This window comes from Penicillium brevicompactum (assembly GCF_028827555.1).
Source record: "Penicillium brevicompactum strain IBT 35665 chromosome Unknown utg000009l_segment0_segment0, whole genome shotgun sequence".
NCBI classification, from domain to species: Eukaryota; Fungi; Ascomycota; class Eurotiomycetes; order Eurotiales; family Aspergillaceae; genus Penicillium; species Penicillium brevicompactum.
In genome coordinates, this window is record NW_026623212.1 from 590519 (window position 1) to 1656831 (window position 1066313).

At 49.9% G+C, this 1066313-nt stretch overlaps 406 protein-coding genes across 406 annotated transcripts in view; 196 read left to right on the forward strand and 210 right to left on the reverse strand.

Annotated features, from left to right (window-relative positions):
- Positions 1–2269: 2269 nt before the first annotated feature.
- On the reverse strand, positions 2270–4920 carry N7506_011669 (beta-glucosidase; the record flags this gene model as incomplete). The annotated part of the gene is made up of 3 exons (XM_056960960.1): positions 2270–4115; positions 4186–4792; positions 4851–4920. 3 exons carry the CDS (start codon positions 4918–4920, stop codon positions 2270–2272), a joined length of 2523 nt encoding a protein of 840 aa, XP_056805494.1.
- A 730-nt stretch (positions 4921–5650) lies between these two features.
- On the reverse strand, positions 5651–12710 carry N7506_011670 (putative THO complex component (Rlr1); the record flags this gene model as incomplete). Its single annotated transcript, XM_056960961.1, has 2 exons — positions 5651–7838; positions 7894–12710. The coding sequence occupies 2 exons, from the start codon at positions 12708–12710 to the stop codon at positions 5651–5653; spliced, it is 7005 nt and encodes a 2334-aa protein (XP_056805495.1).
- A 1738-nt stretch (positions 12711–14448) lies between these two features.
- Positions 14449–14847, forward strand: N7506_011671 (GFA family protein; the record flags this gene model as incomplete). Its single annotated transcript, XM_056960962.1, has 1 exon — positions 14449–14847. One exon carries the CDS (start codon positions 14449–14451, stop codon positions 14845–14847), a length of 399 nt encoding a protein of 132 aa, XP_056805496.1.
- A 271-nt stretch (positions 14848–15118) lies between these two features.
- Positions 15119–16992, reverse strand: N7506_011672 (retromer subunit VPS17; the record flags this gene model as incomplete). The annotated part of the gene is made up of 3 exons (XM_056960963.1): positions 15119–15978; positions 16044–16497; positions 16567–16992. The coding sequence occupies 3 exons, from the start codon at positions 16990–16992 to the stop codon at positions 15119–15121; spliced, it is 1740 nt and encodes a 579-aa protein (XP_056805497.1).
- A 529-nt stretch (positions 16993–17521) lies between these two features.
- Positions 17522–20203, forward strand: N7506_011673 (mitochondrial elongation factor MEF2; the record flags this gene model as incomplete). Its single annotated transcript, XM_056960964.1, has 1 exon — positions 17522–20203. The coding sequence occupies one exon, from the start codon at positions 17522–17524 to the stop codon at positions 20201–20203; it is 2682 nt and encodes an 893-aa protein (XP_056805498.1).
- A 406-nt stretch (positions 20204–20609) lies between these two features.
- N7506_011674 (GTPase-activating protein GCS1) lies at positions 20610–22140 on the reverse strand (the record flags this gene model as incomplete). The annotated part of the gene is made up of 4 exons (XM_056960965.1): positions 20610–21005; positions 21068–21841; positions 21967–22035; positions 22099–22140. The coding sequence occupies 4 exons, from the start codon at positions 22138–22140 to the stop codon at positions 20610–20612; spliced, it is 1281 nt and encodes a 426-aa protein (XP_056805499.1).
- Positions 22141–22811: 671 nt separating this feature from the next.
- N7506_011675 (Nucleotide-binding alpha-beta plait) lies at positions 22812–24103 on the reverse strand (the record flags this gene model as incomplete). Its single annotated transcript, XM_056960966.1, has 3 exons — positions 22812–23141; positions 23214–23793; positions 23904–24103. The coding sequence occupies 3 exons, from the start codon at positions 24101–24103 to the stop codon at positions 22812–22814; spliced, it is 1110 nt and encodes a 369-aa protein (XP_056805500.1).
- Positions 24104–25983: 1880 nt separating this feature from the next.
- Positions 25984–28075, forward strand: N7506_011676 (DUF2985 domain-containing protein; the record flags this gene model as incomplete). Its single annotated transcript, XM_056960967.1, has 4 exons — positions 25984–26644; positions 26697–27092; positions 27145–27219; positions 27273–28075. The coding sequence occupies 4 exons, from the start codon at positions 25984–25986 to the stop codon at positions 28073–28075; spliced, it is 1935 nt and encodes a 644-aa protein (XP_056805501.1).
- A 3001-nt stretch (positions 28076–31076) lies between these two features.
- N7506_011677 (hydrophobin family protein) lies at positions 31077–31523 on the forward strand (the record flags this gene model as incomplete). Its single annotated transcript, XM_056960968.1, has 1 exon — positions 31077–31523. One exon carries the CDS (start codon positions 31077–31079, stop codon positions 31521–31523), a length of 447 nt encoding a protein of 148 aa, XP_056805502.1.
- Positions 31524–33313: 1790 nt separating this feature from the next.
- On the forward strand, positions 33314–34806 carry N7506_011678 (MFS transporter; the record flags this gene model as incomplete). Its single annotated transcript, XM_056960969.1, has 4 exons — positions 33314–33359; positions 33424–34106; positions 34160–34262; positions 34319–34806. The coding sequence occupies 4 exons, from the start codon at positions 33314–33316 to the stop codon at positions 34804–34806; spliced, it is 1320 nt and encodes a 439-aa protein (XP_056805503.1).
- Positions 34807–35238: 432 nt separating this feature from the next.
- On the forward strand, positions 35239–36453 carry N7506_011679 (agmatine deiminase family protein; the record flags this gene model as incomplete). Its single annotated transcript, XM_056960970.1, has 1 exon — positions 35239–36453. One exon carries the CDS (start codon positions 35239–35241, stop codon positions 36451–36453), a length of 1215 nt encoding a protein of 404 aa, XP_056805504.1.
- Positions 36454–37746: 1293 nt separating this feature from the next.
- Positions 37747–39278, forward strand: N7506_011680 (type III PLP-dependent enzyme; the record flags this gene model as incomplete). The annotated part of the gene is made up of 4 exons (XM_056960971.1): positions 37747–37987; positions 38085–38480; positions 38547–39137; positions 39187–39278. The coding sequence occupies 4 exons, from the start codon at positions 37747–37749 to the stop codon at positions 39276–39278; spliced, it is 1320 nt and encodes a 439-aa protein (XP_056805505.1).
- A 427-nt stretch (positions 39279–39705) lies between these two features.
- Positions 39706–41164, reverse strand: N7506_011681 (putative clock controled protein (Ccg-8); the record flags this gene model as incomplete). Its single annotated transcript, XM_056960972.1, has 2 exons — positions 39706–40937; positions 41032–41164. 2 exons carry the CDS (start codon positions 41162–41164, stop codon positions 39706–39708), a joined length of 1365 nt encoding a protein of 454 aa, XP_056805506.1.
- A 958-nt stretch (positions 41165–42122) lies between these two features.
- On the reverse strand, positions 42123–46330 carry N7506_011682 (RNA dependent RNA polymerase; the record flags this gene model as incomplete). The annotated part of the gene is made up of 2 exons (XM_056960973.1): positions 42123–42375; positions 42408–46330. The coding sequence occupies 2 exons, from the start codon at positions 46328–46330 to the stop codon at positions 42123–42125; spliced, it is 4176 nt and encodes a 1391-aa protein (XP_056805507.1).
- Positions 46331–46885: 555 nt separating this feature from the next.
- Positions 46886–48755, reverse strand: N7506_011683 (putative amino acid permease; the record flags this gene model as incomplete). The annotated part of the gene is made up of 5 exons (XM_056960974.1): positions 46886–48152; positions 48211–48371; positions 48423–48429; positions 48506–48563; positions 48611–48755. The coding sequence occupies 5 exons, from the start codon at positions 48753–48755 to the stop codon at positions 46886–46888; spliced, it is 1638 nt and encodes a 545-aa protein (XP_056805508.1).
- A 597-nt stretch (positions 48756–49352) lies between these two features.
- N7506_011684 (aromatic alcohol reductase) lies at positions 49353–50623 on the reverse strand (the record flags this gene model as incomplete). The annotated part of the gene is made up of 4 exons (XM_056960975.1): positions 49353–49730; positions 49802–50128; positions 50197–50481; positions 50537–50623. The coding sequence occupies 4 exons, from the start codon at positions 50621–50623 to the stop codon at positions 49353–49355; spliced, it is 1077 nt and encodes a 358-aa protein (XP_056805509.1).
- Positions 50624–53019: 2396 nt separating this feature from the next.
- N7506_011685 (uncharacterized protein) lies at positions 53020–53964 on the reverse strand (the record flags this gene model as incomplete). The annotated part of the gene is made up of 1 exon (XM_056960976.1): positions 53020–53964. One exon carries the CDS (start codon positions 53962–53964, stop codon positions 53020–53022), a length of 945 nt encoding a protein of 314 aa, XP_056805510.1.
- A 962-nt stretch (positions 53965–54926) lies between these two features.
- On the forward strand, positions 54927–55744 carry N7506_011686 (uncharacterized protein; the record flags this gene model as incomplete). The annotated part of the gene is made up of 2 exons (XM_056960977.1): positions 54927–55669; positions 55696–55744. The coding sequence occupies 2 exons, from the start codon at positions 54927–54929 to the stop codon at positions 55742–55744; spliced, it is 792 nt and encodes a 263-aa protein (XP_056805511.1).
- A 566-nt stretch (positions 55745–56310) lies between these two features.
- On the reverse strand, positions 56311–57308 carry N7506_011687 (putative carbonyl reductase; the record flags this gene model as incomplete). The annotated part of the gene is made up of 3 exons (XM_056960978.1): positions 56311–56558; positions 56611–56994; positions 57056–57308. The coding sequence occupies 3 exons, from the start codon at positions 57306–57308 to the stop codon at positions 56311–56313; spliced, it is 885 nt and encodes a 294-aa protein (XP_056805512.1).
- Positions 57309–58561: 1253 nt separating this feature from the next.
- On the forward strand, positions 58562–61495 carry N7506_011688 (uncharacterized protein; the record flags this gene model as incomplete). Its single annotated transcript, XM_056960979.1, has 1 exon — positions 58562–61495. The coding sequence occupies one exon, from the start codon at positions 58562–58564 to the stop codon at positions 61493–61495; it is 2934 nt and encodes a 977-aa protein (XP_056805513.1).
- A 450-nt stretch (positions 61496–61945) lies between these two features.
- On the reverse strand, positions 61946–62911 carry N7506_011689 (Voldacs domain-containing protein; the record flags this gene model as incomplete). Its single annotated transcript, XM_056960980.1, has 2 exons — positions 61946–62561; positions 62643–62911. 2 exons carry the CDS (start codon positions 62909–62911, stop codon positions 61946–61948), a joined length of 885 nt encoding a protein of 294 aa, XP_056805514.1.
- Positions 62912–63791: 880 nt separating this feature from the next.
- On the reverse strand, positions 63792–64384 carry N7506_011690 (uncharacterized protein; the record flags this gene model as incomplete). Its single annotated transcript, XM_056960981.1, has 2 exons — positions 63792–64303; positions 64369–64384. 2 exons carry the CDS (start codon positions 64382–64384, stop codon positions 63792–63794), a joined length of 528 nt encoding a protein of 175 aa, XP_056805515.1.
- A 233-nt stretch (positions 64385–64617) lies between these two features.
- N7506_011691 (MFS transporter) lies at positions 64618–66245 on the reverse strand (the record flags this gene model as incomplete). The annotated part of the gene is made up of 6 exons (XM_056960982.1): positions 64618–65145; positions 65197–65500; positions 65568–65853; positions 65906–65965; positions 66023–66080; positions 66144–66245. The coding sequence occupies 6 exons, from the start codon at positions 66243–66245 to the stop codon at positions 64618–64620; spliced, it is 1338 nt and encodes a 445-aa protein (XP_056805516.1).
- Positions 66246–66540: 295 nt separating this feature from the next.
- N7506_011692 (class I SAM-dependent methyltransferase) lies at positions 66541–67410 on the reverse strand (the record flags this gene model as incomplete). Its single annotated transcript, XM_056960983.1, has 1 exon — positions 66541–67410. The coding sequence occupies one exon, from the start codon at positions 67408–67410 to the stop codon at positions 66541–66543; it is 870 nt and encodes a 289-aa protein (XP_056805517.1).
- Positions 67411–68051: 641 nt separating this feature from the next.
- N7506_011693 (sulfotransferase family protein) lies at positions 68052–68898 on the reverse strand (the record flags this gene model as incomplete). Its single annotated transcript, XM_056960984.1, has 2 exons — positions 68052–68758; positions 68817–68898. 2 exons carry the CDS (start codon positions 68896–68898, stop codon positions 68052–68054), a joined length of 789 nt encoding a protein of 262 aa, XP_056805518.1.
- Positions 68899–69211: 313 nt separating this feature from the next.
- Positions 69212–70862, forward strand: N7506_011694 (cytochrome P450; the record flags this gene model as incomplete). Its single annotated transcript, XM_056960985.1, has 4 exons — positions 69212–69250; positions 69297–70412; positions 70478–70644; positions 70697–70862. The coding sequence occupies 4 exons, from the start codon at positions 69212–69214 to the stop codon at positions 70860–70862; spliced, it is 1488 nt and encodes a 495-aa protein (XP_056805519.1).
- A 1005-nt stretch (positions 70863–71867) lies between these two features.
- N7506_011695 (NmrA/HSCARG family protein) lies at positions 71868–72968 on the forward strand (the record flags this gene model as incomplete). Its single annotated transcript, XM_056960986.1, has 3 exons — positions 71868–72122; positions 72177–72330; positions 72382–72968. 3 exons carry the CDS (start codon positions 71868–71870, stop codon positions 72966–72968), a joined length of 996 nt encoding a protein of 331 aa, XP_056805520.1.
- A 980-nt stretch (positions 72969–73948) lies between these two features.
- N7506_011696 (non-ribosomal peptide synthetase) lies at positions 73949–77050 on the forward strand (the record flags this gene model as incomplete). The annotated part of the gene is made up of 1 exon (XM_056960987.1): positions 73949–77050. One exon carries the CDS (start codon positions 73949–73951, stop codon positions 77048–77050), a length of 3102 nt encoding a protein of 1033 aa, XP_056805521.1.
- A 1323-nt stretch (positions 77051–78373) lies between these two features.
- N7506_011697 (uncharacterized protein) lies at positions 78374–78763 on the forward strand (the record flags this gene model as incomplete). The annotated part of the gene is made up of 2 exons (XM_056960988.1): positions 78374–78494; positions 78576–78763. 2 exons carry the CDS (start codon positions 78374–78376, stop codon positions 78761–78763), a joined length of 309 nt encoding a protein of 102 aa, XP_056805522.1.
- A 743-nt stretch (positions 78764–79506) lies between these two features.
- Positions 79507–79747, reverse strand: N7506_011698 (uncharacterized protein; the record flags this gene model as incomplete). Its single annotated transcript, XM_056960989.1, has 2 exons — positions 79507–79630; positions 79656–79747. 2 exons carry the CDS (start codon positions 79745–79747, stop codon positions 79507–79509), a joined length of 216 nt encoding a protein of 71 aa, XP_056805523.1.
- A 1818-nt stretch (positions 79748–81565) lies between these two features.
- On the forward strand, positions 81566–83501 carry N7506_011699 (serine/threonine-protein phosphatase 2B catalytic subunit; the record flags this gene model as incomplete). The annotated part of the gene is made up of 5 exons (XM_056960990.1): positions 81566–81683; positions 81758–82089; positions 82150–82407; positions 82465–83381; positions 83444–83501. The coding sequence occupies 5 exons, from the start codon at positions 81566–81568 to the stop codon at positions 83499–83501; spliced, it is 1683 nt and encodes a 560-aa protein (XP_056805524.1).
- A 381-nt stretch (positions 83502–83882) lies between these two features.
- Positions 83883–85972, forward strand: N7506_011700 (uncharacterized protein; the record flags this gene model as incomplete). The annotated part of the gene is made up of 3 exons (XM_056960991.1): positions 83883–84324; positions 84426–84561; positions 84628–85972. 3 exons carry the CDS (start codon positions 83883–83885, stop codon positions 85970–85972), a joined length of 1923 nt encoding a protein of 640 aa, XP_056805525.1.
- A 2250-nt stretch (positions 85973–88222) lies between these two features.
- N7506_011701 (DUF1996 domain-containing protein) lies at positions 88223–89963 on the forward strand (the record flags this gene model as incomplete). Its single annotated transcript, XM_056960992.1, has 3 exons — positions 88223–88397; positions 88458–88614; positions 88670–89963. 3 exons carry the CDS (start codon positions 88223–88225, stop codon positions 89961–89963), a joined length of 1626 nt encoding a protein of 541 aa, XP_056805526.1.
- A 1354-nt stretch (positions 89964–91317) lies between these two features.
- N7506_011702 (uncharacterized protein) lies at positions 91318–91773 on the forward strand (the record flags this gene model as incomplete). Its single annotated transcript, XM_056960993.1, has 1 exon — positions 91318–91773. The coding sequence occupies one exon, from the start codon at positions 91318–91320 to the stop codon at positions 91771–91773; it is 456 nt and encodes a 151-aa protein (XP_056805527.1).
- A 929-nt stretch (positions 91774–92702) lies between these two features.
- N7506_011703 (uncharacterized protein) lies at positions 92703–93857 on the forward strand (the record flags this gene model as incomplete). Its single annotated transcript, XM_056960994.1, has 3 exons — positions 92703–92814; positions 92863–93017; positions 93075–93857. The coding sequence occupies 3 exons, from the start codon at positions 92703–92705 to the stop codon at positions 93855–93857; spliced, it is 1050 nt and encodes a 349-aa protein (XP_056805528.1).
- Positions 93858–93952: 95 nt separating this feature from the next.
- N7506_011704 (SDR family oxidoreductase) lies at positions 93953–94881 on the reverse strand (the record flags this gene model as incomplete). Its single annotated transcript, XM_056960995.1, has 4 exons — positions 93953–94219; positions 94270–94473; positions 94533–94780; positions 94836–94881. 4 exons carry the CDS (start codon positions 94879–94881, stop codon positions 93953–93955), a joined length of 765 nt encoding a protein of 254 aa, XP_056805529.1.
- A 906-nt stretch (positions 94882–95787) lies between these two features.
- On the forward strand, positions 95788–96378 carry N7506_011705 (chorismate mutase; the record flags this gene model as incomplete). The annotated part of the gene is made up of 2 exons (XM_056960996.1): positions 95788–96041; positions 96171–96378. The coding sequence occupies 2 exons, from the start codon at positions 95788–95790 to the stop codon at positions 96376–96378; spliced, it is 462 nt and encodes a 153-aa protein (XP_056805530.1).
- Positions 96379–96890: 512 nt separating this feature from the next.
- Positions 96891–98685, forward strand: N7506_011706 (Zn(II)2Cys6 transcription factor; the record flags this gene model as incomplete). The annotated part of the gene is made up of 3 exons (XM_056960997.1): positions 96891–97667; positions 97723–98520; positions 98572–98685. The coding sequence occupies 3 exons, from the start codon at positions 96891–96893 to the stop codon at positions 98683–98685; spliced, it is 1689 nt and encodes a 562-aa protein (XP_056805531.1).
- Positions 98686–99073: 388 nt separating this feature from the next.
- Positions 99074–104563, reverse strand: N7506_011707 (putative nicotinamide nucleotide transhydrogenase; the record flags this gene model as incomplete). The annotated part of the gene is made up of 9 exons (XM_056960998.1): positions 99074–99205; positions 99287–99439; positions 99511–100390; positions 100440–100544; positions 101101–101128; positions 101183–101257; positions 101309–101497; positions 101553–104450; positions 104503–104563. The coding sequence occupies 9 exons, from the start codon at positions 104561–104563 to the stop codon at positions 99074–99076; spliced, it is 4521 nt and encodes a 1506-aa protein (XP_056805532.1).
- Positions 104564–105356: 793 nt separating this feature from the next.
- Positions 105357–107546, reverse strand: N7506_011708 (putative amino acid permease; the record flags this gene model as incomplete). The annotated part of the gene is made up of 10 exons (XM_056960999.1): positions 105357–105574; positions 105624–106026; positions 106083–106205; positions 106260–106603; positions 106653–106773; positions 106841–106875; positions 106926–107192; positions 107243–107291; positions 107350–107370; positions 107433–107546. 10 exons carry the CDS (start codon positions 107544–107546, stop codon positions 105357–105359), a joined length of 1695 nt encoding a protein of 564 aa, XP_056805533.1.
- Positions 107547–108432: 886 nt separating this feature from the next.
- On the reverse strand, positions 108433–109302 carry N7506_011709 (uncharacterized protein; the record flags this gene model as incomplete). The annotated part of the gene is made up of 3 exons (XM_056961000.1): positions 108433–108721; positions 108781–109148; positions 109216–109302. 3 exons carry the CDS (start codon positions 109300–109302, stop codon positions 108433–108435), a joined length of 744 nt encoding a protein of 247 aa, XP_056805534.1.
- A 2277-nt stretch (positions 109303–111579) lies between these two features.
- Positions 111580–113380, forward strand: N7506_011710 (uncharacterized protein; the record flags this gene model as incomplete). Its single annotated transcript, XM_056961001.1, has 3 exons — positions 111580–111715; positions 111783–112560; positions 112624–113380. The coding sequence occupies 3 exons, from the start codon at positions 111580–111582 to the stop codon at positions 113378–113380; spliced, it is 1671 nt and encodes a 556-aa protein (XP_056805535.1).
- Positions 113381–113494: 114 nt separating this feature from the next.
- N7506_011711 (uncharacterized protein) lies at positions 113495–116143 on the reverse strand (the record flags this gene model as incomplete). The annotated part of the gene is made up of 2 exons (XM_056961002.1): positions 113495–116011; positions 116066–116143. The coding sequence occupies 2 exons, from the start codon at positions 116141–116143 to the stop codon at positions 113495–113497; spliced, it is 2595 nt and encodes an 864-aa protein (XP_056805536.1).
- Positions 116144–116356: 213 nt separating this feature from the next.
- N7506_011712 (glycosyltransferase family 15 protein) lies at positions 116357–117727 on the forward strand (the record flags this gene model as incomplete). Its single annotated transcript, XM_056961003.1, has 4 exons — positions 116357–116498; positions 116577–116840; positions 116897–117515; positions 117571–117727. 4 exons carry the CDS (start codon positions 116357–116359, stop codon positions 117725–117727), a joined length of 1182 nt encoding a protein of 393 aa, XP_056805537.1.
- A 757-nt stretch (positions 117728–118484) lies between these two features.
- On the reverse strand, positions 118485–119503 carry N7506_011713 (cytochrome c oxidase subunit VI; the record flags this gene model as incomplete). Its single annotated transcript, XM_056961004.1, has 4 exons — positions 118485–118600; positions 118677–118794; positions 118942–118987; positions 119124–119503. 4 exons carry the CDS (start codon positions 119501–119503, stop codon positions 118485–118487), a joined length of 660 nt encoding a protein of 219 aa, XP_056805538.1.
- Positions 119504–120938: 1435 nt separating this feature from the next.
- Positions 120939–122079, forward strand: N7506_011714 (elongation of very long chain fatty acids protein; the record flags this gene model as incomplete). The annotated part of the gene is made up of 3 exons (XM_056961005.1): positions 120939–121349; positions 121405–121687; positions 121742–122079. 3 exons carry the CDS (start codon positions 120939–120941, stop codon positions 122077–122079), a joined length of 1032 nt encoding a protein of 343 aa, XP_056805539.1.
- Positions 122080–125163: 3084 nt separating this feature from the next.
- Positions 125164–126478, forward strand: N7506_011715 (uncharacterized protein; the record flags this gene model as incomplete). Its single annotated transcript, XM_056961006.1, has 2 exons — positions 125164–125828; positions 125872–126478. The coding sequence occupies 2 exons, from the start codon at positions 125164–125166 to the stop codon at positions 126476–126478; spliced, it is 1272 nt and encodes a 423-aa protein (XP_056805540.1).
- Positions 126479–127080: 602 nt separating this feature from the next.
- Positions 127081–127492, reverse strand: N7506_011716 (uncharacterized protein; the record flags this gene model as incomplete). The annotated part of the gene is made up of 3 exons (XM_056961007.1): positions 127081–127134; positions 127187–127278; positions 127336–127492. 3 exons carry the CDS (start codon positions 127490–127492, stop codon positions 127081–127083), a joined length of 303 nt encoding a protein of 100 aa, XP_056805541.1.
- Positions 127493–127919: 427 nt separating this feature from the next.
- Positions 127920–129518, reverse strand: N7506_011717 (tyrosine--tRNA ligase TYS1; the record flags this gene model as incomplete). Its single annotated transcript, XM_056961008.1, has 7 exons — positions 127920–128416; positions 128499–128583; positions 128718–128843; positions 128891–129054; positions 129109–129151; positions 129215–129323; positions 129385–129518. 7 exons carry the CDS (start codon positions 129516–129518, stop codon positions 127920–127922), a joined length of 1158 nt encoding a protein of 385 aa, XP_056805542.1.
- A 375-nt stretch (positions 129519–129893) lies between these two features.
- N7506_011718 (phosphoribosylformylglycinamidine synthase) lies at positions 129894–133976 on the reverse strand (the record flags this gene model as incomplete). The annotated part of the gene is made up of 1 exon (XM_056961009.1): positions 129894–133976. One exon carries the CDS (start codon positions 133974–133976, stop codon positions 129894–129896), a length of 4083 nt encoding a protein of 1360 aa, XP_056805543.1.
- A 2592-nt stretch (positions 133977–136568) lies between these two features.
- N7506_011719 (MFS transporter) lies at positions 136569–138345 on the forward strand (the record flags this gene model as incomplete). The annotated part of the gene is made up of 4 exons (XM_056961010.1): positions 136569–136989; positions 137047–137650; positions 137705–138036; positions 138089–138345. The coding sequence occupies 4 exons, from the start codon at positions 136569–136571 to the stop codon at positions 138343–138345; spliced, it is 1614 nt and encodes a 537-aa protein (XP_056805544.1).
- A 920-nt stretch (positions 138346–139265) lies between these two features.
- Positions 139266–140105, forward strand: N7506_011720 (ankyrin repeat domain-containing protein; the record flags this gene model as incomplete). Its single annotated transcript, XM_056961011.1, has 2 exons — positions 139266–139564; positions 139622–140105. 2 exons carry the CDS (start codon positions 139266–139268, stop codon positions 140103–140105), a joined length of 783 nt encoding a protein of 260 aa, XP_056805545.1.
- Positions 140106–140360: 255 nt separating this feature from the next.
- Positions 140361–141269, reverse strand: N7506_011721 (uncharacterized protein; the record flags this gene model as incomplete). Its single annotated transcript, XM_056961012.1, has 2 exons — positions 140361–141089; positions 141117–141269. 2 exons carry the CDS (start codon positions 141267–141269, stop codon positions 140361–140363), a joined length of 882 nt encoding a protein of 293 aa, XP_056805546.1.
- A 756-nt stretch (positions 141270–142025) lies between these two features.
- N7506_011722 (TOM13-domain-containing protein) lies at positions 142026–142473 on the forward strand (the record flags this gene model as incomplete). Its single annotated transcript, XM_056961013.1, has 2 exons — positions 142026–142307; positions 142363–142473. The coding sequence occupies 2 exons, from the start codon at positions 142026–142028 to the stop codon at positions 142471–142473; spliced, it is 393 nt and encodes a 130-aa protein (XP_056805547.1).
- Positions 142474–142819: 346 nt separating this feature from the next.
- On the forward strand, positions 142820–144417 carry N7506_011723 (membrane insertase OXA1; the record flags this gene model as incomplete). Its single annotated transcript, XM_056961014.1, has 3 exons — positions 142820–142877; positions 142964–143712; positions 143770–144417. The coding sequence occupies 3 exons, from the start codon at positions 142820–142822 to the stop codon at positions 144415–144417; spliced, it is 1455 nt and encodes a 484-aa protein (XP_056805548.1).
- Positions 144418–144853: 436 nt separating this feature from the next.
- N7506_011724 (RTA1 domain-containing protein) lies at positions 144854–145604 on the reverse strand (the record flags this gene model as incomplete). Its single annotated transcript, XM_056961015.1, has 2 exons — positions 144854–145083; positions 145148–145604. 2 exons carry the CDS (start codon positions 145602–145604, stop codon positions 144854–144856), a joined length of 687 nt encoding a protein of 228 aa, XP_056805549.1.
- A 433-nt stretch (positions 145605–146037) lies between these two features.
- N7506_011725 (fungal specific transcription factor domain-containing protein) lies at positions 146038–149012 on the forward strand (the record flags this gene model as incomplete). Its single annotated transcript, XM_056961016.1, has 11 exons — positions 146038–146071; positions 146674–146777; positions 146829–146844; positions 146895–147113; positions 147164–147429; positions 147478–147492; positions 147552–147743; positions 147791–148254; positions 148316–148649; positions 148714–148819; positions 148966–149012. 11 exons carry the CDS (start codon positions 146038–146040, stop codon positions 149010–149012), a joined length of 1797 nt encoding a protein of 598 aa, XP_056805550.1.
- A 646-nt stretch (positions 149013–149658) lies between these two features.
- Positions 149659–150270, forward strand: N7506_011726 (uncharacterized protein; the record flags this gene model as incomplete). The annotated part of the gene is made up of 2 exons (XM_056961017.1): positions 149659–149699; positions 149763–150270. 2 exons carry the CDS (start codon positions 149659–149661, stop codon positions 150268–150270), a joined length of 549 nt encoding a protein of 182 aa, XP_056805551.1.
- A 392-nt stretch (positions 150271–150662) lies between these two features.
- Positions 150663–152243, reverse strand: N7506_011727 (uncharacterized protein; the record flags this gene model as incomplete). The annotated part of the gene is made up of 1 exon (XM_056961018.1): positions 150663–152243. The coding sequence occupies one exon, from the start codon at positions 152241–152243 to the stop codon at positions 150663–150665; it is 1581 nt and encodes a 526-aa protein (XP_056805552.1).
- Positions 152244–153200: 957 nt separating this feature from the next.
- N7506_011728 (acyltransferase family protein) lies at positions 153201–154788 on the reverse strand (the record flags this gene model as incomplete). Its single annotated transcript, XM_056961019.1, has 3 exons — positions 153201–153874; positions 153965–154592; positions 154663–154788. 3 exons carry the CDS (start codon positions 154786–154788, stop codon positions 153201–153203), a joined length of 1428 nt encoding a protein of 475 aa, XP_056805553.1.
- A 1312-nt stretch (positions 154789–156100) lies between these two features.
- N7506_011729 (transcription initiation factor TFIID subunit 11 family protein) lies at positions 156101–157334 on the reverse strand (the record flags this gene model as incomplete). Its single annotated transcript, XM_056961020.1, has 2 exons — positions 156101–156773; positions 156829–157334. 2 exons carry the CDS (start codon positions 157332–157334, stop codon positions 156101–156103), a joined length of 1179 nt encoding a protein of 392 aa, XP_056805554.1.
- Positions 157335–157979: 645 nt separating this feature from the next.
- On the reverse strand, positions 157980–159464 carry N7506_011730 (adenosylmethionine decarboxylase SPE2; the record flags this gene model as incomplete). The annotated part of the gene is made up of 1 exon (XM_056961021.1): positions 157980–159464. The coding sequence occupies one exon, from the start codon at positions 159462–159464 to the stop codon at positions 157980–157982; it is 1485 nt and encodes a 494-aa protein (XP_056805555.1).
- Positions 159465–162013: 2549 nt separating this feature from the next.
- On the forward strand, positions 162014–162920 carry N7506_011731 (uncharacterized protein; the record flags this gene model as incomplete). The annotated part of the gene is made up of 3 exons (XM_056961022.1): positions 162014–162427; positions 162506–162776; positions 162826–162920. 3 exons carry the CDS (start codon positions 162014–162016, stop codon positions 162918–162920), a joined length of 780 nt encoding a protein of 259 aa, XP_056805556.1.
- Positions 162921–164311: 1391 nt separating this feature from the next.
- On the reverse strand, positions 164312–165745 carry N7506_011732 (TATA-binding protein-associated factor TAF6; the record flags this gene model as incomplete). Its single annotated transcript, XM_056961023.1, has 3 exons — positions 164312–164851; positions 164900–165318; positions 165376–165745. 3 exons carry the CDS (start codon positions 165743–165745, stop codon positions 164312–164314), a joined length of 1329 nt encoding a protein of 442 aa, XP_056805557.1.
- Positions 165746–166645: 900 nt separating this feature from the next.
- On the forward strand, positions 166646–166928 carry N7506_011733 (uncharacterized protein; the record flags this gene model as incomplete). The annotated part of the gene is made up of 2 exons (XM_056961024.1): positions 166646–166666; positions 166692–166928. The coding sequence occupies 2 exons, from the start codon at positions 166646–166648 to the stop codon at positions 166926–166928; spliced, it is 258 nt and encodes an 85-aa protein (XP_056805558.1).
- Positions 166929–167127: 199 nt separating this feature from the next.
- Positions 167128–168429, reverse strand: sfh5 (CRAL/TRIO domain protein; the record flags this gene model as incomplete). Its single annotated transcript, XM_056961025.1, has 2 exons — positions 167128–167764; positions 167834–168429. 2 exons carry the CDS (start codon positions 168427–168429, stop codon positions 167128–167130), a joined length of 1233 nt encoding a protein of 410 aa, XP_056805559.1.
- A 1476-nt stretch (positions 168430–169905) lies between these two features.
- On the forward strand, positions 169906–171637 carry N7506_011735 (uncharacterized protein; the record flags this gene model as incomplete). The annotated part of the gene is given in 6 exon segments (XM_056961026.1): positions 169906–170017; positions 170089–170284; positions 170391–170481; positions 170501–171194; positions 171252–171399; positions 171478–171637. 6 exon segments carry the CDS (start codon positions 169906–169908, stop codon positions 171635–171637), a joined length of 1401 nt encoding a protein of 466 aa, XP_056805560.1.
- Positions 171638–172525: 888 nt separating this feature from the next.
- On the forward strand, positions 172526–173424 carry N7506_011736 (RTA1 domain-containing protein; the record flags this gene model as incomplete). The annotated part of the gene is made up of 2 exons (XM_056961027.1): positions 172526–172694; positions 172745–173424. 2 exons carry the CDS (start codon positions 172526–172528, stop codon positions 173422–173424), a joined length of 849 nt encoding a protein of 282 aa, XP_056805561.1.
- A 1113-nt stretch (positions 173425–174537) lies between these two features.
- Positions 174538–175570, forward strand: N7506_011737 (RTA1 domain-containing protein; the record flags this gene model as incomplete). The annotated part of the gene is made up of 3 exons (XM_056961028.1): positions 174538–174712; positions 174776–175018; positions 175071–175570. The coding sequence occupies 3 exons, from the start codon at positions 174538–174540 to the stop codon at positions 175568–175570; spliced, it is 918 nt and encodes a 305-aa protein (XP_056805562.1).
- Positions 175571–176088: 518 nt separating this feature from the next.
- Positions 176089–178649, reverse strand: N7506_011738 (putative alpha-L-rhamnosidase C; the record flags this gene model as incomplete). Its single annotated transcript, XM_056961029.1, has 2 exons — positions 176089–178284; positions 178347–178649. The coding sequence occupies 2 exons, from the start codon at positions 178647–178649 to the stop codon at positions 176089–176091; spliced, it is 2499 nt and encodes an 832-aa protein (XP_056805563.1).
- A 1088-nt stretch (positions 178650–179737) lies between these two features.
- Positions 179738–180742, reverse strand: N7506_011739 (PP1-complex regulatory subunit GLC8; the record flags this gene model as incomplete). The annotated part of the gene is made up of 3 exons (XM_056961030.1): positions 179738–179846; positions 179902–180616; positions 180676–180742. The coding sequence occupies 3 exons, from the start codon at positions 180740–180742 to the stop codon at positions 179738–179740; spliced, it is 891 nt and encodes a 296-aa protein (XP_056805564.1).
- Positions 180743–181579: 837 nt separating this feature from the next.
- N7506_011740 (uncharacterized protein) lies at positions 181580–186366 on the reverse strand (the record flags this gene model as incomplete). The annotated part of the gene is made up of 3 exons (XM_056961031.1): positions 181580–184727; positions 184788–184897; positions 184960–186366. The coding sequence occupies 3 exons, from the start codon at positions 186364–186366 to the stop codon at positions 181580–181582; spliced, it is 4665 nt and encodes a 1554-aa protein (XP_056805565.1).
- Positions 186367–187207: 841 nt separating this feature from the next.
- On the reverse strand, positions 187208–189250 carry N7506_011741 (putative chromatin assembly factor 1 subunit A; the record flags this gene model as incomplete). Its single annotated transcript, XM_056961032.1, has 3 exons — positions 187208–187307; positions 187364–188481; positions 188540–189250. 3 exons carry the CDS (start codon positions 189248–189250, stop codon positions 187208–187210), a joined length of 1929 nt encoding a protein of 642 aa, XP_056805566.1.
- A 995-nt stretch (positions 189251–190245) lies between these two features.
- On the reverse strand, positions 190246–191292 carry N7506_011742 (uncharacterized protein; the record flags this gene model as incomplete). The annotated part of the gene is made up of 1 exon (XM_056961033.1): positions 190246–191292. The coding sequence occupies one exon, from the start codon at positions 191290–191292 to the stop codon at positions 190246–190248; it is 1047 nt and encodes a 348-aa protein (XP_056805567.1).
- Positions 191293–194422: 3130 nt separating this feature from the next.
- On the reverse strand, positions 194423–196441 carry N7506_011743 (peroxisomal biogenesis factor 3; the record flags this gene model as incomplete). Its single annotated transcript, XM_056961034.1, has 3 exons — positions 194423–195768; positions 195832–196157; positions 196284–196441. The coding sequence occupies 3 exons, from the start codon at positions 196439–196441 to the stop codon at positions 194423–194425; spliced, it is 1830 nt and encodes a 609-aa protein (XP_056805568.1).
- A 666-nt stretch (positions 196442–197107) lies between these two features.
- Positions 197108–197835, forward strand: N7506_011744 (autophagy-related protein 101; the record flags this gene model as incomplete). The annotated part of the gene is made up of 3 exons (XM_056961035.1): positions 197108–197186; positions 197243–197596; positions 197648–197835. 3 exons carry the CDS (start codon positions 197108–197110, stop codon positions 197833–197835), a joined length of 621 nt encoding a protein of 206 aa, XP_056805569.1.
- A 1164-nt stretch (positions 197836–198999) lies between these two features.
- On the forward strand, positions 199000–199557 carry N7506_011745 (uncharacterized protein; the record flags this gene model as incomplete). The annotated part of the gene is made up of 1 exon (XM_056961036.1): positions 199000–199557. The coding sequence occupies one exon, from the start codon at positions 199000–199002 to the stop codon at positions 199555–199557; it is 558 nt and encodes a 185-aa protein (XP_056805570.1).
- A 1334-nt stretch (positions 199558–200891) lies between these two features.
- Positions 200892–201925, forward strand: N7506_011746 (oxidoreductase; the record flags this gene model as incomplete). The annotated part of the gene is made up of 3 exons (XM_056961037.1): positions 200892–201154; positions 201220–201279; positions 201322–201925. 3 exons carry the CDS (start codon positions 200892–200894, stop codon positions 201923–201925), a joined length of 927 nt encoding a protein of 308 aa, XP_056805571.1.
- A 415-nt stretch (positions 201926–202340) lies between these two features.
- Positions 202341–203363, reverse strand: N7506_011747 (uncharacterized protein; the record flags this gene model as incomplete). Its single annotated transcript, XM_056961038.1, has 1 exon — positions 202341–203363. One exon carries the CDS (start codon positions 203361–203363, stop codon positions 202341–202343), a length of 1023 nt encoding a protein of 340 aa, XP_056805572.1.
- A 576-nt stretch (positions 203364–203939) lies between these two features.
- Positions 203940–205964, forward strand: N7506_011748 (Aldo/keto reductase; the record flags this gene model as incomplete). Its single annotated transcript, XM_056961039.1, has 3 exons — positions 203940–205475; positions 205543–205706; positions 205766–205964. 3 exons carry the CDS (start codon positions 203940–203942, stop codon positions 205962–205964), a joined length of 1899 nt encoding a protein of 632 aa, XP_056805573.1.
- A 1013-nt stretch (positions 205965–206977) lies between these two features.
- N7506_011749 (HD domain-containing protein) lies at positions 206978–207599 on the reverse strand (the record flags this gene model as incomplete). Its single annotated transcript, XM_056961040.1, has 2 exons — positions 206978–207419; positions 207481–207599. The coding sequence occupies 2 exons, from the start codon at positions 207597–207599 to the stop codon at positions 206978–206980; spliced, it is 561 nt and encodes a 186-aa protein (XP_056805574.1).
- Positions 207600–208038: 439 nt separating this feature from the next.
- N7506_011750 (sulfotransferase family protein) lies at positions 208039–208833 on the forward strand (the record flags this gene model as incomplete). Its single annotated transcript, XM_056961041.1, has 1 exon — positions 208039–208833. One exon carries the CDS (start codon positions 208039–208041, stop codon positions 208831–208833), a length of 795 nt encoding a protein of 264 aa, XP_056805575.1.
- An 810-nt stretch (positions 208834–209643) lies between these two features.
- N7506_011751 (peptide synthetase) lies at positions 209644–213465 on the forward strand (the record flags this gene model as incomplete). The annotated part of the gene is made up of 1 exon (XM_056961042.1): positions 209644–213465. One exon carries the CDS (start codon positions 209644–209646, stop codon positions 213463–213465), a length of 3822 nt encoding a protein of 1273 aa, XP_056805576.1.
- A 671-nt stretch (positions 213466–214136) lies between these two features.
- yop1 (putative membrane biogenesis protein (Yop1)) lies at positions 214137–215113 on the reverse strand (the record flags this gene model as incomplete). Its single annotated transcript, XM_056961043.1, has 6 exons — positions 214137–214260; positions 214316–214373; positions 214427–214490; positions 214609–214617; positions 214685–214891; positions 215060–215113. The coding sequence occupies 6 exons, from the start codon at positions 215111–215113 to the stop codon at positions 214137–214139; spliced, it is 516 nt and encodes a 171-aa protein (XP_056805577.1).
- A 1423-nt stretch (positions 215114–216536) lies between these two features.
- N7506_011753 (uncharacterized protein) lies at positions 216537–217605 on the forward strand (the record flags this gene model as incomplete). Its single annotated transcript, XM_056961044.1, has 8 exons — positions 216537–216547; positions 216611–216642; positions 216720–216746; positions 216813–216892; positions 216946–216968; positions 217024–217052; positions 217105–217114; positions 217185–217605. 8 exons carry the CDS (start codon positions 216537–216539, stop codon positions 217603–217605), a joined length of 633 nt encoding a protein of 210 aa, XP_056805578.1.
- Positions 217606–218051: 446 nt separating this feature from the next.
- Positions 218052–219862, reverse strand: N7506_011754 (putative 3-methylcrotonyl-CoA carboxylase, beta subunit (MccB); the record flags this gene model as incomplete). The annotated part of the gene is made up of 2 exons (XM_056961045.1): positions 218052–218346; positions 218418–219862. 2 exons carry the CDS (start codon positions 219860–219862, stop codon positions 218052–218054), a joined length of 1740 nt encoding a protein of 579 aa, XP_056805579.1.
- Positions 219863–220371: 509 nt separating this feature from the next.
- Positions 220372–221891, forward strand: N7506_011755 (isovaleryl-CoA dehydrogenase; the record flags this gene model as incomplete). The annotated part of the gene is made up of 5 exons (XM_056961046.1): positions 220372–220549; positions 220598–220685; positions 220762–221092; positions 221150–221427; positions 221477–221891. The coding sequence occupies 5 exons, from the start codon at positions 220372–220374 to the stop codon at positions 221889–221891; spliced, it is 1290 nt and encodes a 429-aa protein (XP_056805580.1).
- A 134-nt stretch (positions 221892–222025) lies between these two features.
- Positions 222026–223035, reverse strand: N7506_011756 (uncharacterized protein; the record flags this gene model as incomplete). The annotated part of the gene is made up of 2 exons (XM_056961047.1): positions 222026–222883; positions 222964–223035. The coding sequence occupies 2 exons, from the start codon at positions 223033–223035 to the stop codon at positions 222026–222028; spliced, it is 930 nt and encodes a 309-aa protein (XP_056805581.1).
- A 723-nt stretch (positions 223036–223758) lies between these two features.
- Positions 223759–224352, reverse strand: N7506_011757 (GFA family protein; the record flags this gene model as incomplete). Its single annotated transcript, XM_056961048.1, has 4 exons — positions 223759–223790; positions 223843–223963; positions 224032–224193; positions 224245–224352. The coding sequence occupies 4 exons, from the start codon at positions 224350–224352 to the stop codon at positions 223759–223761; spliced, it is 423 nt and encodes a 140-aa protein (XP_056805582.1).
- Positions 224353–224788: 436 nt separating this feature from the next.
- N7506_011758 (uncharacterized protein) lies at positions 224789–226292 on the reverse strand (the record flags this gene model as incomplete). Its single annotated transcript, XM_056961049.1, has 3 exons — positions 224789–225590; positions 225647–226119; positions 226209–226292. The coding sequence occupies 3 exons, from the start codon at positions 226290–226292 to the stop codon at positions 224789–224791; spliced, it is 1359 nt and encodes a 452-aa protein (XP_056805583.1).
- Positions 226293–227428: 1136 nt separating this feature from the next.
- Positions 227429–228924, reverse strand: N7506_011759 (glycoside hydrolase family 76 protein; the record flags this gene model as incomplete). Its single annotated transcript, XM_056961050.1, has 3 exons — positions 227429–228010; positions 228074–228765; positions 228828–228924. 3 exons carry the CDS (start codon positions 228922–228924, stop codon positions 227429–227431), a joined length of 1371 nt encoding a protein of 456 aa, XP_056805584.1.
- Positions 228925–229050: 126 nt separating this feature from the next.
- Positions 229051–229281, forward strand: N7506_011760 (uncharacterized protein; the record flags this gene model as incomplete). Its single annotated transcript, XM_056961051.1, has 1 exon — positions 229051–229281. One exon carries the CDS (start codon positions 229051–229053, stop codon positions 229279–229281), a length of 231 nt encoding a protein of 76 aa, XP_056805585.1.
- A 1924-nt stretch (positions 229282–231205) lies between these two features.
- Positions 231206–233650, forward strand: N7506_011761 (acetyl/propionyl/methylcrotonyl-CoA carboxylase subunit alpha; the record flags this gene model as incomplete). The annotated part of the gene is made up of 5 exons (XM_056961052.1): positions 231206–231345; positions 231392–231590; positions 231646–231743; positions 231800–233423; positions 233600–233650. 5 exons carry the CDS (start codon positions 231206–231208, stop codon positions 233648–233650), a joined length of 2112 nt encoding a protein of 703 aa, XP_056805586.1.
- A 717-nt stretch (positions 233651–234367) lies between these two features.
- Positions 234368–235609, forward strand: N7506_011762 (uncharacterized protein; the record flags this gene model as incomplete). Its single annotated transcript, XM_056961053.1, has 4 exons — positions 234368–234791; positions 234839–234908; positions 234955–235380; positions 235429–235609. 4 exons carry the CDS (start codon positions 234368–234370, stop codon positions 235607–235609), a joined length of 1101 nt encoding a protein of 366 aa, XP_056805587.1.
- Positions 235610–235813: 204 nt separating this feature from the next.
- On the reverse strand, positions 235814–237922 carry N7506_011763 (uncharacterized protein; the record flags this gene model as incomplete). The annotated part of the gene is made up of 9 exons (XM_056961054.1): positions 235814–235906; positions 235959–236284; positions 236336–236378; positions 236432–236609; positions 236682–236995; positions 237049–237054; positions 237105–237386; positions 237433–237759; positions 237854–237922. 9 exons carry the CDS (start codon positions 237920–237922, stop codon positions 235814–235816), a joined length of 1638 nt encoding a protein of 545 aa, XP_056805588.1.
- Positions 237923–238307: 385 nt separating this feature from the next.
- Positions 238308–239538, forward strand: N7506_011764 (glycoside hydrolase family 88/105 protein; the record flags this gene model as incomplete). The annotated part of the gene is made up of 2 exons (XM_056961055.1): positions 238308–238782; positions 238841–239538. 2 exons carry the CDS (start codon positions 238308–238310, stop codon positions 239536–239538), a joined length of 1173 nt encoding a protein of 390 aa, XP_056805589.1.
- Positions 239539–241282: 1744 nt separating this feature from the next.
- On the forward strand, positions 241283–242591 carry N7506_011765 (uncharacterized protein; the record flags this gene model as incomplete). The annotated part of the gene is made up of 3 exons (XM_056961056.1): positions 241283–241385; positions 241440–241642; positions 241692–242591. The coding sequence occupies 3 exons, from the start codon at positions 241283–241285 to the stop codon at positions 242589–242591; spliced, it is 1206 nt and encodes a 401-aa protein (XP_056805590.1).
- A 719-nt stretch (positions 242592–243310) lies between these two features.
- Positions 243311–244000, reverse strand: N7506_011766 (MARVEL domain-containing protein; the record flags this gene model as incomplete). Its single annotated transcript, XM_056961057.1, has 1 exon — positions 243311–244000. The coding sequence occupies one exon, from the start codon at positions 243998–244000 to the stop codon at positions 243311–243313; it is 690 nt and encodes a 229-aa protein (XP_056805591.1).
- A 1005-nt stretch (positions 244001–245005) lies between these two features.
- N7506_011767 (uncharacterized protein) lies at positions 245006–247031 on the reverse strand (the record flags this gene model as incomplete). Its single annotated transcript, XM_056961058.1, has 2 exons — positions 245006–245892; positions 245951–247031. The coding sequence occupies 2 exons, from the start codon at positions 247029–247031 to the stop codon at positions 245006–245008; spliced, it is 1968 nt and encodes a 655-aa protein (XP_056805592.1).
- Positions 247032–248751: 1720 nt separating this feature from the next.
- On the forward strand, positions 248752–251022 carry N7506_011768 (uncharacterized protein; the record flags this gene model as incomplete). Its single annotated transcript, XM_056961059.1, has 4 exons — positions 248752–249332; positions 249547–249945; positions 250005–250270; positions 250325–251022. The coding sequence occupies 4 exons, from the start codon at positions 248752–248754 to the stop codon at positions 251020–251022; spliced, it is 1944 nt and encodes a 647-aa protein (XP_056805593.1).
- A 2540-nt stretch (positions 251023–253562) lies between these two features.
- Positions 253563–255452, forward strand: hexA (putative Woronin body protein HexA; the record flags this gene model as incomplete). Its single annotated transcript, XM_056961060.1, has 2 exons — positions 253563–254008; positions 254441–255452. Coding segments are annotated over 2 exons (1458 nt in total), but the record flags the coding sequence as incomplete, so codon positions are not given.
- Positions 255453–256964: 1512 nt separating this feature from the next.
- Positions 256965–260903, reverse strand: N7506_011770 (uncharacterized protein; the record flags this gene model as incomplete). The annotated part of the gene is made up of 3 exons (XM_056961061.1): positions 256965–258206; positions 258253–260739; positions 260859–260903. The coding sequence occupies 3 exons, from the start codon at positions 260901–260903 to the stop codon at positions 256965–256967; spliced, it is 3774 nt and encodes a 1257-aa protein (XP_056805595.1).
- A 755-nt stretch (positions 260904–261658) lies between these two features.
- N7506_011771 (alpha/beta fold hydrolase) lies at positions 261659–262830 on the forward strand (the record flags this gene model as incomplete). Its single annotated transcript, XM_056961062.1, has 2 exons — positions 261659–262505; positions 262532–262830. 2 exons carry the CDS (start codon positions 261659–261661, stop codon positions 262828–262830), a joined length of 1146 nt encoding a protein of 381 aa, XP_056805596.1.
- Positions 262831–262957: 127 nt separating this feature from the next.
- N7506_011772 (copper acquisition factor BIM1-like domain-containing protein) lies at positions 262958–263778 on the reverse strand (the record flags this gene model as incomplete). The annotated part of the gene is made up of 3 exons (XM_056961063.1): positions 262958–263164; positions 263208–263521; positions 263568–263778. The coding sequence occupies 3 exons, from the start codon at positions 263776–263778 to the stop codon at positions 262958–262960; spliced, it is 732 nt and encodes a 243-aa protein (XP_056805597.1).
- Positions 263779–265699: 1921 nt separating this feature from the next.
- Positions 265700–265912, reverse strand: N7506_011773 (uncharacterized protein; the record flags this gene model as incomplete). Its single annotated transcript, XM_056961064.1, has 1 exon — positions 265700–265912. One exon carries the CDS (start codon positions 265910–265912, stop codon positions 265700–265702), a length of 213 nt encoding a protein of 70 aa, XP_056805598.1.
- A 2395-nt stretch (positions 265913–268307) lies between these two features.
- N7506_011774 (uncharacterized protein) lies at positions 268308–269294 on the forward strand (the record flags this gene model as incomplete). The annotated part of the gene is made up of 2 exons (XM_056961065.1): positions 268308–268676; positions 268824–269294. 2 exons carry the CDS (start codon positions 268308–268310, stop codon positions 269292–269294), a joined length of 840 nt encoding a protein of 279 aa, XP_056805599.1.
- Positions 269295–270242: 948 nt separating this feature from the next.
- On the forward strand, positions 270243–271124 carry N7506_011775 (SRR1 family protein; the record flags this gene model as incomplete). Its single annotated transcript, XM_056961066.1, has 2 exons — positions 270243–270657; positions 270769–271124. 2 exons carry the CDS (start codon positions 270243–270245, stop codon positions 271122–271124), a joined length of 771 nt encoding a protein of 256 aa, XP_056805600.1.
- A 523-nt stretch (positions 271125–271647) lies between these two features.
- bgt3 (uncharacterized protein) lies at positions 271648–273525 on the reverse strand (the record flags this gene model as incomplete). The annotated part of the gene is made up of 2 exons (XM_056961067.1): positions 271648–271792; positions 271838–273525. 2 exons carry the CDS (start codon positions 273523–273525, stop codon positions 271648–271650), a joined length of 1833 nt encoding a protein of 610 aa, XP_056805601.1.
- Positions 273526–274365: 840 nt separating this feature from the next.
- N7506_011777 (uncharacterized protein) lies at positions 274366–277972 on the reverse strand (the record flags this gene model as incomplete). Its single annotated transcript, XM_056961068.1, has 7 exons — positions 274366–274517; positions 274621–275112; positions 275181–275273; positions 275726–276823; positions 276939–277185; positions 277288–277467; positions 277919–277972. 7 exons carry the CDS (start codon positions 277970–277972, stop codon positions 274366–274368), a joined length of 2316 nt encoding a protein of 771 aa, XP_056805602.1.
- An 8878-nt stretch (positions 277973–286850) lies between these two features.
- N7506_011778 (uncharacterized protein) lies at positions 286851–289095 on the reverse strand (the record flags this gene model as incomplete). The annotated part of the gene is made up of 2 exons (XM_056961069.1): positions 286851–287101; positions 287172–289095. 2 exons carry the CDS (start codon positions 289093–289095, stop codon positions 286851–286853), a joined length of 2175 nt encoding a protein of 724 aa, XP_056805603.1.
- Positions 289096–291236: 2141 nt separating this feature from the next.
- Positions 291237–291557, forward strand: N7506_011779 (uncharacterized protein; the record flags this gene model as incomplete). The annotated part of the gene is made up of 1 exon (XM_056961070.1): positions 291237–291557. One exon carries the CDS (start codon positions 291237–291239, stop codon positions 291555–291557), a length of 321 nt encoding a protein of 106 aa, XP_056805604.1.
- Positions 291558–292389: 832 nt separating this feature from the next.
- N7506_011780 (DHHC family palmitoyltransferase) lies at positions 292390–293941 on the reverse strand (the record flags this gene model as incomplete). The annotated part of the gene is made up of 5 exons (XM_056961071.1): positions 292390–292930; positions 292996–293021; positions 293086–293209; positions 293259–293757; positions 293827–293941. The coding sequence occupies 5 exons, from the start codon at positions 293939–293941 to the stop codon at positions 292390–292392; spliced, it is 1305 nt and encodes a 434-aa protein (XP_056805605.1).
- A 1362-nt stretch (positions 293942–295303) lies between these two features.
- On the forward strand, positions 295304–295750 carry N7506_011781 (uncharacterized protein; the record flags this gene model as incomplete). Its single annotated transcript, XM_056961072.1, has 1 exon — positions 295304–295750. One exon carries the CDS (start codon positions 295304–295306, stop codon positions 295748–295750), a length of 447 nt encoding a protein of 148 aa, XP_056805606.1.
- Positions 295751–298288: 2538 nt separating this feature from the next.
- N7506_011782 (uncharacterized protein) lies at positions 298289–301598 on the reverse strand (the record flags this gene model as incomplete). The annotated part of the gene is made up of 4 exons (XM_056961073.1): positions 298289–298488; positions 298800–299055; positions 299114–300960; positions 301013–301598. 4 exons carry the CDS (start codon positions 301596–301598, stop codon positions 298289–298291), a joined length of 2889 nt encoding a protein of 962 aa, XP_056805607.1.
- Positions 301599–302192: 594 nt separating this feature from the next.
- Positions 302193–309574, forward strand: N7506_011783 (type II myosin; the record flags this gene model as incomplete). The annotated part of the gene is made up of 4 exons (XM_056961074.1): positions 302193–302630; positions 302689–302832; positions 302891–309070; positions 309131–309574. 4 exons carry the CDS (start codon positions 302193–302195, stop codon positions 309572–309574), a joined length of 7206 nt encoding a protein of 2401 aa, XP_056805608.1.
- A 554-nt stretch (positions 309575–310128) lies between these two features.
- N7506_011784 (uncharacterized protein) lies at positions 310129–311985 on the reverse strand (the record flags this gene model as incomplete). The annotated part of the gene is made up of 6 exons (XM_056961075.1): positions 310129–310551; positions 310618–310950; positions 311010–311132; positions 311184–311521; positions 311627–311724; positions 311780–311985. The coding sequence occupies 6 exons, from the start codon at positions 311983–311985 to the stop codon at positions 310129–310131; spliced, it is 1521 nt and encodes a 506-aa protein (XP_056805609.1).
- A 9347-nt stretch (positions 311986–321332) lies between these two features.
- N7506_011785 (alpha/beta hydrolase family protein) lies at positions 321333–322773 on the reverse strand (the record flags this gene model as incomplete). Its single annotated transcript, XM_056961076.1, has 2 exons — positions 321333–321668; positions 321748–322773. The coding sequence occupies 2 exons, from the start codon at positions 322771–322773 to the stop codon at positions 321333–321335; spliced, it is 1362 nt and encodes a 453-aa protein (XP_056805610.1).
- A 2127-nt stretch (positions 322774–324900) lies between these two features.
- On the forward strand, positions 324901–325443 carry N7506_011786 (carboxymuconolactone decarboxylase family protein; the record flags this gene model as incomplete). Its single annotated transcript, XM_056961077.1, has 2 exons — positions 324901–325302; positions 325366–325443. 2 exons carry the CDS (start codon positions 324901–324903, stop codon positions 325441–325443), a joined length of 480 nt encoding a protein of 159 aa, XP_056805611.1.
- A 619-nt stretch (positions 325444–326062) lies between these two features.
- Positions 326063–326909, forward strand: N7506_011787 (pre-mRNA-splicing factor ISY1; the record flags this gene model as incomplete). Its single annotated transcript, XM_056961078.1, has 2 exons — positions 326063–326065; positions 326160–326909. The coding sequence occupies 2 exons, from the start codon at positions 326063–326065 to the stop codon at positions 326907–326909; spliced, it is 753 nt and encodes a 250-aa protein (XP_056805612.1).
- Positions 326910–327102: 193 nt separating this feature from the next.
- N7506_011788 (putative GTPase MTG1) lies at positions 327103–328177 on the reverse strand (the record flags this gene model as incomplete). Its single annotated transcript, XM_056961079.1, has 2 exons — positions 327103–327858; positions 327914–328177. The coding sequence occupies 2 exons, from the start codon at positions 328175–328177 to the stop codon at positions 327103–327105; spliced, it is 1020 nt and encodes a 339-aa protein (XP_056805613.1).
- A 770-nt stretch (positions 328178–328947) lies between these two features.
- N7506_011789 (uncharacterized protein) lies at positions 328948–329718 on the forward strand (the record flags this gene model as incomplete). Its single annotated transcript, XM_056961080.1, has 1 exon — positions 328948–329718. The coding sequence occupies one exon, from the start codon at positions 328948–328950 to the stop codon at positions 329716–329718; it is 771 nt and encodes a 256-aa protein (XP_056805614.1).
- A 482-nt stretch (positions 329719–330200) lies between these two features.
- Positions 330201–330780, reverse strand: N7506_011790 (uncharacterized protein; the record flags this gene model as incomplete). Its single annotated transcript, XM_056961081.1, has 2 exons — positions 330201–330379; positions 330447–330780. 2 exons carry the CDS (start codon positions 330778–330780, stop codon positions 330201–330203), a joined length of 513 nt encoding a protein of 170 aa, XP_056805615.1.
- A 3626-nt stretch (positions 330781–334406) lies between these two features.
- On the forward strand, positions 334407–335253 carry N7506_011791 (uncharacterized protein; the record flags this gene model as incomplete). The annotated part of the gene is made up of 2 exons (XM_056961082.1): positions 334407–335130; positions 335219–335253. 2 exons carry the CDS (start codon positions 334407–334409, stop codon positions 335251–335253), a joined length of 759 nt encoding a protein of 252 aa, XP_056805616.1.
- A 1901-nt stretch (positions 335254–337154) lies between these two features.
- On the forward strand, positions 337155–338952 carry N7506_011792 (DUF3176 domain-containing protein; the record flags this gene model as incomplete). Its single annotated transcript, XM_056961083.1, has 2 exons — positions 337155–337782; positions 337874–338952. 2 exons carry the CDS (start codon positions 337155–337157, stop codon positions 338950–338952), a joined length of 1707 nt encoding a protein of 568 aa, XP_056805617.1.
- A 378-nt stretch (positions 338953–339330) lies between these two features.
- On the reverse strand, positions 339331–340804 carry N7506_011793 (alpha/beta hydrolase; the record flags this gene model as incomplete). The annotated part of the gene is made up of 4 exons (XM_056961084.1): positions 339331–340201; positions 340258–340366; positions 340421–340559; positions 340616–340804. The coding sequence occupies 4 exons, from the start codon at positions 340802–340804 to the stop codon at positions 339331–339333; spliced, it is 1308 nt and encodes a 435-aa protein (XP_056805618.1).
- Positions 340805–341270: 466 nt separating this feature from the next.
- Positions 341271–343071, reverse strand: N7506_011794 (cytochrome P450; the record flags this gene model as incomplete). The annotated part of the gene is made up of 5 exons (XM_056961085.1): positions 341271–341899; positions 341960–342203; positions 342279–342766; positions 342823–342973; positions 343024–343071. The coding sequence occupies 5 exons, from the start codon at positions 343069–343071 to the stop codon at positions 341271–341273; spliced, it is 1560 nt and encodes a 519-aa protein (XP_056805619.1).
- A 2406-nt stretch (positions 343072–345477) lies between these two features.
- On the forward strand, positions 345478–346639 carry N7506_011795 (aldo/keto reductase; the record flags this gene model as incomplete). Its single annotated transcript, XM_056961086.1, has 5 exons — positions 345478–345558; positions 345645–345655; positions 345704–345761; positions 345819–346000; positions 346054–346639. Coding segments are annotated over 5 exons (918 nt in total), but the record flags the coding sequence as incomplete, so codon positions are not given.
- A 209-nt stretch (positions 346640–346848) lies between these two features.
- N7506_011796 (uncharacterized protein) lies at positions 346849–347181 on the reverse strand (the record flags this gene model as incomplete). Its single annotated transcript, XM_056961087.1, has 1 exon — positions 346849–347181. The coding sequence occupies one exon, from the start codon at positions 347179–347181 to the stop codon at positions 346849–346851; it is 333 nt and encodes a 110-aa protein (XP_056805621.1).
- Positions 347182–349599: 2418 nt separating this feature from the next.
- N7506_011797 (zinc-binding alcohol dehydrogenase family protein) lies at positions 349600–350832 on the forward strand (the record flags this gene model as incomplete). Its single annotated transcript, XM_056961088.1, has 3 exons — positions 349600–349929; positions 349988–350560; positions 350620–350832. 3 exons carry the CDS (start codon positions 349600–349602, stop codon positions 350830–350832), a joined length of 1116 nt encoding a protein of 371 aa, XP_056805622.1.
- Positions 350833–351572: 740 nt separating this feature from the next.
- N7506_011798 (zinc-binding alcohol dehydrogenase family protein) lies at positions 351573–352619 on the forward strand (the record flags this gene model as incomplete). Its single annotated transcript, XM_056961089.1, has 1 exon — positions 351573–352619. The coding sequence occupies one exon, from the start codon at positions 351573–351575 to the stop codon at positions 352617–352619; it is 1047 nt and encodes a 348-aa protein (XP_056805623.1).
- Positions 352620–353941: 1322 nt separating this feature from the next.
- Positions 353942–354931, reverse strand: N7506_011799 (acetate uptake transporter family protein; the record flags this gene model as incomplete). Its single annotated transcript, XM_056961090.1, has 3 exons — positions 353942–354259; positions 354324–354486; positions 354570–354931. The coding sequence occupies 3 exons, from the start codon at positions 354929–354931 to the stop codon at positions 353942–353944; spliced, it is 843 nt and encodes a 280-aa protein (XP_056805624.1).
- A 1362-nt stretch (positions 354932–356293) lies between these two features.
- N7506_011800 (phosphatidylinositol 3-kinase VPS34) lies at positions 356294–359068 on the reverse strand (the record flags this gene model as incomplete). Its single annotated transcript, XM_056961091.1, has 2 exons — positions 356294–358928; positions 358977–359068. 2 exons carry the CDS (start codon positions 359066–359068, stop codon positions 356294–356296), a joined length of 2727 nt encoding a protein of 908 aa, XP_056805625.1.
- A 276-nt stretch (positions 359069–359344) lies between these two features.
- On the forward strand, positions 359345–360796 carry N7506_011801 (non-structural maintenance of chromosomes element 4 family protein; the record flags this gene model as incomplete). The annotated part of the gene is made up of 3 exons (XM_056961092.1): positions 359345–359660; positions 359723–360559; positions 360615–360796. The coding sequence occupies 3 exons, from the start codon at positions 359345–359347 to the stop codon at positions 360794–360796; spliced, it is 1335 nt and encodes a 444-aa protein (XP_056805626.1).
- A 1283-nt stretch (positions 360797–362079) lies between these two features.
- On the forward strand, positions 362080–363226 carry N7506_011802 (glycosyltransferase family 32 protein; the record flags this gene model as incomplete). Its single annotated transcript, XM_056961093.1, has 2 exons — positions 362080–363133; positions 363198–363226. The coding sequence occupies 2 exons, from the start codon at positions 362080–362082 to the stop codon at positions 363224–363226; spliced, it is 1083 nt and encodes a 360-aa protein (XP_056805627.1).
- A 2726-nt stretch (positions 363227–365952) lies between these two features.
- On the reverse strand, positions 365953–366459 carry N7506_011803 (uncharacterized protein; the record flags this gene model as incomplete). The annotated part of the gene is made up of 1 exon (XM_056961094.1): positions 365953–366459. The coding sequence occupies one exon, from the start codon at positions 366457–366459 to the stop codon at positions 365953–365955; it is 507 nt and encodes a 168-aa protein (XP_056805628.1).
- Positions 366460–367109: 650 nt separating this feature from the next.
- Positions 367110–367816, reverse strand: N7506_011804 (MARVEL domain-containing protein; the record flags this gene model as incomplete). Its single annotated transcript, XM_056961095.1, has 5 exons — positions 367110–367143; positions 367198–367244; positions 367298–367482; positions 367532–367703; positions 367754–367816. The coding sequence occupies 5 exons, from the start codon at positions 367814–367816 to the stop codon at positions 367110–367112; spliced, it is 501 nt and encodes a 166-aa protein (XP_056805629.1).
- Positions 367817–368970: 1154 nt separating this feature from the next.
- Positions 368971–369907, reverse strand: N7506_011805 (uncharacterized protein; the record flags this gene model as incomplete). The annotated part of the gene is made up of 2 exons (XM_056961096.1): positions 368971–369653; positions 369778–369907. 2 exons carry the CDS (start codon positions 369905–369907, stop codon positions 368971–368973), a joined length of 813 nt encoding a protein of 270 aa, XP_056805630.1.
- Positions 369908–370456: 549 nt separating this feature from the next.
- On the reverse strand, positions 370457–371834 carry N7506_011806 (uncharacterized protein; the record flags this gene model as incomplete). Its single annotated transcript, XM_056961097.1, has 3 exons — positions 370457–370963; positions 371105–371380; positions 371436–371834. The coding sequence occupies 3 exons, from the start codon at positions 371832–371834 to the stop codon at positions 370457–370459; spliced, it is 1182 nt and encodes a 393-aa protein (XP_056805631.1).
- Positions 371835–373984: 2150 nt separating this feature from the next.
- N7506_011807 (Helicase C-terminal) lies at positions 373985–375447 on the forward strand (the record flags this gene model as incomplete). Its single annotated transcript, XM_056961098.1, has 2 exons — positions 373985–374092; positions 374146–375447. 2 exons carry the CDS (start codon positions 373985–373987, stop codon positions 375445–375447), a joined length of 1410 nt encoding a protein of 469 aa, XP_056805632.1.
- Positions 375448–376599: 1152 nt separating this feature from the next.
- On the forward strand, positions 376600–377955 carry N7506_011808 (glycoside hydrolase family 43 protein; the record flags this gene model as incomplete). The annotated part of the gene is made up of 2 exons (XM_056961099.1): positions 376600–377178; positions 377230–377955. 2 exons carry the CDS (start codon positions 376600–376602, stop codon positions 377953–377955), a joined length of 1305 nt encoding a protein of 434 aa, XP_056805633.1.
- A 389-nt stretch (positions 377956–378344) lies between these two features.
- Positions 378345–379895, forward strand: N7506_011809 (homoserine O-acetyltransferase family protein; the record flags this gene model as incomplete). The annotated part of the gene is made up of 1 exon (XM_056961100.1): positions 378345–379895. The coding sequence occupies one exon, from the start codon at positions 378345–378347 to the stop codon at positions 379893–379895; it is 1551 nt and encodes a 516-aa protein (XP_056805634.1).
- A 1404-nt stretch (positions 379896–381299) lies between these two features.
- Positions 381300–382044, forward strand: N7506_011810 (sugar O-acetyltransferase; the record flags this gene model as incomplete). Its single annotated transcript, XM_056961101.1, has 3 exons — positions 381300–381433; positions 381499–381898; positions 381958–382044. 3 exons carry the CDS (start codon positions 381300–381302, stop codon positions 382042–382044), a joined length of 621 nt encoding a protein of 206 aa, XP_056805635.1.
- A 120-nt stretch (positions 382045–382164) lies between these two features.
- On the reverse strand, positions 382165–383150 carry N7506_011811 (uncharacterized protein; the record flags this gene model as incomplete). Its single annotated transcript, XM_056961102.1, has 3 exons — positions 382165–382482; positions 382532–383075; positions 383131–383150. 3 exons carry the CDS (start codon positions 383148–383150, stop codon positions 382165–382167), a joined length of 882 nt encoding a protein of 293 aa, XP_056805636.1.
- A 713-nt stretch (positions 383151–383863) lies between these two features.
- N7506_011812 (WSC domain-containing protein) lies at positions 383864–384864 on the reverse strand (the record flags this gene model as incomplete). Its single annotated transcript, XM_056961103.1, has 2 exons — positions 383864–383875; positions 383911–384864. The coding sequence occupies 2 exons, from the start codon at positions 384862–384864 to the stop codon at positions 383864–383866; spliced, it is 966 nt and encodes a 321-aa protein (XP_056805637.1).
- Positions 384865–385514: 650 nt separating this feature from the next.
- N7506_011813 (uncharacterized protein) lies at positions 385515–386584 on the reverse strand (the record flags this gene model as incomplete). Its single annotated transcript, XM_056961104.1, has 2 exons — positions 385515–385778; positions 386156–386584. The coding sequence occupies 2 exons, from the start codon at positions 386582–386584 to the stop codon at positions 385515–385517; spliced, it is 693 nt and encodes a 230-aa protein (XP_056805638.1).
- Positions 386585–388186: 1602 nt separating this feature from the next.
- N7506_011814 (tRNA threonylcarbamoyladenosine dehydratase) lies at positions 388187–390032 on the forward strand (the record flags this gene model as incomplete). The annotated part of the gene is made up of 3 exons (XM_056961105.1): positions 388187–388534; positions 388607–388709; positions 388774–390032. 3 exons carry the CDS (start codon positions 388187–388189, stop codon positions 390030–390032), a joined length of 1710 nt encoding a protein of 569 aa, XP_056805639.1.
- A 171-nt stretch (positions 390033–390203) lies between these two features.
- On the reverse strand, positions 390204–396431 carry N7506_011815 (non-ribosomal peptide synthetase; the record flags this gene model as incomplete). Its single annotated transcript, XM_056961106.1, has 1 exon — positions 390204–396431. One exon carries the CDS (start codon positions 396429–396431, stop codon positions 390204–390206), a length of 6228 nt encoding a protein of 2075 aa, XP_056805640.1.
- A 47-nt stretch (positions 396432–396478) lies between these two features.
- On the reverse strand, positions 396479–397330 carry N7506_011816 (uncharacterized protein; the record flags this gene model as incomplete). The annotated part of the gene is made up of 1 exon (XM_056961107.1): positions 396479–397330. One exon carries the CDS (start codon positions 397328–397330, stop codon positions 396479–396481), a length of 852 nt encoding a protein of 283 aa, XP_056805641.1.
- Positions 397331–398700: 1370 nt separating this feature from the next.
- On the forward strand, positions 398701–399630 carry N7506_011817 (uncharacterized protein; the record flags this gene model as incomplete). The annotated part of the gene is made up of 1 exon (XM_056961108.1): positions 398701–399630. The coding sequence occupies one exon, from the start codon at positions 398701–398703 to the stop codon at positions 399628–399630; it is 930 nt and encodes a 309-aa protein (XP_056805642.1).
- A 1497-nt stretch (positions 399631–401127) lies between these two features.
- Positions 401128–401769, forward strand: N7506_011818 (uncharacterized protein; the record flags this gene model as incomplete). The annotated part of the gene is made up of 1 exon (XM_056961109.1): positions 401128–401769. The coding sequence occupies one exon, from the start codon at positions 401128–401130 to the stop codon at positions 401767–401769; it is 642 nt and encodes a 213-aa protein (XP_056805643.1).
- Positions 401770–402652: 883 nt separating this feature from the next.
- Positions 402653–403795, forward strand: N7506_011819 (uncharacterized protein; the record flags this gene model as incomplete). Its single annotated transcript, XM_056961110.1, has 1 exon — positions 402653–403795. The coding sequence occupies one exon, from the start codon at positions 402653–402655 to the stop codon at positions 403793–403795; it is 1143 nt and encodes a 380-aa protein (XP_056805644.1).
- An 813-nt stretch (positions 403796–404608) lies between these two features.
- Positions 404609–406590, forward strand: N7506_011820 (ankyrin repeat domain-containing protein; the record flags this gene model as incomplete). Its single annotated transcript, XM_056961111.1, has 2 exons — positions 404609–405722; positions 405785–406590. 2 exons carry the CDS (start codon positions 404609–404611, stop codon positions 406588–406590), a joined length of 1920 nt encoding a protein of 639 aa, XP_056805645.1.
- Positions 406591–407687: 1097 nt separating this feature from the next.
- Positions 407688–409098, forward strand: N7506_011821 (putative serine/threonine-protein phosphatase; the record flags this gene model as incomplete). Its single annotated transcript, XM_056961112.1, has 3 exons — positions 407688–408225; positions 408295–408782; positions 408856–409098. The coding sequence occupies 3 exons, from the start codon at positions 407688–407690 to the stop codon at positions 409096–409098; spliced, it is 1269 nt and encodes a 422-aa protein (XP_056805646.1).
- Positions 409099–409286: 188 nt separating this feature from the next.
- On the reverse strand, positions 409287–410321 carry N7506_011822 (zinc-binding alcohol dehydrogenase family protein; the record flags this gene model as incomplete). The annotated part of the gene is made up of 1 exon (XM_056961113.1): positions 409287–410321. One exon carries the CDS (start codon positions 410319–410321, stop codon positions 409287–409289), a length of 1035 nt encoding a protein of 344 aa, XP_056805647.1.
- Positions 410322–411609: 1288 nt separating this feature from the next.
- N7506_011823 (alpha/beta fold hydrolase) lies at positions 411610–413102 on the forward strand (the record flags this gene model as incomplete). Its single annotated transcript, XM_056961114.1, has 3 exons — positions 411610–412071; positions 412139–412271; positions 412363–413102. The coding sequence occupies 3 exons, from the start codon at positions 411610–411612 to the stop codon at positions 413100–413102; spliced, it is 1335 nt and encodes a 444-aa protein (XP_056805648.1).
- Positions 413103–414208: 1106 nt separating this feature from the next.
- N7506_011824 (uncharacterized protein) lies at positions 414209–415317 on the forward strand (the record flags this gene model as incomplete). Its single annotated transcript, XM_056961115.1, has 2 exons — positions 414209–414542; positions 414602–415317. 2 exons carry the CDS (start codon positions 414209–414211, stop codon positions 415315–415317), a joined length of 1050 nt encoding a protein of 349 aa, XP_056805649.1.
- A 400-nt stretch (positions 415318–415717) lies between these two features.
- On the forward strand, positions 415718–416905 carry N7506_011825 (SMP-30/gluconolactonase/LRE family protein; the record flags this gene model as incomplete). The annotated part of the gene is made up of 1 exon (XM_056961116.1): positions 415718–416905. The coding sequence occupies one exon, from the start codon at positions 415718–415720 to the stop codon at positions 416903–416905; it is 1188 nt and encodes a 395-aa protein (XP_056805650.1).
- Positions 416906–417114: 209 nt separating this feature from the next.
- Positions 417115–419093, reverse strand: N7506_011826 (LCCL domain-containing protein; the record flags this gene model as incomplete). The annotated part of the gene is made up of 2 exons (XM_056961117.1): positions 417115–418597; positions 418651–419093. 2 exons carry the CDS (start codon positions 419091–419093, stop codon positions 417115–417117), a joined length of 1926 nt encoding a protein of 641 aa, XP_056805651.1.
- Positions 419094–424481: 5388 nt separating this feature from the next.
- On the reverse strand, positions 424482–425767 carry N7506_011827 (cAMP-dependent protein kinase; the record flags this gene model as incomplete). The annotated part of the gene is made up of 4 exons (XM_056961118.1): positions 424482–425168; positions 425233–425357; positions 425423–425512; positions 425581–425767. 4 exons carry the CDS (start codon positions 425765–425767, stop codon positions 424482–424484), a joined length of 1089 nt encoding a protein of 362 aa, XP_056805652.1.
- A 376-nt stretch (positions 425768–426143) lies between these two features.
- On the reverse strand, positions 426144–427151 carry N7506_011828 (Vacuolar ATPase proteolipid subunit c; the record flags this gene model as incomplete). The annotated part of the gene is made up of 8 exons (XM_056961119.1): positions 426144–426258; positions 426338–426423; positions 426479–426563; positions 426616–426722; positions 426788–426909; positions 426957–426969; positions 427029–427046; positions 427104–427151. 8 exons carry the CDS (start codon positions 427149–427151, stop codon positions 426144–426146), a joined length of 594 nt encoding a protein of 197 aa, XP_056805653.1.
- A 755-nt stretch (positions 427152–427906) lies between these two features.
- On the forward strand, positions 427907–431770 carry rom2 (putative Rho guanyl nucleotide exchange factor (Rom2); the record flags this gene model as incomplete). Its single annotated transcript, XM_056961120.1, has 5 exons — positions 427907–428206; positions 428253–430659; positions 430713–431143; positions 431197–431628; positions 431684–431770. The coding sequence occupies 5 exons, from the start codon at positions 427907–427909 to the stop codon at positions 431768–431770; spliced, it is 3657 nt and encodes a 1218-aa protein (XP_056805654.1).
- Positions 431771–433514: 1744 nt separating this feature from the next.
- On the reverse strand, positions 433515–434960 carry aspA (uncharacterized protein; the record flags this gene model as incomplete). The annotated part of the gene is made up of 6 exons (XM_056961121.1): positions 433515–433755; positions 433808–434410; positions 434451–434550; positions 434614–434730; positions 434790–434865; positions 434940–434960. The coding sequence occupies 6 exons, from the start codon at positions 434958–434960 to the stop codon at positions 433515–433517; spliced, it is 1158 nt and encodes a 385-aa protein (XP_056805655.1).
- Positions 434961–435536: 576 nt separating this feature from the next.
- Positions 435537–436949, forward strand: N7506_011831 (phosphatidylinositol-3,5-bisphosphate binding protein HSV2; the record flags this gene model as incomplete). The annotated part of the gene is made up of 4 exons (XM_056961122.1): positions 435537–435645; positions 435849–435946; positions 436002–436358; positions 436419–436949. 4 exons carry the CDS (start codon positions 435537–435539, stop codon positions 436947–436949), a joined length of 1095 nt encoding a protein of 364 aa, XP_056805656.1.
- Positions 436950–437452: 503 nt separating this feature from the next.
- Positions 437453–438328, reverse strand: N7506_011832 (IST3 family RNA-binding protein; the record flags this gene model as incomplete). The annotated part of the gene is made up of 2 exons (XM_056961123.1): positions 437453–438194; positions 438273–438328. 2 exons carry the CDS (start codon positions 438326–438328, stop codon positions 437453–437455), a joined length of 798 nt encoding a protein of 265 aa, XP_056805657.1.
- A 377-nt stretch (positions 438329–438705) lies between these two features.
- On the forward strand, positions 438706–440624 carry N7506_011833 (dynein family protein; the record flags this gene model as incomplete). The annotated part of the gene is made up of 6 exons (XM_056961124.1): positions 438706–438859; positions 438968–439138; positions 439194–439576; positions 439639–439732; positions 439802–440418; positions 440478–440624. Coding segments are annotated over 6 exons (1566 nt in total), but the record flags the coding sequence as incomplete, so codon positions are not given.
- Positions 440625–441005: 381 nt separating this feature from the next.
- On the reverse strand, positions 441006–442745 carry N7506_011834 (spermidine synthase; the record flags this gene model as incomplete). The annotated part of the gene is made up of 3 exons (XM_056961125.1): positions 441006–441404; positions 441454–441760; positions 441808–442745. 3 exons carry the CDS (start codon positions 442743–442745, stop codon positions 441006–441008), a joined length of 1644 nt encoding a protein of 547 aa, XP_056805659.1.
- A 288-nt stretch (positions 442746–443033) lies between these two features.
- N7506_011835 (uncharacterized protein) lies at positions 443034–443746 on the forward strand (the record flags this gene model as incomplete). Its single annotated transcript, XM_056961126.1, has 2 exons — positions 443034–443166; positions 443292–443746. 2 exons carry the CDS (start codon positions 443034–443036, stop codon positions 443744–443746), a joined length of 588 nt encoding a protein of 195 aa, XP_056805660.1.
- A 321-nt stretch (positions 443747–444067) lies between these two features.
- On the reverse strand, positions 444068–445419 carry N7506_011836 (uncharacterized protein; the record flags this gene model as incomplete). The annotated part of the gene is made up of 3 exons (XM_056961127.1): positions 444068–444189; positions 444242–444521; positions 444577–445419. The coding sequence occupies 3 exons, from the start codon at positions 445417–445419 to the stop codon at positions 444068–444070; spliced, it is 1245 nt and encodes a 414-aa protein (XP_056805661.1).
- A 1427-nt stretch (positions 445420–446846) lies between these two features.
- On the reverse strand, positions 446847–448208 carry N7506_011837 (SET domain protein; the record flags this gene model as incomplete). The annotated part of the gene is made up of 1 exon (XM_056961128.1): positions 446847–448208. The coding sequence occupies one exon, from the start codon at positions 448206–448208 to the stop codon at positions 446847–446849; it is 1362 nt and encodes a 453-aa protein (XP_056805662.1).
- Positions 448209–448824: 616 nt separating this feature from the next.
- N7506_011838 (ubiquitin-associated-like domain-containing protein) lies at positions 448825–451477 on the forward strand (the record flags this gene model as incomplete). Its single annotated transcript, XM_056961129.1, has 5 exons — positions 448825–448905; positions 448956–449024; positions 449077–449107; positions 449163–451084; positions 451145–451477. The coding sequence occupies 5 exons, from the start codon at positions 448825–448827 to the stop codon at positions 451475–451477; spliced, it is 2436 nt and encodes an 811-aa protein (XP_056805663.1).
- A 513-nt stretch (positions 451478–451990) lies between these two features.
- On the forward strand, positions 451991–452693 carry N7506_011839 (putative nuclear distribution protein RO10; the record flags this gene model as incomplete). The annotated part of the gene is made up of 2 exons (XM_056961130.1): positions 451991–452222; positions 452290–452693. 2 exons carry the CDS (start codon positions 451991–451993, stop codon positions 452691–452693), a joined length of 636 nt encoding a protein of 211 aa, XP_056805664.1.
- A 1188-nt stretch (positions 452694–453881) lies between these two features.
- sho1 (osmosensor SHO1) lies at positions 453882–454864 on the forward strand (the record flags this gene model as incomplete). The annotated part of the gene is made up of 3 exons (XM_056961131.1): positions 453882–453950; positions 454004–454162; positions 454220–454864. The coding sequence occupies 3 exons, from the start codon at positions 453882–453884 to the stop codon at positions 454862–454864; spliced, it is 873 nt and encodes a 290-aa protein (XP_056805665.1).
- Positions 454865–456654: 1790 nt separating this feature from the next.
- N7506_011841 (uncharacterized protein) lies at positions 456655–457357 on the forward strand (the record flags this gene model as incomplete). The annotated part of the gene is made up of 4 exons (XM_056961132.1): positions 456655–456705; positions 456757–456886; positions 456945–457001; positions 457056–457357. The coding sequence occupies 4 exons, from the start codon at positions 456655–456657 to the stop codon at positions 457355–457357; spliced, it is 540 nt and encodes a 179-aa protein (XP_056805666.1).
- A 1559-nt stretch (positions 457358–458916) lies between these two features.
- On the forward strand, positions 458917–461256 carry N7506_011842 (response regulator; the record flags this gene model as incomplete). The annotated part of the gene is made up of 3 exons (XM_056961133.1): positions 458917–460114; positions 460167–460816; positions 460876–461256. 3 exons carry the CDS (start codon positions 458917–458919, stop codon positions 461254–461256), a joined length of 2229 nt encoding a protein of 742 aa, XP_056805667.1.
- A 1302-nt stretch (positions 461257–462558) lies between these two features.
- N7506_011843 (uncharacterized protein) lies at positions 462559–462768 on the forward strand (the record flags this gene model as incomplete). Its single annotated transcript, XM_056961134.1, has 1 exon — positions 462559–462768. The coding sequence occupies one exon, from the start codon at positions 462559–462561 to the stop codon at positions 462766–462768; it is 210 nt and encodes a 69-aa protein (XP_056805668.1).
- A 408-nt stretch (positions 462769–463176) lies between these two features.
- N7506_011844 (mitochondrial 37S ribosomal protein mS45) lies at positions 463177–464535 on the reverse strand (the record flags this gene model as incomplete). The annotated part of the gene is made up of 2 exons (XM_056961135.1): positions 463177–463860; positions 464083–464535. The coding sequence occupies 2 exons, from the start codon at positions 464533–464535 to the stop codon at positions 463177–463179; spliced, it is 1137 nt and encodes a 378-aa protein (XP_056805669.1).
- Positions 464536–464751: 216 nt separating this feature from the next.
- Positions 464752–464988, reverse strand: N7506_011845 (uncharacterized protein; the record flags this gene model as incomplete). The annotated part of the gene is made up of 1 exon (XM_056961136.1): positions 464752–464988. One exon carries the CDS (start codon positions 464986–464988, stop codon positions 464752–464754), a length of 237 nt encoding a protein of 78 aa, XP_056805670.1.
- A 1213-nt stretch (positions 464989–466201) lies between these two features.
- N7506_011846 (uncharacterized protein) lies at positions 466202–468019 on the reverse strand (the record flags this gene model as incomplete). The annotated part of the gene is made up of 1 exon (XM_056961137.1): positions 466202–468019. One exon carries the CDS (start codon positions 468017–468019, stop codon positions 466202–466204), a length of 1818 nt encoding a protein of 605 aa, XP_056805671.1.
- A 1907-nt stretch (positions 468020–469926) lies between these two features.
- N7506_011847 (mitochondrial 37S ribosomal protein bS16m) lies at positions 469927–470556 on the reverse strand (the record flags this gene model as incomplete). The annotated part of the gene is made up of 3 exons (XM_056961138.1): positions 469927–469971; positions 470162–470354; positions 470480–470556. 3 exons carry the CDS (start codon positions 470554–470556, stop codon positions 469927–469929), a joined length of 315 nt encoding a protein of 104 aa, XP_056805672.1.
- Positions 470557–470883: 327 nt separating this feature from the next.
- Positions 470884–471833, forward strand: N7506_011848 (NADHX epimerase; the record flags this gene model as incomplete). Its single annotated transcript, XM_056961139.1, has 5 exons — positions 470884–470895; positions 470950–471058; positions 471124–471189; positions 471238–471332; positions 471396–471833. The coding sequence occupies 5 exons, from the start codon at positions 470884–470886 to the stop codon at positions 471831–471833; spliced, it is 720 nt and encodes a 239-aa protein (XP_056805673.1).
- A 262-nt stretch (positions 471834–472095) lies between these two features.
- On the reverse strand, positions 472096–474597 carry N7506_011849 (WD repeat PLAP family protein; the record flags this gene model as incomplete). The annotated part of the gene is made up of 3 exons (XM_056961140.1): positions 472096–473954; positions 474007–474460; positions 474550–474597. 3 exons carry the CDS (start codon positions 474595–474597, stop codon positions 472096–472098), a joined length of 2361 nt encoding a protein of 786 aa, XP_056805674.1.
- Positions 474598–475757: 1160 nt separating this feature from the next.
- Positions 475758–476988, forward strand: N7506_011850 (WD40 repeat domain-containing protein; the record flags this gene model as incomplete). Its single annotated transcript, XM_056961141.1, has 5 exons — positions 475758–475767; positions 475833–475946; positions 475997–476036; positions 476085–476794; positions 476852–476988. 5 exons carry the CDS (start codon positions 475758–475760, stop codon positions 476986–476988), a joined length of 1011 nt encoding a protein of 336 aa, XP_056805675.1.
- Positions 476989–477827: 839 nt separating this feature from the next.
- N7506_011851 (putative RNA binding protein) lies at positions 477828–479362 on the reverse strand (the record flags this gene model as incomplete). The annotated part of the gene is made up of 7 exons (XM_056961142.1): positions 477828–478487; positions 478550–478610; positions 478680–478737; positions 478789–478823; positions 478881–478918; positions 479170–479268; positions 479324–479362. 7 exons carry the CDS (start codon positions 479360–479362, stop codon positions 477828–477830), a joined length of 990 nt encoding a protein of 329 aa, XP_056805676.1.
- Positions 479363–480123: 761 nt separating this feature from the next.
- Positions 480124–482234, reverse strand: N7506_011852 (alpha-actinin, sarcomeric (f-actin cross linking protein); the record flags this gene model as incomplete). The annotated part of the gene is made up of 4 exons (XM_056961143.1): positions 480124–480309; positions 480371–481978; positions 482042–482108; positions 482179–482234. The coding sequence occupies 4 exons, from the start codon at positions 482232–482234 to the stop codon at positions 480124–480126; spliced, it is 1917 nt and encodes a 638-aa protein (XP_056805677.1).
- Positions 482235–484031: 1797 nt separating this feature from the next.
- Positions 484032–484949, forward strand: N7506_011853 (aldo/keto reductase family protein; the record flags this gene model as incomplete). Its single annotated transcript, XM_056961144.1, has 2 exons — positions 484032–484541; positions 484614–484949. 2 exons carry the CDS (start codon positions 484032–484034, stop codon positions 484947–484949), a joined length of 846 nt encoding a protein of 281 aa, XP_056805678.1.
- Positions 484950–485035: 86 nt separating this feature from the next.
- On the reverse strand, positions 485036–486779 carry N7506_011854 (initiator tRNA phosphoribosyl transferase family protein; the record flags this gene model as incomplete). The annotated part of the gene is made up of 5 exons (XM_056961145.1): positions 485036–485190; positions 485271–485928; positions 486009–486181; positions 486249–486283; positions 486442–486779. 5 exons carry the CDS (start codon positions 486777–486779, stop codon positions 485036–485038), a joined length of 1359 nt encoding a protein of 452 aa, XP_056805679.1.
- Positions 486780–488958: 2179 nt separating this feature from the next.
- Positions 488959–489773, forward strand: N7506_011855 (HAD family hydrolase; the record flags this gene model as incomplete). The annotated part of the gene is made up of 2 exons (XM_056961146.1): positions 488959–488967; positions 489021–489773. 2 exons carry the CDS (start codon positions 488959–488961, stop codon positions 489771–489773), a joined length of 762 nt encoding a protein of 253 aa, XP_056805680.1.
- Positions 489774–490660: 887 nt separating this feature from the next.
- Positions 490661–491780, forward strand: N7506_011856 (MutT/nudix family protein; the record flags this gene model as incomplete). The annotated part of the gene is made up of 4 exons (XM_056961147.1): positions 490661–490708; positions 490824–490916; positions 491237–491477; positions 491542–491780. The coding sequence occupies 4 exons, from the start codon at positions 490661–490663 to the stop codon at positions 491778–491780; spliced, it is 621 nt and encodes a 206-aa protein (XP_056805681.1).
- A 128-nt stretch (positions 491781–491908) lies between these two features.
- Positions 491909–492954, reverse strand: N7506_011857 (putative NUDIX family hydrolase; the record flags this gene model as incomplete). Its single annotated transcript, XM_056961148.1, has 2 exons — positions 491909–492418; positions 492580–492954. 2 exons carry the CDS (start codon positions 492952–492954, stop codon positions 491909–491911), a joined length of 885 nt encoding a protein of 294 aa, XP_056805682.1.
- Positions 492955–495145: 2191 nt separating this feature from the next.
- N7506_011858 (uncharacterized protein) lies at positions 495146–497400 on the forward strand (the record flags this gene model as incomplete). Its single annotated transcript, XM_056961149.1, has 2 exons — positions 495146–497233; positions 497287–497400. The coding sequence occupies 2 exons, from the start codon at positions 495146–495148 to the stop codon at positions 497398–497400; spliced, it is 2202 nt and encodes a 733-aa protein (XP_056805683.1).
- Positions 497401–498749: 1349 nt separating this feature from the next.
- On the forward strand, positions 498750–500071 carry N7506_011859 (dolichyl-phosphate beta-glucosyltransferase; the record flags this gene model as incomplete). Its single annotated transcript, XM_056961150.1, has 3 exons — positions 498750–499477; positions 499533–499650; positions 499727–500071. The coding sequence occupies 3 exons, from the start codon at positions 498750–498752 to the stop codon at positions 500069–500071; spliced, it is 1191 nt and encodes a 396-aa protein (XP_056805684.1).
- A 1832-nt stretch (positions 500072–501903) lies between these two features.
- N7506_011860 (uncharacterized protein) lies at positions 501904–502674 on the forward strand (the record flags this gene model as incomplete). The annotated part of the gene is made up of 1 exon (XM_056961151.1): positions 501904–502674. The coding sequence occupies one exon, from the start codon at positions 501904–501906 to the stop codon at positions 502672–502674; it is 771 nt and encodes a 256-aa protein (XP_056805685.1).
- Positions 502675–503524: 850 nt separating this feature from the next.
- On the forward strand, positions 503525–504799 carry N7506_011861 (uncharacterized protein; the record flags this gene model as incomplete). The annotated part of the gene is made up of 1 exon (XM_056961152.1): positions 503525–504799. One exon carries the CDS (start codon positions 503525–503527, stop codon positions 504797–504799), a length of 1275 nt encoding a protein of 424 aa, XP_056805686.1.
- A 1093-nt stretch (positions 504800–505892) lies between these two features.
- Positions 505893–506702, forward strand: N7506_011862 (putative cell wall protein; the record flags this gene model as incomplete). Its single annotated transcript, XM_056961153.1, has 1 exon — positions 505893–506702. One exon carries the CDS (start codon positions 505893–505895, stop codon positions 506700–506702), a length of 810 nt encoding a protein of 269 aa, XP_056805687.1.
- Positions 506703–507550: 848 nt separating this feature from the next.
- N7506_011863 (ATG3/ATG10 family protein) lies at positions 507551–508694 on the reverse strand (the record flags this gene model as incomplete). Its single annotated transcript, XM_056961154.1, has 3 exons — positions 507551–508082; positions 508143–508277; positions 508375–508694. The coding sequence occupies 3 exons, from the start codon at positions 508692–508694 to the stop codon at positions 507551–507553; spliced, it is 987 nt and encodes a 328-aa protein (XP_056805688.1).
- Positions 508695–509905: 1211 nt separating this feature from the next.
- Positions 509906–511807, forward strand: N7506_011864 (uncharacterized protein; the record flags this gene model as incomplete). Its single annotated transcript, XM_056961155.1, has 1 exon — positions 509906–511807. One exon carries the CDS (start codon positions 509906–509908, stop codon positions 511805–511807), a length of 1902 nt encoding a protein of 633 aa, XP_056805689.1.
- A 1245-nt stretch (positions 511808–513052) lies between these two features.
- N7506_011865 (uncharacterized protein) lies at positions 513053–515070 on the forward strand (the record flags this gene model as incomplete). Its single annotated transcript, XM_056961156.1, has 6 exons — positions 513053–513111; positions 513277–513378; positions 513440–513776; positions 513845–514005; positions 514172–514662; positions 514736–515070. Exons 2-6 carry the CDS (start codon positions 513284–513286, stop codon positions 515068–515070), a joined length of 1419 nt encoding a protein of 472 aa, XP_056805690.1. The 5' UTR covers positions 513053–513111; positions 513277–513283.
- A 557-nt stretch (positions 515071–515627) lies between these two features.
- Positions 515628–517014, reverse strand: N7506_011866 (epoxide hydrolase family protein; the record flags this gene model as incomplete). Its single annotated transcript, XM_056961157.1, has 4 exons — positions 515628–515728; positions 515795–516131; positions 516227–516822; positions 516885–517014. 4 exons carry the CDS (start codon positions 517012–517014, stop codon positions 515628–515630), a joined length of 1164 nt encoding a protein of 387 aa, XP_056805691.1.
- Positions 517015–517908: 894 nt separating this feature from the next.
- N7506_011867 (SDR family NAD(P)-dependent oxidoreductase) lies at positions 517909–518771 on the forward strand (the record flags this gene model as incomplete). The annotated part of the gene is made up of 2 exons (XM_056961158.1): positions 517909–518426; positions 518486–518771. 2 exons carry the CDS (start codon positions 517909–517911, stop codon positions 518769–518771), a joined length of 804 nt encoding a protein of 267 aa, XP_056805692.1.
- Positions 518772–519098: 327 nt separating this feature from the next.
- Positions 519099–520209, forward strand: N7506_011868 (SDR family oxidoreductase; the record flags this gene model as incomplete). The annotated part of the gene is made up of 6 exons (XM_056961159.1): positions 519099–519128; positions 519190–519276; positions 519333–519491; positions 519563–519942; positions 520009–520103; positions 520160–520209. 6 exons carry the CDS (start codon positions 519099–519101, stop codon positions 520207–520209), a joined length of 801 nt encoding a protein of 266 aa, XP_056805693.1.
- Positions 520210–522037: 1828 nt separating this feature from the next.
- On the reverse strand, positions 522038–522373 carry N7506_011869 (uncharacterized protein; the record flags this gene model as incomplete). Its single annotated transcript, XM_056961160.1, has 2 exons — positions 522038–522256; positions 522359–522373. 2 exons carry the CDS (start codon positions 522371–522373, stop codon positions 522038–522040), a joined length of 234 nt encoding a protein of 77 aa, XP_056805694.1.
- A 5550-nt stretch (positions 522374–527923) lies between these two features.
- N7506_011870 (uncharacterized protein) lies at positions 527924–528525 on the reverse strand (the record flags this gene model as incomplete). Its single annotated transcript, XM_056961161.1, has 2 exons — positions 527924–528304; positions 528328–528525. The coding sequence occupies 2 exons, from the start codon at positions 528523–528525 to the stop codon at positions 527924–527926; spliced, it is 579 nt and encodes a 192-aa protein (XP_056805695.1).
- A 3591-nt stretch (positions 528526–532116) lies between these two features.
- N7506_011871 (putative cyclin) lies at positions 532117–533069 on the reverse strand (the record flags this gene model as incomplete). Its single annotated transcript, XM_056961162.1, has 2 exons — positions 532117–532761; positions 532818–533069. 2 exons carry the CDS (start codon positions 533067–533069, stop codon positions 532117–532119), a joined length of 897 nt encoding a protein of 298 aa, XP_056805696.1.
- A 462-nt stretch (positions 533070–533531) lies between these two features.
- Positions 533532–534872, forward strand: N7506_011872 (uncharacterized protein; the record flags this gene model as incomplete). The annotated part of the gene is made up of 1 exon (XM_056961163.1): positions 533532–534872. One exon carries the CDS (start codon positions 533532–533534, stop codon positions 534870–534872), a length of 1341 nt encoding a protein of 446 aa, XP_056805697.1.
- A 566-nt stretch (positions 534873–535438) lies between these two features.
- N7506_011873 (translocon subunit SEC61) lies at positions 535439–537153 on the forward strand (the record flags this gene model as incomplete). The annotated part of the gene is made up of 5 exons (XM_056961164.1): positions 535439–535448; positions 535540–535640; positions 535708–535875; positions 535936–537011; positions 537072–537153. 5 exons carry the CDS (start codon positions 535439–535441, stop codon positions 537151–537153), a joined length of 1437 nt encoding a protein of 478 aa, XP_056805698.1.
- Positions 537154–537841: 688 nt separating this feature from the next.
- N7506_011874 (bifunctional ornithine acetyltransferase/N-acetylglutamate synthase) lies at positions 537842–539271 on the reverse strand (the record flags this gene model as incomplete). The annotated part of the gene is made up of 2 exons (XM_056961165.1): positions 537842–538766; positions 538817–539271. 2 exons carry the CDS (start codon positions 539269–539271, stop codon positions 537842–537844), a joined length of 1380 nt encoding a protein of 459 aa, XP_056805699.1.
- A 717-nt stretch (positions 539272–539988) lies between these two features.
- N7506_011875 (origin recognition complex subunit 2) lies at positions 539989–541659 on the forward strand (the record flags this gene model as incomplete). The annotated part of the gene is made up of 1 exon (XM_056961166.1): positions 539989–541659. One exon carries the CDS (start codon positions 539989–539991, stop codon positions 541657–541659), a length of 1671 nt encoding a protein of 556 aa, XP_056805700.1.
- Positions 541660–541813: 154 nt separating this feature from the next.
- N7506_011876 (uncharacterized protein) lies at positions 541814–542393 on the reverse strand (the record flags this gene model as incomplete). The annotated part of the gene is made up of 2 exons (XM_056961167.1): positions 541814–541966; positions 542046–542393. 2 exons carry the CDS (start codon positions 542391–542393, stop codon positions 541814–541816), a joined length of 501 nt encoding a protein of 166 aa, XP_056805701.1.
- A 572-nt stretch (positions 542394–542965) lies between these two features.
- N7506_011877 (pyridoxal 5'-phosphate synthase subunit PdxS) lies at positions 542966–544087 on the forward strand (the record flags this gene model as incomplete). Its single annotated transcript, XM_056961168.1, is given in 3 exon segments — positions 542966–543100; positions 543120–543302; positions 543458–544087. The coding sequence occupies 3 exon segments, from the start codon at positions 542966–542968 to the stop codon at positions 544085–544087; spliced, it is 948 nt and encodes a 315-aa protein (XP_056805702.1).
- A 5809-nt stretch (positions 544088–549896) lies between these two features.
- N7506_011878 (putative importin 13) lies at positions 549897–553109 on the reverse strand (the record flags this gene model as incomplete). Its single annotated transcript, XM_056961169.1, has 6 exons — positions 549897–550240; positions 550294–550722; positions 550760–552215; positions 552286–552787; positions 552862–553055; positions 553107–553109. The coding sequence occupies 6 exons, from the start codon at positions 553107–553109 to the stop codon at positions 549897–549899; spliced, it is 2928 nt and encodes a 975-aa protein (XP_056805703.1).
- An 839-nt stretch (positions 553110–553948) lies between these two features.
- On the forward strand, positions 553949–556367 carry ampp (aminopeptidase P; the record flags this gene model as incomplete). Its single annotated transcript, XM_056961170.1, has 10 exons — positions 553949–554126; positions 554178–554237; positions 554294–554459; positions 554516–554577; positions 554626–554847; positions 554901–554946; positions 554999–555830; positions 555880–555964; positions 556021–556065; positions 556120–556367. 10 exons carry the CDS (start codon positions 553949–553951, stop codon positions 556365–556367), a joined length of 1944 nt encoding a protein of 647 aa, XP_056805704.1.
- Positions 556368–556844: 477 nt separating this feature from the next.
- On the forward strand, positions 556845–560641 carry N7506_011880 (exocyst subunit SEC8; the record flags this gene model as incomplete). Its single annotated transcript, XM_056961171.1, has 5 exons — positions 556845–557316; positions 557373–557546; positions 557602–558590; positions 558650–558760; positions 558821–560641. The coding sequence occupies 5 exons, from the start codon at positions 556845–556847 to the stop codon at positions 560639–560641; spliced, it is 3567 nt and encodes a 1188-aa protein (XP_056805705.1).
- Positions 560642–561178: 537 nt separating this feature from the next.
- Positions 561179–562507, forward strand: N7506_011881 (putative extracellular cellulase CelA/allergen Asp F7-like; the record flags this gene model as incomplete). Its single annotated transcript, XM_056961172.1, has 2 exons — positions 561179–562009; positions 562097–562507. The coding sequence occupies 2 exons, from the start codon at positions 561179–561181 to the stop codon at positions 562505–562507; spliced, it is 1242 nt and encodes a 413-aa protein (XP_056805706.1).
- A 747-nt stretch (positions 562508–563254) lies between these two features.
- Positions 563255–563663, reverse strand: N7506_011882 (uncharacterized protein; the record flags this gene model as incomplete). Its single annotated transcript, XM_056961173.1, has 4 exons — positions 563255–563348; positions 563429–563497; positions 563558–563598; positions 563649–563663. 4 exons carry the CDS (start codon positions 563661–563663, stop codon positions 563255–563257), a joined length of 219 nt encoding a protein of 72 aa, XP_056805707.1.
- A 625-nt stretch (positions 563664–564288) lies between these two features.
- N7506_011883 (basic helix-loop-helix domain-containing protein) lies at positions 564289–565232 on the reverse strand (the record flags this gene model as incomplete). The annotated part of the gene is made up of 2 exons (XM_056961174.1): positions 564289–564629; positions 564683–565232. Coding segments are annotated over 2 exons (891 nt in total), but the record flags the coding sequence as incomplete, so codon positions are not given.
- A 4017-nt stretch (positions 565233–569249) lies between these two features.
- On the reverse strand, positions 569250–574222 carry N7506_011884 (uncharacterized protein; the record flags this gene model as incomplete). The annotated part of the gene is made up of 4 exons (XM_056961175.1): positions 569250–572260; positions 572371–573331; positions 573383–573562; positions 573632–574222. 4 exons carry the CDS (start codon positions 574220–574222, stop codon positions 569250–569252), a joined length of 4743 nt encoding a protein of 1580 aa, XP_056805709.1.
- A 218-nt stretch (positions 574223–574440) lies between these two features.
- Positions 574441–574743, forward strand: N7506_011885 (uncharacterized protein; the record flags this gene model as incomplete). The annotated part of the gene is made up of 1 exon (XM_056961176.1): positions 574441–574743. One exon carries the CDS (start codon positions 574441–574443, stop codon positions 574741–574743), a length of 303 nt encoding a protein of 100 aa, XP_056805710.1.
- Positions 574744–575838: 1095 nt separating this feature from the next.
- N7506_011886 (uncharacterized protein) lies at positions 575839–577524 on the reverse strand (the record flags this gene model as incomplete). The annotated part of the gene is made up of 4 exons (XM_056961177.1): positions 575839–576683; positions 576738–577130; positions 577183–577381; positions 577435–577524. The coding sequence occupies 4 exons, from the start codon at positions 577522–577524 to the stop codon at positions 575839–575841; spliced, it is 1527 nt and encodes a 508-aa protein (XP_056805711.1).
- Positions 577525–587650: 10126 nt separating this feature from the next.
- Positions 587651–592592, reverse strand: N7506_011887 (ATP-binding cassette glutathione S-conjugate transporter YCF1; the record flags this gene model as incomplete). The annotated part of the gene is made up of 6 exons (XM_056961178.1): positions 587651–587908; positions 587967–588058; positions 588117–588185; positions 588258–588412; positions 588468–592234; positions 592305–592592. 6 exons carry the CDS (start codon positions 592590–592592, stop codon positions 587651–587653), a joined length of 4629 nt encoding a protein of 1542 aa, XP_056805712.1.
- Positions 592593–593347: 755 nt separating this feature from the next.
- On the reverse strand, positions 593348–594441 carry N7506_011888 (protein kinase family protein; the record flags this gene model as incomplete). The annotated part of the gene is given in 3 exon segments (XM_056961179.1): positions 593348–593963; positions 594012–594081; positions 594093–594441. The coding sequence occupies 3 exon segments, from the start codon at positions 594439–594441 to the stop codon at positions 593348–593350; spliced, it is 1035 nt and encodes a 344-aa protein (XP_056805713.1).
- A 273-nt stretch (positions 594442–594714) lies between these two features.
- Positions 594715–595782, reverse strand: N7506_011889 (ankyrin repeat domain-containing protein; the record flags this gene model as incomplete). The annotated part of the gene is made up of 1 exon (XM_056961180.1): positions 594715–595782. The coding sequence occupies one exon, from the start codon at positions 595780–595782 to the stop codon at positions 594715–594717; it is 1068 nt and encodes a 355-aa protein (XP_056805714.1).
- Positions 595783–596076: 294 nt separating this feature from the next.
- Positions 596077–596911, reverse strand: N7506_011890 (uncharacterized protein; the record flags this gene model as incomplete). Its single annotated transcript, XM_056961181.1, has 4 exons — positions 596077–596215; positions 596287–596364; positions 596388–596783; positions 596823–596911. The coding sequence occupies 4 exons, from the start codon at positions 596909–596911 to the stop codon at positions 596077–596079; spliced, it is 702 nt and encodes a 233-aa protein (XP_056805715.1).
- Positions 596912–597694: 783 nt separating this feature from the next.
- On the forward strand, positions 597695–599670 carry N7506_011891 (putative C2H2 finger and ankyrin domain protein; the record flags this gene model as incomplete). Its single annotated transcript, XM_056961182.1, has 2 exons — positions 597695–597743; positions 597791–599670. The coding sequence occupies 2 exons, from the start codon at positions 597695–597697 to the stop codon at positions 599668–599670; spliced, it is 1929 nt and encodes a 642-aa protein (XP_056805716.1).
- Positions 599671–603067: 3397 nt separating this feature from the next.
- Positions 603068–603847, forward strand: N7506_011892 (uncharacterized protein; the record flags this gene model as incomplete). The annotated part of the gene is made up of 1 exon (XM_056961183.1): positions 603068–603847. The coding sequence occupies one exon, from the start codon at positions 603068–603070 to the stop codon at positions 603845–603847; it is 780 nt and encodes a 259-aa protein (XP_056805717.1).
- A 682-nt stretch (positions 603848–604529) lies between these two features.
- Positions 604530–605985, reverse strand: N7506_011893 (AP-2 complex subunit mu; the record flags this gene model as incomplete). The annotated part of the gene is made up of 3 exons (XM_056961184.1): positions 604530–604536; positions 604597–605581; positions 605649–605985. 3 exons carry the CDS (start codon positions 605983–605985, stop codon positions 604530–604532), a joined length of 1329 nt encoding a protein of 442 aa, XP_056805718.1.
- A 520-nt stretch (positions 605986–606505) lies between these two features.
- Positions 606506–612209, reverse strand: N7506_011894 (uncharacterized protein; the record flags this gene model as incomplete). Its single annotated transcript, XM_056961185.1, has 5 exons — positions 606506–607809; positions 608663–611125; positions 611173–611560; positions 611616–611664; positions 611713–612209. 5 exons carry the CDS (start codon positions 612207–612209, stop codon positions 606506–606508), a joined length of 4701 nt encoding a protein of 1566 aa, XP_056805719.1.
- A 1885-nt stretch (positions 612210–614094) lies between these two features.
- Positions 614095–614921, forward strand: N7506_011895 (single-stranded DNA-binding protein; the record flags this gene model as incomplete). The annotated part of the gene is made up of 2 exons (XM_056961186.1): positions 614095–614381; positions 614729–614921. 2 exons carry the CDS (start codon positions 614095–614097, stop codon positions 614919–614921), a joined length of 480 nt encoding a protein of 159 aa, XP_056805720.1.
- Positions 614922–616318: 1397 nt separating this feature from the next.
- Positions 616319–617756, reverse strand: N7506_011896 (pheromone receptor; the record flags this gene model as incomplete). Its single annotated transcript, XM_056961187.1, has 2 exons — positions 616319–617142; positions 617201–617756. The coding sequence occupies 2 exons, from the start codon at positions 617754–617756 to the stop codon at positions 616319–616321; spliced, it is 1380 nt and encodes a 459-aa protein (XP_056805721.1).
- A 1290-nt stretch (positions 617757–619046) lies between these two features.
- N7506_011897 (uncharacterized protein) lies at positions 619047–620322 on the forward strand (the record flags this gene model as incomplete). Its single annotated transcript, XM_056961188.1, is given in 3 exon segments — positions 619047–619168; positions 619183–619341; positions 619449–620322. The coding sequence occupies 3 exon segments, from the start codon at positions 619047–619049 to the stop codon at positions 620320–620322; spliced, it is 1155 nt and encodes a 384-aa protein (XP_056805722.1).
- A 190-nt stretch (positions 620323–620512) lies between these two features.
- Positions 620513–622212, reverse strand: N7506_011898 (oleate hydratase; the record flags this gene model as incomplete). Its single annotated transcript, XM_056961189.1, has 2 exons — positions 620513–621581; positions 621647–622212. The coding sequence occupies 2 exons, from the start codon at positions 622210–622212 to the stop codon at positions 620513–620515; spliced, it is 1635 nt and encodes a 544-aa protein (XP_056805723.1).
- A 4763-nt stretch (positions 622213–626975) lies between these two features.
- N7506_011899 (uncharacterized protein) lies at positions 626976–627972 on the reverse strand (the record flags this gene model as incomplete). The annotated part of the gene is made up of 2 exons (XM_056961190.1): positions 626976–627698; positions 627790–627972. 2 exons carry the CDS (start codon positions 627970–627972, stop codon positions 626976–626978), a joined length of 906 nt encoding a protein of 301 aa, XP_056805724.1.
- Positions 627973–628242: 270 nt separating this feature from the next.
- On the reverse strand, positions 628243–631407 carry N7506_011900 (phosphatase family protein; the record flags this gene model as incomplete). Its single annotated transcript, XM_056961191.1, has 1 exon — positions 628243–631407. The coding sequence occupies one exon, from the start codon at positions 631405–631407 to the stop codon at positions 628243–628245; it is 3165 nt and encodes a 1054-aa protein (XP_056805725.1).
- A 610-nt stretch (positions 631408–632017) lies between these two features.
- N7506_011901 (Dcp1 family protein) lies at positions 632018–633007 on the forward strand (the record flags this gene model as incomplete). Its single annotated transcript, XM_056961192.1, has 1 exon — positions 632018–633007. The coding sequence occupies one exon, from the start codon at positions 632018–632020 to the stop codon at positions 633005–633007; it is 990 nt and encodes a 329-aa protein (XP_056805726.1).
- Positions 633008–633243: 236 nt separating this feature from the next.
- N7506_011902 (bifunctional triacylglycerol lipase/ester hydrolase) lies at positions 633244–634354 on the reverse strand (the record flags this gene model as incomplete). The annotated part of the gene is made up of 4 exons (XM_056961193.1): positions 633244–633308; positions 633356–633573; positions 633651–633835; positions 633890–634354. 4 exons carry the CDS (start codon positions 634352–634354, stop codon positions 633244–633246), a joined length of 933 nt encoding a protein of 310 aa, XP_056805727.1.
- Positions 634355–634981: 627 nt separating this feature from the next.
- N7506_011903 (SMEK family protein) lies at positions 634982–637997 on the reverse strand (the record flags this gene model as incomplete). Its single annotated transcript, XM_056961194.1, has 11 exons — positions 634982–635297; positions 635348–635472; positions 635520–635956; positions 636005–636172; positions 636224–636437; positions 636494–637023; positions 637077–637403; positions 637457–637506; positions 637564–637645; positions 637702–637798; positions 637884–637997. 11 exons carry the CDS (start codon positions 637995–637997, stop codon positions 634982–634984), a joined length of 2460 nt encoding a protein of 819 aa, XP_056805728.1.
- Positions 637998–639337: 1340 nt separating this feature from the next.
- Positions 639338–640715, forward strand: N7506_011904 (DUF914 domain membrane protein; the record flags this gene model as incomplete). The annotated part of the gene is made up of 3 exons (XM_056961195.1): positions 639338–639570; positions 639632–639822; positions 639874–640715. The coding sequence occupies 3 exons, from the start codon at positions 639338–639340 to the stop codon at positions 640713–640715; spliced, it is 1266 nt and encodes a 421-aa protein (XP_056805729.1).
- A 1048-nt stretch (positions 640716–641763) lies between these two features.
- Positions 641764–643282, reverse strand: N7506_011905 (uncharacterized protein; the record flags this gene model as incomplete). Its single annotated transcript, XM_056961196.1, has 5 exons — positions 641764–642404; positions 642603–642821; positions 642878–642982; positions 643092–643148; positions 643198–643282. 5 exons carry the CDS (start codon positions 643280–643282, stop codon positions 641764–641766), a joined length of 1107 nt encoding a protein of 368 aa, XP_056805730.1.
- A 3182-nt stretch (positions 643283–646464) lies between these two features.
- N7506_011906 (uncharacterized protein) lies at positions 646465–649697 on the forward strand (the record flags this gene model as incomplete). The annotated part of the gene is made up of 3 exons (XM_056961197.1): positions 646465–647041; positions 647099–647170; positions 647227–649697. 3 exons carry the CDS (start codon positions 646465–646467, stop codon positions 649695–649697), a joined length of 3120 nt encoding a protein of 1039 aa, XP_056805731.1.
- A 680-nt stretch (positions 649698–650377) lies between these two features.
- N7506_011907 (uncharacterized protein) lies at positions 650378–650620 on the forward strand (the record flags this gene model as incomplete). Its single annotated transcript, XM_056961198.1, has 1 exon — positions 650378–650620. One exon carries the CDS (start codon positions 650378–650380, stop codon positions 650618–650620), a length of 243 nt encoding a protein of 80 aa, XP_056805732.1.
- Positions 650621–650888: 268 nt separating this feature from the next.
- erg1 (squalene monooxygenase erg1) lies at positions 650889–652358 on the reverse strand (the record flags this gene model as incomplete). Its single annotated transcript, XM_056961199.1, is given in 3 exon segments — positions 650889–651157; positions 651210–651690; positions 651702–652358. The coding sequence occupies 3 exon segments, from the start codon at positions 652356–652358 to the stop codon at positions 650889–650891; spliced, it is 1407 nt and encodes a 468-aa protein (XP_056805733.1).
- A 282-nt stretch (positions 652359–652640) lies between these two features.
- On the reverse strand, positions 652641–655562 carry N7506_011909 (pentatricopeptide repeat protein; the record flags this gene model as incomplete). Its single annotated transcript, XM_056961200.1, has 1 exon — positions 652641–655562. The coding sequence occupies one exon, from the start codon at positions 655560–655562 to the stop codon at positions 652641–652643; it is 2922 nt and encodes a 973-aa protein (XP_056805734.1).
- Positions 655563–656076: 514 nt separating this feature from the next.
- N7506_011910 (putative tetracycline-efflux transporter) lies at positions 656077–657903 on the reverse strand (the record flags this gene model as incomplete). Its single annotated transcript, XM_056961201.1, has 3 exons — positions 656077–656165; positions 656215–657664; positions 657733–657903. The coding sequence occupies 3 exons, from the start codon at positions 657901–657903 to the stop codon at positions 656077–656079; spliced, it is 1710 nt and encodes a 569-aa protein (XP_056805735.1).
- Positions 657904–658269: 366 nt separating this feature from the next.
- N7506_011911 (ferrochelatase HEM15) lies at positions 658270–659661 on the reverse strand (the record flags this gene model as incomplete). The annotated part of the gene is made up of 3 exons (XM_056961202.1): positions 658270–658727; positions 658779–659361; positions 659422–659661. The coding sequence occupies 3 exons, from the start codon at positions 659659–659661 to the stop codon at positions 658270–658272; spliced, it is 1281 nt and encodes a 426-aa protein (XP_056805736.1).
- Positions 659662–659946: 285 nt separating this feature from the next.
- Positions 659947–662160, forward strand: akuA (uncharacterized protein; the record flags this gene model as incomplete). The annotated part of the gene is made up of 6 exons (XM_056961203.1): positions 659947–660009; positions 660062–660679; positions 660726–661572; positions 661622–661725; positions 661782–661994; positions 662050–662160. 6 exons carry the CDS (start codon positions 659947–659949, stop codon positions 662158–662160), a joined length of 1956 nt encoding a protein of 651 aa, XP_056805737.1.
- A 3604-nt stretch (positions 662161–665764) lies between these two features.
- On the reverse strand, positions 665765–666412 carry N7506_011913 (uncharacterized protein; the record flags this gene model as incomplete). The annotated part of the gene is made up of 4 exons (XM_056961204.1): positions 665765–665808; positions 665871–666054; positions 666159–666267; positions 666324–666412. 4 exons carry the CDS (start codon positions 666410–666412, stop codon positions 665765–665767), a joined length of 426 nt encoding a protein of 141 aa, XP_056805738.1.
- Positions 666413–667251: 839 nt separating this feature from the next.
- N7506_011914 (uncharacterized protein) lies at positions 667252–667799 on the reverse strand (the record flags this gene model as incomplete). Its single annotated transcript, XM_056961205.1, has 4 exons — positions 667252–667274; positions 667338–667461; positions 667553–667630; positions 667719–667799. 4 exons carry the CDS (start codon positions 667797–667799, stop codon positions 667252–667254), a joined length of 306 nt encoding a protein of 101 aa, XP_056805739.1.
- Positions 667800–673276: 5477 nt separating this feature from the next.
- N7506_011915 (DUF3431 domain-containing protein) lies at positions 673277–674206 on the reverse strand (the record flags this gene model as incomplete). The annotated part of the gene is made up of 1 exon (XM_056961206.1): positions 673277–674206. One exon carries the CDS (start codon positions 674204–674206, stop codon positions 673277–673279), a length of 930 nt encoding a protein of 309 aa, XP_056805740.1.
- A 1453-nt stretch (positions 674207–675659) lies between these two features.
- On the reverse strand, positions 675660–676702 carry N7506_011916 (U2-type spliceosomal complex subunit CWC24; the record flags this gene model as incomplete). The annotated part of the gene is made up of 2 exons (XM_056961207.1): positions 675660–676102; positions 676156–676702. The coding sequence occupies 2 exons, from the start codon at positions 676700–676702 to the stop codon at positions 675660–675662; spliced, it is 990 nt and encodes a 329-aa protein (XP_056805741.1).
- An 800-nt stretch (positions 676703–677502) lies between these two features.
- Positions 677503–682931, forward strand: N7506_011917 (putative nuclear migration protein (ApsA); the record flags this gene model as incomplete). Its single annotated transcript, XM_056961208.1, has 2 exons — positions 677503–677979; positions 678048–682931. 2 exons carry the CDS (start codon positions 677503–677505, stop codon positions 682929–682931), a joined length of 5361 nt encoding a protein of 1786 aa, XP_056805742.1.
- Positions 682932–683492: 561 nt separating this feature from the next.
- N7506_011918 (class I SAM-dependent methyltransferase) lies at positions 683493–684777 on the forward strand (the record flags this gene model as incomplete). The annotated part of the gene is made up of 3 exons (XM_056961209.1): positions 683493–683577; positions 683848–683961; positions 684098–684777. The coding sequence occupies 3 exons, from the start codon at positions 683493–683495 to the stop codon at positions 684775–684777; spliced, it is 879 nt and encodes a 292-aa protein (XP_056805743.1).
- Positions 684778–684978: 201 nt separating this feature from the next.
- Positions 684979–686968, reverse strand: N7506_011919 (DNA helicase ZGRF1-like domain-containing protein; the record flags this gene model as incomplete). Its single annotated transcript, XM_056961210.1, has 2 exons — positions 684979–685303; positions 685356–686968. 2 exons carry the CDS (start codon positions 686966–686968, stop codon positions 684979–684981), a joined length of 1938 nt encoding a protein of 645 aa, XP_056805744.1.
- A 269-nt stretch (positions 686969–687237) lies between these two features.
- On the reverse strand, positions 687238–689227 carry N7506_011920 (uncharacterized protein; the record flags this gene model as incomplete). Its single annotated transcript, XM_056961211.1, has 7 exons — positions 687238–687480; positions 687549–687845; positions 687892–688530; positions 688595–688694; positions 688754–688819; positions 688872–688991; positions 689049–689227. The coding sequence occupies 7 exons, from the start codon at positions 689225–689227 to the stop codon at positions 687238–687240; spliced, it is 1644 nt and encodes a 547-aa protein (XP_056805745.1).
- Positions 689228–690012: 785 nt separating this feature from the next.
- N7506_011921 (uncharacterized protein) lies at positions 690013–691503 on the reverse strand (the record flags this gene model as incomplete). Its single annotated transcript, XM_056961212.1, has 1 exon — positions 690013–691503. One exon carries the CDS (start codon positions 691501–691503, stop codon positions 690013–690015), a length of 1491 nt encoding a protein of 496 aa, XP_056805746.1.
- Positions 691504–691738: 235 nt separating this feature from the next.
- N7506_011922 (O-methyltransferase) lies at positions 691739–692696 on the reverse strand (the record flags this gene model as incomplete). Its single annotated transcript, XM_056961213.1, has 3 exons — positions 691739–691780; positions 691830–692384; positions 692442–692696. The coding sequence occupies 3 exons, from the start codon at positions 692694–692696 to the stop codon at positions 691739–691741; spliced, it is 852 nt and encodes a 283-aa protein (XP_056805747.1).
- A 1070-nt stretch (positions 692697–693766) lies between these two features.
- On the forward strand, positions 693767–695293 carry N7506_011923 (sedoheptulose 7-phosphate cyclase; the record flags this gene model as incomplete). The annotated part of the gene is made up of 4 exons (XM_056961214.1): positions 693767–694114; positions 694164–694192; positions 694241–694700; positions 694751–695293. 4 exons carry the CDS (start codon positions 693767–693769, stop codon positions 695291–695293), a joined length of 1380 nt encoding a protein of 459 aa, XP_056805748.1.
- Positions 695294–695613: 320 nt separating this feature from the next.
- Positions 695614–696532, forward strand: N7506_011924 (uncharacterized protein; the record flags this gene model as incomplete). Its single annotated transcript, XM_056961215.1, has 2 exons — positions 695614–695729; positions 695779–696532. The coding sequence occupies 2 exons, from the start codon at positions 695614–695616 to the stop codon at positions 696530–696532; spliced, it is 870 nt and encodes a 289-aa protein (XP_056805749.1).
- Positions 696533–696825: 293 nt separating this feature from the next.
- On the forward strand, positions 696826–698168 carry N7506_011925 (putative cyclin; the record flags this gene model as incomplete). Its single annotated transcript, XM_056961216.1, has 4 exons — positions 696826–697014; positions 697235–697363; positions 697414–697741; positions 697789–698168. The coding sequence occupies 4 exons, from the start codon at positions 696826–696828 to the stop codon at positions 698166–698168; spliced, it is 1026 nt and encodes a 341-aa protein (XP_056805750.1).
- Positions 698169–699197: 1029 nt separating this feature from the next.
- On the reverse strand, positions 699198–700722 carry cds1 (phosphatidate cytidylyltransferase; the record flags this gene model as incomplete). Its single annotated transcript, XM_056961217.1, has 4 exons — positions 699198–699236; positions 699288–700078; positions 700148–700511; positions 700570–700722. 4 exons carry the CDS (start codon positions 700720–700722, stop codon positions 699198–699200), a joined length of 1347 nt encoding a protein of 448 aa, XP_056805751.1.
- A 333-nt stretch (positions 700723–701055) lies between these two features.
- N7506_011927 (uncharacterized protein) lies at positions 701056–703281 on the forward strand (the record flags this gene model as incomplete). The annotated part of the gene is made up of 2 exons (XM_056961218.1): positions 701056–701439; positions 701494–703281. 2 exons carry the CDS (start codon positions 701056–701058, stop codon positions 703279–703281), a joined length of 2172 nt encoding a protein of 723 aa, XP_056805752.1.
- Positions 703282–703831: 550 nt separating this feature from the next.
- N7506_011928 (uncharacterized protein) lies at positions 703832–704702 on the forward strand (the record flags this gene model as incomplete). Its single annotated transcript, XM_056961219.1, is given in 2 exon segments — positions 703832–704636; positions 704653–704702. The coding sequence occupies 2 exon segments, from the start codon at positions 703832–703834 to the stop codon at positions 704700–704702; spliced, it is 855 nt and encodes a 284-aa protein (XP_056805753.1).
- Positions 704703–705881: 1179 nt separating this feature from the next.
- On the reverse strand, positions 705882–706641 carry N7506_011929 (HNH endonuclease signature motif containing protein; the record flags this gene model as incomplete). Its single annotated transcript, XM_056961220.1, is given in 4 exon segments — positions 705882–706199; positions 706261–706437; positions 706499–706617; positions 706632–706641. Coding segments are annotated over 4 exon segments (624 nt in total), but the record flags the coding sequence as incomplete, so codon positions are not given.
- A 19-nt stretch (positions 706642–706660) lies between these two features.
- Positions 706661–707189, reverse strand: N7506_011930 (uncharacterized protein; the record flags this gene model as incomplete). The annotated part of the gene is made up of 2 exons (XM_056961221.1): positions 706661–707053; positions 707106–707189. The coding sequence occupies 2 exons, from the start codon at positions 707187–707189 to the stop codon at positions 706661–706663; spliced, it is 477 nt and encodes a 158-aa protein (XP_056805755.1).
- A 1003-nt stretch (positions 707190–708192) lies between these two features.
- Positions 708193–709659, forward strand: N7506_011931 (mitochondrial 37S ribosomal protein uS4m; the record flags this gene model as incomplete). The annotated part of the gene is made up of 3 exons (XM_056961222.1): positions 708193–708228; positions 708292–708723; positions 708781–709659. The coding sequence occupies 3 exons, from the start codon at positions 708193–708195 to the stop codon at positions 709657–709659; spliced, it is 1347 nt and encodes a 448-aa protein (XP_056805756.1).
- Positions 709660–710372: 713 nt separating this feature from the next.
- Positions 710373–711731, forward strand: N7506_011932 (uncharacterized protein; the record flags this gene model as incomplete). Its single annotated transcript, XM_056961223.1, has 1 exon — positions 710373–711731. The coding sequence occupies one exon, from the start codon at positions 710373–710375 to the stop codon at positions 711729–711731; it is 1359 nt and encodes a 452-aa protein (XP_056805757.1).
- A 302-nt stretch (positions 711732–712033) lies between these two features.
- On the reverse strand, positions 712034–713482 carry N7506_011933 (pyruvate dehydrogenase (acetyl-transferring) subunit E1 alpha; the record flags this gene model as incomplete). Its single annotated transcript, XM_056961224.1, has 4 exons — positions 712034–712539; positions 712612–713066; positions 713138–713271; positions 713360–713482. 4 exons carry the CDS (start codon positions 713480–713482, stop codon positions 712034–712036), a joined length of 1218 nt encoding a protein of 405 aa, XP_056805758.1.
- A 743-nt stretch (positions 713483–714225) lies between these two features.
- Positions 714226–714948, forward strand: N7506_011934 (uncharacterized protein; the record flags this gene model as incomplete). Its single annotated transcript, XM_056961225.1, has 1 exon — positions 714226–714948. The coding sequence occupies one exon, from the start codon at positions 714226–714228 to the stop codon at positions 714946–714948; it is 723 nt and encodes a 240-aa protein (XP_056805759.1).
- A 610-nt stretch (positions 714949–715558) lies between these two features.
- Positions 715559–715984, forward strand: N7506_011935 (DUF3176 domain-containing protein; the record flags this gene model as incomplete). The annotated part of the gene is made up of 1 exon (XM_056961226.1): positions 715559–715984. One exon carries the CDS (start codon positions 715559–715561, stop codon positions 715982–715984), a length of 426 nt encoding a protein of 141 aa, XP_056805760.1.
- A 172-nt stretch (positions 715985–716156) lies between these two features.
- On the forward strand, positions 716157–717500 carry N7506_011936 (uncharacterized protein; the record flags this gene model as incomplete). Its single annotated transcript, XM_056961227.1, has 1 exon — positions 716157–717500. The coding sequence occupies one exon, from the start codon at positions 716157–716159 to the stop codon at positions 717498–717500; it is 1344 nt and encodes a 447-aa protein (XP_056805761.1).
- Positions 717501–718171: 671 nt separating this feature from the next.
- N7506_011937 (uncharacterized protein) lies at positions 718172–718981 on the forward strand (the record flags this gene model as incomplete). Its single annotated transcript, XM_056961228.1, has 4 exons — positions 718172–718222; positions 718311–718608; positions 718744–718805; positions 718868–718981. The coding sequence occupies 4 exons, from the start codon at positions 718172–718174 to the stop codon at positions 718979–718981; spliced, it is 525 nt and encodes a 174-aa protein (XP_056805762.1).
- Positions 718982–724948: 5967 nt separating this feature from the next.
- On the forward strand, positions 724949–728620 carry N7506_011938 (vWFA and PH domain-containing RING finger protein; the record flags this gene model as incomplete). Its single annotated transcript, XM_056961229.1, has 4 exons — positions 724949–725039; positions 725215–725682; positions 725750–728074; positions 728142–728620. The coding sequence occupies 4 exons, from the start codon at positions 724949–724951 to the stop codon at positions 728618–728620; spliced, it is 3363 nt and encodes a 1120-aa protein (XP_056805763.1).
- Positions 728621–729521: 901 nt separating this feature from the next.
- Positions 729522–733705, forward strand: N7506_011939 (chaperonin-containing T-complex subunit CCT8; the record flags this gene model as incomplete). The annotated part of the gene is made up of 12 exons (XM_056961230.1): positions 729522–730081; positions 730129–730391; positions 730493–730538; positions 730595–730658; positions 730705–730736; positions 730796–730870; positions 730973–731035; positions 731089–731094; positions 731290–731352; positions 731718–731903; positions 731995–732365; positions 732432–733705. The coding sequence occupies 12 exons, from the start codon at positions 729522–729524 to the stop codon at positions 733703–733705; spliced, it is 3003 nt and encodes a 1000-aa protein (XP_056805764.1).
- Positions 733706–734154: 449 nt separating this feature from the next.
- Positions 734155–734871, forward strand: N7506_011940 (mitochondrial 54S ribosomal protein bL12m; the record flags this gene model as incomplete). The annotated part of the gene is made up of 2 exons (XM_056961231.1): positions 734155–734400; positions 734542–734871. 2 exons carry the CDS (start codon positions 734155–734157, stop codon positions 734869–734871), a joined length of 576 nt encoding a protein of 191 aa, XP_056805765.1.
- Positions 734872–735264: 393 nt separating this feature from the next.
- On the forward strand, positions 735265–736781 carry N7506_011941 (uncharacterized protein; the record flags this gene model as incomplete). The annotated part of the gene is made up of 2 exons (XM_056961232.1): positions 735265–735736; positions 735793–736781. The coding sequence occupies 2 exons, from the start codon at positions 735265–735267 to the stop codon at positions 736779–736781; spliced, it is 1461 nt and encodes a 486-aa protein (XP_056805766.1).
- A 226-nt stretch (positions 736782–737007) lies between these two features.
- Positions 737008–738551, reverse strand: N7506_011942 (velvet factor family protein; the record flags this gene model as incomplete). The annotated part of the gene is made up of 3 exons (XM_056961233.1): positions 737008–737406; positions 737454–737970; positions 738175–738551. The coding sequence occupies 3 exons, from the start codon at positions 738549–738551 to the stop codon at positions 737008–737010; spliced, it is 1293 nt and encodes a 430-aa protein (XP_056805767.1).
- Positions 738552–741071: 2520 nt separating this feature from the next.
- N7506_011943 (uncharacterized protein) lies at positions 741072–743060 on the reverse strand (the record flags this gene model as incomplete). Its single annotated transcript, XM_056961234.1, has 1 exon — positions 741072–743060. The coding sequence occupies one exon, from the start codon at positions 743058–743060 to the stop codon at positions 741072–741074; it is 1989 nt and encodes a 662-aa protein (XP_056805768.1).
- Positions 743061–743332: 272 nt separating this feature from the next.
- N7506_011944 (pre-mRNA-splicing factor SYF2) lies at positions 743333–744350 on the forward strand (the record flags this gene model as incomplete). The annotated part of the gene is given in 4 exon segments (XM_056961235.1): positions 743333–743545; positions 743616–743934; positions 743946–744250; positions 744303–744350. 4 exon segments carry the CDS (start codon positions 743333–743335, stop codon positions 744348–744350), a joined length of 885 nt encoding a protein of 294 aa, XP_056805769.1.
- A 155-nt stretch (positions 744351–744505) lies between these two features.
- horA (ubiquinone biosynthesis protein COQ11) lies at positions 744506–745536 on the reverse strand (the record flags this gene model as incomplete). The annotated part of the gene is made up of 4 exons (XM_056961236.1): positions 744506–744927; positions 744987–745327; positions 745379–745433; positions 745491–745536. 4 exons carry the CDS (start codon positions 745534–745536, stop codon positions 744506–744508), a joined length of 864 nt encoding a protein of 287 aa, XP_056805770.1.
- Positions 745537–745839: 303 nt separating this feature from the next.
- yaf9 (YEATS domain-containing protein YAF9) lies at positions 745840–746683 on the forward strand (the record flags this gene model as incomplete). Its single annotated transcript, XM_056961237.1, has 2 exons — positions 745840–745872; positions 745922–746683. 2 exons carry the CDS (start codon positions 745840–745842, stop codon positions 746681–746683), a joined length of 795 nt encoding a protein of 264 aa, XP_056805771.1.
- Positions 746684–747400: 717 nt separating this feature from the next.
- On the reverse strand, positions 747401–748797 carry N7506_011947 (indoleamine 2,3-dioxygenase; the record flags this gene model as incomplete). The annotated part of the gene is made up of 3 exons (XM_056961238.1): positions 747401–747763; positions 747819–748427; positions 748501–748797. The coding sequence occupies 3 exons, from the start codon at positions 748795–748797 to the stop codon at positions 747401–747403; spliced, it is 1269 nt and encodes a 422-aa protein (XP_056805772.1).
- Positions 748798–749499: 702 nt separating this feature from the next.
- N7506_011948 (kynureninase) lies at positions 749500–751057 on the forward strand (the record flags this gene model as incomplete). The annotated part of the gene is made up of 4 exons (XM_056961239.1): positions 749500–749659; positions 749715–750052; positions 750110–750587; positions 750639–751057. 4 exons carry the CDS (start codon positions 749500–749502, stop codon positions 751055–751057), a joined length of 1395 nt encoding a protein of 464 aa, XP_056805773.1.
- A 151-nt stretch (positions 751058–751208) lies between these two features.
- N7506_011949 (C6 transcription factor) lies at positions 751209–753479 on the reverse strand (the record flags this gene model as incomplete). The annotated part of the gene is made up of 6 exons (XM_056961240.1): positions 751209–751658; positions 751713–752605; positions 752653–753044; positions 753102–753157; positions 753213–753366; positions 753418–753479. The coding sequence occupies 6 exons, from the start codon at positions 753477–753479 to the stop codon at positions 751209–751211; spliced, it is 2007 nt and encodes a 668-aa protein (XP_056805774.1).
- Positions 753480–754256: 777 nt separating this feature from the next.
- N7506_011950 (cytochrome c oxidase subunit 7) lies at positions 754257–754972 on the reverse strand (the record flags this gene model as incomplete). Its single annotated transcript, XM_056961241.1, has 5 exons — positions 754257–754277; positions 754363–754394; positions 754451–754511; positions 754588–754666; positions 754845–754972. 5 exons carry the CDS (start codon positions 754970–754972, stop codon positions 754257–754259), a joined length of 321 nt encoding a protein of 106 aa, XP_056805775.1.
- Positions 754973–755158: 186 nt separating this feature from the next.
- Positions 755159–757663, forward strand: N7506_011951 (uncharacterized protein; the record flags this gene model as incomplete). Its single annotated transcript, XM_056961242.1, has 1 exon — positions 755159–757663. One exon carries the CDS (start codon positions 755159–755161, stop codon positions 757661–757663), a length of 2505 nt encoding a protein of 834 aa, XP_056805776.1.
- Positions 757664–758061: 398 nt separating this feature from the next.
- Positions 758062–759240, forward strand: N7506_011952 (uncharacterized protein; the record flags this gene model as incomplete). The annotated part of the gene is made up of 2 exons (XM_056961243.1): positions 758062–758425; positions 758477–759240. The coding sequence occupies 2 exons, from the start codon at positions 758062–758064 to the stop codon at positions 759238–759240; spliced, it is 1128 nt and encodes a 375-aa protein (XP_056805777.1).
- Positions 759241–759436: 196 nt separating this feature from the next.
- Positions 759437–759989, reverse strand: N7506_011953 (thiamine-binding protein; the record flags this gene model as incomplete). Its single annotated transcript, XM_056961244.1, has 4 exons — positions 759437–759503; positions 759564–759666; positions 759759–759864; positions 759936–759989. 4 exons carry the CDS (start codon positions 759987–759989, stop codon positions 759437–759439), a joined length of 330 nt encoding a protein of 109 aa, XP_056805778.1.
- A 902-nt stretch (positions 759990–760891) lies between these two features.
- Positions 760892–761920, forward strand: N7506_011954 (inositol-pentakisphosphate 2-kinase; the record flags this gene model as incomplete). Its single annotated transcript, XM_056961245.1, has 2 exons — positions 760892–761665; positions 761720–761920. The coding sequence occupies 2 exons, from the start codon at positions 760892–760894 to the stop codon at positions 761918–761920; spliced, it is 975 nt and encodes a 324-aa protein (XP_056805779.1).
- A 339-nt stretch (positions 761921–762259) lies between these two features.
- N7506_011955 (uncharacterized protein) lies at positions 762260–762616 on the reverse strand (the record flags this gene model as incomplete). Its single annotated transcript, XM_056961246.1, has 2 exons — positions 762260–762307; positions 762401–762616. 2 exons carry the CDS (start codon positions 762614–762616, stop codon positions 762260–762262), a joined length of 264 nt encoding a protein of 87 aa, XP_056805780.1.
- A 1479-nt stretch (positions 762617–764095) lies between these two features.
- On the forward strand, positions 764096–764684 carry N7506_011956 (nucleotide triphosphate diphosphatase NUDT15; the record flags this gene model as incomplete). Its single annotated transcript, XM_056961247.1, has 3 exons — positions 764096–764195; positions 764242–764444; positions 764535–764684. The coding sequence occupies 3 exons, from the start codon at positions 764096–764098 to the stop codon at positions 764682–764684; spliced, it is 453 nt and encodes a 150-aa protein (XP_056805781.1).
- Positions 764685–764875: 191 nt separating this feature from the next.
- On the reverse strand, positions 764876–765761 carry N7506_011957 (copper acquisition factor BIM1-like domain-containing protein; the record flags this gene model as incomplete). Its single annotated transcript, XM_056961248.1, has 3 exons — positions 764876–765408; positions 765453–765524; positions 765578–765761. 3 exons carry the CDS (start codon positions 765759–765761, stop codon positions 764876–764878), a joined length of 789 nt encoding a protein of 262 aa, XP_056805782.1.
- Positions 765762–766757: 996 nt separating this feature from the next.
- On the forward strand, positions 766758–767454 carry N7506_011958 (uncharacterized protein; the record flags this gene model as incomplete). Its single annotated transcript, XM_056961249.1, has 3 exons — positions 766758–766902; positions 766979–767271; positions 767320–767454. 3 exons carry the CDS (start codon positions 766758–766760, stop codon positions 767452–767454), a joined length of 573 nt encoding a protein of 190 aa, XP_056805783.1.
- A 58-nt stretch (positions 767455–767512) lies between these two features.
- Positions 767513–768093, reverse strand: N7506_011959 (VOC family protein; the record flags this gene model as incomplete). The annotated part of the gene is made up of 4 exons (XM_056961250.1): positions 767513–767531; positions 767582–767673; positions 767728–767890; positions 767951–768093. The coding sequence occupies 4 exons, from the start codon at positions 768091–768093 to the stop codon at positions 767513–767515; spliced, it is 417 nt and encodes a 138-aa protein (XP_056805784.1).
- A 495-nt stretch (positions 768094–768588) lies between these two features.
- On the forward strand, positions 768589–769333 carry N7506_011960 (uncharacterized protein; the record flags this gene model as incomplete). Its single annotated transcript, XM_056961251.1, has 2 exons — positions 768589–769233; positions 769283–769333. The coding sequence occupies 2 exons, from the start codon at positions 768589–768591 to the stop codon at positions 769331–769333; spliced, it is 696 nt and encodes a 231-aa protein (XP_056805785.1).
- A 1319-nt stretch (positions 769334–770652) lies between these two features.
- On the reverse strand, positions 770653–771381 carry N7506_011961 (uncharacterized protein; the record flags this gene model as incomplete). Its single annotated transcript, XM_056961252.1, has 2 exons — positions 770653–770962; positions 771050–771381. 2 exons carry the CDS (start codon positions 771379–771381, stop codon positions 770653–770655), a joined length of 642 nt encoding a protein of 213 aa, XP_056805786.1.
- A 1978-nt stretch (positions 771382–773359) lies between these two features.
- Positions 773360–773890, forward strand: N7506_011962 (uncharacterized protein; the record flags this gene model as incomplete). The annotated part of the gene is made up of 1 exon (XM_056961253.1): positions 773360–773890. One exon carries the CDS (start codon positions 773360–773362, stop codon positions 773888–773890), a length of 531 nt encoding a protein of 176 aa, XP_056805787.1.
- A 687-nt stretch (positions 773891–774577) lies between these two features.
- On the forward strand, positions 774578–776438 carry N7506_011963 (uncharacterized protein; the record flags this gene model as incomplete). Its single annotated transcript, XM_056961254.1, has 2 exons — positions 774578–774621; positions 775595–776438. 2 exons carry the CDS (start codon positions 774578–774580, stop codon positions 776436–776438), a joined length of 888 nt encoding a protein of 295 aa, XP_056805788.1.
- Positions 776439–776492: 54 nt separating this feature from the next.
- Positions 776493–777389, forward strand: N7506_011964 (uncharacterized protein; the record flags this gene model as incomplete). The annotated part of the gene is made up of 1 exon (XM_056961255.1): positions 776493–777389. One exon carries the CDS (start codon positions 776493–776495, stop codon positions 777387–777389), a length of 897 nt encoding a protein of 298 aa, XP_056805789.1.
- A 2198-nt stretch (positions 777390–779587) lies between these two features.
- N7506_011965 (uncharacterized protein) lies at positions 779588–780962 on the reverse strand (the record flags this gene model as incomplete). The annotated part of the gene is made up of 3 exons (XM_056961256.1): positions 779588–779892; positions 780066–780822; positions 780876–780962. 3 exons carry the CDS (start codon positions 780960–780962, stop codon positions 779588–779590), a joined length of 1149 nt encoding a protein of 382 aa, XP_056805790.1.
- Positions 780963–782016: 1054 nt separating this feature from the next.
- Positions 782017–783246, forward strand: N7506_011966 (uncharacterized protein; the record flags this gene model as incomplete). The annotated part of the gene is made up of 1 exon (XM_056961257.1): positions 782017–783246. The coding sequence occupies one exon, from the start codon at positions 782017–782019 to the stop codon at positions 783244–783246; it is 1230 nt and encodes a 409-aa protein (XP_056805791.1).
- A 919-nt stretch (positions 783247–784165) lies between these two features.
- N7506_011967 (nitroreductase family protein) lies at positions 784166–785016 on the forward strand (the record flags this gene model as incomplete). The annotated part of the gene is made up of 3 exons (XM_056961258.1): positions 784166–784597; positions 784647–784761; positions 784811–785016. 3 exons carry the CDS (start codon positions 784166–784168, stop codon positions 785014–785016), a joined length of 753 nt encoding a protein of 250 aa, XP_056805792.1.
- A 130-nt stretch (positions 785017–785146) lies between these two features.
- N7506_011968 (chitin deacetylase) lies at positions 785147–786022 on the reverse strand (the record flags this gene model as incomplete). The annotated part of the gene is made up of 3 exons (XM_056961259.1): positions 785147–785199; positions 785259–785599; positions 785688–786022. The coding sequence occupies 3 exons, from the start codon at positions 786020–786022 to the stop codon at positions 785147–785149; spliced, it is 729 nt and encodes a 242-aa protein (XP_056805793.1).
- A 291-nt stretch (positions 786023–786313) lies between these two features.
- N7506_011969 (CCDC47 family protein) lies at positions 786314–787658 on the reverse strand (the record flags this gene model as incomplete). The annotated part of the gene is made up of 2 exons (XM_056961260.1): positions 786314–787560; positions 787607–787658. The coding sequence occupies 2 exons, from the start codon at positions 787656–787658 to the stop codon at positions 786314–786316; spliced, it is 1299 nt and encodes a 432-aa protein (XP_056805794.1).
- Positions 787659–788184: 526 nt separating this feature from the next.
- N7506_011970 (MDM34 family protein) lies at positions 788185–789902 on the reverse strand (the record flags this gene model as incomplete). Its single annotated transcript, XM_056961261.1, has 2 exons — positions 788185–789502; positions 789568–789902. 2 exons carry the CDS (start codon positions 789900–789902, stop codon positions 788185–788187), a joined length of 1653 nt encoding a protein of 550 aa, XP_056805795.1.
- Positions 789903–791031: 1129 nt separating this feature from the next.
- Positions 791032–793081, forward strand: N7506_011971 (uncharacterized protein; the record flags this gene model as incomplete). Its single annotated transcript, XM_056961262.1, has 2 exons — positions 791032–792602; positions 792652–793081. 2 exons carry the CDS (start codon positions 791032–791034, stop codon positions 793079–793081), a joined length of 2001 nt encoding a protein of 666 aa, XP_056805796.1.
- Positions 793082–793754: 673 nt separating this feature from the next.
- On the reverse strand, positions 793755–797617 carry N7506_011972 (Cytochrome P450 monooxygenase; the record flags this gene model as incomplete). Its single annotated transcript, XM_056961263.1, has 5 exons — positions 793755–793911; positions 794065–794234; positions 794407–795564; positions 796194–797358; positions 797445–797617. The coding sequence occupies 5 exons, from the start codon at positions 797615–797617 to the stop codon at positions 793755–793757; spliced, it is 2823 nt and encodes a 940-aa protein (XP_056805797.1).
- Positions 797618–798095: 478 nt separating this feature from the next.
- Positions 798096–800466, reverse strand: mdr2 (ATP-binding cassette permease mdr2; the record flags this gene model as incomplete). The annotated part of the gene is made up of 2 exons (XM_056961264.1): positions 798096–798581; positions 798634–800466. The coding sequence occupies 2 exons, from the start codon at positions 800464–800466 to the stop codon at positions 798096–798098; spliced, it is 2319 nt and encodes a 772-aa protein (XP_056805798.1).
- Positions 800467–800902: 436 nt separating this feature from the next.
- Positions 800903–802396, forward strand: N7506_011974 (Hsp90 co-chaperone CDC37; the record flags this gene model as incomplete). Its single annotated transcript, XM_056961265.1, has 2 exons — positions 800903–801864; positions 801913–802396. The coding sequence occupies 2 exons, from the start codon at positions 800903–800905 to the stop codon at positions 802394–802396; spliced, it is 1446 nt and encodes a 481-aa protein (XP_056805799.1).
- Positions 802397–802898: 502 nt separating this feature from the next.
- Positions 802899–804009, reverse strand: N7506_011975 (clathrin light chain CLC1; the record flags this gene model as incomplete). Its single annotated transcript, XM_056961266.1, has 4 exons — positions 802899–803250; positions 803352–803452; positions 803515–803738; positions 803787–804009. The coding sequence occupies 4 exons, from the start codon at positions 804007–804009 to the stop codon at positions 802899–802901; spliced, it is 900 nt and encodes a 299-aa protein (XP_056805800.1).
- A 269-nt stretch (positions 804010–804278) lies between these two features.
- Positions 804279–805724, forward strand: N7506_011976 (CTD-interacting domain-containing protein; the record flags this gene model as incomplete). Its single annotated transcript, XM_056961267.1, has 5 exons — positions 804279–804376; positions 804438–804529; positions 804580–804638; positions 804687–804828; positions 804880–805724. The coding sequence occupies 5 exons, from the start codon at positions 804279–804281 to the stop codon at positions 805722–805724; spliced, it is 1236 nt and encodes a 411-aa protein (XP_056805801.1).
- A 754-nt stretch (positions 805725–806478) lies between these two features.
- On the reverse strand, positions 806479–807934 carry N7506_011977 (t-SNARE syntaxin TLG2; the record flags this gene model as incomplete). Its single annotated transcript, XM_056961268.1, has 4 exons — positions 806479–806721; positions 806776–807116; positions 807172–807677; positions 807930–807934. The coding sequence occupies 4 exons, from the start codon at positions 807932–807934 to the stop codon at positions 806479–806481; spliced, it is 1095 nt and encodes a 364-aa protein (XP_056805802.1).
- Positions 807935–808896: 962 nt separating this feature from the next.
- N7506_011978 (calmodulin) lies at positions 808897–809648 on the forward strand (the record flags this gene model as incomplete). The annotated part of the gene is made up of 6 exons (XM_056961269.1): positions 808897–808899; positions 808970–809026; positions 809090–809105; positions 809164–809289; positions 809345–809557; positions 809614–809648. The coding sequence occupies 6 exons, from the start codon at positions 808897–808899 to the stop codon at positions 809646–809648; spliced, it is 450 nt and encodes a 149-aa protein (XP_056805803.1).
- Positions 809649–809940: 292 nt separating this feature from the next.
- Positions 809941–810750, reverse strand: N7506_011979 (uncharacterized protein; the record flags this gene model as incomplete). Its single annotated transcript, XM_056961270.1, has 2 exons — positions 809941–810688; positions 810737–810750. 2 exons carry the CDS (start codon positions 810748–810750, stop codon positions 809941–809943), a joined length of 762 nt encoding a protein of 253 aa, XP_056805804.1.
- A 978-nt stretch (positions 810751–811728) lies between these two features.
- On the forward strand, positions 811729–813696 carry N7506_011980 (glycoside hydrolase family 47 protein; the record flags this gene model as incomplete). The annotated part of the gene is made up of 5 exons (XM_056961271.1): positions 811729–811911; positions 811980–812422; positions 812484–813269; positions 813318–813575; positions 813633–813696. 5 exons carry the CDS (start codon positions 811729–811731, stop codon positions 813694–813696), a joined length of 1734 nt encoding a protein of 577 aa, XP_056805805.1.
- Positions 813697–813765: 69 nt separating this feature from the next.
- On the reverse strand, positions 813766–815403 carry N7506_011981 (uncharacterized protein; the record flags this gene model as incomplete). The annotated part of the gene is made up of 5 exons (XM_056961272.1): positions 813766–814513; positions 814567–814709; positions 814763–814987; positions 815034–815138; positions 815200–815403. Coding segments are annotated over 5 exons (1425 nt in total), but the record flags the coding sequence as incomplete, so codon positions are not given.
- Positions 815404–816626: 1223 nt separating this feature from the next.
- Positions 816627–818571, forward strand: N7506_011982 (putative GABA permease; the record flags this gene model as incomplete). The annotated part of the gene is made up of 7 exons (XM_056961273.1): positions 816627–816782; positions 816839–816909; positions 816977–817090; positions 817135–817217; positions 817272–817673; positions 817733–818058; positions 818134–818571. 7 exons carry the CDS (start codon positions 816627–816629, stop codon positions 818569–818571), a joined length of 1590 nt encoding a protein of 529 aa, XP_056805807.1.
- Positions 818572–820580: 2009 nt separating this feature from the next.
- Positions 820581–822660, forward strand: N7506_011983 (FAD binding domain protein; the record flags this gene model as incomplete). Its single annotated transcript, XM_056961274.1, has 4 exons — positions 820581–820584; positions 820665–821783; positions 821873–822579; positions 822649–822660. The coding sequence occupies 4 exons, from the start codon at positions 820581–820583 to the stop codon at positions 822658–822660; spliced, it is 1842 nt and encodes a 613-aa protein (XP_056805808.1).
- A 1132-nt stretch (positions 822661–823792) lies between these two features.
- Positions 823793–824830, forward strand: N7506_011984 (uncharacterized protein; the record flags this gene model as incomplete). Its single annotated transcript, XM_056961275.1, has 1 exon — positions 823793–824830. One exon carries the CDS (start codon positions 823793–823795, stop codon positions 824828–824830), a length of 1038 nt encoding a protein of 345 aa, XP_056805809.1.
- Positions 824831–829343: 4513 nt separating this feature from the next.
- N7506_011985 (homeobox domain-containing protein) lies at positions 829344–830377 on the forward strand (the record flags this gene model as incomplete). The annotated part of the gene is made up of 3 exons (XM_056961276.1): positions 829344–829439; positions 829502–830179; positions 830237–830377. The coding sequence occupies 3 exons, from the start codon at positions 829344–829346 to the stop codon at positions 830375–830377; spliced, it is 915 nt and encodes a 304-aa protein (XP_056805810.1).
- Positions 830378–839422: 9045 nt separating this feature from the next.
- Positions 839423–841585, forward strand: N7506_011986 (uncharacterized protein; the record flags this gene model as incomplete). Its single annotated transcript, XM_056961277.1, has 3 exons — positions 839423–839643; positions 839745–840608; positions 840661–841585. The coding sequence occupies 3 exons, from the start codon at positions 839423–839425 to the stop codon at positions 841583–841585; spliced, it is 2010 nt and encodes a 669-aa protein (XP_056805811.1).
- A 413-nt stretch (positions 841586–841998) lies between these two features.
- Positions 841999–843979, reverse strand: N7506_011987 (alpha-amylase; the record flags this gene model as incomplete). Its single annotated transcript, XM_056961278.1, has 9 exons — positions 841999–842277; positions 842355–842595; positions 842671–842817; positions 842880–843042; positions 843112–843340; positions 843396–843504; positions 843557–843672; positions 843725–843763; positions 843821–843979. The coding sequence occupies 9 exons, from the start codon at positions 843977–843979 to the stop codon at positions 841999–842001; spliced, it is 1482 nt and encodes a 493-aa protein (XP_056805812.1).
- A 1199-nt stretch (positions 843980–845178) lies between these two features.
- On the reverse strand, positions 845179–848323 carry N7506_011988 (glycoside hydrolase family 31 protein; the record flags this gene model as incomplete). Its single annotated transcript, XM_056961279.1, has 4 exons — positions 845179–846853; positions 846905–847075; positions 847123–847566; positions 847602–848323. The coding sequence occupies 4 exons, from the start codon at positions 848321–848323 to the stop codon at positions 845179–845181; spliced, it is 3012 nt and encodes a 1003-aa protein (XP_056805813.1).
- A 1565-nt stretch (positions 848324–849888) lies between these two features.
- On the forward strand, positions 849889–851752 carry N7506_011989 (putative C6 transcription factor (AmyR); the record flags this gene model as incomplete). The annotated part of the gene is made up of 3 exons (XM_056961280.1): positions 849889–850787; positions 850842–851292; positions 851345–851752. The coding sequence occupies 3 exons, from the start codon at positions 849889–849891 to the stop codon at positions 851750–851752; spliced, it is 1758 nt and encodes a 585-aa protein (XP_056805814.1).
- A 345-nt stretch (positions 851753–852097) lies between these two features.
- Positions 852098–853129, forward strand: N7506_011990 (3-demethylubiquinone-9 3-methyltransferase; the record flags this gene model as incomplete). Its single annotated transcript, XM_056961281.1, has 1 exon — positions 852098–853129. One exon carries the CDS (start codon positions 852098–852100, stop codon positions 853127–853129), a length of 1032 nt encoding a protein of 343 aa, XP_056805815.1.
- Positions 853130–853315: 186 nt separating this feature from the next.
- On the reverse strand, positions 853316–855481 carry N7506_011991 (putative RING and UBP finger domain protein; the record flags this gene model as incomplete). Its single annotated transcript, XM_056961282.1, has 1 exon — positions 853316–855481. One exon carries the CDS (start codon positions 855479–855481, stop codon positions 853316–853318), a length of 2166 nt encoding a protein of 721 aa, XP_056805816.1.
- A 2855-nt stretch (positions 855482–858336) lies between these two features.
- Positions 858337–860771, reverse strand: N7506_011992 (Zn(II)2Cys6 transcription factor domain-containing protein; the record flags this gene model as incomplete). The annotated part of the gene is made up of 3 exons (XM_056961283.1): positions 858337–858437; positions 858492–858570; positions 858630–860771. The coding sequence occupies 3 exons, from the start codon at positions 860769–860771 to the stop codon at positions 858337–858339; spliced, it is 2322 nt and encodes a 773-aa protein (XP_056805817.1).
- A 1636-nt stretch (positions 860772–862407) lies between these two features.
- On the forward strand, positions 862408–864153 carry N7506_011993 (CAAX farnesyltransferase subunit beta RAM1; the record flags this gene model as incomplete). Its single annotated transcript, XM_056961284.1, has 7 exons — positions 862408–862730; positions 862892–863044; positions 863094–863168; positions 863219–863343; positions 863394–863511; positions 863572–863841; positions 863892–864153. The coding sequence occupies 7 exons, from the start codon at positions 862408–862410 to the stop codon at positions 864151–864153; spliced, it is 1326 nt and encodes a 441-aa protein (XP_056805818.1).
- Positions 864154–865727: 1574 nt separating this feature from the next.
- On the forward strand, positions 865728–866235 carry N7506_011994 (uncharacterized protein; the record flags this gene model as incomplete). The annotated part of the gene is made up of 2 exons (XM_056961285.1): positions 865728–865752; positions 865862–866235. The coding sequence occupies 2 exons, from the start codon at positions 865728–865730 to the stop codon at positions 866233–866235; spliced, it is 399 nt and encodes a 132-aa protein (XP_056805819.1).
- Positions 866236–866830: 595 nt separating this feature from the next.
- On the reverse strand, positions 866831–868084 carry N7506_011995 (uncharacterized protein; the record flags this gene model as incomplete). Its single annotated transcript, XM_056961286.1, has 1 exon — positions 866831–868084. One exon carries the CDS (start codon positions 868082–868084, stop codon positions 866831–866833), a length of 1254 nt encoding a protein of 417 aa, XP_056805820.1.
- Positions 868085–869454: 1370 nt separating this feature from the next.
- Positions 869455–869706, forward strand: N7506_011996 (uncharacterized protein; the record flags this gene model as incomplete). The annotated part of the gene is made up of 1 exon (XM_056961287.1): positions 869455–869706. One exon carries the CDS (start codon positions 869455–869457, stop codon positions 869704–869706), a length of 252 nt encoding a protein of 83 aa, XP_056805821.1.
- Positions 869707–870562: 856 nt separating this feature from the next.
- N7506_011997 (uncharacterized protein) lies at positions 870563–871237 on the reverse strand (the record flags this gene model as incomplete). The annotated part of the gene is made up of 1 exon (XM_056961288.1): positions 870563–871237. The coding sequence occupies one exon, from the start codon at positions 871235–871237 to the stop codon at positions 870563–870565; it is 675 nt and encodes a 224-aa protein (XP_056805822.1).
- A 543-nt stretch (positions 871238–871780) lies between these two features.
- N7506_011998 (sodium:neurotransmitter symporter family protein) lies at positions 871781–873916 on the reverse strand (the record flags this gene model as incomplete). The annotated part of the gene is made up of 2 exons (XM_056961289.1): positions 871781–872209; positions 872258–873916. The coding sequence occupies 2 exons, from the start codon at positions 873914–873916 to the stop codon at positions 871781–871783; spliced, it is 2088 nt and encodes a 695-aa protein (XP_056805823.1).
- Positions 873917–874914: 998 nt separating this feature from the next.
- N7506_011999 (aromatic alcohol reductase) lies at positions 874915–875837 on the forward strand (the record flags this gene model as incomplete). The annotated part of the gene is made up of 2 exons (XM_056961290.1): positions 874915–875336; positions 875405–875837. 2 exons carry the CDS (start codon positions 874915–874917, stop codon positions 875835–875837), a joined length of 855 nt encoding a protein of 284 aa, XP_056805824.1.
- Positions 875838–876451: 614 nt separating this feature from the next.
- On the forward strand, positions 876452–877253 carry N7506_012000 (uncharacterized protein; the record flags this gene model as incomplete). The annotated part of the gene is made up of 3 exons (XM_056961291.1): positions 876452–876695; positions 876749–877031; positions 877085–877253. The coding sequence occupies 3 exons, from the start codon at positions 876452–876454 to the stop codon at positions 877251–877253; spliced, it is 696 nt and encodes a 231-aa protein (XP_056805825.1).
- Positions 877254–877537: 284 nt separating this feature from the next.
- On the reverse strand, positions 877538–878138 carry N7506_012001 (putative isochorismatase family hydrolase; the record flags this gene model as incomplete). The annotated part of the gene is given in 2 exon segments (XM_056961292.1): positions 877538–877654; positions 877665–878138. 2 exon segments carry the CDS (start codon positions 878136–878138, stop codon positions 877538–877540), a joined length of 591 nt encoding a protein of 196 aa, XP_056805826.1.
- A 2056-nt stretch (positions 878139–880194) lies between these two features.
- Positions 880195–881189, forward strand: N7506_012002 (Major facilitator superfamily domain general substrate transporter; the record flags this gene model as incomplete). The annotated part of the gene is given in 7 exon segments (XM_056961293.1): positions 880195–880332; positions 880500–880551; positions 880617–880660; positions 880679–880724; positions 880775–880865; positions 880923–881046; positions 881094–881189. The coding sequence occupies 7 exon segments, from the start codon at positions 880195–880197 to the stop codon at positions 881187–881189; spliced, it is 591 nt and encodes a 196-aa protein (XP_056805827.1).
- Positions 881190–882780: 1591 nt separating this feature from the next.
- Positions 882781–884478, forward strand: N7506_012003 (uncharacterized protein; the record flags this gene model as incomplete). The annotated part of the gene is made up of 3 exons (XM_056961294.1): positions 882781–883246; positions 883295–883366; positions 883424–884478. The coding sequence occupies 3 exons, from the start codon at positions 882781–882783 to the stop codon at positions 884476–884478; spliced, it is 1593 nt and encodes a 530-aa protein (XP_056805828.1).
- A 247-nt stretch (positions 884479–884725) lies between these two features.
- Positions 884726–885318, reverse strand: N7506_012004 (uncharacterized protein; the record flags this gene model as incomplete). Its single annotated transcript, XM_056961295.1, has 3 exons — positions 884726–884787; positions 884838–885159; positions 885220–885318. The coding sequence occupies 3 exons, from the start codon at positions 885316–885318 to the stop codon at positions 884726–884728; spliced, it is 483 nt and encodes a 160-aa protein (XP_056805829.1).
- Positions 885319–888729: 3411 nt separating this feature from the next.
- N7506_012005 (Hpt domain-containing protein) lies at positions 888730–889469 on the reverse strand (the record flags this gene model as incomplete). The annotated part of the gene is made up of 3 exons (XM_056961296.1): positions 888730–889159; positions 889220–889383; positions 889437–889469. The coding sequence occupies 3 exons, from the start codon at positions 889467–889469 to the stop codon at positions 888730–888732; spliced, it is 627 nt and encodes a 208-aa protein (XP_056805830.1).
- Positions 889470–893247: 3778 nt separating this feature from the next.
- On the forward strand, positions 893248–894024 carry N7506_012006 (protein tyrosine phosphatase-like domain-containing protein; the record flags this gene model as incomplete). The annotated part of the gene is made up of 3 exons (XM_056961297.1): positions 893248–893708; positions 893762–893901; positions 893951–894024. The coding sequence occupies 3 exons, from the start codon at positions 893248–893250 to the stop codon at positions 894022–894024; spliced, it is 675 nt and encodes a 224-aa protein (XP_056805831.1).
- Positions 894025–894642: 618 nt separating this feature from the next.
- Positions 894643–895905, reverse strand: N7506_012007 (adaptin-binding domain-containing protein; the record flags this gene model as incomplete). The annotated part of the gene is made up of 3 exons (XM_056961298.1): positions 894643–894722; positions 894783–895091; positions 895155–895905. The coding sequence occupies 3 exons, from the start codon at positions 895903–895905 to the stop codon at positions 894643–894645; spliced, it is 1140 nt and encodes a 379-aa protein (XP_056805832.1).
- Positions 895906–896504: 599 nt separating this feature from the next.
- Positions 896505–897214, reverse strand: N7506_012008 (putative small nuclear ribonucleoprotein SmD3; the record flags this gene model as incomplete). Its single annotated transcript, XM_056961299.1, has 4 exons — positions 896505–896610; positions 896728–896857; positions 896972–897032; positions 897158–897214. 4 exons carry the CDS (start codon positions 897212–897214, stop codon positions 896505–896507), a joined length of 354 nt encoding a protein of 117 aa, XP_056805833.1.
- A 308-nt stretch (positions 897215–897522) lies between these two features.
- Positions 897523–898248, forward strand: N7506_012009 (phosphatidylglycerophosphatase; the record flags this gene model as incomplete). The annotated part of the gene is made up of 1 exon (XM_056961300.1): positions 897523–898248. The coding sequence occupies one exon, from the start codon at positions 897523–897525 to the stop codon at positions 898246–898248; it is 726 nt and encodes a 241-aa protein (XP_056805834.1).
- An 801-nt stretch (positions 898249–899049) lies between these two features.
- On the reverse strand, positions 899050–900954 carry N7506_012010 (homeobox domain-containing protein; the record flags this gene model as incomplete). Its single annotated transcript, XM_056961301.1, has 3 exons — positions 899050–900323; positions 900388–900587; positions 900644–900954. The coding sequence occupies 3 exons, from the start codon at positions 900952–900954 to the stop codon at positions 899050–899052; spliced, it is 1785 nt and encodes a 594-aa protein (XP_056805835.1).
- A 2075-nt stretch (positions 900955–903029) lies between these two features.
- On the reverse strand, positions 903030–905386 carry N7506_012011 (transcriptional regulator family TF; the record flags this gene model as incomplete). Its single annotated transcript, XM_056961302.1, has 4 exons — positions 903030–903306; positions 903363–904050; positions 904109–904250; positions 905060–905386. The coding sequence occupies 4 exons, from the start codon at positions 905384–905386 to the stop codon at positions 903030–903032; spliced, it is 1434 nt and encodes a 477-aa protein (XP_056805836.1).
- A 748-nt stretch (positions 905387–906134) lies between these two features.
- On the reverse strand, positions 906135–907378 carry N7506_012012 (amidase; the record flags this gene model as incomplete). Its single annotated transcript, XM_056961303.1, has 2 exons — positions 906135–907055; positions 907103–907378. The coding sequence occupies 2 exons, from the start codon at positions 907376–907378 to the stop codon at positions 906135–906137; spliced, it is 1197 nt and encodes a 398-aa protein (XP_056805837.1).
- Positions 907379–908215: 837 nt separating this feature from the next.
- Positions 908216–909799, reverse strand: N7506_012013 (uncharacterized protein; the record flags this gene model as incomplete). Its single annotated transcript, XM_056961304.1, has 4 exons — positions 908216–908461; positions 908510–908962; positions 909012–909358; positions 909421–909799. The coding sequence occupies 4 exons, from the start codon at positions 909797–909799 to the stop codon at positions 908216–908218; spliced, it is 1425 nt and encodes a 474-aa protein (XP_056805838.1).
- Positions 909800–910447: 648 nt separating this feature from the next.
- On the reverse strand, positions 910448–911642 carry N7506_012014 (UDP-glucuronic acid decarboxylase family protein; the record flags this gene model as incomplete). The annotated part of the gene is made up of 4 exons (XM_056961305.1): positions 910448–911052; positions 911130–911320; positions 911375–911514; positions 911580–911642. The coding sequence occupies 4 exons, from the start codon at positions 911640–911642 to the stop codon at positions 910448–910450; spliced, it is 999 nt and encodes a 332-aa protein (XP_056805839.1).
- An 820-nt stretch (positions 911643–912462) lies between these two features.
- N7506_012015 (uncharacterized protein) lies at positions 912463–916942 on the reverse strand (the record flags this gene model as incomplete). The annotated part of the gene is made up of 8 exons (XM_056961306.1): positions 912463–914330; positions 914434–914790; positions 914841–915581; positions 915646–915811; positions 915859–916170; positions 916222–916284; positions 916337–916565; positions 916617–916942. 8 exons carry the CDS (start codon positions 916940–916942, stop codon positions 912463–912465), a joined length of 4062 nt encoding a protein of 1353 aa, XP_056805840.1.
- A 769-nt stretch (positions 916943–917711) lies between these two features.
- N7506_012016 (uncharacterized protein) lies at positions 917712–918689 on the forward strand (the record flags this gene model as incomplete). The annotated part of the gene is made up of 1 exon (XM_056961307.1): positions 917712–918689. The coding sequence occupies one exon, from the start codon at positions 917712–917714 to the stop codon at positions 918687–918689; it is 978 nt and encodes a 325-aa protein (XP_056805841.1).
- Positions 918690–919400: 711 nt separating this feature from the next.
- On the reverse strand, positions 919401–920625 carry N7506_012017 (CAZyme family GT8; the record flags this gene model as incomplete). The annotated part of the gene is made up of 4 exons (XM_056961308.1): positions 919401–919580; positions 919645–920013; positions 920072–920166; positions 920223–920625. 4 exons carry the CDS (start codon positions 920623–920625, stop codon positions 919401–919403), a joined length of 1047 nt encoding a protein of 348 aa, XP_056805842.1.
- Positions 920626–921109: 484 nt separating this feature from the next.
- Positions 921110–922954, forward strand: N7506_012018 (uncharacterized protein; the record flags this gene model as incomplete). The annotated part of the gene is made up of 1 exon (XM_056961309.1): positions 921110–922954. One exon carries the CDS (start codon positions 921110–921112, stop codon positions 922952–922954), a length of 1845 nt encoding a protein of 614 aa, XP_056805843.1.
- A 156-nt stretch (positions 922955–923110) lies between these two features.
- N7506_012019 (phosphotransferase family protein) lies at positions 923111–924412 on the reverse strand (the record flags this gene model as incomplete). The annotated part of the gene is made up of 1 exon (XM_056961310.1): positions 923111–924412. One exon carries the CDS (start codon positions 924410–924412, stop codon positions 923111–923113), a length of 1302 nt encoding a protein of 433 aa, XP_056805844.1.
- Positions 924413–924971: 559 nt separating this feature from the next.
- On the forward strand, positions 924972–925697 carry N7506_012020 (GNAT family N-acetyltransferase; the record flags this gene model as incomplete). Its single annotated transcript, XM_056961311.1, has 1 exon — positions 924972–925697. One exon carries the CDS (start codon positions 924972–924974, stop codon positions 925695–925697), a length of 726 nt encoding a protein of 241 aa, XP_056805845.1.
- Positions 925698–925825: 128 nt separating this feature from the next.
- Positions 925826–927671, reverse strand: N7506_012021 (uncharacterized protein; the record flags this gene model as incomplete). Its single annotated transcript, XM_056961312.1, has 7 exons — positions 925826–926084; positions 926137–926376; positions 926432–926805; positions 926870–927004; positions 927078–927184; positions 927232–927375; positions 927434–927671. 7 exons carry the CDS (start codon positions 927669–927671, stop codon positions 925826–925828), a joined length of 1497 nt encoding a protein of 498 aa, XP_056805846.1.
- A 1210-nt stretch (positions 927672–928881) lies between these two features.
- Positions 928882–930282, forward strand: N7506_012022 (fungal specific transcription factor domain-containing protein; the record flags this gene model as incomplete). The annotated part of the gene is made up of 2 exons (XM_056961313.1): positions 928882–929784; positions 929863–930282. The coding sequence occupies 2 exons, from the start codon at positions 928882–928884 to the stop codon at positions 930280–930282; spliced, it is 1323 nt and encodes a 440-aa protein (XP_056805847.1).
- A 16-nt stretch (positions 930283–930298) lies between these two features.
- On the reverse strand, positions 930299–931824 carry N7506_012023 (uncharacterized protein; the record flags this gene model as incomplete). Its single annotated transcript, XM_056961314.1, has 2 exons — positions 930299–931409; positions 931433–931824. The coding sequence occupies 2 exons, from the start codon at positions 931822–931824 to the stop codon at positions 930299–930301; spliced, it is 1503 nt and encodes a 500-aa protein (XP_056805848.1).
- A 423-nt stretch (positions 931825–932247) lies between these two features.
- N7506_012024 (uncharacterized protein) lies at positions 932248–933278 on the reverse strand (the record flags this gene model as incomplete). The annotated part of the gene is made up of 2 exons (XM_056961315.1): positions 932248–932927; positions 932984–933278. The coding sequence occupies 2 exons, from the start codon at positions 933276–933278 to the stop codon at positions 932248–932250; spliced, it is 975 nt and encodes a 324-aa protein (XP_056805849.1).
- Positions 933279–933837: 559 nt separating this feature from the next.
- On the forward strand, positions 933838–934755 carry N7506_012025 (NmrA/HSCARG family protein; the record flags this gene model as incomplete). Its single annotated transcript, XM_056961316.1, has 1 exon — positions 933838–934755. The coding sequence occupies one exon, from the start codon at positions 933838–933840 to the stop codon at positions 934753–934755; it is 918 nt and encodes a 305-aa protein (XP_056805850.1).
- Positions 934756–935090: 335 nt separating this feature from the next.
- Positions 935091–935708, reverse strand: N7506_012026 (uncharacterized protein; the record flags this gene model as incomplete). The annotated part of the gene is made up of 1 exon (XM_056961317.1): positions 935091–935708. The coding sequence occupies one exon, from the start codon at positions 935706–935708 to the stop codon at positions 935091–935093; it is 618 nt and encodes a 205-aa protein (XP_056805851.1).
- Positions 935709–936270: 562 nt separating this feature from the next.
- On the reverse strand, positions 936271–937077 carry N7506_012027 (uncharacterized protein; the record flags this gene model as incomplete). The annotated part of the gene is made up of 1 exon (XM_056961318.1): positions 936271–937077. One exon carries the CDS (start codon positions 937075–937077, stop codon positions 936271–936273), a length of 807 nt encoding a protein of 268 aa, XP_056805852.1.
- Positions 937078–937588: 511 nt separating this feature from the next.
- Positions 937589–939375, reverse strand: N7506_012028 (Zn(II)2Cys6 transcription factor; the record flags this gene model as incomplete). The annotated part of the gene is made up of 3 exons (XM_056961319.1): positions 937589–937636; positions 937686–938349; positions 938933–939375. 3 exons carry the CDS (start codon positions 939373–939375, stop codon positions 937589–937591), a joined length of 1155 nt encoding a protein of 384 aa, XP_056805853.1.
- A 1743-nt stretch (positions 939376–941118) lies between these two features.
- On the reverse strand, positions 941119–941848 carry N7506_012029 (uncharacterized protein; the record flags this gene model as incomplete). The annotated part of the gene is made up of 3 exons (XM_056961320.1): positions 941119–941371; positions 941425–941558; positions 941633–941848. The coding sequence occupies 3 exons, from the start codon at positions 941846–941848 to the stop codon at positions 941119–941121; spliced, it is 603 nt and encodes a 200-aa protein (XP_056805854.1).
- A 597-nt stretch (positions 941849–942445) lies between these two features.
- N7506_012030 (uncharacterized protein) lies at positions 942446–942850 on the forward strand (the record flags this gene model as incomplete). The annotated part of the gene is made up of 1 exon (XM_056961321.1): positions 942446–942850. One exon carries the CDS (start codon positions 942446–942448, stop codon positions 942848–942850), a length of 405 nt encoding a protein of 134 aa, XP_056805855.1.
- A 960-nt stretch (positions 942851–943810) lies between these two features.
- Positions 943811–945610, forward strand: N7506_012031 (serine hydrolase domain-containing protein; the record flags this gene model as incomplete). Its single annotated transcript, XM_056961322.1, has 2 exons — positions 943811–943833; positions 943882–945610. The coding sequence occupies 2 exons, from the start codon at positions 943811–943813 to the stop codon at positions 945608–945610; spliced, it is 1752 nt and encodes a 583-aa protein (XP_056805856.1).
- A 192-nt stretch (positions 945611–945802) lies between these two features.
- Positions 945803–946303, reverse strand: N7506_012032 (uncharacterized protein; the record flags this gene model as incomplete). The annotated part of the gene is made up of 1 exon (XM_056961323.1): positions 945803–946303. One exon carries the CDS (start codon positions 946301–946303, stop codon positions 945803–945805), a length of 501 nt encoding a protein of 166 aa, XP_056805857.1.
- A 1360-nt stretch (positions 946304–947663) lies between these two features.
- On the reverse strand, positions 947664–952402 carry N7506_012033 (aminophospholipid-translocating P4-type ATPase DNF3; the record flags this gene model as incomplete). Its single annotated transcript, XM_056961324.1, has 2 exons — positions 947664–952259; positions 952313–952402. The coding sequence occupies 2 exons, from the start codon at positions 952400–952402 to the stop codon at positions 947664–947666; spliced, it is 4686 nt and encodes a 1561-aa protein (XP_056805858.1).
- A 1094-nt stretch (positions 952403–953496) lies between these two features.
- On the reverse strand, positions 953497–955959 carry rfeF (uncharacterized protein; the record flags this gene model as incomplete). Its single annotated transcript, XM_056961325.1, has 7 exons — positions 953497–953970; positions 954022–954089; positions 954137–955046; positions 955109–955507; positions 955621–955668; positions 955750–955869; positions 955954–955959. The coding sequence occupies 7 exons, from the start codon at positions 955957–955959 to the stop codon at positions 953497–953499; spliced, it is 2025 nt and encodes a 674-aa protein (XP_056805859.1).
- A 1367-nt stretch (positions 955960–957326) lies between these two features.
- Positions 957327–958014, forward strand: N7506_012035 (aminoacyl-tRNA hydrolase PTH2; the record flags this gene model as incomplete). Its single annotated transcript, XM_056961326.1, has 2 exons — positions 957327–957654; positions 957710–958014. 2 exons carry the CDS (start codon positions 957327–957329, stop codon positions 958012–958014), a joined length of 633 nt encoding a protein of 210 aa, XP_056805860.1.
- An 838-nt stretch (positions 958015–958852) lies between these two features.
- Positions 958853–960850, forward strand: N7506_012036 (U4/U6-U5 snRNP complex subunit SNU66; the record flags this gene model as incomplete). The annotated part of the gene is made up of 1 exon (XM_056961327.1): positions 958853–960850. One exon carries the CDS (start codon positions 958853–958855, stop codon positions 960848–960850), a length of 1998 nt encoding a protein of 665 aa, XP_056805861.1.
- Positions 960851–961745: 895 nt separating this feature from the next.
- N7506_012037 (uncharacterized protein) lies at positions 961746–963275 on the forward strand (the record flags this gene model as incomplete). The annotated part of the gene is made up of 5 exons (XM_056961328.1): positions 961746–961862; positions 961939–962017; positions 962082–963010; positions 963064–963123; positions 963174–963275. 5 exons carry the CDS (start codon positions 961746–961748, stop codon positions 963273–963275), a joined length of 1287 nt encoding a protein of 428 aa, XP_056805862.1.
- A 540-nt stretch (positions 963276–963815) lies between these two features.
- N7506_012038 (uncharacterized protein) lies at positions 963816–965570 on the reverse strand (the record flags this gene model as incomplete). Its single annotated transcript, XM_056961329.1, has 1 exon — positions 963816–965570. The coding sequence occupies one exon, from the start codon at positions 965568–965570 to the stop codon at positions 963816–963818; it is 1755 nt and encodes a 584-aa protein (XP_056805863.1).
- A 633-nt stretch (positions 965571–966203) lies between these two features.
- Positions 966204–967738, forward strand: N7506_012039 (flavin monoamine oxidase family protein; the record flags this gene model as incomplete). Its single annotated transcript, XM_056961330.1, has 2 exons — positions 966204–967102; positions 967177–967738. 2 exons carry the CDS (start codon positions 966204–966206, stop codon positions 967736–967738), a joined length of 1461 nt encoding a protein of 486 aa, XP_056805864.1.
- A 182-nt stretch (positions 967739–967920) lies between these two features.
- N7506_012040 (RMD1 family protein) lies at positions 967921–970325 on the reverse strand (the record flags this gene model as incomplete). The annotated part of the gene is made up of 5 exons (XM_056961331.1): positions 967921–968192; positions 968251–968436; positions 968487–968951; positions 969053–970196; positions 970272–970325. The coding sequence occupies 5 exons, from the start codon at positions 970323–970325 to the stop codon at positions 967921–967923; spliced, it is 2121 nt and encodes a 706-aa protein (XP_056805865.1).
- A 674-nt stretch (positions 970326–970999) lies between these two features.
- N7506_012041 (uncharacterized protein) lies at positions 971000–973260 on the reverse strand (the record flags this gene model as incomplete). The annotated part of the gene is made up of 2 exons (XM_056961332.1): positions 971000–972647; positions 972695–973260. 2 exons carry the CDS (start codon positions 973258–973260, stop codon positions 971000–971002), a joined length of 2214 nt encoding a protein of 737 aa, XP_056805866.1.
- A 1469-nt stretch (positions 973261–974729) lies between these two features.
- On the forward strand, positions 974730–975509 carry N7506_012042 (isocitrate lyase/PEP mutase family protein; the record flags this gene model as incomplete). The annotated part of the gene is made up of 1 exon (XM_056961333.1): positions 974730–975509. The coding sequence occupies one exon, from the start codon at positions 974730–974732 to the stop codon at positions 975507–975509; it is 780 nt and encodes a 259-aa protein (XP_056805867.1).
- Positions 975510–978288: 2779 nt separating this feature from the next.
- N7506_012043 (putative C2H2 finger domain protein) lies at positions 978289–979721 on the reverse strand (the record flags this gene model as incomplete). Its single annotated transcript, XM_056961334.1, has 4 exons — positions 978289–979059; positions 979117–979256; positions 979311–979579; positions 979642–979721. 4 exons carry the CDS (start codon positions 979719–979721, stop codon positions 978289–978291), a joined length of 1260 nt encoding a protein of 419 aa, XP_056805868.1.
- Positions 979722–985383: 5662 nt separating this feature from the next.
- On the reverse strand, positions 985384–986811 carry N7506_012044 (glycosyltransferase family 31 protein; the record flags this gene model as incomplete). The annotated part of the gene is made up of 1 exon (XM_056961335.1): positions 985384–986811. One exon carries the CDS (start codon positions 986809–986811, stop codon positions 985384–985386), a length of 1428 nt encoding a protein of 475 aa, XP_056805869.1.
- Positions 986812–988702: 1891 nt separating this feature from the next.
- On the forward strand, positions 988703–990793 carry N7506_012045 (signal recognition particle subunit SRP72; the record flags this gene model as incomplete). Its single annotated transcript, XM_056961336.1, has 4 exons — positions 988703–989023; positions 989081–989354; positions 989408–989552; positions 989602–990793. 4 exons carry the CDS (start codon positions 988703–988705, stop codon positions 990791–990793), a joined length of 1932 nt encoding a protein of 643 aa, XP_056805870.1.
- A 158-nt stretch (positions 990794–990951) lies between these two features.
- Positions 990952–991986, reverse strand: N7506_012046 (Gfo/Idh/MocA family protein; the record flags this gene model as incomplete). The annotated part of the gene is made up of 1 exon (XM_056961337.1): positions 990952–991986. The coding sequence occupies one exon, from the start codon at positions 991984–991986 to the stop codon at positions 990952–990954; it is 1035 nt and encodes a 344-aa protein (XP_056805871.1).
- Positions 991987–992953: 967 nt separating this feature from the next.
- N7506_012047 (uncharacterized protein) lies at positions 992954–995493 on the reverse strand (the record flags this gene model as incomplete). Its single annotated transcript, XM_056961338.1, has 2 exons — positions 992954–994488; positions 995442–995493. The coding sequence occupies 2 exons, from the start codon at positions 995491–995493 to the stop codon at positions 992954–992956; spliced, it is 1587 nt and encodes a 528-aa protein (XP_056805872.1).
- A 489-nt stretch (positions 995494–995982) lies between these two features.
- N7506_012048 (uncharacterized protein) lies at positions 995983–996378 on the forward strand (the record flags this gene model as incomplete). Its single annotated transcript, XM_056961339.1, has 1 exon — positions 995983–996378. One exon carries the CDS (start codon positions 995983–995985, stop codon positions 996376–996378), a length of 396 nt encoding a protein of 131 aa, XP_056805873.1.
- A 1269-nt stretch (positions 996379–997647) lies between these two features.
- On the forward strand, positions 997648–998738 carry N7506_012049 (uncharacterized protein; the record flags this gene model as incomplete). Its single annotated transcript, XM_056961340.1, has 2 exons — positions 997648–997753; positions 997822–998738. 2 exons carry the CDS (start codon positions 997648–997650, stop codon positions 998736–998738), a joined length of 1023 nt encoding a protein of 340 aa, XP_056805874.1.
- Positions 998739–999013: 275 nt separating this feature from the next.
- N7506_012050 (uncharacterized protein) lies at positions 999014–999840 on the reverse strand (the record flags this gene model as incomplete). Its single annotated transcript, XM_056961341.1, has 2 exons — positions 999014–999472; positions 999535–999840. The coding sequence occupies 2 exons, from the start codon at positions 999838–999840 to the stop codon at positions 999014–999016; spliced, it is 765 nt and encodes a 254-aa protein (XP_056805875.1).
- A 989-nt stretch (positions 999841–1000829) lies between these two features.
- Positions 1000830–1003859, reverse strand: N7506_012051 (uncharacterized protein; the record flags this gene model as incomplete). Its single annotated transcript, XM_056961342.1, is given in 4 exon segments — positions 1000830–1000862; positions 1000876–1003507; positions 1003558–1003708; positions 1003775–1003859. The coding sequence occupies 4 exon segments, from the start codon at positions 1003857–1003859 to the stop codon at positions 1000830–1000832; spliced, it is 2901 nt and encodes a 966-aa protein (XP_056805876.1).
- A 212-nt stretch (positions 1003860–1004071) lies between these two features.
- N7506_012052 (5'-methylthioadenosine/S-adenosylhomocysteine nucleosidase family protein) lies at positions 1004072–1005529 on the forward strand (the record flags this gene model as incomplete). The annotated part of the gene is made up of 2 exons (XM_056961343.1): positions 1004072–1005092; positions 1005489–1005529. The coding sequence occupies 2 exons, from the start codon at positions 1004072–1004074 to the stop codon at positions 1005527–1005529; spliced, it is 1062 nt and encodes a 353-aa protein (XP_056805877.1).
- A 770-nt stretch (positions 1005530–1006299) lies between these two features.
- Positions 1006300–1007874, forward strand: hcsA (homocitrate synthase; the record flags this gene model as incomplete). The annotated part of the gene is made up of 4 exons (XM_056961344.1): positions 1006300–1006357; positions 1006408–1006634; positions 1006704–1006784; positions 1006846–1007874. The coding sequence occupies 4 exons, from the start codon at positions 1006300–1006302 to the stop codon at positions 1007872–1007874; spliced, it is 1395 nt and encodes a 464-aa protein (XP_056805878.1).
- A 626-nt stretch (positions 1007875–1008500) lies between these two features.
- Positions 1008501–1010363, forward strand: N7506_012054 (sphinganine-1-phosphate aldolase DPL1; the record flags this gene model as incomplete). Its single annotated transcript, XM_056961345.1, has 4 exons — positions 1008501–1008595; positions 1008646–1009123; positions 1009171–1009304; positions 1009352–1010363. 4 exons carry the CDS (start codon positions 1008501–1008503, stop codon positions 1010361–1010363), a joined length of 1719 nt encoding a protein of 572 aa, XP_056805879.1.
- Positions 1010364–1010665: 302 nt separating this feature from the next.
- Positions 1010666–1010947, reverse strand: N7506_012055 (mitochondrial 54S ribosomal protein uL30m; the record flags this gene model as incomplete). The annotated part of the gene is made up of 1 exon (XM_056961346.1): positions 1010666–1010947. One exon carries the CDS (start codon positions 1010945–1010947, stop codon positions 1010666–1010668), a length of 282 nt encoding a protein of 93 aa, XP_056805880.1.
- A 426-nt stretch (positions 1010948–1011373) lies between these two features.
- Positions 1011374–1013650, forward strand: N7506_012056 (SNARE-binding exocyst subunit SEC6; the record flags this gene model as incomplete). Its single annotated transcript, XM_056961347.1, has 1 exon — positions 1011374–1013650. The coding sequence occupies one exon, from the start codon at positions 1011374–1011376 to the stop codon at positions 1013648–1013650; it is 2277 nt and encodes a 758-aa protein (XP_056805881.1).
- A 502-nt stretch (positions 1013651–1014152) lies between these two features.
- Positions 1014153–1015232, reverse strand: N7506_012057 (uncharacterized protein; the record flags this gene model as incomplete). Its single annotated transcript, XM_056961348.1, has 1 exon — positions 1014153–1015232. One exon carries the CDS (start codon positions 1015230–1015232, stop codon positions 1014153–1014155), a length of 1080 nt encoding a protein of 359 aa, XP_056805882.1.
- Positions 1015233–1016257: 1025 nt separating this feature from the next.
- Positions 1016258–1017926, reverse strand: N7506_012058 (uncharacterized protein; the record flags this gene model as incomplete). Its single annotated transcript, XM_056961349.1, has 2 exons — positions 1016258–1017707; positions 1017772–1017926. 2 exons carry the CDS (start codon positions 1017924–1017926, stop codon positions 1016258–1016260), a joined length of 1605 nt encoding a protein of 534 aa, XP_056805883.1.
- Positions 1017927–1018346: 420 nt separating this feature from the next.
- On the reverse strand, positions 1018347–1024841 carry N7506_012059 (putative ubiquitin-protein ligase E3 component (UBR1); the record flags this gene model as incomplete). The annotated part of the gene is made up of 1 exon (XM_056961350.1): positions 1018347–1024841. The coding sequence occupies one exon, from the start codon at positions 1024839–1024841 to the stop codon at positions 1018347–1018349; it is 6495 nt and encodes a 2164-aa protein (XP_056805884.1).
- Positions 1024842–1025454: 613 nt separating this feature from the next.
- N7506_012060 (cytochrome b-c1 complex subunit 9) lies at positions 1025455–1025981 on the reverse strand (the record flags this gene model as incomplete). The annotated part of the gene is made up of 4 exons (XM_056961351.1): positions 1025455–1025514; positions 1025614–1025678; positions 1025711–1025810; positions 1025973–1025981. 4 exons carry the CDS (start codon positions 1025979–1025981, stop codon positions 1025455–1025457), a joined length of 234 nt encoding a protein of 77 aa, XP_056805885.1.
- Positions 1025982–1026237: 256 nt separating this feature from the next.
- On the forward strand, positions 1026238–1026873 carry N7506_012061 (putative RNA binding protein Pym; the record flags this gene model as incomplete). Its single annotated transcript, XM_056961352.1, has 1 exon — positions 1026238–1026873. One exon carries the CDS (start codon positions 1026238–1026240, stop codon positions 1026871–1026873), a length of 636 nt encoding a protein of 211 aa, XP_056805886.1.
- Positions 1026874–1027603: 730 nt separating this feature from the next.
- hem14 (oxygen-dependent protoporphyrinogen oxidase) lies at positions 1027604–1029589 on the reverse strand (the record flags this gene model as incomplete). Its single annotated transcript, XM_056961353.1, has 3 exons — positions 1027604–1028452; positions 1028505–1029221; positions 1029287–1029589. 3 exons carry the CDS (start codon positions 1029587–1029589, stop codon positions 1027604–1027606), a joined length of 1869 nt encoding a protein of 622 aa, XP_056805887.1.
- Positions 1029590–1030184: 595 nt separating this feature from the next.
- Positions 1030185–1031653, reverse strand: N7506_012063 (mRNA-binding protein NAB2; the record flags this gene model as incomplete). Its single annotated transcript, XM_056961354.1, has 2 exons — positions 1030185–1031184; positions 1031244–1031653. The coding sequence occupies 2 exons, from the start codon at positions 1031651–1031653 to the stop codon at positions 1030185–1030187; spliced, it is 1410 nt and encodes a 469-aa protein (XP_056805888.1).
- Positions 1031654–1033494: 1841 nt separating this feature from the next.
- On the forward strand, positions 1033495–1035171 carry N7506_012064 (cytochrome P450; the record flags this gene model as incomplete). The annotated part of the gene is made up of 2 exons (XM_056961355.1): positions 1033495–1034219; positions 1034307–1035171. The coding sequence occupies 2 exons, from the start codon at positions 1033495–1033497 to the stop codon at positions 1035169–1035171; spliced, it is 1590 nt and encodes a 529-aa protein (XP_056805889.1).
- A 162-nt stretch (positions 1035172–1035333) lies between these two features.
- On the reverse strand, positions 1035334–1037331 carry N7506_012065 (glycerol kinase; the record flags this gene model as incomplete). The annotated part of the gene is made up of 4 exons (XM_056961356.1): positions 1035334–1035891; positions 1035945–1036111; positions 1036157–1037136; positions 1037198–1037331. The coding sequence occupies 4 exons, from the start codon at positions 1037329–1037331 to the stop codon at positions 1035334–1035336; spliced, it is 1839 nt and encodes a 612-aa protein (XP_056805890.1).
- Positions 1037332–1038767: 1436 nt separating this feature from the next.
- N7506_012066 (MIP/aquaporin family protein) lies at positions 1038768–1039876 on the forward strand (the record flags this gene model as incomplete). The annotated part of the gene is made up of 3 exons (XM_056961357.1): positions 1038768–1039069; positions 1039117–1039663; positions 1039712–1039876. 3 exons carry the CDS (start codon positions 1038768–1038770, stop codon positions 1039874–1039876), a joined length of 1014 nt encoding a protein of 337 aa, XP_056805891.1.
- Positions 1039877–1040821: 945 nt separating this feature from the next.
- N7506_012067 (GYF domain-containing protein) lies at positions 1040822–1045628 on the reverse strand (the record flags this gene model as incomplete). Its single annotated transcript, XM_056961358.1, has 4 exons — positions 1040822–1041138; positions 1041197–1044860; positions 1044956–1045379; positions 1045534–1045628. The coding sequence occupies 4 exons, from the start codon at positions 1045626–1045628 to the stop codon at positions 1040822–1040824; spliced, it is 4500 nt and encodes a 1499-aa protein (XP_056805892.1).
- A 1449-nt stretch (positions 1045629–1047077) lies between these two features.
- On the forward strand, positions 1047078–1048061 carry N7506_012068 (uncharacterized protein; the record flags this gene model as incomplete). Its single annotated transcript, XM_056961359.1, has 1 exon — positions 1047078–1048061. The coding sequence occupies one exon, from the start codon at positions 1047078–1047080 to the stop codon at positions 1048059–1048061; it is 984 nt and encodes a 327-aa protein (XP_056805893.1).
- A 1563-nt stretch (positions 1048062–1049624) lies between these two features.
- N7506_012069 (NAD(P)-binding protein) lies at positions 1049625–1050536 on the reverse strand (the record flags this gene model as incomplete). Its single annotated transcript, XM_056961360.1, has 5 exons — positions 1049625–1049748; positions 1049822–1050105; positions 1050162–1050268; positions 1050319–1050400; positions 1050453–1050536. The coding sequence occupies 5 exons, from the start codon at positions 1050534–1050536 to the stop codon at positions 1049625–1049627; spliced, it is 681 nt and encodes a 226-aa protein (XP_056805894.1).
- Positions 1050537–1052111: 1575 nt separating this feature from the next.
- N7506_012070 (uncharacterized protein) lies at positions 1052112–1053997 on the reverse strand (the record flags this gene model as incomplete). Its single annotated transcript, XM_056961361.1, has 2 exons — positions 1052112–1053408; positions 1053471–1053997. 2 exons carry the CDS (start codon positions 1053995–1053997, stop codon positions 1052112–1052114), a joined length of 1824 nt encoding a protein of 607 aa, XP_056805895.1.
- A 1910-nt stretch (positions 1053998–1055907) lies between these two features.
- N7506_012071 (uncharacterized protein) lies at positions 1055908–1060719 on the reverse strand (the record flags this gene model as incomplete). Its single annotated transcript, XM_056961362.1, has 6 exons — positions 1055908–1056666; positions 1056732–1058745; positions 1058812–1059703; positions 1059910–1060123; positions 1060184–1060561; positions 1060648–1060719. 6 exons carry the CDS (start codon positions 1060717–1060719, stop codon positions 1055908–1055910), a joined length of 4329 nt encoding a protein of 1442 aa, XP_056805896.1.
- Positions 1060720–1063154: 2435 nt separating this feature from the next.
- Positions 1063155–1063535, reverse strand: N7506_012072 (uncharacterized protein; the record flags this gene model as incomplete). Its single annotated transcript, XM_056961363.1, has 2 exons — positions 1063155–1063247; positions 1063302–1063535. 2 exons carry the CDS (start codon positions 1063533–1063535, stop codon positions 1063155–1063157), a joined length of 327 nt encoding a protein of 108 aa, XP_056805897.1.
- A 1303-nt stretch (positions 1063536–1064838) lies between these two features.
- On the forward strand, positions 1064839–1065877 carry N7506_012073 (uncharacterized protein; the record flags this gene model as incomplete). The annotated part of the gene is made up of 3 exons (XM_056961364.1): positions 1064839–1065130; positions 1065211–1065457; positions 1065520–1065877. 3 exons carry the CDS (start codon positions 1064839–1064841, stop codon positions 1065875–1065877), a joined length of 897 nt encoding a protein of 298 aa, XP_056805898.1.
- Positions 1065878–1066232: 355 nt separating this feature from the next.
- N7506_012074 (uncharacterized protein) overlaps positions 1066233–1066313 on the reverse strand; it is a gene marked incomplete at both ends in the record, with an annotated part of 1328 nt that continues 1247 nt past the window's right edge. The window contains one exon of the mRNA XM_056961365.1: positions 1066233–1066313. This exon is cut by the window's right edge and continues 230 nt beyond it. Within this exon, the coding sequence (XP_056805899.1) occupies positions 1066233–1066313 (81 nt within the window).

Consider the following 1066313-nt stretch of genomic DNA (forward strand, 5'->3'; position numbering starts at 1 on the left):
AAGATATTTATCGTGTGGCACTGCGGCAAACCCTATGGAAATGGCAATCTGAAAAATTAAATCAAAAAAGATTAAAAGAAAATTTTTCAATTGTCCCGCACTAGTCCTATCCAGGGGCTAGCGTGACTTTCTCCGCCACCTCATTGGTGCACATCCTGCTTTCGTCCGAATTGTTCTCTTTTGATTGGTCACCACCGTTGCCATGCTCATTTAGGTTTAGCGTATCCAGTGGACAGCCAAATTCCATGAAGTACATATCGGCATAGTACATTCAATACTACAAGTATACAATTGTTCTCTACTCTCGACTCTCGATTCTCTCGATTCTCTCTATTTTTCTCATTATTTAAAGGGTCTGGTGACCCATTGACGTGTTGACCTCATGATCTGACAATCTATTGACTTGTCAGTCTCTAAACCTATTGACCTGACCGTGCCTTTTTTGAACAATGACGTATTGCTTCTCAACCACATTGTACTTCTATAAAAATGAAAAGAGACCAAAAAGCCATGTACCGAGTACTTAGTCCCAGCTTAATCATCTTGATTTCTTCCTTCAAGATCCAACCACCGGTTGCCACTCCCAATCGGGTGGCGCAGGCCTTCCTTGAATGCCTTATTTTTAGAGTTGACAGGGGATATATGTGCAAACGCTATAATCGGCACAAAGTTTATGCCGAACCGTTGAACGAGTCGAGACTTTCGAGACTTTCACGGTACATCACCGCGGCTGAACTAAGTCTAAGTACAGAGTGTGGAGGTTCAGCTAAACGTCAGCCAGATGTCAGCCAAAGACCCGTGGACTCTCGCCGTGTACTTATACAGAAGTACGGAGTACCGCTGCAGCAAATTTCAAATCTCAGATTCAAAGCGAAGTCAGGGGTAAAAATTAATTAATATGATAAACGAATAAGGCCGTAAAAGGCTGAAGACTAAAAGTACTCGTTTCACCGCTTCTTATCGGGTATCGCGCACATGTGTTATACAAAAAGCCTCACTGGGTGAGATCCGTAATCTTTCAATTTGGTCTTGACACTGTTCCACAAGTCAACGGGGCCATGTGCTCGGAAGTATGGCTATAAGGAATCGGAAATTAATACAGTGAGTCTTATTTACCAGTAAAAGCCTGAGGTAGAGAATGATCGAATTTTTTTTCTTATCGTGCCTTATCCCCCGCGAAAGTTGGGTGGCGAAAATAATGATCGAAACAGCCAAAAAAAGCAAAGTGAGAAGCAAAAAAATTTGAAAGAAAAAGAAAAGAGCCAAAATGAATTACGCAGAAGGCTGAGCTCGGTTCGGAGGTACATCGGTACTTGCGAGGCGTCAAACCCTTTCTCCCCCTTCATTGTCCGCTTACTCCGTATAGAGCGGGCGTTAAGATTCCGAGTCCACACGAACGAATCGGTCACTCCTATTTTTTCTGCTTTCCTTGGACCGGTGGCCCGATCTCTTTTCTGGAACGAAACCAAAAGTTTTCTTCCATATCCTATCCGTGGCGGGGTTTGCCACCTAAGAGGTACCTACGAGGACAAGTCACACCGACGCCGTAAACAAGAGTGACATCACATCACCGCTTGTACATACAGAAGTCTACGTGTATATCATTTATAGTACGGAGTATGTGAATCATCCGATCTATGAAAGTGGATCTGTCATGGCTTTGCCCCAGTTGTTTATTTAATGGGGACTAGGCGAGTCTGAGTCTGCCTTTCGAGTCTACTTTAGGGTTAGCTCTGCCCTAAGCATTGCTTTGTGCATCCCTTTCCTCCGTACCCCGTATACCGCGGGAAAACAAGGGGCCCCGTACTCCGTATATACTTCGCCATTTTTAGAAGCCGTGTAGCTCAGGCCTCCTAGGGGTGTGTCTTGTAGTTGGTGCCCGGCTGATTTCAGGGGCTGGTCGACTCATGGGATACTCCGTGCTCTGCAGAAAGTACAGAGTACGCTAAACATTATTCCAGATCAGTGGTGATTTACAACCAGCGTGTTAGGTATTCTCGGTCCATGTTTACCCTAGAAGCCATACGGAGTACTAGGGAATTGGTGATCGTCGTGGGGAATTTTCTTTCTAGTTCATACGTGATCCATATGAACCTGGAACTTTATTTTGATGCTTAGATCAGATAGATGGTATCAAATTGGTATCGATCATATTTTGAGCAGTCTTCAGCCTTAAAACATCATAAAAACAGAGAAACCCTGTAAATCTTCGTCCATACCCATATCGAACCTTGGAACATCATGGGACAGTCTCATATACGAATCGCAGCTACAGACCGAGCCAGAATCTTGTCTTCCCAACCTCGAATTCACCAAGCAGCTCCTCTGCACCAGTACCAGTGACAAGAACCTGATACTTCCCCTTCTCAGAGATCCACTGCTCACGCTCCTCATCCCACCAACTCGTCGCCAACTTCTTCTCCACAACCAACTGCACAGTCTTAGTCTCACCAGGCTGCAAGAAAACCTTCTGGAACGCCTTCAGCTCGCGTACAGGGCGTCCAACATCCGTCTTGGGAGGCACAATCCACAGCTGGACAACTTCCGCACCAGCCACAGAGCCAGTGTTGGATACAGTGACGGAAGCAGTGACCGGCTCACCGGACTCGGCGTATTTAGACTGCTCGGGAACAGTCTCGATGCGCAGATCAGAGCGCGAGAAGGTTGTGTATGACAATCCGTGACCGAAACTGAAGCCAGGCGTCACATCGCTCTTCTCGAAGTACCGGTAACCGACGTAGATGTCTTCACCGTAGAGAACGCGGCCGCGCTCGGAACGGAAGTTCAGGTATGAGGGGTTATCTTGCAGGCGACGAGGGAAGGTGATGGGCAGTTTGGCGGAGGGGTTGACGTCGCCGTAGAGGACATCGGCTATGCCATTTCCACATTCGTTACCGCCAAACCATGCCTGTACCAGAGCCTTGGCTTTGGATTCCCATGGCATAGTGACTGGGGTACCGGACTGAAGAACGACGACTGCGTTAGGGTTGACCTCCAGCACACGGCTGATAAGCTCATCGCTGCCTGGGGGCAGGTCCATGTGCTCGCGGTCATGGCCTTCAGTCTCCCATTCGAGAGTCAGTCCGGCAAAGATGACGACTTGCTCTGCGGATTTGGCCTGCTCGACTGCCTTGGCGATCAGCTCTTCTTGGCTGTCTTGCTTGCTGGCGCCGAAGCGGAAGCCGCCTGGACCGAAGGCAACGATTCCACGGGTATCCAGGTCTGAGGTTGGTGCGCTACCGAATTGGAAGACGACTTTGTATGTCTGACCGGCGTTGAGCTCTTTAGTACCGCGCTCTTCGATTGTGGCGGTGCCGAAGAAGGCGGAGCCCTGCTTTTGGTTTTTGGTGTTGTCGACGACTACATCGTCATCAATGAAGAGGCGTCCTGTTCCAACGACTGTGACACCAAAGTCGTAAACACCACTCTCCTCGGGGGTGAATGATCCTTCCATGTCGACGTAGTATGTCATGGATTTGATCTTGGGGTTAACGTAGTCCATCAAGAAGCCAGATGATTCAAGCAAATGCAACTCGTCCACGACCTCACGGTCTGCACCAGACTCGGGATGTCCATTATAGACCTTGAAAGTGAATCCAGGCTTGCCATCAGCAGTCTTCAGTAGCGGACCCAAAAGTGGTAGCTCCTTGTGCGAATAAACACCCTGGCTGAACTTGACATCTCCTTTGCTCTTGGCAGATACACCTTGCAAGGGAGACACTGTGTAGTAAGGAGCCAATGACGCCGAACCACCACCACAGTAAGCCGAGAGTTTAGCATTGGGTCCAATAACCAACAATGATCCGTCCTTCTTGAGAGGAAGAATATCACCTTCATTCTTCATCAGAACAACAGATTCAGCAGCAGCGCGACGCATCAGAGCTTGATCCTCTGGTCTGTTGAGTGCCTTCTCAGGTGCGTCCTCTGGGATACCAAGAGGTTCAACCCAGTTGACGAGGTTAAGGACGTTGCGTACTCGCTCGTCGAGTTGGTACTGTGCAACCTTGTTCGACGAGACAGCATGTGCAAGAGCCTCTCCTCTCCAACGGGTCTTGCCCGGCATTTCAATATCAAGGCCGGCGATGATAGCATCGGAGGTACTGTAAGTTCCAAACCTACCCAGAACACCACCCAGTTAACACCATACGATACCTCTCACTATTGAATTGAAACGGAAAAACTCACCAGTCACTCATAATAACACCTTCCCAACCCCACTCCTTGCGCAAGATATCATCAATTATAGCCTTGTTCTCACTGACATGAGTCCCATTAATCTTATTATAAGCTGTCATGACACACTGCGTACGACAAATTCGCATAGCCAACTGGAACGGCATCAAGTAGATCTCACGCAACGCTCTGTTCGTGAGAATGCTACTAACAGCCATCCGCTCGTGCTCCTGGTCATTGCAAACGAAGTGCTTCAGAGTTGCAGCAACGCCCTTGTCTTGCATGGCCTTGCAGAAATGTCCGGCCAGCGTACCAGACAGCACGCCGTCTTCAGAAAAGGATTCAAAGCCACGTCCGCCCAGCGGCGACCGCTGAACGTTAATCGTTGGGCCGAGGACGACATGTGTACCTTTTGCGATCGCCTCTTCACCCATCAAGCTACCAACTTGGGAAAGGAGTTCTGCATCCCATGTGGCACCTAGTGCTGTTGCGCAGGGGAAACAGGCTGCTGGGATGCCGTTGAAGAAGCGTGTGCCACGGACGCCATTTGGACCATCGGACATGCGCAGTGCAGGGATGTTCAGACGTGGGATGGAGGCTGTGTGCCAGAAATCCTTACCTAAATGAAGTATCAGCATTGAACAAACATTGTTCCCATAAGAATATGGGTAATATACCGGCTGTGAGAGCGACTTTCTCGCCGAGCGTGAGCTCCTCAATTGCCTTTTCAACATCGATTCGAGGCATGATGTAATCTGGGCTCGCTGCCAGGAATATGTGCTCAGAGCTTGTTCAAAATAAAAGAGACTCGTGAATATTGTGGGTAGCAAAGTCCGAAATCAAACTATGCCTCGGAGGAGCGGTATGACGATTCGAGATGAGTTGACAAAGGGTCCACTTTATACTCGAGGGTTCGAAGCAAATTCGTTACGAAGCCAACTGGGAGGGGAACCTCTGACGCGGGACCGCCAGTGACGAGATACAAGAGATCGAATCAGAGACAACGCAATGGTGCAGCAGGTCCACCGATCTCTCAATCAGCCACGGAGGGAAATGCAAGGCCGAGGTTTAGCCGACACGCTGGGAGGCGGGGCAAAACACGCGGAAATCGGCCCGCGGAGCCTGTGCTTACTTGGACAGGCTGGAAGGACTGGAAGGATTAGAACGTACTATGGAAAGTTCAGATTGGATGATACGACTAGTGATACCGACGGAGTGGATTTTGATTAATGAGACTGCCAATTGTGTTCATTTAGAAAAAAAAGTACAGAAGTAATTGGTCCCCAAACACCGGGCAGAATGCAAGCAAGATAGATATGAAAGAATTGGGGTAAAGTGAAGAGAGAATGAGGAAACATAGAGAAACAAATTGAACCAGGTATCCCATCTCTCCTTTTGGTGTAAATGAAGTCATTAGGTGAAAAAAGAAGTGCAGTTTACGCTCCTCGGCGAGGGCGCTTGCTGTCATTGCCCATTCTCATGCCGCGGCCACCGTCATTGTTGTCATCGGGGCCCTGTCGAGTGCGCTTGCGGTGTCCAGAGCCACCCCCACCTTCACGGGGGTATCCCGGTCTCGTCGGTCACCGCGACGCTCGCGCTCGCGATCTCGGTTGTCGGATCGAGGTCCCCGATCACCACCTGCGTTGAAACGGCGATCATTGCCTGCAGGCATTGGGGGAGGGGGAGGAGGTGGTGGTGGTGGAGGGGGCGCTCCCTGGGATGAGGAGGGGCGCATATGGCCTTCGCCCTCGGGGGCATTGACACCGGAAGGTGGCCCAGACATTTCAGGGGGTCCGTCAGGGCGATCACGTCGATCTCGGCGTCGTAGTTCCTCGCGGGAACTTTGAACACGACGCAGGCTCTCGCGGGGTTCACCGGTGCGGTCCTTGTCGTCGCGGTTGGCACCGCCTACATCGCTTCGGCGGTTGCGTTCACGGTCACCTCGGCGACCATCACGTCGATTACGGCCGTTGCCACCCTCGCGGCGGTCAGGCTCATTCTCGCGTGTAGGGTCTTGTTCACGGTTGCGGTCACCAGTTCGTCCAGAACGGACGGCGTCAGGAACAACGTTGTCCATCAAATCAGGAGCCCGGCCACCGCTGGGTCGGCTGCGAGGTTGATCTTCTTGAGGTCCTGCAGGGCCCATGGGCGGACGGGTTGGAGTCTGAGCTGGCGGTGGTTCCATGGTGTTCGATTGGCGATTGGCCCCTCTTCCACGGACGGATGGGGAATTCCCACTGCGCTCGCTGCCACCGTTGGATTGCTGTAGCATGTTGTTGAGACCGGCAAACCGTTTATCACCGCGGCCACGCTCTCCGCTAAATCCTGCTCCGGAAGGTCCTGAGGGAGGAGAAGCACCCGGGGTCATAGGTGGCCCTGAAGAGCCAACGGGGCCTCGAGGCGGTTGCTGTGGGCCTGAGCCTCCGCGAGGTCCAGAGGGAACATTGGAGGGTACCTCATCCACAAGGTTTCTGAGTCGATCCGGATGAATCCCAGGGGCAGGTGCTGAGCCCGAGGGCTGCGGCGGAGCAGCAGCTTGCTCAGGCGCTGGGCGTGCATCACGTGCATCGCGTGCGTTTTGTCGGCCAGGGCCCGTAGGCGCCTGTCGGTCGGGAAGAGGAGTGGTGGCATTAGCCGAGCTAGTGACAGGCGGACCTTGTCCAGAGGTGTTGCGTCCATTGCGTCTTCTAGGCCCAGCAGGGATCTCAGAGGGAGGTTCTGGCTGGCGGAGACGACCGTGATTCATATCAGGACCAGCTGGGGGATCTCTGGGGTCACTTTGGCGATCGCTGCGAGGTCCTCGGGGAAGGTTATCAATCCGGGCAGAACCAGTGATAACGGGAGGTCGACGATCATCGGGAGGAGGGAATCGTTCAGGACGATTTGGTAAGTCTGCAGGTCGGGATGGCGACAAAGGGCGTTGAGGGTGCGATCTACGATCATCTTTCTCCGGCCTGGGGATATCTCCACGTCGAGGAAGATCAACAGGTCTGTCCACGGGATCAGGCATCAGCTCCCCTCGTGCGGGACCATCACGTCCCTGGAAGGAGTCATTGGGCCCAGGGCCAGGTCCACGCATGCGCCCCGAGCGATCCATAGGCCAGCCATTCTCTCGGCCTCCGCGAGCATCACGAGGGGGACCACGCATGAGATCATCAGCTGGAGGTCGCATGGGGAAGTCGCGATCACGTTCGCCAAGACGTTCATTGAGTCGACCACGGACATCGTTTGCCGGGCTCTCGAACGAGCGGCCATGGTCAGGGCCGCCTCCATGCCGACCACGAGGACCGAAGTCGGATTGCCTCTCCCGTCGATCATCCAACCCTTCAGGCCGTTGAGGCAGTCTTCCGCCATCGCTGAGGCGTGGCGGAGGACGAACAGGCGGGTGGACTTGCTGACGGATGTCAGGACGTTTGGGAATATCGGCCTGACGCCCTGAAGTAGGTGCCCGAGAGTTGGGCCGAGATCTTGAGCGATCTCCAGATGCGGTCTCTTGGCTCACTTCAGTAGTGAGTGGTGTTGCGGATTTAGTCTGAGAGCTGGCCTCAGCAGGCTTGGTCTCATTGCCCTTTCCTGAACTGACATCGCCCATCTTTGCGTCCTCAATCTCACCATCCTCAACTTCAGTCTTGCCAGATTGATTCTGCTTCGGAGCACCTCGTGGTCTGAAGGTCGCAGGTTAGTCAACGCCAAGAGCGTGCTTTTTGAATTATCACTTACTTTGAGGGACCAGAGGGGTTGAACTCTGGAGCTGAAGCGTTCAAGGCCGCAGGCGTAGCAGATCCCGGGGTTGCGGATTTCGCTGCCTTGTCCGCGGACTGGGGTTGTTGGGCCACTAGATTGAATGCCTGGGGTAGCATCCATTTCTTCTCCCGTCTGTTGAGGTCACCGATCAACGAGGCAGCGGGAATCTTGACATCGTCTCTCTCGTCGTTCTTGCTCAGAGAGTCAACACAGTTGAGGATGTCTCGGCCAATCCAGTTGACAGCAGGGAAGTGTTGGACTACCGCCTTCAGAACACTAATCGCATTGCGAATGTGCATGTATTCACCACCTCCAAGACAGCTCTTGAGAGCATTAGAAAATAGCCGGTGCCATTTGTACAACAGGCGACGGAAATCCTCGAACTCAAGGAACATCACTGGCACACCTTCGGGATCGACGTTTTTCGCGAATCCAGGAAGATCTCGCTTGGCCCCGAACGCCTCCTTCTCGTACACGGCCTTGTCGGCATGCCATCTACCAAGATCACGCAAAACTTCGTTCAAGAACCGGCCAAGGTTGTCTGCTTCTTTCGATGTGCAAAGGAAAATGAGAGCGGTGAGTCTGTGCTCACGGAACAGTTGATCAAGTAGACCAACTGTGCGGAAATTGGGTGTCCCTGAGCTGTGGAGGAACTTCAACATTTTGAAACAGAAGAAGGCGTCGAGGGGGGATAGAAGAAGTCGAGGAATGAAACATTGCTCGAGAAGCGCAACGTTGAGAGAGTCGTGTTTGAGACGCATGCCGGCAAACCACCTTTCCTTCTCTTTCTGGAGCCGAGATCGTGTTTGTCCATACGCCATCAAATGGCTCTTGTTTTCGTCCAAAATGCGGTCCTGCAGCTGGGTGATCTGCTTCTTCTGGAACTCCTTTTTCGAACTTCCTGCCATGCTGAGATCGGAACGATCATTGTTGATAGTCACCACTCGTCGCTTGAGCCTATCAATCTCATCCTCGTAGGACTTTTGGGGGATATGAACGTCGTAAAGAGAAAGCTGCCAGAAGGTTGCGTAGAAGTGTGCTCCGATGGTTTCCCAAGTCTCTGCAGGCAAAGAAGACTTGATGTTGTCGATTAGATCTTGCATGACGGGGTTTGCTGCCAGTGGCTCGGCGTTGACAGCAGGAACTTGAAGGGATCCAGATTCATCTGAATCAGACTTGTCAACTTCCATGGCATTGTCTGCCGGTGCACCATCCGATTTCGAGGGTGTGTTCCCATCTTCAGCGGTGTCCATGCTGTCACCGTTCGGCTTGGAGGCAACATTCTCCCCAACATTCGAAGGTCCCTTCTCTTGTTTTGGTTCCTCTGCCTGGGTGATCTTTTGGGCAATGCTGGGCCGCCTGATCCAGAAAGCAATTTCGGGCTGAATTCCAAAGTCCTTGACCAGTGACGCGAAGTCTGGAACAAAAGAATCAAAATCATCCACCGAAAGATTGCTGCGAAGCAAATCAAGGTACTGAGTGAGAATGCGATGAATTTCATCAAAGATGTTGCCGAGCAGCTTGAGCTCTGAAGATGACTCGTTGTAGACACAGGTCAAACGTTCCTGGGCGATTGCGACCAATAGCTGGCCAGCAAGTCTGGTGCGGGTCAACGATTTGAGCAATCGGGTGGAGGTAATAGTGGATTCGTGACGCTTGTCGAGCAATTGTAGAATGGTCTGAGATTGGAGCACATCACCACCGGCCATGGCCTGGATCTGGGCATCGTTGAAGTCGTTGTCTGAGATGATACCTGCCATTGAGCTGATTAACTGCTCAAGGACAATGAGATCGGTCGAGTTGTTGTGTCGAAGCTGCTCGACGACGTATTGCAAAACAGGCGCTGGATCCATCACAGAGTACCGCTTGTAGACTCGGCCTGCGAAGGTCGAGAGGGCATTCAACCATCGACTGGTCAGAAGGCCGCCTTCCTGAACACGACTTCGTCCCTTCTGGCCAAGCGAGTTGATGAGTGACCAGGACAGAATGTCATAGCCCAGGTAGGTAAAGTAACGAGCGCACTCAACCACAACTTCGATGAGATTCTCGTATGACTCGATTTGACCGATAGCGACGGTGATGACAATTCCGGGGTTTGCGTAGGCAATCTTGGCAAGTGCACGAGCCATGGGACGAATATTGGTCTTGCTGAGTCGCTTCAGGGTGTCCTTGGTCTCTGCCTTGGCTTGATCGAAGGCCTCTTTAATGTCTGGAAGTCGCGATGTCTGTCCTGAGTACCACTCGGCATACATGTTGTATCGGATATCACGAGGGAAGAAGCTGATAAGATCAAACACTTCATTCACAACGCCGGGGTTCGCCTTTGTCAGACTGACAGCGGGTAGCAGAAGACGCTTGCAGAGGTCGCGCCAGCGCGTTCTATTTTCCTCAGACTTATCCTGAATCAAGCTTCCCTTGCCGATGCGAACAAGTTTCGCCAAGAGGCTGGCATCTTGTCCAATCTTGTGGCCAGAAAGCAGCAAAAAGGAGGAACAAAGGGCGAATACATCATCCACAGACTGGCAGACTGGAACGTTGTCGGACCAATCATCCCAGTAGAATCGATAGTCGGTGCCATCCTCGATGTCCTCCTTGTCCAGCTGAGCCCATCTCAGAACTCGTTTCGTGGGAGGGACTGTGAGCGCAATTTGGCCCTTCGGGTGGCTGTGTTGATCGGAGGATACCGTGCACTGAGCCCCGGGGAAGTCGCCAGTGGTGAACACAGGTCGGAACTGTGCATACACCTTGGATAGGGAGTGGTGAAGGATTCGGTGGATGAACTCGGGTAGTTCGGGGTATGCTTCCATCAACCAGGGGAATTTGCTAATAACGAAGAGCGATTCGGGGATTGCGCCGATGGCGAGAAGACTCTTGAGCAAAAGAACCTTCTGGTCTGAAGGATCTGGTAATTCGTCTTCCGGCTTGGCTGATGCCTTCTCGGGTTCTTGGTCTTTCGCAGGTGTTGTCACTCGGGGTTCGTCACGCAGACGGGGAGGAGGAACTGTATCGTCTGACAGAGCACCGGCCATCATCAGAGCGTTCGTTCCGCCACCAGGACGGTTAGCCTTCACACGCTCCGCTTTCTCTTTCATTTTTTCGTCTTTCAGGACATCCATAGTGTCATCAGGGCGCCAAAGGTGGGCGTAAAGGTCACGGAGGGAGATAAAGCCAACCTTGATGAGTAGGGCGGCAAGGTAGATGAGGTTATCAGGGAGGACATCCGCCTTGGTGCGGGCAGAAGAAGAGTAGAATCTGAGCTTGAAACCAAGCAGCTGGGCCGCGACCCGGTTGCCCTTGGGTGGTAATGTGCCTGTCTCTTCGAGCCATGAGCGGGTCACATCCTCATCGAAAGATGAGCCGTGAGGTTCTGATAGACTCTCCTGCTTTTCCTTCTCTGAGACTGGCTTGCGGCCTATCTCGAAAAAGGCGCGAAGTCCGACTTCCCTCACCCGATCCCAAAACTGGCGGTCGCGCTCCTCATTGGAGTGTACAATGGCCAATCGCTCTTCGTCTGTGGTCACCCAGCCAATTGACCCAGGCAGCGCCCAGCTAGGGAGTCCGCAGTGGCCACGGCCATTTTCTGCGTGCTGATAGGTATCTTCCTTGGGCCACCAAGAGCTAGCCCGTAGAAGCTTCACAAAGAAACGGTACTGCTTGACAAGGACTGCAGCAAACACATCCAGTGTAACATCCAACACACGACCGACATCCATATCAAATGCGCCAATCATAGCTTTGACTCGCTCAAATGTGTCTTCAACCACTTCGCTTGACGGCGGTTCGTTGTTGCTGGTGGTGAAAAGTTCGGTCAGAAGTTTAGAGTAACCCTCAGACTCCTCGCGCAGCAGGTTGTAGTTAGATTGCCGATAGAGCAAGTTCGTCTGTTTGCGAATGCCCATTCGCGCAAAGGTGTCGCGAACCAATCCCAAGGACTGAAGCAGTGGTGTCTCCAGCTGAAGGCGCATCAAAGAGGCGTCAATTCCGGTCGCGAAAATGAGCGGCTTTAGGGCGGGGTTCGAAGTATCGGCGTCAGTCACGATGGAGAGTGTGTCGAGGAACAAGGAGCGAGGGTCGAGTTTAGAGGTCGAGGCAGTTCCGCTGCCAGCTTCCATGTCCACATCGTTATGCACCGCATAGTCGGCAATGATCTCTTTGACAGCATTGCCTGCTTCCGATGGCGACAGTCGACCATAGGTAGCAGATCGCAACAGCTCTTGATACACAGATGAGAGCTGAATGAAATCTTGTTGAGCGCAGGCTGCTGATCCATCTCCCACCACCTTCTGCTTTCCGGTAGATGTCCAGTTTTGAACGGCGTTATCGGTCACATATTCGTAATCATAAGGCGCGGGCGGAAGAGAGGGTTGGCGGGGAGCAGCTTCGGAGCCAGCGCGAGAAGGCGGGTTTGCATGTTGCTGAGAAGGGGTATTGGGTGCTGGAGAGGGTGAAGGTTGCAGAGCGGAACTGTCGCCATTGGGGGGTGCTTCCTTGGACTGGACAACGGGTGGAGGTGACATCGCGTTCGGCTCTTTGGGCTGGGAGGTCGAAAAATTTTGACTGTCATGAGATTCGCGTCGGGAACCAGCCCGGCCGAAGTTTGACTGTCGGCGAGATCTATCGCGCGATTCATTCTGCTCGTGGGAGGGGGATTGGTGTAGGGTGTTATTTGGGTGGTGCGCCATGTTCAAGGTTCCGGGGCGATGAGGAGAAGGACGCTGGTTGTCATTGCTTCCTGAATCACCGGAGTACGAGCGCTCAACGCGCTTCCGCTTACCACCGTGCCCAGGCGCCATGGTGCGTAACCGAATTAGACGCGAGGGGTGGTGAAGGTGGGACGGGATACTGAAAGGTAGAGACACATGCAGTCGATTCTGTTGGAATCAAGGAAAAGCACTGGTTAGAGATTCCAATGTGATGGGAGAGCGCAGGTGAAGATAGCGCAAGGCAAGCATACCAGTGGAGATGTCCCGTGCGAAAGAAGGTGTAGAAGCCAAAGGCGTGAAAGGTGAAGATCGAAGATGCTGATGGGTTGAAGCTTGGTCCGCAGGTGCCAGGGGGCCTCAGGTGTCGACCCTTTCACTCCACTCGTTCCTCTCCACTCACTTCATTCGCTCTTTCACGTCACTTGTTTTATTTCCATTCAAAACTACAGTACAATGGTTCTTGAGCTAATAGCTTTTATACACATTGCGCTATATTGAAAAATGAAACATCTCAATGGTCTGAATAATGTCCAAATACTCCACGTCAAAAACCCCAGGTGTCATAGAATCACGTATCAAATGCAACCTGCGCAATTATACGCTGGATATTCCAAGGTTTCTCCAAACAGAACGGTCGTTTCTAAAAGGACAATAGCACTCGTTATTTTAAACGACCTTGGTGCCTCCTGAGATGCTGCTTCCTCCAGGGCCAGGTATCTACACACTGCTCGTATCCTAATGTGAACATAACGCCAGATGTTCTAATACTCTCCGATAATGAAGCCCTAGCTTCGCCCCGACGGAGCTTTAGCTATCCTAGAGGTCCAGAGGTGGATCTTGCTACTGGTGCTGTGGACTGGATCACAAATGACTGCTGGAAAGAGGGCAACTTCAAGACCCACTGGCTAACACGAAGAATGCTCGTTCACTCTGCGATGCCAAAGGTTAGAAGGAAGCTATGTGAATCAGCTCGGCAATTCCCTTCAATTCGTTATTCTGATTGGTTGGCCCATTCCATGTGTCTCTGCGCCCTCCAGGCCTATCATTGACTATGAGGTCGGGTACCGGTGTCAGAAGCATGAACGGATCAATTGCAATGGTATTTCGACGCTGGTATGCCATGGGTATTTGGAAATGACTCGAGCGGTAAAGACATCAATTATCACAGTGGGTAAAGTATGTAGATTATCTTGCGTCGCGAATCTGGACCTCGGGGCACATGGTACGAAGTATACAATGTCAGCTTTCTCTTTGACTTCTTTCGCAATCAGGACGGCGGGGTATAATTTGTCGAGCTCAATTTCAATTCCGGTATATCTGCTCGTGACTTCCAAGGTTGAGTTATCTCTTCCTGGCTACGGACTAAAGAATGGATCCTCCAGTCCGGACGGGCAATGGCAACGGCAACTAGTTAAACCTCCCGCCAACGTAGCCGGTGACTTGAGTACTGGGAATGATCAGGTATGTTCATATCCAGCGCCCCAGGGCTGTGTCAGTGAAAATAAACACTCCAAGGACCAAAAATCAGTCACTGGGATCGAAGACTATAAGAACTCAAAATTCTTGATCACGAGCCCCGAAAGCGAACTTACGTGCTATGGTGCTATGCTTTGAAATCACCCATATATGCGGGGAGTTGACGCTACTCTGCATGCACACCCTCCCGGAATCCTGGTCCATCTGAGAGAATTCGCCTTACTTGTATGTATTCAGCTCAGACACACTGTTGTTGATGCTTCAAAAACCGACGGAGTTCCTCGTATGATGTTAAGGTGGATATGAGTTAACACTACAGCAGCACTCGTCATCATTGAACCCAACAACCACAATGACCTCCGGATCTTGCGCCTGTAGCTACATCAGTTACACGACTTCCAACCCACCTACACGTCTCGTCAATTGCCATTGTGGCACCTGTCGCAAGCAATCTGGTGGACCATATCAGACCTGGGCACATTTCGCGAGTGACGATATCCAATGGCAAGTGAAGCCCACGGAGCGCCGGGCGACGAATACTGCTACGCGTAGCTTCTGTCCGCGATGTGGCTCCAGTGTCAGTATGACTCTCGATCGGTGGGCAGGGCTTACGGGCCTGGCTGCTGGAACGCTCAATGAGGGTCCCGCGCAAATCCCCAAGCCAAGTCTTCACATTTTCCTTGCTGAGAAGGCTAGTTGGTTTGAGGTGCCAGATGATGGGGCACAAAAGTTCGATTTGTGGAGTCAATGATCACTCAAGTGAGGCTTTGTGTGGCTTGGGCTGCAGGTAAATAGATTGGATGTCGGAAACACGCTGCTAGTGACTGGTATCTATAGCTACAGCGGGAGTGATAATAATGGAGTATTCAGAGTGACCTTAGAGCAGTAGGTAACCCATGGTGTTTATAGGCTTAGGTAACATGATGGAAAAACACAAACACAAAAAACAAAGAGAAAGAAAGGGGAATCACAAATCCGTGCCCGGGCTACATGTACATACTCATTGCATACTGAGAGCCCGGTTAAAACGTGCTGGTGGCCAGCCGGCTAGCTGCGTTTCGGGCATCAAGGCGGTCATCATCCTCTTCCGCGATGGATCCAACCTGGCTAGGGGCTCGGTTGCGCCCTTTGCCGGAACCACTGGTTTCGTCATCATCCTCAAGCGAGGGTGCAGTGAAGCTACCACTCATGCTGCGCCCGATATTGTCGGTGCGGCGGGGAACGCCACTCCACGAGTCACCCTTGGGTCCCTGGCTAGACGCCACATTGGCCCGGCGAGCCGTGGGGTGAGATTCGCGACCCAATCGGCTCAGACCACCGGAGGCATCAATGGCACGAATGTCGGGGCGAACACTCTCGAGAGTTGCCAGGGTGCGGCGCTCCGCTTCGATCTGGCGCAGAGTGTACTCCCGCAGACTGGACAAAAGGTCTTGAGTGGTTCGGTCAAACCAGCGGCGCTTCTCTTGGAGGAGGTTTGAGGTGACACGCTGAGTACGCTTGGTCAAGTGATCCTCGTGACTCTGGGCCTCCTCGAGGGCATTGATGGCTTCATCTACCTTGTCAGGGCGCACCGATGAGCTGACCTTCAAGCGGTCAGCAGCAGCGCGTTTGCTTCGGGCGTTTTGCTGGGCCTGTAGTAAATCCCGAAGCAGAATGTGCCGGTTGGTCAAGGTCTCTTTCACGATGAAAGCGTCTGATGAGTGGTAGCTTAGTGGCTCTCCAAGGGTGGTGGCTTCTGCTGTGGCTTGAACGGCGTGGTAATCACCGACGGTCTGAACGACCTTACCGAGCTTGCGGTAGGCGGCGCCCAGGCCAGGGTGGGTTTCCTGGACGTGCATCTGACCCAGCTTCACACCAAAGTCAGATTCTGCTAATCCAAGGCCTGAAAGAAGTTAGTTTGAATTGGTCTGAATGTAGAATAGAGCAGAATCTCCTCAATTAACATACCACGGCGGGCCTTGACCACTCGATCAACCTTGTGGCTTGAGTCCATTGTTCCCAGGTAGAGCATCTTCGCAGTTGGACGAGCAGCCTGCAGCTCAGGGGTGTCATCGGGTGGTGGTGCGAATTGCTTTAGCATCTTGCGTCGCACTCCAGTTGCAGGCTGTTTCATCCGAAGCACTGGGCTATACCCAAAGTCACTCTCCACGAAGAGCACGACCTCGTCATCTTGAATCAGCACGTCATTGTTGAGAACAACATTAAGCCACCTCTGCATTGCCGATTTGATCCGAATTTCGTCTTCCTCTGTACCGGCACCTGCGGGTGTGACTGGCGACGGTACAGCGGGAACGAGGCATTCGGGATTGGCGGACACCAAGTGGTCTGCTAGCTTGACAAACTCGGAATGAGTACGGCGCACATCACGGTATTGTGTAGTGCGGAACTTGGGGATGTTGGTCTGTAGTCAAACAAAGACACAAATTAGCCATTGATCAAGGTATGAGATTGCTTAACAGGGTAGACCTACGTGAACTTCGAAGCGCAGGATGGGGTCTTTCTTGCCCGTCCGCTCCAAACCCGTGATTTTGCCTTGGATCTTATAAGTCGGCCCGGCAGGCCGCGGGGGTTGTCTTTGTTCGGTCTGATGGTGTGCGGGAGCGGGCGACTGCTGTTGGGGGTTCAAGGATTGCTGAGCAGCGAACGGGGAATGTTCCTGGGGGTAGTCCGGATCTCCCAATTGTGCGCTCTGGAGCTGCGCGGAAAGATCTGGGGACTGCGGTTCCCCATTGAGGCCCCGGCCAGATTGATCCGCGAACGGCTCCTGCCCTGGCAGCGGAGAAGATGGGATGTCATTGTTGGAGGTGGGGAACGTCCCTCGCTCAGCGCGCGGCGAACCCCAGGGCGAAGCCTCCGTGGGGTGGTCCGGATCGTTGGTTATCGTGGAGTAGTCCATTTCGTCCGGAATATGATGCAAGGAGCGGGTTCGCTGACAAGGGGGAGGTGCTAAGTTGTCGTAGGCGTCAGTATTCAGATGGCTGGAGATCAGACCCCCCACAGCAACGGCCAGGTAGCTTCAAGAGAGTCAAGACATACCTCGTACAGCTTTAGATTAAGATGGCAATGGAAGAATTGCCTAAATAAGCATCACACGCAAGTAATAAAAGAGAACCGAGGATTGCAAGCGGTGAGGTACACAATTCAAGTAGTCGGAGAGAGGCAAGTGTCCGGGTGTGGAGAGATGCGTGTGCCAAGGCTCGCGATCCCCAGTCCGCTTTGCGCTTCGATTTTCTTTGCTTCGAACAGCTCTTCACAATAAACAAGGGCAAAAAGCATACGTCTGATGTCGCCTTGAAATCAATTGCTCCTTCTATTCATACGGGTGCCTCTCCCTCGGAATGGTTGTAGCTTCACTGTCGCGCTTCCCTTCGGGGATGTGCCGTATGAGGTCAGCCTTATATAGGACCAATCCCAATATCAAGAGCATGATATGTTCTTCACCCAAAGGCTCTCAGTCCAACTACAAACACCTACAGCGATTTTCTACCTCGGCAGCATGTCAGAGCGAAGCGCTGGACAGAACCCGAAACATTGGTATCATCGCTCATATCGATGCCGGCAAGACCACTACTACAGAGCGCATGTTGTTCTACAGTGGCTTCACGCGGCGCATTGGTGATGTCGATGAAGGCTCCACAGTCACTGACTTCCTTCCTGCTGAGCGTGCACGCGGAATCACCATTCAATCTGCTGCCATCACATTCCACTGGCCTCCTGGAGAGGTAGATGGAAAGCCAATTCCGCCGGCAGGACAGCAGGATGGGCCAATTCGGCGCTCTTCTTACCCACACACTATCAATTTGATTGATACACCCGGTCACGCGGACTTTACCTTTGAGGTCATGCGATCTCTGCGTATCCTCGACGGTGCTGTTTGCATTCTGGATGGTGTTGCTGGAGTTGAGGCACAAACAGAAAAGGTCTGGAACCAGGCCAGTACATATAAGATTCCCAGAGTTATCTTTGTGAACAAGCTGGACCGTGATGGAGCTGCATTCGGTCGGACAGTACGAGAAGTGAGCTCTCGCTTGGGTGTTTACCCAGCCGTTTGTCAGATTCCTTGGTTCGCAGGGGGAGATGGCGGCTTCATTGGCGTGGCAGATGCAGTCCATCTCCAAGGGCTGCGATGGAAGGAAGGCGAGGACGGCCGTACTGTGAAAATGCTCGATCTTCAACAATTGGACGCGGAAGAACCGGCTTTAGCGCAAGAGTTGCGAAAGGCTCGTATCGCGTTAGTGGAGTTGCTCAGTGAGCATGACGAGGAGATTGTCGAAAAGTTCTTCGAATGCGAAGAAGATCATCTGGCTGTTTCATCGGCTGATCTCATACAGAGTCTACGTCGTTGCGTGTTAGACCAGAGCAGCCGAATTATTCCTCTGTTTGCAGGTGCCAGTTTCCGGAACATGGGTGTGCAACCTTTGTTGGACTCGATTGTGGATCTTCTTCCTAGTCCACCCGAGGCCCCAGATCCAGAGGTGAGCATTGGTGGTGTAAAGGGAGGGCTTCGAGGCCTATTGTCTGGAGACTTGATCGTTCAACAACAAAGTGAGAAGGCTGCCGTTTCACACAAAGGAAAACAGCATAAGAAGAAGTCTGCATCCTCACAAAGCTCCTCCAACGATGCTATCAGCAAGCTACAAAGTTGCGCACTAGCATTCAAAGTCGTCAACGACGCAAAGAGAGGAGTTCTGGTCTACGTTCGTGTATACTCAGGCTCATTGGATCGCAACAGTCTGCTGTACAATACCAACCTCAGTCTCTCTGAGCGTGCACCACGTCTACTGAAAATGTATGCCAATGACGCTGTGGAGGTAGACTCGATTCCAGCCGGTCACATCGGAGTTGTGGTCGGACTCAAGCAGACCAGAACTGGAGATACCCTCGTCTCCTACGCAGGCAACAAAGCTACACCCCCGGAGCCACTTACCAGTCTCCAGCTTCGGCCAATCGCTGTACCTCCGCCGGTATTCTTTACCAGCGTGGAACCACACAGCCTGAGTGAAGAAAAGCGTATGCACGAGTGCCTGGCGCTTCTCCTCCGCGAAGACCCCAGTCTTCACGTCAACGTTGATGAAGAGTCAGGCCAAACCCTCCTGAGCGGAATGGGTGAGCTGCACCTTGAAATCGCCCGCGACCGACTCATCAACGATCTCAAGGCCAAGGCGACCATGGGACGCATTGAGATCGGCTACCGTGAATCTGCCCTCGGCGTCTCAAACCCAGTTACCAAGATCTTCGACAAGGAGATCGCCGGTCGCAAAGGAAAAGCAGGCTGCACAGCAGTTGCAGAACAACTAGACGAGAACGCTGAGGCCCCGCAAATGGACCAAGACACCCTTCTCGTTGAATCCTACGACGGAAACCAGATCGTCGTTCGCGCTCCGGGCCTACAGGTCGACCGATCTTCCCGCGGCGAGGAAGAAAGCAGCCCGCTTCTCCCACCGGGCATGGATCTAGTCCAGTTCCGCACCGCTCTGCAAAACGGAGCCGTGGCAGCTCTCGCTCGCGGTCCGCAATTTACTTTCCCAATGCACAACACCCGCATCACATTGACCGTCGATCCAGCGACAGACCTGTTCGGAAACGAAACATCCACCTCGGCATTGACATCTGCAGCTCGGCAAGCGACTATGGCTGCACTACGCGATGTACAAGCCGGTGCTGGTACCACGATGATGGAACCCGTGATGAACGTGATTATCAGTGTCGACGAAGCGAGTCTCGGATCTGTTGTGCATGACATCTCATCTTCGCGAGGTGGACACATCATCTCGCTCGATGAGGAAATTCCTCTGGCTGGCACTGATGCCTCACCTACGTCTCAAGCACTTGAGGAAGAGGCGCTGTCGCCTATCGACACGAGCCGTGTATATGCTCCTCCGGATCCATTCGAGACGCAATCCGTTGGTGTTGAGATCCCTGCTTCTGTGACACGGCCGCGCACAATCACGGCCAAGGTACCTTTGAAGGAGATGGTTGGATATCTTAAGCATTTGCGCAGTTTGACGGCTGGTCGAGGCACTTTTGTCATGAGTGTCGACCGTTTCGAGAACATGTCTTCTCAGAGGCAGAAGGCGGTACTTGCGGAGTTGAGAGGTGCATTCTAATTGGACATTTCTCGTGTCTCTGGGGCTAGGACGTGAAAAAGCTGGCGGCGAGTCAAGACTGACTCGAAACATTTGTATAATATCTCATCGAAACATCTCATGCATGTACATCATTCCTATTTAATTCATCCCGGAATCTTCTTCAGGCTTGAAGCTGCTGAGTAAATTTGAGTGATATCGAGTTCGGCTTCGGGGCGTATAGACTAATCATAGAAGCTCTCCTCTCGAGCTCTCTCTCCAACCTTTTGAAAGCTATATGCGAAGTAGGTGAAAAGCGCAAAGAGACAACCTCTGTCAAAGAGGATTCTAACAAGGTATATGTGAAACATTCAAGCATAGGCAAACAGACAGATAACAGCAGCCATGAAAGCACGGCACAAGAAACAAGTCTCAAGTCACCAAGAGACTACCAGTTATCATCCCACTCATCCTTCCCCTTACCTGTAGCCGAAGGTGCATGCTTATCAGCCTCCGCTCCAGAAGCAGCAGGTGTAGAATTAGCCAACGAAGAAGCCGCAGGGCCCTTCCGCATAGCAGCCGTGCCAACAACATCAGACCGCTGAGAGCGCTGAGATCCACTACGGCGGTGATTGGGCGCTTCCTGATCACCCAGAGACGAGAAATCATCCCAGAAATCCCGGCGCTCAGGCTCAACGCGAGCGCGCTGTCCGTCTACGCGGCCATCTTCGCCTTCGACGAAGCGGTTGAATTGGTCAGCCGCGCCGCGGACTCCTGTTTGCATATTCTGGCCGAAGGTTGCGGCGTGGATGCGCGCTTGCGCTGCGAAGTCGGATTCAGCTAGCTGGATGTTTTTGTCAGTATATGGGTCACCCGATGGCAGGATACATTGAATGGAGCTCGTACCTGCTTGGCAGTCGGTTGGAGATAAGAGTCATTGACCTGCTTTGCGCTTTTGCCGACTGTTGACGCGAACCATCCAAATCCTTTAGTGATAGTTCCCATGGGGTCCTTCTGGAGGTCTTCGAACGGCTGTCCTCCACCACCGCCGCCACCACCTCCTCCCCAACCGCCAAAGCCCCCAAAGCCCCCGAAGGCAGAAGAGCGCTTGTCATTCGCAGAAGACTCAGGCATACCACCTCCGAAACCAGTGAACTTGCCGCCCTGCGAAGGAGGGAGAGCGTCGCTGCGCGTAGAGTTCTCATTTCCAAGTTTCGAGAAATAAGCCTCATTCTGCTCTTTCTTGGTCGTAGGGCCGCGAATGCTATCGCCCGAGCGGATAGAGGAAGCAGCAGGGGATTCAGTTCGTCCGGTAGACTTGTTACCACCGACGCTCAGCGGCGTGCTCGACCGCGAGGGGTTATTCTTCTTCTCTTGGCCCTGGACGTATTCGCGGCCGTCGACCTTGCACGCCAGGCGCTCCTTCCATTCCTCGCCTGTTTCGCTTTCGTATCGCTCTTTAATCGTCGAGTCTTCGAATGTGCGGCCTTCCGATACAGTCACGGTGTGTTCGTCGTAGAAGGTCTTCCATGGCTCGTTGCCACCGAGTTCCATGCGTTGGATTTCGGCGTGCTTGAAGGCATCCATTGTAATCGATCGCACGAAGGAGATGTGCACGCCTAGACCTCTGTGTGTACCAGCGCAGTTAAGGCAGATGAAGGTGCCGAACTTTGGGGAAGCCTATTCGAGAACCAGCCCATGGCGGGCGAGGGGTTAGCAGTTGTAGATGACAACCCGGTACTGTGCGATCCAGGGTAGCGCATGTAGCGATACAATGGCGTGGAGTTGGAGGGGAAAAGACGTACCCATTGAGGCGAGGGTGCGCCGCAGTCACAGCACCTGTCATTTCCGTTCGTCTTGGAGATTTGGAGGAGCTGTGCCACATGTCAATACTCGCGGTGACCCTGCAGTGAACACCGCTAGGGGCGAAATCACACCTTTGTCTTCGTCTCCGGATCAACCTCCCACATTCGAGACATCTTTCAGTGATTATACCAAGGCGGCCAGGCGGGGGTAGCGAATGCAAATGACGGAGTGCGCTAAGATCTCGCGAGAATTGACCGACTCGGCACTTTTGCAGTTTGGTCTACCCCTTTTTCGTGTCTTAATTTTAGTCCCTCGGGTAAAATGACGAGGTTCAGAGGACAAAGGCGATGCAATTGATAGAAGGACAGTAAACAATTGACGCGAGTATGTTTTGCCTCTGATCGGCAAGGGTCGCCCCGACTTAGCGTCATGTCCGAACGCTAACTACGAAGCATACTAGTTACTCCATGCTGTATACGGAGTAATGAAAGGTGGAACTACTCATGGAATATAACCTTGGTAATTGCCAGTGTGGCAGATCGTGATCGTTTAGAAAATGGGTGCTAAGATACAATACAAAAGGCAAAAAAAAAGTCGTTAAGGACTGGAGTTCACATCAGCAAAGAAGGCTCCCCAGCATGATCAACTAAGACCATGTCGTCCGATAAAAGTCATCAATCCTCCTCATTTCCCCAATATCCCATGAAAGCTAATATATCCACGGTAGTCTGTGTATTGCGCCAAACCACCGTGACTATACCTGAACAGTCCTCCGTGACCATTCCTATCCCAGACCCAATCAGCGAAGACTTTATTCGAGGTTGTGTAATAGTGGTTGGGTGATTTAAGCCTCGGTGGTGGCAGCAGCAGGGGCGGCATTCTCCTGGGCGGGAGCAGGGGTCTCCTCATCAGTAGGGGCGTTGATGTCCTCATCCTCCTTTCCGGGGCTGTCGATAGCGACCTTGACGGCGATGACGCGGCCATCAATGTCCTTGCCGTTCATCTCGGTAACAGCCTTGTTCTGGAGTTCCTCAGAGGCAAGGTTGACGAAACCGAAACCGCGAGTCTTGCGGCGCTCGTTACGGGCCTGCAGCTTCTTGATCATGAAACGGGGGATAGGACGCAAAGCAACCTTGGCGGAGACGGGCTCATAAGCGGCAAAGATTTCCTTCAGCTGTGGGGGAACAAGCAGGCCAAGTCAGTCTATGGAGGACTGGGGTTAATTTGGGGTGAAAGGGGGACTAACCTTGTCCTCGGTCAAGTCGTAGGGAAGGTTAGCAACCATGACCTTGGTCTTGGAAGCGATTCCGTCCTCGGGAGGACCACGCTGCTTCTGGGGACGGGCAGCACGAGACTTGCCAGCGTCGGAACCAGCATCCTTGTCGTTGGTAGCGTCGGCGAGAGGGGCTTCACCGGCGGCAACCTCGGGGGTTTCCTGGTCATCCTGGGCCTTTTCGATAGTCAGTAACCAGTCCAGAAAGTCCATGTGGGCAGATTCGAGTTGGGAGAGGGATTCTTGACATACAGCACGGCTGCGACCAGTACGGCCACCGCGACCGCGGGCGCGGCCACGGCCACGACCACGACCACCAGCACGCTTGCGACCTTCAGCGCCGCTGGCGGCATCGCCGTTGCTGGCGGCACCTTCCTTGGGCTCGGCGGGCTCTGGCTTGCGGGCAAGCTGCACGGAAACCTTGCGCTGGAGGATTTCCTTGCCGGAGAGGGCTTCGATGGCAGCAGAAGCTTCGGCGGCAGTGGCAAGATCCACGAACGCGTAGCCAACGGGGCGGTTAGTGCGTGGGTTCACCGGGATCGAAGTAGTCTCGCTGAGAGAGAGTCAGGAGTCAGAATGAACCGTAGAAGTGAGAGTATCCCGCAGACTGATCATAACGAGCTGGGGCAGCTTGCGAGACACTCGGCATATTTAACTACTCACATGGTGTAGGACTTGAAGAACTCCTTGAGCTCCTCCTCTGTGGTCGCGTATGCGAGGTTTCCGATGTAAAGACGGCGACCCTCATCGGCGCTGGCGGCAGCAGCGTTAGCGGCCTGAGATGAAGTCACACCGTTGGTTTCGGGCTTGTCGGAGATGGTGGTCGCAGCCACGGAGTCAGCAAGTGCGTCGACGGCAGACATCTTGATGGTTGAGATGCTTGTGGGGATGAAAAGTGTCGGGAGGGGGTTGATTGCAGCTGAAATATAACTTGACGGAGAGGAGCGAGGAGCAGGGTAGCTTCGTGCCCTAGATACCAATTGAAAGAGAAGATGGGTTTGAAGTTTTTGATTCACTGGATCTTGAAGAGAAGGGAAAGAGGATGATGGAAGAAGGAGATGGAAAGGGAAAGGAGAGGCGGTGTGGCACTAGCCCAGTCAGAGCTTCCGATCGCGATCACCTGCGGATCACCTGCGATCGGTGCTTGCTGGGGGCGTTGGGCCCCGCGACTGACCCTGCAGGGGCCCCCCGGCAGCCCCCCCAGCAGTCTCTCTGGGGGGGTCATCCCCTAGGGCCCTCAGCTTCCCAAGCTAAGCCCCGCCATTTCAATTTGTAAACAAGCTGATGTCATTCTGGAGACCTTTCAGGTTGGGTCTTAATGACTCATCAATAGCTTCAACTTCTTCTTTACTTCACATCTCAACGAGAAATTACCCTCATTGTTTCAAGTCTGAACCGTTTCAACTTTCACGTTTAGCTGCACATCATCCGGAACTGGTACCGTACATGTGCATATGTGACATGTTCCGTAAATAACATCGGTGTATCCCGTAGGCTGATCTTCCTTGAGATCCACCTCTCCATGCCTCCAGGGCTACTTTTAATACTCCGTAGTGACTCTGTACTGCTGTGGCCATAAAAAATTAGTTCATTTACACGCACAAGTGATGCTTTTTGAACACCTCGATTTTACCTGACTTGGTCTCTGTGACTTAGTTTGGACTCAGATTGAGTTCGAGTCTCACTGCTTTCTTCACATCATATGATATGTGAGCAGGTACGGAGTCTACCACGCGGTACTCCGTACAAATCTACATGGTTTGACGAAGGCAACCATTTACTGCACTCACATTGTTCACAGGTACGGAGTATTGAGTACCTCAATGGCTTTAAATTGATTAAACACCCAATCAATGCAGACAGCACCTGGGCAGCTTTAGTTGCTTTAATGCATTAGTTGTTAAAAATTATATCTAATCCACCCGTTTAAAAATGACATGTTTTCCCGAGGCCCTTCCAGACCCATTTCAGGTGGGCGCTAAAAAGCAATATATAGATATTTTACACCAATGAACACAAAAGGCATGCTTTCCCATCGCAATAGGTATGGGATACGGAGTACGGAGTATTGAGTACTCCATCTAAGTCAATTCCTTAATACAAAATCACTGCTTGTACCAGTCCAAGTACTAGTCTGAATTTTCAAAGTGATCATGTATAACTATAACCTTGGCAAGACACGCACAGATCCCACTCTATACCTGGTACATACAACCTTGGAACCCATTAGATCTACAGTACAAGCATGATTCAACAGAGGTAAAACCCTGCTACGATCAGCGTTGATCTACAAAGCTCTTGGTGACGTCGTAGGATGGTTGCGATAGGCCGCGTAAGGTGCTTGAGATGCCATATCGACACCTGGGGATTCAGGCCGGAGCCATTCCGATCGCGATGATGTACAATTGACTTTTCGTTGCCACCCTGGACTTGTGTGTGACCCTAGGGCTGCGCAGAACAAGTGAATATACTAGACAACTTTTTTCCAAGATCTACCTACGAGTGCTCACAGGAGACTGCCAATATTGGATGAAGATCGACAGTCTAGCGCCAGACTGACGGACTTGGAGGTCCACTGCGGTCGTCACTCCAAAAAACAAGATTTCCCATGGGGACGCTGAGTCATCCATTTTGCATTTCCCCTTAGAGCTTATCTTCCAATTGTTGTATACCAAGGGGGAAACCAGTTAGATCTCAAGAGAAGTTCAGTCCTTGTGCTTTTGGCTCATCCTGTCGCTTCAACATGGATCCCATCGAGCCGGCCGGGGACCCCGAGCGCTCGCAGGGGCAACCCACAGAGCCCACCGAGTCTCCGCCTACAAGGCCAGGCCCATCTACGCTGCGCACACGATCCAGCTCACGAACGCGACGACCGAGCATCCGTCTGTCCCGCTTCCCTTCCATCCCTCAAATAAACACCGAGAACCTACCGGCGGACCAGACACCTGCCATCGAACGACAGGCCATCCAGTCTCCTCCTCCCAGGGAAGAGGATGAAGTCTCACCCCACGGCCGAAGGCGTAGCAGCTCGGAGCCAAGACCGGGGCGCTGGTCCTCCCCTCCGCCAGATGTTCTCTCGAGGGTAGCGACACCCGGGCGCATGATGCCAGTCACTGAGGAGTCATCGCGCCCAAGCCTGTCAGTGACCTCTCCGCCACCGGTCCACCTCGCCCAGGAGGATGGAGGAGACTACTTCCAGTCGACCGAAACAGAACAACCAGAGGCACCTGCTGCGGTAGCACGGCCCCCGGGTCGGCTTCGACGGGCAAGCCAATCTGCGATGAATCGCTTCTCGCGAAACCGGGCTTCAACGGTCACGGGTGTCCCACCGACGCTTTCGCAACAAAATGAAGAACCGACGAATGAGTATGGGTCCCATGTGGTGGATGTGCTAGATGTGATCGGTAGGTCCTGCTCATGCGCCAAGAAACCCATACATCGAACTAACATGATTAGACCCCGAGGTCTCGGCGCTATCCACTCTTACCAATGTGCAGAACTCTTTGTTCATTCCGAATTTGGGTGGCTTCATCAATCGTATGCCCACATATACCATCACCCGACCGCAATACTCCTCGGATGAAGAGCAGGGAACCACAACGGATGAGGGTGACCTGTCTGAGGAGGCGAAGCTCAAGCAACGTCCGACTCTTGAACAACTCCGCCCATTAACGAGCATGTCGTCTGTACACCGTGGTCCCCGCTACGCTATTCTGCCCGAGGGTCATGGGCTTGAGGGATGGACGAGAGAGGACTTTGCTGAGTTGAACGATCACGTTCGACACATGCTTCACTCTCGACGTTCCAAGTTCAAACGCTCCATGAAAGGCTTCGGACAGTATGTGCGGAAGCGTAAGTGATATCTCTCTCGCTCAAAATTCACTGCTTTACTAACACGGCCCAGCGCTTGGTTTCCTTGTCACATTGTACGCAACCTTAATCACACTTTTCGGTCTGGCTTGGGTACTTTTCTTGATTGGTAAGTTTTCTTAGCTTGTTGCTTCGTGTTCATCACACTTACAAGTTGTGCAGGCTGGATCAATGTGGGCGGAAAACAACTATACGTTATCAACGTCATTGATAACGTTCTGGTCGCCCTGTTCGCCATTATGGGTGATGGACTTGCTCCTTTCCGTGCCGTTGATACATATCATATGAGTTTCATCGCCCACTACACACTTTTGACATGGAAGCTTCGTCGGAAGAGAGCTCTACCGAGCCTCAAGGATAAGAACGATCTTCCTTCGAAGCCGGAGAAGGATGTGGACGTGGAATTCGGAGACACCCCCAAGGAGGATGAACACGAATTCTCTGTCCTCGATGCTCGCCAACAGCTTCGATTGATGCATCATCAGAAAAAGTTCGCCAAGTCGCACACTTTCTACAAACCTCACGAAACCTATACACACCACGCTTTCCCTCTGCGCTTCCTCATCGCCATCGTCGTCATCCTCGACATGCACTCCCTGCTCCAAATGGCTCTTGGTGCCTGCACGTGGAGTATGGAAAAACCTGGAGAGCGATCCCAAACTCTCACCACCGTTATTCTGTGCTGTTCCATCACTTGTAACATCACCGGTGGTATACTAATTATGATCGGTGACCGTCGCACGAGAAAGAAGGACGTTGTCGAGCGCCTCTTCCGCCAGGAACTCACCCAGGAAGCCATGAAGAAGATGGAAAAGAAGAAAGTCAAGGAAGAGCGTCGCAGTATGCAGGCAGAGCGCTCCAGCATGCAAGTCGATCGCCCTAGTACCCAGATTGAGCGTAAAAGCGCTCAGATCGACCGCAAGAGTGCTCAGATTGAGCGTCCACAGCCTTACAATGGCACTTGATCGGATCCTCGCATCTTGTTGCTTACGACCGTCACGAATTAGGGATTGCTTTCTTTGGTTAGACCAAAGAGTTCCCTTCCCCCTTACTGTACAGTTGTCCAGCTGGTAATCTTGCTACTTGCAAAGACCTTGTATATGCTGAGTTTTGGAGTTTGGTTGGATTTTTTCAAAGTGGCGCTGGCGTGTGGCCAGTTTGCCTGATTGGCTTTTGCTAGAGCTTTTGCTAGAGTTCTGCTTTCTAGCATGGAGTTCCATTTTGTTTACATTTGATACACCACATCAGCTGGTATTTCCAGTGCATTTATTAAATATCCCTAATTATATCAGCGCTCCGCAGTTGTACTGTATTCATATATAACCTTGTCAGACACCTTGTATACACATAGTAGACTCAGTGCCTACTATTCTGAAAATAAATAAAAAACAGTTTGAGCCTCTCTCGACCTCTCTCTAGGGCAGTTCACTTTACCACTTCTGATCAGAGGACATTTCCTTTTGATTCATATCTGCAGATAAATGATGTAGTCATAGATTTAAATAGTTATGGATGACCAATAATAGTTGCCCGTTTAGCTCAGTGGTAGAGCGCGCCACTTGTAATGGCGAGGTCGGTGGATCAATCCCGCCAGTGGGCCAACTTATCTTTTTTTGCCTATTTCTACCACGCCTTTGATGTCTTTTTGTTTCGCTTCAAAGACAGCTAAGCTAGCCCAAGCAAGATTCTTTTTGTTGTGACGAGTATCAAAATATATCCCTCACTTTATTCTCATAGGTAATTGCTAAGGTCATATCATTTTTAGACTTCTGCACCTGCCTATTGAGCCCAAAGCCCAACCCGCGGGGGTCGAGTCCCGAGGTCTTGGGCCCGGCCCACCGATGGGTTGGGGGCGTTGGGGCTATCGGCTCCTAGCCCACCTGGGCAGTTTCCAAGGTTGGAAGCAGTCAGCGCAATGCACCTACTCCAGGGTTCAAATTATTTCATTCTGTCATTCGTGGTGAGTATCACAATGTTCTTTTTAGATCATGCTATTTCCATTTATATTATCACCCCTATTAGGTTGTGTCCTCAAAACTTGAAAGTTTGTTGGGTCCTAATCCGAAGATGAGGTTTGCTTGAGTGCGGCGATATATAACCAACCTAAGTGAGAACAACTTTGGAACGACATCGGAACCTTGCGACACCAGGATCCTTAGACTTGTTTGACCTCTCCAAGGTCCACCTCCACAAGTATAAGCTTGGACTCCTTGGAATAACCTTGATACCTTGAAACCCACTCTCAAGGTTCGTTATGAATATTATACTTCGATAGACCGAATAATAACTACACCAAGTCCCAGGGCCGCAAAGAGCACTTTGAAACCAAGCTTGAAAGGAGCTCACTTTCTAGATTGACCCTGGGCAGAGTGAGAAAGAGCATCCATGGACGCAACGTATCGCGTTGAATTAGAGCGAGAAACACAACAAACGCCGATGAAACGTATAACATGGTCTGTATTGAGAAACTCTATGCAGCGACACTTGCTAATCAAAATAAAATTGCTGCCCACATGGGCAGGTTAGCTTACAGACCTCGGGAGACCGATACAATCGCCGTGGGCAGCGAAGGGGACAAAGCCAATGGAGCTTCCAGCTCTCTGGCAACCTCCGTGACTTGGAGTACTAGAGCACTAGAGCATACCTGAAATACATCTGTTTGTAGCATCCGGCAAGAAGATCTACAATCTGTTTGTGTACTACGAAGTGCAACTCTTTTCACGGCGTATGCCATTGATTCTGACCCCAACCAAATTATTCAATCCTCAAATTCTCCATCCTAGAACCTAGAGCCTGACTCACATTACCTGGAGGATTCTGAGTTAGATTAAACATGACCAAAAAGTATGCCCGAAGCATATCTATCTGTAGCGAGGCTTCAATAAACCTGGAAATTCAGTCCCTGTGAGCTATTCGGAGTTGCATCAAGGAAAAAGATCGCAGATCAGCATGGTTGCCCATCGTAACACTGCAAGCTATGTCCGGACGAGGGCCAGAGGTCGGATGTGAGCAGGATCCACAGGGGAGCGTCGATCATAGATTCCCGAGGATCAAGACATGGGCGATTCCAGCGCAGTAAAGTGGGACTATCAGGGAGGCAGGGATCTTATCAGACCCCGGATAAAGTAGGCATACGATGTGCGCCGTACGTAGAACTTCTGCCCCCAGATATCCTATGCCGTCAGATGCTTCGGAATGATTCAATATGATGATCGTATGGCAACGGACGGTTTTATTTTTCCGAAGAACGCCAAAAGCGCCCCCAAGCGCCACAGACATCAAGCATTTGCTTGGCTTACCTAGGGACAGAAGGTATCCATAGATCGATCTGGTTGGACAGAATTCTTCGGAGGATAGCCGTAGGGCTTGCACATGCCCTGCAGCAGTTCTAGAAGCCCCTCGATCTTGAGCCATGGCCCACATCCTACAATTTGTCCTGTAAACTGCATAGCAGAGACAAGTTTGATTAAATTTACAGACCCATAGCGTGAGGCTTGCAGGTGTGGAAATGTGGTTCCCACCTTGAAACCGTTCAATTTCACAATTGACTCAGGAGTAGCGTAGCCTTGACGGATACCAAAAGCAGGGCGGAATGCAGGGCTCGTGAGTCGCGAGGACTGAAGGGGCACGTTTAATTGACCTTAAAATTCCGGAATCAAGGAGTAGCCAATGAAATTGCTAGGAGGTAGATCAAACCAGGGCAGAGTCGGAGCAAGCCCTTGCGTAGGGCATTCCACCAGCAAATATGGGCCTGTTGTTTTTGGTCCTCACTATGAACAGCCGCAGATCACCTCGTGTTGCAGCAGGGCGATTTGTAGATAAAAGGCGCGCATTCGGTGCTCGATTTTTTTTCTATCCATCAGCTCTCTACTTCTCTATATCTCTCTCTACCATTCTATCTTCCAAACCTTCAAACCACTCTTTATATTTTACAAGATTTTAATCTTTAATACCTCTACATTCAAAATGCAGTTCTCCATCACCGCTGTCTTCCTCGGCCTCGCTGCCTTCGCTGCCGCTGCCCCCACTGAGGCCCAGCACGAGAAGCCTCGCTTCCCTGTCCCCGGCGACCTCACCGTCAAGCAGGCCCAGTCCAAGTGTGGTGACCAGGCCCAGCTCTCTTGCTGCAACAAGGCCGTCTACGCCGGTGACACCACCGATGTCAACTCCGGTATCCTCGGCGGTACCCTCTCCAACCTGATCGGTGCTGGCTCCGGTGCCTCCGGTGCTGGTATCTTTGACCAGTGCTCCAAGCTCGATGTCCAGATCCCCATCATCGGTATCCCCATCCAGGACATTGTCAACCAAAAGTGCAAGCAGAACATTGCCTGCTGCGCCAACTCTGGTTCCAACGCCGACAACGACCTCATTGGCGCCGGCCTCCCCTGTGTTGCCCTTGGCTCCATTCTCTAAGCTACTCGCCATTTTGCGGTTCAGCTTTGCATGGAGGAAAAATGGCAGCGACACTGTGGCATACCTTTCTTTTTGTTTTGATTTTCCCTTTTTCAGTTCTGTCACTTCGTCACCTTTCATGAGGAAGTGACATAATATATCTCTAGTTTCGCATAAAATCCATTGCATTTTCAAACAATCCCGTACCAGTAGTGTCATTCATAGATCCGTGGCCATTTAAGAGTAGATCAAGCACTGTCTGTCCCAAACTCGGAATCGCATGTCTAAACCCAATGATTGCTTGCAGGGCTCCGGGACTTCGTTGCAGTTGGCTCCCAAAGTTCATCCAAATCCGATCCCGATCCAATTAGACCGACCCTTCGCGTATTGTCATGGACGACCCTTTAGAAATTTACCTCAACTCAATACCAACTTTGGGAGTTGCCCATATAGAACAGCCCTGCATCCAAATGACGCATTGCTTGGCCTGCCATTCTCAAAGATGCGCCTATCTTTCTAAGCACCTATCTCACCATGAATTATCAAATAACCGAGTCGATCACATCCCACCCGTAGGCCCGACAAACCGAAATTTCGCGGAAAAAAGGAAGCCTAAAAGTGTACGTTGTCCTTTCTCATAACCAAGCCACCTTCTGATGTCACCTGGGTATTCATGGATCAAGTCTTAGCAGGCACTCCTGGGAGCAGTAATGACAGTGGAAATAACCTCCACAAAGTTTTATAGGTTCCGTGGGCGCGATCCGAGCCCCACACTGTGGGTCCCCACAGTCAGGGCTTGGCGACGCCGATGTCACCAGATCTCGAATTACACTTCTTTAAACCCTTTTTTTTGTATGATTGATGTGCCGTAGAATACGAGAAACTCAGTAGATCGGCCATCAGTTTAAAAGCACGGAAATAGACTACCATGATTAATGCAGACTGGTGAATGTCAACGCTGTCCTATCCATCTAACACGACTTGTTGGACGGAAACTGGAATTGAAATTAATGATGTTTTTTAATTGTATAATAAATCTGCATATCTAACTTTATGTTCACTCCATTGTGCTTTCTGGACCCAAAGCCTCCTCCTCGCCCCCGATGCCGTCGAGATTAACAACCCCACTCACCGAACATCCAAACAACTATCATAAACACCGACATCCTTGTTTGAACTTTAGATGACGAGTCTATAATGCATAAGACAACGTCACCCAAGTCTATCTATCGGATTGCCCCAGGAAGCACTAAGTGATGCTCGGATCTCCCTTACAGGAAGTAGCGCAACACCGGATTGTAATTGGAGCTACTCGCGAGTACATTGCCCCTCTTACGATAATCGTTGCCATATCGCACCCACTAATGCATATTCAACTCTGAGCTGCATACAGCGGCTACAAAATAAAACAATAAGGACAGCAGGCCCACCCGCCCAAGCCTCCGTCGAAGGAAAACTTCCACGGTTGTTCATACCGTTTCCCCCGCACAGGATTGTTTCCCTGTCGGACGTCCACTCTACAAGACGATACCTTGAGCTGGTCTCTTTGGTCATGACTTGGTCGAAGCCATTCTTGAGGCTGCGTGATCAGCGACCGTGGCTGCTGCCACTTAGATCCTCGCAGTCTTTTATCGTGACTACGATCTCACTGTCTATGTTTACGGTGAATATTTCGGGCTTATCAATTCAATTATGATATCTCATAGCTAATGGGTGGCTTGCTTAGGATCTTTTTCTCTATGCGATGGTACATTCCATGCTTTTACCGCCATTCTCAATCCTTTCCTGACTGGTTACAGATAGTTCCTGTCATGCCCGATGTCTTGGTTTTGCGGGCTGGAGTAGTATTTGAAGACAGTACGCGATACTGTTTAACATCAAAATCCAAACGGTCACCTCTAACATTTTGCTCTCTACGTAGGGGAGTTTTGGAACAGTGTCCTCCTCATCTCGCAAGCCATTTCGGCACTTACGTGCTGTCCAGTCTTTGGATACATGCTTGATACATCAGGCACACGCCAAGGTCCATACGTGTCTGGACTGGTGTTGCTGTTCGCATCAATGGTGATATTCACCGCTGCACACTCAATAGCATGGTACATTGTCGCAAGAGTTCTCCAAGGCGCAGCAACAGCAATGGTGTCAGTAGCCGGTCTTTCAATCGTGACAGATGCAGTGGACCGAGGAAGTCTCGGTCAAATGTTTGGGTATATAGGCACCGCCATGACACTGGGATTCATGTCTGGTCCGATGCTGGGTGGAGTTGTTTACCAGGTTGGAGGATTTTATGCCCTATTTGGAATGGCCTTCGGCATTCTTGCCCTTGACCTCTTTCTACGACTTGCCGTTGTTGAGAAGAGAATTGCTGAGCGCTGGCTTTGTGTCAGTGAGGGTGAACAGCCAACTCAAGAGAATGGATACATCCCCGAGCAACCGCTATATGGAGCAATTGGTGATGTGGGAAATGGAGCCCAAGACGCACATATTGCTTTGGAAATTTCGAAAGGTACCTTTGCGATGGGTCAGCTTTTGAGACAGCCACGGATTCTCATCAGTCTATGGGCTGTCGTAGTTGGAGCCCTAGTGGTTTCGGCTTTTGATGCGGTAAGGAGTCTGAGACTATGCCCCTGCTTGTCTTTTGCTAAATTAAAGCTAAGACACTTCCAATTTTTGTTCAAAACACGTTTGATTGGGATGTGCTGGGCGCAGGTATGATATTTCTTCCTGGTGCTTCAGCTGCCATTTTCCAACCATTCTTCGGTAAGCACACATGGCTCAACGCTGCGTCAACACTCATGCCTAATACTTCTACCCAGGATTCCTATCTGACCGCCTTGGATCGCGAATCATCACTTTTGTCAGTTTCGTCATTCTGGCGCCAAGTTTGGTATGTCTTCGTTTAGTGGAAGAAAAATCACCAGCACAAGTAGCTCTCCTTTGCGTGATACTAGTGATTGTTGGAATGTGCATCGACCTCAGTGAGCCTGCCCTGCTCATCGAGATGCAGCGTGTGCTTGATGACATGGAAGCCCAAGAACCTGGGATTTTCGGTGGAAAGGGTGCCGTAGCACAAGCCTTCAGTCTGGAAAATATGGCCCATTTTGGTGGTCTTGCTCTAGGGCCGTTAGTGGGAGGATTTGTGGAATTTCGATACGGTTGGAAAGTGATGACTCTCGGGCTAGGGGTCTTGTCAATATTGACTGCAGTGCCTACACTATGGCTCAGTGGTCGCATGGAGGAGGTGTCATGGTCGGAATCTGCTGACGAAGAAATGGAGCGAGAGCCGCTGCTGGGCGAACAATGACAGTAGCACAAAAGTGATGATTCTTTGTTTCAGTCAAGGTCTCTCATGCATGCTAACACTGGATGTCAGCCCACCGAGGCGCATTCCTTGTATCTCTTCAAGCAATCTGCCACCCACCAATGGCTGTAAGGTGATTCGTGCTTACTTTGATCTGACAACCATGTCGGCATTGTCATTGGACCTCAATATCGATGTGCACGCGACAACCGCTTATCAGTCAGTTCTTGGCTCGAGAGAGACGTACCACGAAAGAAACATGGCTTGAGCAGCTTGCGTAACTCGAAAGCGGTCACATCGGTCATATAGTCACACTAGTCCATAGCTGATTGACAAGGGGTCATGAGGCCCAAGGCAGCAGCCGCATTGAATCTTTAAGAAGGAAGCAAATTCCAGCTTCAGGAAAATGAGACCGATTCGGAAGCAATCACCAACATGAAGTTATTTGGGAGGGTTCGAAATTTCCTGTCAAACTTCTACACGGGACCGTGGGCCCGACTGTCGTTTGACCATGCCAAGGGCAGCAATGAGTCCCGAGTTCATCGAGGCCGGTACATCTTCCCAGCGGAGTCAGAGCGTCACGAAGCCACGATAATGGGATTCCCATCAAGATGCTCTCTGCCTCCGGATCAGTATGATGCGGTATGCAAGGAGCTAGCCCAACTGGCTTTGACAATTGCCGAGTTTGAGCCTGTCCGGCTATACGTCCGACCTGAAGATATTCAATTGGCCGAGTCACTAGTCAAAGGCGACGGCACAAGCACACCGAAAATAACACTCATACCATGCCCAATTAATCATTGTTGGGTCCGCGACACAGGTCCGGTGTACGTGCGTGACACGACAGGAGCGTTTCCAAACCGTCGTTTTGCAATCAACTTCCGATTCAACGAATGGGGAGATAAGAAACCTGAAAACGATGGAATCTGCTGGGGCCAGCAGTGGCCCGTGATGAACGACCAGACACTACAAGAGAATACAAACTTTGCACGGTGGGTAATTGAACATGACCGCGAGCCTGTGCCAGTTGAGCGAATTGACGCACCGATACGCGCGGAAGGGGGCGGTCTCGTTACGGACGGCGACGGAACCCTCTTAATCACAGAGAGTAGCATCGTCTGTGAAGCACGGAACCCGGGGATGACCAAAGCTGACATTGAGATGGAATTGAAACGGTTGCTCGGGGTTGACAAGGTCATTTGGTTCCCCGGCCGGCGCAATGTTGACATTACCGACGTGCATATGGACGCTGAGGCGAGGTTCGTAAGTCCTGGGGTAATCGCTTACTCCAAGCCTCACGCAGTTTCGATCGAGCTGTGGCAGGAACTTTCTGCGGAGATCCGGGATATCCTGGGTCGCGAGACGGATGCGAAGGGTCGGCGGTTGGAAATCCATACCATTGAAGAACCGGACCCACGAGGCTTGATGACATCGGATGAAGAGTTGGCGGCCAGTTATGTAAACTTCTATTTTGTCAACGGCGGGCTCATCATCCCTAAATTTGGCGACAAGGAGAGAGATCAAAGAGCGCTGGAGGTACTTCAAGCGTTAGTGCCGGAGCGAGTTGTGAGGCAAGTGTACGCTAGCGCCATCCCGCTGACTGGCGGGGTTCTGCACTGCGTCACCCAGCAGGTTCCGGAAATATTGTAGTCTGTTCTTTTTACCTCTCTCCTTTTTGTTGCTCTTTGCAGCTCTCGGTCGTCTTCAAAATCAGATCGGGATCGCTGTATACCTCGCACGGCCATATTCAAGAGACCTATTTCCGATCGTTCCGACTCCGAATAGTAACAGAGTGACCGCGCTCAATACGAGCAATTCATGTAGACCAGTTACAGGTCACATCTGCTGCAAAGTGACTTGCCAAACGCAAAGGGAACAGTCGAGTACAGCCAAGCACGCTTACCATATGTTGCGCATCCGATCCCGGCACGATCGACTCAAAGTCAGACCCTAGCGCGATCTGCAGTGGAACAAGATCCATTAAGCTGAGAACAGTGGGGTTGTGAGGTGCATGTTGGGCTCAGTTCCTCCGTTTAGCCCACTTAAATCGGCGCAGCACCGTGAATTGAGGCCATCGTTCCTGCATGTCAAAACTTGAATTGTGATTCTATAACATAACAGATATTCAAGTGCTGCGTAAAGCCACTTACTAGCCCCAGTAATTTGTGAAGCTCTTCCCCGTACAGAACCCCTCCAGGAACATCAATACCAGCATTGTTAAACCCATTGGTCCGGATTTCGGGAGAGTTGCACTACTTACGAGTGTAGTCAGTCGAAGTGACATTAGTGTACTCCGTACTTGTGTGACGATATCATTGTTCTAACAGCTTGGGCACTCTGCAAGTACGTGCTCCATATTGCTATTTCCAACTCGTATGTAATTCTCATCGTGACTCCACCTCACGCAATCCACAACTTGACCATGGCCAGCTCACATTCGCTAGAACTTGACTCCAAACGCGCAGAAATGTCTCAATCGCCTGGCCCAGTCACTCAATCGTGCAGCTTAGCTATCCCATGCGTCTCCCTCTGACGAGGAGCCCTCAAATCGCAAGCTGAACGCGCCCGAAGACAGACATAATTGGTTCTAATGTGGCTTGACCGGGGCTTTCAATGAGGTCTTTATGGACATCCCGTGCGACTTTTTTTTCTTTTGCTTATGCTTCGCCGGCAAATCCAACGTAATGGATCGTTCCAATTGCGTGCAAACTTGTTTTTCATTGGTTTTCAAATCCAGTAGTTTCAAAGCGATGATCGAAGCGCGAACGCCGCTATAAGGCCCAATCCTCCGCCCATACTTGTAGCAACGATCTATACATTTCACCCCCGTCGGGAACCGTATATTTGTACCATAGTCTGACCGGTCACTACATGAATATGCTGTTTCAGTTACAAAATTCTCTATCTACCCCAATTTTCCTCAGTCCAGTCATTTCTGCAATTATGGCTTTAATCCCCATTCCCCGCCAGGCTTTCAATATCGACAAGGCTATTCCCGTTCACGGATACAGGAAAGCTGCACCGGGTGATCTAATCGATCTCGCTATTGAGAGTCGGATCGCGCGGATCATCAAACGATTCGCCATCGGCGGCGATGATCCATTTTTCGTCGCTGATCTGGGCCAGATCGTTCGACAGCATCGTCGTTGGATCCAGAACATGCCCGGCATACGTCCTTTCTATGGTATGTTACTCCTGAGTGGAAATTTTGAATCTTGCTCTCGGTTTCTTGTACCATGTATTCGTTGTGTGAACGGTAAGCTGATATAGCTAATAACTAGCGGTCAAATGTAATTGCGATCCCACGTTCCTCAAGGTCCTTGCGGATCTGGGTACTGGATTTGACTGTGCGTCTATTGAGGAGATGCGCGCGGTGCTCAATCTCGGTGTCGATCCGGGTCGGATCTTGTTCGCGAATCCATGCAAGGCCCCCGCGGCCGTGGCCTTTGCGAGAGAGGTTGGAGTCCTTCGAACGACGTTCGATAATATCGATGAACTAGATACTATCAAGGCGCATATGCCGGATGCTCAACTATTACTCCGCATATATGCAAATGATGAAGAAGCTTTCATCTGCCTGGGAGAGAAGTTCGGCGCACACCTGGACACAACTGAGGAGCTGCTTGCACGGGCGTGGGAGCTCGGCTTGAATGTTGTTGGTGTTAGTTTCCATGTTGGTATGTGAAATTTGATCCCTCTCCCAGCAAGGAAATCCATAGGTATGCTGACATCGTACCTTCTAGGTACTGGTGCGACTAACCCGGCCTCATTTTGCAACGCTATTAAAGATGCACGCTTGGTGTTTCAACAGGCTGAACGTCTAGGGTTCCACCCCAAGATTCTTGATATCGGTGGCGGCTTCCAAGATAACTGCTTTGAGTCCATGGCACCAATAATCCGAGATGCCATCCGAGCCGAATTCCCAGCTGGCACAACAGTAGTCGCAGAGCCGGGCCGGTTCTACGCTCGAAGTGTGTATACTCTTGTCTGCCGAGTGATCTCAAGGCGGCGCCAGCTTGGGAGCGCTGCGGCATCGGGCATTCCAGACATGTTGTACCAGAACGATGGCATTTATGGTAATTTCATGAACGTCATTATGGAGAAGGAAATTATGAAACCTCACCTGCTAAAAGCGAAGAAGAGCAAGGCCGCCAATTTGGGGAATCCTAGAACAAGCGAAATAAGCGAAAAGGGGAATGAGATGACCAAATCGACAGAGCACCGTTACTCGATCTGGGGCCCTACATGTGACAGCACAGACTGTGTGGCACGTGAAGTCTCTTTGGAAAACGAGGTCAAAGTCGGAGATTGGTTCAAGTATAAAGACATGGGAGGTGAGTATTCTCAAAGACGGACATCTTGCTTTTCACTGACAATTCCTAGCTTACACGAGTACCACTGCCACCCAATTCAACGGCTTCAGCAGTGAATGTGATATAATATACGTGAATAGTGAAGCATTGCCGGACGTTTAATGTCCATGTGGAACTTCAAAGTCGGCTGGGGTTTCAATCATAGAACTACGAGGAATATGACGCTGATCAACCGTGGTATCCAGAGACCCTAGGGCTGGAGAATATGAATTGATGAATAGCCTGCATTCATTCAGCTTGAGCCAGCAGCCTCTTGCGTAGATAAAGAAACCCATAACCATAACTAGATAGCAGGATGACCGAGCCCGTCCGAAATGAACCCATCGCGCGCTTGAAAAAAGAAAAACAAAAAATACACCATAAATTTCCAAAGATTTTTCCCATCAACCCAAGCGGAGCGAAAACAACAAAAGAGGATATCAATCATAAAGAAAGAGACATGAAAGATGACATGCGATAATGCGGAAATGACAGAGTAAGAGAGCCCGAAAGAAAAATTGAAGGATGTACTGTGAAGTATAAGCAGATATCAAGCCTTCTCCATGCCAGACATCTGAACGTCATCTTGGATAGCGTTTTCCGGGAGAATGGGAGGCTTGAGATCCACGCCGTAAGCCTGGCCGCCGGGAGCAGCCTCGCTCTGCTTCTCTGGGTCATCGGACGAAGTTCCATTCTCAGGTCGCTTCCGTCCTAGTCGTTCACACCAGTGCTCAGCACTGACTAATGTGTCATTGACAACGCCACTGACTTGAGCCATCATGTCCAAGCCCTCTTGTGCCAGAACCAGAATACGGTGAGCACTGATTTTGGCATCCGACGAGGCAGCGGATGAATCTGGGGGAGGATTTGAGGTGGATGCCACCTGGAAGCGGTGCGGCAGAGACGTCAAGTGGCGACGCACGAGGTGACGGGCATTTTCTGGCAGCGCACCTCCAGCGTACTTGGAGACGATATCCACGACCTGTTTCAAGGTCGAGAGGACATCTGCCTTGACAGTCTGGATGCGCTGAATGAGCAACGAGGCATTCTCCTGGCGGCTGTCTCCAGCCTCGACGTCCGTCTGGGACATGCTCTGTTGTCCAGCCTTTTGATTCTCCCACTCGGACACAGCACCGTGGAGTGCTTCAATGGATTTGCCTAATCGTCTGTTGGCCCATCGAAGCCAGGTGAGGCAGTATTGCAAGCTTCGTAAGGATTCGTCGCTCATAGCGACTCCCAGCCCCGACGTTGAGATGACGAGTCTGCTCTGCCATGTCGGTTCGGCACGTCGCCCAGGCTTCTCCTCATAGTGAGGCGACCTCATCTCATCGTAAGGTGGTAGCGACTCGGCCATGGAGAGATCAGAAGGACTGCGCGCTCGCGTCGGCTGAGCCGAGCCATTCTGTCCCCTCTCGACATCCAACGTCCTCGGCGAAACATTGCCATCCATCTTACGTCGTTTGTTGGTCTGAGTTGAGTCCTCGCTGGTCGAATCTCGTCGCTGCAGCGCCCAACGTAAGCCGCTCTCAACGCCAGTCTTGCGACCTACCGTCCCGACGGTATTTGCGACAGGCGAACCAATATTGCGCTCAATGAACTCGGCACCAGACTTGAATCGGGGCGAGTATGATTTGGACGTGGCATAGGCCGAGACTGAGCCGCTGATGGCAGAGGAGATAAGAGGGTGGGAAGATGTAAGCAGAGACAAGAGTGGCTCTGGTGGTGGGTCTGGTGAAGCGATGGGTAGTGATTGTCGTGATGTTCGAGGAGATTGTCCGAAATCTGTAGTTCAATAGTTCCAAATCAGTTCCAGTCCGTCGCACAGCGATCCCAAAGCAGCTAGAGCGACAGAGAGCAGAGAGCAGAAAGAACATACCGGAGCGTAGCCCCTCCAGGGCCTGCGCAGCTTCAAGGTCGTCCATCGATAAAACACTGGCGGCTCGTCGAGAACGATCCATCATGGAAGCATTCTGAGGTGATATCAGAGTGGCGCTCTGCTTCGGTTCCATGGTCATTTCAGAGGACAAACTCGCTTTCACGTGAAAAAGCGCCTGTCACTTCAATATTCCCACTAGTCCATATTAGGAAGGAAGATGAGGTAATCTCAGGTACTTGTCTTCCCCATACTAAACACTATGACATCGTAGGTACCACACTTCACATGTCACTCCCGCGATCCGAAAAATATCGGAGAAGTCGCAAATTTGGGCTGATCGCTTCTGTGTCTTTGTGGAGTACAACGGGGTACAAGTACGAATACCAGTGTAGAACTATCACATTTTCGGTGTGGGCTAATACTTTGCAACTTTGCAACTCGTACGGAGTACAACGTACTACTTCAACTTGAGGGAATCTGCACTGCAAAACCTTTACCTAGGCACCGAGGATGAACTTCATGTACCCCAACATGCGCTAGGTGCTCGGATACGAGACCGAAGGATCCCCCTTGAATCCTTGACATCCCACGTCTCTCCACGTATGAGGAGTACGGAGTATTGTGCACGGTGTTCGGCCTTGGGATATAGTCCTAATAGTACCCTTTTAGGACAAGGATACTCGGAAGACGTTGGTCCGCCCTATCACATGTCGGAACATCTTTGTCATATGCCGATCTGCTTACCGGCGTGTGAGATCTTTTTCGATTCGTGGGGTTTTTGTAATGTTGGGCAACTTTCAAGTGTGATTTGAAGCTAATGAAAGTGTTGGGATTGTCCGCCTGATCGGGCTCTAAAGTAGTCTAAAATAGAACATGTGATGAGCCTTCTAGCAGTGGACTTTTGCAGGAAGCAGAACCTTCGAACTCTCCTGCCGGCAGATAATTTAAGCGTTTAGGCAAAAGGCCCTTGCATGTGAAGGTGGAAAAAACTCTCAGACTCTATTTGCAAGTGTGGCTCATATACGGAGTATCTCAGATCATATCATTCACATATCACGGCGTAATTCGTACATATCAACCGGGGAAGGCTTTCACTCAAACCAGTCCAGGTCCCCTTCAAAAGATACCATAGCTTCAATCGCATCTCCACCTTCGTATTCATCCAAGTCCATGTCAGGCTCGATCCCAGGAACCTCAGTAGCAGTAAGATGGGATACCATTTTCTGGTTCACCCGATAAGTCGCAAGGACATCGTGAATGACCAGACGAGAGGCCTTGCAGGAAGCCTTAATATGGCATAGCGTCTCGCCGAACGCATGGAGAACAAACCCCGTCCGCGGGTATCTTTGATATGTGTATGAAGCTAGCACACGGACCCATTCGTCGTGACTGGATTGCCAAGTATGGATGAGCGGATGTCTGCCCTTTTCCGGGGAGGGATGGCGCTGGCACTTTCGACTGCTTGGCGGGAGAGAGCCGAGAAGCTCTCGCTAGTCGCGTTGCCTGCGTTCCATTGGTCGTACAATTTGCCGATCGATGTCTGGATCCCCTCGAGTGCAGCTTGCAATTTCTCATAGTGCTTGCCTTTTTCTGCGACGGCGTTTTTGGCGTCTTTCCATGGCTGAATGAGATCTTTATCGAGTTCTTGGACATCACTTTCGGGGAATGCGTCGTTCAGACCCGACAAAATTCTAGTCTGTTCCGACGTGGCGACTTCGAATTTGAGGTAATCGACAATATTCGAAATCTTGGGCTTGCGAGTTGAACCTGGTCGATAGGCCGGCAGACCACGAAGTTGAGGACTCAGCTTCTTCCTGAAAGCTTGCCACGCGGACTCTGAAAGTTGCACTCCTCCTTTGCGACTGTCCACAAGATGACTCAACAGACAAGCCAACTCTTTGGCTTTAGCGGAGTTGATGGACTCCTCATATGCCAATTTCTCATGCTCCACAGTACACCGACCAAGGCTCGAGGTAGTAAGGTTGAAATCAAATGCGCTTTGTAGGAAATCCTCCGTTGTTCTCAACTGAGACATTGGGACCGAGTGTTTGGTAAGGCCATAGTGATCAGGAGGATACTCAGATGGAAGCGGAGAGTTGCGGAAATTCTGCACGATCATCGGATCCCAGCAGATCCACGGCGTATCACCATCATAGTCTCCACCAGATAGCATGTGCGCCAGTGGAACGTTGCCTTTTGTAGGAAACACAATGACATCTTTGAAATGGCGTAGGTCGGGTTTCCAGACTGCTCTGCGACGCTGAATGTCTGAAGGGACGTGTGCAGGGAGTCGACCGACGAGAACATCCACACCGTCCAAGAGATTGTCCTCGAATTGACCGTTCGGGTCTCGCCAGTTACTAGAGAAGCCGAAGTGAACTTCGTCTGCTTCTAGCACGCCGTATGGGTCTGCAATGCAATAGGCATAGGTCGAAAGAGGAACTTCAATCTTGAGTTCTTCTACCTGTCGTTCAAGAAGCCACGTGAGATACTTCCGCATCTTGATACGAAGCGGGTAGAAATCTCTAGGAGGGAATCCAGCCTCCGAGAACCGGATGATGGACTCTGCCTCGTTCGCCGTCCATTGGTCTAGGCGTCGCGCTTTACCAGTTGGGTCGTCTCCGCAGGGTCTGAGCTTTTGAAGCAAAGCGCGACATGAGACAGGGCTATTGGATTTGAGAACCTCTAAGAAGTCGTCGTAGAGCTGCTGCACGCCGTTACGAACCAGCTGGGCAATATATTCTTTGACAGGCGCGCCGTGCTGAAGGATTCCAAGAAGCTGAATGTTCAAGTCGACAGGATGCAGCGCCTTGGCCCAATTCACAACCTCAAAGGTCAGCTTCTCCTTGTCAACTGGACCAAACCACTGCTGCGGATGAGGGTGGATCTTTAGCTGGGAATCGGATATTTGGATCCAGATGTCGTCGTCCCCGCAATCTCTTCGCGTATTGTCAATGCTAGATTCGTGACGATCAACCATCCACAAGCCCTTCGCACCTGCTATTCTACCCTGGAAGCAACTCGGCGTAGCAGTGGTGATCCCTAGAGAATCACAGACTTTATTCGCAAGCGCCCTGGACATCAGAGCGCAGCCGTCATTCATCACGGGACGACCCTCAACATCTTTCAGATGGAGGACCTGGCTCGGCTTCAGAGTGACCGTATCAAACGTCTTCGAAAGACCAAGCGAAATGCGCTGGAAGAGCTTACAATTGCTCTGTTTCGCATTGTCTGCATTGGGCATATGCCACTCCAAAAGCTTCTCCACACTCATCGGCGTGGGCTTTTCGCCCTGCAATCGAGGGGCAGATATGGCCGGGAGAAGCTTTCTAGACCAAGGCTCAAAATCTCCACCCGAAACGGCAAAGAACTCAACACGGAACCGCGGCTCACCCTTGACTTTACGCTTCATCTTCACTTCTTCGACATAAAATGCACGCCACTTGCGACCGAGACAAGAATGATCATACCGAGTAAGCCACGTAGCCAAGCACTCTCGAAGTACTGAAGGATCAGTCTTCTGATGCCTGGGAGGCCGAGTGGGCGCAGGAATAGTGACAGTCAAGAAACGATCCGATCCGAACCTTCGATGAAACCGACACGTTCGATCCGTCTTGAGTGGATTCAATTTTAATTTAAAAATACCCGGCTCGGACTCATCGCACCAGTCCATTTCTCCGGACATAATCACGACCTCGGATTGCTTCTTTGATTTGAAGCTGTCAACAGCAGAATCCCAGGCTCGGGCAGATGACTTTTCTGGAAGCGGTTGGTTATTCCTCTGATTATGTCCGCTGATCCAAGTCCAGAATTTATCCAAGGTGTCATGAGAGACATGATCACCGACAAGCATTCTGTTGCAAGGGACGCCCCACGCGCGGCCAACTCGCTCAAGCTCGTACCGGAATCGCAACGGGATCTTGGTTGAGAATGAGCCTTCTAGTGAGAATGGGCCATGAGAGCGCAGCTCACTAAGAACCTCTTGCTTCAGAGACTCTTTCGTTTCAACCGGGTCATGATTGACCATCATGGAAGTAGTAGCAGCGTCGAAGCTTTTGATCATCTCCTCGCTAGTCATCACATCAACGACTGAGTCGGCGTATGTCGTTGACTGTGTGTCCAATGGATCAGAGAACTCGGTCATGACAGTATCGAAAGATTGTTCCATGGTGGTATCGTTGGAAATACCAACTAGAGAAGACGCTCGTGTTGAATAACTGGGAGCGACTGAAGGAGCCAGGGATTGATTAGACTTCGATTCGTCCGAAGCCGCTGTCAGCCTGTCAAGCAATTGAGGCTTTTTGAATTCGAACTCGAAAGTGTCATCCTCATTCTCCTTCGGAGGTGCAGCAACCGTGGGACTCTGCTTCTGAATCCATGCAGAAATTGTGGACTGTCTCAACGGCGAGACAGAGGCTTGGGAAAACTTCGGATCATCCTCCGCTGGCTGGCAGACCTGCGAGTTTCGAATCGGCGATCGAAAGATTCCAGGCGCCTTCGATGGCGACGGAGCACTCGCCTGCACTCTAGCAGGAGAATAAGGACCCGGCTGAGGCTTCGACAGCACTTTCGGAACCCCACGATCTCTCACAGACTGATTGACCTGCACTTTCGGCGGAACAGGGAAAGTAGCCGAATACTTCGCTGGCGCACGACTGAACTCCTGACTCTTCCTCGGCGTGACCCGACCATCAGGCGCCGCCAACGAATTCGAAGCCGCAGAGCCACCGGAAACTTGCGTCCGTGCCTTTGCCATCTGTGGCAGCTGCGGGGCTCCATCTCCATACCTTCCAAGAGGCGACTGCAGCGAAGCGGACTCCTTAGAGGGCGAATTAGGCGCAGTATGAAAATCATCTTCATCATCGGAGATCCTTCGTTTTTTTCGCGATAAGCCCCTGACCTGTCCCAACGGATCACTGGCTAACCTTTTCGCATTTTCCTGACGACCATGACCAATCAGGTATTCCTCGTCCTCGATCAGTTTCAAGAGGTACTGCGTGCGCTCATCGCGTTGGTTCGGGGTGGGGGCTGGAAGCGGGGTGACGTTCCCATGGGCGAGTAGCCCGGCTCTCCCGCGCACCCATTCTTCCAAGTCTGGTTTGAGCGAGCCTTGGAATTTGGCATTGTAGAACAACGGGCGCAAATGTTTGTAGACCTGGTATGGGAGTGTGGTGTTTTTCTCTCGCACGGAAGGCGATTCATAGCCCGGAAGTGGAATTTCCAGTCCGAAGGTGTCATTCAGGTCCTTCACATACTGGTGGAAACTGGGTTTGCGGTGTTTGGGGGTTGTTGGATTCATGGCGCACAGTCCCTACTCGGGCTCGGGACATTGAGGACTGTGGGACATTTGGGAGAACTGACTGCAGTGAGTTGGCTGCAGTAATTAGTCTCATGTGTGGACTGTCGCGGGGGTAAACAAACGAAATTGCATGGGTTTCACCCAGCGTCCTAGAACGAGGATAGCCCAATTGAGGCACGTTGCTGGCAACAAAAAGCAATTCTCAGGCCAATGAAAGGAAGGTCAGACCAAATTGACTGCTCTCATCGCTTGGCTGCTATGCAAAGGAGCTGTTAACTCGGGTAACCACGTATTTTTAGCGTCCTTCACAGCTGTCAGCTCCAGGGCTTCGACTGATTTCTGAGCCTTCACCCCCCTACTCGTATACTCGTACAAAGATACTCCAGATGGTTCTAGCATGACATGAAGATTCAATTGCTCGTTGGTCTCTGGTATCTTCCATGCGTAGAGAATCAATAGACTACCCCACAAAAAGATCATATCACGATGCCAAGCTTGCTGTGCAGTCTGCAGCAGCGTCTAATTCCATGGTGTAAAATACAATATTAAAAAAAGTCACGAGCACGAAGGAGGAACTTCAGTCAACCTCACTTGTCCCTGACCAGCCGAAATCTCAGGCCCACTCTTATCCGTCCACAGATCAACGTCTTTGGGGTTGACATGCTTGCTGTGGACAGCGATCTTGTACCCAACCATGAGCAGTATGTACAGAGGGATACTGATATAAGACGCAATGAAGGAACTGACATCAAACCTCCTCTCACCAGAGTCAAAACTGAAGGAGTCAAAGACGATAGTTACCGAGATAAACAAGCAGAGCACCAATGCAACGCAGGTTCCAGGCAGTCCAAACCGAGCACGGAAGGCTAGGGACTTGTCGGGTACACCTTGGGCTTTTCGCGCGCGCACGAAGGATATATGGGTGACGAGAATGGAGAACCACGTCAGTAGGCCGAGCATTGTGACCATGTCGACGAAGTAGCCGAAGACAAGGGTCGAGTCTTGGTTTACGTTGAGATAGGCCAATGTGGCTAGCAGCGAGCACATCCCCAGTGCGTAGATGGGTACGCCTCTGTGGGTAGTTCGTGACAAGAAGGCTGGGGCTCGGCGTTTCAGAGAGAGATCACACATTGCTTTCGTTGCAAGATAGAGGTCGTAGTTCGCGATTGACAGAACGAACACCAGGATGCACGCATTCAGAAAGTCCGGTAGCACTGAGATGCCGGCGAGATACAATGCTGCCACGAAAGCAGATGCGGCAGCATCGTGGGATGCTCGACTGTAGAAGGCCACGGAAATAGAGTCCTGAGGGATGATCATTCCCAGTAGCGTGATAGCTAGGAGATGGAACACCAGAATCCGATAAAACGTATTCTTGATAGCTCGGGAGGTGGCTTTGCGGACATTGGGGAAATGACACATCCCAGATCGCTCGCTTCCAATGTATGCAAACGTAGCAGATGACATCGTCGAACAAGTGATGTAGAACTTGTCAATCAACCCATCATGTCGATGAGATCCAAACGCCCCAGGATAAGACCAGTAACGAAAGCCTCGCCGATCGTGATCTGGTCCTCCACCCAAAGCAATAATAGTCGACAAAATCATGAGACCAAGCATGACAACAAGCTTGCACGAAGCCATATAAAACTCGATACGACTCGGAAGGCGGTGATTGATACAGTTGAGAGCAACGATAATCGACAGAAAGATCGTGATCCAGACACCGGGGTTGACATGCTCTGCATCGACCCAGTAGGAGACCACCAATGCCGCAGCGGTGAGTTGATTAGGCGTCACGATAGCATATTTGAGCCAAAATCTGGAGGGGTTAGCAAAGCCAACCCTTGGACGATGACCAGCACAGCCGGTCGACCTACATCCAACCCAAGCTGAACCCGAGCGCAGGATCACAGAATCGTACAGCCTGGTCTGCAACGGTGTATGGCTTCGGTAACCAAGAGCCTACCTCACCCAACGCAGAGAGGACAAGGTAGACTGCAAACCCAACGATGGTGTATGAAATGAGGATAGCGGCCGGCTGTGATGGATCAGTTTCTGCACACTGGTGAAGCGGTGCGAATTTACTCACTCCGCTCCTGTGCAAAATCAGTAGGGCTCATTATTGACAAATATTCCACACAAAGATGAACCCATGGCATGTGGTGTTCTTACATGGACAACGCTCTTCCGGTTCCAACCATCAAGCCTGTTCCAATGGCCGATCCGATGGCTGGGCAACATGTTAGCGTGATCAGATATCTTTGCAGTGAGACATACTGATGATGCTAATCTGACGGGGCGTTAGGGAGCCATATATATCGGTGAAACCCAGAGCGTGGTCAGGCGCTGGCGCAGTCGCTGGTGCCGGCGTAGGATCAGGGTTCGGCACGCTGGGTAAGAGTCGTGGGCGCCTAGAAAACATATTCCATCCAACATGCGAGGTATCAAATATTGCCAGAACAGACAATTGTATAGACAAGAGTCAAGATGAAATGCTATAAGAGGGTAGTCAGTGAAATTAGGTTCCCACGGTCCTAAAGGACGAAAGTCCAAGTGCCGACGCAAAAAACGGAAGGAGCAAGGTTGGATCACAAGTCTTTGGGATATATTTTCTATATGCAAAGAGTCCATCTTGGGGACGAGGAGAATGGCATATGAAACAAAAAAAAAAAGTAAAAAGCAAGAAGTGGATAGAAGCATTTCCCATGCCAACTCTATGATTGCCACCAAGCCCATCGAGGAGGCACCAAAAAGCCGGCTAGCGTCTAAATTCCAAAGGCCAGATAAGAAACAAAACGCCCAAAAGTAGTCGCACCCAAAGCACCAGTCGGTTGCAAACTGAATTCCATGTCCCCGTGGGGCCAGAGGGGGAGTAGAGATGTCATAAAGTCTTTATCAAGAAAAAATTACCAAGTGGGATCGGGAACGACTGGCGTTTGGTCTGTAGCGGTCGCTCCCTGGGTGAAAAGGCGGAGGTGGAACATGAGAGATATGTAAGGGTTTTCCTCAAGAATTTCCTTCATCGCGACATGAGCGAGTCGCTAGACTCGGTGCGGGGGAATATGCGGGTGTAGAGGGAATCGCTGGACTCGGTACGGGGGAAGTGTCGTTGGTGCTTCCGTGAGATCACGCGATCGGTATACACACCCTTGGCCGAGCCACGAATGACCTGCTCGAGATATTCACGGAAGTCCGTGGGCTGGAAGTCGGGGAACAAGTCCTGTGTGGTGTGGTAGCCGAGATATTTGGCGTAATCGGGGTTGTTGTCGCCGCGGATTCCCCACGAGAGCTGATATTCGGCCAGGTATCGAGGAATAAACTTGATCGGGTCGAAGGGGTAGGTTTCACTGGCCTGTCGGGCCGCCACGACTCTGCTGCAAATAGTCTCCTCGGGGACCTGTGTTCCGGGAAAGAAAATCATTAGTTACACTCGAAAGTCACTCCGGGCCGAGGGTCTGTGCAACATACATAGTTGCGATCGATCTTCTCTTCGCTCAGCTCTTCCATGAGCTCGTAAATCTTGTTTTGGGTGGAGACCAGGTTGTAGGCGAGGATCTTCTTGTTCAGGGTGCGGGGGTCGGAAATGATCATGGCCATGTAGCGGCCGATGTCTCGCAGATCGGTCAATGCGGTGGGCATGTTGCCATCGCCGATAATCTCATCGTTACCGGATGTCATGGCATAGTCGACACGGCCGGAGGGAAGACGGGGGTAGGCCAGCTGGTACCACCAGCCGACGTCGACGATGGTGTAGGGAACCCACAACTGACGAATCTGGTTGTAGACGATCTCTTTCTGTGTAGGTGAAGAGTCCGGTTAGTCTCTTGAATCTGTGAGTATGGGGGCGAGCGTCTGGATCGAACCTCATCACGGAGCCACATTACACCGCCTGGCGGGCAGACAGTAATGAAACCACAGGGCACGAAACGCTTCACACCCGTCTTTTTAGCCGCCTTGGCGAGGGGAATCTGATCCTGTTGCTCGGCGGGACCGACACAGCTGATGACCACATCAATCCCGGCCAACGCTTCGATGAGCTGTTCCTCGGGGGCCTTCAAGTCGCATTTCCGGACCTGGCAACCCCGATCCTGGAGGCGTGTGATGGCAGGCTTCTGGGCGGAAATTGGGCGAACCAGGGCAATGACGTCCTAGAGCACAATCGGTCAATAACTGGGAGATCTCGGCTCGAAGCTGACCACGTACAAAGTCACCGGTATCCAGCAAGCCGTTGGCGATGGAGCCTCCGGTTTCACCCGCAGCACCGACCAACAAAACCGTGGTCTTCGACATGTTTAACAATTATAGAGGAGATGGGGGAGATAAAAATGAGGGATGGAGGGGAAAGTTGAAGGAGAGAAAGAGAAGCAGGGATTGGGTAACAGGTTTAGGACCTGACGACGTTATAAATTCCCTACCCACTTTCCCATCGGTGGGTCGATTTTCCCCTCGTTTTGGGGGGGGTTCGTTTTTATTTTTTTTAACCCAGTGACATACTTGCTCTCATGACTCGACTTTTCTTGTTTTTTTGTGACTCTCTTTTCTTTTGTGCTATCTCTTCATTATATCCTGATATATATTCATTCACCATATTTACTCCGTCCTGCTCAAGTTCTTCTCACGGGCCGGTTCGGGGACCTCTTACGTCACATGCGGCTTCCCGCTAATCATGATGTTTGCGGCTCGAGGCCCTACTCTGTGTATATGGAGTACGGAGTACGGCGTAGTACTCTCTGTATACAGGTTACTCCGGACCTTGAGGGGGCATGATAAGAATGACAGATGGCATGTCATTGATCAGGAGACTGAAAGACCTCGGGAGCTGAAACACACTGATCAAGATGAGAGTGTGCCACCGGCCAAGCCCGCTGGTCCCCCTTGTTCCCCGTGCAGAATACTAGCAATCCCACGTCACAGATCCCGATCGGCATCACAGCTTACTCCGTATGCCATTCCCTTTTTTTACAGCCCACAGTTGTGGGAGAGGGAGCTCCAGATGTCCAGGACTGTGACGAAATAGCTTAGTCAGGGTCTTTACGGAGTAGTGGCGCCGTAGCCAAAACTTGGAGAGGCAGCCAATCAGAAGCCAAGGCAGCCTATAGGAGGCCGAATAGTAAGCAATAGTAATTATAGTACTCCGTATTGATTGCTTATTGCTACAAATATTTGGGCTGAGGCGCCAGCCACAACCGATCTTAGCCTGCTTGGGCTTTTTCCAAGGCTAGTTCATCGACCACCATTGCTCCAGTCTTCAGCGTCAAAATATTTTCAGTACCTCTGGTGGGGTAAGGTTACTCGCATCGCGAGTTTGGGGATTCCTCCAAATCCGGTAAAACAAGGGAAGATCTCCGGGCCGCCTGGTAATCATCGCGGGGAATGGAGGGCCCAAGCAAAGTGACGTTCTGGAACGAGAATCATGATCGTCGTTATGGGCGGTTAGTTGAAAAGTGGAAAATAGAACGCCTCAGCATGTGACCAAAATTGGATGCTCCGTATTGCATTGTCTCCATATCCTCCATCGTTTATAGGGAGTGAGACTTGCCCTTCAATAATGCCTCATAGTCAGTTCCAAAGGGTCACACTACTTTCATTCCAACCACTTTGGAACTAGACCATAAGGGGGCTTCCGGTCCACTGCGGATATCGATGTACAGTATATCCCGCGGGGGAGCGTGGAAATAGTGTCAGCTCCTCAACTCAGGGGTCGTCAAGAGTGCTTCTGCTTCCTAGGAGAGTCACGTAGCACTGGTGATCTTGAAAAGCGAGATCGGCCATGATATTTGCGATTCCCCTGATTTGATTGGTTATTTGAAAAAGGCAATGCCTCCAGGGCTACGACTCGAGGAGTATATCTCACTACCAAAGCTGCCCAGCTAGGTAGGATGTTGTTACGACTAAACATACCACTTGCCCAGGTGATCAACTGAATGATGTGCAAGACAATGCGCTCAAGACTAAACACACTTCTCCGTACGTACTCCGCGCTTACCTTGCTCTATGTACTCCGTGCATTGTGCATCGTACCTAACCATGCACAACACCGCCCAAAGCAAGGGGCAGTTGCCTCACCAGTGGTAAGCTCTGGACCTCCAAAAGCGCGGAAGTTCTCTATTGCTACCTCTGTCGACGCGAGCGTTCATTGGTCATCTGCTCCCATGATATCTCCGAAATCACAACGAGGCCCTGTATGGGCAGCACATGCTCTTGGCTATGCGAAACACTAAGACTATCTGGTTAGAGTACACATGTTCTATGTACTCCTTACTTCAATCAAAATCACCCTATCGGATACCCGCCCAGGTGGACGTGCCTTGACTGCCGAACATAGGACTCGCTCTCAGGAAACTTTACTCCGTACAGGTTGTTCAGTCAGTTAATGAACTGTTGTCGAAGCTCCCCAGACCTGCAGATCCTCCAATGTTAAACCAAACTCAAGCCTGGCTTTGCTAAAATATTGGCAATCAACCGACTAAAGAAAGCTTCGGCGTTGAAAGATAGGATAACTTGGGATACACCTATTTGATGAATACGTTGCTTGGTCTACATGATGGTCCTCGGGGCAGGATTCCAAAGTTCTACAGCGACAACAGACCAGAAAAAGTTACTCCATGCTATGAGGCTCAATCAAAAAGTCATTATGGGTATCCCGCAAAAAAAAAAAAAAAAAAAGAATTGACTCGCAGAAATATTCAAAGGATATCACAAGGCGTCACCCCAGTGGCTTCAGACTCAGCAAAAGAAGTCACCCAATGAGCAGTCTCGTTAGCAATCTGCATTATCTCTTCCTCCGAAAGAGACGGTTCAGCCCCCGGACTAAATCTGACACTCCTGATAGGAGCGCCTCGAAACCAAAACACCAAAGTCTTCTTCCTCTGCTCCTCCCTCTCCAGCTGAATTCGAGCCCATTGAGATCTCACGATGGCAAGATGATCCTCCCTCTGAGCTTCCCTCGCCTTCCATCCATCGTATTGCTCGTACAGCGAGTTAGTCGGGTCTGATGCCCAGTCGACTCCCCAGTCCGGGTTACTCGTAGCAGCGGGTTCATCCACCGCCGCGACCTCCCACTGCCACTCGTGCAGGTCGGCGATATCTTGCTTGTCTCGGCACATATTAAACACGCTCTGGGTACCCATATAATGCTGCCGGATGTGGCTGTCTACCTGGTAGTGCGCGTATACAACGATAGCCTCGCTTGCTGCCTTACCGTTCGCAGCCTCGGCTTTTTGGATTATAGCATCCACAGCCTCGAAGTATTGGCGTTGTTGAGAATAGGTTATGTCGGACCAGAAGGAGAGGTTGCGAGGTTGGCGTGAGCTTGCATCGAGGGGAGAGATCTCCTCGATTGATTCGAGTTTGTTGGCAAAGTAAGGCGGGTATCGAGAGGTGATGTATATGCCTTCTTTGATATCTGATGCCATTTTGTAGGGGGAAGCCCCCATCTTGCATGTTTTGCATTGGAGAGCCTCCTGCAGCGCGGCATTATGCCGTGACTTGGGTACGTTAGTCAACTGAGCACTGGTGGGTTGGTTGTGATTGGCGAATTGTACCAGTTTCTCCTTGATGGCTTCTGTCCAAAGCTTTCTGGGTGGGGTGCGGGTTTTGGCGACGCAGCCGGTTCTCTGGGAGATTGCCATGGTGAATGAATGAGCAATGAGGTCCGCGTAAAGGCTGGAATAATGTATATGTGAGGGCTGATGATCAAATTGAGTGGTGAGAATGATGTGAGCGAAAGGTGATGCCGTTAGGCATTCATTTATACAATCCATGAACGGCCTTTGTGTTGTCGTGAATAAAGGGGACTGGGTTATAATAGGACTCATTGAAATGCTCATAAATCAAATTGAACAATAAGAGATGCTTGACTTGAATCTCATTGATTCGAGCCAACAAAGGGAGCCCTAAGCGAACAATGAAGTAATTGTATCGCACCTCATAGAGGAACATTCATGGATGGAATCGAAGTTAGGCGACAGGGCCTTCATAAATTATCGAGAGTGAGGAGCTACTTAAATGAAAAAGAATGTTCAGGTATGCGCAGCTTGACGCCCAAGCCCATATGACATACGTGGATTTGAAGGTCATCTGGGGGTACAAGTAACCTTGGAAGCTCGGGGACGTGACTACATCCCGAGGACCGTGATGTTGGATCATCCGAGCGCACTTAAAGAATGTGCCCTTCCCCAGATAATATAACATGACACTGCTTGGTGTCTTCTCTTTATTGGCTTTCATGACTGGAGAAAATCGGTTCTTTCAACCTTACACACTTTGGTACAAGACCCGAGATTTGCGATATGGTATGGTTACTATCCTAGCCCATTCAAACGCATAGAAAGCTGCATCTCTCCAATACTAAATAGAATGGCTTTGATTTTCTTACCGACGAAATGTAACTGTGGTTGGGACCATAGAATATCCCCAAAGATACCTGGTGGTTAGGTGTCAACGATACTTAACCTTGGTGTCAACGCCCCATCACGGTTGTTCCCTCCACGCTACTCTGAGTCTACACTGTAACTCGCCGATCCACCAGCTCGTTTGTTTACCTTCAAGATCTACCTTGTTTCCCGCAACATCTTGACCCGAACGCCACAGCATGGCCGAGGCTTCACTCGTCTTCCCGATATGCTGCCTCACCTTCTCGTTCATCTTCGTCATTTTGTTCTACAGCGCGTCCATCAGGGAGCGTGCTGGCGCCCTGTGCCGCAACATCATCCTTCCCATTTGCGCATGGGTTGAACGCAAGCTCTCCACCCAAACCAACCAGGCGATCGCCATTTCCGAGCCCGCGTATGAAGTGATCAGCGACGAAAAAGACGAGGAGATTGAAGAGGAGCCACAGCAGTCACCCGAGCGACCATGGTTTTTCCCACGCTCTCAAAGTCGATATCGCGAAGCCTCAACCACGGAGATTGCCAGTCCGTCCCCATCCCCAAAGGCGCGCAACCCAAGTCAAACCCAACGACCCTCCGGCATCGTGTTACTCGCTGATGGAATGCTGCCACCTCCCACCGCAAGCGAATCTGACGAGGACGAGCCGGAAGGTGACCGATCTCCTTCTTTGACCCTGTACACCCCCGACGATTCCGATGACGATTGGGACAATGACTCTTATGGATCGAATAACGACAATCGACCCTTATCCGGAAGCATGGGATATCGCCAGAGCAGCGGAATCGACGACTTGCCTGATGTTTGGCAAGCTGAGCTCCAGCAGCCTATCTTTGCAATCAACTCTGCTGGGACATCGGCTTGGGTGGACCGGATAGTTCGCTGGACGGCGCTGACTACTTTTGCTAGCGTTGCTCCCCCTGATGTCCTGGAGGCCATGGATGAGCGGTATGTAACGATTTGAAAGTTTCGAGGATGGCTGCAGCTGTCACGAGCTTGGCGGCGGGCATGGGTGCTCTTTGAAGCGTTGTTCTCCCTTTGTTGTTTGCAGGGAAGATGGAAGGAAGATATCTGTGCCAGTATTTTGATATTCTATGAGTGAAGATACCCTCCGAGGAGGATTCTGTATGTCGCGCACAATCTATCATCTGAGTTGAGGCATCATGATTCTTGACGTAGTGACGTAGTGGCCCGTGACTGGGCTGTCAGATTGCCCCCATTGGCGGAGTCAATGTCAAAGCGCCATGCAAGGGATTTAAAATTGATCTCTGATAGGACTACTCCGTATGGCAAGGCTCACTCTCGGTTCTTAAAATTGAGTCGCTGAGGTCCTGGGTAAAATATCTGTAGAGCACGGTTTCTGTTGGCTGAATTCGGGCAAGTATGCAGCTCAGTTGGCATGGATTATGGGTTGCTCATGATAATTTTTGAGCACGGCTTTTGCTATTTCAACTAATCAACGTATTCTGAATGTCAATCGTTCCAATCGTCAATCGTTTCTCGTGGGAGATTGCCATGTATTCAACCCTCCCACCTGTATGAGCAGAATCGAAAATCTTGATCGAAACATTAGAAATGGCGTGGTTGATCTAGGGCGCACAGTAGCCACCATCAACAATCAAATCAGCGCCAGTTGTGTAAGTCGAGGCATCAGAGGCCAAGTAGAGGTAGGCGCCCTTCAACTCATGGGCCTGACCTTCACGGCCCATGGGAATCTTGTCGCGCCAGATGTTTTTGGTTTCTTCGGGAACGAAGCTTGAGATCTCAGTGGCAATGTATCCTGGAGATACGGTGTTGGCACGGGCGAAGCGAACCCACTCGACAGAAAGAGACTTGCCTAGGAAGGAGTCAGTGAATCATCAGCGATAGCCAAACCATGCAAAACGCACAAAGATGAATCACAGCAGACTTAGCGGCATTATAACCCGCTTGCATCTGGGGAAAGTTGACAATGTGACCACTCATAGAAGCAGTGGCAACAAAGCTACCGTATGTAAAGTTAGTGAGCCTGTTACCATTGGCATCAGTGCCTTCTTCCTTTTGACGGCGCCAGTGATGAGCAGCAGCTTTAGCGCAGTAGAATGTGCCGTCCAAGTCGATGCCGACGACGTCACGGTAGTGTTCGAGCGGGCCATCGACCATGGAGCCCTGGGTCCAAGGCACGCCAGCGTTAGCAATGAAGACGTCGAGTCGGCCATTGAAGTCTTTGACAACTTCATTCACTGCTTCCTCAACAGCCTGTGCGTCGGTGACTTCGACGCGATAAGCCTTGGCTGTTTGAAGATAGTGTGAGAAGTGACCAGGGCAAGCAGACTAAGTAGATCCCACACGTACTCTGAACACCATATTTTGTGGCTATATCTGCAGCTTGTTCGGAGCACTTTGTGTTGCTCCTATACCACATAGCCACGTTGGCACCGGCCTCTGCAAGGCCTTGTGCAACAGCAAGCCCAATGCCAGCACCAGCACCCGTCACGATAGCAGTCTTCCCCTTGAGTGAGAACATGCTCATCAAGCTGGGATGCTCTGGAGCATTTGTATTGTTGTGGACGAAAAGGCCGTTTTTGCTGACTGGATTTGCTGCCATTGTGAATAAGATCCAACCTGGTTAGGAAAAGGGAAGTTGTGGCTCGACACCCTTCTATAGTAGATCTTTTTGAGGGGCAACGAAGCCTCTCCGCAAAGAATACGGTGAGCAATGCGTTGGCGCAGACGGTCGGACCCGAGTCTATTGACATTTGGAGCTGTCGTCCCCATGATTAGACCAGAGGTCACTGCACAAACCTTGGGCACGTTTGATCACGGGTAGTGAAGTATCCGGCTTCGTCTGCTCACAGTCTGTTCAGTGCTCTGGTAAAAAAAGATCATATTCCGTAGTCTTCTCAGCGCCTGATAATCCCAATTGAACACAGAATGGTTGAAACTCACACCCAGACCGTCTGGGAAGGGCGCTAAACCCCATTGGCTCACTGTGGGTCTCCCGAGAAAGTGGAGCATCTGCCGAAAGAACACACTGCGGAGTACTCCGTATCCCCCGATTATATCGTCGGATGAATCAAAGTCTCAAAGACAGCTGTGTCATTCTGCAACAAGACGAGCAGATACCCCGTAGCATAGCCGTGGACGTTCTTGTGGATGAGCCCGGGCAGAATACGAGGCGGTGAACGAGCTCCACGAGCTCGTGACGACTTCGCGGGGAAGTCGTCCAGTCCCCGCGAGGGTGCCAACCATCTCTCGCAATGGCTTTTACCATGATCGGATCAAATGCAGTGGGCTTGAGCCCCAAGCTGGATCTTTGGACTGAGGCTTGGGGCTCAATGGTGGACGGTAATGAGCCATTACTCATATTCCAGCGACCGTGGACGACATGGGCGGACAGGGCCCTCAACCTCCATTCCAGCCAGCGAAGTCGACTCCCAAGGGTACTACGAGTACTCCGTAGTGGTACCCAAATCAACATGATTCGTCAGGTATGTCGTCGTCGAGTTAGGTGAGACGAGGGTAGTGTGGCCGCCAGCATTCCTCACACATCCGATAATGATGGACGGGCATTCCTCGGCTGGCACCAGTGTTTCCATAACAAACGGCGAGCCCCTTGGGAGATGGAAGCTATGCCAGCCTGCTCTTTTGCTCCTGCGAACCCCCATCGCGCCGGATGAAGCTTCCTGAGACGTGAAACATCGATATTATCTCAACATTGTCACTACGAGCGAGACATCGAACACCGCCATCTGGATACGACGGTGCCTTGGCTTCACACATGAAGGATTGGAAAACCAAATCCCCATACTGCGCCTTTCTGTCCCGGAACGAGCCTGGTGACGCGCCAGCGAGGCGACCATGCTGGAGCTGAGCGCCATCGTTGCTATAGCCGCTACTGTCGGGGCTGTCTTCATTGTCGTCTCGGTGGTGAGCATTGTTGTATGGGTGAGGCACCGCAAAGAGCGCCATGCATTGGCGTTGCTTGGCTTCAAATCGAAGGATGGATGTTATACAAAAGGGCTACAGTCGTTCCCTGTTGACACATTGACCGAGCTGAGTCAAGCAGAAGGGAATGTGTTGAGAACACACGGGCAACTGCCTTATGGAAAGCCAACCGAATGGGGTCAAATAACATCACGCGAGAGCCTACTCCGCCCAACGAGCAATTCTGGCTCTTCATTTCCGCTCACGGAGAAAGCTCGCTCCCTTCGCCACTCTCTCTCTCGATCTCGGTCTAAGCGTCTATCAAGATCTTCCCACAAAAGGTTTAGTTCGTTAGCCACTTTGGGTGAATCCAGCCATCTTCCCAGTCCCCCTCCAAAGGCTTCCATCTCGAAAGAAGACGTTCCGCTCTCAGCAGTAGAAGGGATTCTTGAGTTGCCAGCCGAAAGGACCCCCACGCAAACACCTGATCCAAACGACGACGAAGACAGAGGATTCCATCTCGGTATGCGGCCCATTTCAAATGCATGGCCTCTTGCAGGCCCAAAGGAACCTTCGGGTCCCTGGTGTGCTTCCGATGAGGACTCTCCCCATGCCTTCGACCCCCGACCTATGATGTTTGAGGACTCTCCACGACGTTTGCGAGGAGTCAGCATCGCTAGCCAGACGGCAGGTATCATGCCAGGACACTCAATTCCACCGCCACCACCGCCTGCTGCGTATCCCCCAGACCGTTTCAGCTATGCACGCAATGATTCTGTGGCACGAATGTCTAATATGAGCCTGGACACCACGAATAGCTCGATCCTAGATGAGGGTCGACCCAACCCTTGGGCAGCGAACAGCTCTTTCGTCGATGATAATCAGCAAAGCCCTTGGGGACCGACCGCCTCCTCGAATGACAGTCGCCCTAACCCCTGGGCAAGCACCACCTCGGTCATGGACAATAGTCGTCCTAACCCTTGGGCAAACACCACCTCGAATGACAGTCGCCCTAACCCCTGGGCAAGCACCACCTCGACCATGGACAATAGTCGTCCTAACCCCTGGGCAAACACCACCATCACCGGTCACGGTCATCCCGGCACTACCTGGGGAGTCGAATCTCAGTTCAGCCAGCGTGGCTTCCCCTCTGGTGGCACCTTTGTTCCTTACAGTGCTGCCGACGTGGGAATTGAAAATGGCCGCAGAAGTTTCATCACTACCAATACCTCCATTCCTCCAATGCACAACTTTCCTGTGCGCTCTTCGTCGACCACCGAGCCTCGGCATAAGCCTGTCCCTGTTTCCCCTCGGCGAAGCATGACAACTTATCACCGTTCTGAGGCTTCACTTGACAGGGAAGTCGCGGAGCTCCGTCGGACGGACTCTCTGTGCGCTGACATCCCGCCATCCAGGCATGTGTCGCTGCGGTCTGGGACTCCAGTTGGACGACGCATGAATTACTCTGGGTCTCAGATGTCTCTCGCGTCTCAATCCAGCCTGGTCCAAAACAACACTTTGCACGGGAACCAGGAGACCAATATCGACCCCTTCTATGTTGGCGCGCCTGGCAGCGGGACTCTGTTCCAGCCCGTCGAATCCCCTAGCCGCGCTGCAAAGACCTCCAGGCCTTCAAGCCATCTGGAACAGATCAGCCTTCCTTCAAAGACCGCTCTTCCGTCTGCAATGAAAGGTGGGAACTCACAACGCATGGTCAAGGGTCACCGTCGTCAAAACGGTGTTCATGTTCACATTAATCCCCCTATGTCGTTTGGTCCCACTCCCACTGTTGAAGAAGAGCCCGACGATTTCGACGACAAGATGGAGGAGCTGGATCTCCGCGAGAGTGCGATCAACGAGCCACCAAAGCCACCTCCAACATTGCCTCCAACCCCAATGGGCTCCAACTCCTCGCGTCGTGGCAAATACGGCAGTCGGAATGGTAACGGTAAACCATCAGTCTTCGGCTCCCTTGGTCCACTGGTAGAGGAGCCGAATCTGCCCACTGGCTACGAAAGTCCTTTTAACAAGAGGAATCATATCCCGTCTGTCTCGGTCCCCAAAAAGCCGTCCATCAGAGACAGCTGCAACCTCCCCGAGTTACTCACCTCCCTTCCTCCCAGCTACAAAGGGACTGGCAGCGGCCTCAGCCACACCCCTTCTCCCAAACGATTCGCCCCGCCATGGGAGCTTTCTGGAGCCCCGTCGCCAAGCCACGAGAACTTCCCAGGTACTGGCAGCCCACGCCGATCTGGAGTGAAGGGTCCACGCAATCAACCCCAGGCCACCGCACTGCGAAGCCACTCTACTCGCGTGCCTTCAACATCCTCCGATCAACTCCTGAACAGTCCTCTCGGTGACCCTAGCCGGCTTCCTCTTATGTCCAGCATTACTGGCACCGAAGGTAGCGACTGGCGGCGGTCCACATCCTCCCTTCACCGCACCAAGACAAATGCTTCAGACTGTGAATCACGTCGAAGCCGCGATTCACTTGCGTCCGTGGACAAGGATCTTGGTCCCATCGGTCCCTCTTCGGGAATCTTCGGCGCCCGTCGCTCTTCTTTGATGCGCAACCCCGTCACTATCTTTGAGGATGGTGATCGCACACCCACAAACTCCAAAATGCTTCCGCCGGTTGGCACATTCTCTACCCCCAAGGCCTCGCCAACCCATGGGAAAACCAATGGCCCTCGCGCCATGCTAAGCAAACAAGCTTTCCCCCCTCGAACCTCCAACGTCTACGGACTTCCCACTCCCACCTCACCTCAGCGAGGATTCGCTACCCCCAAGCGCAAGAGCATGGGACTGGGAATTGGAACAGCCACACCCGGTAGTCTCTACGATGGTGATGGGTTCCTGCGTGAATAAGTTGTTAATTTGTGAATTTTTTTGACTATGAATCTCTTGACGAGTCATTTAAACGGAGTTCGGAAGCGAGCCGTCCTTTCTTTCTTGTTGGATTATTATTTTTTATCCTTATGCTCACCTCTTGCTTGGCGGATATCCCCCTTTTGTTCGTTTTACTTCATTTTTACCTAGCTTTGAATCTTACTCTTATTCTTGACTAAATCTTCGTTTACGTTGCTCTCACCTGGCGGCCCTGGGATCATCCCATTTATTTTCTTACGCCTTCATGGATTATCGGTGATCTGAAAACCATGAAACTGATAGCTGGTAGTGTTACTTGGATCTAATATTCTCGAATAGCATTTCCCACTGTAAACCGCCAGTTCATAGAATGAAAAGTAACCATAACGTCCAAGTATCGAAACTCCATTCCGGTAGCTTTTGAATTACACCCAGCCCTCGACCCCGAAATCAATCCGTCTTCTGCCACTTAGTCTCATCCTCCTCTCCATTTTCCTCAGCACCATTCTCCTCTTCCCGAGCCCTCACGGTTCCAGCCCCGGGACCAAGCGGGAACGAAGGCGCCTCACCTGCAGCAATCCAATTCCCATCCGCATCAAAGAACTGATCCATATTCTCCGCCGTAATCCACCCAGAGCTCCCATCAACAGGAGGCGGCATACCGCCGTCCCCTAGCTGAAACACGCCCTCGTGATCTTCCGCAGAGATAAACTTCGCTCCATCCTCCATATCATCATCCTCATCACCAGGCTCCACAGGGTCCGGGTGCAGATTCGAGCACGCAGATACAGCTTCGTAGAGCTGCTTCGTGGGTGTTTCCGTCTCTCCTTCTTCGGTAGACGCTTCCACTGTGGCGTCCGCGGGTAACACCACCGTCATAGTGGTGCACTCCTCTTCGTCGTCGGCGGAAGGCGCACTTGGCGTCGCGACCTGCATGTAGAGACCTTGCACTTCGGTAGAGGATTCATCACCTGGCACGCGCAGCCGTTGCAGGGCGTGCAGTGAGATCGAGGGGTAGGGAATTGAGACACCGGCGGATGCGGCGGTGGAGTACAAGAGGAACTTGCTGTATGAGTGGTCAGTGAATGGTCTCTATTGAACAGGTCGCATGAAGACACGTCTGACCCGGACACCAGTGTTAACTTACTCAGATGTCACCCAGATGTCGACGCCGTCAATGGCAACCTCCTTCTCGTCGTCATCCTGTGTCGCGGTAGCGGTGGGTGCGCTCTCGCTGCGAAGCGCGTTCAGTGCAGGGGCGGCAAGTAGTTCACGCTCGAGAATGACGATCTTGCAGCGCTGGCTGTGGTAGTGTAACACTGCGGGGCCGGAATAGAAAGAGCTTGGAGTGCGGGACTGGTGCTCTGCGAGTGGGACGAATGTAGAGGTTTCGGGGGCGCTGGTGAGAGACTCCATGTTGATGTCAATTTCCAAGGTTATATTTAAATGCGCAGGGTCTGTTTGTGGTCTGGATATAATGTGAGGTTGAGGTGAAGTCGTGCTGAGGTTGGAAAGAGCTGCGGCGAGGAGCTTTTCCGAGTGGATTCCCCGATAAGCTTGCATAGGTGGGAGCTCCAACAGCTGCATTCATTGCCATTGCGAACTTGGTGACCTGCGATCAATTCTAAGATCATTGCCTAGGTGTTACACAGTGGAAATTGGTAGGGGAATATGAATCAAAATATCACTTTTTCTGTGATTTTAAGGTCCCAAGGTTAAATGACAAACCAAAGGGTGGACTATATATATTGAGGCTGATACCCAGTTCTTCACGATTACACCTCCCGAATTTTCAAATTTCTTGGAAACACTTTATGGGATGCCAGTAATTGGTGCAAAATGTATAAATCAATTTGACATTGTATTGAGTAGGTGAGCCCCGTGGCGACAGACTTGGGGCCAAGGGTATCTGGTACCCGTCTTGTCGCAGTACTGTAGCCGACCTCGGGACAATCCAGGTGTACAGATTTGATCGTGGCTCAGACAGAGGATATCCAAAGCAATAGCCCGGAAATTTATCTGTATGACAGATTCTAATGATACTATAGAGAGCATAATGCCTGGTCTCGAGGGCAAAATGGGAGGCTCCATGGCCCATGAAGTCGCCGACTTCTTTGATCGGTCTCTGATAGCCCAACAGCCCAAGGCGAGAAAGCCGTGAGACAGTGTGCTAGCTCCCTGTGGCCTGGATCCAGACATCTTCGAGAACGACAGGTAGACCACGCCTAAACCTGCCTCAAAGACTACTGCAGCATGAAAGACGCGTGATATATTATTGCTGGAGCCTTTTCCCCCTTCATTTCACACCAAGTCCACCAAAAGCCCTATCCAACTCCTCCCCCTCATCATGCGGCTGAATGGCAGGCATTTGCGACGCGTTTTGGTCGGGAGACGAGCTATCCAAGAGACTCTGCTGGGCACCGGGAGACATAGTGGCACGACTGGGCTGGAGTAGTTTCTCCTCGCGGTCCAGCCACCCAGGAGCCAAGCGTCTCTTTTCAGCAAGCTCGCGCTGTTTTATTGACTCTTTCCAAGCTTCAATTGCCTGGTCGGCATCGCTGCGGGTCTTGTTCAGGTGCGTTTCGAGGGAGTGACACGCGGCTAGGATATCGTCTGGATGAGCTGCATGCTCACCACTCGAGGAGACGACATAACGAGCTTTGCCATCGGGATTGCTAGGGTCGACCGTTACTGAGGGCGGGAGAATCGAAGTGACGGATTTATATGTGTAGGGTAATGTGACTGAGGTGGGGAGGTTGATGAAGGGTGAGACCGTGAGCGGGACCTGGGCGAGAAGAGGGTGTGGGCCTGTATAGAGGTGTCAGTTATGTCGAGTTTTCATACCGAAAAGGACGCGAGGCAATGCGACTTACGATAAGAGTCGTACATGATGCTGTTTGGATGTTGATGCGGAGTAGCGGAGATGGGGAGTGATCGCGGAAACGTCATCTCGGGGGGGATTTTCGCCAGTTGGCAGATGGTGGGTCAAGCACGCAGTTGAATACCAGATCGGCCTAGCCCGACCACACCTCAAAGGAGAAATAGGTACATTATAGTTTAAGAAGTGTAAATATTCACATTTAATATTGGGCTTGGAATCAATTTCCGAAGCATAGACAAGATTACTTCGTGTTCACAACAAACGACACAAGACCAACGCCACCTGACAAGATCCCCAGCATGAAAGTCATGACACTCCAGCCAAACCCAAGTCTAGTCACACCAGCTATGAGAGGCCCAATGAATTGTCCAGCCGCGATAGCCATGTTGCAGAAGGCAAAGCCGGTGCCCATTCCGCTGCTCTTGCTTGTGTCAATTCCATGTCTTGCCTCAATCTGGCGAACCGAGTCCGACACTTCGGCCATGGTTTGCGCCTGACAAGTAGTCATAAACAAGCCCACAAGGAATATTAGTACGACAAAAAGGAGCTCATGCTGTAGTGTGGGTCCTTCAGTCCACTTGAGTCCTGCCATAGGAAGCGAACTGACGATAAGCTCGATAGCGACGATCTTCCGCCGATCCCAGCCATGCTTGCTGGTAAATGTCGCTAGGGGAATGCTGAGGAAACTAGGGAGGGTCAACCCTAGGAACACGAGTCCAGCATTTGTTGGAGACCATTGATAGGTTTCGATCGTAAACAGGGGTAAAGTCTGATATTGTTATGTCAGAAAATCCAAGCTCAATTGGCATAGATCACATACCGTCTCAAATACTGAATACACAGTTGATATGGTAATCTCGACAAGAATCGTTGTCATAAGACGAGTATCGATGAAGTTGCGGAAAGACAGAGAGGGCCCACTAGAGGGCTTTCGAGCCGCAACCAAGGGGGTTTGCTCATCTGTCTGGGGGGAAGCAGGAGTCTCTGTTTCGCGCGAAGATTCCGCGACCTCGTTGCAGGCTGAATCCTTGCTTTTCTCAATGATCAGGACCCGAAGAATGATATCAACCACCAACATGGCAATTGGCAGCCCGAAGGCGCCAGCCGAGCCAAAGTGATCGAACCTAGAACGTGCCACAGAAACCAGTCAGATCGAAAGATTGAGAAACAGCGACAAGAGAGATCACATACAGGATACCACCAAGAACAGGCCCGATCAACATTCCCCACGTGAAAGAAAGAGAGCTATATGCCATGAATTCTCCTATATTCTCCGGGGAAGCCTTGTCTGCAATCATGGCAAGACCAAGAACCCCGATCACCGCCCCAGAAAGGCCTTGGCACACTCTTGCCACAATGAGCACAGAAGGTGAGCGTCCGAATAAGAAGATGAAAGTTGAAGCAGCAATCGTCAGATACCCAAAGATAAGAGGTGATCGTCGCGAGTGGATGCGATCACTGACGAAGCCGATTATCGCTATATGATATCAGCCAGTCGTCCATACAAAAGTATTCATGGCGAGTCTTACGAGATCCCACCAGCAATGCTGCCCCATAGGCAGCCAGGAGTATGGATGTCCATTTCTGCGCTGCGTTTGATCAGAGCAAGTTAGCAAGGTATAGTGAGATAAGGCTGCTATACATACCTTCTTCTTTCGATATTTGACCATTCTCAAGTAGCAGATATGGAAGGATTGGAACGATCTATCGAGCAAAGCAAAATTCGTTAGATCGTGACACAGGCAATGCTACCTTCGTGAATTTTACCATTCCATAGATGAAAGTATCAGTGAAGATGGCGAAGCACATTGCCACCAATGTGAACCTATCCGACGACCGGATCTCGCGGAACCGATCTACGACGGACATCTTGAATTGAAGATTTCGAAGAAGAATACAAAAAGGAAATCGAGCCCAGCGAAATTCTTCCGACTAGAGGATGGCGTGTCACGTGAGGCGATTTTAGATTCACAGATGGCAAAAGCGTCGATGTACCCGAGTCTGACATTATATGGCAATTTTTGATGAGATCTCCCCTTTTTTGGACTTTTCATGTATGGCGATCACTAGCGATTGGTAGCCTACATAGACATGTTGAAAGTCTTAAGACCAATTAAATGTGCCTTTCGGACCATGCTCCCGAGCTCCTATCTATAACCATCGCTTATGCCGCAGATGCCGCAGATGCCGCAGTTGAAAATACATAGAATGTCTCATGCTTGCCTCTCGTCTTCTCGAGAAATTTGAGACCACTCCCAGGTAGCATTGTCAATAGCTCATCCTCCTCCCACTGCCTCATTTTCATGGAGATATTGTTAGTTTCCAGAACTTGAGCACCTAGATCCGTCTGTTCGACTACCTGAAGCTCAAACGTCACATCTTTGATTTTGTCTTGCACCTCTCCGCGATGATTAGACTCTCGGTACATGATGTTGGGGAAAACGTGGCTTTTGATCTCCGTGACACCCTCAGGTTGATGGAAAGTGACTTGCTCACTCTTTTCGAGGAGCGACCCATCGTATATGGAGACGTAGGCTCGCCCGGTGCCTGGACAAAGTACACGGGAGACTTGCTCCAAAAACTTCTCTGGCTGGCCCTTCTCAGATAAATGGCTGATGGACCCAATAGAGAAGATCAGTAGATCAACCTTTCTATATCCACTTTGAACCATTACGCTCTCAAGGTCCAGTGCAGACCCTAGAATCCAAGAGACATGTTCTTTGAAAAGAGGATCCAGATTATCGGCAGCTTTGTCCAGCATATGCTGGGCATTGTCAACCCCCAGGACTTTCGTATTGAAGAAGTCATCGCCGAGCAGAGCTGCGCTGTTCGAAAGACCTTGGACAACGCGACCGGTACCCGTTCCAACATCCATGATCACGAAGGGCTCCCTGGGCGCCCTGATAAGAGGGGACCGGAGGTCTTGATAGACCTTCCAGTAAAGCGAAGCATCGTCGATAGACTCCGACTTTGGGGCGACTAGGTCGTAATAGTCGACAAGATATGGAGAACTGTAAAGATCATTGGTCGCCATTTTCGCAGGATAATAGCCTTTGAAGAGAAAATCCCTTGAGATACCAGTGAGAGGTGACCTAGGGATGTGGAAGAAAGGGAATGCAGACCACGAATAAGTGAAAGCGCACTTCACATCATGACAGGGGATTTTCTTTCTTGAGCAACATGCAAAATTCGGTCCAAGCAAAATCAGTCATAAGATGAGTGTTATACCAGGAACAAGTATTTCAAGCCACATATGCGGTCAGACATCCTCATAGTGAGATAGCACATCCAGCAAGGCTACGGGGGCCGATGTGATGACAGCGGCAGACGAAGATCATGGCGGGCTGAGGTGCATAGTTCGCTGCTATAGTACGGAATACGGAGTAAGATGGAGAGGGATGGATAAGGCACAGGGCACTGATTTGGGGCCGCGCATCCCAAACTCAGCCACAAACAGGTCATTTTTAAATGCAGCTAGCCCGGATGAGAATCGGGGGGTTGGATCCTTGTGGCTACCTAACAATCAGGGAACTTTACCACCGCTGACTGAATGAGGATATCCCTGCATAGACATCACACTATGTTGCAAATGCACTTCAAACATCTCAAAGGTGATTGGCTGTGTACTTCATGCCCCTGTGATTGAAACAAACATTCTCAATATGTGAGTTTATCTCACTTCTTCCAAACAAACAGTCCTAGTAGAACCCCTGCAACAAGAATGATGTACGCCAGCCAGGTTGTGAGAAGTCCGCCCAGAACAGCCCTGTCAGCCTTAGTTGCCCCCTCATTGAATTCATTCGTGTTGTTGACTCGTGGATATGGTGTCTTCGGCACAGGGATACCGAGGAATTCACACAACGGCTCCCACCCATCTCCCAGCTTCAGCTCAAGGAATCTCTCCGGGCTAACTCCCTTTCGCACTCGCTCATTATGTTCTAAGAAGCGTTGCTTGGCGAGATCACCGGAATAGTCATTGTTGCAGATGACCCTGTACGCGGTCTTGACCATACGGAGCTCGGGCCCCAAACCATTGGGCTCAAAATATTGCAGAATGTTTAGCAATGGTTTTTGAAGCCATGGAATTATGGTGCTGCTGACAGACCGGAACCAGGAGTCGGCAGAGCGCGAGGTGAGAATTATCTTGACATCTGGATAGAGACGGTGAAAGTCATCCCAGAAAAGACAGGCAGGGATATCGAGAAGCGCATCGTATTTGCCTCTGAGGTTATCGAAGTCTTTTCGATCGTAGGTACCGGTTGAGTTGAAGAATTTGCGGTTCATTGCGTCCGTCCATTGGTTGTACATGAGTTTCGGGCTTTCGATGGGCTCACACATGTGCCATGGAGTGTATCCCAGCTCCTTTAAAGCGAGGTAGAGTGCTGAAATAACAGTCAAACGTTAGTAGAGACCAGACTATCTGTTAGGAAAGGCACATACAAGCAGTTCCAGTCCGTGAAAGACCTGCGACTACAAGTCGAAGTGGTTTCTGGGCCTGAGTAGACGATACTGGAGAGCTCATGATTGACCAGGTTGACAGAGCGCGTTTTCAAAATAACAAAAGAGCACAAAGGATGTCAAGATTTCCAAAGGCAAAAGAGCTCGAAGAAAATAATTATCTGCTTAAACGAGATTATGGCTAGTTACGCAGCTGAAGTCTGGTGTGGCGGCCTCAGAGTGCACCAAAACAGAGTGGTAAAGGCGACGGTCTTCGGGTCTAGTCAATCTCAAGATTTCTCCTCAAGATTTCTCCTTACATTGTGACACTTTCACTTTACTTTCCATTCCCCTTTGATCATTCACCAATTCACACTCACACGCTTTATAACCATAAGATGGAGTTCCTCGAATGGCTTGGAATTTTAACAGGCTTGGTAGGGAGTCGTCAAGATCCTCTTGAGCTGTTTTGACATGTCCTAGTTCTTTGCATTTCACATCGGCCTTGCAGTTTACAATGTGTTCCTTCATCCGCTACGAAATTACGCAGGCCCAAAGCTCGACGCAGCATCCCAGCTTGTTTACGTATACCATATGTTGAAAGGCGACAGCTGCAGGTATATCTCAAGTCTACACGAGAGATATGGCGAAGTTGTCCGTACCGGCCCGAATGAAGTCTCATACATGACGGTTTCCGCAAACAAGACAATCTTTGGAAGCAAGACGACCGAAGAAATGGCATTTGAAAAGAATCCGGCCGTCTATATCCAGGGATCTGGGGCAGCTCAGAACATACTATTCGCGAGTACTCGTGAGCACCCGCGTTTCAAAAAGCTCATGGCACCTGCATTCTCAGAGCAGGCTATCAAAGAGCAAGAGCCGATGATCCAAACATACACCAGTCTAATGATTGATGCATTGCGGTACAACCGGTCAGGAGAAGCTTACTATCCCGACAAAGACGGGATCGTGAATATGGGAGCTTGGGTCAATTTCATCATCTTCGACATTTTGAGCTCACTGTCCTTTGGGAAACCCGTGGGATGTCTCCCTTCTGCTGACTATCATCCATGGGCGTACGTGATCTTTGGGGCAATGAAACATTCGCACTTTGTGCAGTGTGCTCATAGGCTGAAGCCATATCACCACCTTCTACAAAGGCTTATCCCAGACGAGATCAGTGCCCCATATGAGACTCATATGGAGAATGCTCGTAGATACCTAAGAGATAGGGAACAAGAAAAGAGCGTGTCTCGCGCGGACTTTGCATCCTTCATTTTGAAAGGAATGACCGAGGATGAACTTTTGGATAACATCAACATTTTGGCTACAGCAGGAAGTGAGACCACTGCGACCACCATCTCTTCAGCCCTCTACTACCTTGTTCACAACCCGGAGAGCTACCAGAAACTAGTCGAAGAGATCCGATCGAGCTATGGATCCGAGGACGAAATCACATTCAACTCCGTGAGCACCCTCGCTTATCTCAAGGCTGTTATTCAAGAGACTTTTCGCATTCACCCGTCTGTTCCAGTTGGTTTGCACCGCATTACACCCAAGTCAGGCAGCCACATTGATGGAAAATGGGTACCAGGAGGGGTACGATCATCCTTTCTCCTCTTTGAACCAGCAACAGGTATTTGGCTTAGCTGAATTGTGTTTAGACATGGGTCTCGGTGGCCCTGCTGGCGGCTTACAGATCTCCGAAATACTGGCGTCGTCCAGATGAGTTCATTCCAGAGCGATGGCTCGGAGACCCCGAATTCGAATCAGACAACCGGCAAATCTGGGCACCGTTTTCTATTGGACCAAGAAAATGCGTTGGAATAAAGTGCGTGAATTTACCCGTAGGAGCAGGGGTTGTGCTGACTTGACCCTATCAGCCTGGCATATCTGAACATGCGCCTGATTATTACTCGGCTGTTGTGGAACTTTGACCTCAAAGCCCGCCCAGACAATGTTGATCCACATGAGATGAAGGAGTATGGGGTCTGGCAAGGTCTGGTTCCGCTGAACCTGAAGCTCCGTGATGCACGCGCTGCCAAGTGATGGGCTGAAATCCTGGGGTGTGGAATACGAGTTTGTGATCTACATGCAGAACGGCCCGAGCGAACAAACTTGCGTGGTACATGAACCTATGGAATTGGCGCTTTTTGTTTGATAAAACAGGTCATAAGAGCTGAAGACAAGGTACATCTGGAGGTCTTCAAGACTCACCGTTCGCTGTCAGAATTTAGCATTGATGGGACGGTAGACGCTGCATACATGCATGGTTGACAGTGGAGCTCTTGAATATTTACAAATAACGGGCGCTATTATATTCGATCGAGTTGGATTCTCATTTCATGGGTGACGTTCCATGGGTGCCCAAATGAGAACTTTGGGTCCCATGAGTAACTCCCACAAGCCCAAATTATCTCTATGCATGTAGCGCTGGAACCCTAACCGTGTAATATCTCGTGCCTCTCTACCCCTTCGTAAGGCTAGATGTCATAAATGATACATAAAACCCCATCAGAGAGTTTGAAATTGCTCTCATCTGCCAAGAGCAATCAGAGAAGATACCAAGCTGCACCCCAGACATTACAGGGGTTGGTATCGTGCGGATCAGTGATGGAGCTTTGTGGCTGGCTGTCACCAGTGGAGGGTAACGGGCCGCATTTTCAAAAGATCTAAGTGACACTAGTCTTCCAGCTTTCACCAGGAGCACTGACACTTTGAATTAATCACCTAAATGACATCCTATAGGCGAGGGTCTGTCTATTAGACTCTTTCTCAAGGCGAGCGGATCTAGACTGACTCAGGTTATCACACTGCATTACAGCCACGTAGAGATGAGTACCTGAGAAAGCGCAGTCTAAATTCTGTTTATTTCGAAAGTAGGGAAAGTCCTTGCTTTTTTTGATCAACGTGTGCAACTTCTATTAGCCGCGTATTCTTAGGTGTTGGGAGGAGGGAGTTGGTTCGTGCTGCCCTGAGCCTCTCTCTATTCATCCATCCCATTGATTCCTGAAGTCTCTCTTACCCAGACTTCTAAAAATTTGACTATCTACGATGAACACTAAAGCGCTGCGTATTACTGTATTTGGAGCCACAGGCAACCAGGGAGGATCGGTGGCTCGGTCTTTGCTTCAAAATCCCACATTTCAGGTCCGAGGCATCACCCGCGACCCCGAATCGGATGCCAGTGATAAGCTTGCTACAGAGGGCGCCGAGGTCGTTCAAGCAAATGGGTTTGACTATGACCAAATGGTAGCAGCATTTCAAGACTCATGGGGCGCCTTTGTGAACATCAATTCCGATGACAAGGTCTGTTAGACTCCAAAGACTATCAATGATTTTGCTAATAGCTAAGCTGCATAGGTTTTTAAAGAAGCGGATGGTCCAAACGAATTTGATATGGGAAAGATAATCGTTGATGCCGCTGTGGAAGCAGGTGTACAATGTTTCGTATTCAGTTCGGGACCACCATGTACCGAGATGACGAACGGCGAAGTCCAAATGAAAGCCATGGACAGTGAGTAAGGCAGACATCCTTTCATTGCTCTCTGATTGACTGGATAAAAAGTGAAACACAAGATCGAACAATATGCCAGAAAGCTAGAAGCCTTTCAGACAGTCATTCCAATCGGAGCCGGCTGGTTCCTGGAAAACTTCCTCGCCAAGGAGGTTGCCCCTGTGTTTGGAGGTTTCCCTCACATTCCAGACACTGAAGGGTATTTGAATTTCCGTGTTCCTTTCTGGGGCGGAGAGGAAAATGTCCCCTGGCTGAGCATCTCCGATGACTTTGGCGATATTGTTCACGGAGTCTTTCTAGATCCTATTCGATGGAATGGGCATTTTGTGCATGGTGTCAGCGATATTCGAACATTTGAGGATATTGTGATGGATTTTGCAACGGCCACTAATCTCAAGGCAAGATTTGATCCTATCTTGCCAGATTGGAAGGCTTTTGATACCCACGGCATCCACGAGTTGGAAGATGTTAAACTCATGTTTGGATTTACTCAGATCACTGGTGGAAGGTACTTTGCGGAGCCCACTGAGAACACCACAGCTGCCGTTTTGAAGCGTGCAGTCGCAGAGGCTTTGGGATGGCCAGAAGAAAGGAAATATTTGGTGACGGCCAGCCAATGGTTCGCGGCTCGGTTTTGAGACTGCAATATCTTCTTTGTCACATATGGTTTGAACACTTGGTCCAGTAATTTCAAATGTTTTATCATTACAATACAGGCGTCGGTATCAAGTCATGCCTACTCCGTTTGAGAGAGCCAGCCGTAGATCCCTTGATCAACAGTAGCCAACGTCCCTGTCTAGTCGTAATAGGAGATTACAAAATGCGGTAAACACATGCATCGTTGTAAGCACCCGGTCAGTTTTGTTAGTGCTCACGAACGCCCTTGTAGATCACTGGGTACATCTGCACCAGGGAGGCGTTAAAGTTGTGCCAGAAGGGGTATGAACACATATCAACTTTTGACAGGGCTCGATAAATCCTTTCACCTTTTGAGTTCAAGGCCCATCACTTCAACGAGAGCTTGTGATAGTGGCGCTGAGTTATAACTTTTGATCTGGCCCGAATGTACCTTGTGTGAACCCTCAGTTATCCAGTCGGAGTAAAGCAGTCAGCCAAAGCATCAACCCTCAAACACCTATGATGTGTTGATTTGATGGCGAGCTGACTCGCTCCGGGTATGATCGGGCAGATGGCATAAAACCTTGGAATCTTGAGGCGGGCTGAGCACAACTCCTGCGCGTGTGTCCCTTTTGGTCGTCCACCCACCCACTTACAGGTGTTGATAGGAATCGATGAGCGGCAAAGAACAAACAAAGCCAAATGCGATCAATGGTATCTCATACTTGGACACACTTGCTCTTTTCATGGCTCAGCCAGCCAGCCAGCCAGCCAGCGTGCCATCATTGCATGGCTGAGAGGAGTTCGCGTTGTGGCTGATCTTGTGCGGGATCAACAGAGACGGCTGGGTCGTACCTAGGCGGCATACAGCGAGGAAATGCAGTCTCAAAAATAGACATCCATGCCAAACTGAGTATATAGCGTGTAGGTCCAGGTACAAGGCGTAGTACAGAGCGCACCATCACGTCTTTTTGAGTATCTTTGACACCACTTGACATCAATGCCGTCGCAGATACTATCTAACTTGGAAGAGTATGAGCTGACCGTTGATCAAAACATTGGTCTCGGTCAGCTATTTTACATCCAGATGAAACGAAACCCTGCATCAATCGCCGTATTTGATGAAAGCGAGCAACTCAACTATCAAGAGCTGCATTCGGCCGCACTGATTATTGCTCAGAGTCTCAAAGAGGAGCAGATCAAGTTTGAAGAGCCGGTTGGCATTATCGTGCAGCATGGCATCGCAGATGTGGTAGCCCAGATGGGAATTATATATGCTGGTGGAAGCTGCGCTCCAATGGATCCCACTCTACCAGATGGCCTCATTCAGACTCGTTTGGAGAGACTCCATGCAAGATGCATAGTGGTAGACGACACCAACAAAGGTCGAAGTCTTAGTTTTCGCCGTCTCGGTGTCAACAGCAAGACACAGGCAACATCCAAAGAGTCATGGATGTCTTGGTTATCAAAATCAGAATTCCCTTTACCGACAACCCTCGAACATCGATCTCATTTGATTCATACCTCGGGGACAACCAGCGAGCCAAAGGCGGTGCAGATTGCTGCGCGTTCCATCCTACAAATTGTGTATCATGCACCCTTTGAGGCGATTGAGAAGACCAATACTGTAGCTCATGTCAACAACACCAGTTTTGACGTCGCGTTGTTTGATATATGGGTGCCCCTATTACGCGGTGCGCGTATCGCAGTATTGAGCAAAGCCACCCTTCTCAACCTGCCGGCCATGGCAGCTGCCATTGACCAAATGGGGATTAACATTATGGCCACCACTACCGCTCTGTTGAACCTTGCAGCCACGACATATCCACGTGCATTTGCGCAATTGAAGACGTGTTTCATTGGCGGCGAAGCAGCAAATGTGACGGCACTTCAGGCAATTTTGACGCAAGGCCCGCCCCGCCAACTGATAAATGCTTATGGCCCCACTGAGTGTTGTATTTTTTGCTTGGCGCATGAAGTTACCCTTGACGACACCTCAAGAGGGTCCGTCAGTATTGGGAGACCAGTGGGCAAGACGGTCGCGCGCATCTGTGGTGAGGATGGAAGCCCTGTTGCGGACGGCGAGGAGGGGGAACTTTGGATTGCTGGTGCCGGCGTGTCATCTGGTTATGTGGACCAGCCTGCGAAGAATTCGGCCTGCTTCGTTATTATCAGCGAGGAGAACAAGATTCAACGATTCTATCGCACCGGCGATAGGGTCAGACGGAGAATCAATGATGGACAGATTGACTATGTAGGGCGTCAGGATCATCAGGTCAAAGTCCGCGGCTACCGAATTGAGCTCGAAGCGGTTGAAGCCGCAATGTTGAGGACTGGTCAGTTCTCCGACGTGGCTGCATTGAAAGCAGAAGCTAGTGAAGGGGCTGGGTCTATCCTCGTCGCTTTCGCGGTTTCAGTTTCCTCAAAGCCTCAAGCCATTTTGAAGGCGACGAAGTCACTCAACCAAGCTCTTCCAGCATACATGGTACCTCAGATTGAATTGATTCCACAACTACCTCTCAACAGCCATGGAAAAGTCGACCGAAAGCACCTGTCTCAGCTTTACCGCAAGCGTTGGACAGATCACAAAGCCCCTAGCGCTCATAAAGGTACAGGTACCACCCAAGACCGGCTGGCCAGTCTATGGCAGGACATTTTGGGTATATCATCTGTACTTGTTGACACAGAGACCGACTTCTTCCACCTTGGCGCCACGTCTTTGCAGGCCTCGCTTCTGATCAGCCGTATTCGTCAGAATTTCAACACAAGCGTCTCGCTCTTGACATTGTACGACAACTCCACTCTCGGGAGATTGGCAATTGTGGTTGAAAGGGCCAATGTGAACGGAGCAAAATCCGAAACCATCCGCCATGAGCAGTCAGTTTGGGTTGAAGACACGAAAGTCGCCGATGATCTCGTTCCACCTTCAGGGCCGGTGGTTAATTGGCGCCGTGATACAGAAGGACGTGTGTTTTTCACCGGAGCCACAGGCTTTGTCGGTGCATTCATGGTGGCAGATCTCCTTCGCATGCGAGAGGTGCATCAAGTGGGATGCTTGGTTCGAGCTTCTGATGTGAACTCGGGATTCGAACGACTCAAGAGTGCAATGGTAAAATACGGCCAATGGGAAGACCGATTTTCTGACAAGATATTGGTGCTCTGTGGCTCACTGGAAGACGTCTATCTAGGCATGGGGTATGAGCGCTTCCATGAGATAGCCAAGTGGGCAAGCGTGGTCTTTCACTTGGGTGCTCGGGTTAACTACACGCAACCTTACTCAATGCACCGTCCCGCAAACGTTGTTGGGACCAGGAACATACTGCGGCTTGCAAGTACAGGCAGGAACAAAGCCTTGCACTACGTCTCCAGCATTTCATGTTTCGGTCCCACCGGTTTTGTGACAGGCACATCAACAATCACAGAGGATGAGCCTCTCCTGAAACATGTTGTGGCGCTCCCATACGACCATGGATACGCCCAAAGTCAATGGGTAGTTGAAGGGTTATTGAGACGCGTCATGGACCGCAACTTTCCCGTGGCTGTCTACCGCCCAGGCTTCATCACGGGACACAGTCGCACAGGCGCGTGTAATTTGGACGATTTCTTCAGTCGATTGATACACTCTTGCACTGAGATTGGATATTATCCGTTACTGCCGAATCAGCGCAAGGAGTTCGTCCCCGTGGACTACGTCAATGCCACCATCTTGCATATTGCGGGATTGCCGGCGAGTTCGTCTTTAGGTCATGCGTATCACATTGTGCCTCCCAGTCGTGAGGAATCAATCGATATGAATCATACGATGGAGTTGGCTGGTGCGGTTTTAGGTGGCTCCATGAAGGGCTTACCCTACTCAGAATGGGTTGATGTGTTGAGTGAGAAAGTTCCCGAGCGGCTGCAGCCACTTCAACCGATGTTGGCAGAAAGGGCGCATGGGGCCATGACTCGGTGGGAGCTGTATGAGAACATGCCGCTGTACGACACCACAAATACTGCCCGGGCTCTAAAGAGTTATCCAGGAGGTCTTCGATTTCCGGTGCTGGATAGAAGCCTTATGGAGAAGTATGTGGGATGTCTCGATGCCGGAGCCTCAGTTGTGTGACAGTCGTGCCGAATCGATTGCCTGTGGATCCAAGCAGTATCTCATTGAGACAGACCCTGGGCATTCATGCCAATATGTTCCAGAAGCGTGCTAAAGCTTCAGCGAGACTTTTTGGAAAATCCACCTCGGCGCGCGAGGACGATCGATTCTTGCCCGACTAGCGATCGATTTGCAGATTGATTATTGTGTTGGTAGTCATTACAGAGTATGAGATGAAGAAAAATTTCGACATAGTAATTCCAACAACGCAAGGAAATGCTGCGCAATAGAGCAACACCTCCTCGCGGTCAACCCTCGAAGCTGTAATCTGTGCGTTTGCACTGTTTGCACAGCAAAGCGGTCAGTTGCTGAGTTGCTGCTATCTTGGGGCTTCAGGCTAGTCTCGACTCTCAACACTCCGCAATGACATTGTTCTTCGGTACCTATTGTTGAAAACGCCAATAATACTTCAAACAGCTCCGCGGATAAACGCCAAGGGGGCATCGCCAAGGGGTACTACCCAACCCCTATTTGGCTCGAAGGCACAAGTCTTGCCATATTTATGTAACAAATACTACCCCTCGAGCCCTAAAGGCTTGATCGATTGAATCATATCCTACAGTCTGCACAATTCTTGCCATAGACAGAGTGCCTCATTGTCAAGCCCCTTGGTATCCATGGATGATCTAGTGATGTCATCTCAGTCTGACATCTCCCTCCTGGATTACTAGTAGCAAAACCTTGAGACATCCTTGTTGATTGGAAATACCCCTCATTCCAAGGTTTAAACTACTGGATTTGGTGACGCCGCCGGGGGTTGTACAACGTTGTTAAATTGTGATGACTTGGACATATATCCGATTTGGTATCACACGTAGTCAGACCCAAAGGGCTGGGCACCTGTTCTAGACTTCCCCAAGCTTAAGCTTATATTGAACTTTAGTCTTTGAACCGCCCTACGAAGCACTTATTTGAGGTATTTGCGTATGAACGGACTTCGTGGGGTTGCTTTTCGCGGGTTGCCCACTGCGGTTGTCGAATCATTTCCGCTCAAGGGTGACATGAGACTTGAAGTCTCCTCTCCGCTTGCAAATTAGGAAATTATGGCAACCTGGTGTTACCTAGAATTAAGAGCTCATGACCGCCGGATAGAGACTGATGGTGCTTGTCGAACCTTAGCATAGAGAGAATGAACATAGATCTCAGTGATAGTGTCAAGGAAAACACATAAATATGTCCAGTCTCGCTAGTGGTCTCGTCTTCTCTTGACCTGACCAGGCACCGACTGTTATACACTTGAATCCTTCCAATAACTATCTCAAAGACTTTCAAGTTTCGAGCAACATGCTTTCCAAAGTTTGCGTGACTATTGGCCTCATCTTGGCTGGAGCCCAGGCTCAACAGGCTGCCAATTGCCAGTACCAGTCGCTCAAGTGTGGCTCAGTGCTGCTTGCTGCCCCATACAGTAAGCCTCGTTCTTTCCATTGTCTGACAGATGAATATAGAGAAAGAGACAAAAACTGACTTGGAAATCTTTCTTGGGCAGGCTATACTGTTGAGCAACTTACTGCAGCTGTGAACGACACTGTGTCGATTCCCACTATCACTACGGCTCAGCTATCCGCGACCCTATTTCACTGCACCGATATCCTTGGAACAATCACTGGAAATGCGTACTGCTTCGCGGGTTGTGACACCAAGCCCGGTGTCAGGAACGACCAGTGCGTCCTGTAATCAATGAGAAATGTCGAAATTTAGGGATGTCTGTGACAGGAATACTGCCCGATTGGCATTTAACCATAGCAGTGACAAGTGTGGACTTTGAGGAATTGCTTTCAATTCTTGATCCATAGTACTAGCCTAGAACATACTCCCTCTATGTCCTACGTATAATTCAGGTTGTCGGTATCGTCAGTCTAGTAGGACTATCAGGCATTCATTCGCTTCTAGACAGACTATGTTAGTTACCAATTTTGTTGAAATTGCAGAACTCTTGCATTGAAGCTTCAATGTAACTTGTAAGTTGTATTCCTAGCTCAAGTCGACCGATATTGAGGTTTAAGAAGGACATATTGAGCATCTCAGTGGCATTTATTTGTGGAATACGAGTGTCAATTTCATAACAAATACCTGAGAGCATTTTCAATGACTGAGTATAACTAATATCAGTGGAGCACGAGATAAATTGCCTGTCGGGAGCAGTGCGCTGTGCCTTGAGGGCTCTCATCTCTCGCTTTTCCCCCTCATCCGTTTTACATCAGTTATGGCCACTTTTGGTCTCCGTTTACCTGATGCATATTATCAAAAACAATGGAGATCAGAGCACGAGCCACTTTGAACTGTCTGGATGATAGCAACCGCTCGGCAGATGTTATGTCATATTACCTGTGTTAAAGCTTCATAGACAACATATAGAACTCATGTATTTATGTAAGCTATTAATCTTTGACGAGCCAACAACTAACATATTTCAAGGTTCAGCCCTTATAATCATTCCACGAATGGGGAGACTGCCAACAAGAGTAAAGATACTGCTCAAAACCAGAGCAAGCAGCGCTCTCAGACTCAAAGCGGCATGGTCCGATGGCACGATCATTCAACCTGATGCACTGAAGATACCTCGTACCTACCACCTGCCAGGTGGTCAGTTTCTGAGGTTATCTGGGACCCAGTAGTGTGGTCATAGTCAAGCCATTTGCCGGTGCGTTCATCATACATGTTGCGCAATTTCCCCCAAAGCAGATAGTCTGACATTGCCTGTAACAGGACACCGGGGCTGGAGTAGTCACTGTGACAGTCACTGTCGTAGAGGCTTGAGAGAGTTTGCATTGGTCATCGCTAGTAGCATCAGGCGTCGCCAGACACCCTCGACGCAGAAACTGTTGCCCACAATACCTCCGTAGATATCTTCACATCGGTATATGACCTGATAAAGCTGAGCCACGGTGAGCTGTGGAATTGATGATGTTTGATTGACTGCCGCCGTCAATTCAGAAATCGAATATCCTTTTCAAATTTGTCAGTTCCCGATCCTTCAACCATCGGTCGTGTGATGTGTTAAAGAGTTTGGACACCGGCCAAGGGGTTCCATACCGTAGAGAGTGGCGAGGGTGGTGCCGCACTTGTCTGCTTGATAGATGCAGGGTCTGACAAACGATTGGACTCCGATCGCGAAGTATAGCGAAGTCAGGGGTATTCCGCTCCATGCGATCCTGCACATCTTGCTTTGCGTATACCAGCACTTTTAGAATAATTGGAAGAATAAGGTGCTTATACCATGGGGTCAGAGGTAGATATGATCTATGAATATGCCCAGTACCGTTTTAATTACTGTCTAGTCAGAAGTCACATTAGTTCTTAGTTGGATATTCCCAAACTCAAGTTCCTATCTATTGCACATTGATATAAGCGTCACATTGAGGAAATGCAACCCCGGAACACGATGAAGAGAAGGTAGTGTCATTGTATTCCCTGAAAAGCCTTCTCATTTGATACAGCAGGGGTTTTCTTTTCTCAGCCTGGAGCAAGAGTGGGGGTTGGGCCCTTCGGGGAAGTTCGAAGGTTTAAATTTCTTGAGCCAGCCCTGGAGGTAGTACTACGGGGAAAGCCCTGGGCGCGGGAAGTCTCAAGGGGATTGTAGTATTGCAAAAATTCTAGCCCAATCCATGATGCAGTCAGTTTTGTTTGGACACTACCTCCCAAGTCACTAGTACTTGTTGGACAAGTACTACCGCTGCCTTTTGCTTGTCGCCGAATTGAAGCGAACTTAATGTCAGCGTACCTTCAACACCTGAAGGATTCAAAGAAGACACATATATCATTGAGGATATCAGTCTCTAGTGAGGGTTCTGAAGTCCATGGGTTGCAGCTATGAGGAATACTGCTCATGCAGATCATCCACCCTGCATGCCTCAGATGTAGCGGTCTAGGCAAATCGGGCCTAGGCAGGTTCAATAAGCTCTGCTAATTGAAGCCTCAACCCAGCGAAGCTTGAGGCTACAAGATATCTGTCAAATCAAGGGTCGGGATGAGCGCCGTCCAGGCAAACATGGAGAAATTGGAAATCAGGTGAATCTGATACGGGTAGCGTGGGGTAAAACCGGAATCAGAGACCGGTGCCTGAGGCACTCAAAGGTCAGCTGTGAGGCTGAAGTCGAAACGAATTCTGTCTGTCAACCCAAAAAAAGAGTTGTTGCATAAGAGCAGAAGACAAACAAGACCGGAGAAAGAAGAATCACGATCGAAGTTGGTGTGATCCACCGATCTAGCAGGACGGCCCAGAAGGCCGCTTATCCAATTTGTTTCTCTTTTTCCCAACTGCAACATTTCCCCAAACACACGACCAACCTCTCCCCTCCCAACTGGGTTATATCGTTATTCTTCTGGTCTTTTCTGGATATTTACATCCGAGATTCTATTGATCTCGTCCTCTTCACCCTGGGAGCTTCCCGCCCCCGCTGAACTCACCCCGCTACGACCTCCGCGCGCTTCTCCTCTTCCCCTTTACTCCAGATTTCATACAATTCAACCGCCACCATGGATCGAGCTCTGGCACGCGCGGTGACCGAGAAGAAGCCGGTACCGGAGATTGATTTCACATTGCACACCATGGAGGACAACACGCAGGTGTCGACAATGGAGCGGGTGGTCAAAGGTAAGCATTGCCGCGGCCTCGGTCGCTTTCGCAAGATGCAGTCCCTGATCACTAACGGCGTTGTTCACTGGCAGAGGTCCAAGCGCCCGCCCTCAGCTACCCTCCGGATGATATGTTTTGGTCGCCCGATGATCCCTCCAAGCCCAATCTCCAGTACCTGAAGCAGCACCTGTATCGTGAAGGCCGCCTTTCGGAAGAGCAGGCGCTATGGATTATTCACGCCGGTACGGAGGTTTTGAGGTCCGAGCCCAACCTCCTCGAAATGGATGCGCCTATCACAGTCTGCGGTGATGTTCACGGCCAATACTATGATCTGATGAAGCTATTTGAGGTCGGTGGCGACCCCTCAGAAACACGATACTTGTTTTTGGGTGACTACGTCGACCGTGGTTATTTCAGTATTGAGGTGCGTCATATATCTTCCTGGGGCATCTAGAGGGCATCCCCTGACATTTTGACTCCACAGTGCGTCCTATATCTGTGGGCATTGAAGATCTGGTACCCTAATTCGCTTTGGCTACTGCGGGGTAACCACGAATGCCGTCATTTGACGGATTACTTCACCTTCAAGCTGGAGTGCAAGCACAAGTACAGCGAGAAAATCTACGAGGCATGCCTGGAGTCCTTCTGCTCGCTGCCGTTGGCGGCTGTTATGAACAAGCAATTCCTTTGCATCCACGGTGGTCTGAGCCCAGAGCTCCATACTCTTGAAGATATCAAGGCCGTAAGTACCTGTCATTTGCCTCGAAACATGACAAATGGAAACTCATATAACAAACAGATCGATCGCTTCCGCGAGCCCCCCACTCACGGGCTTATGTGTGATATTCTGTGGGCCGATCCTCTGGAGGAATTCGGTCAAGAAAAGACTGGCGATTTCTTCATCCATAACAGTGTGCGCGGTTGCTCTTACTTCTTCTCTTATCCAGCTGCTTGTGCATTCTTGGAGAAGAACAACTTGCTCTCCATTATCCGAGCACACGAAGCCCAGGATGCTGGGTACCGCATGTACAGGAAGACCCGGACGACTGGTTTCCCTAGTGTCATGACAATTTTCAGTGCGCCAAACTACCTGGACGTTTACAACAACAAGGCAGCTGTCCTCAAGTATGAGAACAATGTCATGAACATCCGCCAATTCAACTGTACCCCGCACCCATACTGGCTTCCCAACTTCATGGATGTTTTCACCTGGTCCCTGCCGTTCGTTGGTGAGAAGATCACCGATATGCTCATCGCCATTCTCAACACCTGCTCCAAGGAGGAGTTGGAGGACGAGACACCTACATCCGTCTCTCCCGTGGAGACTAACAACCCGATCTCGCCTCCTCCTAACCAAGACCCCGAATCCAGCGAGTTCAAGCGACGTGCCATCAAGAACAAGATTCTTGCCATCGGTCGTCTCTCTCGTGTGTTCCAGGTTCTCCGTGAGCAGTCCGAGAGTGTGACTGAGCTGAAGACGGCGGCTGGCGGCCGTCTTCCTGCAGGAACTCTTATGCTTGGTGCGGAAGGTATTAAGCAGGCCATTCACAACTTCGAGGATGCCCGCAAGGTTGATATCCAGAACGAGCACCTTCCTCCTAGTCAGGAAGAGGTTATTGCCAAGAGTGAGGAAAACCGCCGTGTGGCTCTAGAGCGGGCTGAGCATGAAGCGGCTAACGACGCTGGACTTGCCACCGTTGCTCGCCGGATCAGCATGTAAGTCTTCACCGTTCTGACAACTTTTTCTCTACGAATTCAAAGCTAATCATTATCAATAGGTCTGCTGGGGCCGGCCGCCCTCGTCCCAGATCGCGAGATCCCCCCACGGATGCTTAAAAGGCTGTAAATGTGCCCGATTTGAGATATTATGACACGACCTATTCATTCTTTCTTCCTGTCCTCCAGCGCACACACCCTTTGCCCCGACACGATTGACACGATACCCTATCTATCTGCTTGATCCTACCTCTCCTCTTGTCTGGCGATAAACTCGTGAATCTACAACTCTAGTGATCAATAGGACAGTTCAGTGAACCATGTGTACTTTTTTTCCAAGCCTCGGGGAATCACTTGGACATCATCGCCGAGAGCCCTCTTATAGTTGAGATGTTCAGATTATGAATAAAAAATAGATAGTGAACAATGAACCACACGAAATTGTTGTTGCACAGTAACAGAGGGACTGGCGGATGGCGGAAAATGCCCGTGACTTGTAGAATGATGAGTGCCAAGCCCTGTTCCCGCGTCCACTTCCGCTCGATCAAGTTTACCTTCCTTGCGAGCATTGCCCACCAAAGATACGCCTCAATGGCTCCCAGACTGCGCAGTGCGCTCGGCCTTTCGCGTCAACTGGACGCCAGCGCCGTGTTCTACTGCCCGTCGTGCGCCATCTGGCGACGAACACTGTCGACGCGCAACATCGACAAAGCCAACACCCTCCGACGGAACGGCCGATCTCAAAACACAATTGCTGCATCCAGTCCTCGAGCATTCACTAGCTCGACTGTCATTACTGCAAAGAGCGTTCCACCGCGATTCAAGGACCTACACGCGGCCCTCGAGGGAGTCAAAGATGCCTCTCTGGAGCAAGTAAACCTCAGCAGACTGCAGCTTGCGCTCCGAGGGTTGGAAACAGAGGCGCCTTTAATCAGAGTAGCTGGTGAGTTGTTCTTGGGGGATGGTTCAAAATCTTTTAGCATTGCGGGCGGTTGTTCTCGGTTTGAAATGGACATGGCATTAATTGATCTCTTTGGAATATAGTCCTTGGGTTGAACGATGCAACCTCCGCCCGAAAACTTGTCAGACTCCTGCTTGCAGACCCTCTGATGCCACGACAAAATTGGGAAGACATCCTTGAGACATATGATACCGATACTTCCCGCGGGCTATTGATCAGGTAAGAGCAATATCTGTGGTCCAGCAAATTTCTGGAATTGGCACTGACGCAAGTGTCTGTTCCCAGATATGGCGAAAGCTCAGAATCTATCCCTAACGACCTACTACCCACGATCTCGGTCCCGTCACCCATACTTAAAGAGGGTAACTTGGAGATCCTCGTTAGCACACTCGGCTCCGAAGCCGATCAAAACGCTGCTACTTTCAACGCCGATACCTTCCTCGTTCCCACCGTGACTATACAGACCTCTCACTCGGGTCGGCATAACGCAATTCGGTATCCCGTGCACCGTACTATTGTGTGCGGGAGTGGAGTCGATGGGCTTCTTTCATACAGTACGATGATCGGCCGATCGAACCTGAAGAACGAGGTTTCATCAATTCGCGGGGCCATTGAACTCGCTGCGGCGGATCAGAAATCAACTAGCGAGCGTGTTTCCCTGGTAGATTCCGATCGCGCTAGCGCGGCACTTGACAAATTCCGCGAGTCTGTTGACAATGCCCGGGACTACGAACGTGGATGGAATGGCAGTGGTGTACAGCCGCTTATCGACTGGCTGGCGAACTCTTCCAACAAATCAACCGGAACCCCCATGAACCCAACGTTGCTTCCACTGGTGGAGTCTATCCTCGATTCTGCTGATGCCAGTGTACTTGCCAGGGATGTCAAGGCACTTTATGAACAGACAGCCGGCGTAGCCCCTGAAGAGATCCGATCCAAGTTGGATAGCGGCATCACTACCTGGGCCGAGCGCGCTCACTCCGAGCTCCGAAGCTCCCTCGAAGAAGGACTATCTAGCCCGCGCTGGCGAGGCCTCGCTTGGTGGAAGCTCTTCTGGCGCGTTGACGATGTCAGCATGATCACATCTGAAATCCTGGATAAGAAATTCCTGCGCCGAGCGGAGCAAGAAGTCATCTGGAGTTCGGGCAAGTACCAGCAGGCCGGCCTGTTGGACGAACGGTCAAGCTCAAACTCTGAACAGCCAGTTTCAGCGTCCTGGCCCACTCAAATCCCGGATCTTCGCACTAAGCTCCTCACTACAACTGTGCCATCCCTCCAAGCCCTTGCACAGAGCCTAGTCCTTTTCAGCGTGTCCACGACCACTCTGACCTCTGCCTTGTCTGCTTTGACGTATGTTGCTATCCCCGCGGCAGGTGTGTACGAGTCATGTACGCTTGCTGCGGTGGGTCTCATCTACTCAATTCGCCGGCAACAGAAGAGATGGGACGTCGCTCGCACGTTCTGGGAAGAAGAGGTTCGTGAGGAGGGACGCACATCTCTATTGGAAACCGAGGCTTCGCTTCGTGAGATTGTGCGGAATGGGGGTCAGGCCATTGAAGATCTGTCGGATCCCCGTCCGCGTGAGAGTGTCGCGAAAGCGAGAAAGGCCCTTGAAGACTTGAGAGCTTGATCTGAATTGTTGTCAAGTTGGCTGTATATGTATTGCCCATGTTAGAACAGATACCTAGAGCTATAATGCACTCTGATATGTACTATATTCTACTGATTTGACCCCTGTTATCGTTCTAACAATTTGCCACCATCTCCAGGCGGGGCATAGGGCGTGTTCTATTCGAAAGACAATATTTGACACATCAAAAACGTTGTCCGTTGATATATCCATCACGACTCAAATTATTAGGACAGCGGGTTCCAGACAGATGAGCAACTGGACACATCTTGTATTGCCATTGGTCTTCAGGGTTTTCTTTCATATGCCTTTCTCGGTTCTTTTCAAGGGCCTTTCGATACCATTCCAAGGTTGTCTGGAGCATCTCTAAATATACTTCGGTTCACTCGAATCCAACAAACTAGAAGAGTTCTGAGTCCGGCTACTAGGTAACGCTCACTGTCTTACCCCAGTTCTTTTTACGCTCTCAATGATATGCACAAATCCTTCTACTTCTAGTGGCATGGCAGTGTCATTCCATAAGTAGTCAGTTTGGGCTGTGAAACCTCCACGATGTTTCAGCTGGACGGGAATTCCAGTTTCCTCCAAATCTGATCAAAGCGCAGCACCCGAACAAAGCGAATGAAACTGAGACCTGCTAGCTCCACGGTAGATCTTGGTGATCCACAGCAACCTTTCGCTTGAGCAAATGCCGGTGGGCTAGGGAATACCAAGCTTCACGCCTTTGGCGTGGTCGTTTCACTGTCAGCATATTGATCTGAGACAGACCATGCATTAGCTGGGGCAATACATATCTCGGACCATTGCAGAAACGGGAGATGCTAGACCTGGTCAAACGCTGTTTGTTTGACCTCAAGGCTGAGTGCACGGCCGGCTGTGAGATTCTATGTGCGGCCATTACTTCCAAGCCTCGTATATATATCGTCGAGCACCCGATAGGCGGAGATATAGGTACACGTCAAACGTCTGCTCACCTTTTTCAATTTACTTGTAGATAGTAATCATCATCCCAGCCAAAGCCATGCTATCAGACAGGGGTTAGGAAATTATGGGTCGTTTCAGGATGCGCCAGCCGGTCCAATCGCGAGGCGTAGCGTGGACCCCGAGACGATGGACGTTGTGCTAGTGACTTAGTTCAGGAACGCGCTGTTCGTACCGGCGTCTCAGATATTCAGATATCCAGATATTCAAGTCTTCCATAGCGGGACAACCTCCTACTCGTACCCACGTTATCCACCCGATCTTGGCCTTCAGGGGTTCTGTCCATTCAGTCACCCCTCCTTGACTGCGGACTGCCCCGTGGTCAATTTAATTTCAGATGAACGCCCAATCGAAATTGGGAGGGTTATGGAGGGGATACCAAGCCACTGGCTTAATGGCCACGAGCCTTCTAGTGTCAGTCTAATATCCAGAATATCAAGGGATTGGCCGACTCATTAAACTCAGGCCCATCTATAATGCCCACGGACTAAAGGGGGGCACAACTCGTTAATGAGGCCTTGTCTCCTTTGACCTTCTTCCTGAAGTACTTGATCCCCCTCCATCAACCCGTGGACCTGGTCTCCTTTCAAGGTTCATCTTATTTTCTTGGCCGTGGGCTTTGTCTTCGTGCCTGTTCCTTCTTTTACCCTCGCAGGGCCTGTCGTTCGTTCACAACACTTTCATTCATTCATTTCTTCAGACTTGAAAGTCTGTTTTACATACGGCTGTGTGTGTAGTTACATGTGAGTTTAAATCCTTCGAGAGAAGCAAATAAAATGGTGGCTTATAAAATCTCCCAGGGATCAGTAGTGCGATTTGAGGCTTCCGATCCCAACGTCGATCTTTGTTTACTGACGTCAGAACGCGTTAAGCTGGTAAGTCGCATACCTTTCCTATTTCCTCCCAACTTCGATCACCCCTCGGAAGGGTGGCGGCCTTGAGCAAGGGGCATTCCTCTAATTGCCCCATTGATCTTCCATGCTCTAGAATTGGGGCGTTTGAAGACCAACTGATTGGCTACTTTGTTGCTCCGGTCTGCGACATGAGAAACCTGTGCTCAATGCCTGGACTTTGAAAAACAACGCGTGGAACGCTCAAACTGACATATTGCTTAGCATCGTCGACACACGCCATTGATTCTCACACTCTTTTGTTTGGTGCCTCGCCGATTGACTCGGTGTTTCTGGCAAACTTCCACATTCATTCCACTCTTTAAGACCATTCACTCCTTTATCTACATCTGAGTCGACGCGACTCTTCAATCGCAATATGCAGGACATTCGACTCACGGCCATGTTGATGGCCTGCTTGACGCTCTTTCCATCATCTGCAACTGCATTCTGGCGTCTTCCCTGCCGTGGACGATCTGGTGCCGCCCGGCTCGACCCAATCGTGAACCCTGGCGAGGTTTCTGGACACACGCATGCAATCCACGGATCTGGAAGTGAGTGCATTTCGTCCAGATCGTTGTGTTGTGTTAGAAACACGAACTAACTGTGGCCAGACTTTGGAATGAGCTCCAACCAAGCTTCTCTTCGGGAATCTGATTGCACGTCGTGTGCAGTCACGCAGGATAAATCTGCTTATTGGACCCCGGCTCTATACTTTATGCACACCAACGGCAGTGCCGAAATGGTGGAGGAGGTTGGAGGCATGCTTGCGTGAGTTTGTATTGAGACTCTATCTCAATGCGAGTGTGCTAATTCTTTTGTATAGGTACTATCTTCTTTACGGAGAGAACATCACTGCTTTCCCCGAAAACTTCCGCATGCTGGCAGGTGATCCCTTCCAGCGTAACTTCACTTGGCCAGTTCCGGACCCTCCCAAATCCTCGTGGACTGGTGCGCAGTCCTCGCAGGCTGCCCTGCGCCAAAAGGCGCTCGGATTCAACTGCTTGAACTATCAGTCCACCGCCGAGGCTTCTCTCTACCGTCACTTCTTGCCTAACAAAACCTACCTTGATGAGCACTGCACCGACGGTGTTAGATTCGAGCTCATGTTCCCATCCTGCTGGAATGGCAAGGATGTCGACTCCGACGACCACACATCGCACGTCGCGTATCCATCTCTCGTTATGGATGGTACTTGCCCCGAGGGTTACGAGACTCGCTTGGTTTCACTCTTCTACGAGACCATTTGGAACACCTATGCTTTCAAGGACGTGGACGGCTACTTCGCCCTCGCCAACGGAGATCCCACTGGATTCGGATACCACGGTGATTTCATGCAGGCCTGGGACGACGGCGTTTTGCAGGAGGCCATCGAAACTTGCACAAGCGAGACCGGTCTGGTTGACGAATGCGAGATCTTTGACATCCAGACTCAAGACAAGCAACAGCAATGTGAGTTCAAGGTGCCATCGGCCCTTGAGAACGACGAGGTCTTTATGCACGCCGGTGGATTGCCTGGCGATATGACCATTGAATGGGGACCTGCCTACGCTGTGATGGACATGGGCTCTGGACACGATTCATCCTCAACTTCAACTTCGACTACTACTGCTCCCGGTCTCATCCCGACGCTCTCGCTTCCTTCAATCCCCACCATTTCCCTGGGTGCTGGCATCTCGATTGACCCGGGTCAGCTGCTTGACAACCTCCACGTCGCCAACACCGCTGCCAACAGTCCCACCACCGCCGCTGCTGCCGCCAACGCTGCTGCCGAAACTGCTGTTGCTCCTACAACCACAACCGCTCCGACTTCGACCTCCACGCCTACGCCGACCCCAACCCCGACTACTTCTATTATTGTCGACCCTATCACGGAGGAGATCATCTACCTCCAGCGGGATATCGTCGTTCTAGTTGACGGGCAGGGTAACCCGTACTCCACCAGCACCGGCGATGTCCGCACTGTGTCTACTGCTACCACGACCGTGACCGAAACGTCCACCGCCGTCTCTTACGTGAAGAAAGACACTATTCCGGAGCCCGTAGAAGTGGAGCAACCTTCTCGCCATGCGCGCAGACACCTTCACCATCGTCACGGTCACACACACAACACGGTCTAAGCCAATTTTGGTTGCTGGATGCCAGTGAAAAGTACGCAGAGCGTAATCTTCTATGTCTCGGCAGGGATGCATTACACGGATCTACTCCAGGTTGAGTTGTGGTTTTTGTGACTGTGCCTTGATGATTCCCTTTCACATATTTGTATATCTTTTTTCTGATTTTGGACATCCTCCAGTCAGGGGTGGAGGATGTACATTGGCCATATTATCTTATTTTCGTGATAGAATTTTATATACGTCCTGGCTGGTACCTACACAATTGGATCGCATTAGATCAAGGCGAAGGAAGAGGTTGTACCAGATACAAGTTTCGTTTCCGCCCTACATTCTCAATTTCTTGTTTTCGTCTTTAGGCACCCGGGCCTTCGAAATGTGCTTATCTCCTTTGCAAACCTGGGCAGCATATTTGCTGATGTCATGGAGAAGAGGACAGCATCGCTCAGTGTCTCAGACAGATCCAGACTCGCATACTAGTCCCCGGTCAAAGCATTCATCGTTGGTGGTCTCAGACTTTCCAAGAAGGGCTCAACTTGCATTGCCTTTGTCGGCGAGGACAGTGCTGTACATCATTCTGTGCGACATTTATGTGGGACCGATGGGACATCGCCGCCACTGGACTACGAAGAAGAATGCTCACTCCTGAGACAGAGCCGATGGCAAAGACCACAATGTGACAGTGTCTAAGATAAGACAAGTTCTTCCTATCACAGAATCCAAAAAATATCTAATGAGTGCCCACTGTGTTCTGTGTTGCAGCAGAACCCAGCAGCTCCTCACCGAGCTACCTATCCGTGTAGCACACCAATGTGCACAGCATGCAATTTCTTCCCAATTCCTATGGCTATATCCCCTGAAAACGTTCCGACCAGGCTGATTGCAGGTACATCTGCCATGCTTGCTACCGGAGACTGTTTTCAAGGTAGTTGAGATCCTAATTTTGGAACGCTTTGCTTCACCTCGGGGAGACAATTACTCAATCTACATTCATGTCCAACGACAGAGATACGGCAATTTGGTCTCTGAAAAAGATGCCCTCATTCTACTTATCACACTGCGTGAAGGGTTGCATGCGAAATTCGCTGCGAGGTAGCATGGGCTAAGCCTTCATGTCTCTGATCACCAAACGAGGCGATCAAGATCTTTGAATGAGTCAAGGAAATTGACTTTTCTTGAGCTGTTGCTCATCCAAGAGTCCGAATGGAATCCAATGTGGCAGTGATTAATTTACCGCAATATAAGAAAGATCCCTTGAACTGCTCAACGACTGACATCCCTGTTCTGGAATCTGTTCACAGGTAATTTTGATCGCTGACCCCGTCTAAGATACTGTTTTGACACTTCCCACTTCTACAGAATGGAATTGTTATGTCATTCCTTTGCCTTCTTGATCTTCTTCTGTGCTGCGGCGGCGTTTCCACAGCAAACTCCCATGGTCACCACAGATGCGGCACCGGCAAAGATCACCCAAGGCCCCGAGCTTATATGCTTAGAAGGCCAAACAGCTGTTTACACGACAGACTGTACGGTAGGAACCCCGTTGTCATACTGCTTCAGTCCGGAGCCTCCTATCGAGTGTCAGCCGGGGTCCTTCCCAGGGGTCTGGCATCCCGATCACTGTATGGAGCAGTCGACATGCTTCGCCGCGAATGAACCTTGGATCACGACCAAGTGCTCCAACGGCGCATTCCCATACTCAACAAGCACCTTCTACAGTGGAACTTTAGCAGGCGGGCTATCGACCACAGTCACAGGTGAGGTCCCAGGCACTAGGCTCTTGTTCCCAGTTGAAATCCTGAACTATCAAGCCTGAACCCGAGGCTAACGAGTCGATGGTTTTTATTTGACAGGCCTCTCTTGCTCTTGTGCCACGTCTCAGTGGACTAGTACAAGAACGCACTCTTCTGGCGACGAATTCTTTTGCATGGGGTTCAAGCATTTCTGGTGTCCAGCTGGCATGGAAACTAGCTCTATATTGGAACCAGTCTGCACTTTGAAACCATTGCGTATATGTCCTATGATGGACGTCTGTATCTGTGCCAATAAAGATCAGACACCAGTGTATCCGAGTCCCAGTGGCCCCGGCCTGGAACCCACTGGTTGTTCCTGGTGATCGATTGGGCTGAAAGGGTGGCTTTCTGTCAGTCCCTGGCGAGAAACATGCCGGCCTCGCTGGGACCAAACCTCGTCATGAGTTGAGGGTCGTCCACTGTTACCCCAGGTTGTATGATTGGCTATTCAATTGGGGTGAGGTATTGTTCGACTCTTCATTCTGTGCTTTTCCTCGCTGGCATGTCCTCATGAGTCATGAGTATGATTTCAAGTCAATGCATGGGCGATACAGTAAGTAATAAGTCGAAGGAAAATGAAATCAAATGTCCGATGGCATCACCAGCCCACTTTATGTGCAACTGAGCTTAGTTCCAAATGTGATTGTAACCACATATTGCACCATCTACCAAATCTCCATATTTCGGTGTGCAGAATCACCCCTCAAGCCACAATTCTTAGTCAAAATGTTCCAAGATCTTCCAAAACAATTAGGCTAAACGTGAAATGCCCCGGTTTTCCAACGCCACGGCGGCCCAAGCTCTCTTCGGCGTCCCAAAGAGGCAAACGGAGGAGCAAGTCCCGCGGATGCCGTCTCTTAACCCCGCGTCGGCCCGTGTCTCTCGCCGAGTATAAAAAGGGTCTACCCCCGCATATCCATCTTGGCTTGCATACACTTTTTTTATCTACAAAATGTCTGATGCTCTTCCCGAAATGCAATACCGGTTCCTCGGCCGGACCGGACTGAAAGTCTCGGTTATCTCGCTGGGTAGCTGGCTCACATACGGCGGACATGTCGGAAATGGTGAGTGGAGCCACCTGTCCTGCATTGATTACCACTAACTAGCTGCAGAAACGGCTCTTGAATGTATGAAGGTTGCATACGACGCCGGTGTCAACTTCTTCGATACGGCCGAGGTATACTCCGGTGGCCAATCGGAGATTGTGCTCGGAGAAGCTATCAAGAAATTTGGCTGGAAGCAGAATGATCTTGTTATTTCCACCAAGGTACGCAGGATGATAGCGACAAATGATGAAACGGCTGCAATACTAACCTACTGCCAGATCTACTGGGGTAAGGCTAACAGCGCCAACCCGGATAAGCCACTTAACAACAATGGCCTCTCCCGCAAGCACATCATCGAGGGCATGAACCTCTCTCTTCAGCGACTAGACCTGCCATACGTGGACATTGTCTACGCCCACCGACCAGACCGCGACACTCCAATGGAAGAAATTGTCCGCGGCTTCAACTACCTCATTGACAACGGAAAGGCTTTCTACTGGGGTACCTCGGAGTGGTCCGCGAGCGAGATCTCGGACGCCTGGCGCATCGCCGACAGACTGAACCTGGTCGGTCCCGTCGTCGAGCAGCCACAGTACAACCTTTTGGTACGCGAGCGTGTCGAGAAGGAGTACCGCTGGCTATATGATGCCCACGGGCTCGGCCTGACCGTCTTCTCACCTCTGAAGGGTGGTGTTCTGACGGGCAAGTATAATGACGCTTCTGCCCCGCCTGCGGGCTCGCGGTTGGCGGAGTCAAATGATGGATATGTGAAGAATCTGCGCAAGACCGTGGGCGATGATACGTGGCAGCGTCAACTGGATCAGGTCGCGGCGTTGAAGCCGGTTGCTGAGGAATTGGGGGTTCCTACGGCGCAATTGGCCCTTGCGTGGATCTTGAAGAACCCTAATATCTCGTCTATGATTACTGGTGCCTCGCGGCCACAGCAAGTGCTTGATAACATTCGGGCTTTGGGACTGGTGGAGAAGTTAACGGATGAGGTTATCGAGAAGATTGAGGCGGCTGTTGGGAACCAACCTGCCATTGAAAACAGACGGTTCTAGATATTGGACCTAAAATCAAAACAAATGTGATATACGTTCATTCACGAAGTCAAATTACACCATTGGGATACATGGTATGGCAATTATACAAACATTTAGATACATTTTCCACCGTCGACTACCATCTCAGTGCCATTGATAAACCGGCCCTCGTCGCTGGCCAAATAAAGAACCATATTGGCAATGTCATCTGCTTCAGTGAGACGACCTAGCGGAACGTTTCCGATAAACTTCTCTCTGTTCTCAGGGGTGTCTTCCATCCCAGTGAACATGGAAAAAAGACCAGTTCCAGAGAGGAGGGGGGCAACACTGTTCACTCGAATATTATGGGGGCCGTACTCAGAAGCAAGGCCCTTGGTAGCCTTTTCAGACAATCAGTAGAGCTCTCCATTTTGCTCGATACCCCACTCACATTTGTAACTGCTCCCTTGGAAGCATTGTACCAGACCAATCCAGGCCGCGGGCGACTAGCTCCCGTAGAGGAGATATTGATCACAGATCCACCCTGCCCCTGCTCAATGAAACGCGGCATGAAGGTTTTCGCAGAGAAGTAGATGCTCTTCACATTGACCTTGAAGACACGCTCCCATTCATCTTCTGTGACTTCCGCCGTGGGCTACTCAAATAATCACATCAGTGTCCGGCCTTCCTTAGTATGTATGCATAAGGACCCACCTTATTCCGATAACTGGTTCCAGCATTGTTCACCAGTACATCGACACGCCCGAATTTGGAGATGGCAAGATCCAGAACCGCATTCCAGTCTGCTTCTTGGGTAACGTCCATGCGCTGGAAGATCAAGTTGCCAGGGTTCTGCGAGGCGACACTCTCGCCGCCCTCGACATTGATATCGGCGACGATGACTTTCGCGCCTTCTTCGCTGAAGCGTCGTGCGATTGCTGCTCCGAAGCCTGAGCCGCCACCTGGTCGAATTGCGGGTTAGGTAAAGCCGGGCTTGAATGGGGGTATCTTTCCTACCGGTGACGACGGCAACTTTGCCTTGAAGTCTTGAGCCTTGAGACATGATTATGCGATTGTTGATGTGAGGCGTATTGTGAACGAATTACTTTGGAATGATCACCTTCTTATAAGAAGCTCGAAGGATCAACAAAGAGGGGTTTCGGTAGACAACAATCGGAGTGAAATCCGAAGGTACCTTCCCCGCATCAGCCAACTATACAGCCTTTATCATTTTGATATTTCTACTGTTTATTGCGAGACTCGCTGACAATCTTGGTAGTAAGCCTCTCTTCATTGCCAATTGTCATTGAAATACCGTCACTGCCAGACTGCTTATCTTTCTTCGATGGGTTCATTTACGTAAGTTCTACAACTATAAGCTTTTAAGGATGGTAGAATACGATAACTCCTTTCTTATAAAAAAGGTCAGAAGCACAAATATTGCGATGAGGAAAAAACAAAAGAATATTCTCACTCGCAAGGAACATCGTCGTTATTTAACTTCCAAATTGGTGACTTCTCAGGGAGACCTCGGGATCACTTTGTATTAGGAGCATCTCGTATTCCTGAATTTGCTGCAAGTAACTACGCTGCGTGGATATACATCAGCCTGACAGGTCAAGATGCTATGCTCAACCTGCTTTATGCAGCCTTCTATCTCGTTTTGCAGTATCGGGTATATGAGCATGTAGCATTGTAACGCGAATCCTCCCGTGTTGGTTCTGTGTTCGCGAGCTCGATCAGTGAAACTTCACTGCAAATGAAGATCGCCAGAAGCTCAATTCGCACAGCGATACTCCGTACTCCGTATCTTAAGCGCCAATCATGTACCTCTTCATCAGATGGCTGATCATTGCAATTTTGAGTGGAAAAAGCAAAGATCCCAAACTAGGGGTTCCCGGGCTTCATGGGATCTTCCATAGCGATTGTTGACCTCCGTTCTGTTGATTACTCCAGTGCACCCTTTACCATGCTTTTCATCGGCATCTTAGGGGCTCTGATGCTGCCAGCTACGATCGTAGCAGCCACAGATTCATGCTATGACTCCGACATAAAATCTACGCCTTCAGCAGATCAGCGTCCAGTGCCATGGGGATCTCCTAGTGTCCACTTTTCATCATTGAACGGCACAACAACCACATGCTGCAAATCTCTAGACGAGATCCGCGATGCCTTGGACGAGATCGATGATAGACTCCTAGATTTACTCAACAGCAGGCAAGTGTAGACCTATCTCCCCTTGGTCTTGGCGAGTTTTGTCAAAGTTACTAAAGCGGGCCCGAATGCTCGTCGCAGCGATCTTCGAGGTGACTTGGTTTCATCTCATAGCTGACATTTGTCTGACTCGAGCAGGGCTGCGTACGTCCGGGAAGCAACTCGTTTCAAGTCGACGCGGGCTGCTGTCAATGCGCCTTCGCGTAACGAGGCTGTCTTGAAACAGGCAGAGCAACAGGCGTTACATATTGGAGCGCCGGTGACAGTGGCTCGGGCCGTTATGGGCGCCATTCTGAATTCGAGTGTGGCTTTTGAGCAATGTATTGTGAGTAGTGTTTGGACTTGATGTTAGAGCTGTGACGACTGACGGATCGGCTTCATAGTTCGATAATCATAACGATGATGGGTGAACATAGAACAGCCTGTTGTCGCAGTCCATTCCGTGACCTGTGTTTGGATTTCATGGATAAGTGCAACATGCGAGACACTTTGTGTCATTCATGTTAGTCTGCAGCCTGGTTGATCTGGGCAGTGAGACTCTGAGGCTAGAAGGTGGCCCCGGGGCCGTGGGTACTAGTTAGCTATGACTGCTAGTAGTATGGAGTAGCGGCTCCCTATCTCATTTGGTAGCATACGCAATAGGCGCGATAGATATGCTTGCTATAATCCGTATATAGTAGAACAAAATGACTTCGAAGCAATATTCCACCGGCAAATATGCGCGAGTTGCGCCGTTCAGGGTGTGCCCAGTTTTTCCCGCCTAGCGCCCCTCCATTCCCGCGAGCCTTGCAAGTTTTCCGCGATCATTAACACTCTGAACGTGTCGATGCATGACCACCATCACTCCCTCGTCGCCCGATGGAGACACGCACGGCGGGCACACCCTTGACGGACACCGACACACACCCAAGTGAACGCAAACGAACCCGCCGCTGGCACCACCGAGGCTTCACCGGCTGCTCGACCTGTCGCCGCCGCCATGTCCGCTGCGACGAGGCTTCCCCCGCCTGCAATAATTGCGTCCGACTCGGTCGTGAATGCGATGGAGCCCAGGGCCAGATGACCTTCAAGGTCTATGGGCCTTCTCAGACCTCCGAGTCTGCGCCCGAGACGAAGGCGCCGAAGCGACGGAAGAAAACATCGGTCGCAACCCCGGCGCGAAATGAGACTCTCGCGGTCTCGTCTGTCATAAGGGAAGAGGGGCACGACTGCACAGAGGTCGTGTCTCCCACTACGGTGCCGCCGCCGACTGTCCAATTCCGCTTCCAGGACCCTGTCACGCCGGCTAGTGTGACGAGGTCGATCCAGCGCACCGACGAGCGCTACTTTGCACACTTCATTGACCAGGTGTCGACGCTCTTGATCATCTATGATTGCCCGGACAATGCAAACCCCTACCGGACCATGTTCCCCGATTTCGCCAAATCATGCCCGACAATGATAAACGCGATGCAGGCATTGGGCGCATTGCATCTTGCGAATACCTCGGAAGGATCGCAACGAGATAAACATTCCCAGACAGCGATGGCAAAATACGGGCTGGTGGTGAGGGGGTTCCGCGCACGATACGCAGATCCTAGCCAGCAGCTTGGGCTCACGGATTTTGCGACTTGCCTATTGCTATGCCTATTCGAGGTCCGTTTTGTCCCTTAGTCCTACTATAGGTCATTATTCACTAATCTTTCCGTAGATGATGGATTCCCAGCATCAAAATTGGGCAGTGCATCTCAAGGGCGCTCGCGAAATCTACAATACTCTGTTTTATCCGCATACTGGAACTTCAACACGCGAAGTACAGCGCGTCGCCGAAACAAACCACCCACTCCGCTCATTCCTCGTATCTCTACTCTCTTACCTCGACGTGGCTGGCGCATGCGCGAGTCCAGGGGGCACTGTGGTGGAAGGGAGTTACTGGAAAACCATGGGCGGCGGATGGGAGTACAATCTTGGGACCCCGAGTTTATCTCCTACACCTGACAATCCACTTTTGATCGAGCTGCGTGAAGCATGGTCGAGCTTGATGGAAGTGCAGGCGACGATCAGTACTTTCGCATCAGACAAAAAGACATGGATGACTATGGACCAGTCGGATATGACATACAAAGATATATTCAACCAGCTTGTTGTATGGCGTGCAATGGCACCGCCAAGTCTGCAGCTACTTTCGGATTTGGACGACGAGAGTATCGCTCAATATCCCTATCCCGAGGTCCTCGAATATGCGGGATGCATTGAGGCATACGAGAAGGCTACATTCGTCCATCTCCTTCAGGTTGCCGGAGCTGGGCGTGTGGGTTGGATTACCGATTGGACATATATGGATATGCTCGTCAGTCGGATCCTTCTGTTGATCTGTAATTTATCCAAGGGCGTCGGCCAGTTAGCTGTCCTGTGGCCGCTATTCATCGCCGGACAAGAAACCCGAATGGAAGATGAACAGAAATACGTCCGTCAAACCATGGAGGAATTGAAGCGGTTTGGATTCAAGGTATGCTTACTTCCCATTATCTTGCAAGGCGGATACTCATCTTTGATGTAGAACGTGGACAAAGCTCTCGAGCACTTGGAGGGCGTCTGGTTCAAACGGCGCTCATTCCCTGGCGGCTGGATCCAGACTTTGGAAGAAGTTCAAACAAACATCCTCCTTCCGTGATGTTTCAATACTACATTTTGCTCGATGCTTATTCCAGCATCGTTGGCCATCCTCACACCGCTCACGCCTTGAACGCCGCCATCACGATCGTGGCACTCTCTGACATCTCTATTTTGATACCCCTCGATTCCGAGACAATATTCCCCCCCCTTGGAGGCACTGGCGTCAGGCCGTGTACCTCAAGGCATGTATATTTATAAACGCCTTTACGCACCAAGCTCCAATACCAAAACGCGGTTAAGCCGAATATATCAATCGCTGAAATCTCAAGATTATTACCTTCAGTAAGAGCAGTGTGCTGCTCATGGCTAATCCTATACAATACTTTCCATCTTATACGGCTGACAAGTGAGTCATTCGCCGCACCAGCCCCCAAGTAGACTTCTTCCTACTTCTCTGCGTGCAAAATATCCATGAAATCGTTACCAAAGCCGTCAGCGGGACCGCCGTCACAAAGTAGATCCAAAGGCTTGTGCTGCTTGTTCCACCAGAGCTTTCCTTCCAGTCGAAGAAGGACATGCTGAAAAAAGACTGCAGATCAGAAAACAGTCAGCGCAGTAACTCGACGCCAAAAGCGCAACTGTGCCAGTCTAGTACTCACACATGCAAAAGTCGCTGGCAAGAATATCAATGTCATGGCGGCAATGGTCTTCATCGAAGAGCTGTCGCGCAGGGTAGCTTCGGCGATCTTGGTTGAGCCTAGAGCAAGTTCACGTGTGGCTTTGGCATCCCGCTGGGCTACGAGATTGTATACCTTATATTGTTGTCAGCCAGCAGACTTAGGCTATTGAATCACATAGCTCGCGTGGAGGCAGCCATTCTTACCGCAGTGAATTGATTAGTTATACGTCGGGGCAAGACACTGAAGTCGTATTCAGGAGCGCGACACCGCTGCTCTTGCAAATTCACAAAGCTGCATAGTTTCATGAAAGGCTTTGTGCTATTGAGTCCTGTTTTGTCGCTTCCTTGGGGCGCATTGTCGAGATTGAATTGGATAGATGCCTTCTCGCCACTTCCAATGTGACACTGGATGAATTTAACTTCCTGGTAGTTGCTTGAAGCCTGTCGATATTTGTCGAGAACCTGTAAGATCTCTGTGACCAGTTTCTCCTCAAAGGTCCAACTCCTCTCCAGCTTGATCAGATCGGCATCGCAAATATGAAGTAATCGAATGAGAGAATCAAAGTCTGTATCGGCAGAAGAGTCTCGGACATCCCGTTCAACTGCCTCCACTTGCAAGATAAGCCTGCTGAGTGCCGCGAGGGTTTGGTCGAGATGAAGTCGGAGGATGCTTAGGGGAACGATTACAAGGGGCAGATCTGTTGACTCCCACTCGCGTGGTATTTGCAAAGAGAACGGCAAAGGAGCGATTGATTCAGGGTCGAAATTGACCAGGATGCCTTTGAAATATCTCTTTCCGTCGGCTCTGGTCATCACGCTGGCCCCAAATAATGATACGAGCCTTCCTCTATCCCCTGGAGTTTGCAAGAAAAACCCTAGTTTCTGCGAATTAGTGACAAATTTCGACTCAGCAGTGAGATATTCCTCACTTGATGGCTCTTGCAAGTAGGTCACACCGCCAGCGTTGCTCTCCCAAACAGTCTGATAATCGGCCGTTTGATCCCCTAGTGCCCGCTGAATTTCGTAACCCGCAGCGGACAAGGAGGGTGGTTGGGCGAAAAAGTCATCTGGTTTACAAAGTAAGCTGAACGGTGTCAGTCGTCTCTGTTATTCCTCGGAAAATCCACTCGTACTGGATTCTTAGGGCTATATTGTCCGCTACAACCCCGGGCTCACGGCCTGGGCCATGATAGCGGGTGTTGTTAGGCGGTTCAATCTCATAAAGAATATCAAAGAGACTGGAGTTTACAATGTCAAGCTGGGTAGACATAGTAAACAATGACTGGACTAGAATAAGAAACTTCCAAGGTTGGCCTTTGAGGTAGACAGCTAGCCATGCCTAGGTGTGCAGACTAAATACTTATGTGTTGACCTCAAGGCGTTGCTTTTTCCATTTGTGTTGTCCGTCGACAAATCGCTCCTGTATGCCCGGGTGTGGGCGCCAGCCATGGCACGTTGGAGGGGTTTTGGGCCGAGAAACATGATTGGCGAAGCTAGCATCCTTTTGATAGTCTTTACCCAGCCTTTTAAGTAGACTTTATTGCAGTCTTTTGCGATCACCTTGAGATTTGTCACCTAGTTGCTACAACTGCGGGGAAAAAAACGGCAAAGTTGATACGGCATAATGGGCAATGAGTGCTGCTGTAGCCTAAGCAAAGGTTGATTTTGGCTAGTATATCGAAGAAGCTTCACAAAATAGAGGAGCTCAACTCCACGAGCAGCAAGAGTTGAAAAAATAGCAATGAACCAAAAAGAGCGCAACAACTGACTCAACAAAGACCGCTCTTTGCCTACTTCCGTGCCTCCAGGGCAGATTTAATGGCTGGAAGTGTATGTTAGTACTAGCTGATCTCCGATAGATAGAGGAGACACTTACCATCGCAAGAGGTCTTAGCATCACCAAACAGCATGCGCGTGCCGGGCATGAAGAACATTGGGTTCGGCACATCCGCTATACATCATTAGTCAAAGGCTTGATGCGGACAAGATAAAGCAATCATACCGTATCCGCTAGACATGCCGCGCTTCATGACAATAACCTCCTTGCTCTTCCATGCATGGAGAACAGGCATTCCAGAAATCGCAGAGTCCGGTTCCATAGCAATAGGGTTGACTGTGTCGTTAGCGCCGATGACGAGTGTTACATCGGTATCCGAGAAATCCTCGTTTATCTCTTCCATTTCCAACACGACTAAATATTGTCAGTATCTTAATAGATGGTTAAGCCCATGCAGTAATAGACTTACTATCATATGGCACGGAGGCCTCGGCAAGCAGCACATTGCACTGACCAGGCATTCTACCCGCAACAGGGTGAATAGCAAATCTGACATTGACACCCCGGGCGCGCAAAAGACCAACGATCTCCGAAAGAGCATACTGTGCCTTTGCGACGGCCATTCCATACCCAACTACTATGATGACGTTCTCGGCGCTAGACAAAGACTCCACGGTATCGTCGATGCTAGTCTGCGTAATTTCACCCTCGATCTTCTTTTGGCTTTCGGCCGCAGGGCTCGAGATACCACCGAAGAGAACATTGGTGAGAGATCGGTTCATGTTAACGCACATGATGTAAGAGAGAATCGAGCCACTGACTCCAATCAGGGAGCCGACACTGGTTAGAAGCGGGTTATCGAGCATCAGACCTTCTGCCACGAGAGCAAATCCAGAGTATGCATTCAATACGGTGATAACGACTGGCATGTCCGCACCACCGATCGCGGCGGTTGTCGTGTATCCTTTCAGGAAGCTGAGGATTGTGCTGGTGCCCAGACATGCGGCTGCAATGGCAGGGCTTCCAGGCGCCATGGTTAGGAATGCGCCCATAGTTGCGACGTTTCCGCCCAGCAGCGTGGAGTTGATTACATGACGTCCAGGCAAAATTGTCGGCTTGGATGACATACGTCCTGCCAGTTTCATGAAAGCAACGATCGAGCCAGTGAAAGTAACACCGCCGATGAGGACGCCCAAGTAAGCTGTTGTAAGGTGAAGGGTTGTGATGTCGCCGATATCAGCCATCACACTACCGGCACTTGTGAGGACAGCTGCCAGTCCAACCACTGAGTGGAGAGCAGCGACAGTCTGGGGAAGACCGGTTGGTGTGATACGACGACCGATAAGGCCACCAATAATAGCACCAGTTCCGGCAACAGCTGAGAACTGCGTGAGGGTTTCGGTGGAGAAGCCTACTGCGGCCAATGAGGCCAGAATACCAGATACCACACCGAGGATTCCGAAGATATTTCCCCGGCGTGCGGTTTGCTGCGAGGCCAGACTGGAGATCGAACCCATGCAGAGTAGCGAGCTGACCAGGTAGCCAGCTTGGACTAGACCGGCCATACCAGTGCTTGCAGCTGCAATGAAACCACCACCGAAGACCACGGCAGGGACCGCATACAACCAGGGATACTCAGGAGGATCAGTTGGGCGCTTGAACATATCAAGCATACGCTTCGTGACGACGAAGCCACCAGAGACGTTGACAAATGCCAAGAGTACTGAGGCAGCACCGAGATACTCAGGGATTGTGGTGGGTGTATAGCCACCGCCCATAATAAACAAGCCGCCAATTCCAACCATACCAGAGATCGCGTTGGTGACGCTCATCAATGGCGAGTGGAGGGCAGGAGCAACACCCCATACAGCGCGGTAGCCGACCAGACCAGCAAGTCCGAAAGTCATCATATTGCCCATGAAAATTGGACCGGTGGCCTTGCCAAGTGCCAGGGTGGTTCCCATTGCACCGGTGACAGCGGTCACATCGCGGGTTGTCTTTTGCCAGGGTGTCAAGGCCACTTCCTCTTTCTTGGCGGCAGCTTGCACATCGGGTTTGGGAGCTGGAGGGGGCGCGGGCGGAGCAGCAGGAGGGACAATTTCACCATTGAGAGTCACGATCGAGCCTCGCACAACTTCATCTTTGAAATCGATGCCAAATGACTTCTCCTGGGGAGCCATGGAGAGAAGGTATTTAGTGATATTGTTCGAGTATAGCGTGGAGGACTGAGTGGGAAGGCGAGAAGGAAGATCCGTATAGCCGATGATGGTAACATCCTTGTAGCGGCTCAATTCACCAGGAACTGTAGCTTCGCAATTGCCACCTGCCTCAGCGGCCAAATCAACAATGACGGAACCTGGCTTCATAGCAGCGACCATCTCCTTGGTAATAAGCTTCGGTGCTGGTTTTCCGGGGATCAAAGCCGTAGTGATGATAATATCAACTTCCTTAGCTTGTTCCATAAACAGTTTCATTTCCGCTTCGATGAATTCCTTGGACATTTCCTTAGCATATCCACCCTGACCAGCGCCATCTTCCTGGAAATCCACTTCGACGAACTCGGCACCCAGAGATTGAACCTGCTCGCGGACGGCCGGACGTGTGTCAAAGCCACGCACGATAGCACCCATACGGCGAGCGGAAGCAATTGCACTTAGACCAGCTACACCAGCACCGATAACGAGAACCTTGCTTGGGGGAATCTTTCCAGCAGCCGTAACCTGACCAGTCAAGAACCGACCGAAATGATTAGATGCCTCCAGCACAGCCTTATAACCAGCGATATTGGCCATGGAACTCAGAGCATCGAAGACCTGTGCGCGGGAGATACGAGGGACGCGATCCATTGCAAAAGAAGTAACACCGCGAGCCGCGAGGGCTTCGACAAGAGGCTTGTTCTGGAGAGGATACATGAAAGAAATTACCGTTGAACCTTTACGCAGGGCCTGGATCTCATTGAATGATCCCTCGGACTGTGGACTGCGCACTTTCAGCACGATATCACTCTTCGACCAGATTGCGTCGCGGTCGACCATTGTCGCGCCGGCTTGTTCGTAGGCATGGTCGAGGAGTTGAGCGCCTTCGCCTGCACCACGCTCAATAAGGACGCGAGAGACACCTTTCTTGAGCAACAATGCTACATTCTGAGGGGTGATCGCGACCCGACGTTCGCCGGGGTATATTTCCAGCGGGACTCCGACTGTCAATTCCGAGTATGGAGTGGTGGAGACCGGGTCGGTCGGGGGCTCAGAAACTGTCGCGAATCGTCTGGCGTGGGAATAGGTATACGAAGGGGCGTAGAAAGACCATTGTGGTTGGGATCGAGATATGCGTGAGGTCCGTAAGAGCGAAGCATGCCTAATCGGAGCTATCGTGGGTCAGTGTCAGTATAGCTCCCGAGCTCAGTGGAGAAAGCTTACCCGCGCCCCCAAAGGACTGATGCGCAAGGGCTCCTAGACAAGGCCTCAGAGCCGACCGCATAGAACCTATATTGAGTCATGCAACTCTTCCTCTCCGGGGCTGCAACTTGTTGTCGGGTTTAAAATGCCTCCAAGGGGGAAAAAAGCTAAGAACCGGGGTACCGCATCCGGTTCGGAACGTAACCACGCCACTAGACCTCGGGAGTGAGGGTTGATGGTTCCCCACTCGGGTATTGTAGGGGATCTTGTAGTAGAAAGCTTGGTCTCAAAATCAAAACGAAAAGAGAAGAGAGGACTGAAGTGACTGGAGTGACTGACACGACTTAAAGGTCAAAGGAGGGGAAATGAACAAAGCACCGATTGTCGGCCAAAGATCCAAGAGGGGAACTCGCAGATCTGGAAAGTGATACATTCCCAAGATTGTCGCACTAATCACATCCAAGGACTTTTGGCCTTGGAAGTACGGAGTAGTTACCGAGTGCTCTTGGGCCTCTTTTACCCCTTGTTCCCCCAGCCCCAGAACGCCCAAATCGCGGGGTATGCAGTGTTCCCCGGAAATAGGCAGATGTAGTAATATATGAAAAGATACATTACAAGACATTTGAAATACTTGGGGTGTAGGCTCGATATCAAATAGGAAACTATTATGATAGAAATAGGTACTGAAATTGACCCTGGCCTGGCCGCTATAGACCTCCAGGGCTACGGGTGTGAGAGTCTTTCCCCACAGTTCGCTTTCAAGTTCCTTTACACTTCAATATAATTCGACCGGGATGTATGGACAAAGATCAAATTCATCCAGCAAATAAGATTAGGGAACACATAGTAGTCTATCTAGTTTAGAAATAGGCACATCACATACCAAGCACTACCCGACGAGTAGTACTTTGCTGGTTATGGGTGGAAGTACTCGGCTCACCATGCTCAGAGCTAACTTCCTCGACCGTATCAACAGCCCCCTTACTATCAATAAAGTGAGAGATACGGTCGCGAGGAAGCCACGCACTCTCCGGCATCATAAAGTAAGAGACCAAAGCCAGAATAGTCACACCAGCCATAATAATAGGGGCGTCTAGAGAAGAAATTAGCGACATCACCAGCAAGAATCCAGAAAGACTTACAGTTCAAGTTCTCGCCAGTAACAGGCCATTCGTAAGGCGAGAACAGGATAGCGACCACCCAGCCATTCCAGAACACACCGATGAGCTGGAAGGGCTTGCTCCACCGACCCAGACTCCACTGCGGTGTCGGGAATCGGTTCGGGGTACAGAACAACCGACCCAGGCAGATCAGTCCGTAGGCTGCGGCACTGGGGACACCGGCAGCTGAGACGAGGGAGGTGAAGGCCACGTTGGAGGGTAGGATAGTGCAGGTAACTAGGGCAGCGACACCCCAGACGACGATGACTGCGTTGCGTGGCTGGCCGTTGTTGACGCGGGAGACCCAACCTGAGAAGGGGAGGACACCGTCACGGGCAACGGCGAAGACAAGACGGGAAGCGGCGATGATTGCAATGGCGGTGTTCTGGGAATGATTAGTATAGAAGTACGCATAGAAGATATGGGAGAAGATCGGCTTACAAGCCACAGCGCGAAGACGCAGACGATGTTCATGAAAATATGACCACCTTTACCCAGAACGACGGCATAGAGCGGCACGAAAGGCTGGGGGGAACCGAAGCTCATCAACACGTCCGTAGTAGGCTAAGATGAAAACGTCAGCATAAAGTTGCCATTACCAAATACATTGGAACGAACCGCGCAGAACAGGAACAAGATGATGGTAGCGAGACCACCGAATCCACTGGCAACGGTACTCCAGAAGATACCACGAGCAGCGGTGATTGACGCATTCTTAGTTTCCTCCGCAACGTGACCGGAGGCATCGAATCCGATGAGGATACCCGCAGTGGCGAGGTAAGAAAGACACCAGTTCCAGCCGGCTGGGGCACCGGTGCCGTTATAAGTGGTCATGAACGCCTCATGGGTGGTACGGAAACCCCAGGTCTGTGCGACACCAATGGGCAACCAGATCAGGTTGAGGAAGAAGTCAAGCATGACAATTGCGGCGGAGAACCGGAAGACATGCTTGAAGTAGCGAGCTAAAGCGAGGGGTCAGAGCTGGTTCCCGATAGATAGGACGATACGCACGAGGCATGAAGTTCAGCAATGCGGCGAGAGCAAGTAGGACTTCAGTGCAGATCCATTGCACGGCACGGAACTTGACACTGCTGGTGTCTGATGGGAAGTCAAGGTTGAACACAGTGATTTCCTAATCATGGTCAGCACCAGTGTACTAAGCATAAAGCACAAAAGAAATTGGGAGTCGGAAAGCATACCGAAAGCATGTAGTTAGCAGCCGCCTGGGTGTTGCCTATCGGAGTGTCAGCGTCGTACAAAGCCTCAGGGATGGGACCAACATACTTGCGCAGAAAGTAGTCCAGGCAGTGGTACTCCACCAAGCGACAATGAAACCCAAAAGTCGGCCGAATCGAGGCCCACCAGCTTCCGCAGCCCACAGGTAAATCGAACCCGCAGATGGCGAGGCCGAACAAACCTCGGCAATGACGGCTGCCGTGATGAAAGTGAAGACCATCGTCACCAAGTAACTGGTCCAGTAAGCCAAGTTACCACCGGCAGCGATACCGGTGCTGAAGGTGACGCGAACACCGCCAACGAAATACAGAGCAGCTAAGCCACGGTCAGCCTTGCGCATAGCGACAGCAAAAAGACAGACATACCGAAGGTGGTCGCAAAGTTCTCGAACAGAGTGTACGTTCTGTGCAGAACCTATGCATACAGTCAGTGGGTGAACGCCGATCCATTCAATCTATACGAGTCGGCATACCGGTTTGTAGCCCATAGTCCGCTAGAATGCCCATGTTAGCAATTTGACACCGAGCCGCGCTGCAAAATTGGCATGAGACTTACCAACAAGGCCGCATCATCATGAGCCTTGATCTCGGTTTGATCGCCTTCGACATTCTCGACGCTGTCGCCATTGTCGATGAGGTCGGCGCGACCGCTGACGTCGTGCGGAGCCATTTCCCAAAACGGATCACCCAGCACACAGATATGACAAGAAGAAGTCGAACTTCGAACTTGAGCAAGGGAATTCGATGCTTGTTTACCTCTCGAATGCAGAGGACAAAATTTTTTAGGATAGACTTTTGCTCCGATCACGCCGGTTTCCGCCCCCGGTCAACCTCGAGCAAGTTGACCCACACTTAGCGGGAAGAGTAGGGAGTCCACACGCCTTAACTTGATTTAAACTGGTTTTGAGTGGGCTGGATCTTTGGTCGTTTGTTCCTTCTTCCTTTTCGTTGTCTTTTCTTTTGCTCGGTTCTTGGAACTTTCGGTTATCAGATCGTGCGGGTAAGCATCGCGTACTTCGTACCAGAACCAGAGAAAAGTCGAACCAGGGCGAGCCCAGCGGAAATCCTCTTTAAAAAGGCTAACCACGAGCTAAGATTGAATCAGACGATATCCACTGATTCGTATTGATCTCGGAGCTGTCTAGTCCGTATTCGTCTTACCCCTTCGCTCTGGGAATATTCGTCCGGAAGATGGCGAATATGAGGATATCAAGGTAGAATCGGTCGAGCTGAGATTGAGGAAGTCTAGCGTGAGTGTTCCAAAGGCACATGCGCCCGGCGAAGTCGAATTAGGAAGCTCTTCTATTGAGGTCTGTGCGTGGCCGAAACCGGTTATAGACCCACTCTTGAGGTTCATCTATACTACCCGGATCATTTTTAACTACGGACTACTCCGTACGGACTTATTGCTCTGGACTTGTCGACTGTCCATAGATTCATATTGTGATATCTTTAAGAGTTGGATCTAATTTGATTGTCGCGGCTCACATTCATGATACAGACCATCCATAGTCCTCCTGCGGCAACTGCGGCAAATGCGACATTTTGGTATAGATCTACCACGCTTCAACCTCTCCAGTATAAGAGACAAGTTTTCCACCATATTGCTCCTTCGTCGCCTTGGTGATCAACTCCGCGATACCGCCAGTTGATTCCTCCACGGTGGTCGGGGCGGTACCATACCCCCAGGCCTCTGCAGTTGCGTTGCCCATATCGGTTTGAACCCAGCCAGGATCCACCACGAACGCGTTAAGCCATTCTTCCTCGGCATTGATTCGCACGCCATACCACGGGAGAACTGACTTCGAGGCGCCGTAGACTGCGTTGGGAATATTGGGCTGCTTTCTAGGGTTTGTCAGCATCTGCCGAATTAATTAACTAGCGGGGACTGTCAATCGACTTACTCCAGGCAGCCAGTTCCGGATCCTATCATAGCATAGACGGGGAGAGTAAAAGTAGACTTCTTCAGCAGGTCGCGGGTGGCTTGGAAGAGAGAGACAGCGCTGAGCACGTTCACTTGGAAGTGTTCGAGGATATCGGCTCGCTTGGCATCTTTGACGAGAGGGTATATTTTTGCAATACCGGCATTTGCGACGACATAGTCCAAGTGGTCAACGCCCTTCTCGGTGGCCTCCTTAACGGCATCAAACGCCGATTGCTCAACGCTGGCGTCATATTTCACCACAATGATGCTACTCCCTTCGGCTGTCGGTAGCGTGGATAGCTTCTGAGCAGACTCGTGTGTCGGGTCACGCACTGCCGCAACAACAATCTAAAGAGATCTCCCACGTTAGCTGCTATCTGTGGACGTGGGATGATTGGATGGAAATGAGCCTTACATGGTCTGGCTTAGCAACAAAGTTCTTCACAATGCCGAGTCCCAGTCCGCGGTTAGCACCGGTAATCAAAGCGAAAGTAGGAGCCATGATGAAAAAGTAAAATGTGATATCGAATGGCGCGCTTTGAAGTTGGGGGATCAATGTTGAGATTGGAGAAAGAATTCGAGCTTCTCAATCAAGTGGCGGAGACCTTGCAAGAGATAAATACGTCGGTCCATCGCAATGGCGTGAGTCAATTTTGTCTCAAAGTTGGAATACATTGCCCAATCTATTTTAGCCCCCAATGCCCCTCCGATGGCAGAGCCCTAGCCGACCTAGTCGACCTCGGGGTGTTGTATAGACTCGTCGATTGGCCGAGTCTGCTTACTAACCCTCTTCCTAGCTCCAGGACCCTCCGGGGGCGTATACCCCTGCATGTGTCGCCATGCGGCCTTAAGCTGCTCACTTGATGGACTTTGGGACGAGAGAGGTAGTATGATGAGGTAATGTCGCTTTCCCTTGCCACTTACCTTGAGCATGATATCAATCATGGCAATATTCCAAGGCTCAAACACTGATCTGGAGAAAGAATCGAGGTTTGTTGGACGAAGGGTGTGGGGACCCGCGGTGAACCCGCCGGGGATTCCGGGACCCAACCGCGTCGTAAATGCGGCCGAGTGGAGGGTTTGCTTAGGCTCCACCTGAGCTAACTACAGCCTAGGGATGCTGTCCTTGGCAACTTTCGAAGACTTATGAAAGACAACCATTCCATTTTTCTTCTTCACCTTGTATGACCTAGAAAAGGAAACCCTCTACGTGATAGTCAGCAGTTGGTATGACAGCCTGAATGGATGTTGTTCTTCCAAGCGAACCTTGCAAACAATATCTGACGAGATCAGATGGAGAAGTCACCCCACGTGGGATGAGTGATACAAGCTCCAAGGTTGTGCCATGCTACTTCGTGAAACTTCGACCTCTCAATCTTTGAACACTGTGAACATTCTCTACCGAAACACCAGATGTGACCCCGAGGTCTCCGGGTGAAGATATTGAGAGTGACGATAACGAAATCGTTTGAATGAATCAAGAGCTAATCTGCAACACTCTTAGGGGACCTCATCTTTGCTTCAAGTATTTCTTGTCATCCAGGCTGCCTGATGACTCATTATATGTACCTGGGAATTTGATCAGATAGGCTGCCTTCGAAATTATAAGAAGTTGAATATCCCAACCAGCAGCTGTATCACAACCCATACGCATACATGCCCAGGTGTCCTCGCCAGCGAGAAAGTTGGCTAATTAAGTCCATACTTGAGCCAATAAATACAAATTACATGTGAAAAGCTTGGTATAAGCACGTTTGCAAGTGCACAACTCATGATCATCGTGCCGAATATCTTCCGCTTGGATTTCTGGTTAGTGTGCAACGGAGGAATTTCGTCGGCGACGGCAGTACCCGAGCCATGAGTAATATTTGGTCTCGGCAACCGGTACTGATGGATATAAATTCACTATTTCCCTTGTGTGATCATTTCCAGTCGGACCATCAAGGGTTCCCGGATATTGGATCCTTCCAAGGTTCTAAGGTTGACATCGGGAGTCAGATTCATCCTGCAAGGCCCACACGCGAGACCAGCTTGAGTGACGTTACGGTCGAGCAAACCGCGCGTATGCTCAGGTGTTCGGTGTCGAATAGCCTTCGCGTAAAGCTTCAACACTACATTGTGTAGCTACACACCTCGTAGTTGTCCTACCATCCATTCAAGAGAAGACAACTCAGTACCCCACGCGGGTCTATAGTAGATTCAAGGTAGGCTCAATCTCAAAATAATATTCATAGAATGATCTAGCTCAAGTCTAATTGTTGATTCGGGACTACTTGTCTTCCTCGTCTAGTTATTACTTGTTAAAGGTTTTGGTATTATCATATAAAAAACTATAAACGTCAGCTTTTATTTATCTTGGACAAGAATGAGTCTTTTCGGGCGCCTCAACAGATCATCTACTTTGGAGAATACTACGTCAGGCAGAGACACACAGGACGATAACATCGAAGAAAATGACATTGTCAAATTTCGCGCGCCCTACCACATCCCAATAATCGTTTCATTCTACGCCTGTTGCATGTTGACTGCGTGGTCGATAATATGCGTATTCAGCAGAAGACTCATAGTCCCATTCCCCAGACATCCGGGCGACAACTTAGAGCTGGAAAGTTCCAAGCCCGAAGCAGATGCTCAGTCTTGTATCAATGTCAACGCGCGCTGGTATCGGGCAGCCAGAGTGCTCTGGGGTATCGTCAGCGTTATAACACTACCGTTGGCATCGGCCGTTTGCTCTTTTGTTGCTGTCGGCTATGTGCAAACGCAAAATTATCACAAAAGAATGCCGAATCTAAGACAGACACTCACTCTTGCAGACCGAGGCTGGACTAGCCCTCGCGTCATCTTTTCCATGTTCAGGCACCCCAGGAAAGAGGCCACTTCTTTGCTTTGGGCTGCGTTAGCACTGCATCTGGTAGGTATGTTGCTATGCAGATTAAATCACACTAGTCTCAATATCCCTGAGTGACTGACATATTTTCATAGGGGGAATCATCAGCCCTTTACAGCAGCTTCTTGTTGGTCAAGGAACTGGCACGATCATCTTACCCCAAACAGAGCTTCAGACGATCTTCGACATTGTATCTCTGACTGATACCCATTCACTGGCGTATACTGACTCCGGTACCGCGGTGGCTTTGCTTCGCCCTCGCCTAGTGACAGCTGGTAACGGTGCCGTGTCTGATTACCTGTGGGCAGGAAATAGCTCCTGTCGTCCGAATAAACTCATTTCGCGGGATGCCGATTCTTTATTCAAATGCCAACGCGCGAGTCTCAACTCTGTACCTCACACAGAGGCAAACGTCACGCTTGATCTTTTTACTTCGTCTATGCCATCCACAGCAAACACGGGGATGTTGAGGCAATTTGCCCCCAGAATGAATTCTTCTTTGGCTTGGACGGACATTGACTCGGGTGACTTTCCCAAGAACTGCTCCGAGGGGAACGGATTTTTTCGTAACTACACTTCGCCCACAGACCCAGCCTCGGAAGAATTTTATAGTCTCAGCGTCTGCATGCAAGGGAATCTCAGCCACACTCCGTTCAAGGAGACAAGGGACCGGCAAGACTTTGAAGAAACCATCTTCTTTTCTACAGGTTACTATGTTAGTGGCACGGGTCTGGGAAATGCAACTTGGAGGCTGACACTCTCGTCGACCCTTGGGTATTTTGAATTGCCCAACAAGAAGCGAAAGAATGCATATGGCCCGCTACTAGACAAAGATCCACTGGCAAATTGCACTCCCCCACGATGCAATGGACGGTGAGAATGCCTCAAAACTTGAATCTACAATTATTCCATCTTGCTGACTTACCACCAATGCAGACAAAGACCCTCCTCCATGTCCCCCAATTACGGATACGACAAAGATGGAAGGTGGTATCTCGACTTAGTACCAAGCAAAGGGCCCTTGGCAACTCTAACCTTGGCCTTGTTTGGGAATGGTTCTTTCATTGACACAAACAATCGCAACATATCCGATACGTTCCATCGGACTAGCGCCCAAGACAGCGTATGCTACGGATACAATCCACTCAGCCTAATAATGGGCGAGGATGAAAGGTGCTCAAGTAGCGACTCCTCCGGAGGTAGGGTCGCTACATGGGTGAGTTACCTCTCAGAGACGTCATATGCAATCAGCGCACTTAGCCAGGCGGCTTTACTTGCAGACCATGCTGTTTTGATGTCTGCTAGAGGTGGCGAGACCTTGACCATATACGAGAAGAAAGGAGTTGACTATCCGCGGCCTGAGATTTCAACTGTGTCGATGACGATTCTGTGGCTGTTGATTTCAATCTACCTCTCTGCCCTGATAATGCTATGCGTGTTGGCTACGATGAGTGTGCCGTGGGCTGACTCACTCGATAGTCATGCCATGGTTGCGATGACGGCTTCGCTGTGCAGCAGAGAAAATTCAAGGAATGATGATGGGCTGGGTGAGAAAGCTGATTTACTTGACTACCTTCCTGGTTATGTTGGCGATGCGGAGCCAGACTCGCCTGTGGGGAGACTGGGTGTAGGTGCTGACTCGCCATTGAGATGGAATAGGCGATACTGGAAGAAGAAGGATCTGGCATTTTGATCGCTGCTGTCATATTAAATATCGGTGATGCGCTGTGTTGATTCAGGTATCTGGCTAGCTAGAACGATCTTAGAAGCTGGCTGCCAAGATAATACTTGCCAAGTCTCAAATTTGTCACTTTTGCCTCCACTCAAGCCTTTCAGCGAGAATATCCCAGCTAACAGGACCATCCGCGCGAGCCAGACCTTTCAAGCTATCTGTGACAAATGTGGTGAGGTGCTCAAAGTTATGTTTCACCATGCTCATCTGCTGGGCGTAGCTCGAATCTGTGAATGGGGTTGTGATTGTATGTTCGTGTATTGGTTCATCATTTTCGTAATCGTCGTCGGAATCGGAGTCGCCGTCGGTGTTCTTTGTGCGCTTCTCTGTATATTTCGCCTGTGGAACTTGATCCCCACCAGCGAGAGAGTGAGCGGTCTGCATATCTGCAAAATGGATGCAGAGATCCAAGATACTGATGATTGCTTCGTGGATTGGGGACAAGTCTGCAGAAAGCAAGCACTGAACTTCCACGGAGGAAATAAACTCACGGTGCGTGGAGATCATTGCATCGACATCCCGCGCACTGGTCATCCATTTGAGCAATGATTCTGTTGCGCTAGAGATGACAAAGTAGGTGAAGTGTCCGTAGATGAAATCCAAGAACCAGAGCATGTTGTGGTGGAGGACACTGGCTGATGTACCGGTGTCGTGGGGCTTGTTGCGGGCATCGCGAATACGCTGTTTGACGATTGAATATTTCGCGCGTCGGATTTGCATGAGGAAGATAGATATGCGTTGGTAAGAGTTAATTGCGTCTTCCGTGATGATGTTCGCAACGGGCCAGGGTAGACCGTAGTCGATTGAGATATCATTGAGTTTCAGAACCGATCGCGTAGGCGCGTGAGCGTGTGCAATGCTAAGAGGCTTCACGAGGAGCTTTGAGGTGTCGATGACAGGGACAGGTTGGAATGCCGTTCTTGCTATCTCCGTAAGCAAGAATCTATCCCAGGAACGACCGCGATCCATGAGATCGAAGACCTTGGCATCAATGGCGCTGGTGGAGCTCATGTCTTTCCCGAAATAAACGTGATGGAGAGCCTCGAGAGATGTCCACAGCCCGCATTGCTGGTCGAGTTGCGTTCGCAAGAGACCGGCACTTAGCGAATGATCGGCATCGACAATCTTTTCAAATTCAGACTCTACTAATGCGGGGAATGGGAGCAGGAGTGAGGGTTCTGATGTGTGATCACCTTCATGGGACACAGCACTGTCGGGCAAGGCGATCAGATGGCGTAAGAAGACCGTGCTCTTACCGGCCGTGAACACCTTTTGAACACTAGTTGCGAGAAATTGTGGGATTTTCTGCCCTTCGTCGCCCACATCGAGCACGAACCAGTCATGCCAGAGAGTTCGTAGGTCTCCGTTTTCGCGAATGGCCTTGACGAAGAATGTGCTGTCCAGAGCATCGACCTGACCTGTTTCCATCCACAGACGAGTTGATCTTGTGTATGTGTTGAAACACTGGAAGAATAGCTGAATGAGACTTTTAGTTGAAGTTTCTTCGCCTAGTGCTTCCAGCATACATATCAAGTCGTAAAGTTGATCAAGACAGCGCATGGGTTGTTGGTCGACTGAGTTATTGTCTAGTTTGCAGATCACGTCCGAGAGAAGAGAGAGTTCGTGTGAGTGTTGGCGAATATCGGCAAGGAGTTGAAGAAGACTGATGGTAGACCCAGGGGAGAGGTATTCGCACTGAATGTGAGATAAAGCCTTGTCAAAGGCAAGAAGACGGTCTTCGATTCCTCTGCAAAACGTTTGCATGTATGGTATTTCTTGTGTGATTTTGGTGAAGCTCCGTACGCCGTAGAGCTGGGTGCCGATTTCACCAAAGCATTGCAAAAGCGAGGCCAGAGCTTCGTTGGACGAGTGTGCGAGTGTGTATCTATGATCCACGCTGATGTGATTATCAACATGTCGGAAAATAGACGTGGGAAGCCCTTGAAGCATGAAGATGGTCTCTCGAGCTAGTTGGGATTCCGTAATAGGTCGCGAGGCTTCCGTCTTTCCTGGCGATACTGAGTGATGATTTTGCGGCCTCCAAAATTGAGCTTTCTCTATGGAGGCAACAACGTTGTCATCTTCTTCGGGGATAAAGATATCATCCGGAATCACGTACCCCTCTTCCACAGTTGTGGATGATTGTGGCCTGCGTTTTGGGAGGGATACATCGCTGGCAACAGATGAAAAGTCATCGTCCGAGGAGTCGGCACCAAAGTCAACTTGTTCCCAGATTTCTTCGTCGTTGAACGCAGCCCTATCATCTCTGATATCTGACCACGAGAGTGATTCATTTGCTTCTGGTAGCTTGGCGCCCTCTTGTGGGGGTCTAATCGTAGAGAAAAGCGCCGGACGGTCTGAAAGTTGCAGCAGCAAGCTTAGGATTTCTGGAAGCCAGGGGTTGCGGTGGTTCTCCACTTCTGCGACCCGAGTTTGAAGGGCTTCGGCAAGTTCATCTCTATTCAAGACTTGGAACTTCTCTTGTAGACCTTCCAGTTGTTTGGCGACAGCAAATTGGTCGGTGCGAGTGTGTGCACCGGTTCGGAGAGCTCCTTGAGCCCGGCGTTTCAAACTTTGAATACGCGCCGATCCCTAAACATCGATTAATATGATATTCATCACAAGAAAAGGGATTCCCGAATCTACTTTTTGTGCCGGTGGTACCTTGACAACCGAGGTGATCAAGGCATCGGTAAGTGTGCTGAGGTCAGCTGCGAAAGCCATGTTGAGACAAGCGCCAGCAGCAAGGTTGAAGAAGAGATTACATTGAAGATAACCTGCGTAGATATTTTTGACGTCAAGACTCAAGAGTGAAGCAGCTGAGATGTCGGGATGTTTTGCCTGGATGGCGCTAGTCCCGATGAGGTAAGATGGCCACTGTGATGCGCGGTCTCTCCCTCTCCGACCATCTTCCCCCTTTCAGCACACACCATCATCATGGCTATTGCGCGACCTATTCGCATGCTGGGTGCAGCATGCATTCTTCTTTGCCTATTCCTTGTCTTCCAATTACATCAAGGCTCCTCTGAAGAAGGGACAAAGTTGACCCATGGCATGAAAAAGGATCCTCTTGTAGATCGTGCGTGACCCCGGTTTCTTGCGATGCCTCCTATCGCATCCACCATTTACCCTGTGCCTTGCTAACATTGACTTATAGCGACCGGAGAGCCTGCAGGAAATTTATGGCGAGCTGATGAACATGATTACACCCCGAATAGCGAGAATTCGGCCCGCACCAATGCCGCGCTTATCACCCTCGTCCGCAATGAGGAACTGGACCAGCTCCTACAGACTATGAACGATCTGGAGAAGACCTGGAACGGCAAATTCAACTACCCCTATATCTTCTTCAACGATGTCGAATTTACCCAGGAGTTCAAGCAGAAGACGCAGGCCGCCACCAAGGCAAAGTGTCAATACGGTACGCCGTCCCATCCTATTCGATCCCGGAGGGACTTTGGCTAACATTTGTCGCAGAACTCGTCCCCAAGGAACACTGGGAAGTGCCGGACTGGATCAACATGGAACTGTTCTACGAATCCGCAAAGGTTCTGGAAGAACAGGACATTCAGTACAGCTCCAAGATCTCCTACCACCAGATGTGTCGCTGGAACAGCGGCATGTTCTACAAGCACCCTGCTCTCGCCGAATACCGCTACTACTGGCGCATTGAGCCCAATGTCAGATTCTTCTGCGACGTCGACTACGATGTGTTCCGCTACATGGAGGATGGCAACAAGACCTACGGCTTCACCATCAACCTCTACGATGCGCCCCAGAGTATCCCATCCCTCTGGCCTGAGACCCAGCGCTTCCTCGCCGCCAACCCCTCGTATCTGAGCGACAACAACATGTGGGAGTGGATTACAGATGACGTGGCTCGTCCGGAGCACACCAAGGGTGGCAACGGTTACTCCACCTGCCACTTCTGGTCCAACTTCGAGATCGGTGATCTTGACTTCTTCCGCGGCGAGCAGTATGAGGCATACTTCCAGCACCTGGATCGCGCGGGTGGTTTCTTCTATGAGCGCTGGGGTGACGCCCCTGTCCACTCGCTTGGAATTGGTCTCTTCGCCGATGCCGCCAATGTACACTGGTACGTACTAATATCTCCCGCGTTCAAAGACATTCGCTAACATAACAATTTCCAGGTTCCGTGATATTGGATATAACCACATTCCTTATCTCAACTGCCCGAACTCCCCCAAGTGTTCCGGCTGCAAGGCTGGCCAGTTCTACCAAGGCGCAGACTTCCTCTCCAAGGAAGATTGTCGCCCAACTTACTTCAAGTATGTCGGAACTCACTGAGCGACAGATCTGATCGATCGGTTCTCTTGCGCCTCGACACCTGGAGTGCCTTACTCACGACTCAATCCCTTGCATTACTTTGCATATCCCTACGACTATATCCCACAAAATCAGTGGCTTGGTACTCGGCGTTTGAGCGGACACATACCTGTGTATTGATGATTTTGTGTCCCATGTTTGTCTTCTCATGTTTGTTTAATTCCCCATCACAAACTACGTTCTTGGCTGTACTGCTGTCTCCTTGGTAGATGCAGGGGCCTTGTCTTCATTGTACTTATATCGGTTGCGCATGGTCACTTCTGGGGGTCCTGGTTGTTTGATTTACTTTGTGGGCAGGCTGGTTTATCGCGGCCCATCAATTTGTGATATATTGGCTACTTAGGCATAAAACTGAGGTTCGGTATAGTTCTCAATAGAACGACCTTATATATAACACAAAATTCCAAGAGTACCCCGAGTAGGAAAAGGAACCTTCGATTGAGATTCGGTGTTAGGCGTTTGGAGGCGTAGCTGTAAGACCTCGGGATGATTGAACAAGATGGAATCAGATAGATTAAGCACCAACCAAGTAGGTACAAAAGGACCTTCTAAAAAACAGCGGCATCAACAACACAGGAGATCTCAGAAGTATGTATACAGTTTTCTCTTCTACCCAACCTGATCCTCAACCAGTCAGACAGTGCTGGATAAATAACGTGCAAGGGGGATTGTTTGTTTAAGAGAAAATTGACGTGCAAGAAGAATTTATGATGCGAATCTACTCCTGGGGGTAGAGCTCCTCACGGAGAGCGACGCCAAGCTCCTGGCGCAGACCCTCGAGAGACTCGAGGTATGCCTTGTACTGATCGGGGTTCTCGACCTTGGCCTTGATGCCTGTTCGAGATAAGGTTAGCTTAGTTCCGACGCTATATGCACGATGGCATTGAACTGAAAGATGGCGAAATCGTACCCTCGAAGACGCGAACAGCGGTAGGGTAGTCGTTGACACGGCGGGCGGCCTTGAGGGCGGCAGTGAGGACCTCAACGGAGGGAACGAGATCGTAAGCGAAGCAGTTGTTCAGGTTGCGCTATTGCGAAGAAGACATAAAGATTAGCCATTTGCCAATTGTTGCATATCGACCGCATGCTGAATGACGGGTGTGGCTGATGCCGTGGTGCCATGTATCGCAAGTAGGTCGCGTATGCCTCGGGAGGAGTCAAGGTCAAAAGCATACCTGGAGCTCGAAAACGTCCTGCACACCCTCGAATTCCTTCTCGAATCTGTTATTGGAGGGCCAGTCAGCACGACAGGTCCCAATTCTTGTCCTATTGATTGCCGATGATTGTTCCGGGAAGCGGCTATGTGCGACGATTGTGCTCGCGTTGCGCCGTCCATGGCTTGCGATTGGGTTCGTACCTGGCGGAGAATTCTTCGAAGGTCTCATCCTCGTGGCCGGAGAGGAGCTTGGAGGTGGTACCGAAGTTGGAGGCGCGGACAGCGGACAGAGTGACCGGGGACTGCATCCGAGAGCGGGTGATTTGAGGAGCTCTGTAGAGGCCGTTGGGGCGGATGGCGCGGGTTGCCATGCGGAAGACGGAGAGGGACGACATTGTGAGAGGAGGACCACGGTTGGACCGAACGGGAACAATGGTGAGGGGAGAGGTTTGGATGGAGACGGGAAGGGAGGTGAGAAGTGCTCTAGGATTTTGCGGGTGGTGTGGTGTTGACGCCTGAGGCAGAAGGACGGGTGCTGAGTCATGTTTTAGGTGCATCCGGTCGGGCCCGCGCCATGCCATCTTGATCTCAAATGCCGCCCTTTGATTGGTCGGAGTCTGGTTGCTTTTCAAGATGCCTCCATTGGCTCGAGTCATGACACCTGCAGTTCTAGAATATATCCTCCTTGGGATGTACACAAGTACTCCCGAGGTCCCTACCTTAAACTGTGGTGAATTTATCCCCATTTGAGAAACCTCGGACTTAAAAGGCATTGATCCAGGTACAGATTGATAACCAAAACTTGGAAAGTGGAATCAGGTAAATAGCTTTGGGCAGTAACTATGTATTCGCTGATGTTGGGTTATGGGTATTTGCCCAATGCCTGTATATCCCATGTCCGAGTATGTCTGATCTGGCAATTGAATCATAGACACCTGGGCAATGGGTAGAGAGACAACGATCTCACCTGAATTCGCTTCGATTTTCAAACCTTGAAACCTTGGAATGAGCTATATTATATACACCACCTCGGTATCAAGACAGAGGTAACGACAATCTGGAGTTTGGCCAGAACACCGAAGGAGCACATTCCCCGGTCTGCCAGATGGGAGCCGACGAAGAGAAGTAAATTTAGTGTACCAAAAGGCAATTAGCCACCCTGGATTTATGCAAGAGACATTTCGAAGCATTGATGATCAATTGACTCTCGTCGAAATTTCCAGTTACTACCCAAGTGAAGCAAACTTTTGAGACTATCTGCGTAGCATGGGACTTCGGATTAGTATGTGCATGGGGGCTGGACTCGCTTCAATATTATGACCAGATGACGATGGAGTATATCTTTATAGTCGCAGGAGCGATTCCAACCTCGGGACCATGCCATTGCCCAAACAAGTGCAATTTCCATGGGTCAAGCCGGTAGAAAGCCAGATTCTTAATCCAACCTTTTGGGCATGGATATGGTTCCGGGGATGAAACAACGGCGAGAGACCAAAAAAAAGAGCAGATGAAGATCACCATGATATCTCAGGAACTCAATTGTCAGAGGATCAGATCCTCGGCAAGACCGATAAATTAGGCTATATAGTTAGTACATAGATGACAAGGTGATTTGCATGTGATAGCCCGACGAAGTGCACTAGATCTATCATAGTCGAGTGCTGAATAGACAAAGAGCTTGTCTCCAAGACAATATGGAGTATTCCGTATAGTGTTGAAACAAGTCAATAAGGCTGGGGACGTTAAGACGTCTGCGATCGGAAGGAGGTGGATGTTCCCCTTTTTATGCCCACGCTAAACCCTTTTGGGTTCTCAACGGACGCGCCGGACGCAAAAAGTAGGAGAATCTCCTGTCTTCTCCAGGATCTCTCCTTGTTTTTCTTTCCCACGCCTCCCACTTTCTTTATCCTTTTTTTCCTTTTCTCTCCCTGGGCCATCGAGGTTTTCTTTCCTTTCCATCGAGAGTCGTTCACTTGCGTCGCCATCCTCGCATTGGATCAACAACACTCCGTCACAATGGCGTCCGAAATCCTAAAACATGTGTCCACTCCGACCCTCGACCGCCCGTTCGGTGTGCACTTGTGGCCTTTGTTCGATATGGGCTTCGAGAAGGTCATGGGCTACCCTGCCAGCGAGTTCACCTTCGCGCAGAACGTGACCCCTCTGTCCACCCTGAAGGAGACCACCATGATGCTCATTACCTACTACGTGCTCATCTTCGGTGGTCGTGAGGTCATGAAGAAGTTGCCCGCCTTCAAGCTGAACACCTTGTTCATGATCCACAACCTCGTCTTGACCCTCGTCAGTGGTATTCTCCTGGTGCTCTTCATTGAGCAGCTTCTGCCTACTCTTGTCAGACACGGCGTGTTCTACACCATCTGTGACCAGCGTGGTGGTTGGACTCAGCCCCTCATCATTCTGTACTACGTAAGTGATCCTGGGCTGAATCAATTGACCTGCAAATGTTGACTAATGCGCGCAGCTCAACTACCTGAACAAATACGTCGAGTTCATTGACACCATCTTCCTTGTCCTCAAGAAGAAGCCATTGACCTTCCTCCACACCTACCACCATGGTGCCACCGCTCTTCTCTGCTACACCCAGCTTATCGGTGTGACTGCCGTGCAGTGGGTGCCCATCACCATCAACCTGCTGGTCCACGTTGTGATGTACTGGTACTACTTCCAGAGTGCCCGTGGTGTTCGCATCTGGTGGAAGAAGTATATCACCATGTTGCAGATTCTCCAGTTCGTCATTGACGTCGGTAAGTGGTCGAAGCGCATACTTGAGAAGAAGAACCAACACTGACAATTTCCAGGCTTCATCTACTTCGCCTCCTACACCTACTTCACCTCCGCCTACTTCCCCTGGTTGCCTAACATGGGCAAGTGCGCCGGTGAGGAATTCGCTGCCATGGCCGGTATTGGTATCATCAGCTCCTACCTCGTTCTCTTCATCTCCTTCTACATTGCCACCTACAACAAGGCCGCCAAGTCCGGACGTCCCCGCCGCAACACTGGCCAGAAGTCCCTGGTCGAGATGAGGAACTTCGAGATCCCTCCCACCACCCCCGCCAACGGTAGTGTCAACGGTAGTGCCAACGGCAGCGCTACTGGCCGCTCCAACGGCCCCGTCACTCGCTCCCGCAAGGCCTAGATTCTGAGTGGATTCTAGTCGCCTCTCAACACTTCCCTTGAGCGAGCCCAAATAGCTGCCGCTAGGCTATTAGACCGACCGTCTGACTAGTTCAAGACGAGCCGAATCGCAATTCCACATGCCGCCTGTGGAGAAATAAAGCAGAAAGAACGAGTGACTGCTCTTGGGTGATGCGTCTCTATATTTGTTTAATGAATGACCACCTCATGATGCCAGGTCTACTACCCGGACATGGGGTATGTGCCTCGGAGTTCTCGGAATGCACGCGCCGAAACGTTGGAAACCAGCAGGGCGAAGACCGCTAGGCACTATATACCATCCCGACCCGCGCGGGGTGGTTGTCTTGTCCTAGAGTCTTGTCCTGCTTGTATTTTATAATGTCATTTTTTTCTTCTTCTCCTGTTCATGTTTGTCGTTATCACCCTGTTGGCAGGCCATTCGATTGTACCCTTCCCCCCTTGTTATTAGTATCACGCCCATTGATAGATGTGTGGCCAAAACTAAAATAAATATAATCATGTTTGACTATCTGGATCAGAGATGAAGATGGCGTGGAGATCGTAATCCAACTACCTACACCTGGGCAGTACTCCGTAGATACCCCGACCATGTGTCTGGCCCGTGGTTGAATCACATTGCAGCCGGGGATGATTGACATCCGGACGGCCATGCTATCAGGTTTGGCTCAAACCTTGGAACGACAGGGATCCCGAAACGCAGTCCAGTTCCCAAGCGAAGACCAACCTCAACAAACAACCCCAACTTGTTGATATGGCAACATGAAAGCTTGTCAATTGAATCGTCCAAGCACGTTAGATCAGTTCTCCATACTCCATACATGCGTGCATGTGTGGTATCACAACAGCATCGCCAAAAACCTGAGAGGTCCGTGAAGTATGGAGACCTCGTAGATCGCATGGCCTGTGCGAAAGCACAAACAACGCCACAAAGTGACATATCTCACGGGCCGATTCGTAACACAAAGACAGTTGCACAGTCCAAGGGGAGTTCAAAGAGCCTCAGCCATTCAAGATCAGGGGTTCCGAGGTCAGAGACAGCAAGGCAGCATCCAGCCTCGTACTCCGTACCCAACCTCAAGTTCGACCTTGGGATGACCCAGCCATCAAGAGGCTGGGCAGCTTCTACACCGTATCTTTGATCAATAACGGTACCGAGCTGCATTATTAGGTGGCTTGCTTATGCGAAAAAGGTAAAAAAGAAAGAAAAATCGCCTTGCATCTGCCATGCGGAAAGGATCTTGGTAAAAATCATGCAGACTGCAGGATGCAGCTAGCACAGACCAGATGCAATAAAGAGGCGGGTGGAAAAACAGGAACAGGAACAGGAACAGGAGACGGGAAAAAAAAAATAAAGTAATGGCATGATTAGACGCTAATAACCCGAGGTGATCGACATGAGCAAACGCAAAAGCGTTGAATCATATGGTGACACTCCGTCCGCGGAGCGGGAGAGCGGTTCCAAGAAACCCCGTTGAAGAGTGTCAAGACATTCCGGATTAATATCTGTCCTCAAGGCGATTCGCTCACTTAATCCACCTGGCGATAGTGCGATGTCATAGTGCGCGTACCTGCAGCGAACCTCGACAGAGTGCAGTAGTCAGATAGTGAAGCCGGAGTCCTTGCCGGATACGGCCTGCAAGAAGCAAATGGTGTGGGCAATAGTGGATGATAAAAATAAATTCTGTGGAGAGAATTCGCCGACTTGTGACAGGCGGGTTCGAGGCAAGGGTTTTTTTTTAAGAAAAAACTTGTATTTGGAGAGGCTTGGAAGAACTTCGGGAGGCTGTTCAGGGCTGGTGAAAGGTTTTGCAAGGGAACGGGGTGGTTGCTCTTGTCATTCCAATGTCCTGTCCAGCATCCTGTCCAGTATTCTTCTCATCCGATCCATCCGATCCTACATTACGATCCTTCGCGTCCTTCAGGGCTCTCAGGGCTTTCAGGGCCTGCAGGTCCTTTAGGGTATGACGAAGGATATCCCCCTGAAGGCCCGAGAAAACCCCCTTGGCAAGGACGGAGCATGTCGGTAGCTGGATACTCCGGCGCGAGACGCTACGGTTTGAAGCTAAGACGCCTGGGGGGTTCGTCGTAGCGTGTTTGAGCTATACATGCCCCACTGATCTCAGGCGGCGGCTAAACTTGGCAACTCTTGTGGTTAATGACACTTTAATCAGATCCTACTCTCTCTCTCCACTCCCAATTTTCGGGCGATGTCGTCTTGGAATTCGAATCTATTTGTAAATGGGTACTCCATCCCGCTGGCTTTTTTCCGGGTATACTGTGATTGGATGCTCAGCTCGATTCCCATATTTTTCCGTTCTCCAAGCGCCGTTGGATAGTGATTTTCTCGAAGTGGACTTTGCGGGAATGATACGTAGCCAATCAACAGACGAATTGCATAGTTCGTGTGTTTAGGTGCAGGGGCCCTTGACCAACGACAGCTCACGTTGATATATCAGATTTTATTTTCTTTCTGCATTAAGCCATCTTTACTCCGTACTACAGCAGTTGATTAATTGATTAATTCTTACTGATTTTACCTAACTTAGCCTCTTTTCATCAAAAAAGGTTTGCTGAAACTGCCCCAACCCCCGCCCTATTTGTTCCTCATGCAAGGGTTGATACCAAATCACATCACTCCTTCTCTCTCTGCTACCAACGTAAGTGGCCTTGCTAGCCTTTGCTTCTCTCCTACACGTGCACAGGGCCCTGGAAAAGTCCCTGGGTGGATCATGGCTGGTTTCTTCATGGACTTTTCCTTTCCTTTTTCCTTTCTCCATTTTTTTTAGAATATATTATATTTTGCATCCCCTGGGAGCTCCTGAGTTCCGCTCCCTTTAAAGAGCCTTTACACCCATTTTGCCGCCTAGGATCTCTCCTTTGCATTTTTCTATCTCTGAGGGGTTGTGTCTCCTTGAGCTGGTCTCCTGTATACCCTGTCTTCACTACTATTCATAGAGGGCTGGCTTCTCTGCTCTTCAACTGTTTCGAACCGCCTCTGGGATACGATATTCCTACACGACATTGCTACTTGCCTTTTTTTTACTACTCTCTCTTACTCCTTAATATGGCCATGTATGAACCAACTATCGGCCTACACCGCTTGAGTCGTCACAGTCTCCAGGATCGCTATGAATCCGACGAAGAGACGGTATCTGAATCCGATGCTGGTCCCCAAGATCTACTTTCCTCTCCAGTCGAATCCAACCGCGGAACCTTCGACTCAGATCTCAGTACCGATGAATCATCGCAGATGGACCCTGAGTCTGACCGTGAGGAGCGCCTCTTGTCGCCTCCGGTAACTAAACGACCCAGGCCCGTCTCCACGGACACCATTAAGAGAAATGGCAGCGCGGTCTTTGGCGAGGAGGCATATGTTTTCAACCCCGAGGACCAGATGGTCCTAGAACTACCCTCGCCAGACTCTCCTCTCCAACTGGCATCCAGCATGTTCATGCAACCATCAATCTATGCCTCCCCAAAGCCTCGACTCGCCAATCATAGGTCTCGATCTCCTTCTCCCTCATCCATCTTCTCCGTTGAGGAAGCAGACATTCAAGTTGCCCAGAAGGTCACCTTTATGGAACCTCGCACCCGTCCTACAGTCGTCCTAATCAACGCCCTCGGCTCACGAAAGACCCCCAAGTCTCGTCCCAGCTCTCGCTCACGGGAAAGCAGCAGAACCCGCCCTGCAACCCTCAGATCAGACAGCCGACTGAACCGTCCAGAGCTGTCCAAGCGAACCCCCCCTCTCAGAAATCACAAACCCCCCAAGCCTCCCATTCGATGAATCTCCTTCAGCAACAATCAACCGAGTCTCCGACATCCCCTCAGTTCCCTACCTCCGCACCCAAGATCGTCGCCCCAGAACCTCAAGCTCAGACATGTCCCCTCCACCCCTAACCATCCGACGTGAATCTCGCCGGCCCCCATCAACACGCACCTCTAGCAGCACCAGTGCCCCTTACTCCGTCCCAACAACCCCCTTCTCCCCAGAAGACTCTACCCTGTCTACGATCCACGATCATGATCACGAAAGCCTACCTAGCCTTACTAGAACCAGCAGTCCTGTGTCCATCGCTTCCGCAAAACGCTCAGCAAGCTACAGCGTCTCAAACATCCTTTCCCATCGCTCTCCTTTAATGATGCGTCGCATGACGAGGAAACATTCTTCCTCCAGTGTGGCTTCATTGAGCAGTCTACGCTCCGAGTTCGATCCTCATGGCCCTGCTTCCTCGCAGATCTCAGTCGCTACTCAGCCGATTCGTGCCGATACAAATATCGTGCGGAAGTCGAGCCAGCGCCGCCATGCGCGCCATAATAGCTTCGCGCCTGGTCGTGGATTTCTGGGATTGAAGCTTGGAAAAAAGAACAAGTCTTGATTTGTTCTGCTTTCTATTTCCTATTGTGTTCTTTTTGGAGCTACTTTCACTCCGCTTTTCGTTTGCCTCTGTTTCTGTTCTTGCTTTTCCATTTGCTTTTGATACTTCATATTTGTAATGTCTATGGGTCGGCTTTCTCTTTTGTGTTTTTCAAGTTAAACTTCGGCGTTGGTGGCTATTTCTCGGACTTTGTTATTCAGCCCCTTGTGGAGACCGAAGTGTTCCAGGATGTTTAATGTCTATTTCTTCCATCTCAATGCTTGGGTGGTACTATTTTGGGTGGTTTGTTCTTCTCGAGTTCAGCGACTTGTTTCTCAAACGCCTTTTTGCGATCATGCAACTCCATTCAATAGGAGAATCCATTCCTGCACTCTTTACTTCGTGCTGATTATTTACTCTTTACTCTTTATCCACCCACGGTTCACGGTCCACGGCCAACCGTGTTTTGAATAATCCCCCCGTGTTTCAACCCGAAAATAGCCAAACTTAACGATCTCGATTAGATCGAAAGCTCATGCTCTCGTTTCACGTCGCATTCCAGTTCCTCCATTCCGTTCTCCGTCCTCCGTGCTTCCCGTCTTCCCGTCCGAGCCTCGTATCCCTTATTCCGGCAACACGCAAGCAATGTTCCCCGTCTTCTCTATCTCCGTAACAAGCTACACGGTCCACAAATTAACACAGATCTCCCCATCGTCTCGGCAATCTTACCGGATCACAGCACGCAGCCTTTGAATCCGCCTCGCACGACTCATACGTCGTAGACCCATCCGCCGCCTCGTCGATCTTAACCGCTCTCGTGCCTGGATTCGTCAGTCGTTACAGAAACTCTTCACTTGAAACCCTTTCACAATTCGTACATGTGTTGCCCGTGTAGAGAAAGCTCAGGATCGGGTATTCGACTAGGTCCTTGCAACAAAGACCCGGTGGTCCTGCGGGGATAGGGTTGACGGGCTTGATGCAGGAGAACTCGCTGACTGCGAGGGCGACAAGGCTGGATAATACGAGGAGCTTCATGTTGATTGAGGTGTTGGGAAAAATAGGAGCGGATCTGCGATCTGCGATCGGATGGGAGATGAGATGTGACGTAGGGGTTCGCGGATCCACTCTTTTGCCGGATTGGTGCTACAGTACGGAGTACGGAGTACAATTCGATTGTACGGTCGGGAGCTAGTGGGATTCCATGTTTGAAGAGGATTTAGGGCGTTCTGTTCTAAGTGGGAGACGTATAGAACGTCGACCCAGGGTACGAAGGGCGGAGCCCAAAGTACGGAGTAGATGGAAGAACCTTGGAATGCTTGGGTGGGTCGGTAGTTTGTCCACGCGCTTGGTATAAGTGACATTCAATGCTAAGACACATGTATTCTCTCTTGGTGATTTTTGTCTTCAGACCGTCTGTTCAAAACTCCACTCTATGCAGATGATTGGCTGAAGTACTTGCACTTTAGATGCTTGTCTGAGCAAGCTGCTCAGTAGGAGCATCTTCCGCAGGCTTGGCCTCTTCTGGCTTCGCGTTTTCTTGCTTAGCACCGGGGAAACGAGAGCCGCGGTCCTTGACCTTCTTCACCTTCTTGTGAACCACGGGAGGAGGGTAGGCCTTCAATGTGATCTCCTGCCAATCGGCGGAGGCTTCGTATGCTGCCTGGATGGGGGCCATCAGGCTGACCATGGCAGCTGACACAGCGGGCTTCAGGATTTGAGGAGTCAAGAGATCCTTGGCGTAATCTTCCTTGACTTGAGCGATGGAGGTGTAAACCAATGGCTCGGCGTCCCTGCGCTCAACGCGGAATTCACCGTGGCCGTTAAGAACAGCGGCTGGGAACAAGATGTTCTCGACAATTGAAAGGACACCGTTCTCTTCCACAATCTTGGGGAAGCACTCCGCTTTCTTAATCTTCTTTGCGACAGCCTCTGCTGTGTCCAGCAGGTCGATCTTGGCATCTATTGCTCGTTAGCGGTCGGGTTTCCTATTAGGTCCCCAAAGCAGGGGACAGTCTACGAGCGATTGAGTGATTCAATTTACCTGCGCCGTCAGAAGAGGACATCTTTTGCCCACCGAGTCCAGCCATCATAGGGTTCATGATGTGGGCGCGAACTGAGTATCCGAGCTTGGGGAGCCATTCTGTTGCCGCACTGTGAGGAGTTAGTTAAGCTTGTCGACACGAGTAAGGGATATGCTATGGCGTACTGCAGGTTATGATGTCAGCATTTAACTCTAGAATTGGTGAATATAACAACATACCGTGAACAATTTACGTTGGTCGACTCCTCCAAGCTGGCAATCAGCGTTAAGATGTTGCTCATCGAGCACTTGGAGAATAGGGTAAAGCAATCCAGAGAGAGGCGCATTGCCAGTTTGTTTGACAACCTTTGAAACGTTTAGCGCAAACCAAGAATGTAGAGAAGAATCATTACCTCAGCACCGGCCTTCTTAGCGGCACTCTCAGAGACCATGGAGGCCATGCGGTAAACGTCCATCACATATTCGGGGGATTTTTGGTAAGATGATCCGAGAACGAAGTTCAGCTTTGAGGTGTCGACACCCACAGACTGGACGAGGGCAGTGACGACATTTCGGTCTGGTAGATGTGTAAGTCAATTTATATAGCCGGCTTTAGTTCAAGGATACCCACAGTAAATAGCGCGGTTGTCGACCAATTCGAGGGGTGCTTTCAACTAAATGCGAATGGCCATTAGTTCTCAGTCTCCTCTACGACAGAGTATCCGGGGGAGGCGCACGTTATCGAGGAATCCATGAATATCAGCGAGGAGGACGGTGACCTCGCAGTCTGCCTTGAGGAGTTGCGCGATCTTGAGGGCCGGGAGGAAATATCCGATGTGGGGTCGACTGCATGCGTAGATATTGTTAGGGGCGCCGGTGTTGCGTTCGGTATCCAATTGCTACTAACCCAGTAGTCGCGGTTCCCCAGTACACGCGCGGGGAGCGCTTTTCAATCAAGATCTTCTCGATGATCTCCGGGTTGAGGAACTCCTGGAGGTTGGAGGCGATGAGATCAAAACGGGCCTGGGCTTCGGAGTCCATTGTGTCGGCAGAATTGAACGTGATTCAATGTCCTTATACCAAGAGTCGGTGCCGTAGCGTAGGGAGGGCGATGTCGAGCGTACAAAAGAACTGTGACTAATTTTGTCCGAATAGAGTCACCCCGCCAAGCGATAACCAGACCCACTTATCTGCTGTTATCGGTAAATCCGTAAACCCGTCCCGGCCCGTTGTATAGTGCTACTCTCTATTCCGTACTCTGTACGCAAGAACGAGTGCTTGGAATTGAAACTATAGAAATTTGATTTTGAGAGTCCTATATACCCTAGTGGTCATTCTGATCCTCCTTACGGACCGACTATAGACAAAAAAAAGTGAACATGGAATAAGCTTCGTAAATACATTGAACTACACATTTTAACCGACCCAGCGTCTGGCGCTGTAGAAGACACGTCCCCAAGGACCAATATCTCCCCAGGTCTCGGCATTGGGTGGCAGCCAGCTGGCAATACCGTTCATGACGGTGCGCTCGGGGTGAGGCATGATGGCCAGGACACGGCCGTCGGGGCTGCGCACACCGGCAATACCCTCGGGACTGCCGTTGGGGTTGTAGGGGTACTTCATGGTGGGCTTCAGAGAAGCATTGTCGACGAAACGAACGGGAGCAAGACCCTCGCGAACAAAGTCCGAAGCCGAGACACCCTGAGAGTTGGCGAAAGAGGCACGACCCTCACCGTGGGCAACGGCGATGGGCAGAGAGGTGCCGTCCATACCATGGAAGAAGACACTGGGGTTGGAAGGATCCGGGTCGGAGATGCGGGCCATACAGACACGACCTTCGTATTGTTCACTGGTGTTGCGCTCGAAGCTGGGCCAGTAGCCTGCGCCGGGAATGAGATCCTTGACGCGAGACAAGAACTGACAACCGTTGCAGACACCGAGGGCGAAGGTGTCGGGGCGCTCGAAGAAGTCTTGGAACTCCTTGCGAGTGTTATCGTGCAGCAGCACGGACTTGGCCCAACCTTGACCGGCGCCGAGGACGTCACCGTAGGAGAAACCACCACAGGCGGCGAGACCGGCGAAGCTGGCAAGAGACACACGGCCGGAGATGATGTCGGTCATGTGAACGTCGACGGCGGAGAATCCGGCGGTGTTGAAGGCGAAGGCCATCTCGGCTTGACTGTTGACACCCTGCTCACGGAGAATGGCAACGCGAGGCTTGTTGGCGAAGGGAGAGTATTGGGAAAGGCTGGTCATCATAGGCAGGCCCTTGTCCTTGGGGTCGAAGGTTGGGTTCCAAGAGAGACCGGGGTTGGCGTCATCAAGGATGTTGGCGTACTCCTGGTCAGCACAGTCCGCGTTGTCACGGATCTTCTGCATGGCGTGGGAGGTCTTGGCCCAGGTCTGCTGGAGGCTGGAACGGGTGTTGCGGTAAATCAGAGAGGCCTTGTGGTAGATGGCAAGGTTCTGCTGAGGCTTCTCAGAGACACGTCCAATCTTGTGGATCAGACCAGGAGGAGGACCGCAGGTAGCGAAGCATGAGCGGAACTGGATCTCGTGCTCCTTGCGAACCTGGAACACGGCACCGAGCTCTTCGGTGAAGAGGGACTCGATAACATCCTTGACGTTGAAGGAAGAGCAGATGGTGTCAAGGGAGATGTCAACACCACAGCGGCCAGCGAACATCATTTCGGCCAAGGTGGTCAGGAGACCACCATCGGAACGGTCGTGGTAGGCCAAGACGATTCCAGCCTCCTGAAGCTGCTGGGTAGCATCGAAGAAGTCACGGAAGAGATCAACGTCGTGAACGTCAGGGCACTCAGAGCCAACTTCGTTGAAGACCTGAGCAAGGGCAGATCCACCAAGAGTCTTGCGACCGAATGAAAGGTCGACAAACATGAGAACAGTCTCGCCGACATCGTCAACACGACGAAGAGCGGGGGTCCAGGTCTTGGTGATATCGCCGACGGGAGCGAAAGCGGAGATGACACAAGACATGGGGGCAGTGACTTCCTTAGCCTCGTTGGAGGCCTCGTCCTTCCACTTCATCTTCATGGACATGGAGTCCTTGCCAACGGGAATACTGATGCCAAGCTTGGGGCACAGATCCAGACCGATGGCCTCGACGGCTTCATAGATAGCGGCGCCCTCACCGGGGTGGTTACCGGCACACATCCAGTTGGCAGACAGCTTGACTTGGCTCAGACGCTCAACAAGGTCGGAGGCAGCAAGGTTCATAAGAGATTCGGCAACAGCCATGCGAGCAGATGCGCCCGCGGAAATGAGAGCCAAGGTAGGCTTCTCACCCATAGCGAAAGCCTCACCGGTCTTGGTACCTTGAGCCAAGGAAGTGGCAGTGACCGAGACATCGGACACTGGAGTTTGCCACTTGCCAACCATCTGGTCACGAGCAGTGAGACCACCAACGGTACGGTCTCCGATGGTAATCAAGAAAGACTTGGAGCCAACTGCGGGCAGCGACAAAACTCTCTTGACAGCCTCATCGACAATGTCCATCTTGACTGACAGGTTAGGCAGGTATTTGGCAAGGCTGGAGTCGACAGCAGGAAGCTTCAGCTTGCGCGAGTCGACAGTGCGTGTCATGCGAGGGGTCTTTCCGAAGAGAACAGACAAGGGCAGGTCGATAGGAGCTGGGTACTCCTTGGACTCCCGGTCAAGAAGGATGAGTCTCTTCTCCTCCTCGGAAGTACCACCTCCACGGCCAACGACGGAGAAGCCACAGCGCTCACGGTTGGCAATGGCAGTGAACTTGTTCATGCTGTCCTCGCCAACAGCCATGACGTAACGCTCCTGGGCCTCACAGCACCAGATTTGCATGGGGCTCATGCTGCGGTCAGTGTTGTCGATTTCACGGAGCTCGAAAGTAGCTCCCAGACCGGAATCATGAATAAGCTCGGGAAGAGCGTTGGAAAGACCACCGGCACCAACGTCGTGGATGAACTTGATGGGGTTGTTGTCTCCCATAGCCACACAGGCGTTGATAACTTCCTGGGCTCGGCGCTGAACCTCGGCGTTGCCGCGCTGAACACTGGCAAAGTCGAGCTCAGCAGATCCTTCGCCAGAAGCGATACTGGAGGCAGCGCCTCCACCCAGACCAATGAGCATGGCAGGGCCACCAAGAACAACGAGGAAAGCACCGGGCTTCACAACTTCCGGGTGCTTGATGGCGTGTTGGGGACGAACGGTTCCAACACCACCAGCGATCATGATGGGCTTGTGGTATCCGCGAACCTCCTTCTCGCCATTGCCCACGTCAATCTCAGTGAGCAGAGTACGGAAGTATCCACCAATGCAAGGACGACCGAACTCGTTGTTGAAAGCAGCACTACCAATAGGCGCCTCAAGCATGATGTCCAAAGCGCTGGCAATGTGGTTGGGCTTGCCAACATCGAGCTCCCATGGCTGCTTGTTGTCAGGAATCAAAAGATCCGACACACAATATCCGGAGAGACCAGCCTTGGGACGGGAGCCCCGACCGACGGCACCCTCGTCACGGATCTCACCACCGGAACCGGTGGCGGCACCTGGGTAAGGTGAAACCGCAGTAGGGTGGTTGTGAGTCTCGACCTTGGCCAAGAAGTGGACGACTTCCTTGGTGTGCAACCATTGTCCAGTGGTGGGGTCGGGAGCCCAGAAGGCGGACTCGGCGCCCTCCAGCACGGCGGCGTTATCGCTGTAGGCACTGACGGTGTGCTCGGGGTGCTTCTTGTGTGTGTTGCGAATCATAGCAAAGAGACTGTTTGGCATGGGCTTGCCATCGATGACCCAAGAGGCATTGAACTGCTTGTGTCGGCAGTGCTCGGAGTTGACCTGCGCGAACATGAAGAGCTCGACATCGGTGGGGTCACGGGCAATGGCACCGTTGGGACCATATGCCTCAGCAAGGTAATCAATCTCTGACTCTTCCAAAGCCAGACCGAGTTCCTTGTTTGCTTCCTGGAGAATCTCCTTGGGCGACTTGGTGCTGTCCTTCAGAGAGATGGTCTTGAGCGGCTGGGGAGCGTGCTCAGAGAACATGAGACTCAGCTCAGGTTCATCCTGGCCGATGATCTGGGTCATGCGGTCATGCAGAGTGTCCAAGTACTTCGGCTTGTAGTCCTCAGCACTGCTGCGAAGACATGAAACCTTCATACCCCGCTCAATGCGCTTGACGTACTTCTGCAAACCACAAACGTGGGAGATGCCGGTTGCCTGCGAGCTCCATGGTGAGACGGTGCCGTTTCGGGGGTAGATGTAGAAGGTATCGAATTCTCCGTCGGTCGATTCGAAGGAAGCAGGGACGTCGGTGATGTCGCCGTAACGAAGCAATTGCTCAAGCACCGCACGCTGGGGCTCGTCCAAAGGTTGCGTGGTGTGGACGTAGTGGATCCACTGAGCACGAACATCCTGCACACCAATGCTAGCAGCAATTGCATGGCCCCGAGAACGGGAAAAGGCGACGGAGCCGGGGATGGCCACGAAGGTATCGGTTGAAGTCATTGTGAAGAAAGGTGAGGCGGATTCTCCCAAGTCAGATTGACACAGGGAGACGGGAGGTTAAATCTCCTGATATCGAGGGAGAAAGAGTGGCTCGAGTGCCTCTCTCAAGTGAGCTTGAGATAGATCTCTAGAGTAGACCGATGACTCTATCGCTTTTTTTGTTAAAAAAATTGTCCGCCCCGCACTAAGCCCAATACGGCTTATCGAAGTGGGTCACGTGCCGATACCGGCCGATTTTATAGTTGGCACCAAATAGACTTTTCGGTCTTACTTTCCTCCTGTTTGCCTTGGGATTGATTCATGCTTAAATTCGTCAAAATTAACGTGCAAATTTCATTTTCTTGCTGTAAGGTTGCGTATGTAAGACTTGTGCAGCTCGAACATCACCTGGGCAATACTTTTCTCCGGCTCAAAAGTGCGGGGGAACTCTTGGCATTCGGGTCATGCTATGTGCCGGAACTGCGTATACTCACTGGCCTACGGGTGTTCGAGTGGCACCACCCATGAACAAATAGCTGCTGTATTGATTAGCATATTGTATGTTGTAGACAATATAGTAGTATACGATCAAGCTTTGAAATAGAATGTGTGCTAACGAAAGCTCAGCGGCAATTATCACTCGATATATATGTTGAACTAGTTTCAAGGTCAAAGAAACTCGGGTGTAACCTTGGGGCCTTCCAACTCAATGCGAGCTTAACATGATGACCGGCGTTGAGCGACCACATGGGCAATGAACTGCTTCCAAAAATTGACCCCAAAAATGGATTTTTGAAAACACATTCTTAGGTAATAGGAATGATACGGTCACTTTGCGATGAAGTAGGTATTGACATGAGATGCTATTGTTGAATTTCTGATTCAATCCCGAGGGTTATTTTGCTACATTAAAGTGCATACGCCCGAGTTCGCGGCCACGGTTGCTGGGGAAAGATGTAGATATGAGCCCAAAGCATCTGTCTGGAATATAGTTGAGCGTAATCACCACCAACCTTGGAAGGAACATACCAATTGAGCAGCCACAAGGCTCGAAGTATTGAATGTGCCAGGCCCCATAGTGCTTTGCTAGCAGGGTGCATTCTGGGTAAATTCTTTGTAGAAAAGAATAATCTGGACTAGTTTTCCTTGAGCATGGCCCAGATTGTCTCCCATCTGCGAAACCTTGGAAGCTCTTGATCGGCTTGATCATTCTGCAATTGAGCCCGATCCACTCGCATCAGCTGGAGAGATTCTTTCATTTCGAAAATATCTTGTTTTTTTGGCTTCGAGTCTTTGTTCAAATTATTCACTTATAGATTCAACCGTATCTTTCCAGAATTTCTCTTCATGCATATTGAGCAGCGATTTCTGCACTTTGTGAGACCCAGATGATAATTCCAGCTTTTTCAGTCAAAGGATACGGCACCAACCAGAAAACTCGACCATAGCTGGTTAGGCAGAGAGCGGAATCTAGACCAGAGGTCGCGTGGAGAATCTGGATCCGCATTGCCTGAGGTAAATTCCCAAAGCGGCAATCACAAAAATTTCCTATTTCGGACATATGCTCCGACACCTGCTTGGATGGCAAATTTGCAAGCAAAGAGCAACGGTTCTGTTTCTGATGCGCTGTGGGTCCAGGTGATGGCGTAGGGAGAAACAGAGTTTTCTACAGAGTAGCTTATTGAAGGAAGCTTCACGATCTGTCACACTGCAGTGACATTCAGGGTTGGGATCCTCAGGGGTGGGTGGAACGAAACCAGCTAATAACAATTTATGGAGGCTGGGATATCTTCCGATGGCTGTCTTGACACATACACCGAAATTTCCAGTAAGCAGATTTTACGTCGCTGTCTTCAATTTCCACATTGCTCGGTGGATTTTGCTCTCTTGATCAATCTCACGCGTGACCCTAGCCCAGACCCACTTCGCCAAGATGGGAAATCGGGAAGGATAACAACTATCATGGATTTTGTTGATGACGGCATAACTCTGAGAATTTGTGATTCAAGCTCCCAAAAGTAGACATCATTCGACACGTGATTGTCTCAAAATTTACATTCTGTATAGCATGTATCACTCATAAACTTATATTTACACGATGGGATACTTATTACCGTAAGGAGCATCAAATCCCGTGGGCATCTCGTCAGATTAACGTGGATGATCAAGAATACGGGAAGTTGACATTAGAAACCTTGGAGCATCATATGTAAAGACTGGATCCCTGAGCCAGATTTTTTCTTGGGTAGAACGTGGCAGACTTTGAAGGATAAGTCGACTTTGTACTAGTTGGTTAGTATGTCGATATAAGCTACGGCGTCGTCGTAGCATATTACCGAGTTCGGCTAGCGCCACACTTCCATATCGGGTAATTGATCTTATCAAAGCCTCCCGTCCAGGAACAAGTCAACCGACCAGTGGCTCGTGGCACGACCCTTCCGTAAATGGCCCGTTGATCAAATTTTAGTAGAAGAAATTTTATCGATCATAAGATATAAAAGAATGCGATGCCTCCAGGTGTTCCAAGCTTCACTCCACAAACATCACACTTTATACTTCTATCTGGGTCAGACCCTCCCATATATCCACTAGTCTAAAACGACTTCAATCAACATGGATACACCTCGATCAGAACAGATCCACACCTCCGCGACCAGCCGGACCGCCTCTGTTGGGTCCGGGGAGCAACCCGATTACCTCAACCTACCTGTCCGCGAGGTCAGTGATGGCGCCGACCTTCGCGAATACACCACCGAAACGAGAACGGGGGAGATCATCAAGCCTGTGAAGTCAAATGTCACCGGCAAAATGGAAGATTGGAAGCTCGTCACTTTCACACTCGATGACCCCGAAAACCCCAAGAACTGGTCAAAGGCATACAAATGGTACTGTACCATGGTTGTTGCTTTCACTTGTTTTGTCGTCGCATTTGCCAGTAGTGTCATCACTGCGGACTTGGAAGGACCAATGGAAGACTTTGGCGTCTCTCGTGAAGTCAGCTTGGTTGTTGTCACGGTCTTTGTCGTTGGATTTGGTGTTGCTAAGCATTTCCAGGACCCGATGATTGTGGCTCTGTGCTGACATGTTGCAGGACCAATGGTATTCGCTCCCATGTCAGAGATCTTCGGACGTCGACCACTCTATGCCATTACCCTCCTCATTGCTGTCATCTTCATCATCCCTTGTGCTGTCTCCAAGAACATCGGAACTCTCATCGTTTGCCGCCTTATCGACGGAATAGCATTCAGTGCGCCTATGACTCTCGTGGGTGGCACTCTGGCAGATCTGTGGAAAAGTGAAGAGCGAGGTGTTCCGATGGCAGCTTTCAGTGCTGCCCCATTCCTTGGCCCCGCCATCGGTCCTCTTGCCGGTGGCTTCTTGGGTGATAACTGTGGATGGCGTTGGCTTTACTGGCTCCAGCTGATCTTGGGATTCGTTTCCTGGGTTCTGATCACCTTCACTGTCCCCGAGACATACGCACCCATTTTGCTGAAGAAGAGGGCCCAGAAGCTCCGAAAGTCTGAGAACGATGACAAGTACACCACCGAAGGCGAGCTTGACCCCCGCCCCATGGGAGAGAAGCTGCGCATCTTCCTCTGGCGCCCCTTCCAGCTTCTCTTCCTTGAGCCTATTGTGCTTTTTATTGCACTTTACATGTCTGTCTTGTATGGTTTGCTGTACATGTTCTTCGTTGCGTAAGTCACCCGCCTTTGTTACCAAATGGCCCGAAAGCTGACCTTGAAACCTAGCTACCCAATTGTGTACCAGGGTGGTAAAGGGTGGAGTGCTTCCATGACTGGACTGATGTTCATTCCTCTCGCCATCGGTGTCCTCATGAGCGCAGCCTGTGCTCCCTTCGTCAACAAGAACTACCTCAAGATCTCAGCCCAATGCGGCGGAAAGCCCCCAGCGGAGAAGCGTCTCATCCCGATGATGTGGTCTTGCTGGCTCGTCCCTATTGGTCTCTTCATCTTTGCCTGGACCTCATATACCGATCTTCACTGGATGGGTCCGGCAATGGGAGGATGGCCCGTTGGCTTCGGCTTTATCTTCTTGTACAACTCGGCCAACAACTACCTTGGTATGTTTCAAAGCCCAACATCTCATTTGGATCGCTCCTAACATATTTTTAGTGGATACCTACCAGCACCAAGCAGCATCTGCTCTCGCAGCCAAGACCTTCCTCCGTTCTATGTGGGGCGCCTCCACTGTTCTGTTTACAGAGCAGATGTACAACCGATTGGGCTACCAGTGGGCTAGCTCCCTCCTCGCTTTCATCGCTTTGGCTTGCTGTGCTATCCCCTATGTGTTCTACTTCAAGGGTGAGGACATTCGTCGATTCTCGAAGTATGCCTTCAGCGATGATGAAGAGCAGGCCATCAAAGCATGAGATCTTCAAAAATTGGAGAGAGAGTGAAACGATAGAGAAGTGGTAATTTTGAAGGGAGTTCATCCAGTTTCAATGATTTGATGACTGTTGTTGCTGGCATGACTGATGTGGAAAAGGATTGGATATTTGATGCGGCGTTTGCGATATTTCAAACATTTAGATTACAAAACATAGATATACATATTTTTTAATGCAAATTGATTAATCAACTACATGATTGGCTTCTCAACCCTCTCAAGAAAGAAGGCAAAAGCCTTGGATATGCGTAATACACCAAAACCCCGAGAAACTGCGTGCTGTATTAACCTTGGAATGGTTGAAGAGTAATACTACTTTCAATCTTGTTTTGACGCCACTTCCCCGTCACCTTCTTCGATTCTCCGATCAGGTCGTTATAGAATTCGTTTAACTACGTGGAAAGGATCACAAGGCGGTGCATAACAAGGCCTAATTATATCGCCAGCTACGCAAATTAATCGACTGATATTGAGAAGACTGAAGCAAACATCTTCATCAAACTAATCTTAGTAAGTGGTTGCCCAGGTGTGCAACATGAATCTGGGAACCTTGGAAATGAAGCCTTTTTACAAACATGACATGCCTGCGAACTCATATCAAAAGTAGATTCGTGTAACGTAGGGAGAGTTATTAGTCGGGGGACTTAAGCTACCACCTGGGCAGCTGAAAATTACGTACGACTGTAGCATGAATGGTCACAAATTACGCACTGACATCTATTTAAGCGCCTCGCTCTTTTAAACAATCTTTCTCTTACTCCGTTCCAAGACCGACAAGTCATCTGAACGTTACTCATATATCCTTCACCCACTATGAATATTCTGCTTCCATCAGAAGAGGAACTCGCTAGCTATGGAAGGCTCCAAATTTCTCTTCGAACGCCGCTAGACACAATTGAAAAAATGTGTTCTATGTGCGTCACTGGGGACTTGGAAGGCTTCCAGGATGTGATGGACTCACTGCTGTCGAGGTCTCAACCGGAGGCTTTCAATATAGGAGATCTTCACGATATAATGCTGGAAGCAATTCAACAGAACAGAGTGGAGATCGTCTCGAACCTTCTCTCCCATGGCTTCCCAATGACGCCCCCTTTTGCTCGAAGGGCAGCAGAATGCAAGGCAAAAGGCGTCCTTGAACGTTTCCTTAAAGCAGGATGGGATATAAATGAGCCGGTTGATGTTTTGAGACCTCCTGCACTTTGGTATATCAGACCCACTCCTCAAAATTAATTTCAATAACAAAACATTTATCGTGATAGCTATGCAGTAAAGGACGCCGAGATGACGAGATGGTTTTTGGACCATGGAGCGAACCCGAATGCGCGATGCGAGGTGGACTGCACCCCATTGTCTTACGCTGTCCGAAATGCAAGTCTCAGTGTCATCGAACTGATGCTGAGCCGTGGAGGTGATGTACAAAAGGGGCAGCTTCTTCAGCGTGCCGTATCTCGAGACGAGCAACTCGGAGATGTCATCTCGCTACTGGTCGATAAAGGTGCGCCTTTGAATGCGACAATGTATGAGGATGGCCCGACTCTGCAGCGGTTTTTTCCCATGAGCTTAGGGACTGCATTGCACATTGCAACAGAGCAGGGGAAAACAGACGCGATCCGTATTTTGATACGTCTTGGGGCAGACACTGGCGTGAAGGATGCTAATGGCGATACCGCTTTAGAATGGGCGAGGAAATGGAATAAAACGGAGCTGGTGGAGTTGCTGAGAGATTTGGAAGAACATTCGTAGTCGTGTCATCCAATTTGAACCTAGGAATGAATTGATACCGGTCTGGACACTCTTCTTTCCTCCAAAGGATTTTATCAAGTACTATCTGCACATTTGCTTCTACTGTGGGTAAGCCTTGAGATCTCGTGAACGTGATCGTTCCGTGTACTGATTGCCTCATTATATCATCTGCAATTTTCTTCGCAGGCTTACGTTTATACCCTGTAGGGTTTATTGTACATACAAGTACTTAGATGAGTGAGTTTATATATGATGTCAATCGGACCAAGACGCCCATTGCGAGGCGTAGTGTTCAAATCCATGATCTTCAAGCAACTTGTCAACCCCTGCCCTCCACTCAGTTGGATTGTCTGTGGCTGAATCTTCCAGAATCAGTCCACGGCTTATTCGAAACTTAGTCCGGATCCAACCCCTTGGGAAATATCCAGCAAGCTCCCAGTCAATGATACCAACTGAGCCGGTCTTCGGGATATCTTCCACTATGATATTTCCGGGGCCAAGGTCGGCATGGTAAAAAACAAAAGTTGAGCAGTCCATGCCCATCGATTCACACGCTTGTTGGAGGTTGCCGGGAGAATAGTCATCTTCCGCGCCGTATTTGATAAGATATGGCTCAAGAGCGTTTTTACCATCCACACCACGAAGCACATCGCACTCCCCTTTCTCGAGAAACTTGCAAACATCTACTATGGCGCTCATGTAGTGACGTCTCCATTTTTGATCCAGATTGGGCCAAGCGTCTCCAAGAGTTCGGCCTTGAACCCTGCTCAGAAACAGATATGAGCGGTCATTGTGTTCTGTTTCGTACAAGACCTTGGGGATATCGAAATGTGGGCGCTGGCTATGAACGAACGCCAATGTTGCAGCTTCTGGTGTTATGCCAGGCTCACACAGCTTGACTTTGCAAAAAGCGCTGTTTCCTATCGACCAGACTGCAGAGCTATCCCCGACATCATAAACCAATTTGACTGACTCATTGGGTTGCTATGGTGAGGATGGAGGCGCAGGAACCGGAGCTTTGGTGAGGGTATAACTCATGTCGTCGTCTTGATCATACCAAGTAGAGGTATCCGAATAGCCTTTTGAGCGACGGAGTTGCAGGGGACCGACAAGCAATGTGCTCGCATCCACCTGTTTGATCGACTCCCTGACAGGTTCAACCATATTGTTGACAATCACAAGCTGTAGAAGCGCTCAAGGTTTTTCTCCCCCAACAAAGTGTGGAATTTGGCAGACAAAAGCTTGTAGATTTCAAGGTTGAAGTGAGCTGATATGGAAGGAAGGGAAGACGGGGAGCTTGTGGATATTATACACGTCGATTTAGGTGAAATGTAAATAGCCCTTACGTTGTGGCTAGAAATAGTCCAATCACATCCATGGATGGATGTCAGGCGGGAGCCCTTGACCCAAAGATGGCCCGGGGCGTCTTAAATTGGCCGACAATTGGTCAAACTCTTTAAATTTTTTCCCCAACAGCGGCTGTACGTACGGAGTAGTGTAATGGACAACAGACAAACTGGCCACATAATGCGGAGTCCTACATGGTGGTATCAATAACAAAGTACTCCGTACACCGTACTGAGGTAGCGATAGCAAGGAGGACCATGCTCTTCCACTACAATATGTAGGTGCCTTGTTAGCTTTCAACTTAACCTCTGAATGTGATCAACAGTACTCATTTACTTACACTCGAAGCTCCACTGTTGTCGGCTGCCACACAGAATGCATGCCAAGACCGTGACCCGGCCACCAGATCTGCTGACGTAATCCATAATCCACCGCCGTTCATCGGATCGCATCGATTTGACCAGTCGTCAGTGAACCCTCTCCCAGCCTTGATTCGATACGAAGGGTCAACAGCCCCCCCCAAGCCTCAAAACAAACTATTCTCCATTCATTCAGTCTTTCCAAATCGTCAAAATGGCTTCCGACGCCACTTCGGCCTCGCCCGCCGAGCTCTACGACTCTACCATGACAGTCCCTTCTGACTCGGAGAACTACTCTGCCAACCACGAAATGTCATCCTCGACGCACTCAGATTCAAGCTCCCCAGTTATTCTCTACAAGCCCCCAAGCATCTGGGGACTCTTGCGCGGCGCGGCCATCAACCTTTTCCTCCCTTTCGTCAACGGTTTGATGCTTGGCTTCGGCGAATTGTTTGCGCACGAAGCTGCTTTCCGACTTGGCTGGTCCAATACCAAGGTATGTGCAAATTTGATAACCGCATCGTATGTGACGATAACTGACGTCTTCCCAGATTTTCCCCAACTACCGCCGGTCCCACCCTGTAGGCCCCGGCGTCGAGATGCGGGAGCTACCCTCAGAGCGCAGACGGCCTGGACTGAGGGACACCGCCTCCCTGGAATAAACTTTTAAAGCTTCACATGGTCCTCGAAAAGAATGCATCTCGCGGGACATAAACCGAAGCAACTGTGATTTGGGATTGATACCTGGCTGCTGTGCACACCTTCAGTGATTGTACATAGACCCGCAGAATCGGGGGCGTTTGGCGAATTTAGGACTTGCATCAAGCCAGTTGTTTTATCATGAGCATATTAGAATATTCGAGTCTACATATTTCCCGTGTTTTGGTACCTGATCCCCGTAGGCGTCCGGGGTGTTTACCGTCCGCCCGGCAGAAAAAAAGCCGCGCCGAGAGGCAGGAGACTCTCTTCCGCATTGTCTCCCCGTCACTTTTTATCACCTCAACCATAATGCTGGGATCCCGAGGCCTTAAAGGCCCTAGCGCAGCCGCTGCGATTGCCCGTCAGCGTATGACTGCCGTCTCCCAGTCTTCTCGGTCGGTTCGTTCTCCTACCCCGGGCTTGTAAAAAACACCGAAATTGACATGACTCCAGATCTCCACCTTCCGCTCACAAGCCCTGCGCGGATCCAGTCAACGGGGTCAATTGAAGTCTGCACTCTCTGGAAATGCATCATGGCGCATCGCACCCGCCGCTGCTGGCCCGGCCGCAATCCGATTCAATTCCACCTCCTCCGGCCCTACGCCCCCGATTTCACCCCCGATGCCTCTACAACCGACTCCCTGAACAACTTAACGGACATTCATGATATTACCACGATCCCGGAGCGAATCGGATACCTCAAGGAGCTTGGGCTAGACTACGGTTGGGGCCCCAGTGCGCTCATGCAGTACCTGATCGAGCACGTTCACATCTACTCTGACTTGCCTTGGTGGGCCAGTATCGTTGCTGTCAGTGTTCTGAGTCGTGCGATTCTGTTCAAGCCTGTCATGAATGCTTCTGAGAGTGCTGCCAGAATGACCAATGTCAAGGACAAGATTGACCCGCTCCGAGCCAGAATGGTCGCACTCACGCGTGAGGGAAAGCAGCAAGAGGCACAGATGGTAAGGGCTGAGTTGTCTCAACTCCACAAAGATCACGGCATCAAACCGTGGGTGTCAGCCATTCCTATGCTACAAATGCCCCTCGGTTATGGATGTTTCCGAACCGTGCGAGGCATGACCTCTTTGCCGGTTCCCGGCATCGCAGCTGAGTCTGTCGGCTGGCTCAACGATCTCACTGTCTCTGATCCCACGTTCATCTTGCCGGCTGCCGCTGCGGGTATGCTGGTTCTAACTCTGAAGGTGAGTTCGTGATCTAGTGCTTAGCTATCTTATCGGAGTTCTAACATGAGGTAACAGAGAGGAGGTGAAACCGGTGCCATGCCTATTATGGATTCATCTACCGGCAAGTCGATCATGTATGGTCTTCCTGCCGTCTCTTTCGCATTCATGGCTTTCATGCCCAGTGCGCTCCAGCTTTACTTCGTGGCATCCGGTTTGTTCGGTTTGACACAAACCCACCTTATCAACTCGCCTAAATTCCGCACTTGGGCGGGCTTGACTATCCCCAAGAAGGTGGTTGCCAACGGGCCCTCGGAATCTGTCAAGAACATCCAGAGCAAGGCTCTCCGCGTGACCCTGGAACGAATTGAGAAGGAGAAGGCTGCGAAGAAGAAGGCCGAAGAGCAAAGGCTCTTGAAACTCCAAGGCGAGCCCCAACAGGTTAGCTTCATTGATCGTATCTTGGCAAACGGCAAGGACCTGGGCAAGAACATGTCCAAGGAAATCGGCGAAAAGTTTGGAACCTCATCCTTCGAGGAGCGTGAGATTAAGGAGCAAAAGAGACGTGCTGGTGAATACGAGCAAGAGCGCAGGGACGAGGACGAGGCTTTGCGTGCCAAGCGCAACGAGGCTCGTAGACTGGAACACTTGAAGATCCTCGAAAATGAGAAGAACAAGGCCAGCCAATCTTGGAACGCCAACAAGGCGGGACAGCGACGAGGATGATTGTATTTATATACTTTTTTTGTACATTATGGCGCTGTGGCATTTGCATGTTTGATTAAATGTTAGAGATATGTCTAGAATCTCCACCTGGATATTTAAACTTGTCATTTGGAAATTGGGTGAACCTACCCGTAGACGACGTACTTCCAACCTTGGAAGGTTGATTTCAAGGTTTCCTCTGCCATTTCTTGGCCTTCCCTTCCCTTCCCAGCCCTGGAGGTTTCCGTTTGAGTGCCCAGCAGAATCAGCAGTGAAGTAGCTTTGGGATTCGTTTCCAAGGTTTATCCATGTCAGGCTTCAAAGGTTCTCAAAGAGACACATAGTTAGCAGAAGTAGCCAAATAGATCGTATTTTTTCTGTAGGCCAGGTTGGCATCTAGGAATTCGATCGAAATTCGAGAACGTCGAATAACAGCTAACCAGTCCAGGTTCAGGACCTAATTTAACTCAGATTGTCCAGATCTTGACTTGACGGTGTTCCACCGTCTTCCGATAGCAACTCCAGGATGTAAAATGGTTAACCATAGACAAGCAATTGACACCATAGCTCCATCTAGCACCATTAAAACAGGCTCATTATTTGCCAGACTACTTTCAAACCCACCATTCAGCTCGAAGACCCGGAAGAAAGATCGAATGAAAATAGTGATGGTGGCGGTAGGGATACCTGTTGATAATTCTTGTCAGCATACATGTGCTGCCGATTCTTCGAAGGTTAAGTCATTGCTCACAAATCAAAAATAATCTCCACTTTCGACTTGCCCTGATGTCGAGAAATTCTGGATCGGGTAACCAGTGTGAACCGGTGGCTTTGAGCCTAACCGATCGTATATTTGACCTGATTGTAAAATCAATGCCAAAGGCCATGAAAATACCCATGGCAGCAACTTGAAATGCGAGACCTGCAATCATGATATTGATCCCTTCGTTTCGAACCACACTGTCTTCAGCAGAAGACGTGATTGCACCTCCTGCGGCTTGCAATATCAAAGAGATCACATCGCAAGTTACAAATATGATCGTGTATGTCCGAGGCTTGATGCGTGATATGTTTTCGCCTTCTTGTATAATGATTATTCGACCCAAACAGAGATAAATCGCCGCTCCGAAGAAGGCTGGTGCAATAGTAAGGCAGACAAGATAACTGCGTTGATTGCAACATATTAGCGATATAACTTTCAATTTCATGAGAACAGTAAAAGAAAATAGCGGGCCTTACAGTAGAAAATTTGTAAATCTGAACGGATTACAATGCAATTTTACTCGTCCGACGTATCCCAGCACCTCTAGAATGAGACCGCATATCATGGTAGCAGAGAACGCCCAAGCACGGTAGTGTACTAAAAGTATCACTTGCGCAAGCAAAAGGATAGAGAAAAGAGTCAAGTAGAAAGCATTTCCGGCGATTGAAGGCAGATATTGAATATAAGCAAGGTCGAGAGAGCACGTCTGTAGCGTGCACGCATCAAAGGTCGACATGATCAATTGAGAAACGCGTACGGAAGTAGATGCTTGACCTTCTCACGTACCTTCGACAAGGGAAATGTGAACTTTCAACTTTTTCAAACGGCCAATACATAGTTACCATTATATACAGTATATACCCGGGGATCTATACATAATGAGCTCGGAGTCTATCATCAACTGGGACGCTGGTATGATACCATGTTACGTGACCTGCTATAGTTACAAGACACCGAGGGCCCGAGGACAGTCGATTAGTCATTCAAAGTTCGGCACCGAGAGAAGCACCTTGTCAAGCCCAACGGAACTTGGATTCTTCACAGCTTCGGCCCGGTCTTTTGCATGCTCTCATGCTATTGATTATCAGACTCGGCCTTTATTTTTATTAATCAAGTTATTCTTGGAGATTTGGGGTTTGATCCGAGTGATAATGCCGACGTCTCGGATGGGCAAGTCGTGCTTTCAATGCCGAAATCGCAAAGTCCGATGTCTTGGTATGCTCATCTACCCTCAATTCGTAGCAGAAGAAGTTTCGATAGAATGCTTATTAGATCATAGTTCCAACTACGTCTCCAGGAGAGCCTGTAGCATGCACTCATTGTATTGTACATGTTGTGAATTGAAAAACCTCCAACTAGCAACTCACTTATCTCCTTCTAGAAACGAAATGAAACCTGTACATTCGGCACCGTGAAGGACAGGCCATCAAGGAGGAGCGGTATGCCTTCTTTTCAATAGCACTTGTGGCTTGTTCATCAATCTAAAAGGAAATTGCTGACTTCAGCTTTGGCAGTTAAATCTGTTGACTATGAGCCACCGACAAGCTTGTTCATAGACCGTTTGATTGAAAATCCATCAGAGAGGGCACATCTGTATGATGAATTCTCCATCTTGAGGGTAAGTTTATGATCTCAGAAATTTGAGCAACCTGATTAATGACCACAACAGGCCGATGATGCACGCGGTTTGTTCCCCTGAGCCGACTGCAATTTCTCTTTTAATTATGTTTCTTAGTGCCGAGCTCCGGACTTGCATTTTTCTCAGAGAAAAAGCTTGAATCCCTCGTGAAAAGATTAGGGAGTTCTGAAATAAGAGAACTTGTCCATCAAATCGACAACGAAATCAGAACGCGCTTCCTGGCCAGCACTAACAATGATAATGCCTTCGCTCACGGTGTGCGACCACTGGCCCTCGAGCAGCCCTCGTCGGATGAACTTCAAAGCTACGCAAACAGTTGGTTCAGCAATGCTCTGAATTAATGATTGAGACTTATCCACTTTCAGGTTACTTTGAAATCGTCCATCCTGTATTTCCGTTTTTGGATCGATCGGACTTTGAGGAAAGGATAAACGATGCTCAGTTGTCTCAAAACCTGAAAACTGATTCCGCGTTTTGCGCTCTTTTCTACGCTGTCATGGCTCTGGGATGCCAGTATCATGGGCGCGGTACGTTTCAGCCGGGTGTTGGAGAAGCCTGGAAGTTCTTTCAAACATCTTTCAGTTATGTATCTGGTATTATCACAAGCCAGGCATCTCTGCCCAATCTCCAAGTCAGTCTTTAGCTTGTCTGGTTGTTTTATCCGCTGACTGTTGTGCAGGCTCTCATTGCAATGGTGCGTCACCTTTTTACTCACAACCACCATAATGATACTTTGGATTCTAACTCCCCAAGGCAATTTTTGCGTTGAACACAAGCTCGCTACAGATTGAGAATTTTCTAATAGCGGAGGCCTGTCGCACTGTTCTTACACTCAGGTATCAAAAGTCGATCCTTATCGATTGCAACGATGCTGCTTGTTACCGAGCATTTTGGGTGGTGTATCATATGGAAAAGCAGTACAGCTTTCAAGCGAGAAGTAGCTCGGTACGTCACTTCTCTACCTTGAGTCAGGTCAGGAAATAACTTCTCAGGCTATCATCGATCTTGATGTCGGATGCCAAATTCCTTCGGTTCCGGAATCTGTTGTCAAAGGCTACAACTGGTTCATGGCCTCCATCCGCATCAGCCGAATATTTTCCATCACCTATGATACTCTATTTTCAGTTAATGCGTCCACTCAACCAATAGCGTCCCTGCTTCTGGCAGTTGACCATATCCAGAAACTTCTCGAGGGTTGGAGGCAATCGATTCCTCTTGTTTACAGACCCGGAGAGGTATTACAAAGACTTTCTTTTGCTGATATGAGTACCAAAGAGATCGCCATCCGAACTCATTTCTATTATTTCCACCTGATCATTGCACTGGAGCGAATGAGGCTTCACCACAGTCGAGACAGACAAACGGCAGATAATAGTCTACAGACCATGCTCAAAGCTGCTACAACGGTAGCTGAGCTCACTCGGTTCATTGACGTGGAACCTTATACACCCGTCTTGTGAGTATTCCTGTTTCCAATTTGACATTGTTCAGATCTTTGTGTTTAACTCATATATCAGCATCTTGTCTATCATGCCACTGTCTGCGCTCTTCATACTTTTTGACTTCATCATTCACTGTCCTGCTCGCCCGGATATCCGGGAAAAATTGACTTTACTCGACATTTTGTCTGGTCATTTCAGCATGCTCGAACACGCTTCTGGCGGATTATTACCTGGCAATTATCTGTCTCGCTTTGCGCATATTGCAAGACGACATGTTGAGACATTCACAAGCCAATCGGCTAACAATACCCGAAACGACTCATCTTCGATATTCGGGAGTGAGCAAAATCAGCAGGACACTTCTAACACAGGAGATGTCTCGGTCGGTGGAAATACAGAAAGTGACGAGGTATGTGTTATATGAGTCGACTCCGTTGGTGGCCAAGAACCGTGACTGATAAGATATTCTACAGACCGCTTCCTCGAGTCATCACTATATCAACGACAGCTTTAGCCAAGAGCCCCTCGCTGGTGTTGATGCCTATGATGAATCAGGTACCGAAATTGCCACACCTTATAGTACCGACATATGGCCGTTCCCCCTGCAAATAGAAAGTGAAATTGGATTCAATGCCCTGTTTGCGTCGGCGGTATCATGGGAAAATTTGATGGACTCAGCTAGGTCAGATGCAGGGGGAATAATTAGTGATTCTAACGAACTCGAGTCTATCCGGAGGCCACAAAGATCATTGATCAAGCGAAGGTGCAATAATTTGAATTTTTAGGTTTTATACATAAGCAGGCTATTGGAAAGAGTGGTAAATCCAAAGGTTGAGATGAATATCCTATTACAGGGTTTTACACCAATTAGAGACTCAACACAAAGTTGGCTACTCCGTAACTATTTGGTCCCAGTTCGGCCAGTAAATGTGGAGGAAGTCTGGCCTACAAATAGTGAGTGGGTCTTCGACAACTGGGCTCGGGGCCGAGATTTCCATACTACTGGGAACACCTTCGGCACTGGTTGAATTTGATGCCGAACACATAGATTAGCTTAGCCCAATAAAAGGGATAGAGGCTGACAGCCAAAGATAGCCTACGTTCTCTCGTTTCAGTTTTCTCAACTACCTTTTTGTACTTCAGGTAGTTGAAGGTTCGGGTACCAGCCTCCTAAGGTCACAATGAGCGTAACCTCGCACGAGGCTCTATCCATTGTCATTATCATTTATTTTTGCCCTGCATTCTTTGTTGCGGGGTGGATCTGTCGCTGTCATGGGTGTGGTAAACAGCTCGGCTGGCTTTACATGGCACTGCTTTGTCTTGTGCGTGTTGTAGGATCAGCCTTGCAGATTGCTAGCGAGATCAATCACGAATCCAGCCTTCACACTGCGGCCGGTGTGATTAATTCTCTTGGAACCATGGCCTTGCTGCTTGGAATGCTGGAAATTATCGATCAATTGTGAGTTCGGAATGCTTGAATGTGGCCCTCAATTAGGTACGACTTGTGCTGACTATTCTTTAGTGAATCGACACTCCAATCCAAGCCTGTTCATCAGAGAGCATGGACGTTCCTCCATCTCGCCCAATATGCCGCCTTCATACTCTACGCCGTGGGAATGGGAATGGGAAGAGCGGACCTCAACAAAGCGGCTTCTATTATCGTGGTGGTTGTCTTTGTCGTCCAAGTGACAATATGTGGAGTCTTGTTCCGCCACAAGCATGAGCTTGCAAGTGAAAACAGATTACTACTCGTTGCAATTGCAAGCATCCCGTTCCTAGGAGTACATGTCGCCTATGGGCTTTCAACAATACTCGTTCCCAGTGACAGTGCCTTCACCAATGGGCTGACGAACGTCCTCGTCAGCGCGTTCTTACAATACTTGATGGAGTTCATCGTCACAACACTCTTTCTCTACGCGAGTGTTGTTTTCTTGCCCGGCAAGCAGGTTGAATCTGATAATTTTGGAATTAATTTGATTGATGAAAATCGAAGCGGTGGGAACTATATCAAACTACTCTCCAGTCTTTAAAGTTTGCTGACTGAAATTTCCAGCATCGAAAAACTGATTGTATTTTTATGAATCTGATCTCCAATGGCTATGGGTTAGCTGAGACGCAAAATCGAGATTGGAAGCCAAAACTTAAAAGAAAAATATGGACTTGTAGTACTGCATATAAGCTATTCCGGACCGCAATGTCTGCACCGAGGAGTCCGGGAATAGACTGGGAACCCATCACTAGCATATCAGCTATCCTGGGAGGATGTTGAGAAGACGCTTTTTCTTCGAGCCAAGACGTTGGAGGCTGTCTTGAATTTTGCAGAGGCTTCACAACGGCCCCGAAGCCGCGCACCATGAGTGAAACAGTCCAATAAAAGAAAAAAGGGTACGACGATCTGCTCTCGATTCAAAAACAGACAAGTCTACCTGCTGGGGTCCAATTGATCTTTCTTAGTTCCATATCCTTCTTTGGGCATGTTAATTGGAGGATCATGAAACGGGTTTTGTCCGTCCCCGTACAAGAATTCATCAACCTCCTCTCCAATCCATCTCGCACGCCCTGGAAGAGTGATATCTTGATTGCAGCCAATAGTCACAGTGCGCCGTCGATCTGACCAGAGACGGCTTTCCCGGATTTCCTCGCGCGTCTTTGCAAGGAAAGAATGCCAATTTCCGTTATCCACGAATGTTAAGAAACTTAATCTCACAGTTCGCATAGTCGCAGGTAGCTCTGCAAGGAACGATATCATGTCAGATTCGCTGACTATCAATCGTGATAGCTCAAAGTGTTGGAGTTTGGGCCAGTTCTCAATGGGGAATATGTCATTCAAGGGCACAGGCGCCACGTTGTGCAGATTCTTGTGTTCGTTTTCGGCGTCAATTCCTGTGGTGGCGAGGCTGAGCTCTTCCAGGTCGCCTGCTTCGCGTAAGATATTATGGAGCTTTTCATGGGGGAATGATTGCCATGTTCCAGCGAGAGTAAATGAGAGATCGAGGCGACGGAAGCCTGGTTTCTTAAGTAGCGTGGCCAAGTGATTATATTCCTCACAAGTGTCATCAATAATTGTGCAGTTAATTCCCGTGCGAAGTAGGCGGGAATCTACACTGAACTCGACGATATTATTCTTTTGTTCAGCGAGCGCGCGTACCACGACCCGGAATCCGCGGAACTTTTCTTTGTGCACTTCGTTAAGCCGTTTCCAAGGAAGTGAATACACCTCCTCTGGTTGCTCGTGACTAGGAAGTGGCCACCCGCGGGGCATGGGATAATTGAATCTTTCGGGGAATGATCGAATCATGGGAGTTTGATAAAGTGGGTTGAAAAGAAAGCCATGAGCTGCAGGCGTGACATTCACTTTTGTGAGTGCAGGGAATCGTTTCAATCCATGAATGAATGCTTTTTCGTCGGATTTCCCAACTAAAACATCGTCTTGCTGCCGGATCAAAGTGCGGTGAAACTCCCAGCACTCACTCAGTGGAGGCCCTATCGAGCCCAGCTGTCTCATGGTCTTGCAATCCGGATCTTCAACATCGACCCAATCGTCACCAGCCTGTCGCCAGAAAGCATCTTCAACACTCGCAGCGCATCCAGCCTTGTACCATACCGGACAATCTTTCTTTCTGAATTTTGTACTTCTGCGTAGCTGATCGGAAGGGTCGCCGTCTCCCTCGTCATCCTCATCCTCATCCTCATCTTCATCATCACTATATTCGCGAGGCCAGTCTAGCTCATAGCTTCCCTGAAAACGCGAAATCTCAGTCTCGTTATCACTGATCTCCTCGTCTGATATCATTTCGCTTTCCCAGCCAGGAAGTCTACGACGTATTAAAGGACCCCTGGGAAGTCGGGCATCATCCCAGACGATCTCTGTGACCTGGTGCCTAAACTTCTCATGATCTGCGACAGCACGAAACACTGCGATATTCAAAGGGTTAGCTGACAAAAACACTCGCTGGAGACGTAGTTCCACTGCGCTTGAGAATTGTTTGGTGGCGAGGCGCATGGACTTGATGTCGCGATTTGTGAGATAGGATGTGATTTGGTGTCATAGCTCCAGAGAGAGAGTAATCTGGCCAGTAGAACCCATGACTGAGATAGTCGAAGAGGAAAACAACGGAATCGCTGGGAAATTGGGGGTCGCTTTAGCCTCAGCCCCACCATCCAAGCACCCTGGTATGATCAACGCTGACTAGTTGGAACAGGTGCAATTTCTTGATTTCGGATTCGTTTAATTCATTCACTTTGCTTATTTCAAAATATTGTCTTTGATCACCTTTCCACATGGTCGAAACAGCTTGCTATAGTGGACGCCGACGAAGTAGAGACCGAGCGAGAAGTAACGGCTGAGATACCCGCGCAACAAGACCTGCTTTGGGGGATTGTGCAGGGATAGTTGTATGAGCTCGGCTGAGAATCAGCACTGGTGAGTGTACTGCTACTTCCATTGGCCGAGGAATACCCAGCGTGTCATTTTTGGCCATCGATGGGTTCCACAGAATGAAGTCCTGGCTGCAGTGTTTGCTCTCTGAAGTTCCTGAATGAGTTGGAAGAACGGACCCCGGGGGAAATGTCCCAGACCATGGCAAGGGACCAGCAACCAAGTAATCTGATTTGAGCCCCATACTTGAAGTCCCCACCTGGGCATACCAAAGGTTTTATGCCTGGCCCCGGGGGCCGAGCTACCTAGGTAACATTTGATGATCAGGGCTTGGTGGCAAATGGGCTGGACGTGATCTTCTTGCTTCTTATTTATAGGTAGCTGAGGTAATCTCGGACCTTGTAATTCTTCGCTTTTGAACACTTTGCGTAGGAACTTGCCCATGACAACAGCATTCATCGAAAAACACGGAACTGACTGCACAGGTCCAAGGGTGTCTCCGAACGCCTGATATACATACACATAGACTGCAAATCAATCCAACCAAAATCCACAGGTATTCCAGGGCTGAGGGGATTGAATTTAAGTGGTCTGCATAGGAATCGAAACTGCAGGCAGCGGCAATGTGGTCTTCTCATCCTCGACAAATACAGCCCGCTCCAGCTTCTGTGTGAGAGAACCGCAGAAAGTATCAACGTACGCCGTCCACAACGCCGCTAAAACGTATACCAACCCTATCCAAACAGGAATGCTCACCCCGACCACCCACGCAGACCGAAGAGGAAGCCAGTCATCACGTTGATCATCCGTGAGAGCTTCAGGCCCCTGCCAAGGCTGTCCACTGATTCCATACAGCATCCAGCAAAGCACGACGCGAAGCATCGTGCCATGGATAAGATATACAGCGAAACTTTGCTTGCCGAGCCAGAGAAGCAATCGGCTGGAGAGGAAGTCTTTGGTCGAGGGGGAGAAGAAGATTGCGAGAATGATCAGGTCAATTGCAAGTGCGGTGTAGCGTTTGCCAATGTTGACTTCTGGTGGGAAGATGAAGTGGCTTGCTTTGAACATTAGATTCGACCAGCCTGCCCATTCTGGGTGTTCGCCTGGATATGAGGCGATCAGTAAACCGATTATAGTTAGAGGAATTGTAAGCATTTTTCGACCGCGAGGGTGGTTTTCGATCCAATCTTTCAGGGATTTGCTGTATGAGAAGTCACATAGAAACATGCCGTAGATGGCCTGCAGTTGGAAGGTTTCTAGACGAGTCAGTAGTTGCTTTCACATATGATGAAGTTTCCCAGTAGTTTCAATTCGAGCATCAAGAATGAAGTGCAGGGACAACGAACCTATGTTCTTCGCTGTATTCTGGTGGAAATAGAGCATCATGCCGATGTAAATCAACACTCTAAACCGAAATTTGACAAACATCGTTGCCGAAAGCGTGATATAGACCAGCATCGACGACAAGAGCAGCGGTAGCAAAGCCCATTGATGATCATCATAGGCCATATATCCCGTTGTCCAAGTCGACAAGAAATTCTTTGGCAGACGGACAAGTTCCTTCCAGAACGAATCCTCCAGATCGGGCGCCGCATATCGACACCACCAGCAGTCCGACCTATTCGCAACAATAAACCCCCCGAACTGCGCAATGACCCAGGATATCACGAGAGCAATGGTCGATGGGAATATGAGTCGTGGCGGTCGACGGAAGGCACTTTTTGCTATTGTCACAAATGCACTGGTTGTATCGCCTGCTCGCGAGAGCTTCAGTGGTTTCAGCGCGCAGACGTAGCCGGTCAAGAAGGCAAAGATGGTCACGCCAATTCGGCCTTGCCAGGGAATGCGCAGGATCGGCCATTGGAGGATCCGTGGGGTTGCATTTTCGTTGTCGCGTGGTGAGAATAAGTCATAATCCCATGCTCGCGCGAGATGGGTGAGTACCACTAAAAATGAAGCGATGCCCCGGAGGCCCTGGATCAAGATACTTATTAGACTCCTGTCATTCCTTGACTACGACCTCGGAAATGGATATCTGACTCACATCAATCCACTTGACGCTTTTCCTAGGGTCTCCCTTCACTGATGAATCGCCAGAAGACCATGGTAGAGCTGTCGGTATTGTGTCTATCAAACGAGTGTACAAATGCGATGGCTGGAGGTATTGCATTATCAGTATAAAAGGACGGAAGAATTCAATTTGGAAAGCAGCCAGGCTATGGAGTAGACACGAAGGTCGAGTCGTGACGCCCTCTCCAGCCAGAAGTGAGGATATAAATGAAGGTTTAGGACAGAACACAAACACCCCAGAGACGCAGCCCAGACATAAATCCAAAATCAACAGAAACAGCCACTCGGCGATCGCATCAGCCAAGAAAGAAGGGGGTTGAAGCCTCTGCCTTGACGCGGCCTAGAAGGAAGTTTGAACTCCTAGTATTTTCTACATCCAATGATACCTCCCCGATCCCACCACGCTTTTGAGTGAGGAATTGTCCGTCGTGGAGCAGTCCCACATAACAGCGAGATCTGTTTGTGGGGGTGATCGTCCATTCGCAATTATGGAAACGCCGGATATCCACCCTTGCAGCCCTGCGCTTGGGCGTTCTGCAGGGTCGGATGATCACCCTCATTCCTATTCCTGGTGGCTTGTGCCTGGAACAATAACACGATGTAAATAGATCATGTACTCCGCAGATTTTGATCAGTTGTGTACCTCTTTTCAACCTCACATCCAACTACTCCGCACAAGGTATTGTGTGCTTCTGCTCTGCGTACAGATATTTGGAATGCCAATGACAAACAATACCCTGGGCATGATCTGAGCTATACGATCCGCGCACAGAGAGCAAGGCAGCAGGACAGAAGTTTACAAACCCACCAGTCTCCGGAGTAGCGTCATCTAGGAGGGCGCTCGCGTGCCCCGAGCCATGGTCTGTTACACCAAGGCCGCGGAGTTGACCCGGGTTGAAAATGCAATCCTGAGTTATTGTCTTCAACGAATGGCGAGTGTACATGAGTAATGGATTGCAATATCGTTTGCAAGGACAGTCTCATGACACCGCGCAGTATGGAGTACTTTCAGCAGCAAACAGCTCGAACTAACGCTCGGGGCATTCTTCGCCAACAATGAATCGGATAGATGCGCCACTGCCAAGATCGGACGCCGACCTCCCTAGTCGCATAGGTCAGATTCATGAGAATGCAGCTGTCAATCATTGGAGATAAAGCCCACGGTCTGAAAACAAAGATTGGAAATCGGTCTACGACTTACAAGGGCTGTGAGGCTGCGAGTGGAGACCCGATAGGGAGTCTCAAATGATTTGAATATGTTCCAAATAATCGTGATATCAAACAGCTCGCGGACCCCGTCCGCCCTAGTAATTCCGACGCAAACCCACCACAACCAATATGATTAATAGACATGAAAAGTGAAATAAGAGCCTCGCGCCAGTATGCAATGAAAAAAGAAGTCGCCGTAGAGTTTATCTGAATAGTCGGCGTCCACCCGCTGTTCCTGAGTTCCATGTATAAGATCCTCGAACCCCCATGTTCTCCAAACTCATTCCGGAGTAACCAACACCACCACCCTCGCCATTTCGCTTTGTTCGTCTGACCGCCTCGCGGAGATGGGCGGGTAAAAGCTGGCCTCGATGTGGGTTAGGCGGTGGTCGGAACTCACGCTTTGGGCGGAGAGGGGCTGACGTTGAGTTGAGCGAAGGTTGCGTGTTGTTGTGGGGCGGGAGAGAAGAAGTGGGTGTGCTATCGGAGTCTTGGGGCTCCTTTTTGACGCCATTGGTGCCTGTCCCAGGAACCGGAGTGCCAGCCGGAGTTGGTGTTGAGGTTTTGGAGGCTGTAGCACCCGATGAGGCTTTTGCTTGTGCTGCGGCTTCAGCAGCGGCTTCTTCAGCCTCGAAAGCGTCCCGTGCAGCGAGATCATGCGCGTCGGCCCACTGGGTCTGAACTGTACGGGCCATTTCAATCATCTCACCGGCGAAGACTTTGGTGAAACCGTTGACGGTTGTAACCACGCTCGCCGGGACGGATTGGGAGAGAGCGTGATTGACGATGCGGCGAAGGGTTTCTTTGCGCAGCTTCGCTCGCTTGAAGAGGTCGTATCGCTCTGACTGCATGGGATTGAAGGCATCAACCAGAATCCTATCCATATGTTAGCTTGACAACGTATTGAATGTGTTGAGAATCGAAAACGCACGCTAGGTTCTTTTTCTCGGCCTCTGTATCAGTAGCACCTTCCTGCTGGCCGAAAAGTTCAGCCTCGTCGTCCTCATCATCATCATCCCCGTCGTCTGCACCGCCGCCACCACCACCGCCGCCGCCAGAAGGACCACCTCTCACGGAGCCCTCATTCTCCACAGATCCGAAGCGTGTTGACTCTCCTCCTCTGGCGCTGAGAGCATCCTGTTCCCGTTCGCGCTCCTTCTCCACCTTGCTTTTGCGCCCACGCTTTTTTCCCTTCGCCGCACCAGCAAAGACACCATCTGCACTTGCTCCACCGAGACTACCCGTGTAGCTGCCAGTGACACTTCCAGCGTCACTTGTGCCACCAAAACTGCGTTCAGGATCAATACCGGTCGGGAATGAAGTCTGACGGAGCGGGTGCATGCGCTGCTTTTTGCCCAGCGGTTGCGAGGAAGTCGAGGAGATCGAGGGTCGTTTGAGGGGGTTGGAAGACGATTGGTAAGGCGGAGGTGACGACATTGTGAGATGAATCCGAGTCAACTGGAGGATTCAGGCGCAAGGTGGAGCTTTCGGTACTCTTCACACCTGCGGTGACGCGCCTCCGGGATTGCGAATCGAGAAGCTAGGAGAATGGATTGGCGCAGTTTCCATGCGCGAGAGCTTTGCGCTGGAACAATTCTTAACAGTATGGAATCGCAACGGGGGATGAGTGACACAAGCTACGATGGATCCGAAGTTTGATAGACGCGATAAGGACGCACCTCACCGCTTTCCTTATCTGGGATATCACCTAGCCCTACAATGACGCACGGGTACGCGACTACGTCAAAAGTCTTGTTAAAGCCACGACGAGCGAAGATTATCGAAGTATCTCACTTGACCTAAAGTCTAAGCACATGAAGTATCATATAAAGATGTACAATAGGAACTAAACATGATATTGAACTTGCCAATAGGTGACAATCCACTAATCTGAAACAAAAAAAGAATGAATCGCTCAGCGTGATCATGCAGTGCTGTGCAATATGTATGCTAAGAGAAAGACATTCGAAAAAGACACAAGAATTGAATAAAGCAGCGCAAAGTTGACAGGAAACTGAACAAGTAGAAAGGTCGCAGCCGCGACCGGAAGAAGTTCATTCAGAACCACACATGATGAGGTTCCTAGAATCCCTTCTCTCCAAGTCGAGGTGCCCCCCCTTTCCAATCATTGCGCTCGTAGTAACGGAACACAAGATCATAACCGTTCAGATCATGGACGATGCGGTCGACACGGCGGTAGCCTTCGACATGTTCCATCTTGTTGCTGCGACGAGCAGCCTGGCGCTGAGCGTGCGCTGGGTCGTGGGCGCCATTGGCCTCGTCGACCTCATCAAGAGCCGGCTTGGTTTCGAACAAAGTGATGCTGAATCGGCCGGGCTTGAAGATCTCAATGACCTGCTTGATGATGTCTGCAGTGGCCTTGCCGTTCTGGCTGTGCGGGACGTTGGTCTCAAAGGACGCGTAAGAACACTGAGGCTCCGGGGTGACGTGCACGGTGAAGTAATGAGTTGGACCGTTGTCGGGAGCTGGCACGACACCGTTGGCGGAGAAGCCGCATGGCGTGAAGAGGTATGCGTCAATGCGAGCATCAGGGAACTTGCTCTTGGAGTAGACGTCGGACAAGCCGCACGACTCGGAAACCACAGTGCCCAAGGCGTGGCCCTCGGTGGTGAGCTCGGGCGGCAGAATGCCACCAGTCTCCTCATCCATGTCGGAAGTGTTGCTGAAGACGTCCACATGATCGTCGGCTCCTTCCTTTTCACGGTGGCGCTTTTCGGCCACAGCGGTAGCGTTATCCAGGTAGAACTGCTTGGCGTTCTCCTCGTCAAGATCGGTCATCAGAACCTCGAGAGTCTCATCATGCTCATTGCAATCAGTGCGCGGGGCGGCATCGGGGAAGTTCAGAACCTTAGTTTGGGTCTCTTGGAAGGTGACTTCCTCCTTGGGGCTCGCGGGCGGAGTAAGCATGGTACCTGGCTCAGTGAGGTATAGGTACCAGTGCTCTCCGTTCATCTTGCCAATCATGTAGGCACTGCCATTGACAAACAATTTGTCCATGGAGCGAACTTCGTCACGCCAGCTGCGGTGAGGGCCGCGCTGACGATCGGGGAACAAAAAGTTCTTTCGGCTGTAGAAGACTCTGTACGGAGCTGCTGCCACAGTGATGCCCCGAGATGCAGGGGCAGTGGCCCGAGGGAACCCGGCGAACAAGGCAGCGATCTCCAAGATACGAGGGAGACCGGACAACAATGTGGTGGTGCCACATGTCTTCAGGATCAACTTGTGCGGCCAGACAAACATGCTGGACTCAGAGAGCAGGTACGCATCCATCTCCTCAGAGGAGATGACAGAGAGCACCTGGCAGTTGACAAGATCCAACATGTCCTTCCAGATTTCACCGGGGACCTTTTTGAGACCCTCGGGACCGGCAGCACCTAGTTCGGTTGCAGATGGCGCAAACCAAACCTCGAGCAGCTTCTCTGGACCCTCGAACGCATTTGTCGAGTCAAGATCCTGGGTGGCCTCATAATTGATTGTCAGAGACGGGGTCCCGGTGAAAGAGGATGGCGAAGCAGTGTAGTTCTGTGGAATACCGACGAAAACCATGGTGAATGATGCAGCTTGAGCTGTGGTACTTGTGTGGAACGAAGTAGAAACAGTGACGTCGGACCGCCCTATGAACTTCGATGAAGAAGGCTGTAGAAGCACTGTCTACTTACCCAGACGAACAAGGGGGCGATGCCCGTCTGAGAAGAGAAGGCCCTTGAAAAATTTGTAACTGGTCAGACCAGGCGAATAATCTCCAAACAGACCGAAGGGCTGCTAGGGAGGGCGGAAAGCGAAAGCGAGGAAGAAGCTGCTAAGAGAAATTGTGACTTGCAGTCGGTACCCTCGTTCTGGAAGATACCGATACCCGTCAAAGTATCGGGTCTAGCAGACGAGAATGCTGCTTTGTAAAAAAAAAGACGTAGGGAAACGTGGGAATTGGTGACGACGGGAGTCGTGTTATCGAGGCCTGAGGACAGTATGTGGGTTAGTGACAATGTTGGAAAAGACGAAGGAGAACAAAAAGAAGTGGGCACAAGAGAAAGAAAAATCCGGAGGCAGATGTGAACAAGTGTGACCAGGTTGATGCAGATAAATAGAGCATTGACCATGTAACTTGATCCAATAATAGCACCCCAATTGAGGTATTTTGTGTTTGCGCCGAGACGCATGTCGAAAGAACAAGGGAAAGGAGAACACTCACTTCGCGGGCTTGGTCAATGAACGCAGAAGGTCCTTTGGGCTCATAAAAGGCGAAATAAAATTTCGACTTAAATTGGCACGAGGAAGCTTGTGGCCACAATCGTGTACATCGGCGGGGGTTTTAGGAAGAAGTCTCGGAGAATCTTACCCAGTCGCCCAATGTGTGCCCGAGATCAAGGATTGATTACTCGGGGCTAGCTGAGAGACTAAAGAGATCTCTCGCTTAAATTTGCAAATGCAAGTGTGTTCAGGGTCTTCGGGGAAAGGGACCTCGAGATGAGGGGGAAAACTGCAAAAAAATGTTTGCTGCGGCAGTTTGGTTGGTAATGAGTGATTTTCTCTGTGGGCCCGCGATATAGTGGGGCGCGGGTCAAGTCTGACATCAGGGAAATCGATCAGTAAGAAGTAGCCAAGGAGGAGAGGGTTACACACCGGAGTCAAGTAATCCAATGCGATGCGACGAAGTAGACGCTGCAATGATATGCAGACTGCAATGTACCGAGAACAGCCTGAAAAAGACGGAAAAGAAGGCAAAGTCGGAAGTTGGCGAGGCGAGGCTTGGCGACTTCTCACGCGAGCGGTGATGACCGGCAGAATAGACTTCCCGTTCCTGGCTTAGGGCCAAAGGCGGTGGGGATGATCTCTATGCCCTGGACGACACGCCTTAATGTCTGTGCAACTACACATGCTCATCGTTTCATACTTCATCAGCAAATTCAACTTGAAATTCTCAAGGCTCGCACCTGTGGACCTGGACAATGGGCAGTCCATATCAGTGATGTAAACGGTTCGTCCGCAAAGTACAAATACCACTAGCACAGTATCAGCCGGACCATAGCTCTGGAGGTAGGTAGGTATCTATCATTGGTCTTCGGAGTGGGAAATGAATGTTGATCAAGACCTAGAAGAGCAGCAGGTTCCCGAGGTCCTCGTCATCCTGTTTCTGTGTATAATATATCCATGGATGGCCACCCCGGTGTTAGGTCCATATGCGTAACCGATTTGCAAGGTTATCCGTGACTTCTTGCTCAGGTGGCTCTTCTCTTGTCTATATAGATACTATGACTTGGATTCTCAAGACTGCCCAGATGCGCTGGAATAGTGTCCAGCAGCTAGCCACAATCGGGAAGTTTATAAACTGCGAGCCAAGCCACTGACCATGAAGAGGTACTGTACCAGTGACCCCCCAAGGTTGGATGATGACCATTGATTCTGGAGTCGAAGATTCTTCAGACAGTCACGACGTGTGATGGATGAGGGTCAACATCTCGAGATGAACAGCATAGTCTAGAGGAAGAAAGTAGCGACCTTTAGCATCTCTGGTGAGAATCAAGTGGGACCTCTGCAATGCGGTATGCCCGTGGGCACTAACAGGCCTGATGGCAGCTCCATTTGGAAAGACGAGAACTCTAGGTTGATAGCTCGTCGCGTGGTCCTCTTGAGTCTTTCTCCCGCGACCGGCAACAAAAGGTGGGCTGTTCTCGACATCAATATGTTCTGGAACCCAGTTGAAATGGGACTTATCGGCAAGTAACCATCAAAACAATCTATCCATGACGTCCACAATATTGAGTAGTGTACAGAGTCTGCCATCTTAGATTGGAAGCCGAGAAGGACGGTAAAGTGCTCTACCGTAAGAAGGAGGTAGTCTAGGACGAGATGGAGCGACGATGGAGCATGGCCAATTTCCAAGATTCTTGGAGCGTCTAGATATTAAGCTTCAGGAGGAACAGAGAGCGCTCTCTCTAACTGTCACCTGCGGACTCTCTCACTCTCAATCTCACTTTGCCTCTCACTTTGCCTCGGCCTCCCTCCCTCTCTTAATTCATCTTGTTTACCTTTGGTTCAAGACATAAGTATCCAACAAAGACTGTCTCATCTATCGTCCTTTCGTCTTTCCACTCACTATGTCGCAAACAACTCATATCATCGACCATGATGGTGAAGTCATCATCGTCTTACTCAATGCAAACTCGCCATTTGCAGGGATTGTGGATCTAAGCTCCTCTCCTCCAGAATACGATATCGATACTCAAAGCTCTGTCAGCGAGAGCACCGAAGTGACCGACGATCCAAATTCGCCGATTTTGTCTGCAGAGACAAAGAAGAAACTTGGAGAGCAAGGCATTTTGCAACACCCATCGGCCTCCGGTGCTCTTTCTCTCTACGACAATGCACCCGGGTGCCGGGCAGACGACTCGCCCATCGTGTACATCCAGGTCTCCGCCAAGCACATGATGCTTGCGTCCCCGGTTTTCAAAGCAATGTTGACCGGCGGGTGGAAGGAGAGCGCGCAATTTTCACAGAAAGGCTATGTCGAAGTTATGGCAGACGGCTGGGACCTCAAATCCTTTTTGCTTATCCTTCGGATAATTCATGGCCAATACTATTAAGTTCAGCGCAACCTGACGCTTGAAATGCTGGCCAAAGTTGCTGTCATCGCAGACTTCTATGGGTGCAAGGAGGCCTTGCATATCATGGTAGATATCTGGGTCACAGGTCTGCAGGAAAAGATCCCCGACGAATACTGCCGGGACCTTCTCCTATGGGTATGGATATCTTGGTTCTTTGAACTCCCCTCCTATTTCGAACATTCCACCGCGCTGGTCATAGTGCAGAGTGAAGGCCCGATCAACGGGTGGGGATTGCCAATCCCAAAGGAAGTCCTTGGTAAATGCAAGCAAACCCCCAACGATGCTTGAACTCTAACATCGTACAGGGATGATGAATGAGGGCAGACGAGGGCCCACCGGCAACCTACTCCAGTGCCTTCGCGGACTAAAGAAAGCACTTCTGAGCCGCCAATGGCGATGATTATTCTTTCTACCAAATGTTTCATTTGTTCGGTGAGACATCACAATGTCGTACAAGTGTTAGTTCTTTGGCTAAGGCAACACCACTCAGTAGGCTTTTAAAGATCACTGGTATCCTATGCGAATCACTTTAATCTTAATTGCTTCTCATCCTTCACATTGACCATGCTCTAATTAACCTGAATCTCTTAGTCCAATGGCCTCTGTGGTAACACTTGTTCTTACCGCTGGCGACATGAGCCGAGTATGCCGAACTTCTGCTGAACATCCGCCTGTGCTGTTTGTTCCGCTTGCGCCGCTTGCGCTGTATATGCCGACTGTATGTCCATCCCGACCCAAATAGTATTTGCTGCTGGCATTCATGGGATAACCTACCTAATCTGATAACTTTGTACCTTCCAGATGCCACCTAATTTGTATCTTGTCTTATAGTAATATCCTAGCTGAAAAGTTATCCGATAAAACATTTGGTGGTCTCAAGAGCTACCTAATCCTCCGTAAATATCGACACGTAAATATCGACACGTAAATATCGACACGTAAATATCGACAACAAAATCATCACTCAAGCAATCAAGACATATTCACTCCGCACTCCAAGGTTCGTTACCTGGGTAGACACATCCGTGGATGTTGGCAACCGCATCTCCGGGGCTAACTGTGAAAGGTCCCGCACATTGCTACCCATTGGTTCGGTTGGAATAGTGAAAGAAAAAAAAAAGGGAATCATCATCATCGCCTCCTCCACCGCCAACCGCCACCATGTGTGCCCGCGATAGATCCAGGTCCATCTTCGATCACATCATCATCATCGCCGCCGCCGCCGCCATGTGAGCCCACAGTAGTCATCATCATCATCGCGCTTGGCAGGGGCCCAAGCTATACAGAGGCCGTTACCGCTAGGTAAACATGCTTGTATGCTGAGAATGGCAACTAATTGGATACAAGACTGACACAGATTACCCGATTCGGATAGCAATACGAATACGAGCGGTGCTCCCCGGTTCGACTCGTCGCGCTCGCTTTTGCTCTTCCAAAGTTGCTATCACAAATTACCCAGGGTGACCTGGCGACTTTGTTGAACTACTTGCGCATGTTGAAATTGACTTGGTAAATTTCAGAATACTGGGCCTTTTGCTTCGCCAGAGGTCCTGTCTCTTCCGAAACATCTATGTCTACTGGGGTTTCACAGTGTCTTCGAGGCTTGACCTCTCAACATTTGGGCAACCGTATTCATAATTATTATCTCCAGATTCTGCCTACTGAGACCATTTCAAGATAAAACTTGGCCGAACGGAGCAAGGTACTCAGTCCCCTTGAGTCTCAGCCCTCCTAATCAACGCCAAATAACGCCGTTCCATGTGAATATGGTTTGTTGAATGCGCATAACGATCAAGAATCCAAAAGAGCATGAGCCAGTTGTACCTCGTTGGCCTCCACGATCTTCGCGGCAAAGAGCTCGCCCACCTTTTCGGAAAGTTGCGATCGCAAGTCTTCAGTCACGGTGTGTCCGTTCGTCACAACCTGCTTGTTACCACGGAGGGAGGCCAGGACGGCCAGGAGTGCGTTCATGACTCGTTCAGCAGCTGGGCGACGGGAAGAATCATCCAGACCATCGCTGAGGAGCTTGGAGTATTCGTTCAAGTTGGGCACGACCAGAACGCGCACGACATCGGAGCCTCCAATGGATTGCATTCCGATGACCGCACCGTAGTGGGCACCGAATGGCTTGGATGGGTCAAGGAAGGACTTCAGGCAAGAGCGCACAAGGCGAGGCTTGAGCATGTGGGAGGAGTGTGAGTATTTTTGGGCAATGAGGCTGAGTAGAGAGGACGCCATGTCGCGTAGGGCAAATTGTTCTTCGAAATCGGAGTTTCCGCCGAGTTGTCGGCCAATGAGGCAGGTGAGAATGGACGGAACGAGCGATGCAATCTGAAAGTGTTAGTTGTGGACCTCATCACACCGATGGAGTCGACTCACATAGGGATCGACATATAGGGATTTGTTCTGGACCAACGCCTCTGCCATATGCATCACCTGAGTAAGAACAAACACATTCTTGAGACTGTGGGTGACCTTCTCGGCGACAAATTGCACAAAGTAGGGAACGAGCTGGTGCAAGCCCGGATCCTCCCGAAGACTGGAATATCCGGAGGTACGGTAATCCTCACTAGTCTCATCGAGGAAAGCGCTGCAGACCTTCTCAAAGTAGAGCTGAAGCTCACGGGAGAGCACGTGCTTAACCAGAGGCTTCACAGCGACATCTCCCGAGCCACTCATAGCGGCCAAAGTCGAGTTGGCGTTGGGGCCCTTGGAGACCAGTTCGAGGTTGCGCGAATCAGCAGCGGTAGGGTTCTGGGGGATCGATGGCTGCACGCCTTCCACTGCCAACCAGTGGGCTATCATAGCCATTAATAACTGCCCAGCACATTTCAATAAGGGATATATCCACATACCGGTGAAGGAAACCTCGCGAGGAACCTTGGGCAAAGGCGCATTGATTAACTTCTCGAAGTCCACCTCTTCATCTTCAACGTAGAACAGCGGTTGACCGGGTCCCAAGGAGGCCTCGCCGAATTTCAAGGGCCGGGTTGAGTCGTAACCATAGAGTGGCTCGACATCCAGGTTCCGCAATGCCAGCGCAATGTCTTGTGTAGTGAGAACCGTGCGCTTGCCGTGGCGCATCGACTTGAGCGCTTCCTCAAGGACCTGCGCAACCCGGTATTCAACGTCACGGGCTAGATTCTCGGTGACATCGTGGTTCAGGTTGAGGATACCGACGGACTCGGCGACGTCGCGGATGTTATCGGGATTCCAGACAGACATGGTGGCTAGAGTGAGTCTGAGCTGAAGCTGAGCGATGGATTTGCGGGATAGTGACTATCGCGAAAGCTGAGGTCGTCTTGATAGGGAGCTTGGAGAAGTGATTAAAAGACGAGTCGCATTCTGAGGCAACCGCCAGCGGATCCACAGAATTGACCAAGCAAGCAATGGCCTAATGTCTTTTCTTAAATCCAAAGACAGTATTGAGACGAATGTAACGCGGCCAAGTCGATGGAGGGAGAAAGCTTGTCGATAAGAGTTGCGCGAATGGTATTGCAGTCAACCGTACCAGCTGTTGTTCCTTCCACCGAGCTCCATTGGGTTATTTATCGGTGAACTTGCCATGATAGCCATACCCACTCCGTACAACGGAGTGTGTTTTGCGAGTCTTCCAGATCCTACATAGCTCAGATATTTGCAAGCAACTATGGAACATTCTCCGCTGTTATGGCAGCCTCCCCGACGGGAAAGCGAATCTGAGTCAACGCTTCCCCACTTATGGAAGCCAGAACAGAAAAGTACTTCCAAACAACTCTCATCATGGCAGCCGGTCAGAAGGTCTACCCCTAGACAGTCCTCGCAGCCATGGCATCCTTTTCAGAGAGCCATGCCTATCCGGCTTTCTCCAACACGAAAACCAGTCCATCAAAACACCCCCACCCCCAATAAAACTATGAAAGAAGTCAACATCGAGGTCGCTTCCCCAGTCAAAACCACTACTCAAGATTACAAGACAACACTTGAGAGCAGGTCGACCAGTGTCCATTTCCAATCACTTGAAGAAGCGGAGCAATGTCTACAATATGGTCACTTTCAGAAGGCTTTGAACTCACGAAAGCAACCACAAAAGACGATCGCTACTACATGATCTGCGATCGTGGTTACACATGAGATCAAGCAGCAATGCGGAACGAAGAATTGCGGGTGCATGTTCAGGACCTTACTCCAGTGCCTGCCCGAAGGATGGGCCCTCTCTATCCTCGACGCAAGACATAATCATCCGCGCAATGATACTGCCAATCTAGTGTGGGCACACCGAAAAGAATTGGAGCCATCCCAAGCGATCATCGAAGCGGAGTCCAAACTGCCACCCAACGAGGTTCTCGATATCATTAACCGCAGGGCCCAGGATTCAGGCGTGAAATCTAGTATTCGGATTCACGATGTCAACAACGCTCACGCTTGAGTATCAAGGGAGAGAAAAAGCAGGGCTCGCAATTATGATAAACGAAGTAATAAATTAGGTATGAATAATGATCACAGAATAACAATGTGGTGTCTCCAATCGAGACATCGATAACAATAAACCAGGGAAAACAAGAGTGGGGAGGGTTCTTCACTGCTCCTCCGGGTATCACGAGAAACAGTATCGGCCAAATGCAGATTTACTGGGCTCCATCCTTTGCAGGTTCTTCCTTGGTAGTTTCAACCTTGGGGGCTTCCTCCTGAGCGGCCTCCTTAGCGGCCTCTTCTTTGGCAGCTTCCTTGGGAGCCTCTGGCTGAGCAACTTCTTTGGGAGCTTCCTCCTGGGGAGCTTCCGTGGGGGCCTCCTTGGGGGCCTCCTCCTTTGCGGCGACAGGCTCCTCAGTCAAAGGAACAATTCTGGCGTTATCCTTCAGCTCAGGGCCCTTTCCACCATAGACCTTGGGGAGCTGCTCAAGGATCGAGGGCGAGAACTCGCGGGCCAAGTTGGCGCCGTTGCTGATCGGGTGGAACTTGCGGGTGGTGTTGCGACTCAGGAAGAGTTTCATGGCACTGAACATCCAGCCCATGATTGCGGGAACGTTAACGAAGAACTTCTCGCGCAGGAGCTCTGGGTATGCAGTGGAGAAGACATCGATAACCTTCTTTGTAGCGGTGCGGACGGCGGGGTCCATGCGCAAGAACTTGACGTTCAGGTAGTCGTGCACCTGGAACATCTGGTAGGGATCTTCGCCGTCGTACTCGATGACCTCGGTAGCATCTGCCATCTTCAGGTCTTGCACGGCGAGTTCCATGAGAGCGGCGCGCCATTGGACGAATCTGTTTGTAGCGCATTAGTTTTCGTTTCGATCCTTGCGGTTGTGGCTCATCATCTTTCTCTCTACTTACTCGTCCGCGTTGGCGAAAGTCGCATTCGCATCCTTGACGGCTCCGTAGATGTTCCAAGTAAACACCAATGGCCGACCGTTCTCCTCATATGTTGTCAAGTATCCCAATCCTCCATACTTGGCGGCACTGTACTTGCCAGACTCTGTCAAGGCCTTCGGGTTCACATCCTTGCGCCACTTGAGCGCCTTGCTGAGCTGGTCCTCGGCGGCCTTGACGTCGCCCTCGTTGGCGCGCAGGAATTTGATCAGCACGTTGACAGTGGGGACATCATTATAGTCCTTGAGCTCGACGCCCCACATTTCATTGTGTCCAATGGTACTGAGGATGGATGGGAGGCGATCGAAGAGCTCACCCAGCGCAGGGGTCTTGGTCAGGTACGCGGGCTTTTCGACCTTGGCTTCCTCGGTTTTGGGGGCTTCTGGCTCCTTGGCGGGAGCTGCAGGGGCAGCGACGTCGGCTTCCTTTACTGGCTCATCCTTTGCGGCGCTCTCCTGCGCAGGCGGGTCGGCAACAATTGAAGGCTCCAGGGCCTTCTCCGCTTCCACTCCCTCTCGCTTCTCAGGTACGACTGATGGTTGCTCGATTTGGTCTGACATGTTTGGCACAGGTGTGGTGAAGGTCGAGAGGAAAAGAAAGGGGTTTTAAAGAGGGTAGTTGCCTTGTCAATAATCAACCCCACCTGTCAGGACTAGTTGATCGTTTCAAGATCGACACCTCACTTCTGCTGCTTCTAGGCTTTCGGATGAAAGTCTTTTCTAAAATTACTTCGGCTCGCAAATTATCCTAATCTTAACAAAGTGCCCATTCATCTCAACTCCACACCAGGTTTCGCATTTATGCATAAAGAGAGCTAGAGTACCAGTTTTCATACCTGATAAAATTATTTCCACCCAATATAAGGCTGTCGAGCCCGAGAGAAATTGTTTTCAAGGGGCTAGGGGTATCATGTTCGGAAGATAGAAAGGGTAGGCTATTTACCTCCATATTGGAAGCTAGTTCCTCAATTTAGCAATCTAAAGTAAGGACCGGCCTACCTTGGGAAATTTCAGGGAGTGATCCAGCGACTTAACCACATTTTCATATCTTTATAGCAGCTTACAGCCCTGAAGATCCCAGGGTTGGAGAACAGTTCATGGGCGCGAAAATCCCGTAGGTGGTAGCTCTGTACGGAGTACGCAGTGTAGAAAGAATTGTAAGCGATGTGGAGATTAATGCATTAGCAACCGACTTGAGAGAGAGAGCCTTGAAAAACCGATGAGAACGCGGTCTCTTCTCATCAATACTTCAGATTGGGGCCTTTTACCTCTAATGTCTAAAAGGGGTGAGTTTCACCCTACTCCGTACATCGATCTATCTACTCCGTAAACACTCTGCGATCGACAATGTAGCTAGTAGCCACCCAAAGATTCAGATCTAAGATATAATCAAAACGAAACTTGATACGGGGAATTCAGAGTTCCTTTTGGCGTCGACGATGGTTCATCCATAAATCTTCGTGAGAGTCGTTGATGGGATCATCGTCTTGCCTTCGCAAAATGAAAATCTTAGCAGGGATTTTTATTGGTTGCTACTTCAGCTTGGCTGATGCCCAAGTGGGTATTGATTCGGTTCTATTCCCGCGGGTTTTGCACGGTCCAAATAAGCTTATATCTAATAGCTGCTGGCTCTGTCCTACGTGACCCAAAAAAGGAAATTCCATCAACCTGATGAGCTTTTTCTGGCTGGTAGATGTTCTAAAAGAACTTTGAGGGACGGAACACGACCATTTCATCCGAGACTGGGCTGGCTGGTAATTGGCCCATAGGAAGCCTTCAGCTGACGCCTGCCTTGGGTGACGGAAACAGCTGGGGCGGCTGGGCATGCGCGTCGGAGAAGATGTTTGTGGTGGCAGACACGAAAAAGCAAGTATCCAAGTTACGAGATCGCAGCTGGGGCAGCCTTGGAGACCATATCTAACTGCTTTTCCCGCAGACCGGACTCTTCCAGGATTTTCCCCCACGTCTTTTCTCCCCTCAGATTTATCACTCAAACAAGTTTGATGCCTGTCGCCTTTTTCAAGCCCAACTCTCCAAATGATCACTTTATCTGAAAGCCGGAATCTGGCTCCACGGCCATCATGGGGTTATCGATGGCGCTCATCTGATACTTTCATCCTGAGTAGCATGTCTATGGCATTATTCACTGGTCTGTCTGGAAAATCAATTAACTAGGCTGCGAAGAACACTCGAAGTTATTGACAGAAGTCGATCATCTAGATGAAATGCTCTTCGCCTTTATGGTCCCTTTACTTCCTCATATATTCGAGAATCGCTTAGGATTAGATGCAACTCTCACGCAGCGGTATACATCGGTCTTCCTTGTCGAAGGAGCTCTAATGTCAATAGTCTCGAGCCCTCTAATTGGAGACATAGCCGACCGAGCCAAATCCAAAAAGGTTCTACTGCTAGCACTGTTAGTGTTGACATTGATAAGTGTTCTATGTCTTTCAATGACAACCTCCCGCAAGTCCAATCTGGCAGTTGAGTCCCAATATCAGAGAAATTACTAACCTTTGCAGTGACCTGGTTAATTATCGGTCGCTTCTTCCAATGCATCGTGAGCAACGCACTATACATCGTGGGTATAGCGACCATGGCAGAGAATATAGGGTCCGAACACATGGGCAAGATAGCAGGGCTAAGCTCAACTCTCACTTCTGCTGGGACATGCTCTGGCCCTGTTATTGCTGGGTTTCTATTTGGAATTGGAGGCTATTGGGCTGCATGGTCTGGCGCCGCTCTGTTTCTCGTTGTGGACATTATCATGCGCCTCCTCATGATTGAAAAGCCACTGCGCAAACTTACCGACCAAACCAACTCAAGATCTCTCTGTGCAGAGGGCAGAGGTTGCTCTGAGCGAGAACCGCTTCTGAAAGGGACTCCGTCTTCTCCCCGTGAACTTAACGGCTGGCGATTCTACGTGTATATCTTCCGCCAACCTCGCTTTACGGCCGGAATCCTCTGCTACTTCGTGTTTGCTCTGTTTATTGCTAGCTTTGAATCAACTCTTGCAATGCATGTCCGGCATACCTTTGATTGGGGCGTTTTTCAAGTCGGGCTTTTGTTTGCATCGATTCAAGGACCGGGAATGATTCTCTCGCCTATTGTCGGATGGTTGAAAGATCGAGTCGGGTCTCGCGTCCCCACAACCATCGGGTTCTTCTCACTTGCTCCCTTCCTGTGGCTACTTGGTATGGCAGGTGATGAGCGATTCCCCTGGGCTGCGTTTGGAAACAGGGGAAAGATGATATATGCAACGTGTACCACGACAGTTGGATGTCTAATGTGCTTACTCAATGGCGTTGGAATGATGGAAGCAACTGGTGAGTGTGGCAATCTCAAATCTGGATACCCAATAATAATCCAACTCGTTGATTCAGAGACCATTGATGAACTGGAAGAGCAAACCCCGGGAATGTTCGGTTCTCATGGAGGATACTCACGCGCGGTTGCCATAACAAATATGAGCTGGATGTCAGGCCTTCTTGTTGGGCCCATTCTGGCTGGGCTCATGGTGGAAAGACTTGGGTATTTCGAGTTACAATGTGTCCTTGGTAGGTTTATGCGCCAACAACTTGCCATTTGATCAGCACTAACGACGTCTAGCGGTAACTTCATTACTCGCCAGCATTATTGCCGCGATGCATCTCAGTTCGGCTCATCCCAAGAGCGATGGATGTTTTACCGAAGTGACCAATGTTTCATGAGCCCTCAACAGAGTAATTACTTTATGATCGAGTACAAAGGCCTCCGATGTCCAGGTTGACGGATGACCGATCGGGGAGAGGGGAAAGGGAATGAAGAGGCAAGCAGTATGGAGTGATCCTGCTCGTGCACTGAATGGAAATTTGTCAATAATTCCAGGTCGGCATACCGCAAGAAAGTCCAAATGCAGATATTTGAGGATATTTGAGGTGAAACAGGGTAGTCAAGTCTGGAACGGACCAGGGACTTGGGAGACCGAGCTCAAAAACCAGAATACGAGAATGCGAATACGGATCTGGTCCACTGGACCCTCCAATCACTTGACGATACCTGGTCCTAATATACCCAAGAGCCTCAGCCCTATACTCAGGAGAATAGTAAATTTTCGCTAGCATCGTATAACATGTGTTTTGGGCTTTTCTCCATCCGTCGCTCAAATTAGTGGCGTGGCGTGACAATAATACCATGAAGAATAGGTGCTATTTTGGCATCACATTTGTCTCTTGCAAGCACACTTGCACTTCCAGGTTCATGTAGGTAGCGAAAGATAAAAGGAAACTTTCAAAGTTGATATCAAACTGCTATGACGGCCATGATATTCTGCGGGCAGATTTGAGTATGTGTTCTTAATTAAACCATTGCCCGGGATCAAAGCAAAATTTGAAGACGGTAGACTCGAGGCCATTGGTGGGTATATCCACAGTTTGCAACGAAGTCGATAGCGTGTTAATTCTACAGCCCCATACCTCGTGGTAGTTATATTTGATCTTGGCTTTCCAGAAGCCGACTTCACTGTCTGATTTCTCATAATTCTTCGGCGTTGCGCTCAGCACTCAAAATTGACCATTGCTATAAAGCAGCTGAACCTCGCCCCTTGAAAGAAATTTTGCAGCAAATCTACCTGCTCACAATCTGGGTCGTCCAGTCCACAAAAATCCCCTATATCATCATGGCTAGTACCGACTCAAGCACTCGATCTGGTATCTACCCATATAAACCAAGCGAGATCGCAACAATCATCATGGCTATACTTTTTGGTACAAGTGCCGTCTGGCATTTGATCACGATGGTGAGAAAAAAGACATTGTTTTACACTTCCTTAACTGCTGGAGCTTTTAGTAAGTTCTCCGCCTTTGTTGGCTTCTGAGTTTTCGCTGACAATGGCCAGTGATGACCGCCGGTTATATTGCTCGATATCTGTCCGCAAAGTCACCCCTCGAGCTCGGTCCTTATATCATCCAATCCCTCTTCATTATCCTTCCACCTTCTCTCTACGCTGCCACTCTGTATATGATATACGGTCGTGTGGTTTTTTTCGTCAATGCGCCAGAAGCTAGCGTAATTCGTCCGAACCGAGTTACCAAAATATTCGTTTGCGGGGATGTCATCGCATTCTTTCTCCAAGCAGGTGGAGGTGGTATGATGGCTCAGCCAACAATGGCGAACGTGGGACAAAAGATCATGTTAATTGGTTTGTTCGTTCAGCTTTTGTTCTTTGGATTCTTTCTTGTGATCTCATTGATCTTTTGGAAGCGGATGCGGTCGTCTCCGAAGTCATACATGATCCCGCAGCACGGCAAATATACCTGGAGCGCCTTGCTAAAGATGTTACTGGTAGCTGCTGCCATTGTCATTCTTAGATGCGTCTTCCGCGTCATCGAGTTTGCGCAAGGAAATGACGGCGCCATCCCCACTCACGAGGTGTATATGTACATTTTTGATGCTGCCCCAATGTTCCTTGTTCAGATTTTGTTCCATGTCATTCATGCTGGGGATGTATTTCCTCATGAATCCGTTCCTTCTGTGTCTGCAGATAACGGAAGTTATATCAATCTTTATGAAAGGTAGCTAGCGGTTATGCGAGTGACCAATTTGATGCTACATTGATTGGGATATGTTTCACAGCGATTCTCAATTGACTTCAATAAACCTTGAAATCCGACATTTTAGCTGTGCTTGGGCATATGTAGAAAAGACTTCTGAGGCGACGAATGGCACATTGGCGCTTGGGACTACGGAGACACCAGATTGCACATCCAACTGAATCATCTTAGGGTTTCGAGACTTGGTACAAACTTGGAGATTTCCAATGGTGTCGGACTCTAAAAATAAATTGAGGCAGTTGCATGAAATTCCCAAGCTTGTCAGAACTATAAATTTAGAGTCAGAGCAACTAGTCCACGAATTTTATGTCATCGTATAACTGGATACGGCATCATACTATTTGCTGTGAGAAGATAACAAAGAGAGTGGATATGTTTCTGAGATCACTGTAGTGTATTTGATACAACCTTAGAATCAATGATCTAAGGGTAGGCCTAGAAATCAAGCTGTAGGTCATTTCTATGGGCTTCCTGGTAGCTAGGATGAATGGTATACAAAATAGTCACCGTCTCGCCTCGGTATCATAATTTTGCTATACCCAATGTGGGTAAATTCCAAGAAGCTAAGCCTGACTTTATTAAGTGGCAACGCTAATGCGCCCGGTGGAGTTGGACTCGTTGGGTCGGTACCCCCGTGGCCCCATATCCATCGTTCGCATTCTCGCATTCCCGTATTCTCGCACTTTCGTATTTTCGAGCCCCGTTCCCGGCAGATCCCCGGGCCTTTTTCTCGGTTCAACCACAGAATCTTATAACTAAAGATTCAAGATTATTGGATTGTACCAATTTTGCCGCTTGTGAGCAAAATTTTACTTGTCACCAGTCCAATCAGAAGCCATTTCAATTGCTGCCACGCCTTATCAACCTTGGGTAAGCTATTCTACTGCCTTCGCCACGCTCGCATTCTCGTACATAGATCGATTTTTTTTCTCTTGCTGGCAAAATAAGAGACCGTTGAAGGTGAAAGCGAGGATAAAAAGGAGCTGGACTGCTGCTCACTAGCACTGGTAGTTGATAGTAGCCTATACTCTCGTTCAATATCGGAATTCACTTCGACGATACCCATCAAGAGTTCATTATGAGTGACCAAAGTTATGATGCCGGGTTCACATTCGAACTCTATCGCTACACGCCTTCTATTCCTGCAGCGGTTGTCTTTGCGGTTGTCTTCTTTATAGTGGCAGTCGTTCAATTCGTTTTGATTATCAGACGTCGCACATACTTCTTCATACCCTTTTTCGTGGGTCTTCTTCGTGAGCAATCCTCCCAATTCCGGACTTTCTCATAAAAAGCCCTGATCCTAATGTTCTTTCCAGTCGAGTGTGCGGGATATATCGCGCGCATCTTCTCACACTTTGATACCCTTGCCCTCGGTCCGTATATTGTGCAAACAATGTTGATCCTGGTCGCACCGCCACTTTTTGCTGCCTCGATTTATATGACACTTGGACGAGTCGTTGTCAAGTTGAATGCCGAGGAACTATCTATGGTACCGGTTCGGTACCTGACAAAGATCTTTGTGGTGGGAGATGTCATCTCCTTTTTGCTACAGGTTGCAGGTAAGATTCTCCTAAATTTCCCCATCTATCCCATCATACTAATAGCTCAAAGGCGGTGGCTATATGGCAGCTGGAACTTTATCTGCGATGGATGTCGGTGCGAAAGTCGTGATCGGTGGACTCGCAGTCCAACTTCTCTTCTTTGGATTCTTTGTCATCGTCGCCGCTATATTCCACTGGCGCGTGAAAAAGAACGAGCAGTTTATTGATGCTAGACCACATTCCTATTCATCAACTGTGGGCTCATCCACCGTTGACACTAAGCTGACATGGGAAGGTCTGATGTGGGGCCTTTACATCGCGTGTCTGCTTATTCTCATGCGATCAATCTTCCGTGTTGTTGAATTTGTGGAGGGTAATGATGGATTCATCATGCGCACGGAATATCTTCTGTACATCTTTGACGCCTGTCTCATGGCATTGGCAGCAATCGTGATGACTGTATTGTTCCCCGGCTTTCTTCTGAGAGGTGACAAACTGGAAAGGCCAAGCAAAGCTCAATCGGTATCTAGCGGAGAAAGTCTTTCTCAGCCGAAGACAGAGAGCGCTTGATTTTCGAGGTTCATTCATTTCATGGCGTTATCTATTTGTCTTTTCATCACTAGACTTTTATATTCCATCTATGTAACTAAATGAATTCAATAAAAGCATCAGCATCCATCTCCTCAATCGTCCAGGTCAATGTAGAGTCTGAGAATGAGTTGGATATCTCAGCGTGCAAGCTCGCGGTCTTCAGAACCGGAGAGGCAATGGCAGATCGCATAAAAGCCTGTATAGCAATGTGAAACAAAAGCACTCTTTTGGGTAAAAAAAGCGAATGAATAGTCAACAGGGACCTCAAATAGGAGGGATCTAGGATCGACATATGTATTTCAGATAACTTTATCAAAATCGACATAGACCTCTTGCCAGTCCACGAGTTCACCTTCTAAAGTTGATATATGCCTGTATCTTACAAAACCTAAGACTCAAGTCAAAACTCTTTTCATTGTCATCCAACCTCGGAAAATGATCAAGAACTTCACCTTATCAAACACCAGTGGTGCTTTAACACCAAGCCTCTGTGACCCTCAAAGCTGCTGGAAATGGAAAGTCGAGCCGCCATTTACAGCAAATGTGAGTTCTGATGTGATAGCAGACGAGTTCCCCGAGACCTTGTACCGTATATTGTCAACTGTAGTACGGCCTGGTCGTAATGATAGTTTCACTATGCCTTGGGTACCCACAGGTCCAGAAACCTTCATTTTGAGAGCTCCCATTGCATCGTAGGCCCATTTCACTGCCACGGGCCCATGAGGTGTCGGATAAAGTCCTTCAGCCCATGAAAGCTCGAGGGTCTGTGGAGCTACTTTCCATGTGTCGAAGCCAGCGTCAACAGGTTGGACGCCTAGAACATATTGACTCAATGCAGCTGTAGGTCCAGAGCTCCACGCATGACAGAGCGAAGTGCTTCCTCCAAGGCCCGGAGTGCCCTCTGGCAATAGCGTTTCCCAGAAGCAGCCTGTATAATTGGTTGCGGCTGGATCGGCCATGGGAGCCCAGAGCGAGGTAAGCAGATTCTGAGCAGTGGTGGAATCATTGGCGTAAAGGGCGGCTCTCAGATGGTAGCCTGAAGCATAGGGCGAGACTTTCTGTTCGAATCCAGCGCTCACACTGGAGTTGGAGAACGCGAGTGGGCGACCGCTCGCGGGCAGGGAAAGGTGACGTTTCATGGCGGACAGAACACTGGCAGAGGATCTGCTGTTGTTTCCCGCGGTTGGGACATTGGCAAGGATAGCCAGGGCGTTAGCCTCCTGGGAAATTATTCCCATTCTCGAGAGCGAGAGTCCATAAGCGCCGAGCTCTTCGTTCCAGAAATTAGTATTGATCGCATGACGAAGGTCACGAAGGCGGGTCTCGTAAGTTGACAGGTTTCCAATACCGGCGAAAGACAGCAACGGTAAACATTGCTGCAGGGCGAAGGCATATATGGCATTGAAGCTCATGACCATGCCTGATTGCGCGGGGTCGTAGTAATTCCAGCCACCACCGAGCGTATTGGAGACGTTGAGAAGCTTGTTTGAGTCCATGTCATCTTGAACCGGGACCGTCTGTGAATCCGCCCAATCTAGCAGACGCAGTATTCTCGGTGCCCAGCGGGAGGCAAAGCCGGGCTCTGCAGTCATCGAATAGTAGTCGCCGACGGTAGCTGCCAGAGAAAACGAGTAGCCAATCAGACCCGTGATATTGGCTTGGATCTCTTCTGTGCGTGGTAGCTGTTGGATCTTCGCCGTGGGCGCGAAGAAGCCTGGAGTCAACTGGAAAGAGCCCATAAGCTCAAGAGTTCCGTTGACAAACTTCCTGCCATTGGTACTAGCAAATGAGGAAAGGGCAGCGGTTTCGAGATCGCCAGCATAGGCAATGCGGTCTCTCCGCGACCCATCCACAAGCACGGGCAGGGGATTAGTACCAAGGAGGAAGTCATTCAGCGCAGACTTATCTGCGAGGGAGGACTTGTAAATCTCCCGTCCACCAGTTGTCAAGGACACATTACTGTAGTAAACAGCTTGGCCAAACGAAGCACCCAGACCGAAGCTGCCTAGGAAAGAAGATGTTTGAGAGAACTTCAAAGCCATATGACCATCAATGGAGATAGTGATATCGGTCATGTTAACATCTGCAATCACACTATGCCAGGTACCGTATGAGACTGTCGAGTTCAACTTCATGGAGGCAAGAGGGGCCGAGTCTCGCTCTGTTGAGCCCACATGAGCAGAAATTGATCGACTCTCCGCATCAACGAAGATAAAAATGCCGCTGCCCAGCGTGTCACTCAAGACAGTGAATCCAAACCCTCCAGCTGTCGGCTTGGCAGAAAATTTCAGGGTGTATTGCATCAAGGTAGATCCAAGATCACTGCCCGCCCAAGGCTGGGGTGCCGCACTGTGGACGAAAGCCCCGTCAGGAGTAATTTTCCAGAACTCCGGCACAGAGTGAGCTGGCAGCTCAGAGAGTTGAACGGTGCGGGCTCCAGTTTGCCAAATGCGCGTCAGCTCTGAGTCGGAGCAGTTGAACGAGCCGGGAAGCTGGCTAATGGGGGTAACATCGGTGGTTGGGATCAGCCCGGGGTGAGAGATTTCGATTTCACCGGCGGTAGATAGGTTGAGCTTCTGATACCGGAGGCCACCTTGGACAAGTTCGCTTTTGTATAGTCCAGTTGCAGTGATGTTATAGCGGTTCACGCGATAGGTATCCATTGCTGCTGCAAGTGTCAAAGGCCCGTCGCCCTGCATTCGTGTCATTAGATTGGATAATAACATAGCAGGGTGGATATGAAAGGAGGACCTACCATGTAGGAATCAAGAAGACTAAGAGTCTCACTGTATGTGATTTCAAAGCGGCTGGTATCTCCGTGATGCTGGGAGACTCGGAAGGTAGGTATGCCTTCAACATCTTTGCCATAATCCAGAATGACGATCGATGGATTCGATCCATTCGAAGATAGATGAAAGACTGTTTCATTGTGGACGGGAAGAACCTGCGTTTGGTTATCCTGTGTCCAAGTCGACGGCTTGTAGAGGCTTTTGCTCGTGATTGCTTCGGCAAGAGAAGTCCCAGCAGCCAATATAATGAGAGATTTCACTAGCCACATGATGGTATCGAGGATCTAAGTGAAAATGGCCGAGTTCCATATCTGTAGGACCTGGCCCAGGTTTTATAACCTCCATCTGCTCCTTGAAGAGTGAATATCCGGTTTTGCCGTGAGTTCGTCAGGACTCAGGGTCCACTAACAACGAGCCAAAAAGGAGGTAAGAGAGCATTGCGAATAGTCGTTTCCATACGGAGTAGATTCTGAGTACTATGGACAATGGTAGAGTGGGGCTAGTTTGTTACCTGCCTCGTGTGCTCGTATTCTCGTACTTTCGTATTCTCGCATTCTCGCATTTTCGGGACGGTAAGTCCAACTCTAGGAGAACCTTGGGTTTCAACGAAATGGGCACCACTGCACTTTAAATAGCTGTGGATGGTGAGTTATTTGTCATGTCAGGTACCGGCATGCAGAATGCAACAGCCCTGACGAAGGAAATAGCATAAGGTGTGGCGTTGCTGGTTGTTGACCATATGTTAAATCCAGTGGTTGGGGCTGTCAGCCATCCATGGATATCAGTAAGCCAGCGTGTGGCTTGAGTCAATAGGCACCGAAGTACAATATGGGGGATTTCGTTCGATCGTGACTACCCAGCGTGAGATCCAATGCTTTCTCGACGCAGGTTCTAAGGTATACAATCGGTGACTCGGCACCCGAGCGTGGAAGTTAGCGAGTCGCGGCTGATGGAAAGAGGGCAAGGAGTTCGAGATACATGTCTTGTTGAAGGACGAGACTCGGCACGGATTATGCAGACCTGATGAGCGTGAACGCCCTTGCCTTCATCCCAGAGCCTTTAGGTCAAAGTGCTGAAACAATCGAGGTGTTCTCATGCTAGAGAATCTTGAATCCTGAATTCAGATTGTCCTTGATACTACAAGTTAAACAGTTGTTTGCAATTTCGATCATTTGATTATCAAGACCAGAAGTGACAAGAAGAGATGAAGAGCCCTGTTCAGGGAAATTTCGCTGGGGGAATATACACAGTAGCAGGAAAATAGAATGTGGCACAGAAACAGTCAAAAAGCAACACGGCCACCATGAAAGTTAGAAAACCCAGGATACAAACACAAGCAAGACTAGTGCAAGCCTATTTACTGCTCACTGCCGCGAAAACGCTCAGGCATGGCAGGGACAGGCGGGGGAGGCCCTTGCTCAGCAGCATCATCATCTTCCATCTCCTCATCCACATCTTCAGGATGCCTAAAAAGGATACATTAGTAAGATCTCAAACAAGCCGAACATGCGAATAACTCACGCAAGCAGTTCCTTGATATTCCTCATCTCATAATGTCTCTTGCGCTGCTTCTCGAAATGAGCATGCTTCTCGCGCGCCTCTTCGGTGGTCAAAAGAGGGTCATAAGAAGACTCGTCGAAGCCGTTCGCGTCCTCAACACCAACGTGAACGTGTTTCTCGCTCTTATGAGACTCCGTACTCATACTGCGATCGCGGAAGACACGAGGATCAGATGAAACACCTTGCATATTATCCTCGGGCTCGCCGAGTTCCAAGTCCGGAATCTCGTCTTCAGAGACACCCTTGCGGTGAGAGGGTTTGGCGGACTCCAGCTCGTCGACGACAATACCCTGGGCGTTGATCAAACTTTCTTCGGCCTCGTCCAGACGCATCTGCTCGTCGTCTTCGCTGGGATCGTAGTGGGGAGCGTAGGGGGTCTTGGGCTCGTCGATCTTCATCTTGGCTGTCTTTTCTTGCTCGGTGAGGTAGAGGTTTGCCTCGTCCCACTTTAGGCGGGGTTCGTTTTCGTCGACGGCGCTGGCGGATGACTGGCGGCGTGAGTTGGAGCCTGGGCGGGTAGTTGAGGAGGATCTCCGACGGCCTGCATTTTGCAGTGTGTTCTGAAGAGTGATTTCCTTGGTCTCTTCGGGTTCGGAGATGGTTGAGACGGTGGGTGGAGAGGTGGCTGTCATCGGGACGGAGGCGCCTTGGAAGGAGTTGGAGTTCTTGAGGATACCTGGAACGTAAATGGGTTAGATAAATGGTGGAGTAAGCTTGACTGGGTGTTGAACTTGCCTCTGGGCCGATGGTGCACATCATCGGAGCTGTGCGCCTTAGCCGGCATGTGTGGTGCGGTCGTCATGGTGGGATGATGAAGGGGAAAGTTGAGTCGTCCGGTTTGCAAGTGGACGGCCGATGTGTTAAGAGGGCTGATTTCCAAGAGAAGGAAAACAGGGAAACAGTGTGATTTATTTTAATTCTATCACAAGGCTCAAAATGTTCAGCTGCAGGAAATCGTAAGAGGCTGAGCACTAGGATAGCAGCGGGTAAGTCCGAATATCAGTCTGACTCATATAAAAGTCAGCTCCCGGGTAGTCACAAGAGGAACAGAATGAAGAGAAGAATGAAGACAGGAACCGTCTGCAATATGATATGGTCAAGTGAACGTGGGGTTTCTCGATGACGTCGGCCCGATCATCTACCCGAAGTGGCCAGCTTAGGTAACCCTTTTTGAGGTCAAGATGGTTGGACACCTCTGCAGGTTGGAGCTATCTGGCACTCTCTCATACGTTGCATCAAAATTCCGCTAATGCTTAGAGTCTGGTAGATTTGAACAATGAGCCAGTTAAAGATGCGAAGAGCCTTATTAGGAAATGATATGCACATGATATTAGAACGAAGATCAAGACAAACCGCCCATCTTTCAATATATTCAAAAAATAAAAAATAAAAAAACGCCAGTCATGTTCCAGAGAGCACAAGAGTCTCGGAGATCATGAATGACTTGAAAAACACCAACTAGATCGCCCAAACGGGGGTATATGGATATGTATGCAGAAGCAAGACAAGCAAAGAAAGGTATAGGTATAGATCAAAAGTCTCGAACCAGCGAAAGAAAACAGAAATGAAGTGAAAATGAATGAAAGCGAAGCAATCAAGGACACCAGAAGTGATAGAAGTGTAAACCAACAAAATGGCATCATGCAATGGAATCAAACTCCTCACGCTCACGAAGTCGATTCCGAGCAAGAGTGTCGCCCCCACTGGCAGACAGCTGCATCCAGTGCAGTGCCAAACACATACTCTGAGGATCTGACTTGGAATCCTTGTCTCGGCGATACATCATTTCCGCCTTGAAAGTGTCGCGCGGGAGGGTCAGAGGGAGGGTCACGCGGGGAAGAAGCTCTGGGTGAGTCAGGTAGAGGATAGCAAGTTCGCGTTGTGCGACCGGGTTACCCTCTTTGGCAGTAATAATCCACATACCCGCTGCATCTTGGATGGCGCGACCGGGCTGGGAATGGAAGTCAGAGGCAAATGGCGGATGGCGACGAGATAGCTCCTGGGAGACAATCCGGTCGGCTATCTCAACCATGCTGTGGCAGATCTCCTCTTTGAGGCTTAGTGCAGCGAGGCCAAATTGGAAAAATGCTGTACCTCGGTCGATCTTGTTGAGCTGGTCTCCTGGCACGAAGGCAGAGATGAACTGCAGATCCCTGAAAAGGGTCTTGGGTTTGACTTCCAGGATCAAATCGCGCAGAGCAGACACTATTTGCGACTCTGATGGTGTGGGGTAATCGGAGTGTCTAGAGTCACAAGTGACTGATTCGGGGACAGACAAAGGTGTTGCATCCATTCGGGAGATGTTGCAGGGTGGCACTTCAGAAAAGCTGCGACGAGCAGATCGGCGAAGTTGAGGAGTGTTTCCGTTGTCTCCGTCTGTGGGACTGCGTGTAGTCTTCGAGCTCGCATCTTGTGACGAGATGATTGATGCGATGACCAACGACCTGAGATCCCGTAGAGCGTTCAGCTTCACGAAGGGGTTTCCATGGCGCGAAAACACCTCGATCAGCCGATGGAAGACTTCTTTGTATGAGAACGCCGGCGGTCCATCTGAGTCTGAAAGTGGTTGCGGTAGCTCTGTTGAGGTTTCCATGCCAGAAGCTTTGTTGGGAACGCGGAGGCTGTCCAGAGACCTGCTCCGACGACCTACAAGCGATCCACGCTGCTGACCACGACTCTGGGAACGTTCTTCATAGTCAGCGTAGAATTTCTGCACTGCAGCGCGTCTGCGCATTTCGACCTGGATGCGTCTTTGGCCAAGGGCATTAGTGAACCAGGCATCGGTCTCGCTGCCACAACTCCACACCGGGGAGCCTAAATCGCTGAGGAGAAGACTGGTCAACGTCTGCCTCAACCCATCCATAAACGCGGTCTTGCCGTGTGTTTTGCGCTCGGAATGACGGGGTGGGCGGGCTGCAGACTCGCTGAACATAGATGGTGGCCGAGAGTACACACTTGAAACACTTGCAGCATACATAGGATGTCTCTGCGGCGCAGACCAGAATGTACTGCAAGTGTCACCTGTAGAAATTGATGCAGCGCGACCAGGGGATCCAGCGATCGAAGACATGTCAATTGAAGGAATATCTCGTTGAGGTCGCCATTTGTCGGAAATGATACTCTGAATAGAAGGCTTGTGATTCAGTGAAGGAGTGTCCTGAGAGAGACGAGACATAGGATCTGGCATCGGGAACTTGGCTCCATAGAAGTGAGAGGGGTGGTTTGTATCTTCGCTGGTAGTTGTCGAGGGTCGAGGCGTGCTAGGCATGGACAGGCCCGGAAATGCGCGAGAGCCGTAGCCCTCGAACCTCGAACGTTCTCTTTGAAAGAGTTCGCTTGCCCACAGTACCGGAGTATCGGTCATTGTTTCACCTACGAGTTTATTGATGCTCATGCGCACCTCATAGCAGAACCGATGGATTCGCTCTTCGCCTTTGCAGAAGTTCTCGATACCGTTGTGCGACAACCATTTTCGAGTCAATTCGACTTGCTCGTCGGAAAGCTTGTTCGGTCCACCCTGGCTGCTGGGTGCTTTCATCATGTTCATGATTTGTACTTCCGGCTTCTGGAACAGTGAGCCACCCAGGGATCTTGATCCGTAACGAGATCGTTGTTCTTCGGGATATTGACTGAACAATCGAGCTGAGTATATCATTGTCTTCAAGGCCATGGCAACGTGCTTAGTTTCCTCGTATTTCATCGAGTTCTTGACGTCCGTCATGTACCACATCTTGTCGCGGATCTTAGTAAAGGTGGCGGTGAGGTCTTTGACCTGGCCTTGGAGCCGGCGCAGGCTGTGGTCAAGAGAAACAAAGTCGCTTTCACAGCGCTCGATGACAGCTCGTGATTGGCTCAACGAACGGCTATAAGAGTCATGCATGGGTCCCAGAATCCACGAGTCGTCCGTGGTCTTTGGCAAGCTAGGTGCTGGTCTCTGTCCAAGCTGTCGTGAAGCGTTCCACCAATAGTGCGCACCAACGAAGTCAGACTCATGGTGGCAGCAGAACATGGCTTCGTTGAATCGTTGCTTGAGGGATGCTCCATCTGGAATCTGGGGTGGAAGGTACACATCATATTCGGCCGAGCCCTGGATTCGGTTTTCCTTGACCAGTCGAACAATTGCCGTCTGCAACGCCTCATAGTTGTCCTCGAGTCCCAAGGTAGTGGAATGCATATCTTCGTCACTGTCCAAGATGGGATTTTTGGAAGTATCAAATTTGCTCTGTGGAAGAAGGCTCCAGGTCAGGCCATGGCCATCGGCTGCGACAGAAAAGATTGCCCAGTGTTCGTCCGAAGGGTGCTCTAAGGTCAAGCGCTCGTTAGGATGGTCCAAATCGGTCAGTTCAAAACGGATACGAGCGGCCTTTTCAGACAAGCTTTCCAATGGTAGTGATGAAGGTGGCTCCATGGAGAAAACGGATCCAGTGTTTGACATGGGTCGTGAAGGATTATCTTGCCTGAAACGAGCGAATCCCGAATCTGTATTTGAGTCAGGACGCAGATTGATAGACGGTGTAGGGCTGGCTGGCCAGGTGGGGGCTGCTGTAGATGCCGGTGAAGATTGGAACGAAGTGTGTGTTTGTTGGAAAAGAGCGTCTAAAAGGGTGAGAGCGTCCAGGGAGGACATCATAAGGAACGTCGAAGGGTTGTTTCGTCGAGAGGGCTGTGGGGTCTGTATAGAAGTGAAGTAGTCTATTGGTGTTTCGAGGGGCATTGTGTTCTGGAATCGAGACAACATATTCTCAACATGCTCCCTGACTATTGGACGGGAGATGGAGAAGTTATGCCTTGAGAAGGCAAGTTAGCGTCGACATAGAGAGTGCCTTGGCCAAGGTATTGAAACATACATTGAACGCAAGACAGCAAAAACTTGAGAAAATGCCCGGTGTCCAACCTGGCTCAGCAATTTCTCTCGGGCATCTTTTCTGATATGAAAATCAAGGAGGAGACCGTGCGTCTGTAAATTAGAAGATTGCTGTCAGCTTTGCCTTTTCACCAGAATGTGAAGACCTCAGATACCTCCGGGTATGTTAACGCGCCATAAAGGAACTTCGAAAAGAACCATTGAACAAACAAAAATTCCAAAAATCGGCTGCGGCTCTCGGGGCTGTCCAGCTTTTTCAAAACGGCCTTTGCAAACTGCAGCACAGCGTGAGGAAATCCGCCATCTGGATCGTCAAGCACACGGAATAGGTCATCCACGGCAGAAGCAAAGAACTCCTCTGCAACATCCGTCCGCATGGGATCCAAGGCATCCATGGAATAATCCAGCCCGGGTGGTGTAGCTATAGGTTCCAAAAGAAAAGCGCCGGTTTGCAAAATATCCATTAGGTAGAGCTCAAACTTAGAACGGGCTTTCCAATTGCTTCCAGTGGCCCAGGAAGACAGCACCTGGCCGATCAGGGGGTAGTATCTACTACTTTCGTTGGAGATTAGTTGTGCGCAGACAGAAGACCACACATCCATGCGCAAACGGGATTCGGGCGTCTCTGGGTCCAACGGAGTGGCAAACACGTTAAACAGAAGGATTGATAATGGGTCAGTCCTCTCAAAGGCATAAGCATGGTCCTTGAAAATGGCGGATTGAGCCTGGCTCCGGCTCATGAAAGACTGACCCCGGGATCGGGATGTGGAAGGGAAAGCCGGATCATTGGCATCCAAAGCGGAGGCTGGAGAAGTAAAAGCGGCCAATTGGGAAGAAGACAAGTTTCGCAACCTGCTCACTAGGAACTGAGGATCAGAGCGAACCAGTCGCAAAATCTCCAGGAAGTCCGTCCGGGATTGAGGGCTCAACTGATGAAGGAAATCCGGGAAGCGATCCATATCAGCTCCCAGGGGTATCTCCGCATCCACGGAGTCAATGTGAGCATCGTTCGCAGGCGAACGACAAGATTCCTGCAAGTCATGGAGAGTATGGTATAGAGCCACGAAATTGGGTTTGTCATCGTGTTTGAGGGCCTCGACGAGACCCCGCTGAGCCGTGAGCCCGACACGGATCATGCGGGCCGACAGGCCGATGGACACCTTTGTAGCGCGCAGGCGCTTCTCCAGACGTTTCCTTTGGGCCTGCTTGCGCTGGTTCTGATGGTAGCGGGTCGCAAACTCCTCAAAGGTCACTCGGGGAAGATCCATGGTTGCCACGGGTATGGCAGACGCGGGGTTGTGTCCATTGGCCATGGGGGTCTCGTCCTTGGGACTGGGTCGGGCCGAGCCACCCAACTCACCTGGCCCCGCGATTTCGGGGGGATTCAAGTGACATGGTTGCCGGAGGTGAAGGAGGAAGAGGCACAGATGCGGGATCTTGCGCTCGATGCGACAAGTCACATGGTGGGATATCCTGGGTAGGTGTTTGCACGGCTGGAGCTGGTTAGATTGGGCTGCAATCAGAGAGGTGAGGGTCATCTCCATGGCCACGGCCATCGCCATCCCTCCAACGAGAAAGCGGAGATTTCTCCCCCCAAAAAGAAACAAGACTCACTCATAGACGCCAAAAAGGTCAACGAATGACCGTGGTAGTCAACCATCTCGTCGCAAAACCCCCCCTAAGCGATCCTTATCGCATTCTATCGAGAAAAGGCCAGAGTGACGGTGCACTCAGAGAGTTCAAAAGGAGAGAGGGTTGATTCTGAAAGGTAAAAATAGCTATTGAAATATACGAAACTCGGTCAAAGTCACAATGACCTGCAGAGTTGGCGGTGTCAGAGTGTGTGGCCACACAGAAGCGCAAGGAAGCGAAGGTACTCGGTACAACGGAGACGATGCGCTGGCAGTGCAGGTGTGAGGTGTCCCATCATGCGCCCCTCATTCGCCCCCCTCCCTTTTCTTTTTTTCCTTGCAGTCTTGAGATAGACGTGTTCAGAGTATACGGAGTACTACGTTTCTGCTTTTCCTATTAGACTATTCTCTGAAACTTCATCCGTCTCACTTTTGCCAGCGGTGTTAAACCCTTGCTGTCATGGATACTTCGCACTCGGACCGGCATCCAATCTCCATGCTCGGAAGTATAACACGTCGCCACTTGAACAGCACCCGTTCACGAGTAGTGAGAATCCTAGGAAATGACTGGTAGATCCAGTGGCAATATGCTCATATTCGTACATGTAATAACACTCATCGTGCGCGATACCAGTCTGCATGTTCTGCATTGCATGCAGCTAAACCCGGAACACCCCGAGGGGGAAAAGATGAAATCCTCGAGTTTGTATTCATAAAGGCATGACAAATGCTTTCCGGAACTCCATACACATGCTACAGCTAAACTCTGACATCACCGACACACCCACTTCTTATCAACTTCCTTCTGGCCTACACGAACGGCAACTTGATCAAGAGTGGCTTTAAGCGTTTCCTTGGACACTTTGGGGAATCTAACGCACGGATGAAGGTTAGCGTATGCGGATGAACAAATCTGGGTGGGACCAACCGTTTCTTTAAGATCTCGACCAACCCGATCTTACTGAGATCACTGCCCTCGACCGCCTCTTTGAACTCTGCCAGTTGGTCGGGTGGGAACGGTCGCTTGGCTTTGTAAGGAGGTACCGCGCCAGCGGTTGGGGCTCCAGGGAAAGCGGGAAAGCGGAATATCTCACCCGCCGTAGCATGTGCTTTGCTGGACTGCTCCACTGGCTTTGGCTTTGGCTTCTCCCAATAGGCAGTTGAAAAGGGATCGATGGGGAACTTGACAGCATCGGAGATGGTTTGAATCTGGTAGACTCGGGTTTCTGGGTTCACTCCATCGGCTGCCCACTGGATACCGGTAGTGACAGGCTCGAGGTCACCAACGATCGGACGGCGTTTACCTCCGGCGAGCGCGTCGTCCTCGTCATCGAGGAAACCGTCGAGGTCATCTTCGCCCTCGTCACTACCCTCATCTTCCTCTTCGGAGTCCAGCTCCTCGCCTTCTTCGGGTTCCTCCCACTCCGCTTCCGAGTCATAGTCATAGTTCGTCTCTGGTAGCCCTCGATAGTAAGGATTTCGCGAAAGTTTTCTCGCGGATAATTTGGACACTGGACGCGTATATGTTCCCTGGTAAGGTGGGCGAATATCTTCACCAAACTTCAAAGACTTCATGGTTACTTTACGCAACATGTCCTGGGGTGATGGAGATGACCCGAGACTCGAGTCTTGATCAGGGTGTGATGACTCCTCTGACTTGTGGATCTGCATAACAATATTTCTGACAGTTTTCGTGGGATCGCTGTGACGGCGGTGGAAAGGAATGAGTTGAAAGAGCTCCGAAGGCCGGAAGGGAAGTACCTCGTCGGCGGGGGTTTTGTTAAGAGACGAGTCGACGATTTGACGGACGTGCGCCAATGCTTCAGGATCACGTTCGAAACGATGAGGAGGTGCCACGACAGTATGCGATTTAAGGAAAAATGGAGGAAACTCCCGCTCATAGTCTGACTGCAAGCCTCGAGGAGAGTCTTCCGGAACCTCTGTGATGGATGACTTTCTGGGGGAGGAGGGCACAGCGGTCACATGTCCAGCAGGGGCAGAAGGCAGTGGGGGTTTGGCAAAGAAGGAGTTCAGTTTCATTTGCGACTGGTTTGTTTAGTATATCATCCACTGGCCCAATGCGGTAGCTGCGAAAGGAACTTACTCGGGTCTTCTTCTCCTTCTCCTCGTCCTTCTTGCGTTTCTCTTCTTCTTTGGCGGCTTCTTTAGCAGCCTTCTCATCTTCCTTTGCTTTCTTCTTCTCGTCGCGCTGTTTCCTCTCCTCTTCGCGATGGGCTTCTTTCTTGCGCTTCTCTTCTTCTCGCTCTGTATCCCTCTTCTTCTTCTCTTCTGCCTTTGTGCGTTTTTCTTCTTCCTTCTTTGCCTTTTCTTCTTCCCTCTTGACTTTCTCTTCCTCTTTCTTCAGCTTCTCTTCCGCTTTCTGGCGTTCTTTGGCCTCCTTTTCTTGTTGCTTGGCATCCTGGCCAGCCGATGCGACTTTACGCTTCTTAGAAGCCGGCATGTCAGGTTCAGGGTTTGAAGCCTTGTTCAACGGCGAGGTTAGTTCTTGGGAACGACTTTTGTAATTCTCCAAGTGTCTCGGAGAGCTTCTCACCACAACTTCAACAGAGCGACTAGGTGTCATCATAGACTTCGGAGATTGAGATGTGGAACCCGCATTATCAGCAGGTGGGGGAATGGAAGGATCGCGATTCTCCTGATTTTCACCGGCAGATTCCGTCAACGGTCGCTTGGCGTTTGGCGATGGGACGATATCCTCATCGACTTCATGAATCGAGCGCTTGCGGGTCCCAGCCGGCGATGTGGGAAATGAGGGAACAGGAGGCATCGGGGAGAGCCTCGTTTGAGATTCCATCGGGAACAATATCTTGGAAGATCTTCGAGATCTTAAGACTTGGGAGAGCGGACCTGACAAGGGAGAAAAGAGGGACAGGTTGTCGTGTGACAAGTCGCGACTTCACTTCATGTATCGGAGGAAAGAACGACCGAGGGCAGCTGAAATGAATGGAAGTTGACCCAAAGTATCCAATTGACAGCCAAATATGGTATCTCGACTCTACCAGAATGGAAGGGCAATGGTCGTCTCATTCACCAAAGGAGTTGGGCTCAATACGGAGACGCGTTAATTGTGTCGCGCTCGCGATAAGCACGTGTGGCTTAGTCAACCCCCAAGGCCTCCACTCCAATCTAAATGGCCATAGAGTCGAATCACTACATACAATAGCATTTATCCCAGTACTCCGTAGTATGTCTTGATTTAAGATCTACTACTTGGTCATACATGACCCCAGTCAATAAGAAATCTCGAGATACGGTATTCTTTTAAAAGCCACAATCCGTACATAGACGGCATGAAGATAACAGCACTCGCTACATAGTCTCAGGCCAAGAATGGATATGAAATCTTTGGGTGAATATTAGGATCTCCGAATGAAGAGAAGCTATGCTAAATGAAGATAGAGCAAAATATTCGCCAGCGCAGTTGCATGCAGCCGCGAGGCATGAAAACAACCCAGAAGGCCGATCTAAAGAAACCCAGTGCCATCGAGGATATAAAGCAAAGTTTCTGAAAATAGAAAGATGCGGCGCTTGTAAGCAACAAAGTAAGACAGGGGAAAAGAGGCGTAGGTTTATAAACAACGACGGAAAGGGCGCGTAGGCTGAAACCATCAAGGCTCGTCAGGGGTTGGCAAATATGGCCCATGCGGAGTTGCAACGAGATAGGTATTATGTGCAATCGATGAGGCGGGAAAGTAAAACATGTAGAGATCATGAAGCAATAAAGAGGTATGGCGAATCGAAAGAAAAAGACCGAGGGAAATTGAGATGAGCAAAATTATTATGGGACGCTCAGTCGCTGTCGGAGTCGGGGTTTGCAACGAATAGCCGCACATTGGTCATGGAAGTAGTCCGTTCGTCCACACTTCCTCTTCGTCGAAGATCGGCTGCCTTCTTGGCTTTTTCGGCGGCAGCAGTAGCGGCGCTCGGTGCCTGCATGTCACCAAGAGAATCTTCCTGTTCTTGCTCGCTACTGTGCGTTGTTGCCACATCGTCCTTGATGAGGGACGACAGCCGGCTCTTCTCTTCCTCTTGAATCTCTGCCGTTGTATTTTCGGATACCTCTGGTAGATCGGTTTTCTCATTCGGAGGGGTGCTATTGCTACCCATGGTGCCTTGGGGCCTGGTGTATCCACTAGGGTAGCGGTGGGCGCTTCCCAGTGAGCTGCGGCCACTGCCGGTCCGGCGGTGCATTGCGCCACCGTCGGTGCTAAGAGCGTCATCGTCTCCGTCACCGACCTCATTAGCGCTCAATCGCACAGGGACCTTAGCGCCGACAAGGTTGGAAGGCGAGAATTCAGCAGCTCCCTTGGGACCATGTCTTATCTTGCCGCTGTTCAAATTTCCAGCCCGGGCACCTGATCCGTGCACTTCCAGGTAGGCTCTCTTCTTAGCCCGCAAGGCCTGCTCACGCAGTCTGGCATCCTCGGGCTGAGCACGGTCACACCAGACAGTAGCCTTCTGCCGACGCATCAGGGCCACATATCCAAGCTGAGAGTTGGCAGAGCGCGACGAGGCAGTGCGCCGAATGTCAGATACTCCGTGCCCCGCCTGTGCCATTGGGTGATTGCCAGTAGAAGAGGTTGAAGTTGTAGTGCTAGACATGCGTCGAGATGGAGGATAGTGATTCATTGTCTGTGGGATGGGAGGGGGTGGGGGAGCGCCGTGATATTGCTGAGAAGCGTGGCTAGGGAAGACGCTGGAAGAGGTTGTGCGAGTCCGAGTGTGCGTAGTCTGGGGGCCTGCCAGTTGGGGGCTGATCTGACTGCGAGGAGCATCGTAATTCTGATATCCGTATGCGTGCTGGGCACCACCGAGGGGCACTCGAAACTCGGTCATATTGGGCGGAAATTAGGACACCGGCCTGAAGATCCCACCACGCGCGACTGTTGTTTCAGCGAAGCACACCGGCTCACTCGTGCGTAGGCGGAGATTGGAAGGAGGGAATCCCGGGTTTGAGAGACGAATATTTGTTCCGATGCGCGCGGCTGACGGGTAGGGAGATAATGCGGTTTCAGCGCTCACTTGCAGTATGCAGCCGTACAATCCGTTTCGAGGACTCTTAGGCGGATGGCTGATTTTTGACGCCTTAGAAAAGTGACGGCGCCAACGGGTGGAGGGAGCGCAATTGGCCGATCCTTTTCGGGGTACTTTGAGGCGAGGGTAGGGTAAGAGCGAACACGAGGGCCGTTCTGGAAACTCAATCGGTATACGGGCTCGAGAGGTTGTGAGTCTGTGGCGTACACGAAATCTAACGCAGGGGCAAATGAGAGGCTCCAGATAAATTGTAGAGAGAAGAGGTGATGGGACAGGTCCTTAAGGAGAGACAGGGTAGATCGGGGGAAAGAGAGGACTTTGACCGGCGGTTCTTTGGTTGGGGAAGGTGATTGGACGGATACGGAACGCGGCGGAGAAAGTACTTTCTCTCTCACTTTGGCGGGTGGAGTACATCGTAAAGCCACACTGAGGCTGGGTGAAACTTACCGTTACATTTCAAGGTTTCAAATGTTTCACCTCTTGTCTCTCACCAGCTCGCCTCTTTCAATGGCATCATCTTTATCTGAATAAGCTTTGTTGAATGCTACTCTCACACAGTACTACTGATCTTGAGCATCTGACTACCAGCATACTCATTCTGGGTTCACTCTGTCTATTCACTCTGGTTACAGTATGAGTATGGCAAAACTTACTGGTCAAAACACGCAGCGTGGGCCTTTTCAGCCTTCCCAGCCGACAAATCTACTCTATCGCACACGAGCTGGGGCTTCCAAACTTTGATCAACTCCACCATCTACCCGCCTAGCCAATGTGTCGAGGACAATCCTGGTCCACCTTACCCGCGTCTTCTTGCTAATCCGGGACAAACAAGGAATCAGACGCGCCCGTTACGAGGATACCAACCTCTAAGCTTTTGAAGCTAGACGGGATCTCAAGGACCACGGGGTGGCGGATTGTGAACGAGCTAGCGCCCGAACCTTGGTGTCCCGGGATTATGCAGATTTCCTGCCGAGTTAGAGCGAAAGGGCAATAGTGCTTCCGGTAGTGCCAGCTTTCTCTCGATTGAGAGTGAACAAGCGAAGCATGCCCGCTAGCCCCGTATCTCCCACGCAGTTCACAATATCAGCATCTCACAACGGTATTCATTAACAGAGCAGTGCCAACGTGGCAACAGACTTTGCCCAGTCCCGAGGCGCTCATGGTGCAGATGGTGGAACTCTGACCGCAGGTCCAGACTCTCGACTACTGTAGTCCACGTATCTACTGTTGGAGATGGTTCTCGTCCGCGAACGAAACGATAATCTGCAGGTGTCTTTAATAGGCAGAAGGGCTATATGGGTGGAGCCAGCCGCGTATACCATTTGCTTGAATGCTTGTCTAGACGTCTAGTCCAGTGCTGTTGGGAAAATGGTCCAAGGCTTTTTGTCTGCTCATGTACCATATGTAAACACCTCCAACCTTCATCATCAGGTGTCAACCATATCTCGGTGGTTGTCCAATGTACTTGCAGTGCTGGGATCCATGACCGCTGATCACTGGATTCCATCGACCATCCACAATGCGGGGTACACATCCCTGTCAAAGAACCTTCGAGGCTAACATACCGCAGAGACTTGCCGGTGAACCGGGAATAATAACCCAAAATACACTACTCGCCTGATGACTTTTCCCCTGGATTCGTGCATACAGGTTCGGTTCCAAGCGGTGGCGATAAGCGACGCTCCCACCCCCTTCGGTTAAGTGCAAAAGATTCAGATTCCACCCCTGAAGGGCGCTACGTCAAGAAAAATTCCACCAAAACCCGATATCAATCCGGGATATGGAGTAGTACGCCGTAATTCGCACATTGTACATTCAATACCAACTCGTTTCCAGAATAACACAACTGCGCCACACTATCAAGTGGGCTGATGTTATGTCATCAGCCCAGTGGAGCTGCATTAGGAAAAATGTATAAGTCATGACGTCAACTTGTTTCACTCGATCCGGACACACAAAGAAGACAATGCAAACGTACCTGTGCCTGATGACACATTGACAATGAGAACCAGGAACACTCCAAAGAAGGAAGCCAGTAGTATGCTGCAGAAACCGCAATTGCATAGCACCATTTCTCGAGTACGAAGCAAGTTTTGATGCCATCAGTGGGAAACCCCGAGACTAGCGGCCTTGGCAGATGTGTCCAAATTCACTGCTTTGCTTCCCCATTCGTTGATTACACTGTGCACTAAGAATTTCAGGGTTGGCATGGTGAAAGTCCTTGTTTTTTTGCTTGCATCTCCGCGCCGTTGGCCCCGGGCTCAGTCCCCGCTGCTCCACTCGGTCCGATTCATGGCGTGCTGTCGCCGAATGGTTAGGGCACGTTTCTTGGAGCCTAGCGGATGTCCGGCGCTTGCGGTAAACGACATGTTTTGATTAATCTATTAAGTAGGAGGCTCTGTGTCCATATTTCTATAGGACTCTTCCAAGGTTGTGCCGAACCTAACCGAGTACAACGAACAGAACAATCATTCACAACCTTGGAAGCTCATGAGAATTCTCTGGTCAATTAGCCTACTTACCTTCCAAGGTTGGCGTTGAGATTCTATGCAGGTGATAAGACAATACGAGAAGACATGAGTCTATATCCCGGAACTTCAAAGGAATCCGAGAGCGATCGCCATCCATGGATGAGTTTCTTGGGAATACCCCACACAAATATGGCAGATTAAAGGACCTTGGAAACGATGACCAAGCCAAGAGACATGTGGGTCCATAGGTCCAAATATTCCTTCTGATAGGTGATGTACAACAATCGATTTGACATATATCATTACCATAAGCTGATTCTATCGAGAAGACATGGTATATGTAGCGAAGATAGACATCAGGCTCGAAAGGGGCGTGCAAGGCGAGAAAAAACGCAACAAGGGTATTGTATAGATGATAACTCAGATCGCCTATCACGTATCGAACATAATTAGTTCAGAGATCATTGCTGAGTGTGGGTCTGCTCTGTCGGGAGCTCCTCGACGGGAGAATCTTTGGCGTCATCGACGGCTTTACCCCACGCCTGCTCAAAGGCAGAGTCGGCCAGAGACTCGGTAGCGACTGGCTCCTCGGGCTCAGCGCGGGGCTCAGCAGCCTCAACAATGCTAGTAGATGATTCGAGGGGCTCTAGGACGGGCGACTTGATAGGTTCAACCACAGAGGACTCGACATGTTCAATGACCGAGGGCTCAACCGGCTCAGGAGTGAGCGCCTCGAGTGGTTCAATAACTGAGGACTCAACGTGCTCAACGATGGATGGCTTGGAAGCCTCATCCTCATTCAGGTTTACTTCAACATCAACCTCCCTCTCTACCATAACATGAGAGAAGGATGGAGAAGCCGGGGAGGCATCCGTAAAGTCAGTATCCCGTGGGGGCACCACTTGATCCTTGGCGCCCAAGAGCTCAAGATCAAAATTCGAGCTGTAGACCACGGCAGAGAAAGCCTCAAGCTCGCGAACGTTCTGGTCCATTGCAACCAGATATTCATTCGGCGAATGAGTGCCGTTTCCAATAACATGTGCCTGGCGAGCCATGACGGCCAGGAGATTGGCAAGCTTTGTCTTGCGCTCAGCATTGGCAGCTAAGGGTATGACAGTTGCGATAGAATCAAAGGACTGAGGAGCAGTTTCCGGGGTAGAGGTGGGTGCCTTGAAAGCATCGGCGGCACATCGCTGGTCAATGAGGGTTGAGAAGCCTTCGTTGTTGAGAAGGGTCAACACGTAAGAGAAGGAGGGAGAGTCAATCAAGTCGGCTGTCTCATCCAGGAGATGACGCAGCTTCAAAGCTGTCTGCGAAGAAGATGGGTCTGCTACGCCTTCGACACCCGACTCCCGCAAGACGTACTCTTCCTCCTCTGCCGGGGGCAATAGGCAGGAGAGCCATTTCTGGGATCGCCGTTCGTCTTCCGTGCTACCTTCAACCTTTCTGCGGATCTCCAGAGTCAATTCCGAGAGCTTGGCCAAGCTGATGTCCTCGCGGGGGTTCAGTGGGCCAAACACCTCCTCGACGGCGACTTGCACTCTTTGCACGAGCTCTTTCCATCCGCGGTGGAGCAACCACCAGCTGAATGCGAGGTAGCGTCGGTTGGTCTCAAAGTCATCGCCCAATGTTTGTGTGAGTTCGTCGTCATGGTCTTCGAGGCTGATCGTGGAAGCATTCGCAGGGGGTGTAGCAAGAGAGATCACGCTGGAAAGATAATTGCGGCGGCCGAGGAGGTTGAGTTGAATACGCGTGAAGATGGTGAGCAGGGAGAGTGTGTAAATCAAGGTGAAAGAGCGGGTGATAGCTGTAAGATTTAGTTTCTGGCATTCCCAATTTCAAAGCAGAGGCATCTTGAAACAAAACTCACAGGTAATCTTCACTTCATTCCACAGCTGAGTCTTGTTCCGTTTGGGCCGAGGTTGACCTTCCGAGTCCCCAGCCTGGCTCGTGTGCACGAAGCCTTCACTCTGGAAGCTGGCATCATCCGGTAGACTAGGAGCCACCGAGCTGAAATCCGAACCAGTAGCCTCGCCAGTGTTCAGCCGAGCCAATCTCTCCGCTCGCTTCTGTTGAAGCTCCTTCGTCAACTCCTCCACCGGAAGGGCTTCGATTATGTTCTCGGTGGCGGTCGGCAACAGGGCTAGGACGGTGTATGTGCAATCGGTCTGATTTTGCTCAAATCGGCGGCGTAAACTGCAATTCTAGTCAATGATTACGGTTCGAGGAAGATCGAGTCCAGACGGCGTGTTCCGCTCGGCTGAAGCTCGCGTGTCTAGGAGCGTAGGGCTCAGAATCCATCAAAACAGGGGGGATACTGACTTTTCGCGGGCAATCCGATCACTGCTCATGCGTTCTCTGGCCTCGGAGATCTTGGATAGCACATACTGGCCGGCCAGATAGCCGGCTCCTATCACCCCGGCCCCGATCGCAAGGCCTTTGCGATTGCGCTGGAACCAGCGCCTTGTGGCACCGATCATGTTTTGTGTTTAGTTGAGGGGGTGAAATGAAAGGGTTCAAATCATGATAGTGTGATGGTTCGATGTGGAGGAAAGTCTTCGGGCGCTGATCGCGCAGTTCAGGCGGCCTCGGCTACAGCTCTCATTGTGAAATCACATCAAGCACCGTAAGGTGTACTCCATACATTATGGTACTTTCCCCTCTCTCTGTTGCCCCTGAGAGTATATCTATCAAGTTTGATATGCAGAAGAATTTATTCTCCTACACTCTCCGTTTTATCCTCGATTATTTAAAAATCGCCACGCTCCTCCGCATCGCGTGTACTATATAGTGTATAGTGTCGTTGGAGCTTCCCCCGGATGCGGCCAGTCCATCCCGCAACAACCCGCAGCCGTGTTATTTGGGTTAAGACATTATTTTGTATTGACTGTGTGTTCTTTATTCTCTATTCTTTATGAGTTCCGCATGGCGACAAACCAGAACCCCCGAGAGCGGACCCGATAAGCTCAGGGCCGATACAGGCCGCCCCCCCTCATCACTCCAGATCACTCCATAACTAATCACTCCACCCTACGTCAACCCCTCCACTCAACTTCCACTCCGCATTTCGTGAACTTGTGAACTCCTACGAAGTGTAGAAACCGTCTGTACACCCTATCTTGGTTGCGCGCTGCGTCATAGCGGGGATGGAGCCCCGCAAAACCCCTCCAGAGTACTTTCTGGAGATCTTCGCAGATACCACCCATGTGCGAGATGTGCTGAAAGGTCAGTCAGTGATGGGGATGCGTCGCCTGAATCTCAAGCTAAAACTTGTTGTATAGGTGTCCTCAACCTCATTTTCTTCCACCGGTACTTCCCTTGCATCCGGCCCGTCACGTTTGACGTGCTTGACTTCACCCTCCCGGCGATCAACGACGCAGATCTAGAAACACTGATCGACTCGCGTGTATCGGCTCTGGTTCGACAACATCTTTCCTCCGCAGCTGGAGGCCACGATGGGGCTCCCATTGGCGGAGGAGGTGGCGTGCGAGGCCGCATCGCAGTCGAATTCTACGAGAAGAAGCGACGTCGCTCGGGAAATTGGTTCGGTGGACTGACCGGCAAGGGCGAGGAAGAAGTCTGTTGGGAGATTTGGACGCTGGATGTGACAATTGCGACCCCACGTACTGAGTCTGGTATGTATCACACTGCTTTGAATCTCCTTCATCCTGCTAATCTGGCTCAAGAGCGGGCCAAGGTTCGCAAGGCAATGGGCAACATGCTTCAGAAAGCGGCTTTGAAGATCCTCAGTGTGGCCAACCGCGACAAGGATCATATCCCACCCATCACCACCAGTGACTCCAATCCGTTCCCCTATCGCATTGTCGTTAATCCCCGCCCTGACGGCTGGGGAAACCGCATAGGTCTCTACTGAGCCCAACAACGCACTGGGGACATTGGAGGCGCGGGACACCAATGTTCAGTTTTCTCTCGAATTGGTTCAACCCACTGCATACTTTTAGTTCTGCTTTTGAAACAGCTCAACTGACACATCATGCCGATACGATTTACGAACTTGCCACACTAGAAAAATCCTACCACCCCGGCATTCAACTCTTGTTCTTAACTCGAAGCTTCGGGTCAAGGCCTTGTGGAGTTGTCTATGTCCAGGCTATTTGGAGATTGTTTTAAGAATGTTGGGTGGCTTTTTAGAGCAAGGCCCGGTACTGGAGTTAGGCGCATGTTTTCATTTGGTACAGAACGATCATGGTCTTTTTTCCCTTTTTTCATAAGGCTGTACTCTCTGCATAATCTATTACTATGAAACCCCCAAAAAAATCACACATGTGTATAATTATCCCGAGGCTCCTCTGGAGTCCCCTCCAGAATTCTGACGATCATTCTAGTAGCTCACAGGCCCCAGTTCTTTTGGAACTAGACTTTGCATGAGAGGTGCATATCATGGGTTGGCATGGACTTGTTAAACCAATGATGAATTTTTACCTTTTCTCTGACATACGGTGATCTATATCCAATCACGTATCGTGCAGGGCGTTAACGAGCACCAGGACTCCAGGGCTACCTAGGTACTTCAGTGACTCTTGCTTGAACTTTGAAAAATCAGTAGGTTGAGCCTGCCATCAGCGTTTCTACTAATCTTGTCTAGTGTCTCTCGGAGCCGGATTTATATTCTTGATCTTCCATTCCACCCTCGTTTCCAATTACCAACTTCCAATCTAAACCATCCACCTATTCCAAGGTGGGTATTTTGTCTTTCGCGGTCCTTATCAATGAGATACCGTATTCTCACACGTCAATTTGGATGTCAGATTCCTTTCTGTCAATCATCCACAAATCTCTCTTATTCATTCTTTGGTCCTTTGGCAAAATATGCGCCCTTTCAATCACCCTTCTCTCGGTCCTTCACATCCGGGGCCATCAAACCCCAAGCCATGCTCGACGCAATGAGTCCCGCAACACGTCTACTTGACGAATACCTCAGGGAAGGGGGTATCAAAAATGGGGCTGGGTGATCTATCGCTCCGCATACAAAAACGACGAAGACTGGAACTGCTTGAAGAGGGTAATCACGGAGGCAATGCGCAAATCCATCGAATACCACCAAACTCCAGATCTCGATCACTCTCTGAATCAAAGCCTGAGTTTGACATTCCTTGAGGACCGGCCCAACTTTGAAACCGCATCAAAGGATCAGCTTCGCGCGCACTTTCAGGAATGGGCTCAGCGTGCGTACTATGCTGAAAACTCGCGTCCGTTTGAACAATTTGACCCCGAACTGGCGACCGCACCCAGATACCGGTACTTTATCCAGATTGACGAGGATTCTCTGGAGAGCCTTCTTCGTGACACCGAAAGTGGTCTACGGAGTAATGGCTATGTGAATTTTGTGGATGGCTGGTGGAAGTCATTGAGGGAGCAGTATGCAAAGAGCCAAGATCCAGACCTCAAAGAAGAGATTGATGAGCAACTCGCACACGGTTATCAGTCAATCGAGGGCTGCGTGGAGGAAAATACCGGCTGGACGATGCTACACAGACTTGATATGAGTGTCAGTTTCTACCACTACACAAGTGGCTTTGTAGAGGACGTGTGGCCTCTTTATTACCAGCGTCCGCCTGACATTGCTCTCTGGTAAACGTACACACACACAGCTTCATCACCCTAAGTTTTTATCCTCGAGCGTATACCCAACGCATGTCCGGGATCTTGTTTTAAACATCTAACAGCTCCTTCAATATATTGTCACGGTACAAGCTATCCGAATTCTTGAATTCTGAGCGGATCTGTCAGACTGTGGCTCAGGTAATCTGAGATGACTTACAGAAGTTCTTCCAATGTGCCGCCAATCTACAATGACTGTAGCAAGATGGACCTCTGCATCTTCTTATACTAAGCTTTGACTCATTGATCAATATATAGATCAATGAGCGAACTTCAATCAAGCAACATCATGGAAGTCCTGCCTGAGGGACCCAGGCGCCCCCGTATCATAATAGGGAGCCGCAGCAGCAGATGCTTCAGAGATCGATGTATTTGGCATATTTACCATGTTGAATGATTCATACCTTAAGCTTGGCTTGATGAGAGTTTACTTACTTCCAAGGTTATTGACTTTATCAGTTCATGCATTACAAATTGGAGAGGGAGGATGTTCATTAACAGTCTCACGATGCAGACAGGCTGGTAGGTAGCAAGAAGCCAAACCACGCCGCAGTGGCAGCTAGTGCATGAGAGCCTACCGCGCTGGCATACCTGAGGCAAACAAGGCAAAAACCCAGAAATTGATAATCACCAGGGATGTCTTATGATCGATCCGCCCAGCTCCATGAATAAGAAGCTATTCATGATTATTTGATCTTCACTGGGAATTTGGCTCAACCACAATTGCTACTAGTGCACGCAGTTCTCCCATTACAACATCTCGCAGAACTAAGTACCAGAAGCCCTTCTCCTGATTCTTCTCAAAAATCAAGTTTTCATTAATGAATTTCTTTTCTGAAAGTTTTGCCGTGTGTAACAAAGACCAAGTACTCTTTAGTTAATTATTCCATTTTATCGAACTAGGCAAGCCACATAGTGTCGGTGTAGACCTCAACTATGACAGCATGGGGAACGTGAGACAACTCTCATAAAATCCCCTCTTATGGATATCCATGGATGTACACTCCCTACTCCTAAAGCGGTTAGAAGGTGTTCATGTACATCATCTGCAGGCCAAGCCAGCTGGTTCGATGGGTATCTCAGATAAAGAGAGCGGTGTACCAGGCGTTCCAATTGACAGAGTCTAGTGCTGCAATAGCAAATGCTAGGGAAGATCTGGGCTGAAATCCACGTCACTCGAACACATACCCGAGGATGGGCTTGCAGCCAGCACCTCCTGCATTAGCAGTAGCTGTACTCCGTATCCCATAAGTTTGATATGTTTCGGCTTCTAAAATCCCACAGTCGAAGACAACCACCATCCAAAAAATGACTCGAGAAACTATAGCGCCCGTTGCTCAGCTCAAGACCATCAGCTTGAAGGCTCTGAAAGGACGATGCGCGGAGGAGGTTTCGAAGCTCCTGGAGGCGGCGCAACAGCACGGGGTCTTCTACCTCGACGTGGCTGACGACATCTTGCTCGAGGATGTTGTTTACGATATTGGTCAGTTGAGCCGCAGCCTCTTCGCCATGAGTGAGCCAGAGAAAATGAAGTTTGACGTGGACAAGCTTGGGCCATACAAGCTCAATGGGTGATTAATCCTCTCGCGTGTTAGATTCTGTTAGTCGGAGCCACTGACCAATATAAAGATACAAGCCAGTCGGTCGTAACGTCGGAGGCATCAAAGGTCAGCGTGATGGTTTCGAGAGCTACGCGGTAAGCAATCACTCCACATAGACTGGCTCCTATGAACTAAAGACGGAGATGGGTAGATCTCTTCGGCGCACTGCGCTCCCCGGTCATTGTGGAATATCAGCAGCGTGTGGCCGAATTTCAATCCATCTGCTTGGACTTGGCTAAGGTTCTCTTCGAAACGCTCTCCATCGCCTGTCGATTGCCCGAAGAGAGCTCATTCCAGTCCTGTCACTCGACATCCCCGCTGAACCTGGTGCGCCTGCTGCGGTACCCAGGGGCTATGGGCGACCAGAACTTCAGCATCCCCCAGATAGCGCACACCGACATGGGGTCGCTGACGTTCCTGTTCACGGACTATCCAGGTCTCCAGATCCAGCCGACAGGCTCACCGGAGTGGCTACACGTGATGCCTCGACCGGGGAAACCAATCGTGAATCTGGGTGACGCCATGAAAATCCTCAGCAACGGCAAGCTTGAGAGCGTGCTTCACCGCGTAGTCACGGTGCCAGGAGTTCGGGCGGAGGACCGCTATAGCTTTGCATACTTGATGCGGCCGGAACCGTCGACTCTGATGGCGCCGCTCCCCGGCATGGGTCATGCTAGCGGGGAACCTGTGCGCACATGTGAGGAATGGGTTTCCATGAAGTTTCGAGCGCTACGAGCTTGATTTTTCTGTCCATGGATGGTTCCACGAAGTACGTAAGCTTGATATTGGGTTGAGGGAAAGCGGCCCGGAGCTGGTAAAAGGATACAAGATACAATCAAAGCGAGATTAGTATCTAAGGACTTGTGAGGTTGTTGCCAACTAAGGTCCTTCTGGGGGCTTTTACACCATGTTGTTTTGTTTTGTTTGTTTGCTCTGTTTGTTCTTCTGAGGGGCGCCTTGTTTGAACCGCAGGCTGGTCAACTCCCCACCTACAGTACCAGCATCACTATAGTTATAGCGAGCTGGGTACGGAGTACAGTACTTGACAGTCGATTCCAAAGTTGATCGGTCTATTAGCTGAACAATACGTTTGAAAGAAGTAGAAAAAAAACTTCTTTCATTCAAAGATACCATCTACTGTAACAATCACTTTCAATCAGCGATCACCACTTGGGCAGGCGAGTCTCTGGCTAGAGAGATACTCATAGTCAGCCATGGCTCCCTGAACCCATTGCTGCAATCTCGTCGCGATCAAATCCCCAAACTCAACCCTCCATTTGACAACTTCGTCCTCGATTGAGAGCCCGCGAGATGTTTTGCCCGGCGTGATGCCCGACGAGGCCATTAAAGTTGCGCGGGTGTGTTTCCGAACAGGGTTCTCGTGATCTTGGGTCGATTTTTCCTGGTCGGCGGCCTCCCATTCATACTTGACTTTGGAGGGATCTAAGCCCACGAGGTCACAGAAGTGGCGCGACAATTCAGGGTGATCGACTATGTCATCTGCATCGAGAACAATGGGCGATTTCTGTCCCTCCCACGCAGCGACATACCAGTCATACAGCTTGCGCGTCCAGCGTAGGGTGCAGATTGCCGCTATGTCATTTGTCATGCTCTCTACTTTCTGTTTGTCTCCGCCCTCGAAGGACAGCATGACCCGATAGTAGGACGGGAACGCCAGGGCCGGGTGCCGGATGAGGAACGCGGGCAAACATCGCAGTAACACTCCGTCTGGCAGGACGGTCTCGTTTCCCGGAACGCCTACAGCCCATGGGCTGGACTGGGAGTCGCCGATGTTCACCTTCGATGAAGCATGGGCCTGCCATCGCCCATGGACGAAGTTCGCCTGCACCTGTGGGCAGATCAGGAATGACGCATGCTCTTTGATCACCGCCCGCTTTCCGTCGGCCTCAGCCGAATCAACGAGACTCTGGAAGTTGTCGTAACAAGACTGAAACTTCTGCCACGTAGCCGCTGTCTCCGAGTCTGTCCATTGCTCAGGGAGTCGATCAAGCAGCCTCGCGCGGCGAATGTGTCCCAGGGCCGGAAGGAATAATTGGCCGCTACTTTCCTCCGTAACGATATTCGGTTGCTCTGGCAATGAGAGGATACGCACAAGGAGGTTCGATGCAGAACGCGGGTACGTAATGATCAAAAGTGGTGGCTTGCTTGCTATGGCCATGGTGGAAAATTTCTTGCTCTGTGCAGCAGACCGGAGAAAAACAATTGCGCCGGAAGGATGCTCGTGGCTGGCTGAGTCCTGATCGATAAACCACTGCTAGTAAATCTCAACAGATGGTCTTGTGATCCTTCCATGGGAGATCCTTGCAATATATGCTGATGAGACGCAGCCAAGGCCTCCCTCCACTTGCCTGCAGCCACCTCCATCACCCTGCAGGCCATAGATCTATTTTGTGTGACTCTGCACACATATGCACTACACCGCATCTGCCGATCCTTTCGAGAATGCCGAGAAAAAGACACTTGGGGCAAAGAAATTGGTCTCACTTGCAGAGCGGAATGTCTTGGTGCGACAATGTACGTACCTTATCGGTGCCTTGCTGCACGAATGCTGAATGCGGAATTGATGAGTTCCATTAGGAACACCTGGGTGGACAACAAGCGGTCAGCACAATATCATACAGTGGTAGGCAAGGCCACTGTCCCGGAGAGATATAGCAATCTTGCCTGCCCGCATCAAGTGACAGCCTAGCACGCCATTCCAGCATCGATTTCGTGTCCCTGATACTCTGCAAACATGGGAAGTGACGATAGGTATCAAGTAGCCCTCATCGGGCTCGGTTCGCGGGGCTACAAGACTTGGTTTGAATGCCTACGCGAGAGCTCCTCAATTTCCATCTCCGCTGTATGCGATAGCAAGCCAGCCACGCTCGACACCTTTGCTGCTCGTCACCCCAATATTCCCACCTATTCGTCTCTTGAATCACTACTTCAAGTCCGGAAGCCGGACTTCGCCATTGTCAGCGTCCCCAACCGCCTACACGCGGACTGCATTAGGCAACTCGCCGCGGCCGGTGTCCCAGTTCTGAAGGAGAAGCCTGTTGCCAACTCTGAGGCTGATTTTGAGGAGCTATGTCGTTCCAACACCACCATCGGCGTGGTTTTCCAGCGCCGGTGGCAGGCGCGCTACATCCATCTGAAGAGCTTCCTCCCTCTCGTCGGGCGTATCCTCTCTGTGCGCGCCACCTTAGCCGGTCAGTATGACCCGCCGCAGAATGGCTGGCGCGTTTTGGATAACGTGGGCACCTTTCACGATCTCGGAGTTCATATGCTAGATATCTTGGTCTGGCTCTTTGGACGACCGTCCAGTGTGCTAGGCCTTCGCGTTGAAGACGGCCCGCCACAGGCGCGAGACCGCGAGTCGCACTCCTCTATAAGATGGGACGCCTCCGGTATCGTCGGCCATCTCTACGTCTCGGAAGTCTCGCTGGGCAAGGAAGAGAGGCTTCTCGTACGCGGCACGAACGGCTCGCTGCACCTCGACGGCGAAAGCCTTATCCACCGCGATGTCCAGGGCCGACAGACCTTCCACATGGCCATTCAGTCGCACAAAAGCGACGCCATTCAGGCCATGTGCCAGGACTTCGGCGACTATGTCAAAGGTCGTGCGGAACATTTTTCTACGTCGATTACCCGGATGGCAGATACGGTAGCAGCGGTGAATGCCATTGACATCTCCTTCAAGTCGCACAAGCTGCAGTACCTAGATCCCATTCCCGCATCTTCCGAGATGAATGGCCATCACGACGACCTGGTGCAGCACCGGTTCGAGCTCAACACTGGCAGCAAGATGCCAGCGGTAGGTCTGGGAACCCGCAAGCCCAAGAAGCCAAGACAGACCTATGAGGCCGTCAAGGCTGCGCTGGCCGTGGGATATCGACACATCGACTCTGCGTCCCGGTATAACAACGAGGACCAGGTGGGTGACGCCGTGCGGGATTCGGGGATTCCGCGCGAGGAAATCTGGATCACCACCAAGATTGACAATGCCTCGCAACATCTCGTGGCGGAGTCAGTAGACAAGTCGCTGGCCTCTCTAGGACTTGGCTATGTTGATCTTCTTCTTATGCACTGGCCCATTGCTGTATCGCCCGATGATGCCTCTGCCGCGATGCCGGGCTGGACCTTCACAGATACCTGGCAGGAGATGCAGCGCGCAGTCGCCTCCGGCCGCGTGCGCAATATCGGTGTATCCAACTTCGGCATCAGAAACCTGAAAACGCTGCTAGCTCATCCAGCATGCCATGTGGTTCCAGCTGTGAACCAGATTGAGGTATGTGGCTCCTTAGTTCTTGATATCTCAATTTTTTTACCTTCAGCTAACTGTGTTTTTTCTTTAGCTGCACCCCTGCTGTCCATCCAACGGCTTGGTGGAATTCTGCCGGCAACAGGGAATTCATTGTACAGCGTATTCTCCACTGGCATTTGGGTTGCCCGAACTACATGATAGCACGGAGCTAGCCAAGCTGTGCAAACTTACGTCCAAGACACCTCAGCAAATCCTGTATGCACCTCTTCCATCCCCATCGACTCAGTTTGGCGGTAATTTCTAACAAATTCTAGCATCATGTGGGGTCTCCAGCGGGGGACCAGCGTTATTCCTAAAAGTGTGACGCCAGAGCGCATAGCCGCCAACTTTGACCTGACCGGATGGACCTTGAAGCCGATCGAGCATCGTATGCTGAGCCAGCTGGAAGCCAGGTGCAGAGTCTATCCGGATGACTGGCTGCCGGGGCAAGCCTTTTGGGAGGAGGATAACTAGACTTCCGCAACAAGCCCAAATTCCCAGCCCAGTTTTCCCCTTGGCTCGGGTTTGTTGGGGGGGGCCCACCAAAGCCCCAAATCATACAAATATGTCAATTCTTGGCAGATACACAAGTGATGCGGATTTCTCTAGCGGGTATCTTGGGGTGTCCAATTTACCTCTATCCACCTAGGACGGAGTAATCCGTACTCCTATAATCAAGGAGATAAAATCTCGGAATGAGCAGGTCCACGGCTGAGATAGACTACAAGGAGATAGATCGTACATCAAACCTGCATATGCACATGCATCTTAATACGGAGTACATATGTGACCCTTTGAGGATCCTTGAAAGTTTTTTAGTGCCCAGGTGTGTTATGCAGGTGCCTCCCGCTTGTGGAACTATGTACGATCGTGCATGCATAGGTAATACACATTGCCCAGTCAATCTCATCAAAAGCAGCCCTAGAGTACTCCGTAGCCCAGCGCCCAGTATGGGTTGCCCAAGGTCCGGGCCCAATCCAACCCAGCCCAATGCGGACACCCAAGGACAACCGAGACAGTAAAACACGGTTCTAGCGAACAATTTGTCTTATGGCCTTGATTTAATATATCCTGTTTCCTCCGTTACTGAAACTGGCCCTTTAAAATAGCCCTGGACGTCAATCTGACGCCTATTCCCCCCCAGGGCTGTAATTTTGGAACCCAACCTTGGAAGCTTCCAGGGTTGCAACCAGGCGTGTACCTGGGTGTAAGGTAATCAAATAGATTTCCAAGGTTGAACTTCGAGATTTGAAATTTGAGAATCCCCCCTAAAAAGATGCGCGGCAGAGTGTGCCTCCGGGAAACTGATCTTGCGGGACTATAAAACGAGCTTCGCACTGGGAACTTGATATATTGATTGATTGGAATTGGTTCAATTGACGAGATCTCATCATGATTGCTTCAAATTCAAAGCACCACAACAGTCGGATACTCTCCTTTAAGTTGCACACCTAGATAGAGAACACCCTTCACCCTACTTTCTTTTCCTAGAGAGCCCACTCCTCGTCCCACCACTGAGAGAAAGATTGCAGCCTCTCGGTGCGCACTCTGGCCATCCGTCGGCCGGTTTTCGTCTTCATAAGGCCCTCCAGATTCATCAGCTTCTCCTCAATATGCTCACGGGAGAGTTGCATGCTGGATTGAGGCATCTTTGCTCCGCCAAACGTGAACACTCGTCCAATACCAACCGCCCCAATCGCATCAAGTCGGTCTGCATCTTGCACGATACCGAGCTCTGGATTTTCACTCAGCACCTGTCGCGTCTGCTCCGGGTTGCGCTTCTCGGTCGAGTACGAGACATGGTTGACGACCGTGATAATGCGCGCTGACAGATCGGGTCCGACATTCGCGCGAGCGAGTATCTCCGCCAACTTCGATGCATCATCGTCGTTGTTTGTGTATTTCTTGTCAGTCACATCGTGGAGAAGCCTGCAAGTGGGAGATCAGCCAGGCCGGTTTCCGGTGAATAGAGAGGGGAGGGCATTCTCACGCTGCGAGAAGCACCACGGTGGGATCTTGAGCCTCCGGCTCCGCCGTGAGGATAGACTGGGAGAGTGCAGTTACACGGAGGATATGCTCGAAGTTATGTGAGGCGTCATATGCTGCCATATGCTCTTCCACTGATGTAGCTACCGACTGGAAGACCTCATCCGGGGGAGGGTAAATTGGACGCGAGTGGCCTTCAGAATTGTCGATAGTGAGGGCATGGCGATGTAGGGTGAGCTGAAAAATCTGCGCAGAAACGAGGGCTGTACTCGGGTCCTTTCAATCTCTATCCTGCAGCTGACGTAGCCAGTGTGACAGATAGACCCTAGGAACCCAGCTCTCCTTACTCCATACGGAGTACAGCTATACACCGACTTTTTTTCTTTCTTTTCTTTTTCTTCTCTACACCCCACTTTACAACCGCAGCTCAAAAGTTTCCTCCTTGCATCTACGGAGTACGGAGTACATACTCCGTAGTAAGATGATCAAAGAGGGCTGAAAAGCAAGCCCATGGAAGGAATCGCATGCCCGCCAGCGATACGTTGGGTCAATTCTATCCACTATGGAAGTCCTCAAGCAGCATCTTTACGCCCTTGAGGCGCCATCGCGTCCTCGATCGGTGCCCATGCAAGTCCTCGCCGTCGGGCCTTCGCGATCTGGTACAGGCTCACTGCGAGCGGCGCTACAGCAGCTCGGCTATAACCACTGCTACCACGGGTTTGACATCGTCAACCATCCCGAAGACGACGTCGTCTGGCATCAGCTACGACTTAAACGAGAGCGCACTGGTACTCTGACGGCCGCTGATTTTGATGCTGTGATTGGACACTGCGCCGCCATCACCGACCACGCTGCGGCGGCATTTGCGCCAGAGCTCATTGCGGCGTACCCAGAGGCCAAAGTGATTCTCAATATCCGCCAGGATATGGATGCGTGGCATCGCAGCGTCATGGAGACTCTGATGCCGCTGCACGAAAGTTGGAAGTTCTGGTTTCGTAGCTGGTTCTGTGCTGAGCTTTTTTGGATGCAAGAGAGCTTTCTCAGGGGCAACTGGAACGCCTTTTACCGCGGCAGCTTCGAGAAGAATTCCCGTCAAGTCTTGGTGGAGCACAGCCAGCGTATTAGAAGCCTCGTGCCGCCGGAGCGGCTGCTAGAGTGGGATGTCCACCATGGATGGGAGCCGCTGTGCCGGTTTCTTGACAAGCCGGTGCCTTCGACGCCATTTCCCACATTGCATACCGTTCGTCGGTATAAGCAGCTATTCAAAGAACGCATTGAGCATGCGGACCGCAATATCACCCTGTGCATCGCAGTTATGGTGGGCTTGATAGTCCTGTGGGCGATGGTGCTCAGGTAAAAGGGTGGTTGCTAGAAAGGTGCATGGCGCCTACGGGTTGGAAATTGGTTTGGATATCTTTGTTGAGGTCAAATACACTATAGTTGGTATGATCATACCTGATAATGCCTGATTTTAGTCAAAAAGCATTGGACGCATGGTACCTGAATTACTAGCACACCCGCCATAATCATCAATGTACCATCATCTTCCTTTTTCTCACCTTACTCCCTTCGCACTCTTCTTCCCAGCTCTTGTAGTCTTGCTTCCATCACTGCTGCAGCCTGGTCTCGAGATAAACCCTACAGTACTGTGTCGCTGTACAGCTGTTGAGTCTGACCCCGTCGCCGTAGCTGCTGCTCTATTGAGATTACGCCTGGAATGAAGCTCATCGCCGAGATCCACATGGATTTGCCTTTTTGGCCAGTTTGAACAGGTTCACTATTCCAATCGCCGATTATAATACTTGGCATGCAGTGATGTAAGAAGCGGTCTGGAATTGGGGCATCATCGGGCATCGCTATTTCGTACACAGCAGTTTTCTTGCTTTTTCTTTTTCTTTTTCTCATTATATCCACATGGGTCGTCGGCTCTCGCCTAAGGGTCACATACATAATATCTCCTTGCATATCGGTATATGTATGTACTCCGTACGGAGTAGGTCGATCTTTGTTAATCATGCACGAGAGCAATAAATCCGATCGGGGATGTGCTCCATCCAACACGATCAAAATGGATCTGATAGCTCAATTCTGGGGGAACTGTAAGACAACTTCACCCACCCATTGATTTATTCTCTTGAAGACACAAATTCTCTGATCACACCACACCATGCCTCTGGCTGCCGCAGAGTCCATTACTCTTCCCCGTCCCCCAACGGGGAACCTTACGGCCATTCTGCGGCTAGCGTGGGCGGTTGTTCTCGCTAGTTATACGGGCTGGCGCGATGTGATGATATTGGACACGGCGTGCCACCCAGATGAACGTATCGTCTCGGTGAAGATCCCCTTGTCGAGAGCTACCACCATAGAGGCGGCTTTAAAGCAGGCCATGCAAAGCTCAAATGGGAACGAGCTCGCAGAATCCCTACTGGTGGTTCACGATATACATAGCCAGCACGATCTGTCATGGCCATCACGAGAGCACTATTCAACCGCCGTGCTCTGCGATATCCAACATCACACAGTCACTATCCACGCCGCTCTAGACGGTGCCGTCTGGCTTCCCGGAACGACACATATGATGCTGTGCCAATACCGCCACCTCGTGCATCAAATCTCTACCTCGGTTACGATATCTATAGCTGACTTGAATGGTATCAGCCCCGAAGGACTGGGCCAGCTCGCCAATTGGAACAGCCAGGGCCTGTCGGCGTCATCGTCTAAGCTGGGCTGGCCATTGATCCAACAACGGTGCCGGGAGCAGCCGCAGGCCTTGGCTATTGACGCCTGGGACGGCCGTCTGACCTATGCGCAGCTGGAGCAACATGTCACGGCGGCGGCTGCACGACTCCAGGCGGCGGGTGTGCAAGCAGAGCAATTTACCGCGCTGCTGCTGGATAAATCCCTAGTCACAACAGTGGTCTTGCTAGGCGTGATGAAAGCTGGAGGCGCCTTTCTGTTACTAGACGCAACCCATCCCCCGCGCCGACTACGCACCATGTGCCAGAGAATCGGGGCCAAGCTGGTAGTGGCATCCGCGCAGCATGCTGATGTCGCCGCACAGCTCGGGGTCCCAGTGCTCTCCGCAGAGCTGGTGTCGTCTCCAGATATGCCCCCAGAGGCGGCTACGTACCAAACACCTTCGGTAGAGCCACAGCACGCGCTATACGCCGGTTTCACATCGGGCAGTACTGGTGAGCCTAAAGGCTTTGTGATCACACAGGCGGCCTTTAGCAGCGGGCTAGAGGCCTACCGCCACAGCGTGGGGTTAGATCAACATTCGCGCGTCTTTCAGTTTGCCTCATACGCCTTTGTGGTTAGCATAACAAGCCAGCTGGCGCCACTCACATGCGGCGCTTGTCTATGTGTTCCGAGCCAGGAGCAGCTAGAGAACAATCTTGCGGGTGCTATTCACGCGCAAAAAGCCACCTGGATAGCACTCACGCCATCGGTGGCGCGTACGCTAGACCCTGATATAGTTCCAACACTTAAGACGATGGTTTTGGTAGGCGAGGGTGTGTGTCAGGCGGATCTGCACCAGTGGCGCCAGCTCACCCTGTACTCGCTCTACGGGCAGTCAGAGCACGCCAAGGGGACACTAGTGGCCCATCAGGTCGATGGTGCAGACCCCAGTAATTTAGGTCGTCCCTTCTGCGGTCGTGGATGGGTGGTCGACCGCAACGACCCGCTTCGACTGGTGCCTGTTGGTGCAGAGGGTGAGCTGGTGCTGGAAAGCCCCTGTCTGAGCCGCGGATATCTTGATGCCAGCGAGACCCAGGCCGCATTCTTCGCCAATCCGCCGTGGCTGCTGTCGGTCCGCCCCCATACGCAGGGCCGGTTCTTCCGTACGGGGGATCTGGTACGTCAGCACCCGCGTGATGGCTCGTTCCACCTTTTGGGGCGTAAGGGTACAAGGGTGAAGATCCGCGGCCAACGTGTGGAGCTGGGCGAGGTGGAGCACCAGCTAAGCCAGCTGCTGTCCACGGCCCGCACCGTGGTAACGGACATCATCTGCGCGGCGGACGATATCAATGGAAAGACGCCTATGCTGCTTGCCTTTGTGCAGCTCCAGCCATCTTCCAGCGCCGGAGATAGGGACAGCAGATGTAGTCTGCTCCCTCCAACACACGCATTTCGCCATTTGGCCACACAAGCGCGATGGCAACTCCAGAAGATTCTGCCCAGCTTTATGATTCCTGCAGCTATAGTTGAGGTTTCGAGTATACCGCGGACGGCCACTGGGAAAATACATCGCGGCCAACTACGCGAATGTGCTGCGGCCTGCACCCGTCAACAGTTGCTCGAGTACATAGTGCACCAGGTTGCACACCGGGATGCAGAATCGCGCCCTGAGACGATTCTACAGCAGCTTTGCGCGCAAGTGCTGGGCTGCGCAGCCGGCGATATCGGACTAGACAATAGCTTCATCGACCTTGGCGGCCACTCTCTAAGTGCACGTCAGATAGTGACACTTGCCCGGGCACAAGGCCTCACAGTCTCCCTGGCGCATCTTCTACAACAGTGGCCTCTGGCGGAGGTGGCCAAGCAGACAACAACGGCCTCGCAAGCAGTATCAGATCTGTCCGAGCTGAATTCAGATACTTTTGCACCGTTGCGCGATAGCTTCCTCGCAGATTTGCCCCCATCTCTGGACCGCGATAATATACAGGACGTCTACCCATCCCTTGAGCTGCAGGCTGCATATGCAACGGGTCAGGTCGTCGACTGTTTTCCTTTGCATCTCACCGGCCCTGTCGATGTGGCGCGACTACAGTACGCCTGTCAGGCTCTAGTCGAACAGCACGCTATTCTGCGCACTGTCTTCCACAAATTCCAGAGGAAGGTAGTGCAGGTTGTTCTGCGCCGTCTGCCAGTCTCGTTCACGGTGCACCAATGCAAAAGCGCCGCAGATGCTAATCGCTGGACCGAGGCCTTTGGGGTGAAGGAGATGGCCAAGCGCTATGATATCACCCAGCCGATCATTGGATTTGTCCTTGTGCAGGCGCTTCGGGACCAACACCATATTCTCCTCATGCGGCTCTCCCACGGGCAGTATGATGCACTATGTCTACGTCCACTGATCCACGGGCTATGGAATGCGTACCGGAACGAGTCCATCCCGCGGCACAGTGAGTATAAGACTCATGTCCAGCGATGTTTCAAGCGGCGCACAACACACGCATACACCATCTGGCGTGAGATCTTAGAAGCGGCGCCGCTACCTGTGTTACCACTGACGCCGCCACTGAGCGAAAACAGCGATGCCACGCTGGCTGTGTTCGAGCGAGCGTTACCCGAAGTAAATCCGTTGCCAGGAACCACGCAGGCCAGTATGATCAAGACAGCCTGGCTGGAGACGTTGTGGAAGGAGACAGGCCGCAAAGATGTGGTGTTTGGCCAATTTGTGCAAGCCTGGACTGGCACGGAGAAAGTGATGGGCCCCTGTATGAACGTCATCCCCGTCCGTGTAAAAGCTCGCCCAGAGTGGACACGGCGCCAGCTCCTGCAGGCGATTCAGTCGCAGCATGCCCATACCAGCGACGTCGATGCCCTGGGTTGGCAGGATATCTCCGCCAACTGTACTGACTGGCCCGGGGACACATGGCCAGACTCGGTCGTGCTGCACCAGAATTTCGACCGTCATATCGAGATGCGCGTCGACGAGGACCTAGTCTGTCGCAAGACCATGCCGATACTGTCCTCGTGGCCTGTGTTTCCAGTCCTCCTGGTGACGCATCCAGGGAAGGGGAAGCTGGATGCACTGTTACTGATTTCCACCAAGTTCGGCGTCCAGCAAGATGCTGATCGCATGTTGGATCATTTTGCCGCGGCGCTGCGTCAGCTGGAAGAGGACCCCGATGGTCGCATGCTGTCAAATGCTGAGCATGTAGATGTAGATCCACGGAGATCAATTGGAGCAACACCCATATCAAATCGTCAAAAAGCAACCCCTTTGATCCCATCGCCAAGTCAAACCATCGCGACAGCCTAAGTCCTTGACTATTCCCAGTCTTTGAGATCCTACTCGGGCTCGTGTTGTTGGGCTTTATGGAACAGGGAAATATCATGCCAGGAGAGCTTAATTTTGACTCTGTTCCAATTGAGCTTTTCCACGTTGCCTTTTGTCTGCTAGTGTTGAGTTGAGCATTGAGATATCCTTCTTCGTTAGAAATGAGGGGTGGGCTTTCTGAGGTTCAGCGCAAACAAACGTGCATACCCGTGGACGTATGCGGTCGATGTTAGCTTGAATCCCGAGGTATACGGTTACGAGACCCTACGACAATGCGACAGACCTCGAGAATAGCCCGGAGTAATCGAGAGTAAAGTTGTGAACATAATTTCATACTGCGTTTGTAACATCGATACACGGACCAAAGAACCATACCACTGCTATGAGACAAAACTGCAAGAAAGAAGAAAACAACATGATATTGCAAATATCCAAACCCCGGACCCGTCTCAACATTTCACGGGCCCTCTCTATTTCATCGTGCTACTTCATATGACTATACGTAGCCACGCAACGAAGCTCTGAGCCACCACTCCACTTCGCGCGTGTGTCCCGAAAGACACTGGAAATCGAATCCGCGATCCTACAAATATAGGTGTACACGGAATTTATATTGTCGATGCGATTCCATGCCAAGATAAGAGAGAAACCTCTTAAGTGGAGTGGGGCTTGCTGGCAGCCTCGGCCTGAGCGCGGAGGTTGGAGGAGGTACCGGAGCTGGAGAAGAAACGGCCAACCACGGGCTGGAGGAAGGAGTGGAAGACAATTTGGGCACCGCTGGAAAATTGGTTAGTCACGTAGGTCTTGGGCTGAAACTGGAGAAGCGACATACTTGGTCTGGGGAAGGGCCATCCACATGATCAGGACGAACTTGAAGATGTAGTAGAAGGCTGTGGTCACGTCAGTAAATAATCAAGCTTGGTTTCGAATCGGGATGACGTACGGAACCAGTAGGCGGCGCTGATGGCGCTCTCAACAACAGTCAGGAAGGCGAAGACAACCCAGTACTAAGTCAGATGTTAGTGTCAGTCGCTGTCAAACGTGTCACGTGCACGGCGGTGCGCCGGTCATCTCATGCATCCGCGAGATTGCGACGCAGTTGATGATAGAATTATGGGAACATACAGTGAGCCACTAGAGAGATAATGAGTTAGCGAATTCGACACTGAGCAAATGAGGGGTATAAGGGCAAAATTCTTACCTGGGTGTCATCCTGAGTGTTGGAGGTGAACAGGGCCTGGAGGGAGTAGTAACCGGGGAGAAGGAAACCGGCAAAGTTGACAAGGAACTCTCCGGCAATGTTGAAGAAGACAAGGAAGAAGTAGATGCCAACAAGACCAAGAATGACATAGACCTTGGGGACATTGGTCTGACGCTCAAGGTTGGCAAGGACAGGGTACTTGGAAAGCTGCGACGAAATCAAATTAGCTCCAGTGTACGACGACAGACATGCTCGGCGTTGGAATCATAGCCAGGAAGCCGAGCGATGCGATCGCGATGCGGTGCTGCTGGTGCACGGCATAGCCGGGTGAGGGCTAGACCTGAGGCCCCAGCGAAACACACAATAGAAACGTACCTCCTTGTCGAGCTGGGCGATGGTGTGCTGAGCACGATCCTGGAAAGAAGCCATTTCTGCTGATTGATGTTTGAGGGATCAAAACAAAAAGCTGTTAGGATGACAATGGAGCGAGGGATGGGAATATGAGAATGCAACTGGAGAGCTGGCAAGCTGAGACAAGAGGCTAGCTTGATCACGTGCTTTCATGACGTATTCGGCAAACCAATGTGAGGTACAAGGACGGTACACAAGACTGCGACGGAGTATAAAGTACATTGTTATTGGTCTAGATGTTTATAGTCGATATCCAGTTGCAAGATGATCGGATCGCATAATATTTTGTACATGATATCTATTTAAAGCTCCTCAGTGTGCGCAGAATATCCATTCTTACCGAGGTCAGCACTCTGTTCAATACCAGAACGTGAAACTGGCCTCAACTCGAATTTTAGGCGTAACGCCCGGCTTCAAACAGATGATAGGTTCGTTGTGTGCAGATACATCGACTCGGGGTTTCTTTGCTTTTTGGGTACTAGTATAGTTGGACGTGACGTATAGGGCTTTGCCCAATACGATAATCAATCATAAATCCAGAAAACTTGTATAAACAGATTTATCTGCTGAAGATTGACTCCGTATTCGTAAATCAAGACTCCATTCCCCATTATTATTTCATCATGAAACCGGAAGCAGTTCTTGGTGGGCCTGTCACCCCTGCAGCACTTGGCCCGTTCTCCAGATTTGATGCATCAATTCCTTTGAGCCTATGCTTATTGAACCATTAGTCAATGTGATAAGTTCTCCATACTCACATTCAACACTGAAGGTTAATGTTAGTTCCTCGTGACATTCACTTCACCCAGATGCTGTGTTCGGTCCTAACACTGTGTTCACCTCCCCCTCGGACCGTAGATAGACACACGTGATTTAACACGTGACTCTTGTGTACATAGGGACCTTGTTTGCTGGCAATTGGCAATTGGCAAATTGAAGAAGTGACGGGATTACCGCAGGTTTTATTGCAGACCTCACCGCTTCATAGCAGATGATGTGATTGGGAAGAAGGTGAGGAGAGTTTCGCAACCTAAGGGTTAGGCTAACTCCCGTTATCAGACCATTCTCCTCTCTCCTCCACAAAAATCCCATGCAGAAACGCCTAAGCTTGTTTGGGCCCGCAGACTCTTCACTCCATTATTCGTGAGCCTCAGAGTCTCCAACAGTCCTCGGTGGACCCTCGAATCGCTGCGATCGGGTTATCCGTGCATACAGAAGGCGGGCCAGTGACCGATGTAACCGATCCGCCTCCCTCCCTTTACTTCTCGATATAAAGACCCTCGTGTACGGCATTTGTGGCATTTGGCTTTTTGCGAGACCCTTTTTGAGATCGTCGTTTAGATACCACGTGTGGGACGATCACATTATACTCGACCCTGATCCTCGATTGCTTTTCCGACTCCCGAGTCACAACTAAATAACACGTCCACATACCTTCTCAATGCGGCCTCAGTGAGTCAATACACCCCTTGTTCTGTTCAATGGCTTGTTCTAACAGTGAATCTCTTTATTCAGACGCGAATACCATATCGTTGTGCTAGGAGCTGGTAAGCATAGGCCTCGGTCCGGACAAGTTTACGTGGAGCAATGGGCTGACTGGAGATCTTCCTTTGCGCGATAACAGGCGGTGTTGGAAAGAGTTGCTTAACAGGTCTGTCAGAACCGTTTCTACCTAGACTATGAGCTCCGAGAGCTAACCGACTTTTACAACCTCCAGCCCAATTCGTTCAAAATGTTTGGATTGAAAGCTACGACCCAACGATCGAAGACTCATATCGGAAACAAATCGAGGTAGACGTAAGTTGTCTGTCAGCAATGGGGTATTCACAGCCATTAACCGAGCTTCACAGGGGCGACAATGCATACTGGAAATGTGAGTCCGTTGGTGACTGATCTATGGCACGACACTAAACACCGACAATCTACAGCCTTGATACCGCAGGCACGGAACAATTCAGTACGTATCCTTGTCAAAACTGACCTTGAGATCCTAGCTAACATGCCCCCAGCGGCAATGAGGTAAATCTAGATCTCAGCCCGCGATCGAGCCACCGTTCCCACGAGACACCCCCGACTAACCACACCACAGAGAGCTGTACATGAAACAAGGCCAAGGATTCCTCCTAGTCTTCTCGATCACCAGCATGTCCTCTCTCAACGAACTTTCCGAGCTGCGCGAACAAATCATGCGAATCAAAGACGACGAAAACGTACCAATCGTCATAGTAGGCAACAAATCGGATTTGGAAGAAGACCGGGCCGTTCCCCGTGCGCGCGCATTCGGTCTATCTCAAAACTGGGGCAATGCGCCTTACTACGAGACGTCAGCGCGACGCCGCGCAAATGTCAACGAAGTCTTCATCGACCTGTGCCGCCAGATCATCCGCAAGGACTCCGAAGGTTCAAGGAGCAGCAGCGATCCAAGCCGGAAGCGAGAAGGCCCCAACCGTCATGACCGGAAAAGAGATAATCGTCGTCCGAGGAAGCGCGGGCCGTGTGTCATTCTTTGAAGATCTTCGGACTTTTGTTTTCATGCGATACGAACCCCTGCTACCTAACGTCTCCGATGTTTTTCGACATGTCATATATGACTGATGCTATTTCCTGATGATATGTCTCTCATAGAACCATGCTTTGCTGTCACAGATCATGTATCATCCCCGCTGTTTGGACTGTGCTTTTGAGGTCATACGTTGCTTTTCCTTGTTTGGCATACATGAGATTTGGTTGATCCGGACCCCGGAAAACAAAAATACTTTTCACGAATTGGATAAAAGTGCTTTCTTTCTTTTTGGGATTTGCTGTTTCCGCTTGGCCTTGTGCATATTTCGACTCTACCATTTGCATTTTCTCAAGATACGAAGATCAAAATGAACATCGAGCAAGCCAGTTTTTGCATTTTGCTGTTTAATCATGCCCGAGACATCCATATGTCTTTGTTTCACTTGCCACTACATCACATCCGGAACACACCGAATTTGGTTTGAATATCTGGCTCGGACTTGCCACTCAGCGCAGCCGTCAAACCGAGACCCAGCATCTTCCTGGTCTGAGATGGTGGAATGACACCATCGTCCCACAAACGGGCCGAGGAGAAAGTGGCTTCTGACTCACGATCAATACGTTCTTTCAGAGCTGGATCCGCAGATTTGCCAACAGCCTCCATGACAGCAGAGAGTTGCTCAGAGCCCATGACGCCGATCTTAGCATTGGGCCACATGAAGAGAAGACGAGGAGAATAAGCACGACCACTTAAACAAAACAAGTTAGCCAAATCAGAACAGAATCTGCAGGGATTCTGCAAACCGCAGCGAGCACTCACCACATTCCATAATTACCAGCACCAGCACTAGACCCGAAGACAACAGTGAACTTGGGAACATCGGCACAAGCCACAGCCGTCACAAGTTTGGCTCCATTCTTTGCAATGCCGCCCTTCTCGGCATCAGCACCAACCATGAAACCAGAGATGTTCTGCAAGAAAATGAGAGGAATTCGCCGTTGAGCACAGAGCTCAATGAAATGCGCTCCCTTGAGCGAAGACTCCGAGAATAAGATGCCGTTATTAGCAACGATTCCAACGCGATGGCCATGAATGCGCGCAAAGCCCGTTACCAACGTCGAGCCATAATCACGCTTGAATTCAGCAAACTCGCTCCCATCAACAATGCGTGCAATGACCTCGTGCACAGGAATCTGGCGTCGTAGATTCGTACCAACAATGCCGTTCAGCTCGTTGGGATCGTAAAGCGGCTCTTTGACAACGAGTGAGTCCCCATTTCCGTTTTCCAGTTGTAGTGGCGTCTTAGTGGGAGGGTAATTGAGGTTCGCGACGGAACGACGGGCAAGCACAAGAGCATGGGCGTCGTCAACAGCCAAGTAGTCCGTTACACCGGAGATGCTAGAGTGTAGTTGGCCGCCGCCTAGGTCCTCGGCGGAAACCTCCTCGCCAGTGGCGGCCTTGACAAGCGGTGGCCCAGCCAGGAAGATAGTACCCTGATTTTCGACGATGATTGTCTCATCACTCATTGCGGGTACGTAGGCACCACCCGCCGTGCAAGGTCCCATGACCACAGACAGTTGCGGAATACCGAGTGAGCTCATGCGAGCCTGGTTGAAGAAGATGCGGCCGAAGTGGTCACGATCAGGGAAGACATCTGCCTGATGAGGCAAGTTTGCACCACCAGAGTCAACCAGGTAAATGCAAGGTAGGCGATTTTCCTGGGCGATTGCCTGTGCGCGAAGGTGCTTTTTTACAGTGATGGGGTAGTAGGTACCGCCCTTGACGGTACTGTCATTTGCGACAATCATGCAATTGACACCCTCCACGGTTCCAACACCGGTAATGATACCGCCGGCTGGGACATCTTCGCCATCGTAGACACCGTGTCCTGCTAGTGCGGATAGCTCCAAGAAGGAAGTGCCTGGGTCGACTAGAGCAGAGATTCGGTCTCGAGGAAGCATTTTGCCCCGAGCAATGTGCTTCTCACGTGCTTTGTCATTTCCTCCGCGAGCGATCTTCGTATGGAGCTCGTTCATGCGATCTAAGAGCTCTTGCATCTGTTGGTTGTTTTCTTGATATTCTGGTGAGGATGTGTCCACTGCTGTGGGGAGAACGGAGAGGGCGGAGGCATGGTGAGGGTGTGTGTAGCTTGCTACTGATCTAGTTGCGGGACGAGTGATGTTTGAACGGCATAATGGGACACATCTTCGCGGAGCTAGTCGTGATCCCCAGGTCCGAAGGACGAGCGGGGAAGGGGCGCGCATTGCGGGGAGCGTGGAATAGGTGTGGAATGAGTGATGATTATGGGTCAGGAATAAGTTCTCAGGGGCTTGATGGCCATGTCAAATTGGAAAAGTTGGAAATATACGTCTGGTCTGGGGTAAAGGAGACTTTATGAAGAAGCGAGGCACAAAAGCTGGAGTTTCCCCAGATGCGGAGGTGCGACGATTGCCGCTTCTACCCGCTCCGTCGTCATGACATTGGAGACACAATTGCAAGATATAGCTATTATGTGTAAATAATATTGATGAACTTACTAGTCAGACGATGAATACTCCGAAACAAAAAGAAAAAGAAAAAGGTACACTCGGTGGACGGTGGAAGTAGAAAGCTCGCATGGTACAGTGTTGTATAAGCGCAACGTTGTATACGCGGACCTAGATTGATCGCCGAGGACTGCCGCTCCCGCACGAGACATTGATATTACTTAAAGAGCTCCGTCCTCCGTAATCATTGCCCCGACTTTGCATTCTACCACCACACATCTTCCGCCATGGCTTCTACAAAGCTACCGTCTCTACTTCGCGCCTCCACACGCGCCCTGAGACGCAACCGCATCCCCGCACTCACCCCATGTTTCCGCTCAGTGTCAACGAAACACCCCACAGGCTTCGTCCCCCCATCCGACGATGACCTGCTGGAGCTTAGAGAGCGCGTGCAGGATTTTACAAGTAAGTGACACGTTCCAATGGCGAATTGCCGCTCTAATGCCAGTACAGGGCGTGAGATCTCAGCCGAGGTTGCTCAGCGGACAGATGAGCTGAACGAGTTCCCTGCGGATATGTGGCAGAAAATGGGCGATGCCGGGTAAGTGGTTTCCAGATGTCTTAATTGCAACCTCATTGGAAGGTGCACGGTGATTCGTATGCTGATGGACTCCAAGTTTCCTCGGCGTTACAGCAAACGAGGAGTACGGCGGTTTAGGCATGGGCTACCAAGCGCACTGTGTGGTGATGGAAGAGATCAGTCGCGCATCAGGAAGCATTGGCCTCTCCTATGCGGCTCACTCCCAGCTTTGCGTGAACCAGCTCTCGCTCAATGGCTCGACCGAACAAAAAGAGCGCATTCTGCCTGGTTTACTATCAGGCGAGAAGGTTGGTGCTCTAGCAATGTCAGAGCATTCAGCTGGCTCCGACGTTGTTAGCATGAAGACTACCGCCAAAGAGGTTGGCGGAGGATGGCTATTAAACGGAACTAAGATGTGGATTACCAACGTAAGTTGTGGGATCAGAGTAGCATGTGCCATCTTCAATCAGCTAATACTATTAAAGGGCCCGGACGCAGACTATATCGTCGTTTATGCCAAAACAGAGCCCGAGCTAGGCTCCAAGGGAATCACGGCGTTCATAGTTGAGAAGTCATTCAAGGGCTTCTCATGTGCACGCAAGCTAGACAAGCTTGGTATGCGCGGTTCGAACACGGGCGAACTCATCTTCGAGGACGTTTTCGTCCCCAAAGAAAATCTTCTCGGGGAGGTGAACCGTGGAGTTCGTGTCCTGATGGAAGGGTTAGACCTGGAGCGACTCGTCCTCAGTGCAGGTCCACTAGGGTATGTTATCCCATCAACCATTCTCTATTCACATAATAACCTTTTGCAGAATCATGCAAGCCGCACTCGACTTGGTTCTTCCTTACACCCACGTCCGCAAGCAGTTCGGCACGCCCATTGCCCATAATCAATTGATCCAGGGCAAGCTTGCAGACATGTATACTAAATTGGCTGCCTCGCGCGCCTACACATATGCCACCGCACGCCAGGTGGACAACTCCGCCGTGACACCCGGGGAGATGAGCGTTCGCACCCATGACTGTGCCGGTGCAATTCTTTACTCTGCCGAGCGTGCGACGGAATGTACCCTCGACGCTATCCAGCTGATGGGTGGAAGCGGATACATCAACGAAATCCCCGCTGGTCGACTGCTGCGCGATGCAAAGCTCTATGAAATTGGAGCTGGTACTAGCGAAATCCGTAGGATGGTTATTGGTCGCGCCTTTAACAAAGAGTACGCTTAGCAGATAGAGAAAATTAGTTCTTTTTTTGTTCAACTCAAAAAAGATAGTATGCCGCCGAGAGTACTCCGTAGATGCCTTCGGTTCGTTTCAATCATTTGATGGCCATGCAAAGGTCCTACATATAGAAAACCCCTTCACTTCTTCTGCCTGGCCGACCTACGTACCGGCGCAGACGAATCAGCCCTCTCGCCACCTCCCTTCCGCGACTCGACCCTCTTGGAGCGAGGCTCAGAGTTCTCCCAAGGTGTCTCTTCCTGCACAGCAGCCTTCCGCTTGCGACCCCGCTTCGCCCCCTTCACCGGAGTCTTCACTGGAGTCTTCGCAGGACTCTTAGCCGGACTCTTCTCGGTATCCGCAGAAACCATCGAAATCATAGGAATCACAACCTTAGGCGGCGAAGCCAACTTGTACACACGGGCATCCGGCTCTGGGTCCGGCGTCGTGTTCGACGCATCGCCCGTATCCTCCGCTGAAGCAAGCGAGTCCCCATCCGACATTTCCTCCGAGACAACCGACTCCTCGTAATCTGACATCTCATTATCTGCCTCCTCATCCGGTATAGACTCCGACTCCGCGCGCCTCCTCTTTAATTTCGACTTATCAAGCGCAGGCTGAGAAGACTTGAACACCTCGCGCCAATTCGCCAGCAGCGCGACTTTCTCGCCCGAGTCCGGTTCGTACAGAATAGCGACATCTTCGTCGCGATCTAGGGCGGGCGACTTCCACAACACGCCCTGGAACGTCGCTGTGTCTGGGAACAGGGGAGACTTTGTGGGGACCGTGGTCGTCTTGCGGGAAGGTCCTTTTGTTCTTCGCTTCGCAGCGGCCGCGTGCTCGGTCCGTTTCTTTCGCTCGGCGCTTGTTTCGGCGGTTGGATCGTCGTCGTAATGATCGTCTGAATAGTAGTCCCAGTCGCTGAAATAGTCTTCGACGTCGTACGCTGGGTCTTCGTACAGGGCTGCTTCGTAGTACGAGGAGGCGGCGAGGTCGTCCTGGAAAGGGTTAGAATCTGTAGGGTGTTGTGCTGAGCGCATGCGACCGGCTGGTCGCATGGATTGGGGTTTGTACATACCACCATGTCTGGGACTAAGTCCTCGTACATGAAATCCTCTTCATATTCATAGTATTCTTCGTCGTCGGACATGGTGCAGGTGGGAAAGGGACAACAAAGTATTGGTAGCGACCGTCAAGGCAGTAATGAGTGACAAGCGTCAACTGCTAGAAGCACGAAATATGTACAGTGCTTGGAATGGTGCACAGCTGACGTGCAGACCAAAAGGGCTGATTGAAGATTGCCATCTGCTAACATAAGCCTCACGGGTAGTGGATCCCTCCACGTCCAATCATGTCTCTTTTTGGCGCCCATATAGGCCCTGATTTTGTACTGGGACGTTTTGTTTACTTCTTTGCTCTCTTCATCTTAACACAAAAGACAACTCCATCGGTCTAAAAGTGCCGTGAGGTGAGAGCAATGACAAGTAAATACGCCCTTGAGCAACCCACTCTTGACATGTCTACTTTCAACTTCGTCATGGGTTTGACCTCGACACCTTCTCCCATGCAACAGAACAAGCAAATGCAATAGTCTGACTAAATCTCTCCCACGCTTGACGAAGCGCCCGAGAAAACGCCTTCCAATGAGATTCCAGACGACAAGACATACGTTGGTTATCTTAATCCAATATATTAATACGCCGGGAATTCATCAGAACAGCCTACCGTGTTCAACTCCCTTTTCCCTTCATCATCCTATCAGCTTTCTATTACTATAGATAATTATCACTGTTGCCTACTCACAAATGAAGCAGCGTACGGAGACTTGGATAAATTAATGCTGCAATCTGAACCCATGACATACTATCCTACCTCACTCTTTTACTTCACGCTTATGAAAGACATCTGCGTGTGTAAGCACAACATCACATCGACTGGATTAATGCTGTAAACATACCGGGGATTTCTGGCATCCAGCTCGCTCGCATCTTGCAGAAGAACTCGCCCTTAGGTGCCAATGCCTCCGGATCATCGAGAGAGCCGGCGGTGATGTAACGAAACTTGTCTTTAGCCATCTCCTACAAAGGTCTCAGTCAGCGTTCTCGGTTCGCAGGCTATGTAACTTTCTCAAATTCTCCCCACGTACCCCATACTCCAGGATAAAACTACCACAGGTGTCGCAAAACTCGCGGTAGATCGTCACGCCAGAGCCATTATCGGCGGCATGCTGTTTCGGGCTTCCCTTCGTGTAGCTAAAGCTGTCTTTGGGGACCTTGGTTGTTAATCCGTAGTTAGTTCCGAATGCTTTCTGTTTGTTCGTTAGCCTTGCGATCGGCATACAGGTGTGGAGTCTGATTACTTGACAGTTTCGGCAGTGGCAGAGCGAGGTCCGCGCATCCTCGGGGGACGACAGCGATAGATTGTATTCGATCTTGTGGCAGAAACAGGAGCCTGTGTATTTTGGCATTTTGGTGATGATACGAATCACATTTTGGAAGAATCATTTATGGAAGATGGCTCAGAAAAGCCGGAAGGCTATCATGACGTCACTGTGTACAAGTATCAATGCTGTCGACCTGGTTGATTTTGTGGAGTTGTGAGTGATGTAAGGATGCGCTCAAGTGGTTTTCAACTACAGTATTACAGAATACCCTGTTCAATGGAAGGTATTCTTTGTTCATCTGAATTTCGAACTCAAGTCGCCAAAGGTTCGGATGCCAGCTTGAAGAGTCGAGCAACCACCTACCGATAACCCTAGAAATAAATCAAGCCCTATAGGTCCACAAAGCGGCACGGTAGTCTTCGGCTTTAGGACAAATATGTCTACTTTTGCATATAGTAGATCATTCTGGTATTTTCAATCATGATGCACGCACATATTCCGAGCTAGAAGTAGATCGTATTCAGGCCTTGCAGTAGAGTTCCCAGAGACCCGAGTCATCGAGCCAGTCCAGGAACACTTCATTGAGCCCTTGGCGCAAAAGTTCATCTCCCATATGATAAGACTGACCTTTTTCCAACACAGCGGTTCCAAGTGCGCTCTGAACCGGCTTCCCGATCCTAATCTTCTCAATCGAGTTTTGTAGGTCCATCCACCAACAGCTTTCCGGCATCCACTGTCGCTTCGCATCCGCTGCCGACGCAAGACTCTCAAACTCTGGAAGTGATTGGACAACTTTCCAAATCCTCGGCGCATCATAATATGCTGGCTTGCCAAGGCGATTGATGACTTGTTGGGTGTACTTTGGATCCACCATTTGTCTAGATGTCCTTTGCAGGTAATCGATTTGGTGATCAATGAGGGTTTGTATAGTATTGCTTTCTTGCGCCGGATCATCTTCGGTTTCAGCTTTCTCGAGGAGATATGTCAGCTCGTCTCTCATTTTTCGGAGGCGGTAGTGGGCCCATTCGGAGTAAAGTGAAGATGTGTCGGCGTATGGTCGAACGTTGGTTATGTAACTGGAGTCGTAGACGCCTGGCATCTTTGAGCGATAGGAGGTGATGGTAGAGATGCGTTCTTTCACGCCTTTTGCACGAGCAGCTAGATGGCACACTTCTCCCCCTTGGAGCATGACTGCATGTCCAAGTTGTGGTCCTTCGACCTTCTGAGCTTCTCCATTTCCTTTCTTGATGTATGTCTCCCCGCCAATCATGCCTTCGGTTTCACTAAGCATCAGGACACAAACGTAGGGGTACGAGTCATAGCTATCATGTGTTAGCTCTTCTGCTATCAGAATCATAAACTGGTTCAATCAACATACTGCCAGGGTATGATGGATTTGGTGTCATTCAAAGGATCATATGCTCGATCTTCAGGGCTCAGCTCGAGCTTCTCAACCGATGGCTCGACTTGCAGATTTCCAGACATCTCCGCAATAGTAGTGCCTTGGACTTGGATGTTGGTATGTCCTATCTCCGTTGGCATCACCACCTCCAGAGGTACACCGGCAGCCTCCGAGACAATTTTCATTGTTTCGGGGTGCATCCAGAAGTCATTGATGAATTTCGACCTTTTCACTGCATCGCGTAGTACCAATGTTCCCGGGAAAGGAGAGCTGGCGCAGTTGTCTATCACCTCTTTGCGGAACAGGGCTCTTCGATAAGCTCTGACTCCTTCGGCTGATAGAAGGGAGAATGGCACTGTTCCTGCAACAGGAGATGCGGAAGGACTAGATTCGAGATTCAGATCTTCCATTGTGAATTTCTTTGAAGGTGGGATGTAATGGAGATGGAGCTGCGGAATCAGACGTTAGACATCCTGATTTCGTTTCTCCAGACATCTTCAATCAAACTAATGAAAAGAGTAAGCTCGATTGTACATACTTTGGCATCAAACACATCTTCCTCGGGTGTCACTCCCCAATACCACCTGCTCAACATGTTGAGGGGATTCATCGTAGTCGCCATAGCTTGTTGGGTTGATTTAAGTATTCTCAATGCGATTGATGAGAAATGTTAGCCAGTGGAGAATCTTTGTTGTATTTGTACGAGGTGATGAGAGAGAGAGAGATAAAGAGAAGACAGAAGAAAGTCGACAGCGCTGTCTACCTCCTGACCAGGCGCGGGACTAAATCCTCCAGAGCAAAGATTGTCCATGAAAATCCTTCGAGATACCATGAGCCCAAGCTGTAATTACTCATAGTATACTGACTCAATCCGCATCGGTGGAACTAGACTATTCCTATCCAGGAAGGTCTGTCCCGCGGATATCGCTAAGTCACCATGTCAACGAGGATCGCATCTCCACTTTTAGATGTCTATCATTCGGATCAGGGGGTATACTACCAATCGATGCTCTCTATTGGGCTGTCATTCTATCGTTGCCCCGCAGATTTCTGCACGTAGGGCCCATCTATCCACATCCGGATAGATCTACTTTCCATCGTGTCTTTTGCTGAGATGTAACCCACCATTACTCGATGCCGTCGGCCAGTACGGACTATGTATTACGGGTAGCTATCTTCTCAGACCACGCACTTGATAAGAGGCGAAGCTGGTATTCGTCAGTTCGTTCATGGGGAAGGGGTCCGGGGCACAATGACATCTAGCCGTGGATATCGGCGTTGCTTGTATCGTACCTGGCGGTACTCAAACAAATTCGGCATTTGGAAGTCTTATTTCGTTGGTGTATTTCTAAAGCAAACTCAATCTCCATTTTGCTTATCATTGTTTGTTATGTCTTTGGGCCTATTGGGTTTATCCTTCACCACGCTCCAACCCCAACTTTGCGGATAGTCATTGCAAAGCTCCACCTGGGCAGCTCTTGCAATAGCTCCTTTGGGGTCCTTCGCTTTTCGCTCTCCAGTTGAGCACTTGGCTGACAAAATGCCTGAAAGGCGACCTCGGAAATAAAGCCAAGTGCTATACATGATTCCCAATCTTAAGGTATTCCCAGGATATGCGTGATTGGCTGTTTGAGTGACTGAGATAATTTCGACTCAACTTGGTAGATGAAAACTTCTACTTTGTACCCTGTGATTCTTAAGTTTTGGGGTATCAACAATCAAATTGCATATTATCTACAGTTTCAAATTTGAGTACATTTATGCGCCTTTAACCATCCAAGCCACAGCGCCACCCCAGAACAAAACAAAGATAGCAGTCAATATCCCTGCACCAGCTTTATCACCTGTGGTGATGGGCTCAGGTCCCACAGACCCTTGGGTATTGGTGCCGCCATGAGGGTTGCTCTCGGACTTTCCACCATTGTCGGCGTTGTAAGGGCCCTGGGCCTTGAGTGGGACCATCACGGCGTTGAGAACACCCAACACTGACATTTGCTGCTCCAATCCAGTTGTCTGATCCCACTCTGCCTTCTTCGTCCAGCGAATTCCGCAATGTGTCCCATCACTTCCACCAGAGCATTGCTGACCGGCAGCGACAGCAGATACCTTGAATCTTGCCATCATGTCCGCCATGGTTTCGGTTGGCACAATGAGCGACATAAATCCGAGCCAAGAAGTGAAATAGGCCTTGAATGTTTTCTGGTTGCGATCACACTTCTCGATTGGCTCGCAGGTGATGTCGGATATAATCTGGTTTCCTCCGGATGTAGGGAAGAACTGATCAGATGTTTTGAGCAGTCCTGTAATACCCTCAAGCCACTTGCTATCCTCGCCATTGGTCTAATAGCCAGTCAGTTTCAACGCTCTGAGCCTTCACCTGGTTAGAACAGAAGGGGAACATACATAATTGTGCATATAGCCCGCGCCACAAATATACGTAGCATAGTTATATGTCCACTGGTGATCGCCATGATCTTTGCAATTCGCTGCCACAGAAGTGGTATCGGCAATCACCCAAGTCTTTCTCAACATTGGCGTTGACGCACTCCAATCCCAAATCTTCTCGGCCCAGTCGGCATAGGTGCTGTTCTTGGTATATAACGCCAGTCGTGCTGACAGCTGGAATAAGCCTCCATTGGAAATGGCGTTCTTCAATCCATATCCATTTTGGTAGGGCCAGATCTGCCATCGCAAACCTCCATTGCAACTAGTCATATCCCAGCGCGGAATTTGTCCGTTGAACACACCCTCGGCCAGGGAAACCCACGAGGGCTCGTCGTCTCTTTCGGGGAAATTCAATTCTGCGGCGGTGATTGCAGCCAATCCCCAGAACACTTGGTCGTCGTTTCCCAGGTATTGGGAGTAGTTGCTAGGAAAAAAGTCGTCCTCGCCCTTCTGCCAGTACATTCCCTCTTGGATAGCATCGTTGAACTGGTCATCGCCTGTCAAGTACCAGTATTGAATGAGAGTCATGAACATGGAGCCGCCTTCCCACCAAGTCCCATCCATTTTACCCGGAATATCTTTGGAATCGCGGTCTTCGTAGAACTTCATCATGGCCGAAGCCACGGTCTTGGCGGCATCTTGGAGGGAAGCTATCGGAACAGCACATGTAAGTCATTTGCGGGGGATTCACAGAATGTTTGAATCAACCCACTCTCATCATCAGGGTTAACTTCGATCGCGACGACATTCTGTACGATCAGGCAGGCCAAAAGGGCGGTCAACCACCTAGAAAGAATCACAGACTTCATTTGACAGACGCGGACGGGTGACCGACATCGGAGAAAATATGTATATGGCAGAGAAAATGAGTGCAAGAGCAAAATGCATTGAGCAGAGAAGATGTGCGCATGCCCGAGAACAAAAGAGCAAACATAATGGAACCCATCAGATTCTACCGAATCATCGCTGAAACCAGCCACTTGGCAAAGAGGCGTTGCATGAGCGGAAACACAAAGGAAAAGGGACTCTATCGATATTCCAAGACATTGGCACGCCAAATTCTGCTGCCTGAGCTCGCTCTGGGTACCCAGTTCTACTCAGCACTGCCCAGTTTTTACGCGCTTGGCGTTGAGCCCTCCTTTGGACAGGAGATGAGGGTGAAGTAATGCCAAGTATTCATGGCGCTTTTTACCCCGCCCCCCTTCCCGGCCTAGCCGGGGTAGGCGGTTAGGGGACACAACGCTGCTTGATTAGGCGTATGTATTGGCCTGTCGATTAAGTAGATGCAGTGTAAGTAAGCATGATAGGCAAATCGAAGCTGCATCAGGAGTAGTACGAGGAATATCAAGCAGCTGGGTAGATCTTGAAAGCTTAGATAACCAGGGTTAATAAGCTTCCAAGGAATGGTGGTTGGCCGCAACCAATCAAACTTCAGACAGCTGGGATTGATTCGACAACTTGCCTCAAGTCAGCCTGGACATTGCACAGGACGTGAGATTCAAGGTGTAATTTCTTTCGGATAAATACATGCTTTTACTACATTCAATCAAGCGAGGTTGACTAAAAACATTCCCGACTCATTGCAGTTCGCAAAGCGCGTAGAGATGTTTCCACAAATAAGGGGGCAATTTGCCAAGGAATTTCCGCCGCGCGCGGAATGTCGGCGTCAAAATTGCTCTTGGCGCTACCGTGGAACTTTGAGGCGAAGGTATTTTTAGACCCGCCAAGTGCCGGCACTGCCACTGTCACTTGGGAGGCCTCTTTCTGGGTCACGGGAGATTAAGGGGTCTTCTATTCTGCAAATTGACTATCAAACGCTAGTATCAGCTGGAAATTGAATCTGCGCAGTTTGGAGCAGATATCCAATGGGGTCTAGACTCTAGATTTGTGGACTTTGTACTCCGTAGATTGTTATTTTCCACAAAATTCAGAGTCGTAAAAGGGGACTTGACTGAGAATCACAGCAAATAACTTACTCCGTATCCAGTGGTCAAAATGATTTATTGCATTCACTAATCCAGGATGTTGGTATACTCGAGACCCTTTGCACCGTGCACGTAAAAAGACCCACATAATCTACTCCGTATGGTGTACGATATAGCGATATTGTAAGTATACACGGCCAAAAAGAAAGAAGAAGGGGGAAAAAAGAGATGGGAGAGGGTGTGAGTCAACAGGACTGGTTGAAAGGCCGTCTGCTGAATTCGAACCGGTAATGTCTCATGGCACTCGCTGTTTACATAGGGAATTTACATTTCCCAACATGGTAGACACCGGCCAAGAAGAATGGGGGTAGACAAGCTGAACAGGACAGCAATCGTGGTAGAGACGAGTGCGCCATCCTGCCAGTTGATACAGGTACTATGGCTTTTTGGGTATGTATGCTAGCTTCCCCAGATATCAGGACAAGCCTGGAAGCCGCGCTAGTATCCAGCGGTAAGCTTCATTCGGTCCAAAGACATAGTGAGCAGAGACACTGCAAAGACTATTAAAGCCCTTGAAGTCCCTGGGCCTTGAGGAATAAATTGCACTAATTCTACCCTGCAATCATCCACGGAGTTCAACCTGCAAGCGCTAAGGACCTACCTATATTCCTCCCACCTTTCTTATGTTCCCTTTTCGAACCTCTTTACTCAAGCTATTCTCGAATCCTTATGCAGGCTCTGACCCTTAAGCTGTGGATTTTCAAGCGAGTGCGCTGCAAGATGTACTGTGTTTGTGACCCAGATCAACTTTCTGTCTCGGGAAGTTGTGACCGGGCTATCTGTATTTCGCTTACAGGCATTGACTTGAGTAGATAATTACATGGCCAGTCTGTGACATTGCATTTCACATCACAATAGAAAAGCTCTAACAAGGTCAAAAAGACCTCGGGAGTGCTGGTGGTATAAGTAGCTCCCAAAGCGGCAGATTATGTCATTGTCGCTCGGCTTTCCCCGCAATCTCGCTTTGCGTCGGCTCAACAATACTACCTAGCTCCGAGCGACCTTCTATTTTATCCCTTCGAAAGACCCTGATCATGGTTACCTTGTGATTACTCGACTCTCTGCGACAAACCATCTTACCACAGCAGTGTAGCTGGTCGCCGTCATGACCCTCTCATCCCTTCTCCGCATTACTCCCCGCTTAGCCCCAGCGGCCCGCAGGACGCGAGCTGCGTCCACAATCAATACACCAACAACCAAGCCATTAGACTCAATACTCATCGCTAATCGTGGCGAAATCGCTCTGTATGTGGAAATCTGAGATATCGTGAATTCATTGCTTATTTTCCAGGCGCGTTGGACGCACAGCTGCGGATCGCGGCATCCGCGTGACTACCCTCTACACCGATCCGGATAGCCGAGCACAGCATGCCTTGAGCTCGCCATTTGCTTTTAATCTCGGATCTGTATCGGCGTACCTTGATGGTGACAGAATAATTGAAATTGCGAAGAAAGAAGGGTGTCAGGCTATACATCCCGGATATGGCTTTGTAGGTTGACCGTGGGTCTTGGCTACTATACCGAGAGCTGACAGAGAATTATTAGTTGAGCGAAAACTCGGCTTTTGCACGAAAATGTACCGAGGCTGGGTTGATCTTCATCGGCCCGCCGTACACAGCCATTGAAGATATGGGAGATAAGAGGTATGAGCCCTGTTCTATTCAGATGGTATGGCATACTTACAGGAGGCATTGGATAGTCGTTCCAAAGAGATTATGACAGCCGCTGGTGTACCATGCGTTCCCGGATACCATGGAGCCAATCAAGATCCCAAGTTCTTGGAGGAGCAGGCGGGCCAAATTGAGTACCCGGTGCTCATCAAAGCCGTCAAGGGAGGTGGTGGTAAGGGCATGCGCATCGCTCGCTCCCAATCCGAATTCCAAGCCCAACTTGAGTCAGCGAAGTCCGAGGCCATGAGCTCATTCGGTGATGACAACGTGCTGGTCGAGAAGTACATCACCACGCCACGACACATTGAGGTACAGGTGTTTGCGGACAAGCATGGAAACTCGGTGGCTCTCGGAGAGCGAGACTGCAGTATTCAACGCCGACACCAGAAGGTCTTGGAGGAGTCCCCCGCGCCCCATCTGCCTGACACTACCAGAAAGGATCTGTGGGACAAGGCTCGGGCGGCTGCATTGGCCGTTGGCTACGAGGGCGCTGGAACCGTCGAATTCATCTTCGATAACGACTCCGGGAAATTTTACTTCATGGAAATGAACACACGTCTACAGGTTGAGCACCCTGTGACTGAGATGGTCACAGGTCAGGATCTGGTTCATTGGCAGATCCTAGTAGCCGAAGGAGCCAAGCTACCCCTTACACAAGAGGAAGTAGAGGAGCGCATCTCACAGAGCGGCCATGGAATCGAGGCCCGTATCTACGCCGAGAACCCCGAGCAGGGCTTCATTCCTGACTCGGGCCGTCTGCTGCATGTGCGCACGCCAGCTACTTCGGATGATATCCGTATCGATGCGGGCTTTGTACAGGGAGATGACGTCTCCGCACACTACGATCCCATGATCTCCAAGCTGATTGTTCGTGGTGCGGACCGCGAAGAAGCACTCCGAAAATTGGCGGTTGCTTTGGAACAATACGAAGTCGCTGGTCCGGTGACCAACATCGAGTTCCTGAAGAGCATCTGCAAGAGCCCCGACTTTATCGCGGGAGAAGTGGAAACTGGCTACATTGAGAAGCATCGTGAAGAGCTGTTCGCGAAGAAAACAATCGACGACGAAGTTTTGGCGCAGGTCGCACTGGCTTGTCTACAGCGCGATACCATCTCAGGAGCACACTCTGCAGGCGTCGCTGGCTCAGCTATTGGGTTCACGCCTAGCTACCAAGAGCGACAGCTATCATTCACCGAGTCCTCGGGCCCAGGCTCTACCGACGGATCAACATTCAATGTACGGGTACAGCAAACAGCAGACGACACATTCAACGTTGAAGTCGGTGGAAGAGTCTTTGAGCAAGTCGTCAGCAAGCTCGATCCGACCTCCCACATCGTCACTTCCTTTTTCCCCCACACTCGACTCGACACGACTGTGATCAGAGACGAGGATACTATCATCGCCTTCCAGCGCGGCACACAGTACCGACTTACGCTCCCCCGAGCGAAGTGGATGGAGAAGGCGCTCGGTATGAAAGATGTAACGAACAGTGTCCTCGCCCCGATGCCATGCAAGGTTCTGCGGGTGGAGGTACAAGCAGGCGACGTCGTGGAGAAGGATCAGCCTTTGGTGGTCATCGAGAGTATGAAGATGGAGACAGTTATCCGGAGTCCGCAACAAGGTACTATTGCGCGAGTTGTACATCGTCAAGGAGTAAGTCACGCGCCTTTGCCCCTGACCGCCAGAATGCCGGTCCCAGCGATCTTGTTCGCTTTGATTGGCTTGATACTTTGGTATTGTTTTGTTTCCGACGTGTCTGGCCTTTTCTGCTTATTTGCAATTTTCAGAGCTTTTGACCGATTGAGTTCCATGGCTAACGTACCTTGCAGGATCAATGTAAAAGCGGAACACCGCTGGTTGAATTCGCCGAGTCCTTATAGTTGTGAATTTGCATACAGTTATTTCTTACTGGAAAGGGGAATTGACAAAACCAGATATTTAAAAATGCAAAACATGCTTGCTCAAGGCGCCAACAAATTAAATATCAATTAGCTTGACGTAGTGGTCCACTTCTCCCCATAGTCCACGGGTACGAATCAGTAGATCTGTGGAGGTGCACTAGCCAAGGTTCTCCACAGCGGATCTGTCACAATTCGATGCGTCCGACATCTAAGTACGAGTACGGAGTACAGAGTATTTATGTACCTAGCCAGGGGGCCTGCAGTGGCGAATTCTGACACAAACATGACCAGACCGATCGTGGGGACAGCGTACTCCGTAACTAAGGGATAACTTAGTGAAGCGTATGGATTGTAGGGGGTCATCACAGCGATCAAAGAGATCCTGGCAAACTGAAAGTTCAAGATCATGTTCAAGATCGCTGAGCGCCTCATTTAGTATAGTACCGATGTATGACATTGAGGTACGGAGTACCAAGTCCGAAGTACTGAATATGCACAATCTGACATCACTTACCGAGTACTTCGCCTCTGCTTTACAACGTATCAGCCATGAAACAGGAGATACCCCTGCTACAATTGCTCACCGCAACTGTCACATTCCCCTCGATGCGAAAATAGCATACTTCTTAATCGCCCCTTCCCCGCGATTTCTTCAATTCCCCTCTCCATAACACTACACTACGCGTCCAGCTCACAATGTTCAGACCAATTGCACGATATGCTACCAGATCGATATCCTCTCGTCCTCTAGTGCCTACTCGAGCTATAATACTCACTCGCCCTCTCTCCCTCACAGCCTCACTCAGCAAGAATAAAGATCCTGCAAATGATCCTCACCTCGCGGCCACCACCAAAGCCCCAGAAGGAGCTTCGGGTGAAAATGAAGGCCAATTCGCTCGCACCGATCAAAGCGTGCATATAGAATATCCCCCCGACAGCGAAATGCCCGCGCAACCCGTCGCCCAAGGCCGAGGTGGCATGCATTTCAAGCGCACCCTCGCCCAATTCTCCCTCGAGAAGAAAGTCAGTATCGTCACCGGCGGAGCTCGCGGGCTGGGTCTAGTCATGGCTCAAGCACTCGTTGCGTCGGGATCTGATCTCGCAATCATCGATCTAAACAGTACGTTTACCCGGCGCCATATGGAACTCCTGCTCAACCCATAACAGAAGATGAAGCCGACACCGCGGCTGCCTCGTTGGTCGAGCAGTTCCGAAAAGAGAACCCTGGACTCGAAGAGTATGTCAATGACATCTCAACGCCATGTCAAGCTAATATGTCGTAGCATGCCGAACGTAACAGCACATTACGCGGACGTTGCAAGCCCAGACTCGGTCAGCAACGCGCTTTCCGAAGTCCTCTCGAAACACGGCCAAATTGATAACCTAGTGACGTCTGCTGGCTTTACTGAGAACTTTGACGCAATCAACTACCCTTTTGACCGCATGCAGAAGCTCTGGGGTGTCAATGTCGACGGCACATACCTCTTCGCCACGGGTGTCGCGAAACACCTCATGGAGCGCAAAGCGCCTGGAAGCATTGTCATGATCGGCTCTATGTCCGGCGCTATCGTGAATGTCCCTCAGCCCCAGGCTCCTTACAACGCGGCGAAGGCTGCAGTGAGGCATCTGGCTGCTTCGCTGGCTGTCGAGTGGGCGGGTCACGATATTCGCGTCAACTGCATTAGTCCTGGATATATGCTGACTGCTCTGTAAGTCATGAGTTGGAATTAGAGAAGCTTGTTTGCTGATGAATACAGTACTCGCAAAATCCTAGATGAGAATCCCCAATTGCGGGATCACTGGACTTCCTTGATTCCGGCTGGCAAGATGGGTACTCCTGAAGATTTGATGGGGGCTGTCACTTTCTTGCTCAGTGATGCTTCCAAGTATATTACTGGAGCTGATCTCCGCGTGGATGGTGGATACACCGTGACCTAGATGTCGACATTGGATCTTTCGATTTCCACTGCATGGTTCTTGTATGAGACTGATATTTTAAGCGCTGATACTATATGCATCTGTTGTGTTATCTCTTGCGACCACATTCCAAGCCCAGGTGAATTTGTCGAATAACCTACAGGGCTTGGAATTTGAAAATGGATATCCTTGTCCGATGTCCAAATCCAAGAATCAAAGCGGTATCTAGTAATTATACCGGAAGCTCAAATTCTCTCGGTCGGTCAAGTCATCAAAAGCATTATCCAAATTCATCGCATTGGCACTCCAATCCTGTTCCTGTGAGGTATTAGCGCATTGTAGACCTTAGCAATGACCCTTGGAAACCAACCTGCAAAGCGTCCTTGATCGAATTCTGCCTCTTCAAATGCCATCTTAGCGTAAGAAGCAATATGATAAGGACCCCGTAGCACCCCATGTGGACTGAGAAACACGTAAAATATCTCGGTGCGTCCTTTGATTGGAAAACTTGTGGTCCAATCATGTTTCCCACTGCCCATGCAAAGAAAAGGGAGGCGGTGCTGATAGACTTCTTGGTCTGACCGGCGACATTACGAGATAGGAGGGGCATGAGGAGAGTGGTTGTACCCCAGAAAGAGAGTGTACACCAGTATCCGATGAGAAGGCCGACGCGTGTGGAGTGGGAAATGGGCACAGCTATTCCTTGTCAGCCCTTGTACCGAATGCAAAATAGAATCTAGAGCTTACCCATTAGAACTGCGGTTCCTGCTATGTTTGGCATGAGGAAGACCTATGTACATTCCAAGATTAGCAAGAAAACATGAGATATGTTTGGGTAATTACCAGTTGGAAAATGACAGTCTGACTGAAGCGTCGAGAAAGCCACGCAGAGGTCAAGAGAACAAAACACTGAACGCCTCCATTGACCATTGAAAGCAGTTCTGTTTGCAGCTCGGTAAATCCGAAGTTCTTGATCAAGATCGTTGAGAAGGATCCAAGACCGCCTGTAGGAATCTGAATGCTATGATAGAAGGTCTAGTCAGAGGTCATAACACGAGACTCAATGGAACCTTGGAAATCTCAAATGACTTACATTATTTGAATCAAAACGTAGAGCCAAACCTGTGGATCCCGAAGAGCTTCGATGAGATGAGCTTTCTTGAAGCTCCTGTTCTGAATACCTGTTTGATTGGCTCGAACGCGCTCGATCATGAGCACCCGGTCTGTTTCCGAGAAACATTTTGCACGCATAGGACTATCGGGCATCCACCACATAACGAACATCGACCAAACGCAGGTGATGGAGCCGAGCAGGATGAAGAGAAATTGCCAGGATTTCAACACAGGCGAGTGGACGTGGCTCATTCCGTATGCGAAGAGACCGCCGCAGATTCCTTGGACTCCGTTCTGTGAGTTCGGTTAGACTTGTTGCGCTGTTTGAAGTATATTGCGGTACGAACCATTCCCTGAAGTTGTGTTAGTGAGCAATTTGGATATTCCAGCAGAAGCAACTTACAAACCAGTAAGTAACGATATGTGCTTGTTCCTCGCGCCTATACCACATTGAAGAAAGCAACAAAAAAGTAGGCTGAGAGACGGCTTCGAAGATTCCCAACAGGACTCTAAGAGCAGCTAGAATTGCAAAGTTGAAGCCGAAACAGGTCATTGTCAATGTCAATCCCCATAAGAAGATGTTTGCCGCCAGGTACTTTGCAATAGGCACCTTCTGCACAATGATATTTGTTGGATACTCGGCAAACAATATACCAAAGTATATGACCGTGTGGATCCAGGAATACTGCAAGAGTTAGCATGGCCCAAGATTGAACCGAGGAGGAACTGACATCCTGTCCCTGGAGATTCGCATCTTTCTGAATCCCCATGATAGCAGCATAACTTATTGCGTTCTTATCCAGCGATTGCAGGAAGTAAGTTCCTACCATGACAATCAAAACACGTTTATTGATCATATGCCGCAGTCGCTTGCTGGTGACCTCGTCGACTTGTACATTGTCGGCGGCGACGACGTACTTGCGTAGCTCTTCGTCTATGCCTATGTGCTTTTGTGGCACATCACCGGGGTCGGAAGTTATCCTCTCGACATGGTCCTGTGTTGTCTTGTCCATTTTTGGCCGTGATTTCTGGTCCACTCTCCCCACATCTGCATGCCTCTTATATCATAGCTTTGGTCCACGCCAAGTCTATTTTTGCGGGGTACATCATCTATCAATCGAAGGCTTTTAGCCAATATTTCGTACGAGGGACGCTGTGACCCTGCTTCGCGGCCTCGGTTGGAACGTTCATGTCGTGCGGCATATTCGCAACTCCAGCCATCGAGGAAGACACCCTCTTGATAGATGATTGAGTTTTCAATGTCAACTCCGATTGGAGCTTCCTTGGACCCTAGAAGGAACGGATAAGTCATTCTCGTGCTATTCGGCTTTGATAAACAGCGGAAAAGGTATCGAACCTGCCGAGTGGTGGAGAAACCTGGGGTCGCATCCTGGGGTAATGCGCCAAGGCCGGCAATTAGCATAGTGCACGACAGCTGGTGAGGGGCCTGTGTATGCGATTGCCGACGACCCGGAAAATGAGGCGTTTCTGTGCTCCTATTGATGGAACCTGTCGATATCTTAGGAGCACCCTCGGTCGCTTTTCCGAGTTGGTGGTCTTATAACGGGGAGCATCTTGCTGTTTTTGATTATACAACTTTGCAGCGATGGCGGATAAAATACTGTCAGTCTTTCTGTCTCCCGACAAGGTGGAGAATGTACCCTTCGAGGTCAAAACGCCGCTTGCCGAGATGAGCTTATCCGATACCAAGGCCTTGGCTCTGAAGCTTGTTGACAGTCTTGTTCATCTGGAAGACAATTCAGGTGAATTCCGTGTTCCACTCCCAACAGGCGGTTTCAAGGTTGATTCCAAGTCTTGGAAGAACTGGGAGTGGACTCAGGGTGTCGGCCTATATGGCATGTGGATGCTGTTCGAGATCACTGGCGATGAATCGGTCCTCGGTCATATTCAAGCTTGGTTCGATCAGCAATTTGCAAAAGGCACTCCGACAAAGAATGTCAACAGTATGGCTCCCATGTTGACTCTTGCACATTTGTATGAGCGGACTGGGAGATCTGAATACCGAGCGTATCTGGACTCGTGGGCTGAATATGTTATGGACGGGATTCCACGAACAGAAGGTTAGTCTGAGACTGTTGTTTCGCATCTCATAATTTGACTCGGCTAATTTGCTGAAAGAAAGGGGAATCCAACACATCACATTCCGCCAAGTCAACGAAGGCCAGCTGTGGGATGACACCTTGATGATGTGCGTCCTGCCGCTTGCAAAGATCGGGGTTCTGCTGAATCGTCCTGCATATGTGGAGGAAGCCAAGCGCCAATTCTTACTCCACATCAAGTATCTCGTGGATAATCGCACCGGGCTGTGGTATCATGGGTGGACTTTCTTGGAGAGACATCACTTTGCAGATGCACTATGGGGCAGAGGCAACTCGTGGGTTACCATCGCGATCCCCGAGTTTCTCTCTCTTCTTGAACTTCCTCCTGGTGACTATTTCAGAGACTACTTGGTATCGACTCTTGAACAGCAGGTCATCGCTCTTTCGAAATTCCAGAATCAAAATGGGCTTTGGCATACCCTCGTCGATGACCCTACTTCTTATCTGGAAGTTTCTGCGTCGGCGGGCTTCGCTTTTGGAATCCTGAAGGGGGTGAGACTGGGATATCTTGATAAGAAATATCGAGCGATGGGGCTTAAAGCTCTCGAGGCTGTGATCAACAATGTGAATGAGAATGGATTGGTGCAGAATGTGAGTTTTGGAACTCCCATGGGGGCGACAAAAGACTTTTATAAGGCTATCAAGTTGACAGCCATGCCGTATGGACAAGCGATGACGCTGTTCTGTATGGTTGAGTCCATCAAGCGGTATTTGTGATCAATTCAAGTTAACCATAGACATATCCATCTCATTGAGTTACTGGATACATGTATCTAGCTGCTCTTATCATAATCGACCCAATCTATGCTAGTATTGCAGTAATGTCAAGAAGATTCTTGGAAATTGATGCCTAAATTTGAAGAGCCAACCACTGTGCTCATAGTACCTGAGGCTCCCGGAAAGTCAGGATGCCTATGTTGGGACTTTTGGTTATCTCTCTCCCTCCATTTCTCCCGATGCAAATGAGAATCAATAGTCTGTGGATTCACCTGTTTCCGTTCTCATATGTATTGGGCAAAGTTGCCCCATCTTCCTATTTTGGAAACGCTGCCCAACGATGTGGGTCCAGGTTGGCCACTTCAATGTTGTATGGACTTCTTGAGGTCCAAAGTCAATCAGAAATTTCTATTTATGTCTATTGGAACAAGCTCATCAGCTGTTCCGGTATACGGGGGCGGTTCTATTGGCCTTCAAACCTTGACTAGTTGGTCGGGATAATTTTCATTCATCATCGATAGTGTCAATGACACCAACGCCAGGTGGTTGCCGATCATCGGTGATTTTGATGATCAATTGAATGCTTTAACGTGATATAATCTCAATTTGATTATTTTTGTGCCCAACCACCTGATCAGAACAAATACAAGGGATGTTGAGAAGTATACATATATTTCGATGTAGATCAGTATTAGAGATTGCCATATAGATAGGAACTTTGGAAGAATCAACATTCCCAGGTAATCTGACCCGGATCGACACGGAGGCAATAATCCGTCGATCACCCTGACTCGAAGTGCATGAAGAAAAAAATCCTTTGGAGATCGTTTGCGGTGTGAGCGAGGGGTGGAGCGGATGGGGACAAGACCTCGGACCCAATCACAACCTCCCCCAGCTTTTTCTCCGCATACCACATACCTCCAGGGCTGATACTTGACTCAGACGCGTCGAATCAAGGGGCACGGGGGTGAATGTCACCTCGGCAGAACTTCTCGAATTACGCGGATCCCACAGCTTTCCCCGGGTTCTTGATAGGACGTTGACTCCCTGCTTGCAAGGGCCGCGCAATCGGGAATGTAATGATAGGAACTTGAAGTTCCAGTTTGCCACTCTGATCTTCAATCTCTGATAGTCATATTTTCTTTTTGAGCTACCTTGGGGGTTTTTTCTTCTCGAATTTTCTTTCTTTTGCTTTTCCTTTCTTTTGGGATCCTTTGCGAGGCTGAACGGTGAAGCCCAATTCCGGCCCGTCCCGGGGATCCCGACGATGACAGGAGTTTGACGAAAGACGAGAGAGCTGATCATAATCGAAATCCAATAACGACCTTGGGCTGGTTGGGAATTAGGGTCCAGGTACCTTTGGCGTGGTATCACAGCCCTTTGTTTCAGGTACACCTTCTACTTTTCTGCTTGCCTGTTTTTCTGCTTCTTCTTCTTTGTATGATCTTGCGTATTTTGCTCTGGTTAGATGTTTCTGTTTCTTTTGTTTTTCCCCGTTTGAAGAGAGGCTGCGTGTATCTTTATTGGCTTCCCAGACTGACGCAATCGTGATACCTCAGTTTTCGCCGAAAAGTTTCTACTCGAGTTAAGAGATACAGCAACTTGACCAAATCCAGCTCTAGAGGATGAAAGCAAGTCTTGAATCGACCCCAAGACTGTCCCAGCGACATTCAGGACTGGACTTTACCCCTCCCTGATTTCCACTGTTGCTCTCTCGCTTCTGTCATAGCGTGTCATCGCGGCCATGGACCCAAAGCTGCCGGGCTTGGTCGCCTTGTCCAGCTTCCCTTCTGAGGTTTTGGGACATGAGGCTTTAAGTGCTGGTATCTACAAGAACCTTTGGCAAGGTAATCCCATATCTTCGCATTCATTCCCCACTTCAGCCAGGCTGACAGCTCTAGCATACACCACATCACGTCGAAACAGCAAAGACGAGACTGAACATCGCCTGGAACATCTGTTCTGGAGAATATGGAGTAATCGCGGGCTCTCCAAACAAATGAATACTCGTACTCTGGACCGCCTCATCCTACGAATCAAATCCCCCGAAGTTTTGGTGGGCCAAGAGACGACCGATAAGATGTCTGAGGGCAACAAAGAAAAGGTAAACACGACAGTCCCTCTTCTCCGGCATATGCTGACTGTCACCAAAGCCAATCGAGCAACCGGGACCGTGCGATTCTGGCTCCTGCTCCATTCACCCAATCTTGAAGAAACCGCCACCGGTCGAGCGGACAAAGGCAACCGAAGGTGAATCTCACAAGAGCACCCGTCTCCTGCTCGATACCTCCATCGGCACCCAGATCACACTCGACCCATCCGACTCTCCAGTCGCCTTGGCATCTCCAACTCCCATCCCCGATCCACGCCCAGCTCCCAAGAAGTCATATCTCACCGCAACACGAACTGGTCGTGGCCCACGACGCCGCCCAATATTCAATCGCCGCAAGTCCTCACAGACCTCCATTCCAAAGTCTCCTAATGCAGCCATTGGCACAGCGACTCCTCGCCGACGTTCCGAGCCAGCCGCAACAACCGATGGCGCAGACACCATGTACGAAGACAGCTACGTGGAGCTAGGGCTACTGCAGCACTTGAGCTTCCGCGACGAAGAAGACCAAATTGCGCGCGAACTCGGACGTGAGATTACCCCGGAACCAAAGCCCGCAAAGCCATATGTGCCGCTCTTCGATGAAGTCGATGATGAGATCTTGCCTGTGTCAGGTGCCACAACTTCGGCTGTTCCGTTCCCTCCCGCTGCGTCGCTCAAGCATCCTGCTCTCAGTCCTGATATCTTTGGTGGTGTCAGTGATGTGGATCTGCCTGGTGGGTCGGATCTCGGACTGGATGATATTGACGGAGACTGGTCCGATGTCGATGCGATTGATTCTACACTTCCTATCTCACAGCCGTTTAAGAACCTTGTCGAGCATCGTGAGCACATGACGGATAAGGCTCGTCCCACTGTTCACTCTGAGCTCATTCCCGCTGTCATTCCTGTGGACAAGCATACCCCTCTGATGCCGCCCAGCATGGAAGGTGTCAAGCTCTGAGTGCCTAATTGATGAGCCAGCTCTGGTGGTTGCTGGGGAGGCTCCGCATGTACGAGATGGCTTGACGCGCACCAGGTGATCAAATGAAAATATCAGAATCGGGAAAACCTCCGGATGAGGCTGTCTTCTTGATTCATGGCAGCACTTGTTGTTTTGACCACGAAATGAAATCAACACCTGAGCATCGTAACAAATTCCCCGAAATTTGGCTGGATGAAAGACGGCATACTTAATCTATTCAATTGGCCAGTCTAAATCCCATAGCCATCACAAGACCAATGAAACATTCAGACTACCAAAATTTACTTGACGCTTGGTCTAAAACATCAAGGCTTTGACGTTCTGTGTTGCCAGACATTCTTTTGTATCTTGTATCTCACCGGTGGATCGTTCTCATCAACCTTGATCGAGAGAAGTAGGGAAATACCAGTACATCTACCGAGATCGGTGGAGCGGTCCCACTGTTTGTTCACCCTGACAGACTACTTTTAGAATACTTGGGATTACATTGATCAGACCAGCAGTGAACAGTTTGATAAAGTCTAGCCACGATCACGAAAATAGGCTGAATACCCGTATCTCGAAAATTGGAACCAGCCCAAGAATTCCTAAACAAAACGCCATTTATGACACAGCACTGACTCCCGAGCCATGTGCCCAAAGCGAGGAATAAAGATGCAAGAGACCCCCAACCACCCCAAGAGCATGACCACACGCATCTAAATCTCCCCCTTCTCCACATCAACAGCAGCGCCCTTCCGACTCTTCAACCAGCGCACCAAAACCCACGAAGCAGAAATAACCCAGAAACCCAAATTAATAACATCAATCCAAACAGCATGGCGCATACGATTGATCTTCGAAGCATCAGCAGCGTCCTCCTTCGGATGAACACCAATATACATCTTCCCAAAGACACCGAAAAGCGCCAACCACAGGACACACAGAACGAATTCCCAGACGAACTGCGGGAGAAGCAGGGCCGGATTCGAGGCCACTTTGAGCTTGCGCATGATGAACGGTTTGACGAGGCTCACGAGGGCGGTTGTTGTAGCCAAGAAGGCTGCGACGAGGGCATAGACCCATTGAGAATGCGTTTCGTGGTTGTGGGAATGGTCGTGGTGGACGTCGCGGCCGTAGAGGCCGATTACGGTGAGACCGAAGACGAATTGGAGGAAGCGGAGGGTGGCTGAGAGCATGAAGGCGAGCTTGGAGCCTTTGCTTTCGGTGTAGTCGACTGTTGTGCCTGGGACGGCGCCGGGTGGGTAGCCGCTGAGTGGGTAGTCGTCGGTTTGGTAGTTTGGGGGGTAGACGCCTGCGTCTTGGTTCTTTTGAGCGTCGCGCTTGGCTTTGTACTTTTTGGCTTGGGAGAAGCCCAGCTTCAAGAGGGGGACGGCGAGGAAAGACATTTTGGGTATGTGTTGATGGAAGGTGCAGAGTGAAGGTGATGGTTTTGGATGGCACACTGCGCAGAATTATGTCAAGGGAAATATTTATGGCAGGCCAGATGCCAAAGCTATTGTCAAGAAAGAGGTAATTGAGAACAAAGGAAAGAGTGTAGAAATAGAAATAGAAATAGAATGAAAGCCGAGTCTGATTCAATGCTGTACAGGACATGCAGTTCTTTATAGTCCAGCCCTATAGACCATGTTATTCAATCATTCAGGTCTCGCAAACAATGGAGAAAGCTCAATGCTACTATTTCTGACACCTGCAGAGACGAAACACGGCATGCTTCTTTGAGAGCTGCGCGACTCGCTCTGGTCTCCACTGTGTCGGGTACTACTTCGTTCACAGACAACGAGCTATGCAAGGATGAAACTGCCATGGATCAAAATAGAATGCCCAGCTTTGACATGGGTTCTGAAGAACTAAAGTTGTGGAATTGACGTTGCTTCAGTTCGCGCGCGCCAAGTCGGGTTACATGTCGTTTCAGCGCGGCGCTTGGTGATAGCTCGAGATCCAATCATTTGCGGAGGTCTATTTCAGATCGTCAGTTTGCATTGACGGTACCTGAAAAAGTAATAGTCTTGCTTATGGTTGTGTTGAGCACCAATTGCCAGTGTAGATCCTAGGGTTGATACTCTTGGCACGTTTCATCTGGTCCTACAAGCTACAACTGGACAAAGTCAACATTTGATCATCTCGCATTGATTCGGGGTATGCACATCGCTCAGGGGCGGACATTACAATTACACTTTCAACTAACAGTCTCAAAAAAAAAAAAGCTCGCCAGTCCAATATGCTTGAGGGGGATTTGAAGGGACTTCCTAGTTCCTTCATGCTAAGCTCAACGCCGAAAAAAAGAAAAAATGACAAACGCCCCATCGATCCGGAAACGAAAATGCAATGACAAACTCGCAAAAGAACCAAAGAAAAAGAGAGCGGGACAACTCCATCGGCCATCAGGCCTGTTATGCCGGTCGACTTGCCCCCGCGTCCGCAGCTCCTTTGATGCCTGGAGCGGAAGCCGTTATCTTTGGATGATTGCCGGCCGGGAGCGGGGGTTTGAGATCAGTAGGCGAGGCGGGCGCAGAGGGAGGTATTGGAGAATGTTCATCATCGTACTCGTGACCATTGTATTCGTCGTCGGGAAGTGCCGAGCCGCCAGCGGAGGAGTGTTCAACCGAGGCGCGGTCATATCCCTGTTGGTAGGGCTGCGCATTCTTCGATGCGTTCTTAGTAGCCTTCTTGGTCTTGCGACCTTTCATTTTGGCCTTTTCCAAAAGCCGCTTCTTTTCCGCCAGTCGCTTGCGCTCCTTGCGGTCTTTCATTTCATATTGTCGGATGAGAGCCTCAGGTGGACGCCCGAAGATACTCTCGTATTCGCAAAATTCACAAATCCAAATGTCCTCCAGACTTGGAGGATGGTGCAGGTTCGTGTATTGTTGCTGGATCTTGCGCTGCCGTGCGGACATGGCGTAGACGCTGGCTGGTGACCGCTTTTTCTTCGGGACCACGGGTGGTTCGCCATTTTGAGCGGCTGGCTGCGTGCCCGGTGGGCCGTGGCTCATGTTTGCGCCCATGTTGGGACTAGTCTGTGCTGCCTGTGTAGGGATTCCTCTCTGCTTCTGGCTTGCAGGACCGAGAGGCGACGTTGGTGAACGGTTGGGAATGGAGAAGTTTCTTTGCATGGCCATTCCCTTTGACGAATCGGACTCACAGGTGAATGTGAACTGAGTCTTTGTGGGAGTGGTGTTTTCTTGTTCCAGCAGACTGACGTTGCTGGGACCCCGGGGAGGGGAGGAGAGTGTTGCGTTTGCGATGGCAGTTGAAATGATTCCTTGGTCGGACGACTCGGCTGAGGGGGGAAGTTAGCAAATACGAATACGGAAGGCACAATCGAGAGAAGTAAATACCGGAAGGATCAGGAGATGACATCAGCCCCTCGCGTCGACTCGGCGCCCGCGTGTGCATCCATCCATTCTGGGCATTGGCCGAGAGCGGAGTTCTGCTGCTGCTGCGAACCACTGGTCTTCCAAGTCGACCTCGCCCGGAGCCGGAGATCCCACTTCCTAATGGCGACGCCGGGTTTCCATTCCCATAATATGTGCCCGTCGACTCTGGTGGAGGCGGGGGCGGCGCGGGGGTTGAGCTCGCGCATCCCATGCTGGCGAATTCGGGGGACAAGGCAGAGTGGTGTCCTCCCAAATTCCCGGGGGTGGGAATCTTCCGCTTTTTCTTGTTATTGGTATTCTCAAAGGCGTCGTAGCCGTCAGGGCCAGACGAGGAGGACTTGGCTTGGGGTGCGTCGGCGGGGAAGTTGGGATGACCGTTGGAGGAGGGAGAGGGAGAGAGAGAAGACCTCCGGACACCACTGCGGCGGACCACTACAGGACCATCTTCATCCCCACTCTCCAACTCTACTGCCGTCTCAAAACTATGTGTGTCCACCTCCGGCGAGAATTCAGTCTCCACGGTCTGCTGCACATAGACCTTGGACTCATTCACCGCCTCTTCGGAGTCTGCAGAGACTCCATAGAAGATCTGGGATGCGGGTGGAGTGGGTGGGTAGTAGATTGTGTCCGCGGCATCAGACGGCAGGCGAGAGCGCAGTGTTCGTCTTGGGAGAGGACGGATCAGACGATCGGGATAGATGGTAGAGGGCGTGTCAGGGGCTGAGTTGAGCGCCCCGTCTACATGAGTGCACTCCACGTCAGTAATTGAATAACTAGCAGACCGGTCTCCGGCGGAAACCAAACGGTCCGGACTATGTGTCCCTGAGCAGACGTACTCAATGTAGCTGCCATCATGCAAGTCTCCACGCTCGCCCTCAACCGCGGGCGATGCTATTTGTATGGATTTCCAGCCCGTTGGCTCTGTTCTGATCTTGCCCGCCACCGTTTCTGTTCCGCAGGGGCTAATAAACGAGGATCGGTGCTTTGGTATCGGGGTATCGGCCCGATTGAGGGATGTGGTCCAATTTCTGTAGACTGGCATAAGTATTGACCCTGCTACACATGTAATCCATCCGGAAGGTAGACCAGAACACAGGCCGAGCTGGGAGAGGAGACTCCGGTCCAATCCCCACCTTTCGTCTAGTTGTCCACAATCCGGAGGTGAATATCAACCTACCCACAAAATAGTGCTATTACTCAGCACATCCAAGATAAAGGGTCGGCGGGATACGGAGGGCAAAAATAGAACGGAGATATCTCTGGAATCAATTCCAGAACCAAGTTCAAGCCAAATGGACAAATCGGAGGAGAGTAATAAGAGGGGTTGAGGATGTGAAGAGAACAAGACGAGTCACGGGAATTCGGAACACGATACGCTAATCCCCTTTGGGTAATCCTCCCAAAATGACCTCGGGGCTATTGCATTACGCATCTTGGACCTATCCCACGGGTACTACCCAGATGAATCCCTCCTATACGGAGAACAGAGTATCATATTCCAGGGACCGTGGGGTCTACATGTGTTGTGCTGCGGCTTTTGGAGGGTGTGAACACCCCCTCCGATCTTCCACTGGTACCTGCATTCGCAGTCACTCCGTGGGCGTCTTCACTTGCCTGGAATGATGGCTGAGCATCACCCAACAAACAATCAGACAAAAACCAAGCTTGTGCAACAATCCTCAATCAAACGCGATTGGCCCTTGTTGAATCCTCCCAGGCTATGCTGAAAACCCGCTGAGCCCGCTGAGCCCCGCGATACATATCCACATATCCACCACGTACATGCGCTTCGGAGGGAAAGGAGGAGGATATCGAGGACAGGAGTGATCGGGCTGTGACAGAAGAATCATGACCAGGGCAGGTGGTGTCTTTCCAATGTTGGGTATGAGATCATACCCACAGCGGCGGGCACATTCCTGTGAGTCACTCATTGAAAGGATTGAACCTAAACTCATATCACAAGGGTTGTAGTGTAAATTATGGACAGTAAGAAGATCAGAGGAGGTAGATAGGGTATGGCCTTGCGACTGTAAAATTCTCGAGCCCTGTCAGCGCTTCTCTGTCGGTGTCATTTTTCTTGGACTTTGTCTGCGCTGCGCAATTCCCAAGGGTGTCGCATAAAACGTGAGAATGTTCACTTTGCTAGGGAAGCACCTAAGGAGCGGTGCTGCTCCTCACTGGTTAGCTCCGTTTCACTTGCAGGCTCGTTGTTTTTGTCCCGCTGCACTGCAAAACGGGAACGGCGGGAACAGCGACTTGGGGGTCGATCGACCAAGGCCAGCAAAGGGACGTCCTCCTTTCGATTCTGTTTCCAAAATGAATAATGAACAGAGGAATAGAGGAATGTAGAGCGGAAAAAACACCAAGGGCAGTGTGGGAAGAAAAATGAAAAAAAGTCTCGCGTCGAGAGGCGTCGAGAGCGGGGAAACCGGCGATTGGATCTTTTGGAGTCCCTTTCCGGCGCCGGTGCTTTTCTTCTCTTCCTCCTCCCCGCCATAACACGGATTTGCTTCTCGGACTATGTAGTCATCGGGCTCTTTATCGAGCCTTGTGATGCCTTGATACAGATACTGTGACTCTCAATTGTCCTGCTGCCTCTCTCAGAGAGCTCCCAATCGCGCGCAACAGCTCCCTCGCAACCGGCTTTTCTCGAGGTTGCTGGGAACTGACCAGCCATCAGCTCGAGTCCTCGTTCATTCCTTTCAACCCGGCTCCCAGAGCACTCATATACTTTCTTTCAATCCTCAACCCTCCCACCTACCATGTCACCCCGTCGTTCCTCTCGGGCTCGCACGTCCCAACCCTCTCCTGCTCTCCCTCAGCACACCAACTCCTCCTCCAGCTCCTCCAATTCTCACACTCGAGAGAGGAGCACACGATCGAACCATAAAAATCCCTCCCCCAACGCTTCGTCCGGTCACCGGTCTCAGTCCATCGATGATGCTGAATCCGGATCGAAAGACCTGCCACAAACGCGGCAGCGCCAGCGCGCCCACGATGACGATGACGACGATGCCCGCGACGAAGATGACGAAGACCTCGATGATGAGGAGGAAGAAGTAACTCGGTGTCTCTGTGCTCAGCAGGAATATCCAGGTTTGCCTCAATCTCGTCGCGAGGCTCTCGGTCGCGGCACCATCAAGCTGGAGGCCATCCAGGGCCCCCTTGACCCATCGGACCCTCTTACAGACGAAATCGGCAGCATGTTCATCCAGTGTGATCTCTGCAAAGTCTGGCAGCATGGTGGCTGCGTCGGAATCATGGATGAGGCGACAAGTCCCGACGAATATTTCTGTGAGGAGTGCCGGAAAGATTTGCACAAAATCAAAGACGAACCTAATGGGTAAGTGGACATACACCTCTTCCGTCTTGCAATTATCCCTGCAGAATATTGTACACTGGTCTCGTGTCTCAATCTTCCTGGTCTGTTTTCGCTGCTTGGAGGGGCTGCTGCCCGGCCCAGCCAACAGTCGCTTTCCACGGCAGGCCACGAATTGTCGATACTTGATACATTGCGCTGTGAACTACGCCAGGGACAATTGCTAACCATCATTCAGCACACGCTCATCCACCTACCTTCCTGTCGCACCGGCAGCGGCACCGCCCCCGCCGCCTCCTCCTCCGCCTCTACCAGCCCCTCCAGCGCAGCCCGCAGTATCCCCCGCGGTGCCAGCGGTAGCCCCATCTCCAGCGCCGTCTTCTCGGGCTTCCTCGAGAGAGATCCCCAGGGAAATCTCGCGCCGGTCCAAGGATCCCAAATCCCGCAGCAGCGACAAAGCGAGTGAAAGTGCCGCTGCTCATGCCAAGCGGCGATCTACCATGAACAGCCGCGATGCCGCGTACGATGAGGAAGAATTGATTCGACGCGCAATTGAGGAGAGCAAGGCCGACACGAAAAGCAACCCCGATGAGAATGAGACTCATTTGGGAAAGCGAAGTCGGAGTGAGAGCGCAACGTGCGTATTATCCTCGATCAACGCCCTTGCCCAAGTATGATTACTGACAACTCGCCTAGCAACAGGGATGGAGCAAAACGCCCGCGAACTACGTCACCATCACCTGGCGCTGTGTCAAAGCGCAGCAAATCCGGATCCCATCCACCTTCCGAGGATGCGCCCAAACAAAAGCCCGCAGTCAACGGGAACGGGACCAGGAGACAAAGGGCTCCGTCTCGCACCCAGCTCGATAAAGAGCAACCCAAAGAGGCCGACGATGTTGAGACGGAGGCTCCTGAAGCGTCGAATCGTCGCAAGGAGAGAACTACCCGTCGCAAAGGAGATGGTCAGTGAACTCTTCCACCAGAATTATAATCCCCATTACTTATGACTTAAGCAGATTCCGACAATGAGACTGGTTCTCCAATCAAGACCGCACCACCCGAGCCTGAAGCTACACAGGCAAGCCCTAATACCCCAACACCCCAAGAGCCCACTCCTGCGCGGCCATCAACCCGCAAATCCGGCCGGCCTCCCGCACGCCGTGGTCGCGTTGGACGAAATCAATATACCAAAGACCGAGATACCAATGGCAATGGTGATGCCGGGTACATGGCGAACTCGCCGCGCCGAGGCCAATCCCACGAGATTGGCGCAGACTCCCCGCGCGTCGGATACGGAGTGAACGGAACCCACATGAACGGCGGGGAGTCCGGACGACCCAGCAAACCGCGCCACATGCACCCCCAGCGAACGACGATGAACGAGATGAAACGCCGAGTCGCAGCGATTCTCGAATTCATCTCGCGCATGCAAGTCGAAATGGCAGTCGCCAGCGAGAACTCGTCCACGCCGACCGGTAACGGCGACCGAGCACAGGGCCTGCTTTTGAAAAGCATGGTTGATCAAATCGACAGTGCCATGCCGTCGGCCGGCAGCGACGGCGGCGAGTCCGCGCCTGCGACCACAGATGGCGGATACGGCGAGTCGAACCACGAGAAAGACTTCAAGGAACTCAGCAGCGTCGAGATGATGGATGTGCTGACTCGCCATCTGCTCAAGTGGCAGCAGGAGTATGGCAAGTTTGGTGAACGGTAGTTCTTTCTCGGTTCCATTCCTTTGAGCTTGCTTCGCATCACGATACCCCTCTCAATTGCTTTACCGATGTATACTAGAACCTGATTCCAGCTCCCTTTTTCTTCTCTTTTGTTTTTTATCTCATTCCATACCGGTCGGCGTCATTGGGGGAAAACGAGGCTCATGGTCATTTCCAGTGCCTTTTGTTTAGTTGCTTTTTGCCTGGGTTTATATGCTTCGCTATGACTCTCCCTGCTTGGTATAGTCATGTTCAGATTCTTCTGACCTTTTTTTTTTGTCTTTCGTTTCGGCGAATGCCTCATCGGTGTTGGGATAGTCCAGTCCTATATAGGATGTCTTGTCGTTTAGGAAATTCTTCATTCTGGGAATAATATCATTGCTCCTTTGTTCACTCCTGAAGTCCATGGTCACCTCACACCAAACTTTAGTATTCCTTCAACCTTGGAAGTTTATCCACTAGTTTTGCCCAGGTGCGATAGGCAAACTGCCGTTAACAACCTTGGGACCCTGGAAGGTTCTCACCTGGGCATATCCATGCACAATGCCTTCCAAGGTTGTCCCTGCCAGCTCCAGCATGGGCTCTTTCACAACCTTGGAAGAGCCTAATTGCCCGAGCTTTTCGGCTGGGTGCTTGTCAGGCTCAAAATATGTAGATACCCACACTCTTAGACTCGACGTAACGAAGGCTTCCAAAGCCTGGTACTAAGCTATGGGTTTAAAGGGAGAAACCTGGAAGGTCCAATAATAACTTGGAAAATTGTAGGCATCATATATTCCAACCTTTGGTTTGAAGTTTACGCTCAATATCAAAAGCTCAAGTCCAGTTCCGGGAAGATATATTTATAGTGGACCTCACCTGGCAACTCCCGAGGTCGGTTCCAAGGTTGACGGACACTGAGAACCTTGGATAGCAACAGTAAACAGACAACCCTAAGTCAAGTTCCATCCCAGAGTGAATAACCTAGGTCAGAGGCTTTCAAGGTTGTAAAAGGACCTTGGTCGCTTTTGTTTTGAGCTCATATGTTTTCTGTGTGCAAACCTTGAAGTGCGGAGTAAAGCTTCAGAACAATACGGAGTAGACTCAGGCCTCTACAGCTCGTTCTAATCTTTCAAGGCAACAGCATATCCAAAGTGACACCCCGGCAAACATCTGTTTGTTCCTGCATCGGTCCTTGGAGTCTCCAGGGCTTGGCCGCCGGTATGAATCTTGGATAGTGGACCTTCCGAGGTTGTGTTCAGCATAATTCTAGTATCAAACTGGCTTTAATTGTGCCAAAAGGCACAGGGTATGAAAGTACAACTCCAGGTTGACCACAGTCACCGTCTGACGGATGCTCCGTACGGAGTATGCACCTGGGAACCCCGTATAGCTATGAAGACAGTAACGGTCTAGGCCAATGATTGCTGTGACTTTTCAAGATACTATTGGTGTTCTGTACTCCGTACAATTGAGTATTGCTATGATAGGCTTGAGTTATTTTTGGCCGGCACAATCGATTCGCCATTTGCACATGCTCCGACGGAGTGCATATTACGAGTTCCATGCAACCACATTGACCAATGAGAAGCTTACACCTTGGAGCTTGAAGAAAAGGTGAAGGCTGGGCACTCCGTACGCAATTGAGCACCATCATTGGCTTCCCCGGAAGAATGATATCAAAATGGGAGAAAGTACGAAAATTACACGTTGGAGCTCCCAGCCTCGTTGCGGTAAGAGGGTCTAGATGCATGCGCTGTCGTCTCGGGGTGGTTGGGCCGGGGCTGGGGACCCAAAAGAGGGTCCCCAGCAACGGGAGCTCGATGAATCACTTTCTGGTGGATCGGGTTGCATGTGTATTGTGCAGTAACGCAATAATACAGTACTGCTGCGTTGTCCAACGGGTTTTGAAGGTGGACCGATGGCGTCTGTATTCAATTTTTCCCCATCGACTTGCACAGATATAAGTGTGAGATGAGGACACTTTTCCGGCCGAGGGAAATGGCCCCCTGAATCCTGCTTTTTTTCCCTCTCGCTTTCTCCGCAATCACAAACGCAATACCCAAACGCGATCGGCAAGGAGATCCAGATTTCCGATTCGACCCGTCAGGTTGCTATGGGGATGGGTGGCGCGGTGATACGCGCAGAGGTGGCTCCCCCCATGTGAAGATACCCTATTGTATTGTTAGCGGAATCCATACACCGTCTGTAAGAGTGAACAAGAAACGGGGTCTCAGTCTTGAAGGGAAAAATCTGTACATTCAAAGTACACCGTAGGATTGAATTGACACTGGCAATCTAATAAGACAAAACAGAAGAATAAAAGAAAAGAAGAAAGGGAAAGCCTCGGTGATCAGCGGGACCCCAAACCGGCAAGGCGGCGTAAACAAAACCTCCCAACCATAAATAATCGTGACGTTCGCCAGCCATTCCTCCCTCTTCTTTCTTCCTCTTCCATTCCGATCTTACATTCCAAGCTTAATTGCACTACCTTTCTACTTCCTTCGAGAAAGACTTCCCCACCTAAGTCTTTTCTTGAGTCTTTCGAGTTGTTTAACGACAGTTCGAAAGGCATAGAAAAGACCATCAGTCCGGCAATCTGGACTTTGACGCCCGTGTCCCCATCCCCTTCAGTGTCTTCCCGTCGTCGTACCGGAGTGACGCTGTCTCTGAAACTACTCAAGAACGAGTAGAGGGAGAAGTCAATTTCGATCGTCCTTCGCGCGTCGAACGGGAAGATACTCAAGGTTCTGCTCCCGCTCCCCTTCCCGCACCCAAGAAGGAAGAGATCGAATTCCGTGTGACTCAAGAACAGCGCCCGCGCATTCAAGAAGAGCACCCTCAGCAGTTCCACGCTCAGCAGCACAAGCCCCACCCCCAGCAATACCAGCAGGAGCAGCAGTTTGAGCAGCAGTACGATCAGCAGTACGATCAGCAGTACCCTTCCTACCAGCGTACTCAGCGATCCTACGATCAGGACTTCCCCGAAGTTCAGCTCACCCGTGAACGGTACGTCAATTATGTTTCCCCTCGAACCCCCCAATTGCTTGTCAATTGCCCTGAATTCCGGTCTTCGGTCGACGGCTGGCTTACCGCCGGTTTGCTTGTGATTTGCGGTGTCTTTTTGGGCTCTGTTTTGTTTTGTTATATTACCACCGAACGAGGGAAAACGAGCAAAACAGCCCAAAAACAGCGTGAGCACAAGCCACCGGAGATCCACAATTCAGCTGGCGAGTGGAACCCGCAGGCGAACTATCAGCCGCTGTTTACTGCTATTTGTTGTGAGATCTCCTATCCGGGTCTAGAGTGTTACGGATTTAGTCCCGGACTAAAATTACGTGTCACCAAAACCTGATCCACTTCCAATTAGCGGTGACCCGGTTGTTTTGTTTATATGTTTATGGTACCCGTGGATCCCTGGGCTGACATCTTTACCCTTAGCTACCCCAGTCAACCTCAACCTCAGTCTACTTACGAGGAACACTCTCAAGTCTACGACAAGGCCGTCGAGAATCAAATCGACCTCACTGAACGAGACTACCGTCACAAGACTTCCCCTGCCTACGACCTCGACGTCTCTTACGACCGTCGTTACCGTCAACCCGTAGACTCCGCCTACGGTTACCAGCCCGAGTCTTCGGAAGTTTCGTACAACCGAACTCCCCAAGCTCCCACCGACTCTTACAGAGCCGACGACGCGTACCTTCGTGAGGTTCAGCCCACCCGTACTCGTTACGCTTCCTCCTCAGCCTCCACCAAGGCTCCTACTCAAGTCAAGGTCTCAAAGTCAACCGTCCGCGGAACTCCTTCCAAGATGGGTTACTACGACGACGAAGGTGAATACCACTCTTTCCGCCGTGGCGTTGGCCGCGCTGTCGACCGCGTCGCCCACCCCTTCTCCCACTCCCACGCTTCTTCCCACGCTGGTGCTGACGACCATGAAGAGGTCGCTCCTCCCGCCGCCAACGTCCGCGTTGTTGAGCCCCGCAACCGCGGTTCCTCCTCCGGCGAGACCGTCCCCATCCCCTGCCACTTCATCCGCATCGGCGACATCCTGATCCTCCAGGGCCGCCCTTGCCAGGTCATCCGCATCTCGGTCTCCCCCCAGACCGGCCAGCACCGCTACCTCGGTGTCGACCTCTTCACCCGCAAGTTGCAGGAGGAGTCCAGCTTCGTCGCCAACCCCTCCCCCTCCGTCGTCGTCCAGACCATGCTCGGCCCCGTCTTCAAGACCTACCGCATCTTGGACATCCGTGATGACAACCGTCTCGTTGCCATGACCGAGTCCGGTGATGTCAAGCAGGGCCTCCAGGTCATCTCCCAGGGCAGCCTGCACAAGCGCATCTCCGACGCCTTCTCCGACGGCCGTGGCTCCGTTCGCGCCCTCGTCATCAACGACGGTGGCCGTGAGCTCGTCGTCGACTACAAGGTCATCCACGGCTCCCGCCTGTAAATGTTTGGAGAGAGGTCTGGATACGCTTGTACCTCATCCATGTGATGAAATAGTGCTTAGCTTTTGTGTGATTTAATTTTCCTTTGTCTGACGATTTCCTTTCAATGATGTATGCAAATTGTGTGAAAATGCGAATGGATTTCTCCTGTACCGAGGTTCCGACCGTAGGCCGTAGTAAACAGTAACAAACAGCAACAACCTCGTATGATCCAAGGAACCTGTCTGTGACAGCATTGGTCTCGGTCTCGGGTAAGAAAACAGTTGGGCCGAAACCGCATTCCCGCACATGTTGCCTCTGACTCGTCTTGGCCCGATGTGACTCGACCCCAGCCTTGGACTTTTTTGCCAATTGGCGCCCGAGGCTACATTGGACATTGGTATGATCCCCATTGGCTTTCCTGTTTCACATTTCCATTCGTTACAGCCACAAAGTACCGTATACCTTACAATGTTTCGTACTGTTTTCTTTGTTTAAATACCGATTCTACCTTGCAGCCTGCTTATGCATTGACAGACCCTCACGGCGTGCGGAGTACGGAGGACTCCGTACAGCTACCAAATTTGCAATTGATCTCAGATGCACCTGAGCAGCTTCGTAATTGGTAGGTTATAAGGATTGCATATCAAAAACCCCCTTGTCGAAAAGATGTGAGGTTACCCCTGGAATATCAATGATTATTACTGCTGGGTGCCGATTGAGTTTAAGGATCCATGGATGCGTGGTCGGATTACCTGTTCCGTTCCAAGGTTCGGCACAACCCTATCCATGGATCTAGGATATCCTCCCGGAACCATGCCCACGAGATTCTAGTCTTGATACACTCGAGATCAAAGATGATCCTCGGTCGATTTCTCGGAGGTCTCTGTTCAAAGATTCGCAACGACGTTTGATATTGGGTATAATTGCATGTAGTCCGTACTCGACGCTTTTCCTGGACATCGCATAAGCTACACTCGAATGAATCACCGACTCGAGCTTTGCGGACCTTACTGTATCGACTGATAACCATCAAATTTAGATACAACTGATATGATAGTGACAACTCCACCAAGCAGGTCTAGATCAAAGATAGATTAATTCTTCCTGGTACCATCTATCAAAAAGTCTAGAAACACACAGGGCCTCAGCCCAGTCCAAGACGAAAAGAAGGATATCGAAGATCAACGAAAGACAATAATACAAGGTGTGAATCAAGAAAAGAGGGTATCATGGAACAATTCCAATAGGCCACACCAGCTGGAAAGGAAAGGAAAGAGAACAAAATAATAAAAGAAAGTAAAAAGCGGCCAGGTGGAACAGGATATCTCAGCAAACCCGACGGGTGAAGAACCACGGCCAGAGCAAAAAGACCAAAGGGCGTATATCAGTCATTAGAGATTAGATATCAGCGAAAAATGGCAGATTTTCGAGAAAGACGAGGCATCGGCACTTCCTCAAGAATGAACAATGAATAGGAAGAAGATTGGAAATAGGCATTAAAACGTAGGATATTCGAATCAGAGAGGAGTGCGTCAAGCGCGCAGACCGAAAGCTTTGCGGAGGAGAGGGAAGCGTTTCTTCCGACCCGAGCCAGCGATCACGACGTCGCGAGCGGATTGACCATGTTCTTCCGGGTTGGTTATTTCCGAAGCGCTATCGTGGTTCAGATCTGGGCTGCGGGGCTCGTCGGCCTCTTTTGTAACGGGGACTGCAGCAGGACCTCCATTGACGACGCTCTCATTGCGAGCTGCCCTCGCGGGTTGAGATGCGTCGTGGAAAGGAGAAGGGACGTCGAGCGATTGTTCTGCGACTGGGTGGAGAGGCTCGTCTCTGACTGTAGGACTCAGCGGCCACGATTCAGGCCCTGTGGATTGGCGTTTGGAGTTCCTCTTCACCAGTTTCGAGTGAGGGGATTGGGGACTTCCCATGGATGTGACTGTGGTATAATTTCCATTCGCGGGACCGTCGCGCACTTCGTCAAGTTCCATGCGGGAGCGCTCTAAAGGGGTGTCTCTTCGCGAAGGGCTTTCAGCGTCGGATTTGCGGATCCGGTGGTCTGAGTTTTTGGGTTTCTTTATACCGAGACGCGTGAGAAGGCCCGGTTTGCGGCTGCTAGGGGGCGCCATGATGAACTCTTCCAGATCCCTCTGCGTCATGCCTCTTTGTTTGGCCACCGCTGCCATTCCTGACATGCTCTGCGGTGCGTTCTTGCCGCGGGAGCGCGGTGGTGAGGCAATGGCTACAGGGGCAGTGGCCCTGTGTGCCTGCTGACGTGGGCTTTCTTCAGAGCTGTCATCCAGCTCGGTGGAGTCGCCGTCGTCGGCACCTTGGCGGCGGGGGATACCGCGAACGGGACGAAGTGCATTGCCACGGGGCTCGTCTTCGTCGCTGGAGTCGGCAAATCGACTGGTGAAGTACTGAAGGCGGGCCTCGTCCTCGTTTTCACCATCTGAGTTGGCGAATCGCGTTGACCGAGCGGCCTTGGGGGGCGGTTTTGTGAACTTTGCTCTTGGGGGCGCCTTTTTGTTGGTCGAGAAGAATGAGTAACGCTCACCCCCAGCCGGCCCGCGAAGGGTCTTGCGCATCGTGCCGTTTGAAGAGCCTGCCGACATGGGTCGGTGATCGAGTGGGGACTCGTTGCGTTCAGGCTGGGTTCGGGGACTCCCTGCACCGGCGCGCATGGTCCGACGCATCGTGACTGCGTCTCCTCGAGGAGAGGATCGCTTGAAGCTGCTCGATGAATCACTCCCGTTGGACGTCTGCCGGCGGAGACTCTGGGGGAATGGCAGCCCCCCCTGCTTTGTGCAGAGCCGGACCAACAGAGAGTGGGCGTGGCTTGCCCTGGGCGCTCTGAGGAGAGGCCTCGTTGCTGGACCATCGGTCTTGGGTGCGAGATGCGCCGCTAGTGTCCACAGCCATTGAAATGGGGCGAACACGACTCGACTGTGCCTGGGGACTGCCATTTTGACTTGAAATGTTGCGAATGGCTCTGGGTTGCGGAGGTGCAGGCTCGCCCGGTGAAGACGCAGGCGATTCCTCTGGATGGTTGGTTGGCGTGACCGTGCGAGGCTGGGGAAGCTCAGGGGCGTCTTTGTCAATCAAGGTACGGTTCACGGGCTTTGGCGTTGCCTCTCGGGATTCGGCAACTGTCTCCAGAGGTCGGGTAGGTGCAGACGTTGGAGCCGGCCTATCGACAATGGCATTGATGGATCCATAACCGTCACCGTCGACGTCAACATCGATGTCTTCGGCGGCATCACTGTAGATGCTGTCGCTGTAGTCCTCGTCGGTATCCGCGTCGTTCAGCTTGGGAACGGCGCTCGCCACAGTCTGGGCCTTGGTCTTTTTCGCTGACTTCAAGCTGCGCTCTGAGCCAGAGGGTGGGAACCCGCCTGGAATCTGGTACTGGTCCATGCTAGATCTCTTGGAGTCGAAGCTCCGCTTGTGCTCTTCTGCTGGAGGAGTAGCAGGCTCGACAGCGATCGCAGGGACGGAGAGTTCTGAGTCTGCAGTGGGCTGCTCAGTTTCATCAGTAGTTTTTGCGTCTTTTGTCACGTCCGCAGCTGGTTGCGCACCATATATAGACAACTGCTCCAAGACATTGGCATCGGTAGAAGGAAAGTACCCATGATCTGGAGCTTTGGGAAGCTCTCCAACAGCATGATTTGTCTGCTTCGGTTCCACATCGGATTCAGACGAGCTGGACTCGTCGCTGAAATCTGGGATGGGAGATCGCTTTAACCCGTCTCTATTCCCACGAATGCTACCAAAGGATGGAAGCTCCTGGCGCGGTTTGATAACAACGTTCCAATCATCGTCACTGGCAAATTCCGTGGGCGTTGTTTTCTTGCCAACGCCGAGCCAGCTCATACGAGACTTGGCCTTGGTCGGTGGTGACTCGGGTGTGTACTCCTCGGGCGAGGTAGGGGGACTGGCTGCTACGCCAACAACTTCGGCCTCGTCGTCGAAACTGACTTTGGCAGCCTTCTTCTTGGCACCGATCCGAGACCCTTCGTCTGAAGCCACAGAGGTCCCGTCCGATAGCTCGCTTGAGGGGTGAACGCGCCCGGTCACCGAGAGTCTCCTATCTGGGGAAAGAGAAGACCCCCTCGAGTGTTTGAGTGCCGATTTGACGGGAGAGACCGATCTCGGCGGAGGCTGGTGCACCTGATCACCGGTGCCGGTCACTTCAAGCAACTTGGCGAATCGAGCGGAGCGACCTGGGCTGCTCGACTGGCGGAGATGTGGCTCAGGCTGCAGGCCCGAAGGCGAATGAGGCGCTGCCAGCGCTGGCGCATCGGGTGATGCAGTTGACATTCGGTTCCTGCCTTGACGTGTTTGGATCTCCTTATCGTCAGGTTCCTCCTTGACCGTCGAGGGCCATCGTTCAGGGAGAGCCCGGGACGAGGTGTCCCGTTCAGGGATGACTGCTGTGTTGCGTGCATGTTCGACATCAATCGAAGCAGGCGCTATAGTCCGCTGCTCGGCCGCCTTGGAGCTGTCTTTTTGCGCGCCGACTGCGAGTGCGGCAGCGGCAGCGCTGCCAGCCAAACGACCCGACTTGCCAGCCGCGGGGCTTCCCTCGACACTGCTAGATGCCTGTTTCGGTCTGTTCGGGGTTCTCTCCTGCAGAGGCTTCTCTCGAGCGGGCTCAGGGACCTCTTCTATCGCACCCTGCAGACTCATCGTAGTATTCTCAATTGAAGGCGACGTTGGCCGCGAGCCAGTGGGATACGAGAAATTCACCGAGTTGCGACTCCCCGACCGCTCCAATTCAGGCAGCGTCCCGAGATTGGTCACGCGCTGGTGCGTAGCCATGTGGATAGGAGACCCTCTGCCCTGCTCCCGAGCTCCCGATCGGGGAGGCGAACCCGGAGGCGACCGCATCGTCGGCTCCATGCTCAGCGTGCGGCGACCGGGCTGCTTGCGCGGTGCATATTGGGAGGGAAACGAGGGTAGCGGGGGCACATCTTTCGGCGGGGAAGCCGGACCAGAGCTCGTGGCCGGGCGACCGGGGGATTGGTCGCGAAAGGTGCGACCCGTCATCGAGCTGTTGCTGGCGGAGCGACGGAGCGTGGCACTTGCGCTGGCGGAGCGCCGACCGTTCGGGGCCTGCGACTGGGTCGAGGCGCGGCGCTCGACCATCCGCTTCGTCTGGACATTTTCGATCTGGGTCGGGGTGGGTGTGAGGTTGCGTAGAGCCGCTGCGGCGGCGGCGGAGGAGAGGCTCGCATTAGAGGGTTGTGATTTTAGAAAGGCATGGCTGGCGGCGGACTGGGCGGATTGCGCAGCGGGTGAGGAGAGCGGCTGGATATTGAGGAGGCTGTCAGTTTCATGCAGTGCAGCTACCCGGGAGGTTGCATCGCAGGATTTTGCGACTGATCTCCCGGCAGAATCGATCGTCAGGCTCGAGGCGTGTCACATACCTGGAGATGGGCAGAGGCGCTTCTCTTGCGACGTCCGAAGGCCATTGTTCCCAGATCTTGTCGGGTAGGTGAGGAATCAGATAGCCAGCCGAACACTGCTTCATGCAGCGCCGGGGATCTGAGATGGTGGATAGCGTGGAGCAGGTGAAGTGATGATGCAGTATAGGAGGTGGGAACCGGGAACCGGGAAGCTGGGAAGCTGGGAAGCTGGAAGCTGGAAGCCTGGAAGCCTGGAGGGGAGATCGACGCGACCAGTCAGGATCAAGGAGAGACAGGGAGAAGTAAGGCACCGTAAAAATTGGAAAACGCCCCCAAGCTGGTAGGGGCAGATCGAGAGCAGATCGCACTTGCGTCATGACTTTTTTTTGGTTTCTCGTGGGTCGCTTCAGGAACCCGCTTGCACGAGTGGACTACTATATTTAACTATTAATACACGAAACATCCATTCTACTATATTCGTATCTGGAAAGCTTAGCATTGAATCTGGACTATGTCTATGGCCTGACAGAGAATAAAAGTTGTGTATAGAACAATGTGTTGTATGTTAACAAGCGCAGAGTCGAACTACACACAACACACGATTTCTACAGATATCCCAAGGTGGATATTTAGAATCATTTAGTCATTTCTGATTCGCCTGAAGAAGTGGTATATTATAAATCTGTAAAGCATTGCAAACAGTTGAGGCTGATCGTTCCCCCGCTCTTTAGACCTCGGGAGTGGACATCTATAACTACACCTCACGTAGAACCCTGTCAAATCTCAATCCATTCACATATAATCATTCCACATAAAACACAATGCCCCTCCCACCTCTCCCCCTCCCAGCAGGCGTCACAAGCCGCTACATCCCAACCCGCGACCTAACCTTTCACATCCTCGAATCAGGCCACTCAACCACCCCAAAACCCTTGATAATCCTCCTCCACGGCTTCCCAGAAATAGCATACTCCTGGCGCCGTGTGCTCCCCAAATTAGCCTCAGCCGGCTACCACGTCGTAGCCCCCGACCAACGGGGCTTCGGCCGAACAACCGGCTGGGACGACCGCGCCTACTCTGAAGTCGACCTCTCGACATTCTCGCTCTCATCTCTAGTCCGCGATATCGTTCTGCTCGTCCACGCACTTGGCTACCGCAGCGTAGCCTGCGTCGCGGGCCACGACTGCGGCGCTGTCAGCGCGGCCATGTGCGCACTCATGAGACCGGATTTCTTCCAGTCTGTGGCGCTGATGAGCCATCCTTTTAACGGGAGTCCGGAGTTGCCGCTCGGAACTGGGACCGGAGATGGGGGCGGGATGGAGGGGTCGGCGGGTGACGTTCACGGGAAGCTTGCGTTGCTTGGCCGTAAGCACTATAAGTGGTATTACTCGACCGCGGAAGCAGGACCGGAGATGTCGAACCTGTCACCCGAGGAGATGCGGGTATTCCTCCGCGGATACTTTCACTTGAAGTCTGGGTCGTGGGAGGGGAATCGGCCTCGTGCGTTGGGGAAGTGGGACGCCGAGGATCTGGTTCAGTTGCCTGGGTATTATATCATGCCGGTGGGTGAGACGATGCCGGGGACGGTGGCGTTGGATATGGCGAGGGAGCCGACGGGGGAATCTTCAAAGGGGTGGCTGCCGGACGAGGAGCTTGACGTTTACGCTGGTGAGTATGGGCGGACGGGGTTCCAGGGGGGTTGAATTGGTATCGGGTCCGCACGGCGGCTGGGGGGAAGTACACGCGGGACTTTGAGGTCTTTGCGGGCAAGAAGCTTGAGCCGCCTTGTGCGTTTGTCTCAGGGAAGTTGGATTGGGGGAACTATCAGGAGCCTGGTGCTATTGAGAAGATGAGGGATGGGGTGTCTTGTGCTGATCTAAGGATTCTGCGGATGGTGGATGGAGTTGGACATTGGACGCCGCAGGAGAGTCCGGATGAGGTGTCAAGGGCTATTCTGGACTTGATCGGTGGTGTGCGTGATCGTGCAGTATAATTGATATAAGCATCTTTTTGATATACTCGGCATCATATGAATGCTTATACCATGCAATTTGAATTTTAAGTATGATAAACCAGGGGTATGGCGCAAGAAAGACGAGAACGCAATGCAAAACAAACATCTACAGGTACAGAGCAAGCGCACCCGCCAGCAAGAGAGGGACGAGCGCCGCCGACAGTCCAGGCGTATGCAGCATCGCCGCACCAGAGCCAATCGCACTCGTGGTGTACATGTACTGGAAGGAAATGTCGGATGAATTGAAGCAGTTGTCGCGAGTCACCGTCTCGACCGAGTCATCGCCGTCTTCTGCGAACTCGATGTCGACACACTAAAAAGTTAGGATCATCCGATGGAAATTGGTGATAACATACGTTGTATAGGGCCGCACCATGCTTGGCCGTCTCGACAAGCTGAATAGTAGCGTAATCACCAGGGCTGACGCTGATGTTCGCCGGCAGAGGCACCTGCGGCAGGCACACGGTACCCGGGTAAGGATTGTTCGTCGGGCCCGTGATCTGGAAGGGCGGAACGACGGGGTGGCTCATGTTTTCCGGGATCTCGCCGAATCCGAGGTTGACGTAGATCAAGGCGGTTGCGTGGCCCGGGAACCAGCCCGGTTGGAAGGCGACTGCACCGCCGCTGATGGGCCATTTGGTCCGGTTGGTCGATCTGGGCATACCGCCGCCTGGGAAGTTAGGTGAGTTTAAAGGAAGTTTGGGATTGTGTCTTACAAGGATAAATCCACTCCATTCCATAGGGGAAAATATATGAGCCGTTCTTCACATCATATGCGACACCGAGACCGTTGGCCTGCTCGACTGTGCCGTTTGTGTGGAGGTTGTTTCCTCGGTAGCCGGGGTATGTGATGACGGTGTGAGCCTGCGCGAGACCCAGGCACAGCATGAGGATGGAGGTCCATCGTGATATTTGTGAGAGAACCATATTGTGAGACAAAAGCGAAGACAACGATTTTTCCAGTCGAGCCGGCTCAGACGTGATTCTCTGGACGAAGCATGCAAGACCAAAGGCAGAAGCTCAGGACAAGACCGAGCCATAATTTTGAGGGCCGGTCGGTCTTTTTGAGGGGTACCGGCCATGGCTGGAGCGAGCGAGTAAAAGCTCGCACAGCAAATGTGACTGGGACTGCAGGGCCGGCCATGCGTGACTGGCTCCAGGTAGTGATGGAGAGCAGGGGTGGCCCGGGATCATCACAGCCAGCTGCAAGTGCCATCACTTGAAGGCTGATTCTGCAATGTGATTCGCTGAGCGAGTTGGGTGGAAGCGCCGGGCGGGACGCTAACGTCCGGAGGGGAACAGGGCGCTTAGCGGAGTACGGAGGATCTTTGTCCAAAAATATCATTCTCGACTTGGTGTGTTTAAATGCGAGTTGGATCTGCATCATTTTGTTGCAAGAAGTCAGGAGTATCATGCGGGGATAAAAATAGTGCGGTAGTAATACCGTAGCTTTACCAAAACGTGCTCCAAAAATAAGGTTGAACATGAATACTTTGGAATGGATTGATCTCGATTCAGTATTTTTTTGACTCCATGGTGTTATCAGCTTAATCCTTGACAAGTCAGGTATTAGGGTGAGCTGTGGAGAGGAGAATTTACCTACCTCCCACGAGGTCCTTTGTATAAGGGATTAGGGTTAGCTGTTTCCGTTTCTATAGATCTCAAGTCTATTTACACGAGTGCCACCTGGGCATTGTGTATGAGCATAAGTGTAAGGGATTAGCGTTAGCTGTTTTCGGTTTGATGAAAATGAATGTCGAGGCACCCTACAGCAGCAAGCCCTGTAACTACTAGAAGGCAGATCTAGGTGGTGTCGAGTAGCAATACACCACTATCCGACAGACCAGCAGATGGATCGTTGGAGCGGAAGAAACATTGACTTATCTCAATGGCCTGTCGCTGATTGTCGGACTGATTATTGGATCTGGTTTATCACAGGCTGGAAATGTAGGAAACCTCCCCTAGTTCCCTTGCACACCTGGGCAGTTCCCATAAACTCGGGCGGAATACCACCTACAGGAACTGCCTGCGATCACTGCTATATGTATAACAAACTGGCTGTGCTTATCCCATCGTCCCGGGATAATACCACAGACACCACAGGTGGTATGGCCATCTACATGTTTGTGCCAGGGATTGGGACTGACTGAATCCGGTAATGCATCGGCCCAGTCGACGGACTGTTGTACCGGGCAGGAAGACTACACTGCAGAGCCACCACGATATGGTACGAGTAAACGGAGCCTGATTTTAATTGGTTTACCAGTCTAGCTGCTGGAAATACACAGCAACATAGCACGCTGTCACGATCACGGGTAACCAGGGCCCACCGGTTCACTAGAAACATCCATCTTGCTTGCCCAGATAGACAATTGACCACCAGCTGGTCGCCCGTCTAGAGATACGCCGGTACTTGTATCAGTGGAATAGAGTATGACTGTCAATCAGTTGGAGGCTGATCGCTAGGGACGTGCGTGTGGAGATATAACCTTGCTGTCGTGTTGCTGCTCAGTGTATAGTATAGCAGTAACCACGCATTGTGTATATCACAGTAGTATGTCACCAAAGTATACTACTAGCTCTGCTCCGTGTGACCATATACTGTAGTATACACAATACATACACCACCAAAGGTGGTGTATTTTACTATACTACTCTACCAACTACATACATGTATAGTAGTATACCACCTTCGGTGGTATACCACTACACTACGCTACACTATACTATACTATCTACAAGTGTAGTAGTATACCACCTTCGGTGGTATACTACTATGCAATACAATACAATACACCTTCGGTGTATTGTTGTATTGTTGTATTAAACTACCCGCCATGGCACCTTGCTATACATCGGCACAACCCAACAAATCAAACCAGGAAGGAGCGGAGGAGCGATGACGCTCCTTCCAATCCCTCCACCCCAACAACCCTCCCACGGCTGCAGGTCCCGCTGTGTCCAGAGTGCCACGCGCTCCTCCCAGCTCCCCGCAAACAGGGTGACGGTATGCGACATGAGGACGATCTGCTGAATCGACAGTGGTCACGTAACGAGACATGGGGATGACGTGTACGTTTGCGGCGGCTGGAGGAGGTTGTAGGCGACGGTAGTGGCGGTGACGATGCAGGAATAGCAGCTGGCGGAGCTGACGATGGACGATGGACGATGGACAATGGAGGGATGTCAGCTGATGAAACGAAGATGAAGATGAAAGCTGGAGATGAAACGAAGATGGAGATGAAAGATGGAGAAAAAAAGAAGATGGAGAGATGGCGGGAGATGTAAGAGAGAAGAGTGATATGGCCAGGGGGGATAATTAAATAGCAGCCATTCACACAGGCAAGTGCGACCTCTACTCAACTCTGCCAGAGGGCAGCGTCAGGTGGATGGTCGCATGCTTCCCCGGCTCTCTCTCTCTTCCTTATTGCTTTATGCTCTACTCAATGAGCATCCCCGGGGTATCAACCTCATCATGTTGACCCTGCTTCCTCTGATCTTCTGACAGACTCTGAGCCCTGCCTCATTTCATTCTCTATCTGCCTCCTCCCACAACACACATCCTACAGACATTGCCGACGAGGTACAGCAGTGGAAATGTTGGTATATCGCTGCCGTGAACTCAGCAAGTCAGGAACAGAGCTCTCCATTGGGTTTGGCCGGACCTCAGGCTCATGGGCCAACCATAAATTTGTTCTGGGCTGGGTTTGGCTATGGGCCCCCAACCCGTCAGTGGGCTTTGTCCTCGGCCCACAGCCCATTGATGGGCCTAGATCTGAGCCCAAAACCCAAACCATTAGTGGGCTGGGTTGGGCTCGGTTATGGGCTCAGTGGGCTATGAAGAGTCTAGTCAGGAACGCCATTGACAGCATACAGGCAGCCCTGCCTGCCAATCGGAATCATCGAAGACACAATGTCATGTCTCGGTTGACCTGCCTCGCGATATCATGTGGCAGGTGGCCCTGGACTTAGCCGCTCACATCGCGGTAGCAGCTTTGTCTGCGTCTGCCCACTGGACTGGTAGCAGCATGTGACTCGGCTAACTCTGCGTCTACACATAGGACAGCGGGAGAACATGGCCACGACGATTCAGCTTACATCGACTCTGGGCAGTGCCGTGGACTGGCTGGTACACATCGTCATGTCCCGGCCGACAGGGCGTGGGTTTCACCGACCTCAATCCTGCCAGACAGATTCCTCCAGCTCAACTCTTCATTAGCAGAAGCCCCAACTACTGCACGACACACTTCGCACTTGGGCTGAAGGTGGGTGGTCGCATCGGATTCAGAACACTACAAGTGGAAAACTCTCCAACTTCGAGTGGCCCTGCAGTAGTGGAAGCCCCCGACGCGCGTTTTCCACTGATGCCGCCGACCACCGCAGAACTCACCTGCGTCACGACATGGGGTCATGTCGTCGGTTGACTCGGATGTCGCTGGTGGAGCTTGTATCATCTGCCTACTCAAATGGAAGAATTCCCATGAATTCTTCTTTCATGCTGTTGAATTCTATTTTCTGCTCTCTTGTATTCCTCTCTTGCATTCCTCTCTCATCGTTCTCTACTTGAGAGTTGCAAGGGACACAGATCTCGGCACACGGGATTGAAAGCGATCCCCGATCCCTGCGACAGAGGCCCAGTCACACCCGATGCAGTGGACACGAAAGATCGCGGTGTCAACTGACTCATACACCATCGATGGACCTTGATGGATGTAAACAAGTTGTCGAGGCGTGAGTACTCGGCTCTCTGTACTGTTGAGAGTTGAGAGTCGAATTTCACAGTCAAATAATCATGTCATCGCTCTACCTCCAATGCTGCGCGTGTAGCGAGAAGGCATCCAACTCTAACTCTTGCTTAAATACAGCTGGTAGTCAGTAAAAGAAAAGATATTCCAGCTTTTTGATATCCAAAAACACTCACGTAGAAAACAACCAACCCTGGTCCCAATTGATACAAGCGGAGTGACAATACATCTTAGCCAACACAGCAAAACACTTATGAAGTCGGGACAAGAGGGAGGTCTCTTGGATCGAATTCGCTACGTTGATTCCGACGATGCAGATGCCCCAAGTCTTCTTCCAAGGTTTACAACATAGTAGACTCGGAGTAGGATATCAGGCAGACAATCCTTTACAATCTTTGAACTTTTGTGTTGCCCCAATAGCTAGTTGACTATTGATTTCGGATTATGCAGATCAGTATACAGCTACGTCCAATCAAGAAGTTCCTGTCGCCAGCCATGATAGGTAAACTCGAGTTGCAGAAAGAAGAGCGAGATACGAATGAGGAAAGGAACTTGATAGAGAAGTCCACCGTCAACGATAAATGACAGGTTTGTCACAGATATAGCCGAGAGCGTCGTGAAAATGTTGGGACGTGGAAGAAACATTGGACGATTCTAACATATGATCGTAGCATGCGAGTACGAGGCTGTGCCTAATCTGGCCACGAATTCATGCTTGCCGCTTGCCGCTTATGCGTAAGTGAGAGTCGCACTTGCTGGGCAAAGCGCGCCTACCTGGACGAACAGTTGCTATTTGATCAGTTCCCTGAATCTCTTCTTCTTCCTTTTTACAACTCTCTCCTCCACGCATCGTGTCGGAGTTTCATCATCCCCAGCAGCTTCATCATCCCCAGCAGTTTCATCATCCCAAGCAGCTTCATCATCTGTTACACTCGTGCATTCTTCAGTTCCATCATCTGCTCTCTTTCTACCCTATTCAACTTCATCATCTACCTGCCTGCCTGCCTCGACGTGGGCAGTCTCTCTTGCACCATGTGGGCTTTCGTCTTCTTCGCTTTTTGCATCATCTGCATCATTGCCGTACCCACTTGGCTGACTGCGACTGCACGCATATTGGTTTCATGAAGTTGTTTCTCTGCTCGAGTTGGGCATTGTCACTAGGGTTACAGCTTCTGACCCTCCTCCCGCTACTGATGGATCGAAGCTGACGTGTTGGAAGCAACACAGTCCGCGCCATCGTCCACCTCGAGGCACCGCGAGCCTGTACACTACCACCCGCACCGTCGAGTCAACACCACCGCCTCGCCATCCCGAGGCACCGCAAGCCCACACGCTATCACCCCTGGCCGTCGAGTTGACGCCGCCGTCTCATACCTGAGCACCGCGAGCTTTTATGCTGCCTCCCCGGATTGTCGAGTCGACGCTATCGTCATTCCTCCGATACACCGTGAGCTTGGATGCTGCCACCACCGCACTGCTTCAGATGTACGCTATGAGTATGCATGTTGCAATCATACGCTGTCGCGAATGCGACAGTTGATTCAACAGTTCATCCTCATGGCTTACACTGCGACTCTGTGGTGCGTTGAAGGACAGCTTACAATGGTTGGAGAGTTGTTGTGGTGGAGGGATTGGAAGGAGTGTCATCGCTCCTTCGCTCCTTCCTGGTTTGGTTTGTTGGGTTGTGCCGATGTATAGCAAGCTGCCATGGCGGATAATTTAAAACAACAAGATAATAATACAACAATACACCTTCGGTGTATTGTATTGTATTATAGTATAGTATAGTATGGTAGTATACCACCTTCGGTGGTATACCACTATACCTGTTGTTAGTATACGTAGGTAGTATAGTATGGTAGTATACCACCTTCGGTGGTATACCACTATACCTGTTGTTAGTATACGTAGGTAGTATAGTGTAGTGTACATTATAATGCAGTGTAGTGTACAGTGTAGTGTACAGTGTAGTGTAGTGTACAGTGTATGGGTACTGCTATACGGTAACACACTAAGCAACAACACAATAGTAAGATTGTTTTTCTTTTCCAGCAACCAGGTTCCATCTATAATAGTACACCAGAATATACACCAAACTCCTAGAAATCTACCAGGGTCGAAAAGTGTAATAGGGTGCTTCTGAGCAAGCACTTCGTAGACCATACTCATGCTTGGAACCTTGGAACCGCTTTATACACCACCAACCTCAGGAACACTTTTGAGCCGCGTGACAATTGTACAATTGTCGAATAGCTCTTATTAAATATACTTGAGATTTGCACAAAACCGGAAACAGTCAACCCTAACCCCTTATATAAAGAAGAAATTACTCATGCACAACTCACCCTGATGCCTGACTTGCTGTCACTGACATACGAATTGTACAAGATACTGTGATATGACCAGCCTAGAATTGGCTGTTCAACCATATCAATTCCAAAAAATACGACACCACTTCGCAGTAATAACCTTTTTAATGAACCCCTGGCACCTGGGCACTCCCCACTCGTCCTCGAGTAATCAGCTTATCGGATCGAACGCCAAGCCTTTCCTCCCCGCACCCCAAAAGGGAAAAAAAAAAAAGATTCTCAATGCCTCTATACACTTATACCCTATACCCCTAATATCTATATCTATATCTATACAATGCCGCACAGCTCCCGACCAAAACGACCAACCAACCCAAAACGCACCTCCGTGACCGACACGGACGGCTGGACCCACGTCACAAACGGCAGCAACGTGCGGCGCGCAATGCGACAGAAAACCCAGCCGGAGCCCACCCTCGTCCCCGCAGAAGCCCCCGGGCGCCTCACACTATCAGACCTCCAGACCCAGTTCTCCGCGCACCGCGAAAGGTGGGAGTCATCGGAGAGCTGGGCAAAGGTAGCGGGGGTCCTGCGGGAGAGACTGGAGCAGAGACCGGCGCGAGCGGTCGATGCGATTGTCTGCATCGGGCTCGGGAGCCCGAGTGGGTTTTTGCGTGATGGGTGGGTGGACAGGCGGGCTGTCTCGTTATATCAGCTTGCTGCGCTTGTCTGTATTAAGGATCAGGTAGAGGGTATGTTTCCGTCTGCAGGCAGGGCATGCTTTCGTCTGCAGGGCATGGCATGTTTGATGACTTTCGGCTCATCAGCACCGTTTGTTGAGATGATTGGCTGACGTTAGATAGCGACCTCTACTTCGCCATTCAAAATCTACGCGCAAGACCCCGTCTTCAATACGCTTGACGAATCGCTCTTGGCGGGGCTGGATATCACGGTCCTCAGTCACCCGGAGGGATTCTCGCACATCACGCAAGACTCGATGCTTTTCTGTCCCGGCGCGGAGCGGCAGCATCTCGAGCTGCTGCTTCCGTCGAAGCCGTGGCTGCTCTTTGGTGGGCCGTTGGAGCATGCGGATGCCGGTGGTGTGCTGCAGAGCTATGTGCGTGATACAGATTCGTATTGTGTGCCGCCCTTTGAGGCGCTCGAGCATGCATTTTGGAATATGAGGCTTTACTGGACTGGGGAGAAGGGTGAGGAGTGATCTTGGCATTTGGATTTATATATCATGCATAGCGCGCGTTGGATTTTGCTCCTTTTAAAGATGACATATCTTCTACGATGGAAAAGTTTGATACCCACAAAAACACTCGAAACCTTGGGAAGAGACCACCCTACAGTCCCGAAAAGCTTCCACCGTGGACCTTGGGGGTATTATTGAGTACAAGATACACATTATAGAGTAAAATTAAAGGCCAGGCCGAAAGAGATGATTGAGCTATATGGTATATACAGCCCATAGCATAAGGCAGAACCAAGCGCAAATGAATATCCATGCAAATACCCGCGGGGTAGGATGAGAGTCAAGACTCATAAGCAGACAACAACAATGCAGGCTAATATTGAAGAGACAGGACGCCAGACAAAACCCCAGGGCTTGGGCACAAGTTCCACCAGTATGAACAGAAGAAAACGCCGAAAGAGAATTAATAGATACCTATGCAATGATATTTTCATGATCATATCCCATAAACCACCTGAGACCAGGCGAACAGTTCAGGTTCAGTTTAAGAGGCAGTTTTGCCGCCACAGTCTGGGATCTTGAGACCCTTCTTGAGCTTGCGCGCAGGATCCATAAGACCCCATTTATCTTCCCACTCCTTGCCAGGTTCATTGTACTGAACCTTCCACGGTTCATCGAAAGCCTCGAACCTGTTCCCGTTAGCATTTATCTCTCATGTGAGATGTTGAACATACCAAAAGTAATCCGTTCCATTCTCCAGAGCCTGGCACACCCAGTCATCCATAAAGGTGTTCATGTTGTCGACACTGGCCACAGAGCCCGGCGTATCAGAATTACAGACATCGCTGTCACCGCAGTCCTTGCCGCCGCCGCTCGGCCAGCCGACCTCGGAAATGACTTGCTTCTTGCTCGTCCCCTTGGTGAGGGTGACGTCGTGGTTCTGCCAAAAGTCCCAGGTCCAGGAGGCGGCGACGTCGACGTTGACACCGGCGAAGAATGGGTGGACGTTGGACATGACGACGTCGACTTCGTCGACCAGTTCGGATGTCCAGTTGTCGCCGAGATCGGATGTGGCGATCTCGAGATCGAGGTCGCGCTTCTTCACCTCGCTAGTTACGTCTTTGATGTACGAGATCAGAGTCTTCATGGCCTCCGCTTTGGTGTCGCCGGCTCGGTATAGAGCCTCGTTACCCACGATGATCCCCTTGAAAATAGAAGGGTCCTTCGTATCGTCGAGAACCTTGTAGAGGTGCTCCAGCTGGCGATCGGTAGATGTAGAGTTCGAGTCGATCCACACCCCGAGCCAGATCTTGATATTCTTCAGCTCGAGTCGATCAACCGCATGTAGCACCATCTCCGTCTGATTGCAGTCGGTACCGTAGAGACGAACAGTATTGGTCAACTGGGAGAGAACCGCCATGTCACGCGTGACGTTGTTCTGCGAAGGAGGCCACTTGAGACAATCCGGGTACTGGACACCCCACGGAGTGTAATCCATACCGGGAAAGACCTTGTGGAGATCATCGTTGTTCAGGAGAGCCTTGATCTCCGACGAGTCCTTGTCGAGGTCCCCATTGCTCTTGGTATCGCCGTCCGCCGTCCCGTCCCCGGCATTGGACTTGGCCCCATTCTCATGGTGTCGATTTCCAATCGTGCCTCCGACAGCACCACCGACAATCGCACCGAGGATAAGGAATCCCAGGGCCAGACCGACGATCCACCCCATCTTCTTACGCGGGTCCATCTTCGCCTTCGCCGCCTTCTCTCCGGCCCCGGCCCCCGCTCCAGCCTCTAACCCACCAGGCACCGAGTTATACGCAACGTCGGCATTCTTCTCCTTCGCAAAAAACCCCGTAAAAAGTCCACCCGCCGCGCCCGCCGCGGCACCCCCACCCGCGGCACCGCGCGACCGCGGGAAATCCTCATCGCCATCATCGGCGATATCATCCGGATTGATCACTTCCCCATTACTGTAGGCCGTCGAATGGCGCTGATACGGCCCGTCGCTGACACCGACGTACTGCGCCGGGTACTGATTATGAGGGGAGTCACTGAGGTGCAGTGAGGACTGGCCCGGGGTGTGGAAGCCCGGCTCAGCGGCGGCTGCCTCGAGACCCATATTGGAACTGGAGCCGTAGGAGTGGCCGCGCAGAGACTCGGCGCTGACGAAGCCCGGGGAGGGGATGTAGGGCGTGTCTGAGCCGGTGGTGTTGTAGTCGCGCTCGCGGGGACCTGTGTAGTCGATGTGGGAGGCGTCGATACCGCTCTGGCGATCGTGGGTGTTTGCTATTCCCAGGGCGATTCCGCTGATTCCGCCGCCTGGAGAGCCTGGGCCGAGGTTGTCGACGCCTGGTGTGACGGTGTGGTGTTCGCGAGTGAGGGAGTATCGGCGGGATGGAGGGATGTTGTTTAGGTCTGACATTGTACAGTGGTTTTTAATGCTTGGTCCTGCTGGACCGTTTCAGATATGTGGTTTTGCTGCAGGTTGAAAGGTGTGGGAAATTTGAAATGAGTTTTGGGATTGCAAAACACAGGAACCACGGTTCCGGAACAATGAAGGTGGGTGAGACAAGCCCAGGGATTTTTTGATTGTCAATTCTTGATTGGAGCGGCTCTTGCTGAAACCGAGGATTGCAGGAATCAAAATAGAAAGCAGAAGGAAAGACAGGCGTTGAAAGCAGAAAGTAGAGTTCCAAGCCGATGCGGCTAACGCAAGCGGAGTATCAACACGGCGTGGCCGGGCAACGCTTATTCTTCGATATTGGATGTGTCGCGACCACACTAGTTGAGGATGTTCAATTATTTACAAGACTATTTTATTCGCATGACTAGACATCAAATACTCCGTATATGAAGTATCCGAAGTATCCAACAATATACTCAAGTGTGTAGATGACAGGCAAAGACTTAAAGTGGGGATTTGACGGTTCCGTGGTCTGTGAGGTGAGACCCTTGGACCCTCCAGGGACTTGAGCTATTTTTATCTTCGACTTCATGTACGGAGTATTACTCCGTATATCTGTTGTTTCTACTATATCTACTACAGTTATTTCTACAATTCATACGGAGTATATTTAATCTCATTAACTCCAGTAACTCATGTCTCATATACCATTCCCCCCTTCTTTTCGCATATTTCCTGTAGATCAAGGTAGATCCCACGTAAATCATAACTCATATCAATATCACATCAATCATAAACAACCAAACAGCTCAAAAACTCAAAGATCGAAAAAAGCAAAGACAAAAAAACACATCACATCTAACACTCAACCTCATCCCCACGCTGTCCCTCCGACCTCCGCTCCAAAAACCTCCTCTTCCCACGTCGAGTATCAAAATGCTCAGGAATCTCCGCCGCATCCTGACCCGCAGCAAGCATGCTACTCCGCATCTTATTACGGTACGCATCCACTATCCGCAAACAGTCAGCAAGGGATTGGCACGTGGGTCCCGACACGACCCGGAATCAAGGGATGACTGTGTACGCAATTCAAAATAAGGTTTCAACACTTACACGACCGCTGCAAGAACAGCATCCGCCCAGAAAAAACCCGGCTCTGGCTCCAGCTCATGCGGTAGCCCAGGTCATTCAAGAGAAGTTCCTTACGATGACGCTTGCGCGAGAGCTTGGGCACGCTGATCGCCGTGCTGAGATCTGCGTCTAGCGACGGGGCGGGAACGGTGGTGCGGCCCGTGGTCGCGGACTCGGTCTCGTCGTCTGCGTCGTCGTGGAAGAAGCGCTTTGCCGGGACGACGCGGTTCTCGTCTGGCATCTGGATTGGGAAGTAAGTGCGCGGGTAGACGGCTGTGGACTCGCGGTATTTGTCGGGGATTTCGTCCATGTTGACTTTGTCGAGGACGACTTTGACGCGGACGCGACAGTTGCGCTGGGGGTCGTCGACTAGGATGAATTTGCGGCGTTTGCCTTCTGGGAGGCTGCTGAAGAGGTCTTCGTTTGTTGGGCCTTGGGTTTCAATGTCGTGTTCGTGGTCGTGTTGGTCTGCGGCTGTGGCGATGGTTGGGTGTCGCGTTAGGGTTGAGAGGGGGTTTTCGCGGAGGGGGGCATTGAGGGACCGGTGCTTGGGGGGAGGGCGGTTGGGGTGTCGTGGAAGAGGTGGGCGGGTCGGAGATCAGGTTGGGGGAGACGGTCTCGTGGGTGTTCGGTGCCTAGTGCGGACCACGGAGAGGGGACAGATCAGCCTACGCGGTTATTTTGGCATGGAAGAGAGAAAAGAGGTAGTTCCAGTTCCAAGGAAAGAGTCAACGATCAAAGGTAATGATAGAAAGCAGGTAGACGAGTAAAGCGGTTCGACTGGACAATCGAACAGGGTATGGAATAACAAGGTAAGAACACTGGGTGCGGGACCACGTAGGGATACAGGAGAGTACACATTCTCATATCGCCATTCACACATCCTCATACACTCATACAAAGAGACAAGAGACATGAAAGATGCTCCAACATATACGCATACAAATGACAACCCAAGCCGACAAAGGGAAAAAAGAAAAGAAAAAGAAAAAGAAATACAAGAATGGAAGGGGAGAGAGGAGAAAGTATCCTCACAATTGCAGAGCAAGACGGGGACTCAAATCACATCACATGTGGTGAAACATACCGCTAACTTCCTCAGCAGGAATACCATCCGGTTGATGGTGATGATGAATCTGCGGCGGGCCCATCGACAAAGGCCCCAGATTCGGACGAGGAGCAGGACCCGGACCAGGACCCGGCATAGTCATAGCCCCCAGCGCCGGACCCGAACCCGGACCAGGACCAGGACCAGGCTCAGGCAGCGAGACGCCAGGAATATGCGACTGCGCGGGAACCGACTGCCTGCGAGTCATCTTCGCCTGACGACGAACACGTCTGCTGCGAAGTCTCGGGTCCTGGTTGCTATTGCGCCAGCTGTCGACGGCGCGCTGGATGAGACCTCTCTTCCCTCTCAGGGCGGGATTCAGTTCGGCCAGCGCCCAGCCGACGGCGTTGCACTCTGTCTCGTATACAAGTCGGTTCCCGCGGTATTGGTCTTTACTGCAACATGCGCGCGGGTAGACGCAGTTCTCCGTCTTGAAGTCTGGTGAGAGCTGGTCGACCACTACGGACTCCACGTCGCAGCGGATCGTGTACTCCATCTTGACGCGGTCTCGGGAGTATTCAAAGGCAATCCACTGGACGCCGCTGGCGTCCTGGCGGACGACGAGCGGGGTTGTGGCGGGGATTGGGCCTGGGGCGGCGTTGGAGCTGGTGCCGTGGGTTGGGCTGGCCAGGGGGTTGTTGGCGGACATTCCGTGGGTGCTGTTTGCTGATGATGGGGGGTTGAGCATCTGTTGCTGGGGGAGAGGGTGCTGGGAGGTGTCGAGTTTCATGATTGGGCTGGCGGACATGGCGGTGGTGGGGAGATGGGGAGACTGATGTGGTGGCATCTGGACCGGGGCCTTGTGGGGAGGCATCATCAGTGGCTGGGTTGTGAGAGGGTGCTGCTGAGGCGAGTGGTGAGGGGCGTATGGTGACGGTTGAACCGGGTTCATGGGTGAGTAGGGGTGGTAGTTGAACATCTGGTGTGGCATCTGGGGTGAATGTCCGTAGAGGGGGCGGCCATGTTGGTCTTGAGGTTGAGAAGCTACCGAGGCTGGTGAGGTTGATTGAGGGGTGTGATACATGGGAGGGTAAGGCCTCTGCATTTGGGCGGTGGATGCCATGAGGTCAGGCGGCCCTTTTCGCGAGTCAGTCCATGTTGATATCAGCGGAGTGAAGATCCATGAAACGGTATAGTATGCGCAATGGCTCCACGTCTCCACTAGATTCCCAACGAAATAGAAAAGGCTTACCGCTGGAGGGGAAATTTGCCGAAGCTGGGGTGGTATAAGATGGGTGGGTGGTATAGAAAGGAGCTTCCTGGGGTGGCCCGTAGAGATTCCGGTGCAGGGCTCCGTTCAGCGAGTGAGATGGGGGGTATGTGGCGGGAGGATATGGAGACTCAGGCTTCACCTGTTCAGCCGAGCCTTGATCTTGAGCTAAGCCTGCTCGCAGAGGCTGTGAGTTCTGAGCGGGACGTCCAGAATTGTCGTGTCGAAGCTGAAGCAGAAGCACATGTCAGTGACTGGAACCGCAATAACCAACATCCAAAGTCACCAGAATGCGAAACTCGAAACCAACAAAACGGTGTTACAAGAGAACGTGGGCGAACAGAGGGGGGAAAGACTTGTGAACACAGCTGGGAGCATCCGTGACATCAGTGTAGGACACCGGTCCAGCGTGAGCATTGGAATTCTGCGCTGGCTCATAGAGGGTTGGATTGGACCAGAGGTTGAGAGCTCGAGCAGGGATAGCCTTAGCTGCGTAACGAATTGCCAGGATCTAGCCGAGATGGTTCACACAGGGTGCAAGAAGCGCATGGATCTGTGTAGCGCTGATGGTCGACATCGCATTTCTTTTCTTCCGAAGGAGCACCCGCGATATTTCGGCCAGATCATTGGCAATTCTGTTGGTCCTCGGATTGCGCTTTTTCTCTTTGCTTTCTGTCTTGTTGCCTTGCTGATTCGGCCATGCTTTTCGGAGAAATGTCTTCATCTATACAGTGCGGGAGTTCCATATCCAATGGCAAGAGGTGGTAGTTGAGCTTGTTGAGTTCAACGGTCCTGAATTGGCGACGCTGGCATAGACCACGTCATTCGTTCCAATTGAGCAAGTCGATCTCAGGCGCAATGAGAGCTCCATATGAACAGGATCAAGAAAGATAGGAATAATATTGAAGTAGGAAACATCTCACAAAATCTATCCAGGCATACAAAAGAACGGGTATACTCACATTGTCAATATCTTCCTTGTAGTTTGGAAGGTCAGGCTGTACCATGCCGGTCATGAACGACCTCTCTCACGGCCCAGGATAGAATCGAGTTGACGTCTGACAAGGACAGAACTGGGGTTGTAAATAATTCAGAGATCCACGCTGAGGCTAAACGGCGACTCTTGAGATGGACCGTGAAGGTAAGTGGAGGGTCCAGGGTCGTTATTTAGCTGCACCCATCAGACCCCATTTCGAATTTCTCGGAGGCAAACCTCTGGACATCCCAAAGGGAATAAAAACAAAATTATAGAAAAAAGTGAGAATAAAAAAGAAATAAAAATTAATTAATGATTTTTTGGGTCTTTTTTAAAAAAGAAAGGAAAAGTACTCTGTGGGATAATACAAAGAGAGCGAGGGAGCGAGAGAGAGAGAGAGCAAGAAGGGAAAGAGAAAAGAAAGAAACGAGAAACGTAATTTCCAAAAAACCCGTTGAAAAATCCCAAAGGGTAATATTATTTTGAAAAAGGAATAGGACAGAGGAAATGGAGAAAAAAGCGAGAAAAAAGGCCAAAGTAGGAATAGAACATAACGTGTATCAGGAGTAGGATCTTGTAACTAGCGGGAAAGTGGTGTAATATTGGGACCAGGATGCAGCAGTCCGGTAAACATCCGAGCTTTAAAATTAAATGTGTCAATGATGTGCAGACAAAGAGAGGTGGGGAGACCTCGATGGCTGGTGGGGTTAGCATCTATATTTCAACGGCGATATCAAAGGACTTCTCGGATCCGGTGGAGGGGTCGTGATACGTCGAATGTCAATGTCTGTATATCTGCTTAGCGTGTATTTGAGGTACTATACACCGTGCTCTATCTGCTAGATATTATTTCTATAAGACTTGAAGAGAACCCAGCGGAAATCCGTTTGGTCATCCACGAGTCAGAGGCAGAGTCTAGACTGAGATAATGAAAGATTGCCGTGTGGGCCTCGGGATGGACTCGAGGCTAAAAGGAAAGCTAGTTGACGTTGTCCTCGGATCGTGCAGAGGCCAGTTTCAGGTACGGCTTGGGCTGAAAAATCATGGGAAATAAAATGAACAAAAAAAAAAAAAAAACCTTGAAATCACCTCGGAGTATATCGAAAGAGATCGGCGGAATAATACCAAAAAAATTATTATATTAGCAGACGCGTACGAGTCAAGGTACGGAGCCAGTTACACCGATCTCTCTTTGTTTCCACGGCCCAATTGCGCTGACTTCGGCGCCTCTTGCCCTAAATCAACTCGAAACAACCTAACGCTGTCTCTTTTTTGTTTACTCTCTTTCATTTGGAGCGCTTTTGCTTGGGTTCGCGTGTAACCCTGAGCAAGGTCGATCCTATGAACTAGTCATGAAACCCCATGCTGCTTCCCGGAGGGAGATGTGCGGATGTCCCAGTAGCTGAGATACGATCGAGGATTTCCTCGGACGCTAATGCCAGAAAAGTATCGATTCCGTTCACCAACGACCAATCCTGGGGTGAATCAAGACCAAGATGCGGGCCTCCACCCGAGTTTGCTCCATCCCGCAATTATGCTAGCGGCATCTTAGTTGCGCTTGGCGAAGTCATCAACGTTGGAGAACGTGTAGTCAACCAGAGAGAGAAAACGAGAAAAAAATAATTTTTGAGAGATTTTGTTTGATGTAAGCCTTCCATCCTGTTTCCCAAATTTTCTCCGGGCTCTGACACCGGCTGATGCATGACACTTGGAGGATCATTTCAAGCATTGTTTCGGGTCTATCCCTTGTGCTTGTGAAATGTGCCGGAACGAAATTAGTGCGTAGGCACATGTTTGCTCATGTACGAGTACGCAGTATTTCGGCTGCGCAATCAAGTAGCGATTTGCCTAGGCATGTTCTTTATACCTCATAGTGTTTCGAGTTCCGCTCTACGTTCGCATAATTCTCTGGGAACGCACATAGTATTGCGGGTCGGAAACGTACTCGGGAATCGGTACGGACTCTGTGCAATGTTGGTTGTCTATCTAATTGGTGTCGTTTGCAGGCTCTGGAACGGGCGACCGGCCCATGAGGCTCTCTTGCTGAGTCCAAGCCCACTTCATTGACCAAAGAGGAAAAACGCACTGCCGATTATCATTGTTGCGCAGTGACTTTGCATGAAGGTGAAATTACGGGTGTACAAGGACTGCCTTCGGAGGTTTACTGGGCTATGTACACGAGGAGATAGTAATGGGGAAAAAGCAAAGAGAAAAAAGTAGGAAAAAGAAAAAATAAAGGGAATAAGAGGACCAGAACTGTGTCTATGAAGATGAGGGTGCTTCCAAGATGAGGTTAGCCCCGGGGTTTGTCCATTCAGCTGAGTATACTCCGTACGGAGGATTCCGTACACGTTTACACATGTACAAAGCTAGGCTGCACTGTATTGCCCAGGCCTGCTCGAGGCACAAATCTCTCTCAGTTCCTGAGAGAAAATCAGTGAAGGTTGGAGCTAAAATCTGTGCACGGTTGCCCCCTTTTTTTCTGTCGCTCTCTTTCGTCTTTCAATTTGGGGCTAAAAAAGGACCCAGAAGTCAACGGCGCCATTTGCACCACGCACGCTCATTGGTGCACGCGGTGATCGATGCAGGGTGCTAGGGTCCCGCGGTCTTCCGTTGCGTTAAGCCGTACCCGTAGTCCCACACTCCTTGTACGAGTAAATTTGGGACTCTACTTACTCACAAGTATGTATGGAGTACTGTATGATCATCTTGGGAAATTGTGATGGCGGACTGGACCCACATGGTCTATGCAGAGAGGTTCTTCGATATCAGATCTTTCTACAATCTCGATCCCGACCAAAGCTGAGACGAGCAAAGAGTTCACCTGACAGAGCAAACGTTACACCGGTGTCACTTCAAGATCGAGTGGCTGGGGTTGACTGGGACCAACGGGGACGAACTAGAGGGTAAACCCCTGGGCGGATCAACCGACAATCCTAGCCTCCTTTGTCCTCTGGAGTGCCACTACCGCCCCGGATCGACTGTGGATTCAAGAAGGCCCAGAGCATGTCTAAGAGTTAGTGCAGTCTTACGTAGACAGATATCGAGCTCCTCATTTGTCGAGACGGTAAGGACGTCGCTTAAGTATGGGCTAAATGAGAAAATTAAAATCAAAACAATTTCCCCCTCCTTCTCTCTCGTGCCGGTCTCCCGTCGGTCTAATTGAATCTCTGTCGATCTATGACTGTATATACGTCATGTTATCTGCCACAGTGACAAAGACCTTCTCATGGCCTGTGCGAGACAGGTTACGGAGTACAGGTAACACCGTTTGAATTTGGCCCTCAGCTTTTGTCGAGTATGCAGGCCAAGCACTAAGCCCAATGAAGCAATAGCACATTGACCTGCAGCTTCAACTAAGGGGCTTGAACTTTCCTGTATCAATTATGGCCGTGCTTGTCTGCTGATAAAAAAAAGCCTCGACCTTACGCGCCCACGCGCCTTCCAACTGTCAACCGCCACTCAAGCCCGCAATTTGATAGAGTACGCTTCCCACGCCATACACTGAGTAGCTGCTTGGCTGGAAGCGTAGTCACTCGCCCCGAGACGAGGCTCCGTGTTCCTTTGGTCAACTGGCGTGTTTCTTTGTCGCGATCGACAACTGCAAAGCAAGTTTGAAGATGCAGACACGATGGCCACGTTAGCCTGGGGCCGCAACCCTTGCTTCCTGCAGTGCAGCCACAACTTTTTGCAGACAAGCTGTCTTCACCTTAGATCCATTTTCTTTTCGTTCTCGTTTCTCATTTATTTTATTTTTATTTTTGGGCTGCCCGGGGAGAAACGAGTCAGGATCGGAATCCGGGAGAATTCGAGCACGATATCTCTCGGGTCTGGGACCAGCTAGGTGCTTACCGTGGGAGCGCCCCGGGAGACGCCAATGGGCAAGGAGGGGGACCACAAGCCACAATCTAGTCGATCGCGTCGGGGCTATAGTCCACGGCCTTAAGGCTCCGGGTATCAAATGAAGTCTTGATAGTCTTGGTGTCTTGGCAAACCGTGGTTACGTTGCCCAGTCCATGGAAAGGTATGTATTCCAAATTGTTTTTCTGTTCGGATCTCTCCTACCCCTCTCTCCATTGCATCTCTGTTCGGGTTTCAACTGCCTCCAAACTTGGCCCCAGAATGTCCCCGAATTAAAGTTGTCACACCCTTGTCTCGCACCCATGCGACCATCCCCTGCTTAGCCCGTGATGATCGGCCCTGGGGCTGTCAACGGCTCAACCTCCCAGCCCTAATCATCCGGTTGACATCATCTTAATATGTGATGGGTAACATCCTATTGGGAAACCAGACTTGAATCCAACAGTAAAACGGCAGAAACACGCAAGAAAAACAAGGAAAAAGAAAAAAGAAAAGAACAAAACCAGTATTCTCCGCACTCCGGATCGCCCTAAGACGGATATGGCCCCTCTCTCGGGCCAAGCGGGATGGCCCCGAGAATAGGAAATGATGAACATCTAAAGTGCTTGCTTCCACATTGGCATAGCAAATAATATCTGGCCCTTCATTGTAACCCTCCTCTACGGAGTACTCCGTACAAATTACGGAGAACAGGTCAACCCCCCCTTTTTTCCCACCCTCTTCGCTCAAAGCAGAGCCCTCGTAAAAGCAGTTCAACGGCCCCACCACCCGGACCCGAAGAATGGAGCAATGGAGCTTTCGAACGTGCAATCGCACCGCTTCCTATTTTCTTTATACACACAGTATATTTTTAGCCGAGGGTTCAATGATCCAGATCCAGATCCATTGGTGGAGTAGATCCGACAAGGGGACCATAACCCACTGACAAAATGACAATCGCACAAGATTACAGAATACAGATACTGCTCGGTATTTCCAAGGTCGATACTAAGGTTGTGTCATTGTCGGCAGATCCAATAGGAGCCTCACAAACGAAAAGTGGCAATCGGACTACGGAGTATGTAGTAGCGCCCTGGAGATACGTGGTCATATGGGAGCATAAAGCGCCCACACCGAATATTCTCTGACGGGGAAAAAGGTTTCTAGCTCAAACCATAATTGTTCAAAGTCAGTCTCACCGTAAACCAAACTTTGTGAGCAGTCCACGCGAAACGGCGTTAAGCCTGCAGCCGGGCGCAGTAGCGTGTCGCGTGGTCGGAGCTGGCAACTTGTTTCACCTTTGCAGGTGGGAAGCGGTATGAAATGTGAAATATGAAAATTACTGTAGAAATCAAGTGTAAAATTAAAAATGTACAGGTAAAACGTGCACCTCATCGCGGTGTGAGTTAGTCCTCGAATGAGACTTGAAGGAGGGGGAAAAGGTCCCACATATCGCGAGGCTGATCTTCTGCGAAGACACACCGTTACTATATTAGGTACCCTGCACGTACTTGTTACCCGAGTCCGAACCGTTCACGTCCCCGAACGATTCATCGTCTGAATCAGCTGATCTGAGATGTCTCCTAGGAGTAATCCCGGAGTTAATGAGTGCATATGGAGTACTCCGTAGTGTATCTTCACATCGGTCTTGTGGTGATCTGGTAATACGTCACAAGGGTCGGGGAGACAGGGAAACTGGTCTATTTCCTTGTCCCATATTAGCCTCTGGTATAGCTCATATAGGCATACCTGCTCATAATTCGGTCTTCAAAGCAGCCCCATCAGAAATGACACCATAGAGAGGGGGAAAGGGTCAAATTGTGTATGTGTCAAACTAGAAAGTGGGTGGGAAAATGGTGGCGCGTCTGCGTTTGCTATTCTTTTTTGGTCCCGTGCTACGGCGATCTCAGACAGACATGGCAAGAATGTTGCAAATTGCTTCAAATTGCTCGAAGCCAAATTACATCACCGCCGAAAATGACAACAGAAGGTCACACTTTCCTCCATATACTCCGTAGATCTCTTCCCAGGTTCACACGACGTAAGCACTATATACAGGGGAAGATCTCGATGTCAGATGGGACATTTCCTTCCTGGTCACAGTAGCTTATTTGGCGGATCAGTCCCGAGCCAAGTAAACGGGCCACCCCAAGACCTCCAATGGGGTCAGAAACAAGCTCCCCTCCACGTTGATCTACAATTCATAACTTAAACAGGCGCCTTTCCTATACGTCTACCCAGTTTCTTTCTCAGTGGATATTGACTCCGTGCTCCGTGCTCCGTGCCGGATTTTCCATGTCGCCACAGTGTATGACTCGTGTTGTGGATATGATCACTACCCGGCCATCACGCCCACCCATTAAGGACCAACTCCACCCGCAAACAAGATTGTAGATCCCCAAACTCCGGGCCTCCTTTTACTCGATTCGGGTCTGAGCCCTGAAAGAAAAATTTGGTTCACGTTCTGCCTATCTTTCCCCATAAGGCACGTTCATTAAAAATCCCGCATATCTCTAATCCCAAGTTAGTAGGAGGCCCTTTGAGTTATAGTGTCGGCTTTTGCCGACGTGATGGGAGATGTGATCACAATCCTCCGAATAAATGCGAGGTACTATCACGCTTTGGGTAGGTGCTGGCCTCTTTGATTTGATACTCGCCTTTACAGCCATGTAACAATGGGCTGAATGTTTAACCAGTAGTTTACGTTGGAAATGAATCTCGATGCCTCCCATGGGATATTAACGGGGTCTTGTTTCTTTGTTCCTTGGCTCACACACCCCCCTATCCTTACTTTGTCTATTATCGTTATTCACCCGGGCAAATTGCAAGGTAGTAGCAAGGGTGATTCAGGTATGACAAAACCTCGAACACGGGGTGACCCGTACCCGTATAGTCTTGGTGTGTACTTCGCTGTCTAGTGAATTAAATTGATCATATATTGCCCCTCAGGTGAATGGTTGTAGTGCTTGGAAATCCACAAATGTTTGTGTCTCCTAAACCTCCGCCGGTATGGAGGAACCGACAGCCTACGGGCCCTCAATTGTTTGTCTCCGTGGCGTGTGTCTAGAACCTGCAGCCACCATGCAACTTCGATATTGAACGTGCTACTTCCACCCCTTTTCTTTTCTGTTTGACACTACCCCCACTTGAGCTGGTTGCTCATTGCTTTTTTCTTCCTATGCACTATAGGAGACGTTGTCACTAGCAGGGACTAGCTAGGATTTAGGCGCCGTTGGAAATCTCATACATAGATTATTGCAAAGGAATGCGGCGGGGTCGCTCCACTCAGGCCTCAAGCAAGACATTGATATTCGTAAGCGCAGAATTTTTGTTTGCTCTTCGTGTAATTTTCCCGTTTGCGAGGTTTCCCAAGGGGCGCTTGTGCGAGGTGGCCGTTTGGCTATGCCTAGCGCTGTGTTCAATGACGTACGTGTTATCAGAGTATATGCTGGATAAGGACTTTATCACGACATTAAGTTGATGTTGTGGTATTCCGTAGAGCAACCTATCGTCCAATGGTTGTGGGTGGTGCAGCAAACTTGGAACTGTTAACATGCAATTTTCATGCAGTCTCTGTCTACTACGGAACAGTGTTATCATTGAATGGCGTGTCTTCAGCGAGATGCTCTAATATACACAAGTTGGGTATGCCTGTAATCCCTAAACCTTGGAAGTGCTCTGCGATCTACTTTGACGACGAAGTTCTGATAATTTGCTACTTGTGTCTGTAATAAAAGTGTCGATGGAGATATCTTTAAGGTTTTCGTTGGGACAACACAACACTGAACAAGGCAGGCATTCAATAAGTATGCACACATTCATCCCACTGCCTCCCTGCAATAAAAGTCCCACAGGGACCTCAGAAGGCATCGATTCGAGCGACACCACAAAAGGTTTCATGGACAACATCACTCTGCTTCTTGACATTGCAGCCAGCCTCGCAGCCAAATACCCAGTCAAAGGCCACAGATATTGAACTCTCTTCCACGCATCGTTCAAACATAGCTAACGTCAAATATCAGATTCATCATCCTTGATCGAACATGAAGCTTGCCATTGATAATTGCATTTCAGGATTATGGCTTCATCGAGGGTCTTCCAAGCTACCCACCACATGGAACTTGTGGATGCTGCAAATGACAACCTTGGGATTCTCTGATGTCCCTTGCAATGACATTGAGAGGATCAGTAAATATCCATGTACATTCCAAGGTACCAGGGTTGATGCCTGGTCTCAAGAGTCATGTGTAGCCCGTGAATGCTGCGTCCACGGGTCCGAAGAGTTGCTTGCATAGGCTCAGTCCTAGAGGTGTCCCGATGGCAGCCAATCCTATGTACTCCTGTGCCAGATTCCTATCAATATCAATGCACCGGTGGCGATCCCGACATCTATAACTCTCGGGCCGGTATGCGGGACCTTGGAATTAGATATGACTATTGACGATGAACATTTCCGGAGATAGCTCTCAAGCTCCAAGCCCATGAATCCCGGTCAACCATCTTGGGAAATTCAATGGTGTCATCAACAAACATCGTAGACTGAATGAAACAAGTGGTTGCATTGTGTCAGATCCCGGCCCCGGGGGTCCATCCTTATCAGCACGACCAAGTGCCGTGGTTTCGTCAATCATGCACTCTATCAGAACTTGCAAGAATTTCTAGCGATGGATCTCCCGCCCTGATAGGTAAAGCCTTAGACAGACTTTGGCTCTGCGTGGTTTCATTGCCGGTTTCATTGTATGTGAAACTTCGATGTCGATCTTGAGTGCTCTTGAATGTAACCGAGGTGCAGTAAATGCCTCACATTAAGAGAGGCATGTGGACGCCCTTTTGTGAAGCTAGAGGTTTGAGTATCGATAGCATGATGTGCTTCTATGGGTGGCTGTTGTTTTTGCTGCCTTGCTGTTTAGTCTAGCCGAGGAAGGGGATCTATCGGTATACCAGTGATATCATACAGCGAGCTGCTTAATTTTCTTTAATCTGCTGTATGATCTAGTCTTATATAATACCGGGTTCTGCGATCTTATACGTATAGCCGTTCTGATAGACTCTAATGGATTTCGCTAGAAAAATGGAATCTATGCAGGAGTGGCAGACGGGACCGCCATTCTTGGGCGCTGACCATCCGGTGCCGAGTGAGTTGTTTCTCGTGGACGCTCTGGCAGGACTGGGCGCCACTCATCGGGATTATGGGGTGCTTCGAGCTGCTTCGGCTCATCATCACCCTCGTCTTCATCGTCGCTGGATGATTCCTCTCCGTGGCGGCCGTGGCGCTGAGTCTCGTCTCGGGACTTGCGCCTCTCGCGAGCTTGCTCCCTGTGTCGGGTGTCTAGATAAAACATCAGCGATTGACTTTTACGCCCAAAGCCTAGGTGCGTGGCTGGGTGGTAGGGTCTTACCTCTGATTTCCTGTGTCTTCACCGCGTAGAGCTGGATCTCCTCCTTACTCAACACCCTCAAGACAATCACGTAGTCTGACCTCTCCTCGAATCTCTCGTTGCCCGCTTCGAGGGCCTCAGGGTTCACTAAGCGTCGGTCGATCTTAGTCCAGCGGGCGCCTGGAGGGATGCCTTCTTTTGTGGCGTCCTTGAGAGGAGCTACTCCCTCCCTGACAGGATTCGGTTCTTCCGGGAAGGCTGGACGGGGCGCCTTCAGAATTCCCTTTGGAGGCACCGCCTCGGGTTCTTTGGGCGCAGCGGGCGGCTCAACCGCTACAACCCTCCGAGAGTCGTCTTTAGTTATATCATTCGGCGGCGACCGGCGGGGCTCGCTGGATGTGCCGTCTTCAAGGAGACGGTGGCGGGAGCGAGACCTGTGATATCCACGCGAGTGGTCCCGAGGCCTGCGATGCCGCGAGCGGTCACGGCCGTGGTCATGCTCGCTGTCAAAGGTATCGGTGCTACTGTTACCATAGCGAGGCTGGGCCGGTGCAGCAGCCTCTCGTCTATATTTTTGCAAGTCATCGTCGGAAGTCTCCGCGTCGTTGTGGTGTGTTCGACGTCGGGAACGAGAACGTCGTCGCCGACCGTGGCGATGGGCCTCCTCTGGATCCAGGTAGTTTTGGCTGTTCTTTTCAGCGCCTGGGGCTGCTGTCACCAGGTCCCTTGACGAGGTCTGTGTAGGGTCGGGGCCATGGCCATCACGATCATCATGACCACGTCTGTGCACGCGTCTTGACGGGCGGTGACGATCGAAATCTTCGACGTCGGAATAGCCACCGCCCAAAGCAGCGGTTCCAAGACCCATGGTGGCGAGAGGGGCGACGAGACCGCTGCTATCGTGCGGGTTTGGTGAGTGATCCGCATAACGGTGGCCTCGGTCGCTCTCATGGTGTCTGCGGTGACGGCGGTGGGAGCGCTCATGACGAGGGAGATACTCTTCGTCAGAATCGTGCGGCACGGCAACCAGGGCCTGGTCGTGAATTTCTTCTTTTGATCCATGCGTGTTGCGATGGTCGTGACTTTTGCGTGTTGAGCTTCGTTCCCGCTGATGTGGAATCTTGTCGAAGCCCCAGGAAGTAGGGGGAGGGCCGCGAGGACGTTCTTTGCGGGCCACCCACTGGGGACTGTCCTCCATCCCGGAGATACTCATCGGCCGATCAAGCGAGTATCTGGAGCTGCGGGTGCGAGGCTTGACCGGGTAGTCACGGTCGAATTGTTCGCGAGGTGTTGTATAAGAGTAAGCATCGAAGTCATCAATGTCGTCGCCTTTTCTCAATCCGTCGTAAGCTGGGTGACGTCTTGAATAGGATGGCGGGTGGTGTCTAGATGAGCTGTGGGCTGTGCGATGTTTCCCATCGTCTCGCGGGTCACGTCGTCCATGGTCACTGGCGTAATCGGTGCTGTATAGCCGGCGGTGTGCGGGGTGTCGAGGCGAAGCAGTCACTACATGAGGCTCTGACGCCGAAGGAAGAGGACTTGGAGAGCGCCGTTGGATGGAATGTTGCACGGGGGAGAGATGATGGCGAGATGTGTCAGGTGCCACTCGGCGTACGTGGGGTGTGAATTCCGCAGCGGAGGCTGTGTTGCTTCTGTGCCTGGTGGGCTGGACGCTGTACTCGGTTCGTTTCTTGGCGGATGCAGTCGCATCATGAACACGATGGGTCGAAACAGGGTGGGCCTCGAGCGTCGATGCCCGCGCTGGACGATACCCGTAGGCACTGGCGTAGCCCGTGTCGGAGGGGTAATCGTCATAATTGTGGCGCCGAGGGGCATCATAAGGATCGTAGGAGGATCCCGTCTGAACCGTGCCGGTCGATGCCCGCATCGGATCAATCAAAGTGTGCCGTCCACGGCTGGGGGAGAGATAGCGATGGCTTGACATGGTGGCGGTTTTGTGTAGAATTGAGGGTATAGACGGTCCGGCGGCCGCTGGATTCGGCCTGGTAGTGATTCTGAGGGCCGATATCACTCGGTCAACTTCTCCGGTCGGCGTCAGAGAAGATTGAGGATCAGGGGTACCGAGTTGGGCTGCAGTTTGTTGATTTCTTGTAGCAATGCCCAACAGCGACTGAAGGGAAAAGGAGGGAATTAAGGCCCACGAAATTGGAGGACGCTAATTTGCGACACGAGTCCCATCCAGTGGAGCCCAATAATTGCCCAACACACAAGCTTGGACGAGGAGTCGAAATCGGTGAATAGGAGAGAGAAGAAAAGTTGCCAAACAATGACGCAGATCGAAGTGGATTGATGACAAAACCCCGCCGTTAGCTTTAGTTTCTTTGTCTACTCCGTACACAACTCAAAGACTCTACTCGAATCCACGAGTATTCAACACTATCAACACTATACAGATCAAACTTCAGATCGAAGTGATCATCAACTTATGTACCGCGGATCACTGAGGGCCGGAAACTGGGGCCGCTTGAAACCCATGGATTGGAATTTAACCATGAAACGTCCCCTTCTGACACTGTGAGGCTCTCTGAATCCACTTCTGCCGTTTCGCCCGGAACCCGGGCAAACTCTCGGAGATGAGGTCATACTGTCAGTCGTACTCGGGTACTATTTTACTGTATGGCTATTGATTTGAACTTTCCCTTCGTCAATGGGATATATCTTTCTCTCTCATATTGATCCCGAGGTCTAATTGGAATATTTGGACTTCTAATCTTGGGAAATTCTGGTCCAGAGAGGCTTTCAGGTGAACAATGGCTCAGAGCTAGATACTACTTCCGCAAATGGCCCAATCGTCCGGTGTAGGGTTATAGACCATGAGTACTTCATAATGACGCTATGTCATGGAAACTTCGGCTTTGTTATGCTCAAGCTTGGAAGACTACTGATCGCAGCTTGTATACCTAAAGGAGGTCGAGTAGAAGGCGCTCGGTCACCCGTTAAGACATTTCTTGTCAATCTCCGAGGGACTTTACATGGGCTAGATCACCATGTGCGTCATGAACGTCATTGCACACAAAGAATCGATAATGAAAACAGAAACAAAAACACAGAGAAGGGAACCAGAAGCATTGACAGGTCAAAATGAACCTTCACGGACTTGGAACAAAGGGCAAAATACACCCGTGACCACGCCGCTCGTCTCCACCATTCTTCGACGTCAACGAACCCCATTCTAGAAAACCTACTGACTTCTAGACATCTCTTTCGCCCGCCAACTCATCGACCTTAGGCAGAAAACAGCGGCGTTCTCCGATCGTGGCTCATTTCCACCCCTCTGGTTCACCCTCGCACCCGCCAGAGGCTTAGACCCAGACGCCCGAGCCGAGGTACACAGGCACGCCAAAGACGATTATCGCATTCATATTATCGGAAATAGACGCCCAATCTCGCCTATTCCATGTACCACAATAATCTCTTCTGGCAGCCTTGAAACATGATCCGGTCGGCCTCATGGCAGGCGAGCAACACTCGACATCGACATCGACATCTTTAGGCTAGCAATGGCAACCAAAGCATCTGGATCTTCGTAGTCCAAGTGCAATTGGGTATTTTCCCACTGCCCCGGTGTGTGTTGTTCATCTCAATGGCGGAGCCGGGCCCGGGTCACGGGTGAATGTAGGTATGAACAGCCAAGTGTCGCTGGCTCTGGCTCTGGCTGGTTGGTCTATGCTGCAACGCACCAATTCTGGAGTGCTTTTTGTTCTTGCTTTTTCGATCTGTCTCCCATTGGATGTTTGAGTCCTGGGGGTGAGGGCTCGACTTGGGCTTGCTGTTCGGGTTGTGGCTGATCATCGGGTTCAGAATTCGACCTCGCTTTTCTATTTGATGCGCTTGATGATGGGTGCCCTGGTTCTGGAGGCCTGTGTATCAACAACTGGATATAAAAGGGGCGGTTTTCGATATTCTGACACCCTAGAATCAGACTTCGAGCTTGATATATCACGAACAGCTTTTATATATAGACGAACACTCCTCGAGCTCTATCAAACCAGCTGTTTCAAGATCACAGCATCTACGAGTCGTCCTCTAGACCTGCCAATTGATCCATCGCCGCATCAATTCACCATGTCCACACACGCTTTCCTCACTGAGACCGACGGTCTTCCATCTGACTGGTCCACTATCTACTCCGAGTGCTCTTACAACCACCAGGACCTGAGACCCTCCCTCATGTCCCGCTCTCTGTCGGTTCTATACATGGCGAAAACTGTGGCTACCTTCACGCCCACCGAGACCCTGTCGACGGGTGCCCCAAAAATGGCAGCAGGCTGGTGGACGTGCTGCAGTTGCAAGCAGATGGTGAACCCCAACTTGGCACCGGAGTCACGATGCCCCTGCTGTTCGCATACCCGTTGCGGAACTTGCAGAAGCGAAAATGTTCAGTGATCTGAGGATATTCGCGTAGACAAGTGCCATATTATCACGTTTCTTGCCAGTGCATCTGGTGTCTCTCTTCTTTCACGCCTTTTCCTTTCTTTGCCCAGATTCTTTTGGTTGCTTATTCATGTTCTCATTGCATTTTCGGGATTTTTCTTTCGTGTAGATGGATGTGCTTTGGGGTCAATTTGGGAGTTCTCGCGGCATCTTAGCGATCATTCTATGGTAGACATTTTGCTAGACTGCCCACGCTGAGCAGACCTCGGGATTTAAATTTTACTTGCAGTGTACACAGTTGAGAATTGGATTGTTCAGGCTATCTCTGCTTTCACGCCTTCCTGGGGCCTTGAGGTATTTTCTGGGTATATTTAGTTGTGGCCTCTCCAAGGTTGGAAATCGACTGCATTAGGTATTCGCCAATGTATGGCCCTTGGAGGACTGTCAGTGATTCCAAGGTTCTCTTCTAACCTTGAAATGGTTTTTGGTCTCATGTGCCCTGGCATCCAGGCTAATCCACTTCAAATTCAGTCCACCGTTCGTCTATAGCGTCAGCGTGCCATGTACCCCGGTGATCACTTCGCTGTAGGAGACAAAAGAAAGATTAGGGACACATTGACACATGACATTCCAGTGTAGGTGATATGCCAAGACCGGAACCACCTACGCAATGACAATATTCAGCCCTACGCTGGATCGGCCCGTTGGAATGTGACTAGTCCTATCATGCCAGTGAGAAAATCCAATAGTGTACAAAGTGGATACGTTTGGCATTAATTATATCGTTATCCAATGCACGAGACACAGTACGGAGTAAAGTGCCCTTGAAATATTCCTCGAATCATCAATGGGTATTTTTCCTTCGCTGGCTACGCCCCGAATGTGGGGGGTCCGAAATGGCCCCATTCCCGGGCGGGACCAGTCCAGCCTCCTGCTTCAAGCGGGTTACAACGGGGCCGAGGGCGTAGTGGCTTTCCATGCTGCTATGATCGGCGCATGGGCTCTGTTTTATCGGTAGGAGCCAATCGAGTACACTGCGCCCCATGACTTGCTGGAGGTTCTTGAATGGAGAGCCCAGGTCGAATGGGTTCTCGCCCGGTAGGGTGTGGAGTATGGCAAACACGTGGCGCTCGCCGGCGGAGGGGTTTGTGGCTTGCGGTTGGCTTGCGGTTGATGTCTCCGGTGGATATGAGACCATACGGAATGTTGGAGCCCAGGGGGACTGGGTATCCCAGAGACGATCGAGAAGATACTCGGGCACACGGATGGCAAGGGTCCAGACTGCGGTGCGCCGATTGAGGTTCTCGATTGTTGTGATGTTAAATATGCCCATTTGCAACGAACTCAGAGTCATTCCAGCTGTGAAAAAGGCGAAGAGTGCGCTCCTAGTGATTGTTTAGTGTCAAGCAGATATCAACATGATGCAGAGTACTCACAGTCCAATACAGACGCACCAATATGCGTTTGCTCCCCGGTCTGAAAGAAGTTAGCAACAGGTTGACACAACAGTATGTAAGCTCTGCAGATCAGTTGAACTCACGTTTCTTCGAATCTCTGCAGTGAAATAAGCAGACACTATGAGCGCGAAAGTGCAGTATATACAGGTGTACACCACAAATTGAATAAAGAACTTGAACGACGTCTCCGACACCACACCTCCAACCCTGCTACCTGTTAGCACAGATCAGTCAATTCCAAAGACTCAAATCATACCAGGGACAAAAGTGGTCCATCTTGCGCACACAGCGGCCCAGCTCCCGGCAGTGGTGCGCCCTATCTGTCTTGTATTGGCAGCAAGTGGAGCACCAAAGAGGCCGACCGTCCTCCTGGCACACAAAGACATCTTTGGTATAAAAGCTCTCCAGATCCAGCTCCAATGAAGCTTCCGCGCCTCCAGAAACGGGACCCAAGCCCCTTTCCACGTCAGTCTCCGACTGAGTCGTCTTCTCCTGGTCGGCTTTCCGCGCGCTCCTCCGATGGCGCCTCCGGTGCGACTTCTTCGACTTCTTCTCGTTTTCATTACTTTCATCATCCTGCAGCTTCTGTTCGCCGAGGGGAAGATATCCAGGGTTCCAAAGGACGTGGTAATAAAGATGCAGGTATGTGACAACCATGGGGATTAAAAGGATATAATAGACGGTAAGGATCGCAGCGCCAGCGCCGACTCGAGGGTTTCGGTGATAGGAAGGTAATGGATGAATTAAATAGTCGACTGTGCATACTGCGTTAGTTCTCTGGATTCCGCAAATCTCCAGGCACAGCAATCAGCCGCGGTACTCACTGCACAAGGGTTTCGTGACCGCGTAAGAAGCGTAGACCACGGCGCCGAGTAACACGGGTGGGATCAGCCTGGATACAGCGACATTGACGCGCTTTTGCGCCGCGGGGGACGCCATATGGAGTCAAAGATAGGATATGAAATGCATGGATATAGTAAGAGGATCAAGGAACATGTCGCATAAGGCAGCCGAGTCAAACAGTGCAAACCTGACGTAATCTCTCGAACCCGTGGGTTTGCTCCGATGCGCCCATGGATCGGGGGACATCAGGGGAACACCTGTTGCCCTAATTGATGCAGCTAGTTTGTTATTTTTTGATAATTTCGTTTCAGATATAACGAGCCTTGTCAGGCCTTATTCCACGTTTCGTTGACCTCAGCTGCGACCGTCCCCGACATCCAAAATTGTTCTAGCGGATCACCTCATACGGAGTACGGAGTACTCTCTATTTAGATACTACAGTTGTAATCGGTAGAAAATGGTATTTGAAATAGCACATGGCGTGGAATGGGAGAGAAAAAAATAAATTAGAAATCAGCCTTGGGGTTTCACAGCATCTCGTAATTCTGTATTTGTCAATACCTAAACCAAATTGTCGATGAAAATGATTCCACATCGTCATATTCGAAGGTCAGAATGTGAGCCTGGGTGACTTAGGCAACAGAAGGCTGGGCGGGTGACCTAACTTCGCGATGACTCTTCATTTCTGTTTTGGCGCAACAGCTGCCTGGAAATTCAGAAAAGAGTGGAGTATATCGGACGCCTGGGAAACCAATTGACGGACACGATCTGGTGCAAGGCATCAACCGCGCCAGAGGAATCCGAGGATGTGACGAGGTTGACCGTTTCTTCGGTTGCCCCGAACCCGCCAGATTGTACCGAAAGTCATACATTTCCCCGGGTAAGCCAGCGCAGTAGAGACGGTGAGATTATTTGCTTAGCCCTGATAGTGGGGGCGCCCGTTGAGTCAAAACGCCCGCTCTTCAGTGTGTCATTTCACATTCTAGGCGCAGGTCGATATGCCTGGGGCAAGAGAGAGCCCGGGGCCACAGCTCGGGCGACCCATCTCCCCGGACGATGTGCAACTAAGCAGCTCTCACTCGCCCAGTGGGCCCAATAGCCCAATACTGACCCGGGCAAAGAATTTGGCCTTACCAAATACGGTTTCCGCGCAAGGCAGACGGGGCTGTTGGCTATGTCCTAACAGAGCGCTGCCTTGTCTTTCTGGTCAACTCTTCTACTCTGTCTCTTGTAATCTTCAGATTAAATAGCCTCGTTGATCCCCCGTGTTTAAAAATCTAATTCATCCTTCAACTCAATTCCATCTGATCAGTACAGCTCGCGCAACCCGAGACTAGACATACATCCTACATCTATACAGCTCGCCGCGCCTTTCACACCTGCAACCTCACCTCATTGCCTCTGACTCTGTCTTTGATATCAAATCATCTTATACACAACATCTACTACACAAAAACAATGGGTTGTCTCTGGTACTGCTGCCGCTGCAACTTCGGCCCTCACAACCTAGCACTCCACGAAGCCTGCATTCAGTGCGGAGTGGCTCGCTGCAATCGCTGCACTCAAGAGAAGATCTCTGACAACATGGCCGTCCACTCCCACTCTCACACCTGCGACATCACATCACCATATCCCGCCGCTGTCCCCATGAGCCCACCTGCCTCTCCAACCTTCAAGCCCACAACGATGTCTATAGTTGTACCGGAGCTTCCACGGGTGATGGCACTCCCACGACCAGAGCACACAGGCGTCTCGTCGGGCTCACTAGGCGGAACACGGACACACGGCGGTACTCACATGTACATTTGCTGCAAATGTCAAGACGGCCCCAAGATCTATGAGGTCCAGCCTCAGTGTGTAATGTGCAATCACACGGCTTGTGGCAGCTGCGCCTACATCAAGTGAGATTCTTATTGATCGGTCTCGCCGGCCGAGACTGAATATTACGAGCGAAATGGTAAGCTCTCTCTCTCTGATTCTCACTCAGCATTGTTCCTGCAGCTGACGCTTCGGCATAGTGAATTCGAACTGTCTTTTTACTGTGTTTTTAATTGTGCTTTCATTTGGCTGGATTTGAGATCTGATTTATGCGAAGCGATGGGTCATGAGCATATATCCTGGTGTATTATTTTTGCATTTTTTTGTCGCATTGTTGTTGCATCAAGACTAGAAAGAGTGTATACTTGTTGTTCCCGATTTAGTTTAGTGCGGGTATGAGGTCAGCGGGGGCCGGTTCCCTCATGGCAGTCTGCCTTGTCCAATTTCACTTTTGAACTATTCCTTCACTTTGGTTAGTAGTTTTAAGACTGTCCGCTTTCAATCTGAATCATTTCAGTGGGTTTCTCTCTGTTTTCGGTGCCCGACTGCGCCATGTAAAGAGTCATCGAACTCCTGATCTTCCATGCAGCAAACCCTGTCCGAGCCTCAGTCCGGGCAATCGTGAAATCCATGTATTCCACTTGAACCGGCCATGACTGGCTGGAATTATTTGCGGCTCGACTATTAAAGGTGCCCGGGGTGGGCTCTGAGTGGATGTTGCATATCATAATTTACCAGCCAAGGTGTTAGTGCAGAAACCTGCGCCCGGGCGCTGTCAAGCCTGTTGCTCCTTTGCCCGTTTACCGCTCCTTTGCCTGGCATCTGCAGCAAACAGCCCTACGGCTCATAGTAAAGAAGCGGTCTTGGCTTCGTAGATTTGGCGGAGACTCCGTGCATCTACGCTCTTTCTCCGCTCTTGGTCTCGTATACTTCACTTCTTCGTAACGGGTATTTCCCCCAGAACTCAGCCTCAGGTATTGATGCGCATTATGCTACGTTGTGTTCTCTCTGACTATTTTTATTTTTGTCCTTTCTATTTTCCCCTCCATCTTCTTCCAACATGACACTTTCCAATGTTATCAACAATCACCCCCACTCTCCGAGGCTGTGCGTGGACTGTGCGCCCCGGAAGGGTTTGGCTTGGCTCTTCGGACCCTCTTCGCGCGCTTGTTTGGTCCGTCACTCTCCGCGGACTCTTCGACAATACTACGGCTTATTCTTGTCTGAAGTATGAACTACTGGATTCTCATCATCTCCACAACGGCAGAATGGCACCTGATATTCTCCGACTCTCTCGGGCGCACGGAATGTGACCCATCCGAGTTGACTAGTACAATTATGACTGACTTCCTCATGGCATACTCCGTACAGACCGGGGGAAACTACTTGAAAATAAACAAATGAGAGCACCAATAATCGAGAACCTGTCGGATTCTACTCCCTCGGATCCGCTATTGCGCCTCGCCCTGACTCACTCGTATCTCGCGGCATAGATCTATGATATCACCTTAGTTAGGATCAAAATGTCATCTGCGCAACCATGCCAAAATTACATCGAAGTTAATTATGAGCAAGAATATCTGAAAACTATATTCATCATGCTATTATTGGCATGCCAAAACCTCGGAATGTACCCTTGAAACGTCGAAGCAGTTGCACCAACTTACATTTGGCCCCCATTCTGACCCGGACTTCGCGCTATGTTTAGTAGCCGCCAGCCTTAGAGCCCACCCTTTTCTCGCTTTCGCTTTTCTCTCGATATTCACGGTAATTTCCACTTTGTGTTCTTTTAGTGTGCTGGATTTCTATTTTGGGTCTGGGCTCTTTCTTACCCCCCAAGGTTCCGGCCCCCAATCCTCAGCTAGTATATACCAACCTTGATGTGTACATGGTAGCTGAAATATGGGACCATCGGCAAACGTGGGCTGACGGGGAGATTAAATCATAGCCGTTGTGTAGCTGATGATCGAGCTTTCAAGACTTCCCTTGAATTTCGGTTTTTCGCGTTGGTTTCGGGAGTTGCTTTCCGATGTTGCCGCTATATATCCCTGGTTGGGTGAGTAGAGTTGCAGGGAAATTCCACCACATGTCCACGTGGAGATTAGCCCTAGAGTTTCCAAGGTTACAGGCATTTCAGGTTCAGAGGGCAGACTCCAAAGTTGCATCTTTTGCGATTTTCTACCTAGCTGCAAGAAATGTATATAGGGGTCTCGGGATGGGAAAAAAGTTGGATTGGATAAAACGAATACGTATTGAAAGAGCGCTAATAATATGTGCTGTGAAAGTCCACCAGAATTGTAATCGTACAATCGCATCCGGCAACACAGCCGGATGGAATTGGAAGGTTGTGATAGAAACGCCAGTTCGGCTAAAGATGCATAGGGCCAGGTCATGAAAGCCTGGAAACAAGCGACGACAAAGAAAATCGTCCAGTGATGGAGGGCAGGAAGCCACAGCGAGGACAGCCTGAGTCCCAAGCGATGGATGCAGTGTGATGATGTTTGTGAGGTATTGTTTTTCCCCCGACCAAAGAAAGAAATTTCGATGGCGGTGCTCACAGAACAAATGGAAGACAGCTCACCTTGCAAGACCCAAAAGTGTCTCAGGAATGAGGACGGGAGAGAGTTACAGGGATAAGACGCGCGACGGGTCTTGGAGGAAGCGCCTACGGTATGCGGCTATCTCTGAGGCCACAGTGTTGAAATCTTTCACCTTATCACGCCGGAGATCATTGATGATCTCCTTCAAACCAGCGAGATATGTTTCTTTTTCTTCTTCGGTTTGTCCCTCTCGGGCAGAACCCATTTGGATGAGGATCTTGTCGTCTGTCAAGGTTAATGGCTCTGTGGTCAGCATACGGACAGGGCAAATATATAGGTGTGGTATCGAGTTTGAAAACAAGCAAAGAGAGGGCGAAGGGCAATAGACGCAGGCAATGAGAGAAGGGGTATCAGAAGGAGGATGCACTGTGCAACCGAAGAAAAGTGATGGGACGAATGGGACGGGCAAGTTCAAGTATATCCAGGTGAACATAGGAGAGGAAGATGAATCAAATCAAACTTGATGACGCAAGCAAGACGTCGTGGGGTAGCTCGAAATCGAGATGGGATGTTGCATATTGTTCATGTCGACGCACCGCTTAAAGAGAGATCCCGAAGATGCTGAAACTCGCAAGATCGATCGTTGCAAACGCCCCCGGAAACTTCATATGGACATAAAGATTTCATCGAGTCGATGTTATGACTGTAAGTTAATGAGCGGTAGCCACTCGCAATATCTTCAGAGAAATTGGGGTGATAGCGATAGGCTTTGAAAGATCGAAGTGGACTAGTGTAGGGCGTGAACTTGTGTGCCGATTGCTTGGGTACGGGGTCTGCAGAGGAATTCTCGACCTATTTATGGATTAGTGCATGGCCGCTGTCGAATTTGAGAGCAAGGTAGTATTCATACGCCAAGATTCTCAGCCTGGAGATCCACCTGAGATGGTGCATCGGAGACCTGAGGGGCGGTCGTTAGTTCTGCAGTAGGTTGAGCTGCATCAAGTGAAGGCATCGAAGCTGCGATGCTGTCTACGGGATCGGGAGCTGGGCTGAAGGGAGGAGGGCTGTAGCTGGAGCCTTCGGACTGTGCGTCAGATTCAGGCTCCGGCGGCTCATACGCTTCAGACTCAACGGAAGATTCACGTTGTGACATATCGTCTGTGCGATCGCCGTTCACATTTGCAACCTTGGGCTGTGATTGTGGTGAAGATTCGATGTCCATGGGCTCAGCTACCGCAGGAACATCGACATGAACAGGAGAGGCGGGCACGGGAGAGCTGGAAGCATCATCCTCGTCTTCACTAGAATCCGAGCTCTCGCTGCTGCTGTCATCAGACTCCTCCATGACCGAGCCTTCGGAACCAGACTCAGACGAAGCCGAGGCAGGGGCAGTGTCCAAAGACGGGCTTTCATTAGTTTGAGCCGACGAAGGCTCTAGTGCGGGGGTTTGTGGCTTTGATGTAGGGCCGTCATGGGAAGCCATGGATACACCGGCATCGGAAACTCCGACGTCGGCTGAGCTTGATGGGGCACTTGTCGAAGCGCTGGAGTCGTCAGGAGTGTGAGGTGATTGGGTCTGGCTGGCAGCTAATTTGGACTTTCGACGAAGTTCCAGCTCTGCGATCCTACGTCGCATTTCCTGAATCTGCAGATCTTTCGATTGGATGTGACCTTGATCATTCAAGCTGGGAGTTGCCTGCGGAGTGGAGGTCGAAGCTCGTGTGCTTGATAAATGCCCCGAGGCTAGGGGGTTGGTGTTGGCCGAACTGACTAGGGGAGTCGCTTCCCGTTCTGAACCAGAATCCAATTCCATTTGATCATCCTCGTCGTCGCCGTAGAGAGACTCATCATCACTGATTGCAATGATAAGTTTGTCAGCAGGCTTGAAGCGATCGACGGTTGGGTTGAAATGTTTCTTTGAATTTGTGAATGGCTCGTCAAAATCAGACGCTAGAGGACGTTTGCGATGAATTGTCCGAGAGATCGGTGTGGAATCAGGAACAGCTTCCTCGGCCTGCTGCGAAGGCCCTGAAGACATGAGAAGCCCAGGAAGCCCAGCAGGGGCGTGGGATTCTGGAACAGGGGGTCGGACAGGTAGCGGATGATGAATAGCCGGCGCCGGAGCTTCTTGAGAGCTGGGCGATAGAGTTTCCTGCAGCTTTTGTTTGGTCTTGAGCAATGCTTTCTGTTTGAGTTCCTCGATTCGCTGCCTGGCTAACTCTGTCTGAGCTTTGCTTTTCTCTTTCGGAGGACGGGCTTCTGAGACAACGGGCGCAGAAGTGGTTCTATCGATAGGCGAAGGTTCCTTGGAAGCTACCTTGGCGGCTTTCTCAGCTAGCATCTGAGCGATGAGCTCTTTTCGCTCCATAGGTTTGGAGGACTTCGATCCAGGAGCCGCAGATACGGCAGTCTGAGAAGCAGGGATGTTTGCCTTCGATGAGCTCTGAGGTTCTTTGATGGAGGGCGACGACTTGTCGGGTTGAGTGATACTAGATGGACCCTCACGAGTCGAAACTGTGGAGTCGGAATCAAGGGTAACTTTGATACCCACTTCTTCGTAGAGGCGTTTCAAAACAACAGGGTTGATACCCTCTGCAGCCAGTTCCTTGTACCTAATTTGATGAGGAGCCAAGCTGAGTAAAGCGCCCTGGGCTTGAATGCGTAGCTGCGCTGCCGATTTCGTTGGTTTGGTCTGTGTGTCCACCGCGCGTTGAATGATACTAGGGTCTGCTGAGACAGAGAGAGGGGGGTTGTAGGCTGTTGTAAGTTAGTTTGGCGGGGTGAGCTGACTCGGACGTAAGATACGTACGTGATCCACTGCTCCTCCTAGAAGAGCGCCCACTGGAGGACATGGTCTCTCCTTCTTCCAAGTCTGAGTATTGCCGTGAAGGTTTGCGACTCGACTTCAGTGGCTTTTCGTTCACTGGCTCACTGACTTCTCCCTCCTCACGACTGGGCGGTGCTCGAATTGGTATCCTTTTAGACTGTGGCGGTTTGACGAATGTTGACTTAAATTGTTGTTGAGTGGTTTGTTGCGGCAAAGGTGCGGCGGAGGACGGAGGTGGGATGGGCATCGGGGGAAATCCCATTGAGGCGAGATGCATGGGGGAAAAATTAGGCGGGAATTGCGAGGAATCGAACTGATTGAAGAATGGAAACTGAGGTGGGAAGAACGCTGCTGGATTCAGACCATCACTGGAAGCTGGCATGCGTGAATTCGCGTCCACACTGCTCATGTTATGATCAAATGGCGCGCCATGATTCTGCTGGTTATTGACCGCCGAATACTCCTGGGGGATCGAGAAATTCTGGGGCATCATCGCGGGATAAGCGGGCGGCCATTGCTGGTTGTAGTTGGGAGCGCCTCCAAAGGAGGGAGGTGGTTGCTCAGACATGACGTGAAACCCGAATTTAAAGCGCGTTCAAGGAATGATAGTTCTTGTGTCGAATGTTTGATTCTAGGTATCGAGGCTCATTATGGGGTGTGAGTGCCAAAGTGATGTCGCGCAAGACCAAAACCGAGGCTTGACTGTGTCGACGGCTTTCCGAGAGACTTGACGTCAACTTGAAACAAGACTCAGATTTACCAAAACTTAGTGATCGTTCGGATTTAGGCCTATAAGATCAAAGATGAAGACCCGAAAAAAAGGGATGAGGATCATAGGCAGGTGAAGGTGGACTGGACCGAGCTAGTCTAAGCGCCTTCGTCAAAAATGATCGAATTATTCACGTGACATATGCACGGACCACATGCTATCGGCGGGCGCCCGAGGAACGCAGGGTAAACAAACATCATTGCGGAGAACCATTGGGATAACCTCTCTCTTCCCACTTTTTGCCAACGAAGAAACAATCCTAATACTTCTCTTTTTCACCTGTGTGGCATTGATCACCGTTCTTTTCTACTCACAGCAATTCTATCGAAAGTGTGCAGCTTTTGGTATGATCACAACTGCCGCGCTGAAATAATGTCCCATTGAACACACGTCATGCTGCCCTCTCAATTAAATGGCTCGCCCAAGCGTGCGAGTCTATTCGCGCGCCCACCATCCTCGCAAGGGAATTCCTCACCACACGGCAGACCGAAATCTGCCATCATCACACCCTCAAATGGATTAGAATCTGCAAGAGGCCATCTGCGGAATACCTCCGTTTCCCAGCTGTCGCCAACATTTTCCCCGGGTGGAAATCGAGAGCGATCGAACTCAGCAAAGAACAGTCCTTCGTCTGGCACTTTTGCTCCGAGCTTCATTAAAACAGAAGAGCTCCGACGCGGAGCTGATCAGATTCGGGGGATAGAGGGAGAGAACGACTTCTCAGGGAACAAATACGTGTGGCTACGAGATCCCGAGAATGCCTTCATCCGCGGTTTGGTTCTGGAGGAGTTGGAAGGGGATCGCCTGCTGGTGCAGAGTGACGATGGTGATGTAGGATAGCCATCCATTGCTACGTGCGGCAGGAATGAAGTAGCTGACCATACACCAGCAACGAGAAGTCGATGCAGACCAGGTGGACAAGGTCAATCCTGCAAAATTCGACAAAGCAGATGATATGGCGGAGTTGACACACCTGAACGAGGCATCGGTGGTGCATAACCTGCACACTAGATACCAATCTGATCTGATCTATGTTGGTTGAATTGACATTGAAAAGCGAGATATCTGCGGCTAACCTTGTGGAATGACAGACGTACTCCGGACTCTTCTTGGTCACAATCAACCCATATTGCCCATTGCCCATCTATACAAACGAATACATTAAGATGTACAAAGGCCGCGGCAGAGAGGAGACGAGACCCCATATTTATGCGATGGCAGATGAGGCCTTCCGGAATCTCGTTGAAGAGGGTCAGAATCAGAGCATCCTCGTTACTGGAGAGTCAGGTGCGGGTAAAACCGAGAACACCAAGAAGGTAATCCAGTATCTCGCAGCCGTCGCCACCTCAGATACGCCATACGCCAGATCTGGATCAAAGCAAATCACAGGTCTTTCGCAACAGATCCTCCGAGCCAATCCTATCCTCGAAGCATTCGGCAATGCGCAAACCGTCAGAAACCATAATTCTTCTCGATTCGGAAAATTCATTCGCATTGAGTTCTCAAGATCAGGTCAAATCTCGGGTGCTTGGATTGATTGGTATCTCCTCGAGAAGTCTCGGGTGGTCAAACCTAACGCCAATGAAAGAAACTACCACGTTTTCTACCAGCTTCTGCAGGGAGCAGACGACGCCACGCGGCAAAAGCTTCTTCTCTCGGACCTGCAAATCGAAGACTTCGCCTATACAAGAGACGGAAATGATACAATTGTTGGCGTATCAGACCAGGATGAGTGGAACTCACTCATCGAAGCTTTCCACGTCATGAACTTCGATGAAGAGGACCAGCTTTGTATTCTGGGAACCATCGCTGCCGTTTTACATCTGGGTAACGTGACAGTTGCCAAGGCGAGCGTAAGGGCTGACCAGGCGGCCTTGGCGCCAGAGGGCTATGCCAGCATGGAGAAAGCTTGTCAGCTGCTGGGTATCGAAACTGAGTCCTTCGTCAAGGGCCTCTTACACCCCCGTGTGAAGGCTGGTCGTGAGTGGGTAGAGAAAGTGCAAACACCGGAGCAGGTCCGCATGGCTCTTGACGCTCTTTCCAAGGGTATTTATGAGCGTGGCTTTGGCAACCTTGTCTCCAGAATCAATGGTCAACTCGGTCGTTCGATGGCAAGTGATGACAATTACTTCATTGGAGTTCTCGATATTGCTGGATTCGAGATTTTCGACAACAACAGCTTTGAGCAGCTTTGCATCAACTACACCAACGAGAAGCTTCAGCAATTTTTCAACCACCACATGTTTGTTCTCGAGCAAGAAGAGTATGCCCGAGAGCAGATTGAATGGCAATTCATTGATTTCGGAAAGGACCTACAGCCAACGATTGATCTGATTGAGCTGACCAACCCGATTGGTATCTTCTCATGTCTGGATGAGGACTGCGTTATGCCAAAGGCCACGGACAAATCCTTCACCGAGAAGTTGCATGGACTTTGGGACCGCAAAACAGCAAAGTACCGCGCGTCGCGTCTGAGTCAAGGCTTCGTTCTTACCCACTATGCAGCGGAGGTGGAGTACACAACAAACGACTGGCTTGAAAAGAACAAAGACCCCTTGAACGATAATATCACCCGTCTTCTCGCCGACTCCAGCGCACCTCATGTCGCCCATCTGTTCTCCGACTGTGCCGAGGCCGAGGAGGATGCGGCTGGGCATCACCCTAGAAGCCGCGTTAAGAAGGGCCTGTTCCGCACTGTCGCGCAAAGACACAAGGAGCAGCTGTCCAGTTTGATGACCCAACTCCACTCCACTCATCCTCATTTCGTTCGCTGTATTCTGCCCAACCACAAGAAGCGACCAAAGATGTTGCACGCCCCATTGGTTCTCGATCAGCTGCGATGTAATGGTGTGCTGGAAGGTATTCGGATTGCCCGAACGGGATTTCCCAACCGCTTGCCCTTCGCGGAGTTCAGACAACGATACGAAGTGCTCTGCCAACATATGCCCAAGGGTTATCTTGAGGGCCAGAGTGTTGCCCGCATCATGCTAGAGAAACTCGGCATGGATCGAGCTTGGTACCGGGTCGGCCGCACCAAAGTGTTCTTTAGAGCCGGTGTTCTCGCTGATCTCGAAGAGAAACGTGATCAACTGATCCGCACAATCATGTCAAAGTTCCAGTCAGTTGCACGAGGATTTGTTCAGCGCCGCATCTCGAACAAGCGTCTCTATCGCGCCGAGGCAACGCGCATCATCCAGCAAAACTTCCACTCTTATCTCGAGCTCAACCGAAGCCCCTGGTGGCGCATGTTCTCCAGAATGAAGCCCTTGTTGGGTGATACCAGGAACGCGAAAGAAGTCAAAAAGCGCGACGACAAAATTCTGCAGCTGGAAGCTAAGATGAAACAAGATCTTTCCGACCGGCAGAAACTCGACGAGGAACGTCGTCGGACTGAACTCGAGATACAGAAAATCCAGCACACTTTGGAAAGTGAGCGTGCTCTTGCTTTGGACAAAGAGGAAATCTTCAAACGCCTCCAGGACCGCGAAATTGAGCTTGCCGAGAAACTTGCCGGTGCGATCGCCGACCAAGAGGGCCTCGAAGAACAACTCGATGACCTGATCGATGCCAAGAAGAAGATCGATGATCAGCTACAACTTCGGATCACTCAGCTCGAGCAGGCAGGGTTGATCATCCAGAAGTTGGAAGCGGACAACAATTCATTGCAAGCCCAGCTGAAAGATCTCGAGAGCAAGCTCTCCGAGACTGAAAACCAACTGTCTGGGAAGAACGAGCAAATCGGGGAAGTGGAACAAGAAGTCAAGATGCTCCAAAGCCACCTCAGTCTGAAGGATCGCAAGCTTGAAGATCTGGAAGCGAAATTGTTGAAGACCGATCAAGATTTGGATATCAAGCTGGCGAACACTTCCAAGGAGCTGGACAAGTCCAAGCAACAAGTTCGTGATGTCTCTGAGGAAAACAGAGTCATCCGAGACCAGCTCTCTGAATTGTCCGCCACCTCAACAGGCTATGAGGATCTCCTTCGGCGAAAGGAGAGTGAGATGGCTGTCCTTCGGAACGATGTCAACAGACACGAGGAGGAACGAGGAAGTATCGAGCAGGAAATGGGTGCTCTTTCAACTCGCCACGACAATATGCAATCTCGTCTTCGTGAGGTACAAGCGGAGAGAGATGCCATGCGTTCCGAGCAGGCACAGCTTCAACGTGAAGCCATGGACCTCAAGAGTCTCCTCGAAAACAAAAGATCCGAAGATGCGGAGGCTGGCGAGAGCAGGAAACTGCTTGAAGAACAAGTCCATGAGCTGAAGGGTCAGGTCTTCCAAGCCCAGGCAGATCTCAGCCGCGAGCGCCAATCCAGAGACGACGTTCAAATGCTCTCTGAACACAATCTCGCACAGGTGACGCAGAAGTTCGATACCCTGAACGAGGCCAAGATCACCATCGAGAAGGAAATGTACATCCAACAAGATAGCTTGCGCCGGGCCACCGAAGCGCGGATTGCAGCTGAGACCTCACGGAAAGAATTGCAAGGCGAACTCATCAAGCTTCGAGAGCGATTTACCGATGCCGAGACTGCCCGCATGAACACCGAGGCCGAACTCGAACGCAAGATCATGCAGCAGGCGGATGAGCGAATGGCAAGCTCGCGCAAAGACCTGGACGAAAAGGCGCGACAGCTGGAAGAAGTCGAAACAGAGCGATCCAGTCTCTCTGTCCGGATTCAAGAATTGTTGCACTCCATTTCCGAGTCCGAGAACTTCCGCATGCGCCACGACCAGCACAAAGAGCGACTCGAGCGAGAGCTTGTTACTCTCAGGGGCAGATTGAACGCATCTGAGAACGACAACAAGTCGCTGCTGACCAAGATCCAACAAAAGAACCTCGATATCGCCCGATCCAATTCAAAGGCCAGTGATAGTAACAGACTTCGCCTGACTACCCTCCAGAAAGAGAAGACCAGATTGGAAGAGGAAGCCAAGAAGCTGAGTCGTCAAGTAGAAGACTCACAGGTTATGATCACATCCTTGGAGAAGCAAAAGGAAAAGTTGTCCTTGAGCTTGGAAGACCTGAACCACGAGGTCAACCGTGAACATAAGACCAGTCGCAACGCCGAAAAGGCTGCTTCCACTGCAAACCTCCAACTCGCAGAGGCCAACCGCAAGCTTGAGACAGAACGGCAACTTCGCAACCAGGCTCAGGCCAATACCAGACAAACACAGGGTACCTTGGATGGAGCACACAAGGAGATTGAAGATCTCCATCGTCAATTGATATTGCTGCACAAGGTCTTCGAACCTGAAGCCTCGGAGCCCACGCAATCCTGGGAAGCTGTCCAGCCTCATCTCTCGAAGCAAGTCGACTTGGCTCAAGTCCTCGAAACTGTCCAGAATAAGCTGGGAGTCACCGAAGAAAAGTACGCACGAGCTGAGGGTCAACTTGCCGAGATGCGCCGACGTCACGCCGACGAGATGAAAGAGCTTGATACGAAGTATTCCACGTCCAAGCGAGCACTTCTTGAGGAGATTGATCAAAACGAGGTCAGCAACAACCGAACTCCGGCACACTTCAGGAAGAACTCCGAAAATGCCGCCAAGATGAAATCCAACCCTACGACTCCCAACCGACGCTACAATGTATTCGAAGGGGCAAACGATTCTGCTCGCTCGGATCGCACGGTAGACACGCAGGGATACTCTAGGCGTATGGATGCAGCTGCAGAACTCGAAGAGTTACAGAATAAGCTCCAAATGACCGAGATGCAGAACAAGCATCTTCAAAGTCAGATTGCTCGCTCCAATCCCACTGGGGATATCTGGCAAGATGACAGCCCCTCCATTCGTCGGATGCAGCTTCTCGAGCGGGAGAACGGTCGTTTGCATGACCAACTTGATGACTCTTCAAAGAAGGTCTCATCTCTCGAGCGTAGTATCCGCTCTGGAGAACTATCTCTGCGTGACGTTCAAGCTAAATCACACGAAGAGCTCTACGACCTCATCAACTCTCAAGAGCAGTCAAGGCGCTCACTCCTCAAGCTGCACAACGAGACTATGGCAGAATTCGGTGATGCCAAGAGCCACTTCGAGAAACTGAAGCGTGCGCGGGCCACTCTCGAGGTCGAACTCCGCGACGCTCGCTCGGAGGCCCAGGAACTCCAGGTTGGTAGGGAACAAGATGCTGTCAGTCGCAACCAACTCCTTCAAGAATTTTCCGATCTTCAGATCCGGCTGGATGCCGAGTCATCCCGATCAGCAGATCTTGAGTCCAGTCTCATGTTGTACAAGAGTCGCTCAGATGAATACTTCAACAAGCTTGAACAGGCTGAGATTGCGGTGATGAAGGCGTCGCGCGCAGAACAATTCGCCAAGTCTCAGGGCCAAGAAGCCGAAGAAACATGTGCCCAGATCATGTCTGAGCGTAAGGAGATGGATGCTCTCGTCGAGGATCTTCAGCGACACTCACAGTCCCTGGAAGCCCGCATGGAGGATCAGGCAGCAGAGCTTGAAGGCGCCTTGCAAGCCAAGCAGCGTCTACAGAACGAGCTCGAGGATTACCGCAACCAGCGCGCCATTGATCTCGAGGACAAGGAGACTTCCATGGAACAAACCAGACAGAAATACCAGCGCGAGTTCTCAACTCTCACCAACGAGCTTGAGATGGAGCGTGAGCGTGTACTGAACGGCCGTGGTGAGACTGCTCGTCTGCGTGAGGAGCTTGAGGATCTTCGCAGCAAATGGGATGATGAGGTTCTCAACAGCTCGACATGGGCCAAGGAGAAATCCCGCATGGAGGTCGTCCTTCAAGATGTGAACAACTCCCGCGACGAGGCTGTCAACGCGCACAATGAAGCCCAGAGCAAGGTTGTTTCCTTGCTGTCTCAGGTTCGCACCCTCCGCACTTCCGTTGAAGATGTCCAAGCCGAACGTGATCTCCTCCTGAAGGACAAGAAGATGTTGGAGGGCCGATTGGCCGAAGCTGGCGAGCGCCTCGAAGATCTCGCCAAGGGCGAAAGCCCATCTATGCGCAATGCTGCCAGCATGGACCGTGAACTTCTTGAACTCAAGTCCAGAATCGCACAGCAAGAGGATGTGTCTGCTGCTGCTGTTGGCAAAATGCGTCGCGCGGACGCTTTGGCTACCGAGATGCAGAAAGAAATCACCGCCGAGCGCGAAGCCAATGCCCAACTGTTCAAGGACAAGGCCGCTGTTGAGAAGTCGCTGAAGGAGGCTCAGCTTCGGTGTGTTGACTTGGAGACCAAGAGCTACTCTTCCGGCAGCCAGGATGTTCGCTTCCTGCACAAGCGAATCAAGGAGGTCAGTACACAAGCTTGAAACCTTGATCACGAGTGGCAAAACTGACAATTACATCTATAGCTCGAAACCCATCTTGAAGACCAGGAGAGCAAATACAGCACCGAGCAACGCTCTCTTCGCAATGTTGACCGCACCGTTAAGGATCTTCAATCCCAAATTGATCGCCGTGATAAGATGAACGCCCAGCTTAACGACGATGTCAACCGTGCGCGGGACAAGATTGAACGTCTCCTTCGCAATATCGAGGAGATTCAGCACAACGACTCTGATGCACAGCTTCTGGCCCGCCGCGCTGAGCGCGAGCTCCGCGAAGAACGCGAGAAAGCACTGCGTCTAGAGCGTGAACTCGAAGGCTGGAGGGGCCTGCGTAATGAGCGAGGCAGTGTCATTGGACGTACCCCCGTCCACAACTTCAGTGACGCTGGGAGCCGTCGTGGAAGCGCGGTCTATGGATCTAATGATACTCCCCAACGGCATCCTAGCAACACCAAGGGCTTCCTGTGAGCGGGAAATCATGCTACACCCACCTGGGTAGCTGACCATCGCTGAATTTTGACCAATAATTTCGTGTTATGTTTTTGTTTTTGTTTCACCGGCGTCTATTTGCATCGGGAAAGGGGATGGTTTCATGATTCGTGAAGGCCTGGTTGTTGATATTGTTTTCGACAGGCCATGTCTATCCCGTTAGTTCTGCTTACTGTTCGGCGTTGATGCTGGGGATGTACTCTGCTTTGTGCTTTTGACCAATATGTATACTTCTCGGGTGGTCTAAGTCATCTAGAACGCTGGAATGTAATAACCTCACCAATACATATGGTGCTTTCAAGTTTCTTGTCCTAATCTATACAGTAGTTTGAGAGAAGAATGTATCGATTCTGGTCAACCTCCAGGGCTATTCAGAGAATTGACTGACCAGGTTTGAGATATGCGCTCAATACTGCTTAAATAGAACTGTCAATGGGTCCGCGAGTCCACTAGTGCCGTCCACGGATCATCCATGGATTGGTTCCAGATTCAGGCGTGTCGAAATGAACAAGCGGCAGGTCCCAAGGTCATGCTCAGTGCACGTATCGGAACGAGACAACACCATCTGGACGAACCCCCATCTGTGGGCCCGCAATAGCTGCCCCTGCCATTCTTCCTTCTTCAACCTCTGCTCTCTCGAGCTCCGCATTTTGCTTCTTTAGATGCCATTTGATCCCTAACGCAGTGATCGCGCACACCAAGCAAGCACCGCTCATCACACCCCCACCAGCGTAATACCTTGGCTTTTGTGAATCTGGAAACATGTAGGATGTATAGAAGTGTGCAACACCGGCACCCATAAGGTTCACAAGTGCTAGTGATGTTGCCCGCTTGGCCTTTGGTCTGGGAAGCGTTGAGCTCAACCAAGAGACACAAAGGTTATAGGGAGAGTATGAGCCAGCAGTCATGAGAAACATGCTGAAGTATCGCCCACCTGTAGTTGGCACGAACATTGCCTGCATATCTGTTGTTAGCTTTTAATCCAGCAAATATCCAAGAGTAGACCTCTAAGGCACTCATACCAACAAGTTACCAAGAAGAGCAAATGCCAATGGAACGGCGATGTGGTAGCCGCGCTCTTGCTTGTGAGCTGCATGAAACGATATGAGTAGAGAGCAGATAAACGCAAATGCGTAGGGTGGTGCTGTGAGTAATAGAGTTATGGTGTCATCATATCCCAGTGTCCCCACAATGGAAGGGAAGAAGTTGTTGAAAGATTGTGCAGTGATGAGCGCCATTTGAAGTATCACGAACATGTACAGTTTCGGATCGAGGAAGGCTTGCTTGAGTCCCCAGGTGAGGGACTGAGGATCATCGTCTACCAGACCAGCATTTTCATTCTGTAGCCTCCAGTCCTAATGAGATTTTCAGTGACCAGCGAGGCGACAGGAAGGGCGGTGCTCTGACAACTTACTGCAAGGATCTGGTGGTCGTCGTGGAGCCACCATCGCTTCGTTCCAGGGTAGTCCGGGATGAATGGAATTACAAGAAGTGCAATAACAATAGTCATCGACCCCTCAATGATGAATAACCATTCCTGTGATGGTGAATAAATCACTCAGGTATGAAGGTAGGAAAGACAGCTTACCCAGGCTGGCCTACCCAATTTTCCTTCCATGCGCGCGACAATGCCGGCAGCGATTAAGCCTCCGAATGCACTTGCTAGCATATTGGCACCATAAAGCAGGGCTATCCGGGGAGGAAGCTCGGATCGTTTGTACCAACAAGACATCAAGAAGAACACACCGGGTAAGAAAGGTCCTTCTACTAGTCCAAGTACCAGTCGGCATATCAGAAGACCTGTAAAGTTGCGCGTGAATGCTTGACACATCGAAACAATACCCCAGGCTGCTGTGACAAAACCGATATAGAGCGAAGGTTTGACCTTTGTGATGATAAGATTGGACGGAATCTGTGTTATGATATCTAAATAATGAACGTTAGTCTTGGTCAGTTCAATAGTTTCCCAATTGTACACTATTCAAGGATTTCAAAAAAAGGTGCTCCCATGGCCTTTCCTATTGTACTTACATCCAACGTAGAAAATCATCAGGCATGTGTTGTACTGCGTGTTCGAGATATTGAGAGTATCCGGCAACCCTGCGATTTTGGCGTTGGCAATATTGTTACTACAGCAAGGTATCAGTTTGGACTTGCTTAAGTTCCAGGCTTGCAATGACAAACCGGTCAAGGATGTTCATGAGAAAAAGGATCACGACTGCGGGAAGCAGGCAACTATCAAGTCTGCGCACGAGGCCATTTTCAAGTTGAGCAAGACCCTCGCCCTCCAAATGAGCTAGCTGTGGCGGCAGCGGAAGCCTTTGTAACGGGCCAGGCTTGACAAATTCCACTTCATCGACATTCTGTTTAGTTTGCGCAATGCCGTCCATATTGCCGATTTCAATACACCTAAATCCAGCGGAAGACTGATGTAGGAGTAATGTGGGAGATGATACAAGATGGACTGACACATTCCCTTCGAACGTTCCCGCATATAATCTATATGTTTTAAGGCCTGCCTTCTTTTATCCGGTGATCATACTTCCCACTGTACTCGGATATCTCGGTGAGGTTTCCGCAATCTGGGGTAAAATGCGGGGAACCAATGCGGTAGCGAGTAAGAAAGGCTATTATTCTCATGGATGTAGTTAAAAAAGCCTAATCTGTATGCATGACCGGATAGAAAGCCGGTGCGTTACATGCAAAGAGACATGTATGCCGGAAAAATCTGGCAACACTTTCAAGGTTGACGCTCCTCTTCCGCCCCAAGGCTCACCATTGTGCCACTGTCCAAGGTTGGCTTGTAGGGTAGACTTGAGCACGGTTTAGACCAGCCTGAAGTGATCATTGTTATTATATAAATCAAATCCATCACTCAAATGGCTATGGTACACCCGCCATAAAGTTCCCCCTCAGCGAAATACGCGGTTATGAACTATTATACGTGCTTGTATTTAGAAATGCGAGAGCTCATATCAGAGGCTGGTCACGTGCGACCCCCTCTTACCAGAATAGCTAGTTAGCTGAATACATCATCTTTACGCTATTCTGCTTCTAGACTGTAATATCTGGTAGCATATCCTGCTTATATCAAACCTTTGCAAAATTGTAAGGTATTACGCCAAGCGATTTTTTACCTGATTGTAACAACGCGTTTCACGTTAGCATACGTTGATCTCTGATCTCACCCCTAACCTACGTTAAGTATATTTCACTTTGAACGCTAGGTTATCTTTTTATTATCGATTCTGATAACTCTATCTCTAAAGTATCCTCCTTTGATGCTAGAGCATTTTAAAAGTACTAACTATAATTTATAATATACTACCCTCTAGTTCTATATTATACATTCTTCTATTATTACAAATATAAAGTTACTAATATAATCTATATCTAATATAATCTATCTTTAATAGATTCTAATTTATAGATACAATATAAAGCCAATATTTATAAAATTTTTAAAATATAATAAAATTAGCTTATTAACTATATATATTTTACACTATCTCTACTATATCATATAAAGATATCTATATCCTATTTTTATTAAAGTAACTATATTTTTTTATACCTTATATCAAGTTTTAAATACTAATTATTAACTTTAAATTCTTTCTAAACTAGTTTTTTAAATTTTAAAAATTATTAAAGAAAGTTATAAAAGATCTTTTATAACTAGTCTTAAAATCTATTGATATTAAAAAAAATAGATTCTTAGTAAAATCTAGACTAGCTATTTTATAATATCAAGATATCTAAATATTAATACTAAATCTAGTTTCTAAAAATATAAGATACTATTAAGTTAATGTTTTAATACTAGTACTAGTCTTTACAAATTAAATTAATATTTCAATCTTGAATATTATATTTAGTTTATATCTAGCCCTAATAGTGATTCTATTTAATCTCTACCTTAAAATAAACTATAACTTTATTTTCTAAAATCCTAATTTTATCTTTTATTATAACTTTATATAATATCAACAAAGTTTATTACTATCTGATATCAACCTTTTATATAATTTAAACTACTCGCTTCTATTTATATTAATCACCCTAACAATATCTTCTAAACCATTAGATATTATAATATCAAATATTATAAAGAATAATAGTAAATAATTAAAAGATAATATACTAAATATCCCTAACAACTAAAACCTAATATCTAAGATAATTAAATAGCTAAAAAGTATATTTTCTAGACTAACATATAGCCCTACTAATCCTCTAAGCCAAAATAGTCTTAATAATATTAATACTATACTAGATATACTAATCTAAAAGACTAATAAAATTAATTATTTTATATTAGACTTCACCTTTTTAGTCTATATCTAAAATATTAGAAAAATAATATATTATCTTAATATCTTTATCTTTATTAATTAGATTTAAAACTAGATACTATTAAAAATAGAAACTATAGTCTATACAAATATATAGTCTTATCTATATAAAGGAATATTAGAATAATATATCTCCAAACTCTTTAATCTAGAGTAAATAATATTAAAGATCTTTTCTATTAATAATAAATATAGATAGCTTAAAGCTTTGAAAAATAAGTTTAAATCCTATATATCAACCATAACTAATTAACTATTTACTAGTAATTATTCCTAAAATAATATTCATAATATAAGATTAATAATAGTATAGGCCTAAAATATATTCTATTTAGTCTAAGTTATAAAAATAATTAATACAATCTAATAATTATAAATAATATAGATATATATTAATCTATTCTTATAATAAGATATTGTAAAATCTAATATAGATATCTCAATAACTATATTTATATAATAATTAGACTAATACTATAGTTAATAATTGGATATAGTTAATTATATAAATCGCTAGCAATCTAAAGATTAATAGCTATAAAAATAATATCTAGAAGAATTACGATCATACTAATCTAATTATAATTAACAATATTAGAGAGACTATAACTTATATTAATCTTATAACAATTACTAGAGATATAGGCCCTTCTCTAATATTAATCAAAGGCCATAATTACTAGTATAGAATATCTAAAATAGCAACTATTATGAGGATTATAATAATGTCTAGAGTGCTAACTATTATAAAAATCATATTAATAAAGGTTATTATTAGCTTTATATACCTTAAAATCGTTAGTAAAAGAGACTATAGATAGTAATATATTTCACTAAAGACAATATATATCTATAAGAAGATAATAATTACTATTAGAAAAATATATTATATAATAAGTATAATAATAATAAATATCTTCTATAAGAGATCCTAGATAATAAGTTATCTTATAAAAAGCTAGCTATTTATAACACCATATTTACGGGCTATTCTTTTTGGCTTTATAGATGCTATTAATATCTATACTATCATGTCTAATCCTATTATTATAAATAATACTAATATTATTATATTAACTATTATTATAATAGATATAAATACTTTTATATCTATTAATGTTAATTTAATATTAATATTAAAGCCTATTATTAAATTAAAAATCCTTTATAATATATTTATATCTAATATAAGAATTGTTTATTATATTTAATAATATCTTATTACTTAAGTTAGCTTTATGATATTAATATTATTAATAGTTTAAGTATATCTTGATATAAGGTGTTAAATGATATTTATTAATATAAACTTTATATATTTTTTAAATACCCTTATATTATATATAATAAAACTAGTCTAGATATATAGTATCAGCTTTAAACACAAATTAGAAAAATATATCTAACTTTTTATATTTTTTTTAGACTATAATAATGTTACTAAAATTATTATTAAAATATATCTAGTTAATAGCCTATATATTAGTATATTTATTAATATTAATATATTAGCTATAAAAAGATTCTATCTTAACCTTAAGAAACGTTAGATCCATATTATATTATACATAGAAACCATCTTTAATATTAATATTAAGGCTAAAAGTTATTATTAATAATAGTATAAAGTCTATGTATAAATGGATATTATTATATTACTATAATATTATATTATAGTTGATATAATTATTTATAATATGATTTCTAAAGATCAAGATTATATCTTTAAAAGTTAATATTTATATCTTTTATTCTATATCTTATAAATAGATATATTAATTATCTCTATTATAATAGTTAATAACTTTATATAACTAGTATTAATTATATATAAAGAGCTAGTTAGATATATAGAGGAGTTAGATTTTATAGAAATAATAGTAGTTATAATAGATATAGCTAAACTAGATTGTTTATAACTAATTGCTTTCTTCATAATAGATTTAAAACTCTTATTTGTATTTATAAAAAGTATTCTTCTAAATAGTATCATAGTATATAGAGAATATAACACTGCTAATACTCTAATAGATATTATTAGTAAATATAATATATAGGCTACTAAAGATAATATAGATCTTATATAGCTACTAAAAGAATAATAGATATAGATCCCACTTATTAATAACTAGAAGCGACTTATACCAAAGCTTAAAGTCTATTTATTAGACTTAATAAATTGCAAACTAGTAAATATAATCTTTAATATATTATATAAGAAAAAGAAGATATCTTAGATAATAAATCATATCCCTACAAATTATCCTATCTTTATTATTTATAAGATAATTAATGATATCAGAAAAAGCTATATTATTATAGATATCCAGAGATTAAATAAAGTCTCCTATAAAGACATTTACCCTATTAAGATATAAGACAAGATTATCCATATATACTAAAAGGCCAAGTTTATTATAATACTTAATACAAAAAGCTTCTTCTATCAATAGCAAATATATAGATTATATCAAAAGCAATTAACAATTATTATATATCAAGGTTAAAAGTAATTCAATATTATAATCATAGGTTACTATAACTCTATATAATATATTTAACACTAGATCAACCTTATATTAAAAGTATTTATAATATAATATAAGACATATCTTGATAATATTATTATAATATCAATAACTTTCTAAAAACATTATATGTATTTATAACAAATATTTACTAAACTAGAGATATATAATATATATTTAAAACTAAAGAAAGTATATATTAGTTTCTCTAAAGTCTTCTTACTTAGCTAATATATCAATATCTTAAGCTTGTTAACATTAATTAAAAAGCTAAAAACTATTATATTATTATAATTTCCTACTATACTATAAAAGCTTAAAACATATATAAAAATAACTAACAACTTACATTATATGATTCCAAGATATACATAAAAGATCAAGCTTTTTTAGTAATACAAGATATTACTTTTAAAGGATAGTTTTCTTACTAGATAACCTAGATAACATTAGATATTATAGATATTATTATATCAACCTATAAACACCAAATAAGATATATTTAAAATCCTATAGAAATCTTTTAATACTAGAACTATAGCTCTAATATACTAGATAGAAAACTATTAAACATATATAGATATTAATACTTTCTAATAAACTAGCCATAATATAACCATATATCATATAAAACATAAATACATATATAATGATTTAAATAAATCGCCATCTTAAAACCAGATAGAGCCAATTATATTTCTAAGCCAGCTATTTATATAAGATAAGAAATCTTATAAAGTATTAGAACTTAAAGTTAATTATATTATATAGACAATTTAAAAGATCTATTATTATATTAAATTAACTAGAGAGCTAGTTATATTCTATATAGACTACTCTATAACAATTACTATCGCAATATTATTAAAGACTATATCTACTAAAAGACTTAACCTATATCTAGTCCAAACAGCAATATATATCTAGACATTTAACATCAAGATCTTTTATTATACTAAATAGACAAATAGGATAGTAGATACTTTTTCACGTTTTCTAAGTAAAGAGCTAATATAGCTAATAAACAATAACAATCTAAATATACTATTTATAGAAATAGTCACTTTTACTAGCCTAAGATCTTAATATATATATATCTTTCTAACTTTAGTAATATAACTATCTAATAACTTTAAAGATAAGATCTATTTTATATATCCTACTAATCTAAGATAGTCTAGTATAATCTTTTAGATCATATCTAACGCTTAAAATAATAATCCTATATATCTACTATACATTATAAAGGATAGTTTCTTATATTTAAAATAAAATAACAAAGATTAATAACTATATATTCTATATATATTAACATTAGATATCTTCTATCTAATTCATAATAAACCTAGTTATTAAGACTATAACTAATACTAACAACATATAAATAGCCTAATCATATACAAAGAAATAAGACTACTATACTAATATATACAACATTGCCCAGAATACCTCAGAAATAATACTTGACGCCACAGGCTATATAATATATTACAACCTATTATTAGACTAACAATCTTATTTCACACCTTATATATCAACTTTATACTTAGACTACTTATTTTAAGACTACTAGACTATAATACTATAACTATCTTTATATATAAGATAACTAAATATATAAACGCTGTACCTAGAAAAAAGTCTTAATCAAGCAAAGAATAAGTACTAGCTATCCTAGCTACATTATAAAATAGAGATTAAAAGATCTCGTTAATATAGATTTCTAATAAAGATCTAAAATTCGTTAAAGGATTCTAAAAAGTAATATTTAATATTTTATATATCTCCCTCTTCTTTATAACAGCCTATCACACCTAAACAAATAACTAGAGCAAATATATAAATTAGATAACGAAAATATAGCTAAGATATTAATACACTAAACACAAAATAGCAAACTAGCTAAATATACTACCTTCTCTAGTAGCTATGATCAATAGTATTATATCCATAATTACAAACGAGATTCTATATAAACTAATATTCGAGTTCATACTATAAATACTATAATCTCTATTTACCAATATCTTTATATAATAAGATTTCTTCTTATAAGTAGATACCACAAAATATCTAAAATATACTATAATATAAATAAAGAAGTACTATAATTAATATTATATTAATAGATATTTTGTAATAGACGATAAGATCTTATTATATCTAGATTAAGGATATAATATACTTACTAATATTAAGCTATCTTAAAAAATAGACTAGTAATATACTAATCTCTTTATAGTTATTAAATATATTAGCTAACTAATATATAAGTTAGACCTACTATTTTTATAGTAGATACATAATATTATTAATATCTAATATCTAGAACTAGTCCTATTAGACATTAATCTCTTCTATTATAAACCTAGTCTAATATAATTAACAACTAATATTAGATTTCTAGATAATATTAACTATCATAATATAGCTAAGATTTTAGATATTAGAATTAGATATCTAGGATAGTATAAAACCCCATATAAAGAATATCTAATACTATAAAAAGACTAATATTAAAAAAAGGTTAAGTAGATAAAAGAATATGATATAGTTAATACTAAATAGAAGATTAATAAATTTAAGGAAAATAAGATCCTCTTCTTTTAGATCTAACATTTAATTATCTCTTTTACTTTATTTTATTTTTATTTTTCCTTTTATTTTACTTCTATCTTTTATCTTTTACTTTTAATACTATTTATAATTTATCCTTTTATCTTATATCTTTATTTAATCCTCACTTTAATATTATTTATAGTATATCCTTCTTTACTTTATCTTTATTTCAAGCTATTTATAATATATCCTTTTTTTAAATCTCTTTATTTATGATTATAGCCTCTACCACAAGATTATCATTTACAGTATTATTCGTTTTAAAAACTATAATCAGGAATCTTGCTAATATCACTAAAGCTTTTATATCATAAGCTACTAAAAAGGCTAATATTAATAATAACGATCTAGTCAAATAGTAACTAGACTAGCTAGAACTAGAGCTTACTATTATTTACCTAGGCTATACTATAATATCTTTAATATCTAATTAGCTAATTAAAGATCTACCTAATTAATCTAACTTAGTTATACCCAATATATAGATAGAAAATATAATAAACTAAGAATCATATAAAGTCTATCTAACTAATATTAAAGTAGTGTACACACTACTCTTAATTAGTATTATCAAATAAGAGAATCTATTTCTCTTCAATTTTAAAAAGAACGATAATCTTTATATTAAACACATCTCTAAAGGGGAGATAGTTATTATAACCCAAAATAATATTAACTTTCTTTTAATATTCTACAATATTTATATCTTAATAAGTGATATAAATATTTACAAGCATTTGTTATATACAAAATACCTAGATCACATTATCTATATAAAATATAGCTAGCTATAAGCTAAGCTAGTTCTAGTTTTTTAAAATACCCTATCTTTTATAGCTATTAAAAGCTTTAACTATATCCTTCTCTCTAAAAACCTAGCTCTCTCTATATAAACTAAATAGATATTAAACAACACTATTCTTATCTCTATATAATATTACAACTATAAAGTATAATAAGTTATCTTACTAGATATCTTGCTAACCTCAATAATAGCTAAATTAATCTTAAACATTAATAATATATATAATTATATATCTATATAAAATATCCCTAGATTCCTATTTAATATCGTGGCAATAGATATTAATATATATTATACAGACAATATAGACTTTATTAGCTTTCCTATCTTTACATAATTTACGCAAACCTAGTTTCAGATTATACGTATACTAGATACTAATCCTAATATCAATATAATACCTCCTATAACTATCTTTAACATTATTATCGTCGCTTTTTTTATAATTAACACAATAGCTACAAAGACTCCCAATATATCCACTCCTCCTTTTACAACTAATATAGTAGCTATAAAGACCCCCAATATATCCACTCCTCTTTTTACAATTACTATAATTTTTACTACTACTAATAATCTAATACTTATAACCATTACTATAAACACTATATCAACAGCAATTGTGGTCTCTATTAACTTATAGTCTATACTTATTCTAACTACTAGCACTAATATCGCATATACTATTACTACTACTACTAACACTATCTAGCGAGCTAGGCTATCACTCTAGATAGATTTCTTTACTAGAGTTCCCATATAAAATGACCTATTTCAAAGATAGTTATAAATAGCAGCTTATAAGAATCTCTAATAGCCTAACATTAATAAGCACCTTCTTACTTTTCATAATATTAAAAACTACTTACAAGATATTCCAAAGATTTAAAAGATTCTTTGTCATAATCCTATTCCTACCTCCTAGTATATATACCTATTTTTAACACTATTAGCTATCATCCCAGATAACTAGGTTTCTTACGTTATTAATCTAGTTAGAAATAATACTAAACAATATAATACTATTATTAATACTCTAAATTATCACGCTAATTTAATATATCTCCTCAAAAGGATTACCGCATTCTCTAATAGTTCCCTAGAAGTAGAAAGCTATCACAGTCTGATTCTAAAGTAGGTCTTATCCTCTCCTTCTTAAGAATCTATACCTTTTACAGTCCTTACAATCTTTACCTAGCCGCGCCACATACCCTAATTTATTCTTATTATATGTTCTCCCACTCCTGTCTTTACAGTTACCTTTACGGCCAAGACCAGCACGCCCTTCACACAAAAGGGCAATGTCAGAGGCTAGTCACATGCGACCCCCTCTTACCAGAATAGCTAGTTAGCTGAATACATCATCTTTACGCTATTCTGCTTCCAGACCGTAACAGCTCATAACTGAATTAGGCAATGATTGAGCTCAATCAGAGAGGGTTGCTTCCCTTTGCGTGAGGCATGGTATGCTGATGACACCAGTCTAGCACTACATGCCACCAATGCAGTCGATTATCCGGCTTCACGGTTATATGACCTTCGTCGGGGAAGGTCAAAAATCGACTCTCAATACCCTTGGCTTGCAAAATTTGAAACGCAGCAAGGCCTTCAACCATGGGAACTCGATTATCCAGTGCGTTTGAGATGAAAAGAGCAGGGGTTGACCAATACTCAATGTGGTTGATGGGATTGAATTTATCGTAGCCCTTCCGAGACTGATACATCGGACCACCCAAATGGTCCTCGAACCAGATCAAGTCAGCTGTCTTTAACATCGAAGTCAGATGCGATCATTTTTCCATAACTTCTGGCTTTTTCAACCATCGGGGGATTGTGTCAACTTACATATTGCGCGTACATGTTGACGAATCCACATTCAGAGACCAGGGCCCTAAACCGATGTCCCAGGGATTGACCCTGTATCCAATTCACCATGAAACCACCAAAGCTGGTCCCGAGCGCGATAGCCCTGTCCGTACCAATATACGGAAGCTCAGCTTGGATATATGCAAAGCCCTGAACATGATCAACATAAGACTTCCCACCCCAGTCGTTAACCACCCTTTTGGCGTATTCCGCCCCGAAGCCCGATGAACCCGATGCATTTGGAGCCACGACGATATAACCTTGTTCTGCCAGCAAAATAAAGTTCCAATTGCGCCAGTATCCGGATGACCACATGTTGTTGAAAGCGGCATTCGGCCCGCCATGTACACAATAAAGCAAAGGGTATTGCTTGTTAGGGTCGAAGTCTCGTGGCTTTACCATCCAAGCTTGAACAGGTTCGTCGTCAGCACCATGCCATTCGATGGACTCAAACGTGGTATTCATAATCCCTAAATCGCTCTCCTCTTCTGTGGCCTCTTTGACTGGAGATAGAGCTAAGGATACCGTGTCAAGGATCATCCAACGCCTGGATATATTGATGGCACTACCAGAGACGACTATGGACGAAACAGAGCTCGAAAAAACATGTAAATCGTGAACTGACCATCCATTAGTCAAAGGCTCTGCTATGAGATGATCCTCTGCTAGCAGTGAAACACGAAACAACCGAAGCTCTGCTCGGTCTTCAGACGTGAGAAAAATGGAGGTCTCATCGGCCGCAAACCATATTCTCAAAGGAGAAAGCAGAGTTCCACAAGAATCATCCTTGCGGTGAAGCTCATGGGTCGAGAATGTAGGCTCATTGGTTAGACTCTCACAAACGACAAGAAGGCTTGTGTCATCTTCCAACCACGAGACCCTCTTTTGAAGATAAATCAGAGTTTTACCGTCGTTGGAAATCTGCGGAGAGTTGGAAAAGCCATTGAATCCAGGCGTGCGCAGCCTCTTCCGCGCAGAGAGATCATGTTTAGCCAGAGCGGCCATTGGGATATAATACACCGTCGCCAAGGGAATCTCTGAGATGTTTGGCAAGTGAACTCCAGCCACAATGGCCACAGCTTTGTAGTAGTGGTGTGTGTTTCTGAGCTAAACTTTCGCTCAATATACAGCAAGTACCTTCCAGCACCATTTGGCCAAGGGCCTTCAAACTCCGGAATCTCCATTATAGATCTGTTCAGGCTCCACGCTTAGCATCGCGATCTTAAGCTTGCATTCATTGTATACATACTCAGGTGTAAGCATAATTGATTCGTGTTTGTTGTCTGATCAAGAGGGAGGGGGGACAATTGCCAGGTGAGAGATGAGAGAGAAGAGAGTGGAGTGAGGCAGGCAGTAGATGACCGCCAGTGACCGACCCCCCTATCTAGGCTGGAAAGCAGATAGGTCCTATTACCCCAACTAATTTATCTCAGTTGCCAATGAGACCTATCCACCACAAGCATGAGGCTTGTCGGGTAAGCACCATACTTTTGGAGCTTAGCACCTCAAATTACGAGGCCTGACCAATGAGGAAATGTTGCTTCCCACGCAGACCCGTCTATGGGTCCCACAGCCGACGGGGGCCGACGGACATCCCCTCCTCCCGGTCCTGACTTCGCTCATCAACGCCACCTGGCCCCCGGATGTTGAAAACAAGCTTCCTTGGCATAGGTACTCCGTATCTCGAGAGGCTGAAGCTTGTCAAGATCTGAAACGATGAGGGCACTCTACCAACGCCCGATTCTGCCATCGTTCGAGTACGATCGATATAACTTGCGCAGAGGGGCTGGGTCTTACTTCCTCGCCTAAAACCGCAAAGTCCCCACTGCTTGACGGAATTTTTCGATCCCGAATACCGACACAACTTGCAGGGTTACTTGTAGCTAGCAAGAACCTTGAAAGGGGGTTATATGCACACCAGTTGTCAGGGAGAAGATGGTGCAACTTAGGTTTTTTTTCTTATTCATTTACTCTGTGATTCGAGAGCATCGACAGAATGGCCGATTGGATTGCCCGACTCAGTTTTACCCCCTTCCATGCTCCAATTTTTCTCCAACTATCCGGTCATTCAGCATTGGCTCTACGTACCTTTCTTTCAGGTGGGACAGCGGCTGCCTTCTTTCGCCTCAAACTTTTCATCGGGACGTGGCCTGATTGTGTCGGTCTGAGGAAGAAGCCAGATACACCCAGCCCGGAAATTATGTGAGTCCAAAGTTGGTCGGACTAGTTTGTCCTGGGCACTATATGGTCGCGTCCAAGTGAGTGATGGGATTTCTTCAAAAATGTCCGCTTTCCCAGTCGGTGCAATCAACCATGGTTATTTCCAATCTCTCATCTCAGTCAGACCCGTGGGTCGCCACCTGCATGCCAACGTTGATGTTTGGTGTTTGCCTGGTTTGTCAGGCTCCGCGCGGGTGTAGATAGCGCACATGGCGAGAGCTTCTCTCTCTCCCTCTTCTTCTCCTCGTCTCTTACAATTCTACAAATCGTACATGTCTGTTTGCGGTTCTCTCGTCGATAGTCAATATCCGCGTATTACGTTCTGGGAGCCTTGAGATCCCGGAATGCCCCCGTAGTGTCAGGAATACGCACCGAAGAGGAGCGCGTTATGTGCACTCTCGGTACACTGGTCGATTCAGCTGTATGCAAGAATTCCCCCAAAAAATCTACATGTCTCCGATTGGATATCTATATTAGAGTCTTCCCAAGGATGAAAGTATGAATAATATCAATCTAGCAGCCTGGTTTTACTGGAGAAATCAGGTTTAGACCTCAGATCTAATATCTCGATACCATAATCATGAAATTTGAGTTAAGGTCGTCGGCCCTCGGCAGCACCCGCAAGTCGGATTTCCCGGACCTACCAGGACCACCTCTAGGGCTGCGCATTCCCGAAGGGATCATAGCTTAAAACCTGAAATATATTTGACTCATGCTTATCTCAAGTTACTCCAGGGCTCTCATTCCTGTTTGTTTATAATTTTGTACAACTTACCAAATTTCTCAAGTCAACTTTTCTACATACAACCTTGGAACCTTGGAATTCTCCTATACTGAAAAGGAATCATGGCTCGACTCCCCTATCCTGATTATCACACGCCACATGCCAAATCACATCCAACCATCAATATTATGAAACTCCTTTCCTATAGTGCTGCCACTGTGGATCACTGGGCAGGACTCGGAAATGCCCAATTCAAGAAACTATCACTATCTACTAGAGACCGCGAGCTCGTCATCATGTTGACTACTTCAAAGTTCAACTCTACCTACGAATGGACTCATCATATTCCCTTGTCACTAAAAGCTGGCGTCACCAAACAACAGCAACTGGCCCTTGAGGCATCCGGCAAGGAACCCAATTATTTTGGCGATGGAAAGTGTGACTCCATGGCGAATTTTAGCGCTAAAGACCTTGTACTGCTTGCATTTGTGGAATCCATCATCCAACAGCCCAAAGTCAGCGACGAGCTATGGAAGCGTGTCAAGAACGAGTTTTCGGACCAAGAAATAGTGGAGATCATATCTCTCCAGGTAAGTAGGAATTCAGATACATGATCCATGAGGCATAGTCGAAAAACCTAACCGGTGGTCCAGGGGTTTTACTACTCTTTTTCACGATTGACTACTGTTCTTCAGTGCGATTTCGATGAATGGGCCAAGTCCAAGCTTTGAACTTTTTTCAGTGCATAGTTCAACCCGTAAAGAATGTGAGACTCTGCAGAAAACAAAAAGGATCTGAAGAAATAAGAACAGCCACAGAAAGATTGATGTTGGTGTCGCACATGAGCTTGTCATAAATATCAATCCGCCCTGGAAATTTTACGACTTGTCTTGAAGTGAATTTAGAATCCTGAAAATTTTGGATCATGGGCAGGTGGAATGATTGAGATGGAAGAGAACAACAAAAGTTAAAACGCGTTAGAATGTCTTTGTCTGTACGGAGTAAAATCGAAATGTAAGGGGGAAGGCTGGGAGACCGAGCTCCGCAGATGTGGGATGTTCTGAGAGCGTGTGCCCAGGTGCCAGATACAGCCTAGTCAGCAGATAGTAACCGCAGCGATTTGCGTAACTAGTGCAACTGCATTTTTACCAAGGATACTTGCACCAATGCTTCCGCAGAGCGCGGCTATGGGACACAAGAGGGCACGTGACAGACGCGCGCTAAGCGCCGATTAGCGCGCAACTTCACTTCAAGCTACCGAGCTCATGATTTCATCTCCGGATTTCTTCCCTGCCAACGCCCCCCCGATACCCGACTCAATCGGGTCGCTGACTTGGTCAAACATTCATCATGGTGAGAACATCTTATATGAGCTGGAATCCGTCCAGGGCCTCCATGGCCCAAGTGCAATCACAATTTGCTAACCCGGGCCCCCGCCATGTAACAGGCACGCAACAGCGAGAAAGCGCAGTCTATGCTGTTCCGCTTCCGAGCGCAACAAGCAGCAGACCTTGGAATTATCGATATCTCCAGAACACGCCGTCCGAAAGCCATTCAAACCGTGGACACAATTCCCATGTGCGAGCGCTGGCGCGGCCAAGTCGTTAAAGAAATCTCCCGCAAAGTCACACGCATCCACGAACCAAGTCTAAGCGACTACCAAATTCGCGATCTGAACGATGAAATCAACAAGCTGATGCGCGAGAAATGGGGCTGGGAAATGCAAATTCGCAACCTGGGCGGACCGAACTATATGCGCGGATCCAATCGGGTTTACGACGACGAAGGACGTGAGATCCCGGGTGGAGGAAAGGGCTACAAATATTACGGTCGTGCCAGAGAGCTACCTGGTGTGAAAGAGATGATTGATGCCGCAGTTCGTCGCGCCAAGGGTCCAGAGGAAGAAGAGTCTGCATCTGGCAGAGGTGGAGACATTGCGACCCGGAAGGTCGATGCAAATTACTTCGGCTACGGTCTCGATGAAGAAGACGGCACTTTGCTTGCTTACGAGAAGCAGAAAGAGAAGGAGGCCGTTGAACACTTCCGCCGCCAGGGCGATGACGACACTGAAGATGGCTGGCAATCTCTTCCGGGCGATGCGGGCGATGGGGTAGAATGGAGGCTCCCGACACTAGACGAAGTTCAAGAAGAGCTCGTTGATCGACGTCGTCGTCGTCTTCTTGACAAGATCTCTTGAGTTTATCGCCTTGTTCAAGATTTCTTGTTTTCGTTTCTCTCTGTGCTTGGGTTGGGCGTTACCGGTGCTTCTGCAAAATATCACACTTCAAGCATTGCATTTCGTCTGGTCGTAATGACATCATTTGATTACTATTACCCATTACATATGAACACATTGTAAACATGGATCTCTTATATGTACAGTAGGTATATTACAGGTTGCTGATTGGATTGGGCTTGTTCTTTCGAGCGCCCCTTGTGGCTCTCAAGGCCTGCGTCATGCTCATGCGCTCTTTTTGATCGGGATCAGCTCGTTTTTGTTCTTCGACCTCGAGGTCATCCACCAAAAACCGACCTAACTCTCCTTGTCTCCATCTTGATATGAAGTTCAGCGCGGCTCCTTCTGTGTTTGGGATTCCGCCTTTTGCAAGTAGGCCGGTTTGTCGCGCAAAGCTCTCGAGCAACGGAACAACCTCGTTCGTCGGCTCGGACCATCGTTTGTAGACTGCAGGGTCATGCAGGTTGATGTGATATAATAGATAGTCCACCAGGGTGATTGGAGATATGACATTGTCTTTAACACACCCGCACAATGCCAGCTTCAGCATGTTCTCGGCGTCTGGGACATAGGGCATGAAGACTCCTGGTGTGTCCAGAACGTAGACATGTGACCCTCCTTCGCGCTCAATGATCTTCACTTGAGTAGCAACCTTGCGCGTGATACCAGGCTGCTGGCCAGTCTTGAGTGCCTTCGCTTTGCCAACGCCCGAATTGCGTAGGTTGTTGATCAAAGTCGACTTGCCAACATTTGGCATCCCGACCACCAGAACACGGCACCCCACTAGTTTATCAACGGCTTCGGCGTCATTGCGGAGGTGTTTGATGATCTGGCTGACATCTTGGCGCGAGGAGGAGCTCGTGAAGAAGACGGCGCTTTGGGGATCGAAGCTTTCCAGCTTACGCTCTGTCTAAAGCTTGTGTATTAGCAAAAAATCCACTGATTTGGCAGACTTCGAAGCTCACAATTTTCTGAAGGGGAGATTTGGGAGGATTTCCAAGATCTCTTTTTGTATAAACGATCAATCGTCGCATCTTTCCCAGCGCCTCTTCGAACATGGGATTGATCGAAGTCACAGGAGCTCGGTAGTCACGGCACTCAACCACATAGTCAATAGATGAAAGCATGCTCTTCATTTTAGTCAGACCAGCGCGGTGGTGTCCTAAGAAATAGGATCGTGGAATCGCCCCATGGTGGGGGAATGAACTGCGCGGGATGAAATGCGCCATTGTAGGTTGTTGGGAGGGATTTGATCTCAGTCCGGCGAGATTCGATTCATTTTACCAGGGAGGCAAGTAGTCGGCCTCAGGGGACTGACTGATTGAGGAACCAGCATGGACCGCGGAAGATTGTCAAAAATCCGTCAAAATGGTGAAGGCGGAAGAATGGGCGGTGAGCACCCAGTGGTTCCATGGCTCGCACCCACGTCCCATCTGATAATCGCCGGTGTCTTTAGACTTGAGCGTCTTCGACTCAAAAGTGAACAATGTGTTGAGGGCCCTTCTTACTTATTTTTTCTCTCCGAGCACCGGCATATCGCTGTACTAACAAGGTATTCTTGGATCACTTTACACGTTTTATGGAGTGCCTAGGAATTTCAACACGCCTGCGGCTAACCATACAAAGCTGATCAGATATAGATCATAACGATTTGCTATATGAGATTCATTTCTTGAAATAGCGAGCCTACACGGGTAACTTGCTTGTTTGGAACAGAGTTCAAAGCAGGATTCCACCTCTTTGATTTCAGGTACTGTAAGCCGGGAATGATTAGGCCAAGCAAGCCCCTGGTTTTGGCCCCAAGCCAGCCGCTCTGGTTGCTGCACGGGGTGTGTCATGCCAATTGAAGGCCAATCAACCATTCGAGATCAACGCTGGACCCACTGTAACGATTACAGTGGGGAGTGGCGGAGTAAGAACGAAGTACATTATGAACCAATTCCAAACAACTCGTCCACCATCCTTACTAGGCCCTTTCAACTTTCACTATTACCACACCATGAGCAAAGGCCTAGATATCGAAGCATCTGAAAATGAGGAGACGTTGATGACATCATCTCGTTATGGTAACCTGCCGTCCATCATGAACGTACACGCCCAGTGGACAAAGTGGAAGTCCATGAATCTTTGCGGCATGGACGCCAAAGATCGTCTGTGTTTGATTGAGATGCAATCCGGATACAGCGGGAGAGCTCCGCTTGGGATGAGGACCGGGTTTCTCCTGCGCGACGGAATGAGCATCAACGACCCACTTCTTGCTGCTGCTGGCGACGAGTCGCGCGGCCTCCATGCGTTCAATCCCGACGGTATCGTCTTTCTACCACCTCTTGATCCTCATTCCAAGTCCGATGCCATGGATACTGAGCTGATCCGCGCTAAGACCGGGACCAACAATGACATCGCCTTCCATTTTTCTATTGAGGTCGGCGAGGCGGAAAAGCGAGAGGATTTTGTTTGGAGAAAGGTCAAGAAAGGGGATGGACAGGGTAGAAAGAATGGCTTCAAGCTTGTTCAGATTTCGGTCAACCAACAATCATCGTCGTCCTCGCCTGAAGATGGCGATACCGTGGCTTTCCTTGAATGGGTTGTCACATGGCCTAGTCTGACGCATGCGTTCACACTTGAGCTTGTGAGAGGTCGATCGGAAGAATTTGGCAGGCGCTGGGCTCTAATGGTGACTGTCACTGCGATGAGGCTCTATACTCTGCATGTGAAGGGCAAAACAAGTAAAACTATGGTTGATATGGGAAAGAGACCATCGGAAAGTTGATCTTAGATTGTTGTTAGCCTTGTACACACGAAATCTTTGGTTATCTTTTAATGAGATGACGCAAATTATCATTTTCAATTGCCTCCGAAAGTTTGATCAAGGCCGTTCGAGGCCAACCTCAGAAACATCTGAATAGATGACTACCGTTGCAATCGGAAAAGAGTAGTAGGCCATGGGAGTCAGCCCTCGAGTACTCTGTCAGTAGGTAAGAAGTAACAGATCCATGGATTTTACAATGAAAGAGAAACTTTACAATAATGTTTAAATCAACGCAGATCTCAAATTCTAAAGCTGAGCGAGTTATTCAACTTCCAAGCTGCAATCCTATCCGATAGGTAGGTATGCATGACTCGATATATCACCTAAGCTTTAATCAAAGTAAAGAATATTCAAACTCGTTCCCATATCACCTGCAACAGCACAACAATTGAACCCCAAGGATGGGATTATCACAAACGAGGTATGACCCGATTCCGCTGAACCTAAAGGTTCTTCAACTTGGTGAAGACGGATTGCATTTGGCCATACTGGTCTGCGTTCAAGTTGTTGTATAGCAGACAGGCAGAGCCACAGGGGGTTGGAACTGGACCGCCGGCGGCATCACCGTCGAAAACAGTCGAAAGAACCATGCAGTTAGAAGGCAGGCCCTCAACCTTGACACCTGGGAGGCATGAGCACAATTCGGAGGATAGGAGGGTGGGAGTATGGGATTCAAAAGGTCAACTTACCATTGTTCTCAACAGGGCCGCTAACCGTGACTGAGACGGCAGGGTCAGACAGGCTCTCGACACACATGTCGAAGTTGTACTGAGGCACACCAGCAGGGGCGGTAACCTGGGTGTCACGTCCCTGGACGAGCCAAACATCTCTGGCTCCACCAGCAAAGTGTCCTGCGGCAATGGCACCGCCGAAGGAAGCTGCAGCTGAGCCAACCTGGGCGACGGTCATGGCAACAGCATCGGCGATGAGAGGAATGGCAATCTGTGGGCACTGGACCTGCTGGCCGAGCATGTAGACGGCGGCGGCAGCACCGACTGCTTTGAGAGACAATGGAGACATCATCTTGATTGAAGAAATTGGGAAGTCTGTTTGATAATGTGAATTGAGACTTTGTTGTGATGATTGTGAGACAAAGAGCCAGGTAGAGGCGAGAAGCACAAGTGCTTTATACCTTTTGAAGTCAAAATTGGCAACATGCATCTTGGCGAGATCTCGTAAAACCTGCCATTGATGTGAATACTCAAGCCTCAACCTGTCCATGGAGGGTAGCGGGGAAGCTAGCATCCAAGAGTCAATGCAGCTGACAGACGATCGGCCCAGAATCGTGGCTGTGAGCTGGATGGAAGGATGAAACAGGTGCTGAATTGAAGCCAAGGAATGACCCCAAAGTTGTTGCATCGGATTTCTACGTCAGTATCGAGAGCGTCGATTGGGGGCGTCTTTGGCTTGCAGCCTGTAAGAGTAGATCCACCACCTGCCAATGCAACCTAGTTGGCCCAGGGCACACCTGCAGGATTCAGCGTACTTCCATTTTAGGACAACCAATTCCACATATGGTCATTCTGAAGACGGTCAGCCAACATAGAAGGACTGGCCCACATACTCGATCACGAGAAGTGGGACGTCCTACGCTGCAAGGCAATATACCAATGAGACAAAATACCTCACCGGGTGTCAAAAACCGACCCCATGCGAGAAGAGTGACTCCACCAGCTGAGGAGACCGATACAGAGAAAAAGCCTTCCCCAGAATGGAGAGTAAGATCAGGGACGCTTGTGAGTTTGGCCCCCAGAATGGTAGCGTAGGTCCCAGAACCTTCGCATTTTATTGTCCCATAGACATAATGTGACGAGATATTTCATGATCAGAAAATACATGCCTTGGTTAAATAAAAATGAGGAGCTTTGCTCGAGAAGAATGAGAACGTGGGTGGTTTATCGCAAACGAGGGCTTTGGAGCCCTAGTTGACCTCCCCCGAGATAACGGAGCGGCAACCCTTAGCTCGGAGTGAGCCATATCAAAGTCCCCGATAAAAGTGGAGAATAAATCAGGGTCCATTTGTCAAAGAGTACAAGAAAACAATTCATCATGGCTCTGTCAGTTTTCAACCCTGCCGCATTTCTCACTTGGCTTTGCCCTCATTTTGTCAGGCGCACACAAATGGATTTTCATACGCTTTTGCCGTTGGGTTACTACCTGATAGCAAGTCTTCTGAACATCAATGGTCTCAAAAGGCGCCGGTACACCCGTTTAATGCTCGTGGGGCCGGTTTTATTTTTTTCTTTCCTCTCTTTACTTTCTTGCCACAGGCTAGCATGGATCACCGGAGCAGATAGCAGCCTTGCAAGCCTGCTTGTCTTCTATCTACTTTACTCGACAAAAACGCTTGCTTTGGATCAGCATGCCGTGAATCCAGAGATGGGTGCTCATGACTGGACCTTTATCGACTGCTACAGAACATGGAACAATCCTCGGAAACTTCCACTTCGTCTCTCGCTTCTCGAAAAGAAGGTACCATGTGCTACGAGCTCACGAGGACTCTTCGCCTTCAACCAGGCGTTAAAGGCAGGAGCCTTGTGGGCTTTTGAACACTTTGCATTTCAGCGAATATTTATCTACGCACTGGGCAAAGTATCGGTAACGGACTTCTCACCAAGCATGGAGTTCAATTTGAATCTTTCATACCATCAAATTTCAGTTCGAGCCATCATGTCAGTTCAATGGATTTGGCGTGCATGTTTCTTCCTGGAATTTTACCATTGTCTGCTAGCCATCGCATTTGTGACCGTCCTGCGATTCGACGATCCAGGGGATTGGCCCCCTCTTTTTGGAAGTCCAATGAATGCATCCAGTGTGCGGGGCTTTTGGGGTCGATTTTGGCACAATCTGACGATACCCACATACGTGTATTATTCACAGCTTGCTTCTCGTCGATTGTTCGGGATACGACAAGGCTCAACTCTGGAGAAGTCAGTCACAGCACTGCTTATCTTCACTTTATCTGGCCTGTCGCACTCTCTGGTTGGATGGTCTCTGGGAGATGCTGCATTGTCCCGCGATATCCTTTTCTTTCAGTTGTGTTTCCTAGCTGCCGCCGCAGAGACGGCGGTGACCAAAACGAGTTTATTTGCGTCCTTGAGGAGGTGCTCTCCACCCCTGCTGAGACAGGCTGCAGGAATGGGATGGGTTTCCTGTTTCTTTTTCTTTGCGTCCCCCATGTGGATATACCCAAAGGTTTATCAAGCTCTGCTGAATCCCAAGATATAAGTTCATTATCGAGATCTTCCCAGGTTAGGTCAAGATTAGCATACATTCTTAATGCAATTTTAGATATACATTGCTTCTCAAAGTCAAATCAAGCCAACACCTCGTAGTACACAGGCCCCGAGCTCTCGAAGTCGTGAGAAATCTTGCATAATAATCACGAACCATCCCACGAAAGGAACATATCCTCTAACGAATCCCAGAATGCTGTTTCGGAGCAAATAATCCTGACCCTCGGGATACATCACCGTATCGTCAATAAGGTTGTTGTCCCCCTTTGTCAAGATAAGCTGCCTTGGTTTAGATCAGCTTTGGTAACGAAACGATTTTTTGTATGTGCCATACTTCAGATCTGCAGTACTTTCCGTTTCGTGTGATACCCGATGCACCCTGTGTATCATCGGGAATGCACTATTGGGTAGCCAGCATACAGGCAAATCGCCTATCTCAACATTCTGATGGTGATTGGAGATAAACAGAACATCTCCTGGAGAAAAGGCAGGAAACATGGACTCTGTGGTGACTATCATGATGGGGTACGGAGTACCCGCCCAGAGTGAAAGGGCCTTCCAGGCCATGAAACAGGTGGCCACGACCCGCGTCACGGCTAGTAATTCGTTCAGTGTAGAGCGCATGATTGTGTATGATCAAATTTTTGTACCGGAAAAGTAATTGCCCAAGCCAGCTGGGGCATTTCGCAAACTGACAGACCGGCAATATGGGAGGGCTTCGAGGTCACGCTCTGGGCGTTCCATCGCTAGTACCTGAAATAGGCAGGTAGCTGTTGATCTTCAAGATGGTCATTTTGCATTCCTCAAAATAGCATCCCGTCCAATTTTCGGCCCCATGGCTTGAGAGTCGTGTAATAGAGAAGATTGAGTAAGATGACGACTATGAAGGAGGTTAGCTGGTTCTGCAGCACTTGGCGAGGCGCTGGGACCGCTCCCATCAAAGAGCCCCACGCCCAAACCTTAGATCAAATCTTATGGCCTTGGCGTAATCCCTCCCGCTTCCGCCCCCAAACTTGGCGCTCTTGTTTGTTCTGATCGTGGCAGTGCTGCTTGGTACGAGAATGAAGATGAAAATGCCTCATCGAGTTGATTGTTTCTCTCCACTAGTCTGTTTGTTAACTCTTAGGGAAGGTGAGCCTGACCCCGCTTGACGATGATCACCAGGTACAAGTCCGCGGAGGTGAAACGGGCAAGGAGTGGTAGATCCCCGCCCCGGCCCCGAGACATTCGCTTATGAAATCATTGTTTCGGCACCCCAGGCCCCCACGGGGTCGGGGGCTTTCTTCTTCAACATAACGCCGCCGAAGCCAACGGCAATCGAACCCACATATCCTAATGCTGACTATAACCGACTTCAAAAACCGAAATAATACCTCGCGTTAATCACCCTTTCACATCCGCTGAACCGTTATCATGCCGAAATGTTTGGAAACCGAATCCTACTTTTCGGACAGAGAATCAGGCGAAAAACCTCCTGCTAGCCTATGCCTGTCAGATCAATGCGTCCTTGATCTGGGGGCACCCTCAACCCCGCTTTATCGATTAAGCAGTGATGTCACGTCAATCTCCAACAAGGACTCTTCTGTGACATTAGAAAGGGTGAAGTGCAATCAGCCTGGACCTGAAAGTGGGAATGAAAGTGACACAGTTGATGAGAGCATCACGAGCAATGAGGGTTATGACAACTTGAGATCACGCAAAGGTCCGCTTTTCTATCTTGCACACCCTGCGAATGCGCAATACCGGACCGATATACCTGCTAAATATTACATCACTGCTGCGATGCCTGGCATGATGGGCAATATTCGCCTCGAGCCATCAACATCACGTTTCCAGCGACCATCTTTCAAAGCAATGCTAAGCCACAAGAGAACTGCCTCAGATAATCCGTTGTTTAGCGAAGACGCACAGCAAGTCCTTCTGTTTGACATCCAACCGACTTGGACCGCGGGCCGCACTTGCTATAAGTGGAATGATCTCCAAGGTCACAGAATGGCTGTCGAGGAGACTATTGATGGACAATACAGATTGATTATCACGTCGTGGATGGAGCCAGAATTAAGGGAGGCACTGGTTGCTTCATGGCTGTTGAGACTATGGCACGACACGGCTGAGAGTAAACAGGCAAAAAGAGCGTGTAAGTTGTATAATATCATGTTGCCATGAGAGAGTCTACGGTACATATTAGGGCCTCCTCATTGACTCATTGCTCTAGATTTTGACAGCATGGCTTCCCCAGAAGCGTACCAAGAGAGCTTGAATCCATACATGCCGAGGCAGTGCATAGCCATGTGATGCAGGCAAGTCCTTATTGATCATCAGAACCAAGAATCCCTCACAGCCACCACCTGGTCGCTGAATCGTCTGCCAAAGGGAGTGCTATCATAATGCCCTGTTTCTCATCAAACGAAACTTGCGACGTTGAACATACACGATCGAAATTACCTTAGTTCTCGAGGATAAAAGGCTCCAAAAAGAGGCCGCTTCCAAGGTTCCTACCAGACGTGATCGATTACGGCTCGCTAAAGATTATTTTGTCCCGATCAACCAGGAGGCGCTAGATTTCCTGAACTCGATGCGAGATACCATGGTAGAAACGGAGTATATCCATCTGTCCCACGAAGAATGAGAACCTGAGATAAATGGGAGTGGCGATGGGTCACTCCATTTGATCGCGGATCTTGAGATCGCAAAGTGATGCACACAGTAAATTATTGGTGGCATCAATGCACTGCCAAGGTGTGCGACGAGGTTCACGGCATTTTCTGCGGGATCCGCGGAAATCCGCAATATGTCCGACTGGGATAAATACATTTACGCTCACGCGTCCAAATATCAGTGCTTGGGTTGATTTTTTTGTGTCCGAAAATTTTAAAAGACATAGGAAAAATCGACTCTGCATTTCGAGACCTTTAACTTTGATGATGGTTACATCGATGGGTCTAGACAATTCTTTTCCCTGAAAAGGTGCCCAGGTGAGTACACTTCGAACTACTGCAGGGTGTGGTGGCCCGCGCCCCTGGGTACCAGTGTATGTACTGTGGCATGCGCACCTACACAGTCCAATAATGATGTCTTGCCAAATCCACTCCATGGCTACGGCTACTCAGCTGTAGCATCCTGGGACGGTTTATACCTTAAAAAAATGAAGGTTTTGGGTGTCCACGCTCTCTTTAACGGGTGATTATCCATTTTAGTCCTGTTTCCGCGAGGCTAATGCAGCCCCGCTCGGCCCTAAGGTTCGCACCCGGGTGCTATCCGGGCGGCCCCCACTCAACTCTCTTTAAGCATAATGTCAATTTTACTGTTCGTTCATCCATGGTCTTTGATCTCTACTACGTAAGGTAATTTCAATATTCATTCAGCATGCATTATTGAGAGAGCTAGTTCATGGCCAGGTGATCGTCTCGTTGCAGAGAGGCTTAGACTTAGATGGAAACAATCGCTGTTCGCCCGAACCACCTGAGAACACGAAGTGCGACAGCACAAGCTGTGCGCCTTTTTCATCACACGGAGTACTCTGTAGAGATGGATATATTCCATATTCTATTCATGGAGGGTCCCGGGTGAACAGTCTTGACGACTCCCCATTTCCTTGTTTCCAAGCCCATCACCAGGATGTTCTCCAGGGCTGAGCAAAGATCGGCAGGGTTCAAAGACATTCGGCCATGTTACCGAAGTTGGTTACCTCCGAAGGAACACGATTGATAGTAAGCAGCCCAGGTGAGCCTGCATATGAACACCATTCTTGGAATGTCTTGATTGGCTTGTCAAACAAGATCACGGGGTAACCACTGAGCCGGGTTTCAAAGCGGAGACAGCTATCTCTAGGAATAGATACCGGGAAAGGATATGTCGTCGTCTCCTACAGTAAAGCCTTAGGACATGACTCGAGTTTCTCGTATCTGCCGCGGCGCACCAACCGTGAAGTATTTTTTTCGTATCGAAAAGACTTTTACTCACTTTGGTTTCCGAATATTTTTTCGGAGGCTCAAATTTGGGCATAAATAGAACGAGGCACCGTGTAACCCCTGCAACCTTGGAATGATTATCTGGAGGTGAATACACCTGGGCATTGTTTTCAACTTATATATCCATTCCCCACCAAGATTGAGAGACACCGAGGCTTCACAAAACAAAAGATATTCACAAATCGTCGCCATGAATACCCTTCACAGGCATCCAAGAGCTCATCCATATGAGCCTGCACGCGCTTTTGAAGAAGGCTCCGAGGAGCATGTTTCAAATACCCCCATATACAAACGCCATTTCATTTTATCGAAAAAAGAATGGCTGCTCGAAATACTGGGCATTTTTGGTGCCTTGGTCTGTCTGGTTGGAATTGGCTCCATCTTTCTTTACATGCACCACAAGCCTCTCTCTGCGTGGCATCCCCGCATACCTTCTCTTAACACAGCGGTCTCAATGCTGACAACTGCTTCCGCTGCACTCATTATGTTCAGCGTAAGCGAATTCGTTGGCCAATATAAATGGCTTTACTTTAAGGAGAAACCTCGCAAGCTTGCGGACCTTGAAAAGATTGACAATGTCAGTCGTAGCGCGTTAGGGTCTGTGAAGTGGCTTTTCAGTGGGAGTCCTAACCTTGCCAGTCTGGGCGCAATAATCACAATCTTGCAACTTTCTTTCACGCCATTTGCACAACAAGTGATTTTGATAAAGCAGCGAGACATCTCCACCCCCGCCCACAGTGCAAGTATTGGATATACGCACAGTTACAACCACCTCGAAAAGTATGGCACACCCAGCGGCCTGGCCAACGCTGCTGTCGGTAAGTAGTATCCAGCGCACAAGACCCTCGCACTTTACATTGATACCAACAACAACAGCTTCAGAATGTTAGCTGACATGCTGTTCACCAGAGGCTTACCCGCAAGACCCCGATATGCAGTCTGCCATCATCCAGGGTCTTTATGGCATCACTCCTACAGAGCCATTCAGGTGCCCCGGGGCATGCAGCTGGAAAGAAAAACACATATCGCTGGGGTTCAAGTCCGAATGCAAAAATGTTACCCAGGCGACGTTGAAAACAGCCATCTGCAACAAGGCGGATGCCCACCTGACATGCAATATGACTACGCCATCTGAAATCACCGTCATAAGCCGCCGGGTAGAAACCGACAGTGTAACAGCCTACTACATGAATGTATCAGCTCCAGTATCCAGCATAAAAATCTCCGGCCAGCTCTCGAATCTTCCAGAGATCACGCGGTTTGCAATTTTTCGATCGACCCCAGACTATAACTACCTGATCAATGACATCGAAATCACGGAATGTGCTCTCTCCCTCGCAGCATACGAATATTCAATTGCTCGAGCGAATGGCAGTGAGATCTCATACACCAACAGGCGGGAGGTCGACTTTGGCGTTGAGAATCCTTGGCAATGGCCGACCGACAGATTGGCAAGTACACACACCAACGAAACGACAAATGGAGACGTCCATATTCCAGCCCTCGATATAAACTATATCACTTTCATGGCGTTGAGAAACTTCTTCCTTTCTACGACAATCGTTACGGAATGGGTGGAAGGAAGCTACAAGAACACAAACCTTGGTGTCTCTGCTGCTCTGCCTCGCAGTGTAGATCTCGGCAAGCGTTTTGAAAAGATGGCGACTGCAATGACCGACTATTTGAGATACGGACCCAATAGCCTGTCTGCCTATGGGGATGTGATTCAGAACGAGGCATATGTTTACATCCACTGGTGGTACGTCAGTGTTCCAGCTGCGACGGAGCTCCTCGCGATCCTCCTCGCTATCCTGACGATCGTTCGCAATCGCAAAAGCCGCGGAGTGCCCCTCTGGAAGAATTCGGCGCTTGCTGTACTGGGGTGTCAGTTACAGAAGGATGAGCAGTATGGGCTTTTGCACTCTTCCGGAGAGAGCGTTGATCAGGTCAAAAAGCAGGCTAAAGTTACCATGGTAGCGCTTCCATAGTGTCATACCGAAGGAAGTGGAAATCTGTGCCAAGAGGATCAATAATATGTAATGCTTATACCTTTCACACGGAAGAAATGGAATTGTTGTGACTTTGACCTTGGACAGTCATGTCTCTAGAAAATTTCAAAGTGTGCAATATCTCCACATTGGCTTGGTTTTGAGGCTCCCTGGAGCCCTGGAGGTAGATAGCGTAGATCAGGAGAGTCACAGAGGTCTCGCCCTTTCTCTCTCTTCTTTGCCTTCATTTTTCTCGTTTCACAATAAACCCATTATTGCACACATCTGCTCTCCTCCCTACTATACTCATCCTTAAACACGAGAAGATTATCTTTGAGCCGACAGCAATCATTTTATACGCCTAGCGTTGTTCGGCTTTCACATCTTGGCAGGTCTTTTTGGTAGAGGCAGGCTTTCAATAACCTCTCTCCACTCATTAGGGAAATTGGACTTCTCACTAATGGGGCGATCTCTCCAACCTCCATAGATTCTCTCTTCATCCTGGCTCCAACGTTGAAGTTCCTGCTCGATCCACGGGCCCAGAACCTGCGCAGTATCAACCGCCTTTTCTTGTGGCAAAGTGTGACCCGCCTTGGGTATCGTGACGAGTTTGACACGTCCGCAATCCATACCCCCGCTGCCACCGAACCCGGTCCCCGTTTGCTTTGCAGCCTCCGCATGCTGGCCTCCCTTCCCCAGTGGGCTGTGAGAGGCACTAATATACAGCACTGAGGGCCTGATATGCGGTACTAACTTGTACGCCAGGATTGGCTCCGGGCGATACGATTTTTGATCTGGGAGTAGCGGACCCAACACATCAGGGGCAACGAGGGGATCATGGGCCGTACTGGCCTTGATTGAATCAGGATCTGTATGGGCTTGATCGTGAGGAACACCCAAGTGAACGTGCCTGTTGACGTTCGGTCGAGTGTACATGATAGTCTCTTGCTGCTTCGTGGTGGTCAACGTCACAGGGCTGCTTCCATCTTTGGGTGTTTCTGGGTGAAGAGCAGTAGGCAATTCGCGGTATCCGTGTTTCTTCCAAAGCTCGAACACTCGCGGGTCCCATGCTTTCAGAACTTTGCGGGACTTCTCCGCGGCAACTTCCCGAGAAGGCCACACATCTCGCTTGGCAGTCGACATTGCTACAAATAGTGGGCCATCACCCGCTAAGGGGTTGTCTGTCATGTGTGGTTCAATAAGTGCCAGTGAAGTGAACAATCGCGGGTGGAATAAGGATGCGAACAAGCTTTGGGGCGTTAGAGACTATGCGCTCAAATTGTCGGCGATGAGAAATTTGCTTACAGCTGCACCGCACCCAGGCTGTGGCCAACGCCGATGATCGGGCGAGGCATCTGATCTCGGAAATGATTGATCATATGCACCACATCACGACTATGATCGTGCCAAGAAGCTGGGGGTTGTCAGCTACGCGTGAAATTGGGACCCGACCGTTGGGATCACTGACGGTCATTTCCGAGGTTGTCTTCATTCAAGATTCCACTTGCTCCCTGGTTGGCAGCATCCGCCATCCAAATTCCTCGGATGCGAACGCCATGCTGCTTGGAACGTGCTAGCAGCTCTTCCCAGAGCGGCTCATACAATTCCTATGCAACCATATCAGCATGCGTTGAGTTTTTGTCGCGTTCAACTGCTAACATACCTTAGGAAACCCAGTACCATGGGTAGCGACAATGGTGACATCGCCTGGTTGGGGATTGGGATTATCGATCGGGGTATATTGTTTAATGCAAAGCTTTAGCGGGCTATCAGGAGCAGCTGTCGCGCGTGGATATTCTCGAATATACTGTCCATCAATCACATGTTCGCTGATTTGGAAGGGAAAAGGCATGGTGAGGTTCAATTGAGTAAGAATGCCCAGGTGTCTTAGATGATGAGGTGAAAAATCGAAGAATGCGTCCACAGTGGGGAGGGTTTTCCCTCCAACCTTTTGCTTATCTGACGCGCCATCATGATCGACATTCCCATGTCCATGAACGCATAGCAAGTGTCTCAGATCGATCGACCATGGCATCATACGAATCCACTCATGTGGGTCTCGTGTGTTTTTCAGCCCAAGGCCACTATATCCACTATATCCACTTTTCGAGATTTTAGGAAGATCAGAGTTCTTGCGCGAGATTGATTTTGGTTATGAATAGTGAGTTCACAGATCCATTGGATGAAGAATACTTTATTGAAACTGACGTACTGACGCACTAGGAAAATCGTTGCGTTTCTCATACAAGGGTCATCACAAACAAACCACCATTAGCTAAATTCGCAAAGGTTTTGAGGAGCGAAAAATGGCCCACTTTTCAGGATCGAGCTTTAAACTGAACCCACGGCCCTTCCACTGCTGATGTCACCCATCCTTTCAGCTTGAAATCGCAGTCATTCCTCTTCCCACCGCAGCAGCGAGCATCAGGCGCTAGCCGCATGTCATAGCGGAACAATGCTCTAGCAATAGTCACGTTCAACTCGGCCCACGCAAGCTTCCACCCAACACAAGAACGAGCCCCAGAACTGAATGGCACAAATGCCTGCTTGGCAGTCTTGATGCTTTGTTCGTCGACTCCAAGTTCAGGGTTAACGATCCATCTGTCGGGGAAGTATGCGTCGGGGCAGCTGAAGTAATTAGGGTTTCGGTGTACGGCGTACGTTGTTGTTCCGACCATGGTACCCTCGGGAATGAAATGCCCGTCAACCATCAATCCCCCTTTCAGCACGGTACGTGGGATCGTCGTTGCGACAGACGGGGCAAGGCGCATGGTTTCGTTGATACAGGCTTGAAGAAGCTCGCAAGAGTCGAGTTCTGGTCCCATGTGAATATCTTCTTCATCGGCAAAGGTAGTGCGGAGCTCAGAGACTAGGCGGGCGAGGAGATCTGGTTTGTGCACCAGATGGAAAAATGTGCCCGCCATTGCTGTGGCAGTAGTATCTGCGCCTGTATTGCCACAAGCTCATGTTAGCCTGGCACTCGAAGCAAGTAGTATCCCATTCTTACCAGCAGTCATCAGGAGCATCGACTCCACCCAGAGGTCTTTTGAAGTGAAATGAGCTCCAGTTTTAGGGTCCGCAGTGTTCATCATATGGTAAAAGAGATCTTGCTTCTCAATGTCATTTCCAAGGCGTTGGCGAGCCTTTGAACGCTCGCCAATTCGATCACCAGCGTTCACGATATCTTTGAACTTCGACGACATGAAGAATCGGTCAATTTTCAAATTGCAAAACTTTGACTGGACAAGAGTCTATCAAAACAAACCATTCATTAGTCTTTCATTGTGCAACAAACGCAATCATCAGGACTTGGCAGGGCAACATACAGTCATGCTGCGCTGTGTGATTTTGAGAACCACCGATGGGAACCAGCGCATATCAGAAGAGTGCAACATATCAAAGTCCTTGCCATAACAGAGATCACTGATAACATCAAATGTAACCCAGTCACACATTGGAGCCAGGTGCTTGGTCTGCGTCCATTCATTGTCCTTTTCAGAGGCAAGTCCGGGCTTAGCAATGCCAAATTCATCGCCCTCTTTGCCCAGCAGGTCAACAAAGTCACGGAAATTTGTCAAAAGACGCTCTTCGATAGATTTGATTCCCTCGGTAGAGAATACCTGAGCGAGAATCCGGCGTTTGAACCCGTGTGTAGTTTTATCGGTCGCTGTGAGAGTATTGGGTGTGTGTCGACTAGCGCTCAGTGAGCTATACCCTTCTGATTTCACAACGTTCGCTCGAACACCATAAATAGCGTGCATTCCCGTATCGGTATTGAAAGTAAGTGCATTTGGCGCGAAACGGACGATATCACCTATCTCGATCATTAGCGTGATGCCGGTTTTAAGTTGTATTCCGAGGATCTCTTACCGTAACGATCGTGCCACGCTCGGCTGTTAATATGCAGGTCTCCCCGCCACGCGTAGAAGGCCGCATACCAATGTGTGATGGCTGCCAGGCGAGGGCCTGGGTATTTGGCCAACGGATGGAAGAACAGGCGGTATACGACAAGCGCGATGCTCTGATAGAAGCGTCAGAACAAGACTCTACCCGCCATATGGCTCAACATACATATAATAGCACGGCGACGGCCGTAGCCACAAGTGCCTTGAAACTCATTTTGCTCGTAGGTTGGAGGAAAGCGAAATGCTCAGCAGCAGGTGAGATTTAGAACACCCTTCATCTTTTAAAATGTCATAATGATGGAACACGGGTTCCAGGTGGGGTTCCACTGTCGGTGAAAAATTAGACGCAGAATTCGATGAGGCATTGCTACTTGTAGATTGGGCCCGCTCACGGCAGGCCCGAAACCAAATCGCCAGGAGGTTAGTGGCTGACCCGAGGATCGCCGACGACGATCTTTATCGGATCTTCATGCATTAGCGTATGCTGAGGCCAGATTTGAGGATCGACCCAATCAGAAGCTGTCATGCTCTGCAAGCATCACCTGACATCTCTCTCGCATGTGTTTGCTTGCATACTTCCCTGCGTCATCGCTTTGCTTCGTTTGCTCGCTTTGCTTCGCTTTGCTTCGTTTGCTTGCTTTGCTTGCTTTGTTTGCTTTGCTATTTAGCTAGCTTGCTGGTCCATAGCTTCTTCTCCTTCTTCCTTCTTCCTCTCCTCATCATTAGTATTGTCGTTATTTGGACCTTCAATACCATTCAAGATCAGAAGCTATGCCAGCCTGACAGAAGCCATTGGCCATTGACCTGTCTCAGAGCTGAAAGTCAGATTGCATCATGATATGAACACATGGCGCCTGCCACTTGATAGGAGGTACATAAATCCACCTGCGCACGAACTTCCCTGATTACCTCGGGGCTCTGTGTGAGTGGGGCTGACTACATGTCAATGAGGTTAAGATAACGTGTCAGTGCTTGCATCAATTTGAAAAACTGGAAATACCCCATCCCAGTGTGGTAGATACATCAAAATCGCTGTGATCCAACACATGGCGCTAGCATCCAAGGCTGATGATTTTGAAGTGAGGACAAACTGGTTTGTGGCTGTGGGGCCGGACTCGGGACACGACCCATAGTTTAGGGTCCCCCTTAGCGGGCCGTGGCCTCTAAGATTCTAAGGTTAATATCGACGGGAGCACCGCAAACAGACATGTACGATATTGTAGAATTTTGAGAGACGAGGAGAAATGAAGAAGAGGCAGAGAGAAGCTCTCGCCATCTGCGTCATCTAGACCTGGAAGGAGCCTGACAAACAGGACAAACACCACCAAACAGTTGATTCATGCAAGGATCGTGTTCTGATTTCAGCTTACGCAGAGTCAAGTGCTAGGTTAATTTTACCCATATCTGGTCTTGAAGATCAAAGTAAACAGGAAATTAAATGTCGAGATGGCAAAAATCACAAAAGAAAAAGGGTACTTGATGGTCCAAGGGAACGATGACATCAAATCTGGAGAGACAAAAAGGAGAGAGAGAGAACTGAGAGCTGTCAGGGTCGTCATATAGGCGCCCCAGGCGCGCGGGTGCTCTCCTGCCACCTGATCTCCCTGCTTCCCCTAGGTACACATGACATAGAGTCACTTGACCATCCTGACACCCAACCAATGGGCCGCGGACCGAGCCCAAAACCCAGCCCATTGGTAAACCAAACTGGGCTGGCTACGGGCTTCGTGTGCCGGAAGAGGTAACACAAAGCAACAGATTCTCAATATTTTCCTCACAGTATTTACGAACATAAACCCACATAGAGCTCTTCATGCGACGGGGGTGGGCCCTAGCCTCGGGCCCCGGGCCCCGGGCCCTGGGTCTAAGCCCATAACCCAACCCAGCCCCACCCACTACTGGGTTTGGTTATGGGCTCCGTAGGCTATGAAGAGGCCTAAATTGTTACTGCCGGTGCTGGTGTTTGCCTGGTTTGCAGGATCCCCGCGTTGCTAGACAGTCGTAGATCGGGAGCTTCCCTCTCTTCCTCCTTCTTTTCTCCTCGTCTCTCACAATACATACGATCGACGTTACATACGGCTCTAGCGCTTCGCTCGATAGTTAGCCACACATCACAAGGTTTGTGATATCCGTCCCTTATAGTATCAGAGTTCTTCAAAAACTATACAGAAAGTGTTGATTAAGAGTATAGATTCTCTTAAATTTTCGATTTCCTTGCTAATCAACACCACTGCCCAGGTGTCAATTTGAAATTAGCCACCTTCTCGCCCGTACTTAATACCCAAGGATCTGGCCAGATGGTTAGTGAAATCTGCCCAGGTGTGATGTGTATAGGGCTTGAGAAGAACCCCGGGAGACCCATCAGGATTAAGTTCGAGAATAAGCAGCTTACATTCTCCCAACGGCAAATTTATGATTTATAATACGGATAATGATATGCATGCCCGCCAATGACCTGCGAGGATCTGTAACTCCAGGGTTGGATGAATAAAATGCTATAAGTATAAGACCTCGCTCACGCACTCGGTTTACAAAATATCAATACTTTCCCACATCTCACAACTAAGCTGAAAACGCGTTCAACCCCCCATCCCAACCATAATATTTTCTGTCAACAGTAGCTGTCATGGCAAAAAGGTTGGATTCGAACTCTACCCAAGCGATTCTCTCGGGATATGAGATTCCTGTACTCGGTTATGGGGTAAGTGCGTGAAAATTCTTGAACCCAAATTGGCTCGCTATGTTTCCATTTCCCACAGATTATTGCAGCTAACAAACGTCTTGCAGCTTTACCAAGTGTGCGTCATGCAGTCTTACGCGTGTCATAGATGATCTAATATTTTTAGACCGGGCGCGCTCGCTGAAGCCCTGACTGGGCAGGCTTTAAAGGCCGGATACCGCCATGTAAGCAGAACTTTTGTCTTTGGCGAATCTTTACTCACCAAAATTACAATTCCACAGATCGATTCTGCCGCAGTATATGAAAATGAGAAGGAATGTGTAAGCGCTGTACGGGCCGCTGGATTGAAGCGGTCAGATGTCTTCTTGACCACCAAAATCTCCCCGCAAGCTTTCGGATACGACGCTGCCAGACAGTCTATTGATGAAAGCTTGGAGCAAGCACAAACGGAATATTTCGACTTGTGTGTACCCTTCCTAGGTCGTAACGATATATCCACAATGCTGAACCAGACAGGATCCTTATCCATGCCCCTTTTGGGGGTAAGGATGGCCGATTAGGCTCATGGAGAGCACTAGTGGAGGCGCAAAAAGCGGGAAAAGCTCGCTCGATCGGTGTTTCTAACTTTGGTATCCACCACCTCGAAGAGTTGGAAGAGTACATTCAGAATGGGGGAGAAGGACGAATTGAAGTCGGTCAGTATGAGCTACATCCTTGGCTTGGACGAGCGGAGCTTGTACACTGGCTACAAAGTCGCGGCGCGGTTATTGAAGCATATTCCCCTCTTGTAAGAGGAACTCGCATGAATGAGCCCGTTTTGGGGAAGTTGAGCAAGAAACATCAGAAGAACCCAGCCCAGATTCTTCTTCGCTGGAGTATTCAAAAGGTGAGCAAATCGTGTCCTGGCTTAAATCTTAAAGCTGGCGTTCTGATCATGAAATCCACGCAGGGGTTTGTTGAACTTCCTAAGTCTGCTACTACGGAGCGAATTCAAGAGAACATAAATGTTTTCGATTTTGAGTTGGATGAGGAGGACATGAGACTCCTGCACACTGATGATTACTCCCCCTCTACGTGGGATCCTACAGTTCAACGGGACTAAATGTATGCCTTGGTATTCTAAAGGTTTCAAAATAGGAGTCTGAAAATGTTGATTCTACCCTGCTCCTATATTTCATCAACCAGCAAACCGGTGCCTTTCACTAAGCCTTGCGAAATGTATCGAGTTCAACAATTTGCCTCTGTTTCTCCGCCTATATGAAAACGTCAGACGCGATGATCAATCCAAGGATGTATCAAATCTCACCGAGCTTAGATTCCAGAGGCAGGTTTGGTGGTCTGGTCAATGATAAAAACAGGCGACCTGTTGCTAAAGCGAGCAACATCTCGCATAAGCTCCGCAGCCTCAGGACTCGCAAATGCACTCTTCATACCTTCTTCGCTTTCCCATAATGTCTCGCTACCAAATGCATAAAGTGGTGCGCTTCCATCCAGACCTGGAACAAACTTGGTGACGGACCATCCCTTGAGACCAAATTTAGTCCAACACTTTTCAATGTGAGTCATTAGCGTGTTGGTGTAGTAATCGATATCGTATTCGGCATTGATGTCGTTCGGGAAAAGGACTGTGACAGTGCAAACCATTTTGAATATAGTACCGCGTACACGACGGAAAAAATATTTGAGTCAACAAGTCAATGGAGAGAAAATTCCAGGCCAGTTGGGAACTGATGTTTCTGATTATATTTCCTTCGGCCGGGTGGGCGCATCTCTCAGCTTGTACGGCGAGATCATACCCCACGCATATGAGACATAAAACACTTTCCCGTTGTACCGCTGATGGGGTGGCAAATTACAAACATAGCCCAAGGCAGTTTAGCTTTCTGCAATCCTAATTTGAGAATCTTACCCACTTCTTTATTTTGTTAATCGAGTAGGTCTGCGACGAGACAGGTATAAAGATTGCGATATCTTAGAGCTATCTTGTATGAAAAGAAATCCGTCTCATTTGAACAAATGTGACGGACCAAGAGTGATACTACCATGATACAAAGGCAGCGCATAAAAATCATAGCCACCTATAGCACCTATGAACATGAATATACATAGATCTCAGCACCGCAGGCGAGGACCGCGGGAAAAAAAGCCCCGGGCCCCACATCCGAGTGGGGCGAAATGGCCGAGTGGGGAATAGTGCAAGAGATATCATTTGTCTCATTGGGGCAGGAATAAGCGGGGCGTAAGCGGCTTAATTTTGCCCGGGTGTGAGATTATACTTCGGCAGTATCAGTAGTACAAAAGCCAGAACAGAAAAGATGAAAAAAAAAGATACATTTGGCAATCAACCGAATCTCAATACATGAAGAATACTGAAATAAAACTCGTCAAAATGCATTAAGCATCAGACTTTCATTGCAGTCATACTGAAAACAAAAAATGAAGTAAGTCATGAGATAAATTAGTTAGGGTCGTAGAAAACAGCCATCAGGTTTGTTTTTCCGATTCCACATTGAAGATTTGACGCCAACGAAGTGACTTCTCACCTCTTCCAACTCTCGACTTGTTGGTTGAGATTAGTATCTCAGGGCATCCTTGGAGAAGCCAGCCCCACTTCCTAGCAAAAGCCTCCGTGACCTCCCAGTTTTGTGGATCCCAAGGCGTCCCCCAAACAAGCAATGTTGCATTATCATTACGAGTATCCCAAAAGCCAGTCAGGTCATGACACAGTTCATCATCATCAAGAGCATTTCCTGCCAGAATGAGATTGTCCCTCATCCGTGGGAACGGGAAAATATCAAGCCATGGGTGATGTGGGATTTGCTGTTGCAATGATGTTGCCCGTAAAGTGAGAGGAACGGCCTCGTGGGGTGAATTTGGACCAGCACAACTGAAAATCGAAATTGTATCGTCCTGGCACATGCATTCCACAGTCATGCCGATCGCGACAGCGTTGTCGTAGGCTGCACGGAGAACATTTATCCTGCTTAGCTTGATAAGCAGTTCTGTTTGTGGCGAGCCTTCAATGTAGCTGCTCAGTGCTCTCTCTTCAAATTCCTTCATAAGCTCATGTACACCAGAAGGAGCGAAAGTACACCTGTCATGTTGTGCCTCGGATAATCTGCACATCACTGGAGAGAGTTGCGTCGATGACCCGGCGCAATTATTGCCAACGGTGATATTTCTCATACCATCGTGACTGTCAGCTGAGGGCTCCGGTGAACCTCCACTTTTCTTGCTTGATTCTTGGCGGAGACCTGTATTTCCAAGCAGGCATACGGTATTAGTGTCAGGGTACATGCCGAAGGGAGGCACATGAGATGGGATAACTCACGATATGCTCTCTGGTTGAGGCGGTTCTGTAGTCTCCTCCGCGTAGCCGAATTAGTGATACCGGTCCAATCATCAGTCGGGGAAAGAGCTGACCCCGCTGAAATAAGTTGCTGACGATTATGCGGTAGACTTGATGTGGTAGGCATTGAGAGGAGCGTGCTGGCGTTCAACCATGCTAATGTGGTCTTAAAATTTGTTGTATGGGCCTCGATGATGGAAGAAACCAGGATATGGAGGTCAGAAGGTTGTCTGCAAGATGTTTACAGATAGAACAAGATTGGTCAGCGATAATTGGATTTCCACTTTCGAAGACCACCTGGGCAACTAATTAAATACGGAGCCGCCACAAAGTGTGCCCGTAAATACGCCACTCGGTTTAACGGTTTCTTATGTCCGTCCCCGGGGCCATTGTGGCAAGTGGGCCCCCAACGCCCCACTTGAACAGCTTAGGTACAAATCAAATGAATCTGAGACAGCCCAAGCAAGCGGGAACCAAAGCTTGGAAGACCTAGATCGATTTATTTCATCACTACTTGGGGTTGTAAGCGTACTATTGCTGAACCCACTGCAGCAAATAATTTGAAGGCATAGAATTTTCGAGTTGGTCAGGTACTACCTATCGCAACCTTGGAAATCACCCGTGGTCATGGGTAGCTAAATATATAAACTGCACCTTCGAACGACTTTGGTTCAAAAAAAGCACTCTCGTCACGATCATTACAAGGAACAACTATGTCTACTCACCATGCAATTATCGCGACCGGCCTTAAAGAGCCTCTCACGATCCAGCGAGTTCCAACTGCTACTCCGCAGCAGCATGATGTTCAGGTTCGAGTGGAATGGGTACCCTCTGCACCGCTGGATGTCTACCAGGTTGATGCCGGTCTGATGGCTGAGTTCCCACTATGCCTTGGTGATAGTGTTGCAGGGACAGTAACAGCAGTCGGCACTGACGTCCAGCGCCTCAAGGCCGGCGACCGAGTGTTTGGGTTCGTGTTCCACAGCCAAAAGGAAAAGGGACAACAGATCTACGTGACTGCACCTGATCACCTCTTTGGAAAGGTTTGTCCAGTGCTTCTTCACCATGCATCTGTGTCTCTAAGACTAAACCATCGCACAGATTCCGGATGAAATGTCTCTTGCTGCGGCAGCGACAGTTCCCACCAATTTCTGCACCGCTTTCCTTACTCTGTCGGAAAAGCTCCAGATTGAATTGCCATGGCCTTGTCCACAAGGATTTGTGCCTCATGACCAGGATATGCCAATTCTGATATGGGGTGCCGGTAGCTCAGTTGGCCACTTTGCAGTTCAGATTCTTAAGAACTGGGGCTACAAGAACGTCATTGTTACAGCATCCCCCAAGCACCATGAGAAGCTCTATCGATATGGTGCAGCACACGCCGTGGATTACCGCAAAACTGATGCCGTGGAATCCATTGCTAAGCTTTTGAACTCTCGCAAAACCTCCGAGGCCATTCGCGTTTTTGATTGCGTGGACTCTAAGTTCGGTTCCTTGCTTCCAATTTCGAAGATTGCGACCCAGGAAGGCTCCAAGGTTGCTGCTGTCCTGCCTGTTGTGATTGGTGGTCTGTCTGATGGGAACGGACTGCAGCTGTCTGCAGATGTCTCTATGGAGGCCGATTGGCAACCCGGCGTGGAGACTCATAGTATTGTGAGCTATAGTTATGAAGCGGTACGTGTCTTCGTTTGAATATTTCATCCTTTATGGCCATTTGCTAATATTCCTTATAGAATGCCTTCCTGAAGGACAATCTTATGCCGGAAATTTTACCTGCTTTGCTTTTGCAAGGCAAAATTGAACCAAACAGTCAGCGAGTTATTGAAGGAAGTACACTGCTACAGCGAGCTAGTACAGCTCTGGATATCATGAGAAGTGGCACTGTCAGTGGCGAAAGACTGGTCTGGAAAGTGTGGACGGCAGAAGAGTTCCCGGAATACAAGTAATGTAGTGGATGGAAATAGAATTTGAAAGGTTATGATATTGGAATATACAACTTGCGGAGATGGAGTTAGAATGACTTGGAAAATATTGTAGTTTACGGTAGGTCTGCTGTATTACCTTGTTAAATTTGGAGAATTTGACTTCTTCGAGCCAGGAGACGGCTTCCTTGTCTCAATCAGGTATGTTTGAGACTTCAGGTGCCAATGGCCTGGGCCCCTTTCGTTCCAATTTTTTGTCATCTCTTGAAAATCTCGTCATTGGGCAACAGCTACTCCGTAGGGATCAACCATCTCATTCTCCGTCTTTATTACTTCATCATCAGGCAGAAAACACCTTGGAACGCCACCACTACCACTACCGTCACTTTGACAACCTTTCATATTCAGAAATTGTAAAATTAGAGTATAGAACAGTCCCTAGGAATTATTCTCTCTGATTGTGGCTGATTATGCCATTTGATTTAACCTCCAAGGTTCATGTTCTCGACCCACAGAAAATATGACTTCGGACATTCGGAGTTAAGAGACCATACTCGGATCACTAATGCAACCTGCTTATAACTCGTAGTTGATTGGTTACCGACAGGATCATATCGCTTGGTACAGGTTCATAAAGAGGGAGCTAGTTCTGTTATTTAATTCAACATCCTTGCAGAAAGACGGACTACTGTGATCTCTCTCAAAGATAATTGAATCCACTATCCCCCCCATTTTGACAATTCACCCAACACGACCAGTCTACCATGGCTTTGCAGAAGGCTGTCATCGTGACTTCGCCCAAACATGCTGAATTGGTTTACGATAGACCTATTCCGAAACTCCGTGAAGACTGCATTCTTGTCAAAAATGTTACTGTTGCACTGAATCCAACCGACTGGAAACACATAGACTACTTGGCACCCCCTGGAGTGCTAGTAGGGTGCGATTATGCCGGAATCGTGGAAGAAGTTGGTAGGGGCGTGAAAAGACCCTTCGCGAAAGGAGATCGTATTGGCGGTTTTGCTCACGGATCCAACGCCGTGGAACACGAGGATGGAACTTTTGCGGAATACATTGTCGTCAAAGGCGACCTTCAATACAAAATACCCGACGAGATGAGTTTTCAAGACGCTGCAACCCTCGGACTGGGAGTCACTACAGCTGCCCTGGGACTTTATCAGAGTCTCAAGATCGCTTTGCCCAACGACCCAATTCAAAACGCGGTACCGATCCTAATTTACGGAGGTTCGACGGCCACTGGAACTTTGGCAATTCAATTCGCCAAGTTTTCAGGATATCAGGTCCTGACTACCTGTTCCCCACGCCATTTCGATCAAGTGAAAAAGATTGGTGCCGATGCAGCTTTTGACTACAATGATCCGAGCTCCGCGGACGCGATCAAGGATCAGACAAAGGATGCTTTAACGTTGGCATTCGACACTATTTCACTCGAAAGCAGTGCCAAGTACTGTGACCGCGCTCTATCCTCGCAAGGGGGTGAATATAGTTCACTATTGCCGATCAAGATTGATCGTGAAAACGTCAGAGACCGAGCGACGATGGCCTATACGGCCTTCGGTGACAGCTTCACATTCGGGCCAAACACAATTGCTCCTCAGCCGGATGATAGGGATTTCTCTGAGCGCTTCCGTGTCATTTTTGAGGAATTGCTGGCAGCTGGCAAAATGAAGGTACATCCTGCTAGGGTCGGGGGTGGGGGACTTGGAGGTGTCTTGGAGGGTCTTCAGCTTTTGAAGGAAGGAAAAATCAGCGGAGAGAAGCTTGTGTATAATACCGCAGATAACTACTAGGCTTCTAGACTGTCGGCCTATGCAGGCGGCGCCTGGTCGGAGTTAACACACATTGGTTGAAATGTTCTGAACTAGTTGTTGTTCTGTGTTGGAGACTCTGTCAGGTGGGGAGCTCCTCTCTTGTTTCGCTCCATCTCTTCGTGCTACCTCGCATGCTCTCTCTTCCAAGGTTTCTTATTCTCTCTATGACTTCCAAAGTACCAATATCATCGTATTGATCAACCTTCCAAAGTTCTTCTGCCATTCTGGCAGGTTATTGTTATGCTTGCGAGTATCACATGATATCTCTTCCTTATATATGCTTGCTTGCTTCCTTGCTTCTTCTCATCATCTATCGTCAAACTTATTGTTTACTTTCTTTGCTATATACTTCCACTCGCTTCCTCTCCTTCTGTCTTAAGGGGTGCCAACCTTAGAAGATCTTAACAAATTATTGATACAGTTTGACTAGATTTCCCAAACTAATTCCTACCGGCTTAGTATAATTAGTATAGAAATACCAGCACTTGAGAAGATACAGAATTCATCATATTTTATGGATTACCATCATTTTCTTATCCGTTCAGTTCTTATTCCGGTAAAGGCTTCTACATACTAGACTGCTTATTGTAGTTCGGCATATTTAAAGCGCAGCTACTATAAAAACTTGGAAGTAATATCAAATATTCGGGGAAATTAATTGAGAAAACTTGATAGTGGAAGAAAAGGAGAAGGCAAAACTGATGAAGGTGGAACGGGAGCACTTCAAAACAAGGCCACTCCAGAGCCCCAGAAAGGAAGTATGACTCTGAACCACACCACTATATCTCTCTTTCCTGAGAGAAAAACCAGTCCCAAGAAGAAATCTAGCGAAAAAATTCTTGCTATCGTTCGAGACGACTCAGATTAATTATTTCGAATTTTTCCAAGAGTCCTGTGAAAAGCTTCAGCGCTACTCGGCTTTGATAGGATTGAAAAGCTTGTAGAATCATTGAGCTACCATGTGTAGTCCTCGGGATCAGTCGAGATGTAGACCATATTGGAGGGGTTTGATGACTGTCAGGGCTGCAGCGATTATCCACGCGTGATGCATCTGTGGATCCTCGAACGTTCCATGCGGCGGGACTCGGGATTTGAACCTCGCCCCAGATCTAGTACTTTGCTTTGAAGGCCAAATAAGCGCTTGTCCATTGTCTACCTCAGCCTTTTACAGTGTCAAATGCACCACAGTCCTGAAAGTACCGGGAAGGAATTAAACTTTTTAACATTTTTGGTAAACTTCGACATGCATTTCATCGCCACATAAGATGCTCAATCTATCTCTATTATCTTTTGATTGTTACTCATACGATCTTAGGCTTTGCTCGGTGAGCATGAGCCGCAGGAGACCAAGGGAAGTGACCGAGTGGAACAGTGAAGAAGCCGTTTCCGGGGTCACAAACACCAGCAAATGCGCTCCACCAAGCTGAGAACGCAGCTAGTATACCGCAAACCGCCCCAGCCTTCTGCACGGCCATGAGAATCTGGCCCTGGGAGCTGCATTCAATGTGCGCAATTCCCAGGAGCAGATAATTCATATCCAAGAAGAAGAACAGAGAGAACATGGCAAGACTGGACTTCAGGGTGCAGAGGAGCATCAGAGTTGTGAATATGAACCAGGACTGCGCACACAGCAGTTAGTGAATTTGTCAACAATGTTCCTGGCTACACCGTGACAAAACATACCAGGTTGATAAGGCCAGTCAAAGTCTCGTTTTGGCATGTTGCATTTGCTGCGTCTGTCACAGCGTTGGTACTCTCAAACGTCGAAGTCAGAGCAAAGCTGACCCAAGCCGCACCAAAAGAAGTGAATGTTGTGGCGCCGAATGTATTTCCCACAGCCATCTCCCTAACTCAGTTAGCATGTCAACGGTACAAACGTGAGAGCTTGCGCTGTGATGGGTTGAGACCCCACAAATGCGTATCACATACCACATGCCCACCAAAATTTGCACTAAGCCACCATAGATCAAAGCTAAAGAGACACTAGCCCCCGCCGCCTGAACATCCCCAACACCAAGATTGATGCAGTTCGTTAAAAAGCTCGTGAGAGCGAAAGCACACAGACCCAGAGGGGCAGCATTGGCAATTTTCTTATCAATAGGCAGAGGATGCATCTCTTGCCTCAGTGGTGGAAGCCGCGTTTCTGAATTATTCGATGGAAGTAGAGAGTAGTCATGGCTGACCTGCGTGGCTACTGGTGAGTCAATGGGTTTTTTCGTGAGGGCCTCGTTCGGGTGAATTGATGAAGGTCTGGGGGGTGAAACCTCGGAAACGTGAACAATGTGCTCCATGAATAATAATCGAAGGTTGACCTTGCTGAGGATCCGGCAGATGTTCGGCTCTCGAGTTAGTGGAGCTTTTGTTGGTAGCCAATGGGCTCGAGGATCAAGTCAGTGTGAAGAAATGAGTGCTATGGGACACTGTTAGGGGGGTGAATGGTTAATATTGAGGACGGGGTCTGCACCGAGACCCTCACGCCACACCTAAAGCACGGTCATTCAAACCCCGGAAATTTCACGGGAAGCCCGCGGATATCGTCATGTGCGCAGGCTTTGCAGATGCCGAGCCAGCGAGTGAGAGGATTTCCCGGTTGTATTTCAGGTTTTGCGCCATTGCGGAGAGACCCGAAAGGCAAGACTGATTGTATGCAATGGAGCTAACATGCGGGCACTGCCGCGAGCTCGTTTCTTCGCCTTGTTATATCCCGGGAAGCGCTGGCTAGAACCCCGAAGCAAATTATTTGCTCGACCATGATGCACTGCGACGATATCCCAAATCCCCGAGTGCTTTTCTCAAACTTCTCAACAATCATCTCCCGAGGTCACTGGGAAGAGGATCAATCCTGTCCAACCGTCACAAACTTCCCAACCTGGGTGGGAGATGGGTTTCGGAACTTGGCTTGGACCACGAGGATTCCCCATCCTATTAACTCTAGACCCCCGAGTGAGTCCGCGTAGCCAGCAGATCAACCGGGATCAGCGTTTGATATAAATACAATTGGTGGGGCTCATGTCATTTGAGTCGATTTGAAGACATATTAGGACGACCCCTCGGCGCACAGGCTGTGAGAGGACCGAACATATGCAGCTCTCATGCATAGATCTCGTCTGCTCGCCATCTAGATCGCAAGTCCTCACACGAAGGTTTTGCGAGTAGATGGAGGTTGGGACTCGGAGCGCGGCGGCTCCCGCAAAACGTAATATTCATGACTAACATACTTCCCCTTTGGGACAAATTTGGAAGGCTTTGCCGGTTAGGGCATCTTCAGGCTATGCAGCTGCATGCCTCCCAGAACATGCCAGAAATTATCGGAGGCCACAATGAGTGGTCAGATACACCGAGGATTTGGAGATTCGGTCGTTCTGGTTCAATACATCCCGAGGTCTACTGAAGTTGGTCTCGGATCTGCAGAATGTTCAACGCGTTCTAAGGTTGCAAATCGAAATCTGGTCAAATTCAATTGATCTAGAATGGGTATCCTGGCTTTTGAAGATTAAATTGCACCCCCTCCCATGAAGGGGAAAAAATCACGAACTCCCATTCAAAAACACCGCTCCCAATACGCCTTGATGCTGTTGGTCTTAAGAATCACAGCGAAATTTATGCAATGTGAGCAAGAAACCTGAGTGTTAGAAAAAGAAAAATATGCAAGTTCATGCGCGCCAGCCCTGAACGAAGTCATGTAGTCGATCAATGACCACACCAAAGAGGGCGTTCACACTGTCCGAGATGAGTTGCTCGAAATGACGGATGGCCTCTTCTTCGGTCATTTCAAGGTGGAAGCGCTCCTTCACTTTCAGAACTGCCTTGTCTGGCTCCACACGAATGTCAGGAATGTTCGCATCGACCATCAAACTGAAGAGATTCAGAATCAGATTGGCGGACTTGCGCAACGTCGTGTAAGCGGTGTAGCAGTATTGCTTGAATTGCAGATATTGAGGCGATGTAGTTCCACCCATACCCTCGACCATTTCCTTGCAAAGTTTCATCATCGGCGCGAATGGCTTTGGGTCACGACCGAGGATGAATCCGAAGTCGGCATGGAAGAAGTGGCCATCTGGCGCCAAGAGCAAGTTCTCGAGATGACGGTCGCCTACACCAAGGAGATATGTGATGACGCAATATCCTGCACAGGATTTGACGTAGGTGTCCATTGTTTCCTTGCGTACACCAAGGGGTTCATTCTCATCCGCGTTGTTGATCTTCAGATAGGCGAGGACGGACTTGTACTTTGAGTTGACGGCAGAGATAGAGACGGAGGGAATGAATTGAACCGCGCCAGCGTTTGCGCTGGTGGCAAGAATTCGGTAGGGGGACAATTTGAGGTCCAAGTTCTCCTTTTGCAGTAGACGGTCCATCAGAATGATGATCTGAATGACCAACTGGTCCTGCCGAAGATCGTCTCCGACCTTGAACAGCATTGGATAGCGACCACCTTCAGATGTCTTGAAGGTGATGAGCAGGGGCGAAAGTGTGGACTTGAAGACGTTGGATTCTTCTGGACATAGTCCAGTCACGGCCACATCGGGGTTCAGAGGCAGCGGAAGCGGCGGGTCAATATTGATCAAATCTCTTTCGGGATCTCGGAGGAACGATTTCAACTGTTCGATCTTGCCGATCCGGTTCTTTTCGTTCGAAAATCGTATGTCCTTGGCAATCTTCGACAGCACGACCACCATTTGACCTTGGCGCAGGAGTGTCTTTCGATACTCCGGGTGAACCCTGTTTAATTCTTCCATGAAGTAGTAAACCACCCGTGCAAAGATACGCTGCTGGGGTTCATCGGCGTCATCATATTCGACCAAAAGATACCAATGGAAGTAGTTGCCGAGCTTGAAGTTGTTGGCCGCACGAGAGATCAAGAAATGCGCGAGCGAGCTCTCCTGGGGAGCTGCGTCAGGGTAATTCTCGGGGGTTGCATCGTACTTGAGAGCCTGGACCAACTGCAGCAGGTACAGAAGTAGCTCCTCGTCATCGGCCTTTTGCAGCGTTTCCACTGCATACGAGCGAACCGCAGGGTTGTCGAAGGTAGGTCCCAGAATCTCCAATGCGTCGTCCACATCGATCTCCGTCCACTTGGGAAACATTTCCACGGCCTGTCGGGATTCCCCAACATCGCGCCAGTTGACTGACTTGACGAATTTGGTCAATGCCTTCTTCTCGCGCGTGAGATGGTAGCGGAATCGCCACACAAGGTCCTTTTCTTCGGTGGTCAGGTCCTGGGTCGGTTCGTAGGAAATGATCATGTTCAAATCGTCTCTGATTTTGGGATTCGGTTTCAAGTCACGGTCCATGATGCCAGTGCGGTGGCTTCGAATCAAACGTCGGTGCTTGTCTTCGCAGGGGTTGCCAATCTGTCCTACCTCAGGGTCGTAAATTCTGATCACGTTGTGAGGATCGGCCCGCACGATTCCAGGTCCAAACTGCACCTCGGGGATTGGCTTGAGAGCGGAGTCCGGGTGAGAAGTCTGGCTTTGGCTCCAAGCGGAAATGGGCGGCGGAGGGTACTCGTGATCCGCCCACACGATAGGGTGATCGAAGCGTGGGAACTCAACGTAAAGATCGAAGTATTCGTCCTCTAGGTTGTCTTCCTCGGAATCATCGTCAGGGTCTTGTAGACGCCCCGGGTCGTTCTTCGTGGCCGCCTCAAGTTCAAGAGCCCTTTTGTGTGCCGCTTCATCGGCGCTGAGCTTGAGTTTCTCCAGCTCGCGAAAGAGCAACTGATCCATCCAGTCAACACGCGGTATCTCACCCATCTCATGCTTCTTGATCAAGACTTCGAGTCGTTCCAATTCCGCCTCTTCGGGGGTCTGCTGCGAGGGGTCTCGGGTATTCGGCTTTCGACGTTTCGGTCGTGGTATGGACGGGGTGGAAGTCAAAGCAGATCCATCGGCGCTTTTGTGAAGATAGACCTTGCACTTTTGTCTTCCCGTCTTTAACTTCCCATCCTCATCAAACAAAGTGATTGTGGTTCCACCGAAAGGAATGTGCGTAATATGATCCTTTGCCAAGGGAGACAGATCCATAACCGTGATTGCTATTTGGGTGTTGCGTTCGGCATCCTTTATCGACATGGGCAATTGTAGCCATTCGTTCCATACCCGAGCTCCCTTGAAGGCTTTGTATCTAGTCCTCATGGGAACACCAAGAGGTTTCGATTCCGACCATATTTGAGCGGTCACGTACAGGTCGGATGCGGGGTCCTGAACAGATCCAACGTATTTGAGCTCGGGATTCTCCCAGAGAGCGGTGTCTGAAATCGGTTTCTGCTTCCCTTCTAGTGAGCCACTGCGACCATGTCAGTAAGATCCCGTTCAAAACGATGAGCACACTCACATCTTGATACGAATAGGAAGATCCACTTGGGTGGTCACAGCAAATGTGAATGCCTCCATCTCTGTGAGGAGGGAACCTGAATCTGTCGTCATGGCTGATAAGCGACGCGGGGATACGGGAAGGTCACGTGAAATCAAACGCGTCGGGGCGCGCCTTTGAAGTCCACCACCGCCGATCGCAGACACACTCCATACACATTCTTTTTTCTTTTTTTTTAAAAAAAAGCAGTCGAGTCCACTGCTCATTTGTTTGTTATACATACAGGGGTTGTGCGCCCCAGTGGCTCTATTACTGGACACTGCATTTCTTTATCGAGTTCCCTTTGTCCATTTTCACTGCCACACTCCCACCCAGGCGATACATCAACTATGGCATCTCACGCACACATACACCTGGACGAAGAGACTTCATCTACCACCAGCCTCCACCCATCGCCCGCCCATTCCTCCGATAAAGAAAATCCCCGAAATCACACCCATAAACGAAATTCCAACGCGATGGCGCCCCCGAGCAATAAGAACAAACGCCAGAGACTGGCCACCCGTCACACAAACCTGCAATCTGTCGGGTCGCAAGTATCGTCTCAGCGGAGCAGTGAGACCCTGTATTATGATCCCGATCAGGATCCTACAGAGCGTGCTCGCATCCGGATGGAAACTCGCGAACTCACTCGCGAAGTTAGTGGTACGCGCTCTCTGTTGATTATAGTAAAATGGCAAAACCGGATCTTAACACGTTTCAAATAGATTCACGAAGCGAGTACATGCAGCCTGGGAACACTGGTTTAAAAGATGCTCTTGCCCAAGCAAATGAGCTCTATGCCCAAGTGAAACAAACCTCCGATGCCACGATCGATGCTCGTCTTTTGGTCCAGATTGCCGAAATATCGCACAAGAAAACCTCTCAGCTTGCACTCGGCGCTACATCCGCCAGTATTGATGTTGATGAATTTGTTTCGAAATGTATCACTTTCATGCGCCGTGGACAGAATAATGCGGCTGCTAGACCAAGCGGGACCCAGCGTGCTCGCTATGGTCGGTCCCAACGAGACCCCGATGCAAGCGATGAAGATGATGCGGGTGATGCCATGAACTGGGATCACTTGGGACAAGCCGCTAGCTTCCCCAACAACCGTCGGCCAGCTGTGCCAGGATGGTTATTAGGCCCGCTTTCAATCCAAAAGCGCGTGAGGCAAGTGACGCAGCGGAGAGCGGTTGAAAGGATAGATCCCTCCCAGGCAGTTCGGCCTCAGGAGTTGCAGCAACAAGATCTTGGTGGACAAGAGAGTGCAAACCTGACCCAGATATGCTCCGAGATCAATAAACTCCTTGGCTCAAATCAAAAGGCTCGTCTAGAGGCCGCTGCAACAGAACTGGAAAACACCCCGGATGTTACTCCAGAGCAGGTGCAGGCCATCATGGACAAGCACTGGATTGCTGACAATGAAGGCATTCCTTTGTTCCGATTCTGTATTAATCCAAGATCCTTTGGACAAAGCGTGGAGAACTTGTTCTATGTTAGCTTCCTGGTTCGCGATGGGACAGTCGGTGTCTCCACTGACAGCCGAGGTCTGCCCACACTCCGTAAGTTGATACATTTGGTTCCAAGGGTAAAAAAGCAATACTGACACTTTGACAGATGCAACGGCACCCTATGCACCACTAGAGGCGCAAAGGCAAGGAATTCAGAAACATCAGGCTGTCTTCAGTCTAGACTATGACACGTGGGATTCAGTTATAGAGCTTCTCAACCTCAAAGAGTGTGTCATTCCTCACCGCGAGCCGACACAGGAGGAGACCAGCACAAGCTGGTATGGCTAAGTGTTGGAGTTACCGTCTTATGATTAACTCTGTTGTGATACCCCTTGCATTTGATATGACTAGATGTCTTAATTTAATTCTGCTTGATTCCTCCTAGAACTATACACCTGGGCATCGAAGATAAGGTGTACCCATTGCCATGTAGGTCTAACTAAGCTCACATATTTTGACTGGCGTGCTGTACTGAGTTCCATGCCTTTGCTTCAGATCAGTTGTTAATATCGACCCCAAACCTTGAAGGTCCCGGGATCTTGCCCAGGTGTTCCATGTTTCATTCGCAAGTTGGCTTCCAAATGCCTATATTTTGAATATGGCTGAATCTCATTGCTTCCATGGAACCTCCAGGGCTGTGTTTTGTGATATTTTGGGGATAGTCACCCATCTCGTCTCCTATATTTCGTTCTTAGGTTCAAATACCTAGGTATAGCTTTGAAACCCTCGACTCAGGTCTTCAGTGGCATCCACGGATCGTGCTGATTTAGGCTACCTCCATCAAAAGCTTGAGTGTGAAATTGATGTACTCCTCATATGCATATCAATAAGAGCCCCACGTCCAGGCAGCAGATCAGATCACACAGTAAACCTGGGATTTGGATGTCTCACCTGGCGATCATCGCCCATTGTGGATGCCCGCAAGGAACGCTGTGGGGAAGCTCAGAATCCTGCTGATCTCAGAAGCATTGAAGCTCATAATGCGAAGGACTTTGCTTCAATTTCCGATATAATTCTGAAGAAGTGCGAATCCGTTTCAACGTTGTGTACGTCGACAGTGGAGAAGTGACGAATGAGATGAGCCGTCCACCACTACTCAGGCCACGTGAGTGCCCAAAGAGGCTACAAGCTGCTTCCGGCGTACGCAATCCTCTCGAGAGAATGGAAAGTTGGCCACCGTTCATCTAAAAGGGTTTACTTCGTGGACCGATGGTCGAGTCTGAATTTTCGAGGTTCTGACTGTTTTTCTCTCCCTCGCGTCTCCTAACTTGATTGCGGGTTGATCGTATCTCCGAGGAACATCAAAGCCACATCTGCGCAACGAATTCGGCCCAAGCAACAGACTCTCGTGTACCGACATGTCACCCTCTCAACTTGTCTGATCTAGGACTCGACACCTTTTCACCCCGACTCAGCCTGCGGATCGAATACCACACGCCCTCCAATCACCACGAACTCGCGCATCCACGAACTCAAAATAAAGCCGCCTCATTTCTTGGCCCGCAGTTAATATACGAGTGTCGCAACCTTGCTAGCTATCTCGCTCGGCGGTGCCGACTCGACCGTCTACCATGATCTCCCCGCGCAAGGTGGTGCTCGTCCTCATCTCCGTGATCGCATTTCTCGCTGTCCTCCGCTCGTTCCGAACGCCCCAAGTCCCCGGCGCGCCCGGGTACAAGCCCGTGAAAAAAATCTCCGACGAAGAGGCAGACACACTCGCAAATCCTCGCCGCAAAATACCACCCAATGGTCGAACCCAACTACCCCTCGGCGCATCGCCGACAGCGCCTCTCCGCGAGCGTCTCCGCTATCAATTCCCCTATGAGATGGACCAACATTTCCCCGCATACATTTGGCAGACGTGGAAGTACAACCCATCTTCCATGTGGTTTGATGAAGACCTTCGGGGTCCGGAAGCTAGCTGGACCGAGCTGCACCCGGGGTTCACGCACGAGGTTATCACCGATGACACGCAAGCCCACCTGATCAAGTACCTGTACGGATCGGTACCGGATGTGTATGAGGCCTACGACTCGCTCCCTCTAGGAGTCATGAAGGCGGATTTCTTCCGGTACCTGGTGCTACTGGCCCGTGGCGGGGTGTACAGCGACATCGACACACGGGCGCTTAAGCCGGCGCACACGTGGCTGCCGGAGGAATTGGACCGGTCGACAATTGGATTTATCGTTGGCATTGAGGCTGATTCTGACCGCCCAGACTGGCATGATTGGTACACGCGTCGGCTGCAGTTTTGCCAGTGGACTATTGTGTCCAAGCCGGGACATCCTATTCTCCGTGACATGGTGGCTTATGTTACCGAGGAAGCTTTGCGCATGAAGAAAGCCGGTATTCTGAAAGTTGGCAAGATGGATAAGACCATCATGGAATTTACTGGGCCTGGTGCCTGGACGGATACGGTTTTCCGATACTTCAATAATCCGGCCTATTTCAATATCCAACCTGGTGATAAGAGCATCTCATACGAGAACTTCGCATATCAGACCACACATCGGAAAATGGGCGATGTGGTGGTTTTGCCTATAACAAGCTTCAGTCCTGGCGTGGGTCAGATGGGTGCCGGAGATACGGATGACCCCATGGCCTTTGTGAAGCACAATTTTGGAGGTATGTTCTTTTTGCTTTGGATCCCCTACCTTCGTCTTGAATGAGTCTAATTTTACTGTTGCAGGCACGTGGAAGACAGATCCATCGCTATGAAAAACAGAAACAAAATAATACTCCACTTAGAGAGTATTCCCGCTCGATCCCAGAATGATCCAGCGGAGGAACAGGCGACACGTCAATTCCGATCCTCCTCGCCAACCCACTCCTTCCACTCCTCGCTATAATCACTCTACATCTTCTTGCTGGACTTGTGTGCTCCATGGCTCTCAACCCGAAGATTCTGCCCACTGGCATTGAACTGTCACCGGGGTGCCCATGCAATACAACTTCAGTCAATGGCCCCAAACCGTTCCATGTTTTATGATACCTGCTCATGTGATTCCCCTTTTGTGTTTATTGCTGTATACCTTTTTTAGCTTTAGAATATGGCTCGGCAACATGTTTTTGCTGGCTAGTTGATAGATTCATTCATTGTTGTCATATATACCATCGTGCATGTCTTCAATATACAGCAATTGGTTCCGCCGGTTGTAGCCTCAGAATGGCTTTGCGCTCAATTCCTCCAGAGCCCAGGTGCTGGTGGTGGCCTCAAGAGATGATGGCCCAACGATGCGAGCAGCCCTGGTGGTGCCATCGCTGTCAACCGCTTCCGAGGTTGAAACTTATGTAGGTGCTCGGTGGAACATGCATCCTACCTGGGCATCGCTTCCAAAGTATGCATCAATTTCAGCCGATCTCAACCCCACCATCAGCCACCTGGGCAGCTCTGGACCCAGCAACAGGTACGGAGTACCAGGAAGAAGCCCCCTTGCAGATGCAGAATCCAGCGGTACTTGTACTTGTACTTGATATGAGAACTTTTCTCCTGGCATCAGGCACCCATGCAGCGCACGGGCAGGACCTGGGGCTTTTTCTTGTAGAACCTTGTGTGGGTTGGATCGAAGGAGCGCGGGGCTACTCCGTACACAATTTTCGATATCAAGATTATAGCCGATCTTAGGTTGAAAGGAGTCAATTTGATCTATCACACTCCCTATGACCAAGACTCTTTGGCGGGAAGAGACTGTCAAATTCAAGTGATGAGGCATCGGAAGGGGCCTCGAACATTGTCTGAAGGGCACGCGCTACCCATGGCCTCATCCTTGGGCTAGTTAGTTGCTGCCCGCGGTCCAATTTGTTTACTTCAGGCACAGTACGGAGTACTCCATAGCCCGTAGAACGCTAGAGCCTGCCCAGGTGAGATATGGGAGCCTTGTACGGAGTACTCCCCACGGGGTGTCCAAGCAGCCACATCAACTTCGTGCAGTCCTTCCAAGGTTGTGGATATCCAAAAATTCACCCCAAGTTGATCTGCACTCCTTATGGTGGGGTGGAAACATTCGTGCTCGGTAAATCTTTGGGCAAGCAACGGTGCAGCTAATTTTCAGCGAGCGTTACTCCGTACTTTGTTTAGGAGATAGATCTGACACAGCATGTTGGGAGGTCAGATGACTCCCTCTGCTTAGATAGCTCTCTCTCTCTCTCTCTCTCTCTCCCCCCCCCTTCCTTCTTTTCCCCGGTCGGTCTTTTTGCTTCACAGCCAGAATCTACTGTTTTGAAGCGATTCGTGCTTCTCCTCCGTAGATCAGCCTGTTCTCAGAGGGCCCTGTGGGTTCGGAAACCCCACAGTATGTATCATCTCACAGCCCTTTTCTGTTAAGAAACAGGGTGAGCGTGCCTATGGAGTCGAGGATGACTACCAGCGTCATCATCGGCCGCTCCTGTACCAATATTTGAATGAAACCGAAACCTTTCTTCAGCGAACGTTGCCAAAGCAGACAGGATGATGGAAGGAGCAGTGAGCAGCACCACAGCGTGAGCGGGCAGTAGAATCAGCCTCTATTCTGTAAGCATAGCGGGATTGAACGAACGAGGATAGATCATATTCACTAATCTAGACTGCGCGATCGTATCTACTCTTCCTGAGAGCTGAATCAACAGCTACGCCTAACTAAGCTTCATGGAACGTATGCGGTTCCCCTCACACTAGGTAACCGCGTCACAAGATGGCGGATTATAATGCTCTGTTTTCGAAAATATTACATAATGCCGTTTTTCAACTGTTCTAAGGCGATTGACTCGAAATCAAATCTCTTCGGAGGCGCATGTTCGAATCATGCAGCCGTCGGTTCTCTTTTTTGCCCTTCTTTCTCGAACAACCAAAGCCAGAACTAAAGCAGACTCAAAGAAGTTCGCGAAAATTTGATGCCTGAGAAAGCAGCCACGAAACGAAACACATTCGCCAGGTGAGAAAGACCTGCCTTCCTACAATATGAAAGAACGGGTGTGAGGATCGCCATTTTTTCGGTCCAGGCCCGGAGGGATCGACGGATCGCCGCCATGCCTGCACCCCCCACCATTCCTGAACAATAATTCTATTTCATTAACTTGAAATATTCTTTTCTCCCCTGTTCCTTATTACTTATTCCAAGCTTGCAGTAGCTTGCAATCTGGGGGAAAGAGTCATTGATGGTATACATTTCTACGACATTATAGAAAAGGCTTCATTGTTTAAGGTTACAAAGAAATATGAGTTTTTACATCATACCAGTCTTGTCGCAGTTGATAAATTCAAGTTAATATTAGGTACCTGTAATCAATAAATCAATATCTGTCAAAAAATCTCAAAAAATCTCTAACTTCGCGCCCAAATATCCTTTTTTTCTGATTTTCCTTCCCCTTTGTTTGACCTTTTTTTTTTTTTTTTTTTTGCTTTTTCCTGTTTTCTTTAGTATTAAGCAGACAGAATGAACGTACCTGATAGCGAAGTAAATACCCCACTACCTAGATCCAAGACCAAGGTTGCGATGAAGACTACCAATATCGGTACTGAGCGAAGAGTTATGCTCAGGAAGAGTATCGGGGAAAGATCTCCCCATATGCCAGAGATCGGCTTGCTCCTCAAAACTCAGCGCCATGGTGTGAATCGGCAGACCTGCATTGAATCTGTTTAGTAGCGTGAACAAGGAGTTGTTTGTATACCTACCGGCCCACACAAACGGAGTCAATGTCTCTGTGCCACGACGGTGACGTCTGGCGTAGAAGTACGAAAGACGTGCGACACTAGATAGTTCCTGGTCCGAGGAATTTGTCATCATCGTGTTGGCGGTAGCTTCGAGATCTTTCAATGCGTCTGCTATACCGCTTATGTGGGTGGAGATTTGAATTTCGGTGAGTTCGGTTGGATCGATGAGATCCTGGGCCAGGCTGCGTAGCTTTGAAATGAGAATGTTTCGCTGGCGAATGAATGTTGTAGGCAAGTGATCGTTGTATAGTGGGACGGACATCTTTGATGGTTGATGAGGATATGAAAACCGTCTCGAGGTCTAATATTTATACTACTCGAAATCGGAATTTCCTCGAGGATGGGCTTCCAAGATCCCCGTGAAGCATTGTTGTACTGATAAAGACATTGAAGATAGGTGAAAGAGGAAGACAAAGGCATAGATGTGGTTGTTCTTACAATGGCTTTACGTGATTTCCTTGGTAGGGGATCAAAGAGCCAGTTGAAACCCCGCTCGAAGGAGCTAGTATGTCGACCCGACTTCCGGTGATATGTGAAAAGCAAAGGCAAAGGCATCCATGTCGTGTCTGAACAAGTATCTTTGTTCTTTGCTAAGCATTACTATCTTTAGATAGAGATAAAGAAGGTGTTTCCGCCCAAGAAAGTAGATTCCGGACTAATGTGCGAGATGTATGGACTTTGAGAAAATCAAAAGCAGATCGCAACCAGCAAATATTCCACCAAGGGTATCAACGTGACTCGTAATTTGTGAGCCTCCCTATGAGGCGACGAGGAGGAAAAAGAGGAAATAATGAAGCGACGGCTGCCTGTTTGGCTAAGTGCTGGACTAGCCGCGAAGATTCACACTCAGGCATGATCTCGCACGTCAGTTAGGCGCTGTCCGCCGTAGACTTTCAAGCATAGTGTTGGTTCCTAGACGTTGGAACGGCCCCAGCGACGGCGACGACTATAGCGTAGGTTAGAAACCTTCAAATGCACGATTGTTGCAAGATATACTCACGATCCATCAGTGGTGCTCGGGCGAACACGGAATGTGAACCAAATTCCCTGGTTAAAAAGTTAGTGAATGATCGCCAGTTCAAACTAGAACCTCAACTTACCACAATACCAGAGACAAGCCAGAGAATAGCGGAAAGGAAGCTGAAAGCCTCGGCAGCTCTCCACTGCCCACAGGCTGAGCCTCCTCCAAAGCGCCAAATCCAAGGACTACCGCAGCCTTGGCGCTTGAGCCAGTCAACAAGGACACCGAAGGCAGCAAACCAAGCGAAGGAAATAAGGACGTCCACTAAACCCAGATTAGTCTTGAAGCTACACGAAGTTCGACTGATACATACGAGGCCAAGAAAAGAATCCCGATGAGAAGGGAATCAGCCATATGAGGCCTAGCAGAATCGATATACCAGCGATGACCTCAGTATAGATCCAACGTGACTCAGGCCACCAGTCGACATTTGTGCTGCTGTGGTGGACTCTCGCAAGGTGGTGTCCGATAACACCGGCGACAACCTATTCATTAATCAGACAATATTTTCAAAGGGCTTGAGACGACTTCTTACAGCTGCAAAGCCGATTTCCGCAATACGGAGAATAATGGATGCAAGGCGCGAGATGACAGGCATGATGTTTAACGCGATAAAGATGTTGTGTGATCGGGGAAAAGCTCGTGGAAGTGCAGAGTGAAGATGTGGGGGAAAACAGGGAAGCTATATAACGTGTGGGATAGGTCACACAACGGCAGTCCAGGGCAAGACAGGATTTAAAGCAAGGGTCGGTCAACACAGCTACCACGGCCCAGTGGAGTGTATAGGTTCAGGCCCAAGACCTGTGTCGTCAGATCTTTTCTTGATTCGGTGATGTATATACTTCCGGCAACGCATTGGCCAATGGCACCGATGCCCAACGCAGGTATTTTGGGATCGACCTGTCGGAAGTGGATTGATCGCTGATGTGGACTGTGGCTGAATCTTCAAATTCAAGTGGGTCGATAGTACGGAGTGAATAGCGTGTTCTACTGTATACTTGGAAACTCAGAGTGCATCCCTGTATTCCACGGATCGGGGTGGACAGAATCCAAGGGATACGAAGTGCGTAACGGGTAGCTGAGTAGCGAAAGTATAGTTTGCAGTGACAACCTTGGGATGGCTGTGCCCTCCCGAGAGGTTGTTGCCTGACGGTGCGTGTGATTTAAGCCTTGCGCGTTGCTATTATTTGTTTACCTTTGGCCGATCCGGTCTGAAGCGAGACGTCACTGACATCATTTGAGTCATATGACCCTCAGCCCTATGACGTGGGCAATACATTCTTCCTGGTTTATTCTATAGAGTATCAAATTGTTGCTACAGACTATTATGATCATAGTTTTCTCTCTAAGACCTCTGACAATATGATATTCACAGCGCTTGGAAGAAAAATTAATTAGGCAGACACCCAACGTATGCACAGGTTGATCCATGCATCACAAGCTCAGGAACATGCGGATGCATAGTGGACACATGCATGAATGGATTTGCCAAAAGTAGTGTCCAAGTGCTCTTGATACTATACATAGTAAGAGGCGCAAAAATGCGAGGGTCTCCACTGCCCGGAAGCCAAGAGTGAAGATCAGACTGAAAATCGTGTTGCCTGCAAGGTCCTCCGAAATTCGGTAGCATAGCCAAAGAAGGGAGAAAAAGTGTTACATATTACTATCAGGGTACATACGCTCTGCTATCTTCAAATTTGAATGAATCACACAATCGCCGCAACAAATTGATGTCAGAAACCAGGAAAACGACTAGATGTCCTTCTTTGCAAGGTGCCACGCCATGACATCGCGGAAGATCCCCTTCGCGCCTGTCTCAATCGTGTCACCATGACACGGAATCAGTCGATCAAAGTCCCACTGATCAATCTTGTTGATCGACTCGTTGAAGGCCGGGCGATCATTGGAAGATAATATATACCACGCAAAGCGCCGATGCCAGGTAGCAGGGGGCTTGGTCGACATTAAGGGGAGCAGAAGCTTCGTGAGGAAGTTGAGCTTTGGTCCCTCCGGTGTCTTGGAATATTGCTCGGTGGCGGGCAAGTTGAACAGCATATCGGCCTCAATCACCGTGCGCGACGGCCTGTGAAGGAAGACAAGCTCGCGCGAACCGTGACCGTGAACATACTCCGAGTCAAACTCGGCATCGAACTCCTTCGAGATAGTCCGAGGCAGCTTATCGCTCTTTTTGAAAACGTGCTCGAACGGACTATCCTGGAAGTCAGGGTTTGACTGGCGCTTCTCGAAGAGGCCTTCTGGTGCCAGGATCTCTGCTTGGGGGTATGCTTGTTTCCATGGCGTGATGTTGAGGTGGTGTTCGAGGTCTGGTGCGGCGATGTATTTCACGTTTCCGCCGAGGGAATCGATTGTCGCGCGGACTTCGGGGGTGAGGCTAACGGGCGAGAATACTGCGAGGGAGCCAGTGGAAAGTTTGACTGTTGGATGCAAGGGTTAGCTTGAGAAAACTGGTAAGAGCTTCTGTGGATTTGGATTGGTTGCGCGTTATGTTGTCGCTGTGGTGAGATGCGCTGGTTGAGTGAGTTGTCGAGGGTCCCTTACCGAGTGTGCCGCGTCCACCGAATTGCAGGTGCCCAAAGCGCGCGAATGGCAGACTCATAGTCACGATTTCCGGCGTCACATGGCGAATCACCATGGTCGCAGCAGGATTGGCTGGAAAGAGCTGTGGCATTTTGGACACGCTTGCTTGGTCTTTCTGCTTTCTTGCTGTTTGTCGTGGGCTTCGAAGCTCTTGATGGTGATAAATGGGTCGCGACACCTGTTGTTGTGAAGACGCGTTGCGCAATATGATATATGAGGATTGTAGTGGGAAAGGGAGAGCAGAAGGAGGACTTTATGGAGAGCAGAAAATCGTATCGATGACGTGTTGGCAGCTTACCCGCAGAATCCACCTGAAGTCGAGCCCGGCCGGATTGATCACCCCACTGGAGCTACGTACATTATTAGTCACCTTTTATGTGCATAATTACAAAGCATACATACCGTGATTTCTCATAAGTATTGAACCTCTAAGGGGTATTACTTTGAAAACTTCCAAGGCTGGGAAGTTTGTTATCTTAGATCGATGGAAAATGCATCATTTTCATTTCAGAAGCAAATATAGCGTTACAACAAGCAGAATAGGACACAGACAAAGAAACACACACACCATCGCAGTCCCCAGCGCAAGATAATCTGACAACGCCCCCTGCCAGAATAAATCCATTCAGTGAGTAGACGCTCAGTTGTTGAATGGGTTGTTGATCTCAGCGATGGGTTGGGTCTGAGATTCAGGGAGCCGGCAGACAGAAGGTGCCAGTTTGATATCACAGACATCTCCCTTGTCCGTTCGTGACCAACCACCGTCAACCCGAATGGCCTGGAGAATATCCCAGTGAGCCCTAGCATGCTCATTCGCAGCAAGGACCTTCTCCTTGGCATCCTCCACGCTCTCCTTAGCATCATGCAGCTTCTGATGGAGGTTTTGAATTTCGATCTGAGCATTGGTCTCCTTCTTCTTGAGCTCGGCAAGCAATGCCTCCAGGGTCGCCTTCTGTCCCTCGGAGGCTCCGAACTCTGCCTCAAGTCTCTTGAGCTGCTCGGTGATAGATAGGACACGCTCTGAAAGCTGAGCATCCAATGTGACCAGTCGAGCATTCTCCGCCTCCAGATTCTTGAAACGAGCCTCCGCAATGTCTGCCTTTGCCAGGGCGTCTTTGGTGGCAGTCACCTGGGTTTCGACATCCTTCTTCAAAGAGTCAACCAGTTTATCAACTTCAGCATCGTGGATCTTGTCAGCAGCCTTTCAATCTTCAAAGGCGTCAATCAAGCTCTTGTCTCCCTTGTGCTGAGAGATGAGCTTCTTGACCCGCTCCACGAGACGGCCTACGCTAGCTCTCTGCTTCTCATTCTCCTTGGTCAAACCCCAGATCATCGTCTGCTTCTCGGATATGGTGTTGTTGAAAGACTCGATCTGCTCGACATCCCACTTGTGTTGCTCCTCGAGGGCTCGGTTGCGGCTGGTCAGGTGAGAGATCTCACCCTTGAGCTTGTGGTTCATGCCAACGGAGTCGTGAAGCTTTGTCTGTAGGTCCTGAATACGGAGATTGAGACTTTCAATCTTCTGCTCGGCACGGGTAAGGGACGTCTGCTTGCTAGCGGTTTTCTAAAAGCTCTCAAGGTTAGCTTTTGCTGTTGCTGAAAACTCATGCTGTTCTCACCTGTTCTGCCTGCAAGGCGGCCCACCCGAGTCGCTCAACAAATGCATCAGTCCAGGCTACGAGCCCTCTGAGCTCTTGAGGGAAAGGCAAAGCTCCGAGAGCCTCTGGGAACTGAGCCGGGCGGACATGCTTCACACAGTCGAATTTGCGAGCTTCGACTGCAAGCTCGGTCTTCATGAAGACATCAAATGTAGTGTTCAGAACGGTTTGCTTGCTGATCTCATTCAAAGTACTGAGTTCCTTCGTGACAGAGACACCATTTCCATCAGTGCCATTGGAGCCATTGGTGGTCTGGATGGCCTTGACTGGTGCCACAGGGACACTGGCAGTGTCATTCGAGCTTCTGGGAGAGTCAGCGCGGCCCTTTCGCCTTCTAGTCAGAGGGGAGGGTGCTGACATTATGGAAGGGGCCATTATAGATATGGTTCTTGATGAGTGAATACTAATGAAGTATGAACAGAGTGTTGTGATTATGGTTGATGTCTAGAAATCGACGATGGGACTTGACCTTTTATACATATAATCCATTGCCGGTGTCGATGATAGCACGGCAAAAATCACCACAACTTCCTGCCAGCCCTGGCTGTTTCGACTTCAGCTCAGAATTATCTCGTATAGTCTTGACAGTGTTCACAGAGACGTGGTGAGTGGTTCGGCACGGGCCGCCCCACATATCGGCTCCAGTGGACTTCGTCAACCTTCGTTCCTGCAGATGTGGAGCAGCTGACTGGCGTCGACTCCGAGCTCCCTCGCCCCGAATATCCAAAATCCTAAGGCAAATGATCGCGTGAGCCGCTTATCTTCACTCCTCATTGGCGGGTATTGTGCCATCACTCATAAGGGCTGTCAACACCAGCCATGCGCTCCGGTGTTCGTCAAAGACGATTTCGGTGACGCCGCCAATGTTCTACTATTGTGGCGCTGCGCAGGTTTCGGCAGCCTGCTCACCCCCTGCGTCTCATACTCAAACGATATGATGACGCGTAGGGGGGCAGTCAGCGACTCGCACTGACGACCACCGCCGAGTCTGACTTTTACACAAGCGAAAGAGTCTGTCTTACTTTGGGCTCGTTGAGCCGAACCCACACAGCCAAATCAGCTAGAAGAAGGTCAACATAATGCACAATCAACCCAAATTGTACGGCGCCTAGCTATCACCGACCCCACATCGGTATTCGCAGCCAGACACGGTCGGCATGTCTATCTATCTTTGCCTCGGGGTGCCCGACGCTAGACCTCTCCCCGCATTTACGTCGCCTGGGCCAGCTTTAATGCAGACCTAGACACTAGAATGCTTGTTTTCTCTATGCTGTATTTACATGCACCTTCAGCACTAGGCCACTGATTGGCTTCTTGCGTTCGCGTTGTGGTCAAACGAGGCAGAGCCGTGATGTGGTCTGCTTCCTGCCTTTTTTCTTGGGAAAGTATGGGAAAAGTGTAAAATGTGATGTTTGCCTGTGGAGGCTTGCGTGCTTCTCAGCTCATTCAAAGCAAGCACGCATCGTCTTTCTTTGTTCTTGCAAGATTCTATTTGGGCCAGACATGTCAAACCTGCCGCCTGCCGCCTGCCTATCCGTTGTTCACCATCCTCATCCAGTCTTTATTCTTTACTTTTGGATCTTCCCCCCGCCTTTCATGAAATGAGCATCTGGAGTATACAATCTTGGAAGCTCTGAGAGAGCTATCTTTGATATTTATCATCTTCAATATATATCATTTCTTCTTCGCCGTGATATAAGAGCTTATCCATAATTTGTCTAATTCTTCGGCAACCACGGATTTCGTTGGTGCATCTTCCCAGGGGAAAACCCTGAAGTGCTCCCGTTGAATCAATTCCGCGATGCTTCCAAGGCGACTCGGGAGCTCACCTGCAGGGTGTACCTACTTTTCAAGCCCTGGGTGTTAGAAAACGGACCTCCGGACTCTGTGCCTAATTGAATGTCAAACAACCAGATTGCATGCCAACCTCCAGGGCTTGGAAGTTGTACCCTCGACCTCGGGAGTATGGGTATATAGTTCATCTAATTTGTGTACAGTTACTCCGTACCCTTCGATCAATTTTCCATTAGGCACTTGGTGCGTATTCCATGGGTGATATTGGGGATGCTCATTCTCCAGGGCTGTGGGTATTTGTTCGAATATATGAATGGCTTTGTATATGACAAGGCTCTCTCGAATTTGCTAAATTGATAGTTCGAAGAGTTAGGAATGGAAATGGTATACACGTGGAAGGCCCTACTGGGCAAAGGGATTGGATCCTCAAGAAACTTCTTATCTTTAATTGCCAGTCTCGTGCTTGCTTTGTGGAGAGCAAAATTGATCCCATCACGGTGTCGCGCGTGACCTTTCCACACACCCCCAAACGGTTCTTCTGTGTTTAACTCCCCCAACGCGCTCTACCTTCTACATCAACTTTCATCTCCAGCTAAAATCAACTTCAAGTACCTGGACAGTTACCTCCACAACTTTTTCCAATTTTCCAACTGGTTAGCTTTTGAAGGATGACTTGACTGAACAACTGCTGACCTTTCGTAAGATAACTTGACAAGATGGTCAAACGCAAGAGCACCTCGGGACCTGACGAGCCCGTCCGTCCCACGAAAGAAACCAAAACAGCCAACACTGCTGTCTACTCCCACCAATACAACATCCCACTTGTAAGTTTTGTAGTTGTGCGTTCTGAGAATCCTCATGTTGACGATTGAAACAGCCACGCGAGGCTCTTGAAGGAGAACTTCTGGGCGATGAGGCCGCGGCCATCCCAATCAAAACAATGGGTGGCCAAAAGGCTAAGCCAGAGTTGCAAGAGCCAATTCCCGTCAACATCGACGGCCCAGTTCACCCATACAACTGGCTGAGCTACTCAAACAATGAGAGCGGCGAGACCGGCCTTGCGGCATACCTTCTCTTCCGCCATGTCAAATGGCTTCGGCGGCTGGTGATCAGCTGGCCGATTCTGATCATGTTCAGCCTCTACGGCACATGGAGCAGAGGGCTGACGAAGCTCGCCCCACTCGAGATACTCGGCAGCGAGTCGACACGAAACGTCGTAACTGCAGTTACCGACCCCATTAAGACCTGGCCCGTGAACGGCGAGGTTGACGCTTCAGGGACACTGATTTGCCTTCCTCATGAGAAAAACCGAGTTCACAAAAACTACCGGATGGCCTGGATTCTCGTGGGTGTGGTACATCTGTGTAGGCACTACAATGACCTGGGGGATGAAAGAAACCACAGTCTGAACAAATGGGGTCGTTGGGAATTCATGAAACAGTGGGGCGTGATTCTCTCGCTGGAAGACCTCGAGATACGGATGCCTCAATTTGGATTCTGGGAGGACCGGGGTGAAACAGCCTTCGAGGCTTACAACAGAGCATGGGAGATCTTGAAGTATCTCGGGGAAATGCTCCCAGGGTATCCGGGAGATGATTATGTCTTCATGGGCAGAGCCGATACCTGGGCCAAGAGAATGCAAACCCGGCAGGGCATGGACGAAGGCTTCTTTACCCAGCAAGACAACCTCCCACCATGGATGAAGGATGATTGGGATTCCGAAGATGAGTGGGATGAAGATGAGTGGGATCCTGACGACGAGCCACACCATCAGGTCCCCACACACCCTGAGGCAGGAGAGACAGAACTTTGCGCCACTGATCTGCTCCTCAGTTGGGACGATATCGGGGAATCTAAGAAGTCTCATGATCTTGCGCTCGCAACCAACACGGGCACAGAGGCCGACGCCAAAACAGTCCGTGAGAATCCCCTCAAGCGCAAACTCTCGGAAAAGGGCAATGGAACCCTCATCGTGGACGAGGGAGGGGATGCGTGCCGTGAGCCTCCATTCAAGGCTAGCGCCCCCCGGCCAAATTCCCAAGCCTCGTTGGCTCAGTACCTCGAGGATAGCGAGGAAGACTCCGAGGAAGACATCTGGGATGGACGGTCCAAGAGACGACGAACCCAGCCACCCAACTCTTCCCCTCAGCGAAAGAAGTCCAGTCACAATCTGCTTTGATTCTCGCCCCCTTCGCGGCTTTCAAAACAATGATGCATGTAATGATTAGCAAATTACCTTGGGGTTTCCCCCGAATGAAAAGATGTCTTTTAACTCAAAGTAATCCGTAGGATGCCCAGGTGTATAAAGATTGCGCTGCGCCACCGGGGCTTGGCGTGCATGTGCGCTTAACTCTAAATGGCACGTTTTCCTGTCCCATTCCCCTCTTAGCCTAAAAGAGCCCCCCGACTGTGGCAAATTTAAGAAAGGCCATGGGCTAGCCTCAAATCGACAGGGTTTTCTAGAATTTTTAACCTGCATGTAGCTTTTCATAGAACACGGCTTCCAAGAGTTCCGACCGTTGCTTGATCCAAATTTATCAAGACATTTCGCTTGGAACGAACCAACCAATTTCCTTGTACGCCCAAGACTCAAAAAAGAGAAAAGTGGTAATTGCGGTGCCTAGCTCGCCTAAGCATGGTACCCGCAAGTGATTATGATTTTAGCAGCTTGACATCCACATTTGAAACCCTCTTGCTGCCGTGAGATCCGGAAAACATAAGACTCAATGCGCCATCGCTTGATAAAATCCTAACTTTTCGCCCAGAAATGCCCAGGAACCTAGAGGGCAAGTGTGATAAATTTAAAGTTCTAAAAAAGACAGACACAAACAAAAGAATGGATTGAGTAGAGGCTAGACCCGAGATAGCAGGTGATAGTCAACATAATGTCCAGATGCGTGTGCCTATTGGCCCAATACGCTCCTGTCCTCACCCGCAAAAGCTTGACTTTCGGGAGACATGTTTCCCCTCTTCTGTGCCGGGGGAAAATCGACCTTCGTTTCAGAAATGGTGTGCTCGATGGGATCTGTTCCGGTGGGAATGCTAGCGCCTGAAGGGTCCGTCCTCAGGGTCTAAAGACGCATGAATCCCACCCAATCGGCGACGCCTCGGCCCTTTATTCCCATTTCACACCATTCATATAAAAGCGCCCGTGGCCAGATTTGGGGCGGTTTCAAATTTCATTTCTGATCTGATCTGATAAAATTCCAGCGATCGACATGGAATAACACACCGCATAACACGACAGGAGTTTTGACTTAATCCAGCGGTGTACCTTCACGCATATCCGCAGCACCTCCGATAGCGACTTGTTCCTGTCGGAACCTTGGAAATGGCATCTCAAATATCGTTTGAGGCTGATAATAAGGTCGATCCTTCTGTCGCGGTCAACGAAGTCCCAGACAGGAACGATAACCCACCACCATGGTCGCCAGCGGTCGAGGAAGGCAACGAGGCGACTGAAAAGCCACAGAAGAAAGCATTCTTCACAAAACCATGGGGAAGGCGTCAGATGGGAGCAATCTGCGCCATTGTGTTTGTCGCGTTCACCGTCAGCGCACTTGTCATAGCACTCCCGATATATTTCACGAAAATTTACGGTTATGCGAAAGACACAGACGATTACTGGAAACTGCCTCAGCCCAATGAAGATGCAAGCTACCACGAAGAGAAAAACGCGCCCAAATTTGCTCTGCACAACTTTCCCGACCCCGGACTCATGAAGCACGATGGAATTTGGTATGCGTATGGAACCAATCCCCAGAAGAAGAATCCCAACAGCATCCACGTGCCTGTGGCTACCTCGAGTGATTTTGTGAACTGGACACTCAAGGCAGACTACGATACACTGCCTACGCTTGGGCCATGGGAGGGAAAGGTCAATCACTGGGCACCTGATGTGATTCAGCGGGTAGGAGTTGTGCACCAGTTGAGGTAATCTCTCATGCTAACGCGTTCCCAGAATGACGGCAAATTCGTGATGTATTACTCAGGTCAAGTGAAGAAAAATTTCGGTACCCATCATTGTGTTGGCGTCGCGGTATCAAACGGCACAAGTCCCTTGGGCCCATTCATCCCGGAAAATGAACCACTGGCTTGCCCCCACAAACACGGCGGTGCAATTGACCCATCGCCCTTCCGAGATACGGACGGCACACTCTATGTCGTCTACAAAGGCGACGGAAACAGTGTTGGCCATGGCGGCAATTGCGGCAACAGTAAGAAGCCAGTGGTATCTGTTCCGATCCTACTGCAGGAACTAAAGAGTGACGGCGTCACAACGGTCGGAGACGCAGTGAAGATTCTCGATATCGATGGCTCCGACGGTCCGCTCGTCGAGGCTCCCAATATCATCGTCACCTCAGACGGAACTTATTACCTGTTCTTCTCTTCTCATTGCTATACCTCGTTTGGGTACAATGTGAAATACGCACACTCTAAGTCTCTCAAAGGCCGATATGCCAGGGCTGATCGGCCTTTGCTGCAGACATCTGATTGGGGTCTCGAGTCTCCCGGCGGCGCGACGGTGTCAACAGATGGAACCAAGATTGTCTTCCATGCGAACTGTGGAACACATCGTTGTATGTGGGCCGGAGCTTTGGATATCCGATCGAACAACAACACGATCGTGATGGCGGAGCTCACAGCGAACCAGACGTCCACGAGTTCTACAAGGAGATCCCGCTGAGTTGTGAGGGTCCTTCATTTTTTGTTCTGAAAATAAGTTTGAAGCATATCATTCGGCGTTGAGTTTAGCGAATCTAGCGGCAGATATTGGGGAATCACGAAGAAACGGATCTGATTCAATTGAGGTGCATATATACGCAACGGATAACATGTAGCTCTGTTCTATTTGGTCAGTTGATTCATTCGGTTAACCTGGACGCCGTGAACCCGCCGGGAAACTCTGGAGATGGTTGTGTTGTGTACGGCCCCGGGGAGCAGGTAGATCCCAGTGCTTCTCCACCAATCACCGATATCGCAGATGACGACAGATCGCCGCCTCAGGTGTCCAATTTTAATCTCTAAGCTTCCCAGCTCCGACTTGATTTCCAATTCCTAATTATTCACGCCAATATGCGAGTTCAAGCTGCCCGTGCTGCTTCACGTATACTGCGAGCCCCGAGAGGCAGTTTCTTCGCCAGCCCTGGGCCAACCCGGGCGCTGTCTGCACAATGGGCCGCCTCGTTACATACCGGCACGCGGAAGTCTGCAGCCGCGGAGTCAGCTCATAGGGACTCTTCTAACCCGGCTATGTCATTCCCCTGCCTCGACGCCCAAGAAGCAAAATCAGCACAACTCTCCGCCCGTTCCCTCCGATCCGGTCCCGAACCCTCATACACCACCGGCCAACATGAATCATACCACTGCGAACAGCCGCTCCTGCTGGACTGGGGCGGTGTCTTGAACGAGTTCGATATCGCATATGAGTCATGGGGAGAACTCAACGCCGACAAGAGCAACGCTATCCTCCTCCACACCGGCCTGTCGGCTTCCAGCCATGCCCACAGCACAGCATCAAACCCGAAGCCCGGCTGGTGGGAGAAATTCATCGGCCCCGGCCTGCCTCTCGACACCAACAAATACCACATCATCTGTACAAACGTACTGGGAGGATGCTACGGCAGCACAGGCCCTTCGTCGGTTGACCCCTCCGACGGCAAGCGGTACGCGACCCGGTTCCCGATCCTGACCCTTGACGACATGGTGCGCGCGCAATTCCGCCTCCTCGACGGGCTGGGAATCAAGAAACTCGCCGCCTCCGTCGGATCAAGCATGGGCGGCATGCAAAGTCTAGCAGCCGGCGTGCTCTTCCCAGAGCGCGTGGGCAAGATCGTTAGCATCAGCGGTTGCGCTCGCAGTCACCCCTACAGTATCGCGATGCGCCACACCCAGCGCCAGGTCCTGATGATGGACCCGAACTGGGCGCGTGGATTCTACTACGATGCGATCCCACCGCACTCGGGTATGAAGCTCGCGCGCGAGATCGCTACCGTTACCTACCGCAGTGGTCCGGAGTGGGAAATGCGCTTTGGTCGTCAACGCGCGGATCCTAGCAAGCAGCCCGCTCTTTGTCCGGACTTCCTTATCGAGACATATCTCGATCACGCTGGTGAGAAGTTTTGTCTTGAGTATGATCCAAACAGTCTTCTGTATGTGTCTAAGGCTATGGACTTGTTCGATCTTGGTCACGCGCATCAGACTGAGACTCTGAAGCGGCGGGCCGAGTCCGAGGATCGTATTGCTCATGGCGACGTTCCTCCTAGCTCTTCCGAGGCTTGCAGTCTTACTCTTCCGGATCAGCCGTATGAGGAACAGCCTGGCTCTGCATCCAATGCGACGCCGTTGGATGAGTCTGTTTCTACCGATGGGACAGAGGGACCCCCTCGTGATCTTGTTGCTGGTCTTGCGCCGCTCAAGAACCACCCTGTGCTTGTCATGGGTGTCGCTAGTGATATTCTTTTCCCTGCGTGGCAGCAGCGTGAGATCGCGGAGACACTCCGTGCTGGAGGAAACCAGAATGTGAAGCACGTTGAGCTCGGCGATGACGTGTCGCTGTTCGGTCACGACACTTTCCTGTTGGATTTGAAGAACATTGGTGGTGCGCTTGGCAAGTTCCTTGACTAGTCGCGTAATCAGTGAGATAGCCAGATTGTATAGTGGTGGAGCTTTACTCTTCAAAATGCATTTAGCAGGCGTTTGTTTTCAATGACATCCCTCTCATCTACGTTTGTGGAGAGTCTTATGAGTAACCTTGGAAAACCAGTAGGTTTTAAGATGATCATTCCATTAAGAAATAATAAGAGACTACAGGCTCGCCCTCAGAGGTTGCTCTCAGGTTTGTAATCACCGGCTTCCAGCTATCTTCCGTCACATATCCATGTGAATGGAATATGGACGTTGTCCAGCAGATGCCTGCAGTATTGGCTTATATTCGTCAAAACGAACTCATCACAGGGCGAGAGATAGCAGATTACAGCTTGGTAAGCAGGCTACAAATAAAACTTGACTTGAAGCTCGTTTGGGAAGAATGGGGCAGATGAGACAGGCAAAAGGGGAGAGGAATTGAAATAGCTCAGTGATTTGGAGCTCGAATTGGGCAGTTAGCGTTGTCAACAGACAAGATACCAGCTGGAGACTTCTGTCAGTGGACATGTTGTCCGGTGAAACGAGCACTTCTTTGATGAAATCAAAAGCTACATCAAGTATGATATTCATCAAATTATGCCGTGCGCGACAGGTTGGCCCGTCGGAATGTTTGGTTGTTATGAATGCATTGAACGCGTCAAATCTCGAGATCGGGAAAATTTTGAGCTGCTTGTGACATGGCATAGTAGGGGTTCGTGGATTGAACGATTGTCCGCGTTGTAAATCTGGGTACAAACTCAGCATGAGTGTTGTTGCAACTCACGAGTTAGTTCGAACAGACCGGGATGAGCGGGTTATTGTTGTTCCGAGACAGATCTGATTGGTTAATTTCTACTATTCGGCAGCCCAGTGAGCTTCATGTTATTCTCATAGTAAGTCCTACCACTTTACCCTGCAAATGCAAGTAGTCATAAGGCTATCTCTGATACAACGAAGGCCATCACCTCCCACTATACTAGCCCCTTGTGTCCCAATGAAAACTACAACAGTACGCTATCTGGTGAAAGATTTATCCGGCTGCGCGATCTTCCATATACACACCCAACCGAAGGCATTCTATTCTCAGTCCCAGAGATTCTATACTGTATCTTCCTCCAACCATAAAAGCAAATTATGCAATAAGCCTCGAACGAAAGATTCCAAGAATTGTACCTGCTGGCCGAACTACCCGATTCGGACACGGATAGCGCCGCTAGAGTTCAGGCGCCCCATAATGCCCCCACTCTAGCCCCACTCAATGACATCCATGGATGCAAACTTGCTGGTATAAATGTGCTTCACACCGCGTGGAACTCTTGATCATTTGACAATTTCCTTTTGCTTTCAGAAAGATCCCACGTACAAGCAGAATACATTATGGCACACTCAAAAGAATGGCAAAAGATGCTCCGTGGAGAGCTCTACTGGGCCTGGGATGAGGACCTACAAGCGAACCGCACGCGCTGCAAGCAGGCTTGTGATGAGTTCAACGCTGCAGGAAATGCATCAAGACGAGAAAAAGTCAAGCTCTGGAGAAAGTCAGTTGATAGGACATGATTCCATCGCTATTCAATTGAGTTGGGTACTGACTGTCATTTTTTAGCATCGTTTGTGACACTCGTCCCATGCCAGCCGTGGACTCGGATTCCAAGGCGGACGAAGCGCTTTTTGAAGACACAGATCCCTTTGTGGACGGCCCCATCTCTGTGGACCATGGACTGAATTTCAAAGTTGGAAAGGGCACTTTTTTGAACTTCAATCTACTTGTCCTCGATACTTGCCTGGTTACCATTGGAGAGAATGTCTTGTTTGGGCCTAACGTTTGTATCTATGGTGCTACTCACCCGATGGATCCGGCTGTTCGACGAGGCTTGAAAGGCCCGGAAGGTGGGAAGGAAGTGCATATCGAGGACGATGTGTGGATCGGGGGCAGTGTTCTCGTTCTAGCAGGCGTACGAATTGGGAAGGGAAGCACAGTTGGAGCTGGCTCTGTGGTAACGAAGGTGAGAAGACAATTTTGTCATTCTGGTATTTCAAGTATGCATTCAGCTAATTGTGACAGGATGTCCCTCCTTTCCATTTCGCTGCGGGTAATCCTGCCAGGGTTATTCGTCGCATCGAGACTAGCATGGACCCTGAGCAACAATAACGGCGCTTTGCAAGGAAGGTGACTTCATCGAATGTCATCAATTCGTTTTATGAAGTGTAAATTTCACGCTTTGAAAGTATCACCATGCGCAACACCAAAGCCATAGAAGCAAAATAAAGATCATCCATCCCGAGGCCGCTTGGGACCATCTTCCATATTCCAATCCTCATCTAATTGTTCGTATCGAGCAGATCGATGGTATGTACATCCACCCTTCAACTTCCTTTGCATGACGTATACGACCGTCCCTTCTTCGTCCTGCATGGCCTTCCATTGATCCCACTCCGCGTCATCTTCAGATTCGCTGCGGAATAGACACAACGCAAGGTCGATCATGAAAACCTTGCAAACATTTGCTTCTTGCCTTTGTACAATGAAGTTCGGCCGTTTGACATCTTCATTCGATATCCCTCGATCGCCGATGCTTTGCCAACACTCCTTGGGAGCGCAGTCGATAATATCGGCTAATTCAAAGCCTTTGATGTACTGTAACAGAAAAACCAGGAGGATCAATGTACTGGCTAGCTGTTGGCGCATGCGTGTCGATTGCAATGAGCATTGGGATGTTGGCAAATAGCTGGGGAATATCCTCCCCTTGTATGTCTTTCGGGGTATGGTAGACTTCAAACTCGGTGTCATGGGACTCGGACATGAGATGTTGAATAAAGCCTTCATTCTGAGAAACATTTCGTGTGTCTGCTTGTTGGGCAACAGTTTCGTCCTTGGAGTTGAGATTGGCGGTGAAACTTGATGCACTGCCCTCGGTGGCGAACTGATGATACTCCTTTTCGATATCCGGGGTCCAGGGACTGGCTTCTTGTTCTTCTCTGATTTGCGAAGCGAAGCGTCGGTCAAAAAGTTTCAGCACCATATTACCTTTCGATGCCAACCTAGAGCGTGACAGTCGAACAACCATCACACAGGAAAGCGTGAATGGCTCAAAAACCTTCACAATCGTGGCTTCGGCCGTTTGTCCCTCATATGAACCTTTCAGTTGGATAGTAATCTTGCCCTCAACCGCATATGAAGTTCTACAGAGTCAGTATACACTCGGAAGTGTCTGCAGGAATGGGGTGTGGTTCTCACTTGGTGCCATCGGGGTCCATTTTGATTCAAGCTCTTGACTGGGGATATCGTTGGAAATAAACAGAGCGATACTTGTGATTCAATGCTTGAGAAGGGGCCAAAACCTTTGTATAACGAAAACAGCGCTTAACTATGGAGATTTTGCAGTGTATGATGACTTCTAAGCAATAGCAAGCGTTGAGATGTGACTTTGAAGTTCCAAGGTTGGTCTGTGGGTACAAGCATTAAGTTGGGCAGCGGAGGTGAAGGAGCTCTGCAAAGAATGACAAAATAAACAGCGATGGCCTCTCTGGGGGAAGGCATCTCTGTCCCTAGGACCATAAAACTTGGAGAACCTGGTAGTGATCTATCTACCCTGTGAATCCATTACCTAAATCGGTGGCGGCGACGGCACAATATCCTAGGTATTCGAGTCGATTTAGCTAGTAATCAAATGGAAGGAAAGTATTCATAACAACAATATTACCTAGCAAGATCCAGAGAGCTCGGTCTAAGGGGGACGAAAGTGCTTGTCGGTTTTCGGAGGCCGTCGCTGCCAGATTGGTCAGGCTCGCCGCAGGTAGATAACCAGATCTAGATTTCTTTCTCTCTCCCTTCTTACACAATATATCTCGTATGTACATACATTGATCATCGCGCAGGGTTAGTATCCAACTCCAAGGGTTGCATGTTTGCGGCTGCAACGGGTAGCTCTGATGAGCGATCTATATCTGCATCCAACTCTCGAGGATCCTTATTTAATATCCTGTTATCACTCGATGGTAAGCTCTGTGTTCTCACGAAATCGCTTTTGCGGCGACTGCGACACAAAAACCAAAATGCCAGTCCTGCCGAAACGACGCCTGCAACTGCGCCGATGGCGATCCCTGCTATGGCTCCACCACTTAGGCCCGAGCCCGAGCCCGAGCTGTTGCCCGAGATAGCCACCGTGGTAGACTCTTGGTCTGCCTGGGTTGTGCTAACAGCAGATACTGTTTCGGGAAGAGAGCCTGTTGCGCTGTACAAGTTTATCCGGAGCCTTGCGCCACATTGTACATTTGGCTTGCCGTAGCAGCCTACTTTGCATTCACTCGCCGGCGCTTCGAGTGCACCGCTGCTCGTACTGCTCGCACAGTAACAGTTATGTCCGTTTTCAACACCGCACCACCGATAGCCACCACCAGCACCGGCACAAAAGCTACAGCACCATTCCGGGTCATTCATTTGGAATACCTGTTGCTTAGCACTGAGAACGCGGTGATCGCTCGAGTCTGTGAAGCAGCCATAGTTGCTGTAGCCTTCCAGTTCCAGGGTTTTCGAGACGATTGCTGTTTTGGTGGGGACAAACTCGGTAGTTGCACTGTATAGACCCACTGCGCCAGCTCCACCACAAGCATAGTTAACGTCGCCGTAACAAGTTGATGAGCATGATGAATCGGGAAGCGAAGATGGATTCGCAACGGTCGTGGAATCACAAAAGCAGTAATTTCCATTCCCCAAACCACACCAGGTATTGTTTGTCGATCGATTCTTGCACACATTGCAACAATAATCTGGATTTAGCCGACTGAATTCTTCGTGATAGCCTGCTATTACAGTGGCATTGTTTGCGAAGCAGCCCATATAGGAAAAACCATCGACTTCTTTTATAGCGAGATCGCGGGGATGCAAGGCATTTGTGAGCGAGGGGCCCACAGTAGGCTCGGGAGGAAATTCAACTCCATTGACCGATGGTTTTGAAGTCGGCGGTGCCATGGTTGGGCCTTGGTATAGTGGTCCGCGTGTCTATTTGTCGACAAGGGCGCTCACAATGGCTCTCAGCGCCATTTCCACTCAAACTTAGAGAAGGGAACAAAACATAGGGGCGAAAGACACTTGAAATGCGGCTGTGCGAAAGACCATCACGTGGAGCGAATTTGGGGTGCCAAGCTGTCGATCTCCAGCCACATGAGAGAGGTTCTTTCTCTCTTGAGCGCGTTTCCGCGGGCAGTGGAATGACACTCCCGATTAGAAGTGGAACATCCTTTCAACATCTATTTGCCTTGGTCGATCATCATCACTTGAGGATCATATCATGATCTCAATCTTTGTAAACAGAATGGGAGTCTACACATGAAGTAGGGCACAACTTTGGCTGGCTCGCAAATCGGTTGTTGGCTCAGGTGTTTGCCTTGTTTGCCAAGCTCCCCGCGGAGTAGACAGACATAGATAAGAGAGGGAACCTCTCTCCATTCTTGTTCTCTCTTCGTCTCCCTTCGTCTTCTACTCCGTACATAGAGCTCCAATGCTCTCACATAATACCGATCTACCACTCCGACAGCTGTTTTGGGAAGTTTCGAAACTAGCTCCGTGGCACTGATTCAGTGATTCCGAGTGGTAAGACTCTATAGGGGGGAAAAAACCGCTTAATATCCCTTGCCTCTGTCATAGGCATTCATCAACTTATCACCAGCGGCCATCCTCTCGGGATTCTCCTTCACTATATCGAGGGATCCAGGAAGACATCCTCTACCCATGCAACTGACATGAGGACTGATCTGCTTGTTAGACACATCCCAGAGGTAATGGTCCGGTGTGAGAGGCTCTGGATCTGTCACATTGAGAGCAGCAAATGCTATCTGTCCCAATTTCAAGGCTGCCGACAAGGCCTCTTGGTCAACAACCTGACCCTGTGAGAGATTTGTCAAGTAGGGCTCGGTGAAGGGGTGGTTGCATTTTTTCGAGAGTAGCTTTAGCTCCTCGGCGCCTATAAGGTGGGTGGTTCGTTGAATGAAAGGGAGATAAATCACTCAATGATCCAGGCCCAAAGAAAGGAATGAATGAATAGACTCTTTGTCCAGGTCATGATGCCAGGACTCTGGAATAGTGCTTTCTGGATCTCCAGTGCGTGGGACCCGATACCCGCTATCGCGCCGGGACTCGGGAGTAGAGCGCGGCGACGCAGTGTAGGCATGAATGATCATGCCCATTGATTTGCACATACAGGCAAATGTCTCTCATTAGCAAAGCTAAAAACAGGAATCATGGGGGCCTGCAGGGAACTTACTTTGACGCCCGACATTCCTCCCACTTTTTCGCCGACTTGATCATGGATCCCCGTCATATAGGGACAGCGATCATTCCATTCGTGATTTTCTTGATCATCGTGCATTTTTTGGTATTTTCGTGACGCGACAGGCCATTTCATGATAGTCCACTCGGCTATGGGAGGTCCATGGATACTGGAGCTATTTGTGAGGGGTATATCTGTTTCTTCGACGATGGGAAAAGCCAGAAAATGATCCAAGCCAGAAAAGACGGAATGAATGAGTTTCAGGCTGCCAGAAATTAGTTCCAGAGAATCGAACATACGCCGATTGACAATAAACTCACTTCTTTTCACTTTCCAGATTAGGGACAACATAGAGTGTGACGAGAACTGTCGCATTTTGATAGAGCTCTGTTGACTTTGTCTGTCAAGAAACAGGTCGTACAAAGCTGAAATTGTAGATCATTCAATCTTACTTTATTTCATGGATTCGTACCCTGCTCACCTTTTGCGAGTGCGATGAGTGCTAATAGCTTGACAAGGTACGGTCTATCAGCTGTATTTCCTCTATATACAATTCAGAGTGGGGTTTCATCCGTGGACTAAAGGAAAATGTTTTCGTTGATATTTCGGCAGTGTACAAGGGTCTTGGTATAGTGTGGGCGTCAAGTTTACTTGGATTTCTTGCTGCAATCTTATGCCCATTTCCTTGGCTCTTTTTCTTCATGGGCGACAAGCTGAGGGACTCAAGTGAGCTCGCTGTTTCGGAGTCTTCAGAGGAATGTTGAGCTGGGATGGTCCTCATACAATTGCATACCATAGGGACGCGCTTTGGAGCTGCCCGGCGTCTTCCCCATTCGCTAGCACTTCTAGATCGAGATGGTTTACGGGTACTTCTTGTCTCATTTATTACCTAGGTAAATCACATTGATTACATGAAGCCCAGACGAGCGAACGAGGCTGGGATATTTTTGGACAAGCCATGAACTAGAAAACATCCTAGACGAAGTTTCAAGGAATATTGATTGGTTATAAAATGGTATCGGCTGTACAAACGGGATATGTGAATGTTATGCTGGCCCTCGGATTGAAAACTACCTAAATTGTTCACTCGTCATAGATATACTCTTCGTTTCCTTTGAAAGGCATACAGACAGAGTAAATATACAGGCCTCAGAGTGCGTTGGAACATTTCGTCACTGGGCTTGCATAACATTCTTCCAGGTGTGCTGAGGGAATCGTAGCCCTAGGAGGGCGCTTGAAAGATCATGATCATGATGCTGGAGTGTGCAATGTTGCTAGATGAGCTCTGGTATGTACAAGAACACTGGAAACAGTCAGTGGGACTCGTTGAATAATATTGACCCCAAGAGAGAGGGAAAATATTGATCCAAATTGGCAGTCTCTAAGATTTCTGTTCATTTCTCAATCACTCACATCTGGAACAATGTCTTCTTCCACCCTGGTTTCAAGGGGATAAAGTCCATTGGCCGACGGTTCGATAGGACCGACATGTCATGAGAAGCTCGGGTGAGATTCTTCGTCATTGAGACTGGATTTGATATTTCCTCCTTCGTGTCGGTGTCGAGTGGGCTGTTGTGGGATTGCTTGGGTGACAACATACCTGTTTCACGGATGACTGCGATTTGAAACACCACAGAGAATAACGTAGATCCGTCTGAGGAGACTGCGCGTCTCCTCTTGTGATAATTGGTGGATGTTGTGATTAGGTAGCAGCGCGTCTCCGATTCGAAGACACGCTCAAATCATACACGTGTCTTTGCACTCCTCGCAATTCCAACCGATTATCACAGGAGACGACGCGCAGACGCGTCAATTGAGAGTTGTTGGTAAGCTCCGGGTTGGAGTTGGGGGAGTGAGAAAGCAGTCGCGAGATTGGGAATCTCGGGACGAGAGCCAAAACGCCGCGGCACGTGACAGGACTCGTGGTTCCACTGATGAACGCATTTGCAGATGACATTCCGCCTTAAGAGATCAATGCCTGCACCGGTCGGTTATTTGTGATGGTACGTACCTACTGTATGCATTATGGCTTCAACATGGTGGCGAGCGCCTGATGAGGCCGACCTCGACTATGGATATGATTCTGACGAGCTTGACACTAGAACCGATTCTGATCGCAACACACCTCCCCACGATACGACCGATACAAAAAGCTCAGAGGAAACAGAGCAGAAGGGACTGATTGGAAATATGTCTTCTTGGCTTCAGCGCCAAGCTAGCTCGTCCCACGGCCAGCTTGCGACCACAGCTGTTTTGTCCGGAGCCGCTGTCGCAGGTGCTATCTTTGGATACCAGTCATACAAACGAAAGGAAGCAGTCTCTGATCTGAAAGCTTCAATCCCAAACATTGATGACTCTCATCCCGCTGGGAAGGTAAGCTCCGTCATTAGAGCTGCTGGTTGCTCAACCAAACGCAAGACGCATGAGGCTAATACACGGGTATAGCTCACTGATTTTGGTGCCGCTGAAACTGGAGTTCAATTGAGCAAAGAGGATGAGCGCAGTGCAGCTTTAGCTCGCAGGGCGCAGCGGGGTGACTATGATGACGGTATGCGACTGTATAAGCGACGAGACGCTCTTCGGAACCTTGCTAACTTTATTTCGCGCTACAGATCTGATTCTCGAACAACTCGCTCGAAACCGCGTCTTCCTTGGCGACGAGGGTCTCGCCAAGCTCCGATCATCTTTCATTGTCGTCGTTGGCTGTGGTGGTGTCGGCTCTCACGCCGCGGCCTCACTAGCCCGCTCCGGCGTCTCCAAAATCCGACTCATCGATTTCGACCAAGTCACCCTATCGTCGCTGAACCGCCATGCCCTTGCCACTCTGGCCGATGTTGGAACACCCAAGGTTCATTGTATTAGGAGGCGATTGGAACAAATCGCACCATGGGTCACATTCGATTGTCGCAATGAGCTTTACGGGAAGAGCGCATCTGAGGACCTGCTCGGCCCGTGGTCCTTGACCCACGATGGCGAGGGTCGTCGCCCCGACTTTGTCTTGGATTGCATTGACAACATTGGTTCCAAGGTTGAGCTGCTTGAATACTGCCACGCGAACTCCTTGCCTGTGATTGCGTCCATGGGTGCTGGATGCAAGTCCGATCCCACGCGCGTGGTGGTCGGTGACATCTCGCTAACCACAGATGACCCTCTGTCTCGAAGCACTCGCCGGAAGCTGAAGCTGAAGGGAATCGCATCTGGTGTCGCAGCAGTCTTCTCGACTGAAAAGCCTGGCCCAGGCAAAGCTAGTCTGCTTCCTCTGCCGGAGGATGAATTTACTAAGGGCCAGGTTGGTGAGCTGAGTGTTCTTCCAGACTTCCGTTCTCGAATCCTCCCGGTTCTGGGAACCATGCCTGCCGTCTTTGGTTACACTGTCGCCAACCACGTTATCTGCACCATCACCGGTTATCCTCTCGACTACAACATGGGCGCCAAGGGCCGTGAGAAGCTTTACGAAAGTATCTTGGGTAGTCTGGTCAACCTTCACGAGCGCATGATCAAGCACACAGCTGCCCAAGACACGGTGGGCCTTCGTCCTCCTCTCAGCAAGGACGACGTTGCATTCATCGTGGAGGAAGTCTTCCGCGGAAAGAGTGCTGTCAGTGGCTTGGCTAACAGACTTGCTCTTGTTCCCTGGCAAACTCCCGCAAATGGATGGGATCTGGATCTGACCTTTGCAAAGGAGGGCCAAAAGAGCACTCCGATGGACATTAATGACATGATTTGTATGACTAAGGAGGAGGCCGTGCACCATGAGAATGAGGTGCTCAAGGGAGGCAAGAAGGTGGAGGAAGTCTACGATGAAGCTGTGTTGCAGCGTGTTAACCTGCGGAGAAAGGAAGCCTTGGAGTACGACCAGTACCGGGGGTAAATCATTTGTGTGATAACAAAAATTAGGCAACGAATATATGAACATAATCCAATATCTCTTGTCTCGGTTAACATATGGATGTGTATGCTTCTCCATGCCTTGGTGTTTTTGGAATTGGCCATACAAGCGTCACGTACAAGATTGTTCAGCCAAGAGAGGCCGATGATTGAATTACCCTAAGTCATTCTTCAGAGTCATTACCAAATCCTTCACCAAAAGGTCAGGCTGTTGACAGACTTGCCGGAATACGACTTCAAACAACGCAATGGATCGAAGGATGCTCTCCTCTGAAATGACAGCATTATCATAACAGGCAAGGATCTCAACAGAGTCTTGCTGGAGGTGACAGTGAAGTGTCAACGCACGCACGTGGAATGCACCTGATTGAGGAAGCAGCTCCTGCTCAGAGTAAAGCGAAGAAGGACTTTCTGGTCCTTGGGGTTGAACAATAAGGAGGGTTTGGAGTGCTGCCGCAGAAGTTGGGCCAGTCGCCAGACCGCAAATATTGGGGTTGCCATAATGTTCATGCGGCAAGATCTGGCTATAGTGGCGCTGAGCGCCATGCAATGCATCGATCACCGTTTCGTTCGGATCAATCCGAAGCCGGTAAGGGAAGATTGCCAATGTTGGCGCAACAATCTTTTCGATTCCGGAAACCGGGGTCCCTCTTCCAGCCGTTCCCAGGCCGATCGCAACCTCATGGTTGTTTGTGTAGTGCGAGATGACCTGCGCCCATGACCATTGGATCTTGGTGGACAATGTGACCTGAGCTGAATGGATATTTGGAGTGGTCACAGTACGACTCAAAAGGGTGCTAGGGTGCGGTTTATGAGTGGGCGATGGAAGTTGAGGGAATATGGAAGCGCGCAAGTCCTTCAATTCTTCAATCCAAAATGCCTTCGCAACTCCATCATTCTGCCCAAGATACCTGATGAAAGGAGTGACCGGCAGGTGCTGTAGAGAAATGCCGGAGTAGGCACGCTCAAGCTCGCTCATCAGTGACACCAGAGACCATCCGTCATAGAGGGAATGTTGAAGACTGATAACGAGACGGTGATCTGTTGAAGATGGCCGGCGCACCAGAGCAATTCGTAAAAGAGGTTGACCAGCAACAGCCTGTATCGAGAGGTCTGAGAGATAAGTCGGCGTTTGCTCATCTGGTGGCTCGTGGTATTCGAGCTGAGCCCCCTGGCGGAGAACGACTTGATGAAGTTGCTCTTCGCCTTCAACATGAATAATGCGCGTTCGTAACTGCGGGTGTGCCTCACTGACCATATCCCAGGAGGTGCGTAGAGTGTCGAGGTTGGTTTCTGACCGAAGATTGTATGCAAACTGCCCAATCAATGTACCCCTCTTGGTTGTGCTGTAGAGGAAGAAGGAATGTTGGAGAGGAGAGCATGGATAGATATCATCAATGTCATCCTTGGTGACCCCACACTGATTAATGGCCTGTTGGACAATCTTCTGATGGCATTCTGAGTGATTTTTCAATAGAGTGAATGGCTTGGGAACGTTGGCAGAGCTTGGAGAATTGCTGCGATACATCTTTGTCGCCAGTATATCCAAACGCGGATGCTCGAATACGTGTCCAACAGTCAATTGATAACCTTTCTCCCGCAAGATTCCAACCAAAATCATGGCCGATACTGAGTCACCTCCAAGGCGGAAGAAATTCTCATGAGTGTTTTGGACTTCTGGGAGACCGATCACTTGAGCAACACTGCTGCACAGAAGGAATTCAACTTCATTTTGTGGCTTCTGTTTTGGTGTCAGGATGTGGGATTTGGCTTGCCACTTTTCATGCAAACCCGCGGTGATAAGTTGTCGTAATTGACCGCGATCGGTTTTACCGCTTCGAGATCGCGGTATCCAAGCTAGTGGAAGATATATCGTGGGCTCCATGTAAGTCGGCAGCACACCAGCCAAAGCCATTTTGGCCTCATCCACGGCTCTATGAAAGGCTTGACACGGCGGGTGCAGCAAACCAAGACCTGTGTCTTCATAGTTGGACTTCGAAGTCGTGTGCGTGTTTTGATCTGTTCCCCACTCTTCCTGGTGGATGAATGCAACAAGGGCTTTCGCCTTCCGCTGTGGTAAATCCGCCACTTCGGCAATGACATCGGGAGCGGCAGGGAAGACACGACGAAGGTGCTCCTCAACTTCACTCAACTCAAATCGCTGACCTCGAAGCTTGACCTGGAAATCTTTCCGACCCTTGTACAACAGAGACCCACATGGGGCATACTGGACGAGATCTCCAGTCTTGTACAGTTTCTGGTTCGGTATGACCGACATGAAGCGTGATAGCCATCGTGGAGGTGAAATAAAGGACTTGGCTGTCTGGTCCGGGCGATTGAGGTAGCCCCGAGCTACCACTGGTCCTTGAATCAGTAGCTCACCAACCGCACCAACTGGAAGCAATATTTCGTGGTTGGTAGGATCAACGACCCATGCAAGAGAATTGCACATGGAATGTCCGATACTCGACGAAGGAGATTGGATATTAACATCGGCACTGACGGTGACATTGATCGTGCACTCTGCGGGTCCGTACATGTTGATGATCTTAATATGAGGTGCTGCTGTTTTCCAACGTTGGACGTCAGAGACCGTGAGCACCTCTCCACCGACGTTCAATGTTTTCAAGTAAGCCAATCGCTCGGGTTGAAGTGTTCGAATGACGGTCGGTGTGAAAGCCACAAAATTGGCCTGCAACTCATTCAGGCTTTCCAACAAACGGTTCTGCTTATCAAAGGCCGATGGAATGCATAGGCATCCCCCGTTCATCAGACATACCATAAGATCCAGAACGCTGACATCAAATGCATGGGACGCATATTGGTACATTCGGGTGTTTCGGTTCATGGGTGAATGACGTTCCATCGCAGCCGCTGTGGTACACAAGGACCGATGTTCGATAATAACGCCTTTCGGCTTGCCCGTAGATCCAGAGGTAAACACCACATAAGCCACATCTCGTGGGCCAATTTCCACTCCATGGTAGGCATCCATGGAATTTGGTGCAACATCCGACGACTGGTCGTCCGAGGCCACGACAACATTGCCGACAATTGATGCAGCTGTTTCTTGATGTTCCGACGATGCCACTATGAGTGGATGCCCTAAATCAGCGCAAATTCCCTTCAACCGGTCCACTGGCTGTGATGGATCGAGAAGGACGAAAGCGCCTCCAGCTTTCAGAATTGCCAGGAGAGCAATCGGTACCCAGCGGCTCTTCTCCATCAACACTGGTACAAAGCTTTGGACACCAACACCTTGTGATCGGAGCTTTTGAGATAAGAATGAAGAGAGGCGATCTAACTCTTGATAACACCAATCCCCGTCCCAAGCGCAAACAGCCGGTGCGGTAGGCTGAAACTGGCATTGCGCTTGAATGACATCGTGAACGCATCGCTCAACGGGCTGCGGTATGTGGCTGTGCCACTGCTTGATAAGAGTAAAGTCCCGATCAGGAATGAGGTCAAGGTTGCCCACTTCACAATGTAAGTCTGTGCCAATGGTCTTCATCGCGTGCCCAAACAGACCAGCCACTAATCGCATTCGTTCAACGGAGATTACCCCTGTATCAGCTTTGACAGATGAGATGATTTCGCTCTCCTTGACTAGAATCTCGACACCAATGTCAAATTCTGTTGGATCTATTCGTTCCAGCTCTTGAAGTGACATGATGGAATGTTCCATGGTATTGTCGCTGGGAACTGGGAGCTGTGTAATGCAGGTGTTGAACATCGGGTCGTCTCTTTCCAAGCCTAGAGATCGTCGAATATCACCAAGGGATACATTTCGATGCGGTAGACTCTTTACAAAGTCTGATTGAATTGATTGCAATGCAACTTCCACTGTCAAGCTTGGATCAAACTGCTGCCGGCATATCATCAAGTTGACCAAAGGTCCAATGCCATCGACCACATCTTTGACGGGTGCATCTCGAGCAGCTGTGAGGTAACCAAAGCAAACGTCGTCTGTGCGACATATCGTGCGCAGAACAAGGGACCATGCTAATTTGACTACTGTCGCCAAAGTGATACCGGTATCCCGAGTGAGACTGCTGTAGATTTCTGTTGGTCCAACATCTGCCGCAACAGCCGAGTATCGGTGATGAACTGGCATTGGGCCTGACTCTGGACAAAGTCCATCTTTGTCTGTTGGGAACTGGCTTGAGTCTAAACCTTGCAAGTAATTTTCCCAATACAACAAGGATTCACTGTTGTGCGTTGCTTTTTGATACTCCACGTAGTCAGCAAACCTAAACTGTGAGGGATTCATGTCACAGCCACTATAAAACATGGCGAGGTCACGAGCGATGATTGACATAGAAAGCCCATCTGTAGCGGCATGGGATATCTCAATCTCAAGTTTTGGCTGACCACTGGGCGTTGTATGGAGGGAGAGTTGCGGCAAGGCGCTAGGCGCTCGCGGGCTTTGGTGTTGACTGAAAAGATCTTGAGCATCCATATCATCCTCATGGTGGCAAACACGAAGCGCAGAACCCGTCTTTAATTGAGCTTGAACTGCGGACAAGTGCGAAGATATATTGGTGACGAATATTGTTCGCAACATAGCATGGCGCTCAAGTAATCGGCTCCATGCGTTGCACAATCGGCCAATGTCCAGAGTGGGAGTGGCTTTGCTGAGCTGGGGTGTATATAAAACGCGTATCGCATACTGTCGAGGATTTTTCAATTGGCTGAGCAGAATACCCTCCTGCATTGGGGAACACAAGTTCACTTCTTCGACATCATCAGGAACAACACATAATGCTTCCAGTTGTTCCTGGATAGCAGTAGTAGGGATCTTTTCCAGTTTCCCGTCATCAGTGATTTCATGGGACACAAGCCCGGCTACCTGGGTGAGTTGCGCAACTGTGCCATACTCAATGATGTCTCCAAGAGTGAGAGACATGTCGACGCGTTTGCAGAGCTGTACCAGAGCGATAGCCTTGATGGAGTCTCCACCAAGTCTGAGGAAATTCTCATGGATTCCAAATGACTCTCCATCTCGATTCAGAGCTTGCGCAAAGAGCCCGTGCAAAGCCACCTCGATATCACTTCGAGGTCGAACTTGAGGCACATCACCTTTTCTCATGTATGCCTCCATCTGTTGCCAGGTCATCTCGGAGATCAGTTGACGTAGAGCACAGCGGTCTGTTTTACCAGACGCAGTCTTCGGAATCTCGGCCAGTGGCATATAAACAGCTGGGGACATCCATTCAGGCAGACAAGCGCGTACTTCAACATCAAGATGGGTAATTTGTGTTTGAAAAAAGGTGTCTGGTTGTCGTAGCAGAGGACAGGGAGTTGTGGGGCTCTTTTGATGGGTGGGGACATATAAAAACCCAACCAGGACGGGTGTGTTTTCCATGTCTCGGGGAAAGGCTGCTTCCACAATCACCACCTCATCTGAAATCAGATGAGGGCGAATAGCTCCTTCAACTTCGCCGATCTCAACTCTTTTCCCTCGGATCTTTACTTGTGTGTCTTTACGACCCACATAAAGCAAAGAACCATCGGATTGATACCGTGCCAGGTCTCCAGGGCGAACCATCCAAGGGGAAGAGCTTTCAAAAGAGAACGCTGAGGACCATTGCGGTGGTTTGACAAAGACCGCAGACGTCTTTTTCGAGTCATCGAGATATCCGTTGTTGACATTGGGGCCTTGGATGATGATCTCGCCTATAGAACCAACTGGCGCAAGACGCTGTAAGTTCAATGGCTCTGCGAGCCAGATGTGTGCCACAGGCGGGACACCAATGTTCCGAGAATGTGTTGATGGTTTGAGGGCAGAGATGCATGCAATACCCACACCCTCCGAAAGACCGTACCCTGATAAAAGAGTGACGAATTTCTCCCATTTCTTTCGTATCGCATCAAAGAGTGGTTCACCGACGAGACACAAAGTTTCTAGTCCCGGCACTTGCGTGGGGCTCACATTTCCAGCAGCAGAGGGTGTCATACACGCAAAGGTCACCTCAAATCGATTCATGGCCTCCTCCAGCTTGTTCATCAAGTCATGTTGCGAGGGAATGCACACAGTCGCTCCGACGAGGAGGGGAAGGTACATGTCGATTGATGAGGCGGCGAAAATGGTCGGGGCAAACTGCAACACACGAGTCGACTCGCTCATACGGAATGCTGGCGCTTGGTTGACCAGTGCTGCCAACGAGCGATGCGGACTGACGCACCCTTTTGGCCGGCCTGTGCTACCAGAAGTGAAGATGACGAACGCTATCCGCTCCAAATCAGTCGCGGGGAGACTGTCAAGAAAGTGATCGAGTGGCGGCAAGTCTGCGACGAAACTTGAATCCACGGATATGGTTGGGACGGATACCCCTTGGAAAACAGCGGCAAATTCTTTTGAGGCGATCTCCCGACCCAGCATTTCGGGAACACATGGTATCAATACCTGAGCATGAAACATCCACACCACTATATCTTTGAACTCCTTTCCTGCGCTATGTAGAGCGCTTCTAGTATGGGCACCCATCCTGCTGACACGGTCAATCTGTCCTTTGCAGACTGATCTTGCCATCCTGCAGCAACACGCTCTTCATCATGCCTCCACTTTTCTGATACAGGGCCGATCCATCTTGCGATAGCCCATGACGTTTCTTTTACCTTTTCTAATGGTACCTGGTGACCAGAGCGCTCAATGACCGATTCCTTCACCTGGGAGCTCTTGGCTCCGCCACTGCCTCCCGCCCCCACCCCAGTCCGACACACCAACTCGGCCCGAATGATATCTGTCTGTATGGGACTTCGATCCCCAATCACATAGAGGACAGAGGGACGAATATGGTCAAGCAGCTTCCATGCAATGACCGCCTCGCTTTTGTAAAAGGGCGAAGTTTTGTCCACGGGACCAATCACGTCAGGATGAGTGAGAAGATCATGCGCATGTCCAAAGATGTGCTCTTCTTTTCCCGGTGGTTTGTGCCCTTCAAAATTAGGTCGAACATATTCCATGACCTCCAAGTACTTCGAGGTTGCCAATGTTACCGGGACGGTTTCCAGATTAGTGTCAAGGCCAGTATCACTCCTGATCTGAGGGTAGGTAGATGTGGGAAGCTCGCGATATCCATATTGGATCCACCGTTCAAATACTCTCGGATCCCATCGCCTGTGTGACTTTTGCGCGGATTCGATCGCTGCTGAGCGTGATGGCCAAGTATCCTGTCGCTTAAGTGAGAGCAGAGATAGCTTTGGTCCGAGACCGCTGAAGGTGTCTGGCACAATCACTGGCTCGATCAGGACCAGGGAAGTGAAGAGGCGGGGATGCATCAGGGAAAGGAGAGCCCTACAAATTGATCAGCTCGAATATCCTGCACTGGTTCTCAAACAATGTACTCCGTACAGTTGACCGGCTCCCATGCTGTGTCCTACACCAATGATGGGCCGAGGCATCTCATCGCGAAACTTGTTGATCATACACATCATATCCCGGCTATGGTCCAACCAGGATGCTTTTGAATGTTAGCCACTTTCAACATGCAATATTTCTCCACATCGTCGCATGTTCTTACGGTCATCCCCGAGGAGGGGCTCGTTTACGATACCACTGGCACCAAGGGCCGCGACATCAGCGATCCATATCGATCCAATTCGGAATCCATGATCACTACTTTGTTCCAGTAGGTCTTCCCACATCGGCTCATAAAGCTCCTATATAACAATTAAAACAAATGTTAGCAATTCCTCGCTATCTTGTTCAATTTGAAAATGTATATCCCTTGTTGGTACCTTCGGAAAGCCGCAACCGTGCGCGCCGACAATAGTCACGTCTCCAGGCTGGGGGCTGGAATTATTTTTTGGGGTGTACTTTTTCACAACGAGCTTGACGGGAGAATCCTGTGACAAAGTGGCTCGTGGGTATTCGCGAATATATTGTCCGTCGATCACATGTTCTGTTGTACAAAAGGGAAATGTTGACGCTGAGGTCATATTGGGCGATAGTTTAAAGCTCAATGTATAGACCACTTGGTCCACGGGTACTCTTCGATATCTTTTGTATGCAAGATGGATTGTGAGACACAGACCTCCAAAATCTCACCGAATTGAGAACTCAAAAAAGTAAAATGAAAAGAATGGGATGGAAACGGAATTGTTCGGCGACCCAGATGTTTTGTGGTAATTCAAGATCTACTCCACTACGCATACAACAACCAGCGTACTATGTATGGGCAGTTTGTGGGTAATAGGACACGCCGAGGTGCTTGGTAGTGTGTTCTGTACTCCGTATGGATACAGATCAGCAGGCGCTAGACTAGAGTCATCTCCAAATAGTCCGAGTCTTGGCACGCGATATGGATCTTGAAGTGGGCCTTTATGACTGATTTATTTGACCTGCCAGTTTTACTCCCCGCTGCAAGTCTCGATTGAGGCTTATCGATCGGCGATCTTCGATCGTCCCGAACTCTGGCCTACCCTCGCGACTGCCCGAATGCCACCGAGCTCCACATTGAGCTGGGATTTTACTGCTCTATTAAAGAACACCCCGTATAGGATCCATCACCCCCTTTATGGATCCAGGATCGAGTTTTGATCCAAAGATGGCAGCCGAGTGAGATCGAAGGAAATCGTCCCCTTTTTTGCAGGAATAATCATCTTTCAGCACTTCACAGAAGTGGAAAATCATCATTGTTGTCCTCAGGATGTCGTTTCTAGATATTGAATACCGCACAGATGAAGAACTTCATTGGGAGAAGATCCCATGCACGACGAGAACCAATGTCGTCGCCTGCTGCGAGCAGCAGCATTGGACACTCCCGGATTTCTACCAGAAAGTTTGGGCAATTGTTCTGAATCGTTTCACTGCATCTCAATCCGTCACATTCGCCATCAATGATGAAGGTGATCGCAGACCATCCAAAAGATGCGAAATTATGTTCAACATTGAGGTCTCGGTCGCCGAATTGATGAAATCGCCCGACGCGTTGAGCTCCTCGATCGAAACCACTTCTGGGTTGGATTGTGCAACTGCCGTTGTGGTTGATATGCGTGATGGTACAACCCTTGGCGGGGAAGACTTCGTTTCACCACTGCAAATCGTTCTCTGCATTGAGAGGTGTGGAGTTTCGCTATTTTACTGCAAAAGCATACCTTCATGGCACGCAAAGAATCTTGCCTCTGCCTTAGACAAGGCTGTTGAGGAAATATCCCGATTCCCGCGCCAAACAGTCAAAGATCTTGACCTACTCAGCGAGTCCAATAACATTCAAGTTGGCGAGTGGCAAGATCGCCCTCGTGCCAGAAGTCTCACGCCCATGGTGAATGCAATCCGACAACATGCATCCCTTCGACCAACGCATCAAGCAATTTGTGCTTGGGATGGCACATTTACCTATGCCGAGTTGGACAATATCTCCAGTCGGTTGGCGCACCGATTAAGGTCCATGAATGTTGGAGAAAATGACATGGTGCTCTTGGGGTTTGAGAAGTCGGCTTTTGCACTGGTGGCCATGGTTTCCATTCTCAAGGCCGGGGCAATCTTCGTGCCTATCAGCCCAACGTATCCCACCCCACGAATCCAGGCGATTGTCGACGCGACTAATCCCAAGCTTGCTTTCACCTCAAAGATCTGAAGAAACTCTCGCGTGGATCGGCGAAAACATGAAGTTGTTGAGTTGTGAACAATTAACCTTCGCGCTGATTTTGATTTGAGTTCAATGCCTTTCCAATCTCAGAATCTTTCAAGATGATTCTCGCCATTGTAGCAAGTTCAGCGCCAGCTTCGCACTCCGCCCGGAGACTCTGTAGAGCTAAAGGACATCGACCAAGCCTCAGAAGAATATAACTCTTCCCCCATGTCATGTAAAAGACCCTGCTTGGTCTCTAATAGATGTATCCTCAAGGCTTTGATCCATGAAAACGCTTGTTGAGAAAAGAAGCTGATTGAAGACGAGGTTTGAGATTTGGGGAACAGATGTGTGGGGCGTGTGGGGCATGTGGGGTGCGGGATAGGGCACGGACCACTTGTAAAACATTTGGGGGGAGCCCGTAACTGCCAGATTGGTCAGGCTCCTCAGCAGGTTAACAGTCGTAGATCGGGAGCTCCTTCTCTCTCCCTCCCCCACTCTCCTCAATGCCCCCACAATCCATGACATCACAATCCGTTCCTGCTCTCTTGTGCTCTCGATAACCTCGCCTCTCAGGTCACTACGTCAGTACTCGATACAAAATAGAGAGCACGTGTCAATCGAACGGATCATGTAAGTTTGGGCATTGTCCAGCACATCTAGTTCCTCCCTTTTGGTGGTCCACGAAAGCGCTATTTAAATCTCCAACAATGGTAATTTGGACTTGTGATTGGGACGGTTGCCAAAATCCTTCTGTTCGCACGCATGGGGACTGCATCCTGTGTGATCACCATTTATGCGCGAAACATCTGGCGCCAGAGTTTCATACATGCCCAAACTGGGAGGTTTGTCGATCAAATTCTAGAATCGAAGTGCCAGCTGATTCTCTCGGTCTGAACAGGATGAGCATCACTATCACCCCGCTGCTCAAGAGGCTGAAGAGAAAGAAATCACGACTCTGATTGAGAAAATAAACATACAAGCGCTCACTCAGCGCGCCAGCGATCTCCGAAATGGCCTCGCGTGCTCTGTGGCCCGGGATCTACAATATGATAGATCAATGCGCAGCTCAGTCATGGGAGGCATGAATTATCATATCGAGATTTCATTCGAAGATGGGATCAGCTGGCTTGCGCGCATCCGAAGATCCAATGCTACTTCTCTACCTCCAGAGCTGCGAAACTACATCCTGGGCAGTGAAGTCTCAACCTTGAAATTCTTGAGCAAGACAAAAGTTCCTGCCCCCGAGGTTTTTGACTTCAATCCGTACGAATCAAACGCTGTTGGTGTTGGTTATATTCTTATGCAGAAGCTGTCTGGAAGATCCTTACAGTGGTCTCTTGCTACCCCAGGCCAGAGGCGAAAGGTCACCCAGCAAATTGCGGATATTTATATTGAATTAAAGGGTTTTCCTTTCACGGCGATGGGCTCTTTTAGTCCACAGAGCTCGTTTCATATCGGCCCCATGTACGAGAATCTTTGGCCGACTTTCAAGACCAGAAAATGACTGTTTTTGGGCCTTATACGTCCCCAGAGGCATGTTTCAAGGCTCAAATTCGATTGATACTGGATTTGATAGTTCAACAAGAATCCTACATCAATCGCCCAATCGATGCGTTTCTCATACATCGTTTCCTCTTAGAGATTGTGCCTACAATTCTCTCAAAGAACGACCTTGATGATGGAATGTTCTACTTGAAACACGCAGACGAGAAAGGGGATCAGATACTCGTTGACAACGACTTCAACATAACAGGCATTATTGACTGGGAATGGGCGCAGATAGATTCCAAATCAGCAGCTTTTAACTCGCCAATTGTGCTTCTTCCCGTTGCCGACTTCTACGAGGGAGCTGATTATATCGGAGGTGATGAACTTTATTTTGCCGAATGTCTAGAAGAGAAAGGGCATTCAGACCTTGGGGAGATAGTTCGAAATGGGCGGCTTCTTCATCGAATCCAATTTTGTTGCGGATATGACCTTGATGACTGGGACGGATTCATTGGGCTCTTCTTCGGGCTGCTCAAGATATTGGGCATTGAAGGAGATTCTCAATGGGAAACGTGGAGAGCGGGCGCCTTAGAGGGCTATCGAGATGATGATCAACTCCAGCAACTCCTTCAACAGACCGGAAAATCAGAATGAATTAGAGCAGACACATTTCAAACGCTGAACATTTGTTTTGCTGCGGCAGCTTTATCGAGTAAGGATATGAAAGGCAGATCGTCTGAGTGTGTCGTGAAGTAGGTAGGATGTGGACATCTCGGGTTTGATGTTGATGTTGATTTTTAGACATTGAAGGTGGTGTTTGAGCTCTTTCAGACATTGACTAAAAATAGTAAGCACCACATCAAATTGTTTCGTGAACTTGTTTATGCGCTTGCTTGCGACTCCACCATTTGGATGGGCTTTGATGGGGGCCCACAGTCCCACCCCCCACCCCCGATGGGCGATGGGTTGGGCCATGGGCCCGAGATCCGGGCCCATTTTGGGGGGTTTGCGGAAGTCTCCTCAGCACCATCGTATTGACTGATGATCAAATTTATGTCCATTGCTGCATCCTAATGTCCTATCTTCAGAAAATTTGACTGGTGAAGCAGTCTTTTCCCCCCGTGTGGTCAGCGCTTAATCTCGCCCGTGAGAATGTCCCACGGTTTCCTCTTACTGTGGGTCTTTAAAAGTTCGTGAGATGTGCAGACAGGCGCTTAGGACAAAAGCAACGTTTCCGGGGGCTGGAAATCACCTGATCGTCGGGCTGAGCACCTCCTCCTTGACTTTGAGCCTTGCTGTCTTCAACTACACCAGAGTGCGTACCGCTGGTCATGAATCAAATATTATTTAACAATAAAAGTTCGGGGCCTCAGTTTGGGGTCACCCATGGAGTGGTCAATGTTTACTCCCGTAAATGTGCGAACATGTCGCCCCAAGCCTTCACCCAGGCTCAGCTGACTTGAAGCCACTTCTAGAGCCCGAACAAACGGATTCCGCACAGCAGACGGAAGATAACAGTTCGTTCCACCTCTCACAAATGAAAATAATCACCGCTTACTATTTCATAGATATAGTCAGCTCACTAGCATTCCCGCGGATGCTGGATCGGAGAGAAAACCTAGAGCCACGCCATACCAATACCTGCCAATGGATTTTGGACTTGGAAAAATACCGATCTTGGAGGAGTGAGCCCCGTGGTCTATTATGGATCAAGGGCAAACCAGGTGCCGGCAAGTCGACACTGATGGCATTCCTACACAGCAGACTCAAAAGTGTACAAATCGACGATCAGGGCATCCAGCTCGACTTTTTCTTCACTGCCCGAGGCACAGAGCTGCAACGTACACCTCTGGGTATGCTCAGATCTTTGGTGAACCAAATATTTGTTCAAGATCCAACAATAAGGCCCCAGGTGCGCGAGACCTATAGAGAACGACGAGAGCGATTCGGGTATGCTGAAAGCCAATGGAGTTGGCCACAAGCGATACTGGAAAGTCTACTGGAAGCCGTTATCCTCGCATCTGGCAGTCAGCGACTAGTAGTGGTCTTTGTTAATGCTCTGGATGAGACCGGCCCTGAGTCTGCCATCTACCTCGCAAATTATTTTCATCGACTTCTTGGCAGAGCAGACAAGCAGGGTGCTGCTGTTCGCATTTGTATTTCGTGTCGGCACTATCCTATCATAGGGAGTACCCATGCTATGGAAATATGGGTCGAAGAACACAACGGCCGAGATATTGCTGCATATGTTCAGGACACACTTGCGGAGACGGAAATGGAAATGGAAGCCATTGGAACTCCAAGCGAAGGCAGCAGACAAATGCTGATCGCAAATTTGATCCAGCAGGCTGACTGTGTCTTTCAATGGGCGCGGCTCATTATACCCCATACTCGACGGAGACTTGACGAAGGGCAATCATTTCAAACGATCTATAACTGGTTACGCGAGATTCCTCCCGATCTGGAAGATGTGTATCAGTATATTCTGACACATGTGATAGAGGTTTGGAACCTGAAAGAGTCTCTTCAGCTGTTTCAATGGCTATGTCTGGCTGAGCGTCCCTTGACTGTGGTAGAGCTGCGGTATGCCATGGCCGCTGGCAATGCCGAAATTTCAAACTTCCAAATGCCTATGGAGCATGTCCCTGGCTTCATCCAAAGCGACAAACTAAGAAGCTAAAGATCAAGGTTCTTTCCGCCGGATTAGCGGAAGTTGTCTCAAATGGTGATTCAAATGAAACTGCGCAGGTGGTTCACCAGTCCGTCACTGATTTCTTGCGCAAGAGAGGGCTGGCTGTTTTGAGCGATCTTCTCGGCACCAGGAGTCTTCCGTTGAAAGCAAAAGCAGAAGAAACCGAGTTGCAATCTCAGGCAATCCTATACCGGTCTTGTCTTACGTACCTGGCTGCACATCGTCTTCGTGAAGAAATGCCACCAGAGGATACGGAAAGAGCAATCAATAACAAAGCTCTGCGAGATGAACTCAACCGATCACACCCATTTCTTTTTTATGCCACTTTGAATATTTTCATTCATGGGAGGCAAGCGGCTGATCGTCGAGTCTCCATAATGCCGAACGAAAAGGGTGTTTTAAAATAGGTGGAAACCCACTTTGTTTCCCTTCACCGGATTATTTACCCTCGGAGACCAACTCATCCAGCGAGAGGTACGAGAGTCATTCACATCGCCGCAGCTGCGAATCTCGTTGATCTTTTGAGGGACTTTTCTTTGAGTGGCAAGGAACTGGGGACAAAAGACCAGGATGGAAACACAGCATTGCATATAGCTGCGCGATATGGTCACATAAAGGCCGCAACCATTTTGCGGAAGGCTCTTGGCACGGCAGACTGCGAATCAAGAAACATGGCAGGAAGAACGCCGTTAGCGGAAGCTGCTAGCTTTGGACAAATAAAATTTGGAATGGCTCCTCGACGAAGGTGCGCAGCTGGAAGCCACAATGGGAAAAGGTCGGAGTGCTCTACAAGAAGCTTCAATGAGAGGATATAAGGACGTTGTTGAAACATTGCTTTCAGCTGGAGCAGAGGTGAACTCAAAGGGCGGCTTTTTTGGAAGTGCCCTAGAGTCTGCCTGTGCATACGGCAATATTGCAATCGTGAAGATGCTCCTCAACGCTGGTGCCGATGTCAACGCCCAGAATTTCCAAGGACGAACTGCCTTGCATTTGGCCGTAATTTCATTTTCACATGCACGGCGTCATATGATTGTACGTATTCTCATCGATGCGGGCGCCGACGTCAACGCTCACAGTGGTGAACATGGCACTGTCGTCCAGGCTGCCGCGCTTGCATCAGAGATGTCGAGTAGTAGTTTACAGGTACTAATTGATGCTGGTGCCAATGTCAACGCCCCGGGTGATCGATTTTGCAACGCCCTCCAGGCTGCTGCGTCTGGATATGGCGATCGGAGTGAGCTCGTACAGCTCCTCCTCGACGCCGGCGCCAACGTCAATGGCCAAGGTGGTGAACTTGGTAATGCTCTACAGGCTGCAGCGCATGGGTCAGCCATTAAAGCTGCGAAAATGCTCCTCGCCGCTGGGGCCAATGTCAACGCCCAAGGAGGCTTATATGGCACTGCCCTTCAGGCTGCGGCATACGAGGGAAGCAGTGAAATTGTGCGCATGCTTCTCAACGCTGGCGCTGATGTGAATGCCCAGTGTGGTAAATTTGGCAATGCCCTCCATGCCGCGGCATATCAGGGAGGCAGCGAAGTGGTGCAAATGCTCCTTCAAGCTGGGGCTGATGTCAATACACAGGGTGGTGAATCCGGGAACGTTCTCCAGGCCGCGGCATATGGGGGAAGTATTGAAGTTGTTCAAATCCTCTTGGGCGCTAGAGCCAACATCAATGCCCAAGGAGGCCTACATGGTAGTGCCCTCCAGGCTGCGGCAAGTGAAGAAGCTAGCGAAATCGTGCAAATACTTCTCAACGCTGGCGCCGATGTTAATGCTCTAGGCGGGAGACTTGGAAATGCCCTCCAGGCTGCAGCACGTGGGGGAAGTGCTGAAGTCGTACAAATACTTCTCAATGCTAGCGCCGATATCAATGCCCGAGGAGGCTTATACGGCACTGCCCTCCAGGCCGCGGCAGGTGAAGAAGAGAGCGAGATTGTGCAAATCCTTCTAAAGGCTGGTTCCAATGTTAATATCCAGGGGGTCTTATGGGAAACGCTTTGCAAGCTGCAACATCTGAGGGAAGTGGTGAAGTCGTACGGATGCTTCTCAATGCGGGTGCCGATGTCAATGCCCAGGGTGGTCGATTTGGCAGTGCCCTTCAGGCTGCGATCTACTCGAGAAGGAGCGACATTGTTCAGATGCTTTTAAGCGCAGGCGCCAGTACATTTAATCCAAGTGGTCAACATATATCGCCTATTTCTTTGGCAGTCAAGTTCGGCCGAAGTGATCTTCTTCAGATTCTGCTTGACGCTGGCGCGAAAATGTCATTTGCAGATGAGCTTGGTCAAACACCTGTTCATTATGCGGCCTTAAATGATCGGCTTGCCCTGCTCAATTGCTTTCCAGACCTCCTCTTGTCCATGAATGAGCGGAGTAAGTTGTTGCAGACTCCCCTTCATCTGACTCTGCACCGAGGTCATCTCGATTTTGCGAGTATCCTCCTCCAACACGGTGCTGATCCATCTCTTCGTGATGGCTATGGCAACAATGCCCTAGATTGGGTCGTTGGAAACGAATCCTTGGTCCACCAAATTCAGCAACACCACCCTTCAATTATCGCCACACCTGAACATACTCGACAGGCCGCTGTTCGTCAATCCATCGTTCAACTATCAAAGACTCTAACCCAATCACGCCTCCACCTTTCATGGCTACTTTTACAGCAATTAGGCCGCTATCTATCATTTATTGGCGACCTAGAAAACGCCCGATTTCTATTCCAATTGGACTTGCCCAAAGATATCTTCATCGCAACCCCTATGTCTTTACATCGCTGTCAATAGTGCGAGACTACGGTTGCAGATTCATACTTTACGTGTAGAATCTGTCCCTATATGTTTCTATGCTCGTATTGCGCGAGGCTCTTCCCTTTTCACGGCCGATTATTCCCAAATCAAGAGCATATTACCTTCGAATTGCCAATATTACAGTTCAGGAACAGCCTGCGCATGCCGTCGGTATCAACGAAGTTGATGAAACTTCTCAAAGAGCTTTCTGCGCCAACTACACACGGAGTTGTGAAGGGACCATCAACTGATTCCCGGGTTCATATCCCATCGAAAGTCACGATACCCAGAGTGACGGGCGGACTCCCAATAGCAATCCTTGGGCGAGTCTCAATGTTCTGTTTTCTGTTGGTTGGGATGATAGCAATTTTGTGTACATATTGGTATGACTTGATCTGATTGGATGTATTTCTTTCCCTTCTCTTTACTCTTATTATATTATCATCAAAGAAAAATCGCTTGAATACTTCAGTACAGTCACCCACCCAGACTACCCTCTTCTGCATGACCTCCATGGAAAATGCAGAGCTCGAGGGAGGAAAATATAATTTACTGCTATTTTAGTGTTCCGGGAACTTGAGACTCCGTGCTCAAGGGGATGATTAGAAGCGTCAAAAACAAGCGTCCCGACATGTTGTATGCCGATATTCGCGTCATCGTTCGAACTTTTCATCAGGAATATTGGACCGGGTTCAACCATTACAAATTTGGACAACTTCGGGTAGTGGCCGAATGATTGCCATCATTTCGCGAGTAGATGTGCAAGAGATGGAAGTGGAGCATCAGGATATTCAACCCTCACGTGACACGTGTCAAATGTCCAATGTCCGGCAAGGGACGGAGAGTTGTCCTGTTGCAATCTTCATCCTACTCTGCCACGCTGTCTGTGCACTTAGGATGATGCACAAGTGGAAGCTGATGCATGAAGTTGGCCTTGAACCTTTCAAGGATTTTCATCTCCCCCGTTGACCTTATCGATCTTATCGGGCGTCGGAGTGAACGTCACCTCACTTTCTGCCTATTTCCTCGCAACTTCATCACAACACAACCCACATGTTGGGTGGCTAGCTGATCCTGATCTCACGTCACGGGCTATGGCTACCGGCGACTTTCCATCCGGCCCTCGGCCGGAGGCTGATAAGAACTGCGCCCCTACCACCCACCAACCGTCCTACGGCAGAGGATATCAGTCTTCTCGCCCACTCATTGAATCTGCCCGCAATGGATGGCAATCACAAACACGCACTCAGTATCACCACAGCTCCTCTTCAGACGACTCGAAAACTCCGCAATGGACCGAGATGGTGCAGTCCATGGCAACCGCACCGCGTTTTCGCCGGTATGCTTTGATATACCTTTCACTCTTCATCTTCGGATTGATTGGATGGAGATTCTTGATTTCACCGCGAATGCAAGAGAGAACTTCATTGTTAAATTCACTCGATCCGAACACAAAAACGGACGCGGTCGGGCGGTTCGGGGCGAACGCGATGCCTCAATTCAATGATTTGATTCAAATCCAGAATTTGAGCCCGGATTTAGTGCCCGGTGACTTAGCGGGAGCTGATGCAGATTCCAAGCAAAAACAGAGACTGATCATCGTAGGCGATGTGCATGGCTGCAAAAAGGAGTGTAAGTCTCACGATATCTTCAATGCGTATACTCATTTCCAAATCAAGGCTGACAGCTTTAAATGAAAAGTGGATAAGCTTCTCGAAAAAGTCAACTTCAATCAAAAAAGCGGCGATCATTTGATCTTTGTCGGAGACATAATAAACAAGGGACCAGACAGCGCCGGAGTTTTAGATCTGGCTCGAGAGTTATCGGCCTCTAGTGTCCGTGGCAACCACGAAGACCGGATTTTGCTTCACAGGCGTGAGATGGCAAGAACCAATACTCTCGCCGATACCGATGATGCGGAGTCGTCATCGTACTCACCCAGAGAGCTCAGCGAGCGCGCACTAGCACGCTCCTTCAGCGACGAACAGGTTCAATGGCTTGAGAGTTGCCCTGTCATCTTGGATGTTGGTCAGATACCAAATATGGGTCATGTGGTAGTCGTCCACGCAGGACTTGTGCCCGAAATCGAGCTTGACCGGCAAGATCCGGTCAGCGTCATGACCATGCGAACAATTGATCTGCATACCCATGTGCCTAGCCCAAAGAAGAAAGGCATGAATTGGGCAAAGGTATGTTTGCGACTCTTCGTCTCGTCTCATTTCTTGACTATTCGTCTGGATTCCAGAGCTAACACTCTCCAAGATGTTTGATCAACATCAATCGGTATTATATTCTGGATTCGAGTCCACGGCCGAGAACCCACGCGCGAAGACCATGACTGTTGTCTACGGCCATGACGCTCATTCTTCTCTCTCTATTCGAACATTTACAAAAGGCCTTGACTCCGGCTGTGTAAAAGGAGGCAAATTGACGGCTCTGGTCATCGAGGATGGTGGGAAGCAAAACATTGTGCAGGTTTCGTGCCCTGGCTATGTCAAAGACTGATATCAACTACCTTCACGCTGACCTTTGCGTTTTCGATGCATTCTCGAAACTTGTTATATGTTTACCTAGGTCATAGTGTATGATATATCAACGGGCGTTCCAAGGTTCTTTCTTACAGTCCACATGCTATACAAAGATCTTTCGCCCGTAGCTTCTCAAGCTCCTGACCATGAACACAAATCGGGTCATCAGATTGACAAGACCAACTTGGTTCCACTGACACCGGCTTTCAACTTGTCTAGAGCTGCATTCACCCCTTCCAGACCACCCGATTCAACTTGGAGGTTAGGACTAGGGACGACTGAGCCAGACTCCAGACCATCCTTTAGCCACCCATGGAAACACTGCCGCATGTGCGCGTTTCTCTCTTCTGGGTGTTGGGACGCAAGATTAAAGAGAATTGTCGTGTTGTCGAGCGTCGGATGGTCCGGAGGCAGAATAGGTGAATGGGCAACCTTCGCAGCGATGTCACCCTTGGTCTCTTTGAGAATATCTAGCGTTGGCTGCAGTCCACCATCCACGACACAGTGTGCAACGTTAAGATTCAACTCATCTTTCTTCAGAGCCTCAACAATCTGCGAAACGACATCACTCGCTTTATAGTCGAATACGGCGTGAGCCCCGAGCTTTCGGAGGTATTCGTGGTGCTTGGGACTGGCCGTGGCATAGATGGTAAACCCAAGCGATCGAGCCGATTGAATTGCGAAAGTGCCCACGCTGCTCGCACCGCCCCAGATAAGTACTGCCTGCTTATCTTGTGGGGTGTACCTGGTCTCAAGCGGGATGCCGATAACTGTCCAAGCAGTCAGGCTGGTAAAGACAGCTAAAGGGAATACCGCTCCTTGCTCGAAGGAGATGTTATCCGGAATCACCGTGACGCCTTCGGACTGTGCCAGTGCGTACTTCTGGTAGGCGCCATAGTCCGGCGAGCCATTCTGAAAGAAAGATGAGGCGAGCGCGGTAACACGGCTTCCTGGCGAAATGGCAGTGACATTGGATCCCACTTTTGCGATGATGCCGGATATATCGCACCCAAGTACAGCTGGATAGGCAGGTACAGGCGGGAATCCATTGTCACGCTGAGAGTGGTCGACGGGATTCAAAGCGATTGCTTTGACTTCGATGAGGACTTCATTGGGGCCTGGCTCGGGGGTGGCACGATCCTCAACGGAGAGGGGACCGCCTGGCTGGGGGAGTACGGCGGCGCGATGTTTCCCAGGCATATTTGTTTCGAAAGATTTTGATAATTGCAGGGGGTTTTGCTCGATTCTACCAGATGAAGGAGTCAAAGTGTGGGAGAGATCCATAGATATATGCTTTTTCTGGTCTCATCCACGTAGTAACTCACGGGCTTACTTGCATGAGTACCTACGCTACGCGGATCTTGTCTTAACTCCGCCTGTGATAAAAGCGACAGAAGTCCATTATTTACTTCTACCCCGCTTATACATCTATATCACCAATGCGAGATGTGCGAGTCAGGGGTCCCACTGAGTTCCCTCTAGCCTGCTGAATGGATATTTCGGTCCTAAGATCTTAAGACCGAAATTGCTTGCTTGCATGGGAATGAGATTTCTAAATACTCCTTGTTAGCTTTGGGATGATACGAACGAGGGTATAGCGCCCTTTGTTAGCGCGGCACTTGCTTCTTGCGGTTAGCCGCTTCACTGCATCAAGGGCCCCAGTGACATTGACATTAGGACACTCTTGTGGTAAATATTGAGCCTGTCTGTGATCCCAACAGATAAATACCCTGAAGTTGAAAACAAAAGAAGTGGGAGACAACTACAATTACTGCGTGATGTAACTGAAAGAAGCTTGTCAGTATACACCGTCCTTTGAGTAAAACTCATCTAGTTATTTTCGATCATTTGGCCAAACAAGGCTGATCGGGCAACATAGCTTATCTAAGAAAGAGTTGACATGTATGATAATGCAGTATATAAAAGATGGAGAGAGAGAGCTTGATCTACGCCATCTACCCCGGGCCTGTTGAGAGCCTGACAAATCGGGCACCCACCTGGGCACCTGCTTAGCCCCTTTTGTCGTGAGCCACCGGTTAAACTACTACCACGATGATGCCAATCCTTCGTATCTTATATCAATGAGTTCATTACCCAGCGGTCAGCGCGAAGCATGAAAACCCCCAGTATTGTCAAGGACTGATATTAGCACTTTCCGAAATAGGAAATGCAGTGCGAGCCACAGCTTGTGGGGCACGCTAATAAAGTGGGCCCCCTTTAGAGCTCGTAGTTTGAATTCTTCAGGGATGCGATCTATGGCTACTTCGTATGGCTTTGGATATTTCATGTGCTGATCAATTCGATCTGAGATTCTGTGTAATGCGTTTTCGCAAAATTACAGTGTAGATCAATCTCGCCATTACCTTGTTTTTGACACACTTCCTGCGGTCCATACGAGCGAGTCCGTGCCTATATAGCCACTACCTGACCCCATTTGCCAACCTGAGCTCAATCATTGTACCTTGTTTCCTCCGAACTTCGAAAACCAATGTCTTTTACAATATCCAGGGAATACCCGCGAGCAATTTTGCGCCCACTTCAGTTGGTGTCGACTGCGGGCCACGAGCAGCCCCGAACTATCCAATCACCATCCTTGCCAGAAACACCATCACTTGCGTGGCGAGCTACGAGCCATGTCTTTTCTGGGACAAAAGACCGCGATGCTCATCCTGCTTGGCCACTATCGTCTTTTGAGCAAGACCCTGCATCAATTCCAGATGATGACAAGTACAACATTCACTATGATCCGGAATCAACAACGAGCCGGCGAAGCATTTACCACATGTATGATCAGAGTGATTCGCAAAAGACATCAGAAGTCGATCCTGTGCCTCCTCCATTTCTTGCCGCTAAGCGGTATATACCGATACAAAATGCTCAAAGCGCGGACGACTTTACCCGGGATAAAATGACGCTACTCATGTTGCCGGGAATGGGTGTGCCTAAAGAGGTAAGTTATATCAACAAACATCCTTGGTGAATGAAGGGTAGAATTGAGACTCGTGTTTCTGCGTTAGATGTTCGAGCCTTTTCTCGAGACACTGCTTCTCAAACTCCATGGTACAAACGCCCAAATCGACGAAATTTGGACCCTCGATATGCCCTCATCTGGCCAGACTGCTCTTTTGAACCCTAGAGGTTATCTTTATGGTACGTGACTGTTATGTGGTTTTCATAAATCCGCAGTAACCAGCTACCCCAATCAAGATGTGCACTTGAGTAACACATTTTCTTTTGGCAGGCAATGAGAAAGACATTACTCGGGATATCTTGCTATTCATCACTGCCTACCTCCCCCTCACTGCCGCACAAGTTCTTCCGGAGCAACTAGTCGCTAGGGAGCCGACCACACATGGCCAACAACCCGTGAGACGCAATGTCCACGTTTTGGCCCACAGCCTGGGAGCACAATGTGCAATACTAGCAGCAGCCCACGCACCTGATATCTTTGCAAGTCTAACGGTTATGGACCCCGCCATGATTCCATCGGGAAAAATCAACAAGGCATTCACAAAGCTGCCCAAAGATACCCTTTGCACAAAACTCAGATATTCGCATCCAAGTCTGGATTCGGTTGTTACGAACCTGCGGACGAACAAACGGACACGAGGCTGGGACAAACGTGTCATAGATATCTTTACTCGGCGAGGTGTCATTCCAGATAGCGAGGGTTTCCGACTTATCGCGCACCCTCGACTTGAATGGGCGCTGTATTATGACAAAAAAACGCCGGCCCAGTGCTTCGATCGTCTAACTGATATCAAAGTTCCGCTTCACACGATCATGCCTACTCGTCCGTTCGCTGTTCCACCAAAACAGCTTGAAACAATTGTTGGAGGACTTTCTCAACCGACGAAGATCACATGGATTACAAATACAACACACCAGCTACCCTTGGAGCGTCCGGATGAGTGTGCAGATGCAGCTGCATCATGGCTCGCTAGTATTTCACAGAAGACCCTCAACAGAGCTCGGTTGTAGTATGGAGGGCGGGAACTGAAGCCATTCGAGATCGAGGATGTCTTGAGTAATGTCAAGGGTCTTTGACCATCAAATCTCGAATACTCAATCTTGGAACGAGTAGGGATCCGACCGCTATTTTTGCTGTAAACCTTGGAATAGGCCCAAAATGACAGAACCCCCCACGATAACCTTGGAAATACAGATCCACCGGAGGTTACCACTTGTATTTACATAGCTGTATTCGATGATGACCCACCTGCGAGCTTAACTTGCCAATCTACATCATCTTGGTAAACACATTATTCCACGATAAAATTTCTCATTGGCCAATCATATACTAAGTATTGTATCTTGTGTTAGCCAACAACGATAGTCTTGCTTGGGAAGTCTCAATCGTAGATCTTCCTCCGTGTATAAATCCAAGGCAGCCCCCATGTGAATCAAGGGGTCCAAGGGCTATTTATGGCTACACACAGGCCTTGAGGTTCGTGATCTTCAAATCAGCCCAAGAGCTGTTTTCGTGTAATCAAACGCAGACCAGCGCCGCCATGGGTTCTCAGCATGCAGACTTTATGTTGTCAATTGTGGTGAATCATGAAAGACTGTTTGCATTCTCTACCTTTCTGACGATTCTTTGTCCATCGATCTTTCTGGGATGGGCTGTGTGGACAACTCTAATATATCCGGTTTATATTTCTCCCCTAAGACACCTCCCGATGCCGAAAGGAAATCATTGGCTTTGGGGACATGGGATCAAACTCTTACGAGAACCTCAAGGTAATCCATCAAAGCAATGGTATGTGTTTTCCTGCCGAGGTCTTCTTTGCGACGCAATATAGCGCAAGCTGATAGAATTTGACTTTGGGTCAAGGCTATATGACGTCCCTCACGATGGGATCATACGTTATCTCACCTTCTTCAATCGCGAAAGATTAATTATCTACTCGCCAAAGCTGCTTGCCAGTGTTTTGACCACGAACTGTTATGATTATCACAAGCCATCATTTTTGTCTAATCCAATGAAGGACATGCTCGGAAATGGCTTGTTGGTCAGTGAAGGGGACCACCATCGAGTCCAAAAAAGAAGGATTTTACCAGCCTTCACTCGCCGACAGATCGACAGAATGTATCCAACTTTTTGCAGTAAAGCTCGCGAAACCGTACTTGCGATGACTGCAGCCCTATCTTCTGAAGCCGACTCGGAAATAGACATATCTAATTGGGCATCGCGGTATGCTCTTGACGTGATCGGTCTTGCGGGCTTCGGAAAAGACTTCGGAGCTATCAAAAACGAGTCAAACTCTCTTGTGAAAGCCTTTCATAGCATGTTTGACGTCACAAAGCAAAAGCGAGTTCTTTTCTTTCTTGGCTCTCTGCTCCCTTGGAAGCTTGTGAGGAAGCTTCCTCTGAAACAAAACGAGGAATTCTCAGGGGCCATCCAGACTATTCGCCGCAGCTGTCAAACTATCATCGAGGAAAAGCGCGCCATCTCCACAGGCAGTCTATTCAAGATACAGACCTTCTCTCAATTGCTATGGGAAATGGTCTCTTTACTGACGAAGGTCTTATCGATCAAGTCATGACTTTCTTAGCGGCTGGACATGAAACTACAGCCTCGGTCTTGACCTGGGCAATCTACGTCCTTGCTCTTCATCCTAAGATCCAACAACAACTCCGCGATGAGATACGAAACAACCTGGAGCCTCTTCATGCTGGCTCAGACTATTCAGCTGAATCATTCAGTCGCTTGCCTTTCCTATACGCTGTCTGCAATGAAGTGCTCAGAATGTTTACCCCAGTCCGCCTCACCATGCGAGAAGCTACTCGTGATACTTTTCTCCAAGATATAGCCATCCCTCGCGGCACGAAAATAATGATCTCAAGCTGCGCCACAAATATGGATAAAAGCCTTTGGGGCCCCGATGCCACTGAGTTCAATCCTCATCGGTGGCTCGACGTGGATAGCGAAGGAAAATTGAAAGTCAATGGTGGAGGCGGTGCTGGAAGCAACTATGCCATGCTTACTTTCCTACAAGGTCATAGGATGTGTGTTGGGCAAGCATTCGCGAGAGCAGAGTTTGCTTGTATGCTTGCGGGCTGGGTTGGGCGGTTCGAGTTTGTGATGAAAAATGAAGAAATGGCGGATATGAGCAAGATAAAGATTGCGAGTGGTATAACTGTCAAACCTGCAAATGGCATGCGGGTGTCTGTGAGGCCAGTTTCAGGGTATTAAACCGGCATTTCTTGTACAATGAAATTGTTCAATCTGATTGATATTTGTCGACGAGAGCTGAGCGAGCAAACATTTACGACAAAGTATTGTATTGGGTGAGATAAGGAGAGGAAAGAGAGAGAGAGAGAACTCTCTCAATCTACCAAGAGTCCATCAGTTGCGGCAATGGCCCATGGAAAGAATTGAATGATAAGCGGCGATCGAGATCTCTCTGTTGCACGCATAAATCCCACGATCTGCTCGATATTGTACGCGATGACTGCAAGGACGCTGTATTTCCCAGCCTCGGCATCTTGCAAGATCCGGTTGTATCGATTTTTCTCTCGCCATGATACCATTTGTGTCTTGTCAAAGCTAGTGGCCAATGACATAAGATCAGTTTTTTCAATTCGAAGCCAGAATGACCGAGCCCGGGCTCAATATTTCCCCGGATTGTCCGCCTCGAGACGAGGCACACTGGCCCCGCGAACCTCGAGCCGCGAACCCCCACTATACCCACGCGCGCATTCCATCGAGCAATCTCCTGTCCGCCAACACCATGCAGTCCAGCGAAGCATTCCATGCTCACGATGAGCAGTTCCAAGCTACTCTGGGCTCAACGCCGAGCCTAGAGCTCTTGCTTGAGAAAGACTACCCATTCGCCCATGAAGCAGGAATTTACATCGCCGCAACAAGAGAGCTATTCATCACCAGCAATAAATGCACAAACGCCGACGGTACTCCCGATATCAAAATCACCCGCGTCAACCTAAGCAACAATCCAGTCACCGCCGATGAAATCACCCCCGACATCCCCATGGGCAATGGCGGAGTGAACTGGGGTGCTGATGCCTTGATATGCGGCCAAGGAACTTTGGACCGGCCCAGCGGACTGTACTCGATGTCTGTGGAAGCACCGTATTCTTCAAGCTTGGTGATAGGAGACTTCCTGGGACGACCGTTCAATTCCGTCAATGATGTCGTTGTTCATTCGGATGGGTCGATCTGGTTTACTGATCCGACGTATGGGTTTGAGCAAGGGTATCGACCGGATCCTGCATTGCCTAGCCAGGTCTATCGCTTCAAGCCTGGTAATGGTAGTATTCGAGCGGTAGCGGATGGGTTTGGGCATCCGAATGGAATTTGTTTCTCTCCGGACGAGAAGACGGTTTATATCACCGATACCGATAAACAGAATGGTGATGGGACGATTGATCACCGGAAAGCTTCTGCGATGTATGATTTACTTTGGAAATTTTGTGTTGCTAATGGGTGGGCTAACCTTGTGCGCAATACTTCTAGTTATGCATTCGACGTGTCTGTTTATCATGGCGAGCCGTTCCTTACTAATCGCAGGCTATTTGCCGCGACGGACGCAGGGATCCCTGACGGCATAAAATGTGACCTTGATGGTAATGTTTATAGTGGATGTGGTGATGGGATTCATGTTTGGTCTCCGGGTGGTGTGCTCCTTGGAAGGATTCGGATAGACGGAGGATGTGCGAATTTCTGTTTTGGAAAAGATGGGGAAATTTTCGCTTTAAATGAGCATCGACTTTGGAGAGTGCAGCTTGGAGCTCACGTCAAAGGCGCATTACTTGGTATCTAAGATTTCTCTAGGCCGAGGAAAGCTTTGAGGCGTTAGAGGCTGTAAGTTGATAGATATTCTACCAATCAACCGAACCCAATAGAACAAAAATGATGGGATTTGTAATACTGTAATTTTTCAGATGGCATGCGTCGCTAATTCGAAGAAGAATGATGTGTCCAGGGTAGAAAAAAGGACGGGAGTATGGACAAATAGCACAGCTCTAGTCTCTATGTTGAATCATTCTCAGGTTGCTCTGGGTCGGGAAAGACGAAGTTTCCATCGGCATTCCATGTCGCAGGGGGAGAAAAGTCTTCATACCAGAGACCACCCAAAGCCTTGGAATGAACGTATCCAAAACGGAAATACTCTAGTTCGTTTGGGTTAGTACGGGTCCAAGTGAAATCTGGCAAGGGCTTGTCGTCCTTTGGTCGGAACGTCTGGAAACGTTCAACATCATTTACCAAAACGCTGAGGCCATCAGCATGGGCCGGGATTTCTGGGAAGGCAAAGACCAGATTATTGTTATCCGTCAGGGATGGAGGGTAAATCTTGGGTGGGACGGTGCCAAGTTTGGCACCATCCAGAAGAGCCCCTGGGGTCTGTAGGATAGAGTCAAAGCCCCAGCGGGCGATGCCGTTTATAAAGAGGCCAACCAGGATGCCTGAATACAAGAGACTGGGGCGAGTTTGCAAAGTCGTTCCAGGTAGGAAGAGGAGTGAAAGAATGTAATGATGAATGCGTAGGTTCATGTGTGGCACGGCGACGAGGATGAGGACGCCCGCGACAAGGGCGCCGTAGATGCGGATCGTGGGGAAGAACCGGCCCTCTCGACGGTAGCAGTGTGCTTGGCCAAATGCGATTGCGAGTAGTGTTCCAACAACAATGATGAGAGCAGTGAGAGCACCGGGCTGTTGCTGGATGTCGTGGGGGGTAAGTCGAGAAATCGGGATGCGATCGAAGGTGTCTGTGTTGAGGGCACCGACCCAGCAACCCCCTAGCCACAGAACCGTTTTGTCCCAGTGCGCATCCATACCTTTCAAGGTGTGACGGACGCAGAAATAGTAGAGCGCGAAGCCCACGAATGCGCCGGGCAAGAAGCGACCGAGAGCAATTGACACCAGGTCATAAATGCTGCCCATGGAGGGCGGGTCGGATGCCATGGCGACCTGGAACCAGACAATGAAATAAATGGAGCTATAAAATGCCGGTGCCGAAGTAACAACCAGCGACAGCATGGTGGTCCAAATCAACGTGAAGGCGAAAAGGGACCATCGAGAATCAGAGCATTTGATAGGTTTTGCCTCGCTGGACTCCGAAGAAGGTGGCTCATTGGCAAGTCTGAATGACATGGGGAAGCTTGAGCGGAACTCAATACTCTCGATGCCGTTTTGGGTTGCAGGAACAAACTCCTTATGCTCGCCAGTTCGGTGCAGGATACCACACCCACCCGTCGCATCGTCAATCAGACCAGCGTGCAATGCCGAAGCGCAGATGGACGAATCGCCCCGGTAAGTACCACTGATGCGACCATCTTTTCTAAATGGCTCGCCGCCAATCACGAGAGGGCGATAGTTGTACTCCTGATCGCCCACCACATACGGCTCTAGAAGAATAGCCGCCGCGCAACCGGAAGGACAGCGGAAAGCAAAAGACTGATCTTCAAACGGACGACAGGAATCGCCATTGAGCCCACAATTTGTGGCATTGTTCCTAAATTCAAAAGTCAGCCACAAAGTCTCTCAGAGATAAAGTTCTCAACGCACCACAAGCGATGGTGACACGACAGCTTGACCGGCTGTCCATATCCCGGCACCTCCTGGCCAGCAACAGAAGCTTTCAACGAGACGAAGAAAACAACGATCCAGAAGATCAACCCGCCGGCAAGCAAAGCGATCTTGGAGATCCGGCTCGGGAATTTCTGATCAATCAGACGCGCCGGCGCAGCCTGCAGGTGAGGAAACCAGGGGTTGATATGGTATACATGCGGAGGACTCGGCCCGCGAAGCCAGTTGCAAAAACCCGAGGGCGTACAAGAGAATGATGGGTCGCGTTCGAACTTCTCAGGCTGAGCCATGCCTTGCGGCAAAAGCGGGACGTCGCCAATTTCCAGGTCAAAGCTCAATTCATCGCTGTCGCGGGCATCCTTGTATGCATGCAAGGGGTCGGAGGGATCGGATACATCCGACGCTGCATCTTGCGACTGCATCTTTGCGCTCTTTCGTCTTTTTACTTGTACGTTGGATTCACTTTGGGAAGGAGCGATCTGGCGTTGGCTTCGGTTTCTTGGCTTTTTAGTCATCCGCATGTCAATTGCCTATTTTAGTCTATTATGGAGTCCTGGAGATATCAGAATCCTCATTTCTGGTGAATATCGGAGTGCCTGTTTTCAAGTGAAATGTTTTGGGTGTAACTACGGAGTACTTTATGTGGTAAACCTTCACTCTCAAATACCTAGTGAAGAGGGCAACGTTCCAAGGTTTATGTGTACTCTCAGGAGTACGGGTCGAGGCAGCTGTTCGCAAGCGACAAACCTTGGAAAGAGATGCCCCTAGATGGAACGCACTCAACTTGAGGTTTTGCAGCTCGAATCCCATAGGAAATGAGGTAAAAGAGTCTCTTATTGCTAAAATAACGTATTGTGCACACTAAAAGCTCTCAACATTTTAAACAGATGTTGCTGATGTAATCAGGCTCCAAAAGCTAAGAAATCAGACAATAAGGCATCAACCTCGGAATGTAGAGGGAGATAGATCCAGAGGTCGAGACTGAACTCGGGAATCCATGCGGTCGATAGACTACCTAGTGTAATGGGGAAACCGCGCCAGTACTCATTTGTGCCTCAGGCATCCCAGGGGTATTTCTAGGCCTAATCCCCTAGCATAGCAATTCAAGCATTCCACATCTCTCGCAAGAACAGTATCTCTTTCCTATTCCGGTAGTCCTGGGGGCCTGCGTAGCTCCCTGATCCCGCCGAGCACTAAACACCCCCGTCGTCTTGTCTGCGATGTCAGACCGCCAGCGCGCTCTTCCCACTATACTAGGTATTGCTGTGAATTAGATCAGATCAAAAGCCTCAAAAAATCTATAGGGACCTCAGCGGATCCAGTATCAGGTATTTGATTTGTATTAAATCATCATGTATACCTGTCAGTTCTGTCAACATTGACTGGTGGATAAGCACGGAGTATGCTCATTAGGAAAGAAAATTTTCCTATCGCAGCATTTGTGGAGCTCCTTTTGAATGGCTGTTTGCTTTCAATGACGTTTCGTGATTTGCGGTGGGTGCCATTTCACGATCTCACTAAACTCTGGCAAGCTGTTAGCAGAAATAATGGTCTTCAATTGAGGATACCTACTTGAACAATTCTTTTTCATCGGATGGACCAAAAAGCTCAGAGTGGATTGTGCAGCCATAATTATCATTGGACCACCGATCACAGCTCAACCCAGTAGAGCTCAACTTTAGCTGAGCCAGGTTCGCAGGGTTGTCAAGCTGCTTCAAATCAGATTTACCATATAAGCAATGAGTTTGATCTCAATATGCCAGGAATAATATAGGGTGAAGACCAATTATTTCAGCTGGTATCTCAGTCACTGACATTGGGGACAGAGTACAAGACATTCATACTGGCATTCGATCCAGTTGGGCCTGTGTTCAGAGTCAGACGTATTCCAAGGTTTGACCTGGAGTAAAGAAGAATTGCTGTGTTTTTTTAAGCATTCCATGGATTGCTAATCCTCATTTCCACAGGCCATATCTACTTTGCGTCTCACTGCACGTATCAAGTCTTCTCTTCCGTACTGTCGTTTCGCTGTCCTTTTTGCAACAATCTCAGTAAGATTTTTGATATCCGAGGCATTGTGGCAGTGGCGATTTTCTGAAGTAGTAGCTCGGCCACAAGACGCGGCCAGAAAGTATCAAAAGGTTTAAAAGAGATCTTTTTCCGCAAAATAGTCAGCCAGTCCGTATACGCCTTAGCGATTTCCGGGTTTTTAATCGCTTCCAAAAATTCGGATATAAATCGAGCCTTGTAAAGATAGATAAACTTAGAATCTAGATATTTCGATACAAGAAGACGCGACTATATCAAATATCAAGCTTTAGATTTCGCAGAATAAGTAAATTAGTATTTTAAGAGACTTACCGTGTGTGTTGTTTACTCTTTAGTCATGAGGGACCTCTCTTGTAGCTAGGTAATAGATAGCAGTATATAAACGAAGTATAGATCCTCCTCCTAGTTGACTGGGGTTATCTAGGCTAGTTGTTTCTGATAGAGACGCCCAACTAGCGCATTATTGCCACTGCCGAGATAGCTTTTAACCTGAAATTTATCTTTACAACCATAAGTGGCATATATGTAGTCAAAGTAGCCTATCAAACCTTGAAAAGTATTATCAAGGGATAAGTTAGCTTGTTTGCGACGACCAAACATAACGTAGTTTAATCGATGAATCGCCTGGCTTACAAAGTAAAATTTAGGTCCTCTTTTATTATTCATAAAGATTATTAGTTATAATACTTGATCTCATTGCCTATAAAGAGATAGAATCGCTCACTAATGTTCTTCAAAAGCGCTTCCTTTATATTCAAGAATACGGTACAGGGCGAAAAGCTTTACGAAGAGGGCGCAACTTTTTGCGAGTCGCCCAGGGTCTGATGAAGGCGCTGGTAGTACAATAAGGAGTTCATAATCACTATCAAGCCTCTTACACACATTGTTGTTATTGTTTTGAGCTTGACATATATCATTGTCTTCGATATACTCTGTTAGCTTAAGCAGCTCGAAGCGACATCCTACCAGATCCAGATAACGGGATATCCAGAACAATGGATCCACAAACAGATCTCAGTGACGGCGCATAAGATAGGCAAGTGGTTAAGGCTCCATAGGTGCATTCTGATTTGTTTAATAGGATGCTCAACACGTCCACAGGTTAAACTCCTTTTATGCAGTAAGTCTTGACCGCCCTTGATACCATCAAAGACACATGACTTCTATAAGAGCTAGTCCAGAGCTTGATTTAGTCCGGACCCGCCTCCCTGCACCTCCCGAGGGTTTCTTCCATAGAACAGACCATAATATAGTTACTCAATACTCCGTACACAGTTATAGATAGATAAGAAAATACCCGAAATTGGCCCTCTTTTATACAGCATGGCTAGTAGTCCATACTTCAACACTATCACCTCAAAATCATCCTTCAAAGCTTGTTTTAGTACGGAGAACAGGAAACTTTTCACACAACTTCATGATGTTAAGGCCAGTGATTGGAAGTGTGACCACTTGTTCGCTTGTTGTATTGTCTGGTGGGATACTCAGCACAGCATTCTCCTAATTCTATCACCATATCATTCCCCCTTAGATCTTTAATCTTCCCCTAAGATCATGAAGTTTCTAAATGGCCTAGATATTATCTATATAACCCTAAGTGAGCACTGTCTCATACAGGATCCTAATTGTAGTATATCTCTTAACCAAGTTTAAGGGGCACTAACAATATTCAAAGGTAGCGAGAAGCGACGTGGAAAAGATATCTCTAGAGTCTCACTAAAGCAGAGTAATAGTGAATCTAAGCTATCTTCGAAGCGTTTTCAAGAATGCACCGAGCGTCTCGCGCAAAGAGGTTATATCGACTTAAGGAAAATGTAAGTTAGATCTAGTAGTCCAGTAGCTAATAGATCCTAAGAGATATCTTCGATGGAGTTTATTGACACCAAATTGAACAGACTTCTAGCGTCCCCTAAAAATAAGACCTTACAACTAGTATTATATGTTATCCGGCATATTTTATACTTTACATCGCCACAAGATTCCGCAGATATGCCCACTATTGTGGAATTCCGAGACGCAAAAACAAGGCTATCTACCCGTACTCCCAAGTTGAATCAGAAAATCATAGCTATCAATAATGGAAGTCTATATTTACGAGAAGAATCAAGAGACATATTTAAAGTTCTCAAAAGCTGTATGGCTATTTGAAAGCCAAAAGACAATTTTAGTGTCTAGAAAATGGCCAGCCGACCATTTCGAACAATTGCTTCGCACAAATAACTTGCGAGGCTTTGGTAGCTAGATTAGCTGATCCTTTTAAGGAGCTATAATCCAATAGGTAATTTTTGGCTTCTTAATCATATTCCAATTTGCAATATACTCATGATATGAGACAGAGTACTGCTTATAAATGCTACGCAGCACTATATATGCTTCCTTGATTTTGAGATCAGTGATGAATATCTCCAAGATTTTGAATCATATGCGCCTCCTTGTTTCCTGCATGTTGACTCAACATCGTGGTTTGACCTTAGCTCTAGAAGCGGCAGAGAGCAGGCGGTCATGAATCTGTGTGGTATCATGTGCTGGGCCTAGTAATGATCTTCGGAGCATGAGGATATGAAGGAAATTGCTAATTTTATATACAAACTGGTTTCTCACCTTGATGCAGTTAACCTTGGAAATGTGTCCACGGTAGATCATGAACAGGTCGCTTTCGGTAACTTGAGTATGTAGGATGGGGCTCAATCATGTTTATTATAAGACATCGACCTTTTGCAGCTATTTTGCCTAGCGTCGTGCACATTCGCTTATAAAATCTCCCGTAGAACTTGCAAAAAAAGAGCGGTCACTGCAATAGAATTCGACGAGAGCACATTCAAGTACATGTTTCTCGATCAAAACGCCATGAAATCAACTAGCCTAATCAGCAGATTGGTTTGGGCATGCATTTCTCCTATGACCCTCAGTTCCACACGCGCTGCATTTCGGTGGTGCCCTGGTCCGGGGTTGTAAAGATGACGAAGCTAGTCCGCGCTGGGGGGCTTCAACTGCTTGTTCTGGTTGCATCGGTAATGAAGATTCATCCAAATCCAAGAGAGCTGCTTCGGCAGCTTCCTGGGCTTCATGTTGAGCCAGCTTTTGCTTTTCCTTCGCAAGATCAGGTTTGTTTGTATGTATGACAACAACCATGAAAACCAGGAAGTCCCAATGTCTTCTAAGGTTGGAAGCAGACAGGTATGTATCCGCCGATGAAATTTGCCTTTTCGATACTCTGTAGATTCGAGATTAATGTATCTGTAAACGATTGTATTGCCATTCTAGAATATGCCCCCAAGGTACAAATAGCGCTGGAGACTCAAAACCCAGTAAAATGCCCAGAACGCCTATGGGTCACCCATATAGCGCTGAGAGAGCACGGTATGCAAGAGAAGAAAGACCGAATGGTATCTGGTGTTGTTCATACTGTCGTGAAAGTTCAAAGAGATAAAATAGAACACCCCGCAACAGAAAATGGACTGCAGCTGGGCATGAAATAACCCACATAGGGGCAAATTCGCCACAGTCACGCCAAGAGTCATCATGGGATACCACCAGCAAGCATGAAGCAAACATGGAGCACAAGTGACTGCGAGTGCAGGCTCAGCAAAAAGCATCATTCAATCACGCGGGCACGTGCCCGTGGGGGTTCGTGGGGTTTGGGGGATATGATCCCATCATTTGATGGCATCCCAATAAAGAAAGGTTGGGATTCGAAGTTTGATAAATTGGACCCATCAGCAGAACTCAGAAATCACTGAATAATGCCTCATATTTCTTTTTCAGGTCGTCGGTGTAGATGTTGGCGTGTCTGACGTCGGGGGATCCGGGTATTCTTCGAAGTTTCCAGTATCCGCGGGGTGCGATAAGCGGGGAAGTATAGGCCCCTTCACCCGGCGGTAAAACAGATCGTCCCAGATGACATCTTGGAAGAATGGGTGCGACTTGACTCGGGTTGAACCACCTGAAATGTGACCGAGTCGTTCCGTTGGATTCGTTTTGCACAAAAGGGAGACAATATTCTGCGCTGCGGGCGGCATGTTCGGGGGAAAACGTAGGCGACCTTCGACGATCTGCTCATAGATCCGCATAGGGTTTTGATCCCAGAATGGGGGCTGGCCAATCAGGAACTCGTAAATCAGGATTCCAAGCGCCCACCAGTCTACTGCGAGGCCATGTCCACTGTTTTGAATGACCTCCGGTGCGAGATACTCCGGTGTGCCGCAGAGCGTGTATGTCTCACGGTTGTCGACTTGTTTCGCGAATCCAAAATCAACGAGTTTGAGATGACCATCGGCGTCCAGCAGAATGTTCTCTGGCTTGAGGTCCCGATAGGCAATTCCATGGACATCATGTAAAAACTCGATTGTCATTGTGATTTCCGCGGCGTAGAATCGTGAAGTTTCCTCACTGAAGCGTCGTTGCTTGCGAAGATATGTGAATATCTCGCCTCCAGGGCAGTAGTCCAGCTAACCGTTCGTCAGCACCCTGTAATATTTCCAAATTCATATCAAGCCCACAGAAGGTTCATACCAGCATGTAGAGGCTCTTGTCGTCCGAGAAAGACGCGATCAGGGTGGTGATAAAGGGGTGATCGATGACCGCTGCGAGGGCCTTCCGTTCGTTGCGCACATGTTCCACTTGCTTGAGTTTGATCACTGTCCAGCGCAATCGGTACAAGTTAGCCTTCGCCTCGCGCAACGTGAGACAATGTGGCGCTCACCATCTGCCTTTCGAAGGATTTTCAGGGCATAGACTTTGTTCTTGTCTTTTTGGTCCTTGAGCCTTGCGAGCCACACACGAGCGAAAGTGCCTAGAAAGACGGATCAACGGTTAGAGGTCGATCGCGCAACCGATACAAAGAGTTCCAAAGGTCCCTACCAGTCCCCAGGGTCTTGAGGAGCGCGAAATCGGTCACGCGCAAACTCCTCGATTGGATGCATAGTTGTTTCTCGCCCTGGCGCTCGGTGATAAGGAAAGGGTTGGAGGATCGCGGAGACGAGCGGAGCGTTTCGACAATGGATTTTTCGATCTGGTGAAGAGATCCGTTCGGTTTGGGAAAGACCATGGTGCCTGGCGCCTCATTCGGCGAGTGTTGCACTGTTCCAGTTGCCATTAGAATAGCGATCCGGAGAAGGAAAAAAAAAGTATGAGATCCGGCCCGTTAGCGCGCCACCAATCGGCAGCACAGCTTGAATGGAGGGCAAGGTCTCAGAGGCTCAGATTAAAAAAAACATTTAGGTCCGAAGCTGTCAAAAGGGAAAAAAGTCTGGTGGAGTTCAAAGAGGCGGGAGAAATACGAAAAGGGCTCTGACGTATTTGCTATGCGGGGCTAGACGGAACTCTACGAACTGAGTACATAAGCTAAAGAGCCTCTTCAGGGCGTTTGATTCGACCATGCATATTCCCTTATTGTACACCAAATGTTGTTCCTCTTTCCATGTTTATACTCTTTCATCCATATCTGCGACTGGATTAATTTGTGGTTGCGATGGAGGTATAGTGTTGGCCGTGTGGTAGTTGTAGGTGTAGGACAGCGCGTACTCAAGATACTCAAGACTTGGAGTTCAAGATCAAACCGACAATCAAGCTGACAGGTTAGTAAGGTCGGAAGAGTGTCTGACTCAGAGGGACCTACCCATAAAGACCAAGGACTTCTCCGAAAATCAAAATCAAAATCATTCCAACATAGACTCGGGATTGTTGCATGTATGCCCGAACACCCTGACATTGCTGTTAGTACCAATGGTTCACTCGGTCGTTGCAAACATGTCCGTACCGCATCTCCCACAACTCCGATTGTATACCCAGCAGCCACACCTGTAAGACCAACGGACATTCCTGCAGCCAAGTGCATGAAGCCTCTGCGCATTGTCAGCTTGTCCGAACTTGCGCCTTCGACCTTTTTCAACGTACGTATACAAGCTCATGTTGGTGGTTGGGCCCACCGCTTGCGCAATGAGAACTGCGATAACAAGACCGTAAACTGCGATAATACCGGACATGACGACAGGGATAAGGGACTGTCGGTAGAAATTCGGTTAGCTGCCGGGGTATACATGGAGATAGGCCTGAGTAGGTTTCTCACCTTCATAATCAGATCAGATCGGAAGGTTCCCACACCGGCAATACCGATGCCTGACTTCGCTGTGCCATAAGCTGCTCCTGCCGCTGTGAAATTGTAAGCTGTTTGTCCGGATGTCCCAGAGTCTAGAACTTCGAAATCTAGCTCCATCCCCGCAAGGTATTCCACATACACCCGAAGATCATCTTCAGGGGATTGTCAGTGATGCTGCATCAAAATATGATCAGGTGGTGATACGACTCACAGCAGCAGCAATGCCGGCCTAGCGGTAGACAGCTTGTTAGTCTCATGATCTGCGAGGTTGGCGACGGCCACTCACAAAGGAAAAGAACGGGGCGAACTTGGGGGCAAGCTCGCTCTCGGCCATGATGAATAGGCAAGACTCGTCTTGCAATCGAAACGAGAAAAAAAAAGGCTGATTGACGAAGTCCGAAGATGGCGTGGAAGGGTAAGGTGTGTTCGCTCCTTGTTCCACATGGTCATTTCGCCCGCCGTAGTCCACGCATTGTTCCCGCTCGGGCGGTGACCATACGATACTTGCAGTATTCGGTGTATCCCCCCGCGTTAACCGGCACTTTGAAGGTCTCCCCGTATTGAAATTACATACCGGCCTCGCCGTCACCGTGGACCTTCTTCTCCTGGGCCCCCTCCCCCAAGTGTATCACTACATTTTCAACAACTACCCACCCCCCCACCTTCACCTCGCTACCCTACTCTCTCTTGGTTGTCTCGGAGGATGCTGAGGGTATGAAATCGAAGGGAGCCTTGGTTTTGTTGCGCTCACGGCTCCTGGCGCTTCTCTATTAACGTTTGATATCCGCCTTCAAATCCATCTCAATCCCAAACTGAGGGGAGTTATGGCATATTAAGTCCTATTGCCTGGAAACGTCTTTTTTATTATTTTATTCGCCATTGTCTCCGGCATTTCCCCTCTCCGTCCTCTCCGTCGTTTCCCTCCGTTGCCCACGATCTTGAACAGACCTATTGCGACGCCCTGAACGCTCTTCACGATCAACACGGATACCCCCTTTCACCTCTCTTTCGGACCCCGGGAACAGATCCTTCTTGTATATCCGACCGATCTTCGACTGCCCGCTTGGGATCGCTGACATCTCGTAAAAAATGGCGGATCTGGGTGGTCAACGTAACCGGAACTACCGGCCTCACGGACCGGCCTCGTCGACACAACGGGATGCTGCGTTTTCCGATATTTTTGGAGGCGCACCACCCGCAGGACGCTCTCAAACCATGAACTCGCAGACCCCTCAATTCTCCCAGGGTCGTGCCCATACTATGTCGTCGCATGTTGCGCACCCTCAATTCTCGAGACCGCCGCCGACGCCCACGCGGCAAGGACCCAATGGGTATGGACCGCCATCAGCACCGCCGAATGGATATCCCCCCGCCGCCGCCATCTGGACAGTATCAAGCCTATAACCCAGGAGCTGCAACAATGTCTTCACATCAGCCCCCTCGACCGCACCCGGGGGCCCAACAACGATTCGCCGCTTATCCCCGACCCCAGCGCCTGGAGACGCGGCCAAGCCCTTCACCCCAATACCCAGATCCCAGAGACTTCAGTCGCCCAATGCCCCCACCTGCACTGAATTCTGATGCATCCCGATCAAGGTCGATGGCGAAATTGAGCGGGCCGCCTCTGCAAACCCCACCAAGCAACTTCAACCACACCTCTGCCATTGCTTCTCGTCGTGAGCAATATCATGCCGGTGCCCCAATCACTCAGTTGGGTCGTCCGGTGCCGGAGAAAAATACCAACGAGCGGGCCATGTCCATGACTTCCTGGTCGTCGGATCGAGATGCGCACATCATGAACAGTGGAAGGTCGATTCCATATCGTAGACCACCCTCGGGTCATGATCAGCAAAACACGATGCGCGACGCGGTGCAGACTACCCCAAGGAGCGATTCCATGACGCATCCTAGTCCTCTGATGACGCAGCCCAGTCCTCTGATGACACAGCCTAGCCCAGAGGCGTTTGCAGCCTCTCGCCAACCGAGTGATGGATCAGCTAGGTCTCGAACCATGTCCATGGCGTCAACAATTGCACCCGATAGGACAATGAGTGTCCAAAGCCAAGCTACCCAAAGCTCATCTGGCCAGACAACACTTGTTGCTAGAGATTCACAGCGCAAAGTTCCGGTGGTCTACCCTGCGCTACTCTCTCTCGTGGCTGAAATTTTCAGGGAAAAGATCTCACTTGGTGAACGTCAGAAGAACGGTCTCTCGTACCAAAACGCATTTTCGGGTACTGACTCTGTGGATTTGATCGGCTCCATCATCAGAACTAACGATCGCAACCTGGCTCTTCTTCTTGGCCGTGCGCTGGATGCCCAGAAGTTCTTCCATGATGTCACTTACGATCATCGTCTGCGCGATGCCCCAGGCGAGGTTTATCAGTTTAAGGAAACTATGGGAGAGGAAAAGTCCACAGCTGATGTTAATGGTGTTTTCACGCTCTTGACTGAATGTTATTCCCCGACTTGCAACCGAGATCAACTCTGCTATTCAATCGCTTGCCCCCGAAGACTTGAGCAACAGGCAAGATTGAATATCAAGCCTCAGCCGGTACTAGGAGCTGGAGACGTTACCACCGCGCCACCCGACGACGACGATGATACCGATAACCAGAAGCTGTGGATCAGCACTGTTCCGAAGGAAGTTTCGGATTCTGTCGATGATCGCGAGAAGAAGCGCCAGGAGATCATCTTCGAATTGATGTACACCGAACGAGACTTCGTCAAGGATTTGGAATACTTGCGAGATTTCTGGATGAGACCACTGCGCGCTGCGGGCACCACAACTCACTCGCCAATTCCAGAGCACCGACGGGAGAAGTTCATTCGGACTGTGTTCGGTAACTGCTTAGAGGTTCTCAAAGTTAATAGCGCTCTGTGCGAAGCTCTGAACGCCCGTCAAAAAGAAAACGCAGTTGTGCAAACTATTGGTGATATTGTCTGCCAACATGTTCCCAACTTCGATCCATTCATTAAGTATGGTGCCAACCAACTCTACGGCAAGTACGAATTTGAAAAGGAAAAGGCTTCAAATCCGGCATTTGCCAAATTTGTCGAGGACACGGAGCGTCTCAAAGAATCCCGAAAACTGGAGCTGAATGGTTACTTGACGAAGCCTACCACTCGTCTTGCAAGATACCCGCTTCTCCTCGAGGGTGTACTGAAAACGACAGCCGACAGCAACACAGACAAGGAGGACATTCCAAAGGCCATCAAATTAATCAAGGACTTCCTCTCGCGCGTCAACGCTGAAAGTGGTAAAGCAGAGAACCACTTCAATCTCGTTCAGTTGAATGCTGCGCTCAAGTTCAACACTGCGGACTATGTCGATCTGAAACTTACGGAAGAAAACCGACAAATGCTCATGAAGATGGCTTTCAAGAAGACAACGGCCGACAGCTCAGATGTCACGGCATATCTATTTGATCACGCCGTGCTCCTCGTCCGAGTCAAGGTGGTCAACAAACGTGAGGAGGTCCGGGTCTATAGGAAGCCTATTCCTTTGGAGCTGCTGGTTATTGCTCAGATGGAAGAGGTCATTCCACGACTTGGTATCGCGAAAAGGCCATCTTCTAGTCTCCTCTCGAACAAGGCAGTCATCAACAACCCCCCTCCCGCCAAAGATGGTGGTTTGCCAATCACTTTCAGACATCTTGGTAAAGGTGGATATGAGCAAACTCTATATGCCACGAACTCCGCAACACGACGAAAGTTTATTGAAGCTGTTGAGCAACAGCAGGAGAAGCTGTGGGAGCGCAACAGTAACTTCTACAACAAGACCATTCTCAGTGAGGGCTTCTTTGCAGCGGTCAACCGTATCAACTGCCTTGTCCCAATAGGTAACCAAATGCCGCTCCATTGCACGTGTAATCTCGCTAACCAAATATATCAGATGGCGGTCGGAAGTTGGTCTACGGTACCGATAATGGTATCTTCGTGTCTGAGCGTTGGCCCAAGGACAAGTCAGCCAAGCCGAAAAAGGTTCTCGAGGCTACCCAGGTCACACAAATCGATACCTTGGAAGAATACCAGCTGTTGTTGGTTCTTGCAAACAAGACCCTTTCCTCCTATCCTATGGACGCTCTTGATATCTCCGAGGGCCAAAATACTATGGCAAAGCGTCCAAAGAAAATTCAAGGTCATGCCAATTTCTTCAAGGCAGGAATTGGTCTTGGGCGTCATCTGGTCTGCTCGGTCAAAACATCAGCCCTCTCAAGCACAATCAAGGTCTACGAGCCAATGGACAATCTGGCCAAGGGAAAGAAGAAGTCGGCTGTCAGCAAAATGTTCCAAAGTGGCCAGGATACCCTCAAGCCATTCAAGGTTCGTTCAATCCTCGATTGCTCTCTTCCAACACTTCTAACATCTTTATGCAGGAATACTACATACCTGCAGAGTCTTCTTCGATCCATTTCTTGCGCTCTACTCTTTGTGTTGGTTGTGCGCGTGGCTTTGAGGTTGTCAGTCTCGAAACCACCGAGACGCAGTCTCTCCTCGACCAAGCAGACACGTCTCTTGACTTTGTCGCACGCAAAGAGAACGTCAAGCCCATTCATATCGAGCGCATGAATGGTGAATTCCTGCTCAATTATAGTGACTTCTCGTTCTTTGTCAACCGCAATGGATGGCGAGCCCGTCCAGATTGGAAGATTGCCTGGGAGGGTAACCCGAACGCATTCGCGCTCTCCTATCCCTACATCCTAGCATTTGAGCCGAACTTCGTTGAAATTCGCCATGTTGAGACCAGTGAATTGACGCACTTGATGACCGGGAAGAACATTCGCATGTTACACAGCTCCACTCGCGAGGTATGTTACTTGCGCCTTACATTTCGTCTCCTGACCAAACGCTGACTTTTTCTAGATCATCTATGCCTATGAAGATGATCACGGCTACGATACCGTCGCCAGCTTGGACTTCTGGACCAACAAACCCCAACAACACGTATAATGCCTGGAAGATGTGACACCTCCCTCTGGTGCCGTCCACCCGTCCTCGACATCTCAGCCCTGGCACCACCCACATCCACCCCTCCTCATCATCAATGACAAACTTTTGACGGGGCCAACCCGTCTTTTCTTTTCTACGCAATGTACAATGGAGCGCAAATACCACTTCTTGCGTGTCTGCTTTCTTGCCTTTCCCCGTTCAACCCTTTTTTTCTTCTCTATTTCTTGCCAATTGCATTTTGCCTACCTCCTTTCTGTCCTCAAAACTTTACTTTCTAGTGCTATCTTCCGTGGTTCTGTTTCTACACTACCATCTCATGGCTTTTTTTCACCTTCTACCTGTATTGTTTTGAGCTCGAGGTATCTTGTCTGTTATACTTAGCAATTTCATTGATGTGGATGGTTCCTTTGCATTGCGGATGGGAGAATCGAAGTAGGCCTAGCTTAACTTCTTTAATGCCATTGAATTCGATCTTGGAATGATTGTTTGCGATATATAAGTATGGAATCTCTCCAGGTCTGTTTGTTAGTATGATGGATAACCTCGGCAGCAACCGTGCCCAAGTAATCGATGGATCCATGGAAGTGAATCAATTACGAACAGATCTCATATGTATAAACTATGACGTCCATGGATGATAAAGACATGATGCCTTCACTTCAGGGTCAATCATTATTGCATTTGCAGAAGAGATGGTACCTGTTCGAGAATAGTTGGTCAAATCCAAATGTCTTGAGTACTTTCGATGGTACAGATATAGAAGGTGAATTGCCTGTCCTAAAAATATTCATCACTCCTCACTACCGAATCGTTTCCGAGGTCATGGTGCCTTGTTTACCTGAGTCTGTTCTCCCTTTTGGTGTACGTTCTATTAAAGCCTCAAGGTTGGGTGTTCTAACGTTGGCAGCAGAGATATCACATTGGTCCTTGGGAACATTCCGATGTTTCCCATGTAATTCGTACACCATCTGGGCAATACCGTGGTCATGTGTCAGGCATAATATTACCCTAAAGAGCTAGGTACTACTCCAGGGTCTCAAGGCTGTGACGGAGATGGACAGTATACGTCGCTGCCCCGAAGCCACAATTCCTAGACATCTCTTCAATAGAGAGGTTATCGACAGATCACAACAATAACATCATAGCTAAAGACTACAATGCCAGTACGGAGTAAAATGTATAGCCAGATACTTTTTCGTCCTCTATTACTATCGGTAGGAAGACAGGAGGGGAAAAAGGAGAGATAATGAAGAAGACATGAGCCACGAACGCAAAAAAACAAGAGAAAAGGGAATATTGCTGCGCTGCGGGCTTTGGACAAGAACTAGAGAGAAAGCAGGGAAGATGGGGAATAGAAGTGATGCAGCAACAGGTCCCGGTGGCAGCTGGTGATGTGATAAAAGAAAAACAAACCACGCGACCCAAACACAGGGGAAGACATGGTGTCGGGAAGGTCACCAGATGGGGTCGTGAGCCAAAGATATATGCCGAGCCAAGTCTTCCAGGAAGAAGCTGGGAGATTGACGGACGCGTTGCCTCCCTTGTCTTGCCTGGGACACCGGGCTATCGTGAGTTGGACCCTCCCCGCAGAAGAAAAGAAGAAAAAAGCTATTAACGTGAATAAACAGTCAATATTATCCCATAAACAAAAGCCAACTTGGTGCCTGGAAGTCCATGGCACAGAACGGTATCACATTTCGAACCAGCGCCCCACGGAACGAGCCGCATCGCCGACAGGGTATATCTAGGCCTCTCCGTTGGTTGCTTCGGGACCCAGGGACTGCTGCTCGCGCTGCATGCGGGCCTCGATCTCGCGAAGCTGGCTCTCGCGAGCCAACAGCTCCTGTCGCTTCTCGGCGATCTCGCGCTGGACCTTGATTTCGATCTCGCGCAGCTTCTCCTCCTCGCGGCGGAGTTGTTCCTCCTTGAGGCGCACGGACTGGGAAGCAAGGTCTTCGGGGTTCATGGAAGAATCTTGGCCGGAACTGATCAATCAAGTTAGTAAGGATTTGAGAGTCTGATGGAAAGATAACATACGGAGAAGCACCATCGACGCTCTTGCTGAGCTTCTCGGTACGGTAGTTCTCGTAGAGGAAGTCGTGAGTGATCTCCTTCAGATCACCCAAGTGGCTGTGGAGAAGAGCACTGCGGATAGCGAGGAAGTCGGAATGGCGAGGGTTCTCGACCTCGACAACACCCCATGGGTACTGGCGCGCGCGCACCTGACGGTCATCGATTGTCACAAAGTCGTCGGATCCAACAATGGCGAACGGCATAAGACCACGCAGCTCAGCATTCTCCTCGACGGTATCTTCATCATCCTCCTCAATGTCGTAGGGGAAGTTGTAGACGGGAATACGGTAGTGCTCGATGTCCTCCATGATCAACTTCTTGGACTCGGCCAATTCGGCGGGAGTGAGAGAGTCGGCCTTTCCGATGACGGGGATAACGTTGACACGGGGGGAGAGGCGCTTCATCAGTTCGATATCGAGTTCACGCAGACCGTGGCCGGTGGGTGTGATGAAGTAAAGCATGACGTGCACTCGGTTATCTCTGAAGCGAGGGTTACGCTTGATTCGCGACTCCTCTGCAAGAATATCATCGTATTGGCGCTCGAGGTAACCGACAATCTCACCGAAACTGTTCGAGGGGTCAGTTAATGTGCAAATGCTCACGGGACCGGTGTACGTGCCTGGCTTCGTTGTCAATCTGGTCACCGAATCCGGGGGTATCGACAATAGTCAGGGAGATACGGGTTCCCTCGTCATCAAGTTCAAGCTCTGTATATCGTTCATCAGTACGGGCTCGATGCTGGGTACTGCGCGGGGGGGAATTCGACTGACCGACGGTGGTGGGCTTGATACGCACACCCTCCTCGAGGTGAGCATTGGCAGCATCGTCGGCATCCTTGCCCTCCAGAACCTGCTTGCCGCAGAGAGTGTTGACGAAAGTTGTGCGTCCTATCGGCGAACAAGCTGTTAGCTTTCGTCTGACCCCCATGGGAGATCGGGCAGCATACCAGTTCCGCTGGCACCGCAGACCATCAAACAAAACTGAATTCCCTTCTTGACATTCTTCTTGCGACGGATCTTGATCTACCCGGAACGAGCGCGGGCGTGCAATTAGCTTTGACATTTTTGCGAGAGGATAGGGGACGCCAGGTGCCTACCGCGTTGAGTGCTGACGACATTGTGAGAATAGTATTGAATTAAACAAGTATGGGGAAAGAAGAAGTCGAAGTAATAAGGAAGAGTGAAACTTGGCTCTCCTGAGAGTCTGGAGAGAGAGAGAGTAGGGGGGAGACAGTTCGTGTTTCCCCCTTTCCCAAACAGGTGACCAATCACCGCATCGCTCAATTCTCCAGTTTGTTCTACTAGTTTGTATATTGGCTATATCGGTATTTTACTCGACGCTGGATATATCACAATTGACCAGTGTATTCGAAAAAGAAATAATCCTATCAATTCAGTTTTCTTCCCCTATCTCGTGCATTGTCTCTATTGAATATTTACTTGACTGATGTACCCAATTGAGGGCCAACTCAGGGGGAAGTGGGTCATTTGCTATATGCTTATGTAATACATGCCTGAGGTGTCGAAGTGGATAGCTTGCCCGCATTGCTCTTATCGATATACCGTCGAGAGCACTTCCCTCTTCATGTTCTTGCTATTGCTGGACGTGCTGCATGACTGAGCCCAAAATACGGTGTTTACACTGCAAGGCTGTCTTCTCACCCTTCTCATAAAGATGCTTCGTTGACTTTGCAATGAATACCCGCCAGTCGATCGACGAGTCCATCGGGCCATACTCACTATCAGTAACCTTCAACCATGATAACAGCTGCTTTTCAGTGGGGATGGATACGGGCTTCTGTGGTAAGCTTGGCCTTAAAGAAAGAAACCTTCCTTCGGGGAGGAAATCTGAGCTATACTTTGTTCTATGTATTGGACCGAAGCTGATACCTATCAACCGTTAGTATATAATGCCAACCCTTGCGAGCTTAAGGTCTTAAGAGGTGAGAGCTACCCTCGCCTTTAGCAACCGGTCTCTTTGAACTACTCAAGTGCTAACTGAGCAGACTTCAATGCTGGCATCGGAGTAGCCGAGATGTTGGGCCAGTCCAACTACCTGGCCATCGTTGGGGGTGGGAGAAACCCCAAGTTCCCCCAGAACAAGGTGCGTGCCACTACCAGCGTAGATTAGAGCCCTGAAATTGACTGAAACTCCTCAGCTGGTCATCTGGGACGATGCCAAGCAGAAAGCGGCCATCACGCTCGAATTCCGGACCTCGGTACTAGGCGTTCGTCTATCGAAATCAAAGATCGTCGCCGTGCTGTTGAACAGTGTTCATGTATTTGCCTTCTCTAACCCACCAAAGAAGCTTTCGGTGTTTGAGACCTCAGACAACCCCCTAGGACTCGCTTGTCTTGACCAAAAGGTACTAGCCTTCCCAGGTCGATCCCCGGGCCAGGTCCAGATGATAGAACTGGAGACTGGAAATATCAGCATTATCCCAGCGCATAGTACTCCACTCCGAGCAATGGCACTGAGCCCAGATGGAAAGCTACTGGCAACGGCTAGTGAGTCGGTAAGCTCCCAAACGCGGTGCTTGTTCGCGGGTAGAGCAGGTTCATTAATACGTATCTAGGGAACACTGGTGCGGATCTTTGCTACTGGAAACTGCACCAAGTTGGCGGAGTTGCGACGTGGAGTCGACCACGCGGTCATATTTTCCATTGCATTTTCACCATCCAATACTATGCTGGCCGTTACATCTGACAAGTCCACTCTTCACATCTTTGATCTTCCCCAGCCACCTATCAGCCGTCGCAGCCAATCACCGACACCAACTTCCGAGGAATCAGCACCTAGCCAAAAATGGGGAATCCTTGGCAAAATTCCATTGCTTCCTCGTGTCTTCTCAGATGTCTACTCGATTGCGAGTGCACATTTCGAGATTGGCGAAGGAACCACCCCTGGTTCGGCGTATGTACCGACAAGTGGACCATCCTTTGGTCGGCCCCAAAAAGGACTGCTAGGGTGGTGCGATGATCAGACTCTCTTGGTGATAGGTTCCGGAAGAGAGGGACGATGGGAGAAATTCGTGCTTCGGGAAGGCGAAGAAGGCAAACGATATTGTGTGCGGGATGGTTGGAAACGATATCTTGGCGGTGGTTGAGGCCGCAACTGCCAACAAAACCTTCACGACACCTCGCCGACGGTGAAATATCACGAGCAGATGTTAAGATGATTCTATTTCCAGTTGCTGGATCTCGCGCTCATACCAAGCGCGAACAGTGAAATGTTTCTGCTGGACGATCTGGTATTCGCAGGTCTTTGCCCAGTTTATGTAGCCACAACAGAATCACGAACGTGGCCATGTTGTAGTATATTTGATTCAAGAGAATGAATCCTTCGAGCTGTGATCATGTTCTGTATCTGTCGTATACTAAGTATGAACCAAGGGCAGCGCAGCTGCTGGGAGCAAGACAGTGATATCTTGGATCTCGTTTCGGATGTGGCTCATTTGGGGGGTGCGAAGAGCTTTACTGTCAATCAAATAACCACGAGTAATGGAAACGTGCTGGAGGACGACAAAAAGCGTTCGATAAGACCGATAATTCAATTCGTAGTCCGGTCGGACAGGGACATAGTCACGGCATTGATGCTGACTTGCAGCATTCAACGGCGACGATCATGTCTATCCCTGTCAGATCGGTGACGCCGAGAGTCGGGCGAGCGTGAGTCCCTCGAAGGACGGTCTCTTCGCGATCGTTCTCTTTCAGAAGATCTGTGCCGAGAACGTCTCTCCTTATCCGGAGAGCGAGATCGGTGGCGACGATGATGCCGGCTAGATCGCTCTCTGCTATGATCGCGCCGCCTGCTTGACTTTTTCGAGCTGTTCCAGGCCTCGATGGCGCGAGCAACCTCTTCCTTCTTCTCCTCGATCAAGAATTCCTTCATTGGGTCCTCCTCGTCGTGAGTGCGCATCAATTCTTGCAGTTCTTTCTCCTCTTTCAGCATCGGACGTTGGTCTTCAATCTGCCGCCGGCTGTGTCGATCGCCTTTGCTATCTTTGCTGTCGGGAGCCGGGTCACCCATCAGTTTGGCAACATTGTCTTCCTCTCCCTCGTCATCCTTGCGCTTGTACCGCGTGTGGTCAACCCGAAGCATGCGGCCCAGAACAGTTGCACCGCCGAGATTATCCACTGCAAGATCTGTACTGCGCTGGTCTTCGTATTTTAAAAACGCGAATCCCTTGCTCTTGCCGGTTTCCTTGTCGCGAACCAGGTTGACATGCACCGGCTCTCCGTATTGAGAGAAGATTGCGACAATATCACCCTCGGATAGATCAAACGGAAGGCCTCCGATATAGACATAAGCTGTATCACGGTAGTCTGCATGCCATGATGCCTCTGGAGGTCTAGAGTAAAACCGTCAGTCTCGAGCTGGGAGGAGCTTCGCATAAGCGCATTAGCCCATAAGAAGGATTCAAACTCACACGGCGTTTTCTAGCTCGCGCTTATTGAGCGCCTGAACCTGACGAATGGAATTCATGGGGCAGAATGGATGGAGTTGCAAATGAAGAGAGAAAGTTGGAGTGCGCAGAAGTTGGAGAGAAATGTGGAGCCGCGGAACCGTAATATTCAATTGTTTACGCACCTGAACGCAAACTAGCCCCCTGCTCAATCAAAGACGGTCGTCGCCACAAGACCACTTTGTCTTAGTGACTTGCAATTGCCTCCAGGTCCTCGCGAGTGGGCTAGCTCTTAGCACCGCCGAAAACCTACATCCCCCCGTCCTCGGGATTCCCCTGACCGCGCCTCATCTCCCCTCAACTCAACATACGCGCAAACTACAACTGCAGTGCCACAGACCAGATCGACCACTACCAGATTGAATGTCCTTTGAGGCATGGTAGAACTTGACTAGACGATATGTCTTCGTCCAGTCCGAACTCAGGGTCGAAGACCGGAACCAACAGTCGACCGACCAGCAAAGACGGCTCTAAGAAGAACATTTGGTCTTCGCTATTAGATACCGTTGCTAATGGGAAGCGCTTGCCTGAAAAGAACTTGTTGGTGCTAGGTTAGTTATGTTGCCGCTGGGGCATTCCAGTCCCGCTCACTGCAGCTTCCAGCCCCGATCGCTTGCCCGGCCTTCCTCATTCACATGTCGCTAACATCTATAACAAAGGTGGTACACCGGACAGCCAGCGAGAATTCCTCGACACCTTCTCCGCCGATACATCTGCGGACCCCGCTCTAGCAAATGACAAACGAAAGGGTAAAGGGAAGGTCCCGCCAATCGCCAATCAGTTTGCGCTCGGCTACACATATCGAGATGTTCTTGACGCCGATAAAGAAGGTACATGAGACACCCTGATGCGCGCCTAGATCTTGGTAGCTAACATGCTGTACAGATACGCTGGCCCGCGTCTCAGCTTATCTCCTGTCCGAACCCTCTCCGTCATTTGCGCCCCTTCTCAAACCACTCTTGACCCCCAAGTCTGTACCGGAAACGCTGGTTGTGATCCTAATGGATTGGTCAGACCCATGGACGTGGGTCCGGAGGCTCAGGGAATGGGTCCGTCTACTGCGCTCTGTACTTGTTTCGCTCGACGACGAGACCAAGATTGTTATGGAAGAAACAATGCTGGAATGGCGTGACCGTAAACGAGGAATGGATGCGACTAACGCGACTGCCGGTGGCCTTTCAAACTCAAGTGGCCCAATCACAATACCTCTAGGTCCAGGCGAATGGGATGAAGGCCTCGGTATTCCTATGTGTGTTGTCTGCCAAGGAGTATGTGAAGGTTCCAAAGAACTCAATCCAGCACAGCTTTGCTAACTTGGATTTTCCCTCAGGCGGACAAAATTGAGAAACTGGAAAAGGATCATGGATGGCATGAAGAGCAATTCGACTTCATCCTCCAGTTCCTCAGAACGATTCTCTTGAAGCGTAAGGCTCATCGATCATTTTGCACATGATCTCCATTGTTTATTGTTCGTATGTTCTAACATTGATCAGACGGCGCATCCCTCATTTATACTACCCCATTCCTGGCAGGCTCACTTCAGGGCTTAGTCCACTCCTCACTCGGCATACATTCTTTGCTGAAGAAGGAATCATTAAAACATAATGTCATTGACCGCGACAAGATTCTCGTGCCAGCAAACTGGGACTCATGGGGCAAGATTCGAATCATCCGAGAGGGGTTCGACATGGAAGGAGTGTCAACGGCGTGGTCTATCGAGATTCAAGATCCCCCCGAGTCGATCTATCAAACCACAAACAGTGCCCAAGAAAACGAGCACGGCCTAGCGGAAGATGGCACAAGTGCCGTGACCACGTTTGAACAAACAATTTATGATCCCAAGCAAGGCACAGTTGGCGCCAACCCGAACAACAACAGCACCAAGATCGAGATTGAATCCACTGATCTCCAAGATTTCTTTGCGAATCAAGCGAATATTTTGGAAGATCTTAAAGCCAGAGACGACAAGGAGCACACAACTCAGCAAGCACCACAACTGGAAATGTCACCCATGGCCGACGAAGGCAAAGTAAACGAGCATATCGGTCCTGTGCAATTCAACATGGGCGGAATCCAAGTGGACGCCGATGATATGTTGAAAAAGCTTCGGGTAAGCACTTCACAACCAAGTCACCTCCATCTTAGAACCTTGCTAAATTATTCATCCAGGATCGAGAAGCCGTTCGAACTCAAAAGAAAGAGACTCCAACTCCGCCTGCTAGCGATGACAAGGCGCACAATCAGGCTTTGGCAAACTTCTTTGCTGGTCTTGTCAAGAAACCTGGCTCAAGTCCCCGTGGAAGCCCCTCGGCTTGAACTCTCTTTCTTTCTTTCCCTGTATTTTAGTTCGCCCATACATAGTACAGAGCCTAGGAGTCTCGCTTTTGGCAATGAGTTGGCTGTTCGGAGTATAGATGGAGGCGGCTCTTTGGGGTCCATTATCTTAAAGGAGCAGACGGGAGCCCTGCTCTGTGGTTCCAAGGTTACTTCAGGAGTGGAAGGAGGCCCTATGGCTTTTCGGCAGGTGTTAGATAGTGATACCAATATGAAGTCTGATTTGTTGTTACATTTCTAAATTGCTCTGGTAACTAGCCAATACAACATGGCCCTGAAGCTATATGACTTAAGTGTTGCAAATCAAAGATGAATCAAAGATCGGTCAACTTTTATACCAGGCCCTTCCGACGTCGCCTGAGATCACCAGTTCTCCCAGACAGCATCGGGCAGAACATTTCTCATGATAGACCAGTGCGCCAAAGCACTGCGATCTTGATACTTGTGCAATCTGCCGGCCTCCTTGTCCACCAGTAGCCGTCTGCCACCCTTGGGCCAATGGGCAAACATAGAAGCGTCTAGCTCATGGGTGGGGACAAGGTAGCTTTCGCGAGATCTGCTGCGCAAGTAGTCCGCCGGAACAGGGTCACGGAAGCTGAGTGGGGAATCAGTCTTCTTGCAGAACAGAACCATGTTGGTGAACTTGGAGTCCTCCTCGTTGCCGGCAGGAGCTTCGCGGAAGATACGACAAGTCGGGAAGACAGCTCGGATGGTGCGGACGACAAGTCCGGTCGGGTAGAGAGTCAGGTCTCCAGCGTAGTTCTGAGATGGTGAGTGCATGCTATAGGGGTCATATCCGGGTAGAACTTACGATTGCAATGACACCGTCGTCCTTGAGGAGAGAGTGAAGGCCTGTGAGGAACTCAAAGGTGAAGAGTTCAGCGGGCTCGGCGCCACCAGTGAACACATCGTGGACAATGTAATCATACTGGGGCGACTTTCCGGATGCTTCGGCTTTTTTGACATACTTGACAGCGTCTTGGATCACAGGAGTATGGTTTGGAGGAAGATTGAAATACTCGGTGGCAAATTTGTGCACGACTGGGTCAATCTCGACGATTGTGGTCTCAATGCCGTGCTTGATCAGGGCGGCGGGTGTTGTACCAATTCCGAGACCACTGCTTTCGTTAGTTGGGGTTTCACAGGATTGAGAGAGTGTTCTTACATGACGAGAGCATTGCTGTTCGCATCGACGCGGGGGACGCCATTATCAGGTTCAACCAAGCGGACGGCCTCCAACATAGCAAAAATAGCGTAAATAGGATCCTCGACCTCGGGGCGATATCCAGCAACGTGCTTGGTCCACTGGCCGCCAAGCAGACTGTGGTCGCAGCGCATAACGCGGAATCCGTCATTATCGTTCTCCAGAACGGAAATGTATCCCGTGTACGCTTCCTGACGGGCCAGCAAAGTGTATCCTTCATGCTGGATAGCAGAGTTGACACCGTTGATACCGGCAAAATGGACGTTGCAAGTCACCGAGAAAATGATAGAAGGGATTGCGAGGACCAGCCACTTTGAAGGGAGCAAAGCAGAGTAGCCGATAGCAAGAAGTATCTGCATACCGACCCTGGTGAAGAGGAATGAAGTACCAACAATCCACGAGAGCAGAGTCGTGGCGAAGTGCTCGCCAATGGAATAGAGCACATATGTGCCAATCAGGGGTACATGCTCAACAACCAGATCACCCTGTGCCTCCAGCCTCAAGGAGGTCTGGATTTGCTTGCCGGCATATGCCACGGTGAGTAGCACTAGAGGATAATAACCGCACAGCTCCGTGATCACCGGGCCTGTGGGGTTTCCGATCTTGGAGCTCTGCTGTTTGATCAAGTACTGGATAGTGGGAACCCAGAAAGCCAGCACAGGGAGCAAGTAACCACCGAGGCGCCCCAGGCGCCTCACAATTTGGTCCTTGAGCAGCCAGCCGAGTCCACCGGAGATGCACACTCCAAAAGCATGGAAGATCTTCGAAGGAAGATATCCATAAGTCGGCGACAAGACCAGCTTCGAAAGGGGCGAGTAGAAAGCAAGCAGGACGAGCAAGGCCATGCCGGTACCGAAGCGCCGGCGATCGACCTGCTGCAAGAAGTCCTGGACAGGCATGGTTTCCAGCTGTTACAATTCTTGATTTGAGTGGCTAGTACATGCGGAATTGACCAACGTATCTGCGAGCTGGTCAGCGATTTGAAACTGTGTCCTTTTCCATTTTTCAAGGGAATATTCGACGTCCGAAAGACCCCGAGCTGTTTCAACTAAAGGATCAACTTACTCTTTCAAACCAGACACATCAAAAGAAGCTCCCGTCGAGAAAGAAAAGTTATTGCGGAGAGGAGGCTCTTTTGCCGCCACATTCCGCGTTCCCAACTTCAACCACCACCTTCTGAAACAACCATGCCACATTTCCCCAAGGACTCCGGGTTCACACCCAAAGATACTCAAAGTCATGCTGTTACAGTCAAGAACCGTCGCAAGCGGTATCTGGACTCGCATCCAGAGTACTACTCCGCGGATCTTGAGCTAGCCGGTCCGCCTGCTCTTTTCTCTCCCAATGCCCAGCTGATCATATGTCATTTCACTTGATCGCGAACGCTGGCACTGCATATAAAAGGATCTACCCATCCAATGCTAACATTGCTCGACTCTCTCCAGACCCTTTAATGTACGATCGCCTCATCCGCCGATTCCAAACACCAGAAGAAAGAGAAGCTGCAGGAAGAGCGAAAGGGTTCTCCGGCATCTTGCAAACAGACATCATGCGATCCGAGGCCAGAATGGACGCGATCTCCCATCCGGATCCTCATGCCATGATGAACTACACTCGCGGCCCGGATGGGGAGGTCCTCGCTGAGGACCGTGATGAGATCCCGCCGAATAAAGAAGAAGGCGAGCGGCTCTGGCAGTGGGAAATGGGGCTGCGGTTTATGCAGGGCAATGATCCCGATTTCGACTATAAGACCGTTGATGAGAACGAAGAGTATGACGATGATTCCGACAAGGTAGATCAGTACTTCGAGGATGAGGAACCCGAGTGGGTGGTTGGTGATACCCGCGGAGAAGATGCCCGCACCAATCTACATGGAGAGACTGGTGTTCAGGACTTTTAATCGCAGTCTGCTGGACGAATGAGTCCAGTGGTTTATACTCCTGATCAAACGTATATCACGAGAGCTTGCAATTTTGGCCTTTGTTATGATCATCTATTGGCAATTCCAGACACCTTTTAATTGTTTCTTATTTCAATATCTCTATCTACTACATTTTTGACCCTATCGGACTTCCAACCTTGCAAGGTTTACCCTTGACCCGTGGACCCGCACGATCTTGAGTATTCTCTGTGGATGAGATCACTTGGAAATGTGAGTATATACAGTATCACTGATCTTCTATGCTTATGTACAAGGGATCGAAGGCCTGTATATCACAAATCATGCAGCACTTGTTGCCAAAAGCTCAACAGCCCTCGCTCTCAGCTTGAACTTCTGGATTTTCCCACTCGCTGTCTTGGGGAAAGACTCCAATGGCCCCAAAAAGAAGACGTGCTTCGGAACTACGCAAACACCATCAGCTTCGATTTCAAACTAGTTCGAGTCTTGACTTACCAAGATGGTTGCTCAGCTTCTCGCGTACCCATTGCTGAATCTTCTCTTCGGTGATGGTGGTTGCGCTGTGCTCTCGGGGTACAACAAATGCAGCCACAGCTTCCCCGTACCTCACATCGGGGATTCCAACGATGGAAACATCGGAAATAGCATCGTTTGCTAGCAAACAGTTCTCAATCTCCAGGGGATGTATATTCTCTCCTCCTCGGATGATCAAGTCTTTGATTCGCCCAGTGATGGTAATATATCCATCTGGTGACATTGAAGCTTCGTCTCCAGTCTGAAAGCGCGAGGTCAGGGAAGATCAAAGTAAAAATAAGGACATGAGAACTTACATGCATCCACACCTTACCAGTCTCATCCGGGATCATCACTTCCGCTGTTTTCTCTGAGTCGCCCCAGTACTCTTTCATAAGAAGGTACCCGCCAACAGCCAACTCACCCCTGCTCCCTAACGGCAGTATTTCCCCCTTGTTCTCTGGATTCACAATCTTCGCTTGAACATGCGGCATAAGCTTCCCAACCGAGCTGATGCGTTTATCAATGGGGTCATCTGTGGTCGTCATGGCCGACACGGGACTTGTTTCCGTCATGCCATAGCAGATGGTCAGTTCCGTCAGATTCAATACCCGGTGTAACTTTTTCATTATCTCCGATGGTATGCTACTTCCAGCAGCAATACCTGTCCGCAATTGTTGGAATCCTTCACGGGATATTTCCCCTGTCTCGATCAAACTCAGCTCTTCGAGAAACATAGTCGGGACACCGTATAGCGCAGTGCATCTCTCTTCTTGAACTGCCGTGAGCGCTGCACGGGCATTGAAGGACTCGCTCGGGAACACAATAGCGGCGCCGTGGGTTGCTGTCGCCATATAGCCCAATATACTGCCAAAGCAGTGGAACAGCGGCGGTGGGCAACAGACGATATCGTTGGATGTGAGAAGCATACGATCGCCAATTTGATAGCCGTTATTTAAGATCGAATGGTGGCTAAGACAAGCTGCTTTGGGCATCGCTGTGGTTCCAGACGTAAACTGGATGTTCACGATATCGTGCGGGGAAAGGTCTTGCGGGGGTAAGGGACCGCCATCTGCGGCGAGTTGCGAGATGATAGATGAAAAGGGTGTTAAGCTCTTGTAAGCTGATATATCCACGCGACCATCGGAGTTATTGACCATAATTATCTGCTTTAGCGAAGGAACCAATGAAGACTCCAACTTCGAGCTCTGAATGTCTCCAACGAGCTCATCGATCAAGGGAATGTTGCTTCGCGGTTGCTTTCGAGGCAGATTGGACTCTGTGCTTATGATCAAATGAGTGGACTCGAGATGAGCCAAAGCTGCAATAACTTGTGCTGCATTGAAGGATGGATTGAGCGGAACCTGCGAGGGATGAGATTGAGTGTTGTATACCCGAGCAGCACGAACTTACCAGAATAGCACCCAGTTTGAATAACGCATACGTTGCCTGTCAAAATCAGCCTCTCGATTCTTTATTGGACAATCCAGCGTACCACAGCGTATTCCATTGAATTCCCGAGCATCACTCCTACTCGGTCTCCCTTCCGGACGCCGACCGATCCCAGCCCGCGGGCGAGCGCATTGCTTCGCGTGTCCAGAGATGCATAGGTTGCTCTATCATTCTGATGTCGTGAAACAACACTAGATAGTAAAGTCGAACTTGTGAGTCTCACTCTCTCAAATATTTGGCTCGATGCTCACGCTGTTCGATCTCCGTGTTCTGTCACAATCTTGGCAAAGTGCGCGCCGACGGTCGATTCAATCAAGGGGGTCTTCATGCGAGTAAGAGTTGTGAGCAATTTGTCTGAACTAGGTGTCGCTCCGCATTGTTCTAGAAATGGTGCGAATGGTAGAGGTACTTACATCCGATGGACCTCTAGCATAGCTCTCAGTGAGTAATCCTCTGCGTAGACGATGTACGCCATTGACTCTCCTTGTTCGGAGCTGAACCCGGAGTGCCAAACGGCCTCTTCCAAAGCTCAAGGCTCCGTTGTAGCTCATCTTCGTAGATTCGATAGCTAACAACGAAGTCTCATGCCTCTCAGTCCTGGCGCAATTTCATGCGGATCCAGTGAAGTTTCGATGAGCTGTTGACCAAGTTCAAATGGTATATCAAACGAGCAATTGAAGAGACAGTTGAAGTGGGAACTAAAGCTTCCCCGCACGCGCAGACTGCGGGGGGAGGCGGATACGGCCGAGGGCCTACATCATCTACTTCTATTTTGGGTTACATCGGAGTATTTTCATGTTGTACATAATCTTATTCCCATAAAAGATGTATTTACTGGGGAGGGAGACAAGAATGATGATAGTAAATCAATATTTATTGAATATTTTATGAGATTTTGTGGGGGTTTCATCTGTTTTTTAAGCTTTTCCCTCTTGTTTAATCAAAAAATGAGCAAGACAATGACGAGAACGCGAATCAAAAGAGAAACTATGATAAATATGGCAAAATAGCACAAATGAGAATATAGATCAAATGAATGACTTGGGTGTTGCGATGCTTGGGAGTGGTGATATAGAATGTCTCCACTGCATCTGAACATCACATGGAGAGCGCCATACTACCAGTCAAGAAGTGTCTACCTCTTTGCCTTGGCCTTGGTACCCTTCTTACTGCCCTTCTTACCCTTGGTGCCCTTCTTGCCCTTGGTGGTCTTGTTCTTGCTGATCTTACCTCCGAGGACCGAGGAGCTGGGCTGGGGGCTCCCACTCGCGCTGCTCGGGTTGCTACAACAGTTCCAGTGACCACAGGCACATGTGCGCTTACCCGTGCTCCAATAATCCGCACCGTAGTCAATTGTCAGCTCCTCAAAGGGCAAGATGTTGCGCACTGCTTCAATCGTGGTCACAACTCTGTTTCCGATGGTGCGAACCATAAACTGCGTCGAGGGTTGGCAAGAGTGGTTGAGGAACCGAGTCCAGTTGCCAGACTTCTCTGAACAGACGTAGCACAGGAAAAGACCGTTCGTTCCGTCGGGGCTCTGGGTGAGGGGATACACGTCATCTTGATTAGCATTCGGTCGAAGCTCACCTACATAGATATCGAGAATGTCGTTGCGCTTGAAAGAGGCGAGTGAACGGACTCCGGTTCCCTTTCCGGGATACTCAACCAACTCGACAAGATCTGCTACTCGAGACTGTAGAGTACATCCGCAGTCGTCATAGCTTCCGCACATGTGACATCCCTCGAGGGAAGTTGCCTCTGACTTGGCTGTGGGGTCTACAGAAAAGCCCTCTCCAACGATACTGCGTTCGATGTTGGTCTGAAATTGCCCCTGGAATTCGGGGTGCTTCAGACCACCGTCGAGTGTCAAGACGGTGTGATGAGGGTGGTCAACCACCCAGTCCAATGCACTAGCAACGGCTTCCTGAATGGATGGCAGGCCTGGAAGAGGTCCTGTGACGTTCTTGATCAGGCTGGTCCAGTCCAGCGCACGGCTGTGAGCGTAGTGCTCGATGCTCAACGCATTCTCTTGGATCCTGTTGAGGAGACATCCCCAGAGTCTGTAATCAGCCTCTCGGAACGCGCGACGGAAGGCCTCGGTGTGGGCGCAGATGGCGGACATCTTCCACCCGATCTCACAGACGGTAGCATAAAATCGATTGTCAGCTGCAAGATATTTGGATTCACCTTGCTTCTTGTCGACGCGCTTCGATTTCATGTACTGAGTAAATGACTCTTCCATGAAAGCCACTGTAACGCCGACAAGGTTGTCCATGACCTGCATCGAGTGGAAGTCATCGGCGTTTGCATCCTGCTGGAAGCGGCTGAAGGTGTTGAGGTCGAAGTAAATGGACGAAAGGGTCTCACTGGCATAGTGCTCGGCGGTTTGCATCAATGCAGCTTCGGAGCCCCAAGGAGGGAAGACTTCCTCGAGGACAAATGGATTGAAGTTGTCCTCGGAGGTGGCCGTGGAGGCGGTGTTGCGTGTGGGGGCCATTGTGTTGCTGGTGTGGTTGTAAATGATGTTGAGTGGTTGGGATGAGAGTTTTTAGCTGAAGATATGCTGTTCTGATAGACTGGGTAGGCTGGTTTTGATTACTGTAACTGCAGTTGCTAGTGGAGTTGTGATCGTTTGTTTGTCTGTATGATTGGTTGATAGATAGATAACTAGATGGATTGTTGGAGTGTGATGGAGACTAGATGGCCAGCCAGGGAGGCCATTTTATATATGTGTGCCTCACGTAACACATCTTTGATGGTATACTTTGTTGTTAGGCTTTGTTGTTGGTGAGAATGGCATGCAAAAGAGGAAACATAACCATTGTGGTGCTCAAAGAGGAATGGTTCTGGACGTAAGTGTCTTTGTTCGACTGGCGTGAGAGGAGCAGAGAGACTAAAAGATGTAGTCAAGTCTGCAGTGAACAATTCATTGTTAGCTGGGGCCCTTTTTACAAGATATGTCCACAAATAGAGGGAGGGATGGAGAAAGAGAAAGAGAAAGTGAAGACAAACAAAGTAGCGGAGCGGCTTGGCGTCATGTGGTGGGGAAGCTCCGATGCGACAACCGTCACTTCACTTCTCCGCGTTTGAAAGCGTGACCATTCGACGTGAAGATGGAGCCCACCGAGGATGCCATTGCGAATTTTGTCAGCTTTACAAGTACGACACGCGAACAAGCGGTTGCCTTCTTGAAGGTAATTCCCCCGTCTCTATACCGGTTGCTATCGAGCTAATGGCCTTGCAGGCAAACAACCTCGACTCGCAAAAAGCTATCAACGCTTACTTCGAGGATCCATCTGGGCCGCCACCACAGGTAAGATTCACAACCGAGGCGCATCGTTTCATATTTTGACACCTGGGTACAGACAACTGGACATTACGGCGAGAAAGGGCCTGGTAAGTTGGACAGCCTCGTTCGCACTTTCTTTCGGAGCTGACATTCCCACTTTAGTATGGGACTTCTCCCAACAAGATAATGCACCTCCCTTACCAGCGACCGCACCGCCGTCACGCCCTCCCTCTCGGATCGATAAACGCGACACAGACCAAAACGCGGGCAAGCAGGGCGTCGCAAGCGCCTCTAAAGGTACCACACCACCTGAAGAATACAAATGCACTCAGCATACTGACATGGGACTCTCGTCAACAGAAGACTCCGGGCAAGGTCTAACTCTGGCTGAACGCGAGGAAAAAGAACTCCAGCGAGCAGTTGCCATGTCCCTGGGTTCCGACATGGGGCAACAGGAAACCGGGGTCACATCAAACAACCAGTCGCAACTCAGCAAAGCGACGCGGGATCATTATGAAGAGAATGCTTGGGCCATGACTCTTTTCAACACCGAGGAAGTAATGGCCAGCCCGGACCCAGAAGATCGCGTGAGAGTGGAAGGCGAGCCAGCGTTTATTCGGCCAAATGCAGATGACGTCTATCTTGGGGGATTCCTGACCATTCTCCATAACATCCCACGGGCCCGAGAAGCTCTACTATTACGAAACAAACTTTTGTTCGACTATGGCCATGAGCCACAGTGGTGGAACGGACACGCCATCAATCTGCCAAAGATCGTCACAATCAATGATGGCACCGAATCTGACAATGACTGGGATGACATCATTTATGAATCCCAGCGGCTCATGGCTTTGATGGATACTTCGAAGCGTGCATTCGGAAGTAGTGAGAGCCTGGCCAAGATCAAAAGCATGTCGCAAATGGCGACCGACTCGGAGGATGCTGTAACCAGGTTCATGGAGGCATGGAATGGTGCTGCCATGCAGGCCGATCCCGAAAACCCATTAACCACCATGTTCACCTCCCATGCATACAAGAAAGAACTCTTTAGCGAGTTCGATGAGCCCGAAAGGAAAGAACTTTTCACCTTTGAGCCCAATGTTGAGAAGGACCATGGACAGACACTCTACGAAGTTTTGGACTCGGCTCTTTGGAGTGACAGTCCTGGAGAAGAGCTGGACGAAACATGGCTTGAATATGTTGCTGATGTGCTGGTCTTCAAGCTTGATGCACACCAAAAGCCAAACTCGGTGGACGTGGAAGTTCCTCTGAATTTCTATCCTGATCGATATCTGAGCAGCTGCCAGCATATTGCCCGCGAATTCCGGCTAAAGCGATTGGAGATTCAAGGAGAGATCTTGAAACTTGAGCAGCTTATGAAAGGCTATACCTTCCCGGAGGGAAGTAGCAGCATTTTCACTGCCAAAGAAATTCTCGAGAAAGCAGCCGCATCATTGAGCACACCTGCATCCGAACCGTTGAGCGACTCCGCCGTTTCAGACGCGGCAAATTCGGAGACAACCCGGATTACTGAGGAACTGAAAATAATCGCCAACAAGATAGACGTCAGACTCAAAGGTAACCTCAACATATCGCCACCCCCATCATATCAAGCTAACGACCCTCAAATAGAACTGGAGGAAAGAAAGCAGAGCACATTGGAATCTCTCCGCGAAATATCCAAGACACTCACTGAGCCCTCCGAATCGCCCTCCGAGCCTCCGATTTACAAGTACACCCTGCGTGGCGTGTGCACTCAGCCGCATGTGACTTATGTTTTGTCCGATCCCCAAACTACCGCGGGGGACTTGATGGAAATGGATAGTGATCCGCACGACAACTATCAATGGTGGCGCATCAGCTACTCGGCGGAAGATGGAAAGGCCCGACAAGCCGAAAAAAGACAGAAGCAGAATGAAACTGGCACCAGAGCGAGTGGTGACACTATTGGCTACACCATCCGGAAGGTCTCGGAGACTGAAGTGCTCCGAGCCGCCCGTGAAGAGTGGAGTTCCGTCTTGCTCGTTTATGCAAGCGGGAATGCAATGGATGCACAAGTGGACCCTGCACCCCCACAACTCCAGGTAAGTACCTGTTGTGCATGATACAGTACCTTGGACCAGATCCGACTAACCGATTCCCAGGGCTTTGTGAACCGAGATAACGACGCGTTCACTGCCGAGTTTGAGCAAACTCCTACTATCGTCATTAATGACCAAGAAGACCCTTGGCTCCCCACAGCTCCACCCGAATACACGCAGCCTGAAACACCTCAAGAGCCTGAAAAGCCTGCACATGTCAATGTCTTTGACTACGAGGTCGCAAATTTTGACGATGAGAAGAAGCCTGGTCAAGAGATGCAGGAGAAAAGAGGCAGCATTCTGGCCAATAGCACTTCGAGTACCTCCAATGATGACTCGCAGTGGACACATGTGGATAGGAAAGATGCGGACGCCCATATCGAGCATGCAAAGTAGCACGGATGAAGCATTCCGGGAAACCCATATGAATGATGAATTAATGAAACTTAGACTAGCATCGAGCTCGGGCAAAGCAATTTCAAGCCAATTGAACATATCAAAGGAATTTGACTCCAGTGTGTATTCTTCAATTTGTAAAGAAGGAAATTACGCTCATAGAGAATACATGAGCTCCTGTTACCTCCTTGAGGCAGTAATTCCAATAGAGCAAAGGCTCGAGTCAAGGCAACAAAGAAGTACAAAGGAAGCTATTTGCCCGTTAGATGATTGAATTTGCATACAAGCTTACCATTAGATTATTTACTTTTGAGCTTTAGCAAATATGTTCTCTAATGCTCTGATCCTTCGTGTACGATATCTAGTATGTGTATAGTAGTCCACGGGGCGTATAGAAGAGAGCGGACGTCAACAAACCGATAAGCTCCCCACATTTTGCCATGTTTGCATCCGCAGCTCCTAACCCTCCACTCCCAACCCAATTCCCCATAACATCCAGCAAAACACAATACCATGACCACCGAAAGCGACACCGTGGCCGGAGCCACCATTGAGCTCCTCGAGGCGCGCCTCCGCCGCCTAACCTACCTCCTCACCGGCGCCACCGACTGGACCGGCGTCCCCACCACACCAGAGAAGCCCACGACCCTCGACGAAACCGTCACTCGCCGTCTCGCCAGTCTAGAAGCCGAGCTCGAAAAACTCAGTCGAGCCGTCCCCGCCGCCCGAGACATTCTCCAGCTCCGTACGTAAACACCCCCCCAATGCCTACAGCACGTCCCACGTATCTAGCACCTAACCCGAAATCCCAGACCACCGCAATCCAGACCTCTTCCAAACAACACCACCACACGAAATCCCACAAGGCCTCACACCCCAAACTCTCGCCTCTATAGTGCTATCCTATGCCACCGCATTCCCTGAAACCGCCTCCCGCCTCACCTCTCTCAACGACCTCCCCGTACCAGACGCCGTGAGCTCCGCCTCGCTCATCGAGCTCCAGCCTCAGCTTGATCGTCTTGCGCAGGTGCAGACAGCACAGGCTGCTGAGATATCCGAGCTGAGGGTGCGTACGGCTAGTGTTTTACAGCGGTGGTATGAGGTTGGATTAGTGGGGAGTGGGGAGGTTTGGGCTGAGTGGGAAGGGAGACTCGAGGATGTGGAGAGGGAAACGCGTAGGAAAGAGGTTATTGTACAGCAGCGAGAGGAGGTTTGAGGGCGTTCGTGCATGCGTTTGTATTGTATGATATCCATTGGCGTATTCTGGGGTTTTTTGGGTGTATATGTTTTTGATCAATTTCTTTTTTTTCTCGTGGGAACTCGGTGTCGGTTGCGATTGCAATGTTTGTATGGAGTACGGAGTGCTCGGTAGTTACTCCGTACTGACGGGGTGTATATTTGTCATTTTAGATATGGGGAATTTGATCTCCGGCTGCCGACGTTTGATACGTTTCATGGTTCAGCATGCCTATGCCATACTCGTGTCGTCATGAGATCGGGTATTTCATCGCCTGGAATGTGGGATACCCCGGATTCCGGGAGTTGTAGTTCGGGTTTCATAGGGCGACAGCAGAAGTCGGACACACTGGTAAAGAAAAAAGGCCGAAAAGTTCTAGACTGGACGTTGACGTTCAACATCGATCTCTACAGGCGATCGGGTGTGGGTCCGTGGAGTGGGAAATTGCAGTCCAGAACGTTTGGGAATTAGGGCTTGGGTATTTAATCTTAAAACCAGGAGCACAAGCGTAAAGAGTAGTAGAATAGTAAGAACTAAGGGTTTATAGGGTAGATAGAAATTAGGCTATCGAGAGTAAAGAGAGTATAGAGAATAACAAGTAAGCCGGTTATTTATAGGAAGTCAAAGAGAGGAGTTTAGGTCCAAAGAGAAAAACGTCCAGGGCGAGACCGTCCAGGGGTGCGTGTACACGCAGTGGGGACGGTACCTGGCACATTTCCCTCCTTTTCATTCTCGCGAACTTTTCGACTTTGCGAACCATTCTTTTTTTTCCTTCGCTATTACTCTCTTTTCTTTTCTTTTCGAGATCATTCCTTTCTTTTTTCCCCCGACTCCCAGCCTGGTGCTGTTTTATCTGTAAGGGGCCTCTTTTTGTATCCCAACCTCACCCCGCGGATTGTCTCTGAAACCCACTTGGCTCTGTCTCAAGGTACGTTATTGTTAGATTATTATTGCTTTCTAGTCTTCCGCTTTCACCCTTCGACCCTTCCTTGCTAACTAACCAGTCGTTCCTTCCTCGTCACTCGTTCACCTATATACACGCACAGCCTCACAGCCTCACAGCCTCGCCTCAAAGCCTCAGCCTCAGCCAAACAATCTGGCAACTGGGCAACTCGACCATTCATGACCTCAACACAAACCTCTTTCCACAAACCTCCCGTTTCCAAAATGGGCAAATTTCGTCCAAGTAACATCCTTGGCGATCCGTTCGCGCTCGCGACCGTCTCCATCTCCATTGTATGTTATGTTCCAAACGCGCCCTCAGCCCCCCGACTAACATCCCCTCCCAGTTGGCATGGCTGATCGCCTTCATCTCATCCATCATTGCGGATGTGCAAAAGGCCAAATACCCCAATTACTCGTGGTGGGCCAACTGCTACATGTTCTGCGTGATCATGGGGCTTGTTGTGACTTTTGGCACTGACACGGGCCACCTATATGGCGTCGCAGTATGTACCTTTCTCAACGTCGCCAATCGCACCAATGCTAACCCCCTATCCCTCCAGATCGTCGGCTACCTGGGCTGTGGTCTGGTCCTGACATCCCTGAGCGCTAACAACCTGATCTACGAGAGCCAGGGCTCAATGCAAGCCGCCGGCGCAGGCTTCATCCTCCTCTCCATGGTCATCATCATCTGGATCTTCTACTTTGGTTCCACCCCACAAGCCACCCACCGCGGCTTCATCGACTCCTTCGCCCTGAACAAAGAACAACCCGCCGAGCCCTCCTACCGCGGCAGTCGCCCCATGTCCAGCGCCTTCGGTGCCCGCCCCGAGACCATGGCAACCAACAACACCCCCCAGATGTACACCTCCGCCCAACTAGGCGGCTTCGAGACCTCTTCCCCCGTCTCTGGCTACCCCGGTGGAGCGCCCGGTGCCGAGCGAACATCCTCGGCGCCCCGCTTTGGCACACCGAATCCCAACCAAGGCAACGAGCAGGAGACCGGAGAAGTACCCCAGCCAACCGACTACCCATACCGCGCGAAGGCGATCTACTCGTACGACGCCAATCCCGAAGACGCGAATGAAATCAGCTTCGCCAAGCATGAGATCCTCGAGGTGTCCGATGTCAGCGGCAGATGGTGGCAGGCTCGGAAGCAAAATGGAGATACTGGCATTGCGCCATCGAACTATTTGATCCTTCTGTGATCGCAGTTCGTATGCCTGATGCCTTTTTTTCCTGTTTTGCTTTGTTCTTTTCTTCCGAGCTTTCTCCCCTTTTGTCGCAACCCCTGCTTCCCTTGATACCCTTCGGATCCGACCTCGATGTATGTGTATTTTCTGGCTCTAACGTGATGTCTTGATGGCCTCCTCTGTTTTCCTTCTGCGTTCTTTTCCTGGCACGTATCTTTCCTTTATACTTTTTCTGTCATTTGGATTCATTTTTTTCCTTTCCTACTTGTTTAGCGGGTGGTTGGCCCGCGTCCTTCTTTGTTTACTTGTTCTTCTGGCTTTCATTGTGGATATACGATTGAGCACCAAGGTCGAAGACTTTGAGAATATCCAGAGAGAGAGAAAAAGTACCCTGTGTGGATATGTTTATGTCCCTGAGAACGTTGCCAATGCAATTTTGATATGTACTCTTGGACCCTTGGTACTTGATTCTGGACTAGCCCTGTTCATATGGAGTCAAATAAATCTACAATCATTTCTTCCAATTGCGGTCTAAAATCTTCAATCTTCAATCTTCAATCAAATGAGACCTGTCAGCGCGGGTAGTCCACGTGTGGTATATGCGTCGGAGAATTGACGAGAATTCCTCAGATCCCAACTACCTGGTATGCATTCTACCGTTCAATAAGGAGTACGGAGTATCTGATTCATAATCTCAGGTATGACTCGCATTTCATGCATGTTTCTGCACCTTCTACTCCGTATTCATAACATTAGATACAACCGGAACGTCTCCCCGTATTCTCCCGTTCAGTCCTAGTCCATTCGAGTCCCCTCACACCCCTCTCAAGCCCCTCCAATACTCACTATAAGCATTCCAATGCAAGTCAAAAAATCTATAAAGCATTCATCCTCGATATACATCACTCGACCTTGCTAATTGATTGCCGAATCGACCGTGAAACTCCCATCTCTCATCTGGTCATGGCCAACATTACCGATAAAACCCATAAACCGTCTGTAGATCCCAAAGCCTAGCCACGGCCGTGCTAATGCAAGACCCATCAGCACCCCTCAGTAGAGTTGCTCGGACATTTGACACCAGCGGTCAAGCTTTCGCTCGCTCATCTCTTAATCCGCTGCTTGTGTGCTTGGTATTCTGGTAGAGTAGAGATAACACCAGTCTCCAGTCCATCTACTTGGTATCTCCATCTAGATTATAGTCCGAGTCCACACAACGGCACGATGTCCGAGTCCAACGTCACACTATCATCAACAGTCCTCGGCACAATCGGGACTGTTCTCTGGTGCATCCAGCTCATACCGCAAATCTGGCACAACTGGCGGCGCAAAAGACCGATGGGTTCCCCGCTGCGATGATGTTTTTATGGGCGAGTTGTGAGTTCCTTCCTGTGTCGTGCATTCTTGAAAGGATCAAGGCTCGAAAGCGAGAGTCGAGACTTGATTGAGCTCATAAGTGTGATCCATGCAGGCTCGGTTCCAATGGGTGCATATTTGATTTTGCAGGTTGGTGATACTTTGATATGTCAAGGCCAGAGAAGTTCAGTCCTGGGTTTGTGGTGAGGTTTGAAATGGTTGTTGCTGACTGGTAGGTTTTATAGCAAGTCAATATACCATTGCAGATACAGCCCCAGATCTTTGGGTTCTTTTCGCTTGTTAGTTGGGGTCAGGTGCTTTATTATAATCAGTGAGTGGGGGTTGCATACGGTGTTTTCAGACCTGCTTTTCTTATTTCAAGGTTTCGAGTGCTGATTACATTGGATAGTGGGTATAGTAGAAACAAGGCTGTCTTGGTTTGCTCGGCAATGGTTGTTTTGTTTGGAGGCTTGGAGGCTCTTTTGATTCTTACTTTGAGGGTTTGTCTTCCTCTACGAATTGAAAGGGAATGGCTCTAATGAATGAGTTAGATACCATACAACAACGGCGTAACATGGCCGGATATTGTGGTTGGCGTAGTAGCCGCCATTCTCCTCAGCGCAGGGTTATTACCTCCATACTTTGAGTTATGGAAGAGAGATGGACGGGTCATTGGAATAAGTAAGTCTCTAGCTTGGTATTTGGGTAGCTTTCCAGAATGGCTTGCTAATATGATCAGATTGGGTGTTCCTCTCCATCGACACGCTCGGCGGGTTGTTCTCGCTCTTTGCTTTGGGTACATGCTTCTCCCTAGAATTGCTCCAAGTTTCATCACTAACATTTAATCAAGCGGCACAAGGCTCTTTCGATATCTTAGGTGGGATCATGTACATCTTGGTGGTTGTGCTCGAGGCTGGCATCTATACTAGTCATATTGTCTGGCGCATTCGTTATCGCAGGCTGCGTCAGGAAGCAAAAGCTTCAGGGCAAAGCATTGATGAACTTCTTGCTGTAGGGAGAGAAGATATACAGGAATCGCAAGATCTTGAGAAAGGGGTGGTCCCCCAAGTCCCTGGTGATGTTGACATGGCCAGGTCAGAACAATTGTCGACGTACGGCTTTGAACAACGAGATCGGATTCAAAAAGTTTGATATGATATTTATGAACAAAGTTACACTCTGGAAATCACTTGAATAGATTCAAGGACTTCTAACCTGGGTTTTCGGGTTCGAGATACGAAGTACTGTGAGAGAAACTAAACTAACGCCGCTGAATCCATCTTTCCATTCTTGCGCATGCTTTTTAAGGGTCCGCTACCTTCTTCTAATTAAATTTTGTATCTTGTTTATCCAGATCTATGTATATTTAATTTTGGCTTTGGTACTGCTGTGAAAAGTTTAACTTGCCTGGGAGAATCCAGGCTTCCTGGCAACTCGAGTGGCTTAAGCTGTTTGTCATATGTGTCGCAACATGTAAAGAACTGACAATGTGCGAATGAAGTCATGCTTCTTGACATTTCAAATGACCTCAGCTATGAAATGTGGTCCAAAACGAAGAGAGATACTCAGCAAGTGCCCAAGTGCACACTGTGTTTTCCCAACCCATCAGGCTTGCGCAAAGGAAAGGTGTACCAAAACATGATTCCGATAGAAATTTCGAGGACTTAGCTCAATCCAGGTATGCAAGCAGTAGACAAAGGCTTCTCTAGTATATTTGGGACCTTATTCAGCTTTGGAGAGATGTCTGGATATAATGTTTTTGAAAAAGGTTAGTATGTTGTGTAAACATATTCTCGAGGTCCCTGCAGTTTATAGAGCTGCCCAGGTGACTTATGAGCTTGAGTACCGCATGGGCCAGAGCAGGTATTAGGTACTTCAGGGCTTATTCATACAATTTTCCAATGATACTCTGCAGGAATTTAACTAGATATTTACTTGCTAAGTGCTTCTTACTAAGCGTTTAATAAGAAACCATCTAGACCTGCCTTAGCCACGCTGCGATGGGCTCTATCATCTCAGAAATCTTGAATCACGTAGACTACCTGGATACTACTTGAGCTCACCGTATCTTTGAAAGTAAGTTCTCAATTCAAAGGGCCACCTGGGCATTTATGAATTTGTAGAGTCAAGTAACACACTATGGTGAATCCATACTCCCGGCCTGCTGGGCATTGGAAGCTCATATGGCGCAATCAACAACACCCAGTACCTAGGTAATTATTATACATATAGGCATAGACTATCTCGATCAATTATCCACTGGTAGGAATCTATGCAGTGGCACCTTGGTCTGGCTACAGTCCGGTATGATGGCTTGGCTCTGGGTCTATCGCAGGCGCTATCTACAAGGCATACACCGAGTGCCTGGGTATAAACCTCGGAATAACGTGCTTTATAGTTGGTGCTTGATATATAGTGAAAGGAAGAGCTGGCAGGGAGGCCTAGATGAACCGAATAGTTATCTATAGGACACGTTCTTGAACAGAAACCAAGTGCATAAAGCCAAGGCCAGCTCACATGTATATGTCTAATGTAGGCAATTTGCGGTCAGACACGGGAAAACAAAGGCGGGTTTTCTTAGCCTTAGCTTTTGGTGAAACTAAGGAGCTTGGGCTCAACTCAGGCTTCCCCCTCTTCGCTTGACTCCAAAGCTCTTCCGGTCAAAGGTTGAGAGTTCGCCAAAGCTCAAGTACGCCTATGGCATAGTCACGATGCCAGACCGGATATCGCGACTGAAGGCAAAATTGCTTGGTCGATTATCTCCAAAAGCGGATACGGACCCGAGTGCCCACCCAACCTCCAACAAATCCCCGGCTTATAGCATCGTCTCTGCGACTCCGGATCTAGCTACAGACGCAGAACAAAACGAACAGGAACCGGTTTCCTCGGCATCTGTGTCGGAACAACTTCATCGCGAGCGCACCCGTGACTGTACACCCTCGTGGACCGAGCCGTATAACTCTTCCCTACCAACACCTTTATCGGGCGACCCTCCATCTCCCCTTGCAACCCCTCCGCTGCCCACGCAGCATTCCGATAACACCTCCTTCCAATCCAATCTGAAAACAGCTGCCCCATCCGAGCCCCAATTGACCCCAACGCTCAACACCGTGATCGAGTGGCCGAACGATCGTCAACCGTCGGCTCCCTACTTTACGCCCTCATCGAGCAAACGCCCCAGCCTTGCGGTCCGTCGGCAATCTCTTCTCCCCGCAACACACCAACACTTGATAAGTGGCCTATTGGACGCGAGCCTGTTCGCAAGAGGTGACGACGGCAGCGGCCCAATTCCCACCGTTCCTCGCGAGATGGTACAACGTCGGATCTGGGTCAAGCGACCCGGTGGATCAGCCACCTTGGTGCCATGCATGGAGGACGCGGTCGTCGATGAACTGCGCGACCAGGTGATCATGAAATACGTCAACTCGTTGGGCAGAACTTTCGACTCGCCCGACATCGTGATCAGGATTGCGCCACGAGAGGGTTCTAATCGACAAGCCCACCCGGAACGTCTCTTGAGCCCGGAGGAAATTCTGGCGTCCATCCTGGACTCGTACTATCCAGGTGGACAGAGAATCGAGGAGGCATTGATGATTGATGCGCCGAGCCGCCGAACCCCGAAGCCTTCGCCACGCCATGCAGTATATTCACACCACCAATCTGAACCTGGCGAGCATGGCGATTATTTCCCTCTAATGCCGCCAAACCCCAATGCGGGAACACCGTCTTCACACCCGGCGATTGCGCCGGCAACTGTGGGCGCGCCTTCGATCTCAATTCTAAGTACTGGCTCTGCGCCGCAGTTGCCATCTCCAGGAAACCGCAGGAGTCGACACCATCAGCGGCCTCCGCTGACCAGACACAAGACCAACTCTCCCACAGTTCATTCACAGAGTACTGGTTTGATAGGTGTGTTTGAAAATTGTCACATGCAAATTGAACAACCACTGACATATCACAGAAACTTCCCATTCCCAACCTCTCTCTACAGCCGCCGTTCCAGCAGTACCTACACCTCCGGCGCCGCCGGTGGTCGAGTCCCCTCAGGCCAAAACAAAAACACACACCCCTCCAGCGGTTTCCTCCCCTCGATCCACCCGAAAATCAAAAGCCGCCATCTCTCCCTCTGCGGTGTTCGGTGGTTTGATTGATGGCACGGTGCCCCCAATCAATGTTCTCATTGTGGAGGATAACATCATCAATCAAAAGCTTTTGGAGGCGTTCATGAAGAGACTTAAAGTTCGTTGGAAATGTGCGGCGAACGGCGAAGAGGCAGTGCGTAAATGGAGGCAGGGTGGATTCCATCTGGTCCTGATGGATATCCAACTGCCTGTTATGAACGGACTGGACGCAACGAAAGAGATTCGACGTCTAGAGCGATTGAATGGTATCGGTGTTTTCCCCAAGACAGCCTCTGGACTTTTCAGTGCGTCCAATGCGTCTGCGGCGGATAGAAGACCTGGCCTTCATCGTACCGTTAGCATAGAGGATACTCTGCCCGATCTCTCATTATTCCGCAGTCCGGTCATCATCGTCGCTCTGACGGCTAGCAGTTTACAAAGTGATCGTCACGAGGCATTGGCAGCTGGCTGTAACGATTTCTTAACCAAGGTATGTCATCATCCCGATACTCCTCTCTCAACGTCCCCATAGCTAAAACACCGCTATAGCCCGTTGGATTCCCCTGGTTAGAACAGAAAGTAACAGAATGGGGCTGCATGCAAGCCCTAATCGATTTCGAAGGCTGGCGCAAATGGCGTGGATTCCAAGACTCCCCCGCGCCCTCATCTCCAGCCATAGACTCAGCGGCCAGTCCAATGCAAGGGGGTCACTTGAAAGAAATTCCACAAGAAGACCCTCCCTCGCCTTCCAGCTCTCGCGCGCAAAAGCCAGACGGCAGCTCGGCTAGACCTCGCTTGGTTGATGACGCTGTGTTACAGGAAGATTCATGGGGAAGCGGCAGTCCCGATAGCTTGGATTCACCGGCGAGTCCGCAGCTAGACACACCGACCGATGCTACGCCGAGCGATACCAGAGATGGTCCCGAATGACTACGATCGGTACTGGGATGAGTGCCATGCCTCGGGCTCGGTCTCGGGGCTGGTCGGTCCCTACCCTCCCCCCACGATATTTCTCAGTCTTGATTTGACTATCTCTTCCATTGGATACCCCCCGCATAGCAACGTGTCTGCTTTTGTTGTTGTTGTTTTTTTCTCGTTCTCCTTCACGTCCTGTGGCTGGGTGAGTTATCATTCTTTCGATGATATGCTAATCATTTGTCACCGGGTATCGCATGTTGCATTGGTTATATGCATATTCACTTGGCTGCATACGCGTCAGCCCGCTCTACTTTCTCTGTTATATTGATTTTCTTTTGTCGATCTCCCACGGGGGACCTATTTTCCTGCACACACTCCATGCAACGGACATCATGTATACGATCGAGATGTCCTCATGTCTAAACTTCCAATGTATATTCCTTCTTATCTTCCAAACATGGCACGCCTTGCGCCTCCCTTCCTACCTCGGCATGTTGTCATACCATGCCCGAGCCTGATAACGATCGCTCGTGTATGTAGCCACTTACTAGTCTTCTGCACGCTGCATGCAAAACGCAAAACTCAGTGTAGCCGAACAATCTATTAGCTTTTTTTTCCTCTCCCGATCTTACCTTTGCCCACCCCAGCACTTCCCCAACGCGATCAAATATCCAGACTCCATAATCCAACACTCACAAGACCCCTCGTACACCCCCGAAAGTAATATGATATCCTCGATCTCGTCTGTAACCCCTGCACCATGAGGTGAACCACGAGCCAAGGCTGCAAATCGATCTCTCTCACAAACACCAATCATATTCATGCCGATCCCGAGGTCTTTCGATGCCGTAGATCCTGCATGCATTGCAAATCAGCCCTCGTACGGTGTACTCCGTAGTTTCATCAGGTACCTGTACTTGCACATTGTGCTGTGACCCTCTTTGTTCAAAAGCACATGATTCATGCATTGTTCTTTTGCCTTGGCCTTGGCCTTGGCCTTACACGTAGCTATATAATAAGCCTTTGAGATCTCACTTACTCCGCACTTCCTCAGATTACTCTCTCCGCACCTCTCTCACTCAGTGTACTCAGTATACCCAGTGCTCAGTGCCCAGTGCTCAGCGGCCAACCCTCCACATTCATACCTCATACCCATCTACACAAACATCCTCTACTGTGACCTCGCACAAGCTTGGAACTTCTACACCATCCACGTTTCAACGATTTCCGACAGGCTTCGGATCTACCTCGCAAATATCTACATATATTAAAAAAAAAAAAAAAAAAAAAAAAAAAAAATAAATCCAACACAATATGCCCACCGCATCCCCAACCCCGGCACCTACATGGTTTCAAACTGTCTTCGCTTCCATTGGGAATATCTTCACGAGCACACCTGAGCAAAAAGAAGAGGAAGCTGATGCTATTTCGGGGTGGGTTGGTGGGAACAGAAGGAAACGGTGTCGTTTTGTTGGCTCTGTTGGCTCTGTTGGTTCTGTCAGTCCTGTGGACCCTGGTCGTTGAGGTCTTGGATTGAAATCGGGATATTTGGTTTGGGATTTGGGATTTGGTACTTGGGATTTATATGATGTTGCTACGAGGATTTGATATTCTGTAGCTGCTAGCGTGCTGGTTTCATAATTTTTTTTTATATTGCGAGGGTTTGAATTATTCCCAGCCCTGGAGGCGGGCTGTTTAGTCTATTGGAATGGATGCACGGCGATGAGTTACATGACAGATGTGAACGAAGACGAAGTGAGAATTTGGAGAGAATCCAGTGAGAATTGAAATACTGCTGAGTACATTGGTTATAGGTACATAGGGCCCAGCCAGCCTTCGTGATAGTGTATGCATACAAGTAAAATTACAGAGGCCGTAGCCGAGAAAGATGCTCAAAAAACAAAGATCAACCAATGTAGATCGAAGAGGAGATCAAGCGTCCACGCGAGTGGGGATCTTGAGCTCACCGCGTGTGCGGTCACGGTGGGGAACACCGTAGCGACGACCAGTAGCCCAAGGGGCACGGCCATCGGATCCGGTAGTCTCGCTGGTGTAGACGGTCTCCTGGATGCGGTACTCGAAGCGAGAAGTCTCGGGGGAGACAGACTTGAGGCTCTTCTCACGACGAGCCTGGGCACGGTCGCGACGCTCTTGCTCGAGGGCATCCTGGCGCTCTACACGCTTGGCCTGGCGTTCGGCGACTGCGCGACGCTCGGTGGGGTGGGCGATGCGGTCGCGGTCCAGTGCGACCATTTGAGGGTGGGGAATGCGAACGTCAGCGGGCTGGAGGATCTGGCGGGTGTCCTTGCCCTTGCCGATCCAGCCGATGACTGAGGGGTCTTCGATGACCTTTTCGGCAAGATCGGAGGGGTGTGAAATCTCTTGGGCCTCGTGATGTTCCAGGGCTGGGGCAGAGGAGAAGACACGACCCGCTTCAATTCGGTTGAAGGGGCGAGATTCGGAGACTGGGTAGAAGATTTGGGCTCCGGTCAGGGGGTGGGCGGGAAGGTCGTTGATGGGTTCATGATATTCTTGGCGCTCGCCTGGTTCTGCGAGAGCGGTGGTGGGAACCATCTCATGGATGGCCCGAGCATATGGTAGTGCTAGTTGCTTGCCCTTTTCAGAATTGTTAGTTCATGTCACGAACCCAGTAAATGGTAGCAATTCAAAATGGAGTAATGACGCATTTCAGTTCAAAAAGTAAGGTGTAACCATGTAGGTGTCTTCAAGACTAATCGATTTTTTGTGACTCATCATATGCGAGAAAGGGAAAGAGAGAATCTCAAGGAAGTGGAGGGAAATCAAGGCAGAGAAGGAGAACGAGGACATGGTGCTTACCTGTTGACGTTGTCTCTTCTCTAATTCAACCAGTCGGACCACGGCGGCAATACGCTTCATATCAATTCCAAGCTGCACACTGACAGCACGGAGACTCTTCTTCTGCTCGACGACGCGGTGGTAGACTTCATTCCGGAGGTCTTCGCTCAAAACCGACTCGCTGATAAAGTTGGGATTGTGAGGGAAAGGACGCGTTGCAGCCGCATCAGGGTTACCACCGGGCTTTACGCGAGTGAGGTAGTTGGTTTCCCCGGGAGTGTGGTGCTTGAGAGCGGCACCCTCGGTCTCGAACCATTCAAACATTGTCCGACGAAGCTTGGTCTGTGGTGCTGCCGTAACAGAGAATTGCCGTGAGAGACATTGTGATGAGGAAGGGAGGGAAGAGATAGATGAGGAGGATGTGAGGTAGGGGAGGAGGGCGTTGGACACGCGGGTTTGAACCCGTGGTGCCATGTTGTTTGAAAAGGTGAAAGGAGGGAATACAATTAAAAGCAAAGGAATCACAGCCGCTGGATATTAAGAATCAAGGAGATCCAGCTGCCATTGACTTCTTGCTGTGTTTGGGGGAGATCGGGTTGACGGAAAGTGTTGGTGTCGCAGGGGAAGAAACTTTTCGGTAGTCTGTGCTCTCACGTGACAGCCCCAGCTCGACCCAGTCAAAATAAGAAGCTAATAGCTTCCCGATACTCGCCAGGCACAGATCAGTGGAGGCTCGGAATTCGCCCAGAATTGGAAGATCCCACCGTAGACCTCGACGTCAGAATCAGTCGACGTAAAGGTAATGCTGTCGTGGGTACGCTCCGACTCGCACAGGCCAGGGTTGATTGCCTGAAGGATTTGAGTGACGACGAGGATGGTATCCTGGGAGACAGGGCTTTCAGGAAATTCTAGGTAGATGACGGTCATGGTGAAACCAGTTACTTCGAAGGTGGGGTTGACTAAGAGGAGAGGTGGTGTGTGGGAAGAGGGTTCCTACAGGTTCCTCTACCACTAGTGACTTTCATTGTTACTTCTTCGGATGAATACCTAGGTATTGCTTTTCTCATGTTACCCTCGCGTAGCACATTGATTTTAGTTGGGCATTCATTCCCAAGTAGACATCGAAGCAAATGTATCAATATCACAAAAGCAAGACCGGTAAAAGATAGTAATTAACACGCTTCATTTCTTCGTTCTTCTGGGGAACGAGACGAGATAGCCAAACCAGAGCGAGTGGCAATGCAAGCAAAGTAGGCATTTCAGCCGAATGCAACCGTATGTCGGGACGCCTTATCCAAAAGGAATGAACTGTAGAAACAAACGCCGGGGGCCATATGTGGTCGACGCCGATATGTCCTTCCGTAGCTCATGCCATTTGAGTAGAGAGATATTAGAAGAGCTAAAAGAAAGCCACATAAGACCCTTCTTGGTGTACTTGCATTAAAAAGAAAATAGACACGCATCGCAAAAAAAGTGGTAAAATCAGCAAAGTCCCTTTCGATCCACGCACGGCGATGCATCGAGAAAGATTTCGAAGATAGATATCAGGAAAATAAAAAGCAATGGGGAATCACATCAGATAGGTCCAAAATAATAGCACGTACAGGTCCTGGATTAGGCAGACAGCAGACACACATTGGGTGTTTATTGCGTGTAACACTGGATCCATAAGCGAGGGGTAAAAAAAAGTAGAGTAAAGCAAGAAAAAAGCACGAGGGTATGAAAGGTGCAGACGAAAAGCAAGGGCCAACAGAAACAGATGCGCTACTCGAGCGCCTCGACCCGACCAAATAAGAATACAGGTGTGGCAATGACCGTAAATGCAATCCTCCCAATGGAAAAACAAAAACAAGAAAACAACAAGATAGAAGAGAAACACAAGGAATGTAGAGCGCCCTTATTCCCATGCAATAGCAAAAAAAGAAGAAGCAAAGAAAAATCCAGCAAACTGAACCGACGGGGGAAACAGAAAACATCAAAAAGCAAATCCGAAAAAAAAAAAAAAAAAAAGACTCCCGGGAGTTATGCAGCCGCCGAATGCTGTTCTAGCTCACGAAACGAAAACGAATCCCCAATGCGCCAGATACCCCAATTCGTTCAAACATGCCGGACATGATCTCAATATAATGCTTGAATGACCTTAACGGCCCATCATGTAGTCGGGGTAGAAAGAATTATAGCCATTGAGGTTTGGTGTCGCGTTGCCGTTTCCACCGGCGCTTCCAGGAGGCGGAGGCGACATCATCATAGAGTTGGCTCCGTTCCGAATGCCAAGACCCGAGTTTGGGTTGTAAGAAGCGTTGTTGTTCATCAACCCGGCGTGTGGGTTGACCGGGGTGTGCATGTTGTTCCCGTGACGCATGGGCGGGGCGGGAAGGGACATGCCAAGGCCAGGGGGTGCTGCCAGGCCTGGAGGGGGGCCGTTGACAGCGGAGAACATGTTGTTATGAATTCCACTCAAGTTGCTGCCTCCGGGGACTGCGCCTTGTCCAGAGACCGAGTTGGATGAGTTCATGCTACCTGGTTGACCGGAGCGAACACCGAGCGGGTTCTTTGAGAAACTGAGACGGATACCAGTCTTCACGCTGTTTGACAACTTGTAGCCATAAAGTTCATTAAGAGCCTTGCTCGCCATGGCGACCTCGTCGAACTCAACAAAGCACATGGGACCATTCTGCTTGTTGCGGAAGCAGAGTCGTTTATACCCACGCTGTTTGGAGAAGAGTGCCTTGAGCTCCTCTTCAGAGGTGTCCGGTGGCAAGTTACCCACGTACAATGTGTTGCAAGGTGGGTTCAGATCATTAGGGTTCGCAGCGGGAAGGCTATGGCGCGGCGTGTGCTGAGCGTTGTACGGGAAATTATGACCCTGGTTGGGGTATGCAGATGAGGGGGTTCCACTGCCCATGCGCTGCCCACCACCTGATGGATAGTTGGGCAAAGGCGGAGATGACATGTTGGTCGACAAGGACAAGTTTGCGAAGCGGTTGGTCGGAATCGATGGGTTGGTCGCCCGGCGCCCAGCGGAGATACCGGTGGTATGGCCATTCTCTGCATATCCTACCGGATCTTTGAGTAGCTCACCAGTCTCCTCGTCTGGGTCCTCATCAATCATGGACTTGCCGGTTATGCGAGGCAAGTTATCGATGCCGTTTCCGATCGGAGAATGTGGGGAGAAAAGGCTGTGCATACGCGATCCCGTTTCATTTTGATGGAGACCGTCGCCGATGGCCTGATTGGGGTTTGCGTTGGAAAGTCTCTCGAGGCTCTGGAAAGTACCATTGAATCGCGAGGACTGGCGCGCAAGAGGACCGTTCGAAGAGACCCCCATCAGCGCACGGCTCGCAGTGTGGTCGATGGTGTTGCGACGCGCGTTCGACAGGTTCGATGCCATGGGGCCCGGGTACATTTCCACGATCATGTTGGCGTCATTTTTGGAATTGGGCTTGCCATCGAGGAGATTTCTGGCCTCTTCGGCAGCGGGGAGTGATATAAAGCGCGCGATCGCGGTCAAGAATCCCTCGTCTTCTGGCAGATCCAGGGGGATGAAATCCGCGTCCACAAAGTCTTTGGCGAACAGTAGCATGCTGCGGAGCGCTTCGCGACTGGTGTTTCGGGGCAGCTTGCGCATGAGAATCGCGCCTCCGTTACCGGCGCGACCCAGGCCATTCAGACCCTGCATATTGCGATCGGAGTCCCCCAAGCGCATGTTGTTGTCGAAGGAGGCGGAGGTACCGATGGGGGAAAAGGGGTAGGCGAAAGTGTTCAGAGATGGCGTTTGCGACGCAGTCGGGCTATACACGTCGGTCGACATCGCATGCTGAGACGACAACGGCGCCTGAGAAGAGGACGGGAGCGACTGCTGTGGGGGCGATGAACCAGATGACACGGACTCGGTGAGTTGCGTGGTTCCAAAAGACCCTGGACTCGTACGAGTAGACTGGCTAGAGCTACCGCTCATCCCTCCACGTATTGGAATATGAGAAATTTGGGGTTTCACAAGATAGAATCCGGATGGGTCAATAGGAGTGTTGCGCGGGAGAATGGGCAGTGAGGCGCAGCGATCGCGAATGCGACAGGGAAATCCAACACCGAGAAACGCGATGCAGACGAAAAGGAAAGCGATTAGGGAGATCGACCGAGTTCTCTCATCGGAGGGAATGCGCGTGGGAAAACGATCGCGGTGATAAAGATGTCCGAAAATAGATGCAACAAAAAAAGGGTGTTGAAACGATGGATGGGAAGAGAGAGAGAGAGAGTCGAGCAGGGGGGGAGGGGAAGAGAAAAGCGTCCGGGTCCGGAACGTCGACCACCTCAGGCCCAGGTGCCAGACCCATGGATCTGCCTTCACGACGCGACTCTCGGGGAAACATTACATTACACGCTCGGGTACTTGGCTTTATTATGTCACCCCCCATACCCACCCAAGTATCCCCATGTATTCCTCCCCGTAGTATGACAATACCACACTGCTATTTTACACGCTGGCCCTGGAACTTGGCCGCATGCAGAAAAAAAGAAAGTGCGTGCCCTGCGTGCCCCGAACGTCTGCTTTTTTTTCTTTCTCTGACTCTCTCTATTATCTCTTATTTTTCGTATTCTTTACTCGCTTCTTTTTATATTTTTCGATCGATCGCCGGGTGGATCACGTTTTATCCAAGCACATGCATGTATGGCTGTGGATGTCCAGGGCCCGGTGATAATACCTATATCCTAAGGTCGCTATACCTCACGATCAGGGGGGGATATCCCAGATTTAGTACGAAGTACAGACTGCCACACATTTTTATGCATCCTCACCTCATATTTGAGCACATGTACTTTGCTACACAACATACGGTGAGACTCTTTAACGGACTTGCATAGTTGAAATTACAATATAAGATAATATCTCATATCTCATATCTTAGACCTCCTAAGGAGTATATCGTCAATTGTCAACTCGAACACTAAACATTAAACATAAAAACACATTAAATAAACCCCAATCTACCACACTTTGTACTCCATACACGTCCAAACGTGTGGGATCCCGTGGAATCGTCAAAGTCAAATCCCCGACGATCCTTCCAGATGTCCACCAATTGCCACGGACTCAACCCCGGCAACACATGGGATTGGCCATGCGGAAACGACTCGGTCTTATCGAAGGAGGCGTTGCTTTGTTTGGTTGGCCCGTGGAGACAAGCCGCCACTTTAGGGGCTTATTAGCACTCCTTCATCTGGCATAGTAATGTCCCTGAGATGGTCATAGGTGCATCAGGATTTTGGCTTCGGAAGCTTACATCTCTAGAACTCTGTGGCGTGCATTGGAGAGTCACTACAGGACTCCGCGATGAGCCATCGATGAGCACCACAAATACACGCGTAACGTTAAGCTACCTCGGCACTAACTACTCCGTACTGACGAGCACGATATGCCCATGTGAGCAAGTAGCTGCCTATGAGGCAAATCGATATCCATCGAAGCACTTCCAAGGTTGGTAAGCAGTCTACACAGAACATACCTAGGTAGCAGCCTCCGTATTTTCGAGTCATAACATCGATATTGATTCTGCGGCTGATGCGCCACGTACACTCAAAAAGGTAAAAAAAGGAGCAACCCTCACAGGCTGCATAATATACAGAGAAGTTCCCAGGCAACTCAACAACGCCAAAAATGCCACAAAAATAAAGAAGTACAACACAGTGGTCCTCCCGTCATCGATGGGCCCACACCCAGACTCGTCCCAGTGGTTCCAAACGTCCCTCAGCCAGGGTCACAAAGAATGTCAAGCCGGGAGACGTGAATACAACCCCAGATGGAATGAGAAACAATGCGCCAAAGTTAATCAGAGACACTGCACGCGAGGTACGGGGAGGCTGAAATCACGCCTTGTGATGAGTAGAAGGTTTAGGCGCAACAAGGCCAGCCTAGAGAAAAGTCGAGTCGTCAGCGAAGCCATCCAGAAATCGAAAGAGACACTTTTTTTTTTAATCGTTTTCCATCTTTGGTTTTGTCGTCAAGACAAAGGCCCGGCAGTAGCCAACACTAGCCGGCCACATCACGCGGTTCCCAGATCATGGACAAACTCTCGCGAATGGGAAACAAGGATCGACTTACCATTCCCATCAGCTTCCAGACGGGGTCGCTTGGCTGTGCACCCACACCGAGCCAGTACTTTGCGCGGGAGCTGTCGAGTGCGATTTCTTTGTAAGGGCGAGCATCGGCGTTCTCGTTGTAGAGATTCGTAGGACGCTTCGGGATGGGGTTGTAAGTGCCGATGACTTCGAGGGGCTTTGCGCCGCGGGCAGAGCTGTGCTTATGTTAGTTTGGGTTCATTGAATGTCGCAAGCTGCGTGGAAAATGTCGCTTCTGGTCTGGCACGGACGGCTCTCGCTGGCCGAGGGTGTTCAGGTGTTAGGGGAGGGTACCACGTACCGAGCCTGCGCAACAATGATGTTGTAGAAGGGGTTGTGGCTGTTGCCGAAGCGTGCTAGACGGATGCGAAGGACCATTTTGGCGGTTGTGATGCTGTTCAATTGGTAGGGCTGTTCGTTTGGTGATCTCCAATGACCTCCGCAAAAGTTCTGGGATTTACGGATGAAATGTTGATCCGAGATGACCAAATCGGGTCAAGTGCGGTGATGTAATGTGAGGACCTCTAGATCTACATCATATCTAGAGCTCAAGCTGTTAGTTCAAGTTTCTTGTTGTTTTTTTCTTCCAATAGCAATCATACCAGGATAGAGTGATTCTACTCATTTTACATGCTCCGTTCCATACTCAGCCGCCCTAACCTTCAAGCCCCCCGTACACTCCGCCGCTACACTAAACAAGCAACGATGTCATTAAGGGTAAGATGAAATGATTTCATTCCAGACAAAAAGGTTTTAACACAGTCTCAAAAGGCAATTTCGGCCAAGGATGCCGCATCTCTTGATCAAGATCTCATGGAGACCGGCGGATGGTCTTTAGATCAACTAATGGAACTAGCGGGTCTCTCTGTCGCGCAAGCCGGTAAGCTTGAAGCATCTCGGACTCACAACTTCACCCTATTTACTGACTTAATTCAAACGATTCAGTCTGGAAGGTTATGCCCCCAAGTGCAGGCCAAGATGTACTAGTAGTTTGCGGACCGGGCAACAATGGTGAGTAAATCTCCGACGACATCAACGAACAATCTAACAAGTATACAGGAGGCGACGGCCTGGTAGCTGCCCGACACCTGTCCCACTTTGGGTACCGGCCATCAGTGTACTACCCCAAAGAAGGCAAGAATGAGCTATATCAAGTACGCAATTCCCGTTCTCAGATATCTTAGTATCTATCAGATCTAACCTGTCCATCGAAACAGCGCTTGAAAATCCAACTTCAAAATCTCTCAATTCCCTTTATTTCCGCTGAGAAGTTCCCATCAGCCTTGAAATCAAGTGACATGCTTGTCGATGCAATCTTCGGGTTCTCTTTTGGTGGACCACTGCGCGAGCCTTTCCCCAGCATTATCTCGCAGATTGAGTCGGCGACTATCCCGGTATTGAGCGTGGATGCTCCCAGCTCCTGGGATATCGAGAGTGGTCCGCCAAAGGGTGGACCAGGCGCGAAGTTTATGCCTACTGTGCTTGTTAGTTTGTCGGCGCCGAAGCCTTGCGTGGCGTTTTACCAAGGAAGGCACTTCATTGGAGGTCGATTTTTGACTAAGGCGTTGACTGATAAGTACGGGCTTGATTTGCCGCAGTATCAGGGCGTTGATCAGGTCTTGGAGATTCGAGTCGATGGTGAGGGCAAGTTGTAGGTGTATTGCACTTCGGGGTGAAGTTAAACACCCCATCCATGGATGTAGGAACTTGTTTGCTCTGCAATACAAAAAAGGCTCGACTAAGACCTCAGGAACTAGCATATTGAAAACTTTGGGTAAGCCGCAAAGGACCGATCAAGTACTTCTAAGGTTGTGCGTTATGAAGTAGATACATTGAATACTAGGCAGAAGGTGTCGTGTAGTGAAGTCCCATAGTTGTGAATAGCGTGGTCGTCGTTAGAAAGTAATATGTCTCGCCTCAGAGAGCCTCCTGGATCTCACCGATAACACCCTTGATACGCGGCTCTTTTCCAGGGCCAGAAGCCGAGACTCTAGCAAGAACGCTTTGAATCTCATAAACTTCCTTGGCTGCGCTCTTAACCTCCTCTCCGAGAGCAGCCACCAGTGTGCCCAGAGCGACGAGAGCCCGATAGACAGCTTCCGAGTCCTTCTCTGCGGCAACAATCCGAGCCAACTCTTCGAGTAGCACCAGCCCCTGTTCCGAGGATTCAGGTGTCTGGCTCCTGTCTTCAGAAGTAAGATAAACAGCGAAGTTGATGTAGAGGGTCGTGATAGCGATTTCGAGGTTGCGATTTGGCGACGCGCCGCTATTGGCTAGGGCAGACTTCACTCCTGCTAGGATTTGATCAAAGGAGCGAATTGCCAAGTCTCGACCCTCTGCTGTCTCGAAGAGGTTTGCGAAGGTTCGCATGGCGAGCATTGCATTGTTGACATTGAGCGGTGAGTCGAAGACACCACTGGAAATGACGCCCGATACAACGTTCTCGTCTTCGTACTCGGCCTTCGCTGTGAACGACGAGGCACCTGCCAAAAGACGGAGAATATCTAAGCCAGGTAGTCGGTTGGCGGCGGGCCAGGTTGTGACAATCTTCAAAATCAAAGGCACACCTGATTCAACCTCGGGTGTGTCTTTGAGCTGCTGAGATGATTCTAGCTGACCGCACAAGGCGATGACTGTTTCCATTTCCGCGGGACTCAAAGCCACCTCCTTGGAGCCGTCAGACACGAGTTGTGCGTTCAGTTCTTGCAGTTTCTTTGTGATGACCTTTAAGTTTGCTGAGCGGATTGAGAGGTAGATCTTTTGAGGAAGGACCTTGGGTCGTGGTTCGGGGGCAGGTGGTTGGGACTCTTCAGCAGCCGAGCCATCTCCAGGACGATACCGTCGGTCTGAGCCCCAAGGATCAGAACCCGCGGCTTCTTGTGAGGATTGTCCAATGGTAGCGCCTTGGGTGTTCTGAGTGATGAAGTTTGCAACTTGGTCGAGATATGTCATAGGGAGTTCGTTGTCGCCGATAAATTTCGTCGCGGCCTCGTATGGATTCTGCGAGGCATTATAGGGAAGTTTCAATGGAGGCTTGCCATCTTCAATGTCAACATCGAAGACGTAGTCATAATCATGGCCTGCATATTCGGTCTTGCGACCACTGCTACCGCCCGAATCCACCACAGTGCCAACGGCAATCCACTCCTGTGTTGCTGATGACCAGGTATGAGCAGTAACACTGCCATCGGCTTCTCGAATCATCTGGACTTGACCCTCCTTGGTTCCGGACTTCTGTTGAATAAACTCTGGACCGGGTAGCTCCTCTTTATTAATCTTTCCGACTTGTTGTTCAGGGATGGCTGATTCCTTGACGGCTTGATCGAACTGCTGCACGACCTCCGGGGCTGCTTGGCGATCTGGGCTTCGAGTGAATACACGAGTGATGCGGTCACTAGCGCCCGTGACGATATCACCAGTCTCCTTGCAGGCCGCAACGCTCCACACTGAGATGGCAGGGTGGGTGATTGTCTGTACACATTCGGTCCCGTTCCATATCTTCACGGTGCGATCTTCACTGGAGCTCACAAGCTCGCCGGTTGGGAGAGCTGCAAGCGAGTAGATGAAGCTCTCATGCCCGTAGAGTGATGCAACAAGCTGACCTTGCATTGTGTAGAGACGAATGATTCCGTCATTGCTGGCTGAAGCGAATTGGGCACCCGAGGGATGTGACGCAGGAAGCTTGCATAAGGCGCGTACAACGTCGTCGGAGTTCTGTACACTGCCGAGCAGTTTTCCAGAGGTATTAAACATTCGGATCATTTTATCGGCGCAGCCTAAAGGATGGTTAGTTGAAAGTTTTAGCAAGCTTCTGCTATGATTGCCCACCTGTGATGATTGTGTTTTCGTCGTAGGCTAGGACAGCCCAGACACTTGCTTCGTGTCCATCGAGGACCACGTCACACTCCCACTTGCCGACCTTCCACAGTCGCGCAGTTGAGTCCCAGCTGCCACTGACAATCCATCCACCATCCGGGGACACATCCAAAGCACAGACATTATGACCATGGCCCAGAAGCATCGCGTCCGCATTGTCTGCAGCACCTTTCCCAGGCTGCCGGGCCTCGATGACGGCATCTTGTCCAGCAGAGAGAACAAGGCCCTCTGGGAACTCTGCTGTGGGTGGTACATATGCTAAGCTGTTGATGAAGGCGGAGCCGTGGGCAGCAATCGTGTAGTCATATGCGGGAGGTGGGTTCGATACGAGCTTCCAGAGTCGGACTGTGGCATCGCGGGAAGCGGAGAGAATGACATTGGGGTTTGGGAACACCACGGCGCGAACCTGTATCAGAAGTGAAAATGTGAGCCATGTGCGTGGACGAGGGGTGACCTCCAATGGGCATCTACAGACGCCGGGACCAGGAGTCTTACATCATCGCCGTGGCCCTCCAAAGTTGCTGAAAGCTTGAAGTCAGGCATCCATAAAACTTTGGGGTAAGATTAAGTGAAAGAGCAAAGGTCTGAAAGAACGGTATGAGCAGGGTATCAATGCAGGATCAATGATTAAGGAAGCTCTCCCGTTGTTGTCCTTTAGTCGTTCCGGGGATCGCCCCGCCTGAGCATCATATCACGTGGGCGGTAACGACAGGGGAACCTGCTAGAACGCCGAGGTCTTTCTTTTGTACGAACCTTCCAAGGTTCCTGCGATTATTAATTGACTGGTCCAGCCCTGGAGGGCCGGAGATTGTGATGGCTCTTTTTGCTGGACACGCTAGAAGCTGTCCGGTCAATACTGTTTATGCTCCATACATAGTACTGCATATCCTGGTTCCAATGAGGGTAGGCACAACTAACAACCTTGAAGTACTGTGAGCATGTCATTTATAGTACTGTACCTTACATATGCAAATCACCACCTGGAAGCTGATGAGCCCATGCAAATGTTATATTACGGGTCATAGATTATCTGTCTATTCTGTCACCAAGTCTCAAATCCATGATGCTACAATCGATAAGAAAGTGCTCTCAGAGAGGCGGTGAATACAAAACCTGAAACAAGAACGCTCCAGAGATATCAAGGGCACAAATCATATTCACTCTGTCAATCCAGAGATCTTAAAAAAAGCTCGAATTCCAAGAAAACTGGTTAGAAAGTCACGATGGTCGTTCAAGTATGAGCCTCACGTGTCACTTCAATTATACCCTAACGGGACTAGCGTGTGTATTACATAAGAAGATCGGCTGCGATGGAGTCCGTGAATGTGAAATTCGATATCACCGTCTCCAAGTCCTCGAGATTCAAAGGGGATTTCAAGATCGTTGAGGACTTCACTCCTTTCTCAGGCGGTGGGAATATACCCGCATTCAATATCTCGCATCCGAGTCTCTTCGTCGATCCTTTGCCATCAACCAACTCTGGAACCCCACGTCTTTGCTTGACGATTGACGACCCTGACGAATCTCTTATGTACCTTCTCTAGTCATATTGAAATTACTCTGGGTCTTCTTCCTGGAACTGCATCTTGACATCAGACTCGACCGTTGGGCTCAAAGCGATTCGTTGCTCTGATTGGCCCCTCTAATACCTATCATTAAAACCACCGAAACTTCGCAAAACCTCACATTCGACGATCGACGAAATGGCTGCTGGTGAGGCACTCGCCCTGATGAAATTTCGCTCTTCAATTATGGCAAATTCACTAACCCAGTTTAAGATATCCCCAAGGTAGTCCCTTTGACATGTCATGGACATTCTCGTCCGGTGACACATCTGAGCTTCTCTTCCACCGTGGAGGACGAGCAATATTATTTCATCTCATCATGCAAGGGTATGATAATAAAGCTCTTTCAAACATCACCCCTCACTAACCAACCCCAGATAATAATCCCATGCTGCGTGACGGCATCACAGGAGACTGGTAAGAACAAAAAGACCCTCCCTCAAAGCCAAAACTAACAACCGACAGGATCGGAACATTCCTCGGCCACAAAGGCGCCGTGTGGCAAGCCAGACTCTCCGCAGACGCTGCCATCTCAGCAACAGCAGCAGCCGATTTCTCAGCTAAGGTCTGGGACACCTACACAGGTGAATGCCTTCACACGCTGCAGCACGCACACATCGTGCGATCAGTAGCATTCCCCATCCAAGCCAACCCGCAAGTACTAGCAACAGGTGGCGCAGAGAAGAAGCTTCGGATCTTCGATCTGTCGCGCGGCGGTTCAACGCAACCGGTTCCCGCGGGCACCAACACTGCGACTGAGAATGGGGTTACGAGCTATGAGATCGGACCCGGTGTTCATGGCGGCACTATCAAGTCTATTGTCTGGAACCAGGACTACAATGTCGTTACGACTTCGGCTGAAGATCGCAAGGTTCGGTGGTGGGATCTGCGCTCGCGGCATCCGATCGTTGAGATGGCGGTTGATGGACCTATTGGCTCTTGTGAGCTGAATAGTTTGGCGACGAGGCCTAATGACTCGGGGATTCTGACTGTTGCGGCTGGGAAGAGCGTTTATCTTTATGATGGTGTGCAGCCTGGTCGGTTGCTCAAGAAGGTTGATTTCGACTATGATGTTGCCAGTGCGGCGGTCAATAGTGAGTCTGGCCGTCTGGTTACGGGCAGTGCGAATGACACGTGGGCGCGGGTTTATGACCTGAACACGAATGAGGAACTCGGTATGTGTTTTCATCCTACGTTGGGTTTGTTGGGATTTGTACTAACATTGTCTGAAGAGGTGCAAAAGGGTCATCATGGACCTATCTGGTCAGTGAGCTTCTCGCCTGACGGCAAGCTTTATGGAACTGGTAGCGAGGACGGTACTATCAAGCTGTGGAAAGCTTGCCGCGAGCCTTACGGGCTGTGGAGGTGAAATCGGACTTTTTCACAGTCAAAATGTACACAAGAAACCACAGATGCATGCTTTCTGCCTTGAATAATGGCAGCTCTATTCTTTATTAGTGAGTGGCGGCGGACTTTGCCAGCTTCATGAATTTCAATTGTATCATTCCTTTGAGCGGGACGTCTTTATAGCAGATCTATTCAGCTCTTTCTGCCTTTCTGGCATATCATGTCCCAACAAAAGCCAATAATGGTCAGTACAGTGTGTCATGCATGGTCTGGATCACTCTGAAGGGTGAGATCAAAAGGCTGTATTTGAATGGGTTCGATGGAGGTTCAAAGGATGTTGCACAAGGTGATTAGTTCACCGGAAGTGTGGGAGCGGGAGTCTATAGTGCACATCCCAAGATTTCTTGGGTTTTTAGGGTAGGGAATGGAAATTTCAGAGGAACATGAGATATCAGTCGAGGTTGGTCGATCGCAATGAATCATGTACTACAAGCCTCGGGCAAGGCGAAAATGAACGTATAAACACCTCAAACACCAGAGAATGCAACCGGAACCAAGTCGGGAGATATATGAGGTTTCCCGATGCGCCAGTATGAATCGATGACGAGGAACGAAGGCGCCGGCGTCGAAATTGTTGTGAAGAAAGCAAGATGTGTAGTGAGAACCCAATTACAATTTCGTGGTTGGAGTAAAGTACAGAGTGACAGCTCCCGCGCGAAGAGGCATATCAAAGACGGGAAGGTAGAGAGGGAGCACAAAAGGTCGAACAGATCTGAAGTGCAGCGAAGACAATGGAGAACGTCATGCTGACCGAAATGGATTGCGAAAGTAGAATGTCCAGACGAGAAATCGCAGAGATGTTTACTCGATCATATCAACATCGTCGTCGTTGGCGACGGGTGCGCTAGGGGGCCGGTGCAGCCGCAGCCTGCTGAGGAGCGTCCTGGACAACTGCGGCGTCGTCACCGCCACCGTTGTTTGCACCACCCCAGTAATCTTCCATCTCCTGGTCCAGCTCTTCCTGGGTCTTGCGTGGGCGGGGATTAGAGCGACGGTTTGAGCCATCTGTTGGCTGGGCGCGGCCATCACGTCCACCGCGTCGACCTCCGTTGCGGCGGGGGAGCGTCCGGAGCGCTGGCCGGGAACGTAGCGATCGATTCCATCGGGAGGGGGCTTGGTAACGTCGCTGCGGTGACCACGGCCACCGCGACCGCGGCGGCGACCTCCATCGTTCTCGTCGGATCGGGGGCTGAGGCTGCGGCCGTCGCGAGGACGCTCAATGCGATCCATCAAGCTGGATCGAGGGTGGTGGGCGGAATCGAGAGGGTTGCGTTCACGGCGGCCGGGAATGAGAGACAGGCGGATAGGCTGGCCCTTGGCGTTGGCTCCATCGTACTCTTGAATGGAGGTGTGTGCGTCCTTGAGACGAGCGTATGTGATGTATGCAACTCCTTCAGAACGGCCAGAGCGGTCATAGGACATGGTGAGATCAGATACGGGTCCGATCTGGCTGAAAAGATCCTGTTGAGCGGCGGGTTGTCAATATTGTTCTTGTGTTGATTATATGATGATTGGGCACGTACATCGAGCTCGCCCTCAGTGATATCGTAGTGCAAGTTCTCCACGCGAACTTTGGTCAATGATCTAAGGCTTCAATCAGTCTCTTGCCCAGTTTTTTGTCGAAGCTGATGTCAATAATGGTGAAATGCGTACCGCTCGTAATCGGGTCCGTCACGGCCTCTACGGCCACCTCCTCCACGGGATGGGCGGGCTGAAAGAACTGTTAGACGCGTTTCAATCACATCGTCAAAAATTCACGTACAACGGTCATCTTCGAACTTGTCATGAACCCAGTCGCTAGAAACATGTCACCGTCAGTATTGGCCCAACCAGGCGGATGGGAGGGTTACTCACAGGTTCAAATCGACGCGGTCACGGTCTTGGGAGTATGGCTGTTGTTATCGAGAGCGTTAGCTCCAAGTTAAATAGGTACCATGCAAAGTTCTGTCCATGTCGATGCCGTGGTGGTTTCGCTGGGTAGTCTCGGGCAATCCAGAGGACTGGCTACGACGGGCACGGAGCAGGAGACTTCGCAGCAAGAGGAATAGGAGGGCGGACCTATTCAGCAATTCAACAGTCAGCACTGTTGCTATTGTGTAGATGCTAAATTATCTTCACGTCACAAGGGAAGATGTTATCATACCTTTCTGACGCCGTCGCGCTCGGTGCGACGGCCGGGGTTGTTGCGACGACGGCCACCGCCGCCACCACCAGATGGCCCGGAGGAGCGAGCGTTAGGGCGCTATTTGTACGCCATCAGCGATGTCTTGATCAAATGGGTGTAACTGGGTCGTTACCGTGTCCTCAGCAATGATCTCGTCCAGACTGCGGTCCATGTTGAGCTGGCGAGTATTGACGAAAGATGGGAGGGAAAGGAGAGGAAAGTGAAGACCAAGCTGATTGATCTTATTAAGTGATAAATGAAAGAGAGAAGGGAGAGAGGTGTGTTTTGATCTTGAGCCGCAGGATCATCTTCATCACCTCCGATGCGGATCATCTGGGGGCGCTAATCACATGACAGCTTCTGCTCCAATGCGGCAGCGATCGGCAGGATCCACCATAAAATCACGTGTTTTCGCCATCTATTGAAGAGACATCTACATTCTTTGACGGCTCGAATGATATTTGGAAATACATAGAAAGAAAAATAGAAAGACAACAAGACAGACAGACAGACAGACAGACAGACAGACAAGAAGACAACAAGCATTACATGGTCACTGCACACAGATTCGTCAGACTCCAAACTGGTTTTTGAAGCACGGAGTACTACTTCCAAGGCTGGACCTAAGAATGACCCAAGAATTTACGAATCGAAAGGCTCTACTCAAGAAAGCACTTGACTAACAAACCTACAGCAGCATTCGACATTGATCATACTTGAAAATGTTTATGTGGTATCCTGATGATTACAAACAGAAAGTGTGCAACACGATAAGTGTTAAGAGAGGTAGTTCACCCGATGCAAGATGAATCAGAAGCAAGAAAAGGCGTCAAAAACAATAACCCTAAAAACACCAAACACAGCAACACCAAGCCAGTGCAAATTCCCCGGTAATGCTGTGCCTATATCAACTGTGGCAGTCATGGCACCCTTCTATTGATCGCCGTTTCTTTTACCTTCTTCCCGCATCTTCTCCATGAAACTGATGTAGTCATACTTTGCCAGCTCGCGGTCCTCGAGGAGATCGGGTCCATCATGCGAGGGCATCGTCTTGACAAGATGTTCAATCACTTCGTCAGGGATGAGTGAGTGGCGAAGGTCAAGTTCTGTGACATAGGGCTACAATATTCGTTAGTAACAATAGACAAGATGTCAACATGAATGAAACAAAATGACGTACCTTTCCATCTGCAACTTCCTTGAAACTCTGGAAGACCTGCTCAGCAGTATTTTGATCCTCGGTGACGCTGACCATGAATCGAATGAATTGCTCGAAACTGACACCAGCGTTCTGTGATAGGCGGTTGGGCCCACAGACTTCAACGTAGACCTGGTGCATTTCTTCTTCGTCGTAAACCAGTCCCAAGCTAGCCAGTGCCGCTGAGAATTCAAGTTCGTGAAGAGTATTGGAAGCGTCGCGATCGAAGTGGCGGAAAACAGACTCGAATTCCTCCAGTTGAATGGGTGTCAAGTTGGTCATACTGCGAGCAACCATTTGGTTGTCGAGGAAAGCCAGCTTCTTTGAAATGCTCGACTTGACGAGACTCAATTCATATGCAAGTTCATCAAGGGTATATGTGGTGAAGTCGTTCTCTTCGATATTGGCTTCCGCGCATTGCTGATCCAGTTCTGCGATGGTATCCAAGAAAGCGTCAAGGGGCGGTAGGTTGTCATTCAGCCTCTGAACGTGATCTAATTGATCTTCAACGTCGCCATCCAGTCCCGAGATCGCTAGCGACAAAGTCTTGAGCGTCAGCGCAAAGTCATTCGCCTTGTCAGCGAAGGAGCGGCGCAGCTTGTTCTTAATGTCACGAATAGTTTCGTTGATCAGCTGGCTGCGCTCATGCTCGTCTCTAGTTAGGATCTCCCATTCTCTGTCGCAGTTCTCCGGGCTCAGTTCATGGGGTGGATCATAAGGACGGAGTCGATATGTGCCCAGTTTGGTCTTGATATTACCCAACAAAGCAGCCAGGTCAGATTTCTCGGCTACCCATTGGCGCTTCTCTGTGCGCTTGTAAAGCGAGAACTGATAAGCCTGTTCCTTGACATCCTTGTAGGTTCCCTCAAAGGAAGATCCCTTCCAGTGATCGCGTTGACCGCGAATCAATCGCAAGAGCTCCTTGACCCGGCGCTCATATGAGTTCTGCATCTCCCATGCGCCGTGCATGTTGTTCACGAACTTCTCAACTCGTCGCCCGGCATTTTCGACCCTCTCCAGTTGCGAGAAAGCATGGAACCAGTACGCGATGTAGGTCATGAGAGATCGCTCATCTGGTCTCGGAACGTCACACACATCATCCACATCGAGTAGGTCGGGAATGCCAATCTCGTTGGATGCGATTTCGAAGGCCAGCTTCATATTTCCGCGGTGGTCGCTCTTATCGAGGGATTCGTAGTCGATCAAGTCGGGTCGGTGGATATCCAGCAGCGCACAGAAAGCCAGACCGTTGTTCCAGCTGGAAGAGAAGTCACGGACCTCTACATCATCATAGCAAGCCGTCTTTCGTTGACACCACAATAACAAGCCCTCCTTTGCGGTCATGCCCTCCTCGTTGATATCGCTGATCGTGAATCGTAGAATAAGGGTCCAGATCAACCCCAGGATGATCTTTTGGTTTCCATCCACAATATCCTCGGCGCCAATATTCGTCATCTGGATCCTGCGCCCCTTGATGAAATCGAGACTTTTGTTCACATTTTCGAATCGCTGCACGCGCAGTTTCGGTTTCGACGCATATCGGCCTAAGGACTCTCCTCCCAGGATTTCTAGGAGGTGAATGAGAATGACCTGGACACGCGATCAGCAAAATGACGTTGCACAAGTGGGGGAAGGGGGGTTATCAGAGCGTACGCCGTCGGAGAGGTCAGTGACCAAGTCGTCGATGGACAGGCTCCGTGCCTTCAGCTTGTCATTCAGCCTAGCGAGCCCCAAACACTGGTCAGTCAAGCGCCCTCACCGGAGGGGTAGTTCAAATCGGCGGGACATACCATTTGGTGAAGGTCTTTTGCTGCACATTAATCCACTGCTTCTCGACCGTCAACATGGTTGCGGAGACATTCAGGGCCGATTGGCAATAATGGTGGGGTTGGCAGCGATCAGGGGTCAGGGTTGGGTGACGGCGATCAGAGAGGCTGAAAGGATCCCGAGGTCGGTTTCCGATTCGGAGCGATCCAGCACAAGGGGGGTTTCTGAAAGTCGGGCGGGGTGGTGTTCGGAGCTGAAGATCACCCTAGCAACCGTGCGTTCTGGTACGGGAGAGATACTCTCAACGGCAAGTTTCAATTCGAATTAAAACGGAGAGTTGTGGCGATGTCCTAGAATTAAAGACTTTCAAGGTTGAGGTTTTCAGAGAAAAAAATCCCTAGTCAAGTGACTGCAGATGCATTGCATCCCTTGACCCACTTCTAAGTATAGACCCCCCTTTGTCTTCTTAGTACTTAAGATAGATTGAAATTATTATGCGAGCATCTAGATGTAAATATGTGAGTTTGACTCGACAGGGGTAATGTATTTGGATATTTACAAAGACTGTGAAAGCAGCACTATTCTGAGATCAGTGTCTGAAACTGCGATAGAGTCCTCAACAGTGAGGTAAACAGAAGCCATGTCCACGGATGAACTCCACCCAAGTTGAGAGCATATCAACCATGGAACCTCGAATAATTTCATTGGAACCAGGGTCAGATTTGGTTGTATCGATGGGCCATGGTACTCCCAAATCCCAAGGTTTCCAAGGTTACTGGACTATAAAGCATGATACGGAGTATGCATTGTCCTATCTATTTCAATCTTGGCATGGGTTTCGTTAATCTACAATGTCTACAATGAATTTTATAGGAACTAAACCCACAAGAATTGGTCATAAGAATTTTCCAAATATTTAACATCGAGTCTCGGTCCCTAGCCAATCTCGGTAGAGCATACTCAGATCGCTCGTATCCACAAACTCTAGATTTGGCTGTAGCAACCGATAGCGAGAGGTGAAGGTTGGATGGATTCCATGTCGAGTTCATGTCGATTTGGACTTTATCCCTAGCAAGTGGACGAACCTTGTTCAGGATCTCCATGATAAGGCCTCTTTATGATGAGATTGTTTTATTATTAGAACTGGGAATCTCCTTGGACTTTCAAGTCTTAGCTTGCATATGGTGGTGCATCTATGACTTCTTTCTTCACCCACCTGAGCAGTGATACGACTTCGATCTGCCTCGCGTTGGCGGCGAAGCTGCCCAGGTGAACACGAACAATTGATATTCTGCATAAGTTGAGTGAAATTCAAGGCCTTTTAAGAGCAAACTTCTGGACATGCCGGGCTGTTGACCTCATCTTCGTCTGTCTGAGCTTCGGGAGGAGTATATCCATGTCTAAATTGGGTGTTATACTTGTTTGTGTAGGTTGAAAGAGCTTAAAGTCCTAAAGGCCCTATACATAGCTTTGCAGTCCAATTTAAACCAGTAAGTGGTGAAAAGAAGAAACAACGTTGCATACTAGCATCGAGTCAACCTAGTGTATTGCGCAATTACGGAGTACAAAATTCGATATCACGCAATATCTCCCATTTTCCAAGACTTTCTGGAAATGTGAGGTCCGAAGTCAATCGATGGTACCTTATTCTATCGGTATAGATGTCAAAAATTAGACAAAACAAAGCTCACATTGATATTCTCATGCTTGTATAATCCAGCTGAGTTGAGATGCGCGATGCCGCGATGCCGCGGTGGTGCAAATCGTTTAGTCAGCACAAATGAGGTCATCTGCAAGCGGGGCGAGGGGACCCTTTGAAAGACTCACAGCTCCGAGACTTTTTTTTTTCTTCTCACCTTCGCAAACAATTCACACAATGTCTCTCAAGATCACCGACACCCTCCCTCTCCCCAACTCGAGTGTGCGCATTCCGCGCCTCGGTTTCGGCGTCTACCGCTCCCCGACCAACCAATGCGTGCAGTCATGTCTCAAGGCATTGGAAGCGGGCTACCGACACATCGACACAGCGCAGTTCTACGCCAACGAAGCGGAAGTCGGCGAGGCGCTGCGCACCTCCGGTGTGCCCCGGGAAGAGGTCTTCGTCACGACTAAGATCCTCAGCCCCGCAGCTTCCCTCGAAGCTACCTACGATAAATTGCTCGCTTCGGTGCACAAGATCAGTGGCGAAGATGGATATGTCGACTTGTTTTTAATTCACTCTTCCAGCTCGGGATCCGCGGGTCGCAAACTTTTGTGGCAGGCGCTTGAGAAGTTGCATGCGGAAGGCAAGGCGAAGAGCATTGGTGTCAGTAACTTTGGCGTGGGACATATTGAGGAGCTGCGCTCATTTGCGCAAGTTTTCCCACCTCATGTGAATCAGATCGAGGTAAGTGCTTTAGAGATTCTGGTATTTGGAAGACCTGTCTATGTTCCTAGTTCTGACATTCTATCTCTGTAGCTCCACCCGTGGTGCCAACAGCGCGTGGTTGCTGAATACTGCCAGCGCAATGGCATTGTCGTCGAAGCATACTCCCCTATTGTACGAAACTACAAAGCGAATGACCCCGTTCTGGTGGATATTGCGAAGAAGAATAGCCACACGACCCAGCAGGTTTTGATTCGTTATGCGCTGCAGAAGGGTTGGGTGCCCCTGCCCAAGACCGATAACCCAGAGCGCATTGCCGCCAACGCAAATGTGTTCGACTTCGAACTCAGTGAAGAAGATATGCTCGTGTTGGATTCCCTGGACCAGGGAAGCAACGGTGCTATTGTCGAGGCCGTTGATAACGCATGAGGCGATCCCATGCCATAATCATGATCACCAGGGGACCTTGATGCCAACCCCGGGTTGACCAGATCAGCAAATCTGGTTTGCTAGGGTCAATAATCTGGCGGCTGCATCAAAAAGGCATTGACAGATTGAAGCGTAGCTCGCGACGGGTTCACGTCATGTTTTGACGATACCAACCAAGCGAGACGCTGTCTGATAAATTGCTTGCTGATGGCACGCTTGCCCAGCGAGACATCAAAGCCACCTGCGGAGGAATCTTTAGCTTTTGTCTTCCTTTTCCATCTAGCGCTTGAATACACCCCCAGCGGGGATTTGCATACATACCTTCATCGTTGTAAAACAGGCATATAATCGACAACAGGGTCCCCGCCGACAAATCCTTCCCAGTCTCACAAGTCACCAAAATAGACAAGCTCGAATCCTTCGCCAGTTCCGCACTCACAAAGTCCCGAACTTTATCCAATGACTTGCGTAGATCCCGACTTCCCAACTTCCCCGTATCACAGCCCAACCCGAGTCTCTTCGCCTCGCCCTCAACCGCACTTCCATTGCAGTCAATCACAAGATCATACTTCTCCGCTGCGTTAACCGCACCCGTCGAAGAAATAAACAGATTACTCGTCGGAGCAACCAGCGTCGCATCCCGAGCTACTTCCAGCATCTGATGCTCGCCAACCAACCGCTTAATAAGTTCAGGTAGGTCATCTTCAGGCGTACTTTTCAAAATATCCCGATTGGCCCAGAACACCGGCGGCGTCAGCCCGTACGCCCATCCCTCGCTATCATCGCCTGCGCCTTGGATGTATCCGCCCTCGGACATCTCGGCGCCGTGAACGCGTCGCGACGCAGAACATAGTACGAGAAGGCGGTAGTCATTGCTTTTTTGGAGGTCTGAGGGGTGGAAGTATGATCTGTTGGCCCATGCTACTTGGATGGGTTTGCCGATCTGCTGGCGCAGACCATCTAGATCGAGTTTTAAGCTCTGTGGCTTTCGTGTCAGATTATTCATGGTACTCCGTACTGCCTTTGAGGAGGGAGGCGGCGTAACTTCTGGTAGCTTACCTTGAGTGAGTGTACGAATCTATCGATTCGACTTTCGATTTGCGCTTCTTCGGATTCTCCTAGGTAGTTTGGTGGGAGTTGGACTGGGTGGTATGTGGTCTCAGATGGGAAGAGAGCCCTGTTCAGGACGGCGCTCCAGATTGGGATTGTTTTTGATAATGCATCCGGCATTACTGAGGGCTGGTCAATATATGGCTTCTCGTTTCTTTGATTTTCGCAGTCGGTGTCGTTCATACGTACATTTGCCTCGACGCGTTGAGTCCACAATAACACAACTAGTTTGAATATTATGATCAGCCTTTCAAATCCGTGTCGATAAATGAGCTCAGGCTGTGGACTAGCCGTTTTTCCCGTTTGCAGCGCTTGAGGTACGAGCCATGCCCACGAGCCACCTAATGATGCCAAATCTACAGGTCGAGGATGTGAAACTTACCCGCCATGATCCTTGACCAGAGGCAACAACTGCAGGTTCAGCCTGCGACAGCTAAAGTCCCACTGACCAGAATGGCCATCGGTGCTTTTGAAATAAGCACTGCCAACCTTGGTCGTTGGCGGAATATACCAGCTTCCGCAGCGCTCATTAGCGACGAGTGGCAGACCATAATTCTCAGCAACCTCCTGCACAAACTTCGCATCCGTCTCAATCGATTGGAGCCGATTTGAGACGGAGAGCGCTGATCGGCGCAGCGACGAGAGTGTCTGTGAGATCGATTGTTGCGCTGATGGAAAATGCAGGGAATCCAGCGTCGGAAGAGCTCCCGAAGAACCCATGCTTTTCTTCTCTTTTTGGTCCAATGCCGACTATATCCAATTTTGATGTTGGGTCGGGCCGCGTTCCGGGTTAGACAGACCCTGCGGGCTGAGCAAATCAGCTGATTGGTTTTGGATAAACTGTGCTGGACTGATTGGAGGGGTTTCCTCCGGTTTGTGACAGGCCAAATGGATCGCGAGTTGAATGCAATGGACGGTTGTGGAATGGCATATGCGTTCGCGATTTTGAGTGTGGCCAATCATCGTGGGACGGAGTGGAACCCAGTTGGCACCTCGACAGTGCATTTTCATAAGTATTGAATCTTCAGTACTTTCCGATATTGAAATTCGAAGAAGCGGACTAAGTGGAAGCAGAAGTTCGGAAAAGATTGTTTGTGGAAGAAAGGATTTCTGGGGCATTACCTGACCTAAAGCTGGGCGTGCAAACGAGGAGCAATCGTGCAATGGGAAGGTGCTGCGCACGAAGCGGAACAGTAGCCATTGCTCAACAAAGTCCACTCTTAAGCCTAACCTTGGAATCTTCGCTGTCTTTTTGGCTGACTTTTTAATGTTTTTTTTTAAAATTATCATACTGTACAAGGTGGCTGATATCATTAGATATCTAGATTGGGGGTTGTATACTGTATTTCTGTATCATATTAAATTTAGAAGGTTTCTGCGAGGCAGTCTTGAAAAGTAGATTTGAGGTCGAAGTACCCGGGGTCAAATACTTTTGAAGCGTTACTGCACAATGGCCGTACTACATCTCACTATACATGTACTACCTGGTTCCTGGCCGTGTAATTTGCTTTTCAAAGCAACGCAATAATTGATACATTATTTAGTAACATTGACTGAGCAGCAAGGTCTGGCTCACCATCGATAATATGCCGGATTGGATAGCCCTGGTACCCGTGGACGGGATTCGGAACATTTGAATCCTGGTCTTAGCGCAATGAGATATTAAGCATTGAAATCCCTCAAACCTCACCGGAGTCGGATTCGTCTTACCGAGGTTCAAAGTGTCACATAGTTGGTGGCCTATAATATAATCTCGGGGTTCTCGTTGGGCACTCTGAACCAACCCGCCAAGAATCTTTTTGAGTCCGAGTGCATATTTGATATCACCTCTACTCCGTACGGGAATCTGACTGCACTAGCTGGCTTGAAACAGCACGGGCAGATGGAGCAACTCAGGGAACGCGGGCTGTATAGGCACATGCATGGAGATGGCCCCCAACCATTGCACCCCCGGATTTCATCTGTGCCTTGGGACTACATGGGGTACATAGAGTGATGAGGCTGGATGACCGAGACCAGTGGACTGGCATCCATTTGGGTTGATCTGTTACATGTTTACTGATGTAGTGTTAGAGCTGCTGCAACCAAAGACACACAGCAAGACATCCCTTGGAAGAATATTAAAAAGGCACACGAGGAAGAAGGCCGAAACAAATGATATAAGTGTGCCTTGGAGATTGGCTTCCCCTCGGACAAGGCAGGCGGAGTAATGGCCGTGCATCATACGTCGTGGCCTAGTAACCTCAGAAGTATAGTCTTACCCAATTAAATAATCACTTTGCAGTCCGTGGCCCGCCCAGTCTTCCAAGGTTAGGTACACTTCTGGCCCGGTGAGGGGGTCTTCCAAATGCATGATCATTGAGCGAGAAAGGTAATAGTGGAATGTTTGCCGGTCACGAGAAACATCGGGACGCTTCTAAACAAGGACTTGGATGGAAGACGGCAGAAGTTGAAAACAAGTGAAACCAGCCCATCGTGCTCGGAGTAGAAAATAGGTGCTAATCCCAAAGTAGACTAGCTGGGAGCCGGTTCGTATTTTAATTGGTTGAATGCTTGCCCATACCTGCAGGATGGAAGTACCGGGTACTTCCCATTGTGTGGCTCAGCCCCGCTGTTTTCAAGTACTGGCTACTTGAGTCCCCCACGTCAGTGCATCTAGCCCCTCCCGCTCTGGCCCGGTTTCCCTTTGGACATTCGCGGCGTCATTTGAGTCGGCACTTGCCCTAACTTAAATACTTCCGACTGCCGCTGTTTCTGTTCCTATCCTTGATTGTCCCTTTCTCATTGCATCCGCTCTTCCATAGCCGACATACACTTGTCTGCACTTTCGCATCATATCCTCGTCAATCCAACATTCCCGTGAATCCCCCATCCCCGGACTTACTCTCCGCATTTCATCATGACTAAGGTACGGGGATACTGAATGGTTGCAAGGTTACCCCGACTCTAACCGGCCTGCAGATTACGGAAATCTTCTTCGATTGTGACAACACTCTCGTCCTCTCAGAGGAGCTGGCCTTTGAAGCCTGCGCCGATCTCGCCAATGAGATCTTAGAAGCGAACAACATCTCTGATCGCTACACCGGCGACCAGCTCATCAAGGACTTTGTCGGCCAGAACTTCCGCGGCATGATCGGCTCCCTGCAGAAGAAGTATAACTTCGAGATCCCCGCCGACAAGCTGGAGGGATACGTGACCAAGGAAGAGGACAAGGTCATCGCCAAGTTAGAAGCCAAGGCCAAGCCCTGTATCGGCGCCAGCGAGGAGCTCGATAAGCTGTTTGCGGAGAAGAAGTACGGTCTTGCTGTGGTTTCCTCTTCCGCTCTCCGCCGCGTGCGCGCTTCTATCAAGAAGGTCGACCAGGAAAAGTACTTTGACCACGACAAGGTTTTCAGTGCTGCTACCTCTCTGCCAAAGCCAACTTCCAAGCCTGATCCCGCTATCTACCTGCATGCCCTTGAGCAGGTCGGCAATACCGCTACGGAAACCGTTGCCGTGGAAGACAGCAAGTCTGGTGCTCTTTCTGCTGTTCGCGCTGGTATCCCTGTGATTGCCTACGTTGGCAGCTACCATGGCGAGGAGACACAGAAGGAGATGGCGCAAGCATTGACTGAAATCGGTGCGAAGACCGTCATGTACCACTGGTCTGAATTTGGGGACCGTCTTGCGGATATCGAGAACGGAAACGTTGCTGAGGTCCACGCCAGTCTTTGAGTTTGTGGATTCATCTCCACCCACGATGTTATGATAACGAGCGTATGGTCGTTAAGGAGCTTTTTCTTGGATTGTATTGTTTTATCAGCCACCTTTTGGAAGGGGCTATTGTTTTATCATCTTTGTTCACATGGAAGCGAGGAACTCTTTCCTCTGTTGCTTAAGACTGCGGCAAATCTTACATGAGTCGGGACTCAGTCTGAGCTGTCACTCTCTAGACCTGGTACAATCAGCTTGCTATGTTTTACTTACGCGCAATGAGATACCAAATAGCAATTTACACAGTCTTCCGAGGTCATTGACCAAGAATCTTACCTGTTCTGAATAGAAATTAATATCTAACAGTTCTTTTTATCGCTAATATAGCGCTAAACTCACTCCGAGAGGAAGCTTGAGAATGCGCTCAACCTACCTGCAATCACACCGTGGATTCCACAGGGCCTGCCACTCCCGAATCTTCGCCACTGCCCAGCTGAACTATGCTAATAGCTCACGGTCAGACCTATACCATAACGATACTTACCGTTGTTCTGACAGAATATGGCAAACCATATGGAAGACAGTGACTGAGACACCACCTAGACATGCTTGCTGCGTGCATTCAATATGTTGTTTGCCATGAGGCTTGGTTTTTTTGCATCAAATTGGTCGAAATAAGTCCAATATTATAGACTCGCTCCACAACTTCGAGCAGCTCACCATGCTTTGCGATGTCCGAGAAGTAATGATCGATCTCAAATGCACCTGGATATACCCGTGGACCTACCAGAGGAATCCCCGCACATCGAGGCAGATAAGATAAGACCACCCCGCCATCGCAGAATTGGAGCAACCTCGCTGTGCCTCGGCCATTCTCTTCCTCCCAAGTCGTCGCCCTTTGGTCTAAAATGTCAGCTCCCCACACCCAGTCCAAGCTTGTCGCACAGGGCCCACTGGTATGCTACCCCCGATATGACTACCACAAAGAGAACGATCAGCTCAATCTTTGCAATGACACTGGATCCCGCATAGAGCCCTCTGGAGCCCCTTAACTAATGCTTCCACAACCAGGGTACCGAGGAAGCACGCTGGATTCGAGCCGTGAAGACAACATACACTGATCCCTTGGGTGTTGAACGAACATGGGAATCCGCCGAGCGCACTGTAAGACACCTCCCAATCTCAATCCTATGATCAATTAAGCAACACCACCCTCCAATACCCAAAAACCACGAGACCATCCATAGGGCATGACCTGTTTCCAGATGCAGTACTATCTACGCAATGCAGCGGCACATGTGGCTGTGAATGCAATACGCGGGCTCAAGTGACATAAGCCCGGGCGTTGCCCAAGCCCAAGTCCAAGCCCAAGCCCTGGATGCCTAATTGCATCGGGTCCCACCCGCATATCCAATACACAGCAGCCACAGCCACTGAGATACAAAGGTGTCTTTTTGAATTTGATGCTAACCGCGCTTACCTAGACACGACCTGCGGGAGTGGAGCTCGATGGCGTGGGGATCGTCGCTATTCTAAGCAAAGATAGCGGGTCGGAATTACTTTTGCAGAAGCAATATCGGCCGCCTATCAATAAAGTGGTCATTGAGGTCCCAGCGGGTCTGATTGATGTTGGAGAGACACCAGAGCAGTGTGCCGTCCGTGAGCTTCTTGAAGAGACTGGCTATGTTGGTGTGGCGGAGCAGACTAGTCCAGTCATGTTCAATGGTAAGTGGAGTTTGAATTGGGGGGTTTTCTCTGGCTTGTTGTTAACCTCTTTTTTTGAAACTAGATCCTGGAATGTGCAATACCAATTTGCACATGGTCCATGTCAAGGTTGATATGTCGCTTCCTGAGAACAAGAACCCGAAGCCTCAGCTTGAAGAGAATGAGTTTATTGAGTGCTTCACGGTGCCTTTGACATCGTTGTTTGATGAGATGAAGAAGCTTGAGAAGGAAGGTTATGCTATTGATGCTCGGATTGGTACCCTTGCAGAAGGCATTGAATTGGCGAAGAAGTGGAAGCTGTGAAGCATCCATGCCAAACCTTGGAAACCATGGGGACCTCACTTCCACTAAGATATCTAGAAGGCTTGCAAGCCGCACGAAATAAAGTATATCACATCATTCAAATCCCTGACCTCCACCCGTCTTCACATTCAGAGCAAGTCCTCACTCTTTAGCCCTTGGTACAATCCCCAAGCAGCCAGAGTTTTCCCATCTCTAACCCCTTCCTTCCAAAGATCAGCCAAAGGAACAAGCTTAAGCGTGATCTTCTCCCCTTCGTCCCGAAGACCAGTCAATTTCCCCTGTAAATCTTCAATCTCCTTCCTCGGCATAACCTTCTGACACAAGAATAAAGGAATGAACTCATCACTTCCACCCGCCGAAGGATAGACAGCATGTTGCAAAGACTCGCCATTAGAGTCTTGCCCAGCTTTCGAAGCCAATAGAGTCATATCAATTAAATCACCCTGTTCAACCAACAGCCCCGTCTCTTCCTGAATTTCCTTCGCCGCCCCACCAGCAAACGTCCCACTATCATCCAGCATACCCGCCGGAATTTCAGGGAACGCCAACGAGCCCGCGGGGATGCGGGGCTGGATAGTGAGGATAGCGCGCTCATCATTATCTGTCGGATTGGCAATATCATCCGGTTGCAAGACCAGCTATGCATAATCAGAACAGGAACACGTCATTCACAAGCTTAGATTGCGTAGGGAGAAGAATTCCACATCGAATAGCGAATAGCGAATTCCGAATATCGGATAGCGCATAACAAATAACGAGTAACGAATAACGGGTGGTTTTTGCACAGGCGCTAACTTACCAACATGCCAACACTGCCACCACGTAGAAATACACTTCCCGGTAGAGTCTCGCCCTGGCCATTTGATACGGAGGCTTTTAGCTTGACGAACCCAAGTCGCGCGCCTCCGAATCGGTCGACGGCTTGAATTTCGATTTTGCGGAGCACATAGGGGTCTTGGTGGAATTCGTGTGAGGGGTTTTGTTGTCTGGAGAGGGAATGCTGGAGGGTTGTTATCCAGGTTTTGAAGGCGGGGAATGAGTAGAGGTCTGCGAGGCTTAGGTCTGGGGTAGTGTTGACTTGGATCTCTGGGGCTATCATCTTGCTGGCGGTGGCTATTGGTTTTCGGGTGATGTTTGGTTTGAGATGTCGCGTGGCAAGGCGGAGGGAGTTCATTCGGGTTGGTTTGTGGGCCAAGAGGACTTTTGTCTATGTTTGGTTTTTGGTTGGTGGTTGGCTGTTGCGGTTGAAGCTCGTTTGCTGTTCAGTTATGACGTCGGGAGAAGTGGAGATCTTGACTTTGCTGTCTTCACCCTCTACGGAGTACTCTGTACGGAATACGGAGTACGTCTGAAACGTTATTTTTTCTTTTTTGATTGTGATTTTCTTTTTTGATTTTCTTCCCACCAGAAAGGAGATCTGTCAATGGGTTGGCAAAATACGGAGTAGGCATGGCACTGCGTCGCAAAACAATCGGGGGCTGGGGAATATCCCTTTGGGCCCCAAGATCCAAGGCTATTTTTTGCGGTGATTTTGTTTCCCCTCGTTGCATACCAGTAGTCAAAGCTCTCTACTTGCAGAGGGAACACCTCATGATCAAAGATAATCGCAGGCTAATTATCACAGAACCGAGTCATGGTATAGCTCCTTGTACACATATCAGCAACCTTGGAACCTCCATACTCCAAAGGTCACATCACTCATTCTCCAGAGTCCTACAAAGCCAGCAGATTTCTATAATATGAACCAATCGAACCGCGCCAAGATCCCCTTCCCCAGCACCGAAGCATGCACACCAGTCATCTAGAAGTTTGTCGAATCACCCGGGTGAAGTCTGCACCCCCACTTCACACGCTAATCCTGGTCGCATCATGCAAGCTTATACATATTGCATCGCAATGTCAGGGTCAGTCCCAATCTCACACCCGGGCAATATCCTTCATGGCTTGATATCACATCATCCCTCCTTACCTCTCGGATCTGGGCTAGATGCTTGTGGAGTACGAAGGTTGCCTTGCGAGCAATGCGACCCAGGCGGGTTTGGGTTGAGCAACAGACCAAAATTTGTGCGGCTGAATATAGTCTTGAAATTTTTTTTTATCTCATGATCTAAAGCTTGAATTCTTCCTAGCTGGGGGTTTATATTTGTACTTGCCAAGGTGACAGCTTCCAGGATTATGCGAATGCTGCGTTACTCGGTTCCACGGTTCCAAGGTTGCGGCCTCCGGGGTACAGATGTATTGCATTCAGGTCCACTTTCGGCTTTCGTGTTTGAGTCGGAAATAGAGCTGATCTGGTAAAGGGTACTCGTAGATCGAAATGACTCGAATTCAAAGACCCAAAACACCGAGTAAAAAGCATGGCTGTCGATCAATCCCGGTAAACTGAACCATCACCTGAGCATTCCCGACGAGATGAAAAGGCCATGTGGCCCTGTGCTCACAGGTATCCCTTGGGGAAGCCCGGAACATCGATCCACGTCCCTGTCGCATGATTTTCCATCGACCATCCCAGGAAAATTAGCGACTGGCTTTCTAGGCGGCTAACCCACTTGGCCCGGGGAATGCTCCCACAGCCCCGGAGAGCACCAACATTATAGGCCCAGTCGTATAGCTGATGCATTCTGCGAGCTATACTACGTACGGAGGACACTGTACGCCTCATACATCCAAGTGAGGCTACTTTGGTTGGAATTTGCCCATTTTCAAGGTTTGAATGAACATGAAGCCAAAGAAACGGTGAGGTTGGAATTGTTATCTAAATCGACTTTCCAAATTTGGCAAAGAGCGGTGACCGGGTCCAAGCAGTGCCCTAGCGCAGGCAAGGGTATGCCTATATTTGACCCAAAAGCGGCATGCTGCGCGTGTCAAGTTGGTTCTTTGGGAACCCATTGGGCTATGTTGGGTCCTCAGGTGAGGCTAGAAATATCATTCGGGATTTAATGAACATAAAACGAGGATATAGATCTGAAGGTAGGAAAAAGCAAAAAAAAGGGGATAAAATAGTAGGCAACTGGAAAAAAGAAAAAAGGAAGGAGATCGACAAAGATCTTAGCCCCGAACGAATAACCCGGGTAGCCCGTTGCCTGCGAGAGCCTGTTTGGTATAAATAAACTACTGCGGAGTCCCCCTCTTTTTTGTGCCTCATCTATACCTTTTGCCCAACTGATGACGAAATACACGCCTAATTCTTTCTCTTTTCTCACATGGCTTCTTGGTTAATTTTATGAAATGGGCGAATGCCAGAGGCCAACACGGCCCAATTTTTACGCCAAGAGGTTCTCAGAAGCTATTGGTAGTGTGTCACCTAGGCGAGTCCCGGTATTCTTGCACTTGAATCTGTCCTAACTTTCCATTCTAGACACTCGATGAAGAGACTACTATCAGAAGAGCTGATCTCAGAGTCCGTGGGCGCGCGCTGTTATTCCGCGGGCCCGCCAACTAATCGTCCACTCTCAACGGGCGTTCTGGCAGATGAGTGCACGCTAGAATCAATCAGTAGCCCCGGCATGCGGGCAGTGAGAAGCTCCAGTCGCGGCAGCGTAACTCATGTCGGCAAGCGCCGCAGGGATAGCTTCCGGGTCTCCCGGGAACCTCGACGGTCAGCCACAGGTCAGCAGTTAAGGACTAGTGTGCCTCAGTACATTGCTGAAGGAACATCAGAGAGAAAGGCGGTTACCAATGCCAAGCGAACAAATGAAGAGCCGCGAAACATCACGACACGTCCGGACTTTCCAAGATCGATATCAAGTCCGGTTGCTGGGTACAGCAATGCGGCTTTGGATAGCCAAGGAGGTAGTCAATGCCTTATGAATCAGAATGAAGCTCATAGCATGCAGCCTCAATGTTTTAACACGATCAAAGGCGAGCTAACAGAGAATGTGGATGTGGTTATGGAGGACCAAGAGGCAGGACCAGAACCAGGACCGGGGCCAGAACCGGAGCAAGAAACTCTGAAACCAACGCCTGATGAGATGTTCAGACAGCTTAAGACCCTTCCAATCACCGAAGAGCAATTGGTCAATGAAGTGCGTGGGATCTACACGGGCCTAGTGATGGTGGAGAAAAAATGCATCGAGATCGATAAGCAACAGGCGGAATCCAAACTAGAGCTATCACCATCCCAGTGGCAGAGCCTTGTCGCAGTCCACAGAACGCTTCTCTACGAACATCATGACTTCTTCCTCGCATCCCAGCATCCCTCCTCCGGTTCAATTCTACGACCTCTGGCAGACAAGTATTCAATGCCAGCGCGTATGTGGAAATACGCCATCCACTCATTCCTGGAGCTACTGCGCCAAAAACTCCCCGGTTCGATGGAGTACATGCTCGATTTCATCTACCTCTCCTACTCAATGATGACACTGCTTCTGGAAAGCGTGTCCCATTTCAAAGAAACGTGGATTGAATGCCTGGGCGATTTGGCGCGATATCGAATGGCCGTAGAAGAATTTGACTACAAAGACCGTGATCTCTGGGCTGGAATCTCTAGATACTGGTATAACCAAGACGCAGCCAATATCCCGGAGAACGGACGCATCCAGCACCATCTGGCAGTCTTGTCGCGTCCGGATCGTCTGCAGCAGTTCTTTCACTACACGAAAGCATTGACTTGCGTTCGCCCTTTTGCAAGTGCCCGAGAGAGCATTGCAAACTTAGTGACTCCGACTTTGGATATTCCGCCTGCAAGGCTGAATTTGATCACTTCGTTTGTGGCTGCTCATGGCGCGAACTTTCAGCAGAGCTCGACGGCGGAATTTATCTCCCGCGCAAAATTATTTCTCTCGAAACTGCGGAAAGAAGTCAAGATGCTGGGTCGGCAGGGACAGCAAGGTGTTTATATGACTTCTTGCAATATTGCAGCGATATTTCAATTTGGGGACAAGAACGGGATTATGGAAAAGGAATTCATTTGGAAGAGACCCATTCCTACAGCAGAAGGGCGTATGTTGTCGATGCAGGGGACATTTGGCGCAAATCCGGTCACCCGTCCTACATACTCTGATCTATCATCTCAACTGGTGTTCCGAGCGAGTTCGCTCGCATTTCACACTTTGATAGTCATGCTCGATCAAATCGGTGACCAGAACATGTATCCGAATGTACATATCTCCATGGCGTTCGTGTGGTGTCTTACCCTCAACCCGGCGGCTATTCAACGGCTAGAGCCATTGGTTCCTTGGGCAAGATTGACAACGTACCTCAACAGTCTGTTCGGGTCTGATACTGCCGTCTCCAAGATTGAGGCGGAGGAATTTCCAGTTTCCGACGATACATCCGTCAAGCAGCTACCGGAGGACTTTTTGATGAGAGGCCAGGCTTGGAGTCGACTTTACCACCCAGAGAATTTCTTCGAGGGAGCACCCTCAGAGGACGACAGACCATCAATTGAGCAGCCTTCAACGCTGATTCCCAGAATACAACGGTGCCTTTGGCTCGGAGTTAGAATTGCAACTGTGAGTTACTCTTTGACAAAGTTGATTCTAAGTAAACTGATTATTCTCTACAGTTCACACGCTGGATGACGTATGACCAGACCCGAGGATTCGCGCCAACGCAATTAGCACACGAATATGCTCCGATTGCAGAATCCATCGACTCTCTCGGCAGTAATACTGACTGAGCTACCAAACGCATGGCCGAGTGAGGCTTTGGACTGACTCAGCAGGGTTGAGAGCAATTCTTTACAGCGGGACCCTTAGCCAACCTTGATCGTTCTGGCGAAGCCAAGCAGCAAAGCTCGAAGCACAACCCAACCAGCAAGCACAAGAGGTTTGAGACATGATTAAAACTGGCTCCGCTGTACCGTCGCAATACCGACATGCGACATCCTCGGAAATACTTCAGTGATTGGAGTTTGGGGGATTTCCTTGGTTTGAAAATAGCTTCACATCCTGGTACAATATTTCCTAGGTCCTTTCCTGTACACGCAACCCGGAACGGATTTCCTTTTGTTTTCTTGGTACCAGGCAGAAAATATCATGAGTCGGCCACGACTATACGACAGATTTTACAGAACAGATGCCATGCCTACCGGACCTGGACTTTCCTGCTGGAACACTCCGAGGACTTGGCTGTTTGGGGCCTCATACCGTGGAACAATGAATCGGCCCTGGATTTCTTGGATCGCCTACCCCAGGCTACCATTGATTATTTCTCTGGCTCAATGGTATCTGGAGAATTGAGCTGGCTTTTCCAGTGCCGTGGAAGGGGACGGCAGGGGGTTGTCTTGGTTGAAATGAGACCTTGCCTTGTTTGCTTCAGTGGTCTACTTTGGAGGCTGTCTGATTCATGGCTGTTATATTATCATGACATTTGAGTGTTGAGATTGGGGCTGGGGCTGGGGCTGGGGCTGGGGCTACATTTGTCTCACAATGAGTTTAGGAAGGGGAGGAAGAACTTGCGCTGGGTGTGGAAGAGACGCGCACCAAAAGAGAAGGGAAGTATAGGAATGACAATAACCATGGAAGATCCACAGTCTTCTTCGTGTAGGTATGCTAAATGCTATCCCCTAGGCCTTCATATTTCTCTATAAGCTTTACCATCTCTGTCACTAGCTGTCTTCTGCTTTCAATCTGGGAACTCAGTGTATAGTAAACAATGGACAGATTGGGCCATCTCGACTATAGTACGCGAAGCTGTGTATAAGCCGTAGCATTTGCACACTTGTTTGCCCAGCTCAAGTAGCCTTGTATAAAATCAATAGCATAAAAGTGTACAATGCGCGAGAAAAGAAAAGAAAAGACCAGAGCGATGTCAAGTTGAAAATGCCAAGAGGAGCAAAGAACCGTGGCTCCGCTCGGGTGTGGGGTGCAGCTTATTTCGGGAGCTTGCGCGTTGCCGAAAGGCCATGCTGGCGACTACTGATTACTCCAACATTCCCCTCAACTTTCGAACAACTTCCTATGAACTCATAGTGAAAACTTCCCTTTGCGCACTCGCGTTCCCTTTCCCGCGTCTGACGCCTCCACAATGGCCGCCTGGAGCGAGGTATGTCGCCAATGCGTCGACACCGTCGTCGGAGTCCCAATTGAGATCCTCCTTGTGGCCATCCTAGCCACTCTACTTGGTCTATTAGTTCTAGTGAGTAGCGAACCTCGTCTAAGCCGAAACCCGATCGTGGCACAACCTCGAAACCCCCAGCCAGACACTAATCATCCACAGTTCTTCATCTTCATCTTCACCGTCGCGCCTGTTCCACGCGCCCCCCTCCCAGAAGAAAAGAAATACCGAACCCTCTCCAAAGATGGAACCGTCACAACCCCCGAGTCCCTCCCCAGCTGGCTCGACTCCTCACCCACCCACACCATAACCCCAGCCTCCCTCTTCATGTCCGTCGTCATCCCCGCCTACAACGAAGAGGACCGATTAACCGGCATGCTGGAAGAAGCCGTCAACTACCTCGAGCGCATGTACGGCACCGCTCTCAGCAACGAGCGCGTCCTGCGCAACCGCAAGCTAGAGACTGAATCATCCCCAGATCGCGGCTGGGAAATCCTCCTTGTCTCAGATGGCTCCACGGACAGCACTGAGGACGTGGCGTTCCGGTTTGCGCGCGATCACCAGCTTTCTATGCATCCGAAGGGGCATGCGGGACCGTGGACTCCGCAGGTTGCGGAGGGCGTGCATATCCCGCCTGGTACGATTCGTGTTGTTAATTTGACGCACAATCGTGGGAAGGGAGGGGGCTGTCACGCATGGTATGCGTCATGTGCGGGGGCAGTATGTTGTCTTTGCGGATGCGGATGGTGCGAGTAAGTTTGATGATCTGGGGAAGTTGGTTGGGGCTTGTCGGGAAGTGGAGGATGGGAAGGGTCGCGCGGTGGCGGTGGGTTCGCGTGCGCATATGGTTGGCAGTGAGGCGGTGGTTAAGGTGAGTGGCTCTTATTCTTCTTCTTCTTATTGAAGAGAGGGGTTTTTTTTGGGATAAAGGATCTAACGATTGGTAGCGTTCGAAATTGCGCAATTTCTTGATGCATTCGTTCCATTTGATCTTGTGGTTGATGACGCCGCCTAAGACTGCTACTGTGAAAGATACGCAGTGCGGATTCAAGTTATTCTCGCGCAGTGCGTTGCCGTATATTGTGCCGTATATGCATTCCGAAGGCTGGATCTTCGATGTCGAGATGCTTATGCTGGCTGAGTTTGCGAAGATCCCTGTGGCCGAGGTGCCTGTGGGGTGGCGAGAGGTGAAGGGCAGCAAGTTGAATGTCTTGCGTGACAGCATTGGCATGGCTTGGGGCTTGGCTGTCCTGCGAGCAGCTTGGTCACTGGGTGTGTATAGACAGCGATGATCGAGTCTGGAACTTGATTTCTAGACTTGGATTACAAGATTGCTTGATTTATTGATAGCGAAACAATGCATATTGACATTTTGGGAACTTATCAGCGGTGTCTATGGTGTTTTAACGTTCATGGTTACGTATATTGTGAACCACTGGCTTCACATGCGTCGTGACGACCTTGTCTATCTTCGGCTTGGATCGGAGATTCCGAGTGGCGACAATCACTTGGGCAAGGATAATACATCACCTATGCGATTGGAATATGCAAGTGACCCAAACGAGCGATCGACGGTTCCACACGATCTTGCTGAAGATCTAAAGTGGACACACTGTGTACTTCAAATCCAACTCGCACCTGGGCATCTTCCAGGGTTGTTCTAAGGTTAAGACCCAGATTTAAAGTCCCATATTTTCTCTTCGTTGGACCTCTCAATCTATCTTTCCATCAAAGTAAAAACACTAAGTCACTGTCCCAACTGCCCATTGGATGGTTTCCAATGCTACCCAGGATTGCCATCAACTGGCTTTAGGTATGCGAATGAGTGTAGTAGGTGCGTAACTTCTTCTTTTCTGATTGCCTGGCGAATCGTTATTACATCCATGTTGTAGATCTTACTTTTCAGATACTGCCCAAGTGTTTGTCTCTGTTACTATTTATTTTCAATTGGAGTGGCTAAGACAGAATAGAGGCATCTAGATACCCGACAGGGGAAATTAAGTTTTATATCAAATGTAACAAGGCCCAACCCCAGAAACTTTCAATCAGCCGCCAGATTTGCCCAGGTGTACGACATTTAATTTCACAGTATGCCTCCAGGGCTGGCTCAGAACAGCTTTCAAAAAAGATGTATATGGTACCGTTTCTAGAAATTGGATTATTGGACGAAGATTTGGCCAAATGGTGTCCCGTCAACAGCTCGATGCCCAGGTGCCTACCGTTCTCTGTTGGTTCTGTTTTCTTTCTCATCATGGTATCAATGGCTTCCCGAGGTCCATGAAGAAACTGGCGGTTTGATATGCCTTGCAACACAAATTTTTCTTATGGTCGATTTACTCCTCTCTGGGATTTGATCCTAACGTACGGGGTATTCAGGGTCCTAAGGAGCGGTAAGGGGGAACTAGAACGGAAATGGATAACTAGCCAAGATATGTCCACAGGGCATGCCCAGGGGCAAGAAAAGAAAGCACAAACCTATGGTGCAACCCCAACATGCAGCTCAGATGCTGGTTGGGGGTACACGGCAGAGTAGATAATCTGCAATGAGCGAGGTGTGTTGTGAAGTATATAATGTCTGCGAATCTCCACCTTGCGAATGCCGAAGTACCCACAAAACAAATCGGGCGATCTTCTTCACTGTACTACAGCCTTTGCGAAACAAACGTCATCGGTCCGAGCAAATTTTGGCGCGAACCCATGGATGGCTTCAGGAACAATTTTCACGCCGAGCGATTGGCTCGGCGAAGAGCGCACATCGAGTCGAGTTGGCCGAGTTGTACAGTCATATCGGCGAAGTGTCCCTTCTAGTAACTAAACAGGTTCTTACGTATGGGCTGTTCAGATGCCGATCAGACGGTCATCTAAATGGGAAGGTGAAAAAATGGCCTGACACTTGCAGTATAATACCAGTCATCTTCCTCAGATCAGATCCGGTCTCTCAGATCAGATTTGAATTCTGAAATACAGCAACTCTCCGAGTCCAAGCTTTTTACAATTTGCGCGAGTTTCCACTTATTTTCGAGTCAAAAAATTTCTGACAGTGGCAAAGCGTATACACTCCCGAGTGGTTCCACGTTTTTATAAAACGGATTCGATAGCCGCATTCGAGAATCACAATTCCTCAATGGCGAGATCAGATCCTTCGTCTCTCCTTCGTCTCCCAGCAGAGCTCCGCCTCAAGATCTACGAATATGCCCTCGCCGTACCAAATGAGTACCTGGACAAGCCCATGATCGTAGTAGACGATCGCGGCAAGACCTTCACAGCCCGCGGGCAATACAGAGCCCTATCCATGAACCCTCGCTGGGAAGGCGAAGATGGTACCGCGCGCAAACTACTCGCCGTGAATCGGCAGATCCACGACGAGGCCGAAGACTACCTCTACTCAACACACACTCTCTTCTTCCGCAACTCATTCAATCTCGACCGCCTCGATGCGTTTTTAAGTACATTGAGCGCGACAGCGCGAACGCGCATCCGCAGCGTCGGCTTCGAGGTCTTTTTCTTCGTGCATACGCAGAATGGCGTGCCGAAACGCTCGCTGCGGGAATACGAGCATGCGGGTCGAACGCTTGCGCAAAAATTCTCGTCTTGGCATAGTACGCTGCTGTACCTGGATCCGCGGTTCTATTACCCTTCTGCTAATGTGGGTGGTCGGGATCTCACGGCCCGAGGAGTGTTCGATCTCGCCACGCGGTTCGGGGCCCTTTGTAAGGATGTGAGCTTTGTTCCGCTGCCGAGAGGTGACCAGCATCTGCTGGAGGAAGCACAGCAGTTTGTTTGGCGCAGTCGGTCGCCGCCTCGCTTGTCGGATGATCGACGATCTATCAAGGGTTCTTCTTCGCTGGACTGGAAAGTCTTGCCAAGCCGTTTACCCACGTCATCTGTTTTCTGAGCGAATCTTTTTACTTTGTATATTTCTTTTCTTTATGATTCCCATTTTGTCTGCATCTTTGCGATTTGATTGGTGTTCGTTTCCTGCCCTTCTCTGGTCTCGTGCTATCCCAGGCGTACTAGTCCTGCGCTATGACGTGTGCACGATGATTCGAAGGGCATTTGATTGATATAAATGATATATCCATATACATGTCATTTGCAAGGACCTGGCGCAAATTGCGGAAAATGAGGCGTTTGATGTGTTTAAAGTGGTGTTCTTCGGGTATGTTCTCGTCTTCACTCTGGCATTTATATAGATGCATAATTTATTTCTAGATTTTATTCCACCACACCTGGGCATAGATCAGATTTATTAGATAATTCAATATGTACAGAGCAGATCTCTCGGTGATCAAAGCGACTTTCCCAGTTTGACGTCATGGAATACCCGTTCGCAGAGAGAGGGCTACTATGTAACATTTCCCCATTTCCCCGGACTGGTGGGGATTTGTGGCTACTTAACCTCCACACCCCTCCTTTGTCTCCGAGGCCATATTAGGATATAAGGATACAAGGATATAAAGGCAAGCTTCTGGTACCTGAAGGCTACCCAAATCCAGCCCAACTCGTTCGTCCATTCATTATCGAACGCGTTGTCCCGAGGCGTCACATGTGGACCATCGACGGCATTAGCTGCTGCGTTATTCATTTTATTGACCGCTTCTCCAACTCCACCTGGGCACTCGCAGTCTGGACCTGGGATTGCAAAGACAACAAAGTCGTGCGTCGTTGGGCATTTTTATTGTCGGTGTAAATACTTCGCTCTTATCGCCCATCCCCCTCGTATCGACGGAAAAACAACTCCAGCCATGAAGACCGCCAAACTTCCTGACGGCCACGGAAGCCTCTACAAAGAAGTGCGCTTCTCGCCCACTCAATCCCCATCCCGTCGCACAAAATCCGTATCGGCTACTTTCCCTCCTACGATCTCGGGCTACGGCCGAACCGCCTTTCACGACTCCGCACTCCTGAACTCCTTCGCCATGGACACCTCCTACATTGACCAATCGCGCGCCTTACTCCAGAACCAACGGGTGAACTTCGAGACGGAACGAAAATTGTTCGCGCAGGAGAGGAGGTTATGGGAGAAAGAGCGGGCGCTGCTCCGATCGAAAATTACCGAGCTGGAGGCGGTGGTGAAGGATCAAGGGAAGAGGAGCAACAAGCTGGGGCCGGACGCCGCCAAACTCGTGCTCGGCGCATCACAAATGAGCCATGCGAATGGCAATGGCTTCACAGCGCAGGTGTGGGAGGGATCAAGTCCAAACAGTCAGCCTACAAGGGTGTTTTTCGACTACGATTCTCCAAATCAAGCCTACCTGTCGCCGATCTCCGAGAGCGGGATGAACCCACCGTCCCTTGATCAGGCCCTTTCACCTCAAGGGCAACTGGCGGACCCATCTGGGGCACCCGTGAGCTTGCCCGTGCCAATCGAGAAATTGGACAGCACACTTGATGGCATCACACTCAAATCAACCGCTTTGCCACCCGGGGTCGTCGCACGAGTGATCACCCCGCCCTCGCCGTCGCCCCTGGAAACCCAGATCTCCCCTGCAACCCCTGGGACAACTGCAAGGCCTGGCCTTGAGCATCGAAACAGTCTCAAGCTCAAGCTGTCAGAGCTCGGCCCGCCCAATGAAAGATTGCTCCGCGATGCGGGCCACACCCCGATGGCGATCATCGATGCAGATGAGAGCCAACGGTCCACGAAGGAGGGGTCTCCCCTCGAGGTGCCCTCGCAGTCTGAGGAGGCCCCTCTTGCGCCCGTGGCAACCAACGTCCAACCCTCGGAGAATAGGGAGTCCTACTTCCCGGAGCTGCCTGATCTACCAGACGATCCCGCTCTCAAGGGGCCCCTTGGTCTGATCAATGATGAAGAGCACGATAATGATTTTCTGAGCGCGTTGGATCAAAAACTCCTTGATCAGGCTAAAAATATACTTGGCTCCTCGGTCGAATCGGCAGATCCCAACGAGACGGATCCCGAAACTGAGCTCCCCAACTCAGGTCACAATGAACCTGAACTCAAGTTCAAAAAATCAACTAACTTCGGCACAGCATTTGGAATTTCGAATTTGGGTTAAACCCCTCCAACTTACGCTCGGGTCTTCTTTGTGATCTATACAATCTGTGTGATATATCTGCTGTGGATCTTTATATTCTTTTCTTTTCTGGCCCCATATGACCTGCATATCCCCGAGATGTTACAACTTTTGATTTCTGGCGAAATACCTCACGAGATTATGACTTATTCTGATGTGTGCAATATAACTCCAATTGTCTTACCGGTTTCACATTCTCCTGTCGGAGCTTTTTGGCGTTTCTAGGGTGACGAGGGTTGACAGGCACGGTTAGCCCTAGCCAGTGTCCACTACTACCCCGGTTCTAGGTTGATATTGGCGATCCTTGCGTGTGATGCATGGCATCGAAATGAAGTTTATGTCTTGATTGGCCACCTTGAGATATACAGGTGAACCTTGTTAGCAGCCTTATTGACGCCCCTTGCATCATTGCAACCTTTCTCCCCCATTCGAGCCCTCGTGCTGACCTTGTTCATAGAGAAATCCCCAATGCAAGCCATGGATGCAACGCCATGGCTCTACTAGCCGAGATGATATACGCTCCGGATGCTCGGTTCGAGGCGTGCATAAGCTTTGGTCGCTTTGACCACTGGTTTCTCCATACTAGAGAGTCGTCCTAGTGAACCATGCTCCACTCTCATTTCCACCATCCAGGTTCCAGAGCTTTGAGACTCGATGTCTCTCATTAATGCTCTGCTCGGCACTTGCCGTGGTCTGGTACCTTGCAGATCACTGCCCTTGTGGCTTTCTTTAGATCAGTTCCACGAAGGACTAGCTTGTGCCTTGCAGAAACCTCCCTATCTGCTCCTATCTGTTCCTGGATAGAGCCCTTGGCTCTCCCCACGATACCCTTCAAGTGTATATCTCGCGTGAGCCTCGAAAAGTACATAAGGATGCCGTTGCACGCCTCGATTAACATTCTTCATTCTCATCAATCACAGTCTTTTACAGTCTCTTGACAGCCATTCGCTCTTCTCTTTCAAACAACATTCTTTGAATCTCTCATATCTATACCAAAGTCTCGACTCATTCTCGGATTCATTCCATCGAACACATTCACTACACTTTTCCTTCCAATATAACAACTACCGCAACAATGGTTTCCTCTACTATCAACTTCTCCGGCCTCATGTGCCTTTTCCTCGCTCTCGGCCCTGCCACCGTTCTCTCTGCCCCGCAGATCCCCGGCACCCCCGTTCCTGATATCTGGAACCACTCTGAGTCCAGCAACAAAGACGGCAACCACGATTTCACCGCTGGCAGCGGCATCAGCGCCGGCATCCCCGGCGGCCCTCAAACCAACGCCGGCGCAGGAGTTCACTCTTCTCACGACGATGAAGGCAACCACGATTTCACTGCTGGCAGCGGTATCAATGCCGGCATCCCCGATGGCCCTCAATTCAACGCTGGCGCAGGAGTCCACTCCTCCCACCGTGGTCCCTGCGGCCCTTCTTCTGGCGATGACTTCGCCGCCGGCAGTGGCTTCAACGCTGGCATCCCCGGCGGCCCTCAGTTCAACGCAGGCGCCGGATACGCAGACCACCACGACGGCTACCCTTGCCCCGAGCCCGAGGCTCCTGCCGTGATCTTGCCCCCCTCCCCCACTGCCAACGTCCCTATCTACACCCCGGTCCCTATTGTCCCCACTGCTTCCACCACCACTGCTCCCGCTCCCATCGTTCCCACCTACACCACCCCCATCTACATCCCTCACACCACCCCCGCCATCTGGAGCCCCGCCGTCCCCATCATGAAGCCCTCCGCTCCTCTCATCCCCCACCCGGCTCCTGCTCCTTCTTCCTCTCCATCCCCCTCCCCCATGCCCGCTTTCAACGCAGGCTCGTCTCTGGCCCCTGCTTCCGTTCTCGCCGTTGCACTACCCGTCATCCTGGCTTTCTTCAACTAGATCCCCAGTGATACGATACGGCGAAAACGAATAGCAGTCATGCCCTCTCTGCGCTTATGATTGATCCATGATTAATCGCTTGTGAATTTTGAATCTTTTCTTGTCTCGTCACTTGATCGTGTACACCCCCTTTTTCACTACATTCTTCCTTGTTTACTTTTTTTTATAATGCTTTTCGATCCTGGTGTACCCACCGAATACCTGTATTGTCTGTGCCCATACTGGGTCGGATCTTGATCTACTGTTTTGTTACCTCTATACACTTTGAGCGCCGTGGCGTGCCTGCACTTGAGGCGTTCTTTTCATCATTTCTGGTTTGCATTTCATCGTCTTTTATCTATCTCAAATATATGGTTTTAAAACAACTTCTCTTCTTGGTAGACCCTTCATTGATCTAGCCGAGTTTGTTCTCTTCTCTATGGGATAACTATTTTGGATGACCTTGATATCCTATGAGTAGGGAATATTTGGTGCCGCACTCGCGTACCTAGGTAGGTGCTCCATAGATCCTCCGCTAGTTTTCAAACCCCCGGCGATGGAGCTAGGGGACCTTCCAAGGCTGGGAAGGGAGTTTAATGAGTACTCAAATGACTGGTTTCTCACGATGACCGGCATACAATTCACGTTCTAACTGCAAGGGAAAAGATTCTTCAAAGCCATTGATATTGTACGGAGGGTAATCAAAAAGTAGTCAAAGCCATAAAGCTTGACCCAGGGCTAAATCAACGCCAAACTCATGTCGTGTCATGCATATCACATATCGAAAACCAGGTCCAGGCCGCAGTTCATTTCGATCTGTTTCAGTGTAATGGCTCATCTAGCCATAGCCAAATCCCAGAACGAAGATATTATACGCCCATAGTGAAGTCATGCTCAATGCCCGGTGTCACACTGGCAATGAACTTGAGGAATACGACCAGGTACTGATCTACCCGAATAGCAACCTGCTCTTCCTCATCGTGCTGGAGCATTTCCCACTCATCTCCGTGTGGACCCTGCTGCTCGAGAGAGAGATTATTCGTTTCATCCACTAGACCCTCGAGGCCACCACCTGCGCGAAGAACACGGTTTGCTTCATCGCGTGACTGTGTTTGTTTCAGCTTGTCGCGGCGGAGCTTTAGTGCGGCCTCCGCGCGATCTAGGAGGATTTTCATCACTGAGGCATGGCGGCAGGGGTGTACGCTGGCCATCTTGATGTTTCCATCGAACCATGGAAAGTCTTCTAGCGTCACTGTCTTATCTTTGTAATCGCCGACGATGTCCTCCATCATGAGGTGTGGAGGAAGTGGTTCTGACGCTGAAAGATACCCGGAAAGGTAGAGGCGAGGTGTGCGGTAGAAGTTCGAGTATGTGATGTAGAGGGTGTACGTGCGGAGAGGCCTGGAGTAAAGAGTGAGACGTCGTCAAGGCGAAAATCACCGTATAATGGGATAAACTTACTGTGTAGTGCTAGACTGGCCAGCTGGCTCGCGGATGATCGCTTCCTCGTCATCGTCGTCATCCTCCATATCTGGGATCTCATCGTCTTCCTCCTGTTCACCCAAGTTCCCAGATTCATCCACCGTTCGCACGTCGCTGATCCGGGCTTCTTGTTTGTCCTTTTCAGCAGCGGTATCTCGGCCCCCACCAGTGCGCAACCAGCCATCTTCCCCATCGGCTGCGGCACTCTCACCCCCCATCGCCGCCGGAGAGGTAGTCCCTCACGATCTCATCCTCCAACCCTGCATCGCCGGCAAAGTTGTCATTCAATCTCCGGTGACATGGCACTCCCCGAGTTACGAGGAACTGCTTTCCTTCTGGGAGATAGGGGACACGCTTTTCTGGCCTCGAGGCATCAGCCCAGGACCATGTGGGGAACTTGTAGACTAGGTAGTCGCCGGCAAGCACAAACTCCTCCGGGGTGATTTGACCGGAGTTTCGGAAAGTCGAGGTACGTGAGACGGGGGCGAGGCGATCCCGCCAGGTTGATAGTGTAGAGTGTAGGATATTCATGGTGGTTGAAAAAGAAGTGAGGGCGTACAGAGACCGGCGGGGGTGATAAGCGGTGTGGGGCACATGATCCGCGTCATTCCCAGTCTCGTGTCAGATGATATTTGCCGCATCTTTTCGATCTTGAGAACTTCACTTGCTCACTTGCTCATTTGCTCCTTCGCACTTGATACAAAGAAACATCTAGGTCAAATGTCTCGTTGCATTCTGTGATTATCTCAAGTCAGTGGTTCTGGGTAGTTCGCTTTGTGGTCCACATACCCGCGATTACTGTCGGCTTTGAAAACAATGATTTATGTTCTACTTGAGTATCTGTCTTCGCCCAACCAAGAGGATTTCGGCATAAAGTCCTTCTTTTTTGCTTCATGTGTGCCGACAGCTATGTTGCTAGAGTCGCGGAGGTAACAAATCCGGTCTTCCAAGGTGCTCGCCAAACTTTGGCACAGAGACGACCTGGGGATGCTTTTGTGCTGCACTCGCATAACATGTAGTCGCAGAAACTGGCATATTGACCTGCAAGTGTTTATTGGTGGGACATAGATAGCCCTGAGGCGCGGCATAGTTCCGCATAAAGTGCCCTAGGGGCTCGGGCATTCAATTCGGGTAGAGTAAGTGTGTACCTCGGAAACTGAGCATACGATGGTTTTTTAAGTTCAAGAGAGATCTCTCAATCTGCTCTGATCCCCTGAGAAGTCCAACTCTAGCAATCACATTGCTCTGTACATCTTGTCAACAGGATCACAAGTAAGAGAGAGCTCCGCCAGGAGAAGCGTAGAGCTCAAGACGAATACGGAGTACATTGGAATGAGTGTTCCACACCCCCACACAACCTAATACTAAAGGGGGTCCTCCAAATCAATAACCGGTATGGAGAAAGATATGATTGCCGATGCAGGGTCTGTCCAGGTGAGGGTCTGATCGCTCAATACATGCCGAATCGGCTCCACCCCCACAAAAGGCAGGCTTAGCATCTTGGCATCCCCAAGGCGAGCCTTAGCCTTGAATTTACTGACGTGCCCACGCCAGACTATACTCAATACGTTGCAATTATGCTCATCTGCCAAGATAATCAGTCGCCGCTGCGGAGGTGCTTCATTTGCCGGTGCTTCTGGAGGTCTATAAAATGCCTGGTTCAGATCTGCCAATATGTTTCAATAGACCAAGATCTCCGAGTGTGACAGGCCTTGGTAAATAAACTACCTTCATCGATCACTATGAGGATCCTCGTGGGACTATCCCTGCTTTCTTTTATTTCCCCGGCCTTCTGCGGTCCTACAGCCAAACTTCATCTACGAGATGAACCGACCCAGATCGATCAACCTTTGATCAAACTCAAGCCTCAACAAAGCCTCTCGAGAGAGCTTGTGAACCTAGATGGCCTGTGGAAATTTTCCCTCGCGTCTGGTCCCAATGACACAGCCAAGCCATGGACAGCCCCGTTGCCCAAAGGTCTTGAATGCCCCGTGCCAGCCTCCTACAATGACATATTTGTTGATCGAAAGATTCACGACCATGTCGGCTGGGTGTACTATCAGCGCGACGTGATTGTTCCCAAAGGCTGGTCGCAAGAAAGATATCTTGTGCGGGCCGAGTCGGCCACGCATGAAGGCCGCCTATACGTGAACGATCATCTTCTCGCTGAACATGTCGGAGGCTACACACCCTTTGAAGCCGACATTACTGATATTGTCGCCGCTGGGGAGAAATTCCGGTTGACTATCGCCGTCAACAATGAGCTCACCCATGAAACAATTCCGCCGGGTGAGATCGCGGTATCAAATGTCACTGGCAAGAGAAAACAGACCTATCACCATGACTTTTACAACTATGCTGGTCTTGCTCGATCCGTCTGGTTGTACTCTGTCCCTCGCCAGCATATTCAGGATATCACTGTCGTCACTGATGTTGACGGCGCCGATGGTCTGATCAAGTATGCGGTGAAAGTTGCCAATACCACGAACGAACAGGTCAAGATTACTGTCTTCGATGAAGATGGAAAGCTCGCTGCGAACGCCTCGGGGTCAGAAGGCACTGTGAAGATCGATTCAGTCAAGCTATGGCAGCCAGGCGCCGCCTATCTCTACCAGTTCCAGGCCAGCATCGTGGATTCCAGCGGTGATCTAGTTGACACCTATAGTCTGGCCACAGGCGTTCGCACTGTCAAAGTCAGCGGCAACAAGTTCCTCATCAACGACAAGCCCTTTTACTTCACCGGATTTGGAAAACACGAGGATACCGCAGTTCGCGGAAAAGGTCATGATCAAGCATACATGGTCCACGATTTCCAGCTGCTCAACTGGATCGGGGCAAACTCATTCCGAACATCACACTACCCATACGCTGAAGAGGTCATGGACTTTGCAGACCGAAATGGGATCGTTATTATTGACGAAACCCCCGCCGTGGGACTGAATATTGCTCTACTGGGTGTGTCTGGTGGTGATTCTGCAACTTTTACCCCAGACGCAATTAACAACAAAACACAAGCTGCTCACAAGCAGGCTATAAGGGAACTCATCAGTCGGGACAAGAACCATGCCAGTGTTGTGATGTGGTCCATCGCCAACGAGCCCGCTTCTCAAGAAGATGGGGCTCGCGAATACTTCCAGCCTTTAGCCAAGCTGACTCGAGAACTTGACCCAAGTCGCCCGATCACTTTTGCCAATGTCGGCATGGCAACATACAAAACAGACCAAATCTCTGATCTGTTTGATGTAAGCTGTCTCAATCGGTATTTCGGGTGGTATTCCGAGACCGGAGACCTCGAGGAAGCCGAAGCAGCTCTCGAAGAGGAGCTTCGTGGCTGGGAGAAGAAGTTCGACAGACCTATCATCATGACTGAGTATGGTGCCGACACCATTGCTGGGCTTCATTCTGTGCTAGGCTTGCCCTGGAGTGAGGAGTACCAGACGCAAATGCTTGCCATGTACCATCGAGTCTTTGATCGTATTGATTCGATGTCGGGTGAGCATGTTTGGGCCTTTGCTGATTTCCAGACTACTGTGGGGACTTTGCGGGTGGATGGTAACAAGAAGGGCGTCTTTACTAGAGACAGGAAACCGAAGGCGGCGGCGCATGGTTTGAGGGATAGGTGGACTAAGATGACAGCCGAGTGATGAGAAATAGTGACCGTCTTTATTCCAGATACCAAGGGATAGGTCCATAGCATCATCGTCATCATGTTATCTCTTAGGACATCTAAAGTGATTGCGCTATCCAAAACTGATTTCGTTTACATCAACCGGCGAGGATTAGGATTTGGATAAACTGAATAAGCCTTCATGAATTCATGGATTCATGGATAAACTGCTCAGGTTAAGTTGTGATGAAGACTTCCTTGGGTCATGATACAAAATAATGAAACTAATCTTTCATGACAGGCGGTTTGGCCGAGTGGTCTAAGGCGATTGACTAGAAATCAATTCTCTTCGGAGGCGCATGTTCGAATCATGCAGCCGTCGTGGCATTTCTTTTTTGATTTTTGGAAATCTCCCACTATGACTTTTTCCCTATATTTTTGCCAATTTTCGTGGCCCACAAACCTAAATTGCCAAAACCTTATTTATGCCCTCAGCTCGAACCGCCAAGCGTCGTCACCAGCCTGAGACCATGAAATTGGGTCACCGCTGGGTCTCTCCCGCGAAGAACCAAATTTTTGACTACTATCCAGGGCAGAGTCTCTTTAATGAAGCGGTAAAGTACTATGTACTTGAGCGAGCCACCATCCAGACCATCCAAAACCTTGGAAATGAGCTTGTGATGGCGATTGCTTGCCATGAAGAGCTGCGCGTACAACCTACAAAGACTCCCCGTCATTTTGGCATTTCGCAAAGATACTCATTAAATTTCAAGTGCTCCTGGGTCATTATTTGAGGCGTTGATAGCATATGTATCAGTCTCACTCGCCGACTGGTGTAACCTCGGCCTTGACAGAAAAGTCATTGGTTGAATTGGAAAAGCCTGGTGGATTCATAGCTTCGGTTCAAGCATTGAACATCGGAATTAGCTTGTGCTGACTCTGAAATTAAAAACGAAGGACATGATAATACTCATAGAATCATATCTTTGGAGCTGAAGTGGTCCTTTCAGGTTCTGATAGTAGTGGACAACAACGTGAGAAAGAAAACAAACGACAAAAAAACATAAGACAGAATTGTATGTAAGATTCAATACGAAGTGCAGGCTACCAAATGTAGACCGGATAAGTAGGTACTCGTTTACGAGTGGTGGTGAAGAAGTTGAAATGAAGTGACTGGTGATCTTCCGAAAACCTCGTCCCGAGCTTTTTGCCCCGGAACCTCTCCCCCACAAGTTCTCGCGTCGGGCGGCATAAACCATCTGAGCGGGGAAATTGTTGCAAAATGACACCCGAAAGCCAGGTCAGCCAGACGCGCAGGAGACTTCGTGTGAAAACTGGATGGTATGTGAGTCCCGTCATTGCAAGAAAAGGCTGACTTGTATCCAACGCAGTCATACCTGTCGAGCACGTCGTGTCAAATGTGATGAGGCAAAGCCATCATGTAACAATTGCGGGAAAAAACATCGCAGATGCGTCTATGACAACGACGTTCCTAACAGATCAAAGACGCGATATGCTCGACGAGGAGCGAGAAGTCCTAGTGACGCGGTCTTGCCGCCTGCCCTTCAAGTTGAGGATGGCCCTTCTCATCTCCACGCGCAGTCGGCGGTTAGCAATACGAGATCCCCTTGTGCCATTACATACAATATTCCTAACCTCAAATTCATAGCCGTCATGGCCAAGACCAACCGGGGCCAGAAGTCGCATCAAGTGGGGCGAGTACCGATCGCTGGATGTATCGGTCGTCCCAACAGACGCAAATTCCAGTTAGCCTTTCGTCGATCCTTTGGCCGGGAGAAGGGTCAAACCCGAATGTGCCGTCCATCGTCTGGAACGAGAGCTCCCTGTCCGCCTTGACCGACCCTCAATCTGACGAGGCAAACGGATTTCCGCGGCCAGGAGAAAGTCCAATTGGATCTTCGTTCTATGTGACTGATCAACAGTTGCCGCTTTCGACTTCCGAAATACTAATTTTCAGGAATTATGTAGATAACGTCTCGCGATGGGTAAAGTACCTCCTGCCTTCCCAAATACCGTATGATGAGGTTAGCTTGCTAATCATGCTGCGGTTTAGATCGACTCCTTTTCTCGAGATCAGCCTTTTCACTCGGTTGTGCCTATCCTGGCCCTCAGATGCCCCGTTCTCATGAACTCGTGCCTGGCGCTATCAGCGAAGCAATTAGCGCTGAAAGCATCGGCAGATAAAACAGACTTGCAGGCCAATATCGCCGTCAGGTATCACCAAAGGGCCGTCAGAGGGATTAGCAAGCTTATCACAGACCCTGCTTGCGCATGGAATGACGGCATCCTGGCCTGCTGTGTAATACTGTCCACGTGCGCATGCTCAATCCTCCTCATTCCGGGGCTGGTCCATCGAAGAAATCAACTAACGTGACTTTAGATATGAAATGCTCGACGTAGTAGGAGACAGCTTCGGTACCCATCTGAGAGGGGTTGCTTACTTTCTACAGTCCCGCGAGGTATACGGAGATGCCTGCGGCATCAAAGGCGCTGTCTATTGGACATGGTATCGGCATGAAATCTGGGCCGCTTTACAAAGGGGACAACCGATGTTCCTTGACGAGCAATACTGGAAACCCGAGGAAGTTGATAACTTTGAGAATCTCTGTGTTGAAGATATTGCCAACCGTGCCATCTTCATCTTTGGTCAGTGCGTCTCATTCTGCAATGACAAAAGCGCCGCCGGGGGCGTAGGAGCGGACGAGAGAAGAAAAATTCGAGAGCATCGAGCCGAGTCACTACGACATGCTCTTGGGGATTGGAAGGAGAAGCTCTCGACTTCCAGTGCAAATTTCCTTTCAGAAAAGCCACCACAAACCGAGACGAATACTCATGAATTTCCTTTCCTTTGGTTTCTTTACCCTCAAAGTGGTATGCCTCCGTCCTCATTTCCCTTGCCAGGGGATGTCTTTCTCTTTCTGCTTTTTCTGACCACAACGGCCAGCTATTGCATTCCAAGTCTATCACGCCTCCAAAATTTTGTTGAATCTGCATTCCTACCCTCCCATGTCGGATGGTTTTATCATAGGCTCGAGCCAGTCACTGACCCACCGACGCGAGATCGAAAAGTCACGCGAACAGATCTTTCTCGTCTCCAACTCTGGAATCCCCGGCCCGTGGAGCCTTGTTTCCACACAATGCTTGTATATCGCCGGAATGGTGACAGAGGGGCTACTGGAAAGGTCGCATACTCTGGAGTTGATAGAAGATTGCCAGAAACAATCGGGCCGAAAGACCTGCGTCCTGGCAGACGCTCTCCGAAAATTGTGGTCTGAATAATTTTCAACTTCTTCTCCTCTACAAGTGAATCTATTGTGGAATAAAGGAGTTTGTACAACTGGGTTGACCTTATAGTTCCATTGGAACACTGAAAATCATGTGAACATTGACTCTCCATAATTACAGCCATTCACTTATCCCACCGGCAAACAATTGCGACAACAGGAGTATGATGCTTTGAGCCGCCTGGGCTTGCATCTTTAATGATCCGGTGGAAATCATTCAGGGGGCACGCAGGAAACATCAAGCTGCGTGTGAGAGCTTGCAACATATTCTCAATTGGTCAGTTAGTTATTGGATCACATCAATCGGGATTACAAAGACACAGACTCACATAATCTGCAGCCATACACTAAAACGAGTGCTCTTTCAAAAGCCCCTTTGTACCCTGTCTCGATATGTTGCGCACTTGAGCCTGCCGCTCCAGCCACCAGCCACCAGCTTGTACACCAATGCGGGCGGGATGCCGATTGCAACAGCCAGATCGCATGATTCAGCAGCAGGTATCTCTGAATTTGAGGATTTCTTCGAGATCAAAACTCTTGAGTTCAAAAACTTTACATCTCAAACTTCCATTCCAGCTTAGCCAGGTCGCGCAGATCCCGGGCAATATCCACGGGATTCTCAAGAGCAGCGAAATGACCGCCATCGTCATGTTCTGTGCAATTCAATACTTGTCAGCCAGATTTCGAAAAACTTTGTGTTTCTCAAATACGACACGAACCTCTATAGAAAACCAATTTTCCGGTCCTCTCCACCGCAACCTTCGAGGACGGTTCGGTGTCCCAGAAGAATGAACTGTATCCGAAGGGAACTTTCATATGATTTTCGGGGCTCATGGTGAATTTGGCAAAGTTTTCATGGCGGAGGTTCTCATAGTAGCAAAGCGCGGAAGGCATGATGCAGTCGGTGAAATAATACAACGTAGCGGTGGTGAGGATGATATCGCTCCAAGAGGGCTGTTTCTGCTTCTCAGGATCGGCGGCCTCGTTATACTTCTCACCTACCCACATCAAAATACCCATTGGGTTGTCGTTCAACGCGATACCTATTGTTTGTGGCTAGGCGCAAGATTGATGTTAGTCTTTCTTCATCTGTTCTCTTTCTTGCCGGGATATGAGAGGAATTGCTGGCAATGACTGGGCATCGATCTTACCCTTGTTCGCATGCAGATAGCATATCCCAGATGGTTTTCCAGCCAGTCGTCTACCCGAGAAGCAACACCCTGTTCACGGGTCGTTCGCACGTGGCCCTCAGGGAGAGCGCTGGGGCAGAAATTGAAGTGAACCAATTTGCATGAATCAGTGTAATGCGAGCCTAGCTCACGGCCCACGAAACTTCCCCAGTCACCACATTGAACCATATATTGGTTATACCCGAGTCTTTTCATCAATTGATCGAACAAACCGGCAGTGTCCTGCAGAGTCCAACCCGCACGGGGAGGCCAGTCAGACCAGCAGAATCCCGGCAGGCTAGGAACAACGACGTTGAATGCCTGGTTATTGGGATCTTCTGGGTGTGACAGAGGTCCCCATACTCGGCTGAATTCGTAGAAAGACCCAGGCCATCCGTGAATGAGAAGAATGGGTATGGCATCAGGCCTATCAGCGCGGGCGTGGAGAAAGTGGATCTTGACATTCTCGATCGTGGTCAGGTAGTGAGGGTATTCATTGATCTCATCTTGGATCTTTGACCAGTTAAAATCATTGGTCCACTTATCGTAGAGATTCTTTGCCCATTCGTATGAAGGACCTATAGCAAATTAGCAGCTGGTCTACTGCACGAGGCGAAGAGTTCAAAGCCAATTGACGTACCGTATTTGTCCCCCGCGCCAGGCACAATCTCACGGGATGGAAGCCGTGTATCCTTTAATTTCCGGTACAGTCGGTCAACCTCCTCTTGGGGGATTTGTGCCTTGAATTCGTGAATAGCTGTATCAGACATGGTGCCGTGGTCGAAGAAAACGGGAGCATGAAATGAAGCCCAGCTGCAATGTGCCTTGCTCTAGAAATATTTTGGCAGGTACTGTAGGCAATGGGTTGATTCAACTTATGAATTTTGGGGCTGATAATGTTTCATTTCATTTGAATATCTTGCCCGAGTACTCCGTAGCGACTGACGTCGGGTATGGGTGTGGGGTGCTCGCAAAGCCTGGCGATTGGCCGTTTCACGCATAACCACACTCCCTCCCAGATCGGGCAATCTAACCCAAGCTTTTCCGAACAAAGTATCTTTGTACCCTCATAGATCGCCCAGGAACCGTAAGAGCAATCGAGATTTGTACACGGAGAACGGGACACTTTGAAGGGTGAAGTCAAGCTAACTCTGGGGGTCCACTTCAGGGCTTCAGGGCTTCCTTCAGTGTTGGTCAACATGCGGCCAAGCAGTACAAAACTACCTTCCCTTTTTTATGGGGTACATTAACTAGTGCTGATCACGGAGTGGTACTGTGCATATAAATAAGTGTTGAGCGCAATCCCTGCTGCTTCTGCTTCATGCGACAGTCCGCTTTTGCGGCCTCGCTGGCGCTGGCGCTTCTTGTTTGCGCGCCCGTTTTGGGGGTATTTAATGCCCCAGAGACCCTTCCACAATGAATCATCGTTTCTGAACTTCTGCTTCCTCGAAAATCATCACTTTGTTACTCACTGAGCAGACGATAGGCGGCCGCTGGCTATGATCGAGCGACGAATTGAGCTGGATGGGAGCTATTCGAAAGGGACACCCCCGGAATGATTGCCTCGGCTTTGCTTGAAGTGAAGTGAAAATGACATGAGCTAAGCCCCTGCTTGATTTTTCTATTCCTTCCCTACCTCTTCGAAAGCATTTCTGGTCACCACAATGGACTCGGCCTTCACTCACGCCGTCTTCCGGCAGGGAGCTACTGCGCTCATCACGGGCGCCGCATCTGGCATCGGGCTGGCTCTGGCGAAACGATGCTACTCGTGCCAAATGAACTTGATTCTCCTCGACAAGAGCGACGACGGCCTCCAGCAGGCCTTGCAGCAATTCCCCTCCACCGAGACCATCACGACCACCGGTCACTCCATCGATGTTTCATCCATCGACTCATGGCGAAGCCTTGTGCCCCAGATTGAAGCCCAGTATCCCAATGGCATCGACCTACTTGTCTTAAATGCAGGCACTGGCGTCAAGTCCAACAAGGGCTATCGGAAAAACCCCGAATACTTCGAAAAAACCTTCGCGATAAACACTCTGGGATACAGAAATGGCACTATCGCGATTCTCGACATGGTCAAGGACAGCAACGAAGCTCGCGCCATCATTCTCACGGGTTCCAAACAAGGGATCACTAATCCCCCCCCAGCGATCCCGCCTACAATGCCTCCAAGGCCGCCGTACGCACGATTGCGGAGCATCCGCCCTTCGATATGGTCAAGGCTGCTCTCAATGTCAGCCTCCACCTCTTGGTTCCAGGCTGGACCTACACTGATCTTTACACTACCGCTTTCAAGGACAAGCCGGTTGGTGCTTGGACTTCCGAGCAGGTGATCGATTTCATGATTCAAGGAATGGCCGAGGGAAAGTTTTACATTATGTGCCCGGACAACAAAGTGTCGGAAGAGTTGGATAGGAAGCGCATTATGTGGTCCATAAACGATTTGCTGAAGGGTCAGCCCCCGTTGTCTCGTTGGCTAGAGGAGTGGGCGGGAAAAGCCAAGAAGGCCATCTATGGTGAATAGACCAATCAAGATGCAGATACAAAGATGATACGAAATCAGTTTTCGAGTGGCCAGCTGCAAATTCCCTCGATCATGGATAGGATGTGAAACGGGTCAAACAAGTGGAGATTCTCTGGTTCCGGCGGCGCCTCGCTTGCCGTACCCGAACTTCGATGCGAGATATAGCCATACATGATGCCCGCCTAATACTATGACGATACGACGTTAGGCGAGCAGTGATAGATGACTATTTCGAGTTCAATCCACTACATTACAACCTACATCGCTGTGCCTGATCTTCTTACCACTATTCCAATCCAAACTCACCCTCTTTAAATCTCACCAAGCATGTCTCTACAAGGCAAGAATGTTGTCCTAGTAAGTCAGATGTGAAACTCCACACTTTGCATAGTATATCATCGCTGTAACTGATATATAGACTGGGGCTTCCATGGGGATTGGCGAGGCCATTGCTACCTCTATTGTTGAGGCTGGGGCAAATATTTGCCTTCTGTCACGCTCTGAGGTGAGTTTCTCCCGCATCACAAGGACCTTCGCAGATTCGCTAACATTTCTGAACAGGACAAACTCAAGGAGTTGATGGAGAGACTTGCTACTGGCTCCGGACCTAACGTCACGATTACCTACCAACCTGTCGACGTCGGTCATTTTGAGAGTGTCGAGAAGGCCGTCATGGGAGCCATCGACCAGCTAGGTGACATTGATATTCTCATAAACAATGTACGAGAACACGACTCTTCCAAAAGTGTCAACCATGACATGCCCAGGTGATTTGCTAACTCGCGTGCCAGGCCGGTCTCGCGCTCGGAGCTCCTAATCCATTCAACGACCTTACCCATTCTCAAATTACGACCATGAACAACACCAACATCAATGGATATATGTATATGACCTACGCTGTCCTCAACAGGGCTATGCTCAAGAAGAAGGCCGGAACCATTCTGAACGTGACCTCTATCACCGGCCTGGAGGTTCCCCCTTTCCCCGGTGAAGCAGTCTATCACGCCAACAAGGCCTGCCAAGAGGCCTTCACCAACGCCATCCGTAACGAGTTGAATGGTACCGATATTCGTGTTCTTGCCCTACGTCCAGGCTGTGTCGCCACCAATTTCCATTCTCAACGCGTTGGACACAACAAGGAGATGTACGATTCTTTTTTTGAGGGATTCGAGTAAGCTACCCCCAGCAAATGAGCGCATCATTTTTCATGGCATTGGTTACTCATGACTTTCTTTAGGCCTTTGATTGCCCCAGATATCGCTCGCGCCGCTGTGTTCATGCTCGACCAACCCTTGAACGTGTCAATCAAGGCTCTTGACGTTGTCCCCTCAGGTACGTGGTTATCTGAAATTACAACACATCACAGACACAATTAACATTGTCGCCAGCGCAACGCTCGATTACTGTTTTTGATCGTAAGTGGAATGAGCGACACTGAAGCACAAGCAAGCCTAGGTATTTGTAGCCAAGCATACGTGCGCCAGGAGGGAGATGTTTTCATCAACGCCTACCTTTGCTGAGGTGAGACTTGATTCTCTATTTTGGAATCAACTCAACGTTTACCAAACCGAATGAGGGCCTTACATCCTTTGCGGCACGGATGAGGAGTCTGTCGGAATAGGTCACGGCCCAAGGGGAAAATTAAAATTGTAGGGTAAGTGGTGAATGGGCAAGTTCAGCAGCTCGTACAAATCCAAGTATATTTTCAATGTTGTACGAAACTGTGGCAATCACGCCATATGTTCCCTTTCGAGCTGCATTTAAGATCTTGAAGTGGCAGTTTCTTTCATGCCAACAGGCGTCCGCGACACCAGCAAGAATAGGGTGCCTGATAGACTGAAGTCGACCACTTAAAGGCGTTTCTGAGATGGCCCACTCCAGCGCTCCTCGCCTCGAGATTTATCTTCACCAATATCGGGAGCAAAAAAAGTGCAAGAGGATGGGGCATTCCAAGCGGTGATGGCAGTTTTATTCATACCTAGGTAATTATCTTGCTAGAACATTTATCGAATGCCCGCTTGATAAACCTTGTAAATCTTTCAATCCGATTGATTGCTTCAATTTATAGGATTAGTCTGAGCAAAGATATGGGTCGAATTGCCGCTGTGTATAGGCCTGCGCTAAACAGCCTTGGAATTGAACCAAGCTTCCAAAGCTGTCAGCATTCTGCAGTTATCAAACATTAGCACAATTCGTCTGTTTGGTGATCTGAGTGGATTTTAGATCTGCATGGTGAAAAGAAATTTATAGATCAAAATGGTGCTGACAAACTTTAGCAACCAGGCGGTTTGGCCGAGTGGTCTAAGGCGATTGACTAGAAATCAATTCTCTTCGGAGGCGCATGTTCGAATCATGCAGCCGTCGTGGCATTATATTTTTTCCTTCATAATTTTACAATATTATTTATATAAATGCGTAATGTCAAGTGCAAGTGGGTTTCGTTTCTTTTTTACCAATCTACATCCATCTAGTCTTTTGGCACCAAACGCTACGGAGTATACATCCATGGATACCATCATTTTACCCCTCCCTTTTGAAAGCCTGTCCCGAAGGCAGTACAATCCCCTTCTGTGGCATCAATGCTCATCCCCCAAGTTCTGTACCTGGTGCCCTGTCATGATTTTTTTTTCCTTTGTGAAGCTGTTGTCTCATGGCCATCTGTGCTTTCAAAATTGTGCTCTTTGACGAGTAAGGTCCGAGATCCCCGCGCTCATCCAATATATTTTACAAGCCTGGGCCCGCGGTCACGCGCGGCCAGACACAGCTGCTTCCAAGGTTAGGCAATTGAAATAATATTGAGCAGACACTATGACTTAAATCCAATCACATAGAGACACCCCACCCGTGGGAGTTATATACGCATACCCTATGATAGGTATGAATCGTATAGCCATGCCCTACTTATAGGAATTGTATAAACACGCCCTACTCATCGAAGCTGTATACACATACCTTATTTATATAAATCATATACACACGCTCTACCTATTACATAGACTTTATCAAGATACTTTATTAGATACCTTATCACTGACGGAAGAAATACATCATTGAGTCTTGACATACAGTTGACATTCATGGATGCAATTGGCTGAACCTTAGATTCAAGCTAAGCCGTGAACAGAGAATTATACTTGGGGCATATATATATTCATTTTCCTGTCCACTTCTCACCTGCGCGCATAAGAGCATCGCTCTTATTTGCACCTAAATGACTCGAATTATTATCAGTATTGATGGGAATACCGTGAACCAAGCCAGGGTGGCTATACCTTTTCGCCTTCTACAACCTTAGTGTATACGATGCGTCGACCGTCGTAGAAGCCCTGTAGGGTTGAGCATGACGTCTGTACGCCCGCGATAGGCAGTAACACGAAGTGCCAATGCTGGATGATGGTATCAGAGGATGTGGCAACGTTGTATGGCGTCTCTGGTGTTACCAGGAGTGCGGTAGGAACGAATAATTGCATCCATCCCGACGGTAACTGGTGCCTCGACCTGAGAGGGTTCCAAGGTTAGCTGCGCATGGTGTGCGATGGAATCACCTATCATGATGCAGTACTGTTGTTGATTGTGACGGTACACACCCTTCGGATCTCCATTCTTATTCATCCCGATTCATCATGGTACCTGCCAGTATGCAGTTCCCGACATTTGAATTGCCCGAGGATTCAAAGGCGAACTATGTGTGGAAGAAGTCCTCGCAATTGACCAGATATGTTGGTAGATCCGGCACCAAGTATGCTTGCTGAGACAAACATCACATTGTCTCTCGCATTTTCAATTTCAATAGTCATTCACCAAGATAGGAGAAAAGGCAAATTAGGTATATTTTATGGACATGGTTCAGCCATGCCTTCAGTCAATGATCCCATTCTTCTTAGGCAGTCAAAAAAACAGGACTTTACAATAGATGGAACAAAAATATGAAAAACCAAAAAAAGATTACATGCCACGACGGCTGCATGATTCGAACATGCGCCTCCGAAGAGAATTGATTTCTAGTCAATCGCCTTAGACCACTCGGCCAAACCGCCCAATCATTGAACTTTTGTTCTACTATTTAGTATCATCAAGACTCAAAGCGCTCCCCCGCTTCCACAGGCTGGGATACCGAGGGCATCGATCAGGACTGTTAGTGCTAAGGGATCTGTAGCCCACTGGAAATGTTTTCATATTTATGTTTTCATATTTAGCCAGATTCCTGATTACACAGAGACTGAACATCTTGAAGCCGAAGTCAGCGTATATATCGCAGCGAACTGCTCGCACATAGTCGGAATGTCGGGCCAGGCTAACCTGTGAGATAAATCTGTGGGGTAACACGCAGTCTTTGATGCTTAGAGCCTCTCGTTCATCTCTGCGATAGACGACAGCTCTATGCAAATGGCCTGGTCCATGGGCTTGCTCGCTAGTAAGCCTTGGAAGATCTCGCCAGCATTACCCGGCTCAGTCTTCCCCAGAGGGATTCCATAGCTCTCGTGTTGAAGGCTGTACTACCTAGGTACTATAGAGTCAGCGAACCTTTTGCGCAAACCGCCGAGGGTGCTTGGGTCTCATTTCACAAGTGGGCCAGTCCATTGCCATATCTATCGTCGATAGGTGGCTCATCCCAAGGTCTCCTTATACTCCTTATACACGACATCTTTTTCGAATTCGAATACCGTGCCCAGACCCGTGTGATGTACAACAAAACACTTGGCAATCTGCAAACCTTGAAATATCAGAGTTCTTGGGGCCATATATGGCCTGATCGGATGAAATTGGATCGATATCAGTTCCACCCATTTCTTCTGTCCGTACCTCCATACCCTCTCCCTCTATTCCATGTGACTCCCTCATTTCAGTACATTCACATCTGGTATTACTTTCTCGCCCTGCTTCCGATAGGCTATGAAGCCCTTTGTATCCCGAGGTCGGTATCATTGTTTTGACCGACGTTGGTGCCACCCATTCATACCATGGTTATCGATCATTCGCGTGATGATCAACGTTTGCCGGCTCTTTTGAATTAACCAACTCTTGCTTCCGCTTGATTCCACGACTCGGAGACACCGACTCACAGCAAACACCACCTATCTTATAGACCTATTTTTTTCCCATAGACCTTTCATCGGTCCATACACCACTATGGCTTCAGTCCGCTATTTCAGCATTATTTCGACAACCCCTTGTCTCAGTAGGTCTGGTTCAAAGAAATTCTCACTACCTAGAAACACAATAACAAGGATGCTACGTAACCCACCGACCCCGGCGCCACTTATGGATCTAGATCTGAAAAATGACCGTTCTGCCCCGTACGGGATCAACGGATAGAGTATCCCTTGGGAAGACGACTCCTCATCAGATACGCCGCTCCATGAAATGAAGAACTGGCTCATGTCGCCGAAACCGCCACCCTGTTTCCGGAATTTCTGGGAAATGCGCATGTCCCTTCTGTCATGCGTATGGCAATGAACATGGGTGCAGGTATTAATCTCTTGTTGTGCATACTACCTAGGTATTCTTGGTCTTCCTATTGAAGGTTAACATCCTGATAGAACTCCCTCGTTCCAGCAATACCTCCGCTAGGGCTTCTCGAGGTTTCTCTACGTCGCCTGGTTCTCCATTTGACATTACCTTTTCCGGAGAGGGTCATTAGCTTGCGTTCCACTCTGCGTTCAACAACACGCGCATTTTGACGTTGGCTTGACCAGTCAGGGCCCAGCTGTACGAATCCGGATCTTGTCTACACACTTCTCTCTCCTCTGTAACTCCATGATTTGTTCCACTTCTTGACACAACCCACTCATCTCAACATTCATTTTCAATCCTGCTCTCTCGTTCTCTTCCAATTGTGGACTGCGAAGCGATAAAAGATTTTCTTTCAAAGAAAAAGCTTGGGCCAAGCTAATGAAGATTCAACAAAAAGATATAAGCCACGACGGCTGCATGATTCGAACATGCGCCTCCGAAGAGAATTGATTTCTAGTCAATCGCCTTAGACCACTCGGCCAAACCGCCTGGTGGTTGTGGGACGATTGAGATTAAGGTTACTTAGCCCTAAGACTCTATTTCTACTTTAGACTCACTACACAACTCTCTGATTGGTCAATGTTGACTGGCGGTGGGGCTCCATATGTGGCCTGCTTTTTACTTCATAGCATCCATGGATTGAGTTAGGATAGGATATGAGGAAACTTTGTACACCACAGGAACAGATCAGTGTTTAGTGTACACAATATAGTTCAAATTACTTCTGCTCATTGACAATGCTACGGTGATGGAACCAACGCTACTTTATCACTGCCATCTCTCCAAAACAAACATGAATAGATAACCATAGAATTATTGAGTGAAAGTAGACTATATCATAGATGAATTTGTTACAATTATATAAGGGCACGTAGGTCCACGGGTACTTGAGGATTTTAGGGCTTCCACACAATAGGAAGGAAAGAAATTCCATCAATTAGATATACCCCACGGAATCTGTGAGAGCATTACGGAGTACAGAGTATACTGCCACAAAAAAGGTTGCATAGTTATCTTGATGCTAGAATTGTTATTGAAACAAAAAGATATGCCACGACGGCTGCATGATTCGAACATGCGCCTCCGAAGAGAATTGATTTCTAGTCAATCGCCTTAGACCACTCGGCCAAACCGCCTGGTTGTTGATGAGTAATCAGATTGCCAAATCTATGAATCTTAGGACAATTTTGAAAATTGCTTCCTGTCCCAATGTCCACGTTGATAATCGTGGCAGGCACTGATTGCTGCTCAAGCAACTTGGTGTCAAATCTCAATTTTTACTTAGGAGATGGTGGTGACACTGATATTTCTCTCCATTTGGGGGAACTTTCAATTGTATCATTTTCGGAGGTCTGTGATAATCTTGTAATCAATTGGTAAAACAGAAAACCCATAAAGATAGTGCACACAGTATAAATACTCGAACGAGAGAAATCAGCTAGGTACCACCCTGGAGCTACAGGCAACCTTGTAAGAGTGAACATTGGACATGACGGAATTCATAGGCATCGGAGAAATCAGAAGATAAATCAACTGTTGCAGCTCAATCTATTGATCAAAAATAAGATTGAATAGAACCTTGGAAGTGAGGCTATTTGACGAAAATGAAACGACCGAACCAGGAAGCATATGAAATGCGTATCGTGACAAGACCCTTCCGAATACAATTGAAAGATTATTCGAGTAAAACACCCAGGCTCTTTTCTTGCAGTTCTTTCAGGCAGCAAACCTTCACTGGAATCTAGCCATTCATGGAACTAGAGAGCTTTCTCTCTCCCTTATTGATCTTCGCCATATGGACTCACATCAAGGGAAGATTGACTGGGAGGGGAAGAAGTGGCATAGTGTCAACCTGCATTTTGCGCAAAATACTCCGCGATGTCGTGATGGCTATGGTCAACTGCTGCCTCGTACGCATTCGCATAGGGCCCAGTTGGAAGCTGAAGGCTCACGATTGCGCGGGTATTCTCCATAAGGACATAAACTACCTAGATCAATATCGACGCTGTAGTTTCATATCCAGCCGCTAATTATATGTCACCCGAAGTTGGACTTCTCCGCCAAAGGCTGGTAGAATATGCTCCAAAAAAGGAACTGCAGCTGGTGGCCCTAACTGCCCATGCGACATAACACATAATCAAACAACCTCTTCCAAGTTTTGATATTTCATACAAACATTATCCGAAACTGTCCTCCACCTCCCAGTTATCTTTATACACGAGATACCCAAGCTTTAAGCCTCATCTAGACAATAAGTCATCCTCTATAATCTATATTAGCGTTGTATAGTAATATTTCAATAACAATAGACTTACCACGATAGTTATAATGTTGGATTCGTTGATAGATTCCAGAGTTGGAATAATAATACACATGAATTGGGCTCTAATGAATGACTAGGTTCGTCGGGAATAAGTCACTAACAGCTCAAAATAGTAAAAGAGCAGTTAGTATGACGAATTTCCCATGAATTAGGCTAGGCCCGAGGCAGAGATTCTGCTAGTCAGCCTGTGAAGAGTCCACGGGTCCAAGTAGATAACAGAGCGCCGAGAGACCACCTCCTATGCCTATTCATTGTTTCGGGAAACTATGAGATACTTGACATGCCAAAAACTCCCCATCGCAGGGGCAACGATCAGGGCAGTGAGGGCACTGCGGAATGATCATGCATTGAGCTGTCCCAGCTTCTATACGTTAGTCGTGATTCCATTGGTGGGAATCCTGGGTAGCAGGCTTACGGGATTCTTGAAGCCAAAGCACTTTGGATGAAGGTGAGTGCATCCCGTCAAGAAACTCCTCATGTTGAATGAGCCAGTTGCCACTGTCTTTTTTTCGGCGTTCCTCAAGCTCCCGATGATGTGAAGCATATGCCACTTTTGAGACCCGGTTGCGAATATACTGTTGCTCATATTCATTGGTTGGTTGGAAGTACTGCCTCTGGAAAAGCTTGGTGGCTTGGAGATTCCTGAAGTCTTTGTCGTGAGTTGCTTTGGTCGTTACTTCACACAAACTAGCTGCCTCATCCAGGGCGCTCTTTGGGTTTGCCAAATCTGATAATAACACAGATAGCTTATGGTCTTCGAAGATCAATCGACAAAATTGGGCGACGGTATTGGATGTAAGGTCGAGTGACTTGGCCAAAAGTGTCGGTGAACAGATCTATACATCCACAGTGGCCTTGTGAAGATTGGCTATGACCTCGGGATCCCCTGTGCGCTTGTAGGTGTAGATATTGGAGTAAAGCTGGCCCAAAAACATAGCCTGTGTGACTTGCTCGGCGATAGATAGTAGAGCCCTCTTCCTGGTATCGAAATTCTCAATTCCCTATTTACCCAAATGCTCAGTATTATGCATTAAAAGTTCAACGTTGAGAGCTAGCCAACAAACCATAAGGAAAATAGTAGCACAGCCCCACACTGCGGCTGCTGGAGACACCGCTGATGCGAACGGGATGGCTGTATCGCCGATCTTGATTGCCCATCCAACGATCTGAGTAGTCAAGTCTCTGACTAGAATCTCTTGACCTTCCAAGGAAAACTTCCAATCCCCACCTCAGGGCAATCTGACACGACAATCTCATAGAACATATGTGCCGCGAGCACTCGGCGAATAGCTGTCTCTGAGATAACTCCCTTGGTTCATATTCCCCCAGAGATCATCCATGGATACATTTGGGGTAGGGAGCACGTCATCCACCCTGGAAACGGTGGCTCGTGCTCTTCCTCCAGGCCCTCACTGATTTTCACATAATGAAGCAGTCTGTCTTCTAGTCTTGTTGTCAAGTTCTCTGAAAGTGGAGCGTTCTGCAAAGTCTGAAAGCAATCCTCGTCAATCATGACAGATAAACGATAGCCAGGGAAGTCATCAGCCTTCCCTTGCTCGATTTTCCAGGCTTTGAAGTGACCACGGGCGTGGTCTATTGATGCTGCGTTGAACTGGGAAGCATCTTCGTTAACGCGTGGTTCGTGGTTAGCCCACATTTGTCGAAGGGAGCTTCTTAAGATTCTTTTGCTCTGGGACTTCACGAAGATAAGATCCATACTCCGCATAGAATCATCGCTTCATATACTTCGTGGTAAGGTCGACCACACGCGGGAAGCGGCATGGGACTGGGGAGTATATGTTGTCCGGTAGTTATGTAGCCCCATATGGGTTCGGTGTCATGTAGCCATGAATACATGTCTTGTAAATAATATGGAAGCCCGGGGTATTGCTTCAGGGATTGACCAAGCAGCGACATAATTGAAGTGCTGATGCGGCCTCCAGGCGGGACTTTGCAGTGGTCTCAGAAGGAGCGGAGACGCTACGATTGGAGAAAAAGTGGCTGCAGGAAAAAGTGGCTGCAGTGAAGAAAGCTTTGGAGAAAAGCTATATGGTCATGTGATCTCATCAACATCTGTGGAGATTTAGGGATAGATCGGTGTACTGCATAGTGAAGTGGGAAGAGCGCGCTGGCGGTCTGACATCGCAGACAAGACGACGGGGGTGCTCAGTGCTCGGCGGGTGCAGGGAGGCATGTAAAGCCCTAGAACGGCCGGAATAGGAAAGAGATGCTGTTTGCCAGAGAGGTGTAGAATGCTTGAATTGCTAAACTATGGAAACGCGGACAAAAGCTGCCAAAACTAGCCACAGTGGCGCATGAGAGGTGCGGCGCTGTTCCTCCATTACAATAGCTGTACTGACCGCTTTTCAACCAATGGCGAAATAGATCCCGAATGAGGAAAGGAACATAGTACAAAATAGTGGATGTTAACTTTCATCAACCAGGCGGTTTGGCCGAGTGGTCTAAGGCGATTGACTAGAAATCAATTCTCTTCGGAGGCGCATGTTCGAATCATGCAGCCGTCGTGGCTCATATCTTTTTTGTTCCGTTCGTTCATTTTTTTTTGCGATCTTTTAATACTCTCTCTGGTTTTGATATTTTCCTTGAGTTGAAGTACTCATACGATCAGGGCCTTGAAGCGTATTCGAAGAACCATCTTGATCGCTGTGCCAGCAGTAAAAGACCAGTTTTCCAAGTCACCACCCTGCTGAAACTGCGCTCGCTTTACGAGGACAAAAGCTTGTCACAAGTATACTAGACGGGAACCAAACTTATACAGTCTTATAATCCAATACACCTGACGGTCCTTCCATAGAATATCCTCAAAGCGGCCTCATAAGCCATTCATCTGGTATAATTTCATTTGACGTGGCTCTCACTTCCGGGTCCCAGGCCAGTATCTTCCGTATAAAACGCAAGAACTGGTCTTTCTCTTCCCCCGGTGGAATTGTTGTGACAAAATCCTCGAGTGAGGTTTTTGGTACTGGTAGTTCGGAAACCCAATTCCCTGCAATAGCCTTGTGTGAGAACAGGTGTTACCAGGAAAGGGGCGGGACTTACCCTGTGCATCAAAGTAGGTTGAGAAAAGTGGACTGTTCTTAATAATATCCAGGGGAGGCGGGCCGAGGTATCCGATGTATTGTGCCAAAGCCAATGGAAGTACATACTGGCCATGAACATTCTCAATCGGATCGAACAGGTTTTTTCCATCCAAGAGTTCGAGGGTCTGTATCGATGAGACCTAGTTAATATCCTGCTTGTTCATAATTCATAATGATGTGGTCAGTTCAACCCACCATAACGCCTATTGACCATATATCAGCTGGGCATCCCCATGGTAGACGTAAGAGCACTTCAGAAGCGCGGTATAGATCAGACATCCACCAATCTTGATTTACGCATCCTTCGACCAGTCGCATTTGGCCATAGTCTGTAAGAGTAGGGTGGCCGGAGACTGCTAGCATGGTAGGTCTTGATCTGTAGACAATTGTTGGCATAACCTCGTGAATGGTCGATGTTATCGGCAAACTTGGATCCTGGGATTCCTGGTCCTCAATATCTTGCAGGGTAGTGTTACCCTCAATTACCGTCAAGACATTCTGGGGTGAAATATCTATTTCTTCGTTAGTAAACGATGAAGACATGTGCCAGTGGACTTGCCAGTATGGGCAACACCGCACGTTGCATGTAGCCAATTCACAGACATGAACAGGCGATGTATCAATGATTTCACTAAAGCCTTAGGGATCATTGCATTGGGGAACGCCTCCTGTAATGTACGGACACTGGTGCCTTGAGGCTTTTAGACAATGCAGTGATGACGACCAGCGAGACTTTCCGTTTCAAACATATCACGCGCAAGCCGTGTAAAGTCAAGCCCAGGATGATCCTCCTTCGAAAACTGCTTTAAACGCCAGAGCATGTTGATTTCGTTGAGAACGGGAGAGTGCTCGTCATTATTGTTGTCAACCCGCACAGAAACCTTCAGTGAAGCATATTCATTCGTCCTATCTCTCAAGTTAGTAAAAGGCGCTTACATCAAATCAATTCTGTTGGAATAAGACCTTTCATCCCACGCAAGCCAGACAGTGGAGTAAGCACCATAGCCAAGCTTCGCGATTATCCGATATCGATCATTGAACACCTGGCCAATTTTAACAGGGTAATAATACTTTCTCTGATAAAATGGGAGGGTCTGCTCTTCGATTGCTTGATTGTGTACTGCCGTCGTGTGAGTCAGTGGACGGACAAGGGGCGGTAGATGAAAACAACATGCTCGGACAATGAAAGAGAGCGGAGATCTTGAGGCTCTGAGGGGCATTCGTAGACCGGTCATCTTTGACCTACTTCATTTTCAGACAGCGTGGCAGTCTTTGCTCATTACAGCTGAGCTTGGTAGGTCCTGGCATGTTACCACGTGGCATTTAAACACATAGACACCAATATCTTGTACGGAGTAAATTGTGCTCTGAGATGGAAGAAGGAACAATGTAGGGCTTCCTCAATGAGTGAAATTAGCGTCAACTTGGTCAATATTTATAGTGCCAAATAGCGAAAGTTAATCTTCATGAACCAGGCGGTTTGGCCGAGTGGTCTAAGGCGATTGAGTACGCTCCACTTATTCAACAGATCCACCTGAATTTTCACTAACCAATTCCGCAGCTAGAAATCAATTCTCTTCGGAGGCGCATGTTCGAATCATGCAGCCGTCGTGGCATTATCTTTTTGCCCTTTGGGCTTGTTTTTGTTGTTTACTTGCATGTTGCTGATCGAGTCAAACGCAGATACGACCTGGAATCAGGGGTTGTGGTGCATGGCGGGGTACGTAGAGTCAATTGACCCATTGGGTAATAAATGTCCAATGCATATGACTCGTCAATGGTGATTTGAGATCTATTGAAAGGCATTCATTGAATAGGCTGAGAAGGAAGAGCCTTGGGACCTCGGGCGTCAGTGACCTGGGGAAACGAATATGAATTCCTTGGTGACAGAGTAAGAAACACTATGAGACTACGTTGGCATCATGTCGGATTTTCAGAAACTAGGCTTGAGGGAATTGAAGTGGGGTTTAACATGCGACAGGACTTGAAATGTTTTGCTGACCCTGTTCTATTCCTAACCCTAGCGTGGCCAGAGATTGGAATATGACATAGGCAATGGTTGATTGCTCAAAGCCGTTCATTGCGTGGATGAGGAGTTTCAACATGAACAACCATGAAGAGCTGAGGCTACCGAGACTTGCTTGACACCGTTGCTAGCGGTCATCACAGTCGCCTGCCCATGGGTGGGGTCTTCGCCGGCCTGGTGGTGGCCAAGGGCCGGTGTTGTTGAACGCAGATTCAGAATCTGCAATCATTGCAAGCAAGACGTACAATTGTTGGATTGGTGACTTGAAGGAAGTCGCCTACCCAAAGCAGTGGGTGGTCTGGCAAAGCTTCACGAGAGCACCCCATCTGAATCGTCATTCAATGGTGGAAGTTGGAATTCACTGTCAGAATCCGAACCGCATCACTCACCATCTTCCATCAGCCGCCGGCGCTCGATCTCGGCATCGACCTCATCAGGAATCATGGGGATTGATCGGTTATTCCATAAGCTAAGCTCGACTCGCGTGAAACCTTCCATACTTTTCATGCCAACGACCAAGAATCCAAGCTCTTCACGATCGACGTCAAACACCTCCCACCAATCGCTGTCTACGAGCTTGGCGCCCTCTTCGCGAGACGCGAGGTATATGGCAGCCACAGCCAGCGCGTTGGGCTGGTGGGTCACGTAGAGAAGTTGAGGCGAAAGTAAGGCCGCATTGAGATGTTGTAGCGTCCGCTGGGAAACGGCAGGGTTCGACAAGCCCAATGTTTGGAGGTATGTTAACGCAATTGTGTGGGGAAGAGCGACATGAGTGTCAAAGCCGAGGGTCCGAAGGATCACGGCTTCGGTGTGGAGGAGGATCTGGCGTGTGGCCTGGTAGCCGCCCTCGGAAAGGATGTAGGTCTCGGGTGAAGGAGGAGCTTCAGGAGAGCCGCCTTGCCTCACAAACCACAGGGGCGAAGCATCTTTTGATAGGAGGAATGTATATACATTGAGCACGGAGCGAGGGGAGGTGGGCTGGAAGGAAAGCTTGGCGGTTAAGTAGAGAGCCGCAGCGGATACATCCTGCGCGAGTCAGCAATCCGATCGAGGGACTGATAGGATCTTGGGGTGCAATCTACCTTGACGGAGTAAATTCGTAAGCTACCTCCGTCAGCGCCAAGCCAAAATCGCGTGAAGATTACGATTGCCTGGGCGATAATATCTTGCGACAAATGCAGGAGAACACCGGCAGTCTGAGTGAGCTGCGCGCCTGCGCAGCGAATTGAGGTCTCCAGATCAGATGGTACACCGTCTAGAGAGGAGGATGAATTGGATAGTTGGTCTGGCGTTGCCAGGGCGTTGGACAGGTGCTTCAGACCGCTGGGAGCCATGACGGAGAACGTGCAATGACGCAGATCCTCGTGCAGCTGAAACCATGCACAGCGGGAGCGGGACGCGAGGGCAATGACGGCAATGAGGCGAAAGTAGTATAGTGTGCGGCGACGAGTACGGAGTATGTTCTGATCGGATTGGAAAAGAGAAGACTTGGTGGATCGTGGAGGTGGAGAGAGCTTCGACTCCAGCCACCGCTATTTCATAGCCTCCCAGCCTCTTTGGTTTCCTACACGACGCCTTTTTATTTGGGGAAAAAAAAGAAAGCTAAACAACTTTTAGACTGAAACATACACTCAGACTAAAGCCTCAATTTTTGTTTGATCTTGATCAGTGTCTGTTTCGTCTACGGAGTACATCTGTTACGTCCTTTTGGCCCTGAATTCCCTATCCCAGGTAGTACAACGCCACATTGGGCCCTAAACAGATCCCAATTTCCATCTCCCGGCATTTCTCCTACGATGTCCCCCTCCCCCGTGTCCCTCGAATTTCCAGCTCCTGTCACCCTACATTCCGATGGCGCACTGTCCCACGAGACCGTTGCCTTGACGCCCCTAAGATCGACAGAGCCGTTGACCTCACACCGTTTGAATCCACCTTCCCATCGTCGGGCAAATACCGAACACTTTGCACCTCGCTTTCACGACCTCGGAGACACAATATCAGAGTACCCGAAGAATACCCGAACGGAGACCTCCCCGAAAAACAAGCTTGAAGCAAGAGCTCGAGTCCTCTCAGATTGGTTCCAAGGCAAATCGGACCCAGTGGATTTGGGACTGAAAATGGCGCCTCAAGCTTCAGAGGGATCGGGAACCGACACACGACCACCTTTCGTCTCACATACACGTCAACATTCAACGCCCGTGACAAATCGGTTCTCGTTCTTCGGCCTCCGTCGCCAACCCAGCAAGCCCAACTTCCCAGAACCGGCTGAAGACGAGTTCCTCAATCTTGACATCACCGCTGCTCTATCATTACCTGACTCCGACTCCGAAGACGAGGCACTGGATGCCTTGCGGGACCATGCCGATAAGGTGCTACGGCGTATGCAAGATGCCTATAAGCAGCGGACCTTCGCCATGCACCAAGCGATGGCCGACAAAAACGAAAAGCAAGAAGAGCTTGAAGAAACCCGCTCGCGGGTTGATCACCTAAAGATGCAGCTGGACGGCATGGCAGCCAAGGTGCTGGACCAGGAGAAAGCCATGCAGGCCATGGCCGAGGAGTTGGAGCAGGAGAAACGTCTGCGGGACGAAGAGGCGCGAAGTCGCAGCCGCACAGTGCGCTCAGTACCCGCAGACGATGATGTACCTTCCATGGCTCTCCAAACACCTCGGCGTGGCAGCAAACGTACTAGCCACAGTACCTTTACTAGTGACTCGGGCTTTGAGTCCGGAGATGAGAGTATTGCTGATAGTGTGTTCTCTCACCGCGAGGGTATCGAGTCCCCCACCTCTACTCTCGCGGCTCCCTCTCCCAACATGTCGCAGATCGCTTTGTCTACGCCGACTGGCCCAACACCAACACCTACTATCCAGAAGAACCTGGTTGCGGTGACTAATGGGCCGGCACCTGCACGGTCATCTGCGTATGATCGGGTTCTCAAAGGTCTTGCTTCGACGCGTTTGGGAAGCTCTTTCGGTGGTGGCAACGCGTCGAACTGCAACAACTGCTATGGTGTTCCAGCTTCCGAGGCCTGGAGTGTGATGGGGGTTTTGAAAGAAGAGAACCGGGGTCTCAAGTTTAGAATTGGCGAGCTCGAAGTCGTGATTGATGATTGCTTGGGCATGGTTGGCCCTTGAAAGCTGTTTTTGTCGTTTATACAATGTTGATTACACGGTGTCTTTGTACAATGCTGGCATGGACTTATAGGACCAGAGGAGTGTAGGATTCATTGAAGCAAGAATTGAAGATATTCCAAATGAAGACCCTTTTTTTTGGGGCGATACTCCAAAAGAACCCTGATCCCCAACTGCTTAGTTAGTACCGTGGCCTCTGGAGTGTGGGGAACAAGCTGGGTGAGTTGGGGGTGCACAACCATCACTGAAGCTCGTAGGCAAAAGGACCGGAAAAATCAAAATTGATAATAAATTGTATACCTATGCAAGGTAGATATTTGTCCTCTCCAATTGTTGAGTCAGTAGGAGTCAAGGTGGTTGCGGCGAAGACCAAGTGGCCTTAATTAGCGCGGAAGCGAAAAGTGGCCAGCGAACTTCATCTGTCCTCTTCTTCCCTTCTCCCCCCAATCTTCTCGACAACCACCCTTCTCCTTTTTCTTTATCTCCCGACCTCCCCATTCATTCCTTCAGCTGGTTCTCGACTCCAGCTTTCTTTTCTTCTTTAGTGAATAGGGAGCAAAGTAGCCACCATGAGCGGCCGTGAGTCCCCGATTCCTCCCATCGCACGCGATCGCGACACTGCATCTCGACTCGACTCAATTGATCTTCAAGTACTGACGAGGATGAATAGTACGCTTCCTTGACTTGATCAAGCCCTTTACGCCCCTCCTCCCGGAGGTGGCAGCTCCTGAGACTAAGGTCCCTTTCAACCAGAAGCTGATGTGGACTGGTGTACGTCGCCTTGAATCTATCTCCCTTGGCGCAGAACTGGCATGGATGCTAATTAGAAATCTTGCAGTTGACCCTCATGATCTTCCTGGTTATGAGTCAGATGCCTCTTTACGGTATCGTCTCATCTGACACTTCCGACCCCCTGTACTGGCTCCGTATGATGCTGGCCAGTAACCGTGGTACTCTTATGGAGCTGGGTATCACCCCTATCATCTCCTCCGGCATGGTCTTCCAGGTATGTTATGCTGCAATTATTGCTGGTCTTTGCGCGAAATGACTAACACCATTTCTCCAGCTCCTCGCCGGTACCCACCTCATCGACGTCAACCTCGACTTGAAGACCGACCGCGAGCTCTACCAGACCGCTCAGAAGCTCTTCGCTATCATTCTCTCCTTCGGTCAGGCCTGTGTTTACGTCCTGACTGGTCTCTACGGCCAGCCCAGTGACCTCGGTGCTGGTATCTGTGTTCTCCTGATCGTCCAGCTCGTTGTTGCTGGTCTCGTTGTCATTCTGCTTGACGAGCTCCTCCAGAAGGGCTACGGTCTCGGCAGCGGTATCTCTCTCTTCATCGCTACCAACATCTGCGAGTCCATTGTGTGGAAGGCCTTCTCCCCCACCACCATCAACACCGGTCGTGGTCCCGAGTTCGAGGGTGCCATCATCGCTCTCTTCCACCTCCTCCTCACCTGGCCCGACAAGCAGCGCGCTCTGTACGAGGCTTTCTACCGTCAGAACCTGCCCAACGTCATGAACCTCTTGGCCACTCTCCTCGTCTTCGCCGCTGTCATCTACCTGCAGGGCTTCCGTGTTGAGATCCCCGTCAAGTCTTCCCGCCAGCGTGGTATGCGCGGATCTTACCCCGTCCGCCTCTTCTACACCTCCAACATGCCCATCATGCTGCAGTCCGCTCTCTGCTCCAACATTTTCCTCATCTCCCAGATGCTCTACTCCCGCTTCTCCGAGAACATCCTCGTTCAGCTCCTCGGAGTCTGGGAGCCCCGTGAGGGATCTGCTCAGCTCTACGCTGCTTCCGGTATCGCTTACTACATGTCGCCCCCTCTCAACTTCAAGGAGGCTCTCCTCGACCCTATCCACACTGCCGTCTACATCACCTTCATGCTTGTTGCCTGCGCTCTCTTCTCCAAGACCTGGATTGAGGTTTCTGGCTCCGCTCCCCGTGACGTTGCCAAGCAGCTCAAGGACCAGGGTCTCGTTATGTCTGGTCACCGTGAGCAGAGCATGTACAAGGAGCTGAAGCGTGTTATCCCTACCGCCGCCGCCTTCGGTGGTGCCTGCATCGGAGGTCTCTCCGTTGCCTCTGACCTTCTCGGTGCCCTTGGCAGCGGTACTGGTATTCTTCTTGCCGTGACGTGAGTTCACCCTGTTTCCCCTCATATTTTCTCTTCTTCCAAGCTAACAATTCCGTCCAGTATCATCTACGGTTACTTCGAAATTGCCGCCCGCGAGGGCGACATCGGCGCTGGCCTCAAGGGCCTCGTCCCCGGCAGCTAAATGAGACTGTCTTTTCACGAGCAGCATGACTTAGGATCTCCTTTTTGATTCTTTGCAACCTCTCTATTTAGTTTTGTGTCTTTTTCTGCTTCGGTTTCCTTTTTGGGTGGATGGATAGACACCGTCTGACGCGGCTGGTTTGGAATATGCCGCTGGGTTGTTGTGTTGTGTGATTCCATCTCATCAACCCTCCCTCGCGCCGGGAGCTTTTGTCGAAGTATTATACCACTGCGCCTCGCTCTCTTCCCGTCGCGAGGGAACAGCGCATCTTTTCTTTTCTGGATAAGCAGAAGACGGTGCCCATGATGAAAAGCGCCCTTCTAGGGCCCTGTAACCATATGTGTCTAGAAAACCAAAATCATATATTCAATCTCAAATATGGCTCATCTGTAAAACACTGTCACTAAGTGTCCATGGTCCATGTTCCACATCCCTGGCGTACTGCAAGGTCCATATATATCAAGGTTGACGTCCACGGTTGAATGATCTCGAAGCAGAACTACTCCGTACTTCCAAGGTTCGAAGGTTGTTTTTGATACAAGCTTGTCTTCATGTCTGCCATGCTCCAGGGCTAGTTCCTACAAAACTTCAAGTGTGATCAAATTTCACGTTCGTGCGCTCTATAAATGTAATTCCAATATACTTATTGTTGCTTTTGAACACCAAACCTGACAAGACAAGATACATCTTAAGTCCTGTAGTCACCGTTAATCGTCACATACTCATGACTGAAGTCACAGAACCAGTAAACAGCATCCTCGCCACCACATCCAGCAGCACCCTTCTCACCACCACCAAGATCAACCTCGATCTCAAGATCCTCATTCTGAAGAATAGCACTAGCCCGCTCCTCATCAACAGTCTCCGGCTCACCATTCACAAGCAGCTGCAGAGTAGCACTACCATCAACAGGACGGAAGCTAACAGAAGTGCGCTCAGGAACAACAGTTCCCTCCGCAACACCCTGGGTATATCCAACAGCACACAGAATACGACCCCAGTTCGCATCCTTTCCATAAAGCGCAGTCTTCACAAGCGGCGACCGCGCAATTGTAGAAGCAATCTGTCGACCGGACTCGTAGTCAGGCGAGTTGCGCACACGAACAGTCACGAACTTAGTTGCGCCCTCGCCGTCCCGAACAACGAGCTGCGACAGCTCCTGCGCGAAATCGGTGACCACGCCCTGGAGCGCGGTGTAGTCTGCGCTGGGGGTGGAGGTAGGGGCGCGGACGGTCTCGCCGCCTGCGGCGCCGTTGGCTAGCACGGCGATTGTGTCGTTGGTGCTTGTGTCGCCGTCGATGGAGATCGAGTTAAAAGAGCGGTTGACGGCGTGCTTGAGGATTGATTGCAGGGCTGCGGGTTCAACAGCGGCGTCGGTACAGAGGACGCCGAGGAGAGTCGCCATGTTCGGGTGGATCATGCCGGCGCCTTTGGTCATACCCGCTAGGCTGTAGGTGCGGTCTGAGGAGGGCAGAGTGAATGTCCGAGAGAGGAGCTTGGGGAAGGTATCTGTTGTGCAGATTGCGCGGGCGGTGCTGAGCCAGGCATCGTGGGTGGAAGCCAAGGTGGAGTGGGCGGTTGGGATGCGGTCGAGGATCTTGGTGATGGGGAGACTGGGTCTATGTTAGCAGAGATTCAAGCGTAGAGGTACTGGCGTGCTTACCGTTGTCCAATAACGCCGGTGCTCATGACGAGCGAGCTGTCGTTCTCGACACCGCTGCACTCGTCGACCTTTCGACCCATTGAAACCGCATCTTCAAGACCACCCTTTCCAGTCACGGCATTGGCGCAGCCCGAGTTAATGACAACCGCACGGATACCATCTCCCTTTCGGCTGGCCAGTGTCTTCTTGCTAACCTGCACAGGCGCAGCTTGGAACTTGTTCGTGGTGAACACTGCTGCGGCCGAGCAGGGAGTGTCCGAGGCAATCAGCGCCAGATCCGGGAAGCGGGTGTTTGATGCCTTGACACCGACGTGGGTACCAGAGACTTTGAAGCCCTGGGGGTAGGTGCCGGTGGTGGGGATGTAGCGCTGCTTGGAGGCCGGGATGGCCATGTCCAGCGGTGCGGAGTAGCATCGGACCTGGCCCTTGACCATGCGAGCGAAAGAAGTCGCCATTGTGGCGGAATTGGTTGTGGGAACCATGTGTGGAGGTATTCTATGGCAGTCCCTGGCTCATAGACACTCTTGGAGAGGTTGAAGAGGGAAAGGTGAGTCAACGATAGAGTCCCCGGTGCCGGAGCTATCGACTCGGCAACTGATAACGCGGTATGAGCCCACCGGCGAAAACTGAACGTGCAGATTGCCTATGGACTTGGGACTATATAGTTTGGATTCTAAGTGTGAGATATGAGTGGTGTATTAGTCTAGCTTGAATTGTCTCTATATTAGCTACAATGGCTATGTCCCTATTTTTGGTGCAGGAGGAGAGGGCTTTTTTTGGTCCAAACGATATAAAATGCGAGATTTATAGACAAACTAATCATACTGGAAAACCTGGAGTATCTCGAAGATCTCCTAGTTTTAATTGACGTACAGTGACTGGCCCGAGTCAAGTGCCGCCGTATACTTCCCAAAGTGACCGGGCAGATCTCCAAAACCGAACGGGGTCGGAGAAACCTATCCGCTCTATTGTTCCAAGATTCCATTCTCGACTCCGTACAGCTGTTCAGCCCTTAGCGCATACCAGTGTCAGACCTGCAGGTCCCTGTGATTCCAACAGCCTTTCGATATTACCCCTTGCGTCCCGACCCTGTGCACATTCTCCGGATCTGATGGTATTGTTGATTCCCTTCCCTTTCGCGTCTCCGTGTACCCTATGCTGACAAGATCACCATGAAGCGCAAGCTCTCAGATGCCGGCGAACAGCCGCAGGTCTCGACCCCAAAGAGACGACGGACAGCCCTTGAACAATCCAACGGTGCCGTCAACGGCACCGCCCCTAATCACGCGCCCTCGAACGACTTCGAACTTCCACCACAGCAGGAGAAATCCACACCAAAGAAGGCCAATGGCGTTTCTGCGACGCCACTCCAACAATCTGGGCTGAAAACGCCCACTCACAAGTCCAAGGCTCGGAACTTGTTCGCTACGCCCACCAAGCCCAAATCTGCGACTGCGGCCACCCCGTCGCGAGTGAAGAATGCAGACCGCTCGGCGAGGAAGAAGAGCGCAAGAGTGCTACTTGAGCAGGATGAGGATGCTGCGTGGGATGGGTCCGAGCGACTTGCGGAGGAGATCCTACAGGGCGACGAACCGGAACCAGAGAACCCCGATCAGCCTGTGACTGAGAGTATAGAACCGGAGGAGGCTGCGGAAAAGGGAGCAAAAGAGCCCAAGCGACGGGCAGGTCGGCCAAAAGGCGCCAGGAACAAGCGCTCTCCGACGCCTGAGGGCGAGCTTCCTGCCCACGAACGATACTTTTTCCAGAATCGAGCCGGTCCCAACAAGACATCCAATGCAACACTCAATAAAGTCCCGCTGTTAACGCATGAGGAGTACTTTGAAAAGCTGGAGAGCTACCAAGACCCTTGCAGGGAAGAGAAGGAATACCTGCTATCCCTACACCACCGGTCGTTCCCCCAGTGGGCCTTCGAATTTGACGAAGGCTTCAGCATCTGCTTATTCGGATACGGCTCCAAGCGCAAGCTCGTGGATCAATTCGCAGAATGGATATACAACCACCGTCTGTCAGCCAGCACAAATTCACCCATCGTTGTCGTCAACGGCTACACGCCTGGCATTTCCATCCGAACGATATTTGCTACGATCGTCACAGCAGTCATGGGCGAGAACGCTCCTTCCAAACTGGGCGCACAGCCAACTGAAGTTCTGGAACTCTTGCAATCGGTTCTCAATGCCCGCCCAGAGGGAGAAGAACCAATTACTGTGTTGATCAACTCGATCGACGCCCCGCCTCTCCGTCGCGCTGTCAACCAAGCCCTGCTCGCGCGTTTGGCCGCTACCCCACGCATTCGCGTTCTCGTCACGGCCGACACCCCCAACTTCCCCGTCATGTGGGACATCAGTCTGCGCGATCAATTTAACCTTCTCTTCCACGACTGTACTACATTCCTACCCTTCTCTGCAGAGGCCGACGTGGTCGAAGAAGTCCATTCGCTCCTTGGTCGCAAGGGCCGTCGCGTTGGCGGAAAGGATGGTGTCGGCTTCGTACTCAAAAGTCTTCCTGAGAACGCACGCAACTTATACCGTCTACTTCTAACTGAGCTCATTACCGGCTTGGAAGACGGTCACCAGTCCGACGATGAGGGCGCGCTTGATAGTGGCAAGCCTGATGAAACGGGTATCGAATTCCGCATGCTTTACCAAAAGGCAACAGAGGAGTTCGTCGCGTCTTCAGAGATGATGTTCCGCACCTTGTTGAAGGAGTTCCATGATCACCAGATGATCACTTCACGTATGGACGCCAGCGGCATGGAGATATTGGGTGTTCCGCTCTCCCGTGACGAGATGGAGGGCGTACTCGAGGATCTGGTGCTAGGGTAGCGTAGATTCCCTGATTCCCTGTGCTATAGATCAACCCTCATGATACCCCTGTACGAAACTAAATTCAAACAATTGCAGTCTCCATCCAGAATATTTCTGTAATAAATCGGGCTCTAGTGATGTATGTACAATGATCGACTCCAGCCAGCCGATCTTAGAAGTTCGCAAACGCCGCCATGGCCATCATGGCACCGAAACTAATCTTGAATGGCCGGTGCTCACTCATGGCACGGTGCAGGTCGACGCTCTTGACGTATTTTTGCAATCGATGCACTGGAAGGATATTGTACCCCTTGGACGCGGCGTACTATACACAATAACAATTAGCACCCAGCGTAGAGCAGCCCCAATCAAGCTGAATTTAAACATCCAGAAGCTTCACATACCTCAACAAGAACAACTCCCATACCCAGAATCACCACCAAAGCCTTCGAGAAAGCCCTCAATCCAACACCAGCAACAAGCCCCAAAACACTACCCAGACTGACCTGCCGCATGCTCTCTGCATTCAACAGCCCGCTCCGTGACTTTTGTCCCACAGATTTACCACCAGCTGCCCACTCGGGCTCCTTGTTGAACGTCGATTGTTGTGGGAGAGGTGAGGCATAGTCGCATAGCATTGGCGCGGCGCGGAAGGGTGACAAGGGGTGCATGGTAGCGGCGGAGAGGCCAATTCCTACGCCCAAGCCGAGACGCAGAATACTTGAGGAGGGAGTGAACATTCTGAAAGCCATTTTGGGTTACAATTGAAGTGTGAGTTGTAGAGTTGAGAGGTGGAAGATCGCAGGTTGAGGGTTGGAGGTGTGATAAGATACCGTGTGACGTCACCAAGGGCTGCACATCCCGCGGCTGCAAGTTGCACGGTGCAAGATGCGGCGAGGCTCCCGGGCTCTGCTTCAACCTTGGAAGCCCTGCACGGCATTTGCTATAGATCCCGATGTACACCACTTATATAGTCAGCTAGAAGCTTTAGTTAGCATGTGTTAAGTATTATATATGCTCTTAATATGATGTTCATACAGAGGATAGGCTTTCCTAATTGAGATATACCTAGTCAGGAAGGAAAGCAATAATACGATACAAGGCGGTGGGTTCTGGACGATACACCGGGGGGCAACGGGCCAACTCCTCGGGAAACCAAAGAGGCTCCGTGATTGGCCTGAGGCAACCTTGGGGGAAACCATATTTCATATTGACTCACACTGCTTGGGACCTTTTTTAAGTTCTGTCCCTCTCTTCTTCTCTTCCAATTCTCCATTTTTCATTCTCTTCTGTATTTTCCCCTCCATTTTCAAAATAATTCACAATGGCTGCAAACGGTACCCAGAGCAGTGACTTCACTGTCAAGGCTGGTCTCGCCCAGATGTTGAAGGGTGGCGTGATCATGGACGTCGTGAACGCAGAGCAGGCATGTGCTTGGATAGTCAATGGCAACGACAGAGTGCTAACCTATTCACCAGGCCCGCATTGCTGAAGAAGCCGGTGCCGCTGCCGTCATGGCCCTCGAGCGTGTCCCCGCCGACATTCGCGTTGAGGGCGGCGTTGCGCGCATGTCCGACCCCACCATGATCAAGGAGATCATGGAGGCTGTCACCATCCCTGTGATGGCTAAGGCTCGCATTGGTCACTTTGTTGAATGCCAGGTTAGTTCAATTGCACCTTTCTCCAAGTTCCTTCGCCCCCGCTACGCCCGCGACGCCTACCGCGCCGGCCGCGCGGGGGAGGGGTAGCGTGGCGATCCCCATGGCGGGGGGGCAAAAAAAAAAAAAAGAGTCAAAATAGCTAACCATTGAAATAGATCCTTGAGTCCATTGGCGTCGACTACATTGACGAGTCCGAAGTCCTGACCCCCGCCGACGATGTCTACCACGTCACCAAGCACGGCTACAAGGTTCCTTTCGTGTGCGGCTGCCGCAACCTCGGCGAGGCCCTCCGTCGCATTTCCGAGGGTGCTGCTATGATCCGCACCAAGGGTGAGGCCGGTACCGGTGATGTTGTCGAGGCCGTCAAGCACATGCGCACTGTCAGCGCACAGATCGCTAAGGCCCGCGGTATCCTCCTTGCCAGCGCGGACGCCGAGCCCGAGCTCCGCGCTTTCGCCCGTGAGATCGAGGCCCCCTACGAGCTTGTCCGCCAGTCCGCCGAGCTCGGTCGTCTGCCCGTTGTCAACTTCGCCGCTGGTGGTGTTGCTACTCCCGCTGATGCGGCGCTTATGATGCAGCTGGGCTGCGATGGTGTCTTTGTTGGCTCTGGTATCTTCAAGTCTGGCGATGCTAAGAAGCGCGCTCGTGCTATCGTCCAGGCCGTGACTCACTACAAGGACCCCAAGGTTCTTGCTGAGGTCAGCCAGGGTCTCGGTGAGGCCATGGTTGGTATCAATGTCCGCCAGATGCCTGAGGGTGACAAGCTTGCTGGCCGTGGCTGGTAGATGTCTTTCCTTATTTCCTCCTTTGTTTTACAGCATTGATCATTGCGTCTCACAAAATTCTTGTACATGAGCCATGAGCAGATGTCCTACGTGACGTTTACATTATACGAATTCAAGTTATACCTTCAGCATTAAGCAATTGATAGATTTAGAATAGGTTTGATTGAGACCTAAAAGGAAACCTATTGATTGATCAATCTACATGTAAAAGATAAACGATGAGTATACGGTGATTGTACTGATGGTGTTTGCCATGCTGAGGCCTGCCTCATGACACAACCAGCTTGTTCTCTCCTGGGTTGCTTCTCTTTTCCTTTTTCACGTGCAAGGTGATTGCTCCTTTTAGCGGCTTCCTCCAGGTTGACCATATGTCTATGTACCTTTCTTTTGCAGTTTGCGCAACATCGAAGGAATCTTTGTGATTCACTTCTTTTGGCTTCCTTTTACAAGCCAGGTCCGATCTTCCCCCAACCAGGTTTATAGATTGGAGGTCTCTGCTCGTGGTTGCTCCCACTCCTTTTCAATCTCTCATATATATAAGATGGTGCTCAACCTCCCCTGAGAGGTCACATGCCTCCTCTCTTGGTTCAGTCCATCTGTTCCGCTTCCTTGCTCTCTCTTCTCCTCCTTCTTCACCTTCTTCTCACGCATCTCGAGCACTCCCATGACTATCAGCATCATCAATATGAATCACTCTTCCTCTGGCCTTGAACAGTGACATTCTTGTGAGTCCTCAAGTCATGTCAAGCGCTCCATGCCAAGTGCTTGATGTCACATTGATCATCCCAATACACAGCGGTCAGTTCATGCTGACAACATATCTTCAACTCAGGAAGATGAGATTATATCGACCATGCTTTACATCCACCGGAGAATGTGAGGAGCATATGCAGCTGTTGTCTCATTGCTTGCCACTCTCTCACTGTTACCATCCTCCTTGCAGCCAGGAAAACAACATGCAGCACTGGAAAAAGAGAAAAGATCAAGGCTACGTGCTGTCCCACCTTAGGAAACGAAGAAAAAACCGAGTCAATCATCTTTGACGTGCCGAAAACATACACTTATAAGACTGTCAGTCAGTGATGAGAAGATATCGACTTTCTCACATCACCAAATCGATCCGTGGACCAGAATGGAACAGTGCATGTCAGAGAAAGATAAAGAGATAAACAGAGATCGTTTTGTCACTTGATCAAACAGTCACCGGCAGCGTTACCGATCATAGACACACTGCAACAGAATTTCTACCAGACCGTTGGAATATCGACGCCCCTTGGGTTCTCTTTGCCAATGTGCATGGCATCAATTATATGGTGATGCGTGAGTCGTAGCCTTGGAAGGCAATCATGTCCCGTCGACCGTCAAACAACGCCTTGAACGCACTCAGAAGATGGGGACTGAATCAGCCTACCCTGCAAGAAGGTGCATATAATATTATTTCAAACTAGCTTTCACGCCACAAATCATCAACCACGATGCAACCTGGGCAGCTGACCTTTGATTCTCCGAAATCGTCCAAGAGAGCTTGCCGGATGCCTTGGGATGCCTGATACCTCGAACCGACAGAGCATTTGGTATAAAACGACTCAGATCATCTACACAATCTGTGCATCAGGGAGATCGTCCGAGCGCTGAGATTACAGCGTCACTGAAGGCTTGCAACTTCCAAGAATCTAGTATGCTTCTGTGGAAATTCAATTCCCGCAAATGTCGGCCTTTGGCTTCCCAAGCGTCATCATCGAAATTGACCCTTGACATTGACGAGATACAAGATCTCCGATGTTCTCATATAAACTTCCAGGAAACCCTGAAGGAGAGGCTAGGCCACACGTGCTGGGATGGGTGGAGTTACGAAGCCTTACCTCTCCGCCTGGACAGAGTGTTCCCGGTGCTCTTTGATTTCGACCATCCACTCTGCGGAAGAAACCACCAGGCGCTGACAGATGCTCAGCAGTTAGCTCTGATGACACCCTTTTTTATCGACTTGTGCAGGCCTTTGGACCAGCGGGTGATGTGGAATGGCAAAGGGATAAATCTGGGCTCGAGAAAGAGGCAACTTATCTTCGAAGACATCAAACCACAATATGTCAAGAAGATGAAAATCAGAAGGGAATTTCGACACCTCCAACATTCCTAATTCAAGCAAATATCATGTTTACATGGGCCCTGAGCAGAAATGGCTACACGGCAAGAGCCTCAAACGCAAGGCCTGATCATGACAAAATTCGCCATTCTTTAGAGTTTTTGTCCTCAACAAACTTTCCCACCAAAAGTGGGCGAAAACGAGGAATGGGACGTTGATCAAACACCCGACGCACGCCTGCAGATTTGGAAGCTTCAATTCAAAATTCAGTGAGAGGGCGGCGATCCGAACAACATGTGGTATCCTGCAAGGAGCGTTCGTCAAGTGCCTCGGAAGATCCAGGACTTTCATGACAAGAACTTTCCAATTCCTCTTCCCCTGGACATTTTGGCTTTACCTTTGGCTTCCCATGGATTATTATCAACCTTGACCCTTGACGTTGATGAGAAAACCAAGCTCCGATGTTGTCATTTTAAGCTTCCAGGAAACCCTGAATGATGACAGCACATCACGATGGATTTCTGCTTGCTTCCCGGCGACAAGCGTGGCTACGACAACATGATGGTCATCATTCGCCGACTCCAAGGCGCCAGGTATCGATTCCTTGCGACAAGACAGTCGACGCGAAGCGCGCCGTAAAGTTATTTATCGATCACGTCGTCCGATGGAGCGGACTACCTGACTCGACTGTCATATCGAGGTCTCCAGTTTGTTTCAGCGTTCTGGGCAGAATTTTGCCGCATCATAAGCATCAAGCGGAAGCTCTCGACAGCGCGCCTTCCTCAGACCGATCGTCAAACCGAGAATGCGAATCGACCAAGACGAAAGTATTGGTAAAAGGGATCATTCCCTCTCTCCTTGGACAGAGTGTTCCCGGTGCTCTTTGAATTCAACCATCCGCTCTCTGGTAAAAGCAATCAAGCGCTAGCAGATGCCCAGCAGCTAGCTCTGACACTCTTGTTTGTTGACTTGTGCAGGTCCCTGGACCAGTGAGTGATGTGGAACGGCAAAGGGGTAAATCTGGGCTCGAGCAAGACGCAATTTACGGAGTACCTTCGAAGACCTTGCACTACCAAAGGTGAAAAAAAACCAAAGATCTGAGGGAAATTGCAGGATCTTCATCATATCTAAGTCAAGCAAAGATCATGTCCTTATTTGGGCCCTGGGCGAGGCTTGTTATCCAACAACAACCTTCCCTTGGCTCCCTCCTTTGGCATTCCAAGGCTCTTATTTACTGTTATATCACAAGAGCAGCTGCAGACTGCCTGCATTGTGTGTAATTGATCATTACTATGAGAGGGTTTCTTACTTTTACAGAGTACAGAGTATCTATACCTGTGTTATAGAATACCAATGACACAACCTTGGAAGGTTGTGCTGGTGCTAGGTAGAATCTAGCAGAAAGGGACCTTTGTTGTAAAGACCTAGGGCTTAACTCTCAAAATAGGCATGTTCCAATGATCATGAAAAACGTCGCATATCTAAGAACCTTCCCCTAGATTGGTGTCGCTATATCCCACAGTTTTCCAGGCTTCCAGCTGATTCCTACAACCAAACTCGGATTAGACGTGAAGGATGAATTAGGGCCTATTTCTTTTGGCAGTAGGATTGGGCCTTGTTGTTGGCAGCAGCCGCCCGATCGTCGTCTGGGCAATTGTTCCAACAGCTAAATCGCGTAAGCTAGGGGGCCATGAGAGAATTAGGAAGGAATCTCACGTAGCAATGGTCTCATAAGCCGTTCACAGGCAGTCGTTGTCGTCACTGGCGCAAGCTGAAGGCTGAGGGCAGTGTTAGTCACAGCATTGAACTCCGAGGAATGATTTGGTTTACTTTATTACTCTCTGTTTCAAGGCATCTTTCGACAAGGTACTCAGCCTCACATTTCTTGTCCTGAGCCAAAACACCAGATATGGCGAAGAGGAACAATGGCAGGAGGAACTTCATTTTCACGGAAATTTTGGGTGGTTGGTGAAATTGATGTGGAATTTTGGCAAAATCTCTTCGTGATACGGAGTAGATGTATAGGGAGTTAACAGAGGTGACAAAGGAGATTTATATCTAAACACTCCGTGAATACGACGAGTCAACCTCGGGTACTCCGAAATAGGCCTGTGCATCCAAAGCTGATCTACATTGTATTCCGTACTAGTGGCACTGGTTTCGATATCTCACTCGATCTATTGAGATCTGCCCTAGCCTGCCTTAAGCCTTGATCTAGTGCGGAGTAGATATGAGTTTAGCTGTGCTGTCGAGCTGAACAATCGGTCCATAGGTATAGGACAGTACTTTTCTGTAGAAGAAGGGATGCTCCCCGTAGTCGAGCGAGACGGGATTTGGGCTTTCAAGGGTCGGGAGAGTAGGCTGTGGCAGAAATGCAGGAGTTCTGTAAATATTGTTCGTCTTACAAGCTTTTCGACTTGTTCTGCCCGCTCCTCGGCCTGCAAAAAGAGTTCCTTGTAATTGGCTGGACTCGTATTGGCCATTAGGTTGTTGACAGGAACAGAGCCCTGAAGGGAACCTTGGGATGGGGCACGGATGGGGTACTTGCGCTAGCCACTCCATGGCTGATCAGCGGATCCAGGCGTCGGCCAAAGTATTTTCCAGGCCGGATGTCAAAGTAGTATCAGCACATAGATGAGAGAGACAAAGTTGATTTGATACATTGCTGAGGGTGCACCTCCCGTCCTTCTGTGATCATGAGATATGGTCACGTATACCATGGTGACTTAGGAACACGTAGGTAGTTTTAGAATTCTAAGCTACGTGTGGATGTCTTCCCGAGGTTTGACCGTTCTTTTTTGGTATCTTTCTTTACGATATTATGGGGAATACGATCTAGAGAGAGCAGTAATGCACTTTGACAGATTGTATGATGCGTGAGAAAGAGAAGAGAGAGAGAGAGAGAAACAGAGATCTATCTACTAGGGCACCGTATCACATGACCTAACCCCATGATCTCCAACAGATATTTTCGAACCTGTCTAATGAGAGTAATGAGGTTCAACTTTGGCCTCGCTGGCATTCGGATCTCATAACTGTAGAAACCATTGCAAGCCAATCCCCAAGAGGAGAAGCATGCGACAAGGTAAACAGTAAACAGTACGTACTCCGTTGATAAGCGAGGTTGTATTACCAAGCTAATAGGCTAACGGTGCCGACTCACCGAGTCACCGAGAAGTCTGGGGAAGATGTGCCTAGAGTTGAGTGAGCAACAAAGCCAATCAAGAGGTCGGAATCCCACCCCGAACGCCCTTGAGCTCCTCTCCGTAGTCTCCGCCGGCCCGCAGACGGGCAATCGCGGAATGCGGTATTTTATTTATACTCCTATTCGTGGAGAACATGGATTGTTCTGCCATTACACATAGTTTAAGTTGAGGCCAAGCGTACATCCCTTGGCAGTGTCACATCGTGAGAAAGCAATGTGAGGAGCTTGGGTTACAGCGTCGTCCTGGACCTCTGCCTGCAGGTGGACTTGTGCCGCTTCTCTCCTGGGGCTGGGGCTGGGGCAGCGTGGGGATCTTGGATGCAATCAAAATGCTGAATAGCAGCGACAATACCGAAAAGACCAATCATTACTTCTCATCACGCTTTAACCAAGAACTAATCTCGTAAATGCTATCTGACCGAGCGCAGCCGCGCATCGCATGCAAATGGATATCTCAAACCAAAAGAAACCGAAGCTACAGAACCCGACTCCAAGTATGTGCACCAATCCTTGGAACCTCATTACTGTGCATAATCAAAATCCATCCCCCGGAACTTCAACCAGAAGGCTCGCACGATGTCCAAAGATGGCTTCTGAGCGCCCCGAGCAATAACAAGAGACTCCACGAATCGGGACTTGTCCTGCGCCGAGAGAAGAGGAATCTGCTGTCCAGTGGAGTCCGTGACTTGGGCGTTCAAAGGCTCAAGAGCGGCTTTCAGAGCAGGTCGCGCCAGTGCCATTTTCTTGAAGATAGCGCGTCGTAGGGCATCGTTCAAGAACACTAGATCTGATCTTGCGCATCGGCCTGCGATCTGCTGAACGATTGTATAACATAACCGGGGGACGAACTCTTGATGGACTTCGTCTATTACGCGTGTCGTTTCGTCATACACGCTGCGGATATCTACCAGGGCGTACCAGAATGCCGCTGCGGCTCGGAGGGGAGTGGCTCCGGGCGAGTCATGGCGTCGAGCGTGAAGTGAAGCAGTACAGCGAGGGGGGACTCGGCGGTAGAGCCCGCGGGAGTGAATAGGATCGGGTAGTATTTTGGGAGCAGGCGGGCTAGGAAGTCAATACCGGCATTGGCAGTCTCTGGGTCATATGCGTCTGGGTTTTGCATCATTGAGGAGAATAGCCGGGCGACGTGATCAATCAACGCCTCTGCCTCGCTGCGAACCTGCATCACGTGAGATGCGTGGGAGGATAAGAAAGATGAAGCAGTTGCCATGATAATGTCTGTGCCTGATATGCCGAGAGGGAAGCTCTTGATGAAGTCGACTGTCATTGAGGGCGGGAAAACGAAGAGCCCGGCTCGCTCAGTGTACCCAGCCCTCAGAATATCACAGGCTGCTTCGATGATACCGTTATCCACAGGGAAACCCACAATGAGAAGGCTCATGGCTTCCATGAGCAGACGCTGAGACTCGGCGCCCGGACCAGAGTTCCAGAATGACGGGGGGGTAGGGGCCCTCATCGGGCAGATCATCGACGCTGATTGTCTCGACATCTGAACGGAGGCCTTTGCCAATGCTAGCAATGCAGCTCAGAACCAGATGCCCGCGCAGACGACCGTTCTCATGAGCAGGCCCGGTGACTTCTTGACAAGCCGTTTTAGCTTCCTGGACAAAGAAGCCAAGAATTCTTTCTAGCATCTGGACTTTCTCCCCGTCGGTGGGCAGGTTCTGGATGATGGTCGCAATTCCCTCGAGAACCTTTGGCATTGTAGAAGCAGTAGCCGTTGGCTTGCTTCTGAATTGGTCTAGTTGATCCAAGAATGCTGGCAAATCTGATGTCAAAAGGCGGGCGCAGGACTTGGATAGTGTGAGGATCGACCTAGAAGCTGCTTGGGCACAGAGTTCAAAGTTGAGAGACTCGAAGAGAATGCTGAGAACGCCTGGAAGCAAGGAGCTGTGACGTTGGAAGTATGACTCGTACTTCCCAAATGAGTCGACCAAGGTTTGGCGAGCTTTGAGAGGTATGCCAGTCTCCCCACCGGCACAGAGCCGGGCAAAAGCATCGCTACCAAAGATGGCGTCGAGACACTGGTCGGCATGGCCATTCTCGTCGACTGCCTCCGAGAGTTGGGCGATGCAAAATATGGCAGTCTCAAAGTTGCGCCAATCCCCGCTCTGTAGGTGAGATGTTGCGCTTTGTTGGAAGACGGTCACTAGTTCGACGCCAAGGATAGGATATGCTGAAAGCAAGTAGTCACACGCTTCATGGCGGAAAGCGCCGAACTCGCTGCGCTCCTCATCACTCCAGTCTTCCAAGTCTTCAGCGGTCGGGTAAAGCAATTTGCTGGAGAGGCTCAGAACCACCTCAGCCAAATGTGACTTGATCAGTCCGTATCTGGGACTGTCTGGTTCGATGTCATCTAAAAGACTTTCGGCAACCTCGTTCCAGAATTCCAAGACACGCGGGGTACCGAGATCGTCAATAGACGCATAGCCCGGGGTCTTGAAGATACCATGGATGAGTTGAAGAACCACCTCATTTTGCGGGGACAAAGGGGCGGTGAAGATGTCCAAGTGTAGATGCGAGACATAGGCTATGAGAAGATCGACGAACGACATGCTCTCAACTCCTGCGTCGCCATTTCTCACGGCCACAATATGAGCAGTCACGATTGAATCAGCGATCACCTCAGCAACGAGAGATAGGGAGCTATTGTCGAAAACCCAACGACGGGTTTCAAAGGCATGGGTCAGGATAGAAGCTGCGGATTCGCTTAAGCAAGGTACCCGGAGTGTCTCAATGACAGTCTTCCCGCAACTGATGGCGAGTGCGTTGACCTCGTCGGTGACTGAGCGCTGACGGATTCCGTGAAAACCTAGCCATGTCTGTGTTTCGATTGGTGAGTAATTTTATGTCTCAGAACTGAAGGTTCGGTGGCCTGTTTCCATGTCTTACCTTCCATGAGCTCATCGCCTCAGCAGCCAGATCAACACTGACCACATTTTCTCCAGCCGTGCGCGCAATTAGCATCATATTTCTCAGAATGAACTGAACAAAAGTAAGTCCATCTTTCATGTTCAATATGGCTCGCTGGAGAGCGGAGGTCTGCCCAGCCCCGGCTTGAGGTTCGGAATCCACCCGAAGAGCCTCCTCAGCAAGTGCAATTGAAAAGAACAACAGCGCCCCGGACGCGTGCTGGTTCAACCTTGGCAGTATCCGTTCTTCAAAGTCCACGCCTTGTACCAGTTCTTCCGAGACGAATTCACCATGTGCGAGACTTGCGGCCAACTGCAACACAGCTTGTTTCATGGGTGTGGCCGGGTGCCTGAGTATCGCAACCAGGCTAGAAGCCAGTTTTCGCACCACCAGCGCTTGTTCCCCCTCGTTGACCAAATCCACAAATCGATTGATCAAATGTTGCGTGATCTCGCTTGCGCCATTTTCGTCGATTTCACTCCTAGAGCGAGTCAGATACTGTGTTTCCCGAAGAAGGTGGAGCCGAAAGCAGTGACTGTGAGGGATTGACCATACCACGAAACATTGATCTTCACCGTAAAGGTGAGGGCTCCCATGAACCGATGTTGGGATGAATGTTCAGTGTGCAGAAGGGAATCCGCGATTGCCCATGCATGGTCTGTTTTTTGAAGTTGCTGAAGGCGAGCTTGAATCTCGTGAATCCTGGCGGGGTCTCGTTGATTTGCTGGGTTGTAGAGCTCGGTCACTAGCTAAGTGGGTATTAGTCCGATCGATCTGGACATGAGTGTTGGGATGTGTACCATGTGGGCTTCTGAGATTAACTCTTGGGCCCCTATGCCCTCGTTTGACATCCACGCCATAATGCCTCACGTTGTCAAGGAGAATGCGAGAGAGAGAAAGTATGGGCATCTAGAAGCACGGGGCTAGGACTGGCAAAACCAAATGTTTGTGTTTGTTGGCCAATAGGAGATCGAGCGGTGTAGAGAGCGGTGACTGCGGGGTTCAACATCTCGTCACTTTCGTATGTTGTAGTAAGTTGTGCCCTCTTTTGAATATGCTGTATATTGCGAAATATATCTCATTGTGAAATATGGATTGATTTCCAATCTGCATAATCAGATCATATGCTCATCAAACCCTGGGACCTAAGTTGGTCCTGGAGCCATTTGGAAACCAGACGTGGAATGAATGGACTTCCAAGTTTGGGATCTACTAGACCCGAAGACACACATTCTTGGTTTTTTATTTGTTTTTTTCAAGGTCAATGTCAAGTATTGAGTTTCATCACCAATTCGCAGATAGAGATTGTCTTCGCCAGTGTTTGAAGACTCCTACCTGCGTACTAGCACGTACCGTGTAGTCAAAAGGCTACAAGAGAAGACCAACAAGTTGTTGTTGAAAGCGATCTTCCAAAGGCTCATGTTTTTGCTCACCAAGTCTGAGTCTGAGAATGGGTTGCAATTCACCAGTGAGCCTTGTACATGCAAGCCATGAAATCAGGTCAAAAACATGGCTATAGGTGAAGGGTGGGCCCGTGTGTAGCCGTATGAGAAGACCGCTCTCCACTTAAAAAACACCTGCGGAACGCGTTATCGGTGACTTATCTCGTGCTCTACACCGAGTAGCATCTGGCTGAACCTCCATGCTCTTCTCTCGACCTCCCCGCCTTCCGAGCACCGCTTTCCGATCGCTAAGGCCCCGTCCAAGATTCTTTTCCGCCCTCGGTCCGCGCTACGCTATCGACATGGGGACCGTAGATACCACTGAACGCCTGTCGAAGCTGCGGCAGTTGATGCAGCAGCACAAGGTCGACGTCTACAGTATGACATCATTCGTGTTCCCTTGATTGAGTGCTGACCGACTCGTTTTAGTCGTGCCCTCCGAAGACAGTCACCAGTCGGAATACATTGCGCCTTGTGATGCCCGCCGAGGTACGCAGCTCCCCTCCCGTTCGTCGGGCCGCAGTCACCGCTAACACCTCACACAGAGTTCATTTCTGGGTTCTCTGGCTCTGCTGGTACTGCGATCATCTCCTTGAGCAAGGCTGCTCTCTCCACCGACGGGAGATACTTCAACCAGGCTGCGAAACAATTGGATAACAACTGGCAACTTCTGAAGCGGGGAGTGGAAGGAGTGCCCACATGGCAAGAATGGTACGGCTTGATCACTTGGATGATTGGTCAACGTGAAACGCTGACCTGTGGGACAGGACTACGGAAGAGGCACAGGGAGGCAAGGCCGTTGGCGTGGATCCTTCTCTGATCACGGCCTGTGAGTGTTGATATCTTGAGTGCGGACGGTGGTATTGATTTTTAACAGCTGGCGCACGTAAACTGGCGGAGACCCTGGAGAAGAACGGATCCACACTCGTTGGAGTTCAACAAAACTTGGTTGATTTGGTATGGGGCAAGGACCGCCCCGCGCGTCCCAGCGAGAAAGTCCGAGTGCACCCAGCAAAGTATGCTGGAAAGAGCTTCCAGGAGAAGGTCTCCGAGCTGCGCAAGGACCTGGAGTCAAGGAAGAAGGCCGGTTTCATCATATGTTTGGCTCACTCTACCCCATTACCATTTGCAGAGGTATTGACACAAATTTAGCCATGCTTGACGAAATTGCCTGGCTATTCAACTTGAGAGGAACCGAGTAAGCAGGACCCTGCATGGCAGACCATGACCAATTGACTGACCCCGAGCAGCATCCCTTACAACCCTGTGTTTTTCTCATACGTTTTGATCACGCCCACCACAGCTGAGATTTATGTCGAGGATGATAAGCTGACCCCGGAGGTCAAGGCTCACCTTGGGCAAGACGTGATTATCAAGCCTTACGATTCCATCTTTGCTGATGCCCAAGCTCTCGCTGTTCGAGGCCAAGCCGCGGGCGAGAACGCCGAGAAGTTCCTGTTGTCCAACAAAGCTTCTTGGGCTTTGAGTGTCAGTCTCGGCGGCGAAGGTCAGGTTGAGGAGACTCGGAGTCCTATCGCTGATGCCAAGGCCGTCAAGAACGAAACCGAGCTTGAGGGCATGCGCGCTTGCCACATCCGTGACGGTGCCGCCTTGACCGAGTACTTTGCCTGGCTCGAAAACGAGCTTGTCAACAAGAAAACCGTCCTTGATGAAGTTGACGGTGCTGACAAGCTCGAGCAAATTCGCTCCAAGCACGAGTTGTTCGCTGGTCTTTCTTTTGATACCATCTCCTCTACTGGACCTAACGGTGCCGTCATTCACTACAAGCCTGAGAAGGGAAGCTGTTCTATCATCGACCCCAAGGCCATCTACCTCTGTGACTCCGGCTGTCAATACTACGATGGAACCACTGACACCACGAGAACTTTCCATTTCGGTACCCCCACCGAGTTTGAGAAGCGAGCTTTCACTCTTGTCTTGAAGGGAACCATTGGAATTGATATGGCAGTCTTCCCCAAGGGAACCAGTGGCTTTGCCATTGATGTTCTGGCGCGCCAGCACTTGTGGAAGGAAGGTTTGGATTTCCTCCACGGAACGGGCCATGGCGTCGGTTCTTACCTTGTAAGGATCTTTTGCAAAATTACCTGGAACTTTGCTAATCATTATTCAGAATGTTCATGAGGGCCCTATAGGTATTGGTACTCGAGTTCAGTACACCGAGGTTCCCATCGCTGCTGGAAACGTCATCTCTGATGGTACGCATCTTTCCTTTCAATCATACGTTAATCCGAAGCTGACCCGTATCTTCTAGAACCCGGTTATTACGAGGATGGCAAGTTCGGTATCCGCATTGAGAGTAAGCCTATCTGTGATTGCCCTGCTTAGAAACATACTGATGTTTATCTTGTAGATGTCGTCATGTGCCGGGGAGTCGAAACCCCGAACAAGTTTGGTGACAAGCAATGGCTAGGCTTTGAGCATGTTACAATGACGCCGATCGGCCAGAACTTGATTGAGCCATCGCTACTGAGCGACGAAGAGCTCAAGTGGGTGAACGACTACCACGCTGAGATCTGGGCGAAGACAGAGCACTTCTTCCAGGCCGATGACCTGACTCGCTCGTGGCTCGAGCGTGAGACCAAGCCTATCTCCAAATAAGCTCAGCACAGCGATCAGTAGTGGTGTTCGAGTCTATACCTGAGTAGGACTTTCATCACAGAATTGGGACTGACTGATCAGCCTAATGCGAGGCTTTGTCAGACACAAATACAGCTATTTTCGGTTAGATTAATCACAAGCCGACCAAAACAATGTAACAACATATTCAACAATTCATTAGTACTCCGCATGAAGCGGTTGAATTGTAGTGGACAACTGGCCAGCGGAATGCGGGAGCTGTAGTGGAGCCTGGTTCTCCGCCCCGGCCAGTTCCAACATCATACGCGCAATCACCGAATTGACCCCCAGTACTCTAAGCTGTCCAGCCAAGAATGCTAATTGCCTTTGGCTCATTGTCGCGCGCAAGCCACAGGATCTGAAATCAAAACCCCTCCAATCGCGGCCCCGCGCCCCTTCTCCCAGCCCACCAGCGCACACTAAACCCAAACACCCCCCGAGTAACGGGATTCCCTCGCGATGAGCGGCCAAAACGGTTACGGAAATGGATACGGCTACTCCGGCTCTAGCCGGTACGATGCGAATGACGGGGCATACAGTGGTAGCAGCGGCAGTCTTGGGGTGAGCGGATACAGTGGTCGAAGTGCCGGAGCATCGAGCGCAGGTGGACGGTCAGATCGCCGCCCTGGCGGATACGGCGGGTTCTACGAAGAAACGCCGCAGCAATCTACTCTGTCACCGGGCCAGTCATCGGCACCAAGTCAATCGCAGTCCCCCGAGCGTCGGCGCGATCGATCAGATCGCGATTGGCAGGAGCCTTCCTCGCAATCGAAGTCACGGTCTCGATCGAGAAACCAGGACCCTGGGAGGAAACGTCAGGATGAACGGGCTGGGGAATCGAGGCGGCACGCGGATGCTAGAGAACAAGAGAGAAATGCATCTCCCGTTGTTAAGAGAAGCAATACAGCTGGGGAGGCCCAGGGCATTGAAAGTGTGTCATTGACCCCGAGACTTTGGAACATTGGCTAATCGGTTTGCTCTTTGAAGCGATCCTACAATCGATCCAGCGCGACTGGGATTTCATGACCGATTCCGAGTGTATTCCCGTGCACGTCGCTTTGAGTCTGATGGACACTAGTACATTGGGCAAAGCGGACCGAGAAGAGGACTTCCTGCGGATGTATAATGACATTCAAAAGACATTGAAGGCCATTGTCAACGGTAGGCTATCTTTATGGCGAACGTGCTCACTAGATACTGATATTCTGCATCACAGAGCATCATCAGGGCTTCAATAGTTCCATCGGAACATACCACAAGATCCAGTCCAATATATCGTCATCGCAAAGTCGAGTGCGCAGCTTGAGGCATGCACTGGACTCAGCTAAGTCCGGATTAATATCGACCAAGCCTGAGCTGAAAGGACTGGCAACATCTTCTCAGAACTACGATGATATCGTCCAGCTGTTCACCCAGATTGAGGAGATCCAGTCTCTCCCCGAAAAGCTTGAATCACAGATCTCAGACAAGCGTTTCCTAGCAGCAGTGGATGTACTCCACACTGGTCTCCGAGTTCTGCGCCGCTCAGAGCTGGAGGAAATTGGCGCTTTATCTGATATTCGTGCGTATTTCATCAATCAGGAAACATCGCTCACAGACATCTTAATCGAGGAGCTGCACGATCACCTATACTTAAAGTCACCATATTGTTCGGATCGGTGGAGGGCCCCAGCCTCTGACGGCGAGGCCACCACTTCCAGCTGGGCCGGGAATCGATCGTGGGAACGTCCAGTTTATGGTTTCCTAGCCAAATTTGACCCGTTGACGCCGATGGTCGAAGATGCCTCGCGAAACCCCGAGGCTGATACATTCTCCTACATACAGCTTTTGATCGAAGCTCTCAATAAGATGGGGCATCTGGATGTTGCGGTGCATAGAATCGAACAACGTCTCCCGGTCGAGCTGTTCAATGTGGTGGACAAAACGAACGCAGAGGTTGATGCCCGCTATCCCGCGCCAAACAAGAGCTTTTCCGCCCAGGACAACTACTACAAACAGTCCAGTCTCCCTACTGAAATCATTGAGAAGCGAGGCCATGTGCTGTCTGAGTTCTTGTGGGCATTATATGCCAAGTTTGAGGCCATTGCGGAAGGCCACCGAGTACTTCACGATGTTGTTGCGGCCATCGTTGAGCGAGAAGGCCTTCTCAAGAGCGAAACGCTTTCTGGGGGATTCAAAGAGTTGTGGTCGCTTCTACAGAGTGAGGTAAGGCGCTGAAAATTGGAGACGGTTTCAAATATCTGTTTACTGACTGTTCTCGGCAGATCCGATCCCTTATGCATGACTATCTTGCTACCGATGGGGATTCCTCCGCTAGACAAGAAGAAGCCGACTCGCGTCGTCATATCTACTCCAGTGCCCGTGATAAGAACAAGGTAAGCAGAAAGATGAAACTGCAAACAGTTTGATTTTGTCATAACTAATCGTTCCTGCAGAAAATGTTCAAGTTATCGGATATTGAGCACAGCTCGGAGATGAAAGCAGAACAAGATGAGCTTGATGAAATCCTCAAGTCTTCGGTGCCAGGCCTTGTCTCCAAGTCAAGGTCGAAGACTGCGACAAACGACACCGCACAGTCCAACAAGGGCAACTCGGGAACCGGGCACAAGATCCTGCTCGAACCAAGTGTCTTCAACATGGGAATCCTTCTTCCTCCCTCCTTATCTTTCATCCAGCGCCTCAAAGACATTGTTCCTGTTGATTCAAATATCTCCATGAGCACATTGACGTCTTTCTTGGACGACTTCATGGTGAATGTGTTCCTGCCGCAGTTGGACGAAACAGTGACGGATCTGTGCACGCTCAGCTTTATTGCGGCCGACGCGTTCATGGAGGACCCCCAGTGGTCCAAGGTCTCTCCTCGGCCTGTCTTCAAGGGCACCGTCAAGTTCATGTCGATCGTCAGAGAATTCAGCAAAATGCTCTCAAGCATTCCACACGACCAAGCATTTACCCAGCTCCTCATCGATCAAATCGTGACCTATTACGACAAATGCTGCGGATGGTATAAAGCGATGGTCACAAAGGTCTCTGCCCGCAATCACAATGGCGAGGTTCGGTTGAAAGCCGCAGCATCATTTGCCGAGCAGGGTGATATCCATGATACCGTCGATGAGCTATGGAAAGGTGCTGGCGACAAGAAGCAGACATTGATTGACACGGAGATTGATCTGCTTTTGAAGCGAACAAATGAGGTGCCCCTGGAGCCATACGATATCATCTCCGATCCCAAGACAGTGGTGTCGCTCTCGCTTTTGTATAACAGCATGCAATGGCTTGGAAGCCACCTCGCGAGAATCCGCCAGGTGGTTGAACACACCGCCGATGCCGAATCATCAAGTCTGACTGCTACTGGCCGACCCTCTCGCCGATGGACTCTATTTGGGTCTACGAAACCAAAGCGTGATAGCATCAATAACCCCGTGCACTTGCCTCTTAATCACGAAACCGCAGTAGCTTTCGATGGAACTCTTCAATCATTACATGGACTAGGTTCCACCGCGCTGTTGACCATGCATGTTGACATCCGCTGCGGTATCATCCACATGTTGACAAGAACAATGTCGGGACCCAATCCACCAAATCTGCGAAACTCCGATCCTGTCACCCCCTCTCCAAATATGACCGAAAACTGGTGGCACATCATCATGAACCAACCGACAGCTGCGTCACCCACCATCCTCGCCCTCAACAACGATCTCATCGCATTTGATACCAACATTTCAACATACCTAGGCGCTGCCGAGCGCTGGTTCATCACATCTGGCCTGGCCCGGTTCATTGACCGCGTCTTCGTGGCCAGCACCCGATACATCGGAGCGATGAACGAAAATGGAGCTTTGCGTCTGCAGCTCGATGTGCTCGTTCTCCAACAGAACCTGAAGAACATCATCATTGACCCAGCGAGCGATGCACCCTCTAGTACCACCGAACTGCACGCTCAGGCATCTCAGGAGGTCGTTGCACTTCCCCGCAGCGCGAAGTTCCTCGACTGGTTCCTCGAGGGTGCGGAGAAGTCCCTGGACTACTCCAAAGACGAAAAAGAGGCGTTCGCATCACAAGGTGCCAAGGCCCTAGCAGCTGGAAATGGAGAACCATTCACCTACGAGGAACTGCGGGTTCTGGTCGACCTTTGTTTCTCTGAGGTTCTTCGCGGACCACGTGGGGCTGAAAGTCGGGAGGAGTTTATGTCGGCGAAGAAGGCCAGCGCAGATGCGCTGCTCAGGCTGAATGAGATTATGTGGGATGCCCGGTAGTAATTCATGAATAGGATCAGAATGTTCACAATAGGGTCAATCTCCCCCCAAGTCAACCAAGTCGCAGGATTCCACCTTGACTCAAAGTCATTTCCTCTTTAATTTAAACAATATCCACTAGCCCTAACGAGGCCTAGCACGATGGGTCACAATCCCGTTTCGGTTACTTCCGAGTCGCAGTATTCGCCTGTTGATCCACGCTGCGTTTCATCTCGTCAGATTGCTGGTTCTCGCAAATGAATTCGCTTGATCCTAGTCTGCGCTATTCATGCACCGGTAGATTAACGGCGTCTAGACTTATGATGCATCCACCATGGCTTCACATAACACCCCCCGTGTTTCCATCCTCTCCCTCTTCTTCTTCTCATTCTTCTCATTCTGTCTGGAACAGTTGACGTTTCGAATCAGGAATCCGTGATTCATTCCATTCTTTTTGTGCAGCCGCACGTCCGATCATTCCATCCCAAGTCAACCCATACCCTTCTTTAAGTGTTTATATCGCTCTGCGAATACTTTCATTCACTTTCTATATTCACAATGAAGTTCCTCGGCGTGGCCTCCGTGGCTGCCCTTCTCAGCGCGACTGTCTCAGCCGGTCCGCTAGTCCCCAGGGACACTTGCCCTAAGGGTTACACTCAGAGTGTATACTACAAGACTATTTACTTTGAGCCTTCTACCTCTGCGGTACCTGAGTCGACTGCGACTCCATCGCCCACGCCTGTCATCTTGGAATCTCAAACCTCTGTAGAGCCTACGTTGACTCCATCCTCTGCCGCCGTCGTTACATCGCAGGCTCCTGCGGTTGAACAAGTCGAGTCCTCAACCCTCTTTTCTGCTGTTGCAGAGACATCTACATCCGAGTCTGCCCCGATCATCGCTCTTCTTCCCACTTCGTCTACCGAGAGTCTCCCTGCTGTTGAGCCTACTTCTGTTGTCAAGGCCGTAGAGCAGACCATCCAGCCTGCCGAGACCACCACTGCCCCTGCCGTGAAGGCTGCTGAGCAGACTACCCAGACTGCTGAAACCACCACTGCCCCTGCCCCTGTCACCGAGGCTGCTGAGCCAACCACTTCTGCTGCCGAGACCACCGCCGCCCCAGTCGTCAAAGCCGCAGTCCAAAGCACAAGCACTACCTCTTCCACCTCTTCCTCCTCCACTTCATCCAGCTCATCCAGCTCCGACAGCAACTCCGGCGAAGCCACCTTCTACGGCGGCAACGTATCCGGCGGAACCTGCTCATTCAGCGGCTACAGCCTCCCAAGCACCCTCTTCGGCACAGCCCTCTCTCTCCAGCGCTGGGATGACGCAGCCAACTGCGGCCGCTGTGTCTCCGTCACCGGACCCAAGGGCAACACCGTCAAAGCAATGGTAAGTAACCAAGTTACCAAGATACCAAGACCCCCTCTCACCCCGAACCCAAATGTAAATCCAAATCCAATATCTAACACTATCCAGATCGTCGACCAATGCCCCGAATGCGAGAGCAACCACCTAGACCTCTTCCAGACAGCCTTCGCAGAGCTCTCGGACATCTCAGCCGGTATCATTGATATCAACTGGTCTTACGTCTCATGTGATCTGGACGGACCCCTCAAGCTCAAGAACAAGGAGGGTACTTCTGCATACTGGTTCTCTATGCAGGTTGTGAATGCCAATGAGGCTGTCACTGCGTTGGATGTTAGCACTGATGGTGGTAGCTCGTGGCAGAGTACTTCCCGTACCTCGTATAACTTCTTCGAGAACTCTTCTGGGTTTGGTACTGATTCTGTTACTGTTCGTGTTACGGGATCTAGTGGGAATACTGTTGTTGTTAAGGATGTTGGTGTTTCTTCTGGTGTTGAGGTTACTGCTTCTTCGAACCTGTGAGCGAGATGATGCTTCTTTGTTTACTTCTTCTGTTGATATTTGTGTTGGTGGTTTGATAGAGTTGAATAGGTGCCTGCGTTTCAGTATGAAAATGTCTTTTCTTTCCCCTGCCTGAGTAACACGTCTTCGGTGACTACGTGCATGTAAGGATTTTCGTCTGAAATTCGGTTTGCAGAGGCTGCAACTGGACACCGCTGCCCGCCTTGCATATATGCAACTATTGCTTGCAGTATGTAGGACCTCGGGACCTCGGGATGATGATAGGCTCCCATTCAGATGGGTTTAGCATACTTGGTTCAGAATGCAGGGGTCCTCACCAACCACAGATGAATGGCTTCCGGGCGAGAGCGCTTCCACGTCGAAGCTTTCATCGCTAAACGCATTATATGTGCTCAATCTGGAGACATAATATTCCAAGTTTCTCAATAAAGTGATGAGATTATTGTTTGAGGCTAGGAGGAAGCAGGGGGGTGATTTAAAATGTGACTTAGACGCCTGAGCTCGTTGCTAGCACTCCGTACGGAGGACTCTGTAGTAACTTACAAATTCGATATCTACATTCAAGCAGAATCTACTTCATATAGACCACATCTATTCAGTTTCAAATTTCAAACATAATCATCATAATCATCTGGGCTCTATAGATCCGTACAAGTACTCAAAGCTTATATCGCAACGAAGTATCAAGATGCATGCAAGCCGCCCTCTGCTAAATGCCCAGATGGCAATAGATATGGGATATCCACTTTAAACCTGAATCTCGGCCTCCTTGTCAAGCTCGACGTGGTCGACGTGCTCGTGGGACTCGAGAGTAGTAACGGCGTCCTCTGGGAAGGAAACACTAGACATAAATCTCTCATTAGCCAAGGCGAACCGAGAATAGGCAGGGAATGGCGGGAGTAGTATAGTATAGTAACTTACGAGAAACCCTTGATCAGGCTGTATTCATGCAGGATTTCACCACCTTGGTCTTTGGCATGTTGCTTGGTACTAGAAGTGTCAAGTGGGTTAGCAGGGAATCTGGAGGCCTGGAGTCAGCAGTATACATACGCTGCGACCTGCTCGGGCGAGGCGTCTTTCTTAGCGGTGACCTGGGGAGGGTTAGCAGTGTTTGGGATCACGATGTTCAAAGTGAACGTACAAGGTAGGTAGGCATGGTGAATGTGTAGATGGTTAGAGAAGGGCAGAAGGTGAGATAGATAAGGTCGAGGGGGAGGATGTTTACATCATAGAGGGGTAGGCTAATCTAAGGCCCGATCACGCATATCTCCGCACCGAGGCGCAACCTTGGGAGTTTCAAGGTCCTGTCCAATCACTGCAGACTTCTCACTCCGATCTACATCGTCATAGCTTACGGATCACACGATATAATTGAAATAATATTAAACCACTGCTCCGTTTCCAAGGCAAAAACCATCCCAACCGTAGATTCGCCAGCCCATCCATTAAGAATGTGAAAAAACAAGTACGTGTAGCGTACGTTAAAAAGCAAGAAAAAGACGCAAGTCTGCGAAAGCAGAAAGTGAAGAGCAGAGAAGTGCAGAGTGCGCGAAAAGCCGCAAAGATAGCGCGAAGAAGTCACGAAGCCCACGTCATCGGAGGCGAAATATATCCCAACGGACACGGACGATGATAGGTTTATAGGAGCAGGACACGTAGGGGGAAAGATCCATAAAGAGCACAAGTTTCGAAAAAAGAAAAATAGGCAGAAAACAGTGAGGGTATGTTCAAGTCTTAACCTCCAGAACGCAACGGTCATAGCACATGCAGAAGAGAGTCCCTTATTCCATCTCCAGTGTCTCTAACTGCTTGGACTCTTCATAGTCATCAAACTCCAGGCCCGCGTCCCGGCAACGGGTCAGCCACTTCAGGGCGATGCCGTTGCGTCGGCCAACCTCGCCTTTCAGCTTCTGACACGAACCGCCGAGCTCGTTGATCACTTGATTGGTCGTCAGACTGTGCTTTTCAAACTGCTCCTCGACACCCCTCTTCTCTTCCTGTAGTTGATGGATATATTCAATGGCGCGTTGGAGTATCGCGCCCTTGTTCTTGTCACAGTTTGGCACGAGGCGGGCGATCTGGTTGATACCCTCATTGATCGCTTCACGACGTCGACGCTCAACTAATGAAATTGTCAGCAAGGGTATATCAGAAGAAACAGCAAGGGACACTCACCCTCTTTGTGGTTATTTTTACGAATCTGGTGCCACTCAGGAGAGCCCACGGTAGGCTTCTGGTTCATGCTCTGGGCCTCACGCGCAGCGTAGACCGCAGCAGCGGTGGAGTTGTGGTTGTGGCCGCCACCCATGGGCGTCTGGTTCATATCATCACCAAACGACAGTCCTTGGGTGAGGTTGCTGGCATCGAAGCCAGCGTCCGGGGGAGGTGGGTACTTGTGTTGGGGTGTGTGTGCGGCCAAAGCGGCTTTGGCATTAGCGGTTAACGCATTGTCATCCGACAGGCCGTTCTGTGGGCCGACGTGTTGCAAGATCTGTTGATCGATGTTCAATTCGGCTCCAGTGTTGGGGAGTCCGTGGTCATAGTTGCCAAGACTGTGACCGAAGTTGTGTTGGTTGTCGCCCATGCTGCCGTTGCTACCGTGGGACGAGCGGTTGAGACGCTGGGGATCAGGACCTAGATCCTCCGAGCCGGTTCTCTTACGCTTGTGCGAGCCATCATCGGGGCTATTCATTGTGGGATTAGACATGCGACGAACGCGATCGTCCTATTCGTGGCAATGGGTTAGTCTTGGAGGGTCGCCAAAAGGCCAGTAAGTGAAACAGGTCTCGGGGAATAAGACGCGTGGAAGTGATAAGGGGAATATATCAGTGCAGGCTGAGGTGAGTCGGTCCTTGACAGATCAAGCCGTTCTCGGGCAGATCAGTGGACACCCCGCGAAGTAAACAGACGCGTGGATGGGACGCGCTCGCGAGGCATTTCGGCAAGGCCGGTCGCATCGGATCCGGCCATCACCGACGATGTCTTGCGGTACAGCGGGGGGAAGGGTTTCTACGGTGCAAGCTAACTGTCTGCCATCGCAGAGGGATCACGATCTCTGGTCGCGTCCGCGGGGGGAAGTTGGTCCCATCATGAGCGCGTCATGATGGGCTGCAGGCAGCGGTCACACAGGGGTAGCAGCGTTGCGAAGGTCACCACTCGCGATGAGCATCTCGACGCGACGTGCAGGGAGATGGGATGAGAGAGATGGAGATGGGGTTTGATGGAGCCGTACCTTGGGATGATCTCTCTATCACCTGACAGGAAGTCACCTGCCTAACAACAAGACGCAGGTCACGTTGTCTGCGAAACCCGAATCTTGAAATTGATAACGCGAAAATAGAAAAGTTGGAAAAATTCAGGGAGAGGAAAGCGAGAGGGGATCGACGACAGTAAATCTACCGTACGGCAAATTTACATAAAACGTGTATCTTTGGAAGATGTAGAGTCGCGAATAAGTCGAGATGGGCTGCTCACGTGGCGACGGTCAAGAAGAGGAGTTGCGGGCTTCGGGGGACGACAGGGACCAGAAGTGCAGGTCACCTGATCAAGTTCTTTTTTATGTCAGCTCTTATGTCAGCCAGACAAAACGACAAAACAAGCACAACAAGAGACGAGACACGACAGCAGAAACGATCGGAAGATAAGCCAACTGCCCTGAATGATGATCCTCTCCATCTCTTCTTGCGAGTCATGTGCAGCCATCCCGTGCCCCTCCGCTGCACCCCCCGATCTCCCTCCTCTCATTGGCCACTGCTCTCCGGAGGGGAGTGCTGGATCACGTGAAATGTCGTCGACATAGCCAATGACGGGTCTTTCTCACCCACTACGAAGGGGATCGGACCGTCGGGAATGCAAAGAGCTTCAACTAATTCCCATTGAATTCAGTGGCCGCAGCCTAGACTACTTCCCAGCGCGCGGATCCGGACTTCCCCCGTAGTCTCCTGCAAGTAATCGAGCTAGACGCACTAGTGTCTGAATGTATGAATGGTGTGGATTTCTATGGATCACCCTGGAGGGATGTACAACATACTTCCCGGCATGGTGGTAGCAATGGGAAACAAAAGTAGTCATGCATCAAGACATCATGTAGGGTTCGTGCTGGTCCAGACTACGATATAACGGTTCCTTTTACAACCAGCGAGGTTCCTGACTTAGAATCTCCCAGGGCGGGGAGAGAGAATCACATGTTTCAGACTAAACGTCTTTAGGATTTCTCAGTCTCTGTTATATCATTCCAAGGTTAGGGTTGCATCGGTCCACTCTGTCTTAGTCTGCAGAAGATTCAAAGATCATGAGACCCTTGACTTCCCCTGCCCAAAAAAGGGGGAATAGTATAGGCCATGTCTGAAGAAAATGTCGATCTGGAGGATCTCCGATATGTCATCAGAGGCACCTTCTTATCACATGGATTCTTTGCACATGATGTGTGTGTGGCGACTACGGGTCTACTTTTACGGTCTTGCAGTGAGGATCGCCATAATACCGGATGATATACACCCTTTCAATCCTACATTTCTAAACTCACCGCTATCTAAGGTATCCTGTGACCTAAATAAGTCCCCTTTTATTGAAGCTCAAGATATGAAGGACCTTTGGAGACATGTGTGATACCCTAGCACACAATATGCTCAAAGGAACTCTCTGGGCTGCAAAACCAGGATCTTATTTAATTCCATATGTGAGGATTTAGGTCAGTAAGTATTATTGGCTTCTTACAAAATAGAAGACAGCCCACAGTCATTACTCGTGAGACATCTCATTTTGAAGCCAAAAAACCAGAAATTGTTGCACATTCAACGGTTTTGAAACCTTGGAAGCCACTCACACCCTGTGTAAATGCCGCGTGATTCTATCAATAGACAACCAACAGATAGCAAGCTTTGTAGTTAGAAATACTCTACATTCTGAAATTATTCTCATGTATCTCATAGTCCAAATTTTAGATTGTTATCTTGTATGTCCCCCTCCCTCGCTCATATCTTCCTCGCATTGGCAAACTTGGTAAATTATTCGCATAAGACGAGGCAACACGAGTGTCGAATTAGAATACAATTTCGGTTACGGGGTATTTTAAGTATTCATTAGCTAGCTTAGGTAGGTAGCCTTCAAAGGCAACCACTCGAGGCTGACGCCTCGCTCGTTGGCGGCAACGGCTCCAAAGTTACCCAGCGTCACCCAGTAGCGGCTATGCAGCTCGGTAAATTTTGCTCAACAAAATGAAAGTTCTCAAGGTTCCTGTTGCTGTGCTAGTTATTGAACAAGGGTTTGTTATAAAGTCATATGGGACAAAGTAACCTTGGAAATTGTTTCCAAGGTTAGCTTCTACCGTTTTGAATACATGGGTATGTGAGTTGTGATCTGATGAGTTTCGAGTCGTTCTTGCGGTGTACAGTCAAGCTGCAGAGACTGGATGGATAAGACGTTAAGTGGAATAAGATTAAAGGATATCAAACTATTGAGTGTATCACAAGATGCCCCGGAGATGACCTTATCCTTCTCATCACTTTAGTCGGTGTGAAATGTTCAAATCCGCTCCCTTTCTCTATTTTCAAGAGAGGAACTGAAAGCTTCCAAGCTTGCTGCAAACTAACCAGACAGCAGAGTGACACAAACTAAGATACGTCAAGCTTTGTCTGTGTAGCGTAAGACGGCAATACTTAGGCTTACATTCCTGACGCTTCAAACCATGAACCCTTGTCTACCGTCTACCTTGATTGTTAATCACTCCAGACGGGAGATTTTTACCTTTGCCCTATCGTCATCTTTTATAAAAGGACCGTTGAAGTTGCGGTGTTGAGAAACTTGCCTAGCCCTAGTCACTTCAAGAACATAGGCCACGCCAGACTTCTGCCATTTTTCTAATACCCTTGATCCGACTAATAGATAGAAGGGAAAGTCATAGATTTTAAGTGCTCGAATCTGTCAGGTAATATTTCCGACTGACTGCTTTCCATGAACTCCGTACTGAGTAGAACTTGAGATGCTCAGCCCCAAATCCTCTTGGATCATTGGCGGGGTCCATGCGCATGGACAATCCCTGTTCACCCGGGTAAATATCGTCTTGGTACGTTGATCTAGACTGTTCCTGTCAGCGTTTAACCTCTATATACCTAGGTAGAACCTCAAGATTATGTACATTGGATCAACAATGATTGATCTCAGGATTAATGTGATACGGTTAGCTTATCGCCATCTGTAGATCCCGACCTCGGGATGCTCCAAGGACCAAGAGAGACGGCCCAGCCAAAGACCAAAATGGCCCGCCTAAAGTGTGGCGATGGCCCAGGGACATGATTTCTTTGATACCGGGGGTCAAATTCGAAATTCTAGGTACCTAGTAAACATCGAGTTTTGCAAACCCACCAATCCCCGAAGGAACCCAGTGACTTGCCATCAGAAGGCTGCATATGGTGGGTAGCAACATGGGATAAAGGTGTGTTGCTAACGGAGCCAAAAGGATCTGATGGTCAGGAAGCCCTCTTTGATACAGTCTTTAGTCTGCTCATCAGGTCAGGCTGAAGTCAGCATAGAGTGAGGTCAAGCCCACTCAAAAGACATTCAAAAGTCGAGATAAGAATGAGTATTCGCTATTTTCAGCAGGAAGCTTAGAAGATACATGAGACTCCATAATATGCATACATGAATAGACCTAAATAGGCGCTAAAAAAAACCCCCCTAGTTAGGTGAAGAGTTTGAGATCAAATGAATATGCCATTGATCATCAAGAGCATCCAGCCCTTGTTTAAATGCTGCGCGAGGGATCCCCCTTCGCATCAATGTCCTTCCGCCCAGTCACCTCCTTGTGCTGAGCCGGGGCCTGGGCCCTCGATGCCGCTCTCCGGCGCTGAAAGTCCAGCGGGACGCTGGCCAGGCCACGGGCGCCGGTGTGTCGGATGCGCCGCTCGGTGCGCGACATGGGTCGACCCGGGGTATCAGGCGCGTAGGCGACCTGGTGTCGGCCACTGGGAGTGCGGGTCAAGATTAGCTTTGGTGACACATAGGGTGGGTCATTGGGGATTTGGGATCGATACTTTTCAACTATGGGGCCAAGGGGATCCCAGTCTGGGTCATCCCAGGGTTGGCGGTAGGGTCCGACGAAGCCGTCGAAGATACCAGGGCCATTCTTGAGTTGCTCGGCTAGGATTCGGGCGCGGGAAAGGGCGATTTCATCTTCGTCGACTTGGCGGGCGCGGCGTAGTCGGGCTTCCTCGATTTGCTGGAGCTCCTCTTCTGTCAGGGGCTTGGGTTCGCACAGAGCCTTTGCTTCTGCCAATTTCTTTTCGAGTTTTTCCAATATCGGGAGCTTGGGGATGGGTCGGTTTTCGGCCTTGTACACGGAGAAGCTGAATGGGGTGTGCTCTTCCGGAGGGGAGACCTTGGAGACTTTAGAGCTTGGGCCTTGCTCTTGAGCGATGTCAGTCCGTTCGTCAATTTGTCGCTTCTTCTGGGGATTCTGGGATGATTTGTGCCCCAAAGAAGTCGATGACTTCTTTGAAGAAGCTGACCCAGCGACGGACGGTTCTTCGAAATGAACGGAACGTCTCAATGAGCCCTCGGACGTGGCAGTGGTAGACTTTCCCTTCAATGACGACCGCCTCTTGTGCTCACGGGGTACATCGGAATCAGAGGCGCCGTGATGGCGCTTCAATGAGCTTTGAGAACTTGATTCCAATTCAAGACTTGTGTCTCGGAACAAAGGCGCGTGGGTGGCAGTAGTATCGAAGGGGGCATAGGTAGACGACTTGGCGTCGAAGATCTTTGGTTGTCTGAGGGCCTCGAAAAGAGTCCGAGGCGGCGAATGAGCCGGGTGCCGATTGCTTGAAACAGATTGGCTGGCTGGCTGAAGCGCTGATTCAGAGCCCAATTCTTCAGATGACAATGGAGCCTGAACCTTACCAGGCGCAGAGCTTCTGAATCCCCATGCTTCGGTCGATTTATGCACAATTGGTGGAAGGGTGGGGACGACGGGCTGCTCCTCGGGTTTCGACGCAACGGAGATCGGGTTATCAGCTTTCTGACTAGGCTCTTGGGATTTGGGGGGTGCAAATGGAGAATCATTCACTTGGAATGGACTACTGGCCGAGGAGAAAGAGAATGGCTCCTTCTTTTCCTGTACCTCCGCAGCTGCTGAGGGAGAATCCTTCACTTGGAATGCACTGCTAGCCGGTGTGAACGAGAATGGTTCCTTTTTCCCCTGTACCTCGGCGGCTGCTGAGGGAGAGTCTTTCACTTGGAATGGACTGCTGGCGGATGTGAATGAAAATGGCTCCTTCTTTTCCTTTGCCTCAGCGGCTGCTGGGTGAGAGAAAATAGAGGGCTGTTTCTCGGGTGTTGGTGCAGTAGTGGGAGAGGACTCGGGTTCCAAGCTCGGTTGCTGTGCCTTAGGCGGCGCAAACATCGACGAGAATGGATTTTCGGCGGGTTTAAATGAGAAGGGTTCGGCTTTCTTTTCCCCAGCGTTGCTTTCGTTTGGCTGTTCAGTAGGCTTAGGGAGTGTAGTGAAGGAGAACGGAGATGAAGACTTCGACGGGGCATCGAAAAGCGTCGAAGTTGCAGGAGCCACAGCGGGCGAAGGCTCCTGTGAAAAGCCGAACAAGTTCTTGGATGTAACTGATGAATCTTGAGAGGCATTTTCAGGCTTGGGAGAAGTAGATGGTGCAGGAGTGATCGCTGCAGTTGGCTCAGCCGCCTGGCTTGTTTCGGGTGCCTTAGATAAAGCAGTAGATGTAGCGGGGGCACCCGAACCGAAAGACCCACGGCCTTCGAAGGGGTTCTTAGCGGTCGAAGGAGCGGGGGTGGTACTAATCGGCTGGAAGAGCGTGGAAGCCGTAGGGGCAGAAGACTGACTGCTTAGTTGGAAAGGCGAAGAGCTTGCTGGTTTAGGCGCCGCAGGGGTTTCCGCTTTCTGTGATGGACTCGCAAATGAAAACGGCGAGGAAGAGGTGAAAAAGTTTGCGCCAGAAGATGTTGCAGGGCTGGAGGTCGGAGCCACAGTTGGGGGATTTGTGGAAGTCGATGATGCAAAATTGGGACTGCTAGATGAAAACAGCGTGGACGTCCCAGCTGCAGCTGGCTTGGGTGTCTCCTTCTGAGGGAATGGGGATTGGGTTTGAGCGAAGGGGCTTGAGGTGGATGGAGCGGATGAGAAGATGGATGGTTGGGTTGCCCCAGTTGCAGGTTGAGGCTGGAAGAGCGTATTAAACGGCGAAGATGCCACGCCCGCAGTGACAGGAGCAGTTTCTGCCTTCTTGGCTTCCAGTGGCTTTGCGAATGGATTAGGTTGCGGCGAGGGGGCGGATGGCGGCTGAACGGCAGCAGAATCGGTAGGTGGTTTAAAGAAGGGGTTGCTAGGTTTGTCGTCGGCGGGTGGAGCAGAGAACATGCCGTCGGGCTGAGAGCTGCCGCCAAATCCCTGGAAAGGCGAAGAGAAGCTCGTTGGTGCTGGCTGATCAGGTTTGGCAAATACATTTTGATTCGTAGCAGGCTCAGCCTGGGGCAACGGGTCAAAGACGACTGGTTCAACCACAGGTGCCGGAGTTTGGTTCCCAACGTCACTCACAAAGAGATCTTCATCACTAGAATTATCCTTGACCGATTTCGCATTTCGTGCAGGCACTAGGCTGTCATCGATCATACTCATTGCGGCGGCTTGACGGATGGACATTCCAAGGATGATGGCGACAAGGCTGCGTCCGGCACGCTTGGATTCCACATAAGTTTCGGAGAATGAATGATCAGACGATGGTGCAAATACTAGAGATTTGTTAGCAGTTGACGACAAACGGAGACGACGTCTTAGTATACGCGCGAGCAGAGTCACGTTGAGGGTAGACAAGCAGTGTTTGGATGTAGAAATCACTTACAGATAGAGTCAACGTGACGATCACCCCAGTCAAGATAGAGACTGCCTTGTCCATTTTCAGCGAAGCGCAAATCCTGGGCAGCACAGAAATCGATTGTCTGCTGATCATCATCGAAATGCAAAACCTTCGTCAGCTCCTCGAGAGTCCACTGGTCATTCTTGGCCTGCTGAGACTGAGGGGTTCGGCAGTAGGCTTTCCAAATCGAGCGAATTGCGGTTTGGCGAATGTGGTTGAAGTAGACCTCGGCGACACAAGCCATCAGGTAAGACACACTCGAAGAGTTGATGATGTTGAAGAAACGAGTGTAGAATCCTTGGGCGATAGCGTTTGGCCGGCGGGCATCTAGCGCGCCTTGAGATTCCCATGTGTTGCCTGCGGCAGCGAAGAGCTCCAAAGCCACCTGCACCCGGTCAGAGGCAAGAAGATCGGCGGGCCACTTCTGAACACGGGCTTCAAGATCTGGTCGCTGGTCGTGAATCGAGAACAAAATGTAATATGCGCGGAACTCGGGCTCGTTAGCGAAGGTGATCCGACCTCTGTTGTCGTCATAGTAGTACATGAGGGACAGCATGGTATTGTTGAGTTGTTCGCGCTCTTGATGGTGATCGAATGGCTCTGTGTTCGCAGGACTTGAAAGAAGATGCAAAGAGACAATATGAAACCGCGCGATTCGCTCTAAACATGTCACGGCAACCTTTACGTCGGCTTCCTGTGTGAGTTGCTGCACCGAGAAGTCATTTCGAATCGAGCGTGTCCGGTCCCAGACAAACTTGTGGATAATTGCTAAAGGTTCATTGCCCTCAATGACATAACGCATGAGGTAATTCATGGTCTGCAGAAGCGTGTTTGGAGTCCGGATATCAGAAGGCAATTGCTCGTCATATCCAGCTGCGGAACGTCGGAAGCGTTTAAGCATCTTGGTTTCCATGTTCTGCAATTCGCCCGTTGATGGATGCAAATACTAGGTTTTTTGTCAGTACGGTGCATCGATGATAACCAATGCTAGTCTTACCTTTTCGCACTTGTCGACCATCTTCTGCACAATACGTTCCACGCTCTCGAACTCGGGACACATGCTAGTACATGTGCCCACGGGTGTGATTGCCTGGTTCAAAGAGGTCGGTTGGTTGGGATCCGCCATCTGCCCAGCTTTGATTGCTTGCTGGCGCTGAGCAGCGCGATCGATTTTGAGCTGCGGACATCGTTAGACATGCCATCCATGCAAGACAACGCAAAAGGTTTCCGAAAGTAGGTTACTGACTTGATCATATCTTTCTTGGTACATATTCATAGCCGAAGCGTGCTCGATAGGGACCGGGGGGTCTTGTTGCGCCCCACCGGCGAAACCTGATGGGGCGGGGGAAGCCATGTTGGAAGATTGCTGAGCAAAAGGATTATTGGTAGTGGGATGTTGAAAGGGGTTGACGGAGGGAGGTTGCAATGAGGGATTGGTAGAGGATAAAGGTGGAGTTCCGTTTGGCGTTCTGGAGAATGGAGAATCTTGGGCGGGCTGCGTTCCGAAAGGCGATGCGACTTGACTCTGCTGGCTCGGTTGCGCAAAAGGCGAGTGCACTCCGTTAGGTTGAGTTCCTTCCGCGCTCTGATGCGTCGTCCCATTTACAGCGCCATTCGCAGTCCCACGCCCACGTCCACGTCCACGCCCAGGAGCAATCCATGTCGCCGACCCTCTTCCACGTCCGCGGGCCCGCCCTGCGCGTGGTGCGCCTGACCCCCTCGGCGCATTTGTCGATCCAAAGCCGGCTGTTGTTCCTCTCCCACGCCCCGTTGAGCCTTGCGCGCCTCCCCTCTGGCCACGAGCCGGGGCCGCAAAAGGGTTAAATGGGCTTGCCATCCTGCCCGCACAGAGCGGAACGAATTGGACGAGCTGCCGCCTCTTGTGGCCGTCTTATAGTGCACAATCCTGCTGGTTTTATTTCTGGTTTGGTCTCGATCGGATATGGATGGAATCGGGAGATGATGGACGTCAGGATCGAACGATGCAGAGGACTGATATTTTGAGCACTGTTTCCTGAAGTCAACACGCCGAGGCGATAACAAAGAAGTCAGCCCATGCCATTATATCACAAAGGTATAGCGGGCCCATTGGAGACCACCCGCGTTGGTTCAGTGGCGCGTGAAAGAAACGATGCAAAGCACGGCTGGAAGACAAAGCGGAGCGACTCGAACTGGGCTAACTTTGGGGTCGCCTACCTGTCATTAAACGCAGAAAGCCCTTTGGCTGTGTCGACACTCGTCTGCCGAGCTCGTTGGCGCCCGCCGCTCGCGATTGATGCGGCTTTGCTTGATAAGGTGCGCGCGTTGGAGTTTGTCAAACCGAGGGCGGATGGCGAGACTATCGTCGATGGGTCGTGAATGAGTCGTATGGGCCCATCCGCGGAAGCATCAGACGAGAATAGATGCACACGCCGCAAAGCGATTGAAAAGAATGGTGTTCTGCGATCACACGGAGCTCTCAAGCTGAACGGTCGTGGCTCCGCTTCCGCTGACCAAGCGCGCGGGTCCAGCATGCGCTTCGAGGCGTCTCATTGGCTGTCGAGGCCTCCCAAGATTTTGGAGGTTCTATACTCCAGCCCTAGAGGGCTCCCCAGCTGAGTCCTGCCATTAATTCAAGCGATACTACATGGAAACTTCTGGGAATTTCCTTCTGCTTTACGTCCAATTATGGGAGATTCTACGTCGGATCTTCCAATCAATTCTGAAACAGCGGCAATCGAGCCCTGCACGCAAACCTGACACTGGAGCCTGGCAAAATACACCATGCTCGCAAGGATGCACTGTTATTGTTTGGCTCTAGAGCCAAGCCAGTGGAAGAGACGGGGTACAAGAGCTAAAATTGACTATAGTGACCACCACCAGAGGAAGAAAGGCAGAAAAGCTCAGTGTAAACCTTGGAAATTGATTCATATTATGAACAGCGTATAATTTTTTTGGAAGTATCTACCAATCCTCGTTTATCAACAACCTCGAGGTGTCCGATTTGGACGAAACCCATATGCACAGTGAACAGTAAAGGTGAAAGAAAAACAAAACAAAAGCAAACCCAAAGATAATGATGTACCAAATGAAGGACCCTCACCAAGAAAGAAAAGGAGAATCAAGGGGTGGTGAAGGCCACAAAGAACAAAAAAATGCACAGGAAACAGATCCAAGAAAACCGGAAGAGAGACGCATATGAAACAAAAACACTCCAAATATATCCAAATGTGAAGAAAAAAAAGCGAAGAAAAATCAGAACAGAGCCCCATCTGTACCCGCACAACCTTGAGATGACACCACCGTTTTGTAATCCACAAGAAAATCGAAGACAATAACTCCCTTGACAAAGCCTCATGACAAGCGCTAAGTTTGTTCCAGAGCCATGAGTCATGCATATTCGTTATAATATACCCATCGCTGCAACATCAATCATCCACATGCTAATCGGGATCCTGCCCGGCCATTGGCAATCTAAGCGTGGTGAGAGAGAGGCATGCCGTGGGGGTGAGGATGGCTGAGGGATCCGGTGCGGAAGGGCAAGGATCGGTCGAGGGAGGCATGAGACATGTCGTGCATGCCGGGACCCATGGGCATGGGGTAGCCCATTGAAGGCTGTGACATAGCCTGAGTGGTGGCAGGAGAGTAATCAACAGGGCCGAAGATGTTGGAGCGGAAGGAGGGGTTGGTCCAGGGGTCGTAGTGGCCCGCTCCACGTTGGTGGTCGGATGTGGATGATGTGAAAGAGTTTTGGGAGGAGTAGTCGAAGACAGAGACGTCGTGGGGGCTGATCATCTCTGCTGTGACGGGGGTGTTGAGCATGGGCTGGGAGAAAGAGTCGGTGTATTGAGGAGGGGTGCCATAGTATGAACAGTCCTGGCGTCCGGCGGCCTCGAACTTGAGGGGCTCGGGCATGGGGAAGCCGGCTGAGAGGGAGCGGGCTGAGGGGATAGTCTCGACTGGTGTGGTCAGAGAGGCAGCAACATGCTGCTCAACGGTGGACATGGGGGTCATCAGTCCTTGGCTGGTGTGTTCGGGCTCTTCGATGTGGATTGAGGGTGCAACGGTGGAGTCATCCTCTTCGTCACCCTTGGGGCTGGGCCCGCGGTTCATGGTGTAAACGATCATGTTTGAGTCAACCTCGCCGCGCTCAAAGCGCTCTTCCATCTTGCGGACCCGGAGGATCTCGTAGATGATCTCGACGTGAGATGGGTGCTTCAAGCTACGCTTGGTGTCGCCAGCGACCTCCTTTAGCTTATCGGCAGTAACTCCAATGTAACCCAGCTTGCGGATGATGTGAATCAAGAGCTCAATACGGACTATGATGGCTGATTAGCGAGGGAAACTGAAGGCATAATGGATGTTTGACATACACTCTTTGCGCAGGTGATCGGGCTCCTTGTGCATAACACCGGGAGGCCACCACTCGGGCTTGGTACGCTCAGGATCGGCAACGGTACCGGCAGGCGATCCTGGAGGGGGCTTGCCGCCGTTGTATGGGTGTCGAACCTGCTTGCGAGGCTCAATGAACTTAATGAATGCCTTGGCAACCATGCGGCAGTTGAGCTGTTGGAAGTGCTTGAGAGCGCTCTCGTAGTAGTGCTGCACCTTGGCGGAATCTCCAATGCGGAGAGGAACCATTTCATCTGAGCCATTGATAAAATCCTCGCTATCGGAAGCCTGTTCGACCAAGCGGTCCTCAGGGCCGGAGAAGGAAGAGTTTCCCTTGCGGCGTCTCACCCGGCGGGGAGAGGTGTCTAGAGTATCTATAGCTTGAGTTAGTGTGGGCCAATAGATTTGGTAAAATGATTAACATACGGCGAGAAGATTGGTAACCAATGCGTTCCCCCAAGACCTCGAGGAAGCTTTGGCGAACCTCTGGGGTAAAAATAGTGGTGTTCTGCTCTTGGATGGAGGCAGATTCCTCAACCTTGACCTTGCCATCATGATCCACGTATATCATAGAGAAGTGAGCATAGGGAGGGCGGAATGATGGGCGAGAGTGGGTCATCATTGGCTAAGAGGCATCAGTAAGAGTTGGTCCGTGAGGCCATGAGCAGATCAACATACAGGAACGACATCCCAGCCTGGTGGTCCTTCAAGAGCCGAAGCAGACCTCTTCATGGCTCCAGTTGTGGGGTATGGTTTGCTGTAAACCATTGTGGCGGTATATGTAAATGAGAATGCTCGACCGTGATGAGGGACGGCGGAAGCGACGTGATCGTCTCGTATGGAGTATAGATCTCTCAGTGACAATGACACATCAACTTATATCAAAGATCCAGAGGAATTGAGAGTGATGCGAGAGTGTTTTCTCTTTTATAGACCTTGTGTGGCGGGGTTGCAAGGTGCTAATTCTGCTCACTCGCAGTTAGCCAACGATTCTCACACTTTCATACCCGTTGACGGGCATCTTCCGTCCACTAAGAAGCCTCGAAGCCAATCGCGGATGTATCATCCCCGCTCCGGTGCGGGAACCGGTAGGACAAACGCCAACAGAGTCCAATCAAGCTCTTGCAAACAGAACCAGAGGAACGGGTGTACTCACTTCAAGAGGATGTGTGCAAGTGGCTCAATGGGGATGTGTGGTGGATAGCTGCAGTCAAGTACCTGTAGACTGTGTGAAGTACTGTTGGTAACCGGGATGCAGGAACGAAAGGAAGCACAGTGTGCGAGCCGGGTTGGAGCAGTTGGAAATGAAATATCTCGAAGATGGATCAAGTAGGATCTTTAAATAAAAGAGGGCAGTATAGTTTTTTTGGATGTTTAAATTCTCTGGAAAAGAATAATTAAATAAAATCCAAAATCCAAGGGGATATGCAAGCCTTTTCAGTTCCAGACTCTAAAGCGACAAAAGGACGATTGCAGAGCGATTGAGCATGGATGATCCCAGAACCCTGATCCCTCTCTGATCAAGTGCATGCAGCGAGATTGGCGCACTTGGATAGGACATGCAGTAGTTTAGTCCGATCCAACATCCCTGTTCTACTATTTGCAGATCGCATGTACTAAAGAATTAATTATTTTTAATCTCATTTTTGACATTTTTCTGACATTTCTGACATTTTTTTATTTGATTTTTTGGGATTTTTGCATTTGGATTTTATTAATTCTTTTAATGATTTTTAAATTAACCACAAATTCCCTTTTTACTCCGTAGAGTGGCGCTGATTATCGATCGTCCCCCCACAACTCCCGGATCCCTAAAGGTCCAAAGGTCCAAAGGTTCAAAGGTCCAACCCCAAAGTCAGTATGAAGTACGGAGTACGCAGTACTATTGGCATACGAGGCAACCTCCAAACTTCCCGATCTAGGTCTTTCCATGATCCCCAATATAAGCGTACGGGGAGCACCCGCGTCTGTCACAAACAATTGGGAACGCGCACAGGCCTATTTGACGCTGTGTGGGTGCTATTCTTAATGCACATACGACATAATACATAAATACACGCAGATCCATTTCGGAAGTCCCGGTTTGATGTCTGAGGTTGGGCGCTGGGGAACATGTACCTGAACGGGGTCTCTTCAGACCTGAAGATACGATTACGCATCCACATTATACATCCTACATCCTACATCCTACATCCTACATCCTACATTATATAGGACTATATCAACTTGGAACGGGGCAATACGGAGCAAGCGAAAGTAAGAAACCAAATATCTGTGACAATTTTTGTGTTCGATCGGATCTCAACAAACAGTGCCCCGGACTAGCGCTAAACCCTCGGCCAACCAGCGGATCAATCAGCCTTTTCTCCATTCCAACCTGAGCCTATCAGGGACAAGGCTTGTCCAGGGCCCAACATCCTGGATCCTGGATGTTAACTCGCCGATAGAAAATCACCGTCTCTTTTTTATTCCGTCGATCTTCCCAACTGACAGGAACTCCGGGGTGGCAAGTTAAAAAAACACTGTATGCACATAATGTAAATGCCTACTTGGCTTCAAATCTCTTCTCAGCTGAACTGCGGTCGAAACCCCCCTGAGATCAGACCTCAAATTTCAATTCAAAAATAAATCAAATGGGTAGCAAGATCAAAAGTACGGCTAGTCCGACTGTGCAACTCTAGTCTACCCTATTCTGGGCGGGATGATGCGAGTCAAGCAAAAGATACCTTCCCCCGAAACAGCAAAAAAGTCGATCTAAGACAGATCGAGGTATTAGTCAATTTGACGTCTGATACTCCAGCGTGATCGACTTGACCGGGGGTGTGAAAACCGGTCGCAAAATGGTTCGAGTATTTATCCCACGGTGGGCTAGTGGTGGTACTTTTGACGTCCGAGATCTATTGTGACAGCCCAATGATCGCACAGAAGCGACCAATTACCCCTGGGTCTGTGCCTAGAGTCCAGGGGAAAGGGACACACTTCAAGCTACTGTCAACGCGTCCATCTCCCGTATTTGTGGATTACCTTATGGCGGTTCTTGGGAACGTACTCCGTACTCCGTAGGCGTTAAGTCAGACGCGCAAACCAAATCCCGGAACAAAGAAAACGTTTGAGACGTTAAGACGCTTAAAAGGCAAGATGACAGGGCGAAACGGAATGATGTCGATGACAGTGAATTCAACCAATGTTCTTCAATCGTTCGCTATCATGCCATAGGAAAGGGGATACACACATACGGAGTACTTCGGTCCCACTGTTCATAGACGCTATATCGGGGAAGCTGCAAGTCGCAGAGTTTTTGATGCACAAACAATTCCGATCAGATTGTAAGTACTGCGTGTACAATGTACACACTTAAGGTCCAGTATCCATTCTGATCAGTCTCATCGATCGCAGCACTACTACTGCCTACTACTGTAACCTCGTAACATTGAAGCATCCGGCGTGCCGTCCATCGCACTAACGATCTAAAATGTCTCTCCAATGCGATTTCATTCATTGACTTCGGGATCCATAAATTGACCGCAGCTACGGGGTAATGACGCGAAGGCAGCAGTATCTACAGGGAGCCCTGTCAAGTTAATTTATTAGCTTACCATCGAAGACAGATGGAACAAAGCGATGACATGGGACTAAACGGCTTCGGGGCGAGCTAAAGTATTTGTCATTTCCTTAGGGCCTCGCAAAACTCGGACTACTCTACTTGAGCATCTAGTTGGCTGGAGGGCGTCACACTAAAGAACACCAACGGCTTCCGTTATTTTTGACATCTCCACAAGGATTGACGCGACGTTGACGTTTGACATTTGGTGCGTTTTTTTTTTTTTTTTCCTCCGTTTCTTTGTTTGCGCCCTGCTGAACTCCACAGCTAAACCCGCCCGAGGTTGTTTGCTTTGTTGATTTAGGCGCTGGTGTTTTTTTAGCGTGGTCAAGCGGTCTCTCCTCAAATTGATCTTAGAATCGGATAGTAAGAGGCAGAATCAAAAGTCCCAGTTACATTTGGAATTACGCATTTGTGCATTACGGGCACTCCGATCAATTCAATAAAAACTCTTGCGTGGGGGGCCTAGACTTGGAATTAGCCCCCCTTTTCGTTAATCGATTTAAGTGGAAATGACCGAATTAACAGGGTCTAACATCTGACAGCTATAAATCCAAGCTTCTCATTGGTCTATAACAGAGATCGTCTCCGCCACAACGTGGCTCAGTTATTTTCAGCACCGCCTCAACAGTAGCTGAAGTCCCTACAGAAAGCAGCATGAACGCAACGTGAACGGATTCCTGCGTGAAAAAGTCGAGGGATGTTCCCTGCTGCAATCTAAACTCTTCAAATTGTGAGACAAACTTCAAGTTTGACGGCTTGGCATTCACACGCTAGTTTCATGCAAACATCGTGCCCTAAAACTTATCAGCGCCAACTATTAATCTAAATTACCGTAGCTTCGATCGAAAATATCGAACAAAAGAACCTGCTCGGAGATGCTCGGTAGCGTAATCACCCTGAAACCTCAATAACCTCAAAATGAGGCGTGGATTCGGCGGATAAGTGACAGCGGGTGCACTGACAAGGGGGGGCCAAATAAACTGGGGGTGGGGGCTGAAGAAACCGCAAAAGTGACTCGATTGGGGTTGGGGGGTTCGGTGATCTACATTCTCAAACAAGATTTCACACGTATGTGCCCACACTACGGAGTACAGAGTACTTCTGGAACGCTCGAGAAAAAGTCCCGGATCAAGTGTTTGTGTTCTTTTGGGTTGCTTCACCGCTACGGAAGAGAAAGTTGTAACTTGCTAAGGAAGAAGAGAGATACAGAGAAAAAGAAAAAGAAAAAAAAGTATATAATTGAACTCCGGGGGCTGGTGGTACTTCCAGAATTTACTTCTAGTCTATAGTTCACTTCGGAATTCGATGGTCCAACAGTCACACTGGGGCTCGTATCGATCGAGATAAATGACTTCAAAAACATGTGGAAAGGGGGTAGGAGTGTACAAGTACACACGAAAAAAAGTAAATGTCTGTTCGCAGAGTAACAAAATCACGTCGCTCTCGCTCCTAGCCATCGCACAAAGGTACGGAAGGCAACCTCCTAGATCATCTCTCAAACTCCACCAGAGGCCTATTCCGAGTCCAGCAAGAGGAAGAGACTTTCGCGGAAGTCTCTTCGTATCGAAGGAGACCACCAGGGCCTATAAAGTTCACTCTATGCGAATCGTCGGGACACACAAGACGACACAGACTATAGTGCGCGTTGTTGTGCAGAGCCGAAGCGCCGCATCCACGATCGATCAATGGTGCGCATCGATCGAGCACGATCGGTCCAAGGAAATAAGAAATTGCGTCATGCAGCATCCGCCGCTGCGTCGGGGCGTTTTGGCCGAAGCCGGGACCCGTCTCGGTGCGAAAAAGTATGTAATGTACCTTTATTTTGATGGCAGGGGCGCTCATGGTCAGAAGGACAGTGACATCGTACTTTCGGAGCCAGTAGAAAGGCAACGATCGAACCCTCGATCCTTGGAGTCCATACTCCGTACAATCTCGCTAGAAGGTTGAGGGGGTCCAGACTCCATACCCCAGCAAGCCACCTCGCTGAAGCGGGTCGGGGATGGCGGTCCGGGGAGGCTAAAGCTGTCAAACTCCAGTTCGGGCTTAGGGGCTTACTCCACTATCCCAAGGGAAGGGTCAAAGTTGAGGATCATGGAGTCCACGGGTGTTTTTATTTTCCTTACCCAGCTGCTTGGATTTGAATAGTTCGTGTTATCACTCCCCCTTAGCTGCCTGACTGAACTCTAGAGGTTTCATGAAGCGACGCCTTATCAGCCATGGCTGACAAGCTACCCAATATAGCTAGTAGCCAAGCTAAATCCAAGTGTCAAGACCGTCCGGAATAGAGCGTCGTAAGCGAATGCCTCAGAGATATGTGCCTGAGCGATAGTATTGCTGATCGCGGCACTACTTTTGTTCAGGGCAGCCAATCCCGAAAAGCGTCACCTGCTCAGAGATTGCAGTCATTTGCCTTAGAAATATGCATGGAATTGAGTGGCTTTCGATAATCTTTGAATACATTCCAAATGGATTTGCAATCCTACTCGATAGATAGAATAGCCCCCTCAAAACGGGTGAAAAAAAGCAATGTGAAACAGCAGTTAATAATTTCTCCATTGTGGCCCGGCCCGAAGGGCCGCCAGACTCTACCTACAGTAGGCTGTACGGAATACTAACAGGGGCAGCCCTACCACAGTTGGTCTATTTCTCGCCTCCGCTCTGGTGCAGGTGGAAAAGTTCTCCGTGTCAGGAACATCAGTCTTGGTTTTGCAAGACGACAGAATCATGAAAAGGATAACGATTAGATTGTGGCATCGCGAATCTCAATGGATAGACCAATTAATATTCTCCTCGTTCTCGGTAATGCTATTGATTCTACCGAGTGGCTGCGACCACAAAATTGGTACACGCACAGAGCCCAGCAGCGTGGACATGACACCTGGCCCTTGCACAGTTCGCACTTTCGGGACAGCCGGTCGGGTTGGATTGGCTGAACTGAATTTTTTTTTTTTGGGGGGGGGACGGTGCACTGTTCGCGATCCACAAGTCCATTGTTCGTCTGGGCTCGCTTGGCTAGGAAATAGGTACAATGTACGGAGTACTAGTCAGGAGGACGCCCTTGCATCAGACTGAGACGGAAATGATAACCGCTTGGAATCCGTTTCATGTGATCAACGTGGAAGCCATCTGCATCAGCAAGGGATATCAAGCTACAGAAAGTGTCAAGCGTATAGTAGTGTATATGTGCAATCTATATCCATATATCTCTATCAAAGTGGTTCCGACAAAAGAATCACAGCTTTGTTAAACTTTCCAGTTCCTTGGTTGAGGGAAAAGCTACCATGGGTCACCGCCGGGCCAAGTGGAGCCTCAGTGACATCACCAAACAATCCCAACTACCTGGAAACTCCAAATGGATATACCATCTGGCTCGTCCAATCTACTGGGCTCGTTTCGAGCTTTAGAGGTCCTTGCATCGAGCTTCGTGCTCAAGTGTGATCCACAGCCAATCATGCTCTCATGTTGTTCGTGCTTGAGACGTGACTAAGTCTATTTACGACGATAGTGCAAACTCTCCTGAGGGAGCTAAACACTTCCCCGGGCCCCTCTTCTCTGAAGCTTCTTCAAAAAAAATCCACTTCAGCGGATCCTGATAGCTGAAATCGCTTGCATCGCGTCTCCCATTTATTTTATTTTTTTTTTTGATTCCACTTTCCCCAAGCGACGGTCTATCTCCCGTTCCCAGTAATTCTGCTATCCCGCCAGCCTAGTCTCTAGCGTCCGTACTTCCCTCAGCCGCGGACCAATATCTCCTTCTCATACTCGTTTCCACTTCTCCCCGTTCTCCATTTTCATCTGCAAAGACGGACAAATGTCCCGAAGCAGCGCCCCCAAGATCGTCCCTGGGGATCCGTGCGAAATCCCGATCGAGTGGTGGCTGGAAAGGTGTCATTCTGCTTTGCGGATCGTCTACATTATTCTATATCTGGGATCCAGTGCGACGGTTAGCGAGGGCTCGGGAGCGGATTCGATCCAAATTGACTTACGGGGACTGATTAAAGCCCCTCCTGGGTCCAGAGGAGTATCGATCCTACCTTCCGATCCCAGGGACTTGGTTCTTTTGCAACTCAGTCAACCCCGTAATCCAAAAAGGAAACTCGGTCTCCACGCAAGTCGATCAGTGGCTGGAGAATATGACTGACAAATAGCCCCGTAGAATTGTACTCCGTACGAAGTACAGTACTTTGGCTGCCCCATAACTTCTCTTAGGTGCATACCATTATTACCCACCACTGATTACGGGATTCAGTCCAGGATGTGTTGATGAATAGAATGTTTTCAATGTGGTTCATAGCATTAGCAAGCTTCTATGCAAAAGCCCCATTAAATTAACTCGGTTTCAAATCCCTCGACGCAAGGCGTCATCCACATATTCCCATCTAGGAACTCGGGGTGGCTCAATGGACACCCGGAAGTCTGGAAAAAGCCCCGAGAAGCCCCGTTCCTGACAACCAAAGCAGACTTTTTCCCCTCTCCAATGTCGATGATCATGACCCTAATTGCAGTTCGCCCTCTACTCCGAACCGGGCCTAAGCGTGCCGCGGCGGGAGGAGTGGTTCTTTTGACCCGCCACATTGGTACTCGATGACAAAAATCAACGCAATGTGCATTGTACAGCAGATTTTCTTCTGTGCGAATCCTGCATCCCCACCGTGGCTGGCTTCGCTCCCAAGGCTGAGTCGATCTCATCTCACGAAAAAAAACTCCAGTCCAAACCCATGATTTCAAATAGTTATCATCATCATTCTATCATGGAAAATTGTAGATCACCCAGGCAGCTGGGAATTCTCAACGTCTTCTATAAATATACTGACATAACGACTACAACGTTTCGTCACTATATTCAAACTTTGGAGGTTCAGCTCAAATGCAACGCCTACGAGTACTCGTACAACCCTGGAACATCTGAGCACCGCTTAAGAACTATTCAGCCGAGACGATCCATGAGGGGTAATATGGAGCAGGCTTGCCGATTCTGGAGCAGGTACCATGCAACTCGATCCAGATCATATTTGACTATTCCACAATCGCTATCACTCTATTCCGTACGGAGTACAGAGTTTGGGGAAGAGAAATCCTCCAAAGACCCCGTACTCCATATAGTGAGCCCCGTTCTAGTACAGCAATGGAGTCCACTGGGCTGCGGTAGCGCTGGAAGTGGAGGAAAAGTCACGACACAGCAAATCCCGCCTACTCGCGCAAATTACTTCCAAATTGCCCACTGATGCACAGCACCTACATATGTACGATCACCTGCTCGAAAGCGGGGATGGATTTCTGGGCTTACTCGGAAGGCTTACAATTATCAAATCGGTTCAGTAAAAACTTTTTCTAAAAAAAATGGGCTGGAGATAGAAAAAGGAATGTGGGTAATGGCTAGGCTAGCATGAGACTGCATATACTCCGTTCAAAGCCATGGAAAGTCGTCGAGAGCGTCCCGGCCTCGAATCGAAAGATCGCACCTATGAGCAAACGGAGGCAAATGCTCTCCGGGAGTGTCCACTGGAGCCGGAAGTCAGTTTCAATTAGATCCATGCGAGATCGATCTACTCACCTGGTGAAGCCATTGCCTCTTCCGTCGAGATACGCAGGTCAGTTTAATCCGGGATCTGGACATCCTGATTTTGTTGTCATGCTGATTGGTTCATCGAAGCTCCATGGCCCATTGAACAAGATTAAGGAATCGCTTGCCGCTTCCGCGTTATGCATCAAGACTATTTGAGATCATATACATCCCTTGCCTAGAATCTTGATAGCTGAAACGAATTCTGAACGCAGGTCCGCGGCCAATGCGACATGATTCCATTTGCACGTCCTGTTTTCACCGTGCGATGCCATCATGATCATGCTCAGACCTGTTTCCACGCGAGTCATCGGTGGTCTGTTAGATATCCCTGTTTAGGGGCGAAATCCTTCGCCTTCTGACACGCGACTAGTTAGGTAAAATCGGACATAATCTGACGTTTGCCCCCACGCCTCCCCTCTATCTGCAATATGGCAGGATCGCAACGTCGTAAGATGACAGGGTCAGTCTATTCTATTTTTGAGGTTGATTTCGCCTCCTTCCCCTTAAATGTACATATCGGTTACAAATACCGAGGGTATGCAAGCAGATAGAGTCACAGCCGCGTGGAGATTCTGTTTTGCAGACAAGCAAGGAGGTGGTTCGTATGCTATCGACAAAGAAAGAGAAAATAAAAAGTATTCTCATTTGCCCCGAACTCCTAATGTGATCGTCGAACCAGAGAAGACTATGGCGAGGCATCTGCATTGTGCTCGTTTCGCATTATGTCGGGAGAACAATCTTACTAATTCTCGTCTACTTCCTATCTTTGCAAATACAACACTAAAGCAAACCTCATGTACAAGCAGGATAGATTTTTTGTAGTTGCTTACCGACTGCGAACAGACACCCATGGCGGGCAGCCAGCTGGCATTGGGCTTTCACCGCTACAATTGAATGGTTCTCATGGGATATCAAAATGTCACCGCCACGTTTAGTAGCAGGCGCTACTGCAGATAATCATGTTGTTCAGGTCTTTTAATCTCGGTTATGCACTGTTACGTTTGTTTCGCTGTTCTCCGAGGTCTAGCCAATGTCTTCCTCTTTCTACGGAGTTCCAAGTGATATAATTGTACTATGGTTGCATTGTCCAGATATAAACAAGTGGATGTTATGCGCAATCACAACCTTGGAAGCTCAATGTAGAAACCAGAAAAACCTCGTAAATAGACTACAGCACATCAGGATAACTTGGAAAGCCACTTTTAGTTACTACTGGTTCGCAGTCAATCCAATCGGAGATGCTTGATACCACAGAGTACATACATATGGGCAAACCATCCCAACCTGAAACGCAGATTCGCCTGCATAACAAATTCAAAACATTCTAGCCACTCTCTATTGTTTGTTTGACCTGCTGTTCCCGGTCAGGGGGAGGCCCAGGAGCTGTACAAGGAAAGACTTTTTTTGTTTTCTCTCTCGCAGTTACATATACACATGCAGGTATGCACAGACACACCCGCGCCACACCAGGACCACATCAAAGGGCGTTTATGAACGGTCAACGCAGATCAACAAGCATGACCCATGCATCCAGCATTGAAAGTGAGCAATAAGCGTCCACAGCCTGCTGGGATCGACCCGAGGGACCATAGAGACCCCGGCCTCCCCGAGCCACCCAGGACTACATGAGGCTAAGTCAATGCTGGATTGGTTGACTAGCTGAGTGATCCCTTGGTATAAACAGGAAAATGTGGGGGCCTGGAACGGCTGCGACCGAGAGAAATTCACAGCGCTTGTGAGATGGATCCGTCGCTGTCGAGCAGGCCGGCTTCCTTGGCCAGCTGGTAGAATTTGCCGCCGCGTTTGATCAGCTCTGCGGGTGTGTCGAACTCAGCCACGCGCCCCTTGTCTAGAACGACGATGCGATCCGAGTCGATGATCGTGTTGATGCGATGCGCGATTGTGATGATGGTTCGATCGGAGAAAACGCTGCTGCGCAGGGTGCGCTGCAGGAGTGCGTCGGTCTCTACGTCAACGGCAGCCTATCGCTGTTGTTAGCTGAATCTGTCAGTTGATGAGAGGGGTCAAAAAGTAACTCACAGTTGCCTCGTCTAGGACAAGGATATTGCTGGGAGTCAAGAGAGCTCGAGCAAGGTTCACCAGCTGACGCTGTCCTTGACTTAGGTTGGAGCCTGTGGAAATGTTAGGAAATCTGCCTGAGGCGACGTCCAAGCGTTGAGGGTAACTTACCTCCTTCCTGGATCTGAGCATCGAGTTGTCCCTCCATTTGAGACACATGATCCTTCAATCTTGCGTGATCTACATTACAAGCCAGTCAGTCACTGTTTGCCAGGTCGATGATGATGGCTCTTCAAGTCAAGTGAGACTTACCAAGTACGCTCCAAAGCTCGGTATCGTCATGGACATGACGGGGATCCAGGTTGTCACGAAGAGTGCCTTCGAACATGGCAGGATCTTGGGGAATGATGGCGAGTCGGCCACGAAGGTCAGTCAGACCAATAGTGGAGATATCAAGTCCATCGATGCTAAAAAAGCTTTGTTAGAAAATGACATAGAAAACCGTTGACCATAACCTCTTACCCAATGTTTCCATTGACACCCTCAATGATACGGAAAAGAGCGAGCGTGAGCGAACTCTTTCCAGCACCCGTTCGGCCAACAACACCAATCTTCTCCTTGGGCTTGATGTCCAAGTTGACGTCCTTGAGCACAAGGTCCAACCCGGGACGGTAGCGGGTGCTGTAGTCGTTGAAAGAGACAGCACCCTGGGCCGGCCATCCGATAGCAGGGCGGCGCTTGAAGATCACATCGGGCGCTTCACTTGGGAGATTGGCGTATTCGAGAACTCGCTCAACGGACACGATGTTGGTCTCGACCTCGACGGTCTGGCGGACGATCCAGTTCAAAGACTGGGTGATCTGAAGAGCGTACGACATAGCAAGACCGACCATGCCCGCAGAAAGACGGCTGCCAGTAGCAACAGACAAGATGGCAAGACCTGCAGATGCAAGGATGATGATCGAACCAATGAACTCGAGGCGAACAGCGAGCCAGCGGTTAGCGCTGATGGATGGGAAGTAGGCACGAAGGTTGGCATCCATGCGCCATTCGTTTTCGAGCAAAAAGCGGTTCTCCTGTCTGTAGGCACGGATGGTCGAAATTCCACCCAGAGATTCCTGGAAATGAGCGAAGATGGGGCTTCGGGTGACACTGTCCAGACGCTTCAACTCGCGAGAAGTTCTCAGGTAGTACTTCTGATAGCTGAGGTAGACATAGCTCAGGGGGATGACAAAGATCAGGAATGCGGGGGTAGATGTGGCGATGACAACCATGGTGAAGATGGCGCGAGCGGAGTTTGCAAACAGCATGTTGAAGGTACGTGCAAGTACCTCGTCAACTCGGTAGATATCACTGGAGAAACGGTTCAAGATACGGCCAGACGGTGTGGTCTCGAAGAAGCTCATGGGAGAACGGAAGATTGCAAATGCCATCCTCTCGTGGAGCTTGCGGGATGCTTCGATGGAGCAGAAAATCCACAAAATCAAGTTCTGGAAAATGACCAGAAGGGATGAACCCAGACCAAGAGCCAAGTAGACACCAATGAACTTGCCAACGTTAGCGTTGCTTCCGTGTGCTTCGTTCCACTCAGTCCAGCTCTTTAACCAGAAATTACCCACAACCTGGGCGGTTTGGGCGGCCAACATGGCAAAGAGATAGAATCCGACTGCCATAATGTTGCTGTCCTTGGCATATTGGCCGTAAACACCCCATTTGACCTTTCCTTGCTGCGCTGTTTCTTGGGTCTGCTTGCTTTTGAGGACATTCTCCTCGTCTCCCAGCTTGCGCCGGGGACCCTGCCAACTGACGGTGCTTGCGCGACGCAGGGTAACGGTAGAGGTTCGTCTACGAGCCTCTCCGTTTGCGCCGCCGCCGCCGGTGCGGATAGGAATAAGATCGCCGGGCTGCTCTGCCTCCTCGCTGTCGGATGAACCTCCGTTTTGGACGATGGTGGTAGTGACAGAGCTTTCAAGACTCGCAAGATCTTCTGAGCCACTGGCGGTGCCCTCGTCATCCGAGTCAACAACCGTTGTGCGAACAAGGTTAGCGATCTCGCCTTTCATGGCCATGAGTTGTTCATAGGTTCCTTCTTCGATGATCGTCTTGTCCCGCAATAGGCCAATGAAATCAGCTTCCTTGAGTACTGTAATCGCGTTTGTTGCCAGAATTCTGGTCTTGCCACTGAGGAGACCAGTCTTTCCGAGAACCTTGTTGATGATGTGCCGTCCGACGTGTTGGTCAACAGCGGAGAGAATATCGTCCAGGAGATAAATATCGGCACGAGCATAGACAGCTCTGGCGAGTGTCAGTCGAGCCTTTTGTCCACCAGAAAGAGAAATTCCACGCTCTCCGACTTCGGTCTGATCACCGTCGGGCAGGTTCTTGAAATCATCAACCAGGGCGCAAGCCTCAACGGCAAGGTCATAGAATGCTGGGTCCCAGCGGTGTCCGAAAACAATGTTTTCCCGGACACTGGCGTTCATTACCCACGGTGCTTGGGCCACATATGCGATGCGGCCACGGACGACTACCTCTCCCTGGCTCTTCCACAGGTCACCCAACAATGACTGGAGGAGGGAGGACTTTCCGGAACCGACACGTCCAACGATACAGGTGAGCTCGCCCTTGCGTGCGCTGAGATCGATGTTCTCCAGAACGTTGACGCCATCATGTCTGTTCCAAGTAAAGGAGGCGTCACGAACTCGGACAGACTCGTCGCCGATGTGCGCGACTGGGTCTTGGAAGCTGACCGCGTTGGTCTGCAACTCCTCTGCGGTGAAGTAGTCCATCAAGCGCTTGACAGCCACGGAAGACTCGATGATGGATGTGATGACCATGGGCAGAATGGAGAGGGGGAAAGTCAACAAGTTGAACAGCGTCAAAGCAGGGAACACAATCTCAGTGGTAAGGGGCTTGTCGCTTGTCAACACGAACACAGTGAAGGTAGAGCAAGACACCAGGAAGGGGGTAGATTGCCAAGTGAAGTTGGCAACAGATTGGGTAGCTCCAATTTTGCGAAGCGTGTTCAGCTCAAGATCATTTCGGATATGGCTGAGTTTGTTCATGAAAGCCGTGTTCCAGGCATAGAGCTTGATGCTCTTGATGTTGTTCAGGATCTCGGTCATGAGACGGGTTCTCGAGTCCTTGTTCTTCATTTGAACAATTTGCAACTTCTTCATGGCCCGGGCAATGACACCGTTGAGGGGAATCATGAGAAGCATCACTCCAACACCGGCGAACATACTGGGTCCGACAAGCTGGTAGAGAGAGACCATGCATAGGGTGATCTGGAATGGGGCAGAAATAAGCTGGGTGCCAAATTGCGTCAGATCCGCCAAGCGCTGCTGATCAACAGCCATGTGGTTGACAATATCACCGGTGGTCTTCGTCGAGCGTCCTTCATTGGACAGCTTCATTGACTTGGCATAAATCATGGCGGTCAAGGCTGACTTGACTCTCATGCCGGTGTCGAACGCACGCTGGAAGTATTGATGGAGGAAACTGGTCTGGCACACAGAAACGAGGAACATAGACAGCGCAATCGCAACACCCCTGATGACGGGCTGTGGGTCTGGTCCTCTATACGAATCGATGAACGCAATGAGAAGTCGGAGGAGTTGTGGCTGCACAAAAGCAAGGATATCACTTCCAGATTTGATAATTGCACCACGGACATAGGGACCTCCGAAAGCCCGGAAGAGGGCGATCCACAGAGATGGCTTCTTTGTCTCGAGCTGTTCTTCCCAAGCCGCCTTCAAGTCGTCGCCCGTCACTCGAGTAGTGTCGCGGCGGCGGAGGTTCCAAAGATCATCCTGAGTGAGATAGTTGGTGTAACCAAACTTCATCATCGGGGTCATCCAGCCAAATGTAAGAACGGAGAAGATGTCCGCATAGTTGTATGGACATTCATCCTCGTCTCCAAGAGCATCGTATGCGCTTTGCTTCTTGGGAACAAAGTATTCCAACACAAACTCGAAGAGCGCAAGCCCTAAGCTCACATTCACACAGACGAAATAAGGCAGTGAGTGGACGTATTCCTTGCGCGCGACCAACGAGCGCAACTTGACGGCATATGCAATGATGAAGAAAAGCCAGTAGAATAGCACAACGCCATTTGGTTGTCTACTCCGCCAGTGCTCAAAGTATTGCACCGAGGTTATCACGCCCAGCGACACGATTATCAAGATCGAGGACCAGAATCGGAAATCGGCATGGAAGGCTTTCGGCTCCGATTCGACTTGGATAGCAGCTTGGAGCGCGGTTACGAGGATGATAGCGGCGAGCACAGCCTGTTCCGACGAAAGACATAGATCAGTAATCTACTTATGGCATGGGCGGGCGAATATTCGGTGTACTCACCAACTTTGTGTAGAAATGCCAGTTCTTTGATACGGGCTGCGGAATACGTTTCTTCAACAACAGCCACAGGGCCGCCAGTCCACTCAATGTACCCCAGACAGCCACAACGGCCAGGATCACGTCAAGGAAGCATGGCGTCAGATCGAACCTAGATGAGCTGAAAGGGCCCCAGCCCTCGCTATCAGTACAAAACGGCTGTCGATTGGATTCGATCGCCGATCCAAGGGAATGTAGGAGATTCCCCGGGTGGGCACCCTCTAGGACCACCTGGGATTGGCCATCCAGCATTTTTTCAAAGCGCTTTTTCCCAGTGTACCTTTGCAGGAAAGGATACAGAAGCAGAAGCAGACGGGGGGGAGTCAAAGCACCTTAGAAAGCTAGGTTGCTTACTAAAAGCGACGGGCGGCTCCCTCGGGGCCCGCTTTTTTTTCGGGGAAGTCGGAGTTGGCGACCGTTTTGGTGTCGGAGATATTTTCACGATCTCGACTGGTGTACTCCGTACGGCGTGGGGGAGTACAAATGGGAGATCTGCGTAACACGTCAATTTCCAACTGCTTTCTGTTCAAGTCGAGTAACAAAATGTGCCAATTAGACCGGTTTTTTTTCTAGGCCGGTCACGTGGTTTGTAATGGCGTAATGGTCAGCCTCGGGAATAAGCCTCCAGCTAAGGCCGAATGCGGGTCTCTCTTTATCAACGGCCTTCGTCAAGCTTCTGTTCTGCTCTCGCTCCTGGGCAACCTACTACTTAGGATACTTTATGAAGACCCATACCTCCAGGAATTTACTGAGCCTCTATCTCGATTCATTTACCCAGCAATTCCAACCATGATAGCCCTGAACAAAAATCTTACAATGACACTATTACAATGACACTATCCATGGATGTAGCTGAAGTGAACTTACTGTTACAGAGCTCCATAGACATTCTATGTTTGATCTTGCAAGGATAATCGAATTCCCAAACTCGGCATTGGAATGGCACGGACCATGACAGCCTAGTTTAGATATGTAGCATTGTATTTGGCTCACTATAACCGCATGCTTTACGAGTGCGTTGAAGTCGTAAAATTCTCAAACTGCTGACACTGGTCTTCAATGAGCGCCCCCAGATCAGAGTATTCTCCTGTCCAGCATCGTTGTATCACGGGTCCAGCTATCAGTCCGTCAACCGGCGGGAGCCTCTTGGAAGCAAACAGAGAGTCAACTAGTTCTTGGTATTTCTCCATTTCCTCCAGAGACTCTAATGGGCCTGGGGACCTGTAGGGCCAATGGCCAGTCATTATCGTATAGTAGATGGACCCGAGGCTGAAGATATCCGTGTTTTTCGTCGACTCGGGCCGATCGCAAGGATTAAAGAATCCGGAGTCAGGAAGATGCAGACCATCTATTTCTCCATTTGTTGAACCCCCAAAGTCACAGAGTAGAAGATCGAGCTCGCTTCCAGCCACAGTGTGTAATAAGAAATTCTCGGGCCGAAGATCAGAGTGTATCACCCCTTTCTGATGGATGAATTGGATCGCTTCCGCGGCCTGCATGCGCCATTTGAGTCGTAGAGACATGTCGATGTTAGCATGATGCTTGTCGATGTAGTTCTGTAGGTTTCCGTCGCTCGCTTCAGCAAATAGCAATCCAAATGGGTCATCTGAGACGCCCTTGAACCTAGGAGAAGGTCAATCATTGTTCACAAGACGTTGAAGGCTAGCAGACTCTATTATTCTTGGATGTAGTCCTAGGATTTGCAGAAGTCGTTCTTCCACCTCAAAACTCCGCTTCATGTCTTGAACAAACCATTGTCTGCGGCTTTCTTAGAGTCCCACCAAGAGAATCGGGGGTATTTGATGATGACACCCGGCGCCACGAGTGCAATACGGGAAGTTGAGCCTTCGCCCAATATTTGGCCGACAACAGGCTCGTACGGGACCAGGTAATCCTGCTCACTGTTCACGGCACCTGGTCCTTCCGTGATTGACGCTGCATATGTGTCATCCGCCATATCTGCCCAGGTGGAGGTTGGATTTCCATTAACAGAGCTCCTACAGCACTCAACATCAACTGGCTTCTCACGATTTGGGAGACGCCTTTGAAGAGGGAAGGTGCTTTGACGGCGTCTTTTGCAAACTTGCCAAACTGCGAGCATGGTCATTGACCAATAATAATTCACTCTAGCTATGCACCTAGGCACAGACCTGAGCCTTGAAATGAAGGGAAGAGCCAAGAAGCGGAGGAAATTCACTACAGAGTACTTCGTACATAAATCACAATTTCCATGGATATTTTACCGTTCAAATGATCAACAAGCCTTGCCATTTTCTTGTGTACTTCTGAGTATTGGAAGTCCTACCCTGGCATATTCGAAGGTTCTCACCGCAATATAGGGACTTGGCGCTAGCATATAGTCACTAGTGCAATCTCATGTCTTATCTTTGACAAAACTTTCAATCACCTTGAGAATCTCATCACATCGCATATTACGAGAATATTCAATAGCAGTGCCGAAATTTCCTCTGGCGTGTGGATCAGCCCCATGCTCTAATAACCACCGTACCCGCTCAGTTGCCCCCGCCATCACCGCGTGTATTATCGGATACTGCGCCACCATGTGCTGAGACTCCTGTTTCTGATTGACATCTGCCCCACGGCTCACAAGCAATGCCATTATTGGAATTCTACCGATGTCAAATTTGCGAGTCGGTATAACCCGGGCAGCATGAGGGTTGGCGCCAGGGGGACATGCACCTGCAGCCAGATGGAGTGGCACCCCATACTCTATTATAGCACCCCGATCTAACAGCATACCCACAGCTTCGACATCTCCATGGATCGCAGCTGCCTCAAGTGCAGCACATGACCCATCGCTCGTTCCACCGCGACGGTCATTGCGGGTTTGCGTTTGGCCTGAGTTAGGATCGGCTCCATGATCGAGGAACCAGCGAATAAGGGGAGGGTTGGTAACGGTCCTAGGGAGAAAAACGGCACCATAGAAAGTTGGGGTGCTAGGAGTCCATCCAAAGTGATGGAGGAGGTCAAAGAGAGGGACATGACACTCGTAGGGCGCCAAAAAGATGTTGCTTGGAGTTTCGCGGACGATGGGCGCACCACTTGTGAGGAGAAGTCGAGAAACCTCGACATGACCACACATCAGAGCGCAGGTCAAGCCGTGATGGAGACATGCTGGTGTTGGGTTCTCATTGACAACGATTGACTGAACAATCGATACGAGACCCTGTTGGCATGCGAATTCGAAATGCTTGAAGTAGCTGGGGACATCTGAGCCAGGACTTGCACTGAAAAAGCTGATGTCTCCAGGGGCCCTGATAGGAAGATCTTCATACTTTGAGCCCATTGTTTGCTGTTGCATCTGCGCGTTGCTGCCAGTATTCTGTTGCTGCTGGGGTGCTACCATCTGCGCTCGTTGTTGCTGAAGTTGAGTCAGCATCGCCTGCTGCTGCTGACTCCGCTGCTGCTCTGGTGACAACATATTTCTCAGAGTGATCCTCAATTTACCACCTGGGCAAAGAACGTGATAAGAGTGGTATTGTTGGCAGTTGCTCAGAGGAAGTAATGTGCCGTGATGACAGTCATGTGACCCTGTAAATAAAGCGCTTGAGACAGCTCGATGTGAAACAACCAATCATATGCTTATCTTGAAACTAAACTAAGATCCCGGAAACTCAAGCGGAACACAGCCACCTAGTCAAGGGTAAAGTGTCCATGTTAAAGATAAACGATTGGGCTCGATAAAAAGCAATAGCAACAGTCTCGAGACTTGAGCTCAAAGCTCCCACTCAGTGCGATCGCGACTCCCAGGTATCGGTTGTGGAGGCTTTGCCAGGCGATATGCAACGTAGAAGTCGTCGGTCCATTCCGTATTCGGGTTCACGTACGTAGCACGGCAGAAACCTGAGATATGACTGACCAAAAATTAAAAAATCAAAAAATCAGTACACGTCAGTTGATATGCTCTAGGAAAATTGTCACGTACATTGACCCGGAAACTTCATCATAGATGAGGTTTGACAGGGTGGCTATCCTTGGCCTGATTCCACAAGGAAGGAACCCCCTTCTCAGTATGTTAGTTCTGACGTGACGGGAATCAAAGAGGTAGGCATAACTGACTCATAGACTCGACGAAATTCATGGCGAATCGTATCCCGGGCTGCGCGGCTCAGGCTCCAGAAGTACTCCGGTGTCAGTGATTCCCCAGGAATTTTATCCCAAACGATACATATCGAGTAACCTCCAGGGATAATATCTCCAGGCTCTTGTTTTATGCGCTCATACCCAAGAAGGGCAGGGGTTACCTGGCAATTTTTCTCTTTCAATTTGATGAATACCATGAGCTCCCTTGGCGAGTGACTAGAGTCAGCCTGGCGTGCTCTTTGTAGAGTTTGAGTATTCCGTGCCAATAATAGGGATTTGATGATGGATTCGTAGAAATGCAGCCTTCTGGGTAGGATCGTCTTTCCGATAGCAAAGGAACTTAGCACATGTATATGGCGTTCCTATACCACGATTGACGTCCTCTTGATAAAGAGATTGCGCGTATTCATCAAGGTTTTCGGCGATATCCCATGTCTGTTGGGGCAGCGAGTGTTCTGGTTTGGCATATGTTGTTATCTCAGTGCCCACAAGGCCAGCGAGGTATGCTCTATGAGACCGATCCATGGATGGCTGATGAAATCACGATTTTGAATGAAATGAGCAGGTGCAATTCCTTTGGTGCTAGCAAAGATTTGCTGGGAATCGTAATAGTTAGCATGACGGACGTAGAATGCAGCAGAACCGAGCCTATGGTAAAGGAGAATGTGAAGTTGTCGGGATCGCGAGATCCATGGATCCTATAGCGGAGCCTCAGAAGTATATAACCCCAGGTACTTCAACCTCAGATCTACTCTTCAAACCCGTGTGACAGTAACCCCTGGGATGCAATCCGATATAATAAAAAGGATACTGCCCGTCATCTGTTTAATGATACGTGTTGACCATCTCTTATAGTAAGAAATTTAAGAAAATAACTTTGCAAAAGATGGTTAGGAAGATACTCAAAAAGATGGTTGAAAAGATAGTTATAAAGACATCAAAAAAGATAGGAAAGTTTCGACTCCAAGGTTATTGTAGCTATTGCATAGTTAAAGGTCTGCCAGGCTAGAAAGTGGATTCCAACGTACTAAAGGTGACAAGTCCAATACTTATGAAAATCTATTGTATGATGATTCTGGACAGATGACGTAGCCGCTGAGTATGGGAAATCACGTGGGAATGCACCCAGTGCGGAGTACTTCCAAGACCGCCATATTGCCAGCATTATTCAAGGCGGTAAGGGTAGATTCATCAGCGTCACTGGAGGGGCACTACGATTCCCATACATTGCATTCTTCGCCCAGCGCATCATGGTGGATACGACTCGAATGGAGGAACTCTTGAAGAGACCTCTCTATGGTATGTGCGCAAAATTCCATGTAGATGACTCTGGACTGACATTTTAGTGTACGACCTGCCGCAAGAACTTCTTGCGAGTCTATCGGCCAAAACCACAGGACAGCCTGTCGCCGAAGAAGAAATCGGACCCTCGTCGGAAGAGCTGGAGCAAGCGGCACAAGACTCAGCGATCGCAACATCCAACCTTTGCCCTCTTTGCAAAGTCTCGTACAACACCGTCCAAGAACAGCGCAGCCACGTCCGCTCAGATCACCACCGATACAATGTCAAATCTCAGCTGCGTGGGAATGCACCTCTCGGAGAACTTGAGTTTTCAAAGGCAGTCGGGGAGCTAGACGAGTCGATATCTGGATCCGAGTCCTCAGAGACCGAGGAAGAAGATGGAAATGGAGCTGCTGGAACTACCCTCTCAGCCTTGTTGAAGAAGCAGGCGAAGCTCTCCCACGGGGATGAAGAAAGCTCTGCAAATGTGCCAGGAACCCCGAAGAGCCCACTCCTGTGGTTTTCCAGCTCGGGCCTACCATCGAATAAATCCTTGGGTATATACAGGGCCATGTTCTCGCCTGCTGAGCAAGAGGACTCCGCCCATCTGGTTGACACTATTCGCCGCAAGCAATTGGCTCCAATCAAACCACGTGCCAATAACAAAGCGCAAGATCCAGCCGCCTCGGGGCCTCACATTTTCATGTGTATGATTGGAGGTGGCCATTTCGCTGCTATGTTGGTCTCGTTGGCACCAGAGATCCATCGAAAGCAAGGTGGTGTTGAAGACAGGCAAGCTCGCGTGATTGCGCATAAATCCATTCACCGATATACGACCCGTCGGAAGCAAGGTGGATCGCAGTCTGCCAGTGATGCCTCACGAGGAGCCGCTCACTCCGCAGGTTCAAGTCTGCGTCGCTACAACGAGGCAATGCTGGAAAAAGAGATTAGAGATACTTTGACGGAGTGGCGCGAGATGATTGACAGTTCTGAGCTGTTGTTCGTTCGAGCTACAGGAAAGACAAACCGGAAAATCCTCTTCGATAATTACGATGGGCAGGTTTTGAAGAACAAGGATCCTAGGATCCGAGGCTTCCCCATCAATACCCGCCGCGCAACCCAAGGAGAGCTGCTAAGATGCTTCAAAGAGTTGACGCGCGTCAAAGTCAGCGAGGTAGATGAGGCCGCGCTGGCTGCAGCCGAAACCAAGCGCAAAGAGGACGAGGCCAAAGCCTCAGCCCCAGCGCCGAAACCACAACCACAGAAGCCTAAGCTCTCAAAGGAAGACGAAGCTGCCCTACTACATACCAGCCAACTGCAAGCCCTCATCCGCCGCTCCAAGGTCCCTGCCTTGATGTCCTACATCTCGAACAACTCCATCCCACCCACATTCTTGTTCACACCCACCGACTCACCCCAAAATTTCCGTTGCCCTACACCTCTCCACCTAGCCGCAAACCTCAACGCCCCCGCTGTGGTCACGGCTCTTCTCACAAAGGCCGACGCCGACCCAACATCCCTCAACAACGAAGGCAGAACCCCCTTCGAACTGTCAGGCGACCGGCCGACCCGCGACGCCTTCCGCGTTGCGCGCCATACCCTCGGCGAGGCTAAATGGGATTGGGAAACTGCCAAAGTCCCATCAGCAGTCTCCAAGGCCGATGCCGACAGTCGTGCCGAGAAAGAACGCAAGGCTGCCAATGAAGAGGAATCGAGTCGCCGCCAGGCCGACCTGGATCGATTGAAGCAAGAGGAGGCGGAGAAGGCGGCACGTTCAAAGACAACGAAGACTGGCGGGAGGACGGTGGGCGCCGTTGAGAAGTCTGGTGCCGAGAAGCGTGAAGAGGAGACTCGTGGTATGACACCTGAGATGAGGATGCGATTGGAGAGAGAGCGCCGAGCGAGGGCTGCTGAGGAGAGGTTCAAGAAAATGCAAGGGAAGTGAGGATTTGTTGTATACCCTGTGTTTGTTTAGGTGATGTCTTGACATGCCTGTTAGAACTTATCATGAGAATCTGTAGATAATTGCATTAGCACAATTGCATGAAATGGGGACTATTGTCATTGACTACAAAGTTTGGATTCTCCCTCATCACAAACAAACCAAAAAGAAAGAGAGGAAGCAAAAAAAGAGATAATAAATTCAGCTGGACATCGGGACTAGGAGTCGAACCCAGTACTTCGGGAAGGAAACTGACCCAACAGATGGAGAGGATTGGGCCCTGGGATTAAGCTGGTGCTAAATCAGGACAAGCGACACCTCACCCAGCTGGTATTGATTATACCAGGCAGCCCTTATTTGGTCTTTTGACTGACACCTCTGCTTGGTACTTCTGTTTGTATGTATTGCTTTAAGCTAAGGATGTACCCTTCCAAGGTTGTTTGATACACTTACCTCCTACATCTGTACACCAACTCAAGCTCGACTACACGCAGGAGTGAGCCTAAGGTGTCCTGTACACATGCACTGATGGCCAAGCGAGAAGATGCAAACCCATATTGCCACCCGTGGCCCCTCGCAAGAGGCAACTGAATCCTAGAAACAATCGCCAGGCCTGTCCATCAAGGGCCCACAGCTGAGTAGAAAGGGAACTGCATAGGGCAGTAGGAGGCTACGCTTGATCACGCACACACTAGAAAGGGGGTCCTCAACCTGTCTGTTCATTTGACGACTGGCAAACCCATAGAAAGGACCTATATTCATCCCTGTGCTTGGGCTGAGGTAGTCCTAGGCGGGATAGTGAGCCCTGCTAGCAAACGTGATTGGGGGACTGGGGGCTTGAGCTACTGATAGGCAAAAGGGAAGCAAGAGGGGGTAGTTCTCTAAAGAGGAACCAGGAAGCTGATCACTGGGATTGGAGACATGGTTTCACTTTCCATATCGGGTCATGGTGTATGAAGAGTTCCAAGGCGCTTACCTAGGTAGTGCGAGGTGTCCCTTGAAGAATATGAGGTGAACAGAGAACCTCTGTGGTTAACGAATATGCTCTCCCAACAACGTAGCGGTACGGATAAGAAAAGCATGCCTTGAAGTCCAACACCTCATCACTATAGTATTCGATCTGGATCCCTTGAGACCAAGCTGTATAGCAACCCGATCAAGGCAACACAATCGCCCTCAGGGCTAGACAAGAAAGTGATATCCGCACTGGGTACACCAAACAAGGATCGTGAGACCAAGACACACAATGCCCTGTATTGCCGATGTCTGAGTTGTTCAAGGCACCCAGGCCAAGATCTGAGACCTGAAGGAGATCGAGGCCCTAGCGGGGCTCGGTTGGAGGGGCAACATTCCAACGCCACGGGCAAGAACGAGTTGTGGGGATGATCTGCGTTAGTGTCGCGGACAGGGATATGTCTTGCATGGGCGGCACAGGTTCCAAAAGCTTGGACATTCCCGAGTTATCGGATGAGTCTTCCAGATCCGCAAGATGATGTCTCTCTTTCCAGGGTTGTGGTTGTTTACTCCGTACTTGTGTTGTAAACAATGGGAATTAATTTCCTGGTGGGTTTAAAGGCTTGGGATGGTTCATAGTTAGCCCACGAACTCTTGCATGGATTTCCTGGATTTCAGTGGGCTGACGGGCGTCAACCCCTTGCGTGGCTTTGGATTTCGATCTGTGGCTGGGAACCGTGGGCTTAGAGCCACTGTCCTGAAGGAGTGCTCACCTATGGAGTTGTATGGACGGGGACAGAAATAGATTTTTTTGTGCTAACTGTGTCACCCTGGACTGATGGGCTGGTACAGAGTAGTAACGGTGGTTCAAGGAGCAATTGACCCCTTTGTACTTCGTACTCCGTATCTCAGCTGTAACTTAGCGGGTGAGCTCTTTGTGTATGAAAATAGACCTAATTTGTTATTGGGCAAGTTGTCATGCGTTCCAATTCCTGGACATGGCTGTACAAGGTGGAAACCTGAAATGAGTGATAGTCTAGACAGCTCGGCCCGCTGCAGTGCTGCACCCCACAAGGCCGATGCAGCCGGGTTCTGCGAGATAATGCAGGCCATAAGTTTGCACGAGATGCTGTCTGGACGGACTCAAGCAAGGGTTGCTATGTAGATACACCATTACAGTACAAAAACCTCCGAGATCAAGGGCCGCGTTAGTTGACAAGGCAGGGGCACATGGCACTTTGAGCATTGACCCACGTGAGATCCTAAGTCTTTCCAAATTAGGAATGGCCTGCAGTGTTGTACATTACATTTTACATTTTACATACATTGTACTCTGTATGTCAGTACTCCGTACTCCGTACAGAGAGTATACTGTGCAATGAGGTTGCACCTTTGAATTAGGGCTTGGATGCTTGGCGCGTCGCAACGCGTAAAATCAACGCGCGACGCGTCGACGCGTACGCGTGAAAATTTCAACGTGTCCCGAATCCTTCAGGGCAGAGAAGGCATATAGGCATATAGGCATATAGGCATATAGGGAATATGAACACATATCCTTCAGTCCTATAGGGCAAGTAGACTCCTTGAGGGCAGGAGAATGGTAAACCCTCTCTACAAGAATTATTAAAACGCCACTCGCCCACATCGTAGATCCTGAGGTCAGAGACAAAGACTATGACATCGCATGGGTCCTGCAGGGCCAATGCACGCCCAATGCACGTTCAATGGGGGGTGCAGGCTGGAGTTTCATCGCAAGCCAATACAATACAATGAACGGGCTGCAGAATCAAAGAAACTGTACCTGAGACGCCGATCTAATGCCCAAACAGGAAGTGTAATGGGAAAATAAGTGTTGGGCCAGATGTCTCAGGGGTGCCTCGTGCCTGTCTACTGCCTTGCATGTCCCTCTCTGGTCCTGGGCTCCTGAGAATTCTCCTAGTAATCTGTTTCACTGGGTAGAGGCAGAGTAGGTATATTAGAAGAGCACTCTCAGGGCTATAGGTTCTCATCAAATTCCCAAGTCATTCGCTGAACATTCCTCAGGAGAATACGATCTCCGAACATTCTTTTCAAACTTCTAGAAATTCGAAATTCTCATAATCTCACATTCTTTGTGACGGAAATAGCCAACCCGTTCGCTTGACCCGTTTGCGGCCCAATTTTCTTTTATCTCGGGATTTCCCCCCCGCCAAACTTTCTCCCTGACAACACACTCGCTCCAAAAACATCAACACCACAACTTCTGGTCGCGTTCTCCGGAATACCTGGAACTAGAATCGCATCGTCATCAGAATCATTTCCTTCCTTTTTGACTGCCCCAACTCCGTCGTCGCGTCCCACAACCGCCTCCGGCGCAATCGCACCAACTCGCGCTCAACTTCCATCTGTCGAAACTCTCCCAACTCCACGTCGCCCACATCGCGCAACGTCGCGCAACTTCTCTACAATGCTTCTCCCATCTGCTCTTCCATGCGATGCACGCCGGTCGTCTCGCTTCACTCCCAGTCGCCTATTTTCGAGTCCTCCCCCATCAGACACAGGCCACGCCGCAGGCAATGGTCTGCTCGGCACCTGTCGCGCTCTACAATCACTATTGAATGGATCCCCCTCACCCACACCGCGCCGATCCAAGGCTCAACGCCTCCAAAGCCCTCTCCCCATCACACCTCGTCGCTCCCCGCGATCGCACAAGGCCGCGCGCCCCGTCTCCCCCAGACAAACACCACCACCCAGAACTGCCGCTCTCACACCTCCACCCCCTCCCTCCGCGCCAGCACGTGGCGCAAACAAACGCTTCCGCGACGCCGAGGATGAAAGCGACGCGCAACCAGCTCTCAATCGCACCCTCTTCTCCACCCCTAAGCGTCGCCGCCACCTTCCTTACGAGCTGCCTGTCGGCCTCGCTCCTACAGACTTCTACTCTCTACACTCTCCGCCCGTCACCCAATCACCTCCTTCTCCAGCCCGTCGCATGGCTTTTGACTTCGGTCCTGCCATCGACCCAGACGCCCCTCTGCCTTCCATCGAAGTGACAGAGGAACCCACTCAGATCGCCGGTTCCTGGACCGCGGAAGAAGACCAGCATCTCATCAAGCTGGTCCTCGATAAAATCAATCTCTCCCAGAAAGACTGGGACGAGTGCGCGCGCCAAATGGGTCGCAGCGCCGCTGGCGCCAGGTGGCAGTCCCTCGTTGGAGAGGGTCGTGTCGGCCTGCGTCGGCAGTGAAATTGCGAAGCAATTTCCGTGTTTCATTAATGTATTATCTGATCTGTATCACCTCCTGACTGACCTTATTGGCTTGACTTGTTGTTTTCTTTGCTTCAAAAACACCCCTGTATTATCATTGTTATGTTTCTTTTCGGTTCTACGTTAACCAGCACAAATTGTTTCTGTTTTGAGTCCCGGTGTCACGGGCTATGTGAATACGCTTTGCTTTTTTGGAGGGTCCCTTGTGATTCGCTCCTATACTCTCTCTCTTGTGACTTTCTCTGCACATCTGCTGGATCTTTCCTTGGCTTTGACTCTATGCTTGTTTGGGATCGTACTACTATCTACTACCAACTTGAATTGTACTTATATCTGCCAACCTTTTCTCTTATACATTATAGACTTGCTCTTCTATTGACCCATAATACTTTGGCTCTAAGATTATACGCGGTACAATCTATCGAAGGGTACAAATACTGGAAAAAAGACGAGGCCAATCAATAGTACAAAGAATGGAATATTGGGTACTGATGAAAAATCCAGTATGTATGTGGCCCACCAAACGCCAGACACCATTTGTGCTGCGCAAAGTACAAGAAATAAGATGAAAGCCGGACCCCAGTCCATTGAAGGTATCAACACGCCCGTCCAGCCTTCCGACGAACCAAAGACCAGTCCAGAAACCGCCATGCAACAATGATCAGAATCTATACCAGCGTCAGTAAGAAACAAAAGAGAAGCCCAACAAGAATGAGAGAATAACGTACCGAATTTCGTAACTGCCCGCACGAGTCATATAGCGCACCCACTTCACAGAACTATAATTGTTCTTCTCAAAGACCTTCAGATACCGCACCAGCAGTCCAGAAGAGGTAAACATAAGCAAACTAAACGAAAGACTAAGCGGAGGTCGACTCCAGGCCTTCTGATGCGTCATCGAAGTAAGCGTCGCCTCAGCATTAAGCACAAACTCAGACTGTCCCGAGAACCGCGCAATCTTCCAAACAATATTGTTTTGCTCAGGCTCATACTTCGCACGACCCTGACTCGTACGCTCAGTCGTCTTCGCCGTATTCAACGGCGTAGGAATCCGAATAACAACATTCGTCGCAAACAACTTCGAACTATAATTCGCCTTAATCGCAACACTGTACTCAACCTTCGTCGTACCAATCTCCCTAACAATAGGATGAACCTTGAAAGGCAAATTGACATTCTCCGTCGCGCGGTAGCGCATAAGTTCGAACTCGCCGTCCGGAGGCACGAATGAAATAATTCTATCCGCGTCGAATCGACCCAGCTTCACGCACTGGTGGAATTGGCAGTCTTCGAGGGTTACGGATCCGGCGGCTGCGCGCGTCGCTTTCGATGTACCCAGGCCGTTGTTATTGCCGCGGTTGCTGGAGGAAGACTCGCCTGGGTCGAGGAGGAGGCGGTCGTTGAGACCGAATTTGCACTCTGGGGTTCCGGAGAGGTAGGCGCGCATGACGATTTGGCCGTTGACGTCTGCGCGGAGGACGGTGCCTGTTGCGGACATTAGGAGGTTGACGTCTTCGATTACGTCGACGAAAGCTTCGTTCTTGCGGTATTTGATATCTGCGCGACGCCAGGATTGGGCGCCTGTGGCTTGTTGCGTGATTCGAGAGGAGTCGGTTGGGTTATTGGTGATTGCGGATTTGACGCCTTCGGTGGTAATGTACATTTTCAATGTGTCTGGGTCTGTATTCTGGGGGTATCCGAAGTCGAGGATCTCTGTGCGGTGGTTTTATTAGATTGGTTTCTATTTCGGGGAATGGGGAGGAGGGGATGTTTTGCATACCATCGAGGAGCTCATAAATCAGCACGAAGTTGTTCTTGACGGCTTCTTCGTCGAATTTCCCGAAATAGCTCTTGCCCAGCATAATCAGCCGGTAGAGGAACTCGAAGACCAGGGCGGCATTGGCATTGCTCTTGGTCACGGCTACCAAGTAGATGTTCTCGTGCTTGACATGGCTGAAGGTCGTCGAGCCCAGGGTCAGGATCGGCGAGCGGACCTGCGGATTGGAGATGACTTGGATGCGGAAGATGTCGGCAAGACGCGGACGGCAGTCGCTGCGGAAGGCGCGAAATATGAGGTTCTCGCCCTTCTGATTGAACACAAGGATCCCTGATAACATGGTGCTTTGGTGAGTCGTAGAGTTGGAGAGAGCTGCGGAAACAGGGGTGGGGTGGATCGACACCGCCTGGGAGTATAAAAAAGGAGGTCCTGCTAGTTACGAAGCACTCTGCACGTTTGACAGCGCATCTTATCTCGGTGGAATGTGGCACGTTACATATCTGATGCGAATTTATTGGCAGGAAGCAATTTGAATTTGAATTGAGATCGACCATGTCTTCTTTTCCATGAACATAGCATTGAATTTGGCCGGTCCAACATGACGCCAGATATGAACAAGGCCGGGCCAAATCAGTATTAAAAACAATTCCAAGCATAGGGTAAGTATGAAAATATGACAGAAAGAAAGCCAGAAATGGTATCAAATCACAAGATTAAAGTAGATACTCGCGAACCAACGAGAAAAAAAGGTATCAACGTGAGAGAAAGTCTGCGGTATGGATATCATGCAGAGGTCCGAAAAATGCAACAAAGAAAGAATAGAAAATCAACATGTACAAAAGGGAAAAGGATGGCTGCCATCAAGCTCCAGCCCCAATGCCTGTACTCGGTCTGGTATTGGGAGCCGACGCAGCCTCGCTGGGAACGATGCCCACCTTGGGATCGGGAATCTGGATATCGAGCGACATGTACGCCGTGCGCCGTAAACTCCAGATATACACCCCGTCCTTGGAGCCAACGTCTCGGTTCCACTTCTCCAGCCAGGCCTCGACATACTGCAGTTGGCTTTTGGTACCAGGGCCATTGAGATCATCCCATACCCAACCGGTGAGCAATCCCATAGCGCCATCGAACCAATTCCTCAAACTAAAAGGATCAAACGCCTTAATGATCCCATCATTGACAGTAGAAATGACCTTCCGGAACTCCTGCTCCGACAATAACGGATCTAGAATCTCCGGGTACAGATTCGAGAACGTCGGTGCCAGATCACCTTGAATCATCCAATCCCTCCGAATCCGAATCACACGCGTCGACAGGTGTTCGTGTGACCCAATTGGCACATGCGGGTTGTAATGAGGAAAACAAGGGTGTGCAGGTCCCCAGGCCAATTCCTCAGCGATATCAGCCTGCGGCTGCCCGGTGTGCGAGGGAACAGAAGCGATCTGAGATTGAGAGCGTAGAGAAGTCTGCGAAGGGGCGTGACGGGGGCGGTCATTCTGTCGAGTGCCCACTTGCGTCAGGTGGACTGCCTCGGGAGGCCGCAGGTTCTCCGTGTCCCGCGCGGCGCTGCCCGCAAACGCGGCAGCCATTTCTGCTGGAGAATACAGTTCGCTGCGTCTGTGTCGAGGGGGCAGGGCGATACTGGTGCGGCCGCTTTCCGTCTCCCCCTGACTGCGCTCGACCTGTAGGCTGCTTGGGGATGGGGTGAGTCGGCTGCGTCGTCGCTCGGGGACGCTGAGTAGTGGGCGGGCGTCTCTTGAATGGCCGTGGGCTAGTGGGAGACTTTCGTCTGAGTGCTGTGGGGGGAAAGAAATTGGGGTGATGCGGGGGACGTGGTTGACCGGATTTGCTAGGCGGACTGCTGGGGGGCGGAGAATGGCCAACGACGGCGGGCCAGGAACGCACTGTCGCCGCTGGGCGCGAACGAAGGACGGAGGTGGCTCCACGGGGGTTGGAATTGTTAAGGAGTGTGGTTCCGATAGAGAGTTGTAGGCTTGGAATGACGCCGTTTTGAAAGTGAGGTTCGGAGATGGAGATCGGCGAAAATAGTCACCGTGGAGACTTGAAGGGACATGCAGTACAACGAATGTGATGGAGTAGGACGAAAAGAGGAACAGCTGGATCTGATCCGAGATCAGATCAAGCAGTGTGTATTGTTTCGCTCAATTTTGAGGTGAAACCTGGGGTTCGGCATAGAAGACTCGCTTGGCGAAGACAATATCCACTCGATTTTCGATATCAAATTGTTTTGGGCGCGATCAAAAAATATAGTCTGGCTTGTCTATCTCGTCTGAATCGTCTGAATTGTTGGACTCGGGCTCTTAAGACAATCCAGCGAGACTTCAAGGGCGCTTTGCAACAACCTTGGAAGTTGTTTGTCCCCGGTTTCACTGTGATTAATCCACCGCGATCCCTTGTTTCATCCTTTATTGGGTAGTATGCAGAATCCTGCAAACGCTATCAGATACATGCATTGATGATATTGGCCGTGCAAAACTAAGGGTGGTACTGATTTTGTTTCAATCTAGTTCAGGTCTCGGTACTGTGGAATGCTGTGCAGTTTGGTCCTTGGACACGACGGAGCAGTCGAGTCCACTTCTGTGTTCGCTATGCAGATGGGCGAGTCGAAGGTGGCCAGGGCAGTGTAGGTCAAGACCCCGCGACCTTGCATGGGCTCAGAGCTTATGCCCATTTAGCGCTGGGATGTAGATTATATCGACTCATACGGAACTAAAGATCTACTGCTTCAATGTCGCAGGTATTGAATGATTGAGAATGATTGAGGAATAGCTGAACAGAATCCAGCGAGTATTTGTATTAATTAATTAATAGCCGAAGAGAATATACATTATCAAAGATGATAAACATCGTAGTAAATACTTCGTGAAGTCGTGTAATAAGCAAAGGGTATATAGTCAAAGAACAAGCAAGCAATCACAGCTGACGATTCGCCGAAGCTTGCATGCGTCGCATCGCCTGCCGATGAAGATCCGTCATGCTTCCCCGCTGCATACCTTCGGCAATGGCATTGCCAAGTTGCGTGGAGGAAGCTTCACGCATCTGCTGCACGGAGCCCCAAGTATTGCGTTTATCAGGGCTGACAGGACTGATGGGCGGCGAGTGTAGGACGTCACGCTTCTGAGTGATTTCCTCGCGGACAGACTGTCGCCACGCCGCCATTCTGGAGGCAGACCGGTTCACGTCACCAGAGGGAGAAGGTGGTGATTGGACCGGGGAGTGGCCCTCCAGGCTGTGGAGACTTGCTGCTGAGGGGGACTGCATCGTTTGGCGTTGGAGCATGGCACGACGTTTGGAGAGGGGGATGTTGTCCTCGTCGTGAGGTGTGTGGTATTCCTCGTCTCTCTCTTGAAAGGCGGAGAGAGGGGAGATAGGTGAAATTGGGGATATGGGGGAGGCGATGGGCGACATATCAGGTAGAGACTGGCGAGATTGGTTGCGAGATGACCAGGGATCGAAGCGATTGGAGGTTGAGGACATGCGGTTTCGCACCATATCCTCGCGCACAGCGAGCAGCGGAGGTGGTCCACTCCAGCGTGGGGATGGCTCTGTTTCCTTGGGCTCGTTCGGCGTGGTGATGGTCAACAACGGAGTTGATGCATTCCGCGAAGAAGTCAATCCTTGCTCTTGGGTCGGGGAGGTTGGGCCAGATGATGATCGCTGAATGGGAATCGCGGCGGATGACTCGTTTCGAGCAAGAGGAGGTGGCATTGCCTTGGTAGTAAGACCGTGAGCGCCGGTACGTGTCTTTGACCGCGGGATCTCTGGAGATGGCATTGAAGAGATGTACGCAGCCTGATGTTGATCTATCTCTTGGGGTTCGGGCCTGTTCACGATGGGGGCTGGCTGAGCTGTGAGCGGCGTCTGGAGAAGACTATTGACATCGACAACGGCAGGGGCCTCGTGGTGCTCTTCAAGCTCTGGCAACTCTGGCTCAGGGTCAAAGACAATTGGCTCCCATTCGGGGGTATCGGCATCTGCGAGATGCTTCGCCCATTCGTTTGTACGGTAAGAGTGGATGACTCTCGACGTTTGTTCCGGAAGGGCCTTGACGGTGGTTGCATCCAGTCTCTTGATAACTTCAACCTTCGGCTCAACCTTGGGTGGCTCAATCTTCGGTTCAGGGATAGGCTCGGGTACAGGTTCAGGAATGGGTTCCTGGATAGACTCAGGCTTGCTTGTACCAGCAGTCCGAGGCCGGCTTTCGTTGTTGTCCTTTGCGCTTTCAGCCTTCGCATCAGTCAAAGGCAAAGGTTGCAATGTAGGCTCGACCTTTGCTTCTTGGGTCTTCCCAGCTGCAACTGCAGCTGCAGCCGCAGGCACAGCTTCAGCTGCGACATCTGTTACGGAGGTTTCAGGCGAGCGAGGCTCTTCAGAGGACTCAAGCGCGTCCTTTGCCACGGGTTTATCGGTTGATGAATTCTCGGCAGATGTCGCTTGTGGAGCAGTTGGAGTGACATTCGCTTCTTCAGAAACGTCCTTTGCAACATCTAGCTTGGTTGTCGCACTCTCATCGGCATTGGGTTTCTCGCTCTGAGCGGCCTGTGAGCCGACGTTGGACTTGACCTCCACGCCGGTAGCTTGAGGTTCTTTCTCTAGAGACTTCTCGGAAGGTTCAATCTCGCGCTCGGTGATCTCAACAGGGTTTTGAACATCAGATGCCACACTGGGGCAGCCTACACTTGTTTCGTGAAGATCATCCGCAACACCTTGAACGGAGGAGTTGGCATCGTCGTGAACAATGACAGCTTCTTGAGACAACATCGAGGCTCGGTTTGTCATGTCTCGACCAGAGAATCGTGTGTTTCGCGGTGAACCAACCTCAGAGCCAACCATAGCACCATTTTCGGATGCATCGTCACGAGCCACACCCAGGGCGTGAGTCACAGGAGTTGCAGGTCGGCGGCCCTTCGGATCAGTCTCTGGTCCATACTCCTTATCTCCATTCGCGTGATCATGCTCGGCAGACTCTTCGGGCACAGCCTCCAGTTCTCGGTTTCCATTCTCGCCAGTGCCGTTCTCTTCACTGCCAGAGGCACTACCAGATGAATCCGGGCTATGCACTTCCTTGAGTTCGATATCGCCGTCTTTCTCATTGTCCGAAGAGGTAAATCCATCTGAGCCCCTTCGCGAGTCACCAACCGCGGTCTCAGATATGGAAGCCGTCTTGACGTCAGCTCCCTTACCGTTGCCGTAGATCAGCTCCCACTCGGCCCGCTCTTGGATGTTCTTCTCTTCGAGACGGCGACCAGCCTCGGCATCTTCCTCCTCAATCTTCCGGGTTTGCTCCTTGCGAATGTCCTCCTCCTTGGCTCTGCGCTCTTTGATGACATTCCACAGTCTGACTTGGGAGATCACTCCGAGAATGCCGACGATGATTGTCGCAGCGAGTTCAACACGAATACCGCGTGTCACAGGGTAGGTGTCGGTCCTGAGGGGGAAGACATTCTTGTTCAAACCTATATTTATCAGTATCGTATAATGTTAGTGCGGTTTTGGAACTTACCCCAGATGTACAACCAGAATTCCTTCAACCCTGCCCTGCTGTAGCAGTCGATTCCGAGGACCAAAGCGGTTGCACCAGAGAAAGATGTGCATCCAATCAAGCCGTAAGGCCGGGTGTAGTGGCTGAATGACAAGGAATAGAATCCCACAGTGAATGCGATGATCATGCCAGCCTTGGGACCGCTTTCGGTAAGGAGTCCACCAGGTCTCAAAGCCAAGAACCACATGCTCAGGCAGAATCCGCCCAGGAGACATCCGAGACCTTCACAGATCTCCCTGAAGACGAGAGACAGACCACCGAAGACGGCTCCAGTGAAGAAAACAGCAACCAAGTAACCGCCTTGCACAGCGTTACTAACAGGTGGACTCATGACATAAATAATCAGGACCTGTAATTGATGGATTAGTCGCGAGCTCTATCATTTTCCCATAACAAAAACTCACAGTGACACCCAATGCAGTCAAAAATCCAGTCGCCAGGAAGATTTGGACCCTGTTGGTCATCAGCAAAACACTCACTCAGTCGAATCATGCGACATACCATTGCTTGCGAACTCCAATGAATGCCAACACGGCACCAAGTGCCATGAGTATAAACCCTCCGACTCCAAATGCAGGTGTGATCTTGGGCGTGATAGGAAGACCACCATTGTAAGTTGGTCTCTGAGAATCTGCCCCATCTGAAGAGGACGAGCTCGTCGTTCCATCGAGCGATGGTACCGTCGAGGTGGCCGATGGCGCCGAGGTCGTTGTAGTAGCATTCGTTGCGCCAGTAGTCACGGCATGAGTACCAGTAGCGGTAGCCTCAGCCGTTGTCGAAGCCTCTGTAGCCGTAATCGATGCATCTGTCTGCGTTGCCGTCGTCGAGGCCTCACTGGCATTGTTCTCTGCCGTTGCCGTGTTTGCATTTTGGTTTCCATCCTGGTTTCCGTCTGTGTTGGCGATCTCATCGCGTCGAGCCAGTCCCGATGCCGGCGCCGCAAACGCCCCCAATAGCAGACATGATATAATCAAGGTGACCAGCGTGGACCACCGCATTTTGGCTGGGATTTGCAGAAGCAATTGGAGGGGGAAAGCGGAAAAGAGACACCCGTTGTCGTAGTTATGGGATGATCAGCGGCCTTTCACATACTCAGCACGCGCTATCACAGGGTGGGACGCGAAATCAATAGAATCCGCGTGCCGGAGTCAATATCAAATATTTTTTATTAGTATACGGGGTGAACCAAGTAGGAACGAGTCCAAAGGATAGGGTTCTTGGTGTGAATAGCGTCGGGAGAAAAAAGCAAGTGGACAGCCCTAGGACTCCCTACATATAAAACGGACTAGAAAGAACAATGCAGCGGGGCCCTACGGAACAGGAAAGGCTCATCCAATGCATTATTTGAGTTTCATTGGCGACAGGGAATACAGGGACGTGTTTACCACTAATTTGACTAATTTGACCACGCGAAGCCAAGTGGGTTACGAGCTATCTACTGTGACCCACCGATCGAGCGAATTGCCGATCTAGCAAGGATCAACTTTCTGCTAGCTTCAAATGCGAATCTCACGGGCCAAAGAGATTGCGAGCTAGTGCAAAGATTTCCTCTGGTGGACTCGGGTCATTAACGCTTAACCCCCTTAGGGTCGGCGAATATACCCATTCAATCAAATTTCCAAACATGCAAATCTTCTAAGCCTTCTTAACCTTCCAAATCACGGAAGGAGTTTCTTATTTAACTACAATTGATTGAGTAATCTCGGATCTCCATGTTCCAAGGTTGTACAATGTACAGAGTACGGCCCATTCTCGGTCGACCTTGAAATACGTCGATCTCACGCGAGTCACTTGGATCTGTCACCTTGACTGTTCACCGTCCCTTAGTGCATCAATAAATCCACGTTGAAAGCGCACAGTCCCAAGCCCGGAGCAATCTATGCTCGTATACGGAGTAGTCTGTACGGAGCACTCGGTAATAATGCCTGTTCGACTGTGTACGGGTGGCGCCGTAGGGGCTATCGCAGCCGATCTATCAGATATATCCCGAGGGTCAATTGACCATACTTGCATTGTCCTGCAGGCCCAGAACCTGTTAGTTTCGCCATTGTTGGCCACCAAACGCCCCTTCTGCAGACATCGACGTGGTCGGGCCGCTAATTATACAAAGTAATAGCTGCAAGCCCACGTAAGGAGTGCATCTGAGACAGACAGCTATCTTAATTTCGGTCTTGGCGATGGCTCGTTCAATCAGCGGTGGCCATGGCGGCATCCGCTTCCTCTATGCTTGTTGTGGTATAGTCCTCTCTTTCTCTGCTCTTCACTCTGCCTATCGCTTACCCCTTCCAGTATGGTCCCCAATACTAACTGTACAGAAGTCCTGTTGACCGGCACCATCGGATGTGATTGTGACGCGATTGGGCTGGCCATCGTACTTGTACTCCGTCCTTGGGATGTGATTTCTCCGTTCTGTCTGTTCCTGGCCTGGATGTGCGCCTGTCTTGACTGCAGGTTAGACTTCCTAGCTTCTCCAAGATTCACGTTGCTTTTTGGTGTTTGCTTTTTCCAGGTTCCAATTTTATGACTTAATGACTCGGGATTTCCCACCGTTGGATTTAGAACCTGGGAATTATAGCTGTTTGTTTCCCCAGTTTGTGTGATGATCCCTCTCTGCAAATGCAACTATACCTTCTTTAGGCGCTTAGCTTCAAATCCATACCATTCCAGATTCAAAATATCCAAAGAAAGCAGCTAGAACTCAAAAAAGAAGGAGAAGAACCATTGCCAATACAACCATTCCAACAATCAATGCGAAAGAGTATCACATCAGTCCCCAAGTAGGCGGGAAAAGGGGGTAGATCACATGACCCATCACCAAACTCACGCGAACCTCAACTCCAGTCGTGTCCACTCTCAACCAGAAATCGAATTCCATATCCAACCATGTCTTTCCTCTCATCTCTGCGCCCTGGCATGCGCCTGGCCAACGCTGCCCAGACCGCTCGCGCCTTCAGCACCTCCCCCGCCCACTCCGTCGCCCGCCTCACCCTCACCGGTCGTCTCGGTGCCGAGCCCGAGCTCACCACTACCTCCACCGGCGCTGAGGTGATCAAGTACAGCGTTGGAACCAGCCACGGTCCCCGTGAGAACCGCCAGACCAGCTGGTTCCGCGTCTCCAACTTCGCAAACGAAGGTCCCCAGCGTGACTATCTTCTTAGCTTGCCGAAGGGGTGAGTAAGCTCTTGGTTTTGTTTTCCTTTGTTTTTCCGAGCTGGGGTCCCGCCCGTGTACCACCGGTGCTTGTTTGGTGGTGTGGCTATGTTCAGCTCGGGTCACTACAGCGCAGCACGGTCATACACTGTCAAAGCTGGAGCTAGAGCTGGAGCTTGGAGCTTGGAGCTCGAACTGTCGACTCTGCACCTTGGACGCAACTGGAAACCTGCATCTGCCCCGCGAGATGGTCCCACCAAGTCGTCCTTGCACCTATGCTTGCGCTCCAAAACCGGATCCCTTAGCTCCATGCATCTGCAATGCACCAGTCATAAAGATCAATAGACATAGCTAACCCGAACTACAGAACCCTCGTGTTCGTAGAGGCCGATGCCAGAATCAACAACTGGGAAGACTCAGAGGGCAAGAACCGCTCTACATTCAACATCGTGCAGCGTAAGTCCACCGCACGCGCACGCAATGATAGACCACTGATACTAACCGAACCAGGCACCCTCGAGGTCCTCAAGCGCGGAGAGAACCGTGACGCCGAGAACTAAATAGCTTGACGCAAGCTTTGTAACAATATGATATTTGCCGTTCAATTCTAGGTCTCGATCATACGTGATCATCGCGTCTAGTGCCATGACATGACTGGCTTGGGTGGTGCTAAGGCGTTACTCATTACAGCCTGCGGCTTCAAATTCTGGAAACTTTCACCCTGACCTTCTTGTATTGTTACTACTTTTCTGAATACACCGCGTCTGGATTTGCTCTACACATAACACATTGCGTGCTCGGATTGGGTGGTTGCATGCAGCTAGCTCTTTGAGTTCGAGCTCGGCTCGTGGACGTGCCCCTGTCTGTTTCCAAGTTTAGATGCCGATTCTGACATGCGGTGTAGAGTTGGAACCTTCTGCTCCAAGGCTTCGTTTAATGCTTAACATACAATGCTGGAGCGCCGTGGCTGAATCTCGCTCGGTATGAGCTACTCCGTACTCCGTAGATTCATTGCAGTCACCTACTTATCCATTGCGCTTACGGAGTAGAACAATCATAAATGCACGATAGATTTTGTTGATCATTTGATATTCGTCGGTGGTAAATGGCGGCAACATCTCACTCCTCAACACCAACTTCCCAAACCAAATGTATACCTCCAGGTCTCTTCCAATCGATATCATTCCCAATTCGATAATTTCAAACATGAACAAAAAGCACCTGGTCAGTTCCTCAACTTCCACCGTACCTGGAACCGCCCATCCAACCCCGCCATTGGTCACCCACGCGTACGGCTTCGCAAGCCGTCGAATCTCACAGCGCATGATCGTCTCTGCAGGTCCTCGCCAGTCTGATCTGTAACAGAACCAATAGGCGCATTTGCACTGTGGCTGTGATTGGCTGGCCGGGAGGCTCTGCAGTGAGTTTTGGGACTACTTCCAAGTTTAGAGCTTCTACTCCGCCATTTAGGCGGTGCAATTGACGCTTGGTTCCCATCTTGGTCTTGTGGGCGGTTAGAATTGCATTCATGGAATCTAGACCTGCACGTATATGATCTTCATTGATATTACGACAGTGTTTGCCGTTCCTCTGAATTGACGGCGCTTGGGATCTTGGAAGGTGGTTATTGTCTGGATCTAGGGAGTTCGGGCTCAATGCAATATAATTTCGACCTTGCATGGGCTCTACCGCATATTTGCAATTGCGACTGTTCGTGCTTTTATTACGAACTGGAGGGGATTTTCAATGTCACTTTTTTGTTTTTTTATTGTGAGCTTCACTGGCTCAAACATTAGTGACTAAGTAATACCTAGGTAATAATCGTGGCGGCCAGCTATGCTGAAGCCGTCCGAAGTCGCTCAAGTAGTAATTTTAATGGAAGACAGGCCCCAAATTCAAATTCCCAACTTTCAAAATAACACAACATCCCAAACCCCAAGCTAAAATCCCAGACCCGTTAACGAATCTCAGTTTGCTGGCTAATAATCTGCTGCACATGAATGAAATCCTTATTCTGCACTGGCGAGACAGGACTCAAAGAACCATCCTTGCTTCTGCGCGGATCCGCCCAAGCATTCGTGAGCACTGTATTTGACCCACCCGAGATATCACGCAGCGAGATATCATCTGTAGTCCGAGAAGAAGAAGACGAGCGCCGTCTACCAAAGATAGACGACAACCAGGACCATCTGCTCGACGAACGACGGAAAGAAGTACCCTTTTCGACATCGTTGTAGGAAGCACGATTCACCAGCGTGCCCGTCGAGCCCTTGCGAGTGAACAGCGATTTCGCACGGGTTCCAACGGATCCAACGAGGGTCGTGCCTGAGTCGGCACCGGGGCTGGTGACTGTTCCTTCGGTGTGGGTATGGGTGTGGGTTGGTGGCTTGATGCCCCGGAAACAATAGCCCAGACCGAGGTACCAGAAGAGAGCGTTATACATGCGGGTGGCGTCACGACCGAAGCCGAAGAAGATGAAGATCATGAAGCCTGATACGATGGGTGTCCAGCGGTCGAAGAAGACCTGGTTGCCCACGGGCACTTTGATGATTTCAAACCATTGGGCGCCATGGCTTTTGTTCCATGTGTATGGGTGCCAGGGGAGGGCGAGGGAGATGTTCCAGTACAGGACGAAAGTCTGGACGGGCAGAATGCAGACTAGCATTGAGAGGGCGAGGAAGAAGAGGCGCAGGAAGCGAGATCTGCTGAGATTGCTGCTTGATGCTCGCAGGATGTTGGCAAAGTCACTCCGGTATCTGCGGACGCGGATGAGGACCAGGCCTGGAAAATGGTTAGAATGGGGGTTTTTAGATTTAATTGAGGGGAGAGGGTTTCGTACAGCAGTAGTAGGTAGCGATGATGCATAGGACGGGCGGCCAGATGTAGGCGAGAACCAGGCTGACCCAGCTCTCGTCATAGTTGTTCACACATCCGGAGATGGAGTAGAGGTAGTAGCGACTCTTTTGGTAGATGAAGTGGGTGATCATTGCGATCAGAGGGGCCACGAAACAAAATAGGGTGTCCATAAAACGGTTGCGCCATCTTTGACCCCGGCTTGGGACCAGGGTGGCACGGTCTGTATCCATCACAATGGCTAGACTGCGGAAGATACAAACCAGGGAACCTGGGACGCCCACGTAGCCGGCAACCATGATCTTGACTTCGATATCACAGAGGCCCTTGCCGTCCCACCAGGAGTCGACGTCATCTGTGGGCCAGCAGAGAGCATTGACGATGTTGAACAGGTTGAGAATGAGGGACCAAAATATCAAATTGGAGGCAGGAAAGTTCCTATTCTTGGCCAGGAGGATCAACGGCGGAATTGCCACCAGGATGGACAAGATGGAGAGTATTGGCACGATCACGGCCATTGGCTGCCGGTGATGTACAGTCATGCTGGCGATAGGTGTATAATCCGGTTGATATTGGACGTTTCTCTTGCGTAGATCAAGTATCAAGTCGTTCATAGATCACGAAGCACAGAGGGAAATCAGCAGGAAGGACGAAACCATCTCGTCCATATATACCCACGAGGCAATTGAGAATCGTCTTATTCGAGAGATCCAAATCAGAGTCAGGAGTATTGGGGTTCAAGACATGACTTGAATAAGGCGAAGAATGTATAGGTTGCAAAGGCAAAGGGCCCTTATAGAGTTAGGGCGAGCACATTTTGAATCATCTGCATGAACCACTGCAACAGAGGGATCTATTGAGTCCAGACAGCGTTTAATGGAGGTCAAAGAGCACACAAAGAAAGCTGCAGTCGAAGTTATTGTGTCGAATAGAGTGAAAGGGAGATGGAATGGCAGGAATAGCAACAGGGCGGATCGTGGCCGCAATTGGGGCTCAATAAGCTCCCGCGGCTGGGCATTCTTATTCATTTCGCTGGTGGCGCCGCCATCCGTGATCGGCCTTGCATGAAAAGAGGAGAGTTAAGCTTGATTCGACTAGTCATAGACTCATCTGTTCATGAATCCACAGCTATGGTCCGAGAGCTGAGTCTGGTCTGGTCGGGGGGAGCGTTGCCGAAGGAAAGGTTGGGCCGCTCTCTCAAGGGCTGCAACGTAAACCACAATCTTGTACTTTTATGGTATTCGTAGGAAATTAACCAGCAGTATTTCATGTACAGATTTTTCCAGGGCTCTATAGCATTGAGTGTCCAAGCTGTCTAAGTACTCTTTTTCTACCCTGTAAACACTGCACTATACACCAAGTACCAGCACAGTAGATCTTCAAAGTAAACCCCCAGTACTGGAGAGTCTACTCCGTACCCTCGAGCCCGACCTATTCCCACTAGCCTTAGAACCTGGAAAACTTGGCTGTCTTGTCTGTCTTACTATATTTTCGAATGTTGTCCAAGTATTGTGCCGTATAAGGTGTTAGAGATCATTAGGTATTTAGGTAGAAGGTGACATACTTTTTCAAATAACCAAATTGAATTTCAGAGGTATCTATCAGGCAGTTATACGTGGACAACGAGGTCCAAGTACGTAGGAGAAATACTTTTGACACTCCACCTGGGCAGTGTGTGGAGTATAAACAGCGGAACCCGCGATCTGCGCAATTTACATCATTGCAACCTCGGGCAAGGAAAAAGCAATTATACTCCCACTTTCCGAGGTTCGCTTCACATCTACTCTGCGAGACACGCACCTCTCCATATCCATCTCTATGGAAAAGAAATCATGACGGACATACCTTCGCGCTCTACCGGATTCGACCGTCGCAACTCCACCCTGTCCGATTCACTATCAGAAGCGCGCAACTCCATCCGATCATCCACAGACGATCTATTTCTTCCCCGCGTGTCGAAAGATAGAGACAGCCTGGAGGAATCACACTGGCATTCTTCCCCCTTGGACTAGCCCTGCTGCCTGCCATTGCCGGCATCTTCTTCCAAAATGGCAGTTCCATAGTGACCGACGTCACCTTACTAGTCTTGGCCGCCATCTTCCTAAATTGGTCGGTCCGATTGCCTTGGTAAGCACTGTTTATCTTATTTCCGAGTCACCACTTCACCATTCCCAATCCCACTTTATCCCCATACTCCGTACCAATCTTACACTACCGAAACTAACTCTCACTAGGGACTGGTACCGATCGGCCCAAGCAACCCGAAGTGGATTCGACGATCAGACCCCCTTCGACGACACCAACGAAGCAACCGCCGCGCGCAGAGAGCTCCAAACCCACGAACTATCCGCCCTAACAGCCTGCTTCATCTTCCCCGTAATCGGCACCTGGCTCCTCCACACCATCCGAGGAAATCTCTCCCGTCCCTCCGAAGGCCTAGTATCAAACTACAACCTAACAATCTTCCTCCTAGCCTCAGAAGTCCGTCCAGTCGCTCACCTCCTCCGACTCATTCAAAAACGCACCTTGTATCTCCAACGCATCGTCGCCGCCTCGCCATCCAGTGACCCCGCCACCCTCGCGGACTTGTCGAAGCGGCTCGAGGAGCTGGAGGCGCATGTTGCGGAGAGCGCGGTGCGCGCGAATGATCCTGATCCTACGGATGCGGGGTCGTGTATTGCGCAGGCGGCGGAGGTGCGGAAGTTGATTCAGCCGGATATTGAGGCTTTGAATCGGGCTGTTAGGAGGTATGAGAAGCGGTCTGCGCTGTTTGCGTTGCAGACGGATCAGAGGTTTGGAAGGTTGGAGGCGCAGGCTGGGGATGCGTTGGCGTTAGCGGCGGCGGCGCAGAGGAAGGAGGCGGCGAGGTCTGGGTTTGCGCTTGTTTTGTTGGAGTGGGTTTGTGCTTGTGTGGTTGTGCCGGTGCAGACGGTGGTGTCGGTGTTGGGATTACCTGGGAGAGTGGTTTCGGGGAGTTTGAATGCTGTGAGGGGAATGTTGGGGTGGAAAGTGAGTCCCAAGGTTAGAGCCAAGGGAAAGAAGACGGAGACTGGGTCTTCGACGCGGCAGGGTGTGTCGGTGCAGCGGAAGTCTGTGAAAAGTACTTAGGCGCCAGAGCTCGAATATATGTGAACTTTTAGCAAGTTCACACACTGAACTATTCACTGCTTTTTAGTCGAATAATGCATCATGTTCATCGGAGGGTACAAATTATTAATATTTCAATGGTCTTAAACAACAAAGTCCACGGTATGCCACAATAAAACCCATCAGGGAAAAATGTATTCAAGAGACGGTATCAATTCCAGAGTAGAATCCTTAGCAAAATTCCAATGAGAGACCTCCTCATCTCATTCGACGGTATATCGAGACCCATCAGCCGGGATACAACCATTTGCGCTGCACGAACAGCGTAGCTCATATCAATACAGCTGTACTGCGGAATCTCAACAAATTGCCCAACCAGTCCGATATTGGTGGTATTCCGAGGAATGATCTCAGGGCGTTCATCCCGCGAATGAGCTAGTAAAATTGTACTCATGCGCGGCATAACGCGTGGAATAGTCACCGTGTGTTGAAAAAGTAGCTCAGGCGGAAAATTTAGATGTTGAAGAAGTTCCGCCGTGATCTCTGCGCCCGAGCATTGCAGCATCGGTTTCTTGACATAGTTCCCTATACCCTCGGGGAAAAGCGCGAAACCCCAAAGAACGCGTACGTTTCGAGGTTGATGTGGAAATACTGGCTGCGCAGGTAAACACAGATTAAGTTTCCATCGACTCTCTTGGAGAACGATAAAAGCTCCTGTTTTCAACGTGGATCGCGAGAGAGTAGTGAGATAGTTGAAAAAGTTGAGATCTTCTGTAGTGATCGTGAAAGACTCCAACATTGATTGAGATCGACGAGTGCAGAAGGCGTAGGGGTTGCCGAATTTTTTGTCTTTAGAATTAAGCGCGAGCCATAGTGACCAGTTCTCATCGAGATCCTCGTAAGCGTCAAATAAGACTGTAGGCGGTTGATCATCATTTGATCCAACCACAGTCCCTGATTCGGTCGATCCTAGTGTCGCAATAACGATATCGTGAGTGCCAATGTCCTTATAGCTCTGAAATCCGTTCTGAACCACTTCTAGCCGTGAAATTGATTGAGGATCGTCGGAGGTTGTCATAATACCCGTAACCTTGGTATCAAACTGAAAGTCCACATCAAGGCTCCGGAGGAAGCGGTAGATGGGAAGGAATATAGACTCATATTGGTAGTGGCCTGTGATATCAAGGCAGTTCAAAATTGAGAGCGTATGAAATTCACCGAGGTACTGGCGTATAGCACGCCTAAATTCAGCTGCACTGTGCCAAGGTTGAAGACCGAATCTGAAGATGTTTCAATGCGTTAGGCTCAGACAAACTAATTCCAGGAGAATGTAGTAATTACTTACTGAGCAGACCAGATAGCCCAAAACGAAGTTTGAAAAAAAGCTTCGGAGAAAAAGTCTCTGATTTGATTCCTCCCGAGTCTTTTCTCTCGTTTCAAAACAAATCGTGCTAGATTCAATCGGTGTTTGAGGTTCAAGTTGAGCGAACCAGTCGCAATGTTCCGTATCAAGCGATTTTTTTGCACCAGAACGCCTATAGCACTACTTTCCGTTTCGATCTTTCGGTTTACTTCTGCTGACTGTATGTCGTTTAAGAAGCTCTGTTGGCCAGCTGGTGATGAGATAGTAGACGGGATACAAGCGAGGATTTCTTTCAAGGGACCACCGATTGGAACAGGCAAGCATCCTGCGAACTGATCGTATCCGCTGGACGGGTCGCCCTTTCGATGCAAAACTTGTTGAACCGAGTCACGCGACTCCAGTATATGCACGTTCTGAGGTGATAACCTGGCATGCTTGATCAGATAAAAAGCGGACGCCAAGGACGCTGTGCCGGTGCCAAGAATCCAAGCCTCGGTTTGCTCCGGAGAACGTTTTGGTTCAATCTGCGTCTTGTTCTTTTTCTTCATTCAGAGGGGGGCAGAAGAGAAGGGCAATGATCTGCAACTCAGGCAAGAAAATCGGCAATAAATACCTATTCATAGCATACTTGGGTGTGATATCATGTCGTTGCTACAAGGTTCGATTAGAAACATCTAGGCCCTCGTTCGAGCACTTCCAATCATTGATGACGTTTTGGGGTTATTGTGGACTATTCATTATGCCAGCGAAAGCTCCCAAGAAAGGCCCTGGTGGGGTTAAAGTAGACGAGACGGTATCACACAAGGTACTCGCCACTTCACCAGTCTTCCGTACAATCTATTCGTGCCTGGACATTCAGATGCTACTATGGTCCGTGTATCGTTTTGAAGGTAATGATTCGCTAAACATCATCTATTCTTTATATGAATGGCCGCTACGGACGTTTCTCGTAAGAGTGTAATCGATGACGAGAGTGGCCCCAGGGAGCTGTGGACACATAGTAGAAGCACGAACATATTCCTTTCAATGCCGTATAGTTTCTCATTGTGGTAGTCGGTAGCTTCCAGTCTGTAGATGTCAGTCAATTATGCCTCGGTTGTCAGTCTCCACTACCAGAGCCAGGGATATTGGACCGGTCTTGGAGATCCCTAACTTGTCCTGGTCCATGTTATAAACGGAGGGGATAAAAACGTGGTTGCATAGGACGGGCAACTTGAGAGGTTTCAATGCCTAATTACAATACGCAGGGATTGATTTTTGTAGGAAGTCTCATGGTGGCTGTTCTGAAAGCATGCTTCGGATTGCGATGTCAGGGATCTAGCAGTGAATGCTGAGGTTATTATGTTACAAGATTTGCGTGCCTTGGAATTATATAGAAAAATCCGAGCTGAAATTGTGAAGTGAAGATGTAGCTTCATTTTCACCCTCTCGGCTTTTGCGCGCTATCAGTGCATCCCGAGGTCTCCTTCAATAAACGCACCAGAACTATTTTTGCGACATAGCCGATCTTACTTTCCGACGCCACCTGGATGCAAGCTGAGGTCCTTTCGTAGTCTCGGGCTCCATATCCTGGGGATGTCTGATATCCATCGGCTCTATAGGTCCATTGAGAACTGTTGGAAGTATTGATAGAGCTGAAGGAGATAGTAGACTTGGTCCGTTCTCAAGATGGCTCGTGGTTGAGTCGATTATCAAATCGTCGACTCCGTATTCTGTAGATGATGTAGAAAATCCACTGCGAATCTCTATTTGAATGCGAGGGCTTGTAGGCGGAGTGTCAACCATCCATTCTTGGTCGGTATAGATGTATGAATCCGCTGGATCCAGGCTGTATGGTGCGGTCGTTAACGAGGAATTTCTCCGTCGCTGGAAGTTCTGGCTTCTTTTGAGTCTGACCTGCAAAAGCGTAAGAAACTGACTGTCCTGAAGACAAGAGATGCAGTGAAAGGTACATTTGGTAGAGAATGCGAATTCTTCTGTCGTTTCCGGCAGGTTAGATTCCTAGCCGCTGAAATCAAACGAGTAAATAGATCCAGAACCATTGGGTGGAAAATCGGAGGTCTCGTCCCTTTTGCACGGACCGACAATGGTGACAGCTCATCATGGAAAGTTTTTGACAGGCTTCCAAGGTCCATCTTATATATTGGATTCTGAAACCTTATGTATAGATCTGCATGGCGACAGGATCAACAAGACAAATTTTACGATTGATATCTAGGTCTATGAGCTGGGGTTAATTACATTCTGATCGCCCTTCTCTTTACTCTTGCCAGTGTGAAGACGTCGTCCCTTGCTGAAACTGGATTAGCAATAGCAAAATTGAGTGATGTTGGGGCTATTGCTGGAATGCACCCTGTATCTTCCCCATTCGCAGAGTGTCAGGTTATGAGTCTATCCTCTAAAATAGAGCGGCTAATCCGATTGGCTGCGTTCCAGAGGCCTTTTGCCTTTTTCGAAGGTTGCATTTGTCCAATAGAATGTTGTTAAGGGATGGAAAAATCAGCCGCCAATCAGAAAGCTGACTTCATTCCCTGACAGGCGATGTGGCACAGCTACATATTTCGCACTGCTTGCATATATTTGGCTCATTGCTGGATACGAGTTTGTTTTGAATCTCTGGGTCAATATGGTTTGTCCCAGGGACAGATAGGGTTAAACAAGTACGGAGTAGGACAATCCGCCGAAGCGAAGATCATATCGAATGCTGATCAAACGTTGAACTGTAATTTTGGTCTCTTTCCTAATTCTACTTGTATTATTTGTATTTTATCTTGCTGTTTCCTCTTACCGGGCAATATTGGACAACAATCAAGATTAGCCAGAATTCGCTTTCGTAGGATATCTGTTTCTCCAACAAAGCTTTTCAGGGAAGAGAAATGAAGTAGGTTTCCGTGGGTTTCCCTTTCTTTTTGAATATGCCACATTATGGCACACGCGGGCTAGGTGATTCAAGAGACACGCTTCACATGACAAAAGCAGTGGAGACAGACAGAAGTATTCAAAATATCACCCAAATAACAACCACCACAGAATTTGAGATATCAAATATGCAATAAAATTTCCCAAGAGGCAGATCAGAGTCTTGATCAACAGACTAAGAAAAGTCAATTCAGGTCTACCGGGAACGGAAACGCGTGCTTTATCGCTCATTCCATCTATTCTAGAGAACCGTGTCTATAACGTATGATTCGTCGGCTCGAATGAACAAGGTGGTAGTAAAAATTTGGTCTGAGCATTTTACCGAGACAACAAGTGCAGCTCAAAGCCCAAACGATTTTACAAGGAGTCTCGATTCCAACAGGTTTTGCTCTGAGAGTTTATTTGGAGCTTGTGCTTGGTTAAACAGCACATCTGAGCCGCAATCGGTCTTTTCCATTCTGACTCCTGGGACTTTAGGCTGTACTTATACTTGCATTCGGAATATCACCCAGTCAAATGCATACCGAGAATGTTACTTTTGTCGATATTCCTTTGTAATGAATATAGAAGTTATCCAGGGATTAGAATATCTGTAGTGGTTGGCGAGAAACGTTTGCTCTTACAATAGTGCTCCTGACATTGTTCCATGGCTATCCCCCTATGGCTCTCTAGGATTGATATAGTAGTATAAATTCTTTCCTCATATCCGATTGAACACTTAAGCTGAGAGCTAGCAGGTGCATCGAGTAAACAATTCTCGAAATTGGCAGCTAGTCTTCCCACTTGTTTACTAGAGATTCAGCGGATAAGTTGCCTTTTCTCTTTTTCCTTTGAACAATCTAGTCTATCTAGTCTTTTCATTTCAAACCACAAAGATGTTTTGGGTTCAAATATGGCATGAGATATCGATCTAGGTTATAGTTGGCAAGATTCCGGTCCCCTCGGTATGCCGCAAATGTCTGCACGGGCACGTAGGGAAGAATGAAGTAGAACGGAATTACCTCCCAAATAGAACATTCCTTCGGATAGAAGGCATTAATGAGAGACATGTAAAATTGAAAGCATATACTCCGTATTAGACCCTCTGGAACCGTTCTTTTCCCCTTGCGTATAGAAATTGGCCCACTTTCCAAACCCGTCTGCAACCCATAATGGATGTCGTACTCCGTATTCCTATATGAATTGATCTGTCACCTAGTGCTTAGGCATAACCAAAGTCTTTCACATATTCAAACCAGAAGTTATAAATCAGAAAGTGCCAAGCATGACACGCGTCGCTTTCGATGATTCCATGATCACGCACGAAGCCACCCAGAACGTGGATTATTTGTCTCCTAAATGGACAGACGAAGACATATGGGACACCAGAAGATATATTCAGCAACGAAAGACACAGCTTAAAAATTACCGACGACTCGAAAATGCCCTGTGGAGAGGATGGTCAAAGCAGGGGAAAAAGTTGCCCTATTTTCCACCGCAACTGATCCAATGGTAAAAACGTTCTAGGGCTTCGCAACTTGGATGATTCTCGAGCTCACATTTCTTATCTTGTTAGGGACAAAGATACCGATATAACTTGGCTTTTCGGGCCTGTGAAAAGACATGCTGGTTTACGACCCTGCCTATCTCATCCTCAACTACGGCCAGGGGAGCCTGCAAGCGTGCCATTCCCTAGAGGGGACCTTTGTCAGAAGAAGTCTGGCTTCAATGCGCCGCGTAGTATTCTACTACCTCCAAAGCCGTCGTTAGTATACAATAGATCGAACAAGAAGGTATGTCTTCAATAAAAAGTCTCCAGATAGCACACCGTTTAATATCGAAGGCGCAGGTTTGCGCACCGCATTTACTTTCAAGCCCAAAACGTCGCCAGGTTCGGTTTAGTTGTGAAGTACAACAGGCTCTCTGTCTTCCACAAGCCTTGCCTTGGGGATTGATACTCAGACTCGAACTGTTAGATGAGCAGGTATACTCATCTTCGTCGCTCGAAATTTATACAACTTTGCAGAGCCTGCTACCTCTGCAACCCGCGTGTCTGAAGGCCCCCAGGTTCCTTTCCGGCGGCCTTTGTCCTGGAACTTGCATTTATTTTGTGGAGGCGAGAGGTAGGGGTTAACTATATTCTGCTAAGGCTTTTGTACAATATCGCGGACTTCACAAAGTTTGAGTAGGTTAGAGGCGAAGAAGGAGAAAGGGACTAGAAAAAGAGAATTGATCCTTTCATTCGTTTCTTTAATGCCACGTTCTCTTCTTTTCCCTTGTGTTGTGATGTATATAGCGCATATATCCAGCCCTGGAGGTATTTTCGATCAAATCGTCTCTGAACAGGTGGAAATGGATTATTTCTTCCTATGTACAAGTCCTGCTTGCTATGTACGGAGGCACCTCAAATGCTCTATGGAGGTCCTCGTATTCCACCTTCATGATAAGCAGGACCAAGCTCTCCGATCCCATTGATGAAATTCTCTTTCCAAGCACCCTCCACCCAGGCTCCATCAAAGTTGTCCTCTAATCCATCATCCTCCACCCGCCACTGCCTCACCACATTCCCACAATCATCCCAGAATACATGCAACAGACCCCCACCATCGAGCGCCACCTCATCTTCCACAAAAGCATGAGTAACAACACAAGCAGCATGATACAGGCCATACTTTAGAAGAGGATTCGCCGCACGGGTCGCCCTCATCTGTGCCAGCATCTCTTTGATCTCATTAGAATAGTCCTCTTCACCAGATCCCTCATCATCTTCCACATAACCCAGTACCTCTCTCAAAGTCTCCTCTCGCAATTTAATATGTCCCGTGGAACCCTCATTCGTGACGCGCTCGGGGAACAGTTCCAACGCAGCTGCCACGTCTAGGCCCCCGAAAATCTCTTCATTGTCGAGGACTACCCCCTCGGGACCGACGTAGGCTACGTCTTCGTTGTGGGACCATAGAGCCTTATGCGCCTCTTCTTTCTCTTTCTTGTAGCAGAGACGGATCCAGAGGCCTTCCTCTAGACAAGTGGTATAGCCAGCGTAAGGCCGTAGAGCCTCCGGGCGTACTGGGAGGAGGATCTCGGCTATTTGGGCCTCAGTGGGTGTGGGTGGTGTTTCTGTGCGGGCGTTGTAGGGCTAATGAATCAATTATGTGTTTTCGTTTGGGGTTGTGAAGAAACGCAGCATTTCAATTGAAATGGATTGATCAGTGTCGGGCAGTATTCACCTCTCTGCCCTCCAATCCTAATGCGAGGAACTGGCGTACCAGCCGACGGCGGCGGTCTAAGGGGGACTCGGTGGGCTGTGCGGGGTTCGGGGTTTCCCATTCTGAGAGAAGATAGATATCTAATGAGAGGGCTCCCCAGGGGACCGGCTCAGGTGAATCGTTTTCAACTATTCGGAGAGGCATTGTTGTTCTACCTCAGGTGTGGGGGAAAGTAAAGAGAAGCAGAAAGGGGAATGGAGAGTACTACGTGGGATGACATGGGGTATGTGTTTGTATTACTGTCTCGGGATAGTATCACATAGGCAAAGCTGTCAGTGCGGCAGAATCACTGATTGTGCGAGTCAGCTTACTTCGAGAGAATGCCATTAATACAAAATTATACACTATGACATATAGCTGCAACGATCTATATGGAAACACATGTTCTAGAAAACATCAACAAGCTGGGATTCATCACCGACCTCCTGACGGACCCCTATCATCAACTCCAATCATCTTGAGGAACGGCTCAATGATCGACCGTCTTCGCTCGTCAGTTGCACGTCGTTCCTTCTCCTTAGCTGGCAAAGAAGCCGAAGCCGAGATAAGCACGCGCGCGAAAATAGACGCCAAAGCAGTCTCCACTGCCTGACGACGGGCAATCGAGGGATTCGGAGGAGGCGCATCTGGAATATTAGTAGATGCGCTCGAGGACCGGTTTTTGCGACGGAAAGTGCCGGTGGAGATGAAGGAGGCAGCTGCCGGAGTAGGAGGTTGTATGTGTTCTGCATTCGCAGGCTCTGACTTCTTTGCTGATTCCGATTCACCGTGGTTTGGTGTAGGCTGCGGCGTGGAGGATGATACCGGGGCTACCTCGTTGGCAATACGCGCAAGCATAAAGGTGACAAAGGTGAAAGAGACGCTGTGTGCGGGGGAGTAGGCGAGGCTCTCGAGGACCCATGCTTGGGTTTCTTCCCAAGTGCGTGGTGGGGTTTTGGCTTTTTCGCGCGCGATCATCTGCTGCTCCATTTCCTGCCATACCGATGCTGTCACGATGCCATCTTTGAGAGAGTTAAGGAATGTGAGAAGGGTTTCGGCGAGAACCTCTAGTCGTTGGACAGATGGTATCTCGGGAGGGAAGACTGCGACGAGAGCTTGATTGGTATCGAGGGCTTCGTGGACACAATTTTGCAGAGCAGAACGCTCCTCTGGGTCTTTCAGGGTCCATGTGTCAGGTTGGAAAGGCCATGCGCCCCCGCAGAGTTCTGATTTCCATGGCGCTTTATGCTCCTCGGATTCGCCGTTGGTCATGCTCCATTCAGCAACGGCACGTTCTGTCAACTCGGAAATTGCCTCTGTCAACCGGAATAGCTCTCGGGGTGCCGACAAGCGGCTCTGGGAGGACCCGTCGGTGCTGGATGGATGAGGTGTGTCCGATTTGGCTAGGCTGCGAGCGCCCTCTTCAGGCATGCGCGTCAATTCATCAACCGTGCAACCGAAACTCGTGGGCAACCAATGCCCATGGACAGAGATGAAATGATCACGGCCACCGTCCACGTGGAGGACGAGAATATCCTCCAGCTTGACTTTTCTTATGTTGAGTAGACGAACGTGCTCGATGTTGCGAATGTGAGCGACGACATCAACATTTGCTACTTCTCCTGGGTGCAGAGTGTGGTTGCCAGACGACGAGGCGGTTGCTTGACCATTGTCGTCCGTCTCTGACGAGCGCGAAACATGAAGCTCCAGCCACGAAGGAATGGCTTCGTCTTTATCAGTATGCCTTTCCGCAAATGAAAAAGTCGCTGCACTGCCGCTGGTGTTCGCGATCGTCAAGGATCGATGGACTGGCACGCCAAAGGCAATGTCACCAAAGTCAACGGCGTTGGGGTCTTTTTCAGATTGTTTCTGGTCTCCATACTTGTCCACCACAACTGTCAGATCCGGCCGAGCCTCATTCTCTGCCTTGTCAAGTTCACGAGCGACCTCTTGGTGGATTTTCGTCTTGAGCTGAGGGTTGACGGCATCGAAGCTCAAGGTGAAGATGGCATCCAGAGGCTTGTGATCCGAGGACAAAATGCCTTGATGAGATAGATAGTGGTCCAAATGGATTGGGTCTTGAGAAGGGTCCTGTGATGCAACTGTAGCCGCCTCATCGTCTGCTTGGTCTTCGTCCGATGCATACTCATCGCTATGGATCCCGTCTGTGTCTGGGTCATACTCGAATAGGACGTTATCATCAGCGACAGCCTTGTCCAATCCACTAGCCTTCATCTGCTCATCCCTTTGTCGAGCCACTTCGGCTTCTTGGTCAAGTTGCTCGTGCTTCAGCTTATCCCGCTTTGTGCGAAACAAGATCCGATCACACCAGCTTGGCCCTCGGTGCTTTTCACTTGAGTCAAACATGGCCACACTTCCAATATCATATTTGTACGTCGGCAAAAATGTTATCTGGCCTTCTCGCCATCCTTTGTGAAACGCTGCTCCCTTTTCTCTCTGCAGTCGCAACTGATCGTGTGGCAAGAGGGAGGATATCGTAGTCTGCAGAGACGCTGGATCATTAAGGGGGTCGATCTCTTCATCCGTGACTGGGTATGTTTCATCCTCGCCGAGGGGAGACGGCGGTGGCGATTCTTCGTTATCCGGGGTGGACTGTTGAGATTCGCCCGTTGACTGCTTCTTTTGGCGTTCTTTATCATACGCATTTTCCGTATGCCGGGCAAGGACTTGACGTACGTCATCCCCCGGGATGTCATCGAGGCGATAATTGAGGTCACCAAACCAGAAAGTGAAATCCTCGTCTCCAATGACTTCGCCTGACTCATTTTCTTGATCGTCCTCGGAAGAAACCGCCTCAAACTTGGCACGCTGGACAATCTGAGAAGAGTCCCAGTTGCGTCGCTCCAAACTATTTTTGTCTGATCCTGCCGCCAGATGAGAATTGATGAACACCAGACGGGCCGTTTCTCCTAGTACCAGGCGTACTGCCACGGCACCCTTGTTACCCATGTAGCCCATCAAGCCCGTGCCGACCGAAGTCGTGCTGATGGAAGAGATACTGTCTTCAATGGCGGGCGACGCATAGACCAGCAGTAGCAACCCAATCAGCTGGACTTCAGAGACAAGCTGATACCCGGCAGGCAGCGCATTGTGCACTGCCTCTTTCCATTTCTTTGAAGGCGCCGGGTCAACATATGGTCGGAGAGCTTCCGTGGGTGAAGATACATCCACGACCTCTTGCAGCCCCAGAACATAGAGGTCTATCCCTTCGGGGCTGCAGTGGAAAGGTGCAGTCTTGTCTCCATCTGACTCCGACTGATCCTGCTTACTGGCCGGGGCATCTGGTTCCTGGCCCTGTGTGCATTTCGAGCCAGAGAACTTTTCGCATACACCTTCGCCCTGCACAAACCACTTCCCAACGTCCTTCTCGGTGCCGGAGATGGCGGCAACGTTCCACGTGCCAACCTTGACCCGAATATTGCGTCGATGAGTGTACTCTGCTCTTCTTTCTTTAACCGCTCGCGACAGGGACAGGATGTCGAGTCCGGGATTCTCGATCTCCTCCGCATATTCGGACTCGTGATCTCTGTGTTCTGACGCAGATGCAGACGACGACGACGACTGAGAATTCGCACTCATGACGTATGTAAAGATGCGACAGGATCAATAATGGCAATGCCTCTTTGTATTATCGATTGATCGGTCCTGTTTCGGTTGTCCGGCATATATGCGGCGCAGTGTATGTGTAGGTGGGCGCTTGCGCGGCTCTTGCTCCCGGTGGCAGATGATGAGCGAGGATAATCGCAAGGGAAGCGCAGAAGTAATTGTGCTATCGTGGGGTATATACCAAGTAGGGTGAGATGAGCGGGTGGGTGGTATAGTGCGACAATTATTCCATTTTATAGCTCCAACAAGGATCAGAGTATCCACGGAAGGCGGCGGTGAAGAACTCCAAGAAGCATCAGTGATGACCGAGTGGATTGAAGTCAAGAACGAAAGGTGAGAAGAGGCGCGAAGAGGCGCGAGTGGGACGGAGGACCAGGGCGGAGGGCAATGACGCTATGTGCCCGTGGAGCTCCCGCACAACACTTTAACACTGAGGTTCAGCTTCTTTCTCGCTCTACTCACCTTACTCACTCTCACTCCTTTGTACTTTCTCATACCTTACTCTCCGTATAGATCCCGTGATCAACCTACTGCATCGCTCTTCCCTCCACTTTACGTCACCGTCGCCTTCCTTGCCCAGACCATGACTTCCCGCAAAGGTCGCCGACAGAACAATCACAACCCAGTCAACCTCACCGATTATGAATCAGACGCCGCATACTACTCCGACATGCCTCAGCAACCTGCTCCCGCTCTGCGCTCAAATGAGGAGCTCAACCTCTCAGTAATTCGCCGTCACAAACCCTCGGTGGTCAACATCCTCTCCCTCGCCCACTACGTCGTCGTATACATCATCAACCCATCCACAAACCAATGGGAAAAGAATGGTGTCGAAGGAAGTCTCTTCGTCTGCCAGGAAACACAAGGAGAACTTGGCGAACACCGTTACACAGCTTTCGTTCTGAACCGTCGCGGTCCAACCAACTTCGACCTCCCACTGACCAACGGAGAGAACGTCGAGATCACAGACGAATTCGTGATCATCAAGGCCGATAATCCCGCCGAAGGCGAGACTGGCGCACACGGTGCCGCCGAGCCCAGACACCCACCCAACGCCCCCACCAACCAAGAAAGCGCAGACAACTTGCGCATCTATGGCCTCTGGATCTACTGCGAACCCCCACCAAACTCCAGCGCCGACAACCGCACCATCAACGCAAAGATGATTGAAGATTGCGCAGTGCACGCCGGCCACAGTATGAAGCTTGCCCGCGAGCACCTCGAGGCCATGCGCCAGAACAGTCTTCACGCTGCCGCGGCCGCGGCCGCTAACCAGGTCGCACCTTTGGAAGAAGTCCAGGCGAGCGTACCCATGGGCCGCCAGATCTCGTTGAAGGATTTGTTTGGCCAGCAGCGGGCCCAGGACGACGGCTGGAGTGTGCGCGCCCACCAGCTTGCACCCCAGCAATACGCGCCTCCGCAGCTACACCAGTCTTATGGGGTTATGATGCCCCCGAATGTCTATTCGCATCCGCAGCAACCACCGCCTCAGCCGCAGACTGATCCTGATGTGCTAGGAGCCTTGTTCCGGAAAGCTGGGCTAGCTCACCAAGGCCCACCACAAGGGCATTAGGGAGATTTGGGGCACGTTTGTTACTTCCATTGATCATTTTATGGCGCATGGCTTCACTAGATATCCCAATTGCATTTTGGTTATGATCAGTTCAAATGTATTATGTTTCTAACCAGGCAGAAAGATCGGCTTGCGGTTCTCTATTTACTTTACTCCTTCCCTGCACTTCGTGCGCGGATGTCTAAACACCTCTAGCTCGGTGATCTATGTCCAACAATCTACCGTGTATAAAAGCCCTATTGTACACCAACAACCTCCCCAACCATAGCAGCGACCTTCCTCGCCATCGTATCACTATGTTCTAATCAAGTCAGCCAATATCAAACCAAAAATCTCCAAAATACTCACTCAAACAAAACGCATGCGGCAATCCCTCTTCACAAACAACCATCGTAGGACCCCCCTTCTCCCCCCTCTTAACAATCTCATCCCTCGTCTTCTCCGCCACCCAATGATCATTCCGACCAAAGTAAAAGAACAACTTCGCAACAGGTTCGTGTGCACCCCAAATATCATCACCCCATTTGTCAGAGGTGATAGTACGCATTTCATCAGCAGCCATATGTCTACAAGACGTCAGCAAGGTTCCCAAACCCTCATATCCAGATCAAGATTTAGAAGAAGAAGAGGGGGGGAGACATACAAAGCCTGTCGCACACCACCCCGACTCCGCAGGAACGAGCACGTAGTGTCTAGAGCATGAGACGGCGGATCATTCATCACGACCCGAACGACGGCCCTGAGAACCGAGACTGGGAGTATGAATGTGAGAAGTCTTGCAAAGAGACTGACAACCAGTGCCAGACGTGGTATTATGGATAGCAAAGTCTATTGAAATTGAAGGGTCAGTTACGGGTCTTTCAAGGGAAGAATTGAACAAACCGATAGTTTCTGGCCGGAGGGCGAAGCAGCGATATCCATTAATGTCGGGAAGAGCATGATACCACCAATAATATCGAATGATTGGTCGCGGTGTCTATTTAGAATTTCCATGGCCATGTATGCGCCGACGGAGTGGCCGATCAGAATGACTTTTTGTCTGGCGTTGTCGTTGGACTGGACATCATTGCTCATCAGGGTGTTCAGGTTACCCTGGACGAATTGGATCTGGTCTTCGAGATCGAGGTCTTTTGGTGATTCTTGGCCGATCTCGAAGCCGCCGAGGGAACTTCCGTGGATACGGAATGAGGTCTCATTTGTGAGATATTTGGCGAGGAGGGAGAGGAAGGGGTGATAGTAGCTGATCAGACCGGGGTTTCCGGAGATGAAGAAGATTGTTGTTTTGGGGGAGGGCCCTGTAGTTGTGGAGAAGGTGTTTGGGGTTATTTGGGACATTGGGTCTGACATGGCCTCAGCAAGGGTCTGCTTTTCTAGTCTGTGCGATATAGCCAGTAGGTGCTATAGGTCCAGGGATTGAGTCTCCAATTGAGTCGGTTAAATGGGAAGAAAAAGATACCTGGATATGATCAATGATGGGGAAAAGGGAGGTGACGTTGGATTCAACGGTGGATCCCATATACTATGCTGGCGAATAGAGGGCTCAGCCTATGGTCTACTATATTACAACAAGCCAATTCTTGGATTTGGCTTACGAGCTGTAATTGCAGGTACCGAGGGAAGGGCTATATCAAAATCATCCGAAAAAAAAAGGTTGGATTGCGAGGCGAAGCCATTTAAATCCAATGCGCTGGAGTGGGCACATCAGACTCTATACGAGACATGGAAAACCTTACAATAATACAACACACCAAGAGCTCATATACTGTATAAAGCATAACCTTGGAGACACGCAAAAATCAGGATATATTTGCTCCATTCCCGGATCCAATGCAGTGCCCAGACGCCATGCACAGCCCAGACACCAGAAACAGGCCAGAAAGTCAAGAGGACAATCGGACAAAACGTCCATACAGAACCTGCGTCTGGTATCTGAGCCAAGGGAATAAACATACAAAAACGCCTGGCTGATGATAACTATCCCTCATTGTCGTCTTTGTCATCGCGATTCTCCTTCTCATTACTCTCCACGACTGCGGTTTCCGGTTTTGACTTGGCTGTCGTACCGATATTGATGGCGATTCGCTTGGGTGCTGCACTTGTTACGCCAAGCGAAGAGCTCTTCTCTATCGGTGAGCCAGAGAGGCTCTTTTTCCGCAGGAGAATACCAGCGCCGGAATTGCTGCTGGTTGAGCTTCGTCGCTTGGGGCCGGCTGCAAGCTTGACCAGCTCGTCTTCGTCTTCTTCCTCGCGGCGGCGCTTTTCTGCAAATCGTTCGGGGGAGGTGTCTGGGCTGTTGAAGAATTTTCCAAATCGGCTGTCGGTTCTGAGACCCCTTCGGGCTTGGTGTCCATGATATCATCCTCTTCGTCGTCGTCATCTGGATAATCAACCAAAGACTTCGCAGCTGGACTGGATCCATTGGAAGCTCCAGTTGCACCAGGCGCGTTGTCTTGTGGCCACTTGATCTTGACCTGTTAGTCGCTTCCTTGCCACGTTCGATTCAGGTACTTACCTCATCCTCGTCGTCGGATGTATTAAAGTATTCTTCTTCAGCAGCGTCCATTTCCCTTGCGCCCTGCCAGCGCTGGCCATTGACTCGATTTCTGCGCGATTCATTGCCTTCGTCTTGACTGAACAACGCTGAATCAGCCTCGGCCCCGTAACCCTGCAGCTGTTCATTCTTTGAAATCAGAGTCTGGAACGTGTCGACATATGTGATAGATTCAAGCTTCTCGCGATATTTCTCGACGACGTGAAGTATGAAGGGCTTGATGCTTTCCCGCTTGATAAACTCGAAAAGTTCCAGACAGGCCGAGTTGAGTAGGTTGTCGCGGGGCATTGTTTCGCAGACAATGTCGAGGATTAACCCGAAAGTATTGTTATGTGTCATGAGCGCTTGGTAGAAGGTATCTTGGAGACTGATCAAGGTGCGGAAGAATTTAAGAGCAGCTGAGTTTGGTCAGCGGTTGCTCTTTGCAATGATATGTACAAACTTACCTAGTTTCAAATGTTTCTGGGGGACCTGCAGGAGTTGGGTGACCCGAGGCGCGAGAGATTCACTCTGAATGGAATTGCGAGTGCGGAAGAGGTGTTGGCGGACGAAAAAGGTGAGTATATCAACAAGGTGGGAGTAGAGGGTGACCTCTTGGAATGTCAAATCATTAACTGGAAGAGAGTTAGCAGATGAGCTTGCAATTATAGTCTGATATTACTTACGGGTTGCGCGGTTCTCGAGCTGTTTGAGGGGTTGAAACAGCCGTTTCGAAGACTCATCGAAATGTTGCTGGACAAATGCATCGGAAAGAATGTTGTTGGAGCGAACTTTGAAGTAATCGGGTCCAGCCCGACCAAGCGGGTCCTGCAGAGGAATCTGAGGATCGAGAAGAATCTTAATGGCATCGGCGAGTTGGGTTTTGACGCCGAGGTCGGTCTCCACGTGAAGTAGGTCAATCAGGGTGTCTGTGAGGGGGTCTTTTTCTCGTTGACGGCCTTGAGCATGTAGCTTCGCATCATGATAGGATCGTGATCCAACAATGCTACCAAGATATCAATACCTGTCGTGCGCATTGACGGATTCAAGTGCTTGACGGCAAATGCGATCACCTGGAAGAGACCGTGGCCGATAAAGTTGGCAAATAATTGAGCGCGCGACGGCGCTTGCAAGTTCTTCGCGATACCAGCGCACTGGTGAAGGAATTGCACAGCATCATCCTTGCGCCTCTGATCGAGGTTCCGTGGGTCGAATACGCTGAATAACTCTCGCAAGAACGGCGCGTTCCCTTGAATGTGGTTCACGATCTCCATTTGGTTGAAAAAGATCAACGAATTGAGCACCGAAAAGGTCGGGTCGTCGAGAATCCGTGCCAGCACCACATCCTTCAAGTATTGCAACCTCCACGTGCTCCGAATCTTGCGGCGAATGAGCGGGTCCTTGATGGGAACAACTTCTTTGTATCGGGATTTGTCTGCGAGGTATTGTCGGTGGTTTGCTTTGTGCGTGGGGAACTCGGGGTCATCTAAATCAGTGTTAGCTCTGGGCTTTGCAACGGATATAGCCATTTAAACATACATTCCAGAGCCCCGACCACTCCCAAAATGACATGATCAGCAACGACCGTCTCGATTATGGTGTTGTCGTTCAACAAGATGAGCGACTTCATGATGTTGCACAGGCGATGCAGGTCAATCAAACTCTCCAAGTCTTCTGCCACCGCTACAAGCGGTACCAACTTTGAGATGTATTCGTCGCGGATGATAAATTTAGACAGCGCGTCTCGGCCGGCTTGTGTCAAACTTGCGGCTCGCGTGATCTGTTCTATTTCTGTGAGATGGCCAAGGTCAGGTGCTGGTAATACGATTGACTGGTAGCTGTCGAGGTCGTCGGAGAGGGCGTCATCTGGGAGAGGAAGTTAGAGCCGCCAGTAATCAAGCGCACGGAAAAAAACTTACCAGCCGAGGTGAGACTCAGGAGATGTGTTTGGACGGCATGCACAAAGTCCCTGGGGACGGGGGGGTTAGCCGATGCGCGCACACAGAACTTGGCTCTCCATCCTCACCATATGACTGCGCAGCCCTCTGCCTCTTGAAAACTCAGCGCCATATCCGTCCCATTCGACTCGGTCCAAACGATCAAAGTTTCTGATTGCGCGATCCCGTTAGTCACGATGACACCTGTGCGGTGTCGGATCAGGTACCTTGCTGTTTCTGATAGCCATCGTCCTTGGTGATCTTTGTTTCGAGTAATACGCGATTGGGCTGGTCTTCCGATTCGACAAATATACGGGGCTCCTCCTAAAGCGATGCGATCAGTGCTGTGTTGATGGTGGCGCGCGATGAACCATCGGGCGTCATCGCGCTCTGGAGACGCGCGACTCACCCCCAAGATCTGACCGGTACAGAACCCGGTTCCGCGGTCAAACCAGTCATTATCCCTCAATTCATAGACCTTGACACGTCTGCGACCGTCGGGCGGCTGAACTTCCAGCGCCATGGTCGGGCGGGAAAGGAGGCGTCTCGTCACTCCGGGCCTGATGGAGCCGGCGCGAGAGGAGAGCCGAGATCGAAGAGTAAAACCAAAAAAAAGAAAAGAAAAGAAAAGACTCAAAAAGGGAGAAAGGAACCGGGAAGGTAGTTGGGGGACAGGTGGTGGAGATCACGAAATGATGAAAGAGTCTGCGGAGGGGACGATCGGGAGCAGGTCCACCTGACGGCCTCGGCAGGTTCTAAAGGTTTTAAGATTTTCCCCCTTGAGCTCAAAGTTTGGCAAGCTTCTGTTGCACTTTCGGACAACACGCGACCGGGAACAAAGTGGGCACTTCCGGGTCTTCCAGAAGACATGACTCACGGCAACTGATTCTATGCTATGTTATCCCTGTATACGCCCTCTCTACAGTAATGTGTCGTCACTTCGATCCTTTCTTTCAATTTGCCTCTATCAATGCCCATTGTACGATGTACAAGTACTTTTCCCTTCTCTCAGGGGCTATGGCGTCACTATCGACAGTACTAATACTCCGTACCGACTGAAGGGGGCCACGGGGCTCCGGGGAAGTACTGTGACAATACTTTCACACACTCGCATATGTACACAAGATGCCCTGTGTAATGAAGATCCAAGATCTATTGCACATCACTTAAGTTAAATCTATAAATATTCGCTGCATCTCCGACTCAACGGATCTCCCGCATAAGTTTATAGTACGCGGGAGAGACTTCCCGGGCCAGGAGCTAGGCCCTTGGGGCTTGGGTACCGCCCAAGTACTGCCATGGTACAGTGCAGTTTCAAGTATTGGACCTCCAGTACTTGAACTCCACTCTGGAGCCTGGTATGCAGTAACCATGGGATCTTTGCTGTCTTTCCTACTTTCTTGTTCATCCAAATATCATTCAGTATGCAAAGTTGAGTCTCAAGTCCAAGTACGGAGTACTCCATACCTGAGGTCAAATACTTTTTGAACCTCCACAGTGTACGCAGTATGCGAACCTCTTCACCGCCTACTGACCTAATCAGCCCATTCCTCTCCGCACAGACACTTTTGACCGCCCCCACTGTCTCAGCGCTGATTGGCTGGTGCTCATTAGCATGGCAGATTCTTATCGCGAGATATCCCGATTAGGAAAGGTTCCAGCCCGTGGCGGGCTTTTTTTCCTTGATGTTGACGGAGAGTTTTCTGTCTTCTCATTCATTCCGGTGTGTCGATATACGAGCGACTTCGGGAGTTTTGCGCTCGTAGCTGTTGTTTAAAAGCTCCCTATCATCTCTGTGCTTGCAACTGGCTTGCGTTCTAACCTGTGAGATCGTCAACCCCGCTTTCGAGATTCGCCGTCGCCATGTCTGAGTCGAAGGACCACGTTACTGTCCAGGCATCTGGTGTGGAAGTCGATGCGGGTCGCGCAAGCTCCTCTTCGGTCCATTCACTGCCTAAGGATGCTACGGTTGCGGTTGCGCAGAGTTCTTCTCAAGAAGAGAACTCGGTGCAGCCCGCAGACCAAGTGGATGAGGAGAAGAAAGGGTTCTTGGCGTATTTCAAAACCAAGGAGTTCTATATTACCGTGATCCTTGGGTGAGTGACATTTTGTTCAACAAGAAAACACTTATCATTCACGGTTCTAACTCGTCTATAGACAAATCCTCGCCATTGCCAATACCTCCACGGGAACTTTTACCACGCTTCTCGGAAATGAGGACTGGGCGATTCCTGCCTTCCAGACCTTTTTGAACTACGTGCTTCTCAACGTCATCTTTACACCTTATACGATGTACCGTTACGGTTTCAAGGGCTGGCTCCAATTGGTTTACCGTGACGGCTGGAAATGTAGGCTCACACGAATCTTCTCTCGACTCGAACCCTAACTAACAGCCACAGACATCATCCTTGCTTTCTGCGACGTGGAAGGTAACTACTTCATCGTGCTGGCATACCAATATACAACAATGCTCAGCGCACAACTAATCAACTTCTGGGCCATCGTCGTGGTCGTGGTGATTTCATTCCTCTTCTTGCGCGTGCGCTACCACATCTCCCAAGTTGCCGGTATCCTGATCTGTATTGGTGGAATGGGTGTTCTCATTGCTTCAGACCACATCACCGGCACAAACGGCGGTGACATCTCCAAGGGCAACCAGCTGAAGGGTGACTTGTTCGCTTTGCTGGGTGCGACCTTCTACGGATTCACCAACACCGGTGAAGAATACTTCGTCAGCAAGAGGCCCGTGTACGAGGTTCTTGGGCAAATGTCCTTCTGGGCTATGATCATCAACGGTGCTCAGGCCGGTATCTTCGACCGGACCTCTTTCCATAACGCTCACTGGGATGGGAAGGTCGGCGGATATCTCACCGGATATACCCTTTGTCTGAGTCTCTTCTACTGTTTGGCGCCGCTGTTGTTCCGCCTCTCGTCTGCGGCCTTCTTCAACGTCTCCATGCTCACCATGAACTTCTGGGGTGTTATCATTGGTGTCGAGGTTTTCCACTACCACATTCACTGGATGTACCCGATTGCCTTTGTTCTGATCATCATCGGTCAGCTCATCTACTTCCTTGGTCAGAAGGTTCTCAGTGAGGCCCGCAAGCCCTGGCTCGGGTCGAACCAAGAGCGTGGTGTTGTCGGACTCTTCACTGCCAAGCGAAAGATCGCGCACGTCGCCCCTACTGGCGAGCCCAGTGATCAGCCAGGACGCACTTTGGTCAACACCAGCTCTGTCTGAGTTTGGTTTGGGATCTTTTGGTCTTTCTTTGGTTCTTCGATCTTTTGTTGAGCTTAGATTCATCTGCATCAAGATTTACACCATTTATGGACTTGCTTTATGCGGTTGGGTACACATCAACCTTGTGTTACATGCCTATGATGTGCTTGAAGACTCAGATGGTTTAATGACCAAGACCCCGAGGGGGTGGCCCTGTTTTGCGTGCGGCTTGATGCATGCCATAATGCTTAATTTATAAAAGTTTCAGTATCTTACGATTTGTTTCATGACCATTTTGATACATTCGACATTCACAGTTTGAAGGAAATGTACCAACTGTCTCACACAACAACCAACGATCTATGAATGTAAACCTTGGAAGGGAGGAGACTGATACGCCAGTTAGGAGGATTCAAGACTAGTTCATACAAAGCCCAAAACAGTAGATTCCAAAATCACACCCAAAATCCATTGAGATTAAAAAAATGAGACACCAGTAACCCTTTTTACATCGCCTGAACTAACCCAAAGTCAAATACCAGACCAAAGAGAAAAGATAATTAAAGACCATCCAAATCAAAATATCCGTTTTGATCCTCGGTTCGCCTCTCCATAGGAGTATAGTAAAACAGGCAGACCAATGTCCAAAAGAGTCAATGTGCAATCCCTAAACCACACCCCAAAAAAAAGAAAACGATGAAGACCAAAGCACCCGACAAGAACACAAAACACAAAACACCAAGAAATGATAGCCCCAGAAAAGCGCCATATTTCCAACCATCGCGCAGGACCCAAAGAGTAAATGGCAAAAAAAAGTATCCATCAAAACAAACACCCCATGAACTGGGACATCCGGTCAAGATCCCCAAAAAAAGAATAGAGTCACAAATATTTTCCAAATGATTTGTTTTTGTTCCAAAAACCCCGCAGAAGCCCAGAGCCCAGAGCAACAGATATCAGCGTCACGCAGACACTCGAAGCCGATTTTCTTTTTTTCAACGCCAAGAAAAATGTGAAGTCCATGCACGCCGTGGTTTGAGAAGAATCCTTTTAAAAAAACCCTTGTCCCTTAACCCCAAACAGAAGCCTGAACGCCGAGTCCGCTCTTCGAGCCCCACACGCCGCTGCCGTTACTCCATCCAAGCCCAACGCCAGCTGGATCCTTAGGACCAGGCGCCGGGACGACGGGAACAGGCCCAGCAGACGAGGTACGCTCGGGAGCGGGGTCAGCGGGGGTGAAGCCCAAGCCCAATGGGGAAGGAAGAGGTGTGATAGAACGCTTGTTGAGAGCGGGGTTTGGGGGTGTTTGTTGGACGCGAGAACCGATTGGGCCGACGGAGCCGGAGGGTTGGCGGGAGGAGTCGGTAGCTGGCGAGGGGGAGGTGACGGGCTGTTCGAAGCCGGCGTTGATAGCGGAGCTTGGGGAGGAAGTGCTGTTTGCGCGGGACGGGGTCTGGGCTTCTGTGGAACCTGCGAGACCGAAGGGGTCTACGGCGCGTGGGGAGGAGCCGCGGACTCCTGGGGTGCTGGCGGCTTGGCTGGCGGGGCGGGAGGTTTCATCCAGAGCACCCGGGGGGAAGAAGGCAGGGCTTTCGTTGCCGTACAGGGCGCGGTGCTGGCGGGCGAGGAGATCACGGCGGCTATCCTCGCTCACGGCTGCTGGGCTGGTGGAGCGATCGGATTTGGAAGCGGACATTTCGGCGAGGAGGCCTTTAGAAGAAACGAATTATTAAAAACCCGGTCAAAGAAAAGCCAAGAAGCCAAACCATATATATTACACAAGGATACATAGATGCAAGGAACGGACAAATGCCAACAGGGGAATATAGCGAGGCCAAGGAAGAGAGAGAGAGAGAGAGAGAGAGAGAAGAGAAGAGAGGGAAAAAGGACAAAAAGGCTACCACGTACTTCGGTTGTACTGTTGCTCCTGGTGGTAGTTGCGGAGTTCCCTCTCACGCTGTGCTGCCATCCGACGCTTCGCCTGCATCATTTGTTCCACCTCGTTGGGACGACCCTGGTACCGTTGGGAGGCATAGAACCCCTGTGCATTGCCGGACGGGGGCGCTCTGTTGCCATCGAATTCGCTAATCGAATGGTGTCGCTGAGGGCCACCACCCATACGAGGGTCTGTCAAGAGACAAGTCAGAAACGCGTTCTGGGTGCCATCCGTGCCCGCAACATACCGTAGTCGGGGTAAGGCCGGCCCATCATCATGGGCATCGAATCCCGCCGAGGAGCATTCCAAAGCTTCCCGCTCTTGACGAGATTGTCGATCGCTCGATCGACCTCTACAGCGAAGATTAGCGTTTCCGTTCCGAAAGGAGGTTTTTTCCCTCATCTCTTCCACCAATGCGATTCCGGGGGCGATTGAGGGTTGGGCAGAGTGTATTTTCATACCGTCAAACTGGGAAGAAAAGGCCGGGATGTCCTCGCGCTGGGAAACCGAACTCGAGCCTGAGAGGATGTTAGGATGAAAAATATGTGTGTATTGATATTTCCGTACCTGATCGGGAGGGTGGTGCGGGCTGCTCCCAGGAGACCTGGCGCGCAGCAGGTGCTTGCCATCCTTGAGGTTCGTAGTAAGACATTGTCGAGATCAAAAGGACCTTCGCCGAAAGTGCGATGGTTCAGGGGAAGGCGGCGAAGTAGATGATCCGGTCTGAGGCGATCTGTCGAGAAAAAAAAATGTGAGTCCCGGTCCACCCGCACACACAGAGAAATCTCCAAGAACAATCACAATCACTCCCAGTGAGTTGAGGTTGAAAAAATACGGGGTGAAAATGTCATCAAACTCGGGGGAGGGTTTTTTTTCCCGTAAAACTCGGGTAGATGTCCACACTTGAACAGATTAAGAAAAGAGGAATCACTTACAGTAGGCCTTAGTTTACCACGACAGGAATGGGAAGAGGGAAAAGGAGAGGGTCCAACTTGTATTACCTGGAGGGGAGGAGGAGGGGGTTTTCTAGTTTCTCAATGTACAGTAAGTCGTAAGAAAAAAAAAAGAATTAAAAAAACAGCATACAAATACAGGAAAAGGAGTAGTATTCCTTCCAGAACGAGGAAGTATAGGAGTATACTAGGACATACTATAATGCCTTTTTACTACCTTCCTCCCTCTCTCTCACACCTTTCTTTTCAATAGTCTCAGAGCAATTGCTCAATACATTTGTTCTTCCCAAGTACGCGGCAATTCCCGGCAACCCAAGACTTCTCATTCGTCACTGATGGGGCCGGTCACCGGAGATTGGATGTGCCTAAGCGTCCTCGTGTCGAAAAAAAAACTTACCAGTTCTTATTATTCTTATTATTCTTATTCTCGTTATCCTTATTTCTGACATTTATACTTATAGATATTGACATTGCCATTGTTAGACTTTGCTGGATAAAAGCAATCTCAATTAAGATTCAATAGATTTACTCTATACAATACACCCCGACGGGCTACATACTCCAACGTATGATGTTAGAACTATTCTGTATTCACATGCAGTCAGCTTGCCAAGAACTCATATCGCTGAACAGAGGCTGCAAGAGAGGCTGGACAGATTTGGAATGCGGTCTGCATCCCCATGTACAGTGATGTACATTAGGCCAAACGAACGCATGCAACAGGAATATATAATGTGCTGCAGCCCGATAATTAGTCTAGTCAAGAGCCTCTCTTCCACCCAGGCCTTTCGAAGTATCTATGTATTGAACCGGTCAAATCTTGAACTGACAGCTACAATATATTGTGTACAACGGACGACCTTGGACTATACTACAGTAATATCCCCCCAAACACTGGGTGCTATGACCAGCTTCGGTCAATTCAGGAGAGGTGGGGCAAGTTGACCATCATTTTATATTCTTCCGCAAGGTCCGCGCCCCTCTGCACTGGATTGGCTACTGCATTGTTCATGTACATAACCGGCTCGGCCAGTCAGCAGAAGGTCCCCCGCATGTACGAGTGCATGGGTTCTCCAACGTGTACCATGTATGTACGAGTAGTCGGAGTGAATCGACTCCCAGCACAAGGTCCCCCACCTAGAGGTCAGCACAGAGGCCCGTCTCTCCAACCGTGGACAACCTTGGGAGTTCGTGGACACCGGGCAAAGCTTCCAAAACGCTCCGGATAGTAGCAACGGAGCCAACAGCCGAATCGACGATGCCTCCGCGTTACCTCGAGGGTCTCGAGCGTGATATCTCCCCACTCGTCATACATAGGACTGTGCTCGGCCTAATACGGTCTTAGGCTCTTTTGGCTTGGTGGGATGCCTGTGAGGTCATCAAGTCACAGGCCGAGAGCTTGACCCCTCTGGTTGTTGTCAAAGAAATGCAAACTATCAAGCCTCGCTGTCCAATGTAGTGTCCATGCCCGTCAACCTAACAAAGGCTACCATGTCAGTGTATCGAGCCAATGGCCATGAGGGTTATCCTCTTCGGATCCGGGGAGAAGGGCGGCACCAATAATGAGCCCAGGTCTCAAACAAAGGGGTAAATTATGATTGAATGATGTTGCGCCACAGTCAACAGACCCGAGTGGAACTGTACAGATTTTCCAGGTTGTTTTTAATTGCCAGAGTCAACCTTGGAAGTGTCATGGCTTGGGGGCAGTCTGGATTAGGTTATAGTGAACAGCACGTGCAAGGACCACACACGCGGTGATCGTTGAAGAACGGGCGATCAGGAGAAATAGGAGAGATGTTGACATTGTAAATATTGAAACTTTAGGGTTTGATACTATTGCCAAGCTATGTGAGGCTATATTTCCTATTTGTTTCTGCAGTCTCTCCAAGTCAAGTAGGAGCTGTTATCGATATCAGATTTGGTACCTGCATGAATGCATAAAGGTGATACCTACACCTAGAAATCGGGAGCTCAAGAGGGGAAAGAGAGTCAGAGATAAGCGAGAGAGACACAAAGAAGAGAGAGAGAGTCCAGTAGAATGTCAGCCCCTGACTATGCCCAGTCTAGACATGAGGCAAAGGGTAGGAAGAGAGCAAAGAGCTGACTCCGCGTATACATGCAACGACGTGTCTCATTCCTCTCTCTTTCTGACTCTCACAATCTTGTATGAGAATTGATTGACTAACTTGGAGGACTCTGAGGAATCTCAGAAGAAGAGGGAGTCTCTTTGATCCCTCAGAATCGATCAAAAGTATAGATCTGAATCTTAGACAGGAGGGGGACCGGTCGGCAGTGCCTTTACCGCCGACAGGGGCTGACCTTCATCTTCACCTCAGGTCTCTCCCCTCTCTACCTCCCTCTCTCTTCCACATTCGGAACCCAGGCTGGTTCCTACGCATCTACTCCTGGAACTACTACGTTCAATTCTTTGCTTGCCCTTCTGGTGCGCTTTCTTTGATCCCAAATCCTCGAGGCCTCGACCCTTTTTCCTCTTTTAAAAATTATTTTTCTTACTGTGTCTTATTTTTCATCTCCTGGCCGAGGCATTGTGTTATTATTCTCTTTGTTTTTCATCCTGAGCGAAGGGTGAAGAAAGGAAAAAAATTCGGACTTCGCGACTTTGTGGTTCGAGGTGATTGCGAGCCCACCAAAACGATCTTCCCTAGCGTCCCTCGCCCACGAACCGCACAAGAGACACACACCTCCCCACGCGAAATCACCTCCCACACCACGCGAATTCACCTTACTCCAAGATCCTTCTGCCCTCCTTTCCGGCGACAGGCGCACGGAGGGGTTTTACATTGTGCGTTGTGGTGGACTCTTATCGCTTTTGCCGAGATCGAGAAAGGAACCACACCTGTGGGAGTCGGGAAATTGCTATATGGTCGCAAACATCGATGGGAATGCAAAGTGTTCCCACGGTGACGTACCGATAGCGTCGGGGCCCTCCACGATGGCATGGATACCGCCATCCGAAGAGCCTGAGAGGCCTCCGTTGACCTCCCATCAGTCAAATTCACTCCCTTCCACCCCATACCAGCATGCGCGCAACCTCTCTTTCCACTCGCGGTCCCCCTCCCCCGCCCGCGGCAGTACTTCTCCTCGATCCACACACTCGGAAGCGACGCATCTGCCGCGAAAACCGCTCGGGGGTTGCAAATATGAGACCGCCATGGCCTATTTTCGCAGGCGGATACCGTACAGTCTCGGAGCGGATATATTGCCAGAGGAGAAGGAGGGGGTGAAGGAGACTCTCGATCCAGAAGAGGAGAAAAAATTATCGGCTGACATCATGGACCTCTATGATCGATTATTACCCTCCGCTGAGAGCGACGATCGACGCAGACAACTCGTTCAGAAATTGGAGAAGCTGTTCAACGACCAATGGCCTGGTCATGACATCAAAGCGAATATATTTGGCTCCTCAGGGAACAAACTCTGCTCCAGCGATTCGGATGGTAGGTTGAGAACGGGCACTTGGGAGGACAGAATTCGACAAGGACTAACTTGAACAGTGGATATATGTATCACCACGAATTTTAAAGCGCTGGAGAATGTGTGTTGCTTGGCTGAAGTGCTCGCGAAACGTAAGGAATCGATCGATTTGGACGTGATTAGGAGAACTGCTGGCTGACCTGAACAGATGGGATGGAAAGAGTAGTGTGCGTATCGCACGCGAAGGTCCCCATTGTGAAGATCTGGGATCCGGAGCTTCGATTGGCCTGTGACATGAATGTCAACAATACTCTAGCACTGGAAAATACTCGCATGATCCGGACTTATGTGGAAGTGGACGAGCGCGTGAGACCATTGGCGATGACCGTGAAACATTGGACAAAACGACGGATCTTGAACGATGCAGCACTTGGCGGCACTTTAAGTTCTTATACGTGGATTTGTCTCATCATTAGTTTCCTTCAGACGCGGAGCCCACCAATCTTGCCGAGTTTACAAGCAAGACCGCACGAGAAGCGAGTCACCGAAGATGGACTAGTGTGTTCGTTTGACGACGACATCAAGACTCTTTCCCAGTTTGGTCGCCACAACAAGCAATCCGTTGGCGAGTTGCTCTTTCAGTTTTTCCGATATTATGGTCACGAACTTGATTACGAAACGAATGTCATTTCAGTGCGTGAGGGCACGTTGACGAACAAAGTTGCCAAGGGTTGGCACCTGCTCATGAACAACCGGCTTTGCGTGGAGGAACCTTTCAATACGGTACGGAACCTGGGAAACACGGCCGACGACACCTCATTCCGAGGTTTGCATTTGGAATTGCGACGGGCTTTCAAATCTGTGGCAAAGGGTGATCTCGAAGAGGCCTGTGAGCAGTTTGAGTACCCTGTAGAAGAGGAGCGGACGTGGGAGCGACCCAGGCCTCAGCCACGACCGACACTTACTCCATCTCTCCCAACGCGCGGACGAGGGGGTGGCCGCGGAGGTAGATACAACAATCAAATGCCACGCGGCGGGCTGGCTGGCACTGGACGACGACAGTCGAATACGGGGAACAATGGGAGCAAGGTAACTTTGCGACAGCCGAATACCGGCAATGCGACAGACATGTCCCTGCAAGCACAGCAGCAGGCGCAGTATCTTTTGCATGACCAATTGTACCAACAGATCCAGCTGTTGCAAGCGCAGGAACAAGAACTGCGCATGCAACTGCACAACCAGGCGGTGATCACTGGACGACCGCCACCTGTCTTCATTCGACAACCATTCATCCAGTTCCCTGTTCCTCAGCAACAGGAGTACTCAGATGAAACCCCACGATCCAGATCGGGAACCGCCAGCCATGCAACCCTCAGTCCAACACAACGACAGCAAACGATCTACAACCCCAGTTATGCTTCGGTGGGTGCTGGCTCCCAAGCAAGCACCGCCACCAACCCGCCATCTCCCTCTGTTGCCAGTACCATGCCTGATACTCGCCGTGACTCGCGACGATTATCGGCCGCCAACGGGTCTCCGAAGTCGCTTCGGGCTCATTCGCAACCTGCACGCTCGTTGACCTCGCCTTCTCATCCGAATTACATCCCTCTGTACACCCTGCCCCAACCCGTGGATAATTGGCCCGCACAAAGGCCTGCCACTGAGTCTTCAGAGGGCGGAGAGGGAAGTGGGGATGAGAACGCTATTCGATCTAACAGCCTTGCCAGCAATGGATCCCGCTCAGACTCCGTGGATGAGAATCGACCGCAGGAGGTTTTCAATTATTATTTGACTCCTCAACAGGTGCATGCCTTTGAACAAGCCAATCCGCAATACTTTGTCGGGTATCCTACTGGATACTCACAGGTCAACGGAAAGTATCGCCAGGAATCGTTCTCGTCTGATACCAATGGTACCGCGCACGCTGTTCCAAAGCCCATACCTCAGCCTCAACGAGCGCGTCCGCCCGTCTCTGGTCCTTTAGTCATTGATGGTTCGGTGCGTCCAAGTGAGCCCCGTACGGAGGAATACCCACCTAGTCTTGATCCTTTCTGTGCTGTCAGCCATTGGAACTCCCGCTCCTCGGACGACCACATCAACACACCTGCCAGCTTCTCCGACACTTTGTCTCAAGGTTACCAGGACTCCGGATCATTTGACTTGGACCACTCAGCTGTTCCCCCGCGGCCATCAGCGGAGAGCCACAAGGTGAACGGCGCAAACGGCACACATGTGGCCAAGCACTCAGACACACATGACCAGCCCGAGCTCCTCGCCAGCCGACTGCAGAATTACCACCTGTCGAATTCCGAAAAACTGTCCCAGCCCTCAAAGCCCGCCTCAGACCGACCTCGAACAATGGCCCAGACAGCAAAGGAGTCTCAGTCCAAGAACTCACAGAGCGAAAAGTCAGCAAATGAGAATCGTCACCAACCAAGCAACCCCAAGCGTCGCGCAAACGGCGAGTCCGAGAAATCCAACGGCGCCAACGGTAAATCCAAACCAAAAGGCCAAAGCCGTGATACCCACAACCCTCCCAAGGGCGATCAGCCTCGGAAACAGGCTAGTGATCACGGGTGGCAGACGACCAAGAAAAAGAATCGCAAAAACACAAAGTCTGAACCCCGTGGCAACCCCGAGCCCATCCCCGTCGATGACTCTCTGCGAAAAGGCGGTTGAAGACCTTTCCCCCTCCCTTCCCACCCCAACTGTTTGATTTATACGTCCTAAATTCCTCAATGCCCATGTCGAACGACTTCACGTTCACTGAATACGTTTTTCCTTTTTTTTTTTTTTTTATTAAACCAAATCCCCAACTTGGGATTCATTGCATGCATTTGCCTCGGGAAAGTTGGCTGGTTCACTTCCAAACGCCTCACGAGACTTTTCATGGAGTTTGTATTGATGTATTGAATGGTTAGACCCCTGCTTTGTGCCATCTTCCTTTTTTTTTCTTTTTTTTTCGGTCCTGGTTTCTGTACAAAAGAGAAAGAGAGATTAGTCGACAATGAGAAACAAACCAAAAACTTCGAAACTGGTTTCCCCTTGAGTACGGAGTACTCTATGTGTATCGATGAGCTTTGTGCCTTGAGCTTTGAGCTTTGTGTCTTGTGTTTTGCAAAGGGCTTCTTTGATACTTCTGACGCTGTGTTAGCTTCTTTAACTGTGGCCCCGGTGCTGTATATCTTTAGTTATATTTTCGAAACAAAGAATAAAGAGAGATACAAGTACCGCGCTCTTCGGACTTGCTGATATAAATTATTCTCTATTGCGCAGCATCACTTACTGAACCCCTTCGAACTTTGGGAAAAGAAAGAAGAAATCTCACTCAAATCTTGGAAAGACACACACATCACACAATGTCTGCCACGTTCTTCTTATATTACTGCTTTTTCACCCTCTACGGACTGATCGTGGCGGTTAGTGACGGCTTCTCTTTCGCTCGCGGTGGCACCATCCACATGATTGTTGCCGCCATGTCGGTGTTTGGTGTTGCTCGTGCAACAGCAAGTCCCAATTACATAACTCTGGTGAATTACTTCGGGCATTCATTTTGCTTCGGGGCGTTGTTCTGTTATTTGTTCTTGGGTATTGGGCGCTGAGGCCGCAGTGGAGGGAGGAGTTGGGAGGAGTTGAGAGAAGATGAGCGGAGGATCTGCAGCGGGGAGAAAGATGGATGTTCGGAATGAATTGGCATTGCATCATCGATCATTAAGATGACGGTGAGGGATATAGTACATGTATCTGGAATCGCAGTGCAGAATTAAATCACATAAAGACTTGTTTAGACAAGGATTCTGGTTCGACAAATATGTTCAGAATGAGAAGAAGAGGTGAAGTTGGAAGAATGGAGAGTGTTGCTCAGATCGCTTAGTACCAGATTTCGGTCCAGATGTAGGGCATGATGACGATGCATGCTGTGTAGAGAATCATGTAGGCGTGGTATGGGAACATGATCTGCTCCAGCAGGGGAGTCTCGCGGAAAAGGACCCAGATAGAGAGGAAGGCGACGGAGAAGAAGTGGCTGACAAGTACAAGGGGCTGCTTGATCAGTCCGGCGAGAAGTCCAACAGGACCACCGACAGGACCGATCTGGAAGTAGCGGAAACAGCCACGCTGCAGGGCTCGTAGGCTTTGGTCTGGGTGAGGTGTTAGCTATCGAATTTCGAAGGAGAGCCATGAAGAACATACCATCTGCAGCAAAGAGTGAATACAAAGCCTGTGCAAGAATATTGATGACAGAAGACGAGTTCTTTCGCTTCCAGTGGAAGATTGAAAGCTGCTTTAGAACGAGCTCCGTGTCGGCGAAGCTAGGCACGCACTCTGGGCTAAGCAGCTCGCGAATGACACATACATCATTCAATGCGACTGTCATGCCACCTCCAGTCAGGGGGTGGCGCATATTCAACGCATCACCGAGAATCATCAAGCCCGGGGTTTTATTAGTTGCGGCAGGCAGGAATGAGTTTGGCATTGAGCGCAGCTGACCATTCTCCAACGCATCTGTGAAAGACGCCTGGCATCCCTCAGGCAGCTTAGGTAAAATGCAGTTGCGGAAATAGCCCTTGACACCACCGTTCTTCACAGACGCCGCGGGCAGATTGTCTGGAACATCTACCAGGATTCGGGTCTCGTGAGTGCCGATCTGGTACATGAGGACCGGGGGTCTTCGCTGAGAAGGACATGACCAGTGTTCGGACAGGGGAGATCAGCATCGATAAGCTCCAACCCGTAGAACTTTGAGCGACGCTTGGGTGTGTATTGGTGGTGTTGTTTGCGGAAATCGGAGGCATAGCCGTCGGCGGCAACGGTGAGTTGGGCGAAGTAGCAATCCTTCAGATCTTTGGTGACAGACTCGACACCGAGAACCTCTTTTGTGTGTGATGAAGTGACCAGCCCAGTCACCTTTGTCTCGACGACGGTAACATTGGGACAGGAGAGGGCCGCCTGTCGAAGTTTGTTCACGAATCGGCCATGGTGGAAACTGCGACCCAAGGGGGCTGGTGACGAGGGGGTTGACTTGGGGTATTCGAGGAGGACTGGTTGACCGAAGTATGAAACCCAATATCCCTTCACGTTGATTGCGTCAATGTCCTCCAGACAATCGGACAGGCCTAGATTGTCGAGGGCCTGTACGCCTCCCGGTTGGAGAAGTTCGCCCACGATGCGATTGGGTTCCTCCAGTGACTTTTCCAGTAAAATGACGCTGCGGCCTTGCTTTCCCAGTGTGACCGCAAGTGCGCAGCCCAGAATTCCGGCGCCGACAATCACGACGTCGGCCTCGTGGTGCTCGATGCGGCGTTGAGCGGCCGGGGAGAGGACGCCATTAGTTGATGGCATGTTGAATGAGTAGGGAATATTGTCATAAAACCGGGATCATCGTCGGGCAATTGATTTAAAGAAAAGACAATTGACTGAGCTTCAATGGGCTGATGTTTTTTCGATAAAGGGGTGGCGTGACATGTGAAAGTCTCTCCTTCTCCGCCTACTGCATTCTACGCCGCACGAGACATCACGACACAACTTCAACTTCAAATTGGACTTGGACTTGGACGTGAACTTGGTATACATTGTTTCTAATTTCGATACTGTACATATTTACATTTATTATACACATTGTCTCTAACACATCCCATACTCCATCTGCTCCTGATCTTCTGACTCGGAAGGTGCCTGTTCCTCTGACTCGGAAGGGGTAAACTCGAGGTGGTACTGGGCATACTTCTTGGGATCCTGCTTGGGATAGTACTGATCCCAAGTCAAGTCTTTGGTCTCAGGGTAAATGGGATCTTCGGGGCTGGCAGAGTGGATCATACAAAGATGGGATTCCGCCCACCACTTGGCGTGACCGACCGCATCGAACTGCTTGCGCTGCAGCAAACGATCCAACTCCCTCTCTTCGTCAAATGAGAGGATCAACTCCTCCAGACTGGTAGTCGGGATCAGATGTGCCTGGTCATTAAGTTGGAGCCGTTGGGCTCGCGCGGATTTCTTCAAGTCCGGGCGCACGCTGATGGTTGACCAGTGCGAATCGCCTTTAGACTTGGCTTCCAGCACCTCGACGGTGTTTTGCAGGATCTTGAATTGCTCGGTGGCCTCGTCAGAGGCAGTGGACAGTGAGCCTTTGGCCAAGGTGTTCATTTGGTCCTTGGCCTCGACAACGAAGTCTCGCTTGATAGTCTCGGTGCGTGAGAGCATTGTCAATATGCACCACCAAACGCCTTTGAGGTTGCCGAGACTAGCATAGGCACGCATCAACATTTTCAAAAGAACTTGGTCAAAGCCATGGGAGATGCGCCAGCGGGATTGGTAAATCGTGGTGAGAAGATCCACGGCCACTTCTGGTGCTCCTCCGGTGATGAGTTGGCGACTGGAGGAAGCGGCGGAGAAGTGCTTGACCGCGAGACCGTCGGTCCTGGCACAGACGTTGTAGTATTCAAACAGGGCCATCTTGAGCAAGCCACCACGACCAATAGCCGCTGGGTCCACCCTCATCACCCGTTGGAAGAACATTGGGGTCCAAGAGGTGAAACGCTTGGTATAACGAAGGGAGGGGGTCATCTTCCAGTAGTCCCATTCCGAACAGATCAATCGTCGGGCGTTCGCTAGACCTAGCTTGCTGTGTCCGAGGAGTGCAGCAATGGTAGCCAATGTCAAGTGGATGGGCCTTACAACGAAGCCGGCATTAGTCGCATCATTGTACATTCTCAGGGCATCATCGTGTTTGCCCATGTTGATGCAATGTTGCATTCGCTGGTGCAGTGGGATAAACAGATTCGCACTTTTGGTGGCCATCATGTCCAGGGTCTTGGAGTAACTTTTTTCTGCGGGCAGGTGGATGGGGGCGATCTTCTCTCCACGCACTGTCCAGCTCTCAGAACTTGTGCCAAAGATGCGCCGGGTGGAAGCCGAATGCAGTGATCCATTCTTGGCGGTTTGCATCATCCGCCAAATGCCAACCGGGCTATCAGTCATTGCGAGTCGTCGTGTCTTGACAAGATCCCTGATCTCATTGTGATCGAGACCAGTGTCCCATTTGCCTTCTTCGGCCATGACCGTGATAGTGGTGAGCATCTCCTCTGTGCCCTTTTCAATCAATGCTTCAAGTATGTGTCGGTGGAGAACCCTGTCTGGCTTGAGATCGAAGTCATTGATGCAAGAAACAAGGAAGTCGAAGATTTGGCTGCCTGTGTGGGTAGGATAGTATTCCAAAAACACACGGTCAAACGCAATGGCAAAGTCCTTCTTATCGGAGGTGTATCCGTGCTCATGCATCGCATGCATTCCATCCATAACCCTGTCCCACTCACAAGCGAGTGCTCGGCTGTACATAATTAGGCCAATGGTGCGACACCCAGGTTTGGCTCCATAGGTTTCAAGCATATCTGTCACCAATGCTTCCGCTTCTTCGGCTCTCCCAGTTTCTACCATGGCTTTGATGACGGGATTGAACAGCTTCTCGGTTGGTTTGCGGTCAAGTGATTCAAGACGGTTGACAATGAGTTGAAGTTGCGAAGAAACCAGCTCCATACTCCGGGTCTTTCTCCAAATTCCATCCAGATAAGCGCCGCACAATCCACAGTCTCGATCATCCCTGAAACGCTGGAAGAAGAGATACTTTGCCGACTCCAATCGTTTGGACTCGATGAGGCACCGAAGGATCACCTCCAACAAATGTGTCGGGACGAGAAAGCTTGTCCTGAATCTATCGTAGATGGCACCAACCGAGTCGATGTGGCCTTCCTTCGCGAGCAGGTGCATAATAGTGGCCCACATTTCGTTTGAGACGACACTGACTTTGTCCAAGCGATTGAACAGAGTCCGAGCAACGAAAAGGTTTCCCTTGGTACAGTTTGCCGTGAATATGTAGCAACCGATCTCCCTGCGTTCCCACGATATGCTGTTCGTAGCCGCGGTAGCCGCAAGGAACAAGTTCGCAGCAGTGATCTCCCGATCTTCGTCGATCAACTTGCGAACTTCCGCCTCAAAGGGAAGCTTTCCATCACCTTTGGCATCCGCAGCCTGTTTCCTTTCACGGGCCAGTATTCTCTCGTTCCGGGCCTTCAGTCCTGCGTGGAAGGGGGTTGACTCGCCGAATGGTTGCTTTCGATAGCCCGTGAAAAGCTTATGTTTGAAACGAGCATGATGTTTCTGTAAAGAAATCATCGGCTTGCGCTTGGGGTACTTCGCTGCTTCCAATTCACCGACATCTGACCCTGGCTCCAGTGGCCCATCAGGCAAGTTCCGATTCCTAGCCTTGAGAGATTCAATGCCCATGAACTCGCCTGCTTCTGCTGCCTCCACCATCACCTTCAATCTTTTGGCGGCAGAGGTTGCATCGTAGTTTGGTGCGGTGTTGTGTAATGTTCGCTTGTTGTCGATTATTTTTTCGGCGACGCGGACTCGACGATGTGCTTCGTATGTGAGGACTGCCACGGTGCAGAATCCACCGACCGTTGAGCCGGCCAGGGCTAATTGCCGTAATACTCGAAGGGCATTCCGCGAAGGGACGATTGAGGGGGTTTTGGCGGCGTGGGCAAGCATGTTGCGAATGCTGAGCGCCTGGTGCGCGCACGGGTTCACCAGTCGTGCATGGATAGCCTGGCAGATTGTGTACTCAATGTGTGTGTGGTACACACCGCATAAGCACAGAAAGCTTCTCTGCTTCGGTCAAACTGGGTGGAGGGCTGGGCAATTGAGTCGAGATTACAGGGTAAAGTCGGAGCAACTTCTTTTTTCCGCAACAAATTTGCGTGATAGGTCAGTACCGCCCACCGGAGTCCGCCCTGATCCGCTGATCGTACGATCTCCACTCCATATGTCTGAGTGAGTTGCAAGGCATTTTTACAGCAAAAAGAATGATTTAAACAGTCGAAACTCCAAAGAGAGGCAACCGAGCCATACCGTGTTCTCATATGCTGGAAACTAGTTGTCTGATTCCGAGGCACTACCGTACCTGAACAGTTTGGCGATCTATACGGAGTACAACGAGATTGATTGAAAAAATCCCTAAAATGATTATAATATTCTGTATAGATAGGTCTTTGGGATCTACTCTTTATCTATTAAGAAGTGTATCATCCTCGTCGTTTCCATCTTCGTTTGCCTCGGCTCTAGGGTCCGCGACATGTTCACCTTCAAGGGTAACTATTTCAAAAGTTAGTACTGTTTCCACACGCCAAGAGGGGCTACATACCATGTGGTTTGATGAAAAGACTCATAAAGAATGCCACAGCAAAGACAACAGCAAGCGCCACGAAGACCGTCTGCGGCAGTGTTGCCACAGTCAGACTGTAAATTAGATTAAAGACTGTAGGCGCAACAATCCGAGCAAGCGCGTGCAAAAGACCAGTAGCACCAAGCATTTGACCAATTCTTTCATGGGGCACATGCTTGGTCATAGACGACTGCAAGATCGCTGAGCCCATGCCACCCAGGGAAGCAATGGCACCAGAGAGGATCATTCCCGTAGGATGGCTGGACATGGCATAGCCAACATATCCCAATACATCGAACACGATTGAAGTGCGGATGAGGACGATGTCCAGCATGTCAGATCCGCGTATGGTGCCATCCTCCTTGGCAGGAGTGCGGAAGAGCCAAGAGATGATTGGGAGTACAACGAACAGATTGACGACGCGCACCACGTTGATGACCGCGACGAACAGGCTGGACTCCACACTCCCCCAGCTAAACATATACTCGGCGTATATGATGATGATCTGCACCGTGCCCATTGCAACTCCGAATACAGCAGTGTCAATGGCCGCCAGGAGGATAATGTTTCGCCGTAAAGCTGGGCTCGCGCCACGGCGATTGGAGAACAGAATGCTGGGTCGACCAACCGCAGGCATCAGGATCGCCAGTGGGGTGATCAAGTTCATTGGATTCCAGACACGCCAAGAATACCATTTGGGAGAATCGACATCTGAAGCCTTTGAACGATGTTTCTCACGGGCAGCGAGTTGTCGGTCTTTGGACAGAGACTCAGGCACAATGAACCACACCGCTAGACAGAAGGTGGCATGGAAAGCGAGTGCGATGTAGAAAACAAGCAGCGTGCCGCCATTCTTGATCAAGAACGCGGCAGCACCAGGACCAACTGCGATTCCAAAGAACAAGGCACCATGGAACAGACCAAACGCCACGCTTCGTTTCTCAATCGGCGTGCAGTCAGATGCATAAGAATGTATCAGAGCCTGCGCGGTAGTGAAAGAACCACCCAATCCATCAAGGACCGAGCCGACAAGAAGGAAATTGACCGAGAATCGATCCGGCCATGTAGCCACCATCACAGTGATGATCTCATTAAGCACGACGCCCATCGCGCCCAGAGCGATCATCTTGGTCCTCCCATATCGATCGGATAGATGCCCGAATCGGGGACTTACCAAAGCAGACAAAACGCCAGCCACAAGATTCATATAGAGCTGGAATTGGGCCACAAGGGATTGAACTTGGGGGATCTGGCATTGGGAGTTATCCTCGCCGAATATTATTGGGAGATAGGTGAATGTCGGATCCTGAGTCTCCTTTTCGGCGAGATAGTCTCGGCAAATGAGCGACATGATGAGATTGATTTTGGGGACGGCCAGTCCGCCGAATCCTAGCATGAACAGGACTCCAAATGGAAGCAGCCACCATATCTGTTTGAACGACAGTTAGAATGTTGTCCCTAGGTTTCACGAACATCATCATGTCATTCAGCACTCACGCTTGCTCTTCTCCATTTTGGTCGAGTGTCCGTTACATATAATGGCTGTCCATGTGAAATTGCATCAGGTTGGGACAATAGTCGCGAGGTCTCGGTCGCTTCAGCGCGCTCTCGGGCGCGCATCTGCGCATCAACCTCGGGCTCGCCGGCAAATAGTTCTTCGTTCTCCATAATGTGTAGCTCTCCCTGGTGTCAATGGAGAGAAGGGGAATGCAAGGTTATCCCATGCTTGATTTGTAAGAAGCGGAAACACGACTTATCAGAATGAGCCGTTCATTTCGTCCGTTGGGAAGTGGGCATTTCCCTGTATTGCTTATCGGCCTATCGGTGGCCGATAGCTCCGATAGCTCCGCCCAATGATCGTCTACAACGTTGGGATGCTGCTGTACTTGTGTACACGTACATGCCGTGATTTGAGTGAAATGTGATTCATAGATTATAATGTACAGTATTCCGAAATTTACAGCCAACGCCCCAGCACCTCCCAGTACCGCGTACACATGCAAAATGACCAGCTAGGTTGTCAATCTTGTGAGCTTATTGCACCAAAGAAGCATACTCTTGGCCAGCGAAGAACTTCTTCTGACCCAGGCAGCGTTCGCTAGTGCAGCCTTGACAACGCAGAGTCATCTGGCGGGAGCATGGCTCCCCCTTCTGCAGATGGTCGCGGGCAATTTCCGCGAGTCCCTGGATGAAAACAGGGTTGCCGTTCAAGCTCTCCGCGCGCTTGACGCCGGGGCTATTGGCTTCCTCCATGACTTCCAAATCTAACTCGTACAGTGTCTCAATGTGGTCACTTGTGAACGCAATGGGAACCAGGATCAAGTCGGTTTGGCCGCGCTTCACATATTCCTGCACGGTGTCGCTGGTCTGGGCTCCGAGCCACGCCTTGGGGCCCACCTGGGATTGCCAGCACAAGCGGTAAGGGTTGCTGAATCCAAGTCGCTGCATCACGGCGTGAACGGTGGCAGCCACTTCGGCGGGGTAGGGGTCGCCTGGGGAGAATTAGTAACTTTGAAATGGAGAGTGTAGCTGAATCAACTTACCTCGGTTGACAACATCCATAGGCAAACTGTGAGCTGAGAAGAGCAACACCACCTGGTCTCGCTTCTCCTCGGGGTATGTCTTGAGTTGAGCTTCAATGTTCTGCGCGAAAGCCTCAACGATACCAGAGTGAGTGGGCCATCTGTCAATGACACTCCATTCAATTGCACCGGCCGACTCCGCCTCTTCATTCCCACGCTTTCCTTCCAATCGGTTGCGCCACTTCCACAGCTCATTGAGGGAGCTGCCGGTGGTTGAGCAAGAATATTGGGGGTATTGTGTGAATGCGACGGCACGTCCGCCCTTTCCATTTCCAAATCCATCCTCGAACAATTGTTGGTACATAGTCTCGGTCAAGGGCGCGGCGTAGCGGAAGGCGACATATGGCTTGTGCGGGGCAGTCTCGGGAGAGATGCGATCCAAAATCTTGCACATCTCTTCACATTGATACTCCGACCATTTCCGGATTGGAGATCCTCCGCCGATTTCTGCGTATTGCTTCTGGATCTTGGGTGTTCTCCGCTTGGCAATGAGGGGTCCGATGTACGATTGAAGGCGTCCCAGGGGAATCAGATCACCGTCGGCCTGTAACAGAAGGGTTAGATTAGCTCAGTCACCACGTTGGGAAAGATGAATGTTTCGTACAAATAATCTGCTCAAAAAGTCTTGGACCTCGTCGGTAGTTGAAGGTCCTCCCATGTTCATGAACACCATAGCCGTCGGTCCCTTGGAGCCAACGGCATTCTGAGTAACCGGCGGCACTGCTGTGGCCAGTCCTCTTTGGGTGGAAATGTATCTCGTCCGATTGCCGATCGTTGACCGCACTCCAAGAGAGGCGCCGTTGACCAGCTGTCGAGGAATTGCGAATGGACTGCGGAATGCCATGATGCTGTGATGCCGGAGTAATAACAGCACCGAAAACGATCTCACAGGAAGAGGGAAAGCACAGTCAAGGGCAAACCTCATCTGGCCAGCTCGGAGCTTGGAAGTTCCCGGTTTCCCTTTCCGCACGAGCCAATCACAAGGCGGGGGACGTCAGCAACTTCAGGCATCAGCGTCACATGACTTTCGTGTCGCCCCGCGTCACTCGTCGCGTCGATTGATGTAATTGTGAGTTTGACATTGAGACACTTCTACTCTCTTTTTACCATCTTCCAGTGACTCGCGACCATGGCCGAAGAAGATTACGCGCGTGGAGAGGACGAATACGAGGACGAGGAGGTCGATGAGACAGTGAGTATACCTCCCTCAGTTATCGTTATCAGATGTTGACTGTTGCCTCCAGAGCTTCAGATCTGTGAAGGATGCGGTGCTGTTTGCCATAGATATCAGCAGCTCAATGCTCAAGCCTCGTCCATCACCAGATCCAAAGAAGCATGCCGATGAGTCGCCTGCATCGGCTGCATTGAAATGTGCATACCATCTGGTACAGCAGCGTATCATCTCAAATCCCCGTGACATGATCGGTGTGATGCTCTATGGAACCGAATCTTCGAAGTTCTATGATGAAGATGAGAGCGGAGGTGACCTGTCATACCCACACTGTTACCTGTACACAGACCTCGATGTACCGTCTGCCGAGGAGGTCAAGCATCTGCGGTGTCTAGCAGACCCAGTAGCAGATGACGAGGACAGAAGGGACATCTTGAAGCCATCAAAGGAGCCAGTATCCATGGCCAACGTGCTGTTCTGCGCAAATCAAGTCTTCACCTCCAAAGCTCCCAACTTCCTGTCCCGTCGGTTATTCATTGTGACCGATAACGACGATCCTCATGCGGATAACAAGTCATTGCGCTCTGCTGCAACAGTTCGGGCAAGAGATCTGTATGATCTGGGTGTTAACATCGAGCTGTTTCCCATCTCAGAGCCAGATCGTGAATTTGATGTTTCCAAGTTCTACGATGTAAGTAGCCAAGCTCGTGGCCCAGTGGTATACTAACACGCTGCAGGATATCATCTATAAAACCTCACCCAGTGATGGAGATGCACCAGTTTACCTCCAGCCGGACACCAACACAGCAACCGCTAAAGGCGACGGCCTCTCGTTGCTCAACTCTTTGCTATCCAGCATAAACTCGAGATCCGTGCCTCGGCGTTCGCTTTTCTCAAATGTACCCCTCGAGATCGGACCTGGCCTCAAAATCTCCGTTAACGGGTACCTGTTACTTAAAAAGCAGGAGCCCGCTCGGAGTTGCTTTGTCTGGCAAGGCGGAGAAGTTCCCCAGATCGCCAAAGGCGTTACAACACAAATGGCCGATGATACTGCACAGGAGGTAGACAAGGCTGATATTCGAAAGGCTTACAAATTCGGCGGGGAGCAGGTTACGTTCACAACGGAGGAAACACAGGCTTTACGGCACTTTGGTGACCCTGTGATTCGAATCATCGGCTTTAAGCCGCTCTCAGCCCTGCCAATCTGGGCTAACACCAAACATCCGTCGTTCATTTATCCCTCCGAGGAAGACATGGTGGGTTCCACGCGTGTGTTTGCAGCCTTGCACCGAAAACTCCTCGATTCCAAGAAACTGGCGTTGGTGTGGTTTATCCCCCGCAAGAACTCCACCCCCGTTCTAGCTGCCATGATTGCTGGAGAAGAGAAAGTCGACGAGAATGGCGTGCAGAAAGTCCCGGCTGGGATGTGGGTTATTCCAATTCCATTTGCGGATGATGTTCGTCAGAACCCACCTACACCGTACAACCCAGCACCAGGGGAGCTGGTAGATGCTATGCGAGAAGTGATTCAGCAACTCCAACTTCCGAAGGCCATTTACGATCCTGCAAAATACCCGAATCCGGGTGAGTTGTATCCCATGAGCCGTATACCACCATGCTAATCATGAAACAGCACTGCAATGGCATTATCGAATTCTGCAGGCCATAGCTTTGCAAGAAGACCTCCCCACTGCATCGGAAGATAAGACAATTCCGAAGTATCGACAAATTCACAAGGTTGGTCACATTCGAGAGGTCAATCGCAAGCTCATTCTAACTCGATGTTCACACAGCGTGCTAGCGATTATGTCGATGAATGGGCTACTCAGGTGAACGCCTACTTACAGCGGACATCGGGTGGGGGCACCAAGTCCACATTGGTGAAGCGAGGTGCCAAATCCGAGAGCGCCGATGATCCTCCCTCGAAGCGACCAAAGATCGAGTTCGGTTCCTCCGGGGTGGAGGAAGAGGTGAAGCGGAGTTTCGCCAAAGGCGCTGTGTCCAAGGTATGCATGCGAGGTCTGGTCGATTCCATTGGGAATGAGGCTAACAATTGAACAGCTCACGGTGGCCGTCCTCAAGGAGTTCCTGCATTCTCATGGCCGGGCTAACGCGGGAAAGAAATCCGATCTCGTGGAACGAGTTGAGCAGTACTTCGAGGAAAAGCAGTAGACATGTGTGTCTTTGGGGTCATTGCTGATTAGCTTCGAGATGTTTGATCCCAGTGTGCAATCAGGTTGTGTATCATCAGCTCACTAATGAATAACGAACTTCACCTTATTCATCAGAGTCTTGTAAGCGAAGCCAAGCAGAGGGAAGCACATACGCGTAGCCCTGCGGACCTCCTGACACCCACTTGGAGGTACATGGACAGGTACAAGCTTATGTATGGTGGAATGTATGGAGATCCAGGTACCCCATGTATATGTCCCAAAGTAGTTTAGCGCAAAGTTGAAAAATAAATACCCGGTTGCCCCTGATAACCAACTCTCTTTTCTTTTTTCCCCACGCTACCCGCACGTTTTTTTCCTGCCGGCGCCCCGCTTTCTTTTACAAAAATAATTAATTGATTTTTTTTTGTTTCGTTTTTACGAAACAGGGTCTCCGCTAGTTTAGCAATTCAAGCATCCTACACCTCTCGCAAGAACGGCATCTCTTTCTTATTCCGGTAGTCCTGGGGGTCTGTGCAGCTCCCTGATCCCGCCGAGCACTGAGCACCCCCGTCGTCTTGTCTGCGATGTCAGACCGCCTATGCATATGGGCACACCCACATTTGCACCTCTGGTTTCCAGCCTCCTACTTCCTATCCAGTAGAAATACAACACTGCACCATATTTCCTTCTCCTGCATACGATTATATAGTAAAAGATTCAAGCCCTGGACGTGATTTGGATTATGGTAGGGCTGTTACTACCACTGGATCTTCTGGGCGGTTATGTGGTTTTGATGTACAGGAGGCTACAAGGCGAATGGGCCGTTCTAGCAGCCTCTGTTAACTAGGCGTAATTCCTTGTGTTGTATGAGCGATGGAGAAATCCTTCCAGGGCTTTCTCAAAACTTGTGCCAGTTGGCCATAAATTTCAAGTTTGAATTTCCAGAGTGCCCAGGTGATGCCAAGAGGCTAGTTGTAGACCTTGAAAAGGTGAAAAGGAACTTTCCAATATACAATCTTTAGACATTTAAAAAGACTGCATATTGATTTTCATCATCCACTTTTTTTGTTGTCATTGTAATCTTGTTTGATCATAAGATATCACAAGTGGGCAATTTAGCATCGTCGAGCACTCTTGGCGTAGAGGTCATCGCGTTTCCTTTACATATTCAAGATCGGAAAAGGTCGCAGGTTCGATCCCTGCAGAGTGCAATATTATTTTTTGTCAGTTGACATCACTCTGTCCTGACTGATTGGTTTTGCTTGGACTTTTTTTTAAAAAAAAACGCGATGACCACTACGCCAAGAGTGCTCGACGATGCTAAATTGCTCGCTTGTGATATCTTATAATCTGAAGAAGAATACAATGACAAAAAGAAAAGCGGATATGGTGGTGATCTGATAAAGATCAAGTCTTTTCTACAAGGTCCTACATTTGAAAATAAGAGTAAGAAGAAAAGTATAATAGACTATCCTTGATATAACAAACATAAATCCAAGGAGCGACTTGGAACCCTAACATTTTACTCCTAGTCCATGGGTACTGCGGCTAGGATAGTCGTATGTAGGATGCGCTTTGTGACTGGCTAATGTGAGAAGAAAAAAATGGTAAGTTTATATTCTTCTGGTCGTAGTATATAGCCGGGGACCGGTACTTTAAGAAAAAGATAGACAGAATAAGACCTATCGATTGGAGAACATTTAACAAGACAGCCTCTATTTCCCGATTGGAAGTGCTGGATTGGGGTCTAGCGATGTGTCTGAGTCTTATCGCTTTCGCGGAAGAGCTGATTCTTCCTGCCCTCGATTGTGCCTCCATACTTATTGTGTCAAATCTGGCTCCCATAGTTGATGCGGTGGTCTCGAAGTGTCCGTCCACGGGTACCATGAGGATCATCGGGGAGATCTGAGGATGAGGCTCTTCAGTGAGAACGTAGACTGATTGGCTCGGGTGAGCCGCAGTGGGGGGTGATCACGAAGTAAACAATCGAAAATAGGTGGCAATGAGTCTGCCGTTGTCCGTCAAAACAACAATACCATGCAAATGGCTTTGAAAAATATCGACAGGTATCAAATACGATCAAAGTCAAGACATCCAGAGCGAGAAGACTGGATAGATCAGCTGATTTAGGATGGTGCATTTTGGCAGAATGGGAGCCTGCAGCCTAAGGCAGAAGTAGTCACACGACCCCCACCTTCTGCCTCTTTCTCTTTCTCATCCTCTTCTTCCTCTCTCCATCTCTTGTGCCCCCGCCAGCACACATCAGCTGTCTTCCTTCCATCCTCCATCCCTTTTCAACGTTTTTCTCTTTTGTTTCCTTTCCTTTCATTTCCCCTTGTCCCGTTGTCCCTTCTTATTGTCCTCTTTCCCGTTCTTTTCTCTTCCCTTCCCTTTTTTTTCATCTTCAAGCCTGTAGCCAAAGCTCTGCCAACTGCTGAGACTCGGGTCACCCAAGCCCTGTCTACTGTTCAGATCAGGGTCACCCATGCCCAGTCTACTGTTCAGATCAGGGTTACCCATGCCCGGTCAACTGCTGAGATTCGGGTCACCCATGCCCGATCAACTCCTAGGTCAGGGTCACCTATACCCGGCCCCAACAACCACGAGTTTGGACCTCTACGCTGGTGTTGTTGACGAGTAACCCCCTCGGGGTGAAACCAACGCAAACTCAATCCACCCTCTTAGTCTCTCCATCTTCATAGCTGCTTCTCGTCTTTCTCCTTCAGACGTCATGTCTTCATTTGATTAGATTTAGATCAAAGAACAAAGGAGCCCCAGGGATACAAACTATGTATAGCCTAGAGCCGTGCATGGAGACCTTCGATTGTCAACTCTCGTATTGTAAACGGTTCAAATGGAAGGTGAATTCGAGTATTCTCAGGACGAGGCCACCAATCATTATCTCACCTACGTGGATAAGTTGTGTGAAGGACAAATTCTCAAGATCCCATATTGCACTGCAGCAAGAGTATACTGGACAAGAAAAGGGACAGGGCATTTGTACCCGACTCACAGACATGGATTAGTCCGAAACATAAGTGTCACTGAATGGCAAATTCATTTTGATCTTTAGACGGGAGAGAGACCCAGGGTCGGGGCGAAAGTATTGTACGCGTGAACCAACCTTGGAAGGTAGATGGTGTGACAAAGCGAGCTGTTCTGATGAGTCCCAAGCTGCGAGAAGCGCAAGGTCGGCCAATCCAACTGCCAGAGTTTCCGCCTGTATCGAGCTCTTGCCATCTTCACGTAGTGCCCTTGCTCGGCGACGAACAAAATCTGCTCGCACCTTCGGCACAACGAGAGCATGCTGGCCTAGTACCAGAGGTTAATCAAGGATTGAAGGATGTCACCCAGGCGGATGGCTTCCGCGCTCTCTCAAATGGTGACTTGATCCCGACAACACTTCGTCAACGAAACTGTGGACTCGAAGGATCAAATATACCATAAACTCCATGCAAGCTGTTACTACAATCGTTGCTATGCATGAAATCGGTGACGGTATAATCTTACTGGCTACCCTCTACTCATGGAAACAAGTGCTGCCATCCCTCTTCATTCGTGAAGGTCGTAAGGTATATTAAAAAAAGTAATTAAAAAAAGAGGGAGGGAGAGCGCCGACACGCTCACTGCTTCTTGGGCTCGGGGCCCGACGCTTCAGCGACGTCGCCTACATCAAATTCATCGTCAGTACGTGATGACACAAAGCACTTCGTCCGGTGTAGGACTCACCGGAGACGACATTTTCCCCAGCCTGGGAGCCGGGGGCATCGGGGAGGCCCAGGTCGGCTCCCGGCTTTGAACTGTCGGGGCCCCCACCCCCGACAGCACCCAGGCCACCTCCACGGGCACCATCACCGCCCCGACCACTGCCCCGACCACGGGCCCCACCGCGGGCACGAGCCGCTTGCGATTGCTACAAGAAAGAAAAAAAGGTCAGACAAAATACGCGCATAGAGCATGAGGGGGTTGATGGTATAAGGGAGATAGGTGAAGGTGGGGGGGGGTAAAAAAGCTTACGTGGTAGGCCGCAAGGGCCACGCCGAAAGACCAGGAGGCGTTGCACGCCTCGACGAACGCCGCCCGGGCGGCAGCCTGCAACACGTTCCAAGTTAGCAGACTACTCTCCCTAGGCCACTCGATCAGGTAGCCTGTGGCGGATGAGATGTAAAGGATGGGACTCACTTGGCCTTGCCTTTTTTGGCCTTTCTGGCCTTTGGGCCCGATGTAGGGTGGGTCTCCCCGTCCCCATTGCCAGTGGGCGCCGCGTTCATTTTTTTTTTTTTTTGGAAAGAAAAATCAAAGTTGTAGAGCTGCAGTTGAAGAAACGACCAAAAGAAAACGATTTGCGTGAGTCGAGAAAGAGCGAGAGCCCACTGCAGAGCAGACAGTACTCTGAGTCTTGGAAAATAGGAAGAGATTTTCCAGACACGTCGCACTATTGATTCCATTCTCATGTAAGTGTGGTTCAAAGTGGACGAAGAGTGAAGCACACATGGTAGACAGTGGTGGCTGTGTCGACCATGAGTGAGTAGTAGCCAGTTTGCGTATGACGAATGAGGACCAGTTGATAGTGAACCATTCCAGCCCTGGACTATCATATTTGTGAACAATGGTTGTATTGGGTTTGTAACCCGCACAGGATCATCTAAGTCAACTACATCAAATCTCAACATTAGTACATGGTGAGAAAGAACCATTCATCTGGTGCATGACTCACAGGCTTCGAAATCGTAATCAAGCCGGGTGCCAGACATGAAGACGTCCCGGGCTTGGGGACCAGATCTTCTGTCTTCGAAGAAAGAAGAAAAGGTCGATTTAGAATCCTCAAAAGGCCAAGCCGCACACTGGCCCGGCAGAAAAAACCGTGTGGGTAGCTTGGGGAAAAAAGAAAAGAGGGTTGGTTGTCAGAGGCAACCTTTTGCTTCTCTTCCCATTCTCATGTATAAAAAATGAAAGAAGACGCGGAGAGGAACGTTTATGGTAGGCAGCGGTAGCCATGCCGAACATGAACGAGAAGTAGTCCTGGTTTGCGTGTGACGACTGAGAACCCGATGGTAGTAAACCAATCCAGTACGGGATGTGTGATAATGGTTGTGTTGGCCTCGCAGACCTACGCAGGGTCGTCAAAGTTGACTGTATCAAAATTTATTGTCAGTATGTGGTGACAAGATGGATCTCACCCGGTACATGACTCACGGGCTCTGTGGTCCCCCAATAACAGGGTACAGGAATCGAAACGTCCGGCACCCAGGCCACTACCACGGCCACCACCGCAACCTCCACGTATTGTCAGGCCCGCACGGTCCCGGACAATGCGGCCCTTCATACTACATACGAAAAAGTCAGACAACATGACGCAGACAAGAGGACGGGACCCATAGAGATGCAGAGGAAGGAGGGGAGGGGCATACATAGTAGGCGGCCGAGTGCATGGCCGCCATAAACGAGAAGTAGCTCTCGTTCTCGGCCACCCGCTGGGCGGCAGCTTTCTATAGGTTCCTCGTTAGCAAGGAGATCTCAATAGGTCAGGTAGACCGTGGGAGGTGACGGGATGGTATGCACAGGATCAGAACTTACCAAGACCTTCTTTTTTTGGCTTCTTTGGCCTTTCTGACCCGTTTGTGGGAATGAGTTGCGCACAGGGTGGATGTTACCCATATCCAACAGTAGCGGCGAGACAGTCTGCAATTTCTTTGCCGTGAAAGAAGAGAGAAAAGAAAAAGATGCGAGTCAAATGGAGTGAGTGGGCTGGACGAGCATGAGAGTCCAGGTAGCTGAGATGCTGGGAGGGTTGCTGGAGTGAAGGAGTGAGACGCCATCTGCTCCTTTTCTTGTCGAGTTGATCGTAGCTGTAATATGCGTCAGCTAGCTGATAGCATGTTTCAAGAAATTCATCTTTCAGCTTCACCAACTCAACTTACTCATGCAGGGTAGACACTGATGGTCTTGCTGGTTGAAGTGGTGAGTTTTGCTTCGAAGAGTGGTGTGATGGGAGTATGTGAAGGAAGGAAGCTGCTAGGCTTGTGTTGATTTGGAAAGAGAGGAATCAACCAAAGTTCTTTGTTAAGCTTACACAGGGAATAAGTACACAACAGCCATTAATCTGTGAGCCACTGTTCACTCCTACGTGATCACTGTGGTAGTTGTATCTGGCAAAATGCACTCCCGAGCTGTGTAGGAAGTGGTTTTCAATCTACAATGAGTGCAAAACTCTCCATGCAAGCATTACCCTAACCATTCTAAGCTGAATGAACAGTACATTGACACCCCTTGGTTGGTTAATGGGATGACCAGCAATGAGATTCACTCAATCTGGGAAGTAAACGCAATTTACTGGCAACTTCACTTCAAACCAACCTCAGTCTCCCCTTCGACCAGTTGAGACGCGCCCATACAACCACGTGTCGACAATCTGTCAATCTCCCGAAATTAATCCTCACCCTCCGGATCGATCTGCGTCGCGCCAGATTCCACGCTCTCGACCACATAGACCCAATGGTCGACTCTTTTCTGGATGCAGCGTGCGCTATTGCGACACGCTTCAAAGGTTGATGCACTCTTCTGATTTGCTATCCAGATCCTGACCCGTCTCCTGTGGCTTGTGCCGTATTGAATCCTCTCACGTTGCTCCGAATTACAGACTCTGCATCGTGCATTCTACCCGGTCATTGTCGTGGGTTCACCACTAGTGTTATCATCATAGCTGTATTGTCTTGTATCGCCAATACAGCACAATGTCTTCTGACCTATGTATACCATATCCAATACCTTATCGACATACTGGCTGGGTTGTCTCTCTCCTATCTTTTGCTCATCTCTTTCCTGTCTTCCGTGTCTCCATTGACACCAACCTCTCTTTCCTTCAGGCAAATGCAAAAGGACGCATTATACTACATGCATATATGCCCAATCCCTAATTCTCTGTTCACGGCTTATCCAAGACTTTCTTTACTCGACCAATTATAGTTGCTCGATGATGGTGCTAAATAAAAAAGCAAATTTTAATAGGTAGTAAAGATAGCTAGAAAGACAGCTAGAAAGACAGCTAAGCTATAAATACTCGCCAAGTCGATGATAGACCCTCTCTTCCGTTACCAATCGAAGTCTTACATATCGATCTATTCTGATGTTAACAGAAGAGATAGTGATAGAAGCCTTGCAGATTGAGCAAATACATCCATGGATAACTACTCTTGTTTATAAGCAACTGTTATCGTCTTTTTGGCCGCGCGTGAACGCAGACTTAAGGCTTGTGACTGGCTACTGTGGAAACAAGGGCTGATATCTCTCTTCGTTCATCACGAGCATAAGAGGTATTTAAAAAAAAAATACCCCGAGAGGAAAATGTTCAGAAAATAGAGCGAACCGGCGCTCCTTACTGACGAGGAAGCTCGTACGCCTCCTCAGGGGCAAAATTGTCTGCATCGAATCGCACAGTCAGTATATAGTGACAACAAACAATTCATAAGACGTGGTGCATAACTTACAGGCCCCGAAATCTTCCTCTCCCTCTCCCTCCACACCCCCTCCTCTTCCGCAGCCGCCAGCTGCAACGCACCGGACATCACGGTGTCCCGAGCTTGAGGACCGGAGACAGAGGTGGAGCTCAGTACCTCTGGTGATGGTAGCTCATGATTCTCCTCCGAGTCGAGCTCAAGGCTTCGCTGGGTCTTTGAGCTTCCTGCTCGGACCTGATCAAACTGACAGTTTCAGTGTCCTTTGAAAGTTACACCATCGATCGAGGACTCATGGTTGGCAGCAGCTCTGGTCGCTGTACTGCTAGTTCCTCCGTAACTTGGATCTTGGCGATCTTCATGGCATGAGAAATTGCGTTGTGGAGTTTGCGGTGAATGACTTGCCAGCTCTCGTTGTCGATGTTGCATGCTGGATGACCTCAAGCAAGCCGAGTAGGTGTATGTATCATATCACTTGGCCCGGGTACAATGGCCCAAAAATTGTTGCCGTCGTGCAATTGATTGTTACTGTAAAGGCACGAACTGTATCGTCAAAGACTCGACATGTCACCCGTTCCCCATTGGCTCGACAAGATATCGAGCGCAGATTGCGCAGCACATGACGGGGCATTGTTCTTTTTCTGGATCCGACAGCAGCTACAGGTTCTACGTTAGCAAGCAGATACCAATGGATCAAGTAGTCCCGGTGGACTGGAATGCACAGGATCAGACTTACCAAGGCCTTGGCTTTGTTGGCCTTTCTGGCTATGTTTTCTGACCCGTTTGCGGGCTATATTGGACCCGGAGAATTTTCCTACTTTGACTGCCAACCAATGTGGGAGGAATCGATCTTTGGTTTTTGAAAAAGAAAAGCAAAGTGGATGATTTTTGTTTTAAAAAATGAAGAAAGTTCTTCAGGCTCTCTGAACTGGAAACAAGAGCGCAGCGCATGGCAGATTGGCATCTGGAGCTTTTTGTCATTCTCAGCGGAGTCGTTAACACAGTCCTCCTGTTTGCTGGAGATCGATCGGTATATTAAGTGTAGAGCGGAAAGCGGGGTTCTCAATTGAGCATGGTCTTCAGCAAAAAGGAATGCACTTGAGCGAAAGCACTTCAAGATGATCAGTATCAAGCTCTGTTACCGAGTAGAGGATGTTACCTCTTTTGAATGAAGTATGAAGGTTGGCGGCGGGCTCAAGTCGTGGTGACCCAGAGAGTAGAAGATGAGACGAAACGAAAGTTGGGGAAATGAGGATGTTATGGTAGAAATGGAAGTTCCCCACAGTGAGGGAAGGAGCGTTCACGATCCCACCACTTTTTCTGGTCATTGTCACGTCACTGACTGTTGACCTAGTCCGACGAAGAGTCAGCTTTTGAAAGATACTGCCAAGCAGAGTAGTTTAACGTGTTTAAAGTGTGGTCGATGTGGGCCCAGTGGATTGGGCCCCACTTGGCAAATAGCGGAAAGCTCATCCACTCTACTCCGTCCCTCCAGCTGACAGTCAAGACACCCAACATCCTCAACGAGCAATACTGCACCGAGACGAGCCTGGCATCCTCCCTGCATCGGGCACTAATGCAAATTTCGAATCTTCCACTCCCGTGTCTCAAGTTGGAAAAGTTCCGATATCAGAGAATCCGTGTCGATATCCGGTCCATGGATGAGAGTCTGGCTCAGTCTGCCTAGCCGGCGGCAGTTGTGATATGGACTCGATTGATGCAAACTCCGAATCTCGTTGCCACAACGGTGAAGTCCATGTTGTCCCGATGGAAGCCAGTTGGTGGAAACGCATCCATTGCCCGTTAGCTATGAAAAAAACCGAAAAGGATGGATGCTCACATTACAACAACATTCCTAGTCAAGGGCTGGATGACCAGCTTGTGGCCGTGTGGCAGCTTGACGAAACATAATTCGGCTTCTTCTCTCCTGAGATATCAGATCCCACCAAGACAACCAGCATGGGCAGGGGAGACTTTCCGAAGAAGCAACTAGCCGTGCGATGACCCTATGATTTTGGCGCCAATGGCAACATACGAAAGAGCAAGGCAAGACCCAACAAAAGTCCAGCACCTTTGCCTTGGGTACGCTTGTTGCGGTTGACCACGGTGCATGAAAGCCCGTGTACCCAAGGCAAAGGTGCTGGATCTTTATTTTGTCCTGACTTACTCTAGCGGACGTTGCCTTCAGTGTCAAAAATCGGGCGATCGCGCGGCTAGTTGCTGGTTCGTAGGTTTGTGCCTAAGCCCAAAGTGTAAGAAGTGCGCGAGTTACTGGCCGAAATAGGAAACAGAGGCCATACTTGCGGAGAGTAGAGGTAAAAAGCTCGAGCTGAGAAGATGGGAGCATGTCTCATGGTGCGCAAGCATAGAAAGTGGTGGCAGGGTTGAGAGGAGTGATGGACTTTATATAGTGGATCATTCGCTTTCTGGGGAAGTAGGAATCTGAACAAGGAAGCTGAAATTCAGGATAGATGATTTTTAGAAAAGAGAATCTTTGGGGCATTATATACCCCAAATGAGTAGCGCAAACGAGAAGCAATCGCGATTGCGCAAACGGGCAACCTCGGAACATTGCACGAAGATGCACTGTTTGTTCGCTCAACAGATGAAACTCACAAGAAGAACAGTGGAGAGAGTTTGAAAAGGGACAAGTAACCAAGAACTAAGTAGCGAATAGGCTTTGATATCAAACGTACCTATCCATTGACCATGTTATACCATCCGTACAACCTCATCATTCTTAGAAGAACGTTACTATCTACGAGATAAGACATGGCAAGATACATGCATTGCCCCTTTACTCACAAGGGAACCTTGGAAAAGACCAATAAAGGACATTTCCCGATGAGAAGAACAAACAAACCACCAAGGGAAAAACCCCTCAGTCCTTCAGGGGGAGTGTTGAGGAGCCAAGACCAGAGTGGGTGCGTTTGTTGATATGTCCGAGATAATGCCGTATCCCAGCAAACACAGGAGATGTCTCCTGAGGACAGGGGGTCATTTAGCTCTGTAGATGCAAAGCTCCCTATGCAGCACTACGGGGCTAGAGAGATCATTGACGCTCGTGTTTTTGTTGATTTTTGACATCTTTTTCTATCATATTCCGTACTCTGGGCACCAGGGGTACCATAAGCTTTGTATGAAGCACGCTGAATCCCTGCTTATAGCATTAAGATGTACTCCGTAGTGCCTAGCTTGGCTCTCCTTTGGTGAATTCCAGTATTTGACATTAACTTTCATACCCCTGGGCACCTGCGTAAAGACATGCACCAATCCTGAAGGCAAACGGCATGCGAGGAGACAACCTTGGAATTGATAAAAATATCCACATTGATCTATCTACTTATCCAAAAGCAAAGTATCTATGGAGCACTGTAGGCTCCGCGCTTGAACGCAAAGAAATCTATATAAGACAAGAAGCAGAAAGCGGAATCCCAGGCGAGACGAGACATCGAATCGCGTGTCGCAATGTACAGTATATACTGGCAATGTCAAATCAGAGCCCAGCCCTGCAAAAAATGCCACTCATCTGCCGAAATGCAAGGGGCTAGGGGATGCCGAAGCCCACATTTCAACACTGTCCATATACTTGGCAATAACACAACTGTTCATCGGGACAACTGTAGCACTGTTAGCCAAAATCCGCAAAAAACCCCACCCCAAAACATCAGGATTTACTCACTAAACACCCTGCATCCCAAAAATAATATGCCACATAAACTCCATAACCCTCCCAGAGGATGCATCACTCAACTCCGTATCCATAACCCACTGTCTGAACTTAACATAATCCTCCCTCGGCCTCAACCGAATCTGATCCCTCGACACAGCGAATTGCGCACAACAAGCCGCGCCAATCTCCGCAGGTTTCGCATACCGCACACCGGGGTACTCGACCTCAGTCGGCGAAGACATGTTCAGCGGCGGGGTACTAGTACCATCGAAAACATCCCACCAGATCTGCTCCGTGACATGTTTATTAAAGCGATGTTTCCCCTTACACCCTGGATTCCAATTGCAGCGCAGATTGACGTATCCGTTTTGTTGGACGAAGTCGAGTTGCAGACTGCGCATTGCGAGGACGTTATCGTGGAGCGGGGCGTCGACGTGCCAGGCCATTAGGAAGCCTGCGCGGTGGGCGTGGAGGAAAGCGATTGTTGAAGGGAGGGAGTCGTAATTGTCGATTATATAGGTGAAGTAGGCCATTGATTCGTGGCCTTTGTTGAAGGGGGTTGTGAGGGTGTTTGGGTTTATGCGAGATTCGTGGGATGGATTGACGGTGTAGATTGCGCGTTGCCAGCTGGTTTGGGTTAGAATTGTGTTTAGGGTTGGGGTGGTGAAGTAGGGTTTTTGGGGGGGGGTTGCATACTCTGGAAGTTCTTGGGCGACCCATTCTGTATGTTCTTCTTCCAGTTTAGCCATGACTATTACTTTGTCGCCTGGGGTGGTGTAGGTTGGTGTTGCGGCGCCATTGCGGTCTAGCCATGCGACCATGTATGCGCCGGCGCGGTACTGGTTGCAGAGGTCTTGAAGGTGGGCTTCGAGGAGATAGAGGGAGAAGAGGAGGAGAGAGGAGACGCATATCAATGCGAGGCGGATGTTGCCTCGCATGGTGATGGGGTTGTGTGGTAGATACTGTTAGGCCATGCTCCAACGGCGAGGATAGAACGGAGTACGGAGTACGAAGCAGCTGTAGACGTTGAAAACAGAGAAGGAGCGAGAGAAAGGGATACCAGAGAGAGAGAGAGAGGGAAAGACGAAAGTGTAATAGAATGTCATTATCATCTCATTGGCCACTGGAGGCGGTTTCAGGGGATCCTTAAGTTTAGCAGCAGTTAGTTTGCTTTTAATCCACTTTTAGCTGCTTTTTAGCTGCGTTTAGACTCCTGTTGAGGCCGGGGTCGCTGTTAGGGGCCGCTATGGCCCTTGGCACCGAAAGCTTGGCTTTCCCTTTCCGTCGAGGTTTTGCGCTTAATTCGCCTGTCGCGAGGTGCGAACGCAAACTTCTGTCTGACTCGTCCAATAAGCAGTGGAACCAGAAAGTGGCAACACGCGTACTGCGCCGTCCCACGGAACGCACGTGGCGTTGGCGTCGACGTTAAAAGGCTCACGACTTTCCACCGGCGCTAGACCAATTACAGTCTTTGGCTTCTGGTTTAGTTCGTTCGGTGCCGAGGGTGGGGGGTCATTCCGTTTTACACAGCCTCCTTGACTCAGTCCCCATATTATTTGTTGATTTGTCGTTGGTGTGGTGGATTCTGTTGGCTTTGCCGTCTGTGATATGGAGGATCAGCCTGATGTCATTGGGGAATGTCCACGGGTGTTTGGAATACTCAGTGTTCACACATGAGACATTGGTGGAGATTGTCTCTCCAACTTGGTAACCTTCCCGACAGCCGCTGTCGCTTATCGGAAGCGGGGAGCTACAGGACTAGCCACCGAATTAGCCACATAATGGCTGAGACGTGTGTGATTTGTTCGCGTTCGCTATCTCGAATTGATGCAGTGCGCATCCACCGCAAAATGCCGCGCGGACTATCAATGGCTTGGCAGTTGATCGCGATGATGTCAAATCTGGGCGATCGCACAAGCAGTGATGGGGGAAGATTTTAATCTAAGATCTGCCAAATGAGATATTAATGAAGGTTCCATTTTACGGAGTATCCCCACGGAAATTCTCCGATTTAATTGTAATACATGGCTCTCAGCAAGTCCGGAGAAGGGTGTACGGAGTACCTCATAAAACCTCCGGAGACTCTGATGCATTTAACATGCTTTTGTGGTTCATTTCCGCTAATTAGCCAGTACGAGGTCAAGCCAAGTAAGGTTATCGCCAACTCCACCATCGAACTTTGAAGTGTTGGGGTAACCTTTTAGCCTAATTTGTCTACTTGGATGCTCTATTCATTGTTTGATTGTTCTGATTGTGTCGATGGTTTTATATTATCCTCTATGGTATCCAGTTCGAAGCCTGTGTTTAAGAAGGATTTGACGGGAAGACCTCGGGACAAAAATATAATATATGGTACACCAGTCCAGCTGTATTCATTATGCTATTTGCTATTTACTCATCATCTTCATCACTAACCTCCTCCCCATTAGCAATCGCCTCTTCACGAAGCTTGCGAGCCCGCTCCCGCTTCTTATTCAATAAAGCATTCAACTTCTTCGCCACGTTGAACACCCCGCCAGTTCCCTCCCCACACGCAGCACAAGTAGGAGTCTTGCGATACCGCTTCAGAGCACATGCCTCACAGAAGTAGTGTCCACATTTGGTGATGATGGGCTCTTGGTAGGGATTCTTGCAGATGATACAGGCAAAGGGAATGCTTTCCAGCAATTCATCCTCGTCCTCATCCTCCTCTTCTTCCGTGGCCTTGCCGGCGCCTTTGCGCTGGGAAACCACTTTGCCATCCAGCTTCTTCCCCTTGGTGTTGATTTCCCAATCGCGATCCAGCTCCCAGCCTTGTTTATAGCTTTCACGGCTGTGCAAGAATTTACAAGAATCTGCAAAGTTAGCAAAATGTCAAGGTCAAGTCAAGATGTCAGAAGTAACTTACCTCCAAAGCCACAGTAACCAGTTTGTTTCCAGTCCTTACACACATCCGGAGCAAAATCCGTGACTGTGATTGTGCGCACGTTCGTGGGTGCTTTTATAGGACCGAACTTGGACGGCGCATCCGGGTGCTTCTGGATGAATGATTGATAGTTGGCTGCGCCCTTGTATTTTCCATCTGCCTCTGATGTCGCAGGCTGGGCCCGCGTAGTACCGAGCAGATTCTTTTCGTTGAGGTTTTCGTCGTACCATTCGGAGGACTTGGTCGCATCGTTGCTTGTGGTCAACGGCGCTGGCGCGGCTGTCTTTACTTCTTCGGGGCGTCGGATCACGTTCGATTTAGAGGATGCCGCGACGGCGGCATTGTTGCGCCGCCGTTTGATCCGTCGGCCTTCTTCATCGTCGGAGGAGGTGAAGTCAGAGCCGGAGTCTGAAGCCGGTGGTGGCGTGGCGGGCTTTTTGCGGAGGTTGGCTTTGCCTTTGCGCTTTTTAAACGAGAATTGGGGGGTGTCTGCCACGGGCGCATCTGCCACAGGTGTTTCTTCAGCCATATTGCTTATTATCAGAAGGAAAGACAAGTCTGGGGAAGTGAGAGGCGAGTTAATCGATCGGATCTTCGAATCGAATCTGGAAGAAATGACTAAGCAATGCAAACCAGACAAACACCGACAGAAACGCGTTGAAAGTCAAAATAAGCAGAAGCGCAAAGTCTGGAACCGAGTAGTAATCGTCTTGGACGGAGTAGATGCAAATAAACATAGCAATGAATAGAAACACCCTACAATTAGGTACAAATCTACTCTGTGCACTCCATAGCCAAGACGTAGCTGAATGAGATGTGCCTCACCGGAGCCATCTGGCAATAATCGATAATAGCACACTTCTCTGCCCTTTTCTCCCCCGCCCGAGTCAACCTGACCTGTCCAATCACTCCTTACACTCCCTTATTTTCTTCTTCTATTTGATTGTTATTTATCGATTCTCTCCTTTTTGTCTTTCCTTTTGAACTAACCATCACCTTGCGATACGCAGATCCGATCACTTTGTTGTGGTTGGCTGAACTCTGCGCGTCCAGTCATCTCGCCAGGCCGAAACCTCACGCTGGGCACTGATTCGTCCGAAGGTCCCCGGTGTTTGTTGTTGTCCACCATCCCGGCTTCCCCTCCTCTACAACGGTGCATCGCATCAAAGGACACACCCTTTTGGTCGCTGGCTCGACAGTTCAGCGCAACTTGCGACGGATCTCGGTTATTTGGATAATGCCCGCGATCTAGACTCGCACCGCTGATCAACGCGCGAGTCTCCCGATAATCTCAACGGTAGCTGCGTCCTCGCCACGGAGAGGTCTCGGATGCCGTTTGAGGATTCCAAATCCCAGATGATGACCGCTTCCAACGACGAAACCGCAGCGGTTGCGTCCATGGAAGACCCTTTCGTTTCAAATGGCGGGAGGCCAGCTGTCCCCCGCGAGGCCCACCGATACTCGTCATTCGACACCCAGCTGTTCAGTCTCAATGCGTCGTCCCCTGCACAGGCCAAACGCGCCCTTGAGGCTCATCTGGCAGAAACCGAACGTCGACTGGAAGAGGCATCGAAATTGGGTACCGCCCTTATCGACCAGCAGCAACAGTTGGCGGAACAATTGAAGGAGGTCGAACAGCAGCAGGATGATGGGGAGATGGGCCCGGCATTGCGCCGCAAGCTCGCCGATCTGGAGAAAGAGTATAATGAGATCGGTCGGGAGTCGGCGCGTGCATTTTTGGCACCCAAGCGGCTAGCTGGAGGCACCGAGGAGGCGCAGCTTGGGACGCCCTCGTTTGACCAGAAGGTACATTTCAATCCGAGTGGATTCCAACCAACCCAGGAAACACCAGAACTAACTATTGAGTTTGACAGTCCCCTCTAAGCCCGGCACTATTCGCCAGTCAAGCAACCAATTCTCCGAGCAAAGTCAGCGTCCCTTCACGAAAACAGCGTAATCAGCCTTCAAACCGTGTTCATGATATCGAATTTGCGACTGAGATTTCCACTTCCCTTTTGGCTCAAGTCCGTCAACTGCAAGCTCTGCTCGCGGAAAGAGAAGAGTCCCTTAAGTCGGTTAATTTGGAAAAATCACGACTTGAGTTGGAAGCGGAGGGCTACGGGCAGCGGATTCGGGCACTGGATGACAGCGAACAGCGCTACAAGGACGAGAACTGGGCATTGGAAACGCAAGCTCATGAGCTGATGGCAGCTGCGAGAGAGGCAGCCGAACGTGAACAGCGACTCAACGGCAGTTTGACTGCGTCAACCGCGGAGAAGAATGAAGTGGAGCGCGAATTGGAGGAACTGAGGCAAGCCAACTCCAGACTGCTTGAGGACCAGAGCATTACGCAGAAAGCAAACGACGCAGAGATCAACCTTCTGCGCCGAAACCTGAATGCAGGCGATGCAGAGAAGTCTGCCCTTCACAAGAAGCTCATGGAAATGACTTCCCAAAACCAAGAGCTTGCCAAGGCGGTTGCCATGCGACTTCGTGATCATGAAAACCAGGGCACTCGCGCCGTTTCATATGAGCACGATGATGAGGAGGTCGAACAAATCACTCCTGAAAGCTCTCCCCCACCTTCGCCTAACAAGTTCACCCCTCGACACGGTCACTTGGAATCGGAGACCTTGAAGAGTTCTCTCGGACATGCTCATCGTATGATCCAGAACCTCAAGAGCACGATTCACCGTGAGAAGACTGAAAAGATCGAGCTCAAGCGTATGTTGCAAGATGCTCGTGACGAAGTCGAGACCCGTCGCCGTGACAGCACTGTGGCCAATGGCTCGAGCAAACGCCAAAAGACCAAGACTGATTCGTCTCGGAAGCCTCCTCGCCCAGATCTCCTGGGCGCAGGCCGCAAGGAGAAGTCTTTCGTCGAGCTCCACGACACTGACTGGGAAGATAACGCCGGCCAAACCAGCCCCACTCAAGTCCGTGTCAGCTCAAGACCCGGTACAGCCCGTTCTGGAACTGAGTCTCCAGATGGTCCCAGCGATGTCTACCAGACCGCCACCGAGGCGGAAGATGGCTTTGAGACTGCCAATGAGCGTGCCACTGCAACCGAGAGCGAAGCGTTCCAAACCGGCGTCGAGAGCATGGCCGATGACAGCAGCGACTCAGCAGATCTCACTGAGACCGAGCATAACGTTCAGACAACTCCACGAGCCAAGGGCTCATCTATCCGCATGACCAAGACCCGCGATCGCGATGCATACCACAGCACTGCCTCGGCCTCATCTGACGAGGAGGACTTCGATAGAGGATTCGGCTCTCCAACACAAATGCACATTTCCCGGCCCCGTGTCAAGTCCAAGCGTAGCATTTCAAGACGCATTCGCCCCTCTGGGGAGGCTACCTTTGCATCTACAAGCCGCCCCTCAAGTTCACGCGACTCCACGGCAAGCAGCTTTGAGCAAGCCCCGGCATCTCAAGAGGGACAGAGTCTCTTTGCAGAGCTTGCCGAGCTTGACAGCACCGAAGATGACGGAGAGGCTACTTCTCAAGCTTCGACGCCGCGTATGGAACCCACTGCCGGCTCGCGCCGACCCTCGGATGCGATGCTGGATGCACCACCCAAACCTGCTATGGTGGACTCTGGCGTTATGACCGAACCTTGGGAGCCTTCTTCCGTTGGCGCTGGCTTAGCTGCTGGCGCCGGCCTTGTCGCTGGAGCTGCCACTGGTGCTTTGGCTGCTCACGCGGCTGGAGATGGAGACCGAGAAGTCGGTGACGAGGCAGAGCAAAACGCTAGATCCATCAGTTCAGGAACACAGGGCACCCCACAGAAGCCCCTGCCTGCTGATGACCACATGGCTGATGTGTCTACACCGCCCAAGATGGCCTGGGACGAGCAAGCCCGAAATGTCAATGTACGCGATCTTCCAGAAATGGGCATGGCGGAAGTATCTTCCCAGGAGACCACACCCCGCACACCCAAACGACCTGAACTCAGTGTCTCTTATATCAACGGCGGAACCACCGAGCCAGTGAAGCATGAGCTGCCCGCACCGGAAGTGCCGGAAATGACGATATCTTCGATTTCAGTCCAGGCCACTAATCCCATCCAACCCAAGGTTTTGGTGCCTGAACCAATAATCAAACACGTTGATGTAATCAAATACATTGAGCGTGAGCCAGAGGTGCCCGACTTGAGCTTCTCCTCTATCACCACCCAATCCACTGCGCCAGTTCAAGCAACACTCGCTGTACCGGAGCCGGTCATCCAATACGTTGACGTGATCAAAGAGGTGGAGCGTGAGCGTGAAGTACTGGAATTGAGCTTCTCATCTGTTGCAACTCAGTCAACAGCACCTGTCCAGGCGGTACAGGCACCTATCCCTCAGCCGGAGCCTGTCATCAAGTACGTTGATGTAATCAAGGAGGTGGAGCGTGAGCGCGATCTTCCTGCTCTAAGCATTGCCTCTATTGCCGGACACTCAACTGCTCCTGTGCAGGCCACCAAGGCGGCGCCTGTCATTGAGTACGTCGACGTCATCAAGCACGTTGAGGTTGAGCGTGAGCGCGAGCATCCTGCCTTGAGCATCGCTTCCATCGACGGCCACTCTACGGCTCCTGTGAAAGCCACCTTTGCTAAGCAAGAACCAGTCATTGAGTACGTTGATGTGATTAAACACGTGGAACGTGAGCGTGAATTGCCTCAATTGAGTATCTCTTCTATCAACCACCACTTCACTGCCCCAGTGCAAGCAACCAAGGCAGCACCTGTCGTTGAATACGTCGACGTCATCAAGCACGTCGAGGTTGAGCGTGAGCGTGAAGTCCCAGAGTTGAGCTTCTCTTCTATTACTACTCAGTTCACTGCCCCCGTCAAGGCCTCTATCCCTGAGCCCCAACCACCCGTTATTCAATACGTCGACGTTGTCAAGCACGTTGAGCGTGAACGTGAGGTTCCTGACTTGACAATTTCTCTGCTTGACCCTGCATACACAAAGCCTGTGGTTTCAAAGCCTCGCGTTGTGCCTTCACCAGAGCTGTCATTCTCTTCTGTACGCTCTGTCGAGACTCAACCCGTGAAGTCTGTACTTCCTGTTTTCCCTGGCGTGGTAGACTTCTCTACCCAAACCGAGCCAGAGTCGCAGTCAACTAGGGCTGCTGTGTTTGTTCACGAAGACCAGCCAGTTGATGCTAATGAGAACGATAGACTCGGTGGTGCCGGTCTTGCTTTGAACGATATCTCTGGTAACAGTCTGAGTCGTTCTGCGAAGCGTATGTCAAGCTCAGTCAGCATGGACCAAGGCTCCCAAACCATCTTGTCCTCCAAGCAAATTGATCAGATTTTGGTCGAGCGTTCTTCGCGCCCATTGTCTTCGGATAGCCGGGTCACGGATAACTCGAAGGAAATTGCCGCCGTCACTGCTACTGCTACATCTCCCTACACACCTAAGGCAAACCTTCGACCTCGTCTCTCCCAAATCCAACCTGCGAAGTCCACTCCAAACCACCGCCGACCACCCAGTGCCACCAGTCAATTGTCCAATGTCAGCGCTCATCCCCCGCTGCCCGTGGACCACCGGGAAGCCATCATGGCTGCCGAGAAGAGATCCATCGACGCGGCTCCGCCATCCCCTACCTCTGCCATGGGTCCTCCTTTGGCACCTGCCTCTGCCTACCGAATGAACTCCCACCGTCCCCTCACGCCCAGCGAACAAGCTGCGCGAGCCAGCTCTGCGAGAACCGGCTCCTCCCAAGCCCGCATGCGGCGTGGAAGTCAAAGCCAAATGTCTCGACGATCTTCGGTTTCGTCTTTCGCATCCGAGATCGACGAGCGTTTCAATGGCAACCCCCATGCAGGTCCTATGCCTCAAGGCTACGGACCTAACACTGATCCTCGCATGATCCAGGCCATCACACAGACCATGATTGGCGAGTTCCTTTGGAAGTACACGCGCAAGACTGGCTCGTCGGACATGTCGTCCACGCGTCACCGACGCTACTTCTGGGTCCACCCTTATACCCGCACTCTATACTGGAGTACCTCAGACCCACAGACGGCTGGAAAGAGCGAGCTTCGCACCAAGAGTGTTCCCATTGAGGCTGTACGAGTGGTTCCAGATGATAACCCATACCCACCCGGTCTTCACTGCAGGAGTTTGGAGGTCGTCAGTCCTGGCCGACGGGTTCGGTTCACGGCAACGACCAGCCAGAGGCACGAGACCTGGTTCAACGCGTTGTCCTACTTGCTTCTTCGGGAGACCAACGACAACTGTGAGGATAGCAACAGTGTGACTCTCGACGAGATCGACGAATTCAACCCTCCTAGCTATAATTCTGGCACACGCCAGACCGCGCGCATGTCGTTCTCTTCCCACAATAGCCGCACCGTCCGCAATCCCCACAAGCAGCAGCGCGCCGCTTCTGCAATGTCGATGCGATCCGGTGGCACTCATGGCGGCCGTGCCTCACCCGCCCTCAGTTCCCCTGTGCCCAACTCGTCACTGCAAGTTCCCGATGGCCAGCGTTCCTCGTCGCGTCTCAGCACGATCTCCAGTTCAATCAGAGGCTCCATTGCCAGCTTGAAGGGTCGCCATGGCCAATCTCCCAGCATGCACAATGAAAGCCTTCACGGCCAAGAGAGCGCCGATGATCTCCGACAGGTCATGGAAAACCAGGAACAAGATCGACTTGAAAATGTGCGTGCCTGCTGTGACGGCAAGCACGATGTCGGCTCGCTCTCTCGTACTAGTCGGTACAGCCCGCGAGTCGATCGCATTCACTCCCCACACCCTCACTGAGAACGGAATTCGCGGGTCTGTGGGCAGGTCCTCAACCCAGACGACTTGAGTCTAAACGAGTCTCTTTTTCTTCCTCAAGAACACCTTCTAATACTGTTTCCCCTAACCCGCATTTGCTTAAAAGCCGCTGCGTTTCCGGACTGTCTTCAGCAGCCAACACCTTCTCTTCATTATTTTTTTTCCTTTCAGATCTCAGCTCTCTATCTCAGTCTATCATTCAATCCGAGGTGGCATCCCCCAGGACTCGCAATCTGATCTTTCCTATATTCTCCTCATGTTGATAATTCCGTGCCATCTACCTTGAGAGGCTCCGCTCTTTGGCCCCCTGATACTAGATTTAGTATTTGATTTCGTTGGATTATGTCTAATTATTCTCCTTGGATCGTAGGATCAACCAATGGAATTGACCGTTTCCTTACAATCCTCCGATCTGATTCGCAGTTCAAACGCCGAACCCGCGCAAAACCCTCCGCGTCACGTGAGAGCCTCTAGCATAAAACTACTTTCGACGTGGGAACTAGATCTCATCCATTATCCCCTGGCTTACTTTCAATTCTCGCCATGTCTGCCGATGTTCCCCCGCCGTTCTTCCAGCGGATGGTCGAATTGACCGTCCCCGCTCAGATCATATCATGGGCCATACCCCGTAAGTACAGAGATGATATAGATCCGAGTTCCGGTTGAGATGATAGAGGGGATTGGGGCTGATGGATGATGGGCTGATGTCCAAATCCACTCTGATTCCTCTTCACACACTTTCTTCTCTAAATCATTGTCTGTGGATATTCTCTCGAGACATTGAATTCCCTCCAACTCATCGTCCTGCTCTTATCAACTCTTATATCAATCCACCTCACCAGCTCACCAGCCTCAAAAACATCATCCACGTTGTATAATCCACTAATCCGAAATTCAGACTACGTGAAAGTCTTCACGAAAACAATATTCAAAGGCCAAATCCTAGCCCCAATCAGCCAAACCTCCAAACTACGAGATGAAGCCTTTGGCAGTTTCTGGATCGAATTCAGCAGTAAGTTGTCAACATCAATCCCACAAATCCCCCGCACTACCACTCCATCTTCACCTTCACCTCTCACTTTTCACCTTTTACCTTCAACTTCACCATTCATCATCCACCAAACAACCCCAAATCCTAACAATCCCAGGCCCCCGCCAAATGACCTCCGACCCAAACAACACTGAACTCCCCACCCCAGTCGGCTCCTCAGCCTTAATCCCCCCACTCCTCCGCACAGCCAGCGGCGTAGTCCTAGACATAGGCCCAGGAACAGGAACCCAAATGCCCCTTCTAACATCCCCCTCCATAACCGCGCTATACGGCGCAGAGCCATGCACAAGTCTCCACAAAGCACTTCGCGCAAAGGCCGAGGCAGAGGGCATTTCTTCCAAATACCATATCCTACCCACTGGCGTTGCGGCCGCCGAACTGACACCGGCTCTACGGGACTCGGGAGTTGATGTTAGTTCAGAGGGTGTTTTTGATACGATTCTTTGTGTTCGTGTTTTGTGCTCTGTGCCGAATATGGAGAAGACTGTTTCGGAGCTTTATGGGATGTTGAAGCCTGGGGGTCGGATTTTGGTTACGGAGCATGTTGTTAATCCGTGGAGACGGGCGAAGGGGTCTTTACTTGCGAGGGTTGCGCAGGTGGTTTATCAGGCGCTTGGGTGGAGTTGGTTTATTGGGGATTGTGCGTTGAATAGGGATATTGAGAAGGCGTTGAGGGGGGCTGCTGGTGCTGAGGGGTGGGAGAGTGTTGAGTTGGAGAGGAGTTTTGAGTGGTCTGCTATGCCTTATATCTCGGGGACTTTGGTTAAGAGGGGTTAGAGGGGATTTTGTTGGTTTATCGTGAGATGATGGTCTTGGTTTTTTAGTTTCAAGCTGTGGTCAGGTCAAGAGAGATAGAATACGTGTTTCGAGATATTGTGGTCGTTCTGTCAATGCAATTGGGTATCATCTATGTACATGCTTGCTTAGATCGATAAGTATGAAGATGAAGGATATCGTAAGTCATATGGGTATATTGGTTCATTCACTCGGCTTTTCGCGTCCCGCAGGCCAGTAGTCAAACAAGTCTAATGCTTCAGATGACCAGGCCCCTTTCGTCACGCGTTTGTCTGTGTTAGTCTCCGTGATAGGGTCCCTATTGCCCCGGAGGCCAGCCAAGGCAGTTGGATCTGAGAATGATTTTCGGAACGTTGAATCATGAGATCTTCTTCCCCTCGCTGCTGGAGGCGACGAGCTGAGCGTTGATCCATTGAGGATTTCATCGAAAATGAGCCGTGTCGAGCTGGTGGGCACGAACTCGTCACTGGCTGTGGAGTCAATTGGACCCACAAGGTCAGAGTTCATACTACATTAATGTTAGCGTTAGTTCTCATGCCAAGCAAAAGACACATACTAACTCTGGCTCCTGGGGTTCTATGGTAGGTGGGTCATTTCCGCTACCCAAAGGTGAGCTGGATGTCGTTGGTGAAGGCGTCCGTGAAGCACCGGGTAGCAAGGCACTGTACATGAGCTTTTTGCGTGGCCGTCCGCCGCCCATGCGAAGTCCGCCAGGGGTAGTCTCAGATGGCTTTCTCGACACTGGACGTGCTGGGGGTGGCATGTTGCTCGGCGTTGGCACATTGGTGGTGCTTTCAGGTTCGCTGTTAGAGACCGTGGGAGATGAATGTGCAGCTTTTGGTCGAGAATTGGGAGCATTTGAACTCGCGAGGGGCGGGCTTTTTGAGACTGACGGGCGTTCTTGGGGTTTTGTTGGCAGCTGCGCGCTCTGTTGACGATCTTCGCAGCTGATGGCTGGCTCCTTACTGGCCGGGGTTTCTCGTGAGTGGGGTGCTTCAACCGTCATTGATACATCAGTGCCGGAGGGAGGGAGATCAGGCTTCTGCGTAGGCGATTTAGGAGGTGCAGGTGGTCTGGGAGGAGTAGGTGGTTTTGGTGGCGCAGGTGGTTTGGTAGGGGCAGCTTTTGGTCGATGCTCACGAATGCGCGAGGTTTCAGGTGCGCGCAATGCCCCTCGAGGCCGGGGTGGCTCTTGCTCTGATGGCACTGCGGGGTTGGACTCTGGGAATGTCCCGGTCGTTCTCCGTGATTGTGCAGGTGGCGCAGGTGTTGTCGTGCCATTGGAGGGCCTTGAAGGCGGAATAGGACGATGTATGGGGCGACTTGATCCTTCTGACGATGGTAAACTGGCGCCTGGCTGGGACACAGCCGGAACCGGGCGCCTGGCTGCAGTATGAAGATCGGGCCGTGGTGGGTTTGCCCGTTGCGACAAGGCTGGACCTTGCGTATTGCTTGTTGAAGTTTCGGGAGTCGATCTTCCACCGGCTCGCGTCAATTGACTGGCCGATGAGTTTGATGTCCTTGTTGGATTCCTTTCAGGATTCAACTCGGTCAAATCAATGATTTGGCCCTGAGATAGTGGGCTTTCCGTAGGCTGATTCACTGCTGATGTCTTCTGTCGCTTGGGCGCTGGTTCGGGCCCAGAAACTCTTGGAGGAGTCGGTACAGCATGTCTCTGCTCATAAGGGGAGGCAAAAGGATTGACAGGAGTTTTCTTGATGCCGAGTAAATCGTTGAGCGAACGGTATGACTGGGACGAACCACCGTAGCGCGGCGTCGGTGTAGCGGCAGAGGCAGAGGGTGCTGACGGAACAGGATCTCGGCTCTGAGGTGAGCCCTGGCTTGATCTTTTCTTCTCGTACAAGTTGCTGATATCTGTTTCCGTGATCCCCATATTTTCGCCCACTTCAATCAGCACACCTTTGTCCAATTCCATTTCGTCGCCATCTTGAACCTCATCGAGAGATCTCCAGTGGTGGTCACCAATAAAGTTGCCCGAATCGTCATAGACCATCACACGCTTGTTATGCTTATGATATCGCAGGTGGCCGTCGTGCCATCGTTTCGACTTGCGGCGGAGGTCATGGCTGTAGAGACAGCGAAATTTGGCAACGGAGGCAGTGACCTGCGGTGAGTGAGGGGGTTTTCGCGTCGAGGATGACGGTGTGGACATCTTCAGGGCACAATACTGGTATCGGATTCACTCATGATTGCCTTGCGAGGCAAGTCGACACTGGTGGAGTGGACGCGTGTGGTGCTGTCTGGTCGCGTCCGACACGATAAGGTTGATAAGAGCGGAGAGGGGCCTGAAATATAAGGAACGCATGGAAAGGCATCTCACTGACCAACTACGAAATACCTCGGAACTTCTTCAGACCATCTTGCCGTAATGTTATCGATTATATCCTGATGAATATTATATACAACAGTCAGTTTTCCCATCTAGTACATCTCTCGATTGCTCATCTCAATTGGCAAGAAGCAAAGGAAAACGGCTGAGACCCAAATTCCACCAGCTCCAAGCCAAAGCACCCCAGCCGACCCCCCTTCGATATATTTTTGACCAGCAAACGGGGCCACAATTCCGGAAATACGGCCTAGACAGGATAGCATTCCGCTGGCGCTCGTGCGGTAACTCGTGTTGAACATTTCCGGCGCAGATGCGTAGAGTACTGCATTGAAGTACTGCAAACAAAGTGTCAACGGGAATTCGATCCTCGAATCTGTCTCCATGATAGTCATATTCCACTCACTGTCTGCATGATATACTCGAGCGCATTGAGCCCGACGTATCCAGCCGTGTTTCTCACTTGTGTATACAATGCCATCGAGACGCCCTGCAGCACCGCAGCAATGACCAGCGACCATTTCCTACCTATCAAGGGCAGCTGGATCGAGAAGAGCGCAATGACAGCACCTATAATTCCAGGAAGGTAGATGTAAATGTATTGACGGTACGTCTCTGAGACATTCCCGCCACTTTCCACGTTGTTTCGTAGCAAGATGATCGGAAGAAAGGATCCGGCTAGAGTAAAAGACCAATAATCACCCTAGCACAGTTAGTTGCTGTTTATAAGAGACCCTGAGGAGACTGACCATATACGCAATGGCAAGCAGAGCAAAGCTGAAGCATTCGGCTCTGCACTGGAACAAACCACGCAGATATTTGAAGCGCTTCAAGAACCCAACAGCAACTTTCTTAGCGGACTTGGGGGTCTCCAAATTGGGAGTTGGATCTGGATCTATTTGGCGGAAGTCTTCGAGGGTGAGTGTGGGCGCTGGGGCATTATTGAATTTTGCGATCTTTCGAAGGACTTCAATGGCGTCTTGCTCGCGACCCTTGCTGATCAGGAACTTTGGCGACTCATGGAAGTGGAAAACGAGACACCGAACAAAAAACACAACGAAGGTTATTAACCCAATCGCAATGACTTCATATCGCCAGCCCATGTTGCTAGATATAGAGCAGCATTCGTCGCCAGGGTTGACACCAGCAGCATTGCATGCCGGCAATTCCACGTCACATCTATACCTCGCTGCCGTACCATAAGATATGGCTGATGCAACGACTACACCGATTGGTTGCCATATACCCAGCAAGGCAACAAGAAAGCGGCGATTCTGTGGGAGGAATTCCAAAGCGATAGCTGCGTCGATGGGAATGTTGCCTCCAAGACCGACAGACGAGAGAAAATAAATACCACAGATTGCGGCGTAATTGTACTTGGCCGCAGCCTGAAGAGGTGTCAGTGCTAGTCCTTAATTTTTTAATAAATGCAGGAGTAGCATGGGTACAGACCAGGAGCATGCCGAAAACCGAAGTAATAAGGCATGTCAAGTTGAAGGCCCACTTGCGACCAATGATATCTGTGATAATGCCGAACGAGAAAGCCCCAATTCTACTTCATTAGCTTCCGATATTGACGGCGCATCTATATCATCTTCCAAGATCACTCACGCAAGACCTGCATTTGAGCATGAGAAAATCAATCCCTGCCTACTTGGCGGCACATTCATCTCCTGACTATTATCGTGGGGTTAGAAAATAAGTCTTCCTCCCAGACTCATTTACTTACAAAACAGCTGTAGCCATCAGCCCAACGCCCTGGGTCCAAGCCAGATCCAGGAAATATCCGAACCCGCACAGCACCCAGATGCATTGCTGGTATCTGCCGAACCCGAATTTATCAATTTCCCTACATTTGTAAGTATTCAATACCCATGATCTGGCGACTTGAGACCTGAATACATACGCGTTCACCAGTGCAGCTTTGCGCTCAAAAATGGTAGCTTGGTGCGTAGCCGTGCCTTCGATAATGTCCCCCAACGAGACATGACCCTCGGAAGAACTCGCATCTCCATCGGCCCGACTCGAACCTCCATTGTCCTCTGCATGGGTAATCTTAACCTCTCCATTTTTGGAAACAGACATTGTACCTGGAATTTTTGTTGGGCGCAGAGAATCAAGCACAGGAGCCGGGCTTTGGTTCTACAGAAACGCTAATCTATCAAACATGTATGGGAGTATTGACTGGTGGTGTCCGCATCAGGGCTGCTTGACCGATGGACAATAAGCGGTCTATGGCCTTTGAGCAAACCGGTTCTCGGGCAGATTGCCTTGAATATGCACCCCAAGCTTTCTCTTTTTTGTTGTATTAGCGCTGCAAACGGAACGTGCAGGGTCTGAGCAGGGCCTAGATTTGTCAGAACAGTTATGTCCAATGGCACTCGTGAACGTTGAGCGTTGTAAGATAGTCCGATCGGTACGTCTGTGACATACATTAATTCTCCCGATCTGGACAGGACGCTCGATGCAGTTGCTTCCTGTCGCATCTCCCCGGGGCCGCTTTTTATAGTGCAGGCGCGCCATCCCGAGGTCTGTGGATCGGATGGATCAGATTGGCGGACCATGATCCCGCATGATTTGATTGGTCGATCGCGAACTACACCCGGAGCCAAGGAATGTCAAAACGGCATGACGTCCGTATGAGACCATATCTACTCCTATGATTAATTCATATTTTCCCTAGGATTGACTCTCATGCTGCACAGCAAAATAACAGTCCCTGGGTGCGGGGTCACGGATCAGATATCACACGCAAGAGGGCCAGAAGTGGCTTAGCTTGTCTGCAAGGGGCAGGGGTATTTGGCCTCTTCCTTGATTCAAGCCTATTTCTGTATATAACTCACTAACTAATGTCATATGACAGAAAGTCTTCAGCTTTCAAACATCTTGGTTGTGCTGACATTGATTCGACTCCAGCTCTGTCCCTTGACCAGACTATCACAGAATCGAACCGGCCAATAAACATGATAAAGCACGAAGAAAGGCCATGGGTCCCAAATCTCAAAGGTGCCATCCTTCCAACATGTTAAATGATGCCAGAATGTCTTGGCGTTTTTTGTCGCATCTTCGAATTTACCTTTTCCACAAAGCAACGCCAAAAGGGGAACAAGAAGAAGAGTAACTACATCATGCCCAATCCAGTAGAAGCCGTAAGTAGGCTTCTTGGGTACAATGACGGACTGGGTGGAGGCAGATAAATCAAAGCAAGAAAGATATGCATCAGCCATCTTCTCCGTCTCTCGAAACAATACCACCGCTGTATGTGCGCGGGGGTTGCACTCAATTGGATATATTTTCAAATCTGTACCCTCGCCTTCAGCGATGAAATCAAAACTGAGGTGGCCGCTGAAACTCTCTCCTTCATTTTCAGCGACCTTTTGCGTAAACTCCAACATCGTTTGGTTGAGAACCGAGTCTTCTGGGAGCGCTTCGTAATGCATGAGCATATCAGAAGAAGGACATGAAACGAATGCTTTCACTTTGCCTTGGATGACCAAAGAGTGTGTGCAATACTCGGGGCCGGTGATAAACTGCTGTAAGATGAATGGGTTTGATGGCGAGATATTCAATGAAGACAGGTAAGACGCGGTGTCGAGTTCTTGATCTTGAGCGAAAGGCAGCAGCGTCATCATTTGGGCCCTCGCTTTATCATCCACCCCGATCGGCTTCAGAATGAACCTCTTTGAATCGTTTGAAATCTCGTTTTGCTTTGAGGTGTCATGCAGTATATTTTCGACCTGCGGAACAGATGTGCACCGATGGGATTCTGGCACGACCAATCCAAGGCTGCGAATATAGTCCGTGAGCGCATCCTTTTCATGCAGTTTGGCCACAGCCTCATCATCGAATTGGATGACCTTGAACGTGTCTCCTAATGTTTTCTGGGCTGTCTTCATCACTTGCCCATCTTCAACTGCGCCAATGACGCTGCTGCAGCTAATCCAAAGATCTACTCTTTCAGATTTGAGAACTTGCAACAAGGACTTGATATATGGAACTGGATTTCCATTTTGTGGCGAATCTAAACGATGAAACTTGGCGATGGAGCGAGAGTACCGACCCGGTGATGTGAAGTATAAGAGCTCTGTATCAGCGGCTATGATGTGGTGTGAAGTGTGTTGGGCGAGGAGTCGGGTAATGGTCAGGCCCTTGGTCATGGAGACCCCGGTAACCAAAATAGTCTTGCGAGGGTACCCATCAACCCTTGGTGTCTTGGAAGTTCCATTTTTAGAACTTGGGCCGAAAAGAACAGAGTAGAAGATCAACAAAGCAGTGATCGGAAGGGATATCAAACTGAGAAAGAGCAAAAGTATATTCTTTGGCACGTGACGGGCGAAGAAAAGAGAGCGAGGGGAATCCATGGCTGCCCAGACATGCAATACAATTCCAAACCAACTGGAGAACGAAATAATTCCCTATGCGATTCCTTTGGGCAGATCGAACCATTAATGCGAATGGAACACGCCTTCATTTAGACTACGTCATCCTGACAATTCAACTAAACCAGAAAAGAAAAAAAATTGTTATATGCTCTATGCGATCGATCGATCGCAACTCGGATTGAGAATATCAAGGAAATAAGTGTTTATGTGGAAACTATTGATGTTCTCCTGTGCATCGGGTGATTTCAACACCATCCTGCATGCAAGTTAGCGCTTGTCTGTCTCCACTTGCTGAATGATCTTACCGGCACCCCAGTGGGTTCAAAGCTGTGGATCAGCTCGCTCTCGTATACGAGATTGGGATTGCCCGAGCTCTGGTTGAACTGCATATCCCCATACCTCTTCTTGTACTGATCAACGGTCTTGCCAGGTATGCCTTGGCTCTTGACCACTTCCCCAAGATTCTCTCTTTTCTCTTCAACAGTCCTCCTAACATACTCAAGGTAAGGTGGGTTGCCAGGTTTGATAACATTATCAGCAGCCAAGACAGAGCCCGGAGTAATCAATTTCAGTTCCTCACAGAGCTTCAGGTCTGTCGTGTAAGCTGGTTTGTAGTGATCGAGAAACATGAGATCGATGTGATGAAGCTGGCCTTCCGAGACCAAGCGCACAATAGAAGCATCGCTTGCACCGACAATGACCTTGACGATGTCTGAAAGGCCAGCTAGATCGACCAATGACATGATGACTGCCGCAAACTCCGGGTTCATTTCGAGGCTGTAGTAGCGCTTTCCGCCTGCTTTGCGAACTGCGTTGCCGAATAATATGCATGAGTAACCGATATAACCACCCAGTTCAACCTGTACCATCGTCGTTAGTGGATTTGCTCGTATACTTCAACTTGATGTTTAACGCACCATCACTTGTGGTTTCACCTCTGCAATGAGATCAGATACAATGCGGCCTTTGCTCTCGCCTACATTCATCAAGTACTTTTTCGTTCGTCCATACTCGTCAATGGCTTCAAGAACCTTTTCCGGAGACCCGCGGATGTCCTCCAGATGGGGACGCGAGTAGACATAATGCAGGAGCTCAATTTCGCGACCATCGTCGAAGAAATCAGCCCCATCCTCCTGGGTAGCATACGCTTTCTCTTGATTGAAGTCGGCCATGATTCAGAGCGTGCTCTGTGGATTTGATAGATAGGTGAAAAGGATAGAGGGGTAGCACCTGGAGATTTGGCGATATGATTTGCTTTCAATTATGCGCCCGCCGTAATCAATGAATCAACGCCAAAGAAGTAATCAATTGCACGTGTAGGTAGAGGAAGAACCATTTACCGCCGGGGCGGGGAGAAATAGTGGAGAAGCCGATTTAGTGCACCGTTGATCAAACCACCCGTTTCGGATCTTACTCTGACTTGAAATGGAAGATAGGAGACACGTGTGATATGTGAAACTACGTGTCAATTGATGGAACAGGATTCCAGAATATCACGCAGATCCAACAAAATCGATCGGGCGAGGTTGTTGATGTCGTGATAGTGCAGAGCTACATCGGCCGATCGTTTTCCCTCAAGGCCCGGTTTCGATCGGATGTTTCTGGCCATCGCAAGCTTAATCCGATCGATTCTACTCGGAAAGTGGATAATTGCTTGACATGCGGAGATCGGATCAGAGATCGAATCACTGAGGTCTGATATGACCTCATTACATGAAATCTTGAAAGCTGTCCGGGGAAAGGCCCAGACTCTAAAATTAATTCCTAACCCGTCGTTTTCGTATCATGCACAGCTCAAGCACAGCTCAAGCACAGCTCAGGCACGGAAAACCCCCATTTAGCCAAACATCATATCCTGTTGACCCGCCAACCTAATTCCACATGACCCATGGACTGCAGCACCGCTGTTCGTTTTCGGTTGATCCTGTCGATTACACCTACTGATGCCTTGGTTCTCCAAAGTCAGTCAGCTCCATCGTAGACAGCTTTGCATACTTGGCATTCACAATGCAGTCTTTGCGGACTTTTGGGCAGCTTGACCTCCGAGTTATGGCAAAGTGGTGCAGTGACGTATCTACGCGATCACAGTTTGTACATGTGTGTGAAGTCAGAGACTGTATATAAACCATGGATTCCGTTCCAAATATTTGAAGTATCAATTCGCCTCAATCGCCTTACTTCTTATCATCCTCGCTTTTTTTCCCCCTCGCGTTTCTTTTTTGTGAATAAAGAAGCTACCATCATGTCGGATCTCAAGGCCACGGTAGCTGAAACCACAAACGGCTTTCACGTTGAAGGGTATGAGAAGATCGAATATGACTTCACCTTTCTTGACGGCGTTTTTGAGCTCTCGAGTTTGCAGCTAGCAAAGCTATACGAGAAATGGGGCCGCTGTCTAGCCATCATGGATAAAAACATCTATGAGTTGTATGGACAGCAGATGCAGAAGTATTTCGATCATCATGGCATCGAATTGAAGATTCACCAGACAATGATCGGAGAAAAGGCCAAGTCATTGGATACATTCACCAATATTGTGGATTCAATGACGGATTTCGGAATCATTCGCAAGGAGCCTGTCTTGGTTGTGGTATGTTTTGTGAGAAACAACGTTAATAACAGTTACTGATACATCACAGGGTGGAGGACTGGTCACCGACGTTGCAGGGTATGATTACCCCTAACTAACTCGATGTGATATCTAACATGTCTAAAGATTTGCCTGTGCCGCTTATCGTCGCAACACCAACTACATTCGCATCCCAACAACCGTCATCGGCCTGATTGACGCCAGCGTCAGCATCAAGGTAGCTGTGAACTATGGTAACTACAAGAACCGACTCGGTGCCTACCATGCACCCATGCACACGCTTCTTGATTTCGGATTCCTGAGAACCTTGCCCGAGGCTCAAGTTCGAAACGGCTTCGCCGAGCTGATCAAGATCTCGAGTTGTGCTCACTTGCCAACATTCGATTTGCTCGATGAATTCTGTGAGCGGTTGATCAAGACCAAGTTCGGGCGCTCTTCCGTCCAAGATGGAGAGATTAAGAAAGCTGCGGATGAGATCAACCGGAATGGTATCTTTGAGATGCTCAAGTTGGAGACTCCCAATCTGCATGAGATTGGTCTTGACCGGGTCATCGCCTATGGCCACACATGGTCTCCTCTCCACGAGGTCAGTACACTGATGGAGATACGAAGACCATTCTTCTGACATTGTTACAGCTCGCGCCACCAGTTCCTCTTCGCCACGGCCATGCCATCTCGATAGACATGGCTTATTCTGCCACCCTGGCCAACGACCGCGGCCTTCTCAGTGACGAAGAGCATCGGAGATTGTTAGCCCTGTTCTCTCGCGCGGGTCTCTCTATGGACCATGAGCTCTTCAATGAGGAGATTCTCGACAAGGCCACACAGGCTATCTTGAAGACTCGAGACGGACTGCTGCGCGCAGCGGTGCCAAGTCCTCTGGGTAGTTGTGAATTTTTGAATGACGTTGCCAACGAAGAGATGATTCGTGCGCTCCGCCGTCATAAGAATCTCATGAAAGAGTACCCGCGACGAGGTGCTGGGGTTGAGGCATACGTGGATGCCAGTGATACTGGCTATACCGTTAACCAGCAGCACGATGTCCCTTCTTTGCATGCGCAGGCATCGAGTGCCGAAGGATCCAAGAAGCACATTCTAAACAATGGAGTCTTGAACGGGCTGAAGGGAATTGCTATCAACGGTCATGCCCCGGAGCTGCCTACACTTGAGCAGAGGTGATTAGAAGGATATCATAACTTAAGAACAAAGACTTAGTACATCACCAAGATCCTAATAGTATACATACTTTCAAGTCTTCAGGTATTCAATTTCATTGCAACCTACCCAAAGGTCTTTTGATATATTAAATTGGTCAATTTCTTTTTTCGACCCGGAGAATCGAATGACCTGGAACGGCGAGTTGACCGTTGCGTCGCTAGAGATCCATGCTGTGAGTGACATCATTTCCCGCGGATATTCGTGACCTGATTGACTTTACTTGACTTGCCTCCAATGGTTTCCTTCTATGTTCTTTAACATCTTCTTACTTTCATCTCAGTATGCCCGCACACCCAGACTCTAACCTTTACCCCGAAGCCAGCGGTCTAGCCAAGACACTGGTTGACCGACATCAAGCCGAGCAGCCCCTGAAGCTGTATGCGGGGTGGTTTTGTCCGTAAGAAACCCCGCCCCATGAAGCAATCCAACATAACTAATGTATACAGATTTGGTATGTTTCTAGTCGGACTTCCCAGCAATATCAATACTGACCACTCAGTGCAACGAGTCTGGCTCGCACTCGAAGAGAAAAAGATCCCATATCAATACATCGAAGTCAATCCATACAACAAACCAGAGTCACTGTTGACTCTCAACCCACGCGGTCTGGTCCCAACTCTTTCAACTCCAGATCCCCCACGACCTCTTTACGAGTCTACCGTGATCTTGGAATATCTGGAAGAGGCATACCCAGATCATGGACCGCGGTTCCTTCCAGAAGATCCTTATGAGCGCGCCCGAGCCCGGATCTGGATTGACTATGTAACTTCTCGAATCATTCCATCCTTTCATCGGTTCTTGCAGTACCAGTCTGCGGATGCGAAGGATGCAGATGCGGGCTTGGATCAGGCTCGACAGGAATTTTTGAGTCACCTCAAATCTTGGACCCAAGAGATGCACCCTGATGGACCTTTCTTCCTCGGAGAGAACATTAGTCTGCCAGATTTGGTGCTAGCTCCCTGGGCGGTCCGATTGTGGGTATTCGATGAGTTCAAGGGTGGACTGGAGATCCCTGATGGGTCTGACAGTGCAGTTTGGGAAAGGTGGGGAAGGTGGCTAGCTGCCATTGAAAATAGAAAGAGTATCAAAGAGACGACCAGTGACACCGAGCATTATCTTCCAATCTACAAGAGATATGCGGATAACACTGCTCAGAGTGAGTTGGCGAAGGCAACGCGGTCTGGTCGTGGGGTCCCTTGAACAGTCCCCGAGTCATAAGTTGGATACTCTTGAAGTTAGATTGAGCTTTTTAATCAACAAGATGAAACTCAGCAGTCATATCAATATCTTTACATGAACACTAAAAGCAGAGGATTCTCACTTGAGATATGTACTTCGGTCGGAACAACAAAATATCCGACATGTCTCGGCACGTGATGGTATCAATTCAACCACTTTACAGCTCACCTTGAACTCCCAGATTTTGGAGCACCTCACTAGATCTTGCAATTGCTAGTATCAAAAACTCCCCTGGAGAAGAGATGTCATACAGCATGGAGGGGGAATCACCTCGAGGGGGCGCCATGCGCGAACAGCCCCTTCCAGCCATCCATCCGTCTTTTATACAGGTGGCCAACCCATACATATTCGAGCAAACGGTTGAAAGCTGCATCGAATCGATGGGGGTCAAACCTCCTCGCGAGACTTCATCGCGTCTTCAGGGCGTGGCGTGGCTCGATGAGGTACGAAGAGCTTTGAACCTGTATGTGAAATTCGAACCAGACACAACGACGATCAACGATGTTCAAATGTCTAATTGATCATACAGACCTATTCGTACATTTGACACGGCAGTGGGTTATTACCATCGATTCCGTTTGGTGCATCCAGACAACGAGTACAACTTCTCAGTAAGCTCACTTGATCTCCACATGCGAAGCGCCTGTGCTGATTCTACCACAGGATGCTGCGGCTGCAGCTTTATTCACGGCCTGCAAGATTGAAGATACGCTCAAGAAGTCGCGTGATATCGTGTGTGCCGCATACAACTTGAAAGTCTCACCTTCGGAGCAATTATCAGCCGATGATCCAGTAAGTTGCAATCACAAAGACGACAGAACCAGGACTAACGAGAGCTTCAGATGTTTGAAACAAATGCACGGGGTATCATCGGTCTTGAGCGACTAATGCTAGAAGCCTCGGGCTTTGATTTCCGCACTCGGCACCCCCAAAAGACCCTCATGAAATTGAGCCGGCATTACGGATTACCTCGAGATTCCGAGGTCGCCAATCTTGCCTATCGAATCTCAACAGATCTCTATCGCACATTCGCTCCGATCAAACAGGGCTCCTCGGCCATGGCTTTCGGCTGCCTCGAACTTGCAGGGCGACTCCTAGATCAGCGCGCCCAACAGGTCGAATCCGGGCAGGACTATGCTCAGTGGAACACAACTCGCGCGGAAGTAATGGGTAAGCGCACGCGATTTCATTCAATGTGGCCATTCTAACAACCGCAGAAACCTTGTTCGATCTATTAGAACTATACACGCATCACCGCTCACATACGACTGTCGGGTCGGAATTCCCTGAAGACAGGTTCCTTACCGTTCGCATCCCCCTCAATCAAGAGGCCAGTGAGCAGCATATCCCTCGATACAACGTTTGGGTTGATCGTCCTCAAAAGCCATCCAACGGTTCAGGGGGACTGCATGACTCTCATCGAATCGCCCACCCACTCACGCCGATCGCGGCGAACGGTGAGAGTCAAAAGACGAGCGAACGAGGGCGCGATGCGGCAGTGCGGTTCATGCTTGATCCTGCATGTGCGGATGAGGAGAAACGAGAGGTGGCGCGCTACTTCGATGTTGAAATGGAAGAATATGAAGCTGAGCACTGAGGACATTCGCGGACTTTTCTCTGCATGGCCGTGCCGAATTGCGGAGTGTGAAAGCTTCTCGAAAACAAAGCAGATTCGAGGGAAATTCGAAAGGTCGGAACAGCGACATTGATCCGTGAGGTGGACACCAGCTGATGGCGGTCGCTGTTGCTCGTTGGGATAGCCCATCGCCATTCATGGATCTACCCAATCTAGCTACGCATTCACGGGACTGATGAGCAAGACTTGAGGAATCTGTGTCCAGGGGTCTTTTTCTAAATCTACCGATTGAACTGCAACTTTCGAATTCGGAGTATTGCTCATTGGAATTCACTTGTCTCCCGATACCCCCGATACCTATGACCAGAGACGAAATATCGATACATAAATGCAAATGAAACACTATTGATGACCAGTTGGCCAGCATTTTTACCTAGGAATTCGCCTACACAGAGGAAATTGAATGAGATCAGCTCCAACGTTTGGATTGGAAGCTATGTACAAATCTCCAGCCCGCTATGCCAAGCCTACAGAGCAAGGCCAAATTAGACTAGCGAGTGAGAACCAGAAAATCACTGCCCCATCGATATAGGGGAAGCCGCTGTTCCTACACAAATATAACAAAGCCCCAGGTCAATTGACCGAGCACTGCAAGTCATCAAAGTTAGATTAGTCCAGAGCCCGGCATAATCAGCAAGAAAAAAAGAAGTACTAGACAGAAAAGTACAGAAACAGCCGTAAATGGAAAGAAGAGGTGAGTTACCCCCGTGCCTCGGGTGTGGACGAATTGTGACACCGGGTTAGGGTGCTTGCCATGCTTCAGATGCCGTGTTGAAAGGCGGGTAAGGCGGGGTGCATGATGCATGCATTTTGCATGCATCTCAGGCAGGTCGAGAAAGATAATCGGAGTCGGAAGATCGACACGGCAGGTCCTTATGAGGAGAGTTGGAGAAGCACGGGGTTGAAGGGTCGTCGTCCTCGATGTAGAATTGAAGAGAGAAGAGCGTCATAAATGTGGGGACTTTTTGATCTGGCCGGAAAGGTTCGAGTTCATCGGCGCTTGAGCTCAGTGACGAGACACTCGAGGATCTAAAGCACGTTAGCAAATTCCCTTAGTTGAGATAATTCGTAGATACATACCGACTCAGAGACAGCACCCTGGTTGTAAAGGTACTTGCCTAGGCCACGGACGACCTCGAGCTGCTCGTCAACAGTCAGACCGTTGATCGCAGTCTCGATGATGTCGCCCACGCTAGCCTTGTAGACAGCAATGAAGCTGTGGTAGTACATGAAGGAGAAGAAACCCATGATGAACTGGCAGTCCATGCGGTCGGTGATACCGCCGTGGCCGGGAATAGACTCGCCAAAGTCCTTGATCTTGAAGGTGCGCTTCAGGCCAGATGCGAAGAAACCACCAAAAGGCGCAATCAGCGAAGCGAAAGTGGCAAAGGCCAAAATGTGGAACTGAATAGGCTCGATGTAGAAAGTCTTGTCCAGGCCAAACAGCTCAAGCGAATAGGGTTGAGCGGTAAAGACTGCGTTCGGGACGCATTCCAAGCCGGTCAAGGCATTCGCGCCCAAGTCATTGACGGGGCAAATGAAGTACTTGTACTGCATAAGGAACTTGGTCATGAAGTAACCAAAGCCAACAGTGCAGACCCAGGCGCCGACGAAACCTTCGACGGTCTTCTTCGGGGAGAGCTGGATGAGCTGTGTGCGTCCAAAGGTAATTCCGCAAACGTAGGCGAAGATGTCGTTCGTGATGACCAGCGCAGCGGGGAGGAAGAACCAGATCATGCCCTCGAAGATGTTGTTCATCACGAAATGAGCTTGGACCACGATCAGGTACAGAGCCATGTGGGTCCAGGCGAACTGAGTGAACTGGAAACGGTAGTGGCCCTTTTGCAGCGACCCAACGAAAAACACGAAGCCTGCGAGTTGACATTAGCTGTGTTCATTTGGGGCTGAGCTCATTTGGCGGGGGAGTCGGGGGTACTTACCCATGACGTAAAGGGTGAAACTGATGAATCGGTGGTGGTTCGCAAGAGGAAGCAACACCTTGTCAACCAACAGAATGTGCTTGAAATAGTAGATGACGCTTTCTCCGTACAAGAAGTACATCGTCGTCGCCAAAAAGTACCAGTTCAAGGATTTGGTGAAACGCAAGTTCTTCTCCTTATTGGGGATGTTGGCGATGGCGATAACTTCCTTGAAAGAGATAATCTGGATTCCGGTGATGAGAGCGATGATATAGATGTGACCGGAGAACAGCGCGACGAAGAAACCAGCGATCATTACGAAGCTCCATATCGTCCGGGTAATGAAGGTCTGCTTTTTCTTCTCGTATTCGGACTGGGGAGGTTTCTAAAGTGCAATTTCGCGTCAGAGATATGATCCGAATGCATCCAAAGCTATCACCAACCTCTTCAGCTATTGTTGCGGGTTTGGGGCCGTTGGCATTTTTGCTGGGGCTCGCGGGCTCCGAAGGGGCGTCGCTGACGTCGGATGACACGCTCAAGCGGCGCTCGCCATTGTTCCGGCGAGTAAACCTGACATTACGACGAGTTTTCGACATGGTGAGATTAAGGGGGGGCCAGAAATCAAATTCTGGGAAGGGGAGAGTGGGAGAGGAGAAGATCGTCGAAGGTTGATGAGTTCATGTGAAGCGCGAAAGCGGTGTGTATGCTTTTTTGGGCTCAATTTCGATATATCGAATGATCTGTAGAATAGCTAATTATGGAAGTATTTAAATGACATTTGGGCTGAATTCTTGGGCTTTTGGTTGCATACAAATCAAAATTATATGTGTTGTGTTTGGTTGGAGACTCCCCCCTGCTCCAAGACTTTCTAGACTTCTAGACTTCTGACCTCGGATGATCAACCACCACTTTTACTTCATGGCGGGGGCATGGACGACGACGATTACGGCTCCGACGACTTCGACGACCTCCCAGCAGGTACGCTGTATGAGCTCGAACAAAATGCCTTTCAGGCAACTCAGGCCTCAGCACGCCCGGTGAACCCCGTTCTGCCCACCCAGCCATCCTTCAATGGAGCCTTGCAACCACCCCGTCTACACACCGGATTGACCAATGACTACAATACACTCGAGGTGGGAGAGCTGGAAGCCGAGGTTTACGATAATGTGGAAGGGCAGCACCCCGTTTCATATCACTATGAGTCCCATGCACCTCAGCAATGGGCTGCGCAAGAGCAGCCGGGCGAGGCAATGGTGGTGGACGAATACCACGCGCAGGCAGATATGGCAGATATCAATGCGCGCCTGGTGCAGGTAAGCTTGTGCGCTTGGTATTACTCACTGGATCAGGACTGACAGGCTTTACAGATGGAGCAAGAAAGAGAACAAATGATGCGCGAGTTGGCCGACGCGAAGCTGCAGCTAGAAACAAAGAACGGGGAAATCTCAATCATCCGAAGGAAGCAAACGACGATCACACAAGGCCATGACCAGCAACTGGCGGCTCTGCGGAAATCCATGGCCGACGAGATGGCCAAACACAAGCAGGAGGTCGAAGCGGCGATGTCTGAAGGCAAACAGCTAGCAACGGAGAACGTCTTCCTTCAGCAAGAACTGGCGGATGAGGCCTACCAGCACCGAAACTACAGATCTAGGCAGCGGGTCGACAAACCAGCTCCGGAGACCCCTCGAAAATCCCGGGTGCTTCCCTTCCGGGATGGGTTCGATGATGACGAGATTGCGATGGTGTCGCCCAGCAAGTCTGCCGCGCGTTCAAAACGCGGTACGCCGACAGTTCCGGGTAAACGGAAACGGCAACTCAGTCAAGATAGTGCGGTGCCGTTGCAATTAAGTCCTGCCGGCGGGGAGGTTGTCATGACCGATGCTCCCGATGACATGCCCAACATCGACGAGGTGAAGCGCAAGGCCGCAGAGGCAAGTCGTCACCAGCGATTCATGGTGCGACTTCTGGGCCACCGCACCAAGATGGGCGAGGATACAGACTTCGAGGCCATGGTCAAGCTCTCATTCCCTTCAGAGCCACACAAAGCCATGTCCAGCATCATTATGGAGGCCATGGCGCATGTGGACCCGAGTAATTACATTTTAGAATATACTCAGACAATTGCCTCTCTGTGGCAGCGTGCTATCAGCGAAAAATTCTACGAACCGATACCTCGATTCGAGTCTATCATGCGATATTGTTTGATGTCCGATGACACTCCACTTCCAGAGCTCATCGAACCCCTAGTCAGCGTTTTACAGGACTCTGTGGAAATTAACGCGGTCCCTCGTTTCAAATATGCCCCGGCATCAAGAGACAAACGGGTCACTCGCCAAACCCCGCAATCTGACCTACAACCTCTCGTCGACTCAACTGGGGCCATGCGCCTGCTTTACCAGATCGCGTGCGGAGTATTGCACATACGGAGTGCAATGGAGAAATACTGGCAAAGCATACGAATATCCTTCATCCTCGTGATGCTACACCCCTCCCAGCCACTCAGCGATATTGTCCTCCTAATGAACCTCCTATCAACAAGCATCCGACCGAATTCCTTTGGGCCTATTCGATCCTCCGACCAGGATCAACTTGATGTTCAAAAATGGGTCGTGGACCGTCTCACTCACATGCTCAGCGAGCCAGCAATCCCCGATGAAGGTGTCGCCCCCTACACCACATACGACGTCTGTGCAATGCGGCTGGAAGTTCTGCTCCTGCTGGAATCCCTAGCGTTCAACCCCATGGCTCAAACCCAAGGTCAGGGCCATGCAAGCACGATACTTGCATTACACCCCAATGCATTGGCCCGCTTGTTCAGATCTATGCACGACGAGCTGGATGCGCTATACTCTGCCCCGCCTGAATCGGATTTGCGCGTTGCCCTGGTCAACGGGCTGATGCGGCTAGTCTTCGGGGTCATGCGTCAGCATGGATCGTCTATCAACATGCAAGATAAACTGGCTTGCGTTCCTGGTAGTAAACAGAAACATCTTGTGGTCTTGACTCGGTTGGCGTTCTGCGACGGGACAGTGCTCGAGGCCGGCATTGACGACGAGACTGTTGACATGGCTCACGAGCTACTTGAAGAATGGACGAATCCTCAAGAGGCAGATTCCTTGGCGGAGGTATTTTCAAGTTCTAGGAGAGAGTGAGGGATTCATACTGTACGACTATTGCATATTTAATGGGCGCAATGTTTCATCTGGGCTACAATTGGTTCGGGGCCTAAAGGTATAATAAATAATGACAGAAATACGTATCAACGAGTTTGCATTAGACCATGATTTCGTCACTATCTTTTGTTTGATGATCTACAACCCCTGCGCGTGGCTTATACCTTGTCAGTCAATATGATTCGCTGTTTCGTCGATGGATGGGGCTGAGCAGGCAACCTCGCAGCTGGGCACACCTGCGCATACATAAGACATCACGAGTGCCCAGGTGCTCCCTCCATCATCATCACTTGAGGGGACCATGTTTTTCGCGAGTTTGCAACGGATTCAGGGCATTTGGTCCCATGTCTCGGCAACTCAATTATCAGCTCTCTTCTTCCATAATGCGATCCTCCAAAGTTTGATAACAACAAAGATCGCCCTATGGCGAGCACAGACGGTCTTGGGGCAAATAATTCCACCAAGGCTACGATCGCGTTTACGGCCCCGGGATCTCACCCTCTTGTGCCAATGCCTGCTGGCTATCAATATGATGTTCCTGTGCCATGTTAAGGCAACTCATATCACCGACTACTCCGAGGTCTCTGGATTTTACGGTCCGGGTACATTCTGGGCTTGGATTCTTGTCTGCGCCATGGCTTTCGGTCCCAATGAAGGCCGTGTGCTTCTCAGGCACATTTGGTCAGGTCCTATCGTGGGCCTCGAGCATGCTTGCATTTTCGACCCGGACATTCGTGACCTGCCACTCCCACAAGACATGGAAGAGGGGTCCGGTGAGAGCAGCGGTCGTGACTCGGACACCAGACATGAGATCGACCGTGAGAAACTTTGCAGGTTGCGAAGGCTCCTTGATGGTATCTTCTGTGTCGCTTTTGCAAAGAAAGAAGGGAAGCCAAAGTGGACAACAGAATTTGTCCGCCGTTTCCTTCGAGGCTCTGACATCTCTCTATGGCATCACTACCCTCATTATATTTCAATTACAGAACTCACCCATCTACTGCATAAGGATTACGAGAAGGCCACAGGCCAACGAGCTGAGATGATTCTGAATCTTTATTCTCGTTTGGATATGTCACTCTCCAAATACCAAAGTGGATTTGTCGAATACCATTCACGAGGGTCTATCGATACAGATGGTCTTTATTATCTCTTCTTCGAGGAAATTTCCACTGCGTTCCCGTGGTTGCAGATGGAGTTTGATGATTTTCACCATCATCTGATTGATCTCCGCAACCGATTCCAATACCTGCAATACCGAAGAGAACTGCGAGAGCTTTCACCTCGTCTGGATGCAAACACTTGTGCCGCAGTTGCATATCCCCTGATTGCGTGCTGTGTACAATTGACCAGACACGTTCCCTTCCAAAACCAGCGCTGGGAAGCCCAAGATGAAGCAGTAGCATCTGTGGCTCAAATCTCATCAACAATATCTTTTTTGGCGATTATGTCGAACCGACCAAGTTTCAATTACGTCACGTTGAGACATGTTGCTTGGATGACCGTCCTTCTCTGTAGTTTGAAAGTCTTGAGCTGCCGCGTACAATATGTATGTATTGGACGGTCTTTTTCCAACCACGTCGCCAGCTTCCAGATGCTGGGCTTGGTGTTTATCATAATGATAGAAATGCTGCGGTTTCCTGTAGCGAAAGTTTTAGCTTGGTGTTTTCCCGCTCAGATTGGCCAGCCACAACCGCTTCATCCGCCCGTTATACAATTGGCACTGATGTGTTTCATGCCGATTGTTGCGTTCCTAGGGGCTATAATTGATCGGTCTCAACTCGACACTTTATGCGCAGTGAGTTCGTGGGACGTACATTTCAGCCCGCCAATCCCTCGCTCGTCTACTTCACTTGGCGAATTGGACCAGGGGGCAGGTTTGGCTACAGCAATCTTTCTCCTGTTTTCGACACCTCTGCAGCGAGGATTATCAACTTTGGATAGGAATTTTTTCTTCCGCACGTTGAGAGCTTTCCACCAACTCTTCGTCTATGTTATCACTTGGTCGCAGGAGAAGTACCACAAAATCAAGCGAGCATTTGAGGGCTCAATCTTTGAGACTAGGGACAACAATGATGTGGAATTATCTGACATGGGTCCACGGGTGGCGCGCCGGTAGAAAGTCGAAATACCCAAACCCTGAACCGAGCAAAACAGATTGCTCGTGACCCCTCAGCAGTATATCCCCGATCCCTAATTCTCTGTTCACGGCTTAGCCAAGCCTTCTTTTACTCGACCAATCATGATGACTCGACAATTAGTTGGAACCTTGGAAGGACAATTAGAAAGACAGTTAGAAAGAAGCCCCAAAGTTGATGATAGCTTTCTTCCGTTACCAATGGAAATAAGAGATTAAACCAATACATAACTACTCCTGCTTATAGGCAACTACCTAGGTATCCCGAGGTCATTGTCTTTTTGACCGCGCGTGAGCGCGGCACTGAGGCTTGTATCAATCATTTTAAAGCAGCCTTCGGGCTATGGTCATGGCAGTTCTTTGCTAGAATCAACATCAAGAGTAACGGAAAGTTTAGAACACTCGGAGAGCTCTGCTTGGGGGAAGATAAACTTTTTGGAATACCAGGATATGCAGGGACGGAATCGTATAGGAATGATGCTTTCAGAAAATCCGCGACATCCGTTTTCCCATCCTCTCTTAGCTCATGAATTGATTCTTTAATCTGCTCCCATCTGTTGAAATCATACTCAAATGACTTTGCCATCCCGGAAGCGTGCAAGATATGACACAACCGGTAATGACAATCCAGTAATTCTGGTGATGGTAGCTCATGATTCTCTTCTTGGTCGAGGTTCTCGAAAGTCACTACATCACGTAGCATTTTTCGGAATCCAGCCTCAAGTCTACCGAAAATCTCGAGCCGGTATTCGTTTGGTATATCCTAGATCCTGACTAGTATTTAGTTCCAAGGTTATTCAACTAGAAGGGCATCTGTGACTGACTGTGGCTTTAAAAGCTAGTTTGAATTCGCCAAATCTTCTGTGAACCCAGTTGGACAGAGTTAAGCCGTTTTCAGGATTTTTCAGGTCCGGGTTGGTGTGTCTGAAACCGATAGTTCTGAGTGTAGGGAAACATCGAAATAAAATCTCCCATGAACGATTCGGGTCGTTTGGTAATAGCTTTTTTGAGATAGTATTAGTATACACAAGTACGAAGACCTCGGGAGTGAACTTTTGTTACCTCATTCGAGTTCTGATTACCGTAGGAAGATGGTATTAAATGGGCTCCTTCAGTTTCAATGGGATTGAGGCTGAGGTCGTCAAGTCCTGTTTCATCATATCGACGCTCGTCATAATGTCCTGTGGCGACGGACTGATAACCATCGCGCCTGGCAAGGGACTTTTAGAAATCCTCTTGTCGTGTGATGGGTGTATGCATGGAAGTCGAAAGTGCTTCTGGCTGTTCTCGCTTCGAGATTGGGGAGGTAACGGACGATCGTCTTGAGCGAGACAGCACTGGGTAATCCCATAAGCGGTGGTTTTCGAGAATGGGTCGAGAACCCTCACTTATTGATCTCAGCCCGGTATACAGGTTGTCGAAAACACCATAAAGGGTTTCCTCGTTACCACCCGTCTTATTTATGCCCGTGATCAGCTCGTGTCTGCTATCCTCTGGGAGAAACTCCAGGAATGCGTAGAGGGCAGGTTTCACAATATCCTTATGGTCTCGTTGAATACTGGGGTTGTATGAGTCGAGGATTTCCTTTGCGTTGGGAATGCTTGCTATTTTCGTAGACTCAGAGTCGTATGTATATGTTATTGGTAAACACGCTGTTTTGGCGTGCCACAGGGTCGGTTTCGGCGCGCGGGCGTTTTGAGGCTCGAGAGTACTGTGGGCATGCCGATTCTGAGCCTGCTCGTTTCTTCGGCATTGTGTGCTCTTAGTGGTACTGACTTCAACTGAAGGAAGAGGTGCTAAAACTGGGAACAAAATGGGAGAAGATCTGGGAAGCCCAGTTGGGAACAATGGAAAGAAAGGCTTAATTCTCTGGAGTAGCAAAACAGCAGTTGATGGCATAATAATGGCATCAACGCTCAACCTTGGAAGGCGTCAGAAATAAGGCACTCGGGCAGCAATAGTAGGGGGAGCATCAGTATGCCACTTTCAAGAGATCTAATGATATAAGCCACTTTGTACAGTGAAGTGGGAAAGAAGACAGCAGAGTTGTTAAAGTTCCAAAGTCATTGTATAAAGGTCGGTCAGGCTAAACAAAAGTATACAAAGTACACCGTGAGCAGTACTCCGTGGCATAGGCTCAATACATATGAAAATCCAGTGTAGCTCCACTGTAGCCTATCAAAGCCAAACATTAGTTAGGGTAAAGCTGGGATGTTTGGACTATGTGCAGGGTAGGATAACTGAACAAGTTGAGTGAGAACTGACTCTTCTCCAAGATCACGCGCAAGGCGGAACGTTGATGAAAAGAAATAATTCCACAAGTGGAGGGTGCCAAAGAATACGCCTGTCAATGACCCGAAGGCCATTGAACAAACTGTTCCGCCGCGCTGTGCAATGCAGGGACCAATCTGTGGTGAACCGCCTTCATGATCGCAGTCACCCAAACAAGGTAAGTATGAAGAAGAAAAGAGAGAAGGTTGAGGGCGGGAAGAGCGACCTATTTATCCTCTTCGACAAGCGCGCTAGTGCTAAGCGAGATTGTGGGACAGCCAATCAGGATGCAGGATGTGGATCAAGGGATAAGCAAGGGATGTACACAAACACAGCAAACATTATCTACAATGCAACCATTGCAAACATGTTTATGCCACATCGTTCAGGCATAAACTGTCAATCACGTGCTCTGAAGTTTTGAATGCCGCTCCAACAAGCTGATCCATATCGCCAGGCAGTATTGAACTCATCCAGCCGCCACAATGAGGAACAGGGCTACCAACACCTTGTCGAAAGGCGTATGTTATCAAATTCATGCTCAAGAAACCTGGAATTTCTCAAACTAACTGCGACCACTTTAGAAACTCCGTCAATCATGGAGCAAATACAATCTGTATAACATGTCCCGATTCCGCAATCCGCCTACCGTCAACCGCACTTTCTTCCAGCAGAAATGGTCAGCCAAGGCTGTTTCCCGTGCTTACCACGGTGAGCAGGTCGGTGAAGGCCAATGGAAGCGCATGTTCAACCACCGCATCCGCAGTGTCATCCCCATGAATACCTACGACTTGGCCGCGGATGATGGATCTGTCTTCTCAGCCGGTCGTGGTTCTGGTCTCGACAAAGAAGGAAAGCCTGCTCACCAGGCCCGCCCTATACCCTACACATCAATGGCTTTTGCGCCCCTGGAACGCCGATTGGACGTTGCCATCTTCCGCGCTCTGTTTGCCAGCAGTGCCCGACAGGCCCGACAGTTCGTGATCCATGGAGCCGTTACAGTCAATGGCCAGAAGGTAAGGCTAGAATTGAGTTCATATGAAGGCATGTACTAATTTGAATGGTCCTGCTAGATGCGACACCCCAGCTACCTCCTTAACCCCGGTGACCTTTTCCAGGTCGAGTCGGACCGCGTTATGTTCGCTACCGGTGCCACAAAGACTCCACGCGAGCGTCGTAACAGCCGCGTTGCGCGACGAAAGAAATCCGCGCCCAAAGAGGAGGTCGAGAAAGTCACTGAGGTTGATGAGGCCGCTGAGAAGGACGAAGCCGAGCCCACAGAAACCAAGCCGAGAAGCAACAAGGAAACTCTCATGCATCTTATGTCTCGAGCCAAGAACATCATCTCCACCAGCAAGGACACCCTTCCCGCAAAGCGCAAGGCAGAACTCCGCGGCTTCGGGAGGACCGTCCGCCGCGTCCTCTCTCGTTCCGAATCCTCCACCGTCCTCACCGACAGCCTGGAAGCACAATTCTCGCAACTAACGCTTCTACTGGATGCCAAGCGTGAGAAGAAGCCTTCAAAGGACTCCAAGAAGGACAGGGAGAACAAGGAGCTTCAGAATGAAAAGGACGCCGCCGCCGCCACTGCTGCCGCGGAGGCCGCCCCTAGCGACAAGCTCTCCGAAGCCTTCGACCAAGCCACTCGCGGCGAAGACGTCGACTCCTCCGAGCTCAGCGATGAAGAATTCGACACCCTCAAGCGCGCTCTCACTCAGATGCGCGATAACCCCGTCGACCACCTCAAGCCCTACGCCACTCCCTGGCGGCCACGTGAATACATGTCTGCCTTTGCCTTCATTCCTCGCTACCTTGAGGTCAACCAGAACATTTGTGCTGCCGTCTACCTGCGTCACCCGGTGGCTCGCCCCGGTTCTGCCGAGGTTCCCACTCCCTTCGGTGAACAGGTCGCTACCCCGGCTTACGGTTGGTACTTGAGGAGACGGTGGTAGAGAGCTCTGTGGCCCATAGGCCAGATACGTTCCTACTTACGCGCCTTTGTTGTCTTATGTACTACCCTACCCTATTTTCCTACCTTCCCACCTGTGTATTAGTGGGCTCTTAGATTCGCCTGCATATTTCTGGATCATGTTGACCATGGTGTTGGTTCTCGTTTTGCTTGCCCCGAGGCCTTTTGTGTCTCCTCTGTACCACCATAGCCATTATGTGTTTTGAATGGATATATATTCGATGTTCAATATTTCTTGTCGTTGGTACCTAGGTATTCCTCTTTTCCTCCGGGGTTTAGGTAGCTTGGCAGTGCTACGTAGGTAATTTTGTGCAAGCTTGGTATATATATATATTTAAATGCTGAACGATGAAAGGTGATCTCACCACCAAGGGTCCAAGCTATATTTCCAACGACATAATTCCAATCTTCAATTGATTTGAGTATCATCGAGGCAAACAATGCTTGTGCATGAGAGAATAGCGTTCAATTAGTGGACTGTCTACAGAAGAAGTGTCTATCAAATTTCAAGAACCGGCATCGATGCAGCACGGACCATCCCCAAATCTCCCATGTGAAATTGACCACAGCCCTGGAGCTCTTTTATCCCCACAGATCGACACATTCTGTGCTTGTCTTTCATGTCCACAATGTATTGAGAAGAGACTCAACCACTGCTCAGCACTGGCAGCTTGCTACTTCTCTCCAGTAGCCCTGATGCCGCGCACTCACCCCGAATACAGCCATACATACCGCCCGAACTCACACCCGTTTTCAACAGTACCGTCAAACTTCCCATCAGGATATAGCCCAGCATCCCAATCAGTCTCGGTGGTGATCCGGAACTCACCAGCCAGCGGACCAACAGCACAGAATAGCGAAGAGACATCCGGACGTACCATACCGGACGTCTCACAGGCGGGCATTCTCACCGAAGATCTATACTATGCGCCCATGCGGGTGGGAGGACAAAAAACAGGCGACGGGTCAGTGCTGATGCCGACACCAACACGAGGCACAAAACGCTGTCACGAAACCGAAGACGATTCCTCACGACAGCATCGCCGCCTCACCACCAAAGAAGAAGTAGCTCTCTTCGACATCTGTAACCAAAATGCAGACACATTCGGCAGCCGCAGCAACCTATGTAAATGGTGGCAGTCGGTAGCCACAGAGTTCCAGCGCACTCACCAAGGCCGCTCCTATTCATGGCATTCGGTACGGCGAAAGGTCGAACTAGTCACCAGACAGCGAATCAAATTCCTCGAAGACCAGCGGACGCGCACGACGAACACCTCAAGCTCAACAGCCGAGGAATTAATGAACCCACAATGGCTAGCTGCGCTCGATGCCTGGATCCCCACCTGGCAGCGATGGGAAGAAGCCGAGAATCGACGGATCGCGAAGCGCGACGAGATCAAGAAGCGACGACAGCCGCAGCCGTGGCGGGCTCCGAAACCTGAAGAATGGAGAGACCTGCCAACGTCTTCTGTCACTAGCTCCGATGTCTCGATGCTGGGCATTTTGCCCACTGCAAATGACGACCCGGGCCCGGGCACTCCGTCACCCCCAGCTGCAATCCCAGCTGCACCGTTCCTCGAATCGCCCTCGACGCCAGCTTCGACTTCTACGCCGTTGAGACTACCACCGGGGTTCGAAAATATGTTCTCCAACCCTGTGCAGCCTCCGCCTTCCGCATCACCCGCTCCACCCGGTGACGGCCGAATGGTTTCGGCTGTGCTGGAAACGCTGGGCAAATTGAATAAGCATCTGGGTGCTGCTTCTACGGGGATTGAACCTGATGCTGCAGCGCCTGTGATCTCGGCTTTGGTGCAGGCTGCTTCTGAGGCGCCGGGTCAGAGTAGAGGATCTCCGCGACCAGTGCGGGCGGAGTCGCATTCACATCCTACGTATAGTGAGATTGAGCGGATGAAGGAAGAATTGAGACAGGAGATGCAGAGCCAGTTTCGACAGGAGCTGGAGAGGAGTCGAGCGGCTATGGAGGAGAAGCTGGAATCTGTGCAGCAGACTCAGGAGATGATTCTTGAGATGTTGAGACAGGAGCCTGGGAGATGATTTGTTTTGTGATATTTCTATTTTTGCTTGTATTTGTGCTTTCCGAGATACCCATTATCAGAGCGAAGGCGTACCTTGCCTGATCCAATTACAATTGACATGCGATTAGACATGAAACTATTGAACAGACCCGGAGATGGTAATTGCTCTCTATTCTAGAACAGATAACCAAGTAAACAAACATAAGAGAAAATAGTCATCGGGCTAAATTACAGATAAATGATAGATAGGGGATTTTCTCCAGCCTATCACACAACGATTAAAAGCTCTTTCAAGGACTTGCGATCCCCTCGAGAAACAATCTAGTAGTAGAAGGTCTCATCGACGGTACGGCCACGCATCCACTTGGGCTCGGAGCCACGAACGTAGATATCCTCGAAGAGGATGCGAGAGTTGTTCTCGGGGGCGACCATGGCCTCGGCCTCGGCGACCTCGGCGTCGATGGCAGAGCGAGCGGTCTTGTCGAGGGCCTTGAGCTCCTCCTCGGAGGTAACACCCCACTCGAGCATCTTCTGCTTAAGACCGGCGATGGGGTCGTTGGTACTGCGCATGCGCTGGATCTCCTCACGGCTACGGTAGGTGGTACCGGGGTCGGACATGGAGTGACCACCGTAACGGTAGGTGACGTACTCGAGGACGAGAGGACCGTTGCCGCTGATGGCGTAGTTCTTGGAGTACTGGACGGCGGCCTTGGTGGCGAGGACGTCCATACCGTTGACCTTCAGACCGGGAATGTACTGACCACGCTTGTAGTACTCGGTGAGAGCGGAGGAACGGGAAGCGGAGGTACCCATACCGTACTTGTTGTCTGAACGAGTAGAAAAAGGTTAGTGAAACTGATAATCAAAGGACCAAACCAGAAGGATAGAGGAACACATACTCTCACAACCGAAGAGAACGGGAAGGTTCCAGAGCTTGGCCATGTTGAAGGCCTCGAAGACCTGACCCTGGTTGGAGGCACCGTCACCGTAGAGAACGATGGAGGTGTTGGGCTGCTCGTTGTACTGCTGGGCGAAAGCAAGACCGGCACCGACGGGGACCTGGGCACCGACAATACCGTTACCACCGTAGAAGTTCTCGGCGAACATGTGCATGGAACCACCCTTGCCGTACGCGATACCCTCGCGGCGGCCGAGAAGCTCACCAATGATGGACTTGACGGTACCACCGCGCATCATAGCGAAACCGTGGCAACGGTAGGCAGTGATAACCTTGTCCATGCGGGTAATGGCGTGCTCAATTCCGACAGCGACAGCTTCCTGACCGGTCGACAGGTGGCAGAAACCGCGGATCTTCTTCTCCTTGTACAGACGATCGGCGGCCATCTCCATACGTCTAGGCGAAACAGTCAGCGTCCAATCCTTCGCTCTCGGGGGTTTCAGCTTTCGCAATTCTCATCTCCGTACCTCATGGCAACCATGTCGTAGTACATCTGCTTCATCTCCTTCTTGGAGGTCTCGAGGGTGTATGAAGGAGGGTCGAGCTCGTAGGTCTCGAAGCTCTCATCGGAGAGACGAACGGTGAAGGGCTTGTCATCTTCCTATAGCAGCGCAAGCGCACAGGTTAGCATTGAGTGTCCCGGGCTTCCGATGGGAGATTTCCAGTTTTCCGGATAGGGCTCAACAAACCTGCGGGACGGGGGTCTCGACATTGGCGGACGCGGCGTCGGTGGTGACAGAGCGACGGGTGAGAGGAGTGAAGGCATGACGCCTGAGAGGCGCAGCCTGACGAGCCGCAGTACGGAAGAGCATGTTGTGAGGATTGATGGTAGTTGAAGGTGATAAGCGCCTTTTTCCCAACAACTCTCTTCAATTTTCCCGGCTTAGTCAGCAACCACCCCTTCCACATCGGGGCCGCCCGGTGAAGCGCTGAACGGCGGAAAGCGCATTCCGTTTACTTTTCTATACTTCGTCCTTTGTCTACTTTGACTACTTTGACCACTACTTCATTCGTGATCAGTTAGTCTTGACTGGAGACCGGTGATTTGTTCATATTTTCCTGGTTTGGAACTAAGCCCAACAGATCGGGACATCTTCAAGCCTACATGCTGACTACTAATAAATCAATGAATGTACCATGAATATGACATTCACAGTTACTATCCAATATACAAGAATGAGCAATTATACATCCAGCCCAAGTGTGATATTCCACATCTCGGGAATTAACTCAATTGACACTCCGCAACCTTGATCATAGGGTTGGGCTTATACCAGGAAAGCAGAGAAACAAGACATCAGAACCCTCACACGACAATGTGATGAAAGTGACATGAGAAACACATGGAAACCCAACCTAAGAAGCATAGAAAGGAGAGACTTTGTTGAGAGTACAGCCTCATCAAGTGCGTGATGTCGAAGTCAACGCTCTTGCCTCATGTACATTGCCTCACTCAACTCTTCCACCTTCTCACCTTCTGGCTTTCCCCTTCCTCCAGTCAAGCTCAAGTCAAAGCCACCATATTTCATTAAACGCTTCTCCTTACACCACCGCCATGGCCCAGATGGCTCCCTCGGGCCCTCCGACCCCTCCAATAGGCCCCTCCGTGATCTTCATCGCTCGTTCCAGCAAGTGTCACCGCGATGCAGATGTCCATGGGCAAAGGATGTGGCTTCGAGGCACTATGTCCCACGTCGCAAATGCCTTCCGAGCTTCTTTCGGCTCTCTGGGGGACCGTCAATTCTTCTACTGCCCTATCGTCGGGCGCGCTAACAACCCGATGGATCACGAGCATGAGGCTATCCGATACCTGACAAGCTTGATGCAAAGCGCACGGGAAGTAGGACATCCGGTCTATCTTGTCATTAGCGGCTGGGCTGGCTTTACGACAGATGAGTCAACCTTCATCGACCTTCTGAAAGATTTCGAAGACCTCCATATCACTATTCTGATCTACGCTCAGGCGCCTGGAAGCAATCCACCCAAGAAGAGCTTCTCGGTACTGAATCTCCACAAAATTCGTCATATCCTTCAAGACACGCTCAATCTCGAAGATAACCCTTGGACGGATCCCTCCGTCAAGTTCGTTGGGCTACTCCGACGGCGGCAAATCGAGAAAGCCTTCAAGGAGGAGGCCCTGCAGGTGGCCATGTGGATGAACAACTGCCCACGTGAGGACGCAATGAGAAAATGCAGGAAGGATATCGTAGCTGTATTAAGTGAAAGAAAGGAGGAGTATGAGGAATTACTCAATGGGCCCAGGAATCAGCACAACTGAGGTGATCTGGGAAGGCGAGCACGAAAGAACAATTCCAGGCACCATTCGGAGGGGGACACTTTCTCAAAACAACTACGACAGTCTTTCTCTTTTTCATATTCGAATCTCATGCTTTCACCAGCTTTCATCTGTAGCAGTTGGCTTCCATTGATTCGCTTTCACCACATTTAGGGTCAGATATCTTGGGATTGATTGTGACGCTAACGCTAAAGATCCAACATTGACCACCCTTTCCGTTAACCTTGTAATTGCCCATGCCTCAGAAGAGGTATTCCCTCTATTCTCTCATGTGGTCCCCGAGTGATGATGAGGTGTGAAAGTCCCTGCAATTCCACAGTAACTACCAAAGTTTTGGAACTAGCCGTTTACGGTTAGAGTAGGATCTCCTGCAGGCACAAGCTTTGGGCTGATTGGACCTTTGAGGAGGCTGAGTGGGCTGTAGATGTTTGGGGGCCAACCCTGTCAGCTTCAAATATAAGATCAATTTCCTTCCTCCTCATGACACTCGAGAATATGCCGCGTTGGAGAGTGATCCATCGCCGGTAATTGCTATAGGCCAGCCTTTGTGAGCAGCCACGATATAATGCAACACCTAACAGGGTATTCAGCAATGCAATCAGCGCCACAGGAGCTCGAAGAGTTCAGATCGTCCGACGATCGCCAGGAAACACTGCTCCCTCTCTCTGAATCGGGGCCATCCCACTCGCTGTCGAACCCGTCAATCAAAACGACACGACGGTCATCAACGACATGGAGTTTGCTACCATGGAAAATCGAGATCCTGAGCTGGACCGCGAGCCTTTGCTTCTTCGTCGCTATCATTGTTGTATTGAATGTCCTCAATGGCCGTCCATTGCCAGAACTGCGATATGGGATCACCCCTAACGCAATCATCTCACTATTGGCCACATTTGCCCAGTCATTTTTGATCATACCCGTGAGCTCCTCGATCGGGCAGACCAAATGGCTCCAAGCCCCTCGAAAGCACACATTGAATGATCTTCGCATGGTAGACGAAGCTAGCCGGGGACCATAGGGTAGCCTGTTAACGATCGTGCATCGAAAAGGAGGGTTAGTTCATCTTCCCCATGATTCTGAAGCATTGGACCTATAGATGATATCCGCTGTGGAGATTCAAAGCCTCAACTTTCTTCCCTTGCTGATTTCGAACCAGGTATATTGCATGCTTTGGTGCTGTCATAACAATTATGGCTCTAGCCATCAGCACATTTTATCAACAAGTCCTGAGATATCAAACCGTCTATCCATATACCAAGGATGCTTCGCTACCAGTAGCACAATACATGAATGGCTCGGACTATGCGCAGATCGGGCACGAGGGAAGTACATCTGGCATTGATTCTTCGTTGCTAGCTGCCCCCTACGTCGCACTCTTCAATCCTCTCAATACCACATTCTCAGCAACAACCTTGACACATTGCAGTTCCAGCAATTGCACATTTGAGCCATATCAGACTCTGGGTATTTGCAACACCTGCAAGGACCTGAGTTCTACCCTCACGTCTACAAAGATTCACATGGATCCCCATGACAATCCAATCACTGCTTACAAAACCAACTACCATACACTTTCCAATGGCTTTGGCCTTACTGGCATACAGCCCGGCGATTGGATCAACCAAGTCGACTTCGCAACCACCCTCGGCATGTTGAATATCACAACCAACCCGATTGCAGATTTGGACTCCATTGCATTTACCCAAAATGGCTCGAAGCTCCTCAACATATTCGCAGTGGGCGCAGCACCAGCCACCATCCCAGAACAACCAGACTCGAACTACTCAGCCAGCTACATGACCAAGCCTCTCGCCCAACCAGTTGCGTTCGAGTGCCTCCTCCAATTCTGCGTTCGCAACATGCGCGCCGATTTCACAAATGGAACCTTATACGAAACCGAGATCTCGACTTGGACTGATCAGACTCAGCCTGTGCCTACGTCCAATTTGGACATTGTACTCCAACCGCCAGGTTCTTCAACCACATTCGTCGCGACCAAGGAGGCGATCGATGGAACGAACACCTGGCTGTCTTCTCTCCTAATTGGATACGCGACCATCGATGCCCGTCGCGGCCACATTGAATCTCCCGCGTACTCTTCAGTCCTGACTCAACCCTTGTTCTCGGCAATGAATACCACGGTAACGGGGTTTCCAGATATGATGGATAATCTAGCACACAGCCTGTCACTGAGTCTCCGACAGATCAAGTATCAACCTGTCGTTCATGGAAAGGCTTTTTCATCGACCACCGCCGCCGTTGTGACGTGGGCATGGCTGACCCTGCCACTGTTCGAGCTCGCTGCCAGCCTGATATTCCTCATCATCGTCATGATGAAAACCAATAAGGAAGGATTGTCTCCATGGAGCAATAACATTCTTGCATATCTGTTCCACGGTCTGAGTGAGCGACCTTCCAACCGACGTGTCGAGGAAAGTCAGGGCGATATGGAAGATTCGGCCCGCGGGCTGCTAGTAGAATTTCAGCGCCATGAAAACGGTGGCGGGTTGACACTTGCAAACCCAAAAGACTAGCCTATAATAAGAGTGATAGACAGTTTACATGGGGAATACGCATCAAATGGCCAGGGAATTTCACCATGTGTCAGGGTAGGCTGAAGGAGGCTGCTCATCATTCCTGGATTCCGAGCTACTCCGTACATACATTAAAGTTCACTCGGATTACATTTGAGCGTCTCTTTTCAACTTCGACTTTTACTATTGAGCCGTAAATAGGGATTATTTGTTTGAAAGAAAGACTTAATTTATACTCCGTACTCCGTACCTCAAGGACAATACTGTACGTGGACCAAAGCTTGGCATATGATGACATAGCCAGAGCGTTATGGTCACGTGAAACAATCCGATCTGAGTGATGGTCAGGTGATGATCAGTCAGCATTATCTCCCGCGGTCGAAAGCCCAGTGTATAGGTGAGTTTACAATCAGTGAGAAAGCAAAATGAGCCCTTTTATATACTTTATAGAAGTAAATATTGAACATCTTGATCAGTCAATCCTAAAAACCATTGGACTCAAAAAATAACCGAAGAAATCACAAGTCTGCACCCTTCCAACCTTCGAACTTAGTGAAGAGCGTCTAGTTCTGGCGCTCCGCGCACTCCACCCCATCTCAAAAAGTGATCCAACCGCAACAAAGATTCCCAGTCCACACATCATGATCCGCCAAGCAATAACCACCGCACCAATGCGCGCCTCGCCCTTGGGCGCAGCACTGCTCCCCAGACTACCCCTTCAAGTAAGATACCACCACCGTGATCCGCAGAAAGAAGAGCCATCACCTGGACATCACCGAACCAAGCTAACATGCGCCTGAACCTGCTCAGAACTCCCTCGCCACCCGCCTCTTCACAACAACCGGACCCACGGCCTTCACATCCTCACTGTTAGCAAGGGAAGCATCACCCTTCCGCCTCTCCAAAAAGTCCGACTCTCCGCCCTCGTTCGAAGATGCCTATTACAGTCCATACCAGCCAAAGCGCCAATGGCCCCCCGATATGAAGAAACTGTCGCCAAAGCACCAGTTCCGACTTGAGCGCAAGTACCGGCGTCGCGCGGCGCTGAAGTACGCCCGGCCGACGTTTATGAAGGCTGTTACGATTGGGCAGTGGGTTGTTATAGGATGTGAGTATTGGTTTCCTGTCTGGCGGGTTGGAGCTCAACCCAACTGGACATATATAATATATATATATATATATATATATATATATGTCTTGTGGAATGAGGGAATATTGTTGGGTGAATACTAATTTTCGTTAGTCGTTATTATCTACGCCGTATTGTTCATGGAGTGGGAAACTAGTGATACGCCGTTCCACGGGGTAAGTCTATTCGGACTCGGTCTTTACTGCACGGACATCTTGACTGACGGTTTCACGTGCAGATTCGGGATAGCTTCTTCGCTGGTCTCAAGTCCATATTCTCCAGCCCTGCGCCTCCAGGTCCTGTGAGGAGAGACCAAAAGGATAGCTCTGTGTCTACAGAGGGATCGCAGTAGATGTGTATCCTGGTCTTGTAAATTGATTCGGTGTGATCATCTATGTATTATAGAATATGTCCCGTTGGACCATCCGGTCTGACCTCGTCTTCAAATAAGAAAACAAAGCAAAACACGGAGACAGCATTAATATCGGCCAAAGTACTAATCTTGGTATCGGGAGAGACCTTGGAAGCTTGATAGGACATGCTTCATGTGCTCTTCTCCTCGCTGACATAGTTGGAATTACCTGGGCACGTCTCGTTGTAAAGCGCCATATGAGGTCCACGGGCTAACCTCGGGTGTACGTCTCTGGGTCTATTAAACGAAGACTAGGCAATGATCAATATAAGTAATAGGTACCGTCTTGATATCATTGATGTATGTAGGTAGTAGGTAGTGTCGAGTAGTGATAGCGTCTCGAGGTTGGGAAACAGCCGCAAGCCATGGTTATCCTTCCGACTGCTGGCCATTTTGGAATCATACTGGCTTCTGGGGTAGTTAAACCTTCCAACCCACTCTGTGGTTTTTAATTCTCAAACCACATTTGGCCCGTATCTCTACGCTCCAGCTACTGAGATGCCTCTTTATCTGCACCATTCTCGCTGTCAAAATGGCTGAGGACTCGACTATCAATCTCCTTACATATTGTGGTATTGTACTGGGCCTCAAGACTATCTTTCATAGTATTGAGGTATAAGCCCCATGCTTAAATCTGAAAAGCTAGCTAAAAACTCTCAAGCTTTGGTTCGCATGAAGGCGCACTCATAAGCTGGAAAAGAAGATGGACGAAAGGGCGAATATGATAAAAGAGACGATACCTTAGGTAGTCTCGACTGATATCAAACAAATGTACGGAGTAGAACATTGATTGACAGTTCTGACTGCCCAAGAGCATGTGCCCATACGTCCAGGTCACTCAACTTTAACGCGGAGGCTCCGGCGTGAAATCTTAGGATCGAAAGTCTCCCTCTCCCTCTCCCTCTCGATCATAGCATTTGATGAGGACTGGCTTGCCAGCTATTGCCAGCTATTGCAATATGGCTATTGATCGACACTCGCCGATCCGAGAGGAGTTGGGGAAACCTAGAGCTTGCGTTCCCAGATGTTGTCCCCCGAAATCATAAATGACGTGGCTTGGAAGTCATACATCATGCAAATATTGTGGCTAAGGATTTGATCGTCAGTATGTGTAGGAGTAGGGGGCACAATGCCAAGCTCAGAGATGAACGGGTGGCGCTGCGTTGGAGACATGCTACTCGGAATATGCCCAGGTGAATGTCATCGATTCAACATCATGTGTTCCAGGATTCGGATTTGTGAGACGTCGCGTTGGCGAATCTTCCGCTATTTCTTGTCTCTGGGTTGGAGATTTGGAGATCAGAAGACAGCAACAATGCAGCGTCAATTTCGATTTGAGCTCATATTCATGTTGCTGAGATTCGAGTTTGTGAAGCCTTGCGTATAAACTTCGATCCCTGCGTCTCCTACTGGACGTGTCAATTGCTCGCCATTGAGGTGCATAGACGGAGAGAGTTGGTAGATTGATCAGATGACTTTTCTCTTTTGGTATTGATAGACAAAACTGATAAATATTGGGCAAAAAAAAAAACAGCACAAGGAAAGTGCTTGACGAGAGGTTGTTCAAGTACGGAGTACATAATGTGATGCAATGAGGGAAGTGAGCTATACGATTAATAAATGATATCACAAGATAAGATTGATCTGGCAGCAGTGGAACCTTGGCTCGAAAGGGAATACGGAGTACGCATAGATGTTGTACATACTCCGTACTCCGGACTTAATCTTAATTTTTAAATAGCAACCTTGGAACTTTGAACCATTCAACAAACCCGAGTCATTTAATTGCTACTGTGGGCCATGAATATATGTAAGTCATGATCGGGCTGAGACACTTCCAAGGTTTTTTCTTCCCACAAAAGTAAAAAATTGGGTCTGGATTCTATGCCACGAACCTGTTAGCTCCATTTAACTCCACTTCGATTGTGAAGGTTTTGTTTTGTTAAGAACCTTCCCGTTTAGTGAGCATAAGCAAAGAATCGATTGTGTGCTTAACTCAAGTTTGCGAATACCCTTTTAGCCTTATATTATATTACGACTCCATCGTCCGGAAGTCTCAATCTCGAAAGTTTGTCTTCACCAATCGGACGATACCGAGCATCGGGCGCCCGGTTATTCTCGTGCCAATAAATCAATAAAAAAACTGACACCGAAGATGTTTTTTTTGGGGCTAGTGATGCGCCGCTAGCTCTGGACGACTCATTGTCCAAGTTTACGTATGTGGATTGGATACATCACAGAGCCGTTGAATGTATATGCAAAGCATCCCAACCTAGAAACGTTGAACTTCATGCATATCGACTCATCCATAAGTGTATATTTAACTCTAAAGCCGAAAAAAGCAAAAAACCCCCGCATTAACATATCACAATCATCAATCAATTGTATCGATCAGAAAACAGGGTCAGAAATATCCATCGAAAGAGACTCATCCAAAGTCCCCGACCAAAAGTACGGTGACAGATCCCAAATTTTACTTGGCAAGCTCACGAGCGTTGTACGGAGTAAGCTGAGCGAAGGTTCAGCACACGGGGCACTTCCGCACCCGCACTTCGTGCTGCACCAGATCAGTACGTGTAGGATCACAGATCACAAAGCGCCCTTGTCTCTCCGTCCCCCCGTGCATCGATGTATTGATCAATCTGCGCGGTGAGCTCATCCTACTACCCGCTTAAAATGTCCACCAATCTGCACCACCGGACCCGAAACAGTGACGAGTCGATGAACTAAGACGGATGCGATCGGTTACCAGAGACAGCGAATGGTCCGAGCTAAGACGAGCCATGATGTCGGGATTTCCATCTCGACTGAAGTATCTGCTTCATCCTTGGTAGGTGCCGTTTCAGGGGTAGTTTCAGATCAGATCCTGACGTATTTGCGTATATCAAACGTATAGCCAAAAGTAGAGAGAACAATGCAGAATACAAAAAAACAAAACGAAAACAAATATAATAATAAATTAACAAATTGTATACAATTGTGATGGGGACACTCCGAAGGATTCAGTAGCTTAGCTTGTACTCCGTAGGGAGTATCCACTGGGGCATCTGCATGTCTAGTCAATGTACTCCGTAGAGTGCTTGTGTCGAATCCTTCTGTGAGAGCCATCGCATATGAGTACTAATGAAAACCCAAAGTAGCATTTTGGCTTGTGACAAAAAGCAGTCTCGGGTTGCCTGACCTGAAAGGATCTAGATCCGTTGTGCTATGCAGCTGTAGCGGCATTTGAATGCGTCTAATGCATCTACTGAACTTTATGCGTCACAGTCTGCAATCATAGAGTCGTAGACCAAGAGACCAGAAATTGGATTGTGTGTACTCCGTAGTCGTCTGCAGCTAAAGAAAACCGGGACTCGGAAGCAGCCTGTCCAATGAGACGTGCATAATACCCCCTGCGCCCAAGAGAGCGTTTCAATTCTAAAGTTTTCAACTAAAGTTAGTTATACGGAGTTACTTGCACTTGAATGTTGCCTGAATTATTTCGAACCTGCTCGTATAATCAAACAATGAAACAATGGTGTGATGCGGTCCGCACTATTGAATCGAGCATCGGATCGAGCCCGGGAAATGCTCGATACGATAGGATGGAAAAATCACCCCGGATGATTTACATCCTCGTACCTGTACATAAGCAACTCCGCTCCGGAAACTTTCAACGGCGTTGATCATGTATCCATTCAGTAAACCTACCAAGGCCAGTAGGCATCACAAAAATGAGAGAACCCAAAACCCCGAGACGAGCGCTGTGTACGTACAGTAATTTGTGTCCGGAATAACCGGTTTAGGAGATAGGCCGACTGAGCTGTCAATTGCACCACACGTGGGTTAGCCCATGACAGCTCCAACCATTTGTGATGGAGCGAAATTATCGGGAAATCAAAATGAGCGATCCGATTCGCGTCCCGATGTGCGTAAACGTACTCCGTACTCCGTACGGAGCACAAGTCGCACGGGCAACGGGTACGATAGATCCAATATCAAAACCCACCGAAAACAAAAAGCTGTACGTACTACGATTACTTGGATACGCGGGGCCTGGGATTGGAAGATGGAAGATGTCAGCGGCGACATGACAGGAGGCAAGGATAAGGATCGACGCGGCAAATCAGAAATTTGAGACAAATGGAGTCGGCTAGGGGATTAGCACAGACGGTCCAGCAGCGCCCAAAAAGCAGGAGGGTGTCGATCGCATTGGAAACGACATTTGTTCTCGGCAGCGGGATCCATAACCGACATTGATGTGCAAAACTAAATCTCCTCCTATTTCGACTGTACGTTGTAGGTACGCGCTCGGCTTGCCAGGGCGCTAATGAGTGGGAACGACCCGCTGGAAGCGTCAGGAGTAGTACGGAGTACCAACGGGCGCACTTGGATGGAGTACTGAATACGGAGTACGGAGTACTGGGTACTGGGTATGGGGGGATGTCCTCGGGTCAGCTCCCATTGTATGGTCAGGGGCCCGGTGTTCATATCCAGGTTTTTGGTACAGCTAGTTCCGTGAGAATGGCATTGGCGTTAAATCTCCGGAGCAGCGATCGTCAATTGCGGAGAGGGTTTAACGCCACAGGAGATTCGAGGTCACGGATCATCAACTCGTACGGGAGATGTCGATCCCGTGCCTTACCGAAGGATGTGAGGCTCTCGAAAGCACAGTACGGAGTAAGTAGCCTTGGATCGAGTTGGAGATAAAACGTCATTGGCGAGTTTCAAGCTGGTAGAGTGTTTCCAGTCTTTCTAGAATCCTTCTGTGCCAAACAACGGCGTGAAGGATCGGCAAAAAGTTGCCACTGCGTGGTGGTTTGAGTGGTGGAGTGGGCATAACAGGAGTGGATGATAGGTTTCACGTGATACAGATAAATTTGGTGGGTAAATCTATCGGCATTGAGCTTATTCCGGCCCGAGTGTTAAGCCCACAGTATCTCTTGACTTAATACCACCCTCCGTTCCAAAGTTTTGCAGAGCCTCGGTATCTGTCTGCCGAGCATTGAAGAATCGAGGGGATGCTCCAAGGATATCCTTGGTTCCTCAACATTAAGCATATTTTGGGTCATTGAACCTCAGGAAAGAGAGGGGTTCCTCCATAGGTTCCTCAATGGGTTCCTCAATAATGGGGCGAGGAATTTCAAGTCGGCAGATGAGGTCATGTTAGGCCTGCAGTATCAGATAGATATGCTGCTACGACGTAAAGTGTTCGAACCATGGAGCCATGATGGTTGGGATAGATTTTTTTCTTTTCCATGGGTACGGAGTACGGAGTAATTGTGTAGTCGGATTTTCAATGTGACACTGAACGTGTTCGATCTATACAAGCGTCGGCGTAGGCTTAATAGGCTCAATAAGATCAATAGCCTTTCGGATTATGCGGCCCAGGCAAGGGCAAGGCCACGTTGTGAGTAGTAATTCTCCTAGGGTGAGACTCTAAATGATAGATATCATACAATGTTCTCAAAGTGGCCTAAATCATCTGATTGGACTTAATAGACCTAATTCATGTCAACTCCTTTTTTTCTTTTTTCCAGGCTCAGGGGCTCTCCACTACAATCCATGGCTCCAGAGTGGAAACAAGATCTCTGGATCTCTTTTTTTTTTTAATTAAATTTACTCTTCGATAATAATTTATTCATTTTCTTTATTGGGAACTAGTAGGAATTAGCTTAGTAGGAGAGACTCTCTGGGGTTTAGTGTGTATCGTTCTAAACGGAGTTTTTTCCCCTAGTAGCATTTTTTGCCCCAGTCTGCCTACAGCCAGTCCCCCTGTTCATCACTTGTATACTAGTCTCTCTCTCACTTGTTTTTTTTCCCTGGTATTTTTTTGCATTTTGGGTTTGGTATTATTTCTATTTTATTTTTTTTTTGGATGCTCTCGCCTCTTTTGACTTCCCCACCTCTTTGTCTCCCTTTGAGTCCATGTGGAAACGTTCGCCCAAGGAGTCTGAGAAAGACTCAACTCAACACCTCTCTGACCTGGGCATTCTGGGAAGACCGAAGAAGTCTAAGAGTGAGTCCTGTCAATCTGAGACACTGCCCTTCTAGAGGAATTCCCGACTCCCCTGAACCACTCTTTTCGGGGCCCTCTATATTCCTATTCTTATCTTCCTCCCCTGCATCTGAGTCTGCAAGGCTTCATCCTTGTCGCATTCAACATTCCCCGCTAATTCGGAGGTGACGTACAGAATTCCAATCACAGCCAGATTCTACTCGCTCGCCCCTCCGCTCCTTTCGTACTTTCACCCGAGGCGTGCTAGACAGACCCGGGAGCAGTCTTTCCAATCAGACGGATATCACCCGGCCAAGAGCTCCTTCGACCGTCACCGACTCGGGCTATCAGCCTGGTCCTCTACACTCAAGTCGCTCACGGGCATCTTTCCACTCAAGATCGGGACAAACCACCGGCCCCATGGAGGTTGATCGCACACGGACACGGAGGGAGAGGACCTTCGTCGGTAGCGAATGCGCCGTTTGCGAGGAGCCCTTGGAGCACACTTTGCGCGGTGAGCGCGTACTGCAGCTCTCGTGCGCCCACGTCTCCCACGAAGCCTGTTTTTACGAATACCTGCGCGAGTTGGATGGTCAAGATTGTCCAACATGCAATGCGCCTCTAGCCCTGGATACAAGTCGCGGAGGAAATGTGCTGGATATTGGTATGACCACCCCTCGTGCGCGACCACCCCGCGGGGAATGTGAGATGACTAATGTTCCCCCCTGCAGACAAGATTAGCAAGATCGTGCGCTCCGTCACAACAAATGATACCGCAACAGTACGCAGTGGATTGACTACTCCGACTCCGTGGGAACAACCGTCTACCCGACGAACTCCCAGCGACGCGGGAAGTCGATACACCTCGGCTACACGGGAACAATATCAATCCTCCGCCAGGGACCCGTCATTCAGCGCCGCTTCGGCCAGAGAATACTTACCAAGAGAACAATACAATCCGGCTGCGAGAGATCCATCTTACCATCGACGCGACAGCCGCGACACAAGTAGCCAAAGTCAGCGTGATCGTGTCGAGCGATTGACCGTGGGCTCTCACAACCGCCAACCACATTCCCGCAATGGCAGCGCAGCGGGATCATCCGGAGAATACAATGAAGGCCAACACACGAGTAGTGGACGACGCCACGACTATGATGTCCAAGCTATGGAATCAGACCTCAGCCCTCGCCCGGGAGTCGCGAAGAACCCCATTCCCGCTCCGATAGTCACCGTGCGAAGCGAGTTCCCAACTATGAATCGATCCCGCCAGCAGCAGACTCTCACGTGTTTGATTACCGTCGAAGTTCCCGAAGCCAACTGGCGCCCAGATGTGGATGACCTCCGACACACGCCCAGCGGCCAATCACAGCCGGACGAACCTTACGCAGGACGGTTTGCGGGTGGACAAGATGCAGCTTCAATTCAGAACGAACAGACGGAGAATATGGATGAAATTGCTGAGGAATTGCGCACCCGAGTGGATAACTGGCACGGTCTGGAGTTCAAACGCTTCGGCAAGCTGCGTCTTCATGGGCAGATGCGCGTGGGCAAGGATCGGGACTCGTGGCAGGAACTGGAGTGCTATCTCTTTGGGGAAATGCTTATTTGTGTGAAGGAGAAAAAGTCATCATCCGATTTGAACCGGTATGATGAGAGCGGGAGGCGCAAGCCTGCCCGCTGTACACTCAAGGGTTCAATCTTGATCAAGAAGCACCTCAAGTCCATTGATGCCTCAGCCGATGAACCAATTCTTGCCCTCAACCTCTCCGTTACCGAGCTGCCTTGCTTCTTCCTTCGTTTCCAGAGCCGTGGTCAGCTTGAAACATGGCGCCGGTCTCTCATGGATCTGCACCCGGTTGAAAACATCTCACGCCAGAATGACTACGAGTATGATCATTCCGGAGAGGAGGATGATTTCCGCGGCAGTCGGATCCAACGACAGGCGTCTATCAACTCCTCATACGGTGCTGGCAAGTCGATCAACACCGCGATCACCGACTACACCAACCCGGACACAGAATCTCCCTCCATTAACACCATTCACATTCCCCTCGATCTCGTCGTCGTCATCCCTGTATCCTCATCAATGCAAGGTCTGAAGATTACTCTCCTGCGTGATGCGCTCAGATTCCTCGTTCAAAACCTGGGCCCGCGGGACCGCATGGGCCTGGTCACTTTCGGCTCTAGCGGCGGCGGTGTGCCCCTGGTGGGTATGACTACCAAGTCTTGGAACGGGTGGCCCAAGATTCTCGAATCCATCCGACCTGTGGGGCAGAAGAGTCTCCGTGCGGATGTTGTCGAAGGCGCCAACGTGGCCATGGATCTCTTGATGCAACGCAAGTTCAACAACCCTGTTTCGACCATTCTCCTCATCAGCGACTCCTCAATTTCCGACCCCGAAAGTGTCGACTTTGTCGTTTCTCGCGCCGAGGCTGCCAAGGTCAGCATCCACTCATTTGGTCTCGGACTGACACATAAGCCCGACACCATGATCGAGCTGTCCACCCGCACTAAGGGCTCTTACTCATACGTCAAGGATTGGATGATGCTCCGCGAGTGCGTCGCTGGATGCCTGGGCGCATTGCAGACAACTTCCCACCAGAACGTCAAGTTGAAGCTTCGCCTCCCAGAAGGATCCCCGGCCAAGTTTGTCAAAATCAGTGGCGCTCTCCACACCACCAAGAGAGCCACCGGTAAAGACGCCGAGGCAGCCCTTGGCGACCTCCGCTTCGGAGACAAGCGTGACGTTTTAGTCCAGCTCGTCATCCAGCCCGACAATGCTACACAAGACAACATGCCCCAAGATCATTGGGAGAGCATAGTCTCTGGCTTAGAAGCACTAGGCGGCGGCTCTGACGGCGACGACTCCCGCATTGTCAGCGTCGAAGAAGTGCCCTTGATCCAAGCCGACCTCACCTATGGTGATCTCCTTCGCGACGGCCACCTCACCCACTCACCTCGTCCCTCGCTCCTGGCCATCACCATGCTCCCTCCCAACCCTCGTGCCAAGGGCCAACGCCCCTCAACCCCGCCAATCCCCCCCACACCCATCCATCGTCCAGCGCCGCATGGAGCTGCTCACTTCCGACATGCTCACCCGCGCCCTCACTCTCGTCTCCCGAGGCCAGAACGAGCGTGGCCTGCACCTCCTCCAAGAAACCCGCAGTATCCTCAAGGGTCTCGGCAAGGGCGGACTTCCACCCCTCCCCCCAGCCGCTCGATCCGGCAGCGACGCCGACGGCCGCGGCGACACACCCGTTTCCTCCTCTTCCCCCAAGTCCTCCACCTACGGCGACGCTCACTCCTCCACCTCAGAGGCTAATACCATCACCCCCACCTCCTCCGTCGACGCCCAAACCATGAACGCCCTCAACGCAGACCTGGAGTCCTCCCTTGAGTGGATCAGCCACCCAGCCGTCTTCAGCCGCGATTCCCGCAAAGCCGTCCTGCAAAGCATCGGCGTCATCTCCTCTCAGCGCGCATACACCTTCCGCACTGCCTCCGAAGCCCACTGGGCCCAGCGTGTCTCGGGTGTTCGTCGCTTGACGGAGAAATCTCGCGACTGGCGTGAAACTGGTGATGATGCTTTGACTGAGGAGTAATTTGGATTTTCACGCAATATTCTTACCGTTCCCCCCTCCCCAAACAATACTTTCTGATATGCCCCTTTGCGATGATTTATTTTCTGTTTTTATTTTCTGTTTTTCCTTTTAGTTCTGTACCCCCCTATGATACCACTTTTTTGTTCCCATGCATAATAGGGTTCACGTTACTGGGTTTTGTATCTGATTTGACGGTGGCTATGGGTTTTTGAACATATGATGATTACTTTGATTACAAATAAGCCTGCATGATTAATTTTCTATTTTGATATCTTCAATTTATACTTGTATACTGTTAATGCTCACGCTCTTTGTGTTATGGAAATTGAAATAGGCTTTGCTTCTGTACATTTACGCCCTGGCTTGTGAGCTAACTGGCAAATCTCCGCAGATGACTGGATTGGGCTTGAGGCCTGCTGTATGTGGCTGCCAACAGTCCAGGGTTGGATCAAGGCTTGTTGCCTCGTGGCAAAAAGGCGCTCATACCAATTCCTTGGCCAATTTCACTTGTAAACAAAGGATCTGTCCCCGCGCGAGGTGACATCCATGGATTACAGTCCACCAGCCAGCTCCCAAGGGACTCCCCATAAGAGCCGTCCCAAGCCCACTGACATACATGTCCTCGAAGACCGATTTGTATCCATACATGAATTGTAGCCCGAAACGATCGTAGTCGGTCTTGGATTCTGAGTTATAGTCCAGAGGTGGCCCACGGTTAGCGTTGCGGCTCCCCAAATTAGGGCACGCTTATCGCCCTTATCGCCCTTATCGCCCTTATCGCCGCGATAAACATTCCCGGGGCCCCCGTTTGGAGGACGAGGTGGAATAGACCCTCTCTTGTACATCACCGATCTCCTCGCGTTCAGTTGTCGCCCATATGGGTTAAACCATGATGATAAGTCTGGGTCGCAAGCTGTATGCCCAAGTGGCCCAGAAAGCTTCACTGGCGCATACTTCACGTCCATCAAGCAACACGATTCCAGTGCACCAACTGGCCAAAACCGCCCAGCCTATGCGTCAGATACGATCCTTTACCGCTACACCATTCAAACAGCGACGCGAGTACTATCTAAATGGAAGGCGCATTTCCACTTTTTCACGATTCGTCTCATCGGTTTCGCGAATGGTACATACGACCAAACCCCGTCACATTGTTGTGGTGGGCATAGGTGCCACAGGCTTCTACCTTCTCTACCTTCTCAGCACCGAAAAAGTAGAAATGACCGGTCGTCGACGTTTCAATGTTATCTCTAAAGCACTAGAGCTAGAAATCGGCGCAGAGAGTTGTCGTGAGATCCTGTACACCGAGCGCGGCAAGATTCTCTCGCGTAACAACCAACTCACGAAGATGGTTGATAGTGTGATGAGACGTTTGCTTCCTGGAACCAATATGGACAAGAAGGGATGGCAAGTCTACGTGATCAAGGACGATGACAGCGCCAATGCCTTTGTGCTTCCCGGGTACGTGGGTTTGAGATCTTGTGATTGCGCACGCTAACCTGGCGCAGTGGAAAGGTCTTCGTTTACACGGGAATCCTGTCACTTTGCAAGGACGAGGATGGACTGGCCGCTGTTCTGGGACATGAGATTGCGCACGTTGTCGCTCATCACCCCGCCGAGAGTATGAGCAACAAACTTATCAAGCTGAGCGCTGGGATTGCCAGTTCTCTTCTTTTTGATATTGCCGGGCATGTTTCTTCGCTCCTGATGACGATGCTGTACACCTTGCCCAACTCGCGAACCCAAGAGGTAAGAGTGCCTAGTTTTCTTGGTTGAATTCTTGGCTGATGTTTACCTCTAGGCTGAAGCGGACTACATCGGACTCAGTAAGGATCCTTGTAACCGGTTACCGAATTGTGCTAACCTTTCCAGTGCTGATGGCTAAGGCATGCTACAAGCCTGAGGCGGCGGTTGGAGTGTGAGTTCTGGTCATGGACAATACGTACACAGAAGTACAGAAGCTGATTGAGGCAGATGGACTCGTATGCACGAACAAGAGGATCACGACCCCCTGGAGTTCATGTCATGCCACCCATCGGTAAGCACACTTGCTACCTGGACGGACATTTGCTAAACTATAACAGAGATACAACCGAATGGAACGAATTCGGGGATGGTATGTGCTGGACTCAGACCTAGTTCCTCAGCTTGCTCTGTGCTAATCACTTGCAACAGGCTCGAAAAGGCCAACGAGATTTACGAGGAGAACGACTGCAAGGCAGTTCGTGAAAACAGTAAGATTGCTCGTCGGTTCGCCCGTATTACAATCCTGACGCTTCTAGTGCCCCGTTTCCGAAAGGCTTTGTTCAGGACCTCGTGAAAGGGATAGTCTATACTAGCTATCCACACTAGGCTTGAAAAGGCCGACAATGACGAATTACGAAGAAAACGACTACAAGACAGTTCGTGCAAGCAGTAAGATCCCTCATTCGATTCAATTGCCCGTGTCATGATACTAACGGTTCCAGTACCTGGTTTGTGAACTGATGAATCCAGCACCTCGAGGAAGAGATGGTTAATACTAGCTATCTACTGAAGTTGCTGCATATTAATGCCCACTCATGAATGTATGAATAATGGATAATGGATAATGGATAATGGATCATGAATTTCCTTTCAGTCTTGACAAATCACGCATGTAGGCTGTAAGTTCTGTTCTCTTTCTACAGCTTGGGGGTTCTCTGCATTGTCTACCTGGTACTTGCCGCTGTTGATATGAACGGCTCTGGTTGGTGAGTGGCCGCTTCAGGAGTCAACGTATTGCACTAGCGAAGAGGCAATTCTGCTGTTGCAACTGCCGAAAACCATATCATTGAGTAAAGCAAGAAGTGGGTTTACTGACTGGCCACTTAAATATAAGAGTGCTGTAGAGAATATCACTGGGATTGTTCGAGGTTTTTTTTTGGCTTAATTGGTTGAGATAGATGGTGGCGATTGAACAAAGTAGTGTGAGAAATCATGGGAGATGTATTGAATGACCATGGCCAGGATCATCAATTCTAACAATTGTGAAGAATAGAATCTCACATTCCAGTGCTGGTCAAAGAATGAAGATGGCAAAGAAACACTCCCAGCCGATCTATACTTGACCGCCAAGCACCCCTCGTGCAAACGGAGCAAACCCACCACCGCAGCTCCAAAAATTGCCCGGCACAACAGCTCCATCCACTCCCTACATCAACTTTGATACCCAGTCGCATTTTCCTCGGACGCGACAACAGATCATGTCGCTTTCAATTCCAGGTCCCTCCCAAGCGGGACTTTTCAAGCCCGGCTACCAGAGGTGAGTCGAACCGTCTAGAAATCCCGCCGCAATAAGGGACCTCCTTATCTGGAAAACGTGCAATTCGATTGACTATTTTTGAACTGTCCAGCCACGATGCCGAGGATGGAGCCGTCATCCGTAATATCGAAGCCTGCCAGGCTATCTCGGGCACCGTCCTGACCTCCCTGGGCCCTTACGGCCGCAACAAGATCGTCATCAACCACCTGCAGAAGATGATCCTGACCTCCGACGCCGCCACTATCCTCCGTGAGCTCGATGTTGTTCACCCCGCTGCTAAGCTGCTCGTGATGGCCAGTCAACAGCAGGATGCCGAGATGGGTGATGGTACCAACCTGGTGATCGTGTTGGCTGGTGAGCTGTTGAAGAAGGCAGAGGAGTTGATCCGCATGGGTCTGAAGACGAGTGATATTGTGTCCGGATACGAGAAGGCTCAGAACTTTGCTATGTCTGTTCTAGAGGGTATGTTTCATCTGGTGGGAGGGTGAATTGGGGACAAATGGAGGCAATTACTAATGTCTCGTGTAGAGCTCGAGGTCGACAGACTCCAGGATATGCGATCGGCAACAGAATTGAGCAAGGCTCTCCGCACAGTGGTGGCCTCCAAGCAGTCTGGCACCGAGGACACTCTGGCTGCTCTGGTTGCAGAGGCAGTTCTGGCCGTCCTTCCCAAGAACCCCATCAACTTCAACGTCGACAACGTCCGAGTCGTTAAGATCATGGGTGGTAGCTTGGAGCAGTCCAAGGTTGTGAAGGGTATGGTTTTCGGTCGTGAGCCGGATGGAGTTATCAAGAAGGCCAGCAAGGCCAAGGTCGGAGTGTTCAGCTGCCCCATTGATATCAGTCAGACCGAGACCAAGGGTACAGTTCTCCTGAAGAACGCCCAAGAAATGGTGGACTTCACCAAGGGCGAGGAGGACCGTCTGGAGACTGCCATCAAGGAGCTCTACGACTCCGGCCTTCGCGTCCTCGTTGCTGGCTCCACCGTCGGCGACCTGGCCATGCACTACTTGAACCGTTTCAACATCCTGGTCGTCAAGGTTCTGTCCAAGTTCGAGCTCCGCCGTCTCTGCCGCGTTGTCGGCGCCACACCCCTGGCCCGTCTGGGTGCCCCCATGCCCGATGAGATGGGTCAGATCGATGTCGTTGAGACCTCCGAGATTGGCGGTGACCGTGTCACCGTCTTCCGCCAGGAGGATGCCAACGCCGTCACCCGCACAGCCACCATTGTCCTGCGTGGCGCTACCCAGAACCACCTCGAGGATGTTGAGCGCGCTATCGACGACGGCGTGAACGTCGTCAAGGCTATCACCAAGGACCCCCGTCTTGTCCCCGGTGCCGGAGCCACCGAGATCCAGCTCGTGGAGCGCCTGACCAACTTCGCCGACCGAACCCCCGGTCTTCCCCAGCACGCCATCCGCAAGTACGCCGAGGCCTTCGAGGTCGTCCCCCGCACACTCGCCGAGTCTGCCGGTCTCGATGCCACCGAGGTTCTCTCTCGTCTGTATACCGCACACCACCGCACCGCCGGTGCCGAGTCATCCGAAGAAGAGGAGGGTAGCTCATCCGAAGAGGAAGACCCTTACTGGACCACAGGTGTTGATCTTGAGATTGGCGAGTCAGACGGTACCCTTGATACCGTCGAGGAGGGCATTCTGGATCTGATGGCTTCCAAGATGTCTGCGATTCGTCTGGCCAGTGAGTCTGCCAGAACAGTGCTGAGCGTTGACCAGATCATTGTCTCTCGACAGGCGGGAGGCCCCAAGCCTCCGCAGGGTGGAGGTGACTGGGACCAGGACTAAATAAAACAAAAAAGGAGAAATAAGGGTCTGGACGCTGTTTGATATTTGAGACCTGATAGATCTTCGTACGATGATACGCTTAAGAACCATTGTAAATTGGACTACCTTTCTCTTCTAGTACACCCTCACCTCTTAATCAAAGGAATACTTACATGTCTTGATAGAGAACAAAAAACTTGAAAAGTAGCTAGTCTTCATACACAAGAACTAGTTAGACGCCATAGCTAGAAGTCTTACCTAGAAAAGTCCGCATTGCGAGTCGAGGCTATCCCATATCTGCCTTGCCGATAAACATAAGATCCTGAGGCAGAAAAGCATCACGTGATACTCCCAGATTTTCCTCGAATGTTTCCTTTCGGCCTCGATATCAACGAGCGCGATTCCGTATCCCACCACTTTTGTTCCAAGCCGCCCTTTCTCGATCCCTTTCACTTAATACCATCTCCGCCATGTCCTTCTCTACCCAAGTCGCAGCCCGCTGCGCCAGACAGCTCTCCGGCTCCGTCCGCCCATCCTCCCTGCGCATCGCGAGCTCCGCTTCATACCTCACAGCCCGTCGCACACCCAGCACCCAACGATGGGAATCCACCGAGGCTGCCGCTGCTGCCCCTACAAACCCCAAGATCTCCCAGATTGTCGACCAGATCAGCACATTGACCCTGCTTGAGACTGCCGACCTGGTCTCCAGCTTGAAGGTGGGTTCACCAATCTATCAATTGAGTGGCATTTTCAACTCTTGGATATGTGATATGCGTATCTTAGCATTTGACAATGTGTAGCATCAATTGGGATCTCTTTATAACTGTCGAACCATCGCTAACTGGACACTTTCACAGACCCGCCTGAACATCCCCGATCTCCCCGTTGGCGGTTTCGCCATGGCCGCTGGCCCCGGTGGTGCTGCCGCTGCTCCTGCTGAGGAAGAGGAGGCCGCTCCCGCTGCTGCCGAGAAGACCCTGTTCAACCTGAAGCTCGAGTCCTTCGAGGCTGCCTCCAAGCCCAAGGTCATCAAGGAAATCAAGACCATGCTCGGCCTGTCACTGGTTGACAGCAAGAAGTTCGTTGAGGCCGCGCCCAAGGTCCTGAAGGAGTCCGTTCCTAAGGAGGAGGCCGAGAAGATCATCGAGACGCTCAAGGCGCTCGGTGCCAAGGCGACCATGGAGTAAAAACTGTTTATTATAGGAATCGGGGGGATAGATCGAGTTTGATTGTTTCTGTCTTGAAAGATCTTGAGCATTGTGTTGGCCTGGCTGATCAAGGCAAAATGTACATTATACGCATTGTGTTCTGGGACCGTCTGGTATAAGAGGGCTCGTTTGGTTAATTGATGCATTTAGCATATGTTATGTTCAAGTAATTAAGTAATCAGTACGGAGTAACCAGTAAAAGAAAGAATATTGCGAGACTCAAGCATTGTTGGCCCCGGGAAATGTCAAATGTTGATTGACATCGCAGGCGGACTTGGAGCTGCCCGATCTCCAACTTCTACAAACACAAAAAAAAGGGAACCTCTCCATTGCAACCTCCGCAGCCAACCCTCCCACCCGAGGTCGCCTCCAATGGCTAACCCATCACACTTGCGCCCTTCATGGCGCCAAATAAAACAAGCTCTCTCGTCTCCTCACCCCGCATACATCGCAAGGGCGAATCCCTCCACTTCGTGTCGTCGCGGCGCATCTTTACGGCCTTTCCACACCACCCCCACCCAATCAGCGCGGCCTCGCCAGTCACCAAGTGTCCGTCGGGCCAATGCAAGCAGTACTCCCGCCCACCTCAGTTTACCGCATACAACCAAAGGGGGACAACGGTTAGACCGAGACGGATTCTGGTGGGCGAGGATCGGAAGAGACCCGAACCCTATGCTCGAAGACTTCGCCGCGATTGCGCCTATCCTCTACCAAGCGTCCTCGAATCACGGACTGATTCCACCAAGCGTGACTTTCAACACCTATAAGAATGTCAGTGAGCAGTTGATCACGCTGGCGTATACTGAATACGCTGGCGCATTTAACATTAAGACAGTCTCAACAGGTACGTGCTGGGGGTTTCAGCGCTACAAATGTCTTCACTGAGACTAATTATGCTAGATGTTGATGCGATATTCCGAATTGCAACTTCTCTAGTGCCCCTTCCGTCGGGCCCGGCTCTGAGAGAATGGGCAAAGAGTGCCTGCGCGAGAGGAAAGTCCCGCCGTGCCCTCGTGGAATTGGTCAACAAATACATTGAAATCGATTCCGTTGATATCCACCGCAACACCGAGTGGATCGCTCTGGTGAAGGACTTCGCTCTGAAAGACGAGTACCCTCAGGCTATCATGCTCTATGCGAAAATTCTCACCTGGCGCGGCGAGGGTGCCCAGGCTGCCGAGCTTTTGGAGGAGAAGATCTTGCCCTATATCAGAGCCTCCCCTAGGCAGTCTCAAAATCCGTTCTGCGACATAACATTGGGTGGCGGTATAGATTCGCCGTTGCGGTTATATGGACTTGCGATCTCGGCAACGAAAGGGATAGACGAGGTTTCTGAAGTGATGGAGCGCGCCGCTTTGGAGTTCTCCGAGCCCATCGCGTTGACGGAGCTGGCCATCTCGCATCTGGAGGGAAAAGACTGGGACAGATACGAAGAGCTCATGAGCATGGCCGCGACATCCGGCTACAAGCCAGCATGCTTCTACCTGGCTAATTACTATCTCCGAATGTCCAAGGGAGAATATCTCACCCGACAGGAGAGAGCGGAGGTTATCAGGGGCGAACCTACTGGCTGGATGAAAACACTCGAGCCATTGAGATTATGGATCGATTCAATTGTTTACAACCCCTTGGATCGCACGGCTTACAGAAACTTGGCCAAGGAGTGGTACATGATCGCCCAGATTGAGAAACCCACTGCGGCCCTCATTCTGGCCATGATGGAGCGTGAAGAAGGCCACATCACGGAGTCCCGGTCTATGTTTGAACGAGTTTCCCGAGATGATTACCTGACCGAGTTGCCCGAAAAGGCCATCAGACAGTTGGATCAGAATTGGGATGACCCGGACTATGAACCGGAATATCCGCTCAAGTTCATGCCTGTCGGCTGAATTGTATATTATCCGCACCACATTCCCTGTATCATAACCCCGAGGATCTGTTTATATATCCCCTGTCATATCATATATTTCATCACATCTTTTTGGTTTCGTGACAACAAGGAATCCTGAGTGACACAAAATGCAAACTCCCAAACCATCGACATATGTGTGACCAACCAACCCAAACTCCTCGAGATCAAGAAATGCAATGCAAGCCAGGAACAAGAAACCGAAACTATTTCCTCTTCTTCCCTTTCCCCTTCCCATGCCCCCTTGTCTTCAACTCCACAAACCCTAGCTCCTTCAACCCCTCCGCCAAAATCGACGAATTCTGCATTCCCGGGAAATCCTTCGCAGGATACACACGGAAAGGATCTGACCAAGCCTCCGCAAGAATCGGCATTGACTGCCCCGTATCTTCAACAGAGCCCCAATTCATCAATCGAAATTGGAGACGATAGAGACCCGCAGAGCGAATAGAGAGATCAGCAAAGATGAAAAATGTAGCCGGCTGGTGCAGCCGCGAAGCAGCATTGAACACGTTCGGGCTAGCGAGACGGTCATTGGCAGATGGATGGACAGGAGCAGAGTTCGGGTCCGGGTCTGCTTCCACGTAGAAAGGGGACATGAATGCCTTTCCGGAGAGCAGGGGGTTGAAAGATCATCATCTGTGCGGGCGACGCCGTCTGTATCATCGCGGTCCCTGTCGCGATCCCTCTCCCTCTCCCTCTCTCTCTCCCGGGGCGGATTGGCATCTGGGTTGGGCCATGGCGAAGATGACGAGACTGGGAAGAGAAGACAGCCTACTGTGAAGCGGGGGTCTTGAAGGAGATCCCGATCTTCTTGAGAATTAGGGTCGAAGTCTGTTAGGAGGATCTGGACGATTGGCGGTGGGTCGACTGGGCGACGATCTCGATCACCGGCGCCGCATGCACGTGCAGCAATGGGCTGCTGTCGGACGTGGAGATGGTACCTGGATTGTGTGGAGGGTCTGTGGGACGGGGGAAGTTCTGGCTCTGGGGAGTGGTGGAGGAGCTTATCGAAGCCGTGAGGCATTCTGTAGGAAGGATTTCGCGTCTGCATCTGCGTCTGAGGCTTCGGGTCTTGGGGTATGGGTGGTATGTGGTTCAGAGAGTGTAGACCTGCGCTTTTATCTGACCAGACGGGACTCGGCATTGCTGTGGAACTGCTGCTGTACCTGGATAGATTTGGTGTTAGACTGTGTGGTTCTTTTTTTCTTTTCTTTTCTTTTTGTTCTGTCCTTGCACGAATGTATGGTCCCGCTCTGTGCAACCTGTCACAGATGTGACATGGCAGAGACGGTGGCCAGATTGGCATCTCACGACATATCTGGATGGACTGACAAGAGGCGGCTCAACAGAAACGGAAAGAGGTACTTTACTGGGAGTCCATGTCGTACGTTCGGCTCCGCTGGCTATGCTCTGGAGCTTGGGCTGCGCCTACACTGGAAGCCGGTCCCTGGGCTGCATGGTAGCGAGGATCGAAGATGGGTTGGTGCGTTCGAAGTGGAAGCACTTGTGGGAGCGGTTGTCGAGACATGTAAACATTGTCTACCGGGGGCATATATCGAGGGTCTGCGCTTCGTTCGGGATAGCCCAATGCAGGAAGTCGAGGGGCGAATGGTGTGATTGCAGGGCGTTCGTAGTCCGCATTTTGAGGCAGAGGCTCATGGTATAGATAGGGCGGGATTGGAGCATTGTGTCGAACGAGATCGATGTACGGCCGCTCCGTGGGATGCCCACGTTGTGGCGGCGACATCTATTCAGGCGCACGAGCCGTCAAGCGGTCCTGGTGTTATAGTTTATGTTTTGCCTTATTTGGACGACGACGGAGTGAAGGCATTGAAATTGGATGGATCTGGCAGGTGTAGATGCTCAAAAGATATTGAATAGCAAAATCCGCCATAGATGCATTTCCTGGATCTGTCTGCAATGGCAGATAAATCGCATGTGAAAAGATTCAGCAGTCAGAGGGACTTGTCTATACTTGGGGGATGTTCAACTAATTATTTTTTTTTTTCGTAAGATTTGCCCCAACCTTCAGGGCTACCTGGTCCAATGAGTATGAATGTGACAGGGAAGGTTGGGGACGGGGTTTATCAAGCACTTTATTTTTGCATTTTTGCAATTTTTCGCTTCCTTTTCCTTTAATTTCCCTTTTTCCAGATTAGCTGGCACATTGTACCCACCAGAGAATGGTCAAAAGGGAAGACCCGGGGGGACGGGCCGAGCGGGCATTTGCCAGAGCGCTTGTGGATTTGTGGATTTGGTGGATTTTCGTAGATTTTCGTGGATTTCCAAGCTGGACATTTCGGCTGTGTTTGAAGGGGCATAGTGCGTAGCTGAATGGTCATGTTCCTGACAAAAACTGGCGCCCGAAAGACGGTCAGAATTGTGGATGTGCGGGATGCATTTCCTGCCAAATAGCTGACTTGAGACCCTGCTACCCCCCCTTTCTCTGGTGTCGGAACAGCCTAGTAAGAAAGTTTCGTGTTTCCTTTTTGCGGACCAAAACCGAGGGGATTTGTCCTACCCTCTCCAATACTGGTCCTGGTACTCCGTATTTCGTGTTCAAGACGGGATACAAGGGGAACAAACCTAGATCTCCGCTTATTAGAGTAGAGAAGAATCGCTGGCCTGACACAGAGCCAGGAACACCTTTCAATGTTGACCGACAAGAACAGGCTGTGGGCTACCCATCTGGGTAGATAGTCGAACTTGGAGCCGCGATGATTGGCGTACAGCCGTTGCTTGGCAGGCGAGATCCGTCCCCACATCGGGGGGATCTGGAAAAGCTGCCTAACTTGCGTCAGTGGCATTGGACTCATCAACAGGTCAACCCTCCGAGGAGAAAGCAAGGACATGCTTTCCAATACTCCGTACTCCGTGCTACGGGGTATCGAGAATTGCACACACTGAAAGCTTTCCAGGAATTGAAAGTCAATTAGCGTTTCAAGAGTGCGCTCTGGCCATCTCTCGTGGGTCAAAGTGGGTTTTGACACTTTCAACGAACGAAGGGACTCTCCGATCAGCAAGGCAGCTGTGAGTGGCTTTTGGCGAACGAACGATGGGTGTAGATAAACGAGTCTGTATGGGTCCATGCACCCGCCTCCACAATTTATTGTCACTAACAACCACGACTAGCGAGTCGGGCTCCGGCAAAGTCCGTGGAGAGAACGGGGTGGAGAGCGCAAAGTGAAGAGTACGGAGTACAGACAAGGGACACAGTACGGAGTACTCCGTAGTGTGTGTGTGTGCCTTGAGCGAGAAACGAGCAGCGCACTCCGTATTCCGCTGCAGAGGACTGAAATTTAAGACGCCGGGATCTATCCGATCGGCAGATGCGGTTAATCAATTTGTTGACTTCGTGACCAGGCGTGCTGAGCGATCTACACCAATCGTGACGCCTCCAAAGACTGCAAAATGGAAATGCCGGACCTTATTGAAATTGCCGACTCCAGAAACACTCCAGCAGCCCCACAGCATCAGACTTTGCGGCATGCAGCTGGTGTGGCTGCGCTGGCTTTTTGTCGAGCCTTGCAGAACCATTGCCCTCTGCATGCCACTGCAGGCGATGATCGGTCCCCATGTGCCTCTCTGGTAGCACAGTGAAGCAGAAGAGGAAGAGATATTCGATCAATGGGGCGCTGAAAGTAGTCAAGTGCATATAAAAGCGTTCATGACACGAGGCACAACGCTTAGAGAAGCATTTGGTAGTCTTGGCAGGTGTGGAAGTGTTTCCAAAGTGCGTGTGGGTGAAGCAATAACTGGATTGGGACGTGTCGAGACGATCGGCGAACGTTGTCGTTTGGCAGGGAATATCCCCGTTGGGCGAAATTTTGGAAATCTTGCAGGGTTGCCTCCCAGGCAACTTCCTAGTCTCTTGCTTACTTCGTACCGAGAAAGTAACGTCCGGGTGTTATTTCCTGGACATATCAATCAGCACTGTGATGCTTGAATTGTACGAGTGTTTAAAGCCCTCCTTATGGATCTCGTACCCCGTACATGTCTCCTGTCTCTACTCCGTACTCATGTCGATCGGGCTTGTCAGATTCGATTTTTTCCTTTTCTTCCCTCTTTTCGTTTTCGTTTCCCTTTCATTTGACTTGTATCTTGTGTCCGGCTCCTTTGCCTTTTGCCTATGCTGCCCTACACGCGGCAGCTGGATAGGTGGAGTTGTTATACATCACCTACCCTGCTCGCTTTTGAAAAGAAGGGGGAAAAACATGACTCAGGAATCATAGCCTAATGCATACTAGGCCTTACAAACTACATATCTTTATATCACGCCCACTCTACCGGGAAGATCGAGGGCCAGATCGAGACTGGGATCGAGGTCCAGGTGGTAAGGTCCCCAGCAATTGCGAGGATTTGCAGTCTCACTAGGAGGCAATTCCCATGGATCAGAATTTGACGAGAGCCTGATATGCATCAAAGCACCAAAGGGGCCAACTGATACTGGCCCGTCGTCGATAATCCCCGTGGTTCGTCCGACGTGAAGCCCGAGCAGCTCACCGAAATGTCGGTCCCACACCATAATGTAGCTGGATGACTGCCATGACTCGTTAACTCCGTACCGCACATCTATGCAGCCAACTTGCATGAGACTCAGGGAGTCAACTCCCGACTGAGGGACTCCGCCAACTATCAGACGGGCCCGGATGAGCCCAAGGGTCAGTGGAGTGCTAGGCTGAGCGAGATTATGCAGAGTGGGAATCCGAGAGCGAGAGAATTCTATCGGTGAGTGCTCCGGGTTCCACCGAAACTCAACGGATCCGAACTTCGAGCGGAATTCCCGCAGTCGCTCTTTGCTGTAATCAAGGTAGGTGTTTATCTCTATTGGTTGCCCATTGTGGTCGTGCAGTAGATCGACAATCTTGTTCAATGTGGCTGGCGATTTGGAGCAGCCGTGCGCGCGAAGTCCCGCATACAATTGGCTTTCATGGCTCGCTTTGGTATATCCGGCACCGAGGTTGGGCGCAAGTTGGTCGCCAAAAGCTTCCCATATTGTCTCGGGGGGTTCTAGGGCTGCACTAGAATGTTCTTGGCGCTCGAAACTCCACTGGATTCCCATTTGTTGGTCCATGTTTTCAAGCTGAGCGTCGAGTAGTTCGATGTAATCTCCTCCCCGCACTAAATCAGGAAGCGCTTCGCCTACAACGGGGTCGTCAATCAACATTTGGAGGCCCGAAAACTTTGAGATGAAGGGCAGGTTGTCGCCGCAATGTTGGGAGATGTCCTCCAAATACTTGACTGCGACCCTGGCATTAGCAGCTTGGATCAAAGTCATCACAATCTGATATGCAGCGAAGCAGCTATGATGATTCTTGGGTTGAATGTTTTTCAAGAAGTTGCCCCAGCATGTGCGAAGTACTTCTACACTCCCAAGCTTGGCAAGAAGGCAAATGTATTCTTGAGCACTAAGCTGGGAGGTGTATCGTGCGTCCTCCTGGTCCCGAGGTTGCGTCCAGTACAAGATATCATGTAATCTAGGACGATCGCGAGCGATGAAGTCTCCCTCCCCAGTGATTTCCGCAAGCATGAGACTTCGATCATAAGCTGGATTCTCGAAGCTCTTGCGATCAAGCGCTTCAGAGCAGCTTTCGATGACCCGCATGCTCTCTCTGAGACCTAACGCCGGCATCTCTTTTAGACGATGAGCTGCCAAGAATTGCCTTAGAGCAGGGGTGGACAGGTTGAGCATTGCCAATAATAATCCAGTGGTATAGGTGCTAGAATGAACACCGAGCTGAAGGCGATCGAGCCTCGCAGCAAGGTCGCTAACCACCGATAGAATCTCCGGCAAGGTGTTTTGCCGTTGACAGCGCTGTAGAGCAAGTCGTAGCAACGTGCCTTCTTTAGTTTGCAATAGTGCAGCACCATTCTCATTATTGGCATATCTTTCAATGAGATTCCGTAATGAAGATAGATTGGAGACATGTGTCCTGAGGCCCCGCAGTAGCTCTTCGTTGTGCGGGGCGAGTCCTTTAAGAGAAGTCCACAATGGGGCCGGTGGGGAATTGGACTTCCATTGCGTAGAGAAAAGCTCGTGCAAGTATGAGGGCGAAGCCACACCGGAGTCCAAACTTTCAATAGAATTCGTTGAATCATTTAAAATGAATCGTAGCAGCTCTGATGGCGATGGGTCGTGTGGCTGCTTCGAAGATTGAGCAGAAGTATAGAGACCTCGCAACAGTCGCTGTGAGTTGGGGCGTAAATGCGGATATCTAGCCGCCCATAGCAACAATTGACTGTGCGGACCTCCCATCTCTGAGGGAATGTACGGAGTACTCCGTATGAGAGTAGCAATTGCTGATCGCAAGATGTGGAGAAGATAAACACGGCGATAAGGGGAACCACAAATTCCGGGGTCGGTAAGACTGGCAGAACTAAAGCGGCGTTGAAGGCGGAGTGACGAGCTGCCTTCATGCTTTTACCTCATCCTTCAAGTCCGACTTCTTTTAAGGCTGACATCGCAGCCGCCACTGACTCACCAAGTATCATTTGAATTAATTCCTCACTTCAACATACACGACAGCCATGGTACGCACACGAAACGCAGACAAGGCTGCGCAAGAGGAGGGCAAGGAAGAGCAGGTTATTGAGCAAACGACCGCGACCGAGACTACTCGCGAATCACCCGATGAAAGCGCCGAGCCGAAGGCCGATACTCCTTCAGAGGAGAAGAAAGAAGATGCTGCACCAAAAGCGACAGATCGAATGGCTAGGTTCAAAGCCTTGCAAGCTCGAGCGGTAAGTGACCCGTGAATGAAATTGGCCCGACCGGCCAAATCACTTTGCTTGCACGACTGACAATCTTCAGAAATCTGCAACCGAGCGCAACCTTAAAGAGACGGCAGCCGAGTCTCAGCGCCTGACTACAGATCCTGCTGTCATGAACAACCTGTCCCGTAAGCATGCATTTGCTTCCCACAATCTGCTCAAGGCCGACACCGAAGCGGCTGGCGAGGACTTTGAACGCAAGCGTGCGTGGGACTGGACCGTTGATGAATCTGAGAAGTGGGACAAGCGCATGGACAAGAAGTCACGCCACCGAAAGGATGTCGCGTTCCAGGATTATTCCCAGGATGCGCGGAAGGTGTACAAAAGACAGCTCCGCGATCTCCCCCGAACATTGAAGCGTATGAAAAAGAGAAAATGGCTGCTATTGAAAGAGCCGCAGCCAACGGTGATCTTGAAATCGTGGAGACGGAGGATGGCGAGATGATCGCAGTCGATAAGAATGGGAGCTTCTACTCTACTGCAGACTCCACCGGCTTCACACAGAGCAAACCAGACCGTGCTGCAGTCGACAGACTGGTTGGCGATATTCACAAGGCCGAAGAGGTCCGCCTCAAGAAGCGCAAGGAGCGCCGCGGTGACGATGACTCGGATGTGACATACATCAACGAGAAGAACAAGCAGTTCAACCAGAAGCTGGCTCGCTTCTACAACAAGGTGAGTTTACCTCTTCAACTCTCAAGTATCATTGCCACTAACTTCTTTACAGTACACAACGGAGATCCGTGACAGCTTCGAACGTGGAACCATGATTTAATGCGAATGTGCAATCGACTGCGACTTTTTACGTGGGTGGGAATTATGGGCTGTGCTCCAAGGCACCGGATGTCATTTCACTAGCAGAGATTCCAACCGTTTTCCCGAATCCTCGCAAAATATCTTACATACAAGGAGGCTGTACCGCCTACAGACCTAGAGCATCGTCTTTCGCCAAGCCTTTGTCGCAAGTGCCTCGATCTGCTTTGTGCCGACGGCACCCTTGGTGGACTCATCCTCTAGCGCCTCCACCACTGCCTCACTCACGACATCGACCTTGAGAGGCTTTTCCGCCATAGCCCCGAGGAAGCCAAGCTTGTTTCCAAGGAAAGTGTTGAACTCAGATGCAACAAACCCACCCATTGCGATCGGGAGCGTGAATTTTCGACTGGAGTCATACATGAAACCCGGACGAATGAAGATGCTGCGTAGGTTTGGGAGATTGGATGAGATGGCCGCTTCCGCGTCTCTTTTGGTGCTGATGTATCTGGCTGGCAGAAGCGGTGCTCCTGCAGCAGCAGAGATGTAAACAAAAGCCGGAACATGTTCATTAGTGGATTCCTGAGCTAGCGCAATAGCTGTCATAATGGCATATTAGCTCTCTGGGCATTCCAAGACATCACTCAATTGTACACACCGGAATCTCGGTTCATCAACTCGTAGGTTAATTGGCCGTCGCTCTCTTTGGGCTCCAACGCCTCGCCTTCTTGCCGCGCCAAAGGATTCTGACTTCCAAGCTTGGAAGTACTGAAAGCACGCTGAAGGCCACTAAGGATGGGTTCTTTCCCTTGTACAACGCCCTTGTAGTCGGCTTCCAGTAGGATGCCCATCGTGTGCACCACAGCTGAAGCGCCGTTCAGATAGGACTTGTAGCTCTCGGGCTTCAGGATATCGGCTTTCGCCCACTCAACGGAGCCTGCCCAGCTGGGTCTCTCTTTAGAATCAGAGACAGATTCCCACCGAGGCTCACCAGATCGACTAGAGGGGTATTAGTACTCAAATCCATGGATATCCACAAGGGGAAGCTACCTTAATGAGGTGACTGTCCATCCCCTGGCCGCTGCGGATTTACAAATCCTTGAGCCTGGTATGGGTTGTTAGAAAGAAATATTCACACGTAGTATCATATGACTTCACAAACCCAAAAAGCCGCTTCCTCCGGCGACAACTAATCTTTTGGCGGCCATGGCCTAGCTAGCTGATAGCTTCGATGATGTCAGTGAAAACAAATTGTGCCAAATTGTGCTTGTGCGTGAAGCTGTAAAAGATTCAATTGATGTAGGAGAATCAATTTCGACTTCTGAATAAAAAGCAAGTTGAAAAAGAAAGATTGAAGTAGATTCTTGTTTCGAGAACGGTGTTAGCGTCATTCGGCATCCTGCGTCTTGTATCGGGCCATGTCCGGATTATCCTTCCTCCGTCGCGACTTTACTGCCCTTGCTTCCGATCACTGAGCATCATTCCCCAGTCAACGATCAGACTTCCACAAAATGCCATCTGCTACAGGAAACAAGCGCGTCAGAGTAAGTAATCCAATGCGCAGTGCGAAAAATAAGCTAATGCAAGGTCCAGGGCGTCTCAGTCTTCCGTCCATTCAGTATGTTCAAAGCGTATCGCGTCGTCTCTGGCCACAAGCTAATAAACACAGTATTTGGAAGTGTCGCACACCCTTTTGACCCCGAGAACAAACCTGCAGACTGCCCCCCGGACCACACCCACAGATGGCAAATCTTCGTTCGAGGAATCAACGGCGAAGACATCTCTTACTGGCTAAAGAAAGTCCAGTTCAAGCTGCACGAAACTTACGCCCAAAATGTGCGCACCATCGAGCAGCCGCCGTTCGAGGTGTCCGAAACAGGCTGGGGTGAATTCGAAATCCAACTCAAGCTCTACTTCGTCCCCGAGTCGAACGAAAAACCCCAAACTCTCTGGCACAGCCTGAAGCTTCACCCGTACGGGCCGGATGCGGAGGGTATGAAAGAGCGCCGGGAAACTGTTGTCAGTCAGAATTATGAGGAGATTATCTTCAATGAGCCCATTGAGCCGTTCTACGAGGTGCTCACTGGGGGCCCTGCTGGTACACAGGGCAAGAGTAAGGGAAAGAACACCAAGCAGGCTGGCCAGGGTAGAACGGCAGCCATTCCGAACAGTGACACCCCGGGGAATCCCTACAGCCGGGTGACAGAGAACAAGGAGCTCGATCGCATGGCCGAGGCCACTCAGACGGTTGAACAGATGATTAAAGAGGAAAAGGATCGTCTGGTTGACAGAGAGAAGTTGTTGGCTGAGCTTCGGGAGAGTGAGGGTGTACCGGCCAACACGAAGCGGCGATGATCGTCTCTCGCGTTCTTCGTAGGACAGACCGACTGATTCAGAGTCGATTCAATCGCACGCCCAGGACGCTTGACCAACCTCCCCTCCACCATCACTCGGTCTCTACCCCCAAACGCTGAATCTCTCGTGCGACCAGTGCCGAGAATGACCAAACATGAGCTTTGTCAGTCGGCCCGGTGATATCGGGTGGACTCCACGACATCCACGAACCGACATCATTTAAATCTGTACGAGTACGACCACTACCGCTTTGCGAACCCTAATGGCGGATTTGCAAGTGAAAGCTACATCCGCCCCTGTGGAAGTTCCACTTTCTCTCTAGCTTTAAGTGACGCTTCTTGTTGTGTGTGACTTGGTCACAGCACGCAGCCTGTTGCGTCCCTGGCCCATACCCAACTCGAAATGACACTGCCAAGGATCTGACTCGGTGGTACCCACACAGCCACTTTCCATGCATGCATGAGGAACCAGCTTTCACACATAAGCACATTCCCTCCACCCCAATCAGCGTCAATCACCCGTTGGTTTCGTGACATAGCCTTTGTCGTCACTTTTTAATTGTATTATGTGATACCCGGTGGGCTGGCCCATGGAAATTTGAAAACTTGATTGTACCAGTGACAAGTGACATTAGGTAACAATATTATCAACATTTCTATCAGACATGTATATCGACAAGAGTTCATATAATCATTATGTGAGGGCTTCACCAAGCCTCTAGCACTTGGCATCCCTGACCGTATCCCTGGTCTGTTTCAAGAACGGCATCAAATCTGTACCACCGGTGCCGGCAAGGGTATGACTCTGCCCGGCTTCAGTCCCTTGGGAGCTGGCCGTGGCCAAATTCACCTTCTCTGATTCCTGCACCGGAGCGCTCTTCCGAGACGTCATCACAATATACCGAGTGACCATCTGGATATGTGTGTCACGGAAGTTCTTGAGTTCACTAACAGCCGCGTTGTATGCATGTCTCTCAGAAGAATATTCCCCAGACGACAAAATGAAGGAACGCACCGTCGACCCGGCAGTGAGGTCCTCCAAGAAGCGTCGATGGGGTCCAGGCATATAGTTCCGCATTTCCTATGAGGCTGTTAGTATTCGCTCGTAAAAAAAAAAGCACGTCCCTATCTCTTACATGAATGAAAGCAGGCCCGGACGCTTTCTTCCCATCCGTGGCGGAATGTGTGATCCCAAGGAATATATCAAGCGTCTGTATCAGCGAGCTTTGGGCATTACTACCCCCACTCAGCTGCAGCCAGTTCTCCGGCTTCTCGACCGCGTCCCCGGTATCATAATACACACCCCTCGGCAAACCAGCGTGGCCCATGTTCTTGCTGCCGGCGAGTAACGGCCGAAGCTGATGGTAGAAGAATGCGGGATCGTTGTGGATATACATTTTGCGGAGCACGATAGCGAGAGTATTCAATCCATCAGCGAACGAGTATAGAAGAGCCGTGAGGAGCTCCCTGTCGTTGGTAGCGACGGCTCTCATGGCATCTCGCATAATCGATATCAGTTTGCTGCCCTGGGCTTCGACGGCCACTGAAATCACCATGAACCATTCTTCATCCTTTGCACCCGTGAAGGAAGTTTGCACTTGGATGTTGTCAGGGTCGGTGATGTCTGCTTCTGGGTGGGTGGGTTTGAAATTCCAGAGCGTGAGACCGGCGTAGGTAGCGCAGGCGGGTAGTTCGAGGTGGGCTGAGATCTCAAGGAATGGCTTTGCAATTGAGGGAGGAAGACGCTGAGCGATGCAGACATATGTCAGACTTTGATTTTACTCCTAGGGTGTGCATGAACTGTGAAATGATACTTACGTCTTTTGGTTTGTCGCCACCCCAGATGTAGCTGTGGGTGAGGTAGCCCATGATCACATACGCTCGACGCCATTCAGGTTCGGATTTGAGATGTGATGTTGAGCAAATGGGAAGTTGATCGACCTTTGTTCTGATCTGTTGCGTTTGGATGAGGGTTGGGAGCTCGCTGGCTAAGGTTTCCCAGGGTTCGTAGTATGGGTTTGAGAGCCTCGTCAACGGAAACGATTCGGGAAGAAAGCCATGCTGAGCATAGTGCTTGAAGAGATCCCTGATCGTTGAGTCGATAGATTGGAGCATCTTTGTTCTTTGGTGAAAGCGCTGGAGGTGAGAAGCAGACAGAACTGAAGTTTTCTCCTTATAACTTATAACGGGGAAGTCGATCTATACAAGCCGGAAGTAATACGGAAGTCTATCCGGGTTCCGCCTCTGATTGCCACTTTCCTGATTGGGCGATCGCTGACACTATTGATCGTATCTGCAGGTGTGATTGGAATGCATTGAACTGACCATTTCGGATTGATTGCGCTATAACATTAGGTTACTATACATAGCAATCTGCATATATGTGTATTGTCAGGCCTCCAGGGCTAGCGTCCTAGAGGCTGACGTGCATATGAAGTACTCCGTCAGCTGCTTGTCGATACGCAATTACTGACGATACTGAATGCAACCTTGCAAATGGCCAAGCGTAAGACCAAGAGTAAGACCAAGGAATCAGCACAAAAGGGGACCTAGAAGTCATTACACATAGTTACCCACAGTCCTGAAGATAGCGGGAGACGGGAAGAGCCAACGGACTCCGACAGACGGAAGGGAGGCGGAAGCGGATATCCTTCCGGGTTGCATTGGAGCTGCACTTCCCTCGACGCTCATTCGGTCTCGTTCTCTTATAAAAGAAGCATAGTACGGCCCCGAGCTGAGAAAAGTACTTCATCTCTATTATAATCTCCCTAGGCTACATTGTGTGCATCATTTCTGCCACCACAACAGCCCTACATCATGACCAACACAAACACACCCAAGCCTACTTTCCCTGCAGAGGCAGCAACACATGAACATGCCGCCTCGCTAGATGCAGCAGATCCCCTGCGCGAGTTCCGCGACAAGTTCATCATTCCTTCAAAGGCGAACATCGCGACCAAGAAATTGGCAAAGCCAGGTTCGATCAACGCCGATACCGTAGTTGGCTTCATGTATACTGACTTTGCCCCCAGGTCTTTCCGCAGAGTCCAGCATATACTTCGCTGGCAACTCACTAGGAATTCAGCCCAAAGCCGTGTCGAAGTATATGGAAGCTCAGCTGGATACGTGGTCCTCGATCGGCGTCTTTGGCCACTTCACCGATCTCGAGGATTCCCCTCTATCGCAATGGCAGCTCCTGTCGGAACAGGCCGCTACTTCAATGTCGAAGATCGTCGGCGCGCAGCCCGACGAGGTTGCTGCTATGGGGACTTTGACGATGAATTTGCATTTGTTGCTTGCTAGCTTTTATAAGCCCACTGAGACGAAGCGCAAGATCCTAATGGACTGGAAGGCATTCCCCAGTGATCACGTAAGTTTCTTAGATTGAACCTAGTTCTGAAGTTCTGACCAGACTAACACCCGACAGTACGCTATCGAGTCGCACATTGCCTGGCATGATCTCGACGCTAAGGAGAACATGGTGCTGATCGGACCAGATGAGGGAGAGCATGAAATCTCAACCGAGAAGATTCTCTCGATCATCGATCAACATGTCGATGATGCAGCCTTGATTCTTCTCCCGGGCATTCAGTACTATACTGGACAACTATTCGACATCCCCACCATTACCAAATATGCTCAATCCAGGGGTCTGGTTGTTGGATGGGACCTGGCGCATGCATTCGCAAACGCCGAGTTGAAGCTGCACGAGTGGAACGTCGACTTTGCAGTCTGGTGCACGTACAAGTATGGAAACGCCGGGCCCGGCTCTATGGGCGGATTGTTCGTGCACGAAAGACACGGCCAGGTTGATTATAGCGCTGGGCCTGATGCTCCCAAGTTCCGTCACCGTCTGGCTGGATGGTATGGAGGAGATCGCTCAGTGAGATTCAAAATGGACAATAGTGAGTGGATATTGGTACACATAGAGATGTGCACAAGCTAACCTCGAGCAGAGTTCAAGCCCATTCCTGGAGCTGGAGGATTCCAGCTTTCTACCTCCTCGGTGATGGATCTTACCTCTCTTTGTGCAGCTTTGTCTGTGTTTGATCAAACCTCCATTCAAGATCTGCGTGAAAAGTCAATCAAGTTGACTGCGTACCTTGAATTCTTGCTTCTGAAGAATACTGATGAGAAGACGCGTCTATATGATATCATCACGCCCTCTGACCCTCACGCACGTGGCGCTCAATTGAGTGTGCTGCTTAAACCTGGACTGTTGCACAAGGTTGCCGAGCGCCTGCAGAACGCCGGTATCATTTGCGATAAGCGAGAACCAGGCGTTGTTCGTGTGGCCCCGGTACCGCTCTACAACACTTACTCCGAAGTGTTCAGCTTCGTCGAGGAGTTTAAGGGTGCTTTGGCCTCCTCATAGTGTGACAAGATTCTCTGTACAAAATGTCTGCGAGCATGACAATGAAATAAATGTTTGAATGATATATGAGAGTCTTCGTGCCACTAAGCCCACATTAGGTTACCAAGTATTAGAACACAGAGAGATAGAGCCTGGAGAAAGCTTGAGCATCTCAAAAATTCCCAACACTATCCCAATTGTCCCCACTGCGAAGGAATTCCTGTCCCTGTGAGAAGAAATTCGTCGCAAGGATGGAGAATTCCTCATTTGACAAATTGAGCTGCTGAGGCGAAACCAAAGAGTTTGATCCATAATCCTGACCCGGGAAAGCAGTATTGTTGTTGAAAGCGTGTGTAGGAAAATTCGGAGTGCCTTCTTCTTGCGCAGACAACCGGAAGGGCGCCGGTAGAGGAGATGTCTGAGAGACCTCTGCACCGGCAGAAGATCCAGAATATAAGGACTCTCCGAACAAACGCCGCGCAGATTGCATATCACTATTGGATGAGTACTCCAAGATCTCCCAGAACCGTGAAAGATCAATAAGCAGACTTTGATTCTGCGCGCCTGGATCTGATTGGTACGTTGCGGAGACGGCATCCTCAAGGCGCTGAAGCCTGTGTGCCTATCTTCAGAGTTAGCTCAAATGCGGACCTTATGTAGTGAATGGGGTTTGTACCAGCTGGGCCATGTGCGGCCATTTCTCTCCTATTTGCTGTACGAACTGCACGCATTTGGTGAATCTCTCACGCTTTTGTTCTCTGATTGTCGGATTCTCTGTGAAGCTGAGCTGGAGCTCAATAGTAGCTACCACTGCAGCACCATACCCCAGTAAAGGATCCGAGACCAGGAACGATTTTTCTTCAAAGTAGTTGATGAAATGGATTATCCAGGTTGTGTGTGATGAGATCAAGTCAGAAGTGTGCTGTAGGAAGATCTCCGGGATGGTACTTCGGAAGTTCCGAAGACTTAGTGAGAGTAGGAGAGGGTGGTTGAGAAGACACAGACTGGTGTGATACATGAATTGGTTCAAGAACCACGGGCCCCAGTATTCACGATGAGCCTGTAATTCATCGAGGGATCTTTCGCCGAGGTTTGCGGGTTTGAATCGATGAATGTATGGCATACGAGTCTCGAGGTCCATTTGCAAAGCGAGAATTTTGGAGTACTCGGAATGAGGAGACCAGGGTGGGACATTGCTTGGGCGGCCATGAAGTCGGACGTAGCGTGCTGACCTCGCAAACACTTCACTGAGTGTGACCACGTAGGCAATTATTCCTTCGTCTTCCATGTCGCTTCTTCGCATTTCGGCCGTTGATGGAGCAGGGGAAAGGTAACATGCTGGACGGGCCGGACTTTGAGGAAATGGCGGCCCTCCGACTTCGGGTATATCCAAGATGGAGAAAACACCACCATGTAGCCGCTTGAGGAGGCAAATGCTCCAAAAGCATCGCCGTCGTTCTTCGCGAACCAAAGTGCTCATGGGTGAACGAGGCTCTTGGCCAAGATTGGCAGATTGTGCCAGGTTCATCGCCAGGCTGCTGTGGACACTAGAGCGATGTGTGTGGCCATCTATGGACTGTTAGCCTTGTCCCTTCGACGCGGGGCCTGATATGTACTTGTGAAATCCACCAAGCTTAACAGACAGAGACATTGGAGCGTGGAAAGCTCCACTGGTCCCTCTGATACCCTTTTCATGACAAGCCCTCGAGCAATCTCCGCATAGCTATTCACCAGACCCGCTGGGTCATTGCCACTGTTATGTGAGTATGAAAACCGCGAGGCCAGTGCCAAGATAGCAAAAAGGAGCTCAGCTTCTCGCGTCTGAATAGTTGCGAGGAAGCTGTCTCGGTGAAAGAGAGGAAGCGGTTGAGAGTCGCAGTAAAGAAGATATAATTCTGCCACAGGGATGATGTCTTCCCATGGTGGCAGCGTGATGGATGAACTCGGCATTGACAAAGTCACCAATGGCACATTAGGCTCTGTTGGTTCTTGGGATTCACCCTTCGAGCTGTAGATATCCACAGTAAGTAAGATTGATAACTGATATTCATCATGCACACCTTACCCGAGAACAGTGAGAACCTGTCCTAGTTTCCCTTCAAGACTTCGCAATCTGTCTTCCTACATCATGATCAATAGGCGTGCACAAACTCAGATCCGACCAAGAAGGACCTACCAGAGCTAGAGACCTCCGACTTTCTGAGTCGGTTGGTCTTGAGATTTCCTCCGGGAGAGGGCGGCGTCGCTCTTCAGCGTACAGGCATTGCTGCCGCAACCTAGCACACAAGGAGCATACCGGTTGCTCTCCAGGGCATTTGGCTTTCTTACGCCTGGAATACGAATCAACAGTATGCCAACAAGAGGTACGGATTGCCGCTTACCTGCAGGGCTCACAGGCTTGACGAACCCGTTTAGCTGGGCGCTCCGCAAGGTCGTCGTCCATGATTACACCCCCAATGCGGAAATGTCACGGCGCATCAATTTTTTCCATGATGATGCGGAAAGTCAAAGGTGGTTCAATAGAATGCGAGCTAGATGCGCATTTTTGAAAATGAACTTTGTTGATCTCGCCAAGTTGAACTGTCAGGGTTGCGGAGCCAAAGTGAGCCTGCCATATCTGTTACACACCGCCTTCATCTACAGTTCGCATTGGAATAGTCAATATCTCGCGAGTGATGTCTTAATCATGATAAATAGCTTGAAGTACATGGGAAACGACACCCCAGAGTCGCCCTTAGCTGCCATATGCGCTGGCGCGCAGTCACGAGCAGCCCCGGGGAATGCAAAGCGTGCGCTGATCACCCTCTAGACTAGATAGTAGACGAGTACCAATGTGTTCAGCAGGTGATTGCCCGATGAATTGAGTCTCTCTGATTATAACAAGGTCAAGCACGGCTGAGGAGACAACGCCTCGAGGTCAATGCGGCAGGTTCGACGAAAGTCAGCACCATCATGCAATCCACAGCGCGACCTCCGTGGCGTTGCCCTCGCACGGACAAATTATACTGAAAACCAGAGGGAAGAGAAAATGTAACAACTCTTGGATTGGCGCTTGAATTTATCATATGTACAGCCCCAGATCCGCAAGGCTGCCAAACCGTCTAACCCCTTCTTAGGGTAGAAATACACCATAAAGAAACAACACACAGCAGCTCAGCGAGGAAAGGTTCAGATGATAGTATTACCCATATCTACCCAAAAAGTCTCTGGGACCGATGGTTTAGTACCAGGTCTTCTTGCCCTATAGAGAGGTCAGTATATGCATCAAAGTATGTGGGTTGTGCCTTTTCTCTGCATGAGAAAGGCAGTCGATGGGAAGAGCTTACCAGAACCATGCGGCACATGCCGTACATGGAAGCTATTCCAGTTAGTGTTGTGTCATGGCTGCGTTGTGTATCGGATGGGTCTGCTTACCAGCACCGAGAGTGTAGGTGGTGATCAGGTAGGGCCACATGATGTAACCGGAGCGGGAGGTCTGTATAGCAATTGAACGGTTAGATGTTTGTCGCGGGGTGTTGAGGACGTAGGAATCGAGTAGGGCCAAGACTGACCTTCCACCACTGGCGCTTGCCGTCGTGGTTCTGGAAGAGACGCTGGTAGTAGGGCACACGGTTCTCACGGAACACGAAGCTATGTGAACAAGAGCAGTCAGTATAGGTTGCGTAGTCAGGGCAAAACCACTCGTCCACGCAGGCACTCCCAATTGCAATTGGACCCCGAACGTCCGAGTAGGAAATTCGGTGGTCGCACTCTCGAGATCGGGTTTGTGCGGAGAGAGCGTAGACGGCGGATCGAAGGAGACACGTACCCAGCCATGCGAGAGCTAGTAGCGCGGAACATTTTCGCGGTTGTGAGGGGGAAGGAGCGGGGATTGGAGGTCAACGAGGGCGTGATGGTGCCGACGAAGTTGGCCCGGAATGAGCTGGGATGTTGCATCACGTGCTGTCACCTGATCGAATCAGATGTTGTCTCTGGTCATCACCCCAAACGGGTATAGTGGCAGAAAAGTACCACGCGTATCGACTTTCGAACTGATAGCACTAGCACTTTCGGATTGACGTCGGGAGCTAGGATGTTTGACGTCGAGTTTTTGCTTGCCCGACCTTCTTTCGTTCATCACTCATGCGCCCGGCGCTTCTGCGACTGTTGAAGAGGCCGTCCGCCGTCTCGATCCTTGACACCCTCACAGCTACCCCGATCGGAATTGAGCAATTGGACTCGAAGTACAAGTGTTTGAGATGCAATTCACAGAGCACCAAGCATAGGAAATCAGACGAAGCTACGAATCGCCCGACACAAACCACACTCGACGATACATGCCGAGGGAAACGGCCATTCAGCTTTCCCATTTACGATATCGAGGAAACCAGTGAACAGCCAGCTTCTGAGCAGTCACATGTTGCGGAGAGCCAGAAACACTCAGGGCGCACCAAATGCCCCATTAAACTCTTAGCGCTTCGACCGGACAAGCTTGAGTTTGAATCGGACGTCGGACACCTCAACAACATTGGAACGCGGTTAGTGGATGGATTAGATCACCGATCTAATTTGGACTTATGGGAGGAACTTCTTCGGTATCGTCAACGTCATTACGGTGACAATGGCACAATTGATATATGGCAGGGACTGACTGTCCGCGCGGACGGAGTCCGGCTTCCGGTTGTGGGGGAACAGGCGGATTTTTTCTGGCGGAGCTTTGTGGACTTGGGCCTGAGGCGTGAGGTGTTCCTTACGGATGTACTTCAATACGCCACTGGACTCCTCGAGAAACATGACAGTCGGTGGCCGGAGCTCTACGAACGCATTGTGGGAGGACTTCTGGAACAGGGTATGCCGAACCGCGCGGTCGAATGGCACAAAAAGCTTCAGAGTGCTCGACTTGCCACACCGGCCGATACAATACGGATATTACCATCGGCGCTTCATCAATCGTCTCTTCCGGCTGGCACGGAATGGATGATTTCAAACAACTCTGAGGGGTCGTCCTTATCGCCAGGGTTGAAAGCGTTCCAGGCTATGTGCTCCACGCTGCCGGATCATCATATCTATGGGCCTGCTATTGCTATGCTTGTGCAAAAAGGCTTCGGCGAGTCGGCGATCCCCATGCATCAGTTCCTCACGCAACGTGAGGACCATCCACAAACTCTCGCCGACATACGGCCACTCTTGGAATATGTTGAAAAATTCGGACTTCGGAAAGAATTCAACAAGCTTCGTGGTTATGTCAAGAAGCGATTTGACCCTGAAGCCACGGTTGACCAATCCACTACGCCCCAAATAGCCCAGCAGGCCCAGAAAGGCCCACAAGACGAGAAGCCATTCAAAGACGACCTGGGCGCTAAGCTGTTCGCTACGCGGGCCCTCAACTTCGATATGGTTGTGGGTGGTTTGAAAATGATTGGGGTAGCAGAGATCGGCCCGCGGACACTACGTGAGATGGCTATCAGAGCACATGGTAACCAGGATCTCCTGGATAAGCTCAAAACCCTCAAGCAGTCAGGCATATCGGTGGGAAACACCGTGTTTTCGCGACTGGTTGAGAAGCTTGCCGCACAGAACCGCGACATTCTTCTCTCAGACATCTTGCGAAGCGACCAACACCCCGATGTGTTTGGAGACAAGCGTACCCAGGAGTCAATGTTGGTTTCTTACTACATGGCTCGCGATTGGCGACTATACAATATGACTCTGGCAGTCCTCACAGAGCTATACCCGGCCGCACCTGACCTTTCCGATATCCATTTTAGGAAGCATCTTGCAGCCTGGGAACTGGCTGCTGCGTCCAAATTTGTCGACGAGCTCGCCCTGCGGAACAGGACTTTGGGGGAGCAAAGTGTGGATTTCATGGCCGAGCAGGTCCTCACCCCTCGCCGAATGAACCACCGCCCACCACCAGGTCAACGCCTGACTGCCGTTCAAGAAGTGGTATTTATCTTCAAGATTCTCAAGCGTGTAGTCCCTGCCGGAGGCTATGTCAGTGCTGCTTTCTGGGTAGAGATCCTGAAGCGAATTGGCATGGCTGATGCCTGGGATGATTGGGATAAACTGCAACAACTTTGCCACTGGCTTGTACGCCAATACGCTGGTAACTCCGGAGAGACTATCCAGACGCCCGCTCTACCCGCACCTTCCGAAACTTCTGTGAAGACCCAGAGTCGCGACCGACGAATGCTGGACTTGGTCTTCACCCCACAGATGCAAGCCGCCATCGTCTCCTGGGGCTTCATGTTCCGAGTGCTCGACACGACTGCATCGAGATTCGCCATTCCCCACCCCTCAAAATCGGACAAAAAACTCATTCCTTGGGTCCGGGGCCTCATCTTACTCCGAGAGCTCGAAAAATTAGGCCTCCACCTTGACAAGAGATTGATTTCCCAGGCTGTTCGTCACCGTCTTGCCATGCTGTACAGTCATCATGTCCTTTCTGCTCGACGCATGAATCGTATGCTGCGGCGCCGGAATCCATACACTGTCCAGCAAGTGGTTCACGATGTGTTCGAGGCTTGGGGCGACCCTTCTCTCTTCGATGGAATGGAGCAGGATCTAGAGCGGCTGGTCAACCCACCACGATCAGCCCGATCGAGGCGGCGCGCTCCCGGTATACGCTTGTCGTTGAAAGGATTATGAGCCGTCCATATACACTAGCATTGTAATTGTAAATAGTAATACCCAATCCACCTGAGCATATCTATATCACACCCCGTATCATTTTGCAACCTTCGAGTTAGGGCTGCCATTACTAAGGTCGCCACCAAGAGACTAGAAAAGAGCCTTGACTACCGAGGCAACAAATTTTGCAGCCAAATGGACCCTCTTGAGTCTTGCGTAAGCGTCAGAAATAAAGAGGCGTGGAGGCGTGGAGTATGCCCAGGCCGACGGGCAGTGCACCGCAGATCATCTAAGAATAGTTGAGACGGCAACGCGGCCTTTTGGGCTGTTAGTAAACATTCTTTATTATCTCTGAGTTCACCTGTAGAATACATTTACCCCAAAATTTGTACTTGAATATTGTGACACCTTGGAAAATGCGAGTGTTCAACTTCCTGCCCTTGCTGCCTGCAGTGCTGGCGAATCCGCTGGCCAAGCGCACTACAGCCTGCAACAACTCCCCGGACCTCTGCTCCAAATCCTACGGCGAGATCACCCACCTCGGTGCCCACGACAGTCCTTTCCTCCGCGACTCAAGTACCAGTAACTCGATCGCCGGAAATCAGTACTTCGACACCCCAACACAACTATCAGCCGGTGTCCGTCTCGTCACCGCACAAGTCCACAAAAGCAACTCACAATGGCGTCTCTGCCACTCCTCCTGTTCCTTGCTGGACGCAGGACTCCTCAGCGATTGGCTGAAGAAAATCAAGTCATGGCTCGATGATAACCCCAACGAAGGTAAGTTTCCCCGAACTACACCCGCAAAGCACAAAACCTAACCAAGTTCAGTCGTCACAATCCTCCTAGTCAACTCAGATGACGCATCAGCCTCCGAACTCAACACGGAATTCACAACTGCAAACATCACAGACTATGCCTACGAACCGACGTCTCAGAACTCCGCCCCGACAACCTGGCCCACCCTCCAAACCATGATTGACGACGACAAACGCCTCGTCGTCTTCGTCGCCTCCATCACCACCAGCGAGAGCTACCCCTATCTCATGGACGAATTCACCTTCCTCTGGGAGAATCCATACGATACAAGCTCCGCTTCCAACTTCTCCTGCGAAGCGGACAGACCCTCCGCATACTCTGGCAACGCGGCCTCCGCCAACGCCGCCAACCTCCTCCCCCTCATGAACCACTTCCTGTACTCGTCCGATCTCGCCAAGTTCGACATCGAATACCCGAACGCGAGCTACATCGGCACGACGAACGCTGCCTCTGGCGGCACCGGTAACCTGGGTGACACTGCGACGACCTGTAAGCAGGAGTGGAGCGGGCGCCAGCCGGCGTTCGTCCTGGTTGATTTCTTCAACCGGGGTCCTGCGATCGATACGGTGGACAGTTTGAATAATGTGACTGATCCTGTGGGTCGCAAGTCTGTGGCTGAGGCTTCGACCAATAGTGCGTCTTCGAGCAGCAGTGTCTTCAAGGGGCTTGTTGAGTTGGCGGACTCGGCGAGAGCTGGGTCTACTGTTACGATGGGCAACTGGATTTGGGCCGGTGGGAACTGGGGTAATCTCCTTGGCGGAGGAATTTCGTTCTGATTGTGTTTATTAGTTTTATTCTTGGATATGTTTGTTTATTTCGGTTTAGCGGTTCTTGGGCGAAGCATGTCAATATCGGACATAGCGGGGACAGCATTGGGCGTTTTGGTTTACAGGAATCATATAGTATTACGAATGCACCAATACACATCAATTATGAAGTCACAGTGGGATCTTATTGTCTCAAAGTCTCGCACTAATCCTTAGCCAGTAGCTCGCGCACCTTACTCACCTTATCTTCGAAGGATTGCACCTTATCAGTTCTACAGCCAGCGCATCAGCGAATCAGCAGTCAAAGCAAAGGGACAGATGCAGTAGCTCACCTCGAGCCAACTCGGATATCAGTCTGAATCCGAACGATCCCTTGGCGATGAAGAATGGTATGCGCCTGCCCGATAACCTGATGAACCCGGTCCCAAGGCCCTTCTATAAACGGTATTAGCGTCGCACAACTCTCAGACAGTATTTCAGTTCCGATGAGAACATGTTTCACGCGAAAAAAGCGGGGGGATACGCACCGATGGTGGTGCCCGCGGAATGCATGACATACTCCAAGCCGCAGGTTGCGATCAGCCGCTGGACGTCGGCGATCTGGTCTGAGACTGAGGGCGACGAGGTGCCGATCTGCGCGGTCAGTGGGAGTTTCAAACAGCATGGAGTTTATGTATAAGGTAAGGGGGGGGCTGTTGACGTACGGGGATGAGACAGAAGTCGGCGACGCAATGGGCGGGGGTGGGGATCTCAGCCATGGCGGGCTAAAGCACAAAGTTACGAGGTGGGCGAAGTTCAAGGTTAATACTCCGTAGTTGGATGCGTATAGTTGGAAACCGAGGTACGGTTGAGATGCCAGGAGTAGTCAGGGGAGTAGAGGGTTAGAGCTGAAAGGTGAAATTGCAGCTAACAGGGAAGTTGTCAGCCATTTCCGCAGGGCTGAAACCTCTCTCTTCTTCTGTTCACCTTCCACTCTGAACACCATTTGAGGCCGTTTGACATCACCCGATAGAGATCACCGACCCTCGAGCCTCTGATCTCACATTTTATGCACCTCTCGTTGCTGAGGTGGCCGGTCTCCGCTGACCGCCTCTGATAGATAAATGGGCGTGTCGTGTACTTTGGGATTTGGGAACTTGCAATCCTGAATTTTCTGGGATTTTCTCGGAGATTTCCTCTGATAACCAGTGAGAACCGGCGCACAACTGTGAGAAACTGTGCCAGATGAACTGGTGATCGGCTCTAGGGGTACGCCACTGGTCGATTGAGCCCCCACCCGCGGACTAAACCCTGCACGCATTTTCCCCCGGGTTTTGTCTGGGACCTGATTCCGGGGTTCTTTCGAGTTCTTTGACTTCTTTGTCTTCCTTTCGCCTCGAATTCTCCTGGATATTTCCAGTCTCCTGTCCTTTGTCCCCTCTGACACTCGACAAGCCCATTTACACCTCGATTTCCGCCTCCAGCGAGGCGTGGACGAGTGTGATTCGCCACAAGCTAAACCCGGTTTAGCCCCCTCAGGAATTTAAGCTCACTGAATGCATGCACATCAGATCCCAGGAGCTTATCCCACACCCAATCGAAGATCCTCTAAAGAGGCTGTTTAGAAATAGCAGCCACGTCATGACAAAGATCGACCACGTATCCAACTTCATCCCAACGGATGACCAAGCCCAGTCTCCTTGAACTCCCCGCGGGAGTTCAGCTCATCTACCTCGCCGAGGGCGGGGCAAACGTGATCTACCGTTTCGTAAATACCAACGAGATCCTCCCACCCCAACTGCAAGGCAAACTCCTCCGACTCCGCAAACAAACTGCCGCAGACATCACCTATAAGGAGATCGCCCGCAACTTCGATACCATTATCCGCCCCCTTTTCAAACCAGACGAACTAGTGGACCAGACTCTCATCCGCCTCCCGGAAAGTCTTCTCGCACGACGCAACGAGCAGCTTCGCGCCGCAGAGCGTAATGGACAGCGCCCTAAAAAGCGTCATGGCACTTACCTCTGTTTGAGCGAGCCTTTCGGTTTGCTTGTCACTGACATGACCGCCGATAAGGGATCCACTCTCGCGGAGCTCAAGCCGAAATGGTTGAATCAGTCACCCTCGGCACCACCAACGGCACATAGATGTCGTACCTGTGCACTTCGGGAGATGAAAAACCACATATCATTACTACCAGCTAAGGAGCAGAGATCTTTCTGCCCGCTGGATCTTGTCTCTGAACAGTATGAAAGTGTTTTGCGAGCCACGGGCCTGATCCAAGGATGTACAGACCGGTCGCGCCTCGCTCATATCCTATTTCGTAATCCGACGCTATTGCGATTACAGTCTTTACAGAAGACCGAGAGGGAAGTTGGATTGTTAGGACCCCTGGCTCAGTCAAAGGAGATGTCACTCGCCATGACGTTGCGAGATTGCACCATGTTCGTCAAAGTAGGTACACCCAGCTACAACAAATAAGTCACACATGAAGCTGATGACAAACAGATCCCACATGACGAGGGATCACCAGTTGAGATCCGTCTTGGTGATCTAGATTTGAAAACGGGGGCCGGTGGAAAAGCTGGGTACTGGAGAGATCTCGAGGCTCAACTCATTGAGCAGGATTGGTATCGAGGATCGACTTGTGGTCATGACTCAAGTGAGTGCGCTTTACATTTACAGCGGTCTCTCCCGCGCCCAGCTTGATCCTTGTGTGTGCATGTGAGCTCGTCTCTTGTGCTTTTGCTCGCTGCGGTCGACTTTCACTTTGCGATTTTCGTGTTGTTCGTTTACTTGTATATTATGATATAATTTCTTGGGTGGAACTTTGATTTTCTTTGTGTTCTCTTTGTTTGGCTTTGCTTTCGGTGGTCTTTTGTCTTTTTCGTCGATTTTTCAAATTCTTCCAAGGTTATGTTGGACACTGCATTAATACGAGGTAGTAGATACGTTCACTGCATAATCGAAACCATTTTCAATTCTATCTACGTTCATGTGAGGCTTCGAGGGACATTGAAATCTGCGGACAAACAAGTAAAGCACAAATCACACATCCGGAATATACAAGATCGCTTTCCTTCCAACATCCACCATCTGTCGTTCATGTTCATCAACCAGTTCATTTCACATGTTCACTCAGAATGATCCTCCGAAAGCGCTCCCTTCAGGCGATGGCATTCCATTTACCATACCCCCAGGCCCGGCACCAGGGGTTGCAGAGGAGCTCGGCGTGGCGGACTGCATTTTGCGAAGAGTGGGAACAGGCGTAGTTGGACCACGCGTCGAAGGCGCAAGAGTCGGGCTCTGAGTGCTCTGCGAGCTCGCGATACCGCTCATAGGTGATTGTGCGAGGGTTGTGGTTCCCAAAGCGAGCATGGAAGCGAGAAGGAAGTGGAATTGCATGATTGAATGAGTTTTGTTGGTTGTGTTGGTTGTCTTTCTGAGTGGAATATATTGGAGGATTAAACAGGAAGAGATTGTGACGGTGGATTCAATTGTGCAGCATGTATTTAAATATGAACAAGTGGCTAATGGTTAGGAGTATAAATACTTATATGAGCAGGGTCATGGGCATGAGGTCAGAATCATAGATCACATCGGCTGAAACGGGAAGGGTGTGATGATCTTCAACATTGAAGCTTCCCCTTGACGATCATTCAGGGATTCGATGTCAGATGTGCGTCAGTTTGCATCTAGCCGCTGTGATGGACTTTCTTATAGGCTGCAAGGGTAGTGAATGAATCTGATTTGTGTTGGCATTGGCGCAGGGGTGACGACTTTGGTTAAGCGCGAGTAGATCATCACCTTGCGTATCTGGTGATGAAGATCTTGTTTGCTTCGTTGTCAGTTTCTTGATTTCTGCAAATTCTTTGTCATTTAAAACCCGATGAGCTAAGTTGTGTACGATAGATCAGATTCGGGGTGAAAGAGTCTTAGCTTGACACCCTTTGTCGCCACGACGATGTCGCTGGAGTGTATCAGTGAGGTCTCCATTTCTGCAAAACGATGGAGTAAACCTTTTTCTGCTAGATTTGTTTGCATCGAGGGCGCGGAGCTCAAAAATTCTGATCTGTAGGAGTTATAAAAGCCACAGAGCCAGCTCAACGTTGGAACTTCTCACCATCTCAGGGCGAAAGTGAAGCGGAAGTTTCACAGCCTTCTCCTACCCGCTGCATCTGTTTTGATGGGGTTGAGGAGCCCTAAAGCTATCGAGATGGTGTCCTATAGGGTCCATGGACTTCCCTTGTTAATATCGGTCTACATCTCGAAGTATGCATAAACATTTTCGGAATAATATCCTACGGTTCCTCTTTTGGCAGTGGGGAGATCTACAAGAAAGTTGGCCAACACGAGCATGGTAGTCTCTGCAAAGATTTTCCTGTTGCCTTACAACAGGATAAGACCAGCCTTTGAGCATGGCTGGAACAGGTAGCCCTTTGTTTCACGCTGAGTCTAGAGGCGGAGTCTACCACTGTAGCAAAGTAATGGTCAAAGCGGGCGCTTCCGATCCGTAAAGAAACAGTCAAAGTACATACTTGTTGCCCTGTTGGCTTGGACATCAAAAGACAAAACCAACATAGAAAGTTGGAAAGTTGGCATTTGTGAGGTTGTTCAGCCTCAAATACGCCCCGGAAGTATCAACCAGGTAATTACTACGCGCCGTTGGTCTGTGGCGGCTGTGCAAGTACTTCTGTGACACATGAAGGCTTTGAAAATTTTAATATAAAGGTACCAAGACATCGCTGGCTTATTGTGCTGTGTTCCTACAATCAAGCACAGCCTCGCGAACAGCCCTGTGAAGTGCAGCCTGGCGGAGATCAAAACCACCCCACTTTCCCGCAACTTCACTTTTCAGGTCCACAAAGCAACATACAAACAAATATGGATCCACCTCCTAATCCCAGAGTCGGAGTCGCAGTTTTCGTGCTCAACTCCGAGGGCAAATTTATTGTCGGAAAGAGAAAGGGAAGCCATGGCGCTGGTACGTGGTCGGCCTGGGGGTTGTGGCGCGAGCTAACGGCATGCAGGTACTTGGGCTCTACCGGGCGGCCACCTGGAATATGGTGAATCTTGGGAGACATGTGCAGAGCGTGAGACGCTTGAAGAGACAAATTTGAAGATTGGAGATGTGCGATATTTGACGGCTACAAATGAGGTATTTGAGGCGGAACGCAAGCACTATATTACCATTTTCATGGGGAGTGTCTGTGAACAAGGGGCTCAGCCAGAAGTAAGTCTGATCTGTTTTTAGTTCATTTTTTGAGCCTTTTGTCTTTCGCGCTTTTTTGTTCTTCAAGTCTATTGGCTAACACACGGTCAGATCTTGGAGCCCGAGAAGTGTGAAGCATGGGAATGGGTCTCTTGGGAGGAGCTGACGACGTTCGGAAAAGCTGGTGGTCAATTTGAGAGCAGAGAGTTGTTCAAGCCGATCTCCAGTTTATTCAAGCAGCGTCCTGACTTTCGCGTGTGAAGTACTGCCCTGGATGTTTGATGAAGCAGTTAAAATATTCAAAAGCAGTAAAAATGTCAAATTTGCTTCGCAAAACATTCGAACTGTTCATTCGTATATCACATTAGACACATATGAGAATATAGATTCACTGGGGCTTTCGAAACGGTACCTAGGTAGCCTCAAAATCAACCAAAAATGCATGAAAGGACTCAGGCCTCACTAGGCTGCGAGTCGCCAGCCTTCGACTTGTTACCCCAGTCCCCCATGCGAACAGCCACCACCTTATCTCTTTGGACCTTCCTCTGATATCTTGTCCATAAGACAAACATCGCAACAGCAGCCAGTGCCGCACCAACAACGCAACCGACAACGATACCCGCGATTTGACCTCCGGACAATCCACTAGACGAGGATGACCCCGAGGAGCCAGACAAGCCCGATGTCGCTGAGCTGGTGCTCGAGCTTGAGGTCGAGGTTGAAGTCGTAGACTCTGACACGTTGAAGCAGAGCACATTGGTGGTGAACGAGGCTAGCGGGACATAAGTAATATCCGCACACGCATAGAAAGTGCTATTCTTATCCGTGTCAAATGTAGAAAGATACGAGAGTTGAAGAGTGGCGTTCGAGCCGGAGGTTATGTTCGATGCTGGATTGGGAACGGCATAGCATTCGTGGCCGGGATCTAGGTCGGGGAAATTTGACGAAGAGACCAGCGTAGTGAAATCGCGATTCGATGTTGGATCTGTGCTGTCAGTAATGCGTAGACAGGGCATAGGGACTACTCACCGTTATTGTAGGAGATGGCGAGATTCACATTGTATGACTCGTCTTGGAGTACCAGAGAGACCTCACCGTTGGCTATAAATGTGAGCACTTGATATCATAGGTATGAGAAAAAATGAAAGCCTCACTCAGTGGAAACTCTGTGCGATTTGTCACTCCTGCGGAGGAACCACAGGGCGCGGTGTTATCTTGAGCAGCGCCCCATGCTCGATCTGGGGGCCAGAGAAAAGCGGCTGGCCCCATGTCTGAGGCTCCTCTCACTTGGGAGCCATAGAGAGTGACCAGAGCAAGCAAGGTTGAATAGGGCTGCATCTTCTCTGTTTGGCCGTTTCTGGGAAGAAGCAACTGCAAGAGCCTAGTCCCAAATATTGGAGAAATTTTGGTAGTATAGAGTACTCGGTGGAATATTGACGATCGGCAGATACGTGCATTTATAAGTCGTCTAGATCAAACATCTTACCCGGAGAGACGACTTTCTAGCGATGACAGGCCATGTCGGCATCACTTGCCGAATCCATAGACTTGCACGAAGTGGAACCCAAGCGGATCCTGTGGATGGACTCGCTTGCGAGGAAACATCTGGGCATTTCGATGTCAATGAAAACCCTTTGAATGGCATGTGATACACATCGGCGGGTTTGTGCCAGGGTGGGAAGCCAAATGGATGCAACGGTCCAACCAGTCAGATGGGAACCACCGGCACAAAGAGTCAAACTTGATTTAATGAGGTATAGGGTGAAGTGAAAGACGGAACTTGGCCTGCACTGCAACGCTGCAAGAGTAGAGTGTCAAGCCGGAAGGCCATTCGCCGGGGTGATGAGATTAGATTGATAAGATCAAGGGTGGATGGACCCTCGCTTCGGATTTTCCCGAAAGCCAAGCGCTTCTCATTTCCGACCTCGGATTTCAATTCCCTTTTTGCTGTTTGACACGGTCGATATCCGCTTTTATTTGTCCCACGCGATTATCATGACCTGCAAACCCGAAGAACTAGTCTCGCCAACGGACATCGCCAGGAAACCGACCCGAGCAGCTTCACACAGGCGGACGTCGGCTTCACAGCGCCGAACCAAGTGGGGCAGTTCCATACTCTAAGGGACTTGGCAATATGGAATTGGCTCATGTGTACTTACATTGTACATTGTGGCTTACCGGCTCCGTGTGGCAAGATGTCGGAAGATAACCTTGAAAGCGACTTGTGTGCAGTACAGCGACTATAAATAAGCTCCGGGATGAATGACACTAGGAGATTTCATCTCTGCAACCGGCTTCTTGTTATCCCTCCTCTTAATTGCGTTTTACGTGAATATGCGTCTTTCATTCGCCGGAAAAGCAGCTTTCGCTGTATTCGTCTCATCGGCCGCCGCCCTACAATTGCCCGGACTCTCCTCGCTGCTTAAGCGCGAAGATATTGAACCAGGATCGCCTCTCTACAATTGTCACGCTGCATGCGGTCAGTCATAACACATTCTGCAATACAGAAATACTTCTCCTTCAAACGTGCCACTGACCCATCAGGATACAAACAGGCGAGGTGATCTTGATCTCTGAAGCAGGCAACTACTGCTCAAACTCAACCTTCACTACCGACCTGGACTCATGTCTGAAATGCGCCCTGACATACAACATCTGGCAATACTACGGCGATAGCGTCAAGTCTGCAGCGACATCTTGCAGTGATGATGCCACTCCTAGCTCTTCCTCCGCTACCTCAGGCGCTGCATCGGCTGGTGCGGCCACTGCCACTGCTACAACCACAGGTGATACTTCTACAGTAACTGGATCCACATCCTCTAGCACTCCTTCTGGCACCACGTCATCGGTATGCTGCGAAAAAGATGATGTGATTCTGAACGCTAACGAATTACAGGGAGCCGCATCGGCAGCAACGGCAACTTCGGCGAGTGCGGCCTCCGCTTCGGCAAGTACAAATGCTGCGTCAGGGACTCAACAAAATGTCGTCTTCTCCATGCTGATGGGTGCTGCTGCTTGGGCCTTGATATAATGCTATCGCGATGCTCGATATTGCATAAATATTGATAATGCATGTGTCACTGGACTTATCATGCATAGTTTGACACCCTGTGTATAGGATTAGTCAAGTCGACACATCGAATGAAGAGAGTACTCACTCAATTAGATTCCCATCAGGATCCCTGACATAAACGCTTCGGATTTTTCCAACTGCTCCCGTTCTCTCCACTACTTGAGCCCCTTCAAGGATCTGGGATAATTAGGACTTTTCGGTATCAGGACACCCTGCTTCCTGTCAACATACCTCAATTCGAGCATCTTGAAACGCCTGCAGAACTGTTTCCACATCCTCATCAGTCAGGAAACATAGATCAGCGCTACCCGGTTGAACGTCCTGGGCTTTGGGCTCGAACTCTTTGCCCGACTGGTGAAGATTTATTTTTTGAGAGCCAAAAATCAGCGCATGTCTAGAGATATTTAGCCCCTTGCTCTATGTTAAAGTTTGAAGCCCAAAAAAGAGGGGTCACCTTTGCACACTCTGGTTCGCCGGCGAAGTAAAGACTTCGTGGCGCATCCCGAGGTAGGTAGTGTACCAAGCAACGGTCTTGGGAATGTTGCGGACGGTGAGGACCAAATGGTCTAAAGATTTGACGGCAAATTTCTTGGCCATGATGATGCAACAGCTGATGTTTGGAATGGAAGGAAAATCAGTCTACAATTACGGAGTAAAGTGTGTTGAAGTTCCCACAATCACACTGAGTCATCATCCGATAAAGGCGATTAAGTGGAAGTAACCGAGGCTATGGTTTGACTACAAGTATAAACACTTGCAACTACTTTGTTCAAGCAAAACAACTGCCTCACACTTGGGCAATTCGAGGGCGCCGACGGCAACTGGATCAGAATCAATCAGAATGTCCAAAGAAACCCACCGCAAGAAACAGCCACTGGTGATTTACGACTGAGCCCCCACCGGGGCGGCCCCCTCATCTAGAAGCAATTGTAGCCTCACTTATCTTTCTTGGCAAAGTGTGGCTCAGTCCTCCATGATATCATGCGATATTGGTTGGAATAAATGCCGCACGGGCACAGTTAGCGCGAAATTCCCCGGTATAAAGAGTCAAGTAGCCACAGGATGAGCCCAGATGTCACTGATACGCTCACCATGTCGTACACTTCCTACTCCGATGCTCGCATGTCCTTCGCAACCTCATCTAAACCTCGAAAAACACTCCGATCTCCGGACCGGGACATCGCATTCCGAAACCAATACATCGCCCGCAGTAAAACGACTCTCGTTCTCCGCCCATACGGCAGTGCCCAATCAGCCGTCGCGTATAAAATCACTGAGGAAGACGGCACCCCGCAGTTCACCATCACCGGTCGCAAATACAGTGACAGATCCTGTCGGGAGTTCCGAGATTCCTCGGGTCTACCGCTCTTTGAACTGCATCGCAAGTGGTATCGCTCGAACAGTTGGTCGGTTAGTTTACCGGGATGCGATGATGCGACGATCGCGACTGGATCTCCGCGCTGGACGCTGGGGAGGACTTCGCTCGGGGACTTTAATCTTTCCTTTGAGAATGCGGCTGCGTTTGATGGGAAGAGGCAGGAGGAGAAGGATCTTACGTTAAATATTGAGAGGCATGGGAATGCGTTAGCGCTTTTCGATATCGTTGATGGAGATCGGAAGGTGGCTGAAGTCAAGGAGAGCATTCATCATAATGAAAAGTTGAATTTGATGGGTTCTAAGGCGGGATATAGACCTGCTTTGGATGTGATTGTAATGCCTGGTGTTGATATCTCGCTGGTGAGTTAATATTGGAAGTCTGTTCGTACAATTTGGCTAACTAGTTCAGGTTGCAACAGTTGCAGTGATTGTGTCGGACTGGGTGTTTGGGTCAAGTTAATATTGGGATTGCCCCAAATGCGTGCAAATCCAATCTTTAGGCGTGTATAAGCATATCAAGCAATTGCCAAGGGGTCCCGGCTCTGTTCCTGGCTTGGCGGGTGCATCTTTAGGATAGGCCGTTGAGATAATTTTCGCTCATAGTTCAATCAAGTTCACTCTTGCAAAGTATTGATAGAAAATGAACCAGTTTCTATAGCATCAAGAGTCGTGAGGTGAGAGTTACTTCCAGGTCCAGCTGTTGCGCACACACTCAGTATGTTGATTCGCCTTATCAAAATATCTGCTGTCTATTACATCTTGAACTCTGAGCAGTTAAAACGTGCCGAAATGATAGACATGGCACTTTATGAGATACCTATAGGGGGCCTGGATACTATGCCGCTCAATGTCTAAATCATTTGATAGTTCCTTAAAAGGGTTAGGAGCTTTGCGGTGATCCAAATAGCGTCGAGAAGGTGGTCTATATCACTCCAACATCTTTCCGTCATCTTTTAGTTGTTATGTAGCCGTCATTTAATCGTCCCATTCTGTTTACACAGAGATATATCAATTTATATGATGAAATTTTAGGATGTTTCCTTTCAAAACTCTCATTCAATTCGCTCAAGCTCATTTACATCAACAAATGCTATCTAATTCCCTGGATTCATAGGCCCATTGTCTAAAAATCGTCTAGGCAATGGCCTTATGTTGATATGGCCTGGCATTCAGTGTGGTTGCCCAGCCATCTTATCAACACTTCTCTAAAATTTTTCAGCCATTTTCACGTTACTTCGCCGTCACTTGGCTGCCACTGAGTCGTCCATTCATCGTCACTTGGTCGTTATATCTATCAAACTTTGGTTGTGTATTTGTAGGATCGTACCTACTTCGTGCAAGCGAAGCACTAAGAGATCTTAATGAAAAGCACAACCATGAAAACCTCTTCTGTCATTGAGTTCACCTCAGTTGGCCGTTACTTTCATGTCACTTAGTCGTTACTAAAGCGTCACGTTCAGTCTATACAAGAACTTTGCTGATATCAGACGCAAGAAATAAGAATACAACATCCATACATAGACATGGAAATCGTGTCTTGCGGGAATACGAATACGAATAATAACAATATAAATGCGTTTGGTTGTAGTAGTCATATCTCAACCTTGTAATCTCCTTGTGGCCCCGGCGATGGGGGTCAGGTGTGCACACTTTGGGAAGGCGCCTTGGTGAGTTCTCACACAAGGCATGTTTGCACACACCTTTCAATCTTCTCCATCTTTCAACCTTCCCCATCTTTCCAGCGTCACTCATATTTCTTACATCGCTGCAAAATGGCACCTAAACAAAGCTCAGTTCCAAATGCCTCTGGCCAAGGCGCCCGCCGGCGCCACTATGGGCCAGGACAGCAACAGCTCCGGGCGGATCGCCGCGTAAGTGAATCAAGACCCCAGGAGGAGCCTGAGGGCACCAAACGCATATTTCTCTGGAGTTAGCTAACGTCAAGTCCAGCGAGCGCGACAGGCCCGGGTTAGGGCCGAGATGGCCGCTGAGCAAGCCGCCCAGCAATCGGCGAATGAGCCCGCCCAGGAGCCGGTGACGGCCCCAGTCCAGGGTTCCGGCGAGATCGCCACCGCAGGGTCCCAGGCCGCTACCAGAGTAAGACTTACCCCTAGCTCTCTTCTTTGCATGGTGCTTGAGGTTCTCGGGTCAACAGAAATGGGTTTCAAGTGCTGACTATGCTTCAAATAGCTCGCCGCGATTGCCGCCGCCCCGAACCCATTTGACGCCGTTGTAGCGGCCACCATCGAACAACGTGGACCCGCTGGACAGCCCACCCTCGCTGACCTTCTGGGCAGCCCTGGCCTTGAGGAGCGTCAGGGAGCTGTCCAGCGGCCCACCAGCGGGGGATCCACCGCCACCTCGCCCGTCTTGCCCCAGCAGGTGGTCCCAGACCGCCCGGGCTTCGAGGTCAGGTTTGTGGAGGGGGTTCCATATTGGTTCCCCGCTCCTGAGAGTAAGTTGTGGCTCTTGAGCCCCGGGGCCCATCTGGAGCCTTTCAACTCGCATTCAAAGAGAAGTTGTGCTGACAAGTGTTTCTACCAGCCCGCCTGTCATAAAGGATGTTTCATCCTCTCTGGACGTTGTCTCCTCGGGCACAAGAAGCAAAGTTGCCCCAATTGAATTCTCTCCTCTCAAGCGGCTTTTCGTTATTCTCACGCATCTTGTTACCGTGCCCCTTAGCCATAGCTTAGGCAGGTCACAATATGATCATCTTTGCCTCCCTTGCGCTTCCAGTGTAACAATTTACATTGACATGATATTCCGAGATTCTCGCTGTTACGGCAGCACTGGAGGTAGTATTCGGATTCATGACCACCACGACTGTAAACATGCTAAGAGCTGGGAAAATTGATTAGAGTCGCATACGCCACTTTCTAATGACTTTGAAAAGACAATGAGTTTGACCTTTCAAAAGCGTTACCAAGATCTCAGAATAAAGCCTCCGCTCTAGCCCGCGGAACACATTGTCTGTAATTATATGCAAGTACTCGGAAATACCCACTCCCAGCCCGAGAACGTATACGACGGACGATGATGTCATCGACTGAAAACAGTGAAAACAAGTTGAACGTAGGGCCGCTGCCCTATCGCCTAAGCAAGGGAGACCCGTATAAAATATCTGATTTGAGTTATCACCGTCACTTGTTCAGGAACCACGCGAAACTCGTCAAATTTCGAAAAAATGCCTTCGATCTGACTGTTTTGATCCCTACGTTCCTGGATTGAATAAAATCAAATCGCCTTGATAAAACCTCTGTCGAAACATTTTTTCAAGAATGATTCCCGACCGGAGTACTCTACTAATCGCAGACATGTTTTCATATGATTAATGTTCTCGGTCTTCTCAATGTTGATATCAGAATACGAAGCCATTCAGAGATTGAGGATTATTCTTCCGACCCCACCGGCGGGATTATTCCGACTGGTTCAGGTACGTCTTCACTTCACTTTACTTTCACCCCCTACCCTCTCTGGCATACGGTGATGCTATTTTATCCGTACCTTACCTTTCATGGTGAAATTGATACCTTATATGTTTCAAGACGGGTCTCTGAGTCTGCCAAAAAAAATTCACACTTTTATCCTCACTTGCATTTTCCTGAATGGAGAGCTAACTTGATTCAAGATTTCAGATTATGAGAGAATACGTACTTTGACGGCTTTGAGCGATAATATAGTAACAGAAACAATGTTTAATCAAAATATATTCAGTATTCATGAATGTCCTAACCATCAAATAATGTTCCCGGGCTTTATTATCTGACGAACTGTGTAAGCTGGTAATCAAAAGTATCACGACTCGATGTAACGACCGGAGACTTTGAAATGAGCCGCTGCTGTGGGCCGCGAAACAACTTTGATAAGACCATCGGTTGAATTGTACCCTGTAATAAGTTGAGATTCTGTAATCACTCGATCCATACCTCTGCAAATTGCTGGATTAAAGGCTTGACTGCCAGGAGCGGAGTAAGCATGAAGCACCCCTGTCTGCCTATTCGGGCATGTCCCCTGGCGATCAAGCGCTGCACCTTCACTTGTGTAAGACGGAATCGGAGTGAGTACTTCCGGCTTCACGTAGTAGTACGGTATCTCCAGCCAAAAATAAATAAATTCATATGACAAGAAGCCGCAGGAAAGCCTCGAATGCTTTTCAAAAACGCTGCCTTGAATTTGATTGAGGGCCCTGAAGGACCTGCTCATGAAAGTTCCCCTGGGGTGAAAGAACCACAAATCTGTCAGCCTCATTTAGCCATCACGTGTCCCCTGGTGTGGCTTGTGGCTGGCGAGGAGCAACATATTATTCTTGGCATATTCATGGAATTGATACATCTTTTTAATCTCTCGCTCACTACGGAGTATTCCTTACTTGCACAGCTCGCAAAAGTCAAAAAGATTCCCCTGAACTAGTAAAGATTCCGCCCCCTTTCCAAACATCTCTATCCATCGGCTGACTTGGAATGTTACCCCCTTTAGCCGCCGGGACATGTCTACCTTCGAACCAGTGCACTTTGTGCCTGCTATTCGTCGACCACAGATTTTGAAATTACCGGTGCAGCGCATCCTCGCCGTTGCACATGAAAAGATTGATGGCCCCACAAATCACTGGTGTATTTACCTCTCGACGTCCGATGACACCTCAATTCGAGTTGATTGTCAGCCAAGTCACAGCGTGCCAAGCACTGTGATTCGAGGAGGCTCCAAAGCTAACCTGGTTATATCTGAATTATCATCTGCAACGTCGCCCGATACTCAAACCCGATTTGTCATCGATGTCGTTCCTGGTATATCTGTTGAGAAGATCATGGATGTAATCGTGGACAGCGGGAAGCACAAATACGAATTCGATGAGCAGGGGGTTGGATGCAGGTACTGGACAACTGATCTGATTGATCTCATTCATGAGCAGGGGATTACCACCAATGCATCACAAATTTTAGATGCGAAAGCTGGTATTCTAACGTTGTGGCCTGATGAGACGCCCCTGCCTCTTGATCAAGGGGCTTATTATCAGTGAATTGACTTTGAGAGCTATGCATTTCGATCTTATCAATTTGGCTCAACAGAACTCACCACTGCAAGTTCCACCTTCATTGCCGACGTAGTAGTCAATCTCGCTTCTTTTTCTGTTATCTTGTGGTCACTGAATCAACATTTCCAAACTTCAAACATCTCACTAGCAATCTGATTGATAATTGGTTGTCTTCAGCTACCATTAAACCCTGTACTTCACGACTAGGACCCTGTTTGTACTACAAATAAGATACGACCTGCAACATGCATCGGTGTGATGAAGTTTATCAGGGGAGTACGTGTGGAACACCAGTACGAAGTGCGTCCGTATAGCATTGCTACTTAATTTGCGATTTGTACGATGGAGCTAGGTAGCACCAAAAGCTCATCCCCGGGTAGCCAGGTGCGGTTTTTACCACATGGGAATGCGGCAGGCGTTTTCCAAGTTTCACATCATGACTTACCATTATAGGTTGGAATTGAATTCGGCTAATTCCAACACGATGGTCCCGGGGAGACACTATAGTGAAGAGTTTGAAAGTTTTTAATACTAAAGATAGGTTCCAATTCAAGCTTTCTGTGTAGGTGAAGGCCAATTGAGCACACTTTTCACAAGCTGAAGAGCAAGCCTGTACACAGTTGGATCAGAGAATGGGTGTAAATCAATTCAACAAATAGGATGAGTCTGTGGATGGTTCCGAAGTCTATCTATCACATGGTGGCAATGTCAGACAGGTACGCGATTGTAGGTTCAGAGTACAAAATAAAGGTATGTGAAACATAGTACCTAGGCAACAGCTTAGCATGACCTGGGGATAGGATCATCAAAGCAATCGTTTCACAGTAGCGAGCTAGTTTACCCTCCGAGGACAGTATGTGAGATTATCAACAGGACTTTTAGTATCACGCGAGAGTGCGATGGTAACTCTTTCCATGGTTCTTTATATGAAGTGCTGCAACATTGCAATCAGTATATAGATTGATTGAATCGTTGTCGAAATGCACAATTCAAACTGAGATTAATCTGGTTCATCCCATTCTGAATTTGGTAAAATGGATCAAAGCAAAGCACGAGACTTTGAAGCACTCTTTCTACAGGAAGCAGAGCGAAGAATGCAAGTGAAAGAAGAAAAAGAACACGCCGAGGACTCGTAAAAGCAAGCTGATGATTTGAGAAGACAGGCATAGGATTTAGCAAGGCAAGAGACAGAAGGAAGAAAACACGCAGAAGAACACGTGAGGCAAGTGAAATAAGCAAGAAAACAAACCGAGACGCGAGAAACTGAGCTGATAGTTTGAAAAGACAGGCGGAGGAGTTAGCAAAGCACGAGGCAGAAAGAAGAAGACAAGCAGAGGAAGCAAGATCCCAATTGGAGAAGCTAAAAAGGCAAGAAACCGAGGAACAAACATAGAGAGAGAAATTGAGGATATGAGCTAATGAGCCGAGAAGAGACGCAGAAGAAAATCAGCAAAAGACGACGTTCGATGAATACCTTAGATTGTGCCAGCGGTTCATTTCGCAGCCATTGAGGGTCGGGGGTCTGCTCGAATCGACGAAAGGTCAAATCACAACACCGACTGGGAAGCATTGTCCAACGCGGCTTTGCCCATGGATCGACTGTATAGCTCATCAGCAGCGGATCTATAGGTCTGTGTGCAGTTATTTCAGCCCATCCGTGGAAGAACCTCAGCAAAGGTTTGGCTCTAGGCATTTTTTGGAAGGCGTGGGAGGAATCGTTAACTCCAATTTGCTCACCAGTGAAGCGAGTCTGGCATTTTATGAGCATTTAGGCGTTGAGAATCTCGTGCAGAGTATAATCGCCGAGCTGTGCAAAATCCCTGCCGCTCGCCAAGAGTTTCACCTCGGAGATGGACTCGCATTCAAAGATCACGGCAATGCCCTCGATTCTGTCAAAGGAGAAGAATCGGTCATCACCGGACCCTGCAGACCAGATCAGTATTGCATACATCGGATCAACGAAGGGACAGGAACTCTTCTCACAACGGTCGAATACAAACCACCCCACAAGCTCTCCGTCGCTAGTCTTCGTATCGGACTACGGGAGATGGACTTCTGGGATGAAGTGGTTCGACCGAATTTCGTGCCAACCGAGGAGACCGAGAAGTTGCGATACAATGCAACTCGCTTGACCGGCTCAGCTCTAGCCCAAGAATATCACATCATGATCCAAGAAGGACTTGAATATTCTTACTTGACTGTAGGGTTAGCATTGGTTCTGCTGAGGGTCCGAGCTGACGACCCAGAAACCTTGTATTACCAACTGTGTGAACCCGCCACAGATATTGAGGTTAATGGGGATCGGAGCTTTGAACAACCAATTTCGGCCATTGCACGGGTACTGTGTCTTTGTTTGATGAGCTTTAAATCCCAGGTTCGGGACCAGAAATGGCGGCAGGATGTTGGTCCTCGGCTTCAAACATGGGAGACGAGTTTCTCCCACGAGCGTTCCAGGATCCCTGGAGAGGAGTTGCAGAAGGATCCCCCAGATTCGCCATTCAATTCTTCTTTCAGCGATAGCAGTGTGTCGTAGTACACTCCAACGCGGCACACATCGCCTGTCGAAACTCCTACCGATGAAAATCGGATGAGGACCCGGTCTGGGGGCCGATGTGCTCCATCAAATTCCACACGCCATGATTCTCCTGGTCCCGATCCGGATGCATCGTCAGGAGGGCAGCAGCATGGCAGCAGCCACAATGGGTCTTCGTCATCGTATCCATTCACGCAAAAGGCGACGTCACAGAAGAATACCTCAGGACCTCAGAGTAGCGCAACGCAAAGGGCGAATACGCCGTTCTGTACTCAGCGGTATCTGCTAGGGCTGCAAAAGGGTGGGCTGTTGGATGACCAGTGCCCAAATGTGAGCTTGCACCGCCAGGGTGGCGAAAGCAGTCATCATCCCATCAGTGCTGAAGAGTTGGTCAAACAGATCCGACAACAGCTTGAAGATGACATCGATGACTGTACACCGATGGGCGAGTGCGGGTCTTATGGTGCTCCATTCAAGATCACGAGTGCTCTTTGGGGATACACCATCGTTGGCAAAGGCACCACAACCAGGCTGTGGGGCGAAGTCTCTCGGGAGGCTGACGTGTATCGTATCTTGGCTCGATTGCAGGGGTCTGCGGTTACTGTGTTCCTTGGTCCGATTGATTTGGCCAAGATGTATTTCTTGCACGGAGCGGGTCCCATCAAGCACATGCTGCTCATGGGTTGGGGAGGCGAGCCTATTAAGGAAGTTGATCCTCTGAGACGTGAGTATTCACGATCCATAAACGAAATCCTCGCGCTCGGGGTCGTACATCAGGACCTCCGTCCAGCTAATTTGTTGTGGAATGCCGAGCTCGGCCGAGTCCTGATCATCGATTTCCATCGTTGCCAGTTGGACCCACGCCCAGACCGCAAGCGAAAGCGGGAAAAGAAGCATTCGCGTGGAAGGCGTAGAACCCGTGAGGGAGAGCAGCCTGGGGTGATCTCGTGAGGATGTGGATTCAGCCAAGGATAATGGAACAAGATGCCACTAACCCAGAAGGATCTAGGGCTATATATAGGAGTAATTTGGTAGATTCCACATAAAGGATACATTAGAACTGGGTGGCAGGCAGTTTTCAAGAACTCTCTACCAAATAAAAATTTCTCGCATGACACAAGGTAGTTGGCTCACTCGAGTAGACATTCGCTTCGTGAAAGATCCTCCCGAGTTCATTGTTCGGGGAGTACTGCTAGTCCACAGTGGTATGAGATCGGAGACTTCTGGGCTGAGAGTGTGGGACAGTATGCTGCCACGGATGATAAACGATGTACTTGCAAAATCACATGGGAGGAATGCTAAGCCATGGGAATTTGCGCTAAAAGGTCCGCCAGTGAGGTAGTTTTCAAGAGACGGATCTTGAAGATAGTCAGAATAATAATATTGCTATAGCAGTCTTGATACCATAATTTACTTTCATTAAAATTCGGTATCACGTCTTGTGCCTGTATTGGCAATCCAAAGGAACTAGAATTATCCAGGAAAATGCAAAAGAAATCAAACACTCGAGCTTAGGAGTCCCTCGAGAATCAGGCAATCTGTCACTTCCCTTCTGCTCCTATGTCCAAGTCGGTCTGGGGAGGCTTACTTGGCCTACACCCAGATCCCTGGCAGCGTGGGCTCATGTCTCGCTCGCTTGAGGTTTTCCGAAAACCCAAAATGAAATCTTCCATGAAAAGGCAGATGTATTTGACCGAGAAGAGCCCCTTGGAAGGAAAAGAAGACAAGCCTTATCATTTGTCATCGCCCGAAATGGCTGCGTCGATCATGTCGTTGTCTTCCAAGCCCAGCTGTGAAATTGATGAGTAAAGTATACTTTTGAACGATAAGAGTTTGAAATACATCATCGGCTGTCATGTCAGGTTTGACTCTCTCGCCATCATATAGCAAGTGGAGAATCCCCGATGATATGCCAAGTCGGACCGAATAAGTTTCCATAAGTTTTTGCATCGGGGTTTTTCGCTTGATTCTGAAAAAAAAAAACCCGTTACCCTCAGAATCGCGAATGCGGATGGTAACATGATCAGGGCTTCCTGCTTCTTCAGACATTTCTAGTATGCGACTGACTGGATCTAGGATGTAAACAAAAATTCATTAGCGAGAGTTAGCTCATATGGAACGAACTAAGAAATGTTTCCTCGACTCATACCAATAAGTCGAAAAGAAAAAAAGCGCCACTATCTAATACGAAGCCTAGCAAAGTAAATATGGGAGGAGTAATAGAAGCAAAGAGTTCGAGAACGCTCAATTTTGTTTCTCTTGATTTTGTGCGATCAGCATGCCACTTAAAAGGAAACCAATCGAACAAGTGCCACAACCGAATTACTCACACTGCCATACAGACAGAGGTAAGAACTCGTCCCAGTGGACTCCGTAGATATTAAGGTTCCCACATTCTTACTACTTCAGTTCTGACGGGTTTAGACTTCATGTTGCGAAATACAACCTAGGGCCCTGAAACTCCCTATAGAAAGGATACAGCGCAGACCCATTTAGAGGAACCATGGCCTTACAAGGGTAAACCATATTCATTGACAAACATAATCCTGTCAACTTCTTCTTTGCTGCTTCGATAAAGAGCTTTTATGCTGAATCACTTCCAAGGTTTTCCTGTAGTGTTTCAACACCGAGGTCTTCGCTTGGTCACTTTGTAGATTGAGTGGTAAGTTGAAAGGTAGGGGGGTGTCCAGATGACAATTCAACGAGTCGCAGTTGTTGTGATTTACCAGCACAGAGATACAAACTGCTAACATATATACATTTGTATGTCTTCATCACATGGAAAGCCTGAACCAAGGTGATGAGGCCCAAGTACAAGTTGATTACAGGAATATAGAAGTGCCGAATCAGAGAGATGCAGTTGAGCATTTGGTCTGGCCTGCACGATTTCTTCGCCCTGGGCGATCTCTTCAAAGTTCGGAGGAGCAAAGAATAAAGTATCACAAGTTTTGCTATATAATATACCAACTGAATAGATTCAAACTCCAAGTGAAACATCAACAGCTTGACGAGGCTCGAGGAAGTGGAAGCAGTGCGATCCTCGGTCGCTCGGGGCTTCAATCGGGCCAGAAAGAGATCTGTCGATAATTTTAGAACCCGATGTGCTCCAGAATCTCGATCAAGACTTTCTCATTCTCATTACGACAGTTTTAAATCACTTGGTTAGTTTGCCTCCTCAGAATGTCTGAGTTTGTCACGCGCCAAGGTAGAATACAACTAAGCAGGGCATCAATATCAGCGACGACGTCAATTCCTGGGATTGTCATCGGGCGCTTGCAACCCGCGTTCTGAAGAGCATCCTCCCAGGCCTTGGAAACTTTCCACTGAACACCCTCGCCATCTTGCTGATTATCAGGAAGAGACTCTGGAAAGCCGTGTAACTGACCATTACGGAGGGCCCTTTCTTCACGAGCATCAACACCGAACCACCCCCCCGAACTTGCCTCCAACACCACTAAAGGAGCAAAGAAACTCGTGTGCAGGGTGGAGAATGCACGAAAAGTCATAGTCAATCAACCCTGTGATGCGACCTGAGGAAGTGTTGAATAACAAGTTGTTGGGCGCTGGGAGGAACCTTCTATAAGAACGAGTGCATGGATTCGGGAGGGGGAAGAAAAACAAGCTTACTAAAGTCTGTATGAATTATTGCCTTGTCGTCGCGCGATTCAAGCGGCTTGAAGTATTCTGAGAGTCCTTGCTCTATGAATGCCTCTAGCCGATCCCGAACGCCGTTCTCGTGCCAGCCCCGGATATAAGAATTCTCATCGGCTTTCTCAAGAGCTTGCTTGAGCTGTGCTTCAAATGCAGCCTCGTATGAGGGCCAGGGTCCAGTACTGGTGGTAGTCATTGGTGCACTGACTATATTGCTCTCGTCGTCAAAGGTCAGTCCTCCGTATTGAGTAATAGAGGCGGGTAGCTCGAAGTCCTGCAGGCCTTTGAGGAGCTTTGCGATCTGTGAAAATATCTCTTTCTTCTCCTCGAGTTCTATGTCATCCAGCTTTTCGTCTAAAGGAATGCCTGGCATGAGTTCCTGAAGAATCCAACCTTGTTGTCGCTCCCCTTTTTCGGATGTGGTTCCAGCCCAGCCGTATAGGCGAGGCACAACGTGGGGTTCGAAATTTGGGTCTAGCGCAGCCCTCGCTAGAGTCATGATAGCAACCTCATTCTCGACACGATTTGCTGATTCCATGGATGAAGCATCAGGGTTTGTCAGACGAAGTATCCAGTCACTGGTGCCGGACGGAATAGCTACACAGCCGGGCTTGTTCTGACAGGCACCGTTCTCTTGGTCAAGTGGAGATGGCAGAGAGATACGATACACAAAGTTGTTGTATTTGAAAGGGCATTCCGGATCATACGCGATCGGTTCAATCAGGCAATTTGCCTAGCAATCCTTCTCAGCAGGGCTCACACCTCATCTTATCTTCAGACACATACTGGCAGACCGAATGTTTTCTTCAATAAACCATGAACGCCATTAATGAAATCAAGCCGGACTTGATAATTGGAATGGTTGTGATTCATATCGTTTCTAGAGTTTCTCTGTTGAAATCTTTTTGGGGGAAACCCTTGTTTGTCGAAAGAAGATTGACGCCAGGATACGGTGAGCGGGCTGTGATTTGTTTTGTTATAAGACCCGGCTGTACTCCAGCTGGCGGAGAGCGCTGTCACACCTGGCAAGAAGAAAGTGCAGATATATCTGTATTCCACTAATTAAGACACTAAATCCGAGAAAGGAAGAGGAAGCAAAGGGAGAAAGAGAGAGAAGCAGATAACTAGAATCTCGAAGGGTGCCTCAGGCACATATGCCCCACTTGAGGCCATGAGCACGTGATGCTTTCACGTGACTGGGACGCCCGCTGCGGGGACGGGATGATCCACCCGCCGGATCGACGCAGTCCTTAATTGTCCACCCACAAGGCTCACAAAAAAAGGCCTTGGGGATCCCCTGGGAATTCAATATCTTTGACCTGCTTTGACCTTCTATGAGGCTTGGCCTCAATACTTACCCAACATTTGTACTCTTTCATTCACTTCATCTGCAGTTTCAAGATGATAACAGACCTTTGGGGTTGATGTGTCCTCCCGTCAATTGCAAGCAGAATGTCTGTTGCAAAGCCAACCCGAAAGACGAGATCACAACATTCAAACTCGCGCTCGGGATGTAAAACCTGCAGGTCAGTTCCCGTCAATGCTATTCTCAAACAGCACCTCAAGTCTTTGCAGATTACGGCATAAAAAGTGCGACGAAACACACCCCGCTTGTCTCAGATGCACAAGTGCAGGCAGGGAATGCGAAGGCTACGAGCAAACAATTGACAGAAGAACCCGCGAATGGCGCGACGCTAAGGCCCAAGAATCTGCATTTGCCAATAAGCACCAAGACGTAGCTATACAAATTCGATACCGCCCTATAGTCCGGCCGTCGTTTACGGCCGTTCCACTCTCTCTGCCCAGCACTTCCCAGATCGAACTCAATTGGGACGCACGATGGCACTTAGACTTCTACAGAAACCGGACATCGGCAGGATTTGCACGTCATTTTCGGAATTCATATTGGCACGCATTGATTCTTCAAATGTGTGAACAGCATCCCGCTGTTCGTCATGCTGCGGTTGCTATGGGTGCATGGCATGCCCAGTTTGAGCGAAGTTCGAGGGGAGAAACTGACAGTTCCGACTATAATCTGGGTCTTCGTCATTCTATTAAAGCCATTGCTTGCCTTCAAGAAAGTCTCGCTCGGGAGATTCCAAATCCGCGTGGCTCAAACCGCACTCACAAGCAAGTAGTGCTAGTGACATGCTTGTTCTTCACTCTCCTTGCTCTGTTCCAGGGAGAGTTCTATTCCGCTCGCTGTCATCTCATCTCCGGTTTTCAACTTCTTCAAGACTGGGATGCTCAGGCAGATAAATCTGCTACCGGCCTGGCCTTGAGACAGTCTTTTGCGCAAATGCACGTGCACTGGTTCTTCTGCACCCACTCGGAGTTGTTCTTGAAGAATCCTGAACTGCACAATAGCGAGTCCTGGATATCTGCACATACTATAGAAGCCTTATCAACCTTTGCTCCGCGTCACTATTCGGGTGTTGATCAGATGAACCGTATCCAGGAGTTCTCATCTCTTGTTTCGGGGTTTATACTTAACTGCACTGCCGACGGATTTTATATAGGACCGGCGAGCGTTATCAGCCACGAGGCGGAAGTGGTCTCCGCCAAGGTTCGACTTTGCAGGAGTCTTCTCACAGCCGTTCTCGTCGAATTGAAAGGTCTGGCGCCTGGAAACTGCGACTCCCTGAGGGTCCTCTCACTATGGATCGAAGTCATCCAGATCAAAATAGAATGCGCCAAAAGCCCAAAGCCAGATGAAATGGCATACGACGATCACCTGGAGCAGTTCCGTCGTATTATGAAAACGGGACAAAGTCTAGTGGACTCGGCTGACAGTCCAAGCGATATCAATTTTTCGCCCTTCAACTACAGGTATGGCGTTTTCCCTGCGCTTCTGTGGACTGCGGCAAAATGTCGTGATTGGCACACTCGTCGTGACGCCCTTTTCATTTTACAAAAACGAGCTGGAGACGACTCCTGGGCATCTGCCGCAAGTGTTGCTGTGGAAAGGCTGACTGAAGTCGAGTCAAAGGGGTTCAATCCAGGAGATGTCATCCCCGAGTCCGCCCGGGCCTATCTGGTTGACGTGAAAATAGAATCTGCCAGGCCCCTAGTCGAGCTATGGCATCGCAGGTCTGAATCCGCATCAGAAGGAAAGCATCCCGGTGGCCAATGGCAAAGAGAACTTATGAAGTACTAGCATCTTCGGCTGTTCGTCTAATGTCCTCTGTTTTTCCCTGTCCTGTCTTTCTACTATCTTGTTTCTTTTCTCGCATCTTGTATACTTTGAAACAATGGAATATAGAGGCCCCGAGGGTGTCCGAGCACCGGCACACAACGTTGAATAGAGGGACCACAGTGCCAAGATTGCATTTCGATATATACACAACAATATGAATATTGAGAGAGTTTTAAAATCGAAGTCGAGCAGTATAAGTATTGGATCGATGCGCCACTGACTGACGAATGTTGTCTTCCATACCGCTAGTACAGCATATGCCGTCTTTGCCGCGCTTGAGCTACTGCAAACACGCTTTTTGTTTTATTTCGGTCCCTTTCCGCATCCACCGCTTGTGCCGCGCTCGCGAGCGCCGAGCTGCGAACCCCAGCCCAAGCATCGGCGGTGCCATGCCTGATTAGAGACATTGTACTTAAGTACGAAGTAGACGGCAACGATATACGCAGTAACGGAATCTTGCCTAAATTTGAATGATTCTCAAGCACACTCAAATGCAATCAGGATTATCTAGTTGGCATGATAATTTTTTGTTCGCTGCTAGGTTTGTAACTCACGCCATGTAGTCGCCCAGTGAGTAAGTTTGAACTACTCCAGCTTCCAATATGCCCGACATTCTTGAGTCATGAAATTATTACAAGATTCTTTTTCCCCGATGTTTACTCTGCGCACGCTTAGAAACGCCGATGTGGACGCTTATCAACTGCTGAGCAATTGACGCTATATCCGCAAATCCGCAAATCCGTCGACCCGCTCGGCTTAAATTGCAATTATTATAAGAAGCATAATCCTCAGATCCATATTCCACCCCGGGAATAGCGCTTATCCAGTACCGAGTACATACATAAAGTACCTACCACACCCCGACTTCAAAGCAGTAAAAATGGCGTCTCGTCTCTTCTCCCGCGCAAGCTCTCTTTGCAGACCCCTTTCTCGTCTGCAACTAACATCCCAATTCCAATCCCAACTTCAGTCCCAAATCCCCAAACCAAGGACCTACGCAACCAAACCAATGGCCGATTCTCTTATCTCTCTCGCCCAGAACAGGCGTACCATCTACCAGCTGGGCAAGAGTAGCTCGGTACCAGATGACAAGATCGAAGAGCTGGTTAACCAGGCTATTCTGCATGTCCCTAGCGCTTTCAATACTCAGTCCACGCGGCTTGTCCTGCTGCTGCATGATCAGCACGATAGACTTTGGGATATCGCCATTGAAGCTTTCGAAGGTCTCGTTGCTTCAGGCAGGATTCCCAAGGAGATTTGGGAGAAGCAGACACTGCCCAAATTGAATGGGTTCAAGGGTGCTTATGGAACGGTATGTGGCCTGGCACTTCTTGATTGGGTATAGATACTGATAGATCTAGGTTCTTTTCTTCGAGGACCCTTCGCATATTCAACCCATGCAGGAGAAGTTCAAGACTTATAAGGATCAGTTCGTGCCTTGGGCTGAGCACTCGAATGCCATGCACCAGTACTTCCGTGAGTTGTAACCCGAGTCGAAACTTTGGAGCTTTTCTAACGTGTGTAGTCTGGACTGGTCTGGAGGCTCTTGGCTTCGGTGCGAACTTGCAGCACTACAACCCGCTCATTGACGCCGGTGTTGCGAAGCAGTGGGATCTGCCCACCGACTGGCGCCTGATTGCTCAATTGGTCTTCGGTGCCCCGGAAGCTTCAGCTGGAGAGAAAGTCCAGAAGCCTGCGGAGGATAGAGTGAAAGTCTTTGGAAAGCTTTGAGTGCAAGAACAGAATCAAGCACACAACGCATATCAATTCTATAGATATACAGGCAAACACAATTTATACACGCAGGGCCACCTGCAATCCTTGAATACCAATCCCCGAAGTAATCAGTGATCCTCCACAACTACTCAGTCCGATACCACTCGGCATCGCCAAGACACTCGCCAATCGTAACAGCTGCACACCATCAGCACCTGATATCTCAAGTGCAAAAGCAAAAGCAAAAGCAAACTCACCACTTAAGCCCCTCATCTCAATCTCCCCCAGCATATCCTCCACCAAAATCTCAGCAGTACTGCGATGCGAATCATGCGCCAACACAACCGTCCCACCGGCATCCAACCCATCAAGAAACCTATCAAAACTCCTCCAACTCGAATCCGGATCATCATAAACATAATCCTTCGTATCGACACTGGCCCCAACAACACGATACCCAAGTTCGTCCATGACATCCAGCACATCATCACTGAGCTCCAGGTACGGTGCACGCATGTAAGTAGGATAGAACCCAAGGATGCGAATGAATGCGGATTCCAGGGCTGTCATTTGGCGTTTCATTTGGTCTTTTGTTAGACTTGGGAGGGAGGGATGAGCCCATCTGAAATTGAAATTGTGAGATTTGGATTTGGGTGTGGATTTGGGGATGGATTGGTTGGACTTACGTGTGAGAAGCGAGCTGGTGGCCTTCTTGGTGGGCTCTTTGTACTAGGTCTGGGAATTCGTCTATGTGACCGCGGTTTCGACCGTTGAGGAAGAAGGTTGCGTGGGCGCTGTGGTTGGCGAGGTGGTCGAGGATGAGGGATGTGTAGATGTAAGGACCGTCGTCGAAGGTTAAAGCGATTGTTCCTGGGACGGTGCAGTTGTTTAGGACGATGTTGTGTTGGAGGTTTGTCTTGGGTGGATGGTTTGGGGGGAGTGGTATGAATGGTGGTATTGTTATATTTGTAGAATTTGCTAGAGAGAGAGTCGCAAGTAGGATTAGGAGTAAAGAGCGCATGATGAGATATGCTAACGATGAAGTGCGAGGTGAAGGTTCGAATGTTGGAAGAATGGAGATGTGAGGCAGGTGGAGGACTTGAGATACGTGGTTTCCGATTTGATGAAAGGTTCAAAGTAACATTTGCATTGAATATAAAGAACATTTGTAAACATGCCCCGTTCTCATGACAGATTCATATGAATACATCAGGTTATTAAGGTACCAAAAAAATGGCAGAATAAGACATTCGAGACGGTCTCCGAAGAGAACGCGACGACAGAAGAAGAATTCCCTCTATAAGCCATTTGCTTAACCCTTACGGGTGCTCCGCTTCATGGAGCGGCGCTGATCCTTCTGCGCTTCGCGGTCAAGGAACTTGCGCTGCTCATCAGCACTCATACCACGCAGAAGGCGCTCACGCTCCTCCTTCTTGATCTTCTCAGCGGCAATACGGCGCTCCTCAGCCTTCTCCTCCTCCTCAACGCGACGCAGCTTCTTGATCTCCTCCTCACGGACATTGCGAACCTTGCGCAGCACCTCAGCGCGGAAGTGTGCAGAGGCCACGAGCTTGTCAGACAAGCGCAGGAACTGGTTGAACAGAGGGAGAGTGGAGTTATAGCCGGAAGCAGAAGAGGCGAGGTTGGCGGAAAGCTCGATGCGCTTCTTGGGGGTGGTTTCCTCGATCTTAGTGGGGCGGTCGACGGGCTGGTCGGTCACAATCAGGTACTCGAAGTCATTGCCGGCCTGCTCGATTGCCTGGATCAATTCCGGGGTGAGGAGGGTGTCGCTGATCTCAGCACTCTCGGTCATCACAGTCACCCACGAGGGCAGCTTGGGGTTATCCTTGGAGAAAGTGATCGAGGCGTCGTAACGGTCGTTGCGGAACTTGCGCATGTGGCTCTTGTGCACAACGGCCCAGATGAAACCATCGTAGGTAGAGCTGGGAACCTTGACAGGGGCGGAATCCTTGGAAAGGACGGGGACCAGGTCCTTCTCCTTACCATCGAAAGCGTAAAGTAGAGCCTCGTATTTCTCAACGGGGGGCTCCCAGCTCTCGAAGAAGAAGCTCAGACCGTACTCCATAATGTAGGTGATAGGATTGTAGCGCTTGGGCATCTTGATAGAGACATCGAGGAAAGCAGTGTTCTGACGACCAGTCGCATACGCGGCGAACTCGGAAGCCGACTTCTCCTTCAAGACAGACTCGGGGCTAGCTAGCTCAGCAGAGTCACCTTCGGCAGCCTTTCGGGAGATTCCATCAAATCCAACGACAGAGAACTCCTTCTGGAGGGAAGGGGTGTGGGCCTGCGCCCAGGCCTTCGCTCGCTGGCGGTTCTTGCGCGCTCCCCAGAGGTGGAAGAGGACGATCACAAGGATGACAGGCATGATCATGGCCTCCTGCTTGAAGTCGCTCGGGGATGTCCTCTCCCACACACGGTACCATGCCGTGTAAGGAACGGCATTGGGGGCGAGGGTGTTGGCGGCCGGGACGGTGGTTGAGTCGGCGAGGAGGGACGCAGGCGACGGGTTGGGAGCTTCCACGAAGTCGGCGAAGTCTAGATGGGGATTAGCTTAGCAATTGAGGTTGAGCGAATAACGAACCATCGTCAGGTTTGGCTTGAGAGCCAAACACGTTCTTGAACATGCCCGCCATGATGGATGTGGAAGATGAAGGAGGAAGGAATTGGAAGCCAGATAGTCGGACCCAAGTTCCCACTGGGTTTAGCGCGGATGTCTCCAGCTTTTTTACCCGTCGACTTTCCATTCGCCGAGTTCCACTGACATCTTGACATTTTGACACTTTGGATCTTTCTTGTGTTTTTTTCTGACTATTCGCCGCTGGATTTAAGTATAGATGTTCTGCGCCACCGTTCGGAAGCTTCCTAAACAACGAAATCCTCGAGAGATCTGAACTTAACAGCTCTCAGATATTAATGTCTTAAAAGACAGAACATTGTCCAATTCAGTACCAATCCAATCCGTTCCAACCTAAAACCCTAGAGTAATACAAAAAAATATAAGGCCCAGTGAGTGGTATCCTATAAGCATCAACGCCAAAAACCCTGAACCCAGCTTTTTTTGTACAATCCCGCTTCAAACAGACTTCGAAAGCATGAACAAAAGAAATAACAAAAGAGAATCATAACGGTCATTCAACATGCTCAGGATTGAGCAAGCATTCAGTGGCCATAGGCCGGAGGAGGGGCATCTTCATGCTGACGAGTCCAGAAGCCACTGCAGGCATTGGTCATCATTTTATCCTCGCGCATTCGACGCGCGATTTCACCAGCTAGTTTTTCAACTAGGACGGAGTCGACGCCGTCACTGGACTTCTCTTCCGTGAACGGAAGAGCAGCCGAGGGTAATGGGCGAGAAGGCCCCGCTTCGGCCTTCTCGTGGGTGACACCGCGTACGGTGGCACGGGGAGTGGCGTCCACGTCCTCGGCCTTGGGTGCGCGGATTGTTTCGTGGGAGTAGGAGAGGTCGCGGTTTGGGCGAGACAGGCTGGATCGATGTCTCTCCGGGATCGCGGGGAGATGGAAATCGCTTTGCGGGGAGAAAGGTGGTGTCACCGGGTCATCAGACTGTTCGTTGACGATGGGGAGAGGTGCCGAGGCAATGGACGGGGGTCTGGATGACTCGGTGATAACACTCTCGTCGCTGACGCTCATGGCGTCATCGGTGGTCTTGGGGCGGCGCAGGTCAACCACGCGCTTCTTGCGCTTGCGTGAGTGGGCCTTGGAGTGACGACCCGCACCCAGACTCAGGCCATAGGTGCTGGAGCTGAAAGCGTGACTTGGTGTGGAGGATGAACGACTCATGGACACGGTGCTGGCGGTTTCGTGGAAGGAGGACATGCTACCGATGTGCGAGTGTGTACGAGACAGATTTGGGCTGAGCGGCGAAACAACGCTGGAGGGGAGCTCGCTCGTGTCGGTGGGAGAGGTCCATGCTCGATACACGACTTCATTGATGGAGGGCGTGAACAGTGATAGTGTGCGTTGCGAATCGGTCAGAGCGGCGAGGCGAAGGAGGTTCTTCTGCGAGAACAGGGAATGGGTTTCGACGGAAGAGTCCAAGGAGAGCGATGCGATTTCGGATTCATTCAGAGCGTTTCCGAGAGAGTCGACGGGGTCTTGGGGCGGGCTCGCGAGGGGGTCCTGACCGGGGCCTTCACTTGTGGCGGTTGTGTTATCGGTTTCGTCGTTCATTTCCTCCCCGGTGCGGTATTCGGGCACCCATAACCGGAGCGATAGTCGATGAATGATAGCGGGAAGTTCGTCCATGAACAAGATCCGGAGCTGAGCCTCAATCTCTTTTTGCAGGAAGTCGCGCACGAAGGGGATGGAATCAAATGTCGATGAAACCTTAAGCGATTCTAGGGGATCGTTGCGGAAGACGACTGTAATGCCTTTTTGTTTCGAAAACACCAGTATCACGAATCCAGACAGTTTGAAATCCGACAAGGTGATTTGCAGAGGTATCGTGAGCGGTGTACTGGTTGCGACGGGGTCAGCTAACAAGATCCCTCCAAGTGCAATAGCAAGAAAAGCGACACTTACGCGGCAGCCAGAGGCACGGGCGACCCAAAGGTCGGCCGTGTAAGGAGGAAAGTATTCAGTGGATTTGCCTGGACTCGGGTCTTCAGTGTGAGGAAAGCGTCGCCGGTATACGACATCTTGAAGATCCCGCGAAAGCGATCCTCGGCCAAGTCCCCGATTTCCAGGATTTCCAGGTCCGGTGGGATGGAGCCCAGGTTGAGTTCGGTGACGTGGATGTCATCGACGATGATGGGGGGTTTGGGCGACTTATTGAGGGCGGCCGTGAGCAGATCTTGAGCGCGAGTGTAGAAACCCGCGTCTGCCATTAAAGGCGACCAGTTGAAGTTGAACGCCATACCCTATGGGGAGATCATAGAGAAATCATGGGGGAGATCATGGAGTATTAAGGCGAAGAGGCGAAAGGAGGAAAATGCAAAAAGGAAAAAAACGCTTCCCGAGGCATCGCGTGCCCCGACCACACGGAATCAACTTCTTGTTTTTTCTTCTTTCTTTCTTTCTTTTTCTTTTTCTTTTGCTTCTTCTTTTCTTAATATCGTTTGGAATATCTTATTTCCCGGTCTTTTTCTATTTACTACCTTCTCACTGTTCTATCCTCTTCGTCGCGAAAACCTGATCAAATGGTACGTCACATCGGGTTCTTGCAGGTGCCTCCACCACTTCCGGTCAGCCCCGGCCTCGAAGCCCACTGTAAGCCCACTGTGGGTAGTGGCTGTGGGTGAGCCACTCAGTGTCCAGCAATCGTAAGGGTTGCATGTATCTAGGCTCTGGTCTATTTGCACTATCTTGGACTGGGCAAAGGAGATCAAACGCGAAATGTTGCGACGTGAAACGGAAATATATTAATTTGGTAGATCTTGGACGGCACGTTCAGATATCGCCTGTAAGCAGACTGTAAGCAAGGGGCTGCAATAGAATCAAGACATGTACCCAAGTGCTCCGTATTTGAAATGTAAGATAAATATCAGACATCTCTGTCTTGACTGAGTAGATTTATCGCATTCAAGATTGCTCAACTATTAAAGCATCACCGTAGACATTACGAAGTACACTTCTGCGTTACTTGAAATTCAGGAGAACGCTCGTCCTCATAGTCGATCCCTAAGTACGATGATCGCCCCTGGCTAGCGAATTTGGAGTCCACCTGGGCGTGTACGGAGTACGGAGTACGAGATACGAAGTAACTACTCCGTCCGGAGTCAGCACAATTCCCCCGTCAAAAATTCCGCCTCTTGATCCCACCATGAACATGCTATTAAGTTGTCTCCATATTAATCTACTCTAATTACCAAGGCCGACTGAGCACTTGTATAGAGCCAAACGCTCCGCATTCGCAAATGTTTTTCGTTGGATCCATGGTTCCACGGCAACCCTACGCTAAGCCTAATCAGGCTAAACATCAACACTTTCTTCCTCCCATTTTCATCTTCACCTTCCAAGGTTACCTCCGACCTCGCAACTTATATCATGTCGGCACGGTCGCCCTCCCCACTGCCAGGCGCAAAAATGCGGTCCAAGTCTGTTCCACAGCGAAGAGTATACGGCAAACGAAGAGCCAATGCCCCAAGAGCGGTGTTCGAAGCGAGTCCGGCCAGAGAGCGTCCATCCAATAAACTCCACCATGTTGACCCCGTGCAAAATATTCAAACCAAACTGGCCGAAGTGAAAATTGAGGACGAACCGACTGTGAATGAATTCCCGGAATCGCCAAGTGAAGATGGGCTTGAACGAGAATCGCCAGATCTCCAGTCGGAGTCAAGCCAGTCCTCGATCGCGGATAGTTCAGAAACCGAAGCTGCGAAATTGGAGACCGATCCCGCATCAGTGACTCAGAAAATGGATCGAATGGTGGAAGTCAGGATATACAACAAAGTCCCAAAACCGTCTCCCGACATTATCGCAAATGGCGACGAGCCCAACCGAGCTTCCCCCGTCACGTCGAAGTCTACAAGTATTCCGTTGGAGTCCACAGAGCCATCATCAGAGCCACCATTAGAGCTGCCGGCAGCCCAGGAGACCGCTGATTCAGAACAAGAAGCGCCAAAGCCCGTGGAAAAAAAGCGAGCAGTGAGAAAGAAGGTACCTGCGCCTCGACGATCATCGGGAGTGTTTCATGACAGCAAAGCAAGCGAATACGTCCTACCAATTCTCAAGGAAGCGCTCTCCCCAATTGCTGCGCAGAGCATTCAAAAGTTCGACTCATGGGCTTCACGGTCAGCAAATATGTTCGACGTCGCCAAACTCGCAGAGGGCTCGTACGGTGAAGTTTACAAGCTCCACCTGCGCGAAGAGGTCTGCAGACCAATAGTGTCAAAGTCAAAGTTTGCGAAATTGAAGTCCTACGGCGATGGGGTCTTCAAGGTCGTCCCACTCCGGGCGAAGAGTGGCCCAGGATCCAAAAAGTTCACCAGCATTGACGAGATCGTCGCCGAAGTCAAGATGCTCAAATATTTAGACCCAATTCCCGGGTTTGCTCGTTTTAGAGAGATTCACGTTGTTCAAGGGCGTTTCCCTGAGTCTTTCCAAAACGCCTGGGATCACTATAAGAAGACGAAAGATGATTGCATGAACCCGAACCCGTCCAACAAAAGATCTTACCCCGACACGCAGCTATGGGCAATCATCGAAATGGACGATGCGGGCTGTGAGCTGGAAAAATTTGCCTGGTCCTCAATCTTTCAAATTTATGATATTTTCTGGGGCGTTGCCATGGCTTTGGCCCGAGCAGAGGAGTACGCGATGTTCGAGCACCGGGACCTGCATTTAGGAAACGTTTGTATCCGCTCTACGCGCGAAGATGGCTGTATGGATCCGCCCACAGAACAAGACATCGCGCGGCAGTCGTCATCTAGTGGATTCGGTTTCAGTGCGCTCGAGACCACCATTATCGATTACTCGCTTTCTCGTGCCGATCTCCTCCTCAGCGACGATCCAAATGGTCTGACTGAGATTGCATCTTCCGATTTGGACAAGAAGCAGTTATTTGACGCTATCGGCCAAGACGAAGATGAGATCATGCAGAGAAACACTTATAGATAGTATGTTCCACTGCGTTCCTCTTTATTTGATTTCACTAACAGCCACCAGCATGCGCGCAACTCTCTATTCTGGTAACCCGGCGGAAACGGAGAAGCTTCCCGACATTCCCGGAATCTGGGCTGAGTACGCTCCTCGCACAAATTTGGTCTGGTTGCTCTTCTTGCTACAAAGTCTTTTCAAGAATCGGAAGCCTGAGCCCCAGCCTCAGGCTCAACGCAAGGCTCTTGCTCCTTGCTCGCCCAACATGAAGGCTCAGAAGCAACAATCCGAGAACTCTGCCAAAGACTCCGCGAAAGAACACCGACCTAAGGCTCTTCAAGCTGGTGTGTCTCGTCTCAAGAAGACCCTTGAGGAGAGACTGACTGCTGTGCTTGGACTTTTGGACTTGGAAACCGGCCATGAAGATATGTGCTGTGCAGCAGATTTGGTGGCCTATGCCATGGACTCTCAGTGGTTGGGCGAGGAAGACTTCTTCTGATTTTCATTACATCCTGACCTTGGAAGGTTGATTGGGGGATGTGAAACTGTCTTTATTTTGCATATTTTCTGGCGTTCGGATAGCATACCCGGACAGATCCTGGCGCATTTGGGCATAAATATAAATTTAACATACACTACACAAGATCATATGCATTGAATAAACCTTGGAATCACCTGGGCACAGCCTTGAAATACTACCTAGCCTTAGAGGTTCCCACCTCAATGGTGAACAGCCATCCATGGATGGATTGTATTCTGTTGTGCCTTGATGTCTAATCCCAACCTTAGAAAGCCGGGAACCACAACATGTTCTTGAACCCCAGAAGCCACTGAATGTTGATTATCATTCATGATATTAACTAGGCTAAATGTTTAGGTACAAACGCCCCAAGACCACCCCGCGCCCAACGATGGCCCTCATTGCCTAAAAAGAACTTTTGAAAGCAAACAGACTTCCCTTCCGAAACAGCCGAAAGGTGTCTGATATGGATACAAACGCCATAACTCCACAATCCTGACTGCCCAGCCTTGAAATCTCCCCCTCATTCAGTCCACTGCTGTTTCCCATATCCGTACGCACGATAGACCATCTCGTTCTTCACAACAAGCAATTGTTGAGGTTTCGAAATTTGATGACATTGTCGAAGCATCCGGCGTAGGAGGAGTGGCATTTACCTTCTGGCCCGAGAAAGGTTGACCATCAGTGCTGGTCGCTTCCAGAGGGAGAAGGATTTCTGCTGGATCCATGGGAGAGACTCGACGGGAAGCTCGATGTCGAAGTTCCAGAAGAGTTTGGTGAGGATGAGCCGCATCTCGGCATTGGCGAGACTGTTTGGGATGTTAGATTTGGTTATGCAAAGATGGTGTGGAAGTAACAGGGGAAGGTAGAAGATATATGATGGGGATGTAAGATAGCTTGAGATAGCGCGATCTCACAGTGCAAATAGATATCAGATATTGTGGAAGGGCTGGTTGACTTACTGTTGGCCAAGGCAGTTCTGAGGACCCCAAGAATAAGGCTGGAAAGCAGCGCGGTTGTCATCCTTGAACTCGGCTCCTTCAAGAAGCCAGCGCTCTGGAATGAACTCATTGGGGTATTTGAAGTGGGCGGCCGAGTGGAACGTCGAATACAAAGACATTGAGACGGAGGTCTAGATGATGAATGTAGTGGTCAGTAACTTGAAAAATTCACGTAGACGTGGCCTGTAGAGAAAGACAGAAGAGAAAGTAGGAAGGGAAAATGAATGAAAAGCAAAGCATGAGATAAAACGACGAGGAACATCACAAAGCTTGACTTATCGCAATGCAAGAGTTCAGACTCACCTTAGCAGGAACGTATCTCTCATTAATCATCGCTCCACCCTCAGGCACGACCCGAGGTAGCATGGAGGGAATCGGTGGGTAGACACGCATGCTCTCAAGCAAAACGGCATTGAGGTACGGCAGCTCAAGAAGTGCAGCAATTTTGATGGCAGAGTACTCTTTGAAAGTACCACGGATCTCCTTGACAAAACGGTCATACTTATCACGATGACGAGTGAGAAGGTAGACTGCACCGGAAAGCAAAGCAGCGGTGGTCTCACTGCCTGCCAGAACAAAGACAGCCGAGTTGGCGTCCATCTCCTCGGGTGTCATAGCCAGACCATCCTTTGTATGCTTGAGAATGTAGGAAGTGAAGTCTGGGCGACTGGTACCACTGGCGAGACGACGACGGACCTTCTCAACGCTCAATTGGAATGACTTCTCGCGCTTCTCAATCAGGTCCTTGGGAACCAGGAGCTTGACCAACGGGAGAAGGAAAGGGTAAAACCAAAAGATTTTGAGGTAAGCGCTGGCCTTGACCGCGTCCAAGATGATGAGGACCCACCAGTGATACTCACTGTTGGAAAGACAGCCGAAGGGCTCACCGAAGGCGAGATCGCCGATGAGGTCAAAGGTAGTGAAGTTGAACCAGTTCGTGATGTTGATGCGCTGGCTCATGGTATTTCCCATTATACCTTCCAGCTTCCCAATCAGCATGTCCGCATACGTGTGTAGTATTCCCTCCTGCTCCATGAGCGCTTTGTTGGAGAAAGCGTGGGTAAGCAAACGGCGCATTCGGGAGTGGACCTCATCTTGGGCTGTTATGATAGCATTCACCCCATTGGGAGTTGGAGTGTACAAGGCAGGGTCTTTGAGAAACAACTTCTGGCCTCTCTTTCGATGACCATATATGTCTTTCCACCCAGAGGCAGCGCGGTAGGCGAGGGCATTTGGGGCAATTCGAACGACGTCTCCATATTTATCATGAAGAGCGGTGATCATCGAGTGCTGCTTGCCCTGAATGTCCCAGAGAATGTGTACCAGAGGGGTGATGGCGGCCAATTTGGGTCCCGGGTAGCCGCTCAACGGGTGGAGGAAGAGTGTCCATGTTGTCCATCCAACGGAGTATCCGACCAGCTGAGTAGAGGAATTGAGATGAGCTGGAGTCTTTGACTCGGTCTGGTAGATCAGTACTTACAAGAAGGATTGCTCCACACAGGATGCTCCAGAATGAGGGGAATGTTGGGCCGTATGAGCCGATCCAACCAGTAGGGTCAATGAAAGACATGATGTAAAGAGCGATGAGAAATCCTTACGATCAAGAGAGAGAGTAAGAAAAGACAACCTTGAGGATCCTCCAAGCTCGAAGAGAGGCGCCAAACGGATGGAGCGGTGTAAGGAAGAACCAGGTGCACCGGGAAGAAGAGAGGAAGAAGGAAGAAGGAGATGAGTTGAGGCGGCGGTTTGTTTGGGGGGGGGTTGCCCTACGTGCCGTTTGAATATGTCCATCTGACCTTTACTTCTAGTGCTTGTTTTATACGTTTACACAAGCGATTACGGTAGCTCGAAAGTATGGGGGAGATCGCCGACAAGTTTTGATATTGGGTCCCGAATTAGGGCTTGCTCTTCCCGTGCAAACGGCAAACATCAACATATCGACTCCATGACATGCCACACAGAGAAATGGGAGGAAACATCTAGCTCATAAGAATATGAGAGCACATTTGTAAAGCCTTGAAACTTCATTAATCATTATATTTGTGTTTACTCTGTCAAATCTGCATATAACCAAATATTGTCTATCCTACAACAGAGAAACTCAACAGACTACCAGCTGCCAAACCACCAACGAGGACCATACTCATGAATCCACCGGCAGCTGGCCGTTCATCGGCAACAACCCAGTGGCCGGCACCCATCATGCAGCTTGTTCCAAGGTACCCATTAGTGGCACCGAAAAGGAACTGCACAACAAAATAAAAGAAATCGCTCTTGACAACAGCACCTTGGCCATTGATGTTGCAGAGTTGGTACATGGGAATGAACATCACTCGAGCAATTGCAACAATGGCAGCCATCTGGGGATATTGTCCCATCGACATTCCCGGGATTGCGACACCCATTCGCCCGACCAAGTCACCCAGATTCCATACTAAAAATGCCAACGGAATAAAGACAGTGGGGTCATAGATCCGCGAACTGGCCGGGTCATTGACGGACTGTATTTCCGAGGTGTAAACGGGGAACACCATGGAGACGAGGAAGCAGACAAATACCGCGAACGCCAAGAACCGTAGTTTGGTGAACAAAGTCCACAAACTGACTGTTTTGGAATGCGAGCGCTCCTCAGCAGGCTCGTCGTCGTCTCTCAGCTTCTGTCTTGAGGAAGGCTGCTGTCTGAGAAGATAGAGGAAGGCCAGAAGTGCAATCACAGATACACCTGTAGAAGTGATAAAGTAGATGAATGCTGATCTCGAAAGGGTCGTTTGCGGCATCTTCGGTCCACCTTCCTCACGACCAGTGTGATCCTTCGGTGGCCAGACGAGCACAGAGAAAATCTGCACAACGCAAGGTAGCACACCCGCAAGGCCTTGGCCACCCATAATTGCCTGTGTATACTCGTCCCTACCAAAACCAGAGACGTAAGCAAAGACACCATTTTGGTTGATGCCCGTTGCCAGACTTGCGCCGAAGACCATGACCATCAGGAACGCGAAGTAGGACTTCGGTGACGAGTCTGTCATCACAACGGCAGAAAATGCCAGAACTGTAAATACTGCACAGTTTATCAAGAGTGAGCAGGTTATACGCCATGGGTAGGATGCGTTCTTCTGCAGCTTTGCCAATGTGTAGGCCGTGCCGAGGTTCGTTACGGTCGAGACGGATAAAATAGAGGGTTGGTAGTGGAGTCTTGTCCATTCGTCCGATTGAAATCGAGTGAAGAAATATGGTGCTGCGGCGAGGAACATGTTCCTGGAGAAACTCGATTAGCTAGGTTGTCCGCATATGTTTTGGATTTAGGGGTAGTTTGGTATTGAGAAGCGCCGAGAGTGACTCACCACGCCCACAGCATTGAGATTCCCAGGAGGAAGAATATGCCATATTGTAGTCTCGAGAAAGGCGTCTGTTGGGGTTGTGAAGCATATCCCGTCTCATCGGCATCCTCCGCGTTGGAGTCCTCAAGTCTCTCATACGCCACTGGACGTGCTATGAGATTGCGGATTCGATCCATGATGATAGTGATTGCTATGTGCTCTTGTCTGCAGAGCAAAGGGTTGTTGAAAGGAGGATTCTAGTCCACGGGACCTAGTAGGAATGCGCACGAGCTCGCCGTTATCAGGGCTGTGACGTCCCAGCGTCCGAGCGACCCATGACTAAGCAAGATCTGCGGTGGGGCATGCGAACTATGGAAGGCCCCCCATTCGGCGCCTCATTGCTACAGCTACAGCTATGCTCCGTACGGAGTAGAACTTGACTGAATACCCATCCAAACAGGTTCTAATGATAGAATTGAAAATTTGATTTTTCGGAATTTATACACAAACGCTGCAGAAGTAATGTCTATCACAAAATGTGCATGAGAGGGGGAGTATGAAAAGAGACCGGAGGAAAGATGCGATGAGGGTAATGTATTCAACGAAGGATTTGGACAAGGATAAAGGTCTCTTGAGACGGGGATAGGGCTGAATGAAAACGGATGTATGCAACAATTAGTTCTTGCGGGAGGTCTCCTCTGCCAGTTCTTGTTCGATCTCTGGCTCTGACGACTCGGCCTCTTTCTCGAGTTGCCAGAAGTCATCTCTCTCAATGGGGTGGGCTGAAGTGGGAGGTGTGTCACCGCCACTCATTTGCCATTCCATGAGCTTGGTGAAGGCGCCATCTGGGCGAGAGCTGAGCTGCTCGTATGAGCCCTGCTCGGCGACCTTTCCATCGTTTCCGAGAACGATGATGGTGTCAGAGCGCTTGATGGTTGAAAGACGGTGGGCAATGCTGATGGTTGTGTTGTTGCCACGGAGCAGAGAAGCCAATGCGCTGTTGACGAGGGTTTCGGATTCGGCGTCCAGGGCCGAAGTAGCTTCATCCAAGATCAGAATGTCCGGGTTCTTGATGAGGGCTCGAGCAATGGCAATGCGCTGCTTTTGGCCACCAGAAAGCTGGGCTCCGCGAGCACCGACATGGGTATCAAGTCCATCGGGCTGTTTTATTCGTCAGTAAGAAAACTTGTATGATTGGGTTGGTGAGACTTACGAAGTCGCTGATGAACTGGCAGTTAGCCTTGCGGGCAGCAGCGATAATTTCCGATCGTGTGGCGCGAGGCAATCCATAGGAAATATTTTCAGCGATTGTCCCAGAGAAGAGCACAGGCTCTTGCGAAACGACACCAATCTTTCTCCGAAGAGACTTGGCGTTCATTCCCTTGATATCCTTTCCGTTGATCAAGACGCGACCCTCGGTGGGGCCGTAGAATCGAAGTAAAAGCGATGCAATAGTGGATTTGCCACCCCCAGATGGTCCGACGACAGCAACGTTTGTTCCTTGAGGAATCTCAAAGTCCAATTCGTTGAAAATCTTCACAGCAGGACGAGTAGGGTAGCTGAACGTGACATTCTCAAATCGGATTGGGCCGCGTGCAGTCTCAACCTTGAGACCCTTGGTGGGATGAATTGTGGGTGGACGGTCCTGCAGCTCAAAGAGTCGACTAGCCGCACCCACACCCTTCATGAGCTCGGAATAGAAGCTTGAGAGTCCAAACATGCTAGAGCCTGCGTAGGCGGTATACATCAGGAAAGATGACAACTCACCGATGGAGATGGCGCCCGATTGCACCATACCTCCACCGACATACAAAAGCGTCATGATCGTCAAGTTTCCAGCCAAGCCTGTTGAACTGAAGAAAGCTGCACTGATCAAGGATTCCTTCTTGCCTAGGTCGAAGATCTTGCGAACTTGCGTGTTGTACCGATTGACTTCGAGCACTTCACCGGCAAACGACTGGCTCGTCTTGACGTTGCCTAAGCGCTCTTCGGCAATCTTAGTCAATGATCCCAGGTTCTTCTGGATTTGGCGACTCAAGTTCCGGATGGCTCGACCATAGAAGAAAGCACCCAAACCAACGGGAGGAAGCAAGACAAGCAAGATAGCAGACAGCTTTGCGCTGGTGTAGGCCATCATCGTGAATCCAGCCGCACCGCTCACAGCGGCTCTCAGTCCATCAGAAAGATTTTGCGTAATACTCTTGCCAACGATAACAGTGTCGGAGCTAAGACGGGAGATCAAGTCACCAACCCGGTTGGCGTCGAAGAACTCGGCGTCCTGGATGAAGGTCTGACGGAAGAGCTTGGAACGAAGCCGGCTGACAATTCTTTCTCCAACGATGCGGAGGATGATGACGCGGCCGTAATTGGCACCAGCGCCCACTAGGAGGATTCCACCCAAGGCAGTGTAGAACATGGGCATGCTCAGGCCAAACAGTTCGCCAGTTCCCTCGGAGATGTTCTTGGTGGCAGCGTCGATAATCTTACCAATGGACAGAGGAATTGACATAGTGATTGCCGAGGAGACCAAAAGGAAGAAGAAGGCAAATGTGAGGGCCTTGGACTCAGGACGTGCGATTTTCAATAGTCGCACGATCTCTGAGAAGCCGGATTTCTTTCCGCCGTCTTTGTTCAATCTGGCGCTCATGTTCACTTGGGCAGCCTGCGCTGCTCGCTCGGATAATTCGAAGCCTTTGTCCTCTTCCGGTTCCGGAGTTGACCGGGCAGCTGTGTTCTCGGTTTCCGCAGGCGCTGGGTTTTTTGCTTGAGAAGATTTCGGCGAAGATGATAAGAAGCGTGCTGAAGCGATAATGTGAGACGTGGATGGGGTATATTTGAGACTGTCATTCCGGGGTAAGAGGGCATGAGGCCCGTTCCGGAGAATACCCGAGGCGGTCGAGTAGAGGCGGGCTGGCCCATTGGTGTCGGATGCGATAGTTCTGAGTGTCGGCGTGAAGATTGCATTGCGCGCAAAAGAACTGCATGGTCTCGGGGCCTGGCGCGGACTGACGCCCAGGGCCAGAGACACTGGCAACCGAGCGCGCATTTCGGGAGTATATCGGAGGGTCAGAGGTCAGAGGAAATTGGAATTATGTCACCGATGAAGAGCACGGCATGCCATATCTAGTCGGGTATGTTCAGATTGAGCACATCACATGGCAGGTCGGCTCCTTGGGATTGGCAGAGGTGAAGTCTAGAGCTTCGATGTCCGCGGCATCGGCAGAGCGGTTTTCGGGGCCGATTCTGCTGGAGTTCGCCGCATTCGATTTGCCATGGAACCTGGTCGAGAGCTTTGGATACTTCAACTCCATTTTGTTTTGGTCTTCTGTTTTGACCGGCTTTTATATATATTCACTTCCCTGCTAGTCTTGACTCGCCTTGGTAGTTTGGGCATTGAGCTATCGAACCTAGGTGTCCAACCTTCTATTTTCTGCCGATACAACCACCCCACCTTATACTCCTTTTCCTCACAATCACACACGATGGTTCTCGACTACAGCAAATGGGACGCTTTGGAGCTGTCCGATGACTCCGACGTGGAAGTTCATCCCAATGTCGACAAGCGTTCTTTCATCCGAGCCAAACAAGCTCAGATCCATCAGCAGCGCGAACAGCGCCGTCATGAGATCAAGACCTTGAAATACGAGCGCATTATCAACGACGGGCTGTTGTCGCGCATCGACAAGCTTATCGAATCTCTCAAGAAGCACGAAGATTCCTCTGCTTCCCCCGATGAGTTCATCTTCTCTACTATTATGGAGTTCGCCAGCAACCCCACCGAAGACCAAGCTCCCACCCCGCCAGAGGGAGTATACACAAACGAACCCGAACAACCTAAGTTCTCCCAGATGATGAGCTCCTTGGTGGACCAGGTTAAGAAGGAGATCGGAGACTCCAAGCCCGACAATCTTTTCAAGGCATACATTAAGGGTGTGAACGTGCACTTGGAGAAGATTCAGGGACTCCAGAAGGAATTGCACACGAAGCTTGCGCAGCTCGAAAAGGAAGAGGGTGCCAAGATCACCAGTGATCAGCTGCATGAGGGTTTCAACCAATCACATGTTGCTAAGATGGCTGAGAAAGAGAAGGCCGAGGCTGCTGCCAAAAAGAAGGAGAGCTCCGTTGAGCTGTTGAACCCGGGTGCTGGAAGCGCATCCAAGGCCGACGACGAAGGCAACGACGAGGATCCCGCCGATGTTGAGATTAGCCCTCTTGCGAAGAAGTTTGCGAATTTGAAGGCCGGTGACTACAAGGCCTACTTGCAGTTCATCTCCGCGAACCCGGACATTGTCGCCGAGAAAGAGACCGACGGTCTCTTGGTCGAGGCTTTCAACAGTCAGCTCAAGGGTAATGAAGACTACGCCCGCCAGTGCGTGCACCAAGGTCTGCTCCTGCAGTACTGCCGCTCGCTCGGTCGCGATGGCATTCAGCTCTTCTTCACTCGGTATGTGTAGCTTCATCAGTCTGCGCAACAAGCACTAACATAATATAGCATCACCACCAAGGACCACCGGGCCTCTACTCTGTTCCACAACGACGTCAACGAAACGTACGGTCGTATCAAGTCCCGTACCGCTGAACTTAACAAGGAAAGTTCCGGTAACGAGTCCGGTGGCGTGGAGCAAATCCAGCTGCATGCCGTCGACCCCAACACTAAGATCACCATCAACCTTCCCGCTGCCAACAGCGAAGATCCGACCGAAATTGAAGTCCGTAAGATCTTCGACGCCTTCCCTGAAGACTTGCAGAAGGCTTTGGAAACCGAGTCATTGGATGAGGTCAACAAGGTCTTGGGCAATATGTCTATTGAAGCAGCAGAGCTCGTTGTCGAGGCGCTTGGTAATGGAGGCATGCTGAGCTTGGAGGAAGGCATCGTTGATGCCACTACAGCTGAAGGTCAGAAGAAATTAAAAGAACTGGAAGAGGAAGGAAAGGACGTCGGCGAACCTGGCGGTGATGTTACCGAACTCGATTAAGAGGCCAATGCCAAAAGCGATGATGATGTGATGAATGTATGCATTTATTTCACTTAGTCCAAGGACTTGTTTCTAGCTACTCCAAATATCATTGTATTTACTATATCCGGGTTATCCACAAGGTCATCTTTAGATTGAGACAATAATATCATGTTGGATGGCGTAGGATGCTAATCTTATACATCCAGTCTACTCGGTGACACAACTAAGAAAAGTGAAGTGGATCGCATACATCAATGGATGTTGTAGCTTGATTGACCGTATTGAACCCCTGGTATTAACGATGCTATCAATTCGAGAAACTAAATTACAAACCCCTGTCTTCGCTGCGTGGATTGGAAATAAAAAACAAGGGAACAAAGACTCAGCAGCCAGCTAAGAGAAAAAGCCGCCGAATGGGAAAAAAAGATAAAGAAGTCATATCATATGAGCTCAAGATTGGGAGATACCGCAATCTTGAATCCGAAACTCCAATCTTCTAACCCACGCCGAAGCAACTGATCTAGAGACCGGTAGAGCCAGGGGCCTCCTGGTCCTTTCGAAGGTCGAGCAACAGCTCGCGGAAGCGCTCCTTTCCAGAGCCGCTGGCACCGCCCGCGGAGCCCTTGCCCGAAACATCAACCAGCTTAGCAATGCGCTCCCAGCTTGTGCCACCAGCAGAAGTATCCTCCCGGTTTGCAAGGAATTGTTCGGCTTCGGTACGGGCGTGCGAGCGGTTCTTGTCCGCCTTGTTGTTGTATGAAACGTAGAAGTCATCGATATCCTCCCGAGCCTTGTTAACGGTAGCTTCCTTCTTCTCGGCGGAGACTTGTGCGCGGCGGGCGATCTCAGCGTCACGCTTCTCGCGCCATTCACTTGAAAGAGACGATATGTTAGCCTGGTGATCCGAAGATTGGCGCCCAACGAGCACCTGACGCAATGCGCCACATGGTCTGGAGTCTATGATTGCACTTACCGGACAGCATCGCCTTCATCTTCGGGTTCCTGGGGGTTTGAGTAGCCGGTACGGGGGAAAGGTGAGCCGGTGCCGGTAATTGTGCCACCAGGAGCAACGCGCTGGATACATGGAACCCCTGGTCAGTATATTGTCTTTGATGTCTCTTAGATCCAATGCATACCTCATTCTGGTTCTGAGTTTCGACGGAAGGGAAGGATGATTCGAATTGGCCGAGTTCCTCAACGGGCTCATCGCCTCCGAGCAAGTCGTCATCTCCGCCTACATTCTCGCCGACGTGGTCTTGGGCGGTAGCGAATTGGTCGGCATCTTCACCGAGAGCTGCGCGCTCACGGGCAAGGAAGTCGTCATCGGTAGCAGTGGGGGCTTCGGCCACTTCGGTCTGGCCTGGGGTTATGTTAGCTCCGCTGTAAGGAGTGTAGTGGGTTAGCGTACCTTCAGAGAAGTCCTCCAGGGAGGGGAAACGGTCAGCCATGCTGGTAAGGGTTTGAATTTGACTGTTGTAGGAATGAATTGAAAGGTCAGAGTCCAGCAGATGATTGTCAAACGAAGAGCTCAAAGTGTCAAGCAGAAGTTGGGTATAAGCGGAGGTGTTGACAGATGTCGCAGCGGGCTCGGAGGCCGGTTCTGCCTTGCCGGAGGCGGTAAGTTCATCCATTGTGTCAAGCTGGGTGACACTTGAACTTCGGAAGACGATTGAAGACCGTTTTCATTTTCTGAACCTCTGTGGTTGTGGTCTGTTTTCACTTGAGTTCTGACTTCCTTCCCCGCCGGTATTTCTTGACGTGCAGGTTGTGCTTTCCTCCCCAGTTGCGCGCCTTTCTCTTCTTTCCTACGCGGTCTCTCCGACTTGCCTACTTCACTTACCTCCCACCTTCCGACTTCAGTTCAGTCTCCTTGAGATAATTAAATTGAGGATTTTTCACCATGGCTTTTACCGACGATGCCGTGAAAGCGAAACTGTCAGCTCTCAATGAGACGCAGGAGAGCATTGTTACTGTTGCCCAGTGGGTCATGTTCCACAGGTATACAAACACTCTAGTTCACCTTTGATCTACCACATGTGCTAACAATAATGCAATGAAGACGCCATGCTGAACGGACTGGTCAAATCTGGCTCAGCAAGATTCGTGATTCCCCGCCCCCGAAGCGATTGAACCTGATCTACCTGGCCAATGGTGCGCATAACCTCCCACGCAGTTTTGACTTCTTACTGACTAGAGTGCAGAGGTTGCTCAGCAATCCAAAGCGCGCGGCAAAGACGATTTCCTTATCGCATTTTCTCCGGTCCGTTTCCTCTCGAACCCCATTGCGACACAACTAACGGAATGGTAGATAATCGTGGAGGCTACGTCAGCGGCTTACAAGGGCGCGTCGCATGACTACCAGCAGCGAATTCGCAGAGTCGTTGAAGTTTGGAGACAGCGCAATGTCTTCGAGGGGCCGATACTGGATGCAGTGGAATCCCGTATCGACGGTAAGCTGGTCCAACTGGTGACCAAAAATAATCATGCTGACGGGTCTACAGAAATCGACAAGACTCGCTCCACCACGAAGAAACAGACACTGGGTGGCTCATTCTTCAAAGATGCTTCCTCGGGATCTACCCCATCTGAACTGCAGCCTCTTGTCCCATTGCAAGTTGCTCTTAGCAAAGCCGCCGTCGGCTCCAACTCCTCCACTGCAACCGCTACTTCGGAGTTCAACAAGCTGCACGATCCCAATGCTCCACAGCCGACTCTGCCTGTCCACGCGGCTCGCCTCAGCCAGCTCCTGAAATCGCTTGCCAATGCAGAGAACTCGGTCTCCGAGGTCATCAAATCACGACGTGCCCTGATTGACGGACTTGAAAAGATACTCCAGACCAACCGCGCAGAGCTCTCGAAAGAAGAGGCTATCGCTGCAGACCTTGCACAAAAGAAAGAGTCGACTGATACCAAGAAACGCGAGGTCGAAGATGCGATTCTGAGTGGCATGTCCAACGAAGACACCTCTACCGGTCCTGAGAACCCTGCGCACAACTCTGAATCTGCCCGTCCTGAGGTCGAGGCCCTCACTCCTCCCCCAGTCGAGGCTATCACGCCGGTTGGCTCTCCTCAGCCCGAAAAGCAAGGCATTCGCCGGGGTCCGTTTACCGATGATGCCGATGATGACGCGTCGGAATGGACCGTTTTGGATTCAACATCTGGGGGAGATGGTGCTGGCGACAGCTCATTCCCAAAGCCTCAAGGCCAGGAAAATGGAAATGATTTTGACATCACCAATGGGCCAAAGAGACGCAAGATCTCTCACGGCGAAGAAGATTATGCGGCCTTCGCAGGTGGCGATCTGGACCCTGATTTGGCTGCTTTGCTTACCCAGCCTAAGCAGTAAGTCCTCTCCGAGACTTCGCTTGGCTTTCGGCGCGCCATGTTCCGTTTGATTTGGACCTTTATTCTCTGATATCCCAGAAGGAGCAGTCTGTTCTCCTAGTACATCGTTTCATCTAAATTTCATGTTCTGATTGCTTAATAAACTACATTTGGTTGCCTAGTTTTAGTACAATTGAAACATATGAGACGAATTACCGACTATTTTGACAACCTTGGAAGTGCATACACCGCAAAGTCTCTCTAGTCCAGCCTTGGAAAATCATGAGATGGCCTTGGGAAGTAGAGCCCTGGAGTGCAATATTTAATTACGCTTATGCCTAGGTACTAGGGTATGTCTCATGGTTTATACTAGATAGAAACAGGATCCATGGATGGGCAGCGAAGACCCTACCAGGAATTTGCGACATGCCGAGCTGCAAGAACTAGTCACAGCCCCCTTAGATGACAAAGAGGTCCATGGACTGGCCCAGATTAATGGACAGGTATCAGATCGACAATTGACCCCGATGAATGTGGCGTAGAAACCTTGGAAAGCTAGGGACCCAAGGCGTTGGCAGGTGGGGGAGCCCTGGTAGCTTTAGAGGGCACTGCCGACAGCCCAAGGCAATAAACCTCGAACGGGACCTCGGGATCACCTTGGCATGGACGAGCATAAGTACCTTCATGGATGTTATTTAATATCACACTTTCAGGATCAACCTTGAAATGTCTCTCTTATGTCTGAGTAACCAGTCAATGCTATTTAATACAAGGTATCATCGAAATATATCCGGGTCCATCCAACGATCCCTGGCAAACCGATTTGACAATTGATGCCTCCGGCCACGATAAGCCAACACAGATCGAATATTGTTTGAGGACTCATCCTCAGGGGGCGGTGGTGGTGGCGTGCTGTTGCCCTTTGGTTTCACAACTAGTACAATAACCATGCCTACCACAATCAAGAGGAGCAATAGCATAATCTTGCGCTTGGTAGTTCGTCGTTGATAGCCCGTAGCCTACCAATAATCAGTATAATCTCGCCGATAAAACGAGTCTGCAGAATGACATACCACTTTAAGCTCCTTATCTGCAGCCTTGACCTCAGTGCCCATCCGCTCGACATTGTAATCAATGCGATCAAGCATAGTCCCTTGGTCAATAATCATTCCCTGCAGCTCACGGAAGATATCCGAAAGCTCAATAATGCCCTTGGCAATATCATTAATTTCACGCTCGCGCTGCGCAATCGCCGCATCATTGGTGCCCGTCTGCCGCTGCGAAGTCTCCTGCAGCATAGTCTGCGAAAACGACTTATCCGCATCCGACTCCATCAGCGACGGGTCCGAATATGGATTCTGCGACACAGGCGCTCTATCAAACGGCGTAGCTATACCCTCCAAGTCCCTCAATTCTGTTCCAAGTCAGCACACATCCCAACACCCACGAGTATTTTATGTCAAACATACTGCGCAAGTAAGTACTCTGCTTCTTTCGGAAGCGCGCACTGGCCTCCTGCACGCGCGCAGCGAGCGAAATCTGGATATTCTTCGCCATTGTCTCTTCGCCACTCGTGACGGTTCCTTGCGCCTTGGATTCCGTGACCATGACCTCGATGCGCTGGATAGAGCGCTGGCACTCGTGGAAAGAGCGCGTGATATCCTGCGTCAGACGCTCGATGGCGCCTTCGTCTTGCTTGCGCAGATCTTCGTCGCCGAAGCCTGGGAGGAGATGTTTCTGGTGGAGCTTGTCGAGTTGGGAGGAGTTTTGGGCGATTTCGGAGAGGAGCTCGGAGACCTCGTCTTGGACGTCTATCCAGCGCGGTGGGAGGAGGTCCATTTCAATGACCATGTCGCCATCTTCGTCGTCGATGAGGCGCCGGCTTTCTTCCGGCTGGGAGGGCTCTGAGGGGCCATTTGTGAATTGTGGTTTTTTGGCTGGGTGGTGGATTAGGGATTGGCGGTAGGAGAGGTAGCTGGGGGAGAAGTGTTAGTGAGATGATGACGGTGGCTTGGAGGAGGGTTGCGTGCAGGTTTGTGCGATCTCGCCACATCTTGGTGGAGGATCGGAATCGGTTTGTTGATTATCGTGTATTTATCGGGATCATGGTTGGGCTGGGGGTCTTGGAGGTCTTCGATTGTCGGAGTGAAGACGGAGGTGATGGGAGCTCCACATGCGGAAGAGGTCACGTATGTCCGGTATTCACAATGTAATTGTCCGGTCTCACCCCATGTTTTCAGGTATTTTTGGTATGGGGCTGCAGCTGTAATCAATACTTGGCATCAAATCTCACAGGGCAGTGATATTTTGATTTTGAGTATTGTCTACTATTGATGTATGGTAAATTGTAGGTAATTAGTAGGATGTTCTGATATAGCTAGTCAGTAGGAGGCTATTAAGATACATTCCAATTAGTTCATACACTATTGACAAGGAAGTAGTCGACCATAGATAGACCCATAAGCCCCCTAAGATTACACCTGGGCACTACTTGTCACTACCCTCGAAAATTGTAGACCTATACAAATCAGTTCCAGGGGTCTTCAAGTTACAAAAGAATCAACATTGCCCAAGTACGGAGTACCTAGGTACCTGTGGTTGCTACAGCGCGCTATCACCAGAACATAGTGGGCCGGCTGTCTTAAAATAGATCTAATTACCCCTGGGAGGAGATTGTAGCCTGAAGATACCCGTGTTCATTTGGATTCAACATACTAAATATTATCAGCCAAGCTACGGAGTAGAGCTCAGAGAATACAGAGATGTGGCCAAGGTTCTCAAAGAGTCTCCAGAAAGAGCCCCGCAGTGTACATCAGCCCTAGAGATAAAGGAAGAGCCAAGGATCTGCTAATGCAATCACGCCGTGTATTATTGTAAAGTATCACACCTGCTTCCCGAGGCTTCTTTTGGGAGTTCATAAAACCGTGGGAATCATATCTAGAAAATGTACGGAGTAGATTCAAAAACAACATATATCAAAAATAGAATCAACTTCAATAGAAAAGAAAAGAAAAAGAAAAAGAACAAGTAGAAGGAAACAACAGCTGTCAGGTGAGGCTTCAGCCCTGCTCGCCCCCACCGCCCTGAGGTGAAACACTCTGACTGGGCACCTCAGGCACGCTATTTTGGGCCCCTTAACATCTTCCATTTGACCCCTCCTTTCTCAATTACATTCTCCCCCATCAACATTCACCATGGTATGTCTCCTATCAGTCCAGCATCGCTGCTGGTCACCCTGCCGAGAACCGCCTTTCTGACCACCGCTAGGCTGATTCCCTGACCGAAGAGCAAGTGTCCGAGTACAAGGAAGCCTTCTCCCTGTTTGTGAGTAACCCCACGTGTCAGATAAGTGACGGGAGCGCTGACCGGCGGTTTTTCGTGAAATAGGACAAGGATGGCGATGGTGAGTGATCGCGGATCTAACCTCCAGAGCGCAATGAAATCCTAATGCACCTCCCCAGGACAAATCACCACCAAGGAGCTTGGCACCGTCATGCGCTCCCTGGGCCAGAACCCCTCCGAGTCTGAACTGCAGGACATGATCAACGAGGTTGACGCCGACAACAACGGCACCATTGACTTCCCCGGTACTTGCCTCTACCCCCCACGAGATCTCAGAGACGGCTATTGACAAACGATCAGAATTCCTGACCATGATGGCTCGCAAGATGAAGGATACCGATTCCGAGGAGGAAATCCGCGAAGCGTTCAAGGTGTTCGATCGCGACAACAACGGCTTCATTTCCGCCGCTGAGCTGCGTCACGTCATGACTTCCATTGGTGAGAAGCTGACTGACGACGAGGTTGATGAGATGATCCGCGAAGCGGACCAGGATGGCGATGGCCGAATTGACTGTAGGAATCACCTTACGCCCGGATATTCTTTTCGCTCATATGCTGACCCCGTACAGACAACGAGTTCGTCCAGCTCATGATGCAAAAATAAACGTCGCATGCCATATGCCTCTTTCTTTCCATGTTAGCTGACGCCGCCTTAACGAGAACGTTTCTCTTTCATCTTTCGAGTTTCCACTTTTTCCTGTAGTCTATGCTAGGCTATATTTGGATCACGATCAAGCGTGTGTGTTTTGGATGCAGAAGACAGCTGAGTTGATGGGCGCGGTACTCCATACTTCAGCCACCATCCCAATCCAAAGACAGAAAAAACGACCATATACCCATAGTCTATATTCCAACCTCCCCCATCTCCACCCGTAGCAAAAAAAACCCCCTCGAAACTACCGATTGAACCTCAAAACCTCCATGAACTGCCGCGCAACGTCCGTCCCCGCACTCCCCGCAGAGTCCTCTTCGCCTTTCCCCTTTAACCTCTCTTTAATCTCGCCCCCAACACCAGGGACCAGAATCGCCTCTCGACCCTGCATCCCCAATCTCCCCCAAAACTCCCTAATCAGCTCCGCCGTCGCAGCATACTCCGCATCAACATCCTCCTCCCGAATCCCCACAAACTCCCCTTCAACAATCGAAGGCCCCCTCCACTCAATCTCAACAACAGTACCACGCACCCTCGCAGTCGGGAACGTCTGCCGCACATCTCCCAATCGCACGCGGAAATCGCCCACATCGTAGACCGTCCCGTTCGACACAGCGAACGTCAGCCGATGCGTCCAGAATGGCTGGCAGGCGAACGTGAAGTGCTGAAAGAGCGTAGCGTGCGCTGCGGGCGGGACAGTCGTCATCACCATTGGCAGCGGCTGGTCTGATGGAGGTTCCTTATCTGGCTCGGAGGTGTAGATGAAGCCATGGTTGGGGTAGTGGGTTAAGGAAAGAAATTGCATGTACCGTGGGATGGAAGGTTTGGTGTTTTGGGGTGGGATTAGGCCTGGTGTGTCGCGAAGCAGCTTTTGTTCTAATCCCCAGCGCCCGATTGGGGATAGTTCTTCGTCTGGGAAGGCGGTTCGTAGACGTTCTGTTATTTGGGGGAGGGCTGTTGAGGCATTAGGGTTAGAGGGGATGAAATAGACCCTGGTGGGTTAGCTTTGATTTTGGATTGGGAGGCTGAGAGGGTTTTACCCTGTGATTGGCATTTTGGATGTTTTTGCTGCTTGTCGAGGCTGATATGGGGGATTGTAATAGGCCTGGTCCACTGGTGGTGATAGGCTGTATCGATCAGGCAAGAAGATGCCTTGTGGGCCCCAAATTGAAGTGTGGAATGAGTTCTATAGGCCTTTTTGGTGTTTCAAGGTTCTGAGCGTATGGACAGCAGCCTCGGTAGATACACGGCGAGCAATGCTCTTGATTCAGCCCAGTGCTAGACGTGGTGATACAGGGTCTTTGAAGACTTGGTGATCTGCAAGTGAATTAGCATAGGCTCCATTCATTGAAGGAAGAGGTAATACTTTAATTAATGGAGAATTTCATGTATCCGCTGAGCCAGAGAGTAATATCAAGTGTCCAGGTGCATCTTTGATAGGTGAAAGCCATGATGGCAATCGGGTGCAAACAGTGCAAACACCCATCTCGTCAATTCAGGGATGTTCGCCAGGGCCAGAGCCAAAGTTGACAACGTCCATGATTATATTTCGTACTATGCACTACGAAATTTCCTGCCCTCAGTCTGAGGGTCCATTGCCCTCGGATATAATTCCGAACGAGGAATATGTTTGAAGTATCGAACAGGTGGACTTGAAGCTATACACTGTACATCAATGACTATGGATCGTGTTCGCACAGGGAATTAGTGGGCTAATTTAATATTTACCTATTACAGAGTACAAGATAGAAAGCTTATAACAATGCAATGTCACTGAGACCGTCAACAATGGCCCGTACTCTTTCAACAGGGCTTTTTAGCCCGAGACCAAGGCGACTCAGGGGCCGCAGTGGGGAAGACCCTTGGCAGGGTTCAATATGTAACACTTTAAACAGTCTAGAAGTGATGTCTAATAATAAATGAGCATTCTTATTGATCATGTCGATCAAGGTGGCTGACTCAAGAGCTTGTGACGTCTGGTCTCAAATGTCTCTCTTTCTCTCCTAGACATCTGTCTCGTCAATTTCCGATCATGTTGCCCCGACGCAAAAGTCGTCCGCTTCCTACAGCCATCTTCCTCATTGTCGCCACATATGTTCTTTTCTTCTGGCTCCCCAAAACACACACCTTCCGACCCCCAAAACCCATTTCCCGCCAAGACACCACAATTCGCTCCGATGCCATCCGCCTGAACAAAGTGGCCGAGAGATATCCGGTAAAAGAATCATTCAATTGCCAACGGGCTCGGAAACCATCCCGCGCATCCAATATGACTTCCCAGAGGAAACCAGGAGCGAGCGCCGCACCCGGCTGAAAAGGCGCGACGCGGTCAAAAGCACCTTCATGCATGCATGGAACGGCTACAAAGAACGCGCCTGGCTGCGCGATGAACTCAAGCCTGCCTCCGGCGGCGTCACGGATTCCTTCAACGGGTGGGGCGCCACGCTGGTCGATTCCATGGATGCGCTTGTAATTATGGGTCTCGACGACGAGCTGGAGCTGGCCCTCGAAGCTCTAAAGGACATCGACTTTACAACGACAAAGAGTAAACAGGTCCCTGTATTTGAAATCATCATTCGATACATGGGTGGCTTTATGGCTGCCCATGATCTAACTAATGGCAAGCATCCGATTCTCCTGGAAAAGGCTACTGAGCTGGGTGAAATGATCTACCATGCGTTCGACACGCACAATCGCATGCCTTCCGTGCGATGGGATTGGACAAAGTATGTTTCAAGCACGTAATAGTATACACAAGCAGGCTATGATACTGATTGACTTGTTCAGATCCGCCAAGGGCGAAGAAATCAGACCGTCTGCTCGGACCAGTCTAGCGGAAGCTGCTTCCCTGACTCTGGAACTGACGCGGTTGACTCAAGTGACTGGCGACCCCAAGTACTACGACGCTGTGCAGCGGGTCATGGACGAACTCGAGATCGGACAAGACAAGACTCGGATTCCGGGCTTGTGGCCTACTTGGCTTGACCTGGACCGAATGAACTTCGAAGACTCCGAGTTCACGATCGGTGGATGTGCCGATTCCGCCTATGAGTATCTGCCAAAATCGCATATCTTGCTTGGCGCACAGACGGACAAGTATCGCAAGATGTACGAGAAAGCGATCAAGGCATTCAATGAAAAATTGCTGTTCAGAGCCATGACCCCGGATGAAGATCAGCATATTCTTTTTGCTGCGAATGCTATTGGCATGCGAGGCAATGCTCAGACTTTGTCCTACATGGCTGATCATCTGAAGTGCTTCATGGGTGGCTCTGTGGCGATCGCATCTAAGATCTTCAATCGGCCGCAGGATATGTTTGTCGCGCGCGGCCTGACGGACGGCTGCGTGTGGGCCTATGATATCATGCCGACAGGGATCATGCCTGAGATCTTCAAAGTGACCCATTGCAAGGAAATTGACCATTGTCCATGGGATGAGGAAAAGTGGATGTCGGGTGTTCTCTCGCGGTCGATCGACTCTGCGGAAACCCGCGAGGCGGCGGAGGACCAGATTGAGGCCGAGAGGTTGCCTCCTGGTGTCACAGAGATCAAGGATCCCAACTATAAGTTAAGGTATGTATTTTCCCGATGATGTGATGGGGCTATACTCACTACTCCTAGACCCGAGGCCCTTGAGTCTGTGTTCATCATGTATCGGACCACTGGAGATAAGAAGCTGCTAGATACAGCGTGGCGCATGTTCCAGCATATTGACAAGGCAACACGCACCAAGTTTGGACATTCGACCATAAAGGACATCCGGCATTCAAAGCCAAGATTTGAGGACAAGATGGAGAGTTTCTGGCTTGCAGAGACCTTGAAATATCTCTATCTGATCTTCTCCGAACCAGACCATATCAGTCTGGATGATTATGTGCTGTGAGTTTTCGATCCCCTAACGCCCATGTCCATTACACAAGCTAAACAATTCCACAGGAGCACCGAAGCCCATCCATTCAAACGACCGGATGCAATCAAGCATTCAAAGACTCATAAATGAGCTAGCATCCATTTGTACGGCGTTAAATGCATCAGGGCGAACTTCATATAGTATCTTGAATAAAAGTATCTATACATAAACAGAAACATCATGGGCTAATCCCTCCTTCTTACCCGGATTCTCATCTTCGTACTGAATAGAATAGCGAACTTCCTTCCGAATGACCATCCGCTCATCACCAGTAGAACCTTCCGAGCTACCCGCATGGTGAGTAGACGGCCTCGTCACAAGCTCAATCAAATCCGAGTCCGGGAAAACAGAGCTCGACGACCCATGCTTCCCTTTCTCCAAATTCGGAAAGCTCTTCCGCGTCCCGAGCTGAAACATCGATCGACACACCGGTGACCGCCCCTCACACTCTGTATCTGCATCCTCTCGATGGCTCTTCGAAAGTACCACGTGCGCATGTTCACCGGCATCATTCCCCAGCGAGAAGTTTGCAAACTTCTTGATCCCAGAACCAGATTTGCGAGTAGGTGGCCTGGTCACTGTTCCAGCTCCCTTTCGGTGAGCGCGCGAACGCGATCTAGATCTCGACGCTGGATCTCGACTCGATCCGGATCCGGATCCGGATTTGGAGCCTTCTTTTGTGTTTGTTCTCGATGCACTGCTTTCTAGGGTTGAGTCGCCTGCTGTGCCGTAGTTTGTGCTGACGGCTGCCATGAAAGGACGTATACAGAAGACGCTGCATGCGACTAGGGCATAGTGGAGTTCGACTTGCATCCAGACTGTTGGTTCGACGGAGGCGAGGGTTGTGTCGTCACTTTTGAGGGCAGTGTGGAGAGCGGAAATGTGGATTATTGAGAGGATTATGAGTCTTTCGCGGATGTTAGTTTCGAGTTGGGTAGGAATGGGGCGGTTGGTACTTACGGAAAGCGAAAGATGAAAGCGAAGCCGATAGCTAGCTTGCGACGAACGGACATGAACAGGCCTTTGAGGAGAACGACGGCTAGTATAAATAGAAGGATCTCGGTTATAACGTCGACAGCAGCTATGAATTGCCATCGTTTGTACTAAGAACAGCAGATTAGAGGAACCATCTTATGTCAATGTGTGTGATGCATACCAAGTCTGGGCATTGACCGCCGCCACCTCGCCAAGGTGTATTCAATTCGCAGTTGACCATTACGGTGAAAACAGCCGGGATGACCCAGATAGTGCACAAGGCCAGCGTCGCCCAAGAAGCTCGATTGTGCCGTTTCTGCGGGGTGAGACGCAAGTATATCGCTACAACGCAGCATTTCGACAGATATATAATAATCAAAGCGATGATATCGCTGGTAGCGATCAACTGAACGTTCAGTACACGAAGCAACAGACAATGAAGCACCACTTACAGTCTGTATTTGATGAAGCCTCCCATTCTCCAACAACGATATCGAAGTGCCGAATCCACGCGAGCAGGCATAGAATACCAGACTCGCTTGTATCACCGCAACAGCCTAACCACATGTATCAGCCACTTACCACGAGTACTCTGAAATTCCGAAGCCGGCAACTTACCGTAGCCCCTAGCAAAACCCAATCGTCCCTCGCGAAAGGCGGAATTAACAACAGTCGCACATAAAGCCGGATCAAGAAGCAAACGAGCGAGACCACCAGTCCCAGTGCCGCGGTAATAATCACCCATGCGCCATGGTGTAGGTCATCCACAACCTCGAAAGGCGGCGACTGGCCTGGTGGCACATACATGGCACCTAGAGGGACCTAGAATGAGCCCGTGGCGCCCATAGAGTCAATTGCGTAGGTCTAGTTTTTTTTGTACCCCGTTGTCTGCGAAAAGAAAAAGGAATTTGGGAAACTGTCAAATCGGGCCATGTGGGCTGGGAATAAAGGATCCAGATTGATCGGTATATACAGCGTGGGATGCGTGGCATGCAAACAAGGCTGGTGAGGGTTTGCGTACTTTGTATATCATATGCCGACAGCCGATGAAGGCACGGGGCTATTGAGTCCAGCCATTGAGCTTGAAACTATACCTGGGATGGAATAATGGAGCTGTGGGAGGCATCCCTTTCTTCGTATGTCGCAGTCGAGCTTGGAGGTTTGGGATCATGGGCGTGGAATGGCGGTTTGCCTTCTCGCCCTCACGTCAATATCATTCGCACTATCAAGCCATACATTACTGCGTAGAGCGTGGCGGCCCGCGCTGTACAGTAGATCAGCGTGCCCTTTCCAGCGGTGGGTCTCTGGTTCTCATCCGATAGGCCGTGTGAGGGATACTTTTGAGCAAACAAAGCGAGAAATGTGCATTTACCCGCCGTTAGGTGGAGACATGGCTGAATTGTCTGGGGGATAAGCATCAAGGGAGAGATTTGTGTCCAGGATGAGCTTAGCGTAAATGATACATCAGAAATGTCGGATGTGCCGCCACAGCAATGGAGTAGGTCAATGTGTACTCCGTACGGAGTACTCCGTACACTGACTGCCCAACAGTCCCTCAAGTTCGTCGGCAAGTGAGCCAGCATCTCTGACGGCTGTTTTATTTGATACAATTCCAATGCATAAGCTAAGCTACCTTAGCCGTGCTACTGCATACTCGATTCCATCCCCGATCCAGTCCAAACCCAAATGGCCACCGCCTCGCAACATCCCTTTGACATGCAAGGTCCCACTAGTCTCATTCCTACAGACAAGGGATAAAGCAAGTACTCCGGAAACCCAACTCCCAAAGCGAGCAGACGCAGTCAAACAACGATGTGTCAATCTCGATCTCGACGTCCACATGGCCGAGAACTTGCCCATGCCTTGCTCCCACGTCAATACCACGCTCTGACTACAGTCGCCATGATTTTCTCCTAATACCTTCTTCTTTGGGTTACGCCTTTCCAGCACTCTTATAGGGTCTTCCAATCCTTCGGGCATGAGTGCGTGTTAGATTCCCCCTTATCTCTTGTCGCGACCGTTGCAATTCAAGCCCCGTTGCCAATATGACGGTCTTCGATAAGTCCAGGCCTGATTCGCAGCAGACGATGACTTTTGATGATGAGGAGTATGCGAAGAAAGGTCTTGTTGAGCCTAGGTATATGGGAACAGTGGCCGACCAGCGTGATATGAATGCTCTCGGTCGTGTTCAAGTCTTGCGAGTATGTTTTTTGTCTTTCTCAATCTCTTGTCTGGTTAATTTGCTGACCCTGTCAAGAGGAACTTTCGTTTCATCTCCATTGTGGGCTTTGGATGCACTCTTATCTGCACCTGGGAGGTTATATTGACGTAAGCTGCGCCTTGCATGACTCGGTAGCTGGGTGGCATATTAGTGCATGCAGCTGACTATGAATAGATTGCTTTCAGCCGGCTTGACGGATGGCGGTACAGCAGGCTTGATATGGGGCTTCATTGGCGTTTCGATGGGGTTTACCCTCGTGTATGCCAGTATAGCTGAGATGGCATCAATGTATGTTCTCAGCCTTGGGTAGTGGACGGCACTAATAGATACAGGGCCCCGACTGCCGGTGGACAATATCACTGGGTCTCTGAATTTGCACCGCGACGAGGGCAGAAATTCCTGAGTTATATCACAGGTAAGTAAAGTGGTGTCCCTTTCTTCCAAGGTACTATCAGCTCATCAAACATAGGCTGGCTTTCTGCTATGGGATGGCAATGCGCGATTGTGTCTATCGCTTACCTTGCCGGCACCATCATCCAAGGATTAATCGTATTGAACCACCCAAGCTACGATTTCCAAAGATGGCACGGCACAATGCTTGTAATTGCCATTTCGACATTCTCAATTATTTTCAACACATTCTTGGCTAAGAACCTGCCTTTCGTGGAGGGATTGATCCTGATCATTCATATCGTCGGCCTCTTCGCCATCATCATCCCGCTGTGGGTACTCGCACCGCGTAACAATGCCCACGCAGTTTTCACCACGTTCAACAACGGCGGCGGCTGGGATAATGCCGGGACTGCGACCTTAGTCGGTCTGTCGACGACTATCACCTCGATGCTTGGTTACGATTGCTCTGTTCACATGTGTAAGACTCGCCACTTATACTTGTGTTTGCGCATGAGCGATGAAGACTGACGAATGTAGCGGAAGAAATCAAAGATGCATCAGAGACACTGCCCAAGGCGATGATGTCTTCTGTTGCGGTCAACGGCGTGCTGGGATTCATCATGTTGATCACATTGTGCTTTACGCTAGGCGAGGTTGACAAAGTTCTCGAGACCCCGACCGGATTCCCGTTTATCGAGATTTTCTACAATACCACCGGCAGCTTTGCAGCGACAAATGCGATGACGGCGGTTTTGGTGGTGACGTTGACGGCCAGTACCATCACGGAAGTTGCAACCGCATCCCGGCAGTTGTGGTCGTTTGCTCGAGACGAGGGTCTGCCATTTTCGTCTTTTTTCGCATATGTAAGCCTAATTATCCCTCATGATTCAACTGGAAATTGTGCATTTGGTCCGACAAGGATTGCTAATGTTGATCAGGTCACACCGGGCTGGAACATCCCGCTCAACTCTGTGATGGTCTCTTTGGTCGTCACAATCCTCCTCTCATTGATCAATATAGGATCTCAGGTCGCGCTCAATGCTGTCATCTCCTTGACTATAACGTCATTGCTGTCGGCATATATCCTTTCTATAGGCTGTGTGTTTCTTAAACGACTGCGTGGCGAGGAACTTCCGCATCATCGGTGGTCTTTGGGGAAGTTTGGAATGGCGGTGAATTTCGGAGCGTTGGCGTTCCTCTGTCCGATGTTCTTGTTTGCATTTTTCCCGTTGACAACTGATGTCACGGTTGAAACGATGAATTGGTCCGTGGCGATGTATGTTGGGGTCGTTGGGTCCGCGTCACTCTATTATTGGGCCAGGGGCAGACACCATTTTATTCCGCCTGTGGCCTTGGTCAAAAGAGACGGGAACTGACGGGAAATTGCTGGACTTTCTGGTATGATATGATTGGTTATGCTTGTATTATGATGACCTGATGATGTGACGTATAACTAGACAATACTGAGACTATTATTAACCACTCACTCTGACTTACGGAGTATGCCCCTGGCTTTTCCGGGCATGTTGAGATACTTGTAACGTGTATTCCGTATAGTATGGAGTATAGAAAAGTCAATTCAATGCACAGGGTAAGAAGCTTATTATGTCTTGCCTCCGTACATATTGGAACTGGAAAGTGCTTTGTAGATTGTAGAATGTGGTCAAACTCCGCAATATTAATTCCGAGAATTCCGTCAGCTGTGTTATGACGCCACAACTTCCTATGACAGCCCTGAAGCTACCGCAGACACGGAAACTTCTCTAGTTTGGTGCCCAAAAAATCCCGAGAACAGGGGTCTGTCGGAAGGAAAGGCGAGTAATCAGATGTAACCGCCAGTCTGAGACTTCCTTTGAAATACGGTATATGAAGTACTCCGTAGGCCCAGAACAACAGTTAGCGCAATACACATGCTCCCCCTGAATCGAGTGGATGCTCAGGTGGAGATATTGAAATTAAGTTATCAGATGGAAACAGCCCATCGCCCCCTTGTTCCCCGATGCGGCAAGGTATGCACGAACAAAAGCACCAGAACCAGACCAAGACCTTGCGACCTCAACACCGCGTCGCCGCATCGCCGCGTCACCGCATCACAGATCGCGTCAATCCGCCATCAACTCGCGAGTAAGTGACACACCGACGGTTCCCAGCCACGCAGGCTTGGACCTGAGCCGTTTCAGACTAGACATTGGCAGGGAGGCTAGTTTCGCGTCAGCGCCCCCAAGTTGACCAGTCCACTAGCAAGTTCGATCCTTTGTCGGCCTTCCAGAACGAACTAGCAGCTCAGCTGACCCACTGATTGATATCGAACGGGCTGATGCCCCCACTCTCAACCGTGTGGTTGGGAAATTGATCGCACTTTTTGGGCTAAGTAGCCTCCCGAGCGGGCAGGTGAAGGGGCCTGTCAGCCAACGGGATAGACCGGACTTGTTCCGGCTCGGAAAGTGGGGTGGACTATGGTTTGGGGGCAGGGGATCGCAGAAGGGATCTGTAGGAATGTCGTGGAGTGTACTCCGTACAGAGTGTGTAGTGTACACCGCAGAGTATGAAGAATTCACATGATCGGAGAAGTTGGGGGAATGCTCCGGTAGTGGAAGTATTGAAAGTTATGAAGTAATGAAGTAATGCAGTATAGTACTGTACCGTACAAGGTTATCAGATGTGCTGACAGCTCCGTATCTGATTGATCTGATAACCGAGGTACTATGTATTATTACCGTATTATTTCCATCTGATAAGTTTCGGCCATGTTTGACGAACTCTCTGAATTATGGCATCCCTGTGATATACATAATAAGACAATTTACAACGGAAAACAGATTGGCAATGTGCGTATCCGCTCTCATAATGATTCATCAGAATTCCACAAACACGAAGAGACCGGCTAAGACCACGGGAGTCGCTTCGGGTTCCGTAAACGCCCCGATACAATACAGTCATATGCACGGTAGATCTGGAGAGATGGATACAATAGCCCCAAATGGAGTGCCAGATCCAGTAGGTGAACCCATAATCCTGCTGACATGGTAATGAGAATCCCCTAGTAATTTAGTATGACAAAGTACTATACTAAATCTTGAAGATATTCCCAAAAAACAATAACGGACTCTTGACCGGATCCGCCCAACGTACCCGAGGAATGTGGCGAATCTGATAAACCTGTCGTCTCCCACACTCTGCATTCGATTTTTCCCTTTAAATTACCATTTCCCGTACGGAACTACGATCCCGGATTCTTCGGGTCCACGTCCCCCATCCTCATCCCACTCTCTTCCCTTTGAATACAATCTGCCAAAAAAGGGGGTCTCTTGACAGCTCCTTGTTCGCGTCGTGATTCTTAAACGGCCCTCCCTCACGCCGATTCCGTTCGCCACCCTTCATCACCATGGGTACGTGTGGACCCATCCCCCATTGAAATCTTCCCTCAATGCTTTCCCAACGGATTTCTAATTCCTAACCACCCCTATAGTTCACGCAGTGCAATCCGTCATGCCATCGGCGACTTATGCTTCCACAGGGGACCGTCCCCGGAGAGGCACTTACCAGGACATTCCTGTCTCCTCGACCTCCCACCCAGATAACCCCATCCCGGAAGAACCTCGAGGAGTACGCTCGCTCTCAGTGACTGATACCAACTTCAATGTCATCTCTGAGTCCTCCTCGCAAGGAACTGACTCGACCGTCCACACCCCCACTACCCCTCTGACACCGCCCAACGAGGATCAATCGGAAGAGCTTTCAGCGGAAAAGGCCGATGGTCGCCAACGGAGGCGAGCGTCAACGATCCTCATTTCACAGAATGCCGATGACATGAGGAGAGTGTTGGAGAATGTGGGCACGGCCGGAACTCAGAAGCTGGAATCCCTGTGCTGCGGCGGGGGTTGCTGCCGGGGACAAGCATTGCGCACGATAGATGGACCGATCTCAGGCTTCAATTCGATTGTGGGACCGGCCAACAACAAGGCATTTGACAGCTTGAAGCTGAACCTCGATCTCCTGACCATGGACAGCGAGCTTTCGAGCATCGCCGTCCTCCCGGAGAAGACCGTCACCTTCAAGCCAATCCCCGCATCGGCAATCAACATGTCGCTTGGACCCGCGGATCACCCACCCGATTTCGTCCAGCCGCACCCGCCTTACAACGTATACCGGGCGCCTATCTTCCACGCCCGGGAGCTCACCGGCCCCGGCGCCGAGAAGCGCACCTACCACTTCGACATCGATGTCACCGATTACCCCGCTGAGAGCGGCATGGTCGACTTCGTCGTGGGCGGCGCAATCGGCGTCTGCCCCAAAAACAAAGACTCGGAAGTCGAAGACGTCCTCAACCTCCTCGGCGTCCCGAAATCCATGCGCGACAAGAAGATCCTCATGCGCACCACCAAGGGCCGCTGGCCCACAATCTGGGGCGACGACAAGCCCCGTGAACTCATCACCACACGCCGCGAGGTCCTCAGCTGGTGCGCCGATATCCAATCCTACGCACCCACCAAGCCCCTCTTCCGCCTCCTCGCCGAACACGCGAGCGAGCCCAACGAAAAGAAAATCCTCTCCTACCTCTCCTCCGCCCAGGGCCAAGGCGCCTTCTGTGACCTCCGCACAAGCTCCTTCGTCTCCCTCTCCCAACTCCTAACCGCCTTCCCCTCCTCCCAACCCCCCTCGACGCCCTCCTCTCAGTCCTCAACACCCTCATGCCCCGCTTCTACTCTCTCTCCCAAGACCCCCAGATCTCCTGCCAATACAAAGGCTCCGAATGCCGACGTCTCGTCGAAGTCGCCGTAACAGTCGCCGAATCCGATGACTGGCGCGGCGGCTCCCGCACAGGCGTCGGATCCGGCTACCTGGAGTCTCTCGCGCGCCGCGCCATCGAAGCCGAAGCCAAGGGCGAGAAAGTAGATCTCCACATCCCCATGTTCAGAGGTCTTATGGCGAACCCGCTCGCAACGCGCTTTGCCTCCGATGGTCCCATGCTCCTGATCGGCGCGGGCGTCGGCATCGCTCCGTTCCGCGGCTTCGTGCAGCGCCGTTTGCAGTCCGCCAACTGCGCCAATAAGGTCTGGGTCCTGCAGGGTGTGCGTGATTCGCTGCTCGATGAACTTTACTCTGGCGAGTGGGGCGTGCATGAGGATAAGGTGCGGACTGTTGTGCAGAGTCGAAAGGGCGAAAGTCGCTATGTGCAAGAAGAAGTCCGGCACCAGGCTGATCTGGTGTGGTTTGTTATTAACTCGCTTGATGGTCGGGTGTTCGTTTGCGGCTCTGGCAAGGGAATGGGTGAAGGCGTGGAGGCGGCGCTTGTTGAAGTTGCTATGGCGAAGGGAAATCTCAATGCTAAGGAGGCTGATATGTTCTGGCAACGCAAGAAGGAGGCTGGACAGTATATTGCCGTAAGTTTGGGATATTTGTTTCTGTTTCTTTTTTTTCGCATTTGAACCTTGCTGACTATTTTCGAACAGGAAACTTGGTGAACTGTGACACGCGGTCAGATTTCTGAAATCTGACACTGTTTATTCTTCTATGTACATACGTTGCATCTGCGCACTCCGCAGTCGATCTTTTTGTCTCGAGCTGGGCTCGGATCGAGTTTCGTTCCCCAGGTCTGGGATTTTCATTGTTTTCTTTTTAGCGGGGTGGTTCTCTGTTGTTTTTCTCGTCTTGCATTCTTTTTGGTTTTTGGTCCACGTCGTTTTGTTTCATATCGTTCTGCTTACTCGTCACATACATGAAATATAGTCATTCGATTATTATGGGCCTTGCTTCCTTTCTACGTCACCATATACATGTAGAGAAGATCGGGTCTTTATGATCCTTTCTGGAATTCGGATGCTGGGTTTCTCCTGCCATATCCAAGGCTATCAGAACAAATCAGCAGTACGCAGTTTTGGGGCTGCCAGGTAGTATCGGGAAAGACGCTTGGAAAGACGCGTGGAAGGACAGTTGAAAAGGTACTTCAAGAGGAGACCTAAAGGTGTACTCTGTTGGCTTCATACCAAATAGGAAATTATTCACCCTGCTGATATTGACCTGTGTACCAGCAAGCTACTTTGTTCTACCCTTTTCTCGTTCACTTTCTTCGCACTTCGAGTCAACTTCTTGGTCGACGCCAAACCTCGACCTCAGGTACACTTTGAGTCTTGATTCTTTTCATGACTTTGAAGGCTCGGCCTTTTCAACTTTCAACGTCTGCAACACTTTCACTTGAACTTCTTCGGCTTCAAGTACATTCATATAGACCATCACCTTCTTGGTAAGTCCCGCCATTTACTTCCTGCGTTCGTTCATGTTTCGTGTTCGCATTCGATATTCATTCGGTCGTTCGTCTACACCTACGCCAGTCTCGTTCACTTTCATATCGTCCATGCCCTTCCTTGCTGGTCTTTCTTTCGAATATTCCCTCGCCTAAATCTTCCGTCTCCTGCCTCAAAACCTGCGGTTCGTCCACTTCCTCTTTCCACTCTTCCTCTACACAGTTCATACCCCTTCTGCGGATTCGTCCCATCAGCCGAACGACCAAGGTTTGCATAACCTCGTTGCCCATACTCTTTTTCTACCTTGCAACTATCCTTCGATTCAACTAACCTGCATTCACAGACGCACAAAATGGGATACAGCGAGACTCGGCGGCTCCACGTGAGCGTCCCCAAGCTGGCGGGAAAAGCAAACTGGACGGTCTGGGCACCTCGAGTCATGGAACATCTCAGAGTGACGGACAAAAACTTTATTAATATTGTCCTCGGCAAATCACTGTGCCCTCCCAAGCCAGAAGATGAATCTCTCTCAGACGAGCAACGTGCAAAGATTCAGAAAAAGATCAACCTCTGGAAAGCATTCAACTATCGAGCCCGCATCCATCTTGGAAACACGCTGAACGCTGAAACTGGAGCCCAAGTCCAACATCTTAGCGGCGCCAACGAAGCTTGGGAGAAATTGAATGAGCTATATGCCGAAGACGCAGGCGCGGCTACCGATCGCTGCTGGGCTGAGTTTAGCAATTTGCGGTATAAGACCTCCAACGTGAAGGCCCCAGAGTTCATTCGCATGTATCAACTTGCGCTGTGGCAGCTCAGGCTTGCAAAGATAGCTGCTCCTCATCAGCTCCAGATCTCCGGCTTCGTTCAAGCTGTGAATGATCCGATGTTCTCCGACTTCCTCAACAAGTTGGATATCGACAGAGCCAGTCCGGATAGTATCGACACCGTCTACGCTTGCTTCCTCCAGTTTGAGACTGAAAAGAATGAGGATCAGCCACTTGACCTCGAAGTCTTTGGGGCTTCGCATGACATGAGCTCGGCTCCGCCAACCGCCCCTGTCAACAACGTGAAGGAAAAGGAGAACCGAACTCCCCCAAAGGGCTCAAAGTCCCAGAAATCGTCAAAGCAGAGGTCTACCTGGGCAACGAACTCTGGACATTCCAACAAGAAGCGCCCGAACCCGATGCAGCCCACTGAAACTCAGACGACTGAAGGAAACAAGAGGGCTCGAATTAGCGAGACTCAAGTCGAGGCGGATTCGACTGCATTTACACCAGCGCGATCTGAATCTCCGTCATTTGTGACCGAGGAGGAAGAGAACAATCTCGAGGCAGAGAATCCGCGCTCTGTTCTGCCCACTTCGAGAGATTCGCAACTTCTTGCTTAAGATTCAGCGCTCAATCATACATGGCATGATTTGGTGAATGATGGGGGTGGTTTTGATTGACAGTGAGTTTTTATCTGGGGATTTGGGGATTTTTCTTTTGAGATTATCTTGAGTCTACTTTTTTTCATTTAATATTTTCTTTCTCGTTGCAGCCGTGGCGTTTTTGCAAGCCAGATGACAGTTAGCCACATCAGCGCTGCCCATGCCCATGCCCGCTATTATTATTCTTATTATTCTTATCAATTGCTTGAGAGCACCTGGGCAAAACCTATGGGGGTTTTTATTGTTATCATTTAATATTACCACAACCATGAAACTGCAGTTTATCACAGCACCTCCACTTTCTCGATTTTATGAACAGAGATATGTGCATAACACGGTACCCATTATGAAGTAGCACGGTCAACATGTCTACTCCGTACAAGCCCTGACATACGGAGTACTTCGCACACCATTCCAGGGTTCCTTGTGTCCCTCCCCATCCATGGACGTAGTTGGCCAGCCGACAATATTCACCTAGGCTGAATAGCACACCCAAGACCACCTTGGCCAAACAAAGAAAAGTGACAGAAGACCCGGTCCCAGCATGAGTCAGGCACTAGTGCATCGCACGATCACCACACCCGTCACTAAAAACCAATTCATCAGCCAGACCGCACTATCGGGACAAAAGTTCCATAGTAGGGCGGTATCTAACCGCTTAGAGCAAGAGTCCGCCCACAGACGTCACCGAGAAGTGGAAAAGAAAGCACCAAAAAAGAATACCTCGAGCCAATAGCAAAAAAGAATCCCTACTGTCACATCGCATGTCAGCGAGGGATTGGTGGTCTTGTCACGAACCACGTCCTTGGCGGCCATGCATGGGCCGTGACAGGCCTGGGTGGCGAAAGCAAACAAATCGGATACCGGGAAGATGCTTGTAGCCATGCGCCTATAATACCAGGAACCTGGAAATTGTTGTAAAGAAAAGCAAAGTACGCAGAACGGAGTACTCGGGGATGGCTTCATGCAATGGTTCATTTTCGGGTGCCTTGCTTGCTGCAGTGCTACCTATAGTGCTATACCGCTATATTCTCCTCCCCTCTCCCCCTAACTTTGACAGTTCCAGAGTTCGGGGATTGACAAATGGTGGGAAACTGGGTTTAGACTGGGTTTAGACTGAATTCTAGAATTAATTTAGAGTGTATGGGATAGTGTCAGAGTCATGAGAATTTAAAAATAGGGTGTTGGAGGGGTATGAGATGTAACAATGAAAATCCTCCCAAAGAAGAGAAACACAAAGAGGAGATATAAGGTTGAACCAAAAAATGTGAGCAAACCCCGGCCCAAGTACCGGGAAACAGAATGACAAATTACTGCAACCTTGGACACCCGTATTCCGCAGATCTGGGGCTATTCCTCCGGCGCTATACTAGGGCCTACAGCACCCCGTACGGAGTAGGGCACGAGAGGAAAATTCAGAGAAAAAAAATAAAATAAAAAAAGACTATGTGCCGTCAAACCCCTCTTTGGCCTCCATTCCCCGGGCTTTGAGAGGACTAAACACATTTTAGACCAGTCATTTTTCTAAGACGATCCCAGTTCTTGCACTGCGAGATCCGATGATCTGCATCCCTCCATTTCATGCACGATCTCGGGACCTTGGGCTAGGTATGACGATCGCTCCAAATACCAATCACTTACGGAGTACTCGTAGTACTTCGTACTTGTAGCCACTCAGCCACAGACTTAAAAAGAAATCCAAAATGAAAAATGAAAGCTAGAAAATAATTAACAATTTACGGAGTACGTGGGTTTAATCTTGTCCAAGTCAACAACAATCTATTTAGTTTTGTTCTAGATTTCAGATTTCGAACTTGGCTTGTTAGACAGTAAAAAATTAAAAGAATTAAATCCAAAAAGAATCTCAGGTTTTTTCCGCTGCCAGATCTCGCCCTGGAATGAGGGGCGAATCAAAGGGGCGATCCAAAGCTCCCCCACGAGGCTGAAATCCAGATTCACCATGGCTTGGTAAAAGGGTAAGATCTTGTATGAACTAAAGGCAACTAAGCAAAGAAACCAGTAAGACCCGGGGTTGACTACCGCGTTGAGCGAGCGAGACAAATTCGCGACAGACCATTAAACCTTGAAGTAAATTGGGGCAGCTGGGGCGGATTCTGTCCGAAACGTCACGGCATTTAGGGTCGGGATATGTCCTGTCAAGCCCTGGAGGGTAGCGCTGTGCGTTCATTGCAATATTGCTCGAGTAATTACTTTTTTACCCGTGAATGTTTGACGTTAACAATCGCAATATATCCTTTCTTCTTTGTGCCAACTTGGTTATATACATTAAAGTACGAGTCTCTACGCCACATCGAGTTCATCAGGAACCCCACCAATAGGGGACAGCAACTCGCAGGGCTCCAATGTCTTGAGAGAATTGGACTCCATTGTTCCGAGGCTGATTGACCCTGTGATTGGCACTTGATCTCACTGCTTTGCATTTGGCCCACTTAGGATCTCCGACAATCTTAGCGCATTTGCGCCATTATTGAATTGTCAAAACTAGTTTCCAGAGCGGGTCGGGTCTAGTCAATTAGTATGTGTCGTGTCAAGCTGAATGCGATACTTGTACGTGAAAAGAGCGCACGATCACTAGGACTCCTGTCACACTTAAGCCAAGGTCCTTCGTACTCCGTACTCTCCGTCTGTAGTTGAAATATCATATGCATCCCCATGCAGCACGTCGCGTGAGAAAAGCAAAAATGAAAAAACAAAAACAAAAACAAAAAGCTGAAAGGAAAATAAAAATGGAATATTAATTAAAATTAACATGATTATCATGAAATCATAAGCGGGTTCTCGGGGTGATCCGACTTTAATCTATGTAAGAATGAAAAGCCCCAATTTCTGCTTGAAAATACCATAAATTAATAAATTACCAAGAAGAAAAAGAATTTAAAAAAAAGACGCCACAAGTCATCTCGAAGGAAGTGGAGATGGAAATTGAAGAACCCCTAGGCGATCTATCCCTGGCCAATGCCAGCCTCTCTCCCTTTCTCAGTGGTCGATCGATCTCCGTGCCCACCCATGAGAGGCTCTAGGCAATCTACGATCGAGCCGAGGCGTCATTACTGCGCGTCCTCATTCGTCTGTCGTAAACCTTTTCCCTTGGAAACACAAGCTCTCGAACCAACTCAAACGAGATCTTGGAGTGACACTCTTTGACGGCGATCTTTGCCCTCAACTCGGACTTTCCAAGATCCACTGACTTTTCTTTTTCTTTTTTCAGTACGAGATGGTGCCCGACTGGCACTTCCCGGTTGTCTTTTCCAGACCCATGGGAATGGCTCTCTTTCGCCATCTCTCTCATCTCCATTCAGAATCCAGAATTAAAAATCCCCACTAAAAAAGCAATGAGAATGTGATTTGATTTCCAGAGATCATCTTGACTCAGGTACAACAGAAATTCCCCTCCTTACTCTGCGGCTGTCACTGCTGGGATCCCCCTCTGCTTCCCCATCCTTTAGGCCATTTGAATCTTTACTCCGTAATGCACTGGATGTTACGCTGTAATTGTTCTGGCACCTGTGCATAATTCCTTAATTTTATTAGCAAAATCATAACACTTCTCGTACTCACGTTCGAAGACCTGTATTATCTCGGTTTCACACTGAGGACTCTTTTTTGGGATCAAGACTAGTAGCCCAGTTCTCTAACATGCGATCCTCGAATTTGACGTAGACTAGTGAACCACACTTCTGTTCCTTTTCTTCCTCGGATTCGTGCTAATTATAATTCTCCCATCTGATTTCATTTTCTCCCCCTCTCGTCGAATCTTGACCTTGGGTAGACTGTATGGTATATCCCTTTCGGAAGAAAACACCGACCATCATCCAACGGAGACATCGGAGAATCAGGAATAACCGTGGAGACGGGGAGGAGTTCGTGAGATACGCTAACCGAACTATTTCAATGACAGGAACCCTAAAGGACCAAAGAGAGATTGGCGCTGTCAACCACCTTAGACCATATTGATTCACGCCCCCTTCTCCGCTCTGCATGCCTTGGAGCACTTGTGGCTCTTCGTACCCACCACGATCGTCATTTTTCGGTGGCCCCCCCTGTTCTTGCTTTTCCATGGACATGTAACAGCTGGATGTCTCTTTTTTTCTTTTTGGGATGGGTTTTTTTTTAAAAAAATACATTATTATTATTATTATTTTATTTTCTGAGATGGGGCTATTTTTTGGTTAAAATGTACGGGTCCTGCATTATTTGGACTTCTATCTCTGCCCTCATTCCCCAACCTTGCATATAATCTTGGCCTTTCTTTTTCAACATGTCGACGTAAAACCAGCTTGGTTTCCTCGGTAAGTTTGCATCTTTTTCTCACCTTGGCTTTTCTTGGTTTAGTTTTGTCTATACTTGACATCCCGTTTCTAACTGGGCATAGTTTTTTTGTGATACATTACTCTTCTCTTCTTGCAGGACATTCTCTAGCCTTGTCCATTTTCTCCCCCGCAAATACCTTATGTCCCAGTCCCGCCAGCTGGACGAAGATACCGATATGGCTATTTCGTATACGCAGCCGTCCGCCGGACACCAGACCCTCCCCTCATTCCGCGAGGTAAGCCTAAATAGAGAAAAACCACATCAAAAAGATAGGTGCAAGGTGCTAATCCCACTCAGCTTCTCCCCGCTCACCTCCACGATGAAATCGAATCAACCTCACCATACTATACCTCACCACGCTCACAAGACCGCCCGGGTTCGGGCCACGAAATGGCCGATCCCCGCTCCATCTCATACGGCTCCCCATCTAAAATGCCATACGAAGCACACCGTGAATATACAGTCTCGCGCGGCGAACGCATGGACCCGGCCCACGCGGTGCGGTTCTCCGAAGGCGCATCCCGCGGCCCTAGTCCGATCCTCCCACCCATCCGAGACCTGGACTCAATGTCAGGCCGCCCAGTAAATCAAAAGGGCTTCGAGCGCGCCCCCAGATCAGACCCCTTTGTTACTCAAGAGTATCGCCAGCCCGGGCCGGCCCCAATGGCTGCTATGCCCGATCGCCGCAGCGCGGAGCAATACGCCCCGATAATGCACCCCCAATCACCATACGGCCATCCGGCAATGGGTTACGATGAGCAGGTCTCGCCTCAGATGCTTGCGCATGGCCAGCAGGCCAATTTTGGAATTATGGGTGACCCTATTGATCCCAAGACGAAGCGCAGACGTGGGAATCTGCCGAAGCCTGTTACGGATATTCTGCGCGCCTGGTTCCATGAGCATCTTGACCATCCTTATCCAAGTGAAGAGGACAAGCAGATGTTTATGACGAGGACTGGTCTCTCAATTAGTCAGGTATGTGTTTCGCATTTCTTGTCATTCATGGCTATTTTGGCTAACCACCCCGAACAGATTAGCAATTGGTTTATCAACGCCCGTCGGCGACAGCTTCCTGCTCTGCGCAACCAAATGCGTACAGGCACTGATGTCGATCCCTCGCGACAGTCTCCTTTCAGTGACATGGATGGTGAACTGCCCTCTCCTCGCCATTAAAGTGGCGATGAACCCAGCATCAGTCTGGGTTCCTTCACGGCCTTTTCTACTTTAATCTACACCATCCTACGGCAGGCATTCCTACCGTCGGCGTTTATTCACTTTTACGATCGGAGGCATATCTTATTTTTTCTCCCTACCATTTACGAGTTACGGGATCGAGCACACAGCACGCTGGGATAGACTGGCTTTTTTTCCCCTTTCATTTTTCTCCCATATGTTTTTCTTATCATTTCTTGTCTCCTTCTATTTGTCAGTTTTCCCCCTTTTTTCTGGGTCACACACTTCATGTCGCATTGCCGTCCGGTACGGAGCTTTCAGGCAGACATCACATTTTGATACCCTTTCACTTTGATTGCGTTTACCCGGTGGGATCTTGTTTTGCTAAGAATCAAACGGGCCAGGGGTACGTGGAAGATTAAGAACATTCAAAATTCAAGTTATTTACATTTACCATACATCTGTCATATCGATCTCCAACTCGTGGCACTATTTGTCGCCATCGCATTACCTTTGGCATATGCCTCGGACAGCTGGGCCACCAAAATTTGCATAGGCGTTCAGTGGAACCTGATATTTGCATGACACATTTATTTGTTCCACTACAACTGCTAGCATTGGACTAAAACTACCGGTCTGCCATCCCCCGTCCGTCCATGGCTTTGCCGGCCAATACGAGAGCGAGCATCAATTTTGTGAAGAATCCAGCAGATCTCAGCTGCCCACCGCACAGCCCGTCCCCACCGTATATCCGTTCCCTCGGCACTGGGCTATCCGTTCACGAGCACACATTCGGCGGAACCGTGGATCTTGCCTTATCAAGGTGTCCCAAGAACCGCTTTTTCATTCGCCGATCTTGGGTGATCTTCACGGCTCATGCTTGTATTTAGCCTTCGGGAATTGACAGATTTTGCGTATGACGTTTCTCTCAACCGGATCATTGGGGGTGTACAATTGTTTTCGTTCCATGACTACAGAGTACCAGGGGAAAATTTGACAACTGCCGAACCACTCCGGAACTTACTCAAAGGCCGGACCAAATCCTAAAAAGGAGCGCACAAAAAGAGGTTGAATTTCGGCCCGGGGGAAGTGCATGAACCATGGATCGGGCTGTCACTAATGCCAATTCAAAATCTTTTTGTGCCCCAATCAAAAGACCCATAAACTATTTGGTTTCGATATGGATAAGATCGCGTCCACTTTTGGCTTCTTTGATTCTCCATGACGTCGGTCTACCAAACATCGACCTCGTGGCTACCACGGTCACTACCCTTTTTGACCTTTCGAGTACTCGGACCTGTTCTGGTAGGATGACCCTTCGATCACTGACACCACCGGGGCAATGCTTAAAATTCTGTTCCAGTCCCTCGGTATTCGTGTGCGTGCAAAACATCTAGATAGATGTCCAGGTGTAGAATTCGGTATCGGCTCGGAGTACTTCCAAGGTTGTATAAGTGCTCGCAGCATAGTAAACTTGACAAATCATGCCCCAGCCAAGTCCTACTCCTATTGACGTGAGCTGACAGCTCTGGAGGGTCAAAACTAAGTTCGAGTTTAAACTTCGGTTCTCTTATATCTGCCAACTTTTCCTGACTGCTGGAATTTCGTCGAATCCACTTCGAGTCCACACGGGCCACAGTGAACCATGGAACTGATATTGCGCTAGCATGCCACGTGAATCCTCCGGATTCAATCTGACTTGACAATATGATCGCCCATCAAATGGGGTATTCTCGGACCTTTTTGGCCAGTTTTGACAGCTGCGATGTAATTAAGGTGTGGGCTAAGTGTATAATGAGAACATCCATGGAAGATTCTGATACGCCGAACCAGACTACACAGGAATCAAATTGTCTTTGAAATTCATTAACTTGTCCGAAACACCTCGGATGTCGCGGATCAGAAAGTGAAAATTTTCATGTTGGGAATTGATCACTTCAACGTTTAGGCACCCAATTGAAACACACTGGTTTTGATGTATTCCGTACTTCGCGTGGCTTTTTTGGGCTCACGACTCACTTGGTTTCTCGGAAACCACCCCCCTGAATACGCAATCCCGGGATTTGACACGACTCAAAAAATTGTCTGCAGATCAGTGTCGGCCAAGTTGCCGAATGACATGGTCTCGGAGCCCTCGGGGCCTCGGGCGCTGGGCTGTCCCCTCCTACCCCAAAATGGGGGGCACTTAGGCACCGCTACTATATTAACATTCCACTTGTGACTGACACCAAATTTGAGATCTCGCCACAATTGAGATTATACGATGTCATGCAGGATGTTATCGTATTGACAACTTTAGGGGCCTTATTCATGTATTTTCTGAACTACTCCAAACTCCAAGCCCTTGAGGCGTAACTCTGACTCGGTGAAATAAAAATGGGCATGCACGTCGCAAATCACCACTAAACAAAGGACAAAAAAGCAAACATCTGAATAGGCAGACACCCGTAATCTTGAAAGACAGGATATGTAAGAGCAAGGATCCCTCGTAGCTCGGTCCCACATAGGGAACAGCGGTTATGCAAGCCACTGCCACAATCCCCAGTGCCCAGCTACTTCCGACCCCCACGACTGGCTCGACGGTCGAACCTACATATCACCCCCAAGACGTGCAGCGTGCATGCAGCCTGCATGCAGCCAGCTGTCGAATCACAATCATTACAAATACTTTTGACCCCTGCCTCCCATCCCTGACCGAACGCATCTGTCACTTCACGCCTGACCAAACCCCGGTCTCACGCCTTACAATTTCTCCTTCCCATTTCGCTCTGTCGATGCCGAATAGATCGTGATCTTCATCCTCGATCCGTTCGATCTTACGATGCGGCTACCTGCATCCGATGCATCATATAGCGGTGAATTCAACACACGTTAACAGACACGTTCGTGCTACATATCTTATGTGGGCGCCCCATGCTGTGCTGGCATATGACGTCTGGTGCATCGGATGTCACTTGTGAAATCTGTTCGGAGCACTCCGTACTCCGTAGATCTCTGGCTGTTACTTAGTCCGGTAAGTATGCGAGGTGTGGCGTGTGGCTTTCTGTACTTCGGAGCTGTCAACTAGCAATTGTGAGCTATCTCATGTCAGGATTTGAGTTGGGAGATGATCGTGTAGATCGATGCACGCACGGTTCGTCCGACCACACTCTCACCGGTTCACAGCTACAACACTAAACCGGACTTGCCCTTCGACCCTCATATCCGCCCTGTAAAAGGTAGGTTACATTCGAATTTAATGTGCATTTTGACTATTGGTGCTAAGCACCTGGTCCAAGGGTATGTGATATGATATGCTATCGCATCGCGTTCCTCGCGTTAGAATATTGGAATTCGCCTCTCCCTTGATGTCCCTTGATTTGGATCTCGAATTTGGGGATTTGGCATGTCCCACACCTGGGGTTACAATGACATGTTTTTTTCCCCTCTCTTTTCTAACTTTGTAAACTATTGAATCTTGTCAGATTCCTTTGGGTTCCAGGTGAAGGATCGACGGTCCCACCGTTCGACACTTATTTAGTGAAATCAATAGCGCCGCTTAGTGTGCTTAAGTCTTACAGTGGCATGTTTGACGGGTTCGCTCTGGTTCTGGAACTTTGCCCGGAGGCTTGTTATCTATACGGTTTAGCGTTGTTGCTGCTGTAGGCGAGATTGCCGACGCTGTCTTTTCTCCTGTAGCTACTATACAAACTGTCTGGTGGGCGCAACCGAGACTCGGTATTTTTCCTAGATCAATGTGGAGGTGCACAATCCCCCTCTCATAAGATATGATATGTACAACCAGTCGGTGAGGTTTTGAAAAGAGAAGTTGTGAGTCAGTCGGTAGGAAATGAACTTACACACCGACGGAGTTATGTAGTTGCAACCGCGTATGGTATGCGAGTCGAGACAATTTGCATAGAGCCTTGCGACTGAAAGTGTCCAATTTTATTCACAATGCAAGTCAATAAATACTTCAGGTTGTGATACGTGTGTGAGATAGCTTCTCGTTCAACACATACATGGCGCATACACCAGAAATATACGGAGTAGATAGGGTTGAAATCTTGGAAAGTACTTTGGCGTATGTAAACTCTGTCCAGAAAGAATATGTGATATCAGAATGGCGCATAGATTCACCTCGCTGCCACGAAGTGACTACTGGAAGAAGCAAGGAATCGCTGAAAAAACCGTAGATGTCGGATTCCAAAGCAAGAACGGATTAGCTGGGGAAAAGAGAGAGATAGAAAGAAATTATCATCTAGCCTAAGCGGTCATCTCACCTCTCAACAGAAAGTCTAGTCTTCACAGCTTAACTGATGAACATCATGCATACTGGTCGCTCATGGCCATGAAATTTCGTGACGCTAATAGCCACCCTTTTGGTTTACCAACACACTCCAGTCAGATATTGATGCACATATCTGGTATCAAAGAGAGGTAATGTGATACTTTTGACATTTCACTCTGGATGTTGCGCTTTTTTTACCTGATGGGCGAAAATCCAAAGTACTGGTGACTTTGCATCTGAATGTGATGTGACTCCTCTAATGAAGTATTCTTTTGACTTGAATACTGACGAACGATAGAGAGACTGAAGGCCAGGAAAGTTTTTGAGTGAAATGGCATCGTAGCAGATGCGTACGTAGTACTTGCAATAATAACTAGATCTGGGGAGAGAAAAGGTTGAAAAAGACCAAGCTCGGTAGCCAGCCTCCACGGGCCTGACCTCTATATATCATCGCTCTCTGCTATTTTGCATCGCTTGATATAATTTTGTGATATCTTGGGCATTTCAAGCTTTCAGTCTTCTCGAATTCTCCCTTGACAGAGTGCTTTTTTTCGTCATCGCATCTTGATCAACAGTTATACCCTAGAGGGTTCATAGTGCTTGTGACCTGCGGGATTTCCTAGTACGTGATTGCCATTTACACAACGTGGCTGTTGCCGACTTGGCCAATAGTCCTTATGTCTTCTTCATAAGGGCACTTCCAATATTTGCCCTTTGTGAGAATGGGCATAGGGCTCAGTTTGATATATAGAGTCCGATTATTAGTCCAATCCGCCGAATTTGTCAATTCGATGCTATCGAGCCATCAAAAACAAAACTTATATTCCTTGATATATATCGCCATGTGCTGAAGTCCATTGTGCAGACTTACAGAGTTTTGAATATTCAGGCCCTGCCGTTCATTCTTGTTGCCATCCAGCTCTCATATTCCTCACCTGTTATGCTGATAACTTCCTCCCGTCTAATGGAGCCTTTCATCAAGATATCGTAGCTGGGATAGGAACATCAAATAAATCTAGTATTTGGTGATTCAAGGATCAGTGTGTTTACCTGCCTGGGTAGGAATTTTTACTCTCCCAATATCCTTCCTCCTGCTTTGGTGCAGCCATCGCTTTGTTTTCATATGAGTATCTACGCCTCTCGGGTGAGAACCAAACCGCCGGGGATTGAAATGGCTACCTCGAAAAGAAAGAAACGAAACCATTAAAAAAAGAGAAGCAATCCAGGATCCGTCATTGACCCTCCGTACGACTGCAGATTGGTGGGTATCAGCCACTGGGCTTGGGCAAAAGCCTCTGCAGAGTCATCTTGGTTGCATAGCACTCCGAAACTGAAGGAGATATATTGTATTCCTTGTGCAGTACTGATATAGCCGAAGTCTGCCAAATCTTCTATCAGAAGCCCCGGTAGCCTAATGGCACGGGCCTTTGAGCCGCGAGTGCGGGACCTTCGAGCCCCACTTTACATCGGCCGGCTGGCCCAATGGCAAGGCGCTTGACTACGAATCAAGAGATTGCAGGTTCGATCCCTGCGTCGGTCAATTTTTTTGCATGCTTTTCACTCACATAGATAGATAGACAATGCAATTCATCATTGTGACACGCAATTAGTTTTTGCGAACATGAGCATACCAGCTCCACGGGTAAAAGAGCGCAGAATATTGACATGGGTCCCGCGGACAACAGGTAGCGTGAACCGGAAGGAGGGTTGGATAGCATGATGTTTGTTTGACGACAATTGTGGATGTGACTAGCTAGCACCGAGAGAACAGCTTGATATCCTGTAAAAGCAGGTCCATGGATAGAGATATTCAACCTTTGAGGCACAGGAGCCACGGGCTTTAAGATCCAGCTTTTCTAAGCTTAGGCTGCGGACTGTGAATGACAACGCGAGAAGAAGGAGAAGAGGAAGATGGGAAAAGGGGGGAAACAAGAGAAGCGCAATACACCAAACTTCACGTACGGAGTACTGGGGAGAGAAAGGGGTGAGACCAGCGGGAGCTAGTGCTAGACAGGCCTGAGCCCCAGGGCTGCACAGTCCCCGCGCTTAGGGGTCTTATGCTCGGGGCAGATCCACAGCAATGCATAGCCCGCAGTCTAGGCATATGCTTTCGGCCTGCCCCATGTCAATCTTATCGGCCTTGATCGAGCTTGATCAAATTGGTTGACCATTCACTTCATCCAAATGAGATTTCCAGACCCCTGCAATCCTGCTGTCTGGTTGATAGTGAGACTGCCCGCCACTTGGGGAATTTTTGACCGAGCTTGAATTGCACAAGTACCACCAAAAGAGAGGTGCAGTAAGCTAAACGGGTAGCGTCTCTCAGCCCAATAAAGGTAGGCCTGACCTAGAGTTATTTCGAACGTTGGGCCCGGGAGCGGTACATGCCCTGTCTTTTTCCACCAAAGATATGGCACCGAGGCATCTTTTTTCAGAAAAAGACACAATTTGACAAAATGACATGTCAACACCTGCGGAAATTTACTCAGAAAGATCCTTATCTCTGAAACATGACTATATACACTCGCAGCGCCCTCATGTTGCGCATCCCCGAGCCGAACCATTATCAGCGTGACTAGTGAGCTCTGAATGGGGCTTGGGGCCATTTTGGGAACTATGCACCAGACTCGGATATCTAATTCAGATGAGAAGCCCGTGGCGCCATGGAGCTCGCTCATTGGAGACATGCAGTCAGACGGCCCTGCAAGGAAGCCGCAGAGAAGGACCTCGGAAGAGGGACAACGAGCACATAACCTGTCAGCCAACCAAAGTTCGAACTCAGAGAGGACTTGGCTGGTCACGATACTGCGTTCTCGATTTTCGCGAGTTTATCGACGTCACGACTAGAGACGGGTTGTGGCTTTTACACACGCCGTGACCAAAGCTTGCTCAATTGTCTGCCCTCCGCCGGAAAGCGTCTATTTAACTTTCTCAGGATCATGCAAAGCATATTGAAGTGATCGACGGGTTCTAGAAGTATTGTAGGTTTGAGGCTTCCTTCTACACCCGCCAGGCTGACATGTGTAAAGCCATGGCTGATTGACGTGCCACAGTTGTAAACACCATATACTGACCCAAATACATCAAGGTTGGCACCTCAGCCACAAAAGAAAGTTCCCACGTTGATGCACAGTGACTAGGTATTCAACGCGCATGGAACGCAGGCATCATGACTGGGCATAGCTTGATCGCTCCCAGCCCCTATGCCATACTTGGCAGGTAGGTTTTTGTTACGCAATCAAGAAATTAAGCGAAGATAGCTCGGACCAGATAGTCCAAGATGGGGATGATAACAAGCAAGCTGGGGGTGGATGCACATATGGGACTCGTTGGCAACGGCTGTGGGCCAGTGGTCGATCACCCCAGGAATTCAACAAGCCAAGAAATGCCAAAATTCAGACAAAGTCATCGGATCCCAAGTCGTATATTGGACCGAGGGGGATTGACCGCTTGTTCCAAGGTTTGCTCGAGATTTCCGTGAAGACGAAAGAACACTACACCCAGAAGGGCAGGCAGTTAGCCGCGTGCATGAAAGTTATATTGCCTCTCCTTAAGAGTGGAGCCCTTCATATGCAGGGAAAAGGATGGCTCGGGCGACTGCTATATATTCATCCGCATTGCCACTTAGCATGGCGCGATTAGCAATCTACGGCGTAGGTAGTTACGGAGTACGGAGTACAGGGCTTGACATTGTACATGGCTGAATCGTTTGGGGCCGATCGAGGGGGATTTTCGTTCCCGTCCATCCCGATCGGCGCTGTCAAATGAGGCGAACAAATATCCGGCAACACCCAGATGGACCTTGGAATATGCTTTCGCTTAGCCAAAAAGCACGGCTTGAACCTTGAAAAGTGCGATATCAAGAACTCTCAGGAGTAGCAGTCGGGCAGAGCTAAAAGGGGGGGACACTAATGCATTAACCAGCAAGAGACCCGTCGTTAACCGGGGCTAAAAAGTTACGATGTCACATTGGTTCGACGCTCCAATCCCGATAGCCATTTACTTTGAGACAATTGCACATGTTAGCCAATGAATTCGGATTCTTTTGTTCTGCCTGTTAACTCTCCCCACTTGGATCCTCTTCCCTCCCCACTTAATAGTCAAATTAGCGAAGTGATTGCAAAAAAAACCACTTAGATTACAGTAAGTTCATATGGCGGATATCTCCGACGAACAAAAAAAAGCAAATAAAAGAGCCTGTTTCAAGATAGGAGAAAATGAAAGGAACGTTTGATTGTAGTTGAACCTTAGTAGAATAAGATGAGCAAGTCGAGAACTCAAAGCAACCGAACTAATTGAGCATACGAGCAAGATTGTGCCACTTGCCCCCTCTCCTACGGTTCACGTCGGGGATTTTGGGCGGGGGTTATAGCCAATACATGACTATCAACCCCTCTCCTCGAAAGTCTGCACCGGCCAACATTACCTTTCTAGAAGCCTCCGGGAGATATTCGGATTGGTGGGTGCACTTTCGATTACCCCAGGTCCACCATGAACGGGCTCAAATGTACCTGCGCAGGCGGTCTCGATATCGTCAATCATCGGCCACTTGTCGCAATTGGCTACCAGCGTTCACTCGGACCAGCGATCCGCTATTATAAGGCTTGGATCTCCCTGATAGCGATGAAGTGATCTTCAGGCTTTAAGACTTGGCTTTAGAAGGGTCCAATTGTTGATCATTGATCTTCTTCTTTTCAATCTTCCATCCTTTCCTATTCGACATAGATGATCCCTTAAACCAGTACATTCACACCATCCCTTTCACGCCCAATGCAATGACGAGAACCGACCCTCCAAATAGTACCATGTCCTGGGGAACTAAGAGCCACATCAACCCCGAGGATGGCGGCAGAATTGATTCGGTCGCTGGTCAAGATCTGAGACCCAAAGGGCGTATCCGACGATCAATGACTGCCTGTAACACCTGCCGCAAGCTCAAGACTCGCTGTGATGTCGACCCGCGTGGCCATGCTTGTCGCCGCTGTTTATCTCTGAGGTGTGTCCTGTCATGCTGTGCTTATCACATGCCGGAATTACCTCGGAAATCCCGGAACTCGTGTCCTGAGCTGGAACTGACCGCGTATTCGTATCCCACAGGCTGGAGTGCGAGCTACCGGAGACAACTGATCGTTTTCAGGATAATGCGTCGACCTGGTCGGATGCTGGTGCCGCTATCCCCTCAATAGAGGAACGGCTTGTCTCACTGGAGCGTGGCATGGGGGAGATGATCCATCTTATGCGGCAGATGGTGAACCGCACCCCCAATATGTCGAGCAGCTTCGAGTCGCAGGCCAGAAGCAACAGCATAGATGGAACTGGCTCGGGTGACAGTGTGTCATCTTCGTTATATCCTATAAAACCGGCACAACTCATTCGGGACTTGCAAGTGGAGTGCTTTGGGGAGAGAGATCAGTTCTCCACCGATGCTGATATCCTTGGAGATATTGTCACTCAGGGTATTGTGGACTCCAAAATCTGTGTGAAAATGATTGAATTGTATGTTCTCTCAACACTTGAGGGGAAAGATCTCACCGCTAACAATATTGATAGCTTTGTTGAATATTTCGGTCACTGGGTCTCGATCGATCACTCGTCCAGTATCCAACACAACACTCTGCTTTTCAACATTGCATGTCTTCTAGCATCCCGTTATCTCCCTGGCTTTCCACAACAGACTGCCCGCGATATTTCACTTCATGTACAGCATACCGTGACGAAGATGTTGTGGAAACCCCCACCTTTGACAATGGACATGCTCCGAGCATTGACTTTGCTTTGCCTTTATTCCACCTCTGTCAACAAAGAAGGACTGATGGATGATTGGTTGCTGAGCGGGATCTCGATCAACCATGCTCTCATTTCTTTCAACTTCCTCAACACCTTGCCGGGAGATAATCCCAACTGCGACGAACTTATCTCTCAAATGCGATTGTGGAATACCCTCTGCATCACCCAACTACAGTAAGAAGTATCCAGAATCCTTCTGAAAACCAAAGCTAACACCGAGCTCCAGCTCGGCTCTCGCAAATGGCCGCGCCGTCAACATTCAGCCACAATACATCGACCAATGCCCCCGGATTCTGGAACACGCAGGCGCCACTACAGAAGACGGACGAATCGTTGCAGAGATCCAACTCTACCGTATATCCCTCAAGTTACAACACAGTCCACACCGTATCCAATTTGCCGAGCCCGAGTATGAAGAGATCGAGCGCTGGAAGGTGGAATGGGCACATCTATTCAGTGAGTATCGCCGCAACCATTCAAAATCCCCAACTAACAAACCACAAGCAAACAACGACGATTCTACCCTCGAGCTAAATCTATGGTTTTGTCAACTCCTCCTGCACCGCACCGCAGCCAGAATCCAACTTGATAGCGACCGTCTCATTCCAGAGATTTGCGGTAATGCCCGCCTAATAATATCACGATTCCTCCAGACACGATTTTCATCCGCTCCAGCTCTGATCGACCACATATACTTCATCGTTGGATACGCAGCTCTCACACTGTGCGACTACAACCTCTCTGACCCCCTGATTAATCAGGTCCGGGGCTTCATGCTACACCTCGCGCCAAGCGGAGACAACCTCTCCTACCGCATTGCATGTATACTTGGCGAAGTGCAGCGCCGCTATTCGGAAGCTTCGACTGTTGTTTCAGAGAACTCTTCGCCTACAGAGGTCAAGGGCGTGCCAATATTCGGAACACATCATTCCAGGGCTGGCATGGATCTTTCACAGCTTATGCCAGCTTCTCAGGCGCTGGACTCGCTCGTCGAGGGTTATGACTGTCTTCAACAATTGATGCCTGGATTCGCTTCGCAGCCAATTTCACAAGCGTCCTTTGAGACTCCGGGCTTGTTTCAACACTCTGCTCCTGTTATTGGTGGGGCTATGCCTGTTGGATTGGTGCCAAGGCAACTACATGATTGGTGATGGATTTATAAGGGGTAGTCACGGAGCGCGTACGGGGATATTGCTTTTTGATACACATTTAATGGAGTTGGTGGTTTTGCCTGGTGATGGAGATGCAATGATTTATTGAGTACATATTCATGGGATCATCTGGGTGCAAGGTGTATGTCCCTGGTGGATTTAGGTAGCACCGGAGTACAAAAAGCAAGACCGTGGGAACTCGAAATGAAAAGGAAAAAAGAGAATTGAATGATGTTGAATGAGACTTTCTTTGTTTATGAATGTGGTCCATATGTTCAAAGAAGCAGCATTTGGCAATGGTAGCAATTTCATGTACATGTACACCCGCGTGGAATACTTGAGAATATTCCAAGGTTCTGGTAAAATTAAGCCAAGACATAGCTAAACATGTCAGGACCTTCCATCTCTAGAGTCTAGGAGCACAAATTGGGCCCGATCAAAGAAGTGGGATAGAAAATTCTCGGCTCTCCACCCGCCATGGACACAGGTACCTTTCCATTGGCGTCAACTGTAACGGTAGAGCACGTAATGACCTCGGTCAGCTTAGTACCGGCCTTGTATCCCGTGTTAGGCAGAGAAAGCGAGTACGAGTTTCCACCAGAGCCGAGGTTCGACAGAACCGTGATTGTCTGTGAGTTGTCAAAGCCCTTGCGCATGGCAATAGTGCTGTCGTCTTGGTAGATAGGGTAGTTCTAACAATGCGAATTAGCTTGATGCTCTTGTTTTGCTCACTTAAATATTCCATTCGAGTGAGAAATTGGAAACATACCTTGTAAGTCAAGTACCTGTCACTTGCGAAGATGGCCTGGTTGCGGACAGCGTTCGCCTTGCCAATCAGCTTATACAATGGGCTATCTGTGTTGTACCCAGACAGCCATGTAGCTTCGCGGTTGTTGGGATCGCTGCCTCCCTTGTAGTGCTGCTCCTGTCCGGCGTAGATGATTGGGATTCCGTCTGCCATGATGGTAAAGGTGGCAGCGTTCTTCGCAAGGGACATATCATCGGTATAACTGAATTTTGAAAAGCGATTCTGTCAGCACTCACGCACAAATCCTGTCAGATCAAGAATGCCGAGCTTCACTTACGAGGCAAAGCGAGGGTTGTCGTGGTTTTCAACGAATGTTCCCAAGAGTGTCGAGTCCGCGCATTTCGACTTCACCGTGTTGATCATGTTATAGAGATTTTTGATGTTTCCCTTCACGGAGCTGAATGCCTTGAGAAGGGGGAAGTAACTGAGATCGGAGGGTTAGATCTATTTCATGGTTTCCGAATCATCAAGGTGAATGCATCTTACATTGGGTAGTTCAGGACGCCATCCAAAACTTCCTGGTATGGGCACGTGTAATCGACATCGCCATCGAAAACTTCACCTACACAGTAGACACCAGCGGCTTTGTTGTAATCAGGCCAAAAGTCTTTCTGGACATGTCTCACGGTGTCAATGCGGAGACCATCAACTGTTAAGTATCAGCAATGAACAGAAATACTATATTCACAGCAGCAGAAATGGGGAAAAAGAAACTCACTCGAGTAGTTGGAAACCAGAGATCCAACCCAGTCGTACCACATTTGCTTGACATCATTGCGCTCTGTCTTCAGATCTGCCAGAGAGACAGTGGTGTCACCGAGCCAGCAATTCTGAACGTTGGATTGATCGTTGTAGTTGTCGACTTTGCAATAGGGGTGGAAATACTTCTTGTTATTGAAAGGATTGAACTCGGCATAGTTGATTTCGGTGCTTGAACCGTCGTAGCCCTATATTCGGCAAGCTTTAGTTTAGCTCTCATGCGTTGAGGGGGTTTTGACTGACCATGTGATTGGCAACCACGTCGACCATCAAGTACATGCCGCGTTTGTGCAGTTCCGATGCAAGTTCCTTCAGATCATCCGCTGTGCCGTAGTGTGAGTTGAGACCATAGCTGCATGAACAGTTAGTTGGGCTGCAGTATGCATATGTGCATTGTCACTCACATATCCTGCTGCCAGTAACCGTGATAGGGATCGCCGTATGGGGTAACCTCGGTCAACTGGGCAGTCACGGGGGTGATCCAGATGGCTGTGAAGCCCATTCCTTGAATATAGTCCAGCTATTGTAGAGTATTAGTAGGGGTAAACTCAGTACCTGACAGAGCTGCCAACCTTTTTGATAATTCCTTGCCAGGTACCACCGCAGTATCTCTACAAGTTAAACATTAGCCACTTTCGCACCCATATTGTAAACCCGAAATACCATACTCCCATGCTAGAATCACATTTCGCAGTAGTCGAGCCATCAGTATGAGCAAAGCGATCGGTGAGGAGGAAGTAGATTGACTGCGAGCGCCACTGGTCAGGAGTCGCAGCAATAGCAGACGCAATTAAGCCTGCAAGCCAGGCAAAGCGCATAAGAACCATGCTGTATATGCGGTTGACGGAACACTGCAGTAACAAAGAATAGTGACTTGGAAGACGAGATACTTTGGCAAATGTCGTTGCAGCAAGGGGCAAGGGGCTTCTATATAGCAAAATATCCGATATTGTACATACTGTAGATGAAGAGGTCCAGCGAAGCCAATCATCATCGAAACCTGCCATCCGAAAACACAGACAGCACAAAGCTACCACAGCCCCCAAACCAATGAAACACACGCTTGCATAGAAACCTGTTCGATCTCCGCTCGCCATGTCCGCCCCCAACAAATATATTGAAAGGAATGTAACAATCGACTTGAACATCATGGTCTGATGTATAGCCCTCCAATAAAATTTAGTGACAGTAATCTACAGAACCACATTTAAAATACCTCAGTTCTAGTTTTACAGCAAGACCCTTAGAATATCAAGTCTGCATAAAATCCTTCAGCATCTGCATGTGGGAAATTAGACATCCCTGTCAGCGGAGCCCCTGAGACGAGCGCCAAATCAGCGGTCGCAAAAAGGGTCTTGGACCCCAACTTTCTAGTTTCGCTATGTGGTTACAACGGCGTCTCCGAGTGATAATTGGCTCTTCAATGTGCCGATCGGTTTATTTTGCCCGACCTATAGGTCGGGGGTGGTATTGGGGTCCAAGGAGGGATTTCATCGAATGCTTTCCGCAATTAGTGCTTGATTTTGTAAGACTACTGCATTACCTGGGCACTTAAATCTTACCATGGACTTGAAAGGGCTATGAAAGCGATACCGAGATGATGCTACCGCCATCCGGGCAGCCCTGGAGTGGGTTTTTGATTCGGGCCGAGACTGGGCCACTTGATCGGGGATCGGGATCTAGTCTGGTTTGATTAAGAATGCGACCGGGATCCATGAAAACGCCTACGCAGGTCTATGGCGGCCAGGGTTAATTCCAGTATGTCTGATGCAACAATTTCCTATTTGGCATTAAGTCTACGGAGTGACCGTGGGCATCCTTAGGTCTCTTTGATACCTATCCTTTAGAGTATATTTCAAGTACGTGTCTTTCTAAGTGTCTTTTCTTGTACAATATAGCCTTGGTGTCAAAGGAAACAAAGCAGAAAGAATACTTCGGATTCGTAAAGATATACAAAGTGAGCTTGAAAGAGAGTGTACTCGAGGGAATGAAATCTTTGTCAAGACTCCACATTCTGTCCAATGTCTCACCACTTCAAAGTCCAATCCTCGGTGAAAGCACCAAATTCAGTCAGCTTATCCAAGCCGCTAACAGCCAAAACGTGCGAAGTAGCATTGTACTGCACAGATGATGCAGGAATGGCCCCGCCGTTGAACTGGACGGCACTAGGCTCCTTTGCGACACCCAGAACAGTGACGCTAGCAAGAGAGTTGAACTCTTTCCAATCACCATCTGCCTTGGCGCTCAGGGTAGACGCCTCAGCACTGAAAACGACATCAAGACTCTTCTCGGGAACATTGCTCTCGCCGTCATCGAGATGGACGGAGCCGGAAGCTGTGCCATTACCGCTGAGTGCCGTAAGCAGGGACCACGGACTACTGCGAGACTCCTTGGTAGTGAGCTTGGGCTCTTGCATGGGGAGGACGCTGCCACCGCGCACAAAGACAGGGATGTGACCCAGAGGAGCGGGGAGGGTGGTGTTAACACCAGGCTTAGCATCCACTGCCGTCTGGGTGTACCAGTCGTACCAAACTTCACCGTTCTTGAGACCTGGGAAGACACCCTGGACGGTGTCAACTTGGGGTGCAAGCACGGGAACAACCATGATGGAGGGACCAAGTAGGAACTGGGTATCTACGGAGGCGAGAGAGGGGTCGTTGGGGAATTCCCAGGCCAGGGCACGCATAACGGTTGAACCAGTGGTGTGGGCTTCGTGGAAGAGAGTGTAGAAGTAGGGAAGAATGGCGTATCGGATGTTCATGGCCGTCTTGGTAGAGTCAATGACTGAGCTCCAGACGTAAGGCTCCTGCGGGATGGAGGAGAGAGTGTTGTGGTTTCGGTAGAAGGGGAAGAAAGCAGAAAGCTGCATCCAACGGTTGCAGAGCTCTTCATCAGAGTTTCCATTGAAGCCGCAGGTATCGACTCCGAACATGGGGATACCGAATAGAGAGAACGACAGGGCTTGTGGGATGGAGAAGAACATGTAAGCCCACTTCGAATAGTTGTCACCACCCCAGTGACCGGCCCATTTGCCAGAGCCAGCAAAGGTTGAGCGGCCGATAATGAAAGGACGCTTGTTTTCGTCGACCTTCAACAGACCATGGTAAGTGGCGTTAAGAATTCCATGGCCGAAGAGGTTGTGAACGTCGTATTCCTGGACACCATCGAAATGAGTGGCATTCGTGGCTACCGCATGCGAGTTGAGATCATGACCCTCCTGATCGTTGTTGATAACGTAGGGAGGGTAGTTCACATTACGCACCCCAGGAGTGGGTGTAGTGCGCAGGTAGGAAGCGGAAGATGAGCCAGTGGCAATAGCAGCAGCTTGGCTAGATGAAGCCGATGCGGCAGCTTCAGCTTCGGTCTTGTTGGTCAACTCAAATCCTTCGGGGTAATCGTAGATCACATTAGTGGGCTCCCCAGGCAAGGCGAAAGGCCCGTGGGATGGGTTCAAGCTCAGGTTGCCAGAGCCGCAGCTTCCGACACAGAACGAGGAGACTTCACTCATGTCAATCCAGATACCATCAATAGCTATCTTTTTGTGGTATGCCACAATCTCGTCGGCCCAGAATTCGTTGGTCTTGGGGTTGTGCCAGTCAGGGAAGACCGTGTAGCCAGGCCAAACGGCTCCAATATACTCGCTTCCATCGGGATTCTTAATGAAGACATCGTCCTTGTGTCCTCGAGTGTAAGTATCATAGCTGTATCGACATCATTAGCAAAAAGCCCCTACAGGGGATCAGGAAACTTACGCATCCGACGCGTTGTTGGGGTTGGGAATATACAGAGCAGAATCGACGATGGGAACGTAATGACGACCGCTCGCGTGCAGCTTTTCCAGGAATTCTTCGCCCTCGCTGTACGGGTAGCGGTTGTTGTCGTTCTCAAAGTCCCGATAACCATGCATATAGTCGATATCGTTCCTGAAATGGTAAGAATTTTGCTTGGAAGGCTTGGTAGAACAACTTACCAAATTGTCTCGAGTGGAATTCCAAACTTCTCAAAGTTGGATACAACGCTTTCGAGTTCAGTCCAGTTGTTATAACCCCAGCGGCACTGGTGGAATCCAAGAGTGAAGTACTGCTGCAATGCAGGCAAGCCGATCGTACTCAATTGGTAGTTCTTGGTGACATCCGCCTGACTGGGACCGGAGTAGAACGTAAGATCAATGCTACCACCCAGAGTGCGCCACTTTAGGGACTCGGGCTTGGTCAATATATCTTGGCCATGTGCGTTTCGGGAGAAAACGCCATGCGAGTAGGAAACATAGTCCTTGGATTGGTCTGCTTTGTCGCTGGCAACAAGTGTATGTTCACCCTGCTCATTGACTTCGTAGTATCGGGTGTCCAGGTAGAAAGGATGAGACCCGTAGATATTTCTGGGCAGATGGTAAGCATTGAAGAACCAAATTTGTCTGATGTGAAGGATTAGTCTCAATGCCAAACTCACTGGTCAATGGGGTCTGCGCTGTCCGACGCATATAGTGTCAAGTTCAGATTGTCCAAGAGGCGGAACTGTTGGATGTGCTCTCCAATACCGTACAGGTTGTAGTCCTTGGGCAAGGCAGTCACGAATTCAATAAATTGATTTTCATACACCAAAGTCGAGCCGGTGGTATCGAAAATAGCATCGCCAGTCGCCTTGCGAGTCACCTTGAAGTGGAAAGAAGGCTCATTGGCCCAAGTGACTTCAAGATCACTGTCCTCCTTTGATGCAGACTTCGCAGCACTAGCACGGGGGACGGTGTTTTCGTCCAAGAGAAACCAAGAAGCGTTGGAAGAATCAATGTATGTGGGAATGATCTGAACGTTTAGACGGTCGTTGGCGAGATAGTCAATAGAAAGGTCCAGAGACTCCACATCAGTTCCATAGGCATTGCACGCTTCACCGGCCAGCGTCAGAGTAGCGGTCAATCCACGAGCCGACTCCTTCACATTTGACGCTTTGTATCCCGGACAAGCCTTCTGGGCATCGATGGCTTCGGGGTCATCAATGTTGGCAATCAACTGGGCGCCGGTATCTGCGCTAGCGTCAAGTGTGAATTGAGAGTATGCTGGTGAAGTCGAAGACGCCGTTGAGCTCGAGCGAGAAGGCTTAACGGATGTTGAGAAAGCACCGTAGGCTGCTGGCAGGAGGCAAGCCCCTGTTAGCAGATTGGTGAAGCTGTACATGATCGCGGAGGTAATATGGGCAAGCACAAGCATGTCCCGGCCCGTCTTTATAGTTTAGGGAAGCCGGGGGCAGACTGCAAGAGCAACCGATGACATACCGATGCCCGATCAATATTTCCGTTGATTCCCCGAGTTGATTCTCCGAGTAGCATTCCCGGGCTGAATGTTCTTGCGGGGTTGGCTCAATTTGAAGCTCACGCTGGGGCTGGGTGTTGTCCCTCTATATCCCTTGCGTCGCGACTCTAAAAAGCATCATCGCATGACCCGGGGCGCAATCCTTACGGTGTACAAAGTAGGGAGTACAGAGTACACACAAAGCACGAAGTACGGCATACGGCGTACATGGTAGCAGAGAGAAGCGGTGCTAGGTGATACATTTAGTAATAATCGCTGCGTACCGAAGACGTCAATTCTAAAGCTTGCCTTATTAGACACCACGGTACACCCATACAACTTCCAAGGTTGAACCCATGCAGAGCATAGTCCCACAGTGTCTTGCTTGAAATTGTAGCTGGGTCCATATTCAGTCATAGCTTCAAGGTGAGCAAAAGTAAGTACGGAGTACTCCGTCCAGAAGATGATAATTGGGATAATCCCACATCCCCACGCAGGGAGTGCCGATCATTGCCTTCCAGCTCTGTGATTGGTCAGTCGTCCGATGAATGTCCGTTCTGCGCAAAAGAAGCTTCTCGTGTAGGTGATGATTTCATGTAGAATGCAGAACAAGAGCCTCGTGCCAAGCCACGGTGAATCTTTTCGTTTTAGTGGAGAAGTTTATAACCAGCAAGAGGCCCCGGTAAAATGGATGGTTCCAAAACCTGGAGTCTGGAGTAATTCTGGAGAAGCTCGCGGGAACCTCGGGGAATTTTAGTCTCCGCTCGAAGGTCATGGCGGGACTATACGCTTCAAACATGGCACAATGGATGCTGTTGAGGGTGCTGAGGGTGCTGAGGGTAATTGAAGTTCATCTGTACGCTCGGCTTCCCGAAACAAACGTGGGCTCGGCCAAGGAAGGATATTGGAGCTAATGCCCAGGTGCCGTGAAGAAATTGATTGGGTCAAAGAGGCGAGGAGAGTCCAGGTTAGCGGTGTCCACTTCCCAGATTAACTGAAGTTAACGCAGAAACAGAAAAATCGCGCATCTTAGTGCCGACTTGTTAGCTGATGCTCCCGGCCCGCGCATTAGAAGTCCTCGCTTACGAGCCGAGGGCATATACATGTTCGGCTTGTTGAGGGTATGGCTAATCCCGAGGTCAAAGACTCTATGTCAGAATAACCAGAAATAAAAGAAATAAAAGAACAGACCTGACTTGGAAAGGTCATCCAGGAACGATCGGATCTGACTGCGGGGCTGTTGACGCAGGGCGAAGTCGGGCCGAGAAGGGATGGACTAACTTGTAAGATGCAAATGAGAATGAGTTCATATATGACAAGTGCAGGGGCCTTGCGGGGTTCTGTTCTCTCCGCGCCTTTCCCCAGGTTTAAACGTTTAGGATAATCATTACCCTCGCACTGCATATTCCTATACCCGTGGACCCTACCATGATCCTCTCTAGCTAGACAGCATGAACCCCAAAGCCTCAAAACAAGCATGCGATAATTGTCGCCGGCGCAAGATCAAATGCTCCCGCGAACTTCCATGCGATAAATGCCAACGTCTGCTCCTCTCATGTTCCTACAGCGACGTCCTCCGCCGCAAAGGGCCCAAATTCCGCACTCTATACCCCCTGGCCCCGATACATCCATCTCGAGCTCATTCTCATTCTGAGAAAGACCAAGACCAAGACCCCGATACAGAATTCAACTCGCCTATATCGCCGTTCGGATTGCAAGATGCCCGGTTCCACTTCGCGGATACTTTCGCCCACCTCGCACCGCCAGATCTCGTCTCATCGCCCGGAACAGACTCTACCGTTGAATCTGCAAATGGGTATGCGCATGTCCCCCGACGGCTTTCGCCACAGATTCTTCTCGCCCACGTCAATGTTTATCTCAAGTACTTGTTTCCCATCATGCCCGTTGTGCGCGGTGATCAACTACGCTTAGATTGTGATCAGCCCGAACGGCTTTCTGCGAGGAGATATGCGTTCCTGGCTGCGCTATGTGCAGCGACGCATATCCAGTTGAAGTTGGATGGTGCTGCGCCTGTGTCGGACCCGGCACTGCGCATGGGTGATGGACAGTCGCTGATGTCGGGTGATGAACTTTTGGCGGAGGCTGTGAGGGCGCGTGGCGACTGTGATATTCTGGAAGACCTGGGGACGGAGAGTCTTTTGACTTCTTTCTTTCTGTTTGCTTCGTACGGAAATATGGACAAGCAGGATCATGCGTGGTTTTTCCTGTGCCAGGCCACTTCGTTTGCGTTTAGCCTTGGGCTGCACCGCGAATCGACGTATGCGGATTATGAGATCGAGGAGGCGGAGGAGAGGCGCAGAGTGTTCTGGCTTTTGTTCATCACAGAAAGGTACGTCGACAGGGAGACTAGATACATCCTCCAGTGCTGAACTATCTCGTGCAGAGGATACGCTCTTCAGCAGGCGAAACCGGTCATGTTGCGCAGCTCGATTCACAAGCCACAAGTTCTCTGCTCCGGAGATCCAATTCTCGCATATGGTTTCATCAACCTGATCAACATCTTTGAGAAACTCACACCGAATCTCTATGACTGGGTGTCCGCTGGTGGCGGTGACAGCATTTTGGAAAGGCCACCAACCTCAGCCATCCAGTCAAGCCTGTGTAAAACAATATCCCTAGATGGGGTGCTTGAGATCCAGCAAGTGGATATCTTGATCACACAACAGTGGCTACAGGCAATGATGTGGAAGTTGTCCATGAGCCATGCTACACAACCTGGCTCGCGCGACGATGCCGTGTTACCTTTCCATCTGCCAGTAATGGTAGGCAAAGCTGTCATGAGCGTGATCGGAGCTGCATCACAGGGTGCAGTCGATGCACACGGTATTGGAATGGTGAGCCTCACCCAGGAAACCCTATCGACAATCGCTGACTTTGGATGTGTAGGAACAGAAGCTGTTCGACATGGGAGTCTCGGTCGCTGACGTGACGCGGTCTCTTGGAACCAAAGCGGTGCATCGCCTAGCCGAGTCAACAATTGATCCGAGTGAGCTGTTGTGGGGTATCCTCCACACGCTATCTCAGATTCGTGGATCGCCTTCGTATCTGTTCCCGACGTTATTGGAGCGTTGTAAGAACGTGCTTGGCTTGGACTGCAGCATCACCACTGGGAACTTCCTCCCTATGCTGGGAACTGCAGCACCAGACCAGTTGGCCCCCTGGTCTCGTCAGAATATCTGGGACAATTCAGGTGGCATAGAGAACATCGAGGTTCATGATGGCGCTGAGCAGACTGAGGCTGGTCCTCATCCGCTACCACAAGAACTGGGTTTCCAGAATTGTCTCTTGGGGTGAATGTAGTCATTAATGTGGGATATTGTGTTATGATACCATGAGGAGTTATATAGACCAATGTTTATGAAGAGTCGCAGTTGTAGAAGCTCGCATGTCAAACGGTCTTGGCATGTTTGTCTCGACATCGGCGATTCTCCAATTTGATGATCTTCAAGCGCTTTTTGTTTCTCTCAGATAATCCGCGTTACTGGTAGGTAAAATCTCAAATCCTCGAACAAAGCTCAATTAGAACCTGAATTGACCTTCAATCCAACAGACACTGCCAACCCCGCCCAAAATCAACCTCCAACAACACCACCCAAACCTCCTCCAACCAACTCTCCAACCAAACACAAACGACCAAAAATGGCCTCCATAAGAGGGCGAGCTCTCGCCCGAGCTCTACGCCCCTCCAAACAGCTCACCAAACTCTCCACCCCATTCCAAACTCCCCAAAAACCCAACCTATCCCAAACCCGCACACACACCTCCGTCTCAGCCGACGAACTCTCTCACTTCTCAGGCCTCGCCAGCTCCTGGTGGGACCCAATGGGCCCCTCTCGAATCCTCCACCTAATGAACCCCCTCCGCCACGAATTCATCGCCTCCTGCCTAGCCGAAGGAACAACCGAACAAAAACCAGACCCCACATCCGCAGCCCTCCACTACCTAGATATCGGCTGCGGCGGCGGCATCTTCGCAGAGTCCCTAGCCCGAACAATCCCCACGACACCACAGTCCGCCGCTCCAACACCGACTCGCGCAGCCTCAATGACAGCAGTCGACCCCTCAACGGACCTCATTAATATGGCGCGCGAGCACGCGCGCTTGGATCCGGCCGTTCACGCGCATTTGCGCGATAGTCGCTTTCGATACTTGAATACGACGCTGGAGGATGTACTTGCGTCGAAGACGGGTCCTGTATCTACATCTGCGTCTGCGTCTACGTCTGAGACGTCAGCGCAATTCGACGTCGTGACACTCTTCGAGGTCCTCGAACATATCGATCCGAAGACTAGTTCGCCGCTGAGCTTCTTGAGTAATTGTCTTCGGGCGTTGAAGCCTGGTGGTTGGTTGATTGGATCTACGATTTCGAGGACTCTTCCTTCATTCATTCTCAATCAGGTTATTGCGGAGGCGCCGTGGCCGATTGGTGTTGTGCCGCGGGGAACGCATGAGTGGAGTAAGTTTGTGAATCCGCCTGAGGTGAAGGGTTGGTTGCAGGAGGGACTTATGAGAGCTGCGGATACGGGGGTTGTTCGTGGGGGTGCGGAGCAGGTTAAGGGTATGCAATGGAAGTGTGTGGGTGCGATTTATATCCCTGGCTTTGGGTGGAAGATGGTGCCTGGAAGTGAGGATTATGGAAATTACTTCTGGGCTGTTAGGAAGGGTGTTTGAGAGGTGTCTGTGTGTTGATAGGTTTGGACCTTTGTATATTATAGAACTTGTATGAGCATTGCACTGTTTTCGATTCTGAGTTTCGAATTGTATATTTCATGTTATTCATTCCTGGCCGTTTAGTCGATTGATACTTGGGTAATGCGCTTAATGTACAAGATAAAACCACAAACAAGAACTTGCCTCTCACTTCTTTCCCTTCTTTTTGTTCTTTTTCGGGGGGTCAGGGACACTGAGTGTTCCCTGCTCAACTTCTTCTCCCTGTCCCTGTAGTCGCTGCGAACCACTGATGAAGAAGGTGAGATCACGATTCTGTTCTGCGAGGTCGGCATTCGAGCTTTTAAGCCCCTGGACCTCTTTATCAAGTAAATCCAGTCTTAGCATCATATTTTGATTCATGGAGCGTTCCTCTTGGTACTTTTTCTCGAATGAACGAGTCAGAGCCTCGAACTTCTCGGCACGTTTTTCCGCCCTGGCACGATCATGCTCAAGTGAAGGGAATGTCTCAATAGTCATCATATCGTACTTTGATTGCAATTCCTCCAGACGGCCAGCCGCACTGGATGCACTCTCTTCAGCAATCGCGGCAGCGGCAGTGGCTTTCGATGCCTTATCCACTGCACGCTCTACAACTTCTTCAAAATAAGCACGCTGGCTTTCCAGTTGGCTAGTGAGAAGATGTGTGTATTCAACACTCATGTTCTCCAGCTTTTCACGAGGGACTGCATCGCCCCAGTCTGGGTCGAGAGCGCTGTGGTCGGCCGCTGGCAGTTCAACGAGCTTGCCGTCTGTTTTGCTTTGGATGATACGATGGACGTAGGCATCACCCACGTAGTCCCAGACACGTTGGGATGTGAGGTCCATAGAGAAGGCATGGGCTGTATCCTTCCAGTGCTCAAAGGCATGCGCACCGTCATAGCGGCCACAGCCGATTGTCCCACAGATCAAACAAGCCCAGAGGTTCTCTTCAGCGTGACAAACATGGCATTCCTGTGCCTCTTCTTCAAGCTTGACGCCTGCGTTGCTTTTGCGGATGTCATCCTGCGTGTACCGGCACACAGGACAGCCACTTCCCTTCCATTTTTGAAGACACGTACAGTGAAAGACGTGCTGACAGATGATCGTCAGTAAACCCGTAGTCTCATCCATCCGCTCAAGACAAACAGGGCACGTGGGTAGCTCAACCAGTGCAGGTGTAGGCGGAGCAAGAGGTTTTCCCGTTAAAGTCGCCTGCCCAGTTGGCGTAGAAAGATTTGGTGAAGGCAAATGGGCATGTTCAGCAGGTGAAAAAGCAGGATCACCAGAAACCACCTGTATCTCTACCGTTTTCACAAATACAACGTGACAAGTCTCCGGTTCCATGCTATTGAACACCTTTCCGTTCCACTCCTTCTGCCAATCCCTTGCCTGCTTCCCACTCCGGAACTTCATGAGAACCATATACCGATTCGCACGAGCAGTTCTAATCATCCGGAAATGACTAACATCATCCATAGTCTTCTCACCCATGAAGCCCAGAAAGTCTGGTGGGGACAGATAAGAAGGCACAGCGAGAATACAGAGCGTCCTGCAATCCTCATCCGGGGTTTGCGCGGGAAACGGGTATGACGAAAGGTCCTTGCTGCTCGTTGGTAGACTCCGTTCAGCAGGATGCCGTGCCGCAGCAGCAGAGCCTTTTAGATGTGTGGGATATTCCTCGTCATTCAGATATGGCGTCTCCTGTATGTCGCGATATAGGTGGACAATTCCCCAGACGCTATCTGCGACTTCGCCTTCGAGAGGAATGTAGCGACCTCGTGTGTGCAGCCCACCAAGAATTTCAGTGCCGATTCCTGCAGCTACCAAGTTCTCGGGCTCAGCGGCGGGCCGCTTTGAGCGTTTCGCCGATTCATGGGTTTGGGGAACCATGTTAATGGACTCAATGGTGATGGCGCCGAAGCGCTTGTCTTGCGCGAGTGTGGCTTCACCGGTGCAGATCTCGGGTCCGGCAATGGAGCGGGTTCGAGGTGGAGTGTGGGTTTGTCGGGTGGAGAGCTTTTGGTGATGTGCGAGCGCGTATTCTGGGGTTGGTGGGGTGTGTTCGGTCGGTGATGCGGTTGAGCTTGCAGGCCGACTTTGGAAGGGTTGAAGGGCCTCCCAGGCGGTTTGTAAAGTGGAGGATGAGCTGGAGCCAGAGTTTGAGAGCTGCAATCTAAGATGGTAGAAGTAGGCGGGCATCCCGACTAGGTGGCTCGCATCCTCCGGAGCTCCAAATGGTCGCGAGAGGCAGTTGTGATAACGATAAGGATGGGGATGTCGCTGCTGACGTAATGATCCAACGGCGACAAATCGGCCTGCGCATCCCGAAGTCATCTGGCGCCACCTCGTTCCTGACACGCGAGTGGCAAAGAGGCAAATCTAGCCACTCGTATTTGTGGCGATACTAGAAAGACGAACACAGTCGATGAAGAGGTTTTCGCATGCACTATGTATGGGCTACAACATGCTCAAATGTTCACTTCGCTTTCAAGGCGCTGTCGTCTACGAGTACGGAGTAAATAAAGGGAAAATTACTATATAGTGTTCTCCATTGTCAAGGCAACGGGTACGATGGAAAAGATGTTTGGTCACAGCAAAGCTGCAAAAGGTTCCATAGAATTATCTATTGGTAGAATCGAAGAATGAGAGAGATGGAGGAGATCCTCAAAAACAAAAGCAAGAGACCTCAGCCTCGAAAAACCGACCCAACGCCATGCAGGTCATAGTCAAAACCATAGCCCGTAAAGAAGAAGAAAATTACTGACCGCCACGGAGGCGAAGGACAAGGTGGAGAGTACTCTCCTTCTGAATGTTGTAATCAGAAAGAGTGCGCCCGTCCTCCAGCTGCTTACCAGCGAAGATAAGACGCTGCTGGTCAGGAGGAATACCCTCCTTGTCTTGGATCTTGGACTTCACGTTATCAATGGTGTCTGAGCTCTCAACCTCGAGGGTGATAGTCTTTCCAGTAAGAGTCTTGACGAAGATCTGCATACCACCACGAAGACGGAGGACAAGGTGGAGGGTAGATTCCTTTTGGATGTTGTAATCGGAGAGGGTGCGGCCATCTTCAAGTTGCTTTCCGGCGAAAATGAGACGTTGCTGGTCAGGAGGGATACCCTCCTTATCTTGAATCTTGGACTTGACGTTGTCGATCGTGTCCGAGGACTCGACTTCCAGTGTGATGGTCTTTCCGGTGAGTGTCTTGACGAAGATTTGCATACCACCACGGAGACGGAGGACGAGGTGGAGAGTGGATTCCTTCTGGATGTTGTAGTCGGAGAGGGTACGGCCGTCCTCAAGTTGCTTTCCGGCGAAGATCAGGCGCTGCTGGTCAGGAGGGATACCCTCCTTGTCCTGAATCTTGGACTTGACATTATCGATGGTGTCGGAGGACTCGACCTCGAGAGTGATGGTCTTTCCGGTCAGGGTCTTGACGACTGCGCTGGTTGTTAGTAACCTGTAAGCGGGTAAGGTGATAAGTGAATGTAACGTACAGATCTGCATACCACCACGCAGGCGGAGCACAAGGTGCAGAGTAGACTCCTTCTGGATGTTGTAGTCGGAGAGAGTGCGACCATCCTCCAACTGCTTGCCGGCAAAGATCAGGCGCTGCTGGTCAGGAGGAATACCCTCCTTGTCCTGGATCTTGGACTTGACATTGTCGATGGTATCGCTGGACTCGACCTCAAGGGTGATGGTCTTGCCAGTAACTAGAATCGGTCAGCACGGTGAGTTCAGGAACAGGGTGGCGAGAGTAAGACAGGGGGAAGATGAGGGAGTGTCTGGAATACCAGAGGGAGAGACGTACGGGTCTTAACGAAGATCTGCATGATGAATAGATACGGAAGTGAAGGAAACACAAAGAGTGAGTTTACAAGGAAAGGTGGCCAGAGGGGAAAGATCGCCTTTATGTAGATGAGGGGGCGAAGCGCCTTTCTTAGTCAGGAAGTGACGCGAGCACCTCATGAAAATGCTAGAAAGCGCCGGATGAGTCAAACGGGTGCCTGGGAACAGCGTCGCCACCAACTCTCCGAATGGATAGAGAATCTAGATTTTAAGAGTCTTTGAAATCAATCTCTATGTTTGTTCCCAACTGATTATTTTCTATTCTGTGTGGACATCAATCATCAGTATAGCCCTGGAGTCTACGTACACTCGTCATTGCAGTGTCCAAAGGGATATGTATGACGTTGAGTTGCTTATCGCGAAAAGAGGGGGTGGACCGATTTGGGCCGCTAGCGTGGCCAGAAGGTACTTGGTACGGGGTTGTGGGCGGCTATTTGCTCTGCACTCCCGGTACCCTGTACCCGCTCCTAAACTTAGTATATCACCTGATTTCCCGCATTCGGCCACACCGCCACATTTGGAGTATACCGGTTCTGCTTCAGTTAGGGGTAACAGATATTTGCGAGTACGGAGTATCTTGTACATGATCATTGCTACTCCGTACATGATAATTCAGTTCCCTTAGAGTCCACGGGTACAGCTGAGCATAAGGAACATCCGTGGGACCTTTCCGGTACCGGTACCGGCATCTCGGCTCACAAGGTGCCATGCTTGATACATACTCCGTACATGGACGAGGACAAAGAACATCCACCTTGGCAGAGTACAGCCCTGGAGAGTACGGAGTACAGATTACAGACATTATGTGGAAAACTTGGGAGCAGCCCTGGAGAAAATCCATAATCCATAATCATAATCAAGACTAGTAGTCAATTGGTGATATAAGTTAAAGTCGGAGTCAAAAATATATAAACACGCTCTGCATCCGACGCCGGCCAACAACACCCATTTGCCCGAAGGCCGTCTCAGCGCGGGCAAAAAATGGAAATAAAAACACCTCGGCCGTACACAGTCATGAAATTCGTGATCCTCGTTCATCGCTGGAGACAAAGCTATGCGGAGGTATACACCAAAGACACAAAAAGAGGAAAAAAGAAAAGATTCCAAAAGTTCCACAGATTCAAAAAAGACAATATTTCAAAAAAAAAGACAAGGAAAAAAAGAGATAACGAAACAGGCTCGAAAAACAATACCACTAAATGAAGGTCGGATTCAATACATCGGGACTCGCCCGGAATCATCGTAAGGAGTGAAATGCGTCTCGCGCATTCGTCATAGAGTTCGTTGCAGCAAACGCGAAACGCTACGGCAAACGTGAAACGATCGTAATCATAATGGTTCGTTTAGTTGGCGCGAATGACAAGTCGCGACACAAATTTGTTGGAGAGGCAGTCGAAGTCGCCGCGATCGAACTTTTGGCCGGTGCGGCTGCGAAGGTAGCTCTCTAGAAAGGGAATTAGTGAATGGACTAGGTAATAAGGATCTGAGTTGGGCTTACCGTGTTGTTCGACGTGTTGACGCACTTCGGTCATTGTGTTGCACACGTCGGGGTTGGAGTACAGGAGCTGGTGGTGCTTCTGAGAGTCCCATTCAGTGAAGGGGGAAGCTTCTGCGAGATGGCCTGGAAGAGACCGACGATGACACCCACGGGGGTAGTTTCCATGTCCGTGCAGAACTTGTCGACGGCGGCGGCATCGGGGGTGCGGTAGTGGCTGTCAAACTGCATTTCTTCCCACACAGCGAGAAGAATGGAGGCCAGGATGAAGATCGTGGGCCAGTTCTTGAGCTTATCTCCGCTGTAGACGCTTGAGTAGAGGGCGGAAAGCTCTTCCAGGACGTCCTTTTGGAGCTCGCGCCACATGCTAGCCATAGCACATTTAATCTGGAAGTTGATCATGACGGGGGCCATGGTCTTGCCGGAGAATTTGGAACCAAGATCTTCAATCTTGCCCAGGAAACCTTCCTCCTCACCGATTCCTTCAACCATCGTGACGTGGAGGGTCAGGTTGTAGGCGACGATCAGCTTCAGCGCTTTGCGGATGACCGGTAGCTTAGTGCGGAAGTAGAAGCGGAAGGCGGTCTTCAGCATCTGGGTCAGGAAGGGGGTGCCCTCGAAGTAATCATCGACGAACTTCTCAAAGGTACCGTTACCGTCGATGTGGCGGTCGAGATAATCAGACAACATGGCATGGGAAATACCCTCCATACCAGCGGAGAGCTTGGCGGTCTCGACTTCGTATTGCGTGGGGTCACGCTGCATAGACTCGATCCAGTCAACGGTGAAGCATTGCTCGTCACGGACGTAGACTTCACGTGCGTTGATGGGGAGAATCTGTCCGTAGCCGTGAGTGATGAACAAGGTGCGTTCTTGGTCAGAGAATCCCTTGATGTTTCCGACCGAGAAGCCCATTGAAATGTGGCGCTCATAGTCCGCCTTCCAGTCCTTCATGAAATATCCAATCTCCTTGATATCAATACGAGTGCAGGGCACCTGCCATAACCGTGCGTGAGATGGTTGGCAGCCTGCACATGGCTCACCCTTGTCACAGGTCTTCTTGAGGAACTTGCAACGCAAACAGGCGCGCAGCTTGCGGATCTCGCTGGCTTGCTTACGCTGGTCAGGCTTCAAGGGACCCTTTCTCTTGCCGACCCGCTTTTCAGTCTCGGGCTTGCCAGTTTGTGACTGCTTGCGGACCTTGGTCTCAGCTGTCTTGGCAGCGATCGGGCTCTTGCGGGAGGGTTTCCTGCTCGGGGGTGAGGCGGATGATTGAGATCCCGCTGAGCGGGCCGGAGATGTAGACTTCTTGATAGGGACAGGAACTGGCCGCACCATCCCGGTAGGACTCACGGCAGACGGCGAGCGAGAACCGGCAGATTGTCCACGACGGACCACCGAGCTACTCGTCGGGGAGGTGGCAGGCATGCCGATCGAGCTGCTGTGAGAGTGACTGTGACTATGGCTGCTATGGCTATGACTGTGACTATGGCTATGGCTGTGGCCATGACCATGAGCATGAGTATAGCACGGCAAGTCCATATTGTTTTCAGAGCCGGGAGAGCCGATGGGGTTTGTGATATCCACGAAACTGCCGTACGAAGTTGAATATGAAGACTCGGAGAGACTGCGGTCGTGTAGGGTCTGGGTGGGGTTGACAAAAACGCCTTGTTCGGGGTAACCAAAATCGAGAGAGCGACGATGGTCGATGGTACTCCAGCCGTTGTCGCTGCTGGACAAGGAGCGAACCTCCAAATAAGTATCGGTGGGGGAGCTGCTCTCGAGAACGTGGTGCGGGGCATGATAGACGTCCGTGAGCCCGTTTGGCGGAAGTCCGTTGGGGAAGGCCATCAAGTCCGGCTGGAAATCCTGATACGTGAATGGGACCATGTCGACCGGGGCGGACATGGGCAGATAAGGCCCGTCGAGCAAACCGGCCCCCATATGGCCCTGTCCGGCCATGAGATCGACGGGGGAGGATTGCATGGGCATGCCATAACTGGTGGTAAATTGCGGCGACGGGTCCTCGGATGAATATGGAAGGTGGTGGTGGTGAGGGGCGTGTTGGAGCGATTGAAAGTGCCAGTCGACCATGAGATTTGAATCCTGGGTCACCGACTGTTCCAGGGGGTGACCGCTGGTTTGTAAGGGTGAGAGACCATGGCCTTCATCTGACCGTGGGGGCGCCTGGTCAACCGCCACAGGCCATGGTTGGTGTAAATAGCCTCTTGAATCATAGTCGACGCCTATCAGGCCATCGCTAGATAAATCAACATTTGACATGACGTTTTTTTTTCGAGTCTCAACGACCACTGGAAGGTGAGATAGAAGGGAAAGAAAGGACCAGCCTGGATAAGAGGACCTTCTTCAGAAGAGTCACACAGCCATGAAGAGGAGAGTTGAGTGAGGCGGTGGGGGGGGACAAAGCAGCGGTGAGCAAAGTGCGCTAGGGGAATTGTGGAGAGTGGAGAGAGGCTGGCTGTGTGAGAGGAGATTCCACAATTGCCACGGCGAGGACTAGTGGTGCAGTAGTTGACTTTAGTGGAGGGGAAGGGGGATTGGGGGACTCTGATACGTTGAGAGAAGCGCAAAAGTCGAGATAGGGTGTGAGCAGAGCGGAGGAAGATGTTGATCCCATGATGTGGACATCAATTTGTTTTTTTTTTAATTATTTTTGTAATTGTGTTTTTGTGTTTCTTGGTGGTTTTGAGAGGTGTTTTTTATGTTTTTGAATGGTTCTGACTGGTTCTGAAAGGTTTTCGATGGTTTTTGTGTTTTGGATGTTTTGTTGTATTGTATCTTTTCCTATTTGGGGTTAGCTCACAGTGCCAAGACTCTTTCCTTTTCGGCTCTCTGCCTTCTCTGCCTTGTTCTGTCTACTCCATACTCCGATTTTGGAGTATATCAAGTATGTGGACAAGGTATACAAGGTATGAAAGTATACAAACTATACACCTGATACCCTTTATATTCTCCAAACTCATTCTTGGTCATATTCTTTCACTTCCCTGACATGGTTAAACGGAACACGGGAAGATCAGTGGACCAGCGCAGAAAAAGCCCAATTGTTGAGCCAGTGCGTGGGCCTCCGTGGCAATAGATCCGATCTGACAGTCGGATCGTGTCGTGCTTGAGTCCTTCCTAATCAGATCCAATCAGGACCCAGCCCGCTGGCCACGATGTCCATGATTCGTTTACGCGCTGGTCTCCTCCGGCCCAATTCAGGATGCTGACCGTGCAGTAGTTTGGGCTATTTTCGATGTCGAGATCACCTGTATGTCGTAAGCAAGTCATTGGGGGAGTCGTTGAAACCTTGGGGAAAAACCGGTTGAGAAGTGAGTCGACAGGTCATTTTCTGGGCTCTGACTTTGTTTTCTTCGTCCTGCACGATGTAAGGAGTCTTAATGCATTGTGCACTCGTGCAAAAGACCCGTCACATCACACACATCGTGGCAAGGTGACATGCAGGACATCTTCACGGAGGATTCAATAGCCCTCTGCACCTAAATATGATATATGCATACGAATCCACCGGGGACTACTCTATAACTCCATAACTGGATCCGGTTGGAGCACAAACAAAGAAAAGCAGTCAAACATGGTACAATGTACGGAGTAAATTGAAAACTAGCCATGAATCATGGACACTTGGAACGTGTGGGAGTCGAGAACGAGGGGTTCTGAAAGAACATGGGGGGCGGAGGGGAAAAGTGAGGTCGAAGTTGAGAGATTCCCCGCGGGCGGACAAAGAAAACTTGTGACTCCCACCCATTCACGACCGGAAACAATAGCAAGTAGATCACTCATTCACACACGAAGCTACATAACACCCCTTCAATCCAAGTGAATGCCACTCACCGGCCGAAGAAAAGTTCGCTTTCCGAAAACCCCCAAAAGCATCATCCAACAGCCGAAAAAGATGACGCGCCCGGGGATCCCGGCTCTTTTTACCCAACCACCAGCAATCATCGACCCGCTCGTCACAGAGACTACGGATCTACAAAATGCGACTCGGGATAAATGCCTTCCATTTCTAGCAGGCACCCACCATAGCCAAATTGATCATAACGAGCATGGCGTCCCTGCTCTCAAGCGCGATCTTCATGTGGCATATTTCTACGACAGCTTGGAGGATTATCCCGCCGGCTTCGTGGCCATGGACGCTAGCCGCCCGTGGATGGTCTACTGGGGCCTTGCGGGGTTCTCAATGCTGGGGGAAGAGACGAGTCGATTTCGAGGACGGTACGTGAACATTTTTAGCTTTACGCATGTGCTTGGAGCTTCGAGGGGAAAAAAAAGCATTCTCGAAACGGTTTCGACAGGGAGATTGCGAACCAAAAAATTAAATTAAATAATAAAATGAGCGGGGGAAAAAGGAGTACATGATGTGCTAACAAGCACAGTGTCATCGCAACTCTTCGTCCCATGCAGAACCCCTCCGGAGGATTTGGAGGTGGCCATGGCCAGACTTCTCATCTGGCAGGCAGTTATGCGGCCGTGCTGTCGCTTGCCATGGTTGGTGGTGAGGCACTGGGATTGGTAGATCGACACGCGATGTGAGTTGTTCATTTCGGTGCTTGCATGATGTGCGTCTGACTTGTGCAGGTGGCAATGGCTCAGTCGGCTTAAGCAGCCTGATGGCGGGTTTCGGGTTTGCGAGGGCGGCGAAGAGGACGTGCGGTACGTGAGGCAACGAGCGTGGCTAGAATTGACTTTCTGACGTTTCGTAGAGGCGCATATTGCGCTATGACGATTATTTCCTTGCTGGATCTGCCGCTCACCCTGGCGGATGGTCAAGCGCGGGACGCTGGATTGGAGACTTTGACGAGTGGTCTGCCGCAGTATATTTCGAGATGTGAGTCGAGGCTCTGGTTGGCTGTCTGGCAGGAAGCTAATCTTTTCTAGGCCAGACGTTCGAGGGTGGCATTTCTGGGAGTCCTGGAGCTGAGGCCCATGGTGCATATGCTTTCTGCGCGTTGGCGTGTCTTGCTATTATGGGACCCCCGGAGGAGGTCTTCACTAGGTATGAAACGGTACTCCTTTCGGAGATAGGAAATGCATTGGATTGCTAATGGTGGAGCAGACATATGGACATTCCCATGTTGGTGTCATGGCTCTCGGCACGCCAATCCGCGCCAGAGGGTGGACTGTCTGGAAGAACTAATAAGCTAGTGGACGGGTGCTACAGCCATTGGGTTGGTGGGTGTTGGCCATTGCTTGAGTCCTCCTTGGATGGCAAGCCCAGTAGCACTGAGCCTCCAGCCTCCAGCCTTTTCAGTCGAGAGGGCCTCACCCGATACATCCTTGCATGCTGCCAAGGCAATGATGGAGGCCTTCGTGATAAGCCCGGAAAGTATGTATTGCCCTCTATGGCCCATGAGTGCTTTGGCTGACGACATCTAGGTCCGTTGATTCCTATCACTCTTGTTACGTCCTGGCAGGACTAAGTGCGACCCAAAACCACCACTACCGCACCGATTCAAGTATCGTGTCAGACGGATTCTCCTCTGCGTTTTCCTGGAAATCATCCCCGAACAAAAGCGCAGATAACGTTTTCTCCAAAGGTGATCGGCTGGCCCCATTGCATCCCTTGTATCTCATCCCACACAAAGATGCGGAGAGAATGCGGCTCTGGTCTCAGGACCACCCCCTCTCGTCTAAGTAGAAGAGTGGGACAACGCGAAGCAAGAAGTCGTCATCTACAAAAGGAAACTAGCTGAGAGGTACCGAGGGGGCTCCGAGCGAACGCATGATGCACGACTTGTCTTGGATGCCACTGCAAGCCCCGCGGTCATAGCATGGAAACCACGCGATGGTGCTTGAATGGTGGTTGAGAGGAGCAGACACCTAGGCCGAAGTAAGGGATTAGGCGACCAGAGAGGCGAGTGAAACGTCGGAGTCCGAGTTCTAGTTCTAGTTATAGGTCATGGCACAGTTTCCAGCCATTTCTAACATTCCTGGATGTATCCAGCGACCCCCACCTTTCACCGTGTTTTGAAACCAGCCCCCTCTAAGTAGATCGATCTCGAAAGTGCCGATCAAAACCCCTCGATGTTTGCTGATCTGCACGAGGCCCAAGATGGGAAGAATCATCGTCACAGGAATATAGATAAATCCAACGCCCTTCCCCACTGCCAACTCATCACTGCGTCTGAGTAACTTTGTGCATTCTTTCACTTTGAACCTAGGCTCTCATTTCCCTTTGTACAATCCCACTTACCAATTGCCCCGCTCCATTGACTCAGACGCGTTCTGCACAACATTGGCCTCTTGGCGTCCACTGCGCGGCAATTGACTGCGGGGCACATCAGAGGCAAGATGCATAGAATACAGAGCGAAGCTTGCTGGGATGGCAATGCTGCTTAGCATCCTCACCCGGGTTCGACTCTGCATAGTCTCCGAAATGTTTATTCGATCGGCGAATTGCAGAAAGCAGACACCTCACCCCCGGTCTCAACTCGGTTTGATTCTACTGGTAATGAGCTTGCCAGCGCATCAGTCAAACCCGCCGAAAAAACGGGCCCAGTACTGTTACCTGTGTGTCTTTGGGTACCGGCCTGCAGGACATTATACAACTTATACTATATTCTGAGTCAATTCACACAAACAATTCCACCCCGAGTCTCCAGTTGAAAAAGGATTTAAAGAATTGAATTGGTGTATTGCTGAGACTCTCAAACAACCCGTAGACCCTGTGAATTGCACGGATTTGACTTTCAGCCTGTCTGCATTGACAGCATATTGTGCGCTGTCGCAATTGCAATTCCAAGGTTATCCCAAGTATCCTAGTACCAGTATGACTTCAGTATCAATGCAGAAGCCCCACCTGTTTACACGGTACCCTTGGTTAATTGGTATAGCCTGTATACTATATGGAGGCAATGGCTGCTCCGAAATTAATTTCCTTTTTTCCCACCCCTCGGAGGTATTGGTATATTTGTATTTGTATAGATAGAGCAATCATTCTTGAACTTTCAATCCTTCACTTTCCAAGGATCCAACGAAGCTCACACCATCCTCCCCCGAGCCTCTCGACATCTACACAAAACAACCTTGAAACAAACGCGGAGCCGTTGGGCACCAGGGCATATCCGCATCTCAAACCGCACCCGTCTCGCATAACGCCAGTCCAATGCGTTCCGAGTAATCGTCGCGATTTGTTGCTCAATTTGCAGCATTCTCCAACTTTAGCTCCTAGCTCCAGCCCACCAGCCCACCAGCCCACCAGCCCAGATCATCATGTACTATATCCTCTACCTAACGAGTGAGTCCGCCAAAAGTACCCCCGCAGTGTGACTTCAAACGAGCCTACCTCACCCCCCACAGCTCAAACAAAGAACTGTATTGAATAGCACGCTAACAAACCGACCCAGGCCTCTGCCGCCGCCGCCACTGGCCGGAGCCCACTTACAACGCGTTTCCCAACGCCAGCGGCTACACGTGCATTGTTCGCGTGAACAATCGCGAATATCAAACAGATACTATCTGTAGTAGTGAAACACTCGCTCGCGAAAGTGCCGCGATGCGCGCCTACCTGATCTGCCGCAACTTCTCCGTCAATGACGGCATGTACCCGGCTGGGCATGACCATGGCGGCGTGGTGCAGGGAATTCCAGTTGCTATTGGGACCGGGAGAAAGTGCGACGACTCTACTTCTTCGGGGAGCTCGAATGGGAGTTGGAGTGGAGGGAGTAGTCCTGATCGGGCTGTGAGGGTTGAGCGGGAAGAGGTGGGAATCCGGTTCTAGGACTGGGATACATGAGGGGTTTATGATTTATGATTCTTATGACTGTGCTTATTCTCATAGATGAAAAGCTGCAAAATATGTTGAGGATGAGGGCTAATTAGATGGTGGTATCTTTGGGATCGTTTCCCTGTTTGCGTGTTGTTTGTGTGCAGTGGTGGTTGCCGATGAATTTACATGTCAGATTGTCTTGTACTACCTTTTTTCTCGTGGGGATTCTCAAGGAGTCTCAAAGAAGAAGGCATTTTTCAAGATAGCACTGGAGGTATCGTCTCTGTCCATATGCCACCGAGGCTATAGCCAAGTGGGATTTGATTTATTACAATTCACCTTGAGATGAAGTCTTCTAACCTGTATTGACAGCTGGATTAATACGATCATGATTGTAGAAAGTGATTCAATGAAGAGATACTTAACTTGCCAAATAACACTAACAATAACTCCTACCTGTGAACACTGGCCCCGAAGTAGTAGGTCAACGTGCCGAAAATCCAAAAGAAACCTAATGTAAAGAGCAACCGAAGAACAACAAAAGCTTTCAACTTACCTTGCAAAAATTTCCCATTCTCCACTCAAAGTTCACAAAGCCAGCAGAATCCTAAACCTTTTTGGTTCGGGATTTCTTAGTATTCTTTGTCCGGGGACGCTTGATATTCTGTCGGGGCCGCTTAGTTCTCTTCGTGGGTTTGGGAAGCTCCTCCTCCTCGTCATCTCTAGAACGCTTGCGAGTCTTCTTATCTGGGACAACTCCACCCTTTTCAGCCTCGGTGGTATTCGCTCTCTTCTTGGACGACTGTGAATCAGTATCAGCATCATAGTTTATGAACTGGTCAAATAGATCACCAGCCTCCAGAGTGGGGGAGGCGGTGCCCAAAATGGGATCTTCTAGGTCCAGTGAAGCTGGTGAATCGGGGTTCTTTTCACGAATAGGAAGATTAGTATGCCTAGAGCCTGGCGAAAGATCTGAGATGGCAGGAAGCCCAGGGAGTTCTGGACGTACAGGAAGATCAGTATGCCTAGAGCCTGGCGAAAGATCGGAGATGGCAGGAAGCCCAGGGAGTTCTGGACGAACAGGAAGATCAGTATGCCTGGAACCTGGCGAAAGATCTGAGATGGCAGGAAGTCCAGGGAGTTCTGGACGAACAGGAAGATCAGTATGCCTGGAACCTGGCGAAAGATCTGAGATGGCAGGAAGTCCAGGGAGTTCTGGACGAACATCTGTAGATAAAAATTCCGTACCAAGATCGGGACTGGGAGCTCTCTCACTAACACCTTCAAAATCGACGACCTCGGGGGAAGTAGGACCAACTGCGGGAGCAGGAATAGGTGGGGGAGGCGGAGGGGCGAAAGCAGGGATGAATCCAGACCCGGGACCACCAGGGACGACTGGGCCGACAGGGACAATTGGAGGACCAGGTACAACAGCGGGGAGGGGAGCAGCAGGGCCAGCAGGTCGAGCACGACTGAAAGTAACATATGAGCCATCGGGATTAATAGTCGCATGGTTTAACCATACTGCATTCTCCTTGAAGTTCCGATGCTCTATGAGAATTTCCCATAAATATTTAACACAGGTCTCATCGTCGGGCGCACAGGCTCTTATATCAGCTGGAAGCTCATGGAGCCTATCCAATAGTTTTGCTTTGAAGGCTCTAGCGCGTAGTGGACTCCGAAAAAACATAGTGCTATCTCCACCATCGTCGAGAAATTCATTGAGCTCAGGCACGTAGCTTATTCGGAGAAAATTCAAGAGAATTTCCTGGCGTTCGAATTCCGCAAGACCAATGTTGAATTTGGCGTAGATGTTTCTCGTGCCGCGTGGGACAGCCTTTCCGGGAGTACGTTTTGTCATGGTTAGAAGGGTGAGGACAAAATCTAGTGTGGCTAGATTGGCAGTTCGAATTGTTGCAAGTGTTGTTGATAGCATGCGGAAGATCTTTAAAGAGCTGATGATAAATCTGTATGATGTAGAACCAGTGATGGTTATATAGGCTTTCTAAAGCAGGCGAACAAGGAGATCATGCCTCGAATAGCTTTAAGTCTTGGACAATGGCATTCATAGTAGTATGCAAGAGGACGAAGAAAGCTTTGGGACAAAGGTAGTTTTCCAAGGCTCCAAAGGGAATACCATAACAAAAATATTGAGACAAAGAGGTAGCCAAATGCTTTGATGACACATGAACATGCTATTTAGAGGAAGGGTATGAGGCTAGCATCAGCATACATCTCCATCCATGGATGGCTCAAGCTAATCACTTGATTTTAGACAAGAGCAGAGGGTAGCTATGTCTCAAGCCTCGCTCGCCAGCCACAAAAGCTAGTATATTCAGGTGAGGTGTTGGAGCACTTTTACTTCCTGTACTTTGCAAGAAGAGGGTGTTTTTCCATGGATTAGTATCGAAATCCACATATAAACCAATATTGGAAAGTGCCCAGGTGGCTGCCCTGCAATCACCACTTCCACATGAGTGAGGTATATTCAAGGCTCCAAGGTTACAATCTTTGATAGTTACTTCATACAAGATATGGCTTACTCTGTTCTGAGGTCTACATACATCAACAGGGCTATTTAGTTGGCCCAGAAAAGTACAAATGAGCAAAAAACAGTTCGTCTATATTCGATTATTTAACCCAACCTAGTATTCGCAGTAACTCCAAAATTCATCCGTCTTTTCCGTTGATGATTCGATTTCAACCAAGTCTATGATTGCTCGAGCAAGTAGAATCGCCTCATAAGCCTCATCGAAAGAACTGGGATACTCCGGCATGTCTTCATCTGGTGGCAACTTATCTTGAAAACTCAGAGGTTCGTATCTCGTGTAAATATCCGCGTAAGGATCATTTGGAGTGATTATACCTGTGTCTGCCAGACCTCTGGTATTAGAGCTTATTGCTCTCCTCTTTGGAGCCGAATAGACTATATCCAAATTTGTCGATAGACTTCTCTTTTGTGGAGGACCCATCGTCATCCGTGGATCCACTATGTTTCCAGGAGAGTAGGAACGGATAGGTAGCTGGTATGTTGACGTAATTGGAGGCGGCTGATATGCTTGGACCTGAGGCCCGCGTGTCTGGACAGGCGGCTGATATGTTTGAAGGGGTAGACCGTATATCTGGGGTAGTTTATATGCTTCTGTTGCGTTGAATTAGTTTTGGAACTTGGCCACGGTACAATACATTGGAAACAGAGAGATATGATAGCACGAGAAATATGGACCCCAAATGTCCTCGAGCGCTCGTTACAATGCAGTGCTCATCAAGACGCACCTGTATGGAAAGGGATCTCCCCAGGCCTTTGATCCACCCAGAAACCCATTTGATCATCAGTCAGAGGGCGATGGTCATAAAAATTTTGGATATCATTTCCGCTGCCCTGATGATGAGGCATCGATGGCACGTGGGGTTGGTGATGAAGCTGGCGAATCAGTCGAGGGTTCGCCCGGGCTGCATCAGGCCTTGCAGCTGCACTCTTAGAAGGCTTTCTCTGCGCTGCTCTTGCCATGTTGAAAGGTTAGTAGAAGATATGTCTGAGGTTTAACGCAGATGCGTCGGCACTGTGTGAAATTTGCGTCTCGGAAACCTTTGTGCTAGGTTGAGGAGGTAGATAAAGTCAGTCAAGTAACAAAGGAGGTAAGTTGCTATATTTAAGCAAACATAGTCCCAAGTATGGGTTGATGGTGAGGAAGTCCTTTCCTTCGGAATTCACAAAGAGACAAAGTTGAGCCTTTGTGCTATATTTACTACAGCTCGCGAAACAGAGATTTTGATTAAACGTAACAGAAGTAAAGAGAAGAGAATCATAAAGGGAATGCTGGGCTGACCCTTTGGTTGGGTGATGCTCTGGTAATTTATTTCCCTTTGTGTCCCTAGTCATTCTTCAACGCCCGGGCGCAGCCCTGGAGTCGACCCAGAGCTTTTGACGTAACACTCCAGGGGTGAAGTCTGAAAGACTGATAGATAAAGAGTGGGTTGTACTCTATTTTCTTCTGTGCAGGATAATTGAGCTTTTCAACGCGTAATAGATGTTTAAGACGGAGCGAGAGACTTTTGGGCCTGACTAAATAATAGGGCTAAAGCTATTCCTCGATACAAGCATTTTCGATACCAGGGTCTGGTCGGCATACCTCCAGGCTATCCATCGCCTCTGGTTTCGAAAAGGTTGGCAAGGCCGCCATAGTTTTGTTGTCATTGATTATCATCGAAAACTCGACTTGAATCATAATCGATAGAACTGCTAATATTCCGCATCTTTCAGCATAGAGGCAGAGCTTATCCGAGGGCTGCGGAAATTGACTCTGTAATTCACAAGCAAGGAAAAATATCGATGAGATCACTTTCTTGAAGCGTCTGCAAACATGTTGAGGAAAATCGTGATCCACAGATTCATGATCGTTATGGAAGGCTTCAGGCTCCAGGGCACACCATAAAGCAAGAACCACATCCACCACCAAGTGTACAAAGACCACAGCACAGTGATGACAGACATTAGCAGAGAGAATGTCGGCTCGCTCTCACGCATGTCAGCTGAGATCTGATCGCTCTCATATTTGATAAAATCGACCAGAAGTTCTAGACGCCTGAGACTAGCGTGGTGTAGACTTGCAACAAAGGCAATGTCGATCTTGTCGCTGTCCTCCATAGATGTGGTGTGTGAAGGAGTGGAAGTTGCAGCTCCCAATTGTTCCGGTGGTGTTGTGGGTGCAGCATCGTTGTTTTCAGTCTTTTGCGGCAATCCCGAGAGGTGAGCTTGGATTCGCAGAATCTTTTCAGTCTCTTCGTGCATAGATTCGAATTCTTGCTCGACAATTTCGGCCCATTTTCCGCAATTATCGATACGAGCTTTTTGACCTTGGTAACTTGTCCAGGTTTGAAACTTTTTGCGTGGCACAAAGCTAGAGAAAGGATGGCGGCGATGTGGACGTGGATCGAGATATTCGGGCCGCAGAGGCAGCTTCGTGTCCTTTCCAAGGGGCTGGCCCTCTAAGTCCGGAGCCGGAGAACCCATTGTGTGAGACCTGTAGCACGGATAGGAAATTGTCATTCAGGCCATCTGCTCATGAAAATAATCTCATATCAGATAGAATCATCGACTTACCAGATCTCCGAGCTATATCCAGCTGGATCAGATGAGTGAAAGAAACTTGCGAGTGATCCACTGAAGTTGTCTTGAGTTTTCCAAGAGGAAAAGAGGAAGAGGAAGAGAGATGAAGAAGGCGTAAGGTAGACTTCATTGGAAAAGGAAGGCGCATGGTTGTGGAAAGCCTGAGGCACAAACAACCACGACAACTCAATACACACTGCGCGGCTCACTTTACTTTGCGGGTGGTTTTAGGCTTGAGAAGTGGGCTTTTTACTTTTCCAAGCAAGTTGATCTCTCCTTGAGAGGCACTTGATAAATAGCCAGAAGAAGGAATAGTTGAAGGGAGCGGTTCGCCCAGGAAGTTCCAAGGTTGGAGAAATCTCTTTGCAATAACACAAAAAAGCAGATGATAAGAAAGGAGAAAAATTACATTTATGTTTGATCTGACCGATATCCTGAATCTGGAGCTTACAGCTTTGGTTGCGCTGTTGAATGCTCTGCGTCAAATCTCTCGGAGCTATTCTTCGGAATAGATGCATGAACACCAGACTCCTGATCAAAGACACCCCCCTCCGGCACAAATTCCTGCTCTTTGGGTTCATTGGCGATTGTGACTTCAGTGCCTTCGACTCTTCGGCGGGGAGGAATGAAGATATCGTAGTATCGTGGGAAAACCACACCAAGAAGAATCAAGAGCAAGCAAATGTGTGCCAGAATGAATCCAGAGATCATCATAGGATCATATCGCAAGGTGTAGAATTCCGGATACGCGAAGCTGAACACAATCGCCAAGATAGGTGCACTGATATAACGGAGTAGGACGGGCCAGAAAGTCGGGATGTTCCAGTTCCCGTTACCACCAACCACGAGGTTGAGGTCGCGTCTCAGTTGATTACCCTGTAGGTGTCAGTCAGTTTACTTCAGCTGTGGGTTCAGGGAACGTACAGAATAGAAGGCTAGGTACCAGAATCGACTGAGTAGAGGATTCCGACCCCAAAATTTGGCTGCTTTGATAGCAGGCGTGGTAGAAATCAAGGTGGAAACAATTGAACAAACGATGTATAAGCCAAACCCGGCACCGGCACCGGCAGCTGGGTCCGACACACCATGCGCAACGGCAACACCAATGATTTGGCCACCGAAGTATCCAAAATTGTACACAACGAAAGCAGGAAGCCCTGTTTGGCTCACCACGTCATGCCAGCGATAGACTGTGGTTGCTCCAACGAGCTCTGACCAGACAACAAAGATCAAACAGACGTTGTTGATCCACCTGTCAATTCCATCTAGTAAGTAGAATCCAAATTGAGTGCAGTATGGCAGACACATGAGGAAGGAGATGATAGTCAAGCCCGTTACAATCATCGGCCTCGACATTTTCATCCCCGCGTCCACAGCCAAAGTTGCAACCGCGTCAAGCATAACAAAGGCCGAGCTGAATCCGAGAACAACCAAGGTGAAAAACAACAGGATTGCCCACCAGTTGGCACCCGGCATATGGAGAACAGCCTCGGGGAGTGTCAAGAACCCAACGACAAAGGCACCCAATCTCTCGCCATCCTGTGGCCAACGTTGGAGATACCCCACGACACCAAAGACAGCGAATGCAGCAAAGTTCTCGAATAGAATGTTACTTCCGCAGATGAGTATTGCGTCCATGACTGCATTTGAATGCTTCGAGTTGTAGGAAGCGTATGAAGTGAAATAGCCAAAGCCAATGCCCGTCGAGAAGAATACCTGTCCGACTGCGGTCTGCCACACGGTGCCGGAGGCTAGCTGATCGCTCCTCCAAGTGGCCCATAGAAGTCGGATACCCTCACGCGCATTCTCCAGAGAACATGCGCGGCCGACGATAATGATTGTGGTGACAATTGGCAGACCCATGGTCCAGTAGACCACACGACCAGTCAGTCCGACTCCACGGAAGATAGAAATCCAGATCAGGAACCAAATGAAGGCGCTCCATCCAACCGTCTCGCCAATCAGCGCGACACCGGGGTAAACGGTATAATTTGCGACAGCGGCGTTTCCAGCCGTGAGACTGCCTTCGATCGGATCAACATTGGCAACAACATCGCCCATGTAGAACTCCTCGATTCTACCTTCCCATGGCAGCGGGCTGGTAAACGAGTTGCGGAAATAATTCATGATCCACGCCAAATTCACAGTGAAGTATTGTACCACCACAAAGCTGACCAGAATCGGTCCCAGACCAACACCTTTCAATCGCTTGTTGATGTTGTTGAAGGCGATCACCGTTCCGCCCCGATAAGCTTGTCCGATTGAGATCTCGAGTATGAGGGCTGGAATGGCGACAGCAAACACTGCTATCAGATAGGGAATAAACCACTGCAACCCGTAATTGTTGTAGACCACTGAGGGGTATCGTAGCAAGTTTCCTTGGCCGGCGCAGCCTCCCATGGCGGCAAGCAGGAAAGCTGCTCGGGAGGGCCACTGGTCACGCCCATCTTCTGACTTGTTTGGAGGAGGCGCGATCCAGCTGCCGACTTTGCTCAAGTAACGCCCGGCTTTGGTGCTCCCGAACGAGTGCGCGAGACTTCTCGGGTACTGCACAACTTTCCTCAAATACGGGGCAAGTACCATCGTGGAGCCGATCTGATTGTGAAAGTTGCAACAGGCTCTGGAATAACCATACAGCAAGATATTTGAGTATTTGAGAGAAATCAAAGCTCACTGAAAAGTCGGTTAGGGAAAGAGCTCAGGTGCTGCCGTGGCGAACAAAAGCCAGTTTTGTATGATCTCGACCGATGCCAAGGAGCTGCCAATCATCCCATCCTGCTTACCCTGTCGCGTCGGACCCATGCCAAGAGGCTTGGGAGGGCATTCTCATCTTAGGTCCTGAATCATGGGTTCTTAGGCGGCTTGTGCGGTGCAATCATCCTGCCAAGAGTCTTGGACGCGGTCCACTGACGGCGATAGCATCCCATATCACAGGAGTGCTGATGCGAGTCTTCGGCGGATAAACATTAGCCAGCCCTACGGAGGTGAGAGCTTGGCCAGATCATGTGAGGTCACATGTAGACACCTGGGCGTCCAGTCTCCGACGCTAAGAGTTGTGATTCCTGCGCCAAGGGCGGCGCGCTTGGCATGAAGTTGCGCAATCGCATAGCGCGGATTGCGACACTTCTGGTCCAGCTTCGCGGTGTCGGCGACGATGCTTAGCCAGCCCCAGATATAATCGTGGGGGCAAAATATTTCTCACGACTCAGGATCAGTTTACCCTGATCTCAGTCACGATGTTGAGCGGGGCCCTCTCTCTCTCTCTCTCCTCCCTCTCTCTCCGGTGGTCCGGAGGAATGAGAATTAATATCAGTGTTCTTTTCATGTTGCGTGTTTGAGATAAATTCTCAACGCCATGTCAATACACTCGAGCGTTCGACTGTGTGCATACTTCTGCCATGACAAACATTTTGCTCCTTGTCGGAGATAAAAAAAATAAACACCGCAAAATACGAGGATGCGGCCGGGGGATTATTAATACCAATATTAGGGCCGTCCATGGATGGTTCATGCTATATAAGGCCCATTCTTGTTACTCCAAGCCAGACAACCTTGTCATTCATGAAGGATCTCCCTGAATTATGGCAGGCATCAGTAATATTCTTGTCCTAGGCGCAGGAGAGTTGGGCACACAGGTGCTGTCTTCACTGGCTAAACATCCCCAATCAGACAACATCACCATCACTGTCTTATTGCGACCATCCAGCATTTCCTCAAAAGTTCAAGACTGGGCGCAACCAACTTCCCTGCTACACGACCAAAACATTTCAACGGTTCCCGGTGATCTCACGAATGATTCTCAAGAATCGCTTTCTCAAATATTTCGCCAGTATGACACAATCATTAGCTGCACTGGATTCGCTGCTGGAAGGGGCACACAACGCAAACTGGCCCATGCGGTACTAGCTGCCAAGGTCCCGCGCTACATTCCATGGCAATTCGGAGTCGACTACGATATCATCGGTCGAGGCTCCGCCCAGGACCTTTTGACGAACAGCTGGATGTGCGCGATCTACTGCGATCACAGAACACTACTCAATGGCTGATTATCTCCACCGGAATGTTCATAAGCTTCCTGTTTGAACCGTGGTTTGGTGTTGTCGATTTGAAAAACAATGCTGTTTGCGCGCTAGGAAGTTGGGATACAGCCGTCACGGTCACGGCCCCAGAGGACATTGGTGAGATTACTGCAGAGATCTTGCTTGGAGACAAGGGCGAGACCGCTTTCACCAACAACGCGATTTTCATTGCTGGTGACACTCTGAGCTACGCGAATTTGGCCCTCTTGCTGGAAAAGGCCACTGGAAAACCTGTTCAGAGAACTCTGCGAACAGTTCAATCTGCGCAGACAGATCTCGCAAAAGAACCAACCAATGAGATCTACAAATATCAGATTGTCTTCGGAGAAGGTCGTGGTGTGTCTTGGGACTTGTCCAAGACCTGGAACCATGAGAACGGAATATTAGGTCTAACTGTTAAAGAATATATGGCCCGCTATTTGTGAGCCAGCAGCGGAGCTTGTTCAGAACCCATTGATATAACATATGATCGAAATGAACAAAAGTCAGAGAGGAAACCACTGCAAGGCCGGAGGTCATTTCCTGACAGAGAGACGCTGTGGTCGACGGGTACCTAGATCTCATATTACAAAAAAAATTGCGTTCCTTCTTCTGGGATGAATAGAGGCTGGAGGGGAGAGACAAGTTTACGACTCAATTCAATCCAGTCAATTCATCTTGGATCTTTGCAGTTAGGTAGGCAAAATGATTAATCTGATTTCAATTCCTTCCGTGACGAGCAACTTGCATGCCTCGTAATTCCAAGGGTATTATAAATCACCCCATCACTACCAAGCGGGGTGCTTCCTCATGCTTCAAGCGCACAAGCCACCAACTCGGAAAAAGTTGACGAACCGGAGCGGCAGGATGGATACTTAGGCCATTTCGGATCCAACCTTGGAAGCATACAAGTTGTCAGCACCGAAGATTCGTCATTTCACACGCTTTTGTCAGCACAGCCTTTTGAGGTATAAATCAAGTCAACCTTGGAAATCATACCATATATTTCCTCTCCAACTCCTTTCTTTGATAGTACACATTCAACTCTAGCATTAATACTATGTCAGCTCAATCGCCCGTTATTTTGATTCTCGGCGCAGGGCCCAACATTGGGATCAATGTGGCGCGGGTCTTTGCTGCCAAAGGCTACAAGGTCGCACTAGCCTCGAGATCGCTGAAAGACCAAGAAAGCACTGTGGATCAACTCAACATCCATAGCGACTTGTCCAACCCAGATTCGGTAGTTGACGCCTTCTCGAAAGTCAAAACCGCACTCGGTACCCCAAGTGTTGTGGTGTACAATGGTATGTCATTCGCAAGCTTGCAGACGTTGTTGCTGACTTCCATTACTTTAAAGCGGCGGCTTTGACCCGGGCTGATGGGGAGAATCCTCTCTCTTTGCCTCTATCTGACTTCACTCGTGACCTGAATGTCAACACTACTAGTGCCTTTGTCGCTGCACAGCAAGCAGTTCTAGCCTTTCAAGAACTTCCCCCTTCGGCATCGAAAACTTTCATTTATACCGGTAATATGTTGAACACAACCGTCATTCCACCTCTCTTGGATCTGGGCGTTGGAAAGTCGGCCACGGCGCATGTTATACAAACCGCCGCAACTTCTTACTCTGATCGCGGGTTCAAGTACAGAAACCCTCAGCTTCCGCTATTTTTACTCTCCTGTTGACTGTTCATAGATTTTACTACGCCGACGAACGCAAGGCTGATGGGTCGATTACCCCTCAGATTGACGGAGAGGCACATGCCGAGCTTTATGCGCAGCTTGCTGAGGGCAAGTCTCAGGGACCTTGGCAACAGACCTTCGTCAAGGGTTCAGGATACAAGAAGTTCGCCCCTGCGAATTGAATATGAACCTCAGAATGTTAGCTTAGTGTGAAAATGACATGTGGGTCATGTAACTACTTGTGTTCCATTTACAAGACTCCTTTACTGACGGACCTGTCCGCGGGTGAGTACAAATTGTTGGTAATTGTCACTGAAGACAGAATGAAGTTCCTTATATGCGTTTGCTTAAAATAACATCAGCGCTGGTTGATTCATCCTCGACCAAAGCATAAAAAGCTCCATCACTAGAATGAGGCCCATGCTACTCGTATGCTTGGTCACGAAATCCAACCTGTTTAAGATCTTTATGCCCCAATCTCCTTCTCGGAAACAACAGTGGCAAAAGCATCCGCCAGCTCGCCCAGAGCAACTGACACGAGAGTTGCAGCATCGACACCAGGAATGTTCCTGTCCCCAACAGCCTCCCCTCACAACAATGGGATCATATCCAAGCTCCGCAGCCGCACGGGTGGTTGTAGAGACACAAACATGCGCCATATAGCCGACTAGCACGACCTTCTTGCCCAGATCGCCCAGTCCTTGCAAATAGGCATGAAGATCAGTCTGAGCAAAGGAGCTAGGGAAGTTCTTGGTAACGACCTTCTCACCCGCCTTCGGGGTGAGCTCTTCGAACTCTTGCGCCAGTGGAGTGTTGGGTGTGAAGACGGGCGCGCCTTCAGGGACCGCATGGACAACGTGCACGATGTTCTTGCCATCGCCGCCCTGGCGGTATTTTGCAAGGAGGTTGGCAATAGACTTGCGGGTTTCTGCGACGTTTTCCGTCTTCAGAGCGCCGGTGGCGTATTCATTTTGGGCGTCGATAATGATGAGGGTTGAGTCCTGCGGGGAGGCCGAGGAGCGGGGCACCCCAATAATCTCACGGAAAGACTGAGCTGATGGAGACATTGTTTGATCTTCTTTTTTGGATGAAGTGTGGGAGAGATGAAGTTCGATTTATTGCTATGTGGTGGATGCAGAAAGGAGGAGGGTGTCCCGGGGCAGAGCATCCCTTAAGTACATGGACTTCCGCTTATGATTAATCATTGAGGTCAAAGTGTGGATCAATTCTTAATAATTGAACTTCAAGACCACATGGTAACTACAGTGATGGTGTTTGAAGTGTACGGAGGAGAGGTGGGTCGGCGGAGTTTGGCTGGGCCAGACCCCGCATGAAGTGACGTCCCAAAATGGTTAGATTCTCCGCCAAGACAAGGGTGGGTCTTCGAAAACAGGCGGTAGGGAGAGCGGTAGGTTTGTGCCGGAACTTTCGGAGCCAGGCAGAAATCAGGCAGAGAAGCCTTCCAAAATATGATCTCAGAAGTCAGGACCAAACCAAGCTTCGTACTACTGAGTGGGTCTGGCAGTTTGTCAAATTAACAGGGCAAATCTCATATCCCCGGGCCTTCTTTTGAATTGCCAAGGTTTGGGCTTGAGCTAGCCCCAACACTACAACATTTAGCTTTTCTCGAAACCAGCAGTTGAAAACTACAATAAGAAATAACCATGCCAGAAACCCTATACTCTAATTTTAAACATAAAAAGAACTCGGGAAGAAATTTGCAAACAGCGTCCAGGGCTTGAGGGCACTTCAACTGTTATTTGGTGCAGATGTATGTGGCACAATCGAAATGACAAATTGCTAATTCGACATAATAGCGCTAGTCAACATCCTCACCATCGTGGCTATAATGGTGTCATCTGTATGTGCTTTAGATCAACCTTGGAAAGCTTTCAGAAAATGCATCGATGTGAAAATCTGGCGCGTAAGAGTCCATGGGGGTTTGAACCAATTCTATAATCTTGAAACGAATAATTGTTTTTTCTAAAACTGCACAACACAATTGTTCAGCTCAATCAATGAATAGGTGATAGGATTGCATCAAGATAAGCACCGGATGAGTTTTGGTTAGTTCCAATGATGCCATTTCGGCCCCATATAACTGTACAAGATTATGTCTATTAGATTAAAAAAAGAGCTAGTTATAAAATTTAGCGTGTTCAGCGATGTTTTGCACCTGGAACTTTCGTGTTATACCATAAGATATCGCTTGTATACGTATCCTCCAGGCCTGACTCCACGGACATATTAATTTCTGTTCCTCGTGTCACACTCGAGAATAAAAACTTCGCCCAACTTCCATTTCATGTTTGATCAATGAAGTAACAGCGACATGAAGTCTTCAGTACATTCTAGTGTCAAAGATGCTACGAGCACGGTTTCTCCAGTTATTGAAATTGACCCAAAGGAAGAAAGGGCTCTGGTAGGTTCATGAACTCAACGCGAGCCAATTCACATCGCTAATACTTTGATCAGGTCTGGCGTTTGGACATCTTTTTCTTGACGATCGGGTTCTTGGGGTATGCATTCAAGTACCTCGATCAGACCAACATCGTACGACTATCACCGACCAAAGATGCGTTCTGCTCTAATCTTCTATCAGAGTAATGCATATGTTTCTGGAATGGAAACAGACCTCAAGCTCTATGGGAATGAGCTCAATTATTTCACCACCTTTTTCAAGTACGTGCTTATTGCTTTCATTTCGGGAAATTCTCATTGACAGTAATAGTATTGGCTACATGATCATGTTATATCCCTCGTGTATCATTATATCTCACGTCGGGCCATCAATATGGCTACCCACATGCGAAGTAAGGACCAAACTGATGCTCAATTTTTCAAGGAGACTCACAATCTTACAAGGTCATCTGGGGAGTCTTGACATGTTGCCTATCCACCGTCTCCAATGAAAAGCAGGTAAACACCACTAGCTCCCCCGATATGCTTGTGAAACCTTGGAAGTAACACTCTTTTCTCAGGTATATGGTCTTCGATTTCTGATCGGGTTTTTCGAAGGTGCAACTTGGCCTGGTTACTTCACAATGATCAGGTGGGTATTCCGTTTTATGTGCAATGGCATCTTGTTGATTTTGACATAGTCAATGGTATCTACCACACGAAATGGCTTTGAGGATGAGTCTTTACAATATAGCTCAGCCTGTCGGAGCAATGCTGTCAGGTGCAATGCAGGGTGCGCTTTCAACAAATCTGGATGGTGCACTTGGTCGGACTGGCTGGCGATGGGCATTCATTATTAATGTAAGTACCTTTGACTGGTGCCCAAGATTCGAAATTTTATCTAACATTACAGGGTGTTTGCACTATTTTCATTGCTCTACTTGCGTTTGTTCTCTTACCAGGATTTGTAAGAACCGACCTCTACGACCTTTGTGAACGTTTTAGCATAGACTGACGAACACAAAAAGCCGGACCGTCCGAACCCACTGGCCAAGTTTTATCTGAGACCCCGAGACATTGGTATGTACAATCATGACCATCAAAGGAATATTCGAGAAGAGAGCCTGGCTAATCATCACTTGCAGAAGTGGCCGAGGCGAGAACTCGGCGGATAGGGCGTGATGCCCAAGTGGGTATAAAAGTCAAGACTTTCTTCCGCTGCTTCAAGTTCTGGCATATTTGGTTGTTCTCAAGTGAGTCAATGGAAAAATACTCATTCTGGGCCACTAACCTCATTTGATAGTTGCCTGGGCTATTGGATCTGGAATCACGCCTTCTAGTTATTTCAACCTTTGGTTAAAGTCACTAAAAAATCCAGATGGAACCAAGAGATAGTAAGTGACTATTTGCAGTATAGTACTGGACGCTTTATCTGACTTTGCATAATTTAGCTCAGTCGGCATGCTGAACTATTTACCCATCACCGGCCAAGCATTGCAGCTAGTTGCAGAGCTTCTGTTCAGTGGGTTCAGTGATTATCTTGGAACTCGATTGCCATTTCTGCTTCTTCAATCAGTAAGTGGCCACCACCAGGGGACGTTTAATACTGATCCAAAGCCCAGGTTATCAGCATCACCTCACTCATCATTCTGATCATTCGACCGGGAAATGAGCACGCTTATATGGCTGGATGGTACTTGAATTATGTAGGCGCGTGAGTATTATGCACTATCCCCGAGCTTGGTCATTTAAGCACGTCGTCTAACTGCAATAGGGTATCGACTATGATTCTTTGTGCGTGGGCATCTGCACACCTCGAAAAAGAGCCTCAAGTTCGCACAGTCCTCTTTGCGACCGGGACTTTGTTTTCATACCTCTTCAGCGCATTCCTACCAATCGCTGCCTACCCAGCTTCAGAGGCACCTCATTGGCGAATCGGTGCAAAGCTATATCTTGGTCTTTGCTCGGTAGCTGCTGTGATTTATGTGACCATCTTCTTTATGCTCAAGAGGGAAGCGAGAGGGAAACAAAGGGCCCCAACACAATAGTCAGTGCCAGCCAATTAGTTCTCGAGGTAAGTAACGTATCTCTTTGCACACGGTATATCCATACGGAGTAGATGGATCAGCAAACATGATATGTTAAATTACTGAACTACAAGCCGGAGTGCCGCGCTCACGCGCGGCCAAAAAGACATCGATAGTTGGCTATAAAATGGAGCAGCTGCGTACCTAGTATAGTGGGAAGAGCGCGCTGGTGGTCTGACATCGCAGACAAGACGACGGGGGTGCTCAGTGCTCGGCGGGATCAGGGAGCTACGCAGGCCCCCCAGGACTACCGGAATAGGAAAGAGATACTGTTCTTGCGAGAGATGTCGAATGCTTGAATTGCTATGCCAGGGGATTGGGCCTAGAAATACCCCTTGGATGCCTGAGGCACACCTGAGTACTGGCGCGGTTTCCCCATTACACTAGGTATTAGCTCAATGTGCACGGCACTTATCACTATCCCATCTATAAATATTTGGAGATCAGAATTGATCGATATTTACTAGACGTTACTCCATATTCCAAGGCCACTTATATTCTATTCTTTTGGCTATTCTTTTGGCTATCTTTTTTACTGCCTTTCAAACCAATCATCGAGTAGTTATGATTGGTCGAGTAAAGGAAGTCTTGGGTAAGCCGTGAACAGAGACTTGGTTATTAGGGATTTCTGAGTATATTCAACAGGGCTTGCGACGAGCTCATGGCATTTAGGCATTAGTTCTAAAGACACCCGATTTATTGATTACATTGGGCAGATATACTGTGGAATCGCAAATGGAAATTTGGTGAGAAAGCCCAATCTACGCTCTGGCCCTTACTTCCAGCGTGAGCTTCACGTTTCATGAAAGCCAATCCCCATACATCTTGGCCAATTAGCCTCTGCTAAACACGTCAGCCAACCAATGAGAGGCGTTTCTGGTGTAAAGAACATGCACTGCCACACCGCGCCACACCGCCTTCCAAGTGCCGAGACCGTTGAGACGAGACTCTGACGTCAGACTCTTCCTTGGAATTCAAGGCATCAGGTAAGATGAGCTCCAATGCGCCTGGATCATCCCCGCTAGCTCATTGCTTGTGTTATTCTTAGTGCCTATATCATCAACCCAATCTCAATTCCACCCCTGAAACGCCTCTTCGTCATGTCGTGAATCTCATCAGCTACAGCCAAACTCTCGCGATTGCCTCATATTACATTCCCTCAATGCGACGCGGATAAAGACACCACAAATCGATCTGAGTACCTGGAGATCCTATCTTCAGCATGTATCTGTCAGCACGGAATTGTGCCCCTGCCATGTCTGCGGCGACGCGAATGGTATCACAACGGGGAGCTCCCTCCGCTATGGGGAGCCTTGGACATTCGGGGCTGAACGGGTGGACTAAGGGTTCTGTGGCCTCATCTGGATACATTCGCTCCTTTTCAAGGAGATGTCTGGGTAGAAGCCCCAGACCCAGAGCCCCTGTGCTACCACCCACAACAATATTGTCATGTGCTGTTCCAGCTGCTCTCCCGGCGAAACACTTTGGATGTCAGATCCGAGGGTTTAGCCAAGCGGATCACACTCAAGTCTCGGGGGACAATCCCAAGACCGAAGAGCTGTTGGAAAAATTTGAAGTTCAAGAAGGCAACCAAGAGGCTCGTCCCCAGCACACGATACTACATGAAGATAAGAAAGAGAAGAAGTCGCCGCTGGAGGGAAACAAGTGGCCTGAGCGAATGACCAAAGGTAATTTCTGTCATGACGACTTTCAACCATATTCGCTAATTACATTAGGCAAAATGTTGACGACTCCTTCACGGCTCTTCAAGCTGATCGTTCCATTGACAACTATCGGCAACCAGGGTCGTGATAAAGGCAAGCATGCTTCCGATATCCTTAGGGCTTAACTAACGACGTTCACAGAAATCGAACCCATCGCAATCCTCGTCCATCCTCAACAACCACTATCATATCTGGAGCGATTGATTCAATCCGAAGTGCCCCCAATCATTGGTCAAACCGACAAGCTTCGTCCGCCCGCTGTGTCTTTTATTGCCCTGCAACACGAGGACAACGCTATCAAGCCCAAAAAGAAGATCGAAGATGACATCGACGTTGATGCCGGCAAGAGCAATGACAACGATTTCGTCCCCGGTAACGATGGCGTTGGCGGCAGCAGGCCCAAGGGTAGTCGTCCGATACAGCGCCGACGATCGCGTGAGGAAGATGCTGAGACTATCAGTTATCCTCGCGTATCAAGCTCCGAGGATATTCCCGAAGGCGAGCCTGAGCGTTTCGTCCGCTGGTCCCAAGCCACCGAGGTCGGGGACTTTATTCGTGATGCGTCGCGAGCAGGCGAGTTCATTGTCACTATTGAGGGTGCACCGGAAGGCCTTGGCCAGATCCGCGTCGCGGTGCCGTCTTTCAATGAGCGCACTTACTATCTGCGCATGCGCCTTCGCAAGCTCGCCCGTCGCATCCAGACTATGGCGAACGTCAAGGAACAGTGTGATGCACTTGCGCATCGCGGTGCACAGCGTGTTGCAATGGGTGGATTCGGCATTCTGGCCGTATGGTGGCTTACGGTCTATAGATTGACCTTCGAGACTTCACTTGGATGGGACACTATGGAACCTGTGACTTACCTGGTCAGTTTGTCGACCTTGATGGGAGGTTACCTGTGGTTCCTGTATCACAACCGGGAGATCTCATATAAATCGGCGCTGGATTTCACCATCAGTGCCCGACAGAAGAAGCTGTACAACCTGCACAAGATCGATCTACAGCTTTGGGAGTCTCTCATTGATGAGGGCAAATCCCTCCGCCGGGAGATCAAAAACATCGCCGCCGAGTACGATGCGGAGTGGGATGAGCGGGCCGATGAGCACGATCAACGCGTCACGGAGGTCCTCAAATCGGACCGCGGAGAGAAGAAGGAAAAGAAGGAATCCGACGATGGAGACAACAAGTCTGATTGATTGATACCAAGTGTATCTTTCTGCTAAATATTTTATCTTCATTTCGGGTACAAATAGCGTCTGCTTCTGCATTCAGTGTATTAAATTACATTCTCAGGTCTCGGTCTTCTCAGAAGTCCATGACCCGTGTTTCATATTTCGGACTATATCGCAACAAAGTAGATGTCACCGAGCAAACATGAAACGCAAGAAAAGAAAAGAACAAAAAAGCTCCAAAGAAAATAGATCACCAACAGTCACCAATATGTCATACTGTCCCATTCCTCACAGGGTCATAGTATCCTCTCGACTGCCCAGTTTGCTGCTTATCTGTACTCCAATTAGCACTTGCAACATGATAGCACAATACAGAAACATACCTGGCTCCGATGTCGCAGAAGATCCCGTCTCACCCTTCCTCCGATTGCGATTATTTCTCACATCCCGTGAGCGAAACACACTGTACAGCAACCACCCAGACACCCAATTGGGTCCGTACTCGCCATTAGTGGCGCCACGGTCGAAGAGTGCCCGCGTGAGGGGAGCAGCATTTCGCCAAATTTCTAGAATCGCCCACCGCTGGCGGTCTGGTCGAATGTGGTGCCAGAAGAATGGGGGACGTGCGTTTGGATCGGCGCGCACGTTGTCGAGGAGGTTTGAGGTGTCTTGGTTTAAGCGGTTGTAGACCATGATGGCTTCGTCCTGAGTTTTCAGTGTTAGAATGGGAGGTTGAGGGTCTCAGGGCTGGATCCGATTACTCACTCTCATGGCACGATAGTATTGTTCATGGTGCGGATCTACTGGGTTGAGACCCAGTGCGTGCATGAATTCATCTTTGGATACTCGAGGGCCGACGGGCATGGTTGTGGCGTGTTGGGTTTGTAGTGAAATAAGGTTGTATACTCGATTGGTGAAGGATGCAGAAAAAGTGCAGGGTGGAGTATCGAGTGTTCGCTGTCGATTGGTCGCAGAGTAGAACAGAAGTACTGATTCAAGTGAGATTGTATGAAACTATGAAACTCCAATGTCCAGTAGTTGGAAGACAGGTCGGGGTGATGAATATTATTTGTTGATTGTGATTGTGAATGTCGAGCTGGTCTGAGGAACTACAACTCGAACCCCGAAACCGAGCCCGACTTTATATCACTTCAGTGCATTCAAACAGACTTCAACGGTGCGGATGCACTTCCAACGGCCATTAGCCACATTTGCTACACGGCACCGAATCCACAGAGCCGATGCAATCAAATTTGATAGCTCGGAACGGAGCAGGGCCAGCGAACGGACGAGAGACAGAGACAGAAACAAAAAGGAGAGACAAGAGCAATCAGACAAGCGGGGGCCATGGGGCAAACCGCAATCAGATAGATGGGGATACGATAGCACAAGGAGGCAGAGAACAGGGGTCTAAGGGAGTTGTCGAGGCTTTCACATTATCGTTCGACTGATCATAGCGTGGGCATGCATGTTATTTGGTGATAGAGAAAGAAGGCACGAATAAGATGTGCGATGGGCTCATCGACTTCGCTGGCGTTCACAGATACTCCTCTAGTATTAGACTCTCTCTTACGTTGTGCAGAACTCGGATTCATAGTGGCACAACCTTGGAAGATGTGTACGATCAATGCACTCATACCTGTTAACCCACAACCTTGGAACCCCGGACTACGTCAAACCGCGGGCCGGATCGTTCGCTAGTGGATGTCCGCCTCTGCTGCTGTGGATAGGCTACGGGGCAAGACAGTTTCTCAACAAGTCCGGGGTATTGGCATCGGGAACAAAGCTTGGATCACGACAAACGCAATATAGTTTACTTTGGAAGCAATGAATATGGATAGAAATTGGGACACGGTACAGGGTCTCATATCCTTTGCTCTTTGTCCACCTCCTATTCTCGTTCACTTAGGCATTATGTCGGCATGCCACCGGTTGTGACAAGTCAAAAGAACCTTGGAAGCGAAAAGCGACAAACGAGGCCCTCGTGAATCTGGGAATAATCTCGAGGACTGAGCGTGACGAGGTACGTGCTGGTCTGTCGAGGATTCTTTTTTGAAGCCGTGTACACTATCCGAGACAGACGGATAGGAGATATATGTATACTTACATGCATGAGAAAGGGGGTATATCGAGATCTTCACACATACAGAAGTCGAGCTCTTCATTCCAGCCACAAGATCCACGAAGGAAGCCGTGAGCAGCTCCGTTTCAAAATGTTTGCCTCCCTTTGCACGAACCTGTACCCACCCGCACGGGAGATGAAGCTCGAACCAATGTGGTCCATGCCGCGCCAGTGCTGGGAAGCTGCAGCTTCGAGTATGTGCGCCTGCAGCCGGATGTGGAGAAAACCGTCAAACTGCATGATGAACTCGGCATCGAGGCTCAGACTTGTTTCGCGGAGTGAATCTTAATTGCCCCTTGTTAGTGAGAATCAAGAGCATTGGAAAGCCTAGGGCGTCTGCATCTTTGCGCTGGACTGCAGAGACGTCGATGAACAAGGCCCGTTGGATCTTTCGTGTGACCTGTAAGATCGGAATCTGGCCCAGAATGCAATCAAGCAAATTCGATAGACCAGAAGACCGAGACAGTGCTTGTCTCTGAAGGAAAGTCGATCTGACTTTGGAAATTGGGTTGGAGAGAGGACCCCTTTAATCGACTGGAATGGGGGCTGTACGGAGTACTAGTGAGGACATGCATGAATTAAGGTGGCTTGCTGATGATAGGAATTCTTTCGACAGGCCATACAACGTGGCAGAAGCAGATCTAGACTCTAGGAATTGGCCTCTGGAACCTGGTAACTTGAGTCTGTGTGACAATCCTCGGAGCCTTTGGTAATCCATGCATCATTGGTCTCAATGGAATTTATATGTACCGAAAGCTTGTCCATCATGTTCAAATATGATCGACTACCATAGATAAGCACAGCACCGATATAAGGATCAAGAAAGCTTCCGCCACTTTTTTCGACCGTACTGCACCCCGAGAAAAAGGGGTTTCAATGATAATGCCCTTCCGTGACCCAACAACAGACTCAGTGGCGCTCGAGATGGGTGCTAGAAAAGACAAGATGTACTGCCTAAGTGCTTGCTATATTCTTCTTGAATTCAGAGATGCACGATCCCGCCGTAGTCTTGCATATAGGATGGTAGTAGAAGGTCTATTGGGTCTGGGTTTCCGCATCGTGGCAAGGAAGTAGTGGGAGGACAACACCACAACCCCAGAGCAATGCTAATGGCGTACAATCATGAGTGTCCATAAACCTCCCGGTCATCGATGCAGCTGTAACTCCACCAAAAAGCACACAAAGCATCGAACGTGCACCGTCCCCGTCTACAATGCAAGTCGCCGACCTTCGTTTACATCCCATCATCATCTTTGCGACGGCAGATGCAGACACGGAAGGCAACACACGGTAGACCACGGACAATCAGAACAGAGCCCAGGTCTATCGTATCAACAGACCCAGTGCAGAACCTTGGAAGTTTGATGGCTGAAGCTTTTCCGCTGATTCCTAGTGGTAAGAGAGGAAAAATGAGAATATTCTCAAAAGTCGGGCTGTCTTCGGACCATAATGAGTAGTTCAGGTGCGCCAATCAATAAGCCGCCGATCGATCGATCGCCAAATGCTCAACTTCGATAAGGTTGACCATCACTCCCTAATCGGAACCAGGGGGGATAAAATAAAGACTAGGTTGTCCGGGGACCCCAGGCCCACGCAAGTGGCTGAAAGAAGAAGCTTTCTTTGGGGCGCCACAATACCATCGTATGCAGGATCCATAAGAGACCAAAAAAGATCCCAGAAAATAGCAGAGATCGACTAATGCTTGTTTTTCTCAGCCTCGATTTGGAGCCGCGCGTGGTGTTTCCAACATGTAGCTCACACTACGAGGTATTGTCGATCTGATATTGATATTGATGTCTGTGGTTCATTGATGCGACTACTGTGGTAATGCATGAAAGGCGCGAAAAACAAAAATAGCAAAGAGGAATGACATGATACTCGGATTTTCCGCGTCTCGGTATTGTTCAAGACTCCTCGGAATCTTCACGATTCTCGCGCCTGCACCTACGTGAGAGACCAGGAATAGCCGCCCGCCCGTTTTCCCGGGTCGAAGGGATAGTATGTACGTCAAAGCCATAGGGGTAGAAGAGAGTGGGGGTAAAAGAGTCAAGGGAAAAAGGGTAAAGAAAAAGAAACAGCCATTTGCCATGCTCCATCCGTCGCTAAAAAGAAAAAGGGGAGGGTGGCAGGGTATCAACTGTCCTGTTTGACCACTATTTCGAGGTCTCCTTCTTATCCTCGGGCTCCTTGGATTCCTTGGATTCCTTGGACTCCTTGACCTCTTCCTTTGCCGCGGGCTTCTCTTCCGCCTTCTTCTCTTCCTTCGCTGCGGGCTTCTCTTCCGTCTTCTCTTCCTTCGCTGCGGGCTTCTCTTCCTTCTCCTCGGGTACTTCCTCGCCGTAGTATCGACGCAGAAGCTTCTCGACCTTGCGATAGGCAACCACAACTTCGTCGAGGGTCTTTTTGATGGCCTTCAGGGAGACCTCTTTATCGGGTTCGTCGATGGTGCCTGTCTCATCCTTGCCAGCGCCGAAATGCTGGATCTTCTCACAACCGTCCTTGACCTTAATCAGACCCAGGGTAGCAGATGAGCCCTTGAGGAAGTGGCCCAGGGCAGAGAGTTCGTCGAGGTTCTTGTCATCTCTGTTTTTGCTTAGCATACGTCATCGGACACGAAGACAGAAAAAAAGAGGGAAAACTCACATTTCCTTCTGGATCTTCTTGAAAGTGCTCTCGGCCTGGTCAAAGAAACCATAAACGATGCTCTTGCTGAAATCCCGGTCCTCCTCGTCGTCGTCCATTTCGAGGATCTGTTCGAATGTGCTCTCGTCGAGGATCGTGCTGTAGTCGGAAAGCTTGGGAGGGCCCTTTGCATGAAACTGTCAGCCGCATTTCCGTTGTCGATTCAGGCGAGACTTACCGAGTCGGCCTTTTTGGTTTCGGCTGGCGCCATGGTGTTTGTGTGTGTGGGGTGCGGGTGGTGGAAGTTCGAAAGAGTAGGAGCAACCTGAAGGCGAAAGACAGGTTGGAACGTGGCAATGTCCGATCTGATAATCTTGATAATCCAGATAAAATGGGTGGATCTCTGCTCGTAAAAATCCCGGTCAGTGTGACTTCATCGGATGAACCCTGTACTTCGAATGGAAGCGAGGAAAATCAATTGTGAAAAGCGAATAAAATCAATGATATAACAAAGACGTCAGAGTCGTGAGCAACAGCACAAAGTGCACATGTTGTCTTACAAAGCCAGAGTGTTACGGAACCAGGTACCACGGTAGCAAGGGTTGTCGGGGAAGGACGTGTGGCGTAGAGTACGGCAATCACCAGATCGAATCTTATGCAACGAGGCTGATGTGCAGATACCGGACCAGACTACCTGGTAAGTCACGACCGAGGGGGGTATGAGGTATCAGGTGCAATGAAGATCAGAGGGGAGTTGAGGGGAGGTATGAAGCATGCCGCATATGACCACGCCACAGTCCTTGTCCAAGCCAAGGCCAGTGTCTTGCAATAGCTGCAGACTTGGATGGAAAGCTCCATGGAAGAGATATAGGAAGGAAGAGTAAGATCAAACGAAAAGGATCAAGGTGATCAATCGCGAAAGGTTTCGAGCAGCGAGGGGCACAGAAATGTTCATCCCACCTTTTAACTTTTTTTTTTTTTCGAGGGCCCGAGATCGAGTCTCACCGAAATAGAACGACCAAAGGAGAATCCGGAGTAGCAAAACCCAAAGGGAAGAAAAAGAAAAAGAGGGCGAAAGGGGGGGTTGATTAAGAGGGGAGAAGAGGAAGAGGGGCGGAGAAGAAGATTATCGGCACTCACACTTGCACGGTTGGGGCTTCCGCTAGATGAAAATTATAAGTTATTTAAACCACCACCTCCCAGCCTTAAATATTAGGGAAAAGTCTATCTGTGCGAATTACTTCCTGAATCATTTCTTTTCTATACAGATCTCTTTTTAATTTATTTTCGGTATTCAAGTTTTTGATCACCGTCAGGGCTTCATGTTGGCGCATGTCCGAAAGGTTTGATTGCACAACTCGACTAGGCGATATATTATTAGCTACAATTTATATCATGGGTTCTTATTGGGCTCAGGTCTCGACAGATGGTATCTTGTTGTGTCCATTTTCTGTTTAGCCTCCGTGGGTGCAGTCAAACATCCGAGTGATGCTTTCTTTTTCCCCCCACCATCCATATCAGCGTCGACGAAAGGGGATCTGTGGATGAACATGAGTAGAAGTATATGTCTGAGGTCGTCATGATTTTCAGCCTCATGTCGAACTGGTCCTGAAACCATTGAACCCGTCGTCGGGCGAAAAGCCGTTCATGAAGGGCGGCACTCCAGTGGAGTATCATGATCACAGCCAACTGCTCCACCGGAAGGAAAAGGCGCAAAATTGATCGGGATAACCCCTCGCCGACCTGTAGCTGTACCAAAACAGTACATGGGTGGGGACAGATAGGGTAATAAAAAAAATACCGACACGTTTTCTGTCCGCAATGGGCCCAAAGAACGCTGGAGAATGGCAGCGGCAGACCAGTGAGTCGACATCATCGGGGCGCCGATCCCAGTAACGAACGTCATTGGGGTCTTTCCCGAATGTTGGGATGGTCACACGTGGAACCGTCGACAAACCATGAGGGCTTGGGCTGATCAAGTGGTTTCAGGAGAGCCGTTTGTGAAGGATTTGTATATATCTTCGCGATATGGATACTCTTGGGGACTCTGGAGCCCCCTAAGATAGGTCAAAAGTCAGAAATTTCACTCCGTGGTGTCATAGCAAACCGTTAGCCGTAAAGGGAGGGGGAAAGACGTAATGAAACCGCCTTGCACAGCAGGGAAAAGCACGATCGTCTTGGGCCAAGTGCGCAGCGAGGGCCTGATTTAGTTGGTCTGGACCCTCGAGGACCGTGTCCAACCCGGAATACTTCCTTTTTTTTGTTGCATGAATACATGTAATTCTCTGACATGCTCCGTGGGAGACACCTGAACCGTCCGTGTGGGATCGCATGGCTCCACGGCTCCTTTTTTTCCTTTTTCCCTCCCTTCCTTTCTGGCCGTGAAGGTAGCAAAGGGTGTAATATTGGTATCAAAGACACGAGCGGTTATGCTGTCACCGATGACGCTGGATGTTTATTAATTCCTTTTTTTTCCTCCTTTTCTCTTTTTTTTTGCTTCCGGGGACGTTGCTTTTTGCGGGATCGAGAATTCCGAGGGATATGTGGCAGGTCGTATCGGCTGGCTCACTGAGAATGAAAATGCATCGCGCGTTGCAGCCCACATTGATTTATATAGAGATTGGGGCATTTGTGCAGTTTCTCCCTTTTCCACCAAATTTGTACGAAGTGGTCGTCACCGAATGACGTCCACCAATGAGATCATTTGAGGGTTGCCATGACATCATCATGATGGGGCCCAAATCAGCCTTCCCAGCCGCTGATGTCATCAGCCCCTGTGTGTAACGTAATTACGCACTTCGGCACTTGAATACCTTCAAACATCAGACCATCTGCAATACTCGTGAAGGGCATGTCTTTGTACGGAGCTCTCTGTACGGAGTACTCCGCACGTCGTGCAAGATATCCACATCACGTCATATGGGACATCGGAGTATGCAAATGGAAGAGGCTTTAATGCAGGGCACATACAAATGCCCAGGTGTTGCCCATGATGTCAGATCATACAAGAGCCATTGCTGTATACGGATTAACTACTACAAGTAGTACGCAAAATCACAGTACACTGTGCAGGCAATGACATCAACCTCGAAGCCCGAGAATCAAATTAGCCTTCAACTTCGGTAATTAAACCGTGCAGCCCAAGACCCAGAGATTCATGCCGAAGTACATAAGAACAAGGATGCCAAGTTCCACCTATAGTTGCATAGCGCAAGCACTCAATACCCGCGGACGGTCCATGCAGAGGCCAATTCCCCCGAGATGAACTCCTTCGATGCGAATCGGCTCATGTTCAGCACGGGACCAATAAACCTGAATAAACCTGACCTCGAACCCACCTTCTGAACAGCATGGCCGATCTTAGAACCGCTCATACCCCGAATAAACCCATGTCCACAGGAAAATACGAGAATGCAGCTTGTCTCAGTAGTCCAACTAGATCATGCAGTGGGATCATAGGGTTACCTAGTCTGCTTACGGAGTAGGGAGTACATCGCGGTATCCTATAGTAACCGACACCTGCAATGGAAGCATTCCGCTTGGCCAGTTTGGGCAATCGATGGGCTGCAAGCTGCGGGCTGAACAAATCACACCGATGACTCCTCGACAGGGAACATCAACATCGAAGAGGCTTGCAGGAAAACAGAAGCCCGGATCCGATGCCCCTGCCACGGGTCATATTCGGCAATCATAAAGGTACTGACTCCGTAGTTGTGGAGAGAGTTGATGGACAAGTACCTCGCAGTATATTAACATAGCGACAAGAGAACCTGGGATCATGAAACGCAAACTGAATCAAGAGAGATTAGATGTAGATCACCAACGATATGGAGAACCAAAAGATCATACCCCAGACTCAGCAAACCTTCCCCACCGATCATCCTTTGGAGATTTGTTCCTTTCTTCCAGAATCATTCTGCTTAGTCATCCTCAACCTCGGCTGATGGTCATTTCCCAACGAAATCATCAACAACAGCAATTCTTGACGAATTACTGAAAAGATCATCACCAATTGCTTTCTGAAGCTTCGAAATTCCCATCCTCCGCCAATGGCCTCCAAACCAGCCTCCCGCGGCCCCGCCGGCATCACAAGAGCCTACCTCTTCACCTACAACACCCTCAACCTCCTCGCCTGGGGTGGCTGCGTCGCATACGCCGCTTCCCTCCTCCCCGCCAATATCAACAACCTACCCAATGTCTTCAGTCTGACATTCACCCCGCTGCTAGCGACGCAATCCCTCGCCCTCCTGGAGGTCGTCCACAGCGTCGTGGGACTCGTGCGCGCCCCGTTCATGACGACCGCCATGCAGGTCGCTAGTCGATTGCTGCTAGTCTGGGGAATCATGGCTCAGTTCGGAGGACAGATTGTCGGTGCGCGAAGCACCCAGCTTGGCGACTATGCGTATCTGGGCTGTGTGGCTGCTTGGGGTATTACGGAGGTCATTCGTTATGGATTCTTTGCTATTACTTTGTCTGGGAACTCGGTGCCTAGCTGGTGGACTTGGTTGCGGTAGGTTTTTCTTGTCTAGAGTGGTTTTGGAGTCTTGTTACTGATCTTTGCAGATACAATACCTTTTATATCCTCTATCCGATTGGTATCACCAGTGAGTGCACACTTATTGTGCAGGCTCTTGGCCCTGCTGGTGATTTGAACCCGCTTTTCCAATATGCGCTGGTTGCTATTCTGGTTATCTACGTGCCTGGTATGTTATTGGAGTGTTTTCACTTGCTGTTTCATGGCTGACTTATTAGGCTCTTATATTCTGTACACGCACATGATTGCCCAGCGCCGCAAGGTTCTGCGAGGCAAGCAGCGTGCCGATTAGACTTGCCTTTGGTGGGTTTGACGAAGCGTTGTCTTGAGATGGCCACGAGCTTGGGTTTGAGCATCGTGGCGATACAAAACTATGTCCAAACCTGGAGTGGATTGGATGAGATGTAATTATTACTAGCTTTACTAATTGCTGCCTTGGAAGGTAAATAGACTTTATTTGAGAGTATTCTTGCTGGCTGGTGCCATTGATAGCTAGACTTCATATGATATTGGATCATATCAATATGGTCAGTATTCTTCGTGTACGAAGTACGCAATGTGCTCGGCCATGACTTAAGGTAACCTCCAAGGTTGCTTATGGCTTCCAAAGTTGGGGCTTGGATACATTCCCATTTTCGACAGTCCACATACATCGCAAGCTCGATGGAAATCGAGTGTTCCGTGGCAGAGCCACGGCTTTCAAGGTTCCCAAGGTCCTAACACTCCAGGTCAAGATTATGGTGGGGCTTCGAGACCATCACAGATAGCATCGTGTCCGTTGAAATGTCGTCTTTAATCTGAATTGCGATTTCATCCAAGCTCAAATATTGATGCACATGAGTGTATAGGTCCGGTGCTCATCTATCAGAACTGCTCAGAATAAATCCTAGCATTGATCGAAACAATCATATCACAGCTCGCGCATGATATCCTGTATCGCCTTGGCCGCGAATCTTTTCCTCTCGGCCTCGGGCAGGTCAGACCCCATATCTAAACCCGAGTCAGCAAAGTTCCAATGGAATGGTTTCATCAGTCCACCGGTAATCATACCTCTGATTGTCTGCATACGCATCATTAGCGACTCCATAGACTCGACATCGAGCTCGCCATCGTCAGCATTGGGGCCATCCTCATCCTCATCTGCACCATCACCACCCCCACGCTCAATCGCCATGCGCAAGCCAAACATCTCACGCTCAAGCTCATGGACTTCACTACCAAACCCACGAGAGTTGCTCACTCCCAAGAGCTTATCCTCGAGATCATCTTCAGCATCGGAATCATCCTCAATCTCAGCACTGGTCATAGTCCAGTCATGGGTCTCGAGAACTTCTTTGATCCTCGGCATACCCTCTCGTTCTAATAATATTGATATCAGCATAAGCACGAGTATAATCCAGATCCAGATATAGAGCAACAAACCTCCATATTGATTCCTCGTCTCTTCACCCCCCTCTTTCGGATCCCACTCAATAACCTCCCACCCCAGCAATCCCATATCATAAAATTGATCTTCCCACCAGCTAACAGACAACGGCACCACATCCCCAAGATCATCACCCAAATCACCCCCAAGATCCGACTCATTCGAAGTAGTTTTCGATCCCGAGCTAGAAGACACTTTCCTAGGCCCTACCAGAACGAAAACACCAGAGACATCACCAACACCACCACGATCTTCATCAATCTTCTCTTTCACAGCGCCGATACCGCGCATTACATCGCGCAATGCGCGAACATCCTCTCGCCCCGAAAGATCATTTGAATCCGTGTTCGGCGGACCTGTCTCAGGCGCATGAGCGCAAACAAGTAATGCGCCAACAGCCTCGCGCACGATTTGAGCTTCTTCACTCAGAAAGTCGGTCTTCCATTGTTCTTTCGTGTCTGATAAAGGGATCTCATCGACCCAGACTGGGACTTCGGTGTTGTAGTATTTTGTTTCGAGGCGGAGGGGACTGTGAGTTGTGTAGCCGGCGAAAGAGGGTGCGGCTGCTGGGTCCTCTAGTTGTGGGGGGTTGGTGATTGGGACTCCGGTCAGGGAATCGAGGAGAGGAGGAATTATTGTGAGGGATTGGGTTGGTGGAGAGAGGATTAGGAGGCGTCGAGGGTTGGAGATGGTTTTGGCTTTTGGCTTTGTCGTTGGCGCTGCGGGGTTGTTTGATGAAGAGGCCATTTGGGGCGATTGGGCCTGGGTTCTGTGTATAGGGGGCGCTTAAGGGAAATATTGGCCTCGTGGATTGGGAGTTGGCAAGCTCTATGTTCGAGATATAGGTCGACGTTCGTAGTGAGTGTGGTGAAGCGGAAAGTTGCTCCCCGCACCAAAAAAACGGTTGGCAGTGGGTTTGTTCATAGCGCCAGGTGCTTTTTCGGTTTACGTTATGGCCAATCGTTCTAGAACCAAGATATTTCAGAGTATTTAGATTGCACAGGATATGCTTTGGACTTTATCGGTTATGGTGCTACGTATAAGCTCCTGGTGTCGAGTGTAGGCACCTTGCAGCCCAATCCAGACTCGTTGATAACTTCCACATATAGATAGCTTCCCAGATCCCAAACTGAAAAGCTAGGCTTCGGCCCATCGGCGAATGTATGTCGGGTATTGATTCATAATTGGATTGAACGATGATAAGACGAAGCTCCTGAAAGCCGACATTTTAAGACTCGGCAAAGACCAAGCCCGAATAGATTTACCCTGACCAAAGAAAAAACACAAAAGAAGAACGCCAACCACTCGGAGTCCGCGAGGCCTTATAACTGTGACTTCTTTCACATTCAACCCCGACCGCGCTGGCCACGCGCACGCTGCACAGTGGCCTTACCACGCGCCAAACCGACACCGCGCCCGCGCTGGCCTCGTGAACGGAACATGGGAGCATTACTAGAAATGAGAAAGATCCGTTAGCGGGTATTCCAATGACAAAAGCTTTGCACTGCGTGTATGTTGCATCGAGCATCGAGCATCGCCTTGACCAGGCTGCTGTTATCAGAAACGTACCGGAGCATGTCGGGGACAATGAAGAATCGCACGTGGCTGCCGCGAATGTAGACCTGATCGAGATGGGAGACACGGCCGTCGCGGGCGGTCACAGTGATATCCTTGAGCTGAACGTTCATGTTGTCCTCGGCTGGAGAGCAGTCAGCATTTCATTCTGCGACGAAAGATCTTCCTCGGCTCTGTAGATCGACCCTTCTCAAAGAACCAGCCGTCCCATACACATCGGGGTATTTTGATCACACACCTTCCAAAAGCTTCCCCCGGTAGACGACACCGGATGTGATTTCGAGAGTCACGACATGACCCTACTGAATCGTTAGCTCTCTGTCGCACACTATTGAACTCCAGCTAGTCATATCATCTTGCAATGCGGCATAGCATTGCGATAGATTCAAGATCCCAGAGATCGCTTGGAGGGGAGGTAACGCACCTGCGCTTCGTTGAGGAGCTTGATCGGGATACCGATCGTGGAAGTGAGCTTGCCCATTTTGGCGAGTGTGTGACGGGGATTCGAGAATCAAGCAGACTAAAAGAAGGAGAATTGAACCACAGAAAGCTTCCCTCGCAAACAGGAAACAAGTGGAGTGAGGAGGTGGTGGATGGTGGGACGGGAGATGCAGAGAGAGGTGAGTTTTGCGGCTAACAATCTTTCCGCTTTGAGTCCTCACCAAACATCCACCTCCAACTTCACCAATTTTACAATTTCCACCAATTCCACCAAATGCACATACAATAATACACTTACATACCTACACCATCAGCACAGCTGGGCTCTACAGTTCCTCAAGATCCAACATGGCCGGATCCCCAAATTCAAATCTCAGAGGCTTCAACTACGCCGTCCAAACCCTCCTCAAACAACCCTCCCAATTCCTCCCTCACCTCACTATCCCAACTTTCACACACCTCCCCGAGAACCTTGGCCCGCATCTCATCAAAGGATCAGGATCAGGGGCCCCCAAGCGCATACCTTCAATCCGCGCCCTGGTACTGGATAAAGACAACACCCTCTGCGCCGCAAAGACAACAACCTTCCCACCAAACATCCTATCCAAGCTATCAGCCCTCCGCAACAGCCCAACATCCCCCTTTCAAACATCCACCAATCCAAATTCTATTCTGATTGTGTCGAATCGCGCCGGCAGCCACAGCACATTCGATAACGAAGTGCGAGATCTAGAAGGACAGCTTGCGCACCTACGGATTCCTGTTTTTCGGCTTCCGGCTGGCACGGAGAAGAAACCGTTTTGTGGGCAGGAGGTTGTGGCGTGGTTCCAAGAACGGGGTGTTGTTGAATCTGCCGATGAGATTGCGGTTGTAGGTGATCGGTTGGGGACGGATGTGCTAATGGCTGGGATGATGGGGTCTTGGAGTGTGTGGTGTAAGGAAGGAGTATTTGATATTGGGGAGGAGGGAAAGCCAGAGCGGAATGTGTTGGAGAAGATGGAGGTTTGGATTGAAAAGTTCTTGCGGAGGAGGGGAGTAGAGGCACCTCTGCCGAAAGGATGGGAGAAGGCTTGAATTTGAATGTAATATATTAGATACCCACTGTTGATAGCGATAGCATATTACCGATAATGAAGTTCTACTGGAAGTGGAATGCGATACAAAATGGACTGATATTCAGAGCGTAGGGTAAATTCCCCCAATGTCGTGTACCACCAAACGTGCAGAAAATATCACAACTCTGCGCTGGTTGTCGGACCCAAACAGGTGCCGAAGGGGCCGCTGTGCAAAACTGACTCCAAGAAGAAAGACCATTGTAACCACAAAATGAAGCGGGACTTGATCGTCCACTCGAACCAAAGAGGAAAAAAATAACAAAAAGGAAAATCGAGAGGAATGGAGTCGCAGTCCGAGTCGGTCTGTTTGGCATAACCACGTAAGAAAAATCAAAGTCCCGGTCAGAGATCAAAGAAGAGAATCAAAAAGAGCAAAAAAAGGGTAAAAAATGACCGGGTGCGAAGAAAAGACTGTTTTCAACCGGAGCAGCCGGGGAAACAGTAAGAAGAAGGGGAGGAAAAGAAGAAGAAGAAAAACGCTTTAGGACCGGCCCCAGAGAATTGAAAGGGTATTAATACAAGACACAAGGGTATGTCACGCAAGAAGAAAAAGAAACCCAAATCGCCAAGCCATCGCCAGCGAGACGAAAACCGTGTCGTCCGAGTGGTGGGTTTTGCCCAACGTCAAGACTCGAACGAACGAGAAGAAAGCAAACCCAAAATCCCAAACCCCAGCACAAGCGCCACATGCACTCCAGAAAAGGCCGTGAAACATCAATTGACAAAAGAGAAGACAGACTGATAGCTCATGGATGATGACTCATGAAGTAGGCAATCCCTGGGAGTTGATTTCATCCAGGTTGGTCATGTCATGGGCGTAATCTTTGTAGTCGCCCATTCCCGGCGAGGGATGGGACAGGCCGTGCATAGGTAGTTCAAAGGTAGGGTTTTCGTGAGAGACGAAGTTGACTTGGTGCTTCGAGTACATGTCCATGGAGAGGCTATCGTCGAAACCGGATTGCTGATCGTGCGAGAAGCCGTACAAGTCAGATGAACCGTGCGACATGTTTGACAGCGGCGGGGAGTGGTTGGCGATCAATGGGTCCGCAGGACTGACGCTGGAGTAAGGGGATGGAGCATGGGAGCCCATTGTCGAGGGCTCCGTTGATCCGCCGGAGACGAAGTTGAATTGCGGTGGCATGTTGGCGACAGGAGTGGAGTCGCCTTGACCGGCGCTGCTGAACATCGGGCTGGCAAAGTCAGATGGGGATCCGGTGGTCGTGGCGGACATTGGGTTTGTTCGGAAATCGAGTCCGTATCCCTGGGTATCGATTCGAAGGTCGGTAGGGAGGTGGTGGACGGACTGTGGCACGGGAGCATAGATTCCCGCCTCAGTGTGGTTGAATGGAGGAGGGGGAGGTGGTGGCACGTGGAAGGAAGACATGGGGCCTTGGAGAGTCGAGATGTCCACAGCGACGGGGACGGAGCGGCTTCGTTGGCGCTTGTGTCCGCGGGCTGGTGGCATGTTGAACCCTAAGTGGTTGCTGTCCTGGTACAGGTTCAAGTAAGGGGATACGGCAAACTGATTGGGCTGCGAGGCAGGTCGCTGGATGAATGGCGGGGACATTGCTGGCGGGGCCGCGAAGCTGTTGTTGTTGTAAGCCAGGCGGTTTTGGAAAGATTCCAAGGACACCAGCTTGGCAAGCTGAACGCTCAAGACCTTGGGATGGCCTCCCAGATGATGAACCATGATCTGGCTTGCTTGCTGCTCTTCGGTGAAATCACCACACTGGTAGAAGCCACCAGAGTTGGAAGAATCCATGTAGAAGTGCGGTGGGCGGTTCAGTTCGACGACCAGACCGCCTGGTCGAGGCGGCGCGCCATTGGGGCCAGGGTTGGGATCTCCAGTCTCCAGAGTGATGTTCTTGATATAGGCGAAAGGATACTCGATCTTGTAGCCGGCAGCATCGTTGTTGATGTAGTAGGTCATGCACGCCTTATCAGGCGAGTAGAACACAACCAGGTCCATGGCATTTTGCCCAATGCGCCGCCAGCTGCCGACGGTCAAGGATCGACAAGTGAAGTGAGAGATGACTGAAACCAAGTCAGCGTACTGAACATATCAAAGCAGGTGAGAGAATGGAAGGTGAGAACGTACCGACTTTGCCAGATGGGTTAGTTTCACTCGCGTACATGCTAGGGGGACCGTATGCACCGGCGCGGCCGAAGGGGTCTCTTGCCCCCGGCTTGTTTGGGTCGAACTGCATCGCAAGGTAATGGCGCATAGATTCAGGAATGGAATCACACCCTTCACCAGTTTCAATGCTCTTCTTGGCCAGCATCTTGATTTTAGCACGGCTATTGTTGAGTCAGTAAAGACGATCACTAGTGTAAGCATGAGCTGAAGGACCTACCGGTTCTGGAACCAAATCTGAACCGAACGCTCGGTCATGTTAATGTCCGATGCAATGCGCTCTCTGGTGGCCGCAGTTGGGGTTGGGTTCTTATTGAACTCCACCTCCAGAAGGACCAGTTGATCCTGAGTAGCCCGTTGGCGTTTGTTATTCTTCTGCTGCTGGGTCAAGGTGCTCTTGCGTGGGGGTCGGCGCGCGGAAGATTGGGCCGTGGCGCTCGAGGTCGAGGGGGACGGGGTCGAGTCCGGCGGCGAACAGGAGGCCGGCGCGGATGCGCCGGTTGGGTAATGCATGTCTGTCAACGAGGACATGTTTCCAAACAATCACGGATAAGCTCGCGCGATGCCGGTGTTGTGTTTGTGATGTTCAAAAGGCTTTTTTTTTGGTGTGTAGTGAGATTGTTGTTTTTTTTTCGTGATCGAAGAGAAGATGTGCAAAACAGTGACGATCCGGTCGACAGATGGTGAGGGTAGATGTGGTTGTATGGCGACAGATGGATGGTCTAAATGATCTCTCGAAGCAGCCTCAGGCGCGAGAGGATGTAATGAATGAAAGACTGGCGTAAGGATCGGGTCGCGTCCACGTCAGAGATTGGGGGGAGGTTGGGTGAAGGGCGCGTCGCAGAGGCGTCCAGCAACAAAACCAGAAAACGAGGGAAATAAGAAGGCTGGCCTAGGCAGCGGGAAAGAAGGGCAGGGGATTTGTGTGCACTCAATATATTGAGTGTATCGCACCCCAGGTTGAATCGATCAACGAGGCGGGAACGGGGAAGCCGATCTCGGGGTAAAAACGAAAGGAATAAAGAGCGGAGACGGTCGTCGTGAAAGAATGAAACGAACGACCTCAAACAAGAAACGAATGAAATTGGGCAAAAGGCTGAAGGGGAGAAAAGAGAGTAAGAGGTGGGTGAAGAAGTCAGGAGATGGCTGACTACGCATGGAGAACGGGACCAAGGAACTCTGCGGTGCAAAGCAATTCCCACTATTGGCACCTCGTGGACCTCCCCCCATTGTTTTTTTTCTTTTTTCCCTCTCTTTTTTCTTTTCTCTGGACTTTGGTTCTCTCTCGTTTACTGGTTCTCTCAAGGCCTCGATTCCGTTCTTTTTTTAGGGCCCCCCCTCCAGAACCACAGATCCTGCCTGATCAACGCAAATCCGGATTTGGGCCCCTGCGTTCGACCTGCATGTACCCAAGCCATCGTCACGGAGGTCTGGAGCAATAAGCGTACATTATTGAAGAGAGGGGTACGGAATAGTCCATACGTGATCTCCCCTTACTCGACTCGTACAATTGGGGGTATTTTGTATTTTGCATTTTGTATTTTGTCCTCCGTATTTTGCATTATTATTTGTTTCTGTCCAACGTTCTGTAACACTTCAGGAGAAGCCTGTCATGGGAATGGTGGCGTCGAACCACAGCCGGCAAACGCCCCCTCTCTCCCATCGACTACTCCGCGCTATCTCCTCCCCCTAAGACAATACTGAAGACGATGCTCCGGACAAATTTATCCTAGATCACGAACACGTGAGATTTTCGCGGGGAATCTGAAACCAGTGGTCTCGATCAATGAAATAAATTAAATCGACTTCATCTGCCCAGGGCTGTGTGTCAGGATAGCAAAAAGTCTGCCATAGTTCCCCCTGATTCGGCAATGGGGTCCCTGGGAGCCACTGTTGGTCGTCCACGGGTCCAGGGGCTCATCCAGTGGCCTCGGCCAATAAGCTTAGAGTTACACGTGCAGTCCCGTGGATTGGACATTCAGGTACCCGCCGCTCCGATGATTATGATTGGCTGCCGGCAGTGTGATGACCTGTCAATCCAAATCCCGACTGCTCTTGGGCCTTCTTCGGTTTATACTCCGAGTTGAGGCCGGAAGGATCTACTGCGTTGTTGGTGGGATCATGTTCAGTATGTTCAATTTTAGAGCGACAGGTTGCAAGGAGTAGCGATCGGGCATAATATATGTACGGAGTACGGAGTATAGATCTGATATTGTATATCCTGGCCCAGCCGCCGATATACCCATTCCGATTAGTATCCCCTTCCGAGGTTTCCCCAAGGCCCTATCCTTGTCGGTGCCCACTCAATTTTGCTTCGACTACTGCATGCACGAATCATCCAATTCGACATACCGTATCTTTCATTATTTACATGCCAATGCCCGACCTCGTTGCTGTGGATCTTCCTCCGATCGCACCCACGAGGGTCACCAAAGTGACTCCGTAGAGAAAAACAAAGAACGAAAAAAGTAGCCAATGCGTTAGAAGATGAAAAAGTTCGCCCCCGATCAAGTGTCTGAACAAATTCATCCACAACAGAGAGCCCCTGCAACTTCACAGCCCCACCCTCCAACTCCCGTAGCGCATCAGTGGTCTCCCAGATCTGCTCAATCAGCTCCATAGCCGCGTTCCGCTGCTGCTCCCGATAGAACGCCGTCATAGACGCATGTTTCTGTCGGACCCAAGCCCGATCTTCCGGCGACACCGCCTCCCTCGCCGCAAGATAAAAAGGCTGCGGCAGCGACGAATCCGGCCCACACCCCGTCGCCAAATGATCCATCAATCGAAAACACACATGCACCAAAAACTGCACGCGTGGTGAGCACGTCTGGTCCAGAAACACCCGTCGCGCCAATAAAAGATGCGCAGTCCAGTAAAAACACTCTGTAAGAATATCTAGTAGCTCCCGATCACACGTCGATGGTATAATACCCGTGTACTGGGATCCCCAAGCTCTCAGCTCGGTATCGAGTCTGAAAGCCTCACCGAGCACACTTTCCCTGCTCTCCTTCACGTCACATGCCAGATGTGCAATGCGGACGAGGAAACACATCAGGGGCTGCGGACAGCCTGTCATTTTGTGAAATGAAGGCTCGGTCTCATCCCAGACACGCGCGTCCGGTTGGCTTAGGATGAAATGCTGGGGTGCGTAGGGTCTTCGCTGTCGCGAGATGGCGAGCATGACATCAACCATCCCGTATCGTTGCACGGCCATGCGCGCGATTGGATTCGGTGGGATGGTCTCGAAGTAGCCGAGGGATTGCATGAGCCAGGATGCACATTTGACGTGTGGTTCCAGGATTCCGTCGGCGGATTGAGCGACTACGATACCTTGCAAGACGACTGCGATCATTAGTGCTTCGCGTTCGGGTTTCTCGATGACTACCGTGGCGCGGTTTGTTGGGCTGTCGATGCTGAGGAGCTTTTGGCCTAGAGTTCGGAGCATTCGTTGCTGGCGCTTGGCTGCGAGGTCGACGCTTGCGAGACCGAAGTTGAGCATGTGCTCGGTGGATATGCAGACGATTGTGTCGAGGAGGATTGGTGATGAGAGTGCTGGGATTGAGAGTTGGCGGTAGGGATTCTCTGGGCCGTCTTGGGCTGGCACGTTTGATGAGACCATCCTTACGTCTGCACGAGTGCTGTGTCAGGTAGTTACACCTCGTCTGTGTAGCATAAATTCACATACAGTATTCCCATGCGGATTTCTCCTCTGCAGATTCGAAACGGGTATCTGTGAAGATTGCGGAGGGCTGTCTAACCAGACTCTGCTCCGTGACTCGGTTTTGTCTGGCACGAGGCTTATGTCTCGTTTCCATGGGCTGAGTCGGCTGCGCCCATTTCAGACCCGATGGATATGTGCATTTCAGGCTTTTCGAAGCACAGGACGAGCATGTTGGTCGATGCTCGTCGCATTTGTTATGTTTTTGTCTACATTGTAGACACCCTGTTCGTGTAAGCAAGTGGATCACGCTAATGATGGCGCTAGAGATACCTGTTTTTGACCGTGATTGCCTCTCACCTCGCATATTAGTCGAGGGTTATAGGTTATTGAGACATGTCAGTTGGAAGCAGCTTCAGTCTTGTTTCCCCGCGTATCTCTTCGCATCCAGGCCGGTCACCTGATCGGCAACCAATGAGGGTGCTGTATGGCTTCCCAAACAGGAATAGCGCCATGTCATACCGGCATCAAATCACGAAATTCAGTGGAGCGGCGAAAAATTCCAAGTTGATCGTTCGTCCGGAGTTGATATGCAAGTTCGGAGTACTATATACTGCTATCTACATAACCAATCACTTCAACTCCGTGAACCTTTTGGCTGGATATATTAAAAGGCCGTCCGAATCACGCATGCCATATGCTCCACTTTCACCATTAGCCCTGAAGCCCTGGAGATAGCGGCACTAGCTTTGGTGCATTAGGGAGATGACTAGTGAAGCCAAGCTGCAGAAGCACTCCACCAGTTCTCGCAACTTTGATGGCTCGAATGGCTCACTGCGGTTTCTCGTCTGAAGATACTCCACAAGATCTCATCCAGAATATATACTTAAGCAGTACCAGAATTCAAGGTAGGAAAAACAGTCCGGGCATACTATCAACTACCTCCTTCCAAGATATCACTCCGCCCCGGTCACGAACCGCCCAAACATGGACGATGATCTTCCTGAGGCTCACCAGGAACGCAGAATAAATGGGGTGCCATCTGGTATCAATAGCTGCAAGGACATCGCATCTATCCTGTGCATGAAGACCATCTAATTCTAGCGCTGACATGAGGAATGGGAAGAAAGTCATAAAGGGGTATCGTCCTGTGGCCGCGAAACAGGCGGCGAGCTGATGGAGAATAGATTGCGCCTTTGCGATTGTCGTTTCCTGTGACTGGGGCTCTAGACTCCCATATGGATGCTTTAGGCGGTGATGGAGGAGAAGGGCGGCGTCGGGGTAGACGCGGGCTTGACTGAGCATTATGGTAACTTCTGCGGGGGAGTAGCTTGTATAGAAATCGGAGGGTAGAGTTGGTTGCCATGTTTGTAGCGCGATCTTGATAGAGGCGTAGAAGGCTGGGTCACAAGTGAAAAGGTAACAAAGGTCGTGAAGGAGAGGGAGAAGTGTACAGCAAAGACCAAGAGCACGGTCGAGGAAATGTGGGTATATTGAGACATATTTCAGCACGGGGGCTTTGTTCCGTCGGACCAGGCAATTGATAGTGTCCATGAATATGAGACAGTTTAATGCCATCCAAACCTGGATTCTTCGATAAGAGCGGATACCATGGCCGTAGGAGAGACAAGGTATGCTCGGCGATTGCGTGGGCGGAAATACACGAGGCAGTGGAGGATAACTCACAAGAGGCATACACTTCCTCGTCAATGGCGCCGTACTTTGCGGCTCCGCCCACACTGTCCGTGCTTTTTACAGCCCCGCAAGGGATCGAGATACCGGGGTGGTCCAGATAGTTCCATAAGACGGTATAGCTGAGGTGTTTGCTTTGATCGTGCGGTAGACTTGTGTGAGATGACACGGGGGCCAAAATCACATCGAGTCTGTTTTCTCGCCACATGTCGTTGTAAATCTGCTGATGAACGAATCGTTCACCGCGCAATCTTTGTAGATCATCAAATGAAATTGAATGGTCTTGGTCTTGCAAGAGGCCCATGTTCACAACCGATGGAGTGAATGGCTCCCCGCTTGCTTCGATTTGTGCTCTGGTAAACTATACAATGGTACATATCAGCAAAAAGGGACATATGCTGAAGCTGCTCTTGAGACTTACCTTGAGACTATCCATCGTGAAGAACTCCCTGGCTGTCGTCAATATCTCCGCCACCTGGGGCAATTTGATGGGGACTATGGTATGCCCAGCAGCCTCAAGCTTGTCGGCAGCCTCCTGAAGCGATCTTTGTACCGGAGGCGTAGGGGTTAGAATACCATCATCTTTGACAAAGCCGATGCGGAGTTTTCGGCTTTGAATCTCTGAATCGTTTGGGGTCCATGATATATGGGCACAGGTAACATCGCGAGTCCATGCACCTGCCTCTAGTATCACTTGCACGAAGAATCGGCAGTCCCTCATGGATCGTGCGAGCGGTCCAGCAGATGGAGCAAAAATCGGCATCCCCGGATGAATGGGGAATGCCTGTCCGCTAAACGGGACAATGTCGCTGGTAGGCTTCAGGCCATATACCCCATTAAAATGACCTGGGATTCGAATAGAGCCTCCAATGTCGGTACCAATACCAATAGCACTCCCTGCCATGGCAACGAGAGCGCCTTCGCCACCGCTGGATCCACCTGCAGTAAATGCAGTGTTATGCGGGTTAAGCGTCCGCCCCCAAACGTTGTTATCGGAATCAAAGGTCATCATAGTCTGTGGGATATTGGTCTTGCAGTGAATCACAGCACCCAAATCCAGAAGGAGCTCTGGGAGCTTTCCCATCTCATGACTCGGCTTGTTGGCGTAAGAAGCGAAGCCGATTGTTGAATCCGAGCCTTTGATATTGAAGCTGTCTTTGATGGAGATTGGAAGCCCGAAAAGAGGGCCGAGCGTTTTTTCGGGGGATGCGCGACGCTGGGCGTCCAGCGTCTTTGCCCTCTCGACAGCTTCTTCAAAGTAGATCTCCGTAAGGCAGTTTGTCTGAAAATCGTCAGTACATGCTCTTTCACTGACAGTGGGAAACTCACCAGCTGCTGAGCAATTGCAGCGCGCTTGCAAAAGGCCACCGTCACTGATTCACAGGAGTATGTGCCGTCTGCAATCAGGCTCAATATTTGCACCGCATCGTGAGAACTGATTTCGATCTCAGTCGCCGTCAGGATGCCACAAGTTTCAGGAACATTCATAACATTTGAGCCCAATGAATATCGTTCAGATAGCCTCCATTGTTCCGGGATCAAACTCCAGCGTTTCTCCTGCTTGGAGCTGGCAATGCTTTGCCAGGACTGTTGAGAAGAAGCCATTGTCGAGAAGCTCCGGGAAAGAAGTAAATTGAAATGGAGGAAGATATTTGTGAGGCTGCCAGGAAGACACGCATGCAATCATACTTATACTCCGTATACTCGTACGCATCGAGATTTGACAAGAGACGATCACTTCTTCCTTTGGCCGTATATCTCCGTAGTTCCAAACCAAAAATGAGCCCTGAAGCCACCACGGAACAATCTCCGCAGTGGCTCTTCGGCTCCAACTAGAACACCGATATTGGAACATCCTATAGGAAGAGTATGCACCATCCTTGTACCATCAGATAGTCGGCTTAGCCAGCCATTTTAGAACTTAGAATGCATGGCGAAAGGGTGAGGAGTGAGATTGACATGCCTGCCCCGGTGGAGAAATCCCATGCCAAGCCGCACTATTCTGTTTTAGGACGAATATCTCCGTCTTATAGATCATCAACTTTGCCTCCTGAACGAAGTCTATTCTTTTGTTCCCAAGGTTTCGATGGCTCCGAGAGCTCCGAGCTCGGTTCAGGCCTCCGTAAGAGCAGGGCATTACTGCTGGCTTTTTTCGAAATATAGAAGGTCCTCATCTCAACGAACCAAGTATCATGAAAAATACCTTGCCAGATCTTCAAGAATGCCGTCAAGGATTTCGAGCCTACTTAAATCATATTTGGTAGTATATCTGTAATCTCAATAGTTTAATTATTTGTGGAGATTGCTTTGATAAGTGAGCAGTTCTCCAGACTTGAACCAAGTATCAACCCCATCCACTCTTCAGGGCTCATATAGCCCTCGGATATAGCATAGCACCTCTCAAAAGCCACGATAACCGTCCGTATGTGTGCACTCAGTCTTTCACTCACCCAGAACTTCTTGAATGACGCGAACCGTCCGATCAACCATCAGTCGAACCTCATCCCTTGTAGTATTATAAGGGGGTGCCAGAATGATATGATCACCGTTGACACCATCAGCTCCACCACTCCCAGGCATCAGAGAAATCGCATGTTCGGGCTTGAGACCGGTTGCGTGCAAAGTCCAAGATAGGGCTTTGGAAGGCGGATAAGACTCCTTGGTTTGTTTGTCTTGAACGAACTCCATCTGTGAAAAATTAGATTTGTCACTTCAACAAAATGGTGGAAGACTTACAGCCCAGAACAAACCTCTACCGCGGATATCGCCCACGTGAGGGTGATTGTCGAGGTGTTCATGGAGAAGCTCGCCGAGATAAGCACCCATTTCTCGAACATTGGGGAGCAGGTTGTCTTCTTGGATAATTTGCTGTACCCTGTAGGCAGCAGCACAGGCGACTGGATGTCCTTGGTATGTTTGACTGTGGACGAATGCCCCCGTTCCCTTGCTCAGAGTATCGACCACGTGCTTGTTGATGAGGAGACCGGCGATGGGGGCATAGCCGGCGCCCAGTCCCTTGGCAATTGTCTGAAGGTCAGGAACGACGTCTTCTTGCTCCCATGCGTGGAGGGTGCCAGTACGCCCCATGCCGGACATCACTTCATCCAGGATGAAAAGTGCGCCGTGTCGCTCACAGACTGCCTTGAGTGCTTTGAGGTAGCCAGGGAGTGGTGGAACACATCCGAGTGTCTGTCAGATAGTTAGATGGTACTTTCGATCATGCGATCAATATACTCACAGCACCGGGCATCGTCTCTGCCACGAAAGCGGCAACGGTATTGGGGCCCACTCTCTGGAATTCGTCTTCCAGTTCCTGTGCTAGTCTCGCCACATACTCCTCGGTGGTTTCTTGAGGCTTCATTCCCCGATAGGGATAGCATTGTGGAACATGACTCATGTTCTTGGACAAGAGGCTCTCATAGATCCTTCTTCGAGAAGCATGGTGTCCGACGGCAAGAGACCCAAGTGTGTTCCCGTGGTAGGATGACTGTCGTGAGATGATTTTGACTCGCTGAGGTTGTGGCACAGTAAGCTCTGTGAAATACTGAATCGACATCTTGACGGCTGCTTCAACTGCCTCGGTTCCTATAGTAAGACGTTGTTGTTAGCTGCGGGCATCACTGCAGAATACTTCGAGATCGTCTCACCTGAGCTCACGATGAAGGCGCGAGACATCTTCCCTCCGGTCGAGTCAACCAAAAGCCTGGACAGGTCTTCGGCGGCGCTGTTTGTGAAGTACAGAGAATAACAGTATGGTATCTTCTTCAGCTGATCCATGATAGCTTCGTGGACTCGTTCATCGCTATGGCCCAGGCAAGAAACAGCTGCACCACAGGTAGCATCCAGTATCTCGAGCCCGGTACTAGTCACAAGGTAGCTTCCCTTGCCACCGACGATGTTGAGGGGCTCCCTGCGAAGCTGGTGGTACAAGACTCCACTCGACAGCTCCGCGGGGGTGCTGTCGAGCTGCTTTTCCGACGAAGTAGGTACGTGGACAGTCTCGGTATCTGGTGTATAGTCGCCCATGATGAGGATTAACTCGATATATGTGAAGAAGATGGTAAATCGAGTGTATGTGTTTCACTGAAGAATGAAAGGAGTATCTCGAGAAGTTGCTCTGCACAGAGAAGACGGGGTTAACTGTGCTTAATATATAGACAAATGCCATTGTAACATGGGCCCGAGCTCCAGCTGGGGTATTGAAAAGAGGTCTGACCAGAGCGCCGTGATTGGTGACGGCAGCAGCATCCAACAATTGGCTCCGACGACTTCATAGTTGCCCACGATAAGCTAATCCCAAAGAGGAAATGTTTATCGGACCCACGGTCGACTTGTGCATAAACGCGATAGGCTCGGTCTTTCATCACCTCCATCACTTCCATCCATGAACAGAGCTTATTGATAAGAGAAACCCCTGCGACCTAATCCCAGACTGCCATGGATACGATGTCATTCCGACCGTGGACGAACCTCGGGAGTGAGGGCGGGTCGGAAAGTTACAGTGTACAACATACGCAATCTTTCGCCTTGATCTCATGAATTTGCAGTATAGACCCCGGGGCTTTGCTTGACTTTTGTAAACTGATAATCATCAACGGTCGTACTCGGGCGCCCAACTCCCGATCGCCCGTGTCATCAAACGGGAGGCAATATGTAACGCGATATGTACTCGCTTCAGTGCGATTCACGTTGGTCAATATGCCACTGAATGGTTTTTTGCAATCCATCTTGTAACTTCACAGTCGGCTCCCACCCAAGTGCCTTTCTCGCAAGGGAAATATCCGGCCGCCGAACAACCGGGTCATCAGCAAGGGGCGGAAGATAGGTGATCGAAACCTTCGAGCGACCGGTCATCTGTGCAACAGCATCGATAGTCATCTCAGCCAACTGCTGAATGGTAAACTCTCCATCGTTCCCAATATTCACCGGACCTTTATCGTAGCCGCTCTCCATAAGAGCGTAGAGACCCTGTATACAGTCCGTGACATATTGAAAGGAGCGAGTGGACTTCCCGTCGCCGGTAATCTTCAAGTCTTCACCAGCAAGTGCAGATGCAATAAAGCTAGATACGACTCGACCATCGCTGGCTGCCATGCGCGGACCGTAGGTGTTGAATATTCGGGCGATGCGAATGTCCACTCCGTATTGCTCTTTGTAGGCGTAACAGAGTGCCTCGGCCACGCGCTTGCCTTCGTCGTAGCAGGCCCGTGGACCGAATGAGTTCACATTGCCCCAGTAGTGTTCTGGCTGGGGATGAATGGAAGGATCTCCATATACTTCTGCCGGGTGGGAGTATCTTAATCAGACGGTTGTTGGACAGGGTGAAGGGGGCGTTGCGCTATTTTTCTCGACTTACCTGACGTGCTGGTGTGGAGTATTCGAATGTTTCTTGCTTTTGCCAACTCAAGGAGATTCTGAGTTCCAATGAAGCACGTGCTCAAAGTCGAGACTGGATCTTTTTGATAATGGACTGGACTTGCTGGACACGCTAGATTGTAGATTTGCTCAACGTTTGATAAATCCGGGAGGCGATTCTGAATGTTGTGGCTGATATAATGATCAGTATATTTGAAGCCATAGATGGAAAATCAAATAAATCACTTGAAAAATTCATATCGTGGATGGTCTTGCAAATGGTCTTGAGTCTGCACAGAGCCGCTTTGGAGGTTATCAAGTCCGATCACGGTGTTTCCCTTCTTGAGGAGGAAATCAACCAAGTTTGACCCCAAGAACCCTGCAGCCTATTTCTCAGATTGGTGGAATTAGAGGCCGCAAACGCGCAGTAAAACCGATGGGTATTTCTCACCCCCGTTACGAGTATTTTGGTACCGCGTTTTTCACCCGTAGAGGATGAAATTCTCGCAGCCATGTCTTTATACAAGAGATGTGGATTATTGATAAAGGAGATACAAGGTACAGGGATTTGGGAAGTACGGAGTAGGTTTGCCAGCTGCTGAAAAGCAAAATTGAAAAATGGGACACAGGAGTCACGCGATCTGCGAGCTACGTGGACATTGCAGAGAGATCAATCTATTGGAGAGGTGTCTAATTATCTGCAGCTATTCAGCACCGCCTTGCATTTAGGTACGTGGAAGATCGCAGCATGAAGATCTGCTTCCTCTTCCGGCGTCACCCAAGTCCAAGTGCCAAGATTGGTTGGGACACTCACTCCAGCGCATGCTTAAGACGGTGATACAGGACCAACATTTCTCGTATTTCCAATAATGAAAGCCAAAGAGTGCGCCTTGAATCATTGATTGGGCAACGTCTACTCCGTATAGCACTTTGGGGGTGTCCAGAGCCGAAATACGTGCTTGTTATAGACAACGCGTCTTTATCGTCCGACCGATTTCAGCAACCGTTTTCTGACACGGGTGTCAAGATATTTTACTTCCAAGGTTGGCCCGTGGGCCTCATGCCTTCTGCCGGTGATGTGCTTATGATAATACCGCAGGAGATGAGAAGGGGCCAAAGGCCACTTACGACATTTTGGTGCAGCGATAGAGATGGAATGCCCTGATACGGAGTTAGGAGTAATAAGTCAAATATCACCTGGGCACCTGCACCTGGGCACGTACAGGGAATTATATAAGCAATGCTGCCCACCTGGGCAGGACACATACCCCGATTGTGTCGGCCCATTCATGGAGGGCCAGCTTTGCTCAAATGACAAATTCAGCCTATCTAAATTAAATCTGGTGTAAATCTGATCCACCACCACCGCCCAGGCGAATGAGGCGAATGCTATGAAGAGTCTTATATGTGGCTCGATGTCTTTCTCCAAGTGTTAATTGTCGCCCAGCAAGTGCTCGCTCATACCACCTCAATGCCTCTTCGTACTGTCCTTGGCCCTGAAAGACGGCGCCAATCTCGTGAATTGTGATCAATGTAAACTCGTGTATCTCTCCAAGCGTCTCCTGTTCCCCGGAAAGGCATCGCTCATACCATCTCAATGCCTCCTCATACTCTCGTTGGTCATGGAAGACCCGACCGATGTTGTAAATTGTCAATAGCGTGTCTTGGTGCTTCTCTCCAACCGTTTGGTTTTGTCCAGCGAGGGCTCGTCTATACCATTTTAGTGCCTCCTTGTACTTTCTTTGATCATGAAAGATGCGGCCAATGTCGTGAATAGTGTCCAGCGTATCTTCATGTTTTTCTCCAAGCGTTTGCTGTTGTCCGGCAAGGGCTCGCTCATGCCATTCCATTGCTTCCTCATACTTTCCTTGATTCCCAAGCACGACGGCAATTTTGGAAACTGTCTGGAGCGTATAATAATTTGTCTCCCCAAACATTTCTTGTTCTCCAGCAAGGGCCCGTTTATACCACACCAATGCTTCCTCGTAGTTTTCTTGCACCTCAAAGACAACTGCAATATTGTAAATTGTCTCTAGTGTGGTCTGGTGCTTGTCGCCGAGAATTTCTTGCTCCCCTGGAAGGGCTCGTTTATACCATATCAACGCTTCCGTGTATGCCTCTTGGTGAAGCAGGATGCGGCCAATCTTGTGAATAGTGTCCAGTGTGTCTGCGTGTTTCTCTCCAAGTGTTTGTTGTTCTCCAGAAAGGCCTTGCTCATGCCATCTCAACGCCTCCTTGCTTTTCCCTTGGTACCAAGAAACGACGCCAATGTTGTGAATTGTCTTGAGCGTATCCGTATGCGTGGCACCAAGCGTCTCTTGTTGCCCAGAAAGGATTTGCTCATACCATCTCAAAGCCTCGCTGTAGTTTCCTCGAGATCGAAAGACCCCTGCAATATCTTGCATGACATGTATCGTCAAGATGTCATTTCGCCCCAGCCTCTTCTGACGCCCAGCAAAAGCTTCGAAAAACAACTGAAGGGCCTGTTCGGAATTTCCTGTGTGTTCTGATACAGAGCCTAGACCTTTGGTAGCACCAAGTGTTGAAGGATGGTCTTTGCCGAGGACTTTCTTTCGGGAAGCAAGAAGCCAGCTGTACCAGTCCCAAGCCTCATGGTATCGCCCCTGCAAATGTATTGACCAAGCCAAATCGCCTGCAATCTCCAGGGTTTTTGGATGTTTTTGGTGTAACTGTTTGCGGGCCTCGGTGAATGCCCATCCGTAGACTCTCTCTGAGCTTTGGTGGAGGAACTGATTTCGGTATGTAGATCCAAGCTTGTACGCCAGCTGCCATTTCTCACTTGAAGACTCAATATCTGAAAGGAAAAAGCCATGACCGAAAATTGAGATATCGGTCATAGCTCCCCAGACCCATAGATACCACCCTTCAATAGTATCATAGAAAAGAGACAGTGGGCTTTGCCGGATGGGATTTGAAGGCGGTCGGATGCTTACTTCTGTTGTGAAGGAGCTCAGGAATCTTCGCATGTTGTCCACAACATTATCAAGATGGGGAATGATGCGCCTTTCAAATGCCGTGTAGTCCCTAGATTTCTCTTCATTTTTGAGACGTAGGCTGCGAGCAACCAGTTGGAAAGCGTCGTTTGCTAACCGCTGCTGAACGTCCAATGTCACACGCTCTCGAACCCAAAGCTGGACCAGAGGATGAATGGAGAACGCGTCATGTGCACTTCTGAAGGTTACTAATGAATATGACGATAGCTTGGAGACTGATTCCTGGAAGGTTGTATCTTAGGGGAAGAGAAGTCAGGCCACGGGATCTTTCAGCTGGTCACTTGAACTCACCATTGGCAGGCAGTTGGAGGCCAAGACGGAACATTTCTTCAAAAATGTCACTGTTGGCAAGAAATCCACACAGTTGAAGTAGATCGGATGCCTCTGAGCTCTCTTGTTTGATCGCATTGAACGAAACCTCCCATGTTGTCAACGCGGAATCATTCCGGTTGCTCCAGACCCCAGAGAACCGCCTATATCGTAGGAGCATCTTGGCATTTCTTTCATATGAGTCGAGGTAATTTGCCAGAGCGTGTGAGTAGGACTCAGGGTCGTCAGAAATGCGTTGCGAAATATATGCCCCAGCTTGTTCAATGGCTAGAGGGAAGTATCCAAGTGACTGCAATAGCTTTAACGCTAGTTGTTGCTCTAAATAGTGTCAGTTCCAGTGCATTAAACGGAGTCGTCGAAGGACGTACCATCAGGGTTGAGATCCCGACCGAACCTTGCGATGCTCGTTAGGAATTTCAAGCCTTCCTCGGGGCTCATTTCCGAAATTTCGATGGCGGTTCCGTAGCTTAAGAATTCTCGTCGGCGACTGGTTATCAGAATGCTACCCCACGCGGCTCTTGGAACATAGTCCATGATATTGAACGCGTCCAGATCGTCAAGGTTGTCAAAAATAAGTAGCCATTCTCTGTTGAGACTTTCTGCAAACCAGTTTCTCATTGCTTCCACAACGTCTAGGGCATGTTCGTCCAGGGTTGAACTGAAGCCTTTCTCATCGACCAGCCCCTTCAACCCGAGCCTTGCAGCGAAAGCGTTGTGAGTCGCCGGTTCGGCTGTCTTCCCCGCATAATGTCTTAAGATTCGACTTGCGATCCGTACAAAGCTGAGGTGCACTGAGTTCTCTGTTGAGCAATCAACCCAAAAAACAGAGCTATAGCTTTCCTGATGCAAATGCGCATACTCGACAGCCAGCTCAGTCTTACCTACTCCCCCCATTCCCTGGAGAACAACAAAATTCGGCTGACGGTGGTCTTCGTGACGACGACTCAAGGATTCATGTACGCGATCGAGGACATCGGTTCGTCCAGTAAATTTGTCATTTCTGAAGAAATCCAACTGGAAAGGGATGTCATATTCTTTCAAATCGGCACCTGGGTCAGCAGAGACCCCCTTGGTCCCATGATTGTGCCCGAGCTTTTTTGAAAATCGAGCTAGTAAAATCAGCATTTCAACTCGGTACCCTTCGATTTGCATGGTTGAATACTGTACATTTACCCACACTTGTTGCAGTCTCGAATGCCATGATGAAATGCCTTAAGAAGCGCCGAAAGTTCGGGTCTTGAGGCGATCTGAACTTGTTCAACCCCCGATGGTCCGTGTCAAGCTGTACAACGTCTCCATGAGAAGATCTCCCGGAGTTTCGGTCAACTGTCTGATTTCGCTTCACAGTCAGGTGCTGTTACTAGATCTGCAGCTCTGAAAACGTACCGGTGCTAGGGAAAGTCTTCCGATTTTCTCCGATCGCATCTCCTGGAAATCGCATATGTACGGCAGAAGGGGTTGACTCGAGTGGGGATGAGCATAGACATTATAGAACTTCTTCTCGAGATCTTTGATGTGTTCTGAGTCAGGAGCCATATACTCAAGCAAGGATGTAGAAGAGCCGCGCCAATACGTTGTACAAGACAGAAGAGATGCGAGGAATGTTGCTTTAGTGCCGCTATGAGGGACCCCAAGAAAAAGAATACCTCTTGTCATTGCGGCAATCGGACTGGAACGCAGCTTTGCAAGAAGGAGAGTCTATGTTCTGCTTAGAAATGCACCCAGCAAGGGCTAAAATGGGCAACATACCTGCTTCAAAAGCAGCCCGCCAAAGCTATGTGCTATGAAGATAATTGGCCGTTGCGGGTCACTCTGGATGTTTCAACATCTTCGCTCGTAAATTGCTGGGATGGTGGGCACATACCTTGTGGACACTCTCGACCTCGTTGAGGATCATTTCCGCGTGGTCTTCGAAGCTTGCATCGACAGTATTTGCGTCCCAATGAGTTCGGTGATTTACCATCACTACTCTGGTATTGGATATTCCCTGCTCCTTTGGCAAAAGATCTTTCAACCAACGTATCTCTGTTGCATTCTCCTTGTATGTCCATGCACTGTCAGGGTTTGATCCAAGCCCATGGATTGCGAAGACACTATAGGCTGTTAGTCCACGACAAGCAGAGGAGACTTTAGCATCTTCATACTCAACAACCGCATTTTTACCCGGATCATGCACTACCTCAATGGGATTCAATGGCGTATGTATCGAGTATGGAGTCCAAAGATCCAAAGGAGTGAAAGTGACCACGTGAGCCGGGGTAAGGAAGAGACACCAGATCGATAAGAAGACCAAAACCAGCCATGGCAGTACCGGGACACGTGCCAACGGCCACAACACCCAGTACATACGGGTTGCACAGAAGCTGAGCAAAGTGACAATGTAGTAGAAGTTGCACCGCATCGCGGCCGCCACAACGACGGCCCAGAAGGCAAGTTCATAGCGCGGAAATGTTCTTTTGACTTTCCGCATTTCAAAAGCCGGTTGGACAACTGCCCAGGTGTGTTTTGACTTTAGTGCCGGGATCTTTCTGTGGAAAGAAAGGGAGAGAGTGGAAATGGTCGGGCACACACGTGCAATGTTTGAGAGGAAAAAGCAAAGGCGGGGTACAACATACTCCAGTGCCCTGTATGGCCTTTCATTTTTGCTTTTTTCAAATATCTGCAATCGTCCACTTTCCGGTATTTGACTATGTAAAGTCACAATTATATTCCAAGGTTGCTATTGAATCCATAGCATTTGGGTCCCATGTCCCTTTATCGTTGAACTAATTGATTATCTTGGTTATTTACTAACCCAGAGCTACAGGGTATACTTCTCTGTCTGCTTATTTACTTTATCCCGTGCTTTATTTATAATTCTATCGTTGTAAATAAGCGGGAGGTTGTTACAATCGGGCTTCGTGGCGCGTTCCGGGAACGACTAACCGGAGTTCCTGACATCTGGACCGCTACGCTAGGAGGAAAAGACCTAGAGTCCGAGTCACCAACTAGAAGCCACGCTCGCTATATCAGGATATAGTTCGTTAGGCAAACTAGGCGGTGAAAGCGAGCTCCTACAGATGGCCGTATGCACCAATGTAGTCAAAATCGAAGGGGGATACCGGCGGGGCGCTGGGGCCTGCCGTATGCGGGGCCGGGGTCGGGTCACAATCGCCCTAGAAAATCAACGGGACTAACCTGGCGACAAATTCTTTCTTCTTTTCACTGTCTTCTCTTGCGATTCCCTGTATATGATGACCATGGAGCCTCAAACAGACTCGTCGTCTTCCTCCCCATTATTACCCGAGAATACCGCTGCTACAAAATCTTTTATGGACAATTGGCCGTTCCCAGAAAATACGGACCAAGACAGTATCAAACAATTTCTCCAGACGGAACTGACATGTCCGACCATCACTTCCCTCTATCCACATATGCACTGGGTGGCCAAACGTTCAGGCATGCATATAGATGCCCTACACAACAACTTCGTCAAGAGCAGAGAGGTGGTCATAACAGAAGACCCAGAGCTGCACCTGATCTGGCACAAGAAAGTCATTTGGATGAAGCCTCTCCCACTCTGGCTACTTGATGAAGAATTTCGGAACAAATATATCCCAAAGAATACCGAAACCAGCCAAAAGGACTCTGTCAAATGTGCTCGTCATGATGCCACAGGCTTCATCCGTTCGTATACTCGTCTCGTCCGCCACGAAAGTGACTTCCGGATAGCGCAAGAAAAGAACCTCATCTCAAAAGACCGAATATCCTTTGCGGATTTTCAACTGCTTACACGACCGTTTCGCGATAAAGGAGACGATGAAGTGTCCCAACGCTACCACTACGGTCAAATTCGCCTCTCGCGGCTTAATTGGGCTATCCGATTCTTCCAACCTTCTGTTCGCCGCTATCACGGCACCCTCGGTCGTCTTTACTATCAGCAGTTGTACTGGGATACAGGTGCTTTTGTTCAGGCCTCGATCGCTCCCTTCATCTTCATATTTGGTTCTCTTTCGGTCATTTTATCCTCGATGCAGGTTGCACTTGCTGTTGAGACTAACCCACAGAATGAATGGGATACATTTTCATGGACCAGCTGGGTCTTCAGCATTGCTGTCTTGATTTTCCTAGCTGTATTCCTGGCAGCCCTAGCCCTCGTAGTGCTGATCACGTTACTCGGTCAGTTTATTTGGAGTCGCGGGCATGGTAATCAGGGTACAACTAGAACAATGCCTTGAGTGTGTATAAGTGCACTCTGTGAAAGGTAGCATAGTTGCTTCTGAGAGTTCTATCAAAGTTTTTGAGCCAGTTTTTACTAGTATGCATTTGCATTCTCGTCGTGGATATCCCGAGGTCCTGTTTGGGTGTATGATTTGCCCAAGAGATCATCATCGTTGTCGACTCAATCACCGTGTGTCTCTTCCATCGTTGCTTTCTGTTGAACCACTTGACCTTTGCTCCGGCTGGCAGGCAATCCCAAACCGTCGCTCCGATGAATTCTTGTTTTTCATTCACGGCGTATTGGATCCTATCATGGCTCTCTCGTGGTTCAGTCTTCGGTGAATCGTATAAAGAGTAGTAATTGGGTACCGGGAACTCACCTTGCCAAGTGTAGCTTTGATATGAGAACGCCTACGGAGTAGAATACTCTCGGCTCGCGATTTTTGGTTGTACTCCATATGTGCGCTCCCTGTCTTCAATCACGAAGAGTCGAGTATGAATGGACTGATGTGTGCCGGAGAGAGTCACACGTGCGCTGTTGTCTATCGCAAAATTTAAATATTGGAGTCTATCAAAAATTGAGCTTGGCGTTCGTCAATAGCTCAAAGGAACTATTGTCAACGCATGGAAAACTCTGCCGCACCGATGCCATTTGGTGCTTAGGGAAGCGACCCGTATCTTTGATCTTTAATAGCGGTGCCGCATATGTCCTAGTCATGCTTGGTCAGTCATTTGACGAGAAAACTTGGGTTTAGCCCATTCACTACCTTTCGTCTCAGTCTGAAGTCGTCATATAGCCCCAGCCAAAGCTTTTGTGTGCGGCAATCATCTTGCCGCCCAGTCGATAAATCGAATGCACAACGAGGCTGTGCTTCCTCGATGACATATTTGCGACCTTCAAACCAAGGCTACAAAACCACATTAGTATTGCAAGCGACAGAGCATGCATGATATTCCGGCGCTTCAACCTACCTTCGGGACCGGCCAGTCCGAAAAGTGCACATATTTGGCCTCTTGAAGAATGGCATTGGAGTTCCATATTTCTTGGGTATTTCCAAGGTACGCAGCGTGGTTATCTGATCGTAACTCGCCACTCAAAAGGATATAAGGTCGATGTGGGATGGTGAGAGCAGTTGGTCCGTACAGATTATTCAAAATCTCCATATCAAACGTTGTGCTGTAATTGGCTTCAAAGATTGCCTCCATCATTTGGTTGAAATCAACTGCGGAAGGTTCGGTCAGAATCAATGCAGATGTGAAGAGATTCTCGCTTGCATCTTTCCAGTACGCCCGTGGCATGGCGATAGGACTCGATGGCATCAAGAATAACTCATCCATGGACTAGATCGGTGTCAGTACTTATGCAACCGACTGGGATTCTTCAATACCAAGGACATACTTGGAAGAGTGTTGCATCTGAATCCAAATTCAAGACACGGTCATATTCCGTCTGGTTGAAGGCGAGAAGCTTGGTGTAACTTTTTGCCCATGGCGCTGTGAATACCGTTAGCCAATGCGCTCCAAAAAATGCTCGACGGGATGAGACCTACCACCGTCTCCTCCTCGAAGCTGAACTTGAATGGGTTTGAGCTTGACTCCGTAGTTATCACGCGCGAAGCGAAGCATGTGACTTTCTTTCGAGTCATCATCCTCAGACAGATTGAATTCAGACGAATACAACAGCACACGATCGGGTTTACTCCCAAGGCGATGTAGGGCCTCGAAGATCATCAACGAGTTGCACAAATAAGATCTGTCGGTGGCATATTGGGTGTATGCAAATCGCGACCAGTCGACTTGCGCCCCGTGCAGGAGATCTAATGCCGGACTGGCATGACTCAAGAAATTTGAGGTATGTGGAAGCTGCGACAAAGTCACATATCCCAAGAAAAAGGAAAGAAGCACGAAGATGACACGGAGGAGTCTGGGGGATAACGTGACCATACTCAACATCGTCGTTTGCAGGTCACTCGACAGATTCCCGTTTGTTTAAGTCAGTCACATTTGCACCGCGACATTTGATTCTGGACTTCAGGGATGTGGACCATGCGAGAGGGGGAGTTTATAAGGAGAACGGAGACGATGGAAATTGGCAGTCGGGTTCGCTAGCGCCCGACCTATGAGAGGCCTGAAGTCGTTGATTTGGTGGCTAACCGCTTGCCATGCACGATCCGACCCGCACTAGTACCAGATGGAGATTAGTGATTGGGCGTCAAAACTCCACCAGCTTCATATGAGTGGACAGTCATGTGGAGACATTCGCTTCTGGTCTATCACAGCCGTCGAAACAGCAATAGACGCTGTACAAATCCCCGAGAGTTTCAGAGGGGAAACGGAGTGGGCAAGTATTGCTGTCCAATATGTGGAATTATGACTGAGGCCATCGCCATCATTTCCCTCACTTCTTACTTTCGCTTCACGGTACTGAATGTCAGGAATGAAGCACTTTCGCTACGCTTTCGCGATCTTCACCCTATACGTCCAAACATCAGTATGTACGGGTCCTCGACAAATGACTTGGTCGACCAAGTCCTTCGGTCCAGATGGTCCCTGGCAAGCAGTCAACGTCATTGTGGGAAGCAACTCCTCTGATCTCATGCAACCAACATCGGAAGTCGCACTATATCCTGGCGGAAGTTGGGAAAGTAAGATCTTACTCTCATCCTTGTGCGACAATCAAACTTTATCCCCGATTTGCTACGCAGAGCAAGCCGGGCTCTTCAATAGCGACAAGTCCATGACCCTGGATAACACCTCGATCCAATTACCTCCCTACGGAACATGGGATGATCTGGAATGGGGATATACCAACGCTGTTCCAATATACGCCAGGGCAAGACGAGCGACAGATTGGATCAATATACAAGGCACTCCGATTCCCGAGGTTGATCTGATTCTCATACGTGCTGGGTGGCAAACATATCCAAATGGCCAGGCTTATCCGCTTGAAGTTGGTACACTTTCCCTTGGAAGTCCGGAATTGAACCAGACCTTTGGGTCCACGATCAAGATCAATACGACATTTGTCAACAGTTATCTTTACGACCAAGGAGGCGTCAATACCATTCCGTCTTATTCTTACGGTATGCACATTGGCTCCGCGTCGCTGGGAATTCCGGGATCGCTTCACCTGGGCGGATACGACCAGAGCAGGGTGATCGGAGAAGTTTCTTCTCAGTCGTTCAACAGTGGAAGTTTTCCGATCCAGCTTTTTGATATAAGCCTCGGGGTTGCAGAAGGAGGATCGGCCTGGAGTTATTCCAACAAATCCGAACTTTTGGCCCAAGGAAATTCCTCCTTGTCATCCGGCCTGACAGTCATTGTGGACCCGACGAATCCTTATATTTATCTCCCTCAAAGCTCATGTGACGCCCTAGCTGCCGAGCTACCTGTCACGTACCAACCCGACTATGGCCTTTATTTCTGGGACACGTCCGATCCTCAGTACAACAAAATTTTGACCTCACCAAGCTACCTAGCCTTCAGATTCAGCAAGAACAGTCTGAACAATGCAGATATCACCATCAAAGTTCCTTTCGCCCTCCTGAATCTTACATTGGAAGCGCCGCTTGTCGAAACACCAACGCAATACTTCCCTTGCATGCCCACCAACAGCACACCTGTACTAGGTCGAGCATTTCTTCAAGCGGCCTTTGTCGGTGTCAACTGGCTACATGCGGGGAAGTGGTACTTGGCTCAAGCCCCAGGACCAGACGCATCATTCATCGTCAACACAGCTACCATGGACGAGAAAAACCCCTCTGTCTCCGGCTCAGCTAGTAGTTGGGAAGATACCTGGAAAGGCCAATGGGTTCCATTGCCAGAAACCTCGACTGAGAAAACAAGTGGAACTGATGCATCGAATGATAACTCCACATCCGACACGGGGCTCTCCACCGGAGCGAAAATTGGAATCATTGTTGGGAGCGCCGTCGGCGGCGCATTGGTTCTTGCAATCATCATTACATTCTGCATTCGTCACCGGCGGAAACAAACGAGCTCCCAGTCCCATGAGGATATGTATAAGATGGTGGATGATAGCTCGACGAAGACGAACGAAGGGGAGCTGGCAGAACTTTCTGTGAGCGAGTGGAAGCAGTTGAATGAACTGGCTCCCGACCGTGAAAGATACGAGATTGGATCGGAAAGGGGACCATTCTATGAGTTGGCCCCGGAAAAGAAGCCCGTCACTGAGTTGGGTAATAACAAAGACGCCCACTCCCAGTGTGGTCCCTTTGAGCTCCCAGATCGAAGCTCGGTATCGAAGTCTCAGTGGATCTAGGGGGAATCTCTGGTCTTGATAATTCTAAATCCCTTTCTTTGTTTAAATACCCATCCAAAAATTCTACGTACACTTTGCTTAACTTCCCACATTAACCATCATGAAATTGCTGGAGCCAGGATACGCACTTTTAGCTCCATGCTTTTTGTTTTCCCCTCAAACGGAAACTTGAAGATTTTCCCATTGTCCAAGAAATCCTTCCACAAATTCTATATTCTTCTTCCAGTACTGCTCCTTCGCGGCCAAGTCAGCATTGCGATCTGGGAGAGCGTCCGCTTTGAGATATAGTCCGAAGGAATAGAAGTCCAAGAAAATCCGGGAACCCTTAGATGCGAAGCCCCGCTTCCAAAGCGGTATCTCATCCCAGAAGGCTTGTCGAAGATCACCGCTCTCTGATGCGAATAGCTCGAAGGTAGGCTCAACAAGAGTCGGAACGACGATCAGGAGTGGTGCATAGTCCACGAATTCCCAATCGATCGCCCCCTTCAGGATTGGTGTTGGGGATTCGGAGAAGATCATGTTGTGTAGACCAAGATCCGTATGCACCAGTGCGAGCTGGACATTCTCGACCTCGAAGGGGATGTGGTTGAGTGTGGTTTCAGCGAATCTGATAATTCGATCGAGATATTTGTCCTTGTACTCGTCAATCGCTTGTTGACCTTGAAGCTTATCGAGGCGGTGTTTTATCCATGCTTGCAGGTAAGAGGTCACCGAAGAAAATGGTCCACCCAGTCCGTATCGTCTTTCCGGGCCCACCGAGACGGTGCCTTCGGGAGATACGATTGCTTCTCCGATTAGGTTTCCAGTCCCGGGAGTAGGCAGCTCCCATAGAGCTGCGAAGGCTTGCGCCATTTGTTTGACAACACTTCGCTTTCCCTCCAAGGAAAGACCATCAATCATAGCGGATCCCATATGGCCAGGTACATACTGAGAGATCTGGACCCCAAGGACAGAGCTAGACGACGTGGGGGTTGGGAACATCTGGGGAACTGGGAGCCCTCCGGGGCTTTTCTCTCGAACGTATTTGATAAGATGGTACATGTTGTCGATGTTGGCATGGTATCGCAACTGAACGATATATTCGTTTGGCTCATCCTTGTTCTTTCCGCGTGCTTTTGCTTTATATGTGGTTCCAAATGATCCGTCTTTGAATCTCTCGTATTCAACCAGTTTACCACAGCCGGACTCTAAGAGGAGCTTGGCCATTTCTCCCGTGTTCAAGGAAACAGGTGATGTGGATAGCAAGGCTCCGTCCTTGGCAAGGGATATCAGGTATCGATCTAACCCGGCATTGACCTCAGTAAATGATATTAGTGCGGCAATGAAGATTATGGACACAGGATCCTCGCGAACGATGTCGAAGGTGATAGCCTTCCCTTGCGCGGGACCGAGATGACCACCAAAGACAAGATCTCTCATGCGCTGGGAGATTTCTTCCTTGCTAAGAGAAGGAGCCATGGTGATCGATCGTGTAACCAGTCAGAAATGTTTGGATTAGCTCATAAAGGGTGGGATACTGGTGCTTTCTCTCAAAGCTGTGGTCTTTGTGAATGTGACGGGGACGGCTAATTGAGGGGAACAGGTTCAAGCTCAGGGCCCGGGTCATCTTCTGTTTTCTTGCAATGTATCCGGCGTCTTCTTGTTGTCCCTTTTATTCGTTTCTCTTTGAAACCTGCATTTTCAGGTCTTCGAGGGTATTCAATCACTCTAAATTAGGGTTCAGTATTGCTTGTCCGCGTTGTGTGATGGTCGATGGCCTCGCGGCAGCTTCACGCGGCGGACACGGCAAGGGCGAGACACGGCATAGTCGGTGCACGGCATACGCGGCACGCGGTAGTCTCACTCTTTCAAAGGGAGTCAGATTTGAAATCGAAGTTTATTGCGGTTTTCGGACGAAATGACTCACAGAAATAAGACCATCCTCGGCAGTTTGCTCCAAACACCCCATCGCATACTCCTGGTAAATTGATGAACCGAACAAATCAGATCGAAATCATTCGATATAACCACAAGCGCAATGTCAAATCATTCGAATTTCCCCTTCGCCATTCCCGAGGCGTCAAACGAGCGCACCAAGCTTGTCGCATTCGACCCTGACAAGCATTGCGATACTTTTTTCCGCCTCTCTTCACCACACTCTGAGATATACGCGCATATGCCAATGCTACCACCGAGCTCAGCAGCAGAGCTCAAAGCCCGGTTTCATAGTGACTCAACGACGCACATATTATCGTTCGCCAATCCTCAATCGTTTGCTTTCGCTATCATAGACAAGACTCGACCACCCTCTGCTGAAGATCCGGAAGGCGAGCTAGCAGGAACTGTCAGCTTTATCCGCACGTCTCCGGTGGATCTGTGCACCGAGATCGGGTTCATTGTCATTCTGCCACCATACCAACGCAGCCATGTTGCAACTAACGCTGTTGGGCTTGCTCTCCAGGTGGCTTTTGAGTCACCTGAAGATGGTGGGATTGGGTTAAAGCGAGTCCACTGGATGGCCAGTTCGCGAAATCTTGCAAGTGCTCGACTTGCCGAGCGAATGGGATTTGAAAATGTTGGGGTGATCCCCTGGCATATGCGCTTTGTCAAAGGCAAATTAAATGGCAAAATTGGAAATGACAGAGTACCACCACCTGGGAGCGATCCCGAAGATCTGTGGAGGGATACGCTCAGTTTTAGTCTAGCGTGGGATCGATGGGAGAGGGCGGTCAAAAAATTGACCGAAGTGGCAATGGAGAGGTAGTGCTGATATTATTATTATTACATCAAACCAGTGGGAAAATACGACTTTCTTGTTCGTGGTGATAGGTACATGGTATGCAGGTGCTAGTAGAAAGTCTCGTTCCTGATCCAGATATCAAACGAAAGGTTTCAAGCCTTCGAAATGCCATTTACGTCAATCTCAGTGACTCCATCTGGTAGTTCGTGTTTGTGGAATTTACGAAGAGGGATGTTCATCCGGAATAACTGATCAATCTCCTCAAACGATCTCCCTTGACATTCTGGAACGCAAATGTAGACAAACACGATTGAGGCAATCGCGAAGCTCCCATAGATGAATCCAACTTTGGACTGAAGGTTTGCATAATCAGCGTCCATAAGGTATGGTAAAGTGAAGGAAACCGCGAAGCTGCGAGTCTGTTAGCGGCGCGCCTCAATCAACCAATCCGAGCCCAACTTACAATGTAAGAACATTCATAACGGACGCAATTCGCTGTGAGTTATCGCGCAGACGGAGTGTTGGAATCTCGGTCGTCACAACATATGTTAATGCAGCCCACCCAATGTTGAAGCCCACAGTGAAGAGCGACAGCATTGCGGCAACTGCCGATTTCTCGGAATAGGATGGTGTGTGGACCCCGAGTCCTCCCATGACGAGGAGAGCAACTGATTGGACTATGGCACCCGTCAGAAGCAGAGGCCTAAGGGTGTTAATGACTTTCTCTTTTTTGCATCAGATCAAAAGAATTTGCTCACCTCCTTCCGACTCTGTCGTTGAGATATAGACAGACCGAGATAACACAAAGTCCAATGAATCCATTTATGACGTGATAATTGAAAGCGTTGATTGTGTGCAGTGATTTCACATACAGAGTGCCGTATTGCGATGCGAACGCCTGGCCCGTGGCTTGTTGGAAAAAGTTCAGTCCAAGAACAATGGCTGTCCGCTTTCTGTTCGACGATGAGAACAATTCTTTGAATCTACCCTGCACAGGCTCATTCTTCAAGCCATTTTGGATTGATTCGAATTCTTGTTCGATCTCGTCTGTTGTGAAAGCCCCTTCTCGTAATTTGTGTAGGTTGACGCGGGCATCATTCTCACGGCCTTGCATAAGAAGCCATCGCGGTGACTGCGTGAGGTAAGTATTAAGATATGGAAGCAGTCAAGGGAGTTTGATTTGAGCGTTTGCTTACCTCAGGGATGAACCATATAAGAGATGATATGATAGTCGGAATGATAAAGAAGAGTCCCAGGGGTATCCTCCAGGCACGATCATCTTGTATTTTGCTTGTTCCATTGGACACCCAGCCAATCACCATGCCTCCAAACTAAAACAAAGTATCGTCAGCAAATGGACGTTTTCAATTTGGTTGTTTTCAAGGTTTTCAGGGTGGTACTCACCACGATGCTTAACTGGTAGCTGCCTACGACGAAACCACGGATTTGGGTTGGAGCAATCTCAGACTGGAAGACTGGGACGACGGAGAGCTCCATTCCAATATATACATCTGGGTATGTGAGGAGATATTCTTCCAGGTCTTGAGAGCAGACTCACAGTTCAGAATCCTGGCAGCGAGTATCTGGTCGTTGGAATGAGAGGTTGTTGTGATGGTAGCAGTTGCCAAAGCATAGATACTCATGGCAAACATGCACCAGCGGCGACCGAAGCGTGAGCTGATAACACTGCCAATAACCACACCTGATCCTCTGTCAGAGATGAAGTTAACTCGTATAGTTCCAGATGACTCGCAACATACCACAGGCAAATGTTATATACGGAAGTCCGTTAAAGTATGATTTCCATTGAGTGTCAAGCGACCATGTTTTGGTCTTGTCGTCGTAGACACCAAACCTTCTTGAGAAGGCATCCATGGCCTGCGTCTGAGCAAACCCCTGGTTATCGAAAGCATAGTTGAAGCTCGACAGGGCGATCAAACTGCACGAAAGTGCTAGTTTCCGATTGAAATACTTCTTCACATCATGGAAGCCTGTCATGTTGCTCGCGTGATATGTAGAACAGCTCTCCAGTGGCTAGACAGTCACTATCAACCTTGGAATGAAAGAAATTCAAGTACCGACGGTGGCTATATGATCAACATCGAAGTCTTATGGAAGCAGTCAAGTAACGATGGAATGGCCTGGCCGGCGTGTCGAATCTCGGAAGGCATATTCGCAATATTCAACCCGACCCATCTTGTCCTTGCCATCACTAGGAACAATCCTTCTCCTTTTGGGTATATCGGCGGGAGCTAGTCGTACTTTGTTGGTGTAGCCGGTGGCGGGTGGTTTGCTAGCCGTCGCAAAGGGAAAGGTCGCAATTCAGGTGGCCGAGCACGCCATTTAGATATTCGCAGCAACGGCCCGGTCGCTTGAAACTCGTCAACTTAACCGTTGCCACTGCCTGCTAGCCGATATTTTGGAGTCCACGGCATCACAAGTCCAAAGATATCGAAGAATGGAGCCGATGAGTCTTGTGCCGAGTGCAGAGGCCCACTTGACGCAAAGCGGGACCCAACGTCAACGCATCAGACAAGCTTGCAAGCCTTGTCACTTGCTCAAGGCAAAGTGCTCTGGCTCATTTCCGGCCTGTCATCGATGTTGTAAAAAGGGCATCATATGCGAGTATGCATTGCCTAAGCCGCCACCGAAAACGCGAAAGAGACGGAGAGCGGTTTCACCAAATAAAACCCAACAAAGAAACACATTACCATCGCCTTTAGAATCCTCCAAAAGCACAGATCCACCACCTCTTCTCGAGCACTTGGGATCAGAGTCAATCCAAATTATCAGCACCGGTTGCCACAAGGAGCCAGGACGCGATGAAAGGGGCTTTGACACGTGTCGAGAGCTTGGGTTAGAGAAGAGCCTCATCCGACTCTATATCGACGCTTACTTTGAGCACATATCACCTCTTTGTGAGAATGGATTCATCCACCGCGCTATCTTTCTCCGCGCCTGGACGAGTGAAAGGGTAGCTCCAGCTTTGCTGAAAGCGATTTGCAGTGCGTCGGCGGAATTTGTGTCCTCGGAGTCAGCCACACACACAAGAAGAGAAACATGGCGGTCTGAGGCCGAGACTTACATCTGGTCAAGTATTGGACGGCCATCCATGACAGTACTTCAAGTTCTGGTGGTGGTGATTTCCCAAAATTTTGCCTTGTCGCGTTTCCAAACTTTACAGCCGTTACTGGGAATCGCCGCAAAAATGGCATTCTTGCTTCGGCTCAACCATGAAAATAACAAGTTGTCCGTCACGGGTCGCGAAATGCGCCGTCGTGTCATGTGGTCTATCTTCATCTTAGAGAGACGGCTTGCCGGTGGGCAGTTGGACTTGATATCATGCCGCAAAGATTTGATGCATATTCAACTTCCGTCCTGTGAGAGAGATTTCGAGCTAGGAATCTACGGTAGAACGGGTACTCTATTCCCAAAAGGCGTTGATGAAGAAACCTCGAGCATGGGGACCAGAGCATGTTTTTGCAGACTCTCAAGCATTCGACATGAAATTCTCCAGTATGTCAATCTCCAAAAATACGCTTTCCAGATTCTGATCCTTGTCAGATATACGAGAACGGTCATCTCAGAAGGTACTGCGGCACATGACTCTCGTGCTGAGCTTCTTCGGCTGGAACAAGAATTAATGAATTTGAGAAACTCACAGCCCGAATCAATGCAGCTAACTCAGCGAAATATGAGCTTCCGCGCATACTCTCCACACATGCGACGATATCTGATGCTACATTCCATGTGGCATCAGTGCTATTGTGACTTATACAGATTCATGATTCCAGGGCTGCGGGACTCATTATCCGAGGAAGCTTTCAAGAAGACTTCGCCCGAGTACATAGCTTATTGCCAAGCAGAAGTGATCAAACACGCAAGAGCTCTTGTTGATCTGTTTCGGATGGCCCAGAGCGTTGGCGACGGAACACCGCAAGACCCTGGCATCAATGTTTGTCTTTATCAGTGCGCGAGAATCATCATCCGAGCTTTTGATCTCGGACTTCTCGGATCCTTTTCTACAGCATTGGAGGTTTTGTTTCAGCTCAAAGATGCCGCAAAGATAATGATACCTATAATTGCCGTGAAGAATTCTATTGGCCAACTGGTGAGTGATACCATGACCAAGTTTACCAGCCAACATTCGTTGTGTAATCACAAATTGTGCTGACTTTGGAAATCGCAGTATCACCAGATTCAAAAAATGATTGGTCTCGCAGTTCAAAGAGCTTCAGGTTCTGATTTGATGACGCAAGCATTGGAGACAGAACAGACACATGATGCCAATGTGCTTGATATCCTAGCGCGCATTCGTCAAAGCGACATTGAAACGGGAGAGGAAGTGCTCCAGGATTATCCTGCAAGCCCCGCTGCTACTCCATCTCTCAACTGTGATTTGGCACCAGAGACGGCAGCAAATGATAGTAACAAGAGACCTATATCGGAGGAACCTCTGGGGAATCCTGGATTTGTCGAACCTTCTTGGTATACTGGATTCGAGAATGAAAATTTATTCAGTTCCTTGGGCAACACGTTCAGTGGATTTGAAGATTCTTTCATTGACTTCGAATATCAGGATATTGACCAGTGCTATAGTGAGCAATAATTAATGACATGTATATTCAAGTTGCCCCAACTCGCTTATTATACTGGTCCTGCGGGCTTTCAAGACTGACTGTCGGGAACCGAGCATCCTTATGGAAAGGAAGGAAGTCTGATGACTCTATCATCCAGCGAAACATCTCTCCTTGCATTTCCCGAACGATATGTTCAAAGCCCGGATCTGCAGCCAAGTTGTGCAGCTCTGCAATATCGGACTTCCTGTTGTATAGCTCGGGCGCTTCGTACAGCCGATAGACATAGGTCCACTCGCTGCTTCTCATCGAAACCGCCTTACCGACAAGTTCGGTATCTTGATGCTGCAGCACAGATTTGATATCATATGGATAAGGAGCCTGTTCGAGGAGGGGCTCTTCCGATTTGAGGAACCCTCCTTCGGTATATGCGTACTTTTTAGGGTGGTTTTTGTCACTCAGTATGGTTGGAAGTAGTGATATGCCGTTGTGTGGGAAGACTTCTGGGACTTTGCAGAGTTCGAAAACAGTCGGCAGGAGATCAACCATTTCACAAATGTCTTCGTTGGTTTTACCACTCGGTAGCCCGGCTCCTCCTATGATCAAAGGTTCGCGCGCAAGAACCTCGGACACCCCGCTGGGCCATTTCTCGATCATGCCGTGGTCTCCGAGGTACTCGCCATGGTCGGTATAGAAAGCTGTCACTGTATTGGAGGCCAGTCCTGTGTTTTCCAATGCTGCCAGAACTTGGCCAAATTGTGTGTCAAGGCGAGAGATCATGCCATAATAGGTCGCGGTAATTTCAGCCCAGATTTCATCCGTCGCCCGTTCTGTGCCATAGCGCTTGCGATTTTCCGCAAAATATCGCGGCTCATATCCTGTTTTTTGATCTGGCTTGGACGGTACTGGCATATTTTTGCGATCGTACATGGAGAAGTATTCCTCTTCGACTTGGAACGGACAATGAGGGAAGATCAAGGGAAGATACAGCACCCATGGGCCTTTAGGTGGATTCTCTAACCACTTGATCGCGGACCGCACAGCAGCCTCGTCATAATCAATTGTTTTGTCCTGGCTTCGGAGTCCCTTGTAGAATAAGCGATCCCAAATATCCTCGGATGGCTCCTTTGCTCCCCCTTCCCGAATTGAGGCATCCACTCTGGTGGTACCAGGAAGCCGTACTCCGTGACACTGAGCTCGGTGACTGTTGGGGCAAAAGTGTCCCCTCGAGGCGCTAAGCATGCAACATGGTAGCCGCTTTCCTTCAAAGCCCGGAACATGTTTGGCTCCCATGGCTTGATCAGATTTTCCAAGCTCCGATGCCCTGATACATGTGGATATTGTCCAGTATACAAAGAGCAGCGACTCTGTGAGCAGACAGTGGCTTGCAGATAGCAGTTGGTGAATTTGGTTCCCCGAGCCGCAAAGGCGTCGATATTGGGTGTCTTGACATGGGGGTTTCCAAAGCAGCCGACCGAGTCGTATCGGAGCTGGTCGGGCATGAAGATCACCAGATTGGGGCGTGATTCGGGCGTTTGGCTTGCTACATTGTCGGCAAGAGTTGGTGAAGCCATGTCATTAAGCCCCCTCAATAACAGTCCCAGGAACGAAAAGGACAAAGAATGTGGCAGGTAATAGAGCCGGTCAGATCACCGTGAAGGATTCGAAGCCAATGAGTGTAACGTTGATAATATTAGACTTGGACGCGCAATTCGCCGCAGTGAAGTCAAGATGAAGAACGTTACTGTGAACTCATCATATTTAGGTAAATCTGGACATTGACCATTGGTTTTCTCCAACTCCGGCACGGGCTTCACAGGTGGACGGGGTAGCCGGTGGATTAGCCGTTAACGGGCCGTGGCACGGGCGGGTGGTTACCGCCCGAACGGTAATTCCCGGGGCACATTCAATTGGGCCCCACGACCCCCGTCGGCATGTGATGGAGATCCGAGAAAATCGCCCTGGAACAACGGACGACTTCCATTGCATTTTTCCCATTACAAAGCACCTCCTCTTGAATAGAACCAAGCTTTAGTCTCATCGATACCGATTTTGGTGACGAGAAGCATTTTCCCAAACAAGTCCACATCATCAGGTCTTGCATTTTGAAGAACTCCAGTGAAGTCTGCGTTATAGACGATGAAGTGTTGGTTCTCCGTCCAGGCCACTGCGAAGTCGAAAGCACTTTGTGCATTCCATAAATGCGCGGACTGGTACCATGCATGTTCCAATCCCAGTTTTCCGTCGCAGGTGGAAAGGGGCTTCCCGTGTAAAAAGTGCTGAATCTTCACAAAATAAAAGACCATCATCACCGTACGTCGCGCAGATTCTTGAAATACCCAAGAGTCCCAAAAGCTCATTACGGGCTCCATGGAGACGGGTAGTATGTCACAAGGCTGGGAGGGATCCGGGATATAAATGTAATCGAACAAGGAGAGAACTGATGTCTCTAAGAGAGCCAACAGCGATTCTGAGGATGGCTGGGTCTGGATGCCACCGTCAAACAGGCGCATTATAAGATATAGGATGAGGGCGTGGATTCGTGCCAAAAGCTCCAAGGGTGTTGTGGGTGGTGCTGCGGCAATAAGCTCATTGATGCGGGCATCGAATATGGACATGAGCACAGGCGAGTTGATCTCGTTTCGCGCCATATAGAGGGAGCAACAAGCGAATGCATCTTGAGTCAAGTTAATCCAACTGCTTGTTGTTATCATTCCGATAGAAATATCAAACCTTGCATATCTTTGGACATTCCACTTTTGTAGAGCTGACGATGAGACCAAGGTGTTTGGTTCTCCGTTACCACCATTCTGGGGATATCTTGAAGCACATCGACTGCGAACTGTAGACGATTTGCTAGAACTTCCGACAGCCGCTTCGGGGGATTAATCCTTGTCATCGCTGAATCAGAATTGAATGATATTGAAATGCCTTCGAAAAGATCGATTCGCTCATGTGGAGGAATTATAGCAAGGGATCGAAATGGCGATTCGATCATAGAAGGGTGAAGGGTCTGTTGGTCGACCATTGGCGGCGTATTATAAGAAATATTTTCTTGGGTGTAAGTATGTGCCCACTCGCCAGATGCAGATGTAGGAATATCTGCAATGGCATCGGCGCAAGTCTCCGGTAGTCTTCCCGGATAAAAACACGGAAGGCCCTTGTGGATACATCTCGAGCAAGTTGGAAACGCCAAGTCGCAACGTCGCTTGGCCGACTTGCATGCTTCACATGACTTACGCCTCGAAGGGCCTGGCATTTGGCCGGCATAGTGAGGCATTTTTGGCAATTATCGTCGTCACAGATCAAGCAAAGAAGGCAAAGGTGGAAAAAGAGAAAAGGAAGGTGTCAATCGCGTGGGTCTTGGGGCGGAATTCCGCACGCTAGTGGGATGAGGCTTTGGCGCACCAATCAGCGCGGGCCCTTTTGCGGCGCGGTCGGTGGAGTTCCGCCATGTCCACCCAACGAGTTTATACTCCCGCTGGATTTGTATAGACTGCGATATATGAAGGGGTGGCTGCAGTCTCAGCTCAACAGCAAGCATCCAACATTAAACACATTCTTCCATTCCAAAAGTCCTCCCAAACATGTCTTCTTTGAATGTCTTCGTCTGCGGTGCCACCGGTACCCAAGGAGGAGCTCTCATTGACCATCTCGTCAAGAGCAACGCAAACATCCATGCCGTAACACGAACCCCTGATTCTGAAGCCGCTCAACGTCTCAAAGACCTCGGTGTTTTTATCACAAAAGGTGATTTCGACGACGATGAATCCTTCCGAAAGCCCATGGCCAACTGCACCAGCCTATTCCTCAACCTCATGCCCAAATTAACGGATCTCAACGCAAGTCTGGAGCAAGCACGTCGAATTCTCAAAATTGCCAAAGACGCCGGCATCAAGCAAGTCATCTATGCCAGCGCCACATCCGCCGACGACCCTCGACGCCTCAAAGACTGGGATCCGAACAGCATCATCAGCACCATGATGCTCAACAAGCAAGCCATCGAAAATGAAATCCGCACTGCAGGATTTGAGCATTGGACCATTTTGCGTCCGGCTCACTTCATGACCAACTTCTTGTCCCCGATGGCAAGGATGTATCAAGGCTTCACCGAAACTGGAGTATTCACCACTGCTTACACCCCCGATACTGTACTGCCAATGGTGGATCCCCACGACATTGGAACATTTGCTACAGCCGCTGTACTCGATCCTGTTCGGTTCAATCAACAGGGAATTCCAATCGCATCGCAATTTTTGGGAGTTGAGGATCTGATGCAATCTATATCTCGTGCGACTGGAAGGAAGTTGAAGGTTGTATACTTATCCGAGGAGGAGGTCAATTCGCAGAGGGCAACCAACCCTTTCATTGCTGGCCAGCACATGGCACGCGGTATGGCCTCATTGGTGGATCTGGAGGAGGTCAAGAAATGGAACTTGCCGCTGGGAACTTTCGAGGAATTTTTGCAGCGTGAAAAGGAAAGGGTTGACGCGACATATCTATAGCCTACGGTTTCTGGGGATGGAAATCTCACACTTTCATCTTGCGTGTTCATGGCGCTTATGAATTTTCAAGTTTGGGTCCAAAATATTGTCTCTGTCATTTAAATACTGTATCTATTTAGTGTATGCTAGGAAACATGGAACATCCAAAGTTGCTGTCTTCCAAGGTTCAAAATCCCTAGCTCAAGACTTCTCGTCTTCAACACACACCGCGCCGTCGATGTCGCTTTTAAGGCAAAATTTGTGCTCTTCCAAGGTTGTCTATCGTGATATGGCTCATAAGAATACGTCCCCCTGGTTCCATCCTGAGGTCTCAACCTTGAAAGTGCAACGAAATTTTATGCTTCGCCATCTCCGATTTGTGCAATCGTCCGCCTCCCTAAAGACTTATTCTGCATCGCGAGGAGCGTAGCCCTTTCTTCGATCTCGTCCACAGTTCTGCTAAGTGATATGTAGCCTTCATCATCCAACGCATATATGGCCTCTTTGAGCCACACCCGGCAAGTAATTCTTTCGCGAAACCTCTTGGAATCCAAGATTGAAATTTCCTCGAGGCGGTGCAGGAGATGCGGGTGCATCATCGGCTCAAGGCATCCTATCTCGAGGGCAGCAAGGATAGACCCATCGTTATCAACATCTTCAATGGCATGTGGGTCGAATTTCCAGCTCGTGGAGTTCGTTGTATTGACGAGATGGTATTTGAAGCCGGAGTTCGCTGCCTGGTGTAGGTAGAGTGCCCAATGAAATGTATAAGCCTTCTCTCCGCGGTCAAACAAAACGATATATATCGAGTTTGGGCTCCATGTGGGTGTTGAAATATCCCAATTGGGAATGCAAGTATCGTTGATGGCTGCCATAATAAGTGCTGGAGCGCAAAAATATCTGGAATGGGTCAAGTTGAGGTGAGCTTGCTCAAGCGGGATTGGGCTGAGAACAGGGGTCTTTGTTTCTCCCATCGCTCCCCTGAACCCTTTCACTGCACCCGCATGGCTATTTTCCATATGGTCCTTGATTCTCCGAAGTGCTTTGAATGATTCAAAGCAAGGCCGAAGAAATTTCGGTGCTGAATATTTGCCAAATGCCAGTTTACATTTTCATGTCCTGCTACTTGTATTCTTTATCTATTCGAGGGAATTTATTTACACATGTCAGAGCAGTCCCGAGGTCAGTCTCCACATGTTGGTTAGGCCGTAGGCCATTGCGAGAAAAGAATATCTAGCTTTGAATTTCTTGCGGCTGTGGGATATTCCCAACCTGACACCATCTCAAGTTTTGAATAGTGTGGAGGTCCAGTCAAGTATTGCAGACTCCCGCTTGGAGTATGTGGTCCGTTCGGAGAGCTGACCTGTTTCAACGAATTCCCTTGCGCTGTCATTGGAATACGGCGAGTCCATGCTGTAAAGGTAAAGCTGATGGGTAAAAGAAGAGGAGAGCGAACTTGTCAGGCCCGTCAAAACTGGTTCACTTGATCACCCATTGTTAATCGGGCTCAATGGGATCACTGCGCTTCGTGGCATCCTAAGGCATCCTGTCCTTCGTCTTCTTCTTCTTCTTCTTCCTGTTCTTCTTCTTCTTGTTGTTGCTGTTGTTGTTGCGATCGGCGTTGGCTTCAGAGTCATCGGAATTTGCTGCTTTCTTGGACCAAGTATCCTGGTGCCGGGCCGCGAACCGTAGACTTTCACACAATTCGAGGAACTTCTCCTCCGTGATTTCCTCGGGCGACATATCCCTTATCCTATCCTCCAAGAATACAGCCGACGGGAGCTCGTCTGTGAGTTCTTGCAGTATCTTTCCAAGAGCAACTATCCAAGGAATAGGAACTTTCAACTCGTGCAAGAGATCCATCTGCGCGTAGAAATCATTGATGTAGTCGATGGCGGAGTCGTATTGGTTTCGATTGATGGACCAAAAATTGTGTATGTTGTTGACAAGGATGCTTCCGACGCGGCCATTTCCCAGTACGATCTTCTCAATTCTCTCCATCACGACATCAGCAAAGAAGCCATCTTTCCACGTCATGCGGGCAACGACCAGCTCGCTTCTGATGCTGTCGGACACCTGATTGTAAAGCCACTGACCGACGAAAGCGGAATAATAATACCAAACCATGTAACTTGTGTCTGCTGGTTTGGGGCGTGGCATATCTGATCGAATGAGGTTATGGCATCCGAAGGGCAGAAGTGAGCAAATAATCATGAGTCTCCAATCCTTGAAACCAGTATCTTTCTCAAGAATAGTCACATTCTCAATCTCGAAGTAATCGATCTCAGTCGGTAGCCTGTGTAGTTGGGTTTTCGGGCCCGACTCCTCCTGTTGGGAAGCCATTTTGTAGGAGTCAAAGTCGTCTTCTTGGCAAGCTGAGTACGATGTGGTTGGTCACTGCCAAGGTGAATCAACGTGGTGGGGCAGACGCAGACGACCCGGTTGGAGCTCAGTGGAAAACGTAGTAGAATCGTGCTAGTCGTCCAAAACAGACGGAACAGCAGGCGCTCAGAACCTGACGACAGGATGATCTGATGGAAGAAGCGAGAAATTGCTGTAAACCAGTAGATTCAGGCCGTAAAGGAAAGGCCGGACGGGGGAAAGAAGAGAGAGAAAGAGAGAGAAAGAGAGGGGGAGGGAGGGAGAGAGGGAGCTCGTCAGGGTTTCGAAGCTAACTTATGGCGCAGTCAAAGCACCGGGCCTCCAAAACATCAGTCGAAATGTTTTCAATGTGCACGACGATGACAATGAAATCCAGACAGAGGAGCTTGTCTGGCGCGACAGTCTTTTGTGGCAATGATCCTCATCAGGTAACCTGGACACAGTCCGGAATTCACTGACCCCGTTGAATATTTCATATGATCAGATAATCATGTGGTGGCTCAGAAGGGGATTTATGGGTCTAGATAAAGTTAGCCGTCGAAGCGAGCTCTGAGGGATGAGGTACATACAAACCACACCCAATAAACATTGCTCCTGTCGTGCCTCGACTGTCTCCCACGACCGTCCCAGACTGACTTGAGAAGAGATATGGGCATTTGATTCCCGAGACCTCCATGGTTTTTGACATGGTCAAAACGCAACAAAACATAATGTCGAGCGTACGAGGACAAAGCATCGGCTCCAGCCATGAAAAGTGGCATGACCAACAATTCGATGAGACGACATTCAGCTGGGATTTCGGCGACCGCATCCAATATTGCCGTCACGGAGTGCTGTATAGCGTGCGCTTCAGCCGGCTGTCTCATATCCATCAATCGGGACGTATGCAGTATGCACGCGTGTCGAAATGCTTCAGCTACGGCCGGCCAACGGGAATTGTCATCGGGATAGCCGTCTGTTGGCAAACGCCATGCATTCAGCTCAACTTGGCAGGCACCGAGAGAACTCTGAAACTCCGAATCACTCATATTACCCAGAGCATGTGCTTTTGCATGTTCCATGGCTTTGCCCATGACAAGAAACAAAGCGCGTGGGCATCCATTTACACGCTCAAATTTGAGATCACTCAAGTTCACTATGGCCCCACGAAGCTCGGAGGAGAAACACAATCGGCGTGGGTCTGTGAGGGATCGAATGATGTCAAGCCTGTGATTATTTTTGGTCTCAGCAACGCTTCGAAACAAGGAGGCAGAAGATCTTCTTACCATGCAAGATTTCCCAAGAAAAACACAGTCTGCTCATGATCTCGCGATATCGTATCGGCTAACCGCAATTGGTTACAGATAGACAGGGCACCTGTGATGTGCGCACCGTGGGTGGAAATGCCCGATTCAAAAATCTTCACTCGACATGAGAAATCAGCTTTTGAAGATACACTAGAATGTTTGACAACTCACATCCTGCAGAATCAAGATCTGTATAGTAGCGAAGATTCCATCCCGCTCATTCTCGCTTAATTCGCTCGACAATCCATTCTGAAGGGTATCGCCGAGGCGGCTGATAGCCCTCACTCGATATTCAACGGCCAATGTTTCTCGCAAATAGAGATCTTCTTTTTGGATTCCCACATGGCATGCCGTGAGTCCCAATACCGCATAAAGAAGTCCTATTTGCTCATATGCAAGCGGCAAGACATAGGCTTGGTAGGGATTTTCCATGTCTGCAGCTAGTGCGATTTGATGAGGACATATGACTCGATCGTCTAATTGCGACTCAATTAAAAATCGGTGAACGTCCCTGAAAGCAAAACGAGTACTCACAATACGCGAGCAATGCTTCTGTTCGTTCGAGCATTAACAGGTCATCTAACTCGACAGATCGCTCCTCCTGTGACCGAGGCCAGGTTTGGATGGAGCTTGACTGCGATGCTTCCGTTTGTCGAACAGGTTTTAATGAGTGCTCTTGAGGTTGAGGAGGATCTGTCGCTTCAACGCCGGCCCGACTCTGGACACGGTGGCCAAGGGCCTCACTTGGCACCGCGCGGTTTTTCCATTTCCCTCGAGTCGCTAACCCTGCAAAACGAAACTTGTCTGGATAACCTTTGCACTCAAGGCCTTTGCTTATACATCTTTGGCAGACAGGTTTTGTGCGGTCGCATTTACGACACTTTTCACGGCATGTTATGCACGCTGGGCCTGTTTTACGTTTGTCAGAGGGGAGCTTTCCATTATCCAAATTGGACTCACCTCCAGGGGGCATCTCGCTGGAATTGAAACATGTGCGCTTGGTGACATTTAGAATGAGGCGAAGGTTCAACGGCTAACCAGGCGACGGCCCGGGTCCCGAGAATTGATCAGTCATCCGATGACAAACGCCGTGTCTTTAGACCTCAACAGATCTAGCACACCCTCGCAGCTTGATACGTGCCACTATAATTGTTTATCGATCAGCTCAAAAAGTGTTCCAGCACTCATTGGACGCAACATCAAAGTTTGTTTGGGACCCACGCTGTTCCGTATCCCCAATCCCTAATTCTCTGTTCACGGCTTAGCCAAGACTTCCTTTACTCGACCAATAATGATGACTCGACAATTACATAGTTGGAGCCTTGGAAAGACAGTTGAGAAGACAGTTAAAAAGATGTCCCGAAGTTGATGATAGCTCTCTTCCGTTACCAATCGACATTCGAGATCAAGACAATACATAAATACTCTTGTTTATAAGCAACTATCATCCTCTTTTTGGCCGCGCGTGAGCACGGCACTGAGGCTTGTATGTTGTTGATATTGGTCTGCAGAACTCCGAGAACCCGATTTGGTTGATGAGAACGCCACGGTATGCATTTAATTCGAGGGCCTGGATTTCATCGCCCAGGATGCAATCGTGGCCACTATAATCCGTACAGAACGGCAATCCCCCAGGGCGAATCAGCCAGCACGGCTCTGGGTACGGAGTACTGCGTACTGAATAGCTAAAGTCGTTGGTCTCAAGAAGATGCGATTTATTGCAAGTCGCTGGAACAGTGATTCTATTCCTTAAAACCTAGGACGGAGGTCGATCGAAGGAGACAAGTCTCGTGGTTTCTGTTGTCCATGGCCATCTCGTCGATATCATTTACCAAAATGATGCAGATGGTTTCAGACTCCAAATTGACATATTTTTAGGCGTGATTTGCGCCTTTATCTGCGATAGCTCACATCTTCAAGTGAATAAAAGCTGGAAATTGGACATTGACCCAGCTTGACTGAGTTTGATTGATTCAAAGTGGGGATCGCCAGCTACGCCACAGAGCGGAGGAACGCCCAGATTTAGTGTGACAGCGGATGCAAGTATTTTACTTGTAGATGAAGGGGGAAACTTGATGTTTAAATGGGCTTTTGAGCATATTCTGGCAAGCTAGCAGGGAGCGGAAGATCCTTTTCTTGTGGAATGTACTTTGGCCTGTTCGTGGGTTCTTCGGGCTGCAGTGATTGCCCACAGACTGGTGTGCAAGGGGACCCTCAGACTGCCGTGCATGTTTGTATGTACGAGCTGATCCATTTACCCAGATTACTGGGATTTTCTAAAAATTTCGCTCATCTTGTAATTTGTCAAGCGGCAAAGACCACAGTGTGATTCAATTAGAGCACAGTAAACAAACAACATCTGCATACAAGTGGAATAGTCTCCACTTTAAGTGACAGAAAGCCGGAATTAAGTGACGAGCGGGCGAACTCCCAGAATATCGGCAGATTTGGATCTACTATTGGCTGAAAACGATCCACTGTTCGTCCGGGCTTCCCTAGCGCAATCGAATATTACGGGCTAATATGGTCAAAAGTGAAAATGGCACACTCGAACCTTGGAAGCCCGTGCTTTAAACATTGTTTGCGATAGTTTAAAGAGACAGTAATACTACCTGGTCTTTGAAGCTTAACAAACTGAAGCTGGGCCTGTGGTGGAAGCACTACTCCGCAAAACGAGACTCAAAGCACACAAATTAGGACTCCATTTATTATACAATTACGACTCTGCCGTAACTCGCTTGAGACGAATTTCCAATCCCTGGGAACCGGGCGGCAGATCGGCCCCGTCATCATTCTGGTCGAAATACAGGCGCCAGATCTCGCGACCATCGCCAATCTCCAGGTCTGTATCCGCTTGGTCCCGGGCATCATCTTCAGGTAACCGAATCGCCAACCACCCCTCCCAGCCCTCAAGCTTCATGCACTGCTCATCTTTCGTCCAGTCAAAAGGTCCACACACGTGGCCTTCGCTGTCAGGGCGCCCTCCCCACCGCATTTCATGCGTATTGGCATCCAAAAATACCCATCGTAAAGTGGGGGTTGCTCGCCGGTGATTGTTACCACGCCGGAGGAATTGTCAGGAGGGAAATCCGGATGTGTGTAGAAGCCGCCATTGAAGAGTGACATTCCGGAGCTGGGCTTTTTTGTGATATATAGCTAAAACAGGACGATCATCAGCTCATCATGTATTTCTTTTTGCGACATTGTTTCAATTCAGTGACGATACTTACTTTCCCGTCTCGCCCCACATACACGCGGGCGTTATGAACTTGCTCGCGTTGGCTTTGGGTCCCTTGGCTGAGTGAGCACATCGCCACTAGATGACATCGCTGCTTGCGCGCTGTATTCCGGCGACTATCTTCCTGGTCGCGTGTGCCTTTGCTGGCCTCGTTGAGACCAATCATAGTGGGCAGCATCGCCGTCATCATCACTATACCCAGGACCATTTTGTTGTAGGGTTGCCCAATATCCTCGTCGTTGGAAAGAGCGAAAATTTCAAGTGTGTGTATGAGTAAGGCGTGGAAAAGCACGCAGGCGCGTAATGGATAAATACAGCTTTCAGCTCTCCCCGCTAGTGTGGAGTATAGATTGCGCTAGGAGTGAACGAATCCACTTTTTGTATCCAGATGTTGCATCATCTTCTGCAACTAAAGAAATGGAGTCCATCTATTTGTACTTCGTACAAGCACACAGACTCCGATGGCAGAAATGGCGTCGGGGTGATGTGAAGATCTTCAAAGGACCTCAGCCAGCTCCGCCATGGCCCAGCTAAGTGGAACTTGAATACTTCTCCTGGTCGAATGAGGGAATACCTCGCCCTTCCAGCCGTATGTATCATTTTGTGTCTCGCCTAGCAATCTCCGAGTATTTATGCCCTGTCCTTTCTACTGTATCCTTCTCCGCTCAACCCGCCACAACCTCATTTCAACCAACCCTAACCAGCCAGAAACACGATGTCTGCCAGGTACTTCTAACTCCTCCCCTCAGCCCAATCCATCTTTTCCTTGAAACTAGTTCCTTTCCAACGTCTGTCTCCTCCCAAAATGGCCAAAAAGACCAAGGCTCAAAAGGCTAAGGCCAATCAACCGCCTTCTATCCCACCCACGAGCCAGGAACAGTCACCAACCGATCTACCCACTCCTCCATACGATAAATCCGCCTTCAATGAGACTGACTTTCCTCCGCTCCCCCATAGCCCCGTCCTCACCGATACAAACCCGATCCACGGCGGTCGCAAGGAAGGCCAGGATGTCGATGAGACCGTCGGTGCCACTGGTGATCTCATCAAGGGCTCCACTGCTGGCCTCACAACCCCCGGCAAGACCGATACCGGCGGCAAGGACGACAGTAGCTCTCTCCAGATCAAGATCCACCTGAACTTGCACGCCAAGGTCAAGCTTGAGCTCGATGCTCAGGTCTACGGTGACATTGTCATCGGACTGCTGTAAAGATACCTCCTGTATGAGTGCGTTTTATGATTATGGTATGTTTGATGTTTCTACGGGGGTTGTGATGGTGCATTGTTCCTGCATTACACCAGTCCATCCATGCCGACGCATGATTCTGGGTCTGGGTCTAATGGTTTTCTTTAGGTCAATCGGCTAGATTGAATTCGGGTGCCAGGGGCCAGGGATCTATACTTGCCACAACTAAAGGCTTATGACTGTATTTAATTGACCTATCGAAATTACCCCATGAATGTGGTGGTCTACATGACGCTTGATCCATTTGTAACAATGTTCGTGAACAGAGCTGTTCAGAGGGTTGGGTTGGGGCCGAACCTCTGGAGCATGGGCCCACATGCTAGCCTATTTCTAGGCGTAATCCATATGTTTGCCAACCATAGGTGCGTTTCAATTGTTTGGGGGGCAGCTATGGGCTCTATATCTGAGCCCAAAACCCAACCCACTGATGGGTTGGGTTGGGTTGGGTTGGGTTATGGGATATGTGGGCTGTGGGCTGTGAAGAGGTATAAGGTCCCCGGCGCCTATATCTATATGAGTCGATGATTTCGGCTAGCTTGGATACCTCACTGTTACCAAACGCTAGTTACAATGGTTAGTATGGAGCAATACAAGCAGTGGTCTAAAATCAGATGTGCTCAAATGTTCAGGACGGTTTCCGACCCTTGCACACTAAATACATTCCAAGGTTGGCAAGCGGCTATTGCTAGAGATGTTTGCTTGTAATCCCCGCAGATCACCTGGTATTGCTTGGTGTTGGAATCGTCGTTGGTTGAATCACAAAAAACCCATGGGGCTCTATTATCTCACGGTTCCAAGTTCTGGACTTCTTTCTTCCTCTCCTCGTGTTCCAAACAAATTATCTCCTCATACATTGTTTGCGATCTAGTCTGAATATCTTATACCTGGCGATACCAGAGGTTTCTGTTGTGAAACATTTTCATCATGGACATTTCAGCCGATCAAATGTGAGTAATTCTACTCTCCTTCGAAGACACTTTCTGAACGAAGGATAGCTCGTGCGAGGTGAAGGCGCGCCTAGAAGCTACGATCTCAGACATCGAAGCAGCCATGGAAATCGCCAATGCGCCATCAGTATCCCTTGGGGTCATTCATGAAGGCAGGGTCCTGTTTCGAAAGAGCATTGGGCTTCGTGATGTCGATGCCAAACTCGAAGCCACTAGCAACACATCATACCTCCTATCGGCATGCTCCGAGGTTATTACATCCGCGGCACTTGGAATTCTTTTAGCTGAAGGAAGGATTTCTTTGGACGACCCTATTCGCAAACATCTCCCTAGCTTCAACCCGATCGGAGACCCTCGGATTGGAGAAGAAGCAACTATCGCCGATGCGTGCATACATTCAACAGGCCTTCCAAGCGTTTTGTTCCAGGGTCCAGGGGGTGCACTTATCCATAGGGCAGAAGACCATGTCGCTATGGTGAACGCGCTACCCACTTCCGACCATGATGGCCAGCGCTTTGGTGAATTTTGGGTCTACAGCAGCAGCGCATTTGGGTTGTTGGCCCTGATTATCGGAACTGTATCTGGGATGAAGTATTCGGATTTCTTGCGACAACGTGTCTTTGCACCGCTCGGTCTGACGCAGACACTCGTTAGTGAAGCTGATGTTGAAATAAACGACAACATAGCTCACCCTTACGTGCGATTGACTGATGGTCATTGGTCCAAGGTCAACAACGAGTTGACAACGGAGAACCACAGTCCACTTCTGGCTAGCCTGGGCATCAGAAGCTCTGTCAATGACATGTTGACCTTTTTGGCGGCAGTGATGAATCGTTTTGACGTAGAAGAAGGTCTCGATAATCCTCAACCACTCTTGAATGAAAAGGCAAGCAATCCATTGCCAGAGATTAGTTCTCTCTGGAATAGATGGTGGTCCCACCCAGTGGACGATGAGTTCAACAATGAAACAGCGCACACACTAGGTTGGTACCGCACAACTATACCCACTAGCAGACTAGGCTATGGGTCATACAACACTTTCGATGCCAACGGTGGAAACAAGAATGATACCCTGCCCGAGAATATCCTTGGTCGGGAGTCAGAGCCACGCACCTCGTACGGCCACTACGGGATCACAAATGGCTCGGTGGCAACGACGTATTGTTTCCCATCATCGCATACAGCAATCATTGTTCTAGCCAATGCTGCAGAGGCCGGAGATGCCCCAGACACCATTTCGAAAATTCTCCTCCAAGCTGTGCTTGATCTGAAACCACGTGTTGACCTCCTCCCTCTATTACGCGAGCAGCGCAAGCGATGCCTCAAAGCACACGACAAGGTGATCGGTGACTGGGAGCATGGTCGAGATCTTTCTCGCTACACCAGCTCCGCTCAGGACTTCATCGGGTCGTACATCGGCCTTGATACATGCCGCATCAGCATCACTGCGAGCGATACTGCCGAGGCCAAAGTTGCCGTGATATTCAATGATAACGATTCCACCAAGTGCGACCTCGAGCCGTACAACGACGATTCGCTTAGCTATATGGTTACAGAGCATGACAAACTGCTTGCGAAGAGCATGGGCGATTGGGACCATTCTAAGGCTGGCGTATTCGATTTTGTCAGGGAGAATGACGTTGTCAAAGGATTCTGGTGGAAATGGCACATAGATGAATATCCATCCCTATGGGTGAAAATTGGGGAGGGAGTTGACCAAAAAGATATTGAGCAGACACTAGAGACATTTGGTCGCTTCCGCACAGTGGAGGTTTGATTCTATGGGAACTGATACAACATCCACCGCATTGATTCGACAGTGCACACTTGGTCCCAAACTTGAACCCCTAAAGATCAATTCATTTAAAAATTCAATTGACCTTCAACTAATCGAAAGTAAAAAGAGTTCAAATAAATCTCGGGAGGCTGATCACAACGTGAGTTTCACCACCCGACAACCTTGACCCTTCTAGAGGAAAAGACCTGCCGCCGACCCAGCCAACAGCATCCCAACAATACCAACAGCAGACTTAGACAAAGGACGAGGCACAACAATACCAGCAGCCGCATTGGCAGTCGAAGTCGCCGTAGAGCCACTCGAAGTACCCGAGGTAGTACTATCCGCATCAGTTGTCGAGGCAGTCAGAGTCACGACGCCGGTTCCAGTAGCCGTGGCTGTTGCCGTAGCCGTTGCATTGGCATTGGTGTTACACCAAACCTCACCAGGCTCAGAGGCTTTGATAAGGCACTCGGCAAGGGTACCGACGCTCTGTCCCTGAGCAAGACAGTAGTAGTCACAACCATCGTACTCGACGACTGCGGCATCGGAGCAGCAGCTGCTCATAATCGCGGAGTTGTTGCTTTGCATGGGCATCGCGCAGGCGGCATCGTGGGTAGGGAGGTCGTACAGCTTGGCATGGCAGCTGGAAGTAGCCGACGCGGAGGAGGTGGAGGTGGTGGTCATAGACATGACGATGACTTGGGTGGGTGTTATTGAATGAGGGAGAGATAACGAGTGTGGAACAAGCTGAACGAGGGTGCTTGGTATGATTTACTGATCACTGACGGCTAGGTCATTGTCATCTTATATACCCTCATGGCTGGAATTCCCCTGGAAGATATCGTACTACAAGGATGCTATAATTAGACGAGCTTTCTCTGAAGTAAATGAACTATCAGGTCCTCCTCCATCTGACCGAATTTAGCAGGTATCCACTCAGTTCTTCCCTGCCTTCTGCCTTCTTTTGTTTGCTTCTTCGTCCAAACGCCAGGCCTTTGCACTTTGTCATTTGAGCCTCTTTGGGGCATTCAACGCACCCTTGAGATAGATCATGTCTGCACCACTCAATACATCACCATGGTAAAGCCAAACAGCAGATAGAGCCTCATTTGCAAAGCATATGAGTTCCCAGTCCAGTCGGTGCTCAGTCCTACTAAAAATAGGGCGATGCATTCCGAAAATGATTATATTGGATCAATCTTAACCCGGCCAACCAACTCGCAGGAATTTCTTTAGGAAAACATGATTCAAATAAGTGGATAGATAGTAGCTAGTGGAGTTCAAATATGATATTGAGCATGGATCTGTCGAATGAAAGAAGCCTTGCGGGTAAGTTTTGGGCCGGCTTGGCAGCTGTTCTCCAGAAGCCCCATGCAAGGTCCAAGACCGGGCCCTGGGGGCACTATAGCACTATAGGCTGACTGCGGTCTCGTCTACCCACGGTGGAAAGCAAAATGGCGATCTCCGAGGTCGATTGGCTTCGGCTCTTCGGGTTTACAGGCGTTTCTTAGGGCTACAGCAAGTGGGTCTCTTTAAACCTCGTTAGGCTGACAATCTCCAGGGCTTGGAACGCTGCCAAGCTCAGTAGAAGGCTGTGCTTGACCGACGTTTCTATATAGATGGCATGTTCGAACCTTGTACTGACCTCGGGAGAAGCATTATCCTGAAAGTTAGCAGAAACCTCCGAGGTCGGGAGCACGGGGCATGTTTTTCAAGCCCATGACATTCAAACCTTGGAAATCTCGTTTACGACATTCAAAACACCAAGAACCTTGGAATGATTAGACATAGATAATATGAAGTGGATTAGAGAGGCAAGGTAAGATATAAACAACCCTCACCAAGCTCCGTAAAGAACTAGTTGAGCCGGGGTATCTCGAATCCGCACTGTACAGCAGATATGAAAAAAGACTCGAAAGAGAAAGACAAAACGCCTTTTGTCCCAAGAAGACAGGGTATGACAGTCGACAGTCGCGCTATGAACACATAAGAAGATGTGTAAGGGTGAGAAAAAAAAAAGACAAGAAATCAAAGATATGAATATACACAATCACTTAAGTTGACCCTTCCGCACTTTACCAAAGCCCTGACTAAACAGTTCCTGAATCTCAACCGACTGTCTCCTCTCAGGCTCCGGACGCGGCACACTCCCATTATGACTAGCCGTCGCACTGGCACTGGTATACCCATCCAATTCATGCTCAACGGCATTCGGCTTATCCATAACGCGAGGACGAGCAAGGAGTTCGCGAACCTGTCGTTCGCGAGCGTCAAGTTCGGCGATTTCTTCCTTTTCGCGAGCGAGCTCGAAACTGCTTTTCTTCGTTCCGTGGTCCCAGCCCTGCTGCAGTTCTGAGGCGGCGGCTTCTTCGAAGCGTTTGCGGATGTCGAGGTCTTGTTCGTATTCTTGGAAGATGTCCACGTCTGTTGGGAAGAAGAGGGCGCGGAGGGTTGAGACGGTGAATTCGAAGAGGATGACGGCTGTTACGGAGAGGAGGAGAACGACCCAGAATAGGAGGTTGTGGCCGCTGTGTTGGAGGAAGTTGCCTGGGACGAAGTAGACGCCTTTTCCGGATGACATTGTGTATTCGCGGTCGAGAATCATGTCCCAGACGAACCAGCCGCCTACGGAGATTATGATGACTGCGAGGGACATGTAGGTTTTGTTGTGGACTTCTAGGGCTTGGAGTTTGACGTTGATGACGATTATGCAGGCGGAGAAGGTGAGGAGGCCTAGGGAGAAGATGTCGTTGCCGCTTGGGTTGACGCGTGCGAGGCCGTAGAGCGACCACATGGTGAAGAATATGATAACTGCTTCGCAAGTTGCCATGAAGGACCAGCCGAGGTAGAGTCGCATGTTGAACCCGCCGTGCTTTTGGCCTTTGGTGTAGAGTTCTGGTACGGCAAGGAGAGTTGAGGCGGAGAGATCTTTGGTGAAGATGCCGAGGAAAATCACAGCGAGAGAGGTGAAGAGCGTATTAAACATGGACAGACTCCACGGCTCGTAAAGACTTGTACCAGTGTAGCCATTCCAGCGCTGGTAAAGCGCTTGGGTGAGGTAGAACAACATCTCCTTCCAGAACGTGCCGAGCGTATACTTGCAGGCGCGCATGTAGTTCCAGCGGCCGTGGACGAGGAGCAGCTTGAGGAGGAAGCGGAATTGCGCAATCGAATAATCAGAGATACGCGCTGCCTGTAAACCTTCTTTACCGGTGATACCGATACCGACATGAGCCTCCTGGATCATGGCGATGTCATTTGCACCATCGCCGATAGCAAGGGTCACGGCGTCATCGAGATGTTTGCGAATTGATTTGACGAGGAAAGCTTTCTGCTTCGGGCTTGCTCGGCAACAAATCACCGAGTCCGCTTTGATGGCAAGCTGGAAGAACTTCTCGCGCACGACCTCATCATCTTCGATCACTGAGAGTGTCTGGCCATCGACAACAACTACAGAATGAGCCACGCGGCCGCGGGTAATCTCGCCAATGAGACCATCGATGAGCTGTTCAACATCTCCATTCTCTTGATCCAGGATGGTCAATGTCGAGTACTCTTTGACAAGGCGACATGAATGTCCGACGTTGATAGCAGTCTCCCGCTTGTCACCCGTCAACATCCACATTTTGATATTCGCCCGGCGAAGCTTATCGATCGCCTCTGGAACACCCTTCTGCAACTTATCCTCGATAGCAGTAGCACCAGTCAACTCAAGCGACTTTTCAATATCCTCGCCGACCTGTTCAATCTTCTCCTGTCGATCGACAAGACTAGTGCAAGCCTCATTGTACGCAGCCTTCCAAGCCGTATAGGTATTCTCATCCAAGAACCGATGACCATACAACAAAGTGCGCAGTCCATCGGTAGCAAAGTCATTCAAGTGCTGGAAGCAACGTTCGAAAATGGCAGTCTCATTGACAACCAACGCCTCCTCAACAAGATCCTCATCTTCGCCATTAGTCTCACTCCCGGAATCCGATATCGCAGCAGAGTGTCGACCCATCTGCGCCGACGGTCGAGGACTATAATACTCGCTATTCGCCCCGGGATTCAACATCCCACCATCAGTCTCACGATCACGCAGCCAGACATCAATACTCGCACGAAGAGCCGACCCCTGCTGTCCCGTGATCGACGATCGACGGCGCGTGAAACTAGGTCTTGTCATCGAGCTCCGCGTAGAGTTCTTACGAGAATGATGCTCGCTGTTTCGTCGGATGACGTGGTTGGCTTCCGCGTTCTTGCGTCTGCTGGCGCGGCGCTCGATCTCGTTCGCCTTTTCTTGGGCTAGGGAGGCTTGCTTCAGGAGACGCATGAGTGTTGTGTCGGCTCCTTTGCAGAAGAGACAGATGCGTTGATCGGGCATGCGCACGATGACGGACATGCGCTTGCGCGCGGATGAGAATTCGATCACGTCCATTATTTCGTAGACTTCGTCGGAGGTTGCCTCGTCTGGTCCGTTGGGCTGGGTGCGGATGGTCAGGGTGTTGGATTGGCGGTCGAAGACCAGGTAGCCCAGTTCTTGGGCTGCGAGGACTAGGGCCAGTTCGTCGGGGGAGGAGGCTTGGAAGGTTGTGTTGCCGGATTCGTCGTTTTCGGGGATACAGGTGTGGCACAATGCCATGGAAAGAATGAAAAGCTTGGCTTTGCGGGCGAACACGGTGTAGGGTTTGCGTTGGATGTAATCAATCATCTCGGCTGTGCGATATGTAGTGGCGGAGCGGCCAGGTGGGGGTTGGTCGACAGCTCCGGACACGTTTGATGGACGAGGCATTTGCATTTCGGAAAGGTTGGACTTGCGTCCAATCGCCTTCTTGCCCTTGGCTCTTCGCTTTTTGTGGATGAGCTTCGTGTGGTCACCTTCACGAGCAGCTTCCTCTTGTAGGTCTGCATCGTGCAACCACGCAGTGCCAGCGACACTCATTTTGCGGAATCGCATAGAGTTGTTCGTCAAGGTACCGGTCTTGTCAGAGAAGATGTAGCTGACTTGACCGAGTTCCTCATTAATCGTCGAAGTCCGGGCTTCCAGGGGAGTGTCCGTTTCAGGGTCGTACATGTCGATATCGTTGAGTAGTAGCATCTGAGCAACTTTCACGATTTCCATACTCACGTAGAGCGAGATGGGAATCATGGTGTTGAACATGATGAGGAAAGAGGTGAAAATAGGGCCATAGCTAACACTGGCATCGCTCAGATACCACGACTTTTGTTCCACATCGCGAGACCAGAACCTGTAGGCCACGGTGCAGACAACAGCCAGAAGCACAACCAAGACCACAATCAACATCACAACGCGATTGACCTTGGCTTGAAGGGAAGGCTTCTTGATGCGCGGGTTCTTGTTGGCATTCATTCGAATCTTGCATTCCTCGCCAGTGTAGATCACCATACCGAGCACACGATCCGTATTGCGAAGGATACTGCCACGGTAGGCAATCTCGTTGTTGGTGAGAGGGATCTTCTCTTGATCATTGACGGTGACGTGGCCGTCGAATTTGTACAGATCAAGATTAGGGTCTTCCACAACAAAGTGCAACGAATTGCTGGTGATATCTTCAATGGTGGAGCAGACTTTCGAGACCGGCTGACAAGGCTGCTTGTTCTTGAGGTTGGTCTCGCCGTCCAGCGCCATGGTCTCAATATAGGCAACCCCATTGGGACCACTGGCATGAAGCAAAGCAATGTCCGCAGGAATGGGATGGTCACGCTGCAGTTTGATAACATCTCCAACGCGAATATCCTCCCACTTAACGCACTGCCAGTCCTTGGCATTACTGACCACAGAATCAGTATCGGACGACTTCCCATGACCAGGTCGAAGCACCCAAGCATCGCGATTGTTCTCCTCCTTATCAAGACGATATCTCCGCCAGTCATCAAACCCTTCCTTTCCCATGGAAATACCCACGAAAATCAGCAACGGCACCAGAGTCGTGTACGTTCCGGTGGTACTGAGGCCAGGGATCATCTGCAAGATCGCAACGACGAGGAAGTAAAAGTTGGCGATCTTGGTAAACTGTGCGAAAAACTGTCGCGGAAAGAAACTCCAAAGACTATACCGACTGGATCGAATCCAATTGCCAATATAAGCCTTGCCCGTACGCTCATCCAGCATCGAATCCACCAAAGAGGGATTTAGATCCAGATGCCGACCATCTTTCGTAGGCGGGATATCCTTGATCCTGAGGATGAATTTCCGCGCACTCGTGAGCGCCGCCTGGACCCGCGCCACGGCCACATCTTTCGTCGTGCGCTTCTTCGCCCATCGCCCCTGCGCCAAGTCCTTGAACGCCTTCTCCGAAGGCTCGGACGAGACGTACGTAGCAACCTCCTCCTTGTGCGCGGACACGGTCGTCGGCGCCGTGCTCAGCTCGTTCTTCTCATTGACTTCTGGTTCCCGGACCTCACCCAGCTCTGCTAGGGCAAGGTCATCCGGTGTCTCTGCCGAGGTGATGGTTTTATTAAAGATCGACCGTCGAAGGGAGTAACCGCGGTTTCGCGAGCGAGACCGACCGGCGGGCTCCACGGGCGACACGGGCGAGAGTGTCGATTGGGCATTAGGAGGGGAGAGGGGGATGTGGGCGATCGCGCGGCGGTTGGGACGGTCGGCGGCGCCAGCGCCGTGTTGATGCTCAAGCCGCGGGAACTTGGCCGTGTTTGACGTTCCTCCTCGCGGTCGATGTCTGTTGAGAAGCGGACATGCTGGGCGGAGATCCGGCGACCAGACTCGGAGAGGGCGGAGACGAGTGGTGGGCGTTCGTGATCGGAATGGTGGTCGTCGCTGGACATGGCGGGCTTGAATTCCGCGGGACAGGCCCGACGATCTCGGTATCTCGATTTTTTTTTTTCTCGTTCTCTCTCGTCCCCGATGGTTCTCTGTACTGTTATAGACTTGGGGTATATTCTCTTGCTCAATCACATAGGCTGTCGTCAGGCCGTGAGTGTCATTCTGAGACCCCTATCGCGAAACGAAGGTGTTGCGGTGCTAACGAGGGTTGGACGCAAGGATAACCGCAGGGCGCAATAGTGAACCCAAAATATTCAGTACGAAGTAAAGATGCAAGATAAAGAGAGAAGAGAAATCCGACTCGAGGAACCACAACAGACAAACAGAAAGCAGAAAACGGCCAGCCAAGACCAACTTTGGAGGCGAGAGGACACACGGATCCGGTATTGAACCCGAAACGGCCTAGTGGGCACGATCGACATACAAAATCTGTCAGTTTTCAGTCGAACATGAACACGATGAACATGATAGGCACAGATTTAGTGGATATTTTAGCATTTAGGGCTTCAGGTTAGGTTGGGTTGAGGTTAGGGTGGACTCTGTGGAAATTGATGGCGATAACTCTGTCTGGTCCTATGGTCGCGGACCGTTTGGTTCTAACGCGTAACCTCTCCTCTGCACAGTCTTGGCCAGACACAGCCCCGTCCACGCAAGTCAATTTTAAGAATAGCCGAAACATCTGCGTGCAGACCAATTGCGAGCCAATTCTCGAGGGGCGAGGGTGCCACATTCCCCAGGGTCTGGATGCAGGCTGAAACACTGAAGTATATCCCCATGTCCTCACTAGTATGGAGGACGGAGTACATACGGACGTACTCCGTACTACATGTGGTGCAATGTACTAACTGGGATGTTTAACCTCACTGCAGTCCGCATTTAAGGATCCGTACTAGTACTTTGGTGACTCGACTAATACTGTACTTCCAGCAAACTTTACACAAAATAGCGACTGCCTAAAATTCAGGAACGACACAAAGTGGAAGAAAACTCTGAATAAGATTAAAGTTGACAAGGCACGTTCATTCGTGGTTCGTTGATGTCGACCCAGCGCCACCCATGGGCGCTCTGGAGGAACGCCCCATGACGTCACGCTCCACTAATAACGTGGCTGGCCGTACGGTGGGTAACCAGACTGAGATCCATAGGGCTGCGGTGGTTGCGGTGGATATCCACGTGATGCCTGGTACTGGGGCTGCGGGGGCTGTTGGGGAGACTGCTGATAGCCCTGGGGCGCATAGCCGGACTGGCTGCTACCGTAGGGAGGAGCACCGGGGGGTGCGCCATACGGAGGACCTTGCCCTGGGGGAGGGCCGGGAGGCGCACCGTATTGCTGACCTTGACTCTGTGGGGGAGGGCCAGGAGGAGCGCCATATTGACCTTGGCCGGGCGGGGGTCCAGGAGGCGCACCGTACTGAGATTGACCTCCTTGAGGAGGGTACCCTCCAGCACCGCCGCCGCCGCCGCCGTACTGGCTGACTGAACCCTGAGGACCACCGCCACGACGGGCATTGTCTCGCTCGTCTTTAGTATCGTAAGAAGAGTCGATAGCACCGAGCATCAATTTGGCACACTGAGAATGTTAGTGGCATTTCCATGCAGATCATGCGGGGGAGCAACATACCCAAAGCTCTCGGGTGAGATGCACGGGGGGATTGGCACGGGACATTTCATCCTGCTCCACCTCGAAGTCTAGAATACGTCAGTTGAGAACCAGTGGAAAGTGTGGAGACACGAACTGGATGTGCAGTCGATCAAGTGGCCGATATGAGGATCTTCATCGAGGGCCGACAGGAAGTCACGAGCGCGCTGATCAGTGCCAACCTGTGAAAATTGGAAGGAAACGGCCCCCGGGCCATAGCGAGTTCGCGAGGTCTCGTCCACGGCGTAGCGGATCACATCACCCACAGCACCGTGTGGCTCACCAGCCGGCTGTCCATCTGTAATAGTGATAACAAGGATAGGCTTCTCGAGACGGTTTGCACGAGCGGGCTGCACAATCATCGGCTCGACAACCTTGGTCTTGAGGTTTGTGCCGAGGGGAGTCAATCCCGAGAAACGAACACGGGAGACAAGGCGGTTCACATCCTCAGCGTCACGGATACCATCACCCGTCTCGGAGGAGTTCATGAACCGCACCGAGATACCGTCCTGGTCGAAGGTCGAAGCTGCAGTCGCGACAATGCCGAGAATTTGTCTCAGCTGGTCCTTTCGCAGCCCCTTCTCTTCAAACTCGATGGATCCGCTGTCATCCACGTACAGGATCACGTCGAACAGTGAAAGTTTCATCACGTCTGTGGCAACTTCCATTGGCACAGCCCATTCGTGAATCAATCTCGCGAGCTTGCCAGGGGCCTCAGCGGCCAGGGTCTGGACGAGGCGATCCAAACGCTCGGGTGGGTAGAAGCTTTGGAGGTTCTTCTCTTGGATTGTGCCAATCAGTAACGAGCGGTAGGCTGCAACCTGCTGCTGTGTGGCTGGAGGAGCTGGGCCTCCTGCGCCTCCGGGAGCACCACCGGGGGGACCGCCGGGGGCACCATACTGGCCTGGTGGACCACCTGGGCCTGGCGATGGAACGGGGCGACCTTGAGGCTGGCCACCGGGGTAGGGAGCGCCCTGAGCGCCCTGGGGGTATGAAGGTGGCTGGTTCTATGTTCATTAGCATGGTTCTTTTGAACAAGTGTCAAGGCAGCGAGATGAGCATCAAATACGGCATGAGGTGTGAAAACAAGACACAGGGCACGGGGTATTGTGTACATAAGAAGGTTGTTGTCCAGGGTATGGCTGCTGTCCAGGCTGCTGTCCAGGGTACTGCGATTGTCCAGGATAAGGTGGCTGTCCAGGGTATCCTTGCGGTTGCTGGCCGTAAGACTGTCCAGACTGTTGACCCGGGTATGGGGAACTAGAGCTGTAGGGCTGTTGTGGCTGTTGGCCTGGGTGAGGCGAAGACGCGTAGGGCTGACCTGGTGGAGGTGGAGGCGGGCGGTTGTAGCCCTGCGGTGATGCGGGGTAAGGCGACTGCGACTGCGGGGGTCTGGAATAGGAAGGGGTCGAGGGAGCCGGGGATGGATTGTAGGACTGGTAGGGAGCGGATGAGCCGTTGGGATAGCCTTGGTAGGGATTCGACATTTTGCTGGTTGTCCGTACGGAACCAAGTTGGAGGGGAAGGATGTGGTGTAGTGGGGGAAATGACAGAATCAAAAAAAAATCAAAAATTTCTTACCGATCCCTGAGGGGCGGGGGATCCTGAATAAGCCTGGTATTGTTGACTCTGGAGGTGGATTAGCAAGTCTCCTTAGTACATGACGTCGTGGTTCTCGATGTAGGAACAGGAGATTATCTGCAGACTTACGTGTCCGGCCTGCAGGGCGGACGGAGGTCCTCCAGTATATCCGGTGGGAGGCGCACCTCCGTAAGTGCCACTGTTCGACATCTTGTCGTTACTCTGGGCGGCGGCGATTTTCTGAGCAAACTAAAGACAGTTGAGATTCGGGGCTCACTGGAAATTCACCCGCGCAGGTGATATAAGGATATAAGGAGAATCTGGAGTACTTACACCCATGATGCGTGAATGGAGGGGTAGAGATGACAAGAAAGATAACAGATGTCTCACGAGATGAGATTCAATGACGTTGCCTGATGTGGATAGCGCCCCTCCTAATTGAGGCTGAGCTGTAGACCTTTGGTACCTCGGGATACCTAGCGTGTGGCAGTGGTCTGCCAGTCAGCCAAAGTACCCCAAGGTACTTTGGAATGAAGTCACCGGGTCACCGGATCCAACGCATCACTACATTGTTGGGAAGTCACCAGGCTTCAAAGTTTACTATTTTATTGTTCGATCTTCGTCCTTGCATACTTGGACATTTTGCCTCTTTGTGTTTGTCAGATCAAGTAAGTACAAATTTGTACCAAACACTCTCGTACTCGTATGGGCCCCACATTTTGACGATGCTTCCAGAAGCTGTGGGCTAAGGCTGTGTCTTGCATTGCTGCTTGCATGTCTGAAGATCATCCTATCGGTACGGAGGAGCCTATCGGCATCATACGAGTCAAGGCCACTCCGGCTGATATCGGCTCATCGGATTTGCTGCAAGACTCCTCCGTAGCGCGCTGGCCTTTGTTTGATGGGTGCCAGTACAACGAACAACTTCACTCAACCATTGGAGGTAGGTAGAAAACCCGTGGTCTTGGGTCTTGAAGAGCAGGCATAATATGCAGCCTTGTATAGGTGCCCTCTAGGCTTTGTTGTCGAAACTATCGGTTTGGCCAACGAGGGGAGTTTACCATGAGTGCTCGGTTTAGGCCTCTGGAACTAAATCATTGACGACCGCCTCTAGACTATCCACGAATGGCCAGATGCTGCTACTTCCAAAGCTTGCCCAGGTGATATTTTGAACTTTAGAAATCGCAAAAAAGACCATCGCCATAATTGAATATCCAAAACTTGAAGTTACCTAGGATTGGACTTCATTTGCGCAGGTGTTGCGTACCGTGGAAGATAGTAGATACAACAAAAGCTGCAACACACTATGTATGTTTTTGCATTCTACGAAGGAAAACATAGGCCAAAGTTTGTCTTGCTATCATCAAAGAATATGAAACAATATTCACATCCAAGTGGTGGTTTTTATCGGCGTGTAAACCGACCTCGAACAGTGTACGCCAGTCCAAATATGTCATCCCCAGAGACGTGAACATAATAAACGCTAAATGTGAAATACCCATTGGGCCAAGTAAACTAAGTTTCAAGAAAGAATGAAATTTGCGCTCTAAATTTAAAACCATCAAAGAATTGAATTGAATAGCGACAAAGAAGTCCGAGTAACCTTGGGAGTTTCCAAGTCTGGCTATGAAGTCAGGGCGGTCGAGCTTTGCCCCAAAATTATTTTTCTCGCAACGGCGCAACATCTAACCACCACATCGCTCACAATGGCCGCTCCAGTACCAATAGACCGTTTGCCTCCCACGACAACCGCCTACGTGATCGCGACCGCCATCATCGCAGGAGTCACCGGATACTTCATCGGCCAAGGCGCCTCGCTCAACCTTTTCAAGGAAAAGAACGAAGGCTGGCCCAACAGCTACAATGTCAAGGTCCACAGTCACTCTTCCGACGAAGAAGATTCCGAAGAAGAGGAGACTGATGAGGAAGAATCCGAAGACGAGGGCAATGGCGAGGAACTGGCCAGCTTCAAGGACAACACCGAGGAAGTGAAGCTGGTGCTGGTCGTTCGCATGGACCTGGGCATGACCAAAGGTATGCGATCTACGAACATCGCTTTGCGCACATGCTAACTCACGTCTTCTACTAGGCAAAATCGCCGCCCAATGCTCCCACGCCACCCTCGCCTGCTACAAATACTTCCAGGAGTTCGCGCCCAACTCGCCCATCCTCAAGAAGTGGGAGCGCGGTGGTCAGGCCAAGATCGCCCTGCAAACGAGGTCTGAAGAGGAGGTTTTGCTTATGCAGGCTCAGGCTATGAGCCTTGGGCTTTGCGCGCGTGTCATTCAGGATGCTGGACGCACCCAGATCGCCAGTGGCAGTAAGACTGTCCTTGGAATCTTGGGTCCTAAGAGTGTGGTGGACGGCGTGACGGGACACTTGAAGCTTTTGTAGATTACATGCTCCCTTGTATACACCAGGCGATGATGATCATGACCTCAATGAAGAGCTTTTGAATGACGCAAATAGAGGCATTTCAGTACTCTGTACTCCGTACGCGACGCATCACTGGCAGACAGTTCATAGATTGTCCAAGGTAGAAATTGTTGTTTCCTAGGAAACACATTTCACCCAGCGGAAGCTGAAGGTTTTTTTTTCGTTGCTTGCTGGTTACAATACTACAGAAGCTAGGCTAAGGGATGTTGGCAGTCATGGTTATTCCCTAACCTCAGCGGCCAACGGCCAATCGGCAAAGAGACATGAAATATGACGCCTGCTGACACCAAGCTGTCAAGCCGAGCTCACCAGTGGGAGCTCAAGACCCGCAACACAAGGCGCAGACATTTAATCTGGGATCTGTCGACCGGAAACCGTAAAGGCCATCTACGCAAAGTTATGATGGCTCCATTCAGTCGAACTGCCCAGCTCTCAACCGTCACACAGAAACCAGTCAGACTGGTACCATGAACAGGAAATCTGGACACAAATCCGTGTTATAGGTGAAGAAGAGAAAAGAGAAGGAAAGGGCGGAAAAGCTCTTATTTATGTCGAAAGTGGGGCCGCTAAGATTTTAAGACGCTAGGCTATATAGGGGCTAGCGTGCTCACGTGTTTGCGATTGCGGCTATCGTGCTGGTCGTTGCGCATCGGACGGCGACCATCACGTCCCTCTTTCCCAACTCCTTTTGTCGATTGTAACTTTGGGTATCTTTCTCACTCCACGTCACATTTCAATACCAGCCTCTGCGCGCTTCACCTCTTCCTGACCTCCCACTCCTCTCAACACCGTCAACATGGCGGACGCTGTCTCAATAGAGCAGAACAACAAGATCCGTGTGGCTCTCGGCCTCAAGCCACTCCCTGTGCCCGGCGCCGGTCCCCAATTCCAAGAATCAGACAGTGAGTCCGGCGATGAAGAAGAGGAAGAAGAAGCCAGCACCGTCGATACACGACAAGCCGCCGGATACGATAATTGGAAGAAACTTCAAGATGAAGCCCAGGCGAAGCGACAGAGGGAAGAAAGAAATTCTGCCATCAAGAAAGCGCGCGAGCTTGCCCAGCGAAACATACAACTCCAAGGCTCAACACTAGGAGAAGACAGTGGCGCCGCGCTTGACACAAAGGCATGGCTCGCACAGTCCAAAAAGCGCACCAAGAAGATTGAGCAAGAGCGCGCCCGCAAAACCGCAGAGGAACTGGAAGAGCGCGAGCGCCTGTTAGCGACCGAGTACACCGCAGCAGATCTAGCCGGTATCAAGGTCGGACACTCTGCGGGCGATTTTGATGGCGATGAAGATCACATCCTCACACTCAAGGACGCTGCGGTCGATGACGACGATGAGGTGGATGAGCTTGAAAATACGGCCCTGACCGAGAGGGAGAAGCTGCAGGAAAAGCTGGAGCTGAAGAAGAAAAAGCCCGTATACGATCCCAACGCTGAAGGTCAGGGACTTCTTTCACAATACGACGATGAGATCGATGGCAAGAAACGGAAGCGATTTACACTGGATGCCAAGGGTTCAACCGAGGAGCGTGAGGCACAGCGGAAGGAAGTCTCCAACCAGCTGAAGAAGAACGTGATCAACCTCGAGTTCGAGCCAGAAGTACCCACCTCTGATTACATGGATATCAGCGAGGTCAAAATTAAGAAGCCCAAGAAGAAGAAGGCCAAAACTACGAAACAGAGAGCTGTAATGGACGACGATGATCTCGCTCCGCCTGCTGAAACTGCCGCTACACAAGGAAACTCCGCCATGGACATAGACTCTAGTGCAGGCGTACCAGTCCCTGCTCGCCGCAAGCCCACCACTGAAAATGTCTCTTTCGCAGACGACGATGATCTCCAGGCCTCACTTGCGCTGCAACGGCGCGCTGCATTCAAGAAGCGCAAGAAGATCAGCCCCGAGGAACTTGCCCGTCAACTCCGCGAAGAGGAGGCTGAAGAAGCCAAGAACGAGGAAGATGAACCCGGACTTATCATTGACGAAACGACCGAGTTTGTCGCTAATTTATCAAAGTCTGCCGTTCTCGAATCCGAGGAGAAGCTCAAAGCTGCTTCAAAGCCAACTCCCGCAGAAGAACCCACCAGCCCAGAGCCCGCACCCGAGGCCGAGGGCGAAGGAATGGAGATCGATATGGACCGCTACGGTGACGTTGAAAACGAAGAGGCAAAGCGTGGCGAAGCGGCTCCAACCCGTCCCGAAATTAGCGGCACCGGTCTGGAAGAAGAGTCTACATTGGACGAGGGTCTCGGAGCCACTCTTAAGATGCTACGCTCGCGCGGTCTGGTGAAAGACAATGACGGTGGTGCCAAGAACGCACTCCACCGTGATCGCGAACGCTTCATCGCCGACAAAGCCAACCGCGAGACCGAAATCGAGCGCCGCGCGCGCCAGCAGCGTGAGCGCGACCGTACCTCCGGTAAACTTGAGCGTATGTCCGCTCGCGAGCGGGAAGAGCACGCGCGCTGGGAGAATAAGCAGCGCGATCAGCAAGAAGCGCGCCACATGGCCGAAGTCTTCAATCGCGAGTACAAGCCGGATGTTCAACTCCGCTACGTCGATGAGTTTGGTCGCAACATGAACCAGAAGGAGGCCTTCAAGCAGCTCAGTCATCAATTCCACGGCAAGGGCAGTGGTAAGATGAAGACCGAGAAGCGTTTGAAGAAGATTGAGGAAGAGAAGAAACGCGAGGGCATGAGTGCGTTGGATACTAGTCAGCAAGGTGGCAGGAATACTGCTGTTGGTGACGCTGCGAAAAAGAATCGTCAAGCTGGTGTTCGCTTGGGTTGATACTCTCGAGGTCCGTACATAGAAGGCAATACCAGACATTCCATATGGAGTCCATATCCATGGATGTCCAATTCATGCACATCACTGCATATTTACACCCAAAAGGGTAATTTTCCGCGTTAGCTATGTCCTCCCGAGCTACGTAATGTTTGCAAGTTGTCTCCGCATGTGGGGATATCAAATTACGAAATTATCTTACGAGAATGTTTGCTTTTTTCCAAGGTTGGTTCTATTGATTGTTGAAACAATAAAGATATCTCTACCATCCATGGATGTGTCATTCCCCAGGTACTAAAATTGACTATGGTAGGGAGTACTTCATACGCCATATAATTAAGCAGACATGTTTTGTACCTTTCAATACCGATTACCCCAACTGTGCGTGAGGGGAAGAAAGTGTGGAGAAGGGGCTTGATCAGTTCACCGGAGACGCAAATTCCCGGCAGGACATCCCCAGCCTTTAAAGATGGGCTGATGGGCGAATGGGCTGGGAGGTTTTAGGACTTTGTGATGGGCGGTTCAGAATGTATATCTGGCTACATTCCACTGGGAAACACTAGCAACACTCGAAGAATTGCCATGTACAGCACAGAGAAAAAAAAAGACCAGAGAGAATAACATGCAATTAAACAATTAACCGTGCGGAGGATGCAGCCAATCCCACTCGCACATCTCGCCGTAAGAAGTATTGAGTACTTTGGTTGCACGGTGGTTCCCCACTGTGTAGGAAGTACCCGGTACCACCATCACATGAGTCAACTAAAAAAACATCGGGACTGTGTCTCCGACCCTTTATTATCTCGCTCTTCCCGGTTCTTCCCTTTCCCATTCCCCAAGTCTAGCTTCTAGATCTAGGTGTCATCCCTCAATTTGATCTTTCTTCATCTCTGCAACCATGCTTTCCACTCTTCGCGTCGCCAGCCGCTCGGCTGCCTCCCGTGAGGCCAATGTGCGCACCGTGATGGTCGCTCGTCACGGCTCGACCTGGGCCAACGTTCCCCAGGGCCCTCCTGTAAGCTTGGTCTAGGAGCTTCCACCATTCAATTGGTGATTTGGAAAAGGCATTCCTAACATCAATGGATCTATAGGATGCTATCCTCGGTATCACCGAGGCTTTCAAGGCCGACTCCTTCAAGGAGAAGATCAACCTCGGTGTTGGCGCTTACCGTAAGACTCACCGTCGCGTGTTGCACAATAGATGGGATTGCTGACGGAAGTTTTCTACCTGCAGGTGATGACAAGGGCAAGCCTTACGTCCTTCCCTCCGTTCGCACCGCCGAGGACAAGGTTGTCGCATCGCGCTTCGACAAGGAGTACGCTGGTATCACCGGTATTCCCGCCTTCACCACCGCTGCCGCTGAGCTCGCCTACGGTGCCGACTCCTCCGCCATCAAGGACAACCGTCTCGTCATCACCCAGACCATCTCCGGCACTGGTGCCCTCCGCATCGGTGGTTCTTTCCTCAAGCAGTTCTACCCCGGCGCGAAGAAGATCTACCTCCCCAACCCCAGCTGGGCCAACCACAAGGCTGTCTTCTCTGACTCCGGCCTCGAGGTCGCTCAGTACAGCTACTACAACAAGGACACCATTGGCCTTGACTTCGAGGGTCTGATCGCCGACATCAAGGCCGCTCCCGAGCAGAGCATCATCCTTCTGCACGCCTGTGCCCACAACCCCACCGGTGTTGACCCCACCGAGGCTCAGTGGCGCCAGATCAGCGATGTCATGAAGGAGAAGAACCACTTCGCCTTCTTCGACATGGCCTACCAGGGCTTTGCCAGCGGTAACGCTGACAAGGATGCTTTCGCTCCCCGCCACTTCGTCAAGGAGGGTCACAACATCGCCCTGTGCCAGTCCTTCGCTAAGAACATGGGTCTCTACGGTGAGCGTGTCGGTGCTTTCTCTCTCGTTTGCGAGAACGCCGAGGAGAAGAAGCGCGTCGAGTCTCAGATCAAGATTCTCATCCGTCCCTTCTACTCCAACCCTCCTATTCACGGTGCTCGCGTCGCCTCCACCATCATGAACGACCCCGCTCTGAACCAGCAGTGGCTCGGTGAGGTCAAGGGCATGGCTGACCGCATCATCGAGATGCGCTCTCTCCTCCGCACCAACCTCGAGAAGCTCGGCAGCAAGCACGACTGGTCCCACATCACCAGCCAGGTAATTTCCCCCAATGTCTCCAACTGTTGTAGCCTAAGCTAACATTTCTTCAGATCGGCATGTTCGCCTACACTGGTCTGAAGCCCGAGCAGATGGATGCCCTTGCCAAGGAGGTAAGATCATCCCACCCCATTGTATCAAACACTGCTAACGAATTATCAAGCACTCCGTCTACGCCACCAAGGACGGTCGTATCTCCGTTGCCGGTATCACCTCCGGCAACGTGCAAAGACTTGCCGAGTCTATCTTCAAGATCACCGGTTAAATTCGCCAAAAGTAAACTTGAAAGGATAAACGATAAAATGAGCGCGGGGCGTGATAACCAGGGCCCGGGCAGGACTTGCATTTGACCGGCCCTTTTGTACTGATATCTAATGTCTCTGTTTCATATATAGCATGCTTCGGCTCTGTCCGTCTCAACGGAGATTTTGGATTCTTCTACTTCATTTGATTCCTTCTTCCCTTGGGTCTAATATCCAGTGTCGCTGAGCTTATAATTGCAAGATCGGAGTTCGTTCTGTCGAGCGAGATGTATGCCCTCGTTGTTATTGACTAGGGGAGACTCGACTCAGTGACTATGCCCTAGATAACCAGTGCTTCATCCGTCACCATTGGCAAGGGTACCCCGGGCACACAAGTACCAGGTGACTTTCTTTTCTCTGTTTCGGACTAACCGATTATCGTTCCCAGCCGACACTCTCGAATTCTTCTACGTTCAGTTGGTCGCCAGCAAGTCCCATCTGGCATTCTACCAATTCCCTTCGATGTCGAAGTAGATTGACTCGAAATATCAATGTATTGTTCATCAATACGACTGATACTCCTGAACTTGTGAGTCACTCTTGACACGATGTGCATCCATCCACTCCTTCACCACAGAACGATAGTCCCACGGCTTATACGGCGTAATCATTTCCGCCAAACAAGAGGTCTTACGCCGACTCTCCAAGCCCAAGTCTCGAAGCAGAAGGTCGAAGTACGGAAGTGCATCAAATGCCAAATCCGCAACTTCCCCTCCATACCCGCATGGGTATCTCCATTTGCCCCACTGGGAATTGAGCACAGTCTCTCTCACAGCCTCCGTGTCATCGACAGGAGTCCGATCGAGTTTGCCGTCGAGATACGCCGAGATCCACAACCCCTGTAGACTAGCGCAGGTGGACGTGCTCACAGATGAGACCATTCCTGCAAATGCTAAGCTTCGATCTTCCCATAGAGCGGGTGGCACCATGAACCGATATAATCGAAGGGGATCAGTTGGCTTTGTGTGGCTGCGAAGCAGCGGTTGCGCCTTCAGAATCGGAAAGCGAGATAGGATTTCTTCATCGGCTGCTTGGATGAGTTCTGTCATCTCAGCTACTGATCTTTGGATCTTGATATCCCAATTGCTGAAGTTGAAAGAAGGGCGCTTCTTCCACCCAGTAGCACAGATCAGGGCATCTGCATCGAGGACTTCACCGGTGCTCAGGTGTACCTTACTCGGGCTCAGAAGCGAGATGTTTGCCGTGTGAACTCGTATAGTTCCGGTTTTCACAAACTCGAAAAAACTCGAGTCATAATTATGGATACTGACTCCGCTGCCGGTCCAGAATGCTGACGTCCATGGTCTGAGAAGAGCAAGACTTGGATACTTATAATCGTCGTATCCATTAGCTTCGACCATATCAGAGCTTAGCATCTGCCAAAATGCGCGCACAACCATCCGCCCGATCTTAGTTCCGTGCAGGAGTCTGCGAATCAGAGAAAATCCATCTTCGTCACCCCATGGCGTAGGGCTCATCCATGTGAGACAACGGGTGTGAAGCAACTCTTCCATCTTTCTCTTCAGAGGAGTCACAAAAGCCGGAGAAAGCCAAACAGGTCCATTTCCATCTGGGCGAATAATCAGATCAACATGAACAGCCGCTTCTGCAAATGCAAAAGCCACATCAAAAGCAGACTTTGCACCTCCGACAACGACGACATTCTGTGAATTGTCCCAGGCACCACAATTCCGAAAATCCTTCGCATGAAAGAAAGGAGCATCGAAAGTCTCTTGCCCGGCATACGAAGGAATATTAGGAGTTGAAGTCAAACCAGTGGCCAATATCAACCTCCTAGTCCTAAGCGCCGCCGACCCTTTCGCGCAACAAGTATTGACCACCCAGCCACCAAAATGGCGCTCAATTGTCTCCACGGTGGTATTGAAAATAACACGCTCAAAGATCCCGAAACGGCGCGCGTAATCGCTCAGATAGCGATGCAGAGTCACCGCGGGAATATGACTATCTGGTTTCACGCCATATGCTTCGCCCATGGGGAAATCGGGATACTCATATGATCCGACCATGTTGTTGGACTTTAGACCAGGGTACAAGCGGTGCTCGGCCCAGGTTCCGCCGCAGGTACTGGCTGACTCGATGATCGTGATGCGTTCGTATGGGTGAAGTTGGATATAATGTTTGGCTGCTGCGAGGCCAAACCATCCTGAGACAAGGGTGTTTTTAGCTCGAATCGAATGTCTCGGGGGATTTTCATGCTTACCGGCACCAACCACGATTAGGTCGTATTGCGAGGTCATTGTATCTTGATATCAACTGCTCGGCGATGTTCACTTGAAAAATATCTGCTAGCTTGGATGGGCTATTTGTTTTATCGGTTCAGATTGAAACGTCATTTTTGCTTTTTTCTCCTTATAGGGAGATAGCTGAGCCATGGAATGGATTTGAATGTACGGAGTATCTGACATGAAAGGAGTAGGTTGGGGCATTGTTTAGCAACCAACTCATCGATCATCTCATTTCTTGAATATCGTCATCAAGAGAATGATCTCACCCCAATTTTCCAATCCTTTGGTCTTCTGCCCTTGTAACACCAGTGGGAAGCAGAAGCTCTAGTTCTATTACTCTCATGCCTTGGCAGGTTTGGCTTCGGTGAGAACAGGGACCTCGAATATCCTGTAACTGCAGCAGGCTACAACGAATTTCATTCATCGCACTGACTGGCCCCATTGGGGAAAGAGAACCGATGATATCGAATCATTATCTTGGCTCGCATGTCTAGTACTTCGGAACCAATTCCGCATTACCGACAACACGCCTCTCGCCCAGTATAATATCCTTCAATGTTGAAATCTATACACGGAAAACACTCTGAGCGTCGTGATTCCTTCGCTATATCAAACTCAAATCTTAGTATACTTGACCCTTCGACCATGTCACCATCCACAAAGGAAGGATTCCTCTGGACCCCCGCTGGAACAAAAGAAGGCCTCCAAACAAACGCCTCAAGAACATCAACCCGAACCCAAGAAAGCTACGACGTAATCGTCATCGGCGCAGGATTCGCCGGTCTCATCGCAGCAAGAGACCTCAGCCAAAGACATAACCTCAACGTCCTCCTCCTCGAAGCAAGAGACCGCATCGGAGGCCGCACATGGACAGCCCAAGTCCTAGGCGAAGACCTCGAAATGGGCGGTACATGGGTCCACTGGGCTCAGCCTCACTTGTACAGCGAGCTGCGCAAATACGAACTCCACGCCAACCTGAAGACATCTGCTGGGACGCTGGCGCCGGAAAAGCAGACCTTCGCATCTGGCGGTGCACTGCGGGAGATATCGATTGTCGAAGCGGGTGGGATTCTGGATCGGGTCTCGAGAGCTTTCTTTGCGGTTGATGGGTATGATAGTCGTACTCTTATGCCTTATCCTCATGACCCGTTGCGAGAACCGGGGCTGTGGAGATCGTATGACCATCTTTCGGTCAAGGATCGGTTGGATTGTTTGGACTTTTCGCAGTTTGAGAAGGATTTGTTCGAGTCGAATGTTAGTACTTTTGGTAGTGCGCCTGGGTCGGATATTGGGTTCACTGAGGCGCTGAGGTGGTATGCGCTAGGCGGACACAATATGGCGGGTGTGTTTGAGATGGCTGGATTATACAAGATTGGAAAAGGTGGAATGACATCTTTCGCGAATGCAATCTTGAATGAGTATACTGGTGATCTTCTGTTCAGCACCGCCGTGAAAGAGATCAATCATGTTACCTCGGGGATCAAGATCGTGACTACTTCCGGCAAGTGTCTGCGGGCAAAGACAATCGTCTGTACCATTCCACTGTAAGTCGAGTCGAGTCGAGTCAAATACCCTGACGCTGAGCCAGATTGGCAATTGACATTGACCGATCTCACAGAAATTGTCTCGGAGATATTACTTTCAATCCACCCCTGAGTCCCCTCCGACAAGCAGCTATTGCAGAAGGCCATATAAACACAGGAGCCAAGATCCATTTCAAGCTTCGGGCAACTGAGCCTGGATGGTTCGCTACAGCTCGCGATAGTTCATATCTCTTTGCCTTTTCTGATCACAATGGAACCCAAGCCTCTGAGCCAGCGGGAACTTGGTGCATTGGTTTTGGGTACAGCTCGAAATTGACGGACAAGACTGATAGTAAGCATATCATCGACCAGTTCCGGAAGGATATTCACCCAAATGGCGATGTCGAGGCATATGCGACGCACGATTGGATGAATGATCCATACGCTAAAGGGGCTTGGGCCTGTTGGGGTCCCAATTCTGCTTCGAGGTACCTTCAGGAGCTTCAGAGACCTCATGGGCGTGTTGTTTTCGCCAGTGCGGATTGTGCGGATGGATGGAGAGGGTTTGTTGATGGGGCTATTGAGCGCGGTCAGCAGGCTGTACAGGACGTCATGGCGGGTTTGAAGGATGGCTCTCGATTTCGGTCGAATCTTTGAGTAGTTGAACAATTTGGGTACAGACTATCACCATGACAGAGAAGAGTCTTTGGCGCTAAAGCTATTCTCAAATTGATTTGTATTAACCTAAGATTTCGAGGTAATATGCAGTAGAAGTGAAATTGTTAGGAGTCCACCGAACGCCAGTTACGCCAATCCAGCCTTTTGAGAATGCAACACGATCAAAGATCCATCAAGCCACTAACGCCCATTTGCGAGCCTCCGCCTGGGACAATGGAGGGACACACGCAGCCCGGGGGTACATCAGCGGCAGCATAAGGGTACCAGCCCGAAGAAGGAGAGGGAACAGATCGCCCCATGACTCGAGCGAGGACGCTGGCAGGTGTGCCGTTGGTACCTTGGCTAGCATGGAGAAGGCCGAAGCGGAGGAAGACTTCGGAAGTAGTGACAAGGATGGAGATGACGATGAGAACAATGATGATCCATGTTTGGTCTGGCGGGAACAGGGTTAGTCATGTGTCTTTGTCCTTGGGGATGAGATGGGAGCTTACGGGAAGTTCTGGTGTCGGCGATGGAATCGGAAAGAATCTCGGCAAGATCAAGGAATACACGGCATCGCTCGTTCAAGACCTGGATACGGGGTTTGATCTCGAGGTACTCGCGCACGGCGATGTAGAGTGGATACAGGGTCGGTTCGCTCTCCCAGAAGAAGTTAGGGACATCGAGCATGTTTGATGCTGTGTGATTGTGAGCATGGTTTCAATGTTAAAGACCAGTCAGAACTTACATAGGTTGACTTCGACACGACTCTTGAAGAGACGACCGAGGATACGGAACACCTCTTCGCGCTTCATGCCCAATTGGCCTGTGACGGCGAGTCGTCTTGGGACATCCTTGGCGTCTGCCATCTGGCGAGCCATGACTTCCTCGAAGAAACAAAGCTTGGTGCTTTGCGAAATACCATGACTGATAGCTAGCTTGATCATATGATCACCACTGCGCAGTGTGATCATATCATTGTAGACTCGCGGACGCGAGATCTCCGTCGAGTACTCGAAATGGAACTCTTCCGTCTCGAAATCTTCTTCATCAAGCGGCATTGTTGCCAACGGGATAGGGATGCCGGTCGCTGAAGACGTGGCAAAGGCCAAATCAGCGAGCAAGTCTTTCTCCTGTCGCTCGGTGAAATTCCAGAACACCACCACACCATAGCTGAATACGAACATTTCAGCGACATTGTACAAGGTGCGAGCTGGGGCCTGGGGCAATGAAGATGAAGAAGGCGTAGTGAGTGGGGAGAAGGTCGATCCCGAATGAGAGCGTGGCTGTCATCAGTGCTGTGTCTTCGACGACGGAGAGGCTCCGGTGAAGGAGGACCGTTCTCATCATTGGTTTCAGATGGCTCGATATGCTCCAAGCCTTGAACACTCTCACTAGAGCTAGCAGCATGCTCGTGCACGAGCTCGCGCTCATGCTCATGCACGTCGGCATGGCCATGAACTTCCTCGCTGATCCTGTTCAAGAACTCTTCCCGATTCTCCTGGTGAGAATGATCCGCCGAGTCATGCGGAGAGCCTTCGTAATGATGCTCATCCTCCGGACGATTGTGACCACCAACAGAGTGCTCTTCCGGCTCAACCATGTAATCATCATGATGATCACGCTGCTCGTTGCGCTCAATCTCCTCATCCAGCAAGGACTTGCCACCGGGATATTTCAGCACAGGGCTACTCCTCAATCGGTACCCATCATGGCCAGGCAAAAGGGGCAGATGATAAGCCGTGTAAAGACAATCATCATAAAGCTTCGTCCTTCCACCATGCTGCTCCTTAACAAACGCAGCAAGCGACCCCATCTTATACGCCTGAGCCGTGCAATAAGCCGTAACACGAGCCAGCTTCTCCGTCCTCCGAGCCTTGGGCAGACGCTCCGCATAACTCTTCGCGCGCTCAGGCGCAACACGTCGTTTCCTCAACACCTCCTCCTCAGCCAACAACGGCGCAAGATCATTATCAACACCAAAGTCACTACCCAGCCGCTTCGAGACTAGAAGCTGGTGTCTGACCATTTCCGGATCGATATTTTTCTCTCGCGCCAATCGTGCAACGAGTTCCTCATCCACCATCCCCGCGCCCTCGCCGCCCTCGTCTTCATCTTCTTCGGTCTCCCCTTCCTCAATCTCATCGGTGTCAGGTAGAAGAACCAGCTTCTCGCTGACTTTGGTCGTTCGAGGCGGCAGACGCGGTTGCGCTGCGAGTCGGCCGGCTTTGCCAGCCCCGGATACCGCGCTGGAACTACTGCTTCCGGAAGTACCAATCAAGCCACCTGCTGCAGAGGCAAGTCTGCGTGACCGAGAGCTGGGTGGTGGTCCACGTTGTTGCATTGAAGGCACGTCGGATGCGTATTGTAGGACATTATCGACGGTGATGAATCGGGTTGCGGGGGAGCGGCGACGACGGGGAGTTTGAGGATTCTGTTGGTCACGCGAGTCCGTTACCTACAATGCATGTGTTAGTATATTTTGATCTCCGGAAATCCTTTCTATAAAAAAAAAAGTTGGCGGCACTCGTACCAAAACGGTCGGACTGCGCTGACTAGTCCCCCGTCCACGGGCCGGGGGCGTCATTGTCAATGAAGCTGGAGTAAGCAATCCTTTGCTAATTCAATAGATATGAGTGCCTTGTAAGAACACCTCTGGTGTGGAAGACGATCTCGCCGTGGATGTCACACATGTATGATGCTCGGAGACAGCAAGTTCGATACGCATTACGCGCTAAACCTGATTGGGACTGTCTCGATTCTTGGTGTATGATGTAATCATCACGTGCATTTACACTCATTACTAATTCAACCTTGTGACATTGCCACGTGCTGGTTGAACCAATCAGATGCAGAGACTGGTCCCGCTAACCACAGTGGGACTGGTAGATGATCTGGGGTAAGCTGCGATGATCAACAGGAACTTTCAAGATTGACGTATTACTCGTGTGGAAATATGGGATTGCGGTGAATGTTTGATGATAATGATATTTGTTTGTTTAGTCCAGGGACCTCATGGTTTTGTGCTGATAAGAATAATAATGATGACACTAATGATAATGATGGACTAGCCATGCGAAACCGATTCTTCACAACATAGGAAGAAAAATAGAAACACTCATAAAGAAAGGAAAATGGGCAGAGATAACATAGGGGGGATAAAAATGCAGGTAACAAAGAATGAAACATGCCCATTGAACGCCGTGTCTGTCGATTCATATGCTTGCCGTAGTGCAAACGGGAGTATGAAATACCGGAGATCTAGGAACGAAGAGCCTTGAGTCGACGATCTTCATCCCAGATTTCCTTCTTCATTTCTTCAAGGTGGTCATGCTGACCCTGCAGGCGGTCCAGCTCCTCGCGGGTAGGGTTTGCCTTCTCTGCAAGGGAGACATGCAAAGAGCGGTACTTGCTGTAGAAGCGCTTGAACTTCCGAGACTTTTCCTGCAGCTTCTGCCACAAGATCTGGTGGCTCATTGGAGGTGACGCACTGCCAGTGCTGCCACCGCTAGAGGTGGTGCTGACCGCTCGGCGGCGCTTGGCCTCGAGATTGCCGGTGGGTCGGCCTGCTTGGGGCACGGACAGGCGGTCAGGCTCTGCCTTGCGTTTCAATGGGTTGGCAGCGGGTTTGATAACACCATTCGGCTGGCTCGTAGTTTTAGCGGCCGCAGGTTTGGTAACAGCAGTGGATGAACCGGCCTTGGCCTTGGCGTGCTGGACCACGAGAGGCGAGGATGAGGATGAACCGGACGATTGGTTCTGGCTATCGGACCGGTTGCGACCGGCGCGATCAGATGCATTGGCTGGAGGAGACGATCCAAGTGGAGATGGCTTCTGAGGCGAAGTGGAGGGCCGAGAGGGAGGGCGCTTCGAGGCCGTAACCTTGGGGGTTGACTTGGTTGGCTCCAGCTTGGGCTTTGCGGTCTCATGCTTGGGGACCTCGGACTTGGGGACCTTGGAAGGAGCCTTAGCAGGGACCGAAGGAGTCTCAGTGGGACGAGGCTTCGCTGGGGCCTTGATCTTCGGAGGTGGAGCCTTGACATTGGATGGTCCCCGCTTGTGTTCCGGCTGAGGCTTGGGGGTAGGCGCGGGAGGTGCATCGAGCATCTCAACATCGTCATCATCGTCTGAGTCGTGGACATACTCGGCAGACTTGATCTTGCTGTTGCCGTCCACTTTGGCGGGGGCCTTGGTGGCGGCTTTCTTGGTGACTCGTCCGGTGAGGGTGCTGTTGGTGGCCTTGGACTTGGGCTTTGGCTTGGGGAAATCCTTGTCCGACACTCGGGCCTTGTTCGAAGTTGTAGTGGTCTTGGACCCAGACGCAGATGCCTTTGAGGCGTGGTCGACCTCGTCTTTGCCCGACTCGTCGCCACTGGTTTTGGCTTTGGCGGGTTTCGGGGGTGGGGCGGTGCGGAGGTTGAGGCGTGACAAGCATTTGCCCTGGCCTCGCTCGTTCTTCGGAAGAAGCTTTTGCCAGATGGGATCGGACTTGGAAACACGCATGCGATCAAAAGCAGAGATGGAGTTCTCAATTGCCATCTTTCGGTCCTCCTCGGTGTAATTGAATTTCCACACGTCGAGATCCTTGTAAACCTTGTCCTTCAGATCAAACTTCTCGGTCAGGATGCGGTTCTGTATGCCGAACTTCTCGGCGAGCACGGTGCAGTCTCCGTGGGTGGTGCGTGTCTGGCGGGACATGAATTGAACGGTGACGGGACGAATGGCGAGCAAGTGAATGAACGGGATCTTGAGGGCATCGAGCCTCTCTCGATCCCGAGATTGCAACATGGGAGCTGAGGTGGGCGTCATGGTGAGAGCTGGAGATTTGGGAGCACCCAGAGTAGGACTAGCAGTGAGAGAACGATTGGCGGCGGTCTTGAGGAAGCGGTCCTTTTCGAGCTCGATCTTGCTCGTGGGACCTCTGTAGCCCGCCTTGCTCCCCGGAGCCCGCGCAACTCATCGGGGTGAGAGATTATGTGTGTCTTTTTCGATTCTTTCCCTCTCTCGTGAGCATTTAGTTTTTCTTCCAGGTCTGCTAATGCCTGATCGGTCGCCGCCGTGTCATTTTTAGCCTTTTCCACTTCCAAACTGTGGCTCAGCACCCCCGTGAAATACAAAGATTCTTCGGAGCTATGGTAGAGTTCGGAGCGATGTGTTTCGGGATACGCATGGAAGGTCTGGGACTTGCCCCCGTAATGGAGAGACGGGTGTTTGCCCAGGCGGAGTCGAGCCGGCTGTTCCTTCCTCAGGCTGTCGATCAGATCATCCAGCGTGCTCTGCACCAGGTTCAGCCGCATGATCTGATTCGGCCGAGCGGAGAGGTCTCCGGACTGATCTCCAGGGAGGAGAGCCAGTCCGGAGGACGGAACATTTAGACCGGTATGCATTATGGGGGAGGAGAGGAGGTGTGTGTGTAGGAGGAAGAGGTTCCAGTCGGGGAAGAGAGGATTCGAGGTGAGCAGGGTCGGATGGCAGCGTGAGAGCTGCAGGTCAGGCGGCCAACTGCAGGAGGGAAGAACCATACGCCATAAGATCGGGGGCGAATGGAGGTGTGGTAATGCAACTATGTGGGAATATGAACATATACACAGTGAGAGGAAGAGGAAAAGGCAGAGAAGCCCAGGCGATGAGCAAGGCGAAGCGGAGAGTGGGGAGAGAGCTGACGGTAAATTACAGGGGATTCCCGATGGGGGTTAATTAATTTTACGAGGTACCGTATATCTTTAAGTACCTTGGAGTACTCTCGGTTCTCTATTGTTGGACCTCCAGGAGCGAAAGGATGAGAGGATATAAAGAACATTGAAAGAGATTTGATCTCCAGAGAACTAGATCATTTTCATATATTCTTTCAACATGAGGATATTCCCATGGTCCTTTCCAATTGTCTCGTAATATTACCATACCCATACGATACGGATACCGTGAGGAGAGCGACTCCATCAAAAACGGGGCTTCCCGAGTCCAGACTTGTTTTCCGCTTAAAGCGGGTGTGGTCGGGTTATTCAATTAATAAACTGCCTCTGAACTGGGGATTCTTTTGGGATACTCTAGATATACTGTTTAAATCGAAGTTCAGATCTCTGATCTCTGAGTTTCTGACTCCATTGTGTTATGTTTGGGCGGCTTTGGGCTATTATAAGAACATCTGAAACGAAAAAAAGAAAAGAAAAGAACCCTGGACACATACCAGAGCACTTTCTAAGCAAATGGAAAAGGCCCGTAAAAAGGAATGCCACAACCTTGGAATACCCCTCGTTTACTCCGTGAGATCCAACCGGGTGTGGTACCGTCGAAATTCGGTCTTTCCTTTCGATGCTGAACAGGACTCTCCCTACAATACTCCGTATCCCTTCAGTTTAGTACGGAGTAGTCCGTACTCAATCCTGCTTGAAATTATCTGTAACTCATCTGTATCTTCTTGCTGTACTCCGTACTCCGAATGGAAATGTTTCACAATGCCAACTGTAATACGGCTTTTGCTTATTCTCGGCCCCCAGCTCCGCATACATTCTTCACATTGGGCACAGCTGTGGCAAATATGCATCTGAGAATTGTCTGAACGCACTTGTACCGAGAGTACGGAGAGTACGGAGAGCACTTGATGTGTATTCCCTACAAAACATACCGCTCCCCTTGCGCCTCACTGACGACCGTCGTCGTACGAACTATAGCCGGCTAGTTAACTCTGGTCTGCTAGTTAGTCTGAGACAGGGGTGCCTTTGTTTCTGCATACAGGAAAACCTGATCCGATCTACGCTTCTAAATGCATGTCGGGTCCGAAACGGGAGATCCTCCTTGGCCATTGGTCACTTCCACTACAATCTGTCGTCCAGAAATAATCTCTACACGAATTATCCGGCACACTACAAAATGTTCCCCCCGTAGCAACTCAATAAATCCAAATCCAATCATCTCCCATTTGTGAAACAAACGCCGAGAAGTGAATTACCCTGTATAATCTTACAAAATTAAGAGGAAAAAAAAAAAAAGGATGAGTCCAAACGACATCGCAAAAGCCTTCCGCGCTCTCCACCAACCAGGCAACCCCGTCCTCTTAACGAACGTCTACGACGCCGCAACAGCCTCCATCATCGCCTCACTACCAACCGCCCCAGCCATCGCCACAGCCTCATTCGCCATCGCCGCCTCGATCGGCATAGACGACAACGCGCTCACCAAATCACAGAACCTGTCCGCCATAGCCGCCATCGCATCCGCCATTCGCGCCGTCAACCCACTGAAACCACTAACCGTCGATCTGCAAGACGGATACGGTGATACGGCCGAGCTGGCCGATACCGTGCGCCAAGTCATTGCGCTCGGTGCGGTGGGTTGCAATATTGAAGATGCGGATGCGATGGGCGAGCTACGGTCGCTGGATGAGGCGGTTGAGCGCGTGAGGACGGTGGTGCGGACGGCGGCGGAGGCGGGCGTGCCTGATTTTGTGGTCAATGCTCGGACGGATGTGTTGGCGGGCGGGACGGTCGATCAGGCCATTGACCGCGGGAAGGCATTCTTGGGGGCTGGGGCTTGGACGGTGTTTGTGTGGGGGCCTGGTGGAAGGGGAGTTTCGAGGGAGGAGGTGGTGAGCTTGGTGGCTGCGCTGGATGGGCGGGTGAATGTGAAGATGAATCTGAGCGAGGGATTTCTGGGGGTGAAGGAGATTAGGCAATTGGGGGTTGCGAGGATTAGTGTTGGGCCTGAGATGTGGAAATTTGCTATGAAGGCGTTTACTGAGAAGGCTGAGAGCTTGTTGGCTGAGGGTATTTAAAATCAATAGTCTAGTCTAGTCTGGTTTGGAGTAGATAGTACGGAGTAGTGCAATACGGAGGATGCTGTACAATATACAATTTCTGGATTATTCTGTACATGAAGATCAAGTCAATTGGAATATAAACAAACGAAATACTCCATCCCCAGCTGTTCTTATGGAGTATAACCAGCACAGTCATATCCCCAGCTCCCTCCTACAAGCTCAAACCTCATCCCAAGTACGGAGTAAACCCTCAATTCCAACCCTAGCCTAGCCAGCCCCTTAACCCCGACGACAAATCCCACCCGTGCACCGATTCCCATAGCAACAGTTGCTATCCACAACGCAAGGCCCATGATCCTCACTACAAAGCGGCCAATCCTCGTCCGTCGACCGACATTTGTTCGCAGCACAGTAGCCCGAGCAGCATTGCTTGGTCGGATCACCGAATACACACGATGCTAGTAGCTGTCAGAAAATACCTATAAATCTATTTTCATCTACCTGGACTCTTACAGTAAACCCCGACGCAGGTGGCTGTAGGGACACAGGTTGTGATCGTAGTCGAGGGCGAAGTGAACGTCGCGGTCGTGCATGTCTCGGTCAGAACGCAGGCATCTGCGGTGCCGCATCCTGCTGGGCATGCTGCTGCTCCTATTGCAGAGTGGTAGGCTGGTTATGTTTCAAGGGGAGCTGGGGTATGGTGTACATACTCGTGAGGGCGAGGTGAGTAAAGAGAATGAAGAGAGCGTGGTACTTCATCTCTTATGGAGTATGTTTGATTCTTGGTGAATATAAAGGAGCCGTCAGTCGGTTCAGAACCTAAGCTGCTTGTATGTCGATGGTTCAGTCTTGATCTTGATCTTGATCTTCCTACTGTCAACTTCCTCAACTATATACCCCAGTCCAAATCCATGGATACGAGAATGCCCAAACCGCCAACCCCGAAGAACCAGACAAGCAGATGACCCTGATACGAAGACCTCAACATGATCAAGTTTGGTTCAGAGTCTATGGTCCAACTCTAAAGCTTTTCTTATTTCCCCAGACTTTGCATCTCCACCGGTGATCTCCGGCACAGGAATACGAGCCTCAACACGAGAGGTCCGAAAATCTGTGAATTCAATTGGTCTTGATGTGAGACATAACTCGCTTGCCAAATCTCATCGGCAGGTGCCCAAGTGGTTTGTAGTTTTTGTCTGCATGCTGATGAGTGCAATGGACTGAGACATGTTTGGTAGAATTATGTGGTTCCAAGGTTGGAACTCCAAAGTTGATCTTGAATCTTGGGATCGCAGTAGAATTTTGAAACACACAACTCTTACGAAGGTTCTTAAAGGCAAATGTCCTGGAGCTCGCTAAATCCTCTGGCTCAATCTATCCAAGGTTGTTTCATTGTTCTATCCACTGATCCAATCGTAACATCGCGCCACACCACATGAACCAGTAGGCCAATCAAGGTTAGCATCCAGGGCACTTGCTCTCACTATCAGCATAGGAAATAATGTACAAGCACATTAAACAGCACTACGGAGTATTCCCATGTCATATATCTCCATTGCCACTTGTATGTAACTCCAATACAAAGATTGTCAATTACCAAGAATACAACGGACATCAAGTACCGGTCTCTCTTTTTTTTCATAACGAGACGGACGTCACACAACACACCCAACGTGTCCAGTAAATCTAAGCCGTGAAGACATTGGGTGATACCAAAGGCAGGTGATCTACGTAAGTTGGTCACGGCATCTGGTCATCTAGTAAATACGTACGGAGTACGTCAAGAGACGGTGTTGTTTCCAAGGTACTCGCAGTCGTTGCATCTACCCCTAACTTCGATGGCATGTCGAACGGTAGCACAACCCCTCTATTGGTACTTTCTGAAGCGGGACGCCTTCCAAGGTTGTCTTGGGGCACAGGTGATAGCTGCATGTGAGACATGATCAGAGCTTCTCATTGCTGGGACTGTGTAGATTCGGTCTGTGGGTGGACCTGGTACTCCGTACCCCTGTGGGCATTGAGGTAACTGGATATTATTGGCAGTGGTGTTTTGGCTACCTGATGCTCTTGGCGGTTTCGTTCTTGCTTCTCTTGCACGTAATTGACGAGTGTCGGTTTGACAGCTAGAAGCTGTAATTGGGGATAGTGTAACCTTGAAACGAACTCATGCAACCTTCGTGCGTGGCACTGTTCTAGGGGGTGGATCACTGTAGCTCTGGGTTGGGGTTTGTATTTTTGTGACAGGATACAGTGCCCTGAACCAAGTGGGTATTGGATAAACGTCATTTGAGTAAAGAGGTCGCTCAGGGACCTTGGAACACCGTCTATGAATACCACGCTGAGATATGAGATCAACGTACAACCCCCAGGAAAAGATATTGGTGACAGCAAGAACAGAAAGCAATATTAGATATATAGATAAACACGACGAAAAAAGATGAAAATCATAGCCAGATCCCAGACACCGCAGAGTCACAAAACAATAAGAAAAACCCCGAACCCATCCATTGATCCCAATGCCACCAATCTATTCCATGGATGCAGTTCCTCATCTGATCGTGTCTCGGTAAATGCCACCCGAGGAATGGCGATAAAAGCAAATAAAGGCAGAAACACGATCAGACCCGACTCCTTCCCGTGATATCCAGTATAAGTACAAGTCAAGAAAATGCATGAATAACAAAGGAGATAAGAAATATCGAGAGATTCTCTCGTGGGAATCAAAGGCTGATGCAATGAGTGACAAAGGAAAATAAACAAAGGAAATGTGAATACTGCAGATGCTACAGGCGCATCATACAGCGGTGGACCACGAGTGGTCGCCCCGGGACTTCATGTCATAGTTATCGGGCTCGGTGCTGGTGGGCCGGCGGATGGTAGAGTTGGGGAAGTACATGTGTGGCGGCATGGACGTGGGGTAGGCCGGACCCGAGGGCTCGGGATAGGTAAAGTCATTGGCAGACCCGGGGGAAGGCATGCTGCCATGAGACGGAGAAGCCCATCCAAGGCTAGTCATGTGGGGGCTTCCATTGACACTGTTGGGGCGGTGATCGCTGGTGGCCGGAGGCTCCAAAGGCTGAGGCGGCGCATAGGGATGCGAAGTCATGGACGGGCGGACGTGAGGGGCACTGCCATAGCTGGAGAGCGAGGGAGATGTCGCAGTCGGCGAAGCTCGAGGGCTACCTTGGGGGAAGTCACCGCGCACATGAGGCGGGATAGGACCAGTACCCATGTAATAGTCGCTGGCGGATCGGTGCATGTTCAACGGGGGCAGTTCACCACCCGGGGACATCGAGGGATGCTGTCCGGGTGACGGGGTGGAGTGGATAGATCCATGCTCGGAGAACATTCCCTCGCCAGGGCGACCGCGGTCCTTGTTCTGTCGAAGCTGGGCTTCGGTCTCCGCAGCAGCTTCTTCAATGGTTCCAGTATGGTGATTTTGGTGGCGAGTCAAAGTAGTCCGGCGCGTGAATGTCTTTTGGCAGTTGGCGTACGGGCACTTGTAGGGTCGTTTACCGGAATGGATGCGACGATGTCTGGCCAGCGAGGAAGAATCGCTGAAGGGCTGTTTGGATATCGTGTTAGTTCAGGTACGCAAATCAAGCTGAATGCTGGAACACACCTTTCCACATCGCTCACACATGTGTGGCTTCTCTCCGGTATGCACACGGGAGTGTACCGTTAATGCCGAGCGCTGGATGAATTGTTTTCCACATCCAGGCCAGTCGCAGGCGTGGGGTCTCACGCCGGTGTGAATTCGCTCTGTGGTTGAATGTCAGTAACAACCCATGGTGGACGCCTTGGGGGAAAACATACCGTGACGAGCAAGATCGCTGCGCCGGGCAAAGCCCTTGTTGCAGGTTGAGCAGTGGAAAGTCTTGGGAGGGGGGTCTACACCCGCTCTTCCCTGAGGCATAGATTCCTGCTGGATTTGGGGGTCACCAGCGTATCCCGCGGGAGCATATGCCATATTTCGGGGGGTGGAGCCCGTGGGCTGCGCGTAGTAGAATCCATCGGCAAGCCCGGCGTCCATTTGCATCGGGGGCCCGTGAGGGGGTAGGCGTTCACCGGGTTGTCCGAGCCACCTGATTCGCTCTTCATGGTGGGCGAAGCTCCGGTGTGTAACTGGGCGCTCTGCTGAAAGTACTGGTGTTGTAATTGCGCTTCGGCGGCGGCGGCGGCTGCAGCGGCGGAGTTTTTCCTATTCAGGATGGTGGTGAAGTCCATGACCCGACCTCAAGTCAAGCAGGGACCGCGGTCAAGGACTGCCTTCGCTGACGTCCTTCAGCAGACCTAACAGCCTGGGCTCAGCAACTGGCGATTTCTCGAAAATCGATCTCTCGGTGTTTGGGGGGCTCGAATTTCTTCGGAGATCGGTGGATCGGAAGGTTTGTGTGGACAGGATTGTCACAAACAGCGGCTTCGGTACACAAATAGCACTGGAATACGGTCAGAACACAGACTTCCACCCGGCTGATGGACCTCGACGTGGGCGAGGCTTCGCGACGCGGCAACTCGGACTTCGATGGAGATAAAGAAACTCACCCTGCGTGAAGCAACGATATATGGTGTGTCTGGCAGTTCGATGCGCAATTCGAGATGGAATAAGGACGATTCTCCACTTCCTTGCAGAGAAATGCAAGATTACGCAGGCGATGGCGAACAATGGGTTGAAAATCAAGCTCTCTCCAGAATAATGTTGTGGTCGGGCAGAGGCGGAACGCGTGTGGGTATGAAAAAACGAGATGGGAGTCCCACTAGAGATTCTGCAAGGAAGGATTGACAGTCAGCATCGTGGGTTCTGAAGATGATTGCGATTCCCGGTTCATTTCGCGCTGTTTGGCCGTCCCGTGACCTGTCTACCACGCGCGACGCCCAAGGCGCAAGGGCGAAAGTATACGCGTGGGAAAAAGCAAAGGCAAGATACGAACCTGGCGGATAATGGAAGCTGAGAGCTGAATAGAAGAAGTGCAGAGAACTGGTGCGGGTGGGGTGAGAAATAAAGGAAAGCGAAGGAGTTAAGAAGAGAAAGGGGAGGGGATATATTAGGTGTGGTAGGTGCCGTCTGCATCAACTACATCATTATTTACTTCTTTTACTTCACGGCGATTTTAGGCCCTTTTTTTGTTTATTTTTTATGGCTATTTTTTTCCCGGTCTTTCTTTGGATAATTGTAGTTTTCTGTGTAGAGTGAGATTTCAAATCTAGACCTATTTTTTACCTCGATTTTTATCTCCTAGAATCCTTCTAGATCTCTGGGAGAGAGAAATTGATCACTATCACAATACATCACAACCCAACTCCTATACCCAACTCCCTTTTGCTTGGACCCATGCTAATTATCCTAGTTGGACCCAGCGAAGCCCGCTAGAAGGAAACCTGGCCGCACCAGAAGCCCCCCGTCAGCACTGGCTCCACAACGTGCCCTTCTCCCCGAAAAGGGTGGATACGAAAAGGTACGCCGATCTGCAGAATTTATCTCGATTTTATTTGCAGGCTCATCCTCCTGAAATTACCATGTTAGCGCGCTTGCAGAGCGATCGAACTAGGGCATTCTGGTTTTAGGGGGAACTATGGCCCCTGACGAAAAAGAAAACATGCTTCGGCTGTGAGATCAGAAAAGAGAACAATAGAACATTAGAATATTAGAATATTAGAATCATATACGGAGTAATAACATAATAAAATACACCATGATCTCATAGACTCTAATTCAAGAGAATAAAAATCCAAGCAGTGCACGGAGTAGAATAACAGAATAACAGAATAACAGAATAACAGAATAACAGAATAACAGAATAATAGAATTATAGAATTATAGAATAATAGAATAATAGAATAATAGAAGAACACGGAACAATTCGGTAGCCTGGGCTGTTATGGTGCGACGAATAGTAGATTATTCACAGAGAGGTTGCCTCACCATCTCGATAGTCTGTTCCAACTACGACTAGCCTGGCTAAAAGTATTCCATGGCTTCTAGAAGGTTTGATGCATCCACTTCCAAGTACGTAAGTGTCAAGTGTCATTCAATTTGGTTTTACCCCTACTTGACCCAAATGGGTAATGGTACTCCGTGAGATTGTATGTTGATATCATTGTTTTGATATCCAAATCCAACTCGACAGCTTGAGATATGCCCTCCTTGCTTCCAATCTATGTATCACCTCTGCTCGAGACTCACTCCCTAATGCTATCTAGGTATGTTCAAACTACAGAGTCAACATCGATACGGAATACACCCTCTTGCAATTCAAACTCAACTTCGGGATATACTTCGGTCACACCAGGTCACACCCAGCATATGCCTTTTACTACCCTAACCTCACGAACTTCTGATCCAGTGGAGCCAATCCAGGGCGCATCGGTAATTACATCTCGCCCCTTTTCTCTTCCGGGGACACTAGTGGGCACCGGCTGGCTTCAGCCTCGAACCCACTCACGGCACGGCTCTGCCAAGCCTTCTCCTGACCTTCCAGAAGGCCACCAGAAGGATTTTCGAACGGCCGTGGAAGCCCTGGAAGCCGTAAAAAGCCGGGTCTTAATTTAAAAAAAGAAAGAAAAATGGAAGAAAAGGAAAATATTGGTCTGCGCGGCCCCCCCCCCAATCCTGCACAGTGCACCCTTTACATCGTGAAGTTTTGTTTCGATGGGAAGAAAAAGGGGGGGTTGGGCAGTACGCTGACTGGTTCATGGTTTCCCTATTGTCGTGATCACTTTACAATGTACAATGTACTTTGTCTGTTTCCCCTCACTACGGAGTAGTTGCATTGGACTCCCCCTTGAAGTGACGCACCTCGGGACAGCTCCTGCGGGGGTTGCGGAGATTATCTCCTTATTGTTCACGTAGGATCAGGGAGGACGTCTCATGGTTCCTCTGCCAATCACCACCCATATGATTTATTTTAGTTTGAGCTATTGCCTTGATTTTGCGAGAATGTCGGATTATCGCGGGTCAGGCCGACACATATTCCCCTCGACACGGGGCGATCTCCACATGGTTGTGGCTGAGACGTGTCTTTGTATCATATCCCACGCTAGGCTCCATATTTCTATTAGTAGAACATCAGCCCCTGTTGTATTCGTATGTTGGGCATGTTAGGCATATCTGTTGCATACAGGTCGGTTTGGGCCTTTGGGGGCTGATCTGATGTTGTTCCTGCAGCATTTGTCAAGTCAAGATAGATTGTGCATTCAGGGCAGAGTTCACAAGTGCGCAATTGAATGATACTATATGAATCCTCAAGTCAAGCCGATATCCACCCAGGAACAGCCGCTAAAGCACCGAAGCTATGACCAAAGCCCATTTTTACTGCCGTGTCTGATCCTCTGATGTCACTCTTTGGGGAAATTGAGCTATGGCCCACTGATGCACGGCAAGTCTTCACGCCAAAAACAAATAGTCCGCACAAGTCAACACTAGCTTTTCAAGATGAGAATCGGTTAATCTCCCTCGAATCTGTGGAGTGCCAATGCGAATCACTCTGATCCTCGATCCACTCAGGAGAATAGACTCCCCCTCTGCCGATGGCCACTGAAACAGCCAAACAGCACATCATCAACATGACAAGGACGGAGTATCAAGGCCGGATCTCGCTCTCTGCGCAATCTTAATTGCCTTTCCCTCTCGCCCATTTTTGAGCTCCAGCAAAACAGACAACGTTCCAGACTATCCGACTGCACACCATGTCTCACAGCTTAAGATGAAAGGGCCCCTCCGATGGCGTCTAACTGCCCTCTCCACAAGGTCTCACACCGATATCCCGATCGTCAGCCAACGTTGATCGATCTTCAGGGGTTCCATAGGATCCGCGTGTGGATGTGGACTGGCGCTAGATCGGAGATGCTGCTTGAAAGCGTTAGAAGTCGTTGAGGATCGCTGCGAGTCGTTTTTGTCTGTGTCCTTGCGGAGTCGGGCGTTGGGCGTTGGATCCGCGGTGAGATCGATTCCTAACTTTCGAAATTTACGTCAATCACCTTGACTCCATATCTACTACGGATGTACACATAACGCCACTTTGATTTCCAATCCGCTCGGGGGATTGGCGTGGGGACTTTCTTCGGGGCAGAGCTAAGTACAGTTACTCCATTGGGTTACTGGCTGCGAGACCCATATGTCTTACGATCGGGTGTGCTTGATGTGCATCTAGTGTCTCCGAACTCTTTCCTAAATGAGCCTCCCTCTCTTGTTTGAGAACATATGGCCTCACCTCAAAACGCTTTGGCTTCACGTTCCCTGGATCAGGGATATGAAACGCTTGGTCATGTGCAGCTTTCAAAATTGCAGTACTGGGTTGATCAAACGGTGATCGATTGATTAGTTTATCCGATTAGTCGGCAGGCCGATCTAGAGCCGGAAGCCCAGGATGGATCATCAGCTAGTATCGAGAAACTCGCCGGGTTCGGACAGAAGGATAACCCATCTGGACACGTCGAGGGCCTGGAGCCAACCACCCCCTAGTGACTACACGTACAGGGTAAGCCTTGTTTCAGTGCTTCCAAGATTTTCATGTCTATTGCAGTTGTTGTATCAACCCAGATCATCTCATGTAGGGATCTCACCAAATTTGAGGTACTCCGTATGTGGCAACAGATTTTGCGGTCTATGCGCCCAAAGCTCTCGCCCAGGGGATATCCAAACCCCCATTGCTATTCTGTTGAAGCTGGCTACCTTCAACAAGTGAGTGTATCGAGTTGTTGGAAATCATGAGTGGCAGCAGGGTCACATAGCTCTATGGAGCTCCCGTTCTCGGAAATAGCTCGCTCTCGCTCGCTCTCTCTTTTTCTCTCCTTGCATATCTTACAGCTCACTACTTCATGTGAATTGCTATCGAGTAGACTACTCCTCACAAAAGCCCTTATTTTGCCATGCATCTTGATATCATTTGACCTCTGGGCCGGCTTGTCCAAGACGCATCACATCCAGTAGTTATGGGTGTAGTAACTTCGTTCCATCACGATACCATGGAATTCGCTGACGGCGATGAGACCAAAGCCGGGAATACCGGGAGGCTCTACCACGCTGAGATGCAGCGAATGTCATGATCTCGTACTGGTCCGAGGTGACGATTCAATTAGTTGAGGCGGAGACCTCGCAACGTGCCACGAGCTGCACAATGTCAGCGCCTTGAACTTTGATCGTGCAAGTATCTAACCTCCAGCGCTTGGGTGATTTCCCTACAATTTTCAAACGTGGACGGCATACATGTTTCATCGGGGTGATTATGTACTTGCTGAAAGCGATGGAAATCGGGTACTGCCCAGCCCTGGAGGTGCTCAAGTGTCTTTTATATATCCGTGAATATCAGTACGAGCATAGCTTATTCAAGCTTGGAAGGGTGTTCCAATGTTGCATTTGACCAGATGCGAGTTGGATTTTTGTAGATATCACTACTTGTTCAACGTTTAAAAATATTTGTAAAAATTGGAAATATATCACAGGCTTTGTCTGGAATCATTAGTTATGGTGTCAGGCTTCAACCGCCGTAGCATAGACGCAATATCTACCTACACCCGAATCGTGATCAATACCTAGGTATGCATTTTTTTTTCTTCCGACCTTTGGAATTTACCTGGGCAGGTGCCATAGAGGTAGCTCACTCGGACAAATGGTGGCCAGCCCTGTCTAGATGGGGATGACTTCCAAATCTGTAGATGGCGAGAAACCGTCGTTATTACAAAAATCAATACATATGGAAATCCAAAACATGTCACATTATTTGACTCATCTCAAGGGACTCATTATACTAGAGTAGATATTGTATCTCTGATCTATAAACAAACTCCATGCAAGTGACTTTCCTTTACCCATGCGCCGGAAAATGATCCGGACCACCGGGGCCGGAGGCCAAACATTCTGTACAAGGCAAGCAAAAAACAAAGCCATTATTTACCTCTTGCGCCACGAGAGCTCCAAGATTTCATCCCCGGACTTCGGGTCCCGCATCACATACCACTGCGTGACGCGGCCGTTCTCTTCGATCACGGCATCTTGAAGACGGAAGCTCTTCTTGTCCTCGTCCTTGCGACGGAGAGGACCAAGCTCGTGGAGGTAGGATTCGTCATTGGCTCCATTGTGGGCCTCCCACGTCTGCTCCATCGCAAGACTACCCTCCTCGGGATCGTAGTGGTACTTGATGACGGAGAATCCGTTGGTTAGGATCCAGCCGTCGCCAAAGTGCCACTGGCGGAGGAGACAGGTGTCACCGCACAACTCCGCAATGACGGAAAGTTTGGGCATGTCGGCGTGGAACCAGGATTTCCAGTGATGGACTGTGAGGGGAGGCTCGCGGCCGGATTCGAAGAAGCCCGATGCGTCGTTCATCAGGTCGAGCTGGCGGAGACGATGGTCGACGGTTAAGCGGGTTTGGGTGTAGCGGTAGACGCAGATGGCGATGCGGCGGTCACCGGTGAAATCCATGGCGGAGCATTCGTCATAGACGTTGGTGATCTCTTTCAACAGAGGTCGTGATAGGAAGACGCCTGCGCCTCCGAATCCGATCATGCCGAAATTCGCGATCTGCGGGATGGACTCGGATAGTCCACCGATGTACATGGACTTGGTGTGGTCGTACTTGTCCAGCGCTTCGACCAGGCTTGCCATGGAGAGGAAGAATGTGTCGTCGTCAATGACGCAGCCCCAGCGGGTAGATTCCCGTGCATTGGCTTCTAGAAGGGGGATGAGGGCAAAGTATCGGTGCAGGTAGTCGTCGTCGGACTCGGTGATGAACAGGTCAACACCCATGTTTTCGGCCTTCGCCTTAACATCGCGGATTCCGTTGTCTGATCTGTCGGTCTCGATCAGCGCAAAGATGCGGGCTTTGGTGTACCCCGCCCAGTGCGCGAACGCATCGAGAGACTCGTTCAATCTCTCGACGCTGGTCGCGACTCCGAAGTCGATGTGTGAAGCGACCGGCATCTTCGGGGGTCTGGGCACTGTGAGGGCGACTGGGGTGGGTATCGAGCACCCATCTGCGGCGCCCTCTGTGCCCTTCTTCACGCCCAACAGCGGCTGCTCGAGCCGCCGGGTGTATGGTACTGGTTCGTCCGTCACGTCAATCACGATTTCGCGGCGGGTGTACTGGGCGACTTTGAGAACATCGAGCCGGCTGAGCAGATCGTAGTCCAGTTCACAGGCGACATCGGGAGAGACGGTGATGTTGGAAACAGTTGTCAGTGGCAATTTGATAGGTTCCGCGGACGGCCATAGCATAGTGATGAATCCTATGATGACCAGAAAGGCGACACCGAACCGCAGCAGCTTTTTCCACGCCCATGAGGCCCCCGGGATTGACCCATCTCGTGTGCTGAAGATCATCTTGTTTAATTTGATTGTATTCGGGGTTCTACCGCATTGCGGAGACAAGGGTCTAGAGCACAATCAAGGGCCCACGATTGAAGGCGAGCACCAAAGTGTGTAGAAGAAGAAGAGAGTGAGAAAGTGAGGGAAAATATCGAATACGGGTCAAGGGACGATCATGGTTCCATGGTATGAAAATGGGCAAGGCCAATTCTTTTTCCCAAGGGGTCTGAGGGATGATCATGACGTGAAGTCACGTGCCAGAATGAAACGTCGACTTCCGCTCGACTTCTGCAAGTGACTCTGAGGTCGTAGATATCTCTCTTGTCTCTCACCACTTCTGCAACCTCTGCCATTGAGTCTATCCTGAAGAATTACCTGTTTTACTCGACTCCGGACTCACAATCCAAGGTCCATCTATACGACCCTGTCAATGCCAAGCCCGCCTCCCAGGACGGCTTCCGTTTTTCACTCGTCGCTGATCCCTCCGGTCCCCACATCCGCGCGTCCGCGCGGCCACTGCCTTGCTACGTCGGAGTGCTCGCGTGGGACATGCCAAAAAACCAAGGCCCTAATTCGCCCTACAGTACGAAGTAAGCGCTAACACTATCTAACACTGCATGTCGACGTGCCCTCATTCCGATGCATCTTGGGAGGTCGATCTTTGCCTTGAATCGACTGTATTGTTATAAAAGCTCGGACATGAGCGCTTCCCGTCTGAAAGGTTTCTTTGGGCGATCTCTGTGCCGATCGGCCCCTGTCGATATGATATTGGATATCGCGGGTATGGAGTATACATTGTAGGGTCTGAAGGGGGTTTTACTAACCAGTTCAAGCTCGGTGAATAGTATACCAGGGTTCAGAGTCCTTCAGGTCCCACAGGGTGTACTAGAGCCCTGTCAATTACCAGTACTCCTACATTTGAGGATGTTTTAGGTAGTGACTCGAGGTGTCACCTCTCTCATTGGACCGTACTCGGGGCCAGCCCGGGGGCCAATTCGAGACGCAGAATCTATCAGGTGCGTCGTACTTGTACTGGACAAGACACAGCCCCCAGAAACAGGATTCACTGCGCTGATCAGGGACCGAACGTTTTTTTTAGTCTCTCGTGCGGAATAGAGCTTAGGTTGTTTGAGCCTTGCTGAAACCTTCCGTGCTGCAAGTCCGCTAATTTCTTGTGTGCTGCCGGGCCGCATGCAGCGATTCATCACATTTCTACACAACACACCGTCTGAAGTATTTCATGCTCTTCCTGCAGTTCCAGTCTTGAGGACCAGCAACAATTATCTCGTAGCTTATTTCGATTTGACTAGTTGGGATTGTTGGGTCTCCATGACCCACCGCACTCCGTTGCTATGGGCTCTCAGCCATACAAGTCTAATATACTAGGACCCATACGTAATTGTACTTGCTTCGAAGCATATCATGACATACCGTGCAGCAACATGATGCTATCGGGGTCTTGAATGCACTTCCAAGCCTCTTCAAATGCTAGATGGTACTGCATAGAATAACCACCGACTATATCGTGTTTTATGAAGCCTCTCCACACTGGAAATGTGTATACCTCTTCCACCCGGGACCGCAGAAAATCGGAAAAGAGATCCGATATCAGAACCTACTCTCAGAATTCTAAATTGGCAATTTTGGCATTTGAATCAGTATTGTGCCGTAGTGTGAGTGGCCTTCAGGACAGACAGCTTCATAGCTCTGGCAACACGTGACTGCTACGGCGGGGCAGAAGTCCCTCGGCGCAGAATGTCCCCCCGATCGGGAAAGACCAGTTCCGCACATTGTTTGATATCAGCTAGTCCGGGGAAATCTGCAACCGTGTCACATTGGACGTTCACAAAACTCCTAGAACTCCAAACTCCCTCGGCCCGATCCCGAAACCTAACAAACCCCCGCTATGGTTGCGCAATCGCTGGCCTCGCTCCTCCAGCGAGCGTCGATTGACGACCACGAGGAAGTCATTCAGTCGTGCAATGCCGTCCTCGCCAAGTCCAAGTCCGATTTGAAAGCACAGCACATCAAGGTTGTCGCCCTATTAAAACTTGATCGTTACCACGAGGCCCTCAAGACGTTCGAGGCCGGAGGCGACACGTTGAAAAAGGCCGCGGGTCTGGAATATGCCTATGCGTCATACAAATGTGGTAACCTGGAGGAAGCCACCAAAGCCGTGACCAGTGTGGCTGCGGGGCGCGGTGCGAGCCATCTGGAGGCACAAGTGGTATGCGCCCAACCCACTTCATCATGTCGGATCACCACTAATTCGTGACCCCTCAAGCGCTACCGTGCCGAAGAATTCAAGCGAGCAGCCGAGCTCTATGAACAACTCTCCCAGGACACAACATCTCACAGCCATGAGTTGAACGATTTGAATATCAATTCGTGGGCCACCGATGCACAGCTACAATGGAAAGGACAGCCCGAATTCGTGCGCCACGACCGATTGTCGAGAGAGGATTTGGAATCGTTCGAAACAACATATAATGCAGCTTGCTTGAACATCGCAAAGGGCGCATTCAAGCAGGGTGAAATATTGCTCAGCCGTGCTCAAAGTCAGAACCCCACATTTTGCCGAAGCTCGAGTTCCAACTGACGGGTGTTCTAGATATTTGCCGCACATCAGAGGACCTTTCGCCAGAAGATAAGGCTGCAGAGCTACTTCCGATCAACGTACAGCAGCTTTATGTATTGATCCGACTTGGGAAGCTCGACGAGGCGGAGGTGCTCCTCAAAGATATCTCTGTTGACAAGTAAGTCGCACAACAATGTGCACGGATTGAAGCAACTAACCAATTCTAGCGTTTCCGAATTATCAACGAAGAAGATTGCGCGCAACAACATTGTACTCGCCCGCCAGACCACCGTCAACCCCTTCATTCTATACAAGGCCATTCACGACACCCCAGATGCCACCGACAACGACCGACTGTTCGACTTCCAGGACCGTGATCTCGTTGGTAACTCACATGCCGCCGATTTACTTGTCCAGAAGTATGACGGTATTATTCGGTCCACCAACAAGGCGCTGTCAAAGCGCTCAACACCCTCCACCGACGCCGCCACCAACCTCCTCTCCGTTTACAATGCGGCAGCTCAGGCCGAAGGCCAGACCGGCCAAAAGGCCCTCTCAAAGATTGCCCCATTACTTGAGCGCCGCCCTAAAGACTTTGGTCTGCTTTTCACAGTGGTGCAGCTCTACGTGAACAGCGGCAACACCACCTCCGCCATCACAGCCATCGAGCGAACTCTCCGAAGCCTCGAGGAGTCAAACGCTGAGACCGACCAGTCCGCCCGCTTCAACCCTGGTGTCCTCAGCGTCCTCGTTTCCCTCTACCAACTCGAAGGCCGCAAGCTTCAAATCCGCACAACCCTCGCACAGGCCGCCGCCTACTGGCGCGCAAAGCCAGAGCCCCCTGCGTCTCTCCTCCGCGCCGCAGCCGCCTCCCTCCTGCACTCCGAAGACCGGGCCGACCTCACCACCGCCGGCGAGATTTTCCGCGCCCTCCATCAGCAAGATGCCAGCGACCGTGTTGCCATTGCTGGCTACGTCGCCTCCCAGGCAACCCTCAACTACGAACAGGTCGAATCCCAACTAGATCGCCTACCCCAAGTTAGCGATCTGATTGGCGATATCGACGTTTCGGCCCTTGAATCCGCAGGTATCGCCCCATCTGCCTCCTCTGCGGCAGCTGCAGCGGCAGCCTTCGCGGGTGCCCGTAAGCGCACCGCTGGCGCCGACGATCGGGCTCACAAGCGCGTGCGCAAAGACCGTCTGCCGAAGGACTTCGATCCTGCTAAGAAGCCCGACCCTGAGCGCTGGCTGCCTATCCGTGATCGCTCCTCTTACCGTCCCAAGGGTAAGAAGGGCAAGCAGCGTGCTGCGGCTCTCACCCAAGGTGGACCGGTCAGCGAGAAGGTCGAGGAGTCTCCTGCGCAGCAGAAGGCAGGCGGATCCAACGCCAAGAAGACTAAGAAGAAGGGAAAGAGGTAGTGTAATTGCATAGCTGAAAATCATGTATTGAATGATCCAAGATGCGCTCGGTATTAAGATATCCTTGAAACTCCCAACGACGTCCATGCCACAATCTGCCATGAATAATTTCGGATCAGTGCATAACACAACCCCTTTTCACGTAGACATTCCATACTTTAGCCAAGCGGTGTTTTGATCGTCCCACACTGGCGATTGTAATGTTCGAAAATCATCAGCAACAGCCTCAAATCCATCACCGCATCCTCCCCAGTCTCATCCCCGGACAAATACTCATACAACGCCATCAACTCTCGCTCATGAGCCTCCTCACACGAACTAACCGTCTCAGTCCTCTCAACCTGCCCACCCTTTCCCCCCTTCTCAACAATAACCCTAACAAAACCCCCCGTCCCATCCCCAGCCCGCGGAAAGTCATACTGCAAACTAACCGTCTTCTCAGCCCCATAAACCATAACATGCGCATCACTCCGCGGCACCCCATCCACACCCGCCTCATAAAACAACGTAAACGGATGTCCCTTATCATCCGAATAATGAAACATCGCAGTATAAAAAGGATTCGTAATCGCAACGCTCGAAACCGCATTCGGAAACCCCAATGCCTCCCTCATAATCAATAGATCATGGCATCCCAACGTGGCCAAGTATCGACAGAACGCGATGCGATCACCCGTTACATCCTCACCGAAGATATCGACCAGTGCCGAGGACTCGAAGGTTAGATCTGGCGTAGATGGACCGGCAATATTGCGACAGCGCGCATAGTAGATTCGATCCAGGGCCGCGAGTTCATCTTTGAAGATTTGGAAGGCGGGCGCGTGTCGGCGCGGACAGCTGATGAAGACTTTTGGTGAGGATTTGTTGGGTCGAGAGGCTTTGCCTTTTTGGATGGCGTCTCGGATTCGTCGGAGGCTTGGGATGCTCATTGATAAGGGTACTGTGACCATGACGTGTTTGCCGGATTGAAGAGCTGCGATGGTGTGTTGTTCATGGTTTGGGAGGAGGTTGATGAGTAGGTCGATTTCCGGGTTTGAGAGGATTGTTGCGATGGATGCGCTAGGGATGGTGGTTTGGTTTGGTTCTGGGTTTGGATGGATGGCGATGGGGGTGAAGTGGGATGGGAGGGTTGGGAGGATGTGGAGGTATTGGATGTTTGTGCCTAGGATCCCGAGACGGAATGGTTTAGACATCTTGGAGATGTGAGGTGAGTTTGTAGTTGGCGAAATGTGCATTGTTGAGGTGTGACATCGGAATGACCTCGTTCCTTTGAACTATACGAACTATACGAACTACACTCTAGCCGATCTACAAAGCCTATCCTTATTTAGTGGAGACCTCTTCCCAAATGATTAACCTCTTCCATTCTGTTTTTGGTGTTTCTTTTTTCTTCTCTCCAAGCTAGCTAGTTCTGTGTTTTTTTTTGGTCTTTTCTTTTTCCATCCTACCATTATGGTCTTTCTGACCTTCTCTCCAGTCTCCAGTCTTTCCCAAAAAGCAATCTCAATCACCCAACTCCTCTGTAGATCTAACGATCTCTGTCTTCTCCAAGCAAAATTCACCTCCAGTCTCCAAAGTCACCTTCTTCAATCTCCAAAATCTTCCGCAAAATCGCCCTCAAGCCATTGGACGACAATGTTGGTGTCGTTGACGAATCGTGGAAGGCCCGACGACGAGAGCACCAACTTCAAGAGTCCAAACTCTATTCTCCATCCAAGTAATCCATGTGGTCGTAATTTCCATGGTCTCTCTCCTGCACCCGAAGCTCGTATGCTGACTTCCTGCATGGGCCACAAGTACGCAGCTCACAGTCATTGCACTGCAGCACGGCAAAGGTTTCATCGGCCCAGCACGTCTGGCATGGGGTATTACACGGGAGACGGACCCAACCGTTTTCGTGCCTGCAAAAGCGTCGGCGTGGAGCAAGTTGAGCTTCAACGTAGTCGAATCCGAATGTGCTGCAGTTGCAGCCCGGCCACGTGACTCTGCAATCAAAGCAGAATTGGTGTCCGCATCGGCAACTGGATTTGTTAGCTTGTGTTTGTGTCAATAGACCAGAGTAAAAGGGGACTTACGTCATGTGCTTGCATCCGATGGTCAACTCAATCAAGTAGTTGCATTCGGGGCAGGATTGCCATTGCATCTCCTTGGCGAGATCATTCAACTTGTGATCGTCGGTTGTTGCGTCAGGGGGAGGCATGCGCGATAGTGTTCCTCTCGCAAGCACTTCTTGCAAGTCCTCGCACCGCAGAGATGGCACTTGCCGTAGGCTTCAGGAATGATGTAGGCCCCACAGGTTTGGACGTGGCAATAGAGCGGCTTAGGATCCTTGTGCTTGATCATCGCCAGCTCATACCTGCCGAAGAGCCTAGGGTTAAACAGGTCTTCCTTATTTTCAAAGACAAGGGGTTCGCGGCAGCATCGTGGGGGGAAGGTACTGGTGTCCACCAGTGTTCCTTCCAGGATTGTCGCAGCGCAGTCCACGCAGTAGCGATGCTCACAACGGCCATGAATCATGGTCTCCTTTTTCAAAGTGACGTCGCAGCTGGCGCACTTGTCCTCGGCCTCCGGGGTGGCTTTTCCGGGGGTGGTTGCCGGTGTTGTTGTCTGCGCTTTGCTGCTTTCGCCTGACTCTGGCTCAGTAGAAGAGCAAGAGTTGCTTCTTTCCGGTAGGTGGCACTTCCCTTCATGCTCGATAGAGTCCACAGCAACATCGGCACCAGTCTTTGTAGCTCCTTTCATGTGATTCGATCCTTGGGTCTTGTCGTCCTCGAGTTTGGGAGTAGTCTTTGACTCGACCGCCTCATCCTCAGACCAAGAAAATTTGAAGGCATTCCATCCAGGACAACGAGGTGCACCGCACGTACACGAGTCATCTTCCTTGCACTTTTTATCTGCGGGGTCCTGAGCTTTCGGGCCGGCTGGCTCGTCCTTAACCCGAGCGCTACCGTTTCGCCCACCGAGAATAGGTTGATCGTGCTTGGACTGGTCCTTTGTGGAGACCTTGGCATTAGCACGAGTCTTCTCGCCAGAGCTAGACTTCGAAGTGGTCTTTGAGATGACCTTTGACTTGTTCTGGGTTGCCTTCGGGTTGTTCTGTGTTGCCTTCGCCTTCTGTTGGGCAGCTGCAGCTTCTTTCCTCTTTTGAGCCGCTTGCTTTCGGTTTTGGATAGCAGCATATGCAGCATCATCTTCATCATCGGAGAGCCACTCGAACTCTGCTGGATATGTGACACCCGGTCGGTCGTACAGATAATTGTAGCATCTCAACTCCCTTTTCTTGACGAGGTCCATCACATCGCGAAGGAAACGATAGGCAGCCAATTCGCCGTCTTTGACAGGGATGTTCAGATACTCGACACCACCTCCCCCAGACCCCACATATTTGAGCATTTGGCCAGGTGACATTCTGATAGCCCCATATGGATCAAGCCACAAGTGCAGGAACGCGTGAAGCCGCGTATGTCTCGTCTCCATGCCATTGAGAGTGTAGAAGTTAAGATCCGGAGTCTGAAGCTCTGGGATTCTAGAGACATCGACGCCAGATGACTCTAGATGTTCTCTTCTCTGCAGTTTCGTTTTTATGCCATTGATCTCGTGGCCCAGGTCTTCATCTTCGTTGTAAGACCTGATGAAAGCGTCCGCCCATTCAGTGACGTGTTTTTGCGATTCCTTGTAGGTGGCGCCATAGCGCTCTGCTTGACGTTAGAATCATGTATAGATTGGATCCACGCCTAGGCAGATCGAAATTGAAAAAGTTACTCACTGAAATTGCATCGATCTTCCATGACCGAAGGTTGTTCGGGTGTTAAGAGGTAGGAAAAAGTTATGAACGGATGAAAGGAGAAAAGGAAATGTCTTCTGCTAGTTGAGGGTTAGTGAAATGCCCTGAAGAGTCAAGTCGAGTAGACGGGTAGAGATAGGATTCATGACCAAGGAACTCACCGAATAGTAGCTCAGAGAGCTTTTGCAAAAGTAACCTGAAGTTCAAGTTGGTGCGCCTTACGACGCTTGGATGTTGATACTTGGAGTTCGATCAGTTTTGCTCAAGCTTTAAGCAGACGTGCAGATTGCACGCGTGGTGAAGTGAAGTACACGTGAAGATGAAAGTGGAAGAGGCTCAGTGGAAAGGAAGTATAGGAAAAGTTCATACGGGTGTGGGATGTAGTTGGCACAGCAGAGAGCAAGCCCTACATATCATAGGGCAAGGCTCAAGGGAAGGGGGAATCGTCAAGTAGACCTGGGCTGTGAAGCATCCAAAACTTACCTTCAAGAGATATCAGGATAGGGAATGGTATGCACGAAGGATGGTATTCACGCGAGGAAGGATGGAACCCAAGTCTTGACCGAAATGGTGGAGGCTGAAGTTCAATGATGAAAACGTGAAGGGACGAGGAGAGAAGAAGAAGAAAGGAAGGAAGAGGAAGAGGAAGAGGAAGAGGAAAGGGTTTAAATAAAGGCAGCGAGGTAGGCGAAATGAGAATAGGGCTGAGCTAATTGGCGTCCACACGCAACGGGACTCAATAGGGTCATATGAACAAAAGCTCATTTCATTTTCCACAATGCACAATACGAAACTGGCACGAAATTGGACTACACCCGTGGAAGGAACCTCTTTCTGCTCATACACCTTTACAGATCCTCATACGAGCAGTGCGTTCTTCAAAAAGAGGCATGGAAATGGCCATCATCAGGATCATGACTGCAAGCACACGACGCCCTCTCTGGATGACGACAGCCTTTGGTATACACTCGAATGAATATTGGTCATGCACTTCCATATCTTCCATTTAGAACGAGATTCATCAAGATGCAATTGTATAGTGTCGTCTCCACATAGAGTTTAAGGTTGTAGCGAATTGAATACCTGCCTGGTGTGGATTCATAGACTCCCAGAAGTAAACAAAAAGCGAGAACTAAAGATCGGCATGACATCAACCCAACCACCAGATCCAGCTCGATCTGGGAATGTCAGGGATCATCCCGATCCCTGCGATCGAATGCCCGAGGAAATCCTTCAGTGACAGCGATCACTTGCCGCATGGCGTTAGGGAATGACGCTTCAGGGCCCAGGACCCACCGAGACCCTCCGAACTATTGACTTGGTGCATTGGAACCTGCAGCGAAGATCGATGCTCTCACAACTTATAAACAGCAGGTATGTCGTGCAGTTTCTTCACAACATCAAAATGCAATTCAAGCTCACAGCCATCCTCCTGGCCAGCATGGCCTCGGCCAAGCTCAGCACTTCTCTTTCTCCTTCTCCCTCCTCCTCAATCGCCGTCTCATCGACTGCGAGCCCATCGTCCTCTGCTACGCCCTCAATCAACCCCGACGACTACGACTGTGTCTACCGCGGCTTGGGTTGCGACTGGAAGAAGACCGAGTACGGATACGGTGACGACTACTGTGGATCTACCTCTTTCAAGGCCGGTCAGAAGTTGTCCGACGGTAGCCTGATCTTGGCTGTCTCCAAGGACGGATCCGGGGACTGTGCTTCTCAGGCCAGTGCCAAGTGCTGCCAGGTCCTAGCTGATGCTCCCTGCAAGCGTGGCGAGAAGTATCTTGAATGCTCGAAGCCTTAAAGGGTGTGTTACTATTTTGACACGAGAAGCGCTTTGTGCTAACTTGTGGTTGTCAGACGGATGCTGAGGGATCTATGGAATCTAAACAACCTTGGAAGTGATGATCATGTACGGCTCGAAAGAAGTATATACTACAGCAATCCATGTGTGAACAATGGCCGCGCAGTCATCCAATGCAACTTATCAGAACACAATTCTTCATTTCAAACTCATTCGATAGATGCACCGGAGCCACAGGTGGTTTAGTCACTAGCTTTGGGAACACGGAGGGCGGATGGACTCTGGCAACAACGTTGAATTGTTTCGCAAAGGCGTCAGCAGGTTTTATCATGAGCGAAAGGGCTGTACATGCTTCGGGAGGATTTGCGTCAAATGACACCACAGAATACGGCGAATGAGGGCACTTGGCCTATTACACAATGGCATCAAGGTCAGCCAAGAGCTGGTGTACTAGCTCTAGTCGGCATGGCAGCGAAAATGACGAGGTATAGTTCGGCGGCCTGACACGCCTCCAATGACAGCTGTGCATTATGCAAATAACACCGCCCATCCACCCGCCTCCATTGATACGTACGCAGTGGATCCATATGCCAATAACCCGGCCCAAGTTCCCCCCCAGACATCGGCTCCGTCTACTTCGCTCGTTGAACATTCAGAACCGGCTCCCTCTCGCACGTGGTTCCAAACCCAAGTGAAAGATCCCTCATATCATGGAGAAAGTTCTTCCCAATATTCAACTTCTACTTCTTCTCTCTCTTCAACATCGGATCCAACCTATGAGGCGCGGAGACATACAGGTTGGTTTGCTAGCAAGCCACGGCAGACAGCAGTCTCTTTCGACCAGTCCTCGTCTCTTGGCCCAGATAAGGCGCGGATACCTACACGTTGGTTTTTTAATGAGCCACGCCAGTCGGCAGACCCTTTGGACCAGTCCTCATCTCCAAGCCCCGAAAATGCAATCGAAATGTCCAATTCTTCGAACATTGTTGCTGCTGACACTTGGGCATCTGGTGAGCGTCCCGATGCGCACCCCCAATTCCCCAGTACGCCCGCTCCAATTTGGCAGACGAGAAAAAAGATATCTTCAATGCTCTGGCTGCCTCAAAATGCATATGGTCTCTCAAATCCCACCGAGCAGGGTACAGTATGGGCTGCAGACCCATATATAGCATGGGAAAGACCAAAACATGCTGGAGATTCATCCCCTGGTCCCGATTGCTATATACAAGGCTACCCACGCGTTGTTATGTCCAGTATGCCTTAAACGAGATGGGTATAAGAAATTTCACCACTGACGGTGAGGAGATCCTGGTGGACGGCTCTTTGGCCATGGAGCTCCAGCATCTGCTCCAAGAACGCACATGCGAGCTACGCCGTGAGTATCCCTTCTTGAACACCTTGTTGGAAACCTTTGTGGATACAGAATCTAACCAAATCTCCCAGGCCGTGCTCTCCACCTTCAATTTGACCAATATATCCCTGGATGGGATGATCTAGCTCGTTGCTGCCTCGCAGGTCGCACGGTAGTACGACTGGAAAGCACTTTGCACCATTTTCGCTTTCCCATCGCGTACATGGTAGAGCCGGAGCGGAAGTCGATTACTCTGAGCCATACCGATTTGCCGCCATACAGTGAGATTGAAATGTTCATAGCTTCGCCGAATGGTAAAGTTACTCGGTATTTCTTGCTGTGTGATGAGATTCATCCACAGGTCTTACGCCAACACAAGATCGAGTTCGGCTTTCGGCCTCGAGGCATGTTCATCCTTGGGGTGTTCTCCGCGGAACAAGCCAACTCATTGATTGAGGAGACGTGGTTGTTCCTTGAGGATGTCTACAATGGCACACAGACCATGTGGACTTCCTCTTCTGGAGATAAAGTTATAACTGCAAGTCACTGGGATGAGACCCAAGGACCCCAAGCAAACCAGACATTGCCCTCGCAAGGGCATCCGCGTCGGCCAGTACCTTTCCACCCAATTTTGGCAAGGCGATGGTGCGGCCCACGCATCACCGCGGTCGATGACACATTTGATGCTGACTCGGGGTTCGACCCTGGGGTTGAGCGCCATATGCAACCGCAATTGCAACCGTATAACCCCTACGGAGACATCATATTTCTGAGTCCCGGGATTCCAGATTTGATCGGCTTTGCTCAATTCGACCGACGCTCTGATTTTGTTGAGGTTGAGAGGATTTACCTTGCTGAATATCCCGCTGAGCCCAGTCATCCTGGAGAATGCCGTGAGTACGAGAGGCGTTACCATCGGCAAAATCCTTGGTTATATAAGAAGGTCCCATACAATGTGCCTCAGGTGGCTCAGGCAGGTGTTGACTATCCGTTCCGGCCCTCGTCGTAGAATGGAAATGAGTTGGCATTGCGGTAGCCTTGGTCCAACAATACAAGATGAACAACCTTGAATAGACGAACACCCTATGAAACTGAGCAGTTCCTTGAATATCGCAATTGCACTTCATTGACATCAGACTGAAGTCGCTCCAAAAGTCTAGGATAAATTGATTAAAAAAGTAGCTGAACCTGACAGATGTTTGCCCAACAAAGAACGCAAGCCAATTGGAGTATATTGCACCAATATACTGCCACTTATTATGTACATCCAAGAAAAGAACAGATCTAGTTGGCGCTTCCGGCAGGGGCGGCACGGGGAGCGTTGCCGGTAGGACCGGCACGACGGCCCATCATGGTACGGCTGAAGAAACTGATACCAATCATGAACAACCAGCTGGGGACAGCACCAAGACCCCAGATGACGTATCCAAGAGGGATGTTGAGCTGGTACTGGGCGAGCAGACCGTCAACGGGGTGGAGGATACCCTCGTAAGGAGAGACCTTCTCGTAGGTCTTCTTGGAGTGGATCTCGTAGATGGTCTCGGGAGTGACGGTGGTGGAGTTCAGGTAGACGGTGCGGAGGGGAGTAGGGGCGCGCTCGCCGGCCTGCTCCTGGGGAACCTGGTAGTACTGAACGGAAGGCGCGCTGGCGGACCAGGCGGCGCAGAGAACCTGGTTGGCCTCGCAGTCCAAGTATCCGAGATGGGGGGAGGTAGGGTCGGCAGAGAAGAGAAGGACGGATTCCTGGATGTGAATCAGTATTTGAAGGGTGTTTGGGGAATTCAAGACGCGTCGCGTCGGCTTACCTTGAAGGCCTTCTCGGCTTGGGCGCAACGACCGAAGCAGGTCTTGTTACCACCGGTGGTGAAAATCAACCAGTCTTCTTCCTTGGGACCCGGGGTCAGGATGGTTTGCCAGTTGTTCATGGAAACCGGGGTGACGCTCTTCTCGGAGATCTTCTCGGCGAGCTTCTCGACGGGAGCCACGGGAGCGGCAGTCGGCACGTAGGACTTGACCTGGTTGAACCATCCCTGCACGCGGTCGGCGAGAGGGACCTGCTCCTGGGCCATGGCCAGGGCAGGGAGGAGGGTGACGAGCGACGTGAAACGCATCTTGAGGACTGTCGCGGGTTAGTGCATGATCCGGGGGTCTTCGCGGATGGAACGGTGATTCCACTCCATCATGATAGATGGAAATCATCAAAAGCTTACATTAGACAGAAAAGGCGCGATGGCAACGATTGGAATTGACACAGGCGAAGAAGAAGAAGAACGAGGCGTAAGAAGACAGGTGGTGGAACGACAGCTGGCCTGAGCGTCAACCAACCACATCGCCCCAATTTACTCCTTGCACGGTCTACACGGTCCCTTGCAATCACTCCGAATATCAGTCTTTCACTCGTTTGGGGCTTGATATCTTTTGTTTCATGTTGTCAGTTTGGTTCTAGTGTCAATTTACAGCAGTACGTATAGTCATTGTCCAAACAATGTCTATATGCCTCGGTAGTAAGGCCCTGAGGACATGCAAGTGTGGATTCTGACTTGCATACAGACCCACCGGTGATTCAATGGAAGATCTTCGAACCATCTCAAGCAGTGACATTCCAAGGTTGTTTCTTTGTCGCGTATCCAAGACCTTGGGGATTATGAAGGAACAGATGGCTCTCTACAACTGTATCCAGTGCATAAACAACATCTCTCATCCATAGAAAAACTTAAATAACCATAAGTCCTATTTCATATACATCTCCCGAGGTCCTTGCAAGCTTGTTTGGTTTGTCTAGCATCTTGGATACGTGCAAAGCCGAGTGACCTTGCTAGTTTAGTTGGTCTCCGTCGATAATCTGTATATAGTAGGGCGATTTAGCGTATATTCATACACCGACTCCCCTTCATAGGTCTATGCAGGTCTATAGGGGCCATGGTCAATTTCACTATTTTCACCTTGGAAGGTTTCCGATACAATAATTTCCCAGCTGGTATTTGAGCCCATGAAGGATAAAACTTCCAAGGTTGGGTTTCCTCTTTAAGCGTCTTGTTTAAGTGTCGCCAAGATGAAGCAAAAAGCTGGGTGGTTTAATTCTTACGAAATAACCGTGAGATTATCGACCGCTTGCGCCGACTCGGCTGGGGGTCTGCTTTGGAAACGGTGGGTTGGCTCTTCGTCCCTTTGTCCTCGATTGCCTCACCCAATTTCTCAGGCGGTGATTCGACGTCTTCTGCACACAAGGGCATCTTTGTCTCGCGCCATTTATCTAGAACACTGGTTGCATGGATGGTGTCGGGATGCTCAGGACCCATTGTTCGGATGCTGATTTGAGCACAGTCAGTCATCAACCGGATGGCAGAGCTATTGTGATCCGATAACCACAGAGTATGCGCATAATTGTTCATACCAAGCAACGTATCCGGGTGCTCTGGTCCCAAAACCTCCTTGCGAATTCGGAGCACCTGCTCTTCAAGCTCTTGAGCTTTGCTCCATTGACCTTGTTCGGAGTACACTGATGCCAGATTACCCATGCTCATCAGAGTGTCAGGGTGCTCTGGTCCCAGAATGCGCTTACGCACATCTAGAACTTGCAAATCGAGCTCTTGGCCTTCATCCCATCGCCCTTGGTCGTTGTAGGTTGATGCCAGGTTGCTCATACTGGCCAGTGTGTCAGGGTGCTCTGGTCCTAGAATACGCTTACGAACCTCTAGGACCTGCACTCGGAGATCATGGGATTCATCCCATAGACCTTGATATCGATAAATCGATGCCAAATTATTCATGCTCATCAGAGTGTCAGGGTGCTCAGGGCCCATGATACGCTTACGCATATCTAGGACCTGCACTTGGAGCTCTTCAGCTTGATCCCATTGGCCTTGGTGGCTATAGGTCGTTGCTAGATTGCTCATGCTAAGCAGAGTCTCAGGGTGCTCTGGTCCTAGAACACGCTTATACACCTCTATGACCTGCATTTCGAGCTCGTTGGCTTCGCTCCATCGACCCTGGCGGTTATAGATCAATGCTAGGTTGCCCATGCTGGTTAGGGTATGAGGGTGCTTTGGTCCTCGGATATGCTTGTGCGCCTCTAGAACCTGCAATTGAAGATGTTCGGCTTGGTTCAATCGGCCTTGCTCTTCGTAGGTTGATGCCAGATTGCTCATGCTTGCCAGAGTGTCAAGGTCCTCTGGTCCATTAATACGCTTCCGCACCTCTAGGACCTGTAGGTGGATCTGTTCGGCTTCATCCCATCGGCCTTGTGCCCAGTATATGCTCGCCAGATTGTTCATGCCGGTCAAGGTAGCGGAACTTTCTGGTCCCGATATTTGTGTATGGGCATCTATCACTTGGCGATGCACTTGTTCTGCATGTTTCCATTTCCCTTGCTGGTGAGTCGCTTGCCCCACCACGCTAAGGCTGTCAAGTGTTCTTTCGTCTTGAGAGCCGAACAGATTAGCTCTTGTGTTGAACGCTAACATGGCTAGCTCTTCGCTGCGAGCATAATTCCCCTTGTCTAGCGTAAATTCAGCAGTGGTTTGGATCAATTGAGCCCATTTGCCCAACGTTAGCTCTTTAGTTGGTGGTTGCTTGACAGCAGACAAGACATGTGGAAGAAGCAATTGGCAAACACTCCACCTATCCCACCGTTCAGTGGGGAAGTTCAGTAGAAGTATGCCGGTGAACCGTTTTTTCCATTGCTCGAGCTGACCGTGGGCTTCAAGCCACTGCCGCATGGCAAGTTGAACGAGTCGATGCATTTCAAAGGCTGTATCATCCACATCAATATGTACCAGAGAATAGTCTCTCAATGTCGATATGCAATCCTCGAATAGACTGTCAGTGCTGTGGACAGAGGAAGTCTCGGACTCTGGCTCAACAGCAGATGCTGCTTTCAATGCTGGATTTGATGTGTCTGCTTTGGCGGAATCATGCAGGATACTGGAAAAGCCACGGCTCTCACTCGAGGCTAAGCTGTGGTTGTCATCCATCTCTCGTTTGTAGTATCGAATTAGATTCTCTGGGATTCCTTGTCGGTCGAACAGACACATGAGGGATAGAACATCCGCAGCTGCTGGGTGGACTCGCTGTATATGGTCGAAGGAGATTTGCCAAGTAACAAGAATGGAGTTTTTAGCTTCTCTGTCTCGACGGAGCTGCCCCTTCTCATGCTTCAACAGCCTGATCCTTTCTCGATCATTTTGCTGGAACTTTTGAAGATATTGAGACACAGAGAGACGAGGGGCTCTGTGCCTGATGTGAACTGCAGCCTGTACGATTGCAAGTGGCATAAAATCAAGCTCTCGGATAAGCTGATTGGCGTCCTGTGTACCTGGCTCTCCTAGCTTCTTTGAGAAAAGCTCCGCTGCATCTGATTCATTCATCGGTCCTATTGTGATGATATCGCCGGGCTCCACAAGACTATCAACCGCATCTCTGGTGCGGGATGTGATAATAATGGAGCCGCTGTCGGTTACAGGGAAGTATTCCAAGAGTGGACCTTCCCTGTCCTCTTGTCCGTTTGCATTTGCCGGAGTTTCGTGGAGAAATCGACTATCATCCACATTATCCAAGATGACAACCCATTTGCCGTTTCTTTTGTCCAAAAACCAATTGTAAATCAGCTGAAACACATTTGCCTTAGGGTCCTTCCGCCCTGGAATCTTGAGCCGATTGACGATATCCCAGCAACTCTTCTCGAATCGCTCAGCGTTGGCTGCGTGAATCCAGAAGACCCATGTCTGGGGAGAACGCTCTTCAATCCGGTAGCAGCATTCAATTGCCAATTGCGATTTCCTTCCGAGGTATCAGCAATATGTGAATATTTCTCTGTAAGTTTCGCTCACCCGACACCACCAAGGCCCACAAGCGCGATCCGAGCCGCGGGGACACATCCCTTCTGATATACCTCCTCCAGCAGCGTTCCACGATCAACAAAGTCTGGATCACGACGGAACGGACAATTCGAGAAAGGTGCCGGTGGAGTCTCTGGCCGTTCTATACATACGACCAGTCAGCCCTGAGTTGTATTTGGGCGACGTCGAAGAAGTACCCAGGACATACCTATGGGCGGGTAGATCGATCCATGGTTGACCCCCACCTGAACCCCGTAATTGGTGCCACTAAACGAGATAGAGTTGGATGCCATGCGATGGACCAGGGACTGGCATCTATAAACTGACGAGAATGCGAAGGTCTCTAGAGACGGGACAATCGCCCCCCTCAGCCTCACTCTCATATGACTAAACGGCGCTAATCTCACACTGCAGCCCCGCGTTTTTGGCCCCCTAAATTGGTGATTCTGGACGTGTCAGGTCTCATACTAGAGAATTTGAGTGTTCATTGTCTTTGGGATTCATCATGAGCAATCCAGAAGACTATACTGTTGGGTGGATCTCCGCTGTGACAACCGAGTACGTTGCTGCTCAACAGCTGCTCGACGAAAAACATGAGGATCCCCCGCGTTTGTCAGCGCGCACCAAGAACAACTATACTGTGGGCAAGATCGGGAGGCACAACGTGGTCATCACCAATCTACCAGTTGGGGCATATGGCACCACATCGGCAGCCCTGGTAGCCGAGGAGATGATGCAGAGCTTTCCCAACATTCGCATTGTCCTCATGGTCGGCATCGGCGGCGGAGTCCCAAGCTCAAGACACGATATCCGTCTTGGGGATATCACTGTCAGCGTTCCTGGCAATGGCAAAGGTGGCGTGATTCAATACGATTTTGGCAAGACAATCCAGGATCAAGAATTCAAGCCCACGGGTTTCCTCAGCCAACCGCCTACCCTTCTGCTTACAGCACTCGGTGGACTTCAAGCCAAGCACGAGGCTGAAGGCCATACCTTGGACCAAATGATCAACACCGTGCTTGAGAAGAAGCCTCGACTTCGAGTTAAATATGGACGCCCGGACCCGGCTACCGATCGCTTATATCAAAGTCATGTTGTTCACCCGGCACATGGTGACTTGTCCTGCGATCCGAACTGCGGAGACGATCTCGAGCTCTTGGTCTCACGACGCCCTCGCACGGACATGGAAGATGATCCGGCAATTCATTACGGCTTAATTGCCTCGGCGAACCAATTGATGAAAGACGCCTTGGCCCGAGATAAGTTCGCCGCGCAAATGGATGTTCTCTGTTTCGAAATGGAAGCAGCTGGCTTGATGAACAATTTCCCCTGCCTTGTCATCCGGGGCATCTGTGACTATGCCGATTCGCATAAGAATAAAGTCTGGCAGGGGTATGCGGCTATGACTGCGGCGGCTTATGCCAAAGATCTTTTGAATCAGATTGCTCCTTGGCAGGTCGAGCAGGAGGCCAAGATTGTCAATGTCTTCAACGAGGGGTCTCATAATACGCGTATCGAGTTTAATGGTGAGAACAGGGGGTTCCAGGTGGGGATGAATAACGGTTCGATCAGCACCACCAACCAACGTCTTGGATCGTATAATTAGTTTGAAGTTACCGCGTTTCATGTTTGGATTTGCAGATCTGTAGAGGCCAGGCTCATTTTCAGTATTTCCAAGTTTAGAAAGATTGTTCGAAAGATACAAGTGTACTTGAAAAAGATATAAGGGTATACTCCGTAGGCTTAATGCCAAATGGGAAATTGTTGTATCGGAAGTACTGAAATCAACTCTGGCACGGAACAAGTCGCACGATCCGGCGTGAAAGTCAACTTTGATCCAACGTCGATCTATACTACGGAGCACTGGCACATAGTTGGATGTGAAATGTGACTGTGGCAATGGTCTGGATAGGACGAGCCAGTCATAGTTCAGCCCTGGCCAGCCGTGGCAGAGATGAGATGAACATCAATTTTGCATGTTGTACACGCGTTGCACGACATTGCATCAGTTTGGAAATTTGAGACATGCGAGTTTAATTCGAGGTCTACGTGGATTGTACTCCGTATTGGTAATTGTAAAATTGGTGGCCGTGGTTGAAACTTGAGACTAAAAAATGTGATGACATCAGCGAATTATAGATCTACAGTGCAAACATGTCGAGGCCAGACGGATCGACTTATTCAGATATCTCTTATCTGAGGACTTGAGGACATAATTGTGGGCAAAGCTATTACCAATGGAACCATTGGGTCTGGGAGGGAACGTCCAATGAAGACATGACTCAGACCCCGCGGGCCAAGTCCGATGTCGGGCAAGTGTATAGAGGAAGAATGCCGCTGAAGGGCGTTGATTCACGGAGAAATGCCGGTTACGATCAATTGAAGGAAAAGGGCAAGGATATACCGATTGAGTCATCATGTGCGCCGAATCAAAAGTGTAGGGCGTAGCGAAGTATGCAGGAAGTTGTAAGAAGAGGGAAAACACCCTATGACATCGCGACGGCCCCCCACCTCCGCGCAGCGAAATTTTTCGCTTTTTGCCGCCGACCCAGCAAAGGCAGATTACTACGCACACTACACCGCCCGCTTCGATTATGACTCTTTCGCTTCTTCCCCTCGGTCGATCATAAATATCTGCCCTTTTTCTGGTTCTATCCTTCCCAGATCCCCAAGTTCTGCTCAATTTGCCTTGCATCTATACAAATCCCCCGACCCCACACATCCCACCACACAATGTGCCCCGGTGCCGACCCCGAGCCCAATGGGCAAGCCAATGGCGCCAACGGTGATAGTAAGTGGGCAAACACTCATCGATGGATCATGGACTCACATCTCCTCCAGACCACGAAGGTTTCACTGGCATTGAGACTCGCCAGAACCCCCACCCCTCCGCCTCCCGCAACCCGTACGGCCACAATGTCGGCGTCACCGATTTCCTGAGCAACGTCTCTCGTTTCCAGATCATTGAATCTACTCTGCGTGAGGGTGAGCAGTTCGCCAACGCTTTCTTCGACACCGAGAAGAAGATCGAGATCGCCAAGGCCCTCGATGAGTTCGGTGTGGACTACGTGAGTCATTGGACAGAAGAAATTGAAGTTGAAGATGAGAATCATGAGAGGCTAACAGCGCGGTGATAGATCGAGCTTACTTCTCCCTGTGCCTCTGAGCAGTCCCGCGCTGACTGCGAGGCTATCTGCAAGCTTGGCCTGAAGGCTAAGGTATGTTGAGTTCTGGGTGGCGTGCACAAAGTTTGAAGTTGGCGTCTAATGGAAGCCCTAGATCCTTACTCACATCCGTTGCCACATGGACGACGCCCGTATTGCCGTGGAGACCGGTGTTGACGGAGTCGATGTTGTCATTGGTACCTCTTCCTACCTCCGTGAGCACTCTCACGGTAAGGACATGACCTACATCAAGAACGCCGCCATTGAAGTTATCGAGTTCGTCAAGTCCAAGGGCATTGAGATCCGTTTCTCCAGCGAGGACTCTTTCCGTTCCGACCTGGTCGACCTTCTCTCCATCTACTCCGCCGTCGACAAGGTCGGTGTCAACCGTGTCGGTATTGCTGATACCGTCGGCTGCGCCTCCCCCCGCCAGGTCTACGAGCTTGTCCGTGTCCTGCGCGGTGTTGTCGGCTGTGACATCGAGACTCACTTCCACAACGATACCGGTTGCGCCATTGCCAACGCCTACTGTGCCCTCGAGGCCGGTGCCACTCACATCGATACCTCCGTTCTCGGAATCGGTGAGCGTAACGGTATCACCCCTCTCGGTGGTCTGATGGCCCGCATGATGGTCGCCGACCCCGAGTACGTCAAGGGCAAGTACCGCCTCGAGAAGCTGAAGGAGATCGAGGACCTGGTCGCCGAGGCCGTCGAGGTCAACATCCCCTTCAACAACTACATCACTGGTTTCTGTGCCTTCACCCACAAGGCCGGTATCCACGCCAAGGCTATCCTCAACAACCCCAGCACCTACGAGATCATCAACCCCGCCGACTTCGGTATGACTCGTTACGTCCACTTCGCTTCTCGCCTGACTGGCTGGAACGCTATCAAGTCTCGTGCCCAGCAGCTCAAGCTTGAGATGACCGATGCCCAATACAAGGAGTGCACCGCCAAGATCAAGGCTATGGCCGACATTCGCCCCATCGCTGTCGATGACGCTGACAGCATTATCCGTGCTTACCACCGTAACCTCAAGTCCGGTGAGAACAAGCCCCTTCTCGACCTGACTGCCGAGGAGCAGGAGGCCTTCGCCGTCAAGGAGAAGGAGCTCCTCGAGGCCCAGGCTGCCGGTATCGCATAAACGATCCATGGCACATAAAATATTGCGCCTCTGATCGATTCCCACATCTATTCTGCGCGCTCTCCGTGCGCGGAAATTTTGATGATTTGATGTTTTTTTTTTATATGTTAGGGACATTTTTCCATGGGTTTGAAAGTCCTCCTTTTGGAGACTCAAAAGAACTGGTGTTAGGAGAGATTTCTCTCTAATTTGTATATAAGCGCAGAAGAAGCCACAATGACTTATACTCCATGACCATCGAGCCTCGAGCCCTTTCTGGTAGTATTTCAAACGAGTGAAGTAGTTGGTGTGGCTCATAGTAAACGTCCTAACATACTCCGTACATAAACTTGGAATAAGCCTTGGAGCCCTGGAGCTCTAGACCAATTACGTCAGACTACACAGAAAAAAGTCAAAGACTCCTAAGGCTGGTATGTATGAAATTCACTATGTTTGTGAAAGGAATAGAACTAGCGACATGCGCAGTAAAAACAATCAATAGCGAAATATAACATCAAAGATTGCGCAGGACTGCAGAGTCACATTTGTACGTACGGACACGGATTCATGTGGCAGCCGAGGCCCGACTCAACTTCCAAGTTGAACGCAACCTCTCCATCGCCACTCTCCTCCCCAAACTCCTAGCAATGAAATCCTCAATATTACCGGTAGCCCTCCAGCACAAGCTGGCGGGCTATAGCCGCGTCTCCGGCGCCCAGCTATCCGCCATCAACCTCGACCTGTAAGTACTTCCCCGCGGAGCCCGGCATCAGACCACTGACACCCCAGCAGCATTCGCAACATAGTCTTCATCCTCTTCATCCTTCGCTACACCCGTAAAACCTTCTACTCCGTCCGTGGCTACGGCATCCTTGGTAGCATCCGCAACGTCTATATCTCCCTGCGCCTCTTCTGCTATGGTCTCTTCTTGCGCACACCCGGTGTCCGCGGACAAGTTGATAAGCAAGTTAGCACGGCGATCACCAATCTGGAATCGAAGCTCGTGAACTCTGGCCCTGATGTCGTGCGCTATCTTTCTTTGCCGAAGGAGGGGTGGTCTGGGGATGCTGTGCGCGCGGAATTGAATAAGTTGGCTGGTCTTGAACATACGCGTTGGGAGGATGGGCGCGTCAGTGGTGCTGTTTACCATGGTGGTGAGGAATTGTTGAAGTTACAGGCTGAGGCCTTTGGTCAGTTTGGTGTGGCGAATCCCATTCACCCGGATGTCTTCCCTGGTGTGCGGAAGATGGAGGCCGAGGTCGTTGCTATGGTACGTGACTGGTTTATCTTGCAGACGGAGCTTGGCTAATAATTTAGGTTCTTGCTTTGTTCAATGCGCCCTCTGATGGCGCTGGTGTCACTACCAGCGGTGGTACCGAGTCGATCCTTATGGCTTGCTTGGCTGCGCGACAGAAGGCTTTCTTGGAGCGTGGTGTTACTGAGCCTGAGATGTGAGTTATGCTCGATTGGGTGACTGAACATGGCTTATATTTGACAGGATCATTCCCGACACTGCTCACGCGGCGTTCATCAAAGCTTGCAATTACTTCAAGATCAAGTTGCACCGGGTGCCCTGTCCCGAGCCTGAGTTCAAGGTTGACGTGAACGCTGTTCGCCGTCTAATTAACCCCAACACTGTCCTACTTGTCGGATCTGCCCCTAACTTCCCCCACGGTATCGTTGATGATATCCCCGGTCTTTCTCACCTGGCCACCAAGTATAAAATTCCTCTTCACGTCGACTGCTGCTTGGGCTCTTTCGTCGTCGCACTTCTCAAGAAGGCCGGCTTCCCTTCGCCCTACGAAGAGGAGGGTGGCTTCGACTTCCGCCAGCCTGGCGTGACCAGTATCAGTGTCGATACCCACAAGTACGGCTTCGCGCCCAAGGGTAACTCAGTCCTGATCTACCGCAACAAGTCCTACCGCAACAACCAATACTTCATCTACCCTGACTGGTCTGGTGGTGTCTATGCCTCTCCCTCCGTCGCTGGCTCTCGTCCCGGTGCCCTCATCGCAGGCTGCTGGGCTAGTTTGATGAGCGTCGGTGAAACCGGCTACATCAACAGCTGTACTGAGATCATCAACGCAGCCCGCAAGTTCGAAACGGCTGTCCGTAACGAGGCTACCATCTCCCTGCACATGGAAGTTATTGGAAACCCCATTGTCAGCGTTGTTGCTTTCCGCAGCAAGAATGGTGCTATCGATATCTATGATATCGCTGATGACCTGTCTGCTAAGGGATGGCATCTCAACGCCCTGCAGTCTCCCCCTGCCATCCACTGTGCTTTCACAATCCCCACTGCCAAGGCTGTCGACCAGCTCATCACTGATCTCACCGAGGTCATTGGCAAAGAACTCGAGAAAGCCGAGCAGCGTAAGCGCGAGGGCAAGGCTTACATCCTCAAGCGTGGTGATACATCCGCGCTGTACGGTGTTGCCGGCAGCATCCCTGATAAGACCATCGTCAACCGTCTGGCCGAGGGCTTCTTGGACACTCTGTACAAAGCATAAATCTTGCGCCTAGTGGCTTGAAAGTAAACTTTTCCCTAGCTGTCCTTACCTGTACTGGAGCAGTGGCGTTATCATTATTTCAGATTGCACATAGTATTTATTTCAAGTCAATTCCTTCAATGATGCATATAATACAATTTGCAGACCCCAAGGGCCATAGAGTACATAAGAAAGAACAAGCGATAAAAAAAAGCAACCCGCTCCATGCAAGGAAACCAAAACAGAAAATAGAAAGACGCGACTCAGTCGCCCGAGTCCTTCAGGTATAACCACAGCTCCACTAATCCTCAACTTTGTGACGATTATGAGCTGGTCTCACTGCGCTGCTCGGTGGCGCTCTGCTCGAGATAATATCCGGGATCGGGCTTGCGTTCAAGATGCACTTCTTGCTTTGTGAGGCGGTATTGACATTCTTCGACCTGAACAAGCTCCTTGACTTTCATGATCTGACCGGCGACGGAGGGCGAGACGGCGTGGAAGACGGTGCCCATGCGCTTTTTCAAGCCGAGGGCCTTGAGGACGTCTGTTGAACGCCGGGGGAGTCCAATTGCGGAGCGGAGGAGGGTGATGCGGAAAAAGGCCATTGTGGCTGTAGTTTGAGGTCCGGGTTCCGGACGGTTTTTTTGTTGGTTGGGTGGTGTAGAAATTGGCTCAGATTTTGCGGAGCGAGAGCGGTAGAGGTAAATTGATACGAGTGTATCTGTGAGCACGAATTGCAGGACCCGTAGCAATCAACTTGATCGTCTGGAGAGTCGCGGACTTGGAGATCCCGCAAATTTAAGGCGGTGGGTCACGTGTCCATTCTGCCACCAGCACGATAGCGGGATATACTTGCTGCACCTCCATTCAAAGCTAGGCGTCGTGTCTTGCTAAATGTGACTAGGCTTGTGCCTCTGATAGCTTGAAAAAGTACATCTTTGCGAGTTCTACATCTCATGTCCGCGTTATCGAGTTCCAAACCCCCGATTCCGAGCCATTGATCCGCCACAACACGAGATCCACCCGCGACAATGGCGCAAGCCAGCAACATGGACACGACGGTTGCCTTGCCGCGTCTTGAAGATTTGCTCCGCCATCCAGAAGATCTTGATAAGATCAGTGGCTTGAAGGCTGAATACCTACGAAAGAAGACAGCTGTCGATTCACGGCTCCGAGAAGGCCTCCGAGATCAGCTCGAGGCGGTACAACGCAGCATTGGCGCTTTGACAGAGGGTCAGCGTCAAGTTTCGAAGACGAAAGATGAGCTTCAGGGTATTGATAAGCTGTGCGCTGAGTCGCAGGATAATGTGGAGGACTTTGCGCAGATCGATAAGCTCGCGCGGATCCAGCGGCACTTCGACGCTACGCTTATGATGAAACGCGGATTGGAGAATTTTGGTGCAGATATTCAGGAAGTGGAGGATTTGCTCAGGGAGGATGACGAGGATATGGAGAATCAGCCTAATATTCTTCGTGCGCATATGCAGATCTCACGATTGCGAGATTTCCGTGACGAGGCTATGGATCAGATCTGCAAGGCTCAGGATCAGAGCAGCGAGGAGACTCTTGAGGAGTACTTTGAGGGCCTGGACTCTGTTATTGAGTGGTTTGATGATCACCTTGGAACTGCTTGTATGAATCTCATACCTTTGGTGCAGGCAGATAACAGAAGCATGGTTGTTCGACTTGCTGTTGTTGTGATGAATGAAGAGAAGAATGATGATACGGTCCGAGCTCTGCAGGAGGCCCAGAAAGATCACAAGGATCTGGCGAGTCGGTTCAAGTCTATGAATATTGGTCCAAAGACGGTTCGCGGGTATAAGGACAAATTCATCCAAGCTATTGAACTATACGCTCAGGGCCAATTCGAAGAGACTCTTGAGAGTTTCCTCGGTGATCCAGACAACCTTGAAAAGAAATTCAGGTGGTACTTCAACGACCTGTTCACGGTCAAACAGGGCATGGAAAGCCTTGTCCCGAAGAAGTGGAAGATTTTCAGAACATACACTGATATTTACCACCGCATGATGCACGACTTCCTACTCAGCATGATTGATGACCCCGAGCTTCCAGCCGGCAATCTACTCACGATCATCCACTGGAGCGACAAGTACTACAAAAAGATGAAGAAGCTGGGCTATGCTCCAACAGACCTGCAGCCCAACATCCTGGACGACCGAGAACCCGAACTCGTCCACAAATGGCAGAGCGTCATCATCAACGCCGTGGAAGAATGGATGGACAGAATTTTCAACGCGGACAAGAAGTCCCTCGTCGAGCGTGCCGCAGACGCCCTGGACAACAATGCAGAAGGTCACTTCCGCACGAAAACATTGGCCGACATGTGGCGCATGCTTCACGAACAGGTCATGGCATCGGGTGCCTCCGACCGTGCAGATCTAGTGGAAGGCGTTATCGACGCCATATTCCGGCTTCTCAAAAGTCGACAGAGTGCTTGGCAAAATCTCGTTGACGAGGAGTGCACCAAACATCAAAACGGCAGCGCAGATCAAGAAGGTGTTCAACTTTTGCAAGACTGGATGATTGGTGTCGCAAACGATCAGATCTCGTGCATTGACGACAACGAAGAAGCCGGGGTATTCGGATACCTTACAAGGTTCAAGAACGACATCGAGCCCCTTGTCACTCCCAAGTACATGGCCACAACAGCAAGTATTGAACTCGACGCACTGCGAGATGGATACGTCGATCTAAGCACGCACTGCCTGGCGCAGTTCGTGAACATTGTCTTCACTGTCGATCTCGACACCGTCCTACCAGACATCTTCACTTCACGATGGTATGGTGAATACGCCATGAAACGTATTACTTCCACCTTTGAAGACTACATGGCGGATTACACACCAGTTCTCCACCCATCCCTCGCCGAAATTCTGGTCGAAGAACTCTCCGACGAGCTTTTGGTACGCTACCTCTCATCAGTACGCAACAAGGGCGTCAAATTCCGCCGCCATGTCGATCCCTTCACCGAGAAATTCAAAGACGACGTCCTCACAGTCTTCGCCTTCTTCGAAAACTACCCCGATTCCTTCGAGGGCACGATCAAGCAGAAGTGGAGACTTGTTGAATGGCTTGTCCAACTCCTCGATACGGACAAGGGCCCTGCGCTCGTGAACGTCTACGAAGGTTTCAAAATCGAGTATTGGGACCTGCAACTCTCGTGGGTTGAGGCTGTGCTGCGCACCCGTGACGATTTCGAACGCAGCATGATTACTTCTATCAAGGCCAAGGCTGCTGAATTGTCTGTTGAGCGTGGAATGGAGACTATCATGAGTCGAGTTCGATGATCATGATGGGCTGTTGCTTGTTTGTTACTGCAGCGAGTCCTGCGCTGGGAAAGGTGTGTTGGCTGTGTGAGATGCTGCAACTCGAGTCATTCATCCGCTTTTTCATCTTTTGGTTATACAGGTGGAAGCCACGCGTTACCATCTCGGATAGCGTCTCATCATCCTGCAGATGTCATCATGAAGACGCACCCCACCGTCGGGTTTTTGTAGTGCCACATAGTTGCGCACAGATGTCACCATGCAACCTATGAAATTCCTCAGTGGTATCCCGAGCAGGCTTGGGATATAGTCTACTTAATACTATCATGAAACAATGGAAGCAAATGGTTTTTCAAAGTGATGTCTCAGGGGCCATCGGGAGATTTTTTCAACGTGCAATAATGTATGCTCTTGGTTCTTAAATCGTCTGCTGCCTTGAGAGGATGGTCAAATCTAAGAATGCAACGACCATGGTGCTCACCCCAAAGCTTCGGCTGTCACTTTCGGCGAACAGGCCACGCGATCATTGGGCTGGTACTATACTTCGCTGCGCAACGACCACGTATTTCTCGCCCATGCGCGCGTTCAAGCCGTGTTGATCTTCAGAACCTGGCTGTAGTTTTTTAGCCCCCATCTCACAGATGCAGATGTCATTTAGCGCGATGTCTCTCGCCCAGATATGACTGTTATTTGGTGTTGGTTGGACGGAGGCGGCAGCGGGTTGAAGTGTGTGGCCGGTGTGTTGAGATACCAGGTTGGAGGCATCGAATTTAAAACGTTTTATGACACCTTTGCCTGGCGTGCTCTTGTCTGCGTAATTCTTTCGCCCGCGAACATATATCGTGTTGACGAGGGTGGCATGTAAAAGAAGTGGTCGAGGCTTTGGTTCTCGTGTCATGGCGACTGTGTATGGATCTAGGGTCTTTGGCAAGACATGTGCATGCGAAGAGGCATCTTGTGAAAGAGAGATATCCTGAGTGCTCTGGCTAGCATTTGAGGTAGGGCTTTGGTTGGAGGGCATTTGTTTCTTCGGTTCAGCTTCGTTTAGCATAAACCCAGCCTCGATGAATTTATCGCGCAGCATCACACAGAATGGATATAAACGATCAGTGGGATCCACGGGGGAAGCATGCAAGATGGTTGCCGAAGCTGCCTGTGGGAGCGCATGTAATGACTCTAGCGAGACGTTGAATGGCGCAACTGATGTGGATGTTTGTGGCGCATGTGGTGAATGGGTTTGGCTTCGTGAAGAAGAGCGGCTGGCAACTCGCTCTGCTTCTTGCATCAGACTTTCCAAATCAAGGGTCCGAAGAAATTCAGATGCTTGCTCAAGACGCTGTTTGGTAAGGCTCATCACCCCGAGCGTGAGATGTAGAGTCCCCAATGGGCGGAAAGCTGTGTCGGGCAGGCCCAACCGCGTGGGATTCGCTGGATCATGCCCTGCGTGTGGTCCAAGCGGTAATCGATGGTCCTTTTTAAATGCTGAAAGAGACTTCTCCAGCTGCGGTATGGATGCAGAGTTGATTAAAGGCAAGCATAGGAAGTGAGTCAGGGCAGGCCGTTTGTCGGGCCGTGGTTGTCTTGACCTGCCGTGGCCTGTCATGATGCGCCGGAAACACCCTGGGTGAGCTCTTGGTAAAGAGAGTAGCTTCGGCATATACCTTTGGCAGAACCTGTGAACCTGTGTCTCCAGAGAAGTACGGAGTAAGATGTTGGAGGTCAGCACTGGTCTAGTGGGGAAACGCACAGACCTGCACAACCATGGGACCCACCAACCTTGTATCAACCTCAGCTGCGGTCAAAGAGAAGTATAAACATCTTCCAAGGCTATTTGAATTATTTGAATGGCCGTGATGATGTATCTCACTTAGTAGTAAAGTCTAAGTCGTGACTTATTGGTACGATCTACTAGCTTGTATTCTTTTATATACTCTTTCTTCCTAAAGTGTTGACTGGTGGGGCTCAGTTGGTATATTGATTTACTTCCACGTGTATAGTATGTGTGTAGGATAAAAAGGGAATCAGTGTAGGCAAGTAATTGTAGGTAAGTGAGGGTGAGTGTGAATATGAGTATAGGTGTAAGTGTGGGTGTGGGTGTGGGTGTGGGTGTTGAGAGTGTAGATGTTGAGAGTATAAGTGGGGGACATGTCTTTGATTACTAGTTTTGAGCAAAAAAACGCAGGTTAAAAAGGCAAAAGGGAGTAGTATTGTTATCTTCCCGCCGGTGGCTCAACCGGAGTGACCTAGCCTTTGCCATTTTCGGGGGAGATGGGAAAGTACTCAGTGTCGTGCTGAGTAAAAGTGATGGTCACAGCCAGGAGATGATGCTCATGTGTTCGAGCCTGGACGGAGCTGGAATTTATTCCCTTTCCTGAAGTTCACATGCACGCCTGTCATCTTTGCCCCGTAACCCTTGCCCAACTACCACCCTCGAGGGAGTAACCGGGCTGGGTTGCAAACTTTAAGGGGGAATATTTGGAACCACATGATGAGGAATAGCTGCCTCATACACATTTTTTTTTTTTTTTTTTTTTTTGATAGTAGACATTGTATAGCATTGCAGGGTATCAAAAGACGCAGTATGGAAGATTCGATCTAGATAGAACGTGAGAAGACATGGCCCAAAACTCATGTATCCTTCTTGCGGCCCTCGACAACACGCAAAACATCAGCAGCACTGTTTTTGTCACCCTTCTTCTTCTTAGGTCCACGCTTCCTCTTCTGCCCGCCTCGCTTCTCGTCCTCGTCAAAGTCCAACAAGGGACCATCATCTTCTTCCGCCTCGTCCTCGTTGCGACTTCCTCCGAAGCCCATGTCCATATCAGCAGCATCCATTGCATCACGACGACGAGCTTCCTCGATGAAGCGCTTCTGTCGCTGAGCTGCCTCAGAGGACTCGCCTTCGTCGCCCCCAGAGGGAGAAGCCTGTCGAATGGCAGCAGCTCGCTTGAGGGCAGCAAGGATGGTGGGATCTTTGGCGAGCGGGTTGGTGTTGTCTGTTTCTGTTTCCGCTGGAGCCTCGTCTCCGAAGTAATTGATGGGTTTGCTAGGTGCGGTTGCGTCAGGCTTGTCCTCGCTGGCAGGGGCCTTCTCCGCTGTGCGTGCCGGATCCGCCACCTCGCCGTCTTCGTCCTCAGACGAGCCATCGTCATCGATCCCGGCAAGGGGGTTGTAGTCTCCTGCGCCGGCAAAGATATCATCATCTTCGTCTTCTGGCACCGCAGCCGCAGCCGCAGCACGGGCGGCAATATCTGCCGGAACCTCCATACCAAGGGGCTTGGCAGTCTTGTCGGGCATAGGCAAGTCTCCTGCGGCATCGACTGGTGCTTGGACTGGCGGATCGAGCCACCGAGTCTTGCGCTTGGTGTTTCCTTCCGCGTCAGTGATGAGGAGCACCTCCCGTCGGCGACCCGTCTCGTCTGTCTCCACAAACTTCTTCTTTTCAGGCTTTCCATCGCTCAGCTTCTTGAACCGGGATCCGAGTGTGGATTCTGGCGGCGGAGCAGGAGCCGCAGCCGCAGCGCGCTTCGCTTTCAGCTCGCGCAGAATCTCATCACGAGTCTTTGGCCGTGTAGGTGGTGGTGCCATGGTTCCCTTCTTCTTCTCCTTTGGTTCCTTCGGGGCGGGGGCAAACTCTGTGGGCCCTTGCTCCTCCAGGCGCTCGAACTCGTCGTCTACATCCTCCGCAGGAGGCGACGGAGCGGGTTTCTCGGCCGCTTGTGACACATCCTCTCCAGCTCTAACTCTTCGCAGGAGATCCATATCCAGTCCTTTGACCATGTGTGTACTTTCCAGGTCACCGCCAACCCCGAGTTCGCGACGCAGTTTATCGAAGGTAGCTTGATCGATCTGTCCTAGTTTGACCATATCTTCTAGTGCCTTGATTCGGGTCTCGATGGATTCGCCTTTTTCCTCTCCATCGCTTGCATTGCGAAGCTGCGCGCGATCTTGGTAGCCGGTCGGCATCGAAGTGCCTTTGGGGGCGGCAGACGACTTGAACCGCTTGGAGGGTCGGCCATCGGCTTCGCGGTTTTTCTCGGCGAGTTGGCGCGCAAAGTCTACGCCTCCAACGGAGCGCCTAGAACATGGTGTTCTGGTTAGTCACATTGAAAGTGCAATGGTGTGCGAACGAGGGTACATACGGGGTCATTGGGATGTTGGACCGCATCCGTGAACCAAGCGCCCCGCCTGGGGTTGCGCTGCCACGGGATGCATTGCCAGTTGGGGTTGCGCCTTGGTCTTGAGACTTTGCAGCTGCTTGGTTGACAAGCAACCGTCGGAACTGCTCGTTGTTCATGGCTGTGAGCGCAGATGTTCAAAAAGTGAGGTTGAAGACTGTCAGAGGTGAAGATCGGGCTTGGCACCGATAAGACTATCGCCCCGGATCCCCGAACCTTGCCCTAACAACCCATGGGCAACTTGACCGTCGTTATGGAGGTCCATGAATTAATACTTTGACTGTATAAAGTTTTGTGATAGCCTTGCCAGCTGGGAAAACATATGTACATTGTGTAATATCTCCGTTGTGGAGGTACTACCAACAGTGGAATGGTGAAAATGTTTGAACCAACTTATTGAACACGTAGGACATGTTTACCTGAAGACGACTATCATGAAAAGGGGAGGAGATAAATTCCAGATAAGAAAAGATGCAGGGATGCTAAAACGATCCTACTAATCTAATGTACGCATCCAAAACATGGACTCTTTTGACTCATTAAATAGTCTCCCAACCACCATTGTTAATCTCCGACTCCAGCTTGCGACTGATCGTAGCAGGAACAGAGTGAGACAGCCAGACATCACGCAGAAGCCGGTCGTATCGCTTCTGGTTGAGGATAAGCTGGCGGTTGCGGCGGAGACCAGGGTCGACTTCGCCGTGGCGGTCGAGGTAGGGGGCGTAGTGCCAAGATCCGTTGGTGTTGTGCAGGTATAGAACTGTGCATTTTCGGATATTGATGAACAGACCGATGTTTCTTCCACACCTGGAGGGAAAGTTAGCATTGGACATTGATTGAAGAGGTGGAGATACATACTTTTGGAGGTGTTGGTTACAGCCACCGAGCTTGTTCTTCATGCAGCATACTGCCTGTGAGCAGAAGATGTCTCCACAGAATAAACAGATGCTGGGATCTGTGAGTTCTTTATTGGTGCTGGGGCAACGTCGGCGATTCGCCTCTTCGATGAGACTATCAAAGTACTTCGGCAGGCCGACAAGTTCGAAGATTGCCGGATGGGAGAGGCTGGGCCAGAGTCTGTGGTCCTCGAAGCGAATGCCGGAGCGAGACGCGTTCCAGTGGAAGATCCATCCTGAGATCATTGCGTTGAGGGGGCTGTCGCTATGGCGCACGGACTTGATAGACATGAGGATCTCATCGATGGATGGCAACTGGAGGGCCTTGGTGAGGCGATCAAGCTCGGGTAGTTCGACATCAAAGCCGGTATTTGGGAACTCCACACCATGTTGGACGTGAAGAAGAATGACTGCCTTGCGCAAGAATGTCAAAGCGTAGCTCGCGAGAAGTCGGCGGAAAGCAGCAATGATGTCTATTCTGTCAGCTTCCATTCTGTCCTTGACGTAGCCACTCTCAGCAGGGAAGGATGAGCCTTCGGCGCGACCGACTGAGTTGGACTTGAGCTCGTCAATGATCGAGTCAAAGAATAGTTTGGCCGCTACAAGCGTGTCTCTTGAGAAAGTGGGCCTGTATTGATCCTCGGGATGGTTTTCGACTTCTTCCTTCAGCCCGATTGGCCACAGAATGAAGGTGACAGCGACCTTGACGATCTCAGCCACGAAGCACATGTGCACCAGATGGCGGATATCAATTTGAAGAACGGGAAGCAAGGATAGTGATGATTCTGCCAAGAACACGAATGTATCAACAGCGAGTAGGGGCTCAATGTTGCGGACATCGTTAAGTAGCGCAGTCCCACTTAGGCAAGGGTGACCGACGAGCAGCTGACAGATCTTCTGTCGATGCATCTCGTAGAACTCGATGTTTGGGCGGGACTTTAATACCGATGTTGAATAAAGGCACCCAACGGCAGCGTATGTCATTGCAGTCTCTGATAAGACGCGCAAATGTGTCAGTGTCAGTGGAGGAATTTTGTCTAACAAGGTAGAGCCGTGCTCTGACTCAATACCACGCTGCGCAATCTCCACGGCAGCGATGCTGAAACCGAAGCTGCGGATCAAAGAGTCGGTATGCACAAGTTCATCACTGCTGTTAGCTTCGGTGTTGTTGTTGAACGCCGAGCCGACATTGTTCGTCTTCAAGGTCTTCTTCATGCGCTGATATATCTGCAACAACTCGAGCATGGAGCTATCCGAGGGGCTAGACGTCTGCTGGAGAGGACTAGAAGGTGAAGGATCCTCACTGGGCGGGAAAATTCCTGGCATCGGCATCTGGGCAGATGTTATTTGTTGGATGGCTGCACTTGCCGAGCCAGATGATGCCGTCAGTTGATCGATCTTGGTCGACAGTGGAAGAACCAAGTTCTTAGAGAGATAGTCCATGAAAATATCTGTGTATGGCTGAGGATGGCTCTTTTCCTTGTCCATGAGAACTGCAATGTTTTGCTGTTGGCTGAGGGATTGCTTCAGACCGGTATCGATCCACTGGTCAAATGACTCGCTAGGGCTGAGGGGAACCAGAGGAGACTCTTCTTTGCCTTTCCAAGTGATGGGCAAGAATGTGTTTCCAAGGGCCTTGCAAAGAGGACAGACAAACTCCTTGAAAGCGGTGTTCTCAGGGTGCTGACGCGCAATCTGTTGAGTGTGGCGCCGTTGAGTCGCTCCATTATATTGCTCGAAGCAAGAGTAATGCATGATGTGTCCACAGCCAGTAGTCACAGGCCCCCGAAGGGTGCTCTTTGCATTGAATCCCTTGCTCAGTCCAACCTTCTCGCTGGTGACTTCACCACCAGAAGAATCCAATCTCTTGATCGTGGTGCGATTCTCACCGGATACACCGAATGGGCGCAGTTCCTCGGCTGATCGATCCAAGCTTGATGGTGTCTTGAGAACCTCGCGAATCCTTTCGGGGTCCCGGATATCGGTCTGTCGTAGGATTGTGCTGTCCTGAACCAGCGCAAATGTACCATAGAGTCTTGTGTCATTTGTCTCTTCTTGGCACAGAATGCATGTTCCGCTGGGGTACTTCCACATCTTCTTTTCGGGTGCAGCATCGGTGTCTGACTCCATATCGCTGAAGTCCTCCTCACCCCAGTCGATGTTCCCTGATTGGGACAAGAACTGTTGCTGTTGAGCCTGGAACTGCGCCATGACCTTGGCTTGCCTTTCGAGTGCCTGCTTCTTCTTTGTCTCCTTATCATTGTCCAGATCGATCGCAGGGGAGTTGGTATCAATGCGATCGAAGGGGAAACGAAGGGATGCAGTTGCAGAAGAATAGGTGCGAGGGCGCTTTTGCCACAGACGTTTCAGAATGTGACGGATCTTAGGGCCGGAAGCAGAGAAGTCAGTCGTGATAGAGATCTTCTCTAACAGTCCAACAATGGTTAATCTGCCTGCCTTGATCTCGCGGGTCTTTGACAGAGCATTCCAATTGAATGAGTTGGAGTGTTCCTCTACCATGTCGTTCTCCTCAGAGTTATCTTCCAAAACTGCAGCCAAGATAAGATGCAAAATCACCTGAAGGAAAGTCTCAACACGAGTGGGTGGGATGCTCGGTGTGCATTCTTTCGACGAGATGACATATTCCAAGCATTGGTGCACAATTTGCGCGAAGAGCCCAGTTCCAGCAAAGCGCGGGAGATCGGAGAACATTCCTGAGGTGATAGGTCGGAGTTTTGGCTCGAAGACAATATCAGAGGCATTCTTGCCGGTCTTTTTGGCCATCCATTCTTTGTAGATATTCTCTGCTTCGTCTCTCTGGTTCTTTGTGTAATGTGCGCTGTAAGGATCAACTAGATCTAAATGTTCGGGCTTCAACTCGAAGGTTCCGGAGTCACTCAAGCCCTCTGGTGGGCGGAAGTTCGCAACTTCTTCAAGGACATCCTGGAACATGTCGGAGTCTAGAAGTTTGTCGCTGAGACGAGTAGAGAGGTCTGAGAAAGAGAGCGGCTTGAAGCACAGGACGTGAGCAATGTCACGCTTGATGTTCTCGTGGGTCAAATGTGTGCTATCGTCAATGGCCGTCAAAGATGTCCGGTCGGTCAACAAGATGACCAGAAGGTGAACAAATTCTTCGGCTACATCCACAAGTTGAGAATCTTCGTACCCAGCACGAGGCATGTAATTCCGAGCCATCCATTCAACCATGCCGAAACGGTGAGCGATGGATGCGAGAACTCTGCTGGGATTGCAAACCACGAGAGCGGTCTGGAGAAGGAAAATGTCTCTGTAATAGGCAAAGTCACGAGAGGAGACTCCGCGGTACTGGGACATTTGGTGGCGAAGACTGAGACCGTTGCGAACCCACATTCCAGCCTTCATCTGGGCTAACCAGGCGCAAACCCTGAGGGGGTAGTCAAACATGACTAGCAGCAGATCTTCGGGCCCAAGACCAACGAGCACGGCATCATTGACACTGTTGGCCATACCAGGTTGAACAGTGTGAATACGTCCCCGTGCCTGGTTGGCAGCAGTGAACATGGTAATGCGCATCTTTTCACTGCTGATGTTTCGTCCACACTCGATGAGCCAGGACAATGTGTAGTGAAGTGCATGGTGGAAACTGATGGACCCACGTTCGACAACAAATTCAACCACCCGATAACACGGAACTTGACCGGAGGGAGCCACATCGAAGTCAAATGGTGGCAGCGTTTTGAAACGAAGGTCCTCCTTGATCTCTGCCTGGTCGAACCGCTGGCGCTCGAGACCAGTAGAATGCAGAACAGCGGTGGTTGTAGTGGTTGCAATCGCCCTTAGAAGGTTCACCCCGCCGTCGATCTCGGGGTCGCGGAAGGCCTCACAGAATTGGCGGCACAAGCGGTTGATCTCCCGCATGAGGATAGAAGCACTGATCCAAGCATCGGTTTCGTACTCGACGTGCTCCCCAACGGCACGGACATTAGGACATATTCCTTGTGATAACTTGACAAGGTCAAGGAATTGGGGGAGATATTGTTGTTCAGTTCGCACGCGGTGCTGGACATATTCAGATTGGAGAAGATATCGAAGGTCAAGGAAGAAATGATAGAGACGTCTGTTTGTGACAGAGCCAGCATCGAAGGCCAGTGTGGCTTTGGGATCAACCTCTGAGGGCTCACTGACTTGTCTCGTCGTGAGGAAGGTATAAAGAATTGACATCACTTTTGTTAAGAAATTTCCTCGCATGACAATCTCCTCGGTAATGGAGGGAGTCGTGAGAAGTTGCAGTGACAAATTGACGATCGAATGATCCGGCTCTCTATCAGCAATAAGATACAACTGTGCTAGAGCTGTGTAGAGCGCAGACAAGCGTAGACCCATGATGCGCTTGAATTCAGGAACATTGACAACAGTGCTGATATAAAGGTCGCGCAGGTCAGTTCGTGTCTTCTTCCACAACCGCAAGTCGTATAGTACCAGCCAATCCAGGCGAGTGCGTTGCCAGAGATCTTCGTAGGGGGCTGTCTCCTCACCTGGCGCGGGCATGGGTGGCCGGATTTTCCAGTGGCTTTCGGTGGAGGCTGGCCTCGGCTTGCTGTAGGCGGGGCCAGGCGTTTTGGGAATGGGGATATAGCCAGGAGGAGCAGACTCGGGCGCAGGGCTCCCAGATTCGGACTGCTCGCGTTCAGCGGGCGGTGGATCTGCAGATTCGACTGGCGCTGGCCGAGGGGCTTGTGGTGGTTGACCACTCAGGCTGGCGAGAATGCGTTCAGCCATGGCGAGTTCATCCTCGGCACCTTCCAAGTCCATTTCATCGTCATCTTCCTGACCATCTTGCTCGGCCTGAAGACGGCTAAGTTCCATATCCATCTCTTCATCCTCCTCGTCATCAGCGTCGTGAGCCTCGACGTAGTCTTCATCTTCATCTTCGTCTTGGTCAATCACATCGTCCTCGAGAAGATCATCCGCATCAGTAGTCACGAGGACTTGCCCTTGTGTCGGAAGGTTGATGAGCAGCGTACGGCTAGGGAGATTCTCGGTCTTCTGATGGTCATCAATTCCCTGCATGCCAATATCTTCGTTGACACCACCGCTGCCCTTTTGCCAAGGAGAGAGCATCTCCTGGCAGATGATCTGTCGGAAAATCTCATTGTCTTCAAGGATCTCGCATCCGGCAATATCAGCGAACCACTCCACTATCGTAGCACACATCTGCTCGCGGAAAGTGTCACGCGCCGACCGCACCGTGACCGTGACCTTGATATCTTCAATGATCTTGGAAACACCCAGGAGCCTGTCCAGGTCCTTTGAATACTTAATCACACTGCGGCCAAAGTCGTTCGTCTCATGGGCGCGATCCACACCAAAGCTATCCCGCTCACGACAAGCGCGGGTAACCTGATGGGAGACATCACGCATGGTATGCTTTTCATCATTCCACAACATGACGGCGAATTCAGGCTCTTCCTGCACTTCGTCTCCAGCGCCATACCATCCAGGTCGCAGGCGAGAGTCGACCTCATCCTGCTTGATGCCTTCAACGGTCTTCGGCAGACGCAATTGCTCCGGCGAACAAGAAATGACATCACAGAAGTAATTCAGCGCACGCGAGATGGTCAGCCGAATCGATGCCACGAGGTCCGAGGGCAATTCTCGCTGCGCACGCTCCTTGCCCTTGGCATTGCCGCTATCAGTGTGGATCGCACAGAAGAGCGGAAGTCTCCACGCTTCGTCGTCACCACAGTCACAGCAACCGCAGTTCCCGGAAGAGAGGGAGATCTGATATTGGTGACCTGTGTGGTCCGAGGAATCAAAGCATCGACTGCACAGCACGCAGGTGTCGTCCGCCGCGCACGTCACACATCGATATGTGGCTTCCCCAGCTCGGAAGATATGACCGCAGCGCTTGCCCCGCGCAGCCTCACTGTATTCAGCACCTTCTCGGGCACCCTGTGCCTCTGCCAGTTTCCATGGACCTGCCGGGAGACCTTCTGGGAAGAGTCCTTGAATGAGCTCATTGTCGTAGCCGACTAGCGATCGGAACAGGAGCTCTAGCAGGTCCTTCTCGGCCGCAGGGCCATAGCGGTAGTTGTGTTTCTTGGGCAAGCGTAGGAGACCATCGCCGAGGAGTTTCTCGCACTCTGCGAGCATGAGCATGGCTTATTTTTTGTCGGTCCGGTTCTCGTGTCGCTAGGTGGACCGGCGCGACAATGCGCTAGAGGAGGGATGAGGTAGAAATTGTCGTAATTCACTAGGGCGTGGGCGATATAGCGAGGACAAATTGTAAGCCCGGGTTGACTCGGTTTGAATAGCCTGGGCTGCTGATCACGACACTTGGTGGGGGAAATATGAGAGTTGAGGTGGACCGATGCGGATCAGCAACACGGTGAAGTCATCTGTTCAAATTTGAATGTGGAGTTCAAGAGCCGAATCTCGAAGATCCAAACAGAAATACACCAAAGGGGATTGTCGAGGTCGGAGAAGTGATTTTTTAGCGATGACATCGATGGAACTCCCGTGTAAACGCCACACCGATCTCCGCTACGGCGTCACTCTACTTTACTACTGTCGGTTCCAGCATTCGTCTTCCAGTCAATTCTGACAGTTATTAAGTGTTCCTCAGTGAAAAAGTGCAGCGATTGAAAGATTCAAAGTCAAAATACAGATTTCCATCTATTGCGTACAAGCCCACTTATGGGATGAGATATAACAAAGGCATCATATTGGCTTTTCGTGCCCCTGTGCCCGCTCTGACAACTCTGCGAAAGATTTACTCGTCATCTTCCTCCTCCTTAACCATGTAACGGTGCTTGATGTCCTTCCATTGGCGCTGTGAGAAGAGAGTCAGCGTGGATCCTAGTCAGTGTGATTGTGGTCGGGTATCGCGGTGCCCGTTCGGAATAACATCGGGGATGGGAAGGTCACATACACCCTGGTTCCAGGAGTCCCAGATCTTGTTGGAGCCGATATCGAATGCACTGAATGGTGGAAAAGCTTGGTCAGTCCCATGTATACCCCGTTCGGACCGGATGTAACCCACAGCTCGAAAGCGAAAGCACCGGCAAACGCAGTGGTCAGCAGAACGGTGTTCTTGCGGATGAAGGTGCTATACGTGGCGAAGAAGACCTCGGTTAGTTTTCAATTGGAGTGCGATCGCGATCGAGGGAGACAGGGGAGACGTGCGAGTAGATAGCGTTTGCGAACTGTGTCGAGTTAGTCAGTCAGCGGAGACAGGGAGAAGCAGAGGCACTGCAGTGGAATTGCAGTGACATTGCAAGGAGAACATACACCAGCCATTGTGAAGGAATTTAGGTGTTTTCACACGACCAAAGGAGAGGAATGGGCAAGATGATGGGGGAGGTTAGATGAAGTTGCGAAGTCAAACGAAAAGCTGCGGGAATTCCCGGTCCGCTGATTGGCCGACCGAGACTCCGGCCTTCCGCACTCAACTTGGTTGTTTTTCTTCTTTTTGATCCTTTGGGACTCTTTTGAGCTGGACTCCGGAGAGTCGAATTTAACTGCGATCGAGGATTACTACCTTGTTCTACCCACGATGTCCGACGTTGCCAAGTCCGGTATCACCACTAATGCCATTACCGGCGAACGATATATCCCCTCCTCTGTCCGCGCCGACGGTTCCAAGCGCAAGGAGATCCGTGTGCGCCCCGGTTACAAGCCTCCCGAGGATGTCGAACTCTACAAGAACCGCGCAGCAGCAGCATGGAAGACCCGTGGTCGAGGCGGAGTGCCAGGTGCCGAAGCCTTGAGCAGTGAGGAGGACAAGGACAAAACAGCAAAGCCGACAGTTCCAGCTTCGACCCCAGCTGCGACCCCCGCTACAGCTGCCAGCACCAAGAACGCTAAGCGCCGCGAAGCCAAGCGAAATGCGAAGGACGCCGAAACTACAGAGGGCAAAGGAGTGGACTCGAACAACTGGCGTGCCCCGCCACCCAAGAAAGAGGAACCGATCCCGGAACCGGTCGACGTTGAAGCCGAGAACGAGAAGAAGGCTCGCAATCTCAAGAAAAAGCTTCGTCAGGCCCGTGACCTGCGTGAGAAGAAGGAGCAGGGAGAGGGGTTGCTGCCTGAGCAGTTGGACAAGGTCATCAAGATCCAGGAACTTGTGAGACAGCTGGATGTACTGGGCTTTGACTCGAACGGGGACAAGAAGGCTGGCGAAAGCGCTTGAATGCCCCCTCGAAGACGCGGGTATATTTTTCAGATCTAACTGGTCCCCCACATTTTCATGTCCTGAGTACCACTCATGTACACACCGCTGGGTCTTGCGAAGGCACTTTATGCTGCCTCCTTGCGCCACCTGCTGCTGTATCATCTCATGGTGTGTCGAGTTGGCCACTAATGTGATGATCCTCTTATGCCACATCCGATGGCCCATTTCCAGAACTCGGTGACTAGCCTTCCAGCCATCACTTGACTGATGGTTGTAGCTGTCAGTCCCCGTCCCCGCCTGTTCCAGCTTGCGTCACTCCAGGGCATTGACTCATACCAAGATTCAGAACGGGGATACGTGGATTTGGATTCCATGAGTGGGAGAAAACTTCTGTCCAGCGATGGCAGGTTCACGCCTCCCGCCTGTATGTCCCACATTTAAATTGAAGAATATTTGATATCCGGCACATGTTGCTCATTCAACTCTCTTTCCGTTTGCGTTTCTGTTTCTGTTTCGTTTCAAACACTTGAGGGTTGTGCTCCCTGTAGTTATTCTCAATCGAGTGCCTAGCTACGTGATCATCCGCTCGTTGACCTCGGGTGTAGAATGAACTCAACATATTCGCTGCTGATTAGTCCCTATATCTCACAGGAATTTTCTATTATACAATACAGTCTTCAATGTGCAACCCCACTCATATAAGATTTGACATTTACACCCTCCCCTCCAGCAAACCTTGACCACGGTCTTAAATTTTCGAGTCAATCAGTCTCGCCGGTGCCGTAACAACACCACCCCGTAGATCCCAGCCCTTGTAATCATAAGATTCCCATGGTCGCCAGCGTGAAGGTTTAGCGCCCTTGGCGTTAAGTCTGTATCCAATGCCGAATGTAGAAGCCATGATGCCCTGGTTAACACAATCACCCACACCGACTCCATTGTACCAATTTCCAGCCAAAACAAGACGGTTGTCAAACTCATGGCGCACAACCTTCGACAAATCATACATGCGATCAAGATGACCAACAGTGTACTGTGGAATGGCATTCTTTTGCAAACGACTCTTAGCAACAGCCGGCGTGGCGGTTATGTTCAGGTGCCTTTGGAGCATGGTGCGTGCCATACGCACGGCGGTATCATGATCCGGATACTCTTGTCTGCCGTCCCAATAGTGGCCGCCCATCATGACGGTGAGCTTCGTGCCGGGGACGGTGTCTTGGCTGACTTCTGCGTTATCTGCAGTCCTGCCTGTGCTGGATTGCGAGGCGAATATGACGCCCAATCCGCATTCTGGGTTCTGTGTCCATGGGATCGAGCGTGGGATTAAGTATCCAAACCCTTGTACGGGGAGAAGGTTTGGGTTGGAATAGTAGAGGTTCACGACCATGGCGGTCACGGCGTAGTTGTGTTTGCCGAGAAGGTAGGGAGTGTGGCCAGGATTCTGGATCTTGGGAGCCTCATTCACTGGGGTGCGTGTCTTATCTGTTGTGATTGGACGCATAATTTTGGCGAGTGAAACTGGGGGTATTGTGGAAATGACATGATCATAATTAGCCCAAATTGAGCTTTTGGAATCGTTTAGTGAGGTACATTCAATCTGGAGTAATTAGTACCGCTGGAAACGACGGTGGAAAGGTACCGGGGCATACCGAAATGGAAGAGGAGTGAAGGGTTCTACCCAGCGTAGTCGGTTCAGCATTCTTGTATATTTTTACCTTGGGAGACGCTTCCAAAGAAGCAACAAGTGCTTCAACAAGCTGCCCAACGCCTCTTTTAAAGCTGAATGTACTCGACTCCTTAAGGAACCTTGTGATACGAGCTTGGTGCTCGATCAGCTCCGGCGTTGTGGCAAGGGCTTGCAAGGCCATGAAATCATCCATTTTCCTTGTCTTCAGTTTCGACATCGCCCGTGATACCATTGATCCAAGCACTCCGCCAGAAACGAAACCACCAACGCCAGCAACGCCGCCTTCGTTGTTGCGGAGCTCACCCATTAGCATCTGGGCACTCAATTGATCGATGTCACCGGCATAGATTCCATGGTATACTGCTGAAACCAAGTTTTCGGCAACACTCGAGCCCCAACGACGCTCCACAAATTCCGTCACGGATTCATCTTTCGCCCATTCGGACGGGTGCCGGGGTGGACCGAAGATATCCTTGAATATTCCCGACACCAGTCCCTCAAATACAGGGTCTTGTAGTTCTTCTATCATCCGTGTGATTTTCTCAATGAAACTCTCTTGGTGCTGGGAAGGGCCTGGCATTTTGACCAGACGGTCTGGATAGTAGATGAATCGATTGAGCGCCGCCGGGCTCTTTTTCGAGGTAAAAATAAGCTCTTCTTTCAGGCCTAGGTTTGTAGCCTACCAAGAAGTCAGTCATCCCGTTCAAAAATATCCAAACATAGTAAATTCAAGCGGAAGCATACCAAGTAGAGCAGCGGAAGCGACGTTGGTACCGCACTCCTCAATGTGCGCGGACCGTACTCGAACAGCACCTCACCACCATTGACGGGCACTCTCTCGGAGTCAATCCAGCCACCTAGTCTGTTGGACTTCTCAAAAATCGTGACACTCTCGCATCTGGGGTCCCGCGACAGCTGCCAGGCGGATGTGAGGCCTGTGATGCCACCGCCTAAGATGGCGACCCTGTAATTGCGAGATTGGCCAATGCGATTTAGACGGGAGACCAATGGCCTCTGCCTGATTGCGCTCGCACATTGGAGTCGCATGATGGACAGTGCCGGGAGGGTTTCCAAGATGACGATGCGGGAGTCTGGAGAGCTTCCGGTCTTAATAAGCCTGGAGATCCCCCGGGCTCGGAAGTTGACGCGCCGACGTGTTGCGCTACTTACTTCGCACAGTTTCGCCGAGAAGCTCCGTGTATTTTCTAAATTTCTAGATTTAAAATTCTCACTATCTTCAATAGATTCTATAGCTTTAGGCACTACTTCCCCCATGAGGTTAGCGGGGAAAGCATATCTAACCGGGGAACCACAATGTATATCCCCCAAGGTTGAGACCTTGGAGGAAAGCATGAGAACTACGGAGGTCCCCTCCTTTATTTTACTTCAAGTGAGACCAGACATGCACAGTATTGAAACGATATAGCCACGAAGCATCGTTCGGAAATTATTCTTTTCGGATCAGGGGAATCTATGTACAGGCAGATAACAAAGCAAATGCATAAAAGAGTATGAACGTCCTCCCGTCCAGCCATCCCTCGTTCATTGATCAGATGTGTACATGGTATTATTCGCTTTGGCAGACTTTTGGGAGCGTGTGGGGTTTCTCGCGTTTTCCATCGTCAAGTCATGTCAGGCGGAGTCACGCGGTCATCTCTTGACCTTGAGTGCTCTCCTCGGGCGCAGCAGTCTCGGGCTTGATCAACTCCTCTGGTCCATCGGCATCGGCAACAAATTTACGCTCGCTGACGTGCTCTCCGGATCGCGGCGTCCACACCTTGTCGGCGAAGGAGCCGCGCTGGCCTTCGGCATGCTTGTAATGACAGGTCGGGTTCAGACAAGGGTTGAATTTGCAGGCGATCTCGATGTGTGTGAACTTGCATCCTTCCGCCTTGCAGTCGGATCCATTACGACAGACCGGCATGCTGGGGTGCTTGAAGTGGCAATGGGGGTTGGTACAATTGGGGAAGAATCGGCACATGGCCTCGGCCTGGTGGGCAGATCGCACCGCTGGTGAGGGGTGACGACCGGTACATTTCTTGTTCTTGCAAGCGGCTCCGTAAGAGCAAGTGTCGGAGGGGTCGAGGGAAATGCCGTCGGGGGCAGCGGGTGACTGATGCGCCAGTTGACAATCCGGGCGCGTGCATCGTGTGTTAAACCGGCAAACACTATCGGGGTTGCTTTGGTCTTGTGACGCCTCCATATCAACATCTCCGGAGTCCGCGCCTCGCGGCTTGTTGTATCCTCGCTTTCCTCCACGCTGGCCACCGCGCTCGACCCGATCGAACAGGGAGCGACCTTGGTTGTTCTGTCCATTTTGGAATGCAGGGTTGACGGCAGGCGGAACAAAGCCAGGCATGAGTTGGGACATCATGCGCGCTTGTTCTTCCAACATTGTCATCAGCTGCATCTGGTTTTCCGGGCTCATTTGCATGTTGCCTTGCATGCCCATTCGACCGCCCCGACCGTTCTGGTTGAATCCTCCTCTTTGGCCCCGGTTGTTGTTACCGATGCGACCGTTTCCGTTCCCGCGCACGCGATGCAGAGCGGCGTCCGAGCCGCGATCCAGAGTGCGGTTGATTTGGTTCAACATCCTTCCCTTTCCACCTCGTCCGTTGCGCATCGCCCTTGGGCCAGTGGGGCTATTAAACAGCACAGTCAGCACAGCTCGCAAGCAAAGAAAAATATGAGCGCTACTTACACAGAGTCATTTTCTGCTTCACCCATCTCGGCATCCTGGCCATTCGCTTCTCCAAACGGTTGCTGGTTGTTTTGATTTTGATTATTGAAACCCCCAGATGGAGGGAATGATTGGCCCATAGCACCATTGCTGGGAACACCGTTGATCTGTTGGTTGAGTTGCTCGACTTGGCCAAACAACCAGTGCGAAAACTCGAGGGCAGCGGTGTCTCCTTCATCCAGGCCAAGGAAGTCGTTTGATAGCTCGGTGGCAATTTGTTCCTGCGTCTTGCCGTTCACCAACATGAGGACGATATACTCGATCAGAGGAGATTCTTGGCCGTCGCTCCAGCCCATCTCCACCAGCTTGGGTCCGATGGCGTGCGCGACTGCCTGCGCAAGAGGCGACTCCAAGGTAATTTGTGGCAGCATAGTGGAATGGTTGTAGGGTGAAGAGAGAGGGTTTAGTTGCGAAATATTGACGATGCGAGACGTTGATAAAAGAACGGATTTGCGCCACCCGATAAAGGCGTTTCAGGTGTATTGAGGTTGACCAACAAAGCGGTAGGATGAAAATAGTGATCAGAGATGTAGCAGATGGGGATGTAAAATTGTAAAATTAGCGACCCTGTTCAAGCGTGTGAGAAGGGTTGACGATAACAGAATGCAAAGCTCGAAGATGCGAAGACCCAAACTGGATGCTTGAAGGTGTGGCTGGAGAGCGGTGAATATTTGTGGCGTAACGCCTCAACTGTATTTGAGCTCTTCCGGATGATGCGCCTATTGTCCTGTATGATACGAGCCAATAGCATCACCGGCTATTCTGGACCTTGCCGAACAATGGGAAACAGAGAACAAAGGGATGTTCTGGAAACACGGGAAAAGAATAACCCCGTCGCTCACTGACAGTGCAACATCTACCTGTGGGGATCCCCTACCTGTGTGTCTCTCAACCACCACACACAGTAACTTGGGAGCCACCTGTGTATCTTTTGTCTTAATGATCAAAGTGCTTTGTGCTGGATTCTGAGGTCAATAGGCTATTTTGGGTATCTTTGCAGGGTCTTCAGAGTCACGCCACTGTACAGAGTACTTGGAACAAGCCTGGGAACCACACAACCAAGTGTGAATTTCAACAGGATTGTTCAAATACCAGTGAGAATGATACAGCTCTGCAGAGAACCTCAAGAGAACAGAAGATATTTTTCAGCGTACGAAACATGTAGAAAAGATCATCAGAATTTTGGATACAGACTAAGATCTTGAAATCATCCATTGTTCACAATGCCAAGGGATCGGTAGCCACAATATCCACGGACAGATGCTACTTTCTACGATCTATGACATATAACTATGCTCCTTTGTTCAGAATCTTGGGACTGGTGTTTTGTTTTCTGGGGGAATTAATTGTATTCAATCATAATTGGTCAAATCCAAATCACCCACGTTCTACGAACCTCGGAAGTATAGTCAGATGGAACTTTTAGTGAACAAAGTACATGTTTGTTCGCTGATGCCGGCGAACCAACCCTATTACATTAGGATAATGATAAAAAGCACCAAGCTCTCATATGTCTTAAGTTAACTGCTAATTCAAAAAGCGACAGTATTGTCTACAAACCATAGATGTAAGGAGGCATCGTTGCCTGAGGTATTAGGCTCGCGGTCTTGGCCCCTCGAGCGTTTGCAAACATTTCGTCACAAACATTTCTTCACCAACACGTCTTCGCAAACATTTAGATGGTGCCTGCATTTATCCGTGCTGTTTACACAAAGTCAAGTCCCATCAGTCCTGTATGTATCTGGAGGTCTGCAGTTCGAAAATGTCGATCCTGAGATCATATGCTCCCTTACCGAGGCTGCCATGCCGTCACAGCCCCCTTCCCCAGACTGCCAACGTGTGAAACCGAGTGCCCAGCGAATCCGGAGATTTGATGGATTTTCATCGAACAGCATGACTGCCGGAAACTTCCCTGGGAGCCAATCACCTTCCTTGGAAACCGAAGTCAACCATCGAAAGAGTCAAAGTGAAGTCATCTCAAAGCGGGGCTCGCAAGAACCTCGCAAGAACGGCCCATTCGAGCCGTCATGCTACTCCCCTTTAGGAAATTAGACATCAGTCAATATATTTCATGGGGAACCGGGCATAGTTCTCCCGACTCTGTCAAATGGAGCCCTGCATACCGCATCCCTTTAAAACCCTTCATCGTATTTGATCATCTACACCTTCACACAACTCTCACTTCGAACTACAACTGGTCTCATTCAACATTATGATCGAAGACCTCATTGCAGGCGCAAGTCCTGGTCGAGCCATTCTCTGGCTGCTCGGACTCTTCGTGGCGTTCTGCGTATTCCGCAGCCTCCAGGCCTCGGCACAGATCGCTCGTCTGGGCGCCAGAGCCCCAAAGATCAAACATCGTCTCCCATATGCCCTGGACTTTATCTACAAAGGCCAAAAGGCCAATCTCGCACACCAAGACATTGAGTTTTGGAACACCAATATCGCGCAAGCGGGTGGAAGCAGGAATGTGAAGACGGCTGAGCTGGATGCCGGCATTTCCACCCGTGCTATCATGACCAAGGACCCAGAGAATATCAAGGCCATCCTGACTGGCCAATTTGCTGATTATGGCAAGGGTGAAACCTTTCATAAGGGGTGGAAGGAGTTCCTAGGGGACAGTATCTTCGCAACAGACGGAGAACTCTGGTCTCGTTCACGCCAGCTCATTCGTCCAATGTTCGCCCGAGACCGCATTGTCGATACCGAAATCTTCGAAAAGCACGTCCAGAAGCTCATTCACCTTCTCGGGGGAAGTAGCACTCCGACCAACAGCAAGGTCGTCGATGTTGGCTCTCTGTTCTACCGATACACCCTCGACGCAGCAACAGACTACCTTTTGGGACAAGGAACAGATAGTCTGGATAATCCTGAGACCGGCTTTGCCGAAGCCTTCAGATACGTGCAACAACGACAGGCAGAGCTCTTCCGATTCGGGTAAGTCAATTAGACATACACATCGCCAACCCACACACACATACACACATACACACTTGTAGCAATCCCACTGACTCACAAAACTAGCGTCTTCGATTTCGCCATGTCCAAGGTCGAGTTCCGCAAGAACCTCAAGAAGATGGACGAGTTCATCGAGCCCTACATCCGCACTGTTCTTTCCCTCTCGACCGACGAACTGGACCAGAAGCTCTCGAAGCGAGAAAGCTTCCTGGACGCACTCGCTCGTTTCACCCGCGATCCCCGCGTTCTGCGCGATCAACTCGTTGCAGTCCTCCTCGCTGGCCGTGACACAACAGCTGGTACATTATCCTTCACCTTATTCGAACTCTCGCGAAACCCAGCAGTTGTCGCCAAGCTACGAGAGGAGATCCGCGAACGACTTGGAGTCGGTGAATCTGCCCAAAAGCCCACTTACACGGATCTGAAGGAGATGAAATATCTCAACGCAGTCCTTCACGAGACCATGCGTGTGTATCCCGTTGTTCCGTTCAATGTACGCCACTCGTTGCGAGACACGACGCTGCCTCGGGGTGGAGGGCCGGATGGTCTTGACCCCATCGGTGTGCGGGCAGATACACGGATCATCTATTCGACTATGCTGATGCAGCTGGATCCGGACCTTTATGACGGGCCTGGCTCGGCGAACTACTTTGACCCTGGGAAGTGGATTCCCGAACGTTGGGCGACGTGGCAGCCAAGGCCGTGGCATTACATTCCTTTCAATGGTGGACCGAGGATCTGTATTGGACAGCAGTTTGCGACCATTGAAATGGGGTACACCGTCATTCGAATCTTACAGGCCTATGAGAGGATCATTGCCTTACCCGTTGAAGGTAAGGACAAGGTTGAGGATCCAGTGATGAGGTTTGAGGTGACGCTTAGTCCTGGATCGGAGTTGAACTGTGTCTTCGTTAAGGATGGTGAGACTTGATATGAGGAGACCTAAGATACGAATTTATGCCCATTTATGCCTTTCTAATATTGTCCTTTGATTGTCTTTGCCTGGTATTCAAGAAAACAGGTAGTGCCCTCCGACGTTCTCATGATAGTCAGGCAGACCATGGTTCTACATACTGAAGCAATACAGCTCGACTCAATAGTAGTCTAGCCGTTTCAGCTTCTTGAGTCTTTTCAGGATCTCAACTTTCCGCAACTCGAAGAACAGTTCTTCTTCATCCATGTCATCCAAATCGCCTACTACGGTCACCAGCGGCTTCGGCACAGGATGAATCCCGATCTCCTTCACTGATATCTGAGTCACCCTCTTGGTCGTATCAGTGACTGTGGGGCCTTTGACAACTTTGGAAACGACTGAGCAGTCTGGAATTCCAGTTGTCAGCGAGGAGGGCACATTATCCTTGTTCGACTTCGGGGGGTATTTGTCGATGGCCCCAACGCCTTTGTCTTCATCGGACTTGACCCAGCCCCTGCTCATTTGCACAGCCCTCTCCCATTCCTCGAATTTGTCTGCAATTTCCTGCCGCGAGAGTTGGGGCTCGAATACCGTGCCGCCAGCGCGATTGATATCCCGTAGTTCAGCGAAGTTGCGCCATACTCCGATTGCCAGACCGGCAGCGATGGCTGCACCGAGAGCCGTGGTTTCGCGCATCTTGGGGCGGTAGACGGGGATATTGATTAAGTCTGCTTGGGTCTAGTAGTCGTACGTTAGATGGATGCTTTTGCGGAGGAGAAGAGATCCCGTACCTGCATTGCCAAATCGGAGTTGCTCATGCCACCATCAACAGCTAGTTCGGAGAGCGCATGGCCGCTATCCTTTTCCATTGCATCAAGAATGGCCTTGGTCTGGAAGCAAGTTGCTTCCAGTGTCGCGCGTGCAATGTGCCCCCTCTGGGTGTATTGGGTGATGCCGACTGCAACGGTCAGACGAATCAAGCGACTATGGGATCAAAACTCACATATCGTCCCTTTGGCATCGTCGATCCAATAGGGTGCAAACAGTCCACTGAAGGCAGTCACAAACACACATCCACCATCATCATCGACCGAGTAAGCAAGATCATTTACCTCCCTGGACTCTTCAAAGAACCCCATATTATTCTGCAAGAACTTGATACCAGACCCAGCAACGGCAATACTTCCCTCGAGGGCATAGATCGGCTTGTCAAAATGATAAGCAACCGTCGCCAGCAGCCCGTGTGTTGAGAGCACTGGCTGCTCTCCAACATTGTACAGAAGGAAACAACCAGTGCCATACGTATTCTTCGCCATACCTGGTGAGAACCCTTTTTGGCCCACGAGCGCAGCAGACTGATCTCCCAAGCAGCCCATGATCGGCACGCCGGCTAATGCCCCGGATCCAACCACACCATACGCAGTAGCATGGGACGAAGGCACGATCTTCGGCAAATGAATTCTCCCCCGAACACCGAAAAAGTCCAGAAGTGTCTCATCATACTGCAAAGTTTCCAAATTCACAAACATTGTACGTGACGCGTTTGTCGAATCCGAGACAAAAACGTTGGCATCCACACCGTTCAAACGGTATACGAGCCAAGCATCGACGGTTCCAAACGCGAGCGTGCCGCGGTCGAATGCATCTTTGACTTTTGGGACATTGGTGAGCATCCAGAGTAATTTGGGTGCGGATGAGTATGTTGACAGGGGGAGACCGCAGAGCTTGGGGAGTTGCGCTGCGCCGGGTCTTTGCCTTAGCTCGGTGACGATGGATTGAGAGCGGGTGTCTGTCCAGACAATGCCATTGTAGAGGGGTTCGCCAGTCTGATGGTCCCAGACGATGGTTGTTTCGCGCTGGTTGGTTATTCCAATGCACTTGATGGCAGCGCGGTTGTGGCCTGCTGCTTCGAATTTTTGGACGGCTTCTGAGATGCAGGTCTCAACCGAGGCTACTATTTCGAGGGGATCATGCTCGTGCCAGCTGGTTTTGTTAGAATATAGTCACTGAGGGGAGAGGGGGGGGGGATTGGCTCTACTCTTACCCAGGGTGAGGGTAGATCTGACCAAACTCGACTTGATGTGATACTACTGGCTCTCCATCACGGTTGAAAATCAGAAACCTGGTGCTTGTCGTACCTTGGTCTATTGCGCCGACGAAAGTCTCTGGTGATTCCATTGTGGATGTGGAGTAAGGAAGAAAACAAGTGATGTCTGGCGCTCACTGAACTTGAGACGTAACATCAAAGTCCATAAATTGTCCCCATGCTTCCAGGGTGTATAAATAAGAACTACGGCTATTACATGGTCACACAGCGGGGTGCTGATTCGAGGAGTGAGGGGAAGACCAAGGGATTGGTGGAAATATATGGAGTAGTGAGGGTGAGAATGGGCGATACGGGCTCTAGACACTTGGCTCAGCCATGAGCTATATCTACTATCCAATATTGGGTGAGGTGGTGAGTAGTGAGTGGTGAGTAGTGAGTGGTGAGTTGTTCGTGGGGTTGGATGTTGGGAGTAGAAAAGAAGAGGCAGCCCTAGATACCCACCGGATCTTCCACTTTTGACTAACATGACTAGCTTGCATATTGCGGGGAAGATCAGCAGACTCTAATGCGGCGGAGCTGTCGAATGCAGCGACTTAAAAGTCTTATTCTATGAGATGCTATCGCTGATTGCTAACAACATCGGCCCTAATTGCAACACATCGTCGGAATCACAATGACAATATTCGAGATCTATCTTTCAACTCTCCGGGGTAAATGCAACGATATTACGATATTGCAGTGATAATAACCATGAGAGATACTCAGCAGCCACATTCGAGTCAAACCCAAACAGCCCCGGTCTCGATGCTACCTACACCTACAGAGTACTTGGTCATACAGACCATGGCCAATGTACCACTGCTGACGAGAAGAGGAGAAAAGGCGTCACAGTGCTACGCTCAGGTCGATATCAGCAGCCAATTTCTTCTCTTCTGTTCTCCCTTCGTCGGCAAGCAGACGCGTCGTTGTCAACGTGACACAGGGACTTTCTAGAAAATTTCAATCTGGCCTGCGTGAGGTCCAACACCCGAGTTGACGATGAGCAATTGTCAAAATAGGGGACGCTCTCTATGCCAAATATTGAGAAACTGGAGCAATACACGGCAGTGTACCAGGGCTACCCCTGAAGAGAGCGCCAACCCAAGCGGAAGCGGGCATGGAACCCGAACCCGGCCCAACCAAACGACTTACAAACGACGTCTAAAGAAAAGGAGAAAAGCTCAGACTGATGCGCTGTCCAAAAACCTTCACCTCTGTACCAGAGAAGTAGCGAGACAAAAAGGACAATGGCCGGCCCAGCCAACCCAAAATGTGAATACTGGATTCCGAGTCTGTCCGGCCTTGACTTCTGAGAATCTTGCAAGATACACCCCAAAGACACAGCAACACACACTTGACAAGAAACAACCAATCAATTTCGCCGATATCAAGCAGAGTTTGAAGCAGGAAGGGTCGGTTACACGGTAGTCCCTGGTTCCAACCTGATAGAGCAGATATACTATTTCTGTGCAGTGCGTATTCCTTCCGCGTACTATATCAGGCCGAGCCCAGCTCCGGGCCTTTCTCAATGGCCTCCTGGAAAGTCTTTGAGCTTGGTTCAATGTCGAAAGTTCAAGAGACCCTTTCTTCTCACAGTGGCTGTGGTTCTTGTTCGGCTGATAAAACGGAAACTGTTCATATCAATCCCGATGTCGAGACTCCTTACACCAGTCCACCGATGTGGTTCAAAGTGAGGGAATATTGCCGTGATGCGGTCTCTGAGTTCTTTGGCACGATGATACTTATATTGTTTGGGAACGGAGTCGTGGCTCAGGTGCACCTCAGTCACGGACAAAAGGGTGATTACCAGTCTATCTCTTGGGGATGGGGGTATGTCTTTCCTATCAGCTCCGGATCTTTATCCTAACTTCTCATAGACTCGGCGTCATGCTAGGAGTCTACGCCAGTGGTGCATCTGGGGGCCACATCAATCCAGCGGTGACGTTTGCGTCCTGTATATTCCGTGGGTTTCCCTGGCGCAAATTCCCCGTATATGCTTTATCCCAGACCCTCGGTGCTATGGCAGGCTCTGCTATTGTCTACGGCAACTACAAGTCAGCCATCAATGCCTATGAGGGTGGACCTGACATTCGTACCGTCCCTGGCTACTCGACAACAGCTACAGCAGGCATCTTCTGCACTTACCCGGCCGAGTTCATGACAAAGACAGGACAATTCTTCTCGGAGTTCCTTGCTAGTGCGGTCCTCATGTTCATGATATTCGCCCTGAAAGACGAGGGAAATCTTGGCGCCGGGCCATTGTTCCCGCTTGCGCTATTCTTTGTTGTGTTCGGCATCGGTGCGTGCTTTGGATGGGAGACTGGATACGCAATCAATCTTGCCCGAGACTTCGGCCCTCGACTTGTATCTTACATGATTGGATATGGACATGAAGTATGGGCGGCAGGGAATTATTATTTCTGGGTATGTTTCTTCTTCACGCTTGTGGGACTGCTAATCAAGCTTTCATAGGTTCCGATGGTTGCACCGATTCTGGGCTGTACCTTCGGTGGGTGGATTTACGATCTATTTCTGTATACTCGCATGGATACTCCGATCCATACTCCGTGGATGGGAATTCAGAGGCTTTTGGGGCCTTTCCATCAAGGGCGAGTTGTGCAACAGAGCCCAGTCTGACGAGAATCACATATGACGTCGTCGCCGCAGAGGTGGAATGGGGGATATTGCATTATCTAGTTCTGTTCGATGATCTCTTCATGGTGGTTTGTAAATTTGGACACATGACGCTACGATGATGATTTTGGCGGTCGTTTTTTTTTTTTTTTTTTTTTTTTTTAACCAGTTCGAAGACTACAGTCCTTCAGGGCTGGAATTTGCGATAAGCAATCCTAGTTACTCCAAATATTTGATCTAGTTAGGATACAGGTACACTACCTAGGTAGTAGCGTCCACAAACAATCTTTTTGAGGTCACATTCCCAGAGCAACTTGAACATATTGCTAGCCTTCGATGAAGAGCCTATCGTCAGCTAGGATAACTTCCAAGGCTGTGTTATAAACACCAATTTGGGTCCACAGGTGCCAGTCAGGGGTAGCCTGTACCTGATGTACACAGAGCTTGAACAATGTAGATACGGCTTTAGTACACCTAGCTCCCTGGGGATGAGCCCAATCCGCACTAGCAATGCCCATGGACGCCCAGTAAGAGCGCATGGCCGCTGCATTACGCAATGCATTCAAGCTGCATGGCTCCAGAACCGAACACAACAGCTGCAGCTTTACTTTCCGACTAGCGCATGACGTTAGTTGTGAGACCAGTTTGTTTGGCAAGCATCTCAAAGTTCTAGAATTTCCACTTTTTCATGACTTGAAGTGCCACTGCCAGTTTCTATATGATAGGCCAGATGCAGAGATCATCTATTATCTAGTGACCTCGGAGCCCACAAAGGGAGCAGTAGAGGTGGCCATTGGCTGGGCCAGGGAGTATACAAGTTGAAGTGGAAAGGGACAGAGTAGATAATAGCAGAAAATGCTTGAAGTATGATATTGGTACACGAGATACATGACTCTTTTCATACATGGGAAACAAATGCACTAAGATGGAATCGCCAAATGCACACCATTAACGCTTACCCTTCTTGCGGGGAGCGACAACCTTGAAAGCAGAAGTAGCAGCCTCTTCTTCACGCTGAGCAGCTGCGACAACAGTAGCGGCAGAGCCCTTCTTAGCGACTTCACTCCAGCCACCGCCGTTCTTCTGCTCGCCGAAAGCACTGGGAGAGACAGGGTCAACAATACCCTTGTCAGCGAGCTTGCGGCGACGAATGAACTCTTCCGAGAAACGGCGACCGTCAAGGGTCTGCGAGTTCGCGTAGACGGAGTCGGAAATGATCTCCGCCTCGGCGGGGAGGAAGAGAAGCTGTTGGACGAAATCGTCGACTAGATGATATGTTAGTACGTGAAATGTGAGATTGATTTGGAGATCGTGGAAACATACCATTGATGCCGGTGTTCAACCCCTTGCTCAGGCTGAGAGTGGCCCACTTGGTGAACTCCTCAACGGCTTGGTTGGGGTTGGACTGGGGGAGACTGCCGCTGGTCACAGTGCGGGGAGTGATGACAGGACGAGGCTTGGCAATGACAGGCGAGATGGGGGCGACTCCGCTGGAAGAGCGGGGTCCGAGAGGTGCGGTGGGTGCACCCTTGACCTTACCACTGGCACCGACGGTAGTCCAGGCACTGGAGCCTGGGCCGGTGGGAGCAGCGGGGACGGGACCCTTGCTGGCAAGGTCAGCGTAACGCTTGCCAGTGGAAGAGGGAACAGGAGGGCTAGGAGTGGCAGCCATAGCAGCGGCAGCGGCAGCAGCCGCACGGTTCTTGCGAGCCTCCTCTTCCTTCTGGATCTGAGCAAGGGTCTTCTTGGTGGCGGCACCAGTAGGAACAGGCGCGCTCTTGTTGGCCCATGGGGAGCCGGTGGAGGCTGGGGTGGCAGGGGATCCACTGCTGGCCCAGTTGGCGGACGAAGGAAGACCAGGAGCAGCCTGTGCTTGAGCCTGGCTGAGACGTTCCTGCTCGGCGAGGAACTGTGCGCGGCGAGCAGCGGCAGCGACTTCCTCACGCTGAGCAGCAGTGCGAGCCTCGGCTTCCTGAATTTCCTTCAAAGAGGGACCCTTAGGCAGGTCATTGGCCTCCTTGGCCCACGGTGCGACAGAGGTAGGGGCTGCGTCGACGGGGGTCTGGGTCTGAGAACGCGAGCCAGTGGCCAGAGACTCGGCAACATTCTGACGGTTGCGCTGGGCAGTGGGAGCGGGCAAAGGCGAGGCGGAAGGAGGGGGAGGGAAGGGCTGGGGCATAGCATGATCAATCTTCCAAACAGACTCGGAAGGACCGTGGCTCTGCTCGTGCTCCTGTTGCTGCTGGCGCTGGGCGGAAGCAGCCTTGTGGACTTGCTGGGATAGGGTGAGGGGCTCGGTGCCGGTGACAGAGTCAGTCAGCTGGTGAGCTGCCTCCTCCATCTCGGCGGCGACCTCGGCCTCATGCTGCTGAGATGCAGCGACGGGGTGAGTAGGCAGGCCCTCGGCAGTGCGCATACCCATCTCGCCTTCCTGGGCACGAAGTGCATGGAATTGGCGAAGGCGTTCCTCGCGGGCATGCTGGTCGAATGGATCATCCTCGTGGGCCTTATCGAAATCTTCCTGTTCCTGCTGGAGCTGAGCACGGTCCTGAAGCATCTGAGAGACCTGCTGGGACTGCAAGAAGTTGTCGGGCTGGCGAGCGGCGAATGAACCGGAGTTGCCAAAGGCAAAGGGGTCCTGGCGAACATTCAAACGATCGAGGAGAGCAGGAAGTTGATCTTGGCCACCGAAGTCAGTTCCCAGCATGCCGGGTCCGACGTTCGACAAGCCGCCCTGTCTGCCTTGCGTGGCACCATCAAAGAACCCGCCAGTACCCTGTGTACCCTGCTGCATGGGAGCTTGGATAGGGGAAGGCTGATAGCCAACGGGCGAGGTGATGCTTCCGAAGCTGGGCTGGCTCTGGAGGCTGTGAGCACTGGATTGGTGCTGAAGCGGAGGGTTCATGGAGGATGAGGGGGCTCCAGGTGGCGCCATCTGCTTCATGATAGCTTGCTGCTGGGCCAAATGCTCCTTCTGTCGGGCCATCAGGTACTGCTCTTCTTGCTTGCGGCGTTCCAGGGCATTCTGTTGCTCGGCAGTCAGCGTAGTGCCGAAGCTTGGGAAGCTGCCGGGGAATGGAGGCTGTGCAGATCCGGCGTTGCTGTTCTGAGTCCATTGAGCAACAGCAGGCTCGGGGCCGTGAGGAAGGCCGATTTGAGGGACAAGGAACGGCTCGCGGGAGTTCCCAATGCGTCGCACCAGCTGAGCAAGTGGCTCGAACTCAGTGTCTTCGAGCTTCTTGATCTGCAGATCGGGGCTGAAGAACCCAGCCTTGAACCAGTCGTGCATCTCAAGTCCGGTCCAAGGGCCCTGGATATTTCCTTGCGGGTCCCGGTAGATCCAACGCATCCTATCGGGCATGACCATGGTGCGTTGCTGAGATGTAGGAATAGAGCCGCCAGGGGTTCCAGTCGGCTGAATATCCTGACCAGCTAGATTAGCCATGGAGCCAACAGCGGAGACAGGTGTCTGCGAAGTAGGCGTCGAGCCAGGATGGCTTGCTTGGCCAGCTTTCTCGGCCTGCTGGGGGTCGAAGCCTTCCAAGCCCACAGAGTCCGGTCGTCCCTGTTCGTCTTGCATCGAAGAGAAGAGTGCACCCAGTTTGCTTGATCGGCCAATACTTCCAGTGCCAGTCATGCCAGCATGGGGGCTGAAGAGTCCCCCTCCGCCAAGAGTAGACAAGCTTGGAGATTGAAGATCACCCATGGAGCCGAAGAGAGGATCGCCGAACCCACCAGCGAAAGCAGAGCGCTCGCGGGTAGGAGTGCCGACGGCACCGCCAGACGACCAAGCGGAGGGTCCCCCAAGAGAAGACAAGCCACCCAGGCCGCCAAGGCCAGAGAAACCGCGGTTAGCATTGACACTAGAGTTCTGGCTGCGGTCCACGGAAGGAAGATCCATTCCCGAACCGACGCGTCTCATCGAGCCGAATGGGTTGGGATCCCGAAGTCCACTGATACCAGGATGCTGGGCTTGCTGAATATCCGATCCATCAGTGTCAACATCCTCAGGCTCAGCCCGCTCGCCGTGGCGATCACCGTGGGGGCTCTGGTAAGGGTTGGTGTTGGTCGGACTGGTCGGTTCGTGGCCCTGCAGCAGACTAGGAGTGGGGTTCCTGGAATTTTCCTGGCTTTGCATCAATTCACGGAAACCGGGAATGCTGGAGGTCATGCCGAAAGCGCCAAATCCGAGATCAGCCTGAGACGGGCCCTCGAGATCCTGGGACCCGCCAAGAGCAGCGCTTCCACTGCGGGGCTCATCGAATGGATTAGTTTCGCTGCGGTTGATACGCGTCTTGACGGCCTCTCCCCAAGGCGACTGGGAGCGTGCATCGAGCTCGCTTTCAGCAAGCCGCTCGAGGTTACTCAGAGGCTTTTCCTTGGCAGAGCCAGCGATGTCCTCAGAGCTGTCCTTGGACAGTAATCCCTTGAACCTGCTTTCTCCGCGAAGACTTCCATAACCGGGTTTCTTTTCAGTCGTCGGGGTGTTCGCGTTGGAGCCGAGAGAAAACGCCCCGAACGCGCCCATCGGCGAGAAGTTGGCGTTATGCGAAGCCGATCCCCAAGGGGAGTTGGGTCCACTCACGCCGGTATTCAGGGGATTAGTGGTGCTTCGCTTCAGAGAACCAAAGGGAGAGGAGGGATCCTCCCGTCCATCCTTCACTTTCTCGTCGAGCTTAGGATTCGGTTCTCGGAAGTCGGTCTTGCGACGCAGCAACGCAGGTGGAGGGGTAGAAGTGTTGGCCTCGTCGCGGAAGAATCGAGAATTCGAGCCGGTGGGAGACATGGGATTTCCAACCGATTCGCCCGTTTCCCTGCGGCGGGGACCAGGGCGCCCGGCGGTAGGAGAGGACGTATTGTAGTTATTGATATGGCCCTGGGGGTAGGAGATGGAAGATTTGCGACCACCTGTTCCGGGAAGAACGTTTTCCTTTGCGGCGTTGGTAGGGGGTGGCTTCAGAGGGGAATTGACCGAGGCGGCGAACATCTGGCAAAGTTTTTGTTTTAGCAGAAGCTCTCACTGACAAGCTTGGGGGGTAAAATTTTTTTTGCAAAAACCCCAAAAAAAAGTTTCAAACGTACCTCTCGCTCGTCCTCCGTCATGTCCGTCAACCCAAGAGGTTCCACCTGGCCAGCGTGGTCCCAACACACCTCGGGCCCCGCGGAGCCATTCTTGTGGTCATCCCGCTTCCCCCACGCACCGTTTGCGGGAGCTGAAACTGTGTGAGGATCCCAGTCGGCCACGAAGTATTCCTCCACGTTCCTGTTCAAACTTCCCACGTCGCGCTGTGACTTATACAGCTCTAGAAGTTCATCCTTGGAGTACCGGGAGTCCCCATTCCGTGCAATGCTAGAAGTATTTGAGCTCATGTGTGGGGGGATGTAGGCGCCGCCAACAGGTGTCGAAGCAGATGCAGGCAGGCTACTATCCCGGTGGGCAGGGGTGTTGGTAGCAACGGACGGACGACGGAAGGTCTGCGTAGCTCCATTCATGCGGGTTCGAGACCTAATGGGCATCCAAGGTTAGCAACGGATCTCCCCAGCTCCAAACATTGGCGGGCCCGAGAGCACGGCGTTGTATCGAAGGCGAGTCGAGCCAAGCCTCCGCTCCCGAGACATTGAGACCGAGATGCCAGGTAGAGGGCAGTGTTGGGGCGTACCATTCTCCGCTGGTCGAACCATCCCCCCTCCGACTGGGGTCTTGGGTGTTACCGGCGGCGGCCGAAGCGAAACTGGATGGAAGTGGTGTAGGCATTATGGTCGAGAGGCTGTTCCGGTCGGAAATCCCCACGTAATAACTGTTGCTTGGAATAGTGCGCGAGACCTTGGGGTTTGCGTGCGAATGTGTGATGCGAACGGATACGCAAGACACGAGGTTAAAAAAATTGGGGGGAGGGTTGGAGGATGACAGCTGGAAGCTAGTCAATCAAAGTAGTTGGTAAGAGCTGTAAGAGAGGGAATGCAGAAATGCGGAGCGCCAGACTAACAAGGTCGAGAAAGAGAGAGATCGAGTTCGATTTCGCTTGGGAAGTTTCCTGGAGCAAAAATGATTAAGCGGTGTCCGTGGCAATACGCGTTGCTTCTGTGTAAATACACGGTAATCAGTGCCTGGGTCGCGTGATTGTTGGCTGGTCACAGCTGTGAATAGCTGGGTAAGTGGCTGTATTGTCAAATACCATTGTTACATACCTGCAGCCAGCCACCCCCCCAGTGCAGGTATTCAATACACACACAACACTGTGTCTTCACACTCTGGCCCGAGTATCCTCTACCTTACATCACCACCCTGAGCCCTAGATCTCACTTCAAGGGACTTTGTCTGTAAGACTAAATGAAGCTTGGAATGAAACATGGGTGAAATCCATTTGATTCTCTTTTTTGAATTTCTGAATTTGCCTCTTTGGAAGCCTTCAGACTATAGATAGCATCAATGCTGTCGGTGGCTTGCCGCAAGCAGAGGTGTGGAAGCATCGGGATGGACGTGTATGTCTATTACCTCCACGCTCTGCCTCTGATTGGAAGGTCAGCTGCTTGCAAACAGTCAAAGTTGGATTGCGTTGCAGGAGGTTTGACTCTCTTTCATCTTTGCATCTCTGCGTCGTTTCATCCTTGCATCCTTTCATCGCTCAAAGGACACTGCGCCTGGATGTTCGCTTGTCAGACCGGTCAGAGGGGTAACGTGCATTTATGCTGCGACCCCTGTCTTTAAAGATTCAACGGTTCTGTGTCTTTAGGTTTGGCCTGTCCGGTTGAGTTAAGAATCCCATTCTCTGTGGCTGTCAGTAAGGCTTGCCGGAGAGTGGCTTCTTTGTGAGGCTGATGCTTCTGTGTGCTTTCCCGCTTCGCTGCTTTGTTCGCTGAACGACATGCCTTCACTTGTTACTCTTGTCCAAGTCACACAGAGGCGATCTAGCATGGCACAATGAGATGTTTTAGCCTTAATCAATATAATGGGCTCAGTGTTAGAGCTTCATAGCAAAGGTCAAGACCCTATAAGAATGACATTTGCTACTTCGGCTCTTCCCACTTGACCTTTCTTTCGCTTCAAGACAGTTTGTTCAGTGCTCTATGAACTCTAAGTGTTCTTGATCAACTCTCTGCCCTCATTCGCTGTCGATTAGGGATGAGGCGATCTAGACTCACCGGACACACAAGATCTACATCCAAAGACACTGGGTTTGGTTGGTACTTTGCAGGCGAACCGATGGACAAGAAACGCCCTCGGAGTAGTCGAATCAGACTGGTCCGCTACATCCCTGAGACGTCACCAACAAGCAGCATCCACTCAGGCTTTGAGCCTGGTATGAGGTGCAAATCATGCGGTGGCTTCCATGCCCTTAAACCGGGCCTCTCTTCGCCTGTGGAGAGACTAGTCTGCAGTTGTTCCCGGTGCGAGATTTACATCAAGGAAGTACGCCCCCGGTCTTCTAGCAACAGTCTGTCATCAGACTCCGATTACAACAGCAAATGTGGCTGCGACAAGTGTCGTGACATTGAGAATCGCCGGATACGCCCCCGCGAGCCACGACCTATAAGCCCAACTAGCAGTGATTCTTCCGGCTATGAGCGCACCGCAGGAGCCCGTGATCGTCATCCAGCCCGTCGCGCCGGCAGTTCACCTCTGGCCGAGAAACCTCGGGAAGCTCCCTCGGCTCCTATGACACCTGCCCTATCGGCCAAGCCCACCTCGACTCGTCCATCGATCACGACTATGCATGCCGCCCCGATTATTCATCATCACTGCTCACAGGCAGCCCCGATGATTCATTATCACTCCTCGCAGGCAGCGTACTGCATGGAGCATCCGGAGCTCTGTCGTGTAATGCCTTCGCCAATTCCACTACCTGCTCCTCCGCGCACACAGCCTCAGCAGTCACACCCCAGATCCCGACAAGGCTCGCCCGATCAGCCCAACCCGCGGCAGCTCAAATGTACCTGTGGGAGTCCTGCTTCGGAGACTTTCTCTTCGAGGTATGGAACACCCAGAACCTGGACCAGATTCCAGCACTGCGGATGTGGCTCCACCGCAGAGCAATATATCTTTGACGGTGGTGACACTGCGTCTGACAGCTCGGTGCATGCAATGGCTGGCGACGATCACGACGATATTGAATCCCATTGCCCTCTTCACCACCGCTGTCGTCCTAGATTTGAGGCTGAGCATGGTTGGGTTTGTGGACGGAAATGAGCCATGGGCATGGCTCGTTCAACGTTGGGCGCTCTGCTCTACTACCTGGCAACTTTCTTGGGGTGTCTTGATTCTTTTTCTTGGTGCTGATTCTTTTCGAAATACACGTTGGATGCTTGATGTCTGTGTCTTTGCTGAAAAAGCTGTCATCCTGCAGGAGCCTCATGCAAAGTTTGTCCTGTGTTCAGATTTCCAAGATTGTTATTTCCTGTTATGTGTTCTCTTGTTGCTTTTGGTGTCTAGGGACTCTTCTCCAATGATTTTTTATGGTCTGTAATCTGCCGCACTACCTTGAAATTCCCATGCCCTTAGCTACTCATTGTTAATCTTAAAACCTACGTAGCCCTTGTCTCCTCACGCTCTCGCGGCCCGTTATTGGGTCTGGCGTGGAGGTAAAAGTCATCAGGAGGCTGGATTGACGGCGGAGAAAAACACAACAATACACAACAAATAGGAACCTCACTCACGCGCATATTTTTGCATGAGTGGAGACGATCTCTGATCTATCCCATTTTGTCATTGTGTTGGTGCCCCTGCGAGCTTTGGCCTTTGCCGTTCATACCGCGCCCAGTGCCCCCATGTATACCGAGTGTCATAAAGATGCCGAAGCCGCTTGTGCCGCTTTTGCTGAGCTATGTCCGACTTTGCCGAAGATACCGAGCAAAGACACTCAGGTTTCTCGCGCATGGAGCCTCTTTCCACCAGATTCATACCAGATGCAGGCAAATATTTCAAAATTCAGCGCCATACAATATTTTGGCTACTACATAGAGCAGAGCAGCGGAAGGTGAGGAAGTTTCCGCTAATCCGTATTTGCCAGACGTCCAAGACATCAGGGTCGCCAGCAAGCGTTTCTTTCCAGCACCACAACCTTGGAAGTTGACTCAGAGGTTCCTATGGTGCTCTATTTTGTACAGGCGAGAAGGTATGTTTGCAGGAATGCCTCAGCAAGGCGAGGTGAGGTTGTACGGGATGAGGCTCTGCTGTAGTGAGATGCCCCCCCATGGGCATTTACAAAGTGGATGGCAGACCCTCCATGAGAGGGTCTGGTGATTTTACCGGAAATTTGTAAGAACCGTTCAATAAGACGAATGAATGAAATGTAATCATCTTGTCCAAGACATTGTAAGATGCTTGTGCAGTAAGTACGTCACGAACCGAGTGTAACAAGTCTACTTTCTAATTGACCTTCCTGCCCTTTGCGCCAAGACTCATTAGTCCACTACATTTGAAGCTATTCCGAAAGTTGTATATGTATTTGTGCATACGTAATCTATCCATGGATATAATAAAATCAAACATGTATTCATTCGTCAATTCAATATATCTAATACCTCGATACATCTCTGTGTTGCAGCTTTCCTCGGGAGGCACCAATTCACAATCAACCACAAGTGGTCCAACCAACGTTGGCTTCAGACCCAGACGGCCCATTTTTCGCTCCTCAGCACCAATTTGGCTCAAAGTGGTCACAGTGATAACATGATTGATTAAACAATTATATGTACCACTGTGCATGAATGTTTCGAAGGTTCAGATTCTCGTTCCATTGGATTGCACGTCTTACCGAATGCCCAGGTGTTTAGTATCGAGGGAATCGAGAATAAGCTCAACTTCCTTGTCAAGATTCCCAAGTATATGCTCAGGGGGAATTGCGGCTTCCAGCCCAGAGACTTGCCGTTCTCGGCTGTGTAAGTCGACCTTCAAGGTAAATATTAGCATAGATATTCCTCGGGTTTTGAAGAGAAGAATGTGCACACCTTCCACCAATCTTCACGGTCACTGAAGATGGAGAAACGTTTTGAGCTTTGGCAATCTTCTCAAGGGCAGGATCGGTCATCAAATCAACTCGCTCATCGGATATCACGCCACGCCGGGCTAAGGCCTCTGCAATAGCGACGTAGATATCATGCCAAGCAATCTTGCCAGATGCTGCCAGATAAAATCCGCTTTTACCATGACCAGGGTTCATGTTTGTCAAAATAGCGTGGAGCAAGGCAAAGTATAGGGACACAGTGTCGAGAACATGCGACACTGGCCATATCTGATCTTACGTTAGTTTGTTCAATGAAGGAAAATTGAAGTTTGCTGTCCATTTACCTGTCCTTCCTGACCAAATTCATAAACACGACCCGCTGCCCTTGCGGCAATCACAACATCGACGGTTTGAATCGAAATCTTGTTACCAAATCCCTCCCCCTTACCATCTAGGTTCATCGTTAGACAAGTCCAGAACAGTCTAGACCACAAGACTTACAAACAATGCATGGAGAAAAAAGATAGACCCTCACGCCAGATTCAAGGCCGGCCTCTACCACCCCGATGTTCGTGTTGGTTGCCTGTGATTTAACAGTGAGTATCCCCGCATCAATGCCAGTCTATGCTACATACTGTTTGCAACTCTGGGTATGGAGATTTTTGTGCTTTGTGAATTTGAAAAAGTTGAGGGTCGTTATCGAGCAAGTCTCGATCCATTGGAGAACCAGCCAGGCTTGAGAACTGTTTAGTTCCAGTGGTCTATAGCGAGATGTGAGAATTTCCTTGAAGCCATAGCCAAATGGAAGAAATGACTTACATAAATGAAGTGGGTTTCTTGGCCAGTTCGCTTCTTAGCCTCGGCGAGAGCCTTGATAAAGTGGATCTGGTGCTTCAGGTAGTAGGCATCGATCAGATAGAGCACGATTGTGATGTTTTTGACACAATGGCATGTTTGACAGCATCCTCATCTTCTAGATCGATTCTCAGAGGATTAACTCCGTACAGCTTCCGAGTCATCTTGTCCTGATCATCTGTCCGGACCAGACTGAAAAGCCTTCCATAACCAGAAAGTCCTGCCTCTTTCTAACGGGCCAAGAGAGTTCCACCTAGTGAAGTGGGAAGAGCGCGCTGGCGGTCTGACATCGCAGACAAGACGACGGGGGTGCTCAGTGCTCGGCGGGAGGGGTGAGGCATGCAAAGCCCTAGAACGGCCCGATTAGGAAGTAGATGCTGTTTTGCCAAAGAGGTGTAGGATTCTTTGATTGCTATGCTATGAAAACGGGGCTAGAAATAGCCCAGGGATGCCTGAGGCACAGGTAGGAGCAGTGCGGTTTCCCCACTACACTAGGTAGCCAGATCCTCCAGTAACGAGAATGTTATGCGACATGATATTGAAAATTTCAGAGCATCACATCCGCAAAATCGTGGCTTTGTGATGGAAGCACAATGCAGTTGTACAAGAAGCAGGCTATATACTCGGGCATTCACTCAATAAATAAAATAGTTTCGTCTCTGATGTAATAGTCTAATCATCTAGTGGTTGCCCCGAGGCCGGATCCAGTTTATCACCGGAAACAGAGTTAAATCGGCTACTTCTCGCTAGAAGTTGTTGTGCTACGTCATACTGTCCCAAACAACATCCAATACATTCTCACCCATTGCTATTGCTTTGAAATTTTCAGTATGCCTCACAAAAGATTGATGAATGAGCAAGGTAGACATATCCAATCGGAAAGAGTCTCTCAGATATCAGAATTACCCACCAATTCCTATTGGTTGAGCTGCCCTGAAGAACCCACTTGATGATGGGACCTCAGGACCTCGGGACTTCGGGAAAGATACCAATAGGAAGCACAGGGTTCTAGCAGGCATTAACTAGTACTCAAGATAAACAATATTGTAAGTAAAAGATTTATTATATTAGGTCCTTATATATCTCCAAGTATATTACAATATACTAGGCCGAACAAGCTTGGAATGCTCAAACAGTCTGCCTACCACTGACCATGTGGTAGTTGAGTGCTCTTACCTGTTGAAAATGAAATTTGGAAATCACGATTTCTCTGATTTTATTTTTATGTTAGTTGGTCAGATTTGGCCATTCATATTGTCCATTGTCCCTTCGCACAATAACGATCTTTGTGCCAAATGGACTAAGTTCGCTCCGTGTTGAGGAATTGCAGGTAGAGGAAATTGCTACTGCAGATATTTGCTTGCTCTCTTATTTTTAGATTTCCCTACTTGTAGCATTATTTTCTTGGGCCTTCTGCATTTTTGTGGCGCAAATACCATCTAATAATACTTTTCATCTTTCACCAAATCAATGACTGAATCTTCAAATCCAAATGCCGCGTGCTTGAATGGCTGAGGTGTCTCAATCTCCCCGAACCGCAACCTCACCTTTTCAAGCTCATCGGGTAAATGGTCGGAGCCCAAGCAGTATCCAGTTGTTAAAACATCCAAGTCCGGATTTCGCGTCGTTCTCAGTAGGTTGGAAAAAGACGTGTTCTCAGGGACACCATTGCTGCACAGAGCAAAAAGCCCAATAGTAATGCACCCAAAAGTGACCACGAGAGCGGTCACATAAGCCGTAACCAGATTTCTCCAATTATAACTGTAGAAGTTCTTGGGTGAGTTGACAGAGACAGGCACACTGGTGTTGGCTGTGTTCAGACTGAGAAGGCTGTAGGTAAAGTTCCGTGAGAGGTCTTCCAGGGCTCGGCCCAATGTCTTATTGCGACAGGTCGGACTGGGCGTGAATTCCACCAGAGAATAGCTCGAGCTATTCACAAGCTCTGGACACTCGAAGAGACCAGACTGCATAATCCAGGTTGCGTCGCCGTTGAGCTCTTCCGAGGCACTTAATCTTAGGTAACCATTGATGAGAGATGAGAAGAGCAAGTGGGTTATATAATAACCCCCAAGGCTCTCTGGAACATCGGATGATAACGTTGACCACATTGCAGTGCTTGTATTCCAATCACAAGGAGCTACCAAATCGGTCGAGATAGGGATGAGTCTCTGAATGGTATCGTCGAAAGATACATCCAGCACATAAGAAGTGTTCCAGAGCTTGCAAACAAGAGATGTTTCGGTGGAGTTTTCCTTGTAAATGCCCTGGTATTGCCTCGCAGCGATCAGAAGCGTGTTGCTCAACCACTCCGGCGCACTGCCTGAGTATATCGCTCGACTGTTACTCGAGTTTATTGCATATCTATCCCACACACCCTGAAAGGAGGTATGGTTATTAAGATCTTCATCAGTGTAGATGATACCCTTCGTCTCGGCAATGACTTCACTCAGATCCTGGCATTTATAGGAAGGTCCCCAAAATTGAAGAGTATAGGATGAGTTAGGCAGTGGTGGGGTAAGGGGAATAATAGCAGCTGATGAGGAGGTTGCCGTGAATAAACGGTTGATGATATAGGAAGGCTGAGAAATAAAGCCCGCCCCTCCATACGATGCCCAGTTGCTCCAGAAATCTTTGGTAAATTTCACAGTGGGAACATTCATCTGAGTGGTGGTTGACGTTGTCTTTAAATGTACCGAGAGAGTAGCTGGTGTAATGAGAGCAGTTAAGGGGATCAGCCTGGACACGGGGTTAATCATCACACACTCTTCAATCGACTCCAGTAAACAAACACTACTTACCAGGAGACAATTGCCAACACAGTCAGTGTTTTCGCACATATCCACATATCAGGGACGAAAAAAGCAAGTGGATCGCTCAAAATACTGAACATGGCATCGATGCCGCGAATATTCACACTTTTCTTGCGGAGTGTAGCCCACATCTGTTGCACCGCCGCAATCCCGATGGCAGCTACAAGTAGTGTTTTGACCAGGAATGCAAACCCAGTGCCGATCCGAATTGTCCAGGTCTGTTGCTCAGCCGATTTAACCAGCGTATTGTCGTGGCTCTTGTAGTATAGATGATGGCCTACCGATAATGCCAGGCCACCTAAAAAGAGTCCGACCATCAGAGTCGGACTCCGCCATCCCAATCCCCATACCGCAGGAGAATAATCATCTTTAGAGATCGGCGCAAACTCGGAACTGGCTCTAATACGGTGGGGTAATGTTGGTCGCTCAGTCAAACTGTCTGGAGAAGGCTGGTCTGTCAATGCAACAGTTCGCATAGAGGTGTATCTGACACCACGATCGATCGACTGGGGCATGATGGCATCGGCAAGGGGTGACTATTTCAAACTCTTTGGATCCTCTCGCCGTGAAATTCTGGATGCTTATTATACCTGTAAAGATCAAAGCCCAGGGTGATTATAATGAACCGATCGAAACTGGGGGTTGAGTTGTATTTATCCACTCAGCCTGCTTCTCCCTCGGACTCTTTATTCAACCGCCCACGAGACTGCAGTTCCCAAAAATCGCTGAACACGAGGGGTTGCGGTAGGTGCATATTTAGCGGCACCTAGTGGGTGCAAACCTGCATGAGTGTGGTGGGAAACTTTGAATTATTTTAATCCAACCCAATGGTCTTGCGCCAACCTGCGCCCACCTGCGCCAAGGGTCCAGTAATCGCACTCACCTAAGAAACGAAATTCGAGACCTGCATCTTCTCTTCCCCCAAATCCGTCTGTTAGCATTAATACGGAGTACTTCCTAATATGGCTAGTGTTAGTTAGAGAATTGGAAGTCGTCCTGCACCCGGGCTCTAAAAGCCCGGGTGCAGGCGGTTTTCTAACGCTTGGCGTCTTATTTTGAGCCTCTGGAGCAGACGTAATTGAGAACAGGCTGATCTACTGAGGAGAAGCACGAATCGCTTCAAAACAGTAGATTGTGGTTGTGAAGCAAAAAGACCGACCGGGGAAAAGAAGGAAGAGAGAGAGAGAGAGAGAGAGAGAGAGAGCTATCTAGCCAACGGGGGTCACCTGATCTCCCAACAGTAATTGGTAATGCAGTACTGCGTATGGAGTACGGAGTAGACAGAGGTCACAAATAAGGGGGGCATACGGGCACAGATAGAGACTAAGGAACTGGTTGCTTGAAAGTGGCTAAACGCCCAGTCAGATGACCTTAATCAACTACTCAAGGATGCAAGGCCAGCCTTGCGCTAATAGCTTGTGAGGCTGAATTTTGATTGTAGTGTTGAAGACAAAGCCATAAGGCGAGCAGAGTTTTCCCCGTTTCGGTCTCGTTTCAGCCTTGCCTTTTCCACCACGGAAGCCGCCTGGGGAGTACAACGAAGGCAAGAAAAGGCATGGAATGAGGCCCAAGCTGAGAAATCATCCCTGGAGGCAGTCGTGATTTTTTGAAGCGATCTGCCTAGGGTCGGGCTCGGGTCGGGCTGTGTGCTCCATGATTGCTGGGCCGGCAGAGAGTTCCCCAATTAGATGCTGCACGTTCAATCTCATCCTCTCCATGCATGATGCATATACGGAGTAAGCCTATATAAGTTATGTATGATGCTCTCCGCGAGTCCATGTAGTTTGGAACTCGAAGATTCTTCTTACCTCGCAACAGTGAGACACCTCACACCTAGTCTTCTTTCAATACGCTCAACAATAACACATGGATGAGGACACTCGTGGAAGGATTCTTTCCCTTCATGAGATGAGAATGGCCAGTATCACAAGTCTTTAGCATCCCCCTGAGTCTCTCTTGGCGGTATGTATGTCTCACTGGCATGGCAGTGATTTGTACCCAGGTATTACAGAGCTTTTATAAATCTTGAAACTCAAGTCGGCATCTGATACTAGCCAATTTATTTCTTTCAGCCAGAGAGAGACCTTGGGAGAGACCCAGGAGATCATGTGATGCGAACGAGCATGACAACGTATTCTATAATATGGCTTAAGCTAAGCGGACAAAAAGCCCTGTTCTCTACTCCCTGTGGTCGTATATGCCTGGAATGACATTGAGTTGGTTTATATCGGAGATTTGCGGGTAGACGGCTCCTAACTTTAAGTGGCATAGAGTCCATGCGTGTAATTTAGCTCGGAGATTGAATTGGGATAGCGGTTGCGTTGTGAACACCCAGGCCATGATAATAATCAATGCAATTATTGAAAGATTCCATCATACAGTTTTCCCTGGTATATTTGGATTTGCAACTCGGTGGTTCCCTGGTCTAACCTCTCTTTTGCTCCAGGAACAACTTCAGCTGCTCCTTGTCCGCAACCATGTTTCTCTCTGTCGCTTCAATCAAACGATCCGTCACTGCAAATTGGTGATCCTCCCAGAGCTCCTCAATTGTTTCATTGAAACACAGTTCGACAAGAAGCTGCGGGGCCAGATCAGTAGCAGGGACCTCTGACAGCTCTTCTCTTCTCTTGAAAATTAACTCCTTGAGTCGTGAGATTCGCTCTTCGTCGAGATCAAACGGTAAATCCAGTGACTTGAGGGTGGAAATTCTTGAAACCGTTTTCTTGAAAATACCTCCTACCAGGACGACACATCTGGATCTGTAGCTCCATAAATCGGGATCCTGCCAGGTGTCCCACGAAACAAATTTTGCAATCACAGGCTCCGGCGTCCGCTCAACCAGCCAATTCATCACTGGGAAATCACATTTCTTGATACACGCTCTCATCACGTTCTCCGTGACGTTGATTGGTCCAAACCGATGTTGTATAACGTTTATCACGTCCTTGGCTTCGTATGATTGCGTCGCAGCTATCAAGACATCTTCTGACACATGTACATCATGAGCTCCGGCTTCTAGCATCACCCGCATTGAGCGCTCGTCCGCTGCACCGGCTATAAGGGCCTTCTCGGTGATTGGTACGTTGGGCTTCCAGGATAACAAAGCGTTCAAGGGGTAAAAGTTAATCGCCAGCGTTTCAACCACAGTCTCGTCGATATTGACAAGATCGTGCTCAAGAAGAACCTTTAAAGCCTTGTAGGCGAATGCTCAGGGCCCCTTTTGTAAGCAGGAGCATCCGCAATTTTGACTAACATCGGACCAATAGGTAGGCTGTCCCGGCGCCTTTTCAGGAGCGTAATCAGGGCATCTTTGTTTTGGCATGCCCCTTCAAAAACCTTATCGGTCAATAGGCTGGGTGGCGTGTTTTGTGAGAGAATTTCAAGAACGTCCGCGCCAAACTTGGAATTTTGGACGCCTGCGATAACAGTGGATTCCGCGACCGGAAGAGGCTTGCCGTGAAGACCCATGAGATATTTGACAATCTCAGGAGCTTGGAACTTGTTTGAGGCTGCGGACGTTACAACACCTTCTGTGATGGCGATCTCAAAGCCCTTGCTCACCAAAAGGGTCAACATTTCCGTCGATTCTCTGTGTGAGGATATGATCTCCAATATCCTTTCAGACACCGAAAAAGACAAAGATGGCAGGCTCAGGAGCATATCCAGAGTAGCGACCCCTTCTGTGGAGGTGGTGGACAAGAGTTCGTGAATCGTCTCCTCACTCAAACCCATCTGCAGATCCATGTGCTCTTTAATGAAGCCTAACATTTCCTTCGAATGGGATTCATTGGCTGCAGCATTGATTATCATTAATTCGGTGATGACTGTGCTGGGTTCCCTTTCGGGCCAAAGCAGTGGGAAGATGTTTTTGTTACCAGCTGCTTTTTCCAGTATATCCGTCGTAACAAGAGCATCCGACTTTCTTAGCTGCATTATGGAAGTCATCTCGTCCAGGCCAAGACCTTGTGCAAATGTTTCAAAAAGTTCTTGGTCCACAGGAAACTCATCGGGTCGTTTGATGGCCAGCACAGCGAGTCCAGAAGCCGTACCAAAGGTCGATTTGGTCTTCAACTCTTCTCGGAAGGTTGGTGAAACCTGAAACTGACAGCGCTCGAGAAGAAGTTCAAGCACATTCTTGTTTTCGCAGGCTGCGTTTAGGAAAACGCTTTGCGGCATCAGCACCAAACCGCTCTGTTGCCAATCTATGAAAACTTCCATAATATCGACTGCAGAGTACATATTACCCATCGCACGCCAAATCAAATGCTCGTCAATTTCATTGGCAGCATCCGGGGACTGGTTGCGGAGTAGGTTGAGGTCCCATAGCTTTTGCAAAATAGATGCCAGCTGGACTTTTCCAAGTTTCAGAGGGTCTATGTGAGACAAAATCATTCCGACCACGCTAGGATTTATGGTTGGGGTTTTATCCAGGAGCGTTTGCAGAACATCAAAACACCCACAATTGGCAGCCACGGTGAATGAATCGCCTGTGAAATTGTAGTCAAGGTCGACGTTGTATGGTTTTTCAGGGTCCGCACCCTGGGCAAGCAGACTGTTCACTGCTTGAGCCAGGCCCATAATGGAAGCCATGTGAATTGGGGGCTGACACTCATTGGAGAGTTTACTCCACTCATTGTCTCGACTGTTACTCTCGCCTGCCCGTACCCAATTGAAGTAAACATCGGGTTCGGTAAATAGAAGATTGATCTTGGCCTGTAGCTCTGGTGAGAGCTGATCGAAACCTCCAGCAGCAGTCATATGGGTGTGCCAGTGCTTTGACGCGTACAAGAATGGAACCTTGCTCTTTGCAGTAGCTTGGGTCAAGACTTCCGTCTGCTCAAGAAGAATATCCACAGGTTTCTCCGTAAGATAACGATGGCCACTAGCAGCGGAAAACTGGCATGGGTGGTGATGCCCCCCTTCTTCTAGGACAATCAAAAACTCTGGCACAGAGAAATGGGCTAACTGGACGTTTTCATCGAATAAAGTGATAAACGATGTTGTGCAGATTTCGACAAGGATGCCTGGGATAGGCAATTTTACCATATCTGCAACTGTCTTCGCGTCGAAAACCACAGGTGAGAGACAGATGATCATGAGAATCTCACGAGCCAATTCCTCATCTTTTGAGTCAATGTTGTCGAGGACTTTGCGATAAGTCTCTTCCAGGGTTTGAGGGATTGTTTTCAGGGTGTCCTTGATCTGATCTTCATTACGACATCTCTTAAGTGCTATGATCTGCAACTCTGCCCATCGGAAACGTCTGGAACATGTTAGTGACAAGGTCATGAGAAAGGCTGGAAGAAAGCAGTGGATGTGAATTACATACCGTTCTTTGGAGTTTAGCAATTCATCGCAGATCAGCTGATGAATACTCGCGTCCCATCTGTTGAGGGGGCGTTTTGTAAGGGATGAGTTGACAAAGGTTTTCACATCCTCGGCCAGGTGGGCTTCTAAGTCAATCTTTGAGAATCGATCAAGTCTCTCCTTGATGTCTTGCTCTGGGCGACTAGTGACCAGGATATGCACCTGGGCCTCGTTACCCTGTCGCTCAAGAAGCTTTTCGAGGAAGTCAAGAACCAGAGCTCTCTCCTTGGATTCCTCGTTTTCTGGGCATTCATCCAGCGCATCGAGGACTAAGTAAACATCACTGGTCAAATGGGAAAGGAGATCATCGAGAACGTCGGAGACGGCATTCGTATCAGGCTGGCTCCCCTTGAGATGGTGGTCTTTCCAAATTTTGGTCACCTCTGGCGCCACGGGTGATCGACTCAATTGCCTGATGAGCGATCGGGTCATCGCATCAATGCTTTGAGTTGCATCGATACCGAATTGGAAATACCAGTATCCAAGGAGCTTCGATGGATTCAGTGAGCAGTCCTCTTGGATGTCCTGGATGACAGTAGAGCAGAGAACAGATTTTCCGCAGCCAGAAATCCCCGGCAGCCATAGAAGGCTTCCAGGAGTCGTCTTCCAATTGTTGTACTCGGGTAAATCCAGTAGCCAAACACCAGTATCATCGGCTTTTTTCTTTTGCAAAGCTCTTTGGTGATTCGAGTAAGGGGCGTCTGACATCCAATTGAGTTGGGCTTCTTCCTCGGCAGTCAGCGCTTTTGTTGCAAGATTCTTCACGCCCACTAGGACCGCGTCTGTCTTCGCAAGATGCTCCGTCGCCTGTTTTCCGTTAGTGCGTTCCCATATGAAGAAGCCGAACCTGTTTCCTACCGAGATTAGCGGCCAAGCTAGCCCACTTTTCAGCCATCACACTTTGTGAGTTGATCGCGTCCTTCAAAGTTTGCAGTGGCTGGTCAGTGAGAGCCATCACACTCTGGAAGGTGCGTTCTGGATGTAAGTCAGACGTCAGCTTGGAATCTCCACCACGAATTTGGGGGCTTGCACTGGGATATTCCCAAAGTCGCTCACTCACTAGCTTCATTCTCGTCCCGCCCTCTCTTTACCTCAACCGTGAATTCGAGTATCGCCGTGTAAACGCGAAGCAGGGCCTCGTCGAGGTTGTTATCACCTCCGACATTCTGGTTTCGGTAGTTGACGTCGATCAACGTGTAGTAGGAAAGAGTTTCGGCGAGGTACCCCGAGACAGCGAAAATAGCGTCCCGACGGTCGAGTCTGTTTTGGACAATCTTTATCTCGTATCAGTATCCATCGTAAACAATCCTGGGCCAGGAAAGGGGATACAGTACACTCATTCCAAAGGAGATGACCATCCAAGCAGTGGATGCTTTGCCTGTGGGATCGAAAGAGACAGCTTTCGTGATGACATCGCTGGCCTGCAAGGCTGCATTCAGGATTCTCTCGGAGCAATCGCGCAGGTTGATATCATTTCCATCCTTTCGACGGATCTTCAGACCACCCTTCTGCCACTGTTCATACTTGGCCGTCGTGTCATCGACGACTTGATTGATGGCCGCAGTAGCAGGGACACCCTCTGAGCCAAGGTGCTTCTGCTGGGAGAGATCCAGGCTGTCATATGCCTCTTTCCACAGATCGCGCTGGCTCGGTGCCTGCGGGCTTGGTGTCGGTTGACTCGGCTTTTCCTGGTCCGACTCTGCTGGCGTCAACTCCCCAAGAGTTATAGCAGGCAAAGGTGGCTCCTGTTTGACCTGGGTGGTGAATTTTGCCTATTCTTCTCGGGCGGTGCCTGAACCAGTCGAGCTGGAGGATCCGGGCTACCGTCGCCTTTGTCACCTCTGCTATAGCAGAGCGCGCGCAGTCCCATGATCTCGTGTATGTAACTCCAAACAGGGAGCTCTGGTTCCGAGGCCTGCGTGTTGGGGTGAGGAGAAATTCCGACCGGGCTGCCGGGTTATTGTGTATTAATTAGTGCATTATGCGTGCAGGACGGCAGAGAGAGCTGAGCTCGATAAAGTGGATCTGAGTCTCCACAAAGCGGCAAGCCCTTCATTCGAATAGGCTGGGAAATGGTTCTCCGCCGATCGTGGAGAGATTCAATCGCAGTGGCGCTGCGCACCCTCAATTAACTTGACGCATCGAGTGCGAATAACCCCTGGCCTTTCATGATCCACAGCGTGATGGTCGCCAGTTGAAACTTTGGATTGTACTCCATACCAGTTGGCCTGGATATTCATTGGCTTATCATCCTTCTCCTTGATTAGCCCTAATAGCGAATCATGATGAACGATACGGATCATAGTATTTGGACAAGACCATTAATTGACCCATGATCCGTGGACGAACTGTAGGCTAAAATCCCACGAGTATGGGAAACCCCCGTATCTGTCCTGTAGGAGGCTGGAAATGGAACTCCGACTCCACACCTTGACCCGATCTATGTGGATCATAAACAATCATTTCCACCCATAATATCTCTCAACGCCCAGGTATGATGAAGTTGTCTTTTCTACAACTTGAGCATGAAGGTGAACCAGGGAGGACCGTCTCTCAAAACAATATTCCGACCCCGAGTACTCCGTAGACGAAGTAGTTGCAAGATCGTCCGGTCAGCCGCAATTGCTCGGGTACTCCGTACGGGAGGCACAGCTCCTGTCGACAGTGGAGACGATGATTTCCCAATTTGGACAGGCCCACTGTCGACAGGAGCTGTGGAGAACGTCGGTCTCAGACGGTTAAAGTACTCTGTAGGTGTACAGCATTTCTCGCGTAGCTAAATCGACACACTGAGTACGGAGTAGGAGTACGGAGTGAGTGGACGTCAATAAAACACAACACGCTATGTCTATCACGTGGTCTTCTCTACTTTGATTGGTCACATCAAAACAAAGGCTCCAGGGGCTAGTTAAACCTTGGAAACTATGTAAAACTACGGAGTACTCCGTACATGATCCTCCGTCAGGTACAGAGTACGGCCCTTTTGGCTATCTTCCTACTACAGTTCACTTTTTTCTTACTATTCCGTACGGAGTACTTTGCAGTATATTCTATGAAAAGCCCACACCCAACTGTCGATGGAGCCTTGTGCAGTGCCCATGAGCAACTCACTATATCGATGTCTTTGCACACAGACCCGGACAAAATTGAGAAGCATTTTCTGATTAATTTGATTTCATATAAACCAGCTCTTTGTGAAATCAAGCACATACGACCACAGGGTGTGGAGAACAGGGCTTCCCGTCCGCTCAGCCGTACTTAAGCCACACGCCGGTGAGTTAGTAGTTGGGTGGGTGACCACCAGCGAATCCTCACTGTTGTATGTTTTTGCTTTTTCTTCCTCCATTGACTTGTCACCAAATATGCAAATTTTTTGGTAGTCTGTTGGCGGACACAAAGCTGATAAAACAAAACAAAACAAAACAACAATTTTCATTCATGGAGAACGAAAAGATGCAAAAAGAAAGAATACTGGTAGTGATCTATGCCTTATGTAGCGAGTGCAGCTCCAAGTGCCGACTTGGAATCTCGGTCTTACTACACATTGAAAGATGATGCAAAAATGAAAATCTCAGAACGTCTTGAAGCGAAATGAATTGATAAACTACCTAATGACTACCTAAGCAAGTTCTCTTTGACAAGGGTATGGAAGACACCATCATGCGACCATATAATGAAACAAGCAAAGAGACAACACAGTGTGCTGGGGTCAAATATTAAAAATAGTACAAATCAAGTCTCCTGTCAAACCAAAGCCACGAATCACCTGTGAAAACAAGCCTCCAAGTCATGAATGACTGAGAGGAAGAAACGAATTGAAAGTAATCAAACAGAACCTCGAACTGGACGATTGGACGGCCAGGAGCCAGTGCATCAATCCTTTCGACGCGATTACTGCTCTGTCTGTGTACACTGTCCATCGCCGTTGCAACAGACTTTCCATCTTCTGCCTTGGCCGTTCCCGACTGGGCATGTGGTGCCGCTTGAGATGATGTCGCATGTACCAGTGAGGAAATCTTGGTCCAGTTGAGTTTGATTCGTGCAGCAGAAGCATGCGTAGTTGGTCGGGCAAGAAGTCGCAGTTGTCGTGGTCGTGGCCGTGGTCGTGGTACTGATCGTATCGGTGATGGTGTTGGTGTTGGTCACGGTAGCGGTTGCGGTATTCGTAGCCGTGACAGTGTTCGTGGCAGTTGCTGTACCAGTCGAGATGACGGTGGTAGTCGTGGTGCAAGAAGAAGTGTTCGGAACACAAATGCAGCCCCTGCTGGCATTAGCTGGTTAATTCTTGTAATTGCAAAGAGAAACTCACGACGTATTTTCGTTAAGAACGTCGAGTCCAAGCAGGCCGCTGGAACCGCTGGTGTCGCAGTAGCCAGACTGGTTGCCCAATTTCTTGCACTGTTATGTGTGTTATTATCGACAGACCCTCCCAAGGCTCTAGAGGTATCTTACCTTGATGTCGCAGGCAACGGGGTCACAGTTACCGCCGCCACCACCGCCGGTGCCAACGCCAATGCTTCCAACGGAGCCGCCAACTCCACCACCTTTTCCGCCGCTGATGACCTTGACCGAATTGTCCTTCGGTCCCTCCCAGGAGTCACCATCCCACTTTTTCTTATCTCCGCCAAGCTCGCTGGGGAGGGCAGAGACCAGAGTAGCACACAGAAGAGCGAGAGCGAAACGCATTTTGGCAAGGCCTTTTTGTTTGAGTGATGAACGAAGTGGAAAAGAGTGAATCAGGCTGAACTGTGCCGACTGTTGTGATGGATACTCGTTCACATCCTGGCGGCAGAGGGCACAATATATAGCTTTTCCTCGCTGCCATCCGCTCACTATTCAGACATTGCCATCGAGAACCAAATGCCTGGATGTGTTTTCTGGAATTTGATTCACCTATACGAGAAAGAAATGTGGAAGTTAGGGAGGTGCAACATACGCATGTACACAAGCCCCGGCTAATTCTTCCGGCCACTAAAGCGCAGTCAGGTGGCATTTTGATTGGTCCCTTGTGCGTGCCCCTGGCACAGATCCCCGTGTGTCGACAAACAACCCTATCTAGTATCAACCTTGCAAGGCTTGTGTATAGGTTCGTAAAGAGCAATTCCTCGTTTATATTCTATCACGAAATATAATTTAAATAAGGATACGCTGACTTGATGTCAAGTTCTGTCTAGAAAGCCATGGTGTATTTTCTTTTTCTTTTTCTTTTTCTTTTCTTTTCTTTTCTTTTCTTTTCTTTTCTTTTTCTTTTTCTTTTTCTTTTTCAATAACCATTCTTGCAGCGAAAAGTGAAAATCAAAGAACTGTGTTTATTATTGAGTAAAATAACTGTTGTTGTAGAATGAATATCTAGTATCATGTCAGCTCAAGAGGTCTAACTATGCGAAAATACGGAAAAATTAGCCGGTAGAGATAGCAAGGTCTCTATTTGTCATTCCAAAGGATAGAGGAACTGGACAAACTTTGAAGGCATTTGAAAGGGTTTGAATAAACTGGGGTGCCGGAGGCCATAGTTTACACGGTCAAACCTAAGCATTGAACCAAGTATCAAAGGTTTAAAGTTCTGATGGGGCTGAATGGGCCAATTGCAAAAGGGGTTGGACATTCCCAGCGGAAGGGATACGATCCTCACTGTCAAAATTGGCCTGGTCTGTGCCCTCAAACTATATTTCGGGCTTTGGGTATGTGACCGGTGGCGGCATCCGTCCAATGGAGTCTATCTACACCAGTACTATAGGCGTTATATCGATATTCATTCCTACGGATGTGTACGCTACAAGAACGTCCGTCCTCGGTCGCGTTACATCTCAAAATATCCAATCCCAAGAAATCTAGGGGGGAAGTTAATTCCTTCCAGCATTGAGCCAATAGGAAATGGGTGGGCAAGAACAACCCATTGGTAAAGAACTTTCACGCTAGTTAATTTAATAAGTGCTTCGTTGGACCTAACCACATTTCACACCAATTGCTAGAAGATCGACCATTTGCGATGTTCAAACACTGGGTGCCATTTGGGTGGCCGTATGGATTCGCCTCTCAAACACACGATGCGAAATCACCCAAACCGATGAGTCGTCGAACCTCCCGGTCGTTCAGAAATACAATATTCTTCCTGTTATTGGTCTCAGTCTTGACTTGGCAACTCATCGCCAGTCAAAAAGATTTGAGCACCCTTCCCTATCTCCGTCAGACTGAGGATCACTCGGGACCTCGCGTCGCTATTGTTGTTTTCATAACAAAGCCGCAGACTTACATGCACCTCTCTCTTCAAAACAAAGATAGTATGTAGTCTTGACTCCGTGTTTCGATCTACACATACCTTCCTTGAAAAAAAAAGTTACTAACCTTTCCCAACTCATAGGATATGCGAGACTTCACGGTTATGACCTTTTCGTTGATTACGAGTCTAATTCCTCACGAGGCACGACATGGCTAAAGTTCGACATGGTCGAACGCGTAATCAAAGCCAATCAACACGACTGGGTATGGTATTTGGACTTTGATACGCTTATCACAAATACCAGCGTAAGCTTGACGAACCTGATTTCCGAGAACCTGGCGAATGTGACAATGCCAAATGACATTGATCTGCTTGTCACAGACGATTGGTAAGTGATCCAAAAGCCCACGTCCACCGAGCCCAAGGACCTGATTTCTAATCATTCCTCAGCAACGGACTCAACGATGGTTCGTTCATTGCACGATCCTCAGCGCGCTCCATAGAGTTCCTCAATGGAGTACGCGCTCTCCACGACAGGGAAGAGGTCCTCGGTGGAGTTTCACTGAGCGACCAAGACTCGATGGCCCGATTTCTGAAGACCAAGGATCCTCTTGTCCAGCATGCGATGCGTATCCCGCAGTGGACGATCAATGCCTTCCCAGAAGAAATCGGTTGCTACGATACACACAAAAGGAAATGGGAGAAGGGCATGTTTGTAATCCATTTCGCGGGTGCCTGGGCTCATGTATCTGGTGAAGATCCTACTGGTCAGCTTATGAAGAAGTATGAAGGTGACATTATTTACTAAGAACCTACAAATCACATTTATTTATCATCAACTTTAATATGATCATCGTCGATTAGAGACCTCGGGAGTTACCTGTGCGGCATGTCTGAATAATTAAATGTATTAATGCACTAGTTCCAAGGCTGGCCAAAGAAATCTATCGCGGGGAGCAGGCAGCAGAAGCAAAAGTCACCAAAAATGCAGAAGAAGATCAAAGAAATCCAACAACGAAAGACCAGTAATAAGTCCCAGAAAACATGGGCTCATCAAACTTGGGACTTGAAAGGGAACTGAAAAGAAGTTTGCAACGTCCTTAACGGCGATGTCCCTGTAGTAGGACTTCATCCCCCAACATCCAAAATATATCACCCGATGATCAGATGCGGGAATCACGGAAATCCATACATTCCGCCCCTTTAACCTTCAAATCATCGAGGACATTATACTCCATAATCCA